Below are 1,153,433 nucleotides of genomic sequence, written 5' to 3'. Positions count from 1 at the left end.
GTGACACAGGGGTGTCATAGTGACCCCCCAGTATAGACTCCATACCCTGGGACTGACTACTGTCTCCCAGGGCATGTAAAGTCACCATTGACTTTACTAGTCTTAAATTCTGAACAGAACCAGTACAAACCATCATATTGTGGATGTACTGGCTGGGGCAATTCAATTGCCCCGGGGTCTGTTAGTCGAGGGGGCACGTCTTATTTACGGTAGCCTCGAACATACCGCCGGTTTATTTAATTAATATTAATTCTCTGGTTGTTATTTTTTGCCAACACTTGATTCTAAAATGGCGTTTGTGTTCTCTTCTGTGACTCCAACCCAAGTCGAGCCCTTTGTTCCATTTTTTGGCGGGCTTCTCCACAGAAGCCCTCCAAAGTGGTGCCACTCTGTCTGGGGTACTTAGGAGGGGTGGAGGGAAATTTAGGAACCCTGGACTGAGTTGCCTAGGCAACTCAAGTCGCACTCCGTCCTGATTAGCCCAAGTGGTGAGCTGGCCGGTTCACCACTTAGCATGTTTGAGTGACAGCTATGCTGAGTGAATGGGGGTTTGCTGCATAAAAGCAGGGCTTTGGGGACTGGAACTTCGGAAGTCGCCACAGGACCTAAGAATCCGACGAGGGAGAAGCTGAGCCGACCTGCCATGACACCACCACCAGTGGAGCCCTGCTGGACTGCCTCACCACTTTTCCCAACGACAGAGGAGATCTCCCGCCGGAGAGTCTTCTTCCTTTAACTGGTGGGGATAACCAGTTCCACCGTCTTTTCGCTTTCCCGACGTACCTTGTGGCCGCCTTGCCCGTGCCAAGCACCCCGGCAACCGGGATACCATGTTTTACCACAACCGCGAAACAAAGGTACCACCTTTAACCGGAAAACTCCGCGGCTGGTTTCTTCCCTGGTAGTGCAACGACCTTCATCCTTCCTCCAAGTCGAGATCTTCTCTTCCCCTGGACGACGACGCAACTTGCACCCACTACCAGGAACAACTGCCACCGCTGGAGGATCCTTCCCACTTAAGGTACCGTGTCCTGCCTGGCTTCCCTTGCTACCGACTGTACGGGGTAGATTTAGCCCCCGGCTTTCGAACCTGGGTTAGTCTGGGATACCCTGGCTAAACTTTCCTAAAGCCTCTCTAACCTCTTTTCGAACCCTCTGCAATAATTTCTAAGCCTAGTGTAACTGTGTGATCTTGGGCGCATTTGTGCTCTGCTCTCTTTAAGAGTGGGCCCAGCCTTTGGACTTTGGCTCACCAGTGACTTTTTGCTCTTCTGCCTTGCTAACAGTGTTCCTGAATCTTAGAGTGGTGTACCTTTCCATATTCTGTCTTTTTCCCTCCCTTTCTCACAAACTTATTGGAGTGCAATCTAGTTAAGCGCTCACCTCTGTATGAAAATAAGTGGTGTTTTACTGTGACTTATCTGATAAGGAAAAAGGGGTGTATATATTACAATAGTAACTGTGTTTAGAATATTTTACAATAAGAGTGCTGGAGTGTTTCAACTGTGTCTTTAAATAAATAATTATATACTTTGATACCAAAGCTCTGGTCAGTGTTTGCTTGTATTATTGTATCTGAGTGCCTATTGTGTATACTTTGCATACTGCCTAACTCTTCTTGAGGGAAGTCTGACTGCTCAGCCACAGCCACCAGGTAAATCTGGGTGGTGCAGACTGCTACCAAGTGGGTTTACTGCCAACACCTGTAGTCTTAAATCTTTTGCAGTGGTCCCTAAGGGAACTGCACAGGTTTCTGCCTAACGGGAGGAAGTATGTCTAAGCCAGTACAGCAGAGTAATGTTCATGATGCACAGTAAACTGACCTATGAAGATTGAAAATGTAGGTAAGTTGCATAAATTCACGTTTCTTTGCAGAATGAACACCTGTTGCGGGGCTGTCAATTTAATGTGAAACCTGCCTGTCGATGTCTCAGCAATTACTGTTGGTTTAAGGGCATATAAGCAGTAGATCTCCAAGGATGTTTTATTATCTGGAAACTGTTCTATGTATCGCGAGCAGATGTTCCACAAGATGCCACCCTACAATGGACTTCTACTGGGAAAATCGCTACAAAGGGTGTTTCGATGATTTTAACCAGTCTGCAGGACTTTTGAGACTGAAGGTGTACGATATGCAACATCTTTTCCTAGTCTTTAAAGGACACTGTTTGATAGGTAGCTTTATGAATTTCTATCAGCCACCACTATGCTGTGCATGGTTGCTTATTGACAAGGTAACCCAGAGTGTGTATATCAAGTAATTGGGCAAAAAGTGCCCCCTTGTGACTGTCTTTTTTTAATATAATGGTTTTGTAGCTTTTTGAAGCCCGATTTGATAACTGTAGAGCAGCTGACAACCTTCACCTATTCAATGTGAATACATATCTAGTGTAAATGTTTGTAATAACTAGTTGTCTTTGTCTAATGGCTTTGGGGTGAACATGTCCCACGTAAAGCTGTCCAAAATATATTACAATGAAGGGGGTGTTGGTAGTTATGGAGGTGTTGAAGGGTTGTATTGTATACCGAGAACTGATGAGAATGTGTGAAGGAGTGCTGTCAAGACGCGAATTTCAGATCTGATTTCTACGTGCTACACAAGCCAATCCGAAAACATTTGAAACAACGAATGTCTGTGAAATCCGATGTCCATCAATGGATTGTGGATCTCGTAGATATAAGCCTGTCCAGAAGAACCCTGTCTGCCGATCTATCCTATCCGTCATCAATGTTAATATGCCTGTGTTGAGGCCTTCAAAGACAAGAGGTGTCCCAGTGTAGTGACTGCAATGTAAACTCTTAACAGCTGGCAAGTACCTCGACTCGGGAAGGAGTTTTTAAATGAACTGCTACCGACCCTTATAAAACACATGTACATCATTTCATACTACTCTAAAGTTAGTCATGCTGTTTTATACTAACTTCTAAAACATGGATCTGACATTTCATCACAGCTCAAAACACCTGTAGATGCGTTACCAGCGTTTATGAAATGTCTAATGCACATCATGCATCTATTAAAACCACCCCCGTAGCTGTAACGCCCCCGAATTCCCTGGGGGTTGGAAAAAACTGTATGCCAAAAGACTTTTCGAAAAGGAGACAAACTCCCCTTCAAGTGACATGTGCAGATCTCGACGCTCAAAGCAGTCTTTACAAAGGGGTATGAGCAGAACTACAGCAAGACTAATCGATTACTTAGGGGGGAAGCTGTTCAATGGGGAAGAGATCCAGAAAGACTAACACCGCGTTTATATAATAGAAAGTCATAACTAGTAATGGCCGCGGATCTAAGAAGCAACATCTAGTGAAAGGGCTTGGGTGGCTCTTTAGAGGCCATGGGTGTATAGTGGGGGAAGTAATGGAGTCTACACCCTTTTAAATTATGTTCCCCCCAGCAACGCCTCCACAGATACACACCCAGAGAACAAAATCTCTGACTTAACTGTGAAACTGTCCAAAGCCGTACATTTGTACGGCCCACAGACTGTGGCGCCAACAGAAGTTCAAGATGTCATTGCATGGGATACTCTAGGCAGCGGGGAGGCCACGTTGATCATAAAACTAACAAACGCACAAAAGGCTTTCACTGGGACGGTTCTCCAAGCGGCATTACCCAAATATACAGGATCTTGTCAGTCATCAACAGAAGCATTTCAAACATACCAGAGTATTGTGATAGTGTTGCATCTAGACCTGCACCAGAGGAAAGTTTTTTTCTTTTCTGCTGCTTGTAGCCTGTGTAACATATTCGGAACCATGCAACACGTTGGAAGTGTAGAACCGTGGGACAGTAGTGATTATCAAAGGGTGCACCATTACCTAGAACTGCAGTGATTAGAGGAAACCACGATTTTGTGAACATTCAATAGAGCAAACCTGATTACGTCCCTTTTTGTAAAAAACATTTTGACACATCCACATTCAGATAAGAGATGATCAAGGAAAGTTTTGTATCATTTAAATACGAAACAATATGGCTGCTGCTGCACTTCAGACCACTCTGGCTGAAAGGCTAATTAAATAGTGTTAATGGCCGCAGTGAATAAGTATGGGCCCTCCAGGGTTTATCTGGAATATTAAATGACCCAGATCCAAAAGAACCACACTGCTCACTGCTCACACTGGCCACGGTGATCAGCCATTTTTTAATGGGAGCCCTGTAATGTATAGATCGGAGCTCAGTGGTATCTTTAGAAGTCTGTTCAGACATGTAATGCTATTCTATGCAGTGACTTCGAATTAGCTAAACCACACGTGAAAAAGGCTGCCACCGCTATTCATGAGTGTGACTGCAGTTGCCAATCGTCGCTCCAAACAGAAAAAGGAGGGGCAGGACAGATCAGCTTCATTTATGACCTTGTAGGAGTGTTAAGAGGAAGAGGTCCCATCTACGCAGACCACCGAAACCTGTTGAGAAAAGTAGCTGCTTGAGTAGTGAATGCAGAGATCAAACTAAGAAGCACGTTGGCTCTAAACGACACAAGCAGTGATATCTTCTAAAGAGCAATGGCCTTCTTACCAGGGTCCTCCTGGAGTGTGTTAAATCTGAGCTTGAGCTCTCCAGCATACCGCCAACCCAAACAAGCATCAAACCGTTTTTTTTTCATGGAGGTGTCTCCTCTGTTGGCGCCATCGCCGCTAGCCCTCATAGAATTCTTTGCATCGGGATCGACGAAATGCTTCTGGATTTCAACGACACACCATTTCATCTAGCTTGTAAAATAACAAATGCTGACGCCACCAACAACACAGCTGATGCACAAGTTACAAGATCGCATATCCCATAGCCACAATGTCCAACCAGGTTTAAGTAACAATGGGCGATTGAATGATAGCAAAGAGTGATAACATGTAGGCCTACAGGGCCTGTATAGAGCATATTAAATGTTGGCCCTAATAATGCCTTGGAAAACCACCTTTCTGCCAATTATTTACTGATGCACTGTGGGGCAGTTCCACACCACTGTTCTGGATGGTGAGAACGCAGGGTTCGTAAAGAGACACTACGCCAGGCTCAGTGGAACATTTGATTTACTAGGACATCTACATTTGGACCTTTTCTTCAAGGACCAACTATTGATTAATGGCATTGACCTTTAAAGTGAAACTATCCTGAAGTCACGCTTTTTGTCTCCACAACCATTACACTAGCGCATGCAGCAGCGGTGCAAATATCGAACGTGAAGTACCCTATTGAGCGGATGGCCCTTAAGGCCTTCAGCATTGCTACCCTTAACCAGGGTCCCAGTAAACCGTAAAGACCACCTCTTCCTGGGACATTGCCCCAAAATAATCATCATGGGGGGGGGGGGATTGTTGACACAGCATTGCTCACAGGAACATGCACTCGAAACTCCTCCGGCATCAAGCACTGCAACATGAACTATACAGCCTTGCATAAGGATGGTGTCCGGATACCAGCAAAAGCATAAGCCCCTAACTTCAGAATTCTGAACATAATCTGGGAGGACATGGGGCTAGAGTCTATTACAGGGAAGCGCATATGTAATGCGGTGGATGCTTTCCCACGCACTGACTATCCCCGCTACTTCACGCTATTGACCTTCGATCTAAGACCTGACAATGCTTCATCAGGAAATTTGAACCCATTGAGGAGTGGGAACCTACTAGCTGATTCAAAGATTGAAGGAAGCTATACACCCACTTCTAGTGTGCAGCGTTTTTGATGGCGTTCTTGAGATCCGAGCATAGGGAAACCTACTCTTCTCTTCGAAATTGAATGGATAGTCTATAGATTAAAGGATTCTTTCGTGACCAAAAACACGCCAGGAAAACATTTGTGTGTATGCCAATGATGCATGCCCCACGCAGCTACCGCAGAGTTGCCCTGTTAGCCTGGTGGTGAACACCAATCCAGGGATGCAACTCATTGGATAGCTCTGTGGTTGGAGGGGGATACGCTAGCAGTGTTTGACAGCTTGGCACCCTTCCTGCAACACCCCATAAAAGCTAGTGTTTTAATGGATTACGTGAAAAGCATTGCAAAGTATTTACGTTATACCACTGTGCCGGTCCAAGACTCTAAAGCTATTACTTGTAGACAACACTGTATATTCTTTATCCGACAAATGTCTGAATGGAGATTGCCGTTGTCTGTTTTCAAAATGTACTCTTAACTATTGCAAGCAAAATGATCAAATGGTGACCACATGCATTAACAATAAGACTTTACACAACGTGTATAGATCTCGCAGACTTTTTACCATGTCAGAAATGCAGATGTGTGGTCTGTCTAGTGAATAAAATAAAGTCCTGTGTAATTATACATAGATATAACAACCGACCCATTTTATTAATTGTGAAATATATACTGTATTAATACAGAAAGACAAGGCATTGGTTATATTGCAAACGGTCATTTTAAAATACATGGACAATGGGCCATTCACATCAATCGGACAACCAACTCTGGTCTATCCGTCTCCTGGGGAGCCTATGCACTACAGAGGTATATATGGCAGGGTCATCGTAGTAGCGCGATGTGGTGGGCAAAAAGCCCTAGGGAGGCCACCTCACTTCAGGACTCGGCAGTCAGGATTTTATTGGGATGTCTGGCCTGGGTGTATTTATAGGACTGCTGTGGAATAGCGTGGACGACAGGTTTTAGCCTCTCAAGAAGGCATTGTTGGGTAACATTAGCCACAATGGGTGTCAGGATATTTAAATCAGCAACACGTTCCAGCTGCTGGTAGAATTTATTTTTTTATAGAAGTTGGCTGTCTACTTGTAATACCCCGTACTAGATCATGCTGGATTTAGCCCCTTAAAACCTGACCTCTGCAGATAAATTCTCTATCGTTCCATGAGGCACATTCTATGCAAGCTCCATTTTATGTAGTAGTAGTTCCATATTAGGTTTATGGCACTGGCTAAGTGTATTCACCATGTCTGCCGCAACCGGGTCTGTTGCCTGTGGAATCTTCTCACTGCAAGATTCATCAGGAGTGGGCATGTATAAATTTGTTCTTTTCTTCCTCGCTGTGCTTGGTTTGATTGTATTTATGTAGAATATCTATGTATAAAACGCTGCTTATTCATGCACCGTTAGATCAGGTCTGTTTGAAACATCTATCATTGTAAAATAGTGGCAACCTTCCGTATATCCCGATCGTCCGGGTGGGCGGGTGCCAGGCTTTCGTACTGGCGTTTGTCCACCAAATACATTTTGTGACCATGCTTAATCACTGACCCCCAAGCAGTCTGGTGATGCCTATGAGAGATCCTGTGAATCCACCGGCCTGAGAGACCACATTTCTTTTAGCCCATATTAATATCTGCTAATTTCAGTTTCTTGATAATGCTTTTTTTTATGTTTTACACACTTAACTTGGAGTTGTGTTGGAGGGGGGTCCCAAGTGTTCTGGTCAATATCTGAAATGGCAGCCACCAGATCATTGGAGGCTGACACTAGAATGGCCTTGTGCTGTGGGGTGGCGGCTTATAAAAGCATTTTCAGCAGTGCAATGTTTCTCTGCATGCATGCCGGCATGTTGTTAACGGCTACTGCTGCAGTACTGTGGTTAAGGGTGTTTTCCAGAGGTTTTAGAAGCCTTTTTAGGGATGCAGAGACCAGGTGCCAAAAGATTGGTGCGTAATCTATAATCTTCTAGTGTGTTTGTTTTTAACTCAACAGATATCCTGTAGGGTTTACTGGTCATGTCTTCAAAAGCCACCAAGAATAATTGTGTTTTGGACCGAAGATCTGTCGAGCTATCATGGCTAGTTGTTGCTTATCACAGGGGAAGGAGGTTTAAATAACACTACATAACAAGCGTTTTTGCTCTACCTCTTGTTGAACAAGTTCTGCACGATGTCGCAAATGCTTAAATTGCAGTGATGCAAATACTGAATAAAGGCGTTTTCTAGTTCGGGACTCGGTCCACCGTCTGTTATCAAATAATCGACGATGGCTATATTCACCATGTCTGTGGTAGTAGGTGATCATTGTTGAGTCTGTCCAGCATACCTTCTACAAATCGGAGGTGTTTAAACTAGTGCTGTAAAGTTGTATAGGGAGGCTGACAGCAGCTGTATATTATATTGTTTAAAGCGCAGACCTAGCTTGAGAGCAGCAGAGCTCTGTATAGAGTGTGGGTAGTCTGCATTTGGGCTGGCATCTTTTAAGAGCACAGTACTGTGAGGTCTGTGTCGGTATGTGCGTCTATTGAAGTTAGTACTTGGTCAGTTGTCGCAAGAGCTGTGTGTTTTGGAGAATTGTCAGGGCATTCCGAGCCAACAATGGAATAGAGTTCCAGTTGGTGGGTGCATGACCAGAGGGGAATTGTTTGCAGGTCCTCTTTGCGGACGAGTTGTGATTTAAGCCGGTTTGGTCGATTTGCTGCCTGAGGAGCTGGTGCCACCAGATATATGGAGCTTAGCTGCCAGGTATGCTGGTGTGCTACTTGTGACTGCTTTGTAGATGATAAATGCAGTCTTGCACAGTATGCTGACTTGGAGTGCAAGCCAATGTAGTTCATATGTGCATTGGTTGATGGCTATATTGGGGTCTTTGAGGAGAGTGCCCAGAGGCTCCATGTAAAGGTTAAAAAGGATTGGTGAGAGGATGGAAACTTCGGACTCCATTGGAAACCTCCAGGCAGTTGGAACACAACAAGATCATCTTTACAGCCTGGTTCTGCCTGAGGTAGGAGGTAATCCAATTCAGGACAGTGCCACAGAATCCCATCCTGTTGGCAAGGAGGGAGAGAAGGATGCAGTGGTCAACGGTTTTTAGTGCTGTCAAGGGATCCAGGAGCATGAGGACGCATTAGTTGGCCATATCCATGATTAGGAGAGCATCGTCCACCACCTGGATGGTGGCTGTCTCGATGCTTCACTTTGGGTGGAGCCATGACCGATGGTCATTTAGGCGATGGAGTTGTTAGATTTTGACGTAGTTGTCGAGCAACCACTTTTTCCAAGATTTTGCCAATGAACAGTGAGGTTCGTAATTGGCCTGTAGTTGGCCAGGTCGCCTGGATGTAGGATTGGTTTTGTTAAGGATTTCAATCAGGCATACACCCTGGTCTCACTAGTATGAAGTGAGCAATGAAACCCTGATTTATTTGTCTATACATTCAATATTCTGAATGATCTACCACTCATATCACACCCTTCTCAAAATACCCCCCAGGTCACACTGAACCAGGAATCAGGCTAGTTTCTAAAGGTTAATATTTATTTTATTTATTTAATATTCAAATCACACAATTTTTAATATATATTTATATGAAAAATTATGGGGCAGCAATCACCAGGGGGTGACAATACCATTCAAAAATAAGCAATTGAATTCACTTATACTAATGCAGAATAGAAACGCAGGAAAAAGAACAGTTTTGGTTTGTGAACAGATAGCGTTTAGGTTAATATTCCCCCTGCAAAGTTTTTTTTTAAATACAAATGAGCAATCCTACGTGGATGTAAGTAATCAGCAGGTATTCAGGAATGAAAGACCATGTCTAGAGTTTAAATGCAATCTTCCTTCCCCAAAAGAGAGAGAAAACCGTTTTTGAAAAATGACACTTTTAAAACTGACAGGTGAAAATTGCTTTGTAAAATAATGCAAAAGGGTGCAAAAATGCTTAAATGGAAAAAAAGTCTGAGGAAAGCAACACGAAACGGGTCCTAACACGCACAAGCTATAATATAAACAATAATGCACACTTTAGATCAGGATGGGATGGAAGAAGCACTTTGAAATGGGGAAAACAAAATGTGTAAACATTTGAAAACTGCAAATTCACAGCAAACTCTTACTATGCGATATTGGAGAAAAATGTCAAATACAGTTGTGGGTTTAGCTAAGGGTCTTCTGTATCAGTGAGAGCTGAAATTTCGTTTCTATCTTTAAAATTGAAGAAGTTAGAGGTTTTAGTGAGGGGCGTTTTTGCAAAATAGATGTGGAAATGGAACAGGAATTTGGTTTTAAAAATGACATATTTTATTACGCTATATTAATGACTATGAAAAAGAGGAGGCCACACATGAATCTTTACAGCTACGTGGCAAGCACAACCATTCACGTGGTGGATACTCTATTTCGTTCTGGGATTTACTTTACTCCAAATCACTAAGGAGTTATGGTTTTGTAACACAGATGAGAAAAATCGGCGCAAGAAGGATTCCAACGATACCAGGGTTCTGAATTTAAAGATGGGATGGGTTGAGATGGGATAATACAATGCAGATATACTATGCGTCACTGTTCTTCCTATTCATACTTAACAGTCCTCTGTAATTAAATTGGACTGTCCGGTTGTGGTCATTGGATCGGTTCAGGTCTACCGGCAGCAGGGCACCTCTGGAGGGTTGGATCAGCGGCGCGGTTCTGGTCAATTTTTGACTGCACCTCAGACTGGATTTGGATGGGCCCTTCTGGACACGGGAGATTACAGGATGCAAGTTTCAGCAGGCAAGCCTTAATTGTAGCAAGCCAAGCTGAATCAGAATTATTTTTTGGATGTTTTGAAATTGTGTCTAGCTAGCAAGAGTTCAGCAATGCTAAAGTCTAGATTCTACAAGGAAATATGGATTTTCAAAGAAGTCTGGAGTCCGCTACAAGATGAAGAGTTCTGGAACAAGGTGCTGCACGGAAATCTGGATGGGTTCTGGAAGCAGCGTGTCCTATGTGTTGTGAAGTTCCTATATTTATACCGTAAAATGACATCCCCCAGTTTATGGTGTGGGCAGAATTTCAAAACACACCCCCACGGCTGTGAGTGGCCACAGGGACTTGCCTTGTCCTGGTTGGCGGTCTGAACAGAGCTGTCCTCTTTATGATGTGATTTAGGAACTCCCACATTGATTTTGACCACAATTTAGCTTTCCCATAAAAACACATTTTTACAATTCTGCCCTCTACTAAAATCAGACAATGCATTACATTTTTTATGGTTTATCCTGATGTCCAATTCCCATCTCGGTGAGAGCTGTCTTTCTCATTCTATGGGATTTCATCAATTTTAATCATACCAGTTTGGATTAATAATTTCTAATTCGGTACACCTCTGGGTGCTTATCAGTGGATCATGTGCCTACAATCTTAGGCTTGCAACATGAATAGTTCTGCTACCATAAGGATTTTTTCGTAACTTTGGTCACTTAAGTGGTACCGATTTCATCAATGTCTTAAAAGCATTGGCCCAAAATTAGGTTAACATCTACCAATTTTTAGATTTATTCTCCTTTAGGATGCACAGTTAAATAGTTTCAAACTTAATCACAAATACAGATTTAAACACCAAGAAGTTCAGAGGTTTTTTTTTTTCTCCTTTCAACCAACACCAGTCAGATCCGTTTTGATCAGGGTGGGGTGTAGAGGGAAGCATCCTGTCCCTCCCCTGCAGAGCCTGTCCTTTGTTCTTGGCTCAGCCACAAGATGAATGTCTGATGAAGTCTCATTGTGCACCTTGTTGTCAATATGCGGGAACCATTAAGCTGCCATTAGCCGTCCTATAGCAAGGGGTTGTCAAACTGAAATGTGAATCTTTCCCAGGCTGGGCTGTCGGATCAGAATTAAATAGTTGATTAGCTCCAGACTGGGTTCCTTTAAATTAAAGTCTTCATTTCACACACATAAAATGTAAGCACAGTTTATAAGGGATTTGGACATTTAAAAGAATTAGCCCTTCACAAACATACTTTAAATAGGTGAATTTTGTCATTTTAATCAGAAAATAGAAACTCATTTAAACTGGGGTTGACGGCTAATTTTCTGATGCAGCTGTCAGTGAGGCCTGGATTCCTCTGACTGCACTGGAGAATCTGATTTCAGCAACTTTTCATTTCAATAGATCACTGGAGAAATGACTGAAATTAGCACCAAAACAGCACTTTGAAGGTTGCAATGAATTAGGAAAACTGGATTTTAAGGCATTTTCGGATTTTAACCCACTTCTGTGGCCTTGATTCATGTAACTGGTAACAGCACTCGCTGGCATTCGCCTGCAGGGAGTTCTTGTTTTGACATCAACTTTGCCTGTGTGTGGCAAGGTGGTGCAGCCTCTTTGTGATTTCGGAACCATGTGCAGTTTTTGCAGATTTAGTGCGCACAGGGTTTAGCGCCTCCATTTTTGGCAGTTTTCTTTCCACCATTGGCAAAGGGGTCTACTAGGGTGCATTGGCATGGGTTGAAATATTCCACAGTTTATTCAAAATAGGTCGTATGAGACCAGTCTTTAGGGTGTCTGGGAATTGTCCTTCCGCAAGGGAGTCATTTGTGATGCTGAGGAGCGCTGCCACAATTGTTTAATGAGGGGCTGGAATTATATTGTCTGAGTAAGAAGTAGGTTTGAGCAAGGCAATAATTTTTAGGCGATCCGAGGGAAAGAGAGGGGCAGTGTGCGTGCCAGGGTGCAGGGGATGCAAATGCTGAGAGGTTGATCTGATGGTCTTGGATTTTGTCTATTTTTAATTTTTTTTCTTTCAACAAAGTGATTCTGTCGCTTTTTTCCTGAGTTGCTGGTACCTCGGGATCTGGTGAGATTTTGGAACAATGTTTTGCTGCTTCAAAGAGGGCTTTGCTCCTGTTAGAAGCTGCTACAATGGTGGTGGAGTAGTTGGCAGCTGTGGCCTCATTAATCGGAATCCTATGTTTTGCGCCCAGATATGAGGTCGGTGAGGTTTCCAGAATTATAGTTATTGTGCCACCGTTTCTCCAGGGCTCTGAGCATTTGTTGGAGGCTAGCTCACGGTGTACCATGGGGCGGATGGTGTGGTCTTAGCCCGTTTGGATTTTAGGGGGGAATGAGTGTCCGCTAGTTTCATAGCAGAGTTGCTGAATTATTCCAGGAGGCCCGAGGCATTTCGTGTGGTGGGAAAGTGTGTCAAGTTTGCTTCTAGCTCATTGATCAGAAGGGTTTTGAATGAACAGCCCTGAGTGAGGGGGCGTTTAGTCTGACCTTTTGTGAGCTGTAGTCGAGTGGGTGACAAGGGTATGGTGGCGTGGTCGGACCAGTCAAATGGTATAGGGTCTGCACAGGTGATGCAGGGGGATGATTTAAAGAATAAGTCTAGGGTGTAGCCTTTGTTGTGCCTAGGGGGAGCAGCACAATTTGCTTAAGGTCCATGGATGCGGTCAGTCCGAAAAGCATGCTAAGTATGGTTGTCATCCTTGGATTCTGGGATGTTAAAATCACAAAGAAAGACATTATTTGAATGTGCTAATTTGGCAGTGGAGAGCAAGTTGGAGATGCCTGAAATGAGCATTCCTTTGAGGTGGTCTGTAGATGAGGTGGAAAGTGATGGTTTCCTTGTGCGATAGTCATTCAAATGAGCTTGTTCTGGGAGAGGGGATGATGAAGCATGGCCAGTCACGCCTGTGGATGATTGCCACTCTGCCTACTGCCTTTCCTAACCAGTCGGCATGCTGGATGCCATAGGCTTGGGGTAGGAAGTCATCAAACGTGTGAGGAGGATGGGGTAAACTGTTTCAGTGATGAACAGGGCATCAAGGTTGTACGAGATGAGGTCGGCAATCTGCAGCATGAGTGACTGCTTAGTGAGCATTGATCAGCATGAGGCGGTTTGTACATGTGGGCCATGGGTGTTGAACAGCAATATTGGAGAGCTTAGGTAGGGTAGCTTTCTGGGGCTGCCAAGGACACATGGTAATTTTTGGGGATGGGCTGTGGAGGGAGGAGACACGTAGTGATGTCTTTTGTGAGTAGCAGCCATTAGTTTGTAGCCGAAATACAGTATTTATTTTTTTTATTTTATTTTTTTTATTTTCAAATTTCTTTATTGGCATTTATATAAGAGACAGTTGCATCGTAACATTGTGCGATCACATTGGTATAAGTCAGGATTAATCAAGATAGGCCAAATAGAAATTAACAATTAAACAGAAACAACAAAACGTAAACAACATTAACAAGTCTCCGTATGGTCAGTGGCGTAAGCAACGTAGGAAGATCAGGCAACAAATAAGTTCAAGTTATGGACTGCGCAAATGTTCTGTGTCAGATAGCATGTTTCGATAGTGGCAAGTTACTCAAGGGGGTTTATCGTCATTGGGGGGGTTAAGTAAGGCCCAGGTGAGAGTTTTCCAGGCAGAAAGTGCCAAGCTCGTGTCTTCGGGGGATGTGGTGACCCCATCCTCCCAAGCAGAGGTTTCTGCCCCTATCCAGCGCTCCAGTTCGTTACGCCATACCTGGTATCGTGGGCCTCCAGGTCGCTTCCAGGCCATAGCAATGGTCCTTTTGACCAGAATGCATACTAGGTCCATGAGCTTAACTGAGTGTTTGAACTTGGCCAGTCTGGGATACGTTCCGAGAAGGCACTCCTTTGGGGACCACTCATATCTGGTCATGCCTGCCTCGCTACAGAGGAGTTCCACCTTCGCCCAGAGTTGCCGGACCTGGACACATCCCCAAAACATGTGTAAAAGATTTGCTTCATCTCTGCCGCACCAAGGGCAGTTATGTTGGGGTAGCCCATATATTTTGGCTATTCTAAGTGGTGTCAGGTACGAGCGATATAACATATTAAGCTGAATCAATTTAAATCTAGAGTTTCTAGATACCACGTTGGGGAACGCTAGTGCTCTGCCCCATTCTGCTTCAGACAATTCATGCCCCAAGTCTCCTTCCCATTTGAGTTTGAGATCCTGACTGCGGGGATTGGGCCTATCGATTAGGTGGCTGTATATACGGGACACAGGCCTCCATCCATCTCCCAAACTATATAGGAGTGTTATGAAGGGGTCAGTTTCAGGTTCTTCTGGCCACGCGTCCCATTTGGTCCGAGCAAATTTACGGATCTTTAAGTACCAAAGGAATTGGCCAGCCGGGACGCCATCTACTGACTGCAAGGAGGAGAAATCCCGGAAGGAGCCCTCGTTATATAGATCCCCCCAAGTGTACACTCCCAGCCTTTCCCAGTATCTAATGGAAGCAAGGTCTACAGAGTTCTGACACAGGTCGGCCAGGAGCGGTGTGTCCGGAGTATATCTATGTTTCAAGTGGAGAAGAATTTTAACCCTTTGCCATATCTGACGACCCAGGGTAGCTAAATATGGGATCCCATCCACAAGACATTGAGGGGCCCAGATGAGTTCGTTTAGCCGGATCGGAGCAATTGAGCGTTGTAAAAGCGCTGTTTCGGGGGTGTCATCATCAGCTAGCCATTTAGCCACGAAGCTTAGTTGGGCAGCCAGGTAGTATCGCTCCAGATCAGGGAGCCGAATGCCTCCCTGCTCATAGGGTAGGGTCAGCGTGGATAATGCAAATTTGTGCCTACTAATTCCCCACAGGAAGTCTTTAAGTATCTTCCCCAAAAGGCGAAAGAAGGGTGTCCTAATATAATAAAAAATGTTTTGGAAACCATAAAGAAATCTGGGGAGAACAATCATCTTGATGATGGAAGCCCTGCCCATCATGGATAGGGGGAGGCGAGCCCAAAACTTAATCGACCTGCGCAAGGGAGGCAGCGCCGCTGCCGTGTTGTTGACGTGCATAAGTTCAGGCGTGTGATAAATATTAATGCCCAGATAGCGGAACGTGATGGGGCGCCAACTTATACCCAGCAAGGGGAGGTCATCGACGTGTGTGTTTTGGAGGGCGCCTAACGGAAACAGACAAGACTTATGTCTGCTGAAGTGTATGCCTGATACCTTGGCAAAGTTGCCGAGGACCTCCAGCATGGTCGGGACATTCAACTGCGGGTCCCTCACATAAAGGAGGACATCATCTGCATACAGGGAAATTATGTGGTCCACCCCGTCTAGCCTTATACCAGCATCGAAGAACTGTTTCCTAAAAAAGATGGCGATGGGTTCGAGCCCAAGTATATATAACATAGGGGAGAGCGGGCAGCCCTGCCTCGTGCCCCTTTGTATGTCCCATGCCGTGGAGATGAGCCGGCCAGATTTTACTCGTGCTCGTGGTTTAGTGTAGAGAACTGTGATCCATCTAACGAATCGTTCTCCAAAGCCGAACTCCCGGAGCACCGCAATTAGCCATTCCCAGAAAATAGAATCGAACGCCTTGATGGCGTCCAAAGAGAGCAAGGCATAAGATTCCCCTACATGAGTGGAATGTGATAATACATGTTGTAGCCTACGAAGGTTGGCAGTGGTGTTGCGGCCCGGCACAAAGCCGCTCTGGTCGGGGTGCACCACTCCTCCGATCACCCTGGACAGCCGCTTAGCCAGAATGGTTGTAAGAATTTTGACATCATAATTGAGCATCGCGAGAGGGCGATAGGAGTCACAGTCATCTGCAGGTTTACCTGGCTTGAGGAGCGGAACCACCAAAGTCTCACGCATGCTCCCAGGCAGGATACCCGTCTCGTAGGCCTCTAGGAACACCTCGTGCAGCAGCGGAGTCAATTCCGGCTCGTAGGTTTTGTAAAATTCGGCAGGTAGCCCATCACTGCCCGGGGCCTTACAAGTGGCCAGAGACTTGATGGCATCGGTTATGTCATCTATGGTGATATCAGCATCCAAAGCCTCCTTATGTGACGGCGGGAGTAGGGGCAGGCCAATTTCATCCAAGGTGTTTGAAATTTCCTCAGGGGGCACCACGTCATTATGGGAGTATAGTTGGGCATAAAACTGCCCGAAAGTGTCGTTAATCCCATGTTGGGTCCGATGTAATGTGCCATCAGCATCTCTTAAGGCTGTAGTCGGATGTTTAGGGTGTTCTTTCCTACACAGCCAGGCGAGCAGTCTACCAGGTTTATCGGCGTGGGCGTGTGCTTTATTGGTTCTGGTGATATAATCAAATTTGGCCAGTCTGTCCCAAGCTTCCTTGCAGGTGGCCCTTGTACTGGCAAGCCTGTCTTCCTGCGGTTGGGGGTCCAGGGTGTTGGATTCTAGCTGTTCTATTTCAGTCTCTAGTAATTCAAGTTCAGATCTTAGGCGTTTTCTCATTCCTCCAGCCTTTGCTATGACCTCTCCCCTTACAACCACTTTGAGAGCATCCCAGACTGTGCTTAGGTGGTCAACGCTGTCTTTATTCTCACGAATGTAGTCCTCTAGGGATTCCCTGAGATCTTCCCTGAACTCCGAATCTTTAAGTGCCTCGGTGGGCATCCTCCATGTAGGTATAGGAGGTCTGGGGCCCGTAATGTTCCATTCAATTACCAGGGGGGAGTGATCAGAGATGGTACGGCCCAAATAATTGGAAGAAGCAATCTGGGGAAAGCTTTCTCTGCCAGTAAAGAGGTAGTCAATTCTGGTGTGAAGATTATGTGGCGAGGAGTAGAAGGAATAGCCTCGATCCCCTGGGTGTTGCTCCCGCCAGATGTCTACCAGGTCTAGGCGGTTCAGCATGACATTCATGGCGGTGGTAGCGGTCGACGGGCCCCCCAAGGGAGGAGCAGATCTGTCAAGCACTGAGTCACTGACGCAATTAAAATCGCCTCCCCAGATAAAGAATGTGTCTCTATACAGTGTAATCTTTGTGTACAACATAGCAAGGTGCGCGGGGATATTGTTGTTGGGGAGGTATGAATTGACAATGCATACCTCAGTTTGTTCGATGTGGCCCCAGAGTATCACGTACCTTCCTTCCGGGTCCTGTTCGGCTTTTTTGAGCTGGAAGGGGATGTGAGGGCTGATCCAAGTGAACACCCCTCTTGCGAATTTAGAATAGGCGGACCCGAACCCCTGTCCACCCCAGTATGATTGGAGCGTCGCGGTGGATTCCTTGGTTAAGTGGGTTTCTTGTAATAGGGCCAGCCCTATCTTCTTCCTGTGTAGAAAGGATTTAACTCTGTTGCGGCGTAAGTAGGTACCCAAACCTCTCACATTCCAAGTGGCGATCTTAAGGCGTGTAGACATGATGGTGGCAGAGGAGTTGGAGCGCTGAACTCATGGTGGTCTCAACCGTCTTCAAGCCAGCTTCGTGTGCTGAACAAATGCCCCCTGGGTCGGCCGTCAGCAATGCGCATTGTAATCTTCCTGTTGCCCATGATTGTTGTGTTGATATATTAAACGGAGACTTATGAACAAATTTAACTTCCACTCGAACAGGTGGACCGAATATGAAAGATAACTGTGTGTTGCCCCCAGCAGTCGTTCTGGGAGGACAACGCTCGGGGGCTTCCGCTACCCATAGGCCGATCCGGGCCGTGAGGTGCGGATGTGGTGTTGGCCATAGGCCAGCCATGCTTGGGGTGGGGTGGGTTGTGACAATGTCCATGGGTAGTCCTTATAGCTCCCGTCCTTGAAAGAACCAATTGATCATTACAGCAAAGAGATCTGTTCGTGATCAGCCGTTGGGCGTCAGGGCGTGATCCTCTCCCTCAGCCAAATTATTGTGCTCCATCCACATAGTGGCTGCTGCCGGAGTCTCCATGAATACAGCTTTGCCTTTGTATAGTATCTTAAGGCGCGAGGGGTATAGGAGCATGTATTTGAGATCCAGCTTCCGCAGTTGGGCTTTGACAGGTATAAATGAGTTCCTGGCACGCTGCACTTGTGGGGTATAATCTGGGTAGATAACGATCTTGGAGTCATTGCGTCTGATCTCGCCTCCGTCCCTCGAGAATTTGAGGATCGTCTCTCTATCGCGAAAGTTTAAAATCTTGGCTATCATCGGGCGTGGGTGTGATCCCGGTGGGGGTCGTTTTTGTAGGGAGCGGTGGGCTCTCTCGACGGAGAATCCCTGTGTAAGCTTGCCAGCTCCCACCTCTTGTATTAATAGGGATTCAATGAATTCCGTGGGGTCGGTACCTTCCATCCCTTCCGGAACGCCAAGGACTCGGATGTTACTGCGGCGGGCCCTTCCCTCTGCTTCCTCAGACCTCGCCTCGAGATGAGCCACTTGTTTCTCAAGTGCGATAACTTTGTGCTTTAAGTCCTTGGCAGTGTCTGTGGTGTCCTGCAGTTTTATTTCCACCGTGTTTATTCTTTCCGCTAGGTTGCGGGCATCTTGGCGGATGAGCTGCATGTCTACCTTAAGTTCATCTATCCTGGTCTCCATGCACGTTTGGAGTGTAGCAATGGCCTGCAGCACTTGGGCGTTGCTGGGGTCGTCAACTGTTGCAGGGGGTTCCGTCTGTGTGGGGATCTCATATTGGCTGAACTGTTTAGGTTTAGCCCCTGAGAACGAGTCCATGATTGTTGCACCCCTGTTTTTGTTTCGTGAGGTAGACATTAGTCCCTCTTGATGTTGTGGAGGCAGATACGAGCCCTTAGACAGTGAGTAACAAGGCGAGCGTTATGCAGTGATGCACAGTGTTAGTCCGTGATGGCACCGGAGAACACAGGGGGGGTGCAATTAAGTATACGCTCCTGCGCAGGGTATTCTCCCGGTTGGGCAATGGAGTGCTCTGCCGCTGTCCTGTAACCCTGCTAGGCCCTGCTGTCTGCGGCACGGGCGAGTTCCTGCTCCCCGGTGTTGGGTTAGGGTCTGCAAGTCTTCCGGTTCATCTGAGCGTGGACCGTTCCCTCTTCAACCGCGCGGTTGCCTGTTCAGGGAGGGAGGAGGGCCCCGTGCAGTACGCTGTAACGACAGCGGCAAGGGTTCGTTTACTCTGCTGCCTCTCTGGCCCACGGAGCCCCACCGCACTCGCGGCTGGCAGTTCACCGACGGGTCTCCCTCGAAATGGCAGCGGTCCGCTTACCCCCTGTGTCTCCTCTGCAGCGGTCCCAGGGCCTCGGATGTAGTTCCGTTCGCTCCCCTGGGTAATGCGGAGGCTCTCCTGTGCGCTCAGGGGCTTCTGGGGGGGAGGGAGATCTAAGGGCGGCCGGTCCTGCGCCTGGTTTCCACTGGGGTCTTTCCGCTCTACTCACAGGGACTCCTTCGACGCGACCTTCTCCCTGCTGCCTCGCTGCCGGCTTAAACTGCTCTTCCGTCAGGCCTCGGCGCCGTCCGCCATCTTGTTTCTCCCGGGGGTATCAGTTCGGATGCTGCGTTTTCAGGGACGCCGGCTCCGTTTCTCTTCGTTCCTGCGCCGGGCAGGGCCAGAATCGCTTCCCCCACCGGAGTATGGGCTTGGAACTTGTTCAGGTCAAAATTTTCGATCGAATTAAGGATCTAGGCCAGGATCGAGACGGGAGCTCCTCACAGACACGTCTTTACACCATCGGCGCTGGCCACGCCCCCGCCGAAATACAGTATAGCGGGCAGGCCCTTGACCCTATCCAGCCCGAACAGGCACGAACGGGTGTGTTCCTTTTCTTTGGACATCCTTTACTGAGGACGCCTGAGGAGGACTGATTAAATGGGTGGTGGGCGGAGAATTAGTGGAAGGTCCGGGTCACGTGACCAGCAACCTACTCGATACAATCGGCCTGGGGTGTCATGATGCCTACCTCCAAGGAGCCAGGTCCCACCCAGCAACCCCAGAGGCAGGCATCATTTCCCCCAGGAGAGTGCCAGCGGGCCCAAGCTGGGGCCCTTTGGACGCAGTCCTGGCGCCTTAGGCGCCAGGCTCATGTTGGACCCCTGTCCTGGCGCCTTAGGCGCCAGGCTCATAAAGCTAGGCATATGTTCAAGTGTTTTAATGTGCACTTACCTGATGCAGACCATGCTGCTACATCCAGGCCCTCTTGAGGCCTGAATGGAACTACTTTACCTGTGGGACTACTTTCCACCCGGGTGTGGTCGGGGAAGGATACATACCTGATCGGGGGAAGGATACACACTGGGAACTTCTTCCAAAGCTATTTAAACCACACCCGATCAGCAACTCATGCTTCGCGTTGTTCTGCTCCTCGCAGCTGGACGCTCACCGTGTCAGCTCCTGCATCTGGACTTCAGCCACGCCTGTCAGCATCCTGAATCACCTGCAAAGGAAGGGAACAAGAGAACAGAAGAAGGAAAAGCATCCTGGATCACCTGCAAAGGGAGACAAGAGACCTTACCAGCTGAATCTGCACCACAGAGACATCACCGACGATCCTGAAAGGGAAGACATTATTTTTTAAAAGCATTTCGTTACGATCGCTGCAGCGCTGCATTTCACTCACCTTTCCTGGGTTCCTCCATCTTCAGCAGCGATCATCCGGATACACAGCCACTTCCTAGAGCCTAGAGAAAAAGACAAGAATAAGAGGTGAGAGAAGGAAGGGAATAAGACTTACCTGTTGGGTCATTCCCATTTCATTTCGGGTCTTGCCGCTTCCAGGCATTTTCCGGACCCCGGCCCCTATGGGGAAAAAAGACAAAGACATAGAATGAGCGTAAGCAAAGACAGTTCCCGAGCGCTCATCCAGATCTAACCTGCCATTTACTGGAACTGGAACTGCACGTTTCACTTCGGGTCGGTGCCATATCTCCGGCATTCCGAACCCCGGCCCCTAAGGGGAAAAAAGACATAAGGATTAGCGCTTGCTGCAAAAGACAATGAACATTATTATTAAGCTTGGACTTTTGAACTTGCAACAGAACTTTTACAAAGCCTTACCTGAATAGTCAAGCTTACCTGAACTCCCACCAATCCTCAATCCAGTGAAGTAACTGGGTTTCAACGCGCCCCTGCATCAGAAGCAGGATGGAGAGCTCATCCTTCCTGACCCTAAGGTGAGACTTCACGGGGAATCGTGGAAGGGTATCGTGGAGGGTTGGAAGAGAGTGGGAGGCTCGAGCATAACTCAGTCAGTAGGTAATACTCCCTTTTCACGCACAGGGGAATATTCCTGCGAGCCGGAGAAGCCAGAGTAGAGGGCCCTTCCTGTCCATCTCCAGAGCCCTGCGCTTCACCATTGAAGAAGCATCAGCACTCGAAGCCAGACCTGCGCCTCCGTGGGAATCAGGTGAGCGTTACATAGAGCTGGCCTACAGTCCTGAAGGGGCTTGGACGGTGCAAAAACTGGAGGTAGGCGGAGCAATGCAGTGGCAGCGCCTGGTCAGTATTCGTGGGTACATGAGTCATCGCTGTGTGGGCATTTTCTAGAAGTTTACTGACAAAATAACTTGTGCTGAAGCTGGACGGGCCGGCCAGCACACACGCAAACGGATGTAGTCTCCTATTCATAACACCGGATGCTCAATAGCCGTAGGGATGCGTTAAGCCACCTGGTGCCAACGTCCTTTTGTCAAACACAATGCTAATAGTCTTCTGTATAGTACCTGTTCTAATTTCCTATTATTTTTTATCACGCACGATATACGACTGTGTAATGGTGATCGACCTTGGTGTTGCATGCGTCTCCCTGTGTATACGACTGTACAGATCTTTCAAACTGTCAAAATGTATCTCAATTGTATTTTTAAAATTAGCGTTATGCCTTTGAATTTCATGCTGACTGTTGCTAGATGTGTGATAGGTGCATGTTTTAGGGCCTGCGGATACGAACTCGACAATGTATTCCTCTGTGGCTATCTCTGAAGTTGGATCCCATAAATAATCGCTGATCGGAGGGGTTGGCACTTCATGGGGCACTGCAAAAAATAACACTATCAGTGTCATGATACAGAGCCCTCTTGCAAGGCGCCATCACACCATACAGCCTCAAGGGCACGAGAGCGGTTGTGAATTCAGCTATGAATATATTGGTATTGTCAGAAGTTGTTTGGTATTATCGGCGTATCGTCTGCACAAATGAGCTGTTTCGACTATGAACACGCAGCTGCTCGCGTCGTAAGAATTATCGTATAAATAAGCATGAAGCTCATCAGGGTCTGTTAGGAATCTGTTTGACAAATTAACTCTTTGTGAAAACTTACCCCATAGCGAATTTAGACATAGTTTTATTAACATCTGCTGAGCAGGGTTGTCCTTGATGTGTTCCATATGCAAACTTATGCCCTGGTGTTCGTAATAATCGTCCACATAGGCCTGTTTAGTAGCATATAAATACCACAAAATGTGATTTGAGTGGTTCTTCACAAGATTTATTGCGTGGATCTTCACTTTTTCATGGCGTATGAAGCAACATCATACTTTTATTCCTTGTTCAACGGAGTAGAGGAACCATAAATCGGTTTGCTTACCATATTCATCTGACAATATTTGGTCTGACTTGGATATAATCTCTTTAGGGCGCTGAGGTCTATTCATTAGTATCCACAGTAAAGGGTTCCTCCGCTATCCCTCTGTTTAGTAGCCTAGCCCACACACCATGCTAGAAAACCTGAGGTTGCTTGCTTTTGTACATGGCCTTTCATTGTTCACAGCCGGGTGTTGACTGGTGACATATCTGCTCACCCTCCGAGATGCAATGGTGTAATATTAAAGCATTTGTACGACAGCCGTACAATGCATCTCGGGGTTGTATGGGGTAGGGCAGTTTCTTCTCTTTTTAAGAAATCTACCCACTTTTGGGTTGTTTTGCACCCTTGTGTGCCACTCATGATTCAAGATACTGGCAATGTGTACACACTGACTGGTTAGGAATGTGTTTTAACAGGGTGAGACTATGCAACTACTTATCAGTATTACCTGTCGGAATATTGAAAATCCCTGCTGGATAACATTTGGGACAGCCGTGATGAAAACTGTTGCATTCGTAGGCTGTTTCCACACCGTGAACCAGATCATATCCATCCAACCAATATTTACTGTAGTGTATCTCACTGCCGCCAGTTACGGTGTGTTGTATTACAATGTTCTCAATGTCACTGCTATGTGTAAGAGCCATTAAATAGCCGCTGTGGAATTACTTTTTTGATGTCTGTGGTATCCTTTTGGTATGAATCCTGAGGGAACAGCCCGATTGTTTCAGGCTTTAGGTACAATTGTCTGTAGACTTTCACACGGCAACTAGCCAGCATGATCCTAAGGATCGACGTGTGACACGTGTATGCCGCTCTGTATAGGTGTTTCACAACAGGTCGTTTGAATGATCATGCCCCTGAATAAATTACAAGCCTGTCTTAAAATGGAAACCCTTAACTCCCTGGCAAAAGTCAAATGCGTTGTGTTTATGTGCCTTCTACCATGACATGAACTGGGCTTTCTCGCTAGGCTTCATATACTGAACACCATATTGATTCGGTGCAGGATTGGATCTACGTCGTTTTGATTAGCTGCTGTGTTGAAAAGATGTGCAAAGAAGCACATTGAACTGGGAAAACTATAAGCTTAGCTTCATGGGTAAGAGGTTCAAGGAGTTGATAAAAATTATAACATTACCACAAACATGGCCATGAGCTTTGCACCTTTTGTAAGTTTCACTTTAATTTGCTTTTTCTTCAATTAGTATAAAGTAGCTGTCGTACCCTTTGGCATTATGAGCTAAAAACGTGTGGCTCATGAATTGTTGGAATAGTCCTAACAAAATCACTTGCACAAATCACCCTCAAACTCCTAATAACGATCACCTGTTAAATCTCATGCATAAATGTAGTTTGGCTGGTTCATTATATTCTCCTGCTGGTCTTCCATGTCATAACCAGTATAATCCTCGCTTTTCTTTTTAGCTCTACCTGGCGTCCTATAAGACAGGTACTCAGCCATGTTAACAGGCACTTTGCATACCCGGCAGATTAACCCATTACAATTGCGAGACTCGTTACAATAGCTGTGGTGTGCAAGCCACATTTTTGAATGCCCGGGAAATGTATCTGCTTTTTCAATGTTAATGTTCAGACAAGCACGCAACCTCGCATAGGTGTGAAATTGTGGACATTTTGAAGGTCTCTCCTGGAGTACTTTGCCCTCCTCTCTTAAACGCAAGCGACCGTGATATTAGCAGCTATGCTCTATTTGTTGTTGAAAGTATGACGACAATGCTTACATAGGTTTTTATCCCCCTGGAAGCTTTGTAGATGTTCTACCATAGAAATGGGCATTGTGGTGTAAAACAAACGTTTTTTACTGGTTTAGCCGCTAGCAGGAAGTATCGCCAGTACAGTATTTTTTATGGGTCTATTGCAATACCCCTCAGAGACCTAACTGTCCAAAACATACAGGGGTGTCCATTGGAATACCCAACTTTTTATGCCTTTCAATGCTTTGGTATTTATATATGCTCTGTACGGCTCTGCGGTTCGATTAAACCTATGAGACTAGATGCCAGACTCCTTTAATGGCCTGTGATCGAAGTGTAATGGCCAACTGCTTTTAGGTTTTTATAATATGGCTGTGAATGATTTTGTTCAAGGTTTGTAATCCCCTCTGGACTCTGGGTCTGACTACTAGCGCCACAATTCTTAAGGGTGCAAACCGCACAATTTCAGTCTTACTCTGCAGGAGCCTCCTCAGATTTTCCAGAAATGCTAAAATGCAGAAAACCTTCTTGCATGGATTGCCTTGTAAATAAGGGTCGGGTTAAATCCTCAGCATCCATGCATATCTGGATGAAATTGTTGGGTCCAACACTTTCCAGTATACTCCTTAGCCCAGTGTTTCTACGGCTTCTTTTATAGCTGCCTGTGCCCCAAAGACTGTAACCGCAAATATGAATTCTTCATAATGCTCGATGGCTGCAAATATTTTATACGCCCCTTGATATGGCCTCACACTTTCCAAGTGCACAGGAGCATCAGGATGTGGGGTTTGGGGTTGTGGCGTGTTAGGCCGGTCACATCTGTATATAACCAGCCTGGCCTTTTTGAAGGTTTTAAATAACTGGCGGCTCTGGATCTACACCATTTTAAAGATCGTTCAGTGCCTTTAGGGGCCATATGAACTGGGTAGCCACCCCTGCTTTGTACAGGCACACAGACTGTAACAGTGCCTGTGTTTTTAACTTCACCCATTGCATCACCCCTGTTATAGCGGGCACTGGTTAAATGCAAGCGTGCTCTAGTGGTTTGATGTTACTTTTAAAAGATCTGTCTGGTTTTTAATGGTGCATTTGGTTTTCGGTGTGTATAACTTACTAGTTATAAGCGTTTGTTATTGCTAGCCCCTGTTGTATTTGATATATTTCTGGGGCAGCTATTTGGGGGGGAGGGGGTTGGTGACTGGACTAGGACTAGCGTGTGCTACATTGTGATTTTCAGCGGATATCGGGATGTATAAGCAGTGTTGGGGTTTTCAAACTGACAGGGATCCTCAGACACTAGTATGTTCTGTTCAACGTCTCAAGCATTGCATGTTGCGCTATTAGGATATTTGGACTAGCTGTCTGTGCATGCCCCACAGCACCCTGCTGTTAAGGTTGTAGTGTGATCAGTCTGTTTTATTAATTTGGAAACTACCTGGTCCACATAGTCAAAAGACACCTTGATAACTTGTTCCCCAGTTTACTTTTACAATAGGGCTTTTAAGTTTTGACCATGGCCAATATTTTCTTTTTAGCTCTGTTTTTAAAGTGGGGTTGTCTTCATGTTTTTTTCTGTTTTGTTTTTGCTGAAGGTTTGGGTTTTTGCACTCCACTGGGGCCTTCTTGGTTCTTTTTCACTGAGGTCTTGGGGTTTTGCACTCTGCAAGGGTCCATACATATGATGGATGTATATTAACTTACATAGTTAGTGTCATCTATAGTGATGATACTAGCATTGGGATCATTTTGAATGACCAGACTACCCCACCCAATGCCATTGACCCTGCCCTTCTGAGCTTCACCATGCTGACCAATGCACGCATTTGTCATTTACAGTGTTAATACTGACTGCCCCACCAGCCACTATTTTAAAACGCAAAGGCAGGAAATCCAAAAGCTTGCTCATTTAGATGGATGCTTTTAACAAGATGCATATTTTATATAATCATTCTGGCTCATGTTGACACTGCCTTGTCATTGTGAGAATAAGACAGCCTCCGACCTGCATCCCTTCCAGAAATGGGTTACTGAAAAGTTTTTCTTTTTTTGTATTTATTGCCAGAAGTTACAGCAATCACACTTGGCAGAATGCATTGCACAGGAGATGCATAAGTGATAAACAGTTCATATAACAGGCAGGGAATGCTTCAATTACATGGCACAGTATCAACCCAATGTACAGCACATAGGAGTACAACTATGAGATGACAGGAGAGTCTCCACCAGATAAACTCTCAGACTGGTCCATGAGATAGCTATTAAAGGCTGACAATACATTTTTAGGGCGGGTTTGAACTGGGAACATTGTCAGATACTCTTCCTCACAGGTACGAGACCAGGTAAGTGCATTGAGCCATTTCTGAAAGGTAGGGGGGGAGCGGCTTTTCCAGCATTGCAGCACACACTTCTTAGCCACCATGCAGCTAATAGCAAGAAATTTGCTGTCGTCTAGCATCTTCAGATTCCCACACTCCAAACAGGACACCCAACGGGTCTGGGTCCCCTTCTACACCCGTAATATCAGTGAGGGCTCCCAGGACCCCCTCCCGGAAGTCCGCCAACTTATGACATGGTCTGAGATTTCCATGCCCAGCTCATCCGCCCACTCTGCACGGGCAGGTTGGGGGGCTGGGGGGGATACGGGCCAGCAAAGTTCTGTAGAGAGGAAACCACCCCACGAGTGCCACTGGAGTTGGCGATATAGGCGACCTCGGGAGGGTCAGAGGCTCATCAGGAAAGCTGGGCCACATAGCACGGAAGGAGGCGCAGAGCCTATAATACTGTAACATTTCAAGTACGGATTTTGTGTGGCCCTGCATCCAGGTTTGATGGTCAATGAAACTCCCATCAGGGAAGAAATCCATGATTGCCTGGTATCCCAAGTCCCCCCCCCCCAGTGGCGGGCTAAGGCCTCATCGTGTGTGGGTTCCAGTCTGGGAAATCTCCAGGCAGGAAGCCATTTATAGTAGGGGCTAGTATCAGCCGCCATGGCAAAGACATGGCCCCAGGCGAGTATGGTGGCGGCCACTGGGTCAAACTGGGAATCGGATGCGAATCCCCGTTGGAAAACGAGGGTCATGATGTTGGTCCCGGCCGCAGCCAGTGTTTCAAGCCTAGCATGTGGATGAGTTAAGGGGCTGGGATACCAGTACAAAGTGTATTGGGCCTGCGTGGTAATCAAGTACAGCAACCGGTCCGGCGCTGTAAGCCCACCACACACATATGGGAGCACCATGTCCGACCATCTCTTGCGGGCCGGGCCCGAGTGCTGTAGGAACTGCGCACAAGTTTTATGTAGGTTCGAGAAGTATTGTTTTCCAGGCCAGACGGGGTCATTGCAGAATATGTATAGCAGCTTGGGGACAAGGATCATTTTGATGAGAGAGGGCTTCCCCGTGAGTGATAATGAGAGAAGGCGCCATCTGGCCATCTTGGTCTCAACCAGTTGCGCAACAGCCACATAGTAATCTGCCTGCAAGGTGGACCGGGAAAGTGACACCTGAACGCTCCAGTATCGAATACCGCCGGGGGACCAGCGGAATGGATATTCAGAGGCAGGTTGTGGGGCGTTAATGGTAAGATTTCGGATTTGGAATAGTTAATTGTAAACCCTGAGCAAGTGCCAATACGTGTGATGTCTCTAAGGATTGGGTCGCGATGAGTGGCGGGGTCTCTAATATATACTAAAAAAAAAAGAATGTTAAACATCTTTAAACTGTAAAATTATCTCTGGTATAGCCATGTGCGTGTGTAATGCGGTTCAAGCATGGTGATAGACTTTTATCTGCTCTGGTGCAGGATTATTTATAAAACGCACGTCAGTTGAGATCAAGCTTTTATTTTTCATTCCCAAAATGTACTAAATTGATTTTGTGCTTGCCACTCACAAGTGGAGAACACTGCATGTTACTTATTGCTTGATGTCTTTTGCACTCTGAAGTAAACCACAGAATGGGCGCGTGTGACTTGCTTAATACCCTGAAGCGTATGTGGAGGGGATGTGAGAGTGGGCATGCTGCAGCATACTGGGACATGCTGTGCACTCTCCCCACATGTCTCCTCGCACTGTCACAGTGCTGTGTGTTACAGTGCAGATATTTTTAACTGTGCGTCTTGGGACCTAGAAAGGTGGTTTTTGAGCATTCGTGTTTTGATTCTCGTGTCAAGGTGCAGTGCTAGGTGTTGCCGTGCAAATATCTCAGGAACCTTGCTTTCTAGGGCCTTGAAATGTGGTTTTCGAAGTCCCATAGGGCCTTTGATTTTGTTTCCCATATCAAGATGCTTAAAATGAGCTTTGTACTGTCCTTATACGACCACGTTGATGATGCACTACTTTCAGGCAACCTGCTCATGTGTTGAGGTGATGAAATCTGGGGAAAGGAGTGGGGTGTGCAAATGTCTTGTAGCCAGTAGACCGTCATGAGAACACTGTGAGAGTTAAGGAGACGGACGCAAGGCTGTTTATTTGTCCAAATGTTTTATTCAAATAATAAAAGGGGTTGGAAAAATGTCTTATTAGCCCTACCTCCTGAAGGCTTTCCCTACCTCAACTAAACTGAGACCGCATTTGTTTGGATGTCCAAAATAATATTCACTGTCCTGTGTCCAAAACCTATTCTGACCTCCTGGTCTAAATGCTTTAAAAAATCTACTACAAGGGGGAAATAGTTTCTTTTGTCTGCTCCTCTGCAGCTTTCTCCAAATCTATTGTACAACTCCTTTGTGGAACCACTCAGGGTGCGAAACCCTAATGTCTCAGCCCTTCGTTGTAGAGTCTTGGCATCGGCCCAATTAATTCGGACCCACAAGAAAAATCTTATGCAGGTTGTTCCTTGCTGAGCTGGAATACTCATGCCCACCAGCATTTTTTAACGGCCCATGGCTCCCTCACACTTCTCAACAAACATTCTTTTTTTTTCCCCCCAGGAAACATGGCTGCAGAACCCGATGGCTATTGATGGTTATACCATATGATACCCCTGCCCTGAAAGGAGTGCGAGGGTGCCCGTTTGGTAGCCTTATGATTGGGATCACTGATGAGATTTTTAGTAGTAAGATTCTTACTGTCGATGATAATCTTATCTGTGCTGTTGTGTCCCTTCAGATAAAATCTTCATGGGAAAGAATGCTATTAATCAACATATCCACACATTCAAGAATCCCTTCATGAGCTTCTGAGCAAATGGAGAATAGACAATGAGAAATACCTTGTGATTGTGGCTGGGGACTTCAACTGCCATATAAACAAGGGGGGGGAATGGGTAATAACCCGTTTTTGAGCAAGAGCAGCCTCTGGAGGTACACACATCTCGACATGGAGGGTGACTGTTGGTCTGGACTTTTTGATTGTTAGGACCTTGAGATAATTAACGGGAGAACTAAGGGTGATAGACCTGGCAAGTGCACCTGGAGAAATGCAAGGACGGGGAGTACCCTTGACTACATCTACACCAGTGCTGAGGTTGCTTCTATGGTTGTAGACATGGGGGGGGGGGGTTAAGGAGACTGTATGGAGTGACCACGATCCTCTGGTCATGAGCATGGGGATTGCCTCCCAGCTTGTGGGGAGTGCTAACCTGGGGTGATCTGGTTATCAATCACTCACTAAATCGTATCTCCTGGTCTGTGAAGAATGTGCAAAAGGCAACCAAGGCCACTGGTGATTGGGGCATAAATCAAGTTCAGATTTAATCTGTCTTTTGAACAAATTGAGAATTGGATAGGTGCCTTCTCTGGTCAACACGCCTCCTGCAAAGCACGGTCTACAGTGGGAAAATCACCAAAAGATGCCACCTATGACCAAGCCATTAGAGACGGGTAGCGTAAGCTCTGGAAAGACATACGGCTGGTTAAATATGGGTTTGTCTCTAGTTTGGCTATGTTTAGTAACATCAGGAAATTGAAAAAATTGCTATTATAAATGGCTAAAAATACATAATAGGCATAGGAAAATGGAAAGATGGCAATATACTGTTAAAATCCTTTACAGTAGAAACACACGAAACATATGGTCTGTGTTAAGGGAGGCTAAAGGTAATAAGATCTCACATATGATAAACCCTATAGGCAGTGCTGAGTGGACCACCTATTTGGAAAATCATAATGGTGGGGTGGGCAGTAAGATTGACAGCCCTTTCTGCATCAAACTTCTATGCCCCCCTTTGTGGTTTCTACTGAGGAGCTCCAACTCAGAATTGAAGAGCTGAATTCATCTCGTGCCCCAGGACCTAACGGCTTATCTAATGTGGTAATGAGAAACAACCCTCCATTTTGGGCTGGTCTTCTCAATCTTATTTGAAAAAATCCTAGCCGAGGGACAAATCCCGGCTTCCTGGCAGGCAGCTATCCTTATACCAGTGTTCAAAAAAGGCAGCAGAACTGAACCTCGGTTATTGTCTGTTAGATTGTACTGGCAAGATGTTCGCAGCATTAATTCTAAAGGAACTACGAAAGTGGGCTGAGGATGCGGGGATATTAGACCAATTCCAAAGTGGTTTTAGAACTGGTTACTCCACAACCCACAATTTGTTTATAATGAACTCGCTGAGAAGCAAGGCGCTGAAACATGCAAACCCCCCCGTTGTATGCTCTATATGTAGATGTCAGGGCCGCTTTTGACTGTCAATCGCTCCCTTTTGTGGAGTAAACTGAGGAAGCTGGCTTGCCCCGAGTCTCTTCTTTTCTATCTAGAGCTCTTCCACACGAATACATTGGTCCAACTAAGACTTGACAACCAAGGTACTGTGACTAAATCCATCCCCCAGAGGAAAGGTGTAAAGCAGGGTTGCGTTAATGCTCCAACTTTATATAACCTTTTAGTTTCCGACGTACCTGAATGTTTTCGGGGGATTAACAATTGCCCTCCTAAGGTTGGTTCCAGTCATTGCACGATACTGGCATATGCGGATGACCTTGTGATCCTAGATCACACCTTTAGTGGGATCCTAAAATCCGCTGAACAGCTATGGCGATATGCTGAGTGCAACAAGCTTGTCATCAACCATAATAAAACAAACCTGCTATTATATACAGCAGGAAGGGTGGCTAGGCCCCGTATGATGGTGGGCATCAATGAAATCAAATATACCCATTCGTACAAATATCTTGGTGTCGAGTTCGATCACAGGGGTAATTACTTCTCATGTATTCAATCCCATAGAACCAAGGCTGCACAACTTGCAGCGCTAGTGCACAAGTTCACACGGGATGGATGTGGTTTCTCGATATGGGCAGCACGCCAACTGTACATACAGTGCCTAGTACCGATGGTTGCGTACGGTCTAGACCCTCTTACTAACATGAATCTGGGGTGGCTACAGTTGATTGAGGGCATGTTCTGGAGGAAGATCCTTGGCCTTCCACAATGCATCCCTATGGCCATAATTGGGCTAGAGTTAGGAATTGCCTCACTTAAAGCCATCGTATTAAGAAAGCAAGTAGAATTCTATATCCGATTTAACAATAAACCGGCAAATAGACTTTTTATGGGTATAAAGGAGGATGCACAGGCCGGGAGACTCCATGAACTAGATGCTCAAATGAATGCCTTGTTTGAAGAAATTAGTTGGACACCCGAGTGGGGACGGGACAATGAGCGCTTGTTTTTGAGTATGCAGAATCGTTTAAACGTGTGGGACTGGCAGAGTAACTTTACCCATCTGGAAAGCCTGAAAAGCTATAAAATAATTTCGCATATGCTATTTACTGAGGCGTTTTGTTCTGCTCCTGCGCTTTAATCATCTTCCGACTTTGGACACGAGAGGCCCGGAAATGGGATTTGTTGTTGCAGAAAGGTACTGCAGAGTATGTGCACTGCCCTCGAAGCTTGAAACTGCTCGCCACGTTTTAACACTTTGTGGTGGGATGAGATCAAGCTGTGCTAAAAATCTTGGGGAATTTGTACACAATCTAGATTATATTGAGCAGACGGAGTTCTGGTATCAGTGTAGTAATACACTAAATTCCAAGCTACACAAAGCACTTTTCCAGGTGTGGCGTGATGCCTCCATTTGTATGAATTTAAGCTCTAGGGTCGGTCCTGTACTCAGACGCGCCTCCCCCCCCCACTTTAGATAGTAATCTATAAAAGCCAGAGGCATATACAACTGATTCTATCACCTTCTGGTATAATTCTGTATATTTGTATATATGGGACTGTTTAGTGAAAGCCGCCATGAGCCTGTGTATGTATGATGTTTGTAGTAGCTCATGTGGAATTGTTAATTAATTTTTCTCTTATGTAACAGACAAAATGTTTGTTTTCTTGTAAGCTTATGATTGTGTATATATACTGTTTTGGTTTCTGTTTTTAACAATTTTTTTATGCAAGTATGTGTAAAGTTTACTTATGTATAAAACGGTATCACATTAATAAATTATTATTATTGTACAACGTCCAATGGTGAAAGTAACAAAAAGAAAGTTCCCCAAAGTTGGAAGAAAGATTTCCTTACTTGTTGGTGGTGATCGTGTTTCGGTGAAGTGACTTTCTTCCCTGAAGGTGGATCTGGTAATGCCTGGGGGGACAATTTACTTCTACTGGTCTTTCCTCAAGTATTCTAGTTGTGAACAATTACCATATTAAATGTTCTGCCAACCTCTGCCAGACTTTGTATACCCGCCTGCCAAGTATTGTCAAATCTTTTATAAGAGATTACTGGGACATGGAAGAGTAGGTACTTTTTAGCAAACACTATCACATGTGCCAATTGCCCTATTTTTTTATCGCTTCACTTGGAGAGTATTTGTTCGCCTGGCCACACCACTAACCATTCATTCATATTCTTAATTTGTAACACATTGTGTGTATTTATTTCTGATGTGAATTGGTTTCCCGTATTTGGTTGACACAAAATGCGCCTGGTGTTTCATCACACAGTTTTGGCAACTCCAGTTCTACCAAGGACCATGGTTCCCCCGTTTCCTAATACTTGGGTATCTTGGTTTTGGAGCCCAGGGCCCTTTCAATGTCCTTTTCCCTCCTGATACCATCTGCATACCTTGTCCCACTCTTAACAGAGCGGGATGCTACTGAGATTACTCTGTGCCTCTGGGAGCTTTTTCCATTCTGTCATCGGCTACCTTGTGCTGTCTGCAAAGTCTCTGCTTGTATCTTGTCACGCCAGTGATCACGGCTTCTAGCAGTTGCCCTTATCGCTGTGAATGACCCATGTCGGGTGACACTTCCCAAACCGACCTCTGGGTGCAGCGATCACTCCAGGCTGAAGCTGCACAGTGGCGGGGGGTCCGCATCTCGGGTTCTCACGTCCCAGCTCCCTGACCCGATGTGAACACCACTTGGTAAAGCCCTTTTGAGGACTGCCTCTCGGACTAGCGTTATTGACACTCTGATACCGGTTCCCAGGTTGATGGTAAGCATGTCTCCCGTTCCAGCAGCTGTTTGCTGGTCCTCTCCTATGTCACTGCTGGCGCCACTTGCGCTGCTGTACAGACCGGAGCTTCTCCTTCGCTCTTTTTGAGCATCGTTATTTCTTTGGTGCTTTGTGAATACTGAGGTGGCATCACTGAGTCAAGCCCTGGCTTATGTTGTCTCAGAGGTCTACCGCCGGTCTGTTTCCCCATTTTTGTAATTTCTTGTCTTGTGCTCTGCCAGACTTCTCTGCCAATCATATTTGTTTTCTCTAACTTTGTATTTTCTTGCCATGGTGTCCAATGTGTGCTGCTCCTCCCAATCGTTCTCTGCTTCCATTTCTCCCCACTTTTCCTCACTCCGACTTCTGCTACTGCTATAACACGTTTTTTGTCCCACTTCTGTTTTTAATTGGACGAGTGTTCACAGTAGCTGGTATGGCAGCTTTGCGCATGTACCAAGAGTTTCTGTTGAGCTTGCTTTGGGTGGTTTACTTTCTACATATACCTAAACATCAACATCAAGATGTATAAAATTTTGCATTTGTCATGGTGTTCTTTGAAATTAAGATTATACTGATCTTGATTGATTTTCTGCACACATTTTAACAACTCTCAAGGTGTTTCAGAACACAATATGAACAGATGATCTATAAAACAAATCTATAAAATTATTTTTTGTACTTTCAACATTTATCCTCATGTAGCATTTCTTGCTCCCACATCCCCATCATTATATTTACACGTTTGCATGAAAAAGGTGTCAAAAATTAAAACATTGTTCTAGACAGCAGATTAGCATTTCGATGAGCATTTTTTTAGTGTTGCCTGTAGCTTTCTGATTTTCTGCTTAGGAAATATTTTACTGCTTGGATTCCAAATCTAGTTTCAATACTTAGTGTGAAACCATATCTAGTGTGGTTAATAGTTTCTTCCCATGGAATATCTATTTTCCGTAGCAAGTCTGTTGTATCTTGAATGTAAGATGGAAGTATTTCCACAAATGTAAAAAGGAAGTGGTCAAGAAAGATTGATATTTTCTCTGAGAGATCCTGTGGACCTGCAGGGAGGTCTGTGTAGTTTCTTTTGAACCTTCGGGACAAAATAGATTGTTGGCGTAATGGGATGTTTTACTTTCAGGTACTATCTTCCCGTTCTAGGAGGCCCTTCTCATACCACTCTATTTGTTTTAATCCTATGTTAGTTTATGTTCCAATGTGGGGTTCTCAGCCAGTATGGCACATTGTGTGTGCACCACTGTTTTCATTGTTTTCTTGCCTCCTTGACATAGTCATCCTGTTCAATAATGACTATATTACCTCCATTGTCCGAAGGTTTTCTAATTATGGTGGAATCATTTTCTAGATATTGGCAGAAAAAGGTTCTTTCATTGTCTGCTAGTTCCATTTTGATTGTAGTTTGGCCAGTTTTTTGTCAAATCATCTGAGACTAAATCATTAACGATATCCAAATGAGCTCTGTTTTTCACCATTGGGTAACACTTAAATTGAGGTTTATAGTCTCTGTTCTTGGATAAAGTAGTGTTTATCCCAAAGTGGCTGAGCTCTGAAGTATCCCACATATTCTCTGTCCTGGGTTATGTCATCTCGATCTTCTGTTAGTTCTAATGCAAGAGCTATATAGATTATATATAAAATGTTACTGTCTGGATTGTCTTGTTTATTATTGATTCATCGTACATGCGGAGTTTCACTGCGTTTTCATGACCAATTTATTTTCATGATGCAGTTTATTTCGAAATCAATGGTGGTTCTTATCAAAGTTATATCAATGTATATTAATTTTTTGGGGGTTTTATTACATTTATTGGTGTTCATTTAAATGTATAGGGGTTCCAATACAGCTCTCTAAACACTACAGTGGATTTCATATTAAGTTTATATAATTTATATAAAACATTTTTGGTGTTCAGACATTTTGTGGGTACAATTAAATGTATAGGGGTTCAAAATCATCCTTCAGTAGAACAGGGTTCTTATTGCGTTTTAGATCATTCATATAAAATGTTGGTGTTCATAACTTTTGGGGTTTACTTAAATTTATTGGGGTTCAAATACATTTTTATACACTTTTTGGGGGCATAAAAATGTTTTGGGGAGCAATTCAATGTATAGGGCTTTAAGGGCATGGTAAGGGGGCAGGGCCACCCGTCAACTGAATGCTTGATGAAAGGTATCCCACCCTACTAATTTGCCTGCGCCTGCCTAAAATTGTTACAGCAATTTTCCTGAATGACCCCTACATCTTACATTTGATTTCCAGTTTGCTGACATATTTATTGTGTGATGTAAATATTTAAATCCCTTTTACCTTTTTGATTTGGCCCAGAGATCGGAAGACCTTTTCCTGCTCAGATCTGCCTTTTTAGGTGTCTTCTCATGTCTTTTTGAAATGGAAAATAGTTTTCATAAAACTTACAACATACGTCGTATGCCATTTTTTAAAAATAATTTATTATATTTTTTTTTTGCTAATTACTTTTTTGGGCCAAATGTTTGAGCTGCTTTCCAAAACCTGACAAATAGGGTTTCAGTAACAATTTAATAATTATGGTTTTTCCACGAAAATGGCAGCAGCTCTGGCCTTAGTGTTATAAATAGTACATTTTCTTAAATTTACAAAACCTGCACAGAACAAAAGGTTTTTTTGTTGCAATTTGGTGATTGTTTGATCTCCCGCCCCTGCAACTCCCGAATAAACGATTTCCTTTAACCACCAAGAAATATTTAGGTTTGATTTGGCATACCAGTTTCCACTCCCTATTTGTGCTTTTTTTTCTACAAACTGTGTGTATTGGTGAATGCAGACACATGACTTGCAAGTTAAAGATCTTTATTTGGAATTCATTGGTTTACAATAGCCTTCAAAATATAGCATTTTGATTAGAATCAAAAAACCTATTCTTCGAGCATAGTGCATGACATCATTTATCTTCCCATAATTAATCTGACTAAAGAGATTTAGTTCTCTGCTGTAGTTTTTGCATCTTTGTGTAGAGCTGGCGGTGATGCCAAAAGTGTGCATTATGGTGAAAGCCGGTTTAGTTTTGACCTGCTATAGAAGCTACTGCAACTGTGCATGATTGGGGGACTTGTCGGAGTTTAAAAAAAATAATTCAATGCTGCTTGATAGCAATTTTTTAAAGCATTTTCTTCTCCACTTTTTGCTACATAAGTATAGTTAAGGACTAGAAGAACACGGCTCCAAGTCACTATCACCTGCTCTGAAGTCATTTAAAAAAAAATAAGAGAGTAACTTGTTCAACCTAGTATAAAGCATATCAAACATGTAAAAACATACTTATGCCATAATATTTCATTTACAAATCTAAAATCACAAGTTAAAACCAATTATAAAAAGTTATCACTGTGTTCCTGAAACAGTGAATCATAGTTCTAGCATCACTACATCTAAAATTATCTAAACTTGTAATAATACCATACATATGTCTACCCAATCTCTTAACGATCCTTGTTTTTGGTGCAGTATCGATAATGGCTGTTATTGTTGTACTGATTTTACTATCTTGCAACATGTGGTAACGCAGCCATCCTAGATGTTTATCACTTCATGCCATCTCCAAACTGAGATTATTAATTGATTGCCAATCTCATTTCAATTACTGTCCACATATGATGAAGTACTAAGTTCATAATCGTGCAGTCACCAGAGAACAAAAACGCCCAAATTTGATCTCATAAAAAAAGGAACTTTGGGTATGTTTGATTCCAATAACCTTTTGTTTGGGCCTCACTTATTTGTATGCATTTAGTTAATAAATGTCTTGCTGTTTCGAGTTCTGTGCTGCAGACACAACCGGTTCTCATACTGTAGGTCTCTCCAGGCCCCAATTCTTGCCAAACAAGGTAGTAAATCTAATCTAAGCAAAAGCATACATCTTCTAACCTTAGAGTTAAACTGATTTGTAAGATATTGACATGGAGCAGCAACTCTAAAGGCTTGTCTTACATAAAATTGATACCTTCTGACTTTGCCCAGTATTGTAAGACGTACATCCCCATCCCAGGATTTGGCTCGATCTTTCATCCTTATTTAATTTTCCGTCCTGGGGTTCTCATTCACAAATTCATAACCTATCTTCTCAAAAATGTTCTTTTATAGTGATTTGCCAACACGTGTTTCGACCTTGCAGGTCGTTTTCTAGGCCATCAAATCTGGTAAGCTCCTTTAGCTTATTCTGCGGTGGATGGGGGAGGATGCACCAATGTACAATTAAGTTGGGTAATCGACAACCAGGCTGAAGTCCTCCTGTTTGCAATGTTGACTGTCCTGGTCACTCTCACTGGATACAGACAGACTGGAAGGTCAAAACGTATCTGATTTCCCAAGTATGGCTATAATAATACAAGAGACAATTCCTCAAGTGTACAGCATGTACATGATTGGTCTCCTATCCAATTGCCTATCAAACAGCAGGGACAGTGGGGCGCGTCCCTTGGAGACCGTTTCCAGACGTAGCAGAATATACAACATTCTAACGAAGGCCCTGCTTCCTATTGCTCCCAATTTCAACAGATATTTAGCCATTCGGCAATTTCCTCTCCAAGGCGTTGTGCGTGTAATGTGTATATACGTTCATTTTTTCTGTCTACTACCCTTGTTAATCTCTTTGATTTCTGGCATTTTTCCCTTGAGTGCTTGGGGATAGATTAGTCTAGTTTTTTTTAATCACATGGTCACTGAGTGTAGTAGGAACCAATTCCAATTCACCTGTATCATTGATCAATGAGACTGGCAGTAGTATATAATATACCCAAGTAGCTCTTTTGCCAACTGCCCATGTGTACTGATTCGATGTAGGGGCATGATCATTAATGTATAATTGGTGTAAGCCATTACTGTCCATGAACGCGGGCCAGGGTTAAATATTTATATTCTCCCTTCCCCCTAAGAGAAGTGGATGGTCCTAGCACATAGTTATATTCTTAGCAAAATAATTGTTGGCCTTCCATTCGACTGTATTCTTAAATCTTTGGAAATGGGGATCGCCCATTATCATAAACAGTGCATCCGAATCCACCCCTTGTCCATGGATGTTTTATTTTCTCAAGGGAATCAATAACCTCCGTTGTCACTACATTATTGGGAGGGTTGTACACAATGAGAAGGAGCCACGTTTCACCTGTTTTAATAATCTCCAAAGTACTGGATAGTATTTAACCTCATAAGTGCCAAGGACAAGGTATCTCGTCATTGGGATTCCCTCCCTGTTGCCAAGGACGAGATATCTCGTCCTTTCAGGCACTTTTTGTGCCATCCCTGCACAGCACGGATGGCACAAAAATGTAATCCAACCCCCGGGCTATGTGAGGGGGAGGTCCCCCTTCACTGCCCGGGGGTTGGATTAGCTTCAATTTCACGTTGGCGTGCGTGATGCACGCCAACATGAAATTGAAAGTAAATTCACTGCGGCGCCCTCACCGAAAAATGTTGCCCACAACAGATGTCATAACTTCTCGCGTTCCCACAGGTGTCCCGACGAAAACGGCATCTCATGTGTTTGGGTGCACCTACCGGGGGCGCAAAGCGAAAAAGGTAACCCGCTGGTAACCCCAAGCCTTTCGCTACAGCACATTTTGTTCATGTGGGCATCCTACAGATTTGGGCCTAGGGTGTTGAAGCCAGCAAGGAAAACTGGGAACCCATGCATTTCCCAAAAGAGGACACCCGTGGGAATGCACAGAGGTGGGAATGCACAGAGGTCTGACTTGCGCGAAGCAACCCAGAATGTATTACCCAGAACCCCAGACAAAGTGAACATTGTGTTTTTTCCCCACCAAATATCACACTTTGTCGGGGATTGTGGCTAATAAAAACTGGGGCTATTTGCGCAAGGCAGACCTATGTGGATTCCCGCGGGTGTCCTCTTTTCGGAAATGCATGGGGTTCCCTGTTTTCCTTGGTGGCTTGGACACCCAAGGCCATATCTGTATGGTGTGGCCGTCTGGAGAAAGTGTGAAATTCAGGTGTCAAAACAGACTTGGGGTTACCTGTGTTTTAGGCTTTCCCCTTGGCGCCCAGGTAGGTGCACCCACAGGTGAGGTACCGTTTTCATCGGTACACGTGTGGGAATGCGGGAAGGTATAACATTTGTTGTTTGTGTGGTTTTCATAACGTTTTGACCCATTTGCTGCTGCCCTTTGTAACGCAACCCTTTCCTTTCCCAAATTAGCCCTACATTTAGTCGCTGCTTTAGGCACCATACACATTTGCAACCTGCACAAGCCACCTAACCTTGAAAAGGTCTGCATGTGCTCAACGTATGCTTGCCGTTCCTCACCACATTGCTTTTCCTGATTTACACATGCTAAGTGCGTCTGTTCAGGCCGTAAGCATAAAACTCCTGTGTACCACGGCTGGCTCAGTTTTTGGCTTGTGGTATTGCTTGTTTTGTAAAACACTACAAAAAATGTGTGCTTTCCTAACTGCAAGAGTCGGGGATGTAGCAGAGCATTGCTTTTCCCAAAATTCATAGAAGCCATTGGCGTACCAAGCCAACCATGTCCATCACGTACTTTTTTTTTGTTTTTGTTTTGTTTTTTTTTTTGGTCATTTTCCCACTTTTCCCCCACTCTATGGCATTTTCCCCTACCTAGTTGTTGCCCAACATACAAATCACCCCTTCCTAAACTTGGAATTCTGTCTACTTTTCAGAAATGTATGCCTTTCTGTCCTCCAATTTGGCTTTCCAACCCTTTTCTTCCATTCCGTCCATGCATGTCCATTTGGCAAAAATGCCCAAAATCGCCTACCTCTCACGAAACGGTTGCTAAACACATTTTTTTCGTTTCCACTCAACCTGTTCTTGAAAGCCAGGAAATGTGGGAATAGCACACAAACCATTTGTTCCTAGCTCTTACAAGGAAAAAAACACAGGCTTCTTTGTACATCATTTTATTGGCATTTTTTGAAAAAACACAACATTTTTGCCTTTTTGCTTATTTTCTCTTCCCCCCCCCCCCACACCTCCCCTACAGCAACCTAGGATTCCTGGGTGGCGTTACGACCACCTACATGTAGGGGGTGGGGGGGAGACGGACGGGGAGGGCCAAATTTGGCTGAGAGATCTCATTTAACAAAAAAGTTACAAGGCATTGAATTGCGACGTACTGAAATCACCAAAAAAGGCCTTGGCACTGGGGGGGGGGGACCCATGGCAGTTAAAGGGTTAAGGAAAGTTTCTCACAAAGTCTTTTAACCTAAGATGGTTTTTCGGCCCCCCAAGGGCTAATCCATCATGCGGTCTACCGCTCTGTTGTCTTCTAGCTTTTCTTTGTATTGTATAATATCCATCTATACCAAAATAATTCATCTGCCAAGTTACCTGCAATGCAAATGCACCTGATCTTAGTATATGATGTAATCCTTCTTGGTTTGATAAAAAAACTAATGTAAACCCTTGGTATTCGAAGATGGTATACTTATTTTACTAGTATTTCCTTTCTGTCAATCGCAACATCCTTGCAATTGGTTTCTATTGAAGGAGTTTGGGCTCCCGCTCCATTAATTTTTGCGTGGTTCACGAAGTCCTCCACAATTCTTTTAACTAAGCTATGAATATCCACTAGCGTCTCTCTGGGCTTTTCTTCTTGGTCTTGTTTTTGTTCTGTATATTGACTATTTGTAGTCAGACTCTAGTGAATCGATAACAGATTTCTGTAAACCAGCTTTCATACACAAGAATCAATTCCGCAATTATTGGAGAGACCAGGTGTATAATGGCCCAGTTAGGTTCTTGTGATGAGGAAGCAATCGCATCTCTAACAGGTCTTTAGATCTGTTTCCTGTTTAAATAAGGACAAAACGAAGTAGCATACATATTCCATATCTTAATACTATATTCGTTTCTGCACTTAGCACAATATACTTTAGTGATTTTTCCCTTGTATTCTTTGTCACTGGTCTGAAATTATATAAAGAGACTGTTCTGGAATTCCCCACTCATCCGTATTGTCAATCTTTCCATAACTCATAATATTTTTGTTCACCCTCTCCTTCATCCAGTGGGTCAGGTGCTGCTTTTTATTATGATTTTTTTTTTCTTTCACAATTCCAATGGCTTCCCTTTAATTATCTCTTTGCAATTCTGCTTTTGTTTAGGTTTCTTTCTCTTAGGAGGTTCCTTCTTGCTGATTAATCTAAATGAGGTTGATTACTCAACACATCTAATTCTATCAGGGTGAGTTACTGCTAGGAATCTCGATTTTTATTAGCCCCTTCTTATTTTTAGTGGTAATCATAACATGTTTTTTTGTAGACATTTGCATAGTTTAGGGGAAAATAACACTGTAGTTTTCTCTAAAACTGGCAGGCACTTAAGACCTATACAATCTATCGGGTCCTTCATAGAGTTCTCCTCTATATCCTGTGTCGTTGGTATAGAATAGTTGACAATTATTCAATATTCCCGACCCTTAATAGCTGAGGTGGGGTTCACTGTATGTCTTTATTTGAGCACTGCACTGTCTCCACTGTGTTTTCATCCCCATTTGTGTGACCTAAAACGATCTCCACCAGCAAAGTAAACTTTCTTTTAACTTTAAATATGTAGTTGCACATCGTAAATAATGCCTTATTTTAAGATGTTCTGGTTTGTACAAAGCTTCCTCCTCGGAGATGTCTGAGAACGATGAGGAGCTATTCCTAGCCAAAGGGGATGAATATGCCCCATTTGTTATTTTGGTGAGATGGAGATTGCTCAATGTCTGTAGCTGGTGTCATAATCATGTTTTTGTTTCTCCAGATAACATTGCCACTCGTACTGGGGATCTCCATAGTCTTATCTCTTCAATGTAATACCATATTCACAAGCGAGGAGTTATCGATGGGGTCTGAATCGGGCATGGTCTCCTGCTCGAAGGAATTATTCTTGCAGGTGCCTTGCGAAACATTAATCGGCAAGTTGGGTTTGTGTATTGGTTTTAAGAAAAGAATGATTTTCTCCTACGCCATGTTAGGGTCACCCCTCTTTTCCCGAACTGCTTCAATTTCTTGATTAGGTTATCACTATTTCTTTAAAACACTTTTTTAATGGATTCTTCTTCGGCCCCCGGGAAAGCCTCGAGACGCTCTACATGCCGATCTGACCACACTCCTTAATTAAGATTTCCTACCAACTGCCGGTATCGTTCTTGTTGTTGGCAGTACAGTCATGTTATAACAGGGCTATTGGAGAAGTTATTAGTTTAACGGTAAAGTAAAATATCCCATCCCTTCTATCAGTGTTCAGAGACCACAGCCCGAGCCTGTCAAGTAGAATGTTCCCGGCGGTCAGTTGAGGCTTATGTGAGGATCGTATTATCACTTAAGTGTACAAAAAAGGACTGCTCAAACCAGACCACTCAAACCAAACCCTATCAATGTGCACTCATATGAAGGCAAAGATAAGCAGTCGCTGCATCGTCACCCACCAAATCCACCTGGTGCACGCGCTCTGCTGCTTATCCGTCCTCTTTGCGGGATAGGGGCAGGGTTTCTCTAGTTCATAGAATTCTCACTAAATGAACTCCAATAAATGTCTATACAAGATAGAAAGAAAGTAGTATGAGCCTTCCGCTCAGTCAGCAGAAGTTGGCTTCACTTTATAGTTAGTTCTGTGGCATACCTTTCGTTTACGTTCGTTCTTGGGTAAATCACCACTCCAGTGTAGAGGAGGAGCCAACTACCCCCATCTCAACCACTTCACCTATATCGCCTGTGTTGCCTGTAGACTTTGTACCGAAATACGAGATATACACAGAGCAGTTGAAACGACAAAGGGCAGAGTATGGACTACCAATACCTAAGAGAATTTTAGAATCAAGGTTCCCATTGAGAAAGCCTTCCCTGCACACTAAGAAATAGAACAGTTGTTTAAATAAGATCCTTGAAGAAGCAGAGCAGATAAACGGCAGTGATGAATGTTGACGTCACACAGAGTCGAGCTGACGTGTATAGAAGAGATGCAGAGACCAGAGGATGTAGATATTCTATAAGGCATCAAGAAAGTACCGAGGATAAGTGACATCTTGGGCTCAAGGTGAAGAAGCTTATGCCACAAACGATGTAGATATTAAGTTAGTTTACACGTGTGCAGATGCAAGAATTGCAAGCAGCAAAGTCATCATTAAGCTAGCCTTATGTGTTATAGTGAATAGATTGCGGCAAGCTCCATTATATACATATATGCAGATGAACTAATAAAGGATGGATGTTTCCACTATGCATTATAGCAGTGCTGAACAGTAACAAGACCTCCTTTTTAGTATGGCGCAGTTTAAAAAGCAGTTGAATTAACAAAATGAATCTCAGAAGGCAGAGTTGGATGAGCCAAGAAGCCAAGGTCTTATCAAACTGGAGCAAACTGACTTTGGATACAAATCGTGTGAAAGAACAGAACTCCTGTTCTGAAGACATGGACAAAAACAAAAGAAGTCGGAGGTCTATTAAGAATTAGTATTTTAAATGCACCAGAAGCTCGATTCCATGGTCTCTAGCAACGTGGAAGGATGAAGTTGGACGAACAAGGTGGTCCCACCTACGCATAAGGGCAGCCCGTGCCTTCGCTCCCTGAATGTCTCAGAGTTAATAACACTTTTAGGATGAGCTTCAAAGCCCGAATTGACACTGGACCATTGAGGTGATGATGAATTAGTATGCTAATTGGTGGGAAGCTGGTGTTGAGGCAACCTCACCAGCAGCTGGATGTTCAGCCTGCCTGCTGCTAGACGTAGGTGGAAAAGTACTGACGGAGGTTAGAAGTCAACCAATTACAGAGGACCGTGTAATTAAGGGTCCTATAGTTTTGTAGCCAACGGGATGTCGTACATTTAGTGATGTTCATAGTGGCCATTTTGAGGGGAGGGCTTAGTTTCCTCACCTGATAAGTACCCTATCACTTTAATTCACTGACTCGTGCTAGTATAGATACTGCGCATAGGTTTGTGTAGTTTGCCACATAGGATGATGTTGGCAGTACACAGGTTAACGTCATTGACTAAATTTGGGTATAAGAACCCAGTTTTTTTAAAGATGCGTTGAGTAAGCGGATCGAGCGAGTGCGCTGATTTTCGTTGTACCCCCTGTTTTAGATCATTGAAAATAAAACGAGCTTCCTTTTGCCAAATTACCTGAATTGTTTTGATTATTGATGTATGAATAACGTGTGCATCCCCATCCATCTCCAGTGTATTGCTACTCGCCTTAAAGAGCTGGAGAGCCACCCCAGTTCACCAGCGTTCAGAAAGCCACAGCACTCAGTGGTGCATCCGGCTGTTTTTTGTATCTGGACTATAGCAGGTTTTTTACAGTTGCCATTTTGGAATGGTCTGACATGCCTCACAATGCGGTCACTTGCGTGCTTCAGTTCAGTGATATTTATAATCCATGTGCTTTACTGTGTGTGTGACTTATAGGTGCTGTAAGCAATGATACATTATAGCAACCATACTTGCATTATACTGTAGGACAAGCCTATTGCTTAATGCATTTTAGCTCTGTGCTGCTACATATGATGCAATAATCTTCCCTTAGTATTATACAAGAACATATTACCCGTTTAGTGTTCTTGCAATAAAGTGCAACTCCGTAGTATTGTATACCTCACAAGCCAAATGCAGCCTTTCATGGCATGATTTATAACCCTGAAAGTCAGTCTAGTTTCACAATGAATTGTGCCCTCTGCTACTAGCAGCTTTATTTTTATTTTATTTTTTTTATTTTTTTGGTAGAGGGTAAACAATTTTAAGACAGTAATTAAAACATGTAATTAAAACTCATTCGCTCCACATTTTTGTTCCGTACAAGAAATGAGCAGTAAATCAGTTGTACCATCAAAATGCAATAGCCGTCTCCAAATGTGACGTTAATGAACACTAATCACGTCCCTGAATACAACAATCTCAACTTTTGAAGTTACTTTTGATTTTGTAGTAATTAAACTGCATAATACAAGGTTAACTTGGAATATGTTATTAGTTAACAGGGGTCCCCTTTTTCCAATGTAAAATGTTTGATAGGTGGGAACGCCCCCTGGTTGTCCTTATCCCCCCCCCTTTTTGATATGGATTGATTTAATTTTGATATGGAATTTGATATCAATTTTTTATATCCAAATGTTTTGATATAAAATGTTGTATCGATATATAGCCGTTTATATAAAATGGATATCAAAAAGTGTTTGTGTACTTTGATATGGTTCAATATAAAGTTTATATCAAAATGATATAAAGTGTATATCAAACGTTTTTAATATGGGAGGGAGCATGTGCGCTGTTGCTTGGTCGAGAGGAAAGTGAGTTATGAGGAGTTAAGACGGCGAGGGTTAGGGGTTTGGGTTTGGTGACGCGGCGAAGATGGGGCGGGTTGGACCTTACTGACGTCGTCATTTTATATAGATTTGATATCATTGTGCAACAGATTTTATATACAGTTTATACTTTTATATATCAAAAATAATCTATTAAAATGATCAGATATTTTTTATATCAAATCTTTTATAACAAAATAAAAAATGATTTTTGATATTTTTTGTTGCAATTTTATTTAGATCATTTTGGGATTTCAAAATAGAATTTCTATATCAAAATTAAAAAATGGATATCAAAATAAGGATTTAAGAACGGGCTGACATAAAAAAATATCACAATTAAAAAATAATTGATCAACTATTGGCGGCATTGTGTAAATTGATGGGGCATGCTCGGGCATGTCTGGACACATTGTGAACATAGTATGCTAAAAGCTGTGCTATGTATTTTTTAATTCGTGAACATATAGTTTATAATGTATAATAAAATGAAAAATAAAGATTTAATTACAAGGTTCCAGACAACACAGACCCAAGCATACAGAAAATGCTGGTGCACTGGATGCAATCATTCTAGCTTTGATATATTTATAACGCGCTTAATACCCAGAGGTTTGTAAGCGCGGACCCGGGGATCGAACCTGTGTTGCTCTGCGTCGTCTTGCTTCCAAGGCAAGCACGTTGCCCGTGAGCTATCCTTCCGAGGCTGTGCTGCAAAAAGTTTTTGCGTTGACACATCTGCAGCTGGCCTTTTATGAAGCTGCGCAAGCCACAGAAGGCCCGGCTATCGGACTCGGCTATTTTGGGCTTGCTGTGTATTAGTAATTTATATGAAACAGATAGCGGAATGAAGTCGTGAGGCTACTGCATTCATGTGCCCGCATGAGCTTGGCTTGATTTAATTGTATTTGCATGGCCCCATTCGTTGTAAAGCCACAGGACCCCCGAGGCTCTTGTAATCAAGAGCAAGATATCATGCAGGTGGTGTGTCTAATCCGCATCCATTCAGGCCATCCATGTTCATTTTATCCACAACTAATGGACATGTTCTGATAAGGGGGGGTGGCCTTAACTGAATGTCTTTAAAAGCACAGCTTGGAGGGAGAATTGGATGCTCCACAGCTGGAAGCAGCATTTTCCTTTTTAGAAAACTGAGTTGACGCTTTACAAATGGGGTAAACATACATTTTAAAACAAAATGTACTTAGTCTTTATGTAAAGGCTTGTACCTACGTTTTTTTCTGACTAGGCGGGCTAAGTTCTAAGTTAGGCCAGAGTATTTCTAGCGCTATGAATATGCTCAAGGCGCAGGTATGTGTTATCTGGACATGAAGAAACTGTAGAAATGTTTCCATCTGGACATGAAGAAACTGTAGAAATGTTTCCAAGTGTTTTTGGACCAGCTATTTAATATGCCGGATAAGCAAAATACAGGCTTTTTTCTATGGGCAGGGCATTATGTAAGTCAGTTTATTTAAAGTTTGTTCTAGAATCTAGCACTATGTATTTTTATTCAACGGCAGCAAACAGATATTTTAAAAGAAAACATGCTTATTCTCAATATTAACTGCCGGCCTGTATTTTTGCAATATTTGTTGTAGGCAGTTTTAGAAAGTGTGCTTACAAATGTTCCCCCCAGTGGATGTATTCTGTATGTGCAAATGAAGGCCTTGGGGCTAGCTACACGGCAAATGGCACACAGCGCATGTTTAATTACCAACCACTAACCAAATGCCTTGTATTTTGTTTCAAGCAATGGGTGTGAGCATGTTTAAATATCCACATGGTAGTTTACAGCGCTCTAGTTCAGTGAAGCGATGCAATATTTGAAAGCACTGCATTTGGGTGCTTTAGCAATGTCTGGCATGGGTTGTTTAAACTACAGAGTTGTCTGTGCTAAAGAATTGTTCACCAAACTTAAATAGCACACTGCTGGATATTTTACTGCTCGCTGCTGCAGCTCTAACTGTATCGCACAGCTGTTGTTGTCCATTACGTGCTGATCAAACTATCCCGACTCACATTTATGCGTGGCTGTATTGCACATTTACATTAGCCAAAGTTGAAATACATTTTGATAAACTTGGGCACAGTGATGGTTCAGAAGATAATTCAGCGTGTTAAGCACTTACTGCAGAAAGTTGTGTTCATGTGTATTATAACCAGCACAAATTCCAGCAAAATGTGTGTCCGTTTTTAAAACACAAATGTGCGTTTGATGCGTAATATTGTGTTAAATATTTGTTAAACACTGGGGCTTTTGCAAATTTGCTGGAGAGCACAGTTGACCATCAGGGACAGTGCGACCATTTGGACCATTAGGGACAGTTGCGGCAATGCAGCAGTGATTGCGCGACTGGCCCTAGCGATCCAAATGGTCACACTGCGCCTGATGGTTGCATAGTTGCCATTTCGTTTTCTTAACTGTCATGATTTTAAAATATAATGGCGCCGTAAAAGAATGTCTGGTTTGTAAATGTGTCTCTGATCACACAAGCTCAATATTTAATCCTGAGCCAGAATATAAGATCATAATATTATATATCATAATACCATAAAACGCTGATTCTTCTTTCTCAGTTTTTATTGAAATGGCATACAGCACACGGATGGTACAACAGTCTCAATCTCTGGATGTGAATCGTAGAGCGAGTGATTCAGCAAATCATGGATGGCAGGATGAAGCAGGGATGGCTCTTTTGGCAGCCGGTTCAACCAATCTTGAATTTCCCAAAGTAAATGGAATGATGCAACCTGTTTCTACTGGGGCTTTTGAGGGCACTGGGATGGGGGTCTGGTCTGCACGGATCAACACATTTGGAATGTTTAAACGACCCATGGATGGGGTCCGACAGTGCTGCTACAGCGGTAAAGCCCAATGGATCTGGGGGGCATATGCTGCAGAGTTCTTTGGGGAATTCATCAACTGGCCTGCCTAGCTCTCTTGGGGTCAACAAATCATGAATGTTTTGAACGCCCCAAGGATGGGGTCACCTTGGTTGTTTATCGTAAGGGACAAGGCATGTCTTGAAGGCCCCTACAATCAAAGTTGTTATTGGTTCATCAATGGAATGTCTTTTTGATTCATCCTGAGGGGGGGGTGGTCCCTGCCCCCCACAGAATGTCTGGGGAGGCCCCAAGGATCAAAGTTGTTTCTGGTTCGCCCATCTGGGCCCGAGGAATGTCTGGGGGGGACCACAGAAATATTTCTTGTTCTTGTTTGATTCATCCAAATGGACCTGAGGAGTGTCTGGGGGGGCCCCGACGATCAATGTTTTTCTTTTCATTTACTAATTGGTCGAAGGAGTTGTTCAGGGCCCAACGAGCAGAGTTGTTCTATTATTTTTGAAAACATGGGTCTTTACACTTCTAACAAATGCCAACGCAATGTTTGTGATGCTGGAAATGCATCTGAGGAACAGGTTCTGCGTATCCTTGTCCTTTACTGCTTTTTATTGTGTGTTCTGTTGTGTTTTCCACGCAGTAGTTCATGTGGGACTCCTGGCGGTGCAGCTCTTTTGGTTTGGTGTACAGACCCATGGGATACTGTCATGGCCACTAACCCAGGTCCATCACTTTCATCCTCCAGAGTCTGCCCACTTTGAGTCCCAAGCACGTGCTTCCAGGCCGGACGTGGCCATTAGAAGGCATTGAAAGACACCTGCAGAAGTCTATGGGAGTGTTGAGGTGTGGCCACAAGGCGGAGCTAAAGGGGAGTGGCTGGAGCCGGCTATTTAAGCCAACCCCACCCACATGAAGAGGCTTCGCGTTAGTCTGCCCTGTGCAGCATAACGCTTACCGCCTGAACATAATCTTCAACGTGTGCATCTTACCTGAATCCAGCCATACCATCGCTCACGGCGCCGCGCGTACCTTATCTGAAACCAACCATACCATCGGTCACAACACAGTGCACATCTTGACTGTTTCTGCAAATCCGTCGCCTGCAGCTCGCCTCATCCTCACCTGTCCGAGCCACCTATGCGGGAAGCTTCTCATCCAGCATCGTCGTGGATCTTCCCTCTACCAGCCGCTGACAGGTTCTCGGATTGCCGCTCTCCATCATTCGACGCCAGGCTATCCCTGCAAGAGAAAAGGAACGCACAAGGTTACAAACTGCATAAACATTTAACGCTTGGCGGCGCACTACCTAAGCCTTGCAAATTACCTAGAAACCCAACTTACCCTCTAGTGGGGCCGCTCCATTCCCCTTCTGGGACCGTGCAGGGTTGTTGCTAACACCGCGACTCAGCAGGGCCATCTTCACACCTATTGGGAAAAGGAAAGACATTATTAGAATTACAGGCAAGAATCATTAGACAAGACATTGCAAAAACATACGGACAGTAATTATTGTTACAAACACTTGCCTCAAAAGTGGATTGGTTGCAGCCGGTCTGGGCCATCACGTATAAGGACCAGTGAAGCAACTAGGTCTATCTACAGCGCCCCTGCTGAAGAGAAGCAGGACGGAGAGCTCATAGTTACAAAACAGGGCATTGCTAGCGACCAGAGCAGTCCACACTACAGCAGCTGGGGGTAGACCCGGATCCAGGGGAGCCAAATCCAGGGAGGGCTCCAACCGTGCCCCAACGTCCCCGCAGAGATCAGGTGAGCCTAACAGATACCCTTATGGCACCCATGGGTGGGATTACAACCCTGTGCCCTTGGTGTATGTTTTTGGGCACCTATGTATGTGGCCCACATAGCAGGGTATGGGCTTGTGGCAGCTCTGTACTGAATTGAGGGATGCCCAGGCCCTGTCATTGGAATCAGTTGATTCCTGATAGAAACAAGATGGCCCCTGTGACCTCTTGCCTTCCATCGCCTGTTACCTGGGTTTTCCCGAAGTCCCAGGAAGCCCTGACTCTGTCCTTTCCCCCTGACTGACTGTTCGGTGGAAGTTCCATATTTGGTAGTGTGGGGGAAGTGTTGAACAAACTGGCTGGAGCCTTCCCAACGACCGTATGTTGTGGGTACGCCTGTGGGTGGGACCTGGGTGATTGGAGTGTGTGACGAGTACGCATTCTGTGTTGTGGATGTCTAGTACCTGGTCTTTGTCACAATGACTGAGACAGCCCTGCCCGAAACTGGTATGAATGCAGTGTATAGTGTTGAATGGCGTGGTACTTGTCCGAATCCACATTCGTGAGTGTCTGGATGCAGAAGAATGGCCTGAATGCACCGTGCGCCGGATTGGCTGACTGCCTGAATGCCCTTCTGAGTGATTGGTTGCCTGTGTGAACCAGCAGAATGAATGGGAGATCAACAGAATCTCTGGGGGCCTCTCACTGCTAGAATTCGTTCAGAAGCTGGAGTTGAAAATGACATTGAAACTGAAGCTTAATCTTGAAGCCCTGCTGGAGAAGTATTTCTGCTGCTCTATTTCGTTGATCTCAAAGCTGATGTGTCTCCAAGGATTGATCCAGAGAGGACCTGGTTAGGCGCCCTCTTCCCGAGCTAAGAGGGACCATCGTGCACTGGTAACCTTCGCCGAAGCGCTGTGGAAGTCAGCCTACGAAAGATTGTCAGCCGGAGATGGGGGCCGCCAACGAGAAACGAAGAGAAGCCCCGGACAGCCGTCCACCGTCGTCGACCAGGGTTCGCAGGTTTGCTAGAACAACTGGAGGCCCGTCGAAGTTAGTTGCCCAGAAGCAGGCACTGCTTGACGCTGTGCCATCGACGACTGAAGCTGCAATGCTCCTTTGCTGAAGACCTTTTGATTCCCGGACACGCTCGTCCACACCGCCGACTGCTTTATCCCACCGGAGAAGGCCAGGCTGTCTACACGCCTAGGAGCATCCGCCAGTTGGTTTCCCGCCACCCAAAGACCATAGAGATGCCAGACGACTCGACGCCCTCGCTGTGCCACAGTTATTCACAAACTTTGTGGTCCTGAACTACTGACATCTAGGTGCCCCATACGCCTCATCCTTGCAGGATGTCTTTGACCCGTCGTCGACAAGCACCATCAGGACCAAAGCTGCTGCCTCCATGCCATGGTTCACCCTTTCTTCGAGGCATCTCAACGATCCGTGCCTCCTGCCTGAAAGGGAGCCGCTCAAGAAGGATCAGTCGACGACCCATCGTTGAAACCTACGATTCCAGGTACATTGGGGTTGTAAACCACTTTAGAAGGAAATAAGACTCATTGAACAATATTTGCACTGAGCTTGTGGTATATCTTTATCTTACAGGTTGCCCAGGTTGGGGTGGGGGGGGGGGAGAGATCTCCACACAGAGCTGTGTCTAGTGGTAGGGGCCAATTGTTCAAACCAACTACTTTCCTCCTATGTCTATTGTTGGTTACTTTTATTAATTGATTTGTGTGACATTTGACCAGAGTACAGTTGATGCACTTTAATGAAATCTGATAATAATTGTGGTACCACTTAGAACTGTATATATTTGCCATTGTAGATTAACTGAGCACAAAGTGAGTTATTGTGATTGTGTACATATCCTTGAACCTTAATTATATAAAGACTGTGTTTTAAGTAATAGTGTGTGGACATTCCTTTGTGGGTGCTTTGGGACTACACTGTACTTAAGAACCAGCCTGCATCACCTCCTGAGAAGTTGGGCCTGATTGCTTGTCCATTGCTACCAACAATAGAGAATCTTGGCTGGGGTCCTCTGTGCCTCTCCTCTACCATATAGAGAGCAGGAGTATGGACACATCCCTCCAGTCTTTACAATGTTTTTATACATGGGTGATCGATGATATGCTGAATGATTCATTATATCTTCTAATGCTATGTGTTGTGTGTGATACATACTACGTGTTTTACACTGCATGTGTTTTATACAGTTTTCAAGCGGTATATCATGTTTTTTATATACAGGTTCATGTTGGGTAAAGAATGACAATTCATTTGTAAGTATTCACGTAGCACTTAAATGTCAGATGTAGACGCAGAAATATAGCGATGTTTTATTAACTCCTAGAAGGCTGAAAAGGCTACACGCCCGCTGTGATTTAACCCCGCCCGAGAAGCTCACACTTGGATATCTGTACATGTTTTTTTTAATGCTCATGTGTTTGTCACTATGAAAATTCTAAAGACCTGTAGAGTCCTGTTCGCTATTAACACAACAGCTAAACTTGTTGAATTGTTTTGAAGCGTATTTCGCTAAAGTAGCCAAGAGTGACGTTTAGATGGCCTTGTGTAGAAATGAACACTAATCTAGAGTTAAAAGTATACAACTTTTTAGCACTGCCTATAGGCAAGAGGCAAAATAAATGTCTGGCGCTATGGCGCATTTTCATTTATGAAATACTGTTTTTGGTGGTGAAGCCAAGAACAAATCAAACGATTAAAATGTACAACCTGTAGTTCATTGTCGTTAAGGAAAATTAGATTTAAGGAAGATTCTGGTGTATTTAGCAAAATAGTCACTGCGTGTTTGTGGTGTAACTTTACTGTGAAGGGGCTGTCACATTCTTTAGTTTGTTTTCAATATAGTGATTATAAAAATCCCTTTGTATTCTCGGACATTGTCTGTGAATATACTTATGTCGGGCTGTGCAGTTATTAAATGGCTATTTTTCTTAACAACCGTTGGCAGCAACTCCTGGAATGATCACATTTTAAACCTGATAAATGTTGAATAGCATTATAGCATTTGGTGACTTATTTCAAAGTGTTTTACAGAGGCATCATACAAAACCAACTGGGCTAGAGGCTAATAATAAAATGTAAAAACGCATTCTATGCTGTGACTGCCAATCTTTAAGTACGAGTTAGAAAAAACGCCTGCAAAACAAATTTTATGTACACGACCAGTTGGGACATGCATCGAGTTAAAACGCTGCATAGCTCAAACAGACCCCAACAGAATGAGGAAAAGTCACAAAAATCAGATGTGGAAGCCCAATTTAAAACAAAATGATAAATACTGAGCACTGTGTAAAAACCGGACAGTAAAAAGCAGATTGTATAAATCTGTTTCAAAGCGCTTTTGAAAATGCAGAAGGAGCTGTTTTGATGCTACTAAAGCATCTGAGGGGTGGTGCTAGCACCTTAGCTGCAGAAGCTTGTGAAATAGCTGTAGGGTTGCAGGCAGATATTACGATAGACAATGTTCGGTTGTTCAACAGAACACCATCATGATAGGAGGGTCTTATAATGCATTTCATGGAAGATTCATAGAGACGCAGCTCGCTACAGTGCTAAACAAGGCCCCTGCTGCTGAAAACAGCACACAAGCCATCAGTGGATTTTCAGCCGATTGTTTAGCTGCTATTCCACGAACATTTGCGGGGTCTAATATAGCTAGATCTCCGTCCACACGCGCTCCTGGAATATCACAGATGTCAGACATATCAGACGAGCACAAAAAGCTACAAATAGCAACTAAAGATTCAGGGCAACCCCGCCATATTAGAAAGAAAAAACAAACTGCTCAAGAACAAGCCCACACAGCCCCCTACTCTGGGAGGTTGAGTCAAATTAAAAACACAGACCGTGTCCGAGTCCTTGTTACAGAAAACGTGATTGTTCAAAGTGGTGGCGGCCATCCGTTTCGACAAAGCTCTAAAAACGGGAGACAAAACTTAAAATGGGTCCTATCTCAAGCTCAGAGACGGCACCCATTTAAAATCTTGAAAACCCTGCTTGGTTATATCCATATGTGATTAAGCTACCACACCGCACTTATCAATGCCCCAGGCACCGGATGCCCCAGTTTGTTTGGCAAGGATGCAAATTCATAAAAAGTTATAAAACATTTGCGGCTGTGGAGCATAACAAGCAATTTCGATTCGTAAACCTGAACCACTTATGATCCCTATGACACAGAATAACAGTAATAATGGAGGCAATGAAAATACTAGTTCGCCAAATAATGGTCCCAATGATTTCAGTCAAATAAGAATGGAGGCTGTGGGTTTAAACCGACCCTTGTTTACAAGACGATTGCATTGTGATACTTTCTGTGTTTTAAGTAAGGATGAGATTTTGTTTTGTGCCGCTGAAAATCATTGCGTTAGTTGTCAGACCACGCGTGGGCGTGCTTATAAGCCTTTGAGTAAGATTCTGCACAGCTGCATCATAAAATCTAAAGGCCGTTGGTTACTACATTTCGATCACGGCCCCCTAAATCTCTGACGTCTAGGTTTAATTGAATTGCAAAGCATAACAGACGCGCTATACGTGCAAAAGCTTTGCAAGTGCACAAAGAGTTAAAACTACCAACAGGCACTCCGGTAGGGTTTGGACAGCTGAATATCTTTGAGGAGTATTTTAATAGACACATCAAAACACTCTAGTTTAACAACGGCATGTGGCGATATTTCCCGGTAACTGCTAAAACAGCCAGAAACACTTACTATGTTTTACACCATGACAACCATTTCTACGGTGTATTGAATCTGAAAGGTTTTCTGGGGGCTAAACATCAGTCAGCATTGTCATCACATTTCCAAATACAAACACAGTTGTCAATATTACTGTTTGTGTGTGTGTGTGTGTGTGTGTGTGTGTGTGTGTGTGTCTAAGAGAAGAATGTCAAACGCTTAAGGAAAAACCTGAAAAATGTCCCAACAGTCACACGTTTTGCGAGGTCCCGGCGCTGTCTAGACATGCACATTTAGAAAGTGGCCTTGGGGGGCAGTCATGTGCGAGACACTTATTGACTGTCCCATGTGTCAAATTTCTTCCTGCGAGCCACAGCTGTACCGGAATAATCTGTAGGCTGTGTAAAAGTTTCCCTTGCCAACACGGCTGAACACTTGCGTTACAGAACAAGCTGGCAACTTCAAAGTAAAACCGAGAACTACATAGTATGTGACATAGTGGCCTGCCAAGAGAATAGAACCCATCAACCAAACTATATCTATGCCCGACATCTAACAGACAACTGTGGGGAATTTACAAAAGACTACTTTGTGGCTGCCTTTGTAAGCACTTTTGTAGCGAGCAAATTCATGGGCTACACCGTTCTAGCCCATAATTCCATAGAATAGGATTCATACTTTGTGTTGAGACAGTAACTTTAGAAAAATTTAAAGTTACTAAACTAATGCCTATCTTTGATTCTTTGAACTTTTTACCTATGAAACTTGGGAAACATCCAAAGACGTTTACATTTCCTGGCTCAAAGGGTCTCTTTCCCCATCTTTTTAACAGAACCGCTAACCAAAACTACCTGGGACCTAATCCAACCCCTGCATAGTACAGCATTCATTACATGATGCCCAGTGAAAAGAAACTGTTTATGACCTTGACTTGATTGCCTGTGGTCCAGCTTGAATCTTGCCACTTCCCTCCACCTCAATTGATGCTGTGGGAAGTGGACATGGAATCAGAAGTTCTGTTTTACGTTAATGCGCACCCCAGGAGGTGACCTAGCGCTTGGAACAGCCTTCCTCAGTGTTTGTGTTCATTAGCATAATTTAACAAATACAGCTGGAAATATGTGAGGTTCTTTTGTACTCGGAAGACAACATTCTGAAGCATTACTCAGAAATATGCAATTGACAATGAGGATAGTGGGTTCATATATTTATTTTAATATCACATCTATCTTCTACACACTCTAATTTGCATTGCACATGCCAAAACAGAAGCAATTCTAAAATAGCACATTACCATACATATGGAAAGGACTTTTATGTAAGCTAAGAGCATGGTTTACATTAATAGAGAAAAGAACAAGTAATCATTTTAGTTTAGCAGCTTGGGTGACCTGGGATTTCTATTATGTTGGGCTATCCTATGCTATGCTACGGAGTCGTGTAACATACCAAACGCCGTTAGTCTCAAAATGCACACAGCTAGATTTAAGATGTGCTGCACACAACCCGACCACGGCTTCCTATCCAGCTGGTCTTGTTTATCTCTCTCTCGCCTCTGCTCTGGGACCCGCGACAGATCTCTCCCCAGCCCCCACAACCTGCTGATTGCTGTGTGAACCCCTCTTCCCTTCCCCCAGTCAGCTTGCACTTTATATCTAAGCCAGGACTTAGTCTGTCTTATATGTGTGCTTCATTTCCGCTACCTGGAAGGTTAAGGCCTAACGCTTAAGAGTGTTCCTTTGCTTGAACATACAGTATTCGATATGTACACTATGAAGACGTGTTGCGTCTGTTGTTCAATGACTATTCCATTCAATGGTTTTCGGTTCAGCATAGGACTAAAACCTGTCATCTGCTTCTTGACGAGGACTGGCTTGTCTATTGGTGTTTCCTGTCCTTTGACTGTTCATCATACCTAAGTGGTGTAAAAGGCATCTCTTAACCTTGTTAGGTGCCGTTTGAGACAGGAAGTTGCCACTTGCGGTTAGGTTTCTCTGCTCGAAGAGGAAGCTACGATTTCCTGATCACCTTTCGCTAATGCCAAGAAGCCAGTGTATGCGTGTGTTCTTTGTTAAAAACACATGCTTCAGATAATATAGTTCCTTGAATAAATAACGCAAGTGTCTGATTTTGTCCCTTGTCAACAGCCCTGCATTATGTGGAAGCGTATGCATTGTTTTTAACGAACATTTGTAGCCTCTGTTGCTATTGACTGTTCCATCTGTAAAGTCGCCTGATCTGTGACAAACTGCCTTACCAGGCTCGTTGTCCATCATCCAGAACACCCCCCCTCAAGAGAGTCCGTCACGTATTTGTAGCTCTGTGAAGTCATCAATACATCTACTGGGAGCCACATTTACATCAACAAGGTTGCCTATCTTGGTGGCAAAACACAATTTAATCATTCATATCTATAGCAAATAATTACTGCAACAAAAACAAACACAATTAGCTGGATAACTTGTCGAGCACCTTGAAGCATGTCTGCATGCTATGCACAATAAAAATCAGCGGCTGCATTAAATTTCAAATAGTTAGCACTAATTGCCAACACCAGCATAAATTAACACATGTGTCTAACATTGAGGTATTTAGAATGGGTCTACTATGTTGTAAATGGAACTAGCTAAGGATGCATGTATTCAATGTAAGGTATTTAGGTTAACAAAGTCTTATTTTGAAGCTGTTGCCAGTAATGACTAAGGATCCTTTGAGAATCCATTGGCAATTAACAACCAGCATAGCTTGGCTCCTGGCTTCTTGGCCCAATGCCTTTTTGACTGTGTGATCTTGAGCATGTGATCACATTTGTAAACTGTCCATAGTTTGAATCTGTGTCCTTGGAAATAAACCAATATGTGAGTGTCTTTGTCACCCACAGTGATTTGCACATGGAGGTCATACAATGTGTACATTTGCTTTGCGCTCAAACTTGCTTTTTGAGGTATAATGCGATATATTTTCAGTTCTTTGACCCCTGACTGAGATGCCAGCCTAGGCAAATTCTGTAGAATTTCAGGCATCCTGAGCTCCGGATTAGTCGAAAGTCTTCTTCTGACGTGTGTTAAGCACATGGGGGGGACAAAATAGTATGCACATGTTGTCATTTTGTACTGTTCTGGGCATCATTTCCTTGTGCCATGCGCTCCTGGAACCAGAGAACTCCATCACTTGTCTCGCTTGTGTGAGGTCCCTGGGGTTTAGGGTTTGCGAGTAAGCATTGATCCTCTTGTGGCTGGCTTGTCAGGTTTTGCGACAGTGGGTCCAGCTGCTTCCTTGGTTGTGGCATCGGTCGCATTCAGCAATAGTCTGAGTCACTTTCGTCGTTTCCTTAGCAGTTGATCTTGCTTTGGCATGTTCCCATGCCAAGGCGTGGTTTCAGGGGGGATTTCGATGAACTCCCAGTAGAATACTTACGTGAGGTACCTCTGGATTCCGCATATGTCTCTATGCAGAAATGATTCCTCAGCACACACTCTGAATCTGGCAATGACTGATACCGTAGACTTCTTCCTGATCAATGACAAAATGAAATGTTTTTGAAATTGAGCACACTGTTCATATCCAAGACGTCTGCAAAGTTCTGCTCTGAACCGGAAACCAGTTCCTTCAAGGCCCTTCATATTGCGACTTGTCATGATTTCTGTGTCTGCAGCAAAAGACGAGACAAATTCCAAGTATTAGGAACAGCCAGTAGTACCACACACTCAACGTCAGTGTTCTAATGACTGTGTCAAAGGCAATGAACGCTTTATGTAGAGTACTTGTGGCCACTGCTGCCACCACAGAAAGACCAGTATGGAACCCACTGAACTGTGAACGGTCAATCTAGTGCATCGCTGCTTCCATTGTATCCTCGGAGGCCAGTAAAGATGCAATCTGTTTGACCACAGCGGAGTGTGCTTGGAGAGATGTATCTTCAGTGCTTTGCACCTCAACGCTTTTTTAACAGCCGTGCTATGTGTAAGCCCAATTTTGGGTATTCTAATTGCCTTAAAGTAGAGCCAGGCCAGTGCAATGATTTTATTTATAATAATCTAGGCCGATTCAAAATGAACCCACAGCATTTAACTCGTGCATCTACAGTGATCAGGGTTGGCATTCAAAAACAAGATTAATTGAAATGTACCAGATATGAACCATTAGGTAGGCTATGCGCTTGACTGTAAAAAGACGCAATTGGTGCAACATGCAGTGTACATTTAGAGTTGTCACAGGAATTCACTTGCTCAGCCTGTGTACATATCATTCGAGTAGAGCCTCTGCATTCATGTAATGCGTACAGTGTTATTTCAGGACTTGATGGTGAAGCATTACTTTAGCAACTAGAGTGGCTTTCGGTTTCCAAATTGGCAGACCTGCAGTACTTTCCTGAATTGTGTAGTCAAGGGTGGAATAGTCTTCCTCATCTTGAACGCCTATCATCATTTGACGGATCTCCGTCTCTTCATCTTCTGCGGGCTCCTCACTTGGAAGAGGATTGCGTGGAAACATTGGACTAGCCATCTGGAGCGGGTTTCAGGTGATCCACAGAAACTTGCCTGGTACCGCTCTTGGATGTTAATGCGGGTATGACAGCAGTTCTGCAACCTTTCACTCTGATTACTTGAACTGCTGGTTTGTAGGACGGGCCAAACTGAGTTTTATCATGGATCTTCTCCAGGACCCAATCTCCTGCTTTGAGAGTGTTGTCAGGACTGGCCTCGGCAGCTTCCACCTGGAGGGATTCCCTCGGCAGCTTTGTCACCAGCAGTTGCTCATGCCTGGAGAGTGGGCTGGGAAGAGTATGCAGATCTAGGATAAACCTGTTTCTCTCAAATAAGAGTTCAAATAGGGTCTTGCTGTTGCATAGAGACTGGCGTGGTAAATTATTTAAACTCCTGGTCACTAAGGTCACATGGTCTATCCAGTTACCTCCAAGTGGACTGGTTCGCTCTCTCCACACTTCTGTTCGTTTCAGCTTGAAAAGGATTGGAGAAGTGCAACTCTGCTCCCCATACCTCTAATGCCTTCTTCAGAGCCCACCCCGAAAAAGCTGGACCATTGTAAGCATGCAACGTTTCAGTTGCCGTCATCGCTACTACAGCCCTATGTGCCTGTATGACTGATTTGCAGTCTGCTTTCTTTTGAGGACTCATCCAGGTGAACCTAGTGCAATAATCCACTAGTACTAGAATGTACTTGTACTTCTCCGGCATTGGATCTTTCATGGATTCACATGCTGTGAATATTCCCCGTCGTCAGGCTGGGAACCTCGGTTATTTTAACTTGGCGTTTTCCTATAGAAAACTTTGACACTTTAGTGTCCTATCAATGTCCTTTTTGGGTGCTTTAGGCCCCACCAATAGGATGTAGGGTTTAAATAGCCCCGCCCCCACGGCTTCCCTTCAGATTTCAACCTTCTCCAAAGAGTTGGGATCACCTCGTGTTCGTTGAGTTGTTTGCACGTGCTTACACTACGGTGGTTTGTGATGTCTTCTGGTCCAAAGAAGTCTCTGTTCCGGCCCTGTGCGACTTGTGGGCTGAAGAAAGTGTATGAGGGGGACGGGCATATGGACTGCATCTATTGCATTTACCCACATCACTCTGCTGACTCTTGCAAGATTTGTAGAGTCTTCTCGCAGAAGACTCTTAAGGACCGCAATCAGCAGTTAAATTTGTTGGCTTAATGATGTCGCTTCTGAGGTGAAGAGCTATTCCTCTGAGCGGCCTGTTCAGGTGGATCATCGCCGGGCAGCATCGGCTGAGCCTCCGGCAAAGAAATCTCGACCTGCTCCTGTGTCGGAGGTTGGAAAAAGTGGTGAAGCGTCTTCGAGTAAGCATCTGTTGAAGGGGGTCCTCTTTATCCAAACATGGTCGGTCGGTTGGACCATAATCAGGGGTGTGGAGGTAGTTGTCGAAACGCTCCTCTTCCGGAGAACATCACAGGTCGTCCTCTAGCCGGGAGTCCTCAAAGCAACGGTCCGGCGTGGGTAAGCACACTGGTTCACCTGGGAAATCTGCTCCGCACGTGGCGTTCCGTCGACGATGAAGTCGTCGGGAGTTCTGTCGTCGATGCTGCTTCTACCATCTACGGTACCGTTGTTGGCAGTGGTGTCATCGGCTCAGGTGGTGACTGGCTTTGATGAAGGCCCAATGCTGTTCTCGTCGTCGAGGATGGATACTGAAGATTTGGTGCTGATGAGTGGCGCGTGGCAGGCTTTCGCCTTTCACCCGATGTTGCCGGATGCCATTTTACATCGGGAGGTGGATACTTTTTCTGCCTCAGAGGTGGACGATGACAGGGAGCAGGTGTTGCAGCTGTCTGCCTTGGGGCTGCAGAGTGTTGGACCCTTGACGTCGGGGACCGTGTGGGCTGGGCTGGCTAGTTACCCGCTGGTGAACCTGCAGGCTATGTTGTCGCTTCTTGTCCTGTCCACATTGCAATCCTTGCTGGGCCAGCTGGATTCGAGGTTACCTCCTCTCCCTGTGGGTCCTGTCGACGACGCGGCTGGTGTTCCTCCCGTGTTCGTCGAGTACAGCGGGGCTGCCGGGGCCTCTGCTTGTGAGTGAAGAACGTCCCCGTTCCTACCCTGAGGAGGGTGAGTCGGACACTGTACCTTGTGAGTCCTTGTCTGTCTCTTCGTCGCCGACGAGGGATGCAACGTGGGATTCGGCCGGCGAGGTGCAACAGCCTCGTAGCCCAGCACAACTATCCCCTCCCGATGTAGGGGCATTCCACGCCATGATGGCTAAGGCATGTGTGGAGTTTGGTTTGACTCCTGAGGAAGAGCGTAAGGCATGCTTCCTGTTCAACCATATGGGCAAGAGACGGAAATCTGTATTCTCAGTGCCTATCCTGGACCACATGTGGCAGGAGGGCCTGTGCACAATGCGATATCCCTTCTCAGAACCGGCTGTCAAAGGGAGGCTGGAGAAGTTTAAGGCCCTGCACTCTTGCTTAGTGTCGCAACCTACTCCTGACTCAGTGGTGTCAGCAGCGGGCAGTCGTAAAGCCAGAGTCTCAGCACAAGTGTTACCCCGCCGGACAGTGGCGCCCAGAGACAGGATGCCTTCGGGAAGAAGGTTTTGACTGTTGGGGCGACGATGGTGAAAGTGGCCAACTCCCTGGCGATCATGGTGTGCTATGATCGTGAGATGTGGCATCGGTTGGCACCTATTTTGGAACATCTGCCTGAGTAGTATCGCAACGCCGCCATACTGTTGGTGTGTGAGGGGGAGGAAGCTTCCAATCACAGTATTAATATAGCGTGGACCTCACGGAGTCTGGCTTTAAGCAGATTAACAACGGCATTGTACTGCGTTGCCAAGCCTGGCTGAAGTGCACAGACTTTCGACCTGAGGTGCATTATAATGTTCTGGACATGCCTTGTGAAGGAGAGCAATTGTTTGGAGAGAAAATTGATGAGGCCCTCAAAGGTATGAAGGAAGACACTGAGACTGCTAAGTCATTGGGAGCTTTGCAGAGCGGGCGCTCCTTTCGTCCTTTCCGAGAGGCTTCGGGAAATGCCCGGTTTACTTCCACCAGGGACTGAGGTTAGGGTCGATCTGGGTATTCCTCCCAGGGGTATAGGAGGTCAGCACAGAAGAGTCAGGACTTTCAGGCCTCGAGGAAGAGAGGTGCACAGTCCTCCTCCTCTAATGCCACAATTACTGTCTTTGGGGAAACCTGCTTGGGGGGGGGGGGGGTGGCAGGGTGGCACAGCACGAGTGGTGCAAGATAACGTTGGATCATTGGGTGTTGGACACCGTGCGTCTGGGCCATTCACTGGAATTCAAGTGTTCCCCAGTTTCCATTCCTCCAGTGTATACCGTGCAATCTCATCTTCACATCCTACGGCAGGAGGTTGTACTTATGCTGCAGAAAGGGGCTATAGAATTGGTTCCGATGGCCGAGAAAGGTCAAGGGGTTTATTACCGTTATTTTGTTGTGAAGAAACCCAACGGCAAGTGGCGTCCCATTCTCGATCTTCAGGCGTTGAACAAGACTCTGCAACACCTGAAGTTCAAGATGCTTACTCTTCAGGAAGTCATTCGGTCCGTCCAGCCGGACGAGTTTCTTGCGTCGTTGGACTTGCAGAGCGCATACTTCCACATTCCCATGCGTCGACTGCATCGCAAGTTCCTGTGGTTTGTCGTAGAACATGATCAGTTTCGGGTACTCCCGTTTGGGTTAAAGTCGTCTCCCAGGACGTTTACAAAATGTTTGGTGGCGTGGCTCCGACGGGAGGGGCATCACGTATTCCCATACCTGGACGACTGGCTGGTGCACGGTTCGTCGCCAGGGGAAACTCAGCACAGTCTCGGCGCTACCATGCAGCTGTTGCAACACCTGGGCTTCGCCATCAACTTTGAGAAGTCTTTTCTGCCGCTTTCCAAGGACTTGGTGTTTCTGGGGGCAGAGTTTCAGACTCGTCTGGGACTGGTGAAGCTTTCAGGCGAGAGAGTAATGAAACTCCGGCAAAGGGCGGCAAAGGGCGGCGGAGTGGAAGATTGGAGCATGGGTGTCGGTCCGGACCTACACGTCACTGCTGGGGGCCATGGCGTCCTGCATTCAGTTGGTCCCGAACTGTTGTCTATATATGAGGCTGGTGCAGGAGTTCCTCGTGGACCGGTGGGCTCCGAGTCTGGGCTCGTGGTCTGACAAGGTGGTCATCAATGACAGTCTGGCGGACGCTCTTCGTTGGTGGCAGTGCTCGGAGAATCTGGTTCGGGGCATGCCGTTGCTGGAACCAGAGTGCCAATTCATGATTGTGGCGGATGCATCCCAGACAGGATGGGGGGCACATCTCGGCGGCTCACAGGTTGAAGGCCTATGGTCGCCGGTGGAGTCTCGGTTCCACATAAATGTGCTCGAGTTGAGCGGTGTGTTGGGTCCTAAAATTGTTTCTGCTGCACATACGTGGCTCGGTGGTGAGGGTGTTGACGGACAATACCACCACTGTTTTATCTCAGGAAGCAGGGGGGCACGCATTCCAGGGTGCTGTCGAAGGATGCACAGGATCTGTGGCATTGGACTCTGTCGCACAACATTGGCATTGTGGCGTTTCATCTGCCGGGACTGTTGAATGTGCAGGCAGACGCGCTCAGCAGAGATGTCGGCCAGCTCCATGAATGGCATCTTAAGGAGCAAACAGTGTCAATGGTCTTCCACAAATGGGGCCATCCCCCGTTGGATCTCTTCGCAACGAGGGAGAACAAACAGTGCAGGGAGTTCTCCAGCAGGTGGGCTCACCCCGAGTCTCTAGGGGATGCGTTCCCGTGGACAGGCCGGTTCGCTTATGCATTCCCTCCTTTTCCGCTCATTCGACGGACCCTCCAACGGATTCGGAGATACCGTGCCGTGTGATCCTGGTGGCTCAGTTCTGGGCCAGGCAGCCGTTGTTCTCGGATCTCCTTCATCTGTCCGTGGCGGAGCAGAGTCGGTTGGAGGTGACGCCGGACCTGTCTCAGGGCAAGGGCGCTGTGTGGCACCACAATCCGGGATCTCTCGCCTGACGGCTTGGCTTCTGACTTTTCCGAGTTTGGCCTGCTAAGGCTGTCGACAAATTTTGGAGGCAGCAAGAGCCCCGTCCATGAATGTATTCTATGCATGTAAATGGAAAAGGTTTTGTGTGTGGTGTAAGGGCCAGCCAGGGGTGGACCCTTTGAACATTTCTCTCTGCTCTGTCCTACTCGTTACTGTTGGCGAAAAGGGGTCTGGCACTGTCGTCCATAAAGGTTCACTTGGCAGCGATTTCGAGATTTACTCAGAGGCGACATGCAGCTCCTCTGTTTAGTGATCGTCTGGTCAAACATTTCTTTAAGGGATTGTTCCGTACTTTTCCTCCTCCGTTGTGGAGCCTTAATGTGGTTCTGTCGGGTCTCATGAGACCACCGTTTGAACCAATCTCGACGACTCCTTTGCAGTTTTTGTCCGGGAAGGTGGCGTTTCTGGTGGCCATTACTTCGGCCAGGAGGCTATCGGAGTTGCGGGAGTTGGTTGTGGGCCCTCCACACGCGGTTCTTGAAGGACAGAGATGTGTTGGCTACTAATCCGCACTTTATCCCTAAAGTACCAACGGCATTTCATAAACTCATCTATTGTGTTGCCCTCGTTTTTTGCTTCAGCCTCCACGCCTGTAGAACGGGCATTACATTCGCTGGATGTGAAAAGTACGCTGAAGTTTTATTTGCATCGTACTCTAGATTTCATACAATCTAGGCAGCTGTTTGTGGCTTATGGGCCGTCAGTCAAAGGACGGGCAATCTCCAAACAAGGACTTTTTCGTTGGGAGTCCTCTGCTATTTCGTTCTGCCACACGAAAGCTGGAAAGACTCTGAGGGCACATTTGACGAGGTCTATGGCTTCGTCGGCAGCATTATGGTCCGATTCCGCTGATGGACATTTGCCAGGCGGCCTCATGGGCGGTGCTGCATACTTTTACCCGGCATTACTGTCTAGAGCAGCAGCATGGTGAGGATGTGGGATGGGCGGTCCTGCATGGTAAGGTAAGCCCTGCAGCTTCGGGGTATTTGTTTGAACTTGATCACTGCCTGGGACTCTTTGTCTCATGTGTTTGATTCTGTTATGTATTGGTTTGCCTTTACACTCCGCAATGCATTCTTGGTACTGCTATGTAATGAAAGATCCAATGATGGGGAAGGGAGTAGTTTCTTACCTGTAACTCCATTTCTTCAGCATTGATATGTTTCATGGATTCACATGCGGCCGCCGGCTGCCCCCTGCAGGCAAACCTGGTTCGGTTTCCTTTAAATCTGAAGGGAAGCCTCGGGAGTGGGGCTATTTATACCCTACGTCCTATTGGTGGGCCTAAAGCACCCAAAAAGGACATTGATAGGACACTAAAGTGTTGAAGTTTTCCATACGAAAACGCCAAGTTAAAATGACTGAGGTTCCCAGCCTGATCACGGGGAATATTCACAGCATGTGAATCCATGAAAGATACCATCGCTGGAGAAATGGAGTTACAGGTAAGAAACTACTCCCTTATTTATTGCTGTTAGTGGACCTATATGATCCATATATTGGATCTCGAAAGACGAGGTTGCTTTTCTTAAAGGAACCTCCTTAGGTTTTTTTCTGTTGTCCAGAGTTGTCTTCAAGCATGCATCACAGTTTGCTATATATATTTTCACTTGTTGTCGTAGCCCTGGCCACCAGTAACAGTCAAGGAGTAGCTGTGCAGTTGCACTCACCCCAAAATGGGCAGATGCAAGGCCAGCGTGTGTGGCTGCAATCGGCTTCCCCCTGTCTGATCTATTAGGGATTAATGTTTGAATAGGATCCCCTTGTTTCATAGGAATTGTGACTATTGCTTTGTATTTTCAATGTCATAAACATAATTACTGGGAAAACCTTTTGGCCTAGGTACAATACCTAAATATGCCTCTTTTATTTCCTCAACCACCACAGTCGCTGAGTGAGTTATGGCTGCTATCATCTTTCTCACTGTGTGCTCTTTGGCATATTTATCTGCCAATGCATTGACTGTGCTATAAATGTGTCCTTTAGTATGTGTTCTTGTGTGCTTCACCCATAGCAAAGGGCAAGTCTGTTTAAGATCCCAAACCTGCTTCCAGGGTGGAAGCAATGGTTTAATGCCTAATATCTCTGAAGTTATTCTGAATCCACCAATGCAAATCGGTGTTATAAGCCCTGACGTTCTAATCTTAGAATACTTGTGTGGGCTTCCACGAATCTGCTTGGCGAATTGCAAGCAGTAATCCATGCAATTCAGCAGTCTGGGCAGACATGTCTCCCAGATGTTTTGTTGCAATATCGGTATGTTTCAATGCTTCTTCATGTGTGAAATGTCCTAGGACTGCCACGCAGGCGGCAGCATGTTTGGAACGTGTCCCTACCGCTGGTATCGTGGTTGATTACTTGGAAAGAAATTAAACAAATTAAACAAAGGCATGTCAGGCTGTGAGGTGTCTGGCTCTGTGTCATGTCAATCCACTCAGTCTTTGTCATTCTGCCTTATAATGGTACTTTACATCTGGAGCATGTTGAGATGCTGACCATTGAATCCATCTAGTATGTAATGCCTTTGCATTGGGCACACTAGCTTTTGTGGCAGCCTCAAGTTGAGCTAGCGGTGTGTTTATGTGCATAGTTCTATTTGCTACCAATGGCATCTCCTTCTAAATAGAAATGAACCCAGAATATTCTCCTTGGGTGTACATTTTAATTCGAGTGTGGAATATACATGTGACTTACATGCAATTGGTTTAGTCTCCCCTAGATTACATACTGTGTATGTGAAAGCATGATCTCTAAACAGGTTTATCGCCAAGTCTTTATCTGTATTTCTGTCCTGCAAAGGACCAGTTTGAGTCATTAATGATAATGTTTTATTTATATAGCGCCTTAATCCAAAGCGCTTCACAGAGCACATATTTACATACAATATCACCCAACCGAAATTGGTACTCATTTATTGACCTCGGAAGGATGAAAGACTGAGTTGGCCTTGCCGGGATTTCGAACCTGCAGATCACGCTCAGATCACAGCAGTGAGCGCTCAACCCGCTGAGCTATCTTACCGGCATTAATGAGTGCAAATGGTGCAGAATGTGAGTGTTCTAATATGAATGCTCTGGCAGCTAGTCAGCTGCTTTGAAATTATTCGTTTTTATCAAAGCATACAATGGTTTCACTAGCTCAGCAAAATTAGACACATAAGATCTGGCAAAATTCAACAGCCCTAGAATAGCCTGCAATTGCCTAAGTGTGGTTAGTGGCCGTATCCTAGCACACTTATCAAGAAAATCTACTGACAAGCCTCTGCCCTCATCTGAAAGAGTGAATCCTAGAAAGGTAACCTTCCGATGAGCTAGTTTTTATTTTTTTTTAAGTTAATCGGGTATCTTTTTACAACCAATATGTGAATGACTCTTGTCTACTTGTTGCAAGTGTTCACTGAGACTCTCATGGGTGATGTATATATCATCAAAATCTTGCCAACAGTTAAGAATGTCTGCGAGCAAGATCTATATTCTACTTGAGAATGTGCTAAGTGAATTGGTATACTCGTGCATTATTCTAGTGAATTGGAAATGTGTTCCCGTAAACGTGAGTGCAGTGTATTTGTGGCTCTCTACACTTAAGGTTTTGTGAAATAGCCATTGCCTAGATCAAGGTTTGTTTTATATTTACATTTTTTTAAGTTGGCTAGCAATCCAGAAGTGTGTTGGTTCTGGACTGCGACTGTCTTACATTGTGCATTCAAAATTCGAAAGTCCACAATAAAACCGTAAGTAGCATCAGGTTTTAACATGTATTATAATCACCCCCTGGTCCATTAGCTGGTCTACTATGGTTTGCATGTGGGCAACTGCCTGTGGTTTAACTGGATACTGCCTCTTTGGCGGGGGTGGCCTCAGTACTGGACATTCCCTATCATGCCCTACATGATTTTTAAACATCTGCACGACTGGCAGTGCTGACCATTTTCTTGCATATTTTTGCATTAGTTCACCACTCTTTTTGAAAAAGCAGGCTTTACCACCTCTTGACACCTTGGCGCTTGTCGCACATCTAATGGTGGCAAATCCTGGAATGCTAACAGTCCTTTATATTGGATGTGTAACTGTGGCCAAAACAGTGCTTCAATCTTTTTTGGGGTGTTCGCCTTCCAGCTGAATGGTAACAAAATTGGTTACAAAATATACTTCGTTATGTGCTAATGTCTGCCCAGTGGGTGTAGTGATTTGCGTATTTCTGTGTGCCCTAGTGTGCTCCAATAGTGCCTTGTGGCTGGATTCAAATATTGAAATGTCAGACCCAGAGTCTAATAGGACTCGATCCAATCGGTGTGTCACTTAGTCTTGGGAACGATTCAATGAGTGCGTGCACTCTGCATTCTGTGAAACTTGTACGGCTGCTGTGTGTTTTCTCAACCTTCATGTCCTTCCCCTCCGCTTTAGAACGATCTGGCGTCCTTGTCTGTGGGGAAGGAGACGAACCCTCATCAGTGTATTTTTGCAGGCTCTTAATGTGTTTTCAATCTCTAAAATCATAGTTAGTAGGTCTGAAATGGAACTGCCCCCAAGGTTTACCCCATGATAGTCTACCCCTGTGATTGCCTTGCCACTGTGGGGCCTGTCTAGCTCCTGCAGAGTTCCCATTTTTTTGGCTCATGCTCAGGATATTTTTCTTCCTCTATTGACAATAAACCATCGCATGGTTTGTTACCCTTATTACCATGGAACGCTCCTCATCCTTTCGAGGGCCTACCTTCGTGGTGCGTTTCCTTATCTGGCTTAAGATCTTTGTTAGCATTTTTCTGTGTCTCTGCAGGTCTCCTGCCTAAGTGATCCCTGCCTAGCGATTGATAAGTGGAGGTCAATATGTCCCCTTTTTTCTTGCTCATTTAATTGGGACAATTTCCTATGGACTTCTAACCTTGCAGGCCCTCCTTTTAATAAGGGTAGAATTATGCTCTCAACCATTTGATAGTTATTAGACACTATGGACTGGCCTAAATACATGCGGCGGCAGCGCCTTGTGTTCCCATGATGTCTGCTAATATCAGTGCTAGCGATGTGATGGATGGTGTGCCTATCGACTGTAAATTAAGGCAGCTATAAATTGGGATCCAGCTTTCACAGCTCGCTAAAGGCAGTGTGGAGCCAGGTGGAAGGAACATGGCTAGTGCCCTATGTCTGTGCTGTGGGGTAACTTGGGCATAAGATGCTTGCAGTTGTCCTAGTTTCTCTGAATACCACTTGGGTATGTCTTCATTTCTGGACGGACAAAATCCTAATATTCTCACTTGTAGCTGCACACAACCTGCATTGAGCTGTCCCTGAGGTTGTTGAGCAGGTGCCACACCCTGCTGTGCTGCATATTGTAGCGCAATATTGCACACTGTGTCAAAATGGGTGGCTTCGGTAGTCTGTTTGCAAATACGGGCCTCCATGATTTGAATGAAACTGGGCTAAGAATTCTAGTGACAGATTGGGCGTGGCTAACGGTCCATGTCTAGCACCGGTTTCTGGGTAAACAAGATTACCTCTAAACCAGTTGACATGATTTGTATGTGTTACAGCCAATTCAGGAAACTGGTATGGGCGATGGTGTCTAAATATCTCCTCACCAGGAGAGTTGCATATACATTTGTCTTGTTGGCTCGGGTTTTTAAGTAAGTTGAGAGCTATTCTGCTGGCAATCCACCTAGTTACGCTACTATAAAGTTGGTATTCACGGTCTGGCAGTGCACTGATCGAAGCCATTCACACAGTGACGTTCTACAATGGATGGGAATATTGATTTCCTGATGATCCATCTTCTGTACTCACTTTAACCTCTGATTTTAAAAAAGCTTTTTAGAAAAGTTTTTGCCCTGTCCTTTTGTCATGACTGGGACATGAGGTTATTTAACGATTAGTAATGCTATGGTCCATCTCTAAGACTTCCCATCTGTTATGGGTGCCACCTGACTTGATTGCCTGTGGTCAAGCTTAAATCCTGTCCCTTCCCTCCACCTCAGTTGACGCTGTGGGAAGTGGACATGGAATCAGAAGTCAAGTTTTACAATAATACGCACCCCAGGAGGAGACCTAGCGCTTGGGGCAGCCTTCCCGAGTGTTTTTGCTCGTCAGCATAATTTAACAAATGCAGCAAGGGAATTTGTGAAGTTCTTTTGGACTGGAGCATTACTCAGAAATATACAATTGACAGTGAGGATAGTAAGTTCATATATTTGTAATACCACATCTCTCTTCTACAAGCTCTAATTTGCATTGCACATGCCATAACAAAAGCAATTCTAAAATGGCACATTACCATACATATGAAAATAAATTGTAAGCTAAAAGCATGGTTTACATTCATAGAGAAAAGAACAAGTAATCCTTTTAGTTTAGCAGCTTCAGTGACCTGGGTTTTATATTATGTTGGGCTATGCTACAGGGCCGTGTAACATACCAAACTCCTTTAGCACTCAAAATGCACACAGCAAGGGTTCCACATTTAACTCGCGCTTTAGGGCAAGATGTGCTGCAAACGACCCGACCACGGCTTCCTATCCAGCTGGGCTTGTTTATCTCTCTCTCGCCTCTGCTCTGGGACCTGCGACGGATCTCTTCCCCAGCCCCCATGACCTGCTGATTGCTGTGCGAACCCCTCTTCCGTTTCCCCAGTCAGCTTGCGCTTTATATCGAAGCCAGGACTTAGTCTGTCTGACGTGTGTCATTTCCACTACCTGGAAGGTTCAGGCCTAACGCTTAAGAGTGTTCCTTTGCTTTCCTTGAACATACAGTATTTGATATGTACACTATAAAGACATGTCACGTCTGTTGTTCAATGACTATTCCATTGCAGTCAATGGATTTCAGTTCAGCATAGGACTAAAGCCTGTCATCTGCTTCTTGGCGAGGACAGACTAGTCTATTGGTGTTTCCTGTCCTTTGTCTGCTTATCAGATGTAAGTGGTGTAAAAGGCATCTCTTGACCTTGCTACGTGCCGTTTGAGACAGGAAATTGCCACTTGCGGTTAGGTTTCTCTGCTGGAAGGGGAAGCTACTATTTCCTGATCATCGCCTTTCGCTAAAGCCAAGAAGCAAGTGTATGCTTGTGTTTTGTTAAATCGCATGCGTTATTTATTCAAGGAACTGTATTATCTGAAGCAAGTGTCTGCTTTTATCCCGTGTCCATTATGTGGAAGTGTGTGGATTGTGTTCAACGAACATTTGTAGCTTCTTGCTATTGACTGTTTCATCTGTAAAGTGACCTGATCTGTGACGGTCTGTCTTACCAGGCTTGTTGTCCATTATCCATAACAACCTGGTACAAGGCGAATGAGCACAGTGTCTTTGATTTTCACCAGGAGTTACCGGCCTACTGTCAAGAAGATGTCAACATTTTAAGATGGGCTTGTAATTTGTTTATTGACGGCATCATTCAGATGACTCCTCATGAAACATCTATAAAGGGCGGGGTGCATGTGTCATACATCGACCCTTTTGAAAATATCACACTGAATAGTTGTATGCAGATCTACAGACCGCTATATCTAAAACTTGAAACAGTTGCTACTTCCCCATGATTCATAACACAGCCGACAAAACATTATTCAGTGCGGTCTATTCAATGGCTCTTATACAGCTCAAAAACAGAACATCTCTATACAACACGCCCTAACTGGCGGTGGTGAAAAACGATACAAAGTCTTGGTTGGACAGCTATGTGGTGGTTCAGCTAGTGGGTTTACATTGATGATTACTAAAAACATTAGAGCATACGTTTGGATATGAAGCACATTTAGGACAACCCTGCTCGGCGGTGTTGGCAAAATGATGTCATAATTCTTTGTGGGCTTAGTTTGCGCAAAGAGTTAATTTGACCAACACATTCGTCAACACAAGACCCTGAAATGCTTCACACCTATCTATTTGATCATTCTTATGACGTGAGCAGCTGCGTGTTCATAGATGATGATGATACAGCTTGTCTGTGCTGGCGCTATGCCATGCAATACCCAACAAGTTCAGACAACACACATTTTTGTCAGCTGCCCTGGGGACTGTCAACCCACCCACTGTCAATCATCTAGTGAAAGGTATAACATGAAAGTGAAAGGTATAACGTTAAATGTTAACACGGCCCAAATACATTGACAGTTTAGAAATTCTGGTGCAATCCCTTGTACAGGGAGATGCGTGTGACACCCCACAGTCTATCGTCGGTGCACATCTGTGTATAGTGCGTGATAAAAAAAAACTGTGTGAAATGAGCACTGTCGCTGCAAAAGACTCTCCAGTTTGTTTGAAAAAAGAACCATGGTGGCAGATGGGTTGACGCACCCCTATGACTATTAAATATTTGAACAAGAAACTCGAAGCCCTGAGCTGTTTCACAGCGCTTCTGTAGTTGTAATTGTGCTTTGCCCCGTCACGCTGTCGGTTTTGTATATTTGCATCTGCATGTTTATTTTTTCTATTACATTAAATGTTTTTACACATGTATTTTTCTTTCTGTATTAAGTATATCTTTTTTATAAAATATTTTTACAATTCATAAACTGGTCTTGTTCTTTATTACTTGGTCCTATTTACTATATGTATTATAACACACATCACTTTTAAAGGTTTATTTAGTTCATACTTATAATACTATGTTGTGCTTGTGGCCATCAACTTTTAGAGACTGGTTTTAATTGCGCTGTAGAATTCGGTTTTCAATGTTTTATTTCCACGTGTATTGTTATAAACTCTTGACATCTTTATGTCCTCATATATTTCAGCCAGTTTTATACAGGCCATGTTTGCCCTTCGTACCCATTCAACCTAAAACAGATTTGTATCCATATTTAAAACATGTATTTTTATTCAGATTTTATTCACATTAAATAACCAGTGTTTTGACATGTTGCACAATGATCTTCTCGGATACTAATCTCGCTGTATCATCAATTACTTCATACACAGATTTATTAAACTTTATATCCAACCATATCAAAGTACACAAACACACTAGTTTATATAAAATGGATATCCAATTGATATATAAAATTTGATATATAAAATTTGATATCAAATTCCATATCCAAAAGAAATCAAAACCAAGTCAAAAGGGGGCGGGGTTAAGGACAACCAGGGGGCGTTCCCACCTGTCAAAAATTTTACATTGTAAAAAGGTGCCCCTTAACTACTGTTATTGCTTAAATTAAACCTTCAAATATGCTAGTAACTGAATTAGACTGCAGATATTAAAACTGATATTGTATTTAAAGAATAGTGTACTGTTCAGTGTTCCGTGTGTCTGGAACACGTTACCTGCTGTTGTGCTTTGCTGGACTAGTGGAAGTCTTTCCTCCATTGCTATTGAAGCAGAGACGAGCCCCCTTCAAAAACGTGTTCAATAGCGGAGCGTACTTTTGAGTGTTCCGTGTTCCTGTGACTTTCGGGACTCAGCACATCAACATGGAAGTGTGCCCGCACTTAAGGCTACGAATTGCTCTAATTTGGGTTAAGACATCACATTTGAAATATCTGGACCGGGAAAGCTACAAGACCAATCCACAGATGGAACTACTTAATTGGTGTTCTCTCTTCTGAGACTCTGGTTTATGCTTCCTGGTGATTCTAAAGTCTCTATATATACACTCAAACTGCATTCAATTAGTCAGACTATATTCGGCAGCCATTTCGAGAGGGGCATTTTACTGAAGAGCTGCTTTATTGGCCAATGTGAAGGCAGCTTTTTGCAGATTCTTTAGGCTACTTTCGGGGAGTGATGTTGACTGCAGGTACATTTCCTTTGAACTACCTTCCCCCTTAGTCTTTTTGTTAAATTCATTGGCTGACTGTCCTGCTGACCCCGGGTGTGATAGTACACGTGGCGACGCCAAGCTATAGTATTGGAGTTGTCATGGATGTTCAGATAAAGGCCACATGTTGAGATTATTGCTCCATGCCTCCTGCGAGCCCTGAGCAGTATTGCATTTACGGTTACTGTAGATTTATTTATTTGAGGCATTGTGACCATTTATTAAAATGATTAAATCTGCAAATTAATGATCACTCGTATTTCGTGCGCTTTGTGCAAAGAAAAACCCTGCCGGACTAAGTGGTATAAGCAGCCTTTGTGGTTTGGTGGATTGAAGGTGGATTGAAGTATAGTGAGACGTGCACTATCTTGTGATATGATTTTCCACTCTCTCATAAGAAGGCTAAAGTAAGTCATCTTCTTCATCACGAACGCAGCTCCAAATGCCTCATAAATCCACACTGCGAATATAAACAATAAACGTAATGCGAAGAAAGGAGCTGCTAAGCACACCTGGCTCTCGCTACTTCACATATCCCACCAATTTAGGCAGCTATTACTGCATTTTTTGACTCAAAGTTGCCCCCGCTTCACGCCACTCATCTGTTTCTATCAATGAGGAATCTGTGCATTCTCTGCCTGAGGCCATCAACAACAACAACAAATCACTACTAAAATTTTTTTTTTTTTTTAAATGAAAACAGTACAAAACAAACTTGTGGTATTATGTACAATAGGTCAGTTGACAATTTAGAAAAACACAGCACTGCACTCCCCCCCCCTCCCCCCCAAGAGCCTTTCAACAGGGTGGTTCTGTATCGACTTGGAGTGGCCGGGTGTCTCCCTCCTCCGAGGCAGTAGATTCCCCCTGCACCCCAAACAGACCAGTAACTAACAACCTCCAGGCTACTAGGTTGCCCACATCCCCCTCCCCGCATTTACTGCATGCTTCTTGCCAGACCACGGTTTCAGCTTCCGCCCATTTTTGCAAGTCCCTCCACCACATCTCTATCCTGGGTTTGTAGCGTTGCTTCCAGTTCATGGCTATCCTCCTCTTAGCGAGTATATACGCTAGGTCTCTCAGTTTCTCCAGATGTCTGGTGTTTTTCGGTCTGGGGAACCCCCCTAGGAGGCAAGCCCAGGCTGTGTCAATGCTTATCAGGACCCCTTTGTCTGCTAACTTCTGTGACATTTCTCCCCAGAACACTTCGATTACTGGGCAGGACCAAAACATATGCGTCATGTCCGCGTCCTCCTCGTTACATTTCGGACATGCTTGTCTGCCTGTGTTCGGAAACTTGGCTATCCTTTTGGGGGTCATGTACGCTCTGTGCGTGATATATAGTTGGATTTGCTGTAATCTAGCATTTCTGGACACTTTTTTATGATATCCCATAGCCCGTTCCCACATCCCATCAGTCATCTGCGTCCCCACCTCCGTTTCCCATTCTAGTCTCAAATCCATCAGGTCCTTTCCCACCCGGGACATCACCACCTCATATAATCTGGAAATCTCGTGTCCGCCCTCTGATATATCATATATCGTATCAATCAGAGCGTCCGGATCCTCCGCTAACACCGTCTCAGGCCAAGATTTTCGGATAATCCGTACCAGCCTGAGGTATGTAACGTATTGGCCCCCATGCAGCCCAGTCTCCTCTTTTAGGTCTGCAAAATCCTTGATGGCCCCATCTTGCCATATATCTCCTAACGTGGCCAACCCAACCGATTCCCAGTATATTCTGATCATTTTCCTAAGTTGGCTATCCCCCGCAGTCAAGGCGACCAGTGGCGCCAGCGGCGAACACGGGTCCGGGCTTTCCAGTAGCCGACATGCTCTACGCCACATTCTCCACCCAAGTAACAGCATGCCAGGGCGAACATTTAAGTTCTGTCTAGGGACCCAGATGATCTCCTTCAAATAGAACGGGGCGCAATCTGACCCAACCAACCTAGACTCGGGAGATTCCTCATCAGAGAGCCACTGTGTAACATATTGCAATTGGCTCGCTACATAATAGGCCTCAAAATGCGGTAATCTGATCTCTCCTTTATCGTGAAAGTTTTGCAGCTTCCACAGTGCCACTCGGTTGCGAGTGCCGTGCCATAGGAAGTCCCTGCACATACTGTCGAGTTTAGTAAAGAACCTCCTAGGTATTAAGTATGGTATGTTGCTGAAGAAATGCAACAGTCTAGGCAGGACAACCATTTTAAGCAACGCCCCCCGCCCCATCATCGCCAGCGGCAGCTTCTCCCAAAATCGCATGGATGCACGGATTTTATCCACAGCATCTACAGTGTTATGCAGATGTTCGTTTACCACAGTATGATATATGTCTATTCCGAGGTATCGGAAGGACTCGGTCGCCCAAGGCACGGGTAATACCGGTAAACGTTCCGTGGGGATCCTAGCATAATACCCTAGGGGGAACATGCACGACTTGCCGGGGTTAACCGCTATGCCGGACAATTCGGCATACTTCTGCATGACCTCCAAAACATACTGGAGGTTCTCCTCCGGGGATTTTAGGTACAGCAGCAAGTCATCGGCATATAGGGATATCAAGTGGCTCTCTCCTCCCACCTCGATGCCCACCAGGTCATATTGCTGTCTAAGATATACCGCTAAGGGTTCCAGGGCCAATATGTATAACATCGGGGACCAAGGACATCCCTGCCTAGTACCCCTACCAAGGCGCCACTTCTCGGATATCACCGATCCCGTGCGTACCCTAGCCGTTGGCTGGCTATACAACAGCTTCGCCCATCTGATATAGCCTGGCCCGAACCCGTATTCCTCCAGGACTGCAAACAACCACGGCCACCTCACCGAGTCAAATGCCTTGACTGCGTCTAAAGAAATCACTGCCATTTCCTCATCCCTTCTGTTCCCTTCTTCGATCACCCTGTGGAGCCGCCTATGATTATGGGCTATATTCCTACCAGGAACATAACCTGTCTGATCCGAGTGTATCAGTCTGCCGATGACCTTGCGTAGCCTGTCCGCCAGGACCGCTGTCAGGATCTTACTGTCTTGGTTCAACATCGACAGCGGTCTGTACGACCCACAGTGTTGTCTCGGCTTGTTAGGCTTGGGAAGCGGCACTATCAGCGCTTCTCTGAGCGTGTCCGGCAATCGGCCCTCCTCAAATGATTCATTATACATCTCCAGCATAGGGGGAAGTATCTCTGCGCTATATGTTTTATAGAACTCACTCGGGAGTCCATCAGTCCCCGGGGTCTTGCAAGTAGGCAGCCGCTTCACCACCTCTTCCAGTTCATCTAGTGTAATGGGACCATCTAACTCCTCCCTTTCCTCTGCACTAATTCTAGGCAATTCCATATCTTCCAGTGTGTCCCTGATCTTATCTAGATTGTCTTCCCCTTTGTCCTCGTACAGCGCTTTATAATAATCTAAGAAAGCAGCGTTGACCTCTTCCTGAGTGTGAGCCTCCTCCCCATTTTCCTTTTCTATCATCGTAATCGGGGCCCTAGGGGTTTCCCTCTTATAAAGCCATGCTAGTAGGCGACCAGCTTTGTCACCGCCTGCATGCTGCCTCTCCACGTATTTCCTGTAGTTGAGGTGACAAAGCCGCTCCCAAAGCTCCGAGCATCGTTGCTGTAATTCAAGTACTAAATCTGTGTCCCCCCCCCGCTCTGGTACATTCACGCTCCAATTCTTTCTCCACTTTCTCTAGCTCAGCCAGAACCCCCCCCTTGCAGGCCCTTTGATTTGGAAATAGCATCGCCCCTCAATACCACCTTAAAGGCCTCCCAAAGTGTACCAGCCGAATCTACACTGCCCGTGTTCTCCTCAAAATACCGTATAATCGCCTCTCTAATATCCTCTCTGAAGACCGGGTCTCTTAGCGCCTCCGCCCGAAGGCGCCATGTCGGTATCCTCCCTCTGGGGCGGCCATATTGCCAGGCCATCACCAAGGGCAAATGGTCCGACAGGACCCTCGCTCTGTATTCAATCTGAGTAGTTGCTATCGCCACTTCTGGCGTGGCAAAGAAATAGTCTAGTCTCGTATGCAGCTGTTGAGGGGCCGAATAATGAGAATACTGCAAGGCAGTGGGGTGTTTCAATCTCCAGACATCTTCTAGTCCAAAATCGTCTAATAGTACCCGTAGAGCTCTAGCCGCCGGGGTGGGCCTGTCCACTTTACTATCGGACCTATCTGTCTTGGGGTCAAGAACACAGTTGAAGTCCCCCCCCCCCAAATAATCGGTTCCTCTGCGCACAGGCCCAGGCGTGTACATAAAGTCCTGAAGTATATAGCAGTATTCTGGTTGGGGGCATATGTATTAATAATACTCAGTCCTCTGTTCTCAATCAGTGCCCTTAGTATTACCAGCCTACCCTCAGTGTCTACCTCCTCTCGTATTATTCTAAGCGGGACATGCGGGGCCACCCAGGTCAGCACACCTCTGGCATAGGCCGAGTATGGGGAGCCCACCACCGTGCCACTCCATTTTTTCTTGACAAGGTCTAGTTTCTGTTTGGTCAGGTGCGTTTCTTGTAGCAGGGCAATGTCGATCTTCTGTCGTTTAAGATACAACATGACTTTATTTCTTTTCAGGTAATTGAGTCCACGGACATTCCAGGTGGCAATCTTAAGGTCTCCCATGGCAATTGTGTCCTCCCACCCCATGTACAGGAAACTCCAGCAGTTCGCATGACACAGAAGGTGTCCCACTGCAGCCACTCCGCGAATAAGCTCCTTCCCCAACTAACTACACACACAACCAAACCCCAACTCCCTTTCCCCTCCCTCACCCGCCCTCCCCCCAACATCGCACGCCCCAACTGTTGCCCAGCTTCACACTACTAAAATTAGTAGTTAATCTGAAAATATCCTCATTGAGAGCGAACAATGTTTAAAAGGTGGACACTCCTCTGATGACTAGTTATGACCAATCTATCTGCTTCTCCCAATAGGGCTGCATTTGTCTCATATTCCGACTCAGATACAGCAGAAGACTCAATTTGTACTGTAGAGCGCACTCTTGGGACGATCTACCAGGGGCACAACTGATTGTTGGCCAGCTGAATGCGATGACTGCTCAATCAAACCTGCTCACAACTCTCCTTGAGGAACAAAAGGCCAGTAAAGCAATAATGCTGCAAATGATTGAGACTTTCTTTGTTAATACAGAAAAAAAGGTCAAACTATCGAGGGCCAAAATGCAGTTAAAAATAGTCTTGGGAACGGCCTCTGAAGAATCAAGAGTTCATTGTGAATGTTTAAACAAAGCAACCAAAAACATTGCAAGTAAGGATACCAACACGTCACCGCCACTGAGGCGTAATAGGAAAGCAAAAACACTTGGCTGTGGCTTCAAAGAAGTTCAAATTTCTCCCACTATGGAATTGAGAAATGCGTAAAAAATAAACGCTCTATAATAGAACCAAAGTTTATCGATCTTATCATAGGAAAAGCAAATGCAGACGAGCCGACACGTCTGGCCATCTTCAACATACAAGGAGTGTCTAGTTCTAAGAACATTTGGTAAATAAACGTGACTCTGATGGCATCATGAGACAGGTTCACTTACGTGGCCCTATGTCTGGTACGGGCAAACTGCAGCAAAAATAGTTATCTGAACCCTCAGCATTGAATAAAGAGTGACAATTGACACTGTTCATTACGATCACCTTTCTTGGTATGAAATAATTGATTCTTTTGATTTTGAAATGTTTCACTACTTTTTATGAGTAGTAATCCGCCCCTTCATACCTTGTCAAATGGTATTTTTAAATCATACATTGACTATGTACTATGTAGCCTGACTTTGCACTTCAATAACTTTAATATCATTCATAATAGATTAAGTGACCACAGAGTATTGTGTTGCTATATAAACACCAAAAGCCAACCATTCAAGATTACGTGTACTGCCAACTCCACTTCGAATTTCCAGGGCAATCGTCTTTGTTGGTCTGAGGAGAATATTAGGTTTACCAGCACAACGCTTTCCCTGGAATTACCTGACTTGATCGAGGCACATGAAAGGTCTGATTGGGACCTTGGTTTAATAGTCCACTTCATAGTGTCATCTCTATCACATAGATGGAGACCAAGACAGAATAACATGCTAAAATTAGCCCCTTTTGGCCACGTTATAGCTGAGCGAAAGAAATCACTTCGTAAGGAGCGTGCTGTTGCCAGAAATAATTATGAACTCCCCCCTGAAGAAAGACATAGTACTCTGATACGTTTAAGTACGAAGTACAAAAACTAGCTGAAACAGCACAAATTATCCCTTAAAAGTGCCAACTGGCAGAAACTGTTATTTTGCTTTAGAACACACGACACCTGTAATTTCTGGCAGTTCTATAATGATTTTAGAAAATCTTTTTTTCCCCTCAAGAGCTCAATCCCATATCACACGAACTATGGGTAAAATGCGTCCTGGACCTGTTTTTATACTCCCTCAGAGCATTCACTAGAATCCAATTCTTTGTGGTTGGACTATAGTGAGGATTCCACTGTTGGGTATCAGCTTCCCTTTCAGTTCGACATTTATGAAGAAAATTTGGTAAAACTGATCGTACAATCAAAATCGTCTATGGCCCCTGGCCCTGACTGTATTCTGAATTAGGGGTGTCACGGTATTAGTTTTATGACGGTACGATAACCTTCTTGCCAAATGACGGTATATCATGGTTATCGCGGTATAGCAGGTGGAGGTAACTAATCTTAACAAATATTTTCTAAAAGGTCATAAACTGTCAGATTTATCATCACAAACAAAACCAGGCACCCAGGGCCAGAATTGGGCTTTTCAACATACTTTCCACTGAAATGCCACCCCTTGCCTTCCACCAAACACACGTGTGAAGAGGAGGAGGAGGGGGGGAGCCCTGCTGCGACTGGCAAAGCAAACTGAATAGCTTTTCTTAAGTGGTCATTTAGGCTTTTAGCTCCCCTACTGGCTACTGGTGAAGATGAACATGTTGCCATCTTGATAGATCAATGGAGGCTGATGGTAGTATAAGTTTGTGCGCATACACACTCTCTTTACGTTACAGCCTTTAGTTTACTTGCAGGCCAAAAGGTGTTCAGTAATCACGGACATGTTACCCTTTGGTATGGCAGCAGGGAATACCCACAGAGCTGAGTGAATTTCGCAGTGTGGCCATCGTTACGAGTTCGGCGGTAGCCATGCCGCTATTGGCGGCATGGCTGCCACCGAAATCGCGTCCGGGTCTGGGTCCTCAGAATGAGGAATAACCTGGCCATTCCGAGTTCGGAAGGACCGGTAATTCCTCCCTCCAAGGGTCTGGACCCGGTCCTTCCCCATTCCCATTTCAGCCCCCATAGGGCTGATAGGGAATGGGAGAGGGAGCAAACAACGGGCCATTACGAGTTGGCCGTTGTTTGCTCCCTCTTCCCCTTGCGGGACCCGGTAAGCACGCCTGGTTTGACCAGGCGTTGCTTCCTGGGTCCCGCGAGGGGACCTCGTAATGAGGTCGGTACGGGGTAAACTGCGCCGACACCTTTTACGGCACCGTTTACCCCGTACCGCCTGGGTCGTTATGAGGCCCTGTGACTTAGTATATGTAAATTCAATGATGGAACCAGGGAAATCCCCCATTGTCATATGTTTAGCAAACCTAATCCATTATAAATATATAAACCCAAAAGACGCCATCCCAAAGTAAACCCTTTTCCTTCTTGGCACTGTATTTATTCTTCCTATTGCTAACATATTGATTTTATGTCAGGCATGTGTGGTTTATGGAATGGCATTAAAAACTGCTCCAACTGAAACTACTTGGCAGACGGCACATCCAACAGTACAAGACCAAGACTGCGCAGCACTTGCTTACTGCAGCCTTTCCAAATCAGATTGAAAAGCACACTTAACGGTATACCGGTATAAACAATGTGACGGTTATTATTGTTCAATTAAGTAGTTCACGGTATCTAACGGTATACCGTTATACCGTTACAACCCTATTCTGAATGTCGTATTCAAAAGCAGCCCACTGGTTTGGCAAAAAATCCTTAATGTAATGTTTACTCATTATTCATACTGGAAGGATTCCATTTGGTTGGAAAAGATTGTTCCTAGTTTCTATCTTTAAGAGGGGCAGCTGACTGGAGCCATCCAACTATCGCTTATTGGCCATGATGTACTGCAGCCAAAAGCTCTTCGCAAAGATATTAGAACAATTATTTCGCTGGTCCGAAGGAAGAGCAATACTGGGAATTTCCAAACTGGTTTTCGGAAGTCTTATAACACCACGAGCAATATATAAACGCTGCAGTATCAAAGGCATTGTTTTGCTGCTTTGTTGACTTCATGAAGGCCTTTGATCTTGTCTCTAGAACTGGGGCATTTATTCAAAATGGTTGTACTTTATTCAATCCCTATACACAAACACTTCTATATCCGTCCACCTTAGTTCGGAAGGCCACCATTCCGATTACATTTCAACTAATGATGGTATAAAACAGGGATGTGTATTGAGACCCATATTATATAATCTGTACACAGCTGATTTAGCCCCAATTCTGAATAACGTACATTCATTTTCCCCCAAAGATTAACAGCATCAAAGTTGTCCGCATTTCTTATGCTGATGAAATAATCATTTTTGACCAGACTCCAATTTGCATGGAGCGGTCACTAGCAGCTCTTGCTACATACGCGGTGACCAATAATACCAATAATATGGACATCAACAAACAGAAGACTAGAACAATGTGCCTTGGGGGGAGGGGGGGAGGAGAGGGAACATACATTAAAGGCCAAAGCCAAATGGTACATTGATGATACTGTGCTGAATGATGTGCAAACATTTTTGTATTTGGGCTTTCCGGTACAAGTTGATGCATCTGCATCCTTTTACGAAGAACATGTTCAGGGGAAAGTATGGACGCAATGGATGGTCACAAAGACTTTTATTGTACACAACGTGGGATGGAACATTAATGGTTTTGTTGAGATCTATATGATGAGTATAATACCTGCTATGTTATATGCCCTCAAGGTTCTCCTTGCTACAAAGGTACATTGGTTGCGGGAACTCGCAGAAAAAATATCACAATTCATTATAAATCTACCATCTGCTGTGCTTGTAGAAGCGTTGCAACTAGAATACGGCTTGCCCTCTTTGTACTCATTGTGGAGTACTCAAAGAATATTATTACATGCAAAATTAGGCAAACAAAACAGTAATTCAAATCCTTTACTCCAGCTGCTTTGAGCTGGATCCTCGCCAGCCGCTCCTTGCCGAATTACAAAGTTTTAGTATGGCTCATTTGCGAAACTTGGAGCCTTGATTGTAATACACTGATTAACTCGCCTGATTACGAAAAAATCATCAAACCAAAATCCTGGATTTGATTTCCAGTCTCGAGCAATTGCACTAACATGCTTGATATAAAGAACTTTTATCAGAGTTTCCTTGGAAATGTCTGGCAGCTATTGGCAACAAAATGCTGTAGCATCAAATTAATGTGCTTTATTTTGTGCTTGCGATTTAACATACTCTATACAAATGAATATACAAGCCACTGGAAACATTCTCTTCTCCGGAATGACCTATGTAGATGATGCAATCTCGAGTGTGAGACTGCCAGGGATATATTGACATTTTGCACAGCTATGACTGAGATATATAGTAGCGGATATGGTCACTTGGTAAGTGTAATAGGAAGCATTAAAGAAGACCAATTTTGGTCTACACTGATAGCTGCTCAATCTGTAGTAATAACTTCTGCTGCATATGAAATTTGGAATAGGGCCACCAGCACTTAGGGAAAACGAGGATGCTTCCTGTTTTATATAGGGGGTGTGGATACATTTTACAATGTTTTGATTGAATTGAAGATATTTATTATGTATAGGTAGATTTTTTGTTTATTTGTATTGTAGGTGAATGTCTTGAATTGTTATTTCAAATTGTTCGTCTGATTGTATAACATGCTCTTTTAAATAGTTTTTTTGCAAATATGCTTAAAGTTTATATGTAAATAAACTAATGCATTTCAATAAAAAGTTAAATTATAGAATGATCGGCTTTACAATAAAAATGGATTTCAGAGATGGGTGGGTTATTTTTAAATCTAGAAAATGTCAATTTGTTTTTGTGGGAAAATGGCACAATCGTAGCTCATGTATTCCTGGCGAGGAAAATGAAGCAATCCGCACTAGAAGATGAGGGATTTGTTGCATCACAGCCTTGTCAGTGTATTTTCCTGAATAAGGTTTTTTAAAGAATAGCATATTGGGGAGTACATAGATCACGATTTCTGAGGGGTCCGTGATGGAGACTGTTTGTTCCCACAGCACTCTATCCATCTAGTTTAGCGCTTGCCACTCAGCCCTTTGTAAGTCGGCCATGAGCCTCAAGTAAAACCCAAACAAAGCTGCAGAACTAACGGGGAGGATGGCAATTTGGCAGACATTGTGAAGTGTAACATTGAGGCTTCTCTTTTAAGGTAAAACTGTAATGATCGCTGTCAAATAGGTTTTTGTCTTGTTTAAAATTACCTTTGCCAAGTTTAGCGCATGAACCCTATTTGCCCCTTTTTATTCTGCATAGCACATTTCCCTCCCCTCTCAGGCAAATGCTTTCCCCGTAAAAGTTTGAATTGCCATTTTCTGTGTAACCATTTTTTTTTTTTCTGTTGCAGCTCCTCATATTTTATCATGCAAAACACATGCTTTCCAAGTTTAGCCTTCCATTCAGCATTGGAACATCATCCTAGTTCCATTTGTAAACCCTTACCTGGACTGTCCTTCAGCCTTCTTTTCTGGCTGGTGTGGCATGCAGGAGTAAGGAGTGGGACAAAAGGGTGGCATGTTTCAACAAGATTTATTTTAAAAATAAACGGTCCTACCTCTCCCCATCTCTAAAGTGTTATCTCTGCCTAAACAAATACAGCTGAGGTGCTTGTCATAGCGATATATGTCAGAATGAGAAGTGTCCGTCCTCTGTCCAAAAACCTATTTTAACCCTAACACTAGTCTACAAAAGGGTTCAGCGTACAATTGAAGCTAGTACCAGGAGAATGGCTCCCTTCTTCTGGTGAACTGGCTCAGTCATTCTCTTCTCCACCAATCTTTTGCTCTAGTTTCTGATTCAACAAAGAGTATGGCCAGGAGAATGACTTTCTCCTGACCCACCTCGCACAGTCTTGACGGCTGCCTTGGGATATTCTTGGACAATAGTCCTCCAAAGTCTTGTCCCTTTTTTCCAAGGACTTGAAAACTTGCTTTACAGTTCCAGCAATCCTTACCTGCCTTACAACATTATAAAGATGATCTCCAGATAGCGCTTGTTCTCTAGGATCCTCTTTAAACCTACTTGGATTAGCACTTTGAGGAAGATTCCTCCTGATGCACTCTTGCTTTTCTACCCTTTGGATATTACTACTGTGATGAGGAAGATCACTCCTGAGATTTTTGTGACTCTTGGTTCTTTTGATATCACTATTGTGATGAAGGAGATTACTCCCGGGGCTTTCTTGACTCTTGGGTCAAAAATGTGAGGCAGACAACTTTGTGAAGGTTTTTCAAAATATGCCATTTTATTAACTCAAAAGGTTGCATAAACTCCTCAGTAGCCCTACCCTGATGAGAATTTCCCTTCATATCAAAATAAACTAAAGAAAACACTCTAACAAAAGGTCTCTGTCCCTCACACTTGTACATGCAACCAACTTAACAAGGTAATGTATGGAAATTCAAATATAAGAGAAATAATTTCAAACAGGATCTCATTCAACAGTCATAAGGATAAGGAAATCCTGTCCTGCAAAGTTCCAATAATGCTGTTTTTGTTCCAGATTGAACTCTACCAATAGTTCAAAATGTTAAACAAGTTTTCATCCCTTCACTTGTGATAAATGTTTAATACAACTTCTTCTCAGACAACAAGGCTACTTCCATAGTTTATTAGGATCAACAAAATATTTTTTGTCAGGATACTTATGTAACAATTAACAAAATACTTTAGTGATTCTGCCACTTCAATATTTTAAACCACACCACGGTACTCCAATGACTTCCAGCTGGTACACTCACCTGCCAGGTCTACCACTACAAGGCCCCTTCTCCTGGTGTTCTCTCCTGCCAGGACTAATACTTCAAGTACTTCTGTGGTAAAGGTCTGCCTCAAACAATTTAGCAATGTCTTTTTTTCCCACATCAAGTATGACTGCTTCTTTTGGGAAGACAAACCCATTAGTGCTGTTTGTTACACACTTGTGATTGCCACATGCAAAGCAGATTTTGCTCCTCTAGTCCAGAATATCCTCTGTCAGAATGGCAGCATTCCTGCCACTCTGTTTTCCCCACTCCTGTATTAACCAAATGCTGATAATGGTTTTCTCCCCCTCTTGCACGTCTTTGGCTTTGACAATGTGGGTTTAGGTCATTTCCTCTTACTGCTTCTTTTACACTCTGGCCATATGATTTACAAATGCTTTGATTCCCAACTTGCCCTCTTTTGCTTTTGGCAATGTTAATTCTTTCTAACTTGCCTTGAAATTACTCTTATGGCTTTGTCAATAATTGCTTGAATTGGGTTCTTGTAATATTGCCCTTTGTTGCTGTTGGCAATTATTCTTTATTATTTACATTATTTCGGTATTCAAAGTTTTGCCATCTCACTTTCTTTATCGGTTCTGCATGTATTGAACCCAGCTCTGGTGTCACAGTACACTAGTGAATTCACTGGATCTGGCATGCATGTCTGCTTGCTTCGCTGCCTCCTAGGCTTCTGCTGTTCTGCATGGCCTGGCAACCTGCTTCTCTTTCCCACGGCCTACACCAGTCAAAAAAGGAGTGCTCCTTGCACCAAAGGCTCTCCGGTGCTCGCCTGCCACCGAAGCCCGACTTACTTTGGGGAAAGCTTTTAAACTTCATGCTTCCCGCTGCGTGACATCTGCATCTATGGTCTTCAGGGGGAAAGCTTCCAAATCCAATGCTTGCTGCTGCACAACCTCTGCAATCAAGGTCTCTGGAGGAAGAGACCCTCTCGGGACTGGCATTCGTTGGACGGACAGAGCGGTGACCCCGGCGTCTCTGCTCTCCTCCTGCTTCTGCTATCACTGTAACATGGAGTTAAAACAATCACTCCACCTCCTACTACTGCTCCCCATTGTCTGCACCTGAGAGGGCCTTTTATGCCTCCCAGTCTCCCTCAAGTGTGGGTTATTGGCATTATTTGGCTGCAACTTGTAGTCTTGTGCCTCTGCAGACCTCTTCTTGATCCCAGTACATTGGGCATTATGGGACTTTGACTCCACTCTCTCCTTCTCTTCCCACATCTCAGACCTCTAAAAAAAAAACACTAAGATCTACACCTCCTCAGAGGTATTCTACCTTGTATCACTTGCCCCCAGAGGCTCACCACCTCGAAAGCCCTTGTTGAGGGGATTGTGTCCTCTGACGTTTTCCATATCTATGACAGTAATCACCACAGCTGTGCTGCTTCGGAAAATCTTTCGGCTTCTGCGTCGATGATATTGAAACGCTGTCCTCGAGGGCCTCCATTGAGCCGATGTCACCGGATGTTATAAGTAGCATGATGCCCATAGCCTCAGTTCCGTTTTTTTCTGCGAACGTGTTTGCTTCGGAGATCTCGGCGCGCCTTGACTCTTCTGAGTTCTGTTTTTTCGGTTCCTCGAACCTGTTCGTTTGTGAATATCTATGATGTCCTCGTCTTCTACCCCGCGTCCGGGTTATAAGAAGTGTCGGGAATGCGGGTCCAAGATGTTGACTGGATTCGTACGTCGCTTGCCTCGGTGGGTACCACGACACGGATGACTGTGTGGACAGCCAGTCAATTACTTCGAAGGCCTTGCGGAAGTGTAAGAAGAAGCTTTCTGTAGGTAAGGTGGTTAAGCCCCAGAAGTCGAAGTCCACCGGCCTTTCAACTGACGATTCGAGGGGCGACTCTCCGCATCATCGTCGTTGGTCCGGGGGGTCTCGGTCCCAGAGTAGGTCCCGCCATTCCTCTGCCTCTTCGATGCACTCACGGAAGCGCTGTCACTGGTCGCCTTTCTCGTTCGAGGACTCCGCCCGTCGACGGGTTGCTTGTCCCAACAAGCATTCCACTCCTGCCGAATGGGATTCCTTTTGGCAGGAGATGATGGCGATTTTTCAGTCGCAGGGCTCCGGTCCGTGCCATTACTTGGTTCTGGAGATCATAGCCCACGGCTGCTGTCTTCCTTTCCGGCAGAGGCCTCACGACAATCCACCAGGGAATCTCTCTTTGAAGAGTCCGGGTCCGCTCCTTGCGCAGGAAATTCAGTCCCTGCTGGAGAAAGGCGTCATACAACTGGTGCCTGTAGCGGAGAGGAACAAGGGTTGGTATTCCCCTTATTTTTTTATTTCGAAGAAAGACGGGGGATTGAGACCCATCATGGACTTGCGCGGTTTGAACAAGCTCCTCAGAAAGGACAAGTTGAAGATGGTTAATCTCTCTCAAGTCCACCAGGCCCTTCAACTTCAGGACTGGTTGGTGTCTCTCGACCTCAAGGACGCTTACTTTCATGTGCCGATCCATCCCAAGCACAAGAAGTACCTGAGGCTCGCGGTTGGCGACTCACACTTTCAGTTTCGGGTCCTGCCGTTCGGATTGACCTCCGCCCCGAGGGTTTTCACCAAGCTCATGGTGGTGGTGGTAGTGTATCTCAGGAAAGGGGGGATTCACGTCTACCCCTACCTGGACGATTGGTTGATCAGGGCGTGCTCTCCCAAGCAAGTCCTGGATCATCTGTCCGTCACCTGCCGCTCCCTTCACAAGCTGGGCTTCTCCCTCAACTTAAAGAAGTCCCACTTGACGCCAACTCAGCGGCTCCAGTACATCGGAGCAGTGTGCGACACATCCCTGGAGCAGTGTTTTCCTCCCCAGGTGAGGGCTCTTCACATTCAGCAGATGGTACACAAGTTTCAAAGTGCCCATAGTCTCCCGGTGTTTAAGTTCTTGAGGTTGCTCGGCCTCATGGCATCCTGCATTCTTCTGGTGTCAGAGGCCTGGTTGCAGATGAGATCGCTGCACTGGGCTCTCAAGATGCAGTGGTCCCAGTCCTCCGGCAGTATGTCGGACCCCGTTCAGGTGCTGCCCTCGGTTGCTCAGGACCTTCTGTGGTGGGCCGACGAAGGCACTCTGATAAGGGGGGCTCCATTTTGGCTACCCTGGCCGGAGGTGACGATTGTGACGGACGCATCCCTCACAGGTTGGGGAGCTCATGCCAACGAGTTGACAGTCAGCGGTCGTTGGTCTCCGTCGGAGTCTAGACTCCATATCAAACTGTCGGAGCTGAGGGCTGTCAGGCTTGCCCTGAAGGCTTTTCTGCCGACTGTGCGAGGAAAGAATGTCCTGATTCTGACTGACAACACGGTGGCCATGCACTACCTCAACAAAAAGGGAGGCGGGGGACAGGTGCACTTCCTCTGTGCACAGAGGCGATGCAGCTCTGGTTCTGGGCCATCCAGAAGGGAATTTCGATCCCGGCAGTTCATCTGGCCGGAGAGGACAACAAGACAGCAGACGCTCTGAGCAGGTAGAGCGTGATCTCTCACGAGTGGGAGTTGGCTCAGGAGATTCTCCTGGAGATCTTCGCCCTTTGGGGGACCCCTCAAGTGTATTTCTTCGCCTCCAGTGTCAACCGGAAGTGCGAAAGGTTCTGCTCGTGGGAATTTCCTCCAAGAGGAGCCTTAGGAGACACGTTTGTGGTGGAGTGGTCCTTCCCACTGCTGTACACGTTTCCTCCAGTCCCCGTCATCCCGCAAGTGTTACGGAGGTTCGGTTCCCGGATGATCCTCATTGCTCCGGCATGGGCCCGGAGGACGTGGTACCTGGACCTTCTCGATTTGTCCATCTGCCCTCCACGTCGTCTTCCCTACCGAGACGATCTGCTCTCACGGGAGGGGGGGGTCAGGTTCTCCATCCAGAGGTCAGATCCCTCAACCTTCACGCTTGGCTTCTGAACGGTTGAGGTATAAGTATTGGGACCTCCCTGAAGACGTGATGGAGGTGTTGCTTTCGGCCAGACGGCCGGCAACAAAGTCCCTGTACCGTTGCTGTTGGAGAAAGTTCTGTGACTGGTGCAGGGTTAAGAATCTGGATCCTTTTTCATGTGACATTCCTGTGGTTCTGTCTTTTTTGCTTTCTTTAGCCCACAAGGGCTTGTAAGTGGGTACCATTAAAGGTTACCTGGCGGCACTGTCCATCTTTAAGCAATCGTCTGAGGAGTTTTCTTATTTTAAAATCCCTTTAGTTTCTCAGTTTCTGAAAGGGCTCACTAATGTGTTCCCACCGTCATCTTTCCAGGTGCCTGGTTGGGATTTGAATCTTGTTCTCAAGTCTCTAATGGGGGGCTCCATTTGAGCCTTTACATTCTTGTCCTTTGAGACTGTTAACCCTGAAAACGGTATTTTTAGTTGCAGTCACTTCTGTTCGCAGAGTGAGTGAGTTACAGGCACTTTTAGTTAAGCCACCCTTCACTGTGTTTCATAAGGACAGGGTTGTCCTTAGAGTTCGTCCTTCCTTTCTTCCGAAAGTGGTGTCGGAATTTCATTTAAGCCAGAAGTTCATTCTTCCGGCATTTTATCCTCCTCCTCCTCCTCCTCCTCCATCCTGGTAAGGACGAGGAGAGGCTCCATAGGTTAGATCCTAGGAGAGCTTTAAGTTTCTAATATTTCACGCATGTCCCGGGTCAGGGTGGATGATCGGCTCTTTATAGGTTACACTGGAAGGCGTTTGGGACAAGCTGTTACTAAGCAGACTTTGTCTAGATGGATTATCTTTGCAATTTCTGAATGTTACCGCTTGGCGGGTAAGGACCCTCCAGTAGGCTTACTGGCCCATTCTACTCGGGGTATGGCTGCCTCTACTACCCTGCAGATGGGTGTTTCTATTCGTAACGTCTGTGAAACAGCCACTTGGGCTTCGGTCCATACTTTTGTACGATACTACTACCTAGATTCTATCCATGGGCAGGATTTGGCCTTTGGCAAGGCGGTCCTTTACTCTGCAATTTGATTGGGCATTCTGAATTTCTTTATTCTAAATTATTTTTCCCTCCTCCATACGTTGGTACTGCTTTGGGAGTCTGTCATAGATATGGAATATGTCGGAGGACCCAATCCCCTCGAAGAACAAGTTACTCTTACCTGGTAACGTTCTTTCGATGGGATGGTCCGACGACGTATTCCATATCGCTCCCTCCCTGCCTACCCCGCTACAGAATTTCTTATGCGACTGCAGCTTACGTTTCCGCAAGGCTTTCCATGGTCATACTGGCAGGAGATTGGTGCCACACGTTCTGGGGGAAAAAACTACAACTGAGGCTATTGTGCGTCCTACTTATATCATCCGGTGACGTCGGCTCGACGGAGGCCCTCAAGGACAGCTTATCGACGTCATGGACGCAGATGCCGATTTTCCAAAGCAGCACAGCTGTGGTGATTACTGTCATAGATATGGAATACGTCGTCAGACCATCCCATCGAAAGAACGTTACCAGGTAAGAGAGTAACTTCTTCTCTCTATGCTGGACTATTGCAACAGGCACTTTCTCAATCTTCCTACTTCTACTCTCCGTCCTCCACAACTCATCCAGAACAGAACCGTTAGATTTATGCATGACCTTAAGCCAAGGCACTGCATCTCTCTGGCACTGAAATCCTTCCACTGGCTCCCTGTGGCTGCGAGGATGAAGTTCAAGACCATCTGCATTATCCACAAGGCTTTCTGGGGCTGGGCCTGCACTGTTTGCAAAGCTCTCTTCCAAAAAACTCTCCCTCTAGAGTCCTCCACTTGTCCTCCAGCTCTCTGCGGGTGAGCCACTTTCACAAACAGATTTGGGGGTGGATCTTTAGCCTTTGCAGACGCCTCCATCTGGAACAGCCTCCCTGCCTCTGTCTTGAGCCAGAGCGCCTTAAGTTCCGGAAACTCCTCGACCTTACTCTTGTCGCCCTCTCTCTCCCCTGCTAATCTCTTCTTTTCTGTCCTTCCTCCTTCTCCTCCTCCCCAACTCTTTCAGTTTATGATTACTGGTTGGCTGGTTCACCTCCAGAGCCTTACAGGTCCCAGGCACCCCCGCAGGTCCTTGCACTTGCCTCCGGGCCACTTATGTTTCACTTCAGCATTACTGCACTTTCTGTTTATGCTCCAGGAGTGAGGCAACCTCTCGGCACTTAACCCAGAGCCCTGTTGGACCGTACACGGTTGTTCCTCCCCACCCGCTCTTCCTTGCACCTCCATCTGTACGCATGCGTGACCTCATTGTATTAGTACTAATAATTTTGTCTGTCCTGTTCTCCCCTCCCCTGCCCCCCACTTCTCTCCTCCTCCCCCCCTAGCTGGGTCTCAACTGTAACACTTCACACACTTGACTAGGAGAAATGCCATCAGGCCTAGTATGCTAGTTCTCTGTTCAGATCATTCGTAAACTTCAAGACTTAAGAATGACTACTGTATTCCCTTCCCGCTTTGAAGCACTCCATCTGTGTATAAGCGCTGTATAAATAATTACTGAAGGCCACAATGTCAATCATCTTTTCCCACCGCTTCAATTTTACAATAGGCCATTAGGATGGTGGTAGGGTCTTTAGGAAAGTTACAAAGGGGATTTTCTCATTCTTCCTGAGCTGCTCCCTCCCACCCCCACACGATCCTCCCACAGCACACCACCCCCAGGGTCAGGAAGCGTCTGCCTTTCCCTGGCCACGTTTTCTTGGGGAATCATCGAATTTATCACAGTTGTCTTGGTATCACTACTGTGACGAGGGAGACTACTCCAGAGGCAACTTCCACTTTGTTTCTCTTTGGTAATTCCTGCAACAAGGGAGATTAGTCTTGATGCAACTTCCACTTTGTTCTCCCTGGACCCCACCCGGGTTTCCTGCAGTTCCGGTTACCTTGTTTGTGTTGGGATCGCATGTCCCGTTCTTTTAGTCAGTTATATGGGCTATAATTCGTGGTCGCGAGATGGGTCATTTTTTGGCCAGTGTGAGAACATGCATACCAGGCGCCGGTCTCTGATCGTGGCCTTGTAGGGCACATCCCTCTTCAGTGAAAAACAGATCTTTGCAATACTTTTGGAACAGTGAATAGACGTTGTCGGTGGGAGCTGTCCTTAAGAGAGCTCGGGCATGACTGGCGATTTCTGTGGTCTTGCGAATTTGGGCCTAGTGCATGCAATACCGCATTTACCATGCAGGCCTTCCCTTCTACCTATGATTACTAATATCTATGGAAAATAACGATGATGCTTGCGCCTTGGGCCACTCCATGTAGTTAGACATTATTTGATTATATTGAAGTGGGGTCCTGTTCAACAGAAGGAATCCCTCTCGCTGCCCCCCCCAACCCACCTCCCGCTGGCCCTTCACAGTGCCTCAAATGCATCTCTCCTCCCTTAAAGTGCCTGGGGGGCTGTCCCCTTCCCAACAGTCGTTTGACAGCAAATTATTTTTATATGTACCCATTAGTTGGTATGTAGAGCTTTCATCCTTCAGTAGTGCTGTCTAAATTCCTATTTGCAGTAATAGTATTTAAGATTTTGTGATTAACATGCAATGAAATCAAATGCAAACCATGCATAAGGCAAACGCACGCATGTTTAAATTCTACCTCTATAAAAAGCTTTAGATAAACTATTTATATTGCTTCTCTAAAAAAGTACCTGAAGTTTAATTTACTGCATCATAGACTGCCTTTAAAAAACTCTAAAGCAGACATCCTGGATTTGAAATTATATTTGAATGAAATCGGTCTCAACCATAATCTCCTCAAATACACATTTTGTGAAAATTAGTGAGAAATTTGACCTATCTTCTATTTCTCCCATGTTATGTTTGCACTAGCTGTCCTTGCTTGTATTCTTCAGTTTCTAATTCTTACTCCTATTCTTTATGTATTCTTTCTACTGTTATTGATGTATTCAAGCAAAAAGCTATAATTTGTTTCCTAAGCACATCAGACTTCATATTCGTTTGATAAGCTTCACTTTCGCATTGAGACATTCAGCTGTACATGTGTATGCAACATGCTAATTTGGTAGCCATTCCCAGTGTTATGCTGCCTGTTGGAGGTTTTAATTCCATGACAACCTAATCCCAGAGGCATGTTGGGTCTGTCCTATAATCTAGCCAATTTTCTGCTCGAAGAATAAAACCATTGTGAACACAATTTCCTGAAAACCCTCTTAAAATATTGAAAATGTCTCCTATTTACTGAATCAATTGTCAGGTGTTTCTAAGCCTAATAAAGGATCCTAATTTGCTCTGCTCTTGCAAATCGGGCATATTCCTGTTTCGAATGAATTGTGTCCTCCCACGTATTCCTCATCTTAGATATATATCCTTACCTTCAGCTTTGCAGCTTTGGAAATTTTTTCTCTCTCCACTAGAGGGCGCTCCACTTGAGGCTGCGGCGTCGATGTCCCTCGGCGGCATCCGTTGAGCACCGACGTCATCTGCTGTATAAATGCCTCGAGCAGGAACGTAGGCCTCAGTTCTGTTTTTCCGTTAGCTTTGCTTCGGATAGTTATAAGGGCGCTTCAGTTTCTTGTGAATGTCGTCTTCATCGAACCCTTCCACACAGAAAACTGGATTCTAGAAATGTGGAAAAAAGATGTCGCTGACTTGATTCCCATAAAAGTTGCCTCTGGTGCCTCGGCTCCGACCATCGTATAGATGACTGTGGTTCTTGTCAGTCGATGACCCATAAGGCCTTAAAAGAACGAAGAGGTAAACTGGTGGTGGGGGAGGGATCCTCAGTTTTCTTCGAAGGGGAGAAAAGACTCGGCTGTGTCTTCGATGGAACATCATAAAAAATCTAGATCGAGGAGCAGATCAGGAAAGTCCTCTTCTTCGACTTCCAAAAAGGCGAAAAAGTCTCAGGACTCAATGGTCTAAATTTTCAGGGGAAATGTCAGATCTATTGCAAGTTCCAAGCAGAGTAGAACAGGGTCTACAATGGTGGGCTTGCAGGAAACATCCTCAAGGGAGAATCTTTTTGGCAACCATGGCCGTAGATAACAGTAGTAACGGACGCCTCACTCACGGGGTGGGGAGCTCACACCAACGTTCTGAAAATCAGCGGTCGTTGGTCTCCATTGGAATCCAAACTACATATCAACCTATTGGAGCTGAGGGCAATCAGACTAGCGCTGAAGGCCTTCCTGCCCTCTATATGGGGAAAGAATGTCCTAAGAATGACGGACAGCACGGCAGCCATGTACTCCCTCAACAAGAGAGGAGGAGTAGGGTCACTGCCACTGTGCAGAGAAGCAATGCAGCTCTGGTTTTGGGCAATACAAGAAGAAACTGCCGACAGAGCGATCCATCTAGCCGGAGAGCAAAACACGGTGGTGGACGCTCGGAGCATGCAGTGCAGTCTCCCGCGAGTGGGAGCTACCTCAGGAAGTCCTTCAAGAGATCTTCGCACTTTGGGGAACCCCTCAAGTGGATCTGTTCGCGACCGGTGCCAACCGGAAGTGTGAACTGTACTGCTCAAGGGAATTTCCCCCAAGAGGAGCTCTAGGGAAAGTGTTCGTGGTGGAATGGGAATTCCTACTTCTGTACGCGTTCCCTCCAGTCCCTGTGATCCCTCAAGTAATCGGGAGGTTGAGAAAGTTTGGGAAAACCATGATCCTAATTGCTCCGGATTGGGCCAGAGAACGTGGTACCCGGACTCTCTGAACATGTCCATCTGCCCTCCAATACGTCTTCCAAAAAGAGAGGATCTTCTTTCGCAAGACTGAGGTCAAGTTCTCCATCCAGAGGTCAACACACTCAACCTTAACGCATGGCTTCTGTGAGGTTGAGATACAATGATTGGGACCTTCCGGATGGCGTAATGGAGATCTTGCTTTCGGCCAGAAGGCCAGCAACTAAATCTCTGTATCGGTGTCATTGGAACAAGTTCAGTAACTGGGGCAGAGAAAAGAATGTGGACCCATTTCAATGTAATATTCCCCACAGTATTGTCTTTTCTATTACATTTGGCTAATCTGGGGCTCCAGGTTGGTACGATAAAAGGATACTTGGCAGCTCTTTCCATTTGTAAGCGCTCCTCCGAGGAAGAATCTTACTTTAAGATACCTTTTTAATAATTCAATTCTTAAAGGGCTTCAATAATGTTTCCCCCGATACCCTTTCAAGTTCCTGTGTGGGATTTAAACTTGGTTCTAAAGTTCCTCACATGTGTTCCATTTGAGCCTTTACATTCTTGTCCATTGAGGCTCCTTACTTTAAAAACAATACTTCTTGTGGCAATGACATCAGCCCACAGGGTAAGTGAGTTACAGGTGCTTTCTAGCGGTCCTCCTCACACCATTTTTTATAAAGATAACGTAGACCTTAGAGTAAAGCCATATTTTTTGCCGAAAATTGTTGCAGATTTTCACCTGTCACTAAAAATAACACTGCCTACTTTCTATCCTCCCCCCTCACGCAAGTAAGGAAGAGGAACGGCTACATAGATTAGATCCTAGAAGAGCTCTTCGCTTCTATATTTCAAGATTGGCAAAAATACGTCAGTGTGATCAACTTTTTGTGGATACACTGGCTGCAAACTAGGACTTGCTGTAACTAAACAAACATTATCTAGATGGATAATTTTAGCTATAACAGAATGTTATAGATTGGCTGGGAAAGAACCGCCAGAGGGGCTGAGGGCTCATTCAACCAGGGGCATGGCAACTTAGAAAGCACTTCAGAGGTGTGTCCCTGTGCAAGATATTTGCGCAGCAGCCACATGGTCATCCATGCACACTTCTATAAAACATTATGCTCTAGATTGGACTTCATCTCAAGGAGGTCTATTCGCTAAATCAGTACTTCATTCTCTACATGATTACAATTTCTGTACTCCCACCTCCAATACAAAACTGCTTTGGGAGTCTATCTAAAATGAGGAATACGTGGGAGGACACAATCCATTCGAAGAACAAGTTACTTACCCACTTTAACGTTCTTTCGATTGGATGTTCCTCCCACGTATTCCTCATCGACCCTCCCAGCCTACCCCACAGTACAGTTTGTGATTTACACTCTAAATTCTTTTAAGACCTGAGTCAAAAGAGGCATGCCCTTAAACTATAATCCATGAGCTATAATACACAAAAAAACAGAACTGAGGCCAACGGGCGCACTTGAAGCATCTATACAGCGGATGGCGTCGGTGCTTGACGGATGCTGCCGAGGGACATGGAAGCGGCAGCTTCGAGTGGAGCACCCGCTAGTGGAGAGAGAAAAAATGTCCGAAGCAGCAAAGCTCAAGATAATGATATATATCTAAGATGAGGATTAAGTGGGAGGAACATCAAATCGAAAGAACGTTACAGTTGGTAAGTAACTTGTTCTTCTATACGTAAACCAGATGTTGGTGTGCCAATTGGGACCCCTAAAATGAAGCACAGGAATTTGATTTCTACAACTTCTAATTCACTCTCGAATGTCCCCATATTTCAGCTCCATATAACACCTTTATGAGTGGAGGACTGTCCCCTACTTTGATTGGGACTGGGGAAATATACAGGGTTCTCACTCAAAGAATTGTTCAACCAGAAAGTGAATTCTCTAAAACTGTGGCATGGTAATGTTGAGCGTATAATCGATCTATACTTGTTTAGTTCGACCCAGTATCTTGTCACTTCTCAGTCGGAAAATGCATAAACCGTACCTTTCTGCTGATAATCAAATGATCTTTATTAATCATGTGGCCCACTAATACACTTGTCACAAATATTCAGTCAAAACAAACATTTATAGTGAAATTCAGTTCATTGAAACACACAAAGATTATGCAGTATCAAAAGGAATTCAAGCATAAATATAACATAGCCGAAGTGTCTTTTCTTAAAGACTTCTTTGCATTTTAATTGAATGTGTGCACTGTATTTCACATAAAATGCATTAAAACTATATTCCCCATGTAAAGACTTCAGTACACTGGCCTTATCTGCTAACTATGAGCCAGAAGAAAAATCCTAAAGCACTATATTGGTCACCCAGAATGACTTCTTTATTATCTGAATTTTATTTTAATAACTATTTTGATCTTGGATAAATTCAATTCCAGTCGGTGGTCATAGAAAGTCTCTTGGATTACATAGACCTGAATGTAACCCTGTGGGTGTGTATATCTTATGTCCTCACTCCTTTCCCGCAAGTAGCCTCTCCTCATGTGGCCAGGGGATGGCAGCTGCTAACTAATCCAGAACCTGGGGATGGCTATACGAGGGAGGATCACATGGGACGAGGCGACCGTCGGAGCGAAGGACTGGCATCATCAGATGAGACATGGTATCACCCCTTTCTTTTTAGGGATACACCCTCCATACCCCATACCCCATGCCTTAATGGCATGTTGTGATGAACCACTTCCACACCCTACAAAAGCTGCTGAGAGAACTCATGAATATATTTTGACACAGCGTGTACTGAGACGAGGAAGAGGGCTGCAATGAGCAAGAGTATGAAACCTAATGTGCAGTCAAGTGTTTGGGATTGTGATTGGCCCAGGACACTTTCCAGCATGTAGACGAGAGTTTAAATCAGCTACTGTGAGAATATGGAAGGACCTTCCTTTGTCAGCTTGGAAGCTGGCGCTGTGTGCAGTGCAGTGCAGACGGTGTCCTAACCTGGAGGTGAATCCAGAAGGCAGTCAGAGTGAGTTGACTCAAGCACTCCGCTGGTCGTTCAAACAAAGAGGTAGACTGAACCGTAGTGCACTGCCAGCAGAAGTGAAGAGGCGAGCTGCGGCCCGGTCACATGATTCAGCTGTGCCGGTTAACCGGAGAAGCCCGAAGGAGGAGGAAGTCATGTCGGGCACTGGAAGCCACAACTGGCTTTGTTCCGAGGCGTGGAGCAAGAATGATCTGTACTGCTGACTGGGGAAAGCCTCTTGAGACCGGCAGTCAGTGAGGCGAGTACCCAAACAAATGTGAGTGGCTTGAGAGAGTGTAGAAGTGATCAGTGAGCCCAGAGGGGAGAAGGGGACGCCGAAGAGACCCTAAAAGAGTGAATTGGCTGCTAAGTGTTCGGGGGAGGGCAAGTAACCATTGTAATCAGTGTAATCTTCATCCTCCCAGTACTTTGCCATAAAGTGACTAGGGGAAGGCCCATGCCCCCTTGTCCTTACTGTGAAGAAGATGTCCTGCCAGCAGAGTATACTAGATGAAGAGCAGATCTGGGATTCACACCCATAAAGAATTGTTAAAGGGAACCTGGCAGGGGAGTATACCAGGTGTTTCGCAAGTTTGGGACTCGCACCCAAGTTGTATTATCTTGGAAGGAGAATCCTAAGGAAGACTTGTTCCGCTTAAGAACTGTATTGCATTGAATGTGGAATCCTGGGGAAGGTCGTCCTTTCCCCTGGAGTGAGTTGCAACACAAGAGGGAGTTAACCTCTTGAGCTATAAATAACTTGATTATTTCTTTGAACTTTTTGTCCTGGGGAAAGGGGCTATCCCCTTTGGAACTGTGAACATTGGATCATTGGAAACCTTTGATGGCGTTATCCCTTGTGTTGAAAATTAAAAGTTTGTGCACTTTTTGAACAAAAGACAATGGCGCTTTACACCTTAGTTTTAGAATGTAAGGGCTACGATAGGATTACGGACACAGGACATTTTTGCTTTGGACAGCTTGACATTTAAAAGACCATTAGTTTTTGTTTGAGGTATGGAACTAACTTCTGTATTGGGGACAGTCAGGTATTTTCCAACCCTTTTTATAATTTCTATAAATGTCTATAAGGGCCACCTTGAATCCTGTGTCTATGTCCCACTCCTGGCTCTTCACAATATTAACACTTTTGTTGCACAGTAAAACCTGCTGTCGCAGCAGCATCCAATTCCGACAAATAGACATTTGGCACATGCACAACCTTCCCCCCCCCCCCTCATCTGTCCTTCCATTGTTGCAACAAATGATGCCATTCAATTGCTGCAAAAGCCTCAAAAGGCGTACCTACATACCTATTTTATTGAGCTTGTTCCATACCATTTCCCTGTCGATAGAATTGAAGATTATGACCATAACCCTGGCCCGCCTCGCCCCTCACTGGCTCCCTCTCCATGCACAAATCACCAAGTCTTTATGCATCATCTATGACAGTCGCCCCCAAGTCACGCAGCTACCACGCGGAGAAACTCTATATTAAGCGCACCGCGCACCACCAGAAGCCAGGACACGTGCAGACATGAAATCTACCGCTGTAAAAAGTAAAGGACCACAAAAGAAGACTTCTCTGCCTACGCCCCAAGACTATGGAACCTCCTCCCCGTCGGCATCGGACTCGCCCTCCTGCTCCTACAATTCAGAAAATCAACTCAAGACCCACCTCTTCAAGAAGTCTCTTCTCAACACCTAGGCAACCACGTCACCTCTCTCCTCCACGCCACAGCTATGCCCCCTCTGTATCCTACCCCCTGCTGTACATCTGTTCTGTTATCACTGAAAAGCACTCTGTTATGCTTCTGTAATGTTGTATACTTCTGTAAAGGGCTCAGTTGCTTCTCGAAGTTAGGTCTGCGCTCAATAAATATCATAATAAAATCTAAACCTGCCATGTATACATTAATTCCATTACAACATAAATTGTTCTGTTAGGCTTGACCATACAGGGCAATGATTGATTAGCACACCCCCAACCTAAAACTGTCTTTTGATTGGGGCGTGTGGGGGGGGGGGTGGGAGGTGGAAGATTCCTTTTTCATTGGGCATGGCACAAAAATGAAATGCAGAAATTGGTTGATGGAAATATGGGACAGACGTCTGTTTTTTATTGAATTTCTTTAATCGGCACAGTAATACAGGAAGATGCGTTGAACTGATTGTGTAAAATATATTTTTAAGATCCAGCACACACGCGTTCTGATCGCAAATACAAATCTCAGGTTTTAATCCATCTGGCCCCCAGCCTTGCCTAATTTAAGTGGCTTACATTCAGCTAAGGGTCGTGGATCTTTGGTCACTTAATATATGTATCTGATCTAAATTTGCATCCGTGAAGATGGCAGAATAGTGATCTAACCATCTTGATGCTGATCTAGGCTTCTCTGCTATCACTATTGTCTGACAACCTTAGTCACCATTCGCCAAAAAGGTCTAATATAGTTTTTGCACAATATTGGCTAACTGCTCAAACTGTTTAAATTACAGTTTTGTCGTGTACTTTTTAAATTTTGTTTGGCTGTGAATTCTTTCACTTGTCCAGCTGTTCTTTAGTTGCCATCTAAAGCTTATACTTGGTTTGTCCCTGTATTCTGCATTATACCAAGGAGCATCCTTCCTTATAACAGCTGGTCTTTTACCTGTGGTTACTTGTTTGGTTTGCAGAAAGTTTACAAGTGATTCCAAAGTATTCATGACCTTTTCTGGGTTCACCTCTGCCGATGCTTCTAATATCTTTTATAGTGCTCTGCATTAACTAGTGTTTATGTTAAGTTCTTATGTTAATTTTCTTAACCCATTGCCTTGCTCTGTGCGTCTGTCATGTCCCCCTCTGTGTCTGGCGAGCCCCCCTCTCTTTTGCGCGCCCCTCTTTCACGCCCCCTTTCTGTTGCACCCCCTCTCTGTCATGCCCCTTCTGTATGTGTCCCTCTCTGCCGTGCCCCCCTTTGTGTGTTTCTCTCTCTGTTGCGTCCCCCTCTGGTTGCGCCACCCTCTCACTGGCTAGCCCGATGGTTACAGGACTGCCTATTGCCATCTGGGACATAAAAAGGCCACTGACCTGTGTGAGGCCTTCTTCCCTCTACACCTGCTGACATTTGATATGATCCACTCAGTGTGTGAATCTAAAGTCAGAAAATCCTCCCGTAAGCACAGAATGCTGTTAGTTATATCAATAATGCTTTCATTGTGGGGAATGTGCTCCTTTTGTCACCCTTCTCACTTGCAAGGTTGGGGGACTAGTGTGTTTATTTTCTCCTTCGACAGTCCATTTGTTATGGTTTAAGTGCAACTGTGTATTTGTATCGGTGGGCTGCATGAATGAGTCACAGGCCTCGGTACTGAAGGAAAACAAATATTTCTTTAATGTTCAGTGACTTTTAAATGTTGCAACCTTGCTCCCTTAAAGAGGGAGGCAAAACGTTTTACGCTGGGTGTTTTTGTTCCTCAAGAGCAAGGAAATTCTAGATGGCAAAAACATGCAGCTAATTGTCATCCCTGAAACTAGTCACCAACATTGCACATAGGAAAGGACTGTCTAATGTGTTTTGTGCTGTGGGTGAGAACAGCTGTGGGGATGTAACCAGGTTGACCACCATCCTGACCATGTCGGAGGCCTACCGTTGCCTAACAAACTTCGATGGATGCTTCTCTCATTGTCCCAGGTAAATGTTCTAATCTGTCGCTATTGACCTATTCCTAGCATCTGCTTTCAGTAAGGTTATAGGCCCATACAACGCATATACGGAGGGATCCCTTGGAGGTTTGTTTGGTAGTACTGAGATCTTTGCCTTAACATATTCTGCTTAGTTGCTCAATAATCCTTAATGAGTTTTAAAAAGTAATGCAGAGGGCAAAACATTTCGTTTCTGAATGATTTTATAGAATCCATCTTAGAAGCATTTAGCGTCCATGGTTTTGGTAACTTTAGAGTACAGAATAGTCATTGGTTAAAGATTCCTTTGCAAAAGCCCTAAGCTTTTGTATAAGCTGTGGGCGGACCAGAAGGAGGGACACAGTGTTTTATAAAAGTGGGTGTTCCCTGCTAAGGTGTTAATCAGTCCCGAGTAATGGTCCCAAATAAATCTGTCTCCTGTCCAAATCTAACCTAGATGACCCTACCACTATAATAGCCAACTAAGGCCAGGAGAATGACTCCCTTCGCCTGAATGCCATTTCTTGACCGAGATGGTTTCTGGATTTTAATTTTGTATTCAGTAGATCATATGTAAATAGTCTCTTGTAACTTGTTGATTTCATTTTTGTAGCTCCCTCAAGGGATTGGCTGTTTCTACTTACCCCTTTTCTTATGTGGTTTCTGGGTCCTAGTAATATTCCTATCCTCAGTTTTTTTAGGACTGAAAGTTCACTTGTATATTGTCCTTCTCTCGATTCATGATTGATTCACAACCACTCATTCACCTCTTTCCAAAGTGTTCTTCTATATGTGCAATTTATCCTTGTGATCCCAATGATCTTTGTTCCCAAATGCCTATGGTATCTCATTTTTTGGGTATTGGGTAATCTTTCCCTTTTCTTACGGTAATAAAGTTCCAGGTTTATTTCTCTAACTCTGTGGTTTTTATATTTACCTGTATCTATCTATATGGCACAGTTTTGACTTATCAACTTCCACTCTTCTGTCATGGGTACTGGGATGAGTTTCTCTCCATTTTATAATCGCTACCTCTTTGTGTTCCTATAGACCTGTTCCCCTTATTACCTCCTACACTGTGGGGTAACTTCTCTGGTACCTGCAGAGGTTTACTTTCTTCATCTGCTTCTTGGCGGCTTTGCAGTTCATTCTCTGTGATGTCTACTTCATACGCAGTCGGCTCCTGTGCCACATCGGATCTGTTTGTGAGTTGCTTTCTCCCAATGGTGGGGGTTTCTGCATTGTTGCACGGGCCGGCTTCCCACCCCGTTTCACGCATGTCACACCACCACTGAGCTCTCTACTCGAGGGCCGTTGGACATCTCCTCTTTTCACATGCCAGCCTTGCAGTGTTTCTCCGTCTCTCGCCCTGTCGTCTCGGAGCTGTTTTGAAATACGCGGGCTCCGCACTTCACGCCTGCTCCACCTTCTGCTGTATTATGTACAAGTGGCTTCACCGGTCTCTCTTGGCTCTCTGCTCCCTCATTTACTGAGGAGCGGTCTCTTTCAACCTCTTTGAGATAGTCCTTTGCAAGTTCTCAATTAAAGGGATAGCTTCTATTTCACCTTGACAAGTATATCGTTTAATTTTATCCTTGTTTAAATTATGGCACTTATAATGTTCAGACCATTCCATATAAGCCATCACGTCGAGGGCATTAGGGAGTTCCTCATGGGATCGGTAGTCCTTATCCCTAAAGGGGGGAGTCTCTCCCGATGAGGTCTCGCTTGCCTCGACCCATAGGGAGAATGTTTGGGAGTGAGCTCACTTCCCTAGCCTTACAGGTGGTGGGTGGGGACTCCCCTTTGGGGAGAAGGGACGAATTTCTTTGCTTCATCACCGCTGTTCAACATTTTTTGCCCATGATTGAGGGCATAGAGTTGCTATAATAACCTTCCCTCCCCCGACATACCTGTAAGAAAAAGGTGTTCACCGTCTGTCAACCATTATTCAACAGAAGACCGGATTTTGCAGCCGATCACTTGTCCAACACACTTTCTGTTTGGCTGAGGCAAAATGATGCAGAGCAAATAGCTTGAAGTGAAGACTACTAACCCCTTGCTTAAGCAGATGCCGTTCTTGAGGTACGCAACCCCTGCACTGTGATCTCCGAACAAATGCAGCCCACAGACCCTCTTATTGGGAGTGAAGTCCCCTAACACTTAAAGTATTGAACTTGAACGTCGCTTAACAATGTGAATTGTCAGCGTTGGATCTCTGCAGGTTTGAAAACCGCTTCAGTTCTAGCTGGCCATTCCTAAGAAGGCATTGGAGTAATGGCTCAGAGAATCTTCTGCTTCACCTTTCTCAAAAAACTCTGCTTCCCTCATCTCTATCAAAACAATAACAAATGTAATGGAAACTAATCCCAAAGGAAACGTTTCCTCCTTTAGGACTAAGAATGGATTTGGGCAACAGAGCCAGGAGTCTAAAGACAAAGCTACTCCTGGGCAAGCTTTTGGGTGAAGCTCCAAACTTTTTTTTATTTTTTGCACTCTGTGATAAAGTTGTCATTAATTGGACCATAAGAAAAAGCCATTTTTAGAGTCTTAGCCTTAACTTCTGCTGATGGATGTGCATGAATCATTCCAAAAAGAATATACAGCTGACTTTCTATAATGTTGTAAAGTTCCATCCAGCAATTGTGAAACCAACTTAATACCACTGAATGTACTGACACCAAGCTTGGACAATAAAATAACTTGGCAGGTTAATCTTCGCGTATGGGGCATAGCCAAAGGCTTGGTAGGCCCTCCATGTAATGACTCTGTTCTTGGGGCATAGTTGAAGATTCAGTGACCCTATCTGCAGAAAAACTACCCAAAGGTACAGCCCAGCTGGTGCTGCCACTAAGGGTCACTGTGCCCCTTGGATCAAGATCTTATGCTATACCCAGTAAGCACTGTATGTTTTGTCCCAGTGCCCAGCACATCAGTACAAGGATCACAGTTGGTGCCTTTTGGGCATTGCAGCAAACCTGATTGGATTTCTTTTTAAAGATGTATTCTAATCTTTTTGGAAAGTTGGGATTCTGTGGTATGGTAGTATAATAAACTATGTTGCAAAACCTTTCATATTTCCAGAAAACAAGTTCAGCTGAAAGGACACTATGGTTGCAATGCAAAATCTATATTCCTTCCGAGTAGTGCTCAGATCACACATTCCAACACAGATGACAAAATCGAGTGCGTCATAGGAGAAGGGGCATCTGTGGAATTGCAGTAACCACTAGGCATATCCTCAAGCTATTGCCAGTGGGTACAGAGAGTACTCTGTGGCATGAATGAAGGTTACACCCCAGACAGTACTCGTCACTTGCCATTCTGGAACTGGGCAATGCTGGAGGCCATGCTGTAGATGTAGTCATTGCCTAGGGGAGACTTCAGATATCAACACAGTGGGAGGGATGGGCACTTCATCTTGGAGATAGACACAGGCCATACCTCAAGTATCATACACATGGCATTGAGGCAGTTTCCTGTTTGGGGCAGGGGGATACTGCATGTGGGGTATATCTAGGGTTGATCTGTGAAAATGTTTTAGACCACTAGTGTACAGGGCATGGTCTTAGGCCCAGGCTTTGAGGAGTACCCAAAGACCACTATGGATTGGTACAACATTGAGGTGAAGATCTTTTTTAAGCCTTTGCCTAAAACAGTACTTGCCGGATATTGTCACGTGGCTGCAAGTAATGCTTGTGGCAGGTGTAACGAATCTTCGGATGTCGTCCCTTCTCCCCTAGGGGGAGACCTCTCATGGGGTCAGGATGGTGCGGCCACTGTCTAATAGTCACCCTAGGAGTGGTGAACGGGGGCTGGATCACATTTGGGGAGGGAACTCCTTATGGAACTAGGGACAACCATCCCAAGAAAACACTGTCTCCCTAGCTCACAACTTCTTTGTTTCCAAAGCTTATCCTTTCTTCACCTCTAGCAGACAGTACTAACATGTATTTATGGAAGGGGAACCATCCTTGTACCTTCAAAAAGTACCAGTAAGCAAAATAACAAAACCTGCCTATCAGCGCTCTGCAATATAAGCACTGTGAAGAAGATGGGTGGGGGGACAGGAGGATCACTCCAGAGAATCCGAGTGAACGGTCTAGTCTTTCTCAGGATCTGTTGGACAGATCTGATACAAAATAAGAGGGAAGCCGAACCATCCTCCCCGGAGGAACCGCAGGAGATGCCTTTCTGGTGGATTGAGCGAAGCAGAATGGAACACTGTGTACTGAGGAAGAAGAAAGCCTGAGGGTAGACTAAGGAGCTACACAGGCTGCTACCGAACAGAACCTCAGGCCTTCTGATGCCTTTGGGAAGTTTCGGAGAGGGAACCCACAGTCCCTGGAAGAAACGGCAACCTGCGGTACCGCCACAGCCGAAATGAAATACCCCAACGCTACTGGAGCCTCGTGGAGAAGCACAGCTGCTCGGGAGATGCCAGCATTGACGCGGACTACACAAATGGGTACATGGGCTACCCCAGAGGTGCTGGAGGTCCAGGGAAGCCAGGGAACAGATACTGATAATGGGAGAGGACGGTCTGGGCCCCTAAGATACAACAGGAGTTGGCAGGTGAGGAAGCCAAGCGATCCGAGGAGGGAACTGCAAGTCTGGCACCTGCACCCATATGAAAGCCTGAGAATTAGCAAAGGCTTCATCGTTTACAGATCTTCATAGATACAGTACCGGGTAGAAAAGGAACCCAGGTTAACCGTGGAATTAATGTAATTTAAGAAAGGCAGGGGTCCGGAGCCCTGTAGAATAAAAGGTGGGGGCTCCTCAAATACAGAAGCGCATGATCCCATTGGTAGTTTCTGGAAATGTTTGTGAATCAGACCTACCCTCCATGAGTTGGAAGAGTGGGACACAGGAAAGTAAAGAGCATTATTTTGAATCATTGTGAAAACCTGAGAAGGCTAGGGAAAGGGAGTACTTTTCCCCTGGAGTAGAGAACATTGTTTTGCATCATCGTGAAAGCCTGAGAAAGCCAGGGAAATTGAGAGATTTCCCCAGGCACAGAGTACATTGTCTGACCTCGCTTGAAGAGCCCTAGGAACCCCGGGGAAGGGAGCCACCCCCCTGCGACTGGGACATTGTGGCACTTGACGAGTGCATTTGTTTCTTTATTAGCAACCAAAGACACTGCGAATTTTGATTAAGAACTGTACCACCAACCAGAAGAAACCTCATTTGCACTTTAGTTGACGCTGTTAGTGTTAGGGTCAGAAATGGGCTTTTTTTTATTTAGAAAGGACACAACAGTTGACTAACATTTTCTTTGACATCTTGACATTCTCATTAGTTTTCTTTGAGGCAGGAAAACCCCTCTTAGCTTGAGGGACATAGGTAATTTTCCAACTTACCAATTTCTTTAAATAAAAGTATTGAACCAAAACCATGTCACCTCCGTGTCTGAGCCTTACTTCTGCACCTTTACACAGTGTAATCTCTATCACGCTTTTGTACACTAGACCGTGTTTTTAATGTACTTTATATATTGCATATCATAAACCACCCATATTGGCACCAGTGGCAACCCAATACCAGTGTTTCTGCTTCCTGGGGCATAGGATGTGCGTCAGTTGTAACACAAGCACGTTTCAGGTGAGAAGTATTCCCCCATGTCCTTCAGCTGACCAGTCTTGCAGTGAGTTCTGTGTGAGCTGACCCTGGTACCGGAGAAGGCGGTGGAGCAACACAGGAAGAGAAATACAGTGTGTTCCACAGAAGCGCTGTATGCAAGGTAGCACCCCAGGTTAAGGCAACCCAAGAGTTAACTCTGTGTGGGGGAAATTGACACCAGATCTGGACCGCCTGGCTGTGAGTGAACTGTGAAGACAGACACTGTTGAATGAGGGCCATTTGAGGGAGCTGGAGACGGTAACTGTCTGCCTAGTAAACCGTGCAAGTGAAATGCTATGACGGAAGTCAAATCTGCAAGTTCCGAAATGGCAAATCCATATCTAGGCTGGGGAGAGAAGAGCAGAACATGACAAGAATGACAACACCGAGTATGACTGAGATCCCAGATGCCAAAAAGGGAAGGCTGTGGTGAACAGCAGGGGTAGCTGGTAGATGTAGTCCTAATCTCGAGCCTGAGAGTAGAGGGGAAGTGAAACAAAATAAGTCATGTTATTGTTGTTTTCTGGTAAATGAGAGTCAAACTGCCATTCCAAGTATAGAACTATGTCCATTATGTTGCTGTAGAATTTGTTTCAAGATTACCGGTTTAAATCCAAGAAGTTCCTGTTTTATTTTTCATGATTCGGTTTGTGGTTGAAGATTTCCAACTCTGCACTAACTGGAAGGAACAAGTAATTTGTTATCTGTGCTGGTAACCATACCCTCCATTGCCAGCTCATGAACTAAGAGTAAAACCAGTAATGAAAAATACATTGTGTTTCAAGAAAATGCATGTTGTTCTACTTGAAAGCTTTATTGTTGGCTATTATGTTGATGATAAATTGTTCCAGGTGTCATCCGTGAAGTGCATTTGCCTCGCTACGTGCAGAGAGCAATGGGATATTTGCAAATAGATATTTATTTTTACATTTGTAAAGCGCCTCAGCCCACGCGCATTAAGGTGCTGTTGCGAAACCAATTACATGTGATCGTCAATGCAGGCAAGCAAATTATGTCATAAAACTTATATTCGACCTTCCTACTGGCGGGGCTGCCTGGTCGATGAAAGGCCTTTGAGTGTAGGAAAGTGAGCTAAAACATGATTCCCAAATCTCCCAAGGGGATAACCGTCCATGGAAAAGAGGATTTCTCACGTTGTTTGGCTAATTCCCAAACACTTAAGTTTCACTGTAGGCAAGTAAGCGAATCCCTTGATCTCTATGCCTAGAAAGACAGCTGCACCCCCCTCCTCCCCTGATCACTGATTTAGCCCAGGGAGACAGAACCATGTGTGGGGTTGCTGCTGGTACAATTGCTCAAAGAAAATGTGCTGGAATTTCAGGCTGTCCTGCCGTTAAGGGGGCAGGATCATGCGGATAGGTGAAGGGATCAGTCTCCTCTGATGTGGCACAGACTGCTAAAACATGACTGGTGTCTTTGTAAGGGGTTAGCAGCCTATAGCAAATGCTCAGATTGTTTGTTCGAAGTTTCAGTGGGTGAGTTCTCACGTTAGTTGGGTTAAATATCAAAGTGCTGCCAGTCGTGACTTGACATGGGTGGAGAAATACTGGCCATGGCTATGATGGTGAAAACTTTTGTTATGGTGGATTTGATGTAGAGTAAATATTATTTCAGATTTTGTTATGTCAGGGTGTGGGGAGGGGTATGTCTAAAATGCCAACACGCTAACAGATGCAGTTTCAGGGTGCCCTTCAAGCAGCATAGCAAGAGGGCGAAACAATGTGTTTCTTTTTGCATCCGAGTGAGATCTTGTGTTTGCTAGGCTGAAAAGCAAATATTTATTTGAACGTCCGGGTGATTTAGTTGAAGTGGGGAGAGTCAATGTGTTTGTGGTCATTGTGTTTTATGGTTGTTTGAGTGATCAAACTATATATTCAACTTTTAGATGTTTTCTTTTTGTTTATTTCATAGATCAAAAATATCAACAGTGGCTTTTCTAAACTGAAGACGCTAGTACCTTTGATTCCTAAAGATCGAAAACCTAGCAAAGTTGACACACTTAAGGCAGCAACTGAGTACATTCGACTTCTGAATGAGATTCTTGAGGAGACTGGAGGAATGGAGGTAGAGATGTCTCGGGAATGTCATTCGATATGTGTTGGTGTATGTACAAGTACTAATTTGTCTTCCATGATGCCAGATGCAAAGCTGTCATTCTTTAAGTTGTACTCTTGTGGGCCAAGTGCACACCTACTAAGTTAACAATTGTTAGAAAGTTAAGGGTAATTTGTGGGGTGTCGGGGAGAAAACAAACCTTGACACTAGGTTGTACTAAACAATATAAGAAAAACGGATGTGCACAATCTTGTGGAACTCTCCCATCCCCTGCACACCAAAGGTTTATTGTATAAAGAACCAATTTGTCAATTGTTTTAGTATGTACAGTAATTAAATTTTTTTGACTCCATTTATATAAAAATTAATTTTTTACTTCAGTTGTATATTTTCTCATCGGTCTCAATTTGTTCTTCACAAAACCATATTTTAATTCAAACATAATGAATTACGGATTACACATCAGTTCAAGTTCTCAAGTCACTCAATCTTAGTTTTAAGTAACCACTTCAGGTAAACAATTACACACAGAAGATTCTTGTTACTTTGTACATATGAAAAAAGTTAATAAATTGTAGGTCATCCAGTTGATACTTATGTGTTACACTCTACGCGTTTCGGTGTGAGAAAGTCCCCCTTCTTCAGGAGTTGTTTGCCCTCTTCTCTGTGCCTTTAATAAATCTACAATCTATAATTAATGTTTTAGTATTACATTCCATCTATAAAGCTAATCTTTCATGTAGTCAATCACCTGGATGTATGATTCCTTCAGTATATATTCCTTTTGCTGTAAAACAGTATCTAGTTAGCTTGTTCTATTCTGAATCCCATGTTCTTGGGTGTACAATGTCCTAAAATCAACCAAATTTAAATATGTAAAAACCTTGCGTGGAAAAGCCCACAAGCCTTTATGAAAATAACTAATCACAATATCTCTAGTTCTTAGTTTTTGGGAAGAGATTATAGTAAATCTGACGGAATGTCGAGATCTTAAATTGTTTGGAATCTTTTACTTTTGTAAGGTCTGTCCCAATAATCACTTTGTCAGTGCCCAGTAATGCTGGTCAACGATTCCAGAGCTTATATGGAAAATAGTCTGATCCCAAAAACTCGTGGGAATTCATTTGTTCTTGCACTGTTTTTATGGATAATAATAAAGCATTATTGCTATAGAATTGATCTAATGTAAGAACATCATGTCAAGGATCTTTCATGATGAACAAAAATCTTCTTCTTACCCCATATGTTATAGTTGCCACTTGCGTTGATAGTACAAATAGTACTGTGCCCAAAGTCCTGCGGGAATAGTAAATGGTGATCTGCCTGTGGATAGACAGTTTGTCTACCTTAGCGAACAATTCACCTGAGTTATGTAACTTATTGTACAAGTAACTGCCCTTTAACAGAAATATCCTACCTGTAGCAGTGTGTTAACTTCTAATCTCGCATTCGTCTCACCGCGGGACGATACAGCAAAACAAAATGGCCGCCGCATATCTAGTGGCTTCACCACGCCAGAGCGTGATGATGTCACATTGTTGTTGTGTCATTACGTTGTTATATTGTCATTATATTGTAGTTTAGAATAGTCCCGCGGGACTGAACTCATCACCTTGTTAAGAAAATGTGTTAATCACAAGGTAAACACAAATTCTAACGTTGAATTAAAATCGAAATTCCAAACATTCTTTAATTAGAAATTTCCATCCATTCAGAGCTAGGTGTAAATGGTATTGTGTGAGTGGTGCAATCTACTTATCTCCTATGTAAAATTAGATGGAGTATATGTTAGATAGGTGAAGACCGGCTGCAGTGTAAAGGGCGGTGCGTTTGTGGCGAAAAGCTGTTAGGCTTTGAAAGATTAAAAAGAAACTATGTTGGCTCCTGGCATATTAACAGCCATAACTTGCGTTATGCCTACGGGGAATTTATATTGGGGACCCCCCCAGAAATAAGCTAAATTAAGAATTTTAAATTAAATTTCATCTTTAACTGGCACTCTATCCACCTGCCACACACAGTAGGACAATATATTATTATGCCCGAATTTAGGGTTAATATTAGTGTAATCCTTTAGTAATTTGCAGTGCTTACACCGGCATATTCTTTTATTTATTCTTATGGTTGGGACCATCATAAGACGCCATAAAACACAGAAATATTTTTGACGTGTTTAAATCATTTTGTCATTCACTTCTGTTATTTATATAGATTCACAGGCTGGGCGCGCCATTGGTTATGGTGCATGTTAGCGGAGCAGCGATGCAGTGACATTCTTTCACTCGCGTTCGTTTTTATTGAAACGCATTAGAGTGCTGGCTGAAACGTCTGGGAGCATGTCCACGTAACGTAGGGGAACGTGCTGTGCACTTGCTTAAGCAATCACGTGAGCGAGTGGCCCACGTCAGCTTTACCCAAGCTTTGCAGTAGGATCACGTGGTCAGTCACAACGTATTTAAACGCACTGGCAACACAGTTATTTAGGTGCGCAACTACGGCCCCCAGTGAGTCGGAGGATTCCTGAGTGCTCCATTTCGATTGTCGGACTTCTGTCTTCATCCTTGCAGTGGCTGTCACTGTGCTAGCGTCCACTTTGGGTAAGTAACTCTAAGGACACACCAGAGCCATTGCTGGTTTTTTCAGCTGAATATACATCTTTTCAGCTGAATACTTGTTGTCTTCCTTTGAAAACCCATATATTATATGGTATATATATATCCTTGGGCCAGTGCACCTTAAAACTGCCACCCGTTCACCAACAGGTCATTGAGATGACATTTTTATTGGTTCTGTCCTGGTTTATATTGCTTCCATGACATAACTACTCATTCTCCAGCATGGGGTCTGGCATGGATTCACATGCTCATGAATATTCCCCGTCAGGCCAAGAATCCTCGGTAAAGAAAAAATCAGTATCAGTTTCGTTTCTGATCTGTCTTTCTTAATAGTAACCAATCACTGATCTCTGGGTCATACTGCCCCCAGCCAATGACTGCTCTCTACCTAAGCCCCTCCCCTGGCAGCCATCCTCAGATTTTTACCGCACATTCAAGTGTTGGGAGTCCTCGTGTTTAGCTCTCGAGCTTTTACTGCATTTTCATGTTTTTTTTTTCTCATTTTTTCGGTTAATCGAGCCTCAAGCTCCACCGTTTCTACTTCCGATAACGGGGACCCGTTTCGGAATTCTTCTACGCCCCTCGAGGGTGAAGTTTTCGTCGAGTTACGCTTCTTGGAGGATTCAAGAAGATCTGTGGCCTACCTCAACGGACATGGCCCAGGACAAGGGAAGCTCGACGCCCAGATCCAAGCTGTTCAGGAGCTGCCCAGGATGCAGATTGCAAAATGTTTTCAAGGAGGACGAGCATTCGAGATGTCTCTACTGCCTTCATGAGGACAAGACGCACGTGGAGAAGGACTGTGCGTTCTGCAAGAACCTGTCGGAAGGGACCAAGCAAGATCGTCGTTCCCGCCTTGCCGCCTGGCTGGAGAAGGGCACAGCAGGTGAGAAGGCGAAGAAAAAGTCTGAGCGGTCTTCTAAGTCCTGTGAGGGCGCCCCGGCGACGGGGGCCCAACAGAAGACCAAGCCCCGCGGGCATCGTGAGCGCCGAAAGGTCGGGCTCCTCGGCTGCCAGGCAGGGCGCGACTTCCCCGGCACGATCAACCACGAGCCAGCGCTCTGGTTCGGGAAGAGGAAGTCTGAGAACCCGGGTAAGCTTCTGGAGAGGCCCCGGTCGATCTCGAAGGGAGCCGAGGGGGAGTGAGGCGATGACGGTCCCCACCCCTCTACCCCCCAAAGCGAAGGTCCAGGACGCACCTAAGGTGGTGAGGGCCTTGATCCACCAGGCAAAGGCCTCCATCGAGGTTGTTGCAGCGGCCCTGGCGAAGCCGGCAGAGGCTATGACAGTGGAGGTGGCCTCAGGGCCCAGAGTTTCCCTGCCGCGCGGAGGGAATCCTCTTTCCAGACCATCGTTAAGACCCCCATGAAGACCCCGGCAGAAAAAGAGGGGGGGGGTGGTGGCCATTACGGACTCTGATTCAGCCATCCCGTCCGCGCAGCCATTACCCGAGCCCCAGGATAGCTTGGCGGCCATTTTGTTGGCAATCCAATCCTTATGTACTGAGATAAGGACGAGGTTACCACGGGCCCCGACGGAGGATCCAGAACCAGGCCCGTCGGGAAGCCGGGAAGCCCTCCGAACAAGCGGAGGAGAGTCCACCCCGCTCCGCCCATCGTGCCCGCGAGGCCTGTGGACCCCTCATCCCCCCTTGCCAGACCCTAGAGAGGATACGGCGACAGATACAGCGACGGAGGACGGCGGCGATGACACAACGGACATCCCGTCATCACCTTCCTCCCCGCACCCCCCCATTCTCGGGCTTCTCTGCCCAACGAAATTGGCTCTTTTCACACCATGATAGCCAGGGCATCCGAGCTCTTCCAGCTCTGCCCTGAGGAACAGAAAAAGGAAGGGCTTCTTTACCAACGACGAGAGGTCAAGAGAAAGACGGTCCTTGCGGTGCCGTTGCTCGACGACATCTGGGGCGAGGGGCTGGCTATCCTCAAGAACCCTTCCACGACACCCGCCAAGAGGGACAGGTACGAGAAGAAGTACCAGGTCCCCGATGCCGCCCCCTTGTGCCTCAGGGCCCAGCCCACACCGGACTCTGTCGTCTCGGCAGCAGCCAAGAAGAAAGCAGCGGGTGCGGCGGCTTCAACTTACACTTCCCCGCCAGACAGCGAGGGGAAGAAGTTGGACTCCATGGGACGACGTCATCTCGGCGGCGGCGACTACGATTTAAGGCGGCCAATGCCTTAACGACGATGAGGATGGCTCAAGGCGGCGGACTTTCGCCAGGACGTCCAGACCAGAGTTTTGGACATGCCGTTCGACAGCAACAACCTGTTTGGAAAGATGGTTGATGAGTCCCTCCAGGCCATCAAGACAGACACGGAAACAGCCTGAGCCCTAGGAGTCCTTCAGCAACGGCAGCCCTTTCGGAGCTCTGGAGGCAGACAGGGAGCTTCCAAGGGATCCAGCAGCGGCTCTTCTACTTACCGCCAGGCGGCCCGCTCCTCGTCCCAGGAGGCCTACAGAGGGCGCGGCAAGCAAGGAGGGTCTCGCTGCTGTCGGCAAAGAGGCCAAGGCGGCAAGGCCTCCTCCAAGCAGGACTGAACCGGCCGTTGCGTCGGGCCCCCACCGAAGCACCCCGGTGGGAGGCCGAATGACGAAGTTCGTCAGCGTGTGGGAGTCAATCTCCACCGACCGTTGGGTACTGGACACCCTGGCCCGCGGAGACACGCTGGAATTTCAAAAGAAGTGTCCTTGCATTCCTCCCATGGCCAGGAAGGAGAATCGTGTCCCTCAACTGCTGTTGGAGGTAAGGGCGATGCTCAGGAAGGGGGGCCATTGAGCTCATCCCCAAGAGGCTCCAGGGCTCCGGAGTATACTCGAGATACTTCCTCGTCTGAAAGATGACAGGCGGTTGGCGCCCCATCCTGGACCTACGTCGGTTGAACAAGTACATCAAGGCACAGAAATTCAGGATGGTCACCCTCCAGCATGTGCTGGGACAGCTGGAGGAGGGCGACTTCCTATCGTCATTGGACCTGGAGGATGATTACTTCCACATCCCCATTCTAAAAGGTCACAGAAAGTTCTCAGATTCGTAGTCTAGGGGCGTCGCTACAAATTCAGGGCCCTGCTGTTCAGATTAAAGTCGGCACCCAGGGTGTTCACCAAGTGCCTCGCACCGGTGGCGGCGCGGCTGCGCCTGTAAGGAATCCACGTCTACCCCTACCTGGACGACTGGCTAATCCGTGCAAGGTCAAGAGAACTCGCCGTCGAACACAGTGAGGACCCTCCGCCTGCTCACGGAGCTGGGATTCGCCATCAACTACCCCATATACCATCTGATCCCGTCGCAGGTGGCACTGTTTCTGGGAGCGAAGCTCAATACGGTGAAGCGATTGGCATCTCCGTTGGAAGAAAGGACGAAGGCCATTTTGGGCAAGGTGCAGCGCCTGTTAGCCACGAATGTGGCCAGAGTGAGGTCCAGCAAGTCCCTCCTCGGGATGATGTCCTCGTGCATCTACCTTGTGCCCCTTTGCAGACTTCGGATGCGTCTGCTACAAGAGTTCGACGCCCGCTGGATTCAAGCGGCGGGCTGCTTCGAAGACAGGATCCTGCTCGATGAGGAGTTCCGTCGGGCAATTCTATGGTGGGGTGCCCGTGCGCACCTCTCGGCAGGCATGGACTTTCAGGCCCCAGCGTCTCGGGAGACGGTAACGACGGATGCCTCCCTGGAGGGATGGGGGGCCCACACCGGAGATCTCCACGCAAGAGGCCTCTGGCTCCCGGAGGAGAGGTCTCTTCACATCAACATCCTGGAGCTACGAGCCGTGTTCTGGGCGCTCAAATCGTTCCTTCCGTCCCTCAAAGACAAAGTGGTGAGGATCTTCACCGACAACACCACCACGATGTTCTACATCCGGAAGCAGAGAGGCACCAGATCCCCGACCGTATCCAAGGAGGCCCAGGATCTGTGGCACTGTGCTGTCGCCCAGGGGATGTTTCTGGTTCCCTTCCACCTGGCAGGAATAAAAAACACCATCGCCGACTCACTCAGCAGGGAGCTGCGCTCGTGCCACGAGTGGGAACTATGCCAGGACCAGGTGGATCGGCTCTTTCAACGATGGGGCAAACCCCAGATCGACCTGTTCGCGACGGCGACAAACTAAAGTGCCAGAGGTTTGCCAGCAGGTTCGCCCAGCCGAGGAGCATGGGCGATGCTTTCTCGTTCCCTTGGGACGGCCTGTTCCTGTATGCGTTCCCTCGTTGCCGTTGCTGCTCCGTCTCATCGACCAGCTCAAGAGGTCCAGGTGCAGGATGATCCTCGTCGCACCGGCGTGGCCCAGACAGATCTGGTTCCCGGACCTTCTGGACTTGTCAGCGTCCCTACCTATCAAGCTGGCGACGGATGCGGATCTTCTCTCCAAAGAAGGAGGCGCCATTCTCCATCACGACCCGGTGTCGCTGAACTTGCAGGCTTGGCTCGTGCTGCACTAGAGTTTGGAGGATACGATATCACGGCTGACTGCAGAGAGGATCTTGCAAAAGCCAGGGCGTCCTCAACTCCCAAATGTTATGGACATAAGTGGAAGAGGTTCTCTGTCTGGTGCCGTGCACAGAAGATTAACCCTCTGCGGATTACGGCCCCTCAAATATTGCCGTACCTACTGTCCCTGGCCAAAGCTGGACTGGCTCACGCCTCCATCAAAATACATCTGGCTGCCATTTCCTGATACACCAGAACTACAGGATGGGCGTCCTTGTGGTCTCATCGCCTGGTGAAGGAGTTTATGAAGGGACTATTCCAATCGTTCCCGCCGGTGAAGGCCGCTGCTCCGGCGTGGGAGCTCAATGTGGTGCTGACCAGACTCATGGGGGCCCCATTCGAGCCTATGCACTCGGCGCCGTTGAAGTTCCTGTCGTGGAAGACAGCATTTCTTGTGGCCATCACCTAAGCACGACGAGTGGGAGAGATCCAGGCCCTATCTTGCAAGCCTCCATACTTGACTTTTCACGACACGAGGGTGGTGCTGAGGACGCACCCCTCCTTTATGCCCAAGGTGCAGTCGGACTTCCACCTCAACGAGTGTCAAGCTCACCAGGTGAATACTCTCCTTTCGCAACCTCCACCTCACCTGAGCCTTCTGAGGGGTTGTCCTTGGTTTCTGTGGTGGGTCTTCTCTTAGCTTTCTTGTCTTCGACAGGCGACTGCCTTTGGGATGTCTTCTTTTTCTTATCGCGTAAATAAGGCCTGGCTCCCTCGGAGGCCACCTTGACAGGGAAGGGAACACCTGTCCAAGGGGAACCCCGAGGAGCCAGACCTCCAGTGGCAGGGAAAAAGCCGAAAAGGCACAAAAAACCCTGGTAGGATGTATTTCTTCTTTGAGATGGATAGTCCAGACTGTAGATAAATTGGAGTCTTTACTAAGCAACCTCCGGTTATGTAGCGGAGAACAGTATAAGGAAGCTTGGACTTCGATAGGAGTCTGAAGAGGGGAATACTAGGATCTTGGAGGAAAGAAAGGAGATATATACAGAAACAGTTCCCACTTACCAGGAGCTCGGGCAGAACCCAGGGAGTGAAGGCACCCAAGTCGAGCTCGCGGATGCCTAAAATAAATAGCTCCGCAACCGCGAACAAGACTGGAGTGCCGCGGCGCTGTGAAATGAAAGGAAAAATAGTGCCGCGGTCAGGGAAAGAAACTAGAAACAATACCGTTGAAACAACACCAAGTAAGTGCGAAAGACAGAACGAGCGGACAGGACAGAAAGAATGTAACGAAGGAAGGCAGAAACTAGAACACAGGCGAGAAGGGTGAGAAAAGAGAAAATGAAGGGCAGACTGAACGGAGGCAGGGGAACACTCGGCAGAAAAATGAAGCAAGGATAGCCAAAGGCTAAGCGGGAAACTCTGGGAAGGACGGTCCGTAGCTCGCAGCGTTGAAGAGTCTGAAGGAATACACAGATACAAGGCGCCGGGAAAGGGGCGTGGTTGTGTCTTATAGTCCAGAGACGCCATGTTGGGTGAGGACTAGACCAACAGTATACTAGTATTCGAGACGCCATGAGCTCCACAGCTTCCATGGGCGAATCCTGACAACGAGCCCTTGGTGTTGCCAGTTTTCTTCTCGTCGCCTTTGTCTCTGGCCGAGAGGGCACTCGCTGGATGTGGCTAGAGCGCTGAAGTTCTACGTGGACCGCACGAAGAGTTTTCGGAAGATGTCACAGCTGTTTGTGAACTTTGGACCTGTGAATCAAGGGGAGGCTCTCTCGAAGGCTTCCATTTCCAGATGGCTCTCCGGCTGCATCATGCACTGTCACCGGTTGGCAAACCGACCGCTGCCCGGCCGTCCGAGAGTCCATTCGACCAGAGCGATCGCTGCTACCACGGTGTTCTTGTCTGGTTGCCCCTGCTGGACATCTGCAGGGCTGCTACGTGGAGGTCGACGCACACCTTCACGAGATTCTACTGCGTCGATCTGGACTCCAGGGAGGAGTCCAGGGTCGGCCAAGCAGTGCTGCGCAACCTGTTCGCTTAAGGTGAGCCTGGTGAGGAGGTAATGTTGAGTTGTTGTATTGTTTAATGTTGAGCCTGTTGCCACCTCCTGTGGTTGTGCATGTGTATACTGCTATGTATTCTTATATTCATGAGCATGTGAATCCATGCCAGACCCCATGCTGGAGAAGGAACAAGTTACTTACCTGTAACTGTTGTTCTCCACCATGGGTCTGGCATGGATTCACATGCGAATCCTCCCTCTTTCCCCTCTGCGGCTCTTCACTTGGTCATACTGCCACTTTACGTGCTACCAAATCTGAGGATGGCTGCCAGGGGAGGGGCTTAGGTAGAGGGCAATCATTGGCTGGGGGCAGTATGACCCAGAGATCACTGATTGGTTACTACTAAGAAAGACAGATCAGAAACGAAACCGATACTGATTTTCTTTCTTTACTGAGGATTCCCGGCCTGACTGGGAATATTCATGAGCATGTGAATTCATGCCAGACCCATGCTGGAGAACAACAGTTACAGGTAAGTAACTTGTTCCTTAGTCCTTCTCTTTTATGCTCTTGATGTTTCAGACGCGCAAGATTCAGGGTTCTTTCTTCCTGAACCACGGGCTTTGCTAATAACATTCTGTTGAGGTGCACAATTACTTCTACTTGCACCCCCTGCATCACCTATCACTGGGTAAGAGAACAACTAGTTGCCCCACTCTTACTTACAGCCTTCCTTCTTTCATTCATCTTGCCCTTTGGCACGGCTGCTAATAATACCATTTACTGTTTAAAATCTCTAGATTGGAGCTTCTAGCTGAGCCATCTATTACGCAGGATTTCTCTCCTGCACTCTGCCTACTTCATGACAGTGATTCCAGTACCACACATACAACGGATTGATTCCAGTTGTACCCAGGTTAGTCTGTAGTTCCCAAAAAAGTGCCTCTTGACTTAAAAGGACTTCACTATTTGGGCTTCACGTATGGTTGGTAATCTAGTCTATTCACAATGGATCTGTATATAGCTGTGTTTCACTTTCGCCTTGCTGAGGGACACCAACTTCTTCATGGTCGCACTCCCTGCATGATACCCTTGGTTTTACCCCAGAGATATATAAGTTTGTGGCCATAAGCAGAATAAGAGTAGATCTTTCGAAGGGATTGTGTCCTCCGACGTATTCCTCATCTTGGATATCTCCTTCCAGCTCTGCTGGCCTCGCACATTTTTTTCTCTCTAGAGGGCGCTGCACATCGACGTCCTTCGAGTCGGTGTCCCTCGACAGCCGCCGTATCGACGCCGACGTCATCCTGGCTATAAAGGCTGCGCGCAGCGCCCGTTGCTCAGTTCCGTTTTTCCGTGCGTACTCAGTGCCTCGGAATACCGTTGCTCAGTTTTGTCAGGTTAAACCTATTTAACTGGAGTTATTCGATACCGTACTCGATGGCTTCTTCGTCGGAACCGACAACTCCTCGATCCGGCTTGAAAAAATGCCGAGATTGTGGGAAAAAGATGTCGCTGACTGACCCTCACAGAGTTTCTGTGGTGTTTGGGAGCTGAACACCATTGTTCGGAGTGCGAGGACTGTATGTCCATGACAGCTAAGGCCCTGAAGGAGCGTAGGGGGAAGCTGGAGAAAGGTAAGACTTTTAAAGCTTATTCTTCGTCGACGAAGTCGAGACATTCGTCTCCTCGTCACCATTCGCGCTCCAGATCTCGGAGTGGGTCTCATCACTCCTCAAGATCGAAGCACTCGAAGAGGAGACGTCGACGATCCCCTTCTCCGTCTTCCTCTTCCTCTGTTTCGCCAAAGAGAATCCCGTGCCCCACGACACATAGTTCCCGGGCTGAATGGGAGGAATTCCGCAAAATATGATGAGCGTCTTCGAGAAAGCGGTCTCGACCCCCTCGAAGACTGCCGAGAGCGATGCTCTGGTTGAAAGACCCGAAGGTCAAAAACGCAGCGAGTCGCAGTACCCGGCGAAGGAAACCTCTCTAGCGCGTCACGAACCCTCGAGCAGGACTATGACCTCCAAACCTTCCTCGAAGGTTCCGTCGACGCCGTCGACAAAAGTTCCGTCGAGGTCGATGTCTTCGACGCCGTTGTCGAAGGGACCTTCGACACACGAGTCTGTCGACTCGACGCCAGCTTCGACACTGGTGTCGACGCCAAGAAAAGTCACGGTTACGACACACCCAGTGTCTATCCCCAGGTCCTCGACGTCGATGGCTTCGAGATTGTCGAGTAGAATCCCAATTCTGTCGAGGTCTTCGAGGCCTCCGCCTTTGTTTTCGACGCCACGCTCGAAGCCTTCGACGACATCGACGTTTTCGAGGCCGATTATGACAAGTTCGGCACCCTGTGCCTTGGAAATGGGGTTTACTCCCTTTATGAGTTCAGAACAATTGAGAACTATGTCCTCAATATTGGAAGAGGGTGAATTGTCTGAACAGGAAGACACATTTGAGTTGCAGGGACCTGTAACCCCAATTAGAGAGGAATTTTCCTCTGAAGAACGCAGGTTAAAGGATCTTCATGATTCCTTACATGAGGCAAGTGGGTTAGACACCTCCCCTGAGGTGGAGTTTGCTAGGCCAGACCCGGGGGAACATGCTGAAACCCCCTATAGAGCCTTAATGGCCAGGATCACAGAGTTTATGGGGTGGTCTGCACCTTCACAATCTTTCCAACAAGATGACCTCACGGATATTCTTGACAAAGGCCCACAGGAGGATCCTGTGGTGCCTTTTCATAAAGCTCTTCAGAGGAAGATCATGACAAACTGGGAAACCCCAGATGTCGTACCAGCAGTAAATAAAAAACTGTCTACAAAGTACAGGGTATCCTCTACAGACCCGGAGTTTTTGTCTAAACACCCATCCCCAGAAAGTCTGGTGGTACAGGCAGCATCCTCTACCGATGTCAAGACGGCTTATCCTACCGTCCCACAGGACAGGGACGATAAAAAATATGATGCTATGGCAAAGAAAGTCTTTTCGGCATGTAGCATGGCGTTAAAATCTGTTAATGCTACTTGCACCCTTGCTAGATTCAGCCATACACTTTGGGAGTGTGCTTCTACAGCGGCTGACTGCATCCCGGAGGGAGAAGAAAGGGATGCGTTCCTGAATATTATACAGGACGGTAAAGACGCTATGTGCGAATCCCTCCAGACGGGCATTGATTCGGCTGACAGTATCAGCAGAGCAATGGCGGCAAGTACAACAACCAGGAGATTCGCTTGGTTGAGAGTCTGGTTTTGCCCCAGATGTGCAAGCCAGGCTCTTCAACATGCCATTCGATGGCTCTTCTTTGTTCGGGAAAAAGGCGGATGACAGTTTAGAGAAACTGCAAACTTCAAAAGCAGCAGCAAAATCCCTAGGAGCTGCAATCCGTCAGACACCTTTTCGTCCCACAGGAACCTCTGCGAGGGGCAAGTCCTTTCGCTTCTACTCCGCATTCGGAAGAGGTAGAGGACGACCGGCTCAAAGGGGACAAAGAAGAACTACCCGAGGTGGATGAGGTAGATATTCAAAAGCCGCAGCAACAGCAGGTGCCTCTTTACCATCGGCATCTGCATCAGCCGCCCCAAAACCACTCTGAGGACTTCCCTCACAGGACACCTGTAGGAGGCAGGTTGGCTCAACATCTGGCGGTATGGCAGGCTATCACGTCAGATGCTTGGGCATTGGAAACAGTTGCCCAAGGTTACTGCCTACCTTTCCTACGTATACCTCAGTCATCCACCGGGGATCAGTTCTCAGAGAGCTCCAGATCCGCTCCTCTTGCAGGAAATTTTAGACCTGCTAGAGAAAGGTGCCATAGAACCGGTACCTGTAGCGGAGAGGAACAAGGGCTGGTACTCCCCTTTCTCATTCCGAAGAAAGACGGAGGACTGAGACCCATCTTGGACTTGCGAGAATTGAACAAATTCCTCAGGAAAGACAAATTCAAGATGGTCACTCTTTCTCAGATCCTCCAGGCCCTTCAGTTCCAGGACTGTTTGGTATCTCTGGACCTTCAGGACGCTTATTTCCATGTGCCTATCCATCTCAAACACAGGAAATACCTGAGGTACGCAATTGGCAACTCTCACTATCAATTTCGAGTGCTGCCATTTGGGCTGACCTCCGCCCCGAGGGTCTTCACCAAGTTAATGTCGGTAGTGGCGGCAAGTCTAAGGAGGGAAGGGATTCACGTCTACCCCTACCTGGACGATTGGTTGATCAGGGCTGTTTCTTCGGAACAAGGTCAGATCCATCTAAATCACGTGTGCCTCTCCCTTCACAGACTGGGCTTCTCCCTCAATTTAAAGAAGTCACAAATGATACCATCGCAGAGTCTCCAGTTCATAGGAGCGATCCTGGACACTTCCCTGGGAAAAGCCTCGCCACCAGAGGTGAGGGCTCAAGATATTCTACAGATGGTTACCAAGTTCCAACATGCCCAACGTCTCCCAGCCTTCGACTTTTTGAGGTTGCTAGGCCTCATGGCATCCTGCATTTTCCTAGTGCCAGAGGCTCGCCTGAGAATGAGATCCCTCCAGTGGGCACTGAGGACTCAGTGGTCACAATTCTCAGGGAGAATGACAGATCTTCTTCAGGTTCCCGACAGAGTAGCTCGAGACCTTCAGTGGTGGGCCTGTCAGGAGAACATTCTGAAAGGAGAACAGTTTTGGCAACCCTGGCCGGAGATAACAGTAGTCACGGATGCCTCACTCACGGGGTGGGGAGCCCACGCCAACGACTTGACCATCAGCGGTCGTTGGTCTCCATCGGAGTCCAGACTACATATCAACCTGTTAGAGCTGAGAGCCATCAGACTTGCGCTGAAGGCGTTCCTGCCAGCTGTACAAGGGAAAAATGTCCTGATAATGACGGACAACACGGTGGCCATGCATTACCTCAACAAAAGAGGAGGTGTAGGATCACTACCCCTGTGCAGAGAGGCGATGCAGCTCTGGTTTTGGGCAATCCAAGAAGGAATCTCTCTATCGGCAGTTCACCTAGCCGGAGAGAAGAACTTGACAGCGGACGCTCTGAGCAGGCAGAGCACAGTCTCCCACGAGTGGGAGCTAGCTCAGGAAGTCCTTCAAGAGATCTTCGCCCTTTGGGGAACCCCTCAGGTAGATCTGTTCGCCACCAGCCTCAACAGGAAATGCAATCTGTTCTGCTCAAGGGAATTTCCCCCGAGAGGAGCTCTGGGAGACGTGTTCATAGTGGACTGGGAGTTTCCGCTTCTGTACGTGTTCCCACCGGTCCCTGTCATTCCTCAAATGATCAGGAGGTTGAGAAGATTCCGGAGAACCATGATCCTAATTGCCCCGGATTGGGCCAGGAGAACGTGGTACCCGGACCTTCTAGACTTGTCCATCTGCCCTCCAATTCGACTTCCACTCAGAGAGAACCTACTCTCACAGAAGGGAGGTCAGGTTCTCCATCCAGACATCAAAACCCTCAACCTTCACGCTTGGCTTCTGAAAGGCTGAGGTACAAGGATTGGGACCTCCCTGATGATGATATGGAGGTGTTGCTTTCGGCAAGGAGGCCAGCAACAAAGTCTTTATACCGCTGCCGTTGGAACAGATTTTACAGCTGGTGTAGAGAACAGAATATCGACCCTTTTTCATGTGGTACACCAATGGTTTTGTCCTTCCTACTATATTTGGCAAATTCAGGCCTTCAAGTTGGCACCATTAAGGGCTATCTTGCAGCGCTATCCATCTTTAAGGGCACTGCGGAAGAACCATCCTATTTCAAGTTACCCTTGGTAATACAATTTTTTAAGGGGTTAACCAATGTTTATCCCCCATGACCATTCCAAGTTCCCCTATGGGATTTAAACTTAGTCCTAACTTTCCTAATGGGCACACCTTTCGAACCACTCCATTCTTGTTTAAGATTCCTTACCCTTAAAACTGTTTTATTAATAGCACTTACATCTGCTAGAAGGGTGAGCGAATTACAAGCTCTTTCTTGTAAACCCCCTCACACTATCTTTCACAAAGACAAAGTTGTCCTGCAAGTGAAGCCTAATTTCCTCCCAAAGGTGGTTTCTGAATTCCATATCACTCAGAAGATTACCCTACCATCTTTCTATCCTCCTTCTCACCAGGGGAAAGAGGAAGAGAGGTTACACAGGCTAGACCCTAGAAGGGCTTTAAGTTTTTACATCAGTAGACTAGCCAGGATAAGACAGGCAGACCAGCTGTTTGTAGGTTACACAGGTCACAAGCTGGGGTTACCAATAACTAAACGGACCATTTCCAGATGGATCATTCTAGCCATTCTGGAATGTTATAAATTGGCAGGAAAAGAGCCCCCTAAAAAACCTTAGGGCTCCTTCGACCAGAGGTATTGCAGCTTCATCGGCCCTCAAAAGAGGTGTGCCGGTTAAAGACATCTGTGCGGCCGCTACATGGTCATCTGTCCATACCTTTACACGATTTTACAATTTGGATTCCTCCTCCAGTCAAGAGACTAGGTTTGGAAGGGCTGTACTGCATTCTATTCATCAATAGAAGACAGCATGAAGTCAGTACTCCCTCCTCCAATAATAGAATACTCCTATGGGAGCATATCTAAGATGAGGAATACGTCGGAGGACACAATCCCTTCGAAGAACAAGTTACTTCTTACGTTGTAACGTTCTTTCGACGGGATGTTCCTCCGACGTATTCCTCATCGACCCTCCCATCCATCCCCGCAGTTCTACTTCCCTTGTTGTTGCAGCTTACGCTCCTTCAGGGTGATTAGTTTAGTCCAGAAAGCATTATTGTGGGCTACAAAACGGAACTGAGCAACGGGCGCTGCGCGCGGCCTTTATAGCCAGGATGACGTCGGCGTCGATACGGCGGCTGTCGAGGGACATCGACTCGAAGGACGTCGACGCGCAGCACCCTCTAGAGAGAAACATTTTTCCGAGGCCAGCAGAGCTGGAAGGAGATATCTAAGATGAGGAATACGTCGGAGGAACATCCCGTCGAAAGAACGTTACAAGGTAAGAAGTAACTTCTTCTATTCTACACCTTGAAACTGTTAAGTAATACATCTACACTTCCTTTCTCCTTTCTTTTCTCATTTTTCTTTATCTATTTATTTTTATTGGAAATGTATGGCTTTATGCTTATTTTTGTTTATAGAAACCCAATTGTTATCTCCCGATGAAGACGTAACCTTAACAACGTTCATATGTCGAAACCGGTAGAGAAAAGACTTTTGATAAGGCCAACTTCAAAGACCTTTAACTTTGGCCTATCCCTACTGTTGACCACTTTTTCAAAATCTATTGTGGCTATGCACCTTGTTTTGCACAAAAATATATTTTGTATAATGGATTGTTGATGAATTGTCATATTTTTTTACCTTGTATTCATTGGTAGTTTGTATGAGTGGATTGATGTATGTGGTATGGAAGTGGATGAAGGCATTTAATAGTATGAATTTTATGAAATGTTGATGTTTTTAAATTTATTCCTGCTATGTTAAATAAATAATTGCCTTGAGTGCGGATTAAATTGTGATTAAACTCACACCAGAGTATATGTATTAGGTATAATAAAATCCTTAATGCAATATGTTTCAAATTGTATCCTCTGGCTTTTCTTTCCAAGATGAACCATTGTACTAAAACCCTAATCTAGAGAGTGGGGTTCCCTGTGCCTTTCAGATACACTGCGCTCCATTTAATCAACAAGCTCCACATTCTGGAATCTACTTATAAAGGTGAGCATTGCTTCTACCCTTAAGAGTAACTGCCGCATCTTGCGAGTCACCTCCACTGCCGGTTGTTGGTGTCCAGTCAACTCGTCGAAAGAAAACTGGTCGACTGCAATTTGGTCGACGCAATTTCGTCAAACCATTTCGTCGAAAAATGTTTTTTATTTATATATTTATTTTTTGGGTTTTCGTTTAGTTAAAAAAGGGGTTTTTAGAGAAAAAAAGGGGGTTGGGGGGACCCCCCCCAAAAAAAAAAAAAAGGGTTAAAATAGAAAAAAAAAAATTTCGACGAAATGGTTTTCGACCAATTTGCTTCGACCATTTGTCTGGTCGACCAATTTTTTTCGACGAATTGACTGGCAACCCCGGTTGTTCTCTGCCTACAGCTTACCTCACTTGTGAATGTGGAGCAACAATTGTGAAACCTTTAACTTTGTGAACTTGGAATATTGCTCGACTGCGGGGTAAGACCCTTTGAGCAGTCGGGTATATCCTACTGCCACTGTAATTGAACTGACTCTGCATGTGAGGGAACAATTGCAAACCTCCTGTTGAATCACTTACGGTACAGCCCGACTGTGACTGTGGGGTAGGACCCTTTGAGCAGTCTGGTAAATCCACATATTTTGACAAAATAAACAGCTGTGCATGTGGAAAAATAATTGTTTCTAGCGTTTGACTTCTTGGTATTCCATTCGACTGTGTCTGCAGGGAAAAACCCTTTGAGCAGTTGATTATAACTCTAATGGATTCGATCGAATAATTTGCCATTTGTGCCAATTTTCAACTCAATCTGTCCTCTCTGTCAAGGGGTTATTGGAACAATTAATGGTGTTTGAGAACTATACTCTAAAAACAAACCTGCCCCGACTTTGAGAACATCCAGCACATCTCTCACTCTTAAATCCACACCATTATGTAGTTTATCGACAAGTGCTTTGAAACGCAGGATGGTGGACTCTGTGCCTGATGGTGTAGAAAAAAAAACTTGTGCATGGGGATATACAAGACTTTTGTAAACCTATGTGTCTTGCCTCGTATGACCCAAAAGTTCCTGCCGTGTTGTGCACATCATCAGCGGACGGCTCTCCTGTAACAGTGTCTAAATGTACCTCTATAACTGACACGCAATTATTGGAAGTCGAAGCAGTGCCAAGACAAAGTCACTTAAAAGTGGTGCCCTCGGAGCAACTGTCACTCCAGTGTCCAACCCTGGTGGTGGCACTGAAGAGTCAGGGCCCAATGTGATGTAAATGTTTCAACCAACACACCTGTTATTCCTGTTTATGTCCTGAGTACTGCAGTGTATGCATTGGTGATATCTCTATAATTGCTTCTTCTTCCTCCATAAGTGCTCATGACAACAGCCTATATCAATCCCCAAGCGTATTTGATAACTCTAGTAAAACAGAGCATTTACCCTTCGTGCCTATGGTGGGCCAAATATCAAGGGGAAGAATCGACCCAACTACTCAGTCGATTTTCTATGAGGCCCCTATCTTCAAATGTGTTGGAAACTACTATACAGCCTTGAACATGACAATTAACACCTTGGTGAAACTGAAACACTAAACTATAAAATATCGGCTCAAGCAAAACAAATTGATTTAATTGTGAGCTGGATGAATGATAATGTCATACGAGACCTGAACTATTTAAGCAAAAACACATCAATGTTATGTAACAAGGGTCATGTAAAAGCTTGTGGTGAACTTGTACAAATGTCTGTTGGAGTTGTCTGGTAATGAGGGAGACGCTTCCAGGGACTGTTAAATCAAGAGATGCCAACTGTAACAACATGGCCGCCTATGTTGATGTCATGAATACCAATGCAAATAAGTCTGTCATCAACCTTGTAACTCAACCTGATATTAGTCTTTGCTCTCAAACTGTGCCAGTTGACAAATCTGTGTTCTGTCACGAACCTGATGGCTCTATTATGCATCGAACTCAGAAGCTACAGGTTGTTATGGAAGGGCAGACAGACAATAGCAAAAAGATACCTTATAGGCTTTTTCAAACCAAAACAGGTACAATGCGCAGAAGTGGGAATTTAGGCCTAACAAAAAACAAAAAAATCGAATCAGATGCTTCCCCTTAGCGTTCAAGAGCTAACCTTAAACAGTTGTTGAAACTCCTTATACCGCAAGTGAAGACTGGGCTGATGGCAAAAACAAATGTTCCTTCCAAGGTGCCCAGTTCGCCTGCTAATAAAACTCAGACTGTTCTCAAAGTTGTTGCAGTTGAGGACTATCAACTGCTAAATGAACTCATTCTGTCAATTTCTGATCTCAAATCCACTGCTGTTGGCAATCTGGTAGCCACCAAGGCTAGCATCGTTGGGACTCTAGATGGTATCAAAATAAGCCTTGTCGAGTCTCCGACTGCTGCATTGGTGAGCACTGTTGAAGTGGCCAAGGTGGTGAAAGTAGGGAACACGGGGCTGCAAATCGCCCGCACAACATCTAATTTAATCCAGAAGTGTGTGCCCCTGCCAAGTCAGGAAGATAGTAACAGCTTTGTGCTGACAGACATTCGGCAACAAATTGAATGCTTAGTTCAGAAATATATAGATTTCCAACACACACATCCTAACGCGAAAAGTAAACGGTCTTCCATATCTATGATAAGGCCGGATCCCGACTCACTGGCTAAAACCAAACCAATGGTTAATGGTGTATCTCTAGGTGATCCAGCCAATTTCATAGCTGTGATAAGTCAGGCTCCTTGATCCCTGGCCAAAAGTAGTGCCACAACAAATGTTGATTCCTTAGATGCTCCTGTCCTTGCAGTCACCACAAAGGAGGTGGTACACTCTTCTGCAGTGCACTACAATCAGGAAGTTGACACTCTAATTCCAGCTCATGTAGTGTCCCAAGAACAGGTGGCAAGGGAAGCACACAGATATATGGCCCATCCATGCTTATCACAAGCTAAGCAAAGTCAAGCAACAAGTAGAAGGGAGTACATTCAAAACTTTGAAGTCCCCTCTTCATACAGTCTAACCCTCATGCAGACAAACTGGCCCCTAAAATATACACTTCATGAAAGTCAGCATCGGGGGGGCCAACACATTGAGAAATTGCCAAAGCGGTCCAAAATTATTTTGGCCACAATCAACCTCGATTTAATCCTGTCACTCAGGTCCCCTTTTTAGCAAAAAAACGAATGCCCAAATTGACCTTCAGCTGATTCTGCCTCCCAAAACGCCAGCTCTGCTCAAAGTGTCCTTCAGACACCAAAAATGAACACAAAGCAAGCTAAAATCAATACTGCTAACAAGAAACATGCTAATTTATATTGCTTAATTCTTGTGCCGTCCTGCACCTTTCACTGCCTATACAATGAACAGGATGAGTATATTAGCCATCTGTGATGAGATCAGTTCACTGAAAGGCATAACCTCGGCAGACATTGATCGAGTTGATTTTGTTCAGAGTAACGACAATTCAATTGCAAGAATATGGTTACAATCTCATTACATAAACACCCTATGGCAGGCAAGGATGGAGATATTTGCCCTGGGATTTGTTTTAGCAATTGACCCCTTTACATTGGACAGTGAGGGTAACCTAACCTTTCCAAGCCATACCATGGGTGCTGAGAGACTGACATTCCAAAATAACATCTACAGAGTGAGCCATCCAAATAATGAGAAATCGCCTCAGTACTCCCTTATTGATAAGGTAAATCATAATCAAGAATTGTAGTAAACAAACATGAGATTCTAACAGTTGGAATACATGTGGTAATGCACATCTCTTTGGGGAAAGTGTGGCCGTTTTAGCCAAGTATAACATAATCTTATTACAAGAGACTTGGTTAAAGGAAAAACCAGTTTGGGATAATCATTCCATTGAGTTTTATCCCGCTAAAACCTCGGCCCAGGGGCGCCCCTCATCTGGTATGTTAGTTGCAATTAACAATCATAGGAACTGGCGACTTGATTGGTGGGCAGCTCCAAATCCCTATTTACTACTCACTAAGCTCACCCCTCCGGGTGGGATAGTGGCAATCTTGAATATCTATCACAATCCAGTGGGACTATCGGATGACGACTTCTTTTGTGATTTGGAAGTCGTATTAAATGAAGTCACCGAATCCCCTGATATTAATATCATTGTCATGGGAGACGTTAACTTACAAATTCTCCCAGAAAAAAATTCAAAAATCAATCTGGTTTGCTTAAGATGGCTTCAGTTGGTAAAAAAGAGGTTTACACATGTGCAATGGTGCATTACCTGGAGATATAATCCCACAAATTACATGGCAGAGAGGAGGATACACCTCGATTCTTGACTATGCCTTTGTCAACACTAATACGTTTGAGGTGGCTACGAGTTTTAGAGTTGTACCCCAGGTTTTTAGCAATCACAACATGCTAATACTTGCGTGGTTGGTTAATCAGGGCTCCTCTGCCAATGCCAAATTCAGTTTCCCTCAGACAATGATAGTTAACAGCGCTCGATCACGTCTAAGCTGGAACCCTCAATTCTTGCTGGCTTTTCATAACCAGGTGGCTAACTGTAATCATGTCACCGCAGAGACATACATTGACTACACCACCTACTTACATTGCTTTCGCGAGAGGGCAATTTCTCGATCCCAAGTGTAATTTCTACTGCGGTACAAATTCGATCCTGTAGTGCAATTTAAGAGCGCTATTACGCAAAAATAAAAAGCTCGTAGCCGCCCCCAACTGTGCAAATAAGCACGAGCGACTTTGCGCTCTACAGTGTCAGTATTGAAATTGGATGCGAGTCATCAAATACAGTTGTTACAAACCAATGGCGAAAATATGTTGAGAAGTGTTATAGGCAAAAATTCCGCTAAAACCTGGGCAATGATAAATGCAGCAAATAACTTAACACAAAAATCAGCGCAGATTAATGGCGTTAGTGAGTCAGATTGGATAGCACACTTTTCTACCCTTTATCAAACACCAACAGAATTTGAAGCTGGTGCTCCCATTGAGACTTCTAGTTATGATGGCCTTATGATTAATGAGGAGGATATTCTTAGAGATAAAAAAAACTCAATAACTCACGTGCCCCTGGCCCTGATGGGCTAAGTAATTATGTCTTTAAGCAAAATTATGAACTGTGGGCCAAAATTCTAAATAAAATCTTCAAGCAGATTCTGGTGGTCAACCTGATCCCTTCCTCTTGGCTTTCTGCCATAATCGTGCCAATTTTTAAAAAAGGGCATCGGTCTGTAGCTAGTAACTACAGGCCTATCCCTCTTCTAGACGCTCCGGGTAAATTGTTTGCGAAATTCATCCTAAGAGATGTTAACAACTGGACCCATGACGAGGATATTAGAGACCCCTTCCAAACAGGTTTCACTGTTGGGATGGGCACGTCTGTAAATCTTCTAACTTTGGCTTCCATCATTCACAGTCACCATATCAGAAAACAAGCACTTTACATGGCTTTCATAGATCTGAAAGCCGCTTTTGATTCAATTTCTAGAGAATTGCTCTTATACAAACTAAAGCAACAAGGGTGTTCACAGTACATAATTTCCCTGATCAAAGATCTACATTATAACACGATGCAGGTTAGATTGTCTGCTGATGGGGAAACTCTCGGCTTCAAGCAACGTCCACCGTGGTGTAAGACAGGGCTGCACCCTCGCATCTGCTATCTTTAACTTTTTCATTTCTGATTTATCTAAGGCATTTTAATTTCTCAAACACTGTAATTGACTCACTGAAACTGGCTCAGAAAAAAATCCCTTTCTTAATGTTTGCGGACGACTTGGTCATAATATCTAAAACACCAAGTGCACTACAGAACACACACTATGCGCTCACCGTATATACCCAAGATAATTATCTATCCATTAATCTTGATAAATCTAAGCATGATATTTAATGTGTCTGGCAAGCGCAGCTCTAAGAGTAAAATGTGGACCATCAGAGAGCAAAGAATGTAAGTTGTTTGCCTCTACACCTATTTGGGTGTCCAAATAGCCAGCCAAGGGGCAACCAAAATCTTTAAACGGCTCCTAATTGATAAGGCTAATACCATTCTAAGAAGATGCAGCAAATTTTCAGCTATGCCGGCACTGACGTATTATAAACTGAAAGCTACACCTATTTTGTAAACTATACTAGAAACTAGAACCCATCCTGACCAAGGAATTCTGGTCCTTGCTAGAAGGTAAATATTGGCGAGGGGTACTTAATTTGCCAAATTGTACACTGCTCCCCTTAGTACCATATGAACTGGGGTTAATCTCCCTGTCCAGCAGATACACTTAGTATGTAATTGCATTGTTTAGAAAGTACATCATGGCCATTGAAACCAATTCTGTTTTGGGAATCTTAGCTGATTGTGTGTTCACATCTTCTGATTCGTTTATAAGCAAATGGAGAGCTTATGTGGTTCAGGCTATGGCAGATATTGATTTATCTCTAACCACATTGCTCGAAAACCCCTCTCAAGTTAAAACCAGATTATTTGCAATGGACTGGGTCAACAATTGCGATATGTGCGCAAAATATCGTGACTGCAACCCAGATGCCTATCAACACCAAAATAAACAGCATACCTGAAGCATACTTAGTTCAATCTCTGTCTTCGGCTCATAGACAGGACTTTCTGCCATTAAGACTTAATCTATTGCCAACTAGACAGGTATTGATGCGCAGAAAGATCATTAATGAAGCTGCAAATTTGTCGCTTTTGCCTTGATGACAGCAAAAGAAAGATCTACAGCACTTATTGACTGGGTGTAAAGCACTCCTATTGCACCGTCAACATCCCTTTAAAGCAGTTGTTGACCAATATGAGGTTAAAAGCTCCACCACTCTCTGGCAGATGATTTATTGTGGCTATTAGGTTGAAGTAAGAATATGTGCCATAGCACTTTAGCACGAGCTTAAACTGCGAGAGAATACGGGGGTTGCAGGTGCCGTGTCAAATTTGGTAACAAAGACTGGGTGTTCTGAATTAATGTCTCTTCTTTTATGTGGTATAGATTAATGACTAGTATTTTTTTTTATTTTGTATTCTTTAACTTTTTACAGGTATGCTACTTCTATGTGATGTTCTGTTTGTTTGGTCTTCAATTTTACTTGATCTTGTTTTGAACATGTTGAATTTGTTTTAAATGTTGTAAAGTTGATATTTGTCAGCTATAACAATAAAAAGAAAAAAGAAAAGGAACATTTGCTTAAATTTGAAGGCATGGACTCCGACAGTAAACCTAGGGATTACAGAGATTCATTGGCCTCTTGGAGATTATCTTTATCATCCATGTCATTACTGATCAATAATTTTTTGGCTTTTTCAACCTAGCTATGTGGCTGTATGAAAGGCCTGTAAAGAGGTAGCAAGTTATACATTATTCCTAATGTAGATGCCATAAGCAATATCTTCGAAGGGATTGTGTCCTCCGACGTATTCCTCATCTTAGATATCTCCTTCCAGCTCTGCTGGCCTCGGAAAATTTTTTCTTTCTCTAGAGGGCGCTGCGCGTCGACGTCCTCCGAGTCGATGTCCCTCGACAGCCGCCGTATCGACGTCATCCTGCCTATAAAGGCCGCGCGCAGCGTCCGTCGTTCAGTTCCGTTTTTCCGGGCTTACTCAGTGCCTCGGAATACCGTTGCTCAGTTCTTGTCAGATTAATCCTATTTACCTCGAGTCATTCGATCCGTACTCGATGGCTTCCTCGTCGGAACCGACAACTCCTCGATCCGGCTTCAAAAAATGCCGAGATTGTGGAAAAAAGATGTCGCTGACTGACCCTCAGAGTTTGTCTGTGGTGTTTGGGAGCTGAACACCATTGTTCGGAATGCGAGGACTGTATGTCCATGACAGCTAAGGCCCTGAAGGAGCGTAGGGGGAAGCTGGAGAAAGGTAAGACTTTTAAAGCTTCTTCTTCGTCGACGAAGTCGAGACTCTAGTCTCCTCGTCACCATTCGCGCTCCAGGTCTCGGAGTGGGTCTCATCACTCCTCGAGATCGAAGCACTCGAAGAGGAGACGTTGAAGATCCCCTTCTCCGTCTTCCTCTTCCTCTGTTTCGCCAAAAAGAATCCCTTGCCCCACGAAACATAGTTCCCGGGCTGAATGGGAGGAATTCCGCAAAAATATGATGAGCGTCTTCGAGAAAGCGGCCTCGACCCCCTCGAAGACTGCCGAGAGCGATGCTCTGGTCGAAAGACCCGAAGGTCAAAAACGCTGCGAGTCGCAGTACCCGGCGAAGGAAACCTCTCGAGCGCGTCTCGAACCCTCGAGAAGGACTATGACCTCCAAACCTTCCTCGAAGGTTCCGTCGACGCCGTCGACTAGGGTTCCGCCGAGGTCGATGTCTTCGACGCCGTTGTCGAAGGGACCTTCGACACACGGGTCTGTCGACTCGACGCCAGCTTCGACACCGGCGCCGACGCCAAGAAAAGTCACGGTTACGACACACCCAGTGACTATCCCCAGGTCCTCGACGTCGATGGCTTCGAGATTGTCGAGTAGAATTCCAATTCTGTCGAGGTCTTCGAGGCCTCCGCCTTTGTTTTCGACGCCACGCTCGAAGCCTTCGGCGTCGACGACATCGACGTTTTCGAGGCCGATAATGACAAGTTCGGCACCCTCTGCCTTGGAAATGGGATTTACTCCCTTTATGAGTTCAGAACAATTGAGAACTATGTCCTCAATTTTGGAAGAGGGTGAATTGTCTGAACAGGAAGACACATTTGAGTTGCAGGGACCTGTAACCCCAATTAGAGAGGAATTTCCCTCTGAAGAACGCAGGTTAAAGGATCTTCATGATTCCTTACATGAGGCAAGTGGGTTAGACACTTCCCCTGAGGTGGAGTTTGCTAGGCCAGACCCAGGGGAGCATGCTGAAACCCCCTATAGAGCCTTAATGGCCAGGATCACAGAGTTCATGGGGTGGTCTGCACCTTCACAATCTTTCCAACAAGATGACCTCACGGATATTCTTGACAAAGGCCCACAGGAGGATCCTGTGGTGCCTTTTCATAAAGCTCTTCAGAGGAAGATCATGACAAACTGGGAAACCCCAGATGTCGTACCAGCAGTAAATAAAAAACTGTCTACAAAATACAGGGTATCTTCTACAGACCCGGAGTTTTTGTCTAAACACCCATCCCCAGAAAGTCTGGTGGTACAGGCAGCATCCTCTACCGATGTCAAGACGGCTTATCCTACCGTCCCACAGGACAGGGACGATAAAAAATATGATGCTATGGCAAAGAAAGTCTTTTCAGCATGTAGCATGGCGTTAAAATCTGTTAATGCTACTTGCACCCTTGCTAGGTTCAGCCATACACTTTGGGAGTGTGCTTCTACAGCGGCTGACTGCATCCCGGAGGGAGAAGAAAGGGATGCGTTCCTGAATATTATACAGGACGGTAAAGACGCTATGTGCGAATCCCTCCAGACGGGCATTGATTCGGCTGACCGTATCAGCAGAGCAATGGCGGCAAGTACATCAACCACGAGATTCGCTTGGTTGAGAAAGTCTGGTTTTGCCCCAGATGTGCAAGCCAGGCTCTTGAACATGCCATTCGATGGCTCTTCTTTGTTCGGGAAAAAGGCGGATGACAGTTTAGAGAAACTGCAAACTTCAAAAGCAGCAGCAAAATCCCTAGGAGCTGCAATCCGTCAGACTCCTTTTCGTCCCACAGGAACCTCTGCGAGGGGCAAGTCCTTTCGCTTCTACTCCGCATTCGGAAGAGGTAGAGGACGACCGGCTCAAAGGGGACAAAGAAGAACTACCCGAGGTGGACGGGGTAGATATTCAAAAGCCGCAGCAACAGCAGGTGCCTCTTTACCATCGGCATCTGCATCAGCCGCCCCAAAACCACTCTGAGGACTTCCCTCACAGGACACCTGTAGGAGGCAGGTTGACTCAACATCTGGCGGTATGGCAGGCTATCACGTCAGATGCTTGGGCATTGGAAACAGTTGCCCAAGGTTACTGCCTGCCTTTCCTACGTATACCTCAGAATCATCCACCGGGGATCAGCTCTCGGAAAGCTCCAGATCCGCTCCTCTTGCAGGAAATTCTGGACCTGCTAGAGAAAGGTGCCATAGAACCGGTACCTGTAGCGGAGAGGAACAAGGGCTGGTACTCCCCTTACTTTCTCATTCCAAAGAAAGACGGAGGACTGAGACCCATCTTGGACTTGCGAGAATTGAACGAATTCCTCAGAAAAGACAAAATCAAGATGGTCACTCTTTCTCAGATCCTCCAGGCCCTTCAGTTCCAGGACTGGTTGGTATCTCTGGACCTTCAGGACGCTTATTTCCATGTGCCTATCCATCTCAAACACAGGAAATACCTGAGGTTCGCAATTGGCAACTCTCACTATCAATTTCGAGTGCTGCCATTTGGGCTGACCTCCGCCCCGAGGGTCTTCACCAAGTTAATGTCGGTAGTGGCTGCAAGCCTAAGGAGGGAAGGGATTCACGTCTACCCCTACCTGGACGATTGGTTGATCAGGGTTGTTTCTTCGGAACAAGCTCAGATCCAGCTAAATCACGTGTGCCACTTCCTTCACAGACTGGGCTTCTCCCTCAATTTAAAGAAGTCACAAATGATACCATCGCAGAGACTCCAGTTCATAGGAGCGATCCTGGACACTTCCCTGGGAAAAGCCTCGCCACCAGAGGTGAGGGCTCAAGATTTTCTACAGAAGGTTACCAAGTTCCAACATGCCCAACGTCTCCCAGCCTTCGACTTTTTGAGGTTGCTAGGCCTCATGGCATCCTGCATTTTCCTAGTGCCAGAGGCTCGCCTGAGAATGAGATCCCTCCAGTGGGCACTGAGGACTCAGTGGTCACAATTCTCAGGGAGAATGACAGATCTTCTTCAGGTTCCCGGCAGGGTGGCTCGAGACCTTCAGTGGTGGGCCTGTCAGGAGAACATTCTGAAAGGAGAACAGTTTTGGCAACCCTGGCCGGAGATAACAGTAGTCACGGATGCCTCACTCACGGGGTGGGGAGCCCACGCCAACGACTTGACCATCAGCGGTCGTTGGTCTCCATCGGAGTCCAGACTACATATCAACCTGTTAGAGCTGAGAGCCATCAGACTTGCGCTGAAGGCGTTCCTGCCAGCTGTACAAGGGAAGAACGTCCTGATAATGACGGACAACACGGTGGCCATGCATTACCTCAACAAAAGAGGAGGCGTAGGATCACTACCCCTGTGCAGAGAGGCGATGCAGCTCTGGTTTTGGGCAATCCAAGAAGGAATCTCTCTATCGGCAGTTCACCTAGCCGGAGAGAAGAACTTGACAGCGGACGCTCTGAGCAGGCAGAACACAGTCTCCCACGAGTGGGAGCTAGCTCAGGAAGTCCTTCAAGAGATCTTCGCCCTTTGGGGAACCCCTCAGGTAGATCTGTTCGCCACCAGCCTAAACAGGAAATGCGACCTGTTCTGCTCAAGGGAATTTCCCCCGAGAGGAGCTCTGGGAGACGCGTTCATAGTGGACTGGGAGTTTCCGCTTCTGTACGCGTTCCCACCGGTCCCTGTCATTCCTCAAATGATCAGGAGGTTAAGAAGATTCCGGCGAACCATGATCCTAATTGCCCCGGATTGGGCCAGGAGAACGTGGTACCCGAACCTTCTAGACTTGTCCATCTGCCCTCCAATTCGACTTCCACTCAGAGAGAACCTACTCTCACAGAAGGGAGGTCAGGTTCTCCATCCAGACATCAAAACCCTCAACCTTCACGCTTGGCTTCTGAAAGGCTGAGGTACAAGGATTGGGACCTCCCTGATGATGTTATGGAGGTGTTGCTTTCGGCAAGGAGGCCAGCAACAAAGTCTTTATACCGCTGCCGTTGGAACAGATTTTGCAGCTGGTGTAGAGAACAGAATATCGACCCTTTTTCATGTGGTACACCAATGGTTTTGTCCTTCCTACTATATATGGCAAATTCAGGCCTTCAAGTTGGCACCATTAAGGGCTATCTCGCAGCGCTATACATCTTTAAGCGTACTGCAGAAGAACCATCCTATTTCAAATTACCCTTGGTAATACAGTTTCTAAAGGGGTTAACCAATGTTTATCCCCCAAGACCATTCCAAGTTCCCCTATGGATTTAAACTTAGTACTAACTTTCCTGATGGGCACACCTTTCGAACCTCTCCATTCTTGTTCGTTAAGATTCCTTACCCTTAAATCTGTTTTATTAATAGCACTTACATCTGCTAGAAGGGTGAGCGAATTACAAGCTCTTTCTTGTAAACCCCCTCACACAATATTTCACAAAGACAAAGTTGTCCTGCAAGTGAAGCCTAATTTCCTCCCAAAGGTGGTTTCTGAATTCCATATCACTCAGAAGATTACCCTACCATCTTTCTATCCTCCCCCTCACCCGGGGAAAGAGGAAGAGAGGTTACACAGGCTAGACCCTAGGAGGGCTTTAAGTTTTTACATCAGTAGACTAGCCAGGATAAGACAGCCAGACCAGCTGTTGTGTAGGTTACGCAGGTCACAAGCTGGGGTTACCAATAACTAAGCAGACCATTTCCAGATGGATCATTCTAGCCATTCTGGAATGTTATAAACTGGCAGGGAAAGAGCCCCCTCAAAACCTTAGGGCTCATTCGACCAGAGGTATTGCAGCTTCATCGGCCCTCAAAAGAGGCGTGCCGGTTAAAGACATCTGTGCGGCCGCTACATGGTCGTCTGTCCATACCTTTACACGTTTTTACAATTTGGATTCCTCCTCCAGTCAAGAGACTAGGTTTGGAAGGGCTGTACTGCATTCTATTCATCAATAGAAGACAGCGTGAAGTCAGTACTCCCTCCTCCGATTATAGAATACTGCTATGGGAGCCTATCTAAGATGAGGAATACGTCGGAGGACACAATCCCTTCGAAGAACAAGTTACTTCTTACCTTGTAACGTTCTTTCGACGGGATGTTCCTCCGACGTATTCCTCATCGACCCTCCCATCCATCCCCGCAGTTCTACTTCCCTTGTTGTTGCAGCTTACGCTCCTTCAGGGTGATTAGTTTAGTCCAGAAAGTATTATTGTGGGCTACAAAACGGAACTGAGCAACGGACGCTGCGCGCAGCCTTTATAGGCAGGTCGACGTCGATACGGCGGCTGTCGAGGGACATCAACTCGGAGGACGTCGATGCGCAGCGCCCTCTAGAGAGAAAAAAATTTCCGAGGCCAGCAGAGCTGGAAGGAGATATCTAAGATGAGGAATACGTCGGAGGAACATCCCGTCGAAAGAACGTTACAAGGTAAGAAGTAACTTGTTCTTCTGTGTTATTCATTTCACTGTTGAAAATCTTTTTTTCAGCCTGCTGTTACCTGTTATTACTGTCAATGCCAAGAGTTGAGAAGTAGTGGAGATTTTACACTTCATGATCCCTGATCCACAGGAACACCCAAACGTTCCATCTGGCAGACAATTTTTGCTGAACCACAATGTTTCTTCTATTCTTACCAACCCTAAACGTGATGCTGTAAGGTAGTTAGTAATTGACATCTGTGTCCTCCAAACTTGAGAAATGCTTTAACATTGATTGTAGGAAATGTTTTAGAGGTGGCACATTGCGTCAGAGCTTGTTGGGATTTGAAGACTAAGTTTTGTTAATGTTTGTTTGTTTGGTACATACAGAATTGTAAAGTGCTCTGCTGAAGTGCTGATGAAAGAATTGAGTCTGTTTTCTACTTTCAGTCATGTGACTGCAGCCTCAAACATTAAGATGTGGAAGAAAAGAGGGAATCAATGATTTGCAGATGGGCAAATGAATTGTATACCACACAAAGATCTTCAACTAATACGCATCATGTAATGCTTGCCCCGTAAAGTTGGAGGTGCAAAAGGAATTTTAAGGTATATACTGTGCAACGCCTCCAATAATCTGCAGCACCTAACTTGCATACAGAGGCACATCTGCTGGCTTTCAAGTTGCCATCCACTAGCAATAAAAAGTAAATTAACAAGATTTTATGTAGACTATACCATGGCTCGAGGCGCTAAAACCGCAATAAGTAATGTGTCACACAGTATGCAGGACATATCGCCAAACTCAAAAATATTATTGTGCAAGAGACTATGCACCATAAAACTACACACGCATAAACACACACTCCCGGTCTACTCACACATGCAACGGAAGTCTTTGCAACACATACATCATTGCAAAATACCATGTGCTAGCAAAGCAAAATCTCAGCACATTGCATAACTTGTGTAACGAAATGCCCAATCACACAGCCATGCCCCTGCATAATCGCATCACTGATTATGTGGAAGGTCCGAATCAAGACTCAAACAACAAAGCAATTTTTCCAAAAGCTGATTCAGGAAGTCTGAAAAATGTCCTTTGTCTGGAATCCTACTCTAATCTCCTAATTTTCCTATAATCTCGTAATTTTTCCTATCTGCCAAAAGAAAACAAAGACCGACTTTGTGGAGCTATTAACTGGAAGTGATGGCTGCCGGCTTCTCAACCTAACCCTGCCCCTTTCTAGTAAAGGCCTTTGCCCAGAGTTAAAGTTCAACACAGAAAATTCTTTATGGGCCGGAATTCTAGCAGGGTGTTACAGCTCAGGGGTCACTTAGTCTCTCACCACTCTAGGATTCTTTCAGTCTTTTCCCACTCTAGGACTCTTACACTATTCCCCCTTCTGGGGTTTTCTCAGTCTCTTCCCACATCTGGTGCTCTTTTCCCTCCCACTTCCCAAAATGGGGCATTCCTTCTCCACCCCCCAAACTCCCCTCTCGGGTTTTCTCGGTCTCTACCAAACTCGGGGTCTCTTTTGCCTGCCTCCCTCTGCAATTGAGCCACCGCGTACTTTGTCTCGAAGGTTGTTCCTCGCGAGGGGTGTTGAGTCTCGCCAGCTCTCCTAGCATCACAGAGCCGCTTATGTTACTTTTCCACCAGGCTCTGCCTCCATCTTCTGGGGCTCTTTTCTCAGTCAGGCAGCTCTGTCAGCACAGAGTCCTTCCGGGACTCCTCTCCATCGTTCTCGCAGCCTCTTGGGGTTGCTCCAGTCAGATGTCGGCTGCTCTTTCTCTTTCTCTCGTGCTCTCTCTGGCTGGTTCACTCGCCTCTCCTTATTATTCGTAGAGAAGATTAGGCATGCCTATGATCATAACCCAAGTCAGTCATTGGTAAAGAGTGTCTATGGTTATTGTTGAAACCTTGCCCCTACATAGGTGTATTTGATTAGGAGGAGGGGGGGTCTGAGTGATTACTTATACCCTTAAAGGGATCTCTGTGCTCCAAGGGGGAGTCTCCTCTAGAGGATCCTGCTTACACTGTTGCCTCTGGGGTTTTAAGTGTAACAGGCTCACCTGATATCCCTGGATTTGTCACAATATCCAACCCCCATATTAAAAATGGTGCCATTTTGCAGTTATTGATTGCTTGCATTCCTAGAGTAGACATGGGCACAAAGCCTCTGCACCACATCAGAGGAACCAACAAAGCAGTAATGCAAGGTTTTTGTATTTATCAACGTAAACAATTGAACACACTCCTAATTGTACATCCCTGTGACAATTCTGTTCCAAAAGCGGACTCTAACAATACCAGGCTGTACAGCAGTGAGAAAGGTTGAATCTAAGAAGGCAGTACTTGGATGATTGACAGCATGATCTCCCAATAAGGTATAGGTCTAAACTCGTAGGGTCCTTTTTTTCTAATCTGATGTGTTTTGTCTGTCTGTTTAGTTTAGTTTAGTTTAGTTTATTATTTGTATAGCGCCGCCTGGCCCTAGGGCATCCAGGCGCTTGCGATGAATACAACAAGAATAATGAATACAACAAGAATAATGCAGCAGAAATGTACAAATCGATTACATATTTACAAATTTACAGTCTTGGTGCATGCTAGTGCGGTAGGGCTAGGCAGTTTCTTTGGATAGAAGCCAAGTTTTGGTGTTGTGTCTAAATCTGTGAAAGGACGGTTCTGATCTCAGCTCGAGTGGAAGTGAATTCCAAAGTTTGGAGGCAAGCACGGGGAAGCTGGAGCCACCTGCTTTTTGGAGCTTAAATCTTGGGATATTTAAGCAGTGTGTTTGAGCTGATCTGGTAGGGCGCGCTGGGGTGTGGTGCTTGAGGTTGTCGGATAGGTATCTGGGTGCTTGGTTAGCTAGGCATTTGTGTGTGAGTGAGATGGTTTTATATTCAATTCTTTGTGGTATGGATAGCCAATGGCAGGTGCGTCTGGCGTCCGAGATGTGTTCTTGTTTGGGTATGTTCAGGGCTGCTCGCAAGGCGTTGTTTTGTATGACTTGTAGTTTGTTGATGTTTTTCTGACTACTGTTACTAGGAGATAGAGGAGACTGAGGCTGAAAACGTCCGTTACGAGTGGGCGTATTAGTCGATTACTGAAAAGAAGAAAAATACATGTTGTGTGGAGAAAACGTTGCGCTCAAGGTACTGTTTTAATAGTTAAAGGAACTGTTCTTTATTGCTTGCCCGTGTTCAGAGAAGCATATAAATTGTCCGTAGCAGGACGGGCTCAGGGAGGGTCGACGCTTAGGGGGCGTGACCGAGTCTCCAGATTGAAGGAGACGGGAGCAATCAGCTGGGAATCAGCAGAATTTATAGGAACCAATCCGAGAGCAAGCCACATCTCGAAGAGGAAGTAGAAGCTGCTGCATCGAGCAAAAGCTGTCTTTGTGGGAATGAATCGCATGAGGACGACGCCAAGAACGGGAGGAGCCGTCAGTAAAATAACACGGCAAGTGAACGTTACCTTAAATGCGCTTCCCACCTCAGACCGAAACCAGACTTGAAAGTATAAATGAACTGTATCTATTAAAGAGAGAATACAATGCCTCTATTTGAAAGTACTATACATTTATAAAAGAAGTCCGTTAGCGGAAAGAGAGTAAAAACATATACTCCTACGTCCCGTCCCCTTTCCTCCATACTTGTGGGACATCTCTCCGTCCTGTGGGACAGGACCGGAGCACTTTGTAAAAAGCGTCAACATTTTTTTTCAAAAATGTGTCTCTCCTCTCTTTCCTGCACGGGGCCCGGCACGCGGACGTAACCCTGCCCACCTTGGCTCTGCCCTGTGCATCGCCCATCAGTCCTTTTCTCCGCTCGATCGGGGCCGGACACACTTGCATCCTCGGAAGATTTTCTTCCCTTTTTTCCTCTCTGGCTCACGCTGGCGTTCGTTTACTAGTCTGTCTGTCTTTCAAATTAGACATTCCAGATTGTTTATCGTGTCACCGTCGCTTCGCGAGGGCGGTTCCCCATCCTCTTTGTTTAGAGTGTTTGGGTCCGGAATACCGTTGGGACTCCTGTTTTTACTGTGACTCCCTTTCGGTCCGGGCACTTCAACATCAGTTGGAGCGGTGGGAGGAGGTGTTCCGACTAACTCCTCCATCGCATTTTCAGGCATTCATCGACGAGAAGAAAAAACGCCCGGTAAGTTCTTTACTTTTCAGAGCACCCCGACCAGGGGATACCTTCCCAGGTTCCTCTCGGTCCGGCAGGGGCGTTGATCGCTCTGTTACTGGGGTTCGCCCTGAGGTGCCCGTTGGGCCTAATAATTCTACCAGAGTTTTCTCCGAGGGTCTCCGTAAGGGGCCTTTGAACACCGGAGTACGCTTCGAGGCCCCTCCTGTTGGGGCTGTTTGTAGACCCATTTCTACTGAGTCGTGGGGTACCGGAGTTCACTCTGAGGCCTCTGTCGGCTTCCCTCAAAAACAAAACCGGGGTGCGCCCCAAGGCCTTGGCTGGGCTTGTAGTTACCGAACGGATGTTCGAGGCCTGCGCAGAAAAGGCTGTTACCGGGCCTGGATCCGAGGTCCCTCGTACAGAGGCTAAAGCTACCAACAGTTCTGAGAGGTCGATCAAGGCTTTGTCGGTGAAAGCGCACCGTTCCCGCTCTTGTGGTGACTCCAGATCTGTTGAGGGGGCAAAGAAGCAGAGTTCTTCTTTTACCGGCAGTGCCGAGGTCCTTCCTTCGAAGGCTCAGTTGGCGGTTGATATGTCACAAAAACATTCCAGGCCTCAATAGTACCGGCTCGGCTGAGGTTCCTTATGTTAAGGCTAAGATTAAGACACCCTGATCCATCGACAGGGACCCCTGCCTCACTTCCTCACGTGCCGCAGTTCCCCTTGGATGAGGACAAAATGGCGCCGGCTCCCGCCACGACCATGGGGGCCATTTTAGGTGCTACCCCTACAACTACGCCATCGGCTTCTGGTGTAGGGCTCGGTCTCTTGGGTGAACCTAAGGTCCCTTGTGCGCATCCTTACCGGCCGGTTTATGATTGGAACGCCCGGATGCCTCTTCCGCACAATGTTTCGTTGCCCGCGGGGCCGGCTCCTTTGATTTATGTGGATACGTCGGTGGAGGGGCCGGTTTGGCACCCTTCCCCGTTACGTCCTTGGATTTGTCCACCTCATGAGAGGCCTCCTCAGGTCCCGAAACAATCTCCTGAGGATGCCCTTTTCAGTAAATTTCAAGCGCTTATGCGCACCGACCCGATGAGTGAATATTTCAAAGGGCTTTTCAAGGAGATAAGTCCACCGGCGCCTCCGGCTCTGCCTGTTCCTCCAGTGGTTCCGCCGGCGCCTCCCTTGCCCGTGGTGCCCCCCCTGCTCTCCCGCCTTTGCCTCCATTGTCCCCAGTGGACAAGGCAGTGCCTGACACGGCTCAGCAGGATCCTGACCTGTCAGATGACCCTCAAGGCGATCAGGACAACGAGGACCTTCCCCGCTCTATCAGAGCCTTTCATGACCGGGTACTGGACATGAGTTTCTTAGATGTTTCGGTGCCCGAGGCACCCGCTCCGCAGGAGGGCGTGCTTTCTGGGGCATTCACCCTGTCTCCCTTGGAGCGTACCGGCCTGTTCCTGCATAAGGACATTCTGGCCGAGGTCCGAAGAGTCTGGGAAAAGCCACACTCTGGACTTTTTGTCAATAAAAATATTGACGCGAGGTACAGGTTGCAGCATTCTTCGGTAGAGGTGGCCCTGTCTTGTCCGCCTCCCTCCTCCAAAGTAGTGGCTGCGGCCACTTTGCAGTCCAGGCCTGCAGCATCCTCTTCCACGACGGCTACTCAGGTCTGGGAAAGGAGGACAAGCTCCTCGACTCCCTCGGGAGGAAGATCTTCACCAACTCGGCCTTGCAGCTCAGGCAGGCCAACGCCGAATTGATATTGGCGGGAGCTAACATGCAGATGTGGAAAGGTCTGTCAGAGTTTGAGGAGCACATCCCGGTCGAGAAGCTTGAAGACTTCAAAGAAGGCCTTTCCGATGCCAGGGTCTTGGCCCAGGATCTCCTGGAGGCTGCGGCTCATCACGTAGACACCTCGGCTCGGGGCCTGATGCCTGGGGTTGATACCTCACGGCAGGCGTGGCTGCATGCCACTAAATTTTCTAAGGAAGTGCAAGACAAGGTGTTGGACCTTCCATTCGATGGTAAGGAGCTTTTTCATTCTTCTACTGATGTAGAGCTCACCAAAACCAAGGATAGCACTCGGACGGCTAAATCATTGTCTGTTCTGGTTAAAGCTCCTTTCAAATCCCAGAGACCGTTGTCGCAAAGTCTACCTTCCTCTGGTTTTAGGGGCTTCCTCGACAGCAAATCTTGCAGAGTGGATACTCCTGCGGGGAATAACTGCCGTAGACAACAGCGTACGCAGTTTTTCCTCCCGCTCCTCAGCCTCCTCATCAGGTTCAGGTGGCACCGCCACCGATAAGCCTGCCAAATGAGGGTTTTCCACGCTCGCATGAGACCCCGGTGGGAGGACACATTGCATCTCATTGGGAGGCGTGGCAGACCATCACAGAAGACAGATGGATCTTGTCAGTCGCTCGAGCGAGCTTCTGCTTGCCTTTACCCCCCCTACCCCACCCCTCAACCCTCCTTTTCAGCTGTCGGGCTCACCCTCCCTCAAGGCCGAGGTTCAGAAACTTCTGGACCTCAGAGCTGTGGAACCTGTTCCCCTTGGGGAGCAAGGGGAGGGCTTCTACTCCCGGCTGTTTACGGTGCCCAAACCCAACCAGGCTGGCCTGCGCACCATCCTAGACCTTTCCCAGTTCAATCTTTATCTACCCCAAGAGAAATTCAAGATGATCACGCCCGGCCAGATTCGCTCCTCTTTGCAGATGGGCGATTGGCTCAGCGTGGTGGATCTTCAGGATGCGTACATGCATATCCTGATTTGGAATCCACACGGGAGATACCTCTGCTACTCTTTGGGAGAGGAGCACTTCCAGTTTCGGGTGCTTCCTTTTGACCTCAGCTCGGCGCCGCGTGTCTTCACGAAGATGTTGGTGATTGCGGCCTATCTTCGTCTCCAGGGTATCCATGTGTATCCTTATTTGGACGACTGGCTCTTACGCAGCCCTTGTCCGTTGGCAGCAGCGGGCAACCTCCAGTCTCTCCTTCAGCTCCTGTTCCATCTTGGGCCGTCTGTGAACTGGCGGAAATCCTCCATGACGGTCTCACAGGACCTGATCTTCCTGGGTTTTCATTGGAACACGATCGACTGCAGAGTGTATCAGACCGGGGACAGAATGGCGGATCTGTTGGCCACGTGTCAGATGTTTGCGCAGTCGGAGAGCATGTCGGCCTGGTGGTTCGAGGCTTCTGGGCCTCATGGCCTCATGTGTACTGGCTCGTCCTCTTGCTCGTCTCAAAATGAGGCGGACCCAGATGGCTCTTCGGAATTCATGGCGTCCGGCAGTGGATCCGTATTCCATGCGGATAATGATTCCGGATTCCATGAGAGTGGACCTGGATTGGTGGTCATCTCTCAGCAATCTGTCTGGGGGTGCGGGGTTTCAGGACCCGGTCCCCACGGTGACAATCACGACGGACTCCTCCCCCTCGCTTGGGGTGCGACGTTAGATCTTCAGGTCTCGGACCTCTGGTCGCCTCAGGACCAGCTCCTGCACATAAATCATTTGGAGCTTCTGGCGATCTTCCTAGAGCTCAGGGCGTTCAGACCGCTCATTGTCAACAAGGTGGTCCACATAAGAAGGGACAATGTGGTATCAATGTATTACATAAATAAGCAAGGGGGAACAAAGTCTCCCCCCCCCCCCCTCCCTCGTGGACCTGTCCATCCAGATTTGGGAGTGGGCCGTGCTTCATGGTGTCTGGCTGCTTGCAGTGCACATTCGGGGCCAGCTGTATGTCACAGCGGATGACCTCAGCCGGCGGACAGTGGTCAGCTACGAGTGGGAGTTGAAGGCGGAGGTCCTATCATGGATTTTCTCGTGTTGGGGCACACCGGAGGTGGACCTCTTCACCACGGCGGTGAACAAGAAACTTCCTCAGTATACCTCCAGAGGGGGGGCTGGGAGCCTCCTCTCTGGGGGATGCTCTCGAGATTCCATGGCACAACATGAGAGTTTACGCCTTGCCTCCTCTGCCTCTAGTTCACCGTGCAATTTGGAAGTTGAAGAACTCTGTGAACTGTTCCCTTCTACTGATAGCCCTGTGTTGGCCGGCCAGGTTTTGGTTCTCAGAACTTCAACACCTGTCGGTGTCTCCGCCGATCAGGTTACCAGTAACTCCCGATTTTCTTCACCAGGGGGAACAGATGTTTCACCCCTCCCCACAATTGCTCAGCTTGGCGGCATGGTGCCCGAGTTCAAGTCTTTAGAGCATCTGAGTTTGTCTGCGGTTAACATGCGCATTATTCAGGCAGCCAGGAAACCCTCGACCATATCTCAATACAGGAGTAAATGGCTCGGGTTCTGTCATTGGTGTTTGGAGAAGAAGTTGGATCCGGGGGTGGCCACGATTGACACGGTGCTGTCCTTCGTGTCCTCCCTAGCAGAGTCAGGGATTCATGTTCTGTCATGTAGGACCTATCTCTCAGCGGTTTCCGCTTACCTTTCTACAGACCTTTGTTCTTATTCTCTAACTAACCCAGTGGTGAAGAGGCATTTTGCTGGCTTGACGCGCCTCTACCCTCCGGTTCGTAATCCGCACCCGCCATGGGACCTAAATGTAGTCCTGACGGTGCTGTGCCATAAACCCTTTGAACCAATGGCTACGGTAGACCTCAAGTACTTGTCTTGGAAAGTGTCCTTTCTGGTCGCTGTTACGTCAGCGAGGAGAGTGAGTGAGCTCCATGCATTGTCAGTGGAGCATCCTTGCTTAGTCTTCCACAAGGACAAGGTAGTTCTTTGGACAAACCCGGCTTTCCTGCCGAAGGTAGTGACCGAATTCCATCTGAATCAGTCGATCTCCCTTCCGGACTTTTTTCCGAACCCGGCCTCAGAGGCTGAAAGAGTTCTTCACTGTCTTGATGTCCGAAGAGCTCTTAAGTTCTACCTGGACAGGGCGTCCGAGCTTAGGAGTTTTTCTCAACTTTTTGTGACCTTTGGTAACCCTCAGGGCAAGCCGGCGTCTAAGGCAACTATTTCCAGGTGGATTGCTGCCTGCATCACGGAGTATTTCACCGTCCAAGGGCTGAAACCTCCTAAAGGTATCCATGCACACCTGGTGCGGGGCAAGGCAGCCGTGGTTGCTTTTCAGAAATATGTTCCCTGGGAGTCCATAGCTAGGGCAGCTACTTGGGCCTCCCCATCTGCGTTCTGTAAACATTACTGTCTCGACATGAGCTCTAGAGCTGACACTCAGTTTGGTCAGGCTGTGCTGAAGAACCTGTTTCAGTAAGGGGTATTTCCAACCACCCGTAGTTCCTGTAAGGAGTGCTTTGGAATCTCCCACAAGTATGGAGGGACGGGACGTAGGAGTATTACCAGGTTACTCACCGTAGTGACCACCTTACTCCTAGTCCATAGTCCCCTTTCCTCCATACGCCCGCCCGTCATCCCCTCTAATAAGGTTCCTCTGTTATTGCTAATGGGTCTTTGACCCGGCGATAGAAAAGGACTGATGGGCGATGCGCGGGGCGGAGCCAAGGTGAGCGGGGCTGCATGCCGTACCCTGCGCAGGAAAGAGGGGAGGGACACATTTTTGAAAAAAATGTGGATGCTTTTTACAAAGTGCTCCGGTCCCGTCCCACAGGACGGAGAGATGTCCCACAAGTATGGAGGAAAGGGGACTATGTACTAGGAGTAAGGTGGTCACTACGGTGAGTAACCTGGTAATTACTCCTCCATATTAGTGTGAACCTACGAACGAAAACAGCAGTTGTGTAAACAAGATAGTCATATTTTCTTGAAAGCTATACCGACAAGATGTCAGTTCAGCAAGAGATGAGGTAATCGATCACAAGACCGGCTGGAGACACTGTATGCAACGTATAATGTAAAGTGGTATTAAAGTAAAAAGAAGAGATCAGGAAAATAGACTATGTGAAAAACCCGAAGGAGAAAGAGAAAAAAATAGAAGGAAATAAAACAAGACTTACCATAATACTTACCAAACCTGGGAAGAGTCTTTTACATGACTGCCAGAAACTCCAGAAACACTTATCCTTTAAACCTGAAAGAAAAGGAAAATTAAAGATAATAAAGTTCTGTTGAAAACTTATTATTGTTTCAGCGTATTACTCTTATCCTCACCACATAAGCAGTGACAATCCCACACTAAAAAAAATCTAACATTCAAATATACTGTTGTCTCTGTCGATTTCAGATGACGTCTACCACATGGAGCCTGCTCTTTCTCGGATACTAACATTGAGGTCAAGTCAAATATGTGCACTTGGGCAGACCTACAACTCAATTGACAAAACGTCATTGACAAATCTCATCAGACAACCAACTTGTGTGTGTTTTTTTTTTTGTCATGTTGAAAGGTAATTTCACTTTCCCAGTACTGTTTCATACCCAAACATTGCATACCAAAAATACAAACTAAACATTTTCCAGTGTGCATCGACTTCAATGGACATCCGTATAACTGACCAGACAACAATCCAAACACTTCAAAGAGCACCAAAACATTAACTAAAATATCTTAAGACTAGCTACTCATTGAACAGTGGGGGTGTCCTTGCCACTACCTCAGCACTCGTCCACCTACAACATTGCTTCATAATAATGTGTTAAATGCCCAACAATTCTGTGAGAATCCCTTAAATGGAAGATGACAAAAAATGCATACAGCACAATCTCACAGCAGTCGCACCGCACTAAAGTAGAATGTCCTATAAGAAATCGCATTTTAATCTGTGTAATAATTAACGAAACCTAATGAAACCTTGCTTCACTGATGGAAAACATCTTGCATGCACCTGCCAGAAACAGCGTGCATATTAAATTGTGTGTAACGCTTCCGATGTGTTCTAAGCTGTCTAGGACAGGATTTCAAAAGGTTTTAACCAATTCTAGCTTGTCTCACAGCACTGGTCTAATAATTCACAAAAACATGTGCTTAACTGCATGATGTGCTTGCAGTGTGTTCTCAGCTATTGACTAGAGCATAGAAATAAACCTTTTTAAACACCTTTTTCTTTTACAATTCATCCCTGATTTATCCCTCCTGGCCTCACACTGAAAACCCATCGGCTTTCAGACATCAATTGCTTTAAACGAAAATCAATATATATCCGTTAAATGCTGTTTGTTGCTGTACGCATGCTGATTAATGACAACATAGCAACCTAAAATACGCGATTCTAACAGTTTTCAAGGCATTACTTTTGTAACTGGTTCAAACTTAAACCTTGTAATCTTTAATTCTCAGGTGTCATCTTGTGCCTGTTCACTGAAGATTCCTATGGCTCTCGCTCTCTAAAAATCAAGAAAAAAATCAGTATCTCAGCGTGCACCCTCTCCTCAGTCATGTATTAAAAAAAAATCTAAATAAAATGCAGTCTACTTTCTGCGGCCTGCTATTGTTCAAAAACAAAACTGCATTAGCGTTGCTTATTTCTCAGTTGTAGGCCTACATGTATCTCTCTTGGAGGAATGAAACCTACGCCTTGCTTATCTCTGCTTCTGCATGCATCAATTTAACAGCCTCTCAGTTTTGCTACTACTTGTCCGTCTGATGTCGCTAAGCGCGTGTCCCTCTTTCTACGTGTTTTGAAGACTTGTGGCTATATTTATAATCCAGTTTTTGGCTCGACTTCAACACCTGTAAAAGGAACTGTAGCTCTGTTTTAAATGCCAGATTATAAAGCTTCATCGTTTCCACATTGTTGGGTTCCAGCCCGCGGTTTGCGCACGCGGGGGCTGGAGTGTCCGGGCTAGGCCGCACGGCCTGTGGCGCAGCGCCAGCGCGAGCTGCAGAGACAGACACCCGCACGCGTTGCTGGTCTGCCCCGGAACTGCCTCCCAAACGCGGGGGCGGGGCTTTTATTAGAGACGCCCTGCGTCACCGCGTAGCGGGACGCAGGGCGGAACATAACATTCCTCCTTTATTATAAAACAAACACAATACAACTGCAATCAACTGGACGTTCACCGTTAGTCTACGGGGTGTGTTGGCTACCACACATAGTCACTTAGCTTGGCTGGCTGCCTCGTGGCAGTTCTCAGGCCGTATCGCCCTTCTCGGGGACTACCCCCCCTTGGCCCCTGATCTGGCTCACCTTCATTGGTGGTATCCTCGAGGCTAGGGGCATCCGGCGGTTCCCAAGTCCTGTCCCCCGCTCCTGTCTCGTCCGGGATGGATCCGGGCTCCTCTTCGCTGGACCGAGCATCCTCTTCCTCCCGGTGGTCCTCTTTGTCTGTCCACATGGTGTGGGGCACCGCCTTGAACCACGACGAATTCCTCGTCACTTGACGGCGTCCTCGTGTCACTGTCACCATGGTTCCGCGCCGATCACTGACGGTCCATGGCAGTTAATCGTATCTGGTGTCGAGTTTTGCCTTGGTGGGGTTGCGTAGCATGATGACTTGATCCCCTACTTGATGGTTGGACGGCCTGGCTCTCCTCTTGCCGCTCATGTGGGCATTGGCACTCCTTCTCCTCATTTCTGTGCGTTCTTCGTTGACCCCGTCCGGGGTCCTGCTCGGATGGTGCGGAATCGAGGATCTGATAACGGTGCCGAACATAAGGTCCGCCGGTGGTATACCGGTTGTGCTGTGGGGGGTGACCCGATAGTTTCTGAGGAAACGGTACAGATCAACTTTCCATGGGCTGGCATTCGCCTTGGATACCCTTAGCACTTTAATTGTTCTCATGAACCGTTCCACATCCCCGTTTGCCTGGGGCCATCCCGGCATGATGTGGTGATACTGTATATTGAGTTCTTGCAAATAGTTCTTGAATTCCTCCCCTGTGAACGGCGGCCCGTTGTCGCTTTTGATGGAGGTGGGTAATCCGTGAGTTGCGAACATCTTCTCGATGGCCGGAATGACCACTTCCGCCGCGGTAGATTCGACTATTTCCACTTCAGGATAGCGCGAGTGATCATCAATGGCCACCAGTAGGTAGAGGCCTTCTCGTAGCTTACAGAAGTCAATGCTGATTGCCTCCCACCGAGAGCGGCCGCGTTCAGCCGATAGAATTGGTTCCGGTTCTGGCGGGGCTCCCGTTATCTGACAGGATAGGCACGTGCTGATTAGTGCCTCTACACGTTCCTCGATCTGGGGAAACCATACCCTGTGCCTTATGCGGGCCTTTGTTCTAGCCAGTCCTTGGTGTCCTTCATGTGCTAGGGCCACAACCCTGGCTTGTAGTTTGAGAGGAATTACGATGCGGTTTCCTCGGAGTATCACCCCACCTTCAGTGATTGACAGATCTTGCCTGACGGTGAACATGCCGGACAGAAACCCTTTCGCTTCCTCTGTCCTGTTGTGGGTGTGTCTCATGAAAGTCTTCCAATCACTCGAGATGATGGCATCTTTCACCAAGTCGCAACAAGGGTCCTTGTGGGTTTCTGACTCAATTTCCTCGATGCTCACCGCCTTAGGCCTCATTGCGCGTACCACTTGGCATATGTGTTCCTCAGTCTCTTCGGCCACTTGGATCTCTTGGTGGGTCGCCGCTCGCGGATGTCTCGAGAGAAAATCCGCGGGGTTTCCACTGCCTGGCTGGTAGATGAGATCAAAGTCGTATTGCTGAAGGTGTAGGAGCCATTTGGTGATTCGTGCCGGAGGGTGCGACGATGTCCCCATGAAGATGGGCAGCAGGGGTTTGTGGTCGGTGATTGTCGTGAACCGACGCCCATATAAGTAGAGGTGAAAATGCCGGCACCCCACAACACGGCGATGGCCTCCTTTTCGATGTGAGAGTACCTCTGTTCGGTCTCCGTGAGGGCTCTCGATGCGTACGCTATCGGCCTTTTCTCCCCTTCCTTTGTTACCTGCATCAGGATGGCACCGAGCCCAACCGGGCTTGCATCCACGAACAGTTCAGTGGGCAGCTCAGTGTTCTAATATGCCATTTTGGTGTCGACAGACAGGGAGTCTTTGATGCTTTCGAACGAGTCCTGGCATTTCTGCCCCCAGTCCCACTTGGTGTTGGCCTTCGTCAGTTCCCGTAATGGCTCAGATAGGGTGGCCAGGTCTCGGATAAACCTCCCGCAGTAGGTGGCCATGCCTAGGAAACTGCGTACTTCCGTGGGGGTCATCGGTGGGCTTGCGGCCTGAATGTCTGCGACCTTCTGGGGGTCAGGGGAGATGCCCGTGCTGCCAAACTAGTAGCCAAAGAAGGTGATCTCTGATCTGAGGAACTCACACTTCTCCCGGTGTATGGTGAGCCCAGCCTCTTGTAGTCTGTCCAGTAACGTTCGAAGCCTCTTGATGTGCTCTTCCGTGTCGGGGGCGTGAATCAAAATGTCATCGCTCACATTGAGGACACCAGGGATGCCCCTGATGACCTCTTGAATGGTTTGCTGGAATACCTCAGCTGCCGACGATATCCCGAAGCTCAGGCGTTTGTATCTCCGCAGCCCCAAATGCGTCGAGAATGTCGTGATATAGCGAGAGTCCCTGTGGAGCTTGAGTTGGTGATACCCCGCCTTCAGGTCAACCTTCGAGAATACACAGGAACCCGTGAGGTCAGCCACGATTTCATCGATTGTTGGTGTGATGTGGCGCTCTCTTTTAATGGCAGTGTTCGGGAGGCGCATGTCTATACAGATCCGCACTTTTCCAGGCTGTTTGGGTTTCCGCGTTACCACCATTGGCGAGACCCATGGTGTGGGTCCTGTGACCTCTTCTATGATGCCGGCTTCTTCCAGAGCCTTGAGTTCCTGCTCCACTTGCTCTCTCATGTGGAATGGGGTTCTCTGATGTCTTACGGCCTTGGGCTGTACTGTTTCATCAATGTGTAGTTTGATGGTTTTGCCCTTCAGACAGCCTATTCCCTCTTGCAGCTGGGGGTATTGCCTCAGTATGTTCTCCACCTCCTCGCCCTCATCGACGTGGCAGACGAATTTAACCACTCCCAGATCTTCTGCTGCGTCCCCACTCAGGAGGCTTTCAATTCCTGCCCTCACGACATAGACTTTCGACCATAGTCTATTTTCACCGTGTTCCAGCATGGTGCGGAATCTGCCAATCACTGGTTGGGGCTTCCGGCTGCCGTATGCGTATAGCAGCGTGTCTGTGCTTTTCAGCTCTGGTGGAGGGTTTAGAGTCTGGAATGTGCTTGTGGGCATCACATTCACTGAGGCGCCTGTATCAATGGTCATAAGGATGCTCTGGTTTTGGACGGTGACCATGCATTTGTGCCTTCGGGCAGATTTTCTTTGCGGTCCTTGACCTTGGCTCAATGCATGCACCAGATATACCTTCCTTCCTTTTCTGTCTTTGTCTTTACTGGGATTCTGCTGCATCGTCGAGACGTCATCCCCTTCTTCCTCCATGGAGGAGTTGGCCACTGCGACCCTCCTTGCATTGGCTTGCTTCTTTTTCTTGGTCGCATTCTTCTCAGGAAGATTTTGTAGGGGCTGGATGGAGCTGCCCGCTGATCTGCATACATTCGCATAATGATCCTTCCTGCCGCATGCTCCACACGTGTTTCCTTGTGCGGGGCAGTTGCGACGGCCATGTCGTGGGCCACCACACCAGCCGCACTCTGTGGGCCCAGGAATGCGCGGTTGCCACCTGTTCTGGCCATATCCCCTACTGTGATCATCCCTCGAGGATGGTTTGTTGGCAATCTGGGCCACCATGGCTGTGTTGAGGGTAGGTTGCAATCTGTGTAGCGTGGCCTCCATGTTGGCCGCTCTGGTGTGAGCCAGTTCCCTTTGGCGTCCGAGTTCAAGGATGCGTTGTAAGGGAATACCTCTCTCGCTGAGGACCAGGCGGCTTAGTTTTTCTGAGTGTATGCCGTTGATAACTTGCCTCCTGATTTCCCTCTCCACATTTGTGAACTCGCAGGACATAGCCAATTTTCTCAATCTGGTGTGATACGCGTCTAAGGTTTCGTCCGCTGCCTGTATGGTGGTGCAGAAAATAAAAGTCTCGTAGTCCGGGTTTAGTTGAGGGAGAAAGTGAGCCGTGAGGGCATCTTTCGCGCTTTGGTATGCATCTTGGCCATCATCAACATTGAGGGAGTTGAAAATGCGCAATACCTCGTCACCCACACTGAGCAGTAGGTGTGCTTTCATCTTCCTGGCCGCCGTAATCTCCTTGCACTCCATCGCCATTTCAAACTTCTGGATCCACAGCTGCCATCTGGGTCCGCTTGACGATGGGTCCGTGAAGGGGTCAAACGGCTGGATTAGAGTTGACGACCCTCCTTGCGTGCGAGGCTGGGGGGATGACAGCGACAGGTTTGCCGCAGTTCTGGATGGCGTGGTGGGCCCAGGGGTTGATGTGCCGGCCGCCATGTCGACGTGTACCTTGTCGGTGTTGTCGTGATTCGCTTAGATCATCGCCAGTGCCGTGGAAATGGGCCTTCTCTGGACGTGCTGCGGTCCCCAGCCACTGAGTGATGAAGCGCAGGACCTGGTGTCTCCACGTTGTCCTGGTTGGCAATCCGTGTCGCTGCACTCAAATGGGGGGTGCCAGATGTTGAAATGGCTCCACCATGCTGTCCGGCATGTTCACCGTCAGGCAAGATTTGTCGATCACTGAAGGTGGGGTGATACTCCGAGGAAACCGCATCGTAATTCCTCTCAAACTACAAGCCAGGGTTGTGGCCCTAGCACATGAAGGACACCAAGGACTGGCTAGAACAAAGGCCCGCATAAGGCACAGGGTATGGTTTCCCCAGATCGAGGAACGTGTAGAGGCACTAATCAGCACGTGCCTATCCTGTCAGATAACGGGAGCCCCGCCAGAACCGGAACCAATTCTATCGGCTGAACGCGGCTGCTCTCGGTGGGAGGCAATCAGCATTGACTTCTGTAAGCTACGAGAAGGCCTCTACCTACTGGTGGCCATTGATGATCACTCGCGCTATCCTGAAGTGGAAATAGTCGAATCCACCGCGGCGGAAGTGGTCATTCTGGCCATCGAGAAGATGTTTGCAACTCACGGATTACCCACCTCCATCAAAAGCGACAACGGGCCGCCGTTCACAGGGGAGGAATTCAAGAACTATTTGCAAGAACTCAATATACAGTATCACCACATCATGCCGGGATGGCCCCAGGCAAACGGGGATGTGGAACGGTTCATGAGAACAATTAACAAAGTGCTAAGGGTATCCAAGGCGAATGCCAGCCCATGGAAAGTTGATCTGTACCGTTTCCTCAGAAACTATCGGGTCACCCCCCACAGCACAACCGGTATACCACCGGCGGACCTTATGTTCGGCACCGTTATCAGATCCTCGATTCCGCACCATCCGAGCAGGACCCCGGACGGGGTCAACGAAGAACGCACAGAAATGAGGAGAAGGAGTGCCAATGCCCACATGAGCGGCAAGAGGAGAGCCAGGCCGTCCAACCATCAAGTAGGGAATCAAGTCATCATGCTACGCAACCCCACCAAGGCAAAACTCGACACCAGATACGATGAACTGCCATGGACCGTCAGTGATCGGCGCGGAACCATGGTGACAGTGACACGAGGACGCCGTCAAGTGACGAGGAATTCGTCGTGGTTCAAGGCGGTGCCCCACACCATGTGGACAGACAAAGAGGACCACCGGGAGGAAGAGGATGCTCGGTCCAGCGAAGAGGAGCCCGGATCCATCCCGGACGAGACAGGAGCGGGGGACAGGACTTGGGAACCGCCGGATGCCCCAAGCCTCGAGGATACCACCAATGAAGGTGAGCCAGATCAGGGGCCAAGGGGGGGTAGTCCCCGAGAAGGGCGATACGGCCTGAGAACTGCCACGAGGCCGCCAGCCAAGCTAAGTGACTATGTGTGGTAGCCAACACACCCCGTAGACTAACGGTGAACGTCCAGTTGATTGCAGTTGTATTGTGTTTGTTTGTTTTATAATAAAGGAGGAATGTTATGTTCCGCCCTGCGTCCCGCTACGCGGTGACGCAGGGCGTCTCTAATAAAAGCCCCGCCCCCGCGTTTGGGAGGCAGTTCCGGGGCAGACCAGCAACGCGTGGGCGGGGCTTTTATTAGAGACGCCCTGCGTCACCGCGTAGCGGGACGCAGGGCGGAACACAACACACATGGCAACAGTTTGGGTTATGGATTCTCAAATTGAAGCCAATTTGACATAGTTGTCAGCACACATTTAATCTGCTGCCCAGCCCAGGATACTGGACATGACTGGCCAGTCAGTTTCAGGTTTCGTCAATGGAAACCAATTTGACTTCGGAAAAGAGCTTGATAAATGTGGCGCCTGACCCAGGAAACTCGGAATTGTCAGATTTAAAGTGGTCTTTGATTTTTATAGTGCAGATCTTTGTTGCCCTCATAAAATCTGGTTCTCATCCCGTCTGCCATTATGTCTGCGGTTTTAAGACGACTTCTGCACGTGATTCTCTTAACACATGCATACTTCATTTTTCTACAAATCCCATTTGTTACTTCGTGTTTTTCATCATGTCATGTACTCCATTCAATTCAGCAAAAATTAAGGCAATGTATCTTTTTTTGTAAAACAGAGCAATTTAAATTCCAGTTTGATGGCAATAATACCAGATTTCAATGTACTTGAAAGTAACATTCACACTCGCATAAAATTGGCATCTTTTTAAAGTTCTGTAGCTTGGACACAACCTGAGAATGAAGGATATGTTGTGCTCTTACAAACAAATGTGGAAAAGTGCCCTCTTCGACCACCATTTTTAGTTTGGGCTATTAGGTGGTGCTGAATGTGTGCTACCTTTAAGACAAAACTTTTGTCATTAAGAGTTTTAACATAAGAGCTTCAAATATGATTTTAGAATGAAGTTCTGTAATGCTTTCCACTGGAGATGCCATTTGAGGAGGGATTAAGTGTATTTGGTGGTGTTTGGATTTGGATCCCCTCCCATTCCCTACCCCATGCCATGCTAATCCCTATGGTTAATCCCACCCATTCCATTCCTGCCCATCTCGGAACTCTGAGCTCTGCCATGCTGGCAGCCATGTTTTACATGCAGAGTAAGATACTGCCAGAAAATGTATAACCTGCATTTTATAAAGCTTATCTAAGAAGTTTGCGCCTCTATGCATCCCGCGAGTAGTAGTCTCTCTTCCATGTACGCACGCACTTCCCATGCTCTCCTGTTTCGGTGCTGGCTCAGGCCTGTGCAGCCGCTAGGCAGATTGTTGTTTTACTCCTCGGAAGATGACGGCGGCTGAAGTGGTGTGAGGGAGCTTGGTGTCCTCTGCTCCTATACAGGGCCGCTTTCCAGCTCGAACAGGCTGGCGCTTGCAGCGACCGCGTGCAGGTACAGGCATGGCGGATACCGGGGCCTCAGACCCAACCTTGCTGCGCCTGCTGGACCTTTAATGGAGTCTATGCTGCTTGTGGAGGGCCTGTGCATGGGGATAGCTCGACTGGTGTGCTCGAGGACGAACTGTAGCGGATGCCGCAGCAGGAAGATGGCGAGGAGGAGGTGAGACGCTCCCTATGGTCTGCACATTGAAACAGACTTTGAGTGGCTGCATTTAAACATAAATGTAAACCTTGGTCTAGCCTCTTGTCTGAAAACTGACAGTTCTATGGAAAATAGCGGCAATGGTTTATTTCCATTCCCTTCTTCCTGAACCTTCACTGTGCTCGCTGGCCATCCCGTTCCCCCACCTTTCTTTAGTTACGGCACTTTGTATGCATATACCATGACGCTAGACACACAAGGCATCAAACACCGTTTTGCTACACTGAAAAATGAAATTGCTGCAGCGCTACAGAATGCGATGCCCCCTTCCCATGCAGAGGTGTGTCGGAGTATATTACACTTGATGGGTTTGGGAAAGTAGCTGGTGCACCGTTGCTCGGTGCGTGCTCTGCAAACCATTTTACTAGGATCAATACTGCACGCGTGCATTGAAAGTAACCGCCAGTTATGCGTGCTGTCATGAGAGTAGCACCTGCATGATTGTAGACTTGCTAGCCAGGAGCATTTCTTTCTCGTTAGGGCAAGAGGTGTATTGGGCATATGCATTATATAAGAATTAACCTTTCAGAGGCTTAGTATCCATGCACATATATTTCGCGCCTCTACTGACGCTTGAACTTAAACCAACACGTGTTATTAAAGTGGTCTTTGGCTTGCACACTTGACACTGCAGTTAAGAAGCTCGAAGGGATATCCCTCACAGAAGCTGGAACTGGCCAATGAGTCAGAAATGAGTTTCCAAAGTGTTGATGTAATCTCGTGCCAGCCGAGGGGAAGGGAACATAGAAACGTGTAATCTCTCAGTGAACATTGACAACCATGTAGAGCCACCCCATCCATGCCCGTGCCTCTTCTTACTACCAGACACACTTATGTTTTCCAGAGCCCCTAATCTTGACCTGCTGTTGCTATCAAATTTGCGCTACAGTTGAAATAAAGAATCTCCTAAAGCTCAGGACAAAATATTGCTTTTGATACATTCAAATAGAAGGAACGTTTGTGAACATGCCAAGGCACATCACTGGAACCAACCACAGTGAATTTTAAATTAGATCCTTAAAGCAATATGTGGAATGTTGAATATACTAAAATCCATCACCATAAACAAACAGGGTGATATATGAAGCTGGGCTTGTTCAGGGAACAGCATGACTTGTAAACAAGACGATTTTTGATAAAAAATTGTAGCAAGATATGATGGGCCAAGAAAAATAATGCACACAGAATAGAAATCTGTGTTTTGGTGGAGGTTGATTTTTGGTAATATTTTATTGGTTGTTAATCTTTCAACCTTTAACATACATACATACATCTGTTTAACATTAATTTCCAACTCATTGAATTCATCAGTACAGCTGCAGAACTCATCCGCATCTTTAGATTATGGTGATGTTTCCACTCTCAATAGTTCCTCTAGACATTTCAGGGCATCTATAGTTAGTCCAATTTTTGTAGCTGTGAGAAATCTCTCGTATACGTCTCACCAAATCAGTCAAAAAAGATGGCATTACCTTAGCTCTTTTCTCATTTAGTAGAGGACAGTTTAACAACAAATGCCTTGTTGTTTCCATCCTGTCTGTCTCTTTACAAAAGCGGCATATTGCCGACTGTACCATTATCTTTTTCCTGGACAGGAGCAGTTCTTTAGATGCCAAGATATTTAATCTGCATCGGAGGAGTAGGTCTCAGTAGTAGGGCAATGGAAACTTCATCAGGTGTGCGGGTAGTTTGTTCACCTTATGCCGTTCCCAGATGATATTGATACACAATTTACTCTGATTTTTTTGCTCTATAGTTTCCATACAATCCCTCTCCAATACAAGCCTTTTCACCTCTTTGGGATTACATTTCAGGGTTTCCAGATCAATATTTAAATTGGTTAGTTCTTTACTCCGCTCTTTCCATCTTGACAGGTTTTTATTTTTGATTGAATTGATCCCTTTTAGTATGTGAAAGGGTTCAGGAGAATTCTCCAGGACACATTTCTGAAAAAGGGAGAGTGATTTCCACAAGACAATTGACACCACTGACTGTAATCTCAGCTCATGTCTTATTACAGCTCCAGGTACTGCCTTCAGTAATCTTAATACTTTTCGCCAAAAGAGAGCGTCACAAAGCTCCCACGTTTTCCAAGATAGATTAAAAACCGCCTCTGCCCCGTATGTTGTAACTGGTGTTACCTTTTGTTTAAAGAAGATGGTAAGGGGAGACAAGGAGAAGGTACCTTGTTACTGGCCAAAGAAATCTAAAATGCCAACCCTTTCCACACAAATGTACATATACTGCCTGTATAATCTGCTCAATTTCTAACCTTGTATATACGTTTTAATGTACATTTTATCAACCACTGTTTTTACAATGTTCCACACCATCTGTAATGCCTACCTTTTGTTTACCTACCTATGTTTACCATGCTTGCAATGTCTTGGCTACTTTGTAACCATGCCAAGCGTCTGGATGCCCAAGGGCCAGGTGGCGCTATATAAATAATAAACTAAACTACCATAAAGACGATAAACAGCTTTTCCCTGGTTCGTTAAGGAGTTTTTCCCTTAATAACGAATATTGGCCAAATTCGTTGATATTCTTATTGGTGCATATTCCAAGATATGAAATGGTATCCACTGTTTCTAGGGGGTTGTTTTCTATTTTACAAGTAAAGGTTTTCATGATTTTTTTATTGCAATATGCAGGTTGCATAATCAGTTTAAATGCTCAAGGGTTTACATTTGGGCGTTACACCAGCGACAGCAGTAATCTCTCTGAAGTTTTGGTTTCCTTGCTTCCAGAACCTCCTTGGTGGGCGTTAGGTTCATCCTCAATCTCATAAACTCCCTTCTGCGTGTATTACAGGGACATTTCTTTTAGGTACTCTTGGGGATTTCCTCTTTCCCTACAATTTGGATAATTCTGGCCATACAACTTTAGACATCTAACATTTTCTCGGGTGTAAATCCAGTCCAAGTCCAGCATTTTTTTTTTTTTATGCTTGCTGGATTTGTCATTAGAGCTTGTTCAGTGGAATTAAGTTCAACCAAGAGTGTCAACCAGGAGGTTTTCCAGGCATTTAGCCTGTAGTCAGACTTTTGAAGCAGAGCCTAGTTCAGGACTTTGAAACCACCCTCTCGATTATTCAGAAGACATTTACGAAAGAATGCCAGAGTTTTCCATTGAACTACGGACCAAAGTGAATTTAAGCCCACTTCTTCTCGGATTAGGTCAATGGGAGTACAGGCAAGAAGAGCCAACACCTGTCTCCAATAGATTCTCTCCAGTTTTGGCCATACATCCTTTGGTAATAGTGGCATAGGTTTGGCCCCATAAGTTATAATAGGCACAACTTTCATGGTGTAGAAATCAATAACCGGTTGTAAAGTGAATTTGCAAAATCCTCTCAATTATTTTAGCCTGACAAGTAAGGTTTCTTGTTTTTACTTTGTCTATTCTCCTGAGGAGGAGCCTTCACCGCGCTGTTACTAATACAGATTCCTAGATACAGGAGATACGGTATTTCACCAACTTTTTTCGCCCCTAAGGAACCATGCTGTTTGCCAGACGGTTTATGCGCGGGTTTCCCAGTGAATGTCAAGATTGTAATTTTTTCGACATTGACTTTTAGGCTGTTATCGTCAAAGTAGTTCTCTAACGCATCCCACTGACTTTGTAAACCAACCGTAGTTTGATCTAACAAATTCAAGTAGTCTGCATAAAGCAGGTGACTCGCTGCCTTCTCCGCCAGTCTAGGGGGAAACATTCTTGTCTTTTCAATAGCCGTTGGTATGTCTGAAATGAATTGGTTGAAAAGCATATGGCCTAATCTGCAGCCTTGTTTGAGGCCATTTGTAGTTATTATTGGTTCAGTGAGAGTACCCTTTGTGTCCAATTTAATACGCAAGGTAGTGTTAGTATGAAGGACAATTAGTGCTTCTCTCAGATCCACGGGGCAGTTAAGGTAGCTGGATGCCATGTATACCTTCCTCTTTGGTTTCGCTTTCTTTAATTAAGTTTATCAAAAAGAGGTTTAGGACTGTGCCTATCCCAGGTTCAAAGCAGACTTGCCATTCATCAAATTGGCCAATGTTCTTTCTCCAAGCATCAAAGGCCCTAAGAATCAGGGCTCCAAAGATTTTTCCTATAACATCAAAAAGGGCGATAGGTCTATAATGAGATGGTTCCGACCTATCCGCCTTCCTGAATATGGGCACAACGATGGAGGTACTCCAAAAAGCCAGAATCCTTTTTGTTTTCTTTATTGTTGCAAACAGGTTGTACATAGCCTTAGATCAACCTTCAGGTTCCTCTCAGTGCATAGTTGGTAGGCCGTCTGGCCCTGGGGCCCTCAAATTGCTAGATGACAATCAGCTCCTTTATTTCGGCCTTTTCCATCAAAAATGACCAAGGAGTGTTGGATAGATAGGGTGGCGAACTAGTAAGGGGGTAAGGGTTGAACAGGCTCTCAAAGTATTTCTTCCAAGCGACTGAGGATACTGCATTTAACATTAGCGAATTTTGTGGAGCATTTAGGTTTTTCAAGATCTTCCATACTCCAGAGGTATTTTTAGTAGCCATTAGGCTTAAAATAAATTCTGCATCTCTTTGGAGTAAAAGCCATTTGTGGTTCTTGAAACAATTCTTGTATTTTTGTTTCAATTTCTTAATGATTTTTGGATCCCAAGACTCCCTCCATGCTCTTAACAGGGTCACATTTAGGGCCTTGTTCTTTCTCCTGATATCAATATCAAATGCACGATGTAGCCATGGGTGTCTCCATGTACCTCTCCAAAACTCCGGGTTCTTCACGGTCACGTGCAACTTCTGTATCTACTGCAATTCTGTTGCGCCCAGATGAATACGTAAAATAGGACCCATTTGCCCCTCAATCATAGAAGGCCTATTACCAATGGTCGTGGTTAGGATCTCCTGATCGCTGTTCTTCTCAAGTCTAACCACAAATTCTGTCAGATTTCCCATCAGATTTTCTGAGGCAAACCTATAGTCCAAAGTGTATTTTACAGGTCCTCTTTTCTAAGTAGGATTTGCCGGTAGGTCCCCTGAGAGATGGCAGTTTTCCATATGTATGTTTCTTTCATACATCTCTTCAGACGAAACCTCTAGCTATTTGTGGGGTTGGATGCATGGGACGGTTAGATATCATTTTTGCCTTTTCATCAAAGCAATGGATGTTGAGATCACCACAGATCAATGTTTCAAAATACAAGGTGGTTTCTCTAGCACTGTCCATGGTGTCATATACATCTTTGACGAAATCCTCATCCCTTATTCCAACCGGGTTCCAATATACGTTGATTATTAGTATTTTCTTCAGCCGGTTACATTTTTTTAGACCTGTAGAGATGAGAAGAGCTAAGATCCAAGGGGTGACATTCTTTAATCATTTAGCATCTGATGGAATTTTTAAGGACAATTAATAGGCCCACCATAGGTCGACCCTTATTCACCTTTACTGCAGGATTAATGAATATCTCATATCTGCCAAGTAGCGGAGCTTCAGACATCCAAGTCTCTTCGAGACATGTTTCATGATTGTTAAATTTTAAGTCTCCTACCTGGAACAAATGAACAAAGCCCTGAGTGTTCCAAGATGCGATAGAGACGTGGTTTTTACGGTTGGGATCTTGTACTACAGCTTCACATGTTGGGAGCTATGCGTACCTGATTCCACTAGCTAAAGTCCCGGCCAACCATGACCAGTCATAATTTTGTTCGGATCTATGTTCTTCTGGGCGGAGGCCCCCTTGTGTCGCACTATTCTTAATCTTGTTTTCCACGGTTCTCTTAAGGTTTCTTTTGTAGTCCGAATGAACAGCGTCGGCGTCTTCCGCCTCTTGACCATATCCAACCTTCGTGAACCAAGCATGATGCATCTTAGAACCCTTTGTTGACCAATAGTGGCCTTCTTTCCCTTCATCCATCTGGGATTCTCTTGTCCTATTCTGTTATGCTCACCTGGTCTCTGCTGAGGTGTTGGGGCACGGTTGCAGCCCTCCCGGGGGTGAGGTCGCTCGGGTCCGACTTCACCGTCTGCGCTTATGTGGTGACTAGTGATAATAGGTGATGCAGCTCGGGACTGCTCCTGTTGATTAGTTTTGGCGAGCACTCGTCCTGCTGCTTCTGGCAGGGGCGCTTGTATGATCTGGACCAAGTGTAACGCTCACCTGGTTCCCACGGGGGCGCTGGTCTAGTCTGGATTGCTGTGGCCTCTTCTAGCGTGATGCGCAGGACCCGGAACACCGATTGGACAGGACCTCCAAATCGTGCTTGCCTGGCCCGTAGGAATATCCTTCTGCAGATGAGAAAGGGGATTAACAGTCTGCAGAATAGTGTGCTAGCTCCCCCCTTCCCCCCCTTCGTTCCTCTCTAACTTCCTCCAAACCCCAGTTTAAGCTCACCTTATGGTTTGGAAGGATGAACTCTCCATCCTGCTTCTGGTGCAGGGGCGCGCGTTCGACCAGTTACTTCACTGGTTTTCAGAATGGTGCTGGCAAAATCCACTTGACTTTCCTGAGCGATGCGCCGTAAGTATGAAAGTTCAAAGTTTAAGTAAGGCCCCCTTTATGTTGTCTTTCTAACCTGTGATCTGTCCTTTATTTCAGGTGCAGAATGAAGGCGATGCGTCGAGGGGTTAAACTGCCGAGGTGAGTAGTGATGAGGGCGATCCCTCTAAATGTCCTTATTTCCCAGAAATGTCTCTTGTCCTTTCCCCATAGGGGCCGGGGTACGGTACCTGCCAACGGGGCGGCGCCGACCCGAAATGTCGACGAAAAGCCGGTAAGTATTATGGCTGTTAATCAGGCTTTCCTTCTGTGTTCCTTCTGCTCACCTTTTGTTTCTTCCTCTCTCCCCTAGGTGCAGAGATGTGGCGTCCGATGCCGACAGCCGCGATGGAGCCGGGAGATGTCTCGAGGACAGGTGAGTGAAGCGTGGCGCTGCAGCGAGCAACGGGATGCTTTTAAATGGAAGTCTTTCTTCAGGGATGATGGCGAGAAGATTCCGGATGCAGGTAAGAAGTTTGAAATAGTCCTTGGTTTTCACCTTTCTCTTCTCTTCCTTCCTTGCAGGTCTTCCAGGTTTGAGGCGGGCGTGGCTGGAGTCCAGGAGCAGGAGCAGACACGGTGAGCGTTAAGCTGCAGGAAGCAGAACAACGCGAAGCATGAGCTGCTGTCTGGGCGTGGCTTAAATAGCTTCCAAAGAAGTCCCAGGTATGTATCCTTCCCCAACTAGGTATGTATCCTTCCCTGGCCACGCCCGAGTGAAAAAATAGTCCCTATGAAAAAATAGTCCCTTTCAGGTCTCAGGGAGGCCTGAAGCGTGCAGCATGGTCTGCATCAGGTAAGTGCACAAAACACCTCCCTTTATGAGCCTGGCGCCTATGGCGCCAGGACTGAGTCCAAAGAGCCCCTATAAGGGGCTGCTGGGCTTTTCCCCGAGGGCATGATGCCTGCTTCCGGGGGTGCTGGGTCTGGCCTGGTGCTCCGGGGGTAGGCATCATGACACCAAGTTCCTTTACTGGTCCCTTGCATGTGGTAGTCCAGTCCTCCTGCGACTAAGCCACTATACTTCAGGTAAGTTTTTCTGATGGCCTTTGTCTTTCCTCGTCCGTTTTTGTTGTATTCTAAAGTTTGTTGTCTTGTATTGCTTTCTGTTCCACTTTTGGTGTTTGCTCTTTTGCTTTCTTCCCTTGCAGGTGATGTTGCCGGCCCGGCAGAAGCTGCGGAGCTCGAGGCGGCAGCCGGAGGGAACGAGGAACAAAGCTGCATTGGTACAGTAGCTGGTAAATTGTTAACTAGGGAGTGTGCGGGGTTCAAATGCGGCGTGGCCCTAGGACGGATCTTGTAACCTTGTCTGTCTTCTTCACAGGGTCTGAGTTTGTGGATGCGGAGTATGGTGCTGCGGCGCCGAGATCAAGAACACTGGATGTCAGGAGATGAGTCTGCAGATGAAGCACCGGTTTCCTGGAGGTGAGCATGCAGGAGAATGCCTGGTTTCAACGGTAAGTAAACTGGTCCAAGAGGCGGTGAGCGTCGCATTGCATGCGAGTGCACAGTAACACGAAGCACCGGCCTTAAGGATGGAGCAGCTTATGTAGCTGAGTTTCTGAAGCCACGCCCACCAGGTTTAGCCTGCCTGCCACACCCTGCGTCACCCGATGAGTCGGCACATGAAGACCAGGCCTAGGGAGCCACACTGATGAGTCAGCACATGAGGATGTTCTCTGGAATAAAGGCTTTCAGCTCTTGGAAAGTTCTTGTAAAATAAAAGCACTCCTGCACTGAAATAAAGTGTTGCTGCTCACATCTCTATATGAGCCTGGTGCCAGGACAGAGTCCCGCCAGGGCCCCTGCTTTTTGGGTCGCAAAAGGACATAAGTGTAACGCTCACCTGACTCCCAGGGAGGCGCTGGCCTGGTTTGGATTGCTGTGGCCTCTTCTAGGGTGATGCTCAGGACTCGGAAGATGAAATGGACCGGACCCCCAAATCTGGCTTGTCTGGCTCGTAGAAATATCCTTCTGTGTGTGAAAAGGGAGTATTAACAATCTGCGGGATAATGCGTAGGCCTCCCACTTCCCTTCTCCCCCTCCACGAAACCCTTCTGCGATTCCCCGTGAAGTCTCACCTCAGGGTCTGAAAGGACAAGCTCTCCATCCTGCTTCTGATGCAGGGGCGCGTTGTTATCCAGTTACTTCACTGGATCTCGGATTGGTGAGAGTTCAAGTTCGCTTGACTTTTCCGGTAAGGTACCGTAAGAATTCTGTTGCAAGTTCAAGCTTTAAATAACCATTGTCCGTTTTCTCTATTTCAGGTGCTGAATGAAGATTCCGAGTTCAGAAATGGAACCGTCCAGGGAAAACTCTGGTGAGTTTTTGATGAGTGGTTCCTCTAGTGTTCTTGCATTAATGCACTAATGCTTGTGTCTTTTTCCCCTTAGGGGCTGGGGTTCGGAAATGCCGAAGATACGGCGCCGACCCGAAGTGAGAAGAGATGTCCCAATAGATATCAGGTAAGTCTTTGATGAGCGTTCCGCTAATGTCCTTGCATTCGCTCACTAATTCTAATGTCTTTTTCCCCTTAGGGGCCGGGGTGCGGAAATGCTGAGGAAACGGCGCTGACCCGAAGTGAAGAGGGATTGACCCAACAGGTAAGTCTTATGGTGGAAATTAAGCCTTTCTTATTCTCTTCCCTAGCTCACCTTTGTTCTTGTCTTTTTCTCCTTTAGGCGCTGAAATGCGGCGGAAGATCAAGATGATCGCTGATGGGCAAGAAGGCGCCTAGTAAAGGTGAGTGGAATGCTGCGCTGCAGTGAGCAATGCAGTGAGCAATGCTGCGATGACTCTGGAATGCGGATTAAGCAGGTAATGTCTCTTCTTTTTCCTTTTCTCCTCTCTTTTCCCTTTACAGGTGTTCCAAGATGCTGTCGGGCGTGGCTGGAGTCCGGATGCAGGAGCAGATACGGTGAGCGTCCAGCTGCTAGGTGCAGAACAACGCGAAGCGTGAGTTGCTGCTTGGGCGTGGCTTAAATAGCCTTCAAAGTAGTTCCAGGTATGTATTCTTCCTCTAAGGTATGTATTCTTCCTCCGGCCACACCCGTGTGGTAAAGTAGTCCCATAGGTAAAATAGTCCCATTCAGGCCTCCAGGTGGCCTGGATGTTGCAGCACGGTCTGCATCAGGTAAGTTCACACAAAGCACTTCTTCACACAAAGTCATCCTTTATGAGGTTGTCCAACATGAGCCTGGCGCCAAAGGCGCCAGGACTGAGTCCAAAGGGCCCCTACCTGGGGTCGCTGGGACTTCCCTCGGGAACATGTCGTCTGCCTCTGGGGTTGCTGGGCCCGGTCTGGCTCCTTGGGTGTAGGCATCATGACAATAAGTGAGTCAAGTGACCCATTGCCCCCATCACTAGATGGTTTGGGTTTTGTGTTCTGGGGCCTGTGGCCATGACAATTCAAGCAGCTCAAACCCCATAGGGGTTGCAACGTCCATGATACTATTTATTTTTTTTAATTTATTTTTTGTCATTGGAGTCGACATAGATAATTTTGTCCATTCTTTCTTCCTCCGGAAATTCAATCGGGAGGAAATCTTTCGATTCTAGGTTTCTTAGACTTGGTAAGCAATGGAACAATCGTAGTATATTGGTACGATTTAGCACCAGTTCATCTTTTTGTCTGTGCAGTTTCTAACAGTCTATAAGTTGAGTTGACATTGCATTTATCATCATGATGGTCCTTGCGGGGTCTGTCTTTCTCATAAACCTTTTCTACTCTATTAAGCTCTTCTTAAGGCTCTTATCGATATTTGCTCGTTTCTCCTCCATTGTCAGGAAAACAATGTTTTCTCTCGGCATGGTTTAGGTATCACAGGCACAAATTCTGATGGTAGTTCATCTTCTACAGTGTTCTCATTAGTTCCATCTTTCTTTCTAGAGTTTTGTAGAGGTAAGGATTTTATATAGGTGTGTATGGCCTTGATTGTAGTCATCTGTTTCAGTATCTGGTTCTAGGGGATCGTAATTACTTGCGACGTTCAAAAACTCCATTCTCTGGGACAACCCCTTTTTCTTAACCGATCTTAACTGAAGAGAACCTCTCTTCTCTCTTCCTTGTACTGATTGCTCCTACTCTCTGCTTTAAGGGTTACAAGCTCAGCCCCCTTTGAGATGAGGTATAGAACGTTACGGGAACCGTTTCCTCTACTGCCTCCTCCACATCAGAGGATTCTTCATAACATGACTCGTCTTCACAGTCCAGAGTGACCTGTATTCGCGTAAACTTTCCTGATGTAATGTCAGGATCCTAGTCATCTTCACCGGATTCCCTTTCATCCGTAATTGAATAAGTAGATGGGTCCATGCAGGAAGCGAAGGCCTCATCTCTATCCAGTTGTATAATGTTCTCTTCTAATTTACGGATTTCTTGTCTTGGTTTACCTACTTCTAGTATTCCTCCCAGAAACAACCTCCTTGAGTTTGAGTTTCGTCTCCCAATTTACCAGCTTTCTGATTTTTGGTTTAAAATTGAAGTACTCCTAGTAACATCCTCTCTTGAATCAGTTGGTGGAATTGTTCTAGTCTTACTTCCAGAGTCTTTTGTAAAATGTAGCTTCTTCTCGTTGATCTTTATGCTATTTAGGCAGTCGGATATAGTACTCTTCTTTGGATTTTTTGTTTGTCCGTAGCAGCTTTGAGTAGTTGTCTTTTTTTAATTTGGAGAATTCAAAGCGCTTCCTATGTCATCCAATTTGGAGAAGATGTCATATTTTCTCTTCTTAAGAGGCCCGTGATCAGGATCCACAATAGATTCAATGGGTTCAGTTTTGCTTTGTAAGTCATGGATGCCAACGGCGACTCAAGCTGCATCTTTAATTCCTTTGCCCGGAGGGCGAGTGTGCAACACACATGAATTAACAACTGGTATTTTGGCCACAATTAATTCTGGGCCGTTGCTCTTTTAAAGTTGTAGTGTCCTTTTCTTGATGTATTTTTTTGTTAGCATCCTCCCTCTCATTTGAGTGCTGTTCGTCATTTACCAAGCACCTTTCTTTTACTTTATTTGCAACTCCTAATTCAAGGGATCCAACAACTACTAACTCGGGGGAATCCAACAGCTACATCTTTTGTTTCATTTAGTAGTTTATCTGGGCCTTGAAGAGTCAATTTTCTATTTCTGTTTTCCTTTTGTTTCTGTCTTTCATGACTGAATCTGTTTTGCTGTGTAGAGTATTGGATGTTCATGCCTCATTTTTATGAAGATTTGCTTGAATTGCTGTGATAAAACCTTCGATGAAAATGAGTTTTGAATGCTGCATTGCCAGTAGAGTCGACCGGTCCTGCACTTGCTCATTAAGGGATTCATGCGATTTCATGTAAGGTGTTAAAGTTATGGTGAGTGCTGCAATTAAATCTGAGTTGATTACCAGAGCCTTGTTTACCAGTGATCCTTCTGTACTAGTAACATTCGTGGCTGCCAGTAGTTTTTCTTCGACATCCGGCATTACTTCAACGGGAGTTCTGTCATCCTCATTCCATAACTGTTCGGTTTGTGTGACATTGTTTTTACTACTGGCAGAACCACATACATTAGATGATGACATTTTAGATACAAGTAGAGGTGAATTGCACCTGTTTTCCCTAGATTCATACGGTGTTGTTTTGGGCTTTTTAGAAACTGGACTAAGAAGACCTCCCCTCTGTACAGATGTTGTATTACGCTGCTGGTCTTTATCTTGTTTTCGGAAAAAAAAGATTGTTTTGATAATAACATGTCAGAGGTCAATGATAAAGGTTTCCATTGTGATCTTTTGACTTTAACGGACTGTCCATGATTTGAGTCTGAACTGCCAAAGTTGTAAACATGTGTACTCGGTGCTTCACAAGAAGACAAGCAAAGCTTGTCAGAAGTACAACCTAGACTTGTTGTTGTGGTGTTTAGAGGGTGGTAATATTGGCCCAGGTAGATCAATAGCTAATGGCTTTCTTTTATTTGTGTTTGGAGATTTGATTATTTTAATGAAGTTATTCGAGACATTTGAGAGGAAGTTGGGCACACAAGGAAGTGAAGGGGACCTTTAAAGAGTATTTACCGCAGAGTCCGTGGAAGCACCAATTTCTACTCTAATGTCAATCGGGTAGTTAATTAAGGTCACATCTTCGTCCACAACCACGTCCAAGCAATGAGGCTCAATTATTATTTCAGCAGAGGTGGTCTAAGGCGTAGCATGGCCTAACTCCGCCTCAGGCTCAGGATGGCTCAATATTCCTACAGAAAGGTGCCTTTCATTATTTTGGTGTAAAGCCGCTTGATCCATGGATAATAAGTAAAAGCACTTCAATGAGACTGCAAGAGCCTGTGCGCACCAGAAGCAGGCTTTCCCGCAGTGGAGCACACTCATAATAGTTCAAGAAAGTTTTCACATGGAAGTTTTCAAAATAGTGCTCAGAGTAATGTGGACAGATAACTCAATAACAGGTTTAGTTGGATTAGCAATTCCCTTCCATAGTCACTCAGTCCAGCCACTCAAAATAGACAAGGATTTTCAACCCAGGATCAAAGGGATTGAGTTCCCAAAAGTTTCCCCAGCAGTCTCCCGGTCACTTGTCAGAGGTAGAATCCAAGTAAAGAACAACATTGGCCACAATGCTGCAACTCTGCAACAGATCAGTGGGTTGTTAATAATATTTTACCCGCGTGGTATGATGATCTGGTCGTGAAATTTCAGTCGCGGAGGCTTCACACTCAAACACAGAAACTCCTGCAAGGGCCCCACAGCTCCGTGTTCAGGCAAATTTTTCTCTGTCAAAATCCGTAGTAGATGCCGCTCCAGGGACGCTTCATAAATACTGGTGCAGAGTGTGCAAAAAATGACAAGTTCCAATGAATTCACAAGCAATCAGAACACACTACGGCCGAACACACGTATTGATGGAGATTAACTGAGTTTGAAGCTGGTCGAGCGCAGTTCTGAGAGCTCTGATCAGCTGTCTGCTCACCAAGGTCTGGAGCAGAAAGTAATTGCAGCCGTGTGAATTATCGTGTGTGAATTATCACCAGCTTTCTTTTCTCCTTAAATTGTCTGCACCTCACGGAGCTCCAAGGCTCGCGTGGTTCTCTCTCTGCAGCTCACGGCGGTTCTCCGACAGCTTGCATATGGCTGTTATGTATTAGTTGCCCGTGTGGCGCTGTAAACAACCGTTACTCGGTTAAACTTAATGAGCAACAGAGGTGCAGCCGTCCCTATCCCGAGAAGATAGTGTGTGTATTGGTACTTCATGTATGTGTTTACAGTCCTTTAGTATGGGCTTCACGACAGATACTGCTGTGGATATCACAAATCCTGAACTAAAGTTCATCAGGTACGAGTTATTAATTGTTATGGATAAGCACGATTTTTGTTAAATAAGGTCTGGAGATCATACTTGGAAATATCTTTAGTCCAAGCCCAGTTGTCATTTCCATGATGCTAAATTCTGGGTGTCTGGGGAGAATTTGATGTTCAGAATTGGAAAATTAAAAAACTTCAGGGGCGGAGACCAACCACAATGAATGAATGGCATATGTGGCAGGTTCATTATGGTGGCCAGTGTTAATATTTAGTGTATTTCTGGGCTTCGGGATCTGTGTTCCAGGGTTGCGAATACCAGCTGCCACTATGTCCATCAGCATGGAGATTAGGATTCTGATGCAACTGATGGGTTTCCTTTTCAAAGTGGTCTACTGCCTTTTTTGCAGTTTTACTGTTTGTGGTTTATCCTGGCTTTGGGGCACTTCCTTTCTGTCATGTCTACCCTGCTGTAATTCGGGAACCGGTCCAGAAGGAAAGTGAGTTGCTTGGCACTGCTATGGTTCTTGTGCTATGTGTTTTCAACTTGACTTCTGGATCTGTGATGGAGGTTCAAAGTTTCATTGAGGTTTTGTCTGCATGGTGCTTTTTCTTTGTTAGAGGAGTGCTACATGGAGATAGATATAGCATTGCTGGCAGTGAAATGGCTGCAGCAATGCGTAAGGGGGTCAGCTGACCCATGTTAACGTGAGAAGATTACCTGTAAAGCTCACACTGTGTAGACTTGTTTCATTGTGTCTCGGTTTAATGCTATGTGCGCCGCCTCTCGACAGTCAGGATTCCAAATTGGCGAAGAAGGATTAAACCCAGGACACCTGCACCACGATTCGAGCAGGGTCCCAGTTGGAAGCAGCCTCACACCTCCCACACAAGAGACCAGCACAAGGCTTCTACCTATGCCGGCAGGCCCAGCAGCACCCGCATCGGAAAAGAAAAAGGGATGCCCTGGGCAAATGACACACCACAGCACGAGGTGAGGGGGCCCAAAGGACACACCCACACAAGGCACAGGTACTCCACGCCCATTCAAGGCACTTGACCCTGGTGAGCATGATGAAAGTGCATACAGCAACGGGGAGCAACACTCTGGTGCAGCCTGCACTGCACACAGTGAAAACTTCACCAAAGATTAGTGCCACATCGACCCCAGTGCCATGTTAGACCCAGGACAGGGCCAGGAGAAGGCCGCTGGTGCTCCTGGGACCGCCGAGCAAAGGAGAAGGTCCTTCCTGGTGCCCTCCATCTTGCCGTTTGACACCATGAACACCACCCCTCTCGGTCCAAGGTGGACAAAAGTTTGATGCCTACCTGGAAGCAGTGGGCCTACAGGAGGACAAACGCATTATCGAACTACTCACTGTCAAGGCAAGTCCTGAGGTAAGGGGCATCATCTTTGATTTACCGGAGGCTGTGGAATACACATATAAGTATCTCAAAAAGATACTCCAGGAACATTTTGCAACGCACAGGAACGTTGATTACGAACAACATGTATTTCACACAAAGCGTTGACAAATTTGTAACGCGCCTCAGGGTCCAATACTGTGAATTCAACCTGTACAACAACGTGGAGGCCATCAAATCCCAGGTAATAGCAGGGTGTGAATCCATCATTCTGAAGAAAAAAATGACTAAAAGTGCCACACACGCTGGCTGAGATCCTTGTTTTGCCACGAACATAGTCCGCATTGGTTCTCCTAAGCAAAACGCACATATCGACTTCGACCCTCAAAGAAGAAAACATTAACACACTTGTGAATCAACCCCACAGTTCACAGGACACTCGACAGGAGAAACGACAATGCTTCAGATGCAGATATGACCTCTCCCATGATGGGACGTGCCTGGCCATCGGCCAAATATGCTCAGCCTGTGGGGGTGAAGACCATTACCGAGCCAGTTGTCGAAACTCGAAGGCAGCGAGAACCACCTCTTCGGAACAAGGGTGGCCCCGAAACAAATCACTGCCCCGACACCACCGGGATGAGCGGACACGAGTCCTGGAGAGACGACACCACAAAGAAAAATGACACACAGGAAAAGCACTTGACATCAATAGAAAAGCATCCGAAGAGCAGGAGAAGAATCCATCGACTCCACACTAACACTCTGTCCACTAGCGAGTCTGAGTCACACTGCAGCACGGATGGAAGGGGAAGAGGATACCTTTTTTAGGCACTTGGAAATCCCACAGCATCGAAACACAGCCCCACCCTGCCACTCAACATTCCGAACCACAATTTTGAGTTCCTGGTTGACTCTGGCGCCACCATAAATGCCATGCCGGAAGCAGAATACATGAAGCTCCAAAACAAGCCCAAAATGAAAGCAGCACTGGTGGCTATTATTGCCTATGGGACGAAAGAACCACTTCCATGGCTGGGAGTATTCAAAACTGCTTGCCGGCACAAGGATAAACAAAGCCACATACTGATTCGCGTGTTGACGACAGAGGCTGCAAGTGGATGCGTGTTGAGCTTCAAGTAAGCAGTTCAAATGGGTTAGATCCACATTCTCTATCACATCATGGCACGTAAATACATCTCGGGGGCAGCTAGGGTCGCAACGAGTTTCCTGTTAAGGATACCAATCGGGCGTCACACACCGGACCAGGACACTTGGTCTTATCCTGTGATGTGGCGCTCAAAACAAATGCTTTTTCTTCAATTTCAATGAATTCTTTTTTTTAAACACTTCATTTCATATTTTCAACAAGATACAATAACAGAATTAACATCATAGGTCATTGAATTGCAAAATACATAACAGTGGAAGACAAAACAGAATTTCAAACCATAACTCTGTATTCCACCATATTAAAATTAAGACTAACCTAAAACAAAGCCAGATGCACCAAACAAGTGACAACAGACCAGTAGGACCACACAAACACAATCCCCCTCCCCATATATTTGTACTTGAATATAGACCAATGCGCTCCACTCCAGAACCTATTCTAGCATCATCCATAAAAGTCAAAAAAGCTCCCCCACATTTCTTTATAAAGGGTTTCCTTGTTTTGTTTACAATACATCGTTTTCTCAAATCTGGATAACATTCTAACATCTAAAATCCATTCCTCCACCATCGGCTTCTTCCGTGTCTTCGAGACCCTCAACACTTGTTAAGCCGCCACTAACAAAACCTTGATTACCCCACACAATATCCCCCAACTCGCATCCCGTCCACCACTATACAATAATAAGATGACCGCTAAGGGATTGCGTGGGTAAACAATGTCCCAAATTTGGTCGACCCTATCAATAACCTCTCTCCAAAAACTCACCACTCTTTCACAATACCACAACATATGTATCAAAGTACCTTGTTCTTTCCCATAACCCCAGCACCGATCATCACCAACTAATCCCAATTTACACATACGTACTGGGGTGCAATATATTCTGCCCAATATCCTTTGATGTATATAGCGTAATTGCAAATCCACTTTGGCAGTCGTCGGCACTCTCCAAACCTTTTCCCATTCTCTTGGCGTAAGTTCTCTACCCAACTCCTCTGTCCATGACAACCTCAGTTTGTCCCACAAATCTAACCAATGCCCATCAGGTTGCATAATCTGCATAAAAGTAAACACTTTTTGAAGTCCAATTTCCAAAATATTAAAATTCTCAGGCTTCTTCAAAAATGGAGCCCTCAACATTTCTCTCCGTTCTGATAGAAGAGTTACTAAAATATCATACCTTCTTAATTCCCTGTTCCTTAACCCACATTTCTCAACTAAACTTGCAAAAGGTACTACCCCTGCAGCACTACACACATCACCAATAGTCAAAACGCCCCTCTGAACCCAACTTTTCCAATTAAGTACCTTATTATTAAACTGCAGACCAGGATTATGCCAAAGGGAAGCCTCTTCATAAAGATATAGACATTGTTCAATTCCCACTATCCACAACGACAAAGCTTCTTTAGTAGCCAATACCGACTTCAAACACTGCACTTTCTTAGGCAACCTACCAAAATAAAGCAAACATTTAATATCATAAGGCAAAAAAAAAACGCTGCTTCTCAATTTGTACCCACCACGGCACCTGGTCCAGAACTACACCAGTGTAATCAAAAACAAAAAAAAAACACTACCATAATTTTTTAGCACCGGTATCCAAAACCCCCATTTTATACTTTCCGGACCATAATATACCAGGGAATCTTGGCCCTCTTCCCAAATCCCCTCAAAAAATCCTGAAGCAATCTGTCTATGCATGCAAACGCTCCCTTTGTAAAATGCACAGGCAGAGATTGAACATACAGAACCTTTGGCAACAAAATCATTTTAATAGCATTAATTTTACCCCAAAGAGTTAGATTGACACGCCCCCATCTCATAATATCCCGCCTAAGAACCTCAATGATTTTATCCACGTTATAATTTACTAACTTTCTAAAATCTTGAGTAATATAGATACCCAAATATTTTACACTAGAATATTCCCATTTACAATGCCACCCAGCAGATTTTCACATCCATTCAAAGCCCTCACCGTAAATACCACCATTTTATCTCAATTGATCCTATACCCAGATAATTTACCCACTTCCTCAAGGACCTCCTTCAATACATGAACCCCCACAACAGGATCATCCAGGATTACCACAACTTCGACGTGTAAATTTACCGGACGGAAGTAAAGTAAAGAGTTTCGAGATTTTTTGGATGTATATGATTTGGTGGATCTATGGAGGAATTTTCCTGGGGGGGGGAAGGGAATACTCCTTTTTCTCACTGGTACATCATTCTTATTCTAGGCTTGATTACATATTGGTGTCAGATAGGCTAATTGAATATGCAAGAGAGGTGTCTATGGGGGAATGACACATTTCAGACCACTCAATGGTTATGGCTAAACTGAGATTATCAGCTGAGAGGCGGGGATCTAGTAGATGGAGGTTGAAATCTTGTGTGTTCAATAATAAGGATGCTGCCGATGCATTACTGGGTTTTATACCAAATTTCTTTGAGGTGAATGTTGGCACGGCAGACAATATGGTGGTATGGGATGCTTTCAAGGCTTCGGTTAGAGGGGAACGGATGAACTGGACTGCGAGAATGCGTAGGGTGGAAGAAGCCAGATTGGAAGAGCTTGAAAAAGAATTGGGAGATTTAAAAGGAAATTATGCTTTCTCAAGATAGGAAAATATTAAGCTTAGGATATTGGAGGTTAAGGAATTACTGAAAAATGAAGAATTCACAAGTTGAGGGGATTGTATTATATGAAGCAAAAGTACTGGGAGCAAGGGGATACGGCACAGCAGTTATTGGCAAATAGATTGAAGAGTTATTCAGAGAGGGTGTATATTCAAAGAATTGTTGATGAATCTGGACATATGGAGATTAAGAAAGATAAAATTGGTGAATGTTTTCATTGATCTTATGCTAAATTGTATACAGAAGATATTGCTCCGCAAAGAGATGATTTTGATAGGTGTTTTGGGAAAATTGTCCTTCCCGTACTTTCTGAAGAAGGTAGATGTTGTATGGAAGCCCCGAGTACCATCCTAGATGTTTTGTTGGTAATTGAGGGAATGAATAAAGGTAAATCTCCAGGGATGGATGCTTTGACAGTGGAATTTTATCAAAAATATGGGGACGTGTTGGCACCGGTTTTATGTGAGTTATAGAACTGTTTTTTGAAGGAGGGGTGGTTATAATTCAATGAAGGAGGCAATCATCACAGTGATCCCAAAACCTGGTAAGGATGAGACTAGGTGCAGTAATGATCGGCCTATCTCCTTGCTTAATGTGGACCTAAAAATCTTTACCAAAATACTGACGGTGAGGCTTAAATATATCGGTGAGTTAGTAGAGCGATCTCAGATGTATTGGATGTGATAATATTCGGACACTGTTAGACATTTTGAGTTTGCCAGACTCAGTGATAAAGGATATTTTGTTGATCTTTTTAGACGCAGAGAAGGCCTTTGATAGGATGAATTTGGGTTTTCCCGAATTATACTGTCGAAATTAGGTTTTGGTCCTTTCTTTATTAAAGCTCTTCAGAATGGCATATCAGCAAAGCTCTGGGTGAATGAGGGGTTTTCTATGGCATTTCCGTTGCTTAGAGGCACACACCAGGGTTGCCCTTTGTCGCCACTGTTATTTCATTTGGTATTGGACCCTTTGTTAGCATATATACGCCAGATGAGGTGTATCAGAGGGTTGGCTGTTGGAGACTTGGAAATTTCAATAAATTCTAATTGAGCCGATGCCGGACCCGTCTCACACCCCCTTTAACAAATATCCTGGGTCACAATGGACCATGGACCAGGCTGGTTGGTGAAAATACAATATTTATTTTTAGAATTCACAAAAATCACAAATTTTAATATTGGGCAGCAATCACCAATGGGGTGATAATTGCAATAAAAACTGCTGAACTAGACTTGGTTAACCTTCTACATGAACATATCCAAAGCACATTTGAATAGGAGCACTTTTTGAATTAGGATAGATAGCACCCAAGTTAATGTTTCTTCAACCCACAAACAATCGAGTTCCGAGTGGATAGAAAGAAGCAGCAGGTAATCGGGGATAAGAGGCAGCAAACGGAATCAAAATCTGACCTTCCCCTGACAAAATAGCATGAAATGACTCAGAAATTCACAAATGTGCAGTTTTCTCACGACAACAGTAATGCATAAACACTAGCAATCACAAGACAAGGGATCAACAAGAGGCATACGATTAAAAAAATAAATAAATAAGTGGAAAATTAGAACATGCTGCAGCCGAATGACATGTTGGAAAGTTGCAATTTTCTCAATTCCCGTTTAAAATGGCGCAAATGAATTTGAGGAAAAACAGGTGAAATACTTGGATTTTCAATGCGGTTTTTGGGTTGGGAGACGGATGTATACCACAGGGACAGTGTGGAAGTGACAGAATGTCTCCAGTTATAAAACTGGATGAGAGATGCAAAATAGAAAAAGGTTCGATTTGGGTAAAATGAAGCCGTGAAATAGGAAAGAATCAGTTGAGAAAAGTACAAGTTTGACTTAAACCAGATTATCAAGACTATATTGATAAAGAGGGGCACAGTAAGATTCAAGGTTCATTCGTGACTTCAACCCTGTCACCCCAGTGTTCAACTTTATGCGGAAATTACTTTAATTATTCCAAATCTGACTGAGGGCTTATGATCTATGCAGGACAAAAAGGAATAGGAAAGTGGCGCTAACGCTTGGAGATAGATAACAAGATGCCCAGAGACTTCCAACAGTTTTAACAAGTTACCAGGGTATGCATAGGATTGCTTAGAAAGTGGAATAAAGATACAATTGTCAAGATGGGGAGACTGTTTCTCTGGCATGGGGATTATAATCGCAATCCACTTTTGAGTCTGGGATTTTGGACAGTCAACAGGTTCTGGTCACGAAAGATTCTGGTCACCGGATAGCGGACTCTCCTGGCAAAAGACAGCTGGGCAAGGTCTGGTCACTGCATACTAAAGGTCAGTGGGCATGCAGGTAGTGGCAAGAAGCCTGTCTGGTTTCAGGATTCTTCCCAAAAAGGGTACCACAGCTTTTCCCCTTTTTAATGAAATTTTAGTGGGATTTTCTGAATAAAGGCCTTTGCTGGAGTAGAGTCAGCTATGCTTTGGCTTTGCAGTGGGCTCTGGAGTCTGGCAGGATGAATGAAAGATCAGGAACGCAGCGCAGGAAATTCAGGCGAGTGTGTCTAGAGTTCTGTCAGCTACCCTTTTTTGTAGAGCATGGTGACCTCATAGAAGTATATGGCAGGGCAGGCTTAGCTAAGCACGCCTGTAAGACCCGGATAGGACAACCAATGTTGGTTGCCTGCCCTAGAAGATGACTCCGTTTATGAGGTTGTATTTTATGACTTGCAAAGATTTCCCCCAGACCTTTTTTTACCAAAAATAAATCTTCACAGAAATCACACATATGTACAGTTGTGGCACTTTAACAAATCACATGGACAGATTATATATTTTATGTAGAGCATAGCAGTCCAACTCTAAAGTTTGTAAGACATTGTTTCGCCCTTCTAATAATATTTGGTCCTTTTTTAGTGTGAAATATCCGGCCTAAAATTCTGTAACTTTACACATGTGTGCATATTCTCATAGGACATGTAAATATTGATTTTTCACTGTGGCATTGTGTACACTTTTCTTCGAATGTCCACTTCTTTGACATTTCTGTTCCCAAGGTGGCAGTGAAGGCTACAACATCTTAAATTACAACCCACAAAATTACATTAAAACTGTTAACATTTTAAATTTTTGAGAATTTCTGCTGCAAAAATAAGTCTTCAATGTTTCTTAATAAAATAGTCTTTTGAAACAACTGTGCAGTATTGTACTCCATATATGGGCATAGCTTCCAAGCTACCCCCTGACTCCAAGCTGACCCAGGGTCGTCATGGAGTTTTTCTTTGAAGCTTCTTGTAGAAGGTTTTTCACTTCGCACATGCGTGCCCCAGAAATCCCATTGTAAGAGGCTGGCACAGAGATCGAAGTCTGTAAAGGTAGCATTTATCACTTGTGTGTTCTAGGATCTACTTTGAGAGGCCTTTTGTTGCTAGCATCCTCCCAGCAGAAACCTGTTTGGGTGGTTTTCCCCCATGTAGCCACTGCCTGATAATTCCTTATTTTCTTTATTTTTGTTATGAATCAAAATAAAGCCTGTTGAATAAGATCTCTCATGTATCTTTCACAGCACAAACCCCCTTTACATTGCCAGACAAGGGCAGGGCCTTATCCAACATACCCTTTTAAACAAGTATTTTTCTTTATTTGCAAAAGTACATTTAACATGTGGTGACTGCTGGCATTGTCCTTGCAAATTCGATTTTTCTCTTCCCTCTGACTTCCCACATTGTTTTGTAGCCAGATTTAGTATCTTGTATGCAACACTTTGTATAAATATAGATGCACTGAAATTGACACAGGCCCAGAAAGCTAGAATTTCTTTTCAAGCAGTGATTTTTTTGACATTTTGTAGCAAAAGTTTAAGCATTTTTCCATGCAGCTGAAGTGAAGCTTTTGTTGATTTTCTTAGATTTGGCTGGCACAGCCTGCCATTCAGGAATAAGGCTCTCTTCTGATGGAGCACAATGTGAAGATGGCTGGGCATGACAGGGACTTTTTGGTAAAGGTAGTGTGACGTAGAACAGGGAAAAATAGCATCAGAGCGGCATCATTGTATCAGTGAAATATTCCCTTTTTCAATGGGAACTTTGGGCTTGCAGCAAAGCAGCTTTGCTTTTTCGCTCCATTTCTTTAATACCAACAAGAACACACCCTAGTAGCCTTTCTCAGGGTGCTCCCTGTTCCATCTTGCCTAATGGTGCTTGGCAAAACAGTACAGCCCCCCTTTTGTTGCTGCAAAATGCAGTTTGGATGCAATGGTGCTCGAAGGAGCCAGTGCAGCCATTTTGCTGGTTCTGCTGAAGTGCAGCTTGGTGATGTGGGGGGGAAGTACTGCTGAGTGGGTCAATGTAGCCCACAAATTCTCCCCCCACTCTGACTTTTCTGAGACTTTGTCGAGGGAGAGTAGGGCAAAGTGGGGTTCATTGGTAGAGCAAAACGGGGTTCATCAAGTAGGGCAAAATGAGGTTCATCAGGTAGGAGTCTTTCTTAACATCGGAGCGGTAGGCCACGATCCTCTTGCTGTCTCTCGTTGGAGAGTGGAACAACACCTCCTGCTTTCCATGAGGTCTTCCTTTATGGTATTGAGCGACGCCCCCAGATTTTTAGATTTCTCCTTTCCAGGTCCCCGGGGAGGTCCTCCGTTGTCTTTGAAGGGCGCAACCAGTAGGAATCTATAAGATAAAGAACCAGTTACTATATTTCCCACTGACTGTCCTCCGGAAAGGGTGATATCAGTGTGACACACATACATTTCAGTGATTAACAAGACACATGCTCACTCACAAGAAATGGATAACTACAGATTTGGTTTTTGTAGAAGTTTTGGGAATACCTTTCGTCCGGATGATGAAGAAAAATACTCTAATTCTACCTATAAATCTATGGTTCTTCTTTTTTCTTATTCGCATGCTTCAGATGTCTCCTATTTTTATTTTTTTCTTGGCTCCTCAATAAGCAGCAAAGTGCCTAGGGTGACAACTCTTTAGCTGATTAATATGGACCCATTTCTCTACTGTCATTTCTCATTTGAGGATGCAGATTCTATAGGCGACGGGTGAAATTTTATCTACAATTTCAAAACGACCCTCCCAGCCTGGTAAAAATGTACGCTCTTTGGTCTGGTTCCTATAGAAATTGTACAAGAAAACCCTGTCTCCTACTTGGTATACCTTTTTGATTGTTTTTAAATCATATCGAGTCTTCATACCCTCTGCAAATTTTTCCAGATTCCGCTGAGCCCACGCAAAAGGATGTTAAAGGTGTTTTCTTAAATTCTCAACATACTCGTGAGTTGTGGATGCGTTTATCAGTGTCTGCTCTTGTGTTCTATAGAGAAGATGCTGAGGTAGCCCCATCCTTCGTCCAGTCACCGGCTCAAATGGAGACATCTTGGTCGCAGAAGGTGTAGATCTGATGGCCATCAGGACAAGCGGTAATCGGATGTCCCAACTTGGCCCAGAATCTGCCACAAACTTTTTTAGAATGCTCACAATGGTACCTCAACTCCCCCACTAGAGGACCGGCGGTACGCAATGTGGAGTTTCCTTTTTACACAAAGTATCTCCGATATCTGTGTCATCACTTCTCTAGTGAAGTGACTACGTTGGTCTGACTCAATCCTTTGGGTTAGACCAAAACACAAGAAGATGTGGTTGATCATCAGGGCAGCTGCTGTTTCTGCCTTGCAATTTGGGGCCAGGAGACATTTTACCTATTTGGTAAACAAGCATGTTACTGTTAACATGTACTTGTTCCCCCTAGAGGAACGAATCACAGGCCCGATGAAATCTACTTGTAAATCTGACCAAGGCAGCGTCATCCCCCTCTTCTGGAGGGGAGCTCGGTATTTGAGGGATGTTGGCTGAAATTGTTCACACACAAGACACCCCTTCAAGTATTGGTCGAAGTCCTGCCCCGTGTGTGGCCCCGATGACCAGCTGTGGCCACATCATGGGCATGACGGAGCATCAGGCTTCGGAATGAGGTAGGTACCACCCACTGGTCACAGCCAGAGAAGGATCTCCTTACCAACAAACCGTCTTGGATTCGGAAAATCTTTGGACACTTCATCAACACTCTGAGGTTCTCTTTCCCATTGTAATCGGTATCCGTCAGAGGAAAGTTCTCAGGGTCCTCAATGTGTTGATAACATTTTCCAATAATCTGATCCCTTTTTTGTGCCGTGATTAAATTGGCATCTGGTGTCTCCTTACTCCACTGGGCAGTTGAAAGTTAATTGTGAGCATTTGTCTGGGACCTAGTGATGGCAGTGACCTGGATTTCCCCCAACAGGGACTTGACCTCAAGGAGATCCCCTCCTCCCCCCTGGATGGCTCCGGTTTTGGCCAACTGATCAGCTAGGTCGTTTCCAGTTTTGTCTGGCCCCTCTATTCTGGAAGGACCCTTGATCTTCTTCCAATAGATGGTCATCCAACTAGAAGTGACCAGATCAATATTTTGGATTAGCTTGCCATTTTTCAGCGGTTTATTGTTAGCACATAGCATGCCTCTGGTTTTCCAATAAACCAGGTGCGCCACAAACAATTTGGTGTTGGACAGCAGTGAGGATGGCCTGATGAACTGCCATCAACTCTGCCACCTGACTACTACGGGGACCGATTTTGTAACCAACGGAGGGGTTCCGGGGCATCATTCACCCAGGCATTCCCAACACCAGCCACTAGTTCCTTTTCCCCGTTGTCAACATGGTAGGAGCACCCGTCCACATAAACTGTGGCCATTCCCTGGCACTTGTCTTCTTCATAGACTTTGTGCGGGGAATTCAGGTACGCCTCCATGTTGTCTTGGGTTTTAAGACTTTCGTCCTTGAGACAGTTTTCTCTGGCACAATCATGCAAGTCAGCCAGACCTTGCGCAAGTGGACTCTTCTTGTTATGACCATATCTGACCTCCACAGGAAATCCTTGCATTGACAGAATCCTGGAAGTAATTCTGGAATTGCTCCCATTTCCGGCCTGGAATGTGTCACTTTGGAGGTATTGCAAAGGCTGGTGTGGAGTCTCCACTTTGGTGTGTTCCCCTGGATAAACGGGTGGTAATTCTTCAATGCCCACACCGTTGCCAGGAGTGCCTTCTCACAATCGTTAAATTTTTCGTCCACAGAAAATAGTCTGGCTTGCATAGCAGATGACTTTGACTGTCTGATAGCACAGCGAGTAGAGCGCTCGCTTTGACATCTGTGCAGAGCCTGCTGACGCAGATTCGAATCCCGGCAGGGCCAACCTTGGCCTTTCATCCTTCCGAGGTCGATAAATGAGCACCACACACCATGGGTAATAATAAGCAGTGCTCAGATACCTGAGGGTTCGTAGCGCTATATAAAAATGCTAAAAAAAGAAATGCTTTTGATATAATACTGCTGTATTCGAGAACCCTGTCTCCAAGAAGTACTCCTTGTTTTTGACAGGCTAAGCTAGACAAGGTGCTTGTCGGAGGCTTCTTTTGAGTTGCTTTACTGCCTCTGCCTGTTCTGGCCCCCATTCCCACTTGAACCCCTCCCCCCACCTTCAACAGATGGATCAGGGGTCTTGTGATCTCTGCGTAATCCTCACTGAACATCCTACTGTAATAAGTCAGTCCAAGGAGGCTTCTTAGCTCACACAGAGGTGTGGGGTCTTTTAGTTTTAGGAGTGCTTTCACTTTATTTTCCTGGGGACAGAGGCCCTCAGGAGTTCTCATGCCCCAAGAAGTTGACACGGGTCCTGCACGACTTTTGGAAGGACAGTTTTGCTCCATCGGCCATCAGCTGGGTCAGAGCATAGTAGATTTCCGCGATATGTTCCACAATTGAGCTTTTTTATCAAGACATCATCCACATAGGCCAGGTTACCCCTTTCACCCAAGTCAGGCATGGCCTTATGTAGGAAGATGTTGAATTTGTTGCCAGAGGTGATGTATCCAAAGGGAGTCCGGATCCACGTGTACTGCTGCCCTCTAAAGGTAAAGGCCGGCTTGTATTGGTCCTCCCTACTGACAGGCACGGTCCCGTAACCATTGGTTAGGTCAATGGCAGTGTATACCTTTGACCCCTGGATCTGGGCCAGTCCTTGATCAATGTAGGGGAGAAGCCATCGGGACATGTGAACCCGTTTATTTAGCTCCCTAAAGTCAGCACAGAGTCTCCACTGGCCGTTTGGTTTTAAAATCCTTAGCACCGGATTATTAAAGGTGCTGTGGACTGGACAAATTATCCCACAGGAGTCCAGATTTTTGATTATTTCTGTCTGGGACTCCATGGATGCGAGAGGCCAGCGATGTTGCTTCACAAACACTGGAGCCCTTCCAAGGTCCATGGGAATTGTTGTAGTATGGATTTCAGTGCGACCACATTCATAGGAGTCTACCGCAAAGAGATCTTGAAAATCTAAGAATACCTGTTTCAACTTTTGCTTTGCTCCGGAGTCTCACAGGCATCAGCTAGGTTGACTCGCTCTTCAACCATTTGCCTGGAAAGACATCCGGTTTTGCTATTTCAGTGGCAGCCTCCAGCTGGGTGAAGAGGTCTCTGGTTAGAGTATTGACCTGGACCGAGGGTTTCAGATAGGAGAGGCAGTCATTGTGGACCTGAAATATCAACTAATCCTGCCTGATGTCACAGGTCACCTCTTCCTCACCATAAGGGCAGGAAGAGTACACCAGGATATCCCCCCTTGCCGGGTGAAGATCCTGTCTTGTGGTAAGTCATTGTCCCTGCCATTGTCAAAACAGTAATTGGGGATTGGTCCTATCAGTTCATTTCCTAGACCCAATAATGGTGCCTGTGGCCAGAGTGATACTCTTAGGGTTGCTATTATCCACCAATATTGGAATGGTGTTGTGTTCTGTATTGACTAATGGTGTTCGCTTTAACCCCAACCCCTGCTGTTGGAGATGGGCATTGAGGTGTACATTTGCATCAGAATTTTGCAGTTTCTGTCCTCTTTTAATTTTTAATTCAACTGGGAATGTCAGGTCCGTCCTGGGATGGTGACCTCCTCTCCAATTTGAACTTCAACTGCATACGGCAGCAATTGGGCTGACCGACATGCTTTTTCTGAATCAGTCTGTGGGGATTTCCACCTAGTCGGGACCAGACTTTGTAATTTATCAGGTCTAAATTAATGGCAAACCGATTGAGAATGTCGCCGCCTAAATAGAATGCAGCAGGGACATCTCGCACGACCCAACAATTATGTTCTATGCTTTTGTTACCTATAAACATTTTAGGCATACACCTGCTAAGCAGGGGATGTGTATGGAATTGGGAGTTTCCAGGCCCATTTCCCAATTATCGATCAATTTAAATGTGGGAGTGGCTGGATCTTTTGGGAGCTTTCGGAACATGGCTTCGCTGATGAAGCTCTTGCCGTTGTTCACGCACACTCGGGCGAGAACAGACTCCTTCACTTAATTTAACTGAACTGGGATAACCAACTGTTCTATAATTTTCTGAATGTCAGCTAAACTTTGAGATGTTTTCTCCTCCGTTTTGGCTATAGACTTGGGGTTTTCAGATTGTGAATCTGTATAAAATTTCAAAGTATTTCCTTCCAGTGTGGAATGCCACTTGAAACTGGAAGGGAGGTTGATTTTCAGGAATGGAGAGGAGTTCCCATAACCAGTTTGTTGTCTGACAGCAATTATTGTCACGTCACGTATTTGATTGCTCTGGAAGTGGAACTCAATATGATCAGGTTTTTGTTCAACCATGTGGTTTGTGCCATTTAAACTAACATGGTTGACACTGTTTCAATTTCATTGGCCTGTTAGTCTGAGTCCAGAGGACCTTGTTCACACAGTCCATTAGTGGAGCCAACCTATGCAGGATGTCATTCCCTAGTAGACGGGGTGTTCCCTCTGGAGTCCCGACTATGACCGGGTGTTTCACTTTGTGTCACCCAATTTTTATTTCCGAATCCGCAGTCCCCTCGACAGGAATTTCATTCCAGTCTTAAGTTCTGGAGTTGTCCATGGAAGAGGGGTGAGAGGGATCTGGTATCTCTACCCCCTTCCTGAATTTAGCTGCTCAAGGGCCCTTTTTCCCAGGAACAGTGCCTTGGGATCCAGTGTCCACCAGTGCTGAATATGTACATTGCCCTTGCACTTGGACCGGGCATAAAATCTACCCTCCTTCTCAAGTGGGCAAAGGTAATGTGCATTTTGAGCAAGCTGGGTGGTCATTTTCTATATTTTGGACTCTGACACTGTGGCAGTTGGGACAATTTTCTGTCTCGGAGTCTGGGGATCTGTAATACAAATTTGACACCCTCAAATAGTGGATATTTGGGAATCCCCTGTTTCCCTTAGCTCTGTGCTGCCCCCTCTTACCAGGTGGCAGTCACTACAACCAATTTGTGGGGAGGATCCCTCCACCACTATTTTCTTCAGGCTGACAATTCTGGGGTTCAGGGATGGGTGACTCCATTCCCCACACCCATCCAGTCTTCATGTAGATCTCTTGGGACCCATTTATCTTTGGGAGGAATTCCCCCCCCCCGTCCCTGAAGGAGAAGATTGTTTTCCCAGAATCCTCTATGGATTTTTCTACTTCAAATTGGAGGACACTAACTTCCTCCCCAAAATGGGCCTGTTTGAGGTCTCTATTTCTCCTACTCACCCTCTGTTCCTTGGGTGGCAGATTTTCAGGGGCAGGAGATTTTTGTTCTGGTTCCTGGGTATTGAGGGGCTTTTCACGGGTGAGGAAGGAAGCTTCCTCTAGAGCTTTACACCTCCCTTACCCCGTGCCGCCGTCTCTGGAACCAGTGTCTGGGTCCTCTCCCCGTCATTGTTCTGGGGTGCCCGACCCTTGGTTTGTGGGGTTCTGAGTCGCCATGTTCATCTGAGGGTTTTGTTGAGCCCTCAACATGCAACCCAGATCCTGGATAAGGTTCTGGACCTGACGCTCCAGTTGAGACACCCGTTCCGGCTGGTACGGGGGTCTTTGCTCATACCTTGGTTGTTCACGGGAAGGGTAACTATCCCTTCTCCCATAGTACCCTGGAGATGGTGGATTTTGGTAGCCTCCCCTTCCCCCTTGGCCACACCTCTCCCCGATTGGGTTGTCTGGGCTTCTGAAACCGAAGAAAGAAGGGAGGGATGCCCTGCAGGTTGGAGGTTTAAGGGTACTGTGGAAAGAAACTTAACCCTGTATTTGGGGAATTGCTGCCTTCCCTGGGCAGGAGGAGTCCATACATACCCCAAGATAGGCCAGTTGCCCTTGTACCTGGGACTGATGTACTCTGGAGAATTATGGGTCCCATTGGTGGGATTATCTCCCTGACCGCCACCTGTTTGTGATTGGCCTGAGGGGCCGCCTTGGCCACTGGTTTACGGGTTTGGTGCATTTTTAGGCTCCCCCATTTCTAGATCTAAAATGGGGGCATCCTTCACCTCCGTTACCTTAGCAGCAACAGTGGTTTTGGCTGGCTTGGGGTTTTTGGTCTGATTTTCGTTTTCTACAGGTTTTTGGACTTCATAAATGCGGGTCACCTGCTCTATGACGCAATCCAGAGATCTTTTGTCATGGAAATCCCTCACCAGCTGGGCCTTGATCTATTTTGGGAGCCTATGAACGAAGATAGTTATAAACTCCCTGCTACCCATGCATACCCTCCTAGTGGTTTGTGCAAAGGCACGTTTGAGCTTCTGCACAAATTCTCATAGGGCCTGACCTTCCCCACACTGCAAATTGTAGGCTGCTTTGCAGGCCTCTTGGGGGTTTCTGTGGGCGGAAAAGTGTTTCAAGATGGCCACCCTGTAGGTGGACCATCTTGAATGGTTCTGATCCTCCAGTCCAGCAAAGAAGCTGGAGTACTCTGGAGAGAACGTCCACTTAGCATACTCTATGCAGTTATGGTTGTCTTTAAGGTGGAAAGTGTCCATCATCTGCTCATAGAGTTGCAAATGTTCCCAGACAGAATATTTTGCATTTTTGTGGTATGGGGTTATGAAACTCCTAATGGCCTTATAATGGGGTCTTTTGCCATAACTCTTGTTTATTTGCCTTCTTTGGCTTTGTCACCTGAGTTCACTCAACCTCGGACTCAGAGGCGCTACTGTTGGAGGACCCCCTCCTGATCTTCTAGGCGCTCCCTGATTTTGAACCGGGGAGAAGCTCGCAGAATGGTGGGGCCTAGTTTCTACTCCCCTGTGGCGCATAGGAGAGGAGAGTAGTCTTCTGACTCCTCCCTGCTTACAGGGTTGGCGGAGGAATCCCCCAACTGCCCTGATTGGGTGTTTGTCTTCAAAATGCTCTTTTTGGGCCTCTTTTCATTCAGGTTTTCATCAAATTGAACCAACCAACTGGTCCCTTGGCAGATAGTATTTCTGTGGATTGAATTCCCTGACTCTCCCCTCATAGGAGACTCCTTGTCAGAGACATCAGCCTTAATGTTTGGGTTTCTATACAGGGACGCCCGCCCATCAATTTCTGGGGGGGCGCTAACCTGTCAGATCCATCATACTACATCTATTGAATTCTGCCGGCCCCATGGTTTCTGGCTCATGTGAACTGGTAGACATGAAGTCGGCAGTGTTCAAAGTATAAAACGTGTTCGAGTCCCTTAGTACATAGGTCATCATACTATGAACAGGGGCCCTGTCCCTCTCTACCTGTTTGGTGTCCCTCCAGTTAGGATTAAATCTAGCACCCTCTTTCTCCAACCTCGCTAGTTTCTTCTTCTCAGCCCTACTTCTTGATAATAAGCAAAGATCTGAGCCTTTTGCTCAGCTATCAAGGCTTTACTGGCCTCTATGACTCGCTCTTGAGCTACCACCTGCTGGTGGAGCCCCTCTTTCTCCTCACAGAGGGCCTCATTGTGTCTCTGCGCTTCCTGTATGGTTTGGGAACAATGAGACCATTTATGTTGCAGGAGGAGAACCTCCCTTTCGAATGGATTGTGTCCTCCCACGTATTACTCATCTTGTGATAAATCGTCATCTCCAGCTTCGCTGCTTCGGAAAAGAAAATTCTCGGCAGAGGGCGCTGTGCTCGAGGTCGTGGCGTCGATTGTCCCTCGACGTACTCCGTACTCTGTCGACGTCACCGATGGTATAAGTAGCTCGAGCTGCGCCCGTTGCTTCAGTTCCGTTTTTCCGATCGCTTCGCTATCAAGAATGGCACGCTTCTATTTTCTGTGAAGAAAATGTCATCATCTTCGACACCTTCGACACCCAGAACTGGGTTTAAAAAGTGTGCAGATTGTGGATCTAAGATGTCGATTACTGATCCCCACCGGATTTGTCTCTGGTGTCTCGGTTCCAGTCACCGAACCGACGACGGCGGTTCCTGCTAATCGATGACCGAAAAAGCTCTCGTGAGAGGAGAGGTAAACTGTCGGTGGGGAGGGAGGCCTCGAAAAAGGTTTAGTCAAAAAAACATAAGAAAGCGACCGATTCTAAGGGATCAGATCGCCATAGGCACTTGAAGAGATCTCGATCTAGAAGTAGATCGAAACATTCTTCGTCGTCATCGAAAAAAATGAAGAGGAGACATAGATCTCCATCATCTTCTTCAGAGTCGACCGAAGAAATTCGTTGTCCGACTAATTCGGATTCTCCCAGTAAGTGGGAAGAATTCCGCAAAAAGATGGAGGTTTTCGAGAATGCGGCCTCGACCCCCTCGAAAGAACCTCGAAAAAGCCATACCCCTAAGGTCGCTCCATTGGACGACAAAGGGAAGTCCAAGGCTACTATGGCTAAGACCAGTAGCGTCGAGGAATACAAAAAACCTCGTCGACGTAAAACCGCCGAAGAAACTTCGAGAGTGAAGCACCTCTCCAGTGCCGGCCAAGAAACACAAATCGTTGAAGACTTCGACGACTTCGTCGACGCCCTCGACGTCGATAATTTCGACACCAAAACCACATGCGTCATAGACGCCATTATCGAAGTCATCTTCGAAAACTTCAGACACCCTCAAACTTCGAGGGATTTGCCATTTCCTTCGAAGCAGATGGAAGAGGAAGAAAGGAGATTCACTCCTTTGTCCAGATCAGACTTTTTCAAATCTATGTCTGCAATCTATGAAGAGTCTGCTTCAGAAGAAGACAAAGTTACTCCTTTGGGAGTGAGTTATGGTACAAGACAAGTTCCTGAAGAACGTATTGACCAGGAATCTAGAATGAGAGACCGGAGTGATACTCTGCATTCTGCCAGTGGAGTTGACACATACCCAGAATTAGAGTTCGCCAAACCTGATCCTGCAGATGCTGGGTACAAGGGTCTTATGACCAGGGTAGTTGAATACATGGGTTGGGGTAATACTTCACCCATTTTTGAACAAGATGACATGACGGATATTATCGTCAAGGGACCTCAGAAGGATCCTGTTCTCCCTTTTCACAGGGCCCTTCAAAGGACTGTGGAGAAAGACTGGGAGAAACCAGAAACCATTGCTGCTGCAGACAGCACTTTTCCAAGAAAATAAAGACCAGCTGGATCTGATCCTGAATATTTGAATAAACATCCGACTCCAGAGAGTTTAGTCATTCAAGCAGCATCCACTTCAAAACAAACTGCTTATCCAACTATCCCTCCAGATAGAGAGGATAAAAAGATTGACGCCTGGGCACGTAAAGTTTTCACGGCAGTATGGCACTTAAGTCGGCAAATGTCACCTGTACCCTAGCCAGGTTTACCCATACCCTGTGGGACTGTATTTCGGCGGCGGTTGATGATATTCCGGAAGGTGAGGAAAGGGAAGGCTTCCTGAATATAGTCAAAGACTGGAAGGAGGCAATGGGGGAATGCCTCCAGTCTGGACTGGATACTGCTGATAGTATCAGCAGATCCATGGCTGCAAGCGTTGTGCTACACAGATTTGCGTGGTTGAGGAAGTCGGGATTTGCACCGGATGTGCAAGCTAGACTCCTCAACATGCCCTTTGATGGCTCGAGGCTCTTTGGCAGAAAGGCTGATGAAAGCCTTGAAAAACTTCAGACCTCGAAAGCGGCAGCTAAATCACTTAGCGCCTCTTTGCGCCAGCCTCTAAAACCCTATTCCGGCTCATCTTCCTGGAGGGGTCGTTCTTTTCGATACTACTCCTCTTTTGGTAGAGCAAGAGGACAGGCCTCTCAAAGGGGCAAAAGGAACTTCCCTCGTGGAACACGGGGAAGAGGTGCAAAATCAGCCTCAGGAACGGCATCTGTACCCTCAGCCACTCCTGCAGCCGCCTCCAAATCCCTCTGAGACCTTGTTACACAAAACACCAGTGGGAGGCAGGATCTCTCAACATCTGAAGGAATGGAGGGGCATTACCTCAGATGCTTGGGCACTGGAAACAGTAGCCCAAGGTTACTGTCTCCCCTTTCTAAAAAGGCCTCAGAATCATCCACCGGGAGCCAATTCCGTCAAAATTCCGGATCCGCTCCTGTTGCAGGAAATTTTAACCCTGCTAGAGAAAGGTGCCATAGAACTGGTACCTGTAGCGGAGAGGAACAGGGGTTGGTACTCCCCATATTTTCTCATCCCAAAATAGGACGGAGGACTGAGACCCATCTTGGACTTGAGAAACTTGAACAAGTTCCTCAGGAAGGACAAGTTCAAGATGGTGACTCTTTCTCAGATCCTTCAGGCTCTCCAACTCCCAAGATTGGTTGGTATCATTGGACCTTCAGGATGCTTACTTTCATGTGTCAATCCATCCAAAGCACAGAAAGTACCTGAGGTTCGCGATTGGCAATTCTCATTATCAGTTTCGAGTTCTGCCATTCGGGTTGACCTCCACCCGAGGGTTTTCACCAAACTGTTGGCGGTTGTGGCAGCAAGTCTCAGGAAAGGGGGTATTCACATATATCCCTACCTGGACGACTGGTTGATCAGAGCAAGTTCTCCAGAACAAGCTCAGGAACATCTTTCGATCACCTGTCACTTCCTCCACAAACTGGGCTTCTCCCTCAATTTCAAGAAGTCCCACATGATCCCATCCCAGAAACTCCAGTTTATCGGAGCAGTCTTGGATACTTCATCGGGAAAAGCCTCGCCTACCGAAGTGAGATCTCTCCACATCCAGCAGATGGTAACAAAATTCCAGAATGCCCAACGTCTACCGGCCTTCGATTTTCCCAGGTTGCTCGGCCTCATGGCATCCTGCATTTTTCTAGTACCAGAGGCCAGGTTGAGAATGAGATCCCTTCAATGGGCACTCAGAACTCAGTGGTCCCAGTTCTCAGGGAATATGTCGGATCTTCTGCAAGTCCCGAGCGCAGTTGCTCAGGATCTTCTATGGTGGGCTTGCAACAACAACATTCTCAAGGGGAAATGTCAGATCTATTGCAAGTTCCAAGCAGAGTAGAACAGGATCTACAATGGTGGGCTTGCAGGAAACATCCTCAAGGGAGAATCTTTTTGGCAACCATGGCCGGAGATAACGGTAGTGACGGACTCCTCACTCACGGGGTGGGGAGCACACACCAACGATCTGACAATCAGCGGTCGTTGGTCTCCATCGGAGTCCAAACTACACATCAACCTATTAGAGCTGAGGGCAATCAGACTAGCTCTGAAGGCCTTTCTGCCCTCTGTACAGGGAAAGAATGTTCTGATAATGACGGACAACACAGTGGCCATGTACTATCTCCAAGTGAGGAGGTGTAGGGTCACTGCCACTGTGCAGAGAGGCAATGCAGCTCTGGTTCTGGGCAATACGAGAAGGAATCTCTGTCGGCAATCCACCTAGCCGGAGAGAAGAACACGGCGGCAGACGCTCTGAGCAGGCAGAGCACGGTCTCTCACGAGTGGGAGCTGGCTCAGGAAGTCCTTCTGGAGATCTTCACCCTTTGGGGAACCCCTCAAGTGGATCTGTTCGCCACCGCGATCAACCGGAAGTGCGATCAGTGCTGCTCAAGGGAATTTCCTCAAAGAGGAGCTCTGGGAGACGCATTCGTAGTGGAATGTAAGTTTCCACTGCTGTATGCGTTTCCCCCAGTCCCCGTGATTCCTCAAGTAATCAGGAGGTTGAGAAAGTTCAGGAAAACCATGATCCTAATTGCCCCGGATTGGGCCAGGAGGACGTGGTACCCGGACCGTCTAGACATGTCCATCTGCCCTCCAATACGTCTTCCGCAAAGAGAGGATCTTCTCTCGCAAGAGGAAGGTCGGGTTCTCCATCCAGAGGTCAAGACACTCAACCTTCACGCATGGTTTCTGAGAGGTTGAGATACAAGGATTGGGATCTTCCAGATGACGTAATGGAAATCTTGCTTTCGGCCAGATGGCCAGCAACAAAGTCTTTGTACCGATGTCGCTGGAATAGGTTTAGTAACTGGTGCAAAGACAAGGATGTGGACCCTTTTCAGTGTGGCACCCCAATGGTGCTTTCCTTTCTCCTACATCTAGCTAATCTGGGGCTCCAGATAGGAACAATAAAAGGATACCTTGCTGCGCTGTCCATTTTCAAGCGCTCCTCGGAAGAGGTTTCATATTTCAAAATACCGTTAATAATTCAATTCTTAAAGGGGCTCACTAATGTATACCCTCCAGTCCCTTTTCATGTACCAGCCTGGGACTTAAATTTAGTATTAAAATTCTTGACTTGCATACCTTTTGAGCCTCAGCACTCATGTCCATTAAGGCTTTTAACTCTAAAAACTGTCCTCCTTGTGGCCCTATCATCAGCCCGCAGCGTTAGCGAACTTCAGGCTCTCTCATGCAAACCACCATATACTATTTTTTTATAAAGATAAGGTAGTCCTTAAAGTTAAACCTTAATTTTTGCCAGAATTAGTCTCGGACTTCCATTTGTCACAAAAAATAGTACTTCCAACGTTTTATCCTCCTCCTCACCTGGGCAAAGAAGAGGAGAGATTACATAGATTAGATCCCAAGAGGGCTCTTAGTTTTTACATCTCTAGGATGGGTAAATTGAGACAAGATGACCAACTGTTTGTGGGTTACACTGGTCAAAAATTAGGCTTATCTGTAACAAAACAGACCATTTCCCGCTGGATCATAATAGCCATAGTTGAATGCTACAGATTAGCCGTGAAAAAAACCACCAGATGGGCTTCGTGCCCATTCTACAAGGGGAATGGCTACTTCTGCGGCTCTAAAGTGGGGAGTCCCGGCAGCAGACATTTGTGCAGCTGCAACCTGGAAAACAATACATACCTTTGTTAAACATTATTGTTTGGACACTGCCTCCTCTAACAAGGGTTTATTTGCAAAGGCAGTTCTGCATTCTGTCCACGAAAACTGAAATGGTACTCCCACCTCCAAAAATTGATACTGCTATGGGAGCCTATCACAAGATGAGGAATACGTGGGAGGACACAATCCAGTCGAAGAACAAGTTACTTACCAACTGTAACGTTCTTTCAACTGGATGTTCCTCCCACGTATTCCTCACCGACCCTCCCATCCAACCCCACAGTACAGTTTACGTGTTCTTACACTTTCCTCTCACGATGAATGTATTGGACATGGGACACGCCTGGGTGTTCCTCCTATATATATTTCATCGAAAAAACAGAACTGAAGCAACGGGCGCGGCTCGAGCTACTTATACCATCGGTCACGTCGACAGAGTACAGAGTACGTCGAGGGACAATCGACGCCACGACCTTGAGCACAGCGCCCTCTGCTGAGAATTTTTTTTTCCGAAGCAGCGAAGCTGGAGATAATGATTTATCATAAGATGAGGAATACGTGGGAGGAACATCCAGTCGAAAGAACGTTCCAGTTGGTAAGTAACTTGCTCTTTATGCACATTTAGAGCCTCAAAGGCCCTGCTCTAGCTCGAGTTACATTTGTCTCCTATGCCCCATTATTTTATCACATTCTTCTTTTATGCCTCTTTCTCCTGACACAGGGCAGTCTTTGTTCAGCCAGGTCATCCCTTTGTGTTGTGTTATGGCGCCTAATTTCTGGCGCTCTTCATCAAATTCTGATTGAGTGTGGAGGTCTCTCATAATTAATTTATGATTTTCCTCTTCCAATCTTTTTATCCAATTCTGTAAAGTGGCCATTTGCTCTGTACTGGCATTATTGTATTGTATCTTACTTGTTCAAATTTCAGTTGACCCTCTTCCTCTTGTCAACCTTTTCTTGGCACTCCATTCTTAAAGCATTTAATTGGGACTCTTGGCCTACATTATGCTGCTGTTGGAAAGCCAAGTGCTCATTTTTTAATGTCATTACTAGATTCTGCCTCAGCTTGTCTCTTTTGCAAATTTTGTTCCGCTAATTTCAGTCTGGATTTGAGCTAAAAGTTCGGATTGATTTTGCGCATGGGTTCTATTTTCCTCATGCTTTTCCCGCATTACTCCCATACGAAGATACATATAGGCCGCAATTCTGACAATTTTAATCTGCTCCTCTTTAATTTTCGGAGTCATGTATAACTCACTCAAAGCTTGGTGTAATAGGCCACCGTCCTGCCATTTATCCATGTCTATGGCGGTGACCTGTTGCGTTATTTCTTCTAGCCAGACTTTTTCATTTTGTTCTGGCCATTCCCCCGACAAATAGTTTGAGCAGAAGGTGCTCCCTAGCTATGTTGATCTCTACTGTGGCCATTTTGGAAAATGTTCTTAACTTATTTATGCAAGGGTAATCTGTATTCTATTGCTTTTTGTCTATTTTTAGGGTTGATTTAATTTTATACACAGGCCTGGCACTTAAGATCTTTGTTTTGGGGAGGCGCTTCTACAGTGTAACCCAGTATTCTAACTACACAAAGTATTCCTACATTGGAGGTTAGTCTGCTGTGTTAGGATGTCATGGGTCGAATAAACTAAATCCCGGAAGAACCCCCAATTTAAGGATTCCATTCGGGGCGTCACACACCTGACCAGCACTTGTTCTTATCCTGTGATGTGGTGCTCAATAGGAATGTTTTTTCTTTAATTTCAATGAATTCAAATTGAGCCGATACCCGACCCGTCTCGCACCCCCTTTTTACAAATATCCCCGGGTCACAATGCACCATGAACCAGGCCGGTGGTAAAAATACAATATTTATTTATTTTTAGAATTCACAAAAATCACACATTTTAATTTTGGGCAGCAATCAACAATGGGGTGATAATTACAGTTAAAAACTATTGAACTAGACTTGGTTAACCTTCTACATGAACATATCCAAAGCACAATTGAATAGGAACATTTTTTGAATTAGGATACATAGCACCCAAGTTAGGGTTTCCCCCTGCAATGGTCCCTCAACCAACAAATAATCGAATTCTGAGTGGATAGAAGGAACCAGAAGGTAATTGGGGATAAGAAGCAGCAAACAACCTTCCCTCACAACATAAGAGGATTTTAAACCCCTTGCAACAGCATGAAATGACACTCGGGAGTTGACAAATAATGTGCGGTTAAATCATTGAGACAAATATGATTTCTCACAACAGTAATGCATAAAAACTAGCAATCACAAGGCAAGGGATCAACAAGAGGCATACAATAAAAAAAGAGTGGAAAATTAGAATGTGCTGCAGCCGAATGACACGTTGGAAAGTTGCAATTTTACTCAATTCCCTGTTTAAAATGACACAAATGAATTTGAGGAAAAACATGTGAAATACTTGTATTTTCAATGCAGTTTTTGGGTTGGGAGACAGATGTATACCAAAGGGACAATATGGAAGTGACAAAATGTCTCCAGTTATAAAACTGGATGAGATATGCCAGATAGAAAAAGGTTCGATTTGGGTAAAATGAAGCTGTGAAATAGGAAAGAATCAGCTGAGAAAAGTACAGGTTGGACTTATCAAGACTATATTGATAAAGAGGGACACAGTAAGATCCAAGGTTGATTCGCGACTTCAACCCTGTCACCCCCAGTGTTCAACTTTATGCGGAAATTACTTTAATTATTCGAAATCTGACTGAGGGTTTATGATCTATGTTGGACAAAAAGGAATAGGAAAGTGGCGCTAACGCTTGGAGATAGAAGTTTCTGTGCCTCTTGTCATCTAACAGTTTTAACAAGTTACCAAGATATGGATAGGATTGCTTAGAAAGTGGAATAAAGACAAAAGGGTCAAGATGGGGAGACTGTGTTTCTCTGGGGTGGGGATTCTACTCGCAGTCCACTTTTGAGTCTGGGATTTAATGGGTTCTGGTCACGAAAGATTCTGGTCACCGGACTCTCCTGGCAAAAGACAGCTGGGCAAGGTCTGGTCACCAGATACTAAAGGTCAGTTGGCATGCAGGTAGTGGCAAGGAACCGGTCTGGTTTCAGGATGCTTCCCAAACAGGTGCCACAGCTTTTCCCCTTTTTAATGGGACTGGAGTGGTATTTTCTGAATATAGGCCTTTGCTTGCTGGAGTATAGTCAGCTATGCTTTGGCCTGGCAGTGAAATCTGGAAAAAAAACTATGCTTTGGCTTTGCAGTGGGCTCTGGAGTCTGGCAGGATGAATGGAACATCGGGAGCGCAGCGCAGGAAATTCAGGAGAATGCCTAGAGTTCTGTCAGCTACACTTCTTTATAGAGCATGGTGACATCATAGAAGTATATGGCAGGGCAGGCTTAGCTAAGCACATCTCTAAGACCCGGATAGGACAACCAATGATGGTTGCCTCCCATAGGAGATGACTCAGTTTGAGATTGTATTTTATGACGTGCAAAGACTCCCCCCCCCCCCCCCCCCAGACCTTTTTACCAAGAATCAATCTTCACAGAAATCACACATATGTACAGTTGTGACACTTTAACAAATCACATGGGTAGATCATATATTTTATGTAGAGCATAGCAGTCCAACTCTAAAGTTTGTAAGACATTTTTTCGCCCTTCTAATAATCTTTGGTCCTGTTTAGTGTGACATATTCGGCCTAAAAATCTATAACTTTACACATGTGTGCATATTCTCATAGGGCATGTAAATATTGATTTTCACTGTGGCATTGTGTACCCTTTTCTTCGAATGTCCACTTCTTTGCCATTTCTGTTCCCAAGGTGGCGGTGAAGGCTGCAACATCTTAAATTACACCCCACAAAATTACATTAAAACTAACATTTTAAATTTTTGAATTTCTGCTGCAAAAATAAGTCTACAATGTTTCTTAATAAAATAGTCTTTTGAAACAACTGTTCAGTATTGTTCTCCATATATGGGCATAGCTTCTAAGCTGCACCCCCTTTAGTCCAGGGTCGTCATGGAGTTTTTCTTTAAAGCTTCTTGTAGAAGTCACAGGAGGTGTGATTTTTCATTTTGCACATCCGTGTCCCAGAAATCCCATTGTAAGATGCTGGCGCATAGACCGAACTCTGTAAAGGTAGCAATTGTATGGGAGGACAGGTCTATGGGACCCCCTCCACGACATGTCCCACACCTGTGAGGTTTGTGGCTTGTCAGCAGCCCCCCATGGCACGGTGGCTTCTAACCGACACACAGGGCCGATTGGCTTGTACTGTAGCATGCTATAAACGCCATTTTGAAAGCTTCGGGACTCGATTTTAGATAGAAACGACCAAAGCCCCAATGAAACAGCCTGTCTGCGAAAGCTGCAGCTTGGCCCCCCGCTCACTGCACTCCCACTGAGCCTCCACCCCATGGCAGATCCGCTGGAGGCCCGTTCTCACGAGCAACCAGACACTAACAAATAGAAGAACAAACACTATCATTTACCTTCCGCAGTACATCACTGTCCCCGAAGTGACCTGACTCGTGGTTCAAGTCTGGAAAAGAACAAGAACCATCCCAATTGAACAGGCCTCGACCCGGCATCTAACCCCTAACATTTAAAATATATGGTGTCAATACCCTCACTATATGAACCCCTTCCCACACCCATGCCCATGTCCCCCAAATGAAGTGTTAACCGCATACCAAAGCCCAACGATTCACAGAGTTGTTGTGTAAAGTATAACACAGGTGTTGGGAAAGGGATAAAAGCTTATAGTACTGATAACGCGAGAATGACCGCAGCACGTGTAAGACACCATGTGCCTTAAACTTAATGAAAGGGCTTGATAGAGCCCACCTAGTGGTGAACTAACGATTGCTGCTAATGTACAAAGGAAGGCGAAAAAGCATTACTGAGAGTACTTGTGCATCATACAGTGGGACATGTTTAAGTGTTATGAACAAGAATGCAAATGTACAATCACATATGAATGTATTGCTTCTATGCTCCTGAGTACATAACCCAGCCTGATGCTACCTCATGTGTTATCCATCTGTTGCCTTATGTAATTACTAAAATGTATTCAACTTATGTTATGTGACACTGCCAGACTCTTAGTCGCATATGAAGTAGTACATGAATGTATAAGCAATAGAAATGTGTAATCCTAATATTACTAATTTTATGAACTGTCCCCTCGTATGGTATAGTGTGCAGCCCAGGCACAGAGAATTGCGCATAGCCACAAGGCCATCTCCCCCTCCTCCCGCCAAGGCCCGCCAGGGCTTGCTAGTGCGCAGGCAGCACAGCTTCCCCTCCCCTCATTCTGCTGGACCCGATTCAAGTATTCACCTCCCCCATGTCCGAGGCTGCCAAGGTTGGCCAAATTAATTATTTACAACCTGGTCCTAAACCCCACCGTCTCAAGGGGCCAGACGTGCACCCTCGCTGATCCAGTAGTACTCCAGCTCACCCCAAGTTAATGGGCCTTGGAGAATAGATATTCATCCCTGGACTAACATATCATAAAGTAATTCCTCAGCACATCTAACAGGACAGAACGACAAGGCAGCTCACCTTGTGCCCTCATCCCAGACACCCAGGCTTATGACACCCGGTCAACAGGTCAAAAGTAACAGTGCACTGATATATTGGTGAAGCTTCACATTGCATGTTGTTTCTCCGGTCGGTCTCCTATTATTTCTTAGAGTAACATATTGTAGGATTTACAGAACAACTGGAATTGTCTAAAGGATGAGTGTGTGTGTATGGCCACAAAGGCAGAATGTTAGTGCAGCCATCAGTCAACGACACTGACCGCGCCTGGCCTGGCAGCTCCACCCCGGCGAGCCCAGCTGACCCATCCACCACACGTTGACACCACACGGATGTCTACCAATCCTGGAGCGGCCTCATCACTGCATCCCCTATAGCATAATCGACGCCACGCAATCCCTGAGACTATGTGCCCCCTACAGCATGTAGGATTTGTGACGTGATTTTGTAATAAATATGACTGTCTTTGCTATTGTCAGACAGAGCGCTCTCGGAGCTTGCAGAGTCCTTTGCATGCCCTACTTTGATTAGATAAAAACCTTTTACATTCACCCGGTCTTGGTCTTGGTCTCATTCCCTCCTGGGGTGTGCCCTTTATTGCCTCTCATTGCGGGGAGGGTAATGCCTTTTGGGGATGCTTGCTTTCACAATTATCACTTGTGTGTTCTAGGATCTACTGTGAGAGGCCTTTTTTGCTAGCATCCTCCCAGCTACTGCTTGATAATTCCTTATTTTGTTTATTTTTGTTATAAATCAGACTAAAGCCTGTTGAATAAGATCGCTCATGTATCTTTCACAGCACAACCACCCTCTACATTGCTAGACAAGGGCAGTGCCTTATCCAACATACCCTTTTAAACAAGTATTTTCCTTTATTTTCAAAAGTACATTTAACATGTGGTGACTGCTGGCATTGTCCTTGCAAATTCGATTTTTCTCTTCCCTCTAACTTACCACATTGTTTCGGAGCCAGAGTTAGTGTCTTGCATGCAGCACTTTGTTTAAATATAGATGCACTGAAATTGACATATGCCCAGAGAGCTAGAATTTCTTTTCAAGCTGGGATTTTTGACATTTTGTAACAAAAGTGTTTTTCTGTGCAGCTGAAGTGAAGCTTCTGTTGATTTTCTCAGATTTGGCTTGCACAGCCTGCCATTCAGGAATAAGTCTCTTTTCTGATGGAGTACTATGTGAATATGACTGAGCATGACCGGGTCCTTTTGTTAAAGGTAGTGTGATAAAGAACAGTGAAAAATAGCATCAGAGCGGCATCATTGTAAAGGTGAAATATTCCCCTTCCTAATGGGATCTTTGGGCTTGCAGCAAAGCAGCACTGCTTTTTCACTCCATTTCTTTAATACCAACAAGAACACACCATAGTAGCCTTTCTCGGGGTGCTCCCTGTTCCAACTTGCCCAATGGTGCTTGGCAAAACAGTGCAGCCCTCCTTTTGTCTCTGCAAAATGCAGTTTGGGTGCAATGGTGCTCACATGAGCCAGCAAAGCCATTTTTCTGGTTCTGCTGAAGTGCAAGTTGCTGATGTGGGTGAAAGTACTGCTGAGTGTGTCAATGTAGCCCACATTCCCTCAGCTCAAAGGACGTCAAATCCACTTGCATATAGAGCCGACAGTGAAGCCCATTTCACAGCACTTCAGAGGTATCCCTTTCAACATACAGCACCATGTCGAGAAAGAACTGATCGCACTGGTGGAGGCAGATATAATTGAACAAGCATCAGGACCCACACCATGGGTTTTGTGGTCCCAGTACCGAAGAGGTCCAAAAGGACAAATCGCACTGTGGGGCTATGAGAGCACCAAATCAAGCCATCCTCGGGGAACACCATCAGTCACCACGCATCACAGATCTGATGCATATGCTTAACGGGGCAACAGTATTTTCCTGCCTAGACCTCAACAAAGGATACCATCAGATCGAACTCAGTGAGGAGTCGCGTTGCATCACGACCTTCACTACACACTTGGGGGGCTATTCCTCTACTAGCGTCTGAGGTTACGCATTTCATCAGCTGTAGACAATTTTCAGTAGGAGATCTGCAGGATCATTGTCACATCCCTCACTGCATAAATTATAGTGATGATATCTTGATTTTTGGACGCTCGCAGGAAGACCACGATTCCACCTCAATGAAAGTCTGCGAGGCACTTGACAATGCAAACTTGACCCTTACAAGGACAAATGTGATTCTAACACGAGCACTCTAAAACTCTTTGGACACATATTCCCTAGAAGAGGTATCGGGCTGGACCCGGCAAAATGAGCACTCACAGAGGTGCCCTAGCCAACCACTGTAGTCCGGTGGTCCACTGGGAGTTGTCCTTTGGTCATAAGGCCTCACCCCTTTTTAGTTTTCTTAATGTTTTTTTCCATTTCTTTTAATATTAAATGTTTTTGCATTACTTTTTTTTTCTGCGAATGTCAAATGCTACCGCCCTAATATCAGTGATCGAAATGCTCCACTACTTTTTTAAATTAGGTTTTACTGTTCCTAAAAAAAGAAACCATTCCGCAATGATTTTGTTTTAAAATAAGTGTAGTGTGAAGTTGAAACGTGGCCTGTTCCCTTAAAGAGCAGGTACATGTGTTTGAGGGTGTGGAATGTGGGAGTGGGCGTGACGACGGTTTGTGGGGAACATAGTTCCACTACTTCTTATTTTCGTACACTTCGACCACTGCCTAATATGTACGATATCGTGCCCAGACATGACGAGATAGTCAGTTTTCTCTAGGAGATAGTCAGTTTTCTCTAGGAGAGTCAGGCATGTCTAGAGACCAATTGGGGTCAAAGGTATGGTACATGCCAGTTTTTGTTTTGGGTGGAGCTCTTACAAGTTGAAGAATGTAATTTGTGTATTTGGGGCCCATGCCAACTACGGCGGTTTAGTTAAAGAGCAGTAAGGCATTAAGTTGGATGACCTATTTTTATTTATTTTTTTCATAGAAAAATATATGCATGTTTATTAAAATGCAAGTCCTTTGCATATGTAAGACACAATGCGTAAAGTGCAGCTTTACACCTTAAGCGGCTGTCCATGTTAATCGGTCGCTTTTGCATGGAAATATAAACAAGTTTATTAAAATGTCCTTTTATGAGACGGGTGTGACGCACAATGGAAATGGATTTCTGCTTTAACCGGCCATCAATATTGATCACACTGACGGGCACTTTTACATACAGCGATATCATAATTTAGATATAAGCGGCCATAGGTGCCATAGGTGCTGCAGGGGTGTAGAATAAAAAAAAATCTACGTGTCCAAATGACAAAACGTTTAAGAAATCCTTATTGCCCCATGAAACAACTCCATTTGTGTCACCTTCCTGAGTCACGTTTTGTAAAGTTAAAGAGATGGTTTGGCTGCCTGCAACCTTTTCTGGGACATCGTCCCTGCTTTTTCGGTGAAAAATGAACACATGCACACACTAGAGTCTCACCAGTGGGAATTGGAGAGAAATCCTCATTTAAACAAAAGCTAGTTGAGAACTTGCACGTGAATTGGGTCTTAAATGATCAGAATGTCTCATGCACAGCCATACCAATGCTACTTGGGTTTTTAAATGGTATGACCCAGTTTCCATGTGAAAAGTGACACAATTAGTAGTACAGCCGAGAGATGGCTGCAGTGTGCTTGCTGGTAGCAGTGGGAGTAGGTGGCATGCTGAATCCATTTCAAGTCTGCGTGCTAAAAACACAGATCTGAGACCCAAAAGGTGTGCAGGTGGCTTGAGATTGTGTTCCATTTTATTACACCAGGGAGTAGCACACAGGCAGTTCTCGGTACATGTGAGATATTAGACTATATGTGTTGGTAACTGGCAGCTGGAGTGACGCAACCTTGCAGACCACACATGTAGACATCCAACCCCATTTCTTTGCTTAGTTTCTTTATTTAAAAATAAAATACATATGATGGTAGCTAAGAAGAAATTTGAAAGCGTTAACGGTTACATTTTGAGTATTTATATTTTTGGAGGGTTCTTTAATTGAGAATGCATTACTCCACTGTGCATTGCATTTTATCCCAACCACTACCTTATCCCACGCCAAACATTTCAAGCAATACTATAATTGCAAACTCAATAATGAAATGTTTTAAGGTTGTGAAAATGTTAAATATTATTCTGCCTTGAACTTAAGGAATAGCCATTTTATTTTGGTCAAGTTCTCAAACCCTTTCCCCCTATATTTCGCGCAAATTCAGTGCCTGCTGCAGAATATTCCAGTCACCCCAAAATCAAAACAGTAGCCTTAGTACTGTATGGTGGACCAAGCAGCATTTGTTGCTATATACCATTGATGCAAAAACAATCAGTTTGCAATATTATTTCTCAATTAATAAAATATTGTGCGGAGGGATAGCTTAATAGAGCATTGATTCTTGTCTTTCACATTTCCAAAGGGTTTTGTTGGTGAAAGATATTACTGATGTTTTGGGAACACTTCAGACATTTTTTGATTTGTAATTTTATAACCCAGGAGCCACGCTTTAAATCCAAAGTAGAAATTATCAAGGTGTGCTTGCCTCTGCCTTTTCTATGATTCCAATTACTAGCGGTCATTGAAACATGCATTGCTGCCTCACTGTTTTGGGCTGGCCCAGTAATGCTTTCTTTTCAAAGGAACATATTTTTTAAAATCTTTTGCAGTGGATTAGCATTACTGGCGCAGCTTTGTGTTAAATTGATGTCTTTTCACCAGAAAAAGATCAGATGATAGATCAATGTAAGTGAATAAATATAATGTTTAAAAAACAGAGCGTTTATGGTTTTAAATACTGTCGTACTGGTATCCTTTGATCACAACGTAGATAACGTTTTGTGATCCTTTCTACACTTGAATGACAAAGGGGCAACCTGATGGTTGTCTCAGTGTTGATACTCATAGGTTATACACACAAGGTCACTTGTAGATCCATTGCTGTGCAAAGAAAAGTTAGTTGCCATGTTATTTCAGTTTTAAAAACATGCAAGTTGCAGATTTGTATACCTTTTTTATTCGATGAACAGAAAAATCTATGGAGAGATGGAACAAAGCCATAGTTTACTAAGTCCCACAGACCTCATCGGATGTTGCAGAGTGAAATGATTTATAAGGGAAAGCCACAGCACAGATCATTCTCAAAACGAAAACAAAATTGGCTGGAGTAACAGAATGAATGGAATGTGGGTCTGGAATTGCTTTCTTAAAACCTAAAAACTCCTGGAAGTAGAGATCACAAGGGGTTGGAAACGGTACTCATTCTGAGAGTTGCATTAAAGGAGGAGAGAAATAGGAGAACAATGGGCTGTCGTCACATGTAACCATTTAAGTTAGGTACAAGGATTCTTAAGGTGGGCCCTGCTTGTTTTCTAGAATCACAGATATTTTAAGACTCGTATTGAAGTGAGCGTTTTGAAAACTCATAACTGGGGAAACTGTGTCAGTTAGAAGTTGCAATACATTTTTAGACTCCAAATAAAATACTAAGTAGCGTTAATGTTTTTTTGATTCAGCTCAGCCACCAAGGCTTCCTGACTCTTATACAATTTGGCACTACAGAAATGTGCTCTAAGATTTAACTGATGCAGTCTCTGTTACCTCACCATGCTGAAGCTTCAAGATGGTTTCCTCTCTTGCCTACAGTGTGGCAAATGAAAAAGTTACCAATTATTTGGATGGTGCAGCATTGACTGTTATATCAGCTTGTCTCCGGTTCGGGAATGGGTGCCAAACATTTGAGCTTAGACACCCAAGATTTCTGTTGTAGGTGTCCTGTGCCCATCACGCATTGGGGATCCTGAACAGTAGTGTCTGGCAGCTGTTGGTGAGAAGTGGTCCTGGAGGAGAGTCTTCTGAATTTTGTTGTTGCGATTGTACTGCTGGCAGTGTGGCCAAAGTTTGCCACAGTGCGTCATAAATCCAATGTTGATGTTAAAACAGCTGTCTTTTAGGTTGAGCATCTTCAGGTACTTGAGCTCCCACGTCCTTCCGTGTGTGGTATTTGAGAAGCCACCTTTTAAAACCATCACCGATAGATCCTGCAATGAATGCCCACCATGTGTGAAGTGTTGACCCACTGGTGTTTGTGGTTTGGGTGGTGTATGTAGGCTCATCCTTTAACGCAGATCTCGCCCATGTCATTCCCATGAATGAATTTTCTGCATTTGATGAGGTATATAACATTGTATGATCTGCAGTTGTATATTCTTTGTATCTGTATTGTTTGGTTCTGCAGGGTAATGGCAGATTTGGTGCATATGTTTTGGCATGTTTCGCATCTCCTGATCTTGCAAGGGTACATAACAGGTCTTCCTTGTTATTAATCTAGTGGAAATGTACTCCTGATCAAAGGCTGTGCTAGGTTTCTCGTTTGCTTGTATACAATTAGGAGACCAGATGTGTTTTGGTTCATCAACCCTGCTGAAAATTGGTTGTGTACTTAACAATCCTATTCATTTGGGTTGGTGCAGAGTGGTAGGTGACAACCAAAGTTATTTGTTCTGTCTGTCTTCTGTCTCTGTATTGCAGCAGGTTGTCTCTGGGTATTTTCAAATGTGAAAAACCTCGAGGGTTTTCCTTTGCCTACTCCCTGGGTATCCGCTATTCAGGTGGCCAGGGGATGGCCATCGCTGTTGAATGCAGAACCTGTGGCTCGACAAGCGAGAGAGGATCACCTGGGTAGAGTGTCCTCGGAGCTTGGGAAGGAGGAACCCAAAGGTGAGACCTGGTATCCCCCTTTTTCCAACACCCCCCTACCCGACATTTCCTCCGCCTTCAGGGGCTACTGTGAATCCTGTCCCGTTATTCCCTCCCCAATTCCAACATATAGACTAAGAGAAAGAGGAGACGTGAAAGAGAAAAAAATCCATTACATAATTCTCTACAACATATCTACCCCTCCTTTACTGATAGTAATCTGCCCGATTTACCTACACACCCTATGGAAAACTACATCTCCAAGGATTCCTCCCTACTGTACCTTCCCAAAACTACTGAGATGAGGAAGAGGAGGAATAGCAGGATGAGGATTACCTCCTATGTTGTATCAGAGCCATGTCACACTAATGTGGTCAGGCAGAGTCAGGGATGTAATCTCAATCACACACCTGAAACTTGTTAACACTTGGCAGAGTGATAAAAGGTGGCGGGTACAAGCACACGGAGAGCGAGACTGGGAGCCGAGAGAAGCCGTTTCAACTAAGTCGAAGAGGTGCTGCCAGGCCAGAATGCCATCGGACTGCTCTAGAGCAACGGCGAGCATCAGAAACCCTGGCAGAAGTCCCGATATTGCAGACAGCTGTGAGCAACTCGAACAGAATGGCATGTGCACAAGAGAAGCGCACTTTGCAGGTGCTCTAGGACAGCCGGCTCCCCTCCCGAGCATGAAGCAAGGTAGGGGAGGAAACACAAGTCTGCGGGTGAAGGCCTTGGAAGCAAGCAGGAAGGTGTCACTGAAGAAAGTCAGCCCCCCCCCCCCCAAAAGCCCTCCTCCTTACACACCGGCGAGTGATCTGAAGGCCGGTATGTGTTAGAAGTAAGTGGGGGAGCAGCATTAACGAGAGTTTGCGATAGAACTGCAGATTGCTTACTGAAACAGAACTACTATGGTGACAAGAGAAAGGATACAGATTAACGGAGGGCTTTGTGAGGAATCATTGGCCCTTCTAAAGACTCTTTAATTCTGCATAAAAGTTGCATTCCGTGCAAAAGGGAACGCAAGATATGGGTAGCAAGAGAACCGCCACTTAGCAAAGCAAATGCAGGAAAAGTATCTGCAACCTAGGAAGCTGAGGTTTTGTGGAAGATTGAGAGTAAACCGTTGATAAAGATTGTGAAAAGGCCAAGCGGCCAAAGTGAGAGAACCTGATGAGAGCATCAAAAACCTTGTTGAAATTCAGAAAACTGTTCTAATGGGATGTCTGAGTCAAATCCTTGCAGTTTCGAAAGTCTTCGATAGTAATAGCCCAAGGAGCAAGCAGTTGAAACAAGACAATTAATACTTGGGGAAGGGAACCCACAGGTGAAAGGAAAAGGCAAGCTCGAGCCCAGCAGAGGGAAGCCTGTAATTAACTTGGTGAACATAAAGTGCATATTGAAATATTGTGACATTAAGGTGAACATTATGCTTTGGTGAAAGAAAAGGGAACATTGAAACAGGTTTTAGCCTGGCAGAGGAACGCCTCTGTAGGACAATGGTCCTATGGTTGTTTCAGAACTGAAATGTACATGTATAACGAGACCAAGAGATCTTAAATGAGCTGTTAATCTGTGCAGTTGTCTCAGTAAGCCAGAGTGTGCTGAATTTGATGAAACTGCCCGTCACCTATCTACCTGAGTTAGGATTAGCTAGGAATTACTCCAACCCTGCTAATTTTCTAAATAAAGGTTTTTGAAACTTGCATCTACTGTTGTGTATATCTGCTGTTGATCTTTACGTATGGTGTCAGGTGTGGGATGCGCCTCAACTGAAACAAGTTGGGGAAGCCACATATACAAAGAGAGACCAACTTTAAAACTCAATACATTACTAAGAGTACGTGTGTAAGAAAATAGGAGCATATACTACCTTTTCAATTTTCAGTTCCTGACTGTCAGTGAAGAAAAGCATCTGCTGTACATAGGTAACTGCACAGAAAAAAAGGCAGGCAACCATGTGATGTCATCAATGACATTTGTGATGGCATCTTTGATGTCATGGATGTTAGTCCTTGCAGCGCACAGTGGTAGCGCAAGTTATGGTTGCTTATCTTACCATAACTCGCAAATTTTGGGGTTTTTGCAGTTTTACCTGTAACAATAACGTTCTTGTAACGTTTTGCAAGTGAATTTTAAAGGTTTTGATTTGTGCAACTTAACCATAACGTCCCTTTTTTAAAAATGTTTTTTGTTGGTTAATTTCATAGGTTTTTAGTAGGGCAGTGCATCTAGAAAGTTCCTGTAGCATAGTTTTTTCAGTGAAGGGCATTTGTTTTTAGTAGCGCAATGTAACCATAAGGTCCCGTTAGCAGTGTTATTTTGTTAGTGAATCCGATAGGTTTTTAGTAGGGCACTGTAACCAGAACGTTGCTTTAGCATAGTGTTGTCTGTGAAGGTGAAAGTTTTGTGGTAGAGCAACTGAACCACAACGTGCTGTTAACATTTGTGCATGGAATCCTTGGCTGCCCTCATGACGAACTTGTTGAAAGGGCAAATTCACCTGTGTATGTATCCATTTGTGCTAGCTGTTCCCTTTGCTAATAGTATCTGTGTATCTTACAAATTGAAGGTATACATGTTAAATGCTGGGGAGTGTGTGAGTTGTTTTTCTTTTTCTGTTAATAATTAGTGATGTAACGGTATACCGTTAAAGATACCGTGAACCACTTAACTGAACAATAATAACCGTCACATTGTTTATACCGGTATACCGTTTATACCGTTAAGTGTGCTTTTCAATCTGATTTGGAAAGGCTGCAGTAAGCAAGTGCTGCGCAGTCTTGGATGTGCCATTTTACAAGCAGTATCAGTTGGAGCAGTTTTTAATGCCATTCCATAAACCATACGTGCCTGACACAAAATCAGTATGTTAGCAATAGTAAGAATAAATACAGTGCCAAGAGGGAAAAGGGTTTACTTTGGGCTGGCGGCTTTGGGGTTTAAATATTTATAATGGATAATGTTTGCTAAACATATGACAATGGGGGATTTCCGTGGTTCTATCATTGAATTTACATATAGTAAGTCACACTGAGAAATTCACTCATCTGTGGGTGTTCTCTGCTGCCATACATACCAAAGGGTAAGATGTCCGTGATTACTGAACACCTTTTGGCCCTCAAGTAAACTAAAGGCTGGATCGTAAATAGAGCGTGCGTGTGTGCGCACAAGCGTATACTGCCATCAGCCTCCATTGATCTGTGGCATGCAGGTTATAAAGATGGCAACATGTTCATCTTCACCATTAGCTAGTGAGGGAGCTAAAAGCCTAAATGACCACTTAAGAAAAGCTATTCAGTTTGCTTTGCCAGCGCAGCAGGCCCCCCCTCCTCCCCCCTCCTCCTCTCCACATGTGTGTGTTTGGTGGAAGCAAGGGGTGGCATTTCAGTGGAAAGTATGTTGAAAAGCCCAATTCTGGCCCTGGGTGCCTGGTTTTGTTTGTGATGATAAATCTGACAATTTATGACCTTTTTAGGAAATATTTGTTAAGATTGGTTAACTTCACCTGCTAAACCGCAATAACCATGATATACCATCATTTGGCAAGAAGGTTATCGTACCGTCATAAAACTAATACCGTGACACCCCTATTAACAATGCATGGTCAGTCTGTGGCGCACAGTACTGTATCATATGGCTGCAGTGGAGTAATATGGAGGTTTCCCAGGGAGACTGCACCTGGCTGGCTGTCATGACGCTTGCCCCCTGGCCCTCACTGGCAAGTCAGCCTTCCAGTTAGGGCCAGGTCAAAGGCCTTAAAACCTCATCAAGACATCATGAAGACCAACATTAGAATGGGACTATTTACTTGGCATTATTTAACTTGGAGGGGGGGTGCAGCCAACATGGAGGGGCACACACAGCTCAGTTACAAGGAACTGAGCTATGCGGTCTAGTCTTTTGGGTGTGGCAGGCCTGGGACTACTTTACCTGGACTACTTTGGGTGTGGCTGGCCTGGGACTATTTTACCTGGACTACTTTACCTGAGACTATTTAAACCGCACCCAAACAGCAGAACATGTTTTGCGTTATTCTGCTGTGGGCAGTGTAACGCTCACTGTGTCCAGTTCTTTGATGCCATTTTACCAGAAACCAAGGACTTGCACAGAGAGAAAGAATTCTACGAAACTTACCTGGAACAGTATCCTGTCTTCAATCCATCGCCAACTTCAGTTCCACTCTCCTGGAGGTACGAACTCCATCATCCGGCACTGCATGCATCCTGGAATACCATAACCTGGAAAGAGGAGAAAGAAAGACAGCATTAGTAAGCATTTACTCACGTTTCCTCCCAAATGAAGAAAGCCACACAATTCTTACCTGGTTAGTCATCTCCTGGTCAGTATCATTGCTGGAACATTACGGCGCTCGGCGAGGAACATCCAACCTGCATGGAGAGAAAAGACACAGGTTAGCAATATAAAAAGCGAAACAGTGCTGCGCATCACGCATTACTCATCGGACAGCATCGCGCACACAGCGCTTTCACCTACCGGCCCATTCTTCAAACTGCATGACAACACCAAAATACCTTTCCATACTTAAAAGGAAAGAAGCAAGACATTATTATTCGAACTAAGAGGAACATAAGAACTGCATATAAAGACTGTAAAGCAGCAAACCTACGGAGTTTCAGCAGGCCTGGATTCCCACAGTTAAGTAAATTGGTCTCTGCTCGCCACCCACCCCCACATCTACGTGCCTCTGCCACGAGGAGCAGGACGGAGAATCCACCTTTTACAATATTAAGGTGAGGAGAGGGGCCAAGGAGGAAGGAGTTGAGGCCAAGGGAGGTGGGAAAACAGACAATCTGGTATTGAATCCAGCTTTCCTATATTGCAGACCCATCTTTAACCAGAGGCCTTACCAAGGGACCGGGAGAGGGTTCGAGACTGCAAATCATCCAACCAGGGCTGGGTGGCGTCCCCGTGTATACCAGGTGAGCGTAAGGACAGTTTCCGTAGGACTGCAGTACTGGCTGCATCTTCCAATGAACGTTTAAGTAGTTGAGGGAGCGCATGTCTGTCTGTGTTGCACAGCTATTCACATGCGTAGGGCATCCTCGGTGTGCTGGGAACACCGCCCCGGACGCCAGGCCTACGGAATCATACGGTAGGCTACCTCATTTCAAGCAGGCATGGCGACTGCGTGGGTTGCTGTGCAAACCTACCAATGTATGGCTGCAGCACGCCTGGCTCTGAGGCCCACTGGACAACGAGGAACAGCAACCTCCAATGTACAGTGGGAGTGTTAAATGTTACATTAATTTGATGTGCTGCTTGCCTTTCCATGACCTGTGAAACAGACACACCGTCTCTGCAGTGAGCACTGTGACGGGAAGTGTCAAGGGTTCGCCAGCAGTTCGTAGCGTTGGAGGAAACATTTAATTGCAGGTGTAACCATCTGCAGGGAGTTTGCAAAATGGCAAAGCTGGTGCGGCGTGGTCACTCACATACAAGTGCATGTAAACAGAAGCAAACAAACAGCACATTCTTCGGAGCGCAAAGAACATCAATGGTGGTTAGAAAAGTAGTGTAGCCGCATGGGTGTCGCTGAATACTTCTCTTCCTGCTGCACGTAATGAAGCTGCGTTTCAGATTGTTGTAAGCATTCTTTTATTTCAGAATGTATTCATGTCTGAATATTGGTCCTACGGCTAATAGCGTACCATGAAGTGTCTGTACTGCATGTAACGAGAACTGAAATCTAAGCGCAGGGCACTGCCCTTTCAACAGTGCAGTTGGATAATTTAATGTACAGCATTCTGCACAGCTGCTCCGGCCACCAACAGGAACAGTTGTGTATGGCAGTGGATCCTTAAAACATCCTTGCACACCATATGCTGCTCTGCAGACCCTTACCTGGCAAAGGGCATTGTATTGTGCATGTACTGCGACATGCGACTCTACAAAGGGAAAGTAATTGGAAGTGCTTGGAAAGGGTCGGTCCGGGCGCATGACAATGACTAACGCCTATTTAAGTGAGGGCCACCCAACATTTACCTCTTCGTGCACTTCCCCTATGTTATCCCTGTAGGTGGTGTCCCTTCCGTTCCTGCCTTGCCTTCCTTTCCTTCTGTGTGGTGTTACAAGATCAAAATAAATGGAAGCAACTGGAAGAGGAAAAAGGTTCAATTGGAAAAAGCTGCTTTCAAAGTTGGAAAGGCACAAATGGACGTCTTCACAATGTACTGCGCTTTTTCCATTTCCGGACGAAATGAAAAATGCAGCCACATCTGTGTTTGTGTAATGCGATTAAAAAAAAAAAAAAAAAAAATTATTATGCATTAGATCGGAAACGTGCGCACAACCTGGGCAAGTGCCTTCATCGCAAACGGTATCAAAACGCCGGTAACATATTGTGCACTTTTCCGTCCACAATGAAGAACAATAATGGCGGCATGATCGCGCATCACCAAAGTCTGACAATGACAAACCAAAAGCAGTCACTGCATTGCAGGTACTCCATACCAGTTCAAATCCACATAGTAGAATCCAAAATGAGCAGCTAATGCACAGTGTGTTCCATTCACTGGCAAGCAATGTTTTCCGAACGCCCCCAAAAACCGTACAATGTGGCTCGTGAAGCACGGAGCCATAACCGCAGCTTCTGCATTTATATTGACCCATACTGTGTACCACAGTGTGCGTAAAAGTCACACCCAGAAACCTTATTCAATAATGCCGTAGCGTGTACAAGGCCATGGCCGCCATCTGCAAAAGGACCAGATGTGGCACGTGCAACCTTGCATCTATCGCAGTGGCTGCTGACTTATCGTGCTGTGTTGGGTAATAAATGTCAACCAGGGTAGGGGATTTCATCTGTAGTGGTGGCTCTCAAAAGCCATTTTGTATTTTATTTTTAAAATTTCTACGGTGCTTCCACAGTGATCATTTTTTTTTTCTGGTTTTTAGAAGTGTTTGTTTGTTGTACTCCGCCTCACATTCTTACAATAGTGCCTTCAGTGCAGCCTGTAGATTGGAAAACAAAGAATTGCCAATTCCATTGAGAAGGTGCACATATTGATAACCAATGTTGTCATTCTCACAGGAGTACACCCCAGCAGCACCCAAGAAGTTAGACATGCTTCTGTTGAAAAGACGCCTTCTGACCTCTGGCTGACAACATTGATTTGAATAGTTATATACTGGACTTGGTGGTATACATGAGAAAAGCACCTTTGCAGTGGGAAAAATGCTCTTCACTGCTTTCATCATCTTTCTGAGTTGACGGTACACACGTGAACAAGCCATGGAACCCAAAAGCAAGGCTCAATAGTGCATGACCACAACATGTACAGTAGCGAAAGTGGCCACTCGTCGACATTCTGCAAGCAAATGGCCGAAACTACGCACATCGACACCGCACCACAAAACCTCCTCTTCCTCTGAATACAAATTGTCATTAAAGCCTCTTTCGACGGCATACTGGAGCAGATCTAGCGCAAAGGAATTGCCCACTATGAAAACTGTGCGTCTCGCCATCTCTGCCAGCCTCAGTACACAGAGTAATGAAACAAAATATGGCCGCCTTTTCCTGTGACGCACACCCTGACCACCTGATTGGATGATTTACAGTCACATTTCCATTGGCCACCATGGTGAGGAGCACAGATTGTGGCATGTGCGCCCTCCATGTAACAGTTCACCCAGAAACATAGTTTCACAATCCCTCAGCCTCCACGGTCCCATTTCCACCGTCCTGAAAATCCCTGGATGAGGCTTTCGTGCTGTGTGCGTGCGTGGGGGGAAGAAATGTCAACCAGGGTAAGGGCTTTCGTCTGTAGGGGTGGCTCTGAAAATGTTATCTGCTTCCACACAAAGAGCTCGTTTTCAGTTTCATAGAGTTGTGCGTTTTCTTTTCATCCTCGGATTCTTACAGGAACTTTTTGTGTGCATCTTGGAGATGAGCAAAAAAAAAGCATTACCAATGAACGACAACGAATTGCCATTTGATTGGAAGATCTTTGCATTTGCAGAACTAATGTCATTAGAAAAACATGCCACGAGCGCACAAAATCAGACATGCTTCTGTTAATCAGACACCTTCCTGCCTCTGGCAGGGAACAACAGACAATATGAGTGGTCCATACTCTTTTTGGTGGTATGGTGGAGAAAACCACCTTGGCAGTGTGAAAAAGCCTCTTCAGTGCATTCATCAGCCTCTTGAGTCGACAGAGCAAACTTAAACAAGACACGTAACCCAAATGGTAGCCGCCATAGTGCATGACGACAACATGAACAGTTGCAGAACTGGCCAGTTCTCTGCAAAGTGCATGCATATCGGCTAAACTGAGGTCATCGACATCGCACCACAATGTGTCCTCTGCTTCCAAACTGACATTTCCATGAAAGTGCCTTTCCTGGGCATACTTGTGCAGATTTATCACAAAGGCCTCACCCAAAGTGAGCACAATGCGTTTCTCCATGTCGGCCAGCGTCACTACGCACACGAATGAATACGAGTATTATCGACTCTTCCTGTGACGCACACCCTCAGTACCTGATTGGATTAGCCCCACAGTGCCATTTCCATTGGCCAGCATGATGAGAAGCGCAGAATGTGGCATGTGCGCTTCCTAAAGTACCGTGAGGGTCACACCTCAGTACATCAGGATCAGTCCTTCCCTTTCCACTATCCTCTTCCCACCACACCCTCGTTGGGTATTGTTAAGTAGTCGCACACGCATCCACCAATGCCATCCAAGACGTCAGCATCTAACACTGTTAGTTCTCTGCAAGACGTCATACGTACCATTACAAAATCAAGCTGCAAGTGTGCTGTTATTCGAAAGAACGTCCAGTGTAAAGTTCAGTGAATCATTGCAGGATTTGTGCATGCACATTCATCCACATGAGCACCCATCGCCACAAAAAAGGTATGAAGATTTTTTTGGCAGTATGTTTACAACTCTAAGTGCCTCTGCGCACGATAGCTGCCACTAAGGGTCCATTATGTTTTTGAAAAACATACTGGTTTTCCCCCATCCCCTACCATTAAGAGGCACTTCAATGGTATCTGCTTGCAACGTTTTCATTGACCCACATCATATAGTGTATTAGTGAAACAGGAACTCTTTCCTTCCTACAATGCTACGAATTGTGTTCCCCCTCTAACCCATCACCTACATAAATCGTAAAAATATGGCACCAAAGCCACCACTAAATGTCTTACCAACCTAAAGGCAGTTCCCAAAAGGTCAGTGTGTGCACGGCTGGGGTTCTTTGTACGCTGCACTATTGCCACAGACTTTTTTAAATCTGGCAGCTTCTACTCTCCGGCCTCAGCAACTCGTCCATAAGAGGACTCAGCGACTTGTCCTTGGTGTTAAGGACAGGGATTGTATCTCTACTGGACTAAAATGTCTGCAACAGCTCCCAGTGGCTGCGAGGAAAAAAATGAAAACCATGTGCGTTATGCACAAGGCCTTCTGGTCCCTGCGACCTCGATACCTTCCACTCTCAATTCCTAAATATCTGCTTGCTCGAGCTCTTCCCTCATCCGCCTCCTACTTCCTCATGGTCAGTGTCTTCTGCATGCAAGCAGTTGGAGGTAGATTCTTCTGCTGGGGCCTCCCTCTGGAACAGGCTCTCTGCCTCCCTGGAACCTGAGGAGAACCATCGTAGGGTCTGGAAGCCCCTCAAAACCTTTCAATGTGCTTCTTCTTTGTCCCCTCCTCTCCCCTGCGCACTTCCTGCCTAAAACTAATTGTGCACTGGTTTCCTACCCACCCACTAAACTGTGCTCTAGGCCACCTCCCTCCCGATAGTTTCACTTCTGAACTGGCTTTCTGCCAACCCAGCACTTGGGGAATGTTTTCTGTAACCCTAACAGTCCAACCACCACTTGATGTCTACACTGGCACCAGCCGTAGTGGCACTTATTGCTATTTTTTGTTCCCATGTAATCCACTTTGCCCTCCCCCCTTGCGCACTCTCTCACTTGGCCTAGTGGGATCAATGTCTGTGCGGCCTTTGTTCTGCCTCCCTTTCCTCATCGCGACATCACACACTTGTGTGTAGGCGTGGTACAAATGCCATAGCATATCACATCATATCACATGATGCACACACTGCATTCATAACAGGATGCCTGCCATGTGCCTTGTAGACTTCACCGAATGGTATTTCCACTGTAATCCATGTACTGCAAATGTTGGAAAAGTGATCCCACAAAAGCAGCATGGAATGTATGTTATCAATGTTAAGTGCGTGCATACAAACGGGATGCCTGCCACTTGCCTTGCACACTTTAACCACAGCCTCCTACATTTCTCAGGACAAACAAACCTTCTGCCACAGTGTTTGTGTACACACCACAACCAGCAACCACATTGTACAATACCTTCGCCTCCACAGTGCCAATGCCACAGCTGCCATCATGAAAAGAGCCGGCTGTGGCACGTCTAATCCTCAAAGTACAGCGGAATCCGTGGAGTTACCATGCTAGGAACACTCGAAGGTTGGGGGGTGGGTATAAAACAGGGTGGGGAATTGTCTTTAGTACTGTCTCTGAAAAAACATATATTTTTTTTTTTGTGTGTGTGTGTTTTTGTTATGTATGTTCGTGCATAGTTTTATTTTTTGTTTTCTCTCTTTCGCTGACTGTTTGCTTCTCCTCCTGACATTTCTATCGACTGAATGTCAACGCTTCTCTAACATTTCTACAGGATTCTCTGCAATGCTTTGTGCAGAGTGGCAAACAAAACAGCATTGCCATTGGAGGTCAAAAAAATACCATTTCCTTAGAACCACTTGAAATCTTGCTGATTATTAATGCTTTCATAGTCTGTACAGAACATCCCAGCACTGCACATAAAGTCACACATGCTTCTGTTTATCCAACACCTCAGGACCTCTGGCTGTGGACAAATTACACCGGCATGGTCCCATGCTCCTCCTGGTGGTATCGATGAAAAAATCACCTTGGCAGTGGGAAACATCTGCATCAATGCTGTCAACTTTTTTAGGTGAGCAAGCAAACGTGAGCACATGTATCCCAAATGTAGTGCTCCCAAATGCATGACCACCACATCAACAGTACCGACAGAGGCCACACATGTGCAAAGGAGATCCATGCACTCGAAACCCCACTCATAGACTGTGCCCCAAAAAGCCTCCACTCCTTCCAACTGAAAGTTAGCAGCAAAGCCTCTTTCCACAGCACATATGTGCAGATATTGCACAAAGGTATCGCCCACGATTATCACTCTGCGTCTTGCCATCCCTGCCAACGTCACTGCATCGAGGTTTGGGTGAAAATGTTGCTGCCCCTTCCTGTGAACCACACCTGATTGGATAATTCACACAGTTCCATTTGTAAGGCCACAGGCAGTCCTTCCGTTTCCACTATTACATTTGCAACACTCCCTCGTTAGGTAGTATGAAATAGTCACACAATGGGGGGCGTGGCCAGCACGCATGGCGTAAGGAAGCAGCTCCGTTAAGCTCCTGTCGGTGATCCTACATTTGATCCTGTTGTAGCGGATAAATATACAGATTCCTGTACCTGAATGCAGTAACTGCAAGCGGAACCCTTTTCCCTTCACCTGGTGTGTTGCCCGGAAAAAATCGGACCCAGAGAACCGCCGCCGCGCCCGCTTCAAGAGGAGCCCCTGCGCCTCACAAAATGGCGCCGCCAGCTTAGACGCTCTCCCAGAGGAGTCGGATCGAGGGAACGCAGCCCCGTGCCGGAGCCGCACAGCGCCCGCAACACCGCACAGCCCGAGAACGGCCCCCGCCCAGCCCGGCTGCAGAGGACTGCGTTCGCAACGCAGCGGCCCACCATCCACGGCGGACCGCCCCCAGACTGCCAGGAACGAGGGCTGAGGGGAGCCCCACAGCCAAGGCGGTGCACAACGGCCCGCTGCCCAAGCCCCGTGCGAGGCGCACCATCAAGCTTGCAGTGCGCAGGACTCCGAGTGCCGTACCAGATCGGAACACCGTTGGAGAGGCGGCGAGAGAACGGAGCACACTTAGCAGGTACCTGACACCTCCACTGCCTTCGCATGATCGCCGGTCTAACTCCCACGCACCCGGCCAGATAGCCTGGGCCCTGCTCACGCCGCCCAGGCTGCGAGCATCAGCCCCGCTGCGGGGGGGCGGCTGCAGACAGCCACTACTGTCGCATAGGCCCAGGGCCCAACCCATCTGACGCCCCCCAAGCACCCGCCGCAATCGGAGAGGGGACCCCCCCTCCACCACCACGCACTGAGAACCCCACCAAGCAGTGCCGGCCTGGACCTGCAACTCCTAGGGCCCAGGACACGCTAAACAGTAAATACACAGGCCGCGGCTGACTGCCCCACTACGCACCATAAAGCGCAAGAAGCTCTTCTACACGCAGAGCCGCCCAACGGAATTGGACAGGACCACTCGGGGGCTGGGCGCTGGACCACCCTGAGACACTGGGCAGCACGGGGTGAGAAGTCGGGGGGGGGGGAGGAGTGGACTGCGCGAGGCGGGTCGCTCCCACCAAACCCCAGAAAGTGCCTTTGTCCCCCAGGCCCGAACCAGGCAACGCATAGCCAGGCCTGCCGACACGCCACAGAACAACATCGGATTCACAACCATACAGTTATGCAACAACTATACGCACGCATAGGACCGAATAGGCAGTGCAACCGTTTATAGTCAGTGACCTAGAGATCCCCTACCTCAGAGAAAGCTGCCGCTGTCATTGCAACCAGCGCAAACAATTATCCCCGCAAAACGGAAACGGGCTGGAGGAACAGCCCGGAGTTAAGGGATGTCACCCCCCAAAAATAAGCCAAGAGTCGTAACAATGGACTCCTACACCACGGTTAGGCCCAAACAGCAACAGGAAGCGGGGGCTGCAGATGATCCTACGGCCAAAGAAGAAGATCCCACGAACATGCAATTACTGCAGGCTATAGCAGCACTCCGCACGTCCATTGAAACTAGAGTGGATGAAGTTAAATCGGATATACAGCTGATGAGACAGGACGCCCGCAATCTCACTGAAAGGGTGACCACGGCGGAGATAACACTGCAGGACAATGTTGACAGCACAAAAGAACTTAAATCTAAGGTCCAGGACCTTGAACTGCAGGTAGCGCGGCTGGAGGCAAGGTCAGAAGATGCGGAGGGACGCGCCCGTCGCTGCAACTTTCGAATTTTGGGGGTCCCAGAAGATATGGAGGGCAATGATCCAACTGAATTTATTGAGACAATGATATTGCAAGAAATTGGGGCAGGCAAACTGACCCAAGGTTTTTCAATAGAACGGGCCCACAGGTCATTGCAGAAAAGGCCTCCCCCTGGCTCACGCCCGCGCCCGATAATATCGAAAGTTCACAATTTTCGGGACAGAGAAACAATATTGAGATACTCGAGAGAAGGCGGAGAAATTACGAAACAAGACGCCAAAATGGTCATCTACCCAGACTATACCCCAACGGTGCAGCGGGCAAGGAACTCATTTGTGCCGGTGAAAGCAAGGCTGCGCAAGCTGAACCTCAAGTACATGCTGATCTATCCATCGCGCCTTAAAGTACTATATAAGGGAAAAGCAATCTTCCTAGAGACTCCAGCAGCGGCAAACATGTGGCTCGAGGACAACAACCTGGCGGATGATAAGGATGGAAAGGAGAAGGAGGTCACAGGTCACTGAATACCCCAAGCAATAAGGAAAGGAGCAAGGATTACATATCTAATGAATGGACCATCGGACTACATTGAGATCTACAATATCACAAAAAGCTACAACTGGCAGGAGCGCACTGACCCACAAGTGCGACGACGAAGCTGACACACCCCTCCGGCACATGTGTAGGCCGACTGCCTACACACTACCCGCACCGGGAGGCCTGGAAAGGCCCGGAAGGCTCGGGTGCCCCTGAGCGTTGCAGGTTTGAGGCAACTGCTGGGGGCAGTATAAAGTTGAAAGGTTTGTTAATTTCATTCACCAGAATGAAAGTTGTTACTGTTAATAAGTCTCCGGGCGACACTAATGGGGGAGGAACTAGGGAACAGAAGATGGAGGGGGTCTGGGCCCTGGTCAAAATACCGACCAACCACAAGACAGTTGGCACAGGCCCGTGGGCGAGTTGGGAGGTGAAGCAGGTGAACAATGAAACCCATATTGCACCATTATGGCCACGACCACAATCAAAATAATGACATGGAATGTGAGGGGCCTGAGCACATACCTCCGCAGGAACAGAATTAAAACATACCTATATAGAAAAGGGGTGATGATAGCATTGCTACAGGAGACCCACTGTACAGTAGACTCTATGAACAAACTCCAAATGCAATGGGGAGGGCAGGGATTCGGCACCACCTATTCTAAGTACGCAAGGGGAGTCTACACCTGGGTCCACCCACAGCTCCCGCTCCGGGTGGCCAAATCCGAGATAGACCCGGAAGGCAGATTTGTAATAATATGGGGATTCATCGAGCAGGAAGCAGTATGCATTATGAATACTTATTTCCCTAATACCAACACACCGACATACCTGAACTCACTGTACCCCAAGGTGGCACAATGCAGAAATTACCTTTTCATATGGGGAGGAGATTTTAATTGTGTGCATGACCCAGTGCTGGACAGGTCCATACCCCAACGGAAAGGCCCATCAGCGGCTACAACAGCTCTGTCTGCTATGCTGGATAGGCTAGACATGGCGGATATATGGCGCGAGAAACACCCAGAGACCCGAGGATACTCTTATTACTCGTCCCCACATAATCTACATACGAGATTGCTTTATATCCTCATAGGTAAGGAACACATGTCCCGGGTGGAGGGGGCACAATACTTGGGAAGGACTATCTCTGATCACTCTCCGCTCCTGGTGTCATGGAGTCACAGGGGACCCAGGCCCCCGATTCCCATGTGGAAAATGCCAACGGGAGCCCTGACGGACCCAGCCTTCAAGGAGGAATTACGGGACTCAATTGATGCCTACCTAGAGGTTAACATTGGCAGCGTAGAACACATGAGCACAGTGTGGGAGGCTCTGAAAGTAGTGACCAGGGGCGAAACCATTGCAAAGGCCGGGGGTATCAGGAAACAGCTCAAGGGCGAACTGGACCAAGTGGAACAGGAGATTAGAGAGCTGGAGGCTACCCCAGCGAGCACCCAACAGGGGGAGGCGGAACTTATGAAGTTGAGGGAGAGGAACATAAATGCTTGGAACAGACTAGAAAAGTTTGATTATACTGCTAAAACAAATAGAACGCACACGGAAGCGGACAAGCCGGGCAGGCTACTGGCCTGGCTCTGCCGGAAGGAGCACCCCAGACACACCACCACTTCACTACGAGATGAAGAGGGGAACATGCACTATACACAGCAGAGCATAAACGATACATTCACGCGCTATTATGCACAGCTATACTCTCATGAGGTATTAGTCCCCCAGGAACAGCTGACAGAAACACTGGAGGAGATAGGACTCCCTAGGTTGTCCCCTGAACAAACTGACACCCTGGAAGCAGAAATCACACTAGAGGATATCACAGAAGCCATCAGATCCTTGGCCACATGTAAGGGCCTGGAACTGACGGGCTACCCACAGAATTTTATAAGACATACGAGTCCTCCTTGACCCCCCTGCTACATGCAGTCTACCAAGAGGCATACGAAGAAGGAATACTACCCGAAAGCATGAGGGAAACACTACTGGTTCCGATCCTTAAACCCAACAAACCGGCAGACCAGTGCGACTCGTATCGCCCACTCGCGATGCTTAACTACGATGCTAAAATATTAACAACGATTTTGGCAAAGCGACTGTCCAGAATAATAGGAGACATAGTACATACTGATCAGTGCGGCTTTATACCAGGGCGCAACACATCCATGAATTTACGCAGGCTACAACACATTATAGCACAAACAAATAACACAGGGGACTCGTACGCGCTGCTGTCACTGGACGCAGTCAAAGCGTTTGACTCCATCTATTGGGAATGGCTGTCCGCGGTGCTCAGGGAGTTTGGCTTTGGTCCTGGGTTCATTAGATGGATTAACATCCTGTACGCCAGGCCCAGAGCAAGGGTGAAAACTGGTAAGCATGTGTCGGAGGCCTGGAACATATATAGAGGGACCAGACAGGGATGTCCACTATCCCCAATGCTTTACATTTTAGGACTGGAACCTATAGCCATATTCTTTAGAAAACAGTTCTTTGACGCAGGTATTAGTCTGGGAGGAGTGGACCACGTTATTTCGCTCTATGCTGATGACGTCCTTATATATGCCAGGGACCCACACCTCAACGTGCCAACCATGTTAGAAGTATTGGACAACTATTCCAAGGTCTCAGGTATACGCTTTAGCAAGCTGAAGTCCTGCCTATTCCCCCTAGCGGCACTAAAAGATGTGGGAGTAGAGGCGCTCCCAGAAGTGGGCATCAAGTGGCAGACCACATCATTCCGATACCTCGGATTACACATAATGCACACCCCTGAGCTAATGCGCGAGCACAACACAAAGGCAGCGCTTCCAGCTTTGCGCAAATCAATGAACTTCTGGGCGAGACTCCCCCTGTCAATGATGGGCAGGGCGTCGATAATTAAAATGATAGTCCTCCCGCGATTCCTCTATGGGTTCCAAAATGTACACTATTACATCCACAAACCCTTCTTCCGACTACTCGAGACCATAGTGCGAGAGTTCTTATGGGGAAAGGGCAGACACAGAATAGCGCTATCATTGCTAACCCTCCCATATGGACAGGGCGGAATTCAACTCCCGGGACTGGAGAGATACTACCTAGCGGCACAGCTTAGTTTTGCGGCCAAATGGCTGGACGATGAGCCCACATCGGAAACGCCGTTGCTGCAAGCCATGATACCTAGGTTTCACATGAGGGAGCTGATCTGGGCGCCGTCCAAGTTACTGGGAACCCTACCCTTTCTGGCTGACCTTGGAAGAAAAATCTGGCGCAGAGCAAAAACGCTATCCCACTCGCGAAACCCCTACGCCCCAGAGGTACCACTGCTTACAGACCTATGCATAACCACCTCAGACCTGAAACAAACCAGGCTATGGGAAAGGGAGGGCATTTACACCTGGGGAGACCTGTATGGTGAGGGCTCCTTTAAAGAGTTCACCTCATTACGGGAGAATGTAGACATCCACACCGGCCAATTCCTATGGTACCAGAGGATTCGCACTATAGCTAGACGTAAATGGGAAACATGGCCAGAAGAACCAGAAACAGACCCTTTTCTAACACTGATGTATAACCTAGGAGAGGGCTGCAGACCCATATCCCAGATATATAGCCACCTGAACGACATACCCAACCCGAGAAGTATGGAACTGAAAAACAAATGGGAGGTGGACACAGGCGGAGAAATGACAGATGAGGAGTGGAGCAGAGCCCTTATGTTCCCCAAAGAGGTTTCTAGGAACCATAGGTTCAGACAGATCCAGCTAAATATACTATACAGAACTTACCTGACCCCATGCCGAATAGCTAAATTCAATCAGCAAACACAACTAACCTGCATCTGGTGCAGGGGGGAAAGAGCGGACCTGATCCATATGCTATGGGAATGCCCCAAAACTGGGTCTCTGTGGGGTAAGGTGAGACAGACATGCGAGAAAGCAGGTTTGAACAAATACAAATGGACGCCAGAGGAGTGCCTCCTAGGAACCTACCCCAGATCTGCCAAGCTTAAGCATGCGATAAAACTCATGGACATAGCATGCATACTGGCCAAAAGAACTATCGCAATGGCCTGGAAGAAACCTGCGGGTCCTCAATATAGACTATGGCAATAAGAGACTGAGCGATGGGTTCTAGCTGAGACCAAGGCATGGGAGGACTGTGTGGCTGGGTCCACAGATGACTCCAGCATGACACTTGAGGCATGGAAGGAACTCACTAGAAATATGTTCCACCCTTCGGATGATATGCCCCCCTGAACTAAGCCCACTTTCGGCTACTACAAGAACTAGATGAGATGGAGGATTGATGGTCGAGATAATCACATGGGAACCGCTCCCCACTGAAGTTACCGAGCAGATCCCCCCCACACCCACCTCCCCTTGAGACTGGCGACACCACAGGAAGAGAACTAAAGTAGGAGACAGTTATTGTTGTTTGAACAATGTTAATGTTATGTTAAACACATTGCTATCGCAAGAATTGTAAGGCAAATGATTAATGTGTATGAAAACTAACGAAAATGCCAATAAACAAATTTAAAAATAAATGAAATAGTCACACAAGCATGTAGCAATCACATGCAAGACCACTGCAATGAACACTATCATTTCTGTACAGAATCCAGACGTACCATTACACACTCACAGTACACGTGTACTTAGTGATGCTGACGACTTCTCATGGCGCAATGTGTTAAGACACTTCAAGCAAGTGTCTTGTACAGGGCAACCCATAGCAAACGGAAATATTAAGAAATTGGTCCCTAATGTTTATCGTGTGCACTGACCTACACCATGTGCTAGTGAACGCATATTACCTGCCTTTGCTTTTTCTACCAAGTGTAAAATGTTCTCGACATCCACTCTTCCAAGGTAACCATCCTCGGAGAGATGCAGAGTTAACCCTGTATGGCAGCTTTATGTGGTGCTGTGTGTTGCCAAGGCCTACTCTCTTTGGTGCATGGCCAGCGGCCTGCAGCCTTTGGCCGTGTACCCAAAAGTCTAGGCCATGCCCTGAACCTGCACAACATATTGGCGCCTTGAATGGGAACATTTGTTGCGTGCCGCAATCCACAAATGTACCATTCGCTGGGTGGTATAAAGGGCAAACCCATACCAAAGGCAAATGGCGACATGTGGCTCCCTGTTGTGCAATAATGTACACCATATGTTATTGTATGCATATCAGTTTGCTTCTGCTCTACTAGCATGTTTAAAATGTCCTGCCCCAACATTCTTTAAACGTCCCCTCCCTCAGACATGTATACTTTAAACTGCATGACTGCATTATGTTGCCGTGACAACGGTGCAGGCCTAAGCTCTTTGATGCCTTGCCTACGGCCTTTCGCATGCACCCACCAGTGTAGATCTTGCCCACACCCAGCAGAACATAACCAAGTCAAGCAGGTGAACAAGTGACCAGGTACATACTGTGCAGCCCTACCACTTCTAAGCACCCAGTACTTCAACCTGTGGGCGCACTACATGATGGGTCACTCCATGAAGTCCAGGCATGCAGTAAATGCTGTACGGTGTGCGACCAATCCCCACACCCATGTAACCAACATTGTATACATTGCTGTGCCATCAGTGACCACAGAAACGGTCGCCTCACCAGCTATGGTGCTGTAACGAAGACTGCCAGCACTCATCACACAAGGTAGTCAACTATTGAGGCAGCCGCGAATTGGCGCAATACGCATGGATACTGCAGACACACGACCATCTACTTCCACCTACTGACATATATCACATGAACCACTTCTCATTCCCACCCACCCTCTCCTTCCCTTTTTCCAACCACCATATGGCGTAAAAGATGTTTGTCAGTCCCTTTCAGCGCTGCACTGTCCTCCGATACACCATGGCAGTGTTTTCCCAAAACCTTTGACGCACAGCACGCTTCCCTCCAGCCAACCACCGGCCGCGTCCGTTTGCCGTCAGCACAGCATACTGCAGGCCTATGAGACTTCGGTCCGCGGAGCGAATAGGGAAATGGGTCCGTGGAGTGGACCCAGATATCACACATTTTTTGGGATGTACATTTCAGTTCTTTGCAACAAAAGTACTGGTCAGATTTCCATCAAACACACAAACACACTTTCTGACACAAGCCCCTGCCGCAAATTTGGTGAAAATCAGTTCGGCCTGTAGCTTTTCCCCATTCATTCTATGGAAAAAAAGAATAATCTGGGATCCCCCTATAACGTTGCCTCCCCCCTGCACAAAACCTCACCCAACTTGGCGAAGAAATTCAGAGCCAGCCATATACATTTTTTGCAAAGTTGTGGGGACGATTCTTCTAGGAGGAGCGAAGTTATAAGCCGCTGAAAAGGTGGTCTTCCTATGAGTTTAGCAACTTAACCATAACTACACGGCTGCTACCGCAGGCTGTGTAATATATACACATAGATATACATATGTACAAATTCAGTCACTGTTCATTTTATGGTTTCTAAACTGATGTCTCACTCTTGTTAGAAAAGTAATGGACTTCCTCTTGTTCATATAGCATTGTACCCATCATCGCTCAGAGTTCATAGCTAAATCTCAAATGAATGTAGGTGTTCAATTCTATATCTAGGTTCAGGCCTTGCTTATAGCTTTTAACATAGAGGGGTAGACTGCCAACCAGAGTATACTAAACATTTCAGTGCCTTAAAGATTCTTCTGGGATCTAACAGGCAAAACATTTTTCTAATAGTGCTAAGTACCTATCCGTATTTGAGACATTCATGCACATCTTGCATGTCCTAGTAATGCTGGCCATGACAATCGTTGCAAGCATTCCTTTGACACAGGCCTTACACCTTGAACAGACACTTGCTCAGTCAGTTTTGCCAACCCAGTTTTACATTTTAACAGCTCCTCCTCAAATTGACAATCCTTAAACACATCCTGACTTAGCACGAGATGGCTTTTCTGTTTTGAGCAGCAGTCAGTAGAGGCTTAGCCTTCTGAGACACATTGGGTTTTGTCGTCAGCTTTTACCTTTTTATTTCTGGAGGAAAAGGAAAAAAGTACTTACTTTTTTAGATTTGAAAGTGGGAGTTAGTAAAAGCATTTATCACTGATTGTGCCATACTTTAACTTTGCACAATGTCATTGTCCATGGCTTCCACAGTCGCAGGGGCGTCGTGCTCAAACTATTTGTCAAAGATGTCTTCAAACCCTGCCAAAACCTAGTATTGGCCACTTTTCGCTCGTACCCTCTTTCATGATCTCCATGTACAATGGGGCTTCTGTGTTCTCCAGCTGAATTTCTTGCTCAACGTTGCTGATAACTTCCTTTGTTTCCTAGTTAAAGACCTCCTCGTCCAAATGGAAACTTTCGCAGAATTGAGAGCAGTCACTGGTCGGTATTTTTTAACATCCATCACCCCGTTGCAAACATCCTTTCCCATCACAAGTGGGCTTTGCAGTTTATAGCACATTTTTGTCTAGGCTGGGTCTCTGTTCTTACTAGTTGTTTTGGGTTGCTCTGAAGACCTCTTGTTTCCGTTTAGACATAAATGTATGTGTTGAAACGATAGTGTGGAGAATCTGATGCGATTTTCCCCCCAGGAACCTGGTCTGGGACCCTTCTCATGTGGCATGGGGAAGGCAGGCACTCTGAGATCCCGACCCTGGGGGTGGTGTACTGCGGGAGGATCAGATGTGTGTGGGGGTTCTCGGACCAGGAAGACTGGGAGGAGCCTTTAACTTTCCCTGTTAAACCCACCCTTCTAATAGCCTTTTGCCATTTTAAAGAAGTAGGAAAAGTAAAGTTCTCTAAAATGGCCTACATGTGCCACAGTCCCTCAGGGACTGTGACGAAGAGGAGGGCTGGAGAGGCATGTAGAAGCCAAGGACAGGCAGGCCTAATAGCTTTTGGCAAGGTTGGGCAATTGGTCCTAAGGGCCTGTACCTTAACCCACCTGAGGGGCATAAAAGGCAGCTGCAGGAAGAAGCAGTAAAAATGGAGCAGGAGCAGAAGGGTCGGCAGTAGCAGAAAGGTTGGCAGTAGCAGAAGACGCAGAGCATGATGCTGGTGGTTCACTAGGAAGTGTGACCACGGAAGGGACGCCAGAGCAGAGGGAGAGCAGATTTCACTTGCAGGCTCTAAGTTGGTCCTGTGCTCACAAATCCTTGGTCTGTGGCTGCTTTGGAAGAAACTGGCTGTCTTTACAGGTGCACCTAATTGCTGTGAATGCAAAGCTGAAATTGTGCATCAACCTGAGGCCCATGAGCAGAGGCAAGCCGAGGGAAGCTGTAGAACGGAAGACTCCTTTTATCAAGGCTGGATCAGAGACACCCGTGCAGCAGACGGGTCTGTTCCAAGAGTGCCTGTAGCAGCAGCAGAATAAATGAAGTCAGGAAGTGATTGTGGAGTCAGTGAATGAAGCTCCACACTCCAAATCATCAGGATTACCTTGCCGGTAACTATATCAAGCTTAATTGTTGCTCTCAAGTAAGTTGTTTGCAGCCGTGGGAAGTTGCTCTAACAAGGGAATCAAACGCTTATCTCAGCAAAGTTAAAGTACCCGCGTGAAGAGAGCCTTTCTTTTCCCGATTGTTCGATCTAAAGTGTTGCGGTATGGTCACACGTTTGTCATCGAAACTAAATTGTGTGTACCTAAATTAGTTTCTACAGAGAAGCTTCTTGTAATATCTTGAACAATTATTTAGCAGTCGTAGAACTTAATCGAGTAACCAGCATTATACAAGCCAGTAGAGAAAACCCTTTCAAGGTTCAACCAGCCCAAATAAGAACTGAACACAATTGTTTGACGGTTGTTGAATCTGTTGTGAACCCAGAGTCCTCTGATATAAGGGTATCCAGGTTATCCAAGACTGGAAGAGTGGCAATACAGATTTGGGATAACTACTGGAGACCAGGTGTACCTGAAGCTGGGGAAGGGCGCTGGGTGTTTTGTTTAGAAGAAATCATTTTTAAATCTGTTAAGCTGAAACTGTTCCAGTCGAGAGGGAAGCAGTCGTAGCTGCAAGGCAGAAAGGAAAGGCAAAGAGGCTGCCCTTTCTAGTGCCTTGCCAACCTGTAGAGGTTCAAGTATCTCGTTGAAGTTGCCTAAAATACCAAGTAGCAGCATAAGCAGTGGTACTGTGGTTGTCTATACATTTGTCACTACATTATTTGAATGTAGTAGAAGCAGAAGCAGACTGTGGAGCAAAGGAGCCTGCTCTCACAGTATTATTGGCTGACGGGAGTTGCTAGAGAGAGAGCAAACCCTAAGAAGACTCATCCTGTCTGGTATGTCCAAGATGCTACATCGGTACCAGAAGATGAGTTGTTGAGCAGAAGTGGTACTGTTGTCCTAAACTGTATCCGCTCTTTCCTGGAAGGATGGTATCCAGGAATACCATTGGTGCTGATTTTCTCTGTGGAGCTTGGAAGGGAATATTTTCATCAACCGAAGAAGAAACTGTTACCAGTGGATTTGTTTGAGAGAACCTTAGCTTCTTTAGAACTTTTCAAAGACTGATTTAAGACTTTCTTTTCCTTGTAAGAAATTGACTTTGGGACATTCCTGGGGGAGCAAGATCTGCCCAGGACAAACAGAAGTCATCCAAGACACTGGTTATTTGGTAATCTTTTATTTATGTTCATATGTTACTTTGTAAGTTTTGTTGTTTAGTGTGAGGGTTAGTTTTGTGTATGCTATGGGGTTTTACCTTAGATCCTACACTAGGTAGGGAATCCCCTGGTAGTTTGTTTAGTTAGGGTTTATTCACTGTTTAAAAAAAAAATTCAAACCTTAAGAAAACTAAACCCCGTTGTGAGCCTCACATTACTGACCCCTCACAATTGCTCTGCATTTTTCCTTTTTATCTACAAGAAAGACCTCCTCAGTACCTCCCCACACATACTGAATCTGTGTCACTCGCACAGGATGCCCATTGTTTGCCAGGCATTGATCCCTTAGAGACCGCTGACTGGTCTTCGGTCATGCCTGTGTATGGACGTGAGTGCTGCTGTTCGAGCAGGGATTACCCTATTGCCTTTATCCCATGTACTGTGCCATGCGGGATGGGACATGAGTATAAAAAGAGTGAAGATTTTCCATAATAAGTTTCAGAAAAGTCTTGATTCTATTTAAGACACGGATGCTAGCATTATGCTTCTATTAGAAGCTCAAACAGTAATATTTAAGTCATGCATAACACCGGAATATAAACTTCGTAATCAATGTTTGAACTCAACTTGTATCAACAAAACGCAAATATGCAAATAAAAAATACATTTCCTAAAAGTCTCTGCCAGTCCTAACTGGGTCATCAGACCTGTGACCTCAACCCTCCAATTCTGAAATAGCTAACCCTTCAAGAACATGTTGCTCTCTTCTTGCTTCCTCTTTCAATGCTGTGAATGCTGCCTCCTCCTCTTGCCAAAGGTGAAAGTCCCCCCCGCGATCCCTGTTGCAAGCATTCGACTTAGTTGGATTTAACCTTGGCTCCTGCAAAAGACTGGCATTAGGGAGGGCCGAATTGGTTAGTAACTTACCAAATCACATAGCCTTCCAAAACATTGATGTATACTTCACAAATGTTAACCATTTAATGTATCACATAACGCTTCACGACATTGCCGTACAGCTTAGCACTGCAAGTTAAGATGATGCAACAATACGCATCATCGCGAGAGCTCTCACTCCAGAAAGACTTTGCCTTAAAACAGTCCCATTACATATGCTCCAGAGAGCCCTCCTTATGTTTACAGCCTCAGCAAGTATTAGAAGTAGCAAGGCCTTATTTCCACAATCGCACTAGTATCCAGTATACCTGGTTCAAAAGCTTTACTTGCCTCTCCCCCCCCCCCAATATTTATAAACACGAACGGAATGTTCCTGCTTACTATCTGCCAGTGGACATTTCAGAAGTGAGATTGTTGGACCATTTGTTCAGTAGCTCAGTATTCCAATTTGAAGAGCCACTCAAGAGCTTCTAGACCGCCGAGGCCAAATAACCCTGTGCAGGCATTTTGATGAGGTCTCCACCATAGTTCTTGGGGTGAATCTGGATTACGACTTTGAGACTTTAATTTTGGGGGAAGATGCTATCCGGACTGACTTTTCTTACACTCAAACAACCTAGCTATTTAGGGCTTCTATGGTAGTGAAGAGAATTATCTTGAACTGGAGATCTGTCACCTTTTCCAACAAATATGCATGGCTTCAGGAAATGCACTCCCTCGGACATTGAGAGAGTTTATTTTTGGCCGTCTGGAGAAGAGGAAAGTTGTTGATGACATTTTGGGCAGATTTCTAGAGCTGGATTGAGAGTAATGTGACATTGGGTATTCCCACATTGTGGATGCGCTCCCAACAAAACACTTCGACATCCCGAAATAGAAAAAGTCCTCTTGCAAGCTTCCTTTCCAATAAATATTCTGAAGTAACACTAGAATAAAGGTTTCGGACGTTTAATCTTCATCACATCCAGTATGTGTTGAAACGTAACAGAGTGATGTGCCAACACGTGTTTCGACCTCTCTCGGTCTTTCTCAAGGCAAAACTCTGTACAGCAAGTATGTATATACAATATTGTAAAGCATAACAAGTCCCCATTTACAAGCCAGGACATAAAGTACAGAAAGCACATCCAAACATGAATAATGAAAAGTGCAAATATACATTACCAGCAAGATGGATGTAGCATAATCATAGGCAGCACATGAAAAAATAACAATTAACACAATATAAAATTAAAAGAGAGAAATCTGACCCATATAACAATTTGTATGTATGTATTTAGAATAGTAGGAAAAAGCCTTCTAAATTCAAATCAATAAACAAATAGTGCCATGAGTATATTGCCCAATACTAGCCTCAATGATGTGTAAACGTTGTACATGTGGTTCTCCAGCAACATACAACATGTGGTTCTCCATGCAACTTTACAACAGTGTCTATCCCTTCCGTATTCCAATTTCGTGCATATAATCGCCAAGCACCAATCAAATACCGGTCCCGCACACAACCCCGAACCCATTGGGTCAAAACTTGAATAGTATCAAAGTAGCCTCATGCAATGTCAAAATGGGTCCATAGAAACTTTTCAGCAATTTACTGATTATTTGAGCAACAATACATTTGGGATTGAATTTGTGGGTCATATAAGTACCAATAGAATAGAATTTTTGGATCTCGTCATCACAATTGCAAATGGTCATATACAGACTCAAACCTTTAGAAAACCAACAGCGGTGAATTCAATTTTGCAAGCTACAAGTTGCCATAAACGCACAGTGATAGAGAACATACCATTTGGAGAATTTTACCGTGCACGACGCAATTGTAGCAATTTAGAGGAATACACTAATGAGGTGTCCCAAATCCAAGCACGGTTCAAACAAAGAGGATATTCAAGTCGCTGTATTCAAAATGGCATAAATCGGGTGAGTGATATATCACGTGATGAAATGTTGATGGACCAAAGGAGGCAAAGACCAATTGGGTTTTCCGATGTACGTATCATTACCAAATATGTCCATAATTCGGAGGTGTTATATAAATTATTGAACAAGCATTGGCACCTATTGCAACTTGATTCCAACATCACACCCTACATAGCTGATCATCCGAGATTTATTTTCTTACGGAATCGCACACTCAAGGGGCATCTATGTCCTTCCTTTTTAGCTCCCACAACTCGTTCCACCAACTCCAGATCATGGTTACCACCCAAACCAAAGGGTTTCTTTAAATGTGCCTCATGTAATTTTTGTCAATTTGCCATTCAGGCCGATAATTTTGCTTGTCATAATGGTTTATCAGTTCAAATACGTGACTTTTTGAACTGTAAGACGAAATTTGTGGTTTATGCTATATTGTGTATCTGTGGCAAAGTGTATGTGGGTTCAACTATCAGGGAACTACGGATACGTATTAGGGAACACCTTGCCAGCTTAAGGAGGTTTGATTCTAAATTACCATTAGCTATACATTGGCAGGAACAGCACCAAATGGAAAATGTGAGCGACATCAGGTTTATAGGCCTTATGCAGGCAAGACCTCACCCTAGAGGAGGGGGACCGCTTAGCATTATTGCGACAATTAGAAGCACGCACCATTTGTAGGTTACGTTGCACCACCCAGGGACTCAACAGCGATACGGAATTGCATGTGTTTTTGTAGACGGAGAGTTCATGTGTGGCAATAATAAAAGGGGGATTCTTTGATCGTGTGTGTCATTGCGGGGGTCGATTGGACCGGCAAGGCACCACCGCAGCACCCATGGGCCAATTCAACTGATACACTTTTTATATTTATTGCATAATCTTACTTGGTTGACTGTTTATGACAATTAACATTTACAATTATTCTACGTCATTACATGGTGTGATTGGGTTCATACATTCTTCTTGCTCATACAACTCACTCCATCTAGCTCCTCCTGGAAGTTGCCAGTTTTGACTAAGTTGTTAACTTTCCATGCGATCCGTGTGTGAACATGTGATCCATCACCACGGGATCGCTACTTCTTTCTTTTCTTTTCCGGGATTCACGCACGGCGCCGTACATGTGACTATCGATCACGTGTCCGGAGGGTGCCCTTTTCTATTTTTTCTCCTCTTTCTTTTTATAAGGGGACGCAGACTGCACTGCGTTCAGATATGTACCGGGCTGAAAAGGGCTCACGTAGACGAGAGATTATGCTGGTAAGAAAGCGGTACATTGTCTAATGTTTAAGTACTTATAACGAAATACGGAATCTTTTCTTGAGAATTGCTCTACCCTAATAGATCATCCGGTTTATTTTAACAGACATGCCAATCCAGGCGGGACGTTTTTCATTGAATGAGAATGTTCGGTTTGACTTAAATAAAAAATTTGGAATGGGAAGGTAACGGTGAACATTTATAAATACTTTCACTGGTTTCCTGTGGTTTCACCACCTTGATCTAGTTCTCACATGTTTTTCCAGAATTTTCGGGCATCAAAATATATCCAAGACATTTACACACTGCCATAAACAACGGTAATTCATTAAATTTGACCTTGGCAACTTGTCACTCTTGGTGTTAGGGAATGGAATCTTCCAGTGTTCATGGGTCTTAACTGGTTTCTAACAATTTTGACATTGCATGAGGCTACTTTGATACTATTCAAGTTTTGACCCAATGGGTTCGGGGTTGTGTGCGGGACCGGTGTTTGATTGGTGCTTGGCGATTATATGCACGAAATTGGAATACGGAAGGGATAGACACTGTTGTAAAGTTGCATGGAGAACCACATGTTGTATGTTGCATGGAGAACCACATGTACAACGTTTACACATCATTGAGGCTAGTATTGGGCAATATACTCATGGCACTATTTGTTTATTGATTTGAATTTAGAAGGCTTTTTCCTACTATTCTAAATACATACATACAAATCGTTATATGGGTCAGATTTCTCTCTTTTAATTTTATATTGTGTTAATTGTTATTATTTTTTCATGTGCTGCCTATGATTATGCTACATCCATCTTGCTGGTAATGTATATTTGCACTTTTCATTATTCATGTTTGGATGTGCTTTCTGTACTTTGTCCTGGCTTGTAAATGGGGACTTGTTATGCTTTACAATATTGTATATACATACTTGCTGTACAGAGTTTTGCCTTGAGAAAGACCGAGAGAGGTCGAAACACGTGTTGGCACATCACTCTGTTACGTTTCAACACATACTGGATGTGATGAAGATTAAACGTCCGAAACCTTTATTCTAGTGTTACTTCAGAATATTTATTGGAAAGGAAGCTTGCAAGAGGACTTTTTCTATTTCGGGATGTCGAAGTGTTTTGTTGGGAGCGCATCCACAATGTGGGAATACCCAATGTCACATTTGTCTTGTTAAGTGGGTTTGAGGTGCCCGCTTTTCCCACAGGGTGCTGCAACCTATCCTTTGAGGTTTAACCGAGTTTATCCTGGAATACTTAACTGCTTAAGCGCTTTTTACCTGGCACACCTCAACGCCTTCTGTTCTGTTTTCCATTTACCAGGTGGGGCGCAATTGAGCCACACAGAGTGTTACTAATTTCTTATTATCACAATGGCTGAATATCTAGTCAATCGAGAAAGAGACAGGGTTGCTTTGTTCTCCCCCAAGGGTACCCCAGGTAATGCTTTCACGGGGAGTAATCCACAGACAGAGACCTTAGCGAACAAATTCGTCAAATTAGAAAGATTAGCCAAGAGAGAAACTAACAAGTATTGGGAAAAAGTCTCACTTGTTAATTATTTAGAGCACAGTATGATACCAAGAGGACTTAGAATTCTAATCTTTCCTGATTTTACCAATGATGCCGATCAAGACTTAGCTCGTGAATGGGAGCAAAATCTTACGGTCAGTTCAGAAAAAATGTTGCAACTTCTGATCACACATGCCGAACGTGAACATGAAAGAGTTTCAACTCAAATTGAGGCGTAACTTAAAGAAATTGAAGCAATGGGCAATCCAAAGGCAGTCAAAGACAAAAACTATACCACTATGCACAATATATTGAAAGATTACCAGGACGAGATTAAAATTCGCAAATTTCGCAAATTTTTCAGGGATGAGAGAGACTACAAGATTGATCGAGTGTACACGTTCCAAGCCAAGTATGATAAAGATAACACAGGTCCAACAGTTAAAACACCAACAGGAAGTCCAGCTTCCTCAGAGGTTGATTCTGAGGAAGAACCCGTGGGCATTACAGAAGGTTCAGTGGGAGAGAATCCAATTACCTCCTCTGCATATCGCAGGAGAGGTTTTATGGCAGAAATTAAAAGGTATAAGAAAGGAAATTTTTCCAATTATAATGCTCCCGTAAACAAACATGTTAGATTTACTGTCCCTTTAGGGCGAGCTATTGTAACACCCAACATATCTTCAGAGGAAGAAGAGGAAGAGGATCCAGGGCAAGGTACAGGGCACACTGCAAACAAACGCCAAACCAGGGCCAGTCTCAGGAACCTTCAAGCCAAATCAATTCTGAAAATCTAGTACACAATCTCTCCTCCAGAGTTCTTACCACGGCTGAAGTGTCCCTTTTGAATAAAGGTCTTTCATTTGCACCAAGTCGTCAACCTGACCTCATTGATTTCCAAATAGATCTGTTTTAAGTTTATACGGAAGTTGAAGCTTAAAAAGTTTTTTTCATACACAGGTCAAGCAATTCTCTCCCAGGAATATTCCTAGTTCCCCCAGTCCCATCACGATATCAGATATTGAAGATACAACATTATTGTTGTCCTTGTCAGAGGCACCTGACCTTCAGCAAGGTCAGTTAGAACAGGAATTAGGTATACAACAGTTACCACTGCAAATGTTAGAACATAAGAAACCATCCAAATTTGTACCACCTTCACACAATGAGAGTGTAATAGATACCTTTCACCAGGCTGTTTTACAAGATCTGTATTTTCTTATGGATCACCCCAAGAATAGATTGCGACACCACAATAATCTCTCCAAGGTAGAACAACAGGCGTTAACCACATTGATGTTGGATCAGGATATAGTCATTAAGGAAGCCGATAAAGGCGGTAATATTGTTCTACTTAATAGAGATGATTATCTTCAGATGGCGAATGATCATCTTGCTACTCCTGGTTGCTACCAACTTTTGTCAGGCAATCCTACTTTGCAAACGGTGGCTAATGTGTCTGACCTAATTCAAAAATGGCACTCACGTGGACTCATTACTGATGACGAAAAATGTTTTCTGTATCGGACGGCTCCAGTCATGCCGACTATGTACTTTTTACCCAAGATTCATAAAGAATACATTCAGCTACCCCAAGTGAGACCGATTCTAAGTGGTTTAGGTTGGGCCACAGAAGGGCTTTCACAATATATAGATACCGCCATTAAAAGCTTGGTTGCCACACTGCCTGCTTATCTACGAGATACCACACATACTCTTCAGGCACTAACCTCCATCAAGTGGTTAGACCATTTTTCGTTAATAACTTATGATGTGAAATCACTTTATACTGCCATCCAGCATCACTTGGCACTGGATACTATTGATTTTTCCTTTAGAAATCACTCGGCTTCTCATGCTGACCATATATCCATGATTAAGGAGTTTTTGGCTTTTACGCTTAAACATAATCAGTTTCTATTTAATGGTCAATATTATGCACAAACTCGAGGAGTAGCCATGGGGGCTAAATATGCACCCTCCCTGGCCAATCTCTTCATGGGTTTTTTGAACATCATTACATATACAGTACGCATATATTTCAAGACTTCATTGTACTATGGAAAAGATACATTGATGATATTCTGGTGGTTTGGAGTGGGTCCATAGAAACTTTTCCTCAATTTACTGATTATTTGAACAACAATACATTTGGGATTGAATTTGTGGGTCATATAAGTACCAATAGAATAGAATTTTTGGATCTCGTCATCACAATTGCAAATGGTCATATACAGACTCAAACCTTTAGAAAACCAACAGCGGTGAATTCAATTTTCCAAGCTACAAGTTGCTATAAACGCACAGTGATAGAGAACATACCATTTGGAGAATTTTACCGTGCACGACGCAATTGTAGCAATTTAGAGGAATACACTAATGAGGTGTCCCAAATCCAAGCACGGTTCAAACAAAGAGGATATTCAAGTCGCTGTATTCAAAATGGCATAAATCGGGTGAGTGATATATCACGTGATGAAATGTTGATGGACCAAAGGAGGCAAAGACCAATTGGGTTTTCCGATGTACGTATCATTACCAAATATGTCCATAATTCGGAGGTGTTATATAAATTATTGAACAAGCATTGGCACCTATTGCAACTTGATTCCAACATCACACCCTACATAGCTGATCATCCGAGATTTATTTTCTTACGGAATCGCACACTCAAGGGGCATCTATGTCCTTCCTTTTTAGCTCCCACAACTCGTTCCACCAACTCCAGATCATGGTTACCACCCAAACCAAAGGGTTTCTTTAAATGTGCCTCATGTAATTTTTGTCAATTTGCCATTCAGGCCGATAATTTTGCTTGTCATAATGGTTTATCAGTTCAAATACGTGACTTTTTGAACTGTAAGACGAAATTTGTGGTTTATGCTATTTTGTGTATCTGTGGCAAAGTGTATGTGGGTTCAACTATCAGGGAACTACGGATACGTATTAGGGAACACCTTGCCAGCTTAAGGAGGTTTGATTCTAAATTACCATTAGCTATACATTGGCAGGAACAGCACCAAATGGAAAATGTGAGCGACATCAGGTTTATAGGCCTTATGCAGGCAAGACCTCACCCTAGAGGAGGGGACCTCTTAGCATTATTGCGACAATTAGAAGCACGCACCATTTGTAGGTTACGTTGCACCACCCAGGGACTCAACAGCGATACGGAATTGCATGTGTTTTTGTAGACGGAGAGTTCATGTGTGGCAATAATAAAAGGGGGATTCTTTGATCGTGTGTGTCATTGCGGGGGTCGATTGGACCGGCAAGGCACCACCGCAGCACCCATGGGCCAATTCAACTGATACACTTTTTATATTTATTGCATAATCTTACTTGGTTGACTGTTTATGACAATTAACATTTACAATTATTCTACGTCATAACATGGTGTGATTGGGTTCATACATTCTTCTTGCTCATACAACTCACTCCATCTAGCTCCTCCTGGAAGTTGCCAGTTTTGACTAAGTTGTTAACTTTCCATGTGATCCGTGTGTGAACCTGTGATCCATCACCACGGGATCGCAACTTCTTTCTTTTCTTTTCCGGGATTCACGCACGGCGCCGTACACGTGACTATCGATCACGTGTCCGGAGGGTGCCCTTTTCTATTTTTTCTCCTTCTTTTTATAAGGGGACGCAGACTGCACTGCGTTCAGATATGTACCGGGCTGAAAAGGGCTCACGTAGACGAGAGATTATGCTGGTAAGAAAGCGGTACATTGTCTAATGTTTAAGTACTTATAACGAAATACGGAATCTTTTCTTGAGAATTGCTCTACCCTAATAGATCATCCGGTTTATTTTAACAGACATGCCAATCCAGGCGGGACGTTTTTCATTGAATGAGAATGTTCGGTTTGACTTAAATTAAAAAATTTGGAATGGGAAGGTAACGGTGAACATTTATAAATACTTTCACTGGTTTCCTGTGGTTTCACCACCTTGATCTAGTTCTCACATCTTTTTCCAGAATTTTCGGGCGTCAAAATATATCCAAGACATTTACACACTGCCATAAACAACGGTAATTCATTAAATTTGACCTTGGCAACTTGTCACTCTTGGTGTTAGGGAATGGAATCTTCCAGTGTTCACGGGTCTTAACTGGTTTCTAATATTTTGACATTGCATGAGGCTACTTTGATACTATTCAAGTTTTGACCCAATGGGTTCGGGGTTGTGTGCGGGACCGGTGTTTGATTGGTGCTTGGCGATTATATGCACGAAATTGGAATACGGAAGGGATAGACACTGTTGTAAAGTTGCATGGAGAACCACATGTTGTATGTTGCATGGAGAACCACATGTACAACGTTTACACATCATTGAGGCTAGTATTGGGCAATATACTCATGGCACTATTTGTTTATTGATTTGAATTTAGAAGGCTTTTTCCTACTATTCTAAATACATACATACAAATCGTTATATGGGTCAGATTTCTCTCTTTTAATTTTATATTGTGTTAATTGTTATTATTTTTCATGTGCTGCCTATGATTATGCTACATCCATCTTGCTGGTAATGTATATTTGCACTTTTCATTATTCATGTTTGGATGTGCTTTCTGTACTTTATGTCCTGGCTTGTAAATGGGGACTTGTTATGCTTTACAATATTGTATATACATACTTGCTGTACAGAGTTTTGCCTTGAGAAAGACCGAGAGAGGTCGAAACACGTGTTGGCACATCACTCTGTTACGTTTCAACACATACTGGATGTGATGAAGATTAAACGTCCGAAACCTTTATTCTAGTGTTACTTCAGAATATTTATTGGAAAGGAAGCTTGCAAGAGGACTTTTTCTATTTCGGGATGTCGAAGTGTTTTGTTGGGAGCGCATCCACAATGTGGGAATACCCAATGTCACATTTGTCTTGTTAAGTGGGTTTGAGGTGCCCGCTTTTCCCACAGGGTGCTGCAACCTATCCTTTGAGGTTTAACCGAGTTTATCCTGGAATACTTAACTGCTTAAGCGCTTTTTACCTGGCACACCTCAACTCCTTCTGTTCTGTGGATTGAGAGTAACCCATGCTTGGTGTGTCTTCCATGTTGCTGCGGGGACATGTTTTTTTTTTCTCCGTTCTTTATTGCATTGTTGTAAGATAGATGTTCTCTGTACATGTGATTTTATTTTATTTAGACCTAAAATTCCATCATAGTCTCCGGACGATAGTTCAGCAGCAACGTGCTCGCCTTGGAAGCACGGAGCAACACCGGATCCCTGGGTCTGCGCTTAGAAACCTCTGGGTATTAAGCACGTTATGAATAACCTATGATATCATAGTGAATTATCATAGGGCATGAATAATTCTTGCCTCAGTGTCCTTAATAGAATCAAGACTTTTCTGAAAGTTATTACAGAAAATCACGCTCCACCAACAATGCCGGCTGTTCAATAGGTCTGAGATGGAAGTCCCCGAAGATGGATTCGCCAGACCAATCCGTCCTACTCCTAATATCTTCCAGCTAACTCCCACTTGGAAAGTCTTCGTGGTCATGGCCCCTCTAACCGAGTGGACTTTGAAACAAGATGCGTCAATTCCCGCTTGGAGCAGAGTCCAACACACCCAGCTTGCTAACGTTGGGGTTTATGAATAGCTATCAATAGCTGACCCCTTCCATCCTTTCTCAGAGAGTCAGCTGTTGCCTTGTATGCCTTGATCCATTTCACTACGCACAGTGTAGGCTGGTCTCTGAAAGCTGGGTATGAAATAACTTTTGACACACACTTGGTGCACCTGGAAATGTGAAATACCATGCCGTCTGGTGAATAAACTCTTCTGGCTAAGTCTAGTGCCCGGACGTCGGACACTCTCCTGAATGAAATCAAGGTAAGGAGCTTGCGAGACAGCTCAGTTATGCAGCCAGGACAGTAACAAATTCAACACTGTTACCATTCCACAACTGTTATCTAGCCGGGGGCAGCGTAGATGGGTGCACCTCTTTCAGCATACGACATACCAAAGAGTGTTTGCTGACTTGCAAGCCATCTAGCAGCTTGTCTCTGGCCGATATCACCAACCTATTAGCATTCACTGTCCTATATGCCAATCCCCAGTCCATTGGTGCTGCCAGAAGATTTAGCACTTCCACTAGAGAAGCTGAAACTGGATGGGAAACCTGTTCCATACACAAGCGTATTGAGGCCGCCCAGGAGTTATCATACTGTCTTGCAGTGGAAGGGGACAGTTGTCCTTGATGAGGCTAACCGCATTGCTAAATCCTGGGATTCTCCACTTACACCTGAAATCCTCTAGGTCGCCAATGCCAACATCCCGCTTAGAATGAGAGTATGTTTCTGGATCGGTTGGAAGATATGGATTGTGGGGTACCAGGATTTGAGAATCTGAACAAAGTGGCTTGCGTAGTCCACACCAGAGCAATCTGGACAAGCTCTGCTTGCTCCTGATGGGCCTTGGCCAGGGTCCTCTTGAACACACTCCCTTGGACCAAGGCTGAAGGAAAGCATCCACCGCCTTCGCTGTTGGGTCCGGTCTGCAACTGAAGTATTCCAGAAGCTGGGCATTCAGCGACGAAGCAAAGAGATCCCTCACTAGAGGGCTCAATCCGTTCTACAGACAAAGAAAAACTCGCCTGCAGAGCTTCCAGTCTCTGTAATCCACCAGGAACATCGCGTTCCAGTACAATATCTCATTCGCCAGACTCTGCAAGTACTCCACTGTCGCCGAGATCTGGTGTTGCAGCCTGAAGTCCTTGGCTAACTCTGCTAGAGGCTTTGACCTGTTGCCTCCGAGATGGTTGATATATCTGACCGCTGATATGTCCATCTTCAGCAGGATACAGCAGTTTGCTTTGCATCTGATGAAGGAACGGATCATGAAGGACCCTGCCAGGAGCTCCAGGCAGTTGGTGTGGAGCTCTAGCTTGCAAAATGACCATCTTCTCCATGTGGATAAATGCATGCTTCTCGCTGCCCAGCCCGTCCTACTAGCGTCTGACTCCATAATGAGATCTTGCACTAACCCTACTATTGCCCTTCCGTTCCAGGATTCCATGTGGGTTAACCACCAATGCAGTTCCATCCTGGCTTTGGAAGCTTGAACTACGCATTGCATATATTCCAGATTTCACCTCAAATGACTGCCCTTGAGCTTCTGAAGCTCTCTGTAGTGCAATGGTCAGGAAATATGGCTTGAATGGAAGTGGGTAGTAATCCTAGCACTATCGCCATTTCCCACAGGTATATTGTGCTCTTCTTCAGGAGCAGTCTTATTTCTTTCCGCATAGCGTGGATCTTGGCCATGGGAGCCATAGCATGCACTCCATGTTCACCAGGAATCCTGGAAATTCGAGGTGAGGTGTTGCGGTTAGTTTCCGATTTCTCCCATTTTGAGGAACCTTGGCTGTGCAGGGGTGCGATTGTCACCCGAGCATGCTTCTTTAGAAGGGTGCCGGTCTACAAGATGATGATCATGTCGTTGAGGTAGACTGTCATTCTGATCCCTTTCTCATTGTGGGATGCCACAATGGGCTTCATCAACTTTGTGAAGGCCCAGAGTGCTGAGAAGAGCTCGAATGGCAGGCGCATGAACTCCCAGAGGCATCTCTCCCATATGAAAAGCAGGAAACTTCTCTGCTCTGAACACATTGGGACTGTGAAATACCTGCCCTTGAGATCCAGATGGATCAACCAGTCCCTGGGCTGCAGAATATCCCTGGGCATGTGGATGCCCTCCATCTTGAAGTGCCTGTAGAGAATAAACCCATTCAGGTCTTTCAGGTTGATTTGCTGGCCGCACCTTCTCCTTCCTTCTGAAAAAGGAACTGACAAAGCCTGCTTGGCGGTCTTGGCACTGCTGAATTGTACCTTTTTTTGAGCTCTAGCGAGCGTACCTCTGAACTCAGAGCTGGCCCGGCACTGACCTTATGTGATGGTGGAGCTGCGGTTGCGAAGGTTCTGCTAAAAAAATCCAGGTGAAATCTCCTGACTCACGCAACGCTTAATAAGCTGTCCCAAGTTTGTGCAAAATGCCCCCTAAAGGATGTGCGGCGCTGGCGCTGCACAACTTACAGCCGGCTGTGGCAGCTGCCTCGCAGGATGTCTCCAACTATGGTCTTTGGACCTGCCTCTGGTGGGGAAGAACACATCTGCTCTCTTCTCCTGCCAGTATTGCCCTAGTGTGTGACTCTGTTGGGACCTTCTATCCACCACGAAGCGGCACCAACCTCTTCCTGCCCTCGCAAAAATCTTAAGTGAAAACACCTTGATTGAAGTCTGTGGCTTAAAGTTGCAAATGTGTCAACAAATGCTGCAATTTTCTTGGCGAAGGGATCCCCAAACAATAGCCTCTGGGATGGCGGTCCCGACTCTGAGATAGCTCACTTAGTTTAGGGTCTATCTTAATTAGTACCCCTTTGTGCTTCTCTGTGGGGATGGAGCAATTGACGTTGCCCAAGAGACCTACTGCGCGCAGGGCCCATCCTGCAGATCTACGGCCTTGCCTGTCCATCACGTCTAATAAAAGGTCCAAGATCTTTGCTAGTGGCCCGGCGACATCCAGTAACTTGTCCTGGCATGCCTTGCAGGCTCCATCAATGCCCTTACTCTGGTCCCTGGAAGTCTTCCCCAGGAAGGTGATTATCCTGGCACCCAGCTCTGGCATGACTGCCACTTCCCCTCAATCTCTTGTCTCAGGCTCTCTGGTCCAGCAGCTGGAGCTGGATCCGTTGGTTTCTGGCTTGGGGGGGGGGGTGGGGGGGGGTTGGGGGGGATGGGATCTGCAAGGCTTGCCTCTTCTTACGAGCCAGAGCACTACCCCCTGTGTGGCTCCCTTTTGGGTGCTTGGACGATCAGAGCCTTAGTAGTGCCCCTCATGTGCACGTCCATTCCGTTGTCTCAACTTTATAGGCACCAGCATGTCAGAGGTGGCCTTCTTTACAGTGCTCTCGAGTGAAGAGACCAGCCCCTTCTTAAAGGCCAGGTCCTGCTCTGGGAAGGATATATATATATATATATATATATATATATATATATATATATATATATATATATATATATATATATATATATATATATATATATATATATATATATATATATATATATATATATATATATATTTCTGAGGCTTGTGGAATCTGCTTAGATCACATGCTGTGCATAGGCCGACATCTAGTGGAAGCTGTTGAGTATTAGTTTGTTTTTTGAAACTCAAATGGGCGTCGACACAGGGCGTACCAGTAATACTATCCCTATTGACGTCCACTGTACCCATGATCCCTCACGTGTGTAGAACCCTCAGATTTTTTTTTCCACCATACTTGACGGAAGCATTCTGCGGAGTTCCCTGGCTTTCAGCCATATTTTGCTTAAAATCAATAATTATTCCCGGTTTCTTCCACTCCCAACCTCAATGATTCGACGTGGAAGTTCGACGCCGGCCCGGAGAAGAAACAACCGTCGAGAGCTGCACGACGGACTTTGGGCCTAGGAAGGCCGCTGGCCTCGGCCCGGGCCTTGAAAGGCCTCTGGCCTCAGCCCTGCAAGTAGGGAGAGTGGGGGTGGTAACATACTCTACACTCGTATATATTTTCCTACACGCATTAGCCCGCTGCCACAGGGTGCATATGGAGGGTGCCCCTTTCAAATTCTGCCCCAAGTGCAACCGCAAGTATCCTTGGGTTGACAAACGCGCCACCTGTAACCTCTGCTTGCCGAGGGACCACCCTGAGGCGAACTGCAGAGAATGTAGCCGGTTCAAGGCTAAGACACTTAAGGACTGCTCGACCAAACGTTGGGCCCACCACGCCAGGCAACGTGAGGCCATGGAAGCGGAGGGCACCTTCAGTGATGCCAGCGATGCCGTACTTTCGGACGGCGAGGGCAACGAGGCATCTAAAGATGCCCAAGTGCAAATCCCCGACCTCGGAATGCTGTCTGACAGGGCAGTTATGGGGAACACACCCGGTGACACGAGCGCTACCCACACCACTTCTACACCTAAACACTCAAAGTCCAACCGAGACTCGACGCGTGTGTCGAGTTCTCGGAAAGAAGCACGCAGAGAGCGTCCACAGTATCGGTGTCCTCTGGGCGTTCTCGGTCAAGATCGCCGCATGACACCAGGCAACCGTCCACAGTTGCCAAAGGTGCCTCACTCACCAAAGTCATGGAGGAATGCTCGTCAGAAGACTAATCCGACCTCTACCCTCAGCCCAGCCCGCACTCCAGAAGTCTGCTCCGGCAGCCCATTCGGGGTCTGCCTCTTAGTCCTGACGTGTACACTCTAAAGAAAGAGACAGTACCCCCGAATCTCGACGCCAGCCGTCAGATAGTTCAGAAAAGGTGAAAACACCAGGGAAACACTCTTCTACTCATGTGCAAGAGGGTAAACGGCAGACAAAGCCATCTCTCTTCTTCTGCACCACAGACACTGAAGGACAGCCAAAAGTCTTCAGATAAGCAAAAATCCAAGACCTCTGTCCCTGCCCCTAGGTCCAAACTGGTTCCTCCTACTCCTCATGATATGGGAATAGAAGGGGAACCCACTCATGGAATTGTCATTCCCAGCTCCAGGAAATGGAGCAGTGAAGATATAGACAGGGTAATGACGACAATATCTTCCCTGGCTGACTTCTACTCCAAGAACCCAGAACACTTCCTCACCTATACCCCTGACAGTTCTACTCCCTCAGAATCTAGGGACCCGCAGCCCCCTGGCAAGAAACATTGGTTTGAGACTCCAATGCAAGGTCTGTCTTCAGGCCCTTTTTACATCCAGCCTTACACCCAGTATAGTGAGGATCCACTACAGGATGAGGATCCAGACTTGGTAATTTTGGACGACCAAACTGGGGGGGACTATTATGGAGACAAAGAGGACCAAGACGAGGAGGAAGATGACCCAGAAGTCCACAGAATAGACTCCCCTGTAAGCAAAGAACCACAAGTTACCGACTCTCCAGTCAACAACCAGCCCCTCCTAATTGAGGTCTTGATTAGAGCGGCAGGGCACTTCCGCATAGACACTCAGGGAGCACAGGAGGAGAGGGACTTTGCTGAGGAACTAGTGGGAGAAAAGAAACCCATTGCCCAAGCCATTCCAATTTTCAAGTCCATCCAACGGAGAATTGACCCTTCCCTTCTCACTCCTAACCTCACCAAGGCAGTAAACCCCAGAGTTGAGAAATTATTCAGGGCAGCCCAATCCGACCCGCTTTACATAAGGGGGCAACTGAAGCCGGACTCCCGGGTATTAATAACTACCAGGAAGAGGGCGGGAACGCCTCTATCATCATCTGAGGCTCCCCCCGACAAGGAGAGCAAGATCTACGGGTTGGGAAGGAAGGTGGCCTCCACTTCCGCTTACCAGGCAAGGATTGCCAACTCTCTGCTGGCTAGTTACAACTGCCAACAGTGGGAGCAAGTAGCTGCCCTCATCGACTCCGCATCAGAACCCTTAAAGGGCCAGTTGGCCCAGGTTGCATCGGAGGGGAGAGCCGTGTCCGGTTGCATCCTTAAGGCAACCTTTGATGCCGCAGATAGTGCGCTCTGCTATTAGCCTGCCGGCGTTGTCATTAAGAGGCATGCTTGGTTAGGACAGTCGGGGTTTAAACCCGAGACACAAGCATCCCTAATCGACCTGCCGGTGGAGCCTATTGTATTAAAAAATCCCAAAGATGTGTATGAGACTCTGAAATCCCTGGGACAGTTGACCAACAAGCCCCCTAATCAAAGAGGCAATAGTCATTTTCCTCGCCCACGCAGCCAAAATTCACAAAGAGGCCCCAACTATTCACAGTGGCAGGGTACTTCATGGGGTAACAACCAGCAGTCGGAGTTACAGCAGCGGAAACAAGAGGGGCCGTGGTAAGGATAGAGGCAGCCCCAGCAGAGGCGGCACGCCTCCAGCAAAACAGTGACGCCGCGTTCATGGTCCCTTCTCGCGCATCCCCAGTAGGGGGACGCATTACCAACTTCACCCAAGCTTGGGAAGGGATCACATCAGACAGATGGGTGCTGTCCACAGTGTCCGCAGGATACTGCATAGAATTACTCGAGCATCCCCGAAACCACCCTCTACGTCAAAAAATACATTCCTCAGGCCACCAGAAGATCCTCCTCGAGGAGATCGTCAATCTTCTAGCCAAGGACGCGATAGAACTCGTTCCAGGCAGCCAGGTAAACAAGGTTATTTATTCAATTTACTTCCTTGTGCCAAAAAAAATCTGACAATGCGCCCAGTATTAGACTTACGCCCTGCAAACAAGTATGTCAAGCCCCAAATGTTTCGCATGACTACTCTCCAAGAGGTAATCCCCCTCCTAAAAAAGGGCAATTACATGGCAACATTGGATATGAAAGATGCCTATTTTCATATTTCCATGTTCCCAGCGCACAAGATTCTTGCATTCCAAGGTGGACAGTCAGCACTACCAGTTCAAGGTGCTGCCCTTCGGTATAGCCTCGGCTCCAAGGGTATTCACCAAGGTACCGGCGGTGGCGGCGGCACACCTGCGCAGGGAGGAAATCCCGTGTGATTCCTTAGCTGGACGACTGGCTCATCACGGGGGAGACCCCAGTAATTTGCAGGTCAAACATTCAAAGAACGATCGACCTCCTTCGAATTGGGTTTCTCCATAAACGAGAAAAAATCAAGCCTGGTGCCAAGCACCTCCAAACAGTTCCTAGGAGCTCTCCTAAACACTCAAGAGGGGTTGGCCTTTCCATCAGAGGAAAGAATTCGGAATCTACTACTGCAAATTCCTCTATATCAGGCCGGTCACCAGATAAGGGTACGCAAAGCGATGCGTTTGCTAGGCATGATGGCGTCATGTATTTACCTGGTCCCTCACGCGCGCCTGCGACCCATGCAAGAATGGTTGGCGAAACAGTGGTCTCAGGCAAGTGGTCATTGGGACGATCTAGTGGTCGTTTCGCCAACACTTGTACAAAGTCTTCACTGGTGGACAAAAGAGAACCTGTCAAAGGAGAAACCCTTTTACGATCCAGAGGTACAGGCTGTAGTCACTACAGACGCATCCCTGTCAGGGTGGGGAGCACACCTCCTTCACCACACAGCTCAGGGTCTCTGGTCTCACACAGTGGCCAAGAATCCTATCAATCTGCTAGAGCTTCTGGCAGTATTCAGAGCGCTTCAAGCATTCGGGCCCCACCTGTTGAACCTGTCAGTGCAGATCCTGACGGACAGCACTATAGCATTGTTTTACCTAAACAAACGGGGAGGGACTCGTTCGCCAAATCTGTCCAAGCTTGCCCAGAAAATCTGGAAATGGGCACTCAGACGGAAAATTTACCTGTCATCTCAACATGTTCCAGGGGATCTCAATTCGCTAGCGGACGCTTTGAGCAGAGATCCCTTCCCTAGAGAACATGAATGGTGTCTACTCAGAGAGGTCGTAGAAGACATCTTCTCACAGTGGGGATTCCCCACTACAGACCTATTCGCCAAAAGCGAAAACAGGCAATGCCCAGGATTCACATCCAGGTTTCCCCAGCCAGACTCCAAGGGGAACGCCCTGTGGATGAACTGGTCAGGGATGTTTGCCTACGCTTTTCCACCAACCCCTCTCATGAGGAAGGTGGTCAACAAGATGCACAGGGAATCAATGACGTCCATCCTAGTTGCTCCCATGTGGGCGAGGCAACCGTGGTTCCCACACCTACGCAGACTAGCAGTGTGCGAACCCATCAGACTCCCGTGCTGGTACAACCTACTGTACCAGCACCAAGGTCAAACAGTGCATACTCAACCCAGCTCAATGAACCTGGCAGCATGGCTCCTGAAGTCATAGTTTGGACATCTCAACTTATCACAGAGATGTATGGACATCCTAAAGGAGTCTAGGAAACCTAACACGAGGCACTGTTAATTTGATAAATGGAAAAGATTTGTTATCTGATGCCAGAATTAGCAAATCAACCCAGTTGAGTGCACTCCTTCCAATATTGTCACTTACATGCTCCACCTGCTGGACGCAGGCCTGGTATTTAACTCACTAAAGGTACATCTGGCAGTGTTTTCAGCCAACACCACTTCCCACAAGAAGGTTTTGTGGTGGAAAGTACCAGTGGTTAAAGCCTTCATGGAAGGGGTAAAGAGACTCCACCCTCCAATTTCTAACCCACCACCTGGTTGGGACCTTAATGTGGTGCTTGATAAGCTCATGGGCCCACCGTTTGAACCCATGCATAAAGCCAGTCTCAAAAACCTGACCTATAAGACTGCCTTCTTAGTAGCCATTACATCCATAAGAAGGGTCAGTGAAATTCGGTCTCTGTCAGTGCAGGATCCTTTCTTTACTGTTCATAAGGATAAACTGGTTCTACGTACACACCCTAGGTTCTCACCTAAGTTTATTTCTAAATTCCACGTTAACCAGTCCATCGAGCTTCCGGCCTTCTTCCAAGAACCCAAAAGCTCTGCTGAGGTGAAACTGCACACTCTAGATCTGCGAAGAGCGGTCCTCTACTATGTAGACAAGAACAGACCGCTAAGGAAAACGGACCAACTGTTTGTCTCCGTAGCTACGGGCAGAGAAGGAGATTGCGTCTCTAAAGGTGTCATCTCCAAATGGATAGTCAATTGTATCCAACTATGTTACTCCCTTTCTGAAAAGAGACTGCCTTTTACGTCAGGAGCCCACTCTACAAGAGGCATTGGGGCCACTCTGGCTTTCATTGCAAATGTACCTCTTGACACCGTTTGCAAAGCAGCTACTTGGAGCTCTATTCACACTTTTACTCAGCATTGCTGCATTGACGCTCATTCCAAGACAGATACTCAAGTGGGACAAGTGGTTCTAAGACATCTGTTTGCTCAGGACCCTTCTCACTGTATATATTATCCCCCTTTCCATCATGGGGAGGTTCCCTCCTTTCCTCATACCTTTAATGTGGTAACCCTTTCTACAGACCACAATACCTACTGATATTTCTCAATGCTCCATGAACAAGCTACCAAGAACTGCAGGTCAATCCCATATACATGGAAATAGTGGGATGTGGAGACTGAACGGAGTAATGAAGATCAATGAGTCTGAGAAGCACATCACACGCTCTAGTGTTTGCAAACCTGTGATAGGGTGCTGGTACATTTAAAAAATCTCAACCCGTGGAGACACTGCCTGGGAAAGCTTTGGCCTCTTGGTGCCTACAGAAGGACAACCTAGCTGACAAAGCAGACCGTGGAGCTAGCTGGCTCAGGGGGACGTTGAAGGAAGACTGCAGATGCTAGTTTGCCATGTCGGAGCCACGACAGGAAGAAGAGGGCAGTCTCCCTGGCGGCTGCAGGAGCCGAGCAGCAGTACCGAAGCCACCCGAACACAGAAAACTACTCCACAGCAAGGCCGGAGCCGCAAGGGTTGTGGGAGCAGCTGAGAGAAGCCAACGAGCCTGTGAAAGGAAAGTGGGACCCTGCAGCGTTGCAACAGGTTTACCGCAAAAGAGCTGGAGAACGCCATGGAAAGCCGGTGAATCATGAGAAGCGTAACTGGCACAACAGGGTGCTCCAGAAACGTTATCAAGGACCGATGAAAGCAAGCAAAGTGAATTAAAGGGAATTTGAGACCTGATGTACTTGGAATAATAAAGAAGTGAATGCGAGAAATCTACAAGGTGAATGCAAGGCAAAGTCAAGTTTGCAAGTGTGTAAAGTGCCTGAGGGGGCGTGGCCAACAGCACAATGAGTCAGATGTGAGCTCTCTGCTCCTGTGGCCGCAATCAATATCCTGAGTCTACTTCCTGCTCACCTAATCCTGCAGCTACCCTACGAACACTAAACGAAAGCTGATACCCTTGGGCACAAACGGGCCGAAAAGCAGAAAAAACCGCACACGCCAGGCAAAGCTAGAGGCAAGTAAATATCAGCGAGGAATCTACTCCAGTGTGCCCAAGATGGTCCTGAGCTCTACCTGACGCATAGTGGCGCACACAGTGCGCACGGAGGCAGTTGACACACTGCGGGAAGAACGTTTCCAGCCCTAACAGCAGCTAAGGCGGGGAGAGCTGACACCCGGAACGCCAGTGGGATATTCCCCAGCCCTCACAGCAGTACCACAGCAAATGGCAGCCTTACCAAGGATCCTGAGGAACACCCGGTGCAGGCTCGGCGCCGTCCCCGGCAGAGGGCCTCGACTTGTGGGGTTCAGGGAGTGTGCCTCTCAGCGACGTGTGAGATCCAGCCAGTGCCCCAGCGGAGCCCGAGGGGAACAGACTGGGCGCCCGTCGGCACCCCCTGACCGTGGTGCAGTCGGAGGAGGTCCCGCAGAGGTAGAGCGGGAAAAGGAATCTAAGCAGAGGAAGCCCAGACGGACCTGCCGGTGAGTGCACCCCCGGGTCCATCTGGCGCAAACCCTCACCTGCATAGCGCGGATTCATAACGCAACGGCCTAACCTGGGGGTGGGTCACATCCATCCCGAAATGGCAGCCTCGACACCGGGAGGGAAGGAGATAAAATCCAATGCACCCACAGGGCGCTACCAGCGAAGCACGCGTGTGGAGTGGCATACATGAAGCCAGCTCTACCCTCAAAGAATCCCGCCACCCAGCCAACAAAGTGTTTACCGCGCCACAAACCAGCAAGCCAGTAAAGTATACAGATCTGAGGGCACGGCTCAACACCCGACACAGGCCATAATTAGCACTGACAAAAGCCATGGCCCTGGGCGCAGCTGAGAGTACCCAGTGAACTCCATTGGGCAACAACCTGGTGCTGACCACCAGTCCACATTAACTACCGCCTGACCTAGTTGTGAGGGGAGAAAGTGGTTAAACAGGACATATAAATATAGAACAGGCTGGTAAAACACAGCCCGATCTTGCCAGAACACTGCAACTGCAGCAAAAGACCAGAAGAAATGTTTCTGGGGTAAACAGTGAGTGTTGGGCTGCTGCCACACGGACCACCTCCCATACACAATACTGTACAGTACCCTCGCTGCCCAACACAGCAAGATCATCCCACAAGGCTCTGCAGACCAAAGGGAAAACACCATACATGAGGCGAAGATCGAAACGCAAGTGCTACATTGGATCAAGTGCAACTACCAAGCAGCAAGGATTAGGGGGGGGGGGACAAACCAAAGAAACAATCTACTCAACACAGAATTGATCAATACACAATGCCCTCCACGCAAACTCAAGATCCCCAAACATTGCCCTCCAGAACATGTGTTATCCCTAAAAGACGTCATGGCCGCAATAGCGGACTCGCTCATCCATGGAGCAAAAGATGGACGGGATTAGCATGGACGTCTCCCTCCTCAGACATGACCTGCAGAAACTAACTGCACGCACGGGAACAGCTGAACAGTGTATCTCCGATGCCGAGGACGGGCTGCACAGCATGCAACAACTACAAGGCATCTCGACCAAACTTACAACACTGGAGGACAGAATTGAAGAAGGGGAAGGGAGATCAAGGCGTAACAACGTACACATACTCGGCATACCTGAAAAAGCAGAAGGCTCCAGCGTAGAACTTTTTCTTGAACAATGGCTCACCGACGTTTTTGAACCAGACACCTTCTCCAAGTTTTTCTCCATCGAAAGAGGACACCGCATGCCGACAGGAAGACTGGTGCCCGGCGCTCCACCGCGCACCATAATGGCAAAGCTCCTGAATTACAGGGACCGTGACATGTTACAACGGGCACGCGCCAAGGGCACGATCACCTTCAATGGCTCTAAAATTTCTTTCTTCCGTGATTATAAGAGAGAGGTATAGAAGGCAAGGAAATCGTTTGACCCGCTGAAAAGACATCTGCACACACTAGGGGTCAAGTACGGACTGCTCTTCCCCGCCCTGCTCAAGATATACCATAAAGGAACCACGGTTCACTTCAACGACCCCAAGGAAGCATGGCGCTGGGCTGAGCAGCACATTGATGGAGATTGGTCATCACCTCGAAGCAACAGGAACAGAAACCCTAGTCACTGAGGCAGGACCCACCAGAAGACATTGGATGCTGATACTCAACAAAACCATTACAGGACCCTCCACACACAACAGTAAGTGGTAGACCTAGCGTCCCTCCTGTTGTCCGGACACTCCACAGTGGGCATAACATGCTAACACAATGAGTCTATGGGGGAGAGACTTCCCCTGGTCCCCCCCCCCCGGCCCCACTCCACCCCCTGCAACTCTGTTGAGTAAAGCAACACCCACAAACCAATTGCACTAGAGAGAACAGGACTAGTCTACGTTAAGTCTACTGCATGTGATTTGTTCAGTAGACAACTTAGAAGTTTGTATGTTCGGGCGATTGATGCTTCCATTTGGGAGGATTATAGGGTGGGGGGGTTAGGGGTTGGTTTAGTTCAGTTATTAAGCAGATCCATCAAGCACAACGCACACCCCAGCATGGCAAGAAGGCAGCAACATACAAACGTAGCCCAGAGAAGTTCTTCCTATCAGGTACCACGGCACACATAACCACTGTCACTGGAATGTGAATGGCCTAGGCAGTAGGATCAAAAGACGAGTAGTCGTGCAATTCCTGAATACACACGCCAGACATAGTATTCTTAACCGGGACTCACTTGGCAGGCACAAACTGCACTCTATTCAAACGCACGAATTACAGACCAGCAATTCACGCAGGCTTTACTATGGGCTCACTTGTCTTATTGATACTAATCCATAAGAAACTTCCCTTTTGCTTGAACACCGTCACCCAGGACACAGGAGGCAGGTGCACGTATGTAACAGGATCGCTCTGGGAACAATCTATTGCACTAATGGCGGTCCACGCACCACCCAATCTACTGTCACTGCTACTTACTGATGTCCCCCCCCCCCCGATCAGAGGACAGGTCTGATGTCATGATAGTGGGAGGTGACTTTAATGAGGTTATGGACATGGGTCTAGATCGTACACATATACGCAATAGGAAACCCACAACGAATACCAAACTGGCCACACTTGCAAATGCCCTGAGAATGCGAGATGCATAGTGTGACCTCCATCCCAACTGCAAATAATACTTCTACCACTAAGGGGCTCATGCCTCACTCTCAAGATTAGATACTTTTGTTCTCCCATCTACAGACATACATAAAGCACACAAGGCATATCTACTCCCCAGAGGAGTATCTCACCACTCTCCTCTGGTATTAGAACTCAACACCTCTAGGCCGACCCTTCCACCCAGCTTGTGCTTAAACAATTACTACTTGGGATTTCAAGAGCTAGTAGACAATTCAAGACACAACTAAATCTTATTTCGAATTAAACACAGAGACTGCTGCCAATCCCGAGACACTATGGGAGGTGTACAAAGCAGTGCTTAAGGGTGAAATAATCTCTTGGACCTCCGCACACAAAAAGGAATACCTCTCCAAGACGCACTAAGTGGAACAACAAGTAAAGCGCGCGGAAGAAACCCACTTAGCTCAAGACATATCAGAGACACACCGGACATTGTCATTAGCACATAAACACCTGCAGAATGTAGCGTTAGACAATGCGAGGCAAGCACACAGGGCGATGCGAGCAGGGGTGTACGAGACAGGGGATAAAGCCAGTAAGATGTTGGCCTGGTTAGAACGCAGGGAGGAGGGACACAGCCAAGTTCGGCAGCTAAACACAGGAGACTCATTCCGACTGGTAACAGACCAAGATATAGCGGGGGGATTTGCAGCCTATTGTGCTGATTTGTACAGGGCACCTACTGCCCCCATTGATGGCTCGATCATGGCGGAAATCACCCTCCCTGCCCTTAACACATTGCAATTGAACCTACTGGAGAAGGAAATCACGGAAGAGGTGCTGGCAGCCATGGCCGGACTCCAATCCGGGAAAGCTCCAGGCCTGAACGGCTTCCCAGTAGAGCTATGGCAGAAAGCAGGAGCAAACGTAATCGCACTACACCTGCTACGCTTGTACCAGAATGTACGAGAACAAGGCTCCCTATCCCTGGATTTAAGGGAGGCTGCAATAATAGTACTTCCCAAGGCAGACAAACTCCCTGAGCTCTGCAGCTCGTACAGACCTATTTCCCTCATAAATATTGAAACAAAGATCTTGGCCAAGGTATTAGCGGACCGACTACAACAAGTCATCCCTTCACTGATACACCCAGACCAGTGCAGGTTTATGCCCCAGAGATCAACCGCATGAACCTCCTATAGACTGCATTCAGCTTTGGAAAGAGCTGGCAGCCTCCAGAGTCCGATGGCACTACTTGCAATCGACTTTGAGAAAGCCTTCGACTCAGTGTACTGGAAAGCCGTCTGGGAAATGAGCCGCATGGGATTTGGACAACAATTTATGAGCTGGGTGAAACTCCTATATAACAGCCCAAGCGCTAGGACCAAAGTTAATGGCTGGCAATCGGATCCTTTCATCTTGGGAAGAGGCACGAGGCAGAGATGCCCCGTATCAGCTGTGATCTTTGCAATAGCCATAGAACCCCTCGCTATTCTTCTGAGAGATAAAACACTATGGGAAGGTTTCCGATGGTCAGACACATGGGAAGACAGTCTCACTATAAGCAGATGATCTGCTGATTTACTTAAGACCCAATTAACTCCTGCCATATAGTCACACCCATGCTAGAGAGATACAGGGCCTCAGTGGGCTTGCGCGTCAACTGGTCTAAGTCTACACTGTTTCCGATATGATAGGCAACCGAACAATTTAAATACTTAGGGGTACAAATCACGAAAAATCTTAGACTGCATACCCAAGAATCTACACCCACTAGTAACAAGACCCACGGAAGACACCCGCCACTGGCTCTCCCTGCCATTAACGCTACTGGGTAGAGCAGCCCTTTTTAAAATGATTGCCCTCCCTCGGTTCTTATACATTCTACAAAACGCCCCACTACACATCCCAGAGAATGAATTTCTGAAAATGGACCGGGTTCTCCGGAAACTATGGTGGGGCGGAGGGCATGCATGTATAGCGCTTTCCACACTTCAGAGGTCCATCTGGGAGGGGGGGAATAGGACTACCCGGAATACAAACATATTACTGGGCCAGCCAGATGGCAGTAGTAAGTGAGATGTTACACGGGAATATGACCCTACCACACATCAGAGGAATAACCACTGATGGCACAACATCATCCCTGGAGCTCCTCTACCGTGGTCTGAGCAGAGCAGCGCCCCCCCTCCATGTCATCACAGATAACACGAACCTGGATAGAAAAACATACATTCATGGGATGGGATAACAAACTGACTCCTGTACAACCGCTGTGGAAAAATAGACTCCTTCCGGAGATAGGTAAGCTTCCCAGATGGCCTGCCTGGAAATCGCAAGGTATAACAAAGATGGGAGATGTGGTGCAAGAGGGCAAGATAGTCCCGTTTGAAACTCTGCAACCTACCTTCTCCCTACCACCCACAGAACGATATCACTATACAGAAATGAAACACGCACTAGGACACCACCCGCAGAGTATATGTGATATGCCCGAATGTACCCCAGTGGAACGCAATATAGTCCTGCAACAAATCAAACAGTCACCTCAACCATGTATAATGCGATCACATCCTTTGCCACACTGGAATTAGCCAGCCTAAAGGCAAAATCGGAGCTGGACGTGGGAACACTACTGCCAGAGGAATGGGTAACCAAGCTGATGTACCCCCGGGAGGTAACCATCTCGTCCAGCCAGGCTAAGGCTAGTCCAGCTCAAGATCCTACACTGCACTTGCTATCCGAGTGTGGCACTCTTTAGATGGGGTAGAACTTCAGACCCGCGATGCTTGTGATGCAAACATGAAGAATGTACTTTCTTCCATATAATATGGGAGTGTGGCAACATACAACAGTACTGGCAGAGGTGTTGCAATGAATTATCAAAAGTCTTGGGCAAGCCTGTATCAAGAGATCCGAAACACCTGCTACTGGGGGCAGATATCGAAAGCGACCTATCAAGATACGAGAAGTTATTCTTGTCGACTGCCACAGCAATAATCTGGAGGAACGTTGCACAGCTATGCGGGTCGGAGACAACACCGAGCTATGAAGAATGGGCCACGGATGTAGATATATGTGCTGTAATGGAACACAGAGTATGCACGGCAAGAGGGTGCCCTGAGAAGGCACACAAAATACGGCGAAAATGGGAAGGCGCCCACTGACCGATTAAAGGCCCCCCCTGTAAAACTACACTCCCAAAAGAAACTGATACTCAAGCTTGCATGTCAGGTGCATAAATCTGTGTTGCTAGTAGTTCTGTCTGTCGTCATTTTAATGCTTGATGGACCGAGTGGCTGTGGCCCACCTTTCTTTTCTTTAGCAAGTAAATGTATTGTGTGTTCATATAAAACTCAAAGTGTTTGATTAAAAAAAAGTGTGTAAAGTGCCTGGTGTACTCTCCTCACAGGGCTTTCTCTTATGATTCAAAGTCAAGTGTGTAAAGAAGCCACGTGAGAAAGTCGTGGCAAGGGAGTACATCAGGCAGAGTGAAGTTTTAAGTTGTTTTGTTGATCAGAGAACTACCCCCGCCTGCCCCACAACAGGGAAGACTCATATCATGGGGAGGGAGACAACTCCCGGGAGTGAACTGTGACACCAAGAGGAGGGAATTATCCTCTTGGGCTATAAAGAACCTTGCTTGTGTAATTCATTCATTGTGTTGAAGAGAAACCTGAGGAAGGGAGCCATTCCCTAGAACTGTGAACGTTTATGTTTCAGTTACATTTTCATAGGATCTTGAACATTTGTGCACTGTCCAACCCAAGGACATTATCCTTATCACATTAGTTACTTATAAAGTGTGAGGGCTAAGATAGTATTTGAGACGCAGGACATTTTGCTTTGGACATCTTGACACAGGCCAGACCCTTCATTTTTGGTTGAAGTAGGGAAATACCTTTTAGGGTAGGGAAAGCTAGGCATTTTCCAGCCCTTTTATTTTGAATAAAGGTTTATAACCAAACCTATGAGCTCTGTGTTCGTATCTCATTCTTGGCTCTTTGCATATAATTTTGTATGTCTCTCTGTGGATCTATGTGGCCCGACAATGATCACTTTTTTTGTTTTGTTTTACTCTTCGGTCTCGCGTGGCTGTGCCGGTGTCTAGGTCTACCCTGCCTCACACGCATCAGTGTGGTTCTCCAGCACTTCCTAGTAGGATGAAAAAGATGTCACCAGAGGAGGGGACACTTAGCCAGAAACGCAAGCTCTGGAGAGGTACTGCACCTTGAGCGTGCCCTCTAGTGTGACGCTGTGGCCCATTGCTGTGGCTCCTGCTGCCGGTCTGCCCCCCTGTGCGACCGGAGCCTGAGATCTCAGTGTAGCCTGCAGCTACGTTGAGGCCCCTATCGCCTCCACTTATGTAGCGCTTGCACTCCGTGGTGGCTCCCTGAAGAAAGGGGGCTGCGGAACAAACGTCTGGTCATGTGATGGGCTACTCACTGGGTAGTCTGTTATGATGCGCCACGTTGCAGTCGGGGGCTTAATATCCCTAATGTAAGCGAAAACTTTTATCCAAAAATAATATTGAATCCATGAGAGGATACTTATCTGCTGCTCGAGTAGCAAAGAAAGAGGAAGCCAGAGAGCAACAGGTTCTTGAGAGGCTAGCTGGTTCAGGATTGGGGGATTGAGGTCTTGAGGTCACAGGTTCGGTGATCCAGTTAAGGACTGGCAGAGACGTTTGTGAAATATATGTATTATTGGAATGTTTGCTTTTTGTTGATGCAAGTTGAGTTCCTGTTAAGATTTCAACAATTTAGAGTTTATTTTCAGGTGTTATGCTTGGCTTAAATCTTGCTGCTTGAGCTTCTGATAAAGAAAGACGATAATGCTCGCCTCTGTCTTTACAAAGAATAAAAAAATGTAATCTGAAAAACATGCATTTAAAATAAAAAGAAAAGTTGCAAACAAATTGGCTGATGACACTCGTATCCTCTGTCACCTTTTAAGGAGGCACTTGTCCCTTTTGGAGGTGGGGGGGTAGGGGAGATGTATGTGCCCAGGACTCATTTGCATAACTGTTCTTCAAAGGTGGCAAAGCATGCATTGCACTGGATGACCTTTTCCTGATACCAAAGTGGCGTTATGAACGAAAGACCATCCCTAGATCCCAACAAGAATATCCTTTTTTTGCATCCAGCTTGGAAACCGTACCAAAATGTATATTCTGCTCAAAGTTAGGTAATCTGTGCTACTTGTTCCACCCATCTTTTTATCAAGCAGGAAAAGAAATATGAAGAATGTTATGTATTTCCGAGAAAAGGATGGGCAATAGAATACACTTGACCCTCAAAATCTCTTCACTCTACTCACCACACACAAACCTGCCACTCGCATATGGCTGTCAAGAGACCCTCTCCAAAACTTAGAACAACATAGTATTAACTGATGTAATAAGCCCCTGGCTAAGACGCCCCCAAAGTATATGTATATGTTCGAGGCCACCCCTCTGGACACAAAGGCAAGCATGCAGAGCTCAGGATACTTTGATCTGCAACCTCAACACATAACACTGCAATCTTGCCTTTCCCTCTCCTTCCAACTAACCAAATACCAATTCTCTTCCAGATCCGCCAGAGTGCCTGGAGTCAATCCACATGGCAGCGTTGTGTGACACAAATCATGCTATAGCATAATTTGATTGAATGCATTATTGGATATACTCAAGGGATTGTTAATCGAATTACTAACAAGGTTGACATTCCATTAAAAAATGAGGATCCATTTTATTATTTTTTTTAAATCTTTTAAAGCATACTTAAAGCAATGTTTTTGGGGTGAAACATGTCCTACTGTGCAATTCACCATAGTCTCTGTGAGCTCATGCTGTTGATGTTAAATACTGAGATAAGGGTTAGATCCGTGCTAGGACCACTACCTGCTTTGATTTCCTATGTATCCCAGTAGAGTAGTAATTTGAAATTCTGGGACAATTGGCGTGTTTTAGGCTCCATTTTGAATAAGTCATTTTTATGGTGAATTGATTAAATATTACCTGCACGTTTCATTATTAATAAAATTAAACATTCTTTCAAAGGCAACAGCTGTTTTCTATATTAAAATATATTTATTGTATGTTTTTTTTTTCCCCTTTGTTAGAAGCTGGAAGATGACGATTCAACCTCTCCGTTGTCCATGCCTATACCTCTCGTTTATAACTCTTCATCAACAAGTTCCAGGGGCTTCTCACATTGTCAAATGAATGGAAGGCACGAGCTCTGTGAATCCCCCTGTGATTCTGAAGTAGAAAGCCCTGCATGCCCTTGGACAGCTAGAAATGTGCTGCCTGCCTATTTAGGCATTCTACATTTGCACAAAACTGGAAGGCTGGTAATTTAACTGTTTATAAGTGGTAGAACTGAATGGTCAACATGGTTTGTATAACCCTGCCTGTTATCCTGTCCGAAGTGTATAGTGTGCTACAGAGTTGCGTTGTTGGGTCTGCATTGAGATGATGGAAGTAGTGTGCGGGGGAGGATTGAGAGTTTGGGGCGGTTCTTCATTTCTGAAACAGAATTAAGATTTTTAATTCTGCTTTTTCACTTTTAAAAATCCCCTGCTCAGTAGGTTTGGTCATTTTTGTCATTTTGCATTTCTTTCTTCTGAACCCTTCTGTGACCATCATCATTCTTCTATCTGTGCAGCTTTTATTTAGTTTTGCCATAGACCATCTGCCGGCATACGGAGGTTTGAGGCATTTACACTGGCCCAGCCTAAATCTTAACAAAGTTGCGCCTTCCTAGGATGGTGAGATTCATCTTGGCGCTCTGTTTACAAACCCTCCCCATCCTAGACCACACGGGGGCATGGCTGGGTATACCCCGAGCAGAAAGACTATGCAGATTGTGCACTACGGAGGTGGAAACTTCCCTTCACGTTTTGGCTCCGCATGCGGCGCTGGGTCTGGTGTATGACGGGGCTTGCACCACAGATCGCCCTTACACCTCTGATCAATTCTGGGGCGCAATATTCGCTGCCAAAACTCTGCTGTTAGCTTCAGCTGCCTATCATGGATGGCAAAGAGTATTGGGGAGGCTGTCTTTGGACCTGTAAATTGGTGTTGTTGGGTGTGTGTGGGTGGAAGTTCCTGTGGTTGGCTTCTGTCATCCATAGTGATTCCTAAGTATTGTGAGTGGGCCAATGGAAATGAATCATAAAGGAAATGTATTATATTGCTTGGATTATTGTTTGATCTTTATTCTTGTTTCTAAGTGTTTATGTACATATTTTTATTTGGTCATGGAGTTTTTAGTGTAAAAAGTAACTTATGTCCCTCAAGTAGTGAAACTATGCAGCTCCTCCCAACCCCATTGGAAAGGCACAACTCACAGAAATCACCCAGTGCTCTCCTTAATAGAAAAATAAACACCAGGTTGACCGGAACAACATAATCCCCTTTACCCCCCTTACTCGGTAATGCAGCATTCGCCGAACACCCCAACTCCCCCCCGAGCCGTCTCACCCTCAGCTAGATATCCACAGAACCCCCAACACCTTACCTCAACTTGCATCCCCTGGCCGGATGCACTAGAGCGAAAAGTCGAGCGCCAGACCCCTGATCAAAGGAGGCCAAAAAGGAATGCAAAGAAGGCTAACTAATGGTCACAGGGCCAGCAGCAAACCAAACCAAAAAGTGATTTGGACGGGTGGTAGATGGCACGGGCAGAGTGGCGAGTGTGGCAGTGAGGGTATCCCAGGAGAGGTGGACATGATGCTCACCTTAGTTTATTTTATATAGCGCAGCCAAACACTAGGGTAACTGGGGCATTAGACTTGAGGAGCATCAAAGGTTACAGAAAGTTTGCACATGTGAAATACATCAAAGGATAATACAGTAGGTGGCAAGAGGACCGGGTTACAATGTGGTCCGTGACATGGTTGCAGATTGCAGTACAAAGAATATTACAGGTATTTAGGAATTGTATTCTTACTGCTATGAGAGCCACGTTTTCACCTTAGCTCTGAATGCCGAGAATGATTGTTCGGCTCTGATTATCATAGGGAGTGCGTTCCAGCATTTTGCTGCTGGCACAGGGAAACTAGATCCACCTGCTGTTTTCAGATTGAATTTGGGAATGTTCAGTTTGTGCAAGTAAGGGGTTCTAGTAGGTCTGGAAGAACTGTCTGGAGAATTTGTCAGATAAGTAACGTGGGGCAGTCAGTGAGAGGCATTTGTGAGTAATGACAAGCGATCTTAGTTTGATTCTATCCCAGATGGGGAGCCAGTGGACTTCCTTACTAGGAAGGTTAAGGGCACATCTAAGGGCATTATTCTGTAAGACCTGAAGTCTGTTCAAATTGAGATTAGTGGAGCCCAGGCAGAGTGTATTACAGTAGTCTAGTATTACAGTAGTCTAGTCTTGACAGTATCAAAGCTCTCGATAGTGTGAGGCAGCTGGTGGTTGAGAAAAATGGCTTACAAGCATTAATGAGTTTATTAGTGTAGGCCGTGGATGAGATAGTGACATCTATTTGTTTTTTGAGCGATAATGTGGAGTCGAGATACACGCCCAATGTTTTGAAATCTTTTGAGACTTTTATGATATTGCCATTAATGGTAAATGATTGTTACCTAGAGTCCAATTTGTTAAGGCGGGCCTGGGATCCTACTATGAGCAGTTCCGTCATATCCTTCAAGGAGAGGCTATTGGAGGCCATCCATGCTTGAATTTCAAGGTAGATTTCATTAAGTTTTGCAGCATCTGTCTCATAACTTCCAGTGAGTGTGATGAGGACTTGGGTGTGGTCCACGTAATTGGTGTAAGTGACACCCAATTCGTTGAGCCGGTCAAAGAGGAGCTTGGTAAAGATGTTGTAAAACGTATGGGAAATACAGGAACCTTGGGGTACTCCACATTGGATTGGGACTGGGTCAGCTGCAGCCGAAGGTGCAAAGACCCTAGTCGCCCTATCAGGCAGGAAGGACCAAATCCAATTGGTGGCATTCTGTGAGAATGCAGCAGCCGAGGAAAGGTGTTGGGTGAGAATTTGGTGGTCAACAAAGTCAAAAGCTGCGGAGAGATCCAACAGGAGCAAGATGGCCAAGTTGCCCTTGTCTTTGGCTTCATCCATTTGGATTTTTAGATCCAGGGTCTGTCCTGTGCCTGGGTCTAAAGCCGGATTGTCGCAGGCCTAGATTGTCTTTCAAATATTGTTGTATTTGTAGGTATGCCACTCTAGTATTTTAAGGAGAAGGGGGATGGTCATGATGGGCCTATAATTAGTAGGAATGTTGGGGTATAAGTTGAGCTTTTTGAGGAGAGGTAGGACCCACGCCTCTTTAAGGTTGTTGGGTACAGATTCATTTTTAAATTCGGAGTTGATCAGAGCGTTGATGAAGGGGGCTAGGTCTTTAGCTCTGTCCTTATTGACTGAGGCAGGGCATGCGTCGCCTTGGCAGTAAAAACTTCATCCTCGGTTATCGGGGTGAAGTAGAAGGGCGGGCAATCGGGACTGGAGGAGCTCTTTTTAATGTTTGAATGGTCTTTGGAGGCAAGCCTAGCTTTTTTTGATTCTATCTTAGCTTGTAAGAGAGCTATTTTATTCGAGAGTGCTTGTTGGATATTATTACACCAAGCTTTGTCCTTGATAAAATCATCTGTGGGAGGCACTGGTGATTCCAGTTCTCTTAGGATGGATAATAACACTTTTGTGCCCGATTTGGCATTGTGTATTCTCAAGTTGAAGATCTTTTTTTTTGGCGTTCATGATAGCAGTTATGTAGGTGGATGCTGCCATTGAGAACTTATCTTGGGATGCGAGAGACTGGGCTTTTCTCCAGTTAGTTTCCGATGCTCTTTTAATGTTGCGAAGAGCTTTTAGTTCTGCAGAGAACCATTTATTCATGTGGGCAACTGGTTTAGCTTTCTTAATTTGAGCTGAGCGATTTGATTATGTGCTTGTTCCAGAGTGTCGTAAAGTTTTGCGAGGGCAGTTGGATTAGAGTTAGGGATGGGATGGTTAGCATTGGTAATTGGGTTTAGGAGCAGTCTTAAGTTCTCTAAAGGGATATTGCATCTATTTCTAGTCGCAGTTTGTGGCGTCATTAAAATAGGTACGCATTTATGCAGGTCTTTGGGTATGGAGAAGGTGATGAGATGCTGGTCCGTCCATGCACAAGGGGTGTTGTCAATCAATGATAGGTCACAATTGGCATCAATCAACCAATCAAGGGATCTCCCTTTTGAGTGTGTTGGTTTGGTGAGATGTTGTGTAAGACCTAAGTGAGTGATATTGTCATTGAGTAAGATGGCGTAGCATTTTTAGGGTCATTAAGGCCAAGGTTAAAATTACCCATAAGAATAATTTGTGAGCCAGGTTTAGTATTAGAGGTCAGTAAGTGGGCAATGTCCTCCTCACAGGAGGAGATGGCGCCAGGAGGTCTATAAATGAGGTGTAGAAGAATAGTTCGGGTGTTAGAAAGTGGTATTTTGTTAGATGGAAGTTCAGCAGATGGTAGACCAATGTTGGTGACTTCGCTAATGTTCAGATTAGTTTTGGCAATAATGGCCACCCCACCTCCAGTCCCAGATTTTTTATCAGCTCTGATGATATTGTAGTTCTCCGAGATGGCGATTGAGAGTGCAGGGCCGGCTGCAGAGTGGAGCCATGTTTCTGTTACCGTGAGAAAGTCTAAGTGATTAGCGATGATCAGGTCTGCAATGTCATGTGAGTGGGCTACCAGTGAGCGAGCATTAATGAGGGTGCCCTTGACTGACATAGTGGTTGGTGTTGTGAGGTCATCTAGCGGGATATCTACAGGTATGAAGAGATTGTGACTACTGAAGAAGTTTGTGGGTGTCAACAACAGTTTGTTGTTTCTGGTCTGTTGGGTGGACATCCTGTGGTGCTTAAGCTTAGGGCTGGTGCGAGAGCTTAGTCTGGCGTTTCTCAAGCGAGTTGGACAAGAGACAAAATTATTAGTCGTTGAGTTAATTAAAACGAGAGCCTATTCTTGTGTTTCTTAAAGGCGTAGGACAAGGGACAAGAGGTGTGCGGGGGGGTTGGCAAATCTGGTGATCCATTCTATAGGTGACAGACGTGGTTCTAGGTGGGAGGTACCAATAGTATGTGTATTGGGTGAAGTGTTAAGTCCTGTGGAAGACAGACAGTTCAGAGGTGATATGTTGTGAAGTAGTGGAAAGAGGGTGGCCATGGTGATTGTCGCTCTTCTTAAAGTGGCCATGGTAGGTGTCTAAGCAGCTGGATATGCTACTGGTGGTGTGAGCCTGGAGCGGGTGGTCTGAGAGCTTAGGTGCGTCGTAGAACATGGAACCGTACAGGGCAGGTCTAGATTCAATAGTCTGAAAATGCAGTAGCTAGAAACGGCACAGTGGGCTGAGCGCAACAATCAATGGTCTAGACACAATAGGCTGAAAATGCAGTAGCTAGTAACAGGGCACAGTGGGCTGACTGCATTTGCTCCGCGTATGCTGTCGAGCTACCATGTGTCGTGGGTTGCAGAATACAGCATTCTACAGCTGGGCCAATGAGGAGGTCAGTATCCCTCGGTGATGAGGGTGATAAACTTTAGACTAGTTGCATATGTGGGTTAACAGTCTTTCATGTAAACTATTGGATGTGAGCAAACTAAGGTTCAAGGAGCTTCCGATATGTAACAGGTGAGTGACAAAGCGGTGTGGAAGTTTGTGTGTCACGGCGGGGAATGGTGCTGTGAGTTTTCGTCGGTTATCCTCCACCCTTCACTTAAAGGGGAATTTTCCCAGCGACACGTGCAAAGCCCCAACCATCCCCCCTGCCCCTCCTCCTCTCCCGAGGCAGCCGCTGGCCACTGCTGCACCTGTCAGCCCAACCTTGCATCCCCACAAGAGACTGGTCTTTGCCTTCGTACTCATTACAGTTTTTATACAATTGTATGTTATGGCATGGTCACACAAAATCTCAAACCTTTTGAAGTGGTGCTGTGGAGACTGCTCTTCGAAGGTCCTGCAGAGGAGTTTGGTTTCTTCTACCAATAAGGCCTGCATGATGCTTATATTGTGTTAAATCTTTTTCTTGAAATAGAACGGAAGGTGCCCGGGGCTGGAGTTCTGCTTGCTCTCTCCCCTTGCACTCTTTTGGTTGTATACTTGGTTAGCAACAGTAGCAGGGACCCCCCCTCTTACCCACTCAGGGTTAATTATGTTCTTTCAATGATTGTGTTAGTTAGTAAAAAAACGACGATATTTTTCTTTTTCATCGATTCAGAAAATGTTTTAATGTATAAAGAAAAAAAATCAAAATATTTGTTTAAGAAATGCGACTATCTGACCAATGCATTTTGGACTGTGTCCTTCGTCATAGCCTTGTCTGATTAAATTAGTCATCAACACATCATTATGCATCAGTGACCAAAACAAGAATGTATACATATTTCAACAAAATGTTATTCATAGCGACCACATGCGTATGTATTTTTTTTTTTTTTTTAAACTAGAGCCGGCTCACTCATGTCATCTATGGGAGCATTATCAGGTATCGCAGTGCTTGTGCACTCATCAGAGTCCTCCGGTTCGCTATTGTCTTGGTGAGGGTTTGCCATAGAGGTCACCAATTGCCGCCAGGCCAACAAGGGCCCTACTTCCTCCTCCCCCCCCCCCCTAGTAACCTCTTCAAACCAAATTACGGATTCCGCCTCCGCCCATCTGAGGAGGTCCGTCCACCATACTCCACCTTGGGTCTGTGGGCCGCCTTCCAACGCATTGCGATCCTCGCTTGGCCAGGGTGTAGGCTAAGTCCTTCATTTTGCTTATGTGCTTTAAATCCCGTGGCCTGGGACACATGCGTATGTATTTAAAGCGTAATCACAATAAGCAGTGTACCCACAAGACAAACATGTAACAAATAGAGAAAGGACACATAGAAAAGGCATTTAAACAAGTTAATTATTCAGAAAGCTATCCATATGCACATTGTCTTTTTCAATCCGTTTTAATCATAAGCAAAGTCACCACTAACTGTTACTGTAAATCTCTTAATATGTCATGTTAAGGCATCCTGTATTGTAAGGAATCAGATTTTCACCTTTATTTGTGCCCCCTATGCAGTCATGGTGTGCTGTGAACATGTAAATGTAAGTTTCAGGTCTGTGTAGGTAAATATTCTCCAGCATGGGGTCTGGCATGGATTCACATGCTCATGAATATTCCCCGTCAGGCTGGGAATCCTCGGTAAAGAAAAAATCAGTATCAGTTTCGTTTCTGATCTGTCTTTCGTAGTAGTAACCAATCACTGATCTCTGCGTCATACTGACCACAGCCAATGACTGCCATCTCCCTAAGCCCCGCCTCTGGCAGCCATCGTCAGATTTTTACTGCACGTTCAAGTGTTGGGAGTCCTCGTGCTTAGCTCTCGAGCTTTTACTGCGTGTTTCGCGCTTTTTCAGGTGAATTTTCACATTTTTTCGGTTAATCGAGCCTCAAGCTCCACCGTTTCTACTCCTGTTAACGGGTACCCGTTGCGGGATTTTCCTGCGCCCCTCAAGGGTGAAGATTTCGTCGAATCAACCTCTTGGAGGATTCCAGAAGATTTGCGGCCTACTTCGAGATGGCCCAGGACGCGAGTTCGTCACCCGGACCCAAGCTGTTTCGCAGCTGCCCTGGATGCAGGCTGCTGAATGTGTTTAAGGAGGACGAACATTTGCGATGCCTCTACTGTCTTCATGGGGACAAGACTCATGTAGGGAAGGACTGCCAGTTCTGCAAGAACTTGTCGGAGCGGACCATGAGGGACCGTCTATCTCGTCTTGCCAGCTGGTTGGAGAAGGGCTCAACGGGTGAGAAGAAGAAAGGGTCCGAGCGGGCTTCTAAGTCCTGTGCGGGCGCCCCGGCGACGGGGGCCCAACACCAGGCCAAGCGCCGTGAGTCCGCTGGCTCCGGGACCGCCGAAAGGTTGGGCTCTTCAGTCGCCAGGCAGGGCGCACCTTCCCTGGCACCGTCAACCACGAGCCAGCGCTCCGGTTCGGGGAAGAGGAAGTCCGAGACCCCGGGTAAGCTTCGGGAGAAGCCCCGTCTGATCTCGGGAGAGGGAGCGAGGCGTCGCCCCTCCCCCTAAGGAGAAGGCCCAGGACGCACCTAAGGTGGTGAAGGCCCCTACCCAGCAGGCAAAGGCCTCTATCGAGGCAATCGCGGCGACTCTGGCCAAGCCGGCAGAGACCCCGCCAGCGGAGACTGCCTCCGGGACTAGAGTTTCCCTGCCCCCAAAGAGGGAATCCTCTTTTCAGCCCATCGTCATGGCCCCCATGATGGAACAAGGAGGGGGCACGGTAGCCTCCTCGAGCTCGGAGTCAGCCTCGGAGGGGGAACTGACCGAGGTCGCGAGGAATCTCGAAGTACAATTCGAGAAGGTTCGGTCCCGCAAGGAAGATCCTCGGGAGATAACCGAGGAAGACGACGATGGCGAGGAAGAGCAGCCTTCCCTTCCAGCGCAGCCGGAACCTAGGCCTCAGGATAGCTCGGCGGCCATTTTGTTTGCGATCCAGTCCTTAGGCTCTGAGATAAGGACGAGATTACCACGGCCCAGGCCGGAGGACCCACTCCTCCGCTCGCCCCCGTAAGGCCTGCAGTTCCCTCCTCAACCTCCCACGAGTCGGGAGACGACGGTGCGGTGGGCTCGACGATGGGTTCTGAGGGCGACGGCGATGACGAAGGAACGGGTCTGCCATCTCCTGTCGCACGGGCATCTCCGCCCGACGAGATTGGCTCATTCCACGCCATGATCGCCAGGGCGTCTGAATTGTTCCAGCTCTGCCCGGAGGAGCAGAAAAAGGAAGGTTTCCTCTATCAGCGCCGGGAGGCCAAGAGGAAGACTGTCATTGCGGTGCCTCTAATCGATGACATCTGGGACGAGGGCCTGTCGGTGCTCAAGAACCCCTCCACGGCACCAGCCAAACGGGACCGGTACGAGAAGAAGTACCGGGTCCCCGAGACCGCTCCCCTGTGCCTCAGGGCCCAGCCAACGCCAGACTCGGTCGTCTCTGCGGCGGCGAAGAAGAAAGCGGCGGGGTCAGGAGCCTCAACGTCGAATTCCCCTCCGGACGGCGAGGGAAAGAAGTTGGACGCCATGGGGCAACGGGTCATTTCGTCGGCGGCGACGACGACGATCAAAGCGGCCAACGCCCTGGCGATCGTGACCCGTTACGACAGGGAGCTCTGGTTTAAGCTGGCCCCCATATTGGACTTCCTACCGGACGACAAGAGGTCCGAGGCCCTGGAAATACTTCAAGAAGGCGAGGTGGCGTCGGACCACGCCATAACGGTGGCAACCGATATTGCTGATACCGGGTTCTGCCAGCTGGGCAACGGAGTTTGCCTACGACGGGGTTGGCTCCGGGCGACCGACTTCCATCAGGACGTCCAGATCAGGGTGTTGGACATGCCGTTCGACGGCAGCAACTTGTTCGGGAAGGCGGTGGACGAATCCCTCCAAGCCATAAAGACGGAGACGGCCCGCGCCCCAGGAGCCCTTCAGCAACGACGGCCCTTTCGGAGCTCCGGAGGCAGACAGGGGGCCTCCAAGGGATCCAGCGGTGGCTCGTCGTCCTACCGCCAGGCGGCACGCTCCTCGTCTCAGGAGGCCTACAGGGGTCGCGGCAAGCAGGAAGCGCCTCGCCGCCGTCGGCAAGGTGGCCAGGGCGGCAAGGCCACCACCTCCAAGCAGGACTGAACCGGCAGTGGCCTCGGGCCCCCACCGAAGCACCCCGGTGGGAGGCCGGCTGACTAAGTTCGTTGGCGTGTGGAAGTCCATCTCCACCAATCTTTGGGTGCTGGATACCCTGGCAAGAGGACACTCTATCGAATTCCTGAAGAAGTGCCCTCACATTCCACCTGTGGCCAGGAAGGAAAATCACGTCCCGCAACTGCTGTTGGAAGTACGGGCGATGCTCAGGAAAGGCGCCATCGAGCCCGTCCCGAAGAGGCTCCGGGGTGTACTCAAGGTGATTCCTCGTCAGGAAGAAGACGGGCGGCTGGTGACCCATCCTGGACCTTCGTCGTTTGAACAAATACATCAGGTCACAAAAGTTCAGGATGGTCCCCCTCGAGCACGTGCTGGGACAGCTGGAGGAAGGCGACTTCCTATCATCGCTGGACCTGGAGGATGCATACTTCCACGTTCCCATCCTCAGAAGTCACCGAAAGTTCCTCAGGTTCGTCGTCCAGGGACGCCACTACCAATTCAGAGCACTGCCGTTCGGATTGAAGTCGGTCCCCAGGGTCTTTAGCAAGTGCCTAGCACCTGTGGTGGCGCGGCTGCGCCCGCAGGGGATTCAAGTCTACCCCTACCTGGACGACTGGCTCATCCGCTCAAGGACGAGGGAACTCGCCGTCGAACACACTGCGAGGACCGTCCAGCTACTCACAGACCTGGGATTCGCCATAAATTACCCAAAGTCCCACCTGGTGCCGTCGCAGGTGGCCCTGTTTCTGGGAGCGAAGCTCGATACAGTGAGGCGCCTGGCGGCACCGTCGGAAGAACGGACGAAGACCATTCTGGGCAAAGTGTAGCGCCTGCTAGCCACGGACGTGGCCAGGGTGAGGTCCATTAAGTCCCTCCTGGGGATGATGTCCTCTTGCCTCTACCTGTTGCGCCTATGCAGACTACGGATGCGCCCTCTTCAAGAATTTCTCGACGCCCATTGGATGCAGGCGACGGGCACCTTCGAAGACAGGGCCCCCCTCAAACGAGGTGTTCCGGCGGGCGATTCAGTGGTGGGGCGTTCGAGCGCACCTCACGGCGGGCAAGGACTTTCAGACGCCGGCGTACCAGGAGACGGTGACGACGGACGCTTCCCTGGAAGTTTGGGGTGCCCACACCAGAGATCTCCACGCAAGAGGCCTCTGGCTCCCGGAGGAGAAGCTCCTGCACATCAACATCCTGGAACTCCCAGCCGTGTTCTGGGCTCTCAAATCGTTCCTCCCGTCGCTCATGGGCAAGGTGGTGCGGATCTTCACGGACAACACCACGACAATGTTTTACATACGGAAGCAGGGAGGTACCAGATCCCCAGCCCTATCCAAGGAGGCACAGGATCTGTGGCACTGGGCGGTCGCCCAGGGGATGTTCCTGGTTCCCTTCCACCTGGCCGGAGAAAGAAACGCCATCGCCGACTTGCTCAGCAGGGAGCTGCGCGCGTGTCACGAGTGGGAGCTGCGCCAGGATCAGGTGGATCAACTCTTCCGTCGATGGGGCAAACCCCAAATCGACCTGTTCGCAACAGCGACGAACTCGAAGTGCCAGAGGTTCGCCAGCAGGTTTCCCCAGCCGAGAAGCATGGGCGATGCGTTCTCCTTCCCCTGGGACGGCCTATACCTGTATGCGTTCCCTCCGTTGCCGTTGCTGCTTCAACTCATCAACCAGCTCAAGAGGTCCCGGTGCAGGATGATCCTCGTCGCACCGGCGTGGCCGAGGCAGATCTGGTTCCCGGACCTTCTGGACTTGTCAACGTCCCCATCCATCAAGCTGTCGGCCGACGCGGATCTCCTCTCCAGAGAAGGAGGCGCCATCTTCCACCGCGACCCGGCGTCGCTGAACCTGCAGGCTTGGCTCCTGCAGCGCTAGAGTTTGGAGGGTACGATATACCGGCCGACTGCAGAGAGGTTCTTGCAAAGGCCAGGGCGTCCTCGACTCTCAAATGCTACGGTCACAAGTGGAAGAGGTTCTCTATCTGGTGCCGAGCACAGAAGATCAACCCCCTACGGATTACGGCCCCTCAGGTGCTGCCGTACCTGCTATCGCTGGCAAAGGCTGGGCTAGCCCATGCCTCCATTAAGATTGATCTGGCGGTGATCTCCAGATATACCAGAACCACAGGACGGACGTCCCTGTGGTCCCATCGACTGGTGAAAGAGTTTATGAAAGGGCTGTTCCGGTTGTTCCCGCCGGTGAAGGCCCTGGCTCCGGCGTGGGAACTTAACGTGGTGCTGACTAGGCTCATGGGGCCCCCATTCGAGCCGATGCACTCCGCACTGATGAAGTTTGTGTCGTGGAAGACTGCATTCCTGGTGGCCATTACCTCTGCACGACGAGTGGGAGAGATCCAGGCCCTATCCTGCAAAGCACTGTACTTGACTTTCCATGCCTCGAGGGTGGTGCTTAGGACGCACCCCTCCTTTATGCCCAAGGTGCCGTCAGACTTCCATCTTAACGAGCCCCTGTTATTACCTGTTTTCTTCCCGTCTCCTTCGTCGCCGGCCGAGAGGACTTTGCACTCGCTGGATGTGGCTAGAGCGCTGAAGTTCTACGTGGACCGCACAAAGAGTTTTCGGAGGACATCACAGCTGTTTGTGAATTTTGGACCTGTGAATCAAAGAAGGCTCTCTCGAAGTCTTCTATTTCCAGATTGCTCTCCGGCTGCATCATGCACTGCCACCGGTTGGCTAACCGACCGCTGCCAGGCCGTCCGAGAGCCCATTCGACCAGAGCGATCGCTGCTACTACGGCATTCCTATCTGGTGTGCCCCTGCTGGACATCTGCAGGGCTGCTACGTGGAGGTCGACGCACACCTTCACGAGATTCTACTGCGTCGATCGGGATTCCAGGGAGGAGTCCAGGGTCGGCCAAGCAGTGCTGCGCAACCTGTTCGCTTAAGGTGAGCCTGGTGAGGAGGAAAGAGACGCTTAATGTTGAGCCTGTTGCCACCTCCCGTGGTTGTGCATGGGTGTACTGCTATGTATTCTTATATTCATGAGCATGTGAATCCATGCCAGACCCCATGCTGGAGAAGGAACAAGTTACTTACCTGTAACTGTTGTTCTCCAGCATGGGTCTGGCATGGATTCACATGCGAACCCTCCCGCCTACCACTCTGCGGCTCTTCACTTGGTCATACTGCCACTTCAAGTGCTACCAAATCTGAAGATGGCTTCCAGAGGCGGGGCTTAGGGAGATGGCAGTCATTGGCTGTGGTCAGTATGACGCAGAGATCAGTGATTGGTTACTACTACGAAAGACAGATCAGAAACGAAACTGATACTGGTTTTTTCTTTACCGAGGATTCCCAGCCTAACGACGGGGAATATTCATGAGCATGTGAATCCATGCCAGACCCATGCTGGAGAACAACAGTTACAGGTAAGTAACTTGTTCCTTATGCTGTTGGTGCCATGCTTTAATAAATCAATAACATCTGTATTTCATCTAAGCAGTGCTGCAGTGTGAAACGTTCCCGCTATGTATTCCCACAATGCAAAGAATTCTGAAAGAATTACTGTAAAGTGTGCGTGTGCTTAAAACAAGTCTGACCTCTCATGCGAACGCTGTTCACATCTCTCAAACACGATGCACTCTGTGAAAAGTAATGATACGCTCGATTCATAAAACAAATGATGTAAAAAGCAATTACAAGTGTGATGAACAGGAGTATAAATCAACCTGTTTGTTTGCTTACCTGATGTTCACTATACAGTTGGACCTTAGCGCAATCGTGTTGCAGTTCTTGCTGTTGCTCAAGGTTTTAAGTGGTGGAGCTAAACAATATGAGGCTGATCACCATAGACGACATAGTTTGACAACAGCAGCACTAATTGATTGGTTGGTTTATCATGTATGTGTATCACATGAAGCACTATTTTGACATTTGGATATGCTCAAGGGTACATCGGGTAATCACCAAGGACAACATACACATTGAAATTAGTAGGCATAAAATAGTTACCAATCATGCTAACACACTACTGCCTCCCGTTCTTCAGGTAGACAGTAAACAGCAACATTAACATCACATTCACAGATGATTGACAGAACTCCAGAATGAGAAGTAGTTTTGGAGAGGCATTAGTAAGGACCAGAGTTACCATAGCAGTTAGTTAACACCTTTCTTAATAGGTATTGTAAATTTGTAGCAAGGTTATAGAGAACGTTTGAGTCTGTGGATTTAATTTGCATCAGATACATAGTAGCTTGATCAGTTCAAAATCGGCGGTTATCATCATAATATTTATACATTTGAAGGACCAACAAACAAGTTATAAGAATTTGTGGTTATTGAAATAAATATAGTAACATAGCACTTTTTTTTTTATTCATGTTATTCTTTAGTACATTAATAGTATGTATTTTTAGTACATCAATAGGAACCACGCTAAGACCACATCACGGTATACTCTTAATATGAATTACACAAGAGACTGATTTAAGATGGCGGCCACTGCCCGAGTGAGACGGCCATCTTGTCAGGCAATAGTGCCATGACTATGCCCAGTAACATTAATGCGAAAGCACGACAGTCGGGCTTGACTAACACGATCGGGCTAAAGTCCAACTGTATAGTGAACATCAGGTAACCGAACATGCACGGTTGATTTATACTCTTGTTCATCACGCCCGGAAATTGCTTTTTAAATCATTTGTGTTTTTTAATCGAGCATATAATTACTTTTCACAGAGCGCATCGTGTTTGAGTGAATTGAGCGGTGTTCGCATGAGGTCCGACTTGTTTTAATCACATGTGCATCCTTTACAGTAATTCTTTCAGACTTCTTCGCATTGTTGGAATGCATAGCGGGCACGTTTCACACTGGAGCACTGCTTAGATGAAATACAGATGTTTTGGGTTTATTAAAGCATGGAACAAACCTCGGGCACTGACGGCATAATATTTACCTACACGGACTTGGAACTTTAGATTTACATGTTCACAGCATGCCATTATGACTGCGTGGGGGCACAAATAAAGGGGAAAGATATCTGATGCCTTACAATGCAGGATGCCTTAACACACATATTAAGTGATTTACAGTTAGCTAATGTTGACTTTGCTCATGATTATAACGGATTGAAAAAGATATATAATGCACATATGAATATCTTTCTGAATAGTGAACTGGTTTAAATGCCTTTTCTACATGTCCTTTCTCTTTGTTAAATTTGTCTTGTGGGTACCCTGCTTATTGTGATTATGCTTTAAATACATGCGCATGTGATTGCTAGGAATAACATTTTGTTGAAATATGTATATATTCTTGTTTTGATCACTGACGGATAATGATTTGCTGCGGACAAATTTTATCAGACAAGGTCCTGATGAAGGACACAGTCCAAAATGCATTGGCCAGATAGTCGCATTTGTTAAACAAATACTTTTAAATATTTTTTTTTGATATATTGAAACACAATTCTTTGAACCGATGAAAAAGAAGGTTGTATTTTACTAACTATCAAAAGCATTGAAAGAACATAATTAACCCTGAGTGGGTACGCAGGTGTGTGGCCGACACCAAAGGCTAATTAGCCTTTGTCTTTTTTTCTCACATTCATTTATGGTGCCTGACGCAGTGGCACATATGTGAGATGCACCCCACACACGATTAGATAATTACTTTTGTTCAAGCTGCAAGGATTTTTTTTAAGACTAGTAAAGAAACGGTGCCCACTCTACCACCATTTGTTGTACCCTAATGAAAGTTGCCATTAACAGCAAAAAGTATTCTAATTGTCACCAGAGAGAAAATGCTAGTGGAAAGTTGAAGAGAAATGATAGCGGGCGATGAATGGGTGGGTCCTTCTTTGTAACCTCACTTAAAGACAGATTATGCAAACTATGGTGTCATACTGCACCCCTCCTGAGGCACACAATGGCAAAGCGAAAACGACATCTTCCTTCACTGAGGTTTATAACTCTTTGAATGGTAGTATTTCATATGTGACCAATTAAAATACAAAGCGCTTTGTTTTTGGTCCCACAAACACGATGAATCTTATGTCTGTGGTCTTGAATGGCCTTGCGTAAATGCTGCGCTGGCCACTGTCATAAATAAAACTTAGGCCAAGTCACTCGCACCCCCATATTTAACATACATGCAGACCCTCACGCTGCACACACACACCCTCTCTTTGCACACTTACCCTCACACGGCATATGCATTCACACTGTGACTGTACATGTGCAATGCACACACACTTTTATTCCTAAACTCTGTCCTTATCCCCTTACACTACATTTACTTATGTATGTATATATGTATATTTGTATATATGTATATATATATCCTTTTCCATTTGGAAAGTGTTGCAGGAGTGTTGCGTGAGTGTTCCCTGGTGTTACTTGGGGCCACCAGGGGGAACACACCCTGGACTTTCAAACCCTACAGAACGGGCATCTGTTGCAGCGGCAGCACACAGGCCAGGGGGGACGCTGAGACCCAGACGTCACTTGAAAGGCAAAGTAAATGTAAGCGGACTGCAAGAGCAGTTAAGGGGTGGACTGTTTAGCACTGAGAAGCTGTTAAGGCAATCTAGACTATTACTAACGAAACGGGATAAGGCTATAATAAATTAAAGCAATATTGAGGGAACCGCGAGGCAAAAGGAGTGTCTGCAAATGTTCCTCTGTTGATATCAACACACAACTGCACAGCAAATGGACCCCCCACCCCCATCTAACCAAAGGACAAGAAGACGGACACGGCTGATGGCGGACTCGAAGTTTGGACTAATGGCTCTGAGGTTCTGCCACGACAAGTAGGATGGAAATGCAAAAAGATGCAGCCACTTGGAAGGGTGATTCAGAAAAGTGCATTGAATGTGAAAAGCTCAGCAAAACATTGAAACCAAAAAAAAGCGCCTCACAGCGGGAGTTGGATTGATTCAATAAGAATCCCTGCAAAGCCCTGATTGGACAACTCCCACCTATATAAGCTATTGGAACAAAAGGAACACCAAACCCAAATAGATAAGAACATAACTTTTTAAAAGACATGGGTCACTAGAGTATGAAGGCTTTGACGGATGCGCAGATCTTAGAGGCAGATCTACAGAAACAAAATGGTATAGAGAAAGCAAACATAACGATTCAAAATCAATCAAAAATAATTGTGCTTGAGGCAATGCAAGAAAAACCCCAGACCAAGGGAAATACTGGGGGAAAACTCAAAGGGGACATAGGGGAGAAACCCAGAGGAAACCTCCCCAGAAACAAAAGTAGATTTAAGTAAGCGACCAGGAAATACTAACCGGCCCAATACATGTAAGAACAGAGGGAGGAGGGAGCATTAAACAACAAAATGGCAACCCCTAAATTAAGCTTAAAGGAGTTAAATGCTCATGAGAATAACTAGGACAGCCTGGGGAAGCCTCCTGGCATCGGGAGGATAAAAAAGGATAAGGATAAGGATAAAAGTGAAAGAAATGGACCAGAAGAAACTCGAACAAAAAAGGAAACCTCAACAAATGGAAAATACATGGTAAGGCCCCAAGCAACGCCGAAAAACAATGAACACTCTTTAAATAAGGAGGAATACAAAGGTTCAAGGGGATCCAACTGCCTCCTCACTTGATGACCTGCTCTTCTCCCTGCAGAAAATTAATCCAAGATGAAACCCGATGAACTCAACCCCCTTCCAGACACATTGTAATATAATGGCAGCAATAAACCTATCACGGGCCCCATTTTTTAAAATATACAAAGTAATGAGTGAAAAGTACAAGGACCATGCAACACACAGCTATGGTACATACAAGATTAGTGTTTGTGGAGCAATTCATTACAATGTTACAATCCCCAGTAGAGCAGGAAGCAGCAAGTGCAGCTGACTTACAAAGAAACCCTCGATGTAGAGAGGGAGGAAAAACAAATGCTGCTGAACACAATGCTAGAAATATTGAAAGGAGAGGCCTACTCTCAGGAGAAAAAGAAAATAACTATCCCAAATCAGGCCCCAACGGATAGTGGGACCGTGGACAGAGAGGGGAAACCAGTGATAGAAAAGAACGGCCAAGAAATCTGAGTCCTGGCACCCATGGAAGAAATTCTAAAGGAAAATCCCCATTGAAAATACGAGTAGTGTAGTGGAAGGGAAATTGAATGTTACCCAAAAAAGACCAGAAAAGCTAAGGGACAATCTTAAAAACTGCCCGAACGACACTCAACGCTAGTTACAGGATGGGAACACCCATAACCCCTACCCAGTGTTTCGAAAAAAGATCCAAAAGAAAAACTGGTAAGGGGATATGGTATCCAAACCGGGCGGGGAAAAAAAGGGTGATAAAAGCCTGCAAAATAAAAATACAAATAAAATGGAGCAATGTTTTTTTTCTTGAATATCTCATTCCCTCCAAAATAAGGGAAGAAATGTACTAAAAACATGAGGAAGGACACACCGACCAAAGCCCTACATCAGTGGGGCAGACAGAAAAAACCTTGACTAAAGCCGGAAACAAAACAACCGACTGTCTGGTTAAACCTAGATGGGAAAGAAGGTTCAATGGAGGAGATGGATTTAACAAATCACTCAACATACTCATTGGAAGATGCAGAAGTTTCAACATCTAGAAGTTAAGGGGGCAAAGAAATGATACTGAGGGAAGAAACATTGATGGCAGCAGGAGATCAAAATGAATTGGAGATCTCTCAATTAGTCTCGCTAACACTTTTCCTGACATCAGAAGAAAAACGTTTAATGCTGGTTAAGAGGCATAACCAGAGAAGTGAAGAATGGGTGGGAAAGGATGCAGAAGAGGAACAAAACATAGTTTGAAGATGAAGAGCCAAGAAGCAATGAAAATAAAACTGGAGAGAAATACACGAAAGTGCAGGCCAAAATGATACCAGATCCGAAAGGAATCCCTGTGAAAAGGAAGTAAACCACTGGTATAAAGAGATACTCCAAAAGTGAAAGTCTGCTGATATGTATGGAAGAAATCAGTGGAGCCACCTATAATTTCTGAGGTACGAAAACAGAAATTCCCAAATCAACATTAGAGGGTCAGAGGCAGGAAGCCACTGCCTCCACTTGAATTGTATCCTAAGCTCACATGACAGGCTGATCTTGAACCCACATAACGTCATTAAACTATTACATCACGTTCCAACATACCGATATATAAATTCAGCTGATATTAAAACGGGTGAATTTCCAAAGAAGGAATTAATTAACAGATAGTCATCCTCCATTTACATTCAAAGGGAGTTAAAGCATAATTGATGGAAACTGACGATGTCTTATTGCCACTGGGATTTGAGCTACTGGAGGGGAGAAGTACAGGTCAAACATCTGAAAACAAAAACAGAAATATCAAAAAAATGAGGGAAAAAGAAAGGGCAAGTGAAAACTATCAGGAAAGAAGAGTACACAGACGATGATGGAAGAAAAGATGATTTAGAAATGAATGGGAGAATCTGTCAGCCATTAAGGATCACTTTTAAGTGCCAACTATCTGAAATGGCAGTGGGAAATAAAAAAACCAGAGGTGAAGGTGATCCAAGACACATAAGGCAACTGGAGAAAGAAAAAACAATTGGCTGATGAGCTTGAGACCGGCGGACCAACTTAGAATAATTTCATGGAACGCAAGTGGATTTGCACATTAATTTAATGACCTGGGTCGTGAATTGAGAAAAGCGCAAATGTTATGTCTACAGGAGACCTGGATCACCTCCCTTCCAGTGGTGGAGGGATACAGTATGTGCTTCAACCAAGCATGCAAGGGACACAAGGGAAGACCATCCTCTGGCCTAATGACCCTTGTACAAATGGGAATTGGTATACAGGTGATGAAAAGCAGCAATATAAACCTTTTGTACAAGAAGTGCTCTTGCTATTTCCGGATCAACCAAATAAACCGAAGCAAAAATGTTTAATTCTCAATTTATATTGTATAGTGTTACGGATGCACATGACGGGCCCAGACCCACCCCAAATAATTTGTGGAAATCTGAACATCGCTTGTTTAGAGGAGTGGGGAAAACCGAAAGAAAATCCTCACACCATCATTAATGGAGCAGAGGAACGAGCACCCTTATGGACAAGTGCCACGCACATAAGTAATCTATCCATGCTAAATGGACAAACAAAAAGAGACTTTCAGGGAAACCCAACATGGATGAATAGCAAGGTATCAAACACTACATTTCTGTATCCCAGGATATTCGCCAGTTGGTAAGAGTTTTAAATTAAGAAAACAGAAAGTGACCAGGCTCTGCTGAGAGTAACATTAAAGAAAACTTGCATGCCTGGCAATCCCGAGAAAATTGGCGGTAACAGAGGGAGGCAACAGAATTTGTATTGCCCCAAAAGAGTTAGGCAAGCTGCTACCAAGATATATTACCACCAGGGAAAACAAAGGAGGGTTAGACTTCTGCCCCCTATATATGGCATTCAAGGTAAGAGCAAATGTGTGGGGGGAGGAAAAAAGCATCACACAAACACGTGCAAGACAATGAAATAGCAGAAAAGAAACAAGCACTAAGAGCAAACTTTAGGACAATAACAAAAACTGGAACTAAATGAACGAGAGAAGGCCCTGAAAAAAAGAAAGCAAAGGTACAAAAATTGGCTAATCTCTGTCTATCAAAATCAGATTGATGCTGAAATGATGACAGCAATGGCATTGAAAAATATCAGATATATCTGGCAACTCATTAACAATACTTAACAAAAATTAATTAACAAGGTTCACACAAGCAGAGAGTCTAACGAATGGAGTGTCGGAAGAATCCTGGTTTCTCTTTTACCGGAAATTATTTGATCACCAGCAACAATAGAGCAAAAAAACTCATTGCAACCAGAGGGCAAATGGTCAATCGAATTTGACAATTTAGATCTAGAAAAACGAATAAAGAAAGTGAATGGTGCATCCACTCCGTGACTTGATGGTCTATCATATAAGACCGTTAAGGTGGACCCTTGGGCATGGATCCCTTTTTATAGCACAGCTATTCAAAGATGTTCTAAAGAAACAGGAAATACCAGAAACTTGGAGGAAAGCTGTTATAGTTCCAATCTACAAAAATGGCAAGAGAACAGACCCTAATAATTATAGGCCCATTGCGCTATTGGATGTCTTGGGGAAGATGTTTGCAACCATTATACTCAAACACCTACAGGAATGGGCACAAGAAGCACAAATAAATTACCAACGGCAAACGGGATTTATAAAAGGAGTGGGAATAAATCTTAACCTATTCCTAATAAACGTACAAAAAATTAAAGCTGTCGAACAGGACAAAAATCTACGTGGCCTTCATGAATCTCAACAAGACCTTTGATAGTGTAGAAAGAGAAAGCTTAAGGAAAAAATTGGTGAAGTGGAAATGCCAGACAACCATTTTAAACCCAATAAAAGCATTATACACAGAAACCAGAGTCCAGCTAAGACTTGAGTCCGGAAAGGCATGCTAACACGAGAAATTCAAACTTGTAGAGCCTTAAAACAAGGCTGCCCTTTGCAGCCAACGTTATTCAAATACTTCCCGGCGGATTTAGGTGAGGACCTAAAAAAAAAAATCTGAGCTTTCCCACTGAAAATAAATGGGACTTCAATCCCTTGGGCCTTATATGCAGATGACTTGGCCCTTGTGGACCAGACACAAATCAACCATTATGATCTTGAACAAGCTGAGGGGAAGCAGGAGAACTGTTATCAGTGGTCAATTTTTTTTTTATTTTTTTTATTTTTTTTTATTTGACATTATATGGCTTACAATTTAGAAAACCTTTCACCAAATAGCAATGTCTTTGTTAACATTATCGCTACATAAAATTCCCTACATATAAAAAATATATCCATTTTTTTTTACATGAGAACATCTTTTGTTGAGTCAATTTAAAGATCGTACAATTGGGCAACTTCAGTCAGTCTTTCACCACTTTTGACTTCTTCTAGTCTCGTCTGGATTTTTTCCTCCCTCTATTAGGCTTTGCCACCAGCCATCAATGGAACTCCTGCTATATTGCTTAAGTATGTCGCCCAATTTTAGTTCTTTCTACTTTTAGTTGTGGGCAGCTCAAAATCAGATGTTGAATAGATTTGATTGTGCTGTCCTTTCGGCATAGTTTGCATGTGGGCGTGATATTAGAACCTTTCCTCTCGCTTAACCGTTTGTCAGACAGGAAAATGTTGAGACGTAGCGCAGATATTGTATTCTTCGACATGGATTTGGCAAAATGTTTACATATCTTGGTAGTTTAATTTTTGCGGCCAAAACCAGAATTTGTCACAATGTTTGTAATGACAGATTGAATCTTGTGTATCAATCCAATCATTGATGTTTATTTTTTTTCTTTATCCTGTGAGGGTCGCGAACCATAGATTCCTCTGTTTCCTTTAGATTTGTGAGAATGGTTTGGCTTTCCATTCTTTCATCAATTTCTCTTTGGAGTCCTGTAGTGCTTGTTTTAAGATTTCAAATCCACCCTTTGGGTTTTCTTCTACACATTTTCGGTACAAGGAAAGTAATTTCCATATGATGATTGCTTTAAGTGATGTTAACGCTTATTCTCTTCTGAGAATGGCCATGGGGATACTCTTTGGTAGCCTCAACACAGTTTTCCAGAAAAGACTTTCTAATCGTGTCCATGTGTCTTCAGGTAACATGAAGGATGTTTCCGCCCCATACGTTAAAATTGGTATCACTTTTGCTCGATAGTATTGAACCAATGATATTAATGAATACCGACAGTATTTTTTTAGCAGGATCTGTCCCTGGGCTGCCAGATTTATAGATTTTCTTCCCACAGTGCCGTTGTTCTGAGCCTCACATCTGCTGTTATTGATGCTTACCCCTAAATAAGTGAACTCTTTTACTATTTAAATTGGTTGACCTTTGAGGAACCAAGAACAACTATTGGTTTCCTCTTGCTTTGTCTGTGTGCCAAATGCCGTAATCCTAGATTTCCCAGGATTTGTTAGTTTATTGCCTTCCAGATAGGTTTGGAGAGAATCAAGCTGACACTGTAGCCTTATGGGGGTCTGATCGATTATGACAAAGTCATCAGCGAAGAGGAGTCTTCCAATAACGTTGTTCGATATCTCGGGTGGAAACGACCGTATGTCAACGAAGGCATTGTCAATGTCTGATAGAAACAAATTAAAAAGTTCAGGTGCCAGCGGGCATCCTTGTTTCAGTCCCACTCTTGTAGGGTTGAGTTTGGTGAAGTTACCCGACTTATCTAATCTTGATAGATGTTTCCTGATAGTGATCTTTAATATTATTCAAGATTGTTTTTGGACATTGCCATTGCTCCAGTTTTGACCACAAGTTTCTTCCAACAGTCAAAGGTTTTTGAAAGGTCAATGAAAGCTAGGTATATTTGAGTTCCCTTATTTTGTTCTGTTTTTGCCTTCAACAAATTTATCAGAAACGCGTTGATCATTGGCCCAATACCATTGACAAACCTGGCCTGCCATGGGTCAAGGTGGCTCGAAACCGTTCACCACCTTGATAGCGCTTTTAGTAATATAGACCCAAAGATTTTGCCTGCCACATCTAGAAGGGCGATTGGGCGGTAGTTGTCCGGGTCCGATCTTAAGCCCTTTTTAAAAATGGGGACAACTAAGCTGATTTCCAAGAGTGGTACTTTTGAGAATCACAAGATGCCTTCGTACAGATGGTGCAAGAATATCGGCCAAAGCTTGGGATTTTTTTTCAAGTCGATGTTTGACAGGCCATCTGGGCCCAGCGCTCTTGATTTTTTCAGGCCTTTGATGATTACTTCAATAATTGATATGTCAATGTCCAATTCGCACTCCCATCTGTTATCTGCAGTAGCTGTTAATTCCTGCTTTATTGCCGATGTTACATTTCAGTGCTTTGCATTTTTGCAAAGTTCTCTTGCCATTCGGTTTACTGAAATTGGATTGGCTAATAAAGCATCTTGTGGCGCATCTATTTCATTGTAGCCCACATAGCCGTGATATTTTGCGTTTGTAAATTGGATAACATTGCTTGAGCATCTTGGTTCATCATTGTTTTCTTATGTAGCCGCATCCAATTATATTTTTGTTTTAGTTTGTGTATTTCTCTCGAGGCCTCTCCAGTATTGGCATGTTCCCATCGTCTAATATTCAATTCTTTTTGTTTTTTTGACTATCAGCTTGTTGTAGGAGTGGCAATGGCACATTTTCAGTTTGGCATGGTTTCCTTGGTGATTAACGACAACGTCTTGAAGTAGTGGGAGATAGTGAATTCTAGCTTGTCCATCTACGTCCTGCAAACTGTCGATTTCGTAGGATAGGTTTCGTATAAATTCTGTCAACTTATTTTCACAAATAACCAATCTATTTCTACCTGGGTTTATTTTAATATTTTGTACGGGTTTCTGTGATGTTCCAAATCTAACCAATGGTAGGTCAATTTTAGTTGATTGTGATCACTTTTTTGAGTGCAACAAACTTAGTGACTTTAATATATTTGACATGTTAGATGAAACACATATATAGTCCAATAGGTGTTCACTGCTTATACCCCCTACCCCCTACCCCCAAGTGGGTTTAGACGGAACGTCTCCTTTGAGGATACCATTTAAGAGATTATACAATCTCTTGCTTGAAGCATTTTTCTCCAAGCAACTCCTTTCCTTTCTTTGTTATTGACAATTCATGGTTCTTCCAATATTGACTCACTGTGTTTATCTATGCATTTCCAATTTAGGTCGCCCACTAGTATTATGATTGGGTCATTCCACTTAATTCACTCTTCGTGAATTAACGATGCGATGGTGTCCACCAGATTGGTATTTCTCACTTCTGCCGATAAATATTCACCAAAATGATTGTTCGTAGTACATGTTGATATAGTTTTGAAGATTTGATTGCGGCCAGTTGTATAAATGGCATTGGTGACTGGGTATACAGCAAAGTCCATGCAAAGTCGTTTTTCACTGCTATTAGTAGGCCACTTCTTGACCTTCCCACCTGGCTTTTAATTGCCGGGTTTAGCAGTACCCAGTACCCTTCTATCAATGGGGTCCTCGTGCAACCAAACATCTTGAAGACAAATAATGTCTACTTCCCCTAGTTGAGATTCAGAGCCGATCAACATGCAAGATGAACCTGTTGTATTCCAGCTTATGAGAGGGTCAGGTTTTTTTTTCCCTGTCGGGTGCATTTGATTATGCAGTTTCTCCACTAGAATACCCGCCAACCATTTCCATTTGGCTTAATCTCCTTCAAGGGGTAGTTTTTGGTTAGTGTGCTCACCACTCTTGCCATCTTTTGTTGGTGCGTGTTGATTCTTGATTTGTGTTTGCATCTCTTTTTGTTCATTACTTTGTCTTTCACTTGATGGATTTTTTTTTATGATCAATTGCTGGTTTTTCTTCTTTTAGATCAAAGCCCAGAGGATGCAGGTGGTGGGCCTTTTCTAACAGCTGTTGTTTTGCTAATCTAGAGACTAAGTGTATTAGCACCTTGTCAGTTCGCTGTTCGTCCGGGAACTCTATTACAGGAAACTCTTGTGATGTAACCAAACTAGATGTCGGAACATGATGTAGCAGTCTAAATACATTGGCTCTATTGAGCACTAGACATCATCATTGTATAACTTTCGTTCCAGCGACAGTTTTAAGCTGTCATTTGCTAACAGATTTTCTTTTTGATGGTGTTTTAGTTTGGTTTTAACTGTTAATATTAGGTTCAATTTTATCTTTGATTGTACTTTACTGGGTATCCTTTCTCTTGAACGAGCTTAGTCTAACCTTATTGTATTATTATTCGGAGACTGATTAGCATTTGAACTTATTGACAGAGCCAGTTCCCTTTTCTGGTTCTTTTGGATTGTCTATATTACTTTCTACCTTTCTTGATGCAGTTGGACTTGCTCGTCTTTCTCTTGTTTTCTCAGTTATTTTTGAAGCCGGAGGAGGACCCCACCCCCATATCCCCCCCACCTCCTCATTGGCTGGCATCATCGTTCTCCTCTTTATCATGTCTCTTTTTATTTGGTGCTCTTGAGTGTATTGTGTGTATGTCCTCGTCTTTCACCGAAGTTTCATCACCTGAGTCTTGTGTCGATGATATGTTTATCATGATACTATCGTCAAGAGCTGAGCTTTCATCCTCCGAAATGCTGTACGTCAAAAGGTCCATAAGATCTAATTCTTTTCATTTGGTTTTTGCTAATTGGATCATCAATTTCGTCCACCTTTCCTGTTTTTGGTTTAGTGGGTTGCCCCAATCTTACTACTGGGATTGAAATATTTAGATGGAAAGTTCGACTACTGTTTGAGTTCATTTTACTCGTAGTTAGTACATTTTTGGTTTATTTACTGATCTTTTTGCAGAATTTATCTTGTTAGGAGCCTCTATAATTCCAGAAGAGGGACCTAAATCCTTGTTAACCGTTGCCTTGTCAGTTTGTTTTTTTTGTGAAGATTTCAGATTTTTCGAGTAGAAGTGCCAATGTCAATATTCTTGATTGCCTCTGCTTCATTTATGGTGTTTTCCGGCACTGATGAAATGGCTATAGCACCCTCTGGTCGTATAAGTGGCATCATGTTCAAACCGAAAACCATCCGATTGATATACTGGGTTTCTTGCTCGTTTAAAGTTATCTCCTTTCGTGATCCTTCCCCAGATAGTTGATGTGGGGTCTCTGTTCTGTTGACTATTGTATTTAATGTCCCCAGCTTGCTTATCGGATATTCCTGGGGTCCATATAATGCCTCTGCTTGTTTGTCAGAGTTCTATGAGCAGATCTGATGTGCCTCTCTCACCGAGGTGTAGGTTTATTGTTCATGTATCAAAGGGGTCCAGTAGACTCTCCCTGTCCAGCAAGCCTACTCCTCCTCCCATGGACACTCGAGATTTCCTTCTCTCAGCTTTTTCCTTAACCATTGGGTGAAGGATGTTGTGCAATAATTGCGTCAGCCATGCCAAACTATTCTCCATGTTTGTACAATTGCTGTGATGAATCCTTCTATGAAGATCATCTTACTGTGAACCATGGCTAACAAGGTGGTATGGTCCTTTAAGGTTCCATCCATGGGCTCATCGTTTCATGGATGGTGCTAAAATCACCGTTAATGTAGCAACTACGTGGAAGGCTTTCTCGCTGCTGTCTAAATTTAGTTAGCAGCTGTTGTTGAAATATTAGGTGACCTTTTGAGGTTTAGCTGTTTCTGGCTTGTCGTCTGAGACGCCTTATCCCGACCACCATCTTTGCCTATTTTCTGATGGGTTTGTGTGCTTTGATTGGTAGATGTGATTTGGGTATGGTTTTTGGGGTCATTATCTTCATCAGGTGTTATTTTATTTATACTTGCTTGCCCCATAAGATTTTCTGTCTCTGTTTAGAGAGGTTTCAAGTAAGATTTGATCCGAGATTTCTGAGTTTTGTCGCCCTTCCGGGTAGCCATATTGCATTATGGTCCGTGTTCGTTGGCAACTTTGCAGTGTTGACAAAACCTGGTGGTTAGTAAAGTTCTCACCAAATGCCAAACTCTGATGTTTCCACCCTGGTGGCTGCATTTGAGTCTTATTTTCTTGTGTTGGGAGACTTTCGGGACTTGCCCGTCCGTCACTAAATTTTTTCCCCCTGCAATTCCGTGGGTGATAGCAGCCGACTCTGAGGATCATTTCGGTCGCTTTTGCCTGCAGTTCCCCAATGCGTCGAGCAGCGCCAGAGATGTGTATTGGGATTTCAGTTGCATCAAGTTATTTTTGTCATGTCGGTTTCGTTCCCAGAGGTGTTTTTTCCTTTTTAGTATCAATCTTAAATCTGGGCAAGGCGTAAGTGATTGAGTTACATTCGGTATTTGCATGGAGCTCACTACCTTAATGGGAGCTCTACATACCTTAACCAGTGATGATAGTGGCTCGGTTTCCATTTGTTTTCTTTCTAACACTGAGTACGGCTCCTCTATTATGGATCCTGGCCCTTGGATGTTTTTGCCCATCAGCGGGGTCACGTGGGAGCCTCCACAATTCCCATCTCGACATTCACATCGCATTAGGGGAGACCTCCGTTCCCCTTCCGCATTCTTAATCCGTTCTGAATTAGAAACGTATGTACTGTTATCCGCAGCGGACCCTGCGCCATTGCCTGTACTTAGTCCAACCTCCACGACGATATTAAAGTCACAAACCCGAGATGTTAAAACGCTGTGTTGGGTTGTCATATGTAGGTCTTTTGTTTTGTGTTGGTCACTGGTCACTGGGCTTCCTCTCTCTTCACTGTCCATTTGAGACAGCGTCTGAGCCGCCAATGAAGCCGGAAACGTTTCCACAAGTGCCATTTGGTCATTATTAGCCTTTTTCAAGCAGCTCATACCAAGGTGAAGTTACCCTCCCTGGGGATTCCCCTTGTTTACCTTCACTCATGATAGTCCGCAAGCCTGCCTCCTTCCTCTGGCCAGTGGACACCAGAAACTCTGCCTACACTCCGCTACGCTGGGCAGGTAGATTTTGAAGCGCGCGCGCAGCAGCAGCAGCAGCAGCAGGTGGTGGACGGGGTCTTGGGGAGGCTGGGGGGTGACAATGAGGCTCTGCTGGGATGAGTGGAATTGTAGTCCTTCCTTCAATATCCTTGTACAATCAAGCAACTTGTTGTGACTCGCCCGGCCACTTTTTCTTGCAGTAAGGAAAGCTCACTTTCACAGCGCAATAAAGTCGCCGCCGAAGAGACTGGTCTGCACCTCAGCACCAGACACTCCGCTACGCTGGGCAGGCAGATCAGGTCAATTAATGACGTGACTCTCCCATAAGTAACGGCAATGCAATATTTGAGAGTTATAGCAAGCTCGAGCAGTGAAGATGAGCCTTGGCAAAATGTGCTAAGGGCTCGGGTGAGAGTCCTAGCAGCCCAAGCAAGCTTGATTGATGACAAATATGGGAAATACACCCTAACACCGACTCTCATCTTCTATAAGATGAAAGGGGTGCCCATATTAACTCATGGTGCAGAGACACAAATAGCACTACCTTGGACACTATGGAGAGAGTTGGAGGGCTCATTCTGGAGATGGGTTTTAAGACTCCCCAAAAGAGTCTCCGCCGCATCAATAAGACACAAATTGACATCTCAATTCATGGCATCGTATGGAAGACTCTGGCATTAGTCGGGAAATGTATCATAAAACACTCCGGACCCATACACAATATTAAAGGACCACAATCCCCCATGCGGACGTCTAGTGGAAGAATGGAAAAGGAGATGTGATGACATTTTGAGAAGCACAGGAATTACGAGAGAACTTCTAATCTCCAATCCGGATATGGCAAAGCAAATGCTATGGAAGGCGTATTGGATCCAGACCCTCCATACAAGGGGACACCACAAACTAAATTTGGATGGCTGGAGCAACCAAAGATCATATAACGACACCCCAACATATTTGTTAAAATTTCCCAGTAAAAGGATACAAAACATTTGAAAATACGATTAAACTGCCTGCCTACCAGAAGCTTGCTAAAGATATTTGAAACTAACACTGAAGACTCCATCTGTAGGTTTTGCCAAAAAAAGGGGGGTCAGAAGGATACACTAAACCACATAATCCTGAGCTGTGCTGCACTAACAACTGAAAGGACGAACCATCTGGGTAACATCATACGGGCCAAACCCTCATACTCGCTGGAAGACTGGTGGGAAGCAGTTGGCATGGGGGAGGACTTTAGACTATGTTCCCTAGCAAAATTCATAATGGAGACCTTAATTCTAGGTGAAGAGAATAAACCCAATGAACCAGAAAGAAGACCAAGAAGTTGTAAGGTACTTGGAAGGCTCAGCGCCTTTGACTCCATCAGATTCTCAGTGCTTGGAAGGGGAAAATGTACTCTTTCTCTCTTTATAAATGACTTGAAGGATTTTAACTGACTCAAGAAGGGCTCCATTGCAAAGAAAAGATGGACGATGGAGGGAATTTGATGTGTGTAAATAGATAAAGGTTTTTAATGAACCCATGTATCTTAAAAATAAGTGTGGGCAGTGTTCAACAGTAGCACATGGCATGTGCAGTTTTTGTATAGTGCAAAAAGCATGTGATGATAGGACTTCAGGATTTCAGAAGTGTCTTTAAACTTTCAGTTTGTCTCCACCAGTCTTTGGCTTCATGCTGCTTCCATGTTCCTTTCTGGGCAATGGGATGTACCCTTTTCTCTCATTGACCTTCCCTGCACATATATACGCCGATGACTTGGGCGCTATGGCAATTTAATTTAATCCCCACTCATGTACCCCACACATTGAAGCAGCCTGCGTCTATAAGTTCATATGGCCGCCTCCTCTCTAGCACCAGTGTATTGTGGGAAAGCCCCTACACATTGACATAAGAGTGACTCAATGCTAGCGTCGTCTGCCTGGTTATTTCTGAGAGTGCCTTGCTGATGATTTGCAATGGTGGGATTATGAGACCATTTTCGGGCAACTCCTGGCAGTGGTGCAAGTACCAATTGCTCGTCATAGGGTGAGTACTTGGGCGTTTGATTCCGATCTCTGTTGGTGAGGGAATTCCAGGGTTTTGAGGTCAATAAAAGGTAATGTTGTGCACTTGAAGGCAATTCATGATGGTGAGAGAAATGGGAGTGTAAAGGCCCGTGTCTGTGTGTGCATGCGCAAGGTTACCCGGGCATGTGAAGTAATGCCTGACCTTTACGTGTACTCTACCTATGCAAAGTCCAAAACGAGTGGCTTTTCAAATGCTTGTTATACTATATGAAGTGCCAAAATATTTTATTTAAAACCCCTTTTTTGTTTTAATTTGTACACGGGTATTACGTCTTGTATATACAGTACATGTCTAATAATATAATTCAGATTACCCTTCTGGAATCTCCAAAATGTGGTGCCCTGTGCCAATCATTATCCTCTTATTTTAGGTATTTCAGCCAACCCGATAAAACGTAACTACAATAATTCAAAAATGTAAATCTAAGGTACGTATGATGCAATCGAATGTAATAACTTTGACAGTATGAATGGGACGCATGTCACTCCCATTGGTTTCGTTAAATACTGCACACTCCAGCTGTCGACCGTGTACCTTGTTTTGCTTATGAACACAGTTTATGATGCTGATAATCGTGTCATACAGCAAGTAGGTCTTATGTCAAGAAATCCTGTATCGCTCTGACTGCATTCAGAATTAAAGGTCACGATGTGCAGCTGGCGCTCGAGAAACTTCATCGCAACATTACACCTTTTTTTTGTGACAGGGGTGGCGAACGAATAGAGCAAGCACCCATGAACAGGCAATTGGTGCATCAGCTGAGCAGCGAGCTCAAGGCGGTGGGTTAAGAGTATACCCGGAAAGGGATGTCTGCGTGGCCTTTTAGCCCTCTGCTACCAACGCATGCTGTCTGTGGGATGCCAATGCTGGGATGACCACATTCCCAAGACGAAAGGTGTTGAAATTGCCAGTCTCTAAATAAAAACCAAACTCTGCATGATGCTCCATGACGTTTAGTTTTCTGTGAAGAAAATGGTCTGTGTGAACAAGAATTGGCAAAGCTATATAACGTATGCATTTTTTAATGTTTTGGTAGATTGATTTTGGCTTTCTGTGAGTGTGCTCCTGGAGGTGGGTGGGGGAGGGATTGAATGAACACATTGGTGTGTTTTTGGAAGCCATCTTTTCAATCTGTAAACCATAAGACTCGGGTGAAGCAGAAAAATGTTTTTAGTAAAAAATACAAGTGGCCAAAACGCACCATTTCCTAAAGTAGCGCGATCGGCGGGACTTAAGCCACTGGCACAGCCCTGTGTGGAGATTGTGGTGTTTGAGGTTAGTCTTAATTGTGGTGTATTTTGTGCAAATAGAAGTGTATGGTGAATAGTTATTTTCTGAATGTGGTGAATGCATATTGGATGAGGGTGCATTGGCTCTTTTGCCAAGTTTCCATGCATCATTTGCATTGTGCCATGGACCTTCACTGCACGCGTGATGTGCTTCACGGAATGGACCCCCTCCTCGTGAAGAATACGGCAAAACTGCTGAGTCTGCAATCCATTACACATCGAGAGTTCGTTTTCTGAAAGATGCCAGAGGATGGCCGGTGGGTGTGTCCTGCTACCAACTTATCAAGAGTAACTGGAAACTGTAGTGTATCTGAATAAAGATCTGTAATTTTCTACCATGGAGTTTGCATGCAATGATAACTGCGGTTATGACCGTAATGTCATCAGGACAGATTGCGCCAAACGTTTGCTGCGCCTCGCCAACCTATGCTTTTTCACTCCATTATAGTCGCACGTCCTCTGTCCTCGCCGATTCACACACAATGCTTTTTCAAGTTATTGCCACCTCTCTCCTGACATTAATAAGCTGTTCGTCAAACTCCTTGTTCTCTCTACCTGAGCATGGCTCTCCTACTTTGGCAGGCTGTGGGTGCACCTGTTCGCTGGGGCCCCCTCCACAGCATAGTGTTACTCCTTTTGACCAGCTCCTCTATAAAGCGTCTTTCTCCAGTGATGTCTTCAGGACTGATGGCTCCAAACCCCATGGTAGAAAAGTACAGATCTTTATTCACATGCACTAGTCTCCAGTTACTCTTGTTAAGTTGGTAGCAGGGCACACCCAGCGGCCATCCTCGGGCATCTCAGTTCAGGTCTCAACTGACCGCTTTCAGAACACTAACATGTTATGATTCATCCAGCATTCCTGAGCTGTCAATCGCCCACTCGTACCCAACGTGAGAACAACAAGCTAGGATGGCCAGTAGGACATCTGCTCGGACACACATAATACAATATCACACACACAAAGACTCCACTCAACAGGAGGCTGAGCTACAAGAGCGCAGGCATGCTGGTATAGAACCTCTTATCACAGGCGCTGACTCTGAGCGTTAGGCATACCTTCTGTGAGGCAGATGCACCCTATACAAAGGCAGTAACGCTGTAATAAACAGATTATTGCTGCGGAAAGTAAACATTCCAAGGGTCACTAAGCATGGCTGGCATTCAATTCCACTTATCTGTAAACCTAGGCTAGAGCGATTTCAACAAACTTCACTGTTGTGGGAATAAAAGCTTGTAACTGGAGGCGCTCTTGAAAGCGGATGGTATGCTTCTGACCATTGACAAACCACACACCTCCGTACCATGCTTTCTTCAAGTTGTCAAGGAACGTGGTGTGCTTTCAGGTTGCAAAATAAACTTTGGCAAGTCTCGTATTCTGCCATTTTTGAGTTAAGTTGAGTGCGTTCTACACTGAATGGCTTCTGAAAGGGGTAAATGACTTATACCTGGGCATTATACCACAAAACGTGGCAAGAACACTATAAATGGACCTGGAGCTTTGAACACGAAGGTAGAGGACGTTGTGGGGTGGTGGGAGGCATAAACCCAGAGTTTCTAGGAGAAAGTTAACTCTCCTAATAGTCCCAAATATTATGTATGTTCTTATCAATGTAGGCAACTTAAGCGCAACCTCAAATTTACAATAACATTGAAAATTGCCTCAAGAAGTCTTTATGGGACCAGAATAAGAACTCTGCAATATCGGATAAGCTCAAAATCTATAAAAAGAGAAGGTGCTTTTGGTTTTCCCTGCATCAGAGAATTCCACCAGACCTCTGACATCCCTCAAAAAGGCTACATGCAACTGCAAGTGAAGCAACACGCCAATGGTTGGCTAGTCGCTATTGCAAGAGATTCCGATCCAAGTGCTTATGCTTGGCACTAACCTCCAACAGCCACAATTCCTGTGGGCAACAAGGGACGCGAAGAAAACTCATAGGTGACAAACTACATATCCATGGTAGTGTCCTTCCTCGCTTGCCAGTTTGGCACAATGGATCAGTTGCACAAGTGAGGAAATCACTTTTGTGAGACACCTCGATCAACAAAGCTATTTATTGAACTGGATCACCTCAGGAAAACAATTATGCACCGATTTGCCAAGATACCTATGCAATTTAGGCACCCTTCATGAGAGCCAAGGCACTATCTTGTGTTGAAACAAGCAATTGAACCAGTCTTTGAGGAATGCAGAGTAAACGCGTCACAAATGGTGAATCTAAAACCATTGTTCAATATACTCCGCTACCAGAGCATCTGACGCAAGTGCATAGTACAAGAGCATATGTGTTTATTTGCTAAGATCAAGGGTGACTGGAAATGGGAACTAGACATAACGATCCGAGACTGAGAAAATGTACATGATGACTCAGTGCAAACATGCATCAAACAATCCTGCTACTCGCGTATTGGTGTGCACATCATTTTCACTCCAACTCATTCCGGACAATACCGGTCAGTGGTGCACAGCAGAGTACTTTAACCTCCGATCAAATTCTTCCAGTCCCAATAGGAAAGGAATGGCCCCCTTGCAAATGGGGGTGGAGGGCACAACACACAGTACTGTAACCCATGTCAAACTCTGCTATGGCTCATATTGTAGAAAAGGGATGGAAGATAGTCTAGCTAATACTTTACTGTGATCGAGCAAAAAGACAGCAGAGTACTCTAACTGGCCCTCCACAATGAGGAAGAGGACTTTGTTCTTCTGCCTAACCTTGGACTTTGAGGTGATGTTCTCCTTCTTGAGCTGCCTGGTCTCCACTCTGAGATCAGTACTGCTAACAGATTGGATCAGCCCTAGTATTCTGTTCAGACTTGAACCGACTAAATAGCATTACTTGGAATCTTGCCTTCTGTTTTAAGTAGGACCAGGACCATTGTCTTGTCAGTGGAAGTCCTATCCTGCATATTTCTAACTTTTGTTTTGTTTGAAGAACACACAATCTGCATTTCACAATAAACCCTCTGCCCAACTTATTAAAAATTGCGTTTCAACGGAGCCTGCGCTCCCCTCCTGTTCTCACCTGACTGCGGCCTAGCTTAAGGAATACTTATTACAGTTGGCAGCACCCAAGCCCCCACAAAGTTTTCTACCCAAGAGTTCTGTTAGTTATTAAATGTGTCTCTGACACTGTTTCCTGGCAGCAATTTGAGCAGTGTATGCACAGTTTAACTATGTAGAGACAAACCCGTCGAAAGAAAGACAGAGGAATATAACATATTTAGTACCATGTACCATTTTGCATTGCAGCTGCGCGAAATGCATCTTGTATTTTTAAAAAAAAAATATTTACTGCTTTTTTGGGAGGTTGGGGGCGGGGGGGGGGTGGCTGAGTACCAGCTGGCATTGAATTGTCCATGTCAAAAACTGAATATTCCAATATCTGTAAGGCTGCCATTATTGTGAGACTTCCCATTGTGAGGGTACATATCATAAAGAACACTTTGTTTAATAGAGTATCCCAAATTAAACATGCATTAAAATAAAGATTATATATTGCTGCTCATTCCTTTGGACAACTGGTGGAAATTCTTTAATCTCGGCAAATGTCTTGTTTGAGTACTTGATACCAAAAATTGTGGATGCCGTTAATTAGCTATGCCTTGTCCATGGGTTTATGAACATGCTTCAAATATTCCTCAAGGTGTGCCCACACCATCTCAATCAGATTTAAGCCGTGGACTCGGGTGGAGTCCAAAGCCAGAAAAGGACCTGGCTCTCTCTAAATCTTGCAGCAGCGGAGTGTTTGCGATTGTTGTCCTGTATTATTGTTAACCTTGTTGTTCTGGTCATAATACTTATTCACATGCAGGGACCAGCACAATGTGCTCCTTATAGGCTGCATCCCCCATGCCGTCAAATGCAACAATGGAGGCGAGCCTGGGCCATTCTTGGATATGCACCTATAGATATGAGCCTTCATTGTGTGCCGTCTGTAATTTACTCAACAGGTGCCAGCGCTTGAAACTCAATCCGGTTGCACCTCAAGCTCTATTGATGGCGCGTTCATGAACTGCATGGCCTCAGGGATGTCATTTAGGGGTTTCTCTTGTGACCCCATCCAATTTCTTCCAACCCCTACCCAATCCCTTCTGACCCCTGTCGTCATCCACACTACTGCAATTGGGGGGGGGGGAGGGAGGCATGGGTGGATTATTTGAAACCGAGTTTGGAGGTACACTGCGCACAGGCTACATTTTGTTTAGCAGCACGTGTGAGAGGCTGAAAGCAGGAGCAGCTTCAGGTGAGTTAGTAGGGAGAAAACTGTCCTTGGGCAGGCTAGACGGAATTATTAGAATGTTTTCTGCAGTCCGAGTTGTGCGTGCAGCATGAGTGGTGTCTCTCCGAGTAAGCGCAGGCAGAGCCTGCCATGAGTTCCACTGCACCAGGGAACAGAAAAGAAGCGCCATGAAATGTCCTGATGGTCGCGAGCGCGCTGCTTGTGAAGAGGCGTTTATTAAAGTGCACATTTACAAGCTTGCCACTACCGAGCATATTTGTGTTGTGTGAGCTGCAGGCATTTCTCTTCTTAAGAACATTTGAGATTCCGAGCAGGAGAACACAGTCTGTGCTTAGAGTTAATTTTCAAGACATTGTAGTGTCTGCATTGTCAGTGCCGCCCAGCCTTACATGGCACCCGCTCTGGCACCAGATGCTGTGTGGCCTGCTGCCTGCGTTAAGGGTTGGGCCTCCAAAAAATTAGGAGACGGACACAGATCGACTGTTCACGCTGCGTTATTCCTTCAATGAATGACCACTTCCCGTCAGCCCGTCACTTCCCTTCTCCACCCCACACTCCAACTAAGTCCCTCTCACACAATGAGGCTAACAGTCCTCCTATATTAACATGACCCCCACCCCCCCTTTTTGAATTTAAAAAGGGTGCTCAGTCCATTTCTTCTGAGTCTCAATGGTTTCATATTGACCCTCACTGGGCAACCAGCTGTCTGCAAGTCTAGGTCAGCCCTTGGGGCACATTGTTGCAACATCTTTTGTTGCAATCTCTTTCTGACGCCTCACTGTCTCCCAGGTATGACTCATCCGAGTCCGCGTAAGTGTCCTCTTCCTTGTCGCTCCCTCTGAGGCGTTCCTCCCCTGCCTTTGTGAAGTGAGATGTTCTGGGTGATGGTACATCCGGTGTCATCACTAGCGGTGACCATCGTGCCCGTCTTCTGAGATTGTGAGTTTGGGAAGTGAACCAGGGTCCTCCTTCCTGCTTCATCCACACGCGGTCTCCAATGACTATCGCACTCTTTTGCCCCTCTCCAGGCATCAGCCGCTTCATTTATAGTTTGCTTGGTAGCTGCATCCCGTGTCCTTATTCACCATTGTTGTTGCACTCTTCACCTTCCACTGGGGCTTGTCGGAGCTGTGTTCTTATTAGACGGCCAAACATGAGGTTGGCAGGACACTCCCCTGTGGAGCAATGTGGGTTATGTCGATATTCCCTTAGAAATTGATATAGTACCTGTTCAAACGGCACACATCACGGGCAAGTCATCTGTAGCGTCCTCTTAATACTGGCCATGAACCGCTCGGCCATGCCATTAGCTTGAGGTCAGAAGGGTGTTATTTTGCTATGTTTGAATCCCATATCAACTCGCAAAGTTCGCAAAATCGTGGTTTGTGAATGGTGGACCGTTGTCTGATTTAATGGTCTTCGGGATGCTGTAGGCTGTGAGGATCTTATCCAGCGCCGGGATGACGGCCGTGGAGGGTATGATTTGAACCTCTGGGAACCTGGAATATTCGTCAATTAGTACAACCACCTAGGAGCCATCTCTCGTGGCCTGAAAAAGTCAATGTTCAGCTCTTCCCACACGCCATCTGACAGGCACAACATTTGCAATGGGTGAGGCTTGGGTGGAGGGGCCACCACCTTTCAGATAGTGCAGTTCTGCAGTGTCTCCTCCACTCTATCTAGTTGAGGGAACCAGACCTTCTGATGCATCAGTTTCTTAGTAGATGCAAACCCCCGATGGCCCCCATTTGTGAGGTCAATGACCTTGACAGAGCAACCTGGGTAGCACGATTTTGCATCCTTTGAGAATGATGTGGTCTTCCATGACGGTGAGTTCTTACTGGATAAGACGCAGGCTCTGTACTTCATCTTGGCTGGACTGCTCCAGGTGTTTGGCCATGTCTTTAGCATGTTTCATCCTACCAGCTCTGATGCACTGTACTATTGTGGAGAGTGCAGGATCCGCTTCTGACTCCTGCTGCAGTGTTACCATGTGATAAGGAATGGCTTCGTTTGGTGTATGAGATAGTAAAGGTATTCCTCCGCTATAGATTGTTCCTATCGGGTGGCGTGACAGGTAGTCTGCTGGGCTTTTATGCTTTCTGGGCCTGTGCTGTATGGTTAACTTGTAGTCTTGCAGACGAAGACCCCATGGAACAATGTGTGGGGGCATCCTCGCCTTAGGGTTGCCATAAATCGTGAGCAGGGCCTGGTGGTCAGTGATGACAGTAAAAACTTTGCCGTACAGGAAGAGGTGGAAGTACTTGCAAGCCTAGACAACTGCCAGACTCTCCTTCTCGCCTGCGAGTATCGCTGCTCCGTGTCTGGGAGGCTGTGTGTCATGTATGCAACTACCTGTTTGTTGTGGGAGGTTTTCAGATCAAACTGACGAAAGGGCCCCAAGTCCCATTGGGTTGACGTCGGTCACCTCCGTGTCCTTGTAGGAGCTGAAGTGAGCCATGTCCGCCGCTGATGCAATATTTGATCGGATTTCCTCAAAGCTGGCCTGCCACTCGGGTGACCAGGCACATTCATTACTCTTAGTGGGTTCATAAAGGGGTGCGCTGACGGTGGAGTAGTTCTCCAGGTATCTAAAGCAGTAGCAGGCCAGCCCGAGGAAGAACCTCCAGTCCGAGATGGTGGCTGGCCTGTTAGTCTCGGTCAGGGCTGCCACTTTTTCTGGGTCCGGTCTCATGCCTAGTTACAAAAAGATGTGGCCAAAAAACCTCAGCGTGTTTTCAGAATTCACATTTATCCTGGTTTAATGTTACGCTTGCGGCCTCCAGCCCCAGGCAGATGCAGTGGAGTGTCATCGTGTTGACTTGGGGATTTGCCGACCACCAGAATATCGCTGCTGTAGTTTAAGCAATTTGTAATGTTTTATGATCTGATGCATCTCCTCCTGAAATGTCCGCCGCCGATCTGCCAAAATTCATCTTTTGTATCAAAATAGACCCATATGTGTGACAAACGTAGTGATGTAATGTGATTTAGGCGCTAGTTCCAGTTGAGATTTTGTTGAGGTGTAGTTTGGAGAATATAGTGGCGCCGTTTAGTAAATTGATCATGTTGGTGATCTGTCTTGCTTGGTGTCGTTCCCTTTGAATTGTTTTATTCGGCATGCGCATGTCAACACAGGCGGATGGCACCCTCTGCCGATTTCTTTGCCACTGGGACTATTGGGGGAACCCATGGCGTTGGGCCAGTTGCTCGTTCGATGATATTGAGGTATAGCAGTCGAAGCACTTCAACTTGTTTCTGGATGTTGATGAGGATTCCCCTATAGTGCTGGGCGACTGGCTTGACCGTGGGGTCGATGTGTAGACAGACCTTGCAGTTTTTGCTTCCCGAGGCCTTTGAATAGGTTTGGAAATAGTTTGACCATGTCTCCACCTGGAGCTATGTACTTGTGTTCCATAATGCGATCGAGGATGTGCACCAGGCCCATGTCCTGCGCTATTTTAAAACTCTGGATACATCTGCTGTTGGCTGCCTTTGGACAGGACATGTAGTTGTATACGGGCCATGTGTGACTTGTGTGCACACACGGTGGTGAGAGGTTTCGGACCCGTATGGGTAGATGTCCACCTTTTGATGGTTTCAGTTTTGGGGGCCATGGCAGCTTGTTGTAGGTCTCTTCACTCATGGCGTTCACAGTGGCCCTTGTGTCGATGATAAATTCGGTTGGTGTATTGAGGACCTGAAGAGTAAGCATGGGGCTGTGCTCTTTAGCCGTTGCATTGTGTAATGCCCATGCATAGCCTCTTTTCTCTAGATATGTAGATGAGCCTGACAAGTCGCTCTTGGGCTGTGAGCCTGCCACCACATATCTGAGGTTCCGATATGTCGTTCTTTCTGGAGATGTGTGGTTTCTGATCATCGTATTTGTCATATTTCCCTTCAGCGGGCCTGTGTCTCCTGGGGTCGCGGTTCCTCCCTGTGATATTTTGCATTTTGGCTGCAGCTGGAGGGTGCTGGGAGCCATGGGGTGTGGGTTGAGGTGCATTTTTTACATACTGCTCGGAAATGGTCCTCCCTTTCCGCAAGCTGCGCACTTCTGTCCCATAGAATTGCACATGCCCTCATGAGGTTATTCATACCCACACCATTAGCATGTCAGACCTGGTTTCCTGGCAATCTCTGTGTGCATGGGCGATAGTTTTTGAACAGGCTCACAGTCTTTGGTCGATGAGAGCATCTTCAGTTTGCCCATGTTTTGCACTTGTAAGGTGATGGCAGAGTCAGACTGCGTCATTACTAAGATCTCATGTAGTGATATTTGTTTTTTTAGTAATTGCTTCCGAAACTGGGAGGACTCGCATCCTGAGATTACCTGGGATCGGAGAGCCTCTCCGTTGGAGTAGCAGTGAAAGGCACAGTGTTTCAGGCGAATGTGTAATCTCCTAACGAAACTGTCCAAAGTCTCTCCCACTTCCTGGGTCGTCGTGTGGAATGTGACGTTCATAGTCAACAATGGTGTGTGCTGCAAAGAATGTGGCTGGGGCCTTTTTGATTTCTTGAAAAGTAACTTTTTCAACGTCTACCAGTTCGTATAGGATGTCATGGACAAGCTGTGCCTACCGCCAATGTAAGCAGGTTCTTTCTTTCATCGTCCGCATATCCCACTGCCCCTATGTACACCTTGAAGTCTTTCTTTGAGCAGCGGACCCACCTCGGGCCCGGATTTCTGATATCCGTCAAGTCGAATGCCACTTTCACCTGCCATGGAATGGTTTCACTCTGCTTCATATGGAATGTACCTGAGGGGCACGCAGGTACTGTGGCCGGAATGTTTCCGACATGAGGCTAGCGCCTCTCGGTCTTGTGGCGCTGTCAGGCCTTTATATGCGCGTTGGACTGCCCCTTTATGGTACTCCAGGGCAAATGCTCATGCACTCCCCTGCCGTGGGCCCTCCCTTGGTCTGCTGTGGGATCCCCTACTGGCAGTGTCTGTGGCAGGGCCTGATGAGCCTTAATGAAGGGAACCAGGAGTCCTTTCTGAAAGGGTTGGCAGCGGGGAAGCTAGCACTCTCCGCTGCTGGTCTAGGTTCCACATGATCTCCACCTCGCTCCAGGGAAACTCACTGACCCGACGAGGTGGGGTGGAGGGGGCAGTCCGCTGCTCGTGCTTCCTGATGTGAGTGTGCTCCAGGGAGTACCAGCACGGTTCCTCACGGCTGCCTCCACCAACCACTCCACCCGCAGCAGTTACTGCTGCCGCCTGGGAGTATTCTTAGGCAGGTGGCATTTCGATAGTTGGCAGATCAGCTTACTGCTGATGCAGCCACCGCACAGGTGGGTTGAGGAGGCAAAAAAAACTAGGCTTCTGCCGCAGTCGGCGTGTCCCATCAGCTTAAGTGTGGGAGCGTGTCTCTAATCGTTGCCAGTGTAGGGTCTGCGTTATCAGTGCCGCACAGCCTTGCGCGGCACCCGCTCTCGCACCAAATGCTGTGCGGCCCAGTACCCGAGTTACGGGTCAGCGCTCCTGAAAATGAGGAGACTGACACAGATCAACTGTTCACAATAATTTATTCCTTCAATGGCCACTTCCTTTCAGCCAGTCACTTCTATTCTCCACCCCAACTAAGTACCTCCCACACAATGAGGCTAACAGTCCTCTTATATTAACATGACAGACATGTGTTGTACTTTTGGGGAGGCTGCCACAGGGGAACAGGCCTGAGGTGAACGTGGGCGCCTTTTCTTTGGAAGGTGTTGCCCTGGGCTGCAGGGGAGGAAGTTCAGGGTGTGGACCCTGAAATAATGGAATGGCGGGACCATGGAGGTTCCAGGGTTCCGCAATAAACCTTCCATGGCCTGCCCCTGTAAATCCCCACTGTGGCTGCACAATTAATCCATCTATCAGGCTTTATCCTTATTTGATCATAGAGAGAGCCCCTTAGAGAGCAGCCTACACGGTACAGCAGGCGCTGCATTTTATGACTGCCCACTGCAACCCGTTCTACGTTGCTTGGGAAACCAAGGCTGGCTCCGACCCCACACTGGTGAGTTAAATAGAAGGAAACTTTTGATGTTGTAGCTGCGATTTTACGACGTGGTTGCACATTTTTTAAAAAGAGCAGTTTGTGCCCGAAATTCGTATCGTTTTTGTGTCATGCAAACACACGCAGCCACCTGTTATAGACCTGCCTAACACCAATGTTTTTTAAGCGGGCTGTTGCCATACACCCTCCTATGTATGCCACACTACGACAACCACCAGATTCCACTTACCTGGCGTGTAATCACTGTCATTTTTCCACCTAATGGTGGCCAAATCACCATTGACTGCAAGCAGGTGGTTTGTGACTGGAGACTGAGAAAACAGGCCAAAGAAGAGCTAATGCTTGCCGAAATAGCACAGGCGGACGACAGTAAAAGCGCATATACATTTACTCACTGACTACATCCCATGCTGTGAACCTCTTACTCCAGGCTGGAGTAAGTGCGGAATAGCAAGATGGGCACAAGGGAATGGGGAGCTCGGGAATCGCAGGATGGGGATCCTGGACTAAATGGGGGCATGCACTGGAGGTGGGAATGGGAGCAAAGACCTAAGGAGAAGAGGCACCCTGACGGGTAGGTGAGGGGGGGTCACCAGAGACGATCAGAATTTAAGGGTATGTCCATAGGATTATTGGAAATTGTTGCATGCCTGAGGTGGGACTGCTTTGGTGCTTATGAGTATTATAGCACCGCTATGGCGATCAGGTGGGTACCAGGACTATGTGTGGAGTCGTTTACCCAGCGTTTGTGTGGGTTTCCGTGCCAGCTTTTTAAGAGTGTGCATGTATACCAACCCATGGAGAGCTTTCAATAAAAGCCTGTGGCACTGTGTTCCAGTCTATCAAGACAGGCATGTGGTTTACGATGAAAGCCCACACGGCCCTGGGGGTGGGGTGCTCGGTCTCTGTGGGACGCCAGCAATGTTGTAGCTGGTCCCTCGTGCTAGCCCTTTGTGTAAGAACATGGGACTTTGCGTACCTTACACATATGGAGGGTGGGGTCCCTGTCGGCCTTTGATTACCAAGGGACACCAGTCTCCTCATGGAAGCCACTGCATGTAATGCTGCAGGGTCACCTGCGAGCTAGGATGCCATCTTCACCCAGCCCATAGGAGCCCATGCTCACCCACTGGTGTGTAGTGCTGCAGCTTCACCCCCCATGGTGCAGCATGCTGGCTGCTCGGCAAATCTGTTCAGTAGAAGTTCCCCTTGTATGCTTTGTAATGGCAGGTCTGCATGCAGAGGGCTGGTCCCAGTTATCGTGGGGAGGTCCATCAACAATAACAGTGTGCAAACTGGGGCATCCAGGGCCAGTGCGTCTGTTTGCAAGACATGCTGCTCTATTGTGAGGGATATCAACACATAGTCACTGTGTGTAAAGCATGATGGTCCAGCTCCTCCATGTGGGAGTGTCAGAGTTAAGGCTTACAGTTTTGATGAAAAGCTACACAAGGCTTTTGTAAATGATCGCAAATCGAGGTCTGCTAGGAGCAGGGATCCCCAGGTTCTCTCTAAGGCGTGGGAGATCAGAATAACTGTTTGTAGAGCAGGACACTCGCTGGCCTCAAGGTTCTGAGGTCTGCCAGACCAGAGTGATAATGTTGCACACGCTATTGTCTTGGTGTGTAAACCTGGAAGGGCAGAGAATGTGTGCACACTTTGGACTTGTTATGTATTCCTGTGATTTTTGTCAGTTTATGGTATGGGCTTTTCCTAGAAGATAAGGCAGTCCCTGCAATTTACAAAAAAGGTATGGTAATATAAGATCAGTGCCTATATGGTGTATAGGATACACCGGTACATAAAGGTGCTTTGCAGATATTGAGTAGGTGTATTTACTAGGGCTTCTGCTTCATTCAAGGCAGGGCACCCTGGGCCCCTGGCCTCAATATGAGGATATGAAGGGGTGGCCAAGTCCCTGCTAGACATCCAGGTCTAGTTGTCATGTGGGTGGGTGAAAAGAGGTAGTCTAGAGGGGGTATGCAAGAGGATAGTCATTATGTATGTAGCTACAGTTAATATTTTTTCATGAAAGGTAGCTGCATTCTTATGGCAGAAGTGTTGTGCAAAGTGTCATTTGAGTTGTGTATGAAAGCAGATATTTGTCAAAGGCGAGGCACCTGACAATTCCCTGTCAGTTCCAGGTATCAATATACTGTTAAGTAACACATCCAAGGGCCATTCCAAATGTACTATACACCCCTTCTAAATGCTTTCTGATTGATTAATATTCGATTTTATTTTTCAATCATGTCAATTAATAATACACATTCATAATTTCAAAAATAACATACATTGCAAAAATTCATAAACCTAGTGGCACAGGTGATTGTAACTCAAAACAGGAGTGAAGCACATCCCATTTCACTAGCCTAACTCTTTGATATGGTTAGCTAAGTTTCTACTCGTGATTGTTCCGGTAGATGTAGTAGGGTACTTTTATCGCTAGTCATGTTCTTAGTTTGTCGACACAGGTGTTTCAGCCTCTGGAGCATTTCTTGAGTGCTCAGCTTTAAGTGCCCTTTATCAGGACGAAAGACTCATTTTGGTTCCCCTCTTAGAGGTTTACTGTGTTCTTTAAAATGTTATTGTACATATGTCTTCTAACATGTGTGGTTGGGCAGATCTGGCTCAGTATCTCATATCAATGATCACCGTCTCTTGTTGGATGATATTCTCCCTTCTGGTGATTCCGGGTATGTATGAGATGGCACAATCATAATATGGGGGTCATAGCAAGTCGCACAAGGGACCTGGTGTTGTCCCAGAGAGCTGGGGCCGTCAGTGCTATTCTTGTTTGGCGAGTGGCTGTGATGCCATTGGGGGAGGTCTTGCTGTTTTTGCTAACTTGCTCTGCACTTTGCTTGTAACTGTTGCTTCTGTTACTTGCCGGCCCAGTGACTTCACTGCTCTTTGTTCCACTCCTTCCTGCTTCTCCCACCTTTCCTCACTACCACTCCCACGGAGCTTTCTGTTTCTCCTATATTTTCTAACTGCTTCTCCATCGACTATCCTTCCCTTCTCACTAAGTCTGGTAGGGAGAAGTTCAAAAAGGATCGCCTGGCCTGCAACCCAGGTCTCCCTGTCGCTGATACTTATTCCAGTGCTTCCTCCAGACAGTCCTTCGCTGACATCCTTTTTGTTGTTCCTTCGCCAGATCCATGGACTCCTCAAATGATATCTGTGCTCTGTCCTGTCTCCTCCTCTCCCATTAATGGTGGCACCTGCTGGGAAGTTCTCATGGCTTCCTTCGACTCTTCTAAAGTCATCATTAATGTCTACCTTAATGGCACAGTCATTGTCCAAGGCCCTCAGGCTAATCCCCTCCTAATTGACTGGCGTTTCCCTCGCCTCAACAATTTCCTTCATCTCCTACTCTGCAGGGCGTACCTCTGATTTGTACCCCTCCCCGGAAGGTCTTTAAGGCTGGCAACCTTCATCTTGCCACTCTCGCTCTGCTGTCACACCCCTCTGACATCGCCACCTCCTTGAAAATCTTGACCTCGATGTCCAAATCTTGACCTTGATGTCCTCGGTCTTGCCAAGACATGGTTCACACCCAGCTCTGTCATGAGGTTTGACACTCTCCTCCCTGATGGCTACAAGATCCTCTCTGCACCTAGATCCTCTCGGTCTGGAGGTGGTGTAGCCCTGATGTTTCCCCGAGTAGATTCCTGCCTCCATCATTCACTCAGACTTACACCTCTTTTGAATGCCTTTTCTACAGGCTCTCTTTCAGCTAGCCTTTCTCTTACTGTGGCTACTGTCTACCGGCCTCCTGGTCAAATCACCTCATTTCTCTGAGTGGCTGGACCTCTCCTCCTACCTCCTGACCTCAACCACTCCTCCTTGGTGACCTCAATATCTATCTAGACGCTCCTTGTTCATCCTCTGTACTCTTCTGTGACCTCTGCGACTCCCTCTCCCTTTCTATCCTCCCCTCTGGCCCGACTCACTCTGCAGGGCACACACTTGATGGCTTGATCTCCTCTTGACCTCCCACTTTCTACCCCTCTGACCACTCCTCTCTCCTGTAGCGATAACTCCCTCCCTCTCTTCCCCTCCAGGCCAAACCAATCCCAACATTGCCACCTTCCTTCTCGAACATCTGGCCCATAAAGCGTGCGTCATTGGAGCCCTTCGCCGCCACCGTCTCTGCCCCCCCCCCCTCCACCTATGGCTGACTCGCATCCTGACACAGCCCTGTCTCTGCTCTACTCTTCTATTTCTGATACTCTTGATGCTCATGCCCCTGTCATGAGGACCTGTTTGAAGTCCAAAGCCAAATGCAATTCTTGGTATGACTCTGACCTAGCTACACTTAAACATAAGCGTAGTGCGGCTGAGAGGAAATTGAGGGCTTCTTGTTCTGACAAACTGGCCTGTCACCTGCTCCAAAGGCAATACAGACTCTGTCCGCACCAAGAAGAGAGCCCACATCCAAGTCTGTGTCTCTGTGGCATCTAATAACTCAGCCAAACTCTTTAAAATCTGCAAGAAGCTGGCCAACCCTCCTGCAGTCTCTACCCCTCCTGGCGCCTCACAGGCTCTTTGTAATTATCTTGCCTCTCACCCTCTAAAACCATCCAGGACCACATTGATACCCTCGCTCCGGCAACCACTCCTTTGCGTAAGGGGCCTTCCCTTCCACTCTGAAGCACTCTCTTGTGCAGCCTCTTCTCAAGAAACCCACAGCTGATTCTTCTTGTCCAGCCAACTATTGCCCAATTCCCATTACTCCTGGAAAAGCAGGCCATCTCTCGGCTTAACCTTCATTCTGATTCTGGTGGCTGTCTCCACGACCATGAGTCTGGCTTTAGAGCAACCAGAAGTACGGAAACTGCTCTCCTGAACATCTGTGAAGAACTGCTCTCCAGTCTCAACTCTCACCTTCCCTCTGTCCTCATCCTACTTGATCTCTCTTCTGCCTTTGACACGGGCAACCATACCAACCTGCTCAACTGTCTCTGTGACAACCTGGGCATCACTGATCAGGCTCTGGCCTGGCTGACCTCTTTCCTCTCTGATCAACCCTCCCAGGTCCAACTTGGGTCCTTCCTTTCATCTATCACCCTTTCCACCTGTGGTGTGCCATAGGCGGTCTAACCTCTTGCCCTGGCTTTTCAACCAATACCTGGCAACTCTTGCCCTGTAACGCTCACCTGATTCTCGCAGAGGCGCCGGTCTTGACTGGGCGACTACCGTATCTTCAAAGGTGATGTGTAGCACCCGGTTGGCTCTTTGGGCTGGACCTCTGTGCACTGTATGCCTGACGTGTAGAGTAAGATGTCTGCAGATAGAAAATATGGGGTTAATGAACTGGGGTTATTGGGGTGTCCCTATCTCTTTCCTCTTCTCCTCTCCTGTAGACCCCCAAAGGTTAACGCTCTCACCTTAGGTAAGTGAATGCCGAGCTCTCCATCTGCCTCGGGGCAGGGTGCTGTAACCAGTTTCTTCACTGGATAGGTAGCGCAGGCCTCTTGACTTCAGAGGACTGCTGTCCGTCGTTTACTGCACGAACGGTAAGTTTCGAGTCATTCAAATGTCTTTAAAGTCTTTAGTAATGATGTCTCTTGTTTTGCAGGGTTCCGGCGATGGCGGATGACGGGCTGAAGTGAGTTGAAGATGGAGCCCGTGTGATGAATAGAAGCGCCTGGAAGCACGTAAGTAAGCGCTTGTTGCCTGCTTCACTATGCGCTCTGTCTTTTTATTTTGCAGGTAAGAGTTCGGAGCGGCTGCAGGGTGCCGGAATACCCACTGGATTAGATGTGGAAAGGAGTAATGGCACGTGAGTATTAAAGTTCCCCAATGTCTTTAAACGCACCTTGTTTTGTCTTTCAGATGCGGGATGCAGCGCCGAAGGCCTCCGGAGCGTACGAAGAGTAGGTAAGCCTTTGCCTTTCAGATGCCGGAATGCTAACCTGTTCTTTCTTGTCTTTATAGGTGTTGCTGAAGACTGGATTCAGGATGGTAAGCCTTTGCCTTTCAGATGCCGGAATGCTAACCTGTTCTTTCTTGTCTTTATAGGTGTTGCTGAAGACTGGATTCAGGATGGTAAGCCTTTTTCCTTAGGCCCAGGACCGGATGCAGAAGACACGATGAGCGTTCTGCTGCAGAGGTTGCAGAATAACACAAAGCAAGATTCATCCACCGGGTGTGGTTTAAATAGCCTCCTGTAGTGCTTAGGTGTCTCCTTCCACAGCCACGCCTAAGTAAGAAAAGAGTTCCTGGTAAGAAAAGAGTTCCTGCCTTCCAGAAGAGTTCCAGTGTTCTGAATATAGGGAGTGGCTCCAGCCCCACCCAACGGGAAAAGTAGTTCCAAACAGAAGAGGATCAGAGGCTCAACTGGCAGGCAAGTAAGCAGCATGGTCTGCTGAAGGTAAGTCCACCCAAGCATTATGAGCCCGGCGCTTCCAGCGCTGGGACTGGGCATATTTATGAGCCTGGTGCCACTGGCGCCAGGACTGGGTCCAAAAGGTCCCAATTGGGACTGGTTGGCCCTCGGAACCTGGGTTATGGATCTGCTTCCAAGGGAGTTGGGAAAACCCTGACCTTTTGGAAGCAGAGATCATGACATGCCCACTGCATTGCCATTTTTTGCTCCAATTTCCAGTGCTATGCTGACGACACTCCACTCATTTTCAGGCTTCCTTCGGCCACCTCCTCTCCTTCTCTCATCTCTGATTGCCTCACTGCCATTCAGGGTTGGTGTGCCGCTAACGATCGCTGCCTGAATGCCAGCAAGGCAGAGATCCTCCTCATCGGCACACCTTCACCCTCCTTTACTGTCACTCTGGTTGGCCTCCCTTGGCACTCCTACCCCCACCTGCGAGGCCAAGAACCTCAGGGTCATCATTGAGTCCACGCTTTCCTTCTCTGCCCACATCTTTGATGTCTCTAAAAAGTCAAATTTCCTATTGCACCTCCTCAGAGGTACTCTGCCTTGCCTCTCCTTCTCCCAGAAGCTCAGTCTCCTGAGCCCTGGTTCTCTCTAGGTTAGACTATTGTAACAACCTCTTTCTAAATCTACCTTCCTCTACTCTCCGCCCTTTACAACTCATCCAGAACAGGACTGCAAGACTTGCCCTTGGCCTCAAGCGCAGAGATCGTATCTCTCCATCCCTGAAATCTCTCCACTTGCTCTCAGTGGACGCAATGATTCAATTCAAAACCCTCTGCATTGTCCACAAGGGTTTCTGGGGTCTGGGTCCAAAATACCTTCAGCTATCCCTCCGTAAATACCTCCCCTCTCAAGCTCTTTGCTCCTTTACCTCTAACTCACTCACGGTTAGTCGTTTTTCAAAGAAACGAGCTGGGGGTAGATCTCTATCTTCGGCTGGGGCCTCCCTCTGGTACAGCCTCCCTGCCACTCTGAAACTTGAGGAGAACCATCTCTGGTTCCGGAAGCACCTCAAGACCTTCCTCTTTGCTTCCGCCTTAGCCCCTCCTCTCCCCAACTGATCTTTTTCTCTCTTGGCACTGTGCAGCTGGACTACCCTGTGTCTTCCGGGCCCAGGTACCTGCTCACCCTGTCACCCACCTGCACTGCCTCTTGGCAATTCCCTGCACTGGGGTCTGTTACTGTAACCATATAGTCCCCCCAGGTCCCTTTCTCCTGCACTTATCAGATTTGCCCTATCTGATGCCTCAGCCCAGCACTTGACACTTGCTGGCTGCGTTACCACTGTTTGTTGCCTTTATTATTTTTTTATTTGTATTATTTATCTGTACTCCGCACTTTCCACTCCCCGCCCTTCCATGCACTTTTCCCCTTTCCTTCTCCCATGCACTTGCATGTTCTCAATGTCACTGGGCCTGGTAAGGTCATTGTTTTGTGTTCTCCCTTGTTCCCCTCCCTTGCCTTGTCACGCTCTGAAAACCTTGTGTGCTTCCGCAACCCGTGGCATTTTGGTGAAATGACGTCCATGTCCTCAAAATCCTCACCTACCTCAATCCACTGTTTTGTGTGTAGCAGCAGCTTCTCATTGTTAATATCTTGGGTCATGAGTACCCACCTATAACATAATACAGAAGCAGACCGTTACTTGACTGTGCACTCACATTTCATGTCAACACTGCACCAAATGGAATGCTACATCTTTACCCCAGAAGGTTACAGCCACAGCGCCCTGGTTCCCATGTTACCTGTTTTAAAACCAGGACTACCAGAATGCAAAGCAATTGAGAAGTGGCAATTGATTTTAATGGGACGGATCATGTTGGTGTATTGCTCTCCCCAAAGTGCACGGAACAAACATAAATCACCAATGCAATTACAAGACAATTACTTTGAACGTAGACAGACGCAATAACTCACAGCCACGCACTCTTAGAAGATAATCAGCTCTTATACGGCTAATTATTCAAAGCTTAGAAGTACATAGAAATAACTCACAAAAATAATATGGACATAAATCACAGAAGAAGTAAAGAATTCAAAAGGAAATGCATCACTGTGAGCATAACAGAATTCCTCATCTCGCCCAGAAGCGGCTGGAAGACCCCGGGAACAGCCAGGCCGAGAGCACCACAGCTCACAGGAGGGCCAGACGTAAGCGTCCTTCTCCGGCTGAAGTCTCACCTGACCACCTCCGGGCTTCCGCATATATACACACTCCACAAAGGGGAGTCAATTCTCGAACCTTCTGGAAATTGCACTTGCAAAGTTGAGGAACAGCCGTCGGTTGCCAGCTGGGTCAATCGAGAGCTCCTCCCAAGAAGCGCAGTGCCTCCCTTCTCTAAAAACACACTCCACGGAGAACAGTGGCAAACCATAACAGTTAGCTTTCCAGGCAGAAAAGTCCTTGACCGCATACCAGGTTTGGAAAGCCTGTTTTTCTCAGCATCGTGAATCTAACACTCAGCTAAATGTGTTCAGCTTTTCACTGCGGCATGAAGTAAATATCCATCATGGCTCCGAGCGCTCCCAGAATGCATTGCGCACCAGCGCCGTTTTAGTTCAAGCATAACAATTCCACCCTTGGATATTTACCTTGCATAACCCGGTGGCACAGGAACCGGTCTCTGAAACCTACGAAATGTTAAAACTAAATTTGGAATACATTGAATGCAACAACAACAAGCAATTATGATAGACAATATAATAAAAAATGCAGCAAAAGCGTAACGTAGTGTACCCCAATATCGGGTATCCATGAAAATAACCAATCCCACCAATTTCCAGTACGATCTTGAGACACTTGAGAAATGAGATCCCTCAAACCTCGAATATGACTTTCAATAGTTCGTGAATGGTCACTTAAATTGAAACACATACCTTCAAATGCGTTACACCCTAAATTATGTTTTAGCAATAGATAATCAACAGCAGCTCTGTTCTGCAAAGTTGCTTTTCTAATAACTTGACTATCAAGGAGTAATTCTTCTAATGCCTGCGAAGTATGATTAAGGCTTTTAACTACTAAACATGCTAATTTCATCAAAGATTTGTAACCTCCAGCAGCTAAACCCCAAACTCCCACTAATGAAAGGGTTAATGCTAGAACCTCAGCTTCTGATAATAAATGTACATGTGAATCACAGTCAGGAGATAGACCTACAGATTCAAAAGTTGACCTTTTACCTCGAGTTATTGCTGTGTGTAAAGGAAACATCATTAGGCCTAATCGAGTTAAAGCACATGGACCTCCAGAAATGTTAGCTGGAATATAAGTGTACGTAATGTTACCACATGAAAAGAGCCATCCTGTTGGAAGTTTCACATGATTCAAATGACTGGCAGTTATCACTGTATGATTACAAGACATAGTGTTATTTACACTGGTGCATTTGCGTGGCACTTGCGAACAGTTTTCCCTTGAACGTTGTATGATTGTGCTGATTGGTCAACTCTATTTGTCGGCATTTGCCAATTTCTTGTGCATTGCAGGTCATAATGTAACAAACATCACCTTGGGTTATATTATAGGTAATAACACGTGTCAAATTTCTCCATTTACGGTTAGTCTCTTGGCAGAACCGACAGTATTCATAAACTGAAAAAGATTGTCTAATATCTAAGTCTTGAACTAAAGAATCATTGTGTGACGCCGAAGGTATGCTTTAAAACCGGAACAGGTGTCGGCACCGCTACTAAACACATAGTCAATAAAGCTTCAGCATTGGGCACATCAGTAAGACAAAAGTGTGATATGTTCAGTAGTTGCTGTGCCAGATATATCCACATATTCTCTTCTTGCTTAATCATAGGAGAATGTTTTCGCCTTCCTACGAACGCCTCTTGCACGACTGGCATCAAGGTTGTTTTCACTTGCTCCTGATGTTTGTCGCATTTCACAAATCCATGTCTTCTGTCTGGTTGGCTTTTCGGCACTGGCATAAGGCTGCTTGGGGACAACATTATTCATCACTATCTATCCCCTTGAACACTGGCACAGATGTGACATTTTTTTATTTATATTTTTTTTTATTTACTTGTTTGTAATCAAAACAAAATTTGATTTTTACAAGAAATCGTCTCTCGATGAAAGGAGAAAGGAAGACAGCAGAGCCGAACAGAGATTGTAGGAGGGGACGTTGTTATGGAGTACCAAGAGAGGTTGCACTCTGTTGCTAATTTAAGAGCTGCCTCCAAAACCTTTACCGCTGCCGTGGACCATTTCGTCTTTTCGCCTGCAACCAAACGGTACCACCATGTCTCCTCCTCACGAAGCGTTGCGCCATGCATTAGAGGTAGTAGAAAAGCTTCGCGCAGGTATGACGTTTTATCGCAGTTTAGTAGTAGATGCTTTACAGTTTCCACCTCTTGCGTTTCTGGACATAGTCTCCATGTTTTGGAGTTGGATTTTGTCCGAATAGCTTTAATTTCTTGGGTTAACATGAGGTTGAGCCTTATTCTCATGAAATTTTTCTGAAGCCTTTTTTCTGGAAATTTTATGCAGTCGTTTAAAGGTCTATTAAGCTGGTTTGTAGTCGGTGGTAAGTGCGTGAGCAATTTGTTTGCCATCACTGCCTCGCATGTTTGGATCCAGTCCTCCTGAGCTATTTTCCTTTTTATCTTGGCGGGGTTGTAGATTAAGTCTTCAGATGTACAGGTTAAATCCGCCAGGATTTTTTGCAGTTTTTGCTCCCATTTGTTCAGCGCTTTACATTTACCTTGGATAAGTTCCTTTCGGATTGCTTTGAACAGTGGTAGGGCGTCTGGAGAGATGATTTTGCACAGAAGTCTTATTTGACTTTGTTTAACAGAAGCTTTTATTGATAAGAGGCCGAGCTCGTGCCTGATAGCTGAGATTGATGTTGATTTCGGGAGGCCCAAAACTGCTTTCCACAGATAGCCTTCCAGTTTCGGCCAGATCGTATCTTGGATGTTTAAAGCTGCATCCATTGCGTAGGTTATTGATGGAACCACCTTTTGTTTATAAAACTGGATCGCTGGTAAGAGCGAAAATTTCCCATATTTCCTGTCTACAAGCTTGGTCTGAGTGGTCAGTGTTTTTATTTTTGATCACAGGGCCAAATGAATAGCCTTTTCTGAACGCGTTGCGTCGAACATGATTCCTAAGTATTTTATACTAGAGACAATCTCTATCTTCTTATTGTTCAAGAACCAGTGACTTGCAGCTGAACACTTTTTTCCCATGATCAAGATTTTTGATTTATTGGTGTTTATTTCCAAATTGTTGTCTTCAATGTATTTGGCCAAGTTGTTAAGTTGGCGTTGAAGTCCAATTTGGGTCTGATCTATGAGGATTAAATCATCCGCGTAGAGAAGTCTAGATATAGCAGTGTCTCCTACTTTAGGCGGAAAAGCTCTTATTGTCAGTTGAGTGTGTTGATAGTCTCCCAAAAAGGCTATAAAGAGAGCCGGTGCGAGTGGGCACCCCTGCTTCACGCCACGTTCTGACGGAAATTGCTCTGACATCAGGCCTTGTTTGTTGAGCCGAACTCGTAGCTTTGTATCTGTGTGCAGGGCAATTACAGGTCTTAGAATTTCACCCGGGCAGTTCCACTTTAGTAGCTTTGTCCAGAGTTTATGACGCCCAATTCTATCAAATGCCTGTGTCAAATCTACAAATGCGATGAAAACTTTTGGTGCACCATTCTTTACTTTTTCCTTTGATATTTAATATCATAATGTTGATACTTGTGCTCGCGTTTTTAACAAAGCCTGTTTGAAGTTCGTCAAGGCATGGAGCTGTTCTTGCCCATCTGTAAAATCTGGCTAGAAGAAGAGTTGCAAACATTTTTCCCATAATGTCCAAAAGGGCTATAGGCCTATAGTTTGATGGATTATCTCTACTTCTCTTTTTGAAAATAGGCACTATAAGTGCTTCTGTCCATGTTCTAGGGATCTGTTTCTTGTCCTGGCATTGGTTAAAAATGTTGGAGATTAGGAAGGACCATTCTTTAGGATGTTGTTTTAGGTCCATATTGGTGAGACCATCGGGGCCCGGTGCCCTGGATGTTTTCAATTTTAGTATCGTGGTCAAAATCTCTTCTTGATCTGTGAGATCAACCCATGGTGTCGCCATAGGGAAAGTGATTTCTTCAGTTGTTTCAGGCAGTGGAGCAAATTGGGCTGAAAAAAAGGAAGTCCAAGTCAGCTCTGGTATCACATTTGCTAGTTGGCTAGCTGGCTCGATGCTTTTGTTTTTGATCAGTGACCAAAAGTCTTTTGAATTTTTAGACATTAGGGTTTTCAGCATTTTTGCCGCGTCATTCTGATACATTGTTGCTTTATGATGTTTCAGCCATGTTTTGTATGTTTTTGCAGCCGCGATGGCGGTTTCTTTTTGTTTGTTGTTATCAGAAACTTTGGCCAGACGTCTCAGTTTGCGGACTACTCTTCTTTTCATCACCACTTGTAGGTCGTATTCATGGGTCTTGTATTCTGTCGATGGAACTTGGTTTCTTTGTTTTTTCCTATACTTCACGAATAATGGGAGATAATCTGGCCTAGTCTGTGAAGCTATGCTGTTGACATCTGTCTCGTCGAATTTCCGGGAGATATCCGTGATGTTTGCTGCTGAGAGATGGATTTGGGAGGAGTTTCGGGAAACCTCCAACACAAAGGATCGAGTTCTTTCAGAGTGTTTGCTGACGCGAAGTTCATTGACAGCAAATTGTGGTCACTGGCTTTGGTTGGGTAGACTTCGTAGAAATCAATAGATGAAAGAAGGGAGTGCGAAACGAAAATATAATCCAGTGTGGCTGAGGTGTCCAGACGTTCCCAAGTTGGAATCATTGGAAGACGACCACGCAGAGCTGCCACGTTATGGAAATTTCTGGAGTCCATGAGGTTCGACCATACTTCACCGCGTTCTTGGGATGGCGACAATTGACGTTTTTTCGTGAGGTGGTCGCACCTCGCGTTTAAGTCTCCACAGATAAGGATGTGATCAGTAGCCAGGTCGATAGTAAATTTATCTAGGGTGCTGACGACGGCGTTGCAGAACTCCGTGTTGGTTGTTCTTTGCGGGTTCCAATAGACGTTTATGATGGCTAAACTGGATTTTGTTTTCTTTCGTGAAGAATTTTCTATTTGGGTCCATTCTGTTTGTAGTGCCAGAATACCATAGGATTCCGTTACATTTTTCTTTAATAGAGATGCCTGATGCCAGTTTGACTGCGGTCAAAAGACCGGACGATGGTCTGCCAAACAGGCCCTTACTTGCCGGTGAGATGTGTGTCGTACCCGTCGATCGTTGGTAGATCCGTCAGCCAGGTCTCCTGGAGGCAGATGATGTCGAACTGGGCCAGGTCAAATGCGTTTGATTTCGTTAGATGTTCATGACCTCCCGTGTTCCATGAGCACAAAGATGTTTCTTTTCGGTTAGAGTTATTTTGAAATTCTTTAGATGTGTTGTCTGTTGGCGTTGATGCAGCATTTCGTTGTTATGTTTGAGCATTTGGGTTGAGCACCTTTTTCAGCCATCTCCATGGGCCAACGGGTTCACGTTTTTTGTTATGGGTCCAATTAGCGCTTTGCTCAGTCAGAGAATTGAGCCTTCGCTTGTTCACCCATCTGTCGTTCTTTCTTATATATTCTGAGCGATTAGACCTCTTAAAGTTTTCGTTGTTGTTTTTGGAAGTTTGATTTGCTTGAAAGAAATCTCCCCGGCTTTCCATATACCTCCTGTTCGTGTCATCTCTTTTCTTTATAGTCTGAACCTCTACACCCGCTGGATGGGCCGGATAGTTTTCTATTGATCTACTTGTGGCGTGTATGCTTGTATCAGGTGATAGCTGTGTAGTAATTTCCTCAAAGGCAAACCCCATTTCCTTCAAGGTTAGAATCACGTCGGGTTTAAGTTTGCTGCTTGCTGCCTTTGTGACATGAAGATACGCCTTTGCCTTCTTGTGCCTGTGATAGGGTTCAATTAGCACCAGGTCTGCCGTATCCAGGGATTTCAATTTTGGAATTTTGGCTAAGATCTGGAGGATGGTTTTCCTGTTGAGTATCACAAAACTTTTTCCGGTCGCCAGTTGCTCCATCTTGAAGATTCGAGCTTGGGAAAGTCTCGAAGTCGTTATTGAGTCTGTTTGTGATGCGGCCTTGTTTTGCTCCTTTCTCGGCTTCTGCCTTTGTCTAGGGATTTCGATTTTGTCTGTGGTAAGGTTCTCGTTTTGGTGAACTTTCTTTTGCGGGTCCACAGGAGCTTTGGCTAATTCTTCACAGAAATTAGCCTCAAGGCACTGAGATTCAGGTGTAGGCATAGCTGTAGGAAATTCTTTTGGCTTCTCCTGGACAGCGGTGACACTTGGCGTATTGGTTGGCAGATCTTGGTTTGGGCTAGTATCATCTTGTGGGTCGAGGGCTTCTTCAGGATCCATGTGAGTTGTTAAATCCAAGAGTGATAAGTTTCCAGATAAATCAGCTAGAGATGTAGTAGAATTGTCCAGTTCAATTATTTCTTGTTCCCTTGATAGGTTTTGTTCAATTGAACCTTCGGACGCCTTGGACGTTTTGAGGATAGGTGCTGTTTTGTTTAGAATTGGCAGAGTTGGCTTTGCAATGTTAAAAATTGTCGCTACTTTAAGTTGGTCTTTGTTTTTTTTCCCATGTTGGCGTTTTGAGTCAGGACGTTGGATCGCCTTGGAGGAAAAGGTGGTTACATTGACTGTTTTTTGCTCCTTTGCAATTGACGGCGATCTTGATTTCTTTTGGGCCGTCGGGAGTGCTTCTTGTGAGGAGCAGACACTGAAATTGGCTTCAATTAAATTTTGAAGATTGGCGAATTTGGCATCCTGTTTTTCTTTCTCGACGTTTTGTTGGATTAGCGCTGTCATGAAGCCCTCAAGAAAGGTCATTTTGGTGTTTATTGCGGCTGTTATAGTTAGCGAGTCTTTCATTGAGTCGTGGATTGACTCGTATAGCTTAACAAAGGGGGCCAAACCCACCGTAATTGCTGACATAATAGTGACAAGGTCCGTTTTTTTTATTGGGTCTCTTTGTTCACTGTCCCGAAATTGGTAGGTCTCTCATTCCTGAGGGGGCGTTGAGATGTTATATTGGAGGCCACTTTGGGATAGAGGTCTTCTGAGTGGGGAGTCGCTGTTTATTCTTTGCTCTAACTGGGCCGAAACTGGTTGGGCCTGGGTTGATAGGTGCGGACTTCTCTGGTTACGTCCATTTGTAATTAAGACGTTGATTGACGGAGTAAGTAGCTCATTTCCAAATCGTGGCTTCTCTGGGCAGAACAATGGAACGTCGTCATCAAGCAGGTTGGTTTGAGGGAGGGGAGTACCTCTGAGCAATGGATTTTGGGTGGTGTTCCTCTCCTTCCTAGGAGCTGGAGTTTCAGGTACTGGGTTAAGGTCCTGAGCACAGATGGTGGGCTCTGCGAGGGCTGGAGATAGTCCCGGTGTATTTTCCCCTTGTTTTGAGACTGAGGGGATTAAGGGTGTTTCGGATGTGGCATCTAATAGTTCGGCATCTGAGAGTTCAATCTCAGAATCCAATTTCCTTTTTGCTTGTTTAAAGAAAAAGTCTTTCAGTGAGTGAGCCGTCAACGGGTTTTGCAAAAATGGCTTACCAGAATCACCCTTTTGTACTATCGCTCTAGGCCCTTTTCTGTGATGTTGACAGTCTTGATTCAGGAGTTCTCCCTGTTCCTTGAGTCTTTTTTTGTTAATGCTCTTTTTTTTAACAGTGCGAGGGCTATGTCTCTTTTTTGTCGAATTAAATCATTTGTAGAAGCGTTCAATGGGCTACGGATTGTTTCTCCCTCCAGATTCGGTGTGTTATTTTGAAAGGACTGTGGTGGGTCTTCTGCGCCAGCAGAGAGCACCTCTGTTAAGGTACTGTGCTTCTGTGATAGGTTTTCCGTCAGAGCAGGGCAAAGCCCCGCCAGTTGGTCAGGGCGAGACACCTTTTCCCTAGATTCCGGTGCCTTTCACGGGTCTAGATTCTGGTTCCTGAGTTCGTCCGCCCCGGCCACAACTTGTGGGCAAATGCACGGGATAGTACCGGGTCCCCCCCCCCACTGAGGCATCGTTGACCCGCAAGCTGAGGTCGGCCCCACGGCGTCCTTTGACACCGTTTGGTCCGCCTCACTCGCCGCAGCGGCGGCTTGCGGGCCAGGAGCGAGCAGCGGTGGGGAGATTTGAGTGGTAAGGAGCTCTTCCGCCAACACCTCGGCCGATGGCAGCCGTTGCGGCGGAGAAGAATCTACAGGTAAGCTTCCGTCTGCAATTGAGGATGAGGGCACTGTTACAGTTGTTTGTTTCAGGGCCCTGGAGGGGGGTTAGAGGCGATGGTGAGTCAGATGTCCAAGGCTTTGATGGAGAGACGGGGACATCTTCCCCACTGGAAACCTCGTAGCTCTCCTCTCCTTCCTCCTCCATGTCCTGCGAACTTGTAGTATTGTCCCCCACAAGGCCAGGCGTCCACTCAGAGTGAGTGGGGCACAGTTGTGCCGAGACAGTGAGTGTTTTCAGTCCTGATAGGCAAGGGCTAAGGTGGATTTTGTCGTTATTCTCCACGCTGCCCCTCAGGTTTGGTTTTGAGTTTTTGTGCATTTCTTTTCGGGTTTGCACTTGCACGAATCTGTTTCTCAGCACTTTGCCCGAAGGACTTTTATTCGGGATGTGCGAAGCAGATGCGTCCTTTGTGGGGGAATTATCACTGAGTGAGTGTATTTTTTTGTTGAGAAGTTGCGTAGTTTTTTGGTCCCCGGGCAAGTCCATGTCTCCTCACCTAGGCCCCTCTGCTGCCTGGTAGTGCCTACTTGCAACTCTTTACGATCCAGTTGATGGGCCACGTACAAACCGCGCCAAACAGCCGTTTAACACCCGCCGGGCTTAACGCCGCGAGGGTGACTCGAGCGCAGTCTTATGGATGGCAGCAATCACGTGACAGCACACATGGATCGCACAAGCTCCGCCTCCTCCAGGAAGCGGTTGGGGAGTCAGCAAGAGCCTGCCTGGCTCGGAGTGCACGATGTTGAAAAATAATTTACTGTAGTAGCGTTCTCAAAGGCGCTCCTTCACAGAAGCAGGATATGTCGCGCTCAGGCGACTCGAGCGCAGTCTTATGGACGGCAGCAGTCACGTGACAGCACGCGTGGATCCCACAAGCTCTGCCTCCTCCAGGAAGCGGTTGGGGAGTCAGCAAGAGCCTGCCTGGCTCGGAGTGCAGGATGGTGAAAAATAATTTATTGTAGTAGCGTTCTCAAAGGCGCTCCTTCACAGAAGCAGGATATGTCTTTTGAAGGGACGGGTCTCTTCTGGCGTCCGAAGATGGGGGGGCAGGATGAAACATCAGAATCCTACCATTGTGATTTCATGATCTGCGCCTGCCGCTAAAAAAAACTAGGAAGAGAGTAGCTGCTTTTAATGTGAGTGACGCACATCCATTCTCCACCGCCGCAGGACTTTTTTGTTGGTAGCAGCAGACTGTTTAACTCTCCCAAATGGAGTCCATTTAGTGCCACAGTTACACCAACCAGACACAGGATCTACAAAGCAAACCCAGGAAAGAGATATTAGTGTTGCACATCACTCTCTCAGGTAACATTTGTCTGCGGGTACATATTGCCATTTCTTTCTACCAGGTTCCATAACTAAAACTACTTGATCTTTGCCTGATGCAATGACATCTGCGGACACTGGTGGGCCACTTGGCTTTTCCACCCACACCTTTGCACCCGGTACCATACTGTCTGAAGAGCCAAAACCGCGATCCCCACAGGTAGTTAACACTGTAGGAGGCTCCCCCTTCTTAATCATGGACAACTTAATGGGAAGGACTATTAATTGGGCCAATCGATCACCCTTGTGGATTGATAACAATTGATCCCCACTATTCATTAGGATGACTTTAATCTCGCCCTGGTAATCAGCATCAATTACCCCTCCCAACACTTGAACTCCCTTCAATGCTAGGCCAGATCTAGGGGCAATCCATCCCATATGCTCTGGGGGAATCTGTACTCCAATCCCTGTTTCAATCACAACTATTCCTCTTGGATCCAATCTAATTTCTTCAGGGGAATGCAAGTCTACCCCTGCTGACTCTGGAGTTGCTTAATAGGGAGCTACAGAACCTGGAGTTATTTCCCAGTACGATAGTGTTTCTCTGACTGAATTGGGTTGAACCTGTAAAGTAGGAGTCATTAATCACATCAAAGGAGTTTCATGTTCATACACAGGCCTATAGTTTAATACTTGCACCGCATCAAACACACGATCACGCCAGCCTGTCAAACTGCCATCTCCAGATTTGCGCAACTGTTCCTTCATTAACCCATTCATTCGTTCAATTAACCCTGAAGCAGCTGGGTGATACGGGATGTGGTACACCCACTCAATGCTCTTTTATCTGCCAAATTTGACCTGGTAATTTTCCTCTTCTCAATGTGCCTCGAACAATTTGAGGGATAGGTCTATGCAATTGGTGTTGGCACACAGGACATTGTAAAATGATCATTTTCACTACTTCTAAAGGAAGACAGATTCCTCGAGCTTGTGCCCACCTGATAGTAGCCTTTTCACCAAGGTGCCCACATTTCTGATGGGCCCATTTGGCCAAACCCTCCAAATCGTCTTTCTGAGCCTCTGCATCCACAGATGAAATCTTGGTGTGTTCGTGTGCAACAGAATTAAACCAACTTTCTAATGTCTGTTGCACAATGCGCGTCCACATGATATACAGTGACTTCACTTTGTAATAACATTTCTGCAATATCTTGCCAGTGTTCTTTTCCCCACAACTCTTTTGAATGAATCTTCCACCCATTCTTTTGCCAAGTTGGCAACCACACTGCCAATCCATTCACCACTGACCATGAATCTGTGTACACATAACATTGACCAGGGGTCTCTTGTTTCAATGCTTGGTAAACTGCGTAAGGTTCTGCAAACTGACTGCTCTTCCCTGTCGTTCAACATCTTTTTTGTTTTGGGATTGTACGACACTGCTTTCCAGTACCGCTCAGTTCCCACATATCGAGCTGAACCATCCGTGAACCAAGCATGCTCTGTTTGCTCCACGGTCAAATCGCTGTAAGGTACTCCCTATTTCACGGGAGACTCACGTTTTTCAGGCACTTCCGATGGTTTGTAATCTGAGGGCGGTATGTTGGCTACTTGCTCATGTAATTTTGCCACTCCACCCTTTCCTGATTTGGCTCTGTCTTGAATATACCATTTCCACTTAATTATGCTCGCTTCTTGAGCATGTCCTATTCAATGTGTTTTAGGAGAGCTCAGTACCCATTGCATGATTGGTATTTCTGGTCTCATGAATACATCATGGCCCACCGTCATCTGCTCGGTATCAACAAGAGCCCAATAACATGCCAGCAATTGCTTCTCAAACGGAGTGTATGAGTCACCAGAGTCTGGTAACTTGCGATTCCAAAATCCTAACAGCACACGTTTCCTGTCTTGTTTCTGCCACACACTCCAGTTAGCATAATTGTCTTGTACAGACACATTTAATTCCACTTCTTCTTCCTTCAAGGGCCATAAATCAAGCACCTGCTGCACGGTGTCTTTCGCCATCTCAAAGGCTTTTTGCTGCTCTTCCCCCCACTGAAACTCCTATTTCTTTCGTGTCACCTTTTAGAGGGGGGCCAATAGCTGCCCTAAATGAGGAATGTGCTGTCTCCAGAACCCAAACAGTCCTATAAACTGCTGAGCTTGCTTTTTGTTCATTGGAGTGATGAATTCAAGTATTGTCTGTCGGGCTTTTGGCACCATTTCTCGATGCCCATGATGCCACTGAATCCCTATGAATATCACTGTTTCAGCTGGACCTTGAATTTTACTCTGATCTCCCACCCTTCCTTTTTCAATCCTTCCATAAGGACATCTAACTGGCTTTGCACACTGTGCTCATCCTTGCCTTGGATCAAAATATCATCAATGTAATGACAGATTTGTATGTCCGGTTTGCACGGTATCATGTCCAAGTGCTCTGCCACCAGCCGGTGACAGTCAGGCTGTGTCTGTACCCTATAGGTAGCCTCGTGAAAGTGTACTGACGTTCACTCCACGAAAATGCAAACTGTTCTTGACACTTGTCAGCAATTGGCATGGAGAAAAATGCATTAGCTAAATCGATCACTGCATACCAAGTCCCCTCAAGCTTTTGGACATTTTCAATCAAGGTAATGGCATCTGGGACTGCGGGCACTAAGGGAGGAGTGTGTTTATTCAACTCCCTGTAATCCTTCGTCATCCTCCACGACCCAGCGCCCCTTTTAATAGGCCAAAGAGGATTGTTCCATGAGGTGGTAATAGGGCGTAATACACCCGCCTCCACGTACTCTTTGATGGTGTCTGAAATGGCCTTGTGCCCCCCAGCAATGCAGTATTGTTTCATTGCTACCTGCTTGGTTGCCATTGGCACTTGCACTGGGGGCATCTTCAATTTGCCTACGGTAATAGGTGTACATATTAATGCACTCACTCCAAACTGGTACGTTTTACCGCCAAGTCCTAAGGTTAACCCTTCCAAAATGTCAAAGCCAATTATATATTCAGGTATTGGGACAATCAACACTTGGTATTTCTGCTTATTCAAATTGCCTATTTTCATCTCCACTTCGTTTGTACTGCGCGGGTCTCCTTTCCCCCTAAACTTGTAATTGTAAACTGTTTGCCTTTAAATCGTGTTAGATTACCATAAATCAAAGAGGCCTCCGCCCCGGCGTCTATCAATGCTCGCACCCCTTGTGTATTTCCTGGCCCCCAAAAAATCTTAACATCAACATGAGGCCGCCTATCCACTTTTATGCAGGCAGACGCTGCCGGAGCTTGGCCAAAGCCCTAGTCAAACTTCGAATGAGTGTGACTCGACTCCGCCTCTAGCATCGCACTCACCACTTTTCTCAAATCAGCGTATGTTGGCTGGTACGGGGAAGGTGTCCCCATAGACCCTTTGTCTTGTTCTTCTGCAGGGGGAGCAGAAGGTGAGGTGTCCCCCCTGTGGTGTGGTGACTACTTGTTTCTTAACTTGTTTATAGTGCTCTTTGGCTGCAAGTCCTCGTATTTTGTATAATTCATACATCACTCTGGTTTCAATGCCATTGATTTCTTCGTGTGGCATACCATCTTTTAACAAAGCCAAAAACATGTCTTTTCGGCACACTCAGGGAATCTCTGCTATCTTGCCGCCTGCCTTCGGCTCTTCTCTCACTACGCCCCTCTCTCTCCTGTGGCTTGTTATCGCTTTTATCCTACTCCCCCAAATCTGCAAGTTGCCGAATGGCATCTGCTACCTCATCAGTAGCCTTGCCCGTCATACCTACGAGCAAAGTCATAATGACACTTTTGTATGCGGGTGGCGCAGTTCTAATCACCATGTTTCGAGTTGAAACTGAGAGCGGCACGGCTCCCATGTGATCAGGAGCATCTATGTGACTAGCCTCTTTCATAGCATGCTCCCGGACCTTTTTAATTGCTTCTCTCAACGTATACCACTTCGTGTCTTCACTGGGCCAATCTGTGGTGATGGGGTATTTATGGTTACATGCTTGGGCTACCAGGTGCAACAAAGATACCTGCATATCTTGACCATTTGCATCAGGGGGCGGTCCTGCTCTTAAGACCTCCGGTACATTGGTGTCAATTTACAGGGGTAAAACACGCGGTGAATCCGTAGAATCTACCAACAACCCTGCAGCACCCCCATCTAGTAATCTCACCATCCATGCCAGTAAAGCTTCCCCTGATTTTTGCCTCAAACGGGTAATAATTTCCCCAACCTCCTGTTGTGTGTAATCCTCCAGCGTGGTTAAATCCACCATTCCGCCAGCAGGATTCTGCGGGTGGGGTCCAGCTCGCCATCTTCTAACGGGCTTAGCCGCCACTGTTTTCTGTTTCCCTTCCATTTTGGGGTCAGACTCATCTGCGGAACTACTTTCTAGACTGGTCGAATCAAAAATATCACCATCCCACTTATCCGGATCCCAGTCTATGCCAGCGGTAGCGATTACAGTTGCCACCTTTCTTTTGTTGACCCCTCCCCATCTTTTCCTATACTTATACTGGGCTACTCTGACTGCTGCCCTCTCGGCCACCGCCTGATATGTGTCGCCCTTATCTTTAAACAGTTTAATTTGAATCTGCTGCATTAACGCAGTCTGCCATTCTGCAGCTAGCTCTCTTTCCAATCGCAAGACCTCATTTGTCATTTCCACCTTCATTTGATGTATTTTCCTATAAGCATACAAAAGAATCCAACCTCGCCTACCTAATGCCGCACATTCTCTGCCACGTTCTACTGGAACTTGTTGCAAGCATGCCATTACATCAGCTGGATCGGCATCTCCCAATCCTTGATCCCATGTTTCACTCAGACCTGCACCACATGCCCACGCCTGAGCCAACTTATCATATGGACTCTTAGTCCAGCCTGGAATAACAACATCAGAACAGTCGCCCCCAACGGTAACGCTGTTCCTGGACAAACTACTCATTATCGCAAACAAAACAAAACCTTGTTTAATCTATATATTCCTCTCCACGCTGCAATCACTCCCACAGGCACTCATACACTGACAAAAAGGGGAAAAAAACTTCACTATTCAAAAGCTTCACTTAAAAGACAACCAAATCCTATCTACGTTTCAACAGATTCTTGAATACTCTGCACAACTCATCACAAGTATCCTGTTTGTGATGCCAAAAATGTATTGCTCTCCCCAAAGTGCACGGAACAAACATAAATCACCAATGCAATTACAAGACAATTACTTTGAACGTAGACAGACGCAATAACTCACAGCCACGCACTCTTAGAAGATGATCAGCTCTTATACGGCTATTTATTCAAAGCTTAGAAGTACATAGAAATAACTCACAAAAATAATATGGACATAAATCACAGAAGTAAAGAATTCAAAAGGAAATACATCACCGTAAGCGTAACAGAATTCCTCATCTCGCCCAGAAGCGGCTGGAAGACCCCGGGAACAACCAGGCCGAGAGCACCACAGCTCACAGGAGGGCCGGACGTAAGCGTCCTTCTCCGGCTGAAGTCTCACCTGAACACCTCCGGGCTTCCACATATATACACACTCCACAAAGGGGAGTCAATTCTCAAACCTTCTGGAAATTGCACTTGCGCAGCTGAGGAACAGCCGTCGGTTGCCAGCTGGGTCAATCAAGAGCTCCCCCCAAGAAGCGCAGTGCCTCCCTTGTCTAAAAACCGCTCCACGGAGAACAGTGGTAAACCTTAACAAAGTTAGCTTTCCCAGCAGAAATGTCCTTGACCGCATACCAGGTTTGGAAAGCATGTTTTTCTCAGCATCGTGAATCTAACACTCAGCAAAATGTGTGCAGCTTTTCACTGCGGCATGAAGTAAATATCCATCATGGCTCTAAGCGCTCCCAGAATGCATTGCGCACCAGTGTCATTTTAGTTCAAGCATAACAGTTGGCCTGTACAGTACACTAAATGTGTACTGTAAAAACATTTTACATGCACAGGACCATACACTCCCCACCACTATTTCCAACAAAAGCTTGCTGCAGCGCATGGAGGATGGCTCAACATTTGCTACTCTTTGATCTCGTACAGGTGCTTACAAGTACAACATAATGTAACATACAGGAATGTTAGTGTTAAGGTGAAGAATATTTCAGCGGGCAAAAGCACGCATTGGGAATCTACCCTCCTACTGTAAATACAGTAGGGATGGCTAGCATGCATGGGCTCCCTACTGTCAACAGTATAACTTAGAACACTGGTGTGTCCTGATGCTGAATTACCCTCTTCCCTGGGTGTGCATTCTCACTGGCGTGCTAGTAGACTGCTGACCGTATGCACAATTCCTAAAGGGACAAGCCTTTTTTCAATTTCTATAATGGAATACCTTGCGCGAAAGCTTCCTCAACATGCTGATTTCTAGGTCTACGATTTTAGACATTGCAGGGACAGCAGGTGATGTAATGTAGCTCAGTTGAAAAAGCTTAACACCTAACCATACGGTTGTCTTCAAATAGGAGGTCTTTTTAATGTGTGCTACAGGGAGGAGGAAGAGCACATCAGGCATATACGAAGTTGCAGTTTGATGAGCACCGTCTTAAATGTGGCTATCAATGCTTAAGCAGGGCCTTTTCACATTTTCCATCCCAGCAGACAGAAATTGTCCATGTAAAAAGATGCAAACCCTTTGCAAGAGGCCAAAAGCTGCATCAGGTGCACTGACAAGAGTTCACCAATATTTCTAGGTTGGATTTTGTGACCACGCCTGCAGTCCCAATAACCCTCGCTCAAACACATGACTTATGCATCCATGACAGAAGCATTGCGGAGGGGCAGGCCTTGAAAGGCCACTGTAAATCCGCTTGAGCAGAAAGGAGGCTATTTGGATGCTCCAGCCGCTCACATGTAATTGTAGCATTACCTGGGTGGGCAGGGAGAGAGAGGGGAAGTACTAGTACATCTAAAATTGCAAAAAATGCTGCCTGTTAAGGACACTTGCAAAGACAACGAGCGAAGGGCCTTGTTTGTGGACAGTCCATTATGAATGCATACAATTGGTCGCCTTATCTCGCTTTAGATGGAGGCCACATCGCCGTTACCTCTCCTGTCATCTATGGTGAGTGTATTGCAAACCTGGTCAGACTTATTTGACTTTTGTTTTGTAATATGTCACCATAAGTATTTGATGTGGCAGAGCTCTGTGTCCAATATGTCTTCAGTATGTCATCTTGGCTCATGCTCTTAAGTGTATTTGCCAAGTTTAAGGGAGTTGGCACAGGAGCGCTGCTTATCTGGATAGCCAATCTTGACTCCTTGTATCAAAAGTCGAACATGCTTACTGCATACTCTTGACAGAAATGGTGAGGGGTCTTTGTTTTCTTCGTAGCCTATTTGCACGATTGGTTAAGATTGCAATGGGTAGATGACTCTTGATTGACCCTCTGCATACAACACAGCCAATAAAGGTGATTCTGCCTTTAATGTTGTCATAGACTATGTAGCTGTACATAAGCAGGTTCCTAACCTCGCCGGTCCCTTAACACTGGTGACGTTTCTGGCTGAGAAGTGCAGAAACATTCCCTCGGTCGTCCGCACTCTTTGTACCCACTGCATTGGTAATGGTTTAATGATCCAAGTAGATACCTAGACGGAGACTTGCCTAAACCAGTTCCATACCAGATTGAAAACTGCCAGTTTGCTCAGTGAGGGCCCTTGCTATGTGGACTTCTCACTGAAATTTTGCTGGCCATCAAGACCTGTCGGGGACAGGCTCTACTTTGTTTTAGTTTCTCTGATGCTTGCTGAATTACTGTGTTGTGTAGTCTGAGGGAAGGCACTTCAGGAGATGATCAGTGATCAGAAAATATTCACATGCCAGCCCTTGAAACTAATCATTGCTGCCATCCGGATTGGCACTCCTCACCGGGATCCCACACTTTTATCCTAGATTTGTCTGTGTGTATGTATATATATATATATATATATATGTATATGTATGTGTGTATATATATATATATATATATATCTCACTCTTCCCAAGCCATCACTGTGCTGAAGTCGCACATCAAACTTCCCTGACGAGTAAATACACTTGGACAGAAATGCCAAGACCAACCTCCTAAGAAAGAAACTGTTTTTATATTAAAACTGACCTTACCAGTACAGATTTCTGTTTTGTATTGATTGTGTAAAACAAAGGGGGGGGTGGGCACCAACCACACATCACTTGGTTGACACCACTATCCAATTTAGGTGGCTACTGCGCTGTATCGGTTATTATATTCAAGCTTCAAAAGTGAGCTAAGTATCCCATAGTGGAATAGTTCACTCTGGATTTTAGTCCATGCACACATCTTGAGGCAACAGTTTTATGCTAAAAAAAAAACTGCTTTATTTAGCAGGTCCTGTATACTGGGCATACATCTGTCGTATTCATGTTTCAGCAAATGAACAGAGTATAGATAACATAATGTTTTTTACAGTACTTAGTCACAATGTCAACGTCTGAATCAGTGGTGTTAGTACTGCTTGTGTGGTAAATATTACATCATATTTAAATCATTTTGTGAAAAGCAAAGAACAAAGTGACGGTGTTCACACACAATTCTCCCGAGCCTGTGGACTTGCCAATAGTATTTCAGTTTTGCGGGCAGCGCTCTCAGGAGGAAGGTCACCCCAGATTGGGGTTCACTGCCTGTCGTATTTTGCAGAAGGGCAGTGGTGCTTGCAGTGGCCATACGGATCACGACCGTTTGATGACCAACTTGGGGAACTAAAATATGGGGGCGGAAAACGCTTGGGAGCATATCGATTGACAATCATGAAACTGGCTGCCTCTGTCATTCTCTGACTCATCTGGATGCAAACATGTTAGGACCTTTTAAAAACTGGCGGCCAACAGCAGACAGATCAGTGCACTTTACTTCTGGCCGTAGGAAGATTGTTTATCATATTTGCAAAGTCATTCCTTAAAGTATGTTGGCTCCATGTGCAAAATATTGAGTTTAAAACTCTCACCTACACTGTCTTTGGGAATTCGGGCCTGAAGTACACAATTCATCATTGTTTACAGCAAATACCTCGAGAATCCATCCTTGCTAACAAACTCCCATTGCCATCCTAGAAACATAAGATGGGAAGAAACATTCCTGCTGCAAAAGGCCCATATTATATTAGGTTACTGAGCTTTCTACCATGCACAGTTGCCACTTGCACGGTCTACAGGTGCTCTGGTGAATCCGGAGTGGGGGACTGGATTAGGTTAGGAAGTACAGAGGAAAAATGCCTCTATGCTGCTTAAGAAGAAAATCCTCTTCCGTGGTATTCCTTCAACCGTGAATGCGTTATTTTAAGTATTCACAATCTTAAATGTTATGAATCTTTCCATGAGTTTCCATTGCACATATGGTGCTCTTTATTTCAGTTTCAAGGGGTTTGGCCTTCCCCTGCGTCTCCCTTTTTTAAATGCATAATTCCTTTTAATTGTTCTGGTTCGTCACTCTGTATTTTCCACTTTCTTTCTGGGGAATGGAATGTAGATCTACCTTTCTCCACTGGATGTTCCTCTCTGTCCCTGGTATACTATACAGACAGCGTATTTAATGCCTCTTTCTGGGTCCAGTGAAAGAGGAGTACTCTTCCCTTTTCTTTCTCACTTCTTTTTTCGGTATTGATTTGACACTTCCCGACTTTAGGTTAACTTCCTTTCCCACTCCTTATACTTTCCTGCCAAGATGTCACTTTTTCACAAAGTTCACTTCTCCTGGTTTACTCTCCTGCCAGGATAACACTGTTTCTCAAAGGTCACTTCTCCTAGGGGTCTTGAGCCCCAGACTCCCTGTTTGCCTGGTTCTTTAACCTGCCAGGGCTTTTCCATTCTCCAACTATTTTCTTTGTTATCCACGAAAAAATCTTTTCCAAATATTGTGTCACCGACCCTTTCTCATAATAGATTGTTTCTGCTTTTACTTCTTCCTTCAGATATGGGGTCCTCAACCCTTTTCCAGCAGTGTTTGCACTCATTCAATTCATGTATTGAAATGTTGGGTCACTGATCCTTTTGTAATATTGCTTACATCCGCATCAACTTCTTCAATGGTTTTACTTAACACGGCATTCACCTACATGCGCTCCGGTAACCCATTCGCTTGCTCTGGGCTTACCGGGCGGCTTCGGTGTTCCTCGTGTCTTCCCTTCTCCGTCTTCTTCGGTTCTCTGACTGGGCATGCTTCCTGTGAGCTGGTAAGATTTTGGTTTACATCCCTCTGCTGCACACAGCTCTCGCTGCTTCAGGCCCTCAAGCGGTAAGCTTCCTTCGGGTCGCCTCTTCTGCACGCTGTTCATGTCTGCTTCAGCGCTGCTTCTTACGGTCTGCTTGTACTCGCCGTTCTGACCGGCATTAGAACAAGTCACAGAGCCAGCCTCTACCTGTCTCTTCCTTCTAGTTCTCTCAGATGTGTTAACTTCAAACTTCCCGACACAGTAACGCTTTCCAAAGACTTGAACGTGGCGTTGGCTTACCGCTTCTGGTCCTCTTCATTACTCCATCCCTATTCCTTGTCTTAGCACTGAAAAGTGGGGTGGCCATATGGTGTTTTACTGCAGTAAGGTAGGATTTCTTCATCTATACCACAATAATCCATGCATGTATGTTGCAGAGGCATATATTTGTCATTGGGAATTGTAATTGAAAGACTAGTTTGATCTAGTATTCTTCTGTCCCTCTGGAGTTTGTCTACGCCTATGCGGTCCTCCTGCAGATAACCACCCCCAGGGTCAGAGTTGGGTAGCTTCTGCCTTTACCTGGCCAAGTAGAAGAGCCCCCCCCCCCCCCCGAGAATCATTGATATTGCAATATTCATCACAGGGCCCTCCATAATTTGGATATTTCTCAGGATCAAAGGTTTTACCTTCATAGAATATTGTAGGTTAGGTTGATGGAATATCTCCCTCACCTATGGGAGGCAGACCTCGGAGCCAGCAACTTCTAAGACCACAATTGCTAGAACCCTGGTGGACTGCACCCTAAACATGTCGGATTGAAAAGACTCACCACTGAAGGGCCTGCATGCCCATCTGGTGAGAGCGAAGGCAGCATCTGTGGCATTTCAAAGGCATGTTCCGCTTGAGGACATCTGCAAGTTGGCGACTTGGGCAAACCTTTGTGCCTTCTGTAAGCACTATTGCTTGGGTGGAAGCTTAACGTTGGATGTATGATTTGGACAGTCTGTACTCCAAAACCTCTACGGTTGGCATGTCCTTATGAATGTTTTTTGGACACATGTATTTGCTGAATCCCAAGTATATATGTGATATCCAAATTCATGGGGGTTTGTTGGCTTCCCGAACTAGGTGATGCTTTGTAATTGCAAGTATGGATGGAAGGGGATGAAATGTTGGAGTAAGGAAATGTTACTCAACATAGTAACTACCGTACTACTAGTCCATACTCCTGTTCACTCTATACTGCTCACCCTCCATCTTCCTGGATTGGTTTAGTGATCAGGAATGCTACAAAGAGGACCGACTGGTGAGGTTACTTCACGGGAGACACATGTGTGGTGGCACTTTTATTCAATGTGCTTCTCCGATCATGCACCGGTCCTGGTTGATGGATTGCCCCTTAAGTATGGAGGAAAGGTGACTAGACTAGGAATACAGTAGTCACTACGGTGAGCATTTCCTGTTTCAAAAGTGTATCCTTGTGACCAGGTGGCAAAATAGGTTACAAATGCATATAAAACTGTCGCTTGATATAGTGGCCTATGGGGAAACTCAATTATGAATGACAATCCATCTGATGTCATTTTATTAACCTATTTAATAACCTATTTCCTGTGATTCTTGCAGCTGCCAGAACTTGTGGATTGCCATTTGGGGCTGGGGGTTTCAACAACAAATGGTGGGCCCTGCCCTGGTTGTCCCCTTTGTTCTTTTCCGGAACGCGTGTCACCTTCACTGGAGGACCGCACATAGTTCTAGGCAGTAGGATGTGAACTGGTGCTTTTGAAAGTTGGCTCTACCACTACAATGGTGAAGTCGCACCAGGGGGATAATTACTAGATTATTTTTGATCTTGGATAGACGGGAGAATTGGAAGCATATGATCTCCGGCCATAAGACTTTTCCTGCTATCTTGAAAATGCATAAGCTATGCTTCCTTCCTTTGACCCCTCCTGACTTTCTGTACACAAGGCAGTCCGGATGCTCGAATAAGAAGGCAAATGCTTGTTACAGCAGCACGAATTGGCCCTTCACAGAAGACCTGGAATGTACCAATCTGCTTTGGCAAAATGACTATATAAATTGGTGAGATTCCCCCCCCCCCCTTCCTTGAATTTAACTGGAGCGATATTGGGATATCAGTCTGCCCAAAGTCCCCAATCCCTAGGGTGCATATAGGCCTCTGAGGATTTAAAGCCTTCTACCCCAGCCCCCATTCCAGGGCAACATTTGTAGTGGCCACCTACTGAAATACTGGTACCCAGGACTCTTTTCTACTGGATGCGGCACCCTTAGTGGCTGGGAAGGACAGAAGGCGGATATAACCTTTCCTCCAACACCCTGACAGGGCCCACAGCACCTAGGATCCAAAATAGCAGTGTTGGGCTTAGTCTACCGCTTTAAACCACTTTCCAGCTGGATCGACTACTCTCTAGACCTTTCGTGCCACTGCAAGACCAGATGATGCTACCTTTTGACATTCTACGTTTTATAACCACTTTGAGCTGCCGACTACATTGCCTGCTGTTAGTGCCTTCAAACTAATCTTTGCTGCAGAACAGCATAGTTTTGTTGTACCCAGTCGAGCTGGGTTGCCGCAAAGTTGAACCACTGCGTCAAGACCCATTTGAGTAGTCGAACTACAAGGGTTTGCACATTGCTGCTTGATGAAGTGCATAGTATCTACATTACATCGAACCAGCTTGATGGCCTCTCGGTCTGTCGCGCTCTCCCCCCTCCTCTCGGTCTGTCGCGCTCTCCCCCCTCCTCTCGGTCTGTCGCGCTCTCCCCCCTCCTCTCGGTCTGTCGCGCTCTCCCCCCTCCTCTCGGTCTGTCGCGCTCTCCCCCCTCCTCTCGGTCTGTCGCGCTCTCCCCCCTCCTCTCGGTCTGTCGCGCTCTCCCCCCTCCTCTCGGTCTGTCGCGCTCTCCCCCCTCCTCTCGGTCTGTCGCGCTCTCCCCCCTCCTCTCGGTCTGTCGCGCTCTCCCCCCTCCTCTCGGTCTGTCGCGCTCTCCCCCCTCCTCTCGGTCTGTCGCGCTCTCCCCCCTCCTCTTCCTACAGTTGCGCTCTCCCCCCTCCTCTTCCTACAGTTGCGCTCTCCCCCCTCCTCTTCCTACAGTTGCGCTCTCCCCCCTCCTCTTCCTACAGTTGCGCTCTCCCCCCTCCTCTTCCTACAGTTGCGCTCTCCCCCCTCCTCTTCCTACAGTTGCGCTCTCCCCCCTCCTCTTCCTACAGTTGCGCTCTCCCCCCTCCTCTTCCTACAGTTGCGCTCTCCCCCCTCCTCTTCCTACAGTTGCGCTCTCCCCCCTCCTCTTCCTACAGTTGCGCTCTCCCCCCTCCTCTCGGTCTGTCGCGCTCTCCCCCCTCCTCTCGGTCTGTCGCGCTCTCCCCCCTCCTCTCGGTCTGTCGCGCTCTCCCCCCTCTTCCTACAGTTGCGCTCTCCCCCCTCCTCTTCCTACAGTTGCGCTCTCCCCCCTCCTCTTCCTACAGTTGCGCTCTCCCCCCTCCTCTTCCTACAGTTGCGCTCTCCCCCCTCCTCTTCCTACAGTTGCGCTCTCCCCCCTCCTCTTCCTACAGTTGCGCTCTCCCCCCTCCTCTTCCTACAGTTGCGCTCTCCCCCCTCCTCTTCCTACAGTTGCGCTCTCCCCCCTCCTCTTCCTACAGTTGCGCTCTCCCCCCTCCTCTTCCTACAGTTGCGCTCTCCCCCCTCCTCTTCCTACAGGCGCGCTCTCCCCCCTCCTCTTCCTACAGGCGCGCTCCCCCCCACTCCTCCTACAGTCTCTCCTCCCCCCCACTCCTCCTACAGTCTCTCTCCTCCCCCCCACTCCTCCTACAGTCTCTCTCCTCCCCCCACTCCTCCTACAGTCTCTCTCCTCCCCCCCACTCCTCCTACAGTCTCTCTCCTCCCCCCCACTCCTCCTACAGTCTCTCTCTCCTCCCCCCACTCCTCCAAGTAACAAATATACATTTATTTCACTCTTCAGTTGTATAACATTTCCCTAAAGTGAAGCAGTTCAAAAATCACACTCTTAATACACTACACCACTCCCAATAGTTGGCAGACAAGTTAAGCTCACACAAATGAAGTGGGAGCAAAATGGTACTGTTAATTAAAAAGGGAGGGAAAGACAAAGTTAGGCAGAAAGAAGCAGTACCAGCAGGTAAGTAGTCAAGGCAATCTAGAAAGAGGAACTACAGTGATGGGATCAAGTAAAATAGGCTTTGGGCCAAAGTCAATAGGACAAAACTCTTTTGCTCAAGATCACACAGTTCAGGGTAGTTTGCGGTTAAGTCTTTGCCAAGAGTTCAGAACGAAGTTGGTCGGCAGAAAAGTTAATTTAAAAAGAAGAGAATGACAAGTCCTCGGATTGGCGAAAGGTTTCACACCCTCCCACCGCAGCTGGATGAAACTAACAACCGGATGTTGAATAGTACCTTAAATGGAGAAGAAGCTGGGGCTGCGGCGGACGTTCCTGGTGGTTCCAGCAGGCTCACGGTTCTTGAAGCGACTGTCGGACTGACACGAAGTAGGAAGACTGGAGGGTCCTGCAGAACCCAGGGAAGAAACCAGCAGCAGAGCAAAGCAACAAATAAAAGGTGCGCTCCTTAAAACCCAAGCAGGGTCCGACCTTCCTGGCTATCGGCCCACTGTAGCTCTGTACAGCTAATTCGACCAGAAGAGGGGGCTTGGAGTTTGGGTGAACTGGTTAGTCCCACCAGCTCAAGGGAAGAAGATTCTTGGAAGATCCTATCTGTCATAGGAGTCTGAAGATTCAGACCTGCAGCAGGGCTTCACCGGGCAGTTGTCGTCGTAGGGGTCCTCTTCAGTACTCTTGTTCCAGTGGTGACTCTGCTCTTCCAGACCCAGAGACCTGCTTTTTATGCAGTTTTCCCCCATTCACACAGCCTGGGTATCAATCACACAGCAGGGTGGCTGTCGTGGTGGGGACAGTCACCCAGCCAATCAAACAGGAGTGCGATTTGGGTTACCATGGGAACCCATGGCAGGGGTCCTAAAACCCCTCCCTCACATCCTGTCCACCCAGACTCTCAGGCGCCTAAAGGAGGGCTTCTGTGCAGAAGCCCGTGAAAAGACGGTGAACAAAGGAAACAAACCTGGTCTGGCGCGTAGAGACAAACACGAGAGACTTTTTCAAAAAGAAATGGCGACTAAACCAAGCCAGAGCAATATTAAAAACAATATGGTCAAGCGGATTTAAGTTCGAGGCTACCAAGATAGCCGAAAACCATGCCATGGTTATTTAAGATAACCGCAGTAGAAAAAATAGGGTAGTTACCACTGCCACCAGCCAAGTCTTAATGGAAAGGGAGCAAAACAATGCTCCAAGAGAAACGGACAAAAAGGGATAAGTAGTAACCCTTTCCAGTACTCCATGTAAGATGGTTTGTACTGGGTCTGTGGTTTTAAAAGAGACTAGTAAAGTTAATGGCAACTTTACATGTTCTGGGGGACAGTAGTCAGCCCCAGAAAATGGAGTCTGAGTTGGGAATTCTAAAAGACAACCCTGTGTCACTGCACTGAAGGTGCTGGGTAACACACAGTAAAAAGATGATGCATGAGGAGTAGGTGAGGCTCCACAGTCCATGAACACAAAAATGTTAAACACACAGCAAAACACATGTAAGAGTGGGATAAAGGGCTCTCCCTCTTACCAGGTGAAAAAAATATATCCTAGAAATCCAGCAAAGCTGCTGAGGGACTTGCTAGGTAAGGGAAATTAGCCATATATGAGGTTTCTCCCTAACACTCGCCCCTCCCTCCCCCCAGACTAAGGGGCAGGAGGATTTAATCCACTCCTGGATGAATCTCTACCTCTAGTCTGATAAAAACATCCTAGAGAGACATCAGCATTTTGGTGGTGACATCCTACTCTGTGCTCAATGGTGAAATCAAACCCTTGCAGGCAGATTGACCATCTCAGAAGTTTTGGGTTCTTCCCTTTCATTTGCATTAACCATCTCAAGTGGTGATCTGTCTGAATCACAGGTAGATCCATACAAGTATGGTCTAAACCTCTTCAGAGACCACACCATGGCAAAACATTCACGCTCTATGGTTGCCCGCCTTGTTTCTGGTTCCTTCAGTTTCCTACTGATGAAGCAAATGGGGTGCTCCCTACCTTTCTCATACAATTGACTAACGACTGCACCTATACCTATATTGAAGGCATCTGTCTGCACAATGGTTGGTGATAATCAGGAGCTCTTAGGACTGGAGCTTGACAAAGGGCTTTCTTCAGGCTTGCAAAGACTTGAGCGCACTCCTCATTCCATCTAAACTTTTTAGGGAATTTTGGAGAGGAGATTACATTCAACGGAGAAGCTATGGTCCCATAGTTCTCTATGAAATTCCTGTAGTACCCAATGAGACCAAGGAAAGCTCTCACTTGGGTTTGAGTAGTAGAGGTGGACCAGTTTTGCACAGCTTGTACTTTGCTGGGCAATGGCCTTATTTCACCCCCTCCTACCTCATGACCAAGGTAGACCACTTTGCTCTGACCAGTTTGACATTTGCTTGCCTTTATGGTCAGATGGGCCTGCTCAAGAGCCTGCAAAACATATCCTAATGATCAATATGTTCTTTCCATGTAGGGCTGAACACTGCAGTGTCATCCAAGTATGCCATGCAGAAGTCCTCTATCCCATTCAGAACTTGATTGACCATCCTTTGGAATGTAGCAGGTGCATTCTTTAATCCAAAAGGCATAACCTTAAACTGGTAGAGGCCCGCTGGGGTTGAGAATGCAGTTTTCTCCTTGGCATGGTTTGTCAGGGCTATTTGCCAATAGCCTGAAGTTAGGTCAGATGTACTGAGGAACTTGGCTAAACCAAGTCTATCCACCAGCTCATCTGTCCTTGGCAAAGGATGGGCATCAGTCTTAGTGACTGCATTTAGAGCTCTATAGTCCACACAGAATCTCAACTCCTTGGCTCCTGCCTTTGGTTCTAGTACAACTGGACTAGACCATGGACTGGTAGAGGGCTCTCTAACCCCAAGATCAAGCATCTTGTTGACCTCTCCTTTGATGTGGGTTCTCTCATGCTCTGACATTCTGTAACCTCCGCTTTTCACAGGTAAACAAGTCACTTGTGAGAATATCATGCTGGCCCCAAGCCTGGTGAAAGTGAAAACAGGGAGGCAAACTGATTCAACAGAACTTTGCACTCCTCCTAAATCAGCTGAGAAGAGAGATTAACTCCTTCTATTTTCTCATCCAAAGGTTGGCCTCTGAGGAGGTCAGGTAGAGGTTCACTCTCTTCCTCCTCTTGAGCTGAAGCTAGCAGCAAAGCTCCCACTTCTGGTCTCGAGACATATGCCTTCAAACGGTTGGTGTGAAAGACTCTGGGAGCCTCCATAGGTCCACCAAATAGTTCACCTCTCCAATTTTGCCCACAACCTTGAAGGGTCCTATCTATTTGTCCTGCAAGGCCCTCTGCCTTGTTGGCACCATAGCTAATGCAAGCTGGTCTTGAGTAAACTCAACCATGCTGGCCTTCTGGTCATGCCAATGTTTGACCAGAGCCTGACCTGCTTTCAAGTTATTACTAGCTGTTGCCCTCATGTGCGACATTCTCCTCCAGAGACCTATCACATAGTCACTATGACTGGCTTGGGGGAAGGAGCACTCTCCAACCCCTCCTTAATCGGGGCCAAAGGACTTCTGACTGGATGCCATAAAGAAGCTCAAAGGGACTGTAACCAACTCCCTCCTGAGGGACTTCTCTATAAGGAAAGAGAAGGCATGGCAGTAGAAGGTCCCACTTTCTTCTAAAGGGTTCCTCTAAAGCACCTATCATGCTCTTCATGGTACGATTTAAACCTCTCTACCAGTCCATTTGTTTTTGGATGGTAGGCTGTAGATAACTTGTAAGTGACACCACATTTTTTCCACATGGTTTGCATGTAGTGGGACATGCAATTGGATCCCCTGTCAGATATCACTTCCTTAGGAAACCCCACTCTAGTAAAAATACCAAGAAGAGCCTTAGCCACAGCCTGAGCTGTAACAATTCTCATAGGTATAGCTTCTGGGTATCTTGTAACACTACAACCAGGATAAACCTGTTCCCTAAAGTTGTGGGAGGGTCAAGGGGACCAACAATGTCAATGCCAACCCTCTCAAAAGGAACTCCCACCACTGGGAGAGGCACCAGGGGTGCCACATTCTTGGCTCCACTCTTGCCAAAGGTTTGGCAAGTGTGACAGCTCCTACAGAATTTGTCAACTTCTGCACCCATCTTAGGCCAGTAGAAGTAGAGGGAGAGCCTTTCCTTGGTCTTCCTGAAGCTCAAGTGACCAGCCAAAGGTATCTCATGGGCTAACTGTAGGAACTGGAGTCTGTTGGCAAGGTGCACTATTCTTTTGCAGTCACCAGGGATAGACTTGGTTGGTTCACTGTAGAAGAGGCCATTTTCCCAGCTTAACCTGTGATTTCCAACTTCTTGCCCATTAAGTTGGTTAGCAGCCTGTTGTCGAAGACCTTTCTCTCTCTGTCCTCTGCTGAAGTCTGCCCTGTTGGCTCCACCTTCTGCCAGTAAAGACTGCAGCTCAGGATGGTCAACAGGGTCAGGATCTTCAAAAAAGACAGTGTCTTCTTCCAGATCTGACTCTTCAGAAACTGGCTCAACCACACAAGGTTGCACCTCACACTCTGCCTCAGCAGGTGGAGGAGTCCCAGGTGTGACTTTGGACAATCTTGGGGATGTCCTTGTTGGTAGCACAGGGGTGCTGTCTGACTTTTTCCTGGAGGTCTTGGGTTTCCCCTTTGGTCATTCTGCTTAGAAATAGCAGTGAGCAACTCCTGTGGAGTGGAAGTGATAGTTTCCTCTATCACCTCCTCTGGAGAGCCTCTCAAGGTCCTCTCTCTTGCAGGCCTAGTGAGCTCCTGTCGCCTTTTACTGGGAGGCGGGGGGTGCTTGACACAACTCCAAGAGTTTTCAGGTCATTACACAACAGGACTCTCCCAGGTACTTCACTCTGCACACTAACGGGTATCTTGACAGTCTTATTACACTGGATGAGAAATGGTAACTGGGGAAGCATTTGCACAGGGCCTCCAGCTAACTTGGTGAGGCGTTTGGGTGCCTTAGCAACATCCTCCACTTTCAAAAATGATTCATCCACCACAGTTATGCTGGCTCCAGTGTCTCTGATGGCAGGGGTCTCCTGGCCATTCACAAGAACACTATCTTTATAATATTCTTTAGTATTATCTGGGATGGAATTAGACATCTAAATTCTGTTGTTCCCACAAGCCAAGGGACACCAAAGATAGACTAGCTGAGACTCTCATTGGTTCATCAGCCAGTAGATGAAAGTTTCCACTGGCCATAGGTACTTCTTTCTCTGGGGAGAAGGCTAAGGAGACCGTGTGGATCCCTGAAGGTTTACCCTTACATCTGGGATCCCCTTTCACATGGTCAGTTGACTCACAAGCATAACATTTCCCAAATGTCTTGATGAATGGGGGTTTGTTCTGACCTACATTTGGTTTGGGTCCAGATGGTGCACTAGCTTGATTTGGTTTCCCTTGTGGTTTACCCTTATGTTGCTGTTTGTGGCCCTCTTTTGGATGGGAGATATTAGAATTCACCTTGTTATCTATCTTTGGCTGCTTTCTCTCATCCTTCTTAGTTGCCCCAGAATCCTTGAGTAGCCCTGTTGGCAACACACAAGTCAGCAGCTTTAGCTAACTTCTTTGGATCTATCTCCTTAGAATCAGCCAGGTGCTGTCTGAGCTTAGGAGAGCAGGTATCATAGATTCACATACCCAGGTAGCCCAAGGGGTACCATCATGCTTTATGAGGGTCCTAAACCTCTTAAGGTACTGGGAAGGGGTCTACCCCAATCTAGCAATTTCAGCTAGCTTCACACACTCATAATCCCTCCTTTCCTCCTCCCCAACTCCATTACAACATCAGATGCAACAGGGGGGGTAGCCTAGAGAAGAGCCAGGGAAGTAACTGATTCCCTGTTGGACCTTGAATCCCATGGTTATATTCAAACATTGCCAACCAATCCAAAACATCAAGCTTAACCTCATACATAGCCATCATTTCTTTAGTCATCCGGGGTCTCTTAGGACTGGAAGACCTAGAGGACTCTGGGAGAGAAGCATTTTCAAGACACAATCTTTTCATTTCTAGTTCATGATTCAACTCCATTTCTCTGACCTTAAGTTCTTGGTGTTTGTATTCAGTTTGAGCATTTAAACGTTTGAATTCCAGTTCAAGTCTCATCTTTTCTAGAGCAATGAATTCAGGACTGAGTGTAGGCCCTGATGGGGTTCCAGTGGACAAAGGTTGAGGTTGCTGAGCAGACAAGGGAGCAGTGAGGCCTACATTAGGAGACACATTTACTTCCTCGAACTCAGCAGAAATAGATACACTATCATCCTCATGATTTTCCACATTTGCTGGAGAGCTAGGCATTTCAGACCCAGTCCCCAGACTTTGGTTCTTTGACAACTTTTCAACTAATTCAGACTTTTTGCGTTTGGCAGAGATTCCTTTCTCTGCACAGATTTTTTAAAAATAATCCACAGTGTAACTAAGGAGGGTCTCCTAACTGTAGCTTTCCATATCAGACATGATTAATGTTGCTGATTAGTGATGTTAGCCTTGTGGTTAGTTTATCCAAGGTAATAGCAGCACTCTAAGTGTAATTACTAAACTTGATCCTCACCGCTGTACACCAGAATTATATGCAGTTCCCTCTGGGAACACTACACACAATTAGGACTACAAGTGGCAGCACAAATTCACCTTTGGTACAAGCCTGTACTACACAGTAAAGTGGTAGAAGTGGCTGAGCAGCCAGACTTATCTCAAGAGCAAGTGAGCAGTATCAAATGGTTACACAAAGAACAGCCGTTACTATGATTCAAGCAAACACTGATTCAAGGTTTCCAAGTAAAAGAATGTACATTTATTTACTTTTCAGTTGTACAACATTTCCCTAAAGTGAAGCAGTTCAAAAATCACTCTTAATACACCACACCACTCACAATAGTTGGCAGACAAGTTAAGCTCACACAAATCAAGTGGGAGCAAAATGTCACTCTGTTAATTAACAAGGGAGGGAAAGACAAAGTTAGGCAGAAAGAAGCAGTACCAGCAGGTAAGTAGTCAAGACAATCTAGAAAGGGGAACTACAGTGATGGGATCAAGTAAAATAGGTTTAGGGCCAAAGTCCATAGGACAAAAGTCTTTTTCTCAAGATCACACAGTTCAGGGTAGTTCGCAGTGAAGTCTTTGCCAAGAGTTAAGGACGAAGTTGGTCTGCAGAAAGTTCGTTTAAAGAGAAGGACAAGCCCTCGGATTGGCGAAAAGTTTTACACCCTTACACCGCGGCTGGACGAAATGAACAACCGGATGTTGAACAGTACCTTAAATGGAGAAGCTGGGGCTACGGCGGACGTTCCTGGTAGTTCCAGCAGGTTCACGGTTCCTGAAGCGACTGTCGGACTGACGCGAAGTAGGAAGACTGGAGGGTCCTGCACTACCCAGGGAAGAAACCAGCAGCAGAGCAAAGCAATTAATAAAAGGTGTGCTCCTTAAAACCCAAGCAGGGTCTGACCTTCCTGGCTATCGGCCCACTGTAGCTCTGTACAGCGAATTCGACCAGAAGAGGGGGATCCTGGCTTGGAGTTTGGGTGAACTGGTTGGTCGCACCAGCTCAAGGGAAGAAGATTCTTGCAAGATCCTCTGTCATTGGAGTCTAAAGATTCAGACCTGCAGCAGAGCTTCACCGGGCGGTTCAGTCGTAGGGTTCCTCTTCTGTCATCTCCTCTTTGGTTCTCTCGTTCCAGTGGCGACTCTGCTCTTCGTGGCCCAGAGACCTGCTTTTTATGCGGTTTTCCCCCATTCACACAGCCTGGCTGTCAATCACACAGCAGGGTGGCTGTCCTGGCGGGGACAGTCACCCAGCCAATCAAACAGGAGTGCAACTTGGGTTACCAAGGGAACCCATGGCAGGAGTCATAAAACCCCTCCCTCACATCCTGTCTACCCAGACTTTCAGGCACCTAAAGGAGGCTTCTGTGCAGAAGCCAGCAAAAAGACAGTGATCAAAGGAACCAAACCTGGTTTGGCGCGTAGAGACGAACACGAGAAAGACTTTTCTAAAAAGAAATGGTGACTAAACCCAGCTGGAGCAATATTAAAAACAATATGGTCAAGCGGATTTAAGTTCGAGGCTACCAAGATAGCCTAAAACAATACCATGGTTATTTAAAATAACCGCGGTAGAAAAAATAGGGTAGTTACCACTGCCACCAGCCAAGTATTAATGGAAAGTGAGCAAAACAATGCTCCAAGAGAAACAGACAAAAAGGGATAAGTAGTAACCCTTTCCAGTACTCCATGTAAAATGGTTTGTACTGGGTCTGTGGTTTTAAAAGAGACTAGTAAAGTAAAGGCAACTTTGCATGTTCTGGGGTCAGTAGTCGGCCCCAGAAAATGGAGTCTGAGTTGGGAAGTCTAAAAGCCAACCCTGTGTCACTGCACTGAAGTTGCTGAGTAACACACAGTAAAAAGATGATGCATGAGGAGTAGGTGAGGCTCCACAGTCCATGAAAACAAAAATGTTAAACACACACAGCAAAACGCGCATGTAAGAGTGGGAAAAAAGGCTCTCGCTCTTACCAGGTGAAAAAAATAAATCCTAATAATCCAGCAAAGCTGCTGAGGCACTCACTAGGTAAGGGAAATTATCCATATATGAGAATTCTCCCTAACAGACACGTGTTGAGGCAAAACTCTCTGCTGTGGAGAAGCAGAGGTCAAGGACAAGCAGTCAAGGGAGGGTACCGATTGTGTGACCTGTAATGAGTGGACCATGTGGTCTACAACTGCGCCTAGATTGGCTACCCCTGCATGGAAATCCTCTGAAACTATCTACAAAGATGCCTTGGTTCGGACAAAGACTTTGTTGTGATTAAGTCCAGTGTTTTGGAAGATTTGAACTTTGGGGAAGAAACCCACTTTGTTTCTGTTTTGAAGGCTGGAAGATTTGAACTTGGGGATGTGGAGCTGATTGCAAGCCGAGGAGCTGTAAGAAGCTTTGAACTTTACTTTGAACACTATTCCTTCTTTTTAATTCTGGCAACCCTACACATTGTATGCAGTTAATTGAGGGCAAGTAGAGGTTTTGGACACTGACCGATGTTTTACTTTGTACTTCCTGACGTAGACTATCCTTATTTATTTATTTTTTTAGGTAGGGAAATCCCACCTTATCATTGGGCAAGTTAGGCATTCATCCACCCTGCCTTTTCAGTTGAATAAAGGTTTTATCAAGAAAACTTGAACCTGTTGTCTGTTTTTGCCCACTGTGAAGGCATCATGAGTCAGAGACAGTCTTTTAGAATTGTATATTTTTTATTGCCAGAACCTAGCTCGAGAGTGTCCAAGTGCTGTACAAGTCCTAAAGCAAACCTTTGTTGCACATTCAAGTCAACAAGTATCGTATTGTGCTTAGACCGCCTTTGAATGGGGCAACCAAAAGTGGGGCGCTACAACAGACAACCTATCTTGGCACATTGCCTAGTAAACATTCTCACTGTCCAATAAAAGGATGGGGGACTGCATAAGTTAGCCGAAATCTAGGTTGCACCAGCGTTTAGTAAGGAGAGCCAGCTTCTGCCTTGGATGCTTTGCCAAACTTGTTTGACGCAGCACACAAGAGAGCTTCCCAATAGGGATACACTTCTATTCTCAGCAAAATACTATTTCACCCTAGACTGTAAAACACTAGTTCAGAAGATTTTCTGCAAATGACAATTTGCAATGTGACCCTTTTCAATGAGAATATTTTCAGTGCAATGCTATTGTGGGGGGATAACATGATTCTAAGCAAGTTAAAGTGCTCAGTGCAGTTTTAATAAAGTCCCTGATCCCAATGAAAGTATTAAAATGAGTATTACTATGGTATCCTAGTGTAGGATAAGCTGTGTAAACTAGGAAGTAAATAAAGTGTACTAATTATGACATCACTGTGTTCGATGGTAGGAACATTTTTAGAATGGCATTTAAATCCAGCTGTTATAAGAGGATCCTACAGTATGGGGGCCTGTTGGGACCCAAATAATTAATAATAATGTAAACAATACTTTGCTCAACATCTCAAGTGCAGTAGAATGGCGACAGGTACAGTATGGTTAATTGTAATTTAGTTTGTGATCTAAATCATTGAATTTGAGAATAAATCTAGGCTCATTGAAAGCAAAAGCAAACATTTTAGTTTTGTTTATTTTACCAAATAATTCTGTATCTCAAAATGCACAAAGATCAATATAGCAATGAGTATCCTAGACTAATATCATGTTTGTTTTCCAGGTCTACTCGTTTCTGGATTTCACCAGTTTGCCAACTATTCATTGGATGTGGAATGTTTGTTTTTTGAGAATGTTTCTCATTTATTTTTTGTGTAAATATCATTTAAATTAAATGTTTTCTTCAGCATTCAACTGAATTACTTGTATATTTTCATTTCTTTACCCTAATGGCATGAGTCATGCATGCTGAAATACCAGCATTTAAAAATGTAAAGAAAAACACATGATGGCATTTGTATTATCAGAAAAATGATGCGATTGATAACGTGGCGACAAACTACCTGTAGTCCATTCCGTATTTAGTTGCATAGAGAATACTGCAATCAGAATGATCCAACAGACATATTTAATTTTTTCTAAACCTCTCTTTTGAATAAAATAGTTTTCTATGCCCAAATTTACTTGGGTTGAAGTGAAGCGGATGTCTACACATTAGCTGGAAGAAGGCTTCGAGAAAACCGCTTGAAGCCCCCACTCTGCATCCACTGACTTGCATATGTAATGTGGCAAATTTGCACCATCAGCCTGAAAACATGTTACTATATAAATGTCACAGTAGGTTTTGTGTAAGCATTGTATGTAATATGTGCATTATTACGCAATGCTGAAAATGGATAGATTGTTAAACGGGCCTCCTAGTTACTTAAAATGACCACAGTCTGGATTACTATTGCCAACAGGTTTACTCGCAAAATGCGATCATTTACACTGAGAATCAGTCCACAAAGCCCTGTAAACTGTCTATAGAAATAAAATGCCTGCTGGAACAGACTTGTACATAAAAGCCCTCACGTGGACGGTTTAACCCATAGGTAGGCTTCAACAAGGTCAGTCATGTGTTTATCTGTTACTGGGATGAATGCCACTTCCTTAATCATTACAGTAATAAAACCTAGGCACTCCTGCTCACCCTTAACCGTTTCCAGTTAAAAACAGAATAGGCAATATTAACAGTAAGTCCCAGGTGTTGTGAAAACATATTGTGAATATCCTATTTGCGATCAGTCTCTGACAAAGTTGTCAGTTGATGGATGGCGTGTTCACTTTTCCTTCTAAAGCCGGAATTGGCAAAGCTAATGGTTCTCCAACATAGATCCCTGTTTCATTGTCAGACTGGGAATTCCAGGTTGCCATTGCAATCGTCGTAGCCCGAAAGTAAAGATTTTGTACAACATCCACATCTAGCCTAAGCGACTCATTTGTTCATAGCCATCTTAGACTAAGGGAATTATCTTCTCTCCTTTTTGGTTTTGAATTGTACTGGGTTTTTTTTCCTTAGCTGGTAGTTACTATTTCCATAGACTTTGCTGCCATTGAAGAGGCACAATTGTCAAATATTGTAAGGTCCTAAGGTGAAGGCCATTGCCTCAGAGGTAAAACATTCATATTTAGGGATCCCAAGACCTCTGAGAGAGAACTTTATATTTAAAGCTGCTTGTGAAGAAGGCATTAATTGCCTACATCCCAATCATGCTGTTGAAGATGCTGATATTTGCCAGGCAACCCCTCATAAACTTTAAAAATACGTACTTCAGTGAAGGGGTTGTGCTGTCATGGTGCCTCTCATGGAATGTGCCCCAAACACTGAAATGTCTATCCGTTCTTGACCCATCCCTTCACACACCCATCAAAGGGGAAGAAACCGCTTTAGAAGGCTTTGTATAAGTTACTGAGTCACTCCCTGAGCTCTGTGATCCCCATTTTGCCTTCTGTAAATCTTGATGCATCTCTCAACACTTAATGTATTTTCTGGAGAGTAGGAGTAGGCTATGACTTTAGACCCCCAACTTATTGTAAGATTCCCCATATGGAGAAAGATTTCCGGTCAATTTCCAATGATGTGACATCTGACTCTCTCATACAAGAAATTACACAGTAGAGTAGCTAGCTTTCTAGATAAATGTTTCAAGGGCAATTGTTAATTCTCTGGCCATTTATTGAAAAGGTCTGATACTACATTAACATTCCACAAGGACGAGTAACGAAGATTTAGTGATTTCCTTACTTTGCACTTTAATAACCTAACTGCCACTGGACGTTCTCCTACCGTTGTACCTTCTACTTGATTATGCCCTGCTGAAATAGCTCATCTATACATGCCTGTGATCTAAAAGGCATTACCTTCCTATGATGAAGCGGCCAAGAAATGTACAATTTGATATAGAGGGGCAGAAATGGTATGAAAACCTCCCTGTTCATGCCATCTTTTTGATATTTGCCAATCAATGCTATAACTGCTGGCTGTCAAAGGAGCCCAGGATTCATTGAGGTTGGCAACAGAAAGTCTAAGCAATCCCCAGCTCTGCCTGAATCCCTGCAAGCTAGCAGTGTGAGATTGCTTGCCTATACAAGAAGATGAACCCTTCATGTTGAATCTGTCACAACATTGCAACGTCCCTGAACGTCCTTGAATCACTTGAGGAAAATATGTAGAATGGTAGATGAGAACTGGAAAACCAGCTTGCTGCGTCAAAGCCAGCATCACCACCGTAACTCTGTCCCTGTGCACTTTTGCGAGAGTTCTCCCGATCAATGTAAACTGTGGGAAGGCATAATTCATGCCTGTACTCCATAGGTTCAGAAATGCATCCATCCCTGATGCTTCTGTGTCTAGTCTCCAAAAGAAATATATTGGCAAATAGAAACACAACCAGTGAACCACGGATAACTGGCAATACACCAACCACAGCAAGACTCGTCTGCTTTGAACCAATAGATGAAACTTTCTCCAGACTGATCAAGTACACCAACCTTGCACGATATCCAAGCAACCCTTGCCCTCCCCCGGACATCTACAAAGAAGTCCTACAGCACCCCAGCATCACACTTCCGGCATCTAAGGAACTTATCCCTAAAGACAGGAATAGTACTGAAGTCTTTCAAATCGGCATACATCAAGCAACTGATAAACTAAACAGTGCGGAAGACACAACCACCTGGTGAAAATACTAGAGAACTGTATTCAAAATCCTACTCGACTACATAGAAAAGAATGGCATACTCAACCACTCAGAAGTGGGCTTCAGACTGATGAGAGGATTGGAATTGGCACTCGTATCAATATGGTCCAACCTAAAAATAAATGCAGATAACAGCACTCAATCTGCCTTCCTACTACTGGACAGCAGCATTCGACACAGTCACACAAATCTAATAGAAAGACTGGTGGAATGCTGTATAAAAGACTACCTTAAAATGGTTAAATTCCTTTGTCACAAAACGAACCAAAAGGAACTTATCACCTTTTTACCTCGAACACCAAAAATATCTCCTGCGGAGTGCCACAAGGATCCAGCCTCTCCGCCTCCTCCATTTCAACGTCTACATGTGCCACTTGATGAAAATCAGTCAAGCCCATGGACTGACCACCTACAACTACACATACAACACACAACTCATTGTGACGATAGCCACGACTCAAGAACCAAACAATACCCTCAACAATTGTCTCAGACATATGTAGCTAGATGACAGCAAACGACCTCAAACTGAACCCAGCCAAAACAGAAATTATATTTTAAATAAAACTTTTCAGCCAATTCCAGTTATAACACCTCTCCAGAGTGAATCCTATGTGCCTTACTTTCAGTTTTTGGATTCCAGGGTCTGCACTTGGAGGGCCTATATTGTGGCTGAGACAATATATAAACCAAATTAGTAAAGAAAAAAGTTGGTACTCCTGGTGCGATTCCCAGAAAAAATTGGTAGTCAATATTTTAAATATTTCAATTTATTCCATGTATTTGTTCCATACATTCATCATCCTTCTGACATTGGTTAATCTCCCAACACGTGTTTCCCCATAGCTTTGGCTATGGTTCTTCAGGAGAGATTTCTAACTAAGCAAAAAACACAATATTTTTTCCTATACAAATATTCAGAAGTATTCTCTATTTTTAGTTAGCAGTTGCATAAAACAAATACTGCATATCTATGTGGAAGAGGACAACTCACCCTTATTATTTTTTCCTTTCACAATCTTGTTTAGTATAGTTGGTTGTTTATATTTATCCTTCACTTTTACAGGAAAATACAGATTTACATTCTGAAATCTGAAAAAATGGGTGCACAGTTTTTTTAGTATATTCTCTGTTTTGGTTCTGGATTTTTTCTTTGAATAGCTAAAGATAACTTCATTTCTATGCAAATATAGTGTGCACAGAGCTTTTTTCAATAATCTCTTTTCTTTGACTCTGTTTGGCTAGAGATTACATTTCAGTGCTTCAGATTGCATATAACAATTGCTTTGATTAAATGTCAAGTACAACTTGCAAGGTTTAACAAAATAAAGGCTGTAGTGGTCATTATTGTTTAGGAACTAATCATTAAGGCATACGAGATTCCGGATCCAAAAAATAAGGTGGGTAAGTCTACAGTCTAAGTTTTACCTTATGTTTAGGTTGGTGCAGATCCATTTACAAGGTGCGATTGCCTGGATTCCTGCACGATTCTGGATGGATCAAGCACTGACAAATCCTTCCATTTTTATGCTGTTCCGCATGATGAAGTCATTGCGTTGGCGTCATACGCGTAGAAACGTGCAGCAACCATTTTGGGGTAATGGTTCGTTCAGCGAACTGAGTTTGTATTATTCTTTGAGAGTGACCAATTCATACATATCGTATGTTTATATCTGCTTTTAGCATGTGTGAATGAATATTAATTGGCTTCATGATTCTTTGTCTTTCGGCACCAATCAGTATGTCACCATGAAGTTACCACGGTAACTTCAAACTCTGTAAACGAGTAACGGCCATCTTAAGGGGGCATATTTTACCATTTGTGCTTGGACATTACTGACTTTAGTTAGACTAGCAGTTTTTTACATTTTTTAACATCTTAATATAAAAAATAAATTATGACATTCCAAAAAAGAAAGAAAAAATAAACTGAATAAAAAATGAGAAAGAATAACAGTAAAGGTAAGCAATAATTAGATGCATGGTAAATGACAACTAGAGGGTACAAGATATGTGCAAAACCTCAAAGATTGTGGCAGCCTAACCTGCAAATAGCTGCTATTGCATATTAACAGTGCAATGAGGAGAAAAATAATAAAAAAATAGATTTTATGTATTCAAAAAAATATTTTTTCTTTGCAGTTCTGGTATAGTCATACAGGTTTTTGTTTTTAAAGTCAATATGCCATCTCAGGTTCCGTGTTGAGTCCAGTATGGCATGTGTCCATGATACAAATCCATTTCGATTCCATTCTCCGTAATAGAAGTTCTCCAGCATGGGGTCTGGCATGGATTCACATGCTCATGAATATTCCCCGTCGTCAGGCTGGGAATCCTCGGTAAAGAAAAAATCAGTATCAGTTTCGTTTCTGATCTGTCTTTCCTAGTAGTAACCAATCGCTGATCTCTGCGTCATACTGACCACAGCCAATGACTGCCCTCTACCTAAGCCCCGCCTCTGGCAGCCATCTTCAGATTTTTACCGCACGTTCAAGTGTTGGGAGTCCTTGTGCTTGGCTCTCGAGCTTTTACTGCGTGTTTCGCGCTTTTTCAGGTGAATTTTCGAATTTTTTTCGGTTAATCGAGCCTCAAGCTCCACCGTTTCTACTCCCGTTAACGGCTACCCGTTGCAGGATTTTCCTACGCCCCTCAAGGGTGAAGATTTCGTCGAATCAACTTCTTGGAGGATTCCAGAAGATTCGCGGCCTACTTCGAGATGGCCCAGGATGCGAGTTCGTCGCCCGGACCCAAGCTGTTTCGCAGCTGCCCTGGATGCGGGCTGCAGAATGTGTTTAAGGAAGACGAACATTTGCGATGCCTCTACTGTCTTCATGGGGACAAGACTCATGTAGAGAAGGACTGCCAGTTCTGCAAGAACTTGTCGGAGCGGACCATGAGGGACCGTCGATCCCGTCTCGCAAGCTGGTTGGAGAAGGGCTCGACGGGTGAGAAGAAGAAAGGGTCCGAGCAGGCTTCTAAGTCCTGTGCGGGCGCCCCGGCGACGGGGGCCCAACACCAGGCCAAGCGCCACGAGTCCGCTGGCTCCGGGAGCGCCGAAAGGTCAGGCTCTTCGGTCGCCAGGCAAGACGCACCTTCCCCGGCACCGTCAACCACGAGCCAACGCTCCGGTTCGGGGAAGAGAAAGTCCGAGACCCCGGGTAAGCTTCGGGAGAAGCCCCGTCCGATCTCGGAAGAGGGGGAGCGAGGCGTCGCCCCTCCCCCGAAGGAGAAGGCCCGGGACGCACCTAAGGTGGTGAAGGCCCCTACCCAGCAGGCGAAGGCCTCTATCGAGTCTCACGGCGACTCTTGCCAAGCCGGCAGAGACACCGCCAGCGGAGACTGCCTCCGGGACTAGAGTTTCCCTGCCGCCAAGGAGGGAATCCTCTTTTCAGCCCATCGTCGTGGCCGCCATGATGGAAGAAGCGAGGGGGGGCACGGTGCCCTCCTCAAGCTCGGAGTCCGCCTCGGAGGAGGAATTGACCAAGGGCGTGAGGAACCTCGAAGTCCAATTCGAGAAGGTTCGATCCCGTCAGGAAGATCCTCGGGAGATAACCGAGGAAGACGACGATGGTGAGGAAGAGCGGCCTTCCCTTCCGGCGCGGCCGGATCCTAGGCCTCAGGATGGCTCGGCGGCCATTTTGTCTGCCATCCAGTCCTTATGCTCTGAGATAAGGACGAGATTCCCACGGCCCAGGCCGGAGGACCCGCAACCTGGCCCGTCGGGAAGTCCTCAGAACAAACGACGGAGGACTCTACCCTCTCCTCTGCTCGCCCCCGTAAGACCTACAGTTCCCTCCTCATCCTCCCACGAGTCGGGAGATGACGGTGCGTTGGGCTCGACGACGGGTTCTGAGGGCGACGACGACGGAACGGGTCTCCCGTTTCCCGTCGCAACGGCCTCGCCGCCCGACGAGATTGGCTCATTCCACGCCATGATCGCCAGGGCGTCTGAATTGTTCCAGCTCTGCCCGGAGGAGCAGAAAAAGGAAGGTTTCCTCTATCAGCGCCGGGAGGCCAAGAGGAAGACTGTCATTGCGGTGCCCCTAATTGATGACATCTGGGAGGAGGGCCTGTCGGTTCTCAAAAACCCCTCCACGGCACCAGCCAAACGGGACCGGTACGAGAAGAAGTACCGGGTCCCCGAAACTGCTCCCCTGTGCCTCAGGGCCCAGCCAACGCCAGACTCGGTCGTCTCGGTGGCGGCGAAGAAGAAAGCGGCGGGGTCAGGAGCCTCGACGTCGAATTCCCCGCCAGACGGCGAGGGAAAGAAGTTGGACGCCATGGGGCAGCGGGTCATTTCGTCGGCGGCGACGACGATCGAAGCGGCCAATGCCCTGGCGATCGTGGCCCGTTACGACAGGGAGCTCTGGTTTAAGATGGCCCCCATATTGGACTTCCTGCCGGACGACAAGAGGTCCGAGGCCCTGGAAATACTGCAAGAGGGCGAGGTGGCGTCAGACCACGCCATAATGGTGGCAACCGATATTGCCGATACCGGGTTCCGCCAGCTGGGCAACGGTGTTTGCCTACGACAACGGGGTTGGCTCCGGGCGACCGACTTCCATCAGGACGTCCAGACCAGGGTGTTGGACATGCCGTCCGACGGCAGCAACTTGTTCAGGAAGGCGGTGGACGAGTCCCTCCGAGCCATAAAAACGGAGACGGCCCACGCCCTAGGAGCCCTTCAGCAACGACGGCCCTTTCGGAGCTCCGGAGGCAGACAGGGTGCCTCCAAGGGATCCAGCGGTGGCTCGTCCTACCGCCAGGCGGCACGCTCCTCGTCTCAGGAGGCCTACAGGGGTCGCGGCAAGCAGGGAGCGCCTCGCCGCCGTCAGCAGGGTGGCCAGGGCGGCAAGGCCACCACCTCCAAGCAGGACTGAACCGGCCGTGGTCTCGGGCCCCCACCGAAGCACCCCGGTGGGAGGCCGGCTGACGAATTTCGTCGGCGTGTGGAAGTCCATCTCCACCGACCGTTGGGTGCTGGATACCCTGGCAAGAGGACACTCTATCGAATTCCTGAAGAAGTGCCCTCACGTTCCGCCTGTGGCCAGGAAGGAAAATCACGTCCCGCAACTGCTGTTGGAAGTACGGGCGATCCTCAGGAAAGGCGCCATCGAGCTTGTCCCGAAGAGGCTCCGGGGCTCCGGGGTGTACTTAAGGTACTTCCTCGTCAGGAAGAAGACGGGCGGCTGGTGCCCCATCCTGGACCTTCGTCGTTTGAACAAGTACATCAGATCACAAAAGTTCAGGATGGTCACCCTCCAGCACGTACTGGGACAGCTGGAGGAAGGCGACTTTCTATCGTTGTTGGACCTGGAGGATGTATACTTCCACGTTCCCATCCTCAAAAGTCACTGAAGGTTCCTCAGGTTCGTCGTCCAGGGACGCCACTACCAATTCAGAGCACTGCCGTTCGGATTGAAGTCGGCCCCCAGGGTCTTTACCAAGTGCCTAGCACCAGGACGGCGCGGCTGCGCCTACAGGATATTCACGTCTACCCCTACCTGGACGACTGGCTCATCCACTCAAGGACGAGGGAATTCGCCGTCGAACACACTGCGAGGACCGTCCAGCTACTCACAAACCTGGGATTCGCCATAAACTACCCAAAGTCCCACCTGGTGCCGTCGCAGGTGGCCCTGTTTCTGGGAGTGAAGCTCGATACAGTGAGGCGCCTGGCGGCCCCGTCGGAAGAACGGACAAAGACCATTCTAGGCAAGGTGCAGCGCCTGCTAGCCACAGACGTGGCCAGGGTGAGCTCCATCAAGTCCCTCCTGGGGATGATGTCCTCTTGCATCTACCTGGTGCGCCTCTGCAGACTACGGATGCGCCCTCTTCAAGAATTTCTCGACGCCCGGTGGATACAGGCGACGGGCACCTTCGAAGACAGGGTCCCCCTCAACGAGGTGTCCCGGCGGGCGATTCAGTAGCGGGGCGTTCGAGCGCACCTCACGGCGGGCAAGGACTTTCAGATGCCGGCGTACCAGGAGACGGTGACGACGGACGCCTCCCTGGAAGGTTGGGGCGCCCACACTGGAGATCTCCACGCAAGAGGCCTCTGGCTCCCGGAGGAGAGGCTCCTGCACATTAACGTCCTGGAACTCCGTGCCGTGTTCTGGGCTCTCAAATCGTTCCTCCCGTCGCTCAAAGGCAAGGTGGTGCGGATCTTCACGGACAACACCACGACAATGTTTTACATACGGAAGCAGGGAGGCACCAGATCCCCAGCCCTATCCAAGGAGGCACAGGATCTGTGGCACTGGGCGGTCGCCCAGGGGATGTTCCTAGTTCCCTTCCACCTGGCAGGAGAAAGCAACACCATCGCCGACTCGCTCAGCAGGGAGCTGCGCGCGTGTCACGAGTGGGAACTGCGCCAGGATCAGGTGGATCAACTCTTCCGACGATGGGGCAAACCCCAAATTGACCTGTTCGCAACAGCGACGAACTCGAAGTGCAAGAGGTTCGCCAGCAGGTTTCCCCAGCCAAGAAGCATGGGCGATGCGTTCTCGTTCCCCTGGGACGGCCTATACCTGTATGCGTTCCCTCCGTTGCCGTTGCTTCTTCGACTCATCAGCCAGCTCAAGAGGTCCCGGTGCAGGATGATCCTCGTCGCACCGGTGTGGCAGAGGCAGATCTGGTTCCCGGACCTTCTGGACTTGTCAACGTCCCCTCCCATCAAGCTGTCGGCGGACGCGGAACTTCTCTCCAGAGAAGGAGGCGCCATCTTCCACCACGACCCGGCGTCGCTGAACCTGCAGGCTTGGCTCCTGCAGCGCTAGAGTTTGGAGGCTACGATATACCGGCCGATTGCAGAGAGGTTCTTGCAAAGGCCAGGGCGTCCTCGACTCTCAAATGCTACGGTCATAAGTGGAAGAGGTTCTCTATCGGGTGCCGAGCACAGAAGATCAACCCCCTACAGATTATGGCCCCTCAAGTGCTGCCGTACCTGCTATCGCTGGCAAAGGCTGGGCTAGCCCATGCCTCCATTAACATTCATCTGGTGGCGATCTCCAGATATACCAGAACCACAGGACGGACGTCCCTGTGGTCCCATCGACTGGTAAAAGAGTTTATGAAAGGACTGTTCCGGTCGTTCCCGCCGGTGAAGGCCCCGGCCCCGGCGTGGGAACTTAACGTGGTGCTGACCAAGCTCATGGGGCCCCCATTCGAGCCGATGCACTCCGCAGCTATGAAGTTTGTGTCGTGGAAGACTGCGTTCCTGGTGGCCATTATCTCCGCACTACGAGTGGGCGATATCCAGGCCCTATCCTGCATAGCACCGTACTTGACTTTCCATGCCTCGAGGGTGGTGCTTAGGACGCACCCCTCCTTTATGCCCAAGGTGCCGTCGGACTTCCATCTTAACGAGCCCTTGGTGTTACCTGTTTTCTTCCCGTCTCCTTCGTCGCTGGCCAAGAGGACTTTGCACTCGCTGGATGTGGCTAGAGCGCTGAAGTTCTACGTGGACAGCACAAAGAGTTTCTGGAGGACATCACAGCTGTTCGTGAACTTTGGACCTGTGAATCAAGGGAAGGCTCTCTCGAAGTCTTCTATTTCCAGATGGCTCTCCGGCTGCATCATGCACTGTCACCAGTTGGCTAACCGACCGCTGCCAGGCCGTCCGAGAGCCCATTCGACCAGAGCGATCGCTGCTACTACGGCGTTCTTATCTGGTGTGCCCCTGCTGGACATCTGCAGGGCTGCTACGTGGAGGTCGACGCACACCTTCACGAGATTCTACTGCGTCGATCGGGATTCCAGGGAGGAGTCCAGGGCCGGCCAAGCAGTGCTGCGCAACTTGTTCGCTTAAGGTGAGCCTGGTGAGGAGGTAAGAGATGCTTAATGTTGAGTTTTTTTTTGTATTGCTTAATGTTGAGCCTTTTACCACCCCCCGTGGTTGTGCATGTGTGTACTGCTATTTAATCTTATATTCATGAGCATGTGAATCCATGCCAGACCCCATGCTGGAGAAGGAACAAGTTACTTACCTGTAACTGTTGTTCTCCAGCATGGGTCTGGCATGGATTCACATGCCAACCCTCCCGCCTACCCCTCTGAGGCTCTTCACTTGGTTATACTGCCACTTCACGTGCTACCAAATCTGAAGATGGCTGCCAGAGGCTGGGCTTAGGAAGAGGGCAGTCATTGGCTGTGGTCAGTATGACGCAGAGATCAGTGATTGGTTACTACCAGGAAAGACAGATCAGAAGCGAAACTGATACGGATTTTTTCTTTACCGAGGATTCCCAGCCTGACGACTGGGAATATTCGTGAGCATGTGAATCCATGCCAGACCCATGCTGGAGAACAACAGTTACAGGTAAGTAACTTGTTCCTTCTCTATCTCCTCCTCTTTCTGGTTGATCTATTTTTTCAATTCCAAAAAATCTGATGTCCTTGAAGTCTGATTGGCTATGTTCTTTGGTGAAGTGAGTAGCCATTGGATACCTGGCATCTCCATTTTTAATTGCTCTGAAATGTTCCGATATACGTGTCTTGAGTTCCCTTATTGTACTGCCTATGTATTTCTTTTCACAGATGCATTGTATTGCATAAATTACGTATTTACTTCTGCAATTTATGAATTTTTATGTCTTGCATTTTCCCAGTGGTAGCTTGAATTTTTTGGTACCATTAAGTATTTGAGGACAGATGGTGCACTTGCTGCATGTATATGATCCCGTTGGTGCCGGCACTTTCAAAAAGCCACTGAGATTGTTTTTCACTGGATTCCTTAGGTGACTGGGACTCCGTTTTTTCTTTAAAGTTGGCGCCTTTCTGTATACCATTGTAGGTTTTTCTTCAATAAAAGGTATTTAATGTATCATCTATTTGTAAAATATTCCAATGTTTAAGTATTTTCTTCACACTGGTAATTTCACTGCTGAATGTTGTAATGAAATGCATTTTCATTTCTTTCTTTCCAGTTTTTTGTTTTTCCGTTAAGAGGCTAGTTCTTGGTCCGATTTACTTATGGCATGATTTAAGGAGTCTTCATTGTATCCTCTCTGTAGGAAATTTTCTTTTAACTCCGTTAGGTGTCTTTGATACTTTGTGTCCAGACTACAGTTTAATTTAACTGAGTATCTCTCCATATGGTATATTCTTTATAGTGGGTTTTGCATGGTTGCTCTGTGCATGTAGCTTGTTGTTGACTGCTGTTGGTTTGATATATAAGTCCGTAAGTATCTTTTCCCCATCTGTGTATAATAGTAGATCTAGAAATTCTATTTTTTTGGTGCTAATTGTTTCTGTAAATTTGAGGTTGTACTTGTTATCGTTAAGGTAGGAAATGTAGTTGTTAATACTCAATTTGTTCCCATTCAATATTACAACGGCCCCAATACACAATTTTGTTTTCACTAAATGCTTGGTGCTGCCAAGCATGATTCAGTTCGAAATGGCCCATGAATAGATTTGCATATGAAGGGGCAAATTTGGCACCCATGGCTGTCCCCTGTTCTTGTCTGTAGATAATTTTATTGAACAGAAAGATATTTTTTGATAGAACAAAGTTTAACATCTATAAGATCATGTTATTTTGATTAAGGAATGAAATAGATCGTGCTTTTAGATAAAATTATTTTTCTAGTCCCTTGGTATGTTAGATACTAGTGTACAATGACACCCCATTAAGAGTCACTAATAGGTAATCCATCTCCCAAGGGATACATTCCATTTGCTGTAACAAATGTTTGGTGTCACTTAAGTATGAAGCTAGTCCTGTTGTTGGAGGTTGTAAATGTAGTCTATGTACTGTGAAATTCTTTCCGTTAAGGAACCTATCCCATTTATGATAGGTCTGCAAGGCGGAAAAGTTTTGTATTTTTTATGTACTTTTGGAAGAAAATAGATAATGGGCATGACTGGTTTATCTATGTCCAAGTAGTTTTCTTCTTCTGATAATCCTATTTCTTACCAATGTTTTACCATCTGATGCCATTCTGCTTGTAAGGTTTTGAGTGGATTATTTTGTAACACTGAATAGCATTTGGGGGCCGATTCATGGAACAAACGTGCGCCGAAAATCTTTGCGCAAGCGGAAAAAAACAGGCGCACGCGTGCGATTCATGGAAGTCCCTGCGCGTGTACACCTCGGGATGTGCGCCAAACCCGTGCATGGCGCACAAGTCACTGCAACATCCCGAAAGGCGTGCGCGACGCGCACAGTGAAAGCGCACAACCTCGGCGCATACACCAGAAAGTGGGCGGGACACGGGGCGTAACGCGCGGAATGGGGAACAACGCGCGAAAATAAGGGCGTAACTGGGGATGTACTGCAGGGAAGCAGACGGAACGCCCACAAGCACTCGAACCACACGTATTCATGGAATCGAATGGGGCAAAGCCACGCACAGCCAAAGACACGCACAAGCTGAAACACGTCCGCCACACGAAGGCAGGCGGTAGAGTCCCAGCGCATCACAAAAGTGGCAACATACAGCAATTGGGCCTGTGCGAGCGGGGTACGTCTATTCCGTGTGTGCGCGGGAAGTTACACACGCGATTGAGCGGGGTACGTGTATTTCGGGGGTGCGCGGGAAGTTACACACGCGATCTCAACAGGGTACGTGTATTTCAGGGTGCGGGGGAAGTATCCCACGCAACATCAGCAGGGTACGTGTATTCCAGGGGTGCGCGGGAAGTTCCACACGCGATCTCATCAGGGTACGTGTATTACAGGGGTGCGCGGGGAGCAGCACACGTGAATTGCACGTGTGGGTCCTCCCAGGTGTTCCCTCTACAGCCTCCACGGCCCCTGCAGGTGGCTCACACCACAGGGGCCTACCCAGCACATGTCCTGCAGGCACCCCATCCACCATGGCCATGCCCACCAGCCAACCCACATGTCAACTTGCACTACTGCCCACCAACGCATGTCCCCCTGCACCCCCAGCTGTCAGGTTTCGTGGGATTTGGATGAATGAGGATATGATTAACATAGTATGGTTTGGGCCTTAACTTTCTGTGCAGAGTGTGGAGAGCTTCCCAAGTCAAAATGGAGAATTCCAAAAGGATCAGTGATTGGCCAGAAGTAAAAGAAAGGCATTGTTGGAACATTCTAAACCGCCTTTCATTGTCAGAAGCCCAGCTGGAAGGTCTTATGTTTGAAGCTCTTAAGTTTTAGAAAACTTTAGTTAGGCCCTTGTGCCTAATATTAGTTATTTGGACCAGGAAAGTGTTGGAGATTTAAAAAGAAACTTAGAAAACGTTACGGTGAAAGAAAGAAGCAAGCTAAGTGATTTCATTATCTTTTATGGAATTTTATGATTATCAAGCAGGAGTTAAATATCAAAACTATTAATTAACTTGTTCCTGTTTTTTCTTAGTTTTTGTTTATATAGTAGTTCTTTTTGTTCTTTCAAGAATTTATTTTTGAACTTCTAGAACTGTATTTAAATTAATTGAACTGCGTCACATTTTTTGCACCTGGCAAATTGGAGTGTGGAGGTCTGTTATTCATTTTAGCGTTGTGTGTTTTTTCGGCCGCATAGAAGTTTGAGCACTGTACCTTTTGTTCGGTAGCAGTGCTTTTTCTTAGCGTCGGACTAGCGTTAGAAATCTTACACTGTCTGCGCAAGTGACAGTGTGGTAGCCACGTGACTCCGAGGCTTTGTTTAATTTACTAACATTCTAACCTGGCGCGTGATCTTCACTGGGCTGCCTCTTCAAGGATTAGTCTCTGGAACTGAGGAATTGCTCCTTTCCTGTTGGAGCAATTCATATTAAGAAGAGTGGAAGACTATTCCTTTACGCATGCGCCCAAGCCAGTTTCATTTTTGAACTCAATTCCTTGTTCATGTGCGCTTCCATTTTAGAAGGAGTAAACAATAACTTCACGCATGCGCATATTCTGGTAAAAGGAACGCTTCTTTAACGAGCGATTTTCTTTGCAAGCAAAAGATCCAATTAATGAACACTTTTACACATTCAGAAAACAAACAATTTTAAATTGAATAGTTAGTCATTCTTGGAATTTGTGTTGAAGCTAGACACCAATATAAACTACATGTATAATATTTCCAGCGGGTTGTTTGGGCAAAAGACAGTTGAACTGCTTGAAGACAAACTCCTTAAACTGAGAGAGATAGCAGTTTTTTGCAAAACCGAATTGAAGAAATCAGTAAGAGCATCTAAGACTCTATTTTTATGTTTTCTTCAGTAGAATTCATACACGTCCTCTACGTTATTCACAGAGGATAATCAGGTATGGTGGCGTGTTTATTTACTTAAATTTATAAAGAGAAGTCAGAGCCAAGGAATTCAAAGGTTAATGACTAATGTGAATTGTTGTTATTTTCACCAACAGGTTGGCAGATAAAGAAGCTGAGCAAAACCTGAAGTTTATTATTTTGTCCCATTTTCCCCCTTTCCCTTGGGGGTGCTCTCAACTGAACTGTTTTATACCAGTTAAGAGGTTAGCATCCAAAGGGGACTGCGGGGGTTCAGCAGCTTCCGGGGACAACATCAGATTTGAGAAAGCCTGACAGTATGAAAGGCCAGAAAAAATAGTCCTCCTAAGCTGTCATGAACCCCGAGTTCTCAATGGAAGCGTTAAGTGTTTTAGTGAGGGAATTACAGGAGGAATTAAAGGTGGCATATCAAGAGAATAAAAAATTAGGACAACGAGTAGATGAGTTAAGTGAAAAGGTGGCACAGACGCAGGGAATTGGGAGAGAAGAATTTCCCCCTGAATTGGTAAGGGCTGGTGAGGAGAGAGGTGTGGGTAGAGGTGATGGGGCAGAGGGAGGTTTTAGGGCATTAGTTATGCCAGTACCTTTGGCAGCTCCAGAGCGTTACTATGGAGATTCAAGTAAATATCAGACATTTGTAACCCAATGTGAGTTGCACTTTCTTAGTAGGCCCGAACTATTTCCTTCTGATGCTTCCAGAGTTACTTTTATGATGTCTTATTTATCTGGAGAGGCTTCTACTTGGGCAGGTTTATTGGTCAGGCAAAAGAGTTCATCTTTAAAAAATGTTTCTCTTTTTATGGAAGAATTTAAGAAAATGTTTGATAAAAGACAAATGTCCTTAGAAGTTGATGGGGAATTATTAGATTTGCGTCAAGGAAACAGAGACTTGGTCACATATATCACACAGTTTAGGTCTCTGGTTTTAGAATCCCAGTGGCCAGCAGAGAAGAGGTCTTCTCTTTTTTTATAGAGGTCTCAAGGAGGAATTGAAGGATGCCTTGTCCAGTGTAGTCCAACGCCCTTCTTCTTGTGAGGAATTGATTGATTTAGTAGTTCAGTTGGACTATCGTATAAGTGAAAGAAAAGCAGAAAGGCGTCGTTGTACTCAGGGGGAGGTGAGGTCAGTCACTAGAGGAGATCGTTCAAGGCTTGAGGTGGGTAGTAAAGAAGTGAAACCAAGGTTAAATGATCAACAAAGTAAAATAAAAGGTCCTTTATCAAAGGAGGAAAAGACTAGGAGGCGTGAGAATAATTTGTGTTTATATTGTGGTAGGGGCGGTCATTTTTTAGGAAATTGTCCCTTTACACCCAAAAAATTTTCATCAGCCAGAGGAAAAGGACAGCAAGTTGCAAATACAGTTCAGTCAGCGGTTCCACACATAACTGTAAATGTATCCTTGTATTTGAAGGAGGAAAGGAAAGGGTATGGACCGGTAGTGATTGATTCAGGAGCCACCGGGAACTTTATGGATTGGGAAGTAGCTAAGGCATTGGGAATACCACTTGTGAGGAAGGAAGTTGTGGAACAGGTTCGGGCTGTAGATGGAACTTCTCTTTCATCAGGTCCTATAACTCATGAAACTGGTGTTTTGGTTATGGAATTACTTGGAGGTCATAGAGAAGAAATTTCATTTGATTTAATTGATACACCAATTTTGAAAATAATTTTAGGCATGCCATGGCTAACCTTGCATAATCCTCAAATTGATTGGAGTAGGCGAGTGGTAGAATTACAGTCTAGTTTCTGTTTAGAAAATTGCCTTTTGAAAGGTAATCCTGGGAGGGAAGAAACACAAGGTTTGGTTTCCTTTTTTCTAACTGATGCAGGTATTACAGGACATAATATAGGAGCGGTGTTAGGACATCTTCCGGAGTGTTATCAAGGGTACAAGGAGGTTTTTGATGAAAAGGAGGCAGGAGAATTACCTCCACATAGGAGTTTTGACTGTAAAATTGGTTTGGAGCCCGGGGCGGTTTTACCAAGTAGTCGAGTGTATGCATTAACTGAAAAGGAGAATGATTATCTTAAAGAGTACCTTGCAGAAAATTTGGCTAAGGGTTTTATTCGTCATTCTCAATCTCCAGCCGCATCTCCATTATTTTTTGTACCAAAACCAGATGGGTCTCTCAGAACATGCATTGATTATAGAGCTGTGAATAGGATTACGATCAAAAACAAGTATCCTCTCCCTCTAATTTCGGAAATCTTGAATCGGGTCCAGGGAGCCACAATTTTTTCAAACTAGATTTACGTGGTGCCTATCATCTGGTGAGAGTCTAGGAGGGTGATGAGTGGAAAACGGCATTCAAAACCCGATTTGGGCTTTATGAGTACTTGGTAATGCCTTTCGGTTTATGTAATGCACCAGCTGCCTTTCAATTCTTTATGGATGAAATTTTAAGAGATTTTTTAGACATATTCGTAGTAGTATATATTGATGATATTTTGATTTATTCTCAGGATTTAGAGTCTCATAAAATTCATGTGGGAAAGGTTCTACAAAGACTCAGAGAGAATCATTTGTTTGCTAAATTAGAAAAATCCCAGTTTCATACTAATTCTGTGGAATTTTTAGGATACATTGTTTCTCCCAAGGGATTGGAGATGAATCCGAACAAAGTTCAAGCCATCACGGATTGGCCAGCACCAACGAAAGTAAAAGAAATTCAAAGCTTTTTAGGTTTTGCAAATTTTTACAGAAGATTTATTGAAGGATTTTCTCGGTTGATTACTCCCATAACAAAACTCTTAAAGAAAGGTGCCAAATTTGTGTGGTCGACAGAGGCAGAGGAGGCATTTCAAGAATTAAAGAAAAGGTTCAGTTCGGCCCCTATTTTAATTCATCCAGATCCATCTCAGCCTTTTTATGTAGAAGCGGATGCGTCGAATCTTGCCATGGGGGCTGTTCTTTCTCAGAGACATCGAGAGACAGGACAACTTCATCCAGTGGCTTACTATTCTAAAAAAATTTCTATGGCAGAACAAAATTATACCATCTCAGATCGAGAATTATTGGCAATCAAGTTCGCTTTTGAAGAGTGGAGACATTTTTTAAAGGGAGCAAGACATACTGTGACTGTGTTAACAGACCATAGAAATCTGCTTTTTTTGAAATCAGCTAAGACTCTCACACCAAGGCAGTTAAGATGGTCATTGTTCTTTGCTGATTATGATTTTGTAGTAACATTTAAGCCAGGTAGGCTTAATGGAAAGGCTGATGCTTTATCACGTCAATTTCCTGGAAGTGAGATGGAATCAGAAAAGGAGATGATATCCATTATCGATCCATGCTGTTTTATTTCTGCCGGAATACAGAAAATTGAGGATGTTAAGGAAGAAGTTTGAAAGTCCATGTCAATTGCACAAATGGAGGAATGGGTTCGAAAGGATCCGGTTCGAAAAATTGAAAAAGGATTGCCGTTTTTTGAAAATAAACTTTACTTACCTATTTTGGAATTGCGAGAGAGAGTAATAAGAGACTGTCATGAATCTATGCTGTCCGGACACCCAGGTTTTAGAAAGACGCTGGAATTGGTCAGGAGAAGCTTCTGGTGGGAAAAAATGCGTCAGGACATCTTAAATTTTGTAAAAACCTGTGCTATTTGCGCTCAAATGAAGAATCAAACCGGAAAACCAGTCGGGTTGTTGGAGCCGTTGCCTATTCCACCTCGTCCTTGGCATACAATCTCCCTGGACTTCATTACAGATCTTCCTTGTGACAAGGGTTGTACATCTATTCTAGTTGTGGTGGACCTCTTGTCAAAAGAGGCTCACTTTGTTCCAATGGAGGGAGAGGTTACTGCAGACGTTTTGGCCAAAGTCTTTTTGCGAGAAATAGTTAGACTGCATGGTCTTCCTAATCAAATTATCTCAGATAGAGGTCCTCAATTCATTTCTAGATTTTGGAGGGTTTTTTGTAAGGATTTGGGTGTGGAAGTCAGTTTATCATCAGTTTATCATCCCGAGACCAATGGACAAGTAGAAAGGGTAAATCAAGAACTGGAGAAATATCTGAGGTGTTATCTACAGGCAGGGGAAGAATGGGTGGATTTGATTTGGCTTGCCGAATTTGCTTATAATAATTGTGCTAAAGATTCAACTAACATGTCTCCGTTTTACCTTGGAAGAGGTTTTCACCCACGGTTTTTAAGTTTTGAAATTACTGAAGAGTCAGAGAATCCTGGAGTTGAGGTTCGATTAAAAACTATGAGAAAGAATTTGGAAAGAGCAAAAAGGGTACTTTTCGATAGTAAACAGAAGTACAAAAGATTTGCAGATCAAAAAAGGAGGTTGGGTCCTAAATATGAGGTTGGTGACTTGGTTTGGCTTTCGACTAGACATTTGAGAATTAAGGGCAAAAACAAATTTACTCCACGTTTTGTAGGTCCATTTAAAGTAGAAAAGGTGATCAATCCAGTGTCAGTACGGTTAAAATTACCTACTTCATTGAAAATTCATCCCACCTTTCACATTAGTCTATTAAAACCTGTTATTCAGGGGACTAGAGTTGTACATCCACCTTCACCAGTGCAGTTAGAGAATTCATCTGAAGAGTTTGTAGTGAAAAGAATTGTAGATTCCAGGAGGTTAAGAGGGAAATTACAATATTTAATAGACTGGGAAGGTTTCGGACCTGAGGAACGTACATGGGAGGATGAGGTGAATGTGCATGCACCACAATTAGTCGCAAAATTTCATAGAAAGTATCCTTCTAAAGTTGGCCCTGGGACAGGGCATTAAGGGGGGGGTACTGTCAGGTTTCGTGGGATTTGGATGAATGAGGATATGATTAACATAGTATGGTTTGGGCCTTAACTTTCTGTGCAGAGTGTGGAGAGCTTCCCAAGTCAAAATGGAGAATTCCAAAAGGATCAGTGATTGGCCAGAAGTAAAAGAAAGGCATTGTTGGAACATTCTAAACCGCCTTTCATTGTCAGAAGCCCAGCTGGAAGGTCTTATGTTTGAAGCTCTTAAGTTTTAGAAAACTTTAGTTAGGCCCTTGTGCCTAATATTAGTTATTTGGACCAGGAAAGTGTTGGAGATTTAAAAAGAAACTTAGAAAACGTTCCGGTGAAAGAAAGAAGCAAGCTAAGTGATTTCATTCTTTTATGGAATTTTATGATTATCAAGCAGGAGTTAAATATCAAAACTATTAATTAACTTGTTCCTGTTTTTTCTTAGTTTTTGTTTATATAGTAGTTCTTTTTGTTCTTTCAAGAATTTATTTTTGAACTTCTAGAACTGTATTTAAATTAATTGAACTGCGTCACATTTTTTGCATCTGGCAAATTGGAGTGTGGAGGTCTGTTATTCATTTTAGCGTCGTGTGTTTTTTCGGCCGTATAGAAGTTTGAGTACTGTACCTTTTGTTCGGTAGCAGTGCTTTTTCTTAGCGTCGGACTAGCGTTAGAAATCTTACACTGTCTGCGCAAGTGACAGTGTGGTAGCCACGTGACTCCGAGGCTTTATGTTTAATTTACTAACATTCTAACCTGGCGCGTGATCTTCACTGGGCTGCCTCTTCAAGGATTAGTCTCTGGAACTGAGGAATTACTCCTTTCCTGTTGGAGCAATTCATATTAAGAAGAGTGGAAGACTATTCCTTTACGCATGCGCCCAAGCCAGTTTCATTTTTGAACTCAATTCCTTGTTCATGTGCGCTTCCATTTTAGAAGGAGTAAACAATATCTTCACGCATGCGCATATTCTGGTAAAAGGAACGCTTCTTTAACGAGCGATTTTCTTTGCAAGCAAAAGATCCAATTAATGAACACTTTTACACATTCAGAAAACAAACAATTTCAAATTGAATAGTTGGAGTCATTCTTGGAATTTGTGTTGAAGCTAGACACCAATATAAACTACATGTATAATATTTCCAGCGGGTTGTTTGGGCAAAAGACAGTTGAACTGCTTGAAGACAAACGCCTTAAACTGAGAGAGATAGCAGTTTTTTGCAAAACCGAATTGAAGAAATCAGTAAGAGCATCTAAGACTCTATTTTTATGTTTTCTTCAGTAGAATTCATACACGTCCTCTACGTTATTCACAGAGGATAATCAGGTATGGTGGCGTGTTTATTTACTTAAATTTATAAAGAGAAGTCAGAGCCAAGGAATTCAAAGGTTAGTGACTAAAGTGAATTGTTGTTATTTTCACCAACAGGTTGGCAGATAAAGAAGCTGAGCAAAACCTGAAGTTTATTATTTTGTCCCATTTTCCCCCTTTCCCTTGGGGGTGCTCAACCGAACTGTTTTATACCAGTTAAGAGGTTAGCATCCAAAGGGGACTGCGGGGGTTCAGCAGCTTCCGGGGACAACATCAGATTTGAGAAAGCCTGACACCAGCCACCAGGGGCAGCCTCCACCAGGCCCCCACCCATGTCTCCCAGCACCCCCAGCCACCAGGGGCACCCACCACCAGGCCCCCACCCATGTCCAACTCATGTTCCCCACCACCCCCAACCCCCAGCACTGTGGGGCACCCTCCACCAGGCCCCCACCCATGTCTCCCACCACCCCCACCCCCCAGCAGTGCAGGGGCACCCACCACCAGGCCCCCACCCATGTCTCCCACCACCCCCACCCCCAGCAGTGCAGGGGCAGCCTCCACCAGCCCCCCACCCATGTCTCCCACCACCCCCCAGCCACCAGGGGCAGCCTCCACCAGGCCCCCACCCATGTCTCCCAGCACCCCCACCCCCCAGCCACCAGGGGCAGCCTCCACCAGGCCCCCACCCATGTCTCCCAGCACCCCCACCCCCCAGCCACCAGGGGCAGCCTCCACCAGGCCCCCACCCATGTCTCCCACCACCCCCACCCCCCCAGCAGTGCAGGGGCAGCCTCCACCAGGCCCCCACCCATGTCTCCCACCACCCCCACCCCCCAGTCACCAGGGGCAGCCTCCACCAGGCCCCCACCCATGTCTCCCCCCCAGCACCCCCACCAGTGCAGGGGCACCTGCCAGCAGGCCCCCACCCATGTCCAAATCATGTTACCCAGCACCCCCCACCCCCCAGCACTGTGGGGCACCTGCCAGCAGGCCCCCACCCATGTCCAACTCATGTTCCCCACCACCCCCACCCCCCCAGCACTGTGGGGCACCTGCCAGCAGGCCCCCACCCATGTGCAACTCATGTTCCCCAGCCAACATGTCATCACAATCTAGATCCCTGGTCCCTATGGTCAGCCTCCAAATGCAAAACACCCACCCGAGTATTGCATCCACCCACTCATAATTGGCAATTACATCACAGAACACCAATTGCAAGTTCCGAAACAAACACATTTCCCTCACATACACCCAATGGGTGTTAGTGAATCTCAAAACACATCATGAAATGCATGAAACCAATGAGATACCACACATTGAAGTTCACCAAAAAAAATATGTATTAAAGGAAACATAAATAGAATAAAAAATTAAGAAACCGAAATGTGAATGTACAAAAATTAAAAGAAGCATGTCCGTGAAAAAAAACAAAAATAAAATTCCAAAGTAATGTTGTCCAAAGTCAATGTCCACAAAACAAAATCCAATGGGAAATAAAAAAGAAAGCCATTGCTCCATGGTTAAAAAGTGAAAAAAAAAATACAATCCAACAGTGAACTATGTACATGGGAACAAGCCAGGGTCCATTATCCCAACAAAAGAAAGGAAACTTATCTAACTACACTAACTAATAAAATAAACTATATACAAAAATGTGGCCAATATCCGAAAGGTCCAAATAAAATCAAAACAAAATTGAAACCTAACACTACCTACATAACTATGTACAAGGGCAGCGGGCTAGTTTCACGGCTCACTTGTGGATGTCCCAGGCCAGGGCATCATCGAACTCCTCCTCAATGTCCCGGAGGCGGTCCTCCTCCATGGCCCAGAGGGTCCGCAGGGCCGTCGACGTCTCCACCTCCAAACCCCTGTGGATTGCCTCGAGGCACTCTGCCCGCCTCAGGGCCCTCCGCATGGAGTTCTCCGCCCTGACCATTGTGAGCCGTGCCTCCTCCGCCCGCTGCCGCTCCGCATCTATGGCGTGGCCCAACCGCTGCCACACGGAAGACACTCTCTGTCCTGGGTCCTCCGGCCGATGCCTGCCCCTCCGATGTTGAAGGCCCCAAGCCTTCATGGCTCCCACCACGTTGCTGCTGTGCCTCTGCCCGTGCACTGCCTCCTGCTGCCTGCACATCCTCCGCTGGCTGGGGTGCAGTCGTAGGTGTGGCCACCCCTGCTGGACGTCCGACTCCCGACTGTGGCAGGGATGCCTCCTCCACCAGCCTGGCCGCACCGTCAGAGGCAGCTCCACAGGGCACCCAGGTGACTGATGGGTGGGAAGATGGCACAGAGGACTGGCGCGTAGGGGGTCCAGTTGAGGAGGGGGTCGTAGCAAGCCCCATCAGATGGAGGAATCTGGCCTGGGTGACCTGTCCCAGCAGGCTGACATGGTCAACGAGCCATTCGAGATGACGTGTAGTCTCTTCATGAAACGACTGCAGGTCACCTCGCATGGCCCGTTGACGCAACGCCACACCAGCCAGGACAGGCTCAACCCGGACCTGGATAGCCACGTCCGCAGGCAGAGGAAGGCCAGTTGACGTGAGCTCATCCCCTGCCTGAAAACGGGTCTGGACGTAGGCATCCCTGCTGGTGCAAGATGATGCAGGGACAGGATCAGGGACAGGATTGCACACAGGCACCTCCGCGGAGGCCTGTGCTGCCTCCTGTCCCTGGTCCTGCACTGCACCACTAGCACCAGTGGGATCCCCACCTCCAGACCCCGTCTCTGGTGCTTGCACGGCCTCCTCCTCCACCAAACCCCCCACCAACCTGGATGACTCCGTGCCATCTTCCCCTGTTGGGCCCTGTGGGGTCCCAGCTGCCCCTTCTGCTGCCGAGGAGTCCAACTCCAACCTCCTCCTCTTGGACCTCCCCCCGGCAGCTGAGGCCTGGGACGCGGCACCGGACTCCTCACTCCCCGGCGAGATCACAACATGGGAGGGGAGCCGGGCCTTGCGTCTCTGGCTGGCGGTGGGATCCCGGCGTTGTGCTCCACAGCACCTTCTCCGCCCTCTTCATCAGTTGACGCGGCAGACAGGGAGAAACAAAACACAGGCATCAGGGCACTGTACAATGGACACATACACACATGACAGTTGTACATGAGTGGCATTGGCAAACCTCAGATATGTCATCACAATCCCCAACACTCATGTCATTACAACTCGCACACATGAGCCATACCACAGCCATATCGCAACTGCCACCACCATCAATACACATACAACAGCATGAGCAGCCAAAGGTGAGCCAGACATCACATGCAACACAGGAAGTGCACCACACATGTACACACACCACCACACTTGCATGCATGTGTACACCTCTGCCAAGTGTCGCAGTGTTCAGATGGGCATCCATGTCACATCTGCCAATCAGGCTTCCACATACCGCTGTCACATGCATCCATGTTGCATCACTGTTGCACCCTTGTCAAATACACACACATGCACATGTACACAGTGCTGATACATGCAGCCAAAAACAACATACATGCGTGACATCACGGACATGTCTACTTACATACACATTCATCCAAACATGTGTGCCCACACAACTGCATTTGGCATGCAAGCCTACACACACAAGCACCATCCATGTCTCACACATTCCAGCCCTCGCATGTGTTAGCCCCACGGCCCTGTACACCCCCACCCATGCTCGACCCCATACAAACAGATGTGCAACCTGCACACTACTGAATAATCACCACACGCACTGCTCGCTATCAGGATGCATGTACACTCACCGCTCGACTCCAGACGGGTCTGCCTCTCAAGGACCTGGACGTGGAGCCCTGGGGATATGCGTTCCAGGACCCTCATCTGTTCTTCCGACAAGTGGCCCCGGCACCCCTTGACATCCGCTGCCTTCAAGAGGCGCCGGGCCTTGTTCACGGTCCTGGACCTGAAGTCCTCCCAGCACTTCTTGACATGTTGTAAGTCGCGGACTGCCACCCCCTCCGCGTTGATGGCAGTCACGATGTCAGTCCAGATCTGAGTCCGTCCTTCCTTGTCGGCGCGGGAACTTCCAAAGAGGGCATCATACTGCCCCTGGACTTGCTCCACCAGGACACCAACTTCGGTGGCACTGAAGCTGGTGCCCCTCTGCCTCTCTGGCTGGGGGTTGTCAGTGGTCTCAGATGGTGTTTGCTCCGACATGACAACCCCAGAGGCAGGAGTGGGTGGGCAACTGGGTCCTGGGGCTGGGCTGTGGAGCGATGGAATCCCAGTCGGGAGTCTTCGGTTCCAGCAGGGGTGGTCACAGCAACAGCACCCCTGGCTGATGTGCAGGCAGCAAATGGCAGGGCACGTGGGCAGCAGGCTGTCAGGCAGCAGCAGATGGCAGGTGGGAGCGTGCTCAGGGCTCTGGGGGGCAGTAGTTCGGCCTTCTGGGCAGGAGCTTGGTCTTCCGTGTGCTTACGCGTGGCCAGCTTGATACGGAGTGATTTGGCACGTGAAAAATCTGCACGTCGGCGTGTAATTCGAGGAAAGGACCTTAGCGCGTAAGCGCGTCTGCACGCATACGCATTTTCATTGGACAGAAGGCCCCTCAAGCGCCCCTGTGATGTGACGCGTACAGACGTGCATGGGCATTTCAGCGTGCGTGAAAAACTGCACGTCCGCGTGTAATAAGAGGAAAGGGCCCATGCGCGTAAGCGCGTGTGGAAAACTGCACGTCCGCGTGTAATACGAGGAAAGGCCCTTAGCGCGTATGCACGGCAGCACGCATATGCGATTTCATTGGACCAAAGGCTCTTAGCGCGTCTCTGACGTGACGCGCGCGGGTGTTTCCCCTCATTGCACGTGATGACAGAACACACGTGGATTTCCACCAATCGCGTGTGAAAGTTCCCGGCACCCCGGAACACACGTACCCAGGCTAATCGCGTGTGGAACTTCCCGCGCACCCCGAAACGCACGTACCCAGGCCAATCGCGTGTACGCTCACTCCCCTCCGATCACACGCGATGACACTCGGACCTACAGTCTTACCAAGTATCCGAATACGGGAAACCCGCGCACGGCAAAAGACGTGCACAGGCGTCAACGCGTCCGCCCACACGAAGGCAGGCGCAGGCGTCCCCGCGCACAGCATAAAAGTGCGCGCAAACAACAAACGCGTATATACAGCTACAATGAATGCCCCATTTGTCGCTGCACTGATCGTGGGACACCGCAGGAGGAGGAGAATAGCCAGGGCACGCATTTTCGCACCACGGACAAGCCTTTTTGGGATGCCTGACGACCAGGTCTACGGCAGGTATAGGTTTCCACCCCATATCATCCTAGACCTGGTCAGGGAGTGGGAAGATGACCTCACATCCCCCACCCTTTGCTCCCAAGCATTGAGCCCCTTGGAGAAGCTGCTCAATGTCCTGCATTTTTTGGCCACTGGGTCATTTCAGCGGACCACTGCCATAGTGGGGGGTTTCTCACAGGCCACGCAGTCACGCTGCCTACACCAGGTACTGGCAATCATGACAGCGCGCCCCTCAGTCCGCAGGCACACATACATGCCCAGAACACCCGCAGAAAGGCAGGCCGTTGTCCTGGATTTTTTCAGGGTGGCACACTTCTCCAAAGTGCTCGGTGCCATAGATTGCACCCATGTGGCCCTATGTCCACCTAGGGCCATTGAGCACATCTACCGAAACCGCAAGCACTGGCATTCCATCAATGTACAGGTGGTATGTGATGCAAAGGGAATCATCACCTCTGTCTATGCAAACTACCCTGGCTCCACCCATGACAGTTTCATATACAGAATGTCCGCCCTGAGCCGGGCCCTGGAAGCTGGGCAGCATGGCGACACATGGCTCCTAGGTCAGTACAAATGCCCTTGCACATGCATGCAAGTCACACACAGACAAATATCCAAACCCTAATAATCTCAACTATTATCACCTCCCCAGGGGACCGTGCCTACCCTCTGAGCAACCACATGACGCCAATCCGGAACCCCACCACACCACCCCAGGTAAGATACAACGCCGCCCATATTGCAACCAGGGGCATAGTGGAGCGCACATTCGGAGTGCTCAAGTCACGTTTCCGCTCCCTTGACCGCTCTGGTGGGCAACTACTCTATGCACCACCAGTAGTGTGCAGGATCATTGTGGCAGCATGTGTCCTGCACAATGTTGCAACACGGCAGGGCGTCCCGGTGGACATGGTGGTGCCCCCACATCCCCAACCACAGGCACAGGCGCTGCCCATGGGAGGGGACAGGGCACGTGGCGAGGAAGCCTGGACCCAGCTTGTGGCCACATTTTTCACCTAAACTCCCACCCCTGCGGAGTGCACACAGGCCTGGCACATACCAGGTGACAATCGATGATGACAAAGAGACAGTCAACTGTCACAACCCTACCACCCTGAGATAGTTGCCATGGAAGTGCCACATCGTCTGCATCCCTAGCTACTTAAACACAAGCTATCCTGTGTGACCAAAAGGCACACATATGACATGATATGGGCCATACACGAGTATTCCAAGGCGCAATGAGGCAGGGAGGGGGGAACAAGGAGACACGGAGAACGGTACTACTAGGCCAGGTGTCATTGAGATTGCAAGTGCAGGGGTAGGGGGAAGGGAAAAGTGCAAGGGGAAGGGTGGGGGGGAGGGGGGAGTCCAGTACAGGGGAAGTAGCCCAAAAAAATAATACATAGGTCGCCTGGTGGCAACTACAAAGGTAAGTGCAGACAAGTGCTGGGAAGGGAGGGCTGTATGGATAGAGAGACAGTACTGCAGTGCAGGGGTTGCCAGGGAGGCAGTGCAAGTGGAGAGTGCCTGGGCCAGGGACCGAGGTCGGTGAGAATGGCCCAGTTGCAGCTCCTGTGCAGTTCCAGTGAAGAATTTTGCAAGGGAGAGGCAGAGAGTAAGCAGAAGCAAAGCGGAAGCTCTTGAGGTGCTTCCAGAACTGGAGATGGTTCCCCTCAAGTTCAAGTCAGGCTGGAAGTCTGTTCCAGGGGAAGGGCCCTGCTGCGGAGAGAAATCTACCCCCAGCTAGTTGCTCTGAGAAGCGGATGACCCGGACATGCAAGGTGTGCATCACACACACCTGCAAAACAGGCCATGGCCATCACTGTCATGTCACTCAAACCCTCCCAAACATCAACATGACATGGCAAGCAATACCCATACACCAACGCAGTAACGATAAGGCACACATTGCCATGTCCTAAATGTACAGTGGCATCGGACACTGCTGCCTGACCCAGAATCAGATGAAATGACAGACCAACAAAATCTCCCACCCAAAATAAGTCCTTTCCAAATGCATTACAACAGTCGTAGACGTAACATCACAATGAATGCCTGTCTACATGCACATTATGTATTGCAAAATCAACACTGCAGCTCATGTGTGCAGTGTCCTACTCCTGCATCACACTGCTCAGCGCACACCACAGTGAACAGCCATTGTGTGTGATGCACACCCTGAGCATCACATCTAAGTGACAGACCACATCAAACATCAAATTAGGCATGTACTGGATCCATAATCGGTCACAGAACATGTGCTGCCGGGACACAGTGGGCACCAGAAGGCAAACAGTGTACACGTGGATATGCAAGGGTGGGAGTACATGTAGTGCATCAGAGTGCAAGTGTGTGGTTCTGCAAGGACATGCACTCCACATATGCATGGGCACTCAAGTGACCATCAGTGTTCCCTACACATCACATGTGAACATCCACCATGTGTACACCCCAGCATGTCAAACCACAACTATCCCCTCGCACCTGAAAGGAAAACACAACTCATGAACAGGCATTGATCAGCAGAACACAACATGTACATAGGATACCACCATTACAATGTCAGAGTTCCCATCACACTGCAGGGCAAGGCAACTATCAACAACAACCCCCCCCCCCCCTCCCTCACAAATGACCATGACCCACTGAACAACTGCACCTGGGTCATGGAGCCTCCAAACCTCAATTCCACCTGGCCACAGGATCACCTTTACCCTTCGTCACCATCTCCCACCTTGTGTGTAAAAAGATACCTGAACCCTCAGAATCCACTCATTTCCAAAATCACAAAATCCAAGGCATAAAAACGAACCCGAACACCCTCCAGTAGATGACTTGACGTAGCAGGACCTCACAAAGGCCAAGTACTACCACAATGATGCAACAACCAAGGTAGCACAGCAAAACAATGTCACGACAGGATGTGAGACATGTGTGGCACATGACATAGGATGATGCACCATGAATGGATGTGTACTGTCACAGGTGCCCTGTACAGGCGCGGGAGTGTCACGAAACAACCACCCCCACCATGTCCCGGGTGCCTGCAAGGTCAAACTCACACAGGCCCCTGAGACCCTGGTGGGGAATGAGGTTCAGGGATATGCAGTCGGGACAGGTGTTGACACACTGGATGACTGGAATGAGTGGCAGGAGAGGGGAGGAGGAATGACACATGAAACTAGGGAATGCACGAAAATGTACAACCTGCATGAACACATACACAACCCAAACAAACTTGGACATCATTGTCATGGCCTTCTGTAGTCCAGGCTCAGGAGTGGTACGAACCAACCACCCCCTCTAGGGTTTTGGCGCCTGCAAGTTTGGGGCTTACGCAGGCATCCGCAACCCCAGTGGGGAAAGAGGGTCAGGGAACGTTGCTAGGATAGGCACGGGAAGCAGGAACACCGGGTAGAGGGTACAGGTTTCAAAATTGCATAGGATCATGGGTGATTAGGGAGAAAAAACATACCAAATTGAACCACACATACATCCATGCATCAGTACACTCCCCAGCAAGCCTATGCAGAGCAGTTCGTAAGAAAAACAACAAGACACTTAGCTCTGGTTTTGAGTGCTGGCCTCCTGCCTGCGCACTCTCGGGTCCGGTTACAGGAGCACTTCAATGCTGCAAAGAGAGCCACAGTCAACAACCTGTACGTGCCAATTACACAAAAACACAACACCAAACATGCCCCATAGCAACAAACTACTCTACAAACGGACAATCTGTGCTCGATGCTTCGTACCCATATATAACATCACCCCTGTGACGGGTCATACAAAGTCAATGCAGTAAGTAAGCCGCTGGTGGGTGCGTGGCGTATGGAACACCAATGTGTCACAATTCACACAACATGCAATGTTCCCTGGGTAAGCAGACAGACCCATATAGCAAGCCATGACTACAGAGCAAGTTGCGTACCACCATGACCGAAACAAAGTTGGCAGTGCATTTATCATGAAGTACGTGGAAAAGACATGCACTGCACCCGAGTATGTGCCTTGCTGTATGTCCCTGTGAGCTGCCCCTTTCCATGTCTCGGAAGGCTACATGGTTGATACAAGTGCCTCAATGGACCTTTGTGTACCGGAGGGTATGTGCCACTGCCCCTGCATGTGTCCCAGACAACCCTACTATCAACAGCCATCAGTCCACAAACGCATCTGAGCTGCATTGTGTGCGTCAACACCAATATTTGTCTAAGCTCGCCCTCAGTGCTGTGACTAAGCCTGCATGTGCAACTCGCCTGGTGCAAGCTTTGCTGTGTCGTGGCCCCCCTGTGATGCTCACCTTGCCTGGAGTTCCTTGGAACATGTCAGCAGTTCTAGGATGTGGGTCTGCAATCACTGTGCCTCTGTTTGTGCACACATGTGCATGTGGGCACCAACAAACGGGTCCAGAATTCCGTCGTCCAATGGGCCATGTCTGCTGGCAAAGGTGCTTTGGAGGCTCATCCCTCTGCAGAAAGGGCATGAAACACGTGATTAATGCTTCAAAGTCATCTGTGTGTGTCTCATCAGGCATCTCATTACTTGACCATGTCAGAGAGTCACATCACGAATCGCACCATCAGTCCGTCTTTCACCTCCAAAGTGTGGAACACTATCCACAGCATGAATTGCAACAAGCACGTGTACAGGAAAGATATGAAACATACTACACAATGCATAGCAATCAATGTCCACATTAATCATGACACACCCCATCTAGCAAAAGCTGAACAGTGGACAATGACACCTAAATCATCCCCACTAGGGGTGTCAACACAAGTCACACAGCACCAGACATGCCGCAGATATGACAGTCCAAAGCCCTTGTGTAAAATTCTGTAACACCGAACCATCCTTGCGAGCCCATGGATAAGGGAGGCAGGAGTGGCATATGTGAGTCAAGGACCCCAAGCAGCAAACACATACACAAGACAACCATGAAGGGCCCAGCTGGAACAGACAGTGGATGCCTTCAAAAGCCACAAAGCACCGCACCGTCACATGAAAGCACAATAGACTAGCAATTTTAAACTAACTCAACTATTAACTAATTACAGTAACTATGGAAAACCTACATTACCTATTTAAACTAACTATCAAACAGAAACTTAACTAACTAAACTAAAAGAAAAATCAAAAATGGCCACATACGACCCGGGGGGGAGGGGAGGCACCCAGGAGGGGGAGGTACATGGTGCTGCTCAACATCCACATGCGATGATGCTGAGCCAAAAAAAAAATCCTCCATGGGCTCAACGCCTGCTCAACACGACCTATGTGGGAGATAGATGGTCGTCCGAGTCTGGCTCATCCTGGAAAGGAGGACGTGGCACAGTAGCCTGGCCACGCCTAGCCGCAGCTTGCCCCTCGTCGGCAGCAAGTCTGCCGGACGGGTGATCCTGGTTCTGTGTGGCGATTTGACGTAGGTTTGCATGCAGAACCTCACGTGATACACGTGCTTCCTCTTGCAAGGTAGCACGTGTAACACGGAGTTCCTCCTGCAAGGCCTGGCTGGACAACCGCTGCACCTCCCGGCAAGCCTGTAGCTCAGCCGAGATGGTACGCTCAAGCTGTGCAAACCTCTCCTCTGCCTGCTGCCTCTGGGACATCATAAGGACACCCAGAGTTGATCTGAGGGAAGCATACTCCTCCCTCAGGGCATCCATGTGCGCCTCTGCGTGAGCAGCAATTGCTTGACGCAGAGACGACATTTCAGCCTGGCGTGCCCTGTCTGAGGCCGCCATGCCCAGCCTGAGCGAGCGGGCCGTGGACCGTGCCGCCTGCTGCTGGAGAAGCACCTGCCTAGCAGGGGGGAGCACAGATCGGGCCACACGCTCCATGCTCTCAGCGATGTTCTCCATTGCTGCCCCCTGCCGTTCGGAATTGGCAGTCATGTCTTGCTCCCACTCAGTATACAGCGGTTGCGCGTGGCGACCGCGTTGCCGGGCTTGACCCCTGCGGGACCCAAGGACCGGGGGTCCTTGCTGTGTTGGCACCGCCTGTGGCTGCACGACTACATGCCCCCGTCGACGTGATGTCCCAGGCACATCAGTGACTGGTGTGGAGGGTGACCCTGCGTCCCGATCCACCACGGGCGGAGGAACCAAGACTGTCTGATCCCTCAGTGCAGGTGTCACAGACAGAGGAGTGTCCACATCAGAATCACTCACCCCTGACACATGGATTTGATGCTCATCCAACTCAACATGGATGTCAGAGTCGTCATCAAGGCTGAACTCATAGGCAGCCAGAGACAAGATGGACTGCAGCACTTGGGGGTTTTCGTGGCCTACCACCCCACGACCCCCACTAGTGCCGGGTTGATGTGGTGTTACCAACCCTGTGTCTGGCATGACAACACCATCCTCCGCCTCCATTGCGTCATCACCTGAAAAATAGAGAGAAAAAGGTCAATACACATGTCAGGGGCACACCACACACACACACCGACAGCAAAGGCATCCGGCAGACATGTGACACACAACATATGACCTGGCATGCATGCTGGGTCTACTTTGAATAGCTTCTGTGATCAGACCTGTTGAAAGGTGGCAGTTTCCATGGAAGTGGGTCTATGCAGTGCAGAAAATGTGTACGCCACTCACTACCTACATGTACAAGCACTACATGGTGTGTGCCAGGAAATGTGAAGGCAGTGCAATGTCAAATTCAGACATCACGTGCATTGTGCATTCAATGTGTACCATGTCTAGAAGCCAAGCACCCCTCCACCCCAGTACCAAAGCAGGGATGCCTAGCATGGTATCAAAAGGCTGACCATACACCTGTGTATTGACAGGCAGTGTTGACTGGCATCAACAGCTTAATGTGATTCAAATTACAACACTGCAAATGATGCTGGGACAGTGGGCAGGACACATGATGAAAACTCCAGAGGCTGCCCACGTGTGAAGAAGACGCAAGAGTTGGACAGAGTCATTGGCCATTGAACAGGCTGAGGCCTGTGAGCCACACAGATTGTCAGGGCCTAAACATGTGTGCAACGCAGGACTGAGCCACAGTTGACATGGGGAGGCCGATGAGATGGCAGGCAATGTATGTAACCAAGGGCTCGTATTACAGTGATCATCCAGTCAAGGACACATAGGGGCATGCGTGCAATACACATGGAGCATGAATGGGCACTCTTGTCCCTGCGGGACATCTGACCCATGCACAGTACAAGTGAGATACCCTGCATCGAGTACTAATGCTGTACCACACGGCATATGTCTGGCAGTTTCTACTCTCTAAGTTAGCATCTACACAGGACACATGAACAAGAAACTACACATTGGCAAGATTGGAGCAGACCAGTGCAAAGGTGGAACTGGAGTGCAGAGTGGCGGAGGAGGGGCAAAGGAGCATACCCACATGGAGTCCCGCATGCAGGCAGAGGAGACATGCATGACGGTAGCATTGCATTACTTACACATCAGAACCATGAACACGTCTCATGTAGCAGCAATCATGCACAACACATCCCACAAGTGAAACACACACGTCCTCAACAAACACGCATCAACACTCACTGGACTGGGCATCAAAGTCCAGCATCTCTCCCACTCCTTCGACCAATTCAGGTGGTATGAACTCCGCAACGAGAGCCTCATGCGGAGTGAGTTCTTCCTCCTCTGGTGCAGGCCCACCACCAGTCACCAGAGTCAAGTTGTAATTTGAGGCACGCTTGGCCTTAGTGCTGCGCTTGATGTCATTCCAACGATTTTTGCACTCCTGCGCCGTGCGCACCTCATGGCCGAATTAACTGACATGTTCCGCAACATGCTTCCAGTGGGTGTCACGTTGGGCAGCCGTAGTCTGACTATTGGCACCCACTAGCATGTCACGGCTGTGGCCCCTCACGTAGTCCACGAGGAAGTCCAGTTCCTGCTTACAGAAAGGCTTCTTCCTCGACGTGCAGGAGGTCGTGGCTGTGTGTGGGGTCCCAGCCTGTGCTGCAGGTGCAACCTTCCTCCTCTTGGACTGTGGCGCAGACCCTGGCTGGCTAATGCAGCCCTGACCAGTATGGCCAGTGGGTTCGGTGGATTAAGCCAAGGGAGTGGCAGGTGGAGGGATGACCAAAGGCCTGACTTGTGTCAGTGGCAGCTGGGTGCCCACTAATGGACCCTGCGCAGCAACATCAGCTGTGGCAGGGTCATTGACCGCAACGGTCCTGGTTGGCAGACTCACAACCGGGGTGCTGTTGGGTGCATCTGCCCCTGCACTTGCCAACACCCGGCTGTTCGGGGCAGCAGATGACATGACTGCCCCAGGGACACGTGTCTTGGTCTGAGCAGCCCGGCCTGCCCCTATGGTTTCCCCCCTGGCCTGTTGGAGATCTACCAAGGGCTCTTCAAGTGCCAACGCAGCCTGCGCTGGCAGACCCTGAGCCTGGGTGGCGGTGTCCACAGCTGCACCTGCAGCTACCACTACCCTTGGGCCCGTGGCAGTCGATGGAACGGACTGCCGGGTCATATGGGTGCCAGATGCAGGAGCTGCATCCCCCGGAACCACAGGGGGTGGTGGCATGGCTGCACCGACACATGGCACAACATTGTGCTCAAGTGGCGCACCCCTGCCTCTTCCCCCTCTGTGGCTGCCCTGGACACCCTGGAGTCCCCCTACTCCCTGGTCACCACGGCCACGTCCCCGACCACGCCCACCACGAGTACACCCAGCTGAGGCGCCCCTCACCTTTGGTGGCCGCCCAACCATGGCACAGATGTAGTAGTGCCGGCACAGATGGAGTGGTGCCAATGGGAGGTGTATACCACAATTGACCTGGGCAATTGGGGTGAAGGGGGTGGGAAGCAAGATGTTAACAGCCCCCCTGCACCTGCAAGGCTGTATGTGACCCCGGTGATGTGGTGAAGGGTCACGCAACGCTCAGGCACCCCAAAACTGCAGTAAAACCGTGCACGCAACCCTGCAGCCTACGTGCGTGGATTCAACCTCCCGCAGTACGCGGTGGCACCCAGTAACACGAATAACGCGTACGCGTGGGACACGCAGGCTACTATGATATCGAAAATGGGTGCGATACACAGGGGCACCCGCAGTGGGAAAAAGCGTGTGCGACTCACCATCTGACTAGCGCGATGCAGAAAAACACGCGTAGCCAATACCCCCGCCAAAAGAAGAGATACGTCCTTGATAGCTGTGAAGTTGTGATGGCGCGCGAAACAGGAAGCAGCAACACACGTCAGTCTCCACGAAAGGCACGTACAGCGAACTGCTGGGCCTGCTCACCTTTAACCCGTGCTGAGGGAAATGCACGCGCGCATCACGTCACTTACGTGCATGGGCCGTTTCCTCGTATTTCACGCAGACGTGCAATTTTTCATGCGCGCTTACGCGCATGGGCCCTTTCCTCGTATTACACGTGGACGTGCAGTTTTTCACGCGCGCTGAAATGCCCATGCACGTCTCTATGCGTCACGTCACAGGGGCGCTTGCGCTTGAGGGGCCTTCTGTCCAATGAAAATGCGTATGCGTGCAGACGCGCTTACGCGCTAAGGGCCTTTCCTCGAATTACATGCTGATGTGCAGATTTTTCACGTGCCAAATCACTCCGTATCAAGCTGGCCACGCGTAAGCACACGCTCCTGCCCAAAAGGCCGAACTACTGCCACCCCAGAGCCCCGAGCACGCTCCCACCTGCTGCTGCCTGACTGTCTGCTGCCCACGTGCCCTGCCATTTGCTGCCTGCACATCAGCCAGGGGTGCTGTTGCTGTTACCACCCCTGCTGGAACCGAAGACTCCCGACTGGGATTCCATCGCTCCACAGCCCAGCCCCAGGACCCAGTTGCCCACCCACTCCTGCCTCTGGGGTTGTCATGTCGGGGCAAACACCATCTGAGACCACTGACAACCCCCGGCCAGAGAGGCAAAGGGGCACCAGCTTCAGTGCCACCGAAGTTGGTGTCCTGGTGGAGCAAGTCCTGGGGCAGTATGATGCCCTCTTCGGAAGTTCCCGCGCCGACAAGGACGGACGGACTCGGATCTGGACTGACATCGTGACTGCCATCAACGCGGAGGGGGTGGCAGTCAGCGACTTACAACATGTCAAGCGCTGGGAGGACTTCAGATCCAGGATCCTGAACAAGGCCCGGCGCCTCTTGAAGGCAGCGGATGCCAAGGGGCGCCGGGGCCACTTGTCGGAAGAACAGATGAGGGTCCTGGAACGCATATCCCCAGTGCTCCAAGTCCAGGTCCTTGAGAGGCAGACCCATCTGGAGTCGAGCGTGAGTGTACATGCATCCTGATTGTGAGCAGTGCGTGTGGTGATTATTCAGTAGTGTGCAGGTTGCACATCTGTTTGTATGGGGTCGAGTATGGGTGGGGGTGTACAGGGCCGTGGAGCTGACACATGCGAGGGCTGGAATGTGTGAGACATGGATGGTGCTTGTGTGTGTAGGCTTGCATGCCAAATGCAGTTGTGTGGGCACACATGTTTGGATGAATGTGTATGTAAGTAGACTTGTCTGTGATGTCATGTATGTTGTTTTTGGCTGCATGTATCAGCACTGTGTACATGTGCATGTGTGTGTATTTGACAAGGGTGCAACAGTGATGCAACATGGATGCATGTGACAGCGGTATGTGGAAGCCTGATTGGCAGATGTGACATGGATGCCCGTCTGAACACTGCGACACTTGGCAGAGGTGTACACATGCATGCAAGTGTGGTGGTGTGTGTACATGTGTAGTGCACTTCCTGTGTTGCATGTGATGTCTGGCTCACCTTTGGCCGCTCATGCTGTTGTATGTGTATGGATGGTGGTGGCAGTTGTGATATGGCTGTGGTATGGCTCATGTGTGCGAGTTGTAATGACGTGTGTTGGGGATTGTGATGACATGTCTGTACAATGGACACATACACACATGACAGTTGTACATGAGTGGCATTGGCAAACCTCAGTGCCCTGATGCCTGTGTTTTGTTTCTCCCTGTCTGCAGCATCAACTGATGAAGAGGGCGGAGAAGGTGCTGTGGAGCACAGCGGCGGGGATCCCACCGCCAGCCAGAGACGCAAGGCCCGGCTCCCCTCCCATGTTGTGATCTCGTCGGGGAGTGAGGAGTCCGGTGCCGCGTCCCAGGCCGCAGCTGCCGTGGGGAGGTCCAAGAGGCGGAGGTTGGAGTTGGACTCCTCGGCAGCAGAAGGGGCAGCTGGGACCCCACAGGGCCCAACAGGGGAAGATGGCACGGAGTCATCCAGGTTGGTGGGGGGTTTGGTGGAGGAGGAGGCCGTGCAAGCACCAGAGACGGGGTCTGGAGGTGGGGATCCCACTGGTGCTAGTGGTGCAGTGCAGGACCAGGGACAGGAGGCAGCACAGGCCGCCGCGGAGGTGCCTGTGTGCAATCCTGTCCCTGCATCATCTTGCACAAGCAGGGATGCCTACGTCCAGACCCGTTTTCAGGCAGGGGATGAGCTCACGTCAACTGGCCTTCCTCTGCCTGCGGACGTGGCTATCCAGGTCCGGGTTGAGCCTGTCCTGGCTGGTGTGGCGTTGCGTCAACGGGCCATGCGAGGTGACCTGCAGTCTTTTCATGAAGAGACTGCACGTCATCTCGAATGGCTCGTTGACCACATCAGCCTGCTGGGACAGGTCACCCAGGCCGGATTCCTCCGTCTGATGGGGCTTGCTACGACCCCCTCCTCAACTGGACCCCCTACGCGCCAGTCATCCTCTGTGCCATCTTCCCACCCATCAGTCACCTGGGTGCCCTGTGGAGCTGCCTCTGACGGTGCGGCCAGGCTGGTGGAGGAGGCATCCCTGCCACAGTCGGGAGTCGGACGTCCAGCAGGGGTGGCCACATCTACGACTGCACCCCAGCCAGTGGAGGATGTGCAGGCAGCAGGTGGCAGTGCACGGGCAGAGGCACAGCAGCAGCAGCAACGTGGTGGGAGCCATGAAGGCTCGGGGCCTTCAACATTGGAGGGGCAGGCATCGGCCGGAGGGCAGGAGGACCAGGACAGAGAGTGTCTTCCCTGTGGCAGCGGTTGGGCCACGCCATAGATGCGGAGCGGCAGCGGGCAGAAGAGGCACGGCTCACAATGGTCAGGGCGGAGAACTCCATGCGGAGGGCCCTGAGGCGGGCCGAGTGCCTCGAGGCAATCCGCAGGGGTTTGGAGGTGGAGACGTCGACGGCCCTGCGGACCCTCTGGGCCATGGAGGAGGACCGCCTCCGGGACATTGAGGAGGAGTTCGATGATGCCCTGGCCCGGGACATCCACAAGTGAGCCGTGAAACTAGCCCGCTGCCCTTGTACATAGTTATGTAGGTAGTGTTAGGTTTCATTTTTGTTTTGATTTTATTTGGACCTTTCGGACATTGGCCACATTTTTGTATATAGTTTATTTTATTAGTTAGTGTAGTTAGATGGGTATCCTTTCTTTTGTTGGGATAATGGACCCTGGCTTGTTCCCATGTACATAGTTCACTGTTGGATTGTATTTTTTTTTCACTTTTTAACCATGGAGCAATGGCTTTCTTTTTTATTTCCCATTGGATTTTGTTTTGTGGACATTGACTTTGGACAACATTACTTTGGAATTTTATTTTTGGTTTTGCTTTTTTTCACGGACATGCTTCTTTTAATTTTTGTACATTCACATTTCGGTTTCTTAATTTTTTATTCTATTTATGTTTCCTTTAATACATATTTTTTTTGGTGAACTTCAATGTGTGGTATCTCATTGGTTTCATGCATTTCATGATATGTGTTTTGAGATTCACTGACACCCATTGGGTGTATGTGAGGGAAATGTGTTTGTTTCGGAACTTGCAATTGGTGTTCTGTGATGTAATTGCAAATTATGAGTGGGTGGATGCAATACTCGGGTGGGTGTTTTGCATTTGGAGGCTGACCATAGGGACCAGGGATCTAGATTGTGATGACATGTTGGCTGGGGAACATGAGTTGCACATGGGTGGGGGCCTGCTGGCAGGTGCCCCACAGTGCTGGGGGGTGGGGGTGGTGGGGAACATGAGTTGGACATGGGTGGGGGCCTGCTGGCAGGTGCCCCACAGTGCTGGGGGGTGGGGGTGCTGGGGAACATGAGTTGGACATGGGTGGGGGCCTGCTGGCAGGTGCCCCACAGTGGTGGGGGGTGGGGGTGGTGGGGAACATGAGTTGGACATGGGTGGGGGCCTGCTGGCAGGTGCCCCTGGTGACTGGGGGGTGGGGGCGGTGGGAGACATGGGTGGGGGCCTGGTGGAGGCTGCCCCTGCACTGCTGGGGGGGTGGGGGTGGTGGGAGACATGGGTGGGGGCCTGGTGGAGGCTGCCCCTGGTGGCTGGGGGTGGGGGTGCTGGGAGACATGGGTGGGGGCCTGGTGGAGGCTGCCCCTGGTGACTGGGAGGGTGGGGGTGCTGGGAGACATGGGTGGGGGCCTGGTGGTGGATGCCCCTGCACTTCTGGGGGGTGGGGGGAGACATGGGTGGGGGCCTGGTGGAGGCTGCACTACAGTGCTGGGGGGTGGGGGTGGTGGGGAACATGGGTGGGGGCCTGGTGGTGGGTGCCCCTGGTGGCTGGGGGGTGGGGGTGCTGGGAGACATGGGTGGGGGCCTGGTGGAGGCTGCCCCACAGTGCTCGGGGGGTGGGGGTGGTGGGAGACATGGGTGGGGGCCTGGTGGAGGCTGCCTCTGGTGGCTGGGGGTGGTGGGAGACATGGGTGGGGGCCTGGTGGAGGCTGCCCCACAGTGCTGGGGGGTGGGGGTGCTGGGAGACATGGGTGGGGGCCTGGTGGTGGGTGCCCCACAGTGCTGGGGGGTGGGGGTGGTGGGGAACATGAGTTGGACATGGGTGGGGGCCTGCTGGCAGGTGCCCCTGCACTGCTGGGGGTGGGGGGAGACATGGGTGGGGGCCTGGTGTAGGCTGCCCCTGGTGGCTGGGGGGTGGGGGTGGTGGGAGACATGGGTGGGGGGCTGGTGGAGGCTGCCCCTGCACTGCTGGGGGTGGGGGTGGTGGGAGACATGGGTGGGGGCCTGGTGGTGGGTGCCCCTGCACTGCTGGGGGGGTGGGGGTGGTGGGAGACATGGGTGGGGGCCTGGTGGAGGGTGCCCCACAGTGCTGGGGGGTGGGGGTGGTGGGGAACATGAGTTGGACATGGGTGGGGGCCTGCTGGCAGGTGCCCCACAGTGCTGGGGGGCGGGGGGGGGGGTGGGGAACATGAGTTGGACATGGGTGGGGCCTGGTGGTGGGTGCCCCTGGTGGCTGGGGGGTGGGGGTGCTGGGAGACATGGGTGGGGGCCTGGTGGAGGCTGCCCCTGGTGACTGGGGGGGTGGGGGCGCTGGGAGACATGGGTGGGGGCCTGGTGGAGGCTGCCCCACAGTGCTGGGGGGTGGGGGTGCTGGGAGACATGGGTGGGGGCCTGGTGGTGGGTGCCCCTGCACTGCTGGGGGGTGGGGTGGTGGGAGACATGGGTGGGGGCCTGGTGGAGGGTGCCCCTGGTGACTGGGGGTGCAGGGGGACATGCGTTGGTGGGCAGTAGTGCAAGTTGACATGTGGGTTGGCTGGGGGTCATGGCCATGGTGGATGGTGTGCCTGCAGGACATGTGCAGGGTAGGTCCCTGTGGTTTGAGCCACCTGCAGGGGCCGTGGAGGGTGTAGAGGGAACACCTGGGAGGACCCACACGTGCAATTCACGTGTGGTGCTCCCCGCGCACCCCTGTAATACACGTACCCTGATGGAATCGCGTGTGGAACTTCCCGCGCACCCCTGAAATGCACGTACCATGCTCACACGGGCCCAATCGCGTGTGGAACTTCCCGCGCACCCCTGGAATACACGTACCCTGATGGAATCGCGTGTGGAACTTCCTGCGCACCCCTGGAATACACGTACCCTGCTGATGTCGCGTGTGAAACTTCCCCCGCACCACGAAATACACGTACCCTGATGAGATTGCGTGTGGAACTTCCCGCGCACCCCTGAAATACACGTGCCCTGCTGTCGCGTGTGAAACTTCCCCCGCACCCCAAAATACACGTACCATGATGAAATCGCGTGTGGAATTTCCTGCGCACCCCTGAAATACACGTACCCTGCTGAAATCGTGTGTGGCACTTCCCGCGCACCCTTGAGATACGCGTACCCCCAATCGCTTGTGGCACTTCCCGCGCACCCCTGAAATACACGTACCCTGCTGAAATCGCGTGTGGCACTTCCCGCGCACCCCTGAGATACGCGGACCCTGCGGAAATCGCGTGTGGAACTTCCCGCGCACCCCTGAAATACGCGTACCCTGCTCGCACTGGGCCAATCGCGTGAGGTACTTCCCGCGCACCCCAGTGATACACGTAGCCCGCTTGCCGTGCTGGTACAGGGTTAGCGCAGCCCTTTGCGCTGGATTGGGTATATTGATGGCTTTTACCTGCGCGAGAGGCATTCTTGGGGGCGTAACTGGCGCTGCTGCAGGGTCGCTGCGCCACTGTGCGCCACGGCTGGTTTTGGTGGCTGGAATCCATGAATACGCTGTGCGCGGAAATGGATTTTAGCGCACGCGGCTGGCGCAGGGATTTGCACGCACACACTGTGCACCAGCCGCCTGCGCGACTTGTGCGCTGAATTCTATGAATTACCCCCTTGATGTCTTTCAGCTGTTTTGTGCCTTCAACAAAATAGTCTGATTTTTTTGCATAAGAACAATGTTCCCACCTTATCTGCTGATTTTACAACATATTCATTTTTGGATAATCAATTGCTTTTGTCTCTGCCTTCATCAAATTGTGTTTAATATTTGTTTTTTGTTGCCTAGATATGTCTTCCTTAGATCTGTGCTTACAGCTTTATGAAAAAGATCTATAGCATTGTTTTCCATTAGAGTTGGTGTGAATTTAGATTTTGGTTTCAAATGTTTCCTCTGTCTGGAAAGGATCTATGTTTTGTCCTACCATAAAGTTGTCCATCAAGTACTCTTCCTCCGTTAAATTCATAATGTTAACTGATCCTTCCACTGGTTCCACAGTTAGGGGTGAAATATCTTTAATGTTACGTTCTTTAGATTTCATTGGAGTTTCTGCAAATTATTTTTTGAGTTTCAATTTTCGACAAAATTTAAAGAGGTCTACTTGTGTTTGAAAGTAGTCTGCTCTGTTGGTGGAACTGAAGTTTAGTCCTCTATTCAATGCTGTAGTCAGTGTTTTGTCTACATCTTGTTTCGATAGCTTCAGGACCAGATTCACTGATTTCCTGTTTTCCCTGTTCTTGGATCTCGTTTGCATTCCTCTTTGTCCTGTGCCTATATTTGTTTGATCCTCCTCTCTTCCCCCTCTTGGTTTTGTGGAACTGGGTGTAATATTTCCGCCGGTGTTCGGTTCTGAAGTTGTTTTTGGGAACATTGTTTGTTGAATATATGAACGATTTATTAATTTGTGTCGTCGAAATTCTTCTAAACAAAAAGGAAGGTCTTTTGAGTCTATAGACGTACTTGGTTTTGAACTGCTGTATTTTTCTGAGTCACTGTTGGTTTCAGTGTCCGATGATTGTGTGGTTGTATCTGGATTGGTTATTGCACTTGCTTTGGGTTTACATTTTTGGTTGCCCTTAATATCATATTTCCGCTGATAGGTGTAAATTCTTCCAATTTTATAGTCTGTTTCATCCCTTATGAAGGTTTTCTGTTTCTTATTCTTGATTTCTTCTGTGAATTTGTTGAGTTAATCCTCTACGATTTGGTAATTTTTAGATGTTAGTTCTCGAAGATTTAGTTTTGCAATCATTTCTTTGAGTTAATTTATTTCCTTCATTGTTTTTTCATGGACGAGTGCCGATTGATTTATGATCCGAATCATCATTTCTTTGGAGGTCTGTGTTAATAGAGCCTCCCAGTGCTTCTGTGTCCTCTTCTTCAAATGATGGGAAGATGCATATTCTTAATCCTCGGGGTGTCCTCCCCACCTCCATATACATCTTCATTGTTTTTATCTCCCACCATTTAGACAATTCTTTCTTGGAAGCTGCTTCCAATTTTTCAAAGAGATTCCTTAATGAGGTTGATGTTTGAGATGTTGCTTCCCCTATTGTTTGTCTGTGTCTCAGAAAAAGCTCTTCTGCTTCTGCATCCCTTTTATCAAATATATCCTTCATTTCTAGATTTGGCACTGGTTCAGCTCGAGTGGAAGCCTCTAATTGGTATTTTAAAAAACCTAATTTTTCAGCCAATTCCAGCTATAACACCTCTCCAGAGCGAATCCTATGTGCCTTAATTTCAGTTTTAGGATTCCAGGGTCTGCACTTGGAGGGCTTATATTGTGGCCGAGACAATATGTAAACCAAATTAGTAAAGAAAAAAGTTGGTGCGATTCCCAGAAAAAAATGGTAGTCAATATTGTAAATATTTCAATTTATTCCATGTATTTGTTCCATACATTCATTATCCTTCCGACATTGGTTAATCTCCCAACACGTGTTTCCCCATAGATTTGGCTATGTTCTGCTGTTTGGGTGCGGTTTAAATAGTCTCAGGTAAAGTAGTCCCAGGCCTGCCACACCCAAAGTAGTCCAGGTAAAGTAGTCCCAGGCCTGCCACACCCAAAAGACTAGACTGCATAGTTCAGTTCCTTGTAGCTGAGCTGTGTGTGTGCCTCTGTGTTGGCTGAACCCCCCACCCCCCAAGTTAAATAGTCCCAAGTAAATAGTCCCATTCTAATGTTGGTCTTCATGATGGTTATGAGCCTGGCGCCAAAGAGTCCTGGATGAGGTTTTAAGGCCTTTGACCTGGCCCTAACTGGAAGGCTGACTTGCCAGTGAGGGCCAGGGGCAAGGGTCATGACACACCCCACCCTCTCTCTCACCGCTATCGCACCAAAACCCACGAAATGCAGAAAGTGATTGGTCCTCTTCCTTGACCCTCTTCTCACCCTCTGCTTCAGCCCAGCCTCTCCCTCCCCTAGCCCTATACACTCCCCTGCCCCAGTTTCCACCCCTTTCTCACCCTGTACACCTAAACCCCCAGCGCCCTCCAGACTCCTTCCAAAATCTACCCACCTAAACCCCCACTCACCAACTAATCCATTCACCACTCTCCCAACCCCTCTTCATCCATCCCTCGTCTTACATACTAACCTCTGCCAGCCTACTCTTCCTGTCCCCAATCGATGTAACCCTCTCACACAACACTCAAAAGTCCACAGGAAACCAGCCCCTTGCGTACCCCACCTCAACCTGTCTCAACCACCCCGAATGTTCCTACCTCACCTACTACCCTACCGGGCACACATGTCCCTCAAGCTCCCACCCCGATAACCACATCCCCTCACAAAGTCACTTGCATCCATTTTAATGACCGGCCATAGCAAGAAACAGACACAGCATCTTTGACCTCCTATACTGACAAGCCCAATCTCATTTTTATCACCAAAACCTGGTTCTCTGACTTTGTCCCTGTAGCACATGAAGCATTCCCCCTGGCTACTCGCTCATCACCCACAATAGACCCTCCAGAGGTGGAGGATTGGCATTCCTCTTCAATCTTCATTTCTCCGTCTCACTCGTTGAATCCCAGACATGCATTGCCTCCTGTGAATCACTTCTGGTAAAACTCCTTCTACCACAGCTTCCTACTCATCTGCAGACCCCCTGGATATGACAGACGTTTTGCCAACAACCTCTGTGATTTAATAGCAACCATTCAAGTAAATCACCCTTCACTCATAGGAGACTTCGATTTCGAAGGGATTGTGTCCTCCGACGTATCCCTTATCATTAATAATTCGTCTCCAGCTTGCTGGCCTCAGAAATATTTTCTCTGTAGAGGGCGCTGCGCATCGACGTCCGCCAAGTCGATGTCCCTCGACAGCCACCGTATCGGCGCCGACGTCAACATGCCCATAAATAGCCACGCGCGGCATCCGTTGCTCAGTTCCGTTTTTCTGCGCTTCGTGGGGCCTCGGAATATCGTTGTTCAGTCAGAATAAACCTCTTATATTTACTCGATAAAACCAACTCGGTCTCGATGGCTTCTTCATCCGAACCGACAACTCCGCGGTCTGGCTTCAAAAAATGTCGAGACTGCGGAAAGAAAATGTCAAACGGATCCTCACAGGATATGCTTGTGGTGCTTGGGAGTAGAGCACCATTGTTCGGAGTGTGAGGACTGCAGCTCCATGACGGCGAAACCTTGAAGGAGCGCAAGGGGAAGCTCGAGAGAGGTAAGTCAGTCAAAACCTTCTCGAAAGTTTCTTCGGCTGAGTCAAGGCATTCGTCTCCTCGCCATCGAAAGCATTCCCATTCTAGGTCTCCAAGTAGCTCCCACCACTCGTCGAGATCTAGACACTCAAAGAAGAGACGTCAAAGATCCCCTTCCTCGTCATCTTCTGCTTCCCCCAGAGAGGGTCTCCAGCCCCACAAAACAGCTCTCAGGCTGAGTGGGAGGAATTCAGGAAGAAAATGCTAAGCGTCTTCGAGAAAGCGGCCTCGACCCCCTCCAAGACAGCTGAGGGTGATACCCTGGGTGAAAACTCAGAAAATCAAAACGCTGCGAGTCGTTGCACCCGGTTAAAGAGTCCACCCGAGAGCGCCATGGCCCATCGGGTAGGAAGGCACTATCTTTGACGCCGTCGTTGAAGATCCCGTCGACGCATGGATCGGCGCCATCAACGCCGTTGTCGAAGGGTTCTTCGACGCATCGGTCGATCGAATCGACACCATCGTCGACATCGACGCCGATAAAAGAGAAAACCATGGCTACTTCACAGCCACCAGTTATACCAAGAGCCTCCGGCACGACGCTGAGAAAGTCGTCGACATCCTTGAGTAGGATCCCGATCCTCTCAAGTTTTTCGAGGCCTCTTCCGGTTTTCTCGACGCCTTTCTCGGCGCCTTCGAAGCCTTTCACATCGTCGACGACATCGATGTTTTCTCGCCCAATAATGACGTGCTTGGCTCCTGCCTTAGAAATGGGTTTTACACCATTTCTGAGGTCAGAGTACCCCAGATTGAAGATAATCTATGAAGAAGGGGAGGATTCTGACCAGGAAAGACTCTTCGGGCTGCAGAGGACCACACCACCTGTTTCAGAGGATTTTACCTCTGACGAAAGAAGGTTGAAAGACCTACAGGAATCATTACATGAGGCAAGTCGGCTGGACACTTCCACAGTAGAATTTGTCAAACCAGACCCAGGGGAACATGCCGGAACCCCCTATAGAACCCTAATGGCAAGGATTATTGAATACATGGGTTGGTCTGCGCCTTCACCTGTTTTTCACAGGATGACCTTACAGGCATACTAGACAAAGGTCCACAGGAGGATCCTGTGGTCCCCTTCCATGCAGCCTTACAAAGGAAGATTTAATCAAATTGGGAAACTCCTGAGGTTAACCCTGCAGTCAATAAAAGATTGTCAGCCAAGTATAGGGTAGCTGCGGCTGACCCTGAATATTTATCAAAACACCCGACTCAAGAGAGCCTGGTGGTTCAAGCAGCAACTTCATCAAGCAGCAGATCCGCTTACCCTACTGTCCCACAGGATAGAGATGACAAAAGGTGCGATTCTATGGCAAAAAGTCTTTTCTGCTTGTAGTATGGCGTCGAAGTCCATCAACGCCACTTGTACGCTCGCCAGGTTCAGTCACACACTGTGGGAGTGTGCTTCATCAGCGGCTGAGTGCATGCCGGAAGGAGAGGAAAGGGAAGCCTTCCTTAAAGGATAGTTCCGGGACTTTTTTTTTATTGTCCCTACGGTTCGGCCATGTGTTTTTAAGCATAAATCGGTAGATCGTAGAAAACTTTCCTATGGACCTTACCCGACTTTTCGTCCATTAACGCACTCGAAATCAGCCGCCATTTTGTGATAATCCTATCATTTCCCCCCCATCGACCTGGCTCACCTGCGTTTGCGGCACTAAATCATATCCCCCGCCCCTGAAACAGACTTTATCAAAACATTCATATTCCCCGCCTCTATCCGTGACGTGACTGTGCTGCGTAGGCAAACGCGCCCAGGCGTCTTCTACGCGACTCCACACAGGATCCGGAAACCAACACAGATCAGCTCACAACACAGCGCGCCACAATTCGGAATATGAAACTGTACTTTTAAATCAAACCGCAAGATTGTAAATTTGGTAAAGTACATTTATTTGACATCAAATGTTTAGAGAATATTCAGCGATTTGCATTTTTATTTGCTCTCGATCCAAAATAGTTCGTCTTGAGGCAAGCGATGTTCGTGTGCAGTACACAGGGTGTTGGTTTACGATAAAATAAGCTCTTCGGTCGCACTGATAATCGCATGGCTGTTCCAACAACGAGGCACTAGGCCACCACAAAGGTATGTATGTTGCATCTAGCCATTAGTACCGCGTAAGGGCATACTTGTACTTGGCGATCGTCCCATAAAATGGTCAGGGTGGTAAGGTTGTTCACGCGGAGAAGCAACTGGCGGTTGTAAAAGCCATCCGCCGGTGTCTGGTACTCGTGACACAGACAATAATGAAGGATGTACCTGTTTTAAAAACATAAAAAATGAAATTAGTCTCACCATCAGATCTTTATTAAAATTATTCATTTTATATATTAGGTCGGGAAATTATTTCATAGCTAGGACAGTGCAACTGGGTATTATGTCATTTCCAGTAACCCACCCCCCGTCCTCCGCCTTTTTCAGAGCCGCCTGAGCGCCAGTGGACCACTTAGTCACTGATATGATATAATATGGCATTTGCAACGCGCCTATACACAAGTGTTTCAAGGCGTGGCGAAGCAGGGAGAGGGGGGGGAACAAGGAGAAGACAGACAACGATCCTACTAGGCCAGGTGTCATTCAGATCGCGCAAGTGCAGGGGGAAGGTAAAAGTGCAAGGGGAAGGGGAGGGGGGAAGTGGAGTACAAGATTAGTAGCATAAAATAATAAATACATAGGGCCAGCTGGTGGCGAGTGCAAGGTAAGTGCAGAACAAGTGCTGGGAAGGGGGGGGCTGTAGGATACTGAGACAGTCCCCCAGTGCAGGGGTTGACAGGGAGGCAGTGCAGGTGGAGAGTGGAAGGACCCAGGACCGTGGTCGCAGACAGTGGACCAGTTGTAGCTGGGGAGAGGGAGAGAGAAAGCAGAAGCAAAGAGGAAGGTTTTGAGGTGCTTCCGTAAAAGGAGATGGTTCTCCTCAAGATAGTGCGCGGTACAAAACAATATGCCACATAGAACGAACAAGTACAACTTAACCCGTCTTTAAAGCTACTGTATAGTAATTAAATTGCGGTATAAACTCATCTAAAGAGTTACTTACATTATATTTGCATTTTCCATTGTGTCTGTGCGTAGGGCAGCCCCGAAATACCACTCCTTCTATGCCGACGTTATTTCTTCTAATGAACGAAAATTAAATGGCTATCGTTTCTGAAATTGTATTCATTATCTTTTCTTACGTTATTGCACCACACCCCCAAAAAGAAGTCTTTCGGGATGGTCCCGGCCTGTCAAGGTCAAATAACAATAGAACCTTATACTGAGTTGTGGGCCATTCCGGCACCCGAGCAAAAAATCAAAGCAGCTGACCTTCACTTTGAACGAGCACACATTCCTAGTTAGCTACATTCAGTGTAAGGCCATCTCACAGGACTTGAAATTTACACTCCATCTTTGCATTTTGTCTGCGTGCTTTGCAGCCCCTAAGAACCATAAATACGGAGACATTCTACATTTTTTGAAAAATGATTTATATTACTGTTTGGTTTAATTTAATGCGCAAATGAACAAGGTTGGATAGACACATTGCATGTACACTGAGTAATCACTTTTATTTACACAATACATAGCTACACATATTCAATGGGCCTGCGACATGAGGAGACTCGAGAGCAAAGTCACAGGTGACACCCGGGTGGTTCGCACTACTGCACGGTGAAGGGAGGGGCAAGGGTGGAGAGACACATTGCATGTACACTGAGCAATCACTTTTATTTACACATTACATAGATACACATATTCAATGGGCCTGCAACATGAGGAGACTCGAGAGAACAGACAATCAAATTACAATCATTTAAACCGTGATGTGTATTTCTCAATGAGCTCTGCTTTAGGTGGACATGGAACAGAGGCAATGTTGGGTGGCAATGCAGTTGTCCCCTGCACAGGTTCGTTCACAACTCCATGTATGTGCCTATCTAGGACATCAACAATAAGTCTCTCAATAAACTCATATTGCATATCCTCAAACACTGGTTTGATCACCCATTGTTTACTTCTTTTAGTGAAGGCCTTATTGTAGCGAAGCGTCCCTAAAGTTCCGGTCGTCCTACTTTGTTGACGGCCAACATTATGGTTATGTGCCAAGACCGCTAGAAGAGTCCGATTTATCATGCCCTCCATGCCAAAATGCAATCGTTTTGGCCTGTACTTTAGGCACATATTGTGGAACACCTCCAAATCTCCTGTGTGGCAGAATTCCGTGAGTCCCCTCAAATCTCTTGTTATAGTTTTATCAAATACAATCTTTTCAATGGCTTTGTGAGTGGGTGATGAAGGAATCAACCACTTCTTCTTCCGTGCCTCCTCTGTGGACAAATGGCCATGTTCACAATTGTGGAAATGTTGGTTTGTGGTCCAGCGGTGAACGTTGCTACAGTGTAGCATTACTGACCGCCATTTTTCCAGTAGAATTTCCAACGACCCTTCACATGTTTTTGAGCTCCACCAAAGATGGTTGCTGATTGACTTGGACCACTGTGAAATACCTTGCATATCTTTTTTTTTACCTGCAGCCGACATTTTTTTATTGATTGTTTTTGCAAGATGCCATACGTCAAATTGGTGATTTATAGCTTTGTACTCTTCTCTCATTGTCTTGGCAATTGAAACGTGTCTGTCCGTGGCTATCAGGTCGATCACCATTCCCCGCGATTGTAGTTCTTGCAATGATGCTACAAAGCCAACTTTCTCCATGGCCACTGAGGATGTACTTTGTGACACCTGCACGACCACCGAACTCACAATTTTCTTACTTTCCATGTCCTGAAAGTGGTAGGTGCAGTACTTGGCTGAAAATCCTGGGCTGTCGCACTGTCCATAACCGGCTAGCCTGAACCGTTTGCCCGCGAATGTACTTTCAATAGACATTTTTTCCATTCTCCAAGCTTCGCTAATGGCTGGAAATAGATAATCGGTTTGGTATTTGTAGAACTGAGTTTTCGCAATGAAATGGATTCCCACAAACTGAAAGAAATACTGTAACTTTTTAAAACTTGAACCACTAAAAAGTGCGGCCGCTGCACAAAGTAGATTGCCTGCTGGCAGTTGCCCCAGCATGGGTTGTGCAGACCATGAGAACGGATGATATTGTGTACAGGTGGCATGTATTTTAAGGTTAGTGCCTCGAATTGCACGAGTCACATTAATCAATGGCTCCCCACATACTTCCCCACCAACCGAATGCCCACATTTCATCTTAATAATAATATCAATCAAACAACTATCGAATACAATGAATTTGGCCTCTTTCCTTATACTGTCACTCTGCATCCCAGCTGGTTCGGCCTGTAACGTTGAGGACATGTCACTCACATTAAAGGTACAATCTCTGATATCGTCTTCCGCTATGTTCAGTGATATTGATGGTGTTTCATTGTCGTCCATTTCATTCTCTTCCATTGCAACATCTGTTCCTTCTCCGGCGATGGGAGAATAAAACAATTTCTTCAACTTTCTCACGGTCTTAGTTTTTGCGGGTGTGGATTCTGTGAATTGATCTCCGACTGCATCCGAACTACTAGGAGGACATTCACTATCAATGGCTGGTGGTGGTATAGCTCCGTTGTCAATCACTTCATATTCTTCCCATTGGCACGATGCATCTCCAGTCTCAAGTCCCTGGCAAAAGGTTTGACAAGCAACATCTCTCGTTCGCTTCACTGTCTGTGTAGATCTAGTTCGTACACCCACTCGCAACTAGAGGACAGATTGGAAAAGGGATGTTCAGTTTAAACACAACTTACAGTATTGAACTATTAACAGTGAAAAACAACATAATATAGTGACCAGGACACTAACCTTCTTTTGCTTTCTTTTCTTTGAAACTTTCTTGCCTCGAACTTCAACATCTGGACGCTGTTGCTCCGACTCGTGTGTGCATGTCTCCACTTCCTCTTGCGCTGCAACGACTATATTTTCATAAGCACATCCATCACGCACTGACGCTCCATCGACTCCCTGAAACATCGAACTTTCATTAGTATGTATAATAATATTGAAAACACAAAATGTACTTGGGGACCAATACCCACGTACATCTCAATAGCAAAACACGAATGAACGCATTGTGTAGAACATTCAAACGACAATTATTCACGCATTGTTGATCTAGTTAGATGGAACTGTCAAGATCCATACCTCGGGCTCCGCATAGACTTCCATTGATATTATTGAAGATGACGCTTCAGCAACTCCCTGAAATACAGTAATTGCATTAGTATGGTTTTCTATTTTGTTAAAAAGAACATAATCTTTGTGCAGGCTTCAACGGCTCATCTAAATAGACCTGCACAAATGATCAGTTGTCTAAAATAAATAATGGATATCTAAATATGATTCGATTTGCTCGATCGTTGGAAGTGTCACCACCCAGAGATCTGCATCAACTACTAGGGGTGATGTTCTTGTAGAAGAAGCTCCGTCATCTCCCTGAAACATAGTACTTGCGTTAATAAAGAAGGAAGTATAGCGGATGTAATCACGTCATATGATCTCGCTTGATCGAACTGTCAGTATCCATACCTCGAAATGCATAAGAACATCAAGGGACGCTGTAACTGCGGTGCACACTTCTGCAAGCTGTTGCGCGGACCCGTAACTGCATGCTCCCCCTTCTTCTTGGACTAATGCTCCATCGACTCCCTGAAACATAGGACTTGCGTTAATAAAGAAGGAAGTATAGCGGATGTAATCACGTCATATGATCTCGCTTGATCGAACTGTCAGTATCCATACCTCGAAATGCATAAGAACATCAAGGGACGCTGTAACTGCGGTGCACACTTCTGCAAGCTGTTGCGCCGACCCGTAACTGCATGCTCCCCCTTCTTCTTGGACTAATGCTCCATCGACTCCCTGAAACATAGGACTTGCGTTAATAAAGAAGGAAGTATAGCGGATGTAATCACGTCATATGATCTCGCTTGATCGAACTGTCAGTATCCATACCTCGAAATGCATAAGAACATCAAGGGACGCTGTAACTGCGGTGCACACTTCTGCAAGCTGTTGCGCCGACCCGTAACTGCATGCTCCCCCTTCTTCTTGGACTAATGCTCCATCGACTCCCTGAAACATAGGACTTTCATTAGTAATGTACACAATATTGAAAAAAGAAGACACATAGGAGGGCGACGACAGAAGGACATATCAATGGCTAAAAACGAAAGAAACATTGTGTGTAACAATCACGCTACAAGAATGCAAGATCTGATGATCTCCATCGATGGAACTGTCGGGAAACATACCTCGAGCATCTGAGTGACATCAACGGTTGTCGTCAATGCGTTGGACTCCTCAGCATCTCCCTGAAAGACAGTACTTGCATTATTTTGGATAACAATAATTATAACTGAAAAGAAAGACTAGAGGACGAGTACTAGGGTGTACCATTAGGTAAAATAATTACACGATAAATTAAAACTATTGATTTACATGCCTAAAACAAGTCAGTGGCAGAATAGCTAAGTAAGATTACCCGATAGGCGCTTGAAGTGGCTGATGACTGCAATAACGACACGGATGGAGAATCTTCCGCCTTCATATTGAGTGGATACATAAATGGGGAAATTATTGTTAGCTAATGCTACACACTACCGCAAGGCCGAGAGCTAAATCCGTAAACTTGACTCGCCAGTGGAGGGATGTGGACGAATAGAGTGGGAATAGCGGTTGAGAGCAATTTTCGCGTCGCTCGCGGTGTTTTCTTCTTTATTAGCAATGATGTGGAGTACATGTCTGAGCTAAAGTGCCTGCTGCAGATGCGGTATCGATCACCCCTCTTGTCCGCAAAGACTTCTAGGACTCTACTTTAGAGCTCAGACGGTGGATATCCGCAATATCGGACCCATTCTCTTATCTGATCTATTGTCTTAGGGAAAACATGCATTATAGTACCTTCAGATTTATTATGGGTCTTCGAAGGGCAACCGCCAATGGAACAGGCAGGCATTGTGGAAAGTTCTGAAAAGTAAAGATCAACAATTCTCTATGAATACCAATGTGTTAAAAAATTAAATGACACATAAAAGGTTCAATGCAAGGTTCGTTTTGGTTCTTGGAACTATACACGTTATTCACATGCGGATAAGTATTTGAATAACTTTAAAAAAATAGAAAAATAATTTGACTAAACTCAGAACATGTGACTAGTTCCTTGTATGTACTGTCTTGAACGAAAAGAAAACATGGATGCAATTTGATGACTACTAGCAAATAGATATAAATTAAAAAATTGGACGCAAAATGATTATGGTACATGGCCTTACCTTGACGAACAAACAGTTGGATGCAGGGATGAGAGTAGTTTCTTGTCATAGAACAGGGAGCAGTTCACAGGTTGCAAACTGACGAGTTTGCTCGAAGTGGTCACGGAAGTTCACAGAGACGAAGAGCAGATAACCAGCACCTTCACGGGTTGACTAGCAAAGCGCAAAGAAGTTCTCATTAGAAATATGAAGTGGGTTATAAAGAATTTGAAACAGGGGTGCGTTTGTGAATGAATGACGTGTATATGTCGTGGCATTATGCGGTTTGCAGGGGGGCGTCCAGCATGAGGGGGGATGCTTGGCAGGAGACACGGGGTCTGGAGGTAGACATGGGAACAACAACCCATGCTCTATAGACCACTTTGAAGTGTACATGGTCTTTGGCACCTCTTGGCCTTTATCGCTCCCTGACAGCTCCACTTGCCAGCGCAAGTACCCCGGTGCGAACTGCCTTTGATAGGGCGGGGGGGTGTATTGGGGCGGTGGTCATGCAGACAAGACTCGTTTGCCGCAGGGCCTCACCAAGGAGAGGCCATCTAACTGCATGTAAGAGGCAGGTTGCAGGATCTAGTACATGGAAGGCAGGGGGGTGAGTTTATAAATACCTCACCCTCCCAGGAGAATATATGGGTGCAGTTCACCCTGGAGACCCTGGATGCCTAGGCAGTTAGTCAGCAGCAGGCTGGCCTGTGGTGGCAAGGCGGCACGGGTCAGAGGGGGTCATCTCTGTACCCGGTGCCCAAAAGGATGATTTATTATGATCAACCATATTGATTATTTACCTATAACCATGTTTTGTATCAATAAAATCCAACGGCCTTTTATTGCCAACGCTTGAACAAAGTGGTGTGGTAAGTATTTTTGGGGGAGGAGGCAAGGCCGGGAGGCTTGATGCCAACCCGCAAAATAACATATGTATGTCTGCTGCATATGGGTTCAACGGTTATGTGGATTGAAGGTGGGCGGCCAGCGTGAGGGAGGATGCTGGCTGGAGACATGTGGTGTGACAAGACAAGGCACAGGAAGACTATTCAATGGAGACACACTAGATTCATTTAAAAAATCAAAACAACCATTGTTAAAATATATGTTGGGTTTTATTTTAGATCTTAATTTCAATTGAACATAAATAATAAACATTACACATTGTAAAGTTCCGGTTGCAGCACATCCAGGGAAAATCCGCGGTATTGTCCACTGTCGCTGGGGAAATGTTGTCTAATGGCAAGTACCACACAGGCAGGTATTACTCTCCGAACGCGGTGTCCGAGCCTCCCGTGAAGCCACGATAGGACACCAGCCTGTACCACCTGTGAAAAAGAAAGATGCAAACTGTATTAAAATGACAAAACTTTCTTATCAATGTCGATTCAGGTAAAAAATGTCATTCTGCTTTGAAAAAAATTCTATCTAGAAAATGCACAATATGGAACCAATTTACATGCGTTCGAATGATATGTAGATGTAATTTTATATGTGGTAGACGACCATGAAATAGTAGTGGCATCACTGACATCACAACCAGAGTATACTTACTCGTTACTCGGATTACGCGGACGAACAGTGCCGCGAAGTTCGTGCATAAGCACCATCATCATCCTCAGCACGGTCCGTGAGAGGCAGGCTTCCCTGAACTCTGGCAGCTCGGTGATGCATTGCGGACTTGGCTCGCCTTCCGAAATGTAGGCCAAGCACCCGGAATTTTCACGGCAGCAGCAGTTCTCCTCCTCAGTTGGCATTAGCTCGCACCGATTGCACGTGCACCAGGTGGAGACGCCGTCCATGCGACATGGTCCAGGCTCTTCATCCGTTGACTGGTCCTCCCAACTGCCGTCCGAATCCCCATCGTTTTCGCGTGCTTGCCTTTCCAGTAGTTCCTCCTCGGTGTACTCGGGCTCGTACATATACGGCATTATTGTAGCCATTGTGTGGTAAAGAAAGTAAAATAATTTACAGAGATGGTACAGATGTTCACAAGGCCTAGAAGCGGCGAAGGTAGCTGACCAGAGCACAGAAACGAGTCACAGAATACCCAAAGTAACACAGAGAGAGTAATGGAATCGAAAATCTGCTGCTGTGTGTTGTGAAACGGTGTGTTTATACTTATTGAGGAAAGAGGCGTCCTGCCATTTCCATGGTGACACTTCATTAGCTGAGGCGCAGCAATTGTTGACATGAAACGTGCTTTGGCGTTGGGAAATGGGCGGTACGCGTCTGCTGATGTCAGGCTCAGGGGCTGTATTGTGAGATGATCTAAGACCCTGTGTACAGCAAAGGAACATTGCGTGCCTCAAAACGAACTTTTTGGAACGTGAGCAAATAAAAATGCAAATCGCTGAATATTCTCTAAACATTTGATGTCAAATAAATGTACTTTACCAAATTTACAATCTTGCGTTTTGATTTAAAAGTACAGTTTCATATTCCGAATTGTGGCGCGCTGTGTTGTGAGCTGATCTGTGTTGGTTTCCGGGTTCTGTGTGGAGTCGCGTAGAAGACGCCTGGGTGCGTTTGCCTACGCAGCACAGTCACGTCACGGATAGAGGCGGGGAATATGAATGTTTTGATAAAGTCTGTTTCAGGGGCGGGGGATATGATTTAGTGCCGCAAACGCAGGTGAGCCAGGTCGATGGGGGGAAATGATAGGATTATCACAAAATGGCGGCTGATTTCGAGTGCGTTAATGGACGAAAAGTCGGGTAAGGTCCATAGGAAAGTTTTCTACGATCTACCGATTTATGCTTAAAAACACATGGCCGAACCGTAGGGACAATAAAAAAAAAGTCCCGGAACTATCCTTTAACATCATTAAAGATGGCAAAGATGCCATGTGCGAATCTCTCCAAACTGGCATCGATTCCGCTGACAGTATCAGCAGGGCCATGGCGGGACAATCCGCAGGCATGCGTGGTTGCGAAAGTCTGGCTTTGCTCCAGATGTACAAGCCAGACTTTTGAATATGCCCTTTGACGGCTCTTCTTTATTCGGTAAAAAGGCTGATGGCAGTCTTGAAAAGTTGCAAACATCTAAAGCAGCAGCAAAATCTTTAGGAGCTGCAATCTGCCAAACTCCTTTTCGCCCCTCAGGAACCTCTGGGAGAGGAAAGTCCTTTTGCTATTATTCCGCGTTCGGGAAAGGCAGAGGACAGCCGGCTCAAAGAGGCCAAAGGAGATCCACCCGAGGTGGACGGGTCAAAAGTACTAAGGCCGCAGCAGCAGCAGGTGCCTCTTTACCCTTGACATCTGCATTAGCCGCTCCCAAACCACTCTGAGGTCTATCCACACAAACCACCTGTAGGGGGCAGGTTAACTCACCATCTGACGGAATGGCAGGCTATTCCGTCAGATGCTTGGGCATTGGAGACAGTTGCCCAGGGTTACTGCCTACCCTTCCTACACATCCCTCAGTCATCCACCGGGGCACAGCTCTCTAAAAGTTGTAGACCTGCTAGAGAAAGATGCCATAGAACCGGTAGCTGTAGTGGAGAGGAACAAGGGCTGGTATTCCCCCCCCCCCCTTCCCCCCTACTTTCTCATACCGAAGAAGGAAGGAGGACTGAGACCCATCTTGGACTTCCGAGAATTGAACAAGTTCCTCAGGAAGGACAAGTTCAAGATGGTAACTCTCTCTCAGATCCTTCAGGCCCTCCAGATCCAGGACTGACTGGTATCGCTGGACCTCCAGGATGCTTATTTCCATGTGCCAATCCATCTCAAACACAGGAGATACCGGAGGTTCGCAATTGGCGGCTCTCATTATCAATTTCGAGTTCTGCCATTTGGGCTGACCTCCGCCCCGAGGGTCTTCACCAAGCTAATGTCGGTAGTGGCTGCAAGTCTAAGGAGGGAAGGCATCCACGTCTACCCCTACCTGGACGATTGGCTGATCGGAGCTGAATCTTCGGAACAAGCTCAGATCCAGCTAGATTATGTCTGCCACTTCCTTCACAAACTGGGCTTCTCCCTCAATTTAAAGAAGTCACAGATGATACCATCAGAGTCTCCAGTTCATTGGAGCGGTCCTGGACACTTCCCTGGGAAAAGCCTCGCCACCAGAGGTGAGGGCTCAAGATAGTCTGCAGATGGTCAACAAGTTTCAAAATACCCAACATCTCCCAGCCTTCGACTTTTTGAGATTGCTAGGCCTCATGGCATCCTGCATCTTCCTTGTGCCAGAGGTTCGCCTGAGAATGAGATCTCTCCAGTGGGCACTAAGCACCCAGTGGTCACAATACTCAGGAAGAATAACACATCTCCTCCGGATTCCGTACAAGGTAGCCCACAACCTTCAATGGTGGGCCTATCCAGAGAACATCTTGAAAGGACAACTGTTTTGGCAACCATGGACGGAGATAACTGTAGTCAAACGCCTCACTCATGGGGTGGGGAGCCCATGCCAACGACTTGACCATCAGCGGTCGTTGGTCTCCATCGGAGTCCAGACTACACATCAACCTATTGGAGCTGAGAGCGATCAGACTAGTGCTGAAAGCTTTCCTGCCATCAGTACAGGGAGAAGTGTCCTGATAATGACAGACAACACAGTGGCCATGCACTCCCTCAACAAAAGAGGAGGCGTAGGGTCACTGCCACTGTGCAGAGAGGCAATGCAGCTCTGGTTTTGGGCATTTCAGGAAGGAATCTCTCTATCGGCAGTCCACCTAGCCGGAGAGAAGAACTTGACAGCGGACGCTCTGAGCAGGCAGAGCACAGTCTCCCACGAGTGGGAGCTAGCTCAGGAAGCCCTTCAAGAGATCTTCACCCTTTGGGGAACCCCTCAGGTGGATCTGTTCGCCACCAGCGCCAACAGGAAGTGCGATCTGTTTTGTTCAAGGGAATTTCCTCCGAGAGGAGCTCTAGGGGATGCGTTCGTAGTGGACTGGGAGTTCCCACTCCTTTACGTGTTTCCACCAGTCTCTGTTATTCCTCAAATGATCAGGAGGTTGAGAAGATTCTGGAAAACCATGATCCTAATTGCCCCCGACTGGGCCAGGAGAACGTGGTACCCGGACCTTCTAGATATGTCCATCTGCCCTCCAATCCATCTTCCACTCAAAGAGAATCTTCTCTCACGGAAGGGAGGTCAGGTTCTCCATCCATACATCAGAACCCTCAACCTTCACGCTTGGCTTCTGAAAGGGTGAGGTACAAGGATTGGGACCTCCCTGATGACGTCATGGAGGTGTTGCTTTCGGCCAGCAACAAAGTCTTTATACCGCTGCCGTTGGAACAAATTTTGCAGCTGGTGTAGAGAAGAGAATATTGACCCTTTTTCATGTGGTACACCAACGGTGTTATCGTTTCTACTCTACTTGGCAAACTCGGGCCTTCAAGTTGGCACTGTAAAAGGCTATCTCGCAGCGCTATCAATCTTCAAGCGCACTGCGGAGGAACCATCGTATTTCAAACTACCACTAGTAATACAATTTCTCAAGGGATTAACTAATGTTTATCCTCCAAGACCATTCCAAGTTCCCTTATGGGACTTAAATTTAGTCTTAAATTTCCTAATGGGTACTCCCTTCGAACCACTCCACTCTTGTTCGCTGAGATTTCTCACTCTTAAAACTGTCCTATTGGTATCACTAACATCTGCTAGGAGGGTGAGCGAATTACAAGCTTTCTTGTTACCCCCCCCCCCATACAATTTTCCATAAGGACAAAGTTGTCCTACAGGTGAAGCCTAATTTCCTCCCAAAGGTGGTTTCTGAATTTCACATCACTCAGAAAATTACCTTACCTTCGTTCTACCCTCCTCCCCATCCGGGGAAAGAGGAAGAAAGGCTACAAAGGCTGGACCCAAGGCGAGCTCTAAGCTTTTACATCAGCAGACTGGCTAGGATTAGGCAAGCAGACCAACTGTTTGTAGGCTACTCAGGTCACAAGTTGGGACTACCCATAACAAAACAGACCATTTCCAGGTGGATTATTTTGGCCATTCTGGAATGTTACAAACTGGCAGGGAAAGAGCCACCCCAAAATCTTAGGGCTCATTCAACCAGGGGTATCGCAGCCTCTTCGGCCCTCCAAAGAGGGGTACCGGTCTGAGACATATGTGCGGCTGCCACATGGTCGTCCGCACATACATTCACAAGATTTTACAACCTGGATTCCTCCACTACTCAAGAGACCAGATTTGGCAAAGCCGTATTACATTCGGTTCATTCCTAAAAGGGATACATGACATTACTCCCACCTCCAATTTCATGCCACTGCTATGGGAGTCTATCAAAGATAAGGAATTACTTCGGAGGACACAATCCCTTCGAAGAACAAGTTACTTCTTACCGTGTAACGTTCTTTCGATGGGATGTTACTCCGTATTCCTTATCGCTTCTCCCATCCATCCCCGCAGTAATACTTCCCTTGTGGTTGCAGCTTACGCTCCTTCAAGGTCAATAACCAATTCAGGCATGACTTATCTTATGCTACAAAATGGAACTGAGCAACGGACGTCGCGTGTGGCTATTTATGGGCATGGTGATGTTGGCGCCGATACGGTGGCTATCGAGGGACATCGACTCGGCGGACGTCGACGCGCAGCGCCCTCTACAGAGAGAAAACTTCCGAGGCCAGCAAGCTGGAGATTAATTATTAAAGATAAGGAATACGTTGGAGGAACATCCCATTGAAAGAACGTTATAAGGTAAGAATTAACTTGTTCATCTGGTTCGATATCCCCAACAATCCCATGACTCGTCCACTGGTTGACAGTTTTGATGCATTCAACCTCTCCCCTCACACCACCGGTCCAAGCTCCCATGACCGGGTTTATATAGCCTGTCCCAAACCACTCATTTGGACCAACCATTATTCCATCCCTTTCTCTATCCACACTCTTGCCCCCCCTGCTACAGCTTCCCCCGCCCTCCCCTGGGATCTCAAATGCCAGAACAAAGTCAAGAGCCTTCCCGAGCCCTGCTTCTTCTCCCTGCAACACTCCCCCCGATAGACCCTTAAGCATAGACTCCTTCGACTCCTGGCTTAATGACTCACTAATTTCTCACCCCCCTCGTGCCTCGCTTCCTCACGCAGTGGACCGTCCCCCCCCCCCCAAATGGTTCACGCCCCACCTGAGGAATGCCAAAAAACAAAGTAACTCTCTTGAACACAAATTGGGAGCATCTAAAACCGATCTCAGCAGATGCACGTTCGCCCTGCACTGGAACGGTATGTTTTCATCCATGCAAACTTCTGGATGCGGTCAAAAGTCCTAAAAATGCTACCACCAAAGGTTCGAACACCAGGTAAGTATAAAAAAAGACTGCGGGGGCTGCAGGGGTGTCTGCAGCACACCTGGAAAAAAAACACGGGCTGCGGGGGTGTCCCCCCGCAACACCCTGCTCATTATACTTTACAGTGTAGTGAGTGGGGGTTGCGGGGGAAACCCCTGCAGCCCCCATAAAAAAGAAACGGACCCTGCAGCGCCTGTTCCCGATCACAGAAGTAAAAGGGAACTGGCGCTGCAGGGACTCAGCGTGAAGAAAAAGCTAAGTAGGGTATGTTTATGTTGGGGGTGTGTTGATGGTGTGGATGGGGGGGGTTTGTCATGGGTGTGTTGTGGGTGGGTGGGGGGGTATGGGTATGTGTACATGTGTTCGCATGGGAAATGTGCAAACCATTGGTGGTTCGCACCTTTCTCATGCAAACTTTCTGGCCGCGGGAAGATCAGCCGCGGTCGGATCACCTAGATTTCCCCCCCCCCCCCGCCCTGCACCACCGTAACTAGAAAGCTGAAAGGCCAAAAAAGCCTACTACAATAAACTAATTCTCAACTGTAGCAACCCCAGGAAAGAACTCCACATGATCATATCAGAGTTCGTCAAACCCACTTCACTTCTACCCAATCCACCCCTACACAATCACTGTGAATTGTTCTCCCTACACTTCTACAAGACCGCACTTGACAGAACGACATCCCTTAACACCAAACTATCCTCTTCCCTCCCACCCCCCACCGACCCCTCCTGATCCTATTGCCCCGTTGCCCAATTTCCCTACGTTCGACTTCTTCAAACACTTCGCCAGAGAAGAGTTCTTTGACCTACTATCAGCCAGCAGCAAACCCTCTGGATCGCCCCTCGACCCCTGCCACGCCTCTGTTCTGAAAGAAATATTCTCATCTACCTGCTCAGGAGAACATGCTAGAGCAATACCAAATAACTCCGTCACCTCTGGCATCTTGCCTGATGCCTTCAAAATAGCACACGTCAAGCCTCTTCTAAAAAAGGCGTCCCTTGACCCCAAGAACTACAGACTGATCTCCAACACCAGATTTCTCTTGAAAATCATCGACCGGACAGCATATTCCCAGCGCAACTCCTTTTGTAGAATCCAACTGTCTCCTCGACCCTGCACAATCTGGCTTCAGACTGCGACATGGAACAGAAACCACTCTGATCTCGATCTGGGATGATCTCAAGGTCACTGCAGACACTGAAGGTTGCGCAGCACTGATTCTCCTCAATCTCTCTGCAGCCTTTGACATGGTTATCAACTCAATCCTCCTTGACCGCCTACACTCCCTGCCTACACTCCCTAGGAATCCATGACACTGCTCTCAAATGGATTGCCTCCTTCCTCAGCAACAGGAAAAAAAATAACCCTCCTCATCCCCTTTTTGTCTCAACTGCTTGCTCGGTGAACACTGCAGTACCCCAAGGTGCTTGCCTATCTGCTCTCCTGTTCAACCTCTATATGACCTCTCTACCAGGAATCATCCGCATGCACAACATCTCCTGCTGCAACTATGCTGACGATACCCAAATTATCCTAAGAATTCCCAAGTCAGGCACCAACCCCCATCCCGACCTTGAAGCCTGTCTTCGCGATATTGATTGATGGATGACAATAAACCACTTCCTTTTGAACCCTGATAAAACTGAAATCATGGTGTGCAGCAGACTGCCTTCTACCACATCTGCTCCCATGACCCCTGTCACTCCCCCTGGACACCCTCCGATATAGTGAAAAACCTAGGCTACAGTATGGACTCTGGCCTAACCCTCTCCTGTCAGATCAACGTGTCAAAATGCTGTCACTAACCTCTCAAATTTCTCAGACACATTTTTTCCCTACCTCGCCTACCCGAACAGACTTTCCACACTTATGTCTATTGTCATGTCGAGACTGGATTATGCTAACTCCCTATACCTAGGAGCCCCGGCATACCAACTCGGCAAACTCCAAAGAGTCCAAATCGCTGCTGCAAAACTGCGTCTTGTCCTCGGTCAAAGAGACCACATCTCACCAGCTCTCTAAGCTCTCCATTGGCTCCCAGTCGGACGAAGGGCCTCTTTGAAGACCTTGTGCATCACTCGCCAAGCAGTGCACAAGACCGGCCCATTATACCTACAAGAAAAGATAAAACCATACCTCCCATCTCGCAACCTAAGATCAAGCACTGCCCTCCTTCTAGTGATTCCAACCTCTAACTCTGTCGGGATCGGAGAATCTGCCTTCTCAACCTTAGAGCCAACTCTGTGGAAGTCGCTCTCCCTACATATTTGACGCACCCAAGACAATGACTTTCCGCAAAGCTCTAAAAATGTCTCTTTCCGTAATACCAACCACGATCATCTGAAGCAATTCAACCCTTGAAACCCGCTAATGTTCAATGAGACCCAAAGCAATGTCACCACTGAATTTGCTTAAGATACTATTGAGCAGCCGCACGCCTGAAATCCGGAATAGCGATCTTCTTACATTGTAACTCCACCCAAACACTCACCTCCCATATCATTATGCTTACTCCCTACACCATCACACAATTCGAGTGCAGCTACACCCCTCGATCAATTTGGGCCTAGCTGCTCAAATACGAACATTACCTGAAGAATCACCTCCTCATTCTGATAAATGCAGCTACATCCCATGACAAACTGTCCTAGCTGCACACATAAGTGTCCCACATGCTTCATGCAGCCAGAACCCAGACTTGGTGTCCACCCGCCAGACTGCACACATTCAACTGATATCAATACCACCACACCTAGCGATAGGATGCAGCTACAATCAGGCATTTAAATCAGCTGCACATATAACTGGTGCACCCAAGCACCCTATGACACCCTGCTCTTAACTGACCTGCACTCCGGTCCCCAAGGGCTTTCAGCCTACCAGCGCTCTAAGGTCGTACCAATGATATATAGAGCGCTTTATAAATGCCAAATAACATAAGGGAGAAAAGCAGCAATGCCAATGGGGACCGAAGGACAATCCGCCAACCCACCTCTCCCTACTCCTCCTCCTAGTCATGCGTCACACTTTGCGAAGATTAGCCATGCCTTGCATTAGACAGATCAGTGAAGACATGCCATACGTCACATTGAGATAAATCTGTGATGATTTAGCCATGCACCACATTAGATAGAATTATGTAGTCTAATCATGTGTTACTTTAGATAGATTGGGTAGATTAGCCACTCATCACTTCTAGGTTTGTGAAGAGTAGCCATGCGTCACTTTAGCTGATAATCTTGAAATGCCCAGAAGCACAATTGTATCTAATAATTTGCTGCGCAAACCAGGACTAATGAGAGTAGCCAACGTCTTGCACTCAGAGGAATTTGTTGGTGGAGCTAGTGCTCTGAGCTTAGAGAGGGAATGGGAGCTGCGAGTGTACAGCAGCTGGAAGACTTGGAGGGTACCTTTGAGTTACAGTTGGATGAGCTCGGAGGATATACTTGGAAGAAGTTTGTGAGTAACCAACATACTAACCAACCAACCAACCTCCTCCTTGCTCCCCTCCTGCATAACCCAAACGTACTATACAGGGCCATGGGCTAGCCAAACATACACCAAACTCAACTAACCTCAGCACACAACAAACATCCCAGACACTGGAACCCCCCCCCCCCCCCCCCCCAGTACTGGACAGAACAAGCCAGTGCATGCAACCATAAACACCTGCAAATTACACTTGAAACAAACTAAAATGCACACCAGCATAACAATTCCCTGCATAAAACAAACCACCACGACACTGGGCCTTCTACTTACGGATTCAACAAGCTAGTGTGCATGATACTACCAGGAGCACACAAACCCAACATAACACTGTTAGGAACCAAGGCACTGAGTGTTACCCTTACGGATACAAGAAGACAGGCCACACAGCAAACTCGCATGGAATACAACATACACAGACGCCAGTTTCTTCTGGTTCTGAGCCTATCCTATAACTCTACCCCCACTAACACACCCTGCACTCTTTCTTGCTGAGCCACGTGAGTGCCTGGAGACCGTCCCAGTGGTGGTAACGGTGCGCGATTTTAAAACAACGTAACAAATTAAAACTGTGCTTACACAGGCTCAAATGAATGTACTCTCTAACCGCATTCAATTTCAATAATTATTACATAATTGACAAATGTCTTTACTAAACCATATTTAAATAGTATATTTACATCCTTTCCTTTTTCAATGAGCCAATGAGAACTTTCCAACTTGGGTTTTTTATAACATGGCTGTTTCTTCTGCTCATTTTCTTTTGCATGGCATTTTAAAATAAAACCTCAATTCATTACTTTATCCAAAGTACTATGTTTGTTTTTTTTCCTCCCACAGTTGATTTTCTACTTCAGTTCTCAATAATTATGGTATTCATTCAGCCATACCTTTACGAGCCGGAGTGTACTTAAGAGGAAATGGTTGAGAGAGAAAGTAGACAAAAGAAAATGGTGAATCGAGTGAAACTTGTGTCAATCGCTCCAAGGATCCTGATCCTCATTGCATGCAAGATGTTTCCACTTGGTGTACTGGTCATTGATGTGAGGAAATGCCAACTTTGTTGGAGAACTGTTACTACAGAGAACTCTGGTTGCTTGGCCTACATAGCTGAAGAAGAGCCTCCACAACTATGCGTTCCCTAGCTGCATGACTTCAGGGCAGCCAACCTTACAAGAACCGTGCTGAGAACGCTAATGGTTCAGATGCACAAACTTATAGCAACTGTTTGCCTTTTTACTAATGAGCAAGTATTGTGTATGTGTTTTATTTGTGACAGCTTTGCACTATAGACTTTTCTGTTCTCCTAGAACATTGTGAGATCATGGGTTCACTTGCAATATACATTTTGATACATTGGAAAATGTATTCATGCCATCCCTTGTGAAATAATGATACAGCAGAGACAGGTACCAGTACAGTTAATGGCGGTAGTGGGGGCCCCACCTTCGTTCTTTAATGATGACATGCAGTTGGTGCCCTGGCAGTTGTTGACAACAGGCCCACATGACATAGGACTGCTGCGCGGAGTCACACCAGTGAAGATCAACCTTAAGCCTGGAGCAATTCTGCCCCGGGTCAAACAATACCCCTTGTCCCGGGAAGCAGAAGAGGGAATAAAAGAAACAATGCCCTACTCGCACAGGGGATAATAGTACCCTCAAACTCCCTGTGTAACACATGTATTTACCCAATCAAGAAAGCGAAAGGAGGGTCTTGGAGGATGATCCAGGACCTATGCCCACTAAATGACGTCATCCAAAAAGAGTTCCCTTTGGTCCCGAACCCAGCATCCATTCTATGTAGCATCCCAAAAGACGCATCTCACTTCACCGTGGTGGATTTGAAAAACGCATTCTTCTCAATACCCCTCGCAGAAGAATGCAGATACCTGACAGCATTCACCCTAGGGGGGAGGAGGTATGAACACTGCAGATTGCCCCAGGGTTATTGCGAAAGTCCCAGCATATTCAACAGAATATTGCACGAAGATCTTGGGAACATGACAGCCGACAGCATGATAATACAGTACGTGGATGATTTGTTGATTTGCAGCAAAAGCGAGGAAGAGTGAAGAAAAGACTCCATCGCCCTTTTGACATTACGAGTCCAAAAGGGGTACAAGGTGGACAAAGAAAAGTTACAATATTGTCAACGTGAAGTGCTATACCTAGGGCAATTGATCTCAAAAGATGGCAAGAAATTAATCCCAGACAGAGTAGCAGCCATCTCAGCTGTAGGGAGACCAAAGACCGTGAAAGACATGCAAAACTTCCTAGGGATGTGCAACTATTGTGGTGCATGGATATTAGACTATGCTGCATATACACGCCCATTGCTCCAGGCACTCAAAGAAGCCCAGAAGGAAAATACAGAGACAGTGGGATTCAGAGTTGTCCGATGCATTCACATCACTCAAAGAACTCATTTCAAGCGCACCAGTGCTCGCGAACCCAGATTATGAACGTGAGTTCTACCTGTTCTCGCACTGCAAGGGAGCACTCATGACAGCAGTCTTAACACAGAAAACATCACCAGATCACATGCCTCTGGCATACTTCAGCGGGACATTAGACACAGTAATGCAGGGACATTTCGCGTGCGAACAGGCTCTCGCAGCCGTTGCGTTCGCCATTGAAAAAAGTGCTGCCATTGAAAAAAGTGCCACCATAGTAATGGGGTGCTCACTGAAACAGTATGTAGAACATTCATTGTTCGCCATACTAGAGCGATCAAAAAGCACGCTGACCACACAGAGAGCCACTGCATATGAGTTAATACTGTCAATATACATGTAGTAAGGTGCAAGGTAGTCAACTCCGCAAGATTCATCTCAGAACCCTGCACTGTGGAGGATGTACAGGCACATGACTGCAACATATCAGGGCGAGGAGAATGGAACAACTGTAGTGAGTGAGAACGCACTGACTGAAGGAGAGGTATTCTTTGTAGACGGGTCAGCTTCCATAAATTCAGAAACTGGAGAAAAACATGTGGGAGTGGCGATCGTGCGAATGGAAGAAGGTGAGTACGAGGTCCTAATACAGCAGCGACTGCCAGCCCATTTCTCAGCACAGGTAGCATTAATTGAAGCACTGCATGCAGCAAAGGGGTGCGCAGTGACAATTTACACAGATTCAGCATACATGGCCACAACAGTACATGGAGGACTTGCAAGGTGGAGAAGAAGGGGGTTCAACAGGGCAGATGGTTCGCCTGTACAACCTGCAGAACTACTAAAGGAACTCATAGAAGCGTTGAAAGAACCCACCATGGTAGCAATAGTAAAATGCCAGGCCCACACCAATAATACAGACTTTGTCTCTTTGGGAAACGCGGCAGCAGACGCAGCCTCCAAAGAAGCGTCATATCTAACAAAAGACAAAACAGGTGAGTACTTAGTGCAGAAAGAATCAGAGGACGATGTTCCAGACGGGTACAATGCCATGCCAGTGTCTCAAATATTGGAGCTACAGGACGGGGCAACTGAGGGCGAAAAAGAATTGTGGACAAAAAGAGGGTGCAGCCAGTCCGCCACTGATTTATTATGGTGGCAAGACAACACAGGTAAAGTAGTCATACCAACTAGTTATTAGAAATAGCATTCCAGCAGCTACACTTCCCAGCGCACAATGCAAGACAACACATCGCTGCCCATATACAGGAACACTTGTTCATTCCAGGGTTACAGGAACAACTCTCTAAGCTAGCAATGGAATGTACAACGTGCCAGATATACACCTCCGGCATGACTCTAAGAACACTGAGGGGAACGATACCCAAGCCGGTAGGACCGTTCAGAGAGCTGCATATAGATTATGCAGACATGGGTGAAAGGTGCAACGGAGCGAGGTACATGATAGTGGTAGTTTGCCCCTTTTCACAGTGGGTAGAAGCAGGTCCCTGTGCCCGCCCAGATGCGAAGTACGCTGTGAAGTTTCTAGTGCGGGAAGTATTCCCCCGCTGGGGAATTTGCAACGGAATTCGCTCTGACAACGGCACACATTTTGTGAACGATCTCTTCAAGGAAGTAACATCAATGCTAGGAATCAAACACAAATTATGCACGATTTATCACCCGCAAAGTAATGGTATGGTAGAAAAGATAAACGGATTACTAAAAGAGAGACTCTCAAAACTGATTTTCACCCTTAAGAAAAACTAGGTGCACTGTCTCCCCTTGGCCTTGTTTGAGCTGTGGAATCAGCGAAGCAAAGACCACCATCTGTCACCCCATAAGATTGTGACAGGGAGACGAATGCACACAGCACATTCACCTCTCCGTAGACATTCAGATGCACACAGAAGTGCTACTGTACTAGGAGAGGAATTCAACGACTACCTGACAAAACTCACTAAGGCAGCACGCACGATAGCAAAACAACTCGCACCACCATTCATAAGTGACGGGGAAAATGAAACATATACTCCAGAATAAGAAAACCCAATGGGTCAGCTGGAACCAGGTGAGATGGTATATGTTAGGAGTTTCGTTCGTAGGTGGAATGCTCCAAGATTTCATGGCCCATACGAGGTAGTGTTTTGCATGCCCACGGCGGTGAAAGTGAAGGGCTTTAGATATTGGATACATTTGACAGACGTCCGAAAAGCCTATGACAATGTGGGACCAGTAGAAAGTGCAGAGGGCCCTGTCAGGTAAAATGTGCAAGAATAAGACCGTAATTCAGTAAAAAAATAATAATAATTACGCAAATGAGCATGCAAGGTTTACTGAATGACAACTGTTTTATAACAATGTTTATGGCAAGATGTGAAACAGTATTAAATGAAAATGACATGTCTTTCTTTCTCGTTCTCTCTCTTTCCCTCTCTTACTCTTTTTTCTCTCTCTCTCCCTCTCTATGATCATTCCAAAGTTGGAAATGCAAAAATGATTGCAACTATATGCTTAATCTGCCTTTTTATGTTTTCACGTATAGGAGTAACCATGGCAACGAACGGGCCACCTGCAACAATTAGAAAAAGGGACGCTAGGAGTAGAAATGTTTTTGATTTACGAACATACTCATATGAATGTGGGTTGACTGTCTGTGCAATTATATTCTTCACACTCATGTTTGGCCTAATACTCTATTGGATAATAGCATTTATCTGCATTGAGATAAATGACAGGGGAGATAATGGAACCAACATGGAAAATGTAAGCAAATCGTTTAAGCAGGGTAACTATTTAATATGGGATGGCTTTCAACTGGAGGTACGGCCCACATCCAGACCGGGCAAAACGTCAGAACGATAACGAGTCAACCACCCCTCTGAAGCCCCAACACAATGCTATATATTTTAGTGTACATGAACTAAATGACCAGCATCCATCTGTTATATCATGGCTATATGACGCCACTGCTACCCTGCCCACAATGACAACTAATACTCCTAGAGAAAATCACTACACCACAGAGAGAATAAAAGAATACTGAAATGGCTGACAAGTTTATGACTCTGTACGAGGAGTGGGAGAAGGGGGGGGGGGCGGGGAGAGAGAGTCCCTATTGCATGCAGCCAGAAACGCGAAAACATTTCTTAAAAACAGGAGAAGGAGGGAGGCGGGTAGAAAAAGATATGACGAATACTATGGCCTGGGGACTAGATACAATAGAAGATCCCAGGCACCCACACCAGTCGAATAAATGGTATGCAGACATGAGCTCCACAGCTAAACGAACAACCAACGAAGGCTGCTACGTGTGCTCCCTGATCCCCCATGCCTCAGGCACACCTAAAGTTTTAATGCCACAATAATTGCCTCTCGCAGATGCCCAGTGTCTCCTCCATCTCACCCTGTGCAGAATTAAGAACACCTTCCAGGCACACATGGTATCTTTTGAAATGCTGCAGAACGAGAAAACGTGCTACTCGAGAGCCAAAGGAGTGACGTGTTTAAGAGAACCGTTCTTCGTAATAAAAGAAACACTATTTTCGGAAAACAAATGGAAAGATGCTGTGGTAACGTGCAAGGCTGAAGCACTGCGAGGGCTACCGACGAAAAACTACAATGGATTGCAAAAACGTGTACCACAGTCTGGTCAGAACATATAGCAAAATTGACCTGGGTGAGCGCTATAGAAAAAGCGATGAAACTACAGAAAGAAATCTCAAACGAACTTTGCGTCTTGGGAGAAGGGAAAATCGACATGGGAAGAAACACGAACTGCAGTAAAAGCCTAATGATCCCAGATATGGAGAAAGGAACAGCAGCCCTAATGGACATTTACTTGGTCTGTGGCAAACGGGCGTACATGCACCTCCCACCATCATGGAGGGGCACGTGTTCCCTGGCGACACTGCACTCAGATCTAATGGTAATACCGGAAAGCCACATCGGAGAAGGGGGCAGGACGATGACCTAAGCAGCAGCCAATGCCCCACCCACTGAAGAGGCACCACTGTATGTCCTGTCAGAAGGGAACACCGAAGGAATCGTATGCAGAAAACAGAGGTCATCAAACTACATATCAAAGGCCTCCTCAGAACTTTTGGCACAGTTCCCAGACAGGTACAGGCTATTCAGCTCAGCGGAAACCTTCTTCGCCTCCCTCATCGCAAGCATTCAGGCCCGGGCAAATGCAAAGTGGCTATAGATTACGCGGTGGGCGCTGATCCAATTGGCCAACGACACTGAAGAAGGGTTCAACGTGATCAAGGTGGAGCTAAGGGCTCTAAGACTAATGACAATGCAAAACAGGTATGTCTTAGACCTGTTGACGGCGATGGATGGAGGTGTTTGCTGAAAAATTGGAAGTGCCTGTTGCACTTTCGGACCTTCTGAAGATGCTGATAATGGGACACTATCACACGTCATCACTGCAGTGCACAACCTAGGGGAACGCATGAAGAAAGAAGGTGGTGCAGAATCAAGCACATGGTTCGACAACATTTTTTCATGGGTACCATCCTGGATGGGGCTCGCAGTGAAACTACTAATGACCCTGATCGTATTTTTGCTTGTGATTTTTTTGTGTGTGCCAGTTGGGTCTTCGATGCTGCGCAAACGCAGTCCCAAATGGAACGATTATGATGGTGACGATGGGCAAGGCCAGAGGAGGGGCACGAATGCAACAGGAAGCACACATACAAACTGGTGAGAATTCAGAGCCCAAGTTTAGAATGGTACCTATATATTATTACGGGGATATAGTGGATAGGTTATATCATACCACAATAAAGGAGCCCTTGAACTAGAATGGTACACAAAGGTATGGGTGGACCTGGAGGGAGACGGGGGATGTATATATATGACCTGCACACCAGATGAGTATGCTAGAAGGGGGGAAAGCCTCCGGGGGGTTTGCAGAGCTTGGATGCCAATAAAGGGAATTCCGGCCTGGGAAGAGGCAGTGTCAGCTGAGAAGGAGCGCGAGCGGCTGGGGGAGCTAAGGTATTCGTTACTTAAGTAACGAAAGGGGGGAAATGTAGGGGAGGATAGGTCAATAGGACCCCTCCTCCCACTGCATCTCCCACTGTGGTGAAGACTCATGACTCGTCGACAGCCCACCTGCCCCCGGGCCCAGGTGCAGGGCGGCTGCAGACCGACACGTGAGGCTGCACCCCACATTATGTGGCAGAGCACAGACGCCATCTTGTACTAAGCCAACTCCATTTTGCTAGAAACGTTCAGATCTAACCCAGGCAGAGCCAACGTGCACACTGAAAGCTGCAGCTTGACCCCCCACTCGACTGCGCTCACAAAGGCCCATGCTTCCCCCACCCCTCACCGCATTGCAGATCCGCTGAGGACTCGTTCTCACGAGCCACCAGACACGAACAAACAAAATAAAACACTGTTGCTGTTAACCTTCCGCAGTACATCATTGCCCCAGCCATGAACGGGAACATTAGGAAGTAACTGAAACCAGCCCAAAACCTGCAGGCCCTGACCCTGTACCAAGCCCCCAGCATTAGACTGTGTGGCACCTTACACCCCTACCTACCCTGAAAACTCTTGCAATGTGTAGATACCATTTATGTAATATATGTCATGTTGACTAACATTCGCTGCTAATGTGAAGAAGAATTGGTAAAGAGTAATATGCAACCGATTAGTTTATAATGTAGAGATGTACGAAGACTGGCTAGCTGATGACAATATGCAATAACGTCTTGCCCTCTTTATACATACACCTGCCTAACACTACCTCATGTTCGTATGTCAACTATAAATGTGAATTGTTGTGATAAAGGGTATGGCCCCCAGTTAATATCCCTTCTAATGCAAATGCATACAAGTCCTCTTAGAGACCCCACGTGTTGTTGTTTGCCCCTCACCCACGGGACAGTATACCGCCTTGTGCAGGATGCCGCGCACAGAGCTGCAAGGCCATCTCCCCCCTCCTCCCGACCAGGCCCTCCAGAGATAGCTGGTGTTCAAACAGCACAGCCTCGCCTCCCCTCCCAACCCTGCTGGACCCATTTCAAGCATCTGCCTCACCCATGTCAGAGGCCGCCACAGCCTGACTCCTTGATTTACGAGCTACCTGGTCCAAAATCCCACCGTCTCTCAGGCACTAGCCACATGCCCTCCACGGGCCAGTGGTATCTCTGTCAACCCCAAGTTAATGGCCCTAAACAGGGGGGCGCCCACACGTGTACCAACAGATTGTAATACCATCCCTCACCTAATCTACCAAGACAGGATGGCCAAGTGACCCCTCCGATGCTCCTGACTATGCACATGAGACCAGATTGTTTGAACCTAAGGTATCCTCCAAACTGATGTATTGGGACACTTCAGATCGCATATCAATGTCCTGTCTGCATATTGATCTAAGGTCTGCAAACCAACAGAAAGCATAAAGTGTGACGAATGGGTGTGAATGTGTGGCCAAGCGGGCAAATGTTAGTTTAGTTATCAATCATCATTACAAGGCATGTACGGCCCGGCCCGGCACTCCACCCCGATGAGCCCAGCTGACCTTCCAACCCCACGTGGCGCAGCACCAACGTCAGCCAATCCTGGAGGAGCAGCTACCTATTGTGTATACCCCCTAGACATCACCACCCATTCCCCACGATTATGTGTCCCCTATAGCTTGTGTCACCCATGACATATCCTGGAAATGAGTAGGCCTGTCTTTGCTACTGTCAGACAGAGCACTCTCGGAGTTTGCAGAGACCTTTGCATGCCCTATATTGATCTATATAAATCTCTTTTGATCTCACCCGCACTTGGTCCTGGTCTCATTCCCCTTCTGGGGTGTGTCCGTTATTGCCTCTCACTAAGGGGGGTGCGTTTCTAGGGGACGCTTACATTCACTATCCAGAAAGGTCTGCAGCCTGTCCAAGGAGCCAAATGAATCTGATGAACTATATGCATATGGTGTGGGATTGTACACTTATACAACTCTTCTGGGTGCAGATTAATGGGATAATGGAGGAGATGATCGCAACTTGCACCCCCATTTCACCTGTGGCTTGGCTGCTGGCATGGTTTGAGGGGTTACCAGGCAGGAACGGAGACTGATGGGATGGCCTCAGTGGTTGCAGGAACTTTAGTGGCCAAAACATGGAAGAAACAATTGGTACCCTCTACGCAGAGATGGTTGTTGACCCTGGTTTTATGTGAAAGATGAGAAGTAACATATGCATCTATGTTGCTCAGTGGCAGTAGACCCTTGGACTTTCTGTTGGTCCCCCTTGCGCACATAAATGAACTGGTATGATGTGGGTTCGATAGAGGCTGTGGATCAAGATGCGCCAGTCTAATAGCTGAATGCCCTGCCAACCCAATAGGGGAGTAGGAATGCAAATGGCGATGTGCTGGTGCATGGGTTAAATGGCAAAGGGAGATGATCAACGGACTATATCAGACCCGGTTACAGATGCAAGGCAAGACCTCCTCCCCGGCAATTATGATGGGCAAGTTGAACAGTGGCGGCATGTGGAACAGTGGTTTGGCATGATTCCTGAATTATTTGTATAGACTTTAAAGTGCCATACAGATTATGTTCTGGTGTGGGGAGGGTGATATCGGGGACCTTTGGCTTCTTTGTTTTGGGGATTTACTGTAATTGGTAGTTTTATGTCTTGAAACTTGAGAAAAGCAATAAAGAAAGTTTTAAGCTGAAGGAGACTTTTATTACACTCACAAAACCTTTTGGAGCTGCAGAGCGACCCACAGCACTGCGAGTCAGCTACGACTCTTGCTGGGCGTCGCTTTGTTCCCTGGAGGGGGCGGAGCCTGCTGGAGCCCACGTGATCCATAACGTGATCGGAATTCTCCTCAAAACGCACCCGTGTTCACCCTCGCGGCGTTGAGCTCGGCAGGGGTGGAGGGTGTTGGCTGTTGTGCGGCTGTTTGGCGGTGATGGTGCGAAGACGCTGAATACAACACCAAGAGGGATTTGATAATACTGTCAGTGGAGACTTCGGGCAAATAGCCTTTGATCCACTGCAAGAAACAACGGTCTGAGAGGCACATCCTGTAAAAAGACCCTGACACCGGAACTCAAGAATACAACTATCCAGCAAAAAGATACAAAATAAAAATAAAAAAAACATAAAAATTCAATAGCAAATTCTACAACACAAATAACCAACATCCAAGATAAGTGAACAAGCAAACATAAACCACAAAGTAAAAACCAAAAACCACATACGAGAGATAACATCCCCTTTAGCGCAGCAACGGACAAGAAAGTGCGCTCCAACAAACCCCACTCCTCGAATGACACGTACAACAAAGCGCAGGAAACCCGCCGAATTAACGCTCCCGCACATGAACCTTAGAGGAAAGACAATGGAGACGCCAGAATTACAACGCGCAATGACCAAACCAGACGGTAGCAACAACAAAACAACACTTAAAGAATGCAACATCAAAGACTTACCGACCACTACGGAAAGCGACACCAAAAAAAGTGGGGAAACAGAAAGAAAGCACACAGCTGATACAGAAAATGAAAGCGAGAGAAACACCAGTGAACCTCTATCCCAAATCATGAAAGAAGACACAAAAGAGTACTCCTCAACCAAAGAGCCACAAAACACACCAGAAACAAAAGAGGAGTTTGCAACAAAATGCCAGTGAGAAGCTTGCTACAGGAGATTCGATATCTGAAAAAAGAGAGACCACGAAGGCGGAACTAAGCAATAGAACTACCCCCGTTCCAATGGACAAGACAAAAACAAACATGGAGGAAGAGATAAAGGAAAACGTGAAGACGCCTAATCCACCTGCCCTACAAGAAGGAAAGGACGGAAAAGAAAGAAAACCCACAACCCAGCAGGAAAAAGCAGCCAAAGCACAAAAGAAATGGCAGGCCCCATATGAAAGTCGCAGAGACTCGCAACAACTCGCCCCAAAAAAAAACGAGCAGATAAACCACAAAACCGCAAGATTATCACTTGACATAACAGAAATCGAAAACCTAATGAAGAATCATGAAAGAAGAAAAGAGGTCTTCGGTAGCCCACCATCAATCACAAAGAAAATAGACACAGGTCCTTGGGCACAAAAGCAACAAAAAGGAAATTAACCAATACCAAAAGAGCAAGAATTCTACAACAGAGATAGAAGATTACAAAACAGAAACAATACGAAAGACGAATGGGAAGAAATACAAAATTCAAATCTAGAAATACCAGAGAAATGCAGCTGCGACCAATGTACGGAACACGAGTTGGCATCTATACCAACTTCAATGCTAGATTTACAAAATATGTTGATAATTACAACACAATCATTATTGCCATATATGAAGCTACAAGAGGCACTAGTAGACTCAATAAAAGACCAAACAACACTCATGGCATTGATACATTCAAAACAAAGTTATTTAGAACAACGCATGAACAAAATACTGGAGCGACTAGACATTGAAGCACAAAATAGCCACCTATGGCAAAGCAGGCTATCTGATATTGCCCGCAGCGACAGAGCTGAGAAAACAGACCTGACTCACGCGCTAATTAAAATGATGACAGCAGCAAACCAAGAGAAGCCAACGCAGAAATCTTACTCAAATTACCAAAGTCTACGTAACATGACAATACAGCAAGAAGGGACAGAGAACAGTCAAAAGGAAACTTGGGCAAGAGGCAAGTCCACTGCCATAATTGATTACATTTACATGACCTAAAACACACATGAAGATCTAAGGGAATCCAGAAACATTAAAACAGAAGTAAGTGACCTTACATACTGGAAAGAACGTTGAACATTGGAAAAACGGCGAACAACAAAGTTGACTCAACAAAAATTGAAATAAACAATGGAAAAAACAGATTAAGAATTGGGTACAAAAGAATGGAAGAACTGCCAAAAATAATGAATAACTCAACACTAGATGAACTAGAAAAAATCAACTATGGATGGGTACTTTTACCATACAGATGCAATAAAATACAAAATGGAGCGTTAACAACCAAGAAACACACTCATGTATACAATAATAAAATAACAATCAAGAAAAGAGAATTGAGAACAAAAATAAAACTACTAATGAAACAACACCAACCCGGCAAATATTAGGAAATCAAAACAGAAAAACAACACTACAGAAATTGGATAAAGAACAACAAAGCCATGATATTACAAGAGGATGCAGAGAAGATGCTGCAGACATTAAAGAACAGAAATACGAAACTATGGGCGCTACTTCACGTCCAAACCCAAACACAAAACAGTATGGTCTCTGACGTACCAGAAGCAAGATGGATGGAATATTTCACAGAGATCTACGGGAACAACGACATAACGAAAGAAGAAAACAATACACAACAAAACATATGGCAATGGGAATGGGACCATGAAGATCTAAAAAAGGCGATTAATACCCTAAACGCCTCCAGAGCCCCAGGCCCAGATGGTCTTTCCAATATGATAATCAAGCAGAATGCAGCAGTGTGGACAGCTATATGCGAGAGCATTTTCAAGATGATACAAAACACAATAAAAATCCCAAACACATGGAAACAAGCCACTATAATACCCATATTCAAGCAGGGAGAAACAAAAGAACCACAAAACTATCGACCTCTGGCGCTCCTAGACCCTTTGGGTAAAATCTTCGCAAAAATACTACTAGGAAAACTAGACAGATGGGCAAACAAAGAAAAGAAATACGCAATAAGACAAACTGGATTCATCAAAACACTGGGTACCAACATCAACCTATTTCTACTAAACATACTGAAACATGAAGCCATAAGAAACAAAATACAAATCTACGCCGCCTTCGGAGACTTACGGTTAGCTTTCGACTCTGTGAATAGAGACATTCTATGGGAAAAACTGATCGCATGGAAGTGTCCAACTGACATCATCAAACCGATTAAACTGTTATATGAGGACACCAGTGTTAGAGTTAGACTATCAAAAGATGGCTTACTCACGGAACAAATAAGAACATGGAATGGACTAAAACAAGGATGCCCATTAGCAGCCACTTTATTTCACCTCTACATGGCAGGCCTCGAAACAAACATCTATATACCACAAACAAATCCTCCAAAAATTAACAACACAGCGATACCTTGCATTATGTACGCTGACAACATAGTGCTTCTGGCAAAAACTCTGAGAGGATTACAGATCGCACTTGGAAAACTAGAAACATGCATGACAAAGAACAAACTGAATATAAATACGAAAAAAACAAAAATCATGACTCTAAAAAAAGAAAACACAATCAATCGCCAGCTCTCTTCCTTCTATGTAGGAAAGGACAAAATGGACACTGTAAAAACCATAAAATATCTTGGAATATGGACCTCTCAATCGTCAACAGAAGAAGAATGGGCTGAACATCTTAAAGAAAAAACCTTGTCCCTAGCCCGGCAAGCAAAAATAATCCACCGAAAATATGGCAAATTTTCTATGACCCCAGTAATCACATTCTACAAACAAAAAGTTACGGCCATCTTAACATACGGAGCGGAATCCATAATAAACATCAACAACAACATCTGGGACAAACTTGAAGGGTGTTTCTGGAAAAAAGTACTAAACCTGCCAGTCTCACTACCCACCTTACGAATCCGAGCCAAACTTGCACTTCAATCGCTTGAATCCATTGTATTATGGAAACAACTGGACTTATACAGGAAAATCATGACTAAAACCAATACCCCACCTCTGGAAATATTCAGAACAGAGAAAATCTGTAACAGAGATCACGCCTTAGAAAAATGGAAAACAGTGACAGAAGTGAAAAGAGAAGAGCAAGATATATCGATGGAAATGCTATTAGAGCGACCACAAAAAGTGAAAACAAAACTAAAAGAGAATGACTGGCTGAAAACCAACCAAGAGAAAAATAGATACCGGCCCAATATACTCAACCCATCTAACATTAGAAGACTTAACCAACTACCTTCATACTTACAAATATTTCCATCGTCAAAAACAAGAGATACATTTATGAGACTACGGCTAAACATTCTCCCGACCCGAGAAATAATGGCAGCTAGAAAACAAATCCCCAAAAGCAAAAAATACTGCCCATTCTGCAAGAACCCCCAGATGACCGAGAGTCTACATCATATAATCATGATATGCCCGGCACTGAATGAAAAAAGACAACAATCAAGAGAATGGTTTATGAGCATCCAAACTGTCCTAACACCGGAAGACCGCTGGGCGAGGATGATCTCTGGGAATGAAAAAAAAATCGGTGTTTGCCCTAATATCATTTTGGAATAACATCATGAACAATAGATGAACAGAATAACACACTTACACGATGCAAGAAAAAGGACAAAACTTCAATAGCCTATGCTATGTAACTTGAGCAATAACAACAAGGAAAGCAAGATGAAAGGTTTAAATGCAAACCAAACATTTTAAATAAATAAAGTTTTAAAACAAAACATTTTGTACTAGAATAAGGTGTTACAGGAAACCCACTATACAGATGGGCAATGGACAAGGAAAAAGAAAAGGGGTTGGGATTGTTGAGAAGAGTGGGGTAATAGTAAAAAGTATTGTACTGATTTGCATCTTTGTTTTATGTCTTCTTCTGTTCTGCTATTTAGCACATAGGGATAAATTGAGCCCATCAGCTGGTGGTAAGAGGAATACATGCACCAAGAGAAGTGTGGCTAGCACAGTGGAATTATTAAACGCTGTCGGCAAAGGAGTAGATCTGGCCTCAGAAAATATGTGGTTTGGGGAAATGAAGAAAGTGGGATAGGGCACACCAATCATAACTGCTACATGTGTGCATTGATTCCACACCTCACAGGAACACCAAAGCAATTTTTGCTACAAGAGATAACAGCAGAAGAGGGTACATCAGGCCTTGTGCAGAACCAGGGGTATGTTTCAGGGACACACAGTAGAAGTAAAGAGGATTGATGAGGGGGAAGAGGTGTGTGAGGACACCTTTATACAACTGGAAAGCATAGCCCAGGGGGAGGAAAAGGAGCAAGGGGTTCTGGAATATGTAACAAAGGGGGCCCAAAAGGGAAAACGGGTGGTTTCTGTCCATAAAAGGATATCTTGCAAAACCACCGCTGGGAATAATGTGCCATCGTGCCACAGCAGGCCCTTGATGCAAATCTAGGGTTCGGTGTTACACAATGGGAAAGAGGGATGGCACAGTCCATGCAGAAGGCTTGGTGGGCTTTGATGAAAGGTTGGTCGAGAAAATGAATGGTAGATGTAAGAGCATTTGGAACAGTCATATACATGCTTTAACGTGGATAAACAAAAACACACGTCCAGAAAACAAAGCCACTGACACAATATTCTCTATGTTTTAGGGCCAATGAAAAGTAATGCTGGGGATGAACACCGGCTGGAGGAGGACGATGGACATTGCGGCGTTGCAGAATGGGACTGCTGCTGTGATGGACACTTGGTGGGCGTGCAGAACAGGCGCATACGCCCAATTACCACCAGATTGGAAGGGAATGTGTGCACTGGTGACTTCACAACCCGACATTGGTGGTGCCCCGTGCAGAATTGATACCGCTCAATGGGCTGTCTAAGGAGAAAGCAGCAGAGAAACTAACAGATAAACATAAGGTAACAAGGCAGAGAAGGTCCAGTAGTAACTATATCTCGGCAGAGTCCACCAAGAGCTTAGAGAACATTCCATCCCATTTGAAACTGTTCATTTCAGCAACTGTTTTTTTTACCTCTCTTCTGGTACCTGGCATGCAAGCTGCAGCCAATGCAAAATGGCTGCAGATCACGTGCTACAAACTGCCCCAACTGGCAAATGCAACTGAAAAGAGACAACGCATTGCGTGAAGAACTACGAGCTCCACGGTTGGTGACCTTCCAAAACTGTTTCGTTCTCGATCTTGTGGTGGCAATGAAGCGAGGGGTGTGTCATAAAATAGGCAGCTCATGCTGCACCGCAAATCCAGCCAATGACGCTACAAATGGAACACAGAGGCAGAAGAGGAAATAAGAACAATGCACAAAAGAAGAACAAGACATTTCATCAGTATTCTGGTTGGATTAATTGTTCGCCTGGGCACCCAACTGGCTTGTGGCTATGCTTAAGATAACTGTCCCTCTGCTTGCCCCGATCCACATCATTACCGGCATTGGTCGCCTGATCATCCAGTGGTGTAAATGCCACCAGCACAAGAGAGGGTATACAATGGCAATGCAAAATAATGCAGGTCAAGGAGGTATTGGGTGAGGTACACTCCAGTGTGAATGAGAGAGAGAGTGAAGAAGAATTAATATTTTCAGCACTACCACAAGACATGGAGAATTAAGATGCATTATGGGGGAGGGTTCGCCTGACGGGACAAAAATATAGATTTTTGGGGAAAACTTGGATACGTACGAGGAAGAGGGGGACATGAATGGGGTAACAAGGGTATGGGTGCGTAAAGGAAATGAAAGAGGCAGAAGTACCAATTGAAAGATCGATTGAACGAACAGGGAATGTGTTAAAGGTGCTAATTCAGCACCAGATAGGGGGACGCACCTACCAACAACAGGAATAAAGCAGATGCATGGTAGGGGTAGCCACATGGGGATAACACAGATACTCGGCGTCACAGACACACTGTATAATGGACTTCCCCCGGGAATGGTAGGGGGTAACAATACATTGGATGTAACCGTGGTCCAACACATTGCTCTATGATTAAGCGAAAGGAGGCAAGGGACAAAAATAGCACAATCACAAATATGCATAGAGGGAAATCCCTTGGAGCGGGCTGGATTTAGGAACTTTTTAAATTTAAAACGCATGACCACAATGACACGGATGTGCACAGGCAGAGGAGACTCAACTTGTCATATGAGAATTGAGACAACCAGAACTGGGTGAGGTAACTGCAGGGCAGTCAGCCAAACAAACATCCCCGGACGGTAGAGGGGAGGGTGGCTCTGTACCAGTGTACCGGTCACATGACCACCAAGGCCCTATCGGCAGGCGGCAGTGGGGAAGGAACACCGGACGGAGCGGCGTTCCTGGGAGGACCAATCAGATGGTAAGTTCTGAAGCTCTGACAAGGGGGCCAGCCCTCAAAGTATGTATCACAGTGTCTGCGAAGGTCATTATCTAACAGGTATTGTGTGAATGTCCCCTTTCCCACCAGCTGCAGGGCGTTTTGTGTCCCATTCTCAAAGGTGCTGACCAATGGCAGTGTATTAAAGTGTGTGGCAGTCAGCACAAATGTTGCTTCGTTAATATCAAGATGTTCTGGGGTGGGTTGTGAATAAAATGTGATAGCACATGGGGAGGTGAGGTGATGCTATTGAACTGTTTGCTCTAATGACGTTTTCACTAATTAATGTAACTATCGAGTAAGAGGAAGAGGAGATTGCAAACCAATCAAATCCCTGGTAAACTCAGAAAAAACTAATCCTCCACCCTACAAGTGTTTCTCTTGACTTCCGACTATTGTATTTCTTGTTATAAAACTGTTATTCATAGTTCAGATGTCAGCATCTTGATCAAAGCTAATCGACTGTTCTGCCAGCTGAAATAAACAGCGTTGGATTCTTGCCCGGTCTGTACTCAATTTTTTGAGCATGTGGTTTTTATTATGCATTCATTGGAGGACCCCTGACTACAAAGGGTTGATCCTGAAATGCGTAGAGCTCACATAACTATTATTATTTGTTTTAAATATTGCTGTTGATAAAAATAAACATAATTTTGTATACTGTCATTCATATCGGTATCCTGAATTAGTAAAAACATATTATATGGAGTTCCATAATGAATTGTTGACCGAGTTCAGTTTTGATGGTGTGCAGGGGACGGGAGGGTCTGTCACTTGAGGATGCTACTTTTGTTTCTGTTCAAGTAACAGCTTCTTGTGCCGGAGCTGTAATTTTCTGGGGTAATCGTAACAATATTTTCCATAATACCTTGAAAAGTCACAAAAAAGCTCTATAGAAACTGATGTGCTCACCACAGTGGGTTTACTACCATGAGCAGCTCTCACACCATGGTCGGCTTCAGTGCTGGTACCAAAGAGATAGGGGTGGTGGTGACACCAATTTAAAAATGGAAACCAATGCAAGTATTGTAGTTTGCAAAAAGGCATAGTTCCCAAACCGCTTTTCCCTTGGTCTATTTTTTGCACTCGTTTGAAAACTGCAATACAGTGAGTGCAGGTAGGCGGGGGGAGACGCCGAGGGGTTGGGGGGTTGCATCGGTCAGGAGAAAGGGATCCAGAGGGAGTGATTGCCCCCTACCCTGGACTGGGCCGAGGAAGAAAGATTAAGTGGGTAATGCGCCTTTAAGGCTGAATCTTTAATTTAATGTTAAATATTAAATAAAAACGTGGATTTTCTCACTTGTCAATAATATTTAATTTTAAGAAACGGCAATGCCATTTGATATAATGTTTTGGTTTTTAGTAAAAATTCACATAATATGAACTATTTTATTTAATTAAAATAAATGTGTTCTGCAGTAAAACAAACAAAAAAACCATAACAATGCCATGTATAGATGTGGGATCTCGCAGATCCCTCGATCTTGCATTGAAGATGCTGCTTCATATTACTGTTATCTGCCTGCTGGGAATAGCTTCATGACTGGATTGGCGGTGTGGGAGGGAGGAGGAGGGGAGCCCTGCACCGTTGCATTCAGCCTTTTGTTTGCCAACGCCCAGCAGCAGTCGGACAGTACCGGGAGAGGTGTTTCCTTCTGGAATGTGTGGAGATAAATCTACACCGCAATTATGGACGCAGAGTAAATATTGTAACCGGGGAAGAATAGCGCTGCCCTGGACCATCTGCCAGGTATGCAAACACGTCCGCGACACTGTGTGAATTCAGTTATTCCGTGTGTGGGAGTGTGAATGTACCTCATATTTTGGGGTGATATGATGAAACCGTGGGAATTCAGCTGTGACGGAATAGGCGTTTTAAAGCAAAGCTTGGGTGGTTTTATGTGGTAGCGTACACTCCATTTGGGGAGGGTGTTGTGGTAGCGCAGGGCTGGAGCGGCGTCGCTCGAGTTATTTGTCGGCAACCTCTCATTCTGCTCATGGTGGTGGGCATCATTTGTATGCGAACAGCTTCTTTGTGCGCGAGCGCTACTGCTGCTCTTCCCAACCGCCGCTAGTGGGCGCGTGGCGCCCATGTTTACGCCCGCGCGAGCGCAACGTTCCCTTCGGCCATCTCGTTGCGTCAGAGGGTTTCATTTCTGTGAGCAAACGAGGTCCCCGCAGCCGCCTTCCCGCCGTCCTGTCGCCCGCTTGTGGAAACGAGAGGGCCAGGCGGCAATGGGAGGCGAGGGTGTAAAAGTCCGACCCCGCCGGATCACCGCAGTGCCGGTGCGTCCGTGCGCGGAGACGGCGGATAAACACGCGCCTTCCTCCGTGTGCGCAGAGCAGAGACACCTCAGATATATTCCCAAAGGTTTTTAAAGTCCGTGTGTAGCCTGTAATGGCTCCTCGTGGGAGCAGGGTGATGAAATCGTTATCACGGAGCACGCCTGTGCTTGTTGTGGCCCTGCCTGCTGGGATGTTTACAGCAGTGATAAGAAGAGAATAACACGGGTTCTCTCTCAGCACCTTCCACTGTGCCGACATGATGCGTGTGCCATGGGGCTATGTAGAAATTGTAAAAAGGGCAGCAACCACGCAGACATTGGGGCGGTGCCTTGCTGCAGAAGTGACCATGTTCTTTAATTCCTTCAGCTTCACTATTGAGATAGCTTTGTGGGTTGCTGCACCTGCTGCAGAGGCTTTCAAGTAGCATGCCTGTCATCTGGTTGAATCGTGCCTTTCGTGTTCCAGAGGTTGAGTATGAGTACCATTAGGGTGAACATACACTTGTCAGGGATAGGGGTGCAGTGTGTGCTGTTCAAATGTTACCAGTGTACTCGTTTGAGTGACCTGGCATATACTCCATCTGCATTCGTTAACAAGTGAAATCTGCAATATTGTACTTCATGACATGTTTTTTCCTTCTGGTTTCTTATTTTTCAGAACCACCAGAGCATTCTTTTTTTTAAGTGTGTTCGTGTCTTGCGCTCTTCATGATACTTCGTGTGGTTCCCAAGGCAGCCTGGCAGAGGCATCATCCTTCAGCCTCTGAGTCGTTTTCACTGTGCGTGTGCCTGTGTCAGTAGTTCGTTCACTGCCAGTGTGTCTCACAGTCCCAGTGTTTCTCACGGCGTGACAAGTTGATGGCACACAAGCATTGAAACTTTATAAGCTGATGAACTCAGTTTCATTTATTCATTATTTTGGAATACTACACTGTAACCACAGAACGAGTCGCTTCGTAGCGCCCCAAGTGGAAAAGGGGGAATAGATCATGGAAGGCGGAGGGGAGTGAGGTACTACTGAACCCTTAGACACCTTGGTACATTTGGGAGCAATTAAGTGAACAGGAAAGGAGGAAATGTGTACGTGAAACAGCCAGGCGTTTAAGTGTAGATAGAGCAACAATACAGCAACATCAGTATGTGGACATAGTGTATCACTAGAGTCAATGGTCGAACACATTACCTTTTTGGTATGGGTCAAAAGAGAGTTTGGAACTTGTTTTCAGTAGCTTCCTGACCTGCCAATGATTATCAAAGTGTTTAAAGGGGGGGAGGGCGGGGAGTTCATTCCAATATGCTAACTCATTATCTGTCCCACCTGATGTTTTGACTTTAGCTCCCATAGGCTCTAACAAGCATAGTCAGTGGTGAGGGTTCATGGGAGTTGTAGTCCAAACAATCAGGAGTGCCAAATAATGATAAACCATGTTCCAGGGATATGCACCTGCCTCGTTTAGCGGTCTGCCACACCACCCAGATTGTCCACATTTCCGAGCGCAGCTACTATAACGATGTAGAAGGCATGGAGTTCAGTAGGCACTCTAATTCCTAGTCACCTGACTAGACCCTGCTAATGCCAAATCGGTCCCCCCTTGGTGGAAATTCAATTTGCCCAGTAATTGTTTCTACTGCACTCAGTTGCCTGTATACCTGTCACCGAACATATTTTAAACTTTTATGGGAAAAAATCCAGTTGCATCATAATTGTTTCTATTAACATTTAATGGTGCATTTTGTTTCAAAGCATTACTTTAATGTCAAAAACGCGTATGGCACAACAGGACACAGCAGAAACCATTTGTGGTCAACTCATGTCCACAAGGGTTGCCAACACTTATGTATTAATGAAGCTTTTACTTAAGACAGCAAAACGGAATCTTAGGTTAGAGACTTGTGAACAAAAAGTTATCATCTCATGTTACACTTTTAGGCTTGGCTCATGAGTGGTGGCTTTAATGTCATTCGTGCCAGATTTGCTAGGGCGTGTCCAGATGGGAAGATGGCATTCGATCATCCCTTTCCAAGTGTCTGTGAGTGTCATCGTTTGCTTGCTGTGTGTGTTATAGTTGTTATTGTCTGCCTTTGCTGTTACTTTGGCAGAGCTATTTTGGCCTCTAGACGGGGTTATTTATCTATTTATTTCTTGTACCTTCGAATTATGTTAGCATCTCCTTGTTACATTACATGGACTTGCAGAAGGCAAATGATCTGCAGAAGTGGGACAAACCATTTACTTTGCAAGCTCATGTAGCTGCTCTAGAAGTGAATATAAAACAACATTTTAGGAGTAATGCATCCCGCAATTCCCTGTCTCCCCTCCCTCTTTCCTTAGCTTCCACTATATCCCCCCTTCTCCCTCTCTTTCTATTGTCTCCCTGCCTTTCACCCCACCCACAAAAGACATTCAGGGCGAATTCATTTCTATAATCTCCTCTATCCTTTTTGCTCATCTCTAATACTTCACCATTCTCACACCATCTCCCTCTTCTCTTACATTTGCACTATGGAATGCCCAATCTACCTGTAACAGCCCCCCTAGCCACCTCATCACTGATCACTTTGATTCCCAATAACCCCTTCTTGCGGCCATGCATGTCACTGGGACATGGCTGACCCCTTACTGCTCTTCTACCCTTGCCGCCTTGTCCCCTGAATGCGTTACCTTTTCACACTATGCATGCTCTTCCAAAAGAGGTGTTGGAGGTGGACTACTGATTAACAAGGCCCATCCCTCAACACTGTGGCCCTCTCAATTCCTTCTCTGATATGGAACTTCTCACTGACTCCATTCACATCAATGCCCAAATAACACTAATAGGTGATTTCAACCTCCCCAAAAACTCTTCCACCCACCAATTAGGGCTCTTCTCTGACCGCTTCCTTGCCTCAGCTCACAAGCTACCCGCTCACACTAAACACAACCCTCTTGACCTAGTCTTTCCCTTCTCACTTTCCACATCTGATCTCTAAATTGACCCCTTCCCGTTCCTCCCCTTTAGTATTGCTGTTCCCACCAACTGCCCCCTCTCCTCTCTGCCAATTTCAACCAGAAATTCAAAACAGACTCCCGGGCCCCATACCTAGCAGAAGTCCGATCCTCTCCTATCTCTCTCGCTTCAATCTGGGATTACAAAGGTCTTCTTAACTTTAACCTGCTTTTCCGATCCCCCGTAGAGCTCCATTATCCGTCTCAGGCCATCATCCATTCTACCCCTTGCCCCTAATCTCGACCACCCCTCAGATCTGTCTTCTCAAAATGCACTTGCAATTCCATCTTCGTAAGTGGTGCAAAGACCCTCCCTTCCTCTTCTCATCACCTCTAAAAATGCCCTCTTCTTCACCACATCGTTTTACTTTGCCAAATCATTATATTTCACTAATCTAATTGCTACTCTTGTGTCTTACCCTTGCAAACTCTTTTCCACACCGCAATCAATGCTGGCTACCCCTTGCTTACGTTCAATCCCTTCTTCCCTTTAGGCTAACAACTTTCCCTATAATTTCTCATCTAATAGTGAAAAAAATATAAGACCCCTTCACAACGCTCCTAACCAGGCCTCTCTCTCTGCTTCTGCTTGCCCCATCTATCCCCAACACCTCATCCCTATTCACCCTTCTCACAACTTCTTCCTGTTCGGTGGGACCAATCCTAAGGACTGGCAACACTTCGCTTTGGCGCTCCTGATTAATTTTCCTGCAGATAATCAAGAAACTTCATCACTCACTCACCTGCTCCTACTGCTCCTCGCTCTTCAAATTCTCTCCGTCTCTTGGGATCTTTCCGGTCTGCTTCAAGGTAGCAACTGTCCTAACACGTCTAAAGAGGCCGTCAGCAGACTACAGGACCTTCTTTAATCTGGATTCCGCAGCCATCATTACATCGTATAATACTAGCAATAATAATGTGTGTTCTTATACAGTGGTTCATTCCAGATTCCATTATTCCAACTGATTCCAGTTGTTGTTATTATCCCATGTTAGCAACCTGGGAGGGTGCATCAGCCAATCGAGTTCCTCAAAACCCAGGTGTACCTCACAATCCCAGCCCGGTTTCGAAGGGGCCCGTGTGCTGGGCACATCCCCAGCCATCGTCCCTCGCTCTCCCCGCTGCTTCCCTCATCCGCTCTGTTCCCCACCATCACTCTCCCCAGCCCACACTTAGCTTAACTGTTGCAGTGTTGCACCGCACCTCGCCTCGTGCCTGGCTGCTTTGAAAATTGAAGAGAAGATCCGTATGGAGTCCTGTCCTCTACTTGGATCTATGTAATCACTGTGCCGTTTTTACTGCGACCACCGAAAATGCCAATTTTTCTTTTTATTTCAACACCCTTTTCACACCATATATATATGCCTAGGGGAGACCCCCAGCAGCCTCCTCTAAGCCCCTCTACATTCATTATATGCTTTACCCGTCCCCCCACATATATATGGGGACCAAATAAAAAAGTGAACATTTTCGGTGGTCGCCGTCAAAACTGCGCAGTAATTGTATGATCTCCTCTACTTCCATGGTGGCAATGTTGGGTAAGGATTGATTTGCCAGAAACAACAGATTGCCCACTCCCCATGGTTTGTTATTTCTGTCAAATTAATTGCTCTTAGCACCCCGCCAGCAGGGTCAGACTTGGACAACAAAGAGACTCGGGCAACAAAATAAAAGTGGCCCGCAAACAATTAAAATTCAGATTCCCAGTGAATCACAACTTCCTGCAACACACCAAATGGGAAGATGGTGGAGGGGTGCGGCCGCATGCATTTGCACCTGCCACACGTACTGTTCAGAAAGAAAAGTGAGAAAAACCAGGAAAAAAAATTTATGTAGTTCCTTATAAAGAAACAAAATTACTATTCCACACATTCTACTCTTCAGAACCAGACGCAAGGCAAATCTATCCTCGTGCAACCAGCAAAGACAAAGCCCAACAAGGCCGCAACCAAATGATGAACCTAGTGTGGGATGGTGGATCCTCAAACAGTAAGGTTGAAAATCCTCTCCTCCAATTTGCATTTCACAGAACGAACCCCAGAAAAAGTAATTGTGTAAGAAGCCACACACAACTATAAATAGACCTGTATGGAAGCAGAGGAATAACTCCAACAGATGGAAGACCATAGACAGCACAGAGGAACAGTCAAGTGAAATACTTTGAAACACACGCGCAAGCTGGCTGCTTCCAAAAAAGTTAACCATGCCTGTTTCGACAAAATATGGAAGCATTGCGCAAACACACACACCTTAGTACGTGCTTTTGAGCATTGCGATCATGCAGTGTCAGACCCTCACAGGTTTCCATCAAATGGAAAACTACATATGTTATGTGGTATTTTTGTGTGGCGCCTGCTGCCATGTTTTAGGCGTCAAAGTGCTGTGATTCTAATGGCCCTTGGGTAGACCATTGTCGGAACAGATGTGAAACATTCTAGAATTGCATTATATGCAAATGGCTGATCTGTCTTAGGCAGTAGTGTAGTTAATAGCTGATGTGAATAATGCAAAAGCAAAGAATTCGCCCAGTGGGGTAAGTTTAAAAGTAAGGAGGAGGTTGTCAATGACTATGTGACAGCTGGATCAAATTTTTCATGGGACTCTGCTGTTTTCCATTACCGTAGATTTCACCGAATCCAATTTCACCTACTCAGAAATCTTTGATTTGTTTTTTCTTCCAATTGGATAGGTAAGTAGTTACATTTTAAAACATAGATGGGGGTATGGTAAGGGGATAGGATAAGGTGGGGGAAGTGGGGGAACAGGGGTCTCCCCCCGCATAATAAACAAAAGAATTAGAAGAAACAAAAATGAGAAGATTTCTCCTTAAGGTGAAGTGGATTTGGTGAAATCACAGACATTCACTCTATTCGATGGGGCACGACACTGAGTGGAAAGGGCTAGATCGAGTCGCTAGGTCAGTCCCAGGAGCTATTTGATACAGTTGTGCCGTCCCGTTATGCAATGTTTTGGAAAGTAATCGTAGTGAGCAGTAAAGTGGTTGCAAATAAGTAATAATTTCTAATATTATGTGCCAGTGCCCAGAGTTTCTAAGTCAAGTGAAATTGTCACGTAATGGGCCTGCGTATGGGTCAAAAGAATATACTGGATGAGTCCCAACTCGTTCTGGTTGAGGAAATATCCAAGGTTGACAGATGTTGGATGACAGAAAGGTTGATGGGGTCATTCAAGGTTGAGAGCGTGGGATAAAGTAAAACACCGGCAAGGCTGCGTCAGCGGGTCACAGGAATGGGTTAGGGCTCTAGGTGATTCGCAGAGTAACTTGCAACCGGAATCTAGAGGCTTCTAAGATATCCACTTCAATCGGAATATTGCTGTGGATAATTCAATCCAAACTGATGTTTAATATAGGACACAAGGATTCCTGAGTGCAAGATAGGCAGGTAACCGATCATGTGAGATTGACTGTGGGGTGGGGTTTTCCTTGAGATTTCCTGTAGTGCCATGGCTGAGCAGTACCTCATTGGAGCTAGAGATGCCATATGGTAGTAGGTATGATTGCTCATTCCCCAATCGGGTTTATTGTTCAAAGTCTTTGCTGATGTCACGCAAAATGTCCTGAATGAGGCGAGTGATTATTGACAAGATCGAGGAATTAGTTGCTAGCTCACTTAGTTAATTGAAATTGGAGCATGTTGGAAGGTGAATGAGTGTCTCTAGTCTGGGATGACTTATTAAAGGATGAGCTGATTTCTTGTCTGGTGGGTGACCCTTGCATTGACAGGATGTTGCAGGCTTCTTAAAAAGGGAAGATTATGAATACTAGTCCTGTACTGTTGCCTACTGTTTCTATTTTCAGGATAGAGGTGGCAGAATGGCATCCCCACTGGGATTAGGATGAAGGTTGAGTTCAAAACCTTTTCATTGATTAGGGAACTCCTAGGACTGGCAGATTGGTGAAAGCGATGCATTGCCGTTGCTCTGAGTGAGGGCACGCTGAGCTCCTAGAGAGGGGGACTAGGGAGTGACCAATCGTGAATGGCTTCTGCATCAGGAGAATCCAGAGACATTAGAAAGCTGATGTTTAAGAGAGCACAATTTCATTCAAAGTCACCTGCTGCTCTGGTCACAACAGGGGATGTGGGGTCGATTTAGGGAAGGACTATAGCCATGGGAGCTGAAACATGTGTTAAATCGTGTGCTGGTAGGTTATTGAGACATGCAAGTTAATCAGATTTACTCTTCCCTCTGGAAGAGCTATGTTTTGAGGGCTTTACCGAAGAGGAGGCGGCCCTCTATGCCACAAATGTTTACAGCGAGTGCATTCCATATTTTGGGAGCTTGTACTGAGAAGGAGGTCCACCAATGTGGGCTGATTTGGTCACTGGAATTATGAATACCAGACCTGAGCCAGATGTGAGTTTTCTGGTGGGCCTGTAGCAAGATAGCTTTTACTCCAGGTATTCAGGACCTTTATTGTGGAAGGCTTGATGGGTGATGCACATTGCTTTTAAAGGTAGCTCAACGACTGATGGGAAGCCAATGGAGAACTTCAAAGGCAGGCGATATGTGTTCTTTCGCTCCTAAGTATTGCAGAAATCTAGCTGCAGTATTTTGCACTCAGAGTTTGAACAAGTGAGAGGCGGGAGCTCCATGGTATGATTTTATTTTTATTAATTGTTTTGCTTTAAATTAAACCTTTACATTTTCACAAGAATAAAATCATCATTATATCAAAGATATTACATTATAAAACATTATTAAAACAGTAATTAAATCATCTAAAATTCATCTAAAGTTCATCCAAACTTTCTAAAAAGCAGTTTAAAAAACAATTTAAATGTCATTACATCTCATATTTAAAATGTGGGATTATCATGATCATAGCATTTTCCCATACCATATACTGATAGACGATGCCACAGTGTCTTACTTTGTAATGACAACGTAACTTAGTCCATAACAAGTTAGGGTCTACCAAATCGAAGGCTATTCAGAAGTCTAGGGACGCGGCATAAGTTGCTGTTGTATCATTATCGAATGCTATCTTTTGGATACAGGACACGAGGAAAGAATTAAAATACGTACCTATGTTTCTCCTGAATCCAGGTTAAAATGTGCTATCTACACCCTTTTCTTTTTCCCACTCCTCCAATTTTCCTAAGATGAATGCTGCAAATAACGTACTACCCGCATCTAAAGCGTAAAGGGTCAATAATTTAGCACGCTTAGCCTGTCCCCCTTCTTATATAAAGGAATAATAAAATATGTTTTCCCAGAGGACGGGGTTCTTTGCCCAGTAAAAAAACATTTCTGAATAAAACAAATAATATCCCCACCCACAATTCAGGCTGTAATTTAAAAACTGTATTTGTCAATTGATTTGGGCCCCTGACTCTAGAGTTATAGGCTCTCATTATCAGTCGTTCTATATCATCTATACTAAAATATTTCTGCTAATTAACCTTAAGGTCTATAGGGTCCAAAGCAGGGGCTGCCCGCTTGCTCCCATACAAGCTTTTAAAATGCTCCATCCACACATTTTTCTCTATTGGATGTTCCTGTATCTCAGATTGTTTAACCTCCAGAGAGTTATTTACTTTCCAGAATTGGTCCGATTTCTTTAATATAATATCAAGCATGAACAAGCATGTGCATGAACTCCCCATCCCTTTGGACCAGGAGGAATTAATGTGATTTATGCAAAGTACTCCAGCGTTGCTACTCCATTTTAATGAGAGCAGCCCTCACTATCAGACCTTGAGTACCCCTTTTGATATAACTAATCCTTCTTCTAATGGCCTTATTCCCTTCTTGGATTTGCTTGTTATACCTATGAGATTTAGGGGCTGAGGTTTTTGTTTGACGAATGCCATCAATAATAGGTTTAATATTTTGTCAAATCATGCAGTTTATATCTATGGCCGAAAACAACTCTAGGCTTTCCTCTAAAGTCTGATGTTATATTCATTCCAACTGACCTAATTGCCTCGATAATTCACTGTAATAGGCTTTAGTGTGTCCCTATTAGTCAAACTCTATATACCCTAAAATTTGCAACAAGCATGTTGTGATCGCTTAGAACAGTTTCTATTACTTGAAAATTCAGAAGGTGTGTGGCAAGAGTACACCAAGTAAAAACATAGCCAAGAACTGATGTAATGTGGCCATTAGAACAAGTCGGGCAATAGGTAGCCCCTCCTGGTAATTGTTCATTTAGCATATGTAAATTTCATGCCTCTCAAAAGTCTCGCCACAATTCCTCTTGCTCATGTTTTTCAAGGACTTCTCTTCCCAACACCTTATCCATTACTACATTTTATGCCTCTCAATTTCAAAGCAATAGGAATTCAAGTCTTTGGCCACAAAATATGGCTTCCAGGATAATCAATATTCCACTCCAACATAATCTCTGTGAGACCTGCAAGGAAATCAGTGAGATCGCCCAAATAAGTTATCCGATAGATGTTAATAACCAATACATAGAAATCAGTATCAGCATGACCACCCTTTAAGATTACTGCTAACAGCCCCCTAGTGGATGCAATCAGCTTTACAATGTGTAACTCCACATCAGTTCGAACAACAGTATTTAAACCCCGAGATGATTGTCCCATTAATCCTTTTAAAGCTAATTGAAATGCGATTTGGTAGTCATCTATCACAGGGAAAACCATCAACCATAGTTCTTGCAAAATAATTAACGCACAAGTTCTCAAAAAGAGACACAGATTATCATTATGCAATAGCTCATTATATCCCCGTATGTTCCAAGAAATACGTTTTAGATTGGTATGTTGGCTAAAGACCTCTTTTCAGATCCTTAAGATGTGTGAGGGATTCCTTCAGAGTCAAAGCTAGCCACCTCCAATCTCCCGATTCGTCTCTATTAGTATTCTGCATTTGGTTTAGACTTTCACCCCATCCCTCATTTTGAAACCTATTGTTCCCCTTATTCACCACTGGCTTACTGTCAGGGGATCTAGGCTCTTTCACAATAGTAAGGTCATATCCATATTTCCTTAGGGTATTCACTTCTTTAAGGATGATTTTCTGGACCAGTTTAGATGGTATTACCAATATGACACACTTTCATTCCTAGTTGGATCGAAAAAGTCTACTGTGTCTATGTCCTTGGTGGTGATCAGTCAGAGGTTAGGGATCTCAAAGAATAAAGACAGAATTTTGGCTCAATTTAAGTTACCAGGACCGCCTCGCTTAAACAGGTACTCCTGTTTAAGTCGACCTCCCCAGTTTCCTTGCTGCACCTCTTCCTTACCCTGATTTATGGGAATTATACGCTGGTCCATCTGGGGGCTCTCTTCCCTGTTGACTATATGATTGCCTCCTCATCCCCGCAAATTGATCTTATCACATTCTTTCCCGTGTCTTTCAAGCTGCATTTCATAATATTTCTGGATTTCATGAAAGATCTAGACTTAAAAATGGCAAATGGCACAATTATAGGAGATATCCCCTCAATGAACACCTGGGAGCGAGGCAATTCGCAATCTACAATTGACTATGTATTTATATCTAACACCATTTTTGAGAATGCCTCTAAATTTGTTGTCGTTAAACAAACAACCAGCGATCACCATTTGTTAGCTCTATCTTGGTCGGTCTCTGCACCAAATAGCCCAAAAAATGCACGTTATTATAAACAAAATTTGACACTAAATAATGGTAAAAACCGATTCAAGTGGTCCACGAACAAATTGTTGGCTTTGAACGAAGCAATTTTATTAAATAATCAAAGAGCACAAGGGGCTACGTCTTATATAGATGTTTTAAGCACCTTTGCAAATATCCAGCCCGTTTCTAATAGACCCCTGAGAAGTCATGCTCATGGGTTTGATATGGCTCTCCATGAGAGAAAAAAAGCCCATCGTAAAGAGATCAGAAAACTTCGGAAATTACCATTACCTGAACAAATTAAAGCGGTCAGGTCCGTCAATACAAAATATCGCAATTGGGTACGATCAAGGAAAGCGATACTATACCAAATAGATAGTGAAGAGTTTTTACAAACATGCTGTAATAAAAACTCTGGTTTGATCTGGGCACTGCTAAATAAATGTGGCACAGTTCCTCAAGCGTATTTCCAACTTAATGGTGTTCATGAAGCTGTGTGGATTAAACACTTTAACACTTTATATGAGGATCCCAAGATGGGTAGCTACATTTATAATGGTAGTGCCTCAAGATGTTGGGAGCTGCAATGCTCTGAAACTACCATTTTGTCCCTCATTAAAACAGCATCCTCGTCAAGAGCAGCAGGCCCTGACGGACTCAACAACTGGATGTTCAAACAAAATATAAATGAATGGGCCTTAATCCTTAACAATGCATTTCATCACATTTTACAAACTAAATGTTTACCAGATTCTTGGCGTTCGTCCGTAATCATCCCGATTTATAAGAAGGGTGATCGCTTAGACGCTAAAAGCTATCGTCCGATAGCGTTATTGGATGCTCCTGGGAAGTTGTTTACTAAATTAGTATTAAGAGATTTTAATCTCTGGACATCTGCAGCCTGTCAATGTGACCCAGCCCAAACTGGTTTTGTTGCTGGTTTGGGTACTAGTGTTAATTTGCTTACTTTAAACGCTATCCGACAACAAGCTCAGTGTAAGAGACAGCCTACATACTTTGCATTTGTGGATTTACATTCCGCCTTTGATTCGGTTTCAAGACCTAAACTTATTAACAAGCTAATCAAAGCGGAGTGTCCCTCCACTCTTATAGACATAATCTTTGCATTACATTCCAAAACTAAGATCTTTGTAAGATTAAATACTGAAGGTCTTCTATCATCCCCTGTTTATACGTATAGAGGGTTAAAACAGGGATGTAGCCTAGCGTCAGCCTTGTTTAACTTTTTTATTAATGACGTTCGTTGGATTTTTACTAAAATCGTGGCTGACTCCCCCATGCTAAATGGTATTAAAATTAGTGCATTATGGTATGCAGATGATCTTGTTCTAGTGTCAAAAACATCTAGTGGCCTTCGTAATCTTCTGTCAGCACTTTGCAGCTATTTCAAAGAAAATGAATTACTTGTAAATACTGCCAAAACACAGATTGTTACGTTTATCCCTAAAGGTTCACGCAAGCATTTGTTAAAGTGGCAAATTGAGACAATCCCCATAAAGATAGTTTTAAATTATGTTTATCTGGGAGTTATTTTTGATGGTTGTCCTACACTACACTCACAGCTGAATAAAATTAAACAGAAGCTAACTATGGCAATTTGTCAGACCCGAATAATTATATCCAAGTATGGCAAATTTACACTTAAAGCAGCCATTTTGTTTTGGAATCAAAATGTTGTTCCAACTATTCTTTATGGTATGGAAACGCAAATCTTACCAATTGGATTTCTTAATCACTTAGAATCCAAATTTTGGCGAGCCATTTTGCATTTACCGCAATGCATTCCTGGAGCGATGATGCGTTATGAATTAGGCTTAATCTCATTAAGTGCCCAACATAATTGGCGCTTATGCGCTCTATTTCGTAAATGCTTGCTTTCCACTCAGGATAATTCTGCCTTGTCGGCTATCTCTAGTTACATATCAACCTCAGCAGAAATGTTTCCGAAACAGTGGTCCTCAAATGTTCTCTCTATTATGGTAAAGGCCGATATTTCATTGACCCTTTTCTTAGATCAGCCAGAGAGAGCAAAGAAGAAAGTCCATATGATGGACTGGATCGAGACTCGAGTAAAGTGTTTAACCTATAGAGATTTTGATCCTACAATATTTGGACCCAAAGCTTATAAAGTCATCCCTTCGTATTTGTGCCTGTCTCCTTCTTCTGCTATTAGATATGACATCCTAAGGCTGCGATTTAATATCTGGCCCACTAGGGAAATTAAAGTAAGAAGGAAACAAATCTCATCAGATTTAAAATGGTGTAGGTTTTGTCAAAACACAACAATTGTTGAAACCTTGCAACATTTATTATTAGAGTGCACAGCCCCTAAACTTTTGAGTTTACGAAATATACACTTTTCTAGATATTTTGGGTATTTTGCACAAATAGATCCAAGCAATAGATGGATCGCTCTGGCTGCATCTGAATGTATGGGTATAAGGATTGCTACTATCAATTTTTTAAAAGCTCTAAACCTGGAATGATTGATATACATTATGTAAGCCAACACTTTTAAATTGTGAAATTTGATTTGGAAGATGGTTGTAATTGTAATTGTAAATGCTTGTTTTATTGATTCATTGCTTTTACTCTTGAAAGAATGGATTTTTTGTAATATGTATAAAATTGAAAAAGTTGTTGTAATACAACTCTAATCAATAAAAAAAAAAAAAATATTTCTGGATTTTACAAGGCTTGTCTGACATTTAGCATTCAGCTTGTTAATCATAAGGATCTTTCATTTTGTCAGTAGCAGGCTCTGCAACTGGAAACACTTCCTAAAGTCAGGCACCAGGCCAAAATTGTGGCTTCACCCCCCCACCCTTTTGCATATATTTCCGTGCATTCAGGGGTCGAGGTTCTCTGATATAAATCGTCTTGAACTTCATTGGAGGTGTGAGATACCTGAGGGCGTCCTCACATTTGTTCCCCTTGGATCCTCTGCCCAGGTGGCCAGGGAAAGGCCATCGCTGTTTGATCCTGGCCCTGGACAAGCGAGGGAGGATCACCTGGGTGGAGGGGGATTGGGGAGAGGATACCCATAGACGAGCATGTTATCCCCTCTTTCCTAATGATGACATGCCCTCCCCTCCCCTTCATATGTTATTGTTAACCCTATTCCATCTATACTCATTCATTCCAACCAAATACTGAGACGAGGAAGCAGCAACTAAGAGCAATGCACACTTCCTCTCATGAACAACACTTGTTTCCGGGACAAAGAAGAGGACTTTAAAACACCATCCTAAAGGTCAGGCATGTCCCAGTAATAGGACGGTCGGGCAAATTACTTTCACCTGCAGTCCCTTAAGAGGCTTCAGTTGTTTATAAAAGGGTGTCACCCATGTGAAGCAGGAGAGGAAGGAGCAGCTGTGAAGTCGAGAACAACAGAGAAGTTGGAAGCAACAGTTGTTGCAGCCGCAAAAGCTAGGCGAGACGCGGGTGAAAGCTGACGAAAATCATTTTATGAGGAAGGACGCGTGAGGTATTGAATCCGCTGTTAAAGGGATTACACCCAGAGAGTACAACAGGAGTTGAAACTTCATCCTGCAGAGTCGGCGCAGCGAACAGTCGGGCTGTGGGAAGCTGTACCGAAAATACCCAAAGTGAATGCTCGTTACCTCTGGGCGTTATGAGAACACTGGAGTCTCCAAGGGGCAGATTGGAGGTCCCTGAAGCCAGAGGAGAAGTTTATGAAGGTCGGCGTGAACTCTCGACTGCAGCACCAGTGAGTGTTACTGTATCCAGAAACACTGAGTTACTTAGTATGAGAGAGAATGAGCAGACAGTGTTTATGACGCTCGCCACAAGAAAAGCTTTGCACGACCAGCAGCAAAGTAAATATCCATTGTTGAAATGCTTTCATGACTGTGCTAAAGAAATACAGCTCGCGAGTGAGTTCCCCCTTTTCAATATAGCTGAATATTTGTATCCGGCTGCTTGGGGAAGGAACGGGAATGAAAGAGTTGTACATTGGATACAGGAAAGGTCAAAACACTGCAAGGGAACATTTTAAACAGAATTGGAAATGCACAATGGCATTTTTGTGAAAGATATAAAGTCAAGTGAAAGTTGCTGTGAAACCTACAGTGCTGAAGCTAAATGAACAATGTTGCTGAACCAGCTTTGCCAAAGCCAAGTGTGTTGTGGAACCAGCATTGCCTCCAGCTAAGTGTATTGTAGAACAGGCATTGCCTCAAGCCAAGTGAAGGTGAACTAGAACACAGATGCCATTGCCAAAGAACCTGTATGGGCAAGAAAACCTAGAGTTCCTGGTTGCGTGACCTGTTTGGGTGGACCGTGTGGTCTGACAACTGTGCCTAGACCAGAGATACCCTATTTATAAAAGCCAAATAATTGTACAAAGAGCATAAGCAAGTGTATGAAAGAGATTGCTGGAGTGAACGAGGAGAAAGCAGTCTGTATGAACTATTAAGAAACCCGAAGAAGTGTAAAGATAATCTGAAACTGGCTTTGAATATTGAAAGACTGTGACTAAATTTAAGTGGACAACTTGAAGTCTTGGGGAAGGGAACCCTGGGCTCCTATTTGAATACTGTGAATCAAATGAACTTTGTGCTTCAAGGAGTGAGTGCTCTAAGCCTGGGGAAGGAAACCCTGAGCATTTATGGAACATTGTAAACCAATTCTGCTTTAAGAAAAGAGTACCCTAAGCTTGGTGAAGGGCACCCTGAGCTCTTGTTGAAGATTGTGAACATGTTGAACATTGTATTTGGAAGAACCAGTGTTTGAGCTTGGGGAAGAACACCTTAAGCTCCTGTTGAACTTTGTGAATCCAGTGAAACATTATTGGACTGTATCCCGAACTTTGGGAAAGGGAATCCCAAGACTTGCTAAAATATTTAGACCAAGGAATTATTGAAACTGCATCTGGAACATGGGGAAGGGAGCTAGAAACAGCTCCAGTCTTTGTTTTTTTGGAACACTGTTTAGATAACTGAGACCATCCCTACACAATGTTTAAGTGTTAGTTGTGAGGGCAAGCATAGGTTTTGACACAGGCAGACATTTGATTTTGACTGACAGACGTAGACTTTCCTTAGTTTATTTAGGTAGGGAAACCCCTACCTTAGTTATAGGACAAGATAGGCGTTAAACCAACCCAAAGACTTTCAATAAAGGTTTTACAAACTGTTACCCTTGTTGTCTGTGTCATCTCTTGATTCCATGCCAGTTTCACATAGGACACATTCCCAAATGTCACTATTGAGACCATGGAGTCAAAAGGCAAGCTTGCACACTCCTCATCCACCTCCCATTCCAATCGATCTTTACTCTCTGTTTCTTGGGGTCTAGTGTTTGGAGCTTTGATTCTAGAGTCCAATGTTCTGATATTGTTAGTTATTTTCATACTGACCATTTGCCTCCCAAAGTTATTATTTGTGCATATTTCGTGGAGAAACGTCTGAGATGATCTTCGGCCATCCTTGTATTTTTTTTACACATTCTTTCCTTTCTTTTTTAGCCAGTGGAGCCTCACTGGAATTGTACAATCCTTTGTTGTTCGTTTCATCATATTTAGGTATTTGTTTCCCTTTATTAAACATCTTAAATACTCCAGCTTCACAGTTTTATTGGAGATTTCATTTCCTCCATGCTATAATGCATTTGCATAAACGAACCATGATAGTTTGACAGCAATGATTGCTGTTACTGTGTTGAAAGGTGAGGAAAGGGAAGATGCGTCGGAGGATGCATCACATTTTTTACTGTGTTGGAAGGGAAATGTGGAGGGCCTAGAGAGGGGGTGGGGTGAGGGAGGAGGGTGATTTTTCCAAATAGCATGATCTCAGTTTTGAGTAGGAGGTGATTGGCTATCATCCAATATTCTATCTTGGACAGGCAGTTTGTGAGGTTGGGAGGGGTGAGTAGGGCTTATTAGAGATTTTGAAGATGAGTTGGGCGTCATCAATATATTTATAGCATGATAGTCTGTGGGATCGTATGATTCCAGGCAGTGGGCTCAGGTAGAGGTTAAATAGAAGTGGACAGAGTGATGCACCTTGGGGTCCCCTGTGAAAGACGGGGCGCAAATAGGAGGTGAATGGTGGTAAGTGTATAATTTGTGATTTGTTAGAGAGGAAAGATCCAATCCAGTTCAGAGCTAGATCCCTAATGTCTAGGCTGTTTAGCCTATTGGTGAGAATTGAGAGGTCTATGGTGTCGAAGGCTGCTGAGAGGTTGAAAACAATGAGAGCAATGCCTCTGTCCGAGTATGTGTGCCTTTTAAGGTCATCCCAGATGGGTACTAAGCATGATTCTGTGCCCTGTATGGGTCTGAAGCTTGACTGAGCAGAATCTAGTATGTTGTTTAATTCAGAAAAAAAATGCTTTAATTGTGAATATGCTGCTCAGTAAGCTAGTTTGGTTATGAGGTGGTTGTTCGAGAGGGGTCTATAATTTATGACAATAAGAGTTTTAAGGCTAGCCTTTTTAGGGAGAGCCTTGATGTAGGCTGTTTTGAATTCTGCAGCGGAGATGCCAGAAGTAAATGAAGTGTTGAGGGTGGAAAGTGTAATATTCCCTGCACAAGTTGAGGAAAGGATTTCTTTTAGTAGGGTGGGAGGACAAGGGTCTCCTGGGGAGCCTGCTGGATGGCTATTTGATAGGAGCTTGAGGAATTCCAGGGGGTTAGTGGAGAGAAGGAGGAGAAGAGAGAAATGGTTAGTGGTTGTGATGGGATTGAAGAGACTGCTAGGGAGAGGGTAGAGATTTTTGAAAGGAAGGAAGTGTGTCTCTCCAGAGCTTCGTTGTGAATGTGTTCGGAGAGTGAGTGACAGAGGGACTCTGTGTGAGTCGGTCGGTTAGTGAGGGAGGCAGGCTCATTGAATTCCTAAATGATTTCAAAAGAGTTCTCTGGTTGGGTAAGGGGCTTTGGACATTCTGTCACCTTCAAATTATTTTTGGCTTCGCGCATTTCTGCCGGATGGTGCTTGAGCTGACTTGCATAGGCAAGTCTGTTGGGTGTTGATTGATCTGAGCGCCATCTACACTCAAGAATATGATTCACTTTTTTGAGAGTTGGGGATAACCATCTGGGGAGTGCAGTCTTCTGTTTAAGAAGAATCAGAGGGGTGAGAGGAAGATCACAGAGCCAGTTATCAAAGTTTAATATGGAGGACTGGGATGGGAGAGGCAGAGAAGGTGAACTGGGAGTCTAGTAGTAAATCTGCAACATCCGGAAACACTTTGATTTCTTTCCAGTTGTGGGATTGGGTTTGTGGTCTGGTGGTTACAGCAGATTTGCGTGAGTCATACGAGAGGAGGTTGAAGAAGATAGCGTAGTGGTCTGACCATATGTGCAGTTGTGGTGGGTGGGTAAAGATGTGGTAAGATGATCTAAAGATTGTGTCCAAGGTATGTCTAAATGGGTGGGGCCGGTGGGCCCTGAGATTAGCTGGGTTAGTTGAATTGTTTCTAGGTTGTCGAATGGGGAATGTGTCATGGAATTAAGCGGCATATGAAACCAAATGTTGACGTCCCCTAAAACTGTTAGATATGGGTGGGAGACTGTGGTGGCAGCAATGGAGTCGCTGAGGGATTCAGAAAATGTTGTATTCTGGGGTTCTATATATAAACAGGAAGCAATGTGATGAGGAGGGTGAGGGCATGAAATTTGACTAGGAGGAATACACAGTTGGGGATTTGGAGAGGGGTGTCATTGGGAGAAGCAATTCCACCAGCACTACTGGAGCGGTTCTGGACGATCAGTTTGTATCTCGATGGGAAAGCCTACTGTGCAATTGGTAGGAAGTCTTGGAAGAACCAAGTTTCGGTGATCAATAGAATGTCAGAACACTCAGTGATGATCAGACCATATATGCAATGGCGATTTTTAGAAACTGATCTGGCATTGATGAATATACATTTAAAGATGCTATTTTTCTGTTTTGGGGGGCTCAGTCTGCTGCGGAGGGCCTTGGTGTGGGTGGATGTCTGGGATAGATTAGGGTTGGCTTTCAGTAAGACAGGGAGATGGCGATGCTGAAGGATATAGCTTGTGGTGTGGCCTGAGATATCCTAGTACCTTGTCCAATCAGTGACCCAAATAGTCATCCAGCCCCTTCTCCAAATGTGAAATGCTCTAAAAATAGGGAGAGAAAACATCAACTAAAGAGAATATATCTGAAAAACGTGTTGAATGCATATTCCCACATCAGCTATGCTGCAGCTCTTAAATGTTCCACCATTGTACTGAGTTGCGGAGGGACAAGGCAGTATGTAAGGATATAGTGAGTGCTGCAATTAAATGACTGTGTTAGAAAAACATCTGCAACACAAAACCACTTGAATAACCTAGCACTACTAGCAGCAAGTAAGTATATGAACATTTGCAGAGGCATCCCCACCTTTCTACTTTGTAGGCCATTTTAAAAACTCCAGTCCAACTTCTAAACTGTTTTTAACAGCATGTTTTCAGGCACAGGAAATACTTTCATGCAACACGTATGACACTCACATGGCCATCCTGCATCAAGACCCATAAATGGAAAATAACATAGCAGGAGCAGTGCACTAACAATCACAATGTGTTTTAATCACTCAGACTTGCCAAAAAAAGCGAACCTAACATTGCTTCTGAGGGCATAACTTTCATTTGCAAACGTGGGGAAACCTCACATCTCCATCTCTAAACTCAGCAATGCCCAAATACTCTCTGTAGAAGGCACAGTTTCACGTTGTGAACCAGGTTGTGTGGCTGGTCTCCATAGAACCCATACAAAGGTTGTTAGTAGAATGCCTTCAAATAACCATGGTCACAAGATGAAGATACTAATTTACATTCTAGGATTCCGCCTTGTTTACAATACATTCAGATAAGTAAAATAATTTTATTTAGATATGTATTCTTTTTTGCTAACCAGCTTTTATTCAAGATATAAGTCGGAACAACATTAACACATATAAACATTGCTTTATTATTTAGTTAAGCATGTTGTTCAGTAGAAACCGTTTCAATGCCTCCTTTTTACCCTCTTCTCCCCCCCTCATTTTCCCTTCTTATCAGTAAAATCTTCTCATCTTCTCCAGCTCAAACCATTGCTTCTTTCACAGTCTTTAAAAAATTTACATTTAAACATCAAACCAACCAAGAGCTCTTAGTCTAGTAGGGCACATTAAATCTGTACAGTCTTCTGCCGCTGCTTTGAGGAACTGCAGCCATGCTGAGTAAAAGTCCATACTGTAATTTTGTAGATTTTCTGTTGGTTTTTCCATTGTTAGCCGCTCCTAGACTTTGACCAACCACATCATCTTCGTAGGAGGCTCTTGCTTTGTCCATAACCTGGGGATACACCATTTTGCTGCCAAAAGTTGCTTGGCCTCACGTCGCCTATGAGTTCCCACATGCTCCAGAGTTGTGTCCACTTGAAGACCTAGGAGTATTTCTGTAGTGTCTTCATCAAGCTTATGGCCTGTCTTAGTGGCTGGAGAACCCCAGGAATGTGTTCTTTTGAATTTGTTATTTTTCACATTTGAGGCTTGCATAATTGTACCTTATCCTCAAACACAATGCTAGATGCACTGTAGTCTTTGTGATATAACAATATTTACTGTGCCACATTTCTTTGATAAATGTTTTAATTATTTTTTTATTGTATATGGTTAAAAAATGTTCAACCCTTACAATATCGAAGGATTTAAATTCAATTCAAACATAATCAACAGTCATAAATAAACCTTGTCATAGCTTATAACCTAATCAAACATAGGTAAATAAAGTTTGAATCATGTTCCGATTTCATGTACATCACTATAACCATTCCTATATAAAACTTTTGTCACAGGAGAGACAAAAAATACCTTCCATAAAACTCTCCCACAGTAATTATAATTATTACTGTTTTTTATAATGTGCTTACTACCGAAGAAGTTTCTAAGCGTGGACCCAGGATTTGTACCTGTGTTGCTCTGCGTCGTCTTGCTTCAAGGATGAGGGTGTTGCCACTGAGCTATACTACCCATGCCGGATAAGTGAACCAGGGTAAGGTTGTTTAAGTTATTCAGGAATCCTGTTACTGCTATTCCCACTGATGCGGGATAGCCACCCAGACATCTTAACCAAAGGCACTCACAGCAAATAAATGCTTCCCTACAGACTTGTTTCTAAAAAAACAAGGTGTGAAGAGGTATCAGTGCTTTATAATGTATCAACAAGTGCTTCAATGTTTCCAATTTACATTTATCCTTACAGTATTGACAGAATAATTCCTCCTGGGATGTCCGTTTACTTTGTAAAAGAATTGCCCTTATAGGGAACAAGTCCCACCTAAACCTTAAGAATTTCTCTCGATAGTAGCGATTTGGGAAGATATTCAAGTATGATGCAACAAACCCAAGTTGTTTATGCTCTAAGATGAGATAATGAAGGATACTAGAGAAACCTATTAAGTGTATGGTACCAGTCGACCTGCTCTCAGAGATCCATTGAGCTTTTGCTCTCTCTGTGAGAATACGGTCACACTGTTCTCTCAACATACTCAAGGTAATTACATCATTACAGCTCAAAATGTTTTTCTATTCTTCATACAGACAATTCCCCACTGGGTAATGCATACTCCTATAAAGGATCAGTAACCTCCATTTAACTCTCACCTGTAACGATTTGAACCTTAGTTCATAACGAATCAAAGCCAAGGGACTGCATTAGGCAATCTCAAAACTTTACGCCAGATATGAGCCTCCAATTTATAAAGATGATCCAGAACCCAGGGACAAAGTAATTCCACTCCATACACTATTTTAGGAATGACCTCACCTGTAAGCGATATTCAATCAACACTACAGCTAAGTCAATGCCTAGTCTGGGATGCTGAGGAAAACCCTTATTGATGTATTTTTATGTCCAGTTCTAATCTGGATGATGAACCCTTGTATAACACCCCTCTCTCAGAATCCCCCCGACCCCGCTGAGCCAAGAAGTATGTTTGTTTTGCAAATTTAAAAGGTTTATTTGAAAAATTAACAAGATATATATCACACTTTTATAATAAATTAATAATTGATATCACACTTATGGATATAATGTTGATCAACAATGGGTAATCTGGCACTAGCACACTTCTTTACAATCAATGAGGAGTTAGTATAGGATGGATAAGGTAGCAAAAATACTTCTATGGTTTCAAGGGAAAAGCACGGAGGCACTATAAGGAGTAGGAAGTCGGTTCTAGGCTCGTTGGAAAGCTTAGAATCTTAGCTTTAAGGATGACAGTTAAAACTCGCTCCTAGCACAAACGGTTCCGGAGATACGGCCGATTTAATAAAGGTAGTTTTTCGGATTTGAAATTTTAAAGCTCAGAATGACAGATGACAGTTTTCAGTTTTAAAGATGACAGAATGACACGATTCTAGGAGGCAGTTCTAATAGGCTAAAATAGTTTGAATTAGATTATTTTAACTATGAGATTGGTTCTGCATAGTTCTGCTAGGTGCTCACAATATAAATTTGAAATAGGCCTTGTCACGGATCTGGTCAACACGTCCAGCGGCGGTTCTCTCTGCTCGGCGGGTCAATCAGGCACCGGTTCTGCTCACAGCGATCCGGATCTCTGGTTCTGCTCACAGCGGTCGGGGTCTGGTCTGCGGTTCCGGCAAAAGTTCTTGGCAAAGAATTCAAACAGCTCGCCCGGCTGTCGAATAGTTTGGTTAGGTTTGCTGGATTCTGAAGGCCTGCTGAGAATACTTTTGCTTGCAGTGGGCCTTCTAGGTTCAAAGTTCTGTAGTCTATGGGTCTCTGGTTCTGGTCTCTGTCTGGATGGGATGTCGGCCGTCAAAATGCTCCGTAGAAATGGAAAATGAATGTCTCTACCTGTCCCAGCAGTCTCTTTTTATGTGTTTTGGAAGTGGGTGTGTGCGTGGCATAACTGAGCCTGCCCCGCTCTACTTGTCATTGGCTCAATTCTCCCCTCTCCCATGATTGGGGGAAGGAAATGGATTGTCATCATGATGACGTCTGTTTATGGGTCAGAGGATCCTCGCACTGGTCAATTTGCCCACAAATCTATTTCTGATCCAAATACATATTTCCCAGATACACAATTTGTTGAAATTACATGTACACATTATATATTCCTTATGGTCCCTGCTTGTCCGCCTCTGATCTTCCTGGGGGCTTGCATTCAAAAATGACAACATTTTGCGCTTTTTGACTGGTTTTGCAATATCGGACTTTTACCAAAAATTACACCCATGTGCGCAAGGAGTATGGACATTAATTGATGAAGTGTCAGATTTTTAACATGCAGACATTTGGAGTAAGACCCTATTTTCCGCTAGCAACCCCCCAAAATACACCACAGGGTCCTAACACCTCTTAAAATGTGCACGGAAAAATCCCAAGAATAATGATATTATTTATATAATTTTGACCAGTCCGCACTATGAGTTATCTATCTTTTTAAATGTATGCCCTGGTCAAAAAGGGGTGTGGCTTCTCACATCACATGGTGGAATAACTGGTTTATCCACTTCCCCCAAGCTCAGCTTGCTAGCAGAGGCACTGCCCCTCCCAGTTTCCCCCAAGAGGAAGCCATTTTACGACCCCCCCAATATAACATTTGCCTGAGCCCAGAACAGGGCTTTGTTCAACCTCCTGCAGTCTGCAGGTACCCCTCCCTTAATTCAATCAGAGAGGTGTCATCTCCTTTTGGCAGGGGCAGCAGGATGCAGCTAGGCCTGGGAAAAGTGGCCGAGCAGGTTTCTCCTGTCGGGGGTAGTTGTCAGGCAGAATTCAGCTAAATGTCACTTTAGTTCCCAGTTTAAATCAAACTTACAATTTTTACATATACATTAAATAATTACTTCCTTCAAGTCATTTCAGAATATAGTTTTACATTGTATCCAGCTCTTAGCAAGTCTGTCCTTGGCCTGGTTTGGGTTCCTCTGTTCAGTTTTACACAAAAGTCTGGTGGTTTTAAAACGCCGGCTTTCTGATAGTGGTGAGTACCGGTATTGCATCCATTTTTGGGATCTGTCTTGAATTACTGCATTTCAATAGAGTGGTCTTTTGCTTGATAGTATAGGACCCTTGCTTAACATTGTTTTGATGGCATCCTTACAGTAGAGTGGTGATGTGGAACCCCCCACAAGAAGGTTGTATCTTTGGAGTGGTCTTGTGCCAACTGCGCAGTTCTCCTGGATTCTGGCGTGAATGTGAGCGGCGATAGCTCATCCCCACATCCACCCAGTCTATTGATTTAGTTTGTTCTGGGATAGAATAATGGGCGGCGATAGCTCATCCCCACATCTACCCAGTCTATTGATTCAACATGGGTCAAAACCCTTGACAAACCCCCCCGCCCGACTGCGCTTTGATTCGAGTCGAGGGGAAGTCGGGTGCAAAGGATGTTTTGAGCCCTGTGATGGTATGTCCGCATTATCTTCTTCCAATTCTGTAGATGGCACAGTTCAGCATCTTTTCCTCCACCCAGTTGGATCGATTGGTTCTCCTCGCCGGTCCTGATGGGAATATTGGGCGGTACCCCGGGCCCCTCGGGTCTCTCCTCCCGGTCCCCGGTCGTCCTCCTTGGTCAGTCTCCATGGTTTCCTCTCTCCTAGGATGATAAAGCAAAAGCGGCAATACCTATTCATAGACATTTTTCCACCACTATTGATCTAGTGGGGTGGCATGTACATTTTATAACTCAATAGACAGAGCATTCTTCTTTTGAAAAACACGATATAATTCAGAGACAGTCGCTTACAAGAGTCATAATATCTTAAACTATATGTGGGATATTTTAGGGTTGGAACTGAATTACTCTGGAGCGGCTCCTTCTGGGATTCCAGGGGATTCCTCCAGTTGTTGCAGAGTGTGCCTAGGATGGCAACACTTTAGCTGATTAATATGGACCCACTTATCTTCCCCTTCCGCAAAATTACCTTTGGGGATGTGGATTTTGTAGGCAACAGGGGAGATCTTGTCTATAATTTCAAAGGGTCCCTTCCATGTAGGCAAAAATGTTCACTGTTTGGCCTGGTTCCTTTGGAAATTGTATAGATAGACCCGGTCTCCCACATCATATTCCTTCCTGGTGGTTTTCAAATCATAGTGCGTTTTCATACTCTCAGCTGATCTTTCTAGATTCCGCTGAGCATAGGCAAAAGCATGTTGGAGGTGTTTCCTCAAATTCTCCACATACTCATGAGTTGTGGAGGCATTTATCAACGTCTGCTCTTGGGTCCTGTAGAGCAAATGCTGGGGAAGCACCATCTTGCGTCCGGTCATCAACTCAAATGGTGACATTTTAGTTGCAGATGAAGGGGTAGATCTGATGGCCATTAGGACCAGAGGTAGTCGGATATCCCAACTTCGCCCACAATCTGCCACAAACATTTTTAATATGCTCACAATGGTTCGGTTGTATCTCTCCACTGCTCCAGAAGACGCTGGCCTGTAAGCAATATGTAGCTTCCTTTTGACCCCCAGTATCTCCCACATCTTTGTCATTACTTCACTGGTGAAGTGGCTACCCCTGTCTGACTCAATCCTTTGAGGTAGACCAAAACGGGAAAAGATGTGGTTAATCATCAGGGCAGCTGCTGTTTCTGCCTTGCAGTTTGGGGCCGGGAGACATTCCACCCACTTGGTAAACAAGCATGTAACGGTCAACATGTACTTGTTTCCTCTAGACGAGCGAATTACAGGGCCTACAAAGTCGATTTGCAAATCTGACCATGGCAGTGTCATCCCCCTCTTTTGGAGAGGCGCACGGTGTGTGAGGGATGATGGCTGAAACTGTGCACACACAAGACACCCCTTCAAGTATTGGTCGAGGTCCTGCCCCATGTGTGGCCAGTATGCAACCTCTCAAGATTTCCAGTGTTGTGTGAAACCCCCTATGACCAGCGGTGGCCGCATCATGGGCGTGACTTAACATCAGGCTTCGGAATGAGGTAGGGACCACCCACTGATCATGGCCAGCTTGGGATTTCCTTACCAACAAACCGTCTTGGATTCGGAACCCTTTTGGACATTTCATCAACACTCTTAGGTCCTCTTTCTCAATGTAATCGGTATCCGTCAGGGGAAAGTTCTCAGGGTCCTCAATGTGTTGGTAAAACTTCCCAATTGTTGGATCCCCCTTCTGAGCTGTAATCAAATCAGGGGTCTCCTTACTCCATTGTGCAGTTGAACAATCATTGTGAGCATTTGTCTGGGACCTAGTGATAGCAGTGACCTGGATTTCCCCCAACAGGGACTCCATTTCTATTAGATCCCCTTGGATGGCCCCGGTTTTGGTTAGCTGATCAGCTAAGTCATTTCCAGTTTTGTCTGGTCCCTCTACCTTGGAATGAGCCTTGATCTTTATCCAGTAGATGGTCATCCCATTCGATGTGACAGATCATCAATATTTTGGATTAGCTTCCCATGTTTCAGGGGTTTGTTATTAGCAAATAACATGCCTCTGGTTTTCCAATTGACCAGGTGCGCCACAAACCCGTTCCGTACATAATCCGAATCTGTGATTATGACCAGTTCGTGGAGTTGATGTTGGACAGCAGTGAGGATGGCCTGATGCACAGCCATCAACTCTGCCACCTGACTACTTCAGGGACCAATTTTGTATCCAGCGGAGGGTTCTGGAAACTCCTTCACCCATGCATTCCCTACGCCGGCCACCAGTTCTTTCTCCCCGTTGTTGTCAACATGGTAGGAGCATCCATCCACATAGACAGTGGGCATTCCCTCACACTTGTCTTCTTCAAAGACTTTGTGTGGGGAATTAAGGTATGCCTCCATGTTGTCCTTGATTTTTAGACTTTCGTCCTCGAGACAGTTTTCTCTGGCACAATCATGCAAGTCAGCCAGACCTTGCGCGAGGGGACTCTTCTTGTTTTGGCCATATCTGACCTCCACAGGAAAGCCTTGCATTGACAGAATCCAGGAAGTAATTCGGGAATTACTCACATTTCCGGCCCGGATTCTGTCACTTTGGAGATATTGAAGAGGCTGGTGTGGAGTCTCCACTATGATGTGTTCCCCCTGGATAAACGGGCGGTAATTCTTCAATGCCCACACCGTTGCCAGGAGTGCCTTTTCACAATCGTTGAATTTTTCCTCCACAGAGGATAAAGTTTTGCTCGCATAGGAGATTACTTTATTGACCTCGTCATGCTTTTGGTATAATACTGCCGTCAAGCACGTATTAGAGAACCCTGTCTCCAGGAAGAACTCCTTGTTTCTGACAGGGTAAGCTAGGCAAGGCGCTTGTGAGAGGCTTCTCTTGAGTTGTCTTACTGCCTCGTATTGTTCTGGACCCCATTCCCACTTGATCCCCCCCTTTCAAGAGATGAATCAGGGGTCTGGTGATCTCTGCATAGCCCTCAATTAACTTTCTGCTGTAATTAGTACGTCCAAGGAGGCTCCTTAGTTCCCGCAGAGTGGTGGGGTCTTTCAGTTTCTGAAGTGCTTCCACTTTCTTTTCCTGGGGACAGAGACCCTGAGGAGTAATCTCATGCCCTAAGAAATTAACACGGGTTCTACACCACTGTGCTTTCTGAAAGGAAAGTTTTGCTCCGGCAGCCCTCAACTGTGTCAGAACATAACGGATCTCCGCTATGTGTTCCTCCACAGATGAACTTTTGATGAGGACATCATCTACATAACCCAGGTTACCCCTCGCACCCAGGTCGGGCATGGCCTTATGTAGGAAAATGTTGAATTCATTGCCGGAGTTGAGGTATCCGAAGGGAGTCCGGGTCCATGTGTACTGCTGGCCCCCAAAGGTAAAAGCCAGTTTGTATTGGTCCTCTCTACTGACAGGCACGGTCCAGTATCCATTGGTCAGGTCTATTGCAGTGAATAACTGCAACCCCTGAATCTGGGTCAGCCCTTGGTCAATGTAGGGCAGAGGCCATCGGGAAGTATGGACCCGTTTGTTGAGCTCCCTAAGGTCGGCGCAGAGTCCCCACTGGCCGTTTGGCTTCAATATTCCCAGCACCGGATTATTGAAAGTGCTGTGGACTGGACGGATTATTCCCCGGGACTCAAGGTTCTTAATTATTTCAGTAAGGGACTCCATGGATGCGAGAGGCAAACGATATTGCTTCACAAACACGGGAGTCATTCCAGGGTCCGTGGGAATTGTTGTCGTGTGGATGTCGGTGCGACCACAGTCATATGAGTCTACCGCAAAGAGATCTTGGAAATCCAAGAAAACTTGTTTCAACTTTTGCTTCTGTTCCAGAGTCACACAGGCATCAGCTAGGTTGACTCTCTCTTCCACCATCTGCCTGAAGCCTGGAAAGACTTCTGGTTTGGCTATCTCAGCGGCCTCCTCCAGCTGGGTGGAGAAGTCCCTGGTCAGAGTGCTGATTTGGACTGGAGGCTCCAGGTGGGAAAGCAGCCCTCATGGACCTGGAAAATCACCTCATCCCTCCTGAAGTCACAAGTCACATCTTCCTTACCATAAGGGCAAAAAGTGTACACCAGGAAGTCCCCCCCCCCCATGCCGGGTGAAAATCCTGTCTGGTGTTGTATTGTCCTCACTGTCACTGTCAAAACAGTCCTTGGGGATTGGTCCTAACAGTTCATTTCCTAAATCAATGGAGAAATGTCGGTCATCAACCGCCATTCCAATGATGGTGCCTGCGGCTAGAGTAATATTCTTTAAGTCGCTGTTATCCACCTCTATTGGAATGGTGTCATGTTCTATGTTGACTAATGGTGTTGGGTTTACCCTTAACCCTTGCTGTTGGAGAGAAGCATTTAGATGAATATAAGCATCAGCGTTTTTCAATTTTTGTCCTCTTTTAACTTTCACTTCCAGGGAGAATTGTCGGGTCCTTTCTGGGATGGTGACCTCCTCTTTAAGCTGAATTTCAACTGCATAAGGTAGCAATTGAGCTGACCTAAATGCTTTTTCTCGACCATCAAAGCCCATGGGATTATCCGCTAATCGGGACCAAGCTTTGAAGTTTATTAGGTCCAAACTAATGGCGAAGCGATTGAGAATGTCACTGCCTAGGTAAAAGGCGGCAGTGACGTCTCGCACAACCCAACAATTATGGACTATGCTCTTGTTGCCAATGGAGATTTTGAGCATACACCTGCTTGGCAGGAGATGTTTGGAATTGGGTGTTTCCAGATCCATTTCCCATTTGTCTATCAGTTTGAATGTGGGAATGGCTGGATCTTTTGGGAGTTGGCGGAACATGGCTTTGCTGATGAAGCTCTTACCGTTGTTCACACACACTCGGGCGAGAACAGAGTCCTTCCCATCATTTAACTGAACAGGGATCAACAACTGCTCTCCAATTTGCTGAACATCAGCCAGGCTCTGAGCTGATTGCACATCTTTCTGGGCTATAGGAGTAGGAATGTCTGATTGTGAATTAGTATAACATTTCAGAGTGGTTCCTTCCAGTGTGGAATACCACTTTAAACTGGAAGGAAGGTTGATTTTCAGAAATAGAGAGGACCCCCCCATCACCAGTCTGTTGTCCTACTGCTATTACTGTCACATCTGGAATCTGGCTATTCTGTAAGTGAAATTCTACTTGGTCAGATTTTTGTTCAACCATGTGGCATGTGCCGTTTAAACTAACATGGTTGACACTCTGTTTTAATTTTATTGGTCGGCTAGTCTGGGTCCAGAGGACCTTGTTTACGCAATCTATTAGGGGTGAAAACCTTCTCAGGAGGTCATTCCCTAGTAAACAAGGGTGCCCTCTGGAGTCACTACTATGACCTGGTGTTTCACCTTGTGTCGCCCAATTTTGATGTCTAAGTCTGCAGTCCCCTCGACGGGAATTTCCTTCCCGTCAAAGTTCTGCAGTTGTCCAGGAAGAGAGGTGAGAGGAATGCAGTAATTCTCCCCCCTTCCTGCATTCAGTTCATCAAAGGCCCTTCTGGACAGAAGGGTAGCTTGGGGTCCAGTGTCCACCAGTGCCAAAATTGTACCCTGCCCCTGTACTTGTACCGGGGCATAGTATCTTCCCTCCTTCTCCTCAAGGGGGCACAGATAATGCACATTTTTGGACAACTGGTGGGCTAATTTTCTGGTTTTGGACATTGCTAGCGCAGAGATTTGGGCAGAATTCTGTGAAGAGCCTGGGGAATCTGAAAGAAAAAGTTGGCAACTGGAAATGGTTTTGGGTTCTGGGCCGCCCCCCCTTTTTGGAGGCAGTCATCAGGATGGGTTTGACCCATGGGATTTTGGTATTGTTGGTTCTGGGATAGAATGATGGGCGGCGACAGCTCAATCCCCACATCTACCCAGTCTGTTGATGCGGTTTTAGGTTCCCCTGGTTCCGGTTCTGGGCCGCCCCTGCCTTTTGGGAGGCAGTCACCAGGATGGGTTTGAACCAGGGGTTTTGGTTTTGTTGGTTCTGGGATAGGTTGATGGGTGGCGACAGCTCAATCCCCACATCCACCCAGTTTGGATTGGAATCTCTTGGGACCCATTTTTCCTTGGGAGGAGTTCCCCCATCTCTGAAGGAGAAGATCCTTTTCCCAGGATCCTCTGAGGATCCCTCTCCCTCAAATTGGAAGACCTGTACCTCCTCCACAAAGTGGGTCTGTTTGGGTCCTTTGTTTCTCCTACCTCCTCTCTGCTCCTTGGGAGGCAGGCTTTCAGGGGTAGGAGATTTTGTTTCCGGTTCCTGGTTTTCCAGGGGCTGTTTACAAGCTGGGAAGGAAGCTTCCTCCAAGGCTTTACATCCCCCTTCCCCTTGTGCCTCCTCCCTGGGAACCGGTGGGTTATCGGGGTGCTGCCCCCGTCATTGCTCTGGAGCACCAGGCCCACAGTTTGGGGCATTCTGCAGTGGCATGCTCATCTGAGGGTTCTGTTGAGCCCTCAGTATGTGACCCAGATCTCGTGCCATATTTTGGACCTGGCGCTCAAGTTGTGAAACCCGCTCAGGCTGATACCGTGCTCTGTTTTCTCCCCTGGGCTGATCCCGGGAAGGGTAGCTATCCCTTTTCTCGTAATACCCCGGATTGGGAAGATTTGGGTACCCCTACACCCTCTCCCGGATTAGGTGGTCTGGGCTCAGGGAATTGGGGAAAGAAGGATGGATGAGTTTGGGGCTGGAATGCTTGTGGATACCTGGGGAAAAAGTTCGGCCCAGGGTTTGGTGAATTTCTGCCCTCTTGTGGGAAGTTTGGAGGGAAGTTCTCTGGGTTAGGTGCTTTACTGGATCCCCCTCCTTGGGCTGGGGGAGTCCACACATAACCCAGGATTGGTCTGTTTCCCTTGTAGCGGGGACTTACATAATCAGGGGAGCGAGGGACCCCATTTGTGGGACTACCTCCTCGACTCCCTGTCTGTGACTGGACCGAGGGCCTTCTAGGCTGTAAATTATTTGGTGCAGGCAGGTTTTTAGGCCCCCCATCTCCAAATCTAAAACGGGGGCAACCTTTACCTCTGCCACCTTGGCAGCAGCAGGGGTGCTGTTGGTTTTTTCTGCGCATTACTTTTTTTTCTATGGGCTTCTGCACCTCATAGATCCGGGTAGCCTGTTAAATGACCCAGTCTAGTGACCTCTTCTCGTGAAAGTCTCTCACTAGCTGGGTCATGATGTATTTGGGCAGAGCATGGAAAAACGTATTGATGAACTCTCTGCTGTCCGTGCGCACCCTTCTGGTGGTCTGCGCAAAAGCACGCTTTAATTCTTGCACAAATTCTTGTGGGGCCTGATCCTCCCCACATTGTAAATTGTAGGCTGCCTTGCGAGCCTCTTGGGGATTTCTGTAAACAGAAACATTTTTCAAGATGGCCGCCCTGTAGGTGGACCACCTTGAATGGTTTTGGTCCTCCAGCCCTGCAAAGAAACTGGAGTATTCTGGTGAGAAGGTCCACTTTACATATTGAATACAGCTTTGGCTGTCCTTCAAATGGAAAGTCTCCATCATTTGCTCGTAAAGCTCCAAGTGTCCCCAAACAGAATACTTGGCGTTCTTGTGATAAGGCGTGATGACACTCCTTATTGCCTTTATTTGTTTCAATGGGTCCTTAAGCAAGGCCCTTTTGGCCTTATTGGCCTTTTTTGTTCGGGTAACCCTGGTCCATTCATCCTCTGACTCTGAAGGGTTGCCAGTCATTTGGTCGAAATCAATTGGTCGACTGGACAACTGGTCGAATCAATTTGGTCGAAAACCAAATGGTCGAATTTTTTTTTTTTTTTTTTTTTACCCCTTTTTTTTTTTTTTTGGGGGGGGTCCCCCCCCCAACCCCCTTTTTTTTCTTTCTTTTTTTTTTTTTAACACGAAAACCCACAAAACACATATATAAATAAAAAAAAAAAAATTCGACCATTTGGTTTTCGACCAAATGACGTCGACCAAATTGCAGTCGACCAGTTTGTAGTCGACCAAATGACTGGACACCCTCTGAAGCACTGCTCCCAGAGGTGCCTGTCTGATCTTCCAGGTTTTCCCGGATTCTGCGAGCCTGGGAATGGCTGGCAGAATGTGGGGACCTGGTCTCCTGTGTCCTGTAATGCTCTGAGGAGTCTTCAGATCCCTCCTTGCTGCCAGGATTTGATGCGTACCGCCCCCCCCCGACATAACTGGGCAGAGGTTTTTAGGATGCCCTTAATGGGCCTACTCTCCTGGGGTTCCCTACTAATTTGCACTGTGCTTGGGTGCCCATACCCGGATGCCCGCCCATCCATTCCTGGGTGGTACTGGCCTATGAGCCCCATCCTTTTGGCTGGATAGTAATCTGCCATCCCTGTGGCCCTGTGCTCATGTGCGCCAGGGGACATGGGGGTGGCAGAGTCCAGGGACTGAGAGAGATGACGGCCTCCGGTACTAGGGCTCCTGAGGTTATGCTCAGGTGTTTCCCTTTCCCAGCGAACTTCATCTCCGTCAGCCCCTACTCCCTGTTGCAATGCAAGAGCCTGCGCCTTCAGTTCCTCAGTTAAGGCCTTACTAGACTCTATCAGTCTCTCCTGCATCGCTACCTGTTGCTGGAGCCTATCATTGTGCTGGCAGAGAGCCTCATTCTCTCTCTGTGCCTCCTGATTGGTCCTGGAGTACTGGGCCAGTCTCTGCTGCAGGAGGGTTACCTCCTGAGTCCCATCCCTACTGGCCTGCTCCTTTCTTGCCAGAGCCTCCTCCACCCTCCTGGTGTGATCTAGCAAGCCCTGATGCTCTTTTTGGAGGTCATCCAGCCCCTGGAGGGCCAAGTGATTTTCTTCAATTTTTCTTTTTAAATGGCAGACTTCCTGGCCTAAGGTATCCCTTTCCTGACCAAGAGCCTGCATTTGTGACGCCAGGTTGTCCCTCGGCCTTTGAAAGGCACCAGCTTTCTGTCGTTCTTCATCAAACTCTGCCCTGGGTATCCAGGTATTTCAAAATCAATTTATTGCTTTCCTCTTTCTCTCTGTCTAGTTGGATTTGCAGGGTGGCTACCTGCTCTGTGCATGCCCTGTTGAAATTGATCTGTTGCTCCAGCTTTTTCTGGCACTGCAGTAAGGAGTCCAAACTGTCTTGGTGCTCCTTCTGCAAAGCCAGAATTCTGGTATCCTGGTCAGCCTTTTCCTGTTGCAGTATATCCATGTCCTCTTTTATTTTAATGATATACTGCCTACTATCATTTTCTGACTCCTGGCTCCTCTGCAGCCTCTGCTCAGAAGAGACCAGGTCAGATTGGGCCTTTTCTAACGCCATCTGTTGCCTATTTGCCAGATCTTGGCCTTCAGTACATTTGTCCTGCATGGCTCCCATATATAGATACACATATGCCGCTATCCTGGCAATCTTATTGTGTTCATCTTTGGCCTTAGGAGTCATATATAATTCACTCAGGGCCACATGTAATGGATCCTGATCTCTTCATATATCTGACCCTGTTTCAGTGACCTGTTGGGCGATTGCCTGCAACCAGACCGTTTGGTCCTGATGAGTCCACTCACCTCTCACAAATAGCTTATGTAAGAAGTGCTCTCTGGCTATTTTGATGTCTACCAGTGTCGTCATTCTGGAGATTTGAGTTCCTTCCTGACTTACCAAAGTTTGTATTTTATTTTGCAAAACAGACCGTCTCCTTAGAGCATTCCTTTGAGGGGTGCTTTCACAGTGTAAAACAGCGTGGTGATCTAACCGGATATGTGTATCCGGTCAGTTGGCACACTGTATTAAGCTGCACAAATGGTAAATCTAACCCAGAATATCCCGGCTCCGAGCCCCCACTTTGTAAGCGATATTCAATCAACACTACAGCTAAGTCAATGCCTAGTCTGGGATGCTGAGGAAAACCCTTATTGATTTATTTTTATGTCCAGTTCTAATCTGGATGATGAACCCTTGTATAACACCCCTCTCTCAGAATCCCCCCGACCCCGCTGAGCCAAGAAGTAGGTTTGTTTTGCAAATTTAAAAGGTTTATTTGAAAAATTAACAAGAAATATATCACACTTTTATAATAAATTAATAATTGATATCACACTTATGGATATAATGTTCAACAATGGGTAATCTGGCACTAGCACACTTCTTTACAATCAATGAGGAGTTAGTATAGGATGGATGAGGTAGCAAAAATACTTTTATGGTTTCAAGGGAAAAGCAATGAGGAATAAAATGCAGTACAGAAATAACTTGATATGATTTTAGCAAAAGATAAGATAATCACTTTTTCTCTGGCAATTCACTCCCCCCCCCTTTATGCAATATAAGGAGATGGAAAGGAAGAGCACACAGTTCTCATGAATGCAATCAAATACAATACGAAATTCAGTTCCCCCCCCAGCAAGCTTAGAGGAGAACAGGTAGAAGTTTGAAACACAGGCCCAAAATGCTTTGAATGTGATGACAATGAAGTGAGAAATGTGCTAAAAATGCTTTTAATTCCCTCTAGAGGTTCAGGGTGGGTGATATCTAGTTTATATTAGTTCAGGCTCACTTTAGCAATGCTCTATGAGTAACTAGCAGGTTAAAACAAATTTTAGCAAAGGAAAGCAAGGAGCTGCTGATTTTTACACATGGCTGAAATTGTGCAAATGTCAAATCGCGGCAAATTTAGTCGCGTGCGTCGAGCGCGATTACGGAGGCACTATAAGGAGTAGGAAGTCGGTTCTAGGCTCGTTGGAAAGCTTAGAATCTTAGCTTTAAGATGACGTTAAAACTCGCTCCTAGCACAAACGTTCCGGAGATACAGCCGATTTAATAAAGGTAGTTTTTCGGATTTGAAATTTTAAAGCTCAGAATGACAGATGACAGTTTTCAGTTTTAAAGATGACAGAATGACACGATTCTAGGAGGCAGTTCTAATAGGCTAAAATAGTTTGAATTAGATTATTTTGACTAAGGTTCTGCTCACAGTTCTGCTAGGTACTCACAATATAAATTTGAAATAGGCCTCGTCACGGATCTGGTCAACACGTCCAGCGGCGGTTCTCTCTACTCGGCAGGTCAATCAGGCACAGGTTCTGCTCCCAGCGATCCGGATCTCTGGTTCGGCTCACAGTGGTCGGGGTCTGGTCTGCGGTTCCGGCAAAAGTTCTTGGCAAAGAATTCAAACAGCTCGCCCGGCTGTTGAATAGTTTGGTTAGGTTTGCTGGATTCTGAAGGCCTGCTGAGAATACTTTTGCTTGCAGTGGGCCTTCTAGGTTCAAAGTTCTGTAGTCTATGGGTCTCTGGTTCTGGTCTCTATCTGGATGGGATGTCGGCCGTCAAAATGCTCTGCAGAAATGGAAAATGAATGTCTCTACCTGTCCCAGCAGTCTCTTTTTATGTGTTTTGGAAGTGGGTGTGTGCGTGGCATAACTGAGCCTGCCCCTCTCTACTTGTCATTGGCCCAATTCTCCCCTCTCCCATGATTGGGGGAAGGAAATGGATTGTCATCATGATGAGGTCTGTTTATGGGTCAGAGGATCCTCCCCTGGTCAATTTGCCCACAAATCTATTTCTGATCCAAATACATGTTTCCCAGATACACAATTTGTTGAAATTACATGTACACATTATATATTCCTTATGGTCCCTGCTTGTCCGCCTCTGATCTTCCTGGGTGCTTGCATTCAAAAATGACAACATTTTGCGCTTTTTGACTGGTTTTGCAATATCAGACTTTTACCAAAAATTACACCAATGTGCGCAAGGAGTATGGACATTAATTGATGAAGTGTCAGATTTTTAACATGCAGACATTTGGAGTAAGACCCTATTTTACGCTAGCAACCCCCCCAAAATACACCACAGGGTCCTAACACCTCTTAAAATGTGCACGGAAAAATCCCAAGAATAATGATATTATTTATATAATTTTGACCAGTCCACACTGAGTTACCTATCTTTTTAAATATATGCCCTGGTCAAAAAGGGGTGTGGCTTCCCACATCACATGGTGGAATAACTGGTTTATCCACTTCCCCCAAGCTCAGCTTGCTAGCAGAGGTACTGCCCCTCCCAGTTTCCCCCAAGAGGAAGCCATTTTACGACCCCCCCAATATTACATTTGCCTGAGCCCAGGACAGGGCTTTGTTCAGCCTCCTGCAGTCTGCAGGTACCCCTCCCTTAATTCAATCAGAGAGGTGTCATCTCCTTTTGGCAGGGGCAGCAGGATGCAGCTAGGCCTGGGAAGAGCGGCTGAGCAGGTTTCTCCTGTCGGGGGTAGTTGTCAGGCAGAATTCAGCTAAATGTCACTTTAGTTCCCAGTTTAAATCAAACTTACAATTTTTACATATACATTAAATAATTACTTCCTTCAAGTCATTTCAGAATATAGTTTTACATTGTATCCACCTCTTAGCAAGTCTTTCCTTGGCCTGGTTTGGGTTCCTCTGTTCAGTTTTACACAAAAGTCTGGTGGTTTTAAAACACCGGCTTTCTGATAGTGGTGAGTACCGGTATTGCATCCATTTTTGGGATCTGTCTTGAATTACTGCATTTCAATAGAGTGGTCTTTTGCTTGATAGTATAGGACCCTTGCTTAACATTGTTTTGATGGCATCCTTACAGTAGAGTGGTGATGTGGAACCCCCCACAAGAAGGTTGTATCTTTGGAGTGGTCTTGTGCCAACTGCGCAGTTCTCCTGGATTCTGGCGTGAATGTGGGCGGCGATAGCTCATCCCCACATCCACCCAGTCTATTGATTTAGTTTGTTCTGGGATAGAATAATGGGCGGCGACAGCTCATCCCCACATCTACCCAGTCTATTGATTCAACATGGGTCAAAACCCTTGACACACCCTCGCAAAAGCTCAAAACTGATTTCAATGGGAATCTTCCATACCTCAAATGTATCTTAATCATTTGACTCGAAAGAGCTTGCACTTTATTTATTAACAGATGACAAATAAGAGCTTTCTGCGGTTGCCTAGAGATTGGAAAGCCCAGATAAACTATATGATCCACTTGCATCAGAATATCATTTTCTAAAGGTCACTTCAATGATGTCTTCTTCCAACTCGTTGAGAAATGGATGATCTTAGTTTTCTGAGTATTAATGATCAATTTGTTATCTTTAGCAAAGTCTGAAAAAGCTCTCAGAATTCTCTGGAGACTAATTGGAGTACAATCAGAGAACTGACATTTTATGACCAATAATGGGAGTCAATGCCACTGTATCCGAATGTGTTGGCTTAGCACAAGGGCTCTTCCCAATCTGCCTGATTATGGAATGTATTGGTCTTACAGATGTTATAGTTTGAGATGTAGATGGTCCTCCCAAATTCAAGAGGAGCGCCGACGCAAAAGACTCCTCAATGATGGCCTTTCCCCGCATTGTGCAGTTCTCAGCCCTACATATAATCTCATTCTCTTCTCATTCGGCACCCCAAGAAGAGGGATTGCCTCAGGCATGCTATCCCTGTTAATATCCACAGGGAGAGCACAATGGCGGTGAAGAGAATAAGTGGAGCGCTCTGACATAATCCCACAGACAGCCCAACCACAGGCCACAGAAGCACAAAGGCGGGTTATGGAAGAAACAACTCCTAGTGACCTGGTTCTGCAAGTTAAGCACCTGTACACACTTCCTTCACCATTGGCTTTTGCTACCATTTGCTTTTGCCAACCATTAGAGTCGCCCCTGCACAGAACACCAGAGGCTTCCACAAGGTACCCTGATTCACCAGACTCATCCACTCTCTCCCACTCCCGTTTCAGAATTCCCAAGCTGTGTTATGGCAGAGAACCAGCTGCGCTGTAGAAGCGGCCGCGTGTACTCGCACCAGCAATGGATCCGAGTGGTGATCCGACACAAGGCACCGGGGTAGCAGGTGTGAAGTCGGCACAGACCGCACATACGAAACCAAGAGGAAAGCACCTCAGAGCGTGGAGGAGTCAAACTGCACCAAGATTCTCTGCCACTTTCGACACCAATCTACCCATGATCATTCACTGTCGATTTACCTCATGCCAGTAGCTTTTTCTACAGTGTGCACACAGACTATATAGTGAACAAATGTTAATGAAAAGATGAGGTTATATTAGAAAATATCAGGTATTCTGACTCACCAAATCCCGTGTTGTTGCATGTCCTAATTTCAAAGTATTGTGGCAGGGCAAGGCATGTGTCCTTTGTGTTAATTTGCAAAACAAGCAGACGTTCCTGGGTGGCTGTTTGCCGATGGTGTGCACATCAGCGCAGTAGCTTTTTACTCACAACTTGCAAGTAAAGTGAAGGGGAAAGGAAGGCTCATCTGAAAACACAAGTGAACTCTGAGTTAATTGGGAAAAATACACCTGTACTTTGACATAATTGAGTGGCAAACAAATCCACCTGCATTTGAAGAGTGGAATTTGACTTGTGACTGCCCCAGCCAAACGGGAATTTTAGACAAACCTGCCTGACAGCTTACTGGCTCTTAATCAGATTTAATGGCTTGAAATGCACCCAAATCCTGCCAATTTTACAGCCTCCGAGGCGCCACATTGTGGGGAATTCTCTCTGTTGCTGTGCCCACCAGTCGATTTTGGATGGCTCATACATTATGCACCACATGTCTTACACCCGGAGGCTACAATAAGAAAGTGAGAACTGGGTACCCCTCTCTCAATGCTACCAAAACAGGCTAAGCCAGTTCTCACTTTCTTATTGTATCCTCTTAATACGCCTCCCGTTTTGAGCTACTGGCCCCCCAGAACAAAAATTTGGGAGTTTACCGTTATCGATATAACGTTACACCCGGAGGCTCCAATCCCACCTGCAAACAGTGATGTTGATACATACATTATATAAATTGAAGGGTGAACCGAGACAGAAACTGCCGCTGCCATAAATCAGACGCATTGATTAATTAATCCCCGAATTAGTGAGTCAAGTCAACCACAATAATCTAATTTAAGGATTTGTGCAACGAGATCAGTGTCACAAATGAGGTGTCGAATAACAAGGGGGTGCACACCCACCACAGACACAGGGCAAGCTCAGACAAAACTCATCAAAGTCCCTAGATGACCAGAGCACCTTTCCTTTATTTGATTTATTTTTGCAGTGGTATCTTTAAGCAGCAGTTTACTGGAGTCCACAGGAGTATAGCAGGCAGTGGACTGAGAAGGCTACTGTATGGATCTATGGTGTTTATTTGACACAAGTATCCCGATGATTGGTGCCTGTATATCAATAGCTCTTTGCTTCTTGGTGTATATGTGTGCATTACTCTGTGTCCCAGCAGATAAATGAGTGTTTATATAAAAGACAGTGAAGGGGAGGTGGGGCGCTGCTACTTTGCCCACCCCTCTAAGATTATAAAGGCCCATTGGAGGATTATTCTTTATTCAGGAGCCCAGGGGAATTGAATGTTATCAATGGTTCTGAGTCCATCCCACTGTTACAAATAATCCCCATTTCCTTACCTTGGCCTTCACACCACAGCTGAGCTCGAGTAATCGAAATCATGTAGTCTTGGCTTTGAAGCAGCCAGCCATGGCAAGCCTACGAGCACTGCACTGGCATCGCATTCACTTTATATTCCGAGGTCCACTCAAGGGTGAGTTGGCATTGGCTTGGTCCTGGGCTCTGGGCTGTGGGCATGCCTGGCTCTATTTCCAACATTCAGACTGCCTCCCAGATCCTTGGGCACACTCAGGGTTTTCACATGCTGCAGGCATTTCACCCATGAGCAGAAGCAGACAGCGCTACACAAGCCAGGCCCAGCATGAATACACATGTGTAGCAATCTACAATTGCTTTGGCTGTGAGCTGGCTCTGTGCTTTGGTCTCTTGCGCTGAAGTTCACAGTGAGACAGTACAACCTTAAGCTTCAACAGCAACAAACTGCAAGCAAATGTCACACACGTTTTCTGAAAGTGTTCACTAGAATTAACAGTCCAAAGATCGTCCCATGAATAAACCCAACAAATCAGCCCATGGAAGCACATTTTTTAATGGGAATTTGCTGATTTCTCAAAGGGCCTCCCGATCCTGCCCACGGGTCTGCCTTGGGGTGCTAATAACAATGAAAACTCATTTTGGGGGCTTCATCAGCCAGTAACGATCTTGGGACCTGACGTTACGGCCCAAGCAAAGCGAGGGCCTATAACTTGGGCCCTGGGCCATTACCGCTAGTGAAGCCCCTGAACGTTTATTGCTGTATTATGATACTGAATGTATAAACCTTGCAAGGATGAAAGACTAAGTTGGCCTTGCCACTGCATCAAACGTGAAAAGTTCAGACTGCCTTGTGTCAGTACGCTATCCACAGGGATCACCCCTCACTCCCATTCCCAACATTTTCACCTCTGATCACCATTGCAAACTATTACCTTGTCCTCACGGGCCTCTTGGACATTTTTGATACAGTGGACCACTCCCCTTGTCTTGCTGATCCTGGCATCCATGACAACAGCCTTGATTGTTTTACCTCCTAATTTTCTCCTCCGTCCTCATCCAGCATGGAACATGGGAATCTCTGATCCAACCTCCCTCCCTGTTGGTGTTTCCAAGGTTTCACATTTGTCTTATTTGAGGACGACCAGCAAATCTGCTTCACCTTTTTTTACTCCTACGTTTGATCTCTCTAATCATCTCTGCAATCCAGAATTGATTCTCCCACCTTACCCTGCACCACTGAAAATCCTTCCTCCACCTGTAGAAAAAACCTGATCCACTCATTTCATTACACACTTCTTTATCCACTAATGTACGGCAGCTGGCTCAGAAACGCCCTGCTCACTATTTCTGTCAAGACACTTTGTTCCCTCAATAAATACCAAATATAACTGCAAAATGTAAGGAAATAAATACATAAATATGAAAAGAAGAATCTATTTCATGTAGGAAAAGATTACATTAAAGAATGATAGGAGGAAAGCGAAACAAATAAGAAAGAAAGAACAAAGAAACGAAGGAAATGGAAAGATATAATGAGAAAGAAAGAGATTGAAAGCAAAAACAAAGAAGAGAATGAGAACTATAGATGATAAATAGGAAGATAGAAAAGATAGAGCAAAATAACAAAAGAAGGAGTAAAAGAAAAAGGTATTACAGATAAAAACCAGAATAAGAATAGAAAGAAGGAAAGACAGGTTGAAAGAAAGCCAAAATACAATTGCAAATGAGCATACATATACATGTTGTGAATTCGCGAATTTCAGAATTGTATTACTGCACTTCAGAGTTACAAAATGTTTCCTATAGTTAAGTTCATTATTGGTGCGTTGTACCAGCAGCCCTTGTTGAAGACAGTGCCCTGCAGTGATCCGTTGTATATGGTATTGATATTATGTAACAAGAGCCATTGGCAACATGGGAGGAAGTGGCCAAATTGACAGTCTCAGGGACCAACAGAAATCAAACTTGTGTGGCTATTTAAACATTTGTTTTACAGGTCTGTTAGTGTTCTATGGAGTTCGACTGGTAGTTACTTCAATGTATTATAATAAAATATTGCATGACAGGTCCCCTCTAACAGAGATGTATACTGAGGAAATACCGAGCTGTTGAGTTGTCTGCAGAAAATGTGTTTGTCATCGCTAATCACAAGTTTCAGATATTTTTGATGCAGCAACAGAGACAGCATTGCTTCCCATTCAAACGTGTTGAACACTTAGATTTATCCCTTCACATATGTTAAATGTGTGGTTGTGGCCCATCAAGTGAACAATTAATGTGTAATTGAGGGTCAACCCTACATACAAAGGTTATTGTCATTCTACAGCTCAAAGAACACACTGTGATGCACATGAACATTTCCTGGACCATTCTGATAACACTGGTGAGTAGCTGGCTTTCAATGTATTTGTTTATTCATTGAGTATTTGTAAGGCGTCTATACAGCACAGCATGTTTCCAGGTCCGACAAGACGAAAAAGGGGAGGGAACACGGGAAATAAACAACAATAACAGTCCTACTAGGCCTTGTGACATTCGGGCTAGGCAAAGGCAGGCAGGAGCCCATTGGGGGTAAGTGCAAGGGGGTGCTAGAGGTGAGGGCCACTGACTAAGTGCGAGGAAGGGAGTGGATCAGACTCGGGGGGGATGTTAATCAGGGAGGGGGGCCCGATGGCACTGCTGATAGGGGGGAGTGCTGGTAGAGACAGGTCAAGGATGGCCTAGTTCCCTATGAGTCCTACGGGCTACCAGTCACAGTACCAGGAGTGGAATCAGCAAGGGAGGGAGAGAGGGAAAAAGGTAGAAAATAACAGTGTCTTGGGAAGTTTCCATAACTTAAAGAGGTCTGGCTCAAGTCTGAGAAGGGCAGGGAGGCTATTGCAGAGGGAGGCACCTGCTGAAGAGAGATCTACCCCCCACTCTCTACTTGGAAAAACTTCTGATCTGCAGAGAGTTGGAGCTAGAGGACCGAAGGACTCTAGCAGGGAGGTACTTAGGGGAAGTGTTGGATACTGCGGGGTCCCGGACCCAGAAAGCCTTGTGGATGATGCAGAGTGTCTTGAATTTGATCATTGCAGCCAGTGGAGAGATTCTAGAGCTGGAGAGATGCAGTCCCTGGGCTTGAGGCAAGGATAAGTCACACAGTCCTATTCTGGATTAGTTGACAGGGGTGAAGGGATGAGAGAGGCAGATTGAGGAAGCATCCATTACAGTAGTCCAGCCTAGAGAAGATCAGAGCTCTAGAGAAAGTTTCTGGGGGAAAGTGAGGAAGGGGAGAATGCCTCTAAGGAGGTGAAGCTGAAAGTGGGCCTTCTTGGCGAGGTCATTAATATGAGGAGAGAAGGAGAGAGAGGAGTCAAAGATGACACCAAGGTTTTTGGCCTCACAAGATGGTGAGGGGAGAGCACCCAAAGAGAGCGGCCAGAGATTGGGGGGGTGAGGGGGGAAGCAGGGAGCAGGTGTCCCAATGAATAGGATCTCGGTCTTACTGGCATTAAGGCAGAGATCATTAGCAGTGCACCATGCTTGAATAGCAGTCAGACAGTCTGGAATGAGAGAGGGGGAAGCAGAGGTAGTGGAGGGAAGCTTTAAGGAGAGCTGTGTGTCATTGGCATAACACTGGAAATGAGAAGAGAAGGAGTAGATCACGTTAGCAAGAGGGGCAAGGTAGATATTGAAGAGCCACAGCGATAGGATAAGCCCATTGGAATTCTGCATGTAGAGAGTGAGGTGGAGGAGAGGAAAGGGCCCAGCTGAACCTGGGAAGGATGGTTGGAAAGGAAGGAGGTCAGCCAGTCCAGTGCCTGGTCCATGATGCCAAGGGTATTGCACAGTCATTTTATGAGGATGGAATGATTGACCATGTCAAAGGCTGAGGAAAGATCAAGGAGAATAAGAATGGCAGGAGAGTTGGAATCAAGGCTAGAGAGTAGATCTTCACGGGTGTTCGGGAGAGCAATTTCTGTGCCTCTGGATACTCTAAAGACAGATTAGAGGTCATGGAGACAGCCAACAAGTTTGGTGTGGTGGATCAATTGGGAGATTACCAATTTCTCCAAGAGTTTGCCCAGGAAGGGGTGGTGGAGACAGGGTGATAGTTGGCAGGGCGGGGTCAGCAGATGGCTTTTTTAGATGAGGGTGTACTAGGGAGTGCTTTAGCAGTAGAGGAAAGTAGCCAGTGACAAAGGAATGTTTACAGAAATCAGCTAAGGCCAGAGAGAGAGGAGAGATCATTTATTTTCCTTGATAGTTCTGGAGGAGCAGGGGAGTACCTGTTTGAAGGAGACTTTCATAGAGCAGACAACTTTAGAGACCTCTTCTGGTGCTATGTGGGAGAAGGAGGAGAGTGGGGGGAAGGAGAGAGGTGCAGAGGTATAGGGGGAGGAGAGAGAGGGGGGCTAAGGGAGGCCTGAGAGCAGGTAGGGGAGTAAGGAAGGGGTAGAGGAGAGTGCGGACAGGATGGCCTAAGTTTTAGTTGCGAAATGGGAGGCCAGTTCAGTACAAAGGGCCTGGGATGGAAGAGGGGAGGTGGAAACTGTAATAGGATTCATGAGTTCCTTGCAGATTTTGAACAATTCAGCCGTGTTGTTGGTGGCTCCAGAGATGCAGGCTTGGATTTGGGTCCTCTTCTTAGAGAGGATGGAGAAACGGTATTGCCTTTGGAACGTGCAACAGGTCAGTTTGTCTGTGTATGTGCCCGAGGTCTGCCACTTCCATTCAGCAGCTCTACACTTTCGTTGGAGTGAGGCTATGTCGGAGTCATACCAGCTATTGCACTTAGAGGCAGGCTTCATGCGGATCCTCATGACAGGGGCAAGGGTGTCAAGTGTGTTGGAGATGGAGGGGTGAAGGTTAGCGAGGGCTAAGTCAGTGGGAGAGTCAATAGCAGGAGTAAGAGGGGGGATGAAAGTGGAGACGAAAGCAGTGACTGACAAACGCTTCATCGGTCGAATGACGGCAAAGGAGAATGGCAATGCGGGCGGCAGCTCAGCCAGAGAGCCCGCAAGCTCAAGGTGGGAGGAGAGGAGAGCATGATCAGACCAGGAGAGAGGAATAATTAGCGGATTAGTGATAGAGATGTCTGCTGAGATGAGTGCATCCAAGGTGTGCCGGCTAAATGGGTCTGACCAGAGGGAAGAATGGTGAGGGAGAGAGAGTCGCAAAAGTCACAGAAGAGTACAGTGGCCACTTCAGGAGAGTCAAGATGGATGTTAAAGTCTCAGAAGAGGAGACTTTGGTAGTAGAGGTCAAGAGGTAGGGGAGAGATCAGCCCATTTAGAAAGGAAGAGGGAGATCAGGCCAGGGTAGATGGTGGCAAGAGTAAGCAAGAGGGAAGGCGAGACATGAAGCTTGCAGACAAGGCATTCAAAAGGGAGTAAGATTTATGGGTATGATAGTAGCAGGGACCCATTCAGGGAAGATAAAGGCCTCTCCGCCCTCTGACCGGGTGGGCCTAGGCTTGGAGAGGAGCTTATAGCCCTCAGGAAGAAGAGTGTCAAGAGCAGTGACAGAGCTGACATTGAACCACATCTCAGTAGTCTTGAAGAAGGAGACAGATATCGGAGAAGTGTTTGACAGCACAGTGAGCATCCAGAGTAGCTAAGTGAAGCTGATTGCCACCTTTTAAAGTTTTATGAGGAAAGGTACAGGGGTAGGGGAGGGCAACAGCTAGAATGGGAGGAGAAGGGAGGCAGTTAATGAGAGACAGGAGACGCTGATCAAGAAAGAGGAGGTTGGGTTGAGAACCCTGTGAAATAACAGTGCCATTGTTATAGACATTAATGATACACCCCTGCCTGGCTTTGTGACTCACAGGGTGAGTATCTCTGGCAGCCATGTACCTCCCTGATGGCCCAGGAGTGGAATTGGTAGGATCGCCAGGTCACTCTACTGTGTTTCAAGACTTTTGGCAGGGGCCCATCAAATACACTCAAACTAGACTTGTCCCGAGGTTCAACACCCTTCCTAAAACAATAATCCAGCAAGATACCTTAGCCCTGAAAGCCCTACTCCATCATACCTGGACTACCATAGTAGTTCTCCGGAGGATCATTCCAAACCCTGACATAAACCAAGCCCTCAGCACAGGAATTGACAACTTCCCTGTTAAAAGATCACAGTTTCATTCTATGGAAGTCTCCTGTGAGGGTTGGCATAGGTATTGAGAAAAGCTGTAAACTATAAAGCATGCTGAAGTCCTACAGAGGGAGAATCACAATCATGGACCACGATTCTTGAAATTAAACTCACCTGCATTGACAGCAAAGGTTCCCATTCAGAGGTTCACTGTCTTCTGGCACCCATTCAGCATCTGTAACGCTCACCTGGTTCCCACGGGGGCGCTGGTCTAGTCTGGATTGCTGTGGCCTCTTCTAGCGTGATGCGCAGGACCCGGAACACCGATTGGACAGGACCTCCAAATCGTGCTTGCCTGGCCCGTAGGAATATCCTTCTGCAGATGAGAAAGGGGATTAACAGTCTGCAGAATAGTGTGCTAGCTCCCCCCTTTCCCCTTCGTTCCTCTCTAACTTCCTCCAAACCCCGGTTTAAGCTCACCTTATGGTTTGGAAGGATGAACTCTCCATCCTGCTTCTGGTGCAGGGGCGCGTGTTCGTCCAGTTACTTCACTGGTTTTCAGAATGGCGCTGGCAAAATCCACTTGACTTTCCTGAGCGATGCGCCGTAAGTATGAAAGTTCAAAGTTCAAGTGAGGCCCCCTTTATGTTGTCTTTCTAACCTGTGATCTGTCCTTTATTTCAGGTGCAGAATGAAGGCGATGCGTCGAGGGGTTAAACTGCCGAGGTGAGTAGTGATGAGGGCGATCCCTCTAAATGTCCTTATCATTCCCCAGAAATGTCTCTTGTCCTTTCCCCATAGGGGCCGGGGTACGGTACCTGCCAACGGGGCGGCGCCGACCCGAAATGTGGAAGAAAAGCCGGTAAGTATTATGGCTGTTAATCAGGCTTTCCTTCTGTGTTCCTTCTGCTCACTTTTTGTTTCTTCCTCTCTCCCCTAGGTGCAGAGATGTGGCGTCCGATGCTGACAGCCGCGATGGAGCCGGGAGATGTCTCGAGGACAGGTGAGTGAAGCGTGGCGCTGCAGCGAGCAACACGATGCTTTTAAATGGAAGTCTTTCTTCAGGGATGCTGGCGAGAAGATTCCGGATGCAGGTAAGAAGTTTGAAATAGTCCTTGGTTTTCACCTTTCTCTTCTCTTCCTTCCTTGCAGGTCTTCCAGGTTCGAGGCGGGCGTGGCTGGAGTCCAGGAGCAGGAGCAGACACGGTGAGCGTTAAGCTGCAGGAAGCAGAACAACGCGAAGCATGAGCTGCTGTCTGGGCGTGGCTTAAGTAGCCTCCAAAGAAGTCCCAGGTATGTATCCTTCCCCAACTAGGTATGTATCCTTCCCTGGCCACGCCCAAGTGAAAAAATAGTCCCTATGAAAAAATAGTCCCTTTCAGGTCTCAGGGAGGCCTGAAGCGTGCAGCATGGTCTGCATCAGGTAAGTGCACAAAACACCTCCCTTTATGAGCCTGGCGCCTATGGCGCCAGGACTGATGTCCAACATGAGCCTGGTGCCAAAGGCACCAGGACTGAGTCCAAAGAGCCCCTATAAGGGGCTGCTGGGCTTTTACCCGAGGGCATGATGCCTGCTTCCGGGGGTGCTGGGCCTGGCCTGGTGCTCCGGGGGGAGGCATCATGACAGCACTCCCCCCCCAAGGCCCTTCATTCTGGAGGTTTCGGTTTGTTTGGGAAATTCCGATGGAACCTTTTTACCAGCCGAGGTGCATGTACGTGATCACTGGGTTCCCAAGACTTTTCCTGAGGCCCATACCCTTTCCAATCAATTAGATAGAAAAGTTTTGATTTTGAGATCTTAGAATCCAAAATGTTCTTCACCTCGAATTTAGGCTCCCCATCTATCTGAATCGGTTCTGGTGGCTTTGTTAATCTGGTTCCTGGGTGCACTGGTTTCAAAAGTGACACATGAAAAACGGGGTGAATCCGCATGTTAGCTGGTAGATCGAGCTTGACTCCCACTGGGTTGATTATAGCTTTGATTGAGTAAGGGCCTAAATACCTTGGATTAAAAGTTTGAGGCCCCTTGAGTGATAGGTGTTTGGTAGCCAACCATACTTGATCCCCTATTTGGTATGGAGGCACCTCTCTTCGATGCAGATCCGCATTCTTTTTGTATTTCCCTTTCGCATGTTGCAAATGTGCAGTTGCATCCTTGAAGGCTTGAGTAATCGTAGAATGCAAAAGGTCCACTGCGGGCATTTCAAGGCTCAGAGGTGAGTCCAAGTATGAAGTACGAGGGTGATGTCCATATAGGGTATAAAAGGGGCTCTGACCAGTTCCAGAGTGTATCGAGTTATTGTATGCATATTCTGTCACCCATAAAATGTCCTTCCAATTACCCTCCGATTGGTGCAACATACATCGTAGATATTGTTCAAGGGTCTGGTTCGTTCTCTCCGTCTGACCATCGGTCTGTGGGTGGTGGCTGGTCGAGAGTCTTACGTCGATTTGTGCCAGTTGACAACACTTTTTCCAAAAATGAGAAATAAACTGGCTTCCCCGATCGGAGACTAGTATGGACGGGAATCCATGCAAACGGATGATATTTTCGAGGAATTCTTTGGCAAGAACAAAGGCTGAAGGTAATCCTTTCAACGGAATAAAGTGGGCCATTTTGGAAAATAAATCCACCACGACCAGAATAGTATTGTAACCATTACAAGAGGGCAGGTCCGTGATAAAATCTAGTGACAGGGTGTGCCAAGGTGCTGGTGGAATGTCTAAGGGCTGAAGAAGACCGGCGGGTCTTGTCTTTTGACCTTTGTTTTGGGCACAAACTCCACAGGACATCACGAAAGATTTGATATCCTTTCGCCAGGAAGGCCACCAGAATTGTCGTTTAACCTTTTCCTCTGTTTTGGCAATGCCAGGATGTCCTTCCATCAGGGTATCATGATGACGGGAAATAACCAGTTCTTGCAATTCCTTTTCTGGCAAAAATAAGCGTCCTTGGAAGTAAAGTAAGCCATCCTTGACTGAAAAGTTAGACCCCCTTTTGATCCAATCCTGCAAGGCTGAAGAGTCCAGGAATTGTTTCACTCGTGCTTGAATGTCTTTAAGGGTTTGTAAAGTGGTTATCCCCAAAATTCTTTGTTCGGGAATTATCGGCACAGGTTCTGAGTTTGTGTCTATTTCTTTTATTCCAATTCGGGATAGAGCGTCCGCCTTACCATTCTTATAGCCGGGGCGGTAGGTGATTACAAAATCGAACTCAGCAAAGAACAAAGCCCATCGGAGCTGTCGAGACGATTGAGCCTTGGCAGTTTTTAAATATTGTAAATTTCGGTGATCAGTGATCACGGTGATGGTATGCCGGGCGCCGAGGAGATAATGCCGCCAAGCCTTGAAGGCGGACTTAATGGCTAATAGTTCCTTATCGGTGATCGCATAATTTATCTCCGGCGGCGAGAACTTTCTGGACCAAAATGCTACGGGGTGCAGTTGGTTGGTTTCAGGGTCTCTCTGAGACAGGACAGCTCCCATGGCTAATCTGGACGCGTCGGTTTCGACTATATATGGGAGAACGGGACGCGGGTGCTTCAAAATAGGTGCGGACGAGAACTTAGCTTTCAACTCCTGAAAGGCCTGTTCGGCTTCCTCGGTCCATTCAAAACGTTTATTTTTTCGCAACAGTGCAGTGATGGGTTGCACCACACGTGAAAACTCCGGGATAAACCTGCGATAAAAGTTGGCAAAACCAAGCATGCTTTGGACACCTTTCACCAAACTAGGTGATGGCCATTTGAGAATGGCATCCACTTTCCGTGAATCCATTCGGACCCCTTTAGGTGTCAGGATGAATCCGAGAAACTCAACCTCGGTGGTATGGAAAACACATTTTTCCAGCTTGGCAAACAGTTTGTGCTGGCGCAGTTTCTCTAGGACGGCCCTGACATGCTTTCTGTGATCAGATTCCGAAGAGGAGTACACAAGAATGTCATCGATATACACGACAACACAGACATCGATGAGTTCCCGAAGGACATCGTTCATGAAGAATTGGAAGGCTGCAGGCGTGTTGCACAACCCGAAAGGCATCACCTGGTATTCGAATAGTCCATATTTTGTACGGAAGGCCGTTTTCCATTCGTCGCCTTCTTTTACTCGTACCAGATGATTAGCCCCCCGGAGATCTAACTTGGTGTATATGCAAGCGTCCTTCACCTGGTCAAGGAGTTCAGGGATCAGAGGCAGAGGGTAACGATTTTTAACAGTTATCTGGTTGAATGCGTGGTAATCGATACAAGTTCTAAGGTCGCCTTCTTTTTTAGGCACGAAGAACAAAGCTGAGGATGCCAGGGACTTTGACGGGAGAATGAAACCATTGGCGAGGTATTGATCTAAATATTGTCTCAAATGCAGATTCTCTGGTTCAGTAAGGGCGTAAATCCTGCTACAAGGGGGTTGTGCACCGGGCACCAGATCGATTTGGCAATCGTACGATCTGTGGGGAGGTAACGTGTTGGCCTGTTCCTTTTGGAAGACGTCCTGAAAGTCTTGGTACTCTGGAGGTAGTTGCACAGGGACAGAGGTTACTGATGCTAGATTAATTTTTGGATTTTCTGGGTAGCAGGTTTGTGCACAATCCGGGAAGGTTATTCTCTTCGCTCGCCAATCAATTCGAGGATTATGTGTCTCTAACCAAGGGATTCCGAGAATAAGCTGAAACTGTGGAGCCTTGATTACATCAAACACAACTGCCTCCCGATGGCCATCCGGACCTACAAGTGTCACGTCAGCTGTGGAATGTGTTACCGGTCCAGAGGCAATTTCGGTTCAATCTACTGTGGTGATGACATCTTTGTTGGTTTTAGGACGCAGAGGGAGGTTTATCCTAGAGACCAATTCTCGATCCACATAGTTTCCTATAGCCCCGCTATCGATGTATGCCTTTATAGCATGCAACCGTTTAGGCTGTTCCGGATCTACGAGGACCATTGGCACAATGAAATGCGAGGTCTGAGAGTTAGTTTTCAAGCTCGGCAAGCGGACCCCTACGCTTGCCGGACGTGGTCGTTTCCCGATACAGAGTTTCCATGGATTTTATCAGCGGCTCCTACCACCTTCTTGGGCGGCTTAACTGGGCAATCTCGTAGAAAGTGTCCAAAGGACCCACAATAAAGGCATAATTGCATCTGTCGTCTTCTTTCCCGTTCTTTTTGAGTTAGGGGTCCTTTAACACCTCTGATTCGCATAGGCTCCGAGGCATCAGCCCCCTTGGGGTTAGCGTGGGTCTTGGCCAACACCCGGGTTTCAAACTTGGACCGATCTGCTTTTCTGTTTTGCAGCCTGTGATCCAATTGGACCACTAAGTCTATATATTCAGTGCATTCTTGGGGTGGATTTACAACTTGTGCCAGGACATCTTTAAGTTCTCCGCGTAGACCTCGATAGAATAACGTGATTCTTTTATCCTCTGGCCAACCAGTTTCCACAATTAGTCTATTGAAGGTTGCAATGTAGGATAGAAGGTCTTGATTGCCCTGTCGCAGAGATAGAAGTTCATCATCCAGAGCCTGTCCCTGGGAGTGTTGAGCAAATAACCTTTCCATGCTTGTTTGAAATCCTTGAAAATCACGAAGAATCGGGTCATCTTGAGTTACCAGTGGGACTGACCAATCGACAGCACAGCCGCTGAGATATGACAACACAAAGGCTACCTTGGTCTGATCATTAGGGAAGGCCCCAGGTCTGCATAGGAAGTGCAAACGACACTGATTCATGAATACGGCGAATCGTTTGGGGTCCCCAGCAAAGCGTTCAGGTGGGGCCAGCGGCATGTTTCCAGGTAGATTAATCTGCACCGGGTTACTGGAAACCACAGGAGCGGGGTTCCCCCCGGAACCGGGTAAAGGAGTTTGTCCAGCTTGACCTTGCAAAAGCTGTCTAGCCAGGTCATCAGCTCTATCCTTTATTACAATCACTTCTCTCCTCAGGGCACTAGTCTCTTGATGAGCGGCGTGTACTTCGGCCCGTAATTCCCCCAGTAATTGGGCCAACTGGTCAGTTTCGGAAGTTTCCATAGCGCCTGGGTGGGAATTTGTAGGAAGGCTTCGCGTTCTGTAACGCTCACCTGGTTCCCACGGGGGCGCTGGTCTAGTCTGGATTGCTGTGGCCTCTTCTAGCGTGATGCGCAGGACCCGGAACACCGATTGGACAGGACCTCCAAATCGTGCTTGCCTGGCCCGTAGGAATATCCTTCTGCAGATGAGAAAGGGGATTAACAGTCTGCCGAATAGTGTGCTAGCTCCCCCCTTTCCCCCTTCGTTCCTCTCTAACTTCCTCCAAACCCCGGTTTAAGCTCACCTTATGGTTTGGAAGGATGAACTCTCCATCCTGCTTCTGGTGCAGGGGCGCGTGTTCGTCCAGTTACTTCACTGGTTTTCAGAATGGCGCTGGCAAAATCCACTTGACTTTCCTGAGCGATGCGCCGTAAGTATGAAAGTTCAAAGTTCAAGTGAGGTCCCCTTTATGTTGTCTTTCTAACCTGTGATCTGTCCTTTATTTCAGGTGCAGAATGAAGGCGATGCGTCGAGGGGTTAAACTGCCGAGGTGAGTAGTGATGAGGGCGATCCCTCTAAATGTCCTTATCATTCCCCAGAAATGTCTCTTGTCCTTTCCCCATAGGGGCCAGGGTACGGTACCTGCCAACAGGGCGGCGCCGACCCGAAATGTGGAAGAAAAGCCGGTAATTATTATGGCTGTTAATCAGGCTTTCCTTCTGTGTTCCTTCTGCTCACCTTTTGTTTCTTCCTCTCTCCCCTAGGTGCAGAGATGTGGCGTCCGATGCTGACAGCCGCGATGGAGCCGGGAGATGTCTCGAGGACAGGTGAGTGAAGCGTGGCGCTGCAGCGAGCAACACAATGCTTTTAAATGGAAGTCTTTCTTCAGGGATGCTGGCGAGAAGATTCCGGATGCAGGTAAGAAGTTTGAAATAGTCCTTGGTTTTCACCTTTCTCTTCTCTTCCTTCCTTGCAGGTCTTCCAGGTTCGAGGCGGGCGTGGCTGGAGTCCAGGAGCAGGAGCAGACACGGCGAGCGTTAAGCTGCAGGAAGCAGAACAACGCGAAGCATGAGCTGCTGTCTGGGCGTGGCTTAAATAGCCTCCAAAGAAGTCCCAGGTATGTATCCTTCCCCATCTAGGTATGTATCCTTCCCTGGCCACGCCCAAGTGAAAAAATAGTCCCTATGATAAAATAGTCCCTTTCAGGTCTCAGGGAGGCCTGAAGCGTGCAGCATGGTCTGCATCAGGTAAGTGCACAAAACACCTCCCTTTATGAGCCTGGTGCCTATGGCGGCAGGACTGATGTCCAACATGAGCCTGGCGCCAAAGGCGCCAGGACTGAGTCCAAAGAGCCCCTATAAGGGGCTGCTGGGCTTTTACCCGAGGGCATGATGCCTGCTTCCGGGGGTGCTGGGCCTGGCGCTCCGGGGGTAGGCATCATGACAGCATCCCACAAAAACATGGTTTATCTTTCCCCACATGGGAGAGAGGATTTTTGCAGCGTGCTGCTCCTCTGATTAGTCGTGCATCTCCCTGAGTCAAATGCAAGGGAGTTTAGAGATCTCAGTAGATTCCGGCCAGTGCCAAGAAAGGTGACAATAAGCGAGGAGAGGAATATGCCGGGATCCAGACCAGCTTTGGGATCCAAGATGGTGGTTCACCTTGAAATAACTTTAGGTCTGTCCCCTGTCAGCCTCTCTGACCCTGGTGGCCCAATCATTGCCCATGCTAAGGTCCACCACACACGTGCTGATACTTAAGAGAAGCCCTGCCCAAGGGGAGGGGATACCACCCTATACAAACCAGGTTTACAATTTAGAAGATGTGGGTGGCAGAATCAGGAGGCTCCATTTTGGAGAAAGCTGGAGACTGGTTAGCACTAGAAGAAGATTCAGAAAAAGTTCTGGGAGCCTCTCTACCGAGAACTAACACAACTAAATAACCCGGTCTATGGGATGGTGTCCACTCAGGAGGGTTTACAACCACATTCCAGCTCACTGTACCTTTCATAGAGGAGAAATAGCCATTTGTGTATCAGTCTGGTCCCACCCACTTAAGCAGTCCAGCACCGAAATGTTAGTCAAGTTATTATAATGTAGATTTCATTTTAGTGGGCTTAGCTCCCACTGCAATCTCACTGAGCTTTGAAAATGTGGCTTGCAGATTACAGGTTTGTCTGCACCAGGTTCACAATCCACTGGGCAGTCTCACTGTAATTGGAGACACACACACACACACACGCACACGCGCACGCGCACACGCACACACACACACCCCCCCCCACCCCTTGTGGGGACTATGTGTGGAAACCAGCCTTGTGGGGACTATCCTTCTATCCTTTCCCAATGTTCTGGAAAGGTGTTAATAGCAGAAATATATTCAGAAAAAATTCATAATACAGGATCCAACTTCAAATTTGAAAAAATACTTATTTTTAGTCGTGTGTTTGGTACCATCTTTGCGGGGACTTGAACGTGTGTTACCATCCTTATGGGGACTTACTACATTATTCTTATTTGGGATGGAATGCATAATGAGCAAATGAAAAAATGCTTACTTTAAAGTACTTAGTATACAATATACAATTATATTTTATATACGAGTACCCTCCTGAATTTTAGGCACCACAACAGATGGATTAGGATGGTTTTGCATTTACAAGATGTTTAATTTGCATGTGAAACTTAAAAGCAGTTTGTTCTGGCAGTGAACACTATTATAAACACTAAAAAACTTCCAGGAAAGAGAACTGTGGCACAGGAGATACCATGATTGCGCAGGAATACACTTTGTGATAAAAAAGGAAGCAGGATTTCAAATTCAAGTTTCATTCTTCCACAGGCACTATCTTCCCTATTTACACATCTCATCTTTAGGAATGGTGAGACATTGTTATCTACTTTTGGATCATGTTTAATATTAGTGAAGTTCCCTTTCCAAAAGAGATCATGTTTGTTTATGGTCAATTTATATTCTACACAGCAATTCTGAGTGATAATCATAAGGTCCCCACAGAGATGGTGGCCAATTATGATAATGTTATGGTCCCCACAGAGATGGTGTGTGATTATGATAACACTAAAGTCCCTGCAGAGATCGTGTGTGATTACAATGATGTTAATGTCCTCACAAAGATGGTGTGTGATAAGAAAGAATGCTATTAAAGACACACAGAGGCCATGCAGAGGGCAACAAAAGATGGGAACTCAATCATTTCAGTCTAGTATTAAACTCCCCAACTTGTGTCCTCATTTCTCATCTCCTATTGCCCACCTAAATGACTTACCTCTCCTTTGCCTACTGCTTTACACTACACAAATATATCTATCTCACACATGACAGCCTTATGCATATTAATACCACATGAACCAGGTAGAGGCATACCAAAACTCTAACCTCTATCTATTTTACTCATCCCCTAATCCAGTGGCTAATTCGGCATACTAGCACACTCATTTAATAGACCTTGGGCTCTCACCTCCATATAAATGAGAAATCCAAGTGCCACTTTCACAAACCACACGGACCATACCAGCACTGGGCACTGAGGTAGGTCTGGCCTCCACTTGTCAACACTGCTGGCTTTGCAGACGACTCCCAATCTAACCCACTAAGACCCCAACACCAGTTTCCTCTAGTAGAACTATGTCCAATACAATTCCCAAAATGTCGAAGCTTCTCTATTAAATACATTTCGTTTTATTGGTTGTGTGTGATAATGATGTTGAAGTCCTTAAAGAGATGGTGTTTGAATATAATGCTGTTAAAATCCTCACAGAGATGGTGTTTTATTGTAATGATTTCAATGGCCCCACACAGATGGTGTATGTATATTCAGATTTTTAAGTCCCCACAAAGACGGTGTACGATGATAATAACATTAAAGTCCTTTATAGAGATGGAATATGATAACAGTGATGATTATGTCCCCATGGAGATGGCATGTGGCTATATTGATTTTAAGTTTGTTTCAGAGATGTGTGATAACGGTGATGATTAAGTCCCTAGAGAGATCGTGTGTGCCATAAAGGAGGGTGAAGACCTCACAGAGATGGTGTTTGATAATGGTAATGATTAAGTCCCCACAAATATGGTGTGTGATTAAAAATAGGTTGAAGTCCCCACAGAGATGGTATTTGAATATACTGATCTTAAAGTCCCCACAGAGATGATGTGTGATTATTATGATGTTAGAGTTAAAGTCGCAAAAAAACGAAGGGGGGACACTAAGCAAAAAATCTACTCACGGCCGTGCTTGGAAAGAGCACATATATATAGAACAACTAAGAGGCCGGGATATAGAACCTAGTATAGGTGAAAGGACAAGACTGGATAAAGTTTGAACATACTCAATTACTGATATAACTAGATGTACACAAAGCACATCACAAACCGGGAGGTGAAAGAATTCAATTCACATCCTATACATAATAGAAAATAGATGTATTAATTTGATAAAATATACCATAAGGATTGTAAAATCTCATAATGTATCAAAAACATTTGGAATGATAAAATACAATTCAGAGAATACTAATACATAATTGTCAAATAGCATTCACTCAAAATAATGTGCAACACAACCAGACCCACTCACATCACCAGTCACTCCATCCATACTAAACTCATACAAATCTAAAGTGCGTACTTCAAATACAATAGTGATCTCAAAAATACACTAAATGTGCATAAACATCAGCAAAACACTTGCACAAAATGTTATAGCACCATGAATCAATTCTGGTCAGTAACGGGTACTGTACTACTAGAAGATAAAGTGTCCAGAAAATGGAGACCTTAATATGTCATATTAATTGACAGTTAGATCAAAACAGAAATAGACCAATCAAAGAACCGACATTTTTCTTTCCATCTTCATAATTTAGTTAATTGCGTGGAAATTCATCAGGGTAAACTGAGGTCTGAAGTCTTCAGTGATAAATGGTACTGGGCAGTTGCACAACTCTATATACCAGTCTTGACCTGGCACTCTGCTGTGAGCCGAACTCAAATGTGCAAAACAGTGGGTCAGTCACATAATGTTAAACCCAACACTGCAAAACCAGGCATAACTCCTGGAAAGGCTCACCTGGCCAAATCAGTATCAACAGAGGTGTAGTTTAAAGTTGAACCATGATGTATCCAATCCCATAATTAAAGGGAAATTCACAAGAGAGGAGGAAGCCCCTGTAGACGTATTTCAAGTCCGGCTATTCATAGTGCCGAAAGCAAGCACCCAACCCGTGTCCAGTATGAGAGTGAAATCAACCTCTCAGAAATAAAAGAGTTAAAGTCCCCATGGAGATGGTGTGTGATAATGGTAATGATTAAGTCCCCATAGAGATGGTTTGTTTATTTATTTATAATGCACGCCAGACCCAAAGGTATCAGGGCGCAGAAGAAGCAAGAAGACTTTCAGCTTAGGTGAAATACAGATACAGATGAATACAGTGATCACTACGAATACAAAGATGATGTAAAGACAGATTTATGGTATTAATGTATTGAGCATATATTGTCAAAATTGTTTAAAAAAACTATGTCATATTATTAATGAAAGTACAATTGTAATTTCTCTCTAGAAATCACTTATTGCCCCTGATGAAGAGTGTGCTACACTCGAAACGTGTTGGGCCCCTCCTGACTTCGACATCATGAATAAAAAGAAGATGGTTTCTTGTGACCTAAAATTGTTTGATTGAGAAATTTTCTTTCAAGAATATTCTGTTTCTAAAAATATAGATAATTATATTAACGACATGTTTTGAACATTACTAATTATTGGTCTGGTTTTCCAGACAAAAGATAGTGTGCAGAGGACGTGAGTTCCCGACTAGGGAACTTATTTGTATTGTATAGGATTGAGTAGTAACATAATTGCAGCACCTACTTTCAGTTTTAGCTTGTGAGGATGCATTTGTCCTACAGCGTTTTGCTCTTTAGAGACTGAATCATTGAGCCGCTAATTAACTGTTCATTCACACTGGAACCACCGTGCCCTGTGTGAAGAGAAGTGGAGGTGGAAAGAAGTAACTTTTATTCCGAATGTCCTACAGCATTTTGCTCTGTTTGTTAAAATGATAGCTGTTGTTGAATTGGAAGGGCACACAGAGGTGCACTTTGCCATTTGGACAGCAGAGGGCAACCGAACACTGAGAAATTGCATCAGCTGAGTACGAAACATACCTACACCATATATATATATATATATATATATATATATATATATATATATATATATATATATATATATATATATATATATATTCGAGGGACAGATTTACACCCCTCCAATTAAAACGTTTACCTGCCACCACTGCTTTCGATGGAGGTGGCTATTAAGCTGTAGAGAGCAGCTGTGACTGCTCTCTTGGGCATGGTCAAATATAAGGAAACAGAGAAGGCAAGAAGATGGAGGCCAAAAACTGCTGTGACTGGCAGTTAATCTGCATTCTTTAGAAGAGACTTGAGGTGCAGGTTGGCAGATGTAACTTAGTTGTCAGTTAAGTTGAAACACCATGGATGGATCATGTAGACAAAGGGGTGCAGGGAGGGTTGAAACAGTCGGTGGCAGGATGCATTTAAGAAGCAAAGAGTTGACTGGAGTCCACAGGTAAATTAGTAATAGTGATATGGACAATAACCTGGAACTGTCACGGATATTTCAGCAAAGTTTGGAGCTGTCAGATTATAAACTTTCATAAAATTGTGCTTTGGGTTTTGACTGCTGGCTTTTAAATAATCTTATGTTTTGCCCCTTATTGAAATTGATTTCAATCTGTTTTAATGTGGATTGTGTTTGTTTGTATGTGTTTAGCCTTGTAATAGGTTTAAATGAAGTTTCGGTTTTTAATTTATATAAACATAAATCATTGCTCATTAACAGCTTATTCCTGATATCTTTTTCCTGTGGAACTGCAGTGAGCCCGCTGGAATGCTATCTGAATTTTGGGTGACTTCCAGTCTGCTTTCTGGTTTAAAGAGGGACTATGACAGCCCAAATTGATATGTAAATCAGTCTCTTGGAGAGTCTCTTTCTCTCTCTCTCCCTCTCTTTCTCTCTCTCTCTCTTTCTCTCTCTCTCTCTCTCTCTCTTTCTCTCTCTCTCTCTCTCGGGATATGGGGGAGGTGTGTATGTATGATGGACCAGTAGAACACACAACATACAGTATATTTCTGAAAGGCTTTCAAGTTTGTATGGAGGAGTAAGAGAATAAATGTCTACGGGCCCTAAGGGCTTCTTCGCAAAGTAAACAAATGTTCCCCTCTCTGGACTATCTGAATATAAGGTGTAGGGAAGTGATAAACTATAGTGCACTGTTTCCTTTCTAGCAGGGTTGGTTTCCCTTTCCTTCTCAATTTACTTTCTGCCACAAAGTCTCAGGGATATAGCTGCAAGCACATTTCTTGAAATCTAATTCTTCACACAGTGTCTGGGGTATAGCAACCAGCATGCTTTTTGGAATTAAACACTAGCACAGTCTCTGAGATATAGCACACAGCATGCGTCTTGATACCTTGACTAAGCAATGTATCAGGTATATTGTGGCTAGTATGCTTGTTGAAACTTTAACCACAGCCTCAGGGATATAACACACAGCACACGTTTTGCAAACTTCCAGGGGCATCGTGCCCGGGTCACTTCCCGTGATATATTGCCTTGCTCACTTCCAAGGGTACAGTGCCCAGCTTAATACATCTTTAAGGATGCTTTCTTTGTAATCAACAACAAAATCTCACAGTTGCATTGGGTTGCTCCCCTTGACAACGCAGTGGGATGCAGCGTGATTCTCCTTAGCTCTCTTGTGCCTCACAACTCTCTCAGGTCCCTCTGTCCTCTACAGAGTTTTAGCACTGTCATGCCTCTCAGGTTTCTCAGGCCCCTCAGCTCTCTAAAGTCCTTTTGGCTCTTGCAGACCCCTTAGTATCACCCAGGCTCTTCAACTATTTTAGGCCTCTTGGCACTCTCTGGTCTCTTATCTCTCTGAGACCCATTATCCCCTTTATTGTTTTCAGGTCATGCCAGCCTCTTAGCTCTCCTCTGGTTTCCTCCTCTCCTCTGTGCATTATGCTTCCTCCCACAAATGTTGGTAACTGCCACCATCCCCAGTAGCAGACTCAAGTCAGTAGCTTCCGATCATATGCAGGATCCAGTTAATTGCATCTCTCTAACAAGGAGTTTTCCTTATTTGGATTGGTCTGTTACTTCATCTTGGCCCTTAGTCACATCTATAGCCTTGCCTGAGTATTTAAATGGCACATGACCATTTTGATGTCAAGTGGAAATCCTGCCTCCTTTGGGAAATTCATAGAAAAACTCTGGTCACCCCTGTTGAGCACAATGTCTCCTCAAGCTTCCTCTGGTTGGAAATGGTGAGCAGGCTTGCGAGGAACAGCCATGTTTCAGGCTTCATGTTTGCTCTGTTGAAGTCTTGTCAGGCGAAGCTTGGGTTCTGTCTGTCAATGTTATTTTCTTCCTAAAATGCCATAATTCCAGTTTCTGCTCTCTTCACATGGCTGTAGGTTTGTTCCTTAGGAGAGTTATATCTTTTTACTTGATCTAGGGGGGCGAGACTTGTTTGAAGCTCTTAGAGTGCCCTAACCCTGTCGACCTCCATGTAACTCATGGCATTGGGCGGAGGGTCCTAGTCCTCAGAGTCCTCTGCAGCTCTTGGGTAGTGCATTGACTTTGACAAAGTTATCACTCCTTGACCTGTACACTGCGGTTTGCACCCTTGACCACGACTTGCATTTCAATCACTTGGACATGGTGAAGGGGATATAAAAACGAATCAAGTATTGTTTTATTGTTTTGTTTTGCGAGTATAAAAGAAGGTTTACCATGGGAAATTTGAATGCTTTTCCTTGGTAGTTCACAGGGCTTGCAAAATCTCCTCGCCCCTCGCATAGTCGAAGACATTTTATAACGTTCAAGCACCATTTGCATGGTTCCCGACCTTGCTGGCAAGTACAGGGATGTTTGAAACTTTTGACATTGATTACAAACAAACTTTGTTTCACTGCGTGTGGTCGGCCTCCGGGTGGCAGAATTTCCACAAATATGATATGTGCTTATGGTGATCTGCACCATTTTACAGAAAAAAACACTGTTGAGTTTTTTTTTCTACCTGTTACAATGGGACAAGTGCATTTCTCTTAGGTCGATTAGGTAAACTAAGTAACTTGCCCTGCAGGTGTAGTGGTAGTTTTAAAAATTTGCGAGGGCTGGTTCATTATTTTATCTTCTAGGCCTTATGACTCCCTTTGTGTTATTTAATATTTATATCGAGTCACTTTCATGAGACGCTGTGCCAGCTAATTGGGCATTTCACCCCTCACACACAGCTGGTTGTTTCAATTAGCTTGTTTTCTTCAGTCCTGCATGATACATCGGAGATCCAACAGATTTCTTCTTGTATCCGAGATTAGATGCAGTGCTTTGAAAGTACTGTTTGTATGCTACTGAGACTGAGCGGTTGATTCTAAATTCAAATGTGAAAAAGTACAAAGTTATTCATCTTGTATTACAAATCCTATTGAACATTTCTCTTTCTGTAGAATCTTAGGTAGTCTAGGTCACCAGGTTATCCCACTGTTAATTAGCAGTAATTCAGCACATGAGCACATGCCTCACAGAATCCCAGTGCCAAATGGGATTATGGTTAGATCCTAACCTATTGGAACAACTATGTGTTATTCAGAGCTCTAATGTAAGAATTGTGCCAAGGCCCTTTCAGAGCATGTGAGGAAACCTCACTGGCTTCCAGGTTATCTTTCAATCACTTAACCTTAGCTCAGTAGTCTAGCTATGGAAACATCAATCACAATCCACAGAAAAATCGATTATTTTGTTACCCCACCTCTCACTGACCATTCTCAAACAGAGGGTCATAAAGGAAGACATTGCTTTGCCGTTAATGCAGCCAAGTACTGGAACTAGTTTCCTGTCAATGTTGGTATCTCCGAAAATATGGCATTTAGTAAAACCTTCAAAAAAATGTTTTCTAAATGTATGTACTCCTCTGATTACTGAACAGCGCTTGGTTGCTCGCTTGAGTTTTGAGTCTTTGCAAAATAACACAGAACAAAAATAGACAAACGTTCATCAAAAGCATTAAAGGTTCAAGACATCTTCTTGACTTCTCAAAAGGTAAACCCATGGGATATGTTATACGATTTGTGCAAGAATACTGAAGTTAGACCCCTAAGTACTCTGTTGTTATGTGATCTGTAGGCAGGGTTTTTGGAGAAACTGGGCGCAACATACCTGGGCGATTCCCCTCCAGCCATTGATATCCATCATGTGGAAACCTCAGCCCCGCCGGTGCCCTGACCCCATCAATGACATTTCAATTTGCCAGGCCAGGAAAAAAAATGGACACCAAAGTCAAGATGAATATGTTGAATTGATTTATAATTGTGTTGTTTTTATTTAGATTGATTTTTTATTGGATGTTTATATTTTATTGTTTGAATCTGTGTTAATTGAGAAATTATAATATTGAAGAAATTAGTTTTTAGATAAGTGTTTAATGGACGTGTTCCTGATAAACATATATTTATGTTGATAATGATCTAATGTCCAGCAGGGAAAAGCTAGAGAAGAGCATGTTTGTGAGTTCTGAAGCTGCGGTTTTAGAAGAGGATCAATATATATGTAGTGAGAAAACGTTGTTAAAAGGAAGTTATGGTTAATTTGCACTAATAAAAACCTAGGAAATTCAATGTGCGTTTGAGGCCTACTTATTGCCCCATTTATGCGCACCATAAACTCATACCAAACCATAAGGAAAGTACTTTAAAAACATATGAAAAGGTTAACGTCTAGATATATAGCACCTTTTCAATTTTAATATTCTGACTGTCAGTGAACAAAAACAAGTGGCCTAGATATGTGATGTCATCAGTGATGTCATGAATGGCATTTGTGATGTTATCTCTGATGTCCTGGGTGTTAGTGTTAGCAGTGCACGGTGGTGGCGCGAGCTATGTTTGCTTAGTTTACCTTAACTGGTGAATTTCTGGGGTCTTTTGGTTGTACATGTAGCCATAATGTCCCTTTAACAACGTTTTTTCACTGAATTTCATAGGTTTTTATTTCGGAAACTTACCGTAACGTCCTTTTTTAACAAAGTTTTTTCACTGAATTTCATGGATTTTTACCAGTGCACCCTAATTAGCTACAACTTCCTCATATAATACTTACACCCCATATAGCTGCATTACCGATTGATGTACAGCGTTTAAACTTAAAACTTTGGCATTGCCCACCTCCGGAAACATTTTTAACACTTTTATACACCTTTTGCAACTTTTTCCACTGTCTTTGTGTTCGCCACTGTTCGCGAACGTCTCACATCTTTGCAGACTTTCTGGCCATTGTCACGTGATCTTGCGCGCGCATGGCATGATGACGTATCCGCACTTCGCAAACGGGTCCGTGCTTCGCAAACAGTTTGAAACTGCATTTCCATCTGATATAGGAAGTTTTAAACTCAAAATGTACCCTTGCACAGCTCCTACACCTATTTTTACTGATTATCCATTTACAATCTAGAACAAAGCACATACTTAGAAGAATATTAGCAAGCAGAAATGCTTTTTATCTTCAAAAATGGCATCGACTATTACCATCGCTCCTCCACAGGAGCCACCACCACCCCCACTACCACCAGCTGTAGTGCCTAGAAAACGGAAGAAGTGCAATAATTCAGAAAACAATCAAGAGGACCAGGAAGATGAGGTAGAGAAAATGCCTACCTCAAGCACCCAGTGAGAATCATGGGTGTGGAAGTTCTTTACCACCGTTGTCTGTGTACCAAATGCTAAAGCTATCAAGGTAAAATGCACTGAGTGCAACATTGTACTCTGCCACGGACAACCTGGGCAGTTCTCCTACAGGACCACCTCCATACACTGCCAAACCAAATCCAACCACCAGGATGCTCTGAGAAAGACGGTTCCTTTCTCGATTCCTTTCTCAGGAAGTAGTAGGCTGTCTTCCTGTACTTGATCTTCCTCATCCAATACTGCCACCACACAGGCCACTACTTATTTATATTATTATTTATTTGATTGTTTTTTTATAACGCAGTTCATACCTGAGTTTGGTTTCTAAGCGTTGATCCAGATTTCTGTTGCTTTGCATGGTCTTGCTTCCAAGACCAGCACGTTGCCCCTGTGCTACCCTCCGTACTGTGGGGCACTAGATCGCACCAGCTACCTTGCAAGCTATAAAAAAGGCTGTTGATCCATATCTTTCGAAGACAACTGTAGTCTGTATACAATGCAACAGCCAACTGTGCAGGGGAAAGCAGTTTCAAAGTGCTTTCGAGGCTGCAATCAAGGAGCATGAGAAACACTGCCCCCTACCTTAAATGTAATGCATGCCCAGAAACATCCCTTGTTCACCTGCCCCTCAGCAGCTGTGCTTGCTGCCCCTTCCCTTACTTGCCTCCCCAACTTACTTCCTGGACTCACCTGCAAAAGAAATTAAATTAAAAAACACAAAAAAGGTTCCTATAGGAACCACCTCTGACAGTTAAAAAAAGAAGTAAAAAAATATAAGCTTATAGACTCCATCTACTTTACATTTTTCAGTAAAGTAGTTAGACTCAATAAGATTCTCCAACATTCCCATTAGCATTTTCTACTACGCTAATGAAAATAATGAACAATAGTATACTAGAGAAAAAGAACAAAACACAGAAGCAATTGTTTTGTCCCAAATAATGTTCTCTAGCATACAATAGGGACCTTAATCCATGGCCCTTTATGACTATTTGTGGTCTCTGCAGTCCCCTCTCTAGGCCAAGCTTTATTTTTAAAAAAACGGATTGCATGTGCACACCATTGCACAAGACAGCCCTTCTACCATTTTTACTGTTATGTTTGTACCACTCCCTCATTGCCTGCTGGAAACAGTCACACATATATCCACCAATTAGTTAAAAAAAACTCTATAGATAAACCTATCAGCATATTAAACTTCCACACACCAGCTGCCACTAAAATGTTGTACACATCTTTTCCATATGCATTTACCTTGCTTATCCAAGAAAATAGTACAAACAGCTGCTATAAATGCATATGCATTTTGCAGTAAAAGAAGTGCATGAATGGAAAGAGGAGTAGGGATTACCAAGTGCTCATAGAAGACCAGAAGAAAAGTACCAGGACATGCCAAAGTGGGAGGCCACTAACTACTTGCTGAGGCAAAGGAGTCTCAAGGGTGTGGTACACAGCTGCCAGGCGGTACACCCGCAAGGACAGTGCTGAAGGGTGGAGGGGCATACTGGCGTTGACTAGATATAGGGCCTGGAACCTATGAACTTCATGAGGGACCAAGCCACCAGTGTGAGTGGCAGTGGTATGAGGTAGCAAGGAAGGGATTAAGTAAAACAGGAACACAAAAGCAGTTTTCAGAAGTTTTCGGATCTTAAGGAAGTCCAGCTCAAGTATAAAAGGAACAGGAACGATGTGCCAAAGTGAGGCACCGGCTGAAGACGGAGACATGCTTTTCACTCTCTGTTTGTTTCAAAAAGCATTTCACAAGCAGAATATTAGAGTTAAAGCAGCAGAGCGCTGTAGCAGTGCAGTATTTAGGGAAACAAAGGTTGACATATTATAGTCCTTGCAATTAGCAGGACCTAATGTACACATTTTTTCAGGCTGCAGCAATACCATCCTTTGACTTCAGGCCAAGGATAAGTCTTGCATTCCTATTTTAGATTAGCCGAAGGGGGTATAGACAACAAATAGGGAGGTTAAGGAAGAGGCTGTTGCAGTCTTCCAGCCTACACAGTACCAGGGCTCTACAGATGTTGAGCTTCTGTGGGAAGGTAAGAAATGGTACAATGCCTATAAGGAGGTCAAGCTCAAACCATGGGCTTTCTTTACAAGATCCAAAATGTAAGGAGTAAAAGAGAGAAAAGATTTAAAGATAACCCCAGGTTTTTGGCCTCACAGAATGGTAAGAGTAGACAGCCCAAAGACAGCAGCCACAGGATAGGAGAAAAACAGCGTACAGGTGTCATAATAAGAAAGGTCTCTGTCTTACTTGCATTGAGACAGATATTGTTAGGCACACACAATGCCTCAATGGCGGTCAGTCAATCAGGGATAAAACAAAGAGAACAAAATAGCGCAGGCAAGTTTAAGGAAAACTGTGTGCCATTGACATAACACTGGAAATGAGAAAAGAAGAAACACATCAGGTGAGCCAGAGGGAGGAAATAGATATGTAATTGCCACAATAATAGGATAAAACCCTGGGGTACTCACAGGTACACAGTGAGGTGGTGGAGTACAAACATCCCAGTTGCAGCTGGGAATGGCAGTTAGTGAGGAAAACAGTTCAGCCAGTCCGGTGCCCAGTCCATGATGATAAAGGTATAATGTAACCGTTTATTAAGAATACAATGGTTCACTGTATGAAAGGTGGACGAGACATCAAGGAGCACTATCCTCAATTGTACTACAATCATAAATACTATATACAGAATTATATCATTCCACCATATTACAAATACTGTATACTCCCCCTACATTACCTATAATTACTATACACATTACTATACTATGTGTTGCCAGTGGCCCGATTTTCCCCAGAATCTGGCTACTGGCCACAACCGCCAGAATAGATTTCAACCATATAACAACTACATACAATACACCTTCAAATAACAAAACTCATCCAGAACCCTCTGCCATCCATATAATGTTGCGGACAGTTAGAGGGGACCGTGGACTCAGCGGCCCATGGACACCCCTTTTTCACTTAGAAAAACTGCTCCATATTATCTACATTCCAATCCCCTACCCTTTCCAAGCCCTCTTTCAGCCATCAAATAACCCCAAATGTGTTTGCAAATTGTTCGTTGTCATCGCTGTCCGTGGACTGGGCGGCACTCGCACCCACTTTTTCACATAGAAAAACAACTCCATATCATCTTTATTCTACATGGCGACCGTTTCAAAAAATATGACGCACCTCCTGCTTTTCACCAGCCAATCAGCGAGTGCGTCTGATGTCTGCGGACATCGCGCCGGACCGTGATTGGGCCAGGGAGTTGTCCGCGCTCCAATTAGGGAAGTGAGTCCGCAGACCGGATCCAGATATCACAATTTTTTTTTAACCTACTTTTTTTTCATTTGAAAAAGAACTACTAGACAGATTTACACCAAATGTACAAAAGCACACTTTTGGGACTAAGCCACTGCTCCTGGCACACATTTGGTGAAAATCCATCCAGCTGTTTGGGCTGTAGGCAGGGGTGTTGCTAGGTCTGCAAAATATCAGGGGCTAAGATAATGTAGGGACTGGCGGGATTCAGGGCTAGCTATAGCCTTTTGGTTGTAGTCCCTGAGCTTCTATTCAGGGTGAATGTGAGCGTCCCCCAAAAACGCACCCCCCTTAGTGAGAGGCAATAAAGGACACACCCCAGGAGGGGAATGAGACCAGGACCAAGTGCGGGTGAGATCAAAAGGGTTTTATATAAATCAATATAGGGCATGCAAAGGACTCTGCAAACTCCGAGAGCGCTCTGTCTGACAATAGCAAAGACAGTCCTACTTATTACAGAACTAACGTCACGCATGACACAAGCTGGAGAGGGTTTTGCCACTTAGCACAGTATTTCGCATCATTAGTTGACATACGAACATGAGGTAGCATTAGGTTGGGTTGTGTGTATGAAAGAGCACTGCATATTTACATCACAGTACAGTCTGGCTCTACAGCCTCGGCTGATCATCGTGCATTACAAATGCGCTTTGTTACATCATGTACAGGAGTGATCACATTTTACTCTTAAATCACATGTCCCCAGAATAGCAGCAAACGTTAGTCAACACAACATTTATTACACAAATGCTTATTTCGTTATGCAAGGTACCTCGGGGGTTGGTGGGGGTGAGGGGCGCCACACAGTCCAACTCTCCAACTTAGAGGGCTTGGTACAGGGTCAGAGCATGCAGGATTGGGCTGGTTTCAGTTACCTTCTAACAAGCCCGGTCACGGCTGGGGCAAATGATGTACTGCGGAAGGTCAAGTGATGCAGTGTTTATTTTGTTGTTTGTTCGTGTCTGGTTGGCCATGAGAACAGGCCTTCAACGGATCTACAATGAGGTGGAGGCTGGGGGGCAGTGTATGCTCCTGTGAGCGCAGTCAAGCAGGGGTCAGGCTGCATCTTTCTGTGTGTGCGAGTGTTTGAGCAACTTTGCATGGACTGGATTTTAGCGCCTTTTTACACAAAATGGAGTTGTCTTAATACAAAATGGCGTCTATGTTATGTCTTATCCTGTAGTCGTGCAGCCTCACGTGCCGATCCGCAGCCCCCCCGCCTCCTGGGCCCTTAGGGCGAGGGGCCCGCCGACGAGTCATGAGTCTCCACCTGGGTAGGAGATGTATGTGAGGGGGTCCTAATGACCTATCCTCCCCTACATCTCCCACCTTTCGTTACTTAAGTAACGAATAACACAGCTCTCCCAACCATTCAGGTTCCTTCTCATCTAACACTGCCTCCACCCATCCTGGTGTTCCTTTTATAGGCATCCAGGCTCTGCATACTCCCCGGAGGCTTTCCCCCCTTCTAGCGTATTCATCTGGTGTGCAGGTCATATATATACAGTTCCCCGTTCCCTCGAGGTCTACTCATACCTCCGTGTACCATTCTAGTTCCAAAGGCTCCTTTATCGTAGTGTGATATAACCTATCCACTATATCCCCATCATAGTACATTGGGACCATTCTATACTTTGGCTCAGAGTCCACGCCAGTCTGCACGTGTGCCTCCTGTTGTGGTCGTGCCACTCCTCTAGCGTTGCCCACTGTCACCATCATCATTGCTCCATTGGGGACTGCGCCTGCGCAGCAGCGAAGACCCAGCTGGCCCACACAAAAAATCAACACGAAAAACACGATGAGGGGCATCAGCATTTTGACGGCGAGCCCATCCAGGAAGGAACCCATGAAAAGATGTTGTCGAACCATGTGCTTGCCTCTGCGCCGCCTTCCTTCTTCATGCGTTCCCCCAAGTTGTGCACTGCGGTGATAACGTGCGATAGTGTCCCATTACCTGCGTCTTCAGAAGGCACAAATGTGCAACACGCGCTCCCGATTTTTCGGCAACCACCTCCATCCATCGCCGTCAACAGGTCTAGGACATACATCTGCATCGTCATTAGCCTCAGAGCCCTTAATTCCACCTTGATCACGTTGAACCCTTCTTCAGTGTCGTTGACTAGTTGGATCAGCTCCCAACGTGTGATTTGGAGCCACTTCGCATTTGCTCGTCCCTGGATACTTGGGACAAGGGATGCAAAGAAAGTTTCGACAGAGCTGAACAGTCTGTACCGGTCTGGGATTTGTGCCAGTAGCTCGGATGAAGCCTTGGATATGTAGTTAGATGACCTTAGTTTCCTGGATACGACCCCTTGGATGTTGTCCTTCGACAAGGCATACAGTGGTGGTTCTTCAGTTGGTTGTGTACTCTCCGTGTCTCGAGCTGATAGTTTTCACCCTTCTCCGATATGGCTCTCTGGTATTACCATTAGAGCAGAGCACCACGTCGCAAGAGAGCGTGTGCCCCTCCAAGATGGCGGGAGGTGCAGGTATGCTCGTTTGCCGCACACACAGTAAGTGTCCATGAGTGCTGCTTTTCCCTTCCTCATATCAGGAATCGTAAGCTTTTTACTGCAGTTTTTGTTTCTTCCCATGTCCATTTTTCCTTCCCCTTGGAAGCACAGTTCATAGTCTAATTCTTTTTGAAGTTTGAATGGTTTTTCGATTGCGCTCACCCATGTTAGCTTAGAGATATGTTCGGCCCAGACCGGGGTGCATGTTTTCTCAATCCACTGTAATTTTTCTGTTGCCAATCCTTGCAGTGCTTCTGCCTTGCATGTTATCTCGTCATCCTTCCATTTGTTCTCAGAAAACAATGTTCCTTGTATGACGAAAAAAGGTTCTTTCATGCACTCCACTCCTTTCGCTCTTGAGGAGCATGTTTTCTCATTTTGCATCATTTCAAAAGATACTGTGTGTGCCTGGAAGGTGTTCTTAATTCTGCACAGGGTAAGATGAAGGAGACATTGGGCATCTGTGAGAGGCAATTCTTGTGGCAGCAAGACTTTAGGTGTACCTGAGGCATGGGGGATCAATGAGCACACATAGCAACTCTCATTTGTTGTTTGCTTTGCTGTGGAGCTCATGTCTGCATACCATTTATTAGACTGGTGTGGGTGTCTGGGGTCCTTTATTGTATCAAGCCCTAGGCCGGAGTATTCATCATACCTTTTCCTCCCCGCTATTCTCCTCCTTCTATTGCTTTTAAGGAATTTGTTTGCATTTCTGGCTGCTCGTAGTAGTGTATCCCTTTCCCACGCCCCCCCTTTTCCCACTCGTCGTACAGGGTTATGAAGGTATTAGTCATTTCTGCATTTTCTTTCATTCTTTCTGTGATGTAAACATTTTCTGTTGGTTTGGGCAGGGTAGCAGTGGTGTCATATAGCCATGATATAGCAGAGGGATTGCGATCATTTAAATCATATACACTAAAAAAAATTGCATTGAGTTGGGGTTTTGGGAGCATAGTTGGGCTGTTACTGGTAACATTTTGCTTCTTAGCCTGGTCGGGGTGAGGGCCGTACCCCCATACCAGCTGGAAACCATCCCATATCAAATAATTACCCTGTCATGATGCCTGCCTCTAAGGAGCCAGGCCGGGCCCAGCAACCCCAGAGGCAGACATAATTTCCCCTGGGAAGTCCCAGCGGGCCCAAGTCGGGGCCCTTTGGACTCAGTCCTGGCGCCTTAGGCGCCAGGCTCATAGGGGCCCCCAGTCCTGGCGCCTTAGGCGCCAGGCTCATAAGAGAGGATATGTGTTTAAGTGCTTGGGTGCACACTTACCTGATGCAGACCATGCTGCTTCATCCAGGCCCTCTTGAGGCCTGAATGGGACTACTTTACCTGTGGGACTACTTCACCACCTGGGTGTGGTCGGGGAAGGATACATACCTGATTGGTGGAAGGATACATACCAGGAACTTCTTCCAAGGCTATTTAAACCACACCCGATCAGCCACACGTGCTTCGCGTTGTTCTGCACCTAGCAGCTGGACGCTCACCGTGTCTGCTCCTGCATCCTGACTTCAGCCACGCCTGCCAGCACCCTGGAACACCTGCAAGGGGAGAAAGGGGAGAAAGGAGAGATTAGGTGAAGAAAAGCCCTTACCTGCTAAATCTGCATTCCGGAGTCACTTCACCGACGATCCTGAAAAGGAAGACATCTTTTTTAAAGCATTTCGTTTCGATCGCTGCAGCGCTGCATTTCACTCACCTTGGCAAGGCGCTTCCATCTTCAGCAGCGATCTTCCGGATTCAGCTACGTTCCGGTGCCTAGAGGAAAAAAGACAAGAACAAAGGTGAGAGGGAGAAAAGGAATAAGGAAAGCTCAGTTTCCTTTTAAGACTTACCTGTTGGATATTTCCCTCTGCATTTCGGGTCCTGCCGCTTCCTGGCATCTCCGGACCCCGGCCCCTATGGGGAAAAAAGACAAAGTCATTGTTGAGCGTTTGTAAAGACATTACCTGAGCGCTCATCCGGAACTTACCTGCCATTTACTGAAGCGGCACGCTTCACTTCGGGTCGGCGCCATTTCTCCGGCATCCGAACCCCGGCCCCTAAGGGGAAAAGGACATGAGCATTAGCGCTTGCTGCAATAAGACAACGGACATAATTAAAGAGCTTGAACTTTTGAACAGAACTATTACAGCGCCTTACCTGAACAGTCAAGCTTACCTGAACTCCATCAACCCTCAATCCAGTGAAGTAACTGGGTTTCAACGCGCCCCTGCATCTGAAGCAGGACGGAGAGCTCACCATTCCAAACCCTAAGGTGAGGCTTCACGGGGAACCGTGGAAGAGGTTTCGTGGAGGGTTGGATGGGAGTGGAAGGCTTGAACATTATTTCCGCCAGTTGGTAATACTCCCTTTCCACGTACAGGAGGGTATTCTTGCGAGCCAGAGAAGCCAGAATAGAGGGGCCCTTCCAGTCCATCTTCAGAGCCGCGCCTCCGTGGGAATCAGGTGAGCGTTACAGAACGCGAAGCCTTACCACAATTTCCCACCCGGGCGCTATGGAGACTTCTGAGACAGATCAGCTGGCCCAGCTTTTAGGGGAAGTACGGGCAGAAGTGCACTCAGCCCGCCAGGAGACTAACGCTCTTAGAAGAGAATTAATCCTATCCAAGGAAAGAACTGATGATCTGGCCAAAAGGTTGTTGCAGGGCCAGGCAGGGCACACTCCTTTACCCGATTCCGGGGGTACTTCTACATCAATGGGTTCGACTAACCCGGCACAAATCAATGTACCTGGACACATGCCTTTGGCCCCGCCTGAACGTTTTGCGGGGGATCCCAAGAAATATGCCGTTTTTATGAACCAATGCCGTTTACACTTTTTATGCAGGCCCGGGGCCTTCCCCAACGACCAGACCAAAGTAGCCTTTGTACTATCTTACCTCAGTGGCTGTGCTGCCGATTGGTCTATTCCATTGGTAAATCAGGATGATCCCATTCTCCGGGATTTCCAGGGCTTCCAGGCCAGCATGGAAAGATTGTTCGCTCGACACTCGCAGGGACAGGCCCTTGACAACGAACTGTTATCCTTACGGCAAGGTAATCAGGATCTTTTGTCCTATATCGCCACCTTTAATAGACTGATTGTGGAAACCGAATGGCCTGAAAATAAAAGGATCACCTTGTTTCATCGAGGCCTGCGCGGAGAGCTTAAAGATGTTATAGCTCAGATAGTAGATCCACCCCAGGCCTGCACAGACTACATAGACTTAGTGGTTCAACTTGATCACAGACTTCAAAATAGAAAAGCAGATCGGCTCAAGTACGAAACCAGAGTACCCATCAAGACCCACGTTAACTCCAAGAGTACTGACATTTCCGAACCGATGCAAATAGGCAGTGTTAAAGGACCATTAACGCAGAAAGAACGAGAGAGAAGGCGACAAATGCAACTTTGTCTGTATTGTGGGACTTCCGGTCACTTTCTCCAAAGTTGTCCAGTAAAGCCACCCAAGAAGGTGGTTGGAGCCACTGATAACGAGTTATTGACACCTGGTTCGGGAAACGACCTAGCCCGACAAGCGTAGGGGTCCGCTTGCCGAGCTTGAAAACAAACTCTTTGACCTCGCATTTTGTCATGGCAATGGTGCTAGTGAATCCAAAACAGCCTCAGCAGTTGCATGCCATAAAAGCATACATAGACAGTGGAGCTATTGGAAATTACATAGACCATGAATTGGCTTCCAGGATTAAGCTTCCTCTCCGTCCAAAAGTAACCCAAGATGTAATTACCACAGTTGATGGAACCGAAATAGCCTCAGGGCCTGTAACGCATTCCACTGTTGAAATCACACTGGTGGGTCAAGATGGACACCGGGAAGCAATCGTGTTTGATGTGATCAAGGCCCCACAATTTCAAGTACTTCTTGGAATCCCTTGGTTAGAAACACATAATCCAAGAATAGACTGGCGAGCAAAGAAGATAACTTTTCCTGATTGTGAACCAACCTGTTATCCAAGGAATCCAGTTATGGGTCTAGCCTCTGCAACTGCCACCCCTGTACAGCTACCATCCGAATACCAAGAATTCCAAGACGTTTTTCAGAAAGAGCAGGCTAACACTTTGCCTCCCCATCGATCTTACGATTGCCAAATCGACTTGGTACCCGATCCGCCACTACCTTGTAGCAGGATTTATGCTCTTACTGAACCTGAGAACCTGCATTTGCGTCAGTACTTGGATCAATACCTGGCCAATGGCTTCATTTGCCTGTCAAAGTCTCCAGTCTCTTCCGCTTTGTTCTTCGTACCTAAGAAGGAAGGAGACCTCAGGACCTGTATTGACTACCGCGCCCTGAATCAGATAACGATTAAGAATCGGTACCCTTTGCCCCTGATACCTGAACTCATCGACCAAGTAAAAGATGCTCGTGTGTACACCAAGCTAGATCTCCGAGGAGCTTACCACCTGGTGCGTGTAAAAGAGGGCGACGAGTGGAAGACTGCATTCCGCACCAAATTTGGGCTCTACGAGTATCAAGTAATGCCCTTCGGTTTGTGCAACGCACCTGCCGCCTTTCAGTACTTCATTAATGATGTTCTTTGGGAACTTATTGATGTTTGTGTCATCGTTTATATTGACGACATCCTGGTGTACTCTTCCTCAGAATCTGATCACAGAAAACATGTTAGGGCAGTTCTTGAGAAATTGCGCCAGCACAAGTTATTTGCCAAGCTTGAAAAATGCGTTTTTCATACCACAGAAGTGGAGTTTCTCGGATTCATCCTGACGCCTCAAGGAATCCAAATGGACTCGCGGAAGGTGGACGCCATTCTCAAATGGCCATCTCCTAGCTCAGTGAAGGGAGTGCAAAGCATGCTTGGCTTTGCCAATTTCTATCGAAGGTTCATCCCGGAATTTTCTCGAACAGTTCAACCCATCACAGCTCTCTTAAAGAAAAATAAACGCTTCGAATGGACTCATGAGGCCGAACAAGCCTTTCAGGACCTGAAAACCAAATTCACCTCTGCACCTGTATTGAAGCACCCGCACCCAGATCTCCCTTACATTGTGGAAACCGATGCATCCAGTTCGGCCATGGGAGCTGTCCTGTCGCAAAGAGACCCAGAAACTAACCAATTACACCCTGTAGCCTTTTGGTCGAGAAAATTCTCTCCACCTGAAATCAATTACGCAATTACCGACAAAGAACTACTGGCTATTAAATCGGCTTTCAAGGCTTGGCGTCACTATCTTCTTGGGGCTAGACATACCAGCACCGTAATTACGGACCACAGAAATTTGCAGTATCTAAAGACGGCCAAAGCTCAATCTTCACGACAACTCCGATGGGCTTTATTCTTTGCGGAATTTGATTTTGTAATTACCTATCGCCCTGGCTGCAAGAATGGTAAAGCAGACGCCTTATCCCGGATTGGCATGGAGGAACCCAATTCGAGTATAGAACCTGTGCCAATCATACCTGAACAAAGAATTTTGGGCTTAACTTCATTGCAAACTATTGAGGACATCCAAACTCAAGTAAAACAACTTTTAGACTCTTTAGCCTTACAGGAATGGAGTCAAAAGGGTCCTCACTACACCGTTAAGGATGATTTACCCTATTTCCAGGAGCGGTTGTTTCTGCCAAGTAAAGAATTACAGGAACTTGTCATCACCCGTCATCACGAATCATTAATGGAAGGACACCCTGGTATCGCGAAAACAGAAGAAAAGATCAAACGCCACTTCTGGTGGCCTTCTTGGAGAAAAGACATAAAGTCTTTTGTGTTGTCTTGCGGAATTTGCGCCCAAAATAAGAGTCAAAAGAAAAGGCCTGCCGGTTTACTTCAACCTTTGGACATTCCACCAGCACCTTGGCACACCTTGTCAATGGACTTTATAACTGACCTGCCTCCTTGTGGAGGTTACAACACTATTCTCGTCATAGTGGATCTGTTCTCCAAGATGGCCCATTTCATCCCTTCAAAAGGATTGCCGTCAGCTTCCACCTTGGCCAAGGAAATTTTGGAGAGTATAGTGCGCATACATGGTTTCCCCTCTATACTGGTCTCAGATCGTGGAAGTCAATTCATCTCCCATTTTTGGAAGAAATGTTGCCAACTGGCACAAATAGATGTGCGGTTATCCACCAGCCACCACCCCCAGACCGACGGACAAACCGAGAGAACCAATCAGACTCTCGAACAATATCTTCGGTGTATGTTACACCAATCTGAGTTAAATTGGAAAGACATCCTTTGGATTGCAGAATATGCATACAATAATTCAGTGCATTCTGGAACCGGACAGACTCCTTTTTATACTTTGTATGGTCACCATCCTCGGACTTCTGACCTTGATCCACCTCTGACCCTGGAAATGCCCGCGGTAAATCACCTACATTCCACTATCACCCGAGCCTTCAAAGATGCTACTACGCACTTACAACAAGCCAAGAAAAGGTATAAAGAAAACGCTGATGTGCACCGAAGTAAGACTCCTCCTTACCAAGTAGGAGATCAGGTATGGCTAGCAACTAAACATTTACCCCTCAGGGGCCCGCGAACTTTTAATCCCAGATTCATTGGACCTTACCCCATCAAGGCTATAGTCAACCCAGTGGCCTTTAAACTCGATTTACCATCTAACATGCGGATTCATCCCGTTTTTCACGCATCTCTTCTGAAACCAGTGCAACCTGGAACCAGACTGTCTAAGCCTCCGGATCCTGTCCAAATTGATGGAGAATTCGAATTCGAAGTGAAAGACATTTTAGATTCCAAGATAGTTAAGTCAAAACTTTTCTATCTTGTTGACTGGAAAGGATATGGACCTCAGGAAAGATCTTGGGAACCCAGTGACTTTATTCATGCACCACGACTGGTACAAAGATTCCATCGGAGATTCCCGCACAAACCAAAACCCCCGGAGGAAAAGACCTTGGGAGGGGCCTTGAGGGGGGGTACTGTCATGATGCCTGCCTCTAAGGAGCCAGGCCGGGCCCAGCAACCCCAGAGGCAGACATCATTTTCCCCTGGGAAGTCCCAGCGGGCCCAAGTCGGGGCCCTTTGGACTCAGTCCTGGCGCCTTAGGCGCCAGGCTCATAGGGGCCCCCAGTCCTGGCGCCTTAGGCGCCAGGCTCATAAGAGAGGATATGTGTTTAAGTGCTTGGGTGCACACTTACCTGATGCAGACCATGCTGCTTCATCCAGGCCCTCTTGAGGCCTGAATGGGACTACTTTACCTGTGGGACTACTTCACCACCTGGGTGTGGTCGGGGAAGGATACATACCTGATTGGTGGAAGGATACATACCAGGAACTTCTTCCAAGGCTATTTAAACCACACCCGATCAGCCACACGTGCTTCGCGTTGTTCTGCACCTAGCAGCTGGACGCTCACCGTGTCTGCTCCTGCATCCTGACTTCCGCCACGCCTGCCAGCACCCTGGAACACCTGCAAGGGGAGAAAGGAGAGATTAGGTGAAGAAAAGCCCTTACCTGCTAAATCTGCATTCCGGAGTCACTTCACCGACGATCCTGAAAAGGAAGACATCTTTTTTAAAGCATTTCGTTTCGATCGCTGCAGCGCTGCATTTCACTCACCTTGGCAAGGCGCTTCCATCTTCAGCAGCGATCTTCCGGATTCAGCTACGTTCCGGTGCCTAGAGGAAAAAAGACAAGAACAAAGGTGAGAGGGAGAAAAGGAATAAGGAAAGCTCAGTTTCCTTTTAAGACTTACCTGTTGGATATTTCCCTCTGCATTTCGGGTCCTGCCGCTTCCTGGCATCTCCGGACCCCGGCCCCTATGGGGAAAAAAGACAAAGTCATTGTTGAGCGTTTGTAAAGTCATTACATGAGCGCTCATCCGGAACTTACCTGCCATTTACTGAAGCGGCACGCTTCACTTCGGGTCGGCGCCATTTCTCCGGCATCCGAACCCCGGCCCCTAAGGGGAAAAGGACATGAGCATTAGCGCTTGCTGCAATAAGACAACGGACATAATTAAAGAGCTTGAACTTTTGAACAGAACTATTACAGCGCCTTACCTGAACAGTCAAGCTTACCTGAACTCCATCAACCCTCAATCCAGTGAAGTAACTGGGTTTCAACGCGCCCCTGCATCTGAAGCAGGACGGAGAGCTCACCATTCCAAACCCTAAGGTGAGGCTTCACGGGGAACCGTGGAAGAGGTTTCGTGGAGGGTTGGATGGGAGTGGGAGGCTTGAACATTATTTCCGCCAGTTGGTAATACTCCCTTTCCACGTACAGGAGGGTATTCTTGCGAGCCAGAGAAGCCAGAATAGAGGGACCCTTCCAGTCCATCTTCAGAGCCGCGCCTCCGTGGGAATCAGGTGAGCGTTACATACCCTCCTTAAACGGCTTCGTTGCATTCTCCATAATGGTTCCATTACCTCCCCCCTCATTTATCTCAATGGAGATAAATGCAAGGGCCCAGTAAATGACAAGTCCGAACATTAGTGTGAAAAATATAATTGCAGAAACAGTCAAGCCACACTCATATGAATAAGTACGCAGATTAAATTGTACATGTCCATTCCTAAATTCCCTATCTCTAGTCGTTGCAGGCTGCCTGTTCGTTGCCATGGATTCTCCTACCTATTGAAACATAAAGGGGTATTAAGCATTTTGTCATAAAAAACTTACATTTCTAGAAAGAGAGAGAGAGAGAGAGAGAGAGAGGGAGAGAGAGATAAAGAGAGCATTATTTCAATTATTTACACTATTTCTTAACGACTGGCACACATACAATAACTATATATATTACATTTATTTATGATTTTCTTTTCAACGATTGTTTTTTCTTTTTTTTTTCTGGTACTTTTCGTCATCGTATATCAGCATTTATTTTCATGTGCACACTTATGTGAATTTTCGTGCAGCTGTCCCTTTGCCCTTCTATTCTTGTGTGTCCTGAATCTGATCTGTTTCAGTGCTGTTAGTTGTGTTCACACTGTCATAAGCTTTGCTTACGTCTGTTAAATGTATCCAATATCTCAGGCCCTTCACTTTTACCGCCGTCGGCGTACAATAAATTACCTCATATGGGCCATGTAATCTTGGGGCGTTCCACCTATGTACAAAGCTTCTGACATACACCATTTCTCTGGGCTCTAGCTGCCCTGTTGGTGTTTCTTTTTCTGTATTTGATGTGTCTGCTTCTCCCTCACCCGTGAATGGCGGTGCAAGCTGCCTTGCTATCATGCGGGCTGCTTTAGTGAGTTTTGTCAGATACTCATTAAATTCCTCTCCCAGCACGGTTGTGCTCCTGTGGGCATCGGAGTGTCTGCGAAGGGGTGAGTTTGCTGTGTGCATTCGTCTCCCTGTCACAATCTCATGGGGTGACAGATGGTGGTCCTTGCTGGGCTGATTTCTCAGCTCGAATAGGGCCAAGGGGAGACAGTGCACCCAGTTTTTTTTAAGAGTGAAACAAAGCTTGGAGAGTCTTCCTTTAAGCAGGCCGTTTATTTTTTCTACCACGCTGTTGCTTTGCGGGTGATAAATCGAGCACAGTTTGTGCTTAATGCCCAACATAGATGTCACTTCTTTAAAGAGGTCATTAACAAAGTGGGTGCCGTTGTCTGAGCGAATTACGTTGCAAATTCCCCAGCGGGGGAATACCCCCCTCACTAGAAACATTGCAGCGCACTTCACATCAGGGCGTGCACATGGTCCTGCCTCCACCCACCTTGAGAATGGGCACACTACCACTATCATGTACCTAGCTCCATTGCACCTTTCCCCCATGTCTGCATTGTCAATGTGAAGCTCTCTGAATGGGCCTATTGGCTTGGGTATGGTCCCTCTTAAGGTTCTTAGAGTCATCCCTGAATTGTATATCTGGCACGTTGTACATTCCATTGCCAATTTTGAAAGTTGTTCTTGCAACCCAGGGACGAACCAGTGTTCTTGTATTTCTGCAGCAATGTGTTGCTTTGCATTGTGTGCGGGAAAATGCAATTGCTGGAAGGCCACTTCTAATAATTTAGTGGGCATGACCACCTTCCCTGTGTTGTTTTGTCGCCACAATAAATCAGTTGCTGACTGGCTGCATCCCTTCTTTTCCCACAGTTATTTTTCTTCTTCTGTTGCTCCGTCTTGTAGCTCTAATTTTTGTGATATGGGCATAGTGTTGTAATTGTCTGGGAGGTCCTCCACTGTTTCCTTCCTTTCTAATTACTCACCTGTCCTTTCTTTTACAAAATAGGATGCTTCGTTCGTGGCAGCGTTCGCTGCCGCGTTTCCCAAAGAGACGAAATCGGTGTTGGTAGTATGGGCCTGGCATTTGACTATTGCTACTGCAGTGGGGTCTTTCAAGACTTCTATGAGCTCTTTCAAGAGTTCTGCATGTTGCACCGGGGACCCATCAGCCCTGTTAAATCCCCTTCTCCCACACCTTGCAAGTCCACCATGTACTGTTGTGGTCATGTATGCTGAGTCCGTGTAGATTGTGACTGCATACCCCCTTGCAGCACGCAGTGCTTCAATCAATGTTATGAGCTCTGCCGTTTGTGCTGAGAAATGGGCGGGCAGGCGCTGCTTTATTAGCACTTCGGACTCCCCTTCTTCCAATCGCACGACAGCCACCCCTACATGTTTTTCTCCTGTTTCTGAGTTTATGGAAGCTGACCTGTCTATGAAAAATATTTCACCTTCAGTTAGTGCGTTTTCACTCACTATTGTTGCTCCCTGTTCCTCTCCTTGATATGTTGCACAGTCATGTGCGTGTACATCCTCCAAAGTGCATGGTTCTGAAATGAATCTTGCAGGGTTTACTACCTTACACCTTACTACATGTATGTTGGCGCTTGATAGAATTACCTCGTATGCAGTGGCTCTCTGTGTGGTCAGTGTGCTTTTCGATCGTTCTAGTATGGCGAACAAAGAATGTTCCACGTATAGCGTCACTGAACATCCCATTACTATGGTGGCGCTTTCCTCAATGGCGAACGTGGCGGCTGCGAGGGCCTGTTCGCACGCAAAGTGTCCCTGCATTACTGCGTCTAGTGTCCCGCTGTAGTATGCCAGAGGCTTGTGACCTAGTGATGTTTTTTGTGTTAGGACTGCTGTCATGAGTGTTCCCTTGCAGTGCGAGAACAGGTAGAACTCGCGTTCATAATCTGGGTTTGCGAGCACTGGTGCGCTTGAAATGAGTTCTTTGAGTGAGGTGAATGCATCACACAATTCTGAGTCCCACTGTATCTCCGTATTTTCCTTCTGGGCTACTTTGAGTGCCTGGAGCAATGGGCGTGTGTATGCAGCATAGTCTAATATCCATGCACGACAGTAGTTGCACATGTCTAGGAATTTTTGCATATCCTTCACTGTTTTTGGTCTTCCTACAGCTGAAATGGCTGCCACCCTGTCTGGTATTATTTTCTTGCCGTCTTTCGAAATCAGTTGCCCCAGGTACAGTACTTCACGTTGACAATATTGCAGTTTTTCTCTGTCTACCTTATACCCCTTTTGATCCAGCAATGTCAAGAGGGCAATAGAGTCTTTTCTACATTCGGCTTCGTTTTTACTGCAGATCAGTAGATCATCCACGTACTGAATTATCGTGCTGTCTGCTGTCATGTTTCCGAGGTCTTCATGCAATATTCTGTTGAATATACTGGGGCTCTCACAGTAACCCTGGGGCAATCTGCAGTGTTCGTACCTCCACCCCCCTAGGGTGAATGCTGTCAGGTATCTACACTCTTCTGCGAGTGGTATGGAAAAGAATGCATTCTTCAAATCCACCACGGTGAAGTGAGATGCATCTTTTGGGATACTGCATAAAATAGATGCAGGATTTGGGACCAAAGGGAACTCTTTCTGAATGACGTCATTAAGTGGGCGTAGATCTTGGATCATCCTCCATGCCCCTCCTTTTGCTTTTTTGATTGGGTAAATGCATGTGTTACATGGGGAGTGTGAAGGTGCTATTATCCCCTGTGCCAATAGTGCGTTGATTGTTTCTTTTATCCCTTCTTCCGCTTCCCGGGACAGAGGGTATTGTTTTACTCGGGGCAGTATGGCTCCAGGCTTGAGGTTAATTTTCACTGGAGTGACCCCGTGCAGTAGCCCTATGTCATGGGGTCCTGATGTCCATAACTGCCAGGGTACTGATTGCATGTCGTCATTGAAAAATGACGGTGGGACCCCCACTACCGCCATGAGCTGTACTGGCACTTGGTCTTTGCTGTATCATTATTTCACAAGGGATCGCTATCTCCATTATGATTTCTCCATCACTCTCTGAATCTGAAAAAGGTTCCTCATCTGACAGATCTTGTAGTGCAATGTCGGCGTTTATGCATAACACTGTACGCCACTTACAACCGTGTATGTCCATTGCAATTACAGCTATTCTTTTGGCTGAGATTTGTACTGCATGTATGTCCAGCGACATGACTGTCCCTGGCACTATTTCTGGGCGGGCTATTGGACAAAAACAAATTCTGCTGGTACCCTCCACTCCAGTTTTTTCAACTCTGGGACCACCCGTGCCAATGTTTTGTAACCCATGGATGAACATATCTGGGTCAACCGGTATGCCGCGCACCTCTGGGCATGTTGCTTGCAAATATATCACTAGCATCACACGCATAGAGCACATCCCTGGGGTTGAGCAAACCATCCCTCCTCTCCTGGTAAAGGAAATAGTCATGTTAAGCTTGCTGAGGAGATCCCTCCCCAGCAGGTTGACAGGGGATGGCTCATAATACAATAGGGGTGCTCTTACTGTTTTTCCCCTCACTGTCACATCCAAATCTTCTGTGTAAAGAACTTCTACCACCGCCCCAGCGAACCCTTGCGTCTCTAATTTACGATTAGATAGCGGAAACCGACCTTCACGTATACATGATTTCTCGGCTCCGGAATCTACCATAAAGATGAACTGCTTATTCCCTATCTCTGCCCCTATCAATGGTTCCTCATTTGCATTGAAGGTTGTCGTTAGGATTGGACATGCAAGTGCTCCCTGTGGGCTGTCCTATGCTGGGTGTCTCGTTGTTCCCCCTTGACTGAAAACATTACCTGACACTACCACTACTCTTCCATATGGGCCAAGTGCGCCATTTGGTGTCGTGGTGAAGGGGTTATTTTGTGTGTATGGGAGGTGTTCGCTACTTTGTGGGTGTTGTTGAACATTTTGTGGTCGTTCCCTATTTTGCTCTTGCCCTCTTTGTTCTGGCTGGTCTCTTCCTCCATCCCGGGGCAGTCTGTAGGGGCTCCCTGGATGGGGGTGCCCGCAATACTGATCATCTTGGTAAGCTGTGTTTGGTCTGCTTCTACACTCACGTGAGAAATGTCCCCACCTCCCACAATTCCAACAGTTTCCTTGGCCTCCTCTGGGACCTGGTCCCCCATTTCCGCCATTACCTCCATATCCCTGTCCACCTCCCCGACGCCCCCTGTACCCACCTCTCCTGTTGCTGGGGTGCCACGCTTGCCACTGATGCCCTCCGTATTCCTCCTGTCCATTCTACTGCCTTTGCCTGTTGGCTGCCCAATTTGCAGCCATCCTCCCCTGTATCGCTAACAGTCCCTCCTCCTCCTCTGTGTCCTTATCGTGGGGGAGTGCTGCTACAGCTGCAGCGACCTTCACTAGTTTCGTTTGTATTAGTTTAGCTTCATCTGCCAGCCTTTTTTGTATCACCTCCTTCTCCCTTTCTTTGATTCTTTTGCAATGGTGGACTATTATGCTCTGTATTTCTGGCCATCCCTTCGCCTCTATTTGTGCTATTTTATCAAGCGCTTTTTGAACTTCTTTCTGGAGCCCCCTTTTTATTATGAAGTAAAATAATGATGTTGATTGGTCATACGGCGTACCCGTTTCAGCTCTCCACATCTCCTGCACTCTGAAAATGTAATCCATAGCCTCTTCCCCATCATTCATGGTGCATTGCATCACTGACTGTAAATCTGGCATGTCCGGGAATGTTTCCCTCAACGCATCCCAAACTCGGGCTCGCACTGTATTGAAAGCAGCGCCATCATGTCTGTCACTGTCCAATGTTATTCCCGGGAAGCCTGCTTTTGCCCACACCCTGTCTGATTGGTCACCTACTGGTGACACAAGTAGACTCTTGACATCTCCTATGGCCATGGGTACTCCCGCGGTTTGCTTCTCGAAGGCATATATCCACTTACTGGCTCCTCCAGATAATGGGGGCAATGAATTTAGTACATTAGTCTTATCCATTTGTGCCCAGGGTATGTAATTTGGTCTTCCCGCCCCCGGTGTATCAGTGGGAGTTGTAGGCGTCCCTTGCTCCCTTTCCCAATACTTACCTTCGTCCCTTTCTTTCCCACCAGGGCCATCCTTCCCATCCTGTTCCTTAATCTCCCTGTCCATTCTTGTTCCATTGTTCTTCCTAATGGTGTCTCCCCAAACTCTACTGAATCACCTCCTGTGGCCATCCCTAACCTCCCAGATTCTTGCTCATCCTCTTCTATATCACACCATAACTCTTCTCTCCCTTCGTCTGCCACTCCTTCCTCCCCTGCACTCCCTCCAAGGTTGTATGCTCCCAATACTGCTATCCTTGTGGGCTCCTCCTGTATCCTGAATAGTATTTCCCCCTTTTTCCACCCCTCCTCATTTGACTCATCTAGGGTGTGTGATCAGGACAATGGGCCTCATTACACGGAAGGCGGTGAGCCATGGCGCTATTAGCGCCATGGCTCATGCCGGTAAAATACCGGCACCGCCTTGGCGGAAAGGGGATTTACCGCCCCATTCCAAGGTTGGAGGGGCGGTAAATCCCCCTTCCGCCATTGCCCTTCCCCATTCCCATTTCTGCCCCATAGGGCTCTATGGGAATGGGGAAGGCGCTAATTACGGCACCGCAATTTTGCGGTGCCGTAATTAGCTCTGAGGTCCCTTAGCGGGTTAGTTTTTAACGCCTGCAAAAAGCAGGCATTAAAGCACCAACCCGCTAAGGGACCTCGTAGTAAGGCGGTAATGGTTAACGGTCACCGTTATCATTAACGGTGGCCGTTAACCATTACCGCCTTCCGTGTAATGAGGCCCAATCACTCTGATCTTGTCCTGCCTAGCTCACTTTGTTCACATATGCTTTGTATCCTTGATAGCTCTTCTCTAGCTATTGTGAGTCGTGTAGCTAAGTCTTCTGTTAGTTTACATATATTTACTGATGGCGTACTCGCCTCCCCACTTGTTCGGGGGCAATCATATGATGGTGGTGCTGTTGGTTGTGCGGTGGGGTCAGGGGTACTGGTGGGCACATATGTGGGATCACTATATCCTTCAGCAGGTGGGGGCTTATGCAAGAGTGGGTACAATCGGGTCACCTCCACCACTCCATCTTTCCCCCGTCCTCCTTACCACCTTCTACTCTTGCTGATGGGGTAGCAGTGAGGGCAGGTTGATCGAGTGTGGTGTCTATTTTCTTTAGTGGAGGTATTTCCTCAAATAATCGCCACATATCTAGTATCTCTCTCCTGTTATGAAAATGTTTTCCTTTGTATTTTAGGAATATGCAGGTGGCTACCATGTCCAGAACGCTCTTATCAAAGGACCCTCCTTGTGGCCAAACCTGGGGGAGACCCTCCCTCTTCAGTTCTGTGACCCACTGGTCATGGTACTTAGTTATTCTGTCCGCATGTCCCGGTAAACTTTTCCAAATGTGTGCTAAGGGTGTCTCCGCCCCCATCTTTAGACCTGTGTTATTCCATTCTCTTGCGTCAACCTCTTCTATCACTATGCGTGTGTAGCTGTGTGCGTGGGGCTCTAATCACTTTCAGTTTCTAAAGATCCCTTATACTTTTACTCAACAAAAGACATTGCTTTGTCAAATCTTACCAGGTCACACTTACATTGACCGCACCACCTGGAAATCACTTAAATCAGTATTATTATATAGAAACAATTGATTGCAAAACACCATAAAAACACGATGTGCACAACACACAACAGACATTCATCATACCTCAGCATACACACATAGCATTTACCCTCCCTGCCTGGCCCTTCGCCTTCTACGGTGACCCCCTCTAACCCTCACACAGCTTCTTTTGTTTATATATGTCAAGAAGAACAAGATGATGCAATAAGACTTATTCTGACATTTGGAACACATGCCAATGTTATAAGAAAAATATTACATCGACATTGGCATGTTTTACAATCTGACGAAGCTCTAGCACCAATCCTAAAGGAAAAAGTCAATATAACCTTTAGAAAATCTACATCCATTAAAGACTCACTGGTGTGCAGTTTTCTGTTGCTTGCTAACGAAAATCAAAATACCCCCACGTGGCTGCACAAAAACATCAATGGATTTTTTAAATGCTCGAAATGCAAGGCATGTAAATTTGCCCAAAATAAAACAAACTACATACATCCTATTACTAAACATCTTGTGGAATTGGGCAGTCATATTACATGCAACACTGAATTTGTGGTTTATGCTCTCCTATGCTCGTGCAACCACTGGTTTATTGGCAGCACCATCGGTAAATTAAAACTTCGAATCTTGCAACATATGAGAGCAATAAAAAACTGTGACCCCTCCTATCCTATGGCAGTCCACTTTAAAGATACACATGAAAGTAAAGTGGACAGCTTAAGATTTTTTGGCTTGCATCATGTCCGAGCAAATCCCTGTGGGGGAAACAGAGAACTAGCACTACCGCAAATGGAGACTAGATTCATCTCAGATATTGAATCTAAAAAACCTAAAGGCCATAATCTTGACGAAGAATTGTACACATACTTAGGAACCTGAGAACTTGGTCTATTTAAAACCACTGTTTTTTGTATTATACTTATTGTCCTGTGTAAATAATTTGGGTCATTAATATGCATGAACTTCAGTCAAATTTTATCTGATAGTCTGCATATTTATAAGCACTGCAGAAAACTAAGTTTGCTGGTATAAGGGTTTTATTTTATTTTTTATATTTTATAATAGATTTTTAACACATTTTTTTGAAAAGTGCCTGTTTGTGGTCATATGAATGTTCTATTAATGGTGTTTTTACACATATGTGGTTTTATTTATTCTAAAATTCTATTCCGTGGTGGTCCCAGTACAAAGTTAATGAGAATGGTTTTAAGGGGGAGCTAATTTTACTACCTTTATTTTAATATCGAAAGTGTAGCTCTGATTCATGTTTATATAGATGTTATTTTTACTTGTAGATAATACCTGCACTATACACTTTATTGGTCTATTATTAGTAAGATTACATTTGCACTAAGCACTTTATGAATCTATCCTGAGCTAGATTTTTATATAAAAAACTGCTCTTTAAAATGGCCATGCGTAACGAAGCACTATGCACTTATTGACTCGCTATATACCTTATGCACTTTGTGACCTGTTTACAATCTATCAGCACTATGCACTTTATTGTAATAAGTTTAGACAATTGTCTTGTCGATTAAGGTCGACATGCCATTTGATTGTAAAAAAACTCCTGCTATTTTACCAGTGGCATTCAGGTTTTACATCATGGTTTCATCTGTCTTGGCAAAGGTATATTAGCAGTTCAGCATACAAAAAAGCATTTGCAATAGCTGTTACAAAATGGCACCCATGTTTATCAACCTTAAGGTACTGAGTACGGGCAGTAATAAAAACTGAAAAGGGACCACCACAGTTTGTTGAACCATAGAGTTGGGAATTAGTGGGGATATATACACAATGTCTTCGAGCACTCACTTGTACGTGAACAAGCAGCAAGCAGGCAGTGAAACGTGTTGTACCGTGTCTTTTTTTCTATTTTGGCTGATGCCGCAATAAAACTGGATTTTGGAAGAAAAACCCATTGTCTTTTGCGCTTAATCAAGGACGAAGTTTTACTCTGGCGAGTATTCCACTGCTCGGAGTGCCATCCTCCTTGGGGAAAAGAAGGAATCATCTTTTTCCCTTTTTTTGTAATATATAATTTTTTTTTTATGCAGACCTTATTTTACCCCAGATAAGAAGAATAAGAGAAAGAAAAGCTAGTTCTAACGTATTTTCCATGTCTCTTCACTCAGACACCCTCAATTTATTTTTCCACTGTTTTACTTATTCCCAGCACTAGTCAACATAGCACTACGCGGCGCCGCCTTCTACCCCCTTGCAGAGTTAGGTCCTGGCCTCTTCTCCCTTTCTCACTTTTATATCCTAATGGCCATATGCAAAGAAAGAGAAAGTATTAGAAGTTAAAAGTCCCCTCTATATCCCCAACTTATTTCCTCTTGTCCTCTCAATTTTTTTCCCCTTTTAGTATCGCTCGCACTTAACACTCACGTGCCCGTCTTGATCCGAGACTCTCTAGACTTGGTCCGACCAAGCGGCGCGGCCTCGCACTCAATAGCCCCACCCGGCTCCGGCAACCGGTACTAAGGGTTTTTTCAAATGGGACCCGTACCCTCTCGCCCTAAATGCGTGCGCACGTCTCTGCGTACCAGTTGCCGTAGGTGGGCGGCTCTGTTGAGCGGGCGCGCCGAGCGTCTCCACTGCGACCGGGGCCGTCTCGTGCCAAGGGGACAATTATTAAAATATATCACGTCTATGGGGTCACCACTGAATGTGAGCGTCCCCCAAAGACGCAACCCCCTTAGTGAGAGGCAATAAAGGACACACCCCTGGAGGGGAATGAGACCAGGACCAAGTGCGGGTGAGATCAAAAGGGTTTTATATAAATCAATATGGGGCATGCAAAGGACTCTGCAAATTCCGAGAGTGCTCTGTCTGACAATGGCAAAGACAGTCATACTTATTACAGAACTAACGTCACGCATGACACAAGCTATAGGGGGCACATAGTCTTAGGGATTGGCTGGTGAAGGCTAGGCGGTATACAATGTATACTTTTGCTGTTCCAAGATTGGTGGACGTTGTGCAGTGCCACGCGGGGTAGACGGGTCAGCTGGGCTCTTCGGGGTGGAGCTGCCGGCCGGACATAACTTGTATTGATGATTGGTGGCTGTTCTAACACTTGCCCTTGTGGCCACTCATTCACAATCATTTGTCACATTCTACAATGTCAGGTATCTGATACATCCTGTGACACATTGACCTTAGCTCAAGGAGAAGACAGGGACATGGATATGTGATAGGGGGTATCCCTATCCATCTGTTGTAGTGACATTTGGGTTCAGGTATTGTAGTCCCATGAGTCCATGTGCAGGGTCGGGGACACAGAGGGGAGGGGTTATTCGATTGCCCTGTCCTGGTGGTTTATAATGAAGGACAGTATTACGATCTGTTAGTACAAGGGTGGGTGCCCCCCCTTCGAGGGCCATTAACTTGGGGTGAACGGGGATACCAATGGGCCGTGGGGGGCATGTAACCGGTGCCCGGGAGATGGTGGGATTTAGGACGAGGTAGCTCGTAATTCATAGAGTCAGGCTGTGACGGCCTTTTGGCATGGGGGAGGTGAATGCTTGAAGCGGGTCCAGGTAGATTGGGAGGGGAGGCGAGGCTGTGCTGTTCGAACACCAGCTATCCCTAGCGGGCCTGGGAGGGGGAGGAGGGGGGAGATGACCTTGCAGCTCTGGGCCTGTTTCCCTGCACAGGGCATCTTCCCGCACTATTGGCAAGGGTGGGTGACAACACTTGGAGCTTTTGGTATTATACACATATGTTTTCATTAATATGGGAGCACAGGCTGGAGAGTGTTTTGTCATTTAGCACAGTATTTCGCATCAGTAGTTGACATACGAACATGAGGTACCATTAGGTTGGGTTGTGTGTATGAAAGAGCACTGCATATTTACATCACAGTACAGTCTGGCTCTACAGCCTCGGCTGATCATCGTGAATTACAAATGCGCTTTGTTACATCATGTACAGGAGTGTTCACATTTTACTCTTAAATCACATGTCCCCAGAATAGCAGCGAATGTTAGTCAACACGACATATATTACACAAATGCTTATTTCGTTATGCAAGGTACCTTGGGGGTTGGTGGGGGTGAGGGGCGCCACACAGTCCAACTGTCCAACTTAGAGGGCTTGGTACAGGGTCAGGGCATGCAGGATTGGGCTGGTTTCAGTTACCTTCTAACAAGCCCGGTCACGGCTGGGGCAAATGATGTACTGCGGAAGGCCAAGTGATACAGTGTTTATTTTGTTGTTTGTTCGTGTCTGGTTGCTCGTGAGAACAGGCCTTCAGCGAATCTACCATGAGGTGGAGGCTGGGGGGAAGTGTATGCTTCTGTGAGCGCAGTCAAGCAGGGGTCAGGCTGCATCTTTCTGTGTGTGCGAGTGTGTGAGCAACTTTGCATGGACTGGATTTTAGCGCCTTTTTACACAAAATGGAGTTGTCTTAATACAAAATGGAGTCTATGTTATGTCTTATCCTGTAGTCATGCAGCCTCACGTGTCGATCCGCAGCCCCACCGCCTCCTGGGCCCTTACGGCAAGGGGGCCGCTGACGAGTCATGGGTCTCCACCTGGGTAGGAGATGTATGTAAGGGGGTCCTAATGACCTATCCTCCCCTACAGGGGCTACAACCAAACGGCCCGGGCCTATAGCCCCCTCAGCCCCCACCCTAAGCAACGCCTCTGGCTGTAGGCGTGAGAAAAATGTGTTTTTCATTACATGTATGATGATTTCCACACATTTTGGGACCCGCCCCTAAAGCTTTGCCCAACCGCATGAAACTTTGCAGAATCATTGCAAGGGGGACACGTACTTCTTTTGCAAAGTTTGGTAAGGATTCATTTAGGGGGGGGGGCGAAGTTATAAGCCGCCAAAAAGTGCTCTTTCTATGAGTTGAGCAACTTAATCAAAACTATAGGACCGCTATCACAGGCCCTGTGATATATACAGCGCCTTGATGCCCACGAGGTTTAGCACGCTTAATAAATGTAAAAATAAATATATATATATTTATTGATTTCAGTAAATGAGTGAAACTGCAAACCAAGTCCTTTCCAAAGGCACATTACACATCTATAGATATCAGCCATACCTTTTTTGTCATTATTGTTTCATTGGGATCAAGGGAAAGTTTTCAGACCCAGTGTTGGTTTATTTCTTGCATCATCTCAATTATTCCCAAAAGATCAAGGTGAAGTAAACATTTTTTATGCTAATTTGGAGATGCTTTAGTTTGTGCCACAGATCTCTTCGAAACTGTTAATGCTCTGCTCAGTCATTATTAGCCATTTCATCCAGGACTTGGACTGATGCTTGATCGTAAGCTTGTACCTGCCCTAAACGAAAAATGCAGATCTTCCCTCAGTTGGACTGGAGGATCAGATGATGATTGGCTATGTATACCATTCCAAACGATTGGTATCAGGGGACCCAGGATCACGAGAGCGTGAATGAGCAGCGCTCTTTTGTGTACTTAAATACATTATTGTCATAGGGATTCGGTTTCCAGGTAACAATGGAAATTACCAAAACTGTGAACAGACAGAAGCTGATGGATTGAACTGACAAGGCAAGCTGTTTTCGCAGTCACCTGAGATTAATGGCTGTGGGGCACTGATCCGGTGTGCTGTATACCGGTTTATACAAGTATTTGATGTCATTTACCTTGGAGAGATCTGCTTGATGAGTGAATGAATGGATGTCCCGCACTGAATTGGAGGACCTTTGTGCAGTGCTGCTGACTGCAATGCCATCACGTAATGCCTGATTATGAGTTAAGCAAAATGACTGCCACATTTACCCACACTGCAATATGATTTGGAGGTAAAGTGGAGAAAAAGGCACTTGGCTCTAGGTTTTCACTGCACTGTACCTCCAAAAAATGGAGAAATTGCCAGCAGCAACACTACCACCTACAGTAGTTCCTCCCAACCCCAGTGGAGTCTGATGTGCCACCATAGGGTAGTATAACACCATCTTGAAATCAAGAGTTTCCAGCTTCAGTTCAGAGGCGTCAATAACCCTAAATGAGTATGGCTCCACATTGGTAAATCTACGAAGTTGTTACATTTTTGTATCTGATTGACTTGTTGTTTAATTCAGAAGAGTCATTTTAGTCTCTGAAAGAAAACATCAGCTCATTACGTACAGGAGTGCTGAGAATAGCACCGTTTTTGAAGCCTTAGAGAACAAGTATGTATAACCCAAATAATCACAACCCTTGTTTATATGACTACCCAAATGTCTTATTAACACATCTTGTGATCTTGCACATGGCAATGAAAAGGTAATGTGAGCACCCATGTGTGAATATGGACTTGCCACACCGTCATTATTCATACCTGTTTACATTAGACTATGTTTAGCCTGTATCACCCCTAGTTCCTTGTGTTTTATCATTGAAATGCACATTCCTGAGCACCTAACAGTTAAGATAAACCAGTTTACCGCAACAAAAACCGTGAACCTTGGAAGGTGCCGAAAGAGATAACACTCTTAACTCACAACCCCTCTGTAAATGTCACCCTGATGTCATTTATAATCTCATTTGTTGAGCCCTGCTGTGACCCTATGTATGTGTTCCTGGACTGAGCAAGAGTGGGGCTCTAAGTTAAGAGTGTCATAACTTCCTGTACTCCTGTACCAACCAAATTTCATAGGTTTTGTTGCAACAAACTGGTTTATCTTAACAATTTCTTATCTTAAGTGTTTTCATTTAATTTCAAAGGTTTTGATATGCTATATCTTGGTCCTGACCACTGTCCACTCTGCAACAATTCAGAACAAAGGTTGTGGCCAATATCCCTCTCCCTAGTAAATACCCAGGTCCCGCCGGCCATGGTCTTCATCCCTGCCAACACTTGAGAATTATACCATCTAATTATACCATCTTCCCCATCCCCAGTGTCATTCTACAAGTACACTACTCCTTTTTAGGTCCCCCAAGTTCCCCTACAGAAAACCCTCTCATCCATCCCCATTATCCCTTTAACTCTAGAATGATCCCCTTGTTGTTCTCTCGCTTGCACCATACCCATCCATACTTCATCTATCCCTGCCTCTTGAGAACCGCTTTGCCAATTACTCTCCTTAAGAGCTCATTCTGGGTGTCTAGAATGCCCAACCTCTCAGCAACATCCCCCCCTTCTTCGCTAATCACTTTCACTCCTATCACTCCAACTCCTTTGTGATGGCTTTAATGAAAACATGGATTCTCCCTCACTCCACCACCCACTGGCTGCCTACAACACTGACTTTACTACCATCTCTCACGTCCCCTACTGACAAAAAAGGCAGGGGAGTTTGTCTGATGATCAGTATGGATACACCTTCAGCTCCTCGCCTCCCATTGACTTCATTAATCTTCTTTTGAGAACATCTCTGTTCAACTTCTTCCTCTTATCACCCTAACTAGCCTCTTGATCTACCACCCACCTGGCCTGGCATCCTAAACCTCTTCTTCACCGACCTTCTATTATTACTTGAAACTCTCCTTTCAGATGTTCCTGTTTCATTATAGGGACCTCAACCTGGATAGCTTGTCCAAGGCCCACAATCCTCTGCTAGACTCCACACACTACAACCACTCTCTTGTAAGCTTACACAAGCTTATTGCCCACAATTGTGGCAACTCACTTGACCTCATCTTCCTATCCTCATCTCAACTCCTCCGCTTATTTGTCAATGATTCCTCTTGACACCACTCAGTTAACTACTTCAGTCTCTATACCCTCCCCTCTCCTGTTCCCCTGTTCCTTCACTATCAGCAAAATAATAGTTAATCCTGACACCATGGTCAAGTATCTTGTCTAAGTCCGAACCTCCATCCAGGCTAGCTGTCTCCCACTTGCTTCCTCTATTAAACTTGCCTTCACAGAGTTCAACACTGCACTGGCTATGCCCTTTGGCAATCACTGCCAAGCCTGCTCCTTTAACCCCTTGCACTCCACAACTCACCCATGGATGTTCCCAGATAGCCACACACTCAGGACAATAATGCCTGTCCACCTGCAGCACTGGCATAAACCTCACTTCCCTGCTCTCCTAGCTGTATACAAGGACTCGTCCTGACCCTCACCATTGTTCTCAACTGTGCCAAATAGATTCTCCAATTACATCTATTTGATATTCTCTTTCTGCTCATACCCTCATAATTTGCCCATGACTCTTCAAGCCGTGCTTGCCCCCTCCCAAACTCTGCTTCACATCTGCCTCTCTCTCTCCTGTAATGCCTTTGACTCCTACTTTTCAAAAATCAATAAAATGTGTTTTACTGTCCACCCGCCTATCCTACTTCAATCCCTCCTTCTCTCCCCTTCTATCACTACTCTCTCCTATCTTTCTTATTTTACTCACCAACCCCATTGAGCTGAAATCCATCCTTTGCTGTAAGAACCCATTGTGTGTTACGATCAGCCCTTTCACACCTCAGATGGGATCCAAGAGCTCACCTCTGTACCATACATGCTTTCACTTCTACCCCCTGTTAATCTTCCTATCAACTAACATATCTCAGCCTGCTATAAGGTGGCAACAGTCATACCCATGTTAACACGTCCTCTTTTTGTTACTGTCCCATCTTTTTTGCACAGTTTTCCACAATTCTCCAGACAGTTGTCTTTATTGGAATGGTCTACTGCTCCCAGAACGCTCACTATCAACCCCCGTCCTATCTGCATTTCGTAACACATACTTCACTGACACTGTTCTCGCCAACTTTCCTACCATTGCTAATCTCTTACTCTCCTCTTCCACCCCCATTCTCCTTGATCTCGTGGACAATTTTGACAGTGTCAATTATCCATCCCTCCTTCAAAAACTCTGACGTTCCACCCCCTTACCACAGAGGGCGTGCCTCAAAGCTCAGATTTCTGATGACACCCATATCTTCTCTTTTCCCTCCTTCACGACTGACATCTTTGAACACCTCAGTAACTGCCATTCTGCATCTGCGACTGGGCAGCTGTGTGCTACTTGATGCTAACCTCCTCCAAGATGGAAGTCATTTCTCTCCTTGCCTCTAATGCCAACTCCACTCTTCCATGTCTCTTTCTCCTTTCACCCTGACCTCCTTTCTCCATCACCCAATGCTCTCAATCTTGGGATCCTCTTTGACAGCAATCTGAAACTTAATCCTTTCATAGCTGCCACTGCGGCTGGATTAACATTCTGTAAATCAAGTAAATCTGGCCAGAACCTCACCTACTGCTTTGCCAAAACTATGATCTCCACACTCATCTTCAGCTCATTGTTTTACTGCTCTTGTTTGCTCTTCGGTCTTCTCCTCTGCTCTTTCATTCCTCTCAACAAAGTATTGAAGTTTGCTACTTGCTTCCTCTATAATCCACCCCGCACCTCTCCACCTTAACATAGTGACACCAGGCAGGGTCCCAGAAAAATACCACCCTCCTCAGGTTCCTATTGATAGTCTTCAAATCTATCCATTGCCTAGCTCCCCATTACTTTGCAAATTCTATATACCTCTACTCCCCCCTCTTACTCTATGCTCCAACTATCAACAACCGATCAGGGTCGCTTTCTCCCTGTGCCACCTCCTGCTTCACTTCCTTCTCTTTCCTGGTCCCACATTGATGTAATGCTCTGTCCTCTGGTATTTATGTCTTTATTTTATTGGTTGTTTGTACGGCGCTTATACAAAGAACTATTAAGAACTATCCAAGGAGCTATTCAAGACCAGTCTTAAACTGCACCTAGTAACCAGTGAAGAGCCATCTGAAAAGCCGTCTTTTACCCTACTGGGCTAACAACTCTGCCTGCCGTACCTAGTTACCAGCAAATATATTTTGTAAATAGCTTCATGTAAATACTGACCCATCACATTTGATATATATATATATATATATATCTCCACGGTAGTGGCCATGTAGTTATGGTTAAGTTGCTGTTTCCATAGGAAGAGCACTTTTTGGGCGGTTTATAACTTGTATATATATAAGTTATAGCGACTTTAGCCATTGTATACACTATGCTTGGACAGTTGCCAGATATCTTCCTGATATTTTCCTTTGATAACTCCAAAAAAGAGACTGGTTAGTCATAAATGGAAGAGATTGGGCCACTAACATAGGAATTTCAATGATAACGATGAGGGTGGGTCCATGGAGACTCAACGCACCCACAAGAGATATAGGGAGCATACATGTGACAACAAAGAAAACATAAATGCATTAAGCATTTTATAAATTAATGAGCACCATGCACTTTAATGCTGGCACATTGCACTTTAATGTTGCTGTATTTTGCACGAGTTGCACTAGACACTTTGAGCGAAATGCATGCACAAGGCACTTTACAAAGCTTGTGATAATATGTTGAACTATGTATGTTTCTTTTTTATACAATTTTGGATATATTTTATCTACATTTTAACATTCTAGTGGGGGTGTGTTAAAGAAATTGAAAGTGTTACGTATTAAAACTATGTTATTTTACCCGTTCCAAAATGGCCGATAGGTTCACAGTTACCTGCTCAGTCCATCTTTTATGTCAATTCTATGTCAAACTTCCTGTCACTTGAGGTATTTTAACAATATGGTGTTTGTGTATCACTTGTTGTGATCAAGTGGTGATGTAACCGTGAAACGCGTCATTTTTGTGCCATTAAGTATGGAGCACCACGTATTTTGTGGTTTTTATTTATAGTCATGGTCTACATAATAAAGAAGATATTTTGTCTGCAGTAAACGAGCTTCCTGGTGATTCTCTGTCGAACGGGAGAGTGCCTCCCATTCTGACTGTGGGAAAACAGTCTCATCCAATATATATATGACTTAGCTACTAATTTTTGCAATTTTGCACAGCTTATTAGATCGATGCATTAGCACTTTATTACTTCCTCCACTTTGGAGGTTGGATAGGCATACGGTTGCCCTGCTGCTTTATTTTGCTTATTTTGCACTATATAATCGACATTTAATGTTTGAGCTGCTATCTTTGCTGTTTTGCACTAACAAATATTTTGCTGGCTGTATCATCCTGCTGCTAAATTTTAATATTTAGATCTAGTTCTACTGTCTTTAACCTGATTTTACATCTAATCGTGGTTGACTAGTTTTATTGTCATTGCATTGTATTGTCTAATATTTTTATTGTTGGGAATGACTTTCTTCACTAGGCTGACTATGTATTTATATGGGGTGATTTCTTTAATGTTGGTTTATTTATTTTGAGTGTGGTTCATTATATCTTTTATGCTGTTATTTCATACACTGTATATTGATGTGTAATCAAGTCCCCTTATATGTATTTATACAGACTTGAGGGCCCTTTCTGCTTAATTTAGAGATTGTGGTGTTGTACACTTCAATTTAAAATTCGGGTCAGTTTGAGATTTTCTCTACTGATCATTGATAAAAGCATTTGCAAAGCACTGTGCTCTAATCCATAAGTTTTAGCATATATGCACACTCCCTTCCAACATGGCCGCCCCTGTTCCCTTGGAGTTGGTAACAGCCGTTGCCATCGACATAGTTGAGGGACTATTGTTTATTATGTATTTACACTGTTCAACCCTCTCCCCCTTACGTGATCAAGCGCTCAGTATAACGCGAAACGCGTTGTTTGCAGGCTGCTGCCCCTAGGCGTCCTGTTGTTGTTCTGTCCTCTATGTGCTGCTATGTGTCGTGCATTTGTTTTTTGCACGATGCTTTTGTTTTTTAATTTACTTAAACATTAAAGACATCAGTAATTTGTATACTGTGTCTGTTTGTTTCTTTCGAACCTTTTTTGAACCTGGCATTTATGTTGGTGCCTGCGGGAGTGCGATTCGTTTTTTCCTCCCTTTTCTCTCTCTCTCTATATATATATATATATATATACTACAAAAAAACTTTGTTGAGGGGACGTTATGGTTAAGTTGCCCTACGAAAACCTGTGCACTTCACTAAAAATAAAGTTTGCCCTCCCCATTGTGGTTCAAATTAAAAACGAAAAACCCCTGAAATTCGCCAGTTATGGCAGACTGAGCCCCCTTACTTGCCATCACCACTGTGCACTGCTAACACTAACACCCAGAGCATGAAAGCTGTCCTCTCAAATGTCACTGATGACATCACTGATGACATCACATGTTTAGCCTCTTTGTTTTCGTTGCCTGCCATATATATATATATATATATATATATATATATATATATATATATGTACATTCAGTAAAAAAAACTTTGTTAAAGGGATGTTATTCTTCACAGTGAAACCAAAAGACACTGCACATTCCCCCATTATGGTAAGCTAAGCAACCATAACTGCCCGCACCACTGTGCACTGCTAACACTAACACCCAGGACAAGAAATATGACATCACAAATGTCATTGATGACATCACTGATGACATCACATGTGCATTTAATTTTCAGACAAGGGGTTGAGAATGTAAGTTTGGTAAAAAAAAGTATCAGGGATTATCGGGACATGTGTAATAAACTGCATACTTCATCACGCAATGTAGTGTTCTAAAGAAAATTCCATTGCAGTGTTCTTTCTATTACAGGAACGTACTCATACAGAAACGTAGGTATTGGCTGCAGCATACACCAAGGAGGTGCTATATGTCTACTTTTCAAATTTGTACTATAAAATTGTGAATGCTTCTGTACCAGACTTTTCTGGTCTCTGAAACATGTACTCAGTTGTTAATAATGCATCACTCACTACAAATACACACAAAACATAAATAGACTGCAATGCATACAAATATGGGGCTTATATATGGAGTGTAAAGTAAGCATACAAGAGGCAGTATCATTAGCAACTGTGTATAATGTACATGATTGTAGTCACACACAAAAATGATTGCAGTGTTTCAAGCCTGCTTCTTCCCCTATATATATACATCATAAGATGCGATTACATTCTAAGGAAAGTATTGTAAGAACAGCTGAGATTAGCAATATCTATAAAGGTAATACCTTTTCAAAGGTAATTTTCTGACTGTCGGTAAATACACCAAGCTGGCCTACATATGGCAGTGAACAAAAACGAAGGGGCTACACATGTGATGTCATCAGTGATGTCATCAATGACATTTGTGATGTAATCTTTCTTGTCCTGGGTGTTAGTGTTAGCAGTGTACAGTAGTGCGGGCAGTTATGGTTGCTTAGCTTACCATAATGGGGGAATGTGCAGTGTTTTTTGGTTTCACTGTGAAGTATAACATCCCTTTAACAACGTTTATTTTTTTATAAATTTAATTTTATTGGAGTTTATATCAAACAGATTACAGCTTATACAACCAAAGTTAACAATCATAACATGAAAGCAGGTATTACAGTCGAATAGGAAGCGCGGTTGAGATTCAGTTTCATATATCAGCAAAATTCTTGCATTTCGTTCCATCAACAGTTAACTCCTCTTTACAATGTCAATAAGCATTGGTCGCTCTTCTCCCTTCCCCCCCCCTCCCTCCCTCCACCCCACAAGACTTTATAAGCTGCCGCCAAGGGATGTATTGTCTAGCGTTTGGCGGATTGGTTGATAGGTTTGTCAGACCTGAGGCCTACCTTGTTCGGGAGGTTATCATGATGTTTCATTACTCATGGCACTGGTCATTCGCTAGGCGTTAGTGGGCTGTTCCGGGCATTGACAAACTTGTTGACAAACTCTAACCATAAGATGTCGCATTGCGTGGCTTTCCCGTGTATAGATGCCATGATTTTTTCCATGATACACATATTGGAGGTCACATTAACCCATTCTTTTTCTGTGGGGGTTACAGGGGGTTTCCATTTTGAGGTCAATAGAGCCCTCGCGGCTACTAACAGTGGTGCAGCTATGTCTGTGACCCTTCTCAGTTCATCCTCGATCCTCTCGAGACCATATAAGATCAAGTAGGGGACCACTGTTCGTTGGATCCCGTCTAGATCCTTAATCCAACCTAGCACTTCATTCCAGTATATTTTGACCAACCCCACCACATGTGCCAGTAATCTGCTGCAGACCCACATTCCCGCCAACACATTGGACTAGATGACTGATACATCTTGGAGAGCCTGTGCGGGTCATATTGCCACCTATTCAATAATTTAATCGAGTGCAACTTATATTGGCATGAGATCGAGGCCTTGGGTGCTGTCCTACATATCTTATCCCATGTCTCTGGCTCGATGTCTTCGCCCATGTCCCTTTCCCATTTTAACCTAAGCGGTTCTATTGAGCCCTTTCCAGCTTCCGTTAGTCTTTTATACAGGGCAGATATTAACCCTTTCGTTTCCGTCCTGGAGTCGAGTATGGTTTCAAACGGGGTAAATTCCCTGCTCAGCTTTTCCCTCCATTCTGGTTTTGTCAATACACCCTTGATCTGCAGAAAATGGAATGCAGACAGTGTGCCTATTCCGAGTGCCTCCTCTAGTTCAGGGAGTGCAATGAAGGAGTTCTTCTTTAGGAGTTGTCCCACCCTCTCCAGGCCTGCCTCATACCAAGCTTGAAACCTTTCCACATTGGGGATCTGGTCGTTCATGCCCGGTGATCAGAGGTGACTTAATGGTGATGGCCATGTAGTAATCTTTTCCATATCCTTACTCTCTCGCCATATGTCCCATACGGCAACAAACATCGGGCGTTTTAGATCTTTTCAGTACCCTCTTTTCAGTACCATAGCCATTCGGAGATTGTTGCTGGGGACAGGTATTGATTGTCCATAGCAATCCACTGGGGTGTTTTTTGGTTACAAAGATGGGGAATAAGAATTCGTAATTGGGCTGCCTCGTAATATTTTTGGATGTCTGGGAGACCCACTCCACCCTTGTCTTTTGGTAATGTCAAATTGGAGTACGCAATTCTGGGCTTTTTCCTTTGCCATAGGAATTTTAATATCGCCTTCTTGACTTCTGCAAAGAATTGACGTGGCATCTGAATGGGGAGCATTTGAAAGGGGTATAAAAATCTAGGGAGACAGGTCATTTTTATCGCATTTAAACGTCCCAACCAGGATGTGGTTAGGTTATCCCATCGGGCAAGGTCTGCGTGAAATTTTTGGAGGAGCGCAGGGAAATTGGCTTCATATAAATCTTTTAGTGATCTTGTGACATGTATGCCTAAGTACTTCATTTTTTCGTGTTCAATCATAAGGCCCAGGGACTGGTATCTTTCCGTGTTTGTATCCATTGATCCCTGTAAGGGGAAAAGGATGGACTTGGATTTGTTAACCTTGAACCCGGATACTTGGCCATATTCGTCTAAGAGGTACAAAGTCCTGGGAATGGATGTAGTGGGGTTGGTCACATGAAGGACTAGATCATAGGCATATAGCGCTACTTTGAATTCCTCATCCTCTAGGCGCATGCCTGTTACTTGAGTATCCTGTCACATTTTTTGGGCCAGGGGTTCTACGGAGAGGGCAAAGAGGATTTCCGATAGGGGGCATCCCTGCCGGGTACCACGTTTCAGCTCAAACCATCTTGAGTATTCCCCATTGACAGACACTGAGGCTGTTGGAGCAGTGTAGACTGCTTTTATCCACCTTCTAAATTTCAGTCCTATTCCCACAGCATGGAGGACTGCGGCAAGGAAGCCCCATTCCACTCTATCGAAGGCTTTTTAAGCATCATTGGAGAGTAAGGCGGGGTCGTTGCACATAGTTTGGGAGGCTTCAACCAAATGGAGAGGTTTTCTCATGGTGTCTGCACCCTGTCGTCCAATTATGAACCCTACCTGGTCGGGATGGACGAGATGGGGCATGTGGACCTCTATCCTGGCTGCCAGGACTCTTGTGTAAAGTTTGGATTCAAGGTTGAGCAAGGATATGGGGCGGTATGATCTGCAACATTTGGGGTCTCTGCCTTCCTTGGGAATGACTGATATGAGTGCTCGGGCGAATGAGTCAGGGACAATCCCTGTGTCAAGGATTTCATTAAATAGGGTGGTCAGGAATGGAGCTAGGAGGGTACAAAAGGTTTTATAGAAGCCGGCAGTGAATCCGTCTTCGCCAGGGGATTTGCCCAGTGTACGTCGTTTGATCGTCTCGTGTAATTCGTCTTCAGTTATGGGGGATTCAAGATGGGCCGAGTCAGTGCTTGCAACTTTCGGAAGAGCAATGCTAGCGAGGTAGTTGTCTATCTCTTGTGAGTGTGGGTCTACTTCTGAAGTGTATAGGGACTCGTAGAAATTTGCGAACAATTCTGGAATGGGGGCATAGGTTGTGCCTGGTCAAGGGTTGCATCTGTGATCTTTCACCCTACGTTCTGCCCGTTGTATCCTGAGTCTAGCCGCTAGCAGCACATCAGCCTTATCTCCCTTTTCATAAAATGTCTGCTTCAGTAGATGTAGCCTATGTGCTATCTGACCATGCTCTAGGTGGCGGAGTTCTTCCCGTTTTTTCCTGGCCTCTTGGATCTTATCAGGGTCCGTGGTGTCCCCCACCCTAGCTTATCTATCAAGATGACATATTTCACTCCGGAGCTTATTCTCAATAAGGGTTCTTTCCCTTTTCTTCCAAGTCCCCTCCCGTATGAGGATCCCTCTCCAGGTTGCTTTGGCCACTTCCCACACACTCTGTTTAGAGACCTCCCCGGTATCGTTGGCTTTAAAGTATTCTTTGATCTCTGTTTCGAGTTCCTCTTTGAAGACAGGGTCTCTACACAGGGCCTCATTACATCTCCTTTTCCCGCCCTTAACTGGTAGATGTTCCCACTGTATATCAACTGTGACCATGTCATGGTCGGACCCCGTTATTGGGGTAATCCCTGAATGTGAGTTGGTGTTGTTCAGTTCTCGTGAAAGGTAGATGTAATCTATTCGAGTGAAAGTACTGTGTGGGGGTGAATAAAATGTATACCCTCTTTCATCAGGATACATCATCCTCCATGCGTCTATTAGCGCATAGACCTGCATCATGTTTGCAAAATCACTGCGTTCTCCTCTCACAGAAACATCGACGTCTGGGCGTCCCGCTTTCCGGTCTAAATCGTGATCTGCCCATAGGTTGAAGTCTCCGCCTAATATGATGTGGCCAGTGGCCTCCAACATTATTTTGGGGACAGTTTTAGAGAGGAATCGGAGCTGTCCTACATTGGGAGAGTAGATTGTGGCAATCTTTACATCCACCCTCCCAATAGTCCCCACAACTAGCAAAGCTCGTCCTTCCGCTTCTGACCAGGTTTTGGAGACAAGGAAATCAAGTTCCTTTCTGATAAGGATTCCCACTCCCCCTCTTCGTAATAATGCTCCCGAGGCCCAAAACTCCATGCCGAAACGTTTCCCCAGGATAGACCTCTCCTCCCCCTTCATATACTTTGTTTCTTGTAAGAGTAGGATATCAATGCTAGCCCTTCGGAATTCCCGTAGCACTAACAACCTCTTAGTAGGTGATTTAAGGCCTTTGACATTAAGTGTCCCGACTTTCAAGGGGCCTTGTATGCTTGCATCAGAAGTGGCCATCAGTATATGACCTTGCCCAGTATATTCACAACAATGGATCGCCATATCTTGTGTTCCGTACCCTCAACCAATCTTAGTGTCTTTCCCATCCCAGCAGCGAGTAAGAGTTCCATAATAGTTATACCCTCCCCCTTGTCTTGCAGATCCCTCCCTCTCCCTCCCACGCACCCCCCCATACATCGGCGTCCGAGAAGGTCCAGTTAGATTCACTGAACTAGCAACGAACCACCAATAGGGACCATCGTCGCGCAGTCCTTTAATTATAAACACAACGTAAATCTGAGCCGAGCCCCCCTAGACCTCTTTCCACCCCAACTTACAACCATCGAAAATAACTTTAGTGTTGGGCTGAAAGCGGCCCTTATCTCAAACATACTCATAGTGTCAAGGTAGCTGCCGCTGATCTAGTCCCCCTCCGGGGTGCTGTTACCTCTCCGAAACTTTCTCGACCCTTTGACTCTCTGCCTCTTAGGTCCCCGGAGTTTCCAATCTCGCCCTTTGTTTCTTGGAGTATTTCCATCCTCCCTTCGTTCACGGGGATCAACAAGATCGGATATGCAGGCCTTTATTTCTCTCTCCGACTGTAGTCTGATTCTCGTGCCATCATGTTCAAAAGAGAGCGAGAGGGGGTATCTCCACCGATATCGGGTATCCCGCTCTTTCAACCATTTTGTCAGGGGGCCACACATCCTTCTCAGCGCCAATGTCATGGCAGATAGGTCTTGATATATGGTGACCTGGGCACCGTTGAGAGTGATCACGCCTCCACGCCTTGCCTTCTCGAGAATCTTTGCTTTGTCCTGGTATCTGTGGAAGCGGGCGAGGATCGATCTCGGGCCTCCGGGTGGGCCACCCGCTCTGTGGATCCGTTCTGTTCTTGGTTCATCAATCTCATCATCTGCCGCCAAGATTTTGATGATATCATGAAGTGTTGCTTTCAGGCTCTCCTCCGTCTCGCCATCCTGTTCTGGGATCCCAAAAAAGTGTAAATTGTTCCACCTCTCCCGATTTTCCAAATCATCCATCTTAAGTCTGTATTCTTCCTCCCGCTGTTCGAGATCCGTGATCCTGTGTTCGAGTTGTGTTTCCAAAGTATCTATGGAGGCTTGATTGTTTTCTACCCACTCCAACCTGTCCTCAATCTTATCTATGCGTTGGGTGATTTTGTCAATCTTGCCGCCTATGTTGGCCCCCATATTCTTTATCTCCGTCAGGAGGGCCGCTATGTCACCTTTCGTGGCTGCTGTCTCTCCGTGTGCCACGGGTTCCGTCGCCATCTTGTGGGTGATGAGTGTGTGGGTGGAGGGAGCGTAAGCGTAACTACCCAGTTTTATTTTGGCCTGCATATACTTGGGTGCCTCGCCTCAAAGTCTTGGGTTTGGGCAGGCGAGGGTAGGACGTGAGGGCTTACCCCTCAGACTGTGCTGCGACCCCACACAGTTCTTAGTCGTCTGTTAGCAGTGATGTGCTCACCCTGCAGGAGGGACAAGTTGGTGACACGCGCCAGCAGATAACCTTCGGAATATGCAGGGTCCCTGGTGTAGGGGCAAGTTTGGAAGGTGTCTCCTTGGTCTCAATTCCAATCAATACCAGGGATCCGAGGAGGCACACGCCCCTGTTTCGGGGGCCCTACCCTCAGTCCAAGGGATCCTTGCCCTATGCGTTAGGAGGAGCATATGATCTGCAGGGCTCGGAAGGCTATATTTCCATAAGGAGGGGGTCCGGTAGAACACTGTACGTTGTTGGGATTCACCTCGCCCCATGCTTCTCCATTTTGCATGTGGTAACGTGCATTGTAGGTGTTCAGAGAAGTTAAGGTAGCTCTGGAGCGCGCCTCCTGTTGTTAGAGGCCCAAGAGTAGGGGTCTTTGCGGGTCACTTGGCTGGAACGTCGTCTTGCCACTATCCTAGTGGATTGCCCACTTGTCTGTCGCCTCTATGGGCTGTTGCTTTTGGTTGGGTTTAATATATGGGCCCAGTTAGTCCCTTTGAGGGCCGGGGCCCTGCACGTAGGCAGCGGTGTTCCGATGTACCGCGGTTGCGGCGGACAGTGTGGGCTGCGTATAGTGGAAGGCGCAGCTTACCTCTCGGCAGGGCCTTCCTTATTTTCCGATGATCCGCGGGCCGAGGGGCGTGACTGGGGGTGTCCACGCCATGGATTGTTTGGGGGCACCTCAGGGGAGGAGCTCTGTGGGCCGAGGGGAGGCTCGCTGGTCAGCGCCTCACGGGGTGCGTGTCGCTCTCCAGCTGGGCCCGCTCGCTGGTTCAGCCGGTTTGCTTTCGGTTTCGTACCGTCTCCGGCGAAGAACTTCACTCGAAGTTTACTTGGGCTTCACGGGTCCGATTTCGATTGGGTTTTCTCCAGGATGATGCAGGTGTATTCCGATGCACAATTCTCTGCTGTTTTCACCGTGGGGGGTCACGGGGTGGGGGCTCAGGTCACCTCGCAGACCTACGGGGACAGAGCTCACACGGAGGAGGACACCATCCGTGCGCCCCCTGGTTAAGATGATTAACAATGTTTTTTTACTGAATATACATATATATATATATATATATATATATATATATGGAAGGCAACGAAAACAAAGAGGCTAAACATGTGATGTCGTCGGTGATGTCATCAGTGACATTTGAGAGGACAGCTTTCATGTTCTGGGTGTTAGTGTTAGCAGTGCACAGTGGTGATGGCAAGTAAGGGGGCTCAGTCTGCCATAACTGGCGAATTTCAGGGGTTTTTCGTTTTTAATTTGAACCACAATGGGGAGGGCGAACATTTTTTTTAGTGAAGTGCACAGGTTGTTCGTAGGGCAACGTAACCATAACGTCCCTGTAACAAAGTTATTTTAACTGAATGTCATAGGTTTTTAGTAGAATCAATGCATCATAGCATTACAAAAAATTTACGACTACATTTATCAGGGTTCTAATAGTAACACATAAGCACACGACTGTAAAGGAACATTTGAAGTAACTGCCCACCTTTCGAAGAATTCCACATTATCATATGCTGACATACTGCATGGGGAGGTGTTCGAACAGTCATACACACTTCACAATGACATGTGTAACTGGTTGATAGTGCGAAAGTACATTGGGTATTCTTGTAAGAACTTCTAACTGCAAAATTTCCTTCGCAGAGCTCCACAATGCAAGTGTGCAACCCTATATAAGCAAGAGTGCATACCGACGTTTCTTGATCATTCACCCCCATTCCTCCCCAAAGAGTGGGGGATGAATGCCATTGACAATCGAGATTTTACAGCAGAAATCCGTGGTACCAAGAAAGAGGATTTTTTGGCTTCAACCAGAACGCCTCTGGCGTTCCCGGCTGAAGAAAACAAATCCTTTTTCAAGATGGCCACCATACAAAGGGAAGACGGGCATTGGATAGAAAGCCTTCTTCGCTTTCCATTGCAAGCTGCAGAAAGCAATAAAGAAACTGTGTCACCATTATGGCAGCACCACATTTGTGTTCCTTGATAAATGTGTGGTTCTGAGCAAAACTTTAACCAGAAAGGCAGTCCCTGGTGGACATGGCGACCTCAATGCAATGTTTTCTCCCTTGCAGTAAAGGCCAGTAGCCATATCCCCGACATTGTGGCCACTACCCATACATAGAGGCTACCCCTCAGAGACGGAAACTGTACCGTTAATTTGTTATGTACATTACGACACTTGTTAAATATGAAAAGACTATCTCATGTACAACACAAAGATTTTCAGTCGTTGTCAATGACCTTTACATACATGTTTTGTACATGTACTAATTTCTTTCTGTAAAAATGTGCGTAAAAAAAGCAAAGGAGTAGTGTACTTACATTGACATAAAATGCCAAACAAACTCTGTGATGGGAAGCGCAATGACGTCAGAAATACTGGAAGCAACACCATTACCACTTACCTTTCGACATATAATTTTGTAAGTGGCACAGGTCGAAAAGTGTGAAGATATTTGTATTGTGAGGGTGTAACCATATATTATTGTACAAACATTTCTGTGCATAGGGCATGTGGGTGACAGAAATTGGACTGACGGTGACAGAAATTGGCCTGATGGCTCTAATGCATATGAGATGGGCCTGACTCTCCCGTAGCCAATGCAAGTGGTATGGAGTACCTTTCTCCATAACGTTCCTTGGCAGCTTAAACAAATGCGTCCATATAGACGTACGTGCCGTGATGTAGCACCTACACATTACGACCTGCAGCGTAGCATGCCACATTGTGAAAACAGAGAGTATATTTGTAAAGAAAACACTAACATTTAAACATTTGTCCAGTAGTTTTATTTCACAATAAACTCAGCAAAATCATCGCCCTATGCAAGTAGTAAAGTAGTCTTGTTTCACAATGAACTGTGCGAAAAGATGGCACTGTTCAATTTTCCATAGAAGTATTAAGTTTGTCTCTTTGGTGGACAATGGGAATGTTGAAGGCCACGTTGTTTTTTTCCACACACAGAAAGTAAGCGTTGCAGCCACAGCAGTCGTTTTCCTCCCACATTGATGTGCAAGACGACGTCAACCGCTGTGATCTACACCACCAGAAAGGATGGAATGTTACTTCTTATAGCGACAGCGACAGCAGCGTAGGGACACAGAGAGCCCACACGATCATCTCAGTGAATTATGACGCTCAGACAGCCGGTTATGAACAGTTGCATTTGACGTTTAAAGAAGCCGTCACTCGGCAGCTCTAATCCGTGACAATTACAATAGGGAAGGAAGTATCTGAGGACGAAAGGGGAATTAAAAGATGTATGAATACGCAATCTTTGTATAAACGACAGTTGTAATACATAACATTTTCAGTAAAAAATGTATTCAATAGGAGGAAATGACGTGGGAACCTAGGAACGGCGACAATGTGCAATGTCCATATTTGGAATAATAAATCGAACGGCACAGAAACCTGGAACGTCGTTATTAATAATACAATTTTTGTTTGAAAGTAGCTGCGTGGTGGAAGGGGAAATAAAACGTGTATCAGAGCACAACCTGTGCACAAAATAAAATTGTAACATATGCCTTTTTTATGAAATAATATTTTAATTTGGGGAAATGTAGTGGCACCCTACAAACAGTGACAACGTGCAATGTCCATAATAGGAAAAAAATTGCAACGGCACATAAAACTAATTTGGGAATTTTTTTTTTTACAAACTAAAAAATAACGTCAATTCGGTATATAGGCAGCAAAAATTCACTTACATGATGTGGAGCGCCTCCATTGCGTTCGCTGTAGTCAGACACTAGTGTATGTGGAAGACTGCCTGTTCGGGAACTAATTTCTCATGGTCGGTGTAAACATTTTTGAAGCATAACCTTATCAAACAATATGTTTTTCAAACTGTTACTCCCTACATTCTTTCTACTCCTTCCCTGTACCTCAAGGTAAAAAAACAAGTCACCCTTATGGGTGTCGATAAATATGCGGCCGTACTGAGCTCGTGTTGAAAAGAGAAAATGCAGTGGCCTTCACTCCGAATGCAAATACATTCTCATTTTGCAATAACATGTCAGCGGCTATTCATGGGAAACTCTACTGCCGTACACGTGCAGAAGGGCTGTGTGTACGAAATAGTGCAGGTGGCTGGCTAACATTTCAAACAGTAGGACGCCAGCCTTACCGCAGTAATTCTGTTTATGTATTGTGAAATGGACGCAGTAAAGTCATTTCGTACAATGAGTAGCAAGTATCACTGTACTGTATGACAGTGCCAACAAGAATACTTCAATGTTTGACTTTCTACTACCACGTCTCATTAACGCTCAACTTTCGAAACAGTGTTCCATAAGTGTAATAAGTGCATTGGTGCCTTCTTCGTTTAGGTATGTTAGCGCTGATGTTCGCGTTCAACAGAAAGCGAAGTAAACATGGTGGACGTATCAAAAGATTACGACGCACTTTACGCTGTGCCACAACCAATCAGTGAAAGCGCAACATGGTCGCGGGCAGCAGACCATGGAATAGCCAATTGCAATCTTCTCCATGGAGCGAACAGGGAAGTGTGACCGCGGAGCGGACATAGATATCACACATTTTTAGAGACATACTTTTTGATCGTTTTTAAGGGAACTACTGGATGGATTGTCACAAAATTTGCAAAAGCACGCTTTCGCGCCCAAGCCCCTGCCACTGCCTCAAATTTGGTGCAAATCCGTCCAGCGGTTTGGCCTGTAGCCGTGCGCAAAGTTTTCCCCCATTCAGTCTATGGGAAAAAAAGACGTTTTGGGACCCCCCCTATAACTTTGCCCCCCCTGGACCAAACATCACTGAACTTTGCAAAAGAATTCAGAGTGGGCCATATACTTTTTTTGCAAAGATTGATGAGGATTCGTCCAGGGGGAGCGAAGTTATAAGCCGCCCAAAAAGTGCTCTTCCTATGGAAACAGCAACTTAATAACTACACGGCCACTACTGTGCCATGTTTTTCTATGCATTTCAGCCAAATTGCCTCATTCTGACTGTAGTTGCTTACTCCTGCAATTCAGATTAACTACCATAGCTTGATGCTATTATCTAGTATGTCTATTCACCACCTACCTGCTGGCCTATATTCTGATCAGCCTCAATAGTGCATCACCTACTAAGATGGCTCCACAACTATCCAACATGCCAGTTTTACCTAGACTTAATAACCAAGTACCTTATTTAGATTTAAATGACCCTCAGGTACTGCCACCCTCCAGTCACCCTCGCACCACTATAGAAAGGAACCTAGGACTTAGAGCCAGGCTAGCCAAAATCCATGAGCCCCTGGCCCGCTCACTGCCTAACACACAAAACCGTAGAACGCAACCACTGCGACCTAATCCCGCCACACAAATCGGTAACCCATTACAAAAACCCTACTCCACACCCTTTCATAACTCCCTCAACTTGGGCACTCCTGAACTCTCACAGGACAAGCGCCATACTACTACCTCAGAAAAGATAGACTCTACTCCCAAAAACATAGTTAGTCCTAAGATCAAGGGAGCTTTGATCAACGCTAGATCGTTGGTAGCCCATGCTATAGAAATCGCAGACTTAATACTGACAGAAAACCTTGACTTCCTCACCATCACTGAAACCTGGTTACACCCAGCAGCAGGCCCCATGCTCATGCTGGCAATCCCAAAAAACGACACTATCCTGAGACAAGACCGACCCAACTCTAGAGGAGGTGGTGTCGCCATTATCCATATGTGTAGTCTTACCATGAGACCAGCCACCTCTATAGATGCCCTCTCCTGTGAAATATTAGCAGTCAAACTACCTCTCACTAACACCCAAACTCTTAATATCTATTTGATCTACCGCCCACCAGGCCCCATTGGTACCTTCGATGAAGACCTCAACTCTATTCTATCTAGCAACCTTAAAAGTTCCACTCAAGCACTCACCCTAGGAGACCTCCACTTGGGTTACAATGACCCGGAAGACCATCCCGCCAGCATTATAGCCAACCCTCTCACTTAATTAGGCTTTGCGCAAAGATGCATGCTACCAACACATTCGAAAGACAGAACACTCGACTGGGTGGCTGACCACAACTGCCTAGCGAATATCACAAATATCGCACCTCTAGCCTGGACTGACCACCACTTGATAACATTCATGCTCTCCACCGATAGACCACCACCTCCGCCCACTATTAAGGCCCAACCCACCCTTACTAGAAACAAGAAAAACATGACAGCAGAAAGACTTATCCCTAATCTACTCCCCACTCTCAACTAATTGCCAGACGACCTGGACCCCGAGTCCCTGGTCGAAGAATATAACAAGATTATGGCCACCTCGCTGGACCGCATCACCCCCCCCGAAAACTCAGATCCAGTAAACCAAAAACGCACCTCAACAAATGGTATACACCATTCCTCAAAAACCTAAGGCAGCAAAAAAGAAGCTGCAAGGCCATTTGGAAAAAATCCCCTTCAGACTCAAACTCAAACTCTCCAAACTAGCTGCACTGTACAAAAAAGAAATCTACCTGGCCAAACGTACTTCATTTGACGCTCGTATATCCCAAGCCAAATCCAACATGAAACAACTTTTTTCAATCCTCAAAGATATAGAAACCCCCATAGCACCACCTGATACTTGCACCAAAGATAAAAGCTGGTGTTCAGACATTCAAAATGCCCTAGCAAATAAGATTCTGACTCTTCAAAGTAAAATCTCCAGCAAATGAGCTTCCCTGAATAACACTCTCAACTCAAAAATTCCCGACAAACCCATGCCCACTGACCTAGCCCGTTTCCAGTTTGCCAAAGTCAATATTTTGGAAGTGGAAAAAATCATCTTATCTCTGAAACCGTCCAATTGCCAGGGAGACTTGTGCCCTGCTCAGCTCATCAAAGATGCTGCCTGGGACCTCTCCCCTTTCATCGCTAAATTGATCAATGCCTCCTTCGCCACTGGATCCATCCCTACTAACTTAAAACAATCCTGGGTACTCCCATTATTGAAAAAACCCACTCTCGACCCTGCCATACCCACAAACTACTGACCCATAATGACCGTTCCCTTTCTCCTAAACATTCTGGACAAGGTTCCTTATGTACAAATACAGAAGCACCTGGAAGAACACAACCTCTTGGGATCTAGACATTCTGGGTTGCGGCCCCAACACAGGACCGAAACCGCTCTCATTGACTTGGGAGCCCAGTTTGATTAGCTCAGAGACAATGGGCAAGCTGCCTTACTCCTTCTCCTTGATCTATCTGCAGCTTTCGATCTGGTCGATCACTCTGTCCTATGTTCACACCTCCACACTGCAGCTCACTTCTCAACGGAAGCCATCACGTGGATCACATCCTTCCTTAACGGTAGGACCATGTGGGTCTTCTCTCCCACGGCTGCAGCAGACCCCATACCTATCACCTGCGGTGTTCCTCAGCGCTCCTGTGTCTCCCCCACACTATACAACATATTTACCAAGTCCCTTTTCGATGATTTGGATCACCTTGGTATCACCTACACTAATTATGCAGATGATACTCAGATCCTCCTACCGCTTACTGGAGATTATGGAAAGGATTTGGCCTTGTTAAATAGGGTGTACATCATCATCCAGGCATGGATGGCCACTCATGGATTATGCCTGAATGATGATAAAACAGAACTCATCGTCCTAGGTACCACACTCAACATAAAGAAACTCGGCCCGGCCTACAATTCCTTCATGATTGATGGAAACAACATCAAAGTTGAACAGGAGGTCAAAACATTGGGATTCTATCTAGACTCCATTTTTTCCTTCAAAAGACAAGTGAGCTCCCTTGCATCCTCCACGGCTTATACATGCAAATTAATCCGCACAGCTAAACCCTTCCTGTCGGGCTCCAGTTGCCTGACACTCGCCAGAGCTCTTATTCTGTCTCGCTTTGACTACTGCAATGCCCTATACCTGGGATCCACCAATGCTACCACCAATAAACTGCAAACCCTTCAGAACAATGCTCTCAGAGCAGCTCTGGGCATTTCCAGAAGGGAACACATTACAAATTTTAGCCAACAGAACAATCGGCTATCCACTAAAGATAAAATTCTACTAAAAACGGCATCACTCACTCATAAGTCTCTGAACAATGCCACCCCAACTTACCTGATCAACAGATTCCACCGACAGTCCTCATCAAGACCCACCAGAACCGCATACAAAAACTGTCTATCTGTTCCCCACTACAAGCGGGCCACCATAGGGGGCAACAGCTTCCCAGTAAAAGCTGCTTTGTTGTGGAATTCCTTGCCTCCAAACCTTAGAATTGACATGCTCTACCAGAATTTCCGCTCACTGGTAGTCTCATGGTTGAAACTCGAGACCCACTAAGACCATGATGTGCCCAGCGCCATCCGCACAAACTGTAACCACGTGTGCCTTCTTGCTTACCTGCTTGTGTGCCTTCCTGCTTACCTATATATAATTGGCCTGCAGGCCTACTACTGATTTGAATATAACATTGGTGTATTTTATTCTTGTATTATGTATATTCTTTGTACTGTAACCAAGTTTCGAAAATTCTTGTAAAGGCTGTGCCCCGATACCCCGGGGTACGCTTGCGCATTATAAATAATAAAAACAAACAAACAAACAAAAAAAAAAAATATATATATATATATAACGCACAGAAAGAGGAGCCACGACAACGATGACACGGCCAGCCTGCACTCCGAGTCGTGATAATGTGACAAGGTCCCAACGGCCAAGAAATCTGCCAAGTTGAATTAATCAAAAGAAAAACATCTATGACATGACAGACAACAGAGGTAGGGCACCATTAGAGTAGTCCTGTATCAACGCGTTTCGCGCTCTACATAGTGCTTGTTCATATATATATATATATATATATATATATATATGAACAAGCACTATGTAGAGCGCGAAACGCTATATATATATATATATTACACATCTGTGGTAGCTGGCGTGTAGTAATGGTTAAGTTGCTAGTTGCTCATCTCATAGGAAGAGCACTTTTTGACAGCTTATAACTTTGCTCCCCCTGGACGAATCATTACCAAAAAAAAGGTATATGGCCGGCTCTGATTCTTTATTTGGTGACTGCAAGAGGGTTTCTTAGAGTAGGGCAATGGAGTCTGGATGATATGGTGATATTGCCATTGGTGAAAAATGGGGTTGGCGGTGAACTTTGATATCTGCAGATGGTGTTCGAATTGGAAAGTTACGGGCCAATTGTTGTGTGGCCAGATTCTTGGGTGCATGACCGTATTATGCTGTGGTGGTTGTGGCCATGCACCCAAGAATCTGTCCACTGGTTGCAAGTACTGCAGTAGTATGTGTACAGAAGTGGACAGGGCCTCTGGCGGCTGGCTTATGTGTGTGGGTTGTGGGCACTGGCCAGATTCTTGCTTCGATGGCTGCATTATGCTGTGATGGTTGTGACCTGCCCCTAGACTCTTTGGTGCATGAGTCTGCCCACTGGTTGCAAGAACTGTAATACTATGTGCACAGAAGTGGGCAGGGCCTCGGGCGCCTGGCTTATCTGTGTGGGTTGTGGCCACCAGCCAGATTCTTGGGTGCATGGTTGTATTATGCTGTGGTGGTTGTGGCCAGTCACTAGACTCTTGGGTGCAGGGCCAGTACTGCAGTAGTATGTGTACAGAAGTGGACAGGGCCTCTGGCGGCTGGCTTATGTGTGTGGGTTGTAGCCACTGGCCAGATTCTTGGGTGCATGGCTGTATTATGCTGTGATGGTTTTGGCCAGTCACTAGACTCATGGGTGCAGGGCCAGTACTGCAATAGTATGTGTACAGAAGTGGACAGGGCCTCTGGCGGCTGGCTTATGTGTGTGGGTTGTGGGCACTGACCAGATTCTTGGGTGCATGGCTGTATTATGCTGTGATGGTTGTGGCCTGCTCCTGGACTCTTGGGTGCATGAGAGTCTGCTCACTGGTTGCAAGAACTGTAATACTATGTGCACAGAGGTGGACAGGGCCTCAGGCACCTGGCTTATGTGTGTGGGTTGTAGCCACTGGCCATGTTCTTGGGTGCGTGGCTGAATTATGCTGTGATGGTTGTGGCCTACTCCTGGACTCTTGGGTGCATGAGAGTCTGCCCACTGGTTGCAAGAACTGTAATAGTATGTGTACAGAGGTGGACTAGGCCTCAGGTGCTGGCTTATGTGTGTAGGTTGTAGCACTGGCCAGATTCTTGGGTGCATGGCTCTATTATGCTGTGTGGCTGTGCAGGCACCCAAGAGTCTGCCCACTGGCTACAGGTACTGTAATAGTATGTGTACAGAAGTGGACTGGGACTCGGGCGGGTGGCTTATGTGTATGGGTTGTGGTCACTGGCCTGATTCTTGGGTGCATGACTGTTTTATGATGTGGTGGTTGTGACCTGGCCCTAGAATCTTGGGTGCATGGCTGCAGGACATGCAACCAAGAGTCTGCCTACTGGTTGCAAGTACTGCAATAGTATGTGTACAGAAGTGGATAGGGCCTCTTGCGGCTGGCTTATGTGTGTGGGTTGTGGGCACTGGCCAGATTTTTGAGTGCATGGGTGTATTATGCTGTGATGGTTGTGACCTGCCCCTAGGTTCTTGGGTGCATGAGAGTCTGCCCACTGGTTGCAAGAACTATAACAGTGTGTGTACAGAAGTGGACAGGACCTCGGGCGCCTGGCTTATGTGTGTGGATTGTGGCCACTGGCCAGATTCTTGGGTGCATGGCTGTATTATGCTGTGGTGGTTTTGGCCTGTCCATAGACTCTTGAATGCATGGCCGTAGTCCGTGGGCCAGGCATCCAAGAGTCTAGGGGCTGGCTACAACCACTACAGCATAATACGGCCATGCACCCAAGAATGTGCAAACATGTGTATAGAAATGCAATCTGCCAATTACAAAGAAGCATGACAGCAATAAACGTATACTTACTATACATATTGTTGAGGCACTGCATACTTTTTGGAACACAGTGACAGAATACAATTGAAGTGGAAATAGCACATTTGAATATTGTGCCATTGCGGGCACACATTTTTCTGGTTGCATGTGGAAATGCAGGAGAAATCTTTGTTCCATTGTCTGTGAAAAAACAGCATAACATTTTAAGGAAGGTACTTCATATTATCATATTGTACGCAATTTGACATATTCATGTACTTTGTGGACCCTCAGAATTAGTACATTACAAGTACTATGCTTCAAACAAGCTCACTGTGCAATGTGCTCAGTTCCTGTGTTCAGTTGCATAATCATTGGGTCTGTGGGAAATAAAATCCATGCAGGATAAAAAAAACCTAGTACATTTATCTGATGTTACGTGTCACACTATGTTTCTTCGAAGTGTGCAGTACTTGCAGGAATGTTTAAGGTGCACATCTACGTAGATTTGCTGTTACAAGCACTGTTGCCGTAGGAGGAATTAAAATGGTGTATGTTTTTTGCTTTTCGGAAGTGGTGGTGGTATGGATGTAGTTAGATACCAGTTGGTGCATTATAACTGTTTATCCGTTTGCACTTTTTATCACTATCCGTTTATGCATTTTGATTCCTTTTGGCGTATTTTAAGTACTGTACTATTGAAAACTAATATTGCAGTATTGTGGGGGCATTTAGATACCTGTTGGCGTATTCTAACTGTTGCCAGTTTCACAGTTCTCTAGGGTATCTTTTGAAACTCTTTTATTCTTGAAGGTGGATGTTAGCAGTTTGACTGCTGGAAGTAACATTGTAGTACTATGGGTGTACTGAGATACCAGGTGGCGTATTCTGCCTGTTGATACTTTACGAGTCTTGAAGGGCATCTTCAGTATAACTTTAATTTTTGGAGGTGGATTTTAACTTTTGTAGTAATGGGAAGTAATATTGCAGTATTATGGTTGCAGTTAGATACCAGTTGGCATAGTCTAACTGTTCACAGTTTCACAGGGTATATTTTGAAGCACATCCCTTCCTGTTGGCGGATTTAAATGTTCCACTATTATCAAGTGACATTGTAGTATTATGGGTGCAGTTAGATGGCAGTTGCCATATTCATTGCAGTGGTATGGGCACAGTTAGAGAGCAGTTGGCTTATTCTAACAGTTGCTAGTTTTAAAGGTTAGTGATGTGCGCTTTCTGAAGGGATTTCACAAGTGACATATTTGTGAATGAACTGCAAAACTGTGGTATCACTGTCCTGACCAAATTTAGGAGCATCTTTTATCCACAAAAGCATGTGGATGTGTGGTGCTCCTCTGGATTGATATTCTTTTCTCCAAAAGAAGTGTTGCACTTCTCCACGGGGGAGGAATTGTTTTATTGCAGATGAAGTGCAGCTTGGCAATAAAGCAGTTATGGAAGGACCTTGACACATTTAGAGGGTCAAGAGAGCAGAGTTCACCTGGTGTTTTCATGTCTATACCAGCTTTGTTTTCTTTTGCTATGCATAGGAAATTGTGCAAGTCTTCCCATGTATACTCTGCACAACTTAAAGTGACAAACCATGTGGGTGGGCCAAGGTTGCCTAGCATACACGGTACATCTATGTGACATCAGAAACCAGCATTCTTTTGTACCAGGCATGTTTGCCAAGAGATTTGTGATACTTGACTGCAAAACTTCATCTTTGTCTTGCACCTTTTGAAGTAGTTGGGTAGCAGACATGTTTAATAAATTGGAACCTGTTTTTAATGTGTGTGGAACTCCGTAACATAGAGTTACTAGTTCACTTTCAAACAGGAGGTGGAATATGTATTCAACGTTTTATCTGAATCTGGTGTCTTCAGAATACATTCGTAAAGAGCAGTATTCTGATGCTATTATTTGTGTGCACCTATCATCATACCTTCCCCCTTTTCGAGTAGGAAAGAGCAGAGGAAAGGCTCGTGCTTCTACACTTTTTTCCCATATGCTGATTGGAGTCCTTTGGCTAGCCGCATTTGATATGTTTCTAGTGCATAGTCTATGCTGTCTTTGGAGTGCAGTGGGTGAAATGTACACTGGTCTAAAATATTGGATGCTGTAATAGGATCTACAAGTTCAAATTGGCCAGTTGATGAGGAATCCTGAATTATTTTGGTAGTTTCTCTCAGGTTTTCTTCAATGTTTATTTCTTTGTAGTATTCATTGTTCTCTTTAAGCTTTTGTAGGGCTTCTCTAACTCAGTTTAATTCTACTAGTTGCTGCCAATTTATTTTGTCTTTCGTAGGTACACCATTCACTAGGATAATCAAAGATTGATCTATTGGCCAATGCACTCCCAGAGTATCTACATTTTGTTTAAGATCTAATGGAAAATACACTACTTTGCCACAAATGCCTTTTAGTGATTCAGAAGGAGGCAACTTGGCTGTTTTAGCTTGAAGGCGTATTATAGCTTGAAATGCGTGTACTGTTTGGATTATAATGCTCTCATACAAATTAGCTGTTGGAGTGGTTTTGGAAGTCAAAATATTTCCAAGTTATTAGTGATAGCCCGTAAATGCATTTGGTTATTATCAAGCTTTGCAGTGCAGTATGTGCAAAATATTGATGGTTTAGTAATTTTGTATTTGTTTTCTGCTATAAGGTAGAGAACTAGTTGGAACCATTGGGATTCCTCATTGTCTTCTATTTTGTACGCTATCTACAGTTTTGGTGCTCTTTATATTAAAAGTTCTGCGACAACACACACATACTTGGTTTGGTACTTCAGCAGATGTGCTTTTAAACTTTGCTATTTCTTTTTTGTACATGTGTATTAGAAGGTTGGCATCTGTCAGGTTGACTCTACTCTTCTCTAAAGTTACTGGATTTTGTAAGTGCTCTTCACTTCCAAAATATTTGCTTTGGATGTGGTCTATTTCTTCCAGGAGTTCTTTGGCTGTACCATGTAGGATAATGTGATTTAAATGCTCCAGTTCTAAAGCAGGATTCTTTCATAGTACAGTCTCTGGAGGAGAATCTGTATAGTGGAATGGTGTGTTGCTAACATTTTGATGTGGTGGAAAGTGCTTCTTAGAGCAGGCCCGGAAATGCAGGCTAATGAATGCCCTCGCAGTCCTGTGTATTTGCGCACTGGACAGGAGTCCATCATTTGCAACATTTTCATTCTCATGTTCTCTTTTGCTTTCACATAGCGATTGAGGAATTGCCGTAAAGATTTGAAGGAATGCTTTCATACGTTGCACATTGAGGTGCAGGGCCATTTGTAGATGGGACGGATTGGTTCGGTGGTGTGGAGAGTTGATTGTAAGTTTGTTGGGGATATTCTTTGATTGAGTGTTTCTTCTTCCATAATGGTGTTGTCTACCATTTCATACCCTCGGCCACTGCTATGTATGGCAATTGCGCTTCTCTGCTCTTGTTTGTATGCCTCTTCATTGAAATATGGCTCTGTGCTGGTTGTGTGAATCACTCACCTGCACAGAAGTTTGCAAAGTTATCTATGTTGATATTGCGCATGTTGCGAAGTACTTTTTGCAGTTTACTAATTAATTTTGAGTAGTGGTTTCATTCTGTTTAAAATTAATATAAACAATTTCCTTTTAAGGAGCATTGCACTTTGAATGAGAGCTTCCAGGATTAGTTTTCTGCGGTTCTTTTTAAGGGTTTAGCGTTATTTCTCTGCTGTTTTTATAAGGTTCTGAAGGACTCTATGGTGGAACATTCTTTGTAAAAATAGATTTTTATGTAATATTTACCTGTGCCTACATTAACATTGGTAGATTCAGTGCTAGCACTGCTGATAGTTGTATTCTTCTTAATGCATTTCTTTTTAGTTTTACATTTTGGAAGAGGGACCGCCCTTTTTACCTGCTAGATGGTTCAGTTTTGCTCAGTGACTGTAATAGCTGTTTTGTTTGAACATTTCGTGCAAACTCTGCTAGAGGCAGATTACTCTTTAGCATGCTTTTAGTTTTATCTGCTGTATTTTTGCATTGTTTTCTACAGAGTTGCTTTTTGGTAGGCATTCCCTTTTGTCTGTTGGAGAAAAAAGGAAAGTGTGGGTTGCAAAATTGTGCAATGTATTTGCATGCACTGTGCATGAGTGTCTGAATTTCAGGGTAGACATAAATAGAGGGGTATGTGATTGTGCAATGGGCTGTTACTTCTGGTTGGGAAGGTTCTATTGGTATCTGTGTGTGTTGATGTGTGAAAGGTTTGATTCTGCATGCATGACAGTGTACTGTGCATGAATAAGTAAGGACATTACAATGTTTTCACAAAACTAGTGGGTGTTACGATAGTGGGGTTCAGATGAGAATACAAAGAGTGGACCTGCTGAAGGGCAATGAGTAAGAGTGATGCAAATGCTGTTGGGTTGGATAGAATTTTGTAGGCTACAATACAACAACACTGCACTGTCTGGGTAACAGGAAGAATAATACTACAGTACTACACTTATTATGTTGGATGTGAATAGTAGGTTTCTTTGGGTTTTTTCTTCCAGTAGACGTTTCTGTCTTTCAGGAGGCTGTTCTTCATTGCAATTGCGAAAGAAGAAAGTTAGTAGGTATGTGTGTTAATGGCACAATAATTGTACTAGGAGAACACATTATTTTACATTGTAGGAGGATTTGTTGTTAGTAACATTGCGCGTGATTATGAATATGGTTGTAACACTGCTTTTGATACAGACAGGTTGCCACTAGATTCCTAACACTTGTTTCGCAACAAGCCTCCCAGTGTCACTCAGATATTACAGGCCATGTTGGCCTGGAAAGTCAGGGGGTGGAAAATGTCAATCAGTATGTGTGTGCAATTGTACAGCACTGCATAGGAATGGGGACTTGCAAGCATGAGCATCATCGGTATGGGGGCCAGTGGTGCAGTGATAAGTATGCCCTACGGGGCTGCAGTTTTTCAAGTGTGTTAGTTGTGCACTCCTTGCATTGGAAATGGAGTAGTGCAAGTCCCAGTAGTGTGAGAAAAAGGCAGAAGCCCAGAAAGATGTACAGATTAGAAAGAAGAATGTCAGTGTGTGGAATTGTATTAACTTTCCCACACAGAGATGCTTGCTACATGAGTGCCATTGCAGTATGTTGCAGAAATCCTTTCCTGTTGCTTTCATTTATTTATCAAAATTTCCAGATAGTACTATTGCCAATGTACACATGCATTTGTTTGCTTTCCTTCAAATGGTACGGAAATTAGTAGTTGTAAGCTCAGTGCATTTTGTTAATTGTGCAATCTATGCTTTTGTAATATACATGCAGTTTTCGTTTTCTGTGTGCATTCTGGGCATTTTACAGCAGGTGTGTTAGTGGGAGAAATGGTTGTAAAAGTGACAGAAGGAAAGAAGAAAAGAACAGTTTGCATATTAGAATGGGTGATATGGGCAAGCATGCATGTCATGGTAATATATTGAAGTTTCATATAGGGCCTGGCACTTGAACTTGCTGTGCAAATGTTCCCAATGTGGTTTCCTTTTTATTTATTTTTAAATATCACAGAGAATGCTGCTAAAATTGAAATATGTGGTTTGCAACTGTTATGCAAGTTGGCATTAAAGGAAAACTTTGAAAGCATACAGCGTAAGTAACTGCCACTTCATGTCAGGAGATGGGACAAATGAGAGTATGCTTATTGAGTAGGTTATGCAGGGTAAGTGGCAGGCACCCTGTTCAAATGCATTTGTGAAAGAGTTGCAAATGTACTCTACTAAATATATGCATACCTGTAGTTTGTGTTGATGGATGCAGATGTGGATGAATCTGGAGGCTGAAATCTTGGAGCGTTTTACAGTACTTTTTGATTGAGGTGCTTTGGAATAACAGGAGACCTGTACTTTGAGTGTTCAACAGTACATCTAAAGTGTTGAACTGTGATGACAGAGTTAGATGTAGAGTTCTTGGATCTGATTGGTGGATGGTTGTGTGACCGCTTAACAGTAGCCAATGAGGGCGTGCTGCAAAGAGTGAGGTGTAAAGGGAAGAAGGGCCGCCCCTTTGTTACAGGGTCCGTGGACATCACAGTAGTCCACATACAGGGTGTGCAATATCCGGGGCTTCTCAGCATGCCTAGCATGAAAATGGCAGTTTGGGGATTAGCCAATCAGGTGTTCAGGTTGTCCATCATAGGAAGACAGGGTAATGCTGTTTTACATTACTGTGTGCAGTGAATATGGCAGAGATGCAGAAAGTCAGGTTTTTTTATTGTTGGAAATTCATTTGTAAATGATCTAGAGAGGTATGCAGAGGGAAGAGGCATTTCTGCCAATCGTGGTTTTGAGGCTTTGTGGTCCAGTGTGCCTGTCCGTAATGTGCAAGGAGTGCTTGTTCTTTGCAGAGTTATGGCCACTTATGGAGCACTGCATTTGGGTTACATCAGTGCTTCAAGTTTGCTTAGTGCACTGAAGGACTTGATGAAGGCACTGATGCTGCTTTTTCCCAGTGCAAAGGTGGTTTTCTCACAGCTATCACCTAGAGCACTATGGAACAACCCCAATGTACCCTGTCCTCAGCAAGATGCCAGAAGGTGTCTTGTAAACAGAGGCATGTCTGGATTTTTGCACAATGCTGGGTAGTTCACTTTCCACAATGAGAACATTAATTCTCTTAGCGTGAACTTTTTCACTACAGATGGCATTTCTTTGTCCATCATTGGAAATGCCATTTTCTTTTACAATCTAAGGGATGCTTTGAAGAGGTTCATGTAAGACCGTACAGAAGAAAAGGAAAGAAAAGGCCCCAAAAAAGGTGTTCGTTTACTAGCACTTAAAAAAATAGAAAAAAAGGCTCTTTTCAGAGCCCCCACTGAAGAGCAAATCTCCTACCCTGAGTAGAATTTCTATCCCCACCCCCTTGGATTGGCCGATTTATCTGTGGACACTGCGGTAGTTTGCGGATTGCCACATCCAGGGCTTTTCAGGATGGCAGACATGGAAATGGGACCGTGGAGGCCACGGTATTGGCCAATAAGATTTCCCTGTGTGTGGTGTGGAAGGAGAGAGTGTGGCAGAGCGTCCGTTTGCTGAGAGGAGTGCAGATGGCTATGGCTCTGTCTTTTAGGAGGCAGAGTGTCTGGATTTTGTGGGACTCTTGGATTCATTGGTTGCAGGTGTATGAAGAGCACTGTGGAGTGGCTATTCATCTTGGATTTCATCATGTGGATGAGCACTGGTATGGAGTGCGCGGCATGCAGTGGGTGGACTTGGTTCCTCTATGTGCCGCAATTTGGATAAGCACGGCAGAGCCGAAAAGCAATTTAGCAAGCAGCAATCTGGATCAGTGCTCTCCCTGGTCAGCCAAAAACAGAATGAGGAGCAGCATTGGGGTGTGGCCTTTTATAGGGGTGCAGGGATGTGCTCTGCGAACAGTTGCGGGCTCTGCGGACACTTCAAACTCCAAGCTGGGCTCAATAAAACTGCAAAAAGTTTCTAGATCGACCAGGCCATGGTCTAGGACCGCTGCAAAAGTGATATTTCAGCTCAAAACACCTTGGATTGGCCCCAAAAACACTGTTTTACTGTTCGAGGGCCAGACAGTGTTCGCGAATAAGGACCGACGCTCAGCGTGGGTGCGGTCACATGATGGCATTGTGAACGTCCGTAGGACACCTATTCGTGAATGGGATGGCTGTCCGTAGGACACCTATTGCACGGGATGTGGTGTGCGCATGTGCCTAGGTGTCTGTAGGACTGATCCAGGATCCCCAAACTAATTAAAAGTGCGCCACGTGCAGCACACAGATCCGGACAGGCGCGGTGCTCAGAGGGCATAGGGGATTAGATGCACACACACTCAAGTGTCCGTAGGACAGGTGTGGGATCCCCGAACTAATTAAAAGTATGTCACAACTTTGTGGACCATGCAGACAGGTGCAGTGTTCGGAGGGCACAGGGGATCGGGTGCATATGCGCTCAGGTGTCCATAGGACAGAAGCATGACCCCCTGAACTAATTAAAAGTACAACACAACTTTACGGACTTTGCAGACATGCGCAGTGTTCGGCAGGCACAGGGGATCAGATACGCATGCGCCCAGGTGTTTGCAGGATAGGGCCTGGGTCCCCAAATCATTTAAAGGTGTGCCATCATTTTGCGGACATGTCCGGACAGGCGAGCTGTCTGTAAGACACCTCCGTTTTGATTACAGACCGCCCGGACAGGTGCTGTGTCCGTAGGATACCTCTGTTTTGATTACGGACAGCCCAGAAAGGCGCAGTGTCCGTGGACTCCAAACAGGGCTTTTTAAAAAAAAACACACACACACACAGCAACAGTAAACACATACAAATTTAGTAAGACCGACCAAAAACATTCAATTAGGAAAGGGAAGGGGTATCGGAAAGGGAAACATACACAGGGGAGTTGGGGTTTTGCAGAGGGTGGTTATCAGGGGAGGAAGGGATGGAGGTCTCATCATAGTATCTCTGACTACAGGGAATTTGTGGGGGTGGTTGGCTGGGACAGGGGGAAGGGGCACAGGTACAAGTGAGGCAGTGGTACTTAATATTTCCCATTATACGCCTTCCTACAAATACTTTTAAGTCGGCAGAACTGTTGTTCAATTGGTCCATTTGTGTCCCAAGGCTCATTAGTTCCTTTCCCACACTGTCAGTTTGGGTCTGTATGTACCCATCCACTTGTAGAGCAGCTGGTGCTTCTGGTGCATTCCCTTCATTTACAGTATGAACTGTTCAAAAAACATGTTTTGGTTACATGTGAAGCAATTTGCTATCATCACTCATTTCATCAAGAGGGAAATTCTCCTCAAGCCTTGCCATTTCTGTGTAAAAAAAAAATGATTTTACTAGTCATGTAAACAGAACAAACTCCACAGTTACAGGAAGAAATATAGTGTACTTACGACTTTCTTGTATGGTTCTGATGTTACTACGTAGCACTTCCCTTTTTACAGTTGGTTCTCAGTGTGTATGCAAAGCAGCACTGAGTTAATACTGTTGGATGCACAGGTTATTTTTCTGCTTGGTGCATTCCATTATGTTGCACACCCTATATAATTGCACTGATTCTTTTATAAGCACAGAGTTTGTAGACCTACTTCGTTTCCCCTTATAATACACTTATGTTTTGCTCTTTAAACATCTTCAGTTTCTTTGCTGCACTCTACAACAATGTAAGACAACCCCTGAACTTTTGGGCAGTGTGGATACTGCCCAGTGTCTGCGGACATTCGCACAGTCTGCAGACTCTGTGGCTATCACATTGGGCCAGGGGGGGTCAGTATGTTGTATGGTACATGTACACAAATTAAGGGTATCCTGGTAAACACCTGTGAAAATCAGTGAAAGAACTTTGTTAAAGGGACGTTATGGTTAAGTTGTGCTAATACAAACATGAAATTCAGTGAAAAAACCTTGTCAAAGGGACATTATGGTTAAGTTGCGCTAATAAAAACCTATCTAACTCAGTGAAAAAACTTTGTTAAAGGGACGTTATGGTTGTTTGCACTAATAAAAACCTTTCAGAACCAGTGGAGAAAGTGTATTGAAAGGATGTTATGGTTACAAGTAAAATTGAAAAACCCCAGAAATTTGCCAGCTATTGTAAACTAAGCAACCATAACTCACACCACCACCGTGCACTGCTAAGCCTAACACCCATGACATCAAAGATGACATCACAAATATCATTGATTAGCGCAACTTAACCATAACGTCCCTTTAACAACGTTTTTTCACTGATATATATATATATTGCCTGTTTCTAAACTCAGATATATCTTATCACTGCCCCTTCAACAACTGTCTAGCTATGCTCTATACAATCATTGTATCTACTTACAGGCACCCTGAATAGGAATTGCCTATTTCATCTGCACTGTTGCTCCATGTATGACTTTTCTCGTAGAACTGTCTGCTCCAAATTTTCAAGTAAATACAAAACAAATAAAAATAGAGATAAATACAAAACAACACATGTATCACATGCCTAGTGCTGAAGTATAGTCCTACTTTTTTCACATATAGAAGGCCACACCATGTCCAACAGCACCTCAATTGGAACAGCACATATAAACAACAGCCACATATCATACGCTTATTGAGGACATGTTGCCAATACACACAGAACATGCTGCCACACTGAAAATGCAATACACGCAGACCTAAAATTCAGAACAGACTAAGAAAGAGTAAAATAAACATAAAAATCTTTGAAAAGAAATCAAGTTTTTAAAATGCGTTAATGTTAATATCTATAAATAGCTGAGGTCTACAATTGTTGGAACTACCAATGTTAAGATACAACCACTCAGTCAAAGGTAACAACATGCAAATGCAAATACTACAGAGATTGGGAATGCCAACCTTAAGGTACAAACATTATGTCCAAATGAAGTGCTTCCCCAGTACAAAGAATAGCCCACTATAAATAAGACCACCAACTCACATGAGCTAGAACACTACTTCACAAGGAAATACCTCGAAAGACTGCATCTATTTGTACGAATGGTACAAAAGACCAAAAAGGGCTGTACCATTCGAACAAATACAAACAACCCAAAACCAGTTCACAACACTGACTTTAAATATAAGGTTATCACTATGTGTAACCCTTTTTTGTTCCTTGTTATTGCTCCCTGAAAGCATGGGAGACACTACACAAAAATACAGAGAGGGGCATTTAACCCAGAGAGGTGCATGACAAATGGCACCTGGGTTTAAAGAAATGTTCACCAAATTTGGCAGGCCACTGATCTGGCCACACCAAACACTTATGCCAAAGTTGACAAAGTTACATTTAGTTTAATCCTGCAATGATGGCTGAAAAAAAACATTTTTTTTGCCTGAGGATTTCCATTGAAGATGAAAAATACACTATTTAGCCAAAGACATTTTAAAATGGTATACTTTGTTTTTCTAGATTTTTGGCACAGACTTACGCTAAAATAGAACATGTCGTAAACAGTCTAAAAATTGCATTAACCAAACTGGAGAGATTCACTTTTTAAGCCCCCATCCCCAATATTTCTAATCAAGTGCTTATGTGAGAGGACAAATTGAATGAAATTGAATCCCTCAACAAAAAGAAGCACATGTCGTACACAACATGGTACACAGTCGTATAAAACTCAGAAGAACAAAAAGAATTAACGTTATACAGGTCACCACTGTCAAACACCCACAAAGCCAACATGGAACAAAATGCAATTAAGTTCATGCCGCTTACCAGACAGAAACATCTACAACACGGAAAGCAAGTGCATGCAGGTCGGAGGGAAAAGGGAAGTGAGGGTTGTAGTATGTAGAAAATCATCCTCCTTGATAAACACACACTCACACCCCCATGACCCCTCTAAACCCAACCACCATCTACCATTAAAAAAAGACATAAGGAAACAGTCTCAAAGAAGAGGCATTGAAAGTATGTTGAATAGCACAAGGATCTGAATATGGAATGAATAACTAAAGTACCAATAAATACAAAAAGGGTGAACTACAAAGCAACATGCAAAACATTCAACTTGTGGTAAAAAAGGAAGTTGCCCTAGTCAGTTGAATGAATCCTATCTTCACAGCGAGCATAAGGGTCCTTGCTGCAGATGTCGAAGTGCATGCTTGCGGAACTCTGTCATTGATGATGAACAAGAGGAAATATGAGCGAGAAAGGGTGAGAGCGAGAGGGTAAGAAATAAAGCGATTGTGTTAGAGGAAGAATGAGGGGGTAGATAGTGGGGATGGGGTGGGTGAGTGTAGTTAGAGTTGGATGAGTTGAGGTACAGAGAGTGGGGGTAGGGTGAGTGGGGGCAGAGAGAGGTGGTTGAGTGGGGTAGAGAGACGAGTGAAGGTGGGTGGGGAAGAGTGATTGGTTTTAGGGTGGGGTAGAGAGAGTGGGGTAAACAGGGTGGGGTTAGGGTGGGGTAGAGAGATTTTGGATGCGGTGGGTGAGAGTAGAGAGGGAGGGGATATGGTGAGAGGATGGGGTAGAGTGGGTAGGGGTGGGTGAGTGGGTCGGTAGAGTGGTTGATGGTAGTTGGTTGATGGCAAAAACCATGAATAACAAAGCAGTCTCAGGAGGACTTGTCGAAAATAGCCCAAAATAGACCAAACAAAACCCAACCAGCACATGTAATGGGGGTGGATGGGTGGGTGGGGTTATATAGAGTGGGGTTGGGTAGAGCGAGTGGGTACGGAGTGAGTGGTTGCATGTAGAAAGGGAGCATCAGGAGGACAAAACAAATCTCCTGTCAAAAGTAGCCCAAATGTCTGAAAAAAACAGCCTAAACTAGCCCAGGGGCTTTGCTAGAGGGGGGCTAAGGGGGCTATAGCCCCTGATCTTTTGGTTGTAGCCCCGGATAGAATCTCAGGAGCTACAGCTAAAAGACTAGCTAGCCCCCAGTCCCAACAGTTCCGACATCAGCGTAGCCCCGGGTCTTTTCCAGACCTAGCAAGTATCATGACATGGCATTGCCCTGCTATGCCAACCAGATATTCTCAGTTTAGAACCACCATTCCCTCTCTCTGTGTTCTGTAACAATGATTTCGGCATTTGTGTAAAATTCATCAAAATCAAAAAGTGCAACACTGTAACTTATATGGAGATACAGTTTAAAACCCCAAGAAAAGAGCAAACCCTTTAAATATAGGAAACTACAAACCATACATCAGCACAAAAGTATACACGCACACACGACGATTGCACATTCAAAGTCTCCTTAGCAGAATATAGATTGTAAAGCAGACCGCCATGTTGGAAACATTTTTAAAAAACAGTGTGCAGCCTGTGGTTCACACACACAAAGCATCATCAACCGACCGCCCATTCAGACAGATGTCTGTACAGCACGGAGTAAGGCGGTGCCTGTAGGCAAGATGACACACTCGTCCTCCTCAAGGCCCATTCCCTCTGACTCTTGGCATATAATTATACCTGCTCTGATCTTGAACACTGACTACATTATTTTGCTGTGGGACCTGCATCACTTGTGCCATGCTTCCCTCATTACTTGTCCACACTGCTCCTTCTATGGCAAACTTTGATAATTTGTTCTGCACCAACTTCTTTCTTTTTTACCCTCAGTTTTCTTCTTATCTTTCTCTCTTAGCATTCTGCATTAATGCATGATTGCCAATTGTATCTTCAGCCATGGTTTGGCTTCCATTCCCACCTGTTTCTTTAACTGCCTCTGGCAGTCTCAGGCATAATATGTGGTAAAATAATGCTACCGTTTTATCCAACGGTTTGTGCGTTTCCACACTCCATCTATCCTGAATGAAAGCAATGGGGTATTCATCCTCCCTCATCTTCCTAGTCATTATTGCCCCAATATCCGATGTGTCTGGATATTGTACTCTAAGCGCTCACCATAAGTTTTCTCTACAATTATTAAATGGCACCCCATCATGCACTGTGTTTTGCACAGTTACTTTTGGATACCCTGCTCTTTTTATTTTACACTATTTTTCTAGCTCCTTCTTTTACACTCTGTTGATTATTTTTATATCATTCTTGGTTTTCTAATATCTTCAAACTGTGTTCTTTACTTCTATTTTGATTTTATCTCATTCTAATCTTTTGGTCGATTTCGATCCTTTGTCAAAAACGTGTAAGGGAAAAAAAAATCATGTTTTATTTATTTATTTATCTTGCACTATTCTTTCTTTGTTTTTGCTGTTTGTTTTAAGCAAATTATCTTTTATACCTATTCTCTTTTACATATGTTTTTCCCCACTACCTTATTGGATGTTTTCTCCTCTCTTTTTATTTACCCCTTCTGGGACTATGACCCGCACTCTTCTACCTGGCTCTGCCAGTAGGAATTCTTAATGCTCCAATATGGAACTATAGTATGTGCCCTTACCGTCTCTCTTGAGCCCGTGAATTTGAGGTATCCTTATCTCTCTTCTTTATATAATCCCCAAATAATCTAGTTACTCTTTTATGTCTCTTATTTACACCATCACATAATTACAATCCCTCCCCCACATGCTTTTACCAACTACGATGGTCTACTTACGTCTGCTACTCAGCTCGAGCCACCTGGCATCATCTATACCGTAACCAACCAGTTCGTATTTCTTCCACGGGGCACTTGCGGGGACCAAACAGGAATTTCTTCATCGGAGGACCTGTCGACCATATATTGATCATGTGAGTCTGTTTAGCACACCGCTCACTGCAGGGAACTCCACGCTCATATGGCTTATGACGAGAGTCGTCGATTGTCTGGGAATCTAGGCCTGGACTCTAGGTCTGGGCTCTAGGTCGGTTAGACCAGAACCATCCCCACTGCTACCAAATGTGCTCTAGCACCTTAAAGCATCTGTGCACTGTTGTTACGCTCACCTGACAGGCTGGCAGGCGTGGCAGAAGTCAGGATGCAGGAGCAGACACGGTGAGCGTCCAGCTGCTAGATGCAGAACAACGCGAAGCACGTGTGGCTGTTCGGGTGGGGTTTAAATAGCCTTGGAAGAAGTTCCAGGTATGTATCCTTCCTCCAATCAGGTATGTTTCCTTCCCGGGCACGCACGGATGGTAAATTAGTCCCACAGGTAAAGTAGTTCCTTTCAGGCCTCAAGGAGGCTGGGATCCTGCAGCATGGTCTGCATCAGGTAAGTGCACCCAAGCATTCCCATAATGAGCCTGGCGCCTTTGGCGCCAGGACTGATGTCTTCTATGAGCCTGGCGCCATAGGCGCCAGGACACTGTCCAAAGGGCCCCTATATGGGGTTGCTGGGTCCTTCCTTGGGGACTGGATGTCTGCTTTCGGGGACGCCGGGCTTGAACCGGCTCACCGGGAGCGGGCATCATGACAGCTGTATAGGATTACCAATAGAAAATCTCAGACCAAATAACCGGACAGACTGAAAGGAGATGGTAAAATACTGCTTTAATCTCAAGAATTAAAGCTGTGCGAATAAACACTCATCAAATCGACTCATCCAGGATCACACTGTCTTATCATTTGTTTTTATCTTATATAATGCTAGATGTGTCATCTATGATGTCATCCTACGTGGCAAACTTCAAAACATATTGAGGGGTGGGATTGGATTAAGGGATCATATCTATTTATAGAAAATGTGCGTGTTAGTCTCCCATTGGTGGTCTATTGTCTGTAACACGCAACCTGAGCTACTTCTAACCACGTATGAAGCCCTCGTCATAGCAGAAAATGTGGCAGCACAATAATACATTATATGTAAAAGTGCATGGCAGGCTGTTCTAAATGGTTGGCAACACAAATCCAACCTTGGACATTCGGTTTGCTAGCAGCACATACATAGAAACAAAACCGAGGTGTTTGGAGATACGTCAGCTTTCCCCTTGTTTCCCCAATTAGTCTACCCTCTCTCATCGGTAGGCCTCATGCCAGTGTCTTCTGTTTGAAGGTTGACCTTGCCAGTCTGCACTGTCTCGGGCCATTCGAGGGAGTGTAGGCACATCACTATCTTAGCTTGAAACTTAATGACTAGCCCTTGTTTGTGAGCTCTTCGTCAGGTGTTACAAAACCGTGACATAGTCCATATCGACTGTGCTATTAACACCATTTGATTCAATTATGCTAGGCGCAGTTGCTCCTCTTGGCCTTTAGAGACTTGCTCACTCTATCCCATATTAACTTCATGCACTTTTAATTGTCCAATATTTGGCATCAGTAAATGTTCTTGTTCCTCCTAATGTTTGGGAAATACATCCTTGCGCACGGTCTGCTTGTAGACTTCCTTTGTGCTTTCCCTTCATCTCATGAAATAGCATGCTTGGTTTTGAGCCAATGTACTCCTCTATTTCGCAAGGAAAACAGCTTTGTCATCATCTTTCCAAGTCAAGATCCTGGGCTCGCATTTTGAGGTAGTTGGGTTGAATGACATGAGCCGTCGTCCATCTTCTAATGGTCGCCCTAAACATTGAATATATACCTGTCAAAAGCAAGCTTCTACGTATTCTTTCTACCTTTTTATACCTTGCGTTTCAGCGTATTTACAATCATTGACCAGGGGGTCACTTCATTCTTCTATGTATTCGTAAATACTGCATCATGGAGTACATGGTTCTCTTAGTGCTCCGATTACATCATTTTATTCATGGCTGTATTCTGGCAACTCGGTAAGAGACAACCTTCTGGGTAGCTTTGCTCCACTGTTTCAACATGAGGGTATCTTCTGAATGGCTGCCTGAGTGCATATCGTCTTTCATTTAGTCAACGTTGTATGGATATGCCGCATAAGCTTGTGCATGGGTTCCCAAGTGTGTCTTCCTGTCTGTCTTTCCAATAGGGTGGGTGCGAGGGGGCGTTGACTAGGGAGAATGCATCCACTTGCTTCTCTACACTACAAACCCCCTGTCTGCCATCTGTAGCCTAGGTGGAAAACTTGCTCCTCTCTCTGGTCTCTGAAGCGGGTCCTTGTCAGCCTGCATCTCAGCAGCTCTCATTGCAGCTTCAGTGTCCCTGACACACGTTAACAGCTCTCCTTCATGGCATGCCTAAGCAAGCATCCCCTCTGACACATGGGATCCCGTGGTGACGGCAGGCCCACCACTCCAGCCATCTAAAGTGTTGTGCCTCCTTTCATCTGCTTGGTCAGCATCCATGATGATCCCATCACCCATACCAGGCCCCGCAGCGTAGTGTCCCTGAGTCTGTTCAATCTTGGTCATCTTTGCAGGGAATGAGTAATGGTACACAAAGGTCCTTGCTGGCATACAGGGCCCTGCAGTACATGTAGGGTGTATGAGCCGGTGCTTGTCTCTTATCCTTCTTTCTGGGTTTGAATGGTTGGCAGATGGGGCCCTGCGGGTTGACATACCCATTGTGTTCTCTCTATACCTCCTTCTTAGGATTTGGTGCTCTCCCCAGACTTCTCGTCTGCTGGCCAAAGAACACTGCCGCCAAGCTCATATACAGCTGGGTTACTGGCACTAGGGGCACAGCGTGAGGGCTGTCACTAGGGCTATGTACTTCAGGTTCTCCTGGGTCTAAGGCTGAGGGGGCTTATGGGCGGGAAGAGGGCTCTGTAACTCTCAATCAAGCTCCCCACCATAGGCTTTACTAGGTTGCAGAGTAGCCTCTGTGACCTGGGACAGAGTCAGGGCCGACTCTGTCAGAAAGCACAAACAATACGTATATGCTGAGACAATACGCAATAAGCACATGCATTACGTTTGGAGTGCACTTTAGTACTGATCATTTGCTCAGAATATTCATACACACATGCAGAGAAATGCAAACCATGTCCCAGGAAAACAAGCAATCTGCCCAACCCACATTGCAATCTGGAAGCATTTAAGCATAGATGAAATTCTTGGAATATGCATGCTCACAAACACGCTTGAAACACACAGAAGAAAACTACAAAACAAACGCACATCGGTATTCTCCGAATGTATGTGAGCACAATACACACCCACCCCCCCCACACACACACACACAATAAGCGTTGCACCTAAGTCAGTACAGCCAATATGCTCTGAATCTACAGACATTCTGCAATGTGTGCATATAATACGTGCTGCATCTACGGAAGTACAGAGAAAGCACACGCACAAACACACATCTTTGAAGGTTGTTACTGTGATGAGGTCACCAGTGGCACATAGATGGGGATCTGGAGGCTGTGCTGGGCAAGGGTGAGCCACATGCTCTGTGGTGCCACCTCGTAGCGGGGGGGGGGATCACCCGGAGCCTCTTTGCCCACACCCTCCTATTGTGCGGAGGGTCCTTAAAATGGTGCCACGGATCGAAGAGGCCGCAGCAGTACGCAATCATTTGTTCATTACACTACACCGAAAAGTGAGTGGAAAGCTTGCGAGCCGGCTCAAGCTGCAAATAGACCTTGGAGTGGACGAGCAGCACGCAAACATGCTTGCTCATACATTTGCTTGCTTAAGACCAGCTAGAGCCCAGAGAGATGTGGGACAACTCACAAGCCAGGTGATCAAAGGAGAGGATTCAACCTGAATGTACAGGGTGCACGATTTCTGAGTCACAGGACAGTTATGAGAGCACCACCTGACTTCAAAATGGCGGCGGCTGCCTTTGAGCCCTCAACCGTAGCTCTTTCTTCAAATCATGTAATCTGAAAGCATGAGAGATAGGGATAGCCACACCACCTGAGTGTGATGAGGTTGAAAGAGGAAACTGATGAGGGAGAGCTGGAACTCCGAGGCTGTGCCCAATCTTGGGACCTACGACTAATAAGAGAACGACTTAACGAATCACGTGCGTTATTGAGGCAATCAAAAGAGGCAGAAAGCAAAACAAGGATATCGAAGGAGGCAGGCATTGTGGGTGTTAGGACAGAAATTTGGAGAGCTGGTACAGGTGAAGAGAAAGCAAGGTGGGTGTTTGCCCGACATTTCAGCCTAGACTTTGAAATGCATTGCCATGTGCCTCCTGGGGGCTGTTGGAGAATCTGGGCTCATGCATCAATCTTAGGTGATGACACACACAGAGACAGTTTTATTATTGTCTTGGCATCCCACATCCAGGGCTGGTCTTACACCAGAGTGCACGCATCCCACATCCAGGGCTGGTCTTACACCAGAGTGCACCCAAGGCGGGAAGCATCATTGGCGTCCCCGAAGCCCCAAAAAATGACACCAAAAATGGTATGTTACAAATGTTGTAAATAGGGCATTCTAAAAAGAACTAGATGGAAATACAAACGCGATAGAACATGCATTCTTTAGATACTAGGTTAAAGTCTTAGAATGTTACCTGTATTATGTGTTCAAAAAGTAACTTTTCTTGACTTTGCACCTTGATGCCAGGGAGCTTAAACACGAACATTCCCACTGAAGAACTCTAAACCATCTTTGTTAGCAAATGGCTGATGTGGAGGAACCATTGATAGAAGGCAATGAGGTGGTAACACTTCTGTATAACACTGATAACACTTATCCATATCCCGTGAGAAGAGAAAACACAGCTTTTAATGAAAGCACCTCAAAGCTCATATTTTAAAGGGATGGTCTAGTAAAACATTTTATTTAAAAAATAGAAAGGCAACATAAAAAAAAAAATACTAGCATTCTCCGTTTTAAAACTTCCTATGTAAACTTTTGAGCTATTCAAGCTCAAAATTCGCAAAAGCAAGCACATGGGCGCATCCATTTTGTGAAATGGAGGCCCTCCTGTGCTGGCTTTTGCTTTTGCGGCACTAATGAAGGAAAAGCCAGCCAGCTGTAGTAAACAAAAGCTACCGCTGGGTGGCTTTCCCTTCATTAGTGCTGTAGGCAGAGGACGGGGACCGGAGACCAGAGCAGGAAAGCTGCAGCTGAATCTCGGTAAGTGCTATTTATTTTTTTTAAAAAAATAAGCACTAGCTGCGGTTTTTTTCCTAAGTTTTCCGGGCTGGAGGAGCCCGGAAAACTTAGAAATAAAACCTCAGCTTTAAAAACGTTGTATTTATGTTTGCGGTCACTTTTGAAGCGACCGCAAACATAAATACAACGTTATTGTGTTGGAAAACGCTGGGGTTTTTCTTTCCAAGTTTCTCAGGCTCCTCCAGCTCGGAGGAGCCTGAGAAACTTGGAAAGAAAAACCGCAGCGTTTTCCAACACAACCGCGTGTGTTTCTGCCTGCTGTGGCTATCACTTTGGGTCTCCGGTGCTCCCAGGGGAGCACCGGAGACCCAAAGTGAAAGCCACAGCAGGCAGAAACACAACGCGGTTATGTTTACATGGCGCGTAGTGTTTCTACCTACAGCTGATTTCCCATTTGGGGCTCTCGGGCTCCCCGTGGGGAGCCCGAGAGCCCCAAATGGGAAATGCTAAATGCTGCGTTGTCTGCCTAAATCTGCTTTCCCATTTGGGGCTCTCGGGCTCCCCGTGGGGAGCCCGAGAGCCCCAAATGGGAAAGCAGATTCAGGCAGAAACAAGGCGGTTGTTTTCCGCAATGCCGCGTTGTTTCTGCCTGAATCTGCTTTACCATTTGGGGCTCTCGGGCTCCCCGAGAGCCCCAAATGGGAAAGCAGATTCAGGCAGAAACAACGCGGTTGTGTTGGAAAACGCTGCGGTTTTTCTTTCCGAGTTTCTCAGGCTCCTCCGAGCCGGAGGAGCCTGAGAAACATGGAAAGAAAAACCGCAGCGTTTTCCAACACAATAACGTTGTATTTATGTTTGCGGTCGCTTCAAAAGCGACCGCAAGCATAAATACAACGTTTTTAAAGCTGCGGTTTTATTTCTAAGTTTTCCGGGCTCCTCCAGCCCGGAAAACGTAGAAAAAAAACTGCAGCTAGTGCTTATTTTTTTAAAAAAAATAAATAGCACTTACCGAGATTCAGCTGCAGCTTTCCTGCTCTGGCCTCCGGTCCCCGTCCTCCGCCTACAGCACTAATGAAGGGAAAGCCACCCAGCGGTAGCCTTTGTTTACTACAGATGGCTGGCTTTTCCTTCATTAGTGCCGCAAAAGCAAAAGCCAGCACAGGAGGGCCTCCATTTCACAAAATGGATGCGCCCATGTGCTTGCTTTTGCGAATTTTGAGCTTGAATAGCTCAAAATTTTACATAGGAAGTTTTAAAACGGAGAATGCTAGTATTTTTCTTTTTTTTATGTTGCCTATCTATTTTTTAAATAAAAATTTTTACTAGACCATCCCTTTAAGCCCCAGAATGAAAATAGAGAAATTAATATATTGAAAGACTGCTGACTGGAAACCTGGTGGCAGTTGCTCGGGACCCCCTGAGGCTCGAGGCTCCTTTCATTTGAAAAAGTTGAAAGGCCCTGACACAGTCCCTGTCTAACAATTGTGATCACAAAGATACTGTGTTGTTTTTTAGGACAAAGCACATCTTTACATACAAGTAACTCTTTTCCCAAATCTTTAATTAAGCATCTTCAAAAAGTTTATTTCATTAATTTTTTATCAACTGAAATCAAAAGTACTTTCAGAGCTAATACATCAATGTTTCTCCATCAACCACCACCACATGTTGAGAAATCAAAAAAGACTGACAGCATTTTAAAGTCGCAGAAACTGGCACCCTGAGCTGAGCAGATTGCTTAGTTCCAACAGGGGGCCACGCCACTGAGCCACGGCCCTGAAAAGGGGGTTTGACAGCGTTTTGTGGGCTGAAACATTGACCACAAAAAATGTTTCCTGTATGAGCCACTTATAACACATTGATGTAACAATGCAAGATTTATAGTGTGTCTTCTCCTTGCACCATTGTGGCAGGCACTCAATGGAAAGAATTAGGTAGTGCGCCACTTTTCCACTCTCCGTGGAGGTTCAATGACACAGCTCGTTTAAGGTGACCTGTCATCGCCCCAGGCATGCAGAGCATGTGATGTCCCCATGGAGACAAGACTGAGGTTCGGTTTGATGTTCTGACTCTGCCACTTCTGCTGCTTCAGAATACAACTACCTCAGCAATTAACAGTAAACCTTCACCAGCCGCGCACATGCATGCCTGGCTGCATTCGGAATCCCTTCATCCAGTAACTGCCTTGGCTAATGGAGGTAAGCTGACTCCCTACCAGTCAAGGCTCACAGCCCAGGCAAGCAACCAAGTCTATCAAACATTGTAGTACATCATTGAAGTTCACCAACTCTATTTCACTGCAAAGTGATCTGCTTCTGGATGTCTTCAGTCACTGTTTTGCTCCAGGTGCTGCCTGGTGTCTTTTGCCAAGTGTATTTGCATCTGCAGCAGTGTACTCTGGGACTCTCCCCACAGTGACCTGTCCTCAAGAAGTGCCACTTCTAGATTGTCCTCCTCATGGCTCCAGAAATGAACTGGTAGTGTCCAGTTAGAGACAATCATTCTGCTTTGTGAATCTATTTATTTTTTAAAGCGCGGCTGTAATTGCTAATTGTGTGCTTTGTATGCTACAGGACATAAATCACTTCCCTGCGCAAACACGGAATCGCCGCCGGTTGGCCCTCTTAAAGTGCAGCAGCTGTTACCTTATTTATGGCATTTGTTTTGCTCTCACCAACCACAGCCCCCCCTTCGAGTCAGTGCTGGTGGAGGCATTGACCAGAGGCCTCCTTTACTACGAGGACAGTGAGGGGCAGAGTGGTGGTGCAGAGGCCTGCTTTTGGGCACCTGGCTCTCAAGGCATGTCTCACCGGCTTTCCACTGTGAGGCTGTGGAGAAACAGCCCCTGAGTCCACCTTGACAGCCGACACACCACAAAATTAAACTTTTCTAAGTACTTGAATAATACCTTTGTTTACCAACTCGGCCAGTGCTCTCAATTTTACTAGTTTCATGCGTGAGGAAGCCATCCATTTTTTTCTTGGCATTCTGATATTTGTATTCATAAAGATAAAAAGGCAAAGACAAAACTACACGTCCCAGAATTCCAAGAAGAACATTGGACTGGCAATCACTGGATGGCATTCTCCCGAATGGAACTGGGAAACTTGAGAGGGGGACTGCAACAAGCATGGACTTTTAAGCCCAATGCCTAGTAGTCAGGCATTAAATAACTTTACAGCTGAGCCGTGGGATGCGGTCGCGTGGTTTGGACTGGGAGTGGCTGCTGCCTCTCCTGTGTCTAATAGGGACCGTTTGTCTGAGATACGTGCACTAAGCTCTCGTAGGAGACAGAGGCTGCATGGGGGTAATCTCAGCACAGTCCTGAATCCTAAGGCACAAGATTCCATAAACAAACATTTTAGCAGCAATTTGGGCAATACGCCTTCAAGACCTAATATTGCAACCCCTGTCACCCCAGAACGTTTACTGTGCAGGGACATGACTAAACTAATTTCATCAGACTTCTCACCAGCAGTTATGTCATTATTGGGAGGGATAAAGAAATACGCCAAGAGGGATCCTGGTTACGTGACACCTCCACCATTAACCTCAGAAAAGGACCACAGGCTGTCTGGCATCCAAACTGACTACACCATCTCTCAGTTTGTGAACCGTAAAGCAAGTATTTTGATAGAGCTTAATCTGTGTCACAATTTCCAGGACTTCTGTGCACTTATGGCCATCCTGAATGAGCTTGTCTCAACCATCTGTCCCTCTAAAGAAAGTACAGCTACACAGACCATTATTCAGCCTCCTACAGTTATACAGAACCAGTCGAATGAAAAGGACTCTTGTTGTCAAGCTAACTGTTTAGCGGAGAGCTGGGATCAGGCCAGCCAAACCAATACAATATTGGAGAGTTTGGGCCAAGTTTTACAATGTAATCTTATTAGTGACACTTCTCTGGTATCCTTAATGACCCTTCCTCATAACAACGAACAGGCCAACTGCACCAGCATCACTGTTATGGATTTAGACACAGAATTACCCTATGTAATCCCGGCACTGGATCACAATCAACCTCAAGAGACAAAAGTCAATGCTACTCTGAAGCAGGCACCCAGGCAGAGTTAGCGAATAAGAAAAGCCCAAATGCCAAGAATTAAGGATATTAGCATCCGTGATCTCATTATGGATAACCTAAACTTTGTCATTTCCAATATCAGTAAGGTAGCTGGAATTGAGACTAGTGAATCCTTACGCAATAAAGTACTAGCATGGTTGCGCCAACGTACAGGCCCAGGGTTTGTTAGATCATTTGATTTGAAAGTCACACACTGAATTAACCTAAGTGATTGGTGCTCCTCACCGAACAGTGACTGTGTCATCGTGGGCTGCGGTTCGAGCACATTACCACGCTTTCTCGGCATTTGTAACTATTTTCGCAAAAGGGATCACAAACTGTAAAATCATGTATTCCTTATTAATAGTCTGAACTATCCCACTCTTTCAGTATGTATAGAATCATTCTTTATTGGGCTCATCTGGTTTTTAGGTCGTATAATTTCTTACTATGTTTTTTTTGTTTGTTTCATGTTCTATGTATTCTCTATTTTGTTTGCCTTGTATACGCCATCATGCCTGAGGGTCAATTGTGCGCGATATAAATAAATACATGTAAATGTAAAATGTAAATGAGAGCTCTGCTTTGCCACAAAGGCTTCATTTTCCCTTGCATATGCCATGTCTGTCACTGTCCCAGTAAACAGCCGGAGTAAAAGAAAGACTCACTCTAAACAGCTGGAGTAAAAGTCTGTGATTCCCAGCCAAGATCTGTTGGAGTTTGCAAAGGTTGATAAGAGCAAAGGAACTCATTTATATAAGCATGTGGTGCTAGCCTAGTTGCTTTGCTGGACAGCAGCAGCATCCAAGGCCCAGGCATCATGCAGCGGGTCAGACAGAACTCTGGCTCTCAATCATGTCTGATTTCAAATTTGAATCACACTTTTTTTTTTTTACATAAGCAGCGTTACCGCCGTACACTGTGTACATACTACTTTATTAAATTAAATGATGCAAAAGCATCATGAAGCAGTTTGTGTGTGTGTTGATCCTCTTGGCGCCCCTTAGATGCTGGCACGTCAGGCAGCCGCCTGTACAGCCTTATGCAAAGACCGGCCCTGCCCACATCCATTGGGAGCTGACGGCACTAACCTAACCGGGCCTCCAGGACCCTCACCTTTATAGAACCCTAGTCAGCTGACCGATTCGAAACCTGAGACTTCTCGAAAAGCTCACTTTGCTCTCTGGCAGAAATATCCCAACTCACGCCAAGGGCTACAACCCACCTTACAAAGCTCGAACCAGACAATTTTGAGATGTGTCTTGAAAGTTTTTTGTAGGTCTATGAAAAACAAAAAAACCCCACCTTTTTTCAAACATTATTTAAACTTTACCAAATTTGCATGATTTCGCGTTCTGGTTCCAATTGCCGGCTGAATTTGCTCAACTTCCATGTAGCAAAATAACCCGTTCTGTGGGATTTCTGCCACTCAGTTAGGTCTACAACCACATTTGTAAATTTGTACAATACATCCGTGAATTTACATTGAATCCTTCTTTGTTGTCAACTTTTGTTCACAAAATCACCTGATGAGTCTGTCTCAGCTTCCTGCAGAGGGGCGTATACAACCCTCGGATCGTGTTGTCATTCACGCTGTCTAAACAATCCGTTGTCCGTATCGGACCTTTATTATTACTACCAGGGTATTTATCACTACTAGGGTATTTATTACTACTAGGGTATTTATTGAGCGCAGACCTAGATACGAGAAGCAACACAGCACTTTGCAATCATATGGCGAACAACATCATGAGGGGAACAGAGAAAGAACGGAGTGAGTAGCTAACAGGGGAGGGGGAAGGCAGGCAATTTGTCAGCAAGGAACCTAACCAGTTCATGCAGTCACATATGCTTAAATAATCCTGGCAGCAGTTCTTGCAAGTCAGCACTTTTCAGTGCTCCTGTCTCTGCCTTCTCGAAAAACGACCATTGTCCTCAGCCATTTTATTAAACTACATTGTAGTGTAATAGAGTACGCTGAAAGGGAAAAGCAATGGAAACAGAAGGAAGCCATAATAAGCTGAAACTGGGGGAGGGATATATGTAGAAGATTAAGAGCTCACAAAGCTACAGCCCAGGTTCTGGCAAGGTTTAGATAATCTTTGAAGGGGAAATAACTGATTGCAAACCTGCTTGCGGCTGTAGTCCAGAGCCTAGTTGGATCCAATATTAAGCATATTCAGAGCTTTAAGTGGGCTATAGCTTAGGTACAATACCTGTTTGAGTCCTTGCAAATGCAGTACAGACCAGGGCCTGTAGTGGACTCAGGCTTAGGTGTGCGGCAGTGTACATGTGAAAGCCAAGCAGCCCAGAGCCCGTAGTCAGCTCAAGCTCCTGTAGGGCAACTTGTTGTCAGGTAGGTTAACTTCAGTCTGAAAAGCACCCATGCAGGAAGGAAGCAACTACTGCTTGCAATCATATGGGCATCCCCTGGGAATACTTGCAGGTAGGTCTGTGCTGTGTCTACATTTCAGGAGCAAAGGAATGTGAGGCGCCAGGAATGAGACACAGTCAGAGACAGCTCCTAGTTTTGGCTCTAAACATTTATTCAAAATAAAAGGGGGTTGGAAAATGCCTAGCTATTCCTATCCTAAGAGGTATTTCACTACCCCAACCAAAAACTAAGGGTCTGCCCTGTGTCAAGATGTCCAAAGCAAAATGGCTTGTGTCTGAAACCCTATCCTAGCCCTCACACTCTACAAGTAAATCTAATGTGATGAGGATAATGTATTTGGGCTTGATGGAGCACAAATGTTCAAGATCAAATGAAAAATGTAACTCAAACACAAAAGTTCACAGTTCCAGGGCATTGCTCCCTTCCCCAGGGTTCTCTTCAACAAAAACAAAAAATCAATTACACAACCAAAGTTCTCTATAGTCCAGGATGATAACTCCCTTCTGTCGGCATCGCAGTTCACTGCCGGGGAGCTGTCTCCCTTCCGCAGGTCTCTTTAAAACACTTAGAAACTCCTACGGATATGAGTCTTCCTATAGGGGGTGGAGGGAGTCTATGATCAACAATACAATTTAGACTTGGCTTTGCCAGGTGTACTCCTTTGCCAGGTCTTTCTCATGTGGCTTCTTTACACACTTGCAAACTTGACTTTGCCTGGTATACTCTCCTGCCAGGGCTTTTCTCGTGTGGTTACCTTTACACACTTGAAAGCTTGACTTTGCCTGATATACTCTCCTGCCAAGGCTTTTCTCTTGTGATTCACTTTCACACTTGCAAACTTGACTTTGCCTGGTATACTCTCCTGCCAGGGCTTTCCTTATGTGATTCACTTTATTTACTTGCAAACTTGACTTTGCCTGGTATACTCTCCTGCTGGGGCTTTTCTCATGTGATTCACTTTACACACTTCACCTTGTTGTATATGTCTCACATTCACTTTGTTATTATTCTGAAGACATAAGATATCAAATTCCTATTCATTCACTTCACTTACGTTCATCTGTCCTTGATAATGTTTCTGCAGTGCCCCGGTGTTCCAACTTCCCTTCTCAGTACTCCCCGGCTTTACTTGGCGTTCTCCAGCTCTTCTATGGTAAATGGGTTGCAGCGTGCCAAGGTCCTGCTTTCATTTCACAGGCTTGTTGGCTCTGCTAAACTTCTCCAAAGTTCTTTGCTGCTCATGCCTTGCTGTGCAGCCCTTCTTCATGTTTGGGCAGCTTCAGTGCTGCTGCTTGGGTCCTGCTGCCATCAGGGAGACTTCCCTCTTCCACCTCGCACCGCTCTGGCACAGCAAACCAGCATCTGCAGTCTACCTTCCTTCACCGCCCCTGAGCCGGCTGGCTCTGTGGTCTGCTTTGTGGTTTGGTTGTCCCTCGGTTCGGACCAAGAGGACAAAGCTTTCCCAGGCAGTGTCTTTGCTCTCCATGCTGGTTGGGATTTTTAAATGACCCGGCACCTATCACAGGTTTGCCAACACTAAAGTGTGTGATGTGCTTCTCGGATTCATTAATCTTCATTCCTTCATTCAGTCTCTGCGTCCCAGTATTTCTATAAAAAAAGTAATAGATAGGCAGTTCTTCGTAGCTTACTGATGGAGTATTGAAAAATGTAATTAGTAGATTTGGAGGAGGTTTGAAGAGTGATCTTTATTACTGTGTTCAGTATCCTCGTCCCAGTACTTCTATGCATATGATATTGGTAGGCAGTTCTTGGTAGTTTATTCATGGAGTATTGAAAAATGTCATTAGTAGGTCTTGTGGTCTCTAGAAAAGGTTTACCAAAGTATGCCATTAAGGCATGAAGAATGGAGGGAACATCCCTATATGGGAAAGGGGATACCATGTATCGTCAGAGGACTTCAACTTCCTCCCATGAGGGTTGCCTTCCCCAATGTGATCCTCCCTTGCATAGCCGCCCCAGGGTCAGGATCTGGTAGCGGCTGCCACATGAGGAGAGGTTACCCCCAGGAAAGAAGTGATGACATCATCAGATTTATCACAGGAAGTTGACCTAAAGACAGAGGGTTATAATATATGAGCCCTGGAACTAACCAAAGAGAGTATGTGAGACAAGGAGGAACCAAGGAAAGGTGAGCCAATCCTCTAGGATCTATAAACTGTCAGTGACCTGGATGCAGTCAGCAGAGGGCTATTTTCCTGGAACTGCCTTTTTTTTGTAGACTGTGGCATCGGGCTTGGAGGAACACTAGGCCCCCTTAGATTAGACCCTGTGACGAATCTAGGGTATTCATCCTTTCTCCCTCCTCCCTTCTCCCCAGGGGGGGAGAAACCCCCTTTGAGGCTAGGGAGGAGAGCCTGCTCATCAAGACCCTCGCTAGGGTTCTGGGCAAGTGGGATCTCACTGGGAGTGACTCAGCTCTAGGGGACAAAGACTCCCATTCCCAAAAGGAACTCCCTATGAGAGAAATACTATTTGCTTATGTGAGAATAAATATGCTTAGAAGGGTCGAGTGCTGTTGGGCTGTGGAGCCAGTGGCAACACGAGAGATTCGAAGGAACAGAGACAAACCCTGGAAGGCCGGTAAAGAGAGCAACCGCTGCAAGGACGGGGGTCGGGAAAACTGTCCGACTTGGTTGCATGAACATAGAGTTCCTGTGATTGGCTTGGAGCCCATGAATGATACTGAGCCCATCAGGCGGCATAGGTCCTCCACTTCCCCTGTGTGAAGACTGCAGAGGCGGGCAGGTTGAGAAACAGAGACACTGATAAACCTCAGAGACGGGAGAGTGAAACAAGAGGAAGATGCGTCGACAAAACGCCAAACCCGGGGAACCAGCCCAACGCTGAAGAAGGTAGACTGGTGGTCCAGGGAAGGGGCAGGCAACTGGAAAAAAGTGAAGTAACCTTAAATGTGGGTTATGAGAGACCGAGAAATCCAAAGTGTGAACATTGGCGAGGGCCACAAGTGTTTTCCAGTATAAGGAATCAGGAAGGCCTGGAGGCTCCTCTAAGAGGCACTGCTTCCGAAGATGGTAGGGCTACATGGTCGACTGACTTGGGTTGTGTGTTTTCTGATGGTGAATGGGGTCGTATATGTGCGGGTCCTTGCAGCTCCAAGGTTAATTTGGACTTGAAATATATCCAACAGAAGATCTCGCACTGTTTTTACTGGTCCCTCTGGAAGATGAAGCATTGCAAGCTGGGCCAGGATGACACTTGTTGGAATTGCAAAAGGGAGGTGGGCACCATTCTGCATGTTTTGGTTGTGTCAGAAAGTCCAGTCCTTTGGGGTGAAGTCTTCCAATGTGTGGATCTTGTGTAGGGTCTTTCTCTTCCTTGTACCCCCATGATATATGCGTGTGCTGGGCTTGTTCCCGATTGCCATTGTTCTGCCGGCTGGTTGACTCTTTTGGGCGTATGGGGCTCTCTTAGTGGCCAAGTAACAAATTACATTTTTGGAAAAGGGGTCTCAGGTCCTCTGTGGATGGCAGGTTGCATGATGTGTCAGTTCTTTCGAGCAGTGAGACAGTGTCCTTTTGGTTTAAGGAAAAGCTTGATAAATATTCTGTCATTTGGGATGTTTTTAATGGACTGTATGTTTAATGCCAGTTTTCCCCCTCTCACCCCCCCCATTTTATTTATATGTCAACAAGTGTTTTATTATATTTCCATTTCCAAGTCGGAGGAAATGCCTGAGAGACTCACCCTTATACTGCAGGCTGTGGCTCAATTTTACAACTGTTTTTAAAACATTCCGAGAGTGCTGACCTGCTGCTTGATTGTACATCCCACACCTTTTAAGTTACTGTACAGCTGCAGGTTACACCCCCCCTCCCCTACCCACACACACGCACACACATAGCACTGTTCTTTCTATTGTATGCCAGAATGTAACCAGCGTGTGACGAGCCCACGAACATGTCTGGCACAGACTAAAGTAATGTTCAATCAGAAGGACTTTAAAGAGCCTTGGGATGGATTAATAGCCATTAAAAGCAGAATCAGTCCTTAACTCACCGTTGCTGGTCAGAGTTCAAGCCCAGGGGTATCTGTCTGATAGTGTATGGATAGTGGCGAAATGCTCATTAGAAATCTGTAGAAGGGCCAGCTCCAATAAGAGGAACTTTAAATGCATTTATTGGCCCTCTGTGCCCAAACAAAATGTTCTTAATATGAACCCTGGCATTGAGCCGTAGAGTTACAGGTGTACTCACGGTTTTGCTACCTGTATCCCTGTGCCACAAGCCGATGCCACCAGCATCAGTGCTTTCAGTAGACATGTTTTTAAATAGGCGGAGAATGAATTTTAGGAAGATGGTGGCCAAACTATGTATACTAGGCATGTTGCAAGGCATGGATAAAGTAGTAGAGACTACTATGTTTGTTGTGCTGGATCTGGTGCTCGCCAGTTGCGTGATTGAAAATGTGCTTGCAGTTCAATGTTATCTGACAAGTGTACTGTTGTTACACAAAGTAATTGAATTGGCTGCATTGAAATGTGATATTAAGCCGACAGTGAATCATGTAGATGGGTCATAAGCTATGGTGTGTTCAATGGGACAGCCTTCAGGTTTAGGTCTACTGCCGACACTCCACCACTTCCATCTATTACCTAACATTCACCACACGGGCAGGCATCCCTCCTCTCTGGTAATTCTGTTATCACTGCATATAACCTTCAGGATTCTGCCAACACCCATGTTTTTCTTGCATATTCCTCACCCATTCTGCCAACAATAACTTATTTTCTAAAACGTCCTTTCCGTGTTCGTTCCAGGTTTGAAGCCCAATAATCTATTCCATCATACCCAAGTTTGGTTTGATTGAGATTCTTTCAATAATCCGACCATCTACCCCACCAAGTCTGTGCTTTGGGATATTCCCATGCCAGGCGGGTAACATGTTCTTTCTGGATATTAACGCCTGCGCTATATCTGTCATAGCAGCCTGTCCATGTCTTTGAAACGCACCACTCACTCCGTAGCCATCTAACAGAGTCACGCGCCTAATTTCGGCTTTCTGATGCCCTCCCCTACTCGGCCACCCCCCTGACATTCTACAGAAGGCTCCTTATTGCAGTTGGCGCGGCTTCACCAAGCCACCAACCCTACATCCCCTTTAAACAGTGATTCAACTTCTTGTATTTTGTGAACGAATTTCTATTCAGTTAGAATAATAACATGATTCTGACAAATACATGGATGAAAGGTTTTCTGATTAATTGCTTTCACACATAATAAATAACGAACAGGGTACGGGAAGTAATGAATAGGGTTGCAAAAAGTAAGAGGAAAAGGAAAAATAATAGAGTGAAAAATTAAGGAAAAGGGTGGGGTTGAAATGAAGAATTGTGGGTCTGAAGGAAATTCTCCATTTAAAAAATAAATAATAATTTGTCGAAAAAGTATTAGTTGATAAAGGTACGTTTTAGCGAATTCATCAGAATGTGTAATCCGTCATTCTGACATAAAGCTCAACAAAACTTGAAAAATATGACTTTGATGGTATTGTTTGTCTGAGATTTTCTGAGGGCCCAGATATTTTAATAAAAATACAAACAGTAGTTCAAAATACTAACAATTCCACCCCACTAAACACACAGATCAATGCAAACTTAGATATATGCTGGTGATTCTGCGTATAGATGAAACACGGGCAGAAATGCAGAAAAGTGTAAATGCACAATGGACACCTATGAATGTCTTTTTTAAAGTAGGGAATGTTCCCGTGCTATATCTAGGCCCAAGGTATAAAGGCCAGGGGCTAGAACCTAGAAAAGCCTTTACTCTAGAGCTTTCAAGACTACCTTCGCCGTTTGTAGTTGCTCGACAGTATTGTGCTGGCCTTCTTATCACTTTTTCACTCTCACAAGTCAAAGCAGGCCACCTGCTCAACTGCATTTGAACACTGGTATGTGTATTGCTGTCTATCGGTGGCTCTAAGAGCTCAGAAGTGTCCAAATGCAGGCAGCGGTGGTTTCCGGTTTTCGCTAGACTGATGGCTTGAAATGTAGAAGCATGGAAATTGGCCATGATGGCTCAATGCAGTGAGTTAGCCTACAACATATGGTTTCAGTGATGATTTGCACCCACTTCAAAGCTTGACTGGATTCTGTGGGCAGTTAAACGCAGCAAACCCGAGCTCGAAGCATAGGGGTTGGGGAAGTAAAATAGCATCAGCAGCTTGATGGTAGTTTCAACTTTGTCTCGATCAGCAGCTTGATGGTAGTTTCAACTTTGTCTCGATATGCTCCAAGTGGCTTGAATCAGGAAATGCAGCACCTGTTAGCTTGCAGCACGCTGTGGGTGCTTTCACCAGCCCCTTCAAGAAAATGATGCTTTACCCAACTCTTCCCAGTCCAGGGAAATAATTTAGAGTTCCTTGCTGGGTGTTTGCCACAGTCCTGGGTAGTGCTCCTTGGCTATCAGGAGTCTTCAGTAACAGTAAGGCTTTCTTCCAGCAGTCGCCTCTCTCGTCCCTCAGAGGCAGCTAAGCGGAGAGCCATCAACTCTGGAGATCTTGCCTTCATCTTACACAAGGGACATTGTGCAGCTCTAGCTCCAACAAGATTTCCAAAAGATGTATTTACTAATTACGATGATGACACCCAGCTTCTGATTGAACTCACAGGCGACTATACTGACAATTCTTCCACGGTATAGAACCTTCGTAATTTAGTGAAGTGCTGGATGTCGGCAAACTGGTTATGCCTGAATAGTTCCAAAACAGAACTATTAATCTTCGGGTCACCTATTTCAAAAACAAAGCTGGATCATCGTTTCTCTAACTTCCTCATTGAAGGGCACACTATTCATGTTCAAAAAAAGGTTAAGACCCTTGGGGTGATGTATGATGCCTCCATGGCAGCTGACACCCAGGTAGAAAGTGTTGTCAAAAAAATCTCACTTCCACCTGAGGCTATTGAGGCTAGTAAAGCCTTACGTGTCTCCATAAAACTGTGAAACCCTTGAAAGAGCGACCATCATGCCACAACTCGATTACTGTAACGTTCTTTTCAATGGGGCCAGTAAATTTGCCTTACACAAATTACAGGTTGTCCAAAATGATGCAGTAGGGAATGTAAAAAAGTTTCCCAAGGAGGGAGCCCATTTCGGAACATAGGAGAGCCCTTCATTGGCTACCTGTTCCTTCTACAATCCAGTTTAAGCTAAATATCATGGTCCATAAATGCTTATTCGGTGCATCTCTTTCTTACCTTAAATCGAGCCTTACCCAGCAACAGGAGACTAGATCTACTCGGTCTTCCAACACATACAGACTGATCTGTCCTAGATCTTAAAGATCAAGAGGCAGTCGTTCCTTTCCAGTGCATGCTTCCACAGCCTGGAATTCTCTTGCTGTGGAACTTTGCGTGGAAAAGATTCTTCCTATGTTCCGCAAGAGACTGAAGATGCTTCTGTTCTCTTAATATTCTGGCTTCCCTTGACCCCTTCCCAGGATCTCCTGTAATGTGTATCTGTCCTGTTTGCCATGTTGTCTAACCTCTTTTTGTGTGCTTTGACGCCTCTGGGCTTAGGTGCGTTGTACATTTCAACACCACCTTTGTCAAAATACAGAGCGCTTTCTAAAAGTGAGACTTTAGCAAATCTGACTTTCATGGTAGAAACCCTTTACTTGAGCACCTGAAATTTAAAAATCTGGGAGATTTTGCCCTAGAAGATGGAAATCCGTCACAACAACGCAGTGCGACCTTAGAACCAGGCGCACACTGAGCACTTATTACCACCATTGAGACTCTGATCGTCTGTATTCAGAATGAGGCTGCCATTTTGAGCAGTGTGAACCCAAAGCTGCGAGACGAAGGCGGAAGGTCTGGAGAGCATTGGCGAGAGTGCTGCGAACGAAACCGCTAGCCTAGGCACCCACTGTACACCTGAACCACAGAAACTGTGAAAAAGAGCATTCCAGTTTGAGTCTGAGCAGACGCACCATTAGCACTCCGAAAAAAACGGTGAGACGAAGAGAATCACAAGTGTAGCGCAGAGACCACTGACCGCTAAGTGGTTCTTTTGAGTAGTCCCGAGTAAGAGACGGACCCCTAATTCCCAGTTGATTCCATAAACTATTTGCAATCGGGTGTCGCCCTTCTTTCATTGCTTATTACATTTCTATGTTTGCTACTTTTTTGTGCTTTGTAGCAGACTGCAACAGAACTAACTGCACTATTTTGCCCTCACTTCACAAGTCCTTGGCACCATAGCTCCCTTCCATACAACTGGTTGGTTGCCATTGGAAAGGGTCTGTGCTTTGGTGTGTTGTGAGGTAAACACAGTAAAGGCTCCATTTCAAGTAATTGACCCTATTTATGTAGCTCTTCGGGGTTCTAAGGGGTATAATAGTAGGTGTCATGATTTCCCCATTTAATGTTCAGTTCATCAACGTTTGACACTGTTGGATTCAAACCTGTGACTGATGACAGTAATTAATTAACTTTCTTACACATGACCTAACAATACCCCTGAGTCTATTCTTATCATTGGCCCTAATACTCACTTAGCTTTGTAAACCTTGACTGTAAGCCTACTCAATGACCATTACGTTGACCCCAACAGAAACCCTAAGCCTTCCCCAAGGTCTAACCTTTACCTTAAAGTTTATCATGACCCAAACCCTAATCATGATTCTAATCTTATATTTGAATCTAAACCAAATCATGATCCTTTATAAATTACGTTATTAGCCTACTGTCATTTTTGTGTTGAAATTAAATGTGTTTACAATGAAATGATTTTGCAATCAAATCGTTATGAAATGAAACGCGCACCAAAAATTATTTTAGAAATACATGTGATGAAATTACAATATAGCAATGCTCTTCATGGTGACACTTATTCGTGTGTTTTCCCATCTCTTCCCTCTACTTAAGCAAACTTTAAATATGTTTTGGTTTAGAGATATAACATGGTTAATCGAAAAACATGACCGGATAGTCTTACATCCCATAAATATTTGAAATACATCTTCTTTTGAATGCTGACTCATGGCGTGCTTTTTTTCAGATATAAAAGAGAACAGTAAGAAACGAATTTAAGGATGAGCACCACAACAACCCCGGAAGCAGTGACTTCGCCACAGCAAAATGAGGAGCAAAGTCTCATTGACCAACTCTCTGAAGGCGATCCTGAGTATTTGAAATATCACAACACGCCGGCTGATCTCAGACAGGACTTCAACGTCATGGAGGAGAAGAAACGAGTCACCATGATCCTACAGAGTCCTGTGAGTGCAAGACCACATGTATACTTATCAGATCCCATGTTGGTATCCAATAGAGCAAAGAGGAGTGTATCTTTATCCTCAATGCAATTTCAGTGAGTGTGTGACATGGTTTAGAAAACAAGAGGTATGGAAAGACATGGCTGCGGTGATCAGTTTCACGACATTCGCTCTATCATGGGTGGGAATGACATGTACCTACCTCAACAGAACTCAGTTAAAAAAGTAATATTCTATTAGAAATGCACTTCTAAAGTAGCAATTGGGGCATTGTTTTGTGTGCAAAAAAAGAACGAGGTAAATGAGTCGGGGTCATCATTTTCAGCATGGTAAATTGTCATTGGCTCAGGGGGAGTCAGGGGAGGAAAGGGTTTTTAAGAGTACTAACTGTATGTGGTGTATCCTATACCACTCTAGCGCTCACTTTCTCTCTATCGCTCCCTCTACGCTCTCACTCTCTCCAGACTCTTTCTCTCTTTCTCACTCTGTCTCTAGCTCTCTCTCTTGCTCTCTTTCACGGTTGTCTGACTTGCGTTTAGCAGAGTCACATATCTTGAGATAGGGGAGCTATGTTTTTATGGTTAAAAGAAGGATGAGGGCAGCAGAGATGGAGGCATCCTCGATGCGCGGGCCAGCCTGGTACTTGGAGACTCATTGCGTGTGTCCGGTAGGAACATCTCCATCACACTCATGGTGCAGCGTACATCCAGGCAGAGGGGCTTTGGTAGACCTTGAACAGAGTTGTTATTTTCGATTTTCTCGCTAATAATGAGTGTTTTTGCATAATGTAACAAAAACATGGCACAGCCAAGCAATAATTGGCCCACTTGCAAAAAATAAGCATTGCCTTGGTGCACACGGAAGAAACAGAACATTGTTTTTAATGTAAGTGTGAACCTTTTGAGAGAAAATTGGTGTGCATTCTCGGCAAAAGAAAGACATGATTTAATTGTATGTTGGCTCTTTTTAAAATGGTACAATGCTCATTTCTAATTATGACTTACGCCTGTTTTACAGAGAAAAATACATCAGCAAAATCTAGAATCACCATATTCATTTTTTTCTGACAGAGGTTTACCATTCCAAGAAACAGAGTCTCTTACAGTTCTGTAGCCCCAGGCCTGATTAGGGCCCAGCTAAAAGGACTACATTGCTTGGGCAAATTATAACTAAAAGGCGCAGACCAAAGGGTAGGGTTAAAAGTGTTTTATTTATTGTTGGTTCCTTACCTGTTTTACAATGGACTTAACCTTCCAATCCCACTCTGAGGCTGGAAGGAATGTTGAAGGGAGAAACCCTCTCTTTCCAAGGAATGCGCTGGGCACGTGAGATAATGTTTTACAATGGAAATGAAACTATTGGGATTGACATTGTTTCTGGATGGAGAGAAAAAAGGCAGGAAGCTGATGTTTGAGCTCCCTGGCGGGCCGTGGCCTTGAGTACCTCCCCCGGTGCTAAATTAACTTTACACATCAGGCTGCGAGGAGAACCCCGGGATGCATGCCTGTTGCAGCACGGGCTCCCACAGGGCCTGCCACTGCAGAGGCGTAGACAGAGTAGGACCTGAGTGGGCAAGGCCCACCCAAACTCTGTGAATGCCCACTCAGCAGCGCTGTGTAAGAATTTACAGTTGTTAATGTCACTGCGGCGGGCCTAACTACCTTAGCTTCAGTCCCCACTTGTTAGGCAAGTAATACGATTGTTCTGTGAGTTAGTTGCAAGTACACCACTCTCCCCGCAATTATGTATGGTTATTACCCAATTTAGAGCGCAAATGAGCCGTAGGTGATCACTCTCTTTCCTGTGGATTACACACATATCAACCACCAAAGTAGCCAACTTAAATGCGAAAAACATAGTCTATAGCACTCGAGCTACGTGCAGAAGACCAGGTGAAGTGCGGTGGATGTCTGAGGGCCAGTCCCCCTTTGGCCTTCCTTTAGAGCCCTGAGTTGCCTCCTTAGTTAGGAATATCCATCCTTCCACAATAAACGGGGGTACTAACCATGTTTCTTGCAGGGCAACAATACTGATAGTTTCAATTGATTCTAGTAGCCCTCCTTGTGCAAAAAAAGTGTTTAAAGCCCCCTAGTGTTCCATGATAATAGGATGGGCGTTTAATTACGAATAGATAGTCATTGTTTGCCTAAGTGTATTAATCCACCATTCCCAACCTTCCTCATTCTTATCCTGTTTTGTTCACTGCTCTTTTAACTCAATTGACTGCCTCGTAGTTGTGATGCACTACTGGGTAGCTTCACCTTGTCCCATTTCACACGTTGTTTTATCGAGGTATTAATCCGATATCTACAATATCTTCAACTTCTATAGTAGTGCATTCATATCCTAGTTTCAGCAGTCCCGTGGCATGCTGGTCAATGTAGTCAGTGATGTCATTAGTTTTTAAATGAATGTGTGATGTCGCTATGTTTACATTTTCCTTAATGTAGTATTGTTTATACACTGTAGGGGAATGACTTTGTGTATCCGGTCCAGAAATCTTCCTCCTGTTCATAAAGCCATCCTGCCCATCGGACTCTGAGAGCCTTACTATGTGTTTCCTTTTGTTTCGCCACAGTAGTCTTGTCATTCTGCTTACTATCTTCTGTCAATATTATTGGGGACGTTTGTGAAAAGGCTTCAGCAGTGTTTGGGACTTCATTATTATCTGGTGATTGAAACAAAGCCTCTAAATCTGTTGGCATCTCTTTTCCATTCACTTGTTATTGGTCTGTTTTTCCTTTGTCTAGGCACATTGCAACTGCCATGTGTTGGTACTGCTCTATCAGCTATCATGTTACATTTGGTGTCTTTCTCAGTTTGTAGTCCACTGTGTTTCATTCTGCTCTCTTCAGGACCCTTTACAGTAAGTCCTTGCCCTGTAGTGCCACTTCCCTTATTGGTTTTATGTCCCTCTACTATTTTTAGCGAGCTCTCAGCTGCACTTTCCAGCGTTCGTTTCTCTTTGCTAGGTTACGCTCTTTGCTAGGTTGCGCAGCTAACTTCTTTCCTACCGAACAGAGCGCGAGGAGCGGCGTAAAGTTATCATCATGCGTGTGTGCATGAATAGTGTTTAATAGGGCCTTAGTTTTCTTACTTTTGGCTTACATAAATGCCTGGCTAATATTTATTTGGGGTGTGTGCTTCTTTAGACTCTTAAGGCTCTTCAGTGGTTGTTTATCACATAAATCTACACACATATTATCCTCTAATATAATATTCGCCTCTTCTTCCACCCCTTACCTGGTTGGAAGCTCTTGTGTGTGCAATTGCGTAACTAATATTAGAGTGTCAGGTGTCTGCTATATGCATTCTTCAAGAGACAGTGAGTGCGTGGGCCATTTATCATCCACCATTTCACTGCGCCTGTCTACCCCTATGAGTTTCTCCTCCCACCATATTAGTTTCTCCATCAATCTGTCATCCTTTGGCACTAGTGCTGTCAGTAAAGACTAATACGACTGCTTTCCTATATATTGCCCTCATTATCTCCCCCCTCCGCACTTACTACAGAGGCTAGTCCTGCAAGGTTAGTTGCACGATTAGTGGCAGTAGTGATTGCACCTAAGCCTGAGCAAAATTCAGCCATTCAGTCACATAGCTGCTTTAGTCTGCATTATACCATCAGCACAAAAATGAATAAATACAATCCAAGGCATCCAAGATATACAATAATACACCAAAATATAAAATGCTGGAAAAAGAAAAAACAGATCATACAATATTAATTTGCTTAATTAAAGTATTCCTGCATAGCTAAGCTCGGTGAATACATTTTGCCACAAAGTGTACATTATTAACCAATACGGTTGATTTATATAACACGAGGGCATCCATAACATGAGTAACACCAGCTTTTTAAGAAGGTCACAATAGATACATTCTCTTCAGGTCCTCATATGCTACACAAAAAACAAGATATGAAGCACACTCGCATATCGTGCACCACACAGAAGACATCATTTTAGAATTGTCCGTTTTCAACCACAGGTACATTTCCCGTCCTAAGGGTACCTGTTCTAAACTCCATAAAGAGAGTGCGTGCATGTGCTGGTGAAATCAGGTCCAGATATTATTCTGCTCCTTGAACTACTTTCATGGATAAAAACTCAGACCCATTTTTAGCCTTAAACAGGAGCTTATAAATGACTCATACCAAAAATGTTTAACAGCAGATTTCCCCTTCTGCTTGGTACTGAATGATACATTCTATCTGCCACATACTACAGGAGCCTAACGCTTCCAACAGCACCCTTACGTGTTTTACCCAAGGAAATGAGAGGCCTCCAGGATGGTTTCCCAAACTAAGAAAGGCCTCACGAAATGTTGCAAGCTCCGGTGTTACTCGTAGCCAAATCCAATAAAACACTGGTTTCCAGCCTATCCGAGAGACTATTGGCTCAAGGCTTCATTCCATCAGCAGGGGGCATTTGGAAACCCTCACAGGAGCCTCAAAAGCATTTTTTTAAACTTGGTTTCCGCGTTCCCCATTTCATACCCCCATAATTCAGCACCGTGAAGAGCTGCAGAGGCCGAGTGCATTTTATAAATGCTGATCGCAGGAGACACTGCAATGGTCTGAGAAAAACATCCTTAGTCCACTACTATTTTTCCCCCAAATAACCTGTGTTTTATCTAGGTGGGCAGACTGTATCCCGGTATCAGGAAATCTGACACTGAGATAATCATAATAACAGACCTGTTCAAGATATGACCTGTCAGCCTTCATGGAGATTGCACAATACCTGGATCTCCTTGGCCTAAAAACCAGAATGTTTGTCTTACACTTGTTTAATGTCAGCCTCAGTTCTGTACATTGATTAACAAAACACTCCAGACAATGTTTAATCCCCATAGGAGATGGAGCTAACAGAATGGCATTGTTGGCAAAAAATAATGCCGGAAACACTTCAGTGCCCAACTTCGGGGATCAAACCTATCAGCTTGGCATCTCCAACAACTCTATGGTTGTCTCATTAATGTACAGGCTGAACAGGAGCGGAGCAAGGACGCAGCCCTGCCGCATGCCCCTGTCCACCCTGAGCTGACTCGTGGTTTCACCTCCAGAACCCCATCTCACCACTGCAGGGTTACTTGAGTATAATTCCCCCATTATTCCTACCAATTCTGCTGTTTACTGTTTGTAGATGACAATATTATTGGTCCAGATAAGTGTGATGTAACGAATGAGAATTATTCTCCTGCAACACCTCTAGACGCGTCTCTCTCAACAGATCCATGTGACTGGTTGCTCGAAGTAGTATCCCCACATTTGTCTCTATCCATGCATGTGTGGTTTACTTCCCAATTGCTGGGTATTATGCAGAAAGTGCACAGTGAGTATTGCCTTATGGTGAGCTCATGGTGAACCAGTGAAAGGTAGGTTGTAGGTCTGTGTTTGTCGGCAGCAATGATGACACAATGATTTCGATAGTTTTAGTGCCAAGACAAGGTACAGATATTTGCAATTCAGCTGCCAACACTGAGCGGTCGTCTTCATCTATAGCGTGCAGATTTTCTCTCATGGCAAAGTAGGTAGTAATCTTTGCACCGTTTTTGCCTGCCATAGAATCGTAGGTGGTTTTGTCGATTTTCTGTGGGCATTATCTGGTAATTCTTCAACTAGGCTTCTTGCTTTTACCGTCCACTGTTTCCAGAGCACATAGTAGTGTACAGTCACTCGGGTCCTGCATGTTATGACTTTCTATGATGTCCGAATTAGGCGCCGGATGCCAGTCCACCGTTACACCTAGCGGCGAGACAGCAAGGCGATTTCACTGGTGTTATGCTTGCGCGTTGCTTCACCCTCCCACCAGTAATTAGAAATGGAGGAATGTGATTCAAAGCGTGAATGAATAGCCCGCAGTCACTGCTCAGCAAACCTGGGCACTGTAGTCTATGACCAACGTTTCTCCGTTTGTGTCCTCCAGTAGTGGGAGTAAGAGCACGTTGTCTCAATCTCCCACAGTAGCTATGTAGCTGGGTATAGGGGAAAGTGGTTCAAAGTGCACAGTAAGAACCCCACAATCACCACTCGGCAGGCTGGGCCCAAAAGACCTGCTTCCAGTATGTCATGGTGCAGACCCCCCAAAAGAAATAGTAGTAGTTATAGTAATATTAGTATTAGTACTATTATGTTGTCTAGCTACTATCCAATATGGATTTGCTGGCCAATATATCTATGTTAAATTATGACAAGCTACTAACTGCCAAAACAGAACAGAGCAGTAGCAGAGTGGTATTAAAGTGATATCAAGGAGGTATGCCGCAATGCTGGTCTTTCACAGAGTAATCATAGCTGTCATGCTAATTAGCAATGCCTTTCTTTCCGCAAACTCCAGAGCACTACTCGGGATCTCAGGACCCCCGCACCAACATATAGGGGCAACATAAGTGCCAAAATGGGTGCCATAAAGGTGCTGTACCCTGCCAAGCCAAACCGCCAAGGAGAGCCGCCTGGAGACGCAGGTCCGTAGCCGCAACGAGCCCACGTGCAATCAGCCGAGTATTCGATGCCTTTCAAGGAAAGTACCTAAAGGTGTGCCACAAAGCACTGGCGCACTTTTTGTTTACACTGATCGTCAAGCCACACTGAGAAACATGTTAACATGCCATCCGCTTCCGACAATCCCAATCCCTCATTCCTCCGAACCCCCACATTTCTGCACATGTGACATGGTTTTTATGCTGACCCCCTCTAGATTAAAAACATTGCTGTCACCCCCCCACCCACCCCATGCCATTTCTGCTTATTTTTTCTAGTAAAAGCAGTCACCATATTCACTATTATGAAGGGCCTCGCGCCCCTCCTGGAATTCCTTCAGGCCACCCTACGGAGGACAGCCTCACAGTTTGAAGACCACTGCTTTTCTGCCAGTGCCGAGAGATTCACCAGATGCCATAGCCAGTATTCTTTTTAACAGAGTTTCTATTGTACCTGACATGGATGGAGGCATTTCTTCAACATCAGCAAGTGGTGATCCAGCAACGGTGACCCTCATTGCCGTAACCACTGTCATAGCAGTAGTCCCTTGTGCTGTGGAGTGGTGAAGAACTCTCACTTTTGGTGATCCAACAGGGATGCTGGCAGCTGATCATTTTGCACGTTTGTCAATAGAAATTGTAATCAATACAGATGCTAGAGTGGATACCACCGTTATTAGTACCCCTGTGATGTATTACTAAATTACCCTGGCCACTGTGGTCCTGAAAGGCTGTCACCAAAATCCTACTGATAGCCGTGTGTTTCCCAATTAATCAATGGTCTGAAGTCATAGACTATTGTCACTCCTCCTTCCCAGAGTCACTTTGTAATCACGCATCACACTTGGATTTTGCTTGGCTTAGACATATAGCTTAAATTGCTTATCAGCTTTGTATTAAATATTTCTGTTTACATTAGATTCTGAGAACATTTTCTCGTTACTTTGAACATCTACAGGGACTTCTTGAACTTGACAAAAACCCTTCTAGCCACCTGCGTTGTTGTGAGCGCTTCGATGGTTTCTGTTTTTAGACAACGGCACTTGAGAAACTTTACTTTTCAGGGACTGTAGACACTTGTGTACTCCAAAGAGCTGCTGCTGAACGTTACCGTATATTTCTTCAAATACCATTTCACCTAATGAGCTTTCACCTAATTTATTTCACCGAAAATGGTAGGGAAGATGGTATATGTGTAATGCATAATAGGTGGGGTGTGGGGTAAGGGTATAAGTTAGGGTAGGGGGGGTGAGGGGTAAAAAGTAGATTTCGTTTTTCGTTGAAATGGATTCGATAAAATCTCCATTAGGTGAAATATTGTCAAAGAAATCACATACATCCGATGCTGAAGACTTCCATTGACTCTTGGGCTTGTGCACTTCATACACATGGTGCTGAAGACTTCCATTGACTCTTGGGCTTGTGCACTTCATACACATGGTGCTGAAGACTTCCATTGACTCTTGGGCTTGTGCACTTCATACACATGGTGCTGAAGACTTCCATTGACTCTTGGGCATGTGCACTTCATACACATGGTGCTGAAGACTTCCATTGACTCTTGGGCTTGTGCACTTCATACACATGGTGCTGAAGACTTCCATTGACTCTTGGGCTTGTGCACTTCATACACATGGTGCTGAAGACTTCCATTGACTCTTGGGCTTGTGCACTTCATACACATGGTGCTGGAGACTTCCATTGACTCTTGGGCTTGTGCACTTCATACACATGATGCTGAAGACTTCCATTGACTCTTGGGCTTGTGCACTTCACACACATGGTGCTGAACACTTCCAATGATTCTTGAGGGAGGGAGAGTGGAGGAGGAGGTGGTGCTTCTGGAGGTGGGGGATAAAGGACAGGCGAACATAAGGCAACCTGTGAGGGCCAAGTGTGGAGGGCAGCCGGTTATTGTATGGAAAACCTGCCATGTGCTAACACATTCATAGGAATGTGGGACCAGGTGATTCTAGGTTATCCAGAAAACCATGTCTTTGTACATTTTCATTTTTTAACCTCATGCATTGTTTCAGAATATAGTTTTTACCTAATTTTAACAATCAGATAAAAAAATTGCTTATAAAAATAAATGCTGGGGACATGCCTTTTTCTGCCTCAAAATCTAAAACCTTCCTAGACCCACAGTTTGAGTAGCTTAGTTGATCTACTGTACCGGACAAAACTGAACTTGATGGCATAATATTTAATTGGAAAAAATTAACTCATGAAGAAACATTAACAGCAATGTTAATGTGACCTTTTAATATTTTTCTCCTCCTGGATAAGTTGAGATAGTTTCCTATAGACTGCAGAAAGTAAAGGATCCCCCACATGTTAAGTAGCATTAAGCAAGGTTAATATATTTAGGTGACACTTGCAGTTGCTTGTGGTTCGAGTTAGGGTTAAAATAAGCCTAAAATTATGATTTGAGTTGGGATAGATATTGGACCATCAGCCGAGGCCCAGAATGGTTTCTAGTGTTCAGGCTTTTTAAACAAAAAGGGCACTAAACTGTGAAAGATGTTCCTAGAAAGAATGAATGTTTGCAGAATGTTCAATATGCAGGAAAGTGCATGTTACTTTTTTTTCAGTCCATCTTTTGTACCCCACAATGAAGCCGCTCACTAATGATCTGTGTCTTATTGTACAAAAGTGGTAGCAGAGGCACGCACAAACGGCTACAAAGTGTCGCCTATTGTTAGTTCAACATACACTCGAAAATGAATAAGAAGTACCAATCGTGAATATAAATGAGCCAGAAATCTGCTGTCTCACAACGAATATTTTGTGTTTTAACATTTGAGCAAAGGGATTCTTAGAGACCACCCTATTAAAGTGAACAGGGAAAATACACTGTCTATCCAATCTCCTTCAAGGTAATGTGACTGAGCAGTAAGGCTTAGACTCGGGTGGGTGTAGGGGCTATCTAAGACTACAGCGAGACTTATACAAGGCACTGTAATAATTTAAGTTAGACAGGAAGTATACAATTACTACATAGGCCTTTGACTACACTGGTAGAATGGATTTCTAAACTCTGGCCTTGTGGACAGATGTTTAGGAGGCCACCCTTGTTGTATAATAGGGTTTTATTATTTGAGCTGAGACCACACAAAGCAAGGCAACGTGGAGAGTGGTCAAGGCTAGCTGAGTGGGGTAAGGGGTCCACAATGAGTCCACACAGTGAAACACCAAGAATTATACTATTTATTATAGGCCCAATAACACACATGAAAAATGACTAGATGCAGGTAAAGTAACGCACAACACTGTCTACTATAAAACTATTTCCGTAGCGACCACAAGGTGCGTATTTGTAGTAGCAACCTCGTAGGTGAGTTAATTGCATGGTCCAACCTCTGCCCACTTTATAAAAAACATTTTTCTGTGTTTTAAACATTGTGCCACGCCCTCATGTGTTATCGTTGCAGGGCCTTTAAACCCTTTCTCAAGCCCCATCAGACTTTTTGTTTCCAACCCCTTGCCAGCCCGCCCCCACTGCTCCTGATTGGACTGCAGCCCAGGAATTGGGTTTGCAGCAGAGGTCTAACTCCATAGCGATTGCGAGGTGCGCATTTGTACCAGCAACCTCGTAGATTAATTAATTGTTTGGTCCGACCTTGCCCACTTTAAAAAAAAAAAGCATTTATCTCTGATTGAAATTGTGCCACCCTCTTGCACGTTATTGTTGCAAGGCCTTTAAACCAAGTTTCAAGTCGCATCGAATTTCCTGTTTCGACCATCCCCCCAGAACACGCACCGCCCCTGACTGGCTTGCAACCCAGGAATTGGGTTTGCAGCAGGGGTCTAACTCCGTAGCAATCGCGAGGCGTGCATTTGTAGCAGCAACCTTGTGGATGGGTTAATTGCGTGGTCCGACTTCTGCCCACGTTAAAAAAAAATATATTTCTCTAATTTAAATTGGGCAGCGCTCTCGCACGTTATCATTGCAGGGCCTTTAAAACCTGTTTCAAGTCCCATCAAATTTCCTGTTTCCACCCCACTCTACCTCCCCTGATTAGCTGAGGCACCCATTTTAGGATTGTCCTCCAGGGCATACCCCTGCCCATGCAGCCACCATTGGCTAAGGGCCCCAAGGCAAAAGGGAGCTTACATAGAAGCAGCTCCAGTCCGTGTTTGCCGGTGTTTGCCTGGGAAGCCTGCCACCATCAACCAGCAGAAACTGACAAGGCAAGAGTGGTCTGGGTGGGGATTACTGTATTCTGGAAAGCCCTATCGTCCCTCTCAGCTTCATTACATAGCTTACCAGGGTTTGCTAGATAGTGAGTAATAGTCCTACCACTGCTGCACTCAAACCATTAAGTACCATTTCATTAACTCTTGGGTCCCCATCTTAAGCCCTCTTCTCAAATCAAGGTGTTACTGCATTCACTGTTGTGTCCCCATTCAAGGTGTTTCTCCCTCTACCCCCTATCCAGGCATCCCAAATCTAGGTGTTACTGCATTCACTGTTGTGCCCCCATATTATGCGTTTTTCCCTCTATCCACTCATCCCAAATCTAGGTGTTACTGCATTCACTGTTGTGCCTACATTTTAGGCATTTCCCCCTCTATCCAGGTATCTTAAATCTAGGTGATTCTACATTTGCTGGTGTGCCGCCATTTGGATGTGCTAAGGAAACTGTAAATAATCCAAAATGCTGTGGCCCTCCTGCTCATTAGCCTCCCTCTCAGAGAACACATCAGCCCTACACTAAGAGTCCTCCATTGGCTCCATTTGGTAGATGCACTACCTTTAAAGCCATGTGCATCACTCGCTGTGCCATCCACAACACCAGCCCGGAATTCCTGCAAGACAAAATCACTCACTACCTCCCCTCAAAGACACTCAGATCTGGCACAGCATCTCTCCCAGATTTCCCACATTACAACTGCACCAGACTACGCGGATCCTCCTTCTCAGGTCAAGCCCGGATCATCTGGGACTCTCTGCTCCTGCACATCTGCAACATTGACAGTCACTTGGCATTCAGAAAAGCCCTCAACACCTGGCTCTTTCCTTCCTCCTCTTGAAACCTTCTAACACTCTAGACTTTTGATACGCGCACAGAAACACTGGCCCAAACCCAATAACACACTTATCCACCCAAACTCCACAGATGCCTGCAGCATTCGCAGCAGCACACCATGATAAATTCGCCTCACTCCTCACCCACAGACGATCGTACATCACTCACACGTCCCTCCAGACCCCTACTCCCCTGCTCAGACTTACAATCTAGGAAGACCACAACTGGCGAGACCAGCCAATCGCATTGCACCTAGTAAAACGACATTGAAGACGAACACCATCCGAGTTTAATGTATGTATACCTTGCACCACATCTGTAGAGACAGGCTGCAGGCACACACATCCTTGCACTTTAGAATGGAGCTATGGCTATGCAATTCCAGCCTAGCAGCTCGCATAGCCATCCACACTGAAACCCCTTACATACCTCAACACCTCTGCCATTAGTATATAGCGACAACCTACGATAAATGTCGGTCTAGCTGGGCACACATTGAATTTCCGGCACTAGCACTCTATCCTAAACCACCAACAGCACCCGCCCATGTGCCTGATCTCCGGGCTGCTTACTGGAGCTTAGCCAGCCACATAACTCCTAACCTGGCAAAATGCACACAGGCATCTTATAAATCAACTATCAGAATCTTCCACACATGGACTACGGTCCCTGAGGACGTTCCAACCAAAAAGCGCATTGAGGCCATGCAAATGGGGAGAGGATGCTATATAAATGACAAATACAATACAACTTAGACAATATTGCACTTCTGTTTGGGTAACACGTTCAATAACTGTTGAACTCAAACAATTGTGCACTTTCTCATGAGGCTGGTGTCTCAACATGCATCTTTCACTTTCACCTTTAGTTTCCTGACTTGGCCTAGTCTCTTCCCCTTGTTATAGTGATTCAAGTTTCTCTAAGTGGGAACATGAACTACAGGTCCCAACATGCATCAGACTTTTTCACTGAGTCTATCACGGGGCCTGAACTTTTCTAGCATTATGATTGAAGTCTCTTTCTGAGGGACCATGGACTACAGATCCCAACCGACATTTGTCTTTCCCACTTTCAATGATTATATGAATTGGGCTGTCGCCCGTGCATTCCCATTGTTATACTGTTTTCAGTCTGTCTCAGCAGGCAATGGACTACAAGTCCCAACATACATCAATCTCCTTCCTTCTTTCCCCATTGTTCTACTCATGACCCTTCTGGGCACAGATCCCGCTCTCAATGTTTTCCCATTTGTTTGTTTCTGTGTGTTCTCCCTGGTGTGCATGGGACTCCTCATTCCTCTCCCAACCTGGCACAAGAATTGCTGCAGCTACTCGTCAGTCTTTTCCTCCTCTTGACCCTTCGTCCTCTGTATCTCACCGTTCTTAAAAAGCTCTGGCCCCATGAACGCAATCACGTGTGGCGCAACAGAGACAACAGACTGAGAATGCCAATAGCGTGTCTCGGGGGATGCTGATCCACCACAATACTTTGACTTAAGGAGCAGATGATTGCCTACAGCCTAGTGCTTTGCTCTATGCTCCTTGTCTGCAAATGTGGTATTTCGGGCTTCCCAAGATATGGTCCTGATGGATTTGCCAATAAACGGGAATGTGCTAGTTGGGAGTGAGGAAGTCTAGGAGTCCAACACATGCCGTTGAGACAGAGAGCTTGACCTGGAAGCCAGAGATTGTGGGGTTTCCAGACAGGATTTGCAACGGCTAGCGGGGCAGGATGTGGGTCGCATTGCAGAGGGAGGGAAGGCGTGGGCCTGTGACTGCAACACACAGCTCTGGTGTTCAGAGCGGGTTTACCTGCCAGGGGTGGACTGGGAACCAAAAGAGGCCCTGGAAATAATTTTCAAAATGGCCACATATTACACATTTTCAGCAAGCGCAACCCTTTTCCTGTGAGAAAGTAGGAAATTAAAATAGGTTACCACACACAAGAGGCCCAGGGTGCAGAGGCCTACCGGAAATCTCCAGAGTTCCCTATAGGCCACTCCACCCCTGTTAACTGCAAGCCAATATAAGAAAGCTGCTTAGGGCGTCACCAGCAGGTGAACACCAAGGGGGCTAGTTTGGCACTAAAAACAGCAAATCCGCACAATGGAAAAGGAGGTGGGAGAGTACCAAACTAAAAGTTCACCTGAGAGCACATAAATCTTCGCACCAGCCCTCATTATGATTGTGCAACTGTTAAATACATCTTGTGCTGCGTTTCTTAAATGAGTGTCATCTGCATAACCATTCTGGCATTTGTTTTCTGCATTCAAGTGTTCACTGTAATTTCTAAAGTGGTTTGTTTGTCTAGTCCTTTAGGGAGGAACTGGAGTCTCTCATCCAGGAGCAAATGAAGAAAGGGAACAACTCGTCCAACATCTGGGCTCTCAAACAAATAGCGGATTTGATGGCAACTGCGGCTCCCTCGATCTTTCATGCGTCTCCTGTCGGTATGTAGATTACGCTTTTTTATTTCGGCTTGTAATTGGTGCATGTACTTCAGCCGGTTAAAGAATCTTTTTCGGTTGTAGACAGTCAGTCAGGTTTTTCGCCTATAAAGTTGTTTATCCCCCAAACATTTTTTTTGGCTTGTCTTCATCAATAGCTATACATTGTGAACACATATACAATAAAAAGACCAAAGAATTTTGTAGATCGGAAGGTGCAATACGTGATAAATGATCAAACTAATAAAAACAATGACAGTATTTGATATAATGAAGAGGCCTAATCTTAACAAAGACAATGTGTCTCTATGGAAGGGTGTCTCTTAAATGGATGTTGAAAACTAAAGGAGGGAATACATCCAAGGGCTGATTAACAAAGAGAGTGATTGGTAATAACTCTGACTTGCTCTTGACTTGCTCCAATAGAAAGAATACTCTATTTACAAAGATGTTTCTAGGAGTAACTCTGGCTTACTCCTGACTTACTCTTGGAAAAAGAAGAGCAAGTGAGAGTTACTAATAGTAACATCATTGCCAATTGAACAATCTTTCTCTAGGAACTACTCAGAGTTGCTGGTAAACTTTTTGTTCATCGGTGCAAACGGTTAAAAATTCAGTTTCACCAACAATGTTAATTTAGTACATTCCAGCCTTCCAGACAGATTACAGTGTGAGCATGTAAACTTATAACACATGTAGAACCTGTTGGGTATTTTGTGGATATTTGGGGCTTTGCGGTATTTTCTTACCGCCAAAATACCTTTAGCAATAATCACTCTCTGTATTCATATTGGGTCACACATAACAATAATACATTGCATTATTTCAGAATTCAGACCTATTTAGATAATGTGCGCGATAATTTGTGTGGTTGGTTGGTATAGTGGTTGGTTTATTTGTGGCCCCAATATCCAACATCCCTTGTTTTTTATCTAGATTGTTCTTGATCACTAGAGAGACCTCAGGCCTAAATTTTAGGGATACCACATTTTCAGTGTTAGTGTTGTGTGCCACCATGGGCTATTGTGGTATTTTTGTGGTAATTTCCACTACCTTATATACGGTATGGAACTATGTCCAGAGAGTCTCTCTTCCCGTTGGCTCATGTACCTCCAACAAGCTATGCTATAAACAGTCACTCACAACTGTCCATACTGAATATAATCATGCACACATCTGTTTTAAAATGACAATTGCACTGTTTAAAAATCTACCCACGTTTAAACCTTTTCCCATGCAAAATGAAAGAGAGAAATAATACACACTAGCTATCTGTTTTCAGATATTTTTGTATTATAGAAATTTCCTTTAAAGGAGAGTTCCGGGACTTTTTTTTTATTGTCCCTACGGTTCGGCCATGTGTTTTTAAGCATAACTCGGTCGATCGTAGAAAACTTTCCTATGGACCTTACCCGACTTTTCGTCCATTAACGCACTCGAAATCAGCCGCCATTTTCTGATAATCCTATCACTTGCCACATCGCCCTGGCTCACCTGCTTTTGCGGCACTAAATCAAATCCCCCGCCCCTGAAACAGACTTTATCAAAACATTCATATTCCCCGCCTCTATCCGTGACGTGACTGTGCTGCGTAGGCAAACGCGCCCAGGCGTCTTCTACGCGACTCCACACAGAACCCGGAAATCAACACAGATCAGCTCACACAACACAGCGCGCCACAATTCGCAATATGAAACTGTACTTTTAAATCAAACCGCAAGATTGTAAATTTGGTAAAGTACATTTATTTGACATCAAATGTTTAGAGAATATTCAGCGATTTTCTTTTTTATTTGCTCACGTTCCAAAAAGTTCGTTTTGAGGCACGCGAGGTTCCTTTGCTGTACACAGGGTCTTAGATCATCTCACAATACAGCGCCACAATTCGGAATATGAAACTGTGGTTTAAAAGCAAACTGCAAGATTGTACATTTGGCAAAGTACATTTATTGGACATCAAATGTTTAGAGAATATTCAGCGATTTTCATTTTTATTTGCTCTCGATCCAAAATAGTTCGTCTTGAGGCAAGCAATGTTCGTGTGCAGTAAACAGGGTGTTGGTTTACGATAAAATAAGCTCTTCGGTCGCACTGATAATCGCATGGCTGTTCCAACAACGAGGCACTAGGCCACCACAACGGTCTGTATGTTGCATCTAGCCGTTAGTACCGCGTAAGGGCATACTTGTACTTGGCGATCGTCCCATAAAATGGTCAGGGTGGTAACGTTGTTCACGCGGAGAAGCAACTGGCGGTTATAAAAGCCATCCGCCGGTGTCTGGTACTCGTGACACAGTCAATAATGGGTGAAGTACCTGTTTGAAAAACATAAACAATGAAATTAGTCTCACCATCAGATCTTTATTAAAATTATTCATTTTATATATTCGGTCGGGAAATTATTTCATAACTAGGACAGTGCAACTGGGTTTTAAACGTCAAGGGGGGGCTGTAGGATACTGAGACAGTCCCTCAGTGCAGGGGTTGACAGGGAGTGCAGGTGGAGAGTGGGAGGGCCCAGGACCGAGATCGCAGACAGTGGACCAGTTGTAGCAGGCGAGAGGGAGAGAGAAAGCAGAAGCAAAGGTTTTGAGGTGCTTCCGTAAAAGTAGACGGTTCTCCCCAAGATAGTGCGCGGTACAAAACAATATGCCACATAGAACGAACAAGTACAACTTAACCCGTCTTTAAAGCTACTGTATAGTAATTAAATTGCGGTATAAACTCATCTAAAGAGTTACTTACATTATATTTGCATTTTCCATTGTGTCTGTGCGTAGGGCAGCCCCGAAATACCACTCCTTCTATGCCGACGTTATTTCTTCTAATGAACGAACATGAAATGGCTTTCGTTTCTGAAATTATATTCATTATCGTTTCTTACGTGGTCCCGGCCTGTCAAGGTCAAAATACAATAGAACCTTATACTGAGTCGTGGGCCATTCTGGCACCCGAGAAAAAATCAAAGCAGCTGACCTTCACTTTGAACGAGCACACATTCCTAGTTAGATACATTCAGTGTAAGGCATTCTCACAGGACTTGAAATTTACACTCCATCTTTGCATTTTGTCTGCGTGCTTTGCAGCCCCACAGAACCATAAATACGGAGACATTCTATATTTTTTGAAAAATGATTTATATTACTGTTTGGTTTAATTTAATGCGCAAATGAACAAGGTTGGATAGATACACATATTCAATGGGCCTGCGACATGAGGAGACTCGAGAGAACAGACAATCAAATTACAATCATTTAAACCGTGATGTGTATTTCTCAATGAGTTCTTCTTTAGGTGGACATGGAACAGAGGCAATGTTGGGTGGCAATGCAGTTGTCCCCTGCACAGGTTCGTTCACAACTCCATTTATGTGCCTATCTAGGACGTCAACAATAAGTTTCTCAATAAACTCATATTGCATATCCTCAAACACTGGTTTGATCACCCATTGTTTACTTCTTTTAGTGAAGGCCTTATTGTAGCGAAGCGTCCCTAAAGTTCCGGTCGTCCTACTTTGTTGACGGCCAACATTATGGTTATGTGCCAAGACCGCTAAAAGAGTCCGATTTATCATGCCCTCCATGCCAAAATGCAATCGTTTTGGCCTGTACTTGAGGCACATATTGTGGAACACCTCCAAATCTCCTGTGTGGCAGAATTCCGTGAGTCCCCTCAAAGCTTTTGTTATAGTTTTATCAAATACAATCTTTTCAATGGCTTTGTGAGTGGGTGATGAAGGAATCAACCACTTCTTCTTCCGTGCCTCCTCTGTGGACAAATGGCCATGTTCACAATTGTGGAAATGTTGGTTCGTGTTCCATCGGTGAACGTTCGTACAGTGTGGCATTACTGACCGCCATTTTTCCAGTAGAATTTCCAACGACCCTCCACATGTTTTTGAGCTCCACCAAAGATGGTTGCTGATTGACTTGGACCACTGTGAAATACCTTGCAATTCTTTTTTTTTACCTGCAGCCGACAATTTTTTATTGATTGATTTTGCAAGATGCCAAACGTCAAATTGGTGATTTATATTTTTGTACTGTTCTCTCATTGTCTTGGCAATTGAAACGTGTCTGTCCGTGGCTATCAGGTCGATCACCATTCCCCGCGATTGTAGTTCTTGCAATGATGCTACAAAGCCAACTTTCTCCATGGCCACTGAGGATGTACTTTGTGACACCTGCACGACCACCGAACTCACAATTTTCTTACTTTCCATGTCCTGAAAGTGGTAGGTGCAGTACTTGGCTGAAAATCCTGGGCTGTCGCACTGTCCATCACCGGCTAGCCTGAACCGTTTGCCCGCGAATGTACTATCAATAGACATTTTTTCCATTCTCCAAGCTTCGCTAATGGCTGGAAATAGATAATCGGTTTGGTATTTGTAGAACTGAGTTTTCGCAATGAAATGGATTCCCACAAACTGAAAGAAAGACTCTAACTTTTTAAAACTTGAACCAGTAAAAAGTGCAGCCGCTGCACAAAGTAGATTGCCTGCTGGCAGTTGCCCCAGCATGGGTTGTGCAGACCATGAGAAAGGATGATATTTTGTACACGTGGCATGTATTTTAAGGTTAGTGCCTCGAATTGCACGAGTCACATTAATCAATGGCTCCCCACATACTTCCCCACCTACCAAATGCCCACATTTAATCCGAATAATAATATCAATCAAACTACTATCGAATACAATGAATTTGGCCTCTTTCCTTATACTGTCACTCTGCATCCCAGCTGGTTCGGCCTGTAACGTTGAGGACATGTCACTCACATGAAAGGTAGAATCTCTGATATCGTCTTCCGCTATGTTCAGTGATATTGATGGTGTTTCATTGTCGTCTACTTCATTCTCTTCCATTGCAACATCTGTTCCTTCTCCGGCGATGGGTGAATAAAACAATTTCTTCAACTTTCTCGCGGTCTTAGTTTTTGCGGGTGTGGATTCTGTGAATTGATCTCCGACTGCATCCGAACTACCAGGAGGACATTCACTATCAATGGCTGGTTGTGGTATAGCTCCGTTGTCAATCACTTCATATTCTTCCCATTGGCACGATGCTTCTCCAGTCTCAAGTCCCTGCCAAAAGGTTTGACAAGCAACATCTCTCGTTCGCTTCACTGTCTGTGTAGATCTAGTTCGTACACCCACTCGCAACTAGAGGACAGATTGGAAAAGGGGTGTTCAGTTTAAACACAACTTACAGTATTGAACTATTAACAGTGAAAAACAACATAATATAGTGACCAGGACACTAACCTTCTTTTGCTTTCTTTTCTTTGAAACTTTCTTGCCTCGAACTTCAACATCAGGACGCTGTTGCTCCGACTCGTGTGTGCATGTCTCCACTTCCTCTTGCGCTGCAACGACTATGTTTTCCTGATAAGCACATCCATCACGCACTGACGCTCCATGGACTCCCTGAAACATAGAACTTTCATTAGTATGTATAATAATATCGAAAACACAAAATGTACTTGGGGACCAATACCCACGTACATCTCAATAGCAAAACACGAATGAACGATTTGTGTAGAACATTCAAACGACAATTATTCACGCATTGTTGATCTAGTTAGATGGAACTGTCAAGATCCATACCTCGGGCTCCTCATAGACTTCCATTGATGATATTATTGAAGATGATGCTTCAGTGACTCCCTGAAACACAGTAATTGCATTAGTATGGTTTTCTATTTTGATAAAAAGAACAGAAAGTTTGTGCAGGCGTGAACGGCTCATCTAAATAGACCTGCACAAATGATCAGTTGTCTAAAATAAATAATGGATATCTAAATATGATTCGATTTGCTCGATCGTTGGAAGTGTCACCACCCAGAAATCTGCATCAACTACTAGGGGTGATGTTCTTGTAGAAGAAGCTCCGTCATCTCCCTGAAACATAGTACTTGCGTTAATAAAGAAGGAAGTATAGCGGATGTAATCACGTCATATGATTTCGCTTCATCGAACTGTCAGTATCCATACCTCGAAATGCATAAGAACATCAAGGGACGATGTAACTGCGGTGCACACTTCTGCAAGCTGTTGCGCCGACCCGTAACTGCACGCTCCCCCTTCTTCTTGGACTAATGCTCCATCGACTCCCTGAAACATAGGACTTTCATTAGTAATGAACACAATATTGAAAAAAGAAGACACATAGGAGGGCGACGACAGAAGGACATATCAATGGCTAAAAACGAAAGAAACATTGTGTGTAACAATCACGCTACAAGAATGCAAGATCTGATGATCTCCATCGATGGAACTGTCCTGAAACGTACCTCGAGCATCTGAGTGACATCAACGGTAGTCGTCAATACGTTGGACTCCTCAGCATCTCCCTGAAAGACAGTACTTGAATTATTTTGGATAACAATAATTATAACTGAAAACAAAGACTAGAGGACGAGTACAAGGGTGTACCATTAGGTAAAATAATTACACAATAAATTAAAACTATTGATTTACATGCCTAAAACAAGTCAGTGGCAGAATAGCCAAGTAAGATTACCCGATAGGCGCTTGAAGTGGCTGATGACTGCAATAACGACACGGATGGAGAATCTTCCGCCTTCATATTGAGTGGATACATAAATGGGGAAATTATTGTTAGCTGATGCTACACACTACCGCAAGGCCGAGAGATAAATACGTAAACTTGACTCACCAGTGGAGGGATGTGGACGAATAGAGTGGGAATAGCGGTTGAGAGCAATTTTCGCCTCGCTCGCGGTGTGTTCTTCTTTATTAGCAATGATGTGGAGTACATGTCAGAGGTAAAGTGCCTGCTGCAGATGCGGTATCGATCACCCCTCTTGTCCGCAAAGACTTCTAGGACTCTACTTTCAAGCTCAGAGGGTGGATATCCGCAATATCGGACCCATTCTCTTATCTGATCTATTGTCTTAGGGAAAACATGCATTATAGTACCTTCAGATTTATTATGGGTCTTCGAAGGGCAACCGCCAATGGAACAGGCAGGCATTGTGGAAAGTTCTGAAAAGTAAAGATCAACAATTCTCTATGAATACCAATGTGTTAAAAAATTAAATGACACATAAAAGGTTCAATGCAAGGTATGTTTTGGTTCTTGGAACTATACACGTTATTCACATGCGGATAAGTATTTCAATAACTTTAAAAAAATAGAAAAATAATTTGACTAAACTCAGAACATGTGAATAGTTTCTTGCATGTACTGTCTTGAACGAAAAGAAATTACCTTGACGAGCAAACAGTTAGATGCAGGGATCAGAGTAGTTTCTTGTCGTAGAACAGGGAGCAGTTCACAGGTTGCAAACTGACGAGTTTACTCGAAGTGGTCACGGAAGTTCACAGAGACGAAGAGCAGATAACCAGCACCTTCACGGGTTGACTAGCAAAGCGCAAAGTAGTTCTCATTAGAAATATGAAGTGGGTTATAAAGAATTCGAAACAGGGGTGTGTTTGTGAATGAATGACGTGTATATGTCGTGGCATTATGCGGTTTGCAGGGGGCCGTCCAGCGTGAGGGGGGATGCTTGGCAGGAGACACGAACTGCCTTTGATAGGGCGGGGGGTGGATTGGGGCGGTGGTCGTGCAGACAAGACACAGGAAGACTCGTGAATGGAGACACACTTATGTGGATTGCAGGGGGCCGTCCAGCGTGAGGGGGGATGCTTGGCAGGAGACACGGGGTCTGGCGGTAGACATGGGAACAACAACCCATGCTCTATAGACCACTTTGAAGTGTACATGGTCTTTGGCACCTCTTGGCCTTTATCGCTCCCTGACAGCTCCACTTGCCAGCACAAGTACCCCGGTGCGAACTGCCTTTGATAGGGCGGGGGGTGGATTGGGGCGGTGGTCGTGCAGACAAGACACAGGAAGACTCGTGAATGGAGACACACTTATGTGGATTGCAGGGGGCCGTCCAGCGTGAGGGGGGATGCTTGGCAGGAGACACGGGGTCTGGCGGTAGACATGGGAACAACAACCCATGCTCTATAGACCACTTTGAAGTGTACATGGTCTTTGGCACCTCTTGGCCTTTATCGCTCCCTGACAGCTCCACTTGCCAGCACAAGTACCCCGGTGCGAACTGCCTTTGATAGGGCGGGGGGTGGATTGGGGCGGTGGTCGTGCAGACAAGACACAGGAAGACTCGTGAATGGAGACACACTTATGTGGATTGCAGGGGGCCGTCCAGCGTGAGGGGGGATAAAACATTACACATTGTAAAGTTGCGGTTGCAGCACATCCAGGGAAAATCCGCGGTATTGTCCACTGTCGCTGGGGAAATGTTGTCTAATGGCAAGTACCGCACAGGCAGGTATTACTCTCCGAACGCGGTGTCCGAGCCTCCCGTGAAGCCACCAAGTGAAGCAACGATAGGCCACCAGCCTGTACCACCTGTGAAAATGAAAGATGCAAACTGTATTAAAATGACAACTTTCTTATCACTGTCGATTCAGGTAAAAAATGTCATTCTGCTTTGAAAAAAATTCTATCTAGAAAATGCACAACATGGAACCAATTTACATGCATTCGAATGATGAGACGACCATGAAATAGTAGTGGCATCACTGACATCACAACCAGAGTATACTTACTCGTTACTCGGATTACGCGGACGAACAGTGCCGCAAAGTTCGTGCATAAGCACCATCATCATCCTCAACGCGGTCCGTGAGAGGCAGGCTTCCCTGAACTCTGGCAGCTCGGTGATGCATTGCGGACTTGGCTCGCCTTCCGAAATGTAGGCCAAGCACCCGGAATTTTCACGGCAGCAGCAGTTCTCCTCAGTTGGCATTAGCTCGCACCGATTGCACGTGCACCAGGTGGAGACGCCGTCCATGCGACATGGTCCAGGCTCTTCATCCGTTGACTGGTCCTCCCAACTGCCGTCCGAATCCCCATCGTTTTCGCGTGCTTGCCTTTCCAGTAGTTCTTCCTCGGTGTACTCGGGCTCGTACATATACGGCATTATTGTAGCCATTGTGTGGTAAAGAAAGTAAAATAATTTATAGCGGTGGTACTGGTATCTGTTCACACGGGCTACAATCAACGAAGGTAGCTGACCAGAGCACAGAAACGAGTCACAGAATACTCAAAGTAACACACAGAGAGTAATGGAATCGAAAATCTGCTGCTGTGTGTTGTGAAACGGTGTGTTTATACTTATTGAGGAAAGAGGCGTCCTGCCATTTCCATGGCGACAGTTCATTAGCTGAGGCGCAGCGATTGTTGACACGAAACGTGCTTTGGCGTTGGGAAATGGGCGGTACGCGTCTGCTGATGTCAGGCTCAGGGGCGGGGGATTTGATTTAGTGCCGCAAAAGCAGGTGAGCCAGGGCGATGGGGGGAAATGATAGGATTATCAGAAAATGGCGGCTGATTTCGAGTGCGTTAATGGACGAAAAGTCGGGTAAGGTCCATAGGAAAGTTTTCTACGATCGACCGAGTTATGCTTAAAAACAAATGGCCGAACCGTAGGGACAATAAAAAAAAAGTCCCGGAACTCTCCTTTAAACACAGTTTGACCTTTTTTTACAGAAATAAATGAAATGGTACAACATTATTTGTGATAAAATGAGAGGGCTGCGAGAATATATTCAATTGGTAACATTAAATATGCTGATAAGGGACTGGGACTCCCTCGAATACACTGACTGAACAGTTTCGCACACTTTCGCACAGCTCCCACACTTCTGTAATTACTTTATGTGTTCAGCATGAGTTTTCTCCGGCTATTCTCTTTCTGAATTTGGCTCCCTTGAAGATTAACCCCAGTGAAAACAAGCGTCTGCCGTTCTCAAACCGGGGTTATTGTCTGGAATTCTCAGCTTTTGCAGCATGAATGCTTCAGCCAGGAAACAGGTCCTACTCCCAGCTCTGCAAGATCTCGATTGTTCTCCCCCTCTCCTCAAGCTTCCCCAGCAAAACTCTAATCACAGCCTCTAGCATGATGCTTGCTATGACGCTGCTCCAATCAGAATCAATCTTGTCATCTCCTCCCTCACTACACAATGGCTCATTTCTACAGTAAAAATTGTAACAAACTGATTTCCTGTTCCTTCGAGCTCTTTGCTTCCTGTAGTTATGTGGACAGGACAGCAGAGAAAAAAAAATGAATGTGCGTTTAAAAGTTCACTTTCAGAGTAGGCCTAATTCTGCAGTGGAGACACATTTTTATTAGTGGGTTATGTTAAATGAAGTTTTATTAGTCAGGTTAGCTATTAATAAGGTTAGTTATTAATTTTCAAATGTGTCTCTTGCAATATAGGCATTTCAGGTGAAAAATAGTGTGCATTTTTGAATGTGCACATGTGTGCTTTTAACTGTAAAAATAGATTTGCATCTTATATGTAAAAATCGTTTTTGACTGAATAGCCTGTCTTTACTTATATGTCCATGTTACTCTGGCAACACATATAGCAATGCACCACACCCATGTGGTGGTGCTGCATCAAAAAAAATTGCTACCTGTGCAGTAGTGCTGTACTCTGTGCTGTAACACGCCAAATATCCTTACATAGCCTCCTTTTGTTTTTAGAACTTGGTTACAATCCAAGCCAATTCCTAAAAACCACTTGTTCTTTTTTTTTTCTTTTAAAATGCATGTGTTTTGGGATATCTTTCTCTTCCTGACGTAGCTAGTAAAATCAGTAACATTTTCATTTTTACTGATAGCACAATCAACCATCCACCCATGATTAGCACCAGGACAGCCAAACCCACTATTGAGCGTTCCCCCCAGGTTCCCCAATTAAATCTTTCCACTTCTATTATCCCCAGATTACTAATTGTAATATTGTTTTTTCTTAAATTCATTTTTATAACATGTCTTTCTTTGTGATTCAATAAATATTCCACATCCAGTTCTATTGGAAAAGTATCCCTTTGAAAAAAATTGATATTTTCCACTTGGCTTTCCCAAACATCATTTGTTACATGAAACAATGTTAACCCCCCAATTGACACAATTGTATCCTTTGGAACCTGTAAATAAAAAACATCATATTTCACCTGTTTAACCACGTATGTTCCATGGTTTAAATGTACTACCGTCATGTTCTTTAAACAGGTGCTGACCAACCATTTACCTCTGACCATCTTAGCCTGTGCCAGTTCTTCACTCCCCATATTGCTAATAATCACTTCACATCCTTCTGATATACTTGGGTCAGATTTCAAACCACAAATAGCATCTGTGGCATCAGGAACAAACGGTTTACCTGGACACATGTAATTTTGTTCTTTAAATTTGACACATGTTTCCAGGTTTGGTATTAAATAAACTTCAGGTTCCCATGACTGAAATGCCACCACTCCTGGAGTCTTAATCTTAATAAATTTGTCCTCTTGCCAAAATCCCACGTTGTGTACCCACTTCGTTTGATAAATAAGTTCAGGGGCTACATATGGGATGCATAGCAAAAATCCGATCTCTAGTCTTTCCAAGTCCACATATAACGGCATTGCATTACCCATTTCGAATGCAATTTTTACCTGTATTATATCAATTTCCCTCCTGGTCAATCTTTCTATCATTTGACGAATAATATCCTGTGAAACAAAATACAAGGGGATATGTCCTTGAATCAATTTTGAAACTGCAGTTTGAACTTCTCTCATATAATTTGTTAATAGTCTATCAACAGGACTCATTATGTTCAATATTTCATTTAAAGTTCTGTCATGCTTAAGTATTATTTTAGTCGCCCGATGCATTACATCCGCTTGTTCATTTAGAATGATTGCAGTTTCATTTATGAATCTTACTTGTTCATCCAGTCCCCCTCTAATTCCATCTAATGTTTTTTGTATTATTTCTAGGTCAATACTCAGTTGTTGCGCTTTAGCACTCAGTGTTCCTACCGAAATAGAATTGGCTGTTGATATTGTGGTACCTATTATGGCTCCAACTATAGACATTACCAATGATATCGCGAGCATCACCGCACCTCTCTTTCCTCTCCTCTTCTTAATGTCTGCTGAATTCACGAATGTTTTTTCCAACTGCATTAATATATCTCTTATTGACTGCTTAGTGTCCTCTTTTCTTATTTCCAGCCACTCTTTAGTCTGTTCAATCTTAATTCCGGTATTGTTCAAATGTTTTTCAATCAAAATCTCAGGATTCAATGGTATGTATATATTTTGGAAAATCATCCTTCTATCACTCATGATGAATCCTGGTGCCTCTTCCACCGCGATACCAGATGCTGGTCCAGGTTCAATGACAACCTGTGCTTCTGAATTCTTGAAGATCCCTCCAAATATCATCATCATTAACCATATCATCAGTATCATCTTCAATGCTGATCGCTTTGCAGCCTTGGTCTTCACCCCTCTTTGGGGCTTTCCCGGAATCCGTCCACGTGGGCTCCAGGACTCCATCGTCTCCAGTGGGCTCTGATCCCGGAAACTCCGACCAAATAATGTTAATTTTCTAAATCAAATAGAAAAGAAACAAATTAAGTACATAGCACAATACTAACTTCACCCTTTTGCCAAAAATAAAACATGCTTGGTAAAAACATTTCGGTTTTTTTTTTTTTTTTCTGAAATTAAACACAAGTTAAAAAGAAAACAAGCATATATAAAACAGCATTCAATATTTAATACATTTTCTCTCTGCATATCAACCATGAGCTTCCATTATATATATATATATTTATTTATTTATTTACTTATTTTATATTATATATTTTTACATATATTACAGTGTTTATGTGCCATTATAACAATCAACTTTTTAACTTCTCTGTCACTGCCTCCTGATTGTACCCATTTATTTTCTCTTTTTGTGTTCAAGGGACTTTTTCTGTTTCTACATGCTCAAGCTGCCTGATCTTGTGTCTGGGATGGCATGGTTTGATTTGATTTACATGGACGAACTGCTCTATTGCCGTTTCACCTTCATTTTTCAAAATTTTATAAACTACAGGAGAGACCTTATCTATAATTCGAAATGGCCCCTGTCAGGCTGCTAGAAATTTAGAATTTTTCTGTTTACTTTTTCCAAAATGAAACTTGTACAACTGATCCCCTACACTGTATTCCTTTACTGATGTCTTTTTGTCATAATAAGACTTTGCACTGTCAGCAGCTCTTTCCAGATTTCTCTGCACAAAAGCAAATGCATGTTGCAAATGCCTCCTCAGTTCATCAATATATTCATGAACTGTGGATGCACTCACAAGTGTCTGCTCATGTGTTCTGTATAGTAGGTGTTGTGGTAACACCATTTTCCTACCTGTCAAGACCTCATGGGGGCTAACACCTGTTGCTTTGGCAGGAGTTGATCTGATTGCCATCAAAACGAACGGTAAACGTAAATCCCAGCTGGAACCTGCTTCTGCCACAAATTTCTTTAAAATATCCACAACAGACCTATTGCTCCTTTCAACTGTACCTGAAGACGCTGCCCGATATGCGATATGCAGTTTCCTTTTCACACCTAGTATTTACCATACCTTACTCATTAGAGTACTTGTGAAATGACTTCCTCTGTCTGACTCAATTCTTTGTGGCAACCCAAACCTTGAGAACACATGGTTCACCAGCAATGTGGCTGCTGTTTGCGCACTACAATCTGGTGCAGGAATGCATTCAATCCACTTCGACATCAAACATACCACACTAAAAATATAACGATTTCCCCTGCTCGACCCTTTTTAAAGGACCTACATAGTCTATTTGCAAATCTGACCATGGGAGAGTTAGGCCTCTTTTCATCAATGGTGCTCTATGCATTGGTGAAGCAGGTTTAAATTGGGCGCATACTAGACATCCTCTAGTATATAATTCCACATCTTGGGACATATGTGGCCAGTAAGCATAATCTTTTAGTATTTCTAATGTTTTTTGTGAACCTCTATGGCCTGCAGTTATGGCATCATGTGCATGGTGTAGCATTAGCCCTCTGAATGAAAGGGGTACCACCCACTGTATTTGTCCTGTTATGGACTCTCTAATCATGAGTCCATCCTGTAATCTAATTCGTGTTTTGTTCTTTAATAGCACCCTCAACTCTTCTTTTCCCATACAATCATTTTCTGTTAATGGATTTTGTTCAGGATCTATCAAATGATTATAATAGATTCCCAAAATTCGATCATTCTTTTGTGCCTCAATCAAATCTTGGTCTGGCGTGTCATGACTCCACTGTACCACTGGTTGATCTACCTCCTTTGGTGCTTTAGAACATGTTACTGCATCAATTTGTATTTCACCCATTAAATAATCAATAGGTAGCAATTCTCCCATCACAGCCCCAATCTTAGCCAGGCGGTCTGCCTTATCATTTCCCTCCTTATCCTCTCCTGGTGTTTTTAAATGCCCACAAATTTTTCTCCAGTATATTGTTAAATTATTCTCTGACACCAATTTGTCTATGGCTTGTATCATTTTTCCATGTTTAAGTGGCTTTTTTTTGTATGTAACCATGCCTCTTGCTTTCCAACCAGGCAAATACTCCACAAAGCTATTCCGTGCATAGTCAGAATCAGTCACCAGGACAATTTCACTGAACTTTTTGTCAACTGCAGTAGCAATTGCTTTATAAATGGCTGCCAATTCCGCCACCTGACTGCTCCTAGCTCCAATCCTCATCCCTATACTGGGGACGCCTTCACATTTCAACCAGACTTTTCCTATTCCTGCCACTAATTGTTTATTACTGTCATTTTCAATGTGAAAAGCACACCATCCACATATACAGTTGGCAAATCCTTGCATGTTTTTTCATCAAAAGCTTTGTGTGGTGATTGTTCAAATTCCTGCAAACTAGTTTCCACTTCCATTTCATTTGGTATTTGTTCAGCTGCGCAGTCATGTAAGTCAGCTAACCCTTGAGCAATTGGGTTCTTTTTATTTTGTCCATATCTCACTTCTACGGGAAAACCTTGTAATGCCAGCGTCCATGAAGTGATTCTGGACTGCGCTAGATTACCTGATCTAATTCTTTTACTCTCTAAAAATTGCAAAGGTTGATGATTTGTTTCAATAATCACCTTTTCTCCCTGAACAATGGGGCGGAAATGTTGTAGCGCCCTCACAGTGGTTAATAGGGCCTTTTCACATTCATTAAATTTCATTTCAACTTGGGAAAATGCCTTACTTGCATAGGCAATGGTTTTGTGATTCAAATCGTGTTTTTGTGATAACACTGCTGACATACAATGTTCAGAAAAACCTATTTCTATAAAGAAATCCCTGTCCTTTATGGGGTATTCTAAACATGGTGCCTTTACAAGACATTCCTTTAATTTAGCCACTGCATCAGACTGCTCTTTTTCCCATTTCCAGGGAGTATTCAGTTTAAGCAGTTTAGACAATGGTTGAGTGATTTCTGCATAATTTTCAATGAACTTTCTGTTATAGCCTGTCATCCCTAATACACTTTTTACTCCTTTCACATTTTTAGGATCTTTTAATCTTTGTATGGCCTCTATTTTCTTCTTTTGTGGATTTAGCCCATGTTCAGTCACTTCATGCCCTAGAAAGTTCACTTTTTTCTTGCACCATTGTGCTTTTTGCAAAGATACTTTGGCACCTGCTTTCTGCAATTGGCCAAGCACATGTCTTATTTCATCAAAATGGCTTTTCAGGCTTTCATTTTTTATCAGGACATCGTCCACGTAAACTATTGTTCCTCTTTCCGCTGCATCCGGCATGGCCTTTCTCAAAAATATGCCAAATTCACTCCCACTATTGATGTACCCGAACGGAGCTCTAAGCCAGGCGTATTGAGTCCTGTCAAATGTAAAGGAAAATAAATGTTGTATCTCCTCTGCCAATGGCACGCACCAATATCCAGAGGTGAGATCTAATGTGGTAAATACATTTGAACCATGTACCTGAGCTAGGCCCTGATCAATGAATAGCAGTGGCCATCTAGATACTGGTACTCTTTTATTTAACTCTCTCAAGTCTGCACATAGCCGCCATTGACCATTTGGCTTTAACACACCTAAAATAGGTGTATTGGATGTGCTATGAATGGGCCTGATGATTCCCCGTGATTCCAAATTTTTAATAATCTCTGCCAATGATTCTAAACATGCCAGCGGTAGTCTATACTGGCGTACAAACACTGGATTTCTGCTACACCCTTCTGGTAGTGTGGCCACATGTAAATCAGTTAAACCACAATCATAAGCATCTTTTGCAAATACATCCTTAAACTCCATAAATATCTCCCTCAGATTGTCCCTATCCTCATTGCTTTCACACGCATCCGCTAAGGAGATCTGCTCTTCTACCATTTTGGAAAATTCTGGAAAATCTTCTGGTAAGGGAATCTCGGCGCTTTCCTCTAACTGTGTGGCTGTGTCTTTTTGTAAAGCTGCCACTTTTAAATATTTTGGCATATCAGCTTCCACTTCAATGGGCTGATTTTCTGTTTCATTTTCATTTAAATTAAATATTATGCAATCCTCTTGATGGCAGCACACTGTCTCATTTGAATCATAAGGATACACAGAATTAATTTTAAATATTCCTTTGGGCTGAGAATCCAGGTGTTCTGGCAACTCACCCTTGGCATCTACATACTTTCCAGGGATATTTCCAATCACCATGTTATTTAAATCTGCCGTATAATGTGATTTTTGTATGGCCATTCCTAATGGGGAGTTTTCCTCTAAATGAATATCCTGACAACCTTTATTATTTACCATAATTTTTACAGATCCTTCACCAATGTCTACCAATGGAATGTATTCATAATACAGGCCTTGCTGTTTTATGGATTCATTCAGGCATACAAATGCATCAGAGCCTTTCATCTGCTGTCCATTTTTGCATTTCAGTGTTATTGCAAACTGTTTTGTAAATGCAGGAATAATAGTATCTTTCCTCATTTGTAATTCGATTGCATAAGGAACCAGTTGTACACAATGATAAGCCCTTCTTTTGTCTTCAAATTCAGGTGCCGGACCACCTAGGCGTGACCATATTTTTTGATTAAGGAAATCTAACACCATGCACATTCTGTGCATGATGTCATTGCCCATGTAAAATTCATTTTGTGCTCCACTCACTATCCATACATTATGGTAAATTGTAAATTGTTTTCTGCCCAATGCTAATTTTAAGCATGCATCTGCCTGCAATTCGGTTTTCAAAGTCTGGACTGTCCAACCCAGAAACATATTGGTTTTTAATCCTAAATTTCGGGATTTCTTCCCTCTCCATTATTTTTTGCAACAATTTCTCATTAATGAAACTCCTTTCATGTCCAAGCGCTAAAGTGGCTTTTATTGTTTTCAAATAGTCATTTATACCAACATGAACCCATGGTTGCTCATCTTCCATGTGTATTTCTGCCAGAGTGGTAATGTGTTTTTCTGAATCTGTTTTAGGAGCAATATTCTGTTTGTATGTTTTCTCTTTTAAATAAAAACGTAATGTGTGCTCATCTATGGCAGTCTGCCAATTTTTCCTTGGGTCCAAGTATATTTGTACAGGTAGTTTTTCATTGTCGCTCTGCATTTTGTCTTGACACATTAATATAACAGTGACACTAGGTATGCAGCTATTCTGGAGATATACCTCCACAGCATCATTTGTTTTGGCAACGGTGTGACATTCATTTATATTGCTGTTTTGTGATTTTAGTTTCTTAGGCCTCAATGGTTTTTTGGTTAAGGACCACAGCACTCCATTCACCCCATCTATGAGAGGAGACAATCTTTTCAGGCAATCTGTCCCCATCAGAAATGGAATTTCACAAATAGATGTGATCAATACCTCTTGTTTCATTCTGTGCTTTCCTATGTTTATGTTAACCTCAGTTACACCTATGATGGGCACCTCCTCCCCATTAAAGTTATGCACTGGACCTTGATTTTCCTTCACTGTGATCTGACTCTGTGGGGGTCTCCCTTTATTGATACTCTTTACCAGCTCCTTGGACATAATTGTGGCCTGTGCGCCAGTGTCAATCATAGCAAAGGTGTGGCATTTTTCTTCTACAGTGATGGGTGCATAATATCTGTCCTCAACTTCCTCTAATACACATAAGAAGTGTGAATTCTTACTGATTTCAGGGCTCACCTTTCTCAGGTCTTTTTCACTTTTGGCTAAGCACATTGGTAAATGGAAAGACATTTTTCCCTCCTTTTTACCCATTTCTGCGCGAGAGACTTTATTAATTTCTCCATGATCAGAGGTTTTTTGGAGTGTGGCCACTGTTCGCCCATCCATCTGGGTAACATCAGAGACCACATTACAACCTTCCAACTGAACATGTGTAACATCATTCAGCAATTTGTCATTTTTTAATTCTGTGCATTTGTGATCATTTAGTGTGATACCAGCCCTTTCAGCCTCTTCAAAAATATGTGGCTCAAAGAATTCTTCAGGTGATTGACTTGTACCCTCCTTTTGAGTATTTCCTTTTTCTGTCTGTGTTTGGTCATTGTTTTGCTTGCCCAGGGAAGGAGCTATAGCATCCCCACTTACTCCCTGTTCACTGGTATTCCCCATACATGAGTCATTTTTCTTAAATCTGTCCCTTTGTTCTTTTGGAATTCCTAATGTTTCTTTTTCATTTGTGCAAATCTTTACTGTTTTATTTAGCTCTAGGTTAAACCGTACCTAGAGGTATTTGCACTTTCTGTCACAAGTTCATTTACTGGCACTTTCATTTTTAATCCATTAGGCATCTCAGAGTCGTTATGCAAAATTATATCAGAGCAATCTGTCATTTTGGCACTGCAGTTATCATGAGTACTTAGTCACTTTTCGGAAGCCCCCCGGTCATTGCTATGGCCATCAGCCCCCTCTTTGGAAGGTTGTTTTTGTGCTGTATAGAGCTTTCCTATTTGCTCAGCTAACTTTTTCACTTGGGCCTCAAGGCACTGGAACCTTTCCATCTCTCTAGGATCCTCTTTCTGTGGCCTAGGTCGATATTGGTTGTTTTCCCCCTGATTGGATCTATTCTGATACCTCTCAGGTGATTGATGTCGGTTGGGATGGTTTCTGAACTCTTGATTCATTTGTGGAGGGGAGCGGGTTGCACCCATCCTTTGATTATAGTCCCCTGGTGGGGAATCATTGTACTGACATGGATTGTAGTTCACGTTTTGCCTCATGTCCTGTCTCTCAGATTGTGGGTACTGGCCCCTATGTTGATTTCCATTATCAGTAAATCGATCCACATATCGGGGTCTATCCTGATTACCATATATCATGGTGTTGGGATCAAATCTGCTCTGTGTCCCCAATGACTGGTAGGGACATCATTTCTTTGATCTTGATTTTGTCTCTGGTTATTGTTCATACCTGCCATATCAGGCCGATATCCTACCCGGGGTCTGTCCCCTAAATACCTAGGGCTGATGTAGCTCTCTCTATTACTAGGATCATGTGATTGGAACATTGGTACAGGAAATGGCGATCTTTGTCGATTACCCCTTTGTTCAGGTGTCACATTATTTTTACCTTGGCTTTGAGCAGACTCAAGGGGCATTTTGGCTGACCTGATTTCCATTACTGTGGCTGAGGGTTCTTTAGATTTAGGTCTAGTATCTTTCATTTTATCACTTTCTCTACCCTGACAATAGAGTACCTCATATAGTTTTGTGCTTTGATGTACAATCCATTCAAGGGACTTGTCACGGTCAAATTCACGGACCAATTGGGATATGATGTCTTTCTGTAGCCCATAGAAGTATGCAGTTTTAAACTCATTGGAATTTGGGTCAAAAGATACATCAAAGGAGAAAATGCTCTTTTTAAGTCTTGTAAAAATTGGCGAGGGGATGTATTAGGTCCAGCAGTAATTGTGTAAGCGACTTTCTTTGCCTCCTGCAATGACTGAAAAGGAGAAAAATGACGCCTAATTTCTTTTTCAAACTCCAACCAGGTCATATTCTGCTGTTCATTTAATCCCCTTATGATGCTGGCCGTCGGGGCATCTAAAGTTAAATGAAAATATTGTCTGTACTGTTCCTTAGGTATCTGGAGTGCTTTAAAAATGTCATGCACCGCTTCTAAGTGATCCTCAATGCAGCATTCACCTCCCTTTTTAAGTGGTTTGATCAGGGCTTTAATGGATTTCATTATTTTTATGGGGCTACTTGTTGCAATGCATGGAATTGCACTATTTTGTGATTCAATCCTGTTTTCAGGTGTATGAGATTGGTGGCTGCCCCCAATGGGAGTATCAAATCCCCCAATGGCGCTGCAACCAAGTTCAGTCACCGGCCCAGTCACTGGAGCACTAGCTCTTTGGGCAGAGCTAGAATTCACCTCCACTCCATTGAATGTGGTACCCTGCTGCCTCTCCTAGGACCTGGGAATGCACATTTGCTGTTCTAAGTCCTTACACTTTTTAAGGAGTTTGTTTGCTTCATTTTGCAAATAGTTGTTTTCATCACTCATCTTATTAATCACCTCCTGCATGTCGCACATTTGCATTTGGTATTCATTGAAGTCTTTATTTCTCTTGTCTCTTTCTTGAATCATTTTAATCATTTCTTGTTCTGCACTCTGGAGATCACATTCTTTTTCACAATGTTCTTTTTGTAAAATCTGCATTTCTGAAACAACCTCATCTTTATCCTGTCTAATGTGGCCCACTAAGGCTTTTAAGTGTACCAATTCTTGCTCACTATCCTCAAATTGTTTCTTGCTTTTGGATAACTGAGCATCAAAGTCTCTGCATTTTAATTGCATGTATTTTTGGCATACATGCAATTCTGCTCTTAACATTTCCTGATTTTTACTTGCCCCATCTAATTCAGTCTTTAACCTGTTAATTAGCTGGGTATCATTCTCCTGTATTCGCAGGGACTTATTCAAAATAAACCATATTTTGCCGCATAGCCGTATTAAACAGTCTTTCTCTGCACTTTTATCGGCTGCATTCAATAATCTTGTAAGGCAGACCTGAATTATGCTGCCTTCTGCAAAAATATTGTCTAGTTTTTCTTTCTGCACCTCACCCTGTATGCGGTCACGCCATTCTAAGGTGCTGTACGACGACCACGTCCCATGTGCAAACAACTTTGCCTCTAAATATTGCACTAGGTCTGAAAATGTGGTTTCCCTTTGTGACATTCTGAAATTCGTTTTTAGTGGCACACTGCTATTATAAAATGGGTTCCCTTTAATGTGCAAATTGCAGTGTGAGACACGCTTGCAACGCCCAGTAGGTACTCTATGATCACTTTCCCGGCCTGCAACGCACCATAAATATGTTGGGTATTTTGTGGATATTTGGGGCTTTGCGGTATTTTCTTACCACCAAAATACCTTTAGCAATAATCACTCTCTGTATTCATATTGGGTCACACATAACAATAATACATTGCATTATTTCAGAATTCAGACCTATTTAGATAATGTGCGCGATAATTTGCGTGGTTGGTTGGTATAGTGAAACAAAGGGGGGTCTGGGAATCTCTCTACCAGCACGAACACAGCCCAATGACCTGTTCTTGGGTGAATAACCCCTGGGAGAGACTCTACCAAGTCTTTAGCTCACTGTCCCTTTCACAGAGAAGAAATTTCCCCGCATATCAGCCTTTGTCCTGCCCAGGGGCAGTCCTGCGCCGAAATGCTAGGCAATTCTCCTCTGAACAAGAGTACCATCAGTAACCCCATACACGTGTTTCAGCCTTGTTGGGCATCATCAGTGAGGTGAAACTGGTGCCTCTCTAAGAACAGTGAGCAAGGGGTCCACGTCTGGATCGCCCTGTTAACTTAGGGTGAAACCCAAAGTTAATTTATTTAAAACAAAGGGGGGTCTGGGAATCTCTCTACCAGCACGAACACAGCCCAATGACCTGTTCTTGGGTGAATAACCCCTGGGAGAGACTCTACCAAGTCTTTAGCTCACTGTCCCTTTCACAGAGAAGAAATTTCCCCTCATATCAGCCTTTGTCCTGCCCAGGGGCAGTCCTGCGCCGAAATGCTAGGCAATTCTCCTCTGAACAAGAGTACCATCAGTAACCCCATACACGTGTTTCAGCCTTGTTGGGCATCATCAGTGAGGTGAAACTGGTGCCTCTCTAAGAACAGTGAGCAAGGGGTCCACGTCTGGATCGCCCTGTTAACTTAGGGTGAAACCCAAAGTTAATTTATTTAAAACAAAGGGGGGTCTGGGAATCTCTCTACCAGCACGAACACAGCCCAATGACCTGTTCTTGGGTGAATAACCCCTGGGAGAGACTCTACCAAGTCTTTAGCTCACTGTCCCTTTCACAGAGAAGAAATTTCCCCGCATATCAGCCTTTGTCCTGCCCAGGGGCAGTCCTGCGCCGAAATGCTAGGCAATTCTCCTCTGAACAAGAGTACCATCAGTAACCCCATACACGTGTTTCAGCCTTGTTGGGCATCATCAGTGAGGTGAAACTGGTGCCTCTCTAAGAACAGTGAGCAAGGGGTCCACGTCTGGATCGCCCTGTTAACTTAGGGTGAAACCCAAAGTTAATTTATTTAAAACAAAGGGGGGTCTGGGAATCTCTCTACCAGCACGAACACAGCCCAATGACCTGTTCTTGGGTGAATAACCCCTGGGAGAGACTCTACCAAGTCTTTAGCTCACTGTCCCTTTCACAGAGAAGAAATTTCCCCGCATATCAGCCTTTGTCCTGCCCAGGGGCAGTCCTGCGCCGAAATGCTAGGCAATTCTCCTCTGAACAAGAGTACCATCAGTAACCCCATACACGTGTTTCAGCCTTGTTGGGCATCATCAGTGAGGTGAAACTGGTGCCTCTCTAAGAACAGTGAGCAAGGGGTCCACGTCTGGATCGCCCTGTTAACTTAGGGTGAAACCCAAAGTTAATTTATTTAAAACAAAGGGGGGTCTGGGAATCTCTCTACCAGCACGAACACAGCCCAATGACCTGTTCTTGGGTGAATAGCCCCTGGGAGAGACTCTACCAAGTCTTTAGCTCACTGTCCCTTTCACAGAGAAGAAATTTCCCCGCATATCAGCCTTTGTCCTGCCCAGGGGCAGTCCTGCGCCGAAATGCTAGGCAATTCTCCTCTGAACAAGAGTACCATCAGTAACCCCATACACGTGTTTCAGCCTTGTTGGGCATCATCAGTGAGGTGAAACTGGTGCCTCTTTAAGAACAGTGAGCAAGGGGTCCACGTCTGGATCGCCCTGTTAACTTAGGGTGAAACCCAAAGTTAATTTATTTAAAACAAAGGGGGGTCTGGGAATCTCTCTACCAGCACGAACACAGCCCAATGACCTGTTCTTGGGTGAATAACCCCTCGGAGAGACTCTACCAAGTCTTTAGCTCACTGTCCCTTTCACAGAGAAGAAATTTCCCCGCATATCAGCCTTTGTCCTGCCCAGGGGCAGTCCTGCGCCGAAATGCTAGGCAATTCTCCTCTGAACAAGAGTACCATCAGTAACCCCATACACGTGTTTCAGCCTTGTTGGGCATCATCAGTGAGGTGAAACTGGTGCCTCTCTAAGAACAGTGAGCAAGGGGTCCACGTCTGGATCGCCCTGTTAACTTAGGGTGAAACCCAAAGTTAATTTATTTAAAACAAAGGGGGGTCTGGGAATCTCTCTACCAGCACGAACACAGCCCAATGACCTGTTCTTGGGTGAATAACCCCTGGGAGAGACTCTACCAAGTCTTTAGCTCACTGTCCCTTTCACAGAGAAGAAATTTCCCCGCATATCAGCCTTTGTCCTGCCCAGGGGCAGTCCTGCGCCGAAATGCTAGGCAATTCTCCTCTGAACAAGAGTACCATCAGTAACCCCATACACGTGTTTCAGCATTGTTGGGCATCATCAGTGAGGTGAAACTGGTGCCTCTCTAAGAACAGTGAGCAAGGGGTCCACGTCTGGATCGCCCTGTTAACTTAGGGTGAAACCCAAAGTTAATTTATTTAAAACAAAGGGGGGTCTGGGAATCTCTCTACCAGCACGAACACAGCCCAATGACCTGTTCTTGGGTGAATAACCCCTGGGAGAGACTCTACCAAGTCTTTAGCTCACTGTCCCTTTCACAGAGAAGAAATTTCCCCGCATATCAGCCTTTGTCCTGCCCAGGGGCAGTCCTGCGCCGAAATGCTAGGCAATTCTCCTCTGAACAAGAGTACCATCAGTAACCCCATACACGTGTTTCAGCCTTGTTGGGCATCATCAGTGAGGTGAAACTGGTGCCTCTCTAAGAACAGTGAGCAAGGGGTCCACGTCTGGATCGCCCTGTTAACTTAGGGTGAAACCCAAAGTTAATTTATTTAAAACAAAGGGGGGTCTGGGAATCTCTCTACCAGCACGAACACAGCCCAATGACCTGTTCTTGGGTGAATAACCCCTGGGAGAGACTCTACCAAGTCTTTAGCTCACTGTCCCTTTCACAGAGAAGAAATTTCCCCGCATATCAGCCTTTGTCCTGCCCAGGGGCAGTCCTGCGCCGAAATGCTAGGCAATTCTCCTCTGAACAAGAGTACCATCAGTAACCCCATACACGTGTTTCAGCCTTGTTGGGCATCATCAGTGAGGTGAAACTGGTGCCTCTCTAAGAACAGTGAGCAAGGGGTCCACGTCTGGATCGCCCTGTTAACTTAGGGTGAAACCCAAAGTTAATTTATTTAAAACAAAGGGGGGGCTGGGAATCTCTCTACCAGCACGAACACAGCCCAATGACCTGTTCTTGGGTGAATAACCCCTGGGAGAGACTCTACCAAGTCTTTAGCTCACTGTCCCTTTCACAGAGAAGAAATTTCCCCGCATATCAGCCTTTGTCCTGCCCAGGGGCAGTCCTGCGCCGAAATGCTAGGCAATTCTCCTCTGAACAAGAGTACCATCAGTAACCCCATACACGTGTTTCAGCCTTGTTGGGCATCATCAGTGAGGTGAAACTGGTGCCTCTCTAAGAACAGTGAGCAAGGGGTCCACGTCTGGATCGCCCTGTTAACTTAGGGTGAAACCCAAAGTTAATTTATTTAAAACAAAGGGGGGACTGGGAATCTCTCTACCAGCACGAACACAGCCCAATGACCTGTTCTTGGGTGAATAACCCCTGGGAGAGACTCTACCAAGTCTTTAGCTCACTGTCCCTTTCACAGAGAAGAAATTTCCCCGCATATCAGCCTTTGTCCTGCCCAGGGGCAGTCCTGCGCCGAAATGCTAGGCAATTCTCCTCTGAACAAGAGTACTATCAGTAACCCCATACACGTGTTTCAGCCTTGTTGGGCATCATCAGTGAGGTGAAACTGGTGCCTCTCTAAGAACAGTGAGCAAGGGGTCCACGTCTGGATCGCCCTGTTAACTTAGGGTGAAACCCAAAGTTAATTTATTTAAAACAAAGGGGGGTCTGGGAATCTCTCTACCAGCACGAACACAGCCCAATGACCTGTTCTTGGGTGAATAACCCCTGGGAGAGACTCTACCAAGTCTTTAGCTCACTGTCCCTTTCACAGAGAAGAAATTTCCCCGCATATCAGCCTTTGTCCTGCCCAGGGGCAGTCCTGCGCCGAAATGCTAGGCAATTCTCCTCTGAACAAGAGTACCATCAGTAACCCCATACACGTGTTTCAGCCTTGTTGGGCATCATCAGTGAGGTGAAACTGGTGCCTCTCTAAGAACAGTGAGCAAGGGGTCCACGTCTGGATCGCCCTGTTAACTTAGGGTGAAACCCAAAGTTAATTTATTTAAAACAAAGGGGGGTCTGGGAATCTCTCTACCAGCACGAACACAGCCCAATGACCTGTTCTTGGGTGAATAACCCCTGGGAGAGACTCTACCAAGTCTTTAGCTCACTGTCCCTTTCACAGAGAAGAAATTTCCCTGCATATCAGCCTTTGTCCTGCCCAGGGGCAGTCCTGCGGCGAAATGCTAGGCAATTCTCCTCTGAACAAGAGTACCATCAGTAACCCCATACACGTGTTTCAGCCTTGTTGGGCATCATCAGTGAGGTGAAACTGGTGCCTCTCTAAGAACAGTGAGCAAGGGGTCCACGTCTGGATCGCCCTGTTAACTTAGGGTGAAACCCAAAGTTAATTTATTTAAAACAAAGGGGGGTCTGGGAATCTCTCTACCAGCACGAACACAGCCCAATGACCTGTTCTTGGGTGAATAACCCCTGGGAGAGACTCTACCAAGTCTTTAGCTCACTGTCCCTTTCACAGAGAAGACATTTCCCCGCATATCAGCCTTTGTCCTGCCCAGGGGCAGTCCTGCGCCGAAATGCTAGGCAATTCTCCTCTGAACAAGAGTACCATCAGTAACCCCATACACGTGTTTCAGCCTTGTTGGGCATCATCAGTGAGGTGAAACTGGTGCCTCTCTAAGAACAGTGAGCAAGGGGTCCACGTCTGGATCGCCCTGTTAACTTAGGGTGAAACCCAAAGTTAATTTATTTAAAACAAAGGGGGGTCTGGGAATCTCTCTACCAGCACGAACACAGCCCAATGACCTGTTCTTGGGTGAATAACCCCTGGGAGAGACTCTACCAAGTCTTTAGCTCACTGTCCCTTTCACAGAGAAGAAATTTCCCCGCATATCAGCCTTTGTCCTGCCCAGGGGCAGTCCTGCGCCGAAATGCTAGGCAATTCTCCTCTGAACAAGAGTACCATCAGTAACCCCATACACGTGTTTCAGCCTTGTTGGGCATCATCAGTGAGGTGAAACTGGTGCCTCTCTAAGAACAGTGAGCAAGGGGTCCACGTCTGGATCGCCCTGTTAACTTAGGGTGAAACCCAAAGTTAATTTATTTAAAACAAAGGGGGGTCTGGGAATCTCTCTACCAGCACGAACACAGCCCAATGACCTGTTCTTGGGTGAATAACCCCTGGGAGAGACTCTACCAAGTCTTTAGCTCACTTTCCCTTTCACAGAGAAGAAATTTCCCCGCATATCAGCCTTTGTCCTGCCCAGGGGCAGTCCTGCGCCGAAATGCTAGGCAATTCTCCTCTGAACAAGAGTACCATCAGTAACCCCATACACGTGTTTCAGCCTTGTTGGGCATCATCAGTGAGGTGAAACTGGTGCCTCTCTAAGAACAGTGAGCAAGGGGTCCACGTCTGGATCGCCCTGTTAACTTAGGGTGAAACCCAAAGTTAATTTATTTAAAACAAAGGGGGGTCTGGGAATCTCTCTACCAGCACGAACACAGCCCAATGACCTGTTCTTGGGTGAATAACCCCTGGGAGAGACTCTACCAAGTCTTTAGCTCACTGTCCCTTTCACAGAGAAGAAATTTCCCCGCATATCAGCCTTTGTCCTGCCCAGGGGCAGTCCTGCGCCGAAATGCTAGGCAATTCTCCTCTGAACAAGAGTACCATCAGTAACCCCATACACGTGTTTCAGCCTTGTTGGGCATCATCAGTGAGGTGAAACTGGTGCCTCTCTAAGAACAGTGAGCAAGGGGTCCACGTCTGGATCGCCCTGTTAACTTAGGGTGAAAGCCAAAGTTAATTTATTTAAAACAAAGGGGGGTCTGGGAATCTCTCTACCAGCACGAACACAGCCCAATGACCTGTTCTTGGGTGAATAACCCCTGGGAGAGACTCTACCAAGTCTTTAGCTCACTGTCCCTTTCACAGAGAAGAAATTTCCCCGCATATCAGCCTTTGTCCTGCCCAGGGGCAGTCCTGCGCCGAAATGCTAGGCAATTCTCCTCTGAACAAGAGTACCATCAGTAACCCCATACACGTGTTTCAGCCTTGTTGGGCATCATCAGTGAGGTGAAACTGGTGCCTCTCTAAGAACAGTGAGCAAGGGGTCCACGTCTGGATCGCCCTGTTAACTTAGGGTGAAACCCAAAGTTAATTTATTTAAAACAAAGGGGGGTCTGGGAATCTCTCTACCAGCACGAACACAGCCCAATGACCTGTTCTTGGGTGAATAACCCCTGGGAGAGACTCTACCAAGTCTTTAGCTCACTGTCCCTTTCACAGAGAAGAAATTTCCCCGCATATCAGCCTTTGTCCTGCCCAGGGGCAGTCCTGCGCCGAAATGCTAGGCAATTCTCCTCTGAACAACAGTACCATCAGTAACCCCATACACGTGTTTCAGCCTTGTTGGGCATCATCAGTGAGGTGAAACTGGTGCCTCTCTAAGAACAGTGAGCAAGGGGTCCACGTCTGGATCGCCCTGTTAACTTAGGGTGAAACCCAAAGTTAATTTATTTAAAACAAAGGGGGTCTGGGAATCTCTCTACCAGCACGAACACAGCCCAATGACCTGTTCTTGGGTGAATAACCCCTGGGAGAGACTCTACCAAGTCTTTAGCTCACTGTCCCTTTCACAGAGAAGAAATTTCCCCGCATATCAGCCTTTGTCCTGCCCAGGGGCAGTCCTGCGCCGAAATGCTAGGCAATTCTCCTCTGAACAAGAGTACCATCAGTAACCCCATACACGTGTTTCAGCCTTGTTGGGCATCATCAGTGAGGTGAAACAGGGCGATCCAGACGTGGACCCCTTGCTCACTGTTCTTAGAGAGGCACCAGTTTCACCTCACTGATGATGCCCAACAAGGCTGAAACACGTGTATGGGGTTACTGATGGTACTCTTGTTCAGAGGAGAATTGCCTAGCATTTCGGCGCTGGACTGCCCCAGGGCAGGACAAAGGCTGATATGCGGGGAAATTTCTTCTTTGTGAAAGGGACAGTGAGCTAAAGACTTGGTAGAGTCTCTCCCAGGGGTTATTCACCCAAGAACAGGTCATTGGGCTGTGTTCGTGCTGGTAGAGAGATTCCCAGACCCCCCTTTGTTTTGAATAAATTAACTTTGGGTTTCACCCTAAGTTAACAGGGCGATCCAGACGTGGACCCCTTGCTCACTGTTCTTAGAGAGGCACCAGTTTCACCTCACTGATGATGCCCAACAAGGCTGAAACACGTGTATGGGGTTACTGATGGTACTCTTGTTCAGAGGAGAATTGCCTAGCATTTCGGCGCTGGACTGCCCCAGGGCAGGACAAAGGCTGATATGCGGGGAAATTTCTTCTTTGTCAAAGGGACAGTGAGCTAAAGACTTGGTAGAGTCTCTCCCAGGGGTTATTCACCCAAGAACAGGTCATTGGGCTGTGTTCGTGCTGGTAGAGAGATTCCCAGACCCCCCTTTGTTTTGAATAAATTAACTTTGGGTTTCACCCTAAGTTAACAGGGCGATCCAGACGTGGACCCCTTGCTCACTGTTCTTAGAGAGGCACCAGTTTCACCTCACTGATGATGCCCAACAAGGCTGAAACACGTGTATGGGGTTACTGATGGTACTCTTGCTCAGAGGAGAATTGCCTAGCATTTCGGCGCTGGACTGCCCCAGGGCAGGACAAAGGCTGATATGCGGGGAAATTTCTTCTTTGTGAAAGGGACAGTGAGCTAAAGACTTGGTAGAGTCTCTCCCAGGGGTTATTCACCCAAGAACAGGTCATTGGGCTGTGTTCGTGCTGGTAGAGAGATTCCCAGACCCCCCTTTGTTTTGAATAAATTAACTTTGGGTTTCACCCTAAGTTAACAGGGCGATCCAGACGTGGACCCCTTGCTCACTGTTCTTAGAGAGGCACCAGTTTCACCTCACTGATGATGCCCAACAAGGCTGAAACACGTGTATGGGGTTACTGATGGTACTCTTGTTCAGAGGAGAATTGCCTAGCATTTCGGCGCTGGACTGCCCCAGGGCAGGACAAAGGCTGATATGCGGGGAAATTTCTTCTTTGTGAAAGGGACAGTGAGCTAAAGACTTGGTAGAGTCTCTCCCAGGGGTTATTCACCCAAGAACAGGTCATTGGGCTGTGTTCGTGCTGGTAGAGAGATTCCCAGACCCCCCTTTGTTTTAAATAAATTAACTTTGGGTTTCACCCTAAGTTAACAGGGCGATCCAGACGTGGACCCCTTGCTCACTGTTCTTAGAGAGGCACCAGTTTCACCTCACTGATGATGCCCAACAAGGCTGAAACACGTGTATGGGGTTACTGATGGTACTCTTGTTCAGAGGAGAATTGCCTAGCATTTCGGCGCTGGGCTGCCCCAGGGCAGGACAAAGGCTGATATGCGGGGAAATTTCTTCTTTGTGAAAGGGACAGTGAGCTAAAGACTTGGTAGAGTCTCTCCCAGGGGTTATTCACCCAAGAACAGGTCATTGGGCTGTGTTCGTGCTGGTAGAGAGATTCCCAGACCCCCCTTTGTTTTGGTTGGTATAGTGGTTGGTTTATTTGTGGCCCCAATATCCAACATCCCTTGTTTTTTATCTAGATTGTTCTTGATCACTAGAGAGACCTCAGGCCTACATTTTAGGGATACCACATTTTCAGTGTTAGTGTTGTGTGCCACCATGGGCTATTGTGGTATTTTTGTGGTAATTTCCACTACCTTATATACGGTATGGAACTATGTCCAGAGAGTCTCTCTTCCCGTTGGCTCATGTACCTCCAACAAGCTATGCTACAAACAGTCACTCACAACTGTCCATACTGAATAGAATCATGCACACATCTGTTTTAAAATGACAATTGCACTGTTTAAAAATCTACCCACGTTTAAACCTTTTCCCATGCAAAATGAAAGAGAAATAATACACACTAGCTATCTGTTTTCAGATATTTTTGTATTATAGAAATTTCCTTTAAACACAGTTTGACCTTTTTTTACAGAAATAAATGAAATGGTACAACATTATTTGTGATAAAATGAACAGAGGGCTGCGAGAATATATTCAATTGGTAACATTAAATATGCTGATAAGGGACTGGGACTCCCTCGAATACACTGACTGAACAGTTTCACACACTTTCGCACAGCTCCCCCCTTCTCGTACACATGTGTTGCCTGATTTGCTTGATTCTTCTACCCAGCTCCCCCTCCAGCCTACCTCTGCAGGAGTATGTCCTGATACATTCTGGTTTCACCATCACTGTCTTGTGGCCAATGCTCACCGTTTCTCATGGTGGCCCTGAATCATGATGTTCCCATCTTCATCTTGTATCCAGGTTTGCAACATTATGTGTTACTATTGACTTCTGCAATTGTATTCGCTCTCCCCTCTTGCTTCTCCACTCTTTTTGACTGCTTACTCTCTGTTCTCTCCTCCTCTCCCTTTTCCTATCTCCTCCCCTCCTCCCCTTACTTTCTTCTATGTGCTTACTCTATCAGAATTGTCCCTGGACCTAGTATGATTGCAACCTCGTCTGTCCCCTCCCCCTCCCTTTACTTGTACGCCCACACCTCCAGCACTATCTGAAATGTCGTCAGGCCTAGTACGATAGTCACTTGTTTTGTTTCTCCCCTCCCTTTCTGCACCCCTCTCCCTCAGCTTTTGTTTTCTTTGGCTCTACCAGAAATGTCGTCAGGCCTAGTACGGAGTACGGTAGTCGCCTGTCTGTTTCCATTTCCTTCCCACTCTCTCCCTCCCTTCCTTATCCATGTCATATCTCTTGCACTATCTGAAATGTCGTTAGGCCGAGTACTGTAGTTAATTTCACATCCTTACTGTTCATGGCCTGTAAGAATGTCATTCTATTTTCTCTTGTTCCCTCCCTTGCCTTGAAGCGCTTTGAAACACATTGTGTATAGGCGCTATATAAATAAACTATCATATCATTGTAAAAAGGAAAATGTCATACTCATTTAGCAATGCAGAGACAGTTTAAGGGTTAAGTAATCACTTCCTCATCAAACGTACACAGATGACATTCTCCTCTCTTCATGTCTTCATCAAACATACAAAGATGACATTCTCCTCCCTTTCATTGCTAAGGTCACCAGAGGTGAAACACTCACACTACTTCTCAATATCAACAATGCATGCCTCATACAAGGCACCTTCCCAGGTGCACTAAAAACAGGATTGATCCTCCCCCTGCTGACGAAACACACACTCTACCTGAATGACTTGGCCAACTATCTCCTTAAAATGCATCTTACCTGGCTTGGGAAAGTGATTGTGATGACCATCGTCATCAAGTTGCATGAAAGGATCACTCAGTACAATCTTCTACTGGACTATCAAGCTGGTTCCCGGCCACAATGCAGCACAGAGACAGCCACCTTAAAGTTATTGATGGCGCTTTAGACATCCTGGATAAAGGGGACCCCTGCTTACTCATCCCCTAACTTATCTGCTGCCTTTGATACTGTTGACCAGGAAGGACCTGAAGACCCTACTCTTCAAAGAACTTCTTGCCTATCGCTGATTACTCCACTGAACCCTAGTTCTCCCTCTCTGGAGCCCCTGCATCCCCCCTCCTTCATCTTCTACCGGTCCCAGCTCCTCTGCTACCCCTACACTCTAATCATAACCTGCTGGGTGCATCCTGTTAGTGCAGCACTCCTTTGCTTCCCAGCTAGGTACATACAGACAAGGCTGTGTGTAATGCAGCCCCCCCCATATAACTACGGTCCCATGCAATTCATACACCTCATGCTTACTCCCAAAAGTGTATTACTTGCCGTGTCTAATGTCAGATTCGTAAGTATGTTGGTTTGCTCTCAACAAGATCCTACTGTTCCTTGTTAATGTCCCTTTGGATTACCATGTGGGAAAGCTGTGCCGGTAGATCGTTCTAAAGCCTCATATTCCTGCCTGGCTTAGACTCTATTCAGCTCTTCTTCTTTCTGTCTTGTTCTCCTGCACCCCTGTAATCTTCTTTCCATCTCATTCAGCTTTAACTGTGATGGGAGAACTGTCGTATCATTGGTTTTTAAAATACCTACTTCCATTCCTCTTCTACGGTAATCTCCCAAGTCCCCCATCCCATCCCGCAGGTCCTCATATGAGGACAGTGGCCTAGCAGTCAAAATCAGGGCACGTGATCAATTAAAGTAAGTCATATATTTTTCAACACAGATGAAACACGCTCTACAACACAGCAGCCTCCTAAACCTTGCCCTAGAAATGTCTAAAATACACCTAAATGGTCACAGTAACCAGAGAAGGAATTGGGTCAGGAACATGACGGAGCTGGGCTCCGGCAAAAAATGTCTTGCGGAGCGCTGTTCCGTAATAGTCCCGAGGTTCAAACCGCCCCTCGCCCCCCCTCACCACAAGTTGAGGAAGCTGTCTGCCACACATGTCCTCAACTTTGTGCGTTTGGAGCCTGCCCCAAATCAACATTGTGTGAGTCTAAATGCCAGCAGCAAAATGCAAAGAGTGTTTCTGTTAACGGATCTTTACAGTGCATCACCAAAATGTATGGTGGTGTGCAGTATGCTTGCACAGTTGTCAAATGAACGGAGGATGTCATAGAAATACGTAATTTAAAACATTTCTCTATTTCTTTTTCTAGGTCTTTCCGCGGTAACACCCATCAACGACTTCTACTGCACTGACTCCTTCCCTATGATTAAGGGCGAACGGCTCATGCGTTGTAAACTCACAGGCATATATCGACTGCTGGATCTTTATGGCTGGGCCCAGCTCAGCAACACGTATGTTACGGTGAGTATTAACTCGACATCTTCAAGGCAGTCTAAGTGTAGAGCTATGGATTGCTGTCTGGCAGGGTCAGACCTGCCGGGCACAGTGGCTCCGGCAGGCAAACCCGTAGTTTTCCGGTCCGGGACCAAGGGTGCCGGTGAGCTGACCGGTACCCTTATTTCCAGACTGGCAAACTCGGCATGAGGCCCATTGTATCGTTTACCTCAGGGTTCTCAACCTGTAGCTCTGTAGAAGTTTTGAATTACCACTCGCCATTGATAATGCTTTATAGGGATGATGGTAATCGTAGTCCAAAATATCTGGAGAGCCAATGGTTGCAGACCCCTTGTTATCAAAGTCGACCTGTAGGAGGCCTGGCTTTCACCTGTATGTATCATTAATGTCAGTGTGTATAGGCCCATATTACCAAATTACTGTGAATGCAAGTGATAATGATGTGTTATAATATATCACTTACCCTTAAGCGCTTTGTATGGTACAAATATACATAGAATATCACCCAACCTGTGCTGGTACTGATTTATCAACCTCAGAAGATTGAAAGGCTGAATTGACCTTTCTAAGATTCCAACCTGCAGATCACTCACACATTGCAACAGCGAGCGTTCAATCCACTGAGTTATCTTACCAGCTATAGTAAAATGAGCTATTACATGTTTGAACGTTCTCAAAGTCAGAAAGCAAATTACACTCTGTAGTGGACACCATTAAACTGCAAAGTGTTACACTTGTGGAAGCCCCTGTTATTTTTAAAGATGCCTTAACAAGAAAGCCAGCCTCTCCAGAAACAAAGAGCCACACAAAACTGGCCAAAGCCCAGGAGCTTCAATTGTTTTGGGGTAGCAAGGGAGAGCTCAGGGGTCGCATGTACAACCCCTGAAAACCCCCAAATGATGTCCCTGCGCAGTAACCAACTTCGCACTGGTAGAAAACGAAAACAAGGTTTTACATATCAAAAGAACGTCGGAAGAAAAAGTCATCCGCTAATGCTGTTAAATTGTTTAATGACTTTGCCCGAACGCTTTGCTTTTCCCAAAATTGAATGGTCTTTATTACAAAAGCGTTTTAATGGGACAATCCCACTGAAAAACGCTTTGCAAATCAGGCCCAATGCTGTCTCCTATATTTCTGGAAGTAGTAAACAAAGGGGTTTCCCTAAAAATCAACTTGCACCTATTATTTGTTTATGATGTAAGGTGCTGCATGCAGAAAAACAACAAAAAGCTGTCTAGCAAGGGGTGCAGTGGGGAGAGGAATCTGTGGGCTACATTCAAAGCTATACTTTGCCGCAGTGTTACACATGCCATGATACAACAGGCAAAGAGTACCAAGAGGGCCGTTGAGAGGCACTACAGTCGCTAGATGTTGTCAATGGTGTGAGATTGCTGAGAAAGTTACCTCTACTCTCTAATTGTGAAAGAGCAGGGTAAGGAAAGCTCTCTTGGAAGTTATTCTTCTGGGTGATTTCTTGAATTGCAAATGGTTCCTCTTGTGTCAAATTGGATATTTTTTTTATTTAAACCTTTGTACATCACTGGCCCTAAGTTTAAATGTACGAGGTGTGTGAAGGCATCATGAAGTACGACACAGACAACAGACTAAAAGTTAAAATAAAAGATGTTTATTAACTTAAATGTCAGGATGGTTGAAGGCCTAACTTGCCCTATGCTAGGGTGAAATGTCCCTACCTGAACGAAACTAAGGAAAGTCTGAGTCAAAGCATTCAACTTTAAAGTCTGTCCATGTGCAAACCCCATCCTTGACCTCACAACTACAATTAACCAATGTGTAGGGATGTCACAGACAAAGGAAATAGTTTTCAACTCAAAGTTCCGAGCTTCTTTTAGCTCACAGCTTACTTTCAGCTCCCCTTCCCCAAGTACAAGAAAGTTCCATGAAAAAGTCTCAAAGTTTACCTTTTCCCAGTTCAAGGCGAAATAGTTCCGAACCAATCCCTGGAGTTCCCTTCCCCAAGTTTCAAGTAACACAATCCAAAAGCAAAAGAGGTCTTGAGACTCTGCTCTCAAGACAACAAATATGGTTCTTGGAAGCCTCAGGGGACCCTTCCAGGGGTGGACTGGTCTATAGGGAACTCTGGAGATTTCCTGGTGGGCCTCTGCACATTGGGCCACTGTTGTGTGGTAACCTATTTTATTTTCCCATTTTCTCACAGGAAAAGGATCAGGCTTGCTGAAAATATCTAATTAGGGGCCACTTTTGGTTCCGAGTCCACCCCTGGTCCCTTCCCCAAGACTTCAATTCTGCCACCTCTTCTTGGTATAGTCTTTCCAAAGAAAAGAGTCTTAACAAAACATCAGGTCAACCTGCCCTTCTTTCTGGCCCACGTCGCCAGCTCGTATGTAGTGGTTTCCTTAAGCTGTTGTTCGGAGTTCTTTCACCATGCAGGGCTCTCTGGTCTAGGCACAATTGCACATACAAGTTTCCTTGGCACTTGCACCAAGTCACCTTCACTTAGCTCATCTTGGCTTTGTGGGTATTCTTGCACTTCCTTGGCTGGTTCTTATTAGCCTTGTGGCCCTGCCACCATGTGTTCCCCCACCTCCTGCCAAGCTGTGGCCTTTTCACACTACATTCACTCTCAAAAGGGTCACTGTTTGACTCTTTCCCCTTTTGAATACTCTTGTCTTTGATGTTTAAATTAGATTGTTGTGGCACATGTGCTCAATTTGGTTCAATGTGCAGGTGTGTACTTTTAGGGCCAGATTCATGGAAATGTGTGCAGAAATACTGCAAGGGCCATGCGCTGAGAAGGAGCCTGTTCTCAAAATGAAAAATGCGCGCCCCACGTATTCATGGAATTTACAGCACAAAGTAACCGTAATCGCAAGTTGTTGCCGGAATGCCCCCGACCTGCCCACCTGCAAAGCATAAACAGCCAGAGCAGCTACCTTTGTGCGCCCCCGGGGCGCAAATACATGCACCCTTCAAACAGTGTGTGGGGTCCCCGCAAGCAGGCCTGCATCTTGAGGACCCGGTGCTGGGTCCCAGGTAACTGTATCCGGCACCCCGACAACATGCCTATAAAAAACGTAACTCAGTAATTACTTGAGAAATCTGCATGTGAATCCCCGTAAACCGTTCCTGCACCCCGCTAAATTGCGTACGCGCATCCCCTAAATTAGATCAGAACCCTGGTTGAGTACACGCACCCCTATATCAGACATACAACCCCACCTCTGTACTACGATTCCTACGCACAAGTGTACTTATGCCTGCTGTCGGATGGGCTTTTTTCCCAGCCTAGAGGTTGCGCGATCGAATCCATGAATACGTCTTGTGCCGCACAATTGTGGGTGTGCGAGGGACGGCCTGGAGGCCGTCCCTCAGAGCGCCCATTTTTTTGCAAGTTCTTCCCTGCCTTTGGTGCCCTGACCCCTTCCCAGCCCTCTGCGCAAGCCACGTGCCGAGCCTGCATGAACTCCATGCAAGTCCAGGAAAAGTACCATACATTCGATTCCATGAATTGACGAAGGCAGATTTGAATGCAGTTTGGCGCGCAACTACCCTTTTTTCCATTTTTCCACGCAGATAATTACATGAATCAGCCCTTATTGTTCAGATTTAAAGTTCTGTTCAGTGCAAGATTCAATATGCACCTATTTGTTTCAATGTTTAAGTGTCCCTTTTGTTTGACATTCAAGGAACATTTATTTGTTCAAAGTTAAGTTTTTCTTTAGTTCAATATTCAATAAACACATTGTTGTTTCCTTATTGCAGACCAGTATTCCATTGCGGTCTTGTTGGAGCGCCCCAGAGCCTCTCTGCCCTCCCGATACTCACCCCCCTTCTGTGCTTTAGCAGTGCAAGCCCAGCTTGCCTGCCTTGTGCATCTCTCCGCACACAGGGAGCTTATCTGCCTCTGTTGTGACACGGGCAGCGTCCTCTCTTCTCCGGTTTCACTGCAGTTCTAGTTGCAGGCTCAGGGATCTGGAAGCCCCCAGGCTTGGGTCATACAACCCAGTTGCATCGGGTCCCCCAAGTGCACTATGTGTCTTGCTGGCGTCCTGGCTCGTGCTGCTCCAGTCCCATCATAGCTGCCTCTTCACACGTAGCTCCCTGTCTTGCGCTCCTTCTCTCTTTCTCTGTTTGACTGAACTCCATTTATACACCTGCATCCCCTACACCTGCAGCCCCTTGACAGGCTGAAGATGTGGCTGTCCAATTAGCCCTGCCTGACCACAATCAGAGGGACATGCCTGACTCTCACAACTCTTATTCAGCATCTTCCTCATCCCAGTACCAAAGTGGTGAAAAGAGGTAATCTTCACTGCTCTTGGTGGTCTCTTCTTCGTCCCAGTACTGTCAACTGTTACATGTAAATATTGAGGGGAATTGGCTTATAATAGCCTATAGAGGTTGGGGGAAGGTTAGATTGATTGTCACTAGGGAAAAGGGGATATCATGTATCACCTAAGGCTCACCCCACTCCCAATCCTCAAGGACCCTCGATCCAGGTGATCCTGCCCGCTTCTCTGCCCCCAAGCTCAGGAACCAAAAGCAATGGTCTTTCCCTGGCCACCTGCCTAGAGGATCCAAGGTGAGTAGGAAAGACAATACCCTCAGGCTTCTCACTGGTGAAAAAGAAGTTCACATTTTTTCAGGAGAGGAAGATCAGAATAGCTAAAGCATGGTAGGGGAGGAGGAGATGTGGCTGGACTGGATTAGGTGGGGGGAAAGATAACTTTTGATGGTTTTGAGAAAGTTGGAGATGGATGGGGCAACATGGCTGTTGGGTGGGAGGACATTCCAGGGTCTTTGTGGCCTTTGGGTGAAGGCTTGCTTTGTGTGTAAATGTTAGCTTGCATTGTGGTGTGTATTGTAAATTTTGATTGGCATGTCTGGTGTTTGTGTGGGTGATTGGCTGAGTTTGTTTTGCAGGCAGGGTGGGGTTTTGATTATGACCCAGAGGCCATTGAAAGCAATTCTCTGAGTTCTGACGAGCCAATGGAGCTGGGAGAGAACTTGGATGATGTGTTTGTGTTTGGGTGGGTGTAGCTCGAGTCTAGCTCCTTTGTTCTGTATGGCTTGCAGGGAGGAAAGAGTGTTCATGGGGAGTCCAGTGAGGATTGAGTTGCTGTAGTGCAGCTTGGAGAGGGTGAGTGCCTGGACTGCGGTACAGAGATTGTGTAGGGGGAGAAAGTGTATTATTTTGTATAGAGTGTGAGACATGCTTGTGCAGCTATGTGGTCTGTGAAAAATTGGCAGGGGTTGGTGGTGAAACCTAGGGACTCTACTGCTGTGGAGCGGGATATGTGTGGGTTTTCTGTGGTGAGTTCATTGACCCAGAGGGGTGAGGTTGGGTTTATGTCTGGTGGGACAGATTAGGAGGTATTCAGTTTTGGTTGGGTGAGTTTTAGGAAGTGGGTGGCCATCCAGGTGCTGATAGTGGAGAGACAGTTTTTGAGGGTGTTGAGTTCAGAGGGGGAGGAGATCTTAAAGCATACCTTATGTGTCATCTGCATATTGGTGAAAGTGTCTGCTGTGTATGCTTTAAGACTATTAGAGGGAATCACTGTATCGGTTGAACAGGAGGGGGTACAGGGAAGATTATTGGAGTACTCTGTATTTGACTGTGGTGGGATCGGATCACTAGGGGGGCATTCAGACCAAATGTGGCTATCTACAATTGAGATGAAATGGTTCCTAGGAGTACATTTGCTGTTATTACAGTGCTTAGAAGTGAGAGGAATCGGCACTGAGCATTAAAAAAAACCTGATATCATGTTCTGTTTACATTTTTTAATGCAGTCATTTAATCTGAGAAAGGGGTCATTTTACAAATTATCTTTTGCCCGTTTGTCCACTTACTTTCAGGATCTTTTCCAGTTAGATCATCTTGTATTATCCTTTTAGTTTCAGCTGGCTACAAATGCATTGTTTGGCTCCAGCGCTTCATCATGAGAACATTCTAATCTGCATGTACATGTTAACACCAGTGCAGTTCCTCGCCAACATATTCCGTTCTTCGCATACAGGAGAGTGTTGCAGTTCTGATTGGTACCTAAGTGCATTTTTTCTGTAATCATAACATTGAATTAGAAATGTCCAGGTAGGAAGAAGCCCCCACGTGAACTGGAAGGCATGCCAATAAAAAGGCCATGTATGACCTATATCTTACTCAGGAAAATCTGCCTTTTGTAATCTTTTCTTTCTGTCTGAGAAAGCCTCTTTCATTTATTGGGGGATCATTTGGAACCTGTTGTTCACACTCTCTTCTTTTGTTCTGTTAGCTGAGAGTCAGCAAAGAGCAAGAACATTTCCTGATCAGCCCCAAAGGCCTTTCCTGCAGTGAAGTCACAGCTTCCAGTTTGGTGAGTACTATAACCAGCCCCCAGAGGAAGTTGTTTTTGTTTTTGATGAACTGTGAAGATGATTTATTGCAAGAGCAGTAGATGCCCATCTCTGTCTGTGTTTAGTAATGATCTCCAATGGTGTGATCAGATACAATCCTATGAGATATTGCTCTTGGCAAATGTGAAGCCAGTGGCAGTAATAACATTAGTGCTGGTGATGCCATTACAGAAAAGGATACTGTTAGAAACCTGGTGATTACCATCAAAAGTACAACACTAAGACTTTTTCTGTCTCGAAGTATGAGAAGAGTGTGGGAAGCAAAGACTAATTTTTGACAGGAGGGTATGTACACTGCAAGCATTACTATGAATTTGCGAAAGATACCGTGATATTATTACCTGTGAAAGTGGTCTTTTCGGAGGAAAGTTAATTTACCATGTGGGTGTTTCTTCTTTAATGAGGCTTTCCCCTTGTCTCTTTGTTAAAGTTTCAGAAACCTGTGTGTGAGGTCTAACCTAGGATTAGTACATTTACACTTTTATGGTGAACTTCATCTAACGTCTGCTTTTGCCAAATGTTTTCCTTCTTAGGGTTTTGTCCCACGTTGGGTACATTTTTGCATACATTCAATGGTGGGGATGTGAGGATTACCTTCTGTGCAAGAAATAGCAGCGCATGAGTTACCTTGCCATCTCAGCCCAAGAACTCATGTCATTGCACAATGTATGTTCTGCCTCTGGAGTTTGTATAGGCAAGCGACACACTTTTACCAGCTACTGCCTTAATGGTACTACTAGGCCATAAGATGGCAACAGCAATGATATTAGTAGCTGGGCATGTCATGGAGGCACATGGAAAATGCCTATCTCAGGGGTCTGCAGCCTTTGGCTCACCAGATGTGTTGGAGTACATTTCTCATCAACTCCAGCCAGCATAGTCAAGGATGAGAGGTCATGGGAGTCATAGTCTAAAAACATGGAGAGCCTCATAGGTTGGACCATTGACTTATGCAAGTGCCAAAACTGTTGGATTTGCCAATGCTTTGTTAACAGGATTTCCTTGCAAAGAACAGAAGCAAGGGCACACATGTCTCTCTCTCTCTCTTTATATATATATATATATATATTTTTTTTTTAATTTTTTTTTTCTTTTTTTTTGAAAGTGTGTTTGTATGTTTGGGGTTGGCTCCAGCCCCATAACAGATGGTGGGATGAAATTTGGGCTACGATATTTGCGTTCTTTTTCTTGTTGAATTAGACACAGATAGGCAGACCTTGGTAACAAATCCTGAGAGAGTTAAAAAAATTATTGTACGAAAGGGATTGGATTGACACGATAGACAAATTCCATTCATATCCCTCTCTTAGTGATTTAAAGTATGAGCATAAAAAGCAGGGGACGACATCCTTTATAATGACCCAGTTTCCAAATTGATATTATCGCTCACTTCTCCTCAGACTAAGATGGAATATTCTTGCAACAAGAGAGGTTATGAGGAGATGGAAAATAGTAGATAGCGAGAATTATTTTTGCCGATTTTCTAGGAAACCAGGGGAAACAGAAACCTACATGTATCTATTACTGCCATGCCCGGAGATACAGGCAACAAGAATGATCTATCTTGAGAGATTTGCAAAGTGGGGAGTTAGAGGTGATGATGCTTATATCTGGACCTGATGTATATCAATCCAGAATAATACAGAGGGTCTGGCTGCAGCATACTTTATGAAATCCCTGCATTTATGCTCTGACAGCTGAGACCTGTAATGCATTAGTCTTTACTGGACATTGGCCCTCATTACGACCAAGGCGGTAAGTATACAACATTACCGGCATGGCGTAACTAACGTTTACGTGCTGGGTCAAAGCCGTAAAAAGCGGGACATTACGACCCATCGTGCACGAGCATTACGCCATGCCGGTAATGTAAACTGCGCCATGGCGTTAATGCCCCCAAAACGGCACCTACCGGCATCGTATGCCGCGCAAGGTGCACCACCGCCACCCCGACCACCGTTCATAGCGGTGACCGTAGTTAGCGGTCACCGCAATTAGCGGTGACCGTAGATAAGCGGAACCGGAAGTAGCGTCACCGCGGCGGAACGGGAAAGAGCACGGCGGCCATCTTTAAAAACACAATCCATTGGCATCCTCCGCAACCACTGGACATCCGAGCCTGAGACCCGGCAAATACCATCAGCAACCTTCTTCCTGCAAGAAAATGCCTAAAGTGGTTAAAAAAGCCTGTGACCGCCAGCGGCAAGACCGCTTCACCAGAGAGGAGCTTACCATGCTTGCGGAGACCCTCCAGGAGAACGCCGCAGTGGTATTCTCCAACCAAATGACCAGACCGCCATAGCCAAGAAGAAGGCCATATGGGCACTGGTAGCTCAGCGGGTTAGTGCCGTGGGAACAACACCCCGCAATGTGAGACAGTGCCGCAAGCGGTGGGACGATCTCCGGCTCAGAGTCAGGAGCATACTATCGGCAAACAGGAACCTGGCCACGGCAACCGGGGGAGAATCGGAGTCCCCTATTAAATTGCAGCCATGGGAGGAAATCTGTGCCTCCACAATCGGAATGGAGAGCATAGAAGGAGTAGGAGGAATGGAGAGAGGAGCCCCGACATCAGGCGATGCAGGTAGGTGGCTCAAATCAAGCCATGCAAAATTCACCAAAGTCCATTCATGTGAAGTACAATGTTGCCCCATAGTGTAAATGCAACACATCAGCAGGAGACTGCCCACAGATACATCCGATCTCCACCCTGTACACATGCAGTATGCACACCCTAACTGCAGGCACCCACATACCTCCATGCTACTTCCACACAAAAGGGAGACAACCTGTTTTCCCCTGCCTCAAATGTGCCGCATGTACTAACTGATAAGATGTCAGTCGTCACAATGCCCGCCCAATGTCCGCAGACCCATCAATAACACTTTCCCTCCTTTGCTCCACCACAGGCTCAAATTCCGACCTTGAGGATGAGGACACCACTGCCTCCACACCCACCAAGAGGGCCAGGACAACTGTGCCAACACCACAACCCTCCACCTCTGCCGTCCCGAGGAAAACCCCACAGCAGCCAAAATCCATGCCAGGAAAACAGGACAGGGCACTGACAGCCACCCCAGCAGGCAGCACAGAAGCAGCAGCAGACATTACCCAAATCGTGCCCACAGAAGGGACAGGCTCTGCTGCAAGCAGCACTATTGGGGAAACTGCTGCCATTGCAGCCTCCTCCGATAGCGAAGCAGGGATCATTGAGGAGATTGATGTCGGAAGCCCCACTGCCCACCCTCATTCCCCCTACCTGTCCCTAAGCAGCCCGCATGCGGATGCCACACAGGGGCAGTTAGAGGATGAGGATTGGCCAGGCTCTCCATCCCCGCTGCAGGAGGTGAGCAGCCCAATGGGAATACCACTGCCATTAGCCATGGGCCAGAAAAAACAACAAAGCCTGGAGGAGATCGTCACCCGGCAGCAGCAACTATCCTCGCTCCTCAATGAGCATGTTGCAGAATGTGGGGGGTCAAGGGCAGCAATGGAGAAATGTGCGGAGACAGTGAAGGCTGCTATAGAGTCCTCCACAAAAGACATCTGCGCAGAACTCGCCGCTGTGCGGCACGTCATCTCTGAACTAGTGCAGACAATTCGGGACATGCGTACAAATGAGCAGGCAGGAACCTCCTCGGGTGCCAGCTCGACACCAAGCAGCCCCATCCGCCGATAGGGGAGGAACCTGCGCAGCACAGGCAGGGGTGCCCCGGGGGCCAGGTGAGGGGGCTGCCAATAGTGGCCGGACAGTGGAGAAATCCTATATCAGACACTGCTGCACAGACTTACTCACACCTTTGTAGGGATTCCAGGGGGGAGGGTGGAGGGGGGAGTGGGTGTGTTGGGGAGTTCAGGGGGGAGGGGGAGTGGGTGTGTTGGGGAGTTCAGAGGGGAGCGGGGAGTTCAGGGGGGAGGGGGGAGTGGGCGTGTTGGGGAGTTCAGGGGGGAGGGGGGAGTGGGTGTGTTCAACAAAATCACTTTCACAATACACTTTTCATATTTGCACAAATCACATGTGTGGACATTGCTCATTGCGTATGTGTGATTTATTGGTAAACAGTCCCCAGTGTCCATATAACAGACGCACACAGTGCCACAATCGTCATCTCCAGGTGACACCCCCCATTCGCGTGTGCTAGAATAATTGGTTGATCAGAGTACTACGTATTTCACGCCCCTCCTGTGCATCGCCGCCTCCATGAGGTGCTGCCGAATCCCCACCTTCATCATCCTCATCGTCAGGTGGTTGCAGTTCTGCATCAGGGGGCAGGGGCACATTGCGTCTGACGCACATATTGTGTAGCATGACACATGCCATGACGATCTTTGCCATCTTCTCATGGCGGTACAGGAGTGCCCCACCAGACCTGCTGAGGCAGCGAAACCGTGCCTTCAATAGGCCAAATGCCTGCTCAATCACCACACGGGTACGTGTATGTGCACGGTTGAAGTCCTCCTCGTGCTGGTTCTGTGGGTTCCGGACTGGTGTAAGGAGCCACCTCTTCAGGGGATAGCCTGCATCACCTGTATGTGGGCGAGAATGTATGTGTCAGTCATGACGTCTATTTCAAAACATGACGTGCCACCATGGCTTGCATCCAACTGTTACTTCGGACCTCTTTTAAATGCACTAATTGATTCACACTATGCGACCAGTATATGCTCATGGCTCTTATGGAATGTTGTGCATGCCATCAACCAATGTATGCAGGGGGGTCAAGTGCCTTGTGAGTGTCCATCCACTGTGTTCGTTCATGCCGTTTGTTTTGGTGGCCTGGCACGTGTCCTGTGAGGTCAACGCTCACATCATTGCAACATTGCTGTCAGCCTCATCATGACCCCAGTGAGCAATACTGATGTTGATAGGGACATTTTGTGGGCCTTGCTGTCTGTGTGATGGTGTGTTGATGTTTCTGTCCGTCATGTGCCTCATTCGTGCGCAGTTATGGGGACAGGCCTTTCAGTGGATGGTGTCTGGTGACGTGCATGTAGGTGCATTTCGTTGAGGTCAATGTGGTGTGAATTGGTACAATGCACTTGCAGATGGTTATGTCATGGTTGGGGCACACCTTCATTCACGTGGTGGGGCTGCATACATCGGGCATTAGGTTTAGTGGTGTCAGCTGAAGTTTGTGCTGCTTTAGGGTATGATCTGGCTCCGTTGTCTCTGCTACTCACAGCCAGGTGGAGTATTCATCATTCCCCCCCATTTCAGCCAGGTGGAGTATGCATCACCCCCCCCTTTCAGCCGGGTGGAGTATGCATTGGTACGTTGTTCACCTATCCACTTCACATTTCCATGGTCATGACATGTGACTCACCGAGTAGCCAGGATCTTGGCCCTGCATGTCGCTGCATGTAGCGTGGTATTGTGGAGTCCCGAAGGACCATTGAGTCATGGGTTGATCCGGGGAATCGGGCACAGCAATGTGTGATGATCCTGTTGGAGTCACAGACCATTTGCACGTTGATTGAGTGAAATAGTTTACGGTTGCGGTACGGTACCTCCATGGCATGTGGCACCACCAATTCCACATGGGTGCAGTCAATGGCACCAATGCAACCAGGTTTGCCGGCTAGTGCATGGAAACCCACCTTGGTGTTTACAATCTCCTGGTCAGACCGTGGTAATGAGATGTAGTCGTCTGTGTGCTTGAGGAGGGCATCAAGCACTTGGATCAGTGTACGTGAGAATAATGGTTGTGAAATGACATGCAAGTGTCCCACTGTGTGCTGGTAGGTGCCTGTGGCCAGGAAGTGGAGTACAGACACTACCTTCAGTAGGGGTGGGATGGCGGTTGGTGTTTCTGTCATGCTGACAATGTCGTTGTGTATCATGTCTACGATGGTGGTGATGGTGTCCCGGTCCAAACGGTACAGGGTGTGGATCTGCTCAGCGGTGAGGTTGAATGGACTGGCTCTGATGCGTGGGATTGTGGGCTGCCTGCGTGGTGCCACTGGCTGTGCTGGTGGGGCTTGCTGGCGCTGCCTTGCCCTCCTTCTCCTCCTGCGTCTCCTCTGTGCAGCCTATTGTTGTTGTTGTTGTAGTTGAAGTTGTAGCACTTGCATTGCTATCAGGTCCTCCAGCCCCAACATTGCTAGTCCTATTGGAATCATTGTGGAGTGTGACTGGGTCTGGGGAGGGGTTGGGTGTGCTCTTTTTGTACTTCCTGACTCTGTATTGCCTCCACCTGTGCTGATTCTGTGCACCTGTGGCAGCTGGATTCACTGCACAAGGCCCTTTACGGTTGGTTCGCGATGGCGTAATTAGCACCATGGCGGTAAGGTACTTAACGGGCTGGGTGATGGCGTTAGGTGCATGTCCGCTTGGGTCGTCATTCGCGTAGCTTTGCGCCATGCCGTTATTTGCGGTGTGGCAGGTCGCGTGCGCGCGTCCTTGGTGCAGTTAGCGGCAGCGTTAAATACGATGCCGCTAATGGCATCGTAGTTCACGGTCACGGGTCATGATCGGACCTAGCGGAAAACGATGCCGGTAATCATTTACCGGCATCGTTTTTCACTTACCGCCTGGGTCGTAATGAGGGCCATTAACTTGTAAAGCAGTTGAGGGCTAAATATCTGACGCAGTGAAAAAATGAAATGTAAGTATTATTTGAGTCCCGATTACTTTCTTCTTTTTCTTTCTCTCCTTTCCTTTTTAGTGTCATATGCATTTATATAAAAATGTCTAAAGCCTTAATTTTAACTTTTTGTAGAAAATTCACAGTATGTATGAAAATGTTTTTACATAAAAACGTCCAAAGACTCAATTTTAATAAGGAAACTCACAATATGTATGAAAATGCTTTGAATGATTGCTAGGTTTTATGATCATTTTTAACTTTGTGATTATGTGGAGCTTACATGGATGTAATCATTTTATATGTCAGACCATGTACCAATATATGAATTTTTATTTATCCTTGTGATGTATGTTTCCTATATTTCAATTGTAAAGGCTTTTATTGTAAATCATATACAAATAAATAAATTAATTTTGGCCCATGGCATGGTCGGCATACCAGCCTGGGGTGTACTGGCGATAGTGAAATCCGACCAACCCCACCCATTTGCCCTGCGCAGGGTGGGGTCCGGCCATGTGCTATCAATATAGGCGATTTTGGGAGATTGCCAATTTTGCAATTGTTGGCACCAGCCTCACAACAGTTGGTGGGTCGAAATTGTGCGCCCGAGGTTGGCATACAAGTCTGGGGTGTACTGGCTATAGTGAAATCTGACCAAAACCAGCCATTCGCCCTGCACAGGGCTGGGTCTGGCCCTGTGCTATTAGTATAGGCGATTTCAGGAGATTGCTGATTTTGTGACTTTTCCAATAATAGGAAGTTAGGACACATGGTTGCCATACCAGTCTCGGGTGTACTGGTGAAAGTGACATTTGACCAAGCCCAGCCATTCACCCTGCAAAGAGGTGGAGCGGGGTCCGGCCCTGGTCCTGAGCTATAGTATAGTACAGTATAGGCGATTTTGGCTGGTTGCCGATTTTCAGATTTTTCAAAACTAGGAAGTTATGACACAATAAAACATACACAAGGCTATAGCAGACCCCCATGTGCATGTCAGCTTCAGACCTGTGCAACTTTGCATGGTACCTCTAGTTGCTTATAAATCAAGTGGTTGAAGGCACACGTTGCTAAGCCCTTTTTATTACACCCGAAGCTGGTTTACAGCTGCAATTAAGCAATTAAGTTTCAGAAGACTAATTAGCAATAGCACTGGCATCCATTTAACAGCCAAGAGATACCTCAAAGAAATCCAGGTGGAGGGGGTTGTTTAGGGCAGGGTGAGGCAAGTAGTGAGTGGGAATGGCCATACAGGCTTGCATGGCCCTGGGCAGTCAGTGGATGGGCCAAAGTCCAAATAACACATAGAGGCTGTGAATCACTCCTCACCTCACATCTCTCTCCTATCATCTCTTGCATGGCAATAGGTTTGGCTTATATACAGCGCTGCAGCATCACTTACTAACAAACTTAAAATAATATATGTTTATTAACTGCTATGCCCTTGAAAATTCCTGCATTGGCCGTTGCACATGAAACTGAAAGGCATTCAGTAAGATGTCATCCTGATAGCTGAATGCAGGCCTGGGAGGGTTTTGCTTTGGGTACGATGTTGTTACATCGCCAGTATATTTTTCTATATGTTATTTGCGAAAACCTTTTCAATGAAAAACTCATTGAAAAATATAGGGGTTAGGGGTGAGGGTATATAAGGGGTAGCCCGGTAGCCGGATTGGGGAATAGCGAGTAAATAATAGGGGGGCTAACAACAAAGTTGATGAGTTTAAAAAAAAAAAAATGTCGGCAAAAAACTCATCAAAAAAATAACCACCGATGCAACAACATAGAACCTTTGCTTTGGTATGTAATCCCCCAAGGCGATGACAATCATTATCCAGAGCTCTAAGTGTTTTTGTTAACGCAAGGCGTAGGCATATTTTGCATAACACACAAGATAAAAGTTACCTTTATCCTTCATTTGAATAACCTAAGATTAGACTTGTATATCACCAAACATAAAAACTATCTAGTTTGATATTTGGAGAACATGAACACAAAGAAATGTGCACAATATATGTTCCTCTCACCCATGAATAATCAATCAGTCCTGGTGCTTCTACTTTTTTTTAATTACAGATTATACAGGGTATCAAGCCACACATTAAATACAAATAAATTGGAACATCGCCCTCTAAATAATATTGCCTGCAGCCACAAAATGTTCCTTTGTCTGGCAAACGCATCTGCAGAAATACATAAAGGTGCTGCTCCAATCAATCGTAATTAAATAAAATCAAAAGCAAATTAATACAAATCAGAGTACAGGTCCTAACCGCATCCCGAAAATGCCTTACCTGGTTTGGTATCTTAATGTTTTCCAGTCATAGGTGCCCTGTCTGGTGCACCTGGCCTTGACCGGCGGTCCGTTTACTTCCTTGAGGAACAAGGTATAGACATATATCAGACTGAGGAAACAACTCTCAAAATTCAATCAAAATGTATCCCAACACTGGCAGATAATAACGTAGTGGACATCTTTCAAAAAGCCATGAACAAAGATCTCAGAGAAAACTACATGAAGTTCAAGAAGAATAGAGCACATCATAACCTAACTTATAAAGAGAAACAAGCACTCAATGAGCTGAGCCAAAATATTGACATAGTGACTAAGATGGCAGGTAAAGGAGGAAATATTGTCCTTATGAACAGAAGGATTATGTTTAAGAAGGTCTGAATCATCTTAGCAATGAAACATGGTACAAAGCACTTAACCAGAACCCCATACCAGAATTGCAAAATGCATGGAAAGAAATGAGCCAAGCATGGAGAGATAGTGGACTATTAAATGATGAGGAATATGCCTATATGAATATAACACAACCAGTGATGGCTATTATTTACTTCCTACCTAAAGTACATAAGAAGTATGAGCATTTTTCATCATGTCGACCCATTATAGTAACAGAGAGGATTTCACAATTTATTGACATTCATCTTCAGTCGTTGGCAACAAGTTTAGCGTCCTTCCTTAGGGATCCTAAACATGGAATACAGCAACTTGACCACATACCCTAGGAAGAAAACTTTTGGCTTGTAACATTGGACGTAGTGTCCTTATATACGAGTATTGAGCATACCAGAGGCTTGGAGAGTACAGAGCACTTTCTAAAATCTAGATCCATTTCTTTTGCCAAACACAATGAAATGATACTTCATATGTTGAAATTTGTGTTAGAAAACAACATTTTCACTTTCAATACAATGATATACAGGCAACAACAAGGGACGACGATAGGAGCGAAGTTTGCGCCGCCTATGCAAATTTGTTTATAAGGTATTTTGAACTGAAAATAACGAAATAAATTAAAAACATTAAAAATCTACACATGCAGCAGACTGATCAGAATTTGAAGATGAGAAAGGCTAAAGTAGCCACTGAATTCGATCCTCTTATAGCACAAGGTGCTGGGGAACATATCCTTTGTGTTGTTAACTTCGCTTCTGAAGCTGAAATGCCAGCTGTTTCGGTATTGTGTGTCTGTTTTAAACAAAGGAATATGCTTTTCTTTAAGGCACTGGCTCTTTTTGACAAAGAAAGGGATACTGCTAAGCTGTCAAGCTAGAAAAAAATAGAATTGAATTTCCATATTTAAAGCTCGTTTCCAAGGAAACAAAAATTCCTATAAAAGATACCTAATGATGGAAATCCAGAGTCTGCCTATAAAGGAGGTATCATCAAAGAAACTGCATCTGTGCAAATACCCACAGACTGTGCACTTTGTGGAGTTTGCAGTCTCGGAATGGGCATGCCGACACTTATACTGAATGACCTGTATGCTAGGTCCAAGGAAAACCTTTGCAGGTTCCTGGTTTTACTCAGTATCGCATTGATGATACATCATTCCTTTCCCCTGGTTTTCCCCATTCATTTCCCAACAGTGTAGTTATTCACATCCCAGCCCTTGGTAATTCCAAGAACCCCGTCGAACCGTAGTGCTAATGCCAAATCAGGACTGTTGGTTGGCGTGGCAAGATCAGGCCATAGGCAGGTCCTTTCAGCCAGGCCTCCAAATACACCTTCACTAATGAACTTATCTTGAAGTGCCACTGAAGGGTAATACTTTTGTGATATAGACACATTCCAGTAACTAGTATTTAACCATGTATCAAATGTCAGAGGTCCTCTAGAATGATTCCATCCTTTAGGCTGATCTCATGGAATTTTGTGGTAAGTGACTAGAGATTAGAAAGGTTTTTTTTTCAACACCATGATATCATCTGCCTAAAATAAACGGGGATGCATTGGGTGTGAATTTAAATGGCTGCCCAGCGTCTCAAAAAGCATGTTTTGCATATACAAGGTGCAACATGGGAGGTCCAATGGTTTTCATAATAAATGGACCAAGGTAATTTTGTTTTGAAATGATATAACATATAATTGTTAAAAAAATGATTGTTCCTGCATAGCATTGATATCTTGCTGTTCTCTTTGAGTAGGAATTGGGGAGGGTTGTTGGAGGAGTTCATTGAGACCTCACCTCAGTTTTCGTTGAATTATACCCTCAGCAGGTGACTGGACTCCACAGGAAGGTAACAGGAAAATGTAAGGCACAGGCGCGCTCTCCAGGCAGCAGCTGGGGATTGTTTGGGTCAGCGGCAGGAACTCTCGCTAGCAGCAGCTGGGGATTGTTTGGGTCAGCGGCAGGCACTCCCGCTAGCAGCAGCTGGGGATTGTTTGGGTCAGAAGCAGGCACTCCTGCTAGAAGCAGCTGGGGATTGTTTGGGTCAGAGGCCGGCACTACTACTAGCAGCAGCTGAGGATTGTTTGGGTCAGCGGCAGGCACTCCAGCTAGCAGCAGCTGGAGATTGTTTGGGTCAGAGGCAGGCACTCCTGCTAGCAGCAGCTGGGGATTGTTTGAGTCAGCGGCAGTCACTCCCTATATCAGCAGCTGGGGATTTTCTGGGTCAGCGGCAGACACTACAGCTAGCAGCAGCTGGGGATTGTTTGGGTCAGCGGCAGACACTCCAGCTAGCAGCAGCTGGGGATTGTTTGGGTCAGCGGCAGGCACTCCCTCTAGCAGCAGCTGGGGATTGTTTGGGTCAGCGGCAGGCACTCCCTCTAGCAGCAGCTGGGGATTGTTTGGGTCAGCGGCAGGCACTCCAGCTAGCAGCAGCTGGGGATTGTTTGGGTCAGCGGCAGGCACTCCAGCTAGCAGCAGCTGGGGATTGTTTGGGTCAGCGGCAGGCACTCCCTCTAGCAGCATTTGGGGATTTTCTGGGTCAGCGGCAGACACTCCAGCTAGCAGCAGCTGGGGATTGTTTGGGTCAGCGGCAGGCACTCCAGCTAGCAGCAGCTGGGGATTGTTTGGGTCAGCGGCAGGCACTCCAGCTAGCAGCAGCTGGGGATTGTTTGGGTCAGCGGCAGGCACTCCCTCTAGCAGCATTTGGGGATTTTCTGGGTCAGCAGCAGACACTCCAGCTAGCAGCAGCTGGGGATTGTTTGGGTCAGCGGCAGGTACTCCTGCTAGCAGCAGCTGGGGATTGTTTGGGTCAGCGGCAGGCACTCCGGCTATCAGCATCTGGAGATTGTTTGGGTCAGCGCCAGACACTCCTGCTAGCAGCAGCTGGGGATTGTTTGGGTCAGCGGCAGACACTCCAGCTTGCAGCAGCTGGGGATTGTTTGGGTCAGTGGCAGGCACTCCAGCTAGCAGCAGCTGGGGATTGTTTGGGTCAGCGGCAGGCACTCCTGCTAGCAGCAGCTGGGGATTGTTTGGGTCAGCGGCAGGCACTCCGGCTATCAGCATCTGGAGATTGTTTGGGTCAGCGCCAGACACTCCTGCTAGCAGCAGCTGGGGATTGTTTGGGTCAGCGGCAGACACTCCAGCTTGCAGCAGCTGGGGATTGTTTGGGTCAGAGGCAGGCACTCCAGCTAGCAGCAGCTGGGGATTGTTTGGGTCAGAGGCAGGCACTCCAGCCAGCAGCAACTGGGGATTGTTTGGGCCAGCCTGACTTTCAGATGCTAACTTCTAAAATAATCAGTAACTATATTTTAGGGAATATTTACTCCTTCTCGTTGAGCCATTATTATATCTTGCTCTCTGTAAGGACACAGGGAAATAATTGGACACTTATAACAGTGTTTGCTATCAGTCACCCGTCATCAACAATAAATAAGGAGCAATGGCGTTATATGCAAACTTTCATCTTTTACTGGGTATTGTTTATAAAAAATACCAAATCAGTGAGGAGCTAATTTTGAAGCTGTCTCTTGACAGGCTCACCAATGACAGACTCGGGATGAGTATAGATGCCCCCCCAGAATTATTTTCCCCACGTTTTGGAAATGGACGGTGCCCGTCATCAGCCTGCCAATCTCCATTGACTAGTGCATCTAATCTGGCTTCATCAACATTGTCAGGAGTCTTGGAGGGATTTCAAAATGAAGTTCAACCGAAAAGAAACTGCCCTGCCTTCAGCTAAGCACAGAGAGCTACCAAAAAACAGTAAAAGGGAACATGATCATATTATGTTACTGGCATTTCTACCGTGCACTGCTGGCTGCCATTTGGTCTCAAGGCACTCTGGCAGATCTGAAAAAGAGGGGTATGTTGTGTTGTGTTAAGTTATGCTATGGCATACTATGCTATGCTGTGGTACTACGATGTGTACCCCCCACACCGCGCTGCTAATTGCATTGTCTGCAGGTGCTTAGACAGATCTGAAAGTGAGAGTGTGGGGGCTCAGATTAGAATGATCATGCTCTGTGTGTGGATGGATCTGTTTGTATGTGATTGGTGTGGAAGACATAGAGGCCTGTGTATTCAGACGGCGGCCTTGTTGCCCATTGTTATGGGATGCGTTGGCTGAGGCAGAGGCATGTAAGCTGTTGTAGAGATGTGGAATTCTTATTGGATTGATGTCTGTAGGGAGGGGTGTTAACATTTCTGTGTGTGTGGCATTGGGTGTCTGCATAATGAGTTTGAGCATTGGAGATGAGAGTGTTAGTGTTAGGTGGTTAGGGGGCAATTCATAGCATCCCTGCTATGTGTTTATTGCCAATGTATACATTGAGTAAAATTGCAAAAACAATAATGAAATAATGTGCAACATAGTGTTACTTCTGTATAATGGGTAGATTGGTCAATGTGGCAATTTATATCGTCCCTCCTACATCCAGTAAAAGGAAGAAAAAGGACGATACTTATTGGGACAACCTGGATAGGCTTCTGGTTGGCAACGACTGTTTGTGGTTCTGAGGTATGACTGATTAATGAATGAAGAACATAGCTGCTTTTATCAACTTTTGCATTTCTCCTTAACATTGGGTCATGTGTTTGTTTGCCACCTAAACGTTTTGGGGAACCCTTCAATAATCGCTTGTTCACCATGGACACTTGAGGACTAGATGGGCAAGCGCTGCAGTGAATCCTATGGTTCCCAAATTCTGCACATATCTTGAAGTCTAATATATTTCGTGCTTATCCAATCTCATGGGGTAAAATCATGATTACAGTTCTGAAGAAAATTGTTGTCCGCTAGATGATGTGTTATGTCATTTCTCCAGCATGGGGTCTGGCATGGATTCACATCCTCGGTATAGAAAAAAATCAGTATCAGTTTTGTTTCTGATCTGTCTTTCTTAGTAGTAACCAATCACTGCTCTCTGGGTCATACTGCCCCCAGCCAATGACTGCCCTCTCCCTAAGCCCCGCCTCTGGCAGCCATCCTCAGATTTTTACTGCACGTTCAAGTGTTGGGAGTCCTCGTGCTGTAGCTCTCGAGCTTTTGCTGCGTTTTCGTGCTTTTTCAGGAGATTTTTCTCATTTTTCGGTTAAATAGAGCCTCAAGCTCCACCGTTTCTACATCCGATCAACGGGGATCCGTTTCGGAGTTTTCTACGCCCCTCAAGGGTGAAGTTTTCATCGAGTTACGCGTTTGGAGGATTCCAGAAGTTCCGAGGCCTACCCCGGACATGGCCCAGGAGAAAGGAAGCTCGACGCCCGGGAAGCTGTTCAGGACCTGCCCTGGATGCCAGCTTCAGAATGTTTTCAAGGAGGACGAGCATTCGTTATGCCTCTACTGTCTCCATGAGGACAAGACGCACACGGAGAAGGACTGTGTGTTTTGTGGGAACATGTCGGAGCGGACCATGAAGGATCGCCACCTCCGTCTCGCCAACTGGCTGGAAGGGAAGAGCCCGTCAGGCAAGAAGAAGAAAAAGAAGTCCGAGCGGTCTTCTAAGTCCTGTGAGGGCGCCCCGGCGACGTGGGCCCAACAAAAGGCTAAGCACCGCGAGTCCGCAGGCACCGGGAGTGCCGAACGGTCAGGCTCCTTGGCTGCCAGGCAGGGCGCATCCTCCCCGGCGCCATCAACCACCAGCCAACGCTCTGACTCGGGTAAGAGGAAGTCCGAGAACCCGACGAAGCTTCTGGAGAGGCCCCGGTCGATCTCGAAGATTTCGGCAGAGGGGGAGCGAGGCTCGGACCCTCCCCCCAAGGTGAAGGCCCCAGGCATCCAGAAGGTGACGATGGCCTTAATTCACCCTGCTAAGACCTCGATTGTGGATGTCGCCGCGGCCCTGGCTCAGCCTTTGGAGGCTACACCAGTGGAGGTGCCCTCAGGACCCAGAGTCTCCCTGCCCCCGCGGAGTGAGTCGTCTTTCAGGCCCATTGAGAAGACCCCCACAAAGTCCTCATTGGAAAAGGTGGGGGAGAGGCTGGTGGCCATCGTGGATATGGACACGACCTCTGAAGAAGAGCTCATCGAAGTCGTGGAAGAGGCCCAGCCCATCGGGAGGGATCCCGACGAGGGCGATGACAAGAGCGACAGTGTCTCCAACAAGGCTCCTCAAGAGCCCTCGCGCCCGTCGTTTCCGGCGCCGCAGGACACTTCGGTGGCCATTTTGTCAGCGATCCAGTCCTTATGCTCAGAGATAAGGACAAGATTGCCCCTTCCCCCGACGGAGGTACCTGAGCCAGACCCGATGGGGGAACCGGAGCCAGGACCTTCGGAAAGTCCACCGCATAAGAGGAGGAGGACGCATCCTGCGCCACCTCTCCCACCTCTGCGGCCTGCTCTGCCTTCCCCCTGGTCTACTACCCACGGGGATGATACAGGCACGGACACGGCTACGACGGGTACAGATGATGACGGAGGCAACGACGGGACGTGTTCCCCGTCGCCCCCTGCTCGGGCGTCCCCACCCAACGAGATTGGATCCTTTCATGCCATGATTTCCAGAGCATCCAAGCTTTTCCAGCTCTGCCCAGAAGAGAAGAAAGAAGGGTTCCTTTACCAACGGCGCGAGGCTAAAAGGAAGACGGTCCTCGCCATACCGCTTCTTGATTACATCTGGGATGAGGGGCTCGCCCTCCTCAAGAACCCTGCCACGGCGCCGGCAAAGAGGGACCAGTACGAGAAGAAGTACCGGGCCCCCGACGCTGCCCCCTTGTGCCTTCGGGCACAACCTACCCCGGATTCGGTCGTCTCTGCGGTGGCAAAGAAGAAAGCTGGGGGGGCATCGGCCTCGACATCAACTTCCCCGCGGACGGCGAGGGCAGGAAGTTGGACACGATGGGATGACGGATCATCTCATCCACAGCGACGACTATCAAGGCGGCCAACGCACTGGCTATCGTAGGCCGCTACGACAGGGAGTTGTGGTTCAAAATCGCCCCTCTGTTAGACTTCCTTCCGGACGCCAAAAGGGCTGAGGCCCTTGAAATCCTACAGGAGGATGAGATTTCCTCGGACCACGCCATCACGGTGGCAACGGACATCGCCGATACCGGTTTACGTCAGTTGGGCAACGGCGTTTGCTTGAGACGACGAGGATGGCTCAAGGCCACGGATTTCCGCCAGGACGTACAAACCAAGGTTTTGGACATGCCCTTCGACGGGAACAACCTGTTTAGGAAGGCGGTTGATGAGTCCCTTCAGGCCATCAAGACAGACACAGAGACTGCCCGGGCACTGGGAGTGCTCCAACAACGACGGCCGTCCTTTCGGAGCTCCGGAGGCAGACAAGGTGCCTCCAAGGGATCCGGCAGTGGCTCCTCCACCTACCGCCAAGCGGCAAGATGTTCATCCCAGGAAGCCTACAGGGGACGCGGCAAGTCAGGTGGTGCCCATCGTCGTCGACAGGGAGGTCAAGGAGGCAAGGAGGCAAGGCGGCCTCCAAACAAGATTGAACCGACCGTGGGGTCGGGCCCTCGCCGAAGCACCCCGTTGGGAGGCCGGCTGGCGAGGTTTGTCAGCGTGTGGGAGTCCATCTCCACCGACCGTTGGATGCTGGACGCCCTGGCCCAAGGGCACGCCCTCGAGTTTCAGAAGAAGTGCCCTCGCGTTCCACCCGTGGCCAGGAAGGAAAATCACGTCCCTCAACTACAGTTGGAAGTAAAGGCGATGCTCAAGAAGGGTGCCATCGATCTCGTGCCAAAGAGGCTTCGGGGCTCCGGAGTTTACTCAAGGTACTTCCTCGTAAAAAAGAAGACAGGAGGATGGCGCCCCATCCTGGACCTACGACGACTGATCAAGTACATCAAGGCACAGAAGTTCTGTATGGTCACCCTCCAGCACGTGCTGGGACAGCTGGAGGAGAAAATACCACCCATCTGCTCATGGACCTGGGATTCTCCATCAACTTTCCAAAATCCCACCTGGTTCCGTCGCAGGAAGCCCTGTTTCTGGAAGCCAAGCTCGACACAGTGGCACAGCTGGCCTCACCATCAGAGGAAAGGACCAGGACCATTCTGGGCAAGGTGCAGCGTCTCCTGGCCGCGGACATGGCCAGGGTAAGATCTATGAAGTCCCTCCTCGGGATGATGTCCTCCTGCATTTATCTGGTGCGCCTTTGCAGGCTTCGGATGCGCCCCTTACAAGAGTTCCTCGACGCCCGCTGGGTCCAGTCGACGGGCAGCTTCGAGGACAGGATCCCTCTCAACGAGACGTTCCGTCAGGCGATCCGGTGGTGGGGTACCTGCTCCCATCTGTCGACGGGCACGGACTTTCAGATCCCAGCTCACCAGGTGACGGTGACGACGGACGCCTCCCTGGAAGGTTGGGGAGCGCACTCCGGAGATCTTCACGCGAGAGGCCTTGGGCTCCCGGAGGAGAAGTCACTCCACATCAACATTTTGGAGCTCCGCGCAGTGTTCTGGGCCCTCAGGTCTTTTCTTCCGTCCCTCAAGGACAAGGAGGTGAGGATCATCACCGACAACACCACCACGATGTTCTACATCCGGAAGCAGGGCGGATCCAGGTCCCCGGCCCTATCCAAGGAAGCCCAGGATCTGTGGCATTGGGCCGTCGCCCAACGGATGTTTCTGGTGCCTCTTCATCTGGCAGGAATAAAAAACACGATCGCCGACTCACTCAGCAGGGAGCTGCGCTCGTGCCACAAGTGGGAACTACGCCAGGATCAAGTGGATCGACTCTTCCGACGATGGGGCGAACAGCAAATCGATCTCTTCGCGACGGTGGCGAATTCCAAGTGCCGGAGGTTCACCAGCAGGTTCCCCCAGCCGAGGAGCATGGGCAATGCTTTCTCGTTCCCCTGGGACGTCCTATTTCTTTATGCATTCCCTCTGCTGCCGTTGCTGCTCCGGCTCATCAACCAGCTCAAGAGGTCCTGGTGCAGGATGATCCTCGTCGCACCGGCGTGGCCGAGACAGATCTGGTTCCCGGACCTTCTGGACTTGTCAACGTCCACACCAGTCAAGCTGCCGACGGGCGCAGACCTTCTCTCCAGAGAAGGAGGTGCCATTCTTCACCACAACCCGGAGTCGCTGAACTTGCAGGCCTGGCTCCTGCAGCACTAGAGTTTGGAGGGTACGACATCCCGGCCGACTGCAGAGAGGTTCTTGCAAAGGCCAGGGCGTCCTCAACTCTCAAGTGCTACGGACATAAATGGAAGAGGTTCTCTGTCTGGCGCCGTGCACAGAAGATTAACCCTCTGCGGATTACGGCCCCTCAAGTACTGCCGTACCTACTGTCGCTGGCCAAAGCTGGACTGGCTCACGCCTCCATCAAAATACATCTGGCTGCAATCTCCCGATATACCAGGACTACGGGACGGGCATCCTTGTGGTCTCATCGCCTGGTGAAAGAATTCATGAAGGGACTATTCCGATCATTCCCGCCGGTGAAGGCTCCTGCCCCGGCGTGGGAGCTTAATGTGGTGCTGACCAGGCTCATGGGGGCCCCATTCGAGCCTATGCCTTCGGGGCCTCTGAAGTTCCTGTCATGGAAGACAGCTTTCCTCGTGGCCATCACCTCCGCACGACGAGTGGGAGAGATCCAGGCCCTATCTTGCAAGCCTCCATACTTGACTTTTCATGACACGAGGGTGGTGCTGAGGAAGCACCCCTCCTTTATGCCCAAGGTGCCGTCGGACTTCCACCTCAACAAGCCCTTGGTGTTGCCAGTTTTCTTCCCGTCGCCTTTGTCGCCGGCCGAGAGGACTTTGCACTCGCTGGCTGTAGCTAGAGCGCTGAAGTTCTACGTGGACCGCACGAAGAGTTTTCGGAAGATGTCACAGCTGTTTGTGAACTTTGGGACTGTGAATCAAGGGAAGGCTCTCTCGAAGACTTCCATTTCCAGATGGCTCTCCGGCTGCATCATGCACTGTCACCGGTTGGCAAACCGACCGATGCCCGGCCGTCCGAGAGCCCATTCGACCAGAGCAATCGCTGCTACCACAGCGTTCCTGTCTGGTGTGCCCCTGCTAGACATCTGCAGGGCTGCGACGTGGAGGTCGACGCACACCTTCACAAGATTCTACTGCGTCGATCGGGACTCCAGGGAGGAGTCCAGGGTCGGCCAAGCAGTGCTGCGCAACCTGTTTGCCTAAGGTGAGCCTGGTGAGGAGGTAAGAGATGCTTAATGTTGAGTTGTTGTATTGCTTAATGTTGAGCCTGTTGCCACCTCCCGTGGTTGTGCATGTGTGTACTGCTATGTATTCTCTTATTCATGAGCATGTGAATCCATGCCAGACCCCATGCTGGAGAAGGAACAAGTTACTTACCTGTAACTGTTGTTCTCCAGCATGGGTCTGGCCTGGATTCACATGCGAACCCTCCCGCCTACAACTCTGTGGCTCTTCACTTGGTCATACTGCCACTTTACGTGCTACCAAATCTGAGGATGGCTGCCAGAGGCGGGGCTTAGGGAGAGGGCAGTCATTGGCTGGGGGCAGTATGACCCAGAGACCAGTGATTGGTTACTACTAAGAAAGACAGATCAGAAACGAAACTGATACTGATTTTTTTCTATACCAAGGATTCCCGGCCTGACCACGGGGAATATTCATGAGCATGTGAATCCATGTCAGACCCATGCTGGAGAACAACAGTTACAGGTAAGTAACTTGTTCCACATCCAGTCATGAGTGGCAAGGTCTCCCTTTTGCAAATAACAGGCTGACGCTAAGAAACGAGGACTGTCTTTAGATTTGAAGAGTGGGTAGATATGTAATTCCATTCATGTATTTAGAATCTGTGTGTAGTGCTCAGACTACTGAGCATCTGAGTGGAGTCCTCCTCCAAAATCAGACATGCTACAGGGGAGAATTCTGCACCATTGGCCCTCGTTGAGGAAGGAGGCCAACCGTGTGTGACTCAGGACATTTCTTAGCCATTCCTTCAAATCAATTCATCAAACACTGCTGTGGCCCATGTGGGATGAGATGGCATAGACAGATGTTTCTTGTAATTGATACACCTTGTATATTTCATTGCTTTTGCCTCTTTCAGGTAGGATGTATCAGGAGCCACCAGAGTAAGCTATACGCCCATGTATAGTGTCACAGTGGGCTACTATCTCGCTCTTCTGATCTTTGATTGTTTACTTGCTGCCTTTAATAAAGTAGTAAAGGGTGGGGGCCCCATACCGAACGACTAGACTTCAGGGGGTAGAGGAATCTTTCGCTTCTAGTCATTGGTGTAGAAATGGAACGGGAATAAGAAGCATGCCTCTAAATTAGTTCAAAAGGGCTTATTGGCCTTTTCAATTATGATTGGAGTATGGCACACAAGACAAGGTTAAGGCTATAATTAGTTTCCGCATGAGAGCATGTGAATCTGAAACAGAGCAAACGTGTACCCAAACATTCCCTTAGGGCCCCAGTGTAGTCCATATAACAACTGTAACCAGTTGTGTTTCATTTTTATAAGTCTTCTGAGGTACCAATTGATATTGCTAATGTTCTGGTACAGACTCAAAGGTCACTTCTACGCGCACACTATAAACACACTTGATGCATGGAATTCCCCTGTTTTTTCCATGATGTGACTGGTCCAGGTAAAAGCCTAATTTGTCAATTCGATTTAGTGTAGTTTATTTCCGATTACCAATAAAACCCATCAAATCAGATCGCATGTAACACACAAAACACATACAATCAGTGGAATAGAAACAATGCACTACATTAAAATACATCAAAGTCAAATTCTATATCGCAACATTTTTCTCCATATCCTTTCAAAGTTAAAAAGCAAGTAATGCAGACAATTCTATGCGTGTCACTTCTTAAGTTCAAAGCGACACATTTACCAATAAAGTGCTTAAGATATGAAAAATAAGTTGTGTATTTTGTCCGACGAACCAAGCGCAGATGCCACATGCTTGGCAAAAGATCATTAGTTTGAACCAATCATTGTAGCTGCACTGAAATGCAGTCTCTGAAGCTGTATTTCTCCATCATAGGAGCTGTGGTGTAAGAACTATGCAATAGTTGCAAGTACCTGTGGGAGTCCTGAGTGCTTAGGGATGGCCCAATTTGGCAGGCCGAGCGCTTGTTCCAGAATAAGGGTTTTTTCCTATCGCCAGTCTGCCTGCATCTGACATCAAGTATGACTAGCTGAATGCCTGTGGCCCGCCATGGTGCCACGCCAGACTGAACTAATGTCAGCTCCTTTGCCCAGTCTGAAGATGGGGTTCCCTTTCCTCGTTGTGGCATTTCCAGAATGTCATGTGGCCACTGTGCCGGCCGGCCATGTGACCACCGCATTCATTCAAGCAACGATGGCGGGGCAGTGATGCAGGTGCATCAGCCACTCCCCTTTTTGGCCTCTATAGTGACCCTGGTGGGGAGTACACTTAAAAAACAGGTCCTGTTGACTTTAGGTGACAAGCCAAAAAAACAGGCAAAAAGACAGGGTTTATGCATAAATATGCTCTGTATTAAAACCCATGCAATTAGTTCCAAACGCCACACAAAGAGTAGACAAAAGGCGTGTCAATGTAATCATGCAACCCAAACATCAGCAAACAATACAATTAGAGACCACCCGATTCCCACACCTGAGGGAGCATTCGGCAGCTATGAAGACGATAGGACCAGAAAAAATCTAACCGCTCGAGGCAGACTATATAAGACCGACAAAACACTGGAGGAACTACTCTATACACACGGGATTCAGTGCCTGCGACCACTTCATGACTTTAATGTACACGTTTGGCACAAAAGGGCCCCTAACTTGCTTACAAAATTCCACACTATATGCTTACCCCTCCTACCTCTCTCAGTGTGATCAAGATGGGATGACCAGCGTGCTCTTGTGAGCAGTTGCCATTCGGCCACTGTGTACAAGCCCTGTTTTTTTTTATGTTTGCACTGAGTTGTGTACTGAGATATGTGAACCAAAATAGGATAAGCGCTCGGATGTACCAAACACCTCATGCACACACAGTCTCACATTTCTGCATGTGTGTCCATTCTTTGCCACACAGTGTGTCTCAGCTGCACCCCACTCGGGCATCCAACAGTTATTTCACAGAGCCCACAAATGGCAGTTGCAGAATATAGTCAGAAACAGCTACCCAGGCAGGGAAAGGTGAATGGTGGTGTATCGGGGGTTGCCTCGTAGCTCTCACCAAAAAATGACAAAACTAGTCAAAAAGGAGTGTACCTCGGTGCAAGACGTAATGCAATTTTATTCAGGGCCCCAGGCGCAGCTGAGACAACAAATTCAAACGGGACGCGGAACAGAACTGCCTGAAAAGGCTCTGTAAAAGAACCACCCTTGAGGTTAGATCTTTTATACACAATAAAATAATTCGCATTTCTGATCGTGCAACATATAAAAAATCTCCCCACACAAAAATGATTGGTTTTACACTTTGGAACCCTATAGACACTTTGGACCCCTATAGAACTGTGTACATTACGCTAGATCATTGGGTCCACACCGCCATCAATTACAATTTTGTGATGTCACAATCTACCCTCAATTCCCACAACACAAAATGATATGATGGAAACATTTGAGACGACAAGCGGATCTTTATTACTCTGTCCTGGTCGCCTCTTCCTGTCTCCCATGAGAATGTCTATCCATCACAACATCATCAGAGCCTTGACCCACTGACATACTTTTAAATGATTGTTGCATATTGGGAACATTCTAACCCTCTTCCCAGGGGAATGCTCTGGGGGCAATTTGAAACTGCTGTGGGAAATGCCGGTTTCACTAGAAAGTCACATTTAATAAATTATTATTATTATAAAATGGTCATATATACCTCTTTGACTGGCAGACCCTGAGCACTCTAATCAATCAATCTTGATAAAATAACAATCTTTTCTGTGCTTCTCTGTTCACTTGGCCAAGGATTGCATGCTCTGTGCTAATGAACCTTCTGCAGTGGCCTTTTCCGCAAACAAAATGCTCTCACACGTTTAAAACAAAACAGGCTATTGAGTCCTATTTACTGCGCTTCATTCCACCAATAAGTTTAATTATACTTGGGGGGGCGTGGCTATAGAGCCATGACATAGGACACTTCCGTGGTGCTCCTGCCGATCCTTCATGATCCTGATCAGAAGTTATGATCCGAACTGGCTAAAACACTTAATTTTGCAAATATGGATGCATGAATGCATAGGGAACGCTGTGATTGCATTTCCGCATCGGACTGCAACACAGTTCAGAAATTGTAAGCTGAAAAAGTGAGGCAGAGTCCCGTCGGTAGAGAAACAAGATGGTGGCTGGGCAAGAACAAAGGATCGAGCCGACAAGCTCCAAAAAGAGAATCAGAATGGCCATGATACAGTGTAAGCTGGATTAGACCCCGACTGGCTGCAGTGGCAGGAGCGGTAAGGAGCGGAAAGCAGATAAACAGATCTGCGCAGCACTGACAAGCACGGCAGCCCCTGCCGGGACGGGTCAGTGGACTTATGGCTAGAAGCGGATAAGAAGTATAAAGGCGGAAGGATCGGGGGAGCAAGAACCTCGCACCAGAGCCGCCAACACTGAAGGATCAGCATAGACAATATGCAGAAATAATGTGGGGATCCTGTAATTCCTCGATCCATTAGTGCCTCTCGAGCGAAGAAGACAAAGGTGAGGGCACATATGTGGCTGCCGGCGGACCGGCACACTGTACGAAGCTAGATACAGTTTAACAAGGACAGAGACCAGAGCTATTACACAGAGGAAAACTCAATCGTATCGACAGTACAGGGCTAGGAGGCAGAACCTGGCAAAAAAGATAGGGATAATTAAATCATACACTTCGTGTGGGTTACTGTAGCAGGCACAGAAGAGGCGCGTGGGCCGGGCCTTCCGAAAAAAGGAAATTGACTAAGAAATAGAGTCCGCAAAGTCCTATGCACATCGGAAACACTGAAAGAGCACAACACCAGGCGCAATAGACGCAGGAAAAGACAGCCACACAAAGTGGGAAGACACTGCACGCAAGGAAGGGCACATTGCTACTGGGCTCCTATAATCCGCATGCTTTAAGAAGAGCAAGCACCACATGAAAATAGGTGCCAGAGACAGCCATAAACCACAAATTACTAACCCGGCTAAGGTTACTGCACAGCGTGCCGTGACAGCACTCAGGCCCTAAAGAGTGCAATAACAAAAACCACAGCACTACCCAGAGTGCTCCTGAAATCTGGAAGAAACCTGCAGCAACCAATCTAGCAGGTGAGCAGCACTACAAGCAAGACAGTGTCTGTGGGGGCTCACAACTGTGCAGGGGCACCTGGGAGAGCGGCAGACCCCATAGGGGGGCATAGTAGACAAGCACAGTCTGTGAAACATGGGCTTCCCCAGAGCAGGGTAGCCCCGACTCGGGAGAGGTGAATATTCACATATACCAGACTTCAGACACGGGGCACAAACTGACAGTAGCACTGAACACTGCATAGTGGTCTCTGCTGTGGCATCATGAAATTGGTAGCAGGTACCAGAGCAGAACTGAAAGAGGCCTCCAGGGATGGAGAAGTAACAGCATATGTTAGAAGACTGAGCAGACCAGCATAGTACCAACATTCATTGGAGACACTCACTGCAGTGCCAGCAGGCGTGGAGACAGTGAGAGGGGTGTGGGAGATATACAACAACAGAGAGGACCCCCAACACAAGTTGAACTCTAAGTTGACGCCGGAGTGGGAAGTGGGCTTAGTGAGAAGTAAAAGCCCAAGTAACACATAAGTAAACAACGAGCTTCAGGAACAACGGTAAGGAAACCGCCCAAGAAAGTACCACAAAGGACCGGAACAGCACTACACTGATCCTAGTAGGAGAGAGCACTGCAGAGCAGGTGGCTGCATCATGACATCCAAAGCAAACAAGAGCAAAGGGAACACTCATCGATAGACACATTTGCCAAACCTGCACAAATGGCGGAGAGTGCGAGAACAACAATGCAAGAGGCACAAGGAGAGGAAGCTCCCGGGTGAAGCGACCAACAGATCCTAGAAGCTAGAGCTGAGCTGAAATCAACATTGGAATTTAAAATTGACGCAATCAGCATTGATGTGAACCTCTTGAGACAGGATGTTAGGGCGTTATCGGAATGCACAGGAGTGCTAGAGAAGGAAGTGAAAGCTAATACAACTAGCTGCAAGGAAAACAACCATGAAGTCTCCATACTGCGGCAGCAGGTGCAGAATCTTGAAAACAGAGCAGAAGAGGTGGAAGGTCGGGCACGAAGGAACAACGTACGGATTGTTGGGCTTCCGGAAGGTGAGGAAGGCCCAAATCCGACAGAATTTATTGAAAACATGCTGTTGCAAGAAATAGGAACTGGGATGTTTACCCAAGGGTTCACAGTTGAGAGGGCGCATAGGGCCCTGACAAGAAAACCGCACCCGGAGCCCCTCCCCGGCTGATTATTGCGAAGATACTAAATTATAAAGACAGGGAAAGAATCCTGGAACACTATCGGAAAGGAGCAACGATCAGCCAAGCTTCAGCGACCATCACAGCATATCTTGATTATACTTTCCTTGTGCAAAAACAAAGGATGAACTATGTGGCAGTCATAAGGATATTGCGTGCAGCTAAACTCAAATATATGTTGTTTTACCTGGCGAAGATGAAGGTCCTATATAAAGATTGTGCAGTCTTCTTCCAGACTCCTGAAGATGTAGACAAATGGATGGACACAGGGAACATGCCGACGGAGACGGAGGACCAGGCTGGACGCGGAAGTTAAAGTGAATCTGAGTTGATTAAAATATGTACTTTTAGCAGCGCAGTAGCCATTACGAAATGATCAAACATTAGCATTTACATTAGAAGGGCAAATGTTAATCTCAAAAGTTAGATAAATGCAGGAATCACCAGTGCCGCTCTGATATAAGCCGCACTAGGAATCACACTATCACCCACATTAGTTTAGATTAGTCAGGATACTAGTAGTTCAGTATCCTCCTGCTGCACTCCGAATACCGACAGCATCTGGGATAGAGGCGGGATGCAGGGATGCCTGAGCCTCAGATTGGGAGCTGTTTACTGGTTTTTTCCTCCCCACCATCCCTCCAGCACTATCTGAAATGTCGTCAGGCCTAGTATGATAGTCGCTTGTTTTGTTCCTCCCCTCCCTTTCTGCACCCCTCTCCCTCAACTTTTGTTTTTCTCTGGCTCTGCCAGAAATGTCGTCATGCTAGTACGGTAGTCACCTGTCTGTTTCCATTTCCTCCCCACTCTCCCCCTCCCTTCCTTATCTATGTCTTACCTCTTGCACTATCTGAAATGTCGTCAGGCCGAGTACGATAGTTAATTTCACATCCTTACTGTTCATGGCCTGTAAGAATCTGGTTGTATTTGCCCTTGTTCCCACCCTTGCCTTGAAGCGCTTTGAAACACATTGTGTATAGGCGCTATGTAAATAAACGATCATTATATCATATCATATCATATCATACCACCTAAATGCCTCAATGGACTCAAATCCTCAAAATAATGGAGAAGTTCATGATTAACGCAAAGACCTGGGCCGGGGCATTTGAAGCTGCGTCATTCCAGGAGAAAAAATTGAATACTACTTGACTGATGGAAAAACACATTAGCAGGGCCTAGGCAATAGCAATACCTGAGAACATTGCTTGTTCTCTTATTTGTAATCATCCTGTCTCTTGAACCACAGTAAAATGTCCAAATATCTAGAATGCCTTCCTGTCTTTGTTGATTTTCTTATCATAACTAACAAACAGCATTGTACTCTTACATAAGAAGTACTGGCAATACCAATAGTTATGGCTGATGTATAGGCATTGCATATGAATGTATCTGGCATTCACATTATATGCCAGGTATCCAATATCACGAAGTCGGACCAGATCAACATCACAAAGACACAAAATGAGAACTTAAATGAATACGTATTCATGATAGCTGGAATACGGGATTCCAACAAAGCAAAGCAAAGGAAATATTCCCCCCACAGGCCTTTTCCTGACCCCTAGAGCTACCCTTTTGCAACTAATAGGAATTCCCAATGGATGTGTTTTCTCTGAGGCCCATCAAGCTTCAGTATTTCCTAATCTGGATGACTTCTACTTAAGTTCCAACCACAAATGCTCTGGGCTTAAAAGTTCTCTCAGTCCTGGGCCTCTTCCCATATGTTATTTTTACTTCTCAGCCAGTCACAGTGTGGGAGTGAGGGTTTCAGTGTCATCACACTTCTTTCTTGACTTCTGGTTCCATCAGCTTGGGTTTTTGGCTTCTCGTCCTGAACACCTAGTATCATGGCCCACATTACCGGTAAACATTAGCCCTGGGCTGCAGCAGAAGATACAGCTGGTTAAGCCGAAGGGCATCCACATAGACACTAACTACCTATGCTTGTCTGCAGGGTGGGGCAGATATTGTGGGTTTCATCCCTGTCTGAGGGTCCTCCTGTACTTCCTAACACCACATCTTCATCTACTTACTCGACAAGGCAGGGACATTTCGGAGCTAAAGTAAACTCTCTTACCGCTCCACTGTTTTCATCTTTCCTCTCCTCTTGCACTTCCTTGATGCTCCGTCATGTACTTGTACCTCCTTCCTTCATCAGCTTTTTTGATCAGGCTTGTAGAAGGCCTCTTCCTTTTCTTCATTTGCTGCCTCTGCTCTCCTCCTCCTCTCTATTTCTACACTCGTCTATATGTTTCTCTATCTTGCCTTGCCTGAAATCTTTCCCTGCTTCCCTACTCTGCATACCTCTTTATCAATCTCGCTGTTACCTCCAACCTTCTTCAGATTGTTTTCTCCCTCCTCTTCTCCTGTCACAATTTCTCCAACCACCTTCTGTCTTGTGTTGTTTCTTTTCTCCTCTCCGTTCCTCGCCTTCTGCTTGATTCTTGCCACATCTCTAGTCTTCACCTCCTCCTTATTCTCTCCCACATATTAACCCTGTCACTTCTTTGTCCTTCACCTCTTCCTTAAACTCAACTCTCTTTTTGATTTTCACCTCCTCCTCCTTACCATCCACCTCCTCCTTGATGTTTCTCTCGTCATTACAGCCCACCTCCCCCAATATATTTCCCACTTCTCTTTCACCTCCTTCTTACTGTCCCCCATCTATGCTCTTCAGCACTTCCAAACTCCCCTTTTGGCCTCTGGTCTCACCGCTCTAGCCTGCTCCTTGATTCTCCAGATCCATCTCATTCTCCTGTGGCTGCCTCTAACACTCCCAAACCCTCTTCTACAGCCTCCAAATGCCTACCCTTCCTGAAAACAACCACTGTCTACAGGGGTCTCACCCTGCCTCCATGGAAGGCCCTCACCTCACTGTATTCAGATGTTGGTGATAAAGCATTCGAAAAATGTGATTGGCCAAGTGCTACTACTCAACTGCTTTCCTACCATCCTAGTGTAAATCTCCCTCCTGCAGAGGAAATATAACTCCAAGTCTTCATATAGGAATGTCGCCATCTTGGAACAGGTGTGTGTGTGTGTGTGTGCGTGCGTGCGTGCGTCCGTCCGTCCGTCCGTCCGTCCAGCACAGCAGAGCTCGGCACTCGATGGCTCCAACCGGCATCGCCCGATCGTGGATGTGGCTCCTAACACTGGAGTTCTATAGGATTCATTATGTTTATTGAAGGAAATTGAAATGGTGTCTATAATTGGAATTTAAAAAACAAAAGGAGGGGAGAGCAGATGTTTACATGCAACATGCTTCAATTTGGATGACATGCCTTTGAGTCTTGCTCACTGTTTAGAGTTGGCTACGTACTCAAATACCATAGTAATAGTTCATAGCTGGATGGCAAGCTTTATTTGACACGTTAGTTATATGAACAGTTAAAACTATAATACCATTTATTATATTTTGTATTATAGTTATATTGAATTCGTTATGCCAGCATTCTAGGGCGGTGACAATGGTTTTATGAACGGGTTCCCACTTTCCTGGAACAAGGATAGCTGTACTTTGTGTTTTGTGTGTGTGTAAGAGTGGTTCTTTGTTCACTTTGGATGAATGCAGAGAATGAGTCTGGAGGTCTTGGTGGTCTCTCCTTGTCTGTGGATGGTTGGGGCCATTTTGATAATTAAGTTTCTACTTCCTTCTGGTCTTCTGTATGGTTGTTGGTGTATCTACATTTCTCCTGTTCACCGCCTTTGCTTTCATTCTGAAGAGGATGGCTCAGAAATGTTGTGTGTGTGTGTGTGTGGGGGGGGATTGTATGAGTAAGGTTGGTGGATGGTTGTGCCTTGTAGTTGGCCCCACAGCAAACCAGGAGGAGGTTGCCTTGACTTCCGCGTGCCCCTGGTGGCTGTAGTGGGTAATTGTTTGAGGGTGTATTTGTGACATGTCTGTTGGATTTTATGTAAGGAAGGAAGATATGTGGTATCTGGCTTCCCACGTTCCTGTCTGTCTGTCTGTCTGTGTGTGTAGATGCCTGTGAGTTAGAGTGTGTGAGGTCATCTGCGGAATGTAGCTGTGTGTGGAATGTCCTTGCACCTGGTCTTCCATCAGTGACAGTTGATGGGTTACCTGGGTGGTGGGCATCGTTGGGACCTCTTACATGTACTTTGATGTTACTTAACATGGAAGAAATAAACATATTTACCAGAACAACTTACCTGCCACTCCAGCCAACCTTCATTTCTCCAGTGCTTTAAGGGCACGGCCTGCTCCTTTTGTGCTTCCTTTTCCTTCGTGGATGCTGCACAAACTCCTGCAGAATAGGGCATCCTTACTGTCCAAATTCACTGCATATCCTCAAATGACAGTGCACACCGATGCATTACAGTAGGTTGAATTCTCACAACAGTGCTAAGCCGAAATCACTTCATTGATGATTTCTCTATTTCTGTTTTCACTGACTTTAGTATGAAGTGCTCATGTTATCGCTTCACATTTTGTCGTTCGAGCATCTTTCAATCCTTTTGCACTGGCCTTCTTCAGCCGCTGCATCTGCCGCTGGACATTCCATGGGTGAAAATGTTTCTCTCATGTTTAGGAAACGAAGTGTTAATAGCGAGGCTCCTCGTTCTTCATGTTTTCATTGATCTCAGCTTGAGCCGTTCATTGCACATTCCACTTCAGCAGCCCACAAATAAACACGTCTTTTTACATCCCATCTTAGATAAAGGTAAACATCCTGGGAGAAGTTGTGGAGCAAGGAAGTTCCAATTTTGCTGCAGACCCTTCTGGATTCAGCCTGCACTCAGCCATCTACTCAGCCAGACCTGATGTGAGGTGCATCGTCCACCTGCACACTCCTGCCACCGCAGCAGTAAGAATTTGTTGTATTTGCGGTTTGATGCTGTAGCTTTTGGGCACACTTGTCATGAGAGGTGTGCTTTAGTTACTGCTCTATAATGATGCATTTCCGATGAATACATTGCCATTGCTACAGAATGTTATTGCCAGCTAATTGTTGCATACAGTTGTTACATTTGTTACAAAAGTCATGTTACTAGATTTCACGCTAATAAATATGCCATAATCAATCTATTTGATATAAACACAGAATTTTGAATTGCAAATTTCAGCCCGTGTTAGCCCCCTACCCCCGACCACCACCCCGGCGCAGATGATCAGAGTCACTCGGAGTTCTGGGGATTTTAAGAGTCCACCAAAGTTCTCACTTGACTCCTTGACTCACCATCCTCCGCTCCTTGTCTTCATTTCCTAGATCCCTCTAATCTGGGGTCACTGTGCCCCATTTGTACCCAGATATTAGGCCTGGTCATGGCCACATGGTGGGGTATGATAGTAGTGGACAAAGCCTCATAGGATCCAGCATGAGGCCAGCAGTCTGAGTAAGCCTAGAGGCTTTACATTTACCTTCTTGGCACTTCACTCTCTCTGAGTCCTGCCACTGTTACTCAAAGGCCCGTCTTTTCTCCTTGCCAGGTGTACACGGTCTTGCACCTATGGGGGTTTCACTCGCACCTCCTACCATCTGCCCTCCAGTCTGTCACTCAATATACACTTCCTCAAGGCTCCATCACAAGCTCGTACTTCAACCCGACACAGACCCAACCTCGTAAGGGGTCAACCTCAGTCCTCTTCCCAACTTCCTGCTGGTGTCTTCTTCAACCATCCTTCCTCTCTCCAATGTCTCCTCCAATCTCCTCCAGATGTCTCCATTCAACATGCTTCCTCGCTTCCATAACCCCATCCTGGTGCTTGCATTCAACGTCCATCCTCTCCTCAATGTCTCCTCCAATCTCCTCCAGATGTCTCCATTCAACATTCTTCCTCTCTCCCATAACCCATCCTGGTGCTTCCATTCAACTTCCTTCCTCTCTTCAATGACTCCTTCACCCTCCTCTTGGTGTTTCCTTTAAGCCTGTTCATCTATCGAATGTCTCCTCCAAGGTCCTCTTTGTGTTTCCTTCCATCCTCCTTTCACTTTTCAATATCTGCTTCAGCCTCTGTTAACCTGAGCTCTCATTCCTCTTTTCCTTCTCTCTCCAATCTCTTCCTTCCGCTCCACCTCAGCCTCCTCTCTCCTGCTCCACCTCGCCTCCATCTTCTGCTCTACCCCAGCCTCCCCTTTACTTCTCCCTCCAGCCTCCTCTTTCTGCTTCATCACCTCATCCTCCTCGTCACTTCTTCTCTGTGCCTCCACCTGTCTCTGCTTACAGTCACCTGTGCTGCTCAGTCTTCTACTCCCTTTTCCCATCCTACTACCATGATACCAGCAGTGTTTATCAGGCCCTAGTGCTACTGTTGTCTGTTCTATGCGGGTGTGCCTGCATTTGTGTGTAATAAGTGACACAGAAAGCTGTTTGGTGTGGTGGGGATTGGGGATTCAATTCAGCTGTCTGTTATCAGGAAACGATGCATTGCCCAGCAACATGGCCCGAGTTTACTGCAGCCAGCGCAAGCAGGTGAACCTCCCTCTCTTTACATTTCCTTGTAAACTTCCTGCTGCACTGATAAACACTCACTGTTGTCGGCTGGGTCTTGCTCCCATTCGGTGGTGCAGCAAGACTCACAGCTAGTTTCCCCTGCTCGAGCTGCCTCCTTCTGCTGGGGATATGTAGACTAACAACGGGTCTCTGATTCACTGCATGGGGATGGGCACCTCAAAAAGGAGAGGCAGTGGTTGTGAATATCTTGATGGGGAGTGGTGGGGTGGCATGGGAGATCCCCATGTACCTCCTCTGGACCCATTACTAACCCAGCCACCATCCCAGGCACGGCAGGGGACTTTAGCACATAAGCACAAGATGGTAAACAACATAGGAATAGTTACAGGGTTAACCAAAACAGGGAAGAAATCCAGTGCATACCTTGTGTTTTCAGGTGTATGACACACACACCCCCACCAACCCCCCCACCCCCAAAGGCATAGATTGCCCTTGAATCTACCCCATACCTGTTAAGGATAGAGGCTGGGGTGTGGTCAGTGGGTTGCTAATCCCACCACAGCCTCGATATGTTTAAGACAGCAGACGTGGTTGCGGGATAATGCCACATGCAGATGGAGACCCAATTAAATCCTATATTTCTAACTAGCATAAGGAACAATTTTTTGGGATACAGAGAGGTAGACAAGCTCCTCTCTGAGTGCTATGTAGAGGGCGTGAAGAGCTCAGCTAGGGAGAGGATTCCGAAGGCCATGGATGAGATTAAGGAAACCTCCTTGCTACAAAGGTAGTGTGAACTCAATGAGATGACCAGAGGAAGGAGAACCCAGTTGCAGGGGAAAACGCTTGCCTGGGAAATCCTTATACAAAAGGAGAAAATACCAGAGGGTGCCAACCAGTCAGAAGCCCACGTGGCAGAAACCATAAGAGAATTTGGAGAATCCCGATAAGCTGTTGGCTGACAATATGGTGGGTAAAGGCCCAGGAAGAAAGGAAAGCAACATCCTCTGTTGTGGGCTCTAGAGGTCCGCAAGCTTAACTCTCCACCAGCAAATCCAAGATCAAGGGAGGTACAACTGATACATGGCAACCGATACATGGCAGGAGGGTGTGAAACATTGACTGCCTGACAAGGGTTTATGGTCATTTCATCTAAAACCATTGCATCTAATGCCATTCCATCGAAATGTTTCCTGTTTCCATCCAAAAAAAATCCATCTAATGCGGGGTTTTTTTCAGTTGTTTTGGGCCCTCCCCCGGCCCTCCCCCCCCAATCCCTGTTTTTTACCCTTTAAAATGCACCTGAACAAAAATTAACCCTTTACCCCCCCCCCAAAAAGCATGCATTAGATGGACATTTTGTAGATGGAAAAATTTAGATGGAATGGGTTTAGATCAATTGACTAGATACCCCTGAACAAGTATCCTGGGAAGGGGGGATACCTATAGACTGCATTATAAAAACCAAGGTTCAGCAGGGGCCTAGGAAAATCGAGGTCTAGGAGAAGACCTATGAAAATCCAAAGCCCCAGAGAAGACATTTGAAACCCAAGTTCTAGAAAGAGGCCCACGAACCTGAAGGCCTGGAAGAGACCTGTGAAACTCTAGTGGTCTGGCAAAGAGACCCGCAGAACCTGCAGTCTTCTAGGTGGCCTGTGAAATTGCAGATGTCTAGAAATGTGACTGGCAAAAACTACGATGTGGAGAGACCTGAGGAACTTCAAAAGGGACTTACGAAACCTGTGGTCTGAAGAGAGACCTGTGAAACTGCAGGGGTCTGGGAAAGAGTCCTATGAAACCTATGGTCTAGAGGGTTACTCATGAAACTCCAGAAACTTGCAAAACCTTTGGTCTTGAGAGGGACCTGTCTCACGGGCTATAGGAAGAGACCCAGGAAACTGAAGGTCTGAAAAGAGAAGCCATCTTCTGGGTGAAGACCTTTGGAAGCCTTGAACTGACCCCAAAGCCTGATGGAAGAGGAGGGCTAGGTGAGATCCAAAAAGGGGAATATCAGACTGGCAACAGTCTGCAGTGGAAAGCAGAGATAATGATGTGTTATTTATATAGCACTTATGCCTAAGCGCTGTACATAGAACATATTTACAGACATTAATCATCCCAACTGAAGTCGGTACTCATTTATCGAGCCACAGAGGTTTGAATCCCGGATCCATGCTTAGAAACCGAACTCAGGTACAGTATTAGGCGCATTATGAAAACACAATTAAATAAATAAATGAATGGCTGAGTTGCCCATGCTGGAATTTGAACCTGCAATCTGCCGATCACACACAGATCTCAGCAGCAAGCGCTCAACCTGCTAAGATCTTTTACCAGCTGGTAAGAGGTCCTGGGGGGAGGTCAGGCTGTGAGTACCTGTTATTGGATCTGTGATAAAGAGCTCTGTTGTGATACATTTAGAATAGGGAAGACCGTTATAAGGTAATGGTTTTGGACTATTATTTTGTCCAACGATAGGGCTGTCATCTGTTTTAGAAAAGGGTAGCCGGAAAGGTAATGAGTTAAGATTAGGATTATTTTTCTTTTGGAAATCATTTCTTTCTGTTGCATTAGACTAGAGGCCTTGAATAGAGAGAATGACTTATTAAGACTAGGGACCTAGTGAAGGTGGGTTGAATAAAGATTGAATCACCTTTAAGTTGCCTTGACCTTCATCTAGTTTTGAATACAGAAAATCTGTGTTAGTTGCATCCCTAGGATTGGTGGGCACGTGCCCAGTTCTCCACAAAAGGATACAGAGAACCTGAATAAAAGGTGAGAAGCATTTTACTGTGTCTTAATTACTCATTGGTTCTGCCTACCAGAGTAACAATGGATCAGCTCAGGTACTCCTGGGGAGTGACCCACCCAAACTCCCATTGCATGATTCTCGCCGCATTCATAAATGACTGCCCTCTAAAAACGCTACCAAAAGGCCAGTAAGAAAAGGTGTCAACATATTTTCCAACAGGAGGAAAGTAGCTGTACACTTGCTCCTTTTCCCCTTATTCAGAGCACGCGTTTCTTCAGCGTACCCAGCGGAGGTAAAAGGAAGGCTTCCACCATGATAAAGCTACCATGAGCTAGGTGGGTGTGCTTTCCTCTGAACCATGCCTATCTTCAAAGAAAAAAGGACTAGGCAGATCCTGGAAAAGAGATATAGATCATGTTTGAACACGCCTCTTTACATACAGAGCTTGTAATAGTTCAACGTGTGTGACGTGGATACGCCTCATATCACTGCCAGCCATTGTATCATCAAAATCATAGAGATTGACAAAGTTACATAATATGCGCTTGACCTGTAGGTGATGTAACATGAAACTCCAACACAACGTTTGACCCAGATAACTTCACAAGCTCACTCACACAAACTGCGACACTGATGAAATCACAAGCAGTGGATCAAGAACACCCTACGATAAGTCTACAACTATAGTAAATGTTCCAGTGTATCACAGAAGCTATCAAGATAGTTTAGAGGGTTGATCCTACGTGTCCTCTGCCGGTCGCAGGTTCGAATCCCTGCCAGTCAAACTCAGCCTCTCCTTCCTCCGAGGTAGTATATACAGCACTTTGGAGAAAGTGCCCTGGAAATGCATTATTATTAATATGTAAACCCAGCCTAGAGAGGTGGCAAGGGGTCCATAAAGGTCGATGTGTGTTCCTAGATGGTGAGCCTAACACCATTTGTGGTGCTACAGAATGGCTGGCCATCAGTTCTGAGCAGGTGTCTTTAGGAAGGAGTAGTGCTCAAGACTCAGGGTGTGATTAGCGGGGATGCAGGCGAAATCACTGACAGAGTACTTTACATCCATGTCGCATGAGAAGCACGTGTTTACAGCATACGTTCTATGATCAAAAAAGGGCAAGTAAAGCACTTCTGATGATTTGCATCATGCAAGAGTTGCATGATTCTATGTCCATCGCATCTCTAAGACTGCAGGGCAGGGAGGAGCTTTACCAACATGCATGTGCTGCACCCAACCGAAGACTCTGACATTGATTGCTATAATGTGGACCACTTGCATTGATGCAGGAATCCCATGGTTGTATTTGTAGATTTACAGCCTTATGCGTGCCAATTAGGCACGCTCGTTCATAGGGTGGCATGGGGTTTTGAATATGACACCGTCATTCTTTCTCATAAAGCTCTGCATTGCAGCCTCGCACACATGTTTATGATACTTCTTACAGATGTTCCTTGGGAAAATGAAATAAGCTCAGGATGGCATAGAAGTCACCCTAACTGTTATGAATGGGAAGTTTTTAGAGTGTCAGTAAATCCCATTAGTTCTATTTAACTTTATATATAAATATGTATTTATAACGTCAATATATTTTGAAAATTAGACTAGACTAGGCTTCCCTTTTTTTTCACTTACATCAGTTTATATATGGCCCCCTTCCTTTCACAACTATTCTTCTTTTTTTGAATGTTTTGCTTTTTCCTATGTTTTCCCCTTCTACACTTACCCAAACCCTCATTCCAACACGTCCTTTCTTTCGTATCACATTGTTTTGCCGATTGGAGTTTTTTCGATGGAATTTTTTCCGAAAATATTCCATTGGAAAAACTCGTTGGCATATATAGGGGTGGTTGGAAGGGGTTAAAAGAAGCGGTGAGGGGGTTTTGTGAGGGGGTCAAAGTCTTGGTGTTAGGCTCCTCCCCTCTGGCTCTTGTGAAGCCCAGATATCGACAGTCTGCAATTCCGGATTTGCTAAATTAAAGGTGCTGCGCAAGATTCTTCCCTTTCTTCCCACAGACCGGCGTACCAAGGTGGTTACCGCAGCAATTATGGGATCCTTGGATTATTGTAACAGGGCCTACTTGGGACAACCACGTTATCTGCTACAGCGACTGCAAGCGCATCAGAATTCGGCGGCACGGTTGGCTTTAGATGCCCCAAGACTTGCCCCTTCTATAATCATGTTGCAGCAACTTCACTGGTTGCCTGTAAAGACTAGAGTGGAGTTTAGGGGTTTATGTATTACCCATCGGCCCTTCACGACACTGGGCCAATCTATTTGAAAAGCAGGCTGGAGCGCTACCAACCCGCCATGTGCCTTCGCTCCTCTTCTCAAATGCTACTTAAAGTGCCACGCTACCAGAAGGCCCACCTGGGTGGCCGTTCTTTCCCAGTTCTTGCCCCCACCCTGTGGAACAAGCTTCCGGCCTTACTTCTCGACACTGGAGATTTTCTTCTATTTTGCAGAGCTTTGAAAACCTATCTTCTTAAATATTTTTATATTGTGGAAGTACTCTCCGCACTGTCCGTCCATTTCAGCATCTAGGCGCTCTTGAGCCTTAGTTCCGCGCTTTACAAAATTTAGCACAATACAATACCATAGAGAAAGGAGGGGGTGGGGCTTGGGGAGGGAAGCCCCCCAAAAATAAAAATAAAAATTCGATTATTTTTTTCCATCGAAAAAACTCATGTCGGCAAAAGAACATTGAACCCTTTCTTTTTTTTCTATTCTAAACTTTTCCTAACCATTACTCTTACTAAAGCCTCCTATATCCCATTATTCCCTTAACATTTAGGGAACTTTTTCATGTTTTTGTTTTTCTTTATCCATCAAGCTTACAATCCATCAAAAGTATTTGCCATAGCGGTAATGGAAGTTCTGGAAGTGGCGAGAGTGGTAAAAGCCACTGAGTTAGGTTCAGGGACCATAGCCTACCCCACTTTTTTGTTTCTTACACATACTGGAAGACATCACTTTCATTTTGTAAGGTGTCCCTGCGTTTTATTTCCTATTTGGAAACCATTGGCCAAACTTTGATTCACTGGAAAAGTAGCACTTTTAGGGCCCTGTTTACAAAAAATGTCTTCAATTGGACTGTCCCTAAATCAGGCCCTACGTTTCAACTTTGGACTATATGTCTTGATCTGAAGGAAGGCTGTGGGAATCAGGGAGCTCGGACATCTGTGGAAGAAGAGATTTTGAGTATGGCCAAATGAAGCTGGTGCGCTGCCACCCCATAGAGCAGAGAACTGCGTGATGGAGATTGTGCGAGGAGCTGCTATTGCGCGTGGTTCTCAAAAAGGAGCCCAAATGGAAAATGCTCGGAGGATGCGCTTTTTTCATTTGCGCTCGCTGTAGAAATGCGCAGGCCACCTGATTCTCGTGCATGTCCAGGGGGAGTGGACAGTAAGGGACATATGTGCTGGTCAGCGCTGTGGCATAGATTAGTGTCGGGAGCACGCTGGTTGCTGCAGGTACATTTCACAAAGCCAGGCCCGGAAAGGGCCTGCCTCTGTGAAGAGAGAGAAGCACAATCGCATCTCCCCTCCACCCCTCCCTGTTTTGGGGATGGAAATGCGAGGGTGACAGCCCCACACCTCAAGAAAAAGCATGACAGGCTCATGATTTGCGCACCCTCTCCCCCGCGCTTGCCCCGCACAGGCGCAGGCGAGTGTGCCTCATTTCTGCACATTTAAAAGCGCATCCCGTTTGTGAATTTGAGAGCGAAGGGGTGAAAATGGCATCTGAATAGGTGCATCAGTGCAATATAGCAGTTGGGCTCAGACGAGCTCCCGCTAAATGTGGTGTGAACTCAGGCATGGACCTTAATATTAGGTGTTCTGAGAAAACAGGCACTCCAGAATGCTGCCTTCACTCTACACACTGAGAGGTTTCCGGCTGCAGCGCAGGATAAGCAGACCAGAGTGGAGGCACTGCAACCGAGAGTGGAGGCACTGCAACCAGTGTGGAGGCACTGCAACCCAGAGTGGAGACACTGCAACCGAGAGTGGAGGCACTGCAACCGAGAGTGGAGGCACTGCAACCGAGAGTGGAGACACTGCCACCGAGAGTGGAGGTACTGCAACCGAGAGTGGAGGCACTGCAACCGAGTGTGGAGGCTGCATTTGTCAGTTCTTCTAGTGGAGGCACTGCATTTGTCAGTTCCTCTTGCAAGCCCTGCACTCCAGGGTTGTTTGTAATTCTGCTCTGCTGTATGCCATTTCTTGTGCCCACTGACCTGAGAGATGCTGATAAGAGATGCAACTAGGCAGCGAGTTCCTAAAGGTATTATTTTGCAAAGAGCCGGATCACGATAGCCTTTACCAATTTGCAAGGTTCGGATTTCATATAAAGAGAAGGAGGCTGGATATTGCAGAGTGTGCCCTCTATTTTGGCAAGATGTCTTTCCTGAACAGCGGTATCGCAAGCAGGGAGCAGTACATGGGCCTGGGTCTGATGGGTGCAAGAGAGAGTTTGAAAAGTTGTTCTGAATAATACAAAGTCATTTAAAAGCGATCCTATTGGACAGTCTGTGTCAATTAAATGAAGGTTTGCTTATTTGCTCTACTAAGGCTGTTGGAAGCGTGAACAGCAGTAAAGGGTTTCACAGGGTAATGCATTCGAATGATTTAAACAGAATACCAACAACAGACCCTACATTTAAATGGAACCCAAACTGTTTGTTTGTCAATTGCTACCCTGGCGGCCCGGCTCAACCAATCAGGTGCCTCGGATCGCAGGCCTCATATGCCGGTGAAAGGCTCATATTCCGGACCAGTTGCGTTACTCGCGGCACGTCCAGCTGCCCTATTCTGGCTAATCTCCCCTGTGCCTATCTATCTCTGCCCACCCCCACCTGTGCCTCTCTGCTTCGTGCCCTGGCGCTAGACCTGCCGCGTCCTCCTCTCACCTCCCTCTCCACATACCTCCTGATGCCAATCCACTTGGACGGCCAGTCCGTAATTCACTGCCTGCCTTCAGTTTGCCCCAGGGTACCAACATCCCCAAACTTTTTTTTTAGGCAATCGAGATACAAAATGATTTTATTGGGCAACAACAGAGGGAATTGCAAGTGCAAATGGCGATAATGGGCGTCTTGATGGCCATATTGGCCTGTTATCGGCTAGCTGCCCTTGCTTTTCTCGGGCTGCTAGCCTTTATGTTTTAATTTCCCTTTCCAGCAACTATAAGCAGATGGCAAGTCTGGAAGTAGTTAAGAAATGGAGCTCCCTTGTGGAGTTAGTGGTAGGTGTGAGAGCGTTTCTATAGTGTGGCGGGTCGCGGTGACTGCTTTCCCTGTGTTCGCCCGCAGGTGTCGGCCATGAAGTGTGGCATCCTTCCAGTCTCGCACGAAGCCCTGCTGGTCGGTGATGCTGTTTACTCTGATTTCAGTGGTGACATGGAAGAGGAAAGCGACAGAATCGAGCTTCAGAAGTGCCTGGGACCAACTTGCAAGGTAATACATATTGTGCCCACTAATGAGCAAACTTATTTTAAAACATATAACCAAGCGTAGGCAATAATAATGATTAATCCACACTTTTCTTGACCCTGCATCTTTGTTAGGGACTGGCAAAGATATGATGTGCGTGCTCAGGACCTATGTGTAGTCATGGTTGGCGTTGAGGCCTTGCTTTGAGTGTGGTTTCTCTTGCTATGCGTAAAGGTAATGGGCCTCATTATGGGTTTGCAGGTGCCAGGAAATTGCCCAGGAAATCCCAGTAATTCCGGCACCAGCGCTTTTCCTGCAACAGCAAAGCACACGTTTGCCGGCTGGGACCATAGATTTACTTCCAGTCAAGAGCTGGGGTAAATATGGCCCCACCCGGCAAATACTTGCCGGAATTACCGGCACCGGTATTACCAGTGCCGGTACTCCCTGCAATCCCCTCCATGGAGTCCTATGAGACCATTGGCTCTCATTACAAGGTTGCTGGTATACTGCTTGTAAATCCTGCGAGATACCGGAAAACTGCCCTGTCGTTTCCACCACCTGATATCCCAGTATTCCCCGGATATTCCAGATGGCTGAAAGGGCGGTAAATCCCCATCCCATGGAGTCCCATAGCACTCCATGGAGGGGATTGCTGGAATTAACGGCACCGTCCCTGTTCTTCCAAAGCACTGCTTGGCAGCTGTGTCAACTAGTGAAATACCCCCTACTCTATTAATTATTCAAGTGTGTTTTTTAACCGATTGCAAGCATAGGTTTCAAATGTTGTGAATTGCACCAAAGCGTGTTTATTTTCATGTAAATAACAGGGGTGCATTGTGCGCATTAAAATTTTATACCGGAATTTGCTTCTGAAAGGACAACTGTTGATGCCTGCATCAAGCATCTGAAAGCTGGGTTCCTTGACACACATCTGCCTTATAAGGAGCAGTTCTACAGGACTCCAGTATTTCTGAATCACTTATTTCATAGTTAATTACTGTGCAGAAGGAGAGTTTAAAATCCTAATAACTGCCATCATTAAAACTCTAAATTCTGCACAGTGCTGCATGCTTCATTAGTAAAGGAAAATGGCGTCCGTAGGAAGACCTGGAGGAGGAGCACATCACGCGTCTTTAATGAGTCTCCTGATAGTGGTTCCGCAGACGTTAGCGAAGTGATCAAGAGTAACTAGCCTCTACCCCTACTCCTCGGTCTCCCCTGAACCCCCACCATCCCTGCACTTGCCCTACTCTGCCCCCGCCCCCTGTACTAGCCTAGCGGAGCCGCACCCCTACTGAGCCCGGTCCACCCCCGTCCTCGCACTTATCATTGGACCCCTCTCCCTGGCACTTCTTGTTACTGCACTTGCAAGATTCTAACATCACAAGGTCTAGTAGGACCGCTTTTTGTTATTCTCCTCTTGTCCCCCCCCCTCCTTTTTTCTTCTTGTGGTGCCATGAAACACCATTTGCTGTATAGGCGCATTATAAATTACCAATAAATAAAATTAAAATGAATCTCAAGAAGGACCAGATTTATTAGCAAATGAAATTGAATTGATCAAAAAAGAAATATGATAGGGAGTCAGAATAGAGGAAATTAGATGAAGCTGATAAATATGCAATTTTTCGAGCAAGCGTGTAGTAGGGTAAAATAGCTCAATGGATCAATGCTCCTGCTTTTTCCTAAAAGCCAGTAGGACATTGGGGGTCATTACGACCCTGACGCTAAGGGGTTAACGGTGCCGTAAAAGGCTGCGGCGCCGTTAACCTCTTAGCGCCTAATTACGAGGTCCCTTTGCGGCTCCCATGACCTTAACGACTGGTCCGGACCAGCCGTTAAAGTAGGGACCCGCAAAGGGACCTTGAAGGTAATTACAGTGCCGCAATTTGCAGTACCATAATTACCGCCTTCCCCATTCCCATTGAGCCCTATGGGGCAAAAATGGGAATGGGGAAGGGCCAATTGTGCAATGGGGAATTACCACCCCGCCAACCTTGGAATGGGGTGGTAATTCCCCATTGCATGGCGGACTCGTTACAATACCGGCAGCAACCATGGTGCTAATAGCGCCATTGGTTACCGCCGGTGTTGTAATGAGGGCCATTGTCATTCCTTCAAAGGCTGTACATTGACGGGCAATAGTACTGATGCTAGTAACTTTGTATTCCCTTGTGTGTCCTGTATAACTGACTTGTGTTGCCAGCTTGGCTGCGCAACATCCAATGGACAGACCTCTTCAACAAAGTTCAGGAAATTGATCAATTTCCATAGAATATAAAACATCGAACATGAAACATTAAAATACATTTATAAAACAACACCATGTATCAACACACAGTAAAAAATAACAATGTAGAGAACAATACCCCAAAAAGCAACATTGTTACCATAGCCTTCACAGATGGCCAAAAGAAGTACCATCATTATCGTAACTACCATAGCCTCATAGGTACTTATGTGGCATGTGGCAACATAGATACACTGCAAACATCAGTCTTGCATCAAGGCAGCTCTGCGTCAGTGTTGGTAGAATATTCTGAGAGCCTCTTTGCATCTTTGCAGGTCCTGGTCCTGAGGAACCATGGCGTGGTTGCCCTGGGGGAATCGGTGGAGGAAGCATTTTATCAAATCTTCCATGTGCAGGCTGCATGTGAGATCCAGGTAAGTGCTGCATGAGCTGCTATTCCACAGAAAGCACTATTGGATCTAGCCGGGTAGCACCAACATGTGCAGCCTGATTTTGCATCTCACGCAAATGGACAAAAAAGAGGCAGAAACACACACTATACCTGGTTTTATTTTCTCCATCTGTGACATTTTGCAGTGAATTTTCCAGACGAGTAGGGGCACATAATGCAAATTACACTCTGCGTGTTTCACCGCTCTGTGCATTCATGGGGTCCAGCATGAATGCTCTTTTCACAGTTTTGGGGGACCGGCCTGGAAGATGTGCAGGGTCCATTTCAAAATGTTCTTTGGTGCACCCCTGCCTATAGCGGCGAAAACCTGCCTGTATATGTTAAAAAGCAAATGCATTGATCCTGTTTGGTTTATGACGTTTTATTTTTTGGGGACACAGGAAGTTTTAATTAGTGCAGTTTTGTATCTCGAGAGCATGTACCTGATCACACAATCAACATGTTAAAAGAAATGGAAAGAATAAATTCAGTACAACCTAGGTGAATGACTGTGGTGCATAGATTGCAAAAGAAATTGCACTGGGTGATTTCGCTGGTTTTATCATTGCCTTTACATAACACGAGCCACCTTGAACTTAATCAATTTCCCAGCCTATTCACTAACCCACACCAAAGAGCTGAAAGCTGGGCCAAACAAGTCTATGATTATGGAACACTTTTTGATAGGTATGTCGTTAACCAGAACATTTACATTTAATGTGACACAGATTTTATTGTGTTGGACTGATTCTTTTTTGATGAATATGTGCACAGCTTCACCCACACATTGTGGCTTCATTCAATGGCAAAATCGAACAGAGGGAAATGTAGGAAGGAGATTCATAGCTATAGATTGTAACAGGACATGTGTATTAACCTCTGCACATCATAACAAAGAAAGATATCCAGCCGGTTGGCTGAAATTATAAATTACCACTTAAGTAATGCTATTAAGCTGTCTTTATCAGAGCCACAGCAGGCCCCCGTGGTGTAGCAGCCCATTTTAATTGTATCGGAAGATAGACCCTAACATCGAAACTGGGAGTGGAAATAAGAGCAAGAACATGTGAGATGCGAGGAGTACGAATAACGGTGCACCACTATGATACGAGGTTGAATTAATCCAGGCAGAGTGGACCATCAAGTAGTGCCCAATCACCCAGGCTGAGATGGAAGTCCCCGCAGACAATGTGAAGAGAGCACATTGGGACAAAATGCAGGGTGGGTAACCACCAGGAGACCCCAACAACAGAGAAAAGGAAAAGTCAAGTATGGAGTGTTTCGAGACTAAGATGCTCAAATAAGAAACAAGAGACAAACTCCCCGAACTAGAAGATGGAGATTTAGACAGAAAATAATGTTGTATTTTTTAAATGTTTGAACCTTGACCAGTTATATCCGGTTGAAGTCCTGAAGAAAGCGATAGCTACACCAATCCCGCTGAAACCGATCGACTATACAGGAAAGGTTCAGGGTGATGACCTGAACCTTCGAGACAGGCATATATTTGGCAAACTCGTAAAATTACATCATTTTAGTGAACAGACCAAGGCTGAAAATATTTTAGTGGACATAGATTGAAGAAGAAAAGTGATATCATTCTTCTAGAAAAAGATGTTTTAAATGTTACTTTTGTTTTAGTTTTTTCTAGTTCATAAGAGACACTATGAGGAAGTAATAAAAAGTCATGTTTGACTTCCATGGGTGTGCACCTATTTTTAGCTGCCAGTGAAAGTAGTGAGAGAGGGAAGGAACAGTCTCTTTTCTATCCCCGACCCTAGATAGGCGGAACATCAGCGCTTACTAAGGAGACAACATCCACCTGAGGGATAGTTAGTCTCTTTTGAATAGGGAGATGTAGTAATCAATAGGATATTATAGACGTAGAAGCTATAATTAACTTACTCAAAGATGTCCTGTCTGTTTTGTGTGAAAAAAGATATCGGGCTCCAGGCAGAATTTGCTTGCCCTTAGACTTCTAAGGTTTGAAAGACTTTATTTGTGTTATGTTACTCATCTGAATTTATATATGTACCTTCAAAGATTCATCACTATTGTACATTTTAATTATGTAACATTGTAATTTGCTGTAACATTGTAATTTCTATGCAACTTTGAAAGCTTCGTATATTCTGCTCACTGCACCCGGTTACCCTTGGGTCTGGCGTGCAATACAAATAAACAAACAAACTTCTGTAGTAATTAATTACCTCCTAAAACATGTCTTCTTCAGAAACATTAGATACACGGTTTCACATTGGTTTTCAAACTGTAAGGTCCTTCGTTATATGGACCACTACAACTGGTTGCCACTCTTGTGCCATGTCTGGAACATTCGGTTCACTTAGCAGCACGTAAGCCCAGACCCAGGTGCAAGGAGATGGGGCCTGACTCCACCTCCCCACCCAATTAGCCCAGCACCTCTCATCACCCAAGCCTTCTGCCATGAAAATTGTCTTTGAACTTGGCCTTGCAAAGTATTCTTGTCTCTGAGAATACATGGGAGTGTGGGCACTCACTATCGTGTTCTAGGACTCCAAGTTCGATCTCTATTTTCATCCTTGGCTCACGTGACATGAGACCACGATTTGGTCCGTTTTGCAAGTTTGAAATGTCTTAAATGAATTAAACTTGGCCCTCTTGGTGTTCTTTCTGTGCACCTTAACAAGAGATGATTCATCCTTGCACGTTCACTCGTTTTCAGAATAGATAACAGACTTTGGCTGCTTCAGTCTTGACTTCAGGCCAAACAACCTCACCATGCGGCTCCACTGTTCAGCTTATTCTTGCTGCAACACAATTTTCCCTTTCCTCTTCATGGGTCCTGGTTTACTAAAATTCATTATACCGATGTCCAGCCCCTATACAATGGCGGCTTTGCCTGCATTCTATTCACTACATTTAACCACCTTCTATGATAACAGTCTACCTTGGGTTTCAGCATCTGTACAATTATTTGAATGGTTGCTCCTCTGCAGCACTTTGTGCATGAGTAATATTTTTTTTCCTATTTAAAAGTTTTCTTGATTCTTTACTTCATCATTAGTGTCTTTAGAATCCATACATCGGGCCTCATTCCGAGTTTGAAGGTACCCATGGTGCTAATAGCACCATGGCTGCCTCCAAACCTGTGTCCGGGTCTGTGTAGTCGGAATGGGGACTTACCGGGTCATTCCGACCTTGGAGGACCCAGTAAGTCCCCATTCTGAAAACCATTCCCATTCGAGCCCTCATAGGGTTCAATGGGAATGGCGAAGGAGCTAGCTAATAATGGGCCCGCAAATAGTAGGCCCGTTATTAGCTCCCTGGTCCCTTAATGGGTCCCGCTAAGGGTGGCTGGTAAAACCACCGTACCGCTGTACTCTTAATGAGGCCCATCCTCTTCAGCCAGTATCCTGAGACGTTGCTCATACTCTCTTATGACATCACAGGCTTATTTCTTTGCTATTTTTCAAATTCCTTCAGGGAGTCCTCCCTCAAATTGTCATCCCTTCGGGGATAGATTCGATAGTGTTGTCTCAATGGGTATCTTTTTTTGGATGTTCGTTGCGGTATTGACACAACTACTGGTGTCAAACACAGCATGATCTCAGGCTTGTCACATATGGGAGGTAGAGGGGCAGGGTTTCTTGCAGAGGCATGCAGCTGCTCCTCTACATTCCCCCCTCTGGTTGAGTCCTCGACCACCTCCTCAATTGTTTCCACAATCCACATCTTGATATTTTCTTTTGAAGAAATATTTCTTTGGTGTCCATATCTTCATCACCTCCTCAGGGTCCCGGCTGATTTGACATGTTCATCTACACTCCAGGTCATGTAGTTACATTGTCCATTCGGGGTACAATAGACCCGTCATCCCACATACGTCTTATGATTCTTTGGATACAGGAACTTTGTTCCTTCAGGTGCTACGATGCTAGCCTCTATGTATTTCCAGACAGCTTCATCTTTCAGTACCTTGGCGTTAGGTTCAGGTTTGACATCGATCATCGATCATGATCTTCATTCTTACCACTTTCTTTGCCATTTTCTTGCATTGGGCAATCACTTTCCTGACTACACCGAATCCAAACATCACCAGCACCAATATCACCCCAAGAATTTTGAATATATTTGCCAACCACTGCAGAATCCACGAGAACAGGGAGGCAGACCAAAAGTCATCTTCAGTGTCATCCTTCTCATCTTCCATTTTGTTATGTAGGTCTGTTAACAATATTATGGCCTCTGTCAAGGTTCCATTTTGTTCATCGTGAGAATGTCTGAATGTGCAACATGATGTCCCGGTTTTGAAGCGAACTCCTCCTTCCATCGCTGTCATCATATCAAGGACATATCGGTTCTGGAGGGTCATCAGTCGTATGGCCCTCAGCTCTTCCTTAATGGCGTTGAATCCCTTTAAGGTAGCATTGATTGTCTGCAGAAGCTCCCATCTAGGGATCTGTAACCACTTGGCATTCACCACTGTTTGGATTCCAGGCATGAATATAGTTGTCAGAATTGTGGCAGTCTTGCTGAACAACCTGTGTTCCTTGGGAATGGAGTCATACGCTCTTATTGATTTGGCTGAGGAATAATTTTCTTTTTTTTTGTCCGACAGAGAAGTTCAAGCAAACTTCTTTTTCTCAAATGGGCATCCACCTTTGGAAATTCACCAATATTCAGATTGCTTTGGGGAATCACCTATGCTGGAACATGGATGAGCATCAAGGAACATACTCCACCCCAATCCTTGGGCAACCTCATATAAGCTCTAGATCCACAAGCCCAAAATCGGCTGTCCCTTCTCCCATCCTAGGAACGTCAATTGTGGTTTTGCATTCTTTGTTATAACCCACCCACATGGTTATTTTTGTGTCTTCGGAAGCACAATGTTGCATTAACCAATGGAATTACAACTGCTGGGCTTCATTTATCTTCGACCCATATCAGTAGTTTGGAGTGCTTGGCCCACGACTTCAAACATCCATCATTCACCTTCTGCACTTCTTGTACGTAATCTGTTTTCAGGAAGATTAGCTGCACAGGACAGCATTCCTTCTTCCCATCCCTTCTTGGAATTCACCCGTCCATAGATTAATGACTGAGTTTGTTCTCAACATCCAGGTGATCTGGCTATTTCCCTGACATCAGGGCAATTCATTCTCTTCATTTCTTCAATGATCACCTCATCCTGTCCTGTAGCAGGATACACAAGCATCGTGCTCTTCCATCCAGGCTCCTTTTCCATTTGTAGAGTCTTGATATAGTCATCTTGGTATGGAAATGACCATTTTGATCTCCATCGCAAAGTCGCCCAACTTCCTTGAAATTGTCCTTGAGTAGCACATGTTGCAAGATGACTGAGGCATTTTTCATTGTGCTCTGGAACCTCTCTTGCAATGAAAGTTCTTACTGCATTCATGGTATTGGGGATGAGAGAGCAGACATAGCAACCCTACTTAGATGCTTTTTCCCCTAGTTTTTTCATGTGTTGGTACAAGTTGCTTTATATTTGCAACTGTAAAATGTGTTCAATTATAGCAATATGGAGTCTTCTTATCACGTTTTTAGGATCCTGTAAGATAGTGTGAATATTAACATCTCTTCTGACAAGAGAAGGTTAAGACTGAAGTATGAACACAAAGACAGCAAGCACAAGCCGATGAACGTCACTATTGGCAGGTACCATATGTTTGATCACTTAATACAAATATTCTCCACAAAATTAATCTGGACACTGGTCTCGTTGCCAATTTCTGATCAAGAACTGACGTTTAGGCATAACTCTTATTCTCTGCTTCAATGTATTTCTAAAAGTTCATTTAAAAATTCCTGGTATTCCCGCCAAGTCCTTTCACTTCCCACTGAAATATCTATAAGGAGTGTGTATTGAATTCCAGTCAAAATAAAGTATGTGTTAATCACGTGTTACCTTTTCATCCTTCCTCTTAGACATCGATCGGGTCTGCACACGCAGAAATTCTTCTTCTTGTCTCGCTTCTGGATCAGCAAAGGTGGGAGGGAAGGTCTTTTTTTTTATAGATCTTCACATTGCCCATGTGCAACTAAGCTCTTCTTCCTTGTATTTTAATAGCAGAAAGTGACACTTCTTCAACAATGAAAGGGGCATGAAAACGTGGCTGATGCCACTTCCTGGTAAAATGTTTCATCAACACTAGGTCCCCAGCATATAACTCAGGTGGTGGTAATAGTTCACTTGGATTGATTGTCGAATAATCTTCTTCTGTGTTCTTAGACAGACCCCGCTGACGCTTGACTTGCTCTGAAATGAAAGAAATACTGGAAGTCATACATGTCAAATAATCATGCATCTCATTACCTAAAGTTTTTGTTACTCTCTGTACATCACTCTTACTCCTAAACGGAGGTGTAAGGGGCATTATCATTCAATGCCCTGTCACTAGTTTGTGCAGGGTGAGGTTGTAGTCTGATCCTGGCTGATTCCGAAGGGCATATAAAACTAGGGGTAGGCAATACAGCCATCCCTTTTTTCAAAGTCAATTTATCCTTGGAAATCCTTTCTTTGAGGAGGCAGCTGAGTCTCTCACATATCCCATTTGCTTGTGGGTGTTAAGCAGATGAAAACGTGTGTTTTATGCTTAATAGAAGCCCTATCTGTTCAAATAACTGATCTGATCAGATTTTAGCACCTCACACACACCCCACCTCAGGAATACTTTGCGCACTAAAAACTGTGCTGCACAAGTGGCATCAGGGTGTGTACACAGACCTGCCACGATCCACCTAGAGAAAGAACACACCACCACTAATAGGTACCTATATCCATTACATGTCTGCAGCATATCGACATTGTTGATGTGTAAATGCTGAAATCGACCATCTGGTCGAGGTATTACTCTAATCATTCTCAGTGTATTCCCAGCAGTAAACTTTTGACACACAATGTAATTCATCATAAACAGTACAACATGTTCCAAAAAATTGGGAATTAACCAGTCTTTTGCAATCTCTCTCTAGTCACATACGCAGGGTAATGCAGCCATTCAAGTGCGGCTTTCAATAAAGTTACTGGCATTACTGGCTTTCCAGTGCTGTCCTGTCGCCACAATGCTTCCGTGGGGGATAAAGAACACCCCCTTCATTTCCAAAGTTCTTGCTCTTCCTTTGGTGCACTTCCTTGAATCTCTATTAATTGGGCTATTGACAAATGATTAAACCCCTCTTGCACTAACATAGTTGTAACTGAATTCTCTTCAATACTTTCAGTATCAAAACTCGAATATTCTGGGGAATATGCAACCCTTTTGGCTTCTATGTCTGAGGCTTTGTTACAGCAAGAAATAAAAATCTGTTTGTTTAGTATGCGCTGCGCATTTAACGACTGCTATGGCTATTGAGAGTTGTAGTGCCTTCATGAGTCTCTCCAATAAGGAGGCATGCTGCATTGGAGTGCCATGTACACTGAGGTAGCCCCTCCTCTTCCAACGTGCTAACCCTGCATGTACTATTGACATCACGTAGGTGGAGTCGCTGTACACCATCACTTCCTGCCCTTCATGTTTCTCGAGCGCTACTAATTCTGTTGCGCATGCTAAAAAATTAGACTGGAGCCTTGCGCTCGGCATCACCTCAAATTTTCCATTTAATCTGTGTCTTACTACTGCAGCACCTGAATGCCTTTCCCCACTAGTCTGATACATTTTCGAAGAACCATCAATACAAATAATCTCCCCTCCCGCCAAAGCATTCTCCTTCACACAGGCTATATCATCATAAAATTCATCATAATTGGCACAGTCATGTACATGATCACCTTCTTCTACGGGTTCAGCTGTGAACATGGCTGGGTTCACTATTTTACATCTTATAATTTTAATCGTTGGGTTAGAAATCATTACATCATAAGATGAAGCTCTTTGGGATGTAAATGCGCCCTTGGGTTTCTCTAAAATGGCAAATAGAGCATGCTCCATGAAGAGAGTCATAGAGCAGCCCATGACAATATTTGTGGACTTCTCCATTGCAAAGGTGGCGGCTGCCAAAGATTGTTCGCAAGGGAAGTGTCCTCTCATAACTGGGTCTAAAATCCCACTGTAATATGCTTAAGGTTTGTACCCTAATGGGGTTCTTTGTGTAAGCTTTGCTGTCATGACTGTCCCATTTGTGTGTGAAAACAAATACAATTCCTCAGCATAATTGGGAATTTCTAAAACCTAAAATAGGGGTCATGCAAATTGCTTTTTTCAACTTTTCAAATCCTTCCTCAATTTCTCCAGTCCATTCTAGCTTTGTTTTATCAACATGTGCTTTCTTTAATGCTTGCAGAAGCAGCCTTGTGTATGTACTATATTTTTTTTTTTTTTTTTTTTTTTTATTATTGGTTTAGTTGATAAATCAACTTTTCAATATATATTTACATTTATAAATTTACAGAAAAAGAAAATTTCAAAGTTGTATAACAATTAGGAGTTAATTCATTACATAAATTGGGCCGCAAAAAATAATCAACACAAATCGACATGCCCTCATAGTAGGTCATCAAAGTATAACACAACTAAAATTTCGCTTCCTTTGTATAACGACCACTAAATTAAGTCTAGAATGTTTAAAATTAAGATTAAAACATATAAAAACAGATAAAACAGAACGATATATTAGGTTGTACGGAATTCAGACAATAGTCTGCCACGTTATTGGCAACATTTCCCTTAGGTTTAAAGCTATGAGAAAATTCACAACCGCTAATCTTATCGTGGTTATCTGTGTGTTATAAATTCTATGCCAAAAGTCTTCAACTGTAAGAAATGTGCATGTCTCAAAGTGTTTTTTGAAATAATCAATTCTCATGGATAATAATGCCTGGCATTCTGCTATCAGATGATACATAGTCTCTGCATTGCCAGGTTTCTTGCAAAATCTGCAATAGCTTTCAGATTTGTCAATGGCATTCCACTTGGCTAAATTGCTCCTGGTGTACCACCAGTTCATTCTAAATCTCAAGAATGCATTTCTTGCCTCGGCACCAGGGAATTTTAGCAGATAGCTTTCACTAGTTCGAATTTTTTTTGGAATAATTCTATGGAGGACAGCATGCTTGGTCTTTTGACAATCCTCATATGTCTTTATCCAATCCCATATGATGATTTTTTCCTTCGCTCGGTCGGGGTTCGTAACTAGCAAGTCTACTGAAACCTCAGTTTTCAGCAAAAAAAATTCAACCTGTTGCCGCCATTCACTCATTGCTTTGTGGTTACTAGTTTTTATGTAGCTAGACAGGATCTGCATTAAAGAATTATCTTGTTTTGCCATGATGCATTTTCTATACAAGCTACATAATTTCCACATATACATACTGTTCAATGATGAAATACCCAATTCATATCTCAATAGACACATCTGAGCAGCCATGGGTGTATGTAGAACCTTTTTCCAAAAATGGCCTTCCAATTTTTGCCAAAACATCTCATCTCTCCAGATTTTAGTTTCTGCACCATAGAGTACAATTGCGGCTACTCTTTGACAATAAAATGTAATTATCGGTTTTAGAGAAAAGGTACAAAATCTGTGATTTATAATAGAAGCCTGTGAAACAGACGTGCCAATTTTAATTTTCAGCTCATCAATATACGGAGCATCTGCTCTGGAGTCATTTATATTTAATCCCAAGTACTTATATTGTGTGACATTTCCCAATTTATTCATGCCTATAGATAGTGATCGACAAGGTACCCTGGTTTTCTTATTGGGCACAATCTTGAGAATTTTTGTTTTTGAAACATTAATTATCAGTTCATTTTCATATACAAATTTTTCTAATTGGTCCAATAGATTTTGCAGCTTATTTGTAGTTTTAGCTAAAAGGACTAAATCGTCTGCATAGAACATCCATGGTATGGGACACATTCCAAGGCGTGGAGCATCAGACTGAATTGTACGAAATATCTTTGCTACATCTGAAATGAAATAGTTGAATAAGGTTGATGCCAGTAGACAACCTTGCTTCAGACCCCTATATGTTTCAATTGGTCTAGATAATGTACCATCCATTGACAGACGGATTTGGATAGAGGTCCCCGTGTGAAACTGCATGATCCAATGTAATAAATGCTTTGGGCATGCATTTTTTTTTAGTTTGTTATTCAAAAGGGTTCTTGATACAGAGTCAAAGGCAGTTTCAAAATCTACAAAAGCCATATAAAGAGGTTGATTTGCTTGTAGTTCGTGCTGTTTTATGGCTTCGAGCGTACACAAGTTTACAAATGTCCCTACACCCACAATAAAACCTGTTTGGTAGGGATCATTAAGATCCGCTTCTCTAGTCCATTTATTGAAATCTCGCAACACCAGACGAGCAAAAATTTTCCCTGGCGCATCTAAGAGCGCAATAGGTCTGTAGTTTTTTGGGTTCAATCTATCTCCTTTTTTATGAATGGGGACAATGATGGATTTACGCCATGATGGGGGTATTCTTTTGCTAGCTATTACTTGTTTGAATATCACTCCTAGGATCATGGCCCATGTCTCCGGATTAGATTTTAGCATCGCGTTCGATAGGCCATCTGGACCAGGCGCTTTAGATTTGCTTAATTTTTTAATATAGATTTCTATGTCCAGATTGTCATATACAATGTCTTGTATTTCACCATAGATCTGCTCATTTACTGTATCGGGGTAGTGGGTTTCAGCATACAGAGAGTTATAGTATTGGACCCAAATTTCTTCCGATACTGCATTTACTTGTCTTATGGATTGTTTAGAGGTGTACACAGTTTTAATTAGGCCCCAAATTAAAGCAGAGTTCTTAGAGGTAATGGAATGAAGCATGGTTTGAGCATCTTTTAGCATCATTGCAGCTCTTCGTTGCTTTATCCAGTTCCTATAGCGATTCTTATATTTGGAAATGATGAGGATTTTATCACTGTTGTTTGATAGGGTAGTGTGTCGAATATCCCTCCTTAGTTCAGATTTCCTTAAACTAATTTCTTCATCATAAGAATGACAATGCTGTTTCTGAGGCTTGCTACACACGCCATATGGTTTTTTAAATAGCTGAAGGGTGCTCACATAATCTCCATTCATAAATTGTAAATTAGGTTTCAGAATGTCATTTGGATATGATATTGTCACGAGTAGTTTGTTCAAATTTTCAGGAGTCCATTTGAACTTGTGACCTTGGGTGGAGACTTCTAAGTTGGTTATATGGTTTGGTCTGGATCTCGTGGCCAATTCGCTCACTCTAGGCCATGTCATACAGAGAAGACTATGATCACTTTTTATTTGTTTAGATATCTCAAAAGAAGATATGGTAGAGAAGAATTCGCTATTGGTGTACACATAATCAATGGTGGAGGTTAAGGAACCCTGTTGCCAAGTAATTCTAGCTGGAATGTCACCCTGGACCGCACCATTTACCATAACAAAACCTCGCTCATGCATCAAATGAGTCCACTTTTCTTTAATTTCTCTCTTCTTTCCTCCCCTGTCATTCATACAGTCCATATTCAGGTCACCTGCAATGACTGTAGAATTGATCAAGGGGTCTTTATCAATTTTATCTAAACACTGTATCAAATCCTTAAAAAATCTTTTTTCTGTGATGTCTAAGTGATTCCAGTAGATGTTTATACATGCTATGACATAGCTTTCAGCTGAAATACGAACCAATTGCATATAGCTATTTAAGGAGGCCCATGGTTCAGCAAAAAGTCCATTGGTTGACTTAACAGCAGTAAGAAGTCCAGCCTTGGGGCGGCCTCTGGCCGACTTAATAGCAGGTTCAAAGATAATGTAATAATTTTCCCATACAGGGGGGAGGGTAAGCCAAGTCTCTTGTAACAGGACTATGTCATAAGCAGCCAATACAGATTCTGAGGAATTTGCAAGGTGCAGGTGGCCCCTAGTATTCCAGGATGCCAGCTTAAAAGTTGTTTCATTTCTCAATGTTGGAAGCTAGCATTTATTATACATTTTGTTCTGAGGGTAAGTTGTAATAGTTTTCATCTCATTTGCACCTATTGTAGAAAATTGAATCGTCATAGGTTCAATGAGGGTTCCAGCAGGATATACCTTGGGTTTTATGATGTTAGTATTGGCGCTATTGTGGAGTGAGGGATAGGTATTAGCAACATTGGAAGGTAAAGTACTATTCATTTTATTTTCTGCCATAGGATTATCAAGCAAGAAGCCTAAATGATATACTTCACTACGTGCTTGCCAAATAGTATGCTTTACAATAGCAGATGTCATCCAGATTTTTACTACAGATCTGTCGTGATCATCGACGAATTCAATCTGTTCAAGATCTTTGGACTTTACTTCCTGAAGAGTCTGAACACTACGCAAGATGTTTAATACGGAGGATCGATTTAGGTCATATAGGCCAAATTCACCACCACGACATTTCAGGATGAGACTTACATGGGTCGTGTCATTGCATTTCTTATAACTATTCCTGAAGGGTGTTCTATTTTCTTGCTGTTTCTTCAACGGCAATTGTTTTAACTGTTCAGATACTTCATAGTTTCTTGTCCTGTCTTCTCCCATCAAATTGTTATCATTTTCCTTCTTTTTTGAGTACCTGTCATCAGCATTATGAATCTCTCTTGAGGCAAATATGCCCATAGATTTCATGATTTCTTCTCGCCTTTCTTCTAGTGTTCTAAATATGATTTTTTGGCAATTTTCTTCATTTTCACTGATTTGCTTATTTACTTTTAGTATTTGAGAGGGAGGAAAAGTCTTTAGTGCATTTTCTAGACACTCTTGTTTGGAAACCTCATTTACCAGCTCATCAAGCGGCTCGTAGCTCACATCATTGGCCACTAGGTTTTTAGTTACTTTTGGAGCCAGTTGTATAGGCGGTAAAGTGGTTTTGCTTTTACTAACAGCAATGTATTTCCTCACAATTTCTGCCCTTTTCCCTTGTGTTCTTTTATCAGGAGTACTTAGGGCTTTAATAAATTGTTGCGTGTTCGTATTCCTCTGCGTTTTAGTCAATTTCTGATTTTTAGATTTTTTTGACTCAGATTGCATGTTAGACAGTTGCTTTTTCCCTTTTTTTGTCACACTGAATATGTTATATGTTCCATTCTCCACAGGTGACTCAATAGAAAATGTTTTGGATGTCGCAACCTTTTCAACTCCTGTAACAATTGAAACAGTGTCTTTTTTATTTTGGTGCTCAAGAGTTTCTATTATGGTCACATCATGATTAACACATCCGGTGTTATTCTTTTTTTCACTCATCACCATGGAGTTATCATTGATTTCATGTTGGTTTAGGTCACTGTTTGGTATGTTATTGATCATGTCACTACTATTAGTTCTACAATTGACCTTTTCCATATCCTCAGCTGAAGTGGTTACAGTTACTCTATGATGTGTTTTTTTACTATCATTCATATTAAAAAACATCTGTTCTACTATGCCAGACAACATAGAGTGCATTTTATATGGGTCCGGGCTTTTCAGTATTACACTTTCAGTATGCTGGCATTTGTCACTTTTCTTCTCCAAAATTTCTCTAAGTAAAAAGTTTTGGTCCAGTAATCTGGCATCCAATGTTTCATAAAGTTTAGCTAGGGAAAACAAAGCAGTGTTCATAGCTTGTAGAGTTAGTTCTGTTGGTGCCAAAGTAATGGCTGCTTGTGGTGATTGTGGTGCAGCTTTGTTACGTCCACATCGTTTGGGAGAATGTTGGGTAAAGGAAATTGACAAAATAGAGGAATCATTAGTACATTCCGGAAAAAGAACAGGGGATTGGGACAAGTGATCTACATTTTCATCATCGCCAGATAGATTCTCTGGTGGCTCAGTGTTAGCAGATTCTAGTTCAACTTGCGTTATTTGTGCATTTTTTCCATTGACATCAATGGCAATCGTGTCTTTAATGGCCATATTGTTACATGGTTGGTCTATCTCAGCATGAAATTGGATTTCGGTCACTACTTTATTGTTTATAGGGAGGGCTAAGTCGCCTAACAGGCTTCGTTCGAAGAAAGCTGCTAGCAATGAGTCAGATGGAGTACATAAATCTATTGATATAGGAAGGTCCTGCATTGTTTTGCTTTTGCAGATTTCTGGTTCTGTCAGAATAACGGGCACTACTCCATCATTATCATTACCTGTGCATAATTTTGCAGCTGTGGGAGTTGCATGTATCATCGTGTCTTTGCATAGATCTATAGTTATAGGATTGACATGTGGTGTTGTTTTTGGACTCACCCTTTTTTCAAGTATACCCTCCGTTGAGTTGACATCGGTCGCTGTCCTCTCTTTATTACTAACATCAGCCTGACCTGATGTACTATCAATATAAAATTTCCTTATATCACTCGTATATGACATAGATCGACTCTTTGTTGATCCACGACTTGGCGGCCCAAAAGAATTCCGCTTAGGGGTGGTATGAAAATCATAGATTTGTTCAGCAAGAGGTTCAATATTCGGCATATTAGTCCGAAGTGAATACAGTTTGACCATTTTGGTTTGTTGCATAGTGACAAGCTCTCACAAAAAAGCCTCTTTGTATGGTTGTAGTTTTGGACACAAAAACTGCTCAAGCACAGTTCACTGCGAACAGTGAACAGTAAACAGTTTACTTGCGGTTACTTCCGGGTGCGCGCGCGGTGCGCTGTTCACTCGGGTTAAGTAACAGAAAGGGGGTGGGACCAAAGGGGAGTCTCCTCTAGAAGCTCCAATCACAATGGAGCTGCAAAATTCAAAAAAACAGAAAAGCGGGAAGTTAGAATGTTTCAGTAAGTGGACGCTTCTTATTGAAGCAAAGGACAATTTACATAAACTTTTTCATCAAAGTTTTTGAAGCATTACTTGTAGGTCAGGCAGATTGAGTGCAGCCTGAAAAGACTTCCTCCTGCTGGAGCGCCGTGTAGATTCGCTCGCACACGGGATGGTCTCTGTCTCTTTGTTTTCCAAATCCAAGTCCAAAATCCATGCAAGTCGAAGCGGGTCCGGCCAGTAAACAGTTTACTTGCGGTTACTTCCGGGTGCGCGCGCGGTGCGCTGTTCACTCGGGTTAAGTAACAGAAAGGGGGTGGGACCAAAGGGGAGTCTCCTCTAGAAGCTCCAATCACAATGGAGTTGTAGGTCAGGCAGATTGAGTGCAGCCTGAAAAGACTTCCTCCTGCTGGAGCGCCGTGTAGATTCGCTCGCACACGGGATGGTCTCTGTCTCTTTGTTTTCCAAATCCAAGTCCAAAATCCATGCAAGTCGAAGCGGGTCCGGCCAGTAAACAGTTTACTTGCGGTTACTTCCGGGTGCGGGTGTACTATATTCAAACACCCAGGCTCTAACATAGTTGCACAAACCCAAAAACTGTTGCATCTGTCTCACTGTGTTTGGTATTGGGGTTTTCATAATTGCCTCAGCTCTCTCAGGTGTCACTTTCTTTCCTTCATGCAAAATCAACTGACCTATGTAAAACACCTCTACTTGACAGTATTGTAACTTCTCCTGGTCTACTTTATATCCCTTGTCTGCTAGAATAGTCATTAATCGGACAGAGTCCTGTCTGCACTCATCCTCTGTTTTACTGCAAATCACTATGTCATCTACATACTGTATCACTGTACTTTCAAGATCGATATTGCCTAGATCCATCTGGAAGACTATGTTAAAGATCGATGGGGACTTACAGTACCCTTCAGGCAGCCTAGTATGGTTTAGTCTCTTTTGACGAAATGTAAATGAAGTCAAGTCTTGTGAGTCCTTGTGCAACGGGATCCTGAAAAATAATTTTTTCAAATCGATCACCGTGAAATATCAAGCTTCCACCGGGATACTGCATGGACTTGGAACTAAGCGAAACTCCGCATCTACAATCTGGTTAAGAGGCCTCATATCCTGGATAAATCTCCTCAACCCCACCTTTAGATTTTTTTATCGGATACACCACGGTATTGCACAATGATACTGATGGCACCAGAATCCCATGATCCATCAGTGCTGAAATAGTCTGAAATATACCTTCACCAGTTTCTCGAGGCATGGGGTACTGTTTTGCTCGAGGTAACATCGCTCCTGGTTTAAGCTTTATTGTAACCTCTCCTGTCACATTCAATAAACCTATGTCATAAGGGCCTGTGGTCCACAAAGCACTCAGCACCTTTTCAAAATACTCCTGAAAGAATACTGGTCGCTACAACATTATCTCCATTTGCTGTGGGACTTTCCTTTTCTCTATCCTTATCCAGTATGTAATGCTCATGAAGAACACTACTTCATCATCGCTTTGGTCGTCCCTGAACATATCGTCATTAGTTATGTCAGTCAATCTGTACTCTTTTTCAAGAGCTATCACTGTTCTACACAATCTACCCTCCTCGTCTACTCCTTCTGGCATTGCCATTTCCATCTGTACTATGGCTGCTTCCAACTCTATAGGAATAGTTTGTCCACTCTCCTCATCCATACGTATTCTTGGTCTAAACAAAAATTCATCAGGTATCCTCACAATCTTTCCCACCAAGCCAGGTAGCCACGTCAGTAAAATACTCACCCCATAAAGAAACATCTCTGGATCTACTGAAACGCTTCGCAGATCCACTTGCCCTGTGAACGCCAGCCTGAACTCTTCCACATTTAAATAATGTATTCCTGGAGTGGAGCACACTATTTTTTGATCAGTAAATGAAATTGCCATGTTAAGTTTTGTCATTAAATCTCTTCCCAAAATATTAACCAGTGTCTGTCGTGAATTTAACAAGGGAACGGGCATGTAACATTCTCCTATGGAGAACGGTAATTTATCAGTAAAAGAGAACTCTTGAGCATTCATGGCAATGCCTGATTTTGGCTATTTTCCCTCTCATATACACAAAGGAGTTACTCCAGTGTCTATAAGAAAAACAAAAGGATTTTCCTTCTATCGTCACATCGACCCTTGGTTCCTCTTGGGGGGTTTGGTATCACAGATAGTACTGAACACATCAAGTCAGCCTGTGAGCTGTCCAATTGTGGATACAAGCTCATCCCCGTCCCTGTGAAAGGATTTCCTCCTACCACAGTGACGCCTCCTATCCTGGGTGTCATTACTTGTCCTGTGTTTGCATATTGCTATGTCTGCAAAGGTGTATCTCAGCCCATGGCTTCGCTTCCATCCCCACCTTTTTTTTCATCTGCCTCTGTAATGGCTCAGGCAACCCCATACATAAAATGTGATAATATAGCACCACTGTCTTTTCCCACGGCTCGCGAGTTTCAAGCGGCGATTTCTCCTGAATATCCTGAATGTAAGCAATAGGGTCTTCGTCTTCCTTCATTTTACATGTCATAATTATACCCATATCTGATGTGTCAGGATACTGTACCCTGAGAGCCCTCCAAACGTCTGCTCTACAATTATTAAACGGTGCTCCATCATGCACTGTGTTTTGTGCAGTCACACTTGAATATTACGCTCTTCTCCATATGTCATCAGCCCTCTCTCCAAGAATGGCTGCTAAGAGACCTTTTATGTCCCATATGGGCAGCGTTTTTCCTCCTATCATTTTCTCTAATTCATATATCCATTTCCCAGCACCCGAAGTCAAACTAGAGAACTTGCATTTTAAATTATCCTTGTCCATCTGTGGCCATGGAATGTATTGTGGTCTTGCTCCCCCTTTCTCCAATAAGGGAAACTTTGTAAATCCTGTCTCATAGTTGGATCCCACTATTAGTCTATCTATGGTGGGGTAATCATCCCTATTCGCCTTCTTGCTGGTAGTGACCTTAACCTTCTTACATATGGTGGTGACTCTTCCCTTCTCACTATGTGATCATCCTCGGGGATAATGAGGATATGCTGTGGGATCTGGCGTTCTATCTTTAGGCTGTTCCAAATCAGACCATTTCACTTCTTTATCAATCTGCAGACTTCCTTCAGGGGCGAACGCGCTCCCTCCTTCTGTCCCAAGACCGGACTCTCTTTCCTCGTCTGACATGACTAGGCCCCAACTAGTGTGACTCTCGTCCCCCTCACCCTTGTCTATGTTCAGTCTAATCAAAGACAATGCCTGACGTTCATCGCTGAACAGGTTTCCCTCTCACCTCGTGATTGAGGTATTGGGGATCGATCACCTTTTCCTCAAGTTTCATACTCACTACTTCGCCTTAACTGTTGATAGACCTTATCGATCCTTTCTCCAATGCTTTCCACATCAGATCTTTCCTCTTCTAGCACTATTTTAGAGGCTGCTGGCTTCACTTCCTTTATCGAAAGAACCTCTTCTACCCTGTCCCATCGTATTTCTGTGCTTGGTCTCATTTGTTCTTTACGAATGAGACTGACATCGAGACCTCACTATCTCCTTTTCCGTTCTATTTCTTAATCTACTTCTCTTGGCTTTCTCGCATCCCTTTTAATTTTTTCTTCCCCTTGCCTTCTGTAATTCTCACCTGGTATCCACGGGGGCGTCTCTGAGCCTCTTCTGACCTCTTACGACCTCAAACCCTTCCCTGGAGGCTATTGGACTGGAGACTGGGCCTGAAACACAGGATTGGTAGAGTTTAACTCCCTATTGTCTCTGTGTGCTTGAACCCCTTCTTCCTCAGGCTCCAACCCTTCCCTTTCATCCAAAGCTCACCTTGTTTTCTTGGATAGTGTGCTCTCCATCCTGCTTTCAGCGCAGGGGCGCATTGATTGATGCGGGCTTGTTGCTGCCCAGTTACTTCACTGGCAAGAGTCCGACAGGTAAGTATAATAAGTCTTTTGAACAGTTCTCTAACTTCGTTCCTTTCCTTCCTTCGTTGATGGCTGGCATCCAGGGATGGCGGTGTGCTGCTGAGATGAGTAGCGCTGAAGGTGAGTGAGAGCGCGATGCGCGATGCACCCCTTTCGTATTTGTATTGAACTGGGTTCTTTTTCTGTGTCTTTTAGGTGCCGCAACGTTTTCAGCGTGGATGCCGGTTATGAAGAACAAATGCGGTGAGTAAGCGCGGTATGCAGCGCCTCTAGATGTTTCCACGCTAACCTGGAGTGTCTTTTCCCTCTTGCAGATGGATGAGAAGTTCCGGAGACAGAGTTCCCCCAGAGCGGCTGGGATTCAGGTAAGCGTTTGAAGCTCGTACAGTATTTAAAAATAAGCGAAGATTTGCAGAATGCTTACTAATGCCTTTTTTCTGTTCTTTTCCCTTTTCCTTAGGAAGCGGCGTGCCGGCATGGGAATGACACCGCCGAAGATGCCCGCAGAACAGAAGGAGCGATGAATGATGGGCAGAAGCGCCGCAAGGTAAGGCTGTTCCTAACGGTGTTCTTGTTCTTGCAGGAGCTGAGCGCAGAAGAAAGATGCAGGCCTACTGGAGACCGATCCGAACACGGTGAGTGTCACGCTGCAGGTGCAGAAACACAAAGCATGTTTCTCAGCCTGAGCGTGGCTTAAATAGTCTCTGGGTATCCCTGGTGTCTCTGGGCTGAACCACACCTAAAAGACTAGTCTGCACATGCAGTTCTGGGAACCGAAATATGTGGGGGCATCCATCTTGTCCCCTTCAATGCACTACAAGTCCAATCCCCAATGTTATCCTATGGGAGTGAGTGAGGCTGGTGCCACAAGCGCCAAGACTGACTCCAAGTGGGTCTTTGGAGAGATGGAGAGGCCCTTGAGGGCCATGTAGGTGATCGTGGTCTGGCTCCGGCCTGACATCTTGGAGGGCTGGGGACATGAGGGGCAGGAATCATGACAGCACTCCCCCCAAAGGCCCCTCTCAAGGTGGCTCTTCTGTCTGGTCCTGGTTTGGTTGGATGGTTTTGATGAAATCGTCTAAGCAAGCGAGGTGCATGGATGTACTCACAAGGCTCCCATGTCCTGCGTTGTGGACCATACCCCTTCCAGTCTACTAAGTAGTATAATTTGGATCTGACGTACTTTGAATCTAGGATGTCCTCGACTTTGAATTCTGGATCCCTGGCGACTACTACTGGCTGCGGTGGCGTTGCTACCCTGGTCCCAGGTTGAACATGTTTAAGGAGAGACATGTAGAACACAGGATGAATCTGCATGTTTGACAGCAAAGCAAGTCTGACCGCCACAGGATTTATCACGGAGGTGGCGGTGGATGGACCCAGGTATCTTGTACGGAAAGTTTGGGTTCCTTTAATGGACACGTTTTTAGACGCCAGCCAGACTTTGTCTCCCACTTGGTAGTTGGGGGCCTTTGCTCAGTGTTGATCAGCAAACTTCTTTTGGCGATTCTTAGCTTGAAGTAGGTGTTCAGCTGCCCTTTTAAAGGTTTGATAAATGGTCTAGTGCAAGGTTTTGACTGCTGGCATTTCCAGGGTTGTAGGAACCTCCAACTCAGAAGTACGTGGGTGCCTGCCATACATGGTATAAAAGGGTGTCTGCCCAGTGCTGGTGTGTAGGGAATTATTATAAGCATATTCAGCTATCCATAATAGGTCGAACCAGCTTCCTTCAGCTTGGTGTAACATGCAACGCAGATACTGCTCGAGAGTCTGATTTGTCCTCTCAGTTTGACCATCCGTTTGGGGATGGTGACTGGTGGATAGCCGGATGTCGATCTGGGCCATAGAGCAGCATTTTCTCCAGAAGTTAGATACGAATTGAGTACCTCGGTCTGAGACCAAAACTGAAGGAAACCCATGGAGGTGTAGGATGCTTTCAAGAAATACCTTTGCCAGAGTGGAAGCATTTGGGAGCCCCTTAAGAGGAATGAAATGTGCTATTTTTGAAAATAGGTCCACGACCACAAGAATAGTGTTAAACCCCTGACTGGGTGGTAAGTCAGTAATAAAATCGAGGGACAACGTGTGCCAGGGTGCTGGTGGGATTTCCAATGGTTGTAATAGCCCAGTCGGTTTCTGCTTGGATGACTTGTTTTGAGCACACACTCCACAAGATAGGATGAATTGGATAATGTCTTTATGCCACGTGGGCCACCAATAATTTCGTTTTACCTTGGCTAGGGTTTTAGCGATTCCGGGGTGGCCTTCGATCAAGGAATCATGATAACCGGACATGATTTGTTCTCGTAGTTCTTGGTTTGGTAAGAATAAACGATTCCTGAAGTAGGGCAACTGATCTTTTATCATGTAATGTTCTTCTTGTGCACTCCATGCTTGTAATTGCTCTGGACTCATCAGGTTTTGGATTTCTTCATGTAATTCTTTCTGAGTTATGGTTGCTGTGATTCCTAGGAGCTTGTCACTCGGGATGATTGCTATTGGGTCAGGGGTCTGATACCCCTGCTCCTCCACTCCCATACGGGAAAGGGCATCTGCCTTCCCGTTTTTCACCCCTGGTCGAAATGTAATCACTTAATCATATTCAGCAAAAAAAAGAGCCCAACGTAGTTGTCGTGAGGATTGGGCCTTTGCCGTTTTTAGGTACTGGAGGTTCCGGTGGTCAGGTGTTACGGTGATTGTGTGTCTGGCGCCCAAGAGGTAGTGCTGCCATCCCTTAAAGGCTGACTTAATGGCCAGGAGTTCTTTGTCTGTGATAGCGTAATTGAGTTCAGGGGGTGTGAATTTACGCGACTAGAAGGCAACAGGGTGTAACTGGCCCGTTTCGGGGTCCTTTTGTGAGAGGACGGCTCCCATAGCCATGCTTGAGGCGTCCGTTTCCACCAGGTATGGGAGATCAGGGCGAGGGTGGCATAAGATTGGGGCAGATGTGAATCTTACTTTGAGTTCCTGGAAAGCCTCCTCGGCTTCTGTTGTCCACTGGAACTTTGTGTTGCTTTTCCTTAGTAATGACGTGATGGGATGCACGATTTGCGAAAATCCTGGGATGAACCGGCGGTAGAAGTTTGGAAAACCCAGTGTACTTTGAACCCCCTTGAATGAATTTGGGGATGGCCAGTTCAGGATAGCATCTACCTTGTGTACATCCATTCGGATTCCATTCGGGCTGAGAATAAAGCCCAGGAATTCCACCTCAGAGGCGTGGAATGAGCACTTTTGGAGCTTGGCGTAGAGCTGGTGTTGACAGAGTTTCTCCAATACAGATCGGACGTGTTTAACGTGGTCCTGCTTTGATGCAGAATATACTAGGATATCGTCGATGTACACTAGAGCACAAACATCAATCAATTCCCGTAGGACATCGTTCATGAAGTATTGAAATGCAGCAGGCTTGTTGCAAAGGCCAAAGGGCATTACTTGATATTTGTACAAGCCGTATTTGGTGCGAAAAGCGGTTTTCCATTCGTCCCCCTGTTTTAGACGAACGAGGTGATATGCCGCCCTCAGGTTTAGTTTTGTGGATTTGGGCATCTTTGACTTGATCAAGCATTCAGGGATCAGTGGCAGGAGGTAGCGTTTTTTTATGGTAATCTGGTTCAGTGCACGATAGTCGATGCAAGTTCTCAAGTCCCCCTCCTTTTTCGGTACGAAGAATTGAGGACTGGCTGCTGGAGACTTCGAGGGACGGATGAACCCATTGGCCAGGTATTGGTCTAGATAGGCGTTCAGGTGCTTGTTTTCTGGTTCTGTGAGTGCGTAAATTCGCCCACAAGGGATTTGTGCGCCGGTATCAGGTCATATTGGCAATCGTATGGTCTATGCGGTGGTAGGCTATTAGCCTGTTCTTTCTGAAAGACATCTTGAAAGTCCTGGTATTCACTTGGTAGGGTGCCGATTGCCACAGTCGCAAGCGTGGAGGTTCTGGTGTCTATTGGTTGTTTCTCTTGGCGATAACATGTGTGGGCGCAAGTCTCGGGAAAGGCCAATTCTTTTGCTCACCAATCGATTCAAGGATTGTGAGCTACCAACCATGGCATTCCCCAAATCAACCGGAACAGTGGTGCCTTAATGAGGTCAAAAACGATAGATTCCTGGTGTCCATCCTGGCACAGAAGGGTTAAAGCTGCAGTGCATTGGGATACTGGACCAGAAGCTATTTCCGTGCCGTCGACAGTGGTACCAGTGTCGGTGGTTGAATTAGGGCGTAACAGAAGCCCCATCTTTGCCGCAAGATCCTGGTCGATGTAATTCCCAACGGCTCTACTGTCTATGTACGCCCTTACTGCGTGCATCCGAGATGGTTGTTGGTGATTGATCAAGACCACAGATAGTGCAAAATGGGAGGTCTGTAGTTCACTTTCTTCGCTCGACAAGTGGACCCCTACACTTGCCGGGCTGGGGAGTTTTCCGATTCCTTGATGGTATCTTCCTTGTCCGTGGCCCCTACCGTCCTCCTCGGTGGCTTCACAGGGCATTCTTTAAGGAAATGACCTGACCTTCCACAGTACAGACATATCTGCTGCTGTCTCCTTTTATCCCTTTCAGCTTTAGTCATGGGGGATCTGACCCCCCCGATTTGCATTGATTCTCCTGAACCTTCCATTGTTCGGGCAGTATTGTCTTTTGAACGCACTTACATAGGGCGAGGGTCCGGTCTGGTTCGATCTGCTCTTCGGTCCTGCAACCTATGATCCAGTTGAACAACAAGGTCAATGAATTCTGAGCAGTCTTTCGGGGGGTTCAATACTTGTGCGAGAACATCCTTGAGCTCCCCCCGCAACCCCCGATGAAATAACGTGGTTCTGTTCTCCACTGGCCACTCTGCTTCAACTACGAGTCTATTGAACGTGGCTATGTATGTTAATAGGTTTTCATTCCCTTGGCGTAAGGACAGAAGTTCGTTGTCTAATGCCTGCCCATGAGTACGACGGGCGAACAGCTTTTCCATCTCCTGCTGAAAGCCCCTGAAGTCATGCAGCAAAGGATTGTCTTGGGCCACGAAGGGTACAGACCAGTCTGCGGTGCTACCACTCAGGTAGGATAGCACAAAAGCGACCTGTGATTGGTCATTCGGAAAGGTCCCTGACCCACAAAGGAAGTGCAAGCGGCATGAACGTTGCAAACCTCTTGGAATCCCCCGTAAATCGTTTGGGCGGGGCCAAGGGAACTGCCCCAGGAAGGGTTATCTGAATGGGATTGGCTGATGACGCTGGCATCGAGGGCACGCTTCCCGGCAATGGTGCATGCCCTGCTTGTGACTGGAGAAGTTGCCGGCTTAAATCATCAGTGCGTTCTTTGGCTACTATCGGCTCTCTCCTCAGGGTGTTGGTCTCCTGCCTGGCTGCATGTACTTCGGAACATAGTTGCCCCAACATGTGGGCTAACTGGTCGGTTTCTGACGTTTCCATGATGCCCCCGTGGATTTTGATGTGAGGCTTTGTGTTCTGTAACGCTCACCTGGTATCCACAGGGACGTCACTAAGCCTGTTCTGACCTCTTATGACCTCGAACCCTTCCCTGGAGGCTATTCGACTGGAGACTGGGCCTGAAACACAGGATTGGTAGAGTTTAACTCCCTATTGTCTCTGTGTGCTTGAATCCCTTCTTCCCCGGGGTCCAACCCTTCCCTTTCATCCAAAGCTCACCTTGTTTTCTTGGATAGTGTGCTCTCCATCCTGCTTTCAGCGCAGGGGCGCGTTGATTGATGCGGGCTCGTTGCTGCCTAGTTACTTCACTGGCAAGAGTCCGACAGGTAAGTATAATGAGTCTTTTGAACAGTTCTCTAACTTCGTTCCTTTCCTTCCTTAGATGATGGCCGGCGTCCGGGGATGGCGGCGTGCTGCTGAGATGAGTAGCGCTGAAGGTGAGTGAGAGCGCGATGTGCGATGCACCCCTTTCGTACTTGTATTGAACTGAGTTCTTTTTCTGTGTCTTTTAGGTGCCGCAACGTTTTCAGTGTGGATACCGGTTATGAAGAACAAATGCGGTGAGTAAGCGCGGTATGCGGCGCCTCTAGATGTTTCCACGCTAACCTGGAGTGTCTTTTCCCTCTTGCAGATGGATGAGAAGTTCCGGAGACAGAGTTCCCACAGAGCGGCTGGGATTCAGGTAAGCGTTTGAAGCTCGTACAGTATTTAAAAATAAGCGAAGATTTGCAGAATGCTTACCAATGCCTTTTTTCTGTTCTTTTCCCTTTTCCTTAGGAAGCAGCGTGACGGGATGGGAATGACACCGCCGAAGATGCCCGCAGAACAGAGGAGCGATGAATGATGGGCAGAAGCGCCGCAAGGTAAGGCTGTTTCTAACAGTGTTCTTGTTCTTGCAGGAGCAGAGTGCAGAAGAAAGATGCAGGCCTACTGGAGACCGATCCGACACAGTGAGTGTCACATTGCAGGTGCAGAAAACACAAAGCATGTTTCTCAGCCTGGGCGTGGCTTAAATAGTCTCTGAGTATCCCAGGTGTCTCTGGGCTGAACCACACCTGAAAGACTAGACTGCACATGCAGTTCTGGGAACCAAAATATGTGGGGGCATCCATTTTGTCCCCATCAATGCACTACAAGTCCAATCCCCAATGTTTTCCTATGGGAGTGAGTAAGTCTGGTGCCACAAGCGCCAAGTCTGACACCAAGTGAGTCTTTGGAGGGATGGAGAGGCCCTTGAGGGCCATGTAGGTGATCGTGGCCTGGCTCCAGCCTGACATCTTGGAGGGCTGGGGACATGAGGGGTAGGAATCATGACACCTTCATTCTTCTCCTATCCTTACTCCTTCCTTTCTCTCCTCTTCTTCCCTTTGTCTCTGTAATCTTTTGTCCCTGAGTCTTTGTGCTTCCTCCGCCTCTCTCTTTCCTTTCTGTCCCTTTCTTCTATCATTCTCTGTCTATTGTCGTACTTTCTTTGTTCTCGCTGCTCGTTCTTCTATTTTCTCTTGTTCCTCCTGATATATCTACTCTCATCACTCCCTGCTTTTAATTTTCTGTTCATCCTCTTTTAATCTCTTCTCTCATTCCTTAGCTTTCCTTTCTTGTTCATCCTTATCTTCCATTTGCCTAACTTCCTCGATACTTTTCCCATCTATCTTGAGTAATATCTATCCTCACATCCATTTGTTCTGTATGAGCGCTACCTCGTCAGCCTTATCCTTTTCTCCCTTCCATCTCTTAATCGCCCTGTTTATTTCTGTCAACAGATTTGGGTGCTCACTTTTTTCTTCCTTGTGTTGTATGATCTTGTAAATCTCTTCCTTTCTTTTATTCTCTTCCGGACTATCATCGCTACAGTAAGCGGGGGGGGCGGCGGTTCCTAGATCAGATTACTGTACCCTGTTTATGCTCTAGTTCCCTTAAAGGATAAACTCCTATCTCTTCTGTAGCAACACCCTTTGCTTCAGGCAAGATAAGGCGAGCTGAGGGCTCAACGCCTTCCTCCTTATGCTGTTTAAACATCCACTCCACAGTTGGCGGGTCTTCTCTTTCCTCTTGATACAGCTTCATAAGCTCTAAAGTTGCTAATCTGTTCTCAAATTTCTTCCCTGTGTACGGAGAGTGCAAATATGTGGTCGTGTGTTGCAATAGCACTGTTGACAATGACCCCCCTTGTGGCCACGGCAAGAACATTTTATCTGCTGTGCCCTTTACCCATTCTGCACTATACTGTTTCAGCTTGGGCATATGCTTTGGCAGTGTCTTGCATAGATGCATGAGAGGAGTATCCCCCATAATGACAAGTCTCAAACGACTGTCGCTACTTACCAGACCATTAAATAAGCCTCTTACCTTGGCTTAAATCACCTCTTTTCAATGTTTTAAAACAACAAATATGAGCAAGCACCATCAATCGCTGCTCAATCCTCTTATTTCAATAGCCTATCTATTCTCTTGATTGGCACCAATCGTTTTACCGCACTGTTACTTTTTTAAATTCTTCACAATCTCTATCGCTCTTTGATATTTTACTCAACAAACAACATTTAGAAAGTCAGAAATGTACTCATTATAAACACCATGAGCACCTCTTCCCTCGCCTTTACTTTTTACTCTGTACAGGGTTTGAGACAACAACTTACGTAGTCCTGACTATGCGTTTTATAGTTCACCCTACCCCCGTTGGGGTTTGAGATGTCTCCTTCGCACTCCCTTGGGTTAGGAATTCTAGGTGGTATCTCTTATCTCTACAATTATTTTCCGTTACTCAAAATTATTACAATCCAGCCCCCATGTTTGCCATTCCCCTTAGTCTACTCACCATTCGGTAATCGACTTGAAGCCTTCGGTATCAACTCCTCCTCCAATCTGACCACTTTGCCTTCTGTCCACAGACCTCCCGTGGAAACCGGGCAGGGATTTCGTCAAAGGGGAACTTGCCCACCATCTCAGTTCTCCTTGCAAGTTTATTTTTATTGACCCTTCTCCACAGGAAACTCTGTGATCTTCCAGCTAATGGTGGAGGATGCCTGATCGTCCAAAATACTGGAGCAGAACTTAGTTTGGATATTTTTTAACCATCCGCACAGCTACCATGTGAACTTGGGGCCCTTTAGGAACGTGCATGCAATGGATGGGTTCACACAGAATAACTCTGAGCCCAAATAACCAAACCAACTCAGGAAGATGGCAAAATACTGTCTTATTAACAATGATCTAAAACAGGGAGTTACAATGAACATCAACAGACATACGCTCGATTTCTTTCAACTATCTTTTCATAAAAACGTGGTTATATACCCAACATAGGTAAGAGGTGATGTCATACTATGTGACAAATAATGAAAAACCTACTGGGGATCGGGATAGGCTTAAGGGGAACATCTAAGTATATTATCTATAGGAACTAGGATTGTGATTGTCTGCCCACTGACCACTGTCATCTTCAGAAACATTAGATACACAGTTTCTCATTGGTTTTCAAACTATAAGGTCCTTCGTTATATGGACCACTACAATTGGTTGGCACGCTTGTGCCATGTCTGGAACATTTGGTTCACTTAGCAGCACATAAACCCAGACCCAGGTGCAAGGAGATGGGGCCTGAATCTACCCCCTGACCCAATTAGCCCAGCATCTCTCATCACCCAAACCTTCTGCAATGAAGATTGTCTTTGAACTTGGCCTTGCAAAGTATCCTTGTCTCTGAGAATACATGGGAGTGCGGGCACTCACTATCGTGTTCTAGGACTCCAAGTTCGAACTCTGTTTTCATCCTTTGTTCGCGTGACAGGAGACCCCGATTTGGTCCATTTTGCAAGTTTTAAATGTCTTAAATGAATTAAACTTGCCACTCTGGGTGTTCTTTCTTTGCACCTTAACAAGAGATGATTCATCCTTGCACGTTCACTCCTTTTCAGAATAGATAACTGACCTTGGCTGCTTCAGTCTTGACTTCAGGCCAAACACCCTCGCCATGCGGCTCCACGATTCAGCGTATTCTTGCTGCGACAAAACTTTCCCTTTCCTCTTCATGGGTCCTGGTTTACTAACATTCATGATACCTATGTCCAGCCCCTATACAATGGTGGCTTTGCCTGCATTCTATTCACTACATGTAGCCAGCTTTTATGATAACTCAGTCTACCTTGCGTTTCAGCGTCTGTACAATTATTTGAACAGTTGATTCTCTGCAGCACTTTGTGCACGTGTAATCTTTTTCATGTTTAAAAGTTCTCTTTATTCTTTACTTCGTCATTAGTTTCTGTAGGATCCATACGTCCCCTTCAGCCAGTATCCTGAGACGTCGTTCATACTCTCTTATGACATCACAGGCTTCTTTATTTGCTCTTCTTCATATTCCTTCAGGGAGTTCCTCCCTCAAATTTTCATCCCTTCAGGGATACATTTGATAGGGTTGTCTCAAAGGGTATCTTCTTTCGAACATACGGTGCAGTATTGGCACAACTGCTGGTGTCAAACACGACACAGTCTCAGGCTTCCAACATATGAGAGGTAGAGGGGCGGGTTTTCCTGCAGAGGCATGCAGCTGCTCCTCTACACTAAAATCAAGGGAATGTGTGGTTCCTGTAGTAACAGATAGAAGCACTCCCGTAACCCTGAACCATTCAGGAAATGTAGACAGAGAAAACGTTTGCTCTCCTAAGCACGCCACTTAGAGGTATCCGGTAGAGGAGCAAACAATGAACAATCAAATTGATCAAAACACTATTATATAGTTTATAGGCAACTCCAAGCATGGCTTAGTTACACACCAGTATTGTTTTTGCTCCCTTGCTCCTGTATGCGCTGGAACATCAAGCGTCAGAGAGGCAGTACTGTAACTGACAGGACTCAAATTGATCAAAACACTATTATATAGTTTATAGGCAACTCCAAGCATGGCTTAGTTACACGCCAGTATTGTTTTTGCTCCCTTGCTCCTGTATGCGCTGGAACATCAAGCGTCAGAGAGGCAGTACTGTAACTGACAGGACACGCTATAATTAGGATCCGCGAGCAGAACAGAAAACAGTGTAGCATTGCACTGCCGTAAACACTAATATATCGGGAGCACAGGCAAAGAGAATCTTTGATCTACTATGGAATAAACTATAAGGTAAGTGAAACAGAAATGCACAAAACATGACCAGGAAGATAAAAAATGCTATAGTACACTGTATAAACAACCACGGGCATGACCCAGCTAAACAGCCTATCATGCTTATGTTCCCCTCTTTCCCTATATGTGCAGAAACCAAAGGCCTGGGAGAGGTAGAACAATGTCTGACTAACCACACGGCCACTAGTGAATGCAAGTGGAATTAGCAATCAATATAACGCTGTAATGAGATAGAAGACAGTGGTGCTCATTACGGGTCCGGCAGTAACCATGCCGGTGCTACCTGGGAAGTCAGGCACCAGTAAATTGTAAGTCCCCATTGCCATAGAGTCCCATAGGACTCTATGGGTAGTGGGACCATGGAAGCATCAGCACTGTTGCTAACATTGCCTGTGCTTCCGTGACGGTCTGCCTACCGTGGCCGCTGTGCCCGGCAGGATCACATCTCTCGGGCACGGCGGCTCCTGCAGGCAGACCTGTAGTGTGCCGGTCCAGAAACAACGTTGTTTCCAGACCGGCATACTTGTAATGAGCCCCAGTGTCTCTACCAAAACACACAAAGTAAAAGATAAAAGGTACTAATGTACTATACATAATAGGTACTGTTTAAAGTGAAAAGAAAATATATAAAATAAATTACTGAGAAGCCATGTGCTTCCTCTTGTCTTCTCTAGGGTAATACCCTACAGTTACAATTCTGCAACATCACAGCTAGAGAAATAATAATAAGATGTCTAGTTGCCAATAGACTAAAGGCTGGAAGATAAAAGAAACAGCATTCACAGCACGAACTCTCACAATGTGCCGCACGTAATGCAATGAAACATTGAATGGTATAATACACTACCCCTTGTGTTTTGTGCTTCTGCGTACATGCCTTGAAATATATCATTGAAGCTATTGGAAGTTTTAAAAGAAGGTGGTGATAAAACTCAGGGCAGCACCTACAGAGTACACTTTAGCAGATTGAAAGAGCTGATTATTGAGGATTATACCAAAAAAAATATATGCACTGTTTCACACACTTTCTTCGTGTAATAAGCCTGCACTGCTCTAAACACTTTTTTTAAGAGTGATTCTTTAATGTATTGAGAAGCTGCGTAAATATGTAATTTATTTGTTATGCATGGACCTTCTGATGAAGTAGAACAATAAAAATATTATTAATAAATATATGAGAGAATAACAAAAGATGTGTTAGCTTTAATGTGTATACCACAACACAACTGATCAACCTCATATGAAAATAGGTTGCACTGTGCCACTTTAACAATTGAGACTTGAGAGCACATTAGAATTTTTTGGTATTATACTATTGAGGGGGTACTCTCACAGGTCTTTAAACACCTCAAATCTCTTTTTTATACCTGTAAGAGTACCTGGTTGTAACAGCGCCTCAATGCCCTTGGGTTTTATGCGCTTAATACATGTAAATAAAAACGTGTTACAAGTCAACCATAACAAAAGCAACTAACACGATTAGAGCCCTTTTCCAAACCATCAAATGGTGTACAAACCTACGGCTTGACCCATCATTGCCACATTCCACCAGCAAACACAATGGCATCAACCAATTTTCCATGAACAAAATAGGTAAGGCTAGACTCCTTATTGACAATTGGATTTTAACCACTGCTACCTCCCTCACATAGCCCCCTGCAACATCTGCGGATGTTTTATCTTCACTGCAAGGACATAAACAACATTTCCAGTGGTCTCAGGCCAATCACCTACAAAGAAGGCACCACCCTAGGCTCCATAGACAAGTCCCACACCAAAACCAATAAAACACCCATACCCCTCTTCAACATCAAAGATGCCAAATCATATATACCTGCGCAGGAACAAGAGTACACATCCTTCCCTTAATGTATAATCTCTGCACTCTCTTATGTGACTGCCAAAGGCCTCTCAGACTTGGCTGAAGCACTTTCTGTTGACAATAATTAAAGTCCTCAAAGACAAACAGTGAGCCCTGGCTACCAGTCCTGATTGATTCTTCTGTAGTCGACCACAAAACACTAATCAACACAACCAACATGGGATTCAAATAGACAGTCCTACAATGGACCTCCTTCTACCTCACCAACCAACACCAAATCTTCTAAATGAGTCTCAAGCAAACATAAATGTGGCAAGTGATCTCTGGTTTGCTCCAGTCATTCATTCGCTACTCGCCATCACCAGTCTTTATAAAGAACCAGTATGAGAGCTATCCCCTTGCTGTCCAGTATCTCACTGTAACTGAAGAGAACATCACAGACTCAAACACCAACTTTCTATCTTTCAAGCTCAGACATCAACTGCCTATTTGAAACTTTGAGAAACACATAATTGATCCTCCTGTGCAGTTCACAGGTGTGAAGTACAATAGAATTATACCACAATTGACCTCTACTGCAAAGTCACTTGGATTCATCATTGGCAGATACTTTCAAGGCAACCTACATCTCCAGAAACATACTCCAGCAAAAATGTAAGCCTGTCCTTCATGAATTGGATTTCTGAATCTTTGTCCAGGCAACAGTCCTCTCACATTCAGGTGAGGATAAGCCCTTTCTCTTCAGTTTTTCTGATAACTCACTGATCCTATTAAAGGCCATCCTCCACACCATTGCCTCACTTATCAGAGGACGAAATACATATGGCCATATCACCCCTGGTATACCCTCTTTATTGTTCTAAATAACGTCTTCTACGCTTACTTCTTCTACTTTCACTTTGTCAGACATTTACTTCTTCATGCATTTACTTCTTCATGCATTTACTTCTTCATGCTTTTACTTCTTACCATTATTGAGTTGGGGTCATGTATTGTAGGGAGGAAGAATATGGGTGAGAACAGAAGGGGGATTGCAGGCAGCATTCCCCTGTAATGATGAAGTGAATGTTAGAAGAAGTGAGAAACAGAAGAAGTTAAGTTATGAAGTGGCAAATGTAACAAAGTGAATGTATGGTGAAGTTCATGCAGAAGGTGTAAAGACGTAAATCCATCACCCCCACCGTTAAGGAGCTATGCTGGCTTTCCCACCAGGATCTCATGGTCAGTTGTGACTACCAAGTCTCCTACATTGCTGGTTTTTAAAGCTATTGTTTTGTGAGACCAACGCAATCGATAAAGCCACAACAGCCCACAAATGGAAATCAAGTAATGCAATAATGTAAATGCTCAAGAAACAATCCTGCTCTAGCTATGGGTCCAGGCTGTGTAACAATACCACAACCAACATTAGACTAGCCAATGTGCTAGTGTCAACAGGTCCTGATTTGTAGGCTGTGTGTGGGGTTGACTCCTTTTACGTGATGTGGTGCCCAGGTGGTAAAATGAGGATGCCATTGTCCTTATCAGGGCATTGGGTGCAGGGGGCCGGGAACAGTCAAATTGTTCATGCTTCAGCTGCTGCCAATGAATAGATTACAGACAAAATGGGGTGTGGAGATCTGCTGCCCCTTCTAGATGGGATTTGCAGTGTCCACACAGTGTTAAAGACACTGCAGAGTTTACTGGCCTCATTCCAGTTCAGAACACTTTCACCACTGCGGAGGTGACTAAACAGTGAGAGGCGGTGGGGAGACTGGACCTGCTGTCTCCAATCCCAGTGATTCACGCACAGGTTCTACTACACATGCAGGGGTCTGACAAATAAAGCAGGTCAAACCAGACATTGAGGGGCTCGGCCCACTACACAGAACATGCTGATAGAAATTAGTTGAACACATCTGAATCCATGATGCCCTTATGGCCCAGCCAATCCCCATGTAAACATCATTAAAATGCCCAGCTACAAGCCCTTATGAGAAGGCCGAAACTAGACAAACTACTGTAAAAGTAAAGGCAAGGAGATTAGCAGTGTGGAAGTTTGGAGTAGCGGTTGTTGTGGATCAAAGCGGTTGAGCTATCAGGAGTACAGGAGGAGAAGAACCAAGAGAGGCTGAAATGTTGGGGTAACTCCCAGGTATGCCAGATAGATGCTGGAAGTTTACAGACTTAGAGGGCCCAATTCCCTTCCCCAGTATACACGGAGGACTCAGTCAATGGCAAGTTCAAACTTCGGCTTATTACTGTCATGATCTCTGCTTCCAAAAGGTCAGGGTTTTCCCAACTCCCTTGGAAGCAGATCCATAACCCAGGTTCCGAGTGCCAACCAGTCCCAATTGGGACCTTTTGGACCCAGTCCTGGCGCCAGTGGCACCAGGCTCATAAATATGCCCAGTCCCAGCGCTGGAAGCGCCGGGCTCATAATGCTTGGGTGGACTTACCTTCAGCAGACCATGCTGCTTACTTGCCTGCCAGTTGAGCCTCTGATCCTCTTCTGTTTGGAACTACTTTTCCTGCTGGGTGGGGCTGGAGCCACTCCCTAGATTCAGAACACTGGAACTCTTCTGGAAGGCAGGAACTCTTTTCTTACCAGGAACTCTTTTCTTACTTAGGCGTGGCTGTGGAAGGAGACACCTAAGCACTACAGGAGGCTATTTAAACCACACCCGGTGGATGAATCTTGCTTTGCGTTATTCTGCAACCTCTGCAGCAGAACGCTCATCGTGTCTTCTGCATCCGGTCCTGGGCCTAAGGAAAAAGGCTTACCATCCTGAATCCAGTCTTCAGCAACACCTATAAAGACAAGAAAGAACAGGTTAGCATTCCGGCATCTGAAAGGCAAAGGCTTACCATCCTGAATCCAGTAGACTCCGGGGAACCCATGCAAATAGGGGGTCTGAAAGATCCTCTAACACAAAGGGAGCGGGAAAGGAGGAAACAGTTGCAATTATGCCTATATTGCGGAAACTCAGGGCACTTTCTTCGAGACTGTCCGGTGAAACCTGCCAAGAAGGCAGTAGGAGCTGCAGTTACCAAAGTTACAAACTCTGAGCAGGGAAACGACCTCGCCCGACAAGAATAGAGGTCCTCTTGCCGAGCGTGAAAACCAGTTCCGTGACCTCGCATTTCGTGATACCTATGGTCCTCATTAGCCCTGATAATCCGGATCGATTACATGCAATTGAAGCTTACGTCGACAGCGGTGCCATCGGCAATTATGTGGATCATGAAATGGTTTTGAGGATGAATCTAACTCTTTGTCCCAAGGCTGTAAAGGACGTCATTACTACGGTGGATGGTACGGAGATAGCCTCCGGGCCAGTAACGCATACCACTCAAGAGGTGACGCTAGTAAGTCAAGATGGACACCATGAGAAGATCGTGTTCGATGTGATCAAGGCCCCTCAGTTTCAGATTATTCTAGGAATACCTTGGTTAGAGAAACACAATCCTCTGATCGATTGGCGAGCAAGAACGGTCCAGTTTCCAGAATGTGTCTCTACTTGTCACCCTCCACCTGGTGTTGCACTGGCCGCAATTTCTTCAGAGACTCCCCAGATACCTCCCGAATACCTAGAATACCAAGATGTTTTCCGGAAGGATCAGGCTAACTCTCTACCTCCTCATAGGTCTTATGACTGCCAGATAGACCTGATACCTGGATCTACTCCTCCTTGTAGTAGAATTTATGCCCTCACCGAGCCTGAGAACCTTCACCTTCGACAATACCTGGATCAATACCTGGCAAATGGGTTTATTCGTCCTTCCAAGTCCCCTGCTTCTTCAGCTTTGTTCTTCGTTCCAAAAAAGGAAGGAGACCTTAGAACTTGTATCGATTATCGCTCCCTGAACCAGATCACTGTTAAGAATAGATATCCGTTACCTTTGATCCCTGAACTCCTGGACCAAGTCAGAAAAGCATGCATATATACAAAGCTGGATCTTAGAGCAGCTTACCACTTGGTACGAGTAAAAGAGGGCGATGAATGGAAGACGGCCTTCCGCACCAAGTATGGGCTATTTGAATATCAGGTCATGCCCTTCGGACTTTGCAATGCCCCGGCCGCCTTTCAATATTTTATGAACGATGTCCTCAGAGAGCTCATAGATGTATGTGTTGTTGTTTACATTGACGACATCCTCGTTTATTCTTCATCGGAATCTGAACATCGGAAACACGTGAAAATGGTCCTCGAAAGATTGCGTCAACACAAACTTTTCGCTAAATTGGAAAAATGTGTTTTCAACGTGACTGAAGTTGAATTCTTGGGATTCATATTATCACCTGGCGGAGTGCGTATGGATTCAAAGAAGGTCGATGCAGTTCTCAAATGGCCATCACCATCCTCCGTAAAAGGTGTGCAAAGCATGTTAGGCTTCGCTAACTTTTACCGCAGGTTTATCCCCGAATTCTCTCGAATAGTCCAGCCCATCACTGCCTTGTTAAAGAAAAACAAACGTTTTGAATGGTCTACCGAGGCGGAACAAGCTTTCCAGGATTTGAAGACTAAATTTATCTCTGCACCAATCTTAAAACACCCTCGCCCCGAACTCCCCTACATCGTGGAAACTGATGCTTCAAGCCTTGCCATGGGGGCAGTTCTATCACAAAAGGACCCGGTAACCAATCAGTTGCATCCCGTGGCATTTTGGTCCCGCAAATTCTCGCCTCCTGAAATCAATTACACGATTACTGACAAGGAACTTCTGGCTATCAAGTCTGCCTTTAAGGCTTGGCGGCATTATCTGCTGGGGGCCCGACACACCGTTACTGTGATTACGGATCACCAAAACCTGCAATATTTGAAGACCGCAAAAGCCCAATCCTCTAGACAACTCCGTTGGGCGTTATTCTTTGCCGAGTTTGACTTCATAATTACCTATCGACCTGGTACAAAGAACGGTAAAGCCGATGCCCTTTCTCGGATGGGAGTGGAAGAACACTTGGTCAACCCTAAACCTGTACCAATCATTCCCGAACAAAGAATTCTGGGTGTAATCGCCACAGAATCCATAGAGGAAGTTAAGGATAAAGCCAGGCAACTTGTAACTCCAGCAGACATACAGAATTGGCATCTGCAGGGAAAGGACTTTGCAGTAAAGGACAACTTATTGTATTTCCAAGAACGATTATACCTACCCAGCACAGATTTACAGAAAAAAGTAATCTCTTGTTATCACGACTCTTTAATGGAAGGTCATCCCGGTATAGCCAAGACCTCAGAAAAGATCAAGCGCTACTTCTGGTGGCCGTCTTGGAAAAAAGATATCAGAGACTTTATAATGTCCTGTGGAGTATGCGCCTAAAACAAGAGTCAAAAGGAAAGACCAGCAGGCCTCTTACGCCCTATTGACATCCCACCTCGCCCTTGGCATACGCTTTCTATGGACTTCATCACCGATCTACCTCCATGCTCCGGATACAATACGATTCTAGTAATCGTGGACTTAGTCTCCAAGATGGCGCATTTCATTCCGCTCAAAGGCTTGCCAACAGCAGCAACTCTGGCCCGAGAATTTCTCGAAAACATCGTCCGACTGCACGGTTTTCCTTCGGTTCTAATTTCGGATCGAGGTAGTCAATTTATTTCTCATTTTTGGCGAAGTTGCTGTCGGTCGGCTCAAATTGATGTGAGACTATCGACCAGTCACCACCCTCAGACCGATGGACAAACCGAGAGGACCAATCAAACTCTGGAACAGTATTTACGCTGCATGCTGCAACAAACTGAAAAAACTTGGAAAGATATCCTTTGGATAGCCGAGTATGCCTACAATAACTCTGTCCATTCGGGAACTGGGAAAACCCCGTTTTTTCTTTTGTACGGCAGTCACCCTCGAACCTCGGAGTTGGATCCCCTCCAAGATCTTGAAACACCAGCAGTAGACTACCTGCATTCTACAATCACCCAAGCCTTTAAGGAAGCTGTTTCTCACCTTCAAAGGGCTAAAGAACAATACAAGAAAGGAGCAGATCAACATCGGAAGGAAGCCCCTCACTATCAAGTATGGGATCAAGTCTGGTTATCCACCAAATATCTATCTCTAAAAGGGCCACGCACATTCAACCCAAGATACCTTGATCCCTATTCCATCACTACCATAGTAAACCCAGTAGCGGTCAAGTTGGACTTGCCCCCGCACATGAAGATACATCCGGTCTTCCACGTCTCTCTATTAAAACGCGTGCAACCTCAAACCCGACTAACCAAATCTCCAAAACCTATCCTAGTGGATGGAGAACTCGAGTTTGAAGTCAAAAGCATTCTGGACTCCAAGATCTCCAAATCTAAACTATTCTACCTAATTGACTGGAAAGGCTACGGCCCCCAAGAGAGATCCTGGGAACCTGCTGAATATGTCCACGCTCCTCGCCTAATCAAAAGATTTCACCGAACATTTCCTGACAAGCCAAAACCCCCGGAGAAGCCCGGTTTGGGAGGGACCTTGAGGGGGGTACTGTCATGATCTCTGCTTCCAAAAGGTCAGGGTTTTCCCAACTCCCTTGGAAGCAGATCCATAACCCAGGTTCCGAGTGCCAACCAGTCCCAATTGGGACCTTTTGGACCCAGTCCTGGCGCCAGTGGCACCAGGCTCATAAATATGCCCAGTCCCAGCGCTGGAAGCGCCGGGCTCATAATGCTTGGGTGGACTTACCTTCAGCAGACCATGCTGCTTACTTGCCTGCCAGTTGAGCCTCTGATCCTCTTCTGTTTGGAACTACTTTTCCTGTTGGGTGGGGCTGGAGCCACTCCCTAGATTCAGAACACTGGAACTCTTCTGGAAGGCAGGAACTCTTTTCTTACCAGGAACTCTTTTCTTACTTAGGCGTGGCTGTGGAAGGAGACACCTAAGCACTACAGGAGGCTATTTAAACCACACCCGGTGGATGAATCTTGCTTTGCGTTATTCTGCAACCTCTGCAGCAGAACGCTCATCGTGTCTTCTGCATCCGGTCCTGGGCCTAAGGAAAAAGGCTTACCATCCTGAATCCAGTCTTCAGCAACACCTATAAAGACAAGAAAGAACAGGTTAGCATTCCGGCATCTGAAAGGCAAAGGCTTACCATCCTGAATCCAGTCTTCAGCAACACCTATAAAGACAAGAAAGAACAGGTTAGCATTCCGGCATCTGAAAGGCAAAGGCTTACCTACTCTTCGTGCGCTCCGGAGGTCTTCACACTGCATTCCGGCATCTGAAAGACAAAAGTTTACCAACTCTTCGCACGCTCCGGAGGCCTTCGGCGCTGCATCCCGCATCTGAAAGACAAAACAAGGTGCGTTTAAAGACATTGGGGAACTTTAATACTCACGTGCCATTACTCCTTTCCACATCTAATCCAGTGGGTATTCCGGCACCCTGCAGCCGCTCCGAACTCGTACCTGCAAAATAAAAAGACAGTTAGAGCGCATAGTGAAACAGGCAACAAGCGCTTACTTACGTGCTTCCAGGCGCTTCTATTCATCACACGGGCTCCATCTTCAACTCACTTCAGCCCGTCATCCGCCATCGCCGGAACCCTGCAAAACAAGAGACATCATTACTAAAGACTTTAAAGACATTTGAATGACTCGAAACTTACCGTTCGTGCAGTAAACGACGGACAGCAGTCCTCTGAAGTCAAGAGGCCTGCGCTACCTATCCAGTGAAGAAACTGGTTACAGCACCCTGCCCCGAGGCAGATGGAGAGCTCGGCATTCACTTACCTAAGACATCTTACTCTACACGTCAGGCATACAGTGCACAGAGGTCCAGCCCAAAGAGCCAACCGGGTGCTACACATCACCTTTGAAGATACGGTAGTCGCCCAGTCAAGACCGGCGCCTCTGCGAGAATCAGGTGAGCGTTACAGAACGCAAAGCCTACCGCAAAACTCTCGCCCAGGCGCTATGGAAACCTCGGATACTGACCCCCTAGCCCGGTTACTTGGGGAACTAAGGGCAGAAGTGCATGCAGCTCGTCAGGAAACGAATGCTCTAAGAAGGGAACTAATTATTTCCAAGGAGAGAACAGACAATCTTGCTAGACAAGTGCTACAGTCACAAGCCGGACAGACCCCGTTACCCGCATCAGGGGCAAATCTTCCTTCAACATCCTCTATGAATCCAGTGCAGATCAACCTACCTGGGAATGTACCTCTGGCTCCGCCCGAACGATTTTCTGGTGACCCAAAGAGGTTTGCAGTATTTATCAATCGGTGCCGGTTGCACTTCTTATGCCGGCCAGCAGCCTTTCCAACTGATCAAGCAAAAGTAGCTTTTGTACTTTCGTACCTTAGTGGCAATGCGGCAGACTGGTCGATCCCTCTAGTTAATCAAGATGATCCGGTTCTCCATGATTTTCAAGCCTTTCAGCTTAGTATGGAAAAACTGTTCGCAAGACATTCACAGGGGCAGGCCTTGGACAATGAGCTTCTTTCGTTGCGACAGGGTAATCAAGACCTTTTGGCTTATATTGCATCTTTCAATAGACTAATAGTGGAAACTCAATGGCCTGAGGACAAAAGGATTACGCTGTTTTATAGAGGTCTACGTGGAGAGCTCAAAGACGTTTTAGCCCAAGTAGTGAATCCCCCACAAGACTGTTCGGATTATATAGACTTGGTCGTTCAAATAGATCACAGGCTGCAGAACAGGAAGGCCGATCGTTCCAAGTTTGATGCTCGAGTATTTTCCAAACCGCCAACTCCTTCCAAAGGAGTAGACTCCGGGGAACCCATGCAAATAGGGGGTCTGAAAGATCCTCTAACACAAAGGGAGCGGGAAAGGAGGAAACAGTTGCAATTATGCCTATATTGCGGAAACTCAGGGCACTTTCTTCGAGACTGTCCGGTGAAACCTGCCAAGAAGGCAGTAGGAGCTGCAGTTACCAAAGTTACAAACTCTGAGCAGGGAAACGACCTCGCCCGACAAGAATAGAGGTCCTCTTGCCGAGCGTGAAAACCAGTTCCGTGAACTCGCATTTCGTGATACCTATGGTCCTCATTAGCCCTGATAATCCGGATCGATTACATGCAATTGAAGCTTACGTCGACAGCGGTGCCATCGGCAATTATGTGGATCATGAAATGGTTTTGAGGATGAATCTAACTCTTTGTCCCAAGGCTGTAAAGGACGTCATTACTACGGTGGATGGTACGGAGATAGCCTCCGGGCCAGTAACGCATACCACTCAAGAGGTGACGCTAGTAAGTCAAGATGGACACCATGAGAAGATCGTGTTCGATGTGATCAAGGCCCCTCAGTTTCAGATTATTCTAGGAATACCTTGGTTAGAGAAACACAATCCTCTGATCGATTGGCGAGCAAGAACGGTCCAGTTTCCAGAATGTGTCTCTACTTGTCACCCTCCACCTGGTGTTGCACTGGCCGCAATTTCTTCAGAGACTCCCCAGATACCTCCCGAATACCTAGAATACCAAGATGTTTTCCGGAAGGATCAGGCTAACTCTCTACCTCCTCATAGGTCTTATGACTGCCAGATAGACCTGATACCTGGATCTACTCCTCCTTGTAGTAGAATTTATGCCCTCACCGAGCCTGAGAACCTTCACCTTCGACAATACCTGGATCAATACCTGGCAAATGGGTTTATTCGTCCTTCCAAGTCCCCTGCTTCTTCAGCTTTGTTCTTCGTTCCAAAAAAGGAAGGAGACCTTAGAACTTGTATCGATTATCGCTCCCTGAACCAGATCACTGTTAAGAATAGATATCCGTTACCTTTGATCCCTGAACTCCTGGACCAAGTCAGAAAAGCATGCATATATACAAAGCTGGATCTTAGAGCAGCTTACCACTTGGTACGAGTAAAAGAGGGCGATGAATGGAAGACGGCCTTCCGCACCAAGTATGGGCTATTTGAATATCAGGTCATGCCCTTCGGACTTTGCAATGCCCCGGCCGCCTTTCAATATTTTATGAACGATGTCCTCAGAGAGCTCATAGATGTATGTGTTGTTGTTTACATTGACGACATCCTCGTTTATTCTTCATCGGAATCTGAACATCGGAAACACGTGAAAATGGTCCTCGAAAGATTGCGTCAACACAAACTTTTCGCTAAATTGGAAAAATGTGTTTTCAACGTGACTGAAGTTGAATTCTTGGGATTCATATTATCACCTGGCGGAGTGCGTATGGATTCAAAGAAGGTCGATGCAGTTCTCAAATGGCCATCACCATCCTCCGTAAAAGGTGTGCAAAGCATGTTAGGCTTCGCTAACTTTTACCGCAGGTTTATCCCCGAATTCTCTCGAATAGTCCAGCCCATCACTGCCTTGTTAAAGAAAAACAAACGTTTTGAATGGTCTACCGAGGCGGAACAAGCTTTCCAGGATTTGAAGACTAAATTTATCTCTGCACCAATCTTAAAACACCCTCGCCCCGAACTCCCCTACATCGTGGAAACTGATGCTTCAAGCCTTGCCATGGGGGCAGTTCTATCACAAAAGGACCCGGTAACCAATCAGTTGCATCCCGTGGCATTTTGGTCCCGCAAATTCTCGCCTCCTGAAATCAATTACACGATTACTGACAAGGAACTTCTGGCTATCAAGTCTGCCTTTAAGGCTTGGCGGCATTATCTGCTGGGGGCCCGACACACCGTTACTGTGATTACGGATCACCAAAACCTGCAATATTTGAAGACCGCAAAAGCCCAATCCTCTAGACAACTCCGTTGGGCGTTATTCTTTGCCGAGTTTGACTTCATAATTACCTATCGACCTGGTACAAAGAACGGTAAAGCCGATGCCCTTTCTCGGATGGGAGTGGAAGAACACTTGGTCAACCCTAAACCTGTACCAATCATTCCCGAACAAAGAATTCTGGGTGTAATCGCCACAGAATCCATAGAGGAAGTTAAGGATAAAGCCAGGCAACTTGTAACTCCAGCAGACATACAGAATTGGCATCTGCAGGGAAAGGACTTTGCAGTAAAGGACAACTTATTGTATTTCCAAGAACGATTATACCTACCCAGCACAGATTTACAGAAAAAAGTAATCTCTTGTTATCACGACTCTTTAATGGAAGGTCATCCCGGTATAGCCAAGACCTCAGAAAAGATCAAGCGCTACTTCTGGTGGCCGTCTTGGAAAAAAGATATCAGAGACTTTATAATGTCCTGTGGAGTATGCGCCTAAAACAAGAGTCAAAAGGAAAGACCAGCAGGCCTCTTACGCCCTATTGACATCCCACCTCGCCCTTGGCATACGCTTTCTATGGACTTCATCACCGATCTACCTCCATGCTCCGGATACAATACGATTCTAGTAATCGTGGACTTAGTCTCCAAGATGGCGCATTTCATTCCGCTCAAAGGCTTGCCAACAGCAGCAACTCTGGCCCGAGAATTTCTCGAAAACATCGTCCGACTGCACGGTTTTCCTTCGGTTCTAATTTTGGATCGAGGTAGTCAATTTATTTCTCATTTTTGGCGAAGTTGCTGTCGGTCGGCTCAAATTGATGTGAGACTATCGACCAGTCACCACCCTCAGACCGATGGACAAACCGAGAGGACCAATCAAACTCTGGAACAGTATTTACGCTGCATGCTGCAACAAACTGAAAAAACTTGGAAAGATATCCTTTGGATAGCCGAGTATGCCTACAATAACTCTGTCCATTCGGGAACTGGGAAAACCCCGTTTTTTCTTTTGTACGGCAGTCACCCTCGAACCTCGGAGTTGGATCCCCTCCAAGATCTTGAAACACCAGCAGTAGACTACCTGCATTCTACAATCACCCAAGCCTTTAAGGAAGCTGTTTCTCACCTTCAAAGGGCTAAAGAACAATACAAGAAAGGAGCAGATCAACATCGGAAGGAAGCCCCTCACTATCAAGTATGGGATCAAGTCTGGTTATCCACCAAATATCTATCTCTAAAAGGGCCACGCACATTCAACCCAAGATACCTTGATCCCTATTCCATCACTACCATAGTAAACCCAGTAGCGGTCAAGTTGGACTTGCCCCCGCACATGAAGATACATCCGGTCTTCCACGTCTCTCTATTAAAACGCGTGCAACCTCAAACCCGACTAACCAAATCTCCAAAACCTATCCTAGTGGATGGAGAACTCGAGTTTGAAGTCAAAAGCATTCTGGACTCCAAGATCTCCAAATCTAAACTATTCTACCTAATTGACTGGAAAGGCTACGGCCCCCAAGAGAGATCCTGGGAACCTGCTGAATATGTCCACGCTCCTCGCCTAATCAAAAGATTTCACCGAACATTTCCTGACAAGCCAAAACCCCCGGAGAAGCCCGGTTTGGGAGGGACCTTGAGGGGGGTACTGTCATGATCTCTGCTTCCAAAAGGTCAGGGTTTTCCCAACTCCCTTGGAAGCAGATCCATAACCCAGGTTCCGAGTGCCAACCAGTCCCAATTGGGACCTTTTGGACCCAGTCCTGGCGCCAGTGGCACCAGGCTCATAAATATGCCCAGTCCCAGCGCTGGAAGCGCCGGGCTCATAATGCTTGGGTGGACTTACCTTCAGCAGACCATGCTGCTTACTTGCCTGCCAGTTGAGCCTCTGATCCTCTTCTGTTTGGAACTACTTTTCCTGTTGGGTGGGGCTGGAGCCACTCCCTAGATTCAGAACACTGGAACTCTTCTGGAAGGCAGGAACTCTTTTCTTACCAGGAACTCTTTTCTTACTTAGGCGTGGCTGTGGAAGGAGACACCTAAGCACTACAGGAGGCTATTTAAACCACACCCGGTGGATGAATCTTGCTTTGCGTTATTCTGCAACCTCTGCAGCAGAACGCTCATCGTGTCTTCTGCATCCGGTCCTGGGCCTAAGGAAAAAGGCTTACCATCCTGAATCCAGTCTTCAGCAACACCTATAAAGACAAGAAAGAACAGGTTAGCATTCCGGCATCTGAAAGGCAAAGGCTTACCATCCTGAATCCAGTCTTCAGCAACACCTATAAAGACAAGAAAGAACAGGTTAGCATTCCGGCATCTGAAAGGCAAAGGCTTACCTACTCTTCGTGCGCTCCGGAGGTCTTCACACTGCATTCCGGCATCTGAAAGACAAAAGTTTACCAACTCTTCGCACGCTCCGGAGGCCTTCGGCGCTGCATCCCGCATCTGAAAGACAAAACAAGGTGCGTTTAAAGACATTGGGGAACTTTAATACTCACGTGCCATTACTCCTTTCCACATCTAATCCAGTGGGTATTCCGGCACCCTGCAGCCGCTCCGAACTCGTACCTGCAAAATAAAAAGACAGTTAGAGCGCATAGTGAAACAGGCAACAAGCGCTTACTTACGTGCTTCCAGGCGCTTCTATTCATCACACGGGCTCCATCTTCAACTCACTTCAGCCCGTCATCCGCCATCGCCGGAACCCTGCAAAACAAGAGACATCATTACTAAAGACTTTAAAGACATTTGAATGACTCGAAACTTACCGTTCGTGCAGTAAACAACGGACAGCAGTCCTCTGAAGTCAAGAGGCCTGCGCTACCTATCCAGTGAAGAAACTGGTTACAGCACCCTGCCCCGAGGCAGATGGAGAGCTCGGCATTCACTTACCTAAGACATCTTACTCTACACGTCAGGCATACAGTGCACAGAGGTCCAGCCCAAAGAGCCAACCGGGTGCTACACATCACCTTTGAAGATACGGTAGTCGCCCAGTCAAGACCGGCGCCTCTGCGAGAATCAGGTGAGCGTTACAATTACAGCCAAAACCAACAGGGATCGATACAAGAACTTAGGAAAATTCCAGCATGCCACCCAGTAAATGGCGCGCAGGCCAGTTTTGTCTAAAAACTACATCACTGCTCCGTCATCACTTGGGCCTCTCTCCAAAAACCTATTGCGGCGTGGGATTGGCTGTCAGGAGCATAATAACGTATATGGGTACATATACATATTATTCTACTGGCTCCTCCATGCCAGGTGGCTGGCCTGACCCTTCCCCAAAATCGAACTTACTAAATTGTTGCAGAATAGTGGGCTTACCATTGGCTCTCTCCTGTGGTTACCCACCCCTACGGGACTAAACTGTGATTGGCTAGAGTTGACATCCCAGGGCCTGGGACCCGAAAAGGTTCTCAGCTCCCTGTGCACCTTTTCAAGGTGATGTGAATGATAATGTGTCTGCATTGTAGCTTGTGTGCACCACCTTTGCCTATGAGGCCATGTCTCGCTCGTCGTAACACTTGTTGCATACTTGTTGCGTATTTGTTGCAGTCCGTGTCTGGCTACCTGGGATCGGCTCTCCTTTCTCATCACTGATCACTGTCCATTGTCTGCTTCAGCTGCATCACGTGTTTAGAGACTGCAAAATTGAGCTTCTGCAATTACGAGGATGTATTCAATTTCTTTGCAGCTGGTCCCCTTGTTGTCTGAGGATTGGAATGTCTCCATATCTCTTGTCCTTGGCCGTGGGCCTCGTCCCACGCGTCTTGCACTCTGTCCAGCCTGAATCGGCTCAGCTCACCTACAGAAACATATAGGATGTCTCTGAATTAGGAATATTCTTGTGATTCTGAATATATACTTTTTATTAATGGTGTAGTTCTTTGCAAGAAATTACAAGTGAAATATATAAAGACATATTGCAGTCCAATTTGATCATAATTCCTGAAGGGATGACAAGCTCACAGCTAAATACATCCCCTCATGACAAATTAAAATACATCAGGCCAATCGAAACAAAGAGGAGGACACTTGCAGGTGTGCTTAAGTGAAGAGAAGCTATCACAAGCTCTGTCTGATCCAAAATTGCTGTGTCATATGATGCTGAATGAGTTTGTGGGTATTTAAAATTTAAAACATATTAAGCGAGAATGTTTTTTGGGAGAACAGCAAAGGAAGAGAGCATGTCAAAGAGGAATAAAATGGATGGGTTTTCCAACTAGAAGAAGTGGATTGAAAGACGGCCTTTCCCTGAGGAGACTGGATTCAGGAGACTTTCAAAGACAGAACCATATTTCCTGAGAGGGATTTGGGAGCAGGTGGCCAGAAAAAAAGGAAGAGCTTGCCTGGCAGAGTATCTTGAGGAACCTTGTTTACAAGCTAAGTCACTAAAAAGGGACTGGGTCTTAAACTAAACTTTGCGGAACTACATGTAAAATAGATTATCCTAAAATTTTAAATTGCATCCGGCAAAGTTGTCTCTGACGTTAACAAATGAATAAGTAAGCCCATGGGTGTTTGCATTAGCAAAATATATTGGGGTTTCTGAACACAGTGCATAACATGTTTCACAGATTTTCAGGGATTGATAAACGTTTTGACATGTGAAAACCATAGTTTATGTAAAGGAGAACCCCTGAATTGAGCTTTCTACTCTGCAAAGTGAAATAGTATCGAGGTTAATTTTTCCCCTTCATTCCCAAGAACATAATGTCAATTCACCTAATCCACTTAATTCTTCCCATTAACATTGTATTAGCAGATGGATTCTGCCTTAAATTGACTCCTAGTATCATTAAAATGAAGTTTTGATTCCTCTTATATTTCAATTATATCATCTTCTGTGTGTGCAACTCTTTAACTCCTTAGGTGCTAAGGATGAGTATGCTCATTCTATTTGCGCAGAATTGCATAGAGCTCAGCATTAAAGAGGTTAATACATTAAGGTATTTTGCCCTCCAAAATAAAAGCGTGTACTTGGTAATGATTTCGAGATATTTCAATAGGGAAACCCAAGTTACTTACAAACTGCTTGTACATGGTGCTGATGTAAAAACTGTTTATTTGGATTATCTTATATTCATAATACATTTTCCAAAATACAAAACTTATTTTAATCACAATTATTTGGAAATTCCTGTGTGAAATATCAGGAACCTATTTATTTCCAATTAGGTTGTTTGCATTATTTGATATTTGTGCGCTATAATTATTTTCCCATATCATCAAACTGTTTTTTCTGAGCTATGTGTTATTTAAAACAGAGAAAAAAGTATTTAGTTTTGAGTATCTACAGATATTAGATCATATTTTTGGTCTAGAACAGTCATTCATATTTGGTTGAATCTTTATGTCTGGAGGTTGGTGTGACTATAAGAACATGGATACTGTATTATGATATCATCATAATTGAGACAATAGTAGGCAGGTTGTGTTTCGTTTCTGTAAGCAATCTGTCTGTGTTTGGGAAATATTGTGGGTGACTTACCCAGCAGTGAAAGTTAGGGAACCACTGTTAGCTTCCTGATTTACTATTTTAAATAAAAACAGAATATTCAGATTGATAGCAGCATATTATGAGATGAGATTGTTGGGGTTGGGGGCTATTACATATGAGGTATTTCTCTATAAAAAGAATGAAGCATTAGAAATGTAATATATTCAATAGATAAAAGTATTAGAGCTGGAGTAATCTGATGTTGAATTTAAGAACAAGGATTTCAACATGCAGAACTCATAATAAAATCTAGGGAAGGCATGCAACCTGATCACTGTCAAGCCTCCCCTCTTCAACATGTTACTGCTGTCACCGTCTTACTGACAGGTCTGCCACAAAAATACAGTGAACCTCATTCTCCAACATATGCACTAGAGAAAATCTGGGGAGGCCCATCTGCATCTCAGATTTTAACATGTTCTCTTACATCTTATTCCCACAGGCTAAAATTGGAGCAAAACTGGAGAAGCCTGGAGCATCTTTAAGTTGCCCGTGTGCAAATCTTTTCAAAGCACATTTTCACATAAGCATCTTGGACCTGCTCTTGGCATCGCCAGACTTGCTCCAGATTATACATTTGTGAATCAGCCAGAAAATACAAATCTCAGATGTTAAGAGGCATTTCCTAATTTGCTCAAGGGTGAATCTTTGAGAATCAGGCCCCTGGTTTGTGTTACTTCCCACCTATAAGCTTCGCATTACTGTTTTGAGATGCTCATAAATAAGCAATGCAATGTAAGAGGTCATTTTATAAAAAGTCATTTAATTATAAACACTATTAACATGATAAGAGGTTTGAAATTTGCTAATGAAATTTAGAATTGGCTGCCTGTAATGGAAAATGTTCTAGGCTACTGTGATATGTCCATGTTTCTTTATGAATTCCATTTCAAGCCAAGAAGTCTGTGCTAGTTTGAGGTCAGGTTAAACATTCCTAATACATTAACTCATTCCTGATGAAAGATGCTTTTAGTGAACAACCATGATATTTTTACTTTTTCAGTCTGCTATCCTGTGTAAATGTATATGGAAAGTAATGTTATTTTTGTGATATATAACAAAGACATGCTGGTTTAATTGATCAAAATTGATCAATAGTCAATAATATTGCACTTCACACTTGAGGAAAACAATCGCATATTCAGGAAAGCTCCCCAAAGCCTGCGTTTCGGGGAAGCGTACCTAGAAATCACACAAGCTTTTCAATTTTCATCCCAAAGTTCCAGAACGAATACTGTGCTTCATATGTCATTGATTAGAGGTTTTGATGTATATCAAGACGGAAATATGCTGCCTACACAGAATTGTTTGTGCCTTGAAACCCTGTGCGTGTAGCCTGTTTTATCTATGTTCTACTTCTCCCTTCGCGGTCCCCTTTTCCCCTGTCCCCTGCCACACATCCATTTCTTTTCTTCTCCTGCTCTGAAGTAACTTGTATGATTGCGTGTGAAACACAATATATAACTCCAAATAAACAAATAAAATAAATAGTTCAACACACATCTTTATAAGCCTCTTGAAACAGTATTTTGGAACATTGTACTTTACACTCCTTATTTCTGTTGCTCTAGGTGTCAGCTGTGCCAAGTGCTGGGGGAGTCCAGAACCTGATTGTCCTCAATCGCGAGAAGACCAGACCTCATGAGGTTGGCTCGGTCAGATGGGCGGGGAGCACATTTGGGCCAATGCAGAAGAGCAGACTAGGAGAATACGAGTTTGAGGCTCTCATGAGAATGCTCGATAACCTGGTAAGACTCAGATTCATAGAATATTTCTGGCCTTCAATTATAATGCTCTTTCTTTTATGGTGTTCTATTTGTTGGCATATCATGTAACTAGTAATCAGCTAAACTGCCTGCAGACTCAACAGTTGAACAGTACAACGTTTAAATTCTGCCCGGGGAGAAGGTCATACTGGTGCAGTCTATGAAATTGTGAAATTATTGCAAAATGTATTATTCAATCAACCTTCACTCAACATTTTGGAAGATTATGTGTTGCTTTTTTCTCCCAAACAACAACTAACTCAAGATCGCTTTTATATCTAGTGAAGACAGTGGTCGAAGTGGGCAGGAGCGGTGCTCTCCTACATTTTTTGTTTTTTAAAATTTTACTCTTCCTATACTTTTATTTAAAAAGAAACTGTTTCGGAATTATTTAGTTCACTATAGCAAGAAATAGAAACTTGCACACTGAACATTCCCTTAAATAGCAGGTGTGCTTGTTTGAGGGTTTGAATTGGGAGGGGGCCTGGCGATGGGGCTTGTGGGAGCAGGGGCAGGCCAGCAGGGAGATTAGTTCCACTACATCTTTTCGTAAACTTCGACCACTGAAAGAACAACCCACTCCACGCCAACCCACTGCCACACTTCTTGTGGTGCTGAGCACAGAGTTCTAATCCCCAAATGGCGGCGGGCTGCACTTAAAAAGCATGAAATGAATGAAAAGAAAATGAAAACTGACTGTGCACATGACACCTGTGCTCGCCTTTGTGAACAGAACGGGAATCAGCGCGAATTGTGCCTATTGTTTACACTGTGACTATGAACATGGAGGTTATAGAAATGATTGATCATTATAAAAGCCCACTGTTTTCTTTTCCCAGGGTTACAGAACAGGCTACGCATACCGACACCCCTTTGTTCAGGAGAAAAGCAAGCATAAAAGTGAAGTTGAAATTCCAGCTACTGTCACTGCTTTTATCTTTGAGGACGACGCCCTGCCTTTCTCTTCCGCGCGCCAGCATACGCAGAAGCAGCAGAAAGAAAAAACACGCTGGCTGAACACCCCCAACACCTACATGCGCGTCAATGTGGCAGAGGAACAAAGGCGCTACGTGGGCAGCCCGAGGTCCAAAACAACAGTAAGACTGGCACCATTGCATTATTATTCCAAATGTTCATGGCTCGCTATTATTACCATATGTGTCTTTTAGTAGTGTGCCTTCATGGCATATCTGCCAAACACCTGCATGCTAAAAACCATTAAAAGAGGTAAAGCCATATGAAGGGGGTACATTATGCAATCCTGCATTCCACAAGCTCCTGTGAGCAGCAGGAGTTATACAGGCCTCCACGGTGCAGTGGCGGCAGTGCCTCCCACCAGCCACGTGGGTGATTCTTGTGCGTGGCTCGCACCGGGCCCACTGCACTCACATGAGTTTAAGGCTGGGAACAATAGTTCGCCGAGGAGGGTCCGTAGTGGGCACTGCAGATAATGGCCAGCGAGTGCCAACGCCCCATTCTGCTGGTTGCAATCCTGCTGCCGCTCCCAGAATCCTCTGAGCGGCAGGCACTGCACGGAGCTCCCTTTTGATTTGCGAAGGCTCTGCACTCACACGATAGGAAAGCTGGCGCCCGGACTGCGCACTTCAGATAATGGTCCTGAATGCAATGTCATGCCCGTCATGCTCAGCAACGCCCCGCCCAGAGTGCTGAGAGTCCAGCAGAGATACAAAGATGCCAGTAGGCCCCCACATTCGCCGGTGCCTGGGCAGCAGCAGGGCAGTCCAGGCACCGGCTGGAGGCGCCACAGGGTGCAGCTACCACAGCGCTGGCGATATGCATGGGAGGAGGCTAAACCCTGGCCCACTGTCTTCGCTGTCAATGTTAAGAACAATGAAAGGTGGAAGCAGGAACAGGAATGCAGTTCGGGTTCATTCCCACAATTCTGCTGCTCACAAGATCCTGTAAGCAGCAGGAACTGCACGCGGGTCCCTTTTATATACAAAGGCCGCCCGGCTGCAAAAAGGGTCTGGGGGGGGGGGGCTCAATGTCAGAGGTGCAAGCCTGCCCCTGCCTCCTGTGGGATTCTTGTGCATGACGTGAAGGCACACAATGGGCCACCGCACTCGTGTGAGTGGAAGGCTGGGGTCGGTCATGGTCCCCTCCATCCAAGCAGAGTGTGAGTTTCAGATGAAGGGCCTTAAATGCTAGGTCCTGCTTTGCAATACCCTCTAGTGAGAGTTGCAGCTCACATGAGTGTACAAGGACCCCTGCAGGCTCGCACAATCCCATGCGCCCTGGCTGCAGCGGAACAAAGCAGGCACGTGCTGAAGGCGCCACAGGTAGAAGCTGCCAGAGCGCGTCCCGCTGGGATGGAAAGATGCTGTGCCCTGGCGCATTGGGTTGTAAATCACTGGGCACTAAGCCAATTTACCACCAAATACATTTACGGATACGACCGCTCGGCCCGTAGCATTGCCACGGGAATATGAATGGTGGTAGGGCGATGTAAATCCCCATTTTTGGAGTCCATGTGACTCTATGGGAACTTTTGGAGGGTTTACTGTGAGCGGTAATATTGCGTGATAAAAACCGACCGATTTTTAAGGTAAAGTGAAGGATTCTTTTCCATCATTTTGCTGCAGGGAAATCCTTCCCCTTATCTCCAAACTCAAAATTCAGCCTTGCATTAAAAGTAGCAGAAATCCTGTTAACGCCAAAAAAAAGTGCCAGTAAAGGAATTACCACCAGTTTTTTACCACGCAAACAAACTCGTAATGAGGCCCATTGTTTTAATTGCATGTCATCTTTACTGCACAACTAAAGGTGAAAACAGGAACATGAATGCGATAATTCACAAAATCCTGCTGTTAAGTTCCTGTAAGCAGTAGAAACTGCATAGGTCCCTTTTTTTTGTTGCAAAGGCCTGTCTGGCGCAGTAGTAGGTCTGAATGCCAGAGGTGCTCATCATCCCCCCACCCATCGTGCATATTCTTGGACATGACATTTAGGCACACAATGGCTCACTGTATTCGAGTGAGTGGAAGTCACCTATATAGGTCCATCCAGAATCTAGAGTGCGCATTTCAGATGATGGGCCTTAAATGCAATGCTATGTGCAGAACAGACCTGGCATCTGCTAGAGGTGCCACAGAGAGCTGCTACCAAAGTCCAGGCCATTGGGGTGCGCTTTGTGATGTCCTCCCCTCACTCACTGTCTTCATCGCATATATGCCGAACATTTACGTGGGTCCAGCGTGCACATTTCAGACGACTCAGACTTAAGCAGGGCTTGCAGAACAGACCAGGCACATGCTAGAGGTGCCACAGGTGCACCTAACAGAGTGCATGCCTTTGCGATGCCCTTGGTGATTTGCCTGGAAGGTACTATCCCCTGGCTCACCCACTAGCCAACGTTTTATGTTAGGGACACATAGCATGCTCACATGACTTGGTGCCTCCAGTTTTCCTTTTTGATTGTGAGGTCCCCCACGCAAGAGGAAAGAACATTTGAGAATTCGCTCTAATGTTTCTGTGACAGAGTGACCAGTTTTACTACAAGATGGTCATTTTGCTCTTTTGGCTCAAGCCTGCCCTAACACACATATGCTTACACATATGAGGATAGTCGTTCGCTATGGGCAAACCAATCAGAATGCCCCGTCCATTTCCCCTCACAGGTGGCTCCCGCTTCTCCAGTTAAGGGCCCCATTACACACCTGGAGATGCTGAGAGCCTTAAACAAAATAATCAGGATGGGGAGATCCTAAACAAAGGCACAGAAGTGCTAAATGTGAGTGTTTATTATGTACTCACACAGGAAGTGGTAGGTAACTCCACAATTTACTTTACAATTCTTCCGATAAGCACGGAAGATAGTTGAAAGACACGAACAAGGTTGGTTATGCAGTGGTGACACGAATAGGTGTGGGCCTCTGGAATATAGAGGTCAGCACTACATTTAGATACATGTTTCCTCATATATTGAGGGGGTATAAGAACCCGCTGTTACACAAAACAGAAAGTGCACACAACATTCATTAGATTTTGACAAGTGTGGGGTAGTGATGCAGTTGTGACACGTAATTCGACACAGGGTGTGACACAGGGTGTGTTTCGGCCAAAAAAGTGGCTTAGTTGTAGCCGTCTTTGTGCTGGCCTTCGTCAGGAAAAGGCACCAGTAGTGGTGCTGTTCGTGGTATCTGTGGGTAAAATAGAACTATTTAGGATCTCGAGTAGTTGTTCTTTAAGTACTAAATGTATTTAATACGGGCCAAACTAAAGCCCAGGCGATACATCATGTGGAGTATCTACATAACAGCTTACCTACTGCTAGGAGAGCAGGTGGGTGCTGTCGGGAAATCCACGAAGAGTGCGGGATAACCGGTGCTGAGTTAGCACTTGGTGGAAAGCTGTAGTTCCCTTAGGGGCGATGTGGTACACAGTCTCACGCTGCCGGAGTGGGACGTAAATGAACCCAAGTCTGGAATGAAAATAAAAACAGGTATAGGTGGCCTGTGGGGGTCAAAAATGTCGGGAAACATAGACGGCAGACAACAAGCTAGACAGGGCTGTAAAGGCTCTGGGGAACCTGAGAGGCGAAGTCGGCAAAGCGACGGCGCCTAGGGCAAATATTGACCAAAATGACTCAAGTGTGATGCTGGAGTAATGCGTCTTCAATGGTGCCTGGTGGTTAATGGTGCCTGGCGTGAGGGTGGAAACCGCTGAACGACAGGGGGGGGGGGAGGAAAAGCAGCGGTGCCAAAATGGAAAACACGTGTGATGGCGGCTGCTGATAGCTGAGCACAAAACCCTCGTGAACTGCTCGGTGGACAATTGCTACGTGGAAAAGCAGAGTGTGTTGGTGAGGTCGTCCAAGGTGTGCTCTTCCGCTTGCGAATAAAGGGGACTTACTGTGGTCATGGTGGTAAGCTGACGTGCTGGACGTGGACTGCTAGGAGCCGGATAAGTCGGACATCATAGAAGCCGTGTAAGGCTGTATGATAAACAGCCGGTGGCTAAAGATAAGCCAATGGGATACAGCATTAGCAGGATGGCAACCTGCGGGAGCCAATCAGGTAGCTATGCGCCATGTACCAATGAAAGAGCGGTACAATGTGTGTGGTGTTGGGTAATGTGGTCCGGTGAGGTATAAACTGACCACTGCTATTGGTCAACGTGGGCTGCACAGAGCCAGATTGGTTAGACACTGTGAAAGCCGTGTAAGACTATTTTATGAACGGCCGGTAATAAAGGACAGGCAAAAGGGATCCCGTGTTGGCCGGACGGCAACCTGCGGGGGCACAAACAGATGGCTGTACGCCATCGAAGCAAAAGCGGTACTACATGTGTGATGTTGGGTAATGTAGTCCGGTGAGGTGTACAAAGTCCACTGTTTATTGGTGGATAGCTCAGATAGAAAAGGCTGGCCATATGGTTGCAATCATAGGTATTCCAAGGGTGGAAAGTATCCGGAGAACACTGCGGATAGTAAAACAAGGTGGACTTTTAGTGTATAATGGTGTTTACAAGGTGGAAAAACATAAATGTCCAATGTGCACAAAAAAGAGGTGGTCCATTTAGGTTAATCGAGCGTGGTGGACACTGGTCTGTCGCCAGAGGGGTATGACAGTGGCTGGTTGTTCTCTAGAAGTGTTTCCATTCAACGGTTACGTTTAGACCGTCTTGGACAGAGTTCAATTTGTGGACCCATTTTTGCTCGAGTTTAGTAAGGGCAATGTTGATATCACCTCCTCGGTCTCTGCGGTAAAAGTTGTTGCCCTACAGTCCATGTGAATTGTTCGTGGGTGTGTTTCTTCTTGGTGAAGTGTTCAACTAAAGGTTTGTCCTCGATTTGGTTTTTAATACATGATCTGTGTTCATTGATTCTTTGTTTGACAGGTCTAATAGTTTTGCCAATGTAGATTAAGTCACAGGGACATTTGATTGCATAAATCACATATTTGCTCTCGCAGTTGGTGTGGCTGTTCTGTTTCCATACCAGATTCTTGTGAGTGAAAATTTTGCTGTTAGTAGTATAACGGCAGGCGACGCATTGTCCGCAACTGAAGTGGCCGACTACCGGCGGCAGATTCCACAGCGTGGTGGCTGGTTTTGTGGGTTCTAGGAAGGTGTGGACCAGGGAGTCTCTTAAATTTCTATTCTTCTTGAAAGCGAACAGTGGCTTCTTTGCGAGGGTGCCTTCATTTTTGACCAAATACCAATATTTGTTGATGGTATTTTTAATGAGGTTGCTGACTGGATTATACGTGGTTACGCACACCGTTCTGTTGTTGGGGTCTTTTTCTTTGGTTGTTAAGCAGAGGGAGCGGTCGGTGTTGGCTGCTCTTTTTTTAGCTGTCTTGATGGACTTCCTGGGGTAGCCTCTCTCTCCAAGGCGTATCTGCAGTTGTTGTGCATGGTGGTTGAATTTCTCTCTGTCAGAGCAATTTCTCCGAATACGCAGAAATTGACCATAGGGGAGATTATATTTCAAACCTTGCGGATGGTAACTGGTGAAATGGAGTAAGGTGTTCCTATCGGTGGGTTTCCTAAAGAGTTCTGTCTTCAGCGTCACTCCGGACCGATAGATGTGTAAGTCAAGAAAATTGATATCTTGGTAGTTCCATTCAATGGTGAACTTGATGTATTCGTTCCGAGCATTGAGCCATTGGTGAAAGGCTAGTAATTCTTCCACGCTTCCTTCCCAAATGAGTAGTACGTCATCGATGTATCAACGCCACACCTTGATGTGTGTTCTGTGGGGGTTCGTATTATGGTAAATATGATCGTCTTCGTATTGTGCCATGTATAGGTTGGCGACATCTGGGGCAAATGTGGCACCCATACTCACGCCTTTGATTTGTTGGTACATCTGTTGGCCGAACAGAAAAAAATTCTCGCCCATAGCAATCCGGATGCACTCAACCAGGAAGTTGGTAGGTATGGTGGAGGTATCAGCTCTTTTATCGAGGCAAGTTGCCAAAGCCTGTAGGCCCTCTGTTTGTGGGATGGAGGTGTATAGTGCCTCGACGTCCATAGTGACCAATATAGACTGGGCAGTCAAATGTATAGAGTCTAAAATCTTGATTGTTTCTGTGCTGTCTTTCAGGTAAGAGGCCATCTTGCCCACGAAAGGCTTCATGAAGAAATCTGTATATAAGGAGAGAGGTTCCAACAGTGAATCACAGGCAGAGACTATAGGTCTGCCCGGGGGTTTGGTGGGATGCTTGTGGATTTTGGGTAGAATATAGAAAGCCGGGATTCTCGGGTGAGTTTTGTTGAGGAAAATCCTTTCTTCTTGACAAATCCACCCTTCATGTTCGGCATGCTTAGTAAGGCTCATGATCTCTTCTTGCAGACGTGGTGTCGGGTCCCTGTTCAGCATTCTGTACAAGGTTTTGTCATTGAGGAGTCGTAGGCATTCCTGGTTGTAATCTGTGGTGTTCATGATCACAATGCCGCCTCCTTTGTCAGCTGGTTTTATGGTGATGGTAATGTCCTTGTTGAGGTCCTTCAGGGATTGTCTCTCTGTTGGTGACAAGTTGTCTTGGTAGTAGTTTTTTCGTTTTATTCCATCCGTGATCGTCTTCATCACGATTTTCTCAAACGTCTCAAATTCACTCGGGATAGTATGGTGAGGGGGTGAGAAGGTTGATTTGGGTTTAAAACCAGTGATGTTTTCTTTGCTCCTCTCTGATCCTTGGTTGATAGAATCTTCTTTGCTGGGTAAATACACCTCAAAAAAATACTTTAGCCTCAGGGTACAGAAAAATCGTCTGAGTTCTGCTTCTGTGTTGAAGGGGTCCGCTTTGGTGGCTGGGACAAAAGAGAGACCCCTCTCGAGGAGTGTCTGTTCAGCTTGGGCTAGGGGCCTCGAGGATAGGTTAAAGATAGGAATGATTGCTAGGGCTGGTTCGAGTACCACTGGCGCGTCCTCATGTATTGTCCGGTTTGTTGAGGGCGCCTCCTCGGGCGGCCCCATTGGCTCCCTCTCTGAAAAAACGGATGTTGTGGCGGGGGGCCCTGATTCCTACCGCTTCCGGGGGAGCCCGGAGTACTCCCGCTAGAGGATCCGGAGCTTCCTGAGAAATTCACTACCCGGTTCCGTCTGTTGTAGTTCGTTTTTTGTTGTTGCTGGAGTTCCTCGTAGTATGTTTCTTTGAGGTAGGGGTAAGTTTTCTCCTCTACGTAATTGTTGAGATCTTTCCTAAATTTCTGTACTTTTCGTTCTACCGTTAGTTGGTTAAACTTACTAACCTCTTCTTCTAGTTTTTGTAGTTTTTGTTTGGCGTCATTGATAGTTTTGTCATCTACGAATTTCTTCTCCGGGGTCGCCAGATCTTCTCCCTGTTTCTTGCATTCTTCCTGGGCAGTGTCGATTATGAGAATTATCCAGTCGCGGCTGCATTTATTGCCCACGCCGCTGAAGTTGACTTTGAATTTCGGATTATCGGTAAAAACCCTGGGGATGTTCTTTACTTGTAGGCCTTCAGGGATGATTCCTGCTTTTAGGTATTCAAGCATGAAAGTTCCATGCATTTCTGTTCGTACAAGTTTTTTCCTTTTTTGTAAGATGGTGTCCAATTCATCTCTGTTGGCACCCTGTGCGATGGGTCCACCTTCCGAACCTAGGGTAGTGGTTGTACCCATTAATTTCTGAAAATATTCATCCGTGTATGACACGATATTGACTTTGTCCATGTTTGTTGGAGATAGGAGGATGTCCGAGTGACTACTCCTATATATTTTGAGTGGCCCTTCAACCGTGGGTTGTACTCAGTATATTTAAATCTTAGGGCACCTGGCTCGGTCCCGATTTACCCAGGTGGGTATACGTTTCATAAACAAAATAATCAGGATGGGGAGATCCTAAACAGAGGCACAGAAGTGCTAAATGTGAATGTCTATTATGTACTCACACAGGAAGTGGTAGGTAACTCCACAATTTACTTTACAATTCTTCCGATAAGCACGGAAGATAGTTGAAAGACAAGAACAAGGTTGGTTATGCAGTGGTGACACAAATAGGTGTGGGCCTCTGGAATATAGAGGTCAGCACTACATTTAGATACATGTTTCCTCATATATTGAGGGGGTATAAGAACCCGCTGTTACACAAAACAGAAAGTGCACACAACATTCATTAGATTTTGACAAGTGTGGGGTAGTGATGCAGTTGTGACACGTAATTCGACACAGGGTGTGACACAGGGTGTGTTTCGGCCAAAAAAGTGGCTTAGTTGTAGCCGTCTTTGTGCTGGCCTTCGTCAGGAAAAGGCACCAGTGCTGGTGCTGTTCGTGGTATCTGTGGGTAAAATAGAACTATTTAGGATCTCGAGTAGTTGTTCTTTAAGTACTAAATGTATTTAATACGGGCCAAACTAAAGCCCAGGCGATACATCATGTGGAGTATCTACATAACAGCTTACCTACTGCTAGGAGAGCAGGTGGGTGCTGTCGGGAAATCCACGAAGAGTGCGGGATAACCGGTGCTGAGTTAGCACTTGGTGGAAAGCTGTAGTTCCCTTAGGGGCGACGTGGTACACAGTCTCACGCTGCCGGAGTGGGACGTAAATGAACCCAAGTCTGGAATGAAAATAAAAACAGGTATAGGTGACCTGTGGGGGTCAAAAATGTCGGGAAACATAGACGGCAGACAACAAGCTAGACAGGGCTGTAAAGGCTCTGGGGAACCTGAGAGGCGAAGTCGGCAAAGCGACGGCGCCTAGGGCAAATATTGACCAAAATGACTCAAGTGTGATGCTGGAGTAATGCGTCTTCAATGGTGCCTTAGTGGTTAATGGTGCCTGGCGTGAGGGTGGAAACCGCTGAACGACAGGGGGGGGGAGGGAGGAAAAGCAGCGGTGCCAAAATGGAAAACACGTGTGATGGCGGCTGCTGATAGCTGAGCACAAAACCCTTGTGAACTGCTCGGTGGATAATTGCTACGTGGAAAAAGCAGAGTGTGTTGGTGAGGTCGTCCAAGGTGTGCTCTTCCGCTTGCGAATAAAGGGGACTTACTGTGGTCATGGTGGTAAGCTGACGTGCTGGACGTGGACTGCTAGGAGCCGGATAAGTCGGACATCATAGAAGCCGTGTAAGGCTGTATGATAAACAGCCGGTGGCTAAAGATAAGCCAATGGGATACAGCATTAGCAGGATGGCAACCTGCGGGAGCCAATCAGGTAGCTATGCGCCATGTACCAATGAAAGAGCGGTACAACGTGTGTGGTGTTGGGTAATGTGGTCCGGTGAGGTATAAACTGACCACTGCTATTGGTCAACGTGGGCTGCACAGAGCCAGATTGGTTAGACACTGTGAAAGCCGTGTAAGACTATTTTATGAACGGCCGGTAATAAAGGACAGGCAAAAGGGATCCCGTGTTGGCCGGACGGCAACCTGCGGGGGCACAAACAGATGGCTGTACGCCATCGAAGCAAAAGCGGTACTACATGTGTGATGTTGGGTAATGTAGTCCGGTGAGGTGTACAAAGTCCACTGTTTATTGGTGGATAGCTCAGATAGAAAAGGCTGGCCATATGGTTGCAATCATAGGTACTCCAAGGGTGGAAAGTATCCGGAGAACACTGCGGATAGTAAAACAAGGTGGACTTTTAGTGTATAATGGTGTTTACAAGGTGGAAAAACATAAATGTCCAATGTGCACAAAAAAGAGGTGGTCCATTTAGGTTAATCGAGCGTGGTGGACACTGGTCTGTCGCCAGAGGGGTATGACAGTGGCTGGTTGTTCTCTAGAAGTGTTTCCATTCAACGGTTACGTTTAGACCGTCTTGGACAGAGTTCAATTTGTGGACCCATTTCTGCTCGAGTTTAGTAAGGGCAATGTTGATATCACCTCCTCGTCTCTGCGGTAAAAGTTGTTGCACTACAGTCCATGTGAATTGTTTGTGGGTGTGTTTCTTCTTGGTGAAGTGTTCAACTAAAGGTTTGTCCTCGATTTGGTTTTTAATACATGATCTGTGTTCATTGATTCTTTGTTTGACAGGTCTAATAGTTTTGCCAATGTAGATTAAGTCACAGGGACATTTGATTGCATAAATCACATATTTGCTCTCGCAGTTGGTGTGGCTGTTCTGTTTCCATACCAGATTCTTGTGAGTGAAAATTTTGCTGTTAGTAGTATAACGGCAGGCGACGCATTGTCCGCAACTGAAGTGGCCGACTACCGGCGGCAGATTCCACAGCGTGGTGGCTGGTTTTGTGGGTTCTAGGAAGGTGTGGACCAGGGAGTCTCTTAAATTTCTATTCTTCTGCTTAACAACCAAAGAAAAAGACCCCAACAACAGAACGGTGTGCGTAACCACGTATAATCCAGTCAGCAACCTCATTAAAAATACCATCAACAAATATTGGTATTTGGTCAAAAATGAAGGCACCCTCGCAAAGAAGCCACTGTTGGCTTTCAAGAAGAATAGAAATTTAAGAGACTCCCTGGTCCACACCTTCCTAGAACCCACAAAACCAGCCACCACGCTGTGGAATCTGCCGCCGGTAGTCGGCCACTTCAGTTGCGGACAATGCGTCGCCTGCCGTTATACTACTAACAGCAAAATTTTCACTCACAAGAATCTGGTATGGAAACAGAACAGCCACACCAACTGCGAGAGCAAATATGTGATTTATGCAATCAAATGTCCCTGTGACTTAATCTACATTGGCAAAACTATTAGACCTGTCAAACAAAGAATCAATGAACACAGATCATGTATTAAAAACCAAATCGAGGACAAACCTTTAGTTGAACACTTCACCAAGAAGAAACACACCCACGAACAATTCACATGGACTGTAGTGCAACAACTTTTACCGCAGAGACGAGGAGGTGATATCAACATTGCCCTTACTAAACTCGAGCAAAAATGGGTCCACAAATTGAACTCTGTCCAAGACGGTCTAAACGTAACCGTTGAATGGAAACACTTCTAGAGAACAACCAGCCACTGTCATACCCCTCTGGCGACAGACCAGTGTCCACCACGCTCGATTAACCTAAATGGACCACCTCTTTTTTGTGCACATTGGACATTTATGTTTTTCCACCTTGTAAACACCATTATACACTAAAAGTCCACCTTGTTTTACTATCCGCAGTGTTCTCCGGATACTTTCCACCCTTGGAGTACCTATGATTGCAACCATATGGCCAGCCTTTTCTATCTGAGCTATCCACCAATAAACAGTGGACTTTGTACACCTCACCGGACTACATTACCCAACATCACACATGTAGTACCGCTTTTGCTTCGATGGCGTACAGCCATCTGTTTGTGCCCCCGCAGGTTGCCGTCCGGCCAACACGGGATCCCTTTTGCCTGTCCTTTATTACCGGCCGTTCATAAAATAGTCTTACACGGCTTTCACAGTGTAGACACCAATCTGGGTCTGTGCAGCCCACGTTGACCAATAGCAGTGGTCAGTTTATACCTCACCGGACCACATTACCCAACACCACACACGTTGTACCGCTCTTTCATTGGTACATGGCGCATAGCTACCTGATTGGCTCCCGCAGGTTGCCATCCTGCTAATGCTGTATCCCATTGGCTTATCTTTAGCCACCGGCTGTTTATCATACAGCCTTACACGGCTTCTATGATGTCCGACTTATCCGGCTCCTAGCAGTCCACGTCCAGCACGTCAGCTTACCACCATGACCACAGTAAGTCCCCTTTATTCGCAAGCGGAAGAGCACACCTTGGACGACCTCACCAACACACTCTGCTTTTTCCACGTAGCAATTATCCACCGAGCAGTTCACGAGGGTTTTGTGCTCAGCTATCAGCAGCCGCCATCACACGTGTTTTCCATTTTGGCACCGCTGCTTTTCCTCCCTCCCCCCCCCCTGTCGTTCAGCGGTTTCCACCCTCACGCCAGGCACCATTAACCACCAGGCACCATTGAAGACGCATTACTCCAGCATCACACTTGAGTCATTTTGGTCAATATTTGCCCTAGGCGCCGTCGCTTTGCCGACTTCGCCTCTCAGGTTCCCCAGAGCCTTTACAGCCCTGTCTAGCTTGTTGTCTGCCGTCTATGTTTCCCGACATTTTTGACCCCCACAGGCCACCCATACCTGTTTTTATTTTCATTCCAGACTTGGGTTCATTTACGTCCCACTCCGGCAGCGTGAGACTGTGTACCACGTCGCCCCTAAGGGAACTACAGCTTTCCACCAAGTGCTAACTCAGCACCGGTTATCCCGCACTCTTCGTGGATTTCCCGACAGCACCCACCTGCTCTCCTAGCAGTAGGTAAGCTGTTATGTAGATACTCCACATGATGTATCGCCTGGGCTTTAGTTTGGCCCGTATTAAATACATTTAGTACTTAAAGAACAACTACTCGAGATCCTAAATAGTTCTATTTTACCCACAGATACCACGAACAGCACCACTACTGGTGCCTTTTCCTGACGAAGGCCAGCACAAAGACGGCTACAACTAAGCCACTTTTTTGGCCGAAACACACCCTGTGTCACACCCTGTGTCGAATTACGTGTCACAACTGCATCACTACCCCACACTTGTCAAAATCTAATGAATGTTGTGTGCACTTTCTGTTTTGTGTAACAGCGGGTTCTTATACCCCCTCAATATATGAGGAAACATGTATCTAAATGTAGTGCTGACCTCTATATTCCAGAGGCCCACACCTATTCGTGTCACCACTGCATAACCAACCTTGTTCGTGTCTTTCAACTATCTTCCGTGCTTATCGGAAGAATTGTAAAGTAAATTGTGGAGTTACCTACCACTTCCTGTGTGAGTACATAATAAACATTCACATTTAGCACTTCTGTGCCTCTGTTTAGGATCTCCCCATCCTGATTATTTTGTTTTTGAAACGTATACCCACCTGGGTAAATCGGGACCGAGCCAGGTGCCCTAAGATTTAAATAAAAGATGCTGAGAGCCTTTCATGTGAAAAGGGCATAGAGCAAGGGGAGAGTGCGGGAAGTTGGAGGTGGACAGCGAGAGTGGGAGGAGAGATAGTTGCAAGGAACAGTGGAAATCACAAGAGCAACGAGGGCAAGAGCAGGAGGAAGGACGAAAGAGAAAGATAGAAAGAGGAACGATGAGGCAAGAGAGTAAGGGCAAGATTGCTAAGGCAACAGAGAATAATCTTAGAGAAAATGAAGATCTGGTAACGGGAGAGGAGGAGTGAGGTAAAGGGAGAACGATCTTGAAAAGAGTGGAAAGACGAAAATACCATAGAACGGAGGAGGTGAAAGAAGGAGAGAGAAACACGGGGAAGGAGGTGGGAAGGTGATGAGTCGCTAAAGAGTGATAAGGAGGAGGTAAAAAAGAGCTCAGAAGGGAGCAGGGTGATCTAGATGCTGCTAGGACAAAAGAGCCAGAGCATAATACACATAATAGGCGATGCTAGGAGGAGTCTGTGGGACAATCAGTAACGTATGGCCAAAGCTACCGGGCAGGGACAGCTGGAGGCCTCCGTAGCCTGCATCCAAGAGCAGGTGAGGAACCAGCACAAAAGCCACCTAACAAGACCCAAACCAAACCTGATGGAATTAGCAAGTCCACCAATGACACGTCACATAACTTGTCCAGCAGCCTGGGCTCAGTGACTGATTACCCTGAGGATCCCTACGGTGTCCTGGACCGGGAAATGTTCCCTGAGGTTGAGCCCTCTTGCAGATTACAGGACAACAGTCCAGCAAGCTATTCTCTCTAAAAATATCCAAAAATATTCGGGAGTGCAAAATGGTACTTTTCCTGGAAAGGCATGAACCCTTGTACTAGAACTGTTTCAGTTTGGCATTGCCTTTAGCTTTCTTCCCAGCAGACCTTTTTCATTCGGTGGCATGTACATTTCCATTCCATGCTGGTATGTCGCCCCACCCCTTTATCCTCTGCTTCTTGTGCTGGGTTCCACCCATCATCTAGGAATGTCATGACACTTTCCTCATCTTAGTTCCCTGAAAAAGAGACCGGAGAATCCCTCCTTCTGCTTTACCTCATGCCCTTTGTGTAGAAAGATGAAGGGCTCTCAGCATCTTGACTGCTCGCTTGATCCTTTTGAGTTTATGTTCTCAGAAAAGAATATCAACATGCATTCCCTAAGCTCATTCCGCTCAATTCCAGGTGGTATGTCAAAGAAACAAACCATACGTGCCCTTCATCTATTTTCCAATTTCTCAGTATTGCTCTGAAGACAGAACAGTGCTGAAATTTAGTGGATTCATATTTGATTGCCTCTCTGAGCCTTCAATGGTCACAACCTTAATGCATCCCTCCAAACACTTGGTCTCCCCCAGACATTCTACTTTCAGTGCCTTCAGCGTATTCTCAGTTGCTGTGACTTCAATATCATTTGTCTTAACCTGCACTCTTTCCAGTGGGCACTTAGTATTGTTCAACTGTGGTTGCTGAAGGTCCTCAGAACCAGAACTGTCAGACTCTTTCTTCTCACTCCCTCCCTCTTTACAATGGTTTAAAACGTGTATGCACCGCATTTCTTTGGCTTTCTTTAAGAGCTGATACAACTGGACCCAAACCTGAATACAGCTGTCACTTTAAACCAGGCAAACCACCTCTGACCTCCCCACAGGAATACTCACTAAGGGGTTCTGTATCCTCTCTTAGTGCCCGTCTTTAAGGTCCACTTCTTTTTTGTATTTGTAGAAGCCCAACAGCCTTTAACCTGTAGGCGCTGGGTGGATGTACAAAGTCACTATCCTGGTGCATCTCATCTTCTTCTCATCACTGCCTAGCATAAGGCAGAATGACTCTGCAATCCAGGCTGACTCCCTCTTCTACTTGGTTGTGGCGAAACCATGCAGCTGAAAATTTGACACATCAGAGACTAATGACATGCTGAAATTATTAGTCCACAATGGTGCTCTTTCAAATTCAATTCATTTGGGCCGGTTGGCATCTTGGCATCGCAAACCAGAACTGCATCTGACAAATATAAAGGCTGTATGTAATCTACTGAGAATACGGCAGCTGATGCCTTCTAGTGCATATGGGATATGAAACCTTTTCACCAACTTTCTAGGCTTCTTTCCAGTTCACAAATAAATTTGATAGTCCAGCAGGATAGGTGATAACCCCAGGTATCTGTGTTCAGTCAGCAGGGTACATATTAGAATCTGGGGTTAGAAATGCAAGTACGATTATCACAACATTTCCAGGGAAAAAGCACCAGGACCACAATTTATGACGGACAGTCACTGATGTGGTACACACAGAAAAGAGATCAAATTAGAACTCCAGGTAACTTTTGTTTGGTTATAGATTGTTCAACTCCGGTTGCTGGTACGGCTCTAGCTTTGTCGTGCCAGGCCCTCCTTTTTTAGTCCTAGAATCCGGTGCAGACCTGTTATCCTTTTGAGGTTGCTAAATTGAATATCAGAAAATTGGGTAATAGAAATATTTTATTAGAGCATTTAAAAGAGGGAGCAATCTGCTTTGAAGCACTATATTAAAAAGGGGTATTATTATTATTATTATTATTATGTTTGGTGGGCACCTGACTGGGAGATTGAGAGTCAGGTTTAAGCTTTTGCATCAACAGTCACTACTGAGCTGTGTGAGCAAGGGATGCTAATTTCTCTGCATTATCATACGTGTGTCCCTTACGTGGAAGGTTCATATGTGCTTGGTCTCACCTTTCTCATGTTTAAGGTCCTATTCTTGATAGGAATGTGAGATGTGTTAAACTGGAGTAGGTCAAGTGTCACTCCTCTATCCTGTAATCTGAGGCTTCTACAAGCAGTTGCCTCGGAGAAAGGATTTTTGTACAGATTTGAGGTGAACTGGTCACTAAAAGTAGGTGATCATCCACATTTGTCAGAATCTTGTGTTCATTCTTGCTTTGGTGGCATAAATTATTGTATGTGTCTGTCTGTTCTAATAGTGAACAGTGCAATTATAGAGAAATTGCCACAAATGGTCTGAATGAAAACACCACCTCGACTTGGCTAGCTGCAACCCTGGACCCTCTCCATCGGGAATAGCGTCAAGTGAGCACCAATAAACTATTCAAAGACCTCAAATGTATCTCGTGGAACTGTAGAGGTCACAGCCACCTGTTTGGGGAAACAAGCATTGATTTACTACTGAGCGTGATGGTTTTTGTCTACAAGAGTGCTGGGTGTTGGAAGCCTCTACTCTTGATAGTTTCTCATGTTTTTCAAACCAAGCTTATAAAGGGGACAAGGGCCGCCCGGCGTCCAGTTTGTTATTTGGGATTTGTAATGATCTACCTTCTTCTGTGACAATATTTGCTCAGCCAAATTCTTTTGTACAGGCAGTTGAGATCAGTTGGGGAAGGTCTGTTTATCCAAGCTTTGACTTTACATTAATGCTTAATTTGTGTTGAAATTCTGTGCACATATCCCAGATTGATTTTTTCAACGCCATATAGAATATGATTTATACCTGACAAGTGCAGAGAAATTCCAACTGCATCATCTGCGGAGACCTAAATGCCTTATGCCTTCAAAATGCTGGTGACAGTAAAGGGACTATGGGGTCGATTCATGGAATTAATGTGCCCTGAAAATTCCCGCGCAGAGGTGCCAAAACGTGCGAACCGCAGGAAAAGTGCGAAAATCGCAGTGCAAGTGCGAAAATCGCAGGAAAACCAGCGCACAGCGATTCATGGAAGTCCGTGCACGAGAAAAACATTGGATGTGCGCTAAAAATGTGCGCCGCGCATGCCGGCGCACAGGTCATCCAACAGCGTGCGCCACGGCCACTGCGAAATCGCACATAGCGCGGCGCACATCACAAAAGTAGGCGGAACACGGGGCGTAACACTCGGAATGGGGAACAACGCGTGAAAATATGGGCGTCACGGGGGAAGTACAGGAGGCAAGAGCGCGGAACGCCCACACGCTCGCCTACAACCCGTATTCATGGAATCGAATAGGGCAAACCAGCGCACGGTCAAAGACGCGCCCAGGGCCAAACAAGTACGCCACAAGAAAGCAGGCGGTAGCGCCCCTTCGACTGAAATAAATGTGCGCCAAAATGTGCGCTAACAAAAAGCACCCATATACAGCCATGATGAATGGCCCATACAGTGGCCCTCTAGGACAAATGAGGTGCAAAGGGGCACCGACACCCGCTGTGTGAAAAATAGCGTGTGCGTGTGTCCCTGGGTGCGCGGGAAGTTCCACACGCGATTAGTCTGGGTACGTGTACTTCGTGGTGCGCGGGAAGTTCCACACGGGATTGGCCTGGGTAGGTGGGGGTGTGTGGGAAGTTCCACACGCGATTGGCCTGGGTACGTGTACTACAGGGTGCGTGGGAAGTTCCACACGCGATTGGCCTGGCTAGGTGGGGGTGCGCGGGAAGTTCCACACGCGATTGGCCTGGGTACGTGTATTCTGATGTGCACGGAAGATTCACACGCGATTCCTGCAGGGTACGTGTATTTCGGTGGTGCCGGGGAATGCTACACGTGATTTTGCCATGTGGGTCCCCCCAGGTGTTCCCTCTACACCCTCCACGGCCCCTGCAGGCAGCCCACACCACAGGGTACTACCCTGCACCCCTGCTCATGTCCCACAGGCAACCCATCCACCATGGCCATGCCCACCAGCCAACCCACATGTCACCTTGCACTAGTGATCACCAACACATGTCTCCCACCACCCCACCCCCCAGCCACCAGGGGCAGCCTCCATCAGGCCCCCACTCATGTCTCCCACCACCCCCCCCCCAGCAGTGCAGGGGCAGCCTCCACCCGGCACCCACTCATGTCTCCCACCACCCCCACCCCCAGCAGTGCAGGGGCAGCCTCCACCAGGCCCCCACTCATGTCTCCCACCACCCCCACCCCACAGCCACCAGGGGCAGCCTCCACCAGGCCCCCACTCATGTCTCCCACCACCCCCACCCCCCAGCAGTGCAGGGGCAACCTCCACCAGGCCCCCACTCATGTCTCCCACCACCCCCATCCCACAGCCACCAGGGGCAGCCTCCACCAGGCCCCCACTCATGTCTCCCACCACCCCCACCCCCCAAGCAGTGCAGGGGCAGCCTCCACCAGGCCCCCACTCATGTCTCCCACCACCCCCACCCCCAGCCACCAGGGGCAGCCTCCACCAGGCCCCCACTCATGTCTCCCACCACCCCCATCCCACAGCCACCAGGGGCAGCCTCCACCAGGCCCCCACTCATGTCTCCCACCACCCCCACCCCCCAGCAGTGCAGGGGCAGCCTCCACCATGCCCCCCTCATGTCCCCTATTACCCCCACTCCCCCTCAGTGCAGGGGCAGCCTCCACCAGGCCCCCACTCATGTCTCCCACCACCCCCATCCCACAGCCACCAGGGGCAGCCTCCACCAGGCCCCCACTCATGTCTCCTACCACCCCCACCCCCATCCACCAGGGGCAGCCTCCACCAGGCCCCTACTCATGTCTCCCACCACCCCCACCCCCCAGCAGTGCAGGGGCAGCCTCCACCAGGCTCCCACTCATGTCTCCCACCACCCCCACCCCCCATCCACCAGGGGCAGCCTCCACCAGGCCCCCACTCATGTCTCCCACCACCCCCACCCCCCAGCAGTGCAGGGGCAGCCTCCACCAGGCCCCCACTCATGTCTCCCACCACCCCCATCCCACAGCCACCAGGGGCAGCCTTCACCAGGCCCCCACTCATGTCTCCCACCACCCCCATCCCACAGCCACCAGGGGCAGCCTCCACCAGGCCCCCACTCATGTCTCCCACCACCCCCATCCCACAGCCACCAGGGGCAGCCTCCACCAGGCCCCCACTCATGTCTCCCACCACCCCCACCCCCAGCCACCAGGGGCAGCCTCCACCAGGCCCCCACTCATGTCTCCCACCACCCCCATCCCACAGCCACCAGGGGCAGCCTCCACCAGGCCCCCACTCATGTCTCCCACCACCCCCACCCCCCAGCAGTGCAGGGGAAGCCTCCACCATGCCCCCCTCATGTCCCCTATTACCCCCACTCCCCCTCAGTGCAGGGGCAGCCTCCACCAGGCCCCCACTCATGTCTCCCACCACCCCCATCCCACAGCCACCAGGGGCAGCCTCCACCAGGCCCCCACTCATGTCTCCTACCACCCCCACCCCCATCCACCAGGGGCAGCCTCCACCAGGCCCCCTACTCATGTCTCCCACCACCCCCACCCCCCAGCAGTGCAGGGGCAGCCTCCGCCAGGCTCCCACTCATGTCTCCCACCACCCCCACCCCCCATCCACCAGGCGCAGCCTCCACCAGGCCCCCACTCATGTCTCCCACCACCCCCACCCCCCAGCAGTGCAGGGGCAGCCTCCACCAGGCCCCCACTCATGTCTCCCACCACCCCCATCCCACAGCCACCAGGGGCAGCCTCCACCAGGCCCCCACTCATGTCTCCCACCACCCCCATCCCACAGCCACCAGGGGCAGCCTCCACCAGGCCCCCACTCATGTCTCCCACCACCCCCACCCCCCAGCAGTGCAGGGGCAGCTTCCACCAGGCCCCCACTCATGTCTCCCACTACCCCCACCCCCAGCCACCAGGGGCAGCCTCCACCAGGCCCCCACTCATGTCTCCCACCACCCCCATCCCACAGCCACCAGGGGCAGCCTCCACCAGGCCCCCACTCATGTCTCCCACCACCCCCACCCCCCAGCAGTGCAGGGGCAGCCTCCACCATGCCCCCCTCATGTCCCCTATTACCCCCACTCCCCCTCAGTGCAGGGGCAGCCTCCACCAGGCCCCCACTCATGTCTCCCACCACCCCCATCCCACAGCCACCAGGGGCAGCCTCCACCAGGCCCCCACTCATGTCTCCCACCACCCCCACCCCCATCCACCAGGGGCAGCCTCCACCAGGCCCCTACTCATGTCTCCCACCACCCCCACCCCCCAGCAGTGCAGGGGCAGCCTCCACCAGGCTCCCACTCATGTCTCCCACCACCCCCACCCCCCAACCACCAGGGCCAGCCTCCACCAGGCCCCCACTCATGTCTCCCACCACCCCCACCCCCAAGCAGTGCAGGGGCAGCCTCCACCAGGCCCCCACTCATGTCTCCCACCACCCCCATCCCACAGCCACCAGGGGCAGCCTCCACCAGGCCCCCACTCATGTCTCCCACCACCCCCACCCCTCAGCAGTGCAGGGGCAGCCTCCACCAGGCCCCCACTCATGTCTCCCACCACCCCCATCCCACAGCCACCAGAGGCAGCCTCCACCAGGCCCCCACACATGTCTCCCACCCCCCCCCCAGCAATGCAGGGGCAGCCTCCACCAGGCCCCCACTCATGTCTCCCACCACCCCCACCCCCCAGCCACCAGGGGCAGCCTCCACCAGGCCCCCACTCATGTCTCCAACCACCCCCACCCCCCAGCAGTGCATGGGCAGCCTCCACCAGGCCCCCACTCATGTCTCCCACCACCCCCATCCCACAGCCACCAGGGGCAGCCTCCACCAGGCCCCCACTCATGTCTCCCACCACCCCCACCCCCCAGCAGTGCAGGGGCAGCCTCCACCATGCCCCCACTCATGTCCCCTATTACCCCCCACCCCCACAGTGCAAAGGCAGCCTCCACCAGGCCCCCACTCAGCTCTCCCACCACCCCCATCCCACAGCCACCAGGGGCAGCCTCCACCAGGCCCCCACTCATGTCTCCCACCAATCCCACCCCCCCCATCCACCAGGGCAGCCTCCACCAGGCCCCCACTCATGTCTCCCACCACTCCCACTCCCCAGCAGTGCAGGGGCAGCCTCCACCAGGCCCCCACTCATGTCTCCCACCACCCCCACCCCCATCCAACAGGGGTAGCCTCCACCAGGCCCCCACTCATGTCTCCCACCACCCCCATCCCACAGCCACCAGGGGCAGCCTCCACCAGGCCCCCACTCATGTCTCCCACCACCCCCACCCCGCAGCAGTGCAGGGGCAGCCTCCACCAGGCCCCCACTCATGTCTCCCACCACCCCCAGCCACCAGGGGCAGCCTCCACCAGGCCCCCACTCATGTCTCCCACCACCTCCATCCCACAGCCACCAGGGGAAGCCTCCACCAGGCCCCCACTCATGTCTCCCACCACCCCCACCCCCCAGCAGTGCAGGGGCAGCCTCCACCAGGCCCCCACTCATGTCTCCCACCACCCCATCCCGCAGCCACCAGGGGCAGCCTCCACCAGGCCCCCATTCATGTCTCCCACCACCCCATCCCACAGCCACGAGGGGCAGCCTCCACCAGGCCCCCACTCATGTCTCCCACCACCCCCACCCCCCAGCAACCAGGGGCAGCCTCCACCAGGCCCCCACCCATGTCTCCTACCACCCCCACCCCCCAGCAGTGCAGGGGCAGCCTCCACCAGGCCCCCACTCATGTCTCCCACCACCCCCACCCCCCATCCACCAGGGGCAGCCTCCACCAGGCCCCCACTCATGTCTCCCATCTCCCCACCCCCCAGCAGTGCAGGGGAAGCCTCCACCAGGCCCCCACTCATGTCTCCCACCAACCCCACCCCCCATCCACCAGGGGCAGCCTCCACCAGGCCCCCAGTCATGTCTCCCACCACCCCCACGCCCAGCAGTGCAGGGGCAGCCTCCACCAGGCCCCCACTCATGTCTCCCACCACCCCCATCCCACAGCCACCAGGGGCAGCCTCCACCAGGCCCCACTCATGTCTCCCACCACCCCACCCCCCAGCAGTGCAGGGGCAGCCTCCACCAGGCCCCCACTCATGTCTCCCACCACCCCCATCCCACAGCCACCAGGGGCAGCCTCCACAGGCCCCCACTCATGTCTCCCACCACCCCCATCCCACAGCCACCAGGGGCAGCCTCCACCAGGCCCCCACTCATGTCTCCCACCACCCCCACCCCCCAGCCACCAGGGGCAGCCTCCACCAGGCCCCCACTCATGTCTCCCACCACCCCCACCCCCCAGCAGTGCAGGGGCAGCCTCCACCAGGCCCCCACTCATGTCTCCCACCACCCCCACCCCCCATCCACCAGGGGCAGCCTCCACCAGGCCCCCACTCATGTCTCCCACCACCCCCAACCCCCAGCAGTGCAGGGGCAGCCTCCACCAGGCCCCCACTCATGTCTCCTACCACCCCCACCCCCCAGCAGTGCAGGGGCAGCCTCCACCAGGCCCCCACTCATGTCTCCCACCACCCCCATCCCACAGCCACCAGGGGCAGCCTCCACCAGGCCCCCACTCATGTCTCCACCCCCCCCCACCCCCCACAGTGCAGGGGCAACCTCCACCAGGCCCCCACTCATGTCTCCCACCACCCCCATCCCACAGCCACCAGGGGCAGCCTCCACCAGGCCCCCACTCATGTCTCCCACCACCCCCACCCCCCAGCCGTGCGATTTGCCTGGGTATGTGTACTTCGGGGTGCGCAGGAAGTTCCACACGCGATTGGCCTGGGTATGTGTACCTCGGGGTGCGCGGGAAGTTCCACACGCGATTAGCCTGGGTATGTGTACTTCGGGGTGCGCGTGAACTTCCACACGCGATTTGCCTGGGTACGTGTACTACGGGGAGCGCAGGAAGTTCCACACGCGATTGTACGTGTACTTCGGGGTGCGCGGGAAGTCCCACACGCGATTGGCCTGGGTACGTGTACTTCGGGGTGCGCGTGAACTTCCACACGCGATTGGGCCTGTGAGAGTGGGTTACATGTATTCCAGGGGTGGGCGGGAATATTTACCCGCAACTGTGCCTGTGAGAGCGCGCTACGTGTATTCCTGGGGTGGGCGGGAAGGTTCACACATTCGCCTACGACGTGCAGAAAAATGGTCCAATCCTGAGACACGTACGCCAGCATGAAGCAGGCGTACGTCGACCCGCGTAGCATAAAAGTGCACGCAAACAACAAACAAGCTCATGCGCCAGGATGAATATACCATTCCTAGCAGCAGTGGCCGTGGGTTACCAAAGGAGGAGGAGGATAGTGAGGGCCTGAATTTTCACTCCCAGAACCAGCCTTTTTGGGATGCCTGATGACCAGGTGTATGGGAGGTACAGGTTTCCCCCACACATAATACTGGACCTGGTCAGTGAGTGGGAGGATGACCTCACATCACCCACCCTGTGCTCCCAAGCACTCAGCCCCCTGGAGAAGGTCCTCAATGTACTGCAATTCTTGGCCACAGGATAATTTCAGCGGACAAGTGCCATAGTGGGTGGGGTGTCACAGGCCACGCAGTCACGCTGCCTACATCAGGTCTTGAACATCATCACTGCACGCCCATCACATATACCTGCCCAGGACACCTGCAGAAAGGCAGGCAGCCACCCTCGATTTCTACGGTGTGGCACAATTTTCAAAAGTGCTAGGTGCCATTGACTGCACCCATGTGGCACTACGTCCCCCCAGGGCATCTGAGCACATCTATAGGAACCGCAAGCACTGGCATTCCATCAACGTGCAGGTAGTATGTAATGCTAAGGGAATCATCACCTCAGTATATGCCAACAATCCAGGGTCCATCCACGACAGCTTCATTTACCGAATGTCTACCCTAAGCCGGGACCTAGAAGCTGGGCGGCATGGCGATACATGGCTGCTTGGTGAGTATGAATACCACTGCACATGCATGCATGTCAGATGCAGAGTTATGTCACTACCCCACTAATGATACCCATCACCTCCTCACCAGGGGACAGTGCCTACCCTCTGAGCACCCACATGATGACGCCAATTCGGAACCCCATCACGCCTCCAGAGGTAAGATACAACACAGCCCATATTGCAACCCGGGGCATAGTGGAGCGCACATTCGGAGTGCTCAAGTCACGCTTTCGCTCCCTTGACCGTTCTGGCGGGCAGCTGTTATATGCGCCCCCAGTAGTGTGCAGGATCATAGTGGCAGCATGTGTCCTGCACAATGTTGCAACACGCCGGGGCCTGGCCGTGGACATGGTGGTGCCCCCACATCCCCAACCACATGCACGCCCGCTGGGCATGGGAGGGGAGAGGGCACGGGGTGAGGCAGCCCGTACGCAGCTGGTGGCTAATTACTTCACATAGAAATCACACCCCAGTGGAGTGCACACAGGCCTGGCACATACCATCTGATAAGCAATGATGACTCGACCTGATAATTAAGACGAACAAAGGGACTGTCAACTGTCAGAACCATAGCAGCCTGAGATTGTTCATGTGGAAGTGTCACAATGTGGGCATCCCTACCTACACAAACACCACCAATGCAGTGTCATGAAAAGACACTTCCATGCTGCAGAAATGAATACCCACTTGCAAAATACTACATGAAAACAGTGCCATGTCACCCACCCCCTCCCCGGCACGGCCACACAACACACCATGGCATGTCATGCAATGTGAGAGGAAAGAAATGAATCCCCACAACATGCCCCAAGTGTCAGCAGCTACAGTGTCCCTAATGGAAACATGTCCACACATGAAATGCTCACAGTAATGCAGGACCTACAACCCACATTACCAAATACTTACCAAGAATACCAATCACCTACACAACCTCCAACCTACCTTAAACATGACATTACAGACTCAACAATTAGCTAGCCTCACCACCTGATGATGACAGCCCTCCGAACACTTCCAAGTATACAGTGTTAGCGCCACGCAAGAGTGTAGGTGCACTGCTTACAACATGGACTCCAGTTCCAAGGTGGACCGCATTGTGAAGACATGAGGATGGACCTGCAAATATGGAGGATGAGATGGATGCAGAGGCACATATCAATACACCACGCAGTGTACAATACAACAACAATATGCACTATGAATGTATACACAGTATTGACTACAGACTTCCCACACAGCTCATGGGAGTCCAATGTCACCATGTACGTCAAAGTCACTTGGGCACACCCTTTGCAAGCCCATGGAAGCGGTAAGCAGGAGGGGTGTGTGTGACAAAAACCCAAGCATCTGAACCAAATCCATGACAAGCCTGCATGTGCCCAGCCACAATGCAGCGTATGTCCACGAGAGCCACACAAGGCAACACACTGTCCCAAAAAAAACGGAAAAAAATAAATAAAAAAATAAAATCAAAAATGGCCATTAATGGGCCCGGGGGGGTTGGGGAGGCCACCCAGGAGGTCCGAGGACAGGGTGCACACCAAAACCCACCTGTGTGGATCTTGCGAAAAAAAAACACCTCCATGGGCTCATGGCCTACACGGCTACCCTATTGTGGGAGTATCACTGCTGTCGCTATCCTCACCCTCTGCAGCTGCATCCGGAGGTGGTGGCACTATGGGAGGCAGCCCACGCAAAGCCCTAGTCTGTTCCTCCATGGCTGCAAGCATGCGGGTGTGGTAGGTCTCGTTCTGGAGGATGAGTGTGCGGAGGTCCCCATGCAACAACTCACGGGATACTCGGACCGGTGCCCTAGTTGCCTCCATCTCAGCTGAGAGCGTACGGGTGAGACGCTCCAGCTGCTGTTCTGTCCTTCGGTTTGTTGAAGCCTCAAGCTCAACAAGAGTCGTCCTGAGGTGAAGGAGTTCCTGCCTCAGGGCTTCCCTGTGGCCCTGGGACACTATGGAGATGGCTTCCTGCAGAGTCGCCAGTGCCGCCCGCCTGTCCCTGTCGGACGCCAACATGTCCTCCCTGTGTGACTGGCAGATGGAGTCGGTTGCCTGCTGTAGTCGCTCCATAAGCCTTTCGGGGGGACAATGGAAGTGGCCACCCTATCCATGGCCTGAGCCATCATCTCTGATGATGCTGCCTGTTGGGTTGCTATACCGTAAATGGATTGCTCCCATGCAGTATTGCCAGGTGGCGTACGGCCACCACGTCGGCGGGCACCACACCTGTCTGGGGCAAGGCGAACTGCGCCTTGCTGTGCCGGCACTGCCTGAGGCTGCAGGACTGCATTCCCCCTCTGATCTGCTGGCCCAGGAACAGGATCAGATGTCGCGGAGTGTGACCCTGCATCCGTAACCACCAAAGGCGTACCTGCCAACACTGACATCCCCATTGAGGGTTCTTACCCTGGTGCAGGTGGGTCGGACAGAACAGAATCCCTCCCAGGAACACTCACCTGCGACGGCACGTAGGTCTCATCATCCGAATCAACACCTGAGTACAGCTCGGGGGAGATGCAGCCAGAGACACCCCTTGAGAGCACGACCTGCAGCAGTTGTGGGTTCTCACCCACCACCACACCACGTCCCTCACTGGTGGTCGGTCGGCCCTCAGACCCCTCCTGGGTCTGCACCATCTCCACAACCCCAGCAGTATCAGGTGTGTCTTCCCCTGCAAAGACATAAAAGAAAACAAATGGAAACAGGCATTAGCACTATGGCACACAATGAGGGCTGAGAGGCTACAGAAACAGTACTTGATTGACATGTCCCACATGACTAAAACACTCCCATGCATGCACCGTCACTGCGTGTGATGGGGAGGCAGATGGCACACATTGATGACACCAAGATGGAAGATGAACACATTTGCTGCCTGCTGCTTAGCAGTGGCATCACACATTGGCCAGTGATTGGCAGGTCAAATACACATGCCATCACACAGATGGCATGTACCCTAGCCATGAAGTGAAGAGGGAGAGGAGGTCACCAATTGTTCATTCAGTCCAGTTTGTTCATATGATTGATTATTGGCATTGTAATGGTTCAAATGTTTAACATGCAGCTGCCAGTCAAAAATGGTCCTATAGCACAGGGACATGTCCAAACTAATCATGTCCACGAAACTGAGCCAGTCCACTGTACCATAGCCATGTCAGACATGTGACAATAGGACTGAGAAATCCCGAGTAAAAGTGGTGGTATGCAAACAATCTGCCTGAATAAACAGAGGTAAATGAGCAACAGTGTAGTGGCAAGATGACACTCTAAGGGCAACTGGGGTGTTGTTGGGCTGGATGTCTAATGTTGGCCGAAGGGATGCTGCTATACCCAAATGCTGTTGGCAAGAATGTTTAGGAAGAGGCACATGGGTGAGCCGAACCACTCAGGCACACACACCCTCCCCAGGCACCCAAACAGAAGCCCTCCCACACACACCATGCACATGGATGACACACACATGCATGTGCACTCACCGGACAATGCCTCGTAATCTGCCACTTCTCCCACGCCTTGGATCTGTTCCTCTGTGACGTAGGTCCCAGCAACCTGCTCATGTGGAGCGAGTTCTATGTCATCTGCTGGAGACCCACCTCCAGTCACTAGAGTTGCGGCATGACTTGAGGCCAGCTTATTCTTTGCCCTGCGCTTCAGGTCATTCCAGCGCTTGTAGCATTCATTAGCTGTGCGCCTCACGATTCCAAGGGCACTTATGATGTCCGCAATGGTCTGCCAGTGTGCCTGACGTTGTGCAGGTGTGGTCTTGGATCCTGCAACAATCACCATTTTGCGGTCACGTGCGGACACATACTCTACAAGTGCATTCAGTTCGGCCTCATGAAGCTGGGCTTCTTTGACGGGCCGGACTGTGTAGCCGTGTCTGGGGCATCAGCCTCTACTGGACGAGCACTCTTCCTCTTCCGCATGGAAGGTGGTGGAGATCCAGAGTGTCCTGCGCCGCTATGGACACTAGGGGCAGGAGCGTGGGATTGCACACTCAGCATGGGAGTTGGTGCAGGCATTATCTCAAGTGTGATGGTGTCAGGGGGAATGTCAGCATGATGGACTTGGACCGACACTGTCCTGGATGGGTGTGTGAGAGCTGGGGTGGATGGAGCCGCAGCTGCCCCTGCAGCCTCCCCAGCCTGCCTACGCGGGGCAGCAGATGACCTAGCTGCCCCTGATGCACATGGCCTGATGACACCAACGTTCACCGGCGCACGTGGCCTAGACCTGCTGACCTGGAAGTCAGCCATGGAGTCACCCTGTGCCAGGTCTGGTTCCACAGTGGGCTGGTCCAACAAGGGCTGAGCATGGATGGTGTCAGCCACGGTAACCTCAACCGGGGGGGGGCATGGGTGTCCCTGACTGCTCCTCCACACATGGGGGGCTAGGGGCACCCTGCAAGTCACGGCCACGTCCCCTACCGGATCCACCACGGCCACCACTTGGGGCTCGGCCACCTTTGCCACCCTTATGGCTTGTTTGCCTCCCAGCCATGGCACTGATGTTATTGTGCGTATGGGAGTCGATGTGAACTATTGTCCTGGGCGATTGGGGGTCAAAGGGGTTGGGTACCAGATGGTAATCGTACCCTAGTGCTCTAGCAAGGCTGTATGTCACCCCTGGGGAAAGATGACGGGTCACGCAACGCACAGGCACCCCAAAAAAGCGAAGTAAGGTGCACGCAACCTCTCCTAGACCACGTGCGTGGAAAAATAAACCTGCACTACGCTGTGGCAGCCAGGAACACAAGAATGAACGTATGCGTGTCACACGCAGCCTAGAATGACCTCTGAAGGGGTACGCGACACAGGGGGCAAGCACATATGTTAGATACGTGCGCGACTCACCGTCCGCCAGGAACAAAAGCGTGAAAAATATGCGCGTGTGCGCGTTGGCAACACCCCCGCCAAAAGAAGAATTGTACGCTGTCTGAGGAGACAGGACAACAGTAGTAGGGAAGCTGTTTGAGGAAACAGGCCCAGGAAAAAGAGGAAAAGAGAAAAAGCTGTCAGAGGTAACAGGGAGTACGAACTGGAAAGGCCGTGAAGTAAATCGCGTGTGAACAGACAAGAAGTACAGATTTCACCCACTCGCTCTCCACGAAAAGCACATACAAGGAAATGGCGTTCTACACGTACCTTTTATACACACGTCACAGACGCGCATACGCAATGAGGCCATTTCCACCAATTACGCGCTTTGACACTCGGACGTGTATCTCTTCATTTTTACACGCGCCATTCTCTACGGCCATGCGCGTGACGTCACAGCTGCGCATGGTGGCCTTTGGGCCAATGAAATCGCATATGCGAGCACACGTGGTAAAACTGCACGTCCGAGTGTCATCGCGTGTAATCGGAGGGAAGTGATCGTACACGCGATTGGCCTGGGTACGTGTATTTCTGGGGTGCGCAGGAAGTTCCACACGCGATTGGTGGAAATCCACATGTGCTCTGTCATCACGTGTAATGAGGGAAACACCCGCGCGCATCACGTCACAGACGCGCTCACGCGCTAAGGGCCTTTGGTCCAATGAAATCGCATATGCGTGCTGACGTGCATATGCGCTAAGGGCCTTTCCTCGATTTACACGCAGACGTGCAGGATTTTCACGTGCCAAATCACTCCGTATGAAGCTGTCCACGCGTAAGCACACGGAAGACCATGCTCCTGCCCAGAAGGCCGAACTACTGCCCCCCAGAGCCCCGAGCACGCTCCCACCTGCCATCTGCTGCTGCCTGACTGCCTGCTGCCCACGTGCCCTGCCATTTGCTGCCTGCACATCAGCCAGGGGTGCTGTTGCTGTGACCACTCCTGCTGGAACCGAAGACTCCCGACTGGGATTCCATCGCTCCACAGCCCAGCCCCAGGACCCAGTTGCCCACCCACTCCTGCCTCTGGGGTTGTCATGTCGGGGCAAATACCATCTGAGACCACTGACAACCCCCGGCCAGAGAGGCAGAGGGGCACCAGCTTCAGTGCCACCGAAGTTGGTGTCCTGGTGGAGCAAGTCCTGGGGCAGTATGATGCCCTCTTCGGAAGTTCCAGCGCCGACAAGGAAGGACAGACTCGGATCTGGACTGACATCGTGACTGCCATCAACGCGGAGGGGGTGGCAGTCCGTGATTTACAACATGTCAAGAAGCGCTGGGAGGACTTCAGGTCCAGGACCCTGAACAAGGCCCGGCGCCTCTTGAAGGCAGCAGATGCCAAGGGGCGCCGGGGCCCCTTGTCGGACGAACAGATGAGGGTCCTGGAACGCATATCCCCAGCGCTCCACGTCCAGGTCCTTGAGAGGCAGACCCGTCTGGAGTCGAGCGGTAAGTGTACATGTATCCTGATTGTGAGCTGTGCGTGTGGGGATTATTCAATAGTGTGCAGGTTGCACATCTGTTTGTATGGGGTCGAGTATGGGTGGGGGTGTACAGGGCCGTGGGGCTAACACATGCAAGGTCTGGAATGTGTGAGACATGGATGGTGCTTGTGTGTGTAGGCTTGCATGCCAAATGCAGTTGTGTGGGCACACATGTTTGTATGAATGTGTATGTCAGTAGACATGTCCGTGATGTCACGCATGTATGTTGTTTTCAGCTGCATGTATCAGCACTGTGTACATGTGCATGTGTGTGTATTTGACAAGGGTGCAACAGTGATGCAACATGGATGCATGTGACAGCGGTATGTGGAAGCCTGATGGGCAGATGTGACATGGATGCCCATCTGAACACTGCAACACTTGCCAGAGGTGTACACATGCATGCAAGTGTGGTGGTGTGTGTACATGTGTGGTGCACTTCCTGTGTTGCATGTGATGTCTGGCTCACCTTTTCCTGCTCATGCTGTTGTATGTGTATGGATGGTGCTGGCAGTTGCGATATGGCTGTGGTATGGCTCATGTGTGCGAGTTGAAATGACATGTGTGTTGGGGATTGTGATGACATGTCTGAGGTTTGCCAATGCCACTCATGTACAACTGTCATGTGTGTATGTGTCCATTGTACAGTGCCCTGATGCCTGTGTTTTATTTCTCCCTGTCTGCAGCGTCAACTGATGAAGAGGGCGGAGAATGTGCTGTGGAGAACAGCGGCGGGGATCCCACCGCCAGCCGGAGACGCAAGGCCCGGCTCCCCTCCCATGTTGTCATCTCGTCGGGGAGTGAGGAGTCCGGTGCCGCGTCCCAGGCCGCAGCTGCCGGGGGGAGGTCCAAGAGGCGGAGGTTGGAGTTGGACTCCTCGGCAGCAGAAGGGGCAGCTGGGACCCCACAGGGCCCAACGGGGGAAGATGGCACGGAGTCATCCAGGTTGGTGGGGGGTTTGGTGGAGGAGGAGGCCGTGCAAGCAACAGAGACGGGGTCTGGAGGTAGGGATCCCACTGGTGCTAGTGGTGCAGTGCAGGACCAGGGACAGGAGGCAGCACAGGCCGCCGCGGAGGTGCCTGTGTGCAATCCTGTCCCTGATCCTGTCCCTGCATCATCAGGCAGGGGATGAGCTCACGACAACTGGCCTTCCTCTGCCTGCGGACGTGGCTATCCGGGTCCGGGTTGAGCCTGTTCTGACTGGTGTGGCGTTGCGTCAACGGGCCATGCGAGGTGACCTGCAGTCTTTTCATGAGGAGACTGCACGTCATCTCGAATGGCTCGTTGACCACGTCAGCCTGCTGGGACAGGTCACCCAGGCCGGATTCCTCCGTATGATGAGGCTTGCTATGACCCCCTCCTCAACTGAACCCCCTACGCGCCAGTCATCCTCCGTGCCATCTTCCCACCCATCAGTCACCTGGGTGCCCTGTGGAGCTGCCTCTGACGGTGCGGCCAGGCTGGTGGAGGAGGCATCCCTGCCACAGTCGGAGTCGGACGTCCAGCAGGGATGGCCACATCAACGACTGCACCCCAGCCGGCGGAGGATGTGCAGGCAGCAGGAGGCCGTGCACGGGCAGAGGCACAGCAGCATCAGCAACGTGGTGGGAGCCATGAAGGCTCGGGGCCTTCAACATCAGAGGGACAGGCATCGGCCGGAGGGCAGGAGGACCCAGGACAGAGAGTGTCTTCCGTGTGGCAGCGGTTGGGCCACGCCATAGATGTGGAGCGGCAGCGGGCGGAGGAGGCACGGCTCACAATGGTCAGGGCGGAGAACTCCATGCGGAGGGCCCTGAGGCGGGCCGAGTGCCTCGAGGCAATCCGCAGGGGGTTGGAGGTGGACACGTCGACGGCCCTGCGGACCCTCGGGGCGATGGAAGAGGACCGCCTCCGGGACATTGAGCAGGAGTTCGATGATGCCCTGGCCCGGGACATCCACAAGTGAGCCGTCAAAGTAGCCCACTGCCCTTGTACATAGTTATGTAGGTAGTGTTAGGTTTCATTTTTTTTAGGATTTATTTTGGACCTTTCGGATATTGGCCACATTTCTGTATATAGTTTATTTTATTAGTTAGTGTAGTTAGATAGGTTTCCTTTCTTTTGTTGGGATAATGGACCCTGGCTTTTTTGGTATGTACATAGTTCACTGTTGGATTGTATTTTTCTTTCACATTTTAACCATGGAGCAATGGCTTTCTATTTTATTTCCCATTGGATTTTGTTTTCTGGACAGTGACTTTGGACACCATTACTTTGGATTTTGATTTTTGGTTTTGCTTTTTTTCACGGACATGCTTCTTTTCATTTATGTACATTCCCATTTCTGTTCCTTTATTTTTGATTCTATTTATGTTTCCTTCAATACATATATTTTTTATCAAACTTCAATGTGTAGTATCATCTCATTGGTTTAATGCATATCATGATATGGCTTTTGAGATTCACTGACACCCATTGGGTGTATGTGAGGGAAATGTGTTTGTTTCGGAACTTGCAATTGGTGTTCTGTCATGTAATTGCCAATTATGAGTGGGTGGATGCAATACTCGGGTGGGTGTTTTGCATTTGGAGGCTGACCATAGGGACCAGGGATCTAAATTGTGATGACCTGTTGGCTGGGGAACATGAGTTGGACATGGGTGGGGGCCTGGTGGAGGCTGCCCCTGGTGGCTGGGGGGTGGGGGTGGTGGTAGACATGGGTGGAGGCCTGGTGGAGGGTGCCCCTGACTGCTGGGGGTAGGGGGTGGTGGGAGACATGGGTGGGGGCCTGGTGGAGGCTGCCCCTGCACTGCTGGGGGGTGGGGGTGCAGGGGGACATGAGTTGGACATGGGTGGGGGCCTGCTGGCAGGTGCCCCACAGTGCGGGGGGTGGGGGTGCAGGGGGACATGAGTAGGGGCCTGGTGGAGGCTGCCCCTGCACTGCTGGGGGGTGGAGGTGCAGGGGGACATGAGTGGGGGCCTGGTGGATGCTGCCCCTACACTGCGGGGGGGGTGGGGGTATTAGGGGACATGAGTGGGGGCCTGGTGGAGGCTGCCCCTGCACTGCTGGGGGGTGGGGGTGCAGGGGGACATGAGTGGGGGCCTGGTGGAGGCTGCCCCTGCACTGCTGGGGGGGTGGGGGTGGTGGGAGACATGAGTGAGGGCCTGGTGGAGGCTGCCCTGGTGGCTGGGGGGTGGGGGTGGTGGTAGACTTGGGTGGGGGCCTGGTGGAGGCTGCCCCTGCACTGCTGGGGGGTGGGGGTGGTGGGAGACATGAGTGGGGGCCTGGTGGAGGCTGCCCCTGGTGGCTGGGGGGTGGGGGTGGTGGTAGACATGCATTGTTGATCAGTAGTGCAAGGTGACATGTGGGTTGGCTGGGGGGCATGCCCATGGTGGATGGGCTGCCTGCGGGACATGAGCAGGGGTGCAGGGTAGTCCCCCGTGGTGTGGGCTGCCTGCAGGGGCTGTGGAGGTTGTAGAGCGAACACCTGGGAGGACCCACACGGCCAATTCACGTGTAGTACTCCCCAGAACCCCTGGAATACACGTACCCTGCTGAAATCGTGTGTGGAACTTCCCGCGCACCCCTGAATTTCACGTACCCTGCTCGCACGGGGCCAATCGCGTGTGGAACTTCCTGCGCACCCCTGAAATACACGTACCTTGCTGAAATCGCACGTGGAACTTCCCGTGCACCCCTGAATTACACGTACCCTGCTCGCACGGGGCCAATCGCATGTGGAACTTCCCGCGCACCCCTGAAATACACGTACCCTGCTGAAATCGCGTGTGGAACTTCCCGCGCACCCCTGAAATACACGTACCCTGCTGATTTTGCGTGTGGAACTTCCCGCGCACCCCTGATGCACACGTACACAGGACAATCGCGTGTGGAACTTCCCGCGACCCACTGAAATACACGTTCCCCGCTTGGCGTTTGCTGTTTGCCAGCCCTGTGAACTGGTCCAGGGTTAGCGCAGCCCTTTGCGATTATTTGGGGATTTTGAAGGCTTTACCTTGCGCGAGGGCGTTCTTGGGGGCGTAACTGGCGCTGCTGCAGGGTCGCTGCGCCACGCTGCACCACGGCTGGTTTTGGATGCGAATATCCATGAATACGCTGTGCGCGGAAATCGATTTTAGCGCACGCGGCTGGCGCAGACATTCGCACGGGCATGCTGTGGGCCAGTCGCGTGCGCCACTTTTGTGTGAATTTCTATGAATTACCCTGCAAGTGTGAGAAAGATGTGGCAAATCGGGTTAATGCGTGGCTAGCTTTAATTGATGCATGGGGTTTCTGCATGATAAACGGCAATGTGCCGGGTGATGATCCTCCAGGTTTCACATGGGTTAGAGGATGGCAGACAAATGTCTTGGAAAATGTCTTCGTTTTGGGAGTTATTTTCCTAGACAAAGGGCTTTTCACTGAAGCACTGGCACCATTAACGGTGCCGGTGCTTCATTGTCCCCATTCCCACGGAGTACTATGGGACTCCGTGGGAATGGGAACTTACAGTACCGCCCCGCCTGTGATATCCTGGGATAGCACTGGCATGTCAGGCGGCAGTAACATTAATATGAGGTTGCTGGCAACTTGGCGAATTAACGGCAACCTCATAATGAGGGCCATTGTGTCTATGACGATGATGCAGAACACAAGTAGTCATCTACATCTGTACCTAAATTGGTGGGTAGATATCACTGGTTCCCTTCATATGTCTTATCGGGTGGCTTTAGTAGTGAACCAAGGAGGAAACCAGTTAACATGACATAGTTCAAATATAAGGTCCTTTCACACCACTACGGCAAAACTGTTCTCGGAAGAAGATCTTTGGGTGCTGTTGGCTTAAGTGTCTTACTATACTGTATTGGAAAAAGTATATGCTGAGATGCCTCTCCTGGGGTGGGGGGAGTTCATAAACATGCATATGACCCAAGAATTAAGGAAAACTCTCTGCATGTCCACCGATTTAGATGTCCTAAACCTGTAAAAAATTGACATTGGGTATACACATTTGATCAATTGCTCAGTGACTCGTGGAAGATGCTACACACTCTGGTATCTGGAGACACTAAGGAGTTTTGGAACCTTATATAAGACAGTCCGGAAAACTCAGACTGTAAGCAAATACTCCCAATACCAGAGCACAGGTGGATTGAGCACTTTAGAAAGGTTTGCAAAGCTGATGGTGAGGAAAATTCACAGTTTAATTTGATCCCCCAGGTTGGTTGATCCCTTGAGTTTGAATATGAAGCTATCTATAAGCTAATCGTCCAGAGCAAAAACTCTAAGGCTCCAGGGCCTGATGGCCTGTCAAACATGGTTCTAAAGGGTAACACTGACCTTTGGGCTCGCATCTTATTGTTGATATTTAGGTGAGTGTTGGTAACAAAGAAGTTCCAGTCTCCTGGGTAAATTCAATATTTGTTCTTATACACAAAAAGGGCCCCCAGATGGTTCCATCTAATTACAGGCCCATAGTCCTTCTGAATGTGCCGTCAAAGCTGTTTCCTTCCCTCTTGCTATAAGAACTATTTGAATGGGTAAGGGGGGCAGGCAGACTTGACCTATTTCAAACAGGATTCCTGAAGGGGACGGGAATCCATACAAACTGTTTTATTCTGTGGTTACTTAAAAAGAAGCCATGGAGAAGTCTATACCTATATATGCTGCTTTCATTGACTTCTCCATGGCTTTTGATCGGGTGGATAGTTATCGTTTGTGGATAGGAATCCTGTTTGGGGGGGGCCAGGAGGCCTTTTGGATAGGATTGTGGCCCTTCATTCTTCTACCTCTGTCAGGGTCAGACTGAACAATAGTGGTAGGCATCCATCTTGACTAATCTTGGCCTTAAGCATGGCTGCATTTTGGCCACACTGCTGTTCAGTCTGTTTTTCTGTGACATTGGGGGCACATTTGTGGGAGTGCAATGTTTTCCTCCGCATTTCACTGATAATCTTATGAATTACCTCCTTTATGCTGATGAAAAGTGTGAAGGCATCATGAAGTATGACACAGACAACATACTTATAATTCAAACAAAAAATATTTATTAACTAAAATGTCAGGATGATTGAAGGCCTAACTTGCCCTATGCTACGGTGTGATTTCCCTACCTGAACGAAACTAAGGAAAGTATGAGTCAAAGAGTTGAAATTAAAAGTCTGTCTGTGTCCAACACCTATCCTTGGGATGTCACAGTCAAAAGAAATAGCGTTCACCTTAGAGTTCTGAACTTCTTCCAGCTCACAGCTTACTTTCAGCTCCCCTTCCCCAAGTACAAGAAAGTTCCATGAAAAAGTCTCAAAGTTTTACCTTCTCCCATTTCAGGGTGGCACCGTTCTGAACCAATCCTTGGGGTTTCCTTCCCCAAGGTTCAAGTAACACAATCCAAAAGCAAAAGGCGTCCCTTCCCCAAGACTTCAATTCTGCCACCTTTACTTGTTCTCCAGCATGGGGTCTGGCATGGATTCACATGCTCATGAATATTCCCCGTCGTCAGGCTGGGGATCCTCGGTAAAGAAAAACCAGTATCAGTTTCGTTTCTGATCTGTCTTTCGTAGTAATAACCAATCACTGGTCTCTGCGTCATACTGACCACAGCCAATGACTGCCCTCTACCTAAGCACCGCCTCTGGCAGCCATCTTCAGATTTTTACCGCACGTTCATGTGTTGGGATCCTCGTGCTATTGCTCTCGAGCGTTAGTGCTATTTTTTCACGTTTTTTCTCAAAAACTTTGTTTTTTCGGTCAAAAGAGCCTCAATGTCCACCGACTCTCCATCCGATCAACGGGGACCCGTTTCGGCTTCGTCTGCGCCCCTCAAGGGTGAAGATTTCGTCGAGCTACGCTTTTGGAGGACTCCAGAAGTTTCTCAGGCCCGGCCATGGCCCAGGAGAAGGGAAGCTCGACGCCCGGAAAGCTGTTCAGGGTCTGCCCTGGATGCCAGCTGCAGAACGTCTTCAAGGAGGACGAACACTCTTTTTGTCTTTACTGCCTACATGAGGACAAGACGCACGTGGAGAAGAACTGTGCGTTTTGCGGCAACATGTCGGAGCGGACCATGAAGGACCGCCATCAACGTCTCGCCAACTGGCTAGAAGGGAAGAGCCCGTCCGGCGAGAAGAAGAGGAAGAAATCCGAGCGGTCTTCTAAGACCTTTGAGGACGCCCCGGCGACGGGGGTCCAACATAAGGCCAAGCACCGCGAGTCCGCTGGCACCGGGAGCGCCGAACGGTCGGGCTCTACGGGCGCCAGGCAGGGCGCACCCTCCCCGGCACCATCAACCACGAGCCAACGCTCTGGGTCGGGTAAGAGGAAGGCCGAGCACCCGGCGAAGCTCCTGGAGAGGCCCCGGTCGAGCTCGAAGGCGGAGGGGGAGCGAGGCAGTGTCCCCCCCCTCAAGGATAAGGCGGTGAGCGCACCTAAGGTGGTGAAGGCCTTAATCCATCCGGCCAAGCCCTCTATCGAAACTGTCGCGGCGGCCCTGGCTCAGCCTGTGGAGGCTACACCAGTGGTGGCGACCTCGGGGCTCAGAGTCTCCCTGCCACCTCGGAGGGAGTCCTCTTTTGTGCCCATCGATAGGACCCCCGTGAAATCCCCCGTGGGGAAGAAAAAGGGGGGGCAGGGCATTGTCGTAGATTCGGCCTCAACCTCGGAGGAGGAGCTGGTCGAGGTCTTAAGCCACGGCCTCGGCGTGGAAGAAGACCGGCCCGTCGGGATGGCTCCCGACGCAGGTGACGACGACATCGTCGAGGGTACCGACGGGGCCCCTGATCGCCCGTCGGATTCCTCTCTGCCAGCGCCGCGAGACAACTCGGCGGCCATTTTGTTGGCTATACAGTCCTTATGCTCTGAGATAAGGACGAGACTACCGTTGCCGACGGAACCTCTCCCGTCGGGGGACCCAGAACCGGGACCTTCTGGTGTTCCCCCTACCAAGAAAAGAAGGATCCACCCTCCACCTCCTTTTCAGCCGTCGCGCCCCTTCAAGCCCTCCTCCCCATCCACCCGAGGGGATGATAAGGGGACTGACACGGCAGCGACGGGTACGGACGACGAGGTATACGACGAGGATGTACCGTCGTCGCCTCCCACCAGGGCTTCTCCGCCCGACGAGATTGGATCGTTCCACTCAATGATCGCCAGGGCATCCGAGCTTTTCCAACTCTGCCCTGAGGAGAAGAAGAAGGAAGGTTTCCTTTATCAGCGGCGCGAGGCCAAGAGGAAGACGGTCCTCGCGGTGCCTCTATTGGACGACATTTGGGATGAGGGCCTCACCCTCCTCAAGAACCCGTCCACGACGCCAGCTAGAAGAGACCGGTACGAGAAAAAGTACCGGGTCCCGGACACGGCCCCCCTGTGCCTCCGGGCGCAGCCTACCCTGGACTCCGTCGTCTCCGCGGCGGCCAGGAAAAAAGCGGGGGGGGGGTGCGGCCTCCACATCGACTTCCCCACCGGACGGCGAGGGAAAGAAGTTGGACGCTATGGGACGCAGAGTCATCTCGTCTGCAGCGACGACGAGTAAAGCTGCCAACGCTTTGGCTATCGTGGCCCGATATGACAGGGAGCTCTGGTACAAACTGGCTCCCCTGCTGGACTTCTTGCCGGACGACAAGAGGGCAGAGGCCCTGGAGATCCTGCAGGAAGGTGAGGTGGCTTCGGACCACGCCATTACCGTTGCGACGGACATCGCCGACACTGGGTTCCGCCAGTTGGGCAACGGCGTTTGCCTTAGGCGGCGTGGATGGCTCAAGGCTACGGACTTCCGTCAAGACGTTCAGACCAGAGTCCTGGACATGCCCTTCGATGGGAACAACCTGTTTGGGAAAACGGTGGACGATTCCCTTCAGGCCATTAAAGCGGACACCGAGACGGCCCGGGCCCTTGGAGTTCTGCAACAACGACGGACGCCCTTTCGGAGCAGCGGAGGCAAGGGCGCCTCCAAAGGTTCCGGCGGCGGTTTCTCCTCCTACCATCAAGCGGCCCGCTCGTCACCTCAGGAGGCCTACAGAGGACGAGGCAAGCCCGGCGGACCCCGCCGTCGTCGCCAAGGACAAGGCACTAAAGCCTCGTCGAAGCAGGATTGAACCGGCCGGGGGGTCGGGCCCCCACCGAAGCACCCCGGTGGGAGGCCGGCTGGCGAGCTTCGTCAGCGTGTGGGAGTCCATCTCCACCGACTGTTGGGTGCTGGACGCCTTGGCCCGGGGCCACGCGCTCGAGTTTCAAAGAAAGTGTCCGCGCGTCCCCCCCGTGGCCAGGAAAGAACTTCACGTCCCTCAACTTCTCCTGGAGGTGAAGGCGATGCTCAAGAAGGGCGCCATCGAACTCGTCCCAAAGAGGCTGCGGGGCTCCGGAGTCTACTCGAGATACTTCCTCGTGAAGAAGAAGACGGGGGGATGGCGCCCCATCCTGGACCTGCGACGTCTGAACAAGTTCATCAAGGCGCAAAAGTTCCGGATGGTCACCCTCCAGCACGTCCTGGGTCAGCTGGAGGAAGGAGACTTCCTGTCGTCGTTGGATTTGGAGGATGCCTACTTCCATATTCCCATCTTGAAGGGGCACCGAAAATTCCTCAGGTTTGTGGTCCAAGGGCGGCATTACCAGTTCAAAGCCCTCCCCTTCGGTCTACGGTCGGCACCCAGGGTGTTCACCAAGTGCCTCGCACCGGTGGTGGCTCAGCTGCGCCGCGAAGGGATCCACGTCTACCCCTACCTGGACGACTGGCTCATCCGAGCCAAGACAAGGGAGCTCGCCGTGGTCCACACGGCAAGGACCGTCCAACTTCTCACGGACCTGGAATTCTCCGTGAACTACGCCAAATCCCACCTGGTACCCGCGCAAGACACTCTGTTTCTGGGAGCGAGGCTCAACACAGTGTCCCTTCGGGCCTCCCCGTCGGAGGAGAGGACCAGGACCATCCTGGGCAAGGTGCAGCGGATGTTGGTGGCCGACGCGGCCAAGGTGAGGTCCATCAAGTCCCTCCTCGGAATGATGTCTTCCTGCATCTACCTCATTCCCATGTGCAGGCTCCGGATGCGCCCGTTGCAGGAGTTCCTGGACGCGCGCTGGATCCAAACGACGGGCAACTTCGAGGAAAGGATCACACTCGACGAGAGTTTCCGACGAGCGATCCGGTGGTGGGGCACCCGCGCGCATCTGACGGCGGGCATGGACTTCCAGACCCCAGCCCACCAGGAGACAGTGACCACGGATGCCTCCCTGGAAGGGTGGGGAGCGCACACCGAAAATCTGCACGCAAGGGGCCTTTGGCTCCCGACGGAGAAATCCTTACATATCAACGTCCTGGAGCTCCGTGCAGTGTTTTGGGCCCTCAGGTCCTTCCTTCCGTCCCTCAAGGGCAAGGTGGTGAGGATCTTCACCGACAACACCACCACCATGTTTTACATCAGAAAACAGGGCGGAACCAGGTCCCCAGCACTGTCCAAGGAGGCGCAGGACCTGTGGCATTGGGCAGTCGCCCAAGGGATGTTTCTGGTGCCGTTTCATCTGGCAGGGATAAAAAACACCATCGCCGACTCACTCAGCAGGGAGCTGCGCTCGTGCCACGAGTGGGAACTACGGCAGGATCTAGTGGATCGCCTCTTCCGACGGTGGGGCACACCCCAGATCGACCTGTTCGCGACGGCGACGAACTCCAAGTGCCGGAGGTTCGCCAGCAGGTTTCCCCAGGCGAGGAGCATGGGCGATGCTTTCTCGTTCCCCTGGGAGGGCCTGTTCCTCTACGCGTTCCCTCCTTTGCCACTGCTAATCCGGCTCGTCAACCAGCTCAAGAGGTCACGGTGCAGGATGATCCTCGTCGCACCTGCGTGGCCGAGGCAGATATGGTTCCCGGACCTTCTGGACTTGTCAGCGTCCCCGCCAATCAAGCTGCCGGTGGACGCGGATCTGCTCTCCAGGGAAGGAGGCGCCATCCTCCAACACGACCCGAAATCGCTGAACTTGCAGGCCTGGCTCCTGCAGCGCTAGAGTTTGGAGGATATGACATACCGGCCGACTGCAGAGAGGTTCTTGCAAAGGCCAGGGCGTCCTCGACTCTTAAATGCTACGGACACAAATGGAAGAGGTTCTCTGTCTGGTGCCACGCACAGAAGATTAACCCTCTACGGATTACGGCTCCCTAAGTTCTGCCGTACCTGCTGACGCTGGCCAAAGCTGGACTGGCACACGCGTCCATCAAGATTCATCTTGCTGCGATCTCCCGATACACCAGAACCACGGGACGGTCGTCCTTGTGGTCTCATCGTCTGGTGAAAGAGTTCATGAAGGGACTGTTCAGATCGTTCCCGCCGGTGAAGGCTCCGGCCCCGGCGTGGGAGCTCAACGTGGTGCTGACCAAGCTCATGGGACCTCCGTTCGAGCCACTGCACTCGGCCCCGTTGAAGTTTCTGTCGTGGAAAACAGCGTTTCTTGTGGCCATCACCTCCGCACGACGGGTGGGAGAGATCCAGACCCTTTCCTGCAAGGCCCCGTACTTGACTTTTCACGACACGAGGGTAGTGCTCAGGACGCACCCCTCCTTCATGCCCAAGGTACCGTCGGACTTCCATCTCAACGAACCCTTGGTGTTGCCTGTGTTCTTCCCGTCGCCTTCGTCACCGGCTGAGAGGACTTTGCACTCGCTGGATGTGGCTAGAGCGCTGAAGTTCTACGTGGACCGCACGAAGTGTTTTCGGAAGACGTCACAACTCTTTGTGAACTTTGGACCTGTCAATCAGGGGAAGGCTCTCTCGAAGGCTTCCATTTCCAGATGGCTCTCCGGCTGTATCATGTACTGTCATCGGTTGGCAAACCGACCGCTGCCCGGCCGTCCGAGAGCCCATTCCACCAGAGCGATCGCAGCTACCACGGCGTTCCTTTCTGGTGTGCCCCTGCTGGACATATGCAGGGCTGCTACGTGGAGGTCGACGCACACCTTCACGAAGTTCTACTGCGTCAATCGGGATTCCAGGGAGGAATCCAGGGTCGGCCAAGCAGTGCTGCGCAACCTGTTCGTCTGAGGTGAGCCTGGTGAGGAGGTACGATGCTTAATGTTGAGTTTGATACAATGCTTAATGTTGAGCCTTTGCCACCTCCCGTGGTTGTGCATGTGTGTACTGCTATGTATTCTTTATTCATGAGCATGTGAATCCATGCCAGACCCCATGCTGGAGAAGGAACAAGTTACTTACCTGTAACTGTTGTTCTCCAGCATGGGTCTGGCATGGATTCACATGCGAACCCTCCCGCCTACCCCTCTGCGGCTCTTCACTTGGTCATACTGCCACTTCACGTGCTTCCAAATCTGAAGATGGCTGCCAGAGGTGGTGCTTAGGTAGAGGGCAGTCATTGGCTGTGGTCAGTATGACGCAGAGACCAGTGATTGGTTATTACTACGAAAGACAGATCAGAAACGAAACTGATACTGGTTTTTTCTTTACCGAGGATTCCCAGCCTGACGACGGGGAATATTCATGAGCATGTGAATCCATGCCAGACCCATGCTGGAGAACAACAGTTACAGGTAAGTAACTTGTTCCTTATAGTCTTTCCAAAGGAAAAAATCTTAACAAAAACACCAGGTCAAACGGATCTTCTTTCTGGCCCACTTTGCCAGCTTGGATGCAGTGGGTTCCTTAGGATGTGGTTCAGAGTTCTTATGGTTTAACATGCAGGGATATCTGGTCTAGGTGCAGTTGTTTGACCCCACAATCCACCCATTACAGGTCACACAACCAGGTGCCCATGATATGATATTATATTTTATTTTATTCGTATCTCGCTCATACACAAGTGTTTCAGAGCGCGACAAGGCAAGGGAGGGGAACAGTGGAGAACACGACAGCGATCTTAGTAGGCCCAGTGACATTGAGAACGTGCAAGTGCATGGGAAAGGGAAAGGGGAAAAGTGCATGGAAGGGGGAGAGTGAAAAGTGTGGAGCAGAGGAGAAACAGATAAATAATAAATAAAAATAAATAGATAATGGAGGCAATAAACAATGGTAGTGCAGCCAGCAAGTGGCAAGTGCTGTGTTTACGGCAGCAGACTGGGGGTGTCTGATAAGTGCAGGAAAAGAGGAAAAGGGGGTTGGGGGGACTGTATGGGCACAGATACAGTCCCCAGTGCAAGGGGTGGCCAGGAGGCAGTGCAGGAGGGTGGCAGGGTGAGCAGGTACCTGGGGACAGAGGGTGGCCACGTGCACAGTGCCAAGAGAGAGCAGATCAGCAGGGGAGGGTGGATGCGAAGGAAGAAGTGAAGAGTAAGGTCTTGAGGTTCTTCCAGAACTGAGGATGGTTCTCCTCAAGTTTTAGAGTGGCAGGGATGCTGTTCCAGAGGGAGGCCCCAGCCGAGGACAGAGATCTACTCCCAGCTCGTTTCCTTGAAAAACGACTGACCATGAGGGAGTTGGAGGTAAAGGAGCGAAGAGCTCGAGAGGGGAGGTATTTGCGGAGTGATAGCTGAAGGTATTTTGGACCCAGACCCCAGAAAGCCTTGTGGAAAATGCATAGGGTTTTGAATTTAATCCTTGCATCCACTGGGAGCCTATGGAGAGATTTCAGAGCTGGAGAGATACGATCCCTGGGCTTGAGGCCAAGGACAAGTCTTACAGTCCTGTTCTGGATTAGTTGCAGAGGGCGGAGAGTAGAGGCATGTAGATTTAGAAAGAGGCTGTTACAATAGTCCAGCCTAGAGAGAACCAGAGCATGGAAGACAGTGATCTTCTGGGGGAAGGAGAGGAAAGGCAGAGTACCTCTGAGGAGGTGCAATAGGAAGTTTGACTTTTTAGAGACGTCAGAGATGTGGGCGGAGAAGGAAAGTGTGGAATCAAAGATGACCCTGTGGTTCTTAGCCTCACAGGTGGGGCTAGGAGGGGGGCCAAGGGAGACCGGCCAGAGAGTGAGGAGAAAGGATGGTGAAGGTGTGCCGATGAGGAGGATCTCCGCCTTGATGGCATTCAGACAGAGATCGTTGGAGGCACACCAATCTTGAATGGCCGTTAGGCAATCAGAGATGAGAGAGGGAGAGGAGGTGGCCGAGGGCAGCCTGAAAATGAGTTGAGTGCCATCAGCGTAGCACTGGGCATTTGAGCAGAAAATGGCAATGCAGTTGGCGAGAGTTGCCAGGTATTGGTTGAAAAGCCAGGGTGAGAGGTTAGACCCCTAGGGGACACCACAGGTAGAGAGCAAGATAGATGATAAAAAGGACCCCAGTTGGACCTGGGAGGGTCGATTAGAGAGGAAGGAGGTCAGCCAGGCCAGAGCCTGATCAGCGACACCCAGATTATCACGGAAACGGTTGAGCAGGATGCTATGGTTGACCGTGTCGAAGGCAGAAGAGGGATCGAGGAATGTTGGAGTCAAGGTTGGAGAGCAGATCTTCACGGATGTTCAGCAGAGAAGTTTGCGTGCTTCTGGCTGGTCTGAAGCCAGACTGGTGGTTGTGGAGACAGCCAACAGAATCAGAATAAAGGTTAAGCTGAGAGATGGCCACATTTTCCAGGGGTTTGCCCAGAAAGGGAGTAATGGAAATTGGGCGATAGTTAGCCGGACAGGATGGATCAGCTGTGGGTTTCTTGAGAAGAGGATGCACAAGGGAGTGCTTAAGAGAGGAGGAGAAGGATCCTGATGCAAAGGAGTGGTTGCAAAAGTTGGCGAGGGCCGGGGTGAGAGTGTCAATGTGTTCCTTGATGGTTTTAGAAGAACAGGGATGAACCTGTTTTGACGAGGCTTTCATAGATCAGACTTGTCTAGTGACCTCATCAGGGGAGAAAACAGGAAAGGAAGAGAAGGAGGATGGGGGTGTGGTTAAAGGGGGGTCAGCGGGAAAAGACTGAGAGGGGATAGGAGAGGGAGGGGAGGAGAGGGTGGACAGGATGTCCTGGGTTTTTGAGATAATGTGAGGGGCAAGGGCATTTCAGAGAGCCTCGGAGGCAGGAGAAGGGGTAGAGACTGCAGCAGGAATGGCAAGCTCCTTGGAATACACACAAAGGTTCACTTGGCACTGGCTCCTGTGCACCAAGTCACCTTCACTTGGCTTCTTTTGTTGGCTTCTTGGCTATGGGGTTATTCTTGCACTTCCTTGACTTCATCTCGTGGCCTTAACACCATGTCCTCCTCACCCCCTTGCCAAGCTGCGGTCTTGTCACACTGCATTCACTCACAAAAGGATCACTGTCTTCAAATGTGCACTTTTATTGCTCACATTTCTTAAGTTCTATTCAGTTCAGGATTCAATGTGCTCCTTTATATGTCAATATTTAAGTGTCCCTTTTGGTCGGTAATCAATGAGCCTTTTGTTGTTCAAAGTAAAGTTTTTCTTTAGCTCAGTGTTCAATGGGCATTTGATGGTTCAAAGTAACGTTTTTCTTTAGCTCGGTATTCAATGAGCATTTAATTGTTCAAAGTAATGTTTCTCGGTAGCTCAGTATTCAACAACTACATTGTTTTTTCTATAATGTAGACTAGATTTCCTTTGCAGTCTTGTTGGAGCACTGCGGAGCCTCTCTGCCCTCCCGACACTCACCGGTCTTCTGTACATTACCGGCGTGAGCCCCGCTCGCTAGCCTTGTGCTTCTCTCTGCACGCCGCCAGTGCCAGTGCCTCGGTCGGCACAATGGCGGCGTCCTCTCGGCTCCAGCTTCACGGCAGCTCCCCTGGCGACCCTTGATTGGCTGCAGGTGTGGCTGGCTCATTAGTCCTGCCTGACCATAATCAGAGGCACATGCCTGACCCTCCCAACTCTTAGTATGAATCTTGCTTGCCCCAGTACCAAAGTGGAGAAAAGAGGTCATATTGACTGCTCTTGATTGTCTCTTCATCGTCCCAGTACTGACAAGTGTTATATGTGAACGATTGAGGGGGATTGGTTTATAATCGCCCATCAAGTTTGGGGGAGGGTTAGGTTGGTTGTCATTAGGAAAAGGGGATACCATGTCTCCCCCAACTTACCCTTAATTCTTTTCCTCCTCCTTCTAACATGTTTAGGCTTAAATTATTTCCTGTCATTTTCTGGGTCAATGGAACATGGGTAACAATAACCCATAACCACTTCTGGAATAGTGTTTTATCCCTTATGGGACAATATGGGATACAACATCTCGACTGAGGCTAAGGCTAAATCTTTTGCCGACCAGGGAAATTCTGGGGGGCCAGGAAAAGGATTCAGAGAGAACGCAGGACCTGCAGATTCTGTAATTCGGAAGGGACAGATTGAACCCCTGGGCCATACAAAGATGGCTCATTTATTTTAAAGATCTTATAGAAGGTCACAGAATACGAGACAGTGGTATAGTCTGGCAACGTATTATGGATTTGAACATGTGGAATGGCTGGAGCTTTTTCGCTTTGCACTTTTTGAAGGAGGTTTTACCGCAAAGTGGTATCTCGCAAGTTGAAGAATTACTTTTTGAGTTTGTGAAGGCATCATGCGATAGACACAGACACAGGTTCAAGTTTAGTTCACACAAGTTTTATTAACTTAAAAATCAGAATGGAGAAAGGCCTAACTTGCCCTATGCTAAGGTGGGATTTCCCTACCTAAAGAAAACTAAGGATTGTCAGTGTCAGGAAGTCCAAATCAAATGTCTGTCTGTGCCCAAAACCTATACTTGCCCTCACAACTAACTGTATACAATGTGTAGGGATGACAGCATCAACATGAATAGTGTTCAAAATAAAGTTCAAAGCGTCTTCCAGCTTCTAATCAGCTTCCCCTTCCCAAGTTCAAACAGTTCACAAGACACAGGGGTTCCCTTCCTCAAGAGTTCAAATCTTCCAGCTTTTCAAAAATAACACAGTTCCGTGGGACTCTTCTCAGCACTTTTTATAATGATTCTTTACACTAGTTCACATAGGCAGTTCAATGTTTCCACATCCAAATCACATAACAGGTTGTTGTAAAACACAATCTTCTATATGGATAGATTCAGTGGCTTCTCCATACTCGGTGGCACTCGGTCTAGACACAGTTGGGGGGACCACACGGTCCACCCATCACAGGTCACGCAACTGATACCCCTTTCTTGGCTGCTTTCCTTCAACAATGTGCCACTGCTTCCTTTCAACAGTGAGGCTTAACTTCATACACCAGCGTCACACTCTTCTGACACTTTGGCTTACTCGGCCACTATGCACTGGTTACACTTTCTTACATTCTTTTGGCTTTTGCCAATGCAGATTTCCTCATAACCTGTAGCTCCTTGAATTCTTTTGGCTGTTGCCAATGTTAGTTCTACCCTATAGTGTAATTCCTTACTTGATTCCTCAAATCATACTCTTCTTGGTATTCTCTTGACTTTGCCAATACTTGTATTTCAGATAATACAGGTTGTGGTATCATTTAATTTCACTACCTTTCTTTCACTCCACTCATGAGTGCTCAAACACGTGCTTTTACTCTGTTCGGCATTCAAAAGTATATATATTTGTTCTTAATACTTTATTTTTGCATTTTACAACAACAACCCAACTTGGAGTCCAGTTCCCCCTCAGCCCTCTCTCCCCAGGGTGTACACAGTTCCAAGCAGTGCATAGATGACACAATCTCAAGCATATGAAGAATGAGATATCGCTATCAGCGCTTCACCTTTCTGTCAGTCTGCAATAGTAATCAGGTATTGAATGTAAGGGCCCCAGACGGGGGCACGCATGCAGACGGAGGGTCCTGATGAACGTAGTTTTAGTGTCATGACCGTAGGCTATATCTTGGAGCCATAGTTGAACGCTAGGGGGGTGTCCCTTCCCCCAGGCCATGGCCACTCTCCTACACACCAGCACCAGCAGCAGTCCCGCTAGACGCATTACTGCTGTTTGTAGGGACCTTGTGCATCCCAATAGTGCCAACAGTGGATTCATTTCCAGTGTTTCTCCAACAATGAATGAAATCTTTGGCAGAACCACCGACCAGAACTGACAAACCCTTGGGTATTACCATGCTAGGTGGAGGAAACCCGCTGTGGTGTGAGCACATCTGACACATACATCTGGAGTGGTGGCAAAGTGTTTATGTAGCCTGGCCGGAGTGTGATACACTTGATGCACGAAGTTAAAATGGATATGTTTATATCTGGAGTTAAGGGAGACCCTCAAGTCTGTTTGTGTATATTGGCCCAGACTTAATCTTTTATCGTATCCCTTAGGGTTATTTCCACCTCCTCTTCGGGGCTTCTATCCCCCCTGCCCTGTCCAACAACAGGTCACTATAGATACGTGAGATCAACCGACCCTCCCCCTGTGACTGAATTACCCTGTGCAACAGAACCCACACCAGTGGCTGTGCTGGAAATGAGGGGAAGAAGGCTTTAAGAGTGTGACAGAACCAAAGATATGGGAAAATATTGAGCGCCGAGTCACCTCCTTGCTCTTTTACTTGTTAGACCATGAGGAACAACTCATCCACAAACAAGTCGCCTAGGGCCTCTATTCCTAGTTTAACTGCCCATTGCAAATATACCTGCTCGCTCGTTATGGCCAGCCCGCGGATGTGCCTCACTGGCAGGAGAGGTGAGTACAGGCTGGAGATGCCACCTATCCCGGCCATCCTCTTCCATATCGCGTATTTGGTTAGAACCACATTTAGCGTGCTGGGTGGGACTTAGAGTTCCCCAATGATTACTTCTCATAGTAAATTAGGGGCCATCTATGCCCGTTCAACCTGAACTTGTGGTCATACGAAGTGTATGGCGTACCAGTGGCCCATGAATTGTGCCTGTGCTGCCCAGTAGTAATGTTTGAAATCCGGTAGAGCCAGGCCTCCTCCTGTCTTTGGTTGTACAAGTGTTGTATAGGTTACTCTTGCTGGTTTCCCAGCCCACAGCAGATCAAGGATCAACCCTCACAAGCGTTGAAAGAAACTGTGCGATAGCAGTAAGGGGACATTAACAAAGAGGTACAACAGTTTGGGAAGAATTATCATTTTGACAATGGAAATGCATCTCAGGAGCGTGAGTGAAAGGTGTCGCAACCTCGTTATCTTTTTGCAGAGTCCTTCGATGGTCCGCCTGTAGTTGTCGCGATACAGTTCAGTCGCAATCTCGGATAGCATCATCCCCAGCTACCGAACACTGGTGGACTCCCACCTAAGATAAAATTCATCTTGGTGTACTCTGGTTTCTGCCCTAAGGGGAAACACCACCGACTTGTTGTGATTACTCTTAAGGCCAGAGAAGACCCTGAACCTGAGGACCTCCCGCAGCACTGGGTTTAAGTTAGTCTCTGGGTCTCTAATGAAGTGTGCCACATCGTCTGCATATAATGAATGATAGGATCAGTTTGTGTGGTCCCAGACTAAGTTCCTTCTCGATTTGTCATTCTCTTAGGTCTGCTGCAAGCGGCTACATGGCGAGGGCAAACAGTAATGCAGGCAGAGGACATCCCTGCCTGGTCCTCCTTCTCATGTCGAAGTGTGCAGATCTTACTCGTCCTATTATGATTTTTGCTGAAGGGTTTGTATAAAGGAGGGAGACCGATTTGATGAAGTGGGACCCTAGCCCTAGTTTTTGTAGCACTGCAAAAAGGTAGGGCCATTGAAAGGAGTCAAAGGCTTTTTCGGCATTCAAGAGGACCGCGACTGCCTGGGAGGAAGGGGCCTACCCCTCAAGGATCCCAAAGAATCAGTAGAGTCTGAACGTAGTGTTTCTTCCAGGGAAGAAACCAGCCCGGTCCACCAACCAGACCGTGCATCAGTGGGAGCAGCCTCTTCGCCAAAAATGTTGGCAAAGATCTTGTTGTCAACATTTATTAGGGAGATTCGCCTATACGAGGCACAATCTTCGAGAGGTTTCTCGGGTTGTGTAGTAATATTACATTTGCCTGACATATCGTGGGGGGAGGGTCTCTTTTGCAGTTGCTTCCTCATACACTCAAGGATGAGCGGCGCCAGAGTAGGGGCAAAAGCCTTATGAAACTCCCCCGTTAACCCGTCTGGACCTGGTGATTTGGACCCCAGGAGTTCCTTGATCGCTGCCAGAATTTCGTCTAAAGTGATCGATTTATTGAGAGACTCCTGTAGGTGTGTTTCCACCCAATATAGTTCAGTCTCCTCAAGGTAACCTCTTAGGGCCTCCGGGTCTCTCTGGCATTTTGAGACATACAAATCTTGATAGAAAGCTCAGAAACACCTCTGTAATGTTTTCTTTCGAGTGAACCAACTCCCCTTGGGGGTCCCTCACGCATTCTACTAGGGGTGGACGTCTATCTGCAGCTATCATGCGTGCCAGGAGCGTCCCCGGTTTCTGTCCCTCACCATATTGCTGCACCTGATGCCCACAGACTAAAAACCAGATTTCCTGGTCAGCGTTCGCTCTAAACCCATCGAGTTCTTCCCGCAGTTGGGCCAGGGCCCGGGCCGCCATTTTTTTTTTACATAGTCCCCTTTTAACGCCTTAATCCGATTTCCCCCCTCAGTGAGATTCCTTCTGATGACCCGTAGGATTCCATTTTTCTTTGGACATGCAGACCCCCTGATATAACATTTGAGGGTTTCCCATAGGACTCCTTCAGAAGTGATTGAGCCATTGTTATTTTGGTGGAAGGACTGAATTTCTCCCCTTAGTTCCTGGGCAAATACCGGGTCTTGGAGCGCACCCGATTTGAACCGCCAAGAATAACCATCCTTCCCGCCTGTCTCCAGTGCACACTACAGTAGCAAGGGGGAGTGATCAGACAGTGTTCTAGGGAGAATGTGACTGCTCCCCCAGTGAAATCCCCCTTCACGGGACACTAACAAATGGTCTGATCTGGAGCTTGAGCCCTGTATCCAGGAGTGGTAAGTGTAGTCTCAGACCCCCAAATGTCACTGCCTCCATAAACCAATGAGATTATACGTCATGCAGATTTCCCGCACTTGTAGGCTTGCCCTAGTTGTCCCACCATGACCCGATCCCGATTTATCCCAGATAGGGTCCAGTGCAGTATTCAGGTCCCCTCCCCACACAATTGTGGCTGTTCGGCATCCAGCTAATTGTGTCATAAACCAGTCAAATGTATTTGGGCTGTCTACATATGGGACATATGAGTTTACCAAGGCCACCTGTATCCCCTCAAGCACTCTGTGTACTAGTAGTGTCCTCTCAATGTCATCCCTGGCAACTGATATCAGACAGAACTTTACCCCTTTATTTATCAATATTGCCACTCCTCTGGCATATGAGAAGTAAGAGGAGAAGTACCTGTGGCATCCTCAGCCAGCACTCCATTTATCTCCGCAGGAGGGGGCAAGGTGGGTCTCCTGGAGAAGAGCTACAGCAATGTGATGTCTTTGTAAGGTATTGCGTGATCCTCTGAATCTTGTCAGTATTATTCCCCCCTCTTATATTCCATGTTGCTACGTTAAACCCCATTAGCCCTCGGTATACCAGAGCATTGAGGCCCGAATCTTCCCATCTGTTTCATTCTTTGAATAAACAGATATTGCCTGCATTGTAGGATATAACAGTGAGGTGAACTGATTAGGACCGGACTCCAAACAACCATGACTTCCCCCAAACCCCTTTCTTGCCACCCTACGATCCCCACCCCCTCTCTGTCTCTGTGTCCCTTTTAATCCCCCTCCCCCACGGACAACCCCCAACCTGCCCATTGTCACTACCCTCACCCTTAACACATATCCCTTATCCAATGCAGAGCTCAGGGCGCTAGTGCCCGGACGAGTCCGCAGGCTCCCCTTCTACCTGAGGTGTATACGTATTCGATGCAATTTGGATCAGGTAATTGAGGTGTGAACAGTCCATTCTGTATCTGCAACGTTACTTCCCACCACAGTACAAGTCATACAACATCAGCCTGGGTCTCTCTGGTCTTGATCCTTTCTACGACGTCTCGGGTTGTTCTGGGGTGGCACACATCTCATCAAGAAAGGATCTTGCTGCTTCCGGCGAGGTGAAGAATTGTGTCCTCTCTGCGTGTTGGATCCGGAGCTTCCCTGGAAAGAGCATGGAGTATGGGATGTTGCAGTCCCTCGGGTGCCTTTTTACTCCTGCAAATGATCACTGTGCCGCCTGCACTGCAGCAGAAAATTCCAGATATATTTGGATTTTATCTCCATCGTACTGGAGCTCTCCTTTCTCTGTTGCCAGCCGAAGGATCGTGTCACAGGGCCTGTAGTTTAGGAGGCATGCAATGATAGGATGGTGAGCTCTTTCCACCACAAACAATGGGGACATTGCAGGCTCTCCAAACAGTTCTTTGCACAGCGCCTCCACAAATTCTTCCATTTTGAGCATACCCTACCGTTCTCTCACACCGACCAGGCGAATATTGTTGCAGCAAGCTCTTCCCTCCAAATCTTCATTTTTGGCTGTCACCGATTTGACCTTGACCTCAAGCGATGACACTCTGTCAATAGGGGATGTATTTTCATCCTCCAGGCAAGATACCCTTTGCTCCACCTCGTCTAGACGGTCCCCATGCTTGTCCAGTCAGTGTTGTGATAGGTCAACCTTGGAGGACAACGAGTCTAGCTTGGAGTTAAGACTGCCAATGTCTGCCTTCAGAGCAGGATCTCTCTGATGTCCACCTCTGAAGGTCGGGTGCCACTCTAGTTTGCCTCCACTGTTGATTCTGAGGTTTCTGCCTGATGCTGAGGTCTGGGTGTTCTGGCGGAGGATCCACTTTCAAAATTAGGTTTCCGCTGCATTTTGTCAGATTTCCCCATATTCAATGATCTTCTTTTCCAGTGTCACTAGAATCTATCCAGGGGTAGGAATGGAGATCTGGGGTGTCCACCCTCTTCCGCAGCATAAGTACAGAGTTTCGGTGAGCGAGGTCCCAAAATTTGGCAGGTTTGTGTGACCGTAGGTGAGGTCGTCAGGCTCATTAGTCCTAATGGGTCCGCCCCGACCGAGTCAAGCTGCCCTGGAACCCCACTCTGCTCTGGCAAGAGTGGGGCTCCGGAAGTGTCTTCCTGCAGAGTGATGAGCGTTGGGGCTGGGCTAGACTTGCACCAATTACCATGGTATGGCCCGGCTTGGATCTCCCCTTCCAACTCCACACGTGGGTCGTTCAGGGTTCTCCCCCCCATGGGCCTCACTGTTTACAAAAGTGGTGGCCTACTGCATGCACTCCCCGATCAAACAGGTTCTCCCCTCACACACTGCCTTGTGGAGTGTTGGGGGCTCTATGGGAGCGATCACATTTTCCCCCCAAATCTCTCACTTGGCTGTGGCATTGTCTGACAGATGGTTGGCACTTTAGCTCTCACAGGTTGGCAGGCTGCCTACTGCCTCTGACCTTCCGCTATATATTAATTTGGCAAATGGTTGTGCCGGTCCTCCGGCTCTGCTGGTTACCCCTCGTTGTAATTCAACTGTGGTTCCCGAGGAGCTTGCCTTCTTTGTTAGCTGCACTCAGTTTGAGCCAGTGGTCAGGTGCTAGGAGCGGGCTCCTCACTGCCTCTGCTCGCAGCCTCTGCTGGGTCACCACCCGCCTCTGGGTCACTGCTGTACTGCAGGGGTGGTGGCACCGTGCTGCAACAGGAGAGCTCCAGCTCCTCCTCCCGCCTGCTCTAACAAGCTGCTCTCTCTCTGGTCTGGCCATTCATGGGGGACGTGGTTGAGATCCACCAGTCCACAGGAGCGGTCTGAGGGCCCCTCACCACCCAAGCGGTCTGCCCTGATAGAAGGGCTCACTTATCGGGGCATAGGGCAGCCATCGTATACATCGGCCTCTGGCCTCGTCTTCAGAGGGGGCACTCTGATTGGGCACTGCCACCTACTTCAATACCGACTCTCTGTCAACTTCTGGCAGTTGTACCCTCTGTCGCTCAACTGGGGGCTCCCGACCGCCCACTCTCCACCGCACCACGGGGTCCATGTCACTACTTCAGACTCTGCAACAGGTCCGCAAGTCAGCCCAGTGCAGATGCGCCACATTGTTGGTGCCTCCTTCCTGCTCTCATGGCCACCAACCTCGCGGCTGTCTTTTCAGCGTTGTGAGGGATCTCTGCTGATTTCAGCTTATATAGTGTCGTAGCGGTTACTTGGGACCTTGGAACACCTTGGCACTACGAATATGGTCGACTCTATAGCTGCTGTTTACAGGATAACTCAGATCCCTACACGGAGCTCATGGAAGAGCCGGCATCATGATCGGGCTCTCTAGCACCACCTCTTCAAAAGTATTTATAAAGAATTTCAGTTTGTTCGGCATTCAAAAGTACTTGTAATTACTCTATTCAGTATCAAAAAGTACTTTAGTTCGTTCGGTATACAAAACAATGTTCATAGCATATGCGCCTGCCAGCCCGGTGCTTCCCACACTCGCTGGTCGGAGTTTATGGCTTTACAAGGTCTCTGTCACCACGGGTTCTTGCTTTCCCATACCGGCCCTGCTTCCTCTCCAAGTGGCTCGTTGTGGCATTGCTCCCCAGCGATGCTCCACTTGCCAATCAGGATTCCTGTGACGGCTTTGCTCAATCACGCCGTTCTCTCTCTGGCGGGCTGCTACCAGCCTCTAGCGTTCCTTAGCTTTGCTTCCTGCTGCATACACTTTGCATCTGTAACCGAGTCTCGAGCGCTCTGCTTGCAACACTGCTGACCTGGAGTAGCGTTCCCAACTGATGCCTCTGCCTCCACAGCTGACTCTGCCTCCACAGCTGCTTCCATTTACAAAAGGATGTTGGTTTTTAAAGTTCCTGCCACCCTGATGATTCCAAGAAAAACTAGACCGCTTACCATTAGAACGGTAGTTCTGCCTTACTCGTGCTATCCTCCTCCTCGTCCCAGTATACAGCTGAGGCTGATATGTGTCTTCATTGACAAAGTGAGTCTGATATGTGTCTTTATTAATACAATGAGTGTGAGGTGTGTTTGTCTCAACAAAATGAGGATGCGTCTTCCTAGTTGGTCTCTTCCTGCTGCTGTCTGCTGGTGTCTCTTGGGGAATGTTAGGAAGGAAGGACAGTGAAAGGGCTGACAGTACCCTACAAAGGCTTGAGGGATAGAGGATTCATCATGAAAGTGAAATGGAGAGAGGGCGCTAGAGAGCCGTCCAAGATGGTGGCTCACTAGAGAGCTCTGTATAGTGCCCAGATATATCCTGAAATAGCGGTGCCATTGTGAGCCCTTTCACTTGTGGAACCAGCAATATTTACAGTACGCCATCCCGGAGAAACCCCAGCAGCGAGCGGAAAATAAGCTACCAGCTCCGTCACCGAGGCGTGCGCAGCGCAGCCCAATACTTCGGCAGCACCTGGGCAGCGGCTGGGGAGGCGGACAGAGCCCAGCAGCGACATCCCCTGCGGGCAGGTCGTGTGCCCGATTTGAGCCTCGCTTCGGGAGCCATGCCGCACCGGGGTGGAGCAGTTTGTGTGCTCGGGCCGCCGGACGCTGGAGGCAGAGGCAGTTCGGAGCCCATCCCACGGTGTCCGGTGTGGCGTCACCCAGCCCTACATGCGCCCTGCCTCACAACCACGTTGGAGCTCGGGGTGATCGACGATGGTCCCGGTGAGCATCGGTGGTCCGCGGGCGGAGATAAGCAGCACCAGTCCATCAGGAGGGAGTTTGGTCACCCCCGCCGGCCTGACTGGTCTCGTGGTGGCGGGCCCCCTGTCTCTTGCCTGGCGCCCTCCCGCCTGGAGGTGCGTGCCTGCGGCGGCCAGCACGGACAGTAACGCAGGGTGCCCGGTGGATCTCAGGTGAGCGGGGACCTTGAGAGACATCCTGGCGGAGCCCCGTCCCCTGGGGCCGCCGCGACTGACCTCAGAGACGGCTACAACAGCCCACACCCCTCCTTTTCGATCGGGCGTGGCGGTCACCGTCTTCACTTTAAAGCACGAGGGGGAGAATCTCCCGGCCTCCCGGGGGCCGTCCCATCTGGCTCTACAGGGTTCCATCTGCGCCGTGGTGGGCACCCTCAGGGGCTGGGGGCTCGGCTAGTTGTTTCCTGTGACATCTGGTGCCCACTTGACCTGCTCTGGAGGCATCAGCGATCCCCTCACCACCCCAGAAACAAGCTTCACCTGAAGGGCACCCCCAGAGGCATATCTACATGCCCTCGCGGGCCCAAGGCTGCTACATCAGCGTGTTCCAGCAATCCTCACTATAGTGGCACACCTCGCGTCCCGAGGTGAACCCACCTCCCTACCTGGATACGGTGCCTCATGAGTGGGGTGGTTGTACTTCAATATAAGATAAGAGCCGGGGCCCCCTCTTTAAGTCCAGAGCTGGACCCGCTTCAACAACAAACGAGACCAATTCAGCTTTAAGCGCACAACGTAGAGGACACTGTGGATTCCGGACCCTACTGAAAGTCCACTGCCCCAACGGAGGGGACTCCTACCCAGAATTCTGCGGCAACCACATCTCACAACTCTAGCACTATTACTGCAGGACAGACACAGCCTCTGGGCCTTGGGGGCGTCCTACATCAACACCATCCGGAGTCTCAACACACTGTGGTGAAGTCCTCATCAGATCTACGCTGCACTCACCTTATGTTTCCGATCCACAGCAAAGCAGCGCCTGGTTGTGGGCCACCAGCGGCGGCAGAGACCGTGACAAATCTACGACCCTCCTGTTGGTGTAACCGGCTCCGGCAAGTGCCCTGTGGCCTCACCAGGCCCCACGGCCATACCTGGCACCTCAACTCCCCAGCGGCCGCTAGTGTAAGTGGGTGTACTCCACCAAAATGAAATGGGCAAAACTGATAAAGGTCAACGTAAGCTACCCTTTGAAGTCGGGACCACTCCCAAAACACCAAAACAAATACACCCGACAATGGCTCAGCCTTCCACCACGGGCCTAGAAGAAGACCTCATGTCCCCCCCCACCAATTGACATTCGCGAGATCCTTCTCGAGCTTAAAGCTGGCATTGGCAATCTTGATGTCAAAATGGACGCGCTCTTGTCTAAAGTTGATCTATTGCAGCATAGACTGGACAAGCATGGCGACCGCCTTGACTCTGTAGAACAAAGAGTATCTGATTTAGATGACAAAACCTCTGCACTGACTAACAGAGTCACGTTGTTGGAGCGGCAAGTGAAGGAAGTGGTTGCGAAAAACGAAGACCTTGAAGGGCGCGCCCGCCGAAGCAATATACGGCTGGTGGGGATAAGAGAGCAACAGGCTTCAGCCAAAATGGAGGATTTTGTTGAACAACTATGCAAAGCTCTCTTTGGGGCAACAGCGTCCTCCCCGCTCTTTGTGGTGGAGAGGGCACACAGGATCCCGACCAATCGCCCAGTCCCAGGCACCCCACCGCACCCCATTATTGCAAAACCTCTCAATTTCCGCGACCGGGATGCTATCCTCAAGCTAGCATGGGAGAAAGGCGACCTGCAATATGAGGGTGATGAAATCCAGTTCTTTCTGGTTTCTCACCCTCAGTCCAGGCGTCGCGGAGAGGTTTCACTGGTGTAAAACACTGCCTACAAGAGGGACATATCCAATACTCGATGCTGTTTCTAGCGAAACTGCGAATTCTCCACGGTGGCAAAACACAGTTCCTCACCTCCCCCTAGGATGCTAGCGCTTTCGTAGATGAGATCGGCTGCCACCCCCTGAAAAACAAGCCAAGCCAGCGTCGGAGAGAGCGCGGCAGAGCAGACCCCCCGTGAGGAGACTCAGGGAGGATGCTGCGCATTTATCTCTGTGCAGCGGGGGAGATACAGCCGGGCACTCTTGAAGCTTTTATCATTGGGCATTGTTCTTGGGAGGCACTAGCACTCCAGGCTCAGCACTGTTTGTTATTTGGTTAACTTGGGGGAGGAGGGGTTCCATTACGGTTATGCTGGGGGTTATCCATCGGGGGGGATCAAGAAGGGGAAGAGTTCTGAGTTCTAGAAGTTGCACCTGCAGCAGACCCGGCCATGCCGCCCGGCCTCTACCCAAGTCTGATGGACCACAGTGCTCACGCACATCGTCATAAGTCAGCGTAAATATCACCCCCACAAGAGTCTGCTCCACCCCTCCACCATAGTTGTCCATTCAACATAATCACGTGGAACATTAGAGGGGCCTGCAACCCAACCAAGTCACGGAAGATTTCCCTCTTTCTAAAACAGCACAAAGTGGACATTGCCCTCATCCAGGAGACCCATCTTACTTGCTCTTACTCTTCATACGCCAGAGGGGTCCCGATTTTGATCAGCAAGAACATCAACTTCAAGCCGGTGGAAGTAGCCAGAGACGCAGAGGGCAGGAATCTGCTAGTGAATGGGATCCTAGCGGGGGTACACCTGGTCCTCGTGAACCTCTACGGGCCAAAGGTGGACAACGGCAACTCTTTTGACTGGGTAATGCAACGACTCGCAGACATCTCCAGCGCCACAGTTATCTGGCGATCTTAACACCGTTTTAGACCCTGAGTGTGACAGGTCGCGCATAGATTCCAATTCAAATATGAGAGTGACTTCTCAAGTCCGTGAAATATGCGATACCTACAACTTGACGGACATATGGCGGCACTCCCATCCATCATCCTGTGTATTCACATTCCACTCATGAGTACATGGGTCCAGCTCGCCCCTTGACTACCTCTTGTTGTCCAGAAACAGTGCATTGCAGTGGGGCGAGTGCTCAATCTTACCATGTACCATTTCGGATCACTCTCCGGTCTTGTTGATCGCCGCCCCAGCAAGTCAGCAAGTTTGAGGCTACTCATAGAGGTTTAAATCTGAGGCACTCCAGGACACAGTGTTCGCACAAGAACTTCAGGAGGAAATCAAATTGTTCCCCCGACTTGAACCAGGACACAGCGCCTGCTTTCGGAACCCTCTTGGAAACCTTTAAATGCTACACGAAAGGGGTCTGCATCGCCAAAGAATGTGAGGTGCTGAAAACGATATGCAATGACCTCTGCAAAAAAGTGAGACTTGCCTAAAAGACCTGGAAAACTCCTATGAATCCACTGGTGACCAGGCCACGCTCGGTCTTATAAGAGCTGAATTAGACAAAATCAGGTCTAATGCACAACGAGAGGCTCGTTACCTTGGGAGAAACCACTTGATACGTCAATATGGCGAGGGACAAAAATCTGGAGCCCTCCTAGCGAGGATGCTAGCAGCAGATAAGAAACCCCCTGCCATCGAGTGCATCCGAGACCAGCAGGGAAAACAGGTGTATTCTGAAGAAGAGATCGTTGCAACCTTCCGTGATTACTATCAAGAACTTTACAGTTCTAAATCCACGAGCTCCCCCGACGCTCTTCACCAGTATCTTGATGATACTGAACTTTACTGGCTATCTGATGAAATGCGGGCACACCTCGACAAACAGATTACAGCAGAGGAGGTACTGGGAGCCATAAAGGAACTGCCAGGATTCAAGGCGCCGGGTCCAGATGGCCTAACAGGGGAATTTTATAAAGTCATGGGTCCTATGCTGGCCCCTCTCCTGTTGGCAGTGTTCGAGAAAGCTGAGGAGATCGGGTGCCTACCCCTGACACTGCGGGAAGCAAACCTGATCTTACTACATAAGATCGACAAACCTCCTGACGAGTGCAGCTTGTATAGCCCCATATCACTGATCAACTTGGACAATAAAATACTTGCCAAGATTTTGACCAATAAGCTCCTTCCCCTAATGCCTGGACTGGTACTGGCCGACCAAGCAGGATTTGTACCCGGAAGGAATACCACATTTGGTATCCGTCGGATGTTCGGCATTATAGAGGCGCTAGACCCAGCCACTCAAGCCATAGCCATTCTTCTTGATGCTGAAAAAGCCTTAGACTCTTTTGAATGGCCTTATCTATTCTATTATCTATTAATTCAAAATGGGCTTGGGGTTGCGCTTCCTCAGACTAGTCTTGCTGCTATACAACCAGCCCCAGACAGTCATTTCCATAGGATCCACAAAATCCACTCCCATCGAACTGAAACGAGGCACCAGACAGGGTGGCCCCCTGTCGGCATTGTTGTTCGCTTTGGCCATGAAACCCCTAGCTGCTAATTTGAGATCCAAATTCATGAACAAAGGTCTATCTATTGGTCCGCATAAACTGATCCTGTCCCTCTATGCCGACGACAAGGCCCTCTTTCTTAGTGACCCGTCCGATAATTTGAAGCCAGTGATGAGAGAAGTTCTTAAATTTGGCACATTCTCAGGGCTAAAAATCAATAACAGTACATCAATAATTTTCCCCTTGACATCAAGCACGGAGGCGTTCACCGACGACTTCAACTTTCGATGAGAGCAATCCGGGGTCCGATACCTCGGGATAATGCTGTCCAGAAACCGCAACAAAGTCTTCCGCGATAACTATGGCAGAACCATGGCCCAACTCACCGAGAAGGTAACGCGTTGGAAACACCTACCCCAGACACTTTGGGGAAGAGCCTCGATTGTCAAAATGATCATACTCGCCAAACTTCTATACCTTTTTACAAATATACCACTATTGTTACCACAAAGGTTTTTCCGTCAATTGAAGAGTCTCATTTTAGACTTAATCTGGGCATGTAAACCCGCCAGAGTCGCACACTCCATCATGATTCAACCCACAATGAAAGGTGGCCTCTCTCTTCCTGACATGGAAGGTTATTACTTGGCTGCGCAGGCTCAGTTTTTGAGTCACTGGTACACAACTCAGTCCGTTCGGCCACATGTTCAAATTGAAAGAGCCCTGGTCACCGCCTACCTTCTGAGAGCAGCAATTTTGGGCGAATTAACTATTCCAATGAACACCCTAAACGTGGTACTGACCACGTATGGGGTCTGGAAGAAGATAGCACGCAAGCATAATATCGCGGAAAGGTACTCGCCTCTCCTTCCTGCAAAATTCATACCCGGAATCCCACTCACAACAGAGAATGTGTACCTCCAACTCATTGACAAGCTACACATCATCACAATCGACGACTGGTTTATCAAAGACACCTGTATGTCCCTGCAACAAGTAAAAGAACGCAGCACAATCACCTCCTTGGACATGTTTGTTTATTTCCGGTTCAGGCACGCACTCAGCTCACGGTTCTTCTCTTTCCCAAGGCGGCCACCCACCTGGAAACTGCTACACAATACAAACCTGACTCGCGGGGAAGGCAAACTCGTCTCGATCATCTACAAAGAATTACTCACGACAACACCACCCCAACTAACTCCTAAATCCAGGTGGGAAACAACCCTGGCAGATGCCATAAGTGACGAAGACTGGCTCTATATACAAAAACAAACGCAAAAAGTTGCCCTCAACTCGAGATTCAAACTGGTCCACTTCCACTTTCTCCATCAGACTTACCTTACCCCGAGCAAACTCCATCGGCACCACAAAACCGTATCCCCAGCCTGTGAGAGATGCAACACCACCCCGGCAACCTTCTTTCACTTGGCCTGGGAGTGTCCTCCTGTCAGCCGTTATTGGGATGAGATCCTGACCATGACTTCAGCAGTTGTAGGGGAACAGATCCCAAAGTGCCCCTTAGTAACGATGCTGGGATGTACACGTACTCTTCCTTCCGCAATAAGGAAACTTACGAACCTACTGCTGGTGCTGGCATGATGCCGAGTCGCGATGTCCTGGGGCAGAGTCCCACCACCATCATAGAGACAATGGCTTCAGGATGTGACTTACTGCCATGATGTTGAAACAAACTTTATTAAAACCCTGCCACTCCACGCCCGCCCCCCAGACATTTGGGGCCCATATGTAAACTACCTGCTGACCCAGGTGGACTAGAGGAGGTGGGCCGGGTTTAGAACAGTGACTATATGAGCAGGGTCGGTCCTTGAAGCCCCTTAACTATCAACTAGAAGCATCTGGGGCATAGATAAAGACAGTTGCGGTACACTGAGGTATGGTGGGGGCAGGCGGCCTGGCGGGTCGGGGCAAGTCGATTTTGTATGGTGTAACTTCTTCTGTGGTTATTTATGTTTCTTTGGTTAACCTTGTTACTTATTATAGTAAAAGAATCAAAAATAAAGTTAAAAAAAAATGAAAGTGAAATGGGGGATACCATGTTTCACCTAAGGACGTCCACTCCTCACTGCCCAAGTCTCCTCCACTCAGGTGATCTTCCCTCGCATATTCACCCGAGGGTCAAGATGCAAAAACGATAGCATTTCCCTGGCCACCCGAGAGGAGGCTACAGGGGAAAAGAAGTGAGGACGCCCTCAGGTTCCTCACAAGTGATATTGTTTTGATAAGCAACTGCTTTTAACTATGCAAACATTTTTTTGCTTTTAGCTAAATCTTTCATCAATTGTGATAGTGAGTTTCCTATTTTAACTGATAATTAATGAGACATCTCTGACTTGGGCCTGTTGATAGTGAAGTCCTGGTCTTGAAGGACAGAAATCATTATATATAGATAAGCCTCGATTTACTGCAGTGAAGAACCCATGATCAGAATGATGTCTAGATGAATGAAAAGGCGAACCGCCTGTGTCCCAGGAAAGGCTGCCACTAGATGCAGACATTTGATGCAACACTGGGGGGGTGCAAGTAAGACCAAAAGGAAGAGGCAAACACTTGTAAGCCCCACTGCCAGATACAAACTGTAGACATTTCCTATGCTCCCACCAAATGGGTGATGCAAGAAAAGCTCTCCTTAAATTGAACCTCACGAACCAATCTCCTGGCCTCAGCACATCTCTCAACAGTACAGTCATTTGCATCTTAAAGTGGCGATTATTTTACCGTTGTATCTAATTGCTGTTGTATTTAATTGTGGTAAATTATTTTATTGATTTGTGTAGTGCAAAAGGTTTATTTTGTAACCAAACGCCCTTAAATAAAAAATAAAATGTGACGATTCATGTCATCTTGTTGAGTTCTCTTAGATTGATAACTAGCCAGTAACCCATGTCCTTTCATTTTACCAAAAAGATATTTTTTTGTGGGTGAAGACGCATCCTCTCTATGGCCCATATGGCAAGCTTGTTCTCTTAACTCCTGAGAGAGAAAATACTGATGAACCTGAGAGAACTGTGAGTGCCTGCATCACGGCACAAACAACCTATCACAAAACCTTGCACTGTTTGGAGAATTATTATTGAGAACACAATGCAACCACCTTTTGATAAAATGCCATATGCTTCCCACCAATGGAAGGCTTGATACCATATCTAACCCTGTGAGACGTTTCCGATATATGCAGTGTATCTGGTATAGGTTGTGATGAAGTTGACCCATATACCTTAAACAGTTCTGGTGAACACAACAATCTCTTCGATGTCTATGAATAAGTGACCTGCAAGCAAAGCCGTGGGCCAAGAAATAGAAAATGGCTAGAGAAGAGGTTCGGTCATTGAGAAGTATATTGTGGAGGAGGAAGACCTGCACCAGAGACATTCTAGAAGATCATCAGTAGCATATAGTAGAGAGAGCAAATTGAAACTGTGACGTTGAGAGCATGAAACGCTGCTAGAATGGTGAGAAATAGGCCTTTGGAAAAACTGCTGTTGTAAAGCTGGCTGAAGAAATTGCCTAGTCAGTGAAAGGCTTTTGGAGAAGGTGCCCTACCTGAGAGAAGCAGGGAGGCAAGCACATTCTTGCCAACAAGCTCGCAGCGAGAAGAATACTTGAGAGCTGGGTGCAAAGAAGAGAAGTCATTCTTCATGAACCTTCAATACCAAAGAGATGGCCGATGGCGAGAGCCTGAATCAAGATGGCAGAGAGATTCGGTGGATGCTGTCTGACAAAGCCACATGAACCAAAGAAGTATTGCATGTTGGAGTTAAGGTTCTAACAGCCCAAACGCCATGGCCATTGGTGCTGCTAAGAGCCAAGAAAACAAAGAAGAATTGCAGATTGGGAGTTGCGCACTCCAAAGGCCTAGCAGAGTGGCTCTGCCAAAGTCAAAAGAACCAAAGAATAATTGCAGATTGGGAGTTGCGCACTCCAAAGGCCTAGCACAGTGGCTCTGCCAAAGTCAAAAGAACCAAAGAAGAATTGCAGATTGGGAGTTGCGCACTCCAAAGGCCTAGCAGAGTGGCTCTGCCAAAGTCAAAAGAACCAAAGAAGAATTGCAGATTGGGAGTTGTGCACTACTGGCCTAGCACAGTGGTACTTCCGAAGTCAAAAGAAGCAAAGAATAATTGCAGATTGGGAGTTGCGCACTCCAATGGCCTAGCACAGTGGCACTGCCAAAGTCAAATGAACCAAAGAATAATTGCAGATTGGGAGATGCGCACTACAATGGCCTAGCACAGTGGCACTGCCAAAGTCAAATGAACCAAAGAAGAATTGCAGATTGGGAGTTGCCCACTCCAATGGCCTAGCACAGTGGCACTGCCAAAGTCAAATGAACCAAAGAATAATTGCAGATTGGGAGTTGCGCACTCCAAAGGCGTAGCACAGTGGCTCTGCCAAAGTCAAAAGAAGCAAAGAAGAATTGCAGATTGGGAGTTGCGCACTCCAATGGCCTAGCAGAGTGGCTCTGCCAAAGTCAAAAGAACCAAAGAATAATTGCAGATTTGGAGTTGCGCACTCCAAAGGCCTAGCACTGTGGCTCTGCCAAAGTCAAAAGAACCAAAGAAGAATTGCAGATTGGGAGTTGCGCACTCCAATGGCCTAGCAGAGTGGCTCTGCCAAAGTCAAAAGAACCAAAGAAGAATTGCAGATTGGGAGTTGTGCACTACTGGCCTAGCACAGTGGTACTTCCGAAGTCAAAAGAAGCAAAGAATAATTGCAGATTGGGAGTTGCGCACTCCAATGGCCTAGCACAGTGGCACTGCCAAAGTCAAATGAACCAAAGAATAATTGCAGATTGGGAGATGCGCACTACAATGGCCTAGCACAGTGGCACTGCCAAAGTCAAATGAACCAAAGAAGAATTGCAGATTGGGAGTTGCCCACTCCAATGGCCTAGCACAGTGGCACTGCCAAAGTCAAATGAACCAAAGAATAATTGCAGATTGGGAGTTGCGCACTCCAAAGGCGTAGCACAGTGGCTCTGCCAAAGTCAAAAGAAGCAAAGAAGAATTGCAGATTGGGAGTTGCGCACTCCAATGGCCTAGCAGAGTGGCTCTGCCAAAGTCAAAAGAACCAAAGAATAATTGCAGATTGGGAGTTGTGCACTCCAAAGGCTTAGCAGAGTGGCTCTGCCAAAGTCAAAAGAACCAAAGAAGAATTGCAGATTGGGAGTTGCGCACTCCAATGGCCTAGCAGAGTGGCTCTGCCAAAGTCAAAAGAACCAAAGAAGAATTGCAGATTGGGAGTTGCGCACTACTGGCCTAGCACAGTGGCACTTCCGAAGTCAAAAGAAGCAAAGAATAATTGCAGATTGGGAGTTGCGCACTCCAATGGCCTAGTACATTGGCACTGCCAAAGTCAAATGAACCAAAGAAGAATTGCAGATTGGGAGTTGTTGTTCTAATCAGTTACATTTGTTCTAAGGGTGTATCAACCACTTTTAATGGCTAGAAATGTACACATACTCCGCCAAAAAAGAAACAATGGAGTACAAATACTCTCAACAAAAAATAAGAAACAGACACATAAGGTGCTGTCTTCCTGCTTCCCCCTCACAGCTGCATGGATATATTTGTACTATTAGTATACACAGTGCTACAGGAAGAAACTATTTTTACCCCCTAAAAAACATATTTAAAAACAGGCAGTACAATCCTCCCACTACAAAATGTTATCTGGAGCACTGGTTCTTATACTCCAAACGGCTAGGCTGGTGCAGTGGAATTTACAAAACCAGGAGATCATGCACGTCTTGTGTGTTGGACAGTGCATGGTTCTAACTCTCCAAAAACCTAGAATCAAGGTGTTGAAAATGCAGAGAGAACGAAGGAAGAATTGTAATATAAGGGTTGTGGGTCTAACACTCCTAAAGGTTAGCATAGTGACGCTGACAAAAATAAGAGACCCAAAAAAGAATTGCATTTTGGGAGTTGTGGTTCTTACATTCCAAAGGACTAGCACAATGGCATTGACACATCCAAAAGAACTAAGGAATAATTGTGCCAAAGGAATTATGATTTCAACACTCCAAATTTCTAGTGTATTGGCACTGGCAATGTCATGTCAAATACGACAAACACGTATTGCATCTTTGTTGTTGTTACAGTAGTCAAGAAATGAAGTGCAGAGGCACTGGCAAGCAAAGGAAGCACAAGAATAATCACATTCTGAGGGTTGGGGCTCTGGCAGTTGAGTTGCTATTGCAACCGATAAGTGAAAGACAACAAATAGGACATGGCATGGTGAGGCTTGTGGTTCAGATACTCCAAGAGCATAATACAGAAACCCAAGGAATGATATAGGCTCTAGCTTTTGTCCTGAAGTGCAGAGGTGCTGACCAGGCTTTTCTTCTGAAGTGCATGGGTGCTGACAATGCAAAACAGCACAGAATGCAGAGAACTTTGGTCCCTACCATCAAGGAAGGCAGCAGTGTTGCGTTGAGGATCACTACGGAACCAAGAAGCCCACTGAGTCAGGGAACTGAAGAGGGAATGATGTGATCCGAGAACCTGAATGAAGCAACTGCTAAGGACTAATGGCTGAAAGGACAGTCTGCCTCATTACGGGTTTGGCAGTAATACGGCAGAAAATCTGGTGAATTACTGCCACAATCATTTACTGTTACCGCCACATAGTCCAATGGGCTTACCTTGGGAATAGGAGTGGTGGTAGGGCAGTGTAATTCCTCATTTTCGGAGTCATCGGACTGCTTGGGAATTTTAGTGGATTGACCGCAATCAGTAATTCCGACGATGTGTGGAGGAAAAGTGGAACATTTTCCTCCAGCGTTTTGCTGGAGGTGAATCCTCCACTTGTGCTCCATATTCGGAATTCTGAGCTTTAGAAAAAACAGCTGTAATTCCGTTACCCCCAAAAATAAGTGGCAGTAACAGAAATATCTACTACACCGCTGAACTGGTATTGAGGCCCACAGTGTGATGTTTGGAGAGGATAGTGAGCAATGGAGTCTTACAACTTACTTTGCAGATTGACAGGGTGGACCTCTAGCTCCACCTGGCAACAAAACCTTTGTGTATAAAAAAGAACACGTATTTTCTGTTTTTAAATTGAGTCTGAGGTCATGGAGTCTGGCATTATCATTTGCTGAATGTTACAATGACCATGCGATATTTTTAAAATATGTGTTATGCATTACATATATGCCATAGGTGTTCCATATATGTAATTTAAACCAAAAATATTTTAGGCATACATATTTAAATAACATATGTCACCTGTCAAAAAGTAGCATATGTCAGTTCGTGTCACTGACATATACTACAAAAAGAATGTCTGACAATACATAGAGCACAGATTCTCTGAATGTCGCCCTGTCTGTTCTGAGGGCCATACCGTCAGCATGAAGGTCTGTGATGACAGAAGGCACAGAGTGCACCCTTCACTCCCAAGCACCACCCGCCACTCAATGAGGCTCAAAGTCTAGGTGTTAGCCATTTACACCTTACTTTTGCACATCAGGAATTTTCCAGGTATTTGTATGAAGGAGCATGAAATGGAATTAACATTTCTGTCGGGTTTGTCGTCTCTGATTTTCATGCAGGTGTTAAACGAATGGATTTGTGTGAAACCCACCTACCTATAGCAGCTCCTCAAATCAGGTGGATCCCTTAGGAATCTATTGTAAATGACCTTTGCGAAGTGTAATTTGCAGATAGCATTTTTTTTTTTTTACAAAATGGGGATTAAAATGAAAGGTGACAGTGATTTTGTCTGTTTTTACTCTTTCGTTTGTCACTGCATTTTGTACATGTGAAAACAAACGCATGCAAGGGGACCCAACAGCACGAACGTGGTAACATGAGTGGTCACCTGCATGCAAATTGCACTTTTAAGAAAATGTTCCCAATGTCACCTTCCAGGTGCACTTCCCCTCAGCATGGACAATGCTATTAATCGCTACGACTGCTCTCATTGTTTTATCCACAACCTCGGGTCTTGACAGGCCCTTTGGAAAATGGTCTTTAAAATGAATGCGGAGCACAGTACCTTCCTGGTTAAGAGAATGATATGTGACTGTGCTTTCGTTTGTACAGTGGCTGAAGGCAGACGAGGTGGTGAAAACCAGCAGTGGAACAGCAATTCGAACAGAAAATCCTAATCAATTTGTGCCTCTCTTCACCGACCCACGTGAGGTTTTGGAAACCAGGAACAAGGTTTGTATGCACCGGGTGTTATTTAATTAAATGTATTCATTTGAAATCTTGTAACATACCACATGCAAAACAGCAACACCCTAGAGTTCCAAGGAAGAAGAAAGGGGGAGGAAAGAGGATGCGTGGGAGGGGAATAGGGGGAGGGAAGATAGGAAGGTTAAAATGGCACTTTTGTCCTATATATCCTACTTTTGTGAGCCTGGAAAAGCATTTAGCATAGACTGTTGTGAAGGGAAGATGATATTAAGGTGACAGAAATGTTCCTATGTTTTTGAACTCTTATCTTTTTACCAGAGACCACAAGTAGCACATAATCTCTATCCAACTAAATGTATAAAATTAAACATATTTCGTTAATAAAGCTGCGCTATTAACAGGAATCACACCATAAATGAACCAAGATTGTGCACGCTATGACATATGTGTCCTCAGGCATATACATTTTATGAAACATTTCTCTTCTATGCACTCAAATTAATTCTAATTGTTTTATGATCTTGCAAGTACCCCAGCCCGTAAAACCGGGGTACTAAGAGCAGTTTTGTTCTGTTCCAAAAACGCTCTGGCGTTTCGGAACAGAACAAAAAGTCAAGAAAATGGCAGCTGGGGAAGGGAAAACAGAGTTTGTTTTCCCTTTCCATGGCGGCCTTTCAAAATGAATGGAAAAAGGTAAACGAACAAATAAGGAACATGTAAACAAAGAAAATGGCCACCATGGAAAGGAGAGAAGGGACTACGTGTTGTCCCTTCTTCCTTTCCATGACCACCTGTGTTCCCAGCACGTCTGCTCCCGAAATGGACCAAAAAGAAGGTAAGTGGGGTTGGCAGGGCAGGGAGGAGATTGTTTGGATCTGGGGTGGTGGGGGAGGGAAAACACTTACCTCGATCCCCGGTGGGGGTAGATGGCAGCCTCCAGCCGTGTGGTGCCTCAGAGTGGGGAAAGCTCGGAGCTCTGACCTTTTGAGAAAAGAAGTCCAGAATTGGTAAGGGTTTTAACTCTTGGGGAAATTGACCCCGACTTGGAAGGTGTCCCAAGGAACTGTGTTATTTTGGAAGCAAGAAGGTTTGAACTCCTGGAGAAGGGAATCCCAATATTCTGAGAACTATTTTGAACTTGGAGAAGGAAAAGCTGACCCTAAACCAAGAGCTGGAAGAAGCACTGACCTTTCTTTTGAACACTATTCTTTTGAGACGGACATCCCTACACATTGTATACAATTAGTTGTGAGGGCAAGTATAGGTTTTGGACACAGACAGAGACTTAAATTGGACATCCTGACACATACTATCCTTAATTATTTTTAGGTCGGGAAATACCACCTTTGCATAGACCAAGTTAGGCCTTACTCCACCCTGCTTTTAAGTTAAATAATTGTACTTTTAGTACAAATTTGAATCTTTTGTCTTTGTCTTGCTTCATGATGCCTTCACAGCATGCAAAAGGGACCCGGCTGATTTCTGGAACATGGTTGATAGGGCTGGTTAGAGAAATGAAAACACAAATAAGGCTGCAGAGTAACCAAGGAGCTCAGCAATATGGCATACATTATGAGGTGGAAGCATTGGTAATTCTTTCGAGGGCAAATGTTATGTTACTATGCTTTTGTACTACACTAAAACACCACTGTCGTAGTTTCAGAGTGCTGAATCCATGTCCGAGAAGTATTGTGCGACTGTCCGCTGTCACCTGACCTTTGTCTGCTGGGGAAAAATAGCATGAGCAAGGGTTAAGTAAGAGGCAAGGAAGAGTTGAAAGGAGTTTGCAGACACACAGAGAAAGTTAGGCATTGCTAAATGTGTGTGTATTAGTATGGATTCATATTTGTCCTATCTTCTAGCGAGAGGAGACACAGAAGAGTGTGTCATGTTATGTTATATTATATTAATATGCTTTTATACTGCACCAAATCACCAATGTAGCTGTTTCTGAGAGCCTAGCCGTTTCCTTGGAGTAGGGTACCGTGCACCCCGCCAGAGGTATCCAGGTCGTAACCTTCTGGAAAAATGAACACGAGTGAGGGAAAGATAAGACAATGGAAAAACAGGAAATACATTCTATAAACACCGGGAGGGAGGGATGTAGCTGGGGAAGAATGTTGTTTGATATCATGGTTCCATATTAGTCCTGTTAGGTGGACCATATTTCAGCAAACGTGAGGAGTGGATAAATCCTAAAGGGATGAGATAATTAGGTTTTTCCCCACGGCAGATTTGGAGAATCATGAATTAGAATGCAGTGTAATGTTGGATGCATGGGGGGCTCGAGAGTGTCCTCGGGCAATCCTAGATGTTTAGTCGCATATTAGCCTGGCCTCAGTTTACATTGTCCCAGGTGAAACTCCAGGAAATTAATACTGTCACTATCAAGAAAACCGAGATTGGCTCAGTGAAGAATATATTGTGTATAATGGTGAATTCTTTTAAAAATACCAGATACTAGGAAATGCAGAGTTCTTATTGGTTATACTCAGAGTTTAACACATGTCACTAAGCCCTCTATGGCACCAATTTAACACACTCGTCTTTATCCAATAAGCATCATCTTCCCACTTGTGCTCGACTGCCTTCCATGATCAGAGCCTGCCGCACTGGTGTCAATGTGATCCACACGTCTCCTGGCTTCAATGGCTCGTCTCATTGTTGACTTGTATCACCGGCTTCCCTGGATGATGCCCGGAATGCACAGCACAGTCCTGTCTGTCAGCTTCACTCACATTTTCTCGCTGCTTGCTGCCAATCACCACTTCGGACAAGTATCAGGCCATGGCAGTGCACCATGCAGCCTTTCCAAGGGTATTAATGTCTATAAGCCCCTTGGCAGGGGGCTTGCCACCTGGTATCACACCCAGGGCCTCATTCTTACTTCCCCGGATCAATACTAGCGGCTTTCACATACACCAAGGGGTTTATAGCGCAAATAGTACACAAGAGGTGCACTACTGCAGCCAATCAAGTAGCTTGCCATGATCAATAACTTTAGGTAAAAATAAAACAGAGTTCTGAGTAACTTGAGGGGTTCAGTACACATCCCATAATTTCTTATCTGCTTCTGGTGTTGTTCTTCTGCTGGCTCCATCTCTCTGCAGCTCCTCTTGTCCTGTCCTCAGGCTTTGCTGTTCTGGCACGGCTTCTTTATTGCAAAATTTTGAAGGAGTCCCTTTTCTAGTTCCTTGGTGACCACATTGGTCTAGTATTTTTCCTGTCGGAAACATCCCCTTCATCTGAGAGCATAGATTTTGGAGTTTGAATGTGTTTCCCATAATTAAAACAGAGCACCTGAGCTATGAGCCTGGGTGTTACCAGACATATAGACCTCAGCTTCAGGCAATCCTAGTTTGCTCAAATCCATAAGCACTTAACTCAGGCTTTTGGGGCTTTACCAGCTTGTGTGCTGGTGTAGCCTACGTTACTGGCTTTTCGGCGAAATTATTGCCAGTCTTATTTCATACAAGCTTGACTGTATTTTTAGAAGAATTGGACTTGCATTTCACTGTTGGGTCGTTTCATTCTTAACAAACCTTTATTGAAAATAACAGCAAATAAATATAAGGATATCAGAGGATTGCTCTTCACCTTTGACTGATTTTACTCAAATTATAACATACTGAGCCTTTGCGACTTGGTGTGAAGATCACAATGTTTCACTCTAAAATGCCGTCTGCAAAGGATTTTTTGTTTGTAATAGTACATTTTCTTACTATTTCGTTATTGGCCGTACTTTTGCAGGTACACAAATGGCAGTTTATAAAATAGAAACCTGAATTTTAAAGTGAAAACCTTAATATTCAGAGTTCCATTGCTGTTGCTTTTGGAAAGAGTGGCCACACTGCACAGTGGCAGTTCATGTGTCCCTTTCATTGGCCCATAACTTGAGTGAAAAGGTACAACGCTTCCTGGAATTGGAATCAGGTCAAGTCGGCTGAGTGACACCAGTATTTAGGCCAAATTTCAGCAATTCCGTCCATCTATTTTCTATTAATTAAAGAAAAACGAATATACTGGATGAACAAAAATATTTGAATTTGCTTATTTTATGGGTGTGTGATAAATAAGACCACATACAATGTTGCTTTACTTCACGTTAAAATGATTAGAGCAGCATTGGAGGCTTTATGGAAGTGCTTATGAAGCTGTTGCTCTCTGGTCACCGGCCAACAGAATTCTTCCACACAACTAAATGTTCGCCCTCTCAGGCATGGCTGCACATGCATGTGACAGGAGCATCGCAATCACATTTTATGGATTACTTTTTCATTGTTTTATTTTAAAATGTAGATTTGTTTTCTGGCACCATGTGCTGACGGTTTCAGTAGACCAAACCCACAAAATGTTAACCATTCAGCTTGAAAATGTTTTGTTCTACATAACAATATTATCAACACCCGTCTTTGAAACAATCGCTCAACATGTCACTGTCCAGACACCGTTGTGAGGGCTTCTCGTGAGTTTTGAGCATTTATTTCACAGTAACAGATTTATAAGATGATACTAAACAATATATCTGCTGTGATTTTGCACACACATTTGGGCCTCATTTCGAGTGTGGCAGTATTTCTTGTGCTGATACTGCTAAACTAAATTACTGGTCCCTTCATGTGGCAATGGGAATTTACTGCCACATTTAGAGTTTTGGTTATGCCAATTTATGGAGTTTCATAGGGGGAATTGCCCACAGTATGTCTGTTTTGTCCCAAAACTGGCTTTCCCAACCTTTGGGTGAAACACGTGTGAGCTTTTGAATTTAAGTTCTTGGCTGTTGAATGGAATATCTTGTTGGCTTTTGAACTTAATATCTTGACTACTGAATTCAATATTTTGTTATGGCCTTAACCACCATGTGATACACGCAGAGTAGCCAAAATACATAGTTCAGATTTGAAGCATACGACTGAGAAATTCTGCCCATCATGCGCAATTGCTCATTTTTTACACTTCGCTTTCATGCGAAACACTGAGGCCTTTTTTAATTTTGTGTGAAGCCTGTGATTTGTTTAAGTGGTATTGCTTCACTTGCTAGTTCATCTTAACTTTGTTTATTTATTTATTTATTTTGGATTTTTAAAGCGCTCACAGAGTCTGCGGGCATCGAGGCTCTGTTACAGGAATTGTTAGTTTTTAGTTGTGTAATTGTTTTCGTCTTAGTTGCATATTTATAAAGCGCTTAAATACCCAGCGGTTTCTAAGCGCGGACCCAGGGATTGAACCTGCTTTGCTTCGTGTCATCTTGCTTCCAAGGCGAGCACAATGCAGCAGAGCTATTGTTATACAAAATAACATTTCAATAAACTGGGTTTGGTGCAACCAGTAGGCCAAAACAAATAACTTAATCCATCCTGGGCAAATTAAATTGTTTTTATTGCATGGATCATACAATACAAGGTTTATAAATGCAAATGGAGGTTAAACATCAAGAGGCAACAAATGCATAGCCTCCATCAAAACTAGTGTCTGATATGGAATTGAATTACAAAAAGACTAACCAATGTGCTAATGCTTGTGGACACGTATAAGAAATCAGCCCCATTTCACTCTTATTATATGGCACTACATAAACCTCTTTAAGATCCATTGATAACTAGCCATGGCCCATAATATAAAAGTACCTATTGTCTTGAACGAAATGTATACAGTTTGTTATTGAAATTAAAAGACCTCATCTTTTGCAGTTTCATTTTTTTAATTATATGTCCTTTGTTTACAATCCATTATTATATCATACTGATCAACCCAAAACCACACCCAAGAGTGAGAATGGGGCTTTCTTGTTCTAGCTTCTTGTGCTATACTCAGTTCCTCCTTTACACTTTAGCCCTCATTATTTGTTTGTTGGGGCTCGAGTTGAACACAGTATTCCATTTGTTTCTCTCTTCCATTCCTCATATTATTAAAAATGTCTGTCCGCAGCATCCTTGCATCTACCCTTCAATCCCTTTAGTGATATCTGCCAGGTATAGCGTGACAGCATTTGGTGCAAAGGTACTGGCTCCATATGGCAATATCATACTTCAAGGGTAAGAAGATAAACATAAAACTGGCTTCAAACTAGTTGATGCTACACTTGCTCTGTGATAGTAAACATGCTTTATCCAAAAGTCATAAAACTGAATTAACAGATAGTTCAGGTCTATCAGGAGCCTGATAGCACCGCATTCCTGATAGTACCACACTCTTTAACGGTACCACACTGCTTTACTCTTAAATGCAAATCTTGCATTGACATTGAACTCAAATATTTGCTTATGTAACCATGATCTAACAGAAATGTTTACCTGATTGTAGCTAATTTGAATAAAGATTTAACAATAAAGGAAAATATATTGCATATTGTTTACAGTGGGTACAATTCATTATTGTGAAAAATGTTACCAATATAAATCCAACTGACCTCCTCCTTATAAACATACTTAAGGCTTCAATGAAAAGATAGAAGAACAATCCTGCACTTGTTCTCATCTTTCATATTGTGCATTTGCGACTTGATTGCCATGTCCTTAGCAGCTGTCTTCATTATCTCATCCCTTAATTGATTAAAGCCAGATGAGATTGTGTCTGCTCACCTAAATTGGGGCCCAGCATTAATATTGTTCAAGTGGGGCCACTTGTTGGTTGACGCATTGTTGACAAAAGATTAGACTGCTGTAAATGAAAACTAGCCTTCCCAAAACGAGCAGTTTCATGGCTCATAGGAGGGTGTGTTACAATTATGTGGCCATGCATGGAGAGGGAGTGGGCTCCTGTGATCCCAGGGGAGAGAGGAATGGGGGTGGGGCAGACACATCATCTTTCTGTTTTGCTTCTGAACTGTGAAAGTGTCCTGGCAATAAAATCCAAACCTTGTGGAGGAATTCTAGAAACTGGCTACGAATGTTACAATTCTAGTCCAGGTAGCCTTGGCTTCCATGAACCAAGGAACGTCTGTTCATGGTACTAGTTTAAGCCCATTATGCTCCCACACTGTGCAAGATTCCTGCTACTTGTGAACGTACCTCTATAATGAATTACAAAACCACGCTCTAATTCATTATCCGCTGTGGTCTTTGAAGTCTTTCCTTCCTTCAAGCAATGCAAAACATGTTCAGGAAGTTGGGTCCTGAGTGCTTGCTCCTGGCTCAATGACAGCACCTGTGAGGCTCTGGTCTTCACAGGCCATCTGAATCTGGTCATTAGTGTGCTTGTAACTGCCAAGCATCACAGACCCTTGTTGCTCAGAACAGAATCTAGCACATGACCTTTTGGATTGCTTGTTTTGCGTTGTTCCTGTTCAGCAGGCCTGTTGTTGAGAGCAAATGAATATGTGATTCATTACATCGGCCTCTCCCCTGTCTCAATGCTATAGAAATGGAAGGTGCGCATTGCTTATGGCATTTGACTCCTCCCTGTTACCATCTCGCAGATGCGAGAGACATTTCTTACTAAGGCAACCCTACCAACCCTACTCCAGAGGGATCTCAGAAGAGCTGAATTTGCAAGCTATGGAGGATATGAACATGTAACCAAAATGCAAAATGACGTAACTGCTGGAGCTGACACACGTAGATGCATTAGACACAAAGAAAATATGCTTTCACCATGAAGAGACATGATCAATAGGTCAAACTGCACTCAGACATGAAGAATATGCTTGCATCCAATAGACACTAGAAGACATATGCTTAATATATATGCTGAAATCCAAGATGCACAAAGAATACAGATAAAGCTTGCCTAATGCAGAAACGCAGCACAACTAAGTGGCCATTTTAAATAAGATGGGCAGTGCAGCCACGTTAGAGTAAATGGGAGCCATCGAGAGACTTCAAAGCTGCAGGGGGACCTGACTCTCTGAGTTAATTCAGACCTTAACAGTCCAAACAATAATCGCATAGCTCTTGCCAAGGTTACCGTAGATAGGGAAGGCACAGATCGGCACCCAAGAGAACAGACGATAACAGTTCCCAGGTGTGAGACACATTTCTCATAGATTAAGCAAAGAAACAAATAACGCTGGAAGGTCAGATTCCCATTAACTAAGGCTTAATATTGTGAAGAAAGTAGCTCAAAAATCTTTCTAGTGGTCAGGGAGGGTATAGACACCTGGGCTAAAATCCTAGTAAATGCTGAGCAGAATAATCCAAAACGTGGTCACCAAACACGTGACCTGCAGTTGGAGAATAATAGCTATTCACTAGTTTTAAGGACAGACAGACTAAGGCCTTCATTCCCATCGAGTTTCCAAGACAAAGATAGAAGATATGCCAAGTCCTGGCTTGGGGCCTAGAGAAGCAGAGATGGTAACCTAATAGGAAGAAGCAGCACTTAGGTGCTGCTCCCTCCAGCTACTATTGTTTCTCATGTGCTGATAACCTTCCAAATTGCCAAGGCTGAAAAAGCCAAGACTCACCAATGCCTATTCTCCATCTACATTACCCCACAATTGTTGCACCAGCCAATAGAATATTGTAGAGATGATGACATGTATTCACCTGTATCAATTTAGAAGGTGGTTTCAGGCAGAGCATCCAGATAGAACTTGACCAATGAACATTCTAACTCCTATAGGACGTATCTAAATGATTCCCCTAACCAATCCCTTCACCTTGTAGGTTTTTGTAATTATGATGAAACATATTTTAATGCTTAAACTGTTGACAAGCCTGAGATTAATTGAAAGCCTCAGAGATTTCCTTAATGTTTGTTGCTGTTCCTGTGTTATGTGGATTTGAAATAAAACCGGTTTTTGTCAAGTTATTTGGACTCTTCTGTTTTTGGGCGTGGGATTTCCCTGGCCTGTTTCTCTTGCTTACCTAGGGGTTTGGGCCCCTCTTAACATGTGGTAGCAAAGTACGTTTGGAATTATAAGGAGCCCTTGGAATTATATTGTCTTTTCCTGCCATGAGCCTGAGGATGACGGATTGACCCATGAGGACTGGATAATCAATCAAGCATGAGCTGAGATGGTCATCAGGAGCACCCTTGGAGAAAAACCTGCCCGCTCCCCACAGCACGCCTTGCAGGCCGGAAGGCAGAGTGGCCGATTGAGGGAGGAGCGATTCCAAAGGCTTCGGCCGATCCACGGATGTAAGTTTGAGAGCATCGATTTGACAAACAAAGGTGGGAGGTCTGTGTAACTTGGGGATTTGTTTGTACAAGTTTTGGGGGAAAATGATACAGAGTTTATTTATGAGAGTTTACCTGTAGGCAGAGTTACAGAAGGCGGCCCCTTAACCTGCGAGAAGGGGTATTAAGTAATGAGAAAAAATAAAAGAAGAAAAAAAACAAAGAAGTATAAGAGTTATCCCTTGACAAGGGCATGGAAGAAGGCGCCACGCCCTGAGTGGCACTTTTTTAAGAAAAGGAAGGATACCTCGTCAGAGTAAGGACAGCAAGACAGCCGTAGGGATTCGTGGTTGATGGGTTGCTCTATTGTTTTGAAGGTACACCCATATGTGCAGAGATTGCAGGTGCCAGTAATAGGTTGTAAGGAGGTTTGTGGGGAATTGATGGAGGTAGTGTTGCCCTTCAGTGGTGTGGGGGTGACAGTTCAAGGGTAAGAAGTTGGTTTATGTCATAGGAGCACATGGACATTTTGGTTCGGGCTCAAAGGGCAGAGTCCTGGGCATGGGTGGCGTTTGTGGTGCACGCGTAAACTGGTGTTGTTGAAGCTGGAGAGGCTTGGGAAAAGGTCTGAAAAGTGTTGGACATTGAAGAATATATTGTTGATGAGAACATTGTGAAGGTAGAGTGGCAACATTTTGAGTTAAGAGAATTTGTAAGGTCCAGTAAATATCGGCAGTCAAGAGCGTGGCGTACCACCATGGTAGACACTCCTCTCGTGCACCTGTGCAAGTCCCTTACATGGGATAAGACTAAAATTTGCAAGTATAATGCAGAATGGGCGTGTGAAAAGGTGAGCAAAATGGTTAAAGCCTGGCCCCAAGAGGGCAGTCTTTCGAAATCTGTGCTGCAACACATGACCACATACCTACATGCTGCATATAAAGGAAAGACATTAAGAAATAGATTGGCTATTTTAGAGCAATGGAAGATTTTTGGGGACGAGATAGAGGACCCACCCTGGTGGTAGTGGATGCTTTATCAGCATGAAGTGGAGGCCTATACGCGCCCACGCCTCCTCTTCCTTCTCCCCAGAGCATCGAACCACAAATCGAAGGACAGAGATTTATCCCTTTAAAAGAATTAAAAGCAGCGACAGGCTATACCAACCCTGTGTATGCGCCCCCCGTGTATAGTATCTGAAGGCATCATGAAGTGCGACACAGAAAACAGACTTAAAATTCAAACAAGAGATATTTATTAACTTAAATGTCAGTATGGTTGAAGGCCTAACTTGCCCTATGCTAAGGTGGGATTTCCCTACCTGAACGAAACTAAGGAAAGTCTGAGTCAAAGAGTTCAACTTAAAGTCTGTCTGTGTCCAAAACCTATCCTTGACCTCACAACTACAATTAACCAATGTATAGGAATGTCACAATCAAAAAAAATACTGTTCAATTTAAAGCTCAGAGCTTCTTTCTAGCTCACAGCTTACTTTCAGCTCCCATTCCCAAGGACAAGAAAGTTCCAAGAAAAAGTCTCAAAGTTCAGGGCGGCACAGTTCCAAACCAATCCTTGGGGTTCCCTTCCCCAAGGTTCAAGTAACACAATCCAAAAGCAAAAGGCTTTCTTGAGACTCCCCTCTCAGGACAATAAAGGTGGTTCTTGTAAGTCTCAGGGTTCTCTTCCCTCAGACTTCAATTCTGCTCCCTATGCTTGTTATAGTCTTTCCAAAGGAAAACGTCTTAAAAAAATACACCAGGTCAACCTGACCTTTTTTCTGGCCCACTTTTCCAGCTCAGATGCAGTTGTTTCCTTATGCTGTGGTTCAGAGTTCTTATGGTTTACAATGCAGAGATCTCTGGTTGAGGCGAAGTTGTTAGACCACACGGTCCACCCATTACAAGTCACGCACCCAGAGGCCCATGACTTCTTGGAACACACAGAAAGGTTTACTTGCCACTGGCTTCTGTGCACCAACTCACATTCACTTGGCTCCTTTTGTTGGGCTCTTGGCTTTGGGGTTATTATTGAACTTCCTTAGCTTCTCCACGGGGCCCTGCCACCATGTGTTCCCCCCACATCCTGCCAAGCTGTGGTCTTGCTCCTTTTGTTGGATGCTTGGCTTTGGGGATAATCTGACACTTCCTTGGCTTCTCCTTATTAGCCTTGTGGCCCTGCCACCATGTGTTCCTCAACCCCTTGCCAAGCTGTGGCTTTGCTCCTTTTGTTGGCCTCTTGGCTTCAGGGATATTCTGGCACTTCCTTGGCTTCTCCTTATTATCTTTGTGGACCTGCCATCATGTGTTCCTCACCCCCTGCCAAGCTGTGGCCTTGTCACACTGCATTCACTGACTAAAGGTTCACTGTCTTCAAATGTGGACTTTTATTGTTCACATTTTTAAAGTTATATTCAGTTCAGGATTATATGTGCACTTTTTTATTTCAATGTTTCAGTGTCCCTTTTGGTCGGTAATTGGGAATCAATGAGCCTTTAGTTGTTCAAAGTACACTGTTTCCTTTGCTCAGTATTCAATGAGCATTTCATTGTTCAAAGTAACGTTTCTCGTTAGGCATTCAAAGACCACATCGTTGTTTCCATAATGTAGACCAGAGTTTCCTTGCTGTCTTGTTGGAGCGCCCAGGAGCTTCTTTGCCCTCCCGAAACTCACCGTCCTTCTGTACATTTCCGCCATGAGCTCCGCTCGCCGGGCTTGTGCTTCTCTCTGCACGCCGGCAGCTCCAGTGCCACGGTCAGCATGCGGGCAGAGTCCTCTCTGCCCTGGCTTCACAGCAGCTCTTGCTGCGCTCCCAGGGGTGTGGAGGCTCCTCAGCTTGGGGAAGTCATACAGCCCACTTTCTTCAGTTCCCCCAAGTCTGCTGGGTGTCTTGCCTGAGTCCTGGCTTATGCTGCACCAGTTCCACCACGGCTGCTTCTTCACACGTTGCTCCCCATCTCGTGCTCCTTCTCTCTTCATCTGGCTGCTTGATTTCCATTTAGACACCTGCAGCCCCTTGACAGGCTGCAGGTGTAGCTGAATCATTAGTCCTGCCTCACCATAATTAGAGGGTTGTGCCCGGCCCCAACAACTCTTAGTAGGCATCTTCCTTGTCCCAGTACCAAAGTGCTGAAAAGAGGTATTCTTCACTGTTCTTGATGGTCTCTTCTTTGACCCAGTTGTAGGTCAACTGGTCGAATCTAAATGGTCGACAGGACAAATGGTCGACACCAAAAGGTCGACAGGTCAAATGATTGAATTTTTTTTGTTGTTTTTTCACATTTTTTTTTTTTTTTTGGGGGGGTCCCCCCAACCCTCTTGTTTTTTGCTAAAAACCTTTTTTTTCCTTAAACGAAAACCTAAAAAAATATATATAACTAAAAAAGAAATTCGATCATTTGTCCTGTTGACCAAATTGTGTCGACCATTTGTCTGTCGACCATTTGACTAGACACCCTTTGACCCGGTACTGTCAAGTGTTATATGTGGAAGATTGAGGGTAATTGGCTTATAATAGCCCATAAAGGTTGGGGAGGTTTACAGGTTTCTCACAAGTAGTGAAGATGCAATGAATGGAGCCACATTAAATAACCAAAAGCAAGTATCTATGCGCAGTGAGTATAACAAACACTGCAAATTGCAAGCAAAAAATAACAGAGATGGAGGGAGAAATGCAAAAACAGAAAGAGGGACAGAGCTACAAGGAAGGGACGATGACTACTCAGAATGAGTGGGTAGGAGGACAGATACTGCTTAAATTAGACAGAAAGAACCTGAGCGACACTAAAGACAGAGAAAGGGAAGTTAAAGAGAAGTTGGGCAAAGAGGCAGAAGAGGCACAGAAGAGAAGGAAGTTAGAGGAGGAAGAAAAAGAATGGGAACCAATAATGGAGAAAGTAAAAGAAAAGGCACAAAAGGAAAAGAAACAACAGAAAACGATGAGAAGGGAATTGGAAGAAGCAGAACAGGGAAAGAAAGCAAGGACAGGGAAAGACTGAGAAAACAAAAGAAAGAAAAGGAACCATAAATGGAAGCAGGGAAGAAGAGAATGAGGCAAGTAGAAGAAGAAAGGGAGAGACAGATACAGGTAAGCTGAGAGAGGACGCGAAAGGACATTGAAAGGCTCATTAAGGAGCTCATATATCGGGGGAAGGAGAAAAGTAAGGGGCAGGAAAGAGAAAGGAGTAGGGAGATGCGCTTGAGAGAAATGGAGGAGATAATGAAAAATCACACTGTTCCTGACGAAGATGAGCGAGCATGGACACGAAGAAGGATTGGGAACTTGTATAGAAGCCAGAAGGATAGAGGTACTACCCTTAAAGTGAAAAGAAGTATGGTTGGATATCCACATAGGGAAGAACCAAGTTTATTGGAGAAAGCAATGAAGGGAATGTATGGGACAAATCCTCTGAAATTATTAGATTTTGAGAATAGAGAAGACAAAGATAGTGATGATAATTGCAGGATGAGGGGTTCAGATGAGGAAAGAGAGGAAAGTGAAAATGAGGAAGAGGAGAGAAACACATGAGGCCCCTCCACAAGCACAAGTCCAGAAAGGGAGGTAGTGTGGTCCGACAGGGAAGAACAAGAAGGGGAAAAACCTGATCCTGCGACACAACCCAAGCACACAAAGAGACAATTGCATAGTTTAGAAGACATTACCCTATATACCCAGAGGTTGAGAGCATTAGCAGGATGAACGAAAGTGAGCATGACTGGCGCCTTTACAAAGACGAAGGGTGTGGCTGAGCCTGAACATAATGTAGAACAAATGCAATTCCCATTGCTAGAAAATGGGGAGATCGGCCGCAATACATACCATGGCCACAAATGGACAAAGATAATTTAAGATGTAAATTGCCATCATTAACATCACAAACGGGAAAGTGGATTTATGAGCTATAAAGAATGACAGCGGGAATAAAGTTACATGAAAAGAGGAAAAGAGGTGGGCACTACGTATCACTCATAAAGCGTTCAAACATATGTTTGTTCTTTTATTCCTTTATAGGTTAGTTTATATGCTAGGAGCTACCAGATTCAAGCAAGCCCTCTGACACAAGGGCTATGTGCAATACTGCAAAAAAGAAAAAAAAGAAATCGGGTGGAAACCACCCAATAAGTTCTGGTGCTCACACCTTGCTCTTTTGAGAGCTAAATTCCTTTGTTTGTTTCAAATAGGTCTTTGTTATTCTTATTTAGAGGTTGTATCAGTTTCAATTTTTGTCACTTTTTTAAAAAATTATTATGATTCTTCACAAATGTTTGTTGAAAATAAATTTCCAATCCAAATATTGTGAAATAATATAAAATGTGTTTTATTCACACGATTTGTTGAGGCGTATAGAAGACTCAATGGTCTGTTATGAACATGCTATTGCCAATGCATTTCGGTATCTTGCACCATCTTCAGGGCTGTATGTTCACAATTCACAACATCAATGTATAGCAATTGTAAAGTTAATCAAAAAGTGTTCCAAATTAATCACAAAATATTTCAACATAAAGCGTACATACCAGAATTGCATTTCCAAATTTGTGTATTATTGGTGGTCCGGTTCATAAAGAAAACAAAAGGAGAATTGCAGTAAATATCACCATCCAGTGAGTTTGATTTAAGATTCACCCTGTGATTTACCAATTAGTGCGATTGATTTTACCTTAGCATTCATATTCTGTATGAGCATGTATCCTATCTCCTTGATAGGGATGTCGGAGGTCTGCCTGTACCGCTTATTGTGATCATCTAACCTTAATTAGCATACCAATCCTCAGTTTATTGTACAATTTCTCAGTGCTTACCTCTTGCGTTCTCCTTCTCCAACCCAAACGTCTTGAACCTCCGCTCGCAAATGCGCAGAGTTTCATTGTTTTTAAATGTTACCATGGCGACCCTTCAGGCATCGACCGTCGGCCAGAAGTGGCCGTCACGGCTGTGCCTCGCGTCTCTCTTCCCCATAGAAACCGGTAGGCGGGATGTGTGGTTGCCAAGGTAACATGCACTCAAAGCGATGCCTAATTTCTATGTTCGAACCTTGCTCAATATAAACATAAGTAGGGCTAATCTCTTCACCTTTGTTGTCAAAAGTTGTATATCAGTATGTTTGCAACTAGGTGTAAAGATTAATATAGATCTGTATATTTATTCATAATTGTCGATCCCTAAAAACTCAAGTGAGATTCTTCGGTCCTGTCCACTATTGCAAAATCTGTGTTGTCACCACTTCATACAGCGGTGTGTGAACATCGCAGCAAATTAATCGGCAACTCAAATACAGTTAGTCTAATCTGCCTCTTCAGATACAATGGGCATATTCATGCTGTGATCAATGGGGTGTTGATCCTTAAGCTTAACGCAACCAGAAGGAGTGTTGATCTTTAACCTTAACGCAACCAGAGGGATAGTGTATCCAAACCTACGTGCGTGTGTTGCAAGGTTCCATATCCGGTGATGACCTCAATTTGTAATTCATGACAACAACAGTATAATGAAATGTCAAAATGAATAAATGACATAGGCTACGAACACCAAATGGCGCTCCAACTCCCCTGTCCTCCTTATTAATACAAAGTTTAGGTGCCTCCAACTGGGGCATCTGGGAATGGTGTAAAAACACTGCAATGTTATGTGAATAGTCTTGTATTCCGACTGTAATTTAATATACTTGCTCATATTCTGCTGAATGGAGTTGTGTATCTCCGACACTACGCCTTAACTGAAAAAAGGACGGGTGTGTGTTACAATATCTACCTCCAAGTTTGTTAGTGTTAAACAAAGTTCACGAAACTGGTTGTCATGCCTATGAACATTCAATGACATTCTAATGCAAATTAATGGTCTCTGTTATCGAACCACAATTTTTACTAGATAAGGAGATTGAGGAAAGATAAAAATATATATGTTTAGAGATCAACATATAGCATATAGAATGGTCACACTGCGTCAAATCACTTCTGGCTATTTTTTCACAAGAAACAACCAAAGTTTATCTCTTCGTTTGGTCCTTTGGGGGCCAATGTTCCCAATTTGTCTATCCAAAAGGAGTCTCTGTGGTCTACTCTCCTTTGGACATTTTCAAGTGGTTCTCTTTCTTATTGCTTCCAAGATTTGAAACTTAATTTGCGATAAATTGTGTTTCTTGTCATGCCAATGGCGTGCTATCGCAGAATTCATGTTGTGATTTCGTATGCAAGACTGATGCTCATTCCATCTTACTTTGGCTGTTCGTTTGGATTGGCCCACATAGTACAGACCACAAGGGCATTTGATGGAATAAATTATGTTGCTTGTTGCACAGATCGCAAAGTTGCGGAGTCTTATTTTTTCTCCTGTGTGTGGATGGTTCACAATGTTCCCTTTGAGTACATATCCACAATTGCTGCAGCTTAAACAAGGGTATGTGCCAGTTGTTTTTGTATCTTTCTTGGTGCTCAGATTTCTAGTTTTCACTAACTTGTCTTTGAGATTCTTGCTCCTTTGGTAAGCAAAGATGGGTAATTCTTTGAACAGTGGTTCAACCCTTTCACCCAATGTAAACACTCTCCAATTCTTTTTTATTATGTTGATACAATTGCTTTGTTTAGAATATTTCGATACAAACACCATTGGTGGTGTCCCTTCAGTTTTCTGTCTGGGTTTCAGCAACTCTTCTGTTCTGTACGGTCGCTCACAATTCTTTTCACCCTCAACAACAGCCTGTAGGGTAAGTTCCTTATGAAACTTGGTTGGTGGAAGCTAAGTTTATGAAGGATATTATTTCTGTCAGTTGGTTTTTGATACACATTGGTTTTTAGCCCATAGCGGTGTACTTATGTTCACATCCAAAAAGTGGATTGTCTCTTTCGAAAACTCAAACGTGAATTGGATCCGTTGGTCTATTGTATTCAGATATTGAAAAATGTTTAGTAGATTCTCTTCTGTGTCTTTCCATATACCAAATATATTCTCTACGTAGCGGATCCACAATCCAATCTTCTGTTTCCAAACCTCTTGACTCAAAACGTTGTCTACTTCAAATTCATGCATGAATGCATTCGCATATGATGGTGCCATAGTCGCACCCATACACGTTCCCGCAGTTTGTAGATAAAATTGTTCACTATATTGGAAATAGGAATTCTCTCCAATGAATTCTAATAGAGTCATAATTCATTCTTTCTGTGCGGGAATGTCTTCTTCTTGGAGTAACAACCACTCCTTTGCTGCTCTTCCTTGGTCATGTGGGATTGACGTGTATAAGCTTTTCACGTCTATTGTGAATAGAATGTTGTTGGCATCATGTTCGGAATCTCTGAAGTATTGTAAGAAATGTGTTGTGTCTTTAACGTATGTATTTGTTTTTTGCATCAGTGGCTGCATAAAGAAATCTATATAGATCCCCAATGGTTGTAGTATGCTGTTTGTTCCCTCAACTATGGGTCTGCCCGGTGGTTTGATGAGGTCTTTATGCACCTTGGGTAGTGTAGAGAAGTGTGGAATCTTGGGAAAATTGTTTGTTAAGAATATCTGTGTCTGATGGTTTATCCAACTTAGGTCCTCCGCCTTTGTGAGTAGTTCCTCCAGATTTTGCTTAATTGTGATGGGTGGATCAGAATCTAATTTCGCATAGATACTGGTGTCACTCAGTTGTCTCCTACATTCTTTGTCGTAATCTTTAGTGTCTAGTATCACCAACGCCCCTCCTTTGTCGGCTGATCTAATCGTTATTTTTTCATCTCCATACAATTTCTTTATAAGTTCCAACTCATTACTGGACAAAGCTGCCCACTGCCAAATCCAACACTTTCTGGAAACCCACTCCATCCTAGGGACCAGACAATATGGCTTCCGGAAGGGACATGGCACTGAAACAGCTCTGGTAGATCTAAAGATCAGATCACCCAAATCATGGACGAAGGCAAGCCAGCCTTGCTGCTGCTCCTAGATCTCTCTGCCGCTTTTTATCTGGTTGACCATAAGACTCTCACATGACACCTCACACATTCAGCTAACTTCTCCAAAGAAGCAGCTCTGTGGGTCACCTCCTTCCTCGAAGGAAGAGCCATGAAGGTCTTCTCGGATATAGCAAACGCTAAACCTACCACAATCCACTGCAGAGTCCCTAAGGGATCCTGCATAGCACCCACATTATACAACTTGTTCACAAACCCCCTCTTCGACAAGCTTGACTCTCTTGGTATAGCGTATATGAATTACGCTGACGATACTCGAGTACTTCTACCCCTCTAAGGATCATACTACAAAGATGGCAAGGCACTCCACACAATCTACTCCACCATCCAGGCTTGGATGGTGGTAAATGGCCTCTGCCTCAATGGGGAAAAGACGGAAATCATTATACTAGGCCAAAACAACACCTTAACCAAGCTTGACAAATTATATGCCAACTTTACCATTGACAACTCCACTATCCTTGTATCTACAGCAGTCAAGACGCTGGGAGTATACTTAGACTCCTCACTAACCATGACCAGACAGGTTAGCGCCATCACCTCCTCCTCTGCACACACCACCAAACTAATAAACGCCATAAAACCTTACCTATCCAAACCCAATTGCCTATCAATAGCCAGAGCAACCATTTGGTGCAAAATTAGACTATTGTAATGCCCTTCTGGCAGGTACATCTGATAAAAACCTAAAAAGGCTTCAAGTCACGCAGAACAATGCTCTCTGTGCTGGCCTAAGCATCCCAAGAAGGGAACACATCTCCCAGGCTAGACAATCAGCACATTGGCTCCCGTTCAAAAAACGCATCACTTTCAAAATCCTCACCCTCACACATAAATGCCTCACTCTATCTGCACCCTCATACCTCTCAGAGACTATCTCCAAGTCCTCTTCCACACGTCCCACCAAGACACAATACACTAACCAACTCCACATCCCATGTATCAACAGAGGCGAAGCCGGTGGCTTAGGCTTCCCATATTTTGCTGCCAAACTCTGGAACACTATAGACATCAGAGCAGAAAACTCACTCCCGGCATTTCGTAGGAAACTCAAGACCCAACTCCTTGCGTAGTAAAATGCAACCGTCTCTCTAAATATGTAAAATATCACATGTAAATTTGTAAAATATCATATTGCCTGTTACCAAATGTATCATCATGCATATGTAACTAAGCTATGTATGTAACAAGCGCTACAATGCCCATGGGCTGTTGTGCGCTTTACAAATCTGAATAAATAAAAAAATGTTTCCATGACCTTTGTTTTTAAAGTAAATTTTTTCAAGGTCTTTCATAGTTTGCTTTTGAAAAATCTCAATCGATGGTACATTTATGGGGGGAATAAATCCGCTTTTGCCTCTAAAGTCTTTAAATTCATCTTGTTGTGCCTGTCTTGTCTCAAGCTCTTCTAGCTCTTGAAAAATACATTCAACTTCATTTTTCTTACCAACTTAAAGAGTTCTATCCTGGTGTCGAATAAAGCGGGAATAAAGTTAGCATTGTGCAACATCAAAAGCTTGTTTGCTGCCATTATTGAGAGCGAGTTTATGACATTTGGAAACGAGTGGGGTACCCAAGGGTGCCTGCACAGAATGCAGCTCATGATGGAGCACCATTTCATAATTGTAGGGTAGCTGTATGGAGGGCGCTCAGAGTACAATATCCCGATACGCCAGACATGAATGCGATCATGACGTTCAAGGTGTGTGATAACAAAGACCCTATTGCTTATATTCAAGAGAGTGTTTGCACCTTGAGACTCGTGAACCATGGGACAATACAATAGCTCTCTTTTATCACATATTGTGTCAGGGACTACCCGAGCCAGTGCAGAGAAAATTGAAGATACTGGTGGGGATGGAAGCAAAGTCATGGCCAGAGATTCAGTTGACTATAGTTCATTATTGTCGGTTACTACAAGAGAAAATTAGAAAGAAACTGGAGGAAAGGAAACTGGAAGAAGCGAAGTTGCTTCAGAAAAAACAAAGTTTTCAATGGAAGGGGCCATATTGAGGAGTGGAGAAGGTCTTCTTATACAAGACGCATTCCCAATGGCTGATGGAAGCTTTGCAGGAAGGGGAGAATACAATTATTGGCCATGAGGAAGATGGGGTGTTCCCATAGGAAGAGTGGTTGGGGTTCAAGCTCCAAAAGGAGGAGGGTTCAATGGGGGACAGCCTAGAGTTGCAGGACCACCTCACCCATGTTGGGCATGTGAGAAAATGCAACACATCGCTCGGGTATGTAGAAGCAGGGGAGGGATGTAACAGAATTGGCAGGACCCAAGAGGGGGGACAACCTATCCACCACCATACAGCACTGAGCCACCTGAATATTATGCCCAATATCACACACAGCATCAGACACATGCGCCGCAAATGTAGCCAGCACAACAAGCACTTATGGAAGCACAACAACCCCGGGCTCCGGGAAATGTAGAAAGAAACCCACAGCATTTACAAATACAACAACGTTCTATTTCTGCCTGCGGCGGCTTTCACTTTGAGTCTCCTGTTTTTCACAAAATGGATGCCTCCTACTGCTTGAAATGTGTGACTTTGAGCCTCATTTGCTCAAAAGTTTACATAGGAACTTTCTTAAGAAATATTTTTAAATATATATTTTTGATCATGGCCCATCTTTTGAGCCAATACCATTTTTAAGTGAACTATTCCTTTAAGGTTAGGTTTGACTCGCAGCAAACTATAATTTCTTCCATGGAGGTTTGTCTTTTGTGCCCTTCATTCTTCTTAATTCCTTCTGTCAGCGATACACCTGGCATCTGTCAATGTTCCTTTCTCCTACTGTGTCACATAGCTTCTCTTCATCCTTTTAGTTTTTATAATACACCTCCATTGCCAATAATCTGTTATAGTGAAATTGCCCTGTGTGTTCCCTGTTCCCATGCTCTTTCCATTGCATGTCCCAGCCACCTGCATCCAGATATTGCAGTCCATGTCTTACCTCAGTCCAGTCTACAGGTTTTGTCTAGTTTTGTTACACCATCCTGGTCACTCCCTTACTGCTCTGCCAGTACAGACTTTAGCCTGGATTAGGCTAAATTACCAATATTCCAGACTTCCACTGTTTAAACTCCATGCAAGGCCCACGCTGATCTAACTTTTCTTGTGGGTCCTGACAGATTGTTTGTTTGGGAGTCAGAACACATATCACTTTAAATGCAAGTATATTCCAGTCCCTTCAAAGGTTCCAATGTCTGTCCTACAGCATACAGGGTGGATGAGGAGACCAAGACCAAAGGGGATACAAGCATCCGGAATATCACCTTCAGGGTTACCATTAGATGGCAACTGGAGGGTAGACGTCTTGGCAGTCCTGACTATGTTACAAGCATTGAGCAGCATCTTCGCCTTCCAACAGGCCTCTTTCATTCTTTGAAAGATCCAATTTTAAAATTAGATGATCGATGCCTGGGTCAACCAGATTTTCAGGGAATGCTACAGAACATAATTTGCATCATTTCCTCAGAATTTTGGTCTAATGATAATGTTTTGGCCAAGTCAAAGAGATAGCAGAGCAGCCCTGGGACTGGGAATAGATTAGCTTCTACACAAACAGGCACGTATTCCAGAAGCCGAAATTCATTTCTGATGGAAAATGCATCAGCGGATTTGGTTGGTAACTGATCTCAAAGAGTTAAACAGAGTTATTCTATAGTCTACTTCCAGGAGTACACGAGGCTACAGATTATACGTGTTGCAAAAGTAAGAGATTGCCTAGCATTGATAGCTCTGTAAATGTGTGCTAACTTATTTCTGTGTATTCTCATCTTCCCAAATATCTCTGGCTCATAGTACAAGATTCTTTCTCCAGTTTTCAGCTCCGCTGCGTACGCCTGGACAGACTTCATAAAAAGTGATCCACAGGCCCCTAAATGTTTTTTTGTGTGATTCGTTCTATCTTGTGAGTGTACAATGAGTTTTTGATGCAGTAGGATCCCACATCAAACTCTTAGCCGGTTTCCGTGTCTCTCGGGGTGATTCATGCTTCAATCAGGAGACACGGATCACGGGTTGAATCTCAGGCTTACTCGTTGGGGTTGTTCAGCAAACAAGGACCTTTAGGAGTGGTCCAGTGAGTGGCACATATCACTTCCTGTTCCTTCTAAGTTTAGTTAGGCTGTAAGTGAAGTTGTTATACAAGGCAAGATCACAATTCACGAGTTTGTGAGCATTTGCAGAGTTTTAAGGGATTTTAGGATACGTTGGGGGATTTTGGGGATTTGTTCTTGTATAGTTTGGTGTTGTTTATACCCTCTGTAAAAAAAAGAACAAAACCCTCTGATCTTAGTGGCCCTTTTCCCTCTGTGTTTCCCTAATAAAATTGCAAAAACTAAAAAATCATCCTTGGAACCGTTCATCTCACCAACAAAACAGAAAACACCAAAATATGTTGTTTACACTTTCTCAGATTCCCTGTGTGTTAGTTGTGGTCATATCTGTAAAATACTGTGTACAGTGTACAGTATAATGCACTGGGCATATGTTGTGCCTTGTCCACCAGGTGTGGTTCTATGGATCCTTTTGGCTCTATGGTTCCTTTTTTTTGGCATTTCTGCTTATCTTCGGAAGGGAAATGCATGCTCGCTGCACTAGGAAGGATAGGAGCAGGGAGGAGAGGAGGAGCTGTGTTTCTCTTTGCAGGAAGAAGATGATTCCCCCATGATTGGGGAAGAGGGTGGGAAGTTGGGAACCTCATGGTGTTAGTTGGCGCCAGTTCACTGGCATGGGTCATGCCACACTGCTGGACTTCTGAGTCAGCAGGAGGCATTGGGGTGGTCACAGGTGGAGGAGCAGAAGAGGAGGCAGGGTCATTGGAGGACTTGTGAGCCAGAGGCAGAAAATGCAGGTCCTCCGGTGGAGGCTTCCATGCAGGCAGTGTTAGTACCACCTCTGGTGAAGGCCCCCACTGAAGCAGGGCCTCTGGTGGCACAGGAGGGCATGGAGGTGGCACAGGAAGAGGACATAGGCACTTTCCTCGTGTAGCAAGAGAAGGTAATTACTGCACACACCCTGGAGTACATTGACATTGTTCCTGGCTGGGTGTGGGCCATTGCAATCTTTGACCTGCCACCAGGGGTGACTGTCAAGAGTGACAGGTTTTTGCATGGTGGAGGGCTGTGACAAGAAAGTGTGGTGGGGCAGAGAAGCAAGGACCATGCCTAGGGCATGATTCACATGGCAAATCAGTCCTGCACCACCACTGTCTCCACCAGCGAGCCAGCTGCCACTACAGCCCCTTCCAGTGGTGGTGATGCAGGTGCTATATCTACCAGGACCAGGTAGCAGCACAATATCATTGAACATGCTTTGCCTGGCAGCAGGGATCATCCACACCTTCCCATTCCGTGCAAGTGGCACCTGCAACTGTGGCCAGCAGAAGGTCCCTGTTGCCAGTAACACCAAAATAAGCGGTTGGAGGCAGCACACCACTGACAACGCCTGCATTTGGGCAGAAACCTCCGGTCCCGCATCACGTACTCCTTGCATTACCTGGTGCCTCGAAGCTGGATTCCATGCCATTTGAGGCTGCTGTGGAGAGGTATTTTCTGCAAACCTATCCGTCCATCCTGTAGTTGGCTGTGCAGTGGGGAAGAATTTAGGCAACCATGATTGAGTGATTGTCCGCTTGAGAGTCTCCCCATACATTACAGTGGCAGAGTTCTGTTGGAGAGCCCAGGCCCAAGACATTCCGGGAGTCACAGAGCTCTGTGGCAGAGCCTGGGAACATAGGGGTGGCAGTGCTCTGAGGTAGAGCCTGAAAACGTTTAGCAAGTGGTGGTTGCGATTGTGAGAATAGAGAAGGCCTCAAAAACAGTATTGGCACAAAAGGCAATAGCACCCACCACAAAATGACCCACTCCCCTTTTCAGTCACTGACATACAGTGGTTAATAAGTGTTCATCATCATGGAAACTGGTGTGTTGACTATGGGTAGATGTTGTTCCATCATCTTCCGCAATTTGAAATGTAAATTTTCATAAATGTCAATTGCTCAATATGTGGCAGTGGGAGGCTTCTCATGCAGTTAGAGACAACAGCCGGCTGCACTATAACTTTTCAACTGCACACCTGCAGTGGAGAGCACAGAAATTCAATAGACATACCACTTGCAGTACCAATACAGTACTAGGTCATCATTCCTTCTCATAGATGAAGTGATCAGTAGATAGGCATCAAGAGCCTGTTCAGCTGATGGTCCACTGTCTGTTCACCTGGATGACAGGTCTGTATTCAAGATGCCCGGGCCACTGAAGAGGGTGTCTCAGAACATCTTCTCCTCTCCCTGTAGGCTACATCTGAATGGCTCTGAAAGCTTTCAACAGATGTCAGTGATCCACTGCCCATCGATATTGTCAATCTTGAGCTTGTCATTCCCCCGCCACATAATCCATTTTGAAACCAGATCTATTTCACTCTCTCTTATCACCTCTGTTTTCACATTCAGCCTCACCAGGAGGCTGCTTTGCATTAAAGAAACTAAGAGAAAAAAGTAAAGCAATGGTGCAGATGTTGAAACCCAGGTTGCTCAGTTGGTCCTTTTGACTTCAAAATGTCTTTATTTGAATTGTAGGCAATACCAGTTCACAATTAAGGTCGATCACTGGAGCAGAGCTTCAAACCCAGCTCACAAAGTTGCTCACTTTTTTCAAAGTTGAGTGTACGATCCTCTACATTGTCAAGCATGTACAAGCACATGCAAGCTAAAACACAACACGATATGTCTCTGCACCAGGCTTCATCTTGGGAATGCTGTTGAGTGCCTATGCTGCCGAACAGTAGATAATGTGGCATGTTTAGTATGGCTAACCTTATGCATAGCCAATGTAGTTTACTTCCTAAACCACGCAATGGAAAGAGTGGAGAGGCTTAGTATATTTGCTTTTAGGCGTATTGGTAATGGAAAGAAATTAATAAATGTGTGGGAGGCAGCTCACTGAGACACACAGGGTGTCATGGCAAATGGCACATTTTGAGTCACCGATATTACAGATGGCAATGACAAATAATGTTCACTGTTCACTGTATCATTATATCAGAGATGTTTTCTAAGCTCAAATTGACGCTTCACATAGTAACATTATTTTTAAGGGACAGAAGGTTTGTACATTATAGAACAACAAAGAAATATGCAATGCTTATGCAAATGAACTACGAAGGGCCATAGTACATCAGGTAATTTAATGGCAGATTCACAAAAGAGCCTGAAAGTGGGTCCCCTGTCTCAGTGGAGGGGCCGCTGGGTGAGCGGGGCGCCAGGCGATGGAGAGGCGGGAGAAAAAGGCGGCTGCTGGAAGGAGCCAGCAAGGAAGGGGAGTGGGTGTGGAAGGCACACCCCAGAAGAATAATGAAGGCAAGGGGGGGGTCAATGGCGGGTGGTCAGTGGCTCAGAGGTGGAAGGTTAAAGGGAGGCAGAGGAGCCATGAAAAGGCATCAGCTTTTCTGCTCCTTCAGCCTGCACGTCAGCGCCGCTGATCAGTCCTGGATCGCCACCGTTTCCTGCCACCAAGAGCCACAAAGGAGTTCCCTGCTGCCTGCGACCCAGGATTCTCTTTTGCCAGCCCTCCCACCCTATGTAAAGTGGAGAGGGGGGCGCAGGCAGGTGGGTAGGACATGTGGCCATTGATTTGCCCCTCCCAGTGGACCCTAAGGCCGGTACGGTGCAGTGATGAGGGCACAGCCTCCCTCTCACTGAGTGGATTTGGGCCGGTCTGGGTCCAACAGGGATGGTACCAAGGGGGGGCAGGGTCAGGAAGCGGGTGGTGTTGGACAAGAAAGGGTGCCTCTGTGGGATCACCCCTCCCAAATAGGGTATGGCGGGGAGGTACACGCTGACAAAGGGGGACCTCACCAGTGTACAGCGCCCACGGGGGCGGCAGGGGTGGTTCTACCTGGACCAGCTGCCACATGGTAAAAATAATGATGTATGCTTACAACTTGATGTGTGTTTATGATAACATTTTCTTAACTTAGGGTCACGTTTATGGAAGCTGTGTAATTAAGGTTTTAGTTATGTTCAAAAATAAATGTGGCCAGTTTTAACAAAAGAACAGGTGTGGTGGTTTCTTGGCATCCCGGCACTTTCTCCCTGCAAAGCCCACGGACTGTGGGCTTTTAAAGTGAGAAGTGTCGAGACAAGCTCTTAAATAGTAGAATATGGCAGATATGAATGTGAGGAATGAGGTAGGCTGTGCAGAGTCCAGATGATCTCTGCCCTCTGAACGGCTTTCTTTCTTAGAAGGTGTGGTAATGTCAAGAAAATGCAATCCTTATATGATAATAAAGTTTAAACAGGCGTATAATTCATGTCATTTATTTTTTTAACTTGTTTTAACTTGTTTCTAAGATCCGAGAACAAAACCGTCAAGATACAAAATCTGCAGGACCTCAATCCCAACTTTTGGCTTCTGTCATCAATGAAAAAAGCAGGAGCCCAGTAAGTAAATTACAGTCTGCATTAAACGGTTTAGGTCTTTATGACCAAAAAAATGTGACCTTTTCCTATTTCACCAAATTGTTTTTGGTTGTTTTTTGTTCGGATTCCCTCCACCTTATCCTGTTCCCTCACCACACCCCACACATACATTTCTTTAATTTTGACTGAAATTCAACAAACAAAACGATCCAAAAATGTGGTCAAATAGAAAAGGTCAATTTGACCTGCAATCAAGTAGAGCCATTAAACTGATTGAAAACAATGGCGAGGGGCTTGCAATGTGTTGTTCATGTAATGAAAATATATATACACGGATTCAGGGAGTCTGCATTAAACTAGAATGAAAGTGCATACTTATTGAAAGTTGGTTGGCAAATGCTTAAAATGGGAAATTAAACTGACAATGACCTTTCCAACATCACCATAAAAGGTAACAAGTAACATAAATATCATTTGAGTATTTAGCCTTTTGCTGATCAATTTGGGCCCACCGTCAATTTCTACAAATATCATGAAAGTATTGCAATATATATTTTTTGTACTTCACAACTAGCATGTGTTAACATTAGCCAATTTACTTTGCTCTAACGTGAGAGTTTATTCACACAAACGTGTTCTGGACTTCAATTTGGGCCTTGCTCACGTGCAAGTGAAGAGGAAACCCGAAGTCTGCAAGTACGCGTGCTCACCTGAGTGAATGGCCTTGTGCACGCAGATAACCTGCTCTGAATCGATGAAGTAGCTCACTAGCAGGCGGCAAGGTACTATGCTGTGAGTACGGAGGGCATACGTGCTTTGCTTGACATTCAATATGGAATCATACAGAGTAAAATAATTAATGAATCTTTTGTAACCCACTTAAGGCCAGAGACCAGTCTATAATCGCGGGACCAGGATTCGAACCCGTGATGCTCTGCGCTGACTTGTTTCAAAGACAAACGCATTGCCCCTGAGCCGTCCGCCCATGTCTATCTGCCGGCCCATCAGAGTAGTGATTGAAGGATGGTACAGTACAATTGGACGCAAGAAATGCTCCCCTATAGAGTATATCGCTACGCTGCTGCTATGTTTTTGGACGTTTTCTGAAGTGCAGGTGATTTTGTTATGATCTCAGGTTTAAAGCATTATACCCATTGGGAGATCAGATTGGAATTAGTTGCCCCTAGGTCTGGCAGGTGTCGTAATTCACGTAGAAGCTGTGTGTATCGTACAAAGGCTTTAAAATGTACGAGGGGACTCAACTGGTAGCTAATAGAGATGTTTTAGGGCTGGTTTTATGTTGTGCCATTTTTGGAGGACTAAGTATAATCTAGTGACCTGATTTTGAATTCTCTGAAGTCTGCATCAGCATGTTAGGCAATCCACATGAGTATGAGAGTGGGTGCAAGTGAGACTAAGAGTGAGTGGATGTATGAGTGCAGCTCCTCGTGCGTTTTAGAGCGGGTCCGTGCATGTGAGAGTGGGTTTGTGTATCTGAGAGCAGGTATGTTTGTGTGAGAATGGGGCATGTATGAGTGAACAGGTGTACATGCACACGAGAGCAGTGATGTGTGAAATATTGTGTGCTGTGGAACTGGTGAAGGGCCTGCATCATGTTTTTGTGGCAATGCAGGCATACAGTATGGGCACAGGCAAGTGGGGCAATATGAAACATTTTACTGTGACAATACGGGAGTATGTTGTGGGTAATATCAAAGTCATTTAAATAAGGCACAACCAGCTTGAATATTTGGTCTTACAGTGGCAGCCGCATACTGGCATATATTTGCCACAGCTAGAATTAATATGTTGTGGCAGTTGTGATACTCGCATGCACTGAGCACGGCCAGCATCAATGTCGTCTTATATGTTGGCCTATGTTGGGCATAGCCAACTTGAAGTGTAATTGCAGTGCATACTGAACTATATTGGGTGCAGCCAGCATGGAAATATATTCTTACAGGGGAATACTGGTATATATACCCAGCATGAATGTTTTCTTACAGGGCCATGCTGGTATATGTTGGGTACAGCCAGCAAGAAAACGAATTCTTACAGTGGCAATTCTGGTATACATATGTCTTTTAAGCACAATGCTGACATATATTGTTGATGTAGGCCACATTTTATTTCTTCGGGTATAGTCTGTATGAAAATGTTTTCTACTATGTGCCACTGTATTATTAGCATGGATACCTGGCATCTCTTCCGTGTTTTCAAGTGTTTCCATAGAGAACCAGTTGTAATATAAACAGCTTTTTAAATCATTTTTCAAAGGATTTGTGCTGTGAAGAGCACCATTTGAAGCAATCCACTACTCCAAATTGATTTGGACATGCTCTCTGCACGTGTGCCAGTTCAGGTAAATAGTTATGCCTCGAAAACAAATCACCAGCCACCACTGTGCTCCTTACCACCTACTAATGTGTCAAATACAATTGGGAAACATTCAGAGAGAAGTATCTACTGCTTGTCATGATGAAATCCAAATGAAAAGGAAATAGAATTAAATGTACACTGCAAGCCTTTTATGTTCTGAAGAGTGCCACTGATGATTTTATTTTTCTTGTAAAACTTAGAGGGTGCCAAGAAGAGATTTGCATTCAATCTAAGCACAGCTTCCACTGCCCTTATTTCAAATCTTCACAGTTTAAAGGCGAGGCACAGAAAGGAAGCAAAAAGGCTAAACAGACCACTTTGTGATACTTATAGACGTCCTAACAAAACCTATGTAATTCCAGTTAGGAAAGCTAAAGAAAATAACAAAACTATTATTGCATTTACAACTAAAGGTCCTTATTCTATATAATTTGTTCGAGGGGATTGGTCCTCCGACGTATTCCATATCTATGACAGGTAATCACCACAGCTGTGCTGCTTCGGAAACTTTTTTTGGCGTCTGCGTCTTGCGTCGATGACGTTGATGCGCCGTCGTCGAGGACCTCCGACGACGTCCGACGTCATCCAATGTGATAAGTAGGACGCACGACGCCCGTAGCCTCAGTTCCGTTTTTTCCGCGAACGTGTTGCTTCGTGAATCTCGGTTAACGCCTCGACTCTTTGGAGTTCTGTTCTTCTCGGTTCTTCGAACCTGTTCGTTTTTGTGAGAAAATCCTTCGTGTGAAGATGTCTTCTACTTCGTCTTCGACCCCGCGTCTGGGCTTCAAGAAGTGCGGGGAGTGTGGGTCCAAGATGTCGGTGACGGACTCGCACAACGCCTGCCTCTGGTGCCTCGGGGAGGCCCACGACACGGATGACTGTATCGACTGCCAGTCGCTCACGTCCAAAGCCTTACGTGAACGTAAGAAGAAGTTGTCGGTAGGTCGGATGTCCAAGCCCCGGAAGTCGAAGTCTGTGGGGCTTTCGACAGATGATTCGAGAGGTGACTCTCCGCGACATCGTCGGAAGTCTCGTGGGTCTCCTTCTAGGAGTCAGTCTCGCCACTCCTCGGCCTCTTCGAGGCATTCTCAGAAGCGCTGACAGCAGTCATCTTCCAGGTCATCTTCCGAGGACTCTGCCCGGCACGTCGCTTACCCCACCAGCCGTGCGACGCCAGAGGAATGGGCTTCCTTCGGGAAGAAAATGCTGGCGATTCTCGAGTCGCAGGGTACTAAGCCGTCCGCGCCCCCGAGTGGGGTCGGCCGTGAGAATTCGAGAGACACCGCTCGCAAGAGTGGTCGGCACGAGTCACGGGAGAGGTCCCGTTCGGACAAGGGGACTCGTTCTCGACGTACCCATTCCAGGTCCCGGTTCTCGACGCGTTCGAGACCGTGTGCACCTGTGATGTCTTCGAGGAAGACATCGATGTCTGAGGCGTCGAGGGCGTCGACAGGCTTTCTCAAGGCTCCGGCTCCGAGGAAGTCGTCGAAGCCGTCAACGCTCAGGTCGTCGAAGGACACGCTCGGAGCTCTGGCTTCGAGGACTGTGTCGACGCCGCCGATGCTGGCGGTGCTGCATCTGACGTCAACGCCGATTTACTCGACGTCGACGCCGATCCTCTCGGCGCTGATGCCTGTTCTCTCGACGCCAGCACCGATTCACTCGACGCCCTCGACGCCCTCGACGCCTTTCGAGGTCGGGGTGTCGGAGGTACCCCGTGGCACGGGGGAACCCCCTAGGAAGGCTCTGGTTAAGAGCAAGGACTCTCGGGTGCCTTCTTTTCGCCACCTAGAATATATTTCGGAGGTGGTTGTCCTTAGAGTTCGTCCTTATTTTCTTCCGAAGGTGGTTTCGGAATTTCATTTGGCACAGAAGGTTGTTCTTCCGGCATTCTATCCTCCTCCGCATCCTGGTAAGGAAGAGGAGAGGCTCCATAGGCTTGATCCTAGGAGAGCTTTAAGCTTTTATGTTTCACGCATGTCCCGGTTCAGAGTGGACGATCAACTCTTTATTGGTTACGCTGGAAAGCGTTTGGGACAGGCTGTGACGAAACAGACTTTATCTCGCTGGATTATTTTGGCCATCTCGGAGTGTTACCGCTTGGCGGGTAAGGACCCGCCGGCTGGCTTGCAGGCCCATTCTACCAGGGGTATGGCTGCATCTACTGCCCTGCAGAGGGGTGTCCCTATTCGCAACATCTGTGATGCAGCCACCTGGGCTTCTGTACATACATTTGTACGTCACTATTCCCTCGATTCCATCCGAGGACAGGATCTGGCCTTTGGCAAGGTGGTCCTTTGCTCTGCTATTTGATTGGCAATTCTAAATTTTGATTCTAAATTCTTTCCCTCCTCCTTGCTCTGGTACTGCTTTGGGAGTCTGTCATAGATATGGAATACGTCGGAGGACCCAATCCCCTCGAAGAACAAGTTACTTTCTTACCTGGTAGCGTTCTTTCGATGGGCTGGTCCAACAACGTATTCCATATCGCTCCCTCCCTGCCTTCCCCGCTGCAGAATTTCTTTTGCGATTGCAGCTTACGTTCCACAAGGCTTTGTGTCTGACTGGCAGTTGACTAATGTCACACGTTCTGGGGGAAAAAACTACAACTGAGGCTACGGGCGTCGTGCATCCTACTTATCACATCGGATGACGTCGGATGTCGGAGGAGGTCCTCGACGACGGCGCATCGACGTCATCGACGCAGGACGCAGACGCCGAAAAAAGTTTCCGAAGCAGCACAGCTGTGGTGATTACCTGTCATAGATATGGAATACGTTGTCGGACCATCCCATCGAAATAACGTTACCAGGTAAGAAAGTAACTTGTTCTTCTCAGCTATAAGGAAAATGAATTCCAAGGATATCTACCAATGTATATGTATGGCAACTGGGACTGTTCAATTAATAGAGGCCTGGGCTGTGCCTGAAAACTAATAATCAAATATACTCAAGACCTTTTACTCGGATTGTTTCTATTTCAAGTATGAAGCTACATACAAGGTCACTCTTACTTTGTTTGATCCCTCTGACAAAGAAGTCATTATGCGCTTGGCGAAGTGACTAATCCTTCAGGGGCACTCCAACGAGGTACTCCTAATTTGGCCTTCTGCTTTACATGGTATAGTTCAGTTCTGTATATTGGGTAAATCAAAACCCAAATCTTAGAAGGGGACTGTCATCGTTATTTTACATAATATAGAACAGTAGTCTGTTGTGTCCAATTACCAGATGATCACTTTGCTCAACTCAACGGTCAAGATATTTGCCCAACGTCTTCTGCAGACATAAACTGCTACAATGCAGATATTATCGAACTAAATGATCAAGCTAGCATTTGAAAAAAATCAATCTGGGATCAATAATTAGTAGAAATCATATTGTGTAGCTGAAACACTCTTGCTATTTTCTACTTGTGTTGACGTCTCTGCAGTGTTTGACCTGCAATGTAAAATCATAATTTCTTTAAAGGTGCAGAGGCAACTATTATGTTGTCACCCTATCTTTATTGCTAACTGCAGCGACGTTAAACATTAAATCAACAAAAGTGCACAGCCTATCCTTTGCTCTGTCACTTCTGACAGTTGGGTTGGTGTTCCCAGCCTATACACCTGTGATTTGCAGTAGGTGCTTAAAAATGCTAACTTCCATTTCTGACCTCCTCACTTCAAGGGCTTCCCAAGCACATCCTGATGCCATTGCAAAACCATGCTCCGATCAATGCTAGTACTTGGAAAGTGCTTGTTGCCACAACTTTTACTATATCAGCAATGCACCTGACCAGCACTTATCATCACATATGCACCCCTACTTGAATAATCATATCAATCCTTACACAATCCCATTATATCTTCTGAATGTGTCTTCCCTCTGCATACCTCTCTTACTCCTGCTTCTCATCTGACTGTAGTCCAAACTAATGAACTCCCTAATGAACTTGACTACTAACAGCTACTTCCCCACCATCCCCACTTTCTTTGGTGCTGCTGCACAATAATTCATAGAAAGAAACGTCAATTAGTTATGACTCCAAAGACCACTGATACCTCAACTCCGTGTCCACGACCCATTCAGCCTGAAGTCATTGTTGAATTTTGTCCAAAAAGAAAGACATATGTGATAATACTCAGGAAGGAAAGTGGAGGCATAAGACTTGCCTCTGTATCTTGAATGCAAATATGATTGTATGTTACTTTAGGTTAGGAAAATCAGTATTTTGTTGTAAGAGTATTAATCACAATTTCAGCTAGACGACCAGCTGGCTTAAAATGAAAAGTTTTAAATGTCAAATCTGTAGACCAATCTGCTGCTTTCAGTAGCTCATCAAAGCAGGTCTATTCAATAAATGCCCTAGAAGCCATGGCATTCCTTACCGAATGTGTCCCAGTACTCTCGGTGCCCTCGCGAGCCAAATGTAAGACCAAAGAAAACCATTGTGCTAAGGTGACCATTGACACTGGGAGGTAAGGTTTTCCGAAAGAGCTCAGCATTTAAGGGCAAACAGAACCTCACCAGAGACTCAAGTATGTTGGGAGGCAGATGAATACATCATCCATAGCTTCTGCACCTTATGCACATTAATACTGCAACATTGAGGAATGTTATTCACTGTGACAGCCATTCCGCCCCTATCCCCCACAGGAACAGCAGGGTTGGGAACAGTGTTAGCTGTAGATGGCAAACACATTCAAGCGTAGAACAACACAGGAGTATGTTCAGATTGCAAAATTATACAACAGACATCAAATAAACAAAATCAGCATTTATCCAAAAAATTATAATAAATACAGTTCCCATCAGCACATCGATCAAACCGTGTGAAATGATGCCATCATACATGCATCGATGTAAGCAATGTAAGCAATTGCACACAATGAATACAAAAGACACAACAATATTGACATCAAATTGGAAAGATCCCAAATAAATCTTCCAATCATTAAGATACAAACAATTAAATCCTAAAAACAAAAACTCATAATGACTTAAACAACCTAAGTGAATTCAAAAGTTGTGGTTCCCTATACAAATATCATAATGCATTCATCAAATTGAATTAGATTCACAACCAGTCTACTACAATGGTGGGTGATTAAAGGGATTCGGTCGGGGAGTGAGAAACATGAAGGAAACACAGCTGGCGAGAAAAGAACAGTATTGGCTCTATGCATTACAGAGCTATCAACATGGTCTTACTGACAGAAATGAGTGGCACCCGTTCGGTTGCATCTGATCCACATACAAATTGCATGATTTCTTGCAGCCAGAGGCCCCTTAGGGGGGGCACATTCCATCATAAGGGCTCGAATGGGATTGTTGTATACATCATTAATTTGACTTTGGAAGAGAAATCCTGATATTAGAAGTAATTGCGCATTGTCAATTGAAACTGTTACAATCTATAAATCTATACATATTATGTCGTCATAGCTGATATATGAGTGGACATAGTGATGGTTACTACTTTTATGGGACTTGGACACTACATCGCCATAGTCTATCGACCAGGGAATAAGACTGAGATGTATTATATTGTCAACTGAATCTCTCACAATTTTGATACTCACATATTTTATGTTTTTAAAATTGACACCTGAGCAAATAGAGTGGTGTTTTGGAACTGGCAGGAGATTTGAACACTGCATGATCGTTGGGGTTCCTTCTTTTCTTCCAGCCTGTAGACACACAGAGACCACTATCCATTCTTTTGTGCGCCTTAGATTATTTTGACTTGCCATTGCCTATTATTTTACATTTATGTTTGTCTTTTCCAGGTGCATTAGCACCCATGTGGATGTTAATATGTGGGGCTAGCCCATCTAGCCTCCCACTGAAAAACATGGAAGAATAGATTTCCATGCAGCTTTTGGCACCGATTTGGTGTCTCTTAGCAACCAAATCCCCTGTTTTTGGCATAGGCACATCAGTTAGGGGCAGTATGTTTTTAGGTTTCATTAGTCATGACGTAGGAATTAGAGCATCCCTGTTTGGTTATTTAGTAGACATACACGGAAGTGCTCGGCCCTGTCTTTCCACTATATGCTACGCGCTGCAGCTAGCGATATAGAAACTGGAGGTTATGAAGAGTAAGTCCTTGGTTTTCCCCTGCTATTTTCCCACGCCATGCCTACCCACGAGTGGAATCTAAACCACAGATAATGAGGTCTCCTTAGAACCTCATGATTTTCACTGTGGAGGCCACACCTATTGACTCTGTTGAGACATCCACCTATTGACTCTGTTGAGACATCCACAGCTCATTTGCCGTTCGCTCTATCCATAGGTAAGCGTGTTCTATGATTACTAGCCCCAGAGTTTAAGGTTGCTAATGGGGCATACATACCATTCTGTTTTATACCTGAAAGCATTAAAACTAACATTGTAACAATGGAAAAGCATGAACTAGAGAAGAAGCAAATATGCTCTCCACATGAAGAACATGAACACTAGGTAATATATGCATTTAGACATGAAATAAAATTAACATAGCATCCACAGACATGAAGAACACCAACATAACCAATGTATAAGGTGAATGTAACATGAACGATATGTGAATATAGTTCGCTAACATAGAAACAAGAATGTAATAAAGCAGACATCTTATTAAAAATGGAAGCCGCAGCACCTCTCTGAATGAGCACATGCCTCAAAGCCTCGGGAAATCTCAAAAGGCGGAATCCACAGAAATACTTATCCGTGCAGAGCTCAGAGAGTGGCTAACAACTAATATCAAGGTTAAAGTGAAATTAGGGAGGATCGGTACGGCTGATCGAAGGCACGAGATAACATTTCCCAATACGAAAGCAGTATACTTCCAAATTAATTAAAGTTTTATGAGAGCACAACCAGCCTTTGTTAGTCAGGTGCAACAAACCAGTAAGCCAAAAGACTCCACGAAGAGTAGCTCAAGGGTGTCCCCAGTGGAAATAGAAAACACAAAACATACATTAATATCAGCTGAAATCTCAGCAAATAGATAGCAAATCTATTCCAAACACGGTCCCATCAAACATGACCCATAATTGGAAAACACTGGCCATTCGTTAGAAGCAAACACAGATAGGACACCTGCTGTACTCCCCAAATGCGCATGTAGACATGAGGCGCCACGCAAGACCAAGTACAAAGGGGTTGCCCGGTCTCATGGCCTGAGAATGAGGAATGATAACTTTTAATTGGAGGAAGAATGTTCCATGGTCCTCTCTCCCCTTCTGTGTCTGACTCATATCCTGATGACCTGCCAAGTATCCAAAATCAGTAAGCAATGCACCAATCTATCAAAATCCTTAGGGACATGCCGGCCATTAAGTTGTATGGTAACCAGCACTTTGCCATGAAGATGATGTAGTTTAACCTTTATCAATATAGGGGTGGTTCCAGGTGGATCCAGATATTTTCTAAGCCAATGAACTGCTTAACCTGTATGGAATCTATATGTAGCCAAACCCACTAACCTATGCCCGTTCCTTGTGGTTTTGTGAACTGAGATTGTGTTTATTTTAATTCTATTTATTGGACATTTTTTATGGCGCCTATACACAGGTGTTTCCAGGCGCCACAAGAAAAGTGGGGTAGGGGCTGGGACGATATGGGAAATCCATAAGAATACAACAACAAAGAAATGGTTATATTGGCCTTGTGACAAACCTACCATGCAAGTACATGACAAGGTGATAAGTGCAAGGGGGACAGGGGTAGAGGGAGAAGTGCACAAGTGGGGTACCCCCACATGTGGGGCGACAAGTGCTGATTGAACCAAGGTGGCAAGTGCCAGGAGAAAGAGGGGGAGGAGTGGAGGAGGAGTGCAGCAGACAGGGAGAACTAAATTGGGATAGTCTGGGAAAGGGAGCCCGAGGGCAAGTGCTAGCAAAGGATGCTGGGGGGACTGGTGGGGTTGGTCTGGCCCTTGTATGACTCTGAAGGAAAGTCACAGCAGCAAATGGAGAGTTTAGCACAGGAGGGGGAGAGGGAAGGAAGAGGAGAAAAGGAAGGTCTTGAGAGGTTTCTGGAATTCAAGAAGATCTGATTCAAGTCTGGGGGGAGGCGCCAGCTGACGAAAGGGATCTACCTCCCACTCTCTGCTTGGAGAAATGTTTGACCGGCAGAGAGTTGGTGCCAGAAGACTAAAGACAGCCTTGTGGGTGATGCAGAGGGTCTTGAATTTGATCCTTGCAGTCACCAGGAGCCAGTGGAGAGATTTTAGAGCTAGAGAGATGCGGTCCCTGGGCCTGAGGCCAAGGATACATCTTGCAGTCCTATTCTGGATTAGTTGGAGGGGGGCGGAGGGAGGAAAAGAGGAAAGTTGAGGAAGAGGCTATTACAGTAGTTAAGCTTAGAGAGATCCAGAGCTCTGGAGACATTGAGCTTCTGGGGGAAGGTGAGGAAAGGTAGAATACCCCTGGGGAGATGAAGCTAAAAATTGGACTTCTTGGCAAGGTCTGTGATGTGTGGAGAGAAAGAGAGAGAAGAGTCAAAGATGATCCCATGGTTTTTTGCCCCACAAGTGGCTGGGGTGAGTGGACCCAAGGGGTCTGGCCAGAGATTGAGTGGGAAACAAGGAGCAGGCATCCCAATGAGAAGGATCTCTGTCTTTCTGGCATTCAGGCAGAAATCTTTGGCAGAGCACCATGCCTGAATAGCAGTCAGGCAGTCAGGTATGAGGGAGGAAGAGGAGGAGGTGGAGGTAGAGGATGGCAGCGGAAAGAGAGCTGTCTGTCATCTGCGTCACTGGAAATGAGGGGAGTAGATGGAGATCAGGTGGGCCAGAGGGGCCAGGTAGATGTTGAAGAGTCATGGAGATAGGAAAGAGCCCTGAGAGACGCCACAGGTACAAAGTGAGCTGGAGGAGAGAAAAGGACCCTTTTGCTCTTGGGAGGGTCTGTTAGAGAGGAAGGAGCAAGGAGGTTATGATGTCATTGATGATGACTTCTCAGTACTTAAATAATTGTGTTTCATAAATATGTCGAGAGCAACAAGATGTTTAATGCTTGTATGCTGTCCCAGCCTTGTTTTAATGCAAATAAAGTTGGGTTTTGCCATGCACTTTGTCTACTCTGTCATGGAGTCTGGTTTGGATTGACTGTTTCCTCTGGGTTTACCTGGTACTTTTGGCACCCCTTAACAGTTACAACTCCTTCACACGGTGAAAAACAAATAACCTCTCATTGTTAGGAAAACATGGGTATAATACATAATTAGACTCAGTGTTAGTCCTTCTATAAATCTGAAAGCACACCCCTTCTGGAGTGAAACTCATTTGGATGACATCCAGTATCTGGACATCTGATACTCTGCAAAATGAAAAGAGGCACAAAAGCATTGCCAGTTTGGTGAAACAGAAGTGTTATCAGGCCTTCAGAAAACAATTTGAATACTTTGGTGACATCCTACATGAAAGCATATTTCGTACCTGGAGTCTGCTTTAACTTGAGGACCCTCATCAAATGCTAAATAAGTATAGAGTTCCCCATCATGACATTTCCCAGCCTGGAATGTCCTGCTGAGATAGGTGATCCAAAACATTAATAGTCGTAAAGCATTTACCATTTACCGCCAGTTCTGAGAGGAAATCGACTACCATGACTGAAGGGGAAATGAAGCAAGTCGGAACCCAGCTGAACAAACCAACCAGCCTATGTAGCCCAGACACGTTTGTAATTCCTAGAACGTCTTGGGGCTCAGGAATTCAGGGGCAGGTCAGAAGTGACTGACAAATGGCCTGGCAAACAAAACAGACTCCGGAAATGATCCATGTTTTCAGAACAACGGATTGGTCAAGGGCCAGCAGATGGAGAAGGCCAGATGGATTTGTCAGAAGAAGAGGAAAAAGAGGAGTCTGGATTGAGGAATCCATATAAAGTTCTAGAAGAACTGATAAAGAGGGCTTCATCAGCCAGAGAAAGGCAATCAGAATCAGTTGCTCCCTCTGAACCTGGGGCTTATGCAGAGCCATTGATATGATGGCAACAGGAGGGAGCGTGTAAAGAGGTCTGGATGATCAGTCCTGCAACAATGCATCTGTTGACCATGCCTTTGGGCGCCAGCTATCTGTTAAGTTGGGAGGTGAATACGTCTGCGACTTAAATCCCCACCACCCACAAAGAGGCGTTGGGACAGCGATTCCCTGTTAAGTTGTCTACAGCACATATTCTGCCGTCTCCAAAATCCCTTTCTCCAGACAATGATTTCAAAAGGTCTTGGTGTGATCCACCAGCACTCCTAATCTCCTGCCCCCCCACCATCACCAGTTTGTTGATATGCTGCCCTGATGAGATGCTGTCCATTTTCAGGAGAATGCACAAGACTGCCTGGTCCTTTACCGGACAATTAACGTGTACAATCTGTTCCGAGGGTGGCCACTTGCCTCAGTGGAGACATTGCTGCAACAGGCACCCCAGCCATAAGTGCTAATGGCTTATATATTACGACCTGAGGGATGCGTTTGACCCACTGCTGCGCCCGTTTCCCAGGTTCAAGTCATGATGCCATGGCTCTATGAATCAGCACCTTGCCTGCGTACATGCAGACCCACAGAGGACAGCACACCTGGATCCTAGTTATGTATCCACAAAGGTGAATGTGGAATTGAAGGGGAAGGGGTAAAGATTCACCATGGACATGTAGCACAAAGTATCCTGGAGCATGATCCATATGGCCTCGCAAACACCCCATGCAATGCCCTTCCACACTAAAGCACTCCAGCTGAAGGGACCACAAATCCCACAATGCATAAGACACTGTAACTGAAAATGCATTTTTGTGGTAAAGGGCCCCTCCCCAACCCCTTTTTAAAGATGCCGGGCCGAGGTGGCCACCCATGGTAACAGTAAGGAAAACACCCCACCATACCCTGTAGCACACAACAGTCGGGAGACATCCAAAATGCGAAACAAACACACTGCCACAGGCACACATCAAATAAACCACAATGGCCAAGAAAAAGTCAGCACGGGCTGCAACATGGATAGTAACCATGGGGATGTGCAGGGACCATTGGGGAATCCAGACTATAGGAGTGCATACATATGCTGCAGTGCAGGATAGACACAGGTCATTGTGCATTGTTAAATGCAAGAGAAAAGCACCCCGATTGCAGTAGAGTGCACTGAAATAACTGCATGAAAGTGAAAAACATGAAGCACTTAGGACAGGGAAGTACGACCATTAACTATTTCAAAGTGATACAGTTTCATTCCACTTGCTGGTGACTCTGTCTACCCACACCTACCATGGCTCATGACCCCAATAAGGAACTCTGGAACGCCACATGAAATTGCCTACAACGAGGCACGCACAAGGGCCAGGGTATGCATACAACGCACTTTTGGCCTCTTATTTGTGTGATGCTGCATAATATGTACATCAGGAGGAATGTACCATTGCCTGCTGAGGAGGAAGTGGCACAGGTAGACTCAGAGGAGAAGGGTGATGAGAAATGGGCAGGCAGACCAGCACAGGATGGCCATGCAGAAGGAATGAATGAGCGCATGCTGCCTCAAGAATTGATAGACAATTATTTCTGAAAACAATATCCACAATCCATATCGTATATAGTTAATCCCTGCATTAACATCTGTGGCATGGCCCAAAAGACTACCAATCTTTACTTGTGATGCAAACTCCATTTCTTAAGTCTGTCAAACCCATGCCGTCCCACCTCCCTCAATCCCCAACACCTATACCCTCCCACCTCCCTCAATCCCCAACACCAATGCCCTCCCATCTCCCTCAGTCCCCAGTGTCATCTTGGTGTGTGAGTGGCGGTGTGCAACGACCTCCCACGGAGGCTCTCTACTTGTGACCCTTCTGTGGGGGATAACGGAGGCAGAGCTGACAGACTCCGGGCAACACATGTGTTGTATCATGAGGACAAGTGCCCTCTGTATATTTTCCTAGCCAGATGAGCACCCGCCCCTTGGGCCACCACAGTATTCACCACTGTAGACTCAGATAGGTGTCAGCTCTAATGTGCCACTCCCCTGGCTATTATCCTTGTGGACCCATGCATGGCATCCCCCATTGCCAGTGCATACTGCAGGTGGAGCTCTGTGAGCTCTTCCATCCTCTCCTGCCACTGCTCCATTCTCGTGAGCCTCTCCCAGATGGCAGATAAGGCATCACTGTACAAGGCAGCCAAACAGGGGTGTGACATCACTTTCAAAGATCACTCCATTGCCACCGTCCAAAGCATCATCACTGTCATCAGGCTGTGTGACTGACCGCAGGTCTACAGCAGCAGGGGATTGGGGAGGACTGATCACAGGAGAACCACGGCCTGGAAGGGGGGGCTGGATGAGGGCAAGTCAACTACAGCCCCACCCCTGACCAGTGACAAAGAGCTATTGCTAATATTGGAGACCGATAAGGGGTGCCTTGTGGTAGTGGTCGCCAGTGGTAATTTTGCTTGACTTGACCCAGGCACACAGCTGGCATTAGAGATGTGGGTTGGTACAACTGGGAAGGGAATTGCAGCCGAGGTGGTGATGGGTGTACCAGCAGATGTGGGGGCAGGGAGCTTGGTGGCAGTAGCCGGTGCACAGGTCACTATGGGGGTGACAATGCCAGTAGAGGTGGCAGCTGCATCCAGGTACACCTTTGATCCAGTTTATTTGGCTGGGGTCTCGCACAGACTGCCTGATGTCTGGAGTGCATGGGTGGCAGAAGAGGTATTTGGGGTTGCAGGGTCTAGTGCTGTGTTGATGGGCATGGCATGTGGAGGTGCTACATCATTGCCACTGGTACCTTCACCATGGCTGCCTTGTGTGCCATTAATGAGAGTAAAGACCTGGTTTCAGGTGCCATAAAGGCTTGCAAGCTTATGTCTTGCCATCCTTTATCAGGAACACCATTGTATGCCTGCATTCAGACTTGCCTACTTATGTACTGTCATCATATGGCAGGACCATGTTCCTATGTCCACATACAACCACCATAAGCCCAGAACATTTCATATTCCCATGATCAGCTTTTGTATGATGTACAAACCATATGTCAGGAACTCATTCGTGTTCTTAAGTTCAAAACCTAAATGCCCATATGCAATCTCCACATGCATCTTATATCTCGGTTCATCAGTACATGTCAATATGCATTTCCATGTGCCAAGAACACTTTCATATGCCCTGATTCAACCTGGAATAGTTTAATTGGCCCATGCCTAGCCTTCTATGCCCACCACCAAATACCAGGAACACATTGATAGCCCCAAGTTGAGCCTTCATATTCCAGATCACTGGACAAATGAGTGTGGAGCACAGAAGGTGTATCCCATACGCTGACAGTTGTGTGGAAATATAAAAACAAACAGTCTGAGAATGTGTTATACCAACCCGGCAAACTCTTATGTTTAGGTGCCACCTCTTACCAAACAATTTCAAAATTGTACCAAGTTAATAAACTGGAGAAAAGAAAATTCTGTAAAGAACATAGAAAATATATAACCCATCATCATCTAAACACCACTCGCATCCTTATCACTCGCATCCTTATTTCAACGAGTTTACCCCCTTAGAGCCCAAAGCCAAGCAAATATATGGTAAATAAATATGTACTTAAGAACACCCCATTTTTGAAGCTTGGAGTCAGATACTACCTTGTATTGGTGGTCTACCTCTACTTCTGGGTTGAAGGCCTATTCTTTCTCCCTTACTGGCTCCTCTGGTTCATCTCCTGACCTATATCTGGTGCTCCTTTTTTATTTTCTCAAAGTGCAATCTAACTCCCCCATTAGCCAGTTCCAGTATTCATATCACAAAGCTGATGGCTTTCCTGCACCTCCAGATCTCCAGGTCCCCCACTTTCATTGACTGACAGGTGACTTCATCACAATGCCCACAAACATCCAAAAAAAGCCAGGAAACCCTCAATGCCTATGTTTTTCTTTCTATATCCAAGTACCTCCATCTTATGTTCAAATAATTCATAATGCCACATGAATCCCTACATATCCCCTACATCTAGTAGTATCTGGTGCAGCTTTGCATGACCTAGTACTGCAATCTTTCAGGATCTTTATCTTGATATACTTCGGTTCAGGCTTCTATGCCTATGTAGACCCATCATGTGTCAGGGGACCTTCCAATGCCCTACTACATTCTTGCATGCTGAGGGCACACCAGGATATGCTAAAACTCCTTATATACAAAATATGGACTGGTAGGCTGAAGTGCTGCCATCTTTTGTCACGAACTCCACCAGATGCCCCCATTCAAACTTGCACGCATACATACTGCACACATACATACTACCATCATAAGACATGAACGCGTTCCTGTGCCCATGTACGATCACCATTTGTCCAGAAGATTGTCATATGCCCAAGACCAGATTTGTATGCCAATATACTGCCAATTATATACCAAGAGCACTTTCCTATGCCCAGTATCATTCTTGAATGTTTGTGTATCGTCATGTGTCCTTCATATGCAAAGAGTACAGTTGGGTGTTCCTCACTAAAACCATCTAATGCACAGGCTACAATTGTCACCTACATGTACTGATAACATGTCAGGAATTCATTCATATGCACAAACCCAAAACATGCACACCCATATTAATTTGCCAAATGTCAGGAATACCTCCATCTGTCTGGGTTCAGCTTTACATGCCAATATGCAAGCAGCATCATCTGCCACAAGCCCTTCCATATGTCCTGGTGCATCCTTTGCCTTCTTCGGTTCCCATTTGTCAGGAACAGTTTCATTGACTCATGCCCAGTTTCGGATCCTCATGTACAACCACCAAATACCAGGAACATATTATATGCCCAGGTTAAGCCATCCTCGGTAGACCTTATTTAGGCTGGCCTAACCTCTATTCTATTGCCATCCACCTACACTCCATTTTTTCTAATCAGAGGCAGCTCGCTGCTGCTTCAGTTGTTAATATTGAACCAAAATATTGTAACAACATGTCATCTTCTTCTGGAGTACTTAATATGTTTTGGGGCAGGGCATTCCGACTTGACGCAGAAGCACAAGTACCACATCTGATGTCCAGACGTTTACCCTTTGAAAAGTTGGGATAAATATTACAGACAACATTGGCCATCCATTGGAAAAAAGGACACAGCCATGGTTAACTGTGGTAAATGATGATAAACATATCAAAGGCCAATCTCCCAATTTGTAACTTTTAAAGTAATGCAAGGATTGTATTCCTCCAGTACTCATCCTCAACACTATCACTAGTTATAGAAATGGCAGGACTCCAATGATTTCCTTTGCCATTTCGGTCAAAAATATTCACACTCATTACTTAAGGTAAAACTTGGAGGTGAAATATTTATTTCCTATGGTTCAGATTGGGATAAACACCTATGTGGACTAGGCGATTGTTTACAAATTAAATGTGTGCTCCTATCATCATCAAAGATGTTCAGATGTCAGGGTTCATAATATGAAGGTTCTATCAATCTCTACTGGGTAAATTAGGTCATTCTGCTCTTCCATTGGAATAACCCAAACATATTATTCCGATTTTGCCTTAAAAACAAAAAGGGTGGGAATAAGAAAAATCCCTATGGGGACTGAAAGGGACTGTCTGGTTCTGAAGCGATCTAAGTGAAAGCTGCCAAAATAGGACGCATTTGACAATGAAGAATGTGTCATGGTTAGGGATACTGATCTCCCTGAGATATTCTACTATCAACACAACCTCCTGGATATAGCAACAAGCCATTTATTTTCCAAGATCACAGGCGTAGGGGTATAACGCCTAACAGCTTCTTGATTTTCAGTCCCAGAGATATAGCAGCTGTTTTTTTTCTTCTCACAATCAGTCACTGAGATATAGCACCCAGCCAGTTCTTGGTTTCAAACACAGTCTAAAGGATATCGTACTTAGCCCTCGTGGGGCTATATCACCCAGCTCTCTATTTGTAATCTATCCCAGGGAATGGTGGCTAGCCACTTCTTCCTGCAGCAAGGATGTCATGTTCAGCTCACTAGCAAGGAACATAGTGCCCCTCTAAATAATAAGGGATATAGTGCACTACTCCATATTAAGGGATATAATGTAATGCCTCGCTCACGATAAAGGAAATAGTGTCCCTCCCACTATTAATGGATATAACTCCCCTTTGACTGGCAAGCAGTCACAGTCCCTTCAGGTTTCTCAGCCCCCTACCTCTCAACTCTTTCAGTAGCAGTAGCTCTTTCAGTAGCAGTAGCTTGCCAAGCTTGCCCAGGATCTTGAGAACCTCTATTCCCAGTGAGCCTACCTTGTCAGTCCAGACTCTGGTTTCTCTTTGGTGTTTCTGGCATCTCTATCTCTCTGCCTCTCCCCCTCTAGCTTCCCCCCTCTCCCTCCTTCTCTCCCTTGCAACTCTCCCTCTCCCTCACCACTCTCCTTCTAGTTCTCATGCTCCTTCTTATCCCCTGGTCCTGGTTCCATGTAATAATGTCGCCACAAAAATCTCGCCATGCAAAAATATCGCCAAAAAATTGCCTTTTTTTGTGGCAACATTATTGCGTGGAACATGCGGGGGACACCCCGGCAACCCCCAAACTTTTGTTGTCTTTTTTTTATTTTTATTTTTGTATTTTTTATTTTTTGCCCCTGTCCCCATATATGTGGTCACCCAAATAATATCGCCACAACATTTTCCCAGCAATATTATTTACGGCGACCATATATATGGGGATATTATTACCTGATACCCTGGTCCTTCTGCCTCCTGGAGCAAGGCCTTTCTACTTTGGTGTTTTGATGGCCCTGTATAGGCATTGCCTTAATTGTACCTATCTCTGATGCCCCCATGTTGGCTACTGGTTATGTGGGTTGTAAACTGTATTGTGATGAGTTCATTAAAGTTGTTTTGCTCATCTTCTCCAGCTGTTGTGGGTCTGCTCAGGCTCCAGAGTCTTGAAGATGTCTGGCAGCCATTTTAGGAGCACACATGTTCTGTCTATTCCATCAGGCTCTGCTCAGCAGAGCTGTACCTCCATGCCTGTGACCGAAATGCTGTCTTCCGCAATTAGTGCTTTACAGTGGCTTGCCAGAGTCTTGCCAAGTTAGTAAGAGTCTGAAGACATTCTGATCAGCACACAAGAGCCCATGGCATTGCAACACACCTCACTCTCCCCTCAACTCAAGCCAATATATTATGAGCCAGCTAGATATTTCTCTGTCGGGATTGCCACCCAAAAGGGGTCCCTTGGCGGTCATATATGTTTCATAGTACTTAAGTTACAACCTCTTCAGTTCCATCCGGAAACACTTGCTAGGATCCCCAGGCAACAGGGCATGTTGAATACAGAACATCCCAGGGTCAGAGTACTGTTGCAATGGATTCGCCACTAAGGGAGTCCAAATGGGTACAAATGGTGTACAGATGCCAGCTGTTGTGGAAACGGGACTTCAGCATACTCTAGGCCCTCTGAGTCATCAAGGTCAGAAAGGGGGGCATAAACTAGGTGGGGGGCTCTGACGCTCCCACTCTGTACTGCCACCAGGCAGCACAGGCTCAGCCACAAATACCCTGGTAGTCAGGTACCTGACTTTGGCAAGCAGGCAATTCACAAAGAACTTGCCAGGAGTAACTCTGAGTTACTCCTGGAGAGAGACTATTCAATCCGCAAAGAAGTTACCAGTAGCTACTCTGACTTACTCCTAACTTATGCTTCTCTTTCCAATGATAAATCAAAAGGAAGTCAGTGTTACTTCCAGTAACTTCATTGTGAATAATAGTTTCTTGCTGAAAACCGCTTTTCCGACTTTAGTTTCGGGAAAACATCATTACACAATTGGCTGTTGCTGTAGTGTTTCATTGTTAACTGGTATACAAACATTACATTTCTTTGTATTGTTTAATATTAATATGTTTTCCACTTTAAAGTATAGGATTCATAAGGAATGGACAGTGAGAATGTAATAATGGTGTGTTAATTAAAAGCATTTTGAATGTGTAAAAACCCCATTTACTTTCCAGTTTATAGTAGATATGAAATTATGTTGCCTAAATGGAAAGCATTATTTAAAGACAGTGGTGGTAGTTCCAAGTTTGGTGGTGCAGTAAAAAAAGTAGCAGTAACATAATAACCAACACTTTTACCGCAATGCCAAATTAGTTCGGAGGTAAACTTGGCTGGAGGGATTTCCCCCAGTTTACTTTCTGAAAATGACAGAATTACCACCAGCGGAATTACCACTGGCGGTATTTCCACCAAGCCCCAATGGAATCCTATGAACCTCCAATTCCAAGGTGGAAAGCTGGCTGCAACCATGGTAAATCTGCCAAAACCAGAATGACCCTAATTGTTTTGAGCACAAAATTGTACCCGGAATTAAGTTGAAATATTTCTATTTTCAAGAAAAGGTACTAAGGCCTGGCGTATACATGTAGTGAGAGTACGGAGAGAAATCTGAAAATCCGCAAAAATCTGAAAACCTGTTGTTCCTTTTGAACTTGAAACTAAACTTGCCTTAAAATCTCACAATGTATTATATTGTTCATATATGGCCTCCTTTTAGTCCACAGAAAGCTCACTTGTCACCAAAACAGAAATGGAGGCAACGGAGGAGCCATCCGAGGAAATACCGAAGGAACCAGAGCCGCCAAACCCATTCAGCCAGCTTACAGACCAAGAACTAGACGAATACAAAAAAGAAGTGGAAAGGAAAAAGATTGGTCTTGATGGTGAGTAGCGGTACTATCAGGGGCTATGTCCAGACAACATCAAAGTAAATTGTGGCTTAATACTAGCGTGTACACTGCGATTCACCAGCAGTGCATACTGCTTCCAGATTTGTATTTGAGTCAAAAACGTATTTTTAATCAAATCAATCTTAGGGCCCGCTTCATGGAAATGTGTGCAGAAATCCTGCAGGGCCTGCATGCTGAGAAGGACACTGCGTGCCGATAAATAAATGCGCGTCCGTGTATTCATGGAATTTACTGCGCAAAGTAACCATATTCGCAAGTCGCGCCTGCAAAGCATCCGACAAGCCCCTAGGCAGAGCAAAAACAGCCAGGACAGCTACCTTTGTGTGCTCTCCTAAGCGCGATTACATGCAGCCTTCAAACAGTGTGTTGGGTCCCTCACAAGCAGGCCTGCATTTGGGGAACCCTGCGCAGGGTCCCCCGTAACCGTATCTGGCACCTCCACAACATGCGTATGAAAAAAATTGCAACTCTCTTAAAATCTCTAAAAATCTGTGCGCGAACCCCCGTAAACCATCCCTGCACCCCGCTACACTGCGTACGCGCACCCCTAACTTGAAATAGAATCACGGTTGCATGCATGCACCCCAAAATCCGACATGCAAACCCACCTCGGTGCTGCCATTCCTATGTGCAAGTGTACTTACGCCTGTCTTGTGGTGGCGGCTAGTATGAGGGACTTGCGTGGAAATTTCCCAGCCATGAGGTGGCGCAATTGAATACATGAATACGCCGTGCCGTACAATTGTGGGCGTGCGAGGGGCTGCCTGCAGGCTGTCCCTTGGAAAATGCCCACTTTTTAGCAAGTTCTTCCCTATTGTTGGTGTTCCACCCCTTTCCCATCCCTCTGTGCAAGCCTCGCCCATGCTCTGGGTGGAGTGTCGCACAAGGCCCTTGATGGCTCGCAGAGACGTGCCAAGCCTGCGTGAACTCCACGCAAGTCCAGAAAAAGTACTGCACGTTCGATTCCATGAATCGCAGAACACGGATTTGCGTGCAGTTTGGCCCTCAAGTACCCTATTTTACATGCAAATAATTCCATTAATGGGCCCTTAGTCTCTTCCGCCACAAAATGCCTGACATTCTTAAAAATGAGTGCAGCAACCCTTACCACCCACTCGCTCCCAGGATAGTCTGGCCCACTGTTTGAGTGGTAAATTTGTCCCTTCAGCTAAACCAGTTATGCCCACTTCCCTGGGCATCTTCAACATTGATGGTATTGAAGGGCACCTGACATCCTATGGCTTTGCACCCTAAAGCATCACATGCAAGTCATGGTAATACAGGTCTTCATTTGTGGGGGTGGAAAGTTTCACCTCGTAAGTGGGTATGACCTCAATGGATGCATCGGCCAGGGAGAGTGGTCAACCCACACACTACAGAGGAGAAGATGCTGTTGAAAGAAAAGCTATATCTTAAAAAAATGTCGATATTGTGGAAAGATGTCACTAACGGATACTCCAAGGATCTGTTTTGGGTGCCTGGGATCAGAGCACCAGTGTTCGTAATGTGAAGACTGCATGTCTATGACGGCAAAAGACTTGAAGGAGCGTAAGGGGAAGTTAGAAAGTGGTAAGGCTGTTAAATCTTCTACCCCTTAAAAATTGTCCTCGTCAAAAGAAACATTCCCAATCGAGATCTCGAAGCGGTTCCTATCACTCTTCGAGATCGAGACACTCTAAGAAGAGACGTCATAGATCTCCATCTTCATCTTCCTCAGATTCCCCAGAAAGGGTCACCTGCCACACTAAACACAGCTCTCCGGCTAAGTCGGAAGAATTTCGTAAAAAGATGCTTAGGGTCTTCGAGAAAGCAGCCTTGACCCCCTTGGAGATGCCTAGAGGTGATACCCTGGGTGAAAGACCCGAAAAACAAAAACGCCGGGAGTCGTTGAATCCGGCGAGCAAAAATCCTCGAGAGCATCATGAACCCTTGAGTAAAAGTAAAACATCATTGGAAAAGGCTGTATCATCAATGCCATCGTCGAAGGTACCTTTGACGCACACATCTGTGTCATTGACGCCGTCTTCGATGCCTTTGTCGACCCCGATGAAGGATACGTACTTGAGGCCTCAAACTTCAGCTACGCCACAGGCACCAGAGGTGTCGAAGGTTCCGACCAAGGCGTCGAGAGTGGCGTCAACAACTTCGATGACACCAGGCAGGATTCTGATCCTCTCGAATAAATCGAGGCCCTTTTTGAAGTTTTCGACGCCTTTTGCGGTTTTGTCAAGACCTACAATATCTACGTCGACAACCACAACGTTTTCACAAGCAGTAACCTCCAATTTGGCTCCTTCTTCTCTGAAAATGGGTTTTACCCCTTATCCATAATATGATTATTTCAGAGCTTTCTCCTCTATATATGGAAGGGGAGGACTCTGACAATGAGACCTTTTGGGTTACAAAGAACAACAGTACCCATTCCAGAGGAACTAATTTCAGAAGAAAATAGATTGAAAGATCTACAAGAGTCTTTACAAGATGCCAGTGGCAAAGATACCTCTCCAGAAGTGGAGTTTGCTAGACCAGAACCTGGAGAACATGCAGAAATACCTTGCAGAGCCCTTATGGCTAGATTTATATAATTTTATGGGTGGACTACGCCTGCACCCTCTTTCCAGCAAGATGATCTTACTGATATCTTAGATAAAGGGCCCCAAGAGGACCCTATAGTCCCTTTTCATGCTGCATTGCAGAGGAAAATATCCGTAAATTGGGAGACACCTAAAGTTATCCCTGCAGTAAATAAAAAACTCTCTGCTAAATACAGAGTGTCCGCTTCAGACCCTGAATATCTAAGCAAGCACCGAATTCCAGAGAGTTTAGTAGTGCAGGCAGCGATGTTGTCAAGTAGTAAGTCGGCATACCCCACTATACCACAAGACAGAGATGACAAAAGATTTGATGCCATGTCAAAAAAAGTCTTTTCGGCATGCAGTATGATGCTTAAGTCTATCAACGCCACTTGCACGCTAGCGAGATTCAGCCACACCCTTTGCGAGTGTGCTTCATCAGCGGCTGACTGTCTCCCAGAAGGCGAGGAATGAGAAGCATTCTTGAACATCATCACGGATGGGAAGGATGCGATGTGTGAGTCCCTCCAAACAGGCATCGACTCTGCTGACAATCTGGTTATACCGTGCCCAGCTGTACACTGCTTCAATATGCTATAGAACCAAAGTGAGTGTGAAGTGGTTGCTGTACAGAAAAATCCAGTCTTCAACACTTCCCATGGATGGAGTAGGGGGGGTTAATTTGAAATATTTAGGCCCTTCTAAGAAACTAAAAGAAAGTGTAGGTGAAAAGGGAAACAATTTGAATCTGCGTGAAGGTTGTTTGTAAGACATAGTGTGAATCAAAGTAGCATACATTGCAGATAGCTATTCATTATTCTCATCCAGGGAGGGGCGCTCAGCCAGTCAGGTTCTGGAAAAGCTGGTCAGAACACACTGTGTACCACCCACTTTTTCTAGCCACCCGAGGCCCTTCCCCAGGTGGCACGATCGTGATTGTGGAGAGGCAACAGGGAGTGTCTCCCTGTTGCCTCCCCAAGTCCTCAGCACTGCTGCACCCCCAAAAACATACCATACCCTTTCCCAATACCCCACTTACCTGCTGGACCGGAGCTTTGTTCTCTTCCCACCTGCGGCCGCCATAGAAACGGAAAAGGGACTTTTCTTATGAGGCATGTGCAATATGCACGCAGCCCATCTCCGGTAAAGAAAAATGAAATCAAATCATCCACACCCCGGATGAACCCCGGGGTGTGAATGGCTATCACTGCTTTGTCAGGGGCGGACATGGCCAGTAATGGCCTACAGCCCTTGCCTTGGCTTGGGCTGACGGGCTGTTACCGGCTATGTCTGCCCCCCCGACGCATGGGTGATTGCCATAATATTTCATACTGGAATTTCTGCATCACCAGTAGTCACTGAGGGGGAACTGGAAAAAATGGAGACTGTGGGCCTCATTACAACCTTGGTGCTAAGTGCACCAACTTTACCACCATGGTGTAAACTCCGTTTACACCATGGTGGATGGCGGATTTACCGCCCCATTCCAAGGTGAGTGGGGCGGTAAATCCCCATTTCCCATTTTCCCTTCCCCATTCCCATTTTTGCCCCATAGGGCATAATGGGAGTGGGGAAGGCGCTAATTACGCCGCCGTAAATTACGGTGGCGTAATTAGCACCATGGCAGGTTAGCGCCATGGATTTTAACGCCTGCTAAAAGCAGGCGTTAAAATCAGAATCAGGCGTTAAGGGTTAACGATGGCGTTAACCCTTGACGCCTGAGTTGTAATGAGGCCCTGTGTGCTTTGGGCCAGAGGATACCTGGCTGCCCTTTTTATTGTAATAGCGCACAATGTGTAGATGGTGTTGTAGCTAGATTTCTGGTGTTATTCCCAGTCTGCAACATGGCCATGCCCATTTTCTGCCTAATACAAGAAGTCTTCCCTTTCACAATTTGGCAATGGTGAAAAAACAAATGTTCCTTAAAACCATACTAAAATGAATGTAGCATAGTAACAAAAATTAGAATTAATGATGTAGGTAGTGGTAGAGTGAGAAAGGGAGTGAGGTAACCAGACCCATTTAAAATCGTTCTACATACATTATATGGTGGAGTGGGTGTGTGAAAAAGTACATTAATCTTAACAATTAACAAAAGTAAATAGTATCCCACAAATGAAATAAATGTAGATTAGCTATATAGACATTTCAAGAAATTCAAACTTAAATGAAACCACCAACATTATTTGGGTAGTCATTTTTTTTGTGATATAATGGATGATGAAAGTATGCCATTAGAAGTGACAGCTAGTTAAGACTGTTCCAAGTGGTGTGACAGTCAATGGATATATCTGTGTTCCTCCCCAAAAATAGCTTTCCTCCTGATCTTAACTAGATTTCTTTGGTTGAGTGTATCCCATAGTCCCTCCAGGTTGTGTTATTCTTCTGACCTGTTCTATTTCTGAAAGTGTTCAATGCTGTGTATAAGGTGGTTAACATAATCACATGTCACAATAATATACTTTGGGTAATTTTAAACCTGGCGGAGTGGCATACTAAGTCGTGTAAACAAGGCGTACATTTTTTTGTTACACCTGACTATATCACACCATTCGAATTTCAGGGAGAGTGGTATATGGGCTACCCTGCACGACATGCTTGCATGTCGGGCAGGGTTTAATTGTAATTGTGAACACTGCTTACAATACATACAGAGATGACAATGAGATCATTAAAATACTGGGGGAAACCTAATTGCGCACACTTGAATGCTTTTACAACTATGCTTGAGGGGAAAACTGAGATGGTCAAGCTCAGTGAGTTAATGTAGATGTTGTGGGGGAAACAGTGGAAAGACTAGTGGAGGAGGCTGCATGCACTAAACATGTCTTTTCATTCACACAGACTCAACCCTATTATGTAGAGAACCGTCGTAATTCACAGGAATAACATTAGGTTTTCTGGGTGCCTGAAAAATAGTGAGAATGGAAACCATGTTCTTTAATCAGAGTTATCAAAATGCTGGGGCTACGTCGAGGCTCTATTGGAAATGAGAGCACCGGGAAGGAATTACTTCAGTCACAGGTCATGATGCCTTATTACTGAGTTATTAATATTCCCCTTTAAAAAAAGAAACAATGTATTGCCAGGTAAAGTGATTAGTTGACCTTTGGCCCCTCATGAATACTATGGGCCTCATTACGACCCAGGCGGTAAGTTACCGCCTGGGCCGTGACTTTACCACCATGGCGTAAACATAGTTTACGCCATGGTGGTTGGCGGATTTACCGCCCCATTCCAACCTTGGCGGGGCGGTAAATCCCCATTTACCCATTTACCCTTCCCCATTCCCATTTTGCCCCATAGGGCATAATGGGAGTGGGGAAGGCGTTAATTACGCCACCGTAAATTACGGTGGCGTAATTAACTCCATGGTCCCTTAGCGCCATGGATTTTAACACCTGCTAAAAGCAGGTGTTAAAACCTCCATGGCGCTAAGGGACCTCGTACTCAGGCGGTAAGGGTCGGCGCTGTTTACGCCGCCGTAAAACCCTTACTGCCTGAGTCGTAATGAGGCCCTATATCCATCTGTCAGCGTTCCAATGAACCTACTGTGGATATAAGGCAAAGCGTTATTGAGTGAAACATAACTGCAAGGTTCAAAACATAACCTCTTTTATTTCATACACTTCTCTAAAAATTAAAAAAGAGACAGTTTCTTGGCTTTTTAGCATTCCAGGGAGGCCCTCCACCATGGGTCTACCACATTTGGCTCACCAGATGTTTTGGACTACAACAACCATCAGCCCTAGCAAGCACTGTCAATTGTGAGGGATCATTAAAGTCATGGTCCAAAACATCTGAGAGCCACAAGTTGCAGACCCCTGCCATAGACTAACAGGGGAGTCACTGACCCAGCCTAATCCCAAATGGTTCTACATCACTGACACCTGATGGTGCGGATAAAGGAAAAGTGTATGTACTTCAACTGGCTTCAGAGGGGTTGTACTACTGAAGAGATGTCATGTTCTCATTGGATAGTCTTAGAGGAGGGACTCTGCCATGATATTAGAAAGCAATAAATCCCTCAGGAAAGTTTTCCCGATTATGACAGAGGACTGGCCAGCCCCCATGGGGGGGTATTTTATGCGACACTCCGTTCTTCTTCTTTTACTTTGCGCTAGATCTGGAAGGTTTTGACAAAACTCAGTTTTTACTGAGTAAAGTTCAAATTAAAAAAATAAATAAATAAAGGACTTTGCTCTAACAGAAGAGAATACAGGAAATAATAAGTGGCCCATAGCTCCCACATACTTACCTTACTTCATTTATAACCCTGCTATCAGTTTATTTTTTATTAATTGTATTATTGTATTCATGTATTATTTGTAATGGTTGACTTTTCATCATTATTATTTCATTTATGTATATTACAATTAATTTATTTCACTGTTGCGTATTTTATTAGAATTCCTCTTTTTTGTTTGCTAGTTTCACTCTTGAAACCTCATGTAATCCATGATTCTCTTCAGTTTTGCAGCCGTATTTTGTCTGCTTGTCTAGCTGTATCATAAAACATGTATGTTGATATTTATTGTTGCAAATATTTACTATTTTCTCCTCTTCTCACCATTTCAGCCATCTTTTGAATGTGTTTTTATTTGTTATTAATTACTAAAAATGTATGAACTTTGACAGATTCTGCCAAAGAAAGAAAGTTAATCGAAGAGACCCAACTTGCAGGTCAGGATGGCCCTTTGCAAAGGAAAAATTGTGCTGTTCACTCGCTGCCTACTCCATTCACAACTAACTCTTAGAGGGTTAGTTTCCTCTTTTCGAAACACATATGACTGACAGTCCTCAACACTTATTCTGACATAGAGAGCAGTATTGTGCTAGCACAAATTAGGATTGAGAGGAAGGAATATGTACTTGGTTCAATGTATGTTGAAAGTCAGGAAGATAATTTTCTTTTGATGTATTGTGTCAGACTATTGGGAATTTAAAATGTAAACATTTTGATTGATGTGAACTACAACATCCCACCTAGCCCATTTTAGGTAGAAGTACTACTGCTTAAATAAAAACCTACACATTGAGAGCAACACTTAACACAAATTATGACCAATGTTGGTGTTGTAGACATATGGAGAATACTTAATCTCAGCTTCCCAGATGTATTTTTGCAGAATAGATCTTTACCGATATCTAAGTACGTCCACTCTGCTGTAAGTGAAATACCAATTTTAAAAAAACTCTATTTCTGACTTTGCGCGTGTATATCTTTCCCTGTTTCCTCGCCAACACTTCTTAATAGGTGGTGGTGGAATAATAGTATAGTTATGGTGAAAAGCACCAACCTTCAGCAGAGATTTGCTGAGGGACTCCCTTAATGCTTAAATGCTTAACTGAGAATCATGGAGATTACTCATAATAAGAAGAAAGATAAAGAGATCATGTCATATGGCTCTACTAGAGAAAGACCTCAAGATTAAAAAAGGTAAGCACAAGCATATCCTTAGATTTGAATATGAGATGAAAAGGGAACGCATAATGAAAACTGAATATGCAATGAAAAGGCTACATTATTCTTTACGGAATCTCCCTCACTCCCTCTTCTTTATCATGTCCCTCAAGGCTGGGTACTCAGGCCTCTTCTTTTCTCCCTTTCACTGCTCCCCTTTCTGCCCTTATTTCTTCCTTCCATCTCTCTTTTCCTTTGTACGCCGATGACACCCAGATCCTTCTCTCCTTTTCCTCCTTTGATTTTGTTCTTCACTCTACTGTTTCAAACTGTCTTTCTGCTGTCCAGAATTGGATGTCCTCTCATTTCCTACATGTTAATCCCTCAAAAACTGATGTTCTCTTCTTTTCTGCCTCTACTATTTCTCCCAGCCAACCTTCCTCTCTCTCCTTCCCCCCTCATTTTTCCCCTTTTCACTATCTGCGCACAGCCTGGGTGTTAGCTTTGATCCTTCTCTCTCCTTATCTCTTCATATTTATTGCCCGCTCTTGTTGCTATGATCTTTTTAACATTCATCCTGCTTGTCCCTTTCTTTCCTTTCATGTTATGAAACTTCTTCTCTTCTCTCTTGTCTTTTCCTGCATTGACTATTGTTCATCTTTATTGTTTGGTCTCCCTGCCTCCCACCATCTTCCACTTCGTTCCATTTATAATTCCTCTATTCATGTCCTTTTCCCTTTACCCCATTGTTCCTCCCTCACATCCTCCCCATTCTCAATTTCATTACTTCCTTTTGAATCTTGTCTTCTTTACCACTATCTCTCGATTGTTTTCAAATGCACTCATGGTCTGGCCCCCTATATCTTTCTGCGTTCCTTTTATTCTATGTCCCCTTGCGCCCCTTATGATCCCAAAATCTATTTCTTTTAACTGTTCTAAGCCTCAATGTGCTTCATCTCCTTTCCACTCTTTTACTCTTCAGGCTCCTAAACACTGGAGCGCTCTTCCCCTCTCAATTCGTTCTGCCTCATATCGTTGTATTTTCAAACAAATGTCAAAACCTATCTTTTTTCTTCTTTTGTCTCCTAATTTCTCTGCCTTCTTTCCCTTCTGCAAGCCTGTACCTTCACTTAGAGGTTTTCTAACTTCTTTCCACAAGGATATGGCATTAGGCAGTGGTGCAAGGATCTGGCCCTAAGCAATGGTGCCTGTTATTCTGGTTGCTCTTCAGTATTATACTTGAAACCTTAACTTGTGTGATTGGTGAAACAGCCAATACAGATGGTGTAACTTTATTTGGTAAAAAATATAAAGAGATGTGTGGCGATGGCACTGTGGTTGTTATAAAGAACCCTGATATACCAGTAGTGGCATTACTAGAACTGGGGAAGAATTTGGGGAACCTAACACATTATGAGATACATTGGGCTAGGACTGATGTGTTGCCACTAACAGAGGCTTGTGTTATCGATCACTTCTCTATAATATTAGAAGGTCGCCCACCAGTTTTAAATAGTTCATCATAATCTTTCCCTGATGCTACACTAAAGTAATAGAAAAGAACGCTGGCTGCTTACTAGACTGACTTTAAAGAATGGAATTTGTGAATTTGTTTCTGTGAGGTCAAGATTGCCTGTGCGGCACAGATAATTATGTCATCTAACATTCTGCGAATTAGATGGGATATATTGAAAAGAGTCATTGGCCCTCATTACAACCCAGGTGTTAAGGGGTTAACGGCGCCGTAAAAGGTGGCGGCGCCGTTAAACCCTTAACACCTGATTACGATGTCCCTTTGCGGGTGGCACTTTAACGCCTGCTTTTAGCAGGCGTTAAAAAACCAACCCGCAAAGGGACCTTGGTGCTAAGTACGGTGCCGCAATTTGCGGCACAGTACTTAGCGCCTTCCCGATTCCCATTGAGCCCTATGGGGCAAGAATGGGAATAGGGTAGGGCCATGGCGGCATGGGGAATTACCGCCCCGCCAACCTCGGAATGCTATTAGCACCATGGTCCAACGCCTGGGTCGTAATGAGGGCCATTGTTAGATTTCTCTGGGGTTGGACAAAGAACCCTTTCCTTTCAAGAGTTAAATCATCCTTACCAGTGTGCTATAGTTGTTTGAACGTCCCAGAGCGAATTCTACATAATAGAAATAACAACATATATAAGGCACAACGATGGGAAGCTGTTAGCGGAACTGAAACTCCACTGTGGGGACAGTTAGAAAAAAACTTTCTGTGGGGCCTACATTGCTGTAATATTCTGGATAATGTAACGGCATCCAGAGCAAAATCATCAGGGTCTGGTGCCGGGAGAGATATTCCTTGAAGCACTCATTTATTTAAATTACCAATTTTCGCACAACCCCCTGAGATTAAGTTAACGAGTGCAGAAACATGTGTGATATGAAGTATTTATGCGTGCTGACTTACTCTATATCAGACTTATACTGATCAAAGGTCAGAGATATTAGATTAGATAAAGGAAGAGCTTAAATCCAGGAATACAGTAACATAATAACGAAAAACAATTCTGTTTACACAGTAAAATCCATAAACTGGAAGTAGACTGAAGGATGCCTCTGACACGGTAAGTATATTTGAGTCTTTATTTAGCGGAGCTCCCCGGAGCCCCAACACGGCACTCCGCTCTCCTGGTTCCAACCGTCTCTCGCTGGTCACGCGGCTCCCCCAGACACAATAGAGAGTCCGCGAGACCAGCTCGAGAGAAACGTTCTAAACCAAAGCTCTACACATCTTTCCCCTTATGCAAATATAAATAATAAGAACTGATTTTACTAAAACTTAACGTAGATTCTATTACTTTTCACTTAACCCAAAACAGTCCTAAAATAGAGATATGCTATGCATACAATTATTTACATCTTAACTAGAACATTTAAATATCGAAATTCTTTCAATAAGATTGTCAAGTTTCTGTTTCATAATCTCTCATCCACATAGGCTTTGACCTATGCCTATGTGAACCTTCTTCATTCACTCTTACATCTGTATCCTTCTTTTCCACTTCCCCATCCACCATTCCCCCTTTCACTTCCTCATCAGCAACTCTTTCTTTCACTTCTTCTTCCTCTTTCTTATCTTTTTCCACATTCTCTCTTCTTTCCTTCACTGTAACTTCTTTCTCCATTCCTGCTCTTGCCAACCTTCCTTTTGACCAAACTTCCCCTCCCTCCAAGACAACAACATTGCTTTTAACCGCACATATCCTTTTTGGACCTAAAAACTTACTCTCCACACATTTATTCACCAACCTGGGATTTTTAACATACACCATCTCCCCAACCTTCCACTCTTGTTCTTTTACCCTCATCCTGTCATCAAACAGTTCCTTGTTTCTTTCCTGATTCAATTTAATTAATCTCATTATTTGATCACGATCCACCTTGACCACCTTGGCCATCCCCAGCCATCCTGGACAAAGCCTTGTACCAGGTTCCCTACCTTTCATTGACACAAATGGAGATACACCAGTTACCGAGTGTGGCGTAGTGACGTAACTCCATGTTAACATCTTCAACACCTCCCTCCATGGTTGTCTTGACTTCATTGCCAATTGTAGGCCCCCTTTTAGATACCTGTTGATTCTCTCCACTAGACCGTTCGCCTTGGGATTATACAGTGCAGTCCTTGTGTGTTTTATGCTGTAGCCCGCCAGAAAACTCCTCATTGCCACAGACACAAATTGTACTCCATTATCAGACACGATTTCCTCTGGCACCCCTTCTTTAAGGAAAACTTTTTCCAAGAACCCAATCAACTCCTTAGTTGTCACTTCCTTCACCGCTTCCCATTCAAACCATTTAGAATGAAAGTCTACTACCACCAATATAAATTTATATCCTTCTTCCAAGCCAGTCACTGGACCCATAATGTCCACTGCTAATTTGCTCCAAGGTTGATCTGGTACCACATTAGGTATCAATGGGGCCTCTCTTACCACTCTGCACTTGTCACTTGTTTGACAACTCCAGCAATCCTTAACATACTTTTCGGCACTTTTGTCAATCCCCGGCCACCAATAGTTCTGCCTCAACTTCCTTTTCATGGCAGCGTCCCCTGGATGTCCTTGATGTGCCAATCTCACCAATACCAATCTAATAGGTTGAGGGGGAACCAAACACTTACCCCTCCTCAATCTGCCTTCACACAAATTCAATTCATTTCTTATCTCCCACCATGTATTGAATTTATTATCCAACACTTTTTTATCTGGCCACCCTTTCACTGTCCATTCCTTTATAAGTTTGAGGTCTTCATCTGACTCTTCTTCTAGTGTCCACTCTTCTCTACTGACTGCACATTGTATTTCCGCCACCACTGACTCCTCTTCTACCTCTTTTCCTTCTGCCCTGTTACTTTCCATTGGTAGTCTGGACAGGCAGTCCGCCACCACATTTCTCTTCCCCGGCAAGTAGCTCACATCAAAGTTAAAATTTTGAAGTCCTAAACCCCACCTGCTTATTCTTGGAGAACCCAACGCCCACCTTCCACTTTCAAAGAGCTGTACCATGGGTTTGTGGTCTGACCTGACCACAAATCTTCTCCCCCACAAGAAATACTTAAAATGATTTACCGCCCAGAACACAGCCAATGTTTCCCTTTCAATGACGGAATATTTACATTCTGCCCCTCTTAGCGCCCTAGATGCAAATGCAATAACTCTCTCTGTATTGTCTTTGTCATACTGCACCAACGTTGCCCCCAAGCCCAACATACTCGCATCCACCACCAACACACTTCTATCCTTAGGGTCAAATCTTCCTATGGATGGTGCTTCACTCACTGCTTTTTTAATGCCCTCAAAAGCCGCCTCACAATCTGTTGACCATTCAAATCTCACACCTCTCTTAAGTAACCCTCTAAGAGGAGTTGATACTTTGGCAAAATCCTTCACAAATCTGTGATAATACTCGGCCAACCCTAAAAATGATTTGACCTGTTCTTTATCCTTTGGCACCGGTGCATCCCTCAATGCTTCCACTAGATTCTTCTTCGGCCTCACTCCCTGCTCATCAATTTCATGTCCCAGATACTCCACGCTACTCACTGAAATCTTACATTTGCTCCTTTTCACCGTTAGCCCTGCCTCACCCAATCTGTTCAACACCTGTTTCAACACTTCATCATGTTCCTTAGTGGAAATAGCATATATCAAAACATCATCTTGGAACACAATAATGTTTTTTACACCATCCAGTACTGTCTCCATCACCCTTTGAAATACCGCAGCCGCCGAAGCGAGTCCAAATGGCATCCTACAGTACTTATACGTTCCAAATATTGTTATAAATGCTGTTAAATGTTGACACTCTTCCTTCAATGGAATTTGATGATACGCCTGAGAAAGGTCAATGACTGAAAATACTTTGGCGTTGTTTAATACAGACAATTTATCACCAATTATCGGTAGGGGATGTCTATCCACTAGGATGCTTCTGTTAAGATCCCTCAGGTCTACACAAAGTCTAATGTCTCCACTCTCCTTTGCAGCCACCGCCACCGGCGACAACCATTCCGAGCTTTCACTTCTTTCTATTATTCCTCTTTGAAGCAATGACTCCACCTCCACCTTCAGTTTCTCACTCAACTCATGAGGTACTGGCCTCACCTTATGCACCCTTAGGCTTGCGCCTGCCTTCAGCCGAATTTGGTGCTCAAATCCTTTCAACATACCCAACTCATCCTTAAATACCATGGGATACTCCTTCTCCCACTTGTCCTTTACTTCGGCCACATCAATAGGTCTCTCTGCATTTGCTTGGATTCTGATCCCTAATTTCCATTGCTCACCCCACCCCAGGAGTGATGACCCTTCTTGAGTCACATATACTTCTGCTTCACAGCTCCTTCCTTTATATTTTATGGAGGCCTGGAACATCCCTACCACATCAATCTTCACGTTTCCATATGCATACGGTTCAATGTTGTGTTCTTTGAACAATTTCACGTCTCCCTGCATGCAACTTAGAAATGTTGCCCTTGACATTAATGTCCACGGTGAGCAACTGTCCACCTTCATGGTCACCACTCTCCCATTGACCATGAATACATCTGTGGGTGCACCTCCTTTGCTTGACACCTCAGAAATCTCTAGCACATGCTTTGTCCGGCTGCACAGTTCCAATTCTTGTTCTTCTATTTGCTCTGGTACCTTTCCTCCTACTTCAATGTTCTGCACCACGCCTGATTCCCGACACACTCTCGCGAAATGGCCCTTCTTCTTGCACTTCAAACACGAGATATTCCTGGCGGGACAAAACATACTTGTGGAAATGTGACAGTTACTTCCACACTTGTAACATCTTATTTCCTTGTTTGTAACAATCTTACGGAGACCCTTCACTGCAGCCACTTCTCCCTCTCGCTTGTCTCCCTTCATGGTCGACATATACTTATGGGTTTGTTCCATACTCCTTGCTGTATCAATGGCTGATTCCAGTGATGCATCCTTTGATAATAGTCTTTCCTGTATTTTTACATTATTCGTGCATCTGACCAATTGGTCTCTTATAAGGGAGTCTGTGAGTAGGCCGAATTCACAAGTATGGCTCAATGACCTTAGTGCCGCAATAAAGTTCTCCACTGGTTCCTGTGGATCTTGTATCCTTTGGAAGAACCTATGCCTTTCGAACGTTATGTTCTTCTTGGCTTCAAAATGGAGCTCCAATTTTTGTTCTGCCATTGAATATTGGTCGATTTCACCTTGGCCTTGCTGCACGAGATCAGGCAATCCATCATAAACACTTCTGCCTTCGGTTCCTAAGTTATGAAGCAGGATAGTTTCCTTTCTCACCGCCGCAAACTTATCACCCCCTATTGCAATCAGGTAAGTGTCGAACAACTTTTTCAACCTGTCCCATCTTATTGGTGGAGTGCCGGGTTCTGACAGGAATGGGGGTGGCGGTGACATACTCGCTGCAGCCATAATTGTGTACTATAGGTCAATTTATTAAACACTGGGCTCTATATACTCTGTTGCACACTGGCTGTATCCTCTTACCCCACCTTATTTATTCTCATCAGACTACTCTACTCTCTATTTCTGTCTACTGGTTCTGTAGCTCCTCTCTTTACACTGTCCAAATCTTCAAAAGTGCTCTCTGTAGACCCAACAGTCATTAGCTTGACACCAACCCTTCTGCAGCTTCCATCTAAGGGTGGCACTTCACTTTTCTGATAATGACAAAGATCCTGTAAATATCACTGCTTTCCTCAGAAAATGCTTTCCCTTGAATCTGTTCCCTTTTTCAATGCTTCTTCCAGTTGACACTTTCCCAATGGTTCTTCCTCCTGTTCCCAATGGTTCCACTAGGTGGCACTGTAGTTATATGTGCCTCCTCTTCCTCCTGTTCCCAATGGTTCCACTACGTGGCACTGTATTTATATGTGCCTCCTCTTCCTCCTGTTGTCTCCAGCCCCCTCTCCCCCTCCGTCCTTCCTCCTCACCTCTTCATCTTCAGGGGACTGGGAACCGCAGCACCAACCAGCTTCTCCTGGTGAGGTGGGGAGGATGAAGAGCTCCACTCCTCCTCCGCCGCGGAGACCGTCTCCCTGCAGCTCCGAAAAGTCGCTGCCGAGACAGTCCCTCTGCAGCCGCCGCGGGGACCGTCTCTCTGCAGCGCCAAGTCTCTGCTGCTGAGACCGCTCCTTTGCGGCCCCCCACACCTCTCTCCCTGCTACGCGATCTCCTGTAGCCGCTCGAATTGCCACTGCGGAGGTCCCGACACAGTTTTGTGTGTCACAGGACCACTCCGGCGGCTCCGTGGCGAGCTCCGCTCCTCGTCGCCATATGAAGGATGCCTCCGACACGGTAAGTATATTTGAATCTTTATTTAGCGGAGCTCCCCGGAGCCCCAACACGGCACTCTGCTCTCCTAGTTCAAACCGTCTCTCGCTGGTCACGCGGCTCCCCCAGACACAATAGAGAGTCCGCGAGACCAGCTCGAGAGCAACGTTCTAAACCAAAGCTCTACATAGACGTTCGCATTGTTGCCACTTTGGCAAATGATAAATTAACTTAGAATAAAACAAGCTGGACATATGATATTGAGAAATAGGTGTAGTATTTTCCCTAACAAAAACACGTTTTCTGTAGATTTTAAAGTTCGATGGATGCAACATGCACTCCTATTTAGAATATATTAGTCTCATAGCCGTATGCAGGTTATTGATTTAATGGACTTGGACGTGTGCTTCAACTTTAAGGAAAAGAAGTGAATATGATGTCTTGCATTCATTTCAAACCCCTCAGAGAGGAGCAAGTCAGTCCTGATGTGTGATGTTAAATCAGAATGAGCTTTATTTGTTTGAGGGGAAACTACCACTCTCACTAGTCTTTGTGCCACTGGATCGTTGGTGCTGTTAAATGTGCCAAACTTGAGATCTTTCATCACTGTCAGTCTCAGACACAGACTGAATTTGAGATGTGGTTGACTGATTTGGCAAACACTGCTAGTCTCAAGGAGGCATCATTGGAGGTGCAATATAATCTTTGGAAACATGCTTAGATATAGTCAGGCTTCAATTACGCTTCCTATTAAGACTCATGATCTATGTTAGTGGCAATTCAAATGGTGTTACCCTGATATTCAAGACTACTTAAACCCTGTTCCCCACTTTAGCGTACTGTCCTTTAGATATGCCTCTCAATTTATGCCAGAGGTGAGATTGTTCCTTTTTTACTATTGAAACACTGGAAACGCATCAGCAGTGGCCAATAAAAACTGTAGCCATTACTGACAAGTTGAAAGGTCTTGCAAATAATATAGAAGACAGTCCTGAAGAAGGTGGCACTAACCACATAGACCACCGAAACCGGTTGACACATATGTGGAGATGGTAGCAGTACTCCTGCCACATACCACACTTCCTCCACAGGGAGACCTAGAAACCTTGTTTATCCTTCTGGCTGAGTCTTCATAACATGTTCTCTTTAGCTCTCAAGTTAGAGTCAAGCTTTTAATTGGGGTACATTCACCCTCAGTACTGGCCAATAAAGCAATCTTTGCCATAATTAGCTACACCCCACATTTTAACTCCTAATAGATGTGAGGTTTCATGCACTGGCCCTCCTGTCTATACCACGATTCCTTATAAAAAGCATATTACCTGGGCTGTCAGCTAACCAGTTTTCATTAAATGAGAGAAAAAAATATCTGAAAATACAGTTATCTATATTTTCTTATTATATCCACTGCTAGACATGCGGCACACCAGCACTGACGAGGGATAGTGTGAGGACAGGTAGGGATAGATAGAACTTTCTCTGTCCTATTTGATCCTCTTGCTCATGACAGGCCCAGGTAAATCTAAATGTATAGACAACCTAGGAAGTTATACTTCGAAGGGATTGTGTCTTCTGATGTATTCCTTATCTTTGATAGATCATCCCCAGCTTGCTTACAGCAGAGGGCGCTGCGCGTCGACGTCCCTCGAGCCGATGTCCCTCGACGGCCTCCGTATCGGCGCCGACATCATCACGCGTATAAATAGACTCGTGCAGCGTCCGTTGCTCAGTTCCGTTTTTCTGTGCTTCGTGGGGCCTCGGAACATAATTGCTCAGTTCTTCGGTCAAATATATCATTATTCCTCGTGAATACCGACTTGTACTCGATGGCTTGCTCACCCGATCCGACGACTCCACGGTCCGACTTCAAAAAATGTCGAGACTGTGGAAAGAAAATGTCGTTGACGGATCCTCACAGGATCTGTTTATGGTGCCTGGGAATCGAGCACCGTTGTTCGGAGTGCGAGGACTGCATGTCCATGACGGCGAAAGCCTTGAAGGAGCGTAAGGGGAAGCTTGAGAGAGGTAAGGCAGTTAAAACTTCTTCGAAAGTTTCCTCGGTGGAGTCGAGACATTCGTCTCCTCGCCATCACAATAGACATTCTAGTTCTAGGTCTGGAAGCAGTTCCCATCACTCTTCGAGATCTAAGCATTCAAAAAAGAGACGTCAAAGATCCCCTTCCTCGTCTTCGTCTTCCGTTTCCCCAAAAAGGGTCTCCTGCCCCACAAAACATAGCTCTCAGGCTGAGTGGGAGGAATTAAGGAAAAAGATGCTAAGCGTCTTTGAGAAAGCGGCCTCGACCCCCTCGAAGACTGCTGAGGGTGATACCCTGGGTGAAAGACCCGAAAAATCAGAAAGCCGCGAGCAGCAGTACCCAGCGAAAGAAGCCACTCGAGAGCGTCACAAACCCTCGAGTAAAGGCAAAGTTGCGTCTTCGACGCCGGCGTCGAAGATCCCTTCGACACATAGATCAGCGTTGTCAACGCCGTTATCGAAGGGTTCTTCGACGCACAGGTCAGTCGAGTCGATGCCGTCTTTGACGCTGACACTGAGAAAGGATAAACCCATGGCCACCTCACAGCCAGTGGCCATACCCCGAGCCTCGAGCACGAGAATGTCCTCGACAACCTCGAGTAGAACCCTGATACTCTCGAGTTCATCGAGGCCTCTACCACCTCTCTCGACGCCTTTTTCGATGGCTTTGATGGCCTTTAACGTCTGCTTCGACGACGTCAACGTTTTCTCAGCCAATCATGACAAATTTGGCTCCTTCTGCTCTGGAAATGGGATTTATACCATTTTCAAGACCTGATCACTCCAGAGTCTTATCTTCTATTTATGAAGAAGGGGAGGATTTGGATCAGGAAAGACCTTTTGAGTTGCAGGGATCTGCAACTCCTGCACCAGAGGAATTTACCTCTGAGGAAGGTAGGTTGAAAGACCTCCATGAATCCCTACAGGAAGCAAGTGGGTTGGACACTTCCCCAGAAGTGGAATTTGCCACACCAGACCCAGGGAACATGCTGAAACCCCTTATAGAACCTTGATGGCAAGGATAATAGAGTTTATGGGGTGGTCCACACCCTCACCTGCTTTTCAGCAAGACAACCTCACAGACATCTTGGTCAAAGGTCCACAGGAGGATCCTGTGGTGCCATTTCATGCGGCATTACAAAGGAGAATATTGGCAAACTGGGAAACACCTGAGGTAATCCCGGCAGTTAACAAAAAATTCTCAGCAAAATATAGAGTGTCTTCTGCTGACCCTGAATATTTATCCAAACACCCAACTCCGGAGAGTCTGGTTGTTCAGGCAACTACTTCAGCAGGTAGTATATCGGCTTACCCTACTGTTCTACAGGATAGGGATGATAAGAAATATGACTCTAGCCAAAAAAGTATTTTCTGCATGTAGCATGGCGTTGAAATCCATCAATGCTACTTGTACGCTCGCAAGGTTCAGCCACACACTTTGGGAGTGTGCTTCATCAGCGGCTGACTGCCTCCCGGAGGGAGAAGAAAGGGAAGCGTTCCTAAACATCATCAAGGATGGTAAAGACGCTATGTGCGAATCCCTTCAAACTGGCATTGATTCTGCTGACAGCATCAGCAGGGCCATGGCGGCAAGTACAACAACCCAGAGATTTGCTTGGCTGCGAAAGTCTGGTTTTGCTCCAGATGTACAAAGCAGACTCTTGACTATGCCCTTTGACGGCTCTTCTTTGTTTGGTAAGAAGGCGAATGACAGTTTAGAAAAACTACAAACATCAAAGGCAGCAGCAAAATCCCTAGGAGCTGCAATCCGTCAGACACCATATCACCTCTCAGGAACCTCTTTGAGAGGTAAGTCCTTTTGCTTTTATTCCGCATTCGGAAAAGGCAGAGGACAGCCGGTTCAAAGGGGTCAGAAAAAATTCACCCGAGGTGGACGGGGTAAAAATACAAAAGCCGCAGCAGCAGCAAGTGCCTCTTTACCCTCAGCATCTGCATCAGCCACCTCCAAACTGCTCTGAGGACTCTCTTCACAAAACACCAGTAGGGGGCAGGTTAACTCAACATCTGACGGAATGGCAGGCTATTACGTCAGATGCTTGGGCATTGGAGACAGTTGCCCAAGGTTACTGCCTGCTTTTTCTACGCATCCCTCAGAGTCATCCACCGGGGAACAGCTCTCTGAAAGTTCCAGATATGCTCTTCTTGCAGGAAATTGTAGACCTGCTAGAGAAAGGTGCCATAGAACCGGTACCTGTAGCGGAGAGGAACAAGGGCTGGAACTCCCACCTACTTTCTCATACCGAAGAAAGACGGAGGACTGAGACCTATCTTGGACTTACGAGAATTGAACAAGTTCCTCAGGAAGGACAAGTTCAAGATGGTAACTCTCTCTCAGATCCTTCAGGCCCTCCAGCTCCAGGACTGGCTGGTACCTCTGGACCTCCAGGATGCTTATTTCCATGTGCCAATCCATCTCAAACACAGGAAATACCTGAGGTTCGCAATTGGTGGCTCTCATTATGAATTTCGAGTTCTGCCATTTGGGCTGACCTCTGCCCCGAGGGTCTTCACCAAGCTAATGTCGGTAGTGGCTGCAAGTCTAAGGAGGGAAGGGATCCACGTCTACCCCTACCTGGACGATTGGCTGATCAGAGCTTTATCTTCGGAACAAGCTCAGATCCAGCTAGATTATGTCTGCCACTTCCTTCACAAACTGGGCTTCTCCCTCAATTTAATGAAGTCACAGATGATACCATCACAGAGACTCCAGTTCTTTGGCGCAGTCCTGGACACTTCCCTGGGAAAAGCCTCGCCACCAGAGGTGAGGGCTCAAGATATTCTGCAGATGGTCACCAAGTTTCAAAATGCCCAACATCTCCCAGCCTTCGACTTTTTGAGGTTGCTAGGCCTCATGGCATCCTGCATCTTCCTTGTGCCAGAGGATCGCCTGAGAATGAGATCTCTTCAGTGGGCACTGAGAACTCAGTGGTCGCAATTCTCAGGGAGAATGACAGACCTCCTTCAGATTCCGGACAAGGTGGCTCGAGACCTTCAGTGGTGGGCCTGCCAGAAAAACATCTTGAAGGGGGAACTGTTTTGGCAACCATGGCCAGAGATAACAGTAGTCACAGATGCCTCACTCACTGGGTGGGGATCCCATACCAAGGACTTGACCATCAGCGGTCGTTGGTCTCCATCTAAGTCCAGACTACATATCAACCTGTTAGAGCTGAGAGCAATCAGACTAGCGCTGAAAGCTTTTCTGCCATCTGTACAGGGGAAAAATGTCCTGATAATGATGGACAACACAGTGGCCATGCACTACCTCAACAAAAGAGGAGGCGTAGGATCCCTGCCACTGTGCAGAGAGGCAATGCAGCTCTGGTTTTAAGCAATTCAAGAAGGAATCTCTCTATCGGCAGTTCACCTAGCCGGAGAGAAGAACTTGACGGCGGACGCTCTGAGCAGGCAGGGCACTGTCTCCCACGAGTGGGAACTAGCTCAGGAAGTCCTTGAGGAGATCTTTGCCCTTTGGGGAACACCTCAAGTGGATCTGTTTGCCACCAGTACCAACAGACAGTGCGATCTGTTTTGTTCAAGGGAATTTCCCCCGAGAGGAGCTCTAGGGGACGCGTTCGTAGTGGACTGGGAGTTTCCACTCCTGTACGCGTTGCCACCAGTCCCTGTCATTCCTCAAATGATCAGGAGGTTGAGAAGATTCCGGAGAACCATGATCCTAATTGCCCCAGACTGTGCCAGAAGAACGTGGTACCCAGACCTTCTGGACATGTCCATCTGCCCTCCAATTCGTCTTCCACTCAAGGAGAATCTTCTCTCACAGAAGGGAGGTCAGGTTCTCCATCCAGACATCAGAACCCTCAACCTTCACGCCTGGCTTCTCAAAGGTTGAGATACAAGGATTGAGAGCTCCCTGATGAAGTCATGGAAGTGTTGCTTTCGGCCAGAAGGCCAGCAACAAAGTCTTTATACCGCTGCCGTTGGAACAAGTTTTGCAGCTGGTGTAAAGAAGAGAATATCGACCCCTTTTCCTGTGGTACACCAACGGTGTTATCCTTTCTACTCTACTTGGCAAATTCAGGCCTTCAAGTTGGCACTATCAAGGGCTATCTCGCAGCCCTATCAATCTTCAAGCGCACTGCAGAGATGCCTTCATATTTCAAATTACCCTTAGTAATACAATTTCTAAAGGGATTAACTAATGTCTACCCTCCAAGACCTTTCCAGGTTCCTTTATGGGACTTAAATTTAGTCTTAAATTTCCTGATGGGTACTCCTTTCGAACCACTCCACTCTTGTTCGCTAAGATTTCTTACCCTTGAAACTGTCTTATTAGTGGCTTTAACATCTGCTAGAAGGTTGAGTGAATTACAAGCTTTACCTTGTAAACCCCCTCATACAATTTTTCATAAAGACAAAGTTGTCCTACAGGTGTAGCCTAATTTCCTCCCAAAGGTGGTTTCTGAATTCCACATCACTCAGAAAATTACCTTACCTTCATTCTATCTGCCTCCCCATCCGGGGAAAGAGGAAGAAAGGCTACATAGGCTGGACCCAAAGCAGGCTTTAAGCTTTTACATCAGCAGACTTGCTAGGATTAGGCAAGCAGACCAACTGTTCGTAGGTTACTCAGGGCACAAATTAGGACTGCCGATAACAAAACAAACCATTTCTAGATGGATTATTTTGGCCATCCTGGAATGTTACAAACTAACAGGGAAAGAGCCTCCTCAAAATCTTAGGGCTCATTCAACCAGGGGTATCGCAGCCTCCTCGGCCCTCCAAAAAGGGGTTCCGGTTCGAGACATATGTGCGGCTGCCACATGGTCGTCCGCACATACCTTCACAAGATTTTACAACCTGGATTCCTCCTCTAGTCAAGAGACTAGGTTTGGCAAAGCCGTATTGCATTCGGTTCATTCCTAAAAGGAAACATGGCGTTTTAACCCCACCTCCGATTGCACACCACTGCTATGGGAGTGGATCAAAGATAAGGAATACGTCGTAGGACACAATCCCTTCGAAGAACAAGTTACTTCTTACCTTGTAACGTTCTTTCGATGGGATGTTCCTTGACGTATTGCTTATCGCCCCTTCCATCCATCCCCGCAGTAATACTTCCCTTGTGGTTGCAGCTTACGCTCCTTCAAGGTCAATAACCAATTCATGTAAAACAACTGTTAACGTCAAAATGGAACTGAGCAACGGACGCTGCGCAAGTCTATTTATACGCGTGATGATGTCGGCGCCGATACGGAGGCCGTCGAGGGACATCGGCTCGAGGGACGTCGACGCGCAGCGCCCTCTACAGAAAAAATATTTCCGAGGCCAGCAAGCTGGGAGATGATCTATCAAAGATAAGGAATACGTCGGAGGAACATCCCATCGAAAGAACGTTACAAGGTAAGAAGTAACTTGTTCTTCTTTTCCAGGCACATGACAGGATGCTAACAGCCTTCCTTTCACCTTTGTACACCTTGAGACATCGTAACTCACAGGCTCACCCACGAGCACCTAACATGCTCAGTTGAACACATATTTTCTGGGTTTGACTACCCTGTTGCTTTTTGTGTTACAAAATAGTGCTTGAGCACAACTTGCATTAACGATTGTTAAACAAAACAAACCCCCTTTGTCTATTTAGACTGAATGGCAACAAGGCCTGAGTTTTTAATTGTGGGTACTGTGATGCTGGAAATGCATCGGAGGGACAGGGCCTCCGTATCCTTGTCCTTTACTGCCTTTTTATTGTGTGTTCTGTCGTGTTTTCCGCGCAGGAGTTCATGTGGGACTCCTGGCGGTACAGCTCTCTCTCTTTTGGTTTGGTGAACAGACCCATGGGATACCCTTACGGCACCCATGGGTGGGGGTACAACCCTGTGCCCCTAGTGTATGTTTTTGGGCACCTGTGGGTGGCCCGCAGAGCAGGGTATGGGCTGGTGGCAGCTCCATGCTGAATTTGACAGGTGCTCTGAGTATCCTCCATTTTGGGATACCCATTCCCTGCCATTGGAATCAGTTGATTCCTGATGGAAAACAAGATGGCCCCTGTGGCCTCTTGCTTTCTATTGCCTGTTACCTTGTTTTCCCAAACTCATTGGAAGCCCTGACTCTGTCCCTTCGCCCTGACTGGCAGTTGGGTATTGTTGAGAAGTCCAGTTCAGACTGGCTGGGGCCTTCCCAGTGACTGTATGTTGTGGGTACACCCTGTGGGTGGGACCTGGGTGAATGGAGTGTGTGACCAATATGCACTTCTTGTTGTGGCTGTCTGGTTTCTGGTATGAGAGACAAAGACTGAGACAGCTCTGCCCGAAACTGGCCTGAATGCAGTGTGTAGTGTTGAATGGCTGGGTACTTGTCCCAATCCACATTCCTTGTTGTGAGTGTCTGAGAGGGAGGAGGATGGCCTGAATGCACTGTGTGCCTGATTGGCTGACTGACTGCATGAATGCCCTTCTGTATGATTGGCTGCTGTGTGTGACCCAGCAGTGTGGATGAGAGACAGGATAGTATATCTGGGGACCTCTCACCACTGGAAATTGTTCAGAAGCTGTGTCTACACTTGAAGACTAACTGGAACTGTTGATCCTCGACGCCCAGCTGCAAGAAGAAGACTTGCTGTTGCATTTTTTTATTTTTTTTATTCGATTTTAATTGTATTACAATTTTTTACAAAAGAAAAGAGAAATCCAAAAAATCCATTCAAAAGTGCAATTTCTCTTTCAGGTAAAAGGCCTCCAGATTCTATGCATACTGCAAATGTCGTCTTTAGATTGAGTTCAATAAATGTTCCTATGTTCCCTTTGAAACGGTCTTGTATTCAACGACCAGGCCGATTTGTTTAAAAAAGAGCACCACGGCCACCGCCCAATCGATTCTCTCGCCATCCATCAACCGTGCCCACCATTCATCTTCCTCTACTATCGTAGATGATCCCAAGAATTTCAATAGGTAGGTTCCTCTTGCTTCTTTTGTACCTTTACATGTCAGCAGGAGGTGGCGGATTGTTTCCCGGTGATGGGTGTAGCAAAAGCAGCACTGGTCCGTTTCAGCAAGACCTCTTCTAAATTACGTCTCATTAGTCTTTCAGTCCAATTCTGTACGTTTTTTCACCACCTTAGTTGGATTTTGGATTAAGGTCTCCCTCGTCAGGGCCACCTCTTCAAGGGCACTTACACAATTATCCTCCCATGTTGTAAGTGGTGTATTTTTTCCGCTGTCTAGCTCTTTGCTTAGGATCTCAAAAACTGGAGCCGTTGGCTTCATTATAACTTTTCTAAAGAGCATCATGGTGTTCCTCTGGATAGACCCTTTCATGGAGGATAAGCATAGTTCTTATCTAACTAGACATATTGGGACCGACATCGGCAGGCCCAAAACTTTCTTCCAGAATAGACCTTCGAGTCCGTCCCATAAATTGCTTGAAATTTGCGGCATGGCTTCCGATCCATAGATTATACACGGCACCACTTTCACTTTGAAGAAGGACAAGACTGGGATCTTGGAAAATCTGCCGAAGTTTCTGTCGATCATCCTTGCTTGGACTATCAGAGGCTTTGTTTTCGCTATTAGTGATTCTTGCATTGGGCGCTCTATGTTGCTGTTACTTAGGGTTACCCCTAGATACTTGAAGCTTTTTACAACATCTATTCTTTCGTTCTCCACATTCCATTTTTCTTTATTAGCTGATCTGGACGATGTTTCAAATGCCATGATCTTAATTTTGCTCTTATTTAGTTCCAAGTCGTTCTCTTTTAGATATTTAATCAGGGCGTCCAGCTGTCTTTGAAGCCCCACCACTGTTTGATCTAACAAGATTATATCGTCCACGTACAAAAGTCTCTGGATCATTTCACCTCCTAATGACGGAGGAAAGCATCTGATGGTACTGAACTCCTCTTCCATGTCTGCTATGTACATGTTGTAAAGGGCCGGGGCTAGTGGGCAGCCCTGCTTTACACACGCGCAGTGCAAATTGCCTTAGAAAGTGCTCCCTTGCCGTTCAGGCGGACTCTCATGGTCGTGTCCTCATATAGCGCCTTTATTGGTGCCAAGATTTTCTCTGGGCAATTCTTACTGCTCAGTTTTGACTATAGCCGTACCCTGTTGACTCGGTCAAATGCCTGCACTAAATCAACAAATGCCATGAATATCTGTGGTGCTCCCTGTTGAACTTTTGCCTTGAGGCAGGATAACAGGAGAATGTTAGCAGTGGTGCCGATGTTTCGAACAAAGCCCGTTTGGAACATATCTCTGAAAGTGGAGTTTTTTTGCCAACTGTAGAGACCATCCAAGGCGCAGGAGCCAAACACCTTGCCGATAACATCTAGGAGCGCTATAGGGCGATAGTTCTTTGGATCTTCTTTATCTCCCTTTTTGAAGATAGGGACGACATTTGCAGACTTCCAAGATGGAGGGCCCTTGTTGTTTATATTGCAGTTGTAAAAAATCTGGCCAATCAATGGGGCCCAGTTATCTGCGTTGGATTTTAGGTCGATATTTGATATGCCGTCCGGCCCCGGCGCTCTCTAGTTTTTTAGTTTCTTAATTTTAAGTTTAATTGACTCCGTATCGCAAGGAATCTCCCACACTGTCACTTCTTGCCTGAGGCTTTCAGAAAGTTCTATCTTGGGACTTTTATATCGAGATTCAAAGAACTTCACCCATTTTTCTTCACTCACGTTATTTTGCTGGTTATTGTTGATCTTTGTTGTATTCAAATTAATTAATGACCAGAAATCTTTGCTGTTTTTCGTCATGTGTTCTCGTCATTTCCTCGGCATCTTGTTGCAAGAGCCTTGCCCGATGTTGTCTCAACCAATCTTTGTATTGTCGTTGGGCTTGGCGGAGCCTTTCAGTCATCTTACTTGACTTCGAAATTTTCGCCATTCGTTGGAATTTTCTCAAGATTGCTCTCTGCAGCACCAAGGCTCTGTCGTAGCTGTGTTTATGTATTTTGCTGTTCTGATGTCCTCAGGGCTTTGATGTCCGGGTATGCCTCCAATAGCGGAACGTAATCCAGGTTTGTAGGTTTGCTTACCGACCCTGCTGTGCCTTTTGAGTTGCTGTTATAGGCCCTTGTGATGGAACTGATGCTTTCTGCCGTTAATTTCAAACGGTTCCCTCTCGGGCCCGTTTCCAGACCTTGTGACAGGTAATCCTGGCCTGGTCTTTTAGTCCACCAAGTGGTTTTCAGTATGTTATGGTCACTATGGGCCGTTTCTTCCACTCTAAAGGATTTGATCGTGCTCAGTAGGTCCCTTGAGACAAAGGTGTAGTCAATTGTTCTTTTTTGGTCGACTCTTTGCCAGGTTGTAATTTCCTTATTTTTCTTAGGTCTCAACCAGTGTAAATTGTGGAGGTCCCATTTGTCCATTAAATTTTCCCATCTTTTTCCTCTTTCCCCTATAGTTGGAGTTACCTGGTTTATTTGTTTTTCACTAGGCTCCAAGGAGCAATTCAGGTCTCCATTTATTATAATAAAGTTTAGTTAGTTAGGTGGGTTTCATGCTCGTCTTCCAGCAATTTCTCAATTTGTTCTAAGTATTGATCGGTGTTTGACTCAGCAGGATTCCAGTACGTGTTGATGACTAGGCATTTTTGGGAATTCTTACCCCTTACACCCGTGTTTGTTATCCACCCTAATCTGGTGGCCTGGATAAAGGGAGATGGCAATACCTCAGTGAGACGTTCTAAACCACTTCCTGATCTGACTGCTGTCAGAAGTCCTGCCCTTGGCCGTCCGGCATTGCCCTTCTGCGCAGGGGTAAATGTTATAGTATAGCCATCCAAGTAGGGTTTCAACATCAACCAAGTCTCCTGCAAACATAAGATGTCGAATATTCCCAAATTCACATCTGTAGCCGTTGTCAAGTGGGAAAATCCTCATGTATTCCAGGAGCCCATAAGGAGATGGTGATGGTCGACCTTCTCATCCTTCGGGGCTACTCCATCTTCTGATTGCTAATTCTTACTTGAATATTTTTTTTGGGGGGCTCTTGGAAACCCCTGACTGTTTGAACTGAGTTGTTGACGCTTTTTCTCCTTGATCATCCCTGCTCCTCGCAATTCTAGACGGGCTTTGAGCTACTGTGATCCTTATTTGTTCTCCAGGCCCCTTCGGCCGCCTTTCCGATTTACTTGGAGGTTTTGCGTCCACAAGTCTGTTTTTTGTATTATTACGTGTATCACCTTCCAACGCCCTAGTGTATTTATTTCGGTTTTCCATCCTCCGCTGACCGTGCTGTTCTCTTTGTGGTGAAGTTTTAGTACTTTGGTAAGATCCATCGTCCTCACTAATGGATCTAGGTTGTCTGAGGGTTGCCCTCTCATTGTCATTAGATGGTCTTCTTTTTCGTCGACTAGGCGTTTTCTTCTCAGTTGGCAGTACACTCTCCGATATTTCTACCAGGTCGTAACCCAAGTACCTTAAATTATGGCTCTCTTTCTTCAAGATGTTCGCCACTATTACAGACGAAATGTGTAGATAGGCCCAATCTATCCTGCCTTTCTCACAAGGTTCGATGATTTAAAATCTTGTGGAGTCAGTTGCCGCAAGTTCGGTACTTCATTGAAAATGTTCAATGTTGAGAACCAGCTTAACCTAAAGCCATCCTTTTTTTTCGTATTCTCTCCATTCGAAAAATGTTGCACTTACTCTGAATGCGTTTGCTAGTGCGGCCTCTATTCTGCTCCTCGCTCGCATCCCTCAATTCTTGATAACTAGTCTGTTCTCTCACATTGTTATGGTGATTTGGATTGAGATGGTTCACTGACTTAAGGTTTTCCTCGTCCGGTCTTTGACTGTTTCCCATACCATGTTTTTCTGATGTTGGTCTGTGCTCTTTTCTTTTCTTTTTAGTTTTTGACGAGCGGGATAGAAGTGTCTTTCATTTTTCTTCCAGTGTTCCATCCCAAACCTTGCTATTCCTCTTTTCTCGAAGGGTCTTGGTCTTTGTAACGGCTGTTCCTGGCCGTGTCGTGGCGTTGTTGTTGACTGCTTTCTCCGATATTCGCGGTATATCCGCTTCTGAGTCTTCAATTGTGTAGGTACTTAAGTTCATTAAGGCCCCAATAGAGCCAAATTCCTATTCCTCTTTCTCTTCTTCAGAGAATTTCCTTTTCCTTGATATGGTTTTATATAGTGGTTGATGCTCGTCACTATTCTGATCTCTGATTTTCCTCTTTGCAACGGCAATGCGCCTGTCTAAAACCGGGGGAGTCACAGTTTTTAGGACCACTTGCAAGTCTTCACCCCTTTCAGGCTTCTGCCCACTTTTGACTTCTTTCTTGTTGGCGACTTTAGTCTTCTTCATAAAGAAGCTGTCGAGTTCTTTCTGTTTTGAGTTTACTGTTTTGTTTTAAGATTTAGTACTTGATGTAGTTGGAGATGTAGCCTGAGTTACATCTATGTCATTCAGGTTAATACAGCCATTCTCCTGTGTAACAGAATTTTTTTCCCTCGCATCTTGCTCGCTGTTTTGAACTATTGGCACGCTTAGGGTCTGGGTTCCTTGTGCTTTAGACACCAAGTCCAGTGTACAGGATGTCCCTTGCTCCCTTGTATTTTCTTGTCTCACTTCCCTAGATATTAAATGTTTTTTCCAGGTATAGAATTTTAGTGTGCATTAGAGCCATAACCGTTGTTTGATCTCTTATTGACTCATTCAAAGCTTCGTAAAGTTTACCAAAGGGGGCAAGAGCAATCGTCACAGTTGACATCATTTCCATTAAATCTACTTTCTTATGAGGGGTATCTCTATAACTTCCTTGGGAGGTGTTTCTACCCCTTTCATTCCTACACGGGGTAGGACAGGTATCAGGTGCGTTTAGAATAGACTTGTTCGCAGTGTTGACAGTGTTCATCTCTTCCCCACCCCGTGGAGGGCTCGGGGGAACCGGACACTGAAAGGGTAAACTATCCGAGGGGACTTCCTCAGTATTCCTTCCCTGCTTTAACCCTTGGACCAGTTCCCCAGCCAAATCCTCCAATGGAGATATACCAATTTGGATAATATCGTTCTGATGAGGATTCAATACCTCCTGCCCTTTTGCTAGTGAGATTGATTGTGGAGGAGCCACACCAGAAAGGAGGGGAGGTTTACCAAAATGCCATCGCACTGACGTTCCCAACGTCAATGCCAGCCCCCTAGAGGACAGGTTTGGATCATCCTCCCCTTGTGTCATCTTGGGTGTTGGTGCAGCTGAAGTTACCTCTTCCTCCACCGCCCCTTGTAATCTCTCGGGTGTTGGCACTGATGTAATAGCTTCTTCAACCGCCACCCACCCTTCTAAGAGTTTGGTGTCCGTAATTTCTTTTAGAGGCAAGGACCGGCTTTCACCCCTTTTCTTAAAAAAGTCTGCGACATGATTGACTATGTTATTTACTCCTTTTTTCTTGTAACTTTCTCTTTTCCACTTTATTCCCCACAGGATTAGCAGGCCGCCAGCAGGGGGCAGACTCACTACCCTTGAGCGCCACCTTTCTGGCTCCCTCCTTCAGATTAGGCATGTCTGCGCGCGCTGGTATCTCTTTCGGGAGCTCCTGAGCGACGACCTCGCTCACGATCAGCTGTGCTACAACAGTCCCCGCCCTCTCATCTCCCGGGCCGGCGGGCAAGCCACAACAATCACCCTCCCCACCGCTCCTTCCCACCTCGTCCCGCAACCCTGACTCAAGGAAAGGCCCATACCCCTCAAGGCCCCCGGCCGGCGGCAGGAGGTCCGGCAGCCCACCGCCTCCCGACACATGGACCTGTGCTTTCACGGTCTCCTCCTGACGCTGCGGCGCCAGCGAGCTCAACGACCGTGGGGGGGCCGCGGCCTCCACTGAGGACTCCATCCCCTTGTCCAGGGCCGCGCTCAGCTGAGGACCATCCACCGTCATCTCCCCCGAGGACCCCACAAGCATTCCCACCATTGAGGTGAGCGGGCACGCAGGGGGCGGGATTTCCATTTCATTATTTTTAAGGGCTGCTATATTCATGTTCATGTTGGAGGCTTTCCCTTCAGCTTGTGTTACTAGTACCCTTGTGGTCGCTGTAAACTGATCATTGACACTTGCGACCAGTGGTCCGCCCTCACACGCAAGAGGCGTGTTAACAGTTTCCTTAGTGTCATTTGAGTCTTGGATTGTCCGGCTCGCGTTTGTAACTGGTGATTTGATCTTGTCTGTTATAGCTGATGACCTGGGGAGAACTGAAGTCGACTCAGAGACACCCAGGTCTAACGGCCCACTGTCACCCAATGTCACAGGCACCTCCCTCAGCAGCAAAGGAGGCATAGCGATACCTCCCGAGTCAAAGGCTGCCTTCTTTATTACAGTGCTTGGGAAGGATGGGGGGGTGCTAGATACCAGTTTGTTAGTGGGAGAGTTCACGGGGAAATTAGTGGTAGTAATAGTACTTGCACTAATTGTTAGGGGCTTTAGTACCATCACTCGCTGGATTCTGCGTCTTGATGTTAATGGAGTTGAAGCAAGAGACCCCGGTCCCTCCTGCCTCTTACCTCGAGGTTCAGAGTCCTCTCCGCTCTCCCCTGGGGTCCCATTTTCTTTATCCTTGTTCTCCTTCTCGTATGATAAGGCATCATCCCGACGAGTGCGTGAGCTCCTCAGGCAGCGTTCCTCGTGCTCCTCCACTGCTTTAGCTGCTAACCTGCCTGTCATGACTGCAGGACTGCACCACTCAGCAACCACTCCACGGCCGCTCTGCGGCCAGACTGGGCTTGTGAACCCTTGCTCCTCCCAGTCAGCCAGCCAGCCAGTAAAATAGGCAGTATAGAAAGACTCTGCCACAGAATCAGCCAGGAAAGGAGTGACTGCAGGACTGCACCACTCAGCAACCACTCCGCCTGTTGCTGTTGCATTTGCTTCAACCTGATCTGAAAGCTGCCAAATTCGTCGAAGACTGATCCGAGAGAGGACCTGGTAAGGCGCCCTCTTCCCGTGCTCCGAGGAACCATCGAGCACCGCTAACCTTTGCCGAAGCTCCATCGAAGTCAGAACCTCGAAAGGCTGCCGACCCGAGACGGGACTGCCGAGGAGAACGAAGCAAAGCACCCGGACTTCGTCGCTGTCGAAGTCTATTGCCGTCGACCAGGGTTCGCAGGTTTGTGTAACCGCTGGAAGCCCAGTCGACGTTGTGTTGTCCAGCCGTGGGGACCACTTGACGCCGTGCCACCGACGACCGGAGCAGGCCGCTCCTTTGCCTAAGAACATTTGAATCAAAGGACTCTCTCGTCCACAACGTCGACCACTTTGTCCCGCCGGAGAAAGTAGAGGACGATCAACGCGCCGAGGAGAATCCGCTGGTGGGTTTCCCGCCACCTAAAGGCCACAAAGACTTCAACGACTCGACGCCCTTGTTGGGCCACAGTTCTTCTGAAACTCTTTGCGGTCCTGAACAATCCATCGCCGAGGTGGCCCGCACACCGCATCCTCGCAGGACGTCACTGACGAGCACCGCCTGGATCGACGCCGTTGTCTCGGCACCCTTGAACTTCTCATCGACGCCAAGTTCACCATCTTCAACGCCTCTCAATGATCCGCGGCTCCTGCTTTAAAGGGAGTCACTCAAGAAGGATCCTTCGACACATCTTCGAAGAACTCTACTCCACCAGGAACATTGGGGGGTAAAACATTATAGGAGGAAATAAGACTATTGAACGATATATGGACTGGGCGTGTGCTATATATCTTTATTTTACAGGTTGCCCAGGTGGGGGGATCTCCACACAGAACTGTGTCTTTTGGTAGGGGCCAGTATTCTGCCCATTGTTTCAACCCTCTTGCGTTCCTTCCTATCTCTACTGCTGGTTTCCTCGTTATTGATCTGTGTGACATTTTAACCGTACAGTTGATGCACTTTAATGAGATTTGATAACATTGGTGGTACCACTTTAGAATTGTATATATTTATCATTGTTGATTTCCGAGTACAAAGTGCGTTATTGTGATTGTGTACATAACTTTGAATATTAATTATAGAAAGACTGTGTTTTCAGTAATACCTTTGTGGGGGTTCAGGGACTACACTGTACTTAAGAACCAGCCCGCATCACCTCCTGAGAAGCTAGGCCTTGATTGCTCGCCCATTGCTACCACAATAGAGAATCTTGGCTGGGGTCCTCTTTGCCTCTCCTCTACCATATAGAGAGCAGAAGTACAGGCACCCCCCACCAGTATCTTTACAGGTACCCCTTCGAGGACCTCAGCGTGGTTGCTCAAGTATTGTCCCCCCTCACTTGGCCTGTTACCTAAATCTGTCGCCGTTGTTAAGGACCTTGAAGTTAAGATCTCGGCAACCCTATCCATGGCAACGCAAGTTAGTTCAGTTTGTCAAGGAGGTTACTTCAAGCTTAAGATCTTACAGACGATTCTTCCATTCCTGCCCCGTGACATGTGTGCTCCTGTGGTGGCTGCCTCTGTCTTTGGATCTTTAGAGTACTGCAACGCTCTTTTTCTGTCTCAGCCCTCTTACTTAATTAACAGTGTTCAGATACTACAGAACACTGCTGCCAGAGTGCTTGCTGGTGTTTCCACTCGGGATCACATCTCCCCCACTCTACGTCTCCTTCATTGACTCCCTGTTAGCCATAGTATTCAATGTAAGTCTCTGCATTGTGCATTGGGCCTTTTATGATCTTGGTGCCGAGTTTTTGCAGGAGAAATTCTGTTGCTATATACCAGTTAGAGATTTATGGTCCGCCTCTGCTTTTTTGATTCAGGTCCCCAGTTTCATCGGACGAGGACTGGTGGCTGCGCATTTTTGGTTTCTGCTGTGATTCTTTGGAATAAGCTTCCGTGCTCCCCTCGCACCATTGATAATCATCTACTTTTTTCCAGCACGCCTTAAAACCCTCCTGTTCTGAGCCTTTGCTCTGCAGCTTGTCTCTTCCGTTCTCTTATTTTTTGCCTTATCCATTAGGGCCATGATGCCTCTGGCCGATAGTGTGCTCTACAAATATTATTTTTAAACAAAAGGAGGGCCCTTAATCAAGAAATTATACTTCAGAGAGAAAAAGACAAGAGATATTTCTTAGTGCATCAACAGGGAGAGGTACCAGAAAGATGTTTGGAACCCGTAAGTTTCTAAGACTTACTACACCCTACATAAAAAAGTATGCTGGTGAGAACTACCAGAATGAACATTACTGGAGAAAACATAGCATGTAAGGAGTGAAAGGACATTCTAACATGGGGGTAGGGAATGATCGGGCAGGCACTAGCTTTTATTTCCCGGAGAAATGGCATTACTGGTTTTGGTCAGGTGCTGTTTGGACGAAAAATAAAATGATTTGCAGAGTATTACCAAGGCGTCCTGGATCTATTTGGGCATTTCATAATTCAGGGGTGTTTTATATGTTAAAAGAGAATCAATTCGCAAAATGTTGTTAGAGGCAATGGCAATCATATCTACAAAGTTGGTAGTAAGCTACTCATAAGGGATGAAATTATTAGAGCTAAGTGTGAAAGAGATATGGAAGTATACTTTAAAAAAAAGATTACCAATTGCACATATAAACACTGAAAATTGTAACCCTGAAGATCAAGGGTTTGAATTCTCCCGCAACGAGATTGCTTATGGAAAGGGAAAGGACCAAGCCTACAGTTTCAATAATGTTTATACAGGAAACACATTACATGTGGGTTGCAGAATACAGAATACATGCAAAGGGTATAACCAACCTTTTTGGTCATCTTGGGAAATGGTGTCTACTTAAATTGAATACAGATCAAGGAAGACCTGGAAGGAAGAACATTGATGGTGATGGGAATGTACGAAGATAAATGCATCACATTAGTAGCAATATACGCGCCCTATACCCAACAAAGGTCAATTGTTCAGAGGACCCTCAAGCAGTAAAATAGTAGGGGGTGACTTTTATCTAATCAGGGACCAACACTTAGACTCAATGCCTGGCTAATGCCTGGCCCAATTAAATTGATTAAGAAAAGGACAGAAGACACTACGGGTTTCGATGAATGCCAGAAACACTGTTTTTGGTGTGATGCGTGTAGAGAGATGAATCTGGATGCTAAGAAGTACACCTCATTCTTGATCTCCCATAAATCATATACAAGAATAGACAACCTGCTTATAGGCAAGGAATAAGCATGCAGCCTAAAAACCTCAGCGATAACAATTGTGGGATGGTCAGAACATTACATGGCAACTCTTGACATGACATGGCAAACAGAGTCATTGAGGACATGTAGATAGAGAAGTAATAATACCATACTGAAGGATAATGGTTTGAGAGTCTATCGCGACAAAAATATAGTCATTTTTTATCATTACGAATAATGGCAAAACAAAAGAAAATATAGCTTGGGAGCCATGCGAAAGCTACTGTGAGATGACATCTTCCAGAAGAGGCCTCCAGAAAGAAGAGAGAGCTAACGCTTTTGGAAAACAAATTGATAGAGGAAGTAAAACAATCAGTCCAGGGGAAGAATACAGGCCTTGTAAAGGGAGATTCAAAACAAGAGAACTGCCTTAGGAGAAGCAGTCTTAGATAAAAACTCTCAGAAATTGATTCAGATAAAAAGAGCTACTATGAAAAGCGGGACAAAGCTGGAGCAATTTTGGCAAATAAACTTAAGGCTCTGAAAATAGACAGAAGAGAAAGAATGGACAGGGATAGTAATTGGGAACACCCACAAAATATTGCTGTACAATATTATTCAATATTATCAAGCCCTACATATGAAAGATGAAGAAAAGATGAATAAATTATGTTGTCCTATCTCCAGCAGATAGAACTGCTAAAGCTTTCCCAGGTGGAAGATGACACTCTGCTGTTAACCGGTAGAAAATGGGTAAAGTAAAGCACTTGGGGATGATGGTTTTACTGCTCTTAATACAAAACGTTCTCAGATATCCTCTCTCCCTTCCTGGTAAAGCTATATAAGTGGCTCCTGCAACATGTAAACATTCCTTCATCTTTCCTGGAAGCAGTGATAACGATAATACCTAAAGGACAAGGACTGGTGTATATCTGGGGGCTCGGTACGGGCAGTTTCTAGTACTTTAAAGGAGTACTGAAATGTGTCATTAACTGCTCCCATGATGGACTTGAGTCGTGCTCCAGCACATCTCTGAGTTGTGGAAGCATGTTTGATTGTTTGGTGTTATCATTTTGTCAAGCAAGAGTTAACTGTGTGCAAAGTCATTATGGTGGACACAAAACGGAAGAAGAAATAGGGAGTGTGGACCGTCTCTCACAGTGCCATACCACTGTGACCGTGTGCGGGATTTCGGGTGTGATTTGGATGGTATGGCTTGGTGGACTCTAGTGTGAGACAAAGGTTTACACCAAAGAGACCAAAAACCATCAACATTGTATTTGCATAGTTTTTAAACTACTTTATAAAACATTGACATTTCATAGGTTTCCACCAATGGATTCCTCTTGCCCATTCATTTTCAAATAATCCTACATTTCATTTGTTTTATTTTATTTGAATTTTTGTTCTGCCCCGGCCCTACCCAGAGGACCTACAATGGTTTTAAATTGTGAATATTTCTAGGAAGAGTGTAGAAACTAGAACCATGTCTCATTGTGCTCAGCTTGATTTCGCCCATACTAAAACCTGCCACACATTGAGATTTGGAGCGTCAGTCGGTATTTCAAACACAGACACCTCGTGTCACACCAATGCCATGTATACAATTTACCTCTGCACCTGAGGAGACTATGGTTTTCATTTTCAGACTTGCCGTCAATTTCTACATAGGAATATACTTTGTCTGACCTGTTTGGAGGCAGCTGAGTTGAAGTTGTAGAACTTGATTGTCAATTTTCTGGTCATCAGTATTCGCTATTGCAGACCCCTTGTATTCTCTTTTAATTATGACAGAAATATCTTATTAACGATTTTCCAATGCTTTATTTTCCCCCTTTATAATGTTTGTTTTGAATTTCGATTTGCTGTAAGCTTTTTAACGCTTTCTTTTTGTACTGCATCAAGTCATATGTTGCTTCTGAGTCGGTCACACTGACATTCTGACTTAAATTACACCTACTGCGGTGGCTCTTGAATATGTGTAGGTTGTTAAAGTAAATTCATGTTCAGTCTTAATTTTCTGGCTAACTGTCGAGTTTCCAACAGCAGTTGGAATGCTAGGCTTTCTTGTTCCACTCATAAATGGCAAATCTGTACTTTGTCTATTTGTGCATGGATAGGTTATGATTTAAAATGTTTACTAATAAACCTGTTTTTTTATGCCCCATGTGACACATGTTTTCCCCTTTCTTTCCTATCTGGACGGATTTTGTAGAAGCTTCTCTCTAAAATAGAATACAATCTTCAGATTTGTTTAGTTGTTTCAATGATGCTTTCTCTTTGGTGTCTAGTCAAAGGATCAAAAAAAAAGGGTCGACAGGACAAAGGATCGACACCAAAGGGTCGACAGGACAAAGCATCGATTTTTTTTTTAAATTATATATATTTTTTTTAGGTTTTCGTTTTGGAAAAAAAGTGATTTTTTGCAAAAAAAGGGAGTTGGGGACCCCCCCAAAAAAAGTAACAAAAAGAAAAAATAATAATTCGATCCTTTGTCCTGTCGACCCTTTTTTTTCGATCCTTTGACCTACAACCTTTCTCTTTCCTTCGTTCCACTGCTGAGTTCGACATATTAATGAAGTCTGTGTATGACAAGTAGGAGAAGTCCCTTTTTAATATTTGCCTCCCTCCAGGAAATCTTACAGAGCATCAATTTCAACAAAGCTCTCTGGCTGCCTGAGATTCTATGTTCAACATATGTAACTAACCTTGCTGTACATCAAGTGACTTTTTCTTTTTCTACACTAACAATAACTGTTGTTTAGTGGCAAATGTTTTTCTCCACCTTTTAAAAGGTTTTCGTTTCACCTGATTGTTGTAACCCCTTAGTTTGAGAGACTACAGCATTCCACCTGGTGTGTGGCAGTTAGTGCAATATTTTCAAAAACCATACTGCAATAAGAAATGATCAAGTAAATTTATATTTTGGACATTACATCGTTTACCAATGTTTCACATAACACTGCTATTGGTGTTTCCTTGCTTTAGTCATTCTAACTGCTCATTGGGCATTTCTCATGGATCCAGGTGAGAAAGACACATCACTAGATGAATCCAATCAGTCACTAGTGACACCTCCTACTTCACCAATGAAGAGTCCTTCCAAACCCCAAGCGAAAAGTCCAGCCGTCTCGCCTTGCAAGTCATCTGAAGGTAGGTTTAACTAACATAAAATTTATCCCATATTTTGTTTTTACTGGCTTCCTGGAATTGAAATGGATACTATTAATGTCAGTGTCTTACATAATATCATGATTGCTTTATAAGAAACATGGAACATGCAATGGCAGGACCAAAAGCAACCTGTCATGTTATGTTAATTGGCATTTAAATGACCCACATCTGTGTCTAGTTAGCCTTGTAGTAATATGCTCACATTTCAAGCATACCATTTATGAATGACTCTACATGTTGACTAACGTTTTCAAAGTGTTGGAAGTAGATTCATGATACAGATATGCGGTCGTCAGTACCCTTTGCAGGCTATCACCTGTTTGAATGACATTGGAAGCCCTGGCAATCCATAGCACAAAGAGGCTGCCAGAACAGCAGAGGTTGTGCTGTACAAGGCCACTTTCCACACGACCCCAGGCCACATAAGCTCTGAAGGTCGAAATATCTATCCCAAACCTATTGCAGGACACAGTATGGCCAAGGTAGGAGAAGATACTAGAGAAAATGGTTTCAAGTAGGAGCAACAGTAATATGTGGATGCATTTCTAAGATTAGAAATCTGTCCCCATGAACCTGTAACAAACAAGCCAAGCGTTATTTAGGATGGGAAGGTGGGATACAACATATTATTTTGCTTGCTCCTTTGAGATCAATAGAAAAAGAAAGAGATGTTGCATCAAAGATAGTTTTTCTAAACTTCCAAAAGTAAAGAAGGGTACAATATTTAGGTAATACTGACTAACAGATCCTGCCACCCGTTGGAAAATCATCAATCGTCTGTCCACATGCTAATATTACTCATGAATTAAAATCATTGTTCAGTAAACTTTCCCTTCTTCAAGGTGAGAGACAAAGAAAGGTACTAATGAGGAATGAAATAATTAGATTTAAACGCTTAAACACTTTTTCTTTGGTTGTATACATACTTGATACCCAGAAAATTGATTGGCATATGGACAGATCACAATGCCCATGGATGATTTAGATGTGTCTAAACAACTCCTACACCATTAAGACATCAAATAAACATGCACAATTGAAGAATAGTGCTTGTTCAGAGTCCAATCACTGTTCTCTTTCAGATACCTAGAATTTCAAAATGCTGCTATTTGCGATAGTCCTGGATGTAGCAAGGTAAAATAGCTGTTTGAGTACTTTTCGTTTTTGCATTGCCAAGGTATTACCCTGGTAATCGCTCGTATTGAGCACAAAAAAAGGGTGACTTTTCATCGCTGAAATGTCTCTCTGCTGAAAAGTATCATGGGAGCTATAACTATATTTTTGGGAGCAGCGGGCACCCCATCCCCCATAAATTTTTGGAAACTCCTCGACAGAATAACTACAAACCTGTCCCTGAAATTAGGTCAACGCTTCATGACCAGGATGTTTCTTATTTGGTTCTTATCCACACAGCAGTTTTTGTGCTTCAGCTTTACCAAATTTCAGCTTTTCTTTGTGGAAAAATGAATGGGAGTAGGTTGAATACACTGTTTATTTGCTTTCTTAATAACTTTAATTTTTAGCAAGTCTTTTCCAAAATGTTCAGTCTGGGGGGGTTGATGCAAAACTTTTTGTTTGGAATATTTGGAAAATAAATATCAAACGTACCCGTCCTGCAAATCAGAAGTTATTAGCAATAGAATTTTCAGATTTCCTATGACTCAAGGCTATCACCTTAACTATAGGGCGACTACCGCTGCCCTATTTTATATATATATATATATATATATATATATATATATATATATATATATATATATATATATATATATATATACAAGTGAAAAACCTTTGTGAAAGGGACGTTATTGTTACAAGTAAAACATAAAAACCCTTGAAATTTGCCAGTTATGGTAAGCTAAGCAACCATAACTCACACCACCACCATGCACTGCTAAGACTAACACCCAGGACATGTAACCATAACGTCCCTTTAACAAAGTTTTTTCACTGAATTTCATAGGTTTTTATCAGACCTCCCTTAATTTGCTACAAGTTCCTTATACCTATTTTTAATGATTACATCTACAAAACCACACTCACGTAATTTAGTTGCTCAGAGTCCACGGTCAGTGCAATTGTCTGCCGACATCAGGTAGCATTCACAAAACCCAGAAGCACAGGGGACAACAGAAAATGTTGTACCCTTCAACCAACCAACAAATATACATAAAACAACATTACTTATTGTTAGAGAGAATTCTCATTCAATTGCTAATTTCCCTTACCTAGTGAGTCCCCCAGCAGCTTTGCTGGATTTCTGGAGTTTATTTTTTTCAGTTGGTAAGAGTGTGAGCTTTTCCCTCTTACCCATGTTTTGCCATGTGTATTTCATCTGTTTTTGTGATTGTGGACTCTGGAGTACACCACTTCAGTAGCCCCACTCATTTGTGTGTTACACAGCACCTTCAGTGCAGTGACACAGGGTTGTCAGTTAGACTTCCCACCGACTCCATTTCTGGGGCTGACATCTGTCCCCCAGAAAAGGGTAAAGTTTCCATTAACTTTACATAGTCATTTAACCACAGATCCAATACACCCCATCTTACATGGAGTATTGGAAAGGGTTACTTCTTAGACCTTTTTCTGCACCTCCTAGAGCCTTGTTTTGCTCTCTTACCATTTAGACTTGGCTGATGGCAGTGGTATCCACCCTAACTTTTCTACCACGTTTATACTATATAAATGTGGTACTGTTTTAGGCTATTATATTAGCCTCGAACATAAACCCGCTTGACCAAATACTCCTGCTTTTAGCTCCAGTCGGGTTTATTCGCCATTTCTTTTTGTTAAAGTCATTCTTGTGTTTTACTTTGCACGGCAAACCAGGTTTGCCTTCTTTGGTAACTGTCTTTGGGCGGGCTTCTGCCAAGAAGCCCTCCTCTAGGCACCGTGGTGTCTAGGTGGGCTGAATGTGAGGGAGGGGTCTAGTCACCCCTTGCACAGGGTATCCTAGGAAACCCAAGTCGCACTTTGCCATGATTGGCTGAGGTGGTTGTCCGGGCTGGACAACCCCCCTGCTGCGTGATTAACAGCCAGGCTGTGTGAATGGGGGATTTTTGCATAAAAGGCAGGACTCTTGGGCTGGAAGTCAGTCACCAGTGGAACTACAAGGAACCGAAGAGAAGCGGAGAAGAAGACGGCGGCTACAACTACCCCGTCCTGGTGAAGCCCTGCTGCAGTCCTGAACTATCTACCCTTTGACGACCAGAGAAGATCCAGTTTGGAGTCTTCTTCCCTTGAGCTTGGTGGGATCATGTATTCCTGGTAACGTCTTTTGTTTCACAACACCGGTCCGTTAAAACATAGGGTACTTAGCTTGAGTTATACTGCACCAAGTGAATTGGTTGTGTGTAGTGTATTTTACGTGTGGTTTTGAATTTATACAAGTGATGTGTTTGATAACAGATGGTTTAAAAATAAATGTACTTATATTTTTTACCTGAAACCTTGAGTCAGTCTTTGCTTGAGTCGCATCAATTGTGGTCCCTTTTTGTAATCTCTGCTACTGCTCATTTGCTCTTGAGATAAGTCTGGCTGCTCCGCTACTGCTACCACTTTAACATAGTAGTACAGGCTTGTACCAAAGGTGAACTTGTATTACCACTGGTGGTCTTAATTGTGTGTAGTGGTCCCTAAGGGCACTGCACAGGATTCTGCATAACACTTATATTTATTATGCCCAAATATACCTTTTTGTACAAATCAACATTTGAAAATGTAAACATAATTTGTTCATCTAGCACACAATATAATGGAATGCACCAAGCACAAACCATAACTCTACACCTCATATTATCACTTCAGCACAACTCTTTATACAGACTCACATACACCAGGCGCTCGCTCAAAAAACAACCTCTTACCTAATAGTAAGTACACTGTATTTATTTCTCTATTATTACAATTCATTATATAAACATTTTGTATAAGCAAATTTCACTATTTTATTTGAACATAAATGGCAAACACACTTGAGTGGTTGGAAGAAAACCTTCCAAAAGAGCAAACGAGTGATGGTGACATCTCTAATGTAAACAATACATCTTTCAATATAAACAAATAATGTAATTTATACAGAGCTCAGTGAAGTAATTTCTTCTTTTCTTATAGTACATACTTTACATTAAGAAACACCACAATTTCATTATGGAGAATCCCGAGAATCACAAAGACAATTTCTATCCACAACTGTGCATAATGAAATCATGATCTTGCCTGCAAAATTTGATGAACTTAGTAATTACTTTAAGGAACATTTAAATTATGGTAAAAATCATGTTATTAGGAATGTTGATTATCAGTGTCCTTCTTGTGCCTGTAGCCCTTACCCTCAGCAATCACCCCAATCCATTTCCCAAAATATAAACGAAAGACACTTTGATGAAACTTCACTGCCTCTCTCCCCTGATGATCTTTTTATAGAAATTCTAAATTCTCCCATTTTTGTTTCCCATTCCGATTCCCCATCCCTTTCATAAATAACTTTATTTTTTATACTATAAATATCTTGTATATTCAGTCAAATGTTTTTTTTAAAAACCCCAATGAATAGTCCATGGACTATAAGACTGTTCGGGGTGTTAGTTGTGTCAGTCCAGAAAAACTAAGCACCCCTTGAGGGTCTGGAAATGAATGATAATTGGTTGGCCGGAGACCAACCACCTCATTTACAGTGTAAGAATATATATTCATTAGTCATTAGTTATTACGTAGCTATTAGGTTAACTAGAGTGAAGCCATTTTAAGATGACCAGAATCGCCATTTTGTTTTCTCTCTCTGCTCTCTCTAACGTTGCCACTTTGACTCATGTAAAACTGCTTTGCTGTAGATATTATTTCGCTTCAATGGTCCAAGGCTAAGAAACATGTTGAAACATTACACTGGAGAGCCAGACAGGAATGCCTGAGTCCCTCCCTCACGTATCCTTGAAGGCACGGAGCAAGGCATATAATCAGTACACGAATGCCAGCGACTCTCCTGAAAGAATAGCAAATGTACGAAACTAGCATTTAAAGAGTTGAATAATGATCTTCTTTACGGCCCCCCTTTCTGAGCCCAGTGAGGCCCCAGAGAGCGGGCTGACTTCTAGAGCGGGAATCAAAACTTAGAGATAGGGAGGCCTGGTATGTGCCAGTCTCCTACGCACAGCTTGCCTATGAAAAACAGAAACGCTGTGTTCTCGCAAACAAATAATGGTGTCTGTAAAAATGGAGATTGCAATCTGTTACTAAATATGGTGGTCTGAAGTGTCATATTTGTCATGATGGTCAATCGTCACCTCTAATTCAAAGGGAAATGAATTGGGGGCCGCATCAATTGTGTCATTGCTGATTGTAAGGTGCTCCTTTTGTATATATGTAACTGATGTACGACTCTTTTTTGCTTGCGTCCCCCGAGGTCTGTTAGACACACGTCGCGGGGCGTGGGATCACTTGGCCACTTGGGACTATTTGTATTGCAAATAAACCCTAGATTGTGGGAACAGAACCTCGTGTTTAGCGTATCTATTCGTGTGTGGTGACTGTGCCTTGTTTCCACATTCGAGGGTCCCTAAGGGGCCCCTTCAAGATGGCGCCCGAATAGGGACCCTCACCCACTTGTTCCATCGTGTATGTTGCAAAATAAGGAAGGCGACAAGAACGGCGAGGATGGGAGCGATCGAGCCAGGATCGAGAGGTGTTCGGGGCGCCCTGCGTAAGTGATGAGACTCCTTTCTGGCGATCTGCACACCGCTGATCCCTGATCGACGTCCCCGGCCAGCGAACAAGGAGGCGAGGGTCCCGAAACGAGGCAGAGCCGAGATACGCAGACACAACGTCATTGGTTGCATCAGTATACAGACGAATTGTGTCTTGAAAAGACAAATTGGTTGATCAGGTGAGTCGTACCCCGATTTGTAAGTAATCCTGATATTGGTTGAGAGTTGATTTTGCAAAATCAAACACCCAGGGTAAGTTTGATTAGCCAAGGGTAAGGTTAAAACATGCCTGGGGTATTGTCCACGTTAGCAGGATTTTTCTGCTGCGGTGAACAATCTTTGGAAACTAGCCAGGAAGCACCACCGGGAGTAACGCCGGCTTATGAGATGTACATAAAGTATGGTATGGGAGCGATAATGTTGTGTGAGACTTGGCATAAGCAAACCAGAAAACAGGAGAATCTTCAGTGGCCGATTGATGGGAGTTTTGAGATGGGACGTACAGATAACCTGGAAAAGGTGTTGATGAGTAAAAGAGCACGCCCTGGAGCACTTGACACCCTCAGACAGGTGCATACCATAATAACAGTGGTGATTACACATGAGATGACGTGTTGTTACCCCAATAGGACAGCCCAGGACAGGAGTCAGAACCAGTGTCTATTCCCGTGAATCAGAAAGGACCCTACATAGAAATGAAGATCAGGAATGAAGAGCATAGATTCCTCGTAGATACGGGGGCACAAAAGTGCTCAATAGATCATCATTTGGTTCCAGACATACCTCTGTCAGGGTGGCAGAATATCTCAGTAGGGTTCGCAGGTACCCCAGTAATGAACTCCGAGTCAAAATCAGTAGCAGTGACAATAGGGCCTTTTACTGAACATTGTCCATTTCTTTTAACAGAGCATTGTGGAGAGACTCTTTTAGGATTAAATCTATTGAAAAGACTGAGTGCAGTTATCCATTGTACACCAGATGGGGTATTATTTACTATTTCTCCCCAGATTATGCCGACTTCTGAATTTATGACGGAACCTTTAACAGGAGAATTGAGTACAGTGCTAACTTGTATTTGGGCCGTGAATGACAATGATGTGGGATGTTTGAAAATAGAGCCAGTAAAAATCACATTGAAAGAAGGAATAACGCTACCACGTATTCTACAGTATAACATTTCAGCAGAAGGAGAAAAAGGATTGAAAAGTATTGTTTTTGATTTGGTGAAACTGGGAGTGATTGAAGAAATTACAGGTAGCGTGTGTAACAGCCCCATTCTTCCGGTGTACAAGAAAGGGGGTAATGAGGTACCGTACCGTTTTATTATTGATCTCCGTGCACTGAACAAAGTGGTAGATCCCAATTCCCGTTAGTGCCAGACGTCACTACGATCTTGACAATGATCCCTGCATCAGCAGAATATTTTAGTGTTGTTGATTTAAAAAACGCCTTCTTCAGCATTCCAGTACACAAAGAAAGCAGGTATTTATTTGCTTTCACTTTAGGAGGACGATCATTCACATTTACACGCATACCAGAAGGCTATACTGAAATTCTGAGCATATATAGTAGAGCATTGAAAGAACAGTTGGACATGTTAGAATTACCAGCAGACTGTGTATTGCTACAATACATTGACGATTTATTAATCGCTGCTGACACGGAAGAGATGTGTAAAAAAGGTACTATTTTACTATTGACCCATCTAGCTGCGCATTGCCATAAAGCGAGCCTAAAGAAATTCCAATACTGTCAGAAAGAAGTAGCTTACTTGGGTTACTTACTTTCTAAGGAAGGGAGAAGATTAACGCCTGAAAGAATAAAGAGCATTTCTGGCATGCCTAACCCAACGACACAGAAAGGTGTGAGAGCTATAATAGGCATGGCTTCATATTGTCGCCAATGGATTGTGAACTTTGCTTTGATTGTGAAGCCAATGGTGGAGTTAACAAAGAAAAATGCTGTGGTACCTTTGCAGTGGAATGAAGATTGTCAGAAAGCATTTGATTCGCTGAAAACCATTTTGAGTTCTGCTCCAGTTTTGGGCACACCGAATTATGAAAAGGTTTTTAGGCTATTTGTGCATGAGAACGAAGGATGTGTGTTGTCTGTCTTAACACAGGAACAAGGTGGAAGAAATAGGCTGTGCAGCTATTTTTCTTGTGGCTGGACCCTGTAGCACGCGCACTACCACAATGTTTGCGAGCTGTTGCAGCGGCTGCTGCGTCAGTGAAACAAACAGAAGGGATGGTATTGGGGCACACCTTAATCTTGATGGTGCCACATGCCATAGATGTTCTACTCAAAGAACGCAGATGCAACACCTCACCTCTGCTAGATTGACTAGATATGAAATTGTATTGTTCGCGCCCCACATTCAAATTATGAGGTGTAGCGCTTTGAATCCAGCATAATTAATGCCAATGCCCGGGGAAAACAATGGTGGGACTGAATCACCTCCCCATGATTGTTTAATTGTTACTGAGGAAGAAACAAAAGGGAGAATTGATTTGAGTGATACACCCCTAAATGAACCAGAAGGGGAACTGTTTTGTGACAGCTCTTGTTTTAAATTACCTGACGGCACATCAACTGCCGCATACGCTGTCACCACATTAAAAAGCGTTGTGGAGAGTAATAGAATTCCTTACAACTCCGCCCAATCAGCAGAGATAATTGCCTTAACAAGAGCTTGTGAAATTTCAGAGAACTTGAGTGTAAATATCTATACTGATAGCCAGTATGCCTTTGGCGTAGTCCATAATTTTGGCTGATTATGGGCCGAGATGAGGTTACCTAACATCCCATGGGGCTAGAATACAACATGGCCCTCTGATTGTGCGATTACTGTCTGCACTTATGTGTCCAAAGCACCTGGCAATAATGAAATGCGAGGCGCATAAAAAAGTGACATGTAACGTGGGAAAAGGAAACGCATTTGCAGACAAAATTGCGAAACAGACTGCGACTGACTTGAATACAAAAATGTTGACAGTACAATCGGAGGAAGTGCCCTACATGATAGAAAATGGAATTGTAACTGTTAAAGAAATGCAGGCGGAAGCTACCACTGACGAAATACAGGGATGGGCCAAGGGCTCTGCAGAATTGGATTTGGAGGGATGTTGGGTGGACAAGAAAAGTGGGAATTGGATGTTACCAAATGTTTACGTAAATGCAATGGTTACAATGGCTCACAGTCCCACACACATCTGTGCGAAGAAAATAGTCAAACATTTAGCCACAGTTTGGGAAAATCCCCTTATATAAAAGAATGCCCGAGAGGGTGGTCCAAAACTGCATTACGTGCTTACAGCACAATGTGGGAAAAGGAACAGTGACTCCAACGGGAAGTTTCGGACCTCCCTCTATGCCATTCAAAGTAATTCACTTTGACTTTATAGAAATGGAAAGGTTCCAAAATCTGAAGTACGTTCTAGTGATCATATGTGCATTTAGCAAATGGGTGGAAGCGTATCCTTTGAAAGATTGCACAGCAATGAGCACGGCGAAAGTAATGCTTAAAGAGTATTTCTCTCGCTCAGTCCAAGATCAGTAAGATCTGTGCAGGCAGCAAATTGAGTTGGGTAGATGCATTGCCAATAGCGTTACTATGCATGCGAACATCAGTGCAGGCCAGAACTGGGCTCTTCCCTTATGAGATTATAATGGGGAGACCAGCGAATGTGTGGTGCTCACCTCAGCCGAGGAAAATGAGTGAAATCGAATACCCCGTACTCAGCATTTACTGTAATTTGTTAGTAAACAAAACTGCGTTTGATTCATCAGCAGATGCAGGAGGCATTACCGGTGGGGTATACTGGCCCAGGACATGCATTGGAGCCAGGCACCTGGGTGCTGATAAGGAACTTCGAATGGAAAACATTGCTAGCACCCAGGTAGCGTGGGCCGTATCAGGTACTATTAACCACGCAGACAGCACTACGCGTGGATGGACGCAAGGCGTGGATTCATGCCACGCATGTCAAGAAAGTCCCATCGCCATTCGACATGTCAACTGATCGGGACAAAGACCAGAAAGAGACAACAGCGGTTCCAGAAACAAAAAATGCCATTGCCAGTCCCTTGCCACAGAAACTGCCTGATCCTGAAACAAAGCCTGATGGAGATTGCCATAAAAACGGAAGAGCAAAGAGTGCCTCAACATTGTCCAGCAGATTCTGCATCACTGCTGGCCGACTTCAAACGCATACCTCTGTGGCGCCCACCATCTTCTGTTGCGCCACAGCCAGCATTGTCGCCTGGGCACCCATCACCATCTGCCATTGTGCCCCAGGCTGACTCCAAGCTCGAGACCGGAAGTGCACCCGCACTATTTGTTGATCACACGGTACCAGGAGCAAATCGGTACAACCTGCGGAGCAGAAAGAAAGAGTGATCACATTTTTCATCTCTTGGTGAATTTCTTGCCTCTGTTTCCTACTTTCGGATGAAGTGGGAACCGGAGGCCTAGAGGAGGGTGGCGTAAGAGTTGTGCAAACTAGACAGCTCACGAAACGCAACTCCTCGGTGCTAAAATCCATGTGTCAGGAACCCGAGTGAACAAGCGGGGGAAAAGGGGTACAAAGGAAGCTGCTCTGAAATTCTAGAGCAATGTGCAAAATGCACGGAGGCCTTGCCAGATGAATAGGCAATCCAGGCAGACAGAAAACTGGCATAAAAAGATTGTAGACATTGATTGAACTATTTCAACATCCGGAGAAACACAAGAGCAAACAATATTCACGACGAGCACAGCGGAAGAAGAAGGACGAGAGAAGAATGTCAGAACCTGCAAATTCCTCCTCTTGCACCAATGCTGATAGCGAGTTAAACGTAGTACATAATAGGGTGAAAAAAGGACATGGTCGAAAGAATTGTATGTTGGGTCTAACTGTAGTAATGTGCATAATGAGTATATTAACCCCAGTGTTGACCATAACAGTGTTATCGTACCTAGAGGAAACGTACCCTCTTGAAGTACTTTTGCCCATGATCAACATTTCCACAACGGAAAGCCCAGTCCATGTGATTTCCTATACCTTTTCCCCAATGGAAGAGAAACATAGGGAAGGATATGGGAACAACACATTGCTGTTAATAATGAATATGACGCACTCAATCCTAAGAAAAAATAATTGTTGGGTTTGTGCCCACCTGCCACAGCATGGTGGTCAGGGAATAGGGTGGTATGTACAGCCCCTGCCCTTAACTTCTGCATGTTATGCTTCTCTGAGTGCCCTATATTATGGGAAATGGAACGAAAGTGAAACTGGTCAACTAGATAAAACAAATATGAATGAATTCGAGGAAGTAATTATGAAACCGGTGGGTTGCTCCGTGTTCCAAAAAAGACAGTTAATTACACCAGCAATAATGCCACAGGATAGATTGTCTGTACCTTATAAAACTTCTGTGATCATGTTCCACATGAACCCACATGGGAATAAGGATTTGGAAACCCCCTTCATATACAGTGAATTATAACCCTCATTCTGTCCCATTCTGTCTAAAGAAAAAGGGTTATTTCCAGGTAGGAACATTTACCAGATGCAGGAATTTAGCATTCCTTGATAAAGAAGTGGAACCAATATATGTGGGAGATCCTGTGTATTTCACATGTGGAGAAAAAGCATATCCTTGGTTACCTAGGAACTGAGGAGGTACGTGTTATTTGGGATTTCTGTTAAAAACATCAGACATAACCAAATTGACTAGGTCACGACCTCGCCGTAATATTGAAGACGGGTTGATTGTAGAGGACATAGCAAAATCATTCATACCATTTGGGGGCCAGGCGATAAACTCTTATAACATAAGACGACTGTCTAGGATATTAGAAGAAACAATAAATGGAACCAATATGACTCTTGAAGAAAAAGGAATTAGATTAATGTCATTACAAAATAGAATGGACTTTGATGTAATCTTAGTTGATCGCGGCAGTGTTTTCAAAATCGTGGCATCAGTGTGCTGCGTATTTGTAAGTGACTTCTCCCCCACGATTTTTGAGGCGATAAGAAAATTGCATGTGTTAAGTTCTGATCTTCATCCCCCTGAAGGCGGTTGGCAATTGAACATAAGCTCCTGGTTCTGGGAAGTGTTGCGATCCTGGGGATGGAAACTATTTGCAATCCTAGTAGCAATCCTAGGAATATTCGTGACATGTTGTTGTTGCATACATTGTCTCCCCATAATATTTACTGAAATTAGCGAAGAGTGTGTACAAATGATGAAACAAAAGAACATTACTAAACTAAGCATTCGCCATAGTAACGAATCTGAAACCATTAAAGAATTCATGGCAATTGATAATAATAATAATAACAAGGAGACAACAAGTGTACATGAGTCCGAAGTTGAATCAGATTCCGAATCTAATCCAAATACTTGGTTGGAGGAGGATGCAATGTATGGATGAGACGTTTGGCTTACGGCCAAGAGGAGGGTTTGTCAGTCCAGAAAAACTAAGCACCCCTTGAGGGTCCGGAAATGAATGATAATTAGTTGGCCGAAGACCAACCGCCTCATTTACAGTGTAAGAATATATATTCATTAGTCATTAGTTATTACGTAGCTATTAGGTTAACTAGAGTGAAGCCGTTTTAAGATGACCAGAATCACCATTTTGTTTTCTCTCTCTGCTCTCTCTAACGTTGCCACATTGCCTCATGTAAAACTGCTTTGCTGTAGATATTATTTCGCTTCGATGGTCCAAGGCTAAGAAACATGTTAAAACATTACACTGGAGAGCCAGACAGGAATACTCGATTCCCTCCCTCACGTATCCTTGAAGGCAGGGAGCAAAGCATATAATCAGTACACGAATGCCAGCGAGTCTCGTGAAAGAATAGCAAATGTACGAAACTAGCATTTAAAGAGTTGAATTATAATCTTCTTTATGGCCCCCCTTTCTGAGCCTAGTGAGGCCCCGGAGAGCGGGCTGACTTCTAGAGCAGGAATCGAAACTTAGAGATAGGGAGGCCTGGTATGTGCCAGTCTCCTACGCACAGCTTGCCTATGAAAAAAGAAACACTGTGTTCTCGCAAACAAAGAATGGTGTCTGTAAAAATGGAGATAGCAACCTGTTACTAAATATGGTGGTCTGAAGTGTCATATTTGTCATGATGGTCAATCGTCGCCTCTAGTTCAAAGGGAAATTAATTGGGGGCCGCATCAATTGTGTCATTGCTGATTGTAAGGTGCTCCTTTTGTATATATGTAACTTATGTACGATTCTTTTTTACTTGAGTCCCCCGAGGTCTGTTAGACACACGTCGTGGGGCGTTTGACCACTTGGCCAATTGGGACTATTTGTATTGCAATAAACCCTAGATTTTGGGAACAGAACCTCATGTTTGGCGTATCTATTCGTGTGTGGTGACTGTGCCTTGTTTCCACATTCGGGGGTCCCTCAGGGGCCCCTTCAGTTTATGAGATAGAGTATCCACAGACATTGCACTGTCTCCGGACATGTCTGTTGTCGCATGACACACTTTTAATTAGTTGGCGGATAGCATGGCCATTTGCGGACATCCATGCGCATGCGTCCTGCATCTCACACTCAATGGATGTCCGCGGAGCCTCGTCTCTGCCATGGACATCCCAGGTGTCATCATGTGACTGCACACATGTAGCGTGACGGTGTGTCTGCGGACGGTGTCTGTCACCGCAGACAGTGCAAAAATGCATTTTTGGCCAATATTCTCACAAAACGGGAGCATTTCCGTCCACTTCATTCCTTGAACTCCATACCATGGACCTTCAAATTCTTCTAATCCAAGATTCTCAGACAATCCACACTGCTCAGAATACACCTTTAGTCAATGGACCCAAGAATCGCCCACGATCCAGACACTTTGCTTCCTCAAAGCCATAACCACCTCCACTGCACACAACAATAACTCTTGCTACTCAGTCTTCCCGTGCACCATGTTAAGACGGATTTCTGAACTCTGTCCTGGTGGCGCAGAGGTTCAGAAGGCCAACCTAATTACTTGGAACAGGGTAACCTCTGGACAAGCCAGACCAATCAAGGTAGCGATCGCGGCGGTCAAGACTAGGTCTCAAGAGGGGTGAGGGTGACTGAAAGCCCGCAGTGAGCACACTAAGCAAGAGCGCTTACAAACTACTCCAAACAGTTGTTTATATCAAAAATAGATACACATTTATTATAAGGCCTTGAAACTAATAACCACAGTAAAAGCAGCAATATACAACGATATTAAACCAACACATACACTATCCACCCAATATATATACAGAATACACAGTTTCACAGCATTAGCAGCACGAAATATGTTATCCACCTGCAGGGGAAGGAAAACAGGCAGTGCGAACCAATGCGTGTGATATGTCCGCCTTCTGAGGCCCCTAACTAGATGGTAGTCCAATCCCTACGAAGAGTGGAGCCTAGCGCTCAAAAGTACCTGCACACGCCGGTGCCAATGGGCAGAAGGTGAAGCTCTTCGGAGGACGTTGAACAGCTCTGTAGGGAGCTCTAATGAAGGAGAACACGGTCCGCGACTCTAGCGCAGCCTCCACTGTGAGGCGGAAGCAGGGCGCGAGTACGGACAAGGGGTGCTGTATTTACAGCGGGGAAAAGCAAGGGGCACTGCAGGAGGGCGACCAGATCCTAGCTAATCTACTCACCGGTCCCCGAAGCAAGCAGGCCCGAGCTTCTCCTCGATAGATACAGCTTCTGGCAGGTTCTGAAGAGCAGGGAACGTCTCGTCGTCGTGCAGAGTAAAAAGACGTCCCGATCGAAGAAACAAGCACAGTTTTGTCGCCACAGCAGGGCAACGGAACGGCCGGGTGTATTCAAGCCAAACGAGCACTGCTCACCTCTAGCTTAGGACTGCTAAGCAAACGAAGCGTGTGAGCGTGCCCCGGACTCAGAATACCACCCAACCTGTCGGCGATTACAGAGCAGGACTCCTTAGTAAGCTGGTCAGTCAACTGGATGGCCCAGAGACACTTCCGAAGGCTTACGGCAGGAGTTGATGAAGGTGCCGGGAATAGCTGGTCCTGCTATTCCAATAGGTCGAAGCGCCAGTACAGGCCTTCTTGTTCGATCTTAGGTGGAAAGGGCTTCACCGGACGACAGCAATGAGGAGCAGGAGTTCTTCAGGGGGTCATCAGCGATTCCTCGGTCCAGCCTCGTGTTCGCAGGATACTTGGCTCCTGTATCCCTGGGTTCGTAAGAACTCAGGAGATCGACCTGGTAGTGGTGTTTCCAGCTCCCTCTTATCCACGGTTCCCTTCGCGCCAAAACGGAGGGGAGCCAATGGGAGATCCGCTCATCAACACACATACCATACGTGGACCAATCACGGACCACAGTGGTCCCAGGCATTCACACCACCCTAGACTCTCTGGCACCCAGGATGTGTATTGGGACCAGACAGCCCAGCCCACATCCTGGGGGCACTCAAACGACATGTAGAAGCCCGCGAAAGCAACCGTGTTTCGCGGGAAACTACATGCCCAAATAAGGAAGGCCCCGGGTCGCCTGACCCGGGGGAAGGTAAAGGGAGCAAGACGGACAGTGGACGAGACAAAGGAGCCTCGTGGTCCGGCCATTTTGGGTAGCCGGGCCACCCTTTTGTGTTCGCGGCAAAAAGGTGCTCAGAACGGCAAAAGGAGCTCAAAATAAACCAAATGATCGCTGCCACCAGCCCAGTCCCTGAATGACTTGCACCGATCCAAAAACCATCCTATAAGAGTGTCTAGGGTCTGTAGAAGGCTAGAGACCCAAGAGAGCTGTAACTTAGCTTACAGTGCCCTCTTGTGTCGTGTTGCACTAAAATGGCGACACGATAAAAGAAACTACGGGAAACAGCGTTCCCCGGTACTGACTGTCTTAAGGGCATGTCAGTTTCCCCGTAAGAAAGGAGCGAAAGCCCAGAGGAGTACAGCAGAAGGCTGCACTTCTCTGGCAAAGTCAAGACAACAGGTTGAAAACAATAGCAAAAAGTTTAGGGGTTGCCACATGGAAGGAAAGTTCCCTACAATAACGAAATCTTTCCTAACACTCGCCCCTCCCAGACTATGGACAGGGGGAACTAATCCACCCCTGGATGAGTCTCTTGTTCAGGTCGGTAAAACATTCTGGACAACCCATCAGCATTGCTATGTTGGACACCTGGCCTATGCTCAATAGTGAAGTCGAAGCCTTGTAGACTTATGGACCACCTAAGCAACTTTGGATTCTCCCCCTTCATGTTCATTAGCCACTTTAACGGCTTATGGTCAGTCTGCACAGTGAAGTGGGTCCCATAGAGGTAGGGCCGCAGCTTCCTTAGGGCCCACACAACAGAGAAACATTCTTTCTCTACCGTGGACCATCTGAGCTCTCTGTCCTTAAGCTGGCGACTAATAAAACCGATAGGGTGTTCCTTACCCTTCTCATCTACTTGTGATAGTACAGCTCCTATCCCAGTGTCAGAGGCATCCGTCTGCACGATAAAAGGTCTTTGATAATCAGGGGCCCTGAGCACAGGGGCCTGGCACAAGGAGTCTTTCAAGCCATTGAAGGCCTTCTCACACTCGTCAGTCCAAGTTACCTTCTTGGGTTTCTTCGGAGTTGTGAGGGCAGTCAGAGGAGCAGCTATGGTGCCATAGTCTGCCATAAAATTGCGGTAATAACCCGTGAGTCCTAAGAAGGCTCTCACTTGGGTTTGTGTAGTGGGGGTAGGCCAGTCTTGTACTGCTTGTACTTTACTGGGGAGAGGCTGTATCCTTCCTCCACCTACTTCATGCCCAAGGTAAACCACTGAGCCTTGTCCAATCTGGCATTTACTCGCCTTTATGGTCAAGTGGGCTTTCTGAAGAGCCTGGAGCACAATCCCGAGGTGTTTCACATGGTCTTCCCAGGTGGCACTGAAAACTGCTATATCGTCCAGATATGCAAGACAGAATTCGTCCAACCCATTCAACACATGATTCACAAGCCTCTGGAAAGTGGCAGGTGCATTCTTCAATCCGAACGGCATTACCCGGAATTGGTAAAGCCCGTCGGGAGTTGAAAATGCTGTCTTCTCCTTGGCATGTTCTGCTAAAGCTATTTGCCAATAGCCCGCAGTCAGGTCAAACGTGCTGAGGTACTTGGAGGCACCCAAGGTATCCACCAGCTCGTCAGTTCGAGGCAAGGGGTGAGCGTCTGTCTTGGTGACAGCATTCAGAGCCCTGTAATCCACGCAGAACCTCAATTCAGAAGTGCCTGCTTTTGGAACCAGAACCACAGGACTGGACCAAGGACTACTAGAGGGTTCAATCACCCCAAGGTCTAACATCTTGTTGACCTCGGTCTTAATATAAGACCGTACTTTATCCGACATCCTGTATCCCCTACTTTTGGTAGGTACACTGTCTCCTGTGTCAATGTTATGTTTGCACCAAGGTGTCAAACCAGGCGACTGTGAAAACAGGGGGGAAAACTGCCTAAGCAAACTTTTCACCTCAGCCTGCTGATCAGAAGTCAGGTGAGGGGCCACTCGGACACCCTCAACGGAGCTATCTGAAGGACCGCTTTGGAACAGGTCGGGAAGAGGTTCTGACTCCTCTTCCTCAACGTCTGACGCCAGTAGCAGTGCTGCGATTTCGACTCTTGGGACGAAAGCCTTCAGCCTATTTACGTGGAACACTTTTGGAGCCTGTCCAGGCCTTCCAAGGTCCACTAAATAGTTCACCTCACCCAGGGGCTCCACCACTGTGTAAGGGCCTGACCATTTGTCCTGTAAAGCGCGAGGCCTTATAGGGTTCATGATCAGGACTTGCTGACCAGGGGTAAAGTGAATTAAGGAAGCTTTCTGGTCGTACCAATGTTTCACCAGCGCTTGTCCGGCCTTCAACTTTTCACTAGCCAAGCCCATCAGGAGTACCGTCCGTTTTCTGAGCCCTAGCACATAGTCAACTACATTGGTAGTAACAGGGGGAGTGGGCATCTCCCATCCCTCTTTGACGATGGCTAAGGGTCCCCGTACGGGATGACCGAACAGAAGTTCGAAGGGGCTGAAGCCAACACCCTCCTGTGGTACCTCTCTGTAGGCAAACAACAAGCATGGTAAAAGAAGGTCCCATTTCCTCCTCTGGGGCTCCTCCAGAGCCCCAATCATGCTCTTTAGCGTTCTGTTGAAACGCTCCACCAGACCATTGGTCTGGGGGTGGTATGCAGAAGAGAACTTGTAGGTGACCCCACATTCTTTCCACATAGCCTGCATATACTTCGACATAAAGTTGCTGCCACGATCTGACACAACTTCTTTAGGGAAGCCAACCCTAGTAAATATGCCGAGTAACGCTTTTGCAACTGACTTGGCAGTTACAGTCTTTAATGGGATGGCCTCAGGATACCTGGTTGCATGGTCGACCAGCACCAGGATAAACCTATTGCCTGAGGATGTTTGCGGGTCAAGGGGACCAACGATGTCGATCCCTACCCTTTCAAATGGTACCCCCACAACTGGGAGCGGTACCAACGGAGCTTGGATTGTCGCGCCAACCTTACCAGACAACTGGCAGGAGGCACAACTCCTGCAGTGACTTTCTACTTGCACCCCCATCTTGGGCCAGTAGAAGTGCATAGATAACCTTTGCTTGGTCCTCTTCATTCCAAAGTGACCAGCAAGGGGAACTTCATGCGCCAACTGCAGGAGGAAGGGTCTAACAGAAAGGGGAACCACCAACCTCCTATGGTCTCCTTCTGTAGACTCTGTGGGCTCACTGTACAGGAGTCCACCTTCCCAATAAATCCGATGCTTCCCAGGAGGTTCACCCTCAAGCTGGGAGCAGGCCTGTCTCCTTAGGCCTTCCAGAGATGGGCACTCACGTTGGCCCTTACTGAAGTCGTCCCTATCAGGACCTCCTTCAACTAACAAGTCTTTTAGTTCAGGATGGTCGTTGGGGTCGAACACTTCAGGCATCGCCACCTCCTCGTCAGGCTCGGGCGATTGACCAACTCCCTCCACCGCAGTGGTAGGCGAGTTCGGGGGAATATTCTCTTTCCCCCGTCGGGACTTGTTGACTCCTTTCGCCTTGGGTTTCCCCTTCGGCTGGGGCGGCGTATTGGACTTGGCCAATGCTGCCCGTGCTTGAGACCGTGTGTAGGGTCTTTCGGCAGTGTCTCCTACGAGCCCTAGAGCTCTGAGATCATTGCCCAACAAGACCTTTCCCGGGACGTTTCTCTGAATGCTCACTGGAATCCTAACTGCTGTACCATTTAAAGTTAGATTAACAGGGATCACGGGAAACATACGGAGGGGGCCGTCAGCCAACTTAGTGGGCATCAGAGTAGCTCTGGCAACTTCCTCTGAGTCTACCAAGGTAGAATCCACTACAGTTCGACTGCACCCACTATCCCTAAGAGCTGGAGTATCCACTCCATTGATCAGCACACTGTCTTTAAAGTAGTGCTTGGTATTATCCGGAATCCTAGCATACGCCTCTGCGACTTTAGGCTCCCAGGAACCCAGGGACACTAAAACTACCTCAGCCTCTATTCCGCTGGGAAATGAGTCTGAGGAGAAGGATGCTCCTGTAATCTCTTCTTCCTCGTAGGAGGAGAAGGCCAGATTAGCGGAGTGGACCCCCAAAGGTCTAACCTTACAACGGGGATCCCCCTTCACATGGTCAGTTGCTCCACAAGAAAAACAAGCCCCATTGGGTCTGTTTACGTAGGGAGGCTTATTATAACCAGAGTTCTGTTTCGGAGGCGAACCTCCACTACCCTGTGAGTTCTCGGATGGCTTACCCTTATTTTTCTTTTTGTGGCCCTTATGGGAAGAAGATTTAGCAGATTCCCCACCCTCCACATCTTTGGACTTTTTCCCTTCCTCCTGCTTACCAGGATGAGTTTTGTCCTTATGGGACACTCGATGTGACACCCATAAATCTGCTGCAATGGCCAGCTTCTTAGGATCTATCTCCTTCGAATCGGCCAAATGCTGCTTAAGCTCCGGGGAAGAAGAAGCAAAAATGTGTTCCAGCATGACCAGATTGATCATGCCTTCGAAGGTAGAAACCTTATAACCTTCAACCCAGCCAGTCAAGTTTTTCAGGGACTCAGCTACATACGACACCCAAGTACCACCTTCCTTTTTCTTATACTCTCTAAACCTTTTCAAATATTGGGTCGGAGTCTTCCCAAACTTTAAAATGAGAGTCTGCTTCAACATTGCAAAATCAGCGCGCTCAGCCTTCGACATTTCCATAATGGCACTGCAACCAGAATGGGGCAGTCTGCTGAGTAACCATGCAATCTTATCCGCATTATCAACCTCTTGAACCTCGCATGCATACTCAAACGCATTTAACCAGTCCATAATGTCATTTCGTTCCTCATACACACTGAGCAGATCTTTTGGAAACCGTGGATGAGAGGAAGCCCCAGAACCATGTCCAGGACCCTTGGACCCATTTGCGAACTGAAGCTTGGCCAGTTCCAACTGGTGATCCCTGTCTTTTTGTTTTTCTGCCTGGTCGATTTTCAGTTTGGCTATGCTGAATTCAAGCTCCTGCTGCCTAAACCGCAGCTCTTGCTTCTTGAATTCAAGCATAGCCTCCCCATCAACACTGGCAGAGGAAACGTTAGACATTACATCCTCCCTGTCCTCGTGGTCGTGATGGATCAGTGCAGCGGCAGAACCGTCGGTTCTGCCAGTGAGAGCAGCCCCACCACCTTCTGCACTGTCCTCGGAAGTTATAGCGTCAAGCTGCGCTTCTTGCCACGCCACGATTCTCTGGATCATTTCCAATTTAGTGCCTTGAGAGGAAACCCCTCTCTCCGCACACATCTTCTTCAATGTTTCAGATTTCGAAGCATTTAAGGTTAATAAAGTATTCGTTTCCATACTGTCGATAGGACTATGGCCTTTTTAACGTTATATTCAATACTTTACTGCGTGTCCTGGTTGGAATAACCTGAAAACGCCTTAGCTCGTGCGCAACACTGGATACCTTCAGTCGTATCCCACCGCTGTACACCAATTTGTTAAGACGGATTTCTGAACTCTGTCCTGGTGGCGCAGAGGTTCAGAAGGCCAACCTAATTACTTGGAACAGGGTAACCTCTGGACAAGCCAGACCAATCAAGGTAGCGATCGCGGCGGTCAAGACTAGGTCTCAAGAGGGGTGAGGGTGACTGAAAGCCCGCAGTGAGCACACTAAGCAAGAGCGCTTACAAACTACTCCAAACAGTTGTTTATATCAAAAATAGATACACATTTATTATAAGGCCTTGAAACTAATAACCACAGTAAAAGCAGCAATATACAACGATATTAAACCAACACATACACTATCCACCCAATATATATACAGAATACACAGTTTCACAGCATTAGCAGCACGAAATATGTTATCCACCTGCAGGGGAAGGAAAACAGGCAGTGCGAACCAATGCGTGTGATATGTCCGCCTTCTGAGGCCCCTAACTAGATGGTAGTCCAATCCCTACGAAGAGTGGAGCCTAGCGCTCAAAAGTACCTGCACACGCCGGTGCCAATGGGCAGAAGGTGAAGCTCTTCGGAGGACGTTGAACAGCTCTGTAGGGAGCTCTAATGAAGGAGAACACGGTCCGCGACTCTAGCGCAGCCTCCACTGTGAGGCGGAAGCAGGGCGCGAGTACGGACAAGGGGTGCTGTATTTACAGCGGGGAAAAGCAAGGGGCACTGCAGGAGGGCGACCAGATCCTAGCTAATCTACTCACCGGTCCCCGAAGCAAGCAGGCCCGAGCTTCTCCTCGATAGATACAGCTTCTGGCAGGTTCTGAAGAGCAGGGAACGTCTCGTCGTCGTGCAGAGTAAAAAGACGTCCCGATCGAAGAAACAAGCACAGTTTTGTCGCCACAGCAGGGCAACGGAACGGCCGGGTGTATTCAAGCCAAACGAGCACTGCTCACCTCTAGCTTAGGACTGCTAAGCAAACGAAGCGTGTGAGCGTGCCCCGGACTCAGAATACCACCCAACCTGTCGGCGATTACAGAGCAGGACTCCTTAGTAAGCTGGTCAGTCAACTGGATGGCCCAGAGACACTTCCGAAGGCTTACGGCAGGAGTTGATGAAGGTGCCGGGAATAGCTGGTCCTGCTATTCCAATAGGTCGAAGCGCCAGTACAGGCCTTCTTGTTCGATCTTAGGTGGAAAGGGCTTCACCGGACGACAGCAATGAGGAGCAGGAGTTCTTCAGGGGGTCATCAGCGATTCCTCGGTCCAGCCTCGTGTTCGCAGGATACTTGGCTCCTGTATCCCTGGGTTCGTAAGAACTCAGGAGATCGACCTGGTAGTGGTGTTTCCAGCTCCCTCTTATCCACGGTTCCCTTCGCGCCAAAACGGAGGGGAGCCAATGGGAGATCCGCTCATCAACACACATACCATACGTGGACCAATCACGGACCACAGTGGTCCCAGGCATTCACACCACCCTAGACTCTCTGGCACCCAGGATGTGTATTGGGACCAGACAGCCCAGCCCACATCCTGGGGGCACTCAAACGACATGTAGAAGCCCGCGAAAGCAACCGTGTTTCGCGGGAAACTACATGCCCAAATAAGGAAGGCCCCGGGTCGCCTGACCCGGGGGAAGGTAAAGGGAGCAAGACGGACAGTGGACGAGACAAAGGAGCCTCGTGGTCCGGCCATTTTGGGTAGCCGGGCCACCCTTTTGTGTTCGCGGCAAAAAGGTGCTCAGAACGGCAAAAGGAGCTCAAAATAAACCAAATGATCGCTGCCACCAGCCCAGTCCCTGAATGACTTGCACCGATCCAAAAACCATCCTATAAGAGTGTCTAGGGTCTGTAGAAGGCTAGAGACCCAAGAGAGCTGTAACTTAGCTTACAGTGCCCTCTTGTGTCGTGTTGCACTAAAATGGCGACACGATAAAAGAAACTACGGGAAACAGCGTTCCCCGGTACTGACTGTCTTAAGGGCATGTCAGTTTCCCCGTAAGAAAGGAGCGAAAGCCCAGAGGAGTACAGCAGAAGGCTGCACTTCTCTGGCAAAGTCAAGACAACAGGTTGAAAACAATAGCAAAAAGTTTAGGGGTTGCCACATGGAAGGAAAGTTCCCTACAATAACGAAATCTTTCCTAACACACCACACGCACAAAACCTCATTGGCTGATCCCCCGAAGCTTATTAGAGGGAAGGTAGCAGCAACCCTGTATATATATTTATAAACCACCTGGATCTGGTGTCTCGGCGCATGAGGTGGTCATGTGGGAGTACAGCCCAGGTTTTCCACAACTGAGTATGACATGGTGCTCATTGCATCTCACCTTGGCTGCCCGAGCCTTCGGTATACCCCCAACAGTGGTAAAAAACCACCACACCCATGACTCTGGGCACTGGAAGTAGGCACTTTCTCTACCTCATCTTGCTCTTCCTTTTCATTCTCCTATGCATCTCTGTGCCTGTTTCCCTGTCAAGGCCTTCCAGGTGTTTGTTGTGGTGCTGGTGGCTGGCGAGGAGGGAAGGCCATTCATAGGGACTTCAAGATTCACTCCTTTCCGTCAGCATCCCTCCGCCGGGTTCACTCTTGCCAACCTTTGTAACACTGTTCATGCATTAATTTCACCATGCAGGATTAATTTCCCTTAGCTTCTCAATCATCTGTCAGTCAAAGACTTTCGACGGTACAGAGGATTTTACAGGAACCCTGTATGACCATGTTGACCTCTTCTCGCCTCTTCCCAGGAGCTTCTGGTTATGGTAGTCTTTCTACCATAGGGTAATTGCCCAGAGTTTACTGCCTAAGCACCCACGTGATGTTGGCCTCCTCTGTTGCTGGTTTCCCCCCTCTTTTTAAACAGTTCAGTGTCTCAGTAAGCCTTTCAAAGTTCAAATTAGCCGTTGTCTACTTTTAGTTAAACACTGCTCGGTTTCTTATCGATACTCCCGTCGACTAACATGACAGATGCCATTGTAGGTCTCCTGCAGCAAGTAGCTGCCTTCGACTCACCATCTGTGATGAACCGTTTGCCCTTCTTTATCCTTGGAGTCAAGGTTGGTACCGAGACCAGTGTCCTTCCCCGGCTTGGTTATTAGTGGAGGAGGGTTTTGCGTACCACAGTCATCTGCGGAAACACACGTTGGCTATTGTTCACGGTCTTACAATTCCTTCTGTGGAGGTTTCACAGACCTTGATTGCAAATGGCAAGGTAATTTCTCTGCTTGTTGCCCTCTCTGTATTTGCCGTCTTTCGCCTCCTCTTGAACTGCCGTATTGAGTTTGCTCTCACGTCGTGCGGTCTGCCTTGCTCGTCCTGTGCTCTCGTGCGCCACCTTTTTTCCCTGTGGGGAAGGGAAAGGGCCATCAGGTGTGTGTTATTCTTCTCAATTGCCTGACTTTGCCTGACCCTTGTATTGGGACATGTCGGGTACAAGGCCCTGGTGCTAGTCCATTGTCTTTTGTGTTGTGTGAAAGTGTTTGTGTCGGAAAAGGGGGTGCAGTGTTTTGGAATTTCCTAAGTGGTAGGGTGGGGAAAGGTGTTGAGAAAAGGGGGATACCACATCTCACCTGTCAGTGTCCCACTCCCCAAGGACCCCCATCTAAGTGATCCTCCCTCATTGGTCCATCCCCAGTAACTGGATCTAATAGCGACAGCCGTTTCCTGGTCACCTGGATGACAGATCCCCGGGCACTGGCTAGAGAGACACCTTCAGGTTTCTCACAGTGCTTATCAAGTCTTGGTTTTTTTCTTTGCATTCTGGGACTTGTAATTACACTTCTTCCATTACAAAACTCAGACTACAAGTCCCAGAATGGAATAACAAAACAGGACTGGACTGGAAGATTCGAAAGTTTGACATTTATATGGAATACAAAATGGTAAATGCTGTGCGTTTAAAAAAAAAAAACTTTCATGAACGTAAAAAATGCATATGTGCATTTATTGCAGCACTGTGCGTACCTTTGTTGTAAAAGAAAGAAAAATCAGATGGAAAAGATTTGTAGAACATTTTTAAGTGGCACTTGGTGTGTGGGAGTTTAATATGTTGGCAGCACATGTATACTTGCCAACATGAACCTTTCCAATCTGTAGGTGCTTATCAAGTCTTGGTTTTTTTTCTTTGCATTCTGTGACTTGTAATTCAACTTCTCCCATTACAAAGCTTGGACTTCATTTTCCACCTCCTGTTCAAAAGTGAACTAAAAACTCAGGGTATGGAGTTGCACACACATTAAAAAGAGGGTCTAATTTTTTCAACATATCCACTACCCAACTGCTTCAAAAGATAAAGAACGAAGATGAAGTTTTGCAGTCAAGTATCACAAATCTCTTGGCAAACATGCGTGATAAAAAACAATACTGGTTCTGACATCACGCTAATGTACGTTGTATGCTAAGGAACCTAGGCCCACAAACATGGTTTGTTATTTTAAGTTGTGTAGAATATGCATGGGATGACTTGCACCACTTCTTATGCACTGCAAACCAAAATAAAGAGGGAAAAGACATAAAAACACCAGAACTCTGTTATCTTGACCCTGTCAATGTACTAAGGTGCTTTCAATATCGCTTCATTGCCATGCTGCAATAAAACTACCCCTCCACTCGGAGAAGTGGAACACTTCTTTTGGAGAAAAGAATATCAATCTAGAGGAGCACCACATATCCACATGCTTTTGTAGATAAAAGATGCTCCCAAATTTGGCCATGACAGTGATACCACTGTTTTCCAGTTTATTGAAAAATACATTACCTGTGACATCCATTTAGAAACCACACATAGTGGCCTATGTACACAAATCCTATGCTTCCAAAAACATAAGTGTGGCAAATACTGCAGACATAGATATAAAAACAAAGGTGAATACTATACCAAATGTCACTTTGGCTTCCCTATACCAGTTTGCAGTTTGCGCAAAAGCACAAGTAAATGGCTTGATGCCTTCAGTTAGACACAGTGCAAAAGGCAAATCCTCAAAAAACGCATACAACATTGAAAGGGAAGAAGCCTCCAAGTACATCAATGATTATATTGCAATCATTGCCCTCTTGTGGAATGCATTGCAGACAACGCCACTGCAGTTGCAAGGTATGGCACAGCCCATCTCACCAGAGCTCAGAAAACAGAGCTAAAAGACCTCTGGAATGACATATTATCTGACAAAACACTGTCACAATAATTGTTCAGCTGTAGTATAAAAATGCTCTCCCGTAGAGAATGCAGGTGCTTTGAAGCTACAGACTGTTTAACAGGTACAGCCTTATTTGTCAAATCTGAAAACATTGTCTGGCCAAACCTTGGTCAAGCTTCATCTCGAAAAAGAGTACTAAAATCCTACCAAGAGATAGAAACAATAGCCACAAATGATCCCAACAGACGTTTCAAAAAACAATTTAATTGACACATACTACCTAAACAGAATTACTGGTTTGGAAAACATGTGCCTGTATGGCATAGCCCAAAACTGCTCCTACAAAAACACACCAGATGAGACAACTGGCAAATATTCAGTCTCAACTTGTGAAGGAAGCCTATTAAAATGTACGAAAGCTAGCCTAATTAAGGGATAGGTTTTGTACCTAGAAGAAAAAAGAAGAAGAATTATTAGGTTGTTTTGGGCCTAATTTGAAGTGTGCCGTTCTGGAAACAACAGTGCCGGTAAGCTTACCAGCACTGTTCTTTCTGGACCGGCACACTACAACTCTGCCAGGCGGCTGCCTTCCCGCCCGGCAGGTCAGATGTGCTGGGCAAGATGGCACCTGCCCACAGAGTTTTGACTGGAGCACCCGTCCCGTTATCAACGGAGCCGGTGCTCCTGTGTCCCCATTCCCATAGAGTCCTATAGTACCCTATTGGAATGGGACCTAACAAAATTTCCGCCGCCTGACTTCCCGACCGCCAGACTTGGAATAGCCCAGTGGCACCGGAAAGTCGGGCACCAGTAATTTTTTACAGGTCCGGCAGCAACCCATTGGTAGCACCGGCAGGGTTACCGCTGAACCCGTAATGAGGCCCCATGACTCATTTGAAGCTGCATTCAAAGCAAATGAAAGCAGTATAAAAGATGTAAATTTCAAACAATACAAACAAATGTTGGACAATGAACGCCAACAAGAGGAAGAAATTGAAGCTCTACTAGATAAAGACTCTCCTGAGGGCAGTCAACCTTCCCTTACAGGAAGCCATGAACCACTTGGAGAACAACTCATTCTAAATGAAGCAGAAATAGCCATGCCTTGTATCAATCAAAACAATCTGAAGAAGACTTGTCAGTGCTCAAATCACAGCTAAATGATGAACAACCCACCATTTATCTAGAAGTCACTGACAAAATTGAACATGGTTTTAAACATGAAACTAAAACATGTAGCTGTACAAATTATAAACCTCTGCTCTTCTATGCAAGTGGTGAATCTGGTTCTGGTAAAACGTTCTCAATTAACATAATCAGCAAATGTTTACAAACCTTAAATGATACAGCCCCCACAGGTTTAGCTGCCTACAACATAGGAGTTGGAACTTTACGCTGACCTCTGCTCCTCCTAGTAGAACATCAAAACAAATTAGAATACTACAAATTATCAGCAGAAGCTGCTACTGAAGTATGCAGAATTCTGAAACAAATGAAAGGGCCCCTGATAGATGAAGTAAGCATGGTTTCCAACCTCATGTTGGCTTTAATTCAACTCAGAATGCAAGAAGAACTAAAAACTGACTACGAAGAACTGTTTGGAGGAAAACACGTTATTGTTTTCAGAGACCTCCCACAGTTAACACCAGTAAATGGTCAATCTATTTTCAAAACATTAGGACACAAACAATGTGTAACACACTCGGCAGCATTAGAAATGTAAATTTCTGGCAACATTTTCACTACAGAGAACTAACTCAAAACATCTGCCAATCTGTAGATCTCACCTATGCTAACATTTAAAAAAATATTAGAACTGGTCTGCTTACTAAAGATGCAAAATCCATCTTATATACTAGAACATTCCATGACTATATGGGCAAAACCCATCTACTCCTGATGTCATGGAACAATTAACTCAACAGAATATAAAATACATGTCCTTAATGTCAACCTTTGCAAGCTGTAATCAATTCAACAATACAATGTTGAAAAAAGAAATGTATCCCATAATGCATCTCAGCTCCACAGACAAACTAAGTTCATGGCATGACACTCCCTATGTGTCAACAAGCAACAGCATGACTAAATAGCTTAGAAAAATATATCTCCAACATAGCTGGATTAGAAAAGGTATTAACTCTGTGTCTAAGCTGCACAGTAGTTCTAAAACATAACCTTGACGTAGAACAAGGTTTAGTCAAAGGTTTGGTACAGTTGTTGGCTCCAAACATATCCAAATGACAACAAAATTCAGTTTGTCAACATCCACTTTGATCAACTTGCAGAAGTTAAAAAGATAGGCTGCACAATAGCATGTTTGCTTCTTTTCAAAGACATGTATGTAACCAGAGAACAATTCTCTATCGCTTGCATATGCTGTCACAATTCACAAATCACATGGTCTAACCCTAGATCACGCATTGATTAACATTGGCAGCGCAGCCTGTAAAGAAGGTATGAGTTATTTAGCACTTTCACATCTGTGTACACTCAATGTCTATTCATAGTTAACCTTAATGCAAACAAAGTTAACACTGACATCCCTTGCATTTTAGAATAAACAGGCTACGTGCACTGTACACCACCCAACTAGATATGTACCCTGTACCTCAAAAAATAAAACCTTTAAAAGGAAAACTAATACAAATTGAACCTATAGCAGATATCCAACAATGCCACTAAAGAAACAAAGAACAACTGCTGCTCCATCAAATAATACAACCACAAAACTGTCTAGTCCAAAATCAACTGCACGTCCATCAGAAGACAAAGAGACAAAGGTCTCTTCTCAAAAAACAACTGCAGGCCCATCAAAGGATACAGAGGTGCAACTCTCTGGTCCATTTAAATTTAGAAACACAACTGGAGTAAATTGTTATGCAAATGTAGCAATCAATCTTCTCTTCCAATTGCCACCAATTGTTCACAACATTTACTTAAACGGCTCAGACCAGTAGTGTTTGCAAATGCTCACCCTTCATAGAAATGCCACAAATAATCCTGACAGCTCTTACAGTGTCTGAGGTATAAGGCAGGAATTGGACTACTATACAGGAATGGTCAAATTCACCATAAACACACAGGAAGATCCACAAGAATTATTAATGTACTTACTACAAGTACTGAAAACCAAAAACATCCCAATAAATGAAATCTTCCAGATTTCATACAGGTGAACACATACATGCACTCTCTGCAACCATGTTTCACAGGAGCAAATCCCTAATGAACAATTTGTGTATGTATCAATACCAAATTGTGAATCCATTCCATTTCACCAGCTTCTGCAGAATGCAAATCATAGCATATTATGCACTTTTTGTAATTCAGACAATCGTTCTAACATACAAATAAACTCACATGGCCAATATGTGATACTAATGCTCTAAGGTACAATGCAGATGGTAACAAAAACAACTGTAAGCTTACTAGCTTCACACACGGCCAAGTATCTCTTGAAGAAAACCTTCCCGACAGCCGGCATAATCTACCAGACTGCTGCTACAACCACTTCAGGCCACTATACTGCATATGTCAAAATAAGAAGTAGTTGGTTTGAATGTAAAGACACCTCAGTTACTCCAAAACATAGGTTACCAGCAAATCTAATAAATGCCTACTTGATATTCCTTCAACCCAAATTTAGTCACTAAAGTATAACAAAATAGACAATTAGAATATGTCAACGGGTATCTAACTACTTCAAAAATACCCGTCATTGCAATATACTTCAAACATGCCATCGCAGTTCTTGTTACTGCAATACATCTTGTAAAATACAATATAATTACAATACACCAAGGATACCCCTTCACCCCAAATTTACTCACTAAAATATAGTACAATAAACAGTTAAAAGACGCAAAATGGTATCTAACTGCATCTAAAATAATATAATAGTACTGTTAAAGTCCAAGACAGTTAGAATACGCCAACGGGTGTCTGCCTACATTAAAACACTGTTCATTGTAATACACTTCAAATATACCATCACAGTTATTCTTACTGCAAAACTTCTTGTAAACCCCAATATAGCTAGAATACGCCACCAGGTATCTAACTACTTAAAACATTCCCTTAATTACAACACACTTCAAACAAACATATTACCACACATGCATTTTCATAATTACAGTAGTTTTTTAAAAAGCCTCTATGGATTCATTTTCCCAAGGACCCAATGATTATTTCATGCCAATTCAACAAAACTGTAGCACACATTAATGTTGTACCAAACATAGTAAATAGAGTGTATTATTTGTAAGGGCCAAAAAAGTAAATTTATATGTAAAATTGTATGCAATTAAAGCTTTTAAACTATCCTGCTTAACAAATTATACTGTTTTCTTTTCACAAAAAAAGAACCAAGAATTCCAGCTTTATTACTGTATGCAACTAAGTAATGACACAAAGTATTATCCTATTTGTTATCTTCACAAAGAAACAAATACACATTCTATAAGGCGCTATCCTCAATTGTATTACAATCAGAAATACATATACACTTCAATTATATAATTCTACCATATTACAAATACTGTGTACTCCCCCTACAGTGCCTATATTTACTATACATATATTACTTTAGTATGTGTAGCCAGTGGCCAGATTCTTGGGGGAATGGCCTATGGCCACAACCAGCACAATATAATTAGACCATATAACAAGTATGAACATTACACCTTCAAATAAAAAGACCCACCTAGAACCCCCTGCAATCCAAATGATGTCCATGGACAGCAAAATTGACCTCAGACTTGGCGGCAACTGCACACCCTTTTTTCACCTATACAAATAGCTCCATAGCACTTTTATTCCAATCCCCCCACCCTTTCCAGGCCCTCTTTCGGCCACCAAATAGCCCCAAGTGTGTTTTTCAGACTTTTTGTTCACCACAGTGTCTGTAGTCAGCGGCGACTGGCCATGGATCCAACATGACGACCGTTTCAAAAATGATGACACACCTCACATTTTTCACCATCCAATCAGAGTGTGTTTTTGGTATCCGCAGACATCAAGCCACCTGCTGATTGGTCCAGAGGTGTCAGCAGACTCCAAATTAGGAAATGAATTAGCCGACGGGACCCATATATCACCAATTGATTCCCCCTACTTTTTGGACAGATTTACACCAGGTTTAAAAAAAATCATGCTTTCGGGACCGAGCCGCCGCTCATGGCACAAGGTTGGTGAAAATCCGTCCAGCTGTTTGGGCTGTAGGCACAATAAACACATTGTTTCCATTGTGTATATGAGGATTTAAAAAATGTGGGGACCCTCTATAACATTGCCCCTCCTAGAAGAAACTGCACCAAACATCACAGAATCATTCCGAGGTGGGGCAGATCCTTTTTTTTTCAAAGTCTGGTGAGGATTAGTCCAGGGAGGGCAAAGTTATAAGCCGTCCAAAATTGCTCTATGAGTTGAGCAACTTAACCATAACTACAGGGCCGTTACTGCAGTCCCTGTTATATATATGTATATATATTTCTGAGGCTTGTGGAATCTGCTTAGATCACATGCTGTGCATAGGCCGACATCTAGTGGAAGCTGTGAGTATTAGTTTGTTTTTCGAAACTCGAAAAGGGGCGTTGAACTAGGGCATGCCAGTAATACTATCCCTAGTGTGACGTCCACTGTACCCATGATCCCTCACACATGTAGAACCCTCAGATTGTTTTTTTCCACCATACTTGTCGGAAGCATAGTTGCAGAGTTCCCTGGATTTCAGCCATTTATCATAAATTAACCTAAAATCCCTGTTCCTCAAATCCCACGTCGAGACTCCGAAGATCGACGCTGGTACTGGAGAACGAACAGCCGTCGAGACTACACGACGGACTTTGGGCCTCGGAAGGGCTCTGACCTCAGCCTGGGCCTCGGAAGGCCTCTGGCCTCGGCCCTGCAAGTAGGGAGAGTGGGGGGTGGACATACTCACACTCATTTATTTTCCTACATACACTCGCCCGCTGCCAGATAATAACATATGGAGAGTACTCCATTTTAAATTCTGCCCCAAGTGCAACCGTAAATTCCCTTGGGTAGATAAGCATAACACCTGTAATCTGTGTCTTCCTAGGGACCACCCCGAAGCAAATCGCAGAGCGTGTACGCTCTTCAAGGCAAAGACACTTAAGACCGCTCCACCAAACGTTGGGCCCACTACACCAGGCAGCTCGAGGCCATGGACGCTGTGGGTTCCTTCAGTGATGGCAGTAACACTGCCGTATCGGACGGCGAGGGCACAGGGGTGTCGTTAGGTACCCAAGCGCAAGCCCCCGACCTCGGAGGACTGTCCGGCGGGGCAGTTATGGGGACTACACCCGGCGGCAAGAGCGCTACCCACACACCTTCATCTAAGCACACTAACCCAACCCGAGACTCAACACGTGTGTCGAGTGATCGGCAGAAAAAGGCACAGAGAGAGCGGTCCGCAGAATCTGTGTCCTCCGGGCACTCCAGGGCACGGTCGCCCCATGACACACAGCAACCATCTACGATTGCTAAGAGTGCCACGTTACCTAAGGTCACAGAGGTATGGTCGTCAGAAGACGAATCCGACTTCTACTCCCAAGCAGCACGTTCAAAGTCGACTCCGGCAGTTCGTTCGACGTCCCTCCTCTAAAACTCCAGAACCTCTTGAACCCACCTCCGAATCTCGAAGTCAGGCGTCGAAAGATTCAGGGAAAGTCAAAGAGTCAGGGAAACATGCCTCTACACATGGGAAAGGGGAGAAACTAAGAGACTCCGTACTGAGACTCCAGTCCAGGGGCTGATTTCAGACCCACTCACTATTGAACCTTATCAGCAGTATGGTGAGGATCCAGACATACAAACACTGGATGACCAGGCAGGGGTCGACTATTATGGAGACGATGAGGACCAGGATGAGGAGGAGGAAGACGAGGCAGAAGCCTGTAGTCTCGACTCTCCTATTCCCAAGGACCCACCGGTGAATGACTCACCTGTGGATAATCAGCCTTTACTGAACGAGGTCTTAACTAACTCTGCAGCACACTTTCAGATAGACACTCAGGTGGCTCAAGAAGAGAGGGACTTTGCAGAGCAAATTATCAAATTATGGGGGATAGAAAATCCATTGCCTAAGCCATACCAATTCTGAAGTCTATTCAAGGCAGAATTGACCCCTCTCTGCTCACCCCTAATATTACCCGGGCAGTTAACCCAAGAATAGAGAAATTATTCAGGGCCGCCCCCTCCGACCCACTTTACATAAGGGGTCAGCTTAAACCCGACTCATTAGTGGTGACAACCACCAGGAAGAGGGCTGGGACACCTCTAGCATTCTCTGAAGCTCCCCCAGACAAGGAGAGCAATATGATATATGGGCTAGGAAGGAAAGTGGCTTCCACTTCCGCTTACCAGGCAAGAATTTCTAATACCACCACTCTGCTGACAAGTTAAAACTGTCACCAATGGGAACAGGTAGCTGCCCTCATTGCCTCCGCACCTGAACCCCTAAAGGGCCAGTTGGCCCAGATTGCGTCGGAAGGGAGATCGGTGTCCGGATGCATTCTCAAGGCTACCTTTGACGCAGCAGACAATGCAGGTCGGCTCATCGCAGAGAGCACAGTCAACAAGAGACACGCTTGGCTGAGGCAGTCGGGGGTTAAACTCGAGACCCAAGGCACCCTCATCGACATGCCGGTGGAACCAAATGTTTTGTTTGGAAAAGCGGTGGAGGAGGCGCTCAAAAGAGCCAAGGACGAATATGATACCCTAAAGTCCCTAGGACAACTAACTAATAAACCCACAAACCAACGAGGGAATCATAATTTTCGCCGCTCCAGTGGCCAAAATTCCCAGAGAGGGTCTAGTTACTTTCAAGGGCAAGGAGCGTCGTGGGGAGGCAACCAATTGGCTACCCACGGTTTTGCCAGAGTTCAGAAGAGGGTCGTGGTAGGGGGAGAGGCAGCCCAGGTAGAGCCGCTACACCCCCCCAACAAACAGTGACATTCCGCTCTGGGTCCCTTTTCATGCATCCCCAGTAGGGGGGCGCATTTCCACCTTCACCCACGCATGGGAATGGATCACTTCAGACAGATGGGTGCAGTCCACAGTGTCCGCGGGTTACTGTATCGAACTGTTGGAATGCCCCCGTGACCATCCTCCAAGACAGAAAATACACTCCTTGGAGCACCAAAGACTCCTCCTCGAGGAGATCGTCATTCTTCTTGCAAAGGACATGATAGAACTCGTACCGGGCAACCAGGTAAACAAGGGTATTTATTCAATTTACTTCCTTGTGCCAAAAAAAGATCTAACAATGCGCCCAGTATTAGACTTACGCCCTGCAAACAAGTATGTCAAGCCTCAAAAATTTCGCATGACTACACTCCAAGAGGTAATCCCCCTACTAAAAAGAGGAGATTACATGGCAACATTGGACATGAAAGATGCCTATTTTCATATTTCCATGTTCCCAGCGCACAGAAGGTTCTTGCGTTTCAAGGTAGACAGCCAGCACTACCAGTTCAAGGTACTGCCCTTCGGTATAGCCTCGGCTCCAAGGGTATTCACCAAGGTACTGGCGGTCGTGGCGTTGCACCTAAGCAGGGGGAAATCCCAGCGTACCCTTACCTGGACGACTGGCTCATCACAGGGGAAACCCCCGTAATTTGCAGATCCAACATCCAAAGAACGATCAACCTCCTCTTCCAATTGGGCTTCTCAATCAATGAGAAAAAATCAAGCCTGGTGCCAAGCACCTCCAAACAGTTCCTAGGAGCTGTCCTAAACACTCAAGAGGGGTTGGCCTTTCCATCAGAGGAAAGAATTCGGAATCTGTTACTGCAAATTCCTCAATATCAGTCCGGTCGTCAGATAAGGGTTCGCAAAGCAATGTATTTGCTAGGCATGATGGCGTCATGTATTTATCTGGTTCCCCACGCGTGCCTGCACATGCGACCCATGCAGGAATGGTTGGCGAAACAGTGGTCTCAGGCAAGTGGTCAGTGGGACGATCTAGTGGTTGTTTCACCAACACTAGTACAGAGTCTTTGCTGGTGGACAAGAGAGAACCTGTCAAAGGGGAAACCCTTTTACGATCCAGAAATACAGGCCGTAGTCACTACAGACGCGTCCCTGTCGGGGTGGGGAGCGCACCTCCTTCACCACACAGCTAAGGGCCTCTGGTCTCACACAGTGGCCAAGAATCACATCAACCTGCTAGAGCTTCTGGCAGTCTTCAGAGTGCTTTGAACGTTCGAACCCCACCTATCGAACCTGGCAGTGCAGATCCTAACGGACAGCACGACCGCAATGTTTTACATAAACAAACAGGGGGGCACTCGTTCACCAAATCTGTCCAGGCTTGCCTAGAAAATTTGGATATGGGCACTCAGACGGAACATTTACCTGTTGTCTCAACATGTTCCAGGGGATCTCAATTCACTAGCGGACGCTTTCAGCAGAGATCCCCTCCCAGAAGAACACGAATGGTGTCTACACGAAGAAGTCATAGGAGACCTCTTCTCACAATGGGGTTTCCCCACTATAGACCTATCACCTACAAGCGAAAACAGACAATGCCCAGGATTCGCATCCAGGTTCCCCCAGCCAGGCTCCAATGGGAACGCTCTACGGATGAACTGGTCAGGGATGTTTGCCTACGCTTTCCCACCAACCCCTCTGAGGAGGAAGGTGGTCAACAAGATACACAAGGAATCGACGCTCATCCTAGTTGCACCCATGTGGGCGAGACAACCGTGGTTCCCGCACCTGCGCAAACTGGCGGTGTGCGAACCCATCAGACTCCCGTGCTGGTACAACTTACTCTCCCAGCACGGAGGACAAACAATGCATCCTCAACCCAACTCGATGAACTTGGCAGCATGGCTCCTGAAGTCATAGGATTTGGCCATCTCAATTTACCACAGAGATGTAAGGATATCTTAAAATAATCAAGGAAACGTAACACAAGGCACTGTTACTTTGATAAGTGGAAAAGATTCGTTATTTGGTGCCAGAATGAACGAATCAACCCAGTTGATTGCACTCCTTCCAATATTGTCACCTACATGCTCCACTTACTGGACGCAGGGTTGGTATTTAATTCACTCAAGGTACACCTGGCGGCGCTGTCAGCCTACATCACCTCCCATAACAAGGTGTCATGGTGGGAGGTGCCAGTTGTCAAAGCCTTTATGGAAGGGGTAAAGAGACTCCACCCTCCAATTTCTAACCCACCACCAGGGTGGGACCTTAATGTGTTGCTTGCTAAACTCATGGGACCCCCCTTTGAACCCATGCATAAAGCTAGTCTCAAACTCCTGACTTATAAGACTGCCTTCTTAGTAGCCATTACATCCATAAGAAGGGTCAGTGAAATTCAGGCTCTGTCGGTGCAGGATCCTTTCTTTACTGTTTATAAGGATAAACTGGTTCTACAAACTCACCCTAGGTTCTCACCTAAGTTCATTTCCAAATTCCATGTTAACCAGTCCATTGAGCTACCGGCCTTCTTCCAAGAACCCAAAAGCTCTGCTGAGGTGAAACTACACACACTAAATGTGCGAAGAGCAGCCCTCTACTATGTAGACAAGACCAGACCGCTAAGGAAGACAGATCAGCTGTTCGTCTCCTTAGCTACAGGCAGAGAAGGAGATCGCGTCTCTAATGCTACCATCTCGAAATGGATAGTCAAATGTATCCAGCTGTGTTACTCCCTTTCAAATGAAACTCTGCCTTTTACGCCAAAGGCCCACTCTACAAGAGGCATTGGGGCCACTCTGGCTTTCATTGCAAATGTACCCCTTGACACTTTTTGCAAAGCAGCTACATGGAGCTCTATTCACACTTTTACTCAGCACTACTGCATTGACACTCATTCCAAGACAGATACTCAAGTGGGACAAGCGGTTCTAAGACATTTGTTCACTCATGACCCTTCTCACATCCCACCTCCTTCTTCTAACACTGCTCGCTAATCTATGCACAGCATGTGATATAAGCAAATTCTACAAGCCTCAGAAGGGATACATTACTCACCGTAATCGTATTTCTGATGCTTGTATCTGGTTATATTCACATGCGCCCACCCTTCCTCCCCTCTGAGAGAAGGTGCATGGATGCTTGTACTCTTATCTATCTGCTTGGATACGCTGTACTCGCGCTACTCCTCATGCTACCTCATGTCAGAAAAAATACAATCTGAGGGTCCTACACGCGTGAGGGATCATGGGTACAGTGGACGTCACATTACGGATAGTATTACTGGCACACCCTGGTTCGACGCCCCTTTTTGAGTTGTGAAAAACAAACTGTAATACTCTGCAGCTTCCACTAGATGTCGGCCTATGCACAGCATGTGAATCTTAGCAGACACAAGCATCAGAAATACGATTACAGTGAGTAATGTATCCCATATACATATGGTTTAACAGTAGAATAAGCCATTTGAGCCCAGTGACGAATGCCCGAGCGCCACCCAGTAGCCATCACTGGAAGTGCACCTCCAGTTCAGAGCCACGTGAGAAAAGCACATTAGGGGTGCAATTTCACCCAAATGCAACCCTTTAGCTCAAGAAAAATATGTTTGTCTTGTAGGACAGTGCTGTTTCATACATAGATTCTTCTATGCAAGACAGACAGTTCTCAAGGCTACATACATCTATGTACCGATTTCACCCTTATTAGGGATCATCAATGCAATAGAGTCTGACAGCCTTGTGGTTGGAGTATTGGGGTACGCATAGTAACGCCAGCATAGTGAAATGACCCCGGAGCACAGCAATTTTAAGACCATCAAGGGTTTGATCTGCTTCTGAAAAAACAAGTTGGCTGCATGTGTTGAGGTATAACCTACGAGGATGATGAGACAGTCCAGTTCTCAGAGAATGTTTCTTGTCCCTGTCCCCATACTGTACTGTTTCGTACTGCTGCAGAGTTTCACTTTCTGCCTCAATGCTTCAATCGTCTTTTTCTTGTTTGGAAGAGATTCTTGGGGCCTTTTATGGAGGCTTGTAGTCATTCCATATATAATGCAAGTGTTCTGCCTCTCTGCCGAGGATAGGTTGTTTCGTAATATTTCTGATGTCCTGATGCAAATTTGTTGTAAGAACCTATGACGAGGCAGAGGGTTTCGTGATGTTCTTTCCTCTTGGTATCAGATTTTCCCTTTTACATTTAATCACAAAGAAAAGGTCTATGTCAAGCTGTGCTTGTTTTTTCAGTAGTTTCGTTGGCTCTGTTTTGGTGTGGTACATTGTGCTTTCTATCTACTATATTTTCCCATTGAAACACATGTTGCTGTGTCTACAAGTCCATTTTTATTTATTTGTTTTTACATTTGTATATCACCTGTCACAATGGTTTGTTATTTAATTGTGATAACTTTGATTATTGTGATTACCAACTGTTGGAATTACATTTATAAATGACATGTTTTGTATGTGGCTTGAATACATTCATAAATAAGTATATTTTTAAAATCACAATAGTATGTTTGTATTCTTGTGCAGTAGCCAATTCTTAATGATATTACTGTATTTGAAAAATATTTGATGTCAGGGAGCCTTATATTTATCCACCGCGCGCACCATTGTCCTATGCCATGCTGGATGCTTCCCCAAGATCGAATCAATGTGTAAATACTTCTGACACATTTTCAGTGCTCTCAAAGTAGTAGTAGTAGTAGTAGTAGTAGTTTAGTGTGGCTAACTTCATAGTATCCTTTGCTGCCTTTGGCAATGAAAAGAGTGTTGGCCATGATGCTGTGTTCCCTGTAATCTCTGCACGTGAGCACGTGCCCTGCTTCCCACTAAGAAAAGCATTAGCAGTGCATGTAATCTCCAATTACTTCTCCATAACGTCATAGAAATAACATAGAACAGTAAGCAACTATTTTAGCTACAAAACATCTCAGTTACATTACAAGGATTTTTACTCCCAATTATCTTTGCTGGGAATTTTTTTCTTTATTTCAGGCGAAAAGTGGTTTTTATTCCTCTTAACTTTAGGGTTGCTTCTCTTCTGTTCCTGGGTGATGTAATGTTGAATCTAACCAGTGCCACAGGAATTCTGATTGTTATGCTCTGCCTTGCTGCAATGCTGATGCAATTATTTCCGACACATACATTGAGAGACATGTTCTCCGGGCCCCGGAATTACTTCTTTCTAATGGCACAGTAACTCTTATTGGCATGTTTTCTGGCACACACATTTTTGTATAGTATTATTCCTTCTGGCAAATAATGCATGTCAACATTTTTGCCACCTGCGTTAAGATAAGTGATATCTTTTCTTGTGACACACATGTTCTTTTTAGTGTCTTAAACACCATGTTCTACATTGCCTCTGAGAAGTGTTTTCCACTTGACAAATGAAGGATCACAACTAAGTGCATGGTTTATACTGTGCACGTATACTTTCTTTTGGTACATACATATATTTTTCTCTTCAGAGGAGAACTTTTGCTAGGTTTTGTGGCAGTTCTTGAAGTCTTGGATTGGATTATGAGCTTTCTAAGCATCAATGACAAAACATTTGTTTTTAACAAATATATTCGGAAAAAAGTTCTGTATGGTGCCCTTTTTATACTCATTTGTACAGAAATCCAGTGGATGTTGAGGTGGGACTCCCGTTCACTCTCCCTTCAAAGATAATAGCTCACTAACTATGCATGCTCACTAAGTCACTTTCATCGCTAATCAGTTGCACACATGAAAAATAATGTGCGCACAAAAGCAAATAATTTCCATACTTGCAGAAAAATAATTAGAGGTAACATTCTCCTGAGTACTGTTTTTAAGATGTGAACATTGTGGCTCTGCCAGTCTTCTTGGGAAGGGTTTCTGTGCCACGCCCCTCGGCGCCATGATTGGTGGCTTTCTTTTTCTTTGGAATGTGTTTTATTCTGTCCCTTGCTTTTTAGTGCTTTGTTTTTGGTGCCATGTTATTCATTTCTGTGTCTATCGGTACTGTGTCTATTGGTGCCTTTTAAACCAGCACTTTTCAGAGGCTAGGGTTCGATTTTTCTGGGCCTTTTGTTGTGGAGGCTCCTGTGCTTGACCTAGAGGTGGGATGATGGCTGATTCGTTTGGTGTTTTGGAATCTCTGTGTCTTTGTGTGTGGAAGACGGTTCTACTATAGTCTTATACTTTCCATGTATGTCAAAGCCAATAGTCTGGCCTTGCCAGAGGGAGCAAAGACATACCTGCTGATGATAATGGGCAAGAAGAGAAGAGCATAAAGCCAGCACTCATAGTAAGAGCAGAGCCAGAGGCGAAGGTCCCAACACCTCTACTCTTCCCTGGTGACCATGTGTATTTTTGCAGACCATTGGTCTATCCAGCCATACCTCGTAGATTGAGAAATTGCCAGCCAACCTCTATTCTTTCCAGCACAGATGAAGAAAAGAGGCCATGTAGAAAGAGCCACAGAGAGAGAATGCAGAGATGGCACCACTGCCTAGGGGAGCTGGGGCAAAGCTGCTGTATGACGGAGGAGAGGTGGCTTCCCTGTGCAGCCATTTAGCAGGGCCCTGCAGAGCTCCCGACAGAAACCAGCAAGACTTCACCGAGGCTCCTTGTACCATCAGTGAATCAAAGGGGAAGAGGTACCCACCCTCCAGGAAGAACTAAACCAGGAGCCCCATATGTTAGGTGTCCCGAGCGCAAGGCTGAACATTGGTCTCCCATGTCTGTCCATATCATAACACTGCAATGCCATGGCAGCCTGGAAGAAGGAAAAAGATGCTTACCGACAACCTAGACAACCAGGAGAAATGGGAACAACGGGTGGCACTCCACCAGGCTACCTTTCTACCAGTCCGCAGTGTCCAGCCTGTTTGGGGGGACATACATAACCCTTCCACAGCTGGACTAGTCCCACAGGGCTGACACATGTGCAATATCAATTTAATGTGGGTGTGATAGGTTAGATGCTGGCCACCATACCCTAACTCAGGTATGGATTATATTTACAGTTGTATGTGCCACCAGGACAACATCTTCAGAGTTATGAATTGTTTGGAACAGAGGTGCATATTTTAAATGCATCCTCTGCACTGTAGAGACTTGGGTGTTGCTGCATCTGTCGAGAGGGCACCTGTGACCTCTGAACCTGCTCTGTGTCACTGGTAGAGCAGGTGCTGCGAATCAGGATACTGATGCAACAGTGCACAATTGCTCACTATGCTTTTTGAATGGGGCTTATGAAAGGGAATCTAATTAACCAATTTCTTTTTCAGAGATGCAATTACCTGCATCATTTTAATATTTAACAAACATTTTAAAAAAGGCAGCGCTTTCACACTCTTGCCAGATGACAATTCATCACACACCCACAATAGGAAATCATTGTAAACTCTGCCCTCTTCGCACTTAACTGTTAATCCCATCTACTGCTTTTACTGCATGCTTTGTATCTACATGCATTTCAATGCCCTCTCTGAATATATTTTTCTATTTCAAATGCTCATGGCCATATGCTCCACTGTAGTCTGTAGGAAGAAATAGCCTTACTCTTTATTTTCTCCAACGGTTATTTCGCCTCAGGATTCTAGTTATGAACCATCAGGCCTAGTACTGCATCTTTCATTCACAATTCCCATTTACCTCTAAATGCAAGAAAAAGGACATGTATTAGACGCAATAATTACTGCTGCACACTTTCACAGTTAGCCACTATACATCTTCAATTTCATCAGCAGTAAACAGACAACTCAACTATTTCACTTGGGAAGCATAAATGCAATTACAATAAATATTTATCATTAGGCACATGTGCAAGGACACATTTCATCTTTGGCATATGTGTTTCTTTTTCTTAACCTGGGAAACCCTCCCTGAGAATCATTTGTTGTGAGAGCAATATAAAAGCATTAGGATTTCAGTTCTTTGTCAATCCCCTTATCCTGCTTATCATTGGATAGGTTGTTACATTGTGAGCCCCTCTGTGTAAAAGGACAAAACCCCACCCCAGACTTTTAATTCAGGTTACTCCATTACTCCTTTGGTACCATAAAGATTAAGGCAGTGTTGCCTTTCATGTCCAATCTGACACTCTGCCGATTGCCCTGCAGAGGGTTCCTGCTTATTTGCATGTGTAGTTATATTAATTATCCAAACGAGTACAGTCTCTCAGAAGGTCGTCCCCACCATTGGCTCACAAACTCCATTCCTGCAGCTAGTTACACCTCAGCCTGTCTCTGCCAGAACACTGCCCGAGAGATGGACCACGGCCTTCAACTAGCTCCCTCTGCCCTCCCTCTCCAAGCTGCATCAATCGACAGCCCAGAAGACGATCCTCGTTTAAAGCTCCAGCCATGCAGAACAGCCCTCTCTCTCCTGGAAGTCTGACCCCCCCCTTTCTCTCCCTCTATTTCAAACCCTCTATTTACCTCCGCCTCCCTATATGTTCATGTACCTTTTCTTTAATATTTCCCTGCCTTTTTAGTTATGTCCCCTCTGACCACATCAAACACCAGAACCTTCCAGCAGCCATCTCTAACCCTTTTTGACCTTTGAACAGCGTTTCGCCTAGCACAATCCTCCTATTAATGTTGCATTTCACTCTACCCTTCCTTCCCCCCTGCCTTGTACGAACAATGCATGTTTATTTTCAAGGACCATCTTGCCTCTGTTTCATTACTCAGCATGCCATGAATCTTTCCTTCACATTCAGCTTTTAACGCCGCTTAAATTTCTAAACTTGCCAATGTTTGTGCACCTGCCGCAAGGCCAGCAATTTTGTGGCCTGTGACCTAAAAAATCTAACCCACTCCATTTCCACTAAGTCTTAGTATCAAATGCCTGTTAGTATTAAGCGCCTCAATGCCTTCGGGCTGTAGTGCGCTATACAAATGTAAAAAATAAAATAAAAAACTTAATGTTAAACTACACACTAAAAAGACTGCAGCTCATACATTCTTTAACAACTCCTATGGACTTTCTATTGCCCTTCCTTAGAGATTACATGTATTTGCAAAGGTTTCGGTGTTGGGATGCTTTTTTCATCAATGAACTTCATCAGGGTTCCATCCTCCACCTTTCCCTAGGTCTAGTCTTTTCTGTCACAGGTCATGCACAAATATATATATGAATATATATATATATATATATATATATTACAGGGCCTGCGGTAGTGGCCCTCTAGTTATGGTTAAGTTGCTCAATCCATAGGAAGAGCACTTTTTGGGTGGCTTATAACTTTGCTCCCCCTGGACGAAATGTATATGGCCCGCTCTGAATTTATTTGGCAAGTTTGGCGAGGTTTCATCAGGGGGGGGCAAAGTTATTGGGGGTCTCAATTTTTTTTTCTCCATAGACATAATGGAAAAAAACTTTGCTCTCGCCTACAGCCCAAACCGCTTGATGGATTTTCACCAAATTTGCAGTTGGAGCTGTGGCTTGGCCCCGACAGCGTGCTTTTGGAAATTTGGTGTAAATCCATCCAGTAGTTTTTTTTAAATGACCAAGAAGTAGGTTTAAAAAATTAGTGATATCTGGGTTTGGTCCGCGAACCTATTTCCCTATCCGGTCCGCCGACAATCATCTGATTGGCCCATCGGACGACGTGAGGTCCCGGACATTGAACACGCTTGCTGCTTGGATGAGGAAAAGCGTGAAATGCATCAGTTTTCTTGAAATACACGCCATGTTGGATTCACAGCCTTTTCCTGTGTCCACGGACACCGCAGTAGAAACCTAACAAAACAACGCAACATTGCACTTGTCAAACCCAACAAACAATCTCTGGGGAGGTGGGGGTAATGAGGATGGGATGGGATATGGCCATAAGAAGCCAAAAAATGTCTGTTTTCCATCCCTGAAGTCCACGAACACTCCAGATGTCCTGGGACAGTCCTGCTGTGTCCGCAAACCCTTCAGATATCCTAGGACATCTGTGGCTATTTCTGCATTACAGGGCTGGTGAAAAGCAGTTTCTGGATGGCTTATAACTTTGGCGCCACTCAATGAAACTGCATGTAACTCTGGAATTTTATTGTAGACCTGATTCTGAATGGTCTGGTGGGATTCTTTCAAGAGAGGCCAAAATTAGAGGTGGGTCCCAAAATATTGTAAAGGCTTATACATGTGGTGCAATTTGACGAATCTACACAAATGTTTGCAAAAAAGATTTTAGATCAACGTATAAATGTTTTCCTAAAGTTTGGTGGGATTTTCTCAAGAGGGGTGAAATTAGAAGGGGGGTCTCAACATTTTTAGATGGCGTATAACTTTGTTGCCGTTTGACGAATGTGGACAAACGTTTTGAGAAAGATTATAGACTAACGCTTCAATGTTTGTGTAAAGACTGAATGGATTTTGTCTCGTGGGGGCTAAGTTATATAACTATGATATGTACATACATTTTGACACTTTTGAAAAAATAAAACATGGGCGTCTTTCAAGCAAACTTGTGTAAGGAGCAATGGCAAAGACTTTAAAGCACGGTTTTGCAAATGTGCCCATGTTTTTTTTTGACAAGTGTCATAATGTAGATACAAAAAATGGTGATATACCTTTGGTGACTGAGGTATGGCATTTGGCCATGGGCAGTGGCCAGATTGTCCGGGTCATGGTATAAGGTCATGACCCAGGCAGTCTGGCTACTGGCCATGACCGTGAGGGATGAAAAATGGTGTTAAAGAGGCCATGTCCACCTGGGACCAGCTATGTGCTAAAGATATTCGAAAGTAGGATAGGTGTGAAAGGGAAAAAAAATGTGCTTGTGGTAATATGGTCATAGGGTTCTGCAGGCTGCCATGGAAAGGGAGAAGGGGCTCTCTATGGAGCCCCGCCTTCTCTTTCCATGGTGGCCATCTTGGAAAAGGATTTTTCTTCCTACAGCGGGACGCCTCTGGCGTCCCGCTGTAGGAAGAAAAATCTATTTTTTTAGCAACCCGCGCCCCCGCTTTGGGATCCAGGGGTGCTAATGGCATTTATCCCCCATTGCAGGAACTGCAATGGAGAATAATGATCCGGAGCCCTCGTTATTTATTTATTCATTTATTTATAACGCACCGAAGCCCGCAGGCATCAGGGCGCACACAGGCACACTTCGCTTGGGTCGATAACTTGGGCAGCCGGGCCATTTTCCCCCGTTCCAGTCCCTGGAACGGGGGATGAACGTCACATTTTTCCCATTAGCATAACACAAAATGCTAATGGAAATGTTGGAAAAACATATTGAGTCTATGTACTTCAATGAGAAATGTAAAGTAGATGAAGTCTATAAGATTTTTTTAGTTCTATTTTTTAACTGTGAAAGGTGGTTCCTAAAGGAACCTTCTTTTGTTGTTTAAAAAAAAAGAAATGTTTGCAGGAGAGGTTAGAACATAAGATGAGGAGGAAAATGAGGGAAGAGGCACCAAGCACTAATATGGAGGGGCAGGTGGACAGGGGAAGATGTTGCGCGTGTGTTACTTCTAGGGTAGTGGGCAGTGTTACCCATGCTCCTTGATTACAGCTTCAAATGCATGTCGAAATTGCTTCCCCCTGCAGAGTGTTGTCTTGAAGTATATACAGAGGACTGGTGTCTCCCAAAGATATTGATCAACAGCCTCTTTTATTGCTTGCAAGGTCGCTGGTGGGATTTTGTGTCCCACATAAGTAGGCTGTGTTGTTACAGTATTGGTTGAGGAAGATGAGGTTGAGGAAGACAGCTCACTACTTGCTAAGAAAGGAACAATCTTTCTGAGAGCATTGCAGTAGTTGGATTTGGTGTGGCGGCGCATGGAGGTGGTCCTGTAGGAGTAATGTCCAGGTAGTCCGCGACTGAGTTGCACTCAGTGCATTTCACTTTTGTAGCTTTAGCCTTTGGTTCATTCCCAACAGTGGTAAACAACTGCCACACCCTTGATTTTCTCTGGGTGTTTGAGGTAGGCACTTCCTCTACCTCATCTTATTGGTCTGGTGCTATATTGGGGTAAGCATGATATTAGTAAATTGTAGGAAAAGAGCATGCACTGGTAAAAACCAATGGAATTCTCTGGAAAAAAAAATTGGTAAAGAAACTTTATGGTTAAGTTGCACCAATACAAACTTACACAATTCACTGAAAAAACTTTGTTAAAGGGACATCATGGTTAAGTTGCACTAATTGAAACTTATGAAATTCAATGTAAAAAACATTGTGAAAGGGACGTTATGGTTAATTTGCACTAATAAAAACCTATGAAATGTAATGAAAAAACATTGTTAAAGGGACGTTATGGTTTAGTTGCACTAATAAAAACCTATGAAATTCAATGAAAATAATTTGTTAACGGTATGTTATGTTTAAGTTGCACTAATAAAAACCTATGAAATTCAACTAAAACATTGTTTAAAGGGACGTTATGGTTACAAGTAAAACCGAAAAACCTCAGAAATTCGCCAGTTATGCTAAGCTAAGCAACCATAACTCGTGCCACCACGTGCACTGCTAAGACTAACACCCATGACATCAAAGATGACATCACAAATGTCATTGAGGACATCACTGATGACATCACATGTCTGGCTCAGTCCTTTTTTGTTCACTGACATATCTAGGCCAGGTGGTTTTCTTCACTGACAGTAGGAACTAAAAATTCAAAAGGTACTATATTTGTAGACCCTACCCTTCTCATATGTTCTTACACTACTTTCCTTGGGGTTCAGTCACATCATATGATACATATACATAGGGGAAGAGCAGTGAAACCTCCATTCCTTTTAAGCTGCACTCCCTTCAGTTCGGATTCCAAGTCATACACGGCAAAATGCAAAAAAAATTATAATGGAGAAAACCAACTCATTAACTGTAAAAGAATCGTAGAAAATCTTAGCTTTATTGTGCTATATGCAGTAAAAAAAAAGCTTCCCAAAAAATTCATCATGGGTGCCAGAGAGGCTGACTGACGCGTTTTGCCACACTCCTGTGGCTTGTTCACAGTCATATATATATTTATATATTTTATATGGACTGCGGTAGTTGGCGTGTAGTTATGGTTAAGATGCTTAACCAATAGGAAGAGCACTTTTTGGGTGGCTTCAAACTTTGGCACTGTTCGGCAAACCCTAAAAAAACTTTGCAAAAAAAGGTATATGATTATTCAAAGTTTGGTGCAGTTTCCTCAAGGGGGGCAAAGTTATAGGGTGTCCCAAAACTCTTGAAATCCTCATAGACATAATGGAAGAAAATGTTGCTTGCGCCTAAAGCACAAACCGCTGGATGGATTTGCACCAAGCTTGCGCGAGGAGCAGCGGCTTGGTCCCAAATGCGTGCTTTTGCATATTTGGTGTAAATCCATCCAGTAGGTCCAAAAAAATGTGTGATATCTGGCTCCGGTCCGCAGACTAACTTCCTGATTCGGAGTCTGCAGAAGCCTCATATGCGCCTGCTGATTGGTCAGTTAAAACGTGAGGTGCATCAAAACTTTGGAAATGGACTCCATGTTGGATTCACGAATTGTGCCTGTAGTCCCCGAACATCGCGGTAAAAACATATTAAAAAACACAACATTGCACTTGTCCAACTAATGAAACAATCTCTATAGAGTTGAGGAGTGATGAGGATGGGATGGGATATGGCCATAAAAAGCCAACGCTACGACCCGCCGACCACGAAACCAACACCGCCGCAACAACGGGCTTGACTGTTCGCCCGTAGATGCCCCACGCCTCTGCAGCATATACCAGCTCTAACTTTTCTACAGCATGCCTGGGACACATTCTCTTTAAGCCCACGTATTTGAGCCCGGCAACTTTAGGACCATGCCCTGAAGTTAGTAGAAAACTATTTGTGGAGGACTTCTTCGCCTCCATCACAGAGAGAGTGTCTAGAGAGAAAACACTTAAGGGAGACCTATTCCAGTCCCCAGAAGGCGACCATTCAACCTACACGCCGAAACGTCTTGGGACCTGGCACTTTTGGTGCACATCCACTCCCCTGTATACAAACAATTGATTGATTTCTAGATGCAGATCTAGCATTAGGTCACCCTGTTGCCCGGCGCTGCAATTTTATTACTTGTTATAGATTGCTCTAATGTGACAACCATTGAACAGTGTGTAATTAGTTAATACTCACAAGTCACTGGAGGTGAAGGTGAAACACAAATATCACTGTATTACTTGTTTATGTAGTAACTCAATGGATCCCCTTTTAAAGATCCTAAGTGAGAAATGTACCTAAAGAATGTAATGCATAAATAATCTCTTAAAAACAGAAAAAAGACAAATAATAACAACGGCAAAGTAATAAATACTGGTTGAATTTGAATTATTACATGTGTTTTGTTCTCTTGATTCACTAAAGCACTATTTTGTACACAGAAGAATTTTCAAGTGTGCTGAACTTGCCACAACATTGCAATGTTTATAGGAATGAAATATAAACTGGTTACTTTTGATGGCATGACGCCCCCCTTGTGTTACAATGTATATAGCCTACAGTCCTGTCATCTCTATTTTTTTTTTTTTTATTTTATTTAAATTTGTATAGCGCGCAAGCAGCCCAGGGGCATTGAGGCGCTGTTACTTGCATGAGCTTAGTTACAGGCATGGTATCAGTAAGAGGCATATTATAGATAGGAACAAGCAAGGTTATCATTGCAGCTTATGCGGTTGGTCAATACAACTTAAGCAGTGGGTCATATGGTTGGTATTATGCTGCTGCGAGGGACCTTATGAGAAGAGGGTGGTTTTCAGTGCTTTGCGGAAGGCTAGGAGGGAGGGCTCACTGCGGATGGTGGGAGGTAGGGCATTCCAGTGAGTGGGTGCGAGATAGGGAAAGCTGGATCCACCTGCTCTGGATCTTTTTACTAGTGGCACAGAGAGCATGTTGGTGTAGGGTGATCTTATTGGTCTTGTAGAGGCGACGGAGTGGATTCTTTGTGAGAGGTAATCGGGGGCAGTGAGATGGATGCATTTGTGTGTCAGTGTGAGCGCTTTGAAAATTATTCTCTCCTTTATTGGGAGCCAGTGGGCTAGTTTTCTGGCTTCCGAGATGTGGTCCCTTTTGGCAATACCTTGGGCTGCTCGGAGAGCACTATTCTGGATGACTTGTAGCCTCTCCAAGTTTCTTTTTGAGGTTCCTAGGAAGAGTATGTTGCAGTAGTCTAGCCTGGAGCCGGTGATGGCTCTGGCTATGTTTGTGCAGTTCTCTTTGGAGAGGAAAGGCCTGACTGCGTTGATCAGTTTAGCATGATATGCGGCTGAGGAGGCAATGGCGTTGACTTGTCTGTCCATGGAGAGGTTAGAGTCTAGATAGACTCCAAGAGTTTTGACTGAGTCTGAAACAGGTATTTTGATGGTGTCGATGGTGAAGTGACTGAATTGGGAGTCAAGTTTTTTTAGCGTTTCGGGGGAACCTACCAGTAGGAGTTCTGTCTTGTCAGAGTGGAGGCATAGTCCATTGTCTGCCATCCAGGCTTGGATGGTGTTGTAGAGGTTGTTAAGGGTCATGGAGTCGGTGTCGTAGTTGCCTGTGAGGGTAAGGAGGATCTGGGTATCGTCCGCGTAGTTAGTGTAGGATATACCCATAGCGTCGAGGATGAGGAAGAGGGGTCGTGTGCAGATGTTGTAGAGTGTGGGGGAGAGGCATGAGCCTTGGGGCACGCCAAAGAGAATGGTAGTGGGTGAGGCAGAGGCTAGGTCGGAGAATACTTGCATGGTTCTGTCTTGTAGGAAGGATTTGATCCATGCTGTGGCGTCAGGGGAGAACTTGGCAGTGGAGGAGAGATGATGGCAAAGGACGTCATGATCTACGAGATCGAACGCTGCAGATAAGTCAAGGAGTAGGAGAAGAGCTGATTTGCCCATGTCTCTGGCATCGTCCATTTGGTATTTCAGATCAAGTAGGGCGCTTTCAGTCCCATGTCTAGGGCGGAAGCCAGATTGGCGGAGTCCCAGGAGTTTGTTTTCTTCGATGTAGTGCTGAACCTGCAGATAGGCTGCTTTGTCGAGTATTTTGAGGAGGAAAGGGAGAGTGGTGATGGGTCTATAGTTGTTGGGGGAGGTGGGATCGAGAGTTGGTTTTTTTAAGAGGGGGCGGACCCATGCTTCCTTGAGGGAGGTGGGGACTTTCCCTGTTGCGAAGGAGGCATTAACGAATGCTGTCAGGAAGGGAGCAAGTGCTTCAGTGCAGTCCTTGATGAGAGTGGCTGGGCAGGCATCACCTTTACAGTTGGATGCTTTGATGTTCTTCATTATGTTAATGATGTCCTTTTCCTGTATGGATTTGAAGGAGAAGGGTTGGGGAGGGTCTTGGGCTGGTGGTGGGACAGGGATATGAGTATTGGGCAGGGCTTGTTTGGTAGCTAGTATTTTGCTTTGGAGGCGGCTCAGTTTTGTTAGCATTGCCGTTTGAATTTCGTCGCACCAGGCTTTGTCTTTGGTGAAGTTCCGGGGGGTGGGAGTGGGAGTCTCTAGCTCCCTAAAAATTGCAAAGATTTCTTTTGTGCTGGATTGGGCTTCCGAAATTCTGGATTCAAAAGATTTGGATTTTGCCCGGGTGATAGCTTTTTTGTACTCCGTGGAGCAGGCTTTAAAGATCAGCTTGTCTTTGTCAGTGTGGGACATTTGCCACTGAGTAAGTGATGCCTTTTTCCTGTTTCGGAGTGCGAGCAAGTCTGGGGTGAACCAGGAGTTAGAGTGGGTGGTGGGTTTGTATTTACGGGGTTTTAGTGGGGCAATGGAGTTGATAGCTGCTTTAATGGCAGCATCGTAGGTTGATGCAAGAGTTTCTGGGTCTGTGGAAAAGGGTGGTCTGAAAGCTGGGCCTTGTAGGAAGGGCAGTAGTCTTTCCTTAGTGAGCTGGCGGGAGCTTCTTGTGAGGCAAGGTGGTAGGGGTTGGGGTGGCGGGGTAGAGGAGCTGGTGGTGAGGATGCTAAATGTGATGATATGGTGGTCAGACCATGGGGTAGGAGTGTTTCCAGTGATGATGAGTGGGCAGTTGTGCTGAGCAATCCAGTCGAGTGTTCTGCCCTGAGTGTGCGTTGGGCTAAAGATGGTGTTCTTATAGCCTAGTGTTGTTAGGGCTAAGTCAAAGGATTTGGCTGCTGGGTCCTTTTTATCCTGGAGGCCTAGGTTGACGTCCCCAAGGAGAATGGCTTTCGAATGTTTTTTGAGGTTGTCAGATAGGAGATGGATGAGGGCGGCTTGGAAGTCTTCTAATGGGCCAGGAGGGCGATAGACAATATGAGCGGTGATGGTACAGTTGGGGGAGAGGATAATTTTGACTTGAAGGTAGTCATTGTTGCTGTGTAGGGATTTTTCTACCTTTCTAATATTATGGCAGTCCTTAGCGATGATTGCGACACCTCCGCCTTTAGAGGGGCGATCTTGTCTGGTGATGGAGTAGCCAGAAGGGAGTGCCAGGGAGAGCGCAGGGCCAGAGGCATCGTGTAGCCATGTTTCTGATATCATGAGCAGGTCAAGGTCATGGGTGGTTATGAGGTCGTGAATGTCTAGAGCGTGGGCGCTGATGGATCTAGCATTGATCATGGCGCATTTGAGGTGGGGTTCTGTGACGACTAGGGAGGGGTCTGTGGGAGGAGAGGGTGAGGTGATGGGCATGGTCGGTGTGGAGCTGGGGGCTCCAGTGGTGTTGTGGTGGACGGCAGTAGAGGAATTGGATATGATATATTTAGCACTAGGGGGCGCAGTTTTAGAAGTGGTGGGCACAGGTGAGAACACATTTGGCACAATAGCATTCATAATGGGGGTAGAAGAATTGCATATCACACATTTTGCACTGGGGGCGCAGTTTTAGAAGTGGTGGGCACAGGTGAGATCACATTTGGCACAATAGCATTCACAATGGGGGTAGAAGAATTGCATATCACACATTTTGCACTGGGAGGGCGCAGTTTTAGAAGTGGTGGGCACAGGTGAGATCACATTTGGCACAATAGCATTCACAATGGGGGTAGAAGAATTGCATATCACACATTTTGCACTGGGGGCGCAGTTTTAGAAGTGGTGGGCACAGGTGAGATCACATTTGGCACAATAGCATTTACAATGGGGGTAGAAGAATTGCATATCACACATTTTGCACTGGGGGGCGCAGTTTTAGAAGTGGTGGGCACAGGTGAGATCACATTTGGCACAATAGCATTCAAGATGGGGGTAGAAGAATTGCATATCACACATTTTGCACTAGGGGGCGCAGTTTCAGTGGTGGTGGGCAGAGGTGATATCACATTTGGCACAATAGCATTCACAATGGGGGTAGAAGAATTGCATATCATACATTTTGCCCTGGGGGGCGCAGTTTCAGTGGTGGGGGCACAGGTGAGATCACATTTGGCACAATAGCATTCACAATGGGGGTAGAAGAATTGCATATCACACATTTTGCACTGGGGGGGCGCAGTTTTGGAAGTGGTGGGCACAGGTGAGATCACATTTGGCACAATAGCATTCACAAAGGGGGTAGAAGAATTGCATATCACACATTTTGCACTGGGGGGCGCAGTTTTGGAAGTGGTGGGCACAGGTGAGATCACATTTGGCACAATAGCATTCACAAAGGGGGTAGAAGAATTGCATATCACACATTTTGCACTGGGGGGCGCAGTTTCAGTGGTGGTGGGCACGGATGGGGAGAAATTGCGGGTAGAGGTGGTAAAATTAGGGGTGGGGTGGAGTGTATCCTTAGCTACTGTATAGGGGGTAATTGAGAAGGCTTTAGGCTTTGTGGTTAACCGCCTGAGTATGGCCATGTAAGTGGGTGGGTTGGGTTGCGAGATACGGGAGCATAGCCGCGCATTGCAGATGTTAGTGGGAAGGGGATTGGAGCTGATGGTGGGCTCTATAGTGCGAGCACGTAGTCTGGAGCTCCTGGTGGCCAAGTCTTGGTGTAGGAGGCAGTGGGCAAGCTCCTTACCTCTGTGATGTTGCATAGTATCGTGGCAAATGGCAGCCGAGCAGCGAAGAGCTCCAAAGAGGAGTGCAGGCCTTGTCCTCTGGCCTTCACCTGGCGGTGAGCCCCGTCTCCCTTTATGGTGGGGGGGTGGAGCCGGCAGGGCGGGAAGCCGTATCAGGCTGCGGGCTGCGGGCGGGAAGCGGCGTCGATTCGGCGGGAGATTCAAAAGATGCTTTATTAAAAGCATTGTCGGCGGTGATCATGCCTTCCATGGCGGAGGCGTTTGCAAGGTGCGCGAGACGCGCTGGATCAGCTGGAGCTCCGTAAAGAAGATGAAATTCAGCAGACAGCTGATCGAGCACAGCTGATGGAAGCACTCGCAGCGGAGCTGCAAAGAGGAGTGCAGGCCTTGTCCTCTGGCCTTCTCCTCGCGGCTTCGCCTGGCGGTGAGCCCCGTCTCCCTTTATGGTGGGGGGGGTGGAGCCGGCAGGGCGGGAAGCCGTATCAGGCTGCGGGCTGCGGGCGGGAAGCGGCGTCGATTCGGCGGGAGATTCAAAAGATGCTTTATTAAAAGCATTGTCGGCGGTGATCATGCCTTCCATGGCGGAGGCCTTTGCAATGTGCGCGAGACGCGCTGGATCAGCTGGAGCTCCGTAAAGAAGATGAAATTCAGCAGACAGCTGATCGAGCACATCTCTAGGGCTGTCCCTTCTGTTATCACACATAAAAAGTCAGAAATTGTGTGTTTTTACTTCTACAAAGCCTGTGAACATCTCAGATGTTCGGGCTATTCCTGTGATTTTCACAAACATCTCAGATTTTCGGGAGCATCCATGCATATTTCTGCATTATAGGGTCAGTGAAAAGTAGTTTTTGGATGGCTTATAACTTTGGCTTGACTCAATGAAACTGCATGATATTTTGCAGTATAATTTTAGACCCGACCCTGAATGGTTATGCATAGTGTGCTGCCATTACACAAAGAGGGGGCTGTATTAGAGGCAGGGGGTCCCAACATATCTGAAAGGCTTGTAAATTTGGTGCCGTTTGATGAATCTGCACAAAAGATTTTAGACCCACATTTAAATGTTCCTGCAATGTTTGGAGAGATTTTGTCAAGGCGGGCAAAATAAGAGTGGGGGTCTCAACATTTTTAGATAGCTTATAACTTTGTCGCCATTTGACAAATCTGCATAAATGTTTGCTGAAAGATTTTAGACCCAACCTTGAATGTTTGTGCAAAGTCTGAATGGATTTTGTCAAGTGAGGGCTAAGTTATATGACTATTTTTGTATATAAATGTTGGCACTTTAAAAATATAAAAACATGGATGGATTTGCAACAGACTTGTGAAATGAGCATTGGCAAGGACCAGAAAGCATGGTTTCGCAAATGTGTCTGTGTTTTATTTTTTGAAAAGTGTCTTAATGTAGGTACAAAAATGTGTGATATACCTTTGGTGACTAAGAAATAGCTGTGGCCATTGCCTGTGATGACCCGGACATTCTGGCTACTGGCCATGACCACAAAGGACCGGCAATGGGTTTGGAAATCAGGATTGGTTTGAATCGGAAAGAAAGTTCTGCTCGTGGCTACAGCCCAAAGTGCTGGACGGGATTGCAGCAAACATGCGCGAGGAGCATCATCAAGGACCTCAAAATATACTTTTGCATATCTGTCCTGTGTTTTATTTTTCCCAAAGTGTGAAAATGTAAGAAATGTAACTACAAAAAACAGTGATATAACTTTGGTGCCTGGACAGTGGGCCTGGCCCTCACGAAAGACAAATGCCTACTCTGATTTACTTATTGGGGCATGCGGGATTGGCCAAAACCCCAGGTTTAAATGGGAAACGAATTCTGCTTGCAGCTGCAGCCCGAAGTGTTGGAAGGGATTGCAGCAAACTTGAGCGAGGAGCATCAGCAAGGACCTGAGAGAATGCTTTTGCAAATCTGTTCTCTGTTTTACTTTTTTATAAGAACTAAAAATAGTGATATAACTTTGTTGCCTGGGCACTTGGCAAGGACAAATGTCTACTCTGTGTCATTTGTGACATCATCTTTGATGTCCTAGGGGTTACTGTTAGGAGTGCATAGTGATGGCACGAGGAAAGGTTGAAAAGCTTACCATAACTAGCAAATTTCTTTCACTGAATTTAATCAGTTTTTATTGTTGCATCTCAACCATAACGTCCTTTAACAACGTTTTTTCAGTGAATATAAATATATATATCTATATATTCCTGGTGAATTCACAAAGCAGGCAGAGTTATTTTCTGACCCCTTCCTGAACTGCAGTGCTCAAAATAGAAATACTCACTCAGAGCATGAGTCTATACTTTTCCTTAAATGTCCATACATACCACCATGGCCAAGGTTGCTCAGATTATGCTCATCCAGTCCTGTTTATTCCATTGCCTTCTGATTTATTCTTTTGTTTTTCCCTTTTTTTAAATGTAGGCTCAGAAATCGTAGAATGCCATAAAAAACCAGGAATGGATGAGCATTTCCTGAATGACATGTGTCCATTTCCACTCCTGAAATGGAGTGGAAATGTAAAATCCATATTTCGGGTTCAGGTCTCTTTAAGGCTTTACCCCCATTCGCCCCTCGCCCCTCACCCCCCATCTCCCCAACTCCCGCCCCGCCAGCAATGCATAAATGAAGCCTAGCTGGATGAAATAGTAGGCACATGGCAGCAATTATGTGGGTGCCGAGGGTTGGGCGTCCCCCAGACACTCAAACATTTGGATGGTTGCTTCTGCATAACCTGTCATCTCCACCGTCAAAATTCTTTGGACAATCTCGCTGAGTACGTCCCCTGCCTCGACTTCTCCCCTCGAGAAGAAAGACCTGTCAGTGTTTGGGCTCCAGCAATGAAACACACTCCCCAGATCACTCCAGTCAGAAACTGCGTGCCCTTAATCTCTTCATGCAGTCCGGAACAGCGCCACTACGCAGTTTGCTTCACGTGAGCAAGCACGGTATGAATGACGCCACTCACTCCCGCCATATTCTTAACAGCCCACCTGCCTATCCCAGAACTTGCTTCTGGGACTGACTGACTGACTGACTGACGCCACACTTGAGCTGTCATGCAACTGTGATTTGCCGAGCACACTTATTTCTTATTCGCAGAATGTATCATTGTATAGTTTATTCATTAAAAAACAAGCACTGCTTTCTTTCCTAACTACGTATATGATGAGATTATATTTGATTTGTTCTTCTTTTTCCAGAGACTCCTGTACATGGTCGAGTTGTTTTCATGCATCCATGCATGCTCTTTTCATTCGGGATTGTAATCAGCGCCTCCTTTGCTACCTGTTCTATGCTACATAGAGAGGTGCTATGGCCTTCATACATTGTGACGCCATTGCTCTTCCTAGCATAGTCCCTACAATATGAGGACGAGTCTGTGAGAGGGAAATAAGCCTTCACACGGTTTTTGCTTTTGTGTATGGACGGGATAGGCATTTGCCAGGCACTGCCATAACGGTATCTAGCAATAAAATGGCAACAGCTTGAAAATTAGGGGTGTACCGAATGGTTTATTTTGTATTCGGCTGAATACGCAATAGCTATTCGGATGAATATGAAGCAAAATAGTTGTTTTATTTCATAAATCATGATCAAACTTGAAAAGCACACTTAAAAAAAGGCAGTATTTTAAATATATACCTATGTTTCTATTCGTTCTCTTCATTTTAACCAACATATCATCCTTATTTAAAGCATACAATTCAAAAAGGACAGATTAACAAAAAAGCAGGGGCTAAATGTACATGCGAAACCCGTGCCAATACGCAGCAGGTTCTTCAAATGCAAAGCGCCTGGTGTTCCATGTAATAATGTCCCTGCAAAAATGTCTCCGGACAAAAATGTTGCTGTTTTTTTTTACAAGGGGGGCAGGTGACATCCCTGCAACCTGTCCCCATACATAATGTCACCATATATAATGTCGCCAATGGCTTTTCCCGGCGACATTATGAGCGGGGACATTATGTATGGGAATATTATTTCCTGATATTGTGCCAGGTAGATTGCAAAGAACAAAAACAGATACTGCAATTCTCAATTAGCATTGCAAATCGCACACATTGCAGCCTCTTTCGAGTTGCAAGGCCACCTCGGCTGAACGTGAGTTTTGAACCTTTCTTGCATCTTACATAAAAATATGCAAGGGTTGTACCCACTTGTGCAGGGCACAGAGTGGGACATGTGAAGTGAGTGGCCTCCAACTCACTAATATTTTGAAAGATGGGATGCCCTCCCCCATGAGTCAAACAAGGGAGAGGACACCCCCATAGAGGTGGATAGGGCTGGAGTAGCGGTTAATCTTAGGCAGGAAAGCCCAGCATGTTACCAATTCTAAGATGGCACTTGCCTGTTGGGCATTGTTTGTTCAATTCCATGAAATTTCAATCCACGCCCACTTAGCCCACCTTCTTCCCGCCACACTAGCGGAGTCAAAGCTCTATGGCATTTTAAAGGTTGCTCACTCCTCGGCCAACCACCAACAATGCTGGCAAATACTGCGCTCTCTATCACGCTCTGATCACAAAAAGGTGCTCTAATTTCTCACACCTTTCCTTTTGGGGCAGGCTGGCCTGAAATGTTATTTGAGAGATTTTCCAACAAGTTATTTCCCCCAAGAGGCCAATATGGGTTGGGAAATGCTGACCACACTGCGCTGACTTAAATGTATCTGACTCGTTCCAAGTCCTATTAATCTAGAAAAGGCAACCCACCTGTTGTGAAGCATTGTCATTTTCAAACATCCTCACCTCTTGCCAATTTCACCAACAGGTGCCGCGGCCTATGCCCCGTGCAAGCAGATACCTGCCTCTAAACTCCCTCTGGGAGACTGCCCATAGGGAAACTGAAGAGATTTCCCAGCATGAAGGTCTGCCTCAGAGACATATCTTTGGTATGGTCATGTCGCTCGGCCAGACATATAACTCACGTCGTCTGCCCTAGTGGTCTTCACTACCTGATGTGATTTCCTAAAGTATGTCCATAGGCATTTCACTAAGGCATAAACCACGCTCACCCCATCTTCTTTCCAACACACAAAAATGCTCACCTCAGTCTGATATTTAGTCAGGAATGCTACTAGACAATGGGCCTCATTTAAGTTTGCCGGTCTGGGAACTACGGTATCGGTAAGCATGCTGGTACCGTAGTTCCCGGACCAGCAAACTACGAGTTGTTCTCGTGGGTGCCTTTCTACCCTCCAGGTCAGACCTGGCGGGCAGAAAGGCACCCGCGAGCACAGCATGTCGGATACACTGGCCGCCCCATTCCCATTGAGCCCTATGGGGCTCAAATGGGAATGGGGAGTAATGGATTCCGGCCCATGGCAATGGGGACATACAGGGTCCGCCAAGGTCGGAATGGCCCTGTACGTCCCCATCGCCAGGAGCTGGAAAAAATGGAACTCCGGCGGCAGTGGCACGGCTACCGCCAGGGTTGTAATGAGGCCCAATGTTTTTACTTCCATTATTTCTTCTTAAATGTACGCTCCATATTTGCCTCCATGAGTTGCTACATTGCATTAAAAGGAGAGGACAAAATATTCTCTATTCTCAACACGGTTTTAAAGCACAGGTAGGGATCAAACAAACTTCGTACTCTGTGAAAGTATATTTTTCATATACAAAAAGAAGTTCAATTCTCTATTTAGGTGTCACCTTTATTCCCACACAAAGTGGAATGTATTGTGTGTCAATAATTATAGCAAATTTTATTAGTCACAAATCATCATATTTAGAAAAACATAGTCATAAAAATGATCATAGTACATAAAACACATACAATAAACTAAAACAACACAAGTAGAAACACCATATGTGAGTCTCCATACAATCATTCTTAAAGGATTAGCATGTGTAACTCATTGACACTTTGATTCCAATGCCTCACTGCTTCGTGCTTAATAGAGTTATCTTAAAGAGATCCTGGGAGGATGTAGTTTAGTAGAGGTGTGTGGGAATGGCAATAGGGATTAGCCTGGGTATGGGAAATTAAGGAGTGGGTCAATAGCCAAACAGCAACCACAAGCCGTCTTTCCCTCCTCACATATCATCTTCCTCTTAGCTGTACTCCAATGCAAAGGTTTTGGCTTATAGGTGGCGGTTAAGTTCCACCTACTTGCCAAAACTAAATACAAGGCTTTTCGGCTCTCCACTTGGCTATACTTACTCTCTAACTCACACCCAATGATGTCTGTTGGTCAAGGAAGCACACGCCAACACCTAAGTTGGAAGCTACTCCTATACGTTTTTTAGTTAGCTTGGCTTTCATTTGCAAACATATATCATTTCTATGCATTTGATCAATGATTTCTAGTTTGTGCCCTGAAACCTGCTGGGGAAATGCATGTTTTTCTGTTGCAGCATTTTGCACTTACCTGAACCACTGAGATTTACCCCTACTTTACATTATAAAGATATTGCAAGTCACTGGCATCTCATTTATTACCCAGCCTTAAACTGTGTGTATTGTAAGAGATCTTCCAGTTGTTGGTACATAAACTCCATGAAGAACCTGTTTGAATTAAAATAAACAATGTGCAGCTTCTAGTGTATTGCAGAAAATTAGTATGAGCAGTTTAATAAAATGCATCTGAAAGTGATTTTACAATAAAGGAATTCGTAATGATTGGCATGTCTTTAACTAAATGCTGAGTTGGCAGCTGGAATTCTGCTCTCTGCTGGTCCAAGAAGCAGGCAGCGGGTGATCAGAGCTGAAGCTTAACAACCGATTACAGATCAGTAGTGATAACATTTTCTTATGACAGGTCAGTAGTGATATCACAGCTAAAATGATTTACAAGCGTTTATATTGGTATAGTGTTATAAGGCTATGATCATCATGCTGGTCCCCTGGGATCCTAGTCTGGATTGTATACTCCAATCAATGTGGAGAGATCGCGTGACTTGCATTTAAAAACACAAGAGACCTTAAAGTGGAAAGCTGCAATGTATTTTCAGTGCAGGAGAGCCATCTGCTGGCCGAATGGCAGAACCTTTCTCTCAACAACTGCAGAACACTAAGGGCCTGATTCATGGAAGTGTTTTATAATGGCCCAATCCCATAGGAAAACGTTCCCTGCATCCGGCCCTTAGTCTACACTTCCACGGGAGAGTGAGTCCTCGGGCAAGAAGCGTTCCCCTGGTACAGGCTGGTGGTGGCATTCAGCCACACAGCAGAGTATAGGTTTAATGGTAAGAAAGCCAACACACTTGAAGCCGAAAGGGGCATCTCAATACATAAACAAGTGTGCCAGAGATTTCAGAGAAGAAAACTGGTAAGCTGTTGCAGTTTACCCAAGGCGCTATAGTGGCACAGTGCCATTGTAAAAGTCAGTTATTGCTCGCATTCCATCTTTATTTTATGTTATGGTTCATAGCGTGAACTTTGCTATAGAACGGTGGAACGCTTTGCAGGATGTGGGCGCCAGCATGGGGTATGAAGTTTTGGGAAATTAGCTCAGTACTGTTGGTGAAAAGCATGGATTTAGTCGCATGGGAGGTATTGATGGAAGACCCAGGCTTATATTGTTTTGAGGAGCTGGGGGGCGGCGGGGTGTTCCGAGCCTGCAGTGGGACTGTTTGTGGGTCTGGTCTTCGCTCCTTTCACTGGATTTGGTACTGGAGGCTCTGCAGCCCCCAGAGGTGTGGAGTTTAGTTTCCAGGTGTGTTGGTGTGTCGTTCAAGACTGCTTTGTAGATACAGCAAACAGCTTTGAATAGGATCCTGGTGGAGAGGGGAGCCAGTGAAGCTTGCATAGAGAGGGGGTGATGTGGTGACATTTGCAGGCGCCTGTAATGAGGCCGGCTGCAAGATGGTGGACAGCCTTGAGGAGGGCCACATGCATGGCTGAGATCCTGGTTAGGAAGACATTTCCCACGTCAATGTGGGAGATCATGAAAGCCTAAACCACAGCGTGAAAGTGGTGTCGGTGAAGAAGGGCTTGATTTTGCAGAATGTGGTGATCTGTAGTAGTCAAGCCATTTGGGCTTTCTTGGCTACGTGCCTTTGGAAGAAGAGGCTGGTGTCAACAATGAAGCTTTGGTATTTGACAGATGTGGGATGAATCCTTCCAGTTGCATATCGTCAAGCCACTTCAGAACTTGTTTGACAGGGGGAACTATGAGGATGAATTTGTTCTTGGTGGGGTTAAGATTAAAGTAGGCATTCGGCATCCATGTTTGGATTGTGGCCAGGCACACACAGGGGCAGGTGATCTCCTGGCGGACTTTGACCTTGATGTACCGCTGGGTGTCGCCGGCCTATTGATGAATGGCTATGTTGGATTCTTTTAGGAAAATCACCAGAGGTTCCAGATAGAGGTTAAAGAGGTACCCAGTCCATGGATCTAAAAGAGTGGTACATTTCAGAGTGGACCATAATACCGAAAAACACCCCAAACATTAATTAAATAAAACAAGGGTTTTGGGGTAACATAGTTAAAATGTGTCGGGTTTGGGTAGCGTTATAAGGGTAAATAAACAGGTATATTGGGGGGTCTCACCAAATTAAAAAAACAAAAAAACAATCCGTGTTTTTTGGTAGTTTGTCCACAATTAAATTTACCACTCTGTAAATGTGGTCGGTAAAATCACATATAACCGTTAAAGATGATAGGGGGGAGGATGAAAACTTGGGGGACCCTACATGTGACTGCGAGTCATTTGCATCTGAATGGGCCCATCTGTATGGCCTATTGTTTGACAGCTATGTAAGAAGCTGACCATTTTAGGACGGTGCCGGAGAAGCCCATCCTATCAGTGCGGAGGGTGAAGAGTGATGAACGATGGTGTTGAATGCACCCAAGGTGCCTAACAGGACAAGGAGAAATAAGTCACCCTTGTCAATGAATTGAAAGCATCATCAGCCACTTTGATGGTGCCAATCTACTGCATTGGAGGCAGAGGCAGGACTGGTAGTCACGGAGGAGGCTGAGTTGTTCAATTGTTACTAGTAGTTGTGTTGTGACAACCCTTTTTATGAGCTTCCCGATGAATGGGAGGCTTGTGATGGGTCTGGAGTTAGTCCTCCGGGTCGAGTGCAGGCATCTTCAAGATGTATAGTGTGAGCTCTGTCTTGAGTGCATCTGGACGTGTGCCCTCATAAAAGGGCATGTTCCTGATGCAGAAGAACACTTGAGCACTGGGCTTGTGAATTGCTTGATAATGGAAGCGTGAGCCACAATTTCAGTGTAATCGGTGGCTTTGAGGGAGGCAAGTGTATCTGTGAGTTCTTTGGCAGAGAGGGGGTCAAGTTGCTCCAAGAAGGGAGTGTGCAGGAAGAGATGGAAAGCAGACCTTTGTCCAACTTGAAGGTGCCATTGAGAGTCCTGATTTTGTCAGTTTTGTTTCTGAAGAAGATATTAATTCCTTCTAATTGTACTTGTGAAGCTGGCACCTCGGGATCAGGTGTGGGCTTGGCACATTCCTTGGCTGCTTCAAATAAGAGTTTGCTCCTGTTAGTAGCTTCCTTGCTGGCAGAGGCACAGGTATTTGAGGGATGTGTGATCCTCCAAGCTCCATTTTCTTCGTCACTTCTTTTCCAAGGATCTCATTGAGCGTTTATTGGAGACTAGCTGGGGTGTGCACCATGGAATGGATGATTAGGCCTGGGTGCCAATAGCCTTTAGGGACATGTGGGCATCAACTACCTCCTTGCCGGAGTAGTTGAATGATTACAGAAGGGTTGTGGCATACCCTGTGATGGGAAATGTTGTGACGAGTGCCTCTAAGGTGTCTAGTGGAAAGTTCTTGAAAGAGCAACGTTCTTTTACTGGGCACCTAGCCTGGCCTTTATGGTGTAATAATGTGTGCGATAAGAGTTAGTAAGTAACCCCCGCACCATGAAGCGTTGCTCGCAAGCCACTGCGTTTACATGATTTACCTTGTACACCCGATGTGGACCACGTACCATGTGGAGCAGCTTTGCCAGAACCTCGCACATTTCTGTTCTGCAAAGTTGTGCATGTGAACTGGAATGCCAAAAATCGAATCTAGCTGTACTTTGTTGTGCATATACTTGGTTTAACCTCCCGTAACATGGAGCAAGGCTTTGCCAAGTTTGTGCATGCGTGCTGGATTGCAAAAAACGTTTCTAGCTGTACTTACCTATCCATTACTGTTTCTAATGTTCACTTGTGCATACAATTGATGTAACCCCTGTTACTTGAGGCAAGGATTTCGAAGTTGTTTACACACACCAACTATCTTTATTTTGACTTGTGCTGCCTTGTGGGGCCAAGCATTTTACCTGTAACTACCTACTATGGCCTGTGCATCCTTGTGATGATTACGCAATGTACTTATCACTAACTTCATAAGCACTTTCTGTAACTAGCGCCTAGATGCCTGAGGGCTTTGTGCGCTGAAATAAATGCTAAGTCCGGCAGGGCCGTAATGACTCAGTAATTGCCCATTTGCGGGCACCGGAAAAAATTGGCACTGGCAAGGCTACCGGCAAACTTGTAATGACGCTGATTGGCTGGAAAAGGGAAGATGGCTAAAAGGTCAAATGAGGAGATGCCTCAAATATGTAGAAGGTTTGGAAAAGGTTACCTCTATTGTAGACTAGTCAGTAGGACTACATGTAGATGATTCTACTAAGCTTTAGACACTATTTCTCCATATCTTGTGCATACATGATGACCATCTCTTGTTGAAAAATTGCCAGTTTAAAATCAAGCACATTGCAATAGTATATTCTAGACGCATTATCTAAAGGGGTATCAAATTGAACAGACAATTTACTTTTTTACATTTAGCTATATCGATACTGAGACAATCCACTTTACATAAGAAACCGATGTACATTCAATAGTTGAACAGATTGCACAATTTCACAGGATCCCCTCGGAAACACCCCACAATTTGGCATCCCCTGATTAACATGGCATCCGGTCAGTGGAAGCAACACTGGCAGGGGAGCCGAAGATGGAATATCCAAGATGATGGCAGGCGGAATCCTCAGCAATTGAAGTGAAGACTGGATCCAGCAAAAGGCAGCTGGACAAACAAGCATCAGTCATAGATGAAGGCAGGGCACAGAGGCAACTGGCAGAAAATAGACAGCAGACAAAAGAAAGGAATGAGAAACAGAGAGCAAGGCTACCGGCACACAAAAGGAAGCAGGCAACAGGCAAGGTAAAGGGAAGGTGGAGCCCAGAGGGACAGAAATGAACAGGCAACAATAAGCATGGAACTGAAGGGAGCAGCAAAATAAAATATCTGCAGGGGTACAGTGAACTGTATGCATTGGCATGGCAAACATCACCTTCAGACCTATGGTATGTACCTGGTGTCCAGGGGTGGAATATCCATGCTGTTGCGTTCAGACGTACAGGGCAGCCCCCACATATCCTGCCATGCTGTGCTGTGTGTGGAGTAGTCTGGGGAGTGCAATCCATTACAGAGCCAAAGTGCCAGGAGCGGACTGCCAGCATGGGTAGACATGGCATGAAAAGGTGAGTGAACGGGATAGCGTGTAGTAGGCATCACAAAAACAAACATGCAAGCAGTGACTTGCCAGCCTCCAAACCCCATGTGTCCTGCACCCATGCAGCCAGACCTGCTCACCTCATGCAAATGCAATTTAAAACCCCACACAGTGAAAGTCTCACTGCCACCAACGACACCACAACATGTGCCACTGTGAGTGCCTTGAACTTACCTACACAAGGTACCCACCTGCCTCACATCCACACCATTCCACCTGAAACACCATTGTAAGCTTGCAAAGACATGCATTGTGTGAAAGTAAACAAAATGGACAGCCTTCACAACACCCGTATGGAAGAAGGTAACATGACCGACATGGACCCTCAGTGTCAACGACCGGAAGTCAGAATAACAGAGCGTGAGCAGCCACCAGTGCAACAACATCAAAAGTCATTGACAGAGAAATCACTGCCAGTGAAGCAAACACATTTCAAACACAGCACGACACGCACACTGCAAACTTGTGTGAGTCAGTCCTAGGATGCGTGCACAAGTCAGGCCATTGATTGCAGCCATACAAGCTCTGCACAACCGCCATCAGTTGGCATGTGTGCCTTTGGGTCACCCATGGATGCAGGGGAGGGAAAAGGACACCAAGTAAGGATGTGAAGGTCTGGGGAGTGGAAGTACAAGTGTGGGAGCCGATGTGAAGGAGGACAGAGGGCAAGAGAGAGACAGGACACAGGGTGATGAATGTGTAGCTACCTTGTATTGGGGTGGGAAACGAGAGAGGGGGGAATTGTTGAGGAAGGAGGAGTCTGGCAGGTGGTGAGATGAGGAGGGAGATGGTGGCTTTCACAGTGGGTGAGGGAAGAGACAAGGGGGTCATAAGAGAAAGACAGAAAGACAGGAAAAAAGGCAGCATGGTCTGAGAGCCTTTAGGGCACATTGATTGAACAATAGCACATGATGGGCACATGATGGGCGCAAAGAAGGCCAGGGAGAAGGGCAGACTGGGAAACAAAGACCACCTGTGAAAGGGCAATCTTCAGCTCCTCATCACAAAAACAACATGCAAAACACAACATGGCATGTAAACCAGAAAGAGACTGATGTCCGCAACATCCACGCAAAGAAGTCTGTTCAACCAGTAATTCAGTGTCTGCACCACCCACCAACCCCTGTTGGACACCACAGTTCATGGACATAACATCAGTCATCAGCTGTTGCCCCACCCTACAACAGACCTCTCACCCTGGGGTAGACATTCCCATGAAGGGGTTCGGGATCATAGGGTTCACTGCCTATACCTACATGGACAACAGATGAACAGAAGCTGGTGGGAGGGGACTAAGTACCACATGTATGTGCCCATAATGTACACACATACCATGCGGTCCCTCACAGTGCTGCTAATGGGAAGAAAAGTTATCCACCACATTCCGGAGGAGAGATCAAACAGCAAACAACAATGAACTGCAAGTGACTTGAATGGGGAACACCTGTAAATGCTGTCAGGGCTCCACATGTGCAAACCAGTACAAACCTCCATGCACCAAGTGTGGCAAATCTGTCCTGTGGATTGCATGGAGACAGACTGCCAGAGCTGTGTTTCCAGAGGCAAGGGCATGAAGGGGAGCAACCGACAAGTCTGTAAAATGTGTACTTGTAGCAGGGAAGGTCATGTGAGCGGATAAGGGTGTGGAGTGGGCTCTGACACAGGTCAAATAGTAGTGTGGACAGGGAGTACACCTGCAGCAACCCCGTAGGACACATGGGGTGGGGCGAGGAGAAGGGTGGCAGTAAGAGGACATCACAACGGTCAGTAAGGCAAGAGGTGAACAATCATAATGCAAAGTCCAGATGTACAGATAAATGAGGCAGTGTATGAGGATGAACTTGTAGAATGTAGCACTCACTGCCAATGGCTAAAGTTTGATAAGTGCTGCACAGTCCCATGAGTTCGCTCTACTTTTCAGAAGTGCAACCTGAAAACCAATGCACACGCATGGATGTGCAAGGGGACATACACACTCATGCATGTCGACAGACATCTGCACTGACGTTCACCGTGACATAATGATTTCTCCTGCTGAAAATCAAATGTGTGACAACAATGCATGCATAAATGGTGGTGCACACTAAAACAGACATTAACATGATTGACAGTGCTCAACCTTACCTACTGACAGATATGATATTTTATTTATATCGCGCTCATACACAGGTGTTTCAGAGCAGCCCTGATGTGATTCCCTCATCACCTTCACCGGAAACTTTTCGTCCACATATTTGAATGGAAGGCCAGTGGCCAGCAGAGGGCATGGGGACTAGGGAGGTGTAAAGGTGCACGGTGGACCTCTCATGGAGTGCAGTCACTGGATGAATCAGGATCATGAAACAAAATGTGACATTGCACGTCACCAGCCATAGCAGGAAATCATGCATACTGCACATATGTACGAACAGACTATTAATCGATTGTTACCTGCATATATGACCCTTGGCTGCATGTCCAGTACTCCACTCATTAATCTAAAAATAGTCCATGCTGGACAGGAGGAATATCCCTCCATAGTCTCATGGACATCAAGGCAGAGGTGGTTTTTGTGGCGTGGGTTTGCTGGGACTGCCATCCTGTGGTGGATCATCATGTGGTTGCGGGAGTGGCGGTGCATCCTGTCCACAAAGTGCCAAACCCTGGTCTTCATTAGCAAGGGCCAGCTGTGACACAGATGCATGCACCAGCACACCAAAGGTGGTGAGGTCAAAATGCTCTTCTTCCAGAATGGCCACAGAGTCTGTATGTGCGCTCACTCGTGACGCATCAAGTTGCTGGGACAGTGGGCCTCATTATACGTTTGCTGGCCCGATGACAATGGTACCAGTAAGCTTGCCGGTACCATTTTTACCGGACTGGCAAACTCCGAGTTTTGCTCGTGGGTGCCTTCCCACCCGCCAGGTACCGGCACCCGCGAGCAGAGCATGTCGGATGCACCGACCTCCCCAGCCCCATTGGGCTCAAATGGGAATGGGGAGCATTTCATTCCGGTGCCCGCGAATGGGCAATTACCAGGTCCGGCAGGGCCATAATGACCTGGTAATTGCCCATTTTGGGGCGCCGGAAAAATTCACAAGTTTGGCGGCAGCCTGCCGGTTTTACAGGCAAACCTACTGCCAAACTTTTAATGAGGACCAGTGTCTATCTCAAGGCACCTATCTCTTTGTGTAGCTGGATCCGTGTGGCTGAGAGTCCATCGTGCTGTGAAGCCCTCTATGTACCTTAGCATCTGCATGCAGGGATTCCTACAGACAAGTTAGATCAGCCCGTCAGCCCTTGATGTTGGCATCCATGCCCAGTCTGTGGGAGAGCCTAGATGACCACATCTCAGCTTGCAGTTTCTTATCCAGGTTGGACAAGAGTCGCTGCTGTTGTGCATCCCAGGGCGCTGATGTGGACATGTTCTTGGCAAGTCGATCCATGCACTTTGCAAGATACTGTAACATGTTTCCATGCAGGATGGCGGCACGCAACATATTCTACTCCCACACTCTCTCCCCAGCATGCACATGTCCACCACATCTGAGAGTCTGACAGCACTGTGATGCAAGGCACCAGGCCTGTTGCTGCGGGGCCCCTGTCATTGGCTGCAGGGCTGCAACCCTCCATTGGACATGATCCCCAGAATTGTATGCCAACTCTTGGGAGGGATATCTTGCAGCCATACCAACTGCTGATTTGGAGCTCACCACTGACTGGCCTCGTGAAGCCTGGTGCGCCGCCGCAGACTCAACGGCCCCAGTCGATCTGTGGAGGTGGGGCACTCACCTTCTCCCTCAGTGAGTCATCCACATCTGGTTCTGCATCCGAATCTGCAGAGTCCAAAGAAGCAGGAGCACAACTGATGATCTCCTGTAGCACCTGTGGATTTTAATGGCAAAGGACAGCATGGCCTCCACTGGTGGACTGACGCACCACCTCCTCCTCGTCTTCCTCCACTACATCCACTGCATCATCACCTGCAGGGAAAAGACGATATTTTGAGTCATGTGTTTCCTGACAAAAATGCACATGTGCATCAGAGTGCATACAGAGTTGAAATGGCTGTACCCGCATCCATCAGACATTGTGACTTGTCACACTGTGAGCAGTAGACCACAGATGTATGGCTTTTGTCGACATATACGCCCTCCCCCGTTTCTTGTCTATGCTGTCTGTGTGGACATAGACATACAAATGTGACCTACTCATGACTGATGGGCCTTACAATAAGCATTTGACTACACAACCCCGGGACTACTGCACATGGTACATTGTAATGCTGAAGGCCAGCACATGGTATCAGTTATCCAGTTAAATTCACATATAACACCAAGAACAATATACAAAAGACATTATGTGATCCCAGGTATGTACTTGATAACCATGTCATGTTGATTTCCACATGAAGACTGTTCATAAATTTCACTACGTTGCTACATATGCAGCAGGGCTGAGAAAGGCAAACTGTGATGTACTTGCCAAAGTGCACCAGTGGATGCATTGGGCATGGCCAGCATGCATTCCCTCGCCATCAACATCCTCTCCATCCTCACAACATGCCAACCACTGTCAGATGTCTCCTGAATGTGACTGCACCTTGATTAGGACAGCAGGGTCCATTGTGTCTTTGTGCAGACCGTAGTCCATGTACAGTCAATGACGTGATATGTGTACAGCAATGATGAGTGTGCAGGCAAATCACAACCCTCACAGCCAAGCCCTGCCTGTTTTGGGCAAAAATGGGAATAGATATAGGACTGTTACCATTTGATGTGTCATGTCAATGATGACACCTGGTCTACCAGCACCCTGTGTGTCATTGTAAATGGACGCGAGTCCCCTGCTGTATGCGTAGCAAAATTCATGTATTTGCAGTATGAATTCACATTGTGTGATGACCGCGCCCTTCACAACACATTGCCATGTGGAGTGTCATGCAATGACTGCACACGAGTTACTGACAGTCATTGAGTGTATGTCACACAATGTGAAGTGACACTTCACATTGTGTGTGTTGGCTGTGCCCTATATTTGCCCAGGCCCTGTGTGACTGCACAACTTAGTAGTCCCTTGAGCCAGCTCTCTGTCACTTGTACATACAATAGGGCACTAGCAACATTGAAATATGCATCTACTATGAATGTGCCACACCCAATCACATGAATCAATCACAGAATTCACCCCAAATTCAACACTCCACTGTACCAAACCCACATACCACACTGCTATAACATGGTGTGCACTGGCTGCAGGACAGAACTTAGTAGAGATGCTAATGCCAGCCATGTCAGTCAAAGCATGGTCCTGGTCTGTTGTGCACGAATCACCCATGAGGCATGCATAATGGTGAGGCGGAAGTGTCAGTGTAAATGTGGACCTCATATGACATGCAAGAGCATTTTTTGCCATTCATACTGCTAAAGCTCATTCATGGTCTGGGGTTCGTATATAGGTGCACAAATCATTCCCTGCATTCATGCCTCATGTATGGGTGATCGTGTTGGGGCATCACTCCCTGTCTATAAGCAGCATCCTACAAAGATGTGTCAGTATTGCTGACCGGGCATGCTCAGAAAGAGAACACTCACTTCATCATCTACAAATCTCATAACACAAGGAGCAACAAGGCCCTCAAATACACATCTGAGTGGGCGATTTTGCTGCCATGTTATTCCACATCGAACAAAATCCACATGTCAGGATGAGTATGTCTATCTCAAGGACACAGACAGGGTATGTTTGTATAAGTGTCGTCTACAATGATGCAAGCAAGAAAGCATGGGTCTGTCATGTATCAAATGATAACCACATTTATGCCTTACATGTCAAACTGGTGATTCAAATTTGCCATGTGAACATGCACATATATGACATGCAATGCAGACAGGCACCATCATTGGCATGAACCATCTCTATAATCTTTGACATGGGCTGTCTACAGACATATAAATGGTTGAGTACCAGACTGACCACCTTGGAATGATGTCCCCACCATCAGCTGATTTTATCTATGAATTGAATGGTATGGGCCCTTACAATATACAAGTGAAGATGTCTAAACATAACGCCTGCTACACAGGGCAGTGGTCTGTGGGCACTCATACCCTGGCAGGCAGGTCACACCACAGTGGGTCTCATTATAAGTTTGGCGCTCCAGGAATACGGTGCTGGTAGCAACATACCGGCACACTTTCCAGACTGCCAAACTATGAGAATACCGGTAGGGGCACGGAACTCCCGGCAAGCCTGACTTGCCGGGAATTCGGGCCCCTACCGGCATGGTTTTCACTGAATCACCAGCACTGTTAACAATGGTGCCACTGCTTCAATGTCCCCATTCCTATGGAGTACTATTGGACTCCATGGGAATGGGGATTTACCATACCGCTACCACTTATGATATCCCGGTAGCACCAGGAAGTCAGGCGGCGGTAACGATAATGCACGGTGATGGCAAGCCGCCAACCTCGTAATGAGGCCCAGTGTGTCATAACAGGCAGCTTTGAAATGTATCCTGATAAGGCATTCCGTAAGTGCATGTGACAGTACATACATGCACAGCAGCAGCAAATTATGTGCGTGGATGACATATGTTGCATGCACTTGATGTAAAATGCAAAGAGTCAGCCCCCATCAATATGGCAATGATTGATTCATGTGGATGCAGAATTTCTGGACGTGACACAGGTGTGCCTTGTCAGTGACGTGTGCCTGTCAGAGGGGCAAATCATGGGGTCTTGCTATGTGCCCATGTTTTTAACATTGCAACCCAGCATGCAAGAACTGGCAGAGCTTCAGACAGTGTTGTGTACTATCACACGAACATGTGCAACACATGTGAATCACACAGCAGTCTCCCAAAATGCAGGCCATGTCACAGAAGTGAATATGGGAGCAATCATGCATTGGTCAAGGATGGCTGACAACTGCAGCCAGCTGTACTACAACACATATATGGATTGGTCAACCAGAATTGTCCACACATATGATGTACACAAATGCCACTCACCAGATGTGTCCTCATAGGTCTCCACGCCTCCCACACCTTGCACCTGCTCACTGCTGATGAGTTGACTCATTGCATCTTCAATTGGGGTCAGTTGCTTCTCCTCTGCTGACCCGCCTCCAATCGACAGTGCAGAGACCAGGTTGCCACTAGGCTTGTGCTTTGTCCTTCGCATGAGGTCATTCATCTGCTTCTGGACCTGTACAGCAGTGCGCCTCGCCACACGCCATGCATTAAAAAGGCCTGTGACATGCTTCCAATGCGCCATTCGTTGCGCAGGAGAAATGGTGCTCCCTGCAAACTGGTACATCTTACAATGGTGTTCCATGGCATAGTCTACGGGGATCTCAAGCACCACATCAGTGAAGCACTTCTTCCTCTGCAGACTCTTCTCCTGTGCTGTGTCTTGGGATGGAGCCCTTTTCTGCTCTACAGGGCATCCCCTCTTGGACCTAGTGGCCCTAGGTGGGGCTGGTTCACCTGTCTGCCTCCGACTATGTTCACGTACAAGTGCTGGGTTACCTGTGGGCTGAGGCATACCACATCCCTCTCTGGCTGGTGCACATGTGTCCTCACCACATCCCTGTCTTCCCCCTTTCCCTAGTGGGGCCTTACGACTCATGGTGCAGATGAAATGGATGTATGGTATGCACACCAACATATTGTTCTGGGCAATATGAGGAAGAGAACAGTCTACGTGATGTACTCCATAGATGCGTAGCCAGCAAGGATCCAATGTACCCCAAAAGCAAAGATATGCGGTCTGCAATATGCAGAGGCACCCAAAGAGCCAAAATTTGCATATGCGATACTCGGCAAGCTTCCGAAAGGTGAAAGAGGCGGTACTCGATATGCAGTGGCACCCCAAAACAAAAAGATTGCATACACAATACACTGTAGGCCTCACAATTGACACAAATACTTGTGCGTATGTGCAGAGGCAACCCCTGAAAAGGAAAATGTGGCATGCGTTACTTGAAACAAATGGCTTGCGTGCACCCTCAAAAACGTGTCTGCGAAACTCGTCCATCTTCTTACCTTCGCACGCACAACCAGTGATGAACATCGCACCCCTTAAATATCACTGACATTGGCGTGAGCCACATAGACGTGCTGCGTGCAGCGCATAACATGCAAGTTATGCGCTGAGGGCCTTTACTCTGTATTCAGCTGCCTCCGATGCGAGACACAGATGACACCCCTTCTCCTGCCTCCAGTGCCAATTCTACTGCCTCCTTCTGCCCTGTGCTGCCACCCACCTTGCCATCTGCTGCTGCCTGCCAAGAGTGTGTGCCTGCTGCCCACCTGCACTGAGTTGGAGTGCATGTTCACTCACCATTGCCTGTACTCCTGTGTCTGGCCCTGTGACCTCATCTTCTGTGTCAGACTCGCACTTCTCCATCCCCCAGCACTGCTCCAGCGCCCATTTCCAGGACCTAGTTTGCCCACCCACACCTGCCTCGGGGTTGCTATGTCTGGGTCATCATCATCATCACCAAGCAGCACCCCACGGCAGTGAGGCAGAGGGCTGCCAACTCCACAACCAAAGAAGTTGGCATGCTGGTGGATCTGGTCCTGGAGAACCGTGATGCCCTCTTCAACCCAGCAACGCAGCAGTGGAAGGAAGGACACAAACAGATCTGGGTGACCATCACAGCTTCCATCAACGTGGTGGGGGTAGCAGACCATTGCCTGAAGAGCGTGCACAAGCAATGGTTGAACCTTAGGTCCAGGTCCCACTCCAAGGAAGTAGCAGCCCTTGAGTCCGGTGCCACCATGGAGGTGCACCGTGCGAGCTGCTACAAGTTTTACACCACCAATATGTGGGTCCTGGAGAGCTTCTGCCCAGAGCTATATCCCCAGATATGTGAGTGGCAACAGCATCTGGATGCTGCTGGTATCTATGCAGTGCACTGCTCTACAGTGCATGTGTGTTGTGCATGAGCCTGCATGATTCCAGTTACTCCCTTCTGTATGCAGCATGTATGTTTCAGTAATCCACAGCAGCATGCATCCCCCAGACAATGCTGACCATGTGTGATATCAGACAATTTATAGTAATTGCATCGAATTAAATAGCAAGGAATGCCTAACCATTGGAAAAAATGCATCGAAAAAATAATTGCATTTTTTTTCTTCATTTTTTTAATGGGAGGGGGGTCCCACCACTGTCCCCCGTTTCTAACCTTTCAAACCTGTTATAATTAAAATAAACCCTTTACCTTAAGAAAAATGCATTCAATGCTTTTTTTCGATGCATTTTTTTCTATGGTAAGGCATTCGATGCAATGACTCGATACCATATCAGACATCTGTTGATTGGACATGCGCTGGTATGTGTAGTGTTTGTAGCGATTGACTTGCGCAAACTATGCACATGGAATGTCAGTTGATGGTTACACGTGCTTGGACAGTAAGGATGCCAGATTACGATGTTGTGCCCATGTGAGGGGCATGCATGATAGACAGATTGTTGTGTGGTACATTACAAAGTGTAGCGATCCACCCTCTACGCCTGGAGGTGACTCGTGTGAGTGGATGTTGGTGATTGTCATGTTGGATCATTGACCTTTCAGGGACATTGATGTGATCTATCATCCCACTGCATGTGAATTCTGAGTTGAGGTGTGAACATGACATGTGTTTGGGGCTACATCATACTCGCGTGTGTCTCTGCTATTTGTGCATGTATGTGTTGCATGCTTACAGATCAGGCTGTCAGGGAGGCATGTTGCTTTATGTAATTGTGTGGACAGATGCTCAAGCTGGTGTTTGCATGGCCATGCTGTACGTAGAACAATGATGAGTGTCTACTGAGATCCAGCATTTAACTGTGTGTCTTGCCACCAATGTGTTCCCAGCAGTACCCTCGTCAAACTGTGCTTCCATGCATTCCGTGGTTGGCCAATTTACCAGCTGACTCCCTTCCCACCTCTGTGCCATGACTCCTGTGGCAACGCAGCAGGTTGCAGTTGGGTCAATTTGGCATTGCCATTGTGCCATGTCATGTTTCTTGTTATGTGTCTGTGGACTGACGTCCATGTGCAGTGTTGACAAGTGGATGTGTCTTGACCGTGCTCATCATTGATCCTAGACTGGTGTGACAGTTTTCATGGGAATTGCATGGGCGTGTGTGTGGCTGTTGCTGGTTGACCCGGTGACTTCATGTTACTGTAAAGGTTGTATATGCCACACATGCTTTCACACTATTGACTGATGTCAATGTTCTATGTCTGCCTTCCCACAGTTTCTGTAGCTGGTAAAGAGGGCAGAAGCAGTGCTGTTGAGTGTGAATGCGCAGACCGGGCCACCAGACGAAGGTGCAGACCCCAGCCACTCCTCTGTGACACCTCCTCTCCGTGGAGCGATGTGGCAGAGGGAGTGCCTGGACCATCGGGCGTGGCTGCTAGGGGTAAGTCCCAGGAGGTGAAGGTAGCAGGGGACACCATAGCAGCAGTGGAACAGGGTGATGCCACACAGGGGCCATACATGGAGGAAGACACCCTGGAGTCATCCAGGTTGATGGAGGTGGACATGGAGGAGGTGGCGATTGCAGGCCAGTCCATGGGACCAGGTGGGAACGCTGAGAAGGGAGTGCATGCTGCAACCCTGTCCCAGGGGCATGAGGCTGTGCAAGCCACCGAGGTGGTACCTGCACACAATCATGTGTGTGGGCCATCAGATGCAGCAGGGCCCACCTTTTGGGATACCTCCACCCAGACCAGCATCCCCATGCCAGCCGATGTGCCCATCCGGGATCATGTGCTGCCCTTGCTGACTAGTCTCACGAAGTGGACCACTGCCATACGTGATGATCTACAGGCCACTCTTAGTCAGCTTGTACATCATCACAATGAGCTGTGCCACCTCATGTCGTTGCTGGCAACAACACTGATCTCGGGTGGCCTCTGTGGGCTGTTCCCTGTTGTGACCCCCTCCTCCACCTCCTCCTCTCTGCAGCAGTCCTTCTCCAGGGTGCCTTCCAGGTCACATTCCAGAACGACCCCCTGTGCACCAGTCCCACCACTGCGTCCCCGTCTGATTGAGATATTGCCTCTGATCGAGGTGGGAGTCCCTTCAACATCGGATGAGGTGGTCACTGTGCCTACCGAGGCACTGACACAGATGCAGGCAGTGAAGGGTCAGCAGGCACCTCAGAGCAGTGCAGGTTGGAGGGAGTACCTACACAGCTTGCACTCAGCATGGCAGCAGCAGGTGGCAACCATGAGGAGGCAGACCGTCACAGGGGATACCACGGCAAGGAGGCATGTGGCACCTTTGAGGAAGGAGGACCATAGGGGGGCTATGCAGGCATTGTCATCTGTGTTCAGACGCTACCAGAGGCAACTGGTGGCAGAGCGGCAACGGGCAAACGAGACTGCAGTGATGGTGGCCAGGGCTGAGGATCATGTGTATTGTGGCCTCACTCTGTGGGTCAAGTTGATGCTGTGATGTTTGTTAGGCGAGGGGTGCACATGTGCCTGACATGTGGGGGTGTGGCCATCAGACAGCTTGAGGGTGCACTGGGTGATTTTCATATTCAATTCTGTGTGCAGGGCCACTGCGTGCTTGGCGTCAGTGTGTTGGTGTTGTTGGAGTGGAGGCTGCAGTTGTGTGTGTGATGGTGTACATATGGGTATGGTTGTGGTGACGTGTGGATGTCTTCTGATGGTTTTTGTTGTCTGTCATTTTTGCGCTCTGAAACAGGTGTGTATGAGCGCGATACAAATAAAATATCATATCATATCATAATGGATTGCCACCTGTTCATGTGTATTGCCACATGTGCCACATGTTTTCATTGTGTGTAGTATCTGGTGTCATCTGTATTGCCTCGGCACATTTGCTACTGGAGGAGGTGTTTCTTTTGCATTGTTTTCATTTCAGGTCCACTGTTGTTCAGGTGTCCCCTTGGCACATGTTTGGGATTGTGTATGTGACCACACTCTATTCACTGTAGAGTGTATTTGGGATTTTTGGTGCTGCGGTCGGAAGTGGGCTCAATTTGGATGGGTGTCCTGGACACATCCCTTGTGCATTTGCCATTTCATTGTTGTGTCACTCCCATGCCATGGTCAACCACCCACATCTGCAGTCACGCACTGCCTGCTCTCATGTCATGCAGCACCTCTGCCACTGGAATGTAGATGAGTGCCATGATTGCTTTTTCAGTGTGGTGGCACAAATTTCCTGTCTCACTGAGTCACACACTCTCTGACTGGCTTCCCATCACCCATGCACAGGCATGTCATGTTTTCCCCCTTGATGGGGACTTTGCCACACCTACCACTCTGGCTACTTTCGCACAGGCTGTAAAGCACCCAGTCATTCTTCGCGGATATGCCCAATCTGTCATTCTGTGTACTTCTGTCTTCCACAGGCACATTTGCTACTGGAGGAGGTGTTTCTTTTGCATGTTTTCATTTCAGGTTCACTGTTGTTCAGGTTTCCCCTTGGCACATGTTTGGGATTGTGTATGGGCCCACACCCTTTTCACTGTAGTGTGTATTTGGGATTTTGGGTGCTGCAGTCGGAAGTGGGCTCACTGTGGATGGGTGGCCTGGACAACACACCTGTGCATTTAACACTTCATTGATGTATAACTCCCATGCCATGGTAACCCACCCACCCACATCTGCAGTCACGCAATGCTTGCTCTCATGTCATGCACCACCCCTGCCACTAGAATGCAGATGAGTGCCATGATTGCTTTTTCAGTGTGGCGGCACTCATTTCCTGTCTCACTGGGTCACACACTCTCTGACTGGCTTCCCATCACCCATGCGTAGACCCGTCATGTTTTCGTCCCTGATAGTGACTGTGCCACACCTACCACCCTGGCTACTTTTCCACAGGCTGTAATGCACCCAGTCATTCTTCGTGGATATGCCCAATCTGTGATTCTGTGTACTTCTGTCCTTCACAGGCATTCACTTGCTGTGCTTTGAAGGCATTGCAGTGACACATGGACAATATGCACATGCCACTTTGCATTCACATGTCACATGTCACGTGTACATGGGGTGATCACAGTGTAGATAGTTGAGGTGCTGCAGATTCAGGTCTACCAGAGAGTGACAGGAGATGCTCCAGTCCTGGATTAAACAACTGGTTTACCAGTTGATTGTGTTGGTGGAGGACATGTCACAGGTATGCTTCATGGTGGAAGCAGACCAGAGAGGTTAAGGTATGTTGCGGCTACACATTGGACTGGTAGGGTGGCAGACAGCCAGGGTGCTCCCTGGGGTAGTGGCGAAGGTGAGGCTGGCTCATGGGTGGGTTCAGGATTTGATGGGGCAGACTGGTGTAGTGGTGGAGGTAAGGGGGATGTTGTGATTGGTGGTATCAGGATTTGAGGGGGCTACCTATGGTAGTGGTGGAGGTGAGGGGGCTGGTGGGTGGTATCAGGACTTGAGGGGGCTGCCTGGGGTAGTGGTGGAGGTGAGGGGAGCTGGTGGGTGGTGTCAGGACTTGAGGGGGCTGTATGGGGTAGTGGTGGAGGTGAGGGGCGATGGTGGGTGGTGTCAGGACTTGAGTTGACTGCCTGGGGTAGTGGTGGAGGTCAGGGGGGCTGGTGGCTGGTGTCAGGACTTGAGGATGCTGCTTGGGGGTAGTGGTAGAGGTGAAGGGGCTGGTGTCAGGACTTGAGGTGGCTTCTTGGGAGTAGTGGCGGAGGTGAGGGGGCTGGTGTCAGGACTTGAGGGGGCTGCCTGGGGTAGTGGTGGAGGTGAGGGGGGTTGGTGGGTGGTGTCAGGACTTCAGTGGGCTGCTGCTTGGCAGTAGTGGCAGAGGTCAGGGGGTGTAGGGATGGGAGTGTCCTGTCAGGGGGCTTCCTGGGGGTAGTAGCAGAGGTGATGGGGCTGGTGGGTGGTGTCAGGACTTCCGGGGGCTGCCTGGGGTAGTGGTGGAGATCAGGGGAGCTGGTGGGTGGTGTCGGGACTTGAAGGGGCTGCCTGGGGTAGCGGTAGAGGTGAGGGGAGCTTCTGGGTGGTGTCAGGACTTGAGGGGGCTGTTTGGGGGTAGTGGCGGAGGTCAGGGGGTGTAGGGAGGGGTGTACTGTCAGGGGGCTTCCTGGGGTAGTAGCAGAGGTGAGGGGGCTGGTGGGTGGTGTCAGGACTTCAGGGGGCTGCCTGGGGTAGTGGTGGAGGTGAGGGGCGATGGTGGGTGGTGTCAGGACTTGAGTTGACTGCCTGGGGTAGTGGTGGAGGTCAGGGGGGCTGGTGGCTGGTGTCAGGAGTTGAGGATGCTGCTTGGGGGTAGTGGCAGAGGTGAAGGGGGCTGGAGTCAGGACTTGAGGTGGCTTCTTGGGGGTAGTGGCGGAGGTGAGCGGGCTGGTGTCAGGACTTGAGGGGGCTGCCTGGGGTAGAGGTGGAGGTGAGGGGGGTTGGTGGGTGGTGTCAGGACTTGAGGATGCTGCTTGGGGGTAGTGGCAGAGGTGAAGGGGGCTGGCGAGTGGTGGGAGTAGTGGCAGAGGTTAGGGTGCGTGGGGAGGGCGGTGTACTGTCAGGGGACTGCCTAGGGTCATGGCGGAGGTGCAGGAGGCTGGTGGGCGGTGGAAGGTTTTGAGGGGTCTTCCTGGGATAGTGGTGGAGGTGAGGGGGGCTGGTGGGTGGTGTTGGGATTGAGCGGGCTGCCTGGGGGAGTGGCAGAGGCCAATGGGGAGGGGGGTGTATTGTCAGGGGCCTGCCTGCGGTAGTGATGGAGGTGAAGGGGGCTGGTGGGTGGTGTCAGGACTTGAGGGGGCTGCATGGGATAGTGGTAGAGGTGAGAGGTGTTGGTGTCAGGAGTTGAGGGGCTGCCTGGGGTAGTGGCAGAGGTGAGGTGGGCTGGTGGGTGGTGACAGGACTTGATGGGGGTGCTATGTCTTAGGGGTACATGCCAGCAGACTGGATGCCTTGGGAGTAGTGGGGACGGTCTGCATTTTCTCCAGGGTGCAGCCATGACTTACGGGGTTCCGTGCGCAGATTCACAGGGGTGCAGCTGTTGCTTATGGGGGACCTTGTGCAGTTTTGCTAGGTTGCAGCCGTTAGTTATGGGGGACCGCACGCAGTATAGCACGGGTACAGCCGTTACGGGGTAGCGCGCTTAGTTTCACTGGGTTGCAGCCATTGCTTACAGTGGACAGTACGCAATGTTTTTGTTTGCGTGGAGGTGTGTGGTGAGCGTTCCTGGTGCAGCTTGTTTTTCTTTGCGCGTCAGATTACTTTGCGCTTGGAAATCCTTGAATACGTGGAACGTGCAAAGTGACTTTCGCACGCAGTTGTGGTCAAAGTTGTTTTACGCTCAGAGTACTTTGCGGGGTCTTTGCGCATTTACTATAAATCAGGCCATCAATTGTGGTTTGCATAGTCAATTCACCAAAGAATTAGTGATATGACTACTAGAACTCTATGTGAGCATTAGAGGTAGAGTATTATTCATCTGATGGAGCGGACATGGTGGAAGCATTTTTTGACTATTGCATTGATTTGAGGTTCCAGCTTGAGTCCATTATCCATTAGTAGGCAGAGACACGCACTCCTCTCTGCTCGGCATTTGGGTGACAGTCATCTTTGTGAGTGGTGCTGCCTAAGACGAGCAGTGACCATGTTCTCCCCCTACTTTTGCCTGTGCCTCCCTACTTTTGGCTTTGGCCCCCTCTGTGCCCCTCCTAAATTTGATTCCTGGCGACGCCACTGGTGCCAGATAGAGATTGACGAGTGGCACACAACGTTAATACATGCAACTGAATGTTGTGCTCTCTGCGTTGACTATGTGTACTTGGGAAAAAGACTCGATTATTTGTTTCTTGTTCTACAGCAGAGGTCAGCACCCTTTGGCTCTCCAGATGTTTTGGACTACACCTCCAAACAGACATAGCCACCCTAGTCAGTGGTGAAGAGCCCTGGGTGTCCAAGACATCTGGAAAGCTGCAGGTTGCAGACTCCTGGTCTAGAGAATCTCGTGCACGTGAGACGGTCATGGTGCCAAGGGCTTCATTACAACTCACCCGGTATGGAAACCCGCTGCCACCGTTGTTTCCATACCGGGTGATCCCGACTCCTGCAGGCGGAGGCGTCAATCCCACCCGGTCTCACCTGGCGGGTTTAACACTGCCCGCCTGCAGGCGGACGAGGAAACATGTTTCCATGATCCCCATTCCCATTGAGTCCTATGGGACTCAATGAGAATGGGGATTTACACCATTCCGTCTCCGGAATTCCTGGGTCACCGGGGTTGTAATGCCCTGGGAATCACGGAGGCGGAATGGTAATACGAGTCCGGCGGTAACCAGGCAGTTTTACCGCCTCGGTTACCGCCGGACTCTTAATGAGGCCCCAAGATTTGCAGTTTTTCCAACCATTGTTTTAGACCCATGATGGGCCTTGGTTTGGATAATTCTTGACTAAATTGGTTTGAGCTCCATAGGTCATACGGTCTTAGTGTGCAAATACCAGGGCGATATTGCAGCCATTCATTGCTCTATTGATTAGTGGTACATTAGTCATATGAAGGTACTTTCAGAGTTCCACAAGTAGTATTTGCATGGCTTCTGTTACATGATATCTGCTACTCCTGTGATAGGCTTCCATCCACAGCTCTGTTCTGTATTTTGGAAAGGTTTTCTTTATAGTGGTTTGTCCTTGAGTCCCATTTGGTCCGCTAAGCAAGGGTTTGTTGCTGCCATAGGTGACGCACCTTAATGTTGGTTCTAGTGCTTCTTACTCTTGGCTTTGAACTGTTGTACGGTCATGAGGGGTGAAGAAGGGAGTGTACAGGGGCTGAAGCCTTGACGATGTAAAGATCGGGTGGTAAGGGAGATGCGCTTCTGGCTCATGAAAGACATGGAAGCATATATACATACTAGCGGTACCACCCAGCTTTTCCCGGGTCTTCAGATGACATGCACGTGGGGGTTTTCTATAGCCTTGTGTATGTTTTATTGTGTCATAACTTCCTATTTTTGAAAAATCGCAAAATCGGCAATCTTCTGAAATCGCCTATTTCACAGGACCGGCCCCCGCTCCACCCATGTGCAGTGCGAATGGGTGGGGTTGGTCAAATTTCATTATTGCAAGTACACCCTTGACTGGTATGCCAACCTTGTGTGCTAACTTCCTATTTTTGGAAACGTTGCAGAATCGGCAATCTCCTGAAATAGCCTACACTGAAAGCACCAGGGCAGGACCCTGCCCTGTGCAGGACGAATGTGTGGGGTTGTTCAGATTTCATTATCGCCAGTACACCCCAGACTAGTATGTTATGTTATGTTAGTTGGCATTAATATAGCGCTCTATTTATCATTGGAATGACCTCAAAGTGCTGGTAGGTTGAACGCTCTTAGGGACCGTAGTCCAGGACAGTTGAGAGATTAAGGTGTCATAGGGTGCTTGGGTGCCCCAGTTAAGTGTGCAGCTGATGCAATGCCTGAGGGTAGCTGCATCCTAGCATTAGGTGTGGTGATATTGTTATCAGTTGAATGTGTGCAGTCTGGCAGGTGGACACCAAGACTGGGTTCAGGCTGCATTAGGCCTGTGTAGGTAGGACACTTATGCGTGCAGCTAGGCCAGTTTGTCATGGGGTGTAGCTGCGTTTTTTTAGAATGATGAGGTGTGTATGGGGTAATGTTCATATGTGAGCAGCTAGGCAGATATTGATTGAGGGGTGTTGCTTCACTCTAATTGTGTGTTGGTGTAGAGTAGAGAGTAAGCATAGTGAAATGATATGGGAGGTGAGAGTTTGGGTTTAGTTATGATCTAAGGAGTTTGCTATTCCAGATTTCAAGCGTGCGATTGCTTGATAGTGACTTAATAAGCGTAATCAGTGGCATCATTGCACGGGATCTCATTGATATTTGTCATTGGGTTGCAAGGCTCAGTCACCTCAGAAGTTTGTGGTTGGCTTTACGGAAAGTGACACGTTTTTAGAGATTTGCAGAAGGTCATATAGTCTTGGGTGTGTCGAATATATGGGGGGAGTGAGTTCCACAGAGTTGGGGCCAAGGTTGAAAAAGCAGATCCTCCGATCCTGACAGAGTTGCGGTTGGAATCACTAAAAGGAAGTCAGTAGTTGATCCTAAGGTGCAAGATGGGAGGTAGGGTTTTATCTTTTCTTGTAAGTACATTGGGCCGGTCTTGTGCACTGCATAGTGGGTATGATATGATATGGCATTTATAATGCACCTATACACAAGTGTTTCAAGGCGCGACGGGGCAAGGGAGGGGGAACAGAGGGAAGACAGACAACAATCTTACTAGGCCAGGTGTCATTCAGATCACACAAGTACATGGGAAGGGGGAAGGGGAAAAGTGCGTGGGGGAGGGGAAAGTGCAGTACATGGGATAATAGAATAAATAAGATAAATAAAAAATACGGCCAGCTCGTGGCAGGTGCAAGGTAAGTGCAGAATTAGTGCTGGTAGGGGACTGTAGGGATACAGAAAACAGTCCTCATGTGCGGGGTTGCCAGGGAGGCAGTACAGGTGTGCAACTGGCGGGGCCTGGGCCCGAGATCAGAAGGGTCACCAGGTAACCAGTGCAGTTGCAGTTTCAGCCAGGAATTCAGCAGGGGGGAGGGGAGAGAAAGCAGAAGCAAAGAGGAAGGTTTTAAGCTTCTTCCGGAACCGTAGATGGTTCTACTCAAGTTTCAGCGAGGCAGGAAGGCTGTTCCAGAGGGAGGCCCCAGCCGAAGAGAGAGATCTACCACCAACTCGTTGCTTGGAGAAGCGACTGACCCTGTGGGAGTTGGAGGCCGATGAGCAAAGAGCTCGAGAAGGAAGATATTTAGGAAGAGAGAGTTGAAGGTATTGAGGCCCCAGGCACCAGAAGGCCTGGTGGACAATTAAGAGGGTTTCGAACTTAATCCTCGCAGCCACTGGGAGCCAGTGCAGAGATTTCAGTCCTGGAGAGATACGATCCCTGGGCTTGAGGCCAAGGACAAGTCTTGTAGTCCTGTTCTGGATGAGTTGCAGAGGGCAGAGAGTAGAAGCAGGCAGATTTAGAAAGAGGCTGTTGCAATAGTCCAGCCTAGAGAGAACCAGAGCTCTGGAGACAGTGAGCTTCTGGGGGAAGGAGAGGAAAGGAAGAATACCTCTGAGGAGGTGCAGCTGGTAGTGTGACTTCTTAGAGACATCAGAGATGTGAGGAGAGAAGGAGCGTGTGGAGTCGAAGATGACCCCAAGGTTTTTAGCCTTGCAGGTGGGAGCAGAAGGTGGGCCAAGAGAGGCCGGCCAGAGAGTGGCAGGAAAGTGGGGAGCAGGTGTGCCGATGAGGATAATCTCAGTCTTACTGGCATTAAGGCAGAGATCATTGGCAGCACACCACTCCTGAATAGCAGACAGACAGTCAGAGATAAGTGAAGGAGAAGAGGTGGCATAGCATTGGAAGTTGGGGCAGAGAGCGGCAATGTGGTGGGCAAGAAGTGCCATCCATTGGTTGAACAGCCAAGGAGAGGTTAGACGCCTGGGGAACACCATAGGTAGAGATAGAGATAGAGGAGAGGAAGGACCCAAGTTGGACCTGGGAGGGTCGATCAGAGAGGAAAGAAGCCAGCCACGCCAGGGCCTGACCGGTGATACCCAGGTTATCACACAGATGGTTGAGCAGGATGGCATGGCTGACTGTGTCAAAGGCAGAGGAGAGATCAAGCAAGATGAGGACACAGGGGGTGGTGGAATCGAGGTTGGAGAACAGGTCTTCACGGATGTTCAAGAGAGCAGTTTCCGTGCTCTGGCAGCTCTGAAGCCAGACTGATGATCATGAAGCCAACCAACAGATTTGGTGTGGAGATTGAGATGAGGCGATGCAAAGGGTCTTGGAGGTGGCTCTTCGTCTGACTAGGAGCCAGTGGAGGGTTCAGAGAGCTGGTGAGATGTGGTCTCTATGACCCAGGGCGAGGAGAAGTTTTGCAGCAGCGTTTTGAGCTCTTTGAAATTTGTTGGGTTGGTATGTGGGTTCTCCTAGGTATAGGGAGTTGGCATAGTCCAGTCTCAACATCACAATAGACATAACTGCAGCAAGTCTGTTTGGGTAGGAGAGGTAGGGAAAAATGTGTCTGAGAAGTTTGAGGTGGTAGTGACAGCATTTTGACACGTTGTTGATCTGACGGGAGAGGGTTAGGCCTGAGTTCATAGTGCAGCCTAGGTTTTTTACTATATCGGAGGGGGTTAGCAGGGTTGAGGGCTGGGGCAATGGGAGCAGATTTGGCAGAAGGGCAGTTTTGCAGCACACCATGATTTCAGTTTTATCAGGGTACAAAAGGAGGTGGTTTATTGTCATCCAATGTTCAATATCGCGGAGACAGGCTAAAAGGTCGGGATGGGGGTTGGTGCCTGACTTGGGAATTCTTAGGATAATTTGGGTATGGTCAGCGTAGTTATAGCAGGAGATGTTGTGTGTGTACGGATGAATCCTGGTTGAACAGCAGAGCAGATAGGCATGCGCCTTGGGGTAGTCCAGTGTTCACTGAGCGAGTAGTTGAGACAAATGGGGAGAAGAGGGTTAATTGTTTCCTGTTGCTGAGGAAGGAGGCAATCCATTTGAGAGCAGTGCCACTGATTCCTAGGGAGTGCAGGCGGTCAAGGAGGAGTGAGTGGTTAACTGTGTCAAAGGCTGCAGAGAGATCGAGGAGAATCAGAGCTGCGCAGCCTTCAGAGTCTGCAGTGACCTTAAGATCGTCCCAGATCGAGATCAGAGTGGTATGCCGACCGTGGGCCAAAATTTAAGCCCACCAACTGTTATGGAGCCAACCCCGAACATACAAACGCACGTTCACAATTATATATAGAGATTATCATGCTCAGTTCTATTTAAACAATACATGAACCTTGGGGAGGCGATCTGAATTAACTCAGGCCTCACATATAAAGACGCGAGCCCCATCTCAGCCTCTATTGGTGGCTCATGCACACTGGTTTAGGCACAGGGGCCAACTCAGCTGCATTCTGATACCTGATGGGGATTTGGGGATTTGGGGATTTGGAGACACATTGAGGTCTCTGTGGAGTCCAGCAATCTTGTGCAAAGCCCACACCCATATATAGCTGTAATGTTTATTATTGAAGTTTATTTGATGACTTTTAAAATGTTCATTGCCAATGTTTTGCTCTGACTTTTACTGTGCTCCATTGCTCCCGAGCTAGTCGCTCTATGACCTTTACCGTTCTCCATTGCTCCCGAGCTAGTCACTCTATGACCTTTACTGTGCTCCATTGCTGCTGAGCTAGCCGCTCTATGACCTTTACCGTGCTCCATTGCTCCAGAGCTAGTCGCTCTATGACCTTCACTGTGCTCCATTGCTTCTGAGCTAGTCGCTCCATGACCTTTACCGTGCTTCATTGCTCCCGAGCTAGTCGCTCTATGACCTTTACCGTGCTTCATTGCTCCTGAGCTAGTCGCTGTATTACCTTTACCGTGCTCCATTGCTTCCGAGCTAGTCGCACCATGACCTTTACTGTGCTTCATTGCTCCCGAGCTAGTCGCTCTATGACCTTTACCGTGCTCCATTGCTTCCGAGCTAGTCGCTCTATGACCTTTACCGTGCTCCATTGCTTCCGAGCTAGTCGCTCTATGACCTTTACTGTGCTCCATTGCTTCCGAACGAGTCACTCCATGATCGTTAATCGTTACTGTGCTCCACTGCTCCCAAACTAGTCGCTCTATGACCTTCACTGTGCTCCATTGCTTCCGAGCTAGTCGCTTTATGACCTTTACCGTGCTCCATTTCTCCCGAGCTAGTCGCTCTATGACCTTTACCATGCTCCATTGCTCCTGAGCTAGTCGCTCTATGACCTTTACCGTGCTCCATTGCTCCCAAGCTAGTCGCTCTATGACCTTTACCGTGCTCCATTGCTCCTGAGCTAGTCGCTCCTGAGCTAGTCACTCTATGACCTTTACCGTGCTCCATTGCTCCCAAGCTAGTCACTCTATGACCTTTACCGTGCTCCATTGCTCCTGAGCTAGTCGCTCCATGACCTTTACCGTGACCCATTGCTCCTGAGCTAGTCGCTCCATGACCTTTACCGTGCTTCATTGCTCCTGAGCTAGTCGCTCCATGACCTTTACCGTGCTCCATTGCTCTTGAGCTAGTCGCTCTATGACTTTTACTGTGCTCCACTGCGAGCTAGTCTAGCGCATCAAAAATATATGATTATAAGAAGACGAAGAAGAAGAATGCTTAAAGGTGCCTCTTAGTGGAGGAGAGCAGAACTGCCGATCGCAGGTAGGGCCTGAGTTATGATGAGATTAACTTAGTTTGAAGGCAGGAACAGGGATAGGTCCCAAAGGCGAAGTGCATGCAAGCCACATCTTGCTGCTTACTAGTGGGAAGGGCTGGAGCGCCAGGCAGGCTTTTATCGACTGCCATTAGAACAGCTGAACTGCAGCTGTAATCATGGCTAGCCAAGTGCAAGCACGCGCGCACAGGATGAACTCTTTGCTTTGCGCGTTTCCAGTCAGCACAGGGGCCACGCATCTGAGGCTTGAGCTGACTCCTGGCATTAACAAATCATCGTCTTAAGCCTCGGATTATAGCAAGGAAAGTCCACGTGGGCAGCAGCCGTCATAGCTCTTGAGTGCTAGCATTAGGGCTGCCGCTCTGTGTGTTGTAACAGAAGGACCATGTGTCTAACACATGCAGGGAGTAACATTGAACATTATACATAACTAAGGTGTTTGGAAAGATGTTTTTAAATGATATTTGTTGCCGGGTGTGAAAAGGGATACATCAAAGACACATACATACCCTAACCTGTGGGCTAGACCTCCTGAATTGTGTACCGTTAATATTTTAATCATTTGTATTAGGCAAAGAGAAAGAGACATTCTGAAACACTTCCACTGCCGACATGGGTTTTCTTGCTATGTGCATTGTTTTCATTTTCAGAAAAAATGGGTCTGGGGAAGAGGTGGGAGCGGCGGAGGTACCTACCCTCCATCGATGTCTGTGCTGTAACATGTCTGTCTTCTGTTTCATAGTGTTTGCGTGTCTGTCTTCAATGTGTTCTTTCTTTTCCATGTGTGCCTTCATTCAAGGGATCACCTCAGATTCTGAATATGTGTCACTTTAGTAAGTATGGTGGGGGGACTTCTTTTGTAATCCCTGTACATGCCTGTAACCTGTAGATCTGCTAGAAACAGCAAACGCAATTATGTCGCGATTCTAGTAGTGTCAAACCACAGACCTTATCCAGTCAATGCAGGATGTCCTTTAACACGTGACTCTAAACTTGCAGTAACATATGGCACACGTTCTGAATAGACGAAGAGGTCAATTGTTTAGGCAGTGCTTCAATTTAGACGCACACACCATGGAATGCCATGAGAGGAAATAGTTAATGGCATGTGAATTGTATTGTGTATACATTCATGACAGCATCACACCAAACAACTGCGGCTTGCCACCGACTACTGGGCTTCAGGGGTCTTTCTTCTCTTCCATGAGTCTTGTATTGATTATCATTTGCTTTTTGTGAACCTGGCATGTAGGTCGATTTTTAGCTGTTCCTTCCCAGAGCAACATGTGACGCATTTCCATTGCGTTCAAGCAGCCATTGCCCGCCGGTGACCACACAACACGCCCTGAGCTTCCGCATTTTCATTTAACAACAGAGCATCCCTTCACGCACTATGGGCCTGATTCATGCAAGTGTTTTATAACGGCGCAATCCCATAGGGAAACGCTCTGTCCATCAGGCCCTATATGTCTTCTTTGTTTCATGGTTGCTATTTAATTAGATTTGAATATTTCCTCTGCACTCATTGCTGGTGTCGCGGAAGCTTCACATCGCATGCTTTTTACTGTCGAAGACCCCGCCCACGCTGCCATTAGTTCTGTTATCAGGAAAAGGTTGCTTGGAAAGCATTGCTGGAACCACAGTGGCTGGCTGATGGATTTAAACTTCGATCCACCATATTTTTAATATATATACTCCTATTGTAACAGGTCATAAAAATTGAATTTACAGAATGAGAACAAAGCATCAAGAAAAGGAGCACTTGGCAAGATGCCCTCAAAGTAGGGGTGGACTGGGAGCCAAAAGAGACCCTGGAATGAATTTTCAAAGTGTCCCCATATCACACAATTTTCAGCAAGCCCAAGCCTTTTTCCTGTGGGAACATTTTGACATACCACACAAATGAGGCCCAGGGTGCAGAGGCCTACTGGGAAATCTCCAGAGTTCCCTATAAGGCAGTCCACACCTGTCCCAGAGGTATTCCAGACGCCGACAAACACAAGTGAAATGGAGCGTCTGATGCATTGTCAGCCACCAAGTTACAATACCTTTAGATAGAACTCTTTCAGACATCATTGCATGCAATAGAGTCACTATTGGCCCCCTGCCTATCGACTGATTTTTTTGAAGAAAAATGTTTTAACATTTTACTTAAGTTTCCTTATACTTTTATTTTAAGCACAAAGTCTATTGTCTAATGCAGGAATCTCGCCCTATTGCTCTCCACATATTTTGGGCTACAACGCCATCCAGCCCTAGCCAGCATAGTTTATGGCGAGTGGTCATGGGAGTCAGAAGCCAAAGCATCTGGAGATACATAGGTTGGAGGCCATTGGGGTAATGTTTCAATGATTCAGTGTCCTTGGCCCTTATGCATCCTCGGGACTTTGACCTCCCACACCAATTCTTCCCAGCTCCTGTCTATCCACAGCACTTTGCATCTGCACACCCTCTGCGCTGGAGGCTCGCACTTACACCTCCCATGGCCGAGGCTGTGTAGCACTCAACATTCCTAGCACTTGGTCTATGGCTCACCCACGAGCTCGGACTCCCCAGCACTTACCCTCTTCTCCATCTTCCTTTCTGAACTTGAATGTTCTTAATACTCACAAGGCATAATAGGTTCGTCCCCCCTCTGCTCTTAAATATTGTGTTGTAATGTATTTCCCACCCTTGCTCCCTCTATGCCCTGTGGGCGCTTTGAAACAGTGTTTTCTTATTGTATAAGCACCTAGCAAGCAAACAATAAATAAATAAATAAATAATGCAATTGTAATGTTTGGTTGCTGAAAACTTTGGCCTCCAGAGAAAGCAGAAGCCAAGAGAAAATGATGTCTTCTGAACTTAAAACCAAGATTCTGCTTACAAGTCCTGTTTTTAGACCTTTTTCGGCATTGAACTTGGGGCTGGGGAAAATAGCCCGTTAGAAGCAATAGTAGGTGCAACTGAGTCTAACAATGGATAATTCATGTAATATGTAGCATTGTAATATGTAGCATGTATCCAATGTTCCCTCCTCTACAAAAGTACACCGTGGAAAACGTAATGGCTTGGAACCATTAGAAGCTGTACATGTCTACACCCTTGTGACCTAGTGAAAGGGATTAGCATAGACTGTTTGGGATCCAAACCAGAAAATAAGGAAGGGGCTTGTATTATCCTCAACTTCGTGAAGCCTACCATTCTCAACAAGATACTTATTGCTAACGCTGCTCCTCCCTCGGGTAATTGAATTTGGATCTCTCCCTTTGTTTTCAATCCACCTAAGGGAGATGTTGGCTTACATAAATGGAAAAGTGGCACAGGACAGCCCCAAAACCTTTTCTGGCTCTGCCCCATTCAAATATATCTTGATCATACTCGGTCAGAATAGGCTTGCTATCTGACTACTGTTTGCCTTAGGTGAGAGCTCACCCTCATCCCATCCTGGCACCTGGGTTCCTCCAAAATGGTCCCTGTGTACTGTCTCCAGGCCACCAGGTGAATACTCTCCTTTCTTTACTCTGCTGTAACTCCCCCCCCCCTTTTTCCTTTCTGTTCTCCTAGCTGCTCGATTCCTCTGGTACCTTTCTATCTCTCCTTCCACCTGGCTTTGCCATCCTTCGTCGACACCTCTGCCATTTAGCTGCCTCTCTGGTCTCTCCACCTGCACCCTCCCACCTCTTGACTATCTCCGATTCCCGTGTTCTTGCCATCCTTCCATGTCCTCCTCACCTCCGTAATGCTACCTTACTGCCTCCACTTGCATAGCCCTGGATTCCTGCTGCTTACATGTCCCCTCAGTGGCTCCGCAGTTCCACCCCTTCATCCTTCCCACCCCCACAGCGGCTTTCTGTGCATCTCATCTCTATAGGCTGCCTTGCATGACCTGCCTTCCTTTAGTCTCCTGCCCCAGTCTCCCTTCCTGGTGTACATTGACAGGACTGTAGGTTTAAATTCTTGAGCCTCTGCGATGCCTCCTGCTTCTCTTGCCCTTCTGGCTGCTGCCTCCATGCCTGTCAAAATTCCCCTTCCTTGACCTGTACTTTACAAGCTTCTTACCATCTTGAGACTCTGTGGTACCCGCTCTGTGTTATCATCTTGTCTTCTAATGTATATTAATTCTCTAGCCTTCTGCTACCACTAGAATTTGTTTGGGAGCTCATCTGCAGCTCCTCTCCCTCCCATGGGCTTGAAGCCGTCTAGGTTCTGCCTTCCACTGCTCTCATCTGTCCCATCTCAGTGCTATCTGCAGAGGCCCCTCTCTGTTACTGTGTCTTTTGCCACTCTGTGGTCTATACAGACACTCCTTTACATGTTATCATGGTACTAGTCTTACACCAGTGTAGGTTCTAGTGGACCTGTTCTCTGTTTGCCATATTGTGCCTTGCGCAGATTGTGTTCTAGCTCTACCTTTTATTGCTTGGCTGCTTGATAAGGCCAGCCTTTACTGTCTACCTGCATCACCACAACTGCTCTGCTGCTACAACCACTGCCGACGCTAGTCTAGCTTTTGGCCCCCGTTTCCTGGTAACTTCTTCTAATCTTCCCCTCTGTGTCTGCTGCTCGACTACCTTGCTGAATCTGACGACCTCCTCTCCAGGGAGCCTGATTCACCCTCTTGTTACTTTTCCTCTCTCCTCTTGGCACACTGATCAATGTTCCCCCTTTTTGTCTTCCTGTTCCCAGCACCTATTGGCTAGATGTTGCATTCTACTGGCAGCGTCTGACCATTCTTGTGCGCCATCATGTCCTTCTCTGGTGCTTCCATAAACTACACTTTTGTCTAACCACTGCTGTTGCTCTTCCAAACATCTATTGAAACATGGGAAAAGGTTACCATTAAATATAACCCATGGGTTGCCCATTGCATGCACTCATATAGATGTCATCTCTAGAGAGAAGCAAATGGACATTTTCATCTTTTCCTATAACCCTTTTGCCTGGATGGCCTTCATTCCCTCTCAACTTAACCCCTTGGGTTCTTAATGTGATAAATGGAGGTATTAGAGAGGATATTTTATTTTCATTGTACTATCATAGCCCATGACAGTCACACTAAACTGTTTGACTTTGTCTGCCTGCGCCCTACCCTTTTCCCTTACAATACCTTGACTATCCCTGTATTGGCTGCATCTGTCTGCTCTGTCCCTTGCCTGCATCCTCTCCCAGCCTCCTTTAGCACCTAGGCGATGAACCACTTGTTCCTCACTCTCTGGATTCCCTGTTTCCAGTGACCTCTCCTCCTCCTGCTTTCTTTCCTCCAGCCAGGTATGTCCTCAGTTACTTTTTTGTCAGCGCCCTTAACACCAGGTCTGCAAACACACATGCTTCTAACAACCATAACGAGCTAGCAAATCGACTTCCTTGGCTACAATGGATCTTGGTTTTGCAGCAACCACAATGTCTCAGCAAACAACTTGCTCCATTCAGGGTCCATCATGGCAAACATTAGACCACAAAGGGTTGTGGTGGCGGATTGCCCTTATTTATTCTGATACCATCACCACTACTGTACTCTCCACTGCAGTGTGTTACCCCCTTAAAAGCCTGGCCTGGAAGTGCCTGTTGGATGGCAATTCCTGGCTCAGCGTCATTAGCATCTACAGTCCTCTTATATTGCGCCTTTTTCACAAAGACGGAGCGGATGTCTGGGCTTGCATTGAAGTTCTCTCCAACTTCATCCGTGTTATGATGGGTAACCTCAATATCTGGTCGGACATCCAACCAAACAACACCACTGCACTCTTTCTTGGCTCTTGTGATGCACTGGCACTCTCCAACTCTGTCCATCCTCACCAACTCACAGTTGTGGTCATGCGCTCAATCTTGTCCCTCCTCTAAAAACTCTTTATCGGAAATCACCACCACTGATGTGCCCTGGACTAGCCACTCCCTCCTCACAGTGCACATTGCCAGACCAGCTATGGTGCCACCCACTGCTCTCTCCACTGAGGATGAGATCCTCACTCTCAGGCCCGTGAAACCTCTCATAAATACAATACCCAATTTAAAGAAGTTATCTGATGGTCCTGCAATTCTGGCTCGCTACCACACCATTGCCATTGCACCATGTACTGGCTTTCTCCCAACCCGTGGCTTTCAATGAAGAGGAGGGGTGTTGCATGACCACCAATCTGTGTTCAGTTCTCTGAGAGGAACTGAGTCAGCCCCCCTCTTTAGGGGAGAGGAACCTCTTCTCTCACTCTCTCTTGACAATATCTTTCCTGCCATCCATATCCTCTTAGATCTTTCCTCTGCCTTTGACACTGACAATCAGTTTGCTTTCCTCAAATGCCTGGAAACCCACTTTGGTACTGACGACACTCAGGTGGCTGTCTTCCTTTCTCCTGACAGAGCTGTTCCTGTGTGTACCATGCACTTACCTAATCTGAATGCGACTAGACTATGAAGATCACCCACACTTTCCATTTGTGGTGCCACAAAGTGACTGCCCTTCACAGAGGGTGCCTTATAAAAACAAATAGAAATAAATAACACTATCCCACACCCACAATCAGGGTTCATGTTTTGCAACAGTGCATTATTCACTACACACATAGTAACCAACACTTACCTAGCCATACAACTGTAACAGCACCCACCATTATATGCCAAACAATGAGATATGTCTTTCAATGAAGGGTCTGTATTATTTTGTTGATATAAAAGTAGTTGTTAAGCATAGTCACATACCTTAAATAGTTCTTGAGCCCTCTTCTGGACACGTTGGCAGCCTAAAGGTAGGCGGCTAGTACAGCCTTGAGTGGTGACATTCTTAATTGGCCCCACCATGATTGTGATCTGCATGATGTCTTCATCTGACGACTTACCCAGTGAGCCAACATACCATCCTGCATTAAGGCAGTGTATGCTGTTAAAGTGTTTGTGCTATTGCTATATGGTATGGTGAATTAGGTCATATACTGAAGCCAGCTTCTGATGGTTGCTGATCTGCCAGCAATCGAGCTCTGTTAGCCGATGCCCTCTCCACCCAGCATGGCCACACTTAGATACGGCTCCCAGGCCGCTCACAACATAGAAACTATTACTGCGAGCAGTCTCACTACCCCCTGCAATCACGCATGCACAAATCAGGCTACTCTACACTACAAACCCCAGAACACCTTGAAAGCGCACATGCGGACAGGGCCGCCACAACCTACTGACCAGGCACCCGCCCACCTACAACAGAAACTGTTCATGTAAGCATCGAAAAAACGATTCCGTCCTTGTCCCACATAACCCTGCCCACAATTCTACAGGACTGGCAACCCCATTCTTGCCTCGGAAGGAGCGTGTGCCTCACCACACCTCCTCCCACTTCCAAAGCCCTCGCCTACAGGCACAAAGCCAGCCGACCGTGCAGACAAACAGCACTCAGTCACAGATAGGGTGGCCAACTCTTTGATAGTCTTTCGTGGGACACTTGCCCACAAGGCGGTGATGACATCACAACGTCATTCACGTTTGGCCCGCCCCTTTTTTAAATGTAATTTTTTTTAATGGCTCTTAATTCCTGTCTTAATTGAAATGCAAATGGTTTGTCCTTGGGAGGTGATGGTCACGTTTTTTAACTGCAAACATGACCATCATGACCCCAGGAACAACACATTAGCATTTGAATTAAGCCAGGTGTCAGAGTGTTACAGCTCAACCTGTAGGCTCAAAAGGAGCCAGGGCTGCAGAGCTGCTGGAGAAAGAAAGCAGCCAGCAGCAGCGCCATGCTGTGTAAATGGCCACTTCAGTTTGCAGAGTTGCTGTGCTGGAGGTAGGTTGTCCCGACGTAAGTCAGGACAACCTGCGTCCCGCACAGCCACTCTGCAAACTGCGAGACAGAGTCCCTAATTGCGGGACAATCCCGCGAAATCTGGGACAGTTTGCTACCCTAGTCACAGCGCTGACCTCCATCCCCCATGCAAAAAGTGCACCTCAAAGCCAGGCATTCAGCATCCCCCACCCATCATATCTCTCAGCCACATCTACCCCCAGTATTCCCTCTACCCTTGCCCCAGCACTAAGAACACACAGTAATTATGCACTCCCCCAATGCAAAGACTGCACCATGTGCAGCCTAGTCACACCCAACAAAGCACACTCACCTCCTCTGCTCAACCCTGCCACCCCCAAGCACCACACCATCTCATGATCCACCCGCACCATCATCCACCTGCCCACACCCACCACTTTCCTCCCTCTTCTTCACCATCCACTGCTTCCATCGCCTGCATGCCACAAAACACCAGCCTATAACCTCCATAACTCCAGTTCACGCCTGCTAAGCAACCACCAATCCCCATGCAGCACCTTCATCATCTCTTCTACATCTGCCAAGCTCTACCACTCACACCCTACTGCCACCCACACACATTGGCCCTCCAAGACATGAGTGCCAATGCTCACGGATCACCACTGGCACGGATGGTCCTTGCTTTGGCCCTGATAGATGTGCCCGCCTAAGAGGCCGCACAGGACCCCCACCATCCCCCCTTACACAGTACAAACCTCCACACCCCTCAACCTCCACACAGGAACCACTACCCACTAAGCCACCTTTCAAACCCCTTCAACCACACACCCTCTCCTTTGCCCTCATCAATGCATGACCCCTCTGCGCACACGTGCAAGACATCTTCGATCTTCTCCTGGATCATGACCTTGACATATTTGCCATCACTGAAACATGGCTTCACGAAGATGCAGGCCCCTTCCTCTCCTTAGCCATCCCCACCAGGTACACTCTGCTGAGACCGGACAGAACAACCCAACCAGGCGGTGGAGTCGCTATCATTGCAAAAGCCTCCATTCCCTTCAGATCTTCCCACTTTGAAACTCTGTCTGGCTACAAACTCCTCCTCGCCAAACTAGAACCTCATCCACAAACTACCACCAACCCCCTCCTCCTTTATCGTCAACCTGGCCACTCTACCTCCCCGAAAACTGACATCCCCCTCCTCCTCACCCCTCTCATCAAACCCAAAACCAAAATACTTCTCCTCGGGGATTTTAACCTCGGTCTCCATGATCCAATCGATACCAAAGCCACTGCCTTCGCCACCTCTTTATAAGAGATGAACATCACACAAGCCGTTAGTTCTCCCACCCATATCAAGAGCCGCACCCTGGATTGGGTCTCACACCTCAACCTGCCCATATCAGTTACAGCCATTGACTGTGTGCCTCAGACCGACCACTCGCTGATACTTTTCCTCTTACCTTTGGAGCACCCAAATGCCCAAAACAACCCCACGTGCACTCGCATAACCTCTCATCCGTCCTCGCCCCCCACCTGCCCAATCGACACCAAATCCATACTCACTGCATTCAACACCCTGATACTCCACACAATTGACTCTCACGCCCCTCTCAAAACTACCATCCAAAAGAAAAATCGTACACACAATTGGTTCTCTGAAGAACTCATCTCCCTACGTAAACACAAATGGGCCGTAAAACACCTCTGGAGAAAAAAAACCTCTACCAACAACAAAGAAGCTATCCACACAGCAGTCAGTACTTACAAAGCTACCGTCATCTCCACAAAATCCTCAATATACAATTCCAGAATTAGCAAAGCCAGCTCAAACACTAAACAGCTCTTCAAAGTTTTTAGAGAACTTGAAGCCCCTGCACCCCCTATCACCAGCTTTCCCAAGGACAAAGCCTGGTACACCAACGTCCAAGTAGCACTACCTGATAAAACGACCAAACTAAAACTATCCTTAAAAAAATCAGTGCTCACTGCTAGAGTCACTACCCCCTCCATCCCCCTAGAAACTTCACCCACCACCCTTCGCCCATTCCAGTTCTCCCTCGTCTCCCTCTCAGAAGTCCTCCTCATCATCCAACACCTTAAACCCTCCAACTGCAAGGGTGACCTCTGCCCCGCTCACATCATCAAAATGTTTGCTGAGTATCTGGCACCTATCATCTCCAACTTCATTAATGCCTCCTTCCAAACCAACTCCGTCCAAGCCTCCATCAAGGAAGCCTGGGTCACCCCCTCATCAAAAAACCCACCCTTGATCCCAGCTTCACTACCAACTACCGCCCCATTACTACCGTGCCCTACCTACTCAAAATATAAGACCGCACTGCATACGACCAACTGCAAGCATAGCTTGAATCCAAAAACCTATTGGGCACCCGCCAATCCGGCTTCAGACCTAGACACAGTACAGAGGCTGCCCTCCTCGACCTAAAAATCAATCTCGGCGGCATCCGCGGTGCTAGCCAACTTGCCATCTTCCTCCTCGACCTCTCCACAGCCTTCGATCTTGTCAATCATGAAATTCTCTGCCAGCACCTCACCACAAAATTTAATTTGTCCAGGGAAGCTACCAGCTGGATCAAAGCTTTTCTCTGGCAACAAAGCTCAAGGGTCTTCGCAGGCTCAGAAGCTGCCAACCCAGTACCTGTACCCTATGGTGTCCCTGAGGGCTCCTGCATTTCACCCACCTTGTACAAAATGTATACTAAGCCCCTCTTTGACCACCTTGACAACCTTGGGATCCTATACACTAACTTTGCGGATGACACCCAAATTCTGCTAACACTTACTGATAACCACGCTACTGACACTGCAAACATCAATCAAGTTAACAGTATCATTCAGGCACGGATGGCAGAACACCATCTCTGCCTAAATGATGACAAAACCGAACTCTTCATAGTAGGCTCCCGTACCGTCTTAAACGGCTAGGCCCTGCTTTTGCATCCTTCTGCATTGACGGAAACCCCACCAGCGTCTCAAGCCATGTGAAAACACTGGGTGTTCACCTAGATGCAGAACTATCTATGCACAAACATGTCAATGCCCTAGCCTCCTCAGCGGCCTACACCACTAGACTCATTAACCTCAGCAGAAAATTCCTATCCACTGACAGCTGTGACAGCTGCCTCACCCTTGCCAGAGTGCTGTCAACAAATACAATAAATAAATCAATTGAATTCAAAGAAGCTGATTGTAGACCCTGTACGTGAAATTGCAGGCGAGTGTGCTTTCGTTCATGCATATTGTCCACTTTTCTTGATATCACATATGATATCTAATGCCTCAGCTGCTAATACATGAATATGTAACTAGCTTTAATTGCGACAGCATCAACTTGAAGCCAGTGAGAGAAAGCATCACCACAGGCAGCAACAGAATTAATTTAAATTTAAAAGATACCTCAAAATGAGGTTGCTGGCCAAACCACTCCTCTTTAGAATAGACCTGTCCAAGAACTCACTTAGCTGAAAATAAGAGAGGCCTCTGCTCTCTGGTGCCCGAACCGTTGTGTTGCTTGCGTGTCTTATATCCATGAAGGGCCTTTGCAAGTGTGTCATGGTCGGTTTAATGCAGTCCTGTTGTTCCCCTCCTTCCTGTCCCTTCCTGTCCCTTCTCCTCACCCTGGCACTGGCACTTTAAAGGACTCCCTCATAATGTAGTAAGTTATAAGACTCTATATATGAAGAAACATCCTTGGCCTTGGAAAAGCCTATGGTTATGCTGAGATGCAGCACTAAGCAAGGCATTGGGCTCTATGTATGAATTTATGGGGCCCGCCCTAGGCCTCGCACACTGGTCCACATGACACTGGCTGCTGCTAGCAGGGTGCAGGGGAGATAGTATGTATGTGGCTTCGGGGAGGGCCATGCAGAGAATTATCCTTGTAGGTGTGCTGATAGAGGAGCAAGGGAGATGCTATTACTGAAGGCAAGGGGTCATCATAGCAGATATACCATACGAAAGAGCACTTCATTCAGACCTGAAGGGATGAGCCGAACACTCTCAGGAACAGGTTTGGCAAGTAGAACCTCTTGCTAATGGGGGTGTGAACCCTCTACACCAGGCTGGGTTAACAGAGTATGCGGAACAATATAGATGAGCTGAAGGCCAAGAGTGACGGGAGCTTCCACCGTAACTCAGAGTTAGAGACAGACACTGGGTGTTGAAATAACAGTAGTGTGCCTTGAGAATGAGTCATGAAACATAGGAACAACAGATATCTTGGCCAATAATTATTTGAAGGAGATGGATGAACTCAGAGTAGGGTTTGGATAGCTCACAGTCCATACACACTGCCTAAATACACTTTTGTAGGAAATCTTCTGTTGTGTTTACATTAATGCATGACAGAAAAAAAACAATACGTAATTATGGTGATTTATGGGGATTTTTATAAGGATCATGTTAAGAGGTTTAAAATGGTATGTTAAATGGTCTATTTCCTTCTCTGACATGGCCTCTTTTCGTTCAGAAGGTGCTCAGAAGACCGAAGATGCCACGGTGCCTGCCGATTCAGACACAGCCACGGAGACCACCATCCCAACAGTTCTAGAGAACGGTAAAGAAGAGAGCCAGAACCCATGCGATGACACCACAGAGCCCACCCAGCTGTCGACCACTGCTGGCACTGACACGGAGTCCACCAAAGACAAGACAGAGTCTGTCACCAGCGGCCCCTTGTCTCCAGAAGGTTCGCCATCGAAATCTCCATCCAAAAAGAAAAAGAAGTTTCGCACTCCCTCGTTCTTGAAAAAAGGAAAAAAGAAAGAGAAGGAGAAGGTTGAATCGTAACAACATGACACCCCTTCCTTCCCCAGTTAAGATGTTGTGACCACAAAAAATATTGTTGCCGTTGGTGACATTGTCTTCAGGATTTTTCCTACAATGGGTTATGTATGGGAACAACTTGAGGCTTAACTAAATCGAGATCAATCTAGAACATTGTTCCATAATCCCAATTGTGGACTTTTTGAAGCTGGGCTCAGCTGTTGGCTGGACTCTCTTTGGACAGCGTAAACAGTTTCCCCAATGACTGACATTGTACTATGCACTTAAAGAAAGGAATGATCAAAAACCCCTGCGGTTGCATCCAATTTTGCTGTTTATGCGCCTGTACTCTTTCATTCGGACCTTTGCAGTCAGATACGTAGCGCAAGTGTTCGACTGAACAGAAATCCAGAAGACACAGTCTGTGGTGATGGGTGTTATTCGAGTCTGGGTCTACCGATAAAGACTTGCTGAACACAGAGCTATCTTTCTGGAGCTTGCAATCATTTACTTTATGAATCAGCCCATCTTTCATACTAGGAGTTTACTCCTAGCTCACCTGAGTATACGCCTATTAACAGTAAGCTTGTATCCCTCCTCTTTTCGATTTCCTGTTGTCTCGAAACACTGCCTCTGGGTCACAAAGCAGGAAAAGTGATTACTTGAGAGCTGTTCCTAAAAAAACAAAAAGTGCATGCAGCGCTTCTGCCCACACTCCCACTTCCTGTTCTATGTTACATTTACTCAGCCCTGAGTCTGCGGCATGACATATTTAGTTCTTTGGAAATAATGTTACCTCTGACCACTCTGGTCGGGTTTGCTCCCAGTATGTTGGCTTCAGTCTGGCTTCATGGGCCACCATCCGGGCCATCTGTCCCAGGCTTATGTCATGTCACATGGCACCTGTAAAGCATAAAGTCTCTCAGTTGCATGGTCTTGTGTCACGGACACTGGTCTGGGGTCTGCGGTGGTGCACTAGACTGCTGGACTGGATGTCTTGGCTGATTACTGTCTGCGCCAGGTGGATGTCCCTCATGTTCGGCTCCTGAAGTGTGGCCGAAGTCTTATGTTGCAGCTGGCCAAAGTAAACTATAAGGCCCAAACATGTGTGTCTTGTAGGAGACATTAGGGTAGGTGGGGGACCAGCACCCTTTCTTTTTTAGAACTATGTTAAAAGGCCCTGCTGAGATCCTGGTCCTGGTATATACTGCCCTTCACATCTGAACCATTCCAACATAAGGGTATATCTATGCCCATGTAAGGGAAATGTCAAAGCCCCCCCTTTTGTCTTGTGTCACCCTCACAGCCTCCCTACACATTGACTTTGCAAGGCATGCAAGGATCCTAGTGGGAACTAAATCATATTTCAACTGGTTTCACTGGGCAGTTTTGAGAACATTGTTATGGGTTGAGCCCTGATCCGCTACGAGTTAACCCCCTTATCCCCACTTCTGCAGGTCAAACTCTTGGGGTTCAGTAGAGAGAGAGAAAGAGGGGGCCAAAGAGAGAATGTCCAGATCCCATATCCGGAACCCTCCTCATCAGAAACAGAGCGAATGACCTGCCCACTAAAGAGTGCGGGTCATTATCGGGCCAAACCCACAGTGCCGCTGCTCCCCTGCAAGGACTTTGCTGCAAGTGTGGGAGTACCACCCCCACGGCTACCCTTTCAAAACCCCTTAAGTGCTAAGGGCCTATATTTACAGGAAATCATTGGAAGCCCCGCCCACATGTTCTTCATTTCCTCGGCTGCTCCTTCCACAATTGACATGACTGACGCCCCTGCGCTTGTCCCAACTTTTCATGGTGTCTGACTACTGGTAGGCCTGGGCACTGGATTTGCCATCCAGACATGACAAGTAAACATTAGGAAAACGGGGAAAGAAAGCATGCTTATCAGAAAAGAGAGCGTGCTTCTTCCCCGTGACTGACAGATAACATTTGCAAGCGTTTGCTATTCGTTTGCCAAGGTATGGTGCCATGTTCAATGCAGAGTGCTGTTCCTTTACCATGCTAGCAACTCATGACTAGGACCCCTGGCTAATCAGGATGAATGGAGAGCAATAAAACCTTCACCGGCACTGATGCCACCTTCCACCTACTGCACCGGTTTCTTTCTTTTCCAAAAGACTCCATGACAATTCGAAGGGGTTCCTCTGAAAAGGCGCTGTGCTCTCGCGAGTTCATCATCCCTCCTGCTGCGGGGTCTCTTCCCTTCTATAGACTAATATGGCGAAGCACTGAAAGCGCCCTATAGATGGCCCAAGAGCATGGAGGTGATTAGGTTCCCAGTATGGCCTTTGCTAAAGCAACTCATTCTCTCGAATGTCTTCTTTTGTCAGTGTTTGCATAAGGGTAGTTCCCTTTAAATGTCCCTATATCTGAGATTGTAGCTTTAGAATTAGACTAGAACACGATGGTAGTCCGTTCATGCCAGATAGTAGAGTTTTTCTATAAATTAATGGCATGTATATAAAAAATGTTAATTCGTTTTAAATTGCACTTTTGATTGCCATTTTTTGAAGCGTTATTTGTACCTGAGTGAATTTGGCTCGCACATGGGAAATGCTCTTTGACTTTTGCCCTTTCACCTCTGTAGAGACTGTTCGTAGTGTGGGCATCCATGGGAAGGGTCAGTGAGCGTCAAGCATCCTCCCTGGCAGATATCATCTCATCTCCAAAATGATCATAGAGTTACAACTTCAGTGTCTTCCCATAGCCTCGCCCGAGTCACCTTGTGTTGTACGGTCCCAAATGGTATATCACACCAGGGCGTTTGTCAAGACATCTCTGCTGTCTGCCTCCTATGCTGGCCCTGTGTACGCCGCGTGTGACTGCAAGACCTTTGCCACCTTGATGGGATAGTTTGATCTATTTCTTATTGTTTTGCATGGAAGTCAATTCCTAAAGGAACAAATGCAATTTTTTTGGCACAGTTATGTCCTGTTCTATAGTCTCGTCTTTTTGTATAGAGCATTGTTTTACCAAAAGTGGTTTCTTTAAATTGAGACTGAGAGAGAAATCTTTCTCATTCAAGGTTAGAATTTTTTATTCTGAAAGAGTCCGCTTTGAGTTTTCACCTCAAGGAGTGATAAGCAGGACTTTCCAAATTATTAGTGTTCCAGAGGAGGGCAGCCAGAACTGAGAATGCACAGCCCCTGATTAGGGCACAGCAAGGACTATAAACAATACTAAAGTATTCCAAACCCTAGCCCTGTTTGGGAAATCCACGGGAGGGTGACTTTGCATCTCTGCGCTCGCTCCTCTGTCTGTATCCAGTTATGTAGTGAACATTATGCTTTAGGGTCTGTTTGTTCGAAGCCTGGCATGGTCTGTCACTTAAGCGTCTACCTAAATAACACGGTGTCAGCAATGTGGACATGGGTGTAGAAAAGAGACATGTTAAATTGCAAAGACACTGGTTCTCTCTATAGCTGCTGCCCTCCTTATGATTCACAGTCTCCACTGCCAGCCCTCACATACTTTTGTCTGTTGTTGGTGTGTCTTATGGCCCATGTGCAATGAAGTGAGACGAAGGCGCATGCGCACAGCGAGAATATATGTTGCTACAAGTTGGAAGAGGCGTGTGAATGGCCGTCTGACGATATCGCCCAAGTTTTGGTAACGGATTAATTCTTTTCATGCTCCCAATAACATGAAGTTGTTTTCCAAAAAATGTAAAACCGAAAAGGATTATCTGATTAAATGGGCCTAAATCACAAGAAGAAAATTGGTGACTAATATGTTTGCGGAATTTGCAGACTGACTTTGTTTGCTCAAGTTTTTAAAATAAGGTTGCTGCTCGGACAGAATTTGGAAATTGACAGAGCACCAAGTGGAATCCACTATGGGTTGGTTCCTGGCCTTGCTAATGAGACATCATTTGTCCTAGCACACCTGATAAAGGCTTGCCCCTTGATATCCATACATGTTACGGCGTTCAGTACCTTCGACCACACATCACCAATTGGCCACATGGAATTAATCCAATGTACGGATGTTGCATTGGTCTGGCGTGTACTACATATTTTTGGTATGCAAGACGCAGAAGCTAAGAATGAAAAAATACTGTGTGCTAAATTTAGTTCTGTTGTCTTTGTTTCTCTTATCTCTCCAAGTTGTCATCTTTCCTGAGCCTCTGTCTTCCACCATGAGATCATATGTTTTTAAGTGTGTTGCATCTTGAGACAGTAACTCAATCTATCTCATGCCTGACCGTGAATGAGTATGGGTGAACCCAACTGGTCCTCTGCGGAAGTTAATACACTGAATGCGGGCCAACTAGCTTACCCATAATGGGGGAACCCCAAGGTTGTGCTCTTGCCTGCTGGGTCTTTCCTCTTTCTTGCGCTACTTAACTATGCACATCTTGTCTTTTTGAAACGCCCAGCCGTAAGATGCAAATAAGTAGACCATCACTTACAAACGTTTTCATCAAAGGATGTGATAATCTACGAACAGCCTGTTTCCACAAAGCTCGTCTTGGCCAAAATGCTTGGCATGGGTTCAATCATAAACAGAGCTAACTGCCACAAGACCTGTCAATCTCCCAAACCAGGGGTCCTACAGCAACATTGAGACCAAGAAGAAAAAGAACAACGTGGTTTTGGTCAACCCAAACTAAACCTGTTTTTTTACATGGGTGGGTCACACCAAACACTCCCCTCCCTACCACCACGTACATATTTAAATATTTGTATGAAGTGTTTGGTTGAATTGACCATCGATGGTCGACCAAACTCAGACTTTCAAAAGAAAGTCTTTGTAACAACGGGATACCGTTTAGTATATGTTGGATTAACAGTCAATCCTGTATATTCCATGCCCAAGAGAGTGATATCTGCTTTGACAAAAATATCCAGGAAGACATTCCAATGGGACCGTTGACAATGGCAGAATTCTGCACTCAGACGTCTTTTGTAGAGGCTTTGTAATTCCTAGTGTCTGGTATGTGGTCGACTCATGTTCCGTTTAGCTGTATGAGGCAGACTACGTTCGAGAACATCGTTATTACTATATTTCAATCACATCGTGCAGCTAGATCAGTTTTACATAACTCAAAAAACTATTAAGTAAAGAATATTTTTTTACAGGTAAATCAGTGCTAAAATGACGCCACTATCCTTTTAGAAGGCTGTATTTGCAGTCAGCGATAAGCACTTGATGCGCTACTCTGCACATTGTAATCTCTACTGCTCCAATGACCTATGAGATTATGAAGAACAATATTCTGATACCGTTGTTGCACTTGGTGCGCTACTCTGCACATTGTAATCTCTACTGCTCCAATGACCTATGAGATTATGAAGAACAATATTCCGATACCGTTGTTGCACTTGGTGCGCTACTCTGAACATTGTAATCTCTACTGCTCCAATGACCTATGAGATTATGAAGAACAATATTCCGATACCCTTGTTGCACTTGGTGCGCTACTCTGCACATTGTAATCTCTACTGCTCCAATGACCTATGAGATTATGAAGAACAATATTCCGATACCCTTGTTGCACTTGGTGCGCTACTCTGAACATTGTAATCTCTACTGCTCCAATGACCTATGAGATTATGAAGAACAATATTCCGATACCCTTGTTGCACTTGGTGCGCTACTCTGCACATTGTAATCTCTACTGCTCCAATGACCTATGAGATTATGAAGAACAATATGCCGATACCCTTGTTGCACTTGGTGAGCTACTCTGCGCATTTTAATCTCTATTGCTCCAATGACCTATGAGATTATGAAGAACAATATGCTGATGCCCTTGATGCACTTGTTGTGCTACTCTGCACATTGTAATCTCTATTGCTCCAATGACCTATGAGATTATGAAGAACAATATGCCGATACCCTTGTTGCACTTGGTGCGCTACTCTGCGCATTTTAATCTCTATTGCTCCAATGACCTATGAGATTATGAAGAACAATATGCCGATGTCCTTGATGCACTTGTTGTGCTACTCTGCACATTGTAATCTCTATTGCTCCAATGACCTATGAGATTATGAAGAACAATATGCCGATACCCTTGTTGCACTTGTTGCGCTACTCTGCGCATTTAATCTCTATTGCTCCAATGACCTATGAGATTATGAAGAACAATATGCCGTTGCCCTTGTTGCACTTGGTGCGCTACTCTGCGCATTTTAATCTCTATTGCTCCAATGACCTATGAGATTATGAAAAACAATATGCCGATACCCTTGGTGCACTTGAAGTCTTTTCTAGCATGGATCTTACTGTATCGAATTTCCGTGTCTCAAATCTTAACAGACACAAAATGAAGTATCTTTTTACTAATGCATATTTTTTTTAAAAAATGATTAATTCAAGTATAACCACTTGGTTTTTCGTTGTGTCCAAAAATGTCATCTTGGGTAAAGCTACACAGGGCCTACAAATCTGATTGGTTATGGAGGCTTTCGCACTTATTGTAAACTAGGGCATTGCCCGAGAAGCCGCAGTGGGCATATAGTCCCCAACCTAGCCTCTCTATTTTATGTGCCAGCTGTTGGACAGCACATGCTTACCGGGTAGTCTTCAGCAAGCGCACTTATTTGCTGTGCAGTGCGCTACGGCTCGACATTGGAACCGCAATGTTTGTGCTGAACATGTAGTCACGGGTTTCATCCAACTTCCTGAATGAATTACCATTTTCTCGATGAGCAATGTACTGGTTTATTGAGTGTGTTCAGATGCCTGCATCACATTATGTGTTTCCTCCACTCCTTGACAATCGTCATGGGCTTCATAAAGTCTCCCAGAATGGCTTGCTCCGAAAAGAATCTCTTTCTTTTTAAAAAAGAAATGATTAATTGCATGCGTTTGCATTCTAATCAACCCTTTACAATGTAAAAAGAACGCACATGCATACCACGACAAATAATTACATTAAGAGTTTAATCATCAAATACATACAACTTTTGCATATTCACATCAAGTCAAAACATAAGAGCTCTATGTCTTTTATACATTGTTTGTGAAAAGATTGGTAAAAACAAATTAATAGGGAAACATTAAAAAGTGGGATGTAGCCCTTGCACAGCAAGGTCCTGCAGTGATTTACCTATGAATTGCTTCTAACAATACTTTCGCTCTAATCCATAAATGTTAAGCAGCGAATGACACAAGTGATTCTGCACCAAATAACATGTTCCAAAACTGGTCTGACCCGTGTGACTTAAGTTTGGCATACCCTTTTCTGTAGTTCGCACTAAGAACTGTGCATTGCGTCAATATGTGGCGCACGGTGTCCACTTGAAGCTTACATAAACGGCAAATTCCCTCGTTCTTGGGGATGTCCTTCCAAGCTCTGGTATTTGCAAGCAATCGGAGAATATCGAGGCACAAATACAAGATACAAGATGAAGAGAATCCGAGCTGGTATGCACAGTTATACTAAATACTTGCATAGGCTTTCAGAGAACATCGGCTGTTGCGAGTAAACCATGTATTTGCGTAGTTCAGCCAACGCTACGGACAGAATACATTCGTGAACACAGGTTCTATAACCCAGCTTGCTTAAGAAGAAAGGCATCTCCCAGTCCAATATACAAAACAAGTCGATAGCCGGACAATGAGAATCGACCAAGTTCTTCATAACCTTGTACCAAAAGATGCGAGAAAAGCGCTTAGTGGGGTCCACCGAGTGATACAATAATGAGTCGTTGACACCCCTCCTAAAGTTAGTGTTGACTCATAACTTGCATACCAATGTTTTCGACAGGAAGAGCAGCAATTGTAAGCCCAGTTCTAGTCTGATGGCCTCCACAGGGACTAACCCACGAAACCCAGCAAGGAACGGGGAATTTTAGCTTCTAACTTAGGCACCCGAGAGATGGCTTTGTCTGGAAAAGCTTTTCATGCGTACAGGATTCCTGGAATAATGGAAACTTTGTAGGCAATGATCTTAGCCTCTATCGAGCAGCTGCCACAGTTATTAATAACTTATGATTGCCAGCCACTTTTTCCATGCTTTTGTGGGTATGATGTCTGCTGAGTACGTGCAGGCGGGAGAAGCCTGGATATGGATACCCAGTCACATATTGGTTTGTTCCAATTGTGTATCACTCAGGCGCCAATTCTAAGAAGTACCTCCCTAGGCCTTCTTGTCAATAATCCTCATTTTAGTTTGACTGGTGTTGATATGCAGACCATTGGTTTTCGCATAGAGATTAAGGGCATTAAGTGAATGCTAAAGACCTACTGCGGTCCTGTACAGAATGACGGTATCATCCGCATATGTTAGGCAGGTGATATCCTCATTGCCAAAGTGGAGCAGAGGATTCCGCACTGACTTCAATACCAAATCGAAGTCGACCGCAAATAAATTAAAAAGCAGGGGCGCAAGAACGCATCCCTGCTTAAACCCAATATTTGTGCAGAAGGATTGGGATAATATACCTTCCTGCGACATACTGACTCTAACCTTAGTGTCACTATACAGCGATTATATAAAGTAGAGCAAGGACGGGTCTATTCCCCACATTTTCAATTTTTTCCATAATTTAGAACGTCTAACACTATCGGAAGCTGCACTGTAATCCACAAAGCAAATATACAGTGACGTTTCTGGGTTGTGATACGTATCTGATATTAATGTGAGGAGAACCCATACGGAGTGAGTGATGCTGAAATCCTTCCTAAACCCTGTCTGGCTATTATGCAGTAAGTGACTGGCTGTGGTCCAGGCTGAGAGCATTGGCAAAGATTTGAGCACTGCAATAAAGCATGGCCAATGACCTGTAACAGGCCAGCGTGATCCCTGCCTAAATACTGGTATCAGTATAGATTTTCACCATGTACACAGGATTCTACCAGTCTCACATATGTGCAGAAAAGGCTTGTTTAATAAGGCAGCCCAAAACTGGGGCTTTATTTTAGTATTACATTACACAGACCATCGGGACCAACAGCCCGTGATGCTTTGGTTTTACTAATTGTGTCCACCATGGTGCCTCTTTAACATGACTTCATACGGAGGAACCAGTCATGGATCTCACTGTATCCCTGTGGATAGTCTCCCTTTTATCCAAGTACTATTCACGTATATAAGATCCCAACTTGGCTTGAGCCATGCCAAAGACTTCTATGGCCGCCGGACCAGCTCTATGGGAATGCAACAGGTGCCATACATTTTTAGAGTCGTGTGTTCTTATCAGTGCCTTGATGAACTTCCATCTAGCGGAATAATCATTAATTTGGTAATCACGTAACCAATGCTTCTATTCAGTTTTTGCAATGGTTACACTTATCTTTTTATCAATGTCCAACAACAACCAACTTCTCTTTATCCTGCGCAACTGTACATTTAAGGCGCTCTTCTTTTTCACAATGCCGATATCAAAGGAGCCCCCGCTCTGCCTACATGTCCATGGTCGTATGGCCAAAATGTATCCATCAAGATGTTCAAGTCCCAATGGCAGGCCCGCATAATCTCGCCACAGGTTTTCCCACAGCGCATTAATGAGAATCGATGCTGATTATGTTAACACTCGACCACAGGAGCCTTTTCCATATAAATTCACCACTGGATTATAATTCACAGTTTCATGGGCTGGTACTGTGACCGTGTTACATCTCATTTTTAACATTACATGATCACTCATTTCAACACGGCAAGTCTGATGCTCAGGGAGCAAGTCCAGGATTGTCTGGTTGACGAAAATCAAATAAATACAGCTGCAGTATACACAATTGGACCAAGTGAAATTCGATTCTAAAGACTTGATAGCTAGAGGGGATAGCTCGACTTCAGCTAGTGACTCCAGCCATTCCTTGGCCCTTTTGACCGCCGGAGTTACATATTCAGCCAGGGTAAATTCAGGTAGATCAGGGTAGCAGTCTGCATTGAAGTGACCAGACAAAATGATCCCCCCCCAGTTGCGTGATTGTGTAGTCCACACTTGGAGAGGGTCTATAACCACATTCCTAAGTTCAGATGTAAAGTTATCCCCAGGCAGATCATACAGAGTTGCCACCAACATACCACATGACCGTGAGGGAAACCAGTGAAGCAGAGCAGCAAGAAAGTTGGCGTGTTCCTTCACCCCAGCAAAAGTGGATAATGAACATTCACACTTGCCACCAATACAGAGACCCCCTTTGGGACGACCCACTTTCGGGGAAGGAAATAGGTGAGAGGTCACAGAATAAACATCCAAGACAAAGGATGAGGTTAACCAAGTTTCCTGAAATAAGACAAGGTACAACTTCATTAGCTCGTCGCGGCCCAAGGGGTTAGTAAGAAAGGCGTGTGACCATGTGAGTTCCAGGAGAGTGCATCAGAGGAAGCCGTCCTAGGAGCATGGGGTCAGCCTGAATGTTCCAAAGCCCTTTGCTAGGTGTCCAGCACTCTTAATTGCCCCAGATTATGGCCCCGCTTATTTACTTCATGCGCGCAATGGTTAGTTGCTTGGCCAGAACATAGTGAAGTCAGATAATGCCCCTCTGGCCTGCAACTAAGCACTACGTCTCTTGCTAGTGATGTTAGAGGGATGAAAACAGAAACTTCAAAGCCCAACTCAAACATAGATTTAGCGTGACTTCAGATTTGTTCTGCCACTAAGGGAAATACAAGGGAGACCAGTGCCCAGTTTGTGTTGCTATGTATCGTAGGCAGCTCAAGTTTTTCAATGTCTTCGGAAGTAATGTCATGCAAATCCGGGATAAGATGTAATAGTTCTAAAAACCAGGAACGGTTTAAGAAAGGACTGGCCGCAGTAGGATCGATCTCAACGATTTTGATATGCTTGGAACCACTGTCGGGAGGAGTCCATCACGTAATCAGAGTTGTGGACAGATGAGTTGTACAGTGTGTCAACCCGTGTTGGCCAGGTTGTCGGTTTATAAATTGAAGCTTCTTTGATCCCAACAGAAGGTAAGGATAACTGACTAAAGTGATGGTTAGGAACATTGAAGCGATGCGTAGCTTGGGCCGGTACAGGCCACGCTTCTCCCGTGTGCACCCATGACATACTGGGTACAATCTGTTTATTAGCGAGAATGATGTGACTAGGGACGAGTGTAGGGTCCTGGACGAAGGTATTATTATTTGCGTGCGAACACTCATGAGCCGCGGTAGACTGAGGCGCGTAGTTAGAAACTTCCGTAGGAGGGCTTACAGACTGCAAAGATGCAGAGCAACTAACTGAAGCTCGCACTGATGTATTTACCCTGTGTGTAGCAGCAGACTGAGCTTGAGGCAATGATGATTCAGGTGGGAGCGGGCAAGAAAGAAGCATCCATTTGTCCAAGGGGCCCTGTGGCAAAACCTGTCTAGTAGTCCCATCAATGAAGGCATTGGAAATAGGGTATTGCCCAGCTGCCGAGGCCTTCCTTTTATGAACAGCTTCTTTCTGAGGAATTGTACTTGATGAGATTTTTGTAAATTCTACTCGTTCGCATTGAGGGCTCAGGGAGACAGCTTGGGGCCGTGGTCTCCGTCTCTTTTTTTGCATTGAGGAAAGATTGCTCAATGCTTATTGCTTCAAAAACTTGCACCTCAGTGGCAGCAAGAACTTTCAGCAGGTCTTGCGGCGCCGCCACCTGTTCGAAGGAGGTCAGTAGGAGAAAGTTTGTGTTGCACACCCCCTTGGATGCCGACAGAGTGATCACATTGTCCACAGTGCACAAAGGATCGCTTGACGGATGGTACGTATGTGAAGGGACAGAGTGATCACATTGTCCACAGTGCACAAAGGATCGCTTGACGGATGGTACGTATGTGAAGGGACAGAGTGATCACATTGTCCACAGTGCACAAAGGATCGCTTGACGGATGGTACGTATGTGAAGGGACAGAGTGATCACATTGTCCACAGTGCACAAAGGATCGCTTGACGGATGGTACGTATGTGAAGGGACAGAGTGATCACATTGTCCACAGTGCACAAAGGATCACTTGACGGATGGTACGTATGTGAAGGGACAGAGTGATCACATTGTCCACAGTGCACAAAGGATCACTTGACGGATGGTACGTATGTGAAGGGACAGAGTGATCACATTGTCCACAGTGCACAAAGGATCACTTGACGGATGGTACGTATGTGAAGGGACAGAGTGATCACATTGTCCACAGTGCACAAAGGATCACTTGACGGATGGTACGTATGTGAAGGGACAGAGTGATCACATTGTCCACAGTGCACAAAGGATCACTTGACGGATGGTACGTATGTGAAGGGACAGAGTGATCACATTGTCCACAGTGCACAAAGGATCACTTGACGGATGGTACGTATGTGAAGGGACAGAGTGATCACATTGTCCACAGTGCACAAAGGATCACTTGACGGATGGTACGTATGTGAAGGGGTAGCAACAGAAGCCCCATGAGTAGGGATTGCATTTGTACGGAAGTCAGAGCTGGAGACAATGATGATTTCAACAACTAGGGCCAAGATACGTTTCAACTCGCACTGATCTTCTGCCACTTTAGTGCATAAAAGGAGCAGAAAGTCAAGCTTGGATGTTATGGTGTTCAAGGTAGACAAAGAACAGGGTGTTTCGCTGCACTGACCCCAGGGGGAGTTGTTACTTTATGATAGGATGTGCTCCTCGCTGTCGCTTCATAACAGGAAGGCTCCAATAGAGAGGCCAACCTCCCGAAGTCGGGACTTGCCGAGAGATTAGAGCCAATACTATTCTTATAACTAGTGCTGTTAGGAGCCAGAGAGTTACGTTGCAAGCTTAAGGAGTGATCCATTAGTGCTTTTCCTTTGTTTGTTATGGTCAAGGTATGATATGATATGATAGGTTATTTATAACGCGCTTAATACCCAGAGGTTTCTAAGCGCAGACCCGGGGATCGAACCTGTGTTGCTCAGTGTTGTCTTGCTTCCAAGGCGAGCATGTTGCCCCTGAGCTACACTCCCCAGACAAACCAACATTTTCTTCAGGGATCAAATTGTCTATCGGATTTACAGCTTCCGTAATGACGGGTTCCTTATCTGCCAAGTTGCCAGTCATTTTCATTTGGGAGGTGCATGTTAGACCCTTTTTATCCTTGGCAGAGTGTTGGTGCCTGGCATGTCACGAGAGGGGCTGCGCGTACGTTTCCCTGTCCGGGGCTCAGCACTTCGTAGGCCATATCTTGAATGTTTGTTGATTTTCATATGCGCAATATACAAGGTGAGGTGAGGATATGTACGTGCTGGCCAGCGCTGACAATGTTCTAGGAGGCAAGAGCAGTGTAAAGGCAGGGGATACCACAACTACAAGTCCTAGACAGCAAGCTCTGCAGTGGCAAGTTAATACAACACTCCCCCGGGGTAATTAACTGGCACTCACATCGAAATAGGCTGTCATTCAGCACAAAATTCCCTCGTCCCGCGGGTCTGCACTCGCTGAAAGCACTCACTCCAATGAGCCTGGTCTCCCTCTTTATAGCACTGGGACTTTGAGTAACTCCACCAATCACAAGATAAAATGGCTGGAAAGCACGTAGTTTGAAAGATGGACAAAGTTGCCATCCACAAGCAAGACCATCCGAGGCTGAGAGTCTGCACTCGCTGAAAGCACTCACTGGAATGTGTGCGTGCAAGTGCGCTTGTTCTTCTTCTTGCTGATAGATTTTTATCCATCAGCGGTGATTTTTTGGATACCGAGGCTTGAGCCTCATTACTCCATCTTCTCGGGTTGAGTGTGTAGTCGTGGGTTTGTATTCTTCTTGGTCTGTGTGGTCTTGTCACAGTAGGGCTGGTTTCACTGGGTCTTCGCAGTGATGGGCCGCGGGTAGCGGTCGAAGGGGTTTGCAGTGGTGGCAGTGAGTCTTCTGATCAGAGGGTTCGGGTTCTGATCCAGTTCTTGGCAGAAGTTCTTACTCAGCTTCGCTAGATGTTCATCCAACATCTCGATGTCCAGGTCTCTGTGGAGGTCTGCTATCCTTGTGAAGATTGGAGCTCCAGATGATATCCGCAGGGCCTTGTTCTGGACTATCTGAAGACTCTTCCGGTGTCGCTCATGGCAGGTCATCCATGCTGGTGAGGCATAAGTCAGGGTTGGTCTGATGATCGCCTTGTAGACGTTGATCTTTGTCCGGAGGGGCATGGACTTGCTCTTCAGGAGTGGGTACAGCGCTGCCATCTTTCCTGTTGCCTTCTGCTGAGTATTCTCGATGTGGCTTTCCCAGTTGAGTTTGCTGTCCAGGGTCACACCGAGGTAGCGGCTGCTGCTCTCCCATTTGATGGTCTCCCCGTTGAGGCTGATGTGTGGGTGCTCCTTGATCTTCTTTCTGGTGAACAGCGTTGCAGTTGTCTTGCTGGTGTTGAGTTCTATCCGCCAGTCGCTGTACCACTTTGCGATGGTATCCAATGAAGCTTGCAGGTTCTTCGCCACTTCCTTTTCGCTGAAAGACTGGGAGATTACTGCAACATCATCTGCATACAGCGCCAGGTTCGTCTTGTGGAGATTGTGCGTGCAAGTGCGCACAGTCTCCCTCTTTATAGCACTTCCGGCAGAGCAGGCGGGACTTTGAGTAACTCCACCAATCACAAGATAAAATGGCTGGAAAGCACGTAGTTTAAAAGTTGCAATCCACAAGCAAGACCATCCGAGGCTGAGAGTCTGCCCTCGCTGAAAGCACTCACTGGAATGTGTGCGTGCAAGTGCGCACAGTCTCCCTCTTTATAGCACTTCCGGCAGAGCAGGCGGGACTTTGAGTAACTCCACCAATCACAAGATAAAATGGCTGGAAAGCACGTAGTTTGAAAGCTAGAAAAAGTTTCAATCCACAAGCAAGAGCATCCGATGCTGCACTCGCTGAAAGCACTCACTCGAATGAGTGCCTTTCTGTTGTGGGCTCTGGCCACCTTTCCCAACATTAACCAGAATAGCAATTGCACTGGCTTCTTATCAACGCCTCTCTGGATGAATCTACAGAAACATTTCAAATGTTCCCTTTTCCCTTGTCTCTATAGCGATACATGGAATGAGGACGGTGTGGGGGCATGTATTAGAGTAAAGCATCAGTAGTTCTGTGGCCACAAGGAAAAAGACTGCCCAGTCCGTACAGGGTGAGCTGTGTTTCCTCTTTCTTAGAATCTAGTGGACTGGAAGGTGGAGCTGCATTCATCGATTCAACCATTTCACCCTTTGGGTCTTGGTCAAGACTCTTGATTACATTATTAGGTGACATAGTAGGTAGAACACATACAACATGGATGGTGGGAGAATGGAAGACGCGGACGGGACCAGTCGAGGAGAGCAGCATGATTTCCTGAAAGCAATACAATCCTTGTGCATATACAAAAAATATTCAAACGAATAAGAATGATTCTAACCTCTTTTTAACATCCCCAAATAAGCTAGACTTTGACTTCCGCTTTGCATTATTTGTAGAAAAGATGCACCACACACACAAACACACACACACGAGCACTGCATGTACAAGGGCCTCCAAACAAATTCTCTCAGCCAAAGCAATTTATTTGGGACTGTATAGTATTTGGAAACCCACCGATAGTGCATATACAAAAAAGCTCCAAACAATAAGACTCGTGCTGTTTGACGAGTGGAAATATCACACAATTCGGAAGCGTCATGAGGTGGCCTGGCCAGTATCCAGTGATGTTACCAAGAATTTTTTATTCAAGGCCTTTTTTTAACCAAAAATAATTACCGGAAAATACCAATAATAAAATATATATATAGAGGGGGCGAGTAAGGGGTTAAAACAGGTGGGGAGGGGACTGGGCCAGGTTAAAAACATGCGGAAAGAAGGCGTGAGGGTATCTGGTCATTTCATCTAAAGCATTACCATCGAATGCCATTCCAACGACAAAATTGCATCGAAAAAATATGTATTGAATACATGTTTTTTTTAAGGTAAAGGGTTTAGTTTGATTTATAATGGGTTTTAAAGTGTAAAAAACAGGAGGTTAGGGGGTACCTGCCATTTAAAACAAAAAAAGGAAAAATCATGCATTCAATGTTAATTTTTTTAATGCATTTTTTTAGATGGAATGGACCCTCGATGGTAAAAATTTGATGGAATGACCATAAACCGGCATGAGCCCCCAAATAAAAATTGGTATTTTATTGGTAAAAAATGTAAGGGAATATGATCCAGCAGGCCTTAACGCTGGCTTGCCCAGTTATATAAGGGGCGCCTCCACCAACCGTAACACGATGCCAGCTAGCCAGCTGACGATTTTAATTATGAGAACTTTAAGATATATTCCTACTATTGCTGTGATAATTGCGTCATCTTGAGATGAAAGGTGCTTTGGTGAACCACCGATTTCTTACAAAACTCTGAAACCAAGTCACTGCCTTACTACTAGCAAATGACATCTGTATGTACATAATGAATACTCTGCCCGATTCCTCACAGCTTGCATGGTCTTGCTTCAACTGAGCTCAATAAGCATTCCTTTTATTCCAGAATGCCCTGAAGCAGCTGCTCTGCACTGTAAAGTGCCTTACCAATTAACTACCAATCGTTTCTTATGAGCGCTGCGCCAGGCTATCTAAAGACAGGCGTGGCATTCCTTTGTCTCTTATGGTCAGCTTTTTCAGACGGGCGTCTGCCAGCTCATCCAAGAAGACAAGCCGATCTCTGCAGCCTCTTATTCAAGGTCACATCCTTCTTCTATTTCCGGATTGTTTGATGGTGTTGTTTTCTTTCTTGAGGCGCACATGCAGTTTTACTGAGCTATAGCGCCTCGCTTGCTCGATTTGCCATCAAGCTGCTTGGCAGATGCTGGACTCTGTATATAGTAACCACACACTCCCACTCAGTGCTTTTTATTTGTCCCATCACATTGTTTAGCACTTACTATATGATGGCATGTGGCATATGTGTTTTTACGTCACATGCAGCCCGCCCTAATCCCACAATAAAGCACTTGGGCCACATTACATTTTTTGAAAGCCTTCCACTTTCAACTGTATTATAATGTGAGTGTTTGGTAACTGATTTCTTTCCACATGTTTTTATTTCATGTCAAGTGTAATGTATGAAATATAATGATATATATGTAAGTATTTTGCTTGAAATCTATTGCTTTTATATATCTGATTGGCGGGAAAGTGCACTTTATTTTAATGTATTTTGAAAACTGTGGCGTTCTTATTCTATTGAAAACCTCTGGAAAACAGAAAGACATCCGACCCGATTTCTCTAAACTCTGGCACTCAATATGTTGAAGCGATGTTGTGAATTGTGAGCTCTGTCCCTTCTGTAGGAAAAGGGTCCGGGTATGTCAGGTACCATAGGATGGCATAATCCTCTGCCCGCCGTGCGATGGTCCCTTCCTCCTTACCGCCTGAATGCAAAGCACGAGCTGGTTCTGTAGCTGCAACTGGCCCCCCAGGGCCTGAGTTCAGCACTCCTGCAGCCCAGTAGCCCCTCCGCTGAGTGCAGCCCTTGCTATCGCCGAATACTCCTAGCACTGCAATCCCAGAGTGGATTGGAATTTGGAAAGCAGCTCGTGCATCGCAAGAAGTAGCTAGCAGACGCTCTTCTACATCCAGCCCTAAGCCTGCCACCTTTAAATTCCAAATTTGTGAAAAGTTTTGATACGTTTTATTGTTGATTAATAAAGCACACATCACCAGTAAAACAGCCCTCCAACAGTGACGCAAGTCGCAGAGAGCTTTAGCTCTCAAGCGCTTTTAAGAAGCCAAGGTCGGTGCGTGACCAGGTTTGGTGACATGGGGCCTCATCATAAGTGGTAGAAATGCAGTGGTAACGCTATTACCGCCACATTACTGCTCTGTCCAACTATGAGTTGGCTGGAAAGTTGCCAAGCTTTACCTCAAGCTTCGAGCTAAGGTAAATGTGGCAAGTTTCCATCCATTTGCAGCGCTGTTACTGCAGCGCAAATTGCCTTTGGAGAACATTATCCCCTCTGATCTGGACTGCAACAGATGTCGCTTTGGCTCTGGTGGACTGTCCCAGTGGCAGTGGCAGGATATGAATGTGCCCTGTGCATGCACCCAGAGGTCGCGAGCATAGCATTTCTGTAGATGTGGGGTCCCCAGATAGGAGTGTGACTAGAGCAGTCAGACCTGGGTTAGCTTTCAGCCATCAAACGTACTGCCTGCAGACAGTGCCAGCTCCACCCGTGTGATTGGCAGAATCTGGCTCCATAATGCTTTCCCCACTCTGGAGTGTCCTCAAAGAACAGAGTGGGTTTTGGCGAGAATTCTCATATTCGAAAGCATGTAGGAATGAAGGGAGATTGTAGAGCACTTCTGTTACAGCCACTATATTCCTGATTGTTGGTGCTGGGGGTCAGAGGTTGCAGCACATGCCCTTGTGCCCGAAGGAGATCTTCTGCCAATTCGGAAGAAGATCTCTCGGCCATGGACATGGATGCCTTTGTACTGGGCTTTGGAAGCGATTAGGGCAGGCAGCAGGGTGGCAGAAACACTTAAGCTGCTTCTCTGATGACACGCCTCCTGGGAAGCAAAGTGCCAGTCATGCGAGGGCAGCACCCTATGGGTTTACGAGTAGGGACACAGAACACGTTTATGACATGATATGGCATTTGTAACGCGCCTTCACACAAGTATTTCAAGGCGCGATAAGTGTTTCAAGGAGGCAATGAAGACACTATACAAGCTTTAACCGGTTCACTTGCAAACAATTTAATAAAACCCTTTTAAAATTATAAGATGAGTAGAGCAGAGTAGGAACATCACTAGCAGAAAACACCCGACGAGAGCATTTCATTTTCAGTGTAGTCAGCATAAAAGCGTAGAGATGAATGAACTGAAAATGAGTGCTCATCATATGGCTGCCATTGAGAAGGCCATGTTGGACCTTGATTCTTTGTAAACATGAATTTGACTCAGTCCAATGGCCGCAGATGTTCTTATAGTAAAGGATTGCATATGCTCAACTGATAGCAGGGAAGGAGACTAACGGCAGAAATCGAGGTCCCATTGTGATTTAATATCTCCAGCAAGATCATGAAGCAGACCCATATGAAAGTAGGTTTTAGCAATGCCAAGCATTCCTCGATAGGGTTATGCATTGTGAAGCATTCCTTGATAGTGTTTATTTATTTATATATTCGTCATTTGTCAGAGGCTTTATACAACGCAATTGAGTTTTTAGCATTGCAAAGCATTCCTTAATAGGGTTTTGCATTGCAAAGCATTCCTTAATAGAGTTTAGCATTGTGAAACATCCCTAAATAGGGTTTAGCATTCCGAAGCATTCCTTGATATGGTTTAGAATTGCAAAGCACTCCTTGATAGGATTTAGCATTCCTTGATAGGGTTTAGCATTCCAAAGAATTCCTTGATAGGGTTTAGCATTGTGAAGCATTCTTTGATAGGGTTTAGCATTGTGAAGCATCCCTAGATAGGGTTTAGCATTGTGAAGCATCCCTAGATAGGGTTTAGCATTGTGAAGCATCCCTAGATAGGGCTTAGCATTGTGAAGCATCCCTAGATAGGGTTTAGCATTGTGAAGCATCCCTAGATAGGGCTTAGCATTGTGAAGCATCCCTAGATAGGGTTTAGCATTGTGAAGCATCCCTAGATAGGGCTTAGCATTGTGAAGCATCCCTAGATAGGGTTTAGCATTGTGAAGCATCCCTAGATAGGGCTTAGCATTGTGAAGCATCCCTAGATAGGGTTTAGCATTGTGAAGCATCCCTAGATAGGGCTTAGCATTGTGAAGCATTCTTTGATAGGGTTTAGCATTGTGAAGCATTCCTTAATAGAGTTCAGCATTGTGAAACATCCCTAAATAGGGTTTAGCATTCCGAAGCATTCCTTGATATGGTTTAGAATTGCAAAGCACTCCTTGATAGGATTTAGCATTCCTTGATAGGGTTTAGCATTCCAAAGAATTCCTTGATAGGGTTTAGCATTGTGAAGCATTCTTTGATAGGGTTTAGCATTGTGAAGCATTCCTTAATAGAGTTTAGCATTGTGAAACATCCCTAAATAGGGTTTAGCATTCCGAAGCATTCCTTGATATGGTTTAGAATTGCAAAGCACTCCTTGATAGGATTTAGCATTCCTTGATAGGGTTTAGCATTCCAAAGAATTCCTTGATAGGGTTTAGCATTGTGAAGCATTCTTTGATAGGGTTTAGCATTGTGAAGCATCCCTAGATAGGGCTTAGCATTGTGAAGCATCCCTAGATAGGGCTTAGCATTGTGAAACATTCCTGAAAGTTTTGTGTAGCATCAATGGCACAACATAGAAGGCTAAAAAATGAATCTGCATGCCTGCTTTGGCTATTATCAGCGTCACCGATGAGCCAATAATTAGGTGAATGTATTTGCTTTTTAAAAAAATATATTTTATTTTAAGACAAACAAAAACATTCAGGGCAGATTGACAAGAAAGGAACAGGCACCAAAGAGTAAAAGGGAGAGTCAAACAACCAGACACCAGAAGGTTCAATAAATGAGTAAAAAAAAACTTGTCCTTGAAGACAAGGCACCTAGAATGTATTTCAGAAGACAATCCTCCTCACTCACACTGCTACTCCTGAGAGAGAAAAGGGGGAAAATGCAACATAGCTCCCTGAATAGGCGAGTGAGTAGGGTAGCAGGATGGAGCGACCACTCAGATATGTTGACAACAACTGGCACAAGGGAAGGGGCACAGGGACAGGTCAGTCAATGTCATAACAATCAGGATTGCACGAAAAGATCGTATCTAAAATGCCGAATGCACGTTTAGAGCGCATTCGGCATAGTCGATAAGATCTAAGCCCATAATATCCAACAGAGGTGCAGGGGTTGTGGGGGTGTCCCCTGCACCTCCAATTCTGTGTTATGGCTGCGCGGGTTGCAGGGGTGTTCCCCTGCATACATTATAGGCAGTACAGGGGACAAACGGCCAAAATCCCAAAAGATCGAATTGCAACATGCGGGCTGTGGGCTCCTGATTTTGTAATTCGGTCTTTTGGGATACGATATTATAACGTACATCCATAACAATCAGCCATACAGATCCAGGAAGCTCTCACAGATGGCCTCATGAAGGAGTGGGAAGATGTAAATGTTTATTTGCAGGCCTTAGGTGGGTAGCAGGGATGATCTTGAAACTGAGTTAAGTGTACTGCTGTTGGTCCATGTTTGACTTTGAATACCCTGACTATGCAGGGACACCCCCATTATGTAGCTCTCAAGAGACCATCTCTCCCTAGTCTCAGCTGGTTCCTGGCAGGGTATAGGACCTTCCCTGCAGGAGCTGATCTCCGCCATTAGGTGTTCTGCAACAATCATGTATGGGTTCATCATCTCTGGAGCAGTCGCTATGCCAAAACGGTTAGTCGATGTAAGCAAGGGCCGCTAAAGTAAAGTCGCTTTGCCGCTAATGTGATCACTAGATTCCACAAAAGTGCATTTTCAATCAAATAATAACTTTAAAGGAAAAGCATCCAGAGCAAGTCTTGGGTTTTAAGAGTACAAGCAGTGTCTTGTTCTATTATATCTAATTACGCGGTGTGTTTAAATGCACATGCAGACAGGCGGTGCTGCTGGAAACCTATTCCAATGGCCACTTTTCTCTTATGCCAATGTGATTGTTTGCCAGGTTGGACGAGCACCTTGAGAGGGGTGATTGACCAATCAAGATGCTCTGGCCCCAGGCTCTACCTACCTGTGCAAGCCTAAGCCTAAGTGCCAAGCAAGCTTTTGGCTACTCACACTCTCCTGCATTCCACCCCTAGGTTTGTTTACCCTCCGCATTCCTCAAAACAAGGACCAAAAAGACAACTCACTTAACAGCACTGTGCACCCCACTGCTCCACACTCTCCTCCACTCCCATTCCTCAGTGCCTTCCTCGTGCCTCTGTGAGAAGGAAGAATTGTTACTCTTTGAGCTCCATCCAGCACTTCCGTGGCAGCCATCTTAACTGTACTGTTTTGCTGTTAAACCTTGTGGTGAACTCCTTGTGGCACGTTTCCCTCACAAAATAATGGCCCTTAGGAGCCTTGATGTTACCCTGGGGTGGTAATGGTTATAAACCCAAGGGGAAAGGGTGTAGCGGCACACAGCATTCAGTAATGGGCATAGCCTAACTCGTTACTGGCGGATACACCTCCCCCCTCAGGCGGTTGCATCTGTCTTAAAAAGGGACAAGCGTTGGTGCGCACCTTCCACACACTCCTTCATGCTTCCTTGCCCCTCATTCTATGTTCCATTTATTGGCTCCATTCATTTCACTGACCAGAGAAGATGGTCCTGAGAGCGGGTTACCATGGTAACCTCATCAGCTTCCGATGCGGTCATAACATATGCATTGACTAGCTTGCTTTTTGCGTAGTCACTTGAGCATAAATATTCATGGCATTACATGATCTGCAGAAGGCAATTATCCTCTGCACGCCTGGACCTGGAATGTAATACCACTTCACACAGTCAGCTGCTGTCTGGACATTGTCAAGCATTGCTTCTGAAGCATGACTTAAATAGGATCTTGTTGTTTGCCAAGTGGTCATTACTCCTTTAGGAGCAGATTGGACAATTTTTCTCAAGTGAAATAATGAAAATATAAAAAGTGATTTAAGCGTGATCCAAATAGCAAATATGCAGACTAGACTGAAGGTTTTACGGGGACACTGTTCACTGAATTTTGGTTAATTTGAGGAGGCAAATGATACGATATCTTTCTAGCAAAACTGCTGAATTGATATAATCACCAAGAACTGTTCTTCAATAGTGATGCAAATACCAGGGAAGGAGACAACGGTAAGTCCCCGAGTAGCAGGGGAACATAGTGTCCATTTCAGGTTTGAACAATTACATTGTGTCAATTTCATTTCTTAGCTTTTTCATCTAAACAAATCCTGTGTTGCCACTTACATCGAAAGGTGGTGGGATTAAGCAGGAGGTCACCCCAACAAAAGAACAGGGGGAAAATCAAATCCTTTCATTTAAAAAGATGCGAGCTGTTGTGTTATGTCAATAGGCTTCTATACAGCGCCAAATCACCAGAGCAGGACATTTAAGGGGAGGAGTAGAGCGAGGGAGAATGGTGAGGAACACAAGGCTCTTAGATGGGTTTTTCCTAATATGAGTTTGGAACTGCTGTTTACATTTTGAGAATTACTTTGTTTTTAGATAGAATCAACGTTATGAAATGTACATATTGACAAGCAAAACGCTGTAAATGTTGTGATGAAATCCCATAGAAGCGGAAGCCTCCTGAGTCACATGCAAAGGCAATTGAAATGCTAAGGAGCAGACCTCTAGATGATGCATGTGGCGAACAACACCGCCCTCTGCAGACACCAACTCAAAATGCAATTCATCTGGATACAATCTAGGCTGCCATGTTTGAATAAAGGTGGGTAAGTCTCTGGAGGATAGCTTAGGGGCAACGCGCTCACCTTGGAAGCAAGACGACCTCTGGGTATTAAGCCATAAATAACCAATTATAAGGCTTGATAAACAGTGGGACTGATTCACAAAGTTGATTAGAGCAAATCAGGAGATAAATGTGAGCATCGCAGATTGGCACTTTCCACCTTAAACCTCATTCATTAAGCCTAACGCTGGTGCATGTCTGGAGATGCCTGGACGATCTCTGAGACGCCCCTGAGGAAATCTCTATGTATCAGATCTTGTGTGCTCCAGTTGCTCCTAAAGCGAAAGTTATGGTCAACTCTTGGCCAACCTTCTCACCCATCTCCTGCTGATATAGAGCGTGCTCAGACATCACTGCAGAGAAATATAAGGGTTTGTATATGTTTTCTAAAGTGACTTTGGCAACAGTCACCTCACTTTAGTTCTTCTTTTCGCCATTCTTCAAGACTCGCTTGAGCAAGCGCTTGTGGATCCCGTTTGGATACAAGCATCCCCCTGGTGCTTCAGGGACCCCGAGATGTGCTCTAATGCAAAACAGTTTGAAGAAAACCCAAAGGGTACATCTGAGAAAGGCCATTCATTTCCTAATGTCCGCCGTGCAAAAACATTTCAATCAGTCTTTGCTTTAGCGATTTCAAGCAAAAGTGCAAAATAATCACATACAATTAGTGTATCACTGAAGCTTAATCACCAAATGTCCGACATCCCTAAAAGATATTCAACAATTAGAGATGCAATTTGCACTGTTTCTGGCTCATTTGTGTTAATGGAGTTGACAAACTTTGAGAACATTTAGCAGAAGAGAGCCAGATACTACACACCTTAATGATGTGTCAAGTAAAACAAAGGAAATTCCACAGCCTGATTTACCCACAGAGATGAACTCCTTGGCTATCTTTTACCACCCGATTTCCCCCAAAAATCATTGCACGGGCAGAACCTGTGGGTGCGCTAAATCGTATTGTAAATGCTGAGATCCTAAGCAAAAGCTCAGAATTCTCTCCTAACCTATATCTTTTTAAATGCAATGCCAGTGACCTGGTGATGGCAGGTTGTATGCATAAGCTAAGGGGCGCTCTGGGCATGTATATGCTATGTTTGCAAGGTGAGAAATCAATAACAAATTATTCCGATTCAAGAAATCCATTGTGAAATCACCAAATTATTATAAAGGGGCATTTTTGTTGCTGTGCTGAATTAACTTTGATTACATGGAATTGTTGATGATCTCTGAGATTTATATCTATTTAATACAGTTTTGTTACTTCTGCTAATTCTGTATTTTGCTTCTGCAGTTTTGCTGTCGTGGGCAAGGCTTTCGTTCATGAATTTTCACTGTACCTGTTCATCAGCATATATTTGAATCTGCCTTTATTTATTTACATCTGTCATCTTTGTGTAACAATATTGATGACACCCCCACCCCTCCTTTACTTGTTGATGGATGTACTTTATTCGGCACTGCCTGTTCTATGAATGTACGACTGACTGAATACTTTGCAATAATATAACTTGACAGTGAGAGTCCATTTATCGCAATGTCTGTAAACACCACAGTTTTGCTAATAAAAATTGGCCAGCACCTAACTTCTGGATTGCGTGAGAGCCTCTTCACATGTTAGGAAGGTGTACATAGGGTTTTATAATAATGGGATTCCGAACTAGAGTGTTTTTCTTACTGCCATTTGGTGGCTTGTGATCGGAGAGCTCCCCTCCCTGCTCCTCAGTGCTGCCAGGTGGCCATACTGTGTGTGGTATAAAGTGTTGTACAAAGCATTGTAGCATGGCATGACCGAAGGGGGCAGTCTGTCACTGCACAAGAAAGGACAGATGTCTGGCCCGTCTCTCCCTACCTAACCTGCATCCACAGCCACCTTTCACATAGACCAATGAACACATCCTGCATAGGGAGCTCAGTCTATATTTCCTCACTATAGGAGGCTGCAATTTTATTTTATAGAACTTGTATACATCACTGGCCCCACCCAAAGGGTCTTGGAGAGACTTACAAAGTTCCAAAGCGAGAAGGAGAAAAAGCAGTTACAATGTATGAGAACAGGATAGGCAAAGGATAGGAGGGGAGATGGTTTGGCTTGGTAGGTGCTGTGAAACAGTACGTTTTGCGACTTTTGTGAAAAGTGATCATTGAAGGTGTGTACAGTGGTGAGTTGGGAGGAACCTTCGGGCTCTGGGTGCCCATTGGTTGAAGGTTTGTTTTTGTGTGCGGGTTACCTTGCAGAGTGCAATGAGTACGAGATTTTGTTTGGCTTGCCTGGTGTTTGATTAATGGATGTGTTTCAGTCCATTGTGAAGGGAGGGGGTGGGTCTGAGGTGGATGGCCTTTTATAGGATGCACACTCCTTTGAAAACAATTCCATGTGGTATGGGGAGCCAGAGTAGCTTGGGGAGAGGTTGCGTGATGTAAGAATGTTTAGGTAAGGGTAGAATGCATTGTGTTGCCACGTAATGTATTACTTTCAGGGGGAGAGTGGGTATGTTTTTGGGAGTACAGTCAGGCAGTGTTCCGTACTCCTGATTGGAGAGAACTAGCACCTGGACAGCAGTTTGGAAGTCATCAGGGGGAATTTGCATAGAAGGTATAGCTGGATGTGGCATGTTTTCGTAATGGAAGCTACGCTCTGCCTGAAGCATAGATGGGGGTCTTTGGTGAAGCCTACAGGCTTCACTAGAGAGTCTGGCTGGGAAGATGAGGAGGTATTCCATTTTCGATGGGTGGAGTTTAAGGAACTGGGTGGCTATCCGGGTGGTGATGGTGGAGAGACCGTTGTCAAGGCCATTGAGTTGTGGGGGGAGGAGATTTGGAAGTAAGAGGGTGTTATGGTTGCTAGGAATCTGTCCAAGTGATTCAATACATAGGTAGAAGAGGAGGTTCGATTGGGAGGGTTTGTTTTATGTATTTATTTACAGAGCACTTTACACCAAAGTGGTGCACAACAGGGAGAAAACGGTACTATAAAAATAAAGAGGAACAATAATTTTACAGGGAATTTATGTTAGGCTGTAGAGCATACCCGTAAAGAAAAACTTGAAACAGTTGTAAGGAGGTGAAAGAATGAATGGAGAGAGGAATAGCAGTTCAATTTCCATGAGCAAGTAAAGAAAAGGAATGAAAGTGAGACTGGGCACAAGGCAGTTTAGGCATAGTGAGAAGAAATGGAGATTGGGAACATAAGCAATGGGGAGGGGAATACCGAGAGACATGAGAACGCTAGGCAGGTGCAATACCATGAAGACATGTAAAGACCAGAGCGAGAAGGTGAAAAAGAAGGCAGGACTCAAAAGAGAGCCATGATAGTGGGTGAACAAAAATAGAGGAGCAGTGAGGAAGAGAAGGGGATATGAATTGAAAAATTGAAAATAGAATAAAGCGGGACCAGCTGGGAGGCCTGTAATCAGGGCAGAGCAGTGGAAGAGTCGAGAGAAGATAAACACAGAAATAAGGGTTTTGGTTGGGTTGAAAGAAAAAGGGGGTCAGATTTAGCAGATGCTAAACAGTTGAAAGTGACGTATACAAGAAATGTTGGAGAAGATGGGGGAAAAGGTAAGACATTGATAGATGGAAGAGGACCCCGAGATTGCAAGCAGAGGAAGAGAAGGGGAGATGGGCAGATGGAAAGAAGAGCGGAGGTAGGGTGCAGAAGGGGGAAATGGATGAGGAAGGGAAGAAAAGCACTTCAGTCTTAGAGGCAGTCAAATGGAGAAAGCTAGAGTGCATCCATGTTTGAATTTCAACAAGGCAATCAGACAGAAAGGAGTGGAGATTGTCAGAGAAGGATACACACATCTGGAAGACATCAGCATAGCATTGCAGAGAAAAGCCACATTTATCAATGATGGAGGAAAGGGCAGAGGTGTATAGAGAAAAGAGGAGGGGGCGGAGGTCCGAGCCTTGAGGAACACAGAATTTAACAGGGAAAGGAGGAGAACAGGTTCCAGCCTAAGAGACTGAGGAGGAATGATCAGGCAAATAAGAAGAAACACATTTTACGGTAGAGTTAGAGAAACCCAGGGAAAAGAGTATGGTAAGTAAGGGTAAGGTAATCAATGGTTTCAAAGGCAGCTGAAGGATCGAGCAAGTCAAGAATAGATAAGAGGATGGCAATTGAAGAGATAAAGTAAAGCAGTTTCAATTTAGTGCACATGGCAAAAACCAGATTGGTTTAGGGGAGTAAGAGATTGTTGATCAAGATAAGCAGAGACTTGGGAGTAGAACACACATTCCAGATGTTTCAAGGGATAAGGAAGAAGTGAAATAGGCCAAATATTGGAAGGAAGGGGATAATCAAGCGAGGGTTTTTTCAGACAAGGGAGGACAATAGCCTGTTTGAAAACTGAAGGAAAGATGGAGGAGGATAGGACTGAATTAAGAATGGCAAAAAGAAGGTAATGAGAAGAGGACAGACTTTGGGAATAAGAGAAGGAGGTAGCGGGTTTGCTGGGAAAGCAGTAGGATGAGCACAAGCAAGAAAGGGAGCAGTGTTGGAATCAGATAAAAATCAGAAAGGATAGAAACTTAGAAGGAATAGAAAGAGGTACCAGTGAAGGGGTTGAGAAGGAGGTGAGATAAGAGCACAGTTGGGCAAATTTGTAGAAGAAATAGTTGGCAAGGTCAGCCAAAGAAAGATGGGTGGAAAAGGCAGGCTCTGAAGTTGGGGGAGGGCAGTCAACAAGCTGGAAAGGTTGACGGAAATGCAGTCATCCATATTGACTGGGTTGAGGCTTGATTGATGGGGGGCCTGGACACAAAGTGTGCCCTGTCTGTGAGGAAGGAGTTGAGAACAGTGCCTGAGGATCATCTTGTGGGGTAGGATGTTTAGGAGGATGGTGTGGTTAATAGTGTCCAAGGAGGCAGATAAGTCAATGTGGGTGAGAAGGCCTGTATGTCCTTTGTCAGCAATGTTGTGGAGGTCACCGTCTTGGTGCTGTGGTTGAGATTAAAACATGATCGGAAGGAGTTGAAAAGGATATATATTTTCTTTTGTTTGTTTTATTTGTGTATGTTCAAAAAAGAACTTTACAAGATGACTTTGTATCCGAAGTGTCTAGACAGGGTGGGACCAAATCATGATAACATGTTCATTGTGTGTTCCAGGATTTTAACAGTCGCTAGAAGCCAGGTTATTCGATCCCCGCCTACCAGTCTGTTCCACCATTTTTGTTCGTCCCACCCATGTTCATCCACTGTTAAGTGTTTAAGATAGGCTGATCTGAGGTTCTGATTTTTAGGACATACCAGGAGCAAATGACGGATGGATTCAGTTTCAGACTCACATAAGCGGCACTTGCTTGATTCCGAAAGACCTCTGATGCTGCAGATTTCATTTGTGTCCAGTAAATTCATCCTAATCCTTAACAACGAGTTTCGGGCCGCCCTATTAGGGAATTTTTGATGGTATTTCATTGGCTCGTTGAGTTTACAGTACGTTTGAGGCAAATGCTGTAGTAGTCTATTTTTGGTTGCAGACTCCTGTGTTTGAATCCAGTCTAAATATTTCAGTTTCTTGTACACTCTAGTAGGATTTGCCATGAGGTTGTCTTCCGAACAGGCAACTGACTGGAGTAAGGTTCTATTTTCAGCTTTCCAAAACGATAACATTTTTACTGTTCCTGTTTTGAGCCCCTTGTTTACTAGACCGTAGATTTCATCACTTTCGTCCATGATGCATTTGCAATATAGCCGAAGGGCGTTGATGTTTACTGTTGCCTTTAATGACAAAAGACTGGAATGGCGGTGAGTGGCAGTCTTGCAGCTACCAGTGTTTTTTCCAGCTCTACTCTTGGGAGGTGTGTCTCCTGCTACACCTATTTCCTACAAGACCTCACTTACTCCGCAGAGCGGACGCGGAGTGGCGGTGAGTGGCAGTCTTGCAGTCATGCCAGGCAAGACAGGCCTGGCTGCCCCATCACCTCCAAAGCCACAGCGGTTGGACTCAGAAGACGTTACAGGCCGCTCTCTAAGAAGCAAAGTTAAGTCATTAACTAAAACCACAACCATATTACTCACACAACCTTACACTAGTCCCCCCTCAACTTTTATGGAAACAACAGATGATCGGGACATTCTCATGAATCCAAGTTTCAACACTCCAACAAATATGGGGAAAAGAAACTGTGCTGCTAACGTTCAAATTCCCTACCAAAAAACCATTGGGAAAAGCTCCGGCGTCTCCAACAACAAACACTTACCATCTTACAGCGAAGCTGTTTTACCCGAGGAGGGGGTCGCAGTCCAGAGAGTGGACGGTGCTGGTTTTCCCCCGACCTCTGCGTCGGCGCCGGCCGCTGGCGGCCTGCGGGCCGGGCTGGCACTCTCGGGGGTTTTGCTCTGCCCCGGGAGGGAGTCGGCGCCGCCCGCTTCGGCGTCCTCATCGGCCGCAGCTATGTTAGGGGCTCGGAGGCCCCCCGGAGGGGGGACCGCCTTGAGTCCCGAGTCGGAGCCCCCGAGGGCGCTGCAGGGGCCGAGCGGTTCGATCGTTGCCGCCGCTGCAGCCGCGGCTCTGCGGCCTCCCGAAGGGGAGGTGGCGTTGAACGGGCAGGCAGCGCGGGGCTGGACGGAGATCGAGGCAGACACGGCGGAGTCGGGGGAGGACATCAGGGAAGGCGCCCCCCACGTCTCCCAGCTGATGGAAGGAGAGGTACGGACGTCCGGTGCCTCCGGGAAACGGCGCCCAGCTGCAACAGAGCAGGAGTGCCTGAGTGGATTGGGAGTCGTGCGTGGCTCATTGACTTTGGAGAAAGAAAGAGAAACTATTGCAGCACCACCTACGGCTGGCTTTACGGTATCAGCAATCATACATAGGGAAACCCCAAGCAATTCACTAGCAAATAAGTCAAATCCAGAAAAAAATGCGATGGCCTCAATGAGCCCAACTGTGTCTCAAGAAACTAAGCTAACATCGCCAGAGCCTAATATTAAAATTAAAAAAAAGAGATCACGAACCCGCGATGACCCTATCAAGAAAAACTCAGCTTTAGAATCGTCGAATAACCAAGTGAAAACCACAAGATTGGTTAAATCTCTACCCAAACAAACACATTCTACCAAAGTGCCCCGTGCGGGCCCCAAAGGAATGAGAAAGAGCGGCAAAAAACCACAACGCCCTTTGAAACTATTATCAGACTTTTTCAATAGGCACTCCAAAGCCATCCAAGAGAAATGTAAAGAGCTGACAGATGCAGAAATCCTTGAGGCAGCTGATGCAATCACACCACCTAGCAAATACCGTAGATTGCTACAAGCTAAACGAAGATCTTCTATTCCCCAAATAAAAGACGACACCTGGCCAGCTCCGGATATTGATCCGACAAAATGGCACTTCTCAGGCCAAGTGACTTAAAAAATACCGCAAATTACGCAGGAAGAGCCGGGGACTTCGCAGGCTCGAAACCTGGCACTACTATCTATAATTAACCCTATACCAGCTTCGGAAAGTATTACTCCTGCGAAACTTCCAATTTCAGTCCCCATTTTGTGCCCACAACAAACTCTTACCAACGATCAAGAAACGCAGAACCGCACTCAGACTTTCATTCAAGAGCAAGTTGAAGCAGAGAGCTCTGTACCTCTCCCAATTATCTCGATTCCACCAAACCAAACTGCCTCCGCTGCAATTGGCTCTATTCAATTCTTGACACAAGATCAATCACTGAACAATGATCCAATTCATCGACCAAGTGACAGTACAAATTGTAAAGACCAGGTACTGACGATTTCACCACAGTCACCAAGTGAGCCTTTAAGACTGATTCCACAAACCCAAGACAAAGATGGTGGAAGCCAACATTCTGTCAAATGTAAAAATAAATTACAGTTTGAGAAAACTTTAGATTCTTTCTACTCAAACCTAGATAATTATAGTAATCAAAGAAGACATTCTTCAGACTTCCCCCCCAGAAGACTATCAAACGTCACCACAACATCCACATGACCATCAATTCCTGGGATAGTCAAACCAGCTACTCATCGTGATACTCTTTCAACTGATTCACAACCAAAAAAGCTCGACACTTGTACTTTGATGTCATCACTATCGATAGCCCTCAATCCATTTATTAAACTATATGAAACAATAGGGGACACATTGAAAGATCATACAGCGATTCAATCTTCAATGCTGAATAAAATAACTTTTCTGGAGGGTTACATTACGGCACTAGAATCGAAGACTTCGGCGTCTACAAACAAACCAAGCCAAGAACTGTTTACGGCGCCTTCTCAAAAATTGGCTTCAGCTACGTGCCTTATCCCTCAGGTCATCACGCAAACAAACTCAGAAAGCATTCAAACCTCTTCATTTATTGACTTAACTGTTCCTCCAACTCTTTTGATAGAAAAAACCAAGTTGACTAAAGGAGTGGAAAAAACTAACTTTCATCAACAAGGATCAGTATCAATAGCATATTTAACTCATTAATCAGATCCAACAAGTTCAAAAGCTATAGATGCTCAAAAAGACCTTTTTACTCCATTAAAAATGAAGGGCAAAGTAAAGAAAACTTGGGAGGTAAACAGAGCCGAAAGAGAAACACCGAACGTTTCCCCTAGAGGAATAGAAGCATTTCTAAATAACGAGGATATGATGAATATCACTCAACACATTACAGACCAATCAACTATTTCGAATCAAAATCTGGAAAAAATACCTGATTCATCTACAACTTCTATACTTCCGTCAGGGAACTCTAACAAAGAAACAATGACTAGAGAATCTCCATTTCTTACTCTAGAAGAACGAAGATCACGATTGATCACGACCAACCATAAATCTAAAGATGCTTTATTCGGAGAGTCCTCGGTAGTTCTTAAAACTAATCACCCAAAACAAGAAACTGAAACACGAGAAAATGTTTCTCGCCGACAGCCAGTAAGACGGTCCCATAGACCGTATAGTAATCCTCAAACTCCGCGGCCAAAAGCCCAGCAAAAGAAATTTTCAATAAGAGCTCCCACTAAGGAAGCCCAGCGACCGACCTACAAATCAAAAACCATAAAACACCATATAAAACCTTTAATACGATGGATATTGAAACTAGAACAGATCCCTGGGAACTATGACGAAGTAACATTAAACAGAAGATCAGTTATGGACTTATTCAGTTACATTCCGAAATTACGGTCAGTGAAGTCAGCTGACCTCCAAATTGTTGATCCGAGCCATCAGGGCTCCACGGAGATCTCACATCTATATATAGCGTCACACGCAACCAAAAACGCCCTGGAATCTGCCCTTGAGGAACTCTTAATAATGGGCTACGATCTCACTGAATCTTCGAGAGAAATCAAAACTCGCAACTACCAAGAAAACAAAGATTCCCAGGCATTCATAAAAGTAACCGAATACTCCCAGTCTTCACGTCAAAAACGTCGTTCACCACCAATAAAAACAACCAACGCCACAGCTTTGGACCAAAAGTCAAACCAGACTGAAACAATCAACAAACCAAAATCCAAGGGGTTTGTCAAAAGTCTTGAAAATCTAAACCCTTTGCCTAGAAAGCTGTCTGGTAGACTGACACTCCCAAAAGAAGGTCAAAAACTTCAAAGGACAGTTCAGAACGAGCCCTATCCTGTGACAGCAAATCCATCTTCAAGCTCGTCCCTACATTCTCTTTGGTCATGATTACCAAAAGCTTTAAAGTTAAACCAACAAAAATAGCCATCCGAGAACACGATTAACAGCAACGCACCAGACTGTCTAAATTCAAACGCCCAAGATTAAATAAAAATGTGTTCATGGAACACTCAAGGTTTCCATCATTTAACCTCAGGACCTTCAAATCTAACAAACTACAACATCGTCTGTTTGCAGGAGACATGGCTTCTGCATCCTCCAGTACTTGATGGCTATGAAACCCACACAGTGTTGGCCAAGAAAGGATCCTTAGGCCGCCCAACGGCAGGCCTTCTGATCGCGATCCGTAGCGGACGAGGCCTTGTAAACTCGCAAAAGCTAAAAGAAAATCATTTTATGCTGATGGTAAAGCTAAATTGGGTCACTAAAAAAAGAGGATCGACTAAAACCTCGACGAAAACACTCATAATTGTGACCATCTATTGGAACCCAGCCACTATTGAAAGTACAAAATTCATCAACACAATAGAACAAGAGTTGGACTGGGCGCAAGTCATACATAAACCTGACCACGTAATTCTATGTGGCGACCTCAACATCAACAGTCAACCCTCGACGAACTCAAAGGGATGTAGATCAAAAAAACCATCAGTTGATCAGAGGCCAATAAAATGGCAAAATTTAATGAAGTCTAGATCTTTTGACAACTTGGATCTAGTCCTTCCTGATCCAAATAGATTTCCAACCTGGGAAAGAGTGAATTCAACTTCCACAATTGACTATATCTTCCTATCTCGTTCTCTACTACCTTACATCAACTCCTTTAAAGTGATCAAAACAAGGGAAAGTGACCATAATCTTCTCGAAACTATTTGGTCTACAACCTTACCGATTAATCACACCATGACTCCAGATATAGAATTCTCTACGCAAGGAATAAGACTCAGAATAACGGAAAAGTCTATAACCACTATTACAGCACAATATAAAGACCACAGCAATCAACCCCCCAGGATAGACGTGGACTATTTACCACTACTGACCACCTTTAGAGTTCCACAAAAAAAAAAGAAGACTCCAACATCAGATCAAAAACATACCTACGATAAAGTAGTTATGGAAAAAAAGAGAGAACTGAGGAGAATAAAAAGACAAGCAAAGAAATTCAATCCCCCAACCGCAGTCGAGACCATCAAAGTGGCTGTTAAAAACTATACATCATGGCTAAAATACTACCGTCATAAGCTGTATCAACAAGACGCGGAAAACATTCTCAAGGCCATCACCGGAAACCATGCCAGAGATTTTTGGACCCTGCTCCATTCAACTGCACCAGGAGACCGGCCATGTCAAATAAACGGAATTGGCCAATCGGCCTGGGAAATCCATTTTCAAACTCTTTTTAAGAGACCAATTACCAAACCTCCTTTGATGGAACCCAACGATACCCCCTGGATCAGAGTGGACAACATTGAGGACATTATAGCCTTAATCAAAAAGTTAAAACCGTCACGTGCGCCTGGGCCTGATGGCATTACGAACCTCGATTTGAAATCCCCTCCAGAGACCTGGGCTCCTCTCTTGAGCCAAATATTTAAACGTTGTTCAGCCACAAAATCCATCCCGCCTTCATGGACATGTGCAAATGTGGTCCCTATCTATAAAAAAGGAGATAGGTTAGACCCAGCGAGCTATCGCCCTATTGCCCTCCTTGATCCGATAGGCAAGATGTTTGGGTCTTTGCTGCTAAAACACTTTATAACTTGGGCCAACGATTCCCTGTGTCACAACAAGTTACAAACTGGCTTAAAAAAGAACTTGGGGACAAACGCCAACATTTTGATATTGAGCGCCCTTAAAAGCAAAATCTTGGAGGGTCGTCCATGCATATATATCACCTTTGTCGATCTCACACAGGCATTCGATAAAGTAGATCGAGAAAGACTGTGGAGAAAGCTTGCCTTATGGAGATGTCCATTAGACGTACTCAATCCAATTAAAGCTCTCTATTCAAATACTTCCATGAGGGTCTGCCTGAATAAGCAAGGCACATTAACAGAAGCAATAACAATCAACAGGGGTGTCAAACAGGGTTGTCCGCTGGCTCTGGCTTTGTTTTGGTCCTATTAGGCGACTTCCAAGAAACTGAAACAACGATTCGAGCTTTCCCCCCTAAACTCGGAGGAGAACAAATCAGTTGCTTACTTTACGCCGACGACCTAATCTTGCTGGATAACACCCCTATTGGTCTTCAACGTCAACTTGCAAATCTCCAACACTACATGACGTCAAATAATTTGGAAATTAATGAATCTAAAACAAAAACGATGACAATAGAGAAATTTCCTAAAAAGAAATCCACACTGCCTCTGAAACTAGGCTCAACTATCATTGAGAAAGTCACAAGTTTCAAATATTTGGGAGTTACTCTAGATAGCTCGCACAGAGAAAAAGCAATGCAAGAGTCCTTAAGCGCTAAAACTACTAAGCTAGCCACACAAGGAAAGGCAATTGACATTAAATATGGCAGATTTTCAATTAGACCTGTAAGAGATTTCTACAAAAGGAAAGTCATCCCATCTTTGACATACAGCGCTGAAGCAATGCCGAACCTTCCACTCGATTTATGGCCAAAACTAGAAGCAAATTTCTGGCGTCCAATCTTGGGCCTCCCGAAAACAACTTCGATATCAGTAATCAGACGTGAACTAACTCTCTCCTCGTTAAAATCAATTGTGGATTGTAACAGTGTTATGCTCTACCGGAAATGCATACAGAAAGATACGCCATATGCCTACCACCTGAAAAGTGAAGAAATCCGGCTGGGTACTTGTCATATGCTCACTCGTTGGGAAACTAAAGTTTTGAACATTTTGGACTCAGTTGCCTGCAATATAGAAGATCTAATCACCAACCCAGTCAGAGTTGTCAAGAAAATTAAAGAACTCGACTGGATCAACACCAACGACCTTGCCTCCAAGTATAAACTTAGCAGTCACCTCCCTCCCTTCACTAAGAAACTTGACTCCATTCAACCATTTTTGAAATTATTTCCAAACAGAGCAGCCCGAAATTACTTCTTAAAAATTAGACTCAATCTTCTAGAAACCAACAAAATATTGGCGATTAGACAACAATCCTTGTCCAGCTGCTGCCGTCTCTGCAAGTCCACAATGGACAAGGAAACTATACGCCATTTACTTTTGAACTGTCCGGCGACGACAGAAATTCGTGACAGATACTTGATAGACATTTTTACAAACTTTACTTTTCAAAAGGAAGAAACGTGTTGGAACAAACTGCTGGACGGAGACAAACAGGCATGGCAGTTGGCCACCATAAACATTATGAAACACATCTTTAACGTGCTTCTTCCCACACAGACTAAATGCAAAGTTCCACCGGCTCTTTCGAACTAACTCTTTTTCCTTCAATTCACATCATCTAAAACTTTGTCTGGTAAAGTAATACAGAATAGTGCGATCTTCGGGAATTAGAAATGGCTTTTCTTTTCCTTTCTTTTCATTTTTCTACTGCTCTTCGAAATTTTGTTAAAAAATCTATAAAGATTATATACAAATAAAAAAAAAAAAAATGACAAAAGACTGAGTTCTCGCCAAATTGCTGCAATAGATGTGGGTTTTGGAAGGGACAGGACCACCTTCCAAAACTGACCTTCTAATGCTGGCCAGGTTTTATTTGAAATCAAAGGCATGGCTTCTGCGCCATAGGTGATCGAAGGCACAACTTTTTTCTTGTAAAATGATACCACTGGAATGCTTGAGAATTTTCCAAATTTCGTGTCGACCGCCTTTCCTTGTGAAGGCAACTTCTTTATTTTATTTTGGAGGTTTGCTTGCATAGAGGATTCGTGTTTCGAACTGTCCATCAAGACACCCAAATATTTATATTCAGTGACCAGCTCTATCTCGTTTTCCTCAAGGCGCCATTTGTATTTGTCTGTTCTTTTTTTCTGAGCGGCTTCCAGAATCATGATTTTCGTTTTCTCTTTATTTATTTTTAAGTTGTTTTCCAAAGTGTAGTGGAGTAGGTTTGATAACTGTCTCTGGAGACCGATCTGTGTCTGATCAAGTAAAATAAGATCGTCTGCATACAGAAGATGACTTATTTTGACATTTGCTACTGATGGCGGGAAAGTGCGAGACAGATCTTCTGAGACTCCATAATCGCCAATGTAGGCTAGGAACATCGCTGGGGCAAGGGGGCAACCTTGTTTCACCCCTCTTCCAGTCTGGATTTCACCTGAAAGATGGCCGAGTTGTGACAAACGGACCCTAAGGATGGTGCCCGTGTGTAGTGCTTTGATTGGTTGGAGAATCTCCTGAGGACAGCACCATCCCTCTAGTTTTGCTCAAAGGCCCTGCCTGTCAACTAAGTCAGAGGCCTGGGAGAGATCGATGAAGGCCACAAAGATCTGCGGTTTGCCCTCCAAAACCTTGCTTTTGAGAATACTGATGGTTAGTATATTCGCAGCTGTGACCATATTCCTTTTAAAGCCCGTTTGGAACCTGTCATTACAGGGGGCCGACTTTGACCAGGCTTGGAATCTTTTCAAAAGCAAACTCCCATAGACTTTTCCGATGCAGTCCAAAAGGGCTATGGGACGATAGTTTAGTGGATCTGTGATGTCACCCTTCTTATAAATTGGGACGATGATGGCTTTTGTCCATGAAGGCGGAATGGATTTCTAGGCAGCAGATCTCGTAAAGATGGTTGAGATGAGTGTTGCACATTCCACTTGGTTTGTTTTCAGGTCTATGTTGGATAGTCCATCCGGGCCCACCGCTCTAGAGTTCTTCAGCTTTTTAAGATGGTCTCTTATTTCCTTGTGATCGTCCAGTTTCAGCCATTTGGCGGCAATCAGTTTCCTTAGTAGAGAGTCCGTGCCTTGGGGTGCTTGAAACAGGGAGGTGAAATGGTTGATCCATTTTTGGTCAGCCATGGAATTTATGGTCGAATTGTTATGCGATGGTGTCGTTGTTTTTAACAAGGACTAGAATTCTTTCGTTTTGTTTCCTTTGAGAAACGACTGACCCTGAGGGAGTTAGAGGAGTGGAGTGCTCGAGATGGGAGATATTTGCGGAGGGATAGCTGAAGGTATGTTGGACCCAGGCCCCAGAAAGCCTTGTGGATAATGCAGAGGGTTTTGAATTTAATCCTTGCATCCACAGGGAGCCAATGGAGAGATCTCAGAGCTGGAGAGATACGATCCCAGGGCTTGAGGCCAAGGACAAGTCTCGCAGTCCGGTTCTGGATAGGTTGTAAAGGGCGGAGAGTAGATGCAGGTAGATTAAGAAAGAGGCTGTTGCAATAGTCCAGCTTAGAGAGAACCAGAGCTTGGGAGACAGTGAGCTTCTGGGGGAATGAGAGGAAAGGAAGAATACCTCTGAGGAGGTACAGTAGGAGGTTTGACTTTTTTGATACATCAGCGATGTGGGCAGAGAAGGAGAGTGTGAAATCAAAGGTGACACCAAGGTTCTTAGCCTCGCAGGTGGGGATAGGAGGAGGGCCAAGGGAGGCTGGCCAGAGAGTGAGGGGAAAGGAAGGTGATGGTGTTCCAATGAGGAGGATCTCTGTCTTGCTGGCATTAAGACAAAGATCGTTGGCGGCACACCAATCTTGGATGGCAGTTAGGCAATCAGTGATGAGAGAGGTGGAGGAGGTGGCCGAGGGCAGCCTGAAAATGAGTTGAGTGTCGTCTGCATAGCACTGGAAGTTTGAGCAGAAAATGGCAATACAGTGGGCGAGAGTTGCCAGGTATTGGTTGAAAAGCCAGGGCGGGAGGTTAGACCCCTGGGGAACACCACAGGTGGAGAGGAAGACAGATGATAGGAAGGACCCAAGTTGGACCTGGTATGGTCGATCAGAGAGGAAAGAGGTCAGCCAGGCCAAAGCCTGATCGGTGATGCCCAAGTTATCCCGGAGACGGTTTAGCAGGATGGTATGGTTGACCGTGTCGAAGGCAGAGGAGAGATCAAGTAGGATGAGAACAGAGGGAATGCTAGAGTCAAGGTTGGAAAGCAGATCTTCATGGATGTTCAGGAGAGCAGTTTCCATGCTTCTGCCAGATCTGAAGCCAGACTGATGGTCATGGAGACAGCCAACAGAATCAGAATGAAGGTTTAGCTGAGAGATGGCCAGCTTTTCAAGGAGTTTGCCTAAGAAAAGGGTAATGGAAATTGGGCGATAGTTGGCCGGACAAGAGGGATCCGCTGTGGGTTTCTTGAGGAGAGGATGCACAAGGGAGTGCTTAAGAGGGGAGGGGAAGCATCCTGAGGCAAAGGAGTGGTTGCAGAAGTCGGCAAGGGCCGGAGCGAGGGTATCAACGTGGTCCTTGAGAGTTTTAGAGGAACAGGGATGAACCTGTTTTGACGGGGCTTATGACAAAGCATTTCATGACTAGTTCTCTGAGAGTGTGGAGTCAAAGGACATTTTCTTGAGGAGTGGTGAGATTTGACCTGATTAGAGTGCAGAGGTTATGGTGCCACGTGAAAGACAGAACTTTTATTATTATTAGGGTATTTAGTGAGCGTGGACCTAGCTTTGAGAGGCAACAGAGCGCTTTGCAATCAACAGGGAAAGAACACAATGAGGGAAGCAGAGATAAAAGGAGCAGGGAGCTAACAGGAGAGGGTGGGCAATTAGCAGCATGAGGGGGAGGCAGCGGGAGGGCAGATCATAGAGTCTCAGGTAGGATGGGGAGTTCAGGGTGAGTGGACCTAGTTGTTAAGGAGGAGCCATTCCTTAAAGAGGAAGGTCTTGAGCTCTTACCTGAACAGTAGAAATGATGGGGCAAGTCTGATGTTGACAGGGAGGAGGATCCAGAATCTTGGAGCATAGGCAGAGAAGTCCTGTGTTCTGGTTCTTTCCTTCCTGCCATGTCGTAATACAAGTCTGCACATTTCCTTACTTCTGGTGGATCATAGGCCTCCGGAGATGCTGAGTTTCTCAGTGAGGTAGCTTGGGGGGTTCCGTATGACAGCCTTGCAGAAGATGCAACAGGATTTGAAGATGATACATGCTTGCAGTTGGAGCTAGTGCAGTTCGATGAGTGTCAGGGTGACGTGGTTGAATTTGTGGAGTCCTGTAATGAGTCTTGCTGCAGCATACAGAATATATTGCAGGGGAAACAGGGTAGTGACGGAAGGCCTTCCAAAAGGGCATTGACACCAGGCACGTGAGAGAGGAGCAAGGCTTGGACAGCCGATCTGAAGTTGTTTTCTGGGATTAAGGAGAGAAAGTTGGTACCAGGCAATTTGGGTCTTCCTTGCTATATGCTGTTTGAACGGGAGGTGTCGGTCAATGTTCAACCCAAGGGTCTTGGTACAGGAAGCCAGCTGGGGTGTGAATCCCTCGAGGCTCAGAGCACAAGGTCTGGATAACAGGGTGTTCGGCATTGTTGGTCAGCAGTAGCAATTCAGTCGATGATGGGTTGGGCATCCAGTAAGCACTGGACAACCAGGAATGGATCAATGTAAGGCAGGCCTTGAGCCTATGGATGAATTTGATGGACGATATCTTGAGGTAGATCTGCGTGTCATCGGCGTATTGGTGAATGTGGATGTTGTGTGGAGAGAGGAGGGGTCCAAGCCATTTCATGTAAAGATTGAACATCACGGAGGACTGGATGGATCCTTGCAGGACTCCACAGGTGATAGGTAGAGTTGGTGATCTGGAAGAATCCATTAGTGTGAACTGTTGGTGGTTCGCAATGAAGGATTTCAACTAGCTGAGGATGATCTTACTGATACCCAGGCGATGATGTAGATTGTCGGTGAGTGTCTGGTTGTCTACTATGTCAAATTCTGCTGAGAGGTCAAGGAGAACTACCAAGCAAGGATAGCCATCATTGAAGATTTTAAGGGCATCGTTGATTACCTTGATGGTAGCCGTTAATGTGCTGCATCAATTTGTGGCGTCTTTTGACTTGATGATGATGATCCAGATGGAACCAGGATGGAAATGCAGTTAGATGCTGTCTGAGCTGGGAATGTGTCATCCAGGAATTTTCTGGTTTAAAGGGGAAAAGTAGGGTCTGTGTAACAAGATCCTATAAAGGCTGAGGGAGGGTAATGTAAATCACTGTCAGGAAATGGGGGATACCAAGGACCCTCCACCCAGGTGATCCTCTCCCACTAGTCCACCCCGAGAGATGGGACCCAAAAGCGACGGCCTTTCCCTGGCCACCTGAACATAAAATCTCGGAGTCGATGTGAGAGTGCCTTCAGGTTACTCACATACCCTTACACTATGAATAGGGTAACCTGCAGAAGGCCTACTTTGTTGGTGAATTGGAGTTTCCCCTAAGGAAATGGGTTTCCTTGTCAATTGGGTTTCTGATTCAGAGCTGGGGTCTTTTGGTTCTCTTAGGTGGGGAAGGGCAACCTTAGAATTTTTCATTGTTATGTGTGCCACTTGTGAAACCCATTGATTGAATTGGGGCAAGTCAGTCCCCAGGATCAATTGTGTTGGCAAGTTAGGTTTCACAGCCATGACAAGATGTAATTTCCTACCCAAGATGGTAATGTGAACTCGTGTCTGTGGGTATCCTTCGACATGTCCATGGACACTGCCTACTTTTTATCTCATCAACCGCTTTCCATCCCTGGGAAAGCAAGTCTGGTTTTATAGCACATCTCCTACTCCCGGCATCCAACTATGCCCAAATAGGTTTTTCCTCTAGGATAGCAGGGATTCTATATATGGTTTGGCACCTGCATATAAAAAGGTATGGGGCTTTCTCCTGTTCTTATTTTCTTACCTTTTTCATGAGGTTTTTCATTATATTTGGCAATAGAGGATATTCGTATTAGATGGGGTTGCTCTTATTTTATTACTTAACCCACTTTGATTGGGATTCTTTAATGATGATATACTGAGTGAATCCACTCTGGCTAATGGATGATCTCTAGTGATGTGCCCAAACCCTCGACACAAAAAACATGTTTGCTCTTGAGTAGGAGATGTGGATAGAGATGAGAGACATTCTCTATCTTTAGTTCATATCACTGTTTTTGATGTTTTCTGTTCCCCTTATGGTGTCCAACTCCTGATAATTAGATGGCATTGGTAGGCTCAAAGGACATGGTTTATTGAAGTGGTAATTTTCCCTCATAAATGACATGAACTTTCAGTATCTAATGATACGTGAAGAGAAGAGAGACTGTCACTCCCTATCCTCAGAGTATATAGTTTGGTTACACTACCTTCAGATATATTGGATCGCTCTAGTTCCAATGAGTTACTGAAGGCTATCCCCAGGGAGGAGGACATTTATTATTCTTTGTTAAAGGGGAAACCTTCTATACGTTTTCCTTCTGTGAATATTTCTTTAGATTGAAGGTAAAAGATATTAACAACCAAGGGCTTGGTCCTCTCTTTTCCCTCTGGGTTTAATCCCCACTCAAAGTGCTATATGGGTGCTTTATTAGAAGATATGGGACATTATAAAGTCTTGCCTTCAGGTTTCAACTCTGACTGATGAGGAATACGTATCATCTCCTCTATATGATCCTCAGAGTTTTCGGGGAAGGTTGTGATATACTCATCTTCTCCTAGTTGTGAATTTGGTTCACCAGCAGGCATCTCTAGTTCTGGGAAACCACTGAAGGGTGTCTATAAGGTGGATATACTTCCTCTTCCGATTTACAGGAACACTTCCCAAAGAGGGTTCCAACTTTTTCCACAAAGGATCTGGCCCATTGTCAGTAAGGGACAAGGACCCCGAAGATGGTGTCTCTGGGACTGGAGACTCACAAGGAGGTCTCAACAGGGCCAAGGCCTCACCCTCCTCTTTCTCTCATGCCTTCATCAATTCCTCCTCTAGGTTCTGGTGGCAGAACTCCATCACATGGCTCAAATCCCCACACAATAAACAGCGTTCTAAGTAAGAGCATTTTGACTCATCTGGGAAGGTAGTAAGGCGACCCAGAGAGTGATTTTCTCCTTCCTAGCTCCAATAGAGAATCAGACGTCAGGCTTTCCTGTAGGGTCTCTTGATCTCTCTTTGATATTACAGAGGCAGATTCTAATGAAAGAGGTGATAACTTAGATGATAACAGGGTCTGGTCCCTACAGATTAGGTTCTCCTAGAACTGGTATTTCTTCTTTCCCTATCAACCGATAAGAACATTTTTCTGAGAGGTAGTCCTCCCTTCTTCTTTAATTTCCCTAGTGGATGAATCCCATGGGACTTTGTATAGTACGCTCCCTATCTTTTCCCCTTGGTGCATCTTCATTGGCGTTAAAGCGAAATTTAGAAGAACAGATTTCAGTTCATCTCTGCAGGAGAGGTAAGATGTTCAACTTTCTTCTTTGGTAGGGTAACATATAGAGAGACCAACTAATGGGACTTTCTATGCGTAATTTCAGAGCTACTATCACATTGTCATTTCCTGTATCAAACAATCTACAGGATTGAAAAGGCTATAGGCATTGCCCTCTAGACCCTTCCTGAATGGTAAGATAGCGTGGTGAGAGAGGGAATGGAAAACAATCCCTGTTCTATATTGGGAATGAAGGGGGGACTTATCAGTGGTCAAGGGAATGATATTCTCAAGGGGGGTAACTGTCTTGATACCTTGGGTCTTAATGTTTCATATTTCGGGGTCCCCCAGCCTATATCGGTTGAGCTCCTGACACCATATGTGAGACTGGTATGGTATCATAGATTCCAAAGACAACAGATGTAACAGTTTTGAAAACCTTGATTAAGATCTGTGGGATGTATTGACCCACTCCGCTATCTTATGCGGCATCACTCTGATAGTTGCAAGGAACAGACACAATGGTGGCAAAACTCTTGTGTGCGCCAAAAACCTCCAAAACCGTGTGTTTAAATGCACAAAAAGATGGATGCACAACCTGCCCCCCATGGTGCATATGTGGTGGGATAGAGCTCACACTACAGAAAATGTGCCAGTGGGATCCATGACCAGCAAACAGAGTGCAGAGAGAGAAGCAGCACTCTGTAAATGAAACTCCAAAATGTGCCTATAAATGACATTTGCTTTCTTGCTAAAAACTCCAAAATTCCTATACACAATACTTCTCAACATTCAAAATCTTGCTTGGCGCTAAAATGCATGTAATCTAATGAAGCATGGCGAATATACAAAGTCCTAAAGTGTAAAGAGCAAAACATTTCCTCAGACAAACTGGATTGTCTGTAAACTGACAGCTCCTGTCAAAATCTGTGTGCAGTACCAGTACACTGGGCTACCTGTGAATGACAGCTGTCAGAAGAGCTTGTGATGAAACTTCAAAGTATCTAAACTAAAAGACTGCCAGATTAGCAAACATAAAAGGATTGTTGCTAAAAAAGAATACAGATCTCAGTTGTTTTTGATCCTACAGGTTTAAAGCTAAGAAAGTAATGTATGTATGTTATTTGATGCAACAAGTTTGGTTTTTGGCTGGATGTTAAGAAATTGAGAATGAATTAGCCTGGCTGAGCTGCAAGAAGTGGAAAAACAGGTTTCTCCCAAGGGGGGGGGGAAATCCTCTCAGCAGAAATGCACTGGTAGGTATAATTATGGGTTAGGCCAGACTTTTGTCTACAAAAAGAGAATGGACAATGGCAGATGCTCCAGCCCAGGAAACGGAGGTGTGAAAGGGTCGTAAACTGCTTCTGGAAGAAATTCCGCAAAGGAGGGGGCTACTCCTGGACTCCAGGGAGAGACAAGGGACCATTTGCTGTTAAGAATGAGCAATGAACAATTTTTAGAGACTCATAACATGTTATTCAAAGTGGTGAAAAATATAAGTTGTTAGTCTAATTTTTGGCTGCACGTTTTAAGAGGTGGTAGAACTGTGTAACATACTCTGGACAGGAATGGCAATATATGTGGTTTTATGTGAACTGTGTTAATGCTATAATTGTGAAAATTTACACACACATCCCCATGTTAAATGCACACATTTGGGGAAATTTGCAAACGATTTGGAAAATGTGTTAATGGCGAAAAGGACAAAAATCTGTAGAAAGGTGAAACAAGATCCAACAGCTGCGGGATTTTGATGAACAGATGCTACATAACATATGGAATCCTTGTGTGTGATTTGTGTAGAGGTGACCAATGTAGAAATATGTATTTAGGATAAAATCTGATTTTGACACTAGTGGCTGAGGGGACGTTTCTAAGGACTGTAAAGCTAAACTATAAATGTGACATCATCCGGCCTTGATCCAATCACTCAGATGCAAGGCGTAGATGAGGTCCTGATCCAATCCCAGCTCACAGGGGCAAGCTTAGTTAAACCGGCCCATACACCCATTTTGTGATGTCATTTAAAAGGATAAATAGAGACAGCTGACAACACATAGGGACTCACTGATTCACTCACTTTCCTGATTCTGGCAAAGCACTTTGTTCCAGCATTCAACATTCAGCTTTAACATCCTTCCAGATCCAGATGCCAAGACCCTTGCCAAGCAGTAGAGAACTAATGATTTTCAGCAAGGCCTAAATCCTCAGACTTATTCTCATAACCAAGTGGAGCGCTGTGGTGTGGGAAGGCCTTCTGAACCAGTATCCTGAAACTATCTGGCTTGCTATCACAAGGCTTGCCTGGTGAACTCGCTATCCAGCCAATTTGAAATACCCAGAAATAAGGAGGGCAAATCCTATGCAAATCCAGTGACCGGCCTACCTGATCAAGTCCCGTGCCTGATGTGCTGTCCTTTCCTTGATAGACCCGATCCAATGACCAGAACTGACGGTCCCATTTAATTACAAAGGACTGTAAGTATTAATAGGAAGCACAGTGACCCATAATATATCTGCATTGTATCATCTCAATTTCAAACCCATCCCCTCTTTAACTCAGAACCATAGTATTGCTAGGACTATCCTTGCACTGATTTCTCTCATCTGTGTTACTAAACCCTAACTTCTTATTGATTTGATTAAGAAAAGTAATTCTCAAACCAAACGGAAACCAGAGTATCACACATGAATGGTTATGAGCGGCCGTGAATAACTGATTCCCGTGTGGCATTCTCCTTTTTGTAAAAGGGGCTAGAGACGGTTCCAGACTTTTTGTTGGGCACTATTTAAGTTGGTATATCCCTACACTACATTCCTGTATTAGATGTGAGGACAAGTGTAGGTTTTGAGACAGAAAGATTGTTCAGTTGAATTTACGGACTTAGACCGTGTTAACATAGTACAAGAAAACCTATCTGTCATTTTTAACCTGAATTTCTGTTTTCCATTCTCGCGCCTATTTTGCAAAAACGACTCTTACTAAAACCTCTATAACTCCCTCAGTTATTATGATAGAAGCGGAATTACAACTCCTACTTGTACCTAACATCCTTAGCTATCCAGAGAACTCTAAACCGCAGTGCCAAACAGGCGATTGGCCCATTATAACAAAAATCGCATAAGGAAAAGTTTGCCGCGATTTGACATTCTGAAAGATTTTACACGTATGAATTAGCTTTAAATTATTTCCTACTTTGACTTCGAGATTCCAAATGTTTTCGTTTGACTAAATCATTGCTTGTGATTGTGTGCATCTGTTCAAAGCGGCTCCCATAGAAATGTATCGTAATTTAAGCATTTTTGGCCACATTTGGTGTTTTTGCTCAGACAATTTCAAAGCCATCCTGACAGTTGAAAAGTCAACTCCGTACTTCTCTTGTGTTTAAAAGGGGGAAGGTGGGAATGATATTCTGTTTGATTTGTGCTATTCCTGAATACCTGCTCTCTCCTCACATCTATTTTAATTGTCTTTTGGTGGGATGAGGGGTTTTGCAGGGGGAACCTCTAACCATAGTGCTATCTGTTCCAAACCACACAACAGTATTCTTTTCTGTGCTGCATTTGTTTTTGTGTTCATTATTTGACTCCTAGTGCATTAAATACATTATTTAGTGTTCTGTCACCCCATTGGTGATTGTTGTTACCTATTAAAATATATTGTGATTTAAATTCTAAATACATAAATAAATATTTACCTTTGCAAAGTAGCCTGATTCCTGGTTCAGTGTGAGCAGGGGAGTCTCAGGAGAAGGGTGCGATATGAGTGCTATATCGTTCAGAATATTGAACTTATAGATAAAATAAATAAGGGTTTCTTTAGTGCACTACATGCTGGCCGTGACTTGGGTGTGTGCCAGATTGAAATCACTTGAAAATGTCAGGATGGATGTAATGCCTACCTTTCCCTACAGCTATGGTGGGAATAGACCAACCTAAAAAACAAAGACACGGTCTAAGTCCGTAAATTCAACTGAACAATCTTTCTGTCTCAAAACCTACACTTGTCCTCACATCTAATACAGGAATGTAGTGTAGGGATATACCAACTTAAATAGTGCCCAACAAAAAGTCTGGAACCGTCTCTAGCCCCTTTGACAAGTTCAGGATGCGGTACTAAACACAAAGTTGAAAAAGATGCTTAGGGATCGCTTCCCAAAGCTTAAGCACCGTTTCACCAAATCAACAAAGTTCCAAAGCAGCTCAGGGCTTCCCTTTCCCAAGCTTCAAGCAGGATTGTCCAAAGCAAAAATGGTTCAAAAGGAACGCAGGGTTTCCCTTCCCCCAAGCTTCAAGCAGGAATGTTCAAAACAACAATATTTCAAAGGAGCTCAGGCGTTCCCTTCCCCAAGCTTTGAATACTGATGCTCCAAACGCCACTGTTCAGCCTTAATGTGCTTCAGGGTTGCTTTCACTCAAATACTGTTTCTCATTATCAAAACACCAATGTTCAGCTTTGTTAGGCAGAATCCTGTGCAGTTCCCTTAGTGAGCACTACAGAAGATTAAGACTACAGGTATGAGCAATAAATCCCCTTTGGTATCAGTCTGTACCACAAAGATTAAGTTGGTAGCTGTGGCTAAGCAGTCAGACTTATCTCAAGAGGGAGATGAGCAGTAGTCAGGGTTTACACAATAGGACTACAAATACTAGGGTACAAGGAAACAATAACCAAAGCTTTGTATTAAAAAGAATATATATATATTTATTACACACTTCTAGTTCAACACATTAATCACAGTTATAAAAGCAAGTTAAAATCAGACAAGAATAGTATACACAACCCCCTAGTTAAATTGTAGACAAGTTTGAGCAAGAGTGAAAACTGAGCAAAACGGCACAGTGAAAACCAAACACAAATGGCACTCTATCAATTTCTCACAAGGGAGGGAAAACACAAGTTATACAGAAATATCTTCTTACACACCCTAACAACACTTCCCATACGTTTGTGAACAAGTTTAGGCAAGGCAGTAGTTTAGCATGTATAATACTTAAATGAAAACCGAGCAAAATGGCACTCCACAAGTTTAAAAAATGGGAAGGAAAAGGTGGTTATAAGAATTAGGTGCATCAGCACAGTTATAGTTGAGAAGCAATCTAGAGAAGGCAGTTCTAACAAATTCAGCCAGAGTCAATAGGCCTGTGCCACAGTCAGTGGTACAGGGCAAAAGGCCCAGAAGTAAAATGTTGTTGTAGCTGCAGTCAAGTCTTTACTAAACGATTCGAAAAGGTGTATGCAGAAGGTGAAAGACAATGTTAGAAGATAGGGGCGGCCAACCCAACAGGTATTTAAAGGATTTAAAACACTTTTAGCGCTACCAACGAAAAAGGGCAGCCTGGCGGATGAAGATCTTCTCTCGTCGTGTGGAGAAAAGTGGTGAGACACTGCAGCAGGGCTTCACTGGTGTTTCAGTTGTTGCAGATGTCTTTGGCTTCTCTCCTCTTAAGGCTTCTTAGTTCCAGTGGCGACGTCTTGCCCTTCCAGTCCTCAGGACCCTGCTTTTATGCAAAAAAATCCTCATTCATACAGCCTAGCTGTCACTCACACAGTGGAGTGGTCATCCTGGTGGGAGACCCTCCAGCCTATCAGGGCAGAGTGCGACATGGGTTGCTGAGGCAACCCTGTCCAGGGGTCCTACTCCCCCTCCCACACAACGGATCCACCCCAGACTCAGTGGCGCCGAAAGGAGGGTTCTTGGCAGAAGCCTGCCAAAAGGATGAACAAAGGATCCCCGACCTAGGTTAGGCGTTTAGAGAAAGACACGAGAAAGAATTTATATAAAAGTTCTGGCAAATAAAACCTACCGGAGTAAAGTTAATATAAAAATAAACTGGCGGTATGTTAGAGGCTGTCAGTAAATGTGGTAACCTGGAACAATGGGAAAATCCCACAGGGAAATATTCGAGGCCGAATAGTTTTGGTAGTAACCACTGCCACCAGCCAGAAACCTTTGAGAGAGGGACTGTACGGTACCCTCTGGAAAATGAACATAAGGGAAAAACTATTAACCCTTGCCAGTACCTCCATAGTAAGATGGGTTGTACTGGTTTTGTTTATAAAGATTGACTAGTAAAGTCAATGGGGACTTTACATGCCCTGGGAGACAGTAGACAGTCCCAGGGTATGGAGTCTATGTTTGGGGGTCGCTACGACACCCCTCTGTCACTGCACGGAGGGGGCTGTGTAACACATGTGTATAAAGATGGTTCCTATGGGGTTGAGATAAACCCCATAGACACTAAACACAAATAAATAGCCTAAAACACACATAGCAAATATGCCTAAGAGTGGGAAAAAGAGTCCCACTCTTAGGAGAAAAAAACAAAACCTTCAAATCCAGCAAAGCTGCTCGGGGACTCTATAGGTAAGGGAAATTAGCCATAGAATGAGAATTCTCCCTAACAAACTTTAGCATGCTTCAGAGTTGCTTTCACTCTTCTTGTTGGGGCGTCCTGGTCTAGGCGCAGTTAATAGGCTGCACAGCCCACCCATTACAGGTCATGCAACCAGTTGCCTTTTTCCAGCTTTTTATCACTGTGGCAAATTACAGAGTTTCACCAGTTCTTAGATTCACGGTTTGCTTGTTTATACTCCTGTGGTTCTCTTTTCTAGAATGTAGAATGTGCTTACTTGATTTTAAATAGCAGTTTTATTTTGCTCAATCAGCATTTTGCTCGCACTTCACTGGCTCTCCTCGGGTTACTTGTTCATCGCTTTCAGCGCGTTTCACTCTGACACAATGTTTCTGCAGGTTTCACTTCAAGTCCTGCATGCGCTTTGATTCGTTCCCTCAATTCACTCTGAGGCTTTCGAGAACGTGGCTACCACACGCGACCACTCTGCTACAATGTAATCCTTTCACTTCTTTCATACGCACCCAGGGTTTCCTTGCATGGTTACTGCCATTCAGGGAAACAAGCAGTTCTTGGCCACAGTTAAAGTGACCGGTATCTTCCATGGTACCCTTCTCCCACCTTCTTGGAGACACGGCTCCCTTGCCACGCAATGACAGCATCCCTTTCTCTACTGTCCTTCGGTGTACTGGCGTCCCATTCTCCTCTGGCTTACTGAGAATTGTAATGGCTCTCCTGCCGCTCTCTCCACCTCCCTCCTTTCACACTCTCTGGACTCCACTTTTTATACACCTGTGAGTCTCTGACAGACTGCAGGTGTCAAGCCCTAGGCTCATTTGCCTGATCCCAAATTGGTCCAATTAACAGGACATGCCTGACCGTCAGTTCTATAGCCTTCAGGCTCCTTCTTCTTTGTCCCAGTAGTATAGTTGTGTTTCCTATGGGTAATCTTCATTACGCTTGGGGTTTGCTTCTTCTTCTCAGTACTTGGTCTGATTTAAAGGGGAAAAGTAGGGTCTGTGTAACAATATCCTACACCAGCCGAGGGAGATTAAGGTAAATCACTGTCAGGAAATCGGGGATACCATGTATCGCCCTCAGGCACTCTTTTTCCACTCCCCAAGGACCCTCAACCCAGGTGATCCTCCCTCCCTAGTCCACGCCCAGGGTCGGGATCATAAAGTGATGGCCCTTCTAGGCCACCTGAACACAAGATCCCTGGAGAGTAGATATGAGAGCACCTTCAGGTTTCTCACAGAGCACTGAATGTTGAGGGGTGGAATTCTCCCACCAAGCGAGCCCTCGTTATCAAGAATTTCTGGAGATTAGGGCTGTACATTCTTACATACTCTTGCAGGAAACATGGCTCCAAAAGGGGGAAGAAAGTCGTATTATTGGTGCACAGTTTGGGCAAGGTTTTTGGGCCTCTGAGTAGTCTAAAAAGGGTGGAGTAGGTATTCTGTTTCACAAGACATTGCGGGTCATGGATCCCTAAGTATATAAGGTGATGGATGGTCATGCATTGGTGGCACGAGGTGGGATGGGGTGGAGGATTGAGTTGGTGGTGGCAGCGGTATATTGCACAAATTCCAGACAGGCAGCTTTTTGCAAGAACGCCCTTGACTTCATTCTGAGGGAGTGACAGACTGTGTAATTGGAGGTGATTTTAACATGTGGGCGGCCTTTAAGTGGGATAGGCTAGCCCTGCGTGATGGAGTTCAGGGGTCATTACCACAGGAACATGATAGCCTGGGAAGTATCTCAGATTCGAGAGGCTTGGTGGACATATGGTGGCACAAACACCTGAATACAGGAGGAGATACCTTTTTCTCTGCGCTGCATGGTACACACACTAGAATAAACTATTGATTCCTGGAGAGGGGTATGGTGAGTATGGAATCTTGCAAAGCTGTGCCGATTGGGAGGTCGGATTAGGACCTAGTTGCTATGAACGTGGTACTGATGGGGTTATAGAAACGGGATTTCCATGTGACGCTGTAATGTCTCACTCAGGAGAGACACCATATTTGTCAGGGAAATGCAAAAGACAATAGTAGACTACTTTGAGTTTAACGGCACAGGGGAGGTGGATGTCTGCAGGGTGTGGGACGTCTTGAAGGCAACTTTATAAAGGAGGGGAGCGAGCAAGATGAGAGAAAGTGGGAGATAATGGGGTGCAATCTCTGAGGGGGAATCATGGATTTGGAGGACAGGGTTCACCGGGGATTGGTTGGATCGGATGACCTTCTTGAGGAAGGTAAGAAGAAGAGCCATGAGTTGACGTCATTAGGAAGTCTCATTTTTTGCAGTAGAGGTTTTATGAGAAGGGGAATAAAGCAGATGTGTTGCTAGCGGTTTGGCTGAAGGCGAGCGGGTGGAGCACTGGTTGGACGAGTTTAGGGGATCAGATGGTGGGACCCACACTACTACGGGGGTGATAGCCAACTGTTTTGTGGGATTCTATGAAAATCTGTATCACAGGGAGGTGAGTGTTTCGCTGTTGAATGTGAGGGAGTATTAGGCAAAGGTTTCCCTCCCAACCCTGGATCTTGAAATGACACGGCAGGTGGACTCCCTGGTCCTACTCGAGGAGATTGCATTAGCCATACAAAAAATGCCAGCTGGGAAGGCTCCGGTGAGGACGGGTTCACAAATGGGTTCTATAAGCGCTATGTGGATATGTTGGCACCTCATTTAGCCAAATTCTTCAAAGTAATCTTGGACATTGGGAGGGAACCACGTTGTTCTGTCAGTCTATAGTGGCAATAATCACTAAAGAGGTTAAGGATCACACAGAATGGATGTCTTACTGGCCGATCTCGCTCCTCAATGTGGATGCAAAGAGTTTCACTAGGATAATGGCTTCCAGAATTGAGCAGCTCATACCGCATTTGGTTCTGCTGCGATTGGTTCACCCAGATCAGGTGGGTTTTATGGCAGACAGGGAGTAGACACACTTAAAAAAAAACTGGATTTAATGGAATGGGCGAAGAAGGTGGGGGGAATCTGGCATTGTTGGATGCAGAGAAACTGTTTGACATGGTGGACTGGGTGTTCCTCTACAAAGTCCTGGGGAAATTTTGATTCAGCATGAGGTTTTTGAACGATGTCCAACTGGTGTATACGGATCCGAAGTCACGGTTGCTGTTAATGGTAGGCTATCAGTCCATTTTGGGTTTCAGCAAGGCACAAGAAAGGGTTGTCCATTGTCACCACTGCTTTTTGCCCTCTCTTTGGAACCACTGGTGGAAGTTATAATGTCTTCCCCCTTGATAGAGGGTATACGCCTGGGAGATAGTTTCCACTGGGATTGTATGCTGGTGATGTCCTGCTGCACTTGATGACCCCTCTTGTGTCAGTTCCTGCCGTGTTTGCAACTGTTGCTCGGTATGGTGCCCTGTCTGGGTTTAAAATTAATGTGCAAAAGATTATTCTTTTTCTGTTTGACAGGGATGCTGGTTTGCGATTTGATTGACCTTGAGCCCCCTTTGGTGCAGATGAAGTACAACAGCATTAAATACCTGGGGGGTCATGTGACCAGGTCTCTGCTGAAGCTGTGCGACAAGAATTACCCCCCATTTTTTGACAGATTGTTTCTTGGGGTCATCATACCCTGTCCTGGATGGGGAGGGTCAATGCTTTGAAAATGAATCTACTGCTCAGAGTACTTTACTTATTTCAGGTGCTCACCATTAAGGTCCCGCAGGGGATTTTGAAGTGCCTTCTCTGGCAGCGCAGGAAACGGAGGATTGGCCATGATATGCCGATTCTACCGAAAAACATGAGAGGTGTTGGGTTCCTGGATTTGGATAACTACGATAAGGCAGCGCAATTAAGGGCTTTGGTTCCCCACTTGAGGTTGGATAAGGAAAACAATGGGTCCATTTGGAGAACTATTGTTTGAGGCCTGTGACAGTTGGAGAATGGCAATGGGTGCGAGCGGGACGGATACCAGTTTCTGTTGAAGAACATGGTATATTGGGTCTGATATGGGAGATTTGGGAGAAGCGGCACGCAATGCATAGGGTTGTGACATGGCCGCCCCTTTTGATTCATAGTTGGGTGCGCCAGTGAGGGTTGATATCCAGGGTCCACTGCGTTTTAAAAGAATGGTTTGAAGCTGGTTTGGAGCAGATGGGTCAGCTTTGGGTAAATGGTGTTTATATTACTATACTGGAGCTGCAATCTCGACTCAATGTTGGTGAGCTCTCAGGGTTTCGTTTTCTGCAATTGAAGGGAGCATTGACTGCCATTAAGTGCAGGTAGGAGATACAGAGGGACTTGACTCTTGATGGAAGAGATGTTGGATATGCATGTGGATTCCAAAGGGTTGATTTCGAGGTTATATGCAGCACTGGTGGCGGAGAAGGTGGAGGGCACTGGGGGACTCCAAAAGAGATGGGAAAGAGATATGTAAAGGGAGTTGGATGATACATTGTGGACAATACTGTGTCGGCGGTTGCATAAGACATATATAACATGCCAGAAAAGACTACACAGTATCAAACTACTACACTGGTGGCAATATGATCCAGTGATGCTATCCAGGATGTTCCCAGAGCAAGTCCACTCTGGTGGAGGAATTGTGGACACAAAGCCAGTTATTGGCATATGTGGTGGTCTTGCATCAAGGTAAAGGGTGATTGGAAGGATGTCCTGTACTGGATTAGGGGCTTTGGTGGGATATAGCCTGCATACTAGATCCTATGTTGGTGTTAATCGAACTTGAGGTGGGTGGAGGGATTTGCCACATGTGCGCCACTTTACTTTGTTGGGCTCTAGGGCCTGCTTGATGATAGTGTGCAAACAAAATGTCTTGCCGTTGGAAATAGAGTGGGTTACTAACGGCAAGGAGATATACGGAATGGAAAACATGGTGCATGATGTGAGGGATTTGCTGGAATTGGAGTAGTCCGCATTTTTACAGAAATCCAGAGCTAAGACAGTTGATACTTCGCCGAATGCTGGTGCCGCTCCTGGGGCTGTGCTCAATGTGGGCAATGCTCAGCTGGAGATGCCTTAGGAGTCAGACAGTGGCCGAGGAGGATATTCGACACAGGGTTTTCATATGCACCTATGACTTTTGTTTAATGGCATATTACCTGCCTTTTCTATGGGTTTGCTATTTTCTGTATGTATACAGTTGTTGGTCCGCATCCGAGGGGAGGGGCGGTGTGGGCGGAAAAACGTTTTATTTGAGACGAATTTGATATGTCTGAATCTAAATCTTAATAAAAATAGAATTTACAAGGAAGATTGGAAAGGACTAAGCTGATAAACTGGAAGAACACGGAGATGAGCTGGAGAATAATCAAGGCAATCGAAATTAATAGATGAATAAAGAAGCTTAGTATTATAAAAAAAGATCAAAGGGGTAGAGCTTTGCATATGTTACATAGATGAAATCGACAGGATCAAGCGTTTTGGCCAATGTGAATAGAAAAGGAGGGAGGAGTGAAATATTACACCTAAATTCCGGTCCCAAATAGAGAGTAATCTGAGAAGTGGGTAGAGAAATAGACGGAGAGAAATGAAAGCAGAAACCTGAGAAGAAGGGCAAAAAAGGACAATGTCCTTAGATGGGTTTCAGATATAGAAAATGTGCTGACATCCAGGACGGTAGAGGTAATAAACAGAGCAGAATAGGTGGCACTGAGTGAATCAGAAAAGGAAGAAAAATCAATCTGTCAATCATCAGCACAGAAGAAATGAGACAAATGAAAAGAAGAGGACATCGCTAAGAGAGGGATGGTTGAAAAGAAAACAGAAGGGCAACAAGAACAGAACCTTAGGAAATTCTACAAATAAGGGGTAGCATAGAAGAAGACTGGCCAGCCCAAGAAACATCACAACTGTGTTTTGAGTGTGTTCAGATGCCTGCATCACATTATGTGTTTCCTCCACTCCTTGACAATCGTCATGGGCTTCATAAAGTCTCCCAGAATGGCTTGCTCCGAAAAGAATCTCTTTCTTTTTAAAAAAGAAATGATTAATTGCATGCGTTTGCATTCTAATCAACCCTTTACAATGTATAAAGAACGAACATGCATACCAAGACAAATAATTACATTAAGAGTTTAATCATCAAATACATACAACTTTTGCATATTCACATCAAGTCAAAACATAAGAGCTCTATGTCTTTTATACATTGTTTGTGAAAAGATTGGTAAAAACAAATTAATAGGGAAACATTAAAAAGTGGGATGTAGCCCTTGCACAGCAAGGTCCTGCAGTGCATTGCTTCTAACAATACTTTCGCTCTAATCCATAAATGTTAAGCAGCGAATGACACAAGTGATTCTGCACCAAATAACATGTTCCAAACCTGGTCTGACCCGTGTGACTTAAGTTTGGCATACCCTTTTCTGTAGTTCGCACTAAGAACTGTGCATTGCGTCAATATGTGGCGCACGGTTTCCACTTGAAGCTTACATAAACGGCAAATTCCCTCGTTCTTGGGGATGTCCTTCCAAGCTCCGGTATTTGCAAGCAATCGGAGAATATCGAGGCACAAATACAAGATACAAGATGAAGAGAATCAGAGCTGGTATGCACAGTTATACTAAATACTTGCATAGGCTTTCAGAGAACATCGGCTGTTGCGAGTAAACCATGTATTTGCGTAGTTCAGCCAACGCTACGGACAGAATACATTCGTGAACACAGGTTCTATAACCCAGCTTGCTTAAGAAGACAGGCATCTCCCAGTCCAATATACAAAACAAGTCGATAGCCCGACAATGAGAATCAACCAAGTTCTTCATAACCTTGTTCCAAAAGCTGCGAGAAAAGCGCTTAGTGGGGTCCACCGAGTGATACAATAATGAGTCGTTGACACCCCTCCTAAAGTTAGTGTTGACTCATAACTTGCATACCAATGTTTTCGACAGGAAGAGCAGCAATTGTAAGCCCAGTTCTAGTCTGATGGCCTCCACAGGGACTAACCCACGAAACCCAGCAAGGAACGGGGAATTTTAGCTTCTAACTTAGGCACCCGAGAGATGGCTTTGTCTGGAAAAGCTTTTCATGCGTACAGGATTCCTGGAATAATGGAAACTTTGTAGGCAATGATCTTAGCCTCTATCGAGCAGCTGCCACAGTTATTAATAACTTATGATTGCCAGCCACTTTTTCCATGCTTTTGTGGGTATGATGTCTGCTGAGTACGTGCAGGCGGGAGAAGCCTGGATATGGATACCCAGTTACATATTGGTTTGTTCCAATTGTGTATCACTCAGGCGCCAATTCTAAGAAGTACCTCCCTAGGCCTTCTTGTCAATAATCATCATTTTAGTTTTACTGGTGTTGATATGCAGACCATTGGTTTTCGCATAGAGATTAAGGGCATTAAGTGAATGCTAAAGACCTACCGCGGTCCTGTACGGAATGACGGTATCATCCGCATATGTTAGGCAGGTGATATCCTCATTGCCAAAGTGGAGCAGAGGATTCCGCACTGACTTCAATACCAAATCGAAGTCGACCGCAAATAAATTAAATACAGGGGCGCAAGAACGCATCCCTGCTTAAACCCAATATTTGTGGAGAAGGATTGGGATAATATACCTTCCTGCGACATACTGACTCTAACCTTAGTGTCACTATACAGCGATTATATAAAGTAGAGCAAGGACCGGTCTATTCCCCACATTTTCAATTTTTTCCATAATTTAGAACGTCTAACACTATCGGAAGCTGCACTGTAATCCACAAAGCAAATATACAGTGACGTTTCTGGGTTGTGATACGTATCTGATATTAATGTGAGGAGAACCCATACGGAGTGAGTGATGCTGAAATCCTTCCTAAACCCTGTCTGGCTACTATGCAGTAAGTGACTGGCTGTGGTCCAGGCTGAGAGCATTGGCAAAGATTTGAGCACTGCAATAAAGCATGGCCAATGACCTGTAACAGGCCAGCGTGATCCCTGCCTAAATACTGGTATCAGTATAGATTTTCACCATGTACACAGGATTCTACCACTCTCACATATGTGCAGAAAAGGCTCGTTTAATAAGGCAGCCCAAAACTGGGGCTTTATTTTAGTATTACATTACACAGACCATCAGGACCAACAGCCCGTGATGCTTTGGTTTTACTAATTGTGTCCACCATGGTGCCTCTTTAACATGACTTCATACGGAGGAACCAGTCATGGATCTCACTGTATCCCTGTGGATAGTCTCCCTTTTATCCAAGTACTATTCACGTATATAAGATCCCAACTTGGCTTGAGCCATGCCAAAGACTTCTATGGCCGCCGGACCAGCTCTATGGGAATGCAACAGGTGCCATACATTTTTAGAGTCGTGTGTTCTTATCAGTGCCTTGATGAACTTCCATCTAGCGGAATAATCATTCAATTGGTAATCACGTAACCAATGCTTCTATTCAGTTTTTGCAATGGTTACACTTATCTTTTTATCAATGTCCAACAACAACCAACTTCTCTTTATCCTGCGCAACTGCGCATTTAAGGCGCTCTTCTTTTTCACAATGCCGATATCAAAGGGGCCCCCGCTCTGCCTACATGTCCATGGTCGTATGGCCAAAATGTATCCATCAAGATGTTCAAGTCCCAATGGCAGGCCCGCATAATCTCGCCACAGGTTTTCCCACAGCGCATTAATGAGAATCGATGCTGATTATGTTAACACTCGACCACAGGAGCCTTTTCCATATAAATTCACCACTGGATTATAATTCACAGTTTCATGGGCTGGTACTGTGACCGTGTTACATCTCATTTTTAACATTACATGATCACTCATTTCAACACGGCAAGTCTGATGCTCAGGGAGCAAGTCCAGGATTGTCTGGTTGACGAAAATCAAATAAATACAGCTGCAGTATACACAATTGGACCAAGTGAAATTCGAATCTAAAGACTTGATAGCTAGAGGGGATAGCTCGACTTCAGCTAGTGACTCCAGCCATTCCTTGGCCCTTTTGACCGCCGGAGTTACATATTCAGCCAGGGTAAATTCAGGTAGATCAGGGTAGCAGTCTGCATTGAAGTGACCAGACAAAATGATCCCCCCCCTTGCGTGATTGTGTAGTCCACACTTGGAGAGGGTCTATAACCACATTCCTAAGTTCAGATGTAAAGCTATCCCCAGGCAGATCACACAGAGTTGCCACCAACATACCACATGACCGTGAGGGAAACCAGTGAAGCAGAGCAGCAAGAAAGTTGGCGTGTTGCTTCACCCCAGCAAAAGTGGATAATGAAAATTCACACTTGCCACCAATACAGAGACCCCCTTTGGGACGACCCACTTTCGGGGAAGGAAATAGGTGAGAGGTCACAGAATAAACATCCAAGACAAAGGATGAGGTTAACCAAGTTTCCTGAAATAAGACAAGGTACAACTTAATTAGCTCGTCGCGGCCCAAGGGGTTAGTAAGAAAGGCGTGTGACCATGTGAGTTCCAGGAGAGTGCATCAGAGGAAGCCGTCCTAGGAGCACGGGGTCAGCCTGAATGTTCCAAAGCCCTTTGCTAGGTGTCCAGCACTCTTAATTGCCCCAGATTATGGCCCCGCTTATTTACTTCATGTGCGCAATGGTTAGTTGCTTGGCCAGAACATAGTGAAGTCCGATAATGCCCCTCTGGCCTGCAACTAAGCACTACGTCTCTTGCTAGTGATGTTAGAGGGATGAAAACAGAAACTTCAAAGCCCAACTCAAACATAGATTTAGCGTGACTTCAGATTTGTTCTGCCACTAAGGGAAATACAAGGGAGACCAGTGCCCAGTTTGTGTTGCTATGTATCGTAGGCAGCTCAAGTTTTTCAATGTCTTCGGAAGTAATGTCATGCAAATCCAGGATAAGATGTAATAGTTCTAAAAACCAGGAACGGTTTAAGAATGGACTGGCCGCAGTAGGATCGATCTCAACGATTTTGATATGCTCGGAACCACTGTCGGGAGGAGTCCATCACGTAATCAGAGTTGTGGACAGATGAGTTGTACAGTGTGTCAACCCGTGTTGGCCAGGTTGTCGGTTTATAAATTGAAGCTTCTTTGATCCCACCAGAAGGTAAGGATAACTGACTAAAGTGATGGTTAGGAACATTGAAGCGATGCGTAGCTTGGGCCGGTACAGGCCACGCTTCTCCCGTGTGCACCCATGACATACTGGGTACAATCTGTTTATTAGCAAGAATGATGTGACTAGGGACGTGTGTAGGGTCCTGGACAAAGGTATTATTATTTGCGTGCGAACACTCATGAGCCGCGGTAGACTGAGGCGCGTAGTTAGAAACTTCCGTAGGAGGGCTTACAGACTGCAAAGATGCAGAGCAACTAACTGAAGCTCGCACTGATGTATTTACCCTGTGTGTAGCAGCAGACTGAGCTTGAGGCAATGATGATTCAGGTGGGAGCGGGCAAGAAAGAAGCATCCATTTGTCCAAGGGGCCCTGTGGCAAAACCTGTCTAGTAGTCCCATCAATGAAGGCATTGGAAATAGGGTATTGCCCAGCTGCCGAGGCCTTCCTTTTATGAACAGCTTCTTTCTGAGGAATTGTTCTTGATGAGATTTTTGTAAATTCTACTCGTTCGCATTGATGGCTCAGGGAGACAGCTTGGGGCCGTGGTCTCCGTCTCTTTTTTTGCATTGAGGAAAGATTGCTCAATGCTTATTGCGTCAAAAACTTGCACCTCAGTGGCAGCAAGAACTCACAGCAGGTCTTGCGGCGCCGCCACCTGTTCGAAGGAGGTGAGTAGGAGAAAGTTTGTGTTGCACACCCCGTTGGATGCCGACAGAGTGATCACATTGTCCACAGTGCACAAAGGATCACTTGACGGATGGCACGTATGTGAAGGGACAGAGTGATCACATTGTCCACAGTGCACAAAGGATCACTTGACGGATGGCACGTATGTGAAGGGACAGAGTGATCACATTGTCCACAGTGCACAAAGGATCACTTGACGGATGGCACGTATGTGAAGGGACAGAGTGATCACATTGTCCACAGTGCACAAAGGATCACTTGACGGATGGCACGTATGTGAAGGGACAGAGTGATCACATTGTCCACAGTGCACAAAGGATCACTTGACAGATGGTACGTATGTGAAGGGGTAGCAACAGAAGCCCCATGAGTAGGGATTGCATTTGTACGGAAGTCAGAGCTGGAGACAATGATGATTTCAACAACTAGGGCCAAGATACGTTTCAACTCGCACTGATCTTCTGCCACTTTAGTGCATAAAAGGAGCAGAAAGTCAAGCTTGGATGTTATGGAGTTCAAGGTAGACACAGAACAGGGTGTTTCGCTGCACTGACCCCAGGGGGAGTTGTTACTTTATGATAGGATGTGCTGCTCGCTGTCGCTTCATAACAGGAAGGCTCCAATAGAGAGGCCAACCTCCCGAAGTCGGGACTTGCCGAGAGATTAGAGCCAATACTATTCTTATAACTAGTGCTGTTAGGAGCCAGAGAGTTACGTTGCAAGCTTAAGGAGTGATCCATTAGTGCTTTTCCTTTGTTTGTTATGGTCAAGGTATGATATGATATAATAGGGTATTTATAACGCGCTTAATACCCAGAGGTTTCTAAGCGCAGACCCGGGGATCGAACCTGTGTTGCTCAGTGTTGTCTTGCTTCCAAGGCGAGCACGTTGCCCCTGAGCTACACTCCCCAGACAAACCAACATTTTCTTCAGGGATCAAATTGTCTATCGGATTTACAGCTTCCGTAATGACGGGTTCCTTATCTGCCAAGTTGCCAGTCATTTTCATTTGGGAGGTGCATGTTAGACCCTTTTTATCCTTGGCAGAGTGTTGGTGCCTGGCATGTCACGAGAGGGGCTGCGCGTACGTTTCCCTGTCCGGGGCTCAGCACTTCGTAGGCCATATCTTGAATGTTTGTTGATTTTCATATGCGCAATATACAAGGTGAGGTGAGGATATGTACGTGCTGGCCAGCGCTGACAATGTTCTAGGAGGCAAGAGCAGTGTAAAGGCAGGGGATACCACAACTACAAGTCCTAGACAGCAAGCTCTGCAGTGGCAAGTTAATACAACACTCCCCCGGGGTAATTAACTGGCACTCACATCGAAATAGGCTGTCATTCAGCACAAAATTCCCTCGTCCCGCGGGTCTGCACTCGCTGAAAGCACTCACTCCAATGAGCCTGGTCTCCCTCTTTATAGCACTGGGACTTTGAGTAACTCCACCAATCACAAGATAAAATGGCTGGAAAGCACGTAGTTTGAAAGATGGACAAAGTTGCCATCCACAAGCAAGACCATCCGAGGCTGAGAGTCTGCACTCGCTGAAAGCACTCACTGGAATGTGTGCGTGCAAGTGCGCACAGTCTCCCTCTTTATAGCACTTCCGGCAGAGCAGGCGGGACTTTGAGTAACTCCACCAATCACAAGATAAAATGGCTGGAAAGCACGTAGTTTGAAACCTAGAAAAAGTTTCAATCCACAAGCAAGAGCATCCGATGCTGCACTCGCTGAAAGCACTCACTCGAATGAGTGCCTTTCTGTTGTGGGCTCTGGCCACCTTTCCCAACATTAACCAGAATAGCAATTGCACTGGCTTCTTATCAACGCCTCTCTGGATGAATCTACAGAAACATTTCAAATGTTCCCTTTTCCCTTGTCTCTATAGCGATACATGGAATGAGGACGGTGTGGGGGCATGTATTAGAGTAAAGCATCAGTAGTTCTGTGGCCACAAGGAAAAAGACTGCCCAGTCCGTACAGGGTGAGCTGTGTTTCCTCTTTCTTAGAATCTAGTGGACTGGAAGGTGGAGCTGCATTCATCGATTCAACCATTTCACCCTTTGGGTCTTGGTCAAGACTCTTGATTACATTATTAGGTGACATAGTAGGTAGAACACATACAACATGGATGGTGGGAGAATGGAAGACGCGGACGGGACCAGTCGAGGAGAGCAGCATGATTTCCTGAAAGCAATACAATCCTTGTGCATATACAAAAAATATTCAAACGAATAAGAATGATTCTAACCTCTTTTTAACATCCCCAAATAAGCTAGACTTTGACTTCCGCTTTGCATTATTTGTAGAAAAGATGCACCACACACACAAACACACACACGAGCACTGCATGTACAAGGGCCTCCAAACACATTCTCTCAGCCAAAGCAATTTATTTGGGACTGTATAGTATTTGGAAACCCACCGATAGTGCATATACAAAAAAGCTTCAAACAATAAGACTCGTGCTGTTTGACGAGTGGAAATATCACACAATTCGGAAGCGTCATGAGGTGGCCTGGCCAGTATCCAGTGATGTTACCAAGAATTTTTTATTCAAGGCCTTTTTTTAACCAAAAATAATTACCGGAAAATACCAATAATAAAATATATATATAGAGGGGGCGAGTAAGGGGTTAAAACAGGTGGGGAGGGGACTGGGCCAGGTTAAAAACATGCGGAAAGAAGGCGTGAGGGTATCTGGTCATTTCATCTAAAGCATTACCATCGAATGCCATTCCAACGACAAAATTGCATCGAAAAAATATGTATTGAATACATGTTTTTTTTAAGGTAAAGGGTTTAGTTTGATTTATAATGGGTTTTAAAGTGTAAAAAACAGGAGGTTAGGGGGTACCTGCCATTTAAAACAAAAAAAGGAAAAATCATGCATTCAATGTTAATTTTTTTAATGCATTTTTTTAGATGGAATGGACCCTCGATGGTAAAAATTTGATGGAATGACCATAAACCGGCATGAGCCCCCAAATAAAAATTGGTATTTTATTGGTAAAAAATGTAAGGGAATATGATCCAGCAGGCCTTAACACTGGCTTGCCCAGTTATATAAGGGGCGCCTCCACCAACCGTAACACGATGCCAGCTAGCCAGCTGACGATTTTAATTATGAGAACTTTAAGATATATTCCTACTATTGCTGTGATAATTGCGTCATCTTGAGATGAAAGGTGCTTTGGTGAACCACCGATTTCTTACAAAACTCTGAAACCAAGTCACTGCCTTACTACTAGCAAATGACATCTGTATGTACATAATGAATACTCTGCCCGATTCCTCACAGCTTGCATGGTCTTGCTTCAACTGAGCTCAATAAGCATTCCTTTTATTCCAGAATGCCCTGAAGCAGCTGCTCTGCACTGTAAAGTGCCTTACCAATTAACTACCAATCGTTTCTTATGAGCGCTGCGCCAGGCTATCTAAAGACAGGCGTGGCATTCCTTTGTCTCTTATGGTCAGCTTTTTCAGACGGGCGTCTGCCAGCTCATCCAAGAAGACAAGCCGATCTCTGCAGCCTCTTATTCAAGGTCACATCCTTCTTCTATTTCCGGATTGTTTGATGGTGTTGTTTTCTTTCTTGAGGCGCACATGCAGTTTTACTGAGCTATAGCGCCTCGCTTGCTCGATTTGCCATCAAGCTGCTTGGCAGATGCTGGACTCTGTATATAGTAACCACACACTCCCACTCAGTGCTTTTTATTTGTCCCATCACATTGTTTAGCACTTACTATATGATGGCATGTGGCATATGTGTTTTTACGTCACATGCAGCCCGCCCTAATCCCACAATAAAGCACTTGGGCCACATTACATTTTTTGAAAGCCTTCCACTTTCAACTGTATTATAATGTGAGTGTTTGGTAACTGATTTCTTTCCACATGTTTTTATTTCATGTCAAGTGTAATGTATGAAATATAATGATATATATGTAAGTATTTTGCTTGAAATCTATTGCTTTTATATATCTGATTGGCGGGAAAGTGCACTTTATTTTAATGTATTTTGAAAACTGTGGCGTTCTTATTCTATTGAAAACCTCTGGAAAACAGAAAGACATCCGACCCGATTTCTCTAAACTCTGGCACTCAATATGTTGAAGCGATGTTGTGAATTGTGAGCTCTGTCCCTTCTGTAGGAAAAGGGTCCGGGTATGTCAGGTACCATAGGATGGCATAATCCTCTGCCCGCCGTGCGATGGTCCCTTCCTCCTTACCGCCTGAATGCAAAGCACGAGCTGGTTCTGTAGCTGCAACTGGCCCCCCAGGGCCTGAGTTCAGCACTCCTGCAGCCCAGTAGCCCCTCCGCTGAGTGCAGCCCTTGCTATCGCCGAATACTCCTAGCACTGCAATCCCAGAGTGGATTGGAATTTGGAAAGCAGCTCGTGCATAGCAAGAAGTAGCTAGCAGACGCTCTTCTACATCCAGCCCTAAGCCTGCTACCTTTAAATTCCAAATTTGTGAAAAGTTTTGATACGTTTTATTGTTGATTAATAAAGCACACATCACCAGTAAAACAGCCCTCCAACAGTGACGCAAGTCGCAGAGAGCTTTAGCTCTCAAGCGCTTTTAAGAAGCCAAGGTCGGTGCGTGACCAGGTTTGGTGACATGGGGCCTCATCATAAGTGGTAGAAATGCAGTGGTAACGCTATTACCGCCACATTACTGCTCTGTCCAACTATGAGTTGGCTGGAAAGTTGCCAAGCTTTACCTCAAGCTTTGAGCTAAGGTAAATGTGGCAAGTTTCCATCCATTTGCAGCGCTGTTACTGCAGCGCAAATTGCCTTTGGAGAACATTATCCCCTCTGATCTGGACTGCAACAGATGTCGCTTTGGCTCTGGTGGACTGTCCCAGTGGCAGTGGCAGGATATGAATGTGCCCTGTGCATGCACCCAGAGGTCGCGAGCATAGCATTTCTGTAGATGTGGGGTCCCCAGATAGGAGTGTGACTAGAGCAGTCAGACCTGGGTTAGCTTTCAGCCATCAAACGTACTGCCTGCAGACAGTGCCAGCTCCACCCGTGTGATTGGCAGAATCTGGCTCCATAATGCTTTCCCCACTCTGGAGTGTCCTCAAAGAACAGAGTGGGTTTTGGCGAGAATTCTCATATTCGAAAGCATGTAGGAATGAAGGGAGATTGTAGAGCACTTCTGTTACAGCCACTATATTCCTGATTGTTGGTGCTGGGGGTCAGAGGTTGCAGCACATGCCCTTGTGCCCGAAGGAGATCTTCTGCCAATTCGGAAGAAGATCTCTCGGCCATGGACATGGATGCCTTTGTACTGGGCTTTGGAAGCGATTAGGGCAGGCAGCAGGGTGCCAGAAACACTTAAGCTGCTTCTCTGATGACACACCTCCTGGGAAGCAAAGTGCCAGTCATGCGAGGGCAGCACCCTCATATGACTGGCCTTTTGCCAGTCATCCCTTGGTGAGGTAACCAGGGAAACAGGTTTTCAGAATTGCATCAGGGTTTACGAGTAGGGACACAGAACACGTTTATGACATGATATGGCATTTGTAACGCGCCTTCACACAAGTATTTCAAGGCGCAATAAGTGTTTCAAGGAGGCAATGAAGACACTATACAAGCTTTAACCGGTTCACTTGCAAACAATTTAATAAAACCCTTTTAAAATTATAAAACGAGTAGAGCAGAGTAGGAACATCACTAGCAGAAAACACCCGACGAGAGCATTTCATTTTCAGTGTAGTCAGCATAAAAGCGTAGAGATGAATGAACTGAAAATGAGTGCTCATCATATGGCTGCCATTGAGAAGGCCATGTTGGACCTTGATTCTGTGTAAACATGAATTTGACTCAGTCCAATGGCCGCATATGTTCTTATAGTAAAGGATTGCATATGCTCAACTGATAGCAGGGAAGGAGACTAACGGCAGAAATCGAGGTCCCATTGTGATTTAATATCTCCAGCAAGATCATGAAGCAGACCCAAATGAAAGTAGGTTTTAGCAATGCCAAGCATTTCTCGATAGGGTTATGCATTGTGAAGCATTCCTTGATAGTGTTTATTTATTTATATATTCGTCATTTGTCAGAGGCTTTATACAACGCAATTGAGTTTTTAGCATTGCAAAGCATTCCTTAATAGGGTTTAGCATTGCAAAGCATTCCTTAATAGGGTTTAGCATTGTGAAACATCCCTAAATAGGGTTTAGCATTCCGAAGCATTCCTTGATATGGTTTAGAATTGCAAAGCACTCCTTGATAGGATTTAGCATTCCTTGATAGGGTTTAGCATTCCAAAGAATTCCTTGATAGGGTTTAGCATTGTGAAGCATTCTTTGATAGGGTTTAGCATTGTGAAGCATCCCTAGATAGGGTTTAGCATTGTGAAACATTCCTGAAAGTTTTGTGTAGCATCAATGGCACAACATAGAAGGCTAAAAAATGAATCTGCATGCCTGCTTTGGCTATTATCAGCGTCTCCGATGAGCCAATAATTAGGTGAATGTATTTGCTTTTTAAAAAAATATATTTTATTTTAAGACAAACAAAAAAATTCAGGGCAGATTGACAAGAAAGGAACAGGCACCAAAGAGTAAAAGGGAGAGTCAAACAACCAGACACCAGAAGGTTCAATAAATGAGTAAAAAAAAACTTGTCCTTGAAGACAAGGCACCTAGAATGTATTTCAGAAGACAATCCTCCTCACTCACACTGCTACTCCTGAGAGAGAAAAGGGGGAAAATGCAACATAGCTCCCTGAATAGGCGAGTGAGTAGGGTAGCAGGATGGAGCGACCACTCAGTTATGTTGACAACAACTGGCACAAGGGAAGGGGCACAGGGACAGGTCAGTCAATGTCATAACAATCAGGATTGCACGAAAAGATCGTATCTAAAATGCCGAATGCACGTTTAGAGCGCATTCGGCATAGTCGATAAGATCTAAGCCCATAATATCCAACAGAGGTGCAGGGGTTGTGGGGGTGTCCTCTGCACCTCCAATTCTGTGTTATGGCTGCGCGGGTTGCAGGGGTGTTCCCCTGCATACATTATAGGCAGTACAGGGGACAAACGGCCAAAATCCCAAAAGATCGAATTGCAACATGCGGGCTGTGGGCTCCGTGATTTTGTAATTCGGTCTTTTGGGATACGATATTATAACGTACATCCATAACAATCAGCCATACAGATCCAGGAAGCTCTCACAGATGGCCTCATGAAGGAGTGGGAAGATGTAAATGTTTATTTGCAGGCCTTAGGTGGGTAGCAGGGATGATCTTGAAACTGAGTTAAGTGTACTGCTGTTGGTCCATGTTTGACTTTGAATACCCTGACTATGCAGGGACACCCCCATTATGTAGCTCTCAAGAGATCATCTCTCCCTAGTCTCAGCTGGTTCCTGGCAGGGTATAGGACCTTCCCTGCAGGAGCTGATCTCCGCCATTAGGTGTTCTGCAACAATCATGTATGGGTTCATCGTCTCTGGAGCAGTCGCTATGCCAAAACGGTTAGTCGATGTAAGCAAGGGCCGCTAAAGTAAAGTCGCTTTGCCGCTAATGTGATCACTGGATTCCACAAAAGTGCATTTTCAATCAAATAATAACTTTAAAGGAAAAGCATCCAGAGCAAGTCTTGGGTTTTAAGAGTACAAGCAGTGTCTTGTTCTATTATATCTCATTACGCGGTGTGTTTAAATGCACATGCAGACAGGCGGTGCTGCTGGAAACCTATTCCAATGGCCACTTTTCTCTCATGCCAATGTGATTGTTTGCCAGGTTGGACGATCACCTTGAGAGGGGTGATTGACCAATCCAGATGCTCTGGCACCAGGCTCTACCTACCTGTGCAAGCCTAAGTGCCAAGCAAGCTGTTGGCTACTCACACTCTCCTGCATTCCACCCCTAGGTTTGTTTACCCTCCGCATTCCTCAAAACAAGGACCAAAAAGACAACTCACTTAACAGCACTGTGCACCCCACTGCTCCACACTCTCCTCCACTCCCATTCCTCAGTGCCTTCCTCGTGCCTCTGTGAGAAGGAAGAAGTGTTACTCTTTGAGCTCCATCCAGCACTTCCGTGGCAGCCATCTTAACTGTACTGTTTTGCTGTTAAACCTTGTGGTGAACTCCTTGTGGCAAGTTTCCCTCACAAAATAATGGCCCTTAGGAGCCTTGATGTTACCCTGGGGTGGTAATGGTTATAAACCCAAGGGGGAAGGGTGTAGCGGCACACAGCATTCAGTAATGGGCATAGCCTAACTCGTGCCATACACTTAGCCTGGTGAGGCGTTACTGGCGGATAGACCTCCCCCCTCAGGCGGTTGCATCTGTCTTAAAAAGGGACAAGCATTGGTGCGCACCTTCCACACACTCCTTCATGCTTCCTTGCCCCTCATTCTATGTTCCATTTATTTGTTCCATTCATTTCACTGACCAGAGAAGATGGTCCTGAGAGCGGGTTACCATGGTAACCTCATCAGCTTCCGATGCGGTCATAACATATGCATTGACTAGCTTGCTTTTTGCGTAGTAGTCACTTGAGCATAAATATTCATGGCATTACATGATCTGCAGAAGGCAATTATCCTCTGCACGCCTGGACCTGGAATGTAATACCACTTCACACAGTCAGCTGCTGTCTGGACATTGTCAAGCATTGCTTCTGAAGCATGACTTAAATAGGATCTTGTTGTTTGCCAAGTGGTCATTACTCCTTTAGGAGCAGATTGGACAATTTTTCTCAAGTGAAATAATGAAAATATAAAAAGTGATTTAAGCGTGATCCAAATAGCAAATATGCAGACTAGACTGAAGGTCTTACGGGGACACTGTTCACTGAATTTTGGTTAATTTGAGGAGGCAAATGATACGATATCTTTCTAGCAAAACTGCTGAATTGATATAATCACCAAGAACTGTTCTTCAATAGTAATGCAAATACCAGGGAAGGAGACAACGTTCAGTCCCCGAGTAGCAGGGGAACATAGTGTCCATTTCAGGTTTTAACAATTACATTGTGTCAATTTAATTTCTTAGCTTTTTCATCTAAACAAATCCTGTGTTGCCACTTACATCGAAAAGTGGTGGGATTAAGCAGGAGGTCACCCCAACAAAAGAACAGGGAGAAAATAAAATCCTTTCATTTAAAAAGATGCGAGCTGTTGTGTTATGTCAACAGGCTTCTATACAGCGCCAAATCACCAGAGCAGGACATTTAAGGGGAGGAGTAGAGCGAGGGAGAATGGTGAGGAACACAAGGCTCTTAGATGGGTTTTTCCTAATATGAGTTTGGAACTGCTGTTTACATTTTGAGAATTACTTTGTTTTTAGATAGAATCAACGTTATGAAATGTACATATTGACAAGCAAAACGCTGTAAATGTTGTGATGAAATCCCATAGAAGCGGGAGCCTCCTGAGTCACATGCAAAGGCAATTGAAATGCTAAGGAGCAGACCTCTAGATGATGCATGTGGCGAACAACACCGCCCTCTGCAGACACCAACTCAAAATGCAACACATCTGGATACAATCTAGGCTGCCATGTTTGAATAAAGGTGGGTAAGTCTCTGGAGGATAGCTTAGGGGCAACGCGCTCACCTTGGAAGCAAGACGACCTCTAGGTACTAAGCCATAAATAACCAATTATAAGGCTTGATAAACTGTGGGCCTGATTCACAAAGTTGATTAGAGCAAATCAGGAGATAAATGTAAGCATCGCAGATTGGCACTTTCCACCTTAAACCTCATTCATTAAGCCTAACGCTGGTGCATGTCTGGAGATGCCTGGACGATCTCTGAGACGCCCCTGAGGAAATCTCTATGTATCAGATCTTGTGTGCTCCAGTTGCTCCTAAAGCGAAAGTTATGGTCAACTCTTGGCCAACCTTCTCACCCATCTCCTGCTGATATAGAGCGTGCTCAGACATCACTGCAGAGAAATATAAGGGTTTGTATATGTTTTCTAAAGTGACTTTGGCAACAGTCACCTCACTTTAGTTCTTCTTTTCGCCATTCTTCAAGACTCGCTTGAGCAAGCGCTTGTGGATCCCGTTTGGATACAAGCATCCCCCTGGTGCTTCAGGGACCCCGAGATGTGCTCTAATGCAAAACAGTTTGAAGAAAACCCAAAGGGTACATCTGAGAAAGGCCATTCATTTCCTAATGTCCGCCGTGCAAAAACATTTCAATCAGTCTTTGCTTTAGCGATTTCAAGCAAAAGTGCAAAATAATCACATGCAATTAGTGTATCACTGAAGCTTAATCACCAAATGTCCGACATCCCTCAAAGATATTCAACAATTAGAGATGCAATTTGCACTGTTTCTGGCTCATTTGTGTTAATGGAGTTGACAAACTTTGAGAACATTTAGCAGAAGAGAGCCAGATACTACACACCTTAATGATGTGTCAAGTAAAACAAAGGAAATTCCACAGCCTGATTTACCCACAGAGATGAACTCCTTGGCTATCCTTTACCACCAGATTTCCCCCAAAAATCAATGCACGGGCAGAACCTGTGGGTGCACTAAATCGTATTGTAAATGCTGAGATCCTAAGCAAAAGCTCAGAATTCTCTCCTAACCTATATCTTTTTAAATGCAATGCCAGTGACCTGGTGATGGCAGGTTGTATGCATAAGCTAAGGGGCGCTCTGGGCATGTATATGCTATGTTTGCAAGGTGAGAAATCAATAACAAATTATTCCGATTCAAGAAATCCATTGTGAAATCACCAAATTATTATAAAGGGGCATTTTTGTTGCTGTGCTGAATTAACTTTGATTACATGGAATTGTTGATGATCTCTGAGATTTATATCTATTTAATACAGTTTTGTTACTTCTGCTAATTCTGTATTTTGCTTCTGCAGTTTTGCTGTCGTAGGCAAGGCTTTCGTTCATGAATTTTCACTGTACCTGTTCATCAGCATATATTTGAATCTGCCTTTATTTATTTACATCTGTCATCTTTGTGTAACAATATTGATGACACCCCCACCCCTCCTTTACTTGTTGATGGATGTACTTTATTCGGCACTGCCTGTTCTATGAATGTACGACTGACTGAATACTTTGCAATAATATAACTTGACAGTGAGAGTCCATTTATCGCAATGTCTGTAAACACCACAGTTTTGCTAATAAAAATTGGCCAGCACCTAACTTCTGGATTGCGTGAGAGCCTCTTCACATGTTAGGAAGGTGTACATAGGGTTTTACAATAATGGGATTCCGAACTAGAGTGTTTTTCTTACTGCAATTTGGTGGCTTGTGATCGGAGAGCTCCCCTCCCTGCGCCTCAGTCCTGCCAGGTGGCCATACTGTGTGTGGTATAAAGTGTTGTACAAAGCATTGTGGCATGGCATGACCGAAGGGGGCAGTCTGTCACTGCACAAGAAAGGACAGATGTCTGGCCCGTCTCTCCCTACCTAACCTGCATCCACAGCCACCTTTCACATAGACCAATGAACACATCCTGCATAGGGAGCTCAGTCTATATTTCCTCACTATAGGAGGCTGCAATTTTATTTTATAGAACTTGTATACATCACTGGCCCCACCCAAAGGGTCTTGGAGAGACTTACAAAGTTCCAAAGCGAGAAGGAGAAAAAGCAGTTACAATGTATGAGAACAGGATAGGCAAAGGATAGGAGGGGAGATGGTTTGGCTTGGTAGGTGCTGTGAAACAGTACGTTTTGCGACTTTTGTGAAAAGTGATCATTGAAGGTGTGTACAGTGGTGAGTTGGGAGGAACCTTTGGGCTCTGGGTGCCCATTGAAGGTTTGTTTTTGTGTGCGGGTTACCTTGCAGAGTGCAATGAGTACGAGATTTTGTTTGGCTTGCCTGGTGTTTGATTAATGGATGTGTTTCAGTCCATTGTGAAGGGAGGGGGTGGGTCTGAGGTGGATGGCCTTGTATAGGATGCACACTCCTTTGAAAACAATTCCATGTGGTATGGGGAGCCAGAGTAGCTTGGGGAGAGGTTGCGTGATGTAAGAATGTTTAGGTAAGGGTAGAATGCATTGTGTTGCCACGTAATGTATTACTTTCAGGGGGAGAGTGGGTATGTTTTTGGGAGTACAGTCAGGCAGTGTTCCTTACTCCTGATTGGAGAGAACTAGCACCTGGACAGCAGTTTGGAAGTCATCAGGGGGAATTTGCATAGAAGGTATAGCTGGATGTGGCATGTTTTCGTAATGGAAGCTACGCTCTGCCTGAAGCATAGATGGGGTCTATGGTGAAGCCTACAGGCTTCACTAGAAAGTCTGGCTGGGAAGATGAGGAGGTATTCCATTTTCGATGGGTGGAGTTTAAGGAAGTGGGTGGCTATCCGGGTGGTGATGGTGGAGAGACCGTTGTCAAGGCCATTGAGTTGTGGGGGGAGGAGATTTGGAAGTAAGAGGGTGTTATGGTTGCTAGGAATCTGTCCAAGTGATTCAATACATAGGTAGAAGAGGAGGTTCGATTGGGAGGGTTTGTTTTATGTATTTATTTACAGAGCACTTTACACCAAAGTGGTGCACAACAGGGAGAAAACGGTACTATAAAAATAAAGAGGAACAATAATTTTACAGGGAATTTATGTTAGGCTGTAGAGCATACCCGTAAAGAAAAACTTGAAACAGTTGTAAGGAGGTGAAAGAATGAATGGAGAGAGGAATAGCAGTTCAATTTCCATGAGCAAGTAAAGAAAAGGAATGAAAGTGAGACTGGGCACAAGGCAGTTTAGGCATAGTGAGAAGAAATGGAGATTGGGAACATAAGCAATGGAGAGGGGAATACCGAGAGACATGAGAACGCTAGGCAGGTGCAATACCATGAAGACATGTAAAGACCAGAGCGAGAAGGTGAAAAAGAAGGCAGGACTCAAAAGAGAGCCATGATAGTGGGTGGACAGAAATAGAGGAGCAGTGAGGAAGAGAAGGGGATATGAATTGAACAATTGAAAATAGAATAAAGCGGGACCAGCTGGGAGGCCTGTAATCAGGGCAGAGCAGTGGAAGAGTCGAGAGAAGATAAACACAGAAATAAGGGTTTTGGTTGGGTTGAAAGAAAAAGGGGGTCAGATTTAGCAGATTCTAAACAGTTGAAAGTGACGTATACAAGAAATGTTGGAGAAGTGGGGGGAAAAGGTAAGACATTGATGGATGGAAGAGGACCCCAAGATTGCAAGCAGAGGAAGAGAAGGGGAGATGGGCAGATGGAAAGAAGAGCGGAGGTAGGGTGCAGAAGGGGGAAATGGATGAGGAAGGGAAGAAAAGCGCTTCAGTCTTAGAGGCAGTCAAATGGAGAAAGCTAGAGTGCATCCATGTTTGAATTTCAACAAGGCAATCAGACAGAAAGGAGTGGAGATTGTCAGAGAAGGATACACACATCTGGAAGACATGAGCATAGCATTGCAGAGAAAAGCCACATTTATCAATGATGGAGGAAAGGGCAGAGGTGTATAGAGAAAAGAGGAGGGGGCGGAGGTCCGAGCCTTGAGGAACACAGAATTTAACAGGGAAAGGAGGAGAACAGGTTCCAGCCTAAGAGACTGAGGAGGAATGATCAGGCAAATAAGAAGAAACACATTTTACGGTAGAGTTAGAGAAACCCAGGGAAAAGAGTATGGTAAGTAAGGGTAAGGTAATCAATGGTTTCAAAGGCAGCTGAAGGATCGAGCAAGTCAAGAATAGATAAGAGGATGGCAATTGAAGAGATAAAGTAAAGCAGTTTCAATTTAGTGCACATGGCAAAAACCAGATTGGTTTAGGGGAGTAAGAGATTGTTGATCAAGGTAAGCAGAGACTTGGGAGTAGACCACACATTCCAGATGTTTCAAGGGATAAGGAAGAAGTGAAATAGGCCAAATATTGGAAGGAAGGGGATAATCAAGCGAGGGTTTTTTCAGACAAGGGAGGACAATAGCCTGTTTGAAAACTGAAGGAAAGATGGAGGAGGATAGGACTGAATTAAGAATGGCAAAAAGAAGGTAATGAGAAGAGGACAGACTTTGGGAATAAGAGAAGGAGGTAGCGGGTTTGCTGGGAAAGCAGTAGGATGAGCACAAGCAAGAAAGGGAGCAGTGTTGGAATCAGATAAAAATCAGAAAGGATAGAAACTTAGAAGGAATAGAAAGAGGTACCAGTGAAGGGGTTGAGAAGGAGGTGAGATAAGAGCACAGTTGGGCAAATTTGTAGAAGAAATAGTTGGCAAGGTCAGCCAAAGAAAGATGGGTGGAAAAGGCAGGCTCTGAAGTTGGGGGAGGGCAGTCAACAAGCTGGAAAGGTTGACGGAAATGCAGTCATCCATATTGACTGGGTTGAGGCTTGATTGATGGGGGGCCTGGACACAAAGTGTGCCCTGTCTGTGAGGAAGGAGTTGAGAACAGTGCCTGAGGATCATCTTGTGGGGTAGGATGTTTAGGAGGATGGTGTGGTTAATAGTGTCCAAGGAGGCAGATAAGTCAATGTGGGTGAGAAGGCCTGTATGTCCTTTGTCAGCAATGTTGTGGAGGTCACCGTCTTGGTGCTGTGGTTGAGATTAAAACATGATCGGAAGGAGTTGAAAAGGATATATATTTTCTTTTGTTTGTTTTATTTGTGTATTTTCAAAAAGAACTTTACAAGATGACTTTGTATCCGAAGTGTCTAGACAGGGTGGGACCAAATCATGATAACATGTTCATTGTGTGTTCCAGGATTTTAACAGTCGCTAGAAGCCAGGTTATTCGATCCCCGCCTACCAGTCTGTTCCACCATTTTTGTTCGTCCCACCCATGTTCATCCACTGTTAAGTGTTTAAGATAGGCTGATCTGAGGTTCTGATTTTTAGGACATACCAGGAGCAAATGACGGATGGATTCAGTTTCAGACTCACATAAGCGGCACTTGCTTGATTCCGAAAGACCTCTGATGCTGCGGATTTCATTTGTGTCCAGTAAATTCATCCTAATCCTTAACAACGAGTTTCGGGCCGCCCTATAACGGAATTTTTGATGGTATTTCATTGGCTCGTTGAGTTTACAGTATGTTTGAGGCAAATGCTGTAGTAGTCTATTTTTGGTTGCAGACTCCTGTGTTTGAATCCAGTCTAAATATTTCAGTTTCTTGTACACTCTAGTAGGATTTGCCATGAGGTCGTCTTCCGAACAGGCAACTGACTGGAGTAAGGTTCTATTTTCAGCTTTCCAAAACGATAACATTTTTACTGTTCCTGTTTGTAACTAGACCGTAGATTTCATCACTTTCGTCCATGAAGCATTTGCGATATAGCCGAAGGGCGTTGATGTTTACTGTTGCCTTTAATGACAAAAGACTGGAGTGGCGGTGAGTGGCAGTCTTGCAGCTACCAGTGTTTTTTCCAGCTCTACTCTTGGGAGGTGTGTCTCCTGCTACACCTATTTCCTACAAGACCTCACTTACTCCGCGGAGCGGACGCGGAGTGGCGGTAAGTGGCAGTCTTGCAGTTATGCCAGGCAAGACGGGCCTGGATGCCCCATCACCTCCAAAGCCACAGCGGTTGGACTCAGAAGACGTTACAGGCCGCTCACTAAGAAGCAAAGTTAAGTCATTAACTAAAACCACAACCATATTACTCACACAACCTTACACTAGTCCCCCCTCAACTTTTATGGAAACAACAGATGATCGGGACATTCTCATGAATCCAAGTTTCAACACTCCAACAAATATGGGGAAAAGAAACTGTGCTGTTAACGTTCAAATTCCCTACCAAAAAACCATTGGGAAAAGCTCCGGCGTCTCCAACAACAAACACTTACCATCTTACAGCGAAGCTGTTTTACCCGAGGAGGGGGTCGCAGTCCCGAGAGTGGACAACGCTGTTTTTCCCCCGACCTCTGCGTCGGCGCTGGCTGCTGGCGGCCTGCGGGCCGGGCTGGCACTCTCGGGGGTTTTGCTCTGCCCCGGGAGGGAGTCGGCGCCGCCCGCTTCGGCGTCCTCATCGGCCATGGCTATGTTAGGGGCTCGGAGGCCCCCAGAGGGGGGACCACCTTGAGTCCCGAGTCGGAGCCCCCGAGGGCGCTGCAGGGGCTGAGCGGTTCGATCGTTGCCGCCGCTGCAGCCACGGCTCCGCGGCCTCCCGAAGGGGAGGTGGCGTTGAACGGGCAGGCAGCGCGGGGCTCAACAGAGATCGAGGCAGACACGGCGGAGTCGGGGGAGGACATCAGGGAAGGCGCCCCCCACGTCTCCCAGCTGATGGAAGGAGAGGTACGGACGTCCGGTGCCTCCGGGAAACGGCGCCCAGCTGCAACAGAGCAGGAGTGCCTGAGTGGATTGGGAGTCGTGCGTGGCTCATTGACTTTGGAGAAAGAAAGAGAAACTATTGCAGCGCCACCTACGGCTGGCTTTACGGTATCAGCAATCATACATAGGGAAACCCCAAGCAATTCACTAGCAAATAAGTCAAATCCAGAAAAAAATGCGATGGCCTCAATAAGCCCAACTGTGTCTCAAGAAACTAAGCTAACATCGCCAGAGCCTAATATTAAAATTAAAAAAAAGAGATCACGAACCCGCGATGACCCTATCAAGAAAAACTCAGCCTTAGAATCGTCGAATAACCAAGTGAAAACCACAAGATTGGTTAAATCTCTACCCAAACAAACACATTCTACCAAAGTGCCCCGTGTGGGCCCCAAAGGAATGAGAAAGAGCGGCAAAAACCACAACGCCCTTTGAAACTATTATCAGACTTTTTCAATAGGCACTCCAAAGCCATCCAAGAGAAATGTAAAGAGCTGACAGATGCAGAAATCCTTGAGGCAGCTGATGCCATCACACCACCTAGCAAATACCGTAGATTGCTACAAGCTAAACGAAGATCTTCTATTCCCCAAATAAAAGACAACACCTGGCCAGCTCCGGATATTGATCCGACAAAATGGCACTTCTCAGGCCAAGTGACTTCAAAAATACCGCAAATTACGCAGGAAGAGCCGGGGACTTCGCAGGCTCGAAACCTGGCACTACTATCTATAATTAACCCTATACCAGCTTCGGAAAGTATTACTCCTGCGAAACTTCCAATTTCAGTCCCCATTTTGTGCCCACAACAAACTCTTACCAACGATCAAGAAACGCAGAACCGCACTCAGACTTTCATTCGAGAGCAAGTTGAAGCAGAGAGCTCTGTACCTCTCCCAATTATCTCGATTCCACCAAACCAAACTGGCTCCGCTGCAATTGGCTCTATTCAATTCTTGACACAAGATCAATCGCTGAACAATGATCCAATTCATCGACCAAGTGACAGTACAAATTGTAAAGACCAGGTACTGACGATTTCACCACAGTCACCAAGTGAGCCTTTAAGACTGATTCCACAAACCCAAGACAAAGATGGTGGAAGCCAACATTCTGTCAAATCTAAAAATAAATTACAGTTTGAGAAAACTTTAGATTCTTTCTACTCAAACCTAGATAATTATAGTAATCAAAGAAGACATTCTTCAGACTTCCCCCCCAGAAGACTATCAAACGTCACCACAACATCTACACGACCATCAATTCCTGGGATAGTCAAACCAGCTACTCATCGTGATACTCTTTCAACTGATTCACAACCAAAAAAGCTTGACACTTGTACTTTGATGTCAGCACTATCGATAGCCCTCAATCCATTTATTAAACTATATGAAACAATAGGGGACACATTGAAAGATCATACAGCGATTCAAACTTCAATGCTGAATAAAATAACTTTTCTGGAGGGTTACATTACGGCACTAGAATCGAAGACTTCGGCGTCTACAAACAAACCAAGCCAAGAACTGATTACGGCGCCTTCTCAAAAATTGGCTTCAGCTCCGTGCCTTATCCCTCAGGTCATCACGCAAACAAACTCAGAAAGCATTCAAACCTCTTCATTTATTGACTTAACTGTTCCTCCAACTCTTTTGATAGAAAAAACCAAGTTGACTAAAGGAGTGGAAAAACTAACTTTCATCAACAAGGATCAGTATCAATAGCATATTTAACTCATCAATCAGATCCAACAAGTTCAAAAGCTATAGATGCTCAAAAAGACCTTTTTACTCCATTAAAAACGAAGGGCAAAGTAAAGAAAACTTGGGAGGTAAACAGAGCCGAAAGAGAAACACCGAACGTTTCCCCTAGAGTAATAGAAGCATTTCTAAATAACGAGGATATGATGAATATCACTCAACACATCCATGGGCACCGTGCAAACAACGAGCAGAGAGAAGTACAACTGGAAGTACTTAGAAGCTGTACAGAAAGCATTCGCACTTACGAGTTCCCGGATCTATCTGCACCCGTTCTTCCTGCTACGTTAGATGCAACACAGAGAAATCCTGCACATCCGCTGGACATTGAACCCTGTCGCAACATACCCGTGTGCTCTGTCGCACTAATTATAGCAGAGATTACCGGAAGTATTGAAGTACTTTTCTGTACCAAGAAAACACCTAAATCGAAGTCTTGGCACTGCAAGCATGTCCACTTCGACTTATTTTTCGCCATAGAAGGCTTTTCTGCTACAACAGTAAACCTTAATAGACAGTAGATCCACAGAGGCTTCTGAAGAAGAGGTATCACCTCGAAACGCGTCAAGCCATTGAGAGTGGAATTTCCATCAACTTTGGATTATGTTGACATTATAATGTTGTTATACGATTTCTCCTGTCTTCACTACATTTTTTTATGTATAAATAAATAGGTGTTCACTTCATCCCTGTACACCTAAAATGCAGAAACCATTGTTCTTCTGTTTGATATTATAAATTTTGTAGAATCTATTCTCTGAAGAGTGCTTAAGAACGAATATTTCTAACTATATTCTTAAGAATCTACGCCCTTGTTGCGTAGTCCAAGAGTGTGCAGGGGACGGGAGGACTCGAACTTTGGGTCCTCTTCCCTTGCTCTTATCACTCAACACATTACAGACCAATCAACTATTTCGAATCAAAATCTGGAAGAAATACCTGATTCATCTACAACTTCTATACTTCTGTCAGGGAACTCTAACAAAGAAACAATGACTAGAGAATCTCCATTTCTTACTCTAGAACAACGAAGATCACGATTGATCACGACCAACCATAAATCTAAAGATGCTTTATTCGGAGAGTCCTCGGTAGTTCTTAAAACTAATCACCCAAAACAAGAAACTGAAACACGAGAACATTTTTCTCGCCGACAGCCAGTAAGACGGTCCCATAGATCACATAGTAATCCTCAAACTCTGCTGCCAAAAGCCCAGCAAAAGAAATTTTCAATAAGAGCTCCCACTAAGGAAGCCCAGCGACCGACCTACAAATCAAAAACCATAAAACACCATATAAAACCTTTAATACGATGGATATTGAAACTAGAACAGATCCCTGGGAACTATGACGAAGTAACATTAAACAGAAGATCAGTTATGGACTTATTCGGTTACATTCCGAAATTACGGTCAGTGAAGTCAGCTGACCTCCAAATTGTTGATCCGAGCCATCAGGGCTCCAGGGCGATCTCACATCTATATATAGCATCACACGCAACCAAAAACGCCCTGGAATCTGCCCTTGAGGAACTCTTAATAATGGGCTACGATCTCACTGAATCTTCGAGAGAAATCAAAACTCGCAACTACCAAGAAAACAAAGATTCCCAGGCATTCATAAAAGTAACCGAATACTCCCAGTCTTCACGTCAAAAACGTCGTTCACCACCAATAAAAACGACCAACGCCACAGCTTTGGACCAAAAGTCAAACCAGACTGAAACAATCAACAAACCAAAATCCAAGGGGTTTGTCAAAAGTCTTGAAAATCTAAACCCTTTGCCTAGAGAGCTGTCTGGTAGACTGACGCTCCCAAAAGAAGGTCAAAAACTTCAAAGGACAGTTCAGAACGAGCCCTATCCTGTGACAGAAAATCCATCTTCAAGCTCGTCCCTACATTCTCTTTGGTCATGGTTACCAAAAGCTTTAAAGTTAAACCAACAAAAATAGCCATCCGAGAACACGATTAACAGCAACGCACCAGACTGTCTAAATTCAAACGCCCAAGATCAAATAAAAATGTGTTCATGGAACACTCAAGGTTTCCATCATTTAACCTGAGGACCTTCAAATCTAACAAACTACAACATCGTCTGTTTGCAGGAGACATGGCTTCTGCATCCTCCAGTACTTGATGGCTATGAAACCCACACAGTGTTGGCCAAGAAAGGATCCTTAGGCCGCCCAACGGCAGGCCTTCTGATCGCGATCCGTCGCGGACGAGGCCTTGTAAACTCGCAAAAGCTAAAAGAAAATCATTTTATGCTGATGGTAAAGCTAAATTGGGTCACTAAAAAAAGAGGATCGACTAAAACCTCGACGAAGACACTCATAATTGTGACCATCTATTGGAACCCAGCCACTATTGAAAGTACAAAATTCATCAACACAATAGAACAAGAGTTGGACTGGGCGCAAGTCATACATAAACCTGACCACGTAATTCTATGTGGCGACCTCAACATCAACAGTCAACCCTCGACGAACTCAAAGGGATGTAGATCAAAAAAACCATCAGTTGATCAGAGGCCAATAAAATGGCAAAATTTAATGAAGTCTAGATCTTTTGACAACTTGGATCTAGTCCTTCCTGATCCAAATAGATTTCCAACCTGGGAAAGAGTGAATTCAACTTCCACAATTGACTATATCTTCGTATCTTGTTCTCTACTACCTTAGATCAACTCCTTTAAAGTGATCAAAACAAGGGAAAGTGACCATAATCTTCTCGAAACTATTTGGTCTACAACCTTACCGATTAATCACACCATGACTCCAGATATAGAATTCTCTACGCAAGGAATAAGACTCAGAATAACGGAAAAGGCTATAACCACTATTACAACACAATATAAAGACCACAGCAATCAACCCCCCAGGATAGACGTGGACTATTTACCACTACTGACCACCTTTAGAGTTCCACAAAAAAAAAGAAGACACCAACATCAGATCAAAAACATACCTACGATAAAGTAGTTATGGAAAAAAAGAGAGAACTGAGGAGAATAAAAAGACAAGCAAAGAAATTCGATCCCCCAACCGCAGTCGAGGCCATCAAAGTGGCTGTTAAAAACTATAAATCATGGCTAAAATACTACCATCATAAGCTGTATCAACAAGACGCGGAAAACATTCTCAAGGCCATCACCGGAAACCATGCCAGAGATTTTTGGACCCTACTCCATTCAACTGCATCAGGAGACCGGCCAATCGGCCTGGGAAATCCATTTTCTAACTCTTTTTAAGAGACCAATTACCAAACCTCCTTTGATGGAACCCAACGATACCCCCTGGATCAGAGTGGACAACATTGACGACATTATAGCCTTAATCAAAAAGTTAAAACCGTCACGTGTGCCTGGGCCTGATGGCATTACGAACCTCGATTTGAAATCCCATCCAGAGACCTGGGCTCCTCTCTTGAGCCAAATATTTAAACGTTGTTCAGCCACAAAATCCATCCCGCCTTCATGGACATGTGCAAATGTGGTCCCTATCTATAAAAAAGGAGATAGGTTAGACCCAGCGAACTATCGCCCTATTGCCCTCCTTGATCCGATAGGCAAGATGTTTGGGTCTTTGCTGCAAAAACACTTTATAACTTGGGCCAACGATTCCCTGTGTCACGACAAGTTACAAACTGGCTTCAAAAAGAACTTGGGGACAAACGCCAACATTTTGATATTGAGCGCCCTTAAAAGCAAAATCTTGGAGGGTCGTCCATGCATATATATCACCTTTGTCGATCTCACACAGGCATTCGATAAAGTAGATCGAGAAAGACTGTGGAGAAAGCTTGCCTTATGGAGATGTCCATTAGACGTACTCAATCCAATTAAAGCTCTCTATTCAAATACTTCCATGAGGGTCCGCCTGAATAAGCAAGGCACATTAACAGAAGCAATAACAATCAACAGGGGTGTCAAACAGGGTTGTCCGCTGGCTCCGGCTTTGTTTTGGTCCTATTTAGGCGACTTCCAAGAAACTGAAACAACGATGCAAGCTTTCCCCCCTAAACTCGGAGGAGAACAAATCAGTCGCTTACTTTACGCCGACGACCTAATCTTGCTGGATAACACCCCTATTGGTCTTCAACGTCAACTTGCAAATCTCCAACACTACATGACGTCAAATAATTTGGAAATTAATGAATCTAAAACAAAAACAATGACAATAGAGAAATTTCCTAAAAAGAAATCCACACTGCCTCTGAAACTAGGCTCAACTATCATTGAGAAAGTCACAAGTTTCAAATATTTGGGAGTTACTCTAGAAAAAGCAATGCAAGAGTCCTTACGCGCTAAAACTACTAAGCTAGCCACACAAGGAAAGGCAATTGACATTAAATATGGCAGATTCTCAATTAGACCTGTAAGAGATTTCTACAAAAGGAAAGTCATCCCATCTTTGACATACGGCGCTGAAGCAATGCCGAACCTTCCACTCGATTTATGGCCAGAACTAGAAGCAAATTTCTGGCGTCCAATCTTGGGCCTCCCGAAAACAACTTTGATATAAGTAATCAGACGTGAACTAACTCTCTCCTCGTTAAAATCAATTGTGGATTGTAACAGTGTTATGCTCTACCGGAAATGCATACAGAAAGATACGCCATATGCCTACCATCTGATAAGTGAAGAAATCCGGCTGGGTACTTGTCATATGCTCACTCAATGGGAAACTAAAGTTTTGAACATCTTGGACTCAGTTGCCTGCAATATAGAAGATCTAATCACCAACCCAGTCAGAGTTGTCAAGAAAATTAAAGAACTCGACTGGATCAACACCAACGACCTTGCCTCCAAGTATAAACTTAGCAGTCACCTCCCTCCCTTCACTAAGAAACTTGACTCCATTCAACCATTTTTGAAATTATTTCCAAACAGAGCAGCCCGAAATTACTTCTTAAAAATTAGACTCAATCTTCTAGAAACCAACAAAATATTGGCGATTAGACAACAATCCTTGTCCAGCTGCTGCCGTCTCTGCAAGTCCACAATGGACAAGGAAACTATACGCCACTTACTTTTGAACTATCCGGCGACGACAGAAATTCGTGACAGATACTTGATAGACATTTTTACAAACTTTACTCTTCAAAAGGAAGAAACGTGTTGGAACAAACTGCTGGACGGAGACAAACAGGCATGGCAGTTGGCCACCATAAACATTATGAAACACATCTTTAAAGTGCTTCTTCCCACACAGTCTAAATGCAAAGTTCCACCGGCTCTTTCGAACTAACTCTTTTTCCTTCAATTCACATCATCTAAAACTTTGTCTGGTAAAGTAATACAGAATAGTGCGATCTTCGGGAATTAGAAATGGCTTTTCTTTTCCTTTCTTTTAATTTTTCTACTGCTCTTCGAAATTTTGTTAAAAAATCTATAAAGATTATATACAAATAAAAAAAAAAAAAAAGACAAAAGACTGAGTTCTCGCCGAATTGCTGCAATAGATGTGGGTTTTGGGAGGGACAGGACCACCTTCCAAAACTGACCTTCTAATGCTGGCCAGGTTTTATTTGAAATCAAAGGCATGGCTTCTGCGCCATAGGTGATGGAAGGCACAACTTTTTTCTTGTAAAATTATACCACTGGAATGCTTGAGAATTTTCCAAATTTCGTGTCGATCGCCTTTCCTTGTGAAGGCAACTTCTTTATTTTATTTTGGAGGTTTGCTTGCATAGAGGATTTGTGTTTCGAACTGTCCATCAAGACACCCAAATATTTATATTCAGTGACCAGCTCTATCTCGTTTTCCTCAAGGCACTATTTGTATTTGTCTGTTCTTTTTTTCTGAGCGGCTTCCAGAATCATGATTTTCGTTTTCTCTTTATTTATTTTTAAGTTGTTTTCCAAAGTGTAGTGGAGTAGGTTTGATAACTGTCTCTGGAGACCGATCTGTGTCTGATCAAGTAAAATAAGATCGTCTGCATACAGAAGATGACTTATTTTGACATTTGCTACTGATGGCGGGAAAGTGCGAGACAGATCTTCTGAGACTCCATAATCGCCAATGTAGGCTAGGAACAGCGCTGGGGCAAGGGGGCAACCTTGTTTCACCCCTCTTCCATACTGGATTTCACCTGAAAGATGGCCGAGTTGTGACAAACGGACTCTAAGGGTGGTGCCCGTGTGTAGTGCTTTGATTGGTTGGAGAATCTCCTGAGGACAGCGCCATCCCTCTAGTTTTGCTCAAAGGCCCTGCCTGTCAACTAAGTCAGAGGCCTGGGAGAGATCGATGAAGGCCACAAAGATCTGCGGTTTTCCCTCCAAAACCTTGCTTTTGAGGATACTGATGGTTAGTATATTCGCAGCTGTGCCCATATTCCTTTTAAAGCCCGTTTGGAACCTGTCATTACAGGGGGCCGACTTTGACCAGGCTTGGAATCTTTTCAAAAGCAAACTCCCATAGACTTTTCCGATGCAGTCCAAAAGGGCTATGGGACGATAGTTTAGTGGATCTGTGATGTCACCCTTCTTATAAATTGGGACGATGATGGCTTTTGTCCATGAAGGCGGAATGGATTTCTAGGCAGCAGATCTCGTAAAGATGGTTGAGATGAGTGTTGCACATTCCACTTGGTTTGTTTTCAGGTCTATGTTGGATAGTCCATCCGGGCCCACCGCTCTAGAGTTCTTCAGCTTTTTAAGATGGTCTCTTATTTCCTTGTGATCGTCCAGTTTCAGCCATTTGGCGGATATCGGTTTCCTTAGTGGAGAGTCCGTGCCTTGGGGTGCTTGAAACAGGGAGGTGAAATGGTTGATCCATTTTTGGTCAGCCATGGAATTTATGGTCGAATTGTTATGCGATGGTGTCGTTGTTTTTAACAAGGACTAGAATTCTTTCGTTTTGTTTCCACAAATTGCCTTTAACATGGATTCTGCATCCTGCTGATAAAGTTGCCGTCTGTGGTGTTTCACCCAGTTTTTGTAGGTTTTTAATGCCATCATTAGTTTTTCTTTGTTTTGGGGACAATTTCCAAACCTTCTTTTCATCCTACGCAGTTCGTGTCTTTTTGCTACCAATGTAGCACCGAAGGTATGTCTTGGCGCGATGAAAAATCGAAGATGGAGTTTTAGTTTTCGCCCTGTATTATTTCTTTATCTTCGATGCTCCCCCCAGGAACATACTTTGCCAACAGGTTTGTGACCGATTTCGCTGTGAGATTCAAGTTGAAAAGGATATTTGTGGTGATTTGCTGTTGGAGTTGGCTTGATTGATAGATATTTTATTTCTATCGCGCTCATACACAAGTGTTTCAGAGCGCGACCAGGCAGGGAAAGGGAACAGGGGTGAACAAAAACAACGATCTTACTAGGCCCAGTGACATTGAGAACGTGCAAGTGCAGGGTAGAGGGAGAAAGGGAAGAAGTGCATGGAAGGGGGAACAAAAGGAGAGCGTGGAGCGAGAAGGAAAAAAAAAAAAATAATAATAAAATAATAAATAAAAAGGCAACAAACAACGGGGGTGCAGCCAGCAAGTGGCAAGTGCTGGGTTTATGGCAGAAGGCCGTGTAGGTCTGAAAGTGCAGGAACAAAAGGGGAGCGGTGTATGGGTACAGATACAGACCCCAGTGCAGGGGGTGGCCCGGAGGCAGTGCGTGAGGGTGGCAAGATGAGCAGGTACCTGGGCCCAGAGGACAGAGGGTGGCCAGGTGCATGGTGCCGAGGGAGAGCAGAATCAACAGGGGAGAGGGGAGGAGAAGGCAGAAGCAAAGAGGAAGGTTTTGAGGTGCTTCCGGAAGCGGAGATGGTGCTCCTCAAGTTTTAGAGTAGCAGGGATGCTGTTCCAGAGGGAGGCCCCAGCCGAAGACAGGGATCTACCCCCAGCTTGTTTCTTTGAGAAACAACTGACCTTGAGGGAGTTAGAGGAGTGGAGTGCTCGAGATGGGAGGTATTTGCGGAGGGATAGCTGAAGGTATGTTGGACCCAGGCCCCAGAAAGTCCTGTGGATAATGCAGAGGGTTTTGAATTTAATCCTTGCATCCACAGGGAGCCAATGGAGAGATCTCGGAGCTGGAGAGATACGATCCCAGGGCTTGAGGCCAAGGACAAGTCTCGCAGTCCGGTTCTGGATAGGTTGTAAAGGGCGGAGAGTAGATGCAGGTAGATTAAGAAAGAGGCTGTTGCAATAGTCCAGCTTAGAAAGAACCAGAGCTTGGGAGACAGTGAGCTTCTGGGGGAATGAGAGGAAAGGAAGAATACCTCTGAGGAGGTGCAGTAGGAGGTTTGACTTTTTTGATACATCAGCGATGTGGGCAGAGAAGGAGAGTGTGAAATCAAAGGTGACACCAAGGTTCTTAGCCTCGCAGGTGGGGATAGGAGGAGGGCCAAGGGAGGCTGGCCAGTGAATGAGGGGAAAGGAAGGTGATGGTGTTCCAATGAGGAGGATCTCTGTCTTGCTGGCATTAAGACAAAGATCGTTGGCGGCACACCAATCTTGGATGGCAGTTAGGCAATCAGTGATGAGAGAGGTGGAGGAGGTGGCCGAGGGCAGCCTGAAAATGAGTTGAGTGTTGTCTGCATAGCACTGGAAGTTTGAGCAGAAAATGGCAATACAGTGGGCGAGAGTTGCCAGGTATTGGTTGAAAAGCCAGGGCGAGAGTTTAGACCCCTGGGGAACACCACAGGTGGAGAGGAAGACAGATGATAGGAAGGACCCAAGTTGGACCTGGTAGGGTTGATCAGAGAGGAAAGAGGTCAGCCAGGCCAAAGCCTGATCGGTGATGCCCAAGTTATCCCGGAGACGGTTGAGCAGGATGGTATGGTTGACCGTGTCGAAGGCAGAGGAGAGATCAAGTAGGATGAGAACAGAGGGAATGCTAGAGTCAAGGTTGGAAAGCAGATCTTCATGGATGTTCAGGAGAGCAGTTTCCATGCTTCTGCCAGATCTGAAGCCAGACTGATGGTCATGGAGACAGCCAACAGAATCAGAATGAAGGTTTAGCTGAGAGATGGCCAGCTTTTCAAGGAGTTTGCCTAAGAAGAGGGTAATGGAAATTGGGCGATAGTTGGCCGGACAAGAGGGATCCGCTGTGGGTTTCTTGAGGAGAGGATGCACAAGGGAGTGCTTAAGAGGGGAGGGGAAGCATCCTGAGGCAAAGGAGTGGTTGCAGAAGTCGGCAAGGGCCGGAGCGAGGGTATCAACGTGGTCCTTGAGAGTTTTAGAGGAACAGGGATGAGCCTGTTTTGACGGGGTTTATGACAAAGCATTTCATGACTAGTTCTCTGAGAGTGTGGAGTCAAAGGACATTTTCTTGAGGAGTGGTGAGATTTGACCTGATTAGAGTGCAGAGGTTATGGTGCCACGTGAAAGACAGAACTTTTATTATTATTAGGGTATTTATTGAGCGTGGACCTAGCTTTGAGAAGCAACAGAGCGCTTTGCAATCAACAGGGAAAGAACACAGTGAGGGAAGCAGAGATAAAAGGAGCAGGGAGCTAACAGGGGAGGGTGGGCAATTAGCAGCATGAGGGGGAGGCAGCGGGAGGGCAGATCATAGAGTCTCAGGTAGGATGGGGAGTTCAGGGTGAGTGGACCTAGTTGTTAAGGAGGAGCCATTGCTTAAAGAGGAAGGTCTTGAGCTCTTACCTGAACAGTAGAAATGATGGGGCAAGTCTGATGTTGACAGGGAGGAGGATCCAGAATCTTGGAGCATAGGCAGAGAAGTCCTGTGTTCTGGTTCTTTCCTTCCTGCCATGTCGTAATACAAGTCTGCATATTTCCTTACTTCTGGTGGATCATAGGCCTCCGGAGATGCTGAGTTTCTCAGTGAGGTAGCTTGGGGGGGTTCCGTATAACAGCCTTGCAGAAGATGCAACAGGATTTGAAGATGATACATGCTTGCAGTTGGAGCTAGTGCAGTTCGATGAGTGTCAGGGTGATGTGGTTGAATTTGTGGAGTCCTGTAATGAGTCTTGCTGCAGCATACAGAATATATTGCAGGGGAAACAGGGTAGGGACGGAAGGCCTTCCAAAAGGGCATTGACACCAGGCATGTGGGAGAGGAGCAAGACTTGGACAGCCGATCTGAAGTTGTTTTCTGGGATTAAGGAGAGAAAGTTGGTACCAGGCAATTTGGGTCTTCCTTGCTATATGCTGTTTGAACGGGAGGTGTCGGTCAATGTTCAACCCAAGGGTCTTGGTACAGGAAGCCAGCTGGGGTGTGAATCCCTCGAGGCTCAGAGCACAAGGTCTGGATAACAGGGTGTTCGGCATTGTTGGTCAGCAGTAGCAATTCAGTCGATGATGGGTTGGGCATCCAGTAAGCACTGGACAACCAGGAATGGATCAATGTAAGGCAGGCCTTGAGCCTATGGATGAATTTGATGGACGATATCTTGAGGTAGATCTGCGTGTCATCGGCGTATTGGTGAATGTGGATGTTGTGTGGAGAGAGGAGGGGTCCAAGCCATTTCATGTAAAGATTGAACATCACGGAGGACTGGATGGATCCTTGCGGGACTCCACAGGTGATAGGTAGAGTTGGCGATCTGGAAGAATCCATTAGTGTGAACTGTTGGTGGTTCGCAATGAAGGATTTCAACTAGCTGAGGATGATCTTACTGATACCCAGGCGATGATGTAGATTGTCGGTGAGTGTCTGGTTGTCTCCTATGTCAAATTCTGCTGAGAGGTCAAGGTGAACTACCAAGCAAGGATAGCCATCATTGAAGATTTTAAGGGCATCGTTGATCACCTTGATGGTAGCCGTTAATGTGCTGCATCAATTTGTGGCATCTTTTGACTTGATGATGATGATCCAGATGGAACCAGGATGGAAATGCAGTTAGATGCTGTCTGAGCTGGGCATGTGTCATCCAGGAATTTTCTGGTTTAAAGGGGAAAAGTAGGGTCTGTGTAACAAGATCCTATAAAGGATGAGGGAGGTTAATGTAAATCACTGTCAGGAAATGGGGGATACCAAGGACCCTCCACCCAGGTGATCCTCTCCCGCTAGTCCACCCCGAGAGATGGGACCCAAAAGCGACGGCCTTTCCCTGGCCACCTGAACATAAAATCTCGGAGTAGATGTGAGAGTGGCTTCAGGTTACTCACATACCCTTACACTATGAATAGGGTAACCTGCAGAAGGGCTACTTTGTTGGTGAATTGGAGTTTCCCCTAAGGAAATGGGTTTCCTTGTCAATTGGGTTTCTGATTCAGAGCTGGGGTCTTTTGGTTCTCTTAGGTGGGGAAGGGCAACCTTAGAATTTTTCATTGTTATGTGTGCCACTTGTGAAACCCATTGATTGAATTGGGGCAAGTCCCCAGGATCAATTGTGTTGGCAAGTTAGGTTTCACAGCCATGACAAGATGTAATTTCCTACCCAAGATGGTAATGTGAACTCGAGTCTGTGGGTATCCTTCGACATGTCCATGGACACTGCCTACTTTTTATCTCATCAACCGCTTTCCATCCCTGGGAAAGCAAGTCTGGTCTTATAGCACATCTCCTACTCCCGGCATCCAACTATGCCCAAATAGGTTTTTCCTCTAGGATAGCAGGGATTCTATATATGGTTTGGCACTTGCATATAAAAAGGTATGGGGTTTTCTCCTGTTCTTATTTTCTTACCTTTTTCATGAGGTTTTTCATTATATTTGGCAATAGAGGATATTCGTATTAGATGGGGTTGCTCTTATTTTATTACTTAACCCACTTTGATTGGGATTCTTTAATGATGGTATACTGAGTGAATCCACTCTGGCTAATGGATGATCTCTAGTGATGTGCCCAAACCCTCGACACAAAAAACATGTTTGCTCTTGAGTAGGAGATGTGGATAGAGATGAGAGACATTCTCTATCTTTAGTTCATATCACTGTTTTTGATGTTTTCTGTTCCCCTTATGGTGTCCAACTCCTGATAATTAGATGGCATTGGTAGGCTCAAAGGACATGGTTTATTGAAGTGGTAATTTTCCCTCATAAATGACATGAACTTTCAGTATCTAATGATACGTGAAGAGAAGAGAGACTGTCACTCCCTATCCTCAGAGTATATAGCTTGGTTACACTACCTTCAGATATATTGGATCGCTCTAGTTCCAATGAGTTACTGAAGGCTATCCCCAGGGAGGAGGACATTTATTATTCTTTGTTAAAGGGGAAACCTTCTATACGTTTTCCTTCTGTGAATATTTCTTTAGATTGAAGGTAAAAGATATTAACAACCAAGGGCTTGGTCCTCTCTTTTCCCTCTAGGTTTAATCCCCACTCAAAGTGCTATATGGGTGCTTTATTAGAAGATATGGGACATTATAAAGTCTTGCCTTCAGGTTTCAACTCTGACTGATGAGGAATACGTATCATCTCCTCTATATGATCCTCAGAGTTTTCGGGGAAGGTTGTGATATACTCATCTTCTCCTAGTTGTGAATTTGGTTCACCAGCAGGCATCTCTAGTTCTGGGAAACCACTGAAGGGTGTCTATAAGGTGGATATACTTCCTCTTCCGATTTACAGGAACACTTCCCAAAGAGGGTTCCAACTTTTTCCACAAAGGATCTGGCCCATTGTCAGTAAGGGACAAGGACCCCGAAGATGGTGTCTCTGGGACTGGAGACTCACAAGGAGGTCTCAACAGGGCCAAGGCCTCACCCTCCTCTTTCTCTCATGCCTTCATCAATTCCTCCTCTAAGTTCTGGTGGCAGAACTCCATCACATGGCTCAAATCCCCACACAATAAACAGCGTTCTAAGTAAGAGCATTTTGACTAATCTGGGAAGGTAGTAAGGCGACCCAGAGAGTGATTTTCTCCTTCCTAGCTCCAATAGAGAATCATATGTCAGGCTTTCCTGTAGGGTCTCTTGATCTCTCTTTGATATTACAGAGGCAGATTCTAATGAAAGAGGTGATAACTTAGATGATAACAGGGTCTGGTCCCTACAGATTAGGTTCTCCTAGAACTGGTATTTCTTCTTTCCCTATCAACCGATAAGAACATTTTTCTGAGAGGTAGTCCTCCCTTCTTCTTTAATCTCCCTAGTGGATGAATCCCATGGGACTTTGTATAGTACGCTCCCTATCTTTTCCCCTTGGTGCATCTTCATTGGCGTTAAAGCGAAATTTAGAAGAACAGATTTCAGTTCATCTCTGCAGGAGAGGTAAGATGTTCAACTTTCTTCTTTGGTAGGGTAACATATAGAGAGACCAACTAATGGGACTTTCTATGCGTAATTTCAGAGCTACTATCACATTGTCATTTCCTGTATCAAACAATCTACAGGATTGAAAAGGCTATAGGCATTGCCCTCTAGACCCTTCCTGAATGGTAAGATAGCGTGGTGAGAGAGGGAATGGAAAACAATCCCTGTTCTATATTGGGAATGAAGGAGGAACTTATCAGTGGTCAAGGGGATGATATTCTCAAGGGGGGTAACTGTCTTGATACCTTGGGCCTTAATGTTTCATATTTCGGGGTCCCCCAGCCTATATCGGTTGAGCTCCTGACACCATATGTGAGACTGGTATGGTATCATAGATTCCAAAGACAACAGATGTAACAGTTTTGAAAACCTTGATTAACATCTGTGGGATGTATTGACCCACTCCGCTATCTTATGCGGCATCACTCTGATAGTTGCAAGGAACAGACACAATGGTGGCAAAACTCTTGTGTGCGCCAAAAAACCTCCAAAACCGTGTGTTTAAATGCACAAAAAGATGGATGCACAACCTGCCCCCCATGGTGCATATGTGGTGGGATAGAGCTCACACTGCAGAAAATGTGCCAGTGGGATCCATGACCAGCAAACAGAGTGCAGAGAGAGAAGCAGCACTTTGTAAATGAAACTCCAAAATGTGCCTATAAATGACATTTGCTTTCTTGCTAAAAACTCCAAAATTCCTATACACAATACTTCTCAACATTCAAAATCTTGCTTGGCGCTAAAATGCATGTAATCTAATGAAGCATGGCGAACATACAAAGACCTAAAGTGTAAAGAGCATAACATTTGCTCAGACAAACTGGATTGTCTGTAAACTGACAGCTCCTGTCAAAATCTGTGTGCAGTACCAGTACACTGGGCTACCTGTGAATGACAGCTGTCAGAAGAGCTCCTGATGAAACTTCAAAGTATCTAAACTAAAAGACTGCCAGATTAGCAAACATAAAAGGATTGTTGCTAAAAAAGAATACAGATCTCAGTTGTTTTTGATCCTACAGGTTTAAAGCTTAAAGAAAGTAATGTATGTATGTTATTTGATGCAACAAGTTTGGTTTTGAAATTGAGAATGAATTAGCCTGGCTGAGCTGCAAGAAGTGGAAAAACAGGTTTCTCCCAAGGGGAGGGAAATCCTCTCAGCAGAAATGCACTGGTAGGTATAATTATGGGTTAGGCCAGACTTTTGTCTACAAAAAGAGAATGGACAATGGCAGATGCTCCAGCCCAGGAAACAGAGGTGTGAAAGGGTGTGAAAGGGTCGTAAACAGCTTCTGGAAGAAATTCCGCAAAGGAGGGGGCTACTCCTGGACTCCAGGGAGAGACAAAGGACCATTTGCTGTTAAGAATGAGCAATGAACAATTTTTAGAGACTCATAACATGTTATTCAAAGTGGTGAAAAATATAAGTTGTTAGTCTAATTTTTGGCTGCACGTTTTAAGAGGTGGTAGAACTGTGTAACATACTCTGGACAGGAATGGCAATATATGTGGTTTTATGTGAACTGTGTTAATGCTATAATTGTGAAAATTTACACACACATCTCTATGTTAAATGCACACATTTGTGGAAATTTGCAAACGATTTGGAAAATGTGTTAATGGCGAAAAGGACGAAAATCTGTAGAAAGGTGAAACAAGATCCAACAGCTGCGGGATTTTGATGAACAGATGCTACATAACATATGGAATCTTTGTGTGTGATTTGTGTAGAGGTGACCAATGTAGAAATATGTATTTAGGATAAAATCTGATTTTGACACTAGTGGCTGAGGGGACGTTTCTAAGGACTGTAAAGCTAAACTATAAATGTGACATCATCCGGCCTTGATCCAATCACTCAGATGCAAGGCGTAGATGAGGTCCTGATCCAATCCCAGCTCACAGGGGCAAGCTTAGTTAAACCGGCCCATACACCCATTTTGTGATGTCATTTAAAAGGATAAATAGAGACAGCTGACAACACATAGGGACTCACTAATTCACTCACTTTCCTGATTCTGGCGAAGCACTTTGTTCCAGCATTCAACATTCAGCTTTAACATCCTTCCAGATCCAGATGCCAAGACCCTTGCCAAGCAGTAGAGAACTAATGATTTTCAGCAAGGCCTAAATCCTCAGACTTATTCTCATAACCAAGTGGAGCACTGTGGTGTGGAAGGCCTTCTGAACCAGTATCCTGAAACTATCTGGCTTGCTATCACAAGGCTTGCCTGGTGAACTCGCTATCCAGCCAATTTGAAATATCCAGAAATAAGGAGGGCAGTTCCTGTGCAAATCCAGTGACCGGCCTACCTGATCCAGTCCCGTGCCTGATGTGCTGTCCTTTCCTTGATAGACCCGATCCAATGACCAGAACTGACGGTCCCATTTAATTACAAAGGACTGTAAGTATTAATAGGAAGCACAGTGACCCATAATATATCTGCATTGTATGATCTCAATTTCAAACCCATCCCCTCTTTAACTCAGAACCATAGTATTGCTAGGACTATCCTTGCACTGACTTCTCTCATCTGTGTTACTAAACCCTAACTTCTTATTGATTTGATTAAGAAAAGTAATTCTCAAACCAAACGGAAACCAGAGTATCACACATGAATGGTTATGAGCGGCCGTGAATAACTGATTCCCGTGTGGCATTCTCCTTTTTGTAGTCCTTAACATAGTACAAGAAAACCTATCTGTCATTTTTAACCTGAATTTCTGTTTTCCATTCTCGCGCCTATTTTGCAAAAACGACTCTTACTAAAACCTCTATAACTCCCTCAGTTATTATGATAGAAGCGGAATTACAACTCCTACTTGTACCTAACATCCTTAGCTATCCACAGAACTCTAAACCGCAGTGCGAAACAGGCGATTGGCCCATTATAACAAAAATCGCATAAGGAAAAGTTTGCAGCGATTTGCCATTCTGAAAGATTTTACACGTATGAATTAGCTTTAAATTATTTCCTACTTTGACTTCGAGATTCCAAATGTTTTCGTTTGACTAAATCATTGCTTGTGATTGTGTGCATCTGTTCAAAGTGGCTCCCATAGAAATGTATCGTAATTTAAGCATTTTTGGCCACATTTGGTGTTTTTGCTCAGACAATTTCAAAGCCATCCTGACAGTTGAAAAGTCAACTCCGTACTTCTCTTGTGTTTAAAAGAGGGAAGGTGGGAGTGATATTCTGTTTGATTTGTGCTATTCCTGAATACCTGCTCTCTCCTCACATCTATTTTAATCGCCTTTTGGTGGGATGAGGGGTTTTGCAGGGGAACCTCTAACCATAGTGCTATCTGTTCCAAACCACACAACAGTATTCTTTTCTGTGCTGCATTTGTTTTTGTGTTCATTATTTGACTCCTAGTGCATTAAATACATTATTTAGTGTTCTGTCACCCCATTGGTGATTGTTGTTACCTATTAAAATATATTGTGATTTAAATTCTAAATACATAAATAAATATTTACCTTTGCAAAGTAGCCTGATTCCTGGTTCAGTGTGAGCAGGGGAGTCTCAGGAGAAGGGTGCGATATGAGTGCTATATCGTTCAGAATATTGAACTTATAGATAAAATAAATAAGGGTTTCTTTAGTGCACTACATGCTGGCCGTGACTTGGGTGTGTGCCAGATTGAAATCACTTGAAAATGTCAGGATGGATGTAATGCCTACCTTTCCCTACAGCTATGGTGGGAATAGACCAACCTAAAAAACAAAGACACGGTCTAAGTCCGTAAATTCAACTGAACAATCTTTCTGTCTCAAAACCTACACTTGTCCTCACATCTAATACAGGAATGTAGTGTAGGGATATACCAACTTAAATAGTGCCCAACAAAAAGTCTGGAACCGTCTCTAGCCCCTTTGACAAGTTCAGGATGCGGTACTAAACACAAAGTTGAAAAAGGTGCTTAGGGATCGCTTCCCAAAGCTTAAGCACCGTTTCACCAAATCAACAAAGTTCCAAAGCAGCTCAGGGGTTCCCTTTCCCAAGCTTCAAGCAGGATTGTCCAAAGCAAAAATGGTTCAAAAGGATCGCAGGGTTTCCCTTCCCCCAAGCTTCAAGCAGGAATGTTCAAAACAACAATATTTCAAAGGAGCTCAGGCGTTCCCTTCCCCAAGCTTTGAATACTGATGCTCCAAACGCCACTGTTCAGCCTTAATGTGCTTCAGGGTTGCTTTCACTCAAATACTGTTTCTCATTATCAAAACACCAATGTTCAGCTTTGTTAGGCAGAATCCTGTGCAGTTCCCTTAGTGAGCACTACAGAAGATTAAGACTACAGGTATGAGCAATAAATCCCCTTTGGTATCAGTCTGTACCACAAAGATTAAGTTGGTAGCTGTGGCTAAGCAGTCAGACTTATCTCAAGAGGGAGATGAGCAGTAGTCAGGGTTTACACAATAGGACTACAAATACTAGGGTACAAGGAAACAATAACCAAAGCTTTGTATTAAAAAGAATATATATATATTTATTACACACTTCTAGTTCAACACATTAATCACAGTTATAAAAGCAAGTTAAAATCAGACAAGAATAGTATACACAACCCCCTAGTTAAATTGTAGACAAGTTTGAGCAAGAGTGAAAACTGAGCAAAACGGCAGTGAAAACCAAACACAAATGGCACTCTATCAATTTCTCACAAGGGAGGGAAAACACAAGTTATACAGAAATATCTTCTTACACACCCTAACAACACTTCCCATAAGTTTGTGAACAAGTTTAGGCAAGGCAGTAGTTTAGCATGTATAATACTTAAATGAAAACCGAGCAAAATGGCACTCCACAAGTTTAAAAAATGGGAAGGAAAAGGTGGTTATAAGAATTAGGTGCATCAGCACAGTTATAGTTGAGAAGCAATCTAGAGAAGGCAGTTCTAACAAATTCAGCCAGAGTCAATAGGCCTGTGCCAGAGTCAGTGGTACAGGGCAAAAGGCCCAGAAGTAAAATGTTCTTGCAGCTGCAGTCAAGTCTTTACTAAACGATTCGAAAAGGTGGATGCAGAAGGTGAAAGACAATGTTAGAAGATAGGGGCGGCCAACCCGACAGGTATTTAAAGGATTTAAAACACTTTTAGCGCTACCAACGAAAAAGGGCAGCCTGGCGGATGAAGATCTTCTCTCGTCGTGTGGAGAAAAGTGGTGAGACGCTGCAGCAGGGCTTCACTGGTGTTTCAGTTGTTGCAGATGTCTTTGGCTTCTCTCCTCTTAAGGCTTCTTAGTTCCAGTGGCGACGTCTTGCCCTTCCAGTCCTCAGGACCCTGCTTTTATGCAAAAAAATCCTCATTCATACAGCCTAGCTGTCACTCACACAGTGGAGTGGTTATCCTGGTGGGAGACCCTCCAGCCTATCAGGGCAGAGTGCAACATGGGTTGCTGAGGCAACCCTGTCCAGGGGTCCTACTCCCCCTCCTACACAATGGATCCACCCCAGACTCAGTGGCGCCGAAAGGAGGGTTCTTGGCAGAAGCCTGCCAAAAGGACGAACAAAGGATCCCCGACCTAGGTTAGGAGTTTAGAGAAAGACACGAGAAAGAATTTATATAAAAGTTCTGGCAAATAAAACCTACCGGAGTAAAGTTAATATAAAAATAAACTGGCGGTATGTTAGAGGCTGTCAGTAAATGTGGTAGCCTGGAACAATGGGAAAATCCCATAGGGAAATATTCGAGGCCGAATATTTTTGGTAGTAACCACTGCCACCAGCCAGAAACCTTTGAGAGAGGGACTGTACAGTACCCTCTCGAAAATGAACATAAGGGAAAAACTATTAACCCTTGCCAGTACCTCCATAGTAAGATGGGTTGTACTGGTTTTGTTCATAAAGATTGACTAGTAAAGTGAATGGGGACTTTACATGCCCTGGGAGACAGTAGTCAGTCCTAGGGTATGGAGTCTATGTTTGGGGGTCGCTACGACACCCCTCTGTCACTGCACGGAGGGGGCTGTGTAACACATGTGGATAAAGATGGTTCCTGTGGGGTTGAGATAAACCCCATAGACACTAAACACAAATAAATAGCCTACAACACACATAGCAAATATGCCTAAGAGTGGGAAAAAGAGTCCCACTCTTAGGAGAAAAAAACAAAACCTTCAAATCCAGCAAAGCTGCTGGGGGACTCTATAGGTAAGGGAAATTAGCCATAGAATGAGAATTCTCCCTAACAAACTTTAGCATGCTTCAGAGTTGCTTTCACTCTTCTTGTTGGGGCGTCCTGGTCTAGGCGCAGTTAATAGGCTGCACAGCCCACCCATTACAGGTCATGCAACCAGTTGCCTTTTTCCAGCTTTTTATCACTGTGGCAAATTACAGAGTTTCACCAGTTCTTAGATTCACGGTTTGCTTGTTTATACTCCTGTGGTTCTCTTTTCTAGAATGTGCTTACTTGATTTTAAATAGCAGTTTTATTTTGCTCAATCAGCATTTTGCTCGCACTTCACTGGCTCTCCTCGGGTTACTTGTTCATCGCTTTCAGCGCGTTTCACTCTGACACAATGTTTCTGCAGGTTTCACTTCAAGTCCTGCATGCGCTTTGATTCGTTCCCTCAATTCACTCTGAGGCTTTCGAGAACGTGGCTACCACACGTGACCACTCTGCTACAATGTAATCCTTTCACTTCTTTCATACGCACCCAGGGTTTCCTTGCATGGTTACTGCCATTCAGGGAAACAAGCAGTTCTTGGCCACAGTTAAAGTGACCGGTATCTTCCATGGTACCCTTCTCCCACCTTCTTGGAGACACGGCTCCCTTGCCACGCAATGACAGCATCCCTTTCTCTACTGTCCTTCGGTGTACTGGCGTCCCATTCTCCTCTGGCTTACCGAGAATTGTAATGGCTCTCCTGGCGCTCTCTCCAACTCCCTCCTTTCACACTCCCTGGACTCCACTTTTTATACACCTGTGAGTCTCTGACAGACTGCAGGTGTCAAGCCCTAGGCTCATTTGCCTGATCCCAAATTGGTCCAATTAACAGGACATGCCTGACCGTCAGTTCTATAGCCTTCAGGCTCCTTCTTCTTTGTCCCAGTACTATAGTTGTGTTTCCTATGGGTAATCTTCATTACGCTTGGGGTTTGCTTCTTCTTCTCAGTACTTGGTCTGATTTAAAGGGGAAAAGTAGGGTCTGTGTAACAATATCCTACACCAGCCGAGGGAGATTAAGGTAAATCACTGTCAGGAAATCGGGGATACCATGTATCGCCCTCAGGCACTCTTTTTCCACTCCCCAAGGACCCTCAACCCAGGTGATCCTCCCTCCCTAGTCCACGCCCAGGGTCGGGATCATAAAGTGATGGCCCTTCTAGGCCACCTGAACACAAGATCCCTGGAGAGTAGATATGAGAGCACCTTCAGGTTTCTCACAGAGCACTAAATGTTGAGGGGTGGAATTCTCCCACCAAGCGAGCCCTCGTTATCAAGAATTTCTGGAGATTAGGGCTGTACATTCTTACATACTCTTGCAGGAAACATGGCTCCAAAAGGGGGAAGAAAGTCGTATTATTGGTGCACAGTTTGGGCAAGGTTTTTGGGCCTCTGAGTAGTCTAAAAAGGGTGGAGTAGGTATTCTGTTTCACAAGACATTGCGGGTCATGGATCCCTAAGTATATAAGGTGATGGATGGTCATGCATTGGTGGCACGAGGTGGGATGGGGTGGAGGATTGAGTTGGTGGTGGCAGCGGTATATTGCACAAATTCCAGACAGGCAGCTTTTTGCAAGAACGCCCTTGACTTCATTCTGAGGGAGTGACAGACTGTGTAATTGGAGGTGACTAACATGTGGGCGGCCTTTAAGTGGGATAGGCTAGCCCTGCGTGATGGAGTTCAGGGGTCATTACCACAGGAACATGATAGCCTGGGAAGTATCTCAGATTCGAGAGGCTGGGTGGACATATGGAGGCACAAACACCTGAATACAGGAGGAGATACCTTTTTCTCTGCGCTGCATGGTACACACACTAGAATAAACTATTGATTCCTGGAGAGGGGTATGGTGAGTATGGAATCTTGCAAAGCTGTGCCGATTGGGAGGTCGGATTAGGACCTAGTTGCTATGAACGTGGTACTGATGGGGTTATAGAAACGGGATTTCCATGTGACGCTGTAATGTCTCACTCAGGAGAGACACCATATTTGTCAGGGAAATGCAAAAGACAATAGTAGACTACTTTGAGGTTAACGGCACAGGGGAGGTGGATGTCTGCAGGGTGTGGGATGTCTTGAAGGCAACTTTATAAAGGAGGGGAGCGAGCAAGATGAGAGAAAGTGGGAGATAATGGGGTGCAATCTCTGAGGGGGAATCATGGATTTGGAGGACAGGGTTCACCAGGGATTGGTTGGATCGGATGACCTTCTTGAGGAAGGTAAGAAGAAGAGCCATGAGTTGACGTCATTAGGAAGTCTAATTTTTTGCAGTAGAGGTTTTATGAGAAGGGGAATAAAGCAGATGTGTTGCTAGCGGTTTGGCTGAAGGCGAGCGGGTGGAGCACTGGTTGGACGAGTTTAGGGGATCAGATGGTGGGACCCACACTACTACGGGGGTGATAGCCAACTGTTTTGTGGGATTCTATGAAAATCTGTATCACAGGGAGGTGAGTGTTTCGCTGTTGAATGTGAGGGAGTATTAGGCAAAGGTCTCCCTCCCAACCCTGGATCTTGAAATGACACGGCAGGTGGACTCCCTGGTCCTACTCGAGGAGATTGCATTAGCCATACAAAAAATGCCAGCTGGGAAGGCTCCGGTGAGGACGGGTTCACAAATGGGTTCTATAAGCGCTATGTGGATGTGTTGGCACCTCATTTAGCCAAATTCTTCAAAGTAATCTTGGACATTGGGAGGGAACCACTTTGTTCTGTCAGTCTATAGTGGCAATAATCACTAAAGAGGTTAAGGATCACACAGAATGGATGTCTTACGGGCCGATCTCGCTCCTCAATGTGGATGCAAAGAGTTTCACTAGGATAATGGCTTCCAGAATTGAGCAGCTCATACCGCATTTGGTTCTGCTGCGATTGGTTCACCCAGATCAGGTGGATTTTATGGCAGATAGGGGGCAGACACACTGCAAAAAAACTGGATTTAATGGAATGGGCGAAGAAGGTGGGGGGAATCTGGCATTGTTGGATGCAGAGAAACCGTTTGACATGGTGGACTGGGTGTTCCTCTACAAAGTCCTGGGGAAATTTTGATTCAGCATGAGGTTTTTGAACGATGTCCAACTGGTGTATACGTATCCGAAGTCACGGTTGCTGTTAATGGTAGGCTATCAGTCCATTTTGGGTTTCAGCAAGCCACAAGAAAGGGTTGTCCATTGTCACCACTGCTTTTTGCCCTCTCTTTGGAACCACTGGTGGAAGTTATAATGTCTTCCCCCTTGATAGAGGGTATGCGCCTGGGAGATAGTTTCCACTGGGATTGTATGCTGGTGATGTCCTGCTGCACTTGATGACCCCTCTTGTGTCAGTTCCTGCCGTGTTTGCAACTGTTGCTCGGTATGGTGCCCTGTCTGGGTTTAAAATTAATGTGCAAAAGATTATTCTTTTTCTGTTTGACAGGGATGCTGGTTTGCGATTTGATTGACCTTGAGCCCCCTTTGGTGCAGATGAAGTACAACAGCATTAAATACCTGGGGGGTCATGTGACCAGATCTCTGCTGAAGCTGTGCGACAAGAATTACCCCCCATTTCTTGACAGATTTTTTCTTGGGTTCATCATACCCTGTCCTGGATGGGGAGGGTCAATGCTTTGAAAATGAATCTACTGCTCAGAGTACTTTACTTATTTCAGGTGCTCACCATTAAGGTCCCGCAGGGGATTTTGAAGCGCCTTCTCTGGCAGCGCAGGAAAAGGAGGATTGGCCATGATATGCCGATTCTACCGAAAAACATTAGAGGTGTTGGGTTCCTGGATTTGGATAACTACGATAAGGCAGCGCAATTAAGGGCTTTGGTTCCCCACTTGAGGTTGGATAAGGAAAACAATCGGTCCATTTGGAGAACTATTGTTTGAGGCCTGTGACAGTTGGAGAATGGCAATGGGTGCGAGCGGGATGGATACCAGTTTCTGTTGAAGAACATGGTATATTGGGTCTGCTATGGGAGATTTGGGAGAAGCGGCACGCAATGCATAGAGTTGTGACATGGCCGCCCCTTTTGATTCATAGTTGGGTGCGCCAGTGAGGGTTGATATCCAGGGTCCACTGCGTTTTAAAAGAATGGTTTGAAGCTGGTTTGGAGCAGATGGGTCAGCTTTGGGTAAATGGTGTTTATATTACTATACAGGAGCTGCAATCTCGACTCAATGTTGGTGAGCTCTCAGGGTTTCGTTTTCTGCAATTGAAGGGAGCATTGACTGCCATTAAGTGCAGGTAGGAGATACAGAGGGACTTGACTCTTGATGGAAGAGATATTGGATATGCATGTGGATTCCAAAGGGTTGATTTCGAGGTTATATGCAGCACTGGTGGCGGAGAAGGTGGAGGGCACTGGGGGACTCCAAAAGAGATGGGAAAGAGATATGGAAAGGGAGTTGGATGATACATTGTGGACAATACTGTGTAGGCGGTTGCATAAGACATCTATAACATGCCAGAAAAGACTACACAGTATCAAACTACTACACTGGTGGCAATATGATCCAGTGATGCTATCCAGGATGTTCCCAGAGCAAGTCCACTCCGGTGGAGGAATTGTGGACACAAAGCCAGTTATTGGCATATGTGGTGGTCTTGCATCAAGGTAAAGGGTGATTGGAAGGATGTCCTGGACTGGATTAGGGGCTTTGGTGGGATATAGCCTGCATACTAGATCCTATGTTGGTGTTAATCGAACTTGAGGTGGGTGGAGGGATTTGCCACATGTGCGCCACTTTACTTTGTTGGGCTCTAGGGCCTGCTTGATGATAGTGTGCAAACAAAATGTCTTGCCGTTGGAAATAGAGTGGGTTACTAACGGCAAGGAGATATACGGAATGGAAAACATGGTGCATGATTTGAGGGATTTGCCGGAATTGGAGTAGTCCGCATTTTTACAGAAATCCAGAGCTAAGACAGTTGATACTTCGCCGAATGCTGGTGCCGCTCCTGGGGCTGTGCTCAATGTGGGCAATGCTCAGCTGGAGATGCCTAGGGTGTCAGACAGTGGCCGAGGAGGATATTCGACATAGGGTTTTCATATGCACCTATGACTTTTGTTTAATGGCATATTACCTGCCTTTTCTATGGGTTTGCTATTTTCTGTATGTATACAGTTGTTGGTCCGCATCCGAGGGGAGGGGCGGTGTGGGCGGAAAAACGTTTTATTTGAGACGAATTTGATATGTCTGAATCTAAATCTTAATAAAAATAGAATTTACAAGGAAGATTGGAAAGGACTAAGCTGATAAACTGGAAGAACACGGAGATGAGCTGGAGAATAATCAAGGCAATCGAAATTAATAGATGAATAAAGAAGCTTAGTATTATAAAAAAAGATCAAAGGGGTAGAGCTTTGCATATGTTACATAGATGAAATTGACAGGATCAAGCGTTTTGGCCAATGTGAATAGAAAAGGAGGGAGGAGTGAAATATTACACCTAAATTCCGGTCCCAAATAGAGAGTAATCTGAGAAGTGGGTAGAGAAATAGACGGAGAGAAATGAAAGCAGAAACCTGAGAAGAAGGGCAAAAAAGGACTATGCCCTTAGATGGGTTTCAGATATAGAAAATGTGCTGACATCCAGGACGGTAGAGGTAATAAACATAGCAGAATAGGTGGCACTGAGTGAATCAGAAAAGGAAGAAAAATCAATCTGTCAATCATCAGCACAGAAGAAATGAGACAAATGAAAAGAAGAGGACATCGCTAAGAGAGGGATGGTTGAAAAGAAAACAGAAGGGCAACAAAAACAGAACCTTAGGAAATTCTACAAATAAGGGGTAGCATAGAAGAAGACTGGCCAGCCCAAGAAACATCACAACTGTGTTTTGAAAAATAAGAACAGAACTACCTGTGAACGGAGCCTGATATACCTAAAAAAACATAGGAAAGAATTAAGTGATTGACAGTCTCAAAGGCTGCAGACAGATCTAGTAAGACAAAAAGAGAGGAATGTTTGGGAGAGAATTAGAGAGAAGAAGAGAGCCTCGGAGGAAAGCCTGATTGGAAAAGAGGAAGAAGTGAGTGAGAATTACAATAAGAGAAAACATTGGTAGAAGCCACTCTTTCCAAAATCTTTGCAACAAAAGGAAGACGCGAGACGAAGCAGATGTTGGATGGAAATGAGCAATCGGGTGAGCCAGAGGCATTGCTAGGGGGGATTAGGAGGCTATAGCCCTGGGTCTTTTGGCTGTAGCCCCGGATAGAATCTCGGGGTTTACAACCAAAAGGCTACCTAGCCCCGACACTCCCAACAGTCCCGACACTAATGTAGTCCCGGATCTTTTCCAGACGTAGCAACACCCCTGCGGGTAACCCTACTATCTGGCTAAATGTATGTGTCCCTCATATCCCATGTGGGGAGTCTGGGTGGGCGCATGTGACTCCAAATAGTTAAAAGCCACAGAAGAGCCATTAGTGGGTAGCTAATGTCTGCTTTCTGAGAATTGTGAACCTGTTTAGACTCATACGCTGCACATTGAGTAGCGAGCAGTACCAGATATAGATGGAGGGAGAGCTCAAGGAACAGTAGAACATAAATGCTTAAGTAGATCTTGACCCACCTGCAAGCCTGGTCTCACCTGTGTATTCATACAGTAGTGGTGTGTGAAAGTGTGCACTGACGTCCTCATATTCAGAATATGATATGATATGGCATTTGTAACACGCCTGTACACAACTGTTTCTAGGCGCGACAAGACAAGCAGGGGGAAACATAGGGAGAAGAAAACCACGAGGCCCTGTGTCATTCAGATCGTGCAAGTGCAGGGAAGTGGAAGGGGAGAAGTGCTGAGTGTGGCGGGGGAGGGAGAAGTACAGGTAACTCAAAAGTGCAGCCAGCGTGTGACTCAGTGCAGGTAACTCAAAAAGTGCTGCAAACGGGTGGCTCAAAAGTGCAGAGAGAAGGGACTGTAGGGATGCAGATACAGACCACAAGTGAAAGGGGAGCCGGGAGGCAGTGTAAAGTGCAACTGGACATGCAGGAGCCTGGTCCCAAGTTCAGAGGGTAGCCAGGTGACCAGTGTGTGGAGCAGTCGGGACATCAGCAGGGGAGAAGAAGAGAGAAAACTGAAGCAAAGAGGAAGGTCTTGAGTTGCTTCCCGAATCAGAGGTGGTTCTGCTCAAGTTTGAGAGAGGCAGCGAGGCTGTTCCAGAGGGAGGCCCCAGCCGAAGATAGAGATCTGCCCCCAACTCGCTGCTTGGAAAAGTGACTGACCCTCAGAGAGTTGGAGGTGGATGAGCAGAGAGCTCGAGAAGGGTGATGTTTAGGAAGAGAGAGCTTGTGATAGTGCAGTCCCAGGCCCCAGAAAGCCTTGTGAATGATGCAGAGGGTCTTGAGCTTGATACTTGCCACCACCGGGAGCCAATGAAGCCATTTCAGTACTGGAGGGAAAAGATCCCTGGACTTGAGGCCAAGGAAAGTCTCTCAGTCCTGTTCTGGATAAGTTGTAGAGGTCGGAGAGTAGAGGCAGAAAGATTTAGAAAGAGGCTGCTGCAGTAGTCCAGCCTAGAGAGGAGCAGAGCTCTGGAGACAGTGAGCTTCTGGGGGAAAGTGGGGAAAGGAAGAATACCTCTGAGGAGGTGCAGCTGATATTTTGACTTCTTAGAAACATCAGAGATGTGAGGAGAGAAGGAGCGGGTGGAGTCGAAAATCACCCAAGGTTCTTAGCCTCACAAGTAGGAGCAGGAAGAGGGCTCAGAGTGGGCAGCCAGAGAGAGAGAGAGAGGAAAGGAGTGAGTTGGTTTTCTGATGAGGAGGATCTCAGTCTTACTGGCATTAAGGCAGAGGTCATTGGTGGCACACCAGTCCTGAATTCCGGTCAGACAATGTTAATGTTAATCTTAAAGGATAATTGTACCGTGCACTATCACCACCGGAGTGGACCCCTGGCGCTCTGGCGGCTCTGAAAAAGGGGAGGAGGAGGGGGTGGGTTAGTGGGAATAAGCTGGAAAAGTGCAAGAGAACAGTGATGTGCTGTTGGCAGCCTCAGCCCGGTGGGTCCGTTGGCTGGGCTTGGGGCGTTTTACGGTCGGTAGTCATTGTGTGCTGTTGTGCAAGTCTATGTGTGCTTTGTTTTGTTGTTGCAGTGTTGTGAAGTTTGTGCGGATTGGTGCATTTTAGGCTTGTGGTTGTGTTTGGTTAAAGTTTGAGAGGTGTATGCAGAGGGATGAAATTGTTAGTTGGTTGGTTAGTTGGCATTGCTGTCCTTGCAATTATGGGATTCCATCTAGGTGCAGTACATGCTGACATTCACATTACTATCTAGATGCGATGCAGGCTAAAGTTCAGAATCCTAAGTTTGGTGTATGTTGACAATCACATTTCTATCTAGATGCAGCGCAAGCTAAAGTTTAGTTCCCTACAGGTGTGGCATTAGCTAAAATTGGCAAGTAAGTTAATATGCATCACAAGGCAACATTTACAATCCATTTACAGTGGTCCCAAGTCTTCCTAAGTATGTATTGTCTAAGTCTATGGCAATCTACGCTATGGAAGGTAAGGTAGAGTGACAGGGGTTTTCTGGAGTAGAGTAATTGCTCTAGACCCCATCCAAGCCACACTCACAGTTTTGTTGGTGTCTGCTTACTTCCTTGGCTTCCCCTGCTGACACCTGCAGACATGTCTTGGGACCTTCTCTGTTGGAGCTGCCCTTTGCCTTGGGACCCTTAGCCACAGGGGCTGCCGGGCAGAGGGCTGCCTTGGGAGGGTTCGTGATATGTGGGCAAGTGACCAATCAGGGTGCAGGGGGAGGGTTGGGAGGCGGGATTGGGCTGGGGAAGGAGGGGGAAGGAGGAAAGGAGACTGGAGCGCCAAGCACACAAAAAGACCTTTTTTTAAAACACTTTTACAGTGTTTTAAATAGTTGGAGGGGGATCTGGGGCAAGGCTCTGGGGCAAACTCACCTTGGCCAGCTTCCCGCAGAGTGATGGTGCCAGCGAGGACACCACACTCCATTGGTTTGTTTTCATGAGGCCAAGTGACTAGTCAGGGTGCAGGGGGAGGGTTGGGAGGCGGGATTGGGCTGGGGAAGGAGGGGGGAGGAGGAAAGGAGACTGGAGCGCCGAGCGTGCAAAAAACGCCATTTTTAAAACACTTTTACAGTGCTTTAAATAGTTGGAGAGGCATCTGGGGCAAGGCTCTGGGGCAAACTCACCTTGGCCAGCTTCCCGCAGAGTGATGGTGCCGGCGACAACGCCACGCTCCGTTTGTTTGTTTTAATGAGGCCAAGTGACCAGTCAAGGTGAAGGGGGATGGTTGGGAGGCGAGATTGGGCTGGGGAAGGAGGGGGAAGGAGGAAAAGGAGACTGGAGCGCCGAGCGCGCGAAAACACAATTTTGTAAACACTTTTACAGTGTTTTTAATAGTTGGAGGGGCATCTGGGGCAAGGCTCTGGGGCAAACTCACCTTGGCCAGCTTCCCACAGAGTGATGGTGCCGGCGAGGACGCCATGCTCCGTTGGTTTGTTTTCATGAGGCCAAGTGACCAGTCAGGGTGCAGGGGGAGGGTTGGGAGGTGGGATTGGGCTGGGGAGGGAAAAGGAGGAAAGGAGACTGGAGCGCTGAGTGTTCAAAAACGCAATTTTTTAAACACTTTTACAGTGTTTTAAATAGTTGGAGGGGCATCTGGGGTAAGGTTCTGGGGCAAACTCACCTTGGCCAGCTTCCCGCAGAGTGATGGTGCCGGCGAGGACACCACGCTCCGTTGGTTTGTTTTCATGAGGCCAAGTGACCAGTCAGGGTGCAGGGGGAGGGTTGGGAGGGTTGGGAGGCGGGATTGGGCTGGGGAAGGAGGGAGAAGGAGGAAAGGAGACTGGAGCGCCGAGCGCGCAACAGCACTATTTTTAAAACACTTTTACAGTGTTTTAAATAGTTGGAGGGGCATCTGGGGCAAGGCTCTGGGGCAAAATCACCTTGGCCAGCTTCCCGCAGAGTGATGGTGCTGGCGAGGACGCCACGCTCCGTTGGTTTGTTTTCATGAGGCCAAGTGACCAGTCAGTGTGCAGGGGGAGGGTTGGGAGGCGGGATTGGGCTGGGGAAGGAGGGGGAAGGAGGAAAGGAGACTGGAGCGCCAGGCGTGCAAAAACGCCATTTTTAAAACACTTTTACAGTGTTTTAAATAGTTGGAGGGGCATCTGGGGCAAGGCTCTGGGGCAAACTGACCTTGGCCAGCTTCCCGCAAAGTGATGGTGCCGGTGAGGACGCCACGCTACGTTGGCTTGTTTTCATGAGGCCAAGTGACCAGTCAGGGTGCAGGGGGAGGGTTGGGAGGCGGGATTGGGCTGGGGAAGGAGGGGGAAGGAGGAAAGGAGACTGGAGCGCCAGGCATGCAAAAACGCCATTTTTTTAAACACTTTTACAGTGTTTTAAATAGTTGGAGGGGCATCTGGGGCAAGGCTCTGGGGCAAACTCACCTTGGCCAGCTTCCTGCAGAGTGATGTTGCTGGCGAGGATGCCACACTCCATTGGTTTGTTTTCATGAGGCCAAGTGACCAGACAGGGTGCAGGGGGAGGGTTGAGAGGCGGGATTGGGCTGGGGAAGGAGGGGGAAGGAGGAAAGGAGACTGGAGCACCGAGTGTGCAAAAACGCCATTTTTTAAACACTTTTACAGTATTTTAAATAGTTGGTGGGGCATCTGGGGTAAGGCTCTGGGGCAAACTCACCTTGGCCAGCTTCCCGCAAAGTGATGGTGCCGGCGAGGACGCCACGCTACGTTGGCTTGTTTTCATGAGGCCAAGTGACCAGTCAGGGTGCAGGGGGAGGGTTGGGAGGCGGGATTGGGCTGGGGAAGGAGGGGGAAGGAGGAAAGGAGACTGGAGCGCCGAGCGCGCAAAAACGCCATATTTTCTAAACACTTTTACAGTGTTTTAAATAGTTGGAGGGGCATCTGGGGCAAGACTCTGTGGCGAACTCACCTTGGACCCCAGAGTGATGTGCCGGCGAGGAATGTGCTCAATGTGGAATGAGAGAAGGAGAAGAGACAGCTGAGGGGAGCCTGAAGGAGATGGGTGTTCAGGGTCAGACTGGGACAAGAAATAGGACCGGAAACCCAAAAAAAGTGGCCCACCCCTAGCCTCAAAAAAGTGGCCCACCCCACGCCTCATAAATAGTGGCCCTCAAACCATCATCCGTGAATCGCGTCAATTCACAACTTTACAGAAAATGCTACTTATGGAGGGTTCATGTGTCTGTTACATTACAGCACAACTCATAAAATAACATAACTTTACATACAGTTCTGTGTCAGGGTCCACAGCTCTGAGGTGCAGGAGTGGCATGAACCTACCACTCCCACTGCGGTTTTGGGACCTGCTGCAAGTCGATGCTTATACAGGCCTCTGAACCCCAGCAGGGAAGGAGGGTTAGGGTGACGATGGTTGGGCATCAAGTGGGGGGGGGAGTAGGGAAACCGGAATGAGGTTAAGGGAGAGGTTATAGCATTGTTCCTAAGTACGCTACGAAAAATATGGTTATGATTTCACTAATGTGATATACATTACATACAAGAATGGATCCCCATATGTATCATTAATATCTGTGTGTATAGACCCATATTGTGAAATTACTGTGAATGCAAGCAGACGTCAAAGGCCAAATGTTATTGTATAGCACGCTTAAGCTCTTTTTTTTAATAGAACAAAGACGCATACAATATCACCCAACCTTTTTTGGCACTCATGCAGCAGGCACTTAACCCACTGAGCTACTTCCCTCTCAAAGGATTCGACTGTCCTGCAGATTGTATGACAAAGTTCAGAAACCCAAGCACACAAACACACATAGAGACACATACTTCAAACATCCATTATTAAGTGCTCTGGGCATAGCTGAAAAAGTAAAGAGCACAAGCCTTTCGTGCATTTAGGCACAAGGATCTTGTCAAGTGACCGAGGGCCGTCTCCCGGCTGCTGGCACTCTCACGTGTGGCCTCTATCGCACTCTGACCCGCTGCAGAGACGTGACAGTAGGGCTCTGGCTGGTGGCACTGACTCCCAAGTGCCCCGCTCTATAGTGAAGGAATGGCAGTGTTAGGAGGCTCACAGGCAGGCCTGTGCATGGTGCGCGGGGGTGCAGCCTGCCAGCGACAGCAATGCCGCATTTGGCCAGAGAGATTCCTGCTCTTGCGGTGGCAGATGGAGGGCTGCTTTTTCACATTCAGATCTTTACATTTTCCGAAAGGGGAGCAGATGTGTGTGGATCAGGCACGAGCGGGCAGTTCGGCTTTTGTGCACTGCTTGGGAGGCCCTCATCTTGAAAGTCTCGGATGCCATGCTTGTGTGTTCTGGAAGTGGCCCAGTGACTGCCTGATTGCTTCTCTGCAAGGCAGGCTGATGTCTCACAGACAATGTGCACCTGTGGTTTCTGCAGCGTGTCCACGCAGGAGGCCATGTCTGCGATATCCGGATCCAGAGCTCTGTGCGGGTGAGGAGGCATTTTAAGTTAGTGTGCATATGTTAGCACTGTGACTAAAGTATTCTGCAGTGTGCACATGTCAGAGGCCATGTGTAAGGTGTCCTTCACTGTGTACATGTGTGAGGTCTGAGGACACCGAGCTGGAATGTCTTGTGATGATTGTAACAGAAAAAAAACATGCTATAACTGCAACTTGCAAAAAGCAAAATACATTGTCCGAAATGAATGCTTACCTCAGCTCTTGGCCAGGCTCCTAGAATCTTTCCGTCTCCGTCTCCGCTGCCAGGCTGCCCATTCCCGGCTAAAGCTGCACTTGCTGCAGTGTTCTTCAGGTGAAAGCTGTGTCTGCTCCAGAAGACAAAGCAGTGCCGGGCTGCCAATGTCACCACCCTGGCGAGCTGCTTTCTTCCAGCCACAGGCGGCCTGATGCCAACCTGGGCAGGGCCGTCACGAGAGGGGTGCAGGGGGGGCAAACTGCCCGGGCCTCCCGCTTGCGGGGACCTCGTGCCCCCCTCGCCTAAGGAGAAGGCAGCACAGTCTCCCGTGCCCTTTATTCACACGGGGACTGTGCTGCCCGTGCAATGATTTTGCTGTTTGTTGCGAATCCGTTTGGCTCCGCAACAAACAGCAAAATAATGGGAGGCAGCAGGGCTCAGAGGTGAGCTCTGCTGCCTCCCGTTATTCATCTGACAAGTGGACATGCTGCATAACAAGAGAGGGCTCCTCTCCTGCCAGTTAGTGTGTTTACGTTGCTGATGTTGCATGAACACACTGACTGATAGGAGAGGAGTCCTCTCTTGTCAGTCAGTGTGTTCACGTTGCTCAGCATGACCACACTGACTGACAGGAGAGGAGTTCTCTCTTGTCAGTCAGTGTGTTCACGTTGCTCAGCATGACCATACTGACTGACAGGAGAGGACTCCTCTCCCTCTCCTGTCAGTCAGTGTGTTCACGTTGCTCAGCATGACCACGCTGACTGATGGGAGAGGAGTTCTCTCTTGTCAGTCAGTGTGGTCACGTTGCTCAGCATGACCACACTGACTGACAGGAGAGGAGTTCTCTCTTGTCAGTCACTGTGTTCACGTTGCTCAGCATGACCATACTGACTGACAGGAGAGGACTCCTCTCCCTCTCCTGCCAGTTAGTGTGTTTACGTTGCTGATGTTGCATGAACACACTGACTGATAGGAGAGGAGTCCTCTCTTGTCAGTCAGTGTGTTCACGTTGCTCAGCATGACCACACTGACTGACAGGAGAGAAGTTCTCTCTTGTCAGTCAGTGTGTTCACGTTGCTCAGCATGACCACGCTGACTGACGGGAGATGAGTTCTCTCTTGTCAGTCAGTGTGGTCACGTTACTCAGCATGACCACACTGACTGACAGGAGAGGAGTTCTCTCTTGTCAGTCAGTGTGTTCACGTTGCTCAGCATGACCATACTGACTGACAGGAGAGGACTTCTCTCCCTCTCCTGTCAGTCAGTGTGTTCACGTTGCTCAGCATGACCACGCTGACTGATGGGAGAGGAGTTCTCTCTTGTCAGTCAGTGTGTCCACGTTGCTCAGTGTGACCACGCTGACTGATGGGAGAGGACTCCTTTCCCTCTCCTGTCAGTCAGTGTGTTCATGTTGCTCAGCGTGACCACGCTGACTGATGGGAGAAGAGTTCTCTCTTGTCAGTCAGTGTGTTCACTTTGCTCAGTGTGACCACGCTGACTGATGGGAGAGGAGTTCTCTCTTGTCAGTCAGTTTGTTCAAGTTGCTCAGCATGACCACGCTGACTGACAGGAGAGGAATCCTCTCCTGTCAGTCAGTGTAATCATGTTGTCAGTGTGATCACACTGACTGATGGGAGAGGAGTTCTCCCTTGTCAGGCAGCATGTTTACGTGTCGGCTGCGTGGATGCTTTTTAAGTGTGCATGGAGGCAAGGTAAGTGTTTTTTATTTTAAATTAAAAGTGTATATGTGTATTTAAATTAAATTAGTATGCATATGTGTAAGTATGAATGCATGCGTGCATGTTGGTGTTTGTGTCAATGCTGTGTTTGGTTTTATGTATACATGCATGTTTGGAGTTGTGTAACTGGTGGATGAATGCATGGGTGAAAGTGTTTTTTGTGAGTGTATGTTCAGCACCACCCCTAAATGTAGCCTCCCTGGGGGCCAATTCATTAAGGGGTGGGTTCATGGCATCAGAGGTGCAACTAGGCTACAATGTCAGGGGGGAAAGAGGACTAACACTTCAAATGTTGGGAGAGGCGCTAACGTCAGAGGCTGTGAGGAAGGGGCAAACTTCCTTGTGTGGGGGCACCTAACATCTTTTCACATTTCGAATGAGACTATTCTGGTGAAGCTTCAATGTTACAAGCAGCTACCTCTTGCCTTGATTTCTGAAACGTCACACTTAAGGACTGCTGTGAAAATGAGATGTCTCATGTCACCACTTCCCTTCTAATCACTCCCCTAGCATACAAGTGCTAACCCCACATCATGATTTCAATTACATAAAAATGTATGGCTATGAATACAGGTGCTAACAGTGAAATGACTTCTCATGGCCATGCTAATCCCTATGGCAATTCTCACCCAGTTCCTGCCCTCCCCACCCAAAACACCTCCTCACTGGAACTCTTTGAGTTAGCTTTAAACATGCCTTGCCATCAAACTTTGCCCTCAATGTGCCTGCAAGTGTTAAAAAATGTCTTAATCAGGTCTGTCTTTGGCCACTCAATTTAAAAACACCCTGCATGTCTTTTGCTGAAGTTCTTTTAAAAATAAGCATTGGCAAAGCCAACAGTTTTGGCTTGTGTATAAGTATTAGGCATTTACCAGGCACTGCTATTAGCTGCTCAGGTACTCAAACCATTTTGCACTGGCCCTATCAATGGCCAGCTAATACCAATACAGAAGTGCCTTTCCCATGCCTACACGAATGCCCAAACTGTTAGCATTGCTAGTGCTCTTTTTGCTTTACCCTTGATGCACAGGACTATGCATCAAGGTTAAAGCAAACATACTGCTTGGCTAAATTGGCCCACATTGAATGTAGGCCAATCTAGCCAGTAATAACACTTATGGTACACAGTCAGCCTGGATATACTTTTTGTGCCATGGCATTTTTACTGGCTGGAAGTCCGTACATGCTAATAATGGCATATATTGATGCAGCCTGCATGGACATAATTAGAACAACCAGCATGAATATATTTTTATACTAGCATATCTCGCATGGAAAGGCAGCATGAAATGTATTGGAAAATGTTCCTATGCACAATTTGTGATTTGCAACTATTGGGAATTTCCATGTGCTTCCATACAAAACCAATTGCAAACGGTATGGATTTCTACCCAATTTTGCAAAGAAAGTGCTGTAAAATGCATACTTTTAACCCAATGTTTCAAACATTTTCTTGGGAGTGAGAACCCCCCTCAAGCAACCCTTGTTTGGTTTGGGCTCCCTCACTGTGCTCTGTTGATCCTGCCTAATTGGCACAAACATGTAAGCCTCTTAAGTTCAGAAATTTACCAGCCTCCCCTGTGCATCATTTGTCACTGTGTATGATGTGTGCTTTAATGCACATACAGGGGCAGGGTGCTCCTTAATGATATGATATGGCATGTATAACGTGCCTATACACAAGTGTTTCTAGGCGCGACAAGGCAAGGAGGGAGAAACAAAAGAGTAGGACAAAACACAGATCTTACTAGGCCTTGAGTCATTCAGATCGCGCAAGAGCAGGGAAGGGGGGAGGGGAGAAGTGCCGAGAGGGGGTAGGATGCAGAAGTGCAGGAACAAAGGAGAAACAAGAGTGCGGCCAACGGGTGGCAAGTGTGGGTACTCATAAGTGCAGCCAGCCGGTGGAGAATAAGAGAAAGAGCGGGGACTGTAGGGTTACAGATACAGACCACAAGTGCAGGGGAGCCAAGAGGCAGTGCAGGATTGCAACAGGGCAGGCAGGGACCTGGGCCCGAATTCAGAGCTTGACCAGGTGACCAGTGCATGGATCAGGCAGGTAATCAGCAAGGGAGAGGAAGAGAGAAGGCAGAAGCAAAGAGACAGGTGTTGAGGTGCTTCCGGAACCGGAGATGGTTCTCCTCAAGTTTCAGCGAGGCAGGGAGGCTGTTTCCAGAGGGAGGCCCCAGCCGAAGAAAGAGATCTTCCCTCAAATCGTTGCTTGGAAAAGTGACTGACCCTCAGAGAATTGGAGGTGGCGTAGTGGAGAGCTCATGCCATCTTATATATATTTATTCATATGATAAAAAAGTTAGTCTGGCATGGACCTTTCTTCAGTAGAGCAATCTAACTTTGCTGTAGTTGATTTGGAGTTGTAGTAATAAACCATATTTGAGATCCTGCACACAAACTCAAGGGTAAATTTCTCAAGTCTCCTGTTTGCGGATGTGCCGCCGCTGGCCAAGTGCAAAAAATTGTAAGGGGGCCTCACCAAATGTTTTGCCCCGGGCCTCACCACATCTTCTGACAGCCCTGCTTATCCCCCTTCTTATACGCCCTTACCATAGAACCCCTGGCGATAAAGCTATGGGCTGACCCCGGGTGGATTGACATCCTATGGGATATGGAGGAACATCAGGTGTCCCTCTACGCAGATGATCTGCTAATATACTACGTAATTAACTGGGCAAAGTCAGAGATTCTGCCGCTGAGACCTGACACCCCTTAGTACCCATGGCGGGAGACCCCTTTCAAGCTCCAGCTTGGCTGTATCACATATCTGGGCATGAAAATCTGTCCCGTTTTAGAGGAGATATTAGTACTGATCTATCCCCCTGTCTTACAGAAAATAAAAACAGACCTCCTCCGTTGGTATTCGCTGCCACTGCCCCTTACCGGAAGGATAAATGCCTTCAAAATGAATTCTCTACCAAAGCTGACCTATCTGGCTATGATGCTGCCCTCTGCTCCGATGAAGCAAATGTTCAAAAACCTAGACGCCTATATATCCAAATTTATTTGGAGGGTTAAGAAAGCACAACTCAAACTTGAGGTCCTCCAGGCCGCTAAGGTTGACGGCGGTTTAGCACTACCGGCATGGTAGATGTTTTATTTTGCCGCTCAGGTATGCTGGGCTAAACAGTGGCTGAATACAGAGGACCAGACCAGCTGGAAATCTATGGAACTGTACCTGTTAGCGCTGCTCACACCGTCTGAGGCCCTGGCGATCCCACCGTTAAAACTCACTGACGAGATTAAGAAACACCCAATTGTCGGGTCAATGCCTGTGCAGTGGCACAGATTGTGGTCCATACTTGTCTTATCTATTCAGGCAGCCTCGGCCTGGATCAGTATGAGAGCGATCCTGTCGGATGGATTGGGCCATAAAAGACACTCTAAACCAGAACACGTCATGGTCGCACATTTGGGTCTTAGTTCTGTACAGGGAGAACTCCCCACTTAGCTTCCCGAAAGCCAAACAGATACATGGACTGAGGAGACGGAGTGGCTCCGATATGGGACCCTGATGTCAGTAATTCGTAAACACACCACAGACCAGACACAACAGGCGGCACTGACGGCGTGCAAACCTGAGATGGAACAGACTATAACGTCATGTTATCCGATTTCTACACTATTGGCATTTCTAACAATGTCGGGCGCAACCATATACTAGTGTCCCAATGGTCGGGCGACCTCGGGGTTGACCTTGATCCAAGCGATATTTATGATTTTTTTAAAGCCATACCAGCGGTTTCGCTCAACATTCGGAATAGAGATATCCAATATAAAATGATCCAACTGATGTACTACACACCAAACAAGCTATTTAGGATGGGCCTTGCACACTCTCGAACATATTGGCGGCAGTGTGGGGGTCTGGGCACCTTGGGGCACATATTATGATCCTGCTCACTGATTGGGGCATATTGGCACATAGTACACTGCCAGATCACGCGCATAGTTGGGGCCGAAGTTGAACTGACTCCTAGCCTGAGGCTCTTTGGGGCTCAAAAAAACCCTGATCCTTAATTGGAAAGTCAATAACCCACCCGCTAAATCATCATGGAAGGCACTGGTAACCAAGCTCTGCTCTATGGGACACGGTGCCCTCAAACATCTTTCTAGGCCGGCACAGGCTGCATGCTTTTGGGAGCTGGCTGTCCCATTTAGTTAAAAATATTGCAACGCGTGGTTGTAGGTTGTAGGTCAACTGGTCGAATCTAAATGGTCGACAGGACAAATGGTCGACACCAAAAGGTCGACTGGTCAAATGGTCAAATTTTCTTTTTTTTTTACTTTTTTTTTTTTTGGGAGGGTCCCCCCCCAACCCCCTATTTTTTGCTAAAAAAACCCTTTTTTCCCTAAACGAAAACCTAAAAAAATATATATAACTAAAAAGAAAATTCGATCATTTGTCCTGTCGACCAAATTGTGTCGACCATTTGTCTGTCGACCATTTGTCTGTCGACCATTTGACTAAACACCGCAACGCGTGATATGGCCGCACCATATGAAGAGACACGCTCCATCTTTAGGACACACTGACCGAGATGGGTGGGGTTATGGGGGCATGGGCTGGATGAGGGAACCATATCTTGGGAAGACACCTCTACTTTGGGCCTCATATTGACCCCATCCTTGCCGCTTATGGTACATATATGGTGACTTTGGGTGGCCCTGTGAGCCCTCAGGCTGGACCAGCCGGCGTCAAGCACAAAGGTGGAGGGGTGACGGAGGACTGAGGAGCATTGAAAGGAGATATCAGGGGAGGTGGTGAATTTTTGGTCATTTTTATTGCTATAGTAATGCAGACCGATTAAAAGATCCCACCGCGGGACTCATAATAGTGTATTCAGGCAATGGGGGGAGGATTGGGGGAGAAGCGGGAGTTGGGGGGTGGGAATAGTTATTACTGCCGTGAAAGTGGGCATGCTACCTGGTTTTCCGCAATATATTGACTCTCTAGCTGAGAGAACGGAGGCCGCAGTTGTAATGTGAATGAACTGTCTGTGCTTCCATCTGCTCATTGCCTACGATTGACTGGAATTGTTCGAAGGTTTGAGACTTATTAAAAAGTGTTAATAAAAAAAAAAAGACGGCCAACCCAGCATCTTCATGAGCGGGCTATCGACCCTTCCTCAATAATCCATCCTCTCGCACTTGCTCAAAGGGGATCTTTGCGCATGACGTGAAAACTTAGCGGCAACTCAGTGTTGGCTCTACACACATGCACAGATGAAGAAGGGCCCTTTACAGTCAATATTTGAGCTCTAGAGAGGAACCAAGGTCTGACTTCCCTCCCCATCAACTACATCTGCCGAGCAACAGGGAGGGGTCCTTATCAAGTAACGCCAACCCACTATTTCCAAGTCATTTCCAAAAAACACTTCAAATGCTGTGAGAGCTGGCTTTGAGCCGTATCTAAGCGTTTTATGACATTATTTCCATCACAAACTTTAGCGTGGGGCCCATTTCAATCAATTCTAGCAACGCTGCTTGCTCTTCACTGGCACTCGGCCATAAGCAAGCAGATTCAGCATTGTGGTGCTGTTGCTCTCGCTCCGCACCGTGCAGCTTCCGCGATAGACCCTGACTCTGCGCCTTCCAGGATAAGCCCTTCAGGCGCTCGGATCACACCTTCTGCAATATGCCCTCACTCTGATAGGTCCATGTTACACTCGCTCTGCGCCTGCTGCCTTCCACAATATGCCCGTGGTGTGCTTGCTTTGCCTGATTAATAATCCAGCCTTTCTTGAAAGTTACTCCTTCACCCTCACGAAGCTTCAAACGCACAACCTCAATAGTGGGCGTCCAGTGCTCTAACCACGGAGCTATAAAGGTTCATTCTGTTTGTGCTGAGCCCCTGCTCTGACATAAGTCTCTATTAAACCCCTCTACTGTAATTCATTTTCTTTAAATGAGGAGGCAGTCAAATTCATCACTGCACCTCTTTCCCGCACCAAATGGTGGGGTGTTGGGGAGGTTGGGGTCGGACTGGACCTTGAGACGCACAGCGGGTAGCCACCAATAGTAGATGGCAAAATAGGAGTTTGTGGTAAAAATGTGCCACAAACAGTGCATTTAAACTGCATTTGGTTCATAACACACCTTAAAATGCACTTAGCTTAGTTCAAGTTTGGCTGTGTTTTCGTGCAAACTTGTTGTGCCATTAAGCGTTTGCTGCCCTCCTCTCCCCCCGCTTAATGCTTGTGATGTCTGTTTGCTTGCCCTCCCACTCCTGCTTCTTCTTCTTCTTCTTCACCACACTCAACATTTCACAATCTTCTTTTCCTCTCCCTATCTTTTCCCTCTCCCCTTTCCCCCTCCCCTTTCCATATCCTTTGCTCTTACTCTATCCGAAATGTCATCTGACCTAGCAAGATAGTAGTTGTTTGTCTTCCTCCCCCTCCCTCCTTGTTTGTTTCCTCCCCTTCCAGCACTACCTGAAATGTTGTCAGGCTTAGCACAATAGTCGCTTGTTTTGTTCCTCTCCTCCTCCCTCCCCCCCTCCCTGCTCCTCTTGTCAACTCTCCAGCTCTACCAGAAATGTTGTAGGGCCTAGTACAGTAGTTGCTTGTCTGTCTCATCTCCAAACCCCCCTCCCCTCCTTATCCCTGCCATAGCTCTTACTCTATTCGAAATTGTCATCTGGCCTAGTACGATAGTAGCTGTTTGTCTTCGTACCCCTCCCTCCTTGTTTGTTTCCTCCCCTTCCAGCACTACCTGAAATGTCATCAGGCCCAGTACGATAGTCGCTTACTTTGATCCTCCTCCTCCCCACCCCTTCCCTGCACCTTGTGTCAACTCTCCAGCTCTACCAGAAATGTTGTCAAGCCTAGTACGGTAGCTGCTTGTCCGTCTCATCTCCTACCCGCCCCCCCCCCCTCCTGCTCCTTATCTTTGTCATAACTCTTGCACTCTCAGATATGTCGCCAGGCCTAGTACGATAGTAATTTCACATTCTTAATGTCTCAACTATCAAAACTACCAGGTGCCAATTGCAACTCAAAAGGGCCCAAACTATTACATTAAGCCGGCCTCTCTATAGGCCAGTCTGAGTCTGACAATGCTACAGAGCCCATCTCTTGTTTGAGCAAAGAACCGGACTAAGAAGTTTCTAGTTGCCATTGTCAGTAGATAAAGGGCAACATTCCGGTTCACTAACTCCACCCTCCTCCACTGACCGATGCATTTTATCTTTGAGCAGCGTAGATGCCTTTTACACTTCAAACATAGGTAAATGGAAGCAACCATACCATTGTGCTGGGGACAATATTAGAACCCCAATATCTGCACACCAAAGCTTGGCCCCTAATCCTTGTGCCACTGCTGTTGTACCTAGAGGAGAGGAGCTTGTGCATACACGTTCTCTTTTCCCCGTTTAAATACGACTGTGCAACCATCTCACTGTTGTAATGCTGCCCCTTTAAGGGTGCACGCACGCAGCGGAGTGACGTTGCACTCTACCACATGCTGTATAAATAAACAGGGCGTTCCGGGCCACGTCAGTGCGACTGGGGAGCCCGAACCGAACGCAGCTGTGCTGTTGTGAGTCTGTGGTCGGGCGGGGCTCACGGGAGACTCCTCTGGGGACCGGAGCATCGTAACAGTGCCGACGAGTACGGATCTGCAACCCGGGCACGGCGGTGAAAGCGGCAGTGATTATCTTTCATTCATGCCCAAGATGGCAGCCTAAAGGTCCTTTGGTTCCGAGGCCTCATAAACCAAGCATGAGCTCAGCTCTTCCTACCCCTAAAACCCCACACTCCTTCCACGCCGAGTCACATCACCTCACAAAAAACAGACTTTTAGTGCAGGAAAACCGCGACGGCCGCCAAATGTCACTTAGGTGTGGGTGCCATGCCACCACAAACCACCCAACATATGGGAGCCAAAAGTTCAATCTAGTGCCGAAGGTGTCAGTAGAGCCCAAAGCCAGGCCCTTCACACAAAGCTCCTTCTCGGTGGGAGCAGCTGACCCACCTGTCTGCACCTGATCCAGGTGCCTGGAGGTTCCGACCGACAGGCACCGAGAACCTGTGCTTTCTGAAGTCTCCCCAACCACAGCCACCTTGCAATTCATACAAGACACACCTCACTCAAGTCCCGAGCCGGAGAAGGCCGTACAACTCCCAAGTCCAGCCCCGCACCCTGACCCTCGCCTCAGGCTGCCTCTCACTTACCTGATTTCGATCACAATGCTTCACAGTGGGCCAGGGATGCTCACACACCTCGCTGATGTTTGCCTTCGCTGACCGACCAGTGCACCAGTGCCACCAGCCTTCTTCACATGCGGGCTGCTAGAACAAAAAGGAGAACGTCTGTGCTGTCTGCTGTGTGCATGCCTCGTTTTGGATATAGGCATGCACGCATTTAGCAGAGTTCACACTGGAGCATGGGAAGGGATGGCCATTGGCCAGGGGTCGCAACAGATTGGCCAGGGGTGACAAGCTGACGGCCAGAGATCACAGCTGTGACCCCTAGCAATACCTAAATGACATCCCTGGAAGGCAGTTTGGCAGAGGTGCGTTATAGAGCAGCTCTGAGCAGAGCTTACATTAATCTAGCAAACAAACGCTCGCAACATACCAAATCTGCCCCTCTCATAACACCCAACCAGACACCGTCACAAAGAGACACCCTAACCAAAAATAAACAACCCCCTACCACTACACTAGCTAATACCTTATCACTTACTGGTTCACTAGTCAATGCTAGATCCATGGTAGCCCACGCAACAGAGATCTCTGACACCTTAACGAATGAGAACCTAGACCTACTAGTCATTACCGAAACTTGGCTCCATGAGGCGGCTGGCCCAGCCATCATGCTAGCAATACCGGACGGCTACCAACTCCTAAGAGTTGACAGACCTCACACCAAAGGAGGTGGCCTAGCCATTATCCACAAATCCTCTCTACCCATCAAATTAGCCACTAACGTACTAATTCAATCATGCGAACTCCTTACCGCTAAACTTCACCTCTCGTGCAACCGTACCCTCACCATGCACGTCATCTACAGACCTCCAGGACCACTAGGATCCTTTGAAGATGACCTAACCAGTATCCTAACCAATAACACTAAAGACCATGCTCAAATCCTTCTACTGGGAGACTTTAACTTGGGCTTCAATGACTGTAACGACAAACACGCCCTATCCATTGCTACAATCTTGAATGACCATGCCCTAACTCAAAAAGTCTGCTCCCCCACTCACGTCAAAGGTAGGACATTAGACTGGATTGCTGATCGGAACTGCAACATCAGCATCACCAACATCCTGCCACAATCTTGGACCGACCACTACTTAATTGCATTCAACGCCTCTCTTGACCTCATCCGACCCAAACCTATACTCATGGCCCCGCCTCTCCCTACCAGAAGTAAAAAAGATATCACAGCAGAAAGACTCCTACCTCACCTTCTCCCCACACTCAACAATCTAGACACTACTACAGACCCTACTCTGCTTGCGGAAGTATACAACAACACGATGACTAAGGCACTAGATTTGATTGCTCCCACCAAAACTCGCAAAAGCAAACAACTCTGTCACCTGAACAACTGGTTCACACCACAGCTGAAAGACCTCAGAATCCAAAAAAGAAAGCTACAATCAATTTGGCAACACTCACCCACGGTGGAGAACAAAATCAAATTAGCCACATTTGCCAAACAGTACAAAAAGGAAATTATAACCACCAAAAGGAACACCTTTAACAACAGAATATTTAAAGCTAAATCAGACACCAAGGAACTATTCTCTATCCTCCGGGAAATGGAATCACCCATACCCCCGACTGATAACTTCCCAAAAAACAAACTCTGGTGCACTAACATACAAAATGCCCTCGCGGGCAAAATTAGCCTGCTCCAAACAAAAATCGCAAATAAAAAAGCCGCCCTGCTCCTGCAAACCGAACCCATACCTCACTCAGAACCTCCCTTAAACCAGCCTAACACTCCTCACCCATTCAGCTTCAGACAAGTAACCATACTAGAGACAGAAAAAATCATACTATCTCTAAAACCATCCAATTGCAAAGGAGACAACTGCCCTCCCCAAATCATAAAAGATGCAGCTAGAGACCTAGCCCCCTTCATCTCTAAACTCATCAATGCATCCTTGAAGTCAAACCTAGTGCCCAATAACCTAAAACACTCCTGGGTGCTCCCCCTCCTAAAAAAACAAACACTTGACCCTGCTATACCGACAAACTACAGACCCATCACCACCGTCCCATTCTTGCTTAAAATCATTGACAGAGCAGCGTATCTGCAAATACAGGATTACTTAGAAACTAACAATCTACTAGGCTCTCGGCAATCAGGCTTCCGTCCCCTTCATGGAACTGAGACAGCCCTGATTGACCTCAAGACCCAAATTGACGAGCTGAAGGACAATGGCAAATCAGCCATGCTACTCCTCCTTGACCTTTCCGCGGCTTTCGACTTGGTAGATCATGCAGTTCTATGCAATCACCTTAGTTCTGCCGTTCATTTTTCAAGTGATGCCATAGCCTGGATACATTCCTTCCTGGCAAACCGGACAATGAGAGTATTTTCCCCCCTAGCAGCTGCTGATCCCATACAAGTTTCATGCGGTGTCCCCCAAGGATCATGTGTATCTCCAACGTTGTATAACATCTTCACTAAGCCCCTGTTCGACAAGCTGGATAGACTGGGTGTCATCTACACTAATTACGCTGATGACACGCAGATCCTTATTCCCCTCTCAGGCAACTTCTTGGCGGACACAGCCTTAGTGAACAAGATATATCTCCTCATTCAGGCATGGATGGCATCTCACGGCCTCTGCCTGAACGACGACAAAACTGAGCTACTGATCCTCGGCTCAGAGCTGGCCATCAAAAAACTGGACCCTAATTATGCCTCATTTAACATAGACAATAATATCATTAAAGTGATGCCTGCAGTTAAGACTCTCGGGGTCCATCTTGACTCAGCGCTCAACTTCAAGAAACAAACTAACTCACTAGCATCCTCCACTGCATACACCTGTAAACTGATCCGAGCATGCAGACCTTTCCTAACGGAAGCTAGTTGCATTACCCTAGCGAACGCACTCATCATATCCAAGCTGGATTACTGCAATGCCTTATACGCTGGCTCCAACAAATACATCCATGACAAGCTCCAAACGCTCCAAAACAACGCTATCAGAGCAGCTTTAAACATTCCTAACAGAGTTCATATCTCCACCGCTAGGAAGAACATTCACTGGCTAAAAATCAAAGACAGGATTGCGCTCAAGACCTTATCCCTTACCTCCAAATGCCTCAACCACATAGCGCCCCCCTACCTGGTAAACAGAATCAACAAGAGAATCTCAAACCGACCCACCAGAACGACGAATGCCTACACACTAGTGGTGCCCAGATACAAAAAGAGCACAGCGGGCGGCTCTAGCTTCCCGGTCATAGCTGCTCAAACCTGGAACAAACTCCCCCTTGACCTCAGAATAGACCAACCATACACCAGCTTCAGGCGTAAAGCCCTCTCCTGGATTCGCTCCCTCGACACTTAGCCCGTCCGTCCACCTCACCGCCACTTTTCCCGGATGTGCATAACTAGATTACAGGTCGCTAGACTACCTGCTCTATCTACAGTTCTGTATTTTGTACTGCCTGTATATGCTTTCCTCTCATCTGTATAACCTTTTCTTGTATTGCAACTAAGTTCTCAAGTATCCTTGTACTGCCTGCGCCGTTACCCTCGCGGGTTTGGCTTCTGCGCTATACCAAATAAACAAACAAACAAACAAAGGTGGATGCCTCCTAAAAGCGAATGCAGCAGACTGCCTGGGGTCGGCTTGCTTCTGCTTTCCCTGAGAATAGATCAGAGGAGCGGTCTACTCCACATCAGACACTCCAATGACCACACTAACTTGCTGGATAATGTTTTGGCTACAGATCCAGCCATGCACGTGATGAATTACATTTTGTAAATGTGTCTTGTAGTAGCATGTATAAATAGTTAGGATAACTTTCTCTATTTATGAATATTTAAAGTTTATAAGCTTGAACCCAACAGTGTGCAGCCATAGTAGCCCATGCTCCAGTGTTGAGTAAGAGAAGCATTGAACAGGGCTTGAAAATGAGCATATTGGCCCTAATAGAGGCTGAAGCTCAGCTTCAGGCCTGGGCAGTCAGTCAGGATGGGGCCATGGAGAGTGAAGGCTTGCTGGACACAGCTGCTGGCAGCAGTCTACATGGCACCTGCCAGATCCTGAGTGCGGCAAAGAGTGGCAATCGCAATTCGCTAGGTTCTTTGACTGTTCACTTACTCTCATCACTTCTCCCCAGAGGGGAGCCCCTTTCCATGAGGCAAGGGTGCTGATGCTGCTAACCGATAGTCTCCCTACAGGTGGTATAATGAGGGAGGATCGCATGGGGAGGGTCTCTTTCCCACCTAGGGAGAAGGACGACTACCTACAGGGTAGCATACAAAGTCACATCACACACCTACCTCCTTAGCACCTTTGTCTGATTTCAATCATTACTTTGAATCCAAGACTGTCTATTGCGGTAATGCAGAGCCTCTTAAGGCAAGGGTCAGTACTGAAACGAAGAAGAACTGGAGTACTAACCATGTCAGTGCTGAGACATGGAGGCCCTGTTAAGATCCAAGGATTACCTAGGGGAACCAACAAAGGACCCTGATTGTTACAAACGGCAACAAAGTATAAACACAGAGAAGGGATTGTCCCTGTGTCGAATCCAGCCCCGATAGGCTGAAGCCGCCGAGCGTGCAGGAGGGGGGATCTTTGAACAGGTCTGCGAAACCCAGGGAGAGAGAGTCAGGAAGACACAGACGTACAGCCGAGCTGAGTCTTCGGTGGGCACACAGGAGCAGTTCCATGCACAGAAGCAGCTGAAGGGCAAGCAAGCTGAGGCTTATCGGTGTGGGGAGAGCCAGATGCCAGGAGAGCCACGCTGTCCATCTGCAGCCCCTGGGAGTCTTAGCGACGTGCTATGACTTCGAAAGGTAAGTGGAAGCACGGGAGACCGAGAGGGGAAGCGGGAGAGAACTGCATGCCGGCAAGAGCAATTGCCCCACAGTCTAGCTGCCGACATTGGGCAGGGAGATGTAACAAAGTTGCGAGTGCCACAAACCTCACTCCAGTGGCAGGAATAACCCTACGGACCAGCAGTACTGGTCGGAAACCTGCCCCACCCTTAAACATATGAGAACCCCTAGAGGGGCCACCCCTCAAACAGTGGCAGACACAAGCTGCCAGGGAAGGTCCGAGAACCCAAATCAAGAGAGTCATACAAGTCATCTTCCTCGTGACAGTACTTGGCAGTGAAGTGAATCAAGTGGGCTAAGCCAAAGAAGAAGAGAAACAAGGGTCAAGGACCCAAAGTAAGAGGGCAATGCAAGTCATCTTCCTCATGACAGTACTTGGCAGGGAAGTGGACCAAGTGGGCCAGACCAAAGAAGAAAATAAGCCAGGATCATGGACCCTCATAACACTCAGAGTCATTCCCCCTGGTTGTAAGAGATTGTTTTTTGGGGAAATACTAGGATAAGGCAGGTATTCTCCTGAGGGAAATACTAGGATACGACAGGTATTCTCCTGATAACGTGGGGCTGGAGGAAGGTCCAACAGCCCTGGGGAAGGGAGTCATTCCCCCAGGCAATTAGAGACTGACCCCCAGGAGAAGGGATGCATTCTCCTGGCCTATATAGTGAATATTGCTTTGGAACCTTGTGACCTGGAAAGGGAGTTATTCCCCCAGGCTGTTTGAGATTGACTACCAGGAAAAGGGAGCCACTCTCTTCGCTCACTAAGGAAACATGGTATGGAGACTTGAACCATAACCCAGGAGACATTCTCCTGGTATCAGAACACAACTGCATTATTCTTGGTATTACCCAGTTTGATCGAATTTAATTGATCAGATGGTAAAATTGTCCGAATTCGGGCAGTACCATTTGATCAATTAAATTCAATCAAATTGGGTAATCATTACCGAACATGGGGAGTGGGTGGAGCAGGGGTGTCCCCTGCTTCCTGAGGACTGGACGCGGGGGAAGAAAACAAGAGAAAAGCAGACCCTGCCGTGTCGGATCCGACCCGCGTAAGAGGGACGGAACTGATGCCGCAGGGTCAGAAGGAAGTGGAGAAGCAGAAGGTAAGTGGGGGGAGGGGGTTAAAGTTTTGCCGGATTTGGCCACAGCAAAATTGTATTCACGCCGAAATTGACTGCAAAGAATTCTGCCACAGCCAAATCACGTACATCCTTATTTTTTAGGTTATAGTGTAAGGGCTAGACGCAGGGTTTTCTTGACACAGAACAGTGGCCACTGTTACTTTGACAGATATCCTGACAGTCACCTTAGATCTTAAGTTGAGACAGGGAAAACCGTCTTAAGGAACAGGGAAAGATAGGTTCTGTCTTGCTTTCCTACCCAATAAAGGTCTTTAGCCCCAAGCATGCCACCTGTGTGTCAGAGTCCTTTTTCTGCGCCCTTACAGTTCCAAGTTCAACAGCTTCAGCAGCAAGCACAAGACTGATTTCTACAGCTTCATTGTGGAGAGTGAGGCCCCAAAGTGGAGGCTAGCTGATCTTCCATTGTAAACAATGCACCATAGACAGAACATAAAAAATCGGAGGAAGTGGTAAGAAAAACGCATAGTCAGCACAGACTCCAGACATACAGGGTTTTTTTGTACATTTCTGACAGGCCAGATCAGAAGTGGGAGTCTCGGAAGGGCAGTTCTATTGGAGCCTGGTGCTTGTAGTATTTCTGGCTGTTGCAGTCACAACACACCCAGCCCCTCACCTGGGGAGTGGCAGACGAGTTACACAATTCTGAACCTTACAATCTATACATGTAAATTGCTGCTCTTGGAGTATGGTTAACTTGTAGCCGGACAGCTCATATGTATTCATGAATGGCCATGTGCATCTATTTTCACGCGAGTATCTTGAGCAAACAGCAAGCAGCAGACTTTAGCTCCTTGTGCACACTTCTGCCACTGCTACTGTACAATAAGAGACAAATCATTAGTGAGCGGCTGCAATGTGCGGACATAGGATTAATTCTTTGAACAAAGGCACTGTTTACCATATTAATATAATTCAGCATCATTTTGTAGCCAACCATATCCTTTCTGATAACATCCTGCACTATTTATTTCTCCTTTTGTTCAAGAAGTCAAATTCACACTCAAGCCCTACAATGGCCCTCAGCTGATCGCGCATTGTTTATGGATCATTTATCTTAACTCAAACCAACAAGCTGTTGCAAACTCTAATCCTTTTGTAGCCCTCATAATCTACTTTAGTATATTTGCGATGCGTAACAAATGACCCAGAGGCTAAAGGGCGCAACATAAAACAAGTCACAAAGAACACATATAGACCGAACCCAGATACGAACACACACAAACAGGTCATCAATAAGGGGAGAGAGACGATAAACCAGCATTTGCCCCTACCATGGCCATCATATTCATGTCCGAATATGAGCAACAACACATTCTTAACACCAGCAACCCCTTCAGAGATAAGATCTTCCGTTGGTTCCGCTACATCGATGACATTATCTTCATCTGGCAGGACAATGATACCTCTTTGGATAACTTCCTTAACTGGGTGAACGAACAAACAACAGAAATTAAATTCACCCTGAGCAAAAGTAACCAAGCCATCAATTTCCTAGATCTTGAAATTACCGTCAAGGAAAATAAACTAATCTGCTCTCTATACAGGAAGGGAATAGATAGGAACACCCTCCCCCACTACAGGAGCAACCCCCCTAGTAACTTAAGGAACAATCTATCTTTCGGACAATTTTTGCGGCTCAGACGGAACTGCACAGAACTTGAACAATTTAGGAAACATGCCACTATACTTCAGAACAAACTAAAAAACAGAGGAGACCCAAAAAAACTGGTCAGAAATACAATAAAGAGAGTGCAGTACACCCCACGGGAGACCCTACTCACACCACCAAGAATACTGAGTACGGACAGGGAACAGATGATGACCTGTGTCACCACTTTTGGACCCAGCACCACAAGACTCAAGGCACTAATCAAGAAGTTCTGGCCCCTTGTTCAGCTCAGCCTACCGAATGAACCCATTCAGAGAATGGCACTGAAACTAGGTAGGAATCTAAAAGATATGTTAACCCACACCAGGCTTAACAAAAAGTCTCAAAGGTCGGAACTGTGGAGCATGCGGGAGATAGTGGGACACCACCCCTGTGGTACCTGCAATGTCTGTAGATTAACCAAGAAAACAACATCATTTATCATCAAGGAAAAAGAGTGGAAAATGAAACACTTTTCCAATTGTAAAACTACAAATGTAGTCTACATAATCAAATGCCCATGTGGGCTTAGATATGTAGGCCAAACCAAGAGACAAGTGAGTAAACGGATCGGAGAGCACAGATCCCGGATTCAATGCCGTGTACACACAGCACCCTTGGTATAACACTACCTCGAGCATCAACATAGTGCAGACGATATGCACTGGTGGGTCGTGGATACAGTCCTTAACACAACTAGCGCCACCAATGCCTTAAACCACAAAGAATCCTGGTGGATCTTTAAATTAAAATCAACCACCAGAGGCCTCAATGAAGCTATGCCCACTACCTATAAATGAGCTTGCCTGCTTCCACTATTCTTCAGTCTCCACCACACTGTGCCACACCATAAGAGACTGGCTCTACCAACACCTACAGTGTCACCCTTCACCAGCTGGGACACAATTCCGGCATCACATCTGGGCTTGTAAAGCTAGCCGGCCCTGTTTCAGCTACCAATCCTATATTAGTCTCCCAATACTGAAACAGTAGCTGCACCATGTCATACCCAACCCCACTGACTACAGGCACTACATCAGACTGGCCCACTGGCACTCGGCCCTCTGGCCCCGGCCCCGACACCATCAGGTCTCATGCTGACCTTATATCTCTGTGTGTGTTCAACACCTGCGCCCACCACACAAGTTTGCCACCTTCCTGCCAGGGTCCGCAAAATAATTCTTTTAAGTACCCTAATTTGCTGTGACCACATGTGAGTCAATTAATTTGTTATATCATGCGCACCTACCCTTAGCATTTTCGCAAACCTAGACTTGCCGCAGGACCTTGGACTAGTCCACTGAGCGCCGCCTGTGCTCACCGCTCTCCCTTCTCCCCAACTACCAGGGTTGCCATAACTACAACCAAACACACACTTGTGCGCATGTGCCTCACGCAGTGCCACTGTTCACTGAGGCATGCGCATTTCGGCATATCTGCACAGCACACAAGCCGACTGCTGCCCAGTGAGTTGTACTTCCAGCTCCCAGTGGAATCATCGTGGCTCTGTGCGAGTCACATGCACCTGTTTCCAGATCCCAGGTGTGCTTAACACTCTCCACCAGCTCCCCCCTCTACAGGGCCAGCCCCTGCCCGAGCCAACCACAACCCATACCCCCGCCTGGACAGCCCGCTCCAGTGCACCCACGCGGCTCTTATCACCTCATCTATATCCTGCTCCCCTTTTTCCTCTCCATACATGTCTTCAGTTACCTGAGGAATCGCCTGTTAACCTCCTTCCTGGCCTGTAACCTACGGTACACGCCAGAGTGAATATATCTCAGTGGATTAAATGACCACCAAGAAGCAGGTATGTTATGTTATGTTATGTTATTTTGCATTTATATAGCGCCTTATATACCATTGGTATGGTCTGAAGGCGCTGGTAGGTTGAACGCCCTTGGGAACCGAAATTCAGGTCAGTAGAGAGAGTAGGGGGGAGTCAAAAAGTGCGTGTGCGCACCATGTATGTGTGCAGCTAGTGCGAAAACAAGTGGTAGCTGCTTCTTAGCTGTAGGTGTGGTGGTTGAGAGATCAGGAGTATGTGTTCGTTCTGGTCGGCTTTATCCGGAACGAGTTTGGCTGCGTTAGGCCTGAGAAGAACGCCTGGCTGGGTGGTGAGAAACCAGCAATGTTTACTTAGAGTGATGTGGAGTAAGCGGGAGATGTAGATATGGGAGCAGTTATACCGAATGGTGTCATAGTATCTCTGCGTTCTAGATGAGTGGTGGTGTAAGGGAGAGGGTAAGCGTGGGGTGTGGCGTGATGTATGTTTTCAAGAGTTTCCTTCATTCCAAGGCATGTTAAGTATCGTCCGTTGCACATAATCGTCCGTTCCTCATACTTGACCGCTCCACACATTCGTCTAGTCCGCACCCTACGTTTGGTTCGCACCCTCGTCCAGACCGCACCCTCGTCCAGGCCGCACACTTCGTCAGGTCTAGACATTTGTCCAGACTATATGCTCGTGTAGTTTATCCACTCGTCCAGTCTACATACTGGTCGAGGTAGGACATTCGTTCAGTCCATAATCAGTCGTGCGCTCCCCACACTCATGCGCTGCCCAGACTCATGTGTTCCCCACGCTTATCCGCTCTTAAAATCATCCGCTCTCAAAGTCATCCGCTCACAAAGTCACCCGCTCTCCACTCTCGTCCGCTCTCCATTCTCAAACCGCTCTCCGCACACTCACCCGATCTCCACAGTCCTCCGCTCTCCACAGACCTCCGCTCATTTCGGTTCCTCATACTAAGCCGCTCTATCCACTCAACCGTTTTCCGCGCTCAACCGCGCTCATCTGCTCCCCACAACTTGTCCGCTCACACACACTCATGCGCTCTCCACACTCATGCACTCTCCGCTCCCCACGCTCATCCGCTCCCCCCGCTCCCCACGCTCATCCGCTCCCCACGCTCATCCGCTCTCCACGCTCACCCGCTCAGCCACAATCACCACATTCACCACACTCCCCCGCTCTCTACACTCACCCGATTTCCACACTCATCGGCATTACGCTCTCGCTCTCATCTGCACTACGCTCTCGCTCCCATCCGCTCCCCACACTCATCCGCTCCCCACACTCATCCGCTCCCTACACTCATCCGCTCCCACACTCAACCGCTCCCACACTCAACCGCTCCCACACTCAACCGCTCCCACACTCAACCGCTCCCCACACTCAACCGCTCCCCACACTCAACCGCTCCTCACACTCAACCGCTTTCCACACTCAACCGCTTTCCACACTCAACCGCTTTCCACACTCAACCGCTTTCCACACTCAACCGCTTTCCACAACTCATCTGTTCTCCAGTCACATCCACATGCTTCCGTTTAGTGTAATTGTCTGTTCTGTACGCTTCATCCATTCTAACTGTTTCATTTATGTCATTCACTGTATTCCCTTCTCATTTATTATGTCGTTTTGATCGGTTCAGATTTCCTGAGTTTCTCAATGATTTATTCGTATTCTCTGTTTCATTGTTTTGATCTACTTTACTCGTTTAAGCCTGCTTGTCTTTCTAGTTTACATTCGAGTTTATTTAGCTGTCATTCTCGCTTCAGGTAGTTTGATGGGTCGGTATTATTGTGGTGATGCTGGATTGGTTTTATGGGAAGAGCCAGGTTTTCAGTAGTTTGCGGAAGGACGTTAAGTCTTCAGTTAAGCGGATGTGGGGTGGGAGTGAGTTCCACAGGGTTGGAGCCAGGGCAGAGAATGATGATCCGCCTAGCCTGACTGAGTTTGTCTTGGGAATTACTAGGAGGCCGGCTGAGCTTGATCTTAGGGTGCGAGTGGGATGATAAGGTATTAGTTTGTCTTGAAGATATTGCGGTCCAGTTTTATGCAGTGCTCGATGCGAGAGGCATAAGGTTTTGAAAGCTACCCTACGGGCTACAGGAAGCCAGTGCAGTGTTTTAAGGGCTGGGGATATGTGGTCTCTTGGACTGAGCGCAAGTAGTAATTTGGCCGCTGCGTTTTGTGCTCTTTGGAGTTTATTCAGTTGGTAGGTATGGATTCCGAGGTAAAGGGGGTTTCCGTAGTCCAGTCTGGATATAACGATTGCTTGGACAGCGGAGACTCTGTTGGGAAAAGAGAGGTATGGAAAGACGCGCCTTAGGGTTTTAAGGTGGTGGTGGCAGGACTTTGAGACATTGTTGACTTGGCGCGAGAGTGTTAGGTCGGAGTCTAGGGTGCAACCAAGATTTTTTACCGTTTTGGAGGGTGTAGGTGAGTTGCCCATGGCGGGTGGCCAGGGTAGCGGGTGCGGAAGAAGGTCGGAGTTGCCGCAAACCATGATTTCTGTTTTGGAGGGGTTTAACAAGAGGTGGCTTTGGGTCATCCAGCGCTCTATGTTTACGAGGCAGGATGCCAGGTCGGGTTGGGAGTTGGGTTTCGAGTTCTGGAATTTTAGAATAAGTTGAGTGTCGTCGGCGTAGTTGTAACATAGGATGTTGTGTGAACGAATTATTGGTGGGAGGGTGATCAGGTAGAGATTGAATAGGAGGGCGGATAGACATGCTCCTTGAGGGACTCCCGTGTTGACTGGTCGGGCTTGGGAGGTAAAGCTGGAGAGTGTCGTTATTTGGTGCCTGTCTTTGAGGAATGAAGCTATCCATTTAAGAGCGGTTCCACGAATTCCTAGTGAGTGGAGGCGGTCTAGGAGTATCGAGTGATTGATCGTGTCAAAGGCAGCGGATAGGTCAAGAAGGATTAGAGCGGCACATCCCGCGGAGTCTGCTGTCATTTTAAGGTCGTCCCAGATCGAGGTTAAGGTGGTTTCAGTTCCGTGGCGTGTTCTGAATCCCGATTGGGCGGGGTCAAGGAGATTGTTGGCTTCAACAAAGGCGTTTAGTTGGGAGTAGGCGGTTTGGTCAATGAGTTTGGCGAGGAATCTGGTGTTTGAGATTGGGCGGTAATTTTTGGGCTCGAGAGGGTCGAGCGAGGGTTTTTTAATTAGAGGTTTGACGTGAACCATTTTGAATGCTTCGGGAAAGATACCGGAGGAAAGGGAGGCATTTATGATAGATCTTGCGTGTTCTCCTGCGCAGGTGGAGGCAAAGATTTCTTTAAGGGTTGTGGCTGGGCAGTGGTCCAGAGGGGATCCAGATGGTTTGCGGGCAGATAGGAGTTTGAGAAATTGTTCTGGTGATATTGGACTAAAAGATTCGAATGTTGGTTGAGTTGAGGTTGTAGTTGACGGGCTGGCCGGTACGGGTGGAGGATTGTCAATTGGTTGTAAGAGAGCCAGTTTGGTGTTTAGAGTTTTTGTCCTTTCAATAGCTGTGGTGTAAAAGTGGAAGGAGAGTGAGTCGCACAGTGATTGTGACGGGGTCGCGACGGTTGTATTACAAGTTGGATTGGTGAATTCGGAGATGATTTTGTGGAGTTCTTTGCTTGGGTTTTTGCAGTTTAGGATTCGGGCGTTGTAGTGGGCTTTTTTAGCTTTCCGGATTTCAGCCTTGTACCGGTACAAGTGACGGGCCAAGGTGGTCCTGCTTTCGTGGGTTTTCTCATTTTGCCAATTGCGTTCTAGGTATTTGTAGTGTCGTTTACTGGTCTTCAGTTCAGGAGTGAACCAACTGGGGAACGGGCCACGGCGGGTTGATGGTTTGCATGTAGGGGTGAGTTGCATCAGAGATGCGTTGAGCCATGAGTCAAAGGCTTCAGGTGTTAGTTGGTTTTTAGGGTTGCAGGTGGGTGGTGGGGACTGGAGGAGTGCCTCGGCTAGGTCAGGGGTGATTATTAGTTTTTTCCAGCATTTGCGTAGGATCGGAGGTTCAGATGCGGATACGGGAAGGGGGCCGGGTGCGGTGATGGCAAACGAGAGAATGAAGTGATCGGACCAGATGATAGGAGTTGGGGGCTTTAACTGAATCTGGGTGTCTGAGCTAAAGATGGCATCGAGAGTGTGTCCTTTAAAATGAGTCGGTCCATTTATGTGGGGTTGGAGATTAATTGCATCTAGACCGTCGATTAGGGCGTGTGTCATAGGATTGGTGGGGATGTCGAGCCATATGTTAAAGTCTCCGAGAAGGGTGAGGTTGGGATGGTTTATTTGGAGGGTGGCGATAGAGTCGCAGAGGTTGTTTGCGAAATGTCTATCGTAGCCAGGGGGCCTGTAGATTATTAGGAAGGTGAGTGAGAGCGACGGGGAGAGGGATAGTTTAACGAGGAGAGATTCGCAGGATGGAATGGAGGGTTGGTTGTCCATGATTGAGGCGCGGAAGAGAGATTTAAAGACAAATGCTACCCCCCCTCCTCTGGACGGACGGTTCAGTGGGATGAGGCGGTAGTCGGGCGGAAAGGCTTCATTTGCGATTGGGCTGAAGTCATCAGAGAACCAGGTTTCAGTGATGAAAACTAGGTCAGGTTTGACAGAGGTGAGGAGGTCAAAGATGCAAAGTCTGTTTTTTGCTACAGAGCGGGCGTTAAATAGGATACAGTTCACATCGGCAGGGAAGGTTGGTTTTGGTGCTGGAGCGGGAAGGGGCGGAGGGGCAGAGAGTAGCGGGAGAGGGGTAGGGATGGTGGTGCTAGGGAAGAGTGGGCGAGCCGAGAGTTTTGCAGGCTTCGTGCGGGGTTGGGTGGATGTGTGTGATGGGATGATCGGGATTGGGGTGGGGGATTTGAGGATGGGGGAGGGCGGTTGGGAGTTTCGGTTGTGGTGAAATCGAGGGCGAGGGGTTTCAGGAAGGGCGAGGATACAGGGGAGAGGGGGGATTGTGGGAGAGATGTGGTGGGGCGAGACAAGGGGGGCGAGGAGAGCAGAGAGGTAGAGGGGGACCAGGAACGCTTCCTTTTTAGTTTCTTTGCTGCGATTGGCGTGAGAGAGAGGGTAGGAGGGTCAGAGGGGGAGAGAGAGGCGGCTTCGGTTCTCGCTAGGGCTAGGCGCGCAGTTTTTAGGGAGGGGAAATGGTGCAGTCGGATGGGGAAGGTGGTAGGTGTATGGTGGCGAGGCGCGGGGTGGATGGTTGCAGGGTGGGGTGTGGTAGTGGGGAGAGCGGGCCTGGGCAGTGCTGGCGGGTCGGCGGTGAGGTTCAGGAGATGAGTGGTCTTGGGGTGGGTGGCACGCCATCGTGCCCCCCTGGCCTGGTGTTTGGAGAGGGTGCTGGCAGGGATTGTGGAGGAGGATGGGTTGTCTTGGGAGCGGGGGGGGGTGAGGGAGGGCAGATCGGAGAGTGGAGGAGGTTCGTGGGAGTAGTTTCTGACGGGCATTGGTGGAGTTGGTGTGCAATTGGGTTCACTTCTAAAAGCAGGTGGGAGACGATTCGAGTTCGATTTTTATATAGAGGCTCTTGGGCGTGACTTCTAAATGTGATTGGGTGCACTTCTAACTGTAGGTGGGAGCAATTCTAAATTCAACTTCCTAAGGGAGGGTATAGGGTACAGATCTAGATGCGGGAACAGTTCTAAATTCAACTTTCACAGAGAGGCTATTGGGCGCAGCTTCTAAATGGAATTGGGTACACTTCTAAATGCCGTTGGGTACGTTTCTAAATGTAAGTTGGACCGATTCTAGATTCAGCTTTCTCAGAGAGGCTGCTGGGTACACTTCAGATGTGAGTGGGAACAATTACCATTTAACTTTCTCAGAGAGGCTATCAGGAGGAACTACTACATGCAATTGGGTACATTTCTAAATGCAATTGGGTAGACTTCTAAATGCAATTGGGTAGACTTCTATATGCAGGAGGGAGCAGTTCTAATGGAGGAGGGAGCAGTTCTAATGGAGGAGGGAGCAGTTCTAAAATTAACTTTCACAGAGAGGCTATTGGGCGCAGCTTCTAAATGGAATTGGGTACACTTCTAAATGCAATTGGGTACACTTCTAAATGCAATTGGGTAGACTACTATATGCAATTGGGTAGACTTCTATATGCAATTGGGTAGACTTCTATATGCAATTGGGTAGACTTCTAAATGCAATTGGGTACACTTCTAAATGCAATTGGGTACACTTCTATATGCAATTGGGTACACTTCTAAATGCAATTGGGTACACTTCTAAATGCAATTGGGTAGACTACTATATGCAATTGGGTAGACTTCTATATGCAATTGGGTAGACTTCTAAATGCAATTGGGTACACTTCTAAATGCAATTGGGTACACTTCTAAATGCAATTGGGTACACTTCTATATGCAATTGGGTACACTTCTAAATGCAATTGGGTAGACTACTATATGCAATTGGGTAGACTTCTATATGCAATTGGGTAGACTTCTAAATGCAATTGGGTACACTTCTAAATGCAATTGGGTACACTTCTAAATGCAATTGGGTACACTTCTATATGCAATTGGGTAGACTTCTAAATGCAATTGGGTACATTTCTAAATGCCGTTGGGTACGTTTCTAAATGCAAGTTGGACCGATTCTAGATTTAGCTTTCTCAGAGAGGCTGCTGGGTACACTTCAGATGTGAGTGGGAACAATTACCATTTAACTTTCTCAGAGAGGCTATCAGGAGGAACTACTACATGCAATTGGGTACATTTCTAAATGCAATTGGGTAGACTTCTAAATGCAATTGGGTAGACTTCTATATGCAGGAGGGAGCAGTTCTAATGGAGGAGGGAGCAGTTCTAATGGAGGAGGGAGCAGTTCTAAAATTAATTGGGTACACTTCTAAATGCAATTGGGTACACTTCTAAATGCAATTGGGTAGACTTCTATATGCAATTGGGTAGACTTCTATATGCAATTGGGTACACTTCTAAATGCAATTGGGTACACTTCTAAATGCAATTGGGTACACTTCTAAATGCAATTGGGTAGACTTCTATATGCAATTGGGTAGACTTCTATATGCAATTGGGTAGACTTCTAAATGCAATTGGGTACACTTCTAAATGCAATTGGGTACACTTCTAAATGCAATTGGGTACACTTCTATATGCAATTGGGTAGACTTCTAAATGCAATTGGGTACACTTCTAAATGCAATTGGGTACACTTCTATATGCAATTGGGTACACTTCTAAATGCAATTGGGTAGACTTCTAAATGCAATTGGGTACACCTCTAAATGCAATTGGGTACACTTCTAAATGCAGTTGGGTACACTTCTAAATGCAATTGGGTAGACTTCTAAATGCAATTGGGTACACTTCTATATGCAATTGGGTAGACTTCTAGATGCAATTGGGCACACTTCTAAATGCAATTGGGTAGACTTCTATATGCAATTGGGTAGACTTCTAAATGCAATTGGGTACACTTCTAAATGCAATTGGGTAGACTTCTATATGCAATTGGGTAGACTTCTAAATGCAATTGGGTACACTTCTAAATGCAATTGGGTACACTTATGTATTAACGCAAACTTTTAAATGCAAATTGGGAATATTTCTCAATTCAACTTTTTTAGAGAGGCTATTTGGCGCAGTAATTACGTTGTTGATGTTGCGTTAGAGGAGTGGTAGGATAGTATGGCCTGAAGTAGTAGCTTCTGGACCTGCCCTTGCCACACTTACTTGTTGTTGGCTTCTTGCTTCTCCTGCGGATACCTGCAGATACGATCTGGAGTCGTCCTTTGCCTCGGGTCCTTCGCCGTAGGGCTGCCAGGCAGGGGGCTGCCTTGGGAGCTGCAGTAATTGCCTGGGAAAGGAGGCCGGATGGCCAATCGGACGGGTTGTGGGCGGGTCGGGAGGCGGACCAGGACGCAGGAGAGGCAGGGAGGAGAGCACGGCCCGGTAGGCTCTGTTGTTGTGAGCTCGTGAGCCAATCAGGGCCAAGGAGGAAGCGGTCCGGCCAATCAGGGGAGGAGGGAGGCGGGAGGAGAGACAAACACGGAAGGGAGAGGGTCTAGGGGAGGGAGGGCTGAAACGGGGTGGAAGCGAGCTGGCCACAGGGTTACAAAGGGTCTGGGGCACCAGGAATTCGGCCCAGGAGGGTCGATGCAGGCAGATGCAGCACTCACCAAGGTGCAGAAACAAAGTGGCCTCCACGAGTCGAGCGCGGCCCGGTAGGCTCTGTTGTTGTGAGCTCGTGAGCCAATCAGGGCCAAGGAGGAAGCGGTCCGGCCAATCAGGGGAGGAGGGAGGCGGGAGGAGAGACAAACACGGAAGGGAGAGGGTCTAGGGGAGGGAGGGCTGAAACGGGGTGGAAGCGAGCTGGCCACAGGGTTACAAAGGGTCTGGGGCACCAGGAATTCGGCCCAGGAGGGTCGATGCAGGCAGATGCAGCACTCACCAAGGTGCAGGAACAAAGTGGCCTCCACGAGTCGAGCGCGGCCCGGTAGGCTCTGTTGTTGTGAGCTTGTGAGCCAATCAGGGCCAAGGAGGAAGCGGTCCGGCCAATCAGGGGAGGAGGGAGGCGGGAGGAGAGACAAACACGGAAGGGAGAGGGTCTAGGGGAGGGAGGGCTGAAACGGGGTGGAAGCGAGCTGGCCACAGGGTTACAAAGGGTCTGGGGCACCAGGAATTCAGCCCAGGAGGGTCGATGCAGGCAGATGCAGCACTCACCAAGGTGCAGGAACAAAGTGGCCTCCACGAGTCGAGCGCGGCCCGGTAGGCTCTGTTGTTGTGAGCTCGTGAGCCAATCAGGGCCAAGGAGGAAGCGGTCCGGCCAATCAGGGGAGGAGGGAGGCGGGAGGAGAGACAAACACGGAAGGGAGAGGGTCTAGGGGAGGGAGGGCTGAAACGGGGTGGAAGCGAGCTGGCCACAGGGTTACAAAGGGTCTGGGGCACCAGGAATTCGGCCCAGGAGGGTCGATGCAGGCAGATGCAGCACTCACCAAGGTGCAGGAACAAAGTGGCCTCCACGAGTCGAGCGCGGCCCGGTAGGCTCTGTTGTTGTGAGCTCGTGAGCCAATCAGGGCCAAGGAGGAAGCGGTCCGGCCAATCAGGGGAGGAGGGAGGCGGGAGGAGAGACAAACACGGAAGGGAGAGGGTCTAGGGGAGGGAGGGCTGAAACGGGGTGGAAGCGAGCTGGCCACAGGGTTACAAAGGGTCTGGGGCACCAGGAATTCGGCCCAGGAGGGTCGATGCAGGCAGATGCAGCACTCACCAAGGTGCAGGAACAAAGTGGCCTCCACGAGTCGAGCGCGGCCCGGTAGGCTCTGTTGTTGTGAGCTCGTGAGCCAATCAGGGCCAAGGAGGAAGCGGTCCGGCCAATCAGGGGAGGAGGGAGGCGGGAGGAGAGACAAACACGGAAGGGAGAGGGTCTAGGGGAGGGAGGGCTGAAACGGGGTGGAAGCGAGCTGGCCACAGGGTTACAAAGGGTCTGGGGCACCAGGAATTCGGCCCAGGAGGGTCGATGCAGGCAGATGCAGCACTCACCAAGGTGCGTGCTCCTTTCACTTTGACAATCAGTGCACTTTCATCACTGAACGACCTACCTACACGTGGAACACTAAGCCTTCTTCTGCATATCACCTTTCTCTCCGTGTAGGCACCAGCCTCCAGACACCAGCCACCGCTGTCCTGACCAACCCTTCCACTGGCTCGCTAAAGGCTGCGCAGGTACTTTTTAAATTCTTGCTCAGTCACTCAAGTCCATAGGACCAGATCACGCAGATTACAGCCACCCTATCTTGACCTTTGTCTCTCCAGTTTTTCCAGAACTCTATTTGCCATGTGTGGCAACAGGAGCACCCTCCCCTAGCAAGACGGGGTCCGACTCCCTCGCCTCTCCCCCACAGGAAGACGTGCCATACTCCATTTCGTCCAGGTCAGTAACTGGTTCTCACAAGCTACTGGATAGTGTACGCACACTCTCCAGCCCCACGGTTTTAATTTAATTTTAGCACATGCTAGTATCGGAGCCACTAGGCCCTATCCCAGGTGAGCTCTACACTGATTGAGAAGAAGGCTTCTTTGCCGAAACGTCACAGGACTACTCCATCTTGAGGGCAAACTACCCCCCATCCCGCACCATCATTTGATCTACATCCAGACGTAGACCAACAACTAGGTCACTCCCCAATCAGTCAACTTCAAACACTTAGTGCCCCTCAAAAATACCAAGAAGAATGTACTAATGACTATTTCCTGAACTGGATCACTACAGTTTGAACTTGACTGTTACTGTATTATCTGTAGGTTGCCCTATGAAAAATTCAAAGTTAAAAAAAAAAAGTAAATTGAGGCTAACCACAACTGTTTTCACTGCCCTGTAACTGTTTTTGCATGTGTGTGTATATATTTTTATGTCAATGTTTACTTATGTGCCTTTTGATTATATTTGTGTTAGTTCTTCTACATAACTTGAATACAAGTGAATTGCAGAATTTGTTGTTTCCTTGCAAAAAAGAATCCCTGACACAGGGTAACGTAAACATAATGCGGAACTGAGTCTGCATCTTTCAACATTGGCTAAATAAAAAGCTAAGTGTACTCTACAAGTGTCATTGCTCACCCTTCCTGTATGAGAGTTAGCTAAAAAATACAGCTCTTCATATACTATGTTAAATGGCTAAACCTTTACAGAAAATGTGCATGTAAAGAGATAAAATATATGTGGCAGGATGCCACCTCCCTGTTTCCATAGTTATCAGCTCTTAAGTCCTCCCACATTTTTGAGCAGTTCCTCCCGTTACCTAGATAAACCATCAGATAGCAAGTGAGAAGCACTTATCTGAACAACAGAATCTTCTGCTTCTTTCTGAATATTGCTGTCGATTTCAATTTTCTTAGGTCCGGAGGAACGGCATGCCAGGCCTTAGGCATAGCCATATTAAATGCATATTTCATAACCTGAGTCAGATTACAAGCAGGTATTTTCAACTGATTAGTGTTATTGGATCTAAGAATCCTCACACTAGTTTTGTTAATCAAAGCCTCACTCTGGTACCGATGGCTAGAGAGCATAAGACATTTATGAGTAATCAACAGAAGACGAAACTGAATCCTTGCTTCGATGGGAAGCCAATGTAGGTTACGTCTGGCATCTGAGACGTCATCTCTCTTTTGAAGTCAAAACAAAATAGGTTATGGCTGGAAGGTTTAGAATGATTCTTAACCTCTGGCATTGCTCTGGGCAACCCTCCAGACCATCATTCTTTGCCTGCCAAGCCATTACAAAAGGGGAAAGACTATAGGCAAATCAGGCTTAGCCCAAACCTGCAGGTCTGGCACAACTTTAAGGAATGTTCAGAGGCCTTTAGAACTGAATCCTTGGGCACACAGTACACCTAGATGAGGGTAATCCCCCACACCATGCCACGGAAATGTTTTGCTAGAATTCTGCCCCAGGGTTTTAAGGCTATTGTGCCCTTTTTCACCTTGTCAAGCACTTTGTCATTGGCTTGTCTGGGGGTAAGGCTGGCCCTGAATAGATAACGGGTCTGATGGGCCAGCTTTGAACTTTTTCTCATTCCAGCATTAACCGCCCTTGTAGATGCTGGATTTACAAAGGAAGGTGCAGCATACTTCTAACTTTATTGATTCAAAGGGATGCAGTGTGACACTCCCTTGTTTCCTCTAGTGGTATTCTATAAAGTCTTTATCCTCATGTGTCTTGTTACTAAACCTTGCAGTTGTTCTTTTTTTAGCAGTGATGCATATGAAAAGTGGTCCTTCATGGGAGCATTAGTGAGTGATGGATCAATGTCCACCGATGGATCCATGTGGATGAGAGGGCAGATGTTTTCTATAGTAGTTTTAACTCTGAGGAAGCTTTCCAGAAAGATTCAGTCAGGAGATCAACATGTAAAAGACATCTGCACTGACAACAGACTAATCTGCCCACATTTATGAAGAAGGCAGTGGAGGGAGGCCTCCTCCCTAGACAGACCTTTAACATTTCTCGATGAATCAGGGATAGTTTTGTTTGTGTCACAACAGCTTGACCTGCAATGGTGGAGGTTTTGGTGGATCAAGATGTTATGGAAGAGAAATCCTGTGAAGCTGTTGATTGTCTTGCAATACAAGAAATGTCTCCCTGGTAATACCTGAGAGCTATTGCATGTACAGTGTTTCTCTGACAATCTGCAGCCACAACTCGTCGTGCTCTGAGGGTGCAATGCTGGTTTACGGACTGGCTTCTCCAGAACCCTTCCATCACCAACTGCGAAGCAAAGCATTCTATTTAAAACACCAGGGGTTGGTCAGGAGGAGGCTGACCATAAAAGGTGCTTCTTGGTAACTGCACAGGGAACCAAAGGTTAATCCAGAAGCTGCAGGAGATGCACTCATTGTACCCGTGTAAATGAGAAACTGGCAAATTGAAATAATCAGGACAGTGTCGCATACAGTTAATGTAATCTGACAAAATTATAGGTCGAGATCTGGGCAAATGAAAAATGCCATCAGGTTAACCGTTGGTCTGGTAAACTGGAATTGAATCAGCTTAGAGGATGAGTAATCTATGATCGTTTGTATCCTTTTCAGAACCATTCAAGAGTCTCTGGTACCTGAATCCCCTTCCTTCATAGGGCCGCAGAAAAGTAGAGTTTTCTCTGTGAAGGAGTGAGATTGGGAGAGAATGTGAAATGATAGAGAACTATGTGATTAGCATTAGGTAGGAAAAAACATAAAAAGAATAATGAAACATACACATAGTCTACAGAAGCCCCATTATACCTCGAGGCTTGCCGGCATAAAAATACCCTAAGAGAGTGGTTGAAAGAGCATATCTCAAAGCCAGAGCCAAGGAACGCTCTAGTCTCATAGCAGGAACCGAATACAATGAGAGGAAGAATATGGAGAAAGACAGCACTCGACTAATTTTAAGTTTTGACACTCAGGCACCAAAGATCCGGCGCATTCTAACCAATCACTGGAGAATCCTCATGGCGGACCAGGATCTCAATAGAAATCTCCAAAGCAGCCCACAGATAACCTTCAGAAAAAATCGATCCATAAGGGATGTCTTGGTGCAGAGCTATTTGACTCAGGAAGAGGAGAGCAACAAGGCAAATTGGTTATCCAACACCAAAAAAGAGGGCTTTTTCAAATGCACCCACTGCAACTTCTGTAAATATGCTAAATCTCGGAGCTCTTTTAAACATCCCATTACTGGTCAAACTGCATATCGGGCAAAATTACCTGTGAAACGGAATACGTTGTCTATGTGCTGACCTGTGCATGTGACAAGTGGTATATAGGTAGCACCAAATGTAAATTAAAGACACGTATCCAACAACATGTACGGGCCATTGTCAACAATGACGCCAACTACCCAATAGCCAAACATTTTGCAGAATTTCATGAGAAAAATATGGGTAGTTTTGGGTTCTTTGGTGTGCATAAAATTGAGACAGGACCAAGAGGAGGCGACAAAGAAAAAATCTTGAGGCAAAGAGAGACTCGCTATATATTGGACTTTGAAAGTAAAACTCCAAATGGACACAATATAGACGAGGAACTTTATACATTCTTAGGCCAGTGACCAAGTGTCAAGTAGTAAACCCTGCTGTTCCCGTTCTTTCCCACTGCTGTTCTTTTTCTCCTTCTCCATTTCTCCCTTTGCTCTTTTTCTTTGTTCCCCTGTTTCTTTGCTTCCTGCAAGTTTCAGAGTGTATTAACAACAAGATAAGGGAATCTATGTTACTCTGTCAATGTCGTGTCCAAAAAGATTGTAGGATTCTCATTTCTCTACTATGAAACACAATGGACGAGGAGCATAGTAACTAGCTCTGCCCCTCCAGATTTTTAACAACATCCATTTTAACATTGTTTTATCTCGTATTTACTACAATTTTATTTCACCAGGTGGTTGTCTTTTTATTAATTAATTTTACACATGTGTGACATTTGACTGTGTTTTTCTAAACCAGAGTTTGACTTTGAACCTGTAATGCAGAGCCTGTACAAATAACTGCCGAGTTAAAATGCATATGGGACGATATGGTAGGCTTTTAGATCAAACCGGATAAGTCCCAGATTGCCAAATTGTGCACTTTGCACTTTATATTTATCAATACATTTTTACCATCAAAAAATCATTCTGCACTATGCACTTTACAGTGACAAACGCACTTTAAAGACACTGTTGCACTTTACTATGCTTTTTGCATTATGCACTTTATAGTGATCTTCACATTCGATTATGCAATCCTATATCTAGTGGCATATGGAGCGCTGGGTTGGAGACAATATAATGTATGGAAAATGGAGACGGCACGGAAGGCGTGCGTTTTCAGTTGGGCAGCCATGAGATTGGCAATCTGCTAACAGGCAGCGCATTTAGGACCCTTTTATAAGAAATGTTTTATAACAAACAGGTCTCGTGTCAACATCTAAGCCAGTAACACCGTATGAAGTTCACTATGATTATGAATATACATAGTATATCTTAGGTTTATTGATGCACCTAACAATGTGATTTGGCATACATTTACCTTGTTTAAGAAGGATCCCATTTCCATTATATTATTGTTGAAATACTGATTTATTGAAATCACAACATAAAGGGTTGACTAAGCATTTATGCTATTACGTATGGAACTGGGAAACAGCAATTTAAGAAATTGGACTCCTACGATCTGTAAACTGTGTTAATGTCTACTACATGTTTAATGTGCCTGGCATCTGAGAAAAAACAGGATGTCAACAAACATATGGAATGCATTCCAAATAGATAGTCGGCATCGAGGGGCCCCATTGAGACGCGCTCACCTTTAGTGGCAGACTATGGCAGACAAATATTGGGCTTAATGAAATCAGGCCAAATCCGACCGGATCCCTGTGGTGGGGAATAAAAAGGGCAGCTGACAGGGACCTCACAGTCCAATCAGTGGGCATTAGTATGCATTAGCATCCCACTAGTGTGGCATTAACATTACAAAGATGTCCGCCGTGGGTCAGCTCCGAATGGGCTGCGATTTCAAATGGAGTCCCTCTTCAATGTCGGCACAAATGGTTGCCGCTCGCTCTGCACAATGTTTTAAAACTATGTGGTTTATTGAGAACGTATTGTTGTGATCAAGCGGCGAGGCAAGCCGCGAAACGCATTAAAGTTCCTAACGCGCACGGATATTTTTGCACTTTGGGAGAGCCTCACTGTAATGGCTTTTTAACCTTTTTGCACTTTGCAAGGCATTAATAAAGACTATATTTTATTCTCAACTTTGATGTCCGGAACTTGCTAATTTTGGAAGAGTGAAGAGTGCTACTCACCCTGACTGACGTTTTCAGTGCTTTGAAGATATAGATATAGATATATATATATATTTACGTTTAATGAAAACACTTTAGTTAAGTTGCAGAGATTTAATGCAACAAAACCTTTGAAATTCAGTGAATGTGGGAAGTCATGACAAGCTCAACTCTGCACGTTCCTGTTCATGTCCCCCATAATGTTATCTATCCATAATTCCATTTTGAATGTCATTGTGTCATTGTGATTCCCTTCTCTTATAATATGTATGTGCTCATGGGCTTTGCAACGGGAACCTGCTGAGTTAAGCAGGTCATGACTCCCACATCGCTGAATTTCAAGGGTTTACTTGCCTTAAATCTGCTCAACTTAACTGCACCTTAACTAAAACATTTTCATTAAATATCACTGTAATCATACTTCTGATGCTTGTATCTTCTTAAATTCACATGCTTTGCATTGGCCGACATCCAGTGGTAGCTGCGAAGTATTATTGCAAATGACGTTTCGAAGTTCGAAAAGGGACGTAGACTCAGCGTGTTTGTAATTTTATCTCTAGTGTGACGTCAGCTATGCCCAAGATTCCTCACGTGTTGGGGTTCCCTTAGATTATTTGTTTCTGACAAGAGGGAGTGTAAAGTATAATAGTGGAGCATAAGTAGAGATCATGAGGTGTAAAATATCTGTTTTCCTGAGAACCTTCAACTCCAAGAGGGGAGGAAGGGTGGGTGCATGTGAATCTAAGCAGATACAAGCATCAGAAATACGATTACAGTAAGTAATGTATGCCTTCTGAGGCTTGTGGATCTGCTTAGATTCACATGCTTTGCATAGATTAGCCAGCAGTACTCAGAGAAGGAGTTGGATTGTATGAAGCTGGTGCTGCAAATAGATGTTTTAATACTGCTTGTCCCACCTGTGCATCACCCTTGGAATGTGTGTCTAGGCAGTGATGTTGGGTGAAAGTGTGAACTGAACTCCAAGTGGCAGCTTTGCAAATGGCATCCAAGGGCACATTTGCTATGAAAGCTTGAGTAGCCCCAGTGCCTCGAGTTGAGTGTGTTCTAGACTTGAAAGGCAACATATCTAGGCTTAAACTGTCCTTGGCCTCAATCCCAGGGATCGTATCTCTCCAGCTCTGAAATCTCTTTACTGGCTCACTGTGGCTGCAGGGATGAAATTCAAGACGCTCTGCATCATCCACAAGGCTTTCTGGGGCCTGGGACCACTCTACCTCCAACTTTCTTTTCCAAAAAGCTTCCTTCTCGAGCTCTCCGCTCATCCACCTCCAACTCTCTAAGGGTCAGATGCTTCTCCAAGCTGAGAGTTGAGGGCAGATCCATCTCCTCGGCTGGGGTCTCCCTCTAGAACAGCATTCCTGCTTCTCTCAAACTTGAGCAGAACCACCTCCGGTTCCAGAAGCAACTCAAGATCTTTCTTTTCACTTCCGATTTCTCCCTTCCTCTCCCCTACTGATGCACCTGACTGCTCCACGCACTGGTCACCTGGTCACCCTCTGAACTCAGGCCCAGGCTCCTGCATATGCAGGTGCCCTTTCACTGCCTCCAGGCTCCCCAGCACTTAAGGGTCTGTATCTGCAACCCTACAGTCCCTTCTCTCTGCACCTATGAGTCACCTGCCGGCTGCACTTGTGAGTTAACTGCACTTCCCCCTTCCACCCCCCCCGGCACTTCTCCCCTTCCCTCTTTCCTGCACTTGCGCAATCTCAATGACACAAAGCCTAGTTAGATCGTTATTTTGTCCTCCCTTTGTTTCCCCCTCCTTGTCTTGTTTGTTTGTTTGTTTTATTCACTTATAATGCGCACCAGACCCGCAGGTATCCGGGCGCAGCAGTACAGAAAATGCGAAGCTTAAGTTGCAGGGTGGGGTCATGGGATATATACACTGTACAAATACAAAATACAAAATATAGACTGCAAAATATCACAGGAAGGCAGCAGTTGCGATTTACATGCAGAATAAATACAAAATATGATCAAGACAGTCTATGTACAGGTACTGTATGGGCGAAAGCTCAATGGTCAGGTGGGCAAAGTGAGTGGGACCATAGGATCATAATGAAGTGTATATTCTAGGGTGGGGTGGGGGATAAGTGGGCGCCGATAGGCTATTCATTGGTAGTCCTTAGCAGATTGATGTAGTTAATTCTGAATTTAGGGAAGGGCTGTGCCTCGCGTAGAGGATTAGGCAATGAGTTCCATAATTGAGCTGCTTGCACCGAGAAGCTACTGCCCCCCGCCTTAGCTAACCTGAATCTGGGAATGTTAAGGCTGTTGGCATTAGCAGTTCTGGCAGGGCGTAAATGATTTCTTTTAGTGAGTTTATTGCAGAGATAGCTTGGTGCTGCATTGTTCAAGGCTTTATGAACCAGGGATGCTACTTTAAGGTGGATTTTGTTTTGGGAGGACAACCAATTGTTTTGGCGCCTGATGTTTGAGATATGTGATCTTTTGGGTACACCAAGGGCAGCTCGTAGGGCATTGTTTTGAAGAATTTGGAGTCGGTGGGTGATGGATTTGTTTGCTCCGATGTAGAGGGCATTACAATATTCAAGCCTCGAAAGGATTAATGCTCTCGCTAAAATAAGGCAGTTGTTATCGGAGAGAAAATGCTTGCCTGCTCTAATGAGCTTGCATGTGTGGGCGGTGGCAGATGCCAATGACTTCACCTGCTTGTCAAAAGAGAGGGTGGCATCCAGATAGAAGCCAAGTGTCTTCACATCTTTGGAAACCTTGATAATGTTCCCGTCAATTTCAAATGAAGTATAGTCCTGACTGAGTTTCTTCATATTAGAATGTGTCCCTAGGATGAGCAACTCTGTTTTGTCATCGTTCAGGCATAGTCCGTGGGTTGCCATCCATGCCTGGACGATGATGTACACCCTATTCACCAAGGCCAAATCCTTGTTGTAGTCCCCGGAAAGTGGGAGGAGAATCTGGGTATCATCTGCATAGTTGGTGTAGGTGATACCAAGATGGTCCAGATCATCAAAAAGGGGCTTAGTGAATATGTTGTAGAGAGTCGGGGAGACGCATGAGCCCTGAGGGACTCCACATCGGATGGGGATTGGGTCCGCCGCTGCTGAAGGGGAGAACACCCTCATGGTCCTGTCACTAAGGAAGGATTCAATCCAAGATATGGCCTCCTTGGAGAAATGTGCGGCTGAGTCTAAATGGCTGCAAAGTACCCCATGGTCTACAAGGTCGAATGCCGCCGAGAGGTCCAGCAGCAAGAGGAGAGCCATTTTGCCTTTGTCTCTTATTTCATCTATTTGTGCCTTTAGGTCGATAAGGGCAGTCTCAGTACCATGTTGTGGGCGGAATCCTGATTGGCGCTCTCCTAAGAGTTTGTGTTGTTCCAGGAAACTTTGGATTTGATTGTAGGCGATCTTATCCAGAATTTTGAGCAGGAAGGGGACTGTTGTAATGGGGCGGTAGTTAGTGGGTATAAGGGGGTCTAATGTTTGCTTTTTGAGCAAAGGTAGTACCCAGGATTGTTTTAAATTGGTGGGTACTGTGCCGGACGAGAATGAGGAGTTGACGAGTTTGGCAATAAACGGGGAGAGATCTCTAGCTGCGTCTTTTATAAGCTGGGCAGGGCAAGAATCGCCCTGGCAGTTAGACGGCTTAAGGGAGAGGATGACTTTCTCCACCTCAAGAATCGATGTTTTGGAAAACATGAACCGTGTGGCTGTGTCCTGGGTCTTTGGGGTAGTGACTGTGATGAGGTTGTGAGTCTTGGAGTGATGAGTAAGGGAAGCTTTCTTTTTGGTTATTTTCGTTTGGAGTAGGGAGATTTTATTGGATAGGGCTAGCTGAATGTTGGAGCACCAAGTTTTATCTTTGGTGCATGTATTCGGAATGGGGATGGGTGACTCTAGTTCTTTGAGGATGGTGAATAGTTCCCTCATGCTTGAATTGGCGCTGGAGATCCGTTTATTAAAGGAGTTCTGTTTGGCCAGATGGATTTCTTTTTTATATTGGGAGGAGATTTCTGTTAGTTTCATTTTGTGGTCTACTGAGGGGGTGAGTCTCCATGCTGTTTCGCAGCTCCTCTTAAGTAGTCGCAAATCCTTTAGTTCGGGGGTAAACCATTTATTTAGGTGAGATTTGGGTTTACTTTTTCTGAGTTTCAAGGGTGCGATGTTGTCAAGGGTGGTTAGCATAATTTTGTTGTACTCGTTGACAAGTGTTTCTGGGTCTAGATGATCTGCTAATCCGTTGAGTGTAGGTAGAATGGCTGGGATCACTTTGTCTCTGGTGATGCTCTTTTTGTTTCTTGTTGGGCAAGGCGGGGCCGTAATGGAGGCTGGTGGAGGTGGTCTGGAGGTAGATAGTTCAAATGACAGGAAGAAGTGGTCTGTCCAAGGTTGAGGGATAATAGCTTTGATATTGGCAGTGCAATTGTAATCTACTAGCCAATCAAGGATTCTTCCCTTGTTATGTGTGGGTTCAAGAGTTTTTTGCGTCATGCCCAGATTAGAGAGGGAGTTGGCAATGATGGTGGCATTTCTATCTAAAGGGTCATTGAAGCCCAGATTGAAGTCTCCTAGGACAAGTAGTTGTGAAGAAGTTTTAAGGTTGTTGGAAAGTAGATTATGGAGATCCTCCTCGAAGGACCCTAAGGGACCAGGTGGTCTGTAGATAAGGTGGATCGTCATGGTTTGGGAGCTAGCTAGTGGAAGTTTGATGGAAAGTGATTCACATGAATCAGCTGCTGTTGTGGGTGAGATTCTCATATTTAAGCTGGTCTTTGCGATGATGGCAATACCACCGCCGCGCGTATTGTTTCTATCTTGCCTGAATATGGTAAAGTCTTCTGGGATGGCTAAGGAGAGTAGGGGTCCTGCTGCGTTGTGCAGCCAGGACTCAGTGATGGCGATGAAGTCCAGATTGTCGAGCACTATCAGATCACAGATGTCTGTGGCATGTGCTATCAGGGATCTTGCATTTATTAGTCCACCTTTGAGTAGGTAGTTTGACGGGTGAGGTGGTACAGTTTTGGTCTGGGTAGTGGGAAGAAGTCTCCTATTTTTTGGGGGGGCGTTGGTGTTGGGCTTCTGGGTGTAAGATCTTTTGTTGTTAGGTGGTAGGGTTCTAGTCAGAGGCTCATATAGTTTCGAGAGTCTAGCTCTAAGCCTAGAGTTTCGACAGAGTAGACTACATGGGTTGCTGAGAAACTCGGATAGGGGATTCAGATCTGGGTGTTCCATACTGATGTCAGTAGTCATGGTGGAATTTAGGGGCCTTGTGGGCATAGTAGTCTCGCCTAGAAACACTTATGTACAGGCACGTTATAAATGCCATATCATATGACATTCTCCTACCAAGAGAATAGCAAAGTTGAATGCAGTTTACAATCCATTTAGAAATTGCTGATTTAGAGATAGGATCACTGTCTCTTTCGGTGGCCATGGATACCAAAAAACAGTCTGTTTTTCTGATAGCTTTAGTCTTTTGTAGGTAGTACATGACAGTCCTTCGTGCATCCAGTTCATGCAGGCTTCTTTCTGCTGTGTTTGTGGAGTGTTGGAAAAATGCAGGAAGCTCTATGGACTGAAATTTAGATACACATTTTGGTGAAAACTGTGGGCAAGTGCTTAGTTCTACCTTGTCTTTGTGGATAACAAAGGGGTCCTGTACTGATAGTGCTTGTAGTTCACTGACCCTTCTGATAGATGTGATAGCTACAAGAATAGCTGTCTTCGATGTGAGATGTTTAAGATTGGCTTTGTGCATAGGCTCGAAGGAGGCACCCATCAGCTTTTTAAGTACAATAATTAGGACCCAGCCGGGAGCAGGATTAGAAATTGGAGGGTATCATTTCATAACACCTTCCATGAAAGCTTTAACTACTGGCACTTTCCACCACAAAAACTTGCTCTGTGACATGGTGTATGCTGAGAGAGCAGCTAGGTGTACTTTCAGTGAATTAAAGACTAAGCGTGAGTCTAATGGATATAGTAGATAGTGAACTATAGTTGACGGTGAGCATTCAATTGGATTGAGTGAATGTGTCTTGCACCATAACACAAAACGCTTCCATTTGTTAAAATAGCAATGTTGTGTGTTTGGTGCACGTGTCTCTTTAAGAATTTTCATACGGCTTTGGTGACACATTCTATGGCCTCAGGAGCCAGGCTGCTAAATTCAGTGTCTGAGAGCATGGATGGTGTGCCGTTCCTTAATCTTGTGTCAGCATGTTGGCTGGACAGGGTAGTTTCATGGGAGGACACATTGACATCATCTGCAGGTGTGAGAACCATGTTTGTCGTGCCCACATTGGAGCTATCAGGATAAGTGATACTTGTTCCCGGTGTAGCTTGTGGACTATTTTGTTGAGAAGTGGCGGTTGGGGAAAAGCATACACACATTTTCCTGACCAGTACATTAGTAGTGCGTTCCCCTTGAACCTTTCTGGGGAATCCTGGATGAGTAGTTTAGGCATTGTGCATTCTGCTGAGCAGCGAAGGGCTCTATTTTGGGGAAACCCCAGTCTGAGAAGACATTGTGTAGCATGTCTGTGTTTAGTTGCCACTCGTGTTCTAAGGGTAGCACTGCACTTCTGCTTAGTACGTGAAGGCACGCCCCTGAACGCTCACATCAGAGAGAATACAACTCACTAGGGAACAAAGGCCCAAGTCAATCTTATAACGATAACAAGTTTTAATCTCACACAAAGATGAGAGCAACAGCAAAGAACTCTGCTTTTAAGAACGTTCTGCAAAAAAAGGGTACACGCAGAGGCTTAAGAAGAGACACATTGTTATCACGACGCAATACCATACAGTAAAAACCCACGCGCTGGTTGGTGTGCGCCTATACAGGATCCGTCTGCTCCATAAGGGATGCCAGGTAATTAGTTCCAGCCGAGTCCGTCTGTTTTCCATCATGTGGGTGCTGGAGAGATCATCTTCTTCTCATCGACGAAGGTCAAAGAAGAAATCAACTACACTCCTAACACAATGCTACTTCATCATTATACTGTGCCAATGGCAGGCTTTAGCACTGGCGCAAACAAGGTTCTGGGGCACTTTGTCCTCACACACACATTTCACTCACTCCCCTTCGCGCCATCCAGCTCCAAGGTGTCCACCCTCGTTATGACCTATAATTTATCCCTCCGAGCACCCCACAATACAAATCATATGATTTTAGATCACAGATGTGCAATGTCCATTCTCTTTGAACATTCAAGACTTGATACTTTAAGGGCGATGGTAGAAGGTTGCCTCGTGCCATGGAATTCAGGGATCTTGGGACTTAGGGCCTCATTACACGGTAGGCGGTAAGGGTTTACCGGTACCGGTATTTTACAGGTACCGGTAAATCCATACCGCCTTACTACGAGGTCCCTTTGCGGGTTGGGGAATTTAACGCCTGCTTTTTGCAGGCGTTAAAAACCAACCCGCAAAGGGACCAGTGGAGCTAATTACGGTACCCCAATTTGCGGTACCATAATTAGTACCTTCCCCATTCCCATAGAGCCCTATGGGGCAAAAATGGGAATGGGGAAGGGCAATGGTGGAAGGGGGAATTACCGCCCCGCCAACCTTGGAATGGGGCAGTAATTCCCCTTTCCACCAAGGCGGTGCCAGTATTTTACCGGCATGAACCATGGCGCTAATGTAATGAGGCCCTTAGTCAGTTATATAGACTATAATTCGTGGTCACCTCGAGGTGGGCTGGGTCAAGCTTTGGGCAGTGTGAGATAACATCCTGTTAGGCAGAATTATATGCAGTACCCTTCGGGAAGACTACAAACAATTAAGACTACAAGTGACGGTACAATTTCACCTTTGGTGCAAGCCAGTACTACACAGTTATAGTGGTAACAGTAGTGGAGCAGCCAGACTTATCTCAAGAGTAAGTGAGCAGTACAAATAGTTACACAAAGGACATAAATAGTTACAAAAAGTTCACCTGCAGGGAAAGTATTTGAAATCTTTCTCCAATCTGAGGGCTTGTCCTTCTCTTCTCTTTGAACTAACTTTTCTACCAACCAACCTCGTCCGGAATCTGTGCCACAAACTTTACCGCGAACTACCCTGAACCGTGTGATCTTGAGCAAAAGACTTTTGACCCATTGACTTTGGCCCTAAGCCTTTTCTAGTTGATCTCCTCACTGTAGTCTCTCTTGTTCAATTGCCCTGAGTACTTACCTGTTGGTTTTGCCTAATTTCTAATAACGTTGTCTTTCCCTCCCTTTTAAATTGCTGGAGTGCCATTTTGCTCCCACTTCATTTTGTGCGCTTAACTTGTCTGGAATTTAAGGGAAGTGGTGCAGTGTATTTATGATTGTGATTTTTAACGTGCCTAGAATAGTGAAATGTTATACATCTGTTGAGTAAATAAATATATATTCTTTTACTTAGAAACCTTGAGTCAGTGTTTGCCTGAATCATAGTAATTGCTGTCCTTTGTGTAACTATTTGTACTGCTCACTTACTCTTGAGATAGGTCTGGCTGCTCCGCTACTGCTACCACTATAACTGTGTAGTACAGGCTTGTACCAAAGGTGAAATTGTACTGTCTTAATTGTGTGTAGTGTTCCCAAAGGGTACTGCATATAATTCTGCCTAACACATGCCCACCAGGTGCCGGTCTATGATTCTTTTTGGGTAGAAAAACATCTTTGCAAAACAGTTGAAACAATGAATGAGCTTTATGGCGGTTGGTGGTGAGGGTTCTCGCAATCAGGGCCTAGTGTATGAAAAGTTGCATATGGGGCACAGGCCTTGTCTCCTAACTATGGTTACTAACATCTACGCAAAATGTCAGTCTTTGCTCCTGTCATGTGCTACACTATGTGGGTCGATGATATTGGTTGCAGTCCTAACACCATCCCTCCTTCCCCTGGCCCATCATAGTGCTTTGAATACCACTCGCCTTACTCTAAAGCACTTAGGGGCAGGGACGGGGTCACCCCCTTCCCAACATTCCCCCCCTTTTGTTACTTCTACAGCAACAGACTCCTTAATATCCCTGCACTCCCGCTGTTTCCTCTCTGCTTCCATGTATGGCTGAGTTCCCTTTATTGGCATCCAAGCCCTGCATACTGACTGCAAATTCTCACACCTAAGCGCATATTCCTCAGGTGAGCAAGCCATGTAGATGCATCCCCTATCCCCCGCCAGGTCCACCCAAACCTCTGTGTAGTTCTCTACATCCCGGGGTGGAGTAATGATAGTGTGGTATAGGTGGAAAAATTAATCTCCATACGGGATGGGGAGAATTTCATATTTAGGGTCACTCTGTGGGATATCAGTCTGTACTTCACTATCTTTTGTATCATGAGGTGCTTTTGAAACTCCAATTGATACCATCATTCTTGCGCTTATTGGGTGTCGCATTGGCACAACATCGGAGGCCCACTTGGCAGGTGCAGAAGATAACTAAGGTGAGCACGATCATAGGCATCACCATCTTCATAATCGCTCCGAGCCAAGATGGGGCCCAATTAAATGCTAAGGTGAACCAGTCACTCTCCTGTACTCCTCCCTGCTTATTCATTCAAGCACCCAGATCATGGATGGCTGCAATGATGTGGGATAATGACATGTTCTCAGCATCTTCTGAAGGCACAAATGTGCAGCAGGAATCACCAAACGTTTTGCAAAGCCCGCCTTCCATTGCTGTTAACATGTCGAGCACGTAGCGGTTTTGCATCGTCATAAGTCTCAATGCATGCAACTCAACCTTGATCATGTTGAACCCGTTTGCTGCGTCATTCGCGAGCTGGACCAACTCCCAGTGCACGATCTCCAGCCATTTGGCGTTTGCTGCAGCCTGCACTTCCGCTTACAGTAGAGATGTGTAAAATGATTCTGCTGAGCTGAAGAGTCGGTATTCCTCTGGTATTTCAGCAAGCAATCTGGAGGAATCTTTGGATATGTAATTTCATCTTTTGTTCCTCTTTAGTTGTTGGAACTGTCCTTTCTGTGGCAGGGCGCAGAGCTGTAGAGGAGCAGCTGCATGCCTCTGCAGGAAACCCTGCCCCCTACCTCCCATATGTTGGAGATGTGAGATTGTGCCATCTTTGACACCAGCAGTTGTGCCAATCTGCAACATGTGTTTGAAAGAAGATACTCATTGAGAAAGCCCTACTAAATGTATCCCCGAAGGGATGACAACTTGAGGGAGGAACTCCCTGAAGGAATATGAGAAGGAGCAGAGAAAAGAAGTCATTGACATCACAAAAAGTTTGCACAACGTCTCGGGATACTGACTGAAGAGAATGCATGGTATCTAAAGATACTAAGGACGAAGTAAAGAATTGAGTGAACTCTCAAACATAAAGGAAGAAGATTTCACATGCATGAAGTGCTGTAGAAAATCAACTGTTCAATAAATGTACAGATGCTGAAACGCAAGGTAGACTACGGTCATCATAGAAGCTAGCTATACATAGTGAATCGAGCGCAGGCGAAGGTGCCATTGTTTAAAAGCTGGACACCGGTATCATGAATTTAGTAAGCCAGGACCCATGAAGCGGGAAGGGAAAGCTGTGTCACAGAAAGAATAAGCAGAATCGTGGAGCTGCAAGACCAGGCTGTCTGGCCTGGAGTCAAGACTGAAGCAGCCATGGTCCACTCTCTATTCTGGAAATGAGCTACGGTGCAAAGAAAGAACACCAAGAGTGCCAAGTTTAATTCATTTAAAAGATTTAAAAGCTGCAAAATGTACCAAATCGTGGTCTCCTGCCACGTGAGCCAAAGATGAAAATAGAGTTTGAGCTTGGAGTCCCAGAACACGATAGTGAGTACTCACACTCCCATGTATTCCGGGAGACAAGGATACTGTGCAAGGCCAAGTTCAAAGACAAACTTCATGGCAGAAGGCATGGGCAATGAGAGATACTAGGCTAATTGGGTAGGGAGATAGTGGCATACACCATCTCCTTGCACCTGGGTCTGGGCTTACGTGCTGCTAAGTGAACCGAATGTTCCAGACCTGGCACAAGCCTGGCAACCAATTGTAGTAGTCCACATAACAAAGAACCATACAATTTGAAAACCAATGAGAAACTGTGTATCTAATGTTACTGAAGATGACATGTTTTAGAGGTAGGCATATGCTGTCAACCTGACAGTGGGCAGCCAATCACAATACTAGTTTCTATAGAAAGTATACTTAGATGTTCCCATTGGCCAATCCAGACTCTTGATAGGTTTTTCATTATTGCCACGTAGTATGACGTATTTTTGATATAAAAGCTATGATTTGGTGAAGATCGCGGAGAGAAATTGAGCATACGTCCGTTGGTGTTCGTTGTAACTCCCTGTTTTAGATAATTGTTAATAAAAAGTACTTTGCCATCTAAAATAAAAAAGTTTATCTAACGATCTGGTAAGTATTGACAGTCAATTGAGACCTGTTCTTATGGAGGAAACTCTTCACATGCACCTATGCAAGACACTACCAAAACATATGCTCAAACAATACAGTGCAGAATGGTTAAAGGGCACAGCAGATAAAATGTTCATGCCATGGCCACAAGGGGGATCATTGTCAAGAGCGGTACTGAAACACATGAGCACATACTTGCACGCTGCATACCCAGGGAAGAAATTAGAGAAGAGATCCGCAATTTTAGAGCTTTGGAAGATGTATCAAGAGGAAAGAGAAGACCTGCCACCTGAGGAGTGGATGCTTAATCGGCATAAGGGGGAAGGCGTTGAGCCCTCAGCTCCCCTTACTATGCCTGAAGTAAAGAGTGTTGCTACATAAGAGATAGGAGAATATCCTTTAAAAGAATTGAAAGCAGAGATGGGGTATAGTAATCCGATATATGAACCCCCAGTTTATAGTAGTGACGATAGTCTGGAAGAAAATAAGAGAAAGGAAGATATTTTTTAATTCATACAAGATAGGAGGACAGATATTACTTAAGATAGATGGGAAAAGCATTGAGGAAGTTAGGCAAGAAGATAAGGACGAACAAGAGAGGAAGGACAAGGAATGAGAGAATAGATTAAAGGAAGATAAGCAAAAAATGAAAAGCAGGGATCACAGAGAACAGATATATCAGGAAGAACAGGAGGAGGTTGAAAAACGGGCAGAGGAACAAAGAAAGTATGACAATAGACAAAGAGCGATAGAAGAGAGCGACAGGAAGGAAAGAAAGAGAAGAGGAAGCAGCACAAAGATTAAGGGACAAAAGATTACAGAGACAAAGGGAAGAAGAGAAAAAGTAAGAAGGCATGAACAAAGGCAGCAGGAGGAAAGTGTTAGAAGAGATGCGAGAAAGCAAAGGGAAGTAGATGAAGAAATAAAACAAAAAAGGAGACAGTGAGGTTTTGATGCCAGTCTCATTCGTAAAGAACAAATGAGGCTGAGCCCAGAAATACAATGGGACAGAGTGGAAGAAATTCTTCTGATAAAGGAAGTAACAGCAGCAGTATCTAGAGTAGCGCTAGACAAAGACAGAGATGATGCGGGAAGCATTGGAGAAAGGATTGATGAGATCTATCAGGAATTAAGACGAGATAGCGAGTATGGAGCTCGAAGGAACGATAATCGATCACCAGTACCTCAATCACAAAGTAAGAAAGGAAACCTGTTTAGTGATGAACCTCGAACATTGTCCTAGAGTAGATTGAATTTGGACAGAGGGGAGGAGGATGTTAGTCATACTAGTTGGGGCCTAGACATGTCGGATGAGGAAAGAGAGTCCGGTCTTGGGGCAGAAGGAGGGAGCACGTACGCCCCTGTAGGTAGCCCATAAATGGATAAGGAAGTGAGATGATCAGATCTGGAACAGCCTAAAGAAACAACACCAGCTCCCATAGCATATTCTGAGCGTCCTCGATGACGATTGTATAGTGAGAAGGGAGAGTTTCCACAATATGTAAGCAGATTAAGGTCACTGCCAACAAGAAGACAGACAGGGATGATCATCCCTGTCATGGATAGAGTAATAGGGGGATCAGACTACGCAATGGGGTTCACGCAGTTCCCATTGTTAGAGAAGGGGGAGCAAGACCTCAATACATTCCATGGCCACAGATGGACAAGGATAACTAAAAATGTAAACTCCCTAGTTTGACTTCGGGGGCTGGGAAATGGATATACGAATTATAGAAAATGACAGGAGGAAATTCGCTGGCCATAGGGGACATAAAAGGTCTCCTACCAGCCATTCTTGGAGAGAGTGTTGACGACATATGGAGGAGAGTGGGCTATTAAAACGTGACTGCACAGAACAGAGTGCATGATGGAACACCATTCAATAATTGTAGGGCAGATGTTTGGAAGGCTCTTAGGGTACAGTATCCTGACACATGAGATTTGGGTGCAATTATTGCACATAAAATGAAAGAAGATGAAGACCCTATTGCTTATATTCAAGATATTGAAGAGAAATGGCAGCTTGAAACTTGCAAGCCGTGGGAAAAGACAGTGGCATTGTTTTACCTCATTTTATGTCAGGGGTTGCCTGAACCAGTACAGAGGCAGATGAAAAAACAAGTTGGGATGGAAGCAAAGCCATGGGCCGAGATACAATTGACAATAGTACACCATTGCCGATTATTACAGCAGAAGAGCAAAAATAAAGATGAAAACAGAAAAATTGAGGAAGCCAAGTTGGTTCAGAAAAAAATGTCAAAATCTGCCAAAGAAGTAGCGATATTGACAAGCGAAGAAGGAATCGGAATGCAGGAAGCAATTGGTACATCACAGGCAAATAATCCACGCCTGATGGATCAAGGTATGTACGGGTTTACACCACGAGGCAGAGGTTTGGTTATAGGGGAAGAGGAGACAGATTTAGAAATAACCAAGGCATGTTTCCAAACACACAGAACGAGAACCAGAGTGCTCTGGGAGGATATAACCAAGGAGGGATTGTCAGAAGGGTTCCCCCAGTATGTTGGAATTGTGGAATGACAGGACAGATTGTGCATGTATGCAAGAGACGAGGGAATGTACAAAATGGCCAGTTTTCCAGAGGGGGGCAGCTTATACATACAGCACACAGACCATAGAGGGCTTTGCCCAAGATCACACGTCTTATCAGGCACAAGCAGCGCAAGTACAGCATGTGCCACAGCACGGACAAGCACAAATGAATCCACCACAGGGGCAGTAGCAACAAGCCCCTGTGCAGATACAGTAGTATGCGAATACAGGACAAGTATTGATACCTAGGATAGGCGGTGTCACTGTTGCAGGAGGAAAACCTTTTACAGGGACGGGGATGAGTGTGTACCCACAACAGGCAGCTCACAGGGTGACTTGATGTTTTCAGTACTATCTGTGACAACAGACCCCAAGAGGAACCAAGGCTCGATGTGACGATAGGAGGAAAGTCCTTTTCTTTTCTTGTAGACACTGGGGCAACTCGTTTGTGTATACAAGAGGGAAAATATCCAATGTCAGGTATTGCCATGAATGTTCAAGGGTTCTGTGGAGCTACGAGTTGAGTTCCTTTTACTGATAAATTACCAGTCTCCATTGGAGAATGTGACATGTCTGTTCCTTTGTTATATTCAAGACAGACACCAGTTAATATTTTAGGAAGAGATTTAATGCGAAACTTAATATGACGATTTCATTTACTGATCAAGAAATAGTGTTCTCCACTCCAGGAATACACTATTTAAATGTGGGAGAGTTCATAGTTGCGTTCAAAGGGCAAGTGGCTCTGTGAGGCCTTCCAGTAGATCCAGAGATTTTTCTTAATGGAGTAAGCATTTTGTTGACATTGCTACCTGGTTTGGTAGGAAAGATTGTAAGGATACCTGATTAGTTTTTGTTTAGACCACAAATACCTATGGATGAGGAAGGTGGACAGACTATTTGTACTTGTATTTTATTTGTATTTTATTTATATTTTATATATAGCGCCTTAAACCAAAGCAATGTACATTTTAAAAGCAAAGTGCAGTACAAAAGAATGATAAGAAATAAACATCAATCCTGGTTGCGAACAGTCACAGGTTTTGGAGAAGTTGGGTTTTCAAGGAAAGACGAAAGAGAGAGTAAACAGTAATGGAGCGGAGAGAGGGTGGGAGAGCATTCCAGTGTAGAGGAGAAAGAAGATGGAAAGATCGGAAACGAGACTTAGCACATGGAAGACGGGGAACCTTGAGTCTAAAGAGATAAGAAGAATGGAGAGAGCGAGGTGTGGTGTAGCAGGATACAAGTTCAGCAAGATAATCTGGGGTAAGCCCATAAAGTGATTTAAGGACTAAACAAAGAAAATTATATTTGAGTTGGGAGTGAAAAGGTAACCAGCCAAGCGAAGCAAGTGAAGAAGAGATAGAATCTCGGTAAGAGAGAAGACAAAATAGATGAATAGAAGAATTATAGATTGATGTCAGAGGAGCAAGACAAGAGCTCAGGAGACCAAAAAGGGTGGTGGAGCAGTAGAAAAGTCAAGAAAAGGTTAGTGAAGAAATAAGAAGTTTAGAAGCTTGGAAAGGGAGGAAAGGATGAACTTTGCGGATATTATGAAGATTGAAACTACAGGAATGAGAGGTAAGAGAGATGTGATGATATGATATGATTGGCATTTATAACTCGCCTAAGTGTTTCAAGTCATGAAAATGATGGGCAAAAGAGATTAGAATCAAAGTAAAGGCCAAGATTATGAGCAGTGGGAGAAATAGAAAGATTAGAGGGAGGGAAGGATATAGATGGGGTGGAGGATGAGGAGGAAGAGGGTTAGCAGGGAGGAATAGGAGCTCTGTCTTCCCTGTGTTAAGAGTGCGAAAGTGAGAAGCCATGTAGGATTTAATAGCAGAGATACAAGCTGTGAGGGTGTGGTGTATTTCCAAAGTGAAGGAAGAAAAGGATAGAAAAGGTTGTGTATCATCAGTGTAGAACTGATGAGAAAGCCCAGAAGAGGAGATTATAGCAGAAAGTTGTGAGGTATACAATGAAAAAAGAAAAGGACCTAGGACTGACCATTGAGGTACTCTGTGATCAAGGGAGAAAGGCGAGGAGGTCTTGCCTGCCCAATTGACAGAGAAAGTTATATAAGACAGATAGGAAGAGTACCAAGAAAGGACAGAGCCCTTAAGACCAAAAGAAGAAAGGGATTCCAGAAGCAAAGAATGATCCACAGTGTCAAAAGCAGCAGATAAGTCGAGAAGAATGAGAAAGGAAGAGTATTTGGAATAACGAGCTGACAGAAGAGAGTTAAGCACACAGATCACAGCAGTTTCAGTAGAGTGAAGAGGACGGAAACCAGACTGAAAGCGAGGAAGAAGAGAGAGATCAGTGACAAAGGATGAAATCTGAGAATAGAGAAGACGCTCTAGGAGTTTAGAAAGGTAGGGTAGAAGGGAGATAGGATGGAAATTAGAAACAGTGAGAGGATTAGCTGTGGGTGTTTCAGAATAGGAATGATAGTTATGTGTTTAAAGAATGTGGGAAAGAGGAACAAGATACAGTATAAGAAGAGGGTAAACCTTAGGAATGAGTGCAGAAGGAATTGGGTCAGTAGGAGTTGCAGTGGGATGAGCTTTAGCTAACAAGAGTAGTACATCAGTATTGGAGACAGGAACAAAGCTAGAAAGGATAACAGAAGGGGTAGGAGAAGAAGGAGGTGAAGTGGTTGGGGGAAGAGATCTCTAAGAGAGCTGGCAATGCACGAAGGAATAGATGATGAGGGTAGACCATGGAGAACAGTGATAGCTCTTGAGGAGGGATACAGATTGACTGACATAACTGATCATATGTTCAGGAGGGACCGAATCAATGATTAAGTGGTGTTCTTCATGAGCATTACATACTGGATAAAGATAGAAAAAAGGGAAGTCACAAAGAATGGTGATAATTCAGCAACTTCCAGTATTTTTTCAGGACGATCTTGAAAAGGTTCTGAGCGTCCTATGGACCACAGGCCCCTATGATGTAGGTTTATTAAAGGTGACAGGAGAGGTTAAAATAAAGCTAAAACCAGGAGCAATTTTACCCCAAGCAAAACAGTACCCTATGTATTGAGAAGCTGATGAAGGTATATTTCAGACTATTTCAGCACTGATGAATCAGGGGATTCTGGTGCCATCAGAATTCTCGTGTAATAGGGCAGTGTATCTGAATAAAAAATCTAAAGCAGGGTTGTGGAGATTTATCCATAACTTGAAACCTCTTAACCAGATTGTAGATGCTGAGTTTCCTTTAGTTCCTAATCTTGAGGCAGTACTGTGTAGTATCCCAGTAGAAGCTCAGTAGTTCACGGTGACTGATTTGAAAAATGCATTTTCCTCGATCCCGTTGCATAAGGATTGCCAGGACTTTACTTCATTTACATTTCCCCAGAAGAGACTAAAACATACTTGATTGCCTCAAGGGTACTGAGAGTCCCCATCAATCTTTAACAGGGTCCTAGAGATGGATCTCAGCAATATTGATCTCAAATGTGTGGTGATACAATACATAGATGATCTATTGATTTGCACTAAAATAGAGGATGAATGTAGGCAGGACTCTATCAACTTTATTCAATTCATGACGAGTTAAGCAGACAAAGGATATAAGACGAACAAAGAGAAATTACAGTATTGTCAAGAAGAGATTTTATACATAGCTCAGTTAATTTAACATGAAGGAAATAAAGTGACACCTGAGAGAACTGAGGCAATCATGAAAATATCAAAGCCAAACACAGTGAGACAGATGCAAACAGTTTCTGGGTTTATGCAATTACGTTAGAGCCTGAGTGTTTGATTATAGCACATATACAAGGCCACTTCTGCAAGCATTAAAGAAAGCACAAGTTGGTAAATCATAACTAGAATGGACTGGAGAAATGGAGGAAGGATTTGAGGAGCTAATAATAGCAATCTGTACAGCCCCAGTCTTAGGGATTCTCAATTATGGTGATGAATTGTATCTGTGTTCCCACATGAATGGGTCAGTAATGGCAGCAGTGCTTACACAAAGGACAACATTGTGGTACAAACCTTTAGCATACTACAGTGGGATTTTAGACCCAGTTATGAAAGGACACTTCCATTGCGAACAATATTTGGCAGCTGTCGCCTTTGCAATTGAGAGGTCCACAAGTATTGTCATGGGCTGCTCTATGACCCTTTAAATGGAGCATGCTCTATCGGCCATTGTAGAGAAACCTAATGGCACATTGACATTCCAAAGAGCTTTGGCTTATGAGGTCATGATTTCTAACCCAACAATTAAAATTGTAAGATGTAAAATAGTGAACCCAGCCACATTCATAGCTGAACCCGGAGAAGAAGGTGATCATGTGCATTGTTCCTGTGGGGCAGTATTAATGACCCTTGATGCATCCTGACTGTGCATCTGCATTAATGACCGTTTACTGCTCCTTAAACCCATGTGAACCATTGCTTACCCTGCAGCCTGAGAGGCAATTCCGTGCTTTCACGACCGTTCATTGTAACTTGAATGCCCTATTGTATTACTGTATGCTCACTTATTTGAACTCCAAACACATCTCCTATGTGTATTGTTTGAATCAGCCTACAGCTGAAATGTGTTTACTGATTCAGGTGACTGCCCTTGTGTGCCTAATGTTTGAGCCCATTGCTGAAGGGTGCATACTGTTTTTAGTCTACATTTGAAGTACGCCTCCATTTAGCATGTAGCTATTTTAGCTATGGTTTGGGGCAATAGGTACATACTAATGTGCTTACTGATTCAGGCAACTGCCCTCGTGTGCCTAATTTTTGAGCCCATTGCTGAAGGGTGCATACTGTTTCTAGTCTACATTTGAAGTACGCCTCCATTTAGCATGTACCTATTTAGCATGTATCTATTGCCCTAAACTATAGCTAAATGTGTTTACTGATTCAGGTGACTGCTCTCGCGTGCCCAATGTTTTAGCCCACTGCTTAAGGGTACCCACTAATTTAGCCTATTGTCAAGTGCCCCTACTAACTAGCCCATGGCCACTTGTTCCTATAGAATTGAATAGCTGCCCACCCACGGGCCATTGTGGTGTCTAACCACTATCTTATCTCTCTCCTATCCCTATCAAACATGCACACCTTCATTTATACATGCGCATTCTACCCACCGTTCTCATTACTAGTCTTGGGTACTGTGACCGGTTCCCTCCCTATGGTGTTATAGCCCCACCCAACTTAACTATAATAACATTAGATCGCCCTCCTATCTCAGGCCAATCCATCCATTCAACCACACTGAGAATATATGCAAGTATCCCTTGCACGATAAATCTAAGGAACTCTAGACTCCGATCTAGACTATCCAAACTGTACGAACCTCTCACTAGATCTCTCCCCCCAATTAACAAAAGAACAGACAAGAACCTACTCACCCATGAGAAGGGCATTAAGGCTAAGATGGCTAACCATAACCATGCCAGCCACACTATCTCTCTCATCTCGCATGACACTAGGAAACAGCAGACCATGCACAATCTATCTACCCCAATCCTTGACTAGGCTATTACCGAGGCTCACCTCATCAAAGGAGCTCTTATAAATGCAAGGTCCTTGGTTGCCCATGCAACAGACATTGCTGACCTCATACTGGCAGATAACTTGGACTTCCTGGCCATCTCTGAATCATGGCTACATGATGCAGCAGGACCACTGCTATCACTAGCTATCCCAGGCGGCTACACAATACACAGACAGGATAGAGACAAAACAAGAGGTGGAGGAATTGCCATTATATCTAAAACAAGCCTCGCCTTGAGACCTGCTCCCCTACAAACTATACAACTTGTGAAGTCCTCACTGTTAAACTCCCCCTAATAAACTCTCAGTCCCTCACCGTCCACCTAATCTATAGACCTCCTGGCCCACTGGGAACTATTATCCAACAACCTAAAAACAACCACTCAACTACTATTACTTGGAGACCTCAATTTAGGATTTAACGACCCGCTAGATAAACATGCCCCAAAAAATTAACAAACCCATCCACAACAAAGGGCGAACTCTAGACTGGGTTGCACAGCTAACATCAATTCTATCTCCTCGCTACTGTGGACAGGCCATTTCCTTGTGTCTTTCACACTGTACACCATTAGACCACACCCACTGGTCACGCCAGTTGCCCCACCTTGCTTAACAAGGAATTAAAAGAATATTACTGTAGATAATGTAATCCCAGCCATTCTGCCAACCCTTAATGCACTGGAAGACTACTTGGACCCAAGTACATTGGTCAACGAGTATAATAAAGTTATGCTCACCACACTGGACAAAATTGTCCCACTAAAACTCAGACCTAGTAAGCCTAAACTCCACTTAAACAAGTGGTTCACCCCCCAACTAAGAGACCTACAATTACTAAGGAGGAATAGCGAAACTACTTGGAGACTACTCCCTTCAGAAAACAATGAGGCCAAACTAACAAAAATATCAGCCCAATACAAAAAGGATGCTTGGCTAAACAAAATTCCTATAACGAACGTATATCTAATGCCAATTCCAGCATGAAAGAATTGTTCACTATACTAAAGGAATTAGAGTCACCTATTCCCACTCCGGATATCTGCATCAAAAACAAAACATGGTGTTCAGAAATCCAGCAGGCACTCTCTAATAAAGTCACTACCCTTCAGAACAAAATAGCTAAAAAAGAAAGCTTCCCTCAACTTGCCATCAGAGCTGAATAACCCAACCCCCGGCTCCATGGAGATACAATCTGACCAACTGGCTAGATTCCACTTCACTAAAACTACTACACTTGAGGTAGAAAAAGTCATTGGGCCTCATTACGAGTCCAGTGGTAACCGCGGCGGTAAAACCGCCTGGTTACCGCCGGACTCGTATTACCATTCCGCCTCCGTGATTCCCGGAATTACCGGGACATTACAACCCCAGTTTTCCGGGAATCACGGAGGCGGAATGGTGTAAATCCCCATTCCCATTGAGTCCTATGGGACTCAATGGGAATCGGGATCATGGAAACACCGGCAGCATCTTGTAATGCTGCCGGTGTTTCCTCGTCCGCCTGCATGAGGGAGGTGTTAAACCCGCCAGGTCAGACCTGGCGGGAACATCACCTCCCGCCTGCAGGGGTCGGGATCAGGCGGTCCGGAAACAACGGTGGCGGCGGGTTTACCGCCACCGTTATTTCCGGACCGCCAGGGTCGTAATGAGGCCCATTATGTCACTAAAGCCTTCCAATTGCCAGGGTGACCTTTGCCCAGCACAGATAATAAAAGACACTGCAAGAGATCTCGTCCCTTTCATTTCCAAACTTGTCAATGCCTCATTTTCTTCGGGCACCATCCCCACCAATTTAAAACAATCCTGGGTGCTCCCATTGCTAAAGAAGCAAACATTAGACCCTTTAATTCCCACCAACTACCGTCCAATCACGACGGTACCCTTCTTGCTCTAAATGCTGGACAAAATTGCCTACACTCAGATCCAAAAATATTTGGAACTTCATAATCTCCTGGGATCAAGACAATCAGTCTTCCGACCCTTGCTTCGAACGGAAACTGCCCTCATCGATTTGAAATCCCACATTGATGAGCTCAGAGACAAAGGCAAATTGGCTCTACTCTTATTACTAGACCGCTCAGCCGCATTCGACCTCGTGGACCATAAAGTTTTATGTGGTCACCTGGACTCGGCAGCCCATTTCTCTACAGAGGCCAGCAAATGGATTGAATCATTCCTGAGCGATAGAACTATGAGGGTCTTCTCCCCGTCAGCAGCAGCGGACCCCATCCCAATCAGGTGCAGTGTCCCCCAGTGCTCCTGTGTCTCCCCTACATTATACAACATATTTACCAAGTCCCTATTTGATGATTTGGACCTTCTGGGTATCACCTAACTATGCATATGATACTCATATTCTCTTCCCACTTTCCGGGGATTATCACAAGGATTTGGCATTGGTGAATCGAGTGTATCTCATCATCCAGGCATGGATGGCTACCCACGGTCTTTGCCTGAATGATGACAAGACTGAGCTCCTTATCCTGGGCACCCACTCTAACTTAAAGAAATTAGGCCAGGAGTACTCTTCCTTTACTATTGATGGGAACCTTATCAAGGTGGGCAAGGAGGTAAAACCCTTGGCTTCTGCCTTGACTCTACCCTCTCCTTCGACAAACAGGTGAAATCAATGGCCTCGGCCACCGCTTACACTTGTAAGCTCATTAGGACAGTCAAACCCTTTCTGTCGAATGATAACTGCATGATATTAGCCAGAGCCTTGCTTCTTTCCAGGCTAGATTACTGTAACACCCTTTACATTGGCGCCAATAAATCAATCATTCAAAGGATGCAAATCCTCCAAAATAACGCCTTAAGTGCTGCACTGGCCGTGACTAGAAGATCACATATTTCAGTGACCAGACGCCAAAACAACTGGCTTTCCTCCCAAAACAAAATTTGCATAAAAACTGCCTCCCTCACCCACAAAGCACTCAACAATGCTGCCCCCAGTTATCTCACGGATAGAGTCCACAGGAGAACTTCTAGCAGACCTTTGAGACTCAGCAATAGGAACTGCCTCACCATTCCTAGATTCAGACTCACTAAGGTAGGTGGCAATAGCTTCTCTGTGAAAGCTGCTAAGCTTTGGAACTCCCTGCCACACCCACTTAGGGAAGATCAACCATACTTGACTTTCAGAGGTAATTACATGAACCTGCTCAAATCTACCGACCGGTAGATCCGGTCACCCACTCCACGGTAGATCGTGTGTATAGTCAGTCAAATATCTGCTGTATATAGATGTCATTCTGTTTATATTCTGATCATTTGCTGCATCCTGTTTATAGTGTGCATTACTGTTAAACCTGTAAAAATTTTGTATCCTTACCTATGTTCTGTAACATTTATTTTAAGGTTTGCATCTCTCATAATCTGCTGTGCCCCGATACCCCTGGGTCTGGTGCGCATTATAAATGAATAAACAAACAAACAAACATGACTGTGCTAATTATGTTGAATTTTATGATGATATAGCTTGTGCAAAAGAGAATGCTTTGGCGGGAGGGGAGATTCCTTTTATTGAAGGTTCTGTGAAAATTGATTTGAATCGTGGGGAAAGACATTCAGGTGCCGCAGTAGTGAGACACAGATGAAATGGAGAATTTTAAGTAGTGACGAGTGCAAGACTACTGTATCACTTTTCAGCACAAGCAGCAGAATTAGTAGAGCTTATTGTCATGCTTGAGAAACAAGGACAGGACGTGACGGTGTACAGTGAGTCCGCCTATGTGATGTCAACCGTACACGCAGGGTTGGCTTGTTGGAAAAGGAGGGGCTATCTCCACGCAGATGGCTCTCCAGTGCAGCATGCGCCCTCATTGGATAGGCTCATTAAGGCACTCCAACTCCCAATAGCCATAGGGGGTCAAAAAATGCACAGCGCATACTAAACAAACAGACTTCATCTCTTGCGGGAATGAAGCTGCAGACGTAGAAGCCAAAATGGTTGCATATGCTCCTGAAATTTTGAGTTTTGACACTGAGGATATTAAAGAAAAGTTGGCTACAACCATGTAAGTGCAGGAGGGGTTTAATATGCTGTCAATAACACAATTAATACAGATTCAGGAAAGCGCACCACAGGAAGAGCAAGAACTATGGCAACAAAGGGGGTGTTCTTTATCCCCCACGGAAGCTTTATGGCGACAGGACAGCATTGGAAAGCCAGTGATGCCAGTACGTTTATTGAAAGTCACGCTTCAACAGCTGCATTACCCTGCACATGTAACTAGAGAAAGTTTTACTGCTAATATTGAAGAAGACTGGTTGACTCCTAATTTGTTGTAACACGTTGCACTGTTTTTGGTAAATTGCATTGTATGTCAGAAGTTTACTGCTGGGCATCCACTGAGAATGATTAGAGGAGTAATACCTCGACCGAATGGTCCGTTTCAGCATTTACATATTGACTATATCGATATGCTGCAGACATGTAAAGTGTATCAATTAGTGGTGGTGTGCCCCTTCTTCAGGTGGATCGAAGCTGGTCCGTGTGCACACCCTGATGCCATTTGTGCAGCGAAGGTTAGTACACAAAGTTTTCCTGAGGTGAGGTGTGTGTGAAGTGCTAAGATCCGATAATGGGACACATTTTGTCAATGAGATACTCGAACAAATAGGGCTTTTATTAAGTATAAGGCACACATTCTCTTCTGCGTATAAACCGCAAGCGAATGGGATATGGCAGAGACTCAACAGCCTCCTCAAAGAGAGGATCAGCAAGATTAAATTGACTTTGAAAAAGGGATGGCTGTATTGCCTACTCCTGGCCTTATATGCCCATCGGAATCAGCCAGGGTTGGACCACCACCTCACCCTGCACGTAACAGGGCGTCAATGAGAATGCCCCTCACACTTCCATCTAGAATTAGGAGTGATGCCCAGAGTGTAGCCAAAGTCTAGGTGATGAGATGCACTATTATTTGGCATGTCGGACTACCAGTATTTCTTTCATTTCAGATCAAGTCAAGTATCGGGGCGGCGGTCTAGGAACATGGAAGAAGATAATTTGCAGGCCAGCCGAGTGAACTATTACCACCACCTAAGTTATATTTTGGGGACCTAGTACTAATCAAAAATTTCATCCGGAAGTGGCACAAGCCTTGCTTTAATGGCCCATTCTGTGTTGAAGAAGTGTCTCCTTCAGCTGTTAAGGTCCAAGGAAGACGAGCTTGGTTGCCTCTAAATGACGTGAAGATTTATTAAGGCGAGACCCTCCCTAACACCGTTGCTGATCCAGAAGTAAGACAGTGTCAGGTGTATCGACTCACATTCAAGTTATTATGCTGCAACATTTGGTGCTGTGGGCTTAGAAAATCCAAGATGGCCGAAAAGCCCACAATTGCGCCAGAACCCAGGAAAACCACACAGTTTTTGCACACACCAAAATGGTCACCTGACCAGTGCGAGCGTGATGGGCCAGAAGCGCCATGAGTGAAACGTGGTGCCAAAGGAAAAACAGCAGTGCCTGTTAGCTCAAAAAGCGCTTTGAAATCACCTTTGTTTCTCTGAATACAAGCTCAAAATGCCTATTTCAAACATTGCAAGATATTCAAAAATCTTACTGAACACCAGCAGACGTCTGGTAGAATGAAGTCTTGTGTACATACCAAATCTGGAAAGATGAAGAGCCTAAAATAATGTTCATAACAAAACTGGCTGAGCTGTGAATGTCAGCAGTTTAAGTGAAATGGGATTTAAAGTCACTAAAATCGAAATGTTTAAAATAAATTAGTGACCTACTTTTGAGTGTCACATAGGTTGCAACTGCTTAAATGTCATGGTTTTGTACTTAGAATCAGCGTTCTAGCTGCATGTGTCGAAATTGTAAGTTTGATTTGAATTAAGAAAAATGGGAACTAAAGTGACCTTTGGCTGAAGCTTGGCTTAAAGGGACTGAATTCTGCCCGGCAACTACCCCCGACAGGAGTTGAAACTTGACCTGCAACTGTATTCACAGGCCTGGCCTGCCTTCTGCTGCCCCACCAAAAGGAGATCACACCTCTCTGATTGAATCAGGGGAGGGGTACCTGGGACTGCAGGGAAACAGAACAATGAACTTCCCTTTGCTCCAAGCAATTGATAAATCAGGGGGTCGTAAATGGCTTCCTCTTGGAAGGAAATGGGAGGGGCACTGCCTCTGTGAGCTTGGAGGAAGTGGACGAACCAGAAATTCCCCCATGTGCTTTGGGAAACCACACCCCTCTGTGCCAGAGCATAATTTTAAAAAGATGGATAATTCATAGTACAATATTGTCAAAATTATATCAATAATATCATTATTCCTGTGATTTTTCTGTGCACATTTTAAGAGGTGTTAGGACTCGGTGGTATGTTCTGGGGGGTAGTAGCGGAAAATAGGGTATTACTCCAAATGTCTGTATGTTAAAAATCGGACACTTCATCATCTGATGCCCATATTCCTTGCGCACATTTGTGTAAATTCTGGAAAGGTTTAGAGGTTGTGTTCTGGATGAAAAGGGCAGAATTCTGTCAGAAGTGAACACAACATCTTACAAAGACAGGGATCGGATGGTTTGGCGCTACAGAAAATATGTTAACTTAACATATATATTAGAAAAATTGTACATAGATAAATATGCATTGGAATCAAAATTAGATTTGTGTGCAAAGTGACAAGGGGAGTGTTCTTTCTGTATGCCATAAAAATGATGCCTGATGGCACAGGATGACTCACAAATCAGTTCCCCAGTCAGGTGACAGAGAATCCTCTAGCCTATCAGGATCCTCAGAGGGTTGGGCATAGAAAGTCAGCCTTCCCACCCACCTTCAAAACACATAAAAAGAACCATTGAAACCCAGATAGGGACAGCTCTTTCCACTTTCTTGCAAAGCACTTTGACGGACGACTTCAAATTCAGGCAATATTCACAGACCAGAACTTAGAAAACCAGACTCCAGATTCCAGAACTTTGAAGCAGAAGGCCTACTGCAAGCTAAAAGTATTCTCAGCTGGCCTTACAATTTTGCAAACTGATTTACCCCAGACTTCCAAGGGGCACATCAGAATAAAACAGCCGGGCTGTGCTGTTTGATTCTTTTGGCCAAGAACTTTCACCAGAACCAGACCCAGAGAGCAGTGCTGTATCCTGAACCGCAGACCAGACCGCTGTGCAGTGCCAAGAACTTTTGCCAGAACCAGAGATCCAGACCAGCAGAGCAGAGAGAACCGCAGCTAAACCTGTTGACCAGATCTGTGACGAGGCCCATTCCTTCCAAAATTAGGAGTGAATATCCAGCCAGAGCTGTGCAAAACCAATCTCTTAGTTTAAAATAATCTAATTCAAACAATTTCCACCTATTTAGAACTGCTTAGAAATCGTGGGTCCATTCTGTGATTTCAAACCTGTGAAAGTGTCATTTGTCATTTGAATCTTACTTTATTTCTGAGAATCTACCTCTACTAAATCGTCCGTATCTTTGGAACCTTTTGTAGTTTTTCCGTAATCGCGATCGACACACTCGGAAAAAGTGCAGCGAATTGCAATTTGACTCAATTTCTCCACCTGTCAAAAATAGCTGTCTTTTGCTTGCAACTGCTGAACTCCGTTTTCAACCTGATAATCATTCAGGAATCACTGATAGTGTTGACCTGAACCAATCTTAAGCAGCTATCACCTACCCTGAATCTCCTATAGGGAATTAAAATCATTTTTAGCATATTTTCCACTTCATTGAAAATCACATTTAAAAGTATTTCTGGCTGTTTTAAAGCATACCGTTTGCTCATAGCTTGCTAGGGGGGAACTGGAATTTGTATTGCATTTGATTGTATTCCTGAAAACTGTGTGCTCTTCTTCCATCTCCTTATATTGCATAGGGTGGGAGTGAATTGTCAAAAGAAAAAGTGATCATATTATCTCTTGTTGAAACCATATCAGTTTATTTCTGTGCTGCATTCTTTCCATCATTGCTTTTCCTTGAAACCATAAAAGTATTCTCTGCTACCTTATCCTTTCTATACTAACTCCTCACTGATTGAAAAGAGTGTGCAATTGTAACATAACCCATTGTTGATCAACATTATATTCATAAGTGTGCTATCAAATATTAATTTATTCATAAAAGTGTGATATATATATTGTTTAATTTTTCAAATAAATGTTTTAATTTGCAAAACCAACCTACTTTTTGGCTCAGTGACGTCAGGGGGATTCAAAGAGAGGGGCGTTATACAAGGGTTTATCATCCAGATCTATGAACTTGTCATAAAAATATATAAATAAGGGCTTTCCTTGGGCATCCCAGACTAGGCATTGACTTAGTCGGAGTGCTGAATTGAAGTCACTTAATAACAGGAAGAAGAATTTCCACGTATGTAGATCCGATCGATGACTAAAAAGAAGGACGATAAAATGAGTGATTAACGTGTACTTTATTTGGACTGGAATTTAATATACACTCCTTATATATATTTTAGCAGAGAGTGCAAGGACTTGCAGAGAAGTCCAGGAGTTTCGAAATGAACTTTTAGAAATATATTGAAGCAGTTAATAATGCATCAGAATGATGCTTAAACGTCAGTTCTTGATCAAAAATTGGAAAAGAGATCAATATCCAGATTCATTTTGTGCAGCATATTTGTTTTAGGTGATAAAAACACATGATACCTGCCAACAGTGACGTTCATCGTCTTTTAGTTAGTGTCTCT

General features: G+C 46.0%; 2 protein-coding genes across 6 annotated transcripts in view; both read left to right on the top strand.

Moving 5' to 3' along the window:
* FIGLA (folliculogenesis specific bHLH transcription factor) overlaps positions 1-347,853 on the top strand; it is a 510,096-nt gene extending 162,243 nt beyond the window's left edge. The window contains exons 3-6 of the mRNA XM_069617653.1: positions 110,772-110,924; positions 263,638-263,868; positions 294,068-294,124; positions 347,718-347,853. Coding sequence (XP_069473754.1) covers positions 110,772-110,924; positions 263,638-263,868; positions 294,068-294,088 — 405 coding nt within the window. The 3' untranslated portion in view covers positions 294,089-294,124; positions 347,718-347,853. The remainder of the gene's footprint in view (positions 1-110,771; positions 110,925-263,637; positions 263,869-294,067; positions 294,125-347,717) is intronic.
* An 83,544-nt stretch (positions 347,854-431,397) lies between these two features.
* Positions 431,398-1,005,352, top strand: ADD2 (adducin 2). Of its 5 annotated transcripts, none has more exons than XM_069617649.1 (16): positions 431,398-431,574; positions 473,791-473,847; positions 581,464-581,683; positions 595,507-595,645; positions 628,846-628,997; positions 635,249-635,329; positions 665,706-665,855; positions 675,506-675,649; positions 678,194-678,292; positions 727,059-727,235; positions 728,093-728,350; positions 796,015-796,134; positions 822,486-822,575; positions 843,407-843,572; positions 881,498-881,623; positions 980,178-1,005,352. In XM_069617649.1, exons 3-16 carry the CDS (start codon positions 581,498-581,500, stop codon positions 980,495-980,497), a joined length of 2,208 nt encoding a protein of 735 aa, XP_069473750.1. In that variant the 5' UTR covers positions 431,398-431,574; positions 473,791-473,847; positions 581,464-581,497; the 3' UTR covers positions 980,498-1,005,352. The 5 variants fall into 5 exon arrangements, with proteins under 5 accessions (XP_069473750.1, XP_069473753.1, XP_069473751.1 ...); XM_069617652.1 differs by lacking the exon at positions 473,791-473,847 and adding an exon at positions 968,753-968,786 and having other exon boundaries at positions 980,178-980,309; XM_069617650.1 differs by lacking the exon at positions 473,791-473,847 and having other exon boundaries at positions 980,181-1,005,352.
* The last annotated feature ends 148,081 nt before the right edge of the window (positions 1,005,353-1,153,433 follow it).

Source organism: Ambystoma mexicanum, chromosome 10 (assembly GCF_040938575.1).
Source record: "Ambystoma mexicanum isolate Mex_15411 chromosome 10, UKY_AmexF1_1, whole genome shotgun sequence".
NCBI classification, from domain to species: Eukaryota; Metazoa; Chordata; class Amphibia; order Caudata; family Ambystomatidae; genus Ambystoma; species Ambystoma mexicanum.
Note: the sequence above shows the minus strand (reverse complement) of the source record. Positions and strands in the feature narration are given on the sequence as shown.

Coding starts and splice junctions, on each gene's coding strand:
- ADD2 (XM_069617649.1), top strand. CDS start 581,498: ATGAGCACCACAACAACCCCGGAAGCAGTGACTTCGCCACAGCAAAAT. Junction 635,330..665,705: donor AAGTCACAGCTTCCAGTTTG/GTGAGTACTATA, acceptor ATCCCATCTTAG/ATAAAGGTAAACATCCTGGG. Junction 727,236..728,092: donor TGAGAATGCTCGATAACCTG/GTAAGACTCAGA, acceptor TTCTTTTCCCAG/GGTTACAGAACAGGCTACGC.